General features: G+C 37.1%; 6 protein-coding genes, 3 long non-coding RNA genes and 3 pseudogenes across 17 annotated transcripts in view; 8 read left to right on the plus strand and 4 right to left on the minus strand.

Moving 5' to 3' along the window:
• Nucleotides 1-3222, minus strand: part of LOC306667094 — a 28069-nt gene extending 24847 nt beyond the window's left edge. Inside the window, exon 1 of the long non-coding RNA XR_013765446.1 lies at nt 2665-3222. This is a non-coding gene — a long non-coding RNA (uncharacterized lncRNA). The remainder of the gene's footprint in view (nt 1-2664) is intronic.
• The window catches only part of IMMP2L (inner mitochondrial membrane peptidase subunit 2), a 906633-nt gene extending 779208 nt beyond the window's left edge, over nt 1-127425 (minus strand). Inside the window, exons 1-4 of one of the 3 annotated variants that reach the window (XM_079149361.1) lie at nt 127380-127425; nt 126827-126899; nt 88883-89019; nt 59089-59192 (exon numbers count right to left, since the gene is read on the minus strand). In XM_079149361.1, the coding sequence (XP_079005487.1) occupies nt 59089-59192; nt 88883-89017 (239 nt within the window). In that variant the 5' untranslated portion in view covers nt 89018-89019; nt 126827-126899; nt 127380-127425. Of the gene's footprint in view, nt 1-59088; nt 59193-88882; nt 89020-109929; nt 110004-126826; nt 126900-127208; nt 127232-127379 lie in introns of those variants that run through there. The other 2 variants (XM_079149362.1, XM_079149363.1) reach the window with 2 other exon arrangements.
• Nucleotides 127426-283005: 155580 nt separating this feature from the next.
• On the minus strand, nt 283006-721614 carry DOCK4 (dedicator of cytokinesis 4). Of its 2 annotated transcripts, none has more exons than XM_079149349.1 (52): nt 721218-721614; nt 533257-533340; nt 531014-531054; nt 528730-528785; nt 524416-524512; nt 518894-519042; nt 514262-514346; nt 503886-504037; nt 484540-484621; nt 483938-483998; nt 479843-479975; nt 475314-475402; nt 456085-456210; nt 446054-446178; nt 445070-445232; nt 436764-436870; nt 424715-424871; nt 420022-420119; nt 419827-419910; nt 419560-419660; nt 416722-416803; nt 415370-415540; nt 410731-410923; nt 393422-393549; nt 390651-390785; nt 380137-380235; nt 368636-368730; nt 358486-358561; nt 356457-356557; nt 355982-356040; nt 338591-338739; nt 336609-336694; nt 331947-332042; nt 330893-330953; nt 326951-327044; nt 318435-318583; nt 316270-316356; nt 314361-314465; nt 310711-310852; nt 308833-308999; nt 305866-305952; nt 302250-302426; nt 301465-301548; nt 298406-298525; nt 297943-298064; nt 297547-297613; nt 296397-296478; nt 296155-296264; nt 293742-293814; nt 291810-291923; nt 288886-288947; nt 283006-285672 (listed from the first exon to the last, which is right to left on the minus strand). In XM_079149349.1, exons 1-52 carry the CDS (start codon nt 721252-721254, stop codon nt 285235-285237), a joined length of 5838 nt encoding a protein of 1945 aa, XP_079005475.1. In that variant the 5' UTR covers nt 721255-721614; the 3' UTR covers nt 283006-285234. The 2 variants fall into 2 exon arrangements, with proteins under 2 accessions (XP_079005475.1, XP_079005474.1); XM_079149348.1 differs by having other exon boundaries at nt 297493-297613.
• On the plus strand, nt 398291-401905 carry LOC306667083 (melanoma antigen preferentially expressed in tumors-like; annotated as a pseudogene). Its single transcript has one exon. The product of its transcript is annotated as a melanoma antigen preferentially expressed in tumors-like (transcript).
• Nucleotides 458848-470209, plus strand: LOC306667092. Its single transcript, XR_013765444.1, has 2 exons — nt 458848-464474; nt 464642-470209. It is a non-coding gene; the product is annotated as an uncharacterized lncRNA (long non-coding RNA).
• Nucleotides 503997-505238, plus strand: LOC306667095. The gene is made up of 2 exons (XR_013765447.1): nt 503997-504121; nt 504973-505238. It is a non-coding gene; the product is annotated as an uncharacterized lncRNA (long non-coding RNA).
• Nucleotides 721615-721797: 183 nt separating the features above from the next.
• On the plus strand, nt 721798-862271 carry ZNF277 (zinc finger protein 277). The gene is made up of 12 exons (XM_079149366.1): nt 721798-721953; nt 788977-789184; nt 797310-797398; nt 797688-797770; nt 833804-833895; nt 847069-847179; nt 848968-849100; nt 854607-854671; nt 856314-856410; nt 858037-858079; nt 859272-859446; nt 860734-862271. Exons 1-12 carry the CDS (start codon nt 721863-721865, stop codon nt 860918-860920), a joined length of 1374 nt encoding a protein of 457 aa, XP_079005492.1. The 5' UTR covers nt 721798-721862; the 3' UTR covers nt 860921-862271.
• LOC306667089 (small ribosomal subunit protein eS24-like) lies at nt 861818-862271 on the plus strand (annotated as a pseudogene). The gene has a single exon. The product of its transcript is annotated as a small ribosomal subunit protein eS24-like (transcript).
• A 75818-nt stretch (nt 862272-938089) lies between these two features.
• Nucleotides 938090-998350, plus strand: IFRD1 (interferon related developmental regulator 1). 3 transcript variants are annotated; one of them, XM_079149359.1, is made up of 12 exons: nt 938090-938112; nt 980250-980354; nt 980483-980567; nt 981268-981392; nt 983008-983165; nt 984299-984349; nt 984433-984611; nt 984699-984807; nt 991525-991659; nt 994724-994852; nt 995254-995349; nt 997565-998350. In XM_079149359.1, exons 2-12 carry the CDS (start codon nt 980306-980308, stop codon nt 997652-997654), a joined length of 1206 nt encoding a protein of 401 aa, XP_079005485.1. In that variant the 5' UTR covers nt 938090-938112; nt 980250-980305; the 3' UTR covers nt 997655-998350. The 3 variants fall into 3 exon arrangements, with proteins under 3 accessions (XP_079005485.1, XP_079005483.1, XP_079005484.1); XM_079149357.1 differs by lacking the exon at nt 938090-938112 and adding an exon at nt 976239-976376; XM_079149358.1 differs by lacking the exon at nt 938090-938112 and adding an exon at nt 976957-977089.
• Nucleotides 975855-976245, plus strand: LOC306667090 (uncharacterized protein; the record flags this gene model as incomplete). The annotated part of the gene is made up of 1 exon (XM_079149365.1): nt 975855-976245. Exon 1 carries the CDS (start codon nt 976087-976089, stop codon nt 976243-976245), a length of 159 nt encoding a protein of 52 aa, XP_079005491.1. The 5' UTR covers nt 975855-976086.
• Nucleotides 998351-1000649: 2299 nt separating the features above from the next.
• LSMEM1 (leucine rich single-pass membrane protein 1) lies at nt 1000650-1010874 on the plus strand. Its single transcript, XM_079149364.1, has 4 exons — nt 1000650-1001002; nt 1004413-1004544; nt 1006237-1006365; nt 1009844-1010874. The coding sequence occupies exons 2-4, from the start codon at nt 1004418-1004420 to the stop codon at nt 1009972-1009974; spliced, it is 387 nt and encodes a 128-aa protein (XP_079005490.1). The 5' UTR covers nt 1000650-1001002; nt 1004413-1004417; the 3' UTR covers nt 1009975-1010874.
• Nucleotides 1010875-1051738: 40864 nt separating this feature from the next.
• Nucleotides 1051739-1053052, minus strand: LOC306667925 (dehydrogenase/reductase SDR family member 1-like; annotated as a pseudogene). Its single transcript has one exon. The product of its transcript is annotated as a dehydrogenase/reductase SDR family member 1-like (transcript).
• Nucleotides 1053053-1096703: the final 43651 nt, after the last annotated feature.

Consider the following 1096703-nt stretch of genomic DNA (forward strand, 5'->3'; position numbering starts at 1 on the left):
TAAGATCGATGGTTGTGTGTGGTAGAAGAAAAAAAAAAAAAACCCAAATTCAAATGTTCACATAATTTCTGTGTGGTAAGCAGAATTCTATGAAGGTATCCTGGTGCGTACTCTATACCCCTTCCTTTGAAGTGAGGGCAGGACTATAAAATAGAATAAACTTCACTACCATTATCAGATCCCATTATATAACAAAGAAATTACACATGTAATTAGGGTCCCAAAGCAGGTGTCCTTGAGTTTGTTAAAATAAAGATTATTCTGGGCTAATCAGGCAAGACCTTACAAGGGACTAGGCTCTTAAAGAAAGAGCCTCAAAGCTCCAGCAAAATATTTTTTTCTGTTGGTCTCTTAAGACGTGCGCCTAGTATGGGGGGCCATAGAGTAAGGAGCTAAGGAAGAGGGACTTGAGCAACTGAAAATAGTCTCTATACAAAAGCAAACAAGAAAATGCAATCATACAACTTTAAGAAATAGAATAATGAAAAAAAAAAACATGAACATGAAAGAGGATCCCATGAAATCCCACATGAGACTGCAGCCCAGCCAAAACCTTGATTTTGGCCTGCAGGACCTGGAACACATAATCCAGTTATGCCCAACCCAGACCCCTGATCCACAACAACTGTGAGATAATTAATTAATGTTGTTTTAAGCTACTAAATTTGTGGTAACTTGTTACACAGCAATACAAAACTAATAATAGTCTGTTACCTCAAAGTCAACAATTTAAATTTTTCAAAAAGACATTTGAGGATTCAAGGAATTTTGAAAACTGAACTGAATTTCATAATCATAAAAATGTAAATTATTTTGCATTTAGTTGGCATTTGAATTTTGAAAAGTCAAATTACAACTAGCATATATGAAAATCATAGCCTATTTAAAGAATCATACAACAGAGAATAAAATATAAGAACAAATCAGGAAACAATGTTTAAAATTCTACTTAAGATTTTGCAAATTATTACTAAGTGATAGATTTTTTAAATTTAACATATACAAGCGTTAGTCCCCCCCAAAAAGAGGAGAAAACAAAAATTTTTAAATTTTCAAAAGAAACATGACATGAGTCCTGACTTTCTGAATAGATTTCTAGAAAACTTTCAAAAGCAGAGTCAATGTTCATATTTTTCTACATTCTTATCTCTAGATCAGGGGGAAAAAATGAGATCCAGCCTAGTCAACCAACATTAAAGACAAAAATCCTCTATACCATTGAGTGACACATCTTGTATCACAGAATTAAAATACTGGTAAATGAGGTTCATCATTTAAAAATGTAAAATAATTGAAATGGAAGAAAATATTGAACATTTAAGATCCAAAGAGTTTCATGACTTTGTTTTTATGACTAAAAAGGTAAAGACATATTTGATTTTCTATTTGTTTTTTATAGTTTAAAAATACTGATATGTAAGCCTCATAGATACTAAGTTTTATTTTTCTTCCATTATTTTACTTCAAGGATTAATCAGACAAAATTTAGAGTATTTGTACTGGACTATCTTACTAACATTAAAGACAAATAAATGGAAGTTCATATATGATGTTTAGTACACAAGAGAGCATAAAAACTTAATGAGCGGGAACGAAGTACTGATACATGCTAAAATGTGGATGAACCTCAAAAACATGTTAAGTAAAAGAAGCCAGACACAAAAGGCCTCACACTGTATTGTTTCAGTTATATGAAACGTTCAGAACAAGTGAATCCAGACAGACAGAAAACAGATAGGTGGTTTCCAGGGCTTAGGGGAAGGGAAACAGATAGTGACTGCTCATGGGGTCTAGAATCCTCTTCTGAGATAATGGAAAGGTTTTAGAACTAGATAGAAGTGAGGCAACATTGTTCATGTTCTAACTGCCACCAAATCATACTCTTTTAAATGGCTTAACTATATTATGTGAATTTCATCCCAATTAAAAACATTAATCCAATCCAGTTAAATGTTAATTATATCGTGTAGCTGTACAGAGAATATCTAGTTCCAGCTTTGTCAACAATTAACTATGTAAATAAACAGCAGCAGCAAATATCCCAGCAACTTGGGAGGCTGAGGCAGGAGGATGAGAAATTTGAGGCTAGCCTCAGCAATTTATCCAGGCCCTAAGCAACTTAGCAAGACTCTGTCTCAAAAAGGGTTGGGGATGTGGCTTAATGGTTAAGCATACCTGGCTTTAATAGTACCCAAAAAAAAAAAAAAAAAAAGCAAACAACAGAAAATTCTTTACTGGTCCCTTAAAGTACACAATGAAACAACACATTGTTTGAAAGGCCACCTGTTCACTGCATTAACAATACTGAAAATTTTCTACCCAATACTAGGCATATAATGAATAAAATACACAGTCTTTCAGAAAATTATATTAATGATACACCATGGTATACAATAATTGTACTAAATAATATGTGTGATTTCTTTTTGTTCCATGAGTGACCATGAAATACCATGACATAACAAGATAAAAATTTAGTCTAAAATTTGAAATCTGGTTTGGACCACTAGGATTAGCAAACTATTGTAATTCACCACAAATCATTGCAAATTTTATGGCAAATATTTTTACAAATAAGTGGAGTGCTGCCAATTATGTGATGCTTAAAAAAAAAATTGTGTTAAAAATCATTCATTACTAGCCAGGCATGGTGGTGGCACTCACTTGTAGTCCCAGCAGCTTAGGAGGCTGAGACAGGAGGATCTTAAGTTCAAAACCAGACTCAGCAACTTAGTGAACCCCTGAGCAGCTTTGCAAGACCCTGTCTCAAAATAAAAGATAAAAAGGGCTGGGGATGTGGCTCAATGGTTAAGCACCGCTGGGTTAAATCCCTAGCACCTACTCCCCAAAAAATCATTTATTACTAAACTGTTTGTGCAAGATTAGGAAACATAGAATACACATGAATATACATTAATGCAGTGGCAGCAAATATGCAGTGAAATATGGTATATGGGTAAGTAGTCAAATAAAATATTTAGTATGTCAACTAAATAATCCACTTTCCTTTTGTCCTTGGACTCATTAAAATTCCTAAGAGAAAAGTTAAAGTTAATATTTCAAGAAAAGATTTTAACCTGTTTTGAAAAAAACATTTTAACTCATAATTTAAGATTTTTCAGTAAAATTAACTCAAGATTATTTGCAACAAGAAGTCAGTTATGTCAACCAAGGAAACACTTTAAAGTTTTTTTTTTTTCCTTAGTTTAATGTAGAAAGCTCTGTCAGCATAATACTTTCCATAATTAGGAGAATCACTTACTTTGCTTATAGACAAAAAACAAATCATATACGATGCAAAATTTAGGTTGCAATGAAGAGTCTAATATCTCAATGAAATCAAAAGTTAAGCAGAAACAGATATATGTCTTTACTAGAATAAAGTATTAATTTTACATAAATATGTTGATAAATTAGATGTTAAATCACCATCCAAACAGCAGCCATTAACTACATGCATCTATTTAAATTGATAGCAGCGTAAATTACACCAAATCAAAGATTCAGTTCCTCAGTTGCATTAACCACATTTCAGGCATTCAACAGTTGTATAAAGCAAGTAGCTACCATATTGGACAGCACAGATATTAGAGACATCCATCATTGCAGAAGCAGCACTTGTTTGGCAGAGGTAGATTTATCATCAAACTCGTAATGAAGCTTAAGCTTCAAGGCTCCTCATTTTGGAAAACCCCTTCAGAACCCAGGAGGAGCCTTAGCAGTGCCTCTACATGATTATGTATTTTAGAAAAAATTGCAAAAATGAGATATTTTAAGAATAAAATACCTTTTTCTTTCCATTCCCACTTCTCCTCCCTCATGTGTGAGGTGATGGGAGTCACAGCAAGCAACTTGGGGATTAAGAAAAGGGGAAGTTGAATTGGTATAACATACAGTTTGGATTTACTAGGCTATATAGGCAATGGTTCTCAGTCATTTCCAAGTGTAGTTAATTACTGCTATCTGTTCCAGTACAGGAATTAATTTTGGACTATACCTTTTTCCCACTGCTAACTGACATGGAGTCATGATATGAAGCTACAGAGTTAGACTATGGAGATGTAAATGTCTCTAAAGGCAGTCAGAACTTGAGGTATGCAATAAGTGGAAAAGAATCAAAGTCTGAAATGTTCGCAGTCAGAATCTAATCTGTGGGAAATTCTTACAGTCAGGAAACATAAAACAATAAGAGCAGATGAAAGTTAAGTTTTTAATCAATGCCTAGTCAAATCAGAAGTTCACTCTTATTAGGAAATTGAGAATGCATATACAATCATAATTATACTATACATTTCATTTTTAAAAAGATGAGACTCACATGAAACAGAAATTCTCAGAAACCTTGTGTTTGTAGGACACACCTATAAGCAATATTTCAAGAACTGAGTATGTCTTTGTGAAGTTGCATGTTTTATAGATTTCAATTTCAATAATGAAAACTAATTTATTACCATGCTACAGGGAAGACCAATTTTTTTTAGCTTTTTATTTTTTTTAATTTTTTTAAATTAAAAATCATGAATTTACATAGGGCAATGTTGTTTGATTCATTCTGTTATTTTTTTCCCTTCCCCCCCACCCCTCTTTTCCCTCTATACAGTCCTTCCTTCCTCCATTCTTACCACCCTCCTTATCCCTAACCCTAAACCTAACCCTAACCCTAACGCTAACCCCTCCTACCCCCATTATATGTCCTCATCGGCTTATCAGCGAGAACATTCATCCTTTAGTTTTTTGAGATTGGCTTATCTCACTTGGCATGATATTCTCAGGGAAGACCAATTTATCTTCTAAACTCTTTATAGAAAGTTATAAAAGCATTGCTATATGGAGAGGCAATCACCATTATACATCGTGTAGATAAAGAAGTTTAATGGTGTGATTGGCCATGTTAAAATACTATATTCTAAACACTGTGATATAATGTCATTCAACATCTTCATTGAAATTTGCAATCAGTTGTGATTTCTTTTCTTATTCTAAGTATATACTTACTCTTGGATATAAATTTGTATTTGTAATTTGTATTTTTACATTACAGAGGACTCACCCTAAATGGTCTAAGTTTCAGGTCTCTATCTCTTGATCTGCCCCTGATTCTCAGTAGTGTCTTCATTAAACTATGTATTTATTAATTAATAATCTCTATGTTTTCATTTCTTTCATTCCATATGTGTTACAACGAGAATTACTCAGTCACATCCTTGTCATTGCATACTGGAACTTAAAAGGGGTTAATTGGAAATACATTCTTTCTTCTCACTCTGGACCTATTTGTTATATCTTCAACCTTCGGGACAAAAAGATCACATTTAGCACTGATATGAATGTCATTCCTCATAATTAGTTTGCATTGAGTGCCGTTGAGCTTTGTATTGCTAATACCAGTGAAGTTCTTAATGCATTTACAGTTATGGCTATTCAAACCAACAAGGCTTTTCCTTGAGTAAACAACATATTGAAACAAATGTTGGCCTGGCAATACCAATTCACTTGAGCAAATAAAAAGCAAAAAATGCCAGTCATCTAATTACAATTAAGAGAATATTCTAAATGACACCAACATTTCTGAAACCACTTTTTTGTATTATAAAAATGCACAAACAATATAAATATAAAAATGCACAGTAGCTAAATGCTACTTATGCAAATATTATTACCTGTTACATTTTATTTATATTTCATTTCATATCCTTTACACCTCAGTAAACAATACTTCAATAACATAATATCTTATTATCATACAGCAAGAATATTCTTAGCCTGAAATTGCATCAAATAAATTGTATGTCAAATTTCTGAAAGCCACAGCCATAGGTAGAAATCAAATGAAATGCCTAATTTCACATAAATGGCTAAAGCTTAAAATGGATTACATTTATATGACTGCCTAGGCACACTTATAATGAAGTGTTTTCACTTGCTGCTTCTTCTAACTGTAGAATAATGTTATTGAATATATGAGCAATATATTGGCAACCAAGAAGGAAAAAAATCAAAAAATATAAAATGAGAAGTCTTCTAAAATAACCAAATTTTAGACTTGGAATATACATATTCTAATAGTTTTGTTTCTCTGATTCAGCCCTAACAGATATATTTACTAAAGATAAAAAAGAAAGGAATAGATTTCTTACCTAAGAGGACTGGGAGCAAGGCAATTATTTACCACTGTCATCCAAATACTATTGTAGTATTGAGAGAGACACAAAAGGGAACAGTGAGTACCAATGGGTGGGAGAGGGTAGTGATTTATGGTTTAATGGGTAATCAGTTAATACTCAGTTTTGGGCTATAAGTAGATAGATAGGTTAGAAACTCCAAAGAATTCATAATGGCAAGGGCCAGTGTCCAGACTGCACCATGCTATATTTTAGATTGTATAGGGGACTCAAGTTCAGAATGGAAACATAGCAACACAGAACAAGAATCACATGAGGGGCTGGGGTTTTGGCTCTGTGGTAGAGTGCTTGCCTAGCATGTGTGAGGCACTGGGTTTGATTCTCAGCAGTACATATAAACAAATAAAATAAAGATCCATCAATAACTAAAATATGAATATTAAAAAAGAATCACATGATTATCTCAATAGATGCAGAAAAAGCATTTGACAAAATTCAGCATTCATTCATGTTCAAAACACTAGAAAAACTAGGGATAGTAGGAACATACCTCAATATTGTAAAAGCTACATATGCTAAACACAAGGCCAACATCATTCTAAATGAAGAATTGAAAGCATTCCTGCTAAAAACTGGAACATGACACGGATGTCCTCTTACACCACTCCTATTCAACATGTCCTTGAAAACCTTGCTACAGCAATTAGATAAAAGAAAGAAATTAAAGGAATACAAATAGAAAAAGGGCTCAAACTATCCCTATTTGCTGACATGATTCTGTATTAAGAAGACCCAAAAAGACTCCACAACAAAACTTATAAAACTCACAAATGTATTCCTATAAACCAAAGGGGAATCAGCTGAAAGAGAAATTAGAAAAATTAATCCATTCACAATAGCCTCAAAAAATAAAATATTTGGGAATCAATCTAATAAAAAAGGCAAAAGACCTCTACAATGAAAACTAAAGAATACTAAGGAAAGAAATAGAAGACCTCAGAAGATGGAAAGATCTCCTGTGTTCTTGGAGTCAGAATTAATAGTGTCAAAATGGCCATACTACCAATCTGTTACACAGATTTAATGAAATTCCTATTAAAATTCCGATGACATTCTTCACAGAAAAAGAAAAAGCAGTCATGAAATTCATTTGGAAAAATAAGAGGCCTAGACTAGAGAAAGTAATCTTCAGCAAGAAAAGTGAAGCAGGAGGCAACACAATAACAATTTAAATTATACTACAGAGCTATAGTAACAAAAACAGCATGGTACTGACCCAAAAACAGACAGGAAAACAATGATACAGAATAGAAGACACAGAGACAAATCCACATAAATACAGTTATCTCATATTAGACAAAGATGCCATAAATATGCAATGGAGAAAAAAGAAACTCTTCAACAAATGGTGCTGGGAAAACTGGAAATTCATATTTAGCAAAATAAAATTCAACCCCTATCTCTCACCCTGCACAAAACTCAACTCAAGTGGATCAAGAACCTAGGCATTAAGCCAGAGACCTTGTGCCTTCTAGCAAATGTAGGCCCAACTTTCCACCATGTCAGCTTAGGAGCTGACTTTCTCAACAAGACTTCTAAAGTAAGAGAAGTAAAATCAAAAATCAATAAACTGAAAAGCTTCTTCACAAAAAAGGAAATAATCAAAAATGTGAAGAAAGAGCATAGAGAATGGGAGAAAATCTTGGCCACCTGCACCTCAGATAGAGCATTAATCTCCAGGATATACAAAGATCTTGAAAAACTTAACACCACAAAAACAAGTAACCCAATCAAAAAATGGGCAAAGGAACTAAACAGGAACATCAGGGAAGAAGAAATAAAAATGGTCAAAAAATGTATGAAAAAATATTCAACATCCCTAATAATTAGAGAAATGCAAACTAAAACTACACCATGATTCCTTCTCACTTCAGTCAGAATGGCAATTATCAAAAATACGAGTAACAGTAAAAGTTGGTGAGGATGTGGGAAAAAAGTTTACTCATATATTGCTGATGGAACTGCAAACTGGTGCAACCACTATGGAAAGCAGTATGGAGATTACTCAGAAAACTTGGAATGGAACCACCATTTGACCCAGTTATTCCACTCCTCAGTATATACCCAAAGGACTTAAAATCAGCACACCACAATGATGCAGCCACATCAATGCTTATAGTAGCAGCTCAATTCACAATAGCAAAGCTACAGAACAAACCTAGGTGCCTTTCAACAAATGAATGAATAAAGAAAATCTCTCTCTCTCTCTCTCTCTCTCTCTCTCTCTCTCTCTCTCTCTCTCTCTCTCTCACACACACACACACACACACACACACACACACACACACACACAATGGAATATTACTCAGTCATAAAGAAGAATGAAATTATGGCATTTGCTGGTAAATGGATGGAACTGGAGACTATCATGCTAAGTAAAATAAATCATTTCCAAAAAGAAAAGGCTGAGTGTTCTCTTTGATATATGGATGCTAACACACAATAAGGAGACAGTGGGGATGGGGAGAATAGAAGTTCATTGGATTCAACAAAGAGAAATGAATGGAAGGGATGGGGAGATTGGAAAAGGAAAGACAGAATGAATTCGACCGAACTTTCCTATTCTTAAATATGAATACACAACCAGTGTAACTCCACATCATGTACAACCACAAGAATAGGATCCTAATTAGAATAAGTTATGCTCCATGTATGTATAATATGTCAAAAATAGACTCTGTCATGTATATCTAAAAAGAATAAAAAAATTTTAAAGCAATAATTAAGTTTCAAAATCTAAAAATATTGAAACATAGTATGTGATGTATATATCACAAGGTATCTGAATAACAAGTGGGATCCATTACATTTGTATTTTAAAACATTAATAAAGTAATTTCATGTTCCAAAAGATTTGTCTTCATGTACATTAATTAAAACTCTTTATATATTGTTAACATGGCATACTAGATCATTTTAAGACTAAAAATTAAGTAATTCCACCTCTAAAGCAAAACATTTGAAACTATCACCATATTTTGACTTATGACCTTTGAAAAATATGTGTTTGTCTGGGTCACAAAATTGTATCACTTCTGCTGAGCACCAGGTAAAAATCTTTACCAAGTGATTTTTAGATTTACATATTCTGATGACAATACAGCAATTACAAAGCTTAAAGACATGCTAGCCATGAGTTACTTGTGGCATCCCCCTATCTACATGTCATTAGTCATTTCATTCAGTCATTTTCATTCAATTGTCCTCTCAGATTTTCCAATTGTCTCTTCAGTTATTCATTTTGCTTAGCAATTCTTTGACTGTATGTTTTTCTTATAAACATTTACATACCTTATTCTTAAAGATGTCACATTTTGGCAAAACTAATATATAGTAAAAGAAAAAAATCAGAACAGTGATTGCCTGCAAGGTGTGGAGCAGAGGTTGAGTAGGAAGGGACCTGAGAGAGCTTCTGCGGTGATAGTAAGTTCTGTATCTTGACTGGCTTTCAGTTGCCCAGTACATGCATAGGTTGAAACTCAAGTGATCTCACTTAAGATTTATGCATGCCATTGTATTTAAATTTCAGCTCAAAAGAAAAAAAAACTAAGCTATTATTGAACTCTAGTCAGTGATACAAATAATGAAGGCATTAAGCGGGGAAGGGGAAGTCCTTTCAGTTTAATTTGTCTTGCATCATAAATAAAGAAGATGACCTCATGGATTAATCGATAGATAGTTATATAAAAGAAAAATGGTAACATATGAGTGGTATTCACAGAAAAAGTCTTTCAGCTTCTCTGTATTCTTAAAATTTTTCATTATAAAAAAATTTTCCATAATGTGTACAAATTTTAAAAGTCACTTCCTCATAATCCTCTTCATTTTTAAATGCAATGAGTAAGATAAATTAGTAAGTGTTTCCAAAGATTTGAAACCATGATTGTAGTTTTCTCCTTCTTTATTTCAGGCATTTAGAAAAACTGATCCAAATTATTAAGACTGTTAAAAAAATCTTCCTTCTTTTAAACAATGTATTCATCCATTCCTTCATTCATTCTATTATACTTATCAAACATTTACCTTCTATGTAGCAGAAGTCTCTAAGTTCTACAGAAGAAAGACAACTTAATTGTAATACAGTATAATATATATTAATTGCTACAGGAATCTGGCAGGCTAAGCAATTTCTGGACCATAAAGAGTAAGTAAGATTTTTGTCAGATGGGAAAAAGGGAGCAGAAAGTTCATTTCAGGCTGCATAAAGGATTATAAGTAAGCCTGTGATATATAAACTTTATTTTACTACTAAAAAGTAACATATTTATGACAGCTGCTTCATAAATATGTCAAAATATCTGAAATAAACACACAAATTTGATTCCTCCTTTTACCATCTTATATACTGCTAAAAGATTCACTGTCTTTTTAATCATCCATATAATCTAAGTGTCTGCTGTTCACCACTGAACCTAAGTTTCATATATGCCATTTTCAATCATTAAAGATATGTTCACTTTTGATTTTATTACTTCTTAATAAATTACTTTGTTTTGTTTTTTTTGTTTTCATGATAAGTTTTACCTGCAATTCACTTTGGGAAACAATGCTCTATAGCCTTAAAATCCTAAGAGTGAATACTAGGAGCTTAGACAAGTTCCCCAGACCAGGTAGCAATTAAAAATGCAAATCTTTCCTATACCAACCTAACCCATATAAATGCACAAAGGATAAACATTAAAATGTAGTCTAGGGGCTGGGGAAATAGCTCAGCTGGTAGAGTGCTTGCCTCGCAAGCACAAGGCCCTGAGTTTGATCCCCAGTACCCCAGTACTGCAAAAAAAGAAAAAAAATGTAGTCTAAATTGTCTACAATCTACTTAGATATTTTTAATATTTTATAACTTTCTTTTTCAAGTATGTGAGTGATTCCATTTTCTTTGACGAGTAGTTTGTTTTTCTAAACAATCTAACCAAAATTCTAGTATGCAGATTTATTGGAACATGCCATTTTTGTTATCTGCAACATGTGGCTATATATACTACATATATACATATATATATATATACACACACATATATTATATACGCATACACACATATAGAGAGAGACTATATAGTTTGCATGCTTATATACATTCTTGATTTAAAAAAAAAGACTAAACGCAATCAGTGCTTTGGTGTTTAATAAATAGTAATTAATGATCAAAATATTTGCCTGTGTACCTATCTATGCAATTGGAGACATGCTTTTTAATCTGGGTCAGAAGCTGAGGTAAGCCAGAATTCATCTTATTTTTTGAGTGTAGCTACAAAGTCTTAACTCTTAGTCTCATTGCATTACAGACCACCTCAATGTCACAATAGTTTTTCATTTCGCTCCCTTTCAGATCCAAACTCCTTACTTCACTGCTCACCCAAGACTAGCACTCTTTACAGAGTTCACTAGCAAAGACCTTAGAACTCTTTTATCATTTATCTGTTAGTGACTGAGAATAGAAATATCACTGGACCTTCACCTCAAATGATCCTCTAAAAAAATTCTCAGCAACTGAGTTGGGCCAGGGGTTCAGACTCAAGATGCTTTGTAATTTGTCTCAAACCATCTACTATCAGTACTTTCAAATGATTCTACGGAATGAGATGTTTTGTTCTGAAAGACTCTGAAAAAAAATCAATTAGGAAAAGTAATATTAAGGTACTTAAGACAAAACAGTAAATTATGAAAAAAGCATTCAGAGATTTGAGAAAAAATACTTCTAAGAATAACAAAAAATTAAAAAGAAAATCTGATATCATTTGTATACATAATGACTATTACTATTTAACTTAAAACTGTATTCACATTAAAATTGGAAAAACTGAAGTTATGACTTTGAGATTGCAATTCAGTGATTCAATTCGATGAATTATAAACAGAAGGGAGTATTTCTGTGCAATGTCAGAACAGTCTGTAAATTTGGGACCAACCTTGCAAAATGATCTTGACTACTGGTCAGCTTATGAATCTTTGTATAGTTTTCATCATGCAAAAATAAAAGAAATATTCTTGATATTAAGAATACTTGAATACTTATTAAACTATAAATCTAGCCCCATGTGTCATAAATATTTAAAAATAGTTCATCTTTTGTTTTTTTGCGGTACTGGGGATCGAACTCAGGGCCTTGTGCTTGCGAGCCAAGCACTCTACCAGCTGAGCTAGCTCCCCAGCCCAAAATAGTTCATCTTGAATGTCAAAAGGGCAAATACAGAGCTCTATTAGTCAAGTTCATAATACTGATATTTTCTTCCCATAAAATATGTTGATTTTCTAAGATGTAGATATGCACCTTATTTTGCTAGAACGCTCACTTTAAAACCTGAGTGCTACTAGTTCTGACTTTTACTTTTTCCTCCTTCGTGATCGGCAGCAATGCTCCTGATAGGAATGCACAATGTGTAGCACCAACACTCAGGCTGCACTCCTCATTGGCTACATCCTGTCAGCAGACTGTGCATTCGAACTTTCATGTTGCTTTTTTATTTATTTTTATTTTTTGTAATATTCTAAGAGTGATTTCCTTCTTTGTTCCCTTTCTTGTATTTCAATCTTAGAGAAAATGATAGGGCAATTAGAACCTTATTTCATAAATAAGTGGTTCTGCCTTACTTATCTAAAGCAAAATAGATTTTGTTTCATATCTAAAAGAGAAAGATACAGGGAGAAGAAAATGAATACTGAAAATTTCAAAAGAAATAGAGGTTTCAATAGTAATTTGTTAAAATACTAAAGGGCTAGAAAAAACAATTTGATATAAAAAATTTTGAATGACTAAAAATACTTAGGTAAATCTCTACAGTCCTAAAACACTTTTACAAGATGATTTGTATGTAAAATAAACAAATCTGTCAATTCAAAAAAAAAGAAGGAAAATAGTTTTTGTAAAAGGAATAAAATCTACATTAAAAACTTTTTTAAAAAAACTTTGATAGAGTACCTTTCTGAAGAAATAGCCAGATGTGTAACAGCTTTATTTTCACCCAAGAAAATCCTATTCTACTTTCCTGACAATATGCTTTATATTAAAACTAGAAGAGTACAAAAAGTTCAAAGGAAGACTTTTCCAAGTATAAAATGAGCCTAAGATAAGTTAAGCCACAGATGAAACGAGTATACCATCTTCACAAATCTGTAAATGCTTTAATGCATATTATTATACAACCACAAGCAAATCTGTACATATTCTCTGTTTAAACACTGTCATAGTTTCCATGAATCATTCTTTCATTTTCCATAAGTATTTAGAAGCAGTGCAGTTAAAAGCGGGGGCAGAGTATATAAATAAAATCTTTGAGACATTTTGACAAACAGAAAACATCTGACAAAACGTATGAATGGACGGTAGCACAGGTAGATACATTCATATACAGCAGATGATGAACAAATATTCAGAGAGGCTGGTAATGCTTTCTATCAAAGAAAAAAGCATGTCATCTTTTCTGTTCCTCTTTTTACTCAGTATCACTCACAAATGTTCTTAATTTGGGAGTTGCCCATGAACTTCAGAAGGTTTGTGAACCTCTATTAACTGTAAGAAAAGGGATGCATGCTGATATGGGTAAACACTCACAACGGCATGTATAAGTATGAAAGAGACAGACACAGAGTTGTGGGGAGGGGTTGGTTGTACCTGTGAGAGTGTATATAGGTACCTATTCATAAATTATTTCTGAGGTAAGGATTGACAACTTCTTATAGGTATCGTGGCCTAAGAAAAGGATAGGCACTCACTATTGTGAAGTGTTTCACATGTTTAATTTATATGGTAAAACAATATGAGGTAGCCTTCTCAAAGCTGGTAAGTCAAGCTAAGAATCTTAAGAAAACATACAATAGACTAAAAATCAGGATACTCAACTACAAAACTCTTAACTACCTTAAAGAAACTGAAAATTACTTTGCTTAAACACTCACTGATGTTTTAAATGAAACTAAAAGCCAAAATGGGAACTGACAGTTCTCCAAGCTTACTTTTAATAAGGTCACAGTTAGGGACATAAAAAGTTCTCAATCATAAGCATTCAATATTTGGTGAACATTTTTCATAGCATAGATTGCGCCCCCACAAAGGCACCTTAAAATAACAAACAGAAGCATAGAATCATCTCTCTCTTTATTAGACTACATACTCAAACAGGGTCCCTTCTTCTGTTTCCTGAAACAATTAAACTATTCCTTTTAAAAACTCTCCCTTCACCAGTGTTTCACCTGTCATCAAAAGAAGCAAGGCCTCAGTGAAAAGTATAAAGCCTGCTTCACAAAGCAGCCTGAACTGAAAGAGCAGGCTCCCCACACACAGACTAGGGAAGTGTAGGCACTCACAAACACAGCTGGTGCGAGGCATGGTTCCTGAATTGAACAGCAGGATAATACCTGCCCATTATGAAATAAAAGCTCTGAACATTGGCTTGAAAAAAAATCAACATAGCATCCCTGATTCCATATTTATGAAACATCATCCTTTCACAATAGCACAGAAGAATTAAGTAACGGATTTAAAGACTCACATCTAATTGACCTCCAACCCAGATGAAACAGCCTGTGTTTCTTAAATTGAGACTCCAACAGCTAAATGCTGCCTTTCAAAGGCAATAGAATTTCAGAGAAATGATACCTTCCGAGGGATACCTTTGATTTTTTCCAAAACATTTATCATGTGGCAAAATAATTTCATAAGTTTTTTATTGGACATATCAGCTTGCACTTTGAGAAATGCAGACCCAAGAATCAAATTCACAGCAGAAGGGCAACATAGTGTTTTAGGAAATACTCTGAACCAGAATCAAATCAGGTGTAGAATCTTAGGACTAAAACTGGAGGGATGGATTCAGTTCCTGGATAACAATGATCCTAATGTAATTGCCCTTGTGACTATTGCCACACGTATACAAAACAATCAGAAGGGAAAGCATTTGAGCCACTCTATTTGTGGTCTGAATTTAACACATAAAATTACAAAGCCCTGAAAAAGAAAACCAGAAACAAATGGAGAATACTTAAAATAAGGATATTGAAAATTAATAACAAAATGTGGAAATAAATGTATGTAATATTTTCAAAATTTCTGCAATATGCTTCCTGGATAAGCTGAACGACACATGTCCAAAAACTATTAGAATGGAATCTAAAAATGACAAAAACTGAAATATTATTCTTCCTTTCCTGATAGGAAAAATGAAAACACAAAAATTTACGAATTTTTAATGAAAGGAAAAGATCCTTCTCCAATATTCTTTTCATCATTTGAGTTTATAAATAACTATAATTCCAAGAGTATTTTTTGCTGCTAACTTAAAAAAAGGTAAATAATTGTAGATAAAACTCTTGTTCTTTGCACCAAACCTTCCTTAAGTTACCAGATACTCCATCCTTAAGGACAAAATCCTTACTTAACAAATAACAGCAATCACTTAGAAAAATAGTGAGATTTTTAAAAATTATTTTTAAAAAATAAGCTTCTTTCAAGTAGTATAACCAAGTATTATCCTGGACACTGGGTATACAAAATAAGAATACATTACAGCTCATGAATATTTTTGTTGTTTTCTCTTTTGCCTCAGCAATTAAATAAATAGTAGACATTATTAAATTTGACTTTATGGAGGACAAAAGTGTTCCATCTCAGTAATCACTATTACACAGCCAGCAGTTCTGTGTATATGGCGAGAATTTATAGCTATTTTGTGAGATAACAAAACTCAGATAAACCTAGAAAGTAAATATAATTCACGCTATGCTGATACTCACCACTAAGTAACTTTGGACTTGCTCAAGATTTTACTAGCCAAAGAAAAAGGAAACTTCTGTACTCAAAAGCAAGTCATTTTGCCACATGCTTAGTGGCTCTGCCTTCTCATATACAAGTACTTTATTTATTCCTATTAATCTAAGACAATGTAAGCCTAACAGTCATCCAAAATAAGTAGAAAATTTCGCAGAATGGAAGATCACAAAGGTTCTTTCCAGCCAGTTTAATGTTTAGTTATACAGAATTCAACTGAAGAAGAGATTGGTTCCAAGATGCTACCGACCACCCAGTAGATGCCAAATTTACTGTTGTACATGTCCTTTATATAAAATGGTGTACTATTTGCATATAGCCTACAGACATCCTCCTATATATTTTAAATCATCTCTAGATACTTAAAGTATTCAATACAATGTAAATAGTTGTTATACACATCCTTTAAGTAATAATGACAAAAAAAAGTCTGCAGACGTTCAGTACAGATGCAATTTTTTTTAAATAGTTTCAAATCTGTGGTTGGCATAATCTACACATGAAGAGCCCATGAATACAGTTTTTAAGTCTGATACTTGGGTGGGAGGTCCATAAAATCAGTAGATCAATTAAGAGGGTGGGTGGGTTCATAAAAATATAATGGGACAAATGGAAGAAAATGATTTGCCTTTGTTGAAGATTAACCAAAGAACTACTGTATCTTTTGGGTTACTAGAAATAAGTTTTGATCAAAGATTTCCAAGACAGAAATTAAGAAAGTAAATTGTCATGCTTTGCTTGCTCTGGTTCCATATTTCATAAAGAGGTAGTGTAGCTTCTCTTTGAGATATTAGGGCTATTTCTTTTTTTGCTTTTTTTTTTCAAATCAAAACCTTTGTAGAATGTCTAATCATAAATTGAATAAAGATCAAGTCAAATCTTCCCTAAGTTCTATTCTAATGTGAATATACTCCTAGAAAAACAAAAGAATTAGTATTTAGGAATTCACATCCAAACAATCTGCCTTAACACAATATACTCCAAAATACAAAAGAAGCTTGCTGGAGTTAGGGGGTCATGGAGGCTTCCACCAAGATTTCAAAGGCAAGCCTGGGAGGCCAGGCAAAGTGCAACAGGGTTAGAGTCCCTGTGGGTAGCCCTTGAGAAGACAATGTGTGGAAATGTGTGAAGGAAGCCAAAGCAGCACTGGAGACCCCTCAAGATTAAGAAATGCCAGTACCATGGAATGTCTGCCAAGAAAAGCTGCAGGAAACAAGTAGAGACAAGTCAACAGAGAGGCCACATGGGCTGCAACCTGCAAAGCCACAGACAGGCGTGTAGCTGTATAAGTCCTTTGGAGAGAACATCACTATGCCATGTGTACCAGAAGCTGGACATGGAAAGACCAGAACTTATTTGCCAGGCTGGATTTTGGTCTTGTTTTGATCAAATTCTTTTATCTATGCCCCCTTCTTCCTTTTGAAATGGAAATGTTTACTCTTTGCTTTTATATCATATACATATAACTTGCTTTTTATTTTTACAGGGGCTTAAACGGCAGGTTTGCCTTGAGTCTCACAGGAGACTTTGGACTTGGATTTTGGGGCAGTGCTTGAACTAGTAAGACCATAGGGACTCTTGAAAACACACTAACTGTATTTTGTATTGTAAGGTAGGCATAAGCTTTTGAGCGTCAGGGGTTGAATGTTATTGAGTTGTTATTGAGAATGTTATTGAGATATGAGTTGTTCCCCAAAAGCTCATGTGTAAGACAATGAAAGAAAGTAAAATGAGTGAGTAATGACAGCCTTAACCTACTCAGTGAATTAATCACCTGATAGGGGTTAATCAGGTGGTAACTGTAGACAGGTAGGGTATGGCTGGAGGAGGTGGGTCATTGGGGTCATGTCTTTGGAGTATATATTTTGTCTATGATGAGGGGGGGTCTCTGCTTCCTCATTTTCAGATCCTGAGCTGATATCTTCCATTGCATTCTTCTGCCATGATATTCTGCCTTACCTTGAGCCCCAAGGAATGGAGCCTGCTGTCTATGGACTGAGACCTCTAAAACTTTTAGCTCCCAAATAAATTTTTCCTCCTCTAAAATTGTTCCTGTCAGGTCTACTGGTTGCAGCAATGAAAAATATGACCGAAAAAACAAAGTTGACCAAAGAATATTTGTCTCAGAATTATCTGTAACAGCAAAACTCCAGTAAAACCAAAACTATTAAAATAAGGGAATTATCACATAAATTGAATCATAACCACTTGACCTTCTATTTTAAAGTCATTAAAATGATGGACATAAATATCAAGTGGCAACATGGAAATGATAAATAGATAAATAGATAAAAGATAAATAGATAGCAGACCAGAAGGAAATATAATGATCCTTAAAAAGGGACAGTTTTATCCAAATAATGTAAGAAGACAAAAATGAATTGTTCAGTATATTTCATAAAGAAATTAGAAAAGTTCGATTAAATAAAGTTGTATTTTTAAAATGGATCTGAGTGGCCTCACAAGTCTTCATATGCTTAGACATAGAGTATATGTCACTGAATACTTCCAAATAAAATTTTTTCACTATAAAAAATTGAAATGAAGTAAGACTAAAAACTTTTAAATCCTAAATACATTATTACACTTGGAATATTGTCTCTGAGTTAATATTTACATAAATAAACAAAACTGCACTTACTTTTTTTTAAATCAGTTAAAATAGTTCTTAAAAAAAAAAAAAAAAAGATAATTCCACTACAACTGTTTGGAAAAAAGAAACCCAAACAGAAAAGAAAGAACTGTGTCAGTCTAAGCATCTTTAGCAATAAAGTATGAAAATGACAAATTGTAGAAAGATGTATCTAAAATAATTTTAATTTAACCACTTATCAAAGATTTTTACAATTTTAAATCACCATTTCATTATTTCTTCCCAACCATCCACTCTAGCTATTTAGCAACTATCATATAACACTATTTTGTTTGTATAGGACTTATTTTTATCTGAAACATTCCTATTTTATTTATTGATTACCTGTCCCACCCACTAGAATGTAAACTCCTGAAGTAATGTTTTCTATCTTGTTCACTTCCAGTATCTCTACATGCAGATATGGAGGTTTTATACATGTGAGTGAAGCATCACTACAGTTGTGCACAACTGACTGCATTAGTTATGGGCAATTGTTATACATGTAATAGAAGACCAGGATTTTAACAATACCATATACTTAGTGGTGATGTACCATACTTTAGGCATGTATGCAAGAAAAAGCTATTCCTCAAAGTTTCAATTGCTAAATTTTCTTTAACATTTGTTCATATAAGTATTATGAATTATTTATCCTTTGTTACTCCACAAAATTTTAAAAAGCAAAATATTCTTGAGCCAAAACCAATCCAATAGTGTTACTTATCAAAGGCCAATATAAATAAGTTATAAGAGCAAGTATTTTTCAACCAAAAATACTAACATTTACTACTAAGTACATATTACTAATTTTTAATAATATCCTGATGATTCAAAGAATACTATATATATACATACATTATAATAATCCATCTGATGTTTAAGCATAGAAAAAGTTCTTACACATTAAAACATATAGAACTACATTTTTAATAAACACCATCGCTTTTTCATAAAAGTAAGGGGTTTGAGTTTAAATTACTATTATATTCAGGAACCTAATATTCACTGTTTTCATACATGGCTCTTTTTATAGAAACTTCTGAGGATCAACTGAGGAGAAAAAAATACGCAGTTCTAATGGAAGTTAAAGACTAGAATTGTTTTCTTGGAAATCTAATCCATGGTACACAAACTCCTTTACTTGAGATTCTCCTATTCATTCATATTGTTAGAAGAAATAATAATAGAATATAAAACTTTTCTCTTCTCAGTTGTTGTTTACAATCTGAACAAAGATCATAACCAAAGAATACATTTGAAATGGAAGTTAATCTGACAAGAAGTAGCAGGATGAGTTATTCTTTTTCCTAGAAGATGCAGAACAGTAATACTAGTAGCTACTAAAGAATAAATCTCTCATTCCCTTACACCCACATATATACTTTTAAAACAGAAATTAGAACCACTTGGCAGGTGTCTTGAATTTAAAAATACAGGTCTTCCCAAAGATGAATTGAATTCAACCAAGTTTTATTTGTCTACTATGTCCTATACACATCCATAGGATAAGATATGACTTGGAAAATACTTGTCCCCAGAGGAGCTTCACACTCATATGAGGGCAATACTTGGCAAAGAAAGAATGTGGCCACAATGTCAACTCTAGGGGGGGCCCAGAAGTTAGAATCAGTCCTTCTATGCCTAGACTAGGAGCTAACTAACTTCAAACCATGGGGTCCTATACTTTAGCATCCACTCATCTACTGGAGATGCTTCTCAGGGAGCCTACCTCACACACTTGGCCACTAATCCATGTTCCCCAATCCCAACCCCACCCTGTTGTTGCTGGCTCCATGGATCAGCGCCTGCAGCAACAACTTGCACAGGTCTTATGGGTGATGGAGTGGAAACTGAGGCACTTCTATCTTTCTCTTTAGTGCACTGCTTTCTTGTTTGTTCATAGAGGATAGAGGAAATGAGGCTTACTTGCTTTGAGAGGAGAGAGACTTTGCTACTTGCTTTGAGAGGAGAGAGACAGAGACTTTGCTTAAGAGAGACCTTGAGAGAAGGACAGGCTTTGCTTAGAGCTTAGGAAGAGAGTTGCTACGCCTTAAAGTCCTGCATCCTGTGAACTAAGGGTACGTCTACCTAAGGTGCCCTAGTGATGCGTCTCAGTTCTCCGTTCTGCGATCTGCCTTCCGCCACTGCCCCTACTCGCTGCTACCGCACGTGTTCTTCTGCTTCTCTGTGGGTCCTAGCTGCTTTTCTGCTAATGGCTGCTGTATGTCCCTACTAGCTACTGTGTTCTTTCTTCTGGCTGCTGCCGCACCGCGCATATCTTGCTGCTTCTCTGCTAATGGCTGCTGATGTCTGCTGTGTGTGTTTTTCCCTCTGGCTGCTAATGGCTGCTGTGTGTCTGTCTCGTTCCGCCTACGCTTATATCACCTCCAGGATTCAGAGAGCAGGGCCACGCCTCTTACGCAAAGATTAGGTGAGACGCTGGGAGCAGGCAATTAGTGCTTGAGAACACATGTGCATACATTGTGTGCGTGGACAAGAAAATCACCTGAGTGTGCTTATGTCAATTAACCTCCTCGCTGCCGATGTGATCAGGCGCCATCCTGGCACCGCCAACATGGCATAGCCCCCAACACCCTGTGTCATGAAAAATGGCTCTTCCAAGTTTCCCCTTCCTTTCCCACCCCACAACAATAAAGACCCAGACTCAGCACTCTCTCCTCTCATCAAGGGCACTCACATCTCAAAACTGCACATTCAGTCCCAATGACCTGGGGAGAGGAAATTTGAACCACATTACAATAAGGAAAGATAAGAACACAAGGACTAGAAAGTCAGTCAGTACGAAAACCACGTGAGACCTCTGCAGGTAATGTGGTCTGAATTATTTCTCCTAGGAATGCCCAAATCAATATATTCAAGCGCTCACTGCAGAGTAAGGATTCCTTTTAGGGAATCCACAGTAGACTTAGTGTATATCTCTACAGGAAGTTATAGCCAAAAACTACTTCAGGTTTTGCTTCTTCAAAACTGGTTTCAATCACTGGAAATATCTATAGAGATAGGTATTTGGGAACTTCATCATTTGCAGTTGACTGATTTTTCTAGACCCTCCAATACAGAATTTTACCCCTTTCCTGACCCTCTGTGCTCCCAATATAAACTCTCATCGATGCTAGGATATTGTTTGAAATAACCCTGAAGCCTGCGGTCAGATGGAGGATGGCTGCAAGGTACCTCCCTAACCTTCTGTAATGGCCTGTGCTAATGGGAAGGCAAGGTGTTCCTTGCAACAGCTGTGTAGCTATCTCAAATCACTGCCAACTACCAACAAAAAAACAATCTGGTACAAACTAGGACTGGGTGCTGCTAATACAGCATATGATACTATAATGCTAAATATATACCAACAGAATCTTCCATGCCAATTCCATGCCAGGAGGTCTGTTTAAATCATAGGAGGATACATGTTTTTAACACTAAATTTCCTATATAGTTTACTGCTGCTGCAAAAGCCAAACTGGGTTGGCTTGGACCTAGCTATAATTACCATTTAAATATGATAAAATGAAAGCCTCAGTGCTCACAGAGACACCAACGTGGAACGCAAGCCTCATACAACCTGCTAGGTTTTTAAATCAGTAACAATATGTATACATAATAGCATAGGTTGGTTTTATTTTCTTTTAAGATGGAGGTTCAAATTCTATTTAACATCTTTCATTGGAAAGATGAGAAAATTTAGTCCAAAGGGTAATTGCTTTAAACATAGCCACACAAAATATCAGAGATAAGAATTTCTCTGTTAATTATATATACCTCTTCCCCATAAAATAACCTGGTTTTCAAATATGAAAAAATAAGCTATAAGTTTATCAAAGTAACTTCTTACTTTCAGAATAATCAGAGTTCTGAGACCACTGTCAGCAGAGAAGGAAACCTGAATGGTTAGGGAAAGGACACAGAGAAGGACAAAACCTGGATCTCACTCTGATTCAGAATGAATTAAATTCCCACGAAACCTGGTAAACTTGAACTGGCTTGGTACAGCTAGGCATACAGAGCTCAAACATCTATCGAGTTCTCTTTGAACAGTTCTTAACAGGGGGTCGTATGAGTGTGCTGTTTTATGTTCCTTCCCAGTCCAGGCAGAACGGAATAGAAGTCTGCTTAATGTGAAAACTATTTTTAATACTTTTTATTTTAAAAATCACTTACTTTATCACTTTGAAGAAATACATTTCTTGCTACATTTATAATTTTTCCCCTATTATCAAAACCTTGAATTTGTTTTTCTGCATTAGTTACAATGTTCTTTCTCTCATAGTTGTTTTGTATTTCACTCCTGGAAATTAAACCCAGGGCCTCACACATACTAACCAAGCACTTTACCTCTGAGCTACATTCTCACTACATCTCAAGTGTTTTAAAATACTCTGCATAATCATATATATGTTAGTGCACACACATTATGATAGAACCATTATAATATGCTGGCAAATATGTACATTTACATGAACACATATATGTATATATACTCACAAGCACATGGCTGCATACCTGGTAGAGCAGGGAAGGCACTCACACATTTGGACAAGTAAACTCTCTGTGTCAAAGTTTCTTTATCTATTAAATGGGGAAAATGATAATAACTACCTCTTAGGATCCTCCTCTTATCCTTTGTGCTTTCTTCATCATCATTTTCATCACGACATCTATATCAAGTGCTAAACTGTCAAATCCAGCATTATAGATAATATTTATATATTGTCTACCCTCAGAACATAAACAACAGGCCACTGTTAACCATGATGATAATGTACATATCTCACACAAAGATGAGAATAAAAATAATAATCACAAACTATAGGGCATAGTGCAATGGTCTTCAAATGGATACATTTACCACTAAAATTACACACAGATTTTTCTAAAGAGTGGTTAGGAACATACGTATATTTAAGGATCAATTTCTTGATCTTCAACATATATTTGAACTCTTTTCCCTAAAAATGATCTATGTCAAAAAGGCCTCTCAAAATAGAGACAACAATGTCTCATATACAGGACCTGTTATGGGACAGAAAAACCTTGGGACACCAGAAACAAACATTACCTCACATGTTTATTTAGCCTGCAGTGAGGAGTAGCCCTCCAAGCTAGAAAACATCCTGCCCTCTTTCTACCTTCTTACCAATCTTTTTTTCCTTACTCCTGAAGAATGTAGAGGGGAAAATGATAGATAGACACATACATTAAACTGCTCTGCCTTCAAAAGGAGAGCAACCATGCAAAGTAAAGGAGAATAATAAAGATCAGTAGAGGGAAGGGAACAGAGGAATGAGGAGGGATGGGGAAGGAGAGGTACTGTGACTGAATTAGAACAAAATATATTCCATGCTTTTATAATTATATCAAAATGGATTCTACTGCCCTATAAAATTAAATTAAATTAAAATTTAAAAAGAAACATTTGAAGATTAAGAATAATAAAACTTCAAAGTTCAAATAGAGAATTAGAATTGTCTAATTCTCTTGAATTAAAATTCAAGCACATTCTATAGGATATGAGCATTCTCTAATACGTTTTAGAGCTTAGATTCGATGATTCTTTTTGTGGAGTGCCAAAAGGGTACAGGCTGGGAAACAGGATTAATTGAAGAAAAGAGAAGAATAAGAAAACAAAGTGGAAAGAGGAAGCAAAGAAAACTGATTCAGCAGTAAAGGAAAAAACCCTTTTAAACAAACCAATTTCATAAAGGCCACAAGTTAATAGAGTATAATCAGTGACTGAAATGTCAAAGACTGTCAAATATTGTCTAATGTCTAAAACTACTTAGCTGATAAAGAAATCCTATATTTTCTCTGGACACATCACTAGAAGCATAAGCAAGAAGCTGATAGGTATCATTTTTTAAAGGCAGCCTTTATGAGAATATAAAAGAAGATACACAGACCACAGAGAATGTAAAACTAATGATATTTTTTCACACATTTTTAAAAACAGCCCTAGTCACTAATGGGGAGTAGGGTTAGAAGAGGGAAATATTGCTAAAATACTACATGACTCAGTGATACATGGAATAGTTTAGTCTTATTTGTTTCAAGCATCACTCTTATAGCAGTCAAGAAACAAGTTTGTTATCTAATTCTGAGCCTTCCTTTAAAGTTCTTACCAACAATAATCTTGTATAACCTACTATAACTACCCATACACACACACAGACACACACACACACACACGCATGCAATCAAGTTTAGTAAGGCAATTTGTGATAGAGTCCGCCTATTTGAAATTAAAAGCCAAACACTATTATTTTAACAAACTCTCAAGAAATGAACAGTTTTGCAAAAAAAAAAAAAAAAAAAAAAAAAAATTTAATTGTTTAAATAGGTCTTTTGAAAAGTAGAAAAAACTTAGAATTCCCTCAGCAATACAAAATTGTCATAAAATTCCTATGAAGAATATGACTCAAATGCTACCAAAATACTTCACAAGTTAAGATTTATTTCCAAAATATTATCTCTATTCTGGAACACTGATAATTTGCTGCCCATTCTCCTGGAACACACTTTATTATTTCCTGTTCCTGAATAGAAAATACAAAAAGAACATCTTAGGTAAAATATATGAATTTTATTTCAATTTGAAAAATACATATCTATTCACTTCCTGTCCCCATGCCACTAATACTTCAGGCCCAACTTCTAATTCTCTAGAGTTGTAAGGGAAAATGAAAGAAATATAAACAGGTGATTGCTGTGACTCACCAATTGAAAACCACATCAACACTCTATTTTATATAGCAATCCACCACATCTCCTAATCCCCCTTTCATACTCTTGTGTACCATTAATCTCCTTAACATATTGTATAATTTACATGTATACTTATTACCTGGCTCTTCTTCCTAGAACGTAAGATACAACAGGGCAGGGACTTACATCATTTTGTTTACTGGCCTATCCCCAATACTAGTGAAGCAGCAAATCCTTCCTAATATGTTTTTCCCCCCTTTTTTTATTTCTGTTAATAACTGCAAACCTGCTAGTTTTTGCAACGGTGCTTGCTTAGCAGCTGTGGAAGGAGCTGGAGCTGCCTGAAGAAAGGGGGGGGCGGGCGGAATCTAGGTTTCTGGCATGAGAAAGTCTTAAAACCCAGAAGTTTGTACTATTTTATAAAAGATACTGAGAACAAAGGGACAATGCTCAGCTTTCGTAGAGGATTCTGCTGAGCCGACACCCTCACTAAATAAACCTTGCTATTCTGCATTTCCAAGTGCCACTTATCTCTTTCTAGTGCCATAATTTTCTTTATTTTTCCATGACACTAGAACAGTGCCTGACAAGCATACTGAATGAATCACCTCCTACTTTGCTTTTATCAAACTCCTCAATTGATAGCCCAGAAGTGTTTGAACTCAGGCTTCAAGGCAGTGGAACCATTTGAGTCTTGAAGGATGAGAAAGAATGAGAGGTGGATAAAATGGAGAAGGACATTACAGGAACAGAGGTAGAAAAATCATAGAGAATTCTATAGAAACTGTGGTGACTGGATGCATATGGTCACAGTAGAGGAAATGAGGCTGGAAAACTATAACGAAGTCATTAAAACTTATATTTCATGCAAAAAAAAGAAAAAAAGAAAAACTCCTCAATTAAGGCAGCATTACCTAAACTACTCATTGCTCCAATTCGACTTACTTAATTTACATGTGCCTTTTCTTACCCTCATATTACTGAGTAAGAGTCCATTACCATATCAACTAGAGGTGATATACAGTAGTACCCCCTTATCTGCAGTTTCTCTTTCCAAGGTTTAAGTTATCTGTGGCCAACTAAAGTTGAAAATCATTAAATGGAAAATTTCAGAAATAGATAATTCATAGGTTTTAAACTGTATGTGATGCCAGGAAAGGTGCTGCAATCTCCTGAATCCAGTATATTCACACTGTGTATACTACCTGCCTGTTGGACATTTAGTAGCCATCTGGGTTATCAGATCAATTATCATACTATCATGGTGCTTGTGTTCTAGTAACTATTATTTTACTAAATAATGACCCTGATGCAACAGGAGTACAGATGCTGGCAATTCAAATATGCCAAAGAGAATCCATAAAGTAACTCCTTTAAGTGGAAAGGCAAAAGTTCTTGACTTAAAAAGGAAAGACAAAAATTGCATTTTGAAGTTACTAATCTACAAAAAGAATAAATATTCTAAGTCACAAAATTATGCAGAACAAAAAAAGAAATTTGTGCTACCTCTGCTATTGCACTTCAAATTTTAAAATCAGAGGCAGGTGCATGATAGAAGCTTGGTTACAATGGAAAAGGTAATATTCCTTACTATCTGGGATTTCTAGTATACACCAGGAGTCTTGAAGCATATCTCACATGGATAAGGGGGAACTATTAAAGGCATAACTCTGAACAATACTTGTATTCCTGGCTAACCTCATTTTTACAGCCATGAAAACATCAAAGCATTCCATTGTTCTATTTTTTCTCCTACTTTGGGTAACGTCGTATTAGAGCCTCCTGCCCTGAATTTAACACTAGAGTTCATTTTTGTGTCCATCATCCTTATTGCCTTCTCCTGACCTCTACTGATTCACTATACTGATTATTCCCTGATCAATATGGTCCCTCAAAATCCCACAAAGCCCATTAGTAAGAGATTCATATATATTTTCTAATCTATTAACCATGCATTGTTGTAAACATTCATTTTAAAATGTAGCATTATCTGATATCAACATCTTGCCCATAAACCAAGTTAAGCACCAGTAAAGGTAGATGCCAACAAAAGAACTGGATGAAACAGATCACCTTTAAGAGCTAACAGGAAGTAGCTATAGGGGGATCAACTACATATTTTAGAATAAATAAGGGGAAAGAAAAAAAAGACTGAAGGGGGCTACCAGTAATACACAAGGTGATTTTGAGCAGTCCAAATTGCCTGCCAATATGCCAAGCTAATCCAAAAATCACCCTTATGTATCGAAACCCAATCATTCCTATTCTCCTAGTTCTTGCAAGAGAGCTCACTGAGATTTTTTCAAGATGATGGAATAGAAAAGGTCTTGTTCATGCCTGCTCCATGGTGTGAAACCAAGAGAGCAGATAGTCAGCTTCTTAGCAAGGTAGTTGTGAAGGTGAGGATTTAATATATATATATATTTAATATATATTTAATATATATTAAATATATATTAATTTAATATATGGACATTTAATAATATGTCCATAAATATTAATATTAATATGTTAATATTAACATTTAATATTGGACATTCAAAGCAGATTAGCAGATCAGGGACTTCTCCAGCACTACCACCACTACTGCCACCAGAGACACCAGCCAGAGCAGTACCTCAGCAAGCAAGGTGGAGGATTAAGGAAATTAAAGAAACCCTCCTTTTTAGGAGGCCTGGGGGTATGTTTGGTTATGGAGAGATCAGAGATCAGAAATACTGCCTGACTGACTGAAAGGTGTGCTACACAATATCCTTGGGCCAGAAAGAAGCAACATCTTTCCCAGCGGCCAGGGAAGGACAGAGGAAAGAACCATTTTGCAGGGCAAGGGTTGGCAGGTGGGAGAGCCAATTCCTGGCCAACCCAAGTTTAGCTTGAAATACAGGCCTGCACCACATGATATATAGGATACCTAACTGATCAGGAAAAAATTGAACGGGAAAGGGGATTACACAGGGGAATACTGGCATGGAAGCCCACCCAGCTCCTCCCGTCCCCCACTAATCCCATCCCTTGCAGTATCAGCTGGGAGACATGTGCCTGGCTGGGAATTCAAAAGGGAAGGGTAGGAGAGATTGAGTTTGGAGACTGACCCCAAGATACCAGAAAATGTGGGATCCACATATGATGGAGGGGTCTAAAAATGTTTCCTCCACCACAGGAATGGAACCTAGGGGAGATCTCCGGGGTGCAGTCTTTCAGCATGGACCTGCAACTGTTAGGACCTAGAGGTATACTGATTTAAAAATCTTCAGACCAATCAAATTTCAACAAGGAACCTAGAGCCTCCCTAAGCCTAAACAGCCCTCCAGGATCTCTGCCTATGGGATTTCCTCTCTCAATTCAGCAACCCCACAACAGGAGAAGGGAAGCTGAGAATCTTTTGAATTCCAGCAGAAACAATACTTTAACTTTTCTTTGAGATCTATTTTTTTTATTTTAATTTTTTTTTATTTTCTCTGTTTAATTGTGACTTAATGGTTCATGGACATGTATACATATTTGCATTTGGTTTCTTTCTCATTTCTGGCATGTTTGAAACCAGTTATTTTTCATGGATCAGTATTGTGAAGACTAGAATGTTTGATTAGAATATTTCAGTTTTGTTTTATATTCTTTTATTTTTCTTTTTATTAAATTTTACTTTATATACTTTTCTCTCCCTTATGTTTCACTTGATTCTTTATTTTCTTCTACTAACAGCCAATCTCTATTTTTTTTCACTTTCTTTAATTTTTTACTTCCATTTTCTCTGTTCCTCCCTCATAATTATCACATCCTATATCACTTCTGTTTTCTTCCTGTCCACCCATTTGCAAACTTACTGTTTATACTTATAGGCAATAACTTATCATATAATTTCTATTTATTGTGACAATTAACATTGTAGATGTCATAGCACAAACTATTTGCTTTAATGCTTTATATTGTTTGCATTGGTTATTGTTATTATTTGTCGCCCACTAAACGGTGAGGTACTAGAAACTTTCAGGGACACTGTAAGTCCACAGGGTAGAAACTCTACTGCTTCAGATTTATAATGTTAAATGGGTAGACACACAAACAACATGAAAAAGCAAATCACCCCAAAAAACAAAGATATTTCAATAACAGAATCCATTGACCCCACAGTGGAAATTTGAAATGTCAGAGAAGCTTAGAATGTTCATAAACTGGAGCATGAGGTGAACGAAAGCAATCAGACAGAAAATACAGGAAGTGAAATATCAACTTCAATAAAGAGAAGGAAATTCCAAAGAAACATTAAGTAGAAATCTTCAAAATTAAGAAATAATTATACCAAATTAAAAATTCAGTGGAAAGCATCAAGAGCAGATTCAACCACTTGGAAGACAGTTTCAGACAATGAGGACAAAATATATAATCTTGAAAATAAAAACCATGGAGAAAAGATGTTAAGACAACATGAACAGAAATTCCAAGAAATATGGAATAACATGAAAAGACAGAATTTAAGATTTATTGGGCTAGATGAAGACTCAAAGATACAAACCAAAGGAATACATAATCTTTTTAGTGAAATAATACCAGAAAATGTCCCAAACCTTAAGAATGAAATGGAAAATCAAATACGGGGGATTTACAAGACCCCACATATGCAAAACTACAACAAACCCATAACAAGGCACATTATTATGAAAATGCCTAATATACACAATAAGTATAGAATTTTAAAGGCAGTCAGAGAAAAACATCGAGTCTGGATCTCAGATGATTTCTCAACTCAGACCCTCAAAGATAAAAGGTACTGAATGATATATACCAAACTCTGAATAAAAATGGATACTAGTCATGAATACTACACCCAGCAAAATTAAGCTTCAGAATTGATGAAGAAATAAAAATATTCCATGATAAACAAAACTTAAAAGAATTCAAAACTCAAAAGCCTGCACTACAGAACATTCGCAGCAAAATATTCCATAAACATGAAATGAAAAATAAAAGTGAAAACCAGCAAGGGGAGGAACTACAATAGAAGAATGAACAATCAAAGGAGAAACTAATTCAAATTAAAAACAAAATAACAGGAAGTAAAAATCATTACTCAATAATGACACTGAATGTAAATGGTCTAAACTCATCAGCAGACATAGACTGGCATATGGAATTTAAAAACAAGATCCAACAATATGCTGTCTCCAAGAAACTCACCTCATAGGCAAAGACATCCACAGACTGAACTTAAATGGGGGAAAAAAAATACCATTCGCATGGATCTCATGAACAAGCAGGGGTTTCTATCCTTATATCAGATAAAGTGGACTTTAAGACAAAGTTAATCAGAAGAGACCAAGAAGGTCATTTCATACTGTTTAAGGGAATTATACATCAACAGGACATAACAATTGTAAAAATCTATGCCCCAAACAATGCAGCATCTACATACATCAAGCAAACCCTTCTCAATTTCAAGAATCAAATGAACCACAACACAATAATACTGGGTGACTTTAACACACCTCTCCCATCACTGGATAGATCCTCCAAACAAAAACTAAATTAATAAGCTATAGGACTAAACAATTACTAATTAAGACTTAACAGACATATATAGACTATTACATCCATCAATGACTGAATACGCTTTCTTCTCAGCAGCACATGGATCCTTCCCTAAAATAGACCACATCTTAGGTGACAAAGCAACTCTAAGCAAATTAAAAAGAAAAAAAATAGAGATAATACCCTGCATTCTATCATACCATAAAGGAAAAAAAATTAGAAATCAGTGATAAAATAAAAGATAGAATCTACTCTAACACAGAGACTAAATAATACACTATTGAATGAACAATGCATAACTGAAGAAATCATTAATGAAATTAAAAAATACTTAGAGGTAACAGAATAATGACACAACATATACAAATCTTTGGGACACTATGAAGGCAGCGCTAAGAGAAAAGTTCATTGCATTGAGCTCATATTAAAAGAATAGAAAGTCAACAAATAAATGACCTAACTTTACATCTCAAGGTCATGTAAAAAGAATAAGTCAACTCTAAAAGCAGAAGACAGGAAATAATTAAAATCAGAGTTGAAATCAGTGAAATTGAAACAAAAAATTAAATTCAAAGTCAGCAAAACAAAAAGATGGTTCTTCAAAAAATTAATAAAATCAATAAACCCTTAGCCAAGCTAATGAAGAAAAAGAGAAAAAACACAAATCACTAAAATTTGTGATGAAAAAGGAAATATCACCATGGACACTACTGAAGTGCAGATGATCATCAGAAACAACTATGAAATCTATACACTAGTAAAACAGAAACTCATGAAGATTTTTAAAAATTTCTAGAGCAATATGACCTGCACAAATGGGAAAAGTTTTCAATTAGCAATAATCGCGCCTCGGATAAACCTCATTGGCTAAGATACTGCCACTGCGCAAAGCTGACCTGCACAAATGGAATCAGGAGGCTATAGAAAATTAAACAGATCAATTTCAAGCAATGAAATTGAAAATGGAATCAAAACCCTACCAATAAAGAAAAGCGTAGGGGCAGATGGATTCATAGCTGTGTTCTACCAGACCTTCAAAGAAGAATTTACACCAATTCTTCTCAAATTATTCCATAAAACAGAAAAGGGGGGAACCCTTCCAAACTCATACTGTGAAGCTGGTATCACCCTAACACCAAAAACAGAAAGACACACCAAAGAAAGAAAACTTCAAACCAATGTTCCTGATGAAAATAGATCCAGAAATTCTTGGTAAAATATTGGCAAATCGCATAAAAAAAAAAATTAAAAGATAGCGTGCTACAATCAAGTAGGGTTCATCCCAGGAATGCAAGGTTAGTTCGACATATGGAAAATAATTCATCACATCAATTGACCTAAAGACAAGAATCACATGTTTATCTCAATAGATGCAGAAAGAGCATTGACAAAATTCAGCATCCATCCATGGCTCAAAACACTAGAAAAACTAGTGATAGTAGAAACATTTATCAACATTGTAAAAGTTGCTAAACACAAGACAAACATCATTCTAAATGGAGAATTTAAAAGCATTCCCACTAAAACCTGGAATAAAACAGGGATGCCCTCTTTTACTCTTCTTCTCAACATAGTCCTTGAAACTCCAGCCAGAGCAATTGGACTGAAATTAAAAGGATAAAATGGAAAAGAAGAGCTCAAACTATCCCTATTTTCCAAACACATGATTCTATATTTAGAAGACCCAAAAAGCTCCACCAAAACCTTCTAGAATGTATAAAAAGTAGCAGGATATAAAATGAACACCCATAAATCTATTGTGTTCCTATATACCAATGATGAATCAGCTGAAGAGAAATGAGGAAAACTATTACATTCACAAAAGCCTCAAAAAAATAAAATACTTGGGAATCAATCTAACAAAAGAGGTGAAAGACCTCTACAATGAAAACTACAGAACACTAAAGAAAGAAACTGAAGAAGACCTCAGAAGACGGAAAGATCTCTCATGTTCTTGGACAGACAGAATTAATAGTGTCAGAATGGCCATGCTAGCAAAAACGCTACAAAGATTTAATGCAAATTCCTGTAATAATTCTGATGACATTCTTCATAGAAATAGAAAAAGCAGAGTTCCAGCCCAGAGCGTGGTGAGAAACGGAGTGCTGCCTGCTCTCCCGGCCCTCTGGGGCCCTCTGGCCTCAGGCCGGGTGAGCTGGGGGCCCAGGACAGGCCGGGCCTCTTCCCTGCAGACTTTCGGAGCTCGCGCTGCGACTGCCCACTGGCTGGCCCTGGCTGTGAAGGACCTGCGAGCCTCCTCCCCTGGCTGGATGACCTGATGGCGGCCCCGGACCACATGGCCCAGTCCTGTTGGCCCCAGCCCAAGCCAAGGCAGAGCTCGTGGCGCCTTTTGGGTGGCAGCGGGCGAGGCGGGCGAGAAGAATGGCGGCCACCCCGATGCTGCGGAGGCCGGCAGGGGCTTTGAAGGCCCTTGGAGGATGTGGACGCCCGAAAGCTTGGCCACGCGTTGGACAGAGGAGCCGCGCAGACTAGGGCCCTCCTCTACTGCGCCTTGTCCGGACAGGTGAACAAAGGCCTTAACTGTCCTGGAAGGTGAACGAAGCCCCGGAAGACGATGACGGGTGGAACCGCTAGCGGTCTGGGGTGGTAGGTTGGTTCTCCTGGAGAGAAGCGGTAGCCACATGCCGTGGCCGCCACCCTGGGAAGATTTCCTGGCCCTGCGTATATAATATGAAAAAGCTGCTCTCAACTTGCCCCCCACCTGTTAAAACGCGTGCTACCTCTGGACATTCTCAATGTGAAGAGGTTGCCGAGGTCTGATAGTTAGAAAATAATGTCTTGTAAATGGCCTTTTGTTTTTAAAAATCAGAAATGTCTTCTGCAAGTGACTTTGGAATGGATTGGTTAGCCCATCTCTGGAGCTGCACTTGTCCACGTTTGTTAAGTGGGTTAGAGGACGTGGAGAAGACTGACCTTGAGGAGGAGGAGGTCCTGTGCAGATTGGTTTTATGTAAAAAACATTTTCCTATTGTAACCATTGTTTTGTGTGTGCATTTTATCCCTTTACTGTATAGATAGTTGAAAATGCTAAGTACTATTTTGGAAATATCTAGGCTTTCTAGATGTTCTAAAGTGCTTAATATGTTAAAAGTAGAAGTGATAACATACAACATGTTTTGTACGTTTCTTTTTGTTAAAATTCTTATGAAATTTTTTTGGGGGGGACAGTAGCCAAACCCCCTTTTGAGTCGTACAGAGTTGTGTGCTGGTCCTTGGGTGTGCCTACTGTGAGCTAAGACTTGTACCTTATGTCTATGGGTTTTGTTTTACTTTGCTGTATATATAGTGTATATAAAGGACAAATGAATCCTGATCTGCATCTAGTCTATGTAGATGTTAAAGAGGTTGTCAGTGTATGACAAAAGTAGAATTAGTAAACAAATTTTGTATGTTTTGTGTTAAAATTCCTAGGAAGGATTGTCTTCCGAAAATTTGAGCATTATAGCCCACTGGGTTGGTGACAGGCCAGAATGCTCATATTTTGAGGACATTTTTAAATTAGAAAAAAAAAAAAAAAAATAGAAAAAGCAGTCATAAAATTCATTTGGAAAAATAAGAGGTCCCGAATAGTAAAAGCAATCCTCAGTAAGAAAAGTGAAGCAACGGGCATCACAATAACAGAATTAAATTATACTATAGAGCTACAGTAACAAACACAACATGGAATTGGCACAAAAACAGACATGAAAACCAATGGAACAAAATAGAAGACACAGAGACAAACCCACATATATACAATTATCTCATACCAAACAAAGGCCCCATAAACATACATTAGAGAAAAGAGAACCTCTTCAACAAACAGTGCTGGGGAAACTGGAAATCCACAGGTACTAGAATGAAATTAAACCCCTATCTCTCACCCTGCACAAAACTCAACTCAAAGTGGACCAAGGACCTAGGCACTAGACCAGAGACCCTGCACCTACGAGAAGTGTAGTCTCAACTTTCCATCATGTTGGCTTAGGAACCAAGTAACTCAACAAGACTCCTAAAACACAAAAAGTAAAATTAAGAATTAATAAATGGTGTGGTATCAAACTGAAAAACTTCTTCACAGCAAAGGAAACAATCAATAATGTGAAGAGAGAGCCTATAGCATGGGAGAAAATCTTTACCACATGCACCTCAGATAAAGCATTAATATCCAGGATATATAAAGAACTCAAAAAACTTAACACCAAAAAAAAAAAAAAAAAAAAAAAAAAAAAAAAAAAACAATGTTACAGTTTATTGTTTATATACCACTAGAAAAACAATGATAAACTATAATTCTTTTTATCACTTAGTTTTCTTATATTTTTATCTCTTTATCATATATTTCACTATTGTACTCCCACATCTTTGTGTATACACAATTTATCTTTATAATGCCAAGTCATAAGATTTGGCACTTACTGAGGTATCTAAAATGCACATAACTGACTTGAAGTGTTAACATAATCATATTCACACATGTAGAGACAATAACAAACTACAACAAAACTATCACTTGAGGGGCTGTAGGTGTAGCTCAGTGGTAGAGCATGCTAGAGGCCCTGAGTTCAAAAACAAAAAACGAAAAAAAAAAAAACCAGAAAACAGGGGTTTTAAAAGTTCATCAAGTGAAAGATGAATTCTACTTACTTCTAATTTCAGATACTTTAAAATATGAAAAAAATGTGCAACTTAGGAATCACAAAATACCAGTGTTCTAAATGCAAAAATACACAGCAGGAAAATGAATGGCAACTAGTTTACAATCAGAAACCTCATCACTATTTGGTCAGCATTTGCTTAAATAGTGGAGCTAGGATAAGCCACAAGCTAGAAATTTATTAATCTTACAACTGAGATCCAGAATCACAAGAAAGTTAAATAATCCCTAAGATTGTAAAATTGGATAGAGCAGAGATTACTGAAATTACACTATACTGTCAGGTAGCCAAGTTCTAAATCAGAACACTTTTCCAATGCCTCAAATTCTTCATCTGCAAAGTGATGCAAAATATAGGTGATATCTAAGGTCTTTCCCTTATTAAAAACCTAATATTTCAAATAGTTATCAATACTATCAATCAGATCTCCAACTAAATTTTATTTAATAGTGGTACTTCATAAAAAGAAAAAGAGGAAACTGCAGAAACCTAAGCTACAGTAGAACAAAACAGACTGCACAAATTTAAATATATTCCAACCATATAGCCTGACTGAAGACACTGTCTCTATCAGTTTAAAGCTCAAAGGTTTGGAGGATAAAGGAGATCTATATAGCTACAGCAGCCCTTCAAGGTATACAAGACACTTTACCTTTTACTAGCCTGTAACACACTTCTTTTGTACATGGCAAAACTATACTCATTACAAATGCCCTAGTCCTTCCCACAAAGTTATTGTAAAGTCTCCGAACATCACTAATTTGTCCCTTAAAGCAAACATATAAAATACTCTCTGACATAAGACAAATGTACACAGGGTTCTTTACTTGCTTCAAGATACAGCACATAATTCATTGTGTTTCTAAACAGAACCTTACAACCCGGATATTTTTATCTAAAGAATTTAAGACTTAAATTTGTTACCTTTTTTATTTCTTCTTGTACAACTTTTAGGTCATTTAGTTTCCTTCAAGATATAAATTATATTTTCAATAATTGAATTTACTTAAATTGTGGGGGATCTTTTGTTGTTTGGTTTCATTTTTTGGTTTTTTTTTTTAAACTGGTTAGTATAAATATTTTCTTTATATGAGCAACATTTTCTTTGTATGAGAACATTTTCTTGGGATAAGTAAATTTCTATTAAATATGTAAAATTATTTCTATTTAATCCATCCATTTAGCCTTGAACTAAAACTAGTTTTAAATGGTCAAAAACTCTGATTTACAGACTGTTATTATTCCATCAATAATATCCATGAAATACTTTCTTTTTTAACAAATGAGCATCCCAACACTGTAGTACCTTAAACTATCAGAAAAACTATCCTTAATTACCAATAAAATTATTCCTCCAACCTCTTTTGCCTCTATGCTCTATTTCCCTTCAAAAGTTCTCTGTTCCATAATTTTCCTGATTCTCCCTATCCATCTGGCCTTCCCATTAATTTCTTTAGGACCCTTTTCCTCCTTACTACCACCATAAATTCCATAAATTCTCTGCTTATATCTCCTTCATCTTGATTCCAGTTGCCTTTAGGATGTCTAGAATTGATAGCCTTTTAGAATTTAAAACTTCTAATTTCTTTAAATTTTCCTAATCTTGTGGTACATAAATTTATACTTTGGGACATCTAATTCCCTTATATAATCCTAAGAATCTAAAATTGTTAGGATTGGCATTTTACCAGTTCTCAGATCCTGGATAAATTACTTTACCTACTTTGTCAAAACAGGATGCTAACATGGTGCTGAAAACAGCCACACAAAAAAACGTAGCAACTTTCTAATAGAAACTGATGATTTCATAAGTTTCTATGAGTAAATGTAGCATAGTTTACTCTCTCTCTACCAGGTATATCTAATTTTTTCATATTACAAAGAAAACTACAATATTTATCATTATACATACTTTTCATATTAATAATATCTCCTTAGTGTACAAGCCCAGAAGTGGAATTAGTAGATTGAAATGTGTGAGCATTGTCAATGTTCTTTTCTTTCCCCTGCCCTGGAGCTGGAGATTGAATTCAGGGACACTTTATCACTGAGCTACATTCCCAGCTCTTTTTCTTTTTATTTCGAAACAGTGTCTAAGTTATGGAGCCTGGCCTCAAACCTGTGATCTTCCTGCTTTACCTCCCCAGTAGCTGGGATTAGCGGTTCGTGCCACCACAACTGGCTGAAGTTCTTGATTAATACTGACAAACTGAATTCCAAAACAATGCCATCACAATGTTAGTTCATGATTACAGGAATCTTGTCTCTTTTGTGCCTACCTCCAGGAGTGGTGATATAATAATGAAAAAAAGTTAGTGCTCAATAAATGTTAGTTAAACTGATGAATCAATCAACCAATCAGACCTATGAAGTATTCCTTTATATCCTTATGATATCTTTATGCTACATTTCCCTCCTCTTGCAGTTACCAATGAAATGGGAGTAAAGGTGGCTAGGCAAATGTTTTAAGTGGCTTCTATTATGTCCTCCTCCCTCAGACACAGCAACCAAAATGAGAGACAAAAGATTCTGATGTTATTATTTATCACCATTAATTTCTTGTAGTAAAATGTGGCTTCCCCTTAAAATATATCTGTTTTAACTCAGTAGAAAATGACAGAACTCAGTCTTTGGTAGGAGGATTACAAGTGTACAGTACCATTACTAAGAAAGAATATAAAGCAATAAAGAAAAGGGCTGAAGTCTAGAAAGCATCCTCAGTGCTCTGCTTCAAGATCAAGCTGACTGAAAATCAGAGTCCTTTAATTCAAAAAATTTTAATAAGGTTTGTTAGATTTCAGTATAATAAAAATGCTTCACAGAACAGCTCTAAGATTGCCTTATTATAACTTTAAAAGCCCCAAAGGGCAACTAGAAACAAGGCAACAAGCTTCATTTTTTGAAATTCAGCTATGTGGGTTGAAGTGGCACCCTAGTGTGAAGGTGGAGGATGTACAAGGAAAGAAGGTAGCCAGAGAACCTCAGTTAGGAAATGTACCTCAAATTAAACTCATCATACTAGAAATGTAATACACAAACAAAACAAGATATACATACAAACACCTGGGTACACAGATTGAGTTTCTCAAGGCATTTTAATGATTACCTATGTCCTATTAGATAATGAATATTTCTTCAACAAATACAGCTAAGTATATTTGTGTTTTAGTGTTTCAGTGCAAATTGCAAGAACTAAAAGAAAGTAGAGGGCTAGGGATATAGCTCAGGGGTAAAGTGATTGCCTAGTATGTGTGAGGCCCTGAGTTCAATCCTAGTGCTAAAAAAAAAAAGTAAAGGAAGCTAAGTTAAAAATTAGTAAGAAGTTTCATGTCAATCAAGTAACATTTCGACATATTTTGGGTTTTTTTGGTTTGTAATTCATAAAAAAAAGTATTTGAGGAGATTTTTAAATAAATGTTTTCTTTCTCTTAAGTGGCAAAAGAAAAAAAATAAGAAAAGGGAAGAATGAGTACTGTCATTTGCAAATCTGCAATGAGGAAAATCCTTTATCAAAATATTTCTTTGACTTGTTTGGCCTTATAATTAATTCCTACACTTATCATAAATGTCAGAGTCAGGCAGCAAGATTATCTAATGCCAAAATTATATCCTGTTTTATCATAATTCAAGTTTATTACATTTTTCCATTATAAAATTAATTAATATAGAAAATTCATAATATATTGAACAGATGATAAAATAGGGAACACCCAAAACACTCTAACCCAAGAAAATCACACACACACACACACACACACAAAGCCTGAAGTATATATACCAAAAGATAGATAATATGCTCTCAGGAGTTGATTATTAAAAGTGATTTTCTAAGCATCTTTACACTAATTTACATGTTTTGATTTTTTAAATATTCTGAATATATAATTTTTTAAATTATCAAAGTAAATCTTAAGATATAATCCATCTTCTTTGAGCTACTTTAGATAATCTAAATCATTTGTTTATTAAAACTTTAAGCATAAGTTTAGTTTCCTGCATGACTACCTCAAATTGAGACTTGAAATATTAGTAGTAATGACATTGCTCATTATCACGTGTATGTGTATTACTTTTTTGCTCTTTCACCCTCTCACACTTACAGATCCATGTAGAAAAGCATATGGTAGGATCATGAATTGTAGAGGCAGAATGAACCACTTTAATCCTAACTCCATCATTTACTAGACTGTGTAAACTGGGCAAGTTGCTTTACCTCTCTCTACAGCAATAAAATAGGTATAAAAACAAGAGAAAGTCATGGAATTGTTAACGTGAGATGTCAAATTACATTAATTTTATGATCATTAAATCAGCATCCTATATTAATAAAGTACTTAGAATAATACCTGTATTAAAATAAGTATTCTATGAGTACTAGTTGCTGTTATTAATTTCTCCTTTGATGTTTTTTCCCTGAACTATGTCTTAAGTTAACCTATCTTCAATCATTTTATGTGGACCTTACTTCCTCAAACATTAACTAGTAATATATATATAAACACAGCAAACATTTTAACTCTATCTAAACAACCTATTCAAAAGGTCAGTTAAAGTTTGACATTCCTATTATGCCTGACTCTGACCCACATTTGGCAGTGCATCTTAAATTCAGAGGAGTTCTATCTGCTTACGACACATTTTTGATGACTTCACTGTCAGACAAGATCTCAGTATTCATTAATCCCCTGTCTGAGCTATTCCAGGATACAGATGAGACACTACACTCCCAACCACTTCCCCAGCATATATTCAAGCTTTTCAGTTTTCAAATCCCTCCTTCAGCCAGAGAAATGATTGTGATTTTCCTTCCAAAATGTGTGTGCTTGATTTCCATTTAATTTGGGGAAGGGGGAAGAAAAGATGGTATTTGAGCCCTGATGTGACTCAAAAGAATATGAAAGCTTCTTAGATTTAGTAGCCTTTTAGGAAAGGATGAGAAACTGGAGAAAGAACCTGAGAAAGAAATTCACAGATTTTTGCGAACTATTAGCCTTGTTTTAATTTAAAATAATTGAAAAATTTCCCTACTTGACTTAGCCAGAAAATATCTTAACCATAATAATAATTATACTGAACAAGAAGTGATTATTGTTAAGGCATAAGATGACTATTTAATACAGTTATATTTACTATATTTATGTATTTATATGACTAAATGCTAATTATGAATAAATTAAAAATATCTAAATATCATAGTTCATCTTAGAAATGAGTACTAACTATGAGCCAAGAGTAGAGCATCTAGCGTTCATTAGCATGAAATCAGACTGACTAAGGGCAGACCAAATCACTGATGAGAAGAGATAAGGGGTTGAGTGCCCTCTAAAGATGAGAAGGTCCTGGTCTGAATCTTCACTCTCGAACTTAAGATGTGATCTTGGAAAAATTACCCAGTCTCTAGCTTCAGTTTCCTCATTATATAATACATCGTACTCCACAAGGTTATTGGGGAAATTAATGAGGTAATAAAGGTAAAAATTTAGAACAATTCCTGGTATACACTAAGACCTCAAAAACTTCCCTTTCTAAAATTTCCAATTATATACATAACCCAGAACTATATACAGTTCTATAAAAGATGGTACTCATTTTAAAGGGAATATTTTATTGCAGTTTCAGTTCTTTCTTCTCCTAGTTGAATGAGTCCCATGTAAGCACAAGTGATTTTACATAATAAATGTTCAAAGATGGTTGATATTTACATTGAAAATAATATGCCAGATCTTGAGTTCATGTCTAGACTTCCTTGGAATTACAGAGATAATAAGGTTAATTACCATTTTTAAAATGATGATCAGTTATTACCTTGTTTTCTCTTTGAGGAAAGGGCAAAACATTCTTACTATATGCAAAAATATTTCTGTTGACGATGTATGCACTGCTTTTTATGACCTCTAGTTTTCTTTCAAATTAAGCAATTAGATTTTAAACAAACACTTGGGAAACAAGCAAAAATTATTTTCTCAGCATATTTAATACTTCTTAAAGGTCTCCAAGAAGTAACATACTCCAATTAATATTTATCCTCTTCCTTAGAGCATTGATGACTACTCTGCCAGCTAAGGCAGATGAGGTTAATAATAACAGAATTTGGCTGGGAGAGAAACACATTGCGTTGTAAAGAACTGTCATCTCATCCAACTGAAATATGCTAGGAGAATAGAGGCCAGGAAACAACCAAATGTAAAAATATTAAGGAATAGGTAACAATTAAAGTCATTATTTCTCACCCCAACTAGATCTACTAACTGGTAGAATTACTTTGTACCTACATTAGTATTACCTCAGGGGATCTACTGTTTTCCTATGAAAGTCAGGTGAACTACACAGCTTAACCAAGATATTTCTCTGTATTAGTTTCCAGGTATGGAAAACATATCTATAAATAAAGTGTACATCATTCACTGTTACTAGGATGTTATTAACTCTTGCTTTCCAGTAACTGGAACATCTATAAAGGGATTTCTTTATAAAGAAATAAATCTACTCGTTAACCCAATTATGTGTATCACATAAACACACCACTTATCACTGATATAGAAATGTTCTCATAAGACATACTACCCATACTTGATGACAAATTTACTCCAGGAGCCATCAAGAAGCCTAAAATTTAATCATTTGAAACATATTTTTATATTTTAAAGGCTTTTAGAGGATAAAGAAATATTAGGAAATATAAAACAGGGTGTCTTGAATTCAAAATAAAACAGTAGTCCAGGACTTATTTTTGTTGTTATTGTTACTGTTGTATCAGGGATTGAACCCCGGGACACTTAACCACTGAGCAACATCCCCAGCCCTTTTTATTTTGCATTTTGAAACAAGGTCTCACTAAGTTGCTTAGGGTCTCACTAAGTTGCTGAGGCTGGTTTTGAACTTGCAATCCTCCTGCCTCAGCCTCCCAAACCACTGGGATTACAGTCACATGCCACCACCCAGCTGGAAACAGCATAAATTTTAAGTAAAAAACTAAAATTATCCAAATTATATTGGAAATAACACTATTAACAATATGAAAACATACTAGAGTAAAGAAAGTCAGCATAGTACAGCCATGCATGCATACCCATGTTATAGCAGCGCAGTTCACAACAAACTACAGAACCAGCCTGAATGTCCATCTGTGAATAAATGGATTAAGTAAAGGAGGTACACATACACAATGAAATTTTATTCAGTCATAAAGAAGAATATAATTATGTCTAGCAGGAAAATGGCTAGAACTTAAGAACATTATGTTATGCAAAATAAGCCAAACTCGGAAAGTCAAGGGTCAAGTGTTTTCTCTCACGTATGAGACCTGAAGAGGAAAAAGGAAAAGAAAGGTAGAGTGAAATCTCATGAAAATCTGAGGGACATCTGCAGAGTAGAGGCAAGGAAGAGGGTAGAGGAGGAGGAAAAAGAGAAATACTGGGAAATGCTATTGGCCAAATTATATCATTATGTTGCACACGTATGAATAATGACGAAACCCACCATTTTGTACAATTATAATGCACCAATAAAATATATGGAAAATAAGAAAATATACTAGAGAAAACATAATCAATGAAAGAATTATCAGTGTGGCACCTGTACTACAGCACCACAAAAGGAGAAAAGAAAAATATTGAATAGACAATTTTTTAAGTAAACCCCAAGACTAATTATTTGCAGATGGTAAGAAAATCCAATAGAATGTACTCCCTGTTTGTATAAATATGTCAAATTATATTCTACATATTATAAATATGTCAAATTATATATGTTTGTATAAATATGTCAATTATATGTCAATAAAATGTACTCCCTGTTTGTATAAATATGTCAAAGAAAAAAATAAGTAAAAATTTTTTAAAAGATAAAGGTAAAATCTCTAACTTTAAGTTCTGACTAAACATGATTATGTTAATAAAATTATTAACCAGAAGAAAACAAATTGGTGTGAGAGAGTGCTGCGTTGAGTTTGAAGAGTCTGCATCATATGGATATATTCAGTAGACAGCTAAAATAGGCATGGGGCTTCAGAAAGCAGTCAAGTAGGCCAGAAGTCAAGACCAGTGGGCAAAGGAAAAAAGAAGAAAGAAACTATCAAAACAGACAAGAGCTGAAACAACCAAGAGAGAAGGGTGTGATGTACAAGGGATCAGAAGTTTCAAGGAGAAAATATTCACAATGTCCATTTCTGCTAAAAGATCAAGAAACATTCATATTGTGGCCATTGAATTTAGCAATGAGAAGGTTTGGGAATTTTTCCATGAAGTTTCTGTAGAATATTAGATATAAAAAACTGATTCTACTGGACACAGGGAGTAAACTACAAAAAAAATTCGATAATTCACAAGCTACTCAGATTTCCAGACATTTGTAAATAAATGAAAAATGTACTAATTTAGGTCTAAACCTTCACAGATTCTAGAGTACAAATCACTGTCATTATTGAATAGAAGATGAAAGAACAAAAGGAATTAAAGGTGACGCTAAAGTTTAAATTTGATCTATATAAAGACATGAGGATGCCATGACTTCAGTTGCAATATCTAAGCTAGCTGTAATTTTCTGATATACTGGGTTAAATAAAATATATAACTAAAATTAATTTTACTTGCTTTTTCGCTTTTTTAAAGTAGTACTAGATCATTTAAAATTACATAAAGTGTTCATATTATATTTCTATAGGACATCCCTGAGCTAGGGAATAAATACTAGACTGAAAGAAGAAGAGTATTCAGAACGGTTTCATCAGAGCAGCCCTTAAGGGATAGCTCACATTACAGTAGAAGTTTATGAACAGTCACCAGGATAACTGCACAATTTTAGGTTAAGAAAATTAGGCCCAGAAGGTGGGAGGAGGGAAGGAGGGGGGAAATGCTGGAGAATGATACTGACCAAATTATATTATTGAACTGTATGCATGTATGATTATGTAATAACAAATCCCATCATTATGTACAACTACAATGCACTAATAAAAAATGTGGAAAGAGAAAAAAAGAAAGATCAGTCAGTCCTAACCAACTAGGTGTCTCATTTAAGACACATAGCTAGAAACAAAACCCAGACTAGACTCTAGTTCATTGGTTTTTACCCCTATTGTCCCACCTCTTAAAATATCAGTAAAAACTTAAAAGTTTAAATTTAAGATGATATAAGTTCAACTCTTTATATATACCTTATTCTGTGCCACACTCAAAATGACAAAAAAAAAGTAACCCCCAACATCTTAAAATTAGGACTTCAATATACAGTGTCTTTTGTTCATCAATATATAATTCAATATATTAAAGTTATGCCAGCTCATAATTTAGTTTAGTTTTGTTTTACTTTGGGGGTGTGTGTGTGTATACATACACACACTCTGATTTATTTCAACTCAACTCCATATTAATTTTAAAGAAAATAATTATCCATACAAGTACATACCTCTTATAAAGTAGTTGTGAAAAAAATAGACCTGGAAAAGTTCAAAGAATTTATTTCTCAACTCTTGTGTTGTTATCTGCCATTTCAGAGTGGTAACTAAGACCTTATGGCGTACATTACTATAAAATCCATTGAAAGTTAAAAGCTAAAAAAGTTCCAAGTGTGGCTACAGTATATGATAATACAGTATTTCAAATTCTGGCAAGATTTAAAGTTCTTCTTTGCCCAATAAAACCTTCAAAGTTTCATCCTACCAATATATTGTATGTCAACCACCGTTTCAGGAACACCCACAAATATAACCAATCAAAATCTTTGACTACAATTCCTTGAATACTCTAAGCTACTACTATAAATCTATTTATTCTGCCCATGTAAAAAGAAGATATTTGTAAAAAAAAATAAAAACCCATAAAAAAGGAATTATTTTCATGGTAATTTTCCATGTGAAATCAAGAAATAAATATTTTGAACCATATAAAGTATATGAGTTTATGAGGTAGATTATTAATCTAATAACTGCCAAAATAATAAGTTATTTCCTTTATAGAGCTATTGCCCCAAATAGCATTCATAAAAGTGAATAAAGATTATTTGATCATGCCTATTATTTGAGCATGCTTATTTCATTCTGGACACATACCCTATATTTACTTTAACAAATAAAAACTATTATTGGTATCCAAAATGACATTATTGAGAGTGAAAAAAAAAAATACCAACTTTCACTTCTTGAAATTCAACTTCTTGAATTTCAATGTATCAATAGATACACTTCAACCTACTATTTCCATGTATCACATGGATAAAAGGCTGATGCAAGTCTATCTAATAGAGTTAGACAGGCACATGGTGACTGTGCTTTCCAAAGAAAAATTTCCATTTTGATCTGTTGTCTTCTGCCATGCTGTTTGTGGCCCCTCTTCACATAACTGGAGTTCAACCATTCCACAGTTATTCCTGTACAATGCAGCAGCCTGTACAATGGCTGCTATTACTACCCTAAAGTAGAGCACCCAGTGCCCTTTAAAGCTGAGTTTCAACACATCCTTAAAAGAGGTTTTTCAGTTTTCCCTACTTGTATTTGTCCCTTTTCAGATTACAAAATAGTGGGTGCTAGGTGTCCCAGTGTTCTCTATTATTAGTAAAGAATAATCTAGCATGGAGCTACAGAGAATTACTCCTTCTCCTATGCTGGCAGAATGAATCACATTGTTGTGAAGTAGGTTTATGTAAACCTACTTCATGTTAAGAATAATTGACAGTTGGTGGTAAAGTGCATATGCATGTACTGTAGATTCAATATCAATATTGTGGGAATATTTACCACAAGCAACATTTTACAGGTCTTTTATATAGTATAAAGTCTATACTTTGATATAAAGTATTATTTCCTTAACTCTCAGAATGTTACTAAGAGATCAAGTCAAAATTTAGTGAGTTTTCAATTTTTTACTACCAGTGAAAATCTGGCTATTTTGTACTTATTGGGTGTACGCTAATTTGTGATTTACTGTTATTCTTATAGGATGCTAAACTGAGACACCTTATTCAAGACTAACAAAACTATTTTACCACTTTTTTACCTACAACTGTTCACTCTCACCTCAAAATTTTTATACATACTTCTAAAACTGTCTTGCTTACTCTCTAGTCAAGTATATACTGCCCCTCTTCAAAATCTAGTTTCAATTCATACCTTTTTTTTTTTTTTCCAGCTCCTCTACCTTCAGTACATCATATTAATAACTTTTTGGGTGACTATAAATTCATTGTACATTATGTGCCTGCCTCACATCTAATTTGCTCATATGACACAAATGGGTAGAAACTGCCATTTCCGTTGTGCCAGCTGGCAACATTTGGCACTATATGCTTTTAGATAAATTAATTTTTGAAAAAGGGTAGGAGCCCTGGGATGTAGGTAGGGTAAAGTGCTTCCCTACATGTATAAGGTGCCCTGAGTTCAATCCCAGCAACATATAAACACACACACACACACACACACAGACTGATGTGCAATGACTGCCAATATTTATTATATAAATACTCTCACCAAGACTGATTTCAAATTAGCAAAATCAAGTCACTGAATATGGTGTTGGGAATAGGTGCTTTACTTAATCTCGAGTACCAATACTAGTCATATACTCCACCACCATTGTTAGAATTTAACCAGCCTGTTGGAGACAAAGGCAGATCTATAACTATTTTCTCCAGAGGCTTTCAGGGACTCACTGCACGGTTGCAAAGTTATTTTTAATTTTGTTAGTGGTAAAGACCCATTGTTTTTCAGATTGTAGGTAATATTTTCTGGAATTTTTGTTGTATTCCCCTCATCCCTTTAAGCAATCTGTTCAGACTGAAATGAGAAACTAGTACCAGTACTAGTACCGTGCTTGACACAATTGTTCATTTACTGAATATCAAACTTCCATATTAATATGACCACATACCACAGTTTTTACAAGTTTCAAAAATGTCTGTTTTCAATTCTGTCTTATTCAACATACATCTATCTGGCAGAATAGTAAGTTTCATGAAGAGTGATGTTTTTCCTGTTTTCTTTATTCTTGTGTCACCAGTGGCTAGTTCTATGCATAAAAAGGACACTTAGGAAATAGCTGCCAAAAGAATAAACTCAATATTTTTAAATATAACTAAATATTACATAAGTATCCAGTAGAAGTTATGATTTGTCTCATATCATAGAATAAATTTAACCCATGATGTGGAAAATAAAATAATCACAGGAAAAAAATCTTTCAAGTTAAAGGGTACTTTGGAAGTTACCAGATACAATACTTTCATTGTATAATAAAAACTGATCCACAAATGTTACTTGACATATACTTCCTTAATATCGAAGTGAGTCCAGAACCCAGGTCTCTTGGTATCTGATCCAAATATTTTTGGACTATATAATCAGGACTACCCCTTGAGTTACTGCCTATTGAGTTCACCTGTGGCAAAGCTACGAACATTCTGAAAAACAGACTTTCTATTGGTATTCAAGGCAAAACTACACTTGATATAATATCTAATAATAAAGACAGAAGATGCTAAACCAGTGTCAAAGAGAGACTACAATTATAAAGGATATTTCTGTATATATCAGGTGACCTTTTCCTCAACACAGCATTACAGAAGGTAAGTCCAAATTCTTAAGCAAGCCATTCTTACATTTGGAATCATCTCTGAATTTAATTATCTTGGTTACTATTCCCTCTATCTGAACACTAGTACAGAGGTCATATAAAATTAGATCTTATATTGATTCTAGAAACAATTATCAAAATTGTCCCATAATTCAAGGTTCATAGGGGCATAAGGTGTAAGTTGTAAAAGTGGCCAAGAATCTATTAACATAATTATAACACTTTAACAACCCATATAAATATAAATTATTTAAATAACTAGAGAGAAGAAAAAATCTTTCTTTAGACAATATTTGGGATTTTTACCTATGTGTTTTTAATAAATCCTAAACTAAGACACACTTACAAGAATCATAATCTCCTATACTGAATCTCTCTTACTGGTTCAATTAGGCTGACAGTCTCTAATGGTGTTTCTATACTGAAACAGTTGAGTAAAATAAACTCAAATTTAAAGAGCTGATCAACAACACTAAAAAAATTATAACTAACATAATGTTGTACCCTCACCCAAAAATTCTTTTTCTATAATTCATTATTGCTAACACTTAAAAATCCACAATATGATAATGCTAAGGAATCATTACTCCCTTAAAAAAAAAAAAACTAAAAACATCATTTTTCCTATTTCTAGAGAAAATGTGAATATTCAAAGAAAATTGCAGGAGGTTAAGTTCATTAGCCAATATTCCCCCTAACACCTAAGGCAGTTTTCTGATTTTTTTTTTTTCAAAATGATCTTCTTACTGCCTAATTATCCATATTGCTTTCCTTCCGTTTTCTTAAACTGAAATTCACCCAAGTAGTTTAACCTTTCATTTAGAGTCATTAAATACGACCCCTCCTTCACTGATAATTGGCCTCTTTATTAACTGATTTACCTCCTTGATTTATGACAAATCTTTTTTGCCAAATTTGGATCTATTCTAATACTTCCTTACCTTCTTTCAACTCAATTAACACACTGTCACCATTACCAAAGCTTTCCTATTATTTCTTCAAGTTCTTATTGCTCTTTAAAGATCTTCTAGTAGAATAATGAATTTTTAATAAACCTGGAAATATTTTAATGTTTCTTCTTTAATTGTATGGTGAAATTTATGAGAGACATACTAGTCACACTCATGTTTCCTACTGTTATCATAATTCTCCACAGTAACTTTTCAGCAATCCAAATACACAAATCTTTGCACATAAACCTATGACCTCTAAAAGTACAGAAAGCCATATTATAATTATCATATCCATAGCCAAATCAAACTGAGCCAGCTTCTCTGTCAGCATTTTCAATATCCATACAATTCCTAATAAAGTGAAACCTACACTTGTGCCTTCAGTAAATATTCATGTGACCTCTGAGTGTGAGTAAATCTGTTACCAGATTATACAAGAGAATAACCTTTCATAATATGGGTCATTGATGTTTCTCATTTAAACAAAAAAAAATTAAAGGTATTCCCTTTCTCTTTTTTAGAAACATTTTCTTGAGCTCCAAAGCACTTATGAACTTTGGTGGTTTGCTGCTTTAAGTCCTCCCCTTTCTTATCAGCCACAGACACATTTTCCAGCAACTGTCACTTCCACTAACCAAACACAGTGCCTTTTTTTTTTATATAAAAGAAAAAGAAAAATAGGAAGGTAACTGCTGACCTTGGATCAAATAAGTTTATGTATAAGTTTAGTTTTCAACTTTCTCCCCCATTTCCAATACCTAAACTATGAAAAAGAATATGGAATAGAACATCTTTACTGTAAGAATCACTGGTCAGTTTGTTTACTAGTGGGAAATACAACCTAAGTTGACAAGAGAGATATACAAAATTAGAACAAGATTAATCATTAGAATCTTAAAAATTCTATTCTCATAACAAATTACAGGAACGGAATAAAAGTAAGATTTCTACATCTTCTTATTTTGAATAATTTTAAACAAATAGAATGAATTTTGTGCTCATCCTTCTGTAAAACATCTACATACCAATTTCTGAGTTTTTAGTTTTCAAAAAATGTCCACCAAAGACACAATCTCAATAAGTATATATTCATTTGATACCTTTGGCCAATAAAGACCTGGTGTTCAAAATCTCCTTTTCTGAACTGGTGATGTAGTTCTGCAGTAGAGCACTTACCTAACATGCTGGAGGCTGTAGTCTCATTCCATACCACCACAATAAAAAAAAAAAAAAAAAAAAAAAAAAAAAAAGTTTCCTTATGGGTTCCAGAATTTGTTTATGGCCTTTTCTTTAAAAAACTTCAAATCAGTTTTGATTCCTGATTCAAAAGTTGCAACATTTTCCTTATATTCTGAGGGATTGATTAATATGTCCAGCTCTAGAACAATTTCATCTTGATTCCTAAAATGTTTTCTACTCAATTTTCAAGTGGAAGAGACTTTGGAGATCAAACTCTAACAAATTCCTTTTTCCCCTCATATTTTTAAATCAATTTCTAGAAAGGGCTCTAATTGGTTCAGTTTATGTTCATGCACAGCACTGCACCAATCATCAGTACCAGAGGCCTGGAGAGTCAACCAATACAGTCCAGGGTTCAGAAGGTTCATAGTCCAGGGTTCAGAAGGGTCATACTTAGGGCGTAAGCTCTGAAGTTATCATCTTGACATTCACAACACTTTTATTTATTTTTTTAAATATTTTTTTAGTTGTTTATAGACCTTTATTTTATTTATATACATGTGGTGATAAGAATTGAACCCAGTGCCTCACACATGCTAGGCAAGTAAGTGCTCTTCCACTGAGCTACAGCCCAGCCCCTCATAACACTTTGAATTAATTTTATAAAGTGTAATAGGATAATTGAGCATGTGCTGTGAATTTACTTATCTGACAAATAATGTGCTTCTTTTTCATTTCTGAAGAATATTTCTAATAGGTTCAAAATTAAAATTTGATATATTATTTTTTCTTTTACCACTTTAAATGTCATTTTCCTATCTTCCATTGGTTGAAATATCAACTTCTTTTTTTTTTTTTTCCTTTTTGCTTCTTTGAAGGTAAATTTTCCCCCTTTGGAGATTTTTCTCTTACTCTAGTGTTCAGTGGTTTGACTCCCACGTGCCCTAAAATGTGATTTTCATTATATTTTTTCTGATAGTGCCTATAGTTATACTTTAATATATGGCATGATGTTTTTCACTAGTTTTGGAAAATTCTTGTCCTTAACCTATTCAGATATTGCTGCTTTTTCATTCTTTCCTTCCTCTTTGTCTGGAACTCCAATTAGATGGAAGTCAGTTTTTCAACTATTATACTATTTTTCACCGTGTGTTTCATTCTTTTATCTCTTCATACCCTGGTCTAGATCTTTTCTACATAAACTATTATCCAGTTCACTAATTCTCTCCCTTAGCTATATCTGATTTGCTATGAAGCTCTTCTTTTAAATTCTTCGAGTTACCAGAATTTCTTTAAATTTTTTATGGATTCTAATTATCTGATGAAATTCCTTATTCTTTTCATCAATATTTAATGTATTAGTAATCATTATTTTATGGATCATGTATAATCCATTCCACAACCTGGATCACTAAGCAATTATTCTATCATTTATTGTCTTTTTTAATCTTGGTTTCTAATATAGATGGCATAGCTTTTTTTTTTATTGAATGACAGGTAATATACAAAAAAAAGTTACACGAATTCTACATGCCAGAACTTCTTTTTGGCAACAGCAGTTAATTAAAGGCATATTACCTTAAAATGAGCATTTAGTTTATCAGAGGTTACATTTCAATTTTTGTAAAGTGTAGTCTCTTTCTAGTTTTCCAAAACTCCCAGGATATACCCTTCAAGGATCCCAATTAAAAACTTGGAGTGTTTTACCAGAGTCCGCCTTCTCCTCCCTGAATTCTAGTTCGTAACTTCCCAACACTGTAACTACCAAAACTTCCACTCAACCTCTCACTATCTTAGCTACCACCACTTAACTTCTTAGCCTAGTGGCCTATTCTGCTTACAAACTGACAGAATCCAAGACAGAAGTGGCACCAAATACAGAACTCACCTTCGTGTGCTTCCCTTCACTACTGATCTTTACCCCTTCATAGGGCTCAAATGCCTTTACATTATTTTTAATGCGGTCTCTCATTTTTCTTAGTATGGGCCTTGGTTTGAAATAAACTAGTCCATGATAGCTGAAAGTAAAATCAGTTCTTGAGTGATTTTAGTGGCACATCTTTATGTATGGTTTCATATATTACTGGTTCCAAAAGTAATTAAAATACACTGACATACCTATAGGATAGTTGACTTGTGTTATATTTCCTCCTAATAAAACCTATGCTACCTACTGCTCTAAAATCTCAATTAACTCTCTTAGAATTACTAATTAAACTATTAAGCTCATATTGAAAACGCCTCTCCTCCACAGCTTGGTCTAATTCCTTACATAAAACATACCATGTATACTTAGGACCTTCTTCTTACTTTTATTATTTATTTATTTGTGTACTAGAGATTGAACCCAGAGATGCTTTACAACTGAGCTATATCCCAGCAGTTTTTAGTTTTTATTTTGAGACAGGGTCTCACTAAATTACTGAGGATGGCCTTGAATTTGATGTCCTCCCTTCCTCAGCCTCCAGAATCACTGGGATTGCAGGTGTAGCCACTGACCCAGCACGAGCTCCCTTCTTTGCAAATGCTGTCTTGTACTTCTTTTTTAAAATACAAATAACATATTCTTATAGACTTCTTTCACACTGAAAATAAAAAGTTATAAATACAAGTATCTAGTATTTCCTAGAATATTGCCTATGCAACTTTGTTGACAACATCTAGTTACCTCTCAAAGGACATAAGATTTATAAAATAAGATAAACAGAGGCTAGAGATATCTCCTATAGTTATATTACCATAAAATCTCAATAATTCAAAATTAAAATTTATGATCACTGAAAGATTTTTAAACTGTAATTTGTCTCTGAACTAAGAAAATATTTTATTGCACAATTAAAAGTATAAACTTTATGAAAGTAATTAATTCTACTCAAGAAAAAAAATTGTTATTATACCTGCCTTAATGATACCAATTTTTTGCATGCCTACAATAGAATTTTAAAAGTCATTTTAGTCTACATCAAATAATAACAATAATCCTTTATCTCATTTTTTTAAAAAGGTATCACTAGTAAATATACTTTTAATTAGTGCAAATTATGATAGGTTATTGACTGCCAAAAGCTAAATCTCTTCAAAATAAACAGAAACACAGATTTTACTTCCCAAAATTTTACTGTCCTTTGAAAAAGAAAAGAAACCAGAAACCTAGGCAATTCTTCTCACCTACAAAATCTTTCTTTGAAAGCCAAGGTCATTCTGCGTGTTTCCAAAATGTACAATATTACCTACAAACTCAGAAAAACATTTGGTTATAGACAAAACTATAAAATTCAGAATGAGTATAGATAAAATACAAAAGAACACACAGTTCAACTGATAACTGGCTTTTAATACAATTATAGGTTATTATTCAATATTATCATTGCCCTAGACATTTGTTTTAAACATGAAATTCCTTTTTTAGCAGGCTCCAATGCATTTCCCTTGGTAGGTCAAGATCTTTAAAGATGTACAAACTACTGAAGACAAAGAAATTAGCACCTTTCTTCCTAGTACCCCTGCCTACCACTGGAAAGTTTCTACTGCATTTCATTACTTCCCTGGTTCATATTTCCTTAACTCTTTGCTCATATTTACTGCTAGAGATGTAGCCAACACCTTGGCCATCTGTCAGCAGTGAGTGTATCATGTTACAAACCAGCTGTTGAAATTGCACAGTATATGATCATAATAGAGCACTATTAATGAAGAGACTACATTTTAGGGACCACTAATTCAGGCATTTGGCTTCAGAAATAGGAATAAAAGGAGAGATGTAGACATAATAGGGCCTGTATGACTTTTTTGCTGAGAATTGTTAAGTTGCTCAGCCACACCTTCGTAACACATATAAAGAGGTATTATGATAAAAATAGTTAAGAACACAGCTTTGATGTGAGGCACTTCAAACCTTTACTCTGCTATTTACTTAACCTGTCCTGAAGCAAACTGCTTAACCTACGCATCAGCATTCTCATCTATAAAATAAGGAAAACAATACTAACTACATTTTTGGATATTTTTAAAATAAAGATTAAATAAAGTGAACATACAACTCTGCCCAGTCACTGAAAAGTAATAAGCAATCAATAAATACTAAAAATATGTTGTGACTATCTTTTTTATTTCTCTTGTAGTTACATGTCTCTTCCCTTTTGTCTTTGGACCTCATCACTCCAGCACTTTCATCAACACCCAGTGTTTATCTTACTGTTTTAAATCTCAGAATTTCAGGTTTCATCTTAATCCACCTTAGAAATATTCCAGGGAAACAACAATAAGTACTGACGAAAGGTTTAAACATAGTGTTATCCAACAGAAATACAATGAATATTAGACTAATTTTAAATTTTTTACAGGCCACATTTAAAAATTAAAAGTAAATAGGTGAAATTAATTTTGATAATGTATATATTTGACTGAAAATATTCAAAGTATTATTTTAACAAGTGACAGTGGTCACATTGATTTTTTTCAGCAAACACATGTGCCCAATATATCATAGTCACCATAGAGTTTAGGGTCAAATGACCCTACTTCAAATTCTAGCTCTGTTATTTATTTAGACCTAACTTGCTCTGAATTTCATCATGTTAAAAATAAGTAACTCTAGATATTGTTGTGAGAAATAAATAAAATGACACATTTAAAGCACTTAGCACAATGTCTATATATAAAAGATGGTCATTAAATAATTCCCTTGCTCTAATCTGCTCTAGAACATTAAGCCAGCTCAATGTAGTATAATCTATAATCAAGCCCTTCTACCTTCCTTTCCACCTCTAACTATACACTTTAGTCTTTTCCCTCGCCTGTACATCTCTCACTCATTGCTTCTTAGCAGTTACAGATTTAATTGGGTGGGCTTATTTTTAGAAACCATAGACCCTATCAGTCATGATCCAAGAATATGGTCCCCAAGAAAATAAAAAGATCTGTGCCTGAAAAAGTCACCCTACAATCTCCTCCTCTGCTCTGATTTTAACCACCCTCCCATCTAACCCTATAGCAGCCTACGCTTCCACCTCACTTGGCTGCTATCACGGCTATGGTCTCCTCAGCAACCCCCACTGACATCAATGACTCTGCATTTAAAAATCAGACTTGCCTCAAGGTTTTAAAACATTGAACATCATTCTGCAACATAACTGGCCATACTCTTCAAAAGTACCAAGGTCATAAAAAACAAAGACCAAGAGCTGACACAGATTCAAGGAGACTATAGACATAAAAAATAAAAATTAAATATAAGATCCTGAATAGAACTTTGGCCCTCGAAAAGGACATTAATCAAAATAATGGCAAATGATTAAGGTAGGTCTGTAAGTTAATTAAAATATTATATTATTGTAATAATATTCTAATATTGTCAACTTGCTGATTTCAATAATTACACTAAGCATATAGTTAACATAAATGAGAACCCTCTGCCGATTTTACTTTTCTTTAATACTATTTTAAAATGAAAAGTTAAAACTCTTTTAAATGTGATTATTTGAAACTTTAGTATGGAAAAGTCTCTGTTCCAGGAGATATGTTAAATGATATACTATTATGAAATAGTGCTACTTATGTTAAGCCTGTTGCAGTAAGGCCATCACACAGGTTAATGAAAAGTCAATTCCAAGGAATAGAAAATCCACCTTAATCACTACTATTAGTTTGCAAATCAACTACGTGCCTGTGATACCACCTGTATACACTCAATTATACTGAGGATTTAATGACAGTATATCATATTTTGTGTGACCTGTAGTTTTAATAAATAAATATGCCTTCCTAACTAACATTACTAAATAACATGCTTAAACAATACTCCACTGAGATGAACATTTATAGAAAAAAGGAGTTAGGAAAAGATGAAGAGATATAGAGAAGCATATTCCAAGTGTACCTGCCTCCCTCCCCCATTCCTACCTTTCTTTAGGAAATAGCAGTGGTCAACAAGCCCCAAACAATACCCCTTACAATAGAAAAGACAGACAGATCTGCTATACCATGTATTTCTACCTCAGAGATAATTAGTAAAAGGAGAAAAGATCTCAGTACAATGCAGAAGTACATTTGTTCATATGGAATTTTCCCCCAGATCATTAATATTTTTTTCTCATTAGTAACAGTAACCAAAAGCCAAGTATGAGGAACTAATCAGTATTACACATTAAATCCTCTTCTAAAAAGTTAACCCTGATCTTTGCTTTAAAAGAAAAAAATCACACACATTGAAAATAAATTTTTAAAAGTAACATAAAACAATGATCACAGCATTCACCTCTAATATCAGCACATTTCACACAAAGTTTACAATCTTTTCTCTATTTGCAACTTTTCATAACATCCCTCCTTGCCCTTACATTCACAGCCAGCCTCAACCCTTCCTTATATCACTTATAATTAGGCAATAATATTGCTTAGTGACTATTTGCCATTAAATAACAAAATGCTAACACTTTTTTTAAGTACTTAAAAAAGGTGAAGGCAACAAATTTTCAATTTGTTATTTATTAAAAATTCATACACCTTTGAAACTTAGAATTTTTAGGATTAGTATTGTTTTTATTGTGTTCCAGTTACAAAGTTTCATAAACCTTACTAATTTAACCATGAATTTGCAAACTGAAATTTTTCCAGAAATGCACATTATAAATTATAATAGAAATGGTGTATAACCACACATTCTAAATAATAAAATGTCATTTCCATTTTTTTAATATGAAAATATCCTGTTTCCAAAGATAACTAATATATCAATTAAATACGCTATGAATATCAGCTTCTCAACAAAAAGATTAAGTGCATTTCATATGCTCTTTAAATTCAACAATTATTTCAATATTCATCACACATTTCTTAGATATAATGTTCTAATGTAATAATGAAAATACCATCTACCTAAAATCAAACTGATGCTTTTCATAAAGAAAGCAAATATTCAATGTTGTTCAACATGGAATAAATGTATGTATGAATATTTGTCAAACCAACATCATTCTCATCCTCTAAAATGAAGCAGTCTATAAATTGTATGAAAACAAGGATATGTGTCAAGTAAACATTTTTGCTCTAAAACCAAAATAGAAAACTTTAAATACAGTATAGTTTTTATGGCTTTTATAGTATACCTCAGATTAAAGAAGAATTTAATGTCAAACTTTTCATTTTCTTTCTCAAAGAAAGCAACACAATTGCTTAATGATTATTTGTTGTTAAATAATATAAAACTTACAATAAATATTATTTCATGTAAATAACTCCTGCTAACAACAAGCATTATGAAAGTGTATGTTATTTGTACCTGCCAAAGATATAAAACATAATTGAGTCATTAAAAATATAGTTCACCTAGAATAGCTACAAATTATTATAACAACTGTATTTTGAATATAAATGTTTTAAAATTTAATTTATTTAATAAATATCTATCACTTCAACATGTATTTAAAAGAATAGTGTTCTCTTTTCAACATAATCCAAGATATGCTAAGATATTTTTATAAACCCATACAACCCTGAATTTTTAGAAGCCTTTCTTACTTTTCAATTACCTATTCAAATTCACTTGCTTAGAGATAGTCAGCATGTTTCTCACTGGGGGAAAAAAAAACACTGTACAATTTTCTGCTTGCAGTGTGACCTCTTTCACTTGGGTGGGTATCCACTCTATCACAGACTAAGTGAGGATGTAACCTTGTCAAACCAAAGGCAAAAGAATAATGAGCGTACGACAGGCTTACCTGTCATGGAAAAGGTTTTGAACGAGGTTATAAAAGTAGTATTCTTAATGACAAAATTAAAGTACACTTCAAAGAATAGGTTAATATTAAAGAAGCCACTCAAAATCTGAGAAGCATTTAATCCCCATCCTTGGATGTCTGCCATACAGAACTCCACTCAGATTTGCTTATTTCATTAGCTACTAACTAGATTTGGTTAATATATTTTCAAATGAATCCTAGTAGAACAGTCTTGAAGGAAATAAACTTGTTGATTATTTCCACAAAGCATTAGTCAAAGGTAAGTATGGAGAAATAGATACTGGTTTGTTTTCACTTATTACAAATTATCACCCAATGAGAAAGAAATCATTCTAATTCAAAAATGAAAAATACAAATCAGAAGTCTTCACTCAACAGTAGGTTTTACTACCACTAAAACAAACGACAGTACAACTGCTACAGTACTTACTACCCTAGTCCACTAACTGGTATAATAGAGAATTACACTGAGACATTTTTATAAATAGCTGAAACTGAAAGAAATTAAGCAAGTTCTATGGCAGTCTTCTCAGTGTGACTTACTTTTTAAATAAACAAATAAAAATCTCAAATCTAAACCATTCAAGCATGCACTAGGACTATGTATTATATCATTGTGTCAATTATGCACACTTTGACATTCCTTTTCTACAACTTATACTGGAATGAAATTTTTGTTCCAGATCAGTCACAATATTTTAACAGAGAAACAGTGCCACCTTTTGGTCCCAAACAAAAGCCTCTAGTAGGAGTCTTCCCAACTTTCTTTTTCAATTAAACTGCTGACACATATAACTGTCATTGAATTCCACATCATAATTATCATCTAAATTTTAGCTTCAAAAACGAAGAAACATTGAGGTAACATAGAAGTTGCTTACCAAGATGCAAAACTTGAAAATATTCCAAATGCACATATTTTGGATCATCAGTATAATAATTTCTATCACTATTCCATTAAACACATTTTAGCAAATTCAGCTATGCCAAGCAACTGATGTATCTTAATAGAAAAGGTTTTTATAGCATCATTATATTTCAAGATTGATTTTTTAAGTATAGTATTTAAATTGTACTCATTACTTTAATAATTGGCCACATGACATTACCAGTGGATTAACAGTTAAATCAACATAAGAAAAAATACAGATAGTATGCTTCTGAATTACTTACACCAGTGACACAATGTCACCACGTTGTACTTCAAAATTCCTTACTTTCCAGTGATTCAAAAGTACCACATCTGATGACTGGCTTCCCCCAGGATTCAAAGAAGGCTAGAAAATAAAGAAAAGAGATACATCTATCATTTGTATTTTTCAATCTTCACAGTTCCTTTAACTTCATAGTGCTTTACAAAGAATTTTTTAAAACTTTGGAAAGAAGTGACCCAATCCTCCCAACATTCATATAGGATCTAATTCCACAATAGCACCCATCATTCTTCCATCTGGTAAAAAGAGGAAATAATCTCAAATCAACCAGTAGTAGAAGACCCATATAAAAACCAGAGGGAGCCAAAGAAACAGGCACTTGGATAATCATTTAAAATGTAGGGATTTCCCATCTCAATCTCTCTTTTCCCAAGAGAGTAAGTTCCAAGGGTCTGGTCCCAGTATGAGCCTGTGAGTGGCCTTCCTTCTAGGACTCAGACAAGTGTACCTGTGCCCAAGAATGAATGGAGGAAAACATTGAGAAACACTGTGTAAGAATTCATCTGAAAGAATCACCTATTAGGCACAAAAATTTGAATGAGAAGCCATGAAGCCACTTGTCTTTTGGATAGGGGCAATGTCAATGGATAACAAATCTGAGGCTTGAGGTGAGAATGGTGGGACAAAAGAACAAGAACTAAGAACTCTTCCACTGTTAACTAAGAATATCAATATGGGAAACACCAATTTCTGTGGTTATAGGAAGGGTGCCAAATACCTGTACTCTCTGCCTTCGCTGAGAGGCTGGGGAGACAAAATCACAGCAGCCAGGACAAGCAAGGAAAGCACTGAACACCAAGTAACAGACAGTCCCTGAAGTAGCAGTGACATTCTCTTTCTTAAAGATTCTTAGAATCATTGTTAGATTTTCTACAAAGCAGACATTGGCAAAATGAGGAAATTTATTCTGAAGGCTACCATCACGACCTTAGTTTTGATTCCCCAGGTTTGTGTAACCAAAAATCGTTGGGTTATCCTTGGAGATCTGCAACATTCCAGAGCTCCCACCAACTCCTTGGTATAATAATTTCTAAATTTCTAGCTTCAGACTGAATCCCTCTAGCATCTCACTTGATTTTTCATCAGTTCCTACAAAATAAAAGTTTCTTCCTCATTTTCTTATATCCTGTCTACCTCTTTCCCAATCAGCTTAAAATCTTCGTTGTCTCCTTCCAACCAGTTGCCAAGCTAAAGAGTGTTTTGTTTCTCATCATAATGTCTTTCAGTTATGATACTTTTCTTTTTTCCACCATCATCGTATCTTAAGCACAGCCATCACATAACTCACCATTTATCTACACTAATCAGCCTCTTACTTCCAACTCAGAAAAAAAGGATTCCATTTTTCTTTCTAGCTATGTGATCTTGAGGAAGTTATTTAACTTTAGCATGCCTTTCTGTACCAGGAAAATGATGATAATTAGTAACTATTACACAATTAATAATTAAAAATAGTAGTCACCACCTACAGAGTGCTTACTACAAGCACCATTCTAGTAATAATAGCCAGATGTCCTAGGTGGTTGCTTTGTGCAAGAGAGTGGGACTTTAAAAACACTAACTTATTTTGTAAGATCATTCATTTATAGTGCTTACAACAGCTCTTGGCCCATAGTTAACCTCTCAGTAACTTCTATTACTGATATTACTGCACCACAATTTTAATTATGGGCAGTTGTATATCCTTTCTCTAGTTCCCTCCTTGCTATATCCCTAAGTGAAGTACAGAGCTGATGAGACATGTGGCAAGCCCAAGGAGCTTTACTGGGCCATGAAGCTAGGGAATAGAGTATCTTGTGTCACAATAGCATGATTAGATTAAAAGAGGGGCTTTCCGCAGTGTTCATTAGCTCTCATTCATATTCTCTATCTCCCTCATCCTCTTTGTCTCTGGATTCTGTATCTCACAAATTCCCTTTCCTTATTTCTTTCCTTCTATAAAACTGATGTAAGTGAAGGTGGCCTAGGGGGAGATCATCTGGGTTCTAGACAATAAAGGGAAAATTCCCTTCTTGCTGCTCTTTCACCATTTTTTTTCCCTGCCATCAGAATAGTGAAGAACAAAGATGATTTAATTATTTGATTGTCCTCCCATACTCTTTTTTATTGGTGTTTTTAAAAGTTTGTGGCCAAACCCCTAAATAAGAAATGAATTTTACACTGCACTCAGTACGTGCACACACATTTAAATAAAATTTTGCAAAAGATTAATTACCTTACTACATATACCTTGATATTTTCTCTTTTTTTCCCATAATCTGTGTATTTAAAATTCTGTCTATATTCAACCATATTGATTTCATACTAACTTATGGATCTTGCAACCTACAGATGGCTTTGCAGTCCAGTGTTAAAATCATGCTTTAATGGCTGAGGGTGTGGCTCAGTGGTAGAGTGTTCGCCTAGCATGAATGAGGCCCTGGGTTCAATCCCCAGCAGCACCACCAAACAAACAATATACGTACATATATAGTATGTGTAATGCTTTAGATGATTCTTCCTTAGCCATTGTCCTTAAAAAATTCTTTTTCCAAGAGTGACATTTTTAGTTCTTTCAGCTCTGTCTCTAAATTCTTTTTCATCTGCCTCTAAATTCTTTCTCTAAAAAATTCTACCAATGTTCTGTTTCAAATACTACCCATAGGCTGATGGCTATTAAATGCAAAATCCCAAGTGATTTTTTCCTTCTCTATATTAAATTTATAGCAAGCACTTCATATTACAACACTGAGCATACTTGTAACTTGTTTTGTTTATTGGACTTTACAACTAAGCAGGAAGCACACTTTTTCCATCTCACAGGAATATTTTCCTAATACTCATCTTCTCCCTTTTACCATCCTTAGTCACAGGTGATCAAAAATCCCAAGTTCACCACCACACCCTGTGATTATTTCTATCATACCATATTTAAATGTACAAAATTACTCCCTCGCCTCTTTTTCCAATAGCCTTTATAAACATCTGGGCAAGAGATTTTTTTCCTAGGTTTGCATTCTTGAGGTCTGGGCTCTCTGAAGGTAATTAATATATCTTGTAGAAAGAATTAAAAAATTAATGAAATTCTCAAGCACTTCCCAAATTAACATGCCCAAAACAGAGAGGTTATTCCATTCACCTCAGTTCCCCAATATATTCCTCTATTCCCCTCTTTGGCTAACAGTAGTATCACTCACCTGTCCCCCATTCTAGAAGACTCTAGATCTAACTTCAATTTCTACTCACTTTTCCTCAGACTTTTCTTCTGCTAAGAATCCCCTTTCCCCACTTTGAAAATTCTACTCATCTTTCAAAGTCCAATTCAGTTCACTCCTCTATAAAGGCTTTTAAAAAGAAAAAGGATAATTATGTTAGTAAAAATACCTAGAGTTCCCTTGTAAAATTTTTTAAAAAATTATATTCTGCTGCTCCATAGACCTAAATCTTGACAATTGGATCTACCTTTCCCTTAAAGAATCATTCTTTCCAACTCTTCCTAAACTAATTGTAAGAAACAAAACACAAGGCACTGTGATCAAAAAATCAAAAGACGTATGCAGGGGGGAAAAGATCCCTGAAGGAATCATCTCTAATCTCAAACAGTAAAATCTTAGAGATCTGTCAAATAGCATATGGAAGAACTTGTCTGATTTTATAAGAGAAGCAATAGAGTTTTCTTTTACCTTTCCTCTCTTTTGCAAGGTTAAATTATTCCCCCATCTACACACGCATAGCAGTTTAGGCAAACTTCAGTGATAGCACTTAATCTGCCTAGAATATGACTCTCAAGTGTAAGTTTCCCATATCTTATCCATTTTTGTATACTTTATCCCAAAAGAGTGGCTGGAAAATATTATTTCTATACTTGAAATTTCAAAATATAAAAGATTCTTAAAAGAACCTTATAAACTGTGATGATTCCTAAACAATGTACATTATCTAAACAATGTATACATCTCTTTCACTGAAAACATATTTGGGTAACTGATAAAAAAAGAAAATTTTCTGTCTCTTCAAGTTAGGCAATTTGTAAACACTAGGAATAAAGTATAACAGTACTTTATTAATACCCATAAAGAAATAAAAATGATAATCACAACAGAATAAAATAACTACATTATTCATTTATGAATCTGAGTAACACTTATGAATATCATAAAGAAATACCTTAAATTAGGAAATTGTTTCTGTAGCATCACCAAAGTCATAGTTCTTTGCACTTCAATAAAACATTTTTAGAGAATACATTCTAACTTTTCTAAAACAATTTTTAGGAAAATTCACTAGCTTTGAAATGAAAATTTTATATGGGAAATAAAAAACATCTAAATTAGATGATGATATTCCAGAAAAAATGGTAAAACATGTTATTACTTTGAAATTTTGTATCTTGTTTTTCCTTGTGGGAATAGCAGTGTATACTTCAGACAGAACAAGGAATCATTTCAAATCAAAGAAGCTATGAAAAGAAAATCAAAATAAAAAGCCATAAACTTTGATAATCTTGTGTGACAAATCTGTTTCCTTGTAATGTTGTCAATGTTTTAAATCCCAGCTTCCCAGAAACTACATCAGATTATAAACAATAAAGATTTTAAGCAAAAAAAAAAAAAAAAATCTTGAGTATTTAGGAGTTTCCACCTATATCTCAAAATGTGTGGCTATGTGTTGTAACTGTGATGTTCCTGTTGGCAATCGAGGAGATGTTCAGTAGTAAAGGTAAAAACATAATAATGGCTGGGGTTACTAACAAAGAACAAAGGAAGCCCAACATCTGCTATGCCTGGACTTTGCTTCAAAAACTCCCAGTCTCTCACACTCAACCTATTCCTCTCCTACCATGAATAGCTCAAGTGAAAAATCAACTTGAGGAACTAGGGATATAGCTCAGTGTTAGAGCACTTGCTTAGTATGTGCAAGGTCCTAGGTTTGGTCCCCAGCACTTTCAGGAAAAAAAAAAAAAAAAAAAAAAACTTAAACCAAACTTGGAGAAATTCAAATAGGTCTTCTCTAAAGACAGAACATTATGCTTAAGTCTTGGCTCCATTTCATTACTAGCCATATTACCTTGAGCAAATAATTCGATAGTACTAAGCCTCATTTCTTCGTCTATAAAACCAGGAGTATAGTACCACCTATCTCATCAGGTTTTATGACAAACAGAACAATCCACTAGACCTTCCTAACAGTACATGAAAAACACTAGTGGTCATCAAATACAATGATGACGATGGTGGCAACAACAGAATAAAAGGAAACAAAATCAAGCACAGCACTCCTTCCATAAGATCCAAGACAAACGAAGCCTTTATATATTTCTCTGTACCTTTCTCATTTTAAAGACTAAGCTGGAAATACCCAGGCAGAAAATTCTACCCCCTATTTCTAAATTATGAGTGGATTGTTTCTTCACTTCTTTCAAACAGATAAGTCACCGTGCTTTTGTTTTGGTACTTAATTCTTCTGCCTCTAGCAATCAGTTACCAAAAAAATGTTTAAAGTGCACAAATATGAAGTTATCAATATCTATGAAAATGTTCCACCTATATTATGTTTTAAGTTTTCTATTTTGAAACATGCATACACATATAAAAAGATGTCAAAAATCTGATTGAGATTATGATATTCTTTACCCTTTTCTGCACAGTTGCATTTCATGTGTTTTTAACATTCATGATAAACAAATACATCTTTTTGGAAAATTTTTAAGTTACATTTTAAAAAGCCAATTGTATATTTTTCTTTGACCTAAGTACTATACAGTCCACTTTAAGAAAGATAAGTCAGCAGAGTGCAACAGATGTTAATATATGCTAAAGCTAGAAATAGTCAGTATGGAATCTGCTCTCCAAACAAGTACAACATAAAAATTGGACTTTAATGTTTATCTCTGATCAAAAACTATGTTGAAGGACTTTGACTCCTCCCACAAGCAAATGTTATTGTCAAGGTGTCCTAAATCTTCAGCTTCTGTCCCAGTTCAAATCACATAAAAGTTTTGAGGGAATTTATTCTTTAGTTTAGGAAAATAAAACTCCCCTAGTGAATTAAAGAGAATCAAGATACATTTCTTATCTGATTTAGCTGAAGTTAATAATCAGTAAATGATATTATTCTGTTTTTCCCCTATAAATTTTTCTACTTATTTTCTAATTTAAAAAATAATTTTCATAGTCACTGATTCATTGCCTATAGTCTACCAACAAAGCCTGGTTTCAACTTCTTTGGAAGTAATGCTTTTAACCTTTTCTGGCCTATAAAAAGCACCATCGTTGGTTATATACAACCTACAAATTTTAAATATCACATTTTATTCATTTAAATAAGATAGTCCCCAATAGCAGTCATGAAAAACTAACTATATCCTTTAGACTTCTTTTACAGAATCATTAGGTCGGGGGGAAATTAGAAGTGCAAAAGTATAACAGATGAACCTGGGAATGTAGTTCAGTAGATCATTTGCCTAGCATGCATGAGACCATGGGTTCAATCCTATATATATATCATATATATATATATAATTATATATACATGCGCACATATATGTATATATACACATAGATGTATGTGTATATTTATAAAATACACAAATACACAGATCCATGTATATTTTTACAAAATATACATATATATATACACATATATGTGTATGTATGTGCCTGTATAGATATATGAAATAGAAATTGTACTATTTGTTCAGAACATTTTGAGACTGCAACACTAACCAGAAAGCATAAAATCCAATTAAAATAAATGTATATTCTGATTATGGAATCATTATTATTTAAAAGAATGTAGACAAAATCATCTAAAATGTCATCTTCCCTTGCTGTTCAGAGGTCTCTATCATTTGCATGGTTCTAGAGTTCTCAGATTTATCTCACTAGATATGCATAACAAAATAAACTATAATATACCCAGTCTGAGCAAATCTGTTAGAAATGAAGCATTCCTCTCACCTAAAGGGTACTTATGACCCCCTTCATGCTTGACATCCCTGCCACAAGGACAATCCATTTAATTCAAAAATATATCCAATTTTTTTTTTACTTTAGGGCTCTTAACCCAGTATAAACCTAGTCACACATAAATTCCATGTTAAGTGCTAAAAGAAAAATTCAAACAATAAAGCACTGCCAGAAATGTACACTAATTAAATCCTAGTCACATCTGATGCTTTAGTATGTGTAAAATGAGCTCTTCACACCTGTTCTGGCTTCCAGAGGTTGTCCCAGAGAACACCTGATGGTATGTGCCATTCCCAGTGGAAACTCCCCTTCAGAGTCACCCCAGAGCTCTAACCCCAATCAATTACCACACTGCCCTTGAGACAATTCTGCCAGTTGCTCTCCATTCACACATGTAGACCTTGGATTGCACACACGTTAAAGTTAAAGGACGAGAGAACAAAAAAAAAAAAAAAAAAAACTTACTTGGTCAAGGATGTAAAACCATAAAAATCTATTCATATTTCTTTTCCTCATTCATTCATTCATCACTAAAAAAATCAAGTGAATTCTGACTCTGCCAGGCTCTATGCTAAATAATAAATTCTTTACCCTCCAATATACAGATATGGATTCAGGAACATTTTAATCAGACAGATCATTAAAAGAGTCCCTTTTTAAAAAATAATTGTGTTCTAATCCCATTCCATATTTACTTGTAGTCTTATGTTCTCCACTTTAAATTGAAGTGAATGTTTTCTTCTCCTTTTAGAATCTCTCCATGAAATTTTACTCACATAAAAATAACGTTTATTTCTACAGATACTGTAATTTCTCAGTTTTCCTTTTTAAAGTATTTGAAGCAATATAATTTTTTTAAAAAAGATGGACATATACTACATTAACTTGGAAAAATATTGAGCTTCTAGTTTTTCATTTTCCCAATCTTAATTGTATGTTCTACTACAGAGTAATACATCAAGTTTTATAGGCATTCATATAGTGCTGGTAGGAATAAAAATAAGGTAATTTGCTAAAATATATTTAAAAGTCTATAAAATGATCTTATCCTCTGACCTCAAAACATATTTTAAAAGTTTTCCTAGGGAAATAAGCATAAATATGTGAAAAGATGTATGTACAAAGATGTCCATCACATTATTTATTATATTGAATAATGGAGCCAATTGATACAGTAATATTCCCTTATCCACAATAAGTTCCGAGACCCTCAGTGTTACTTGAAACTCAGTATCAAACCCTATATACACTGTTTTCTACTATACGTACACACCTGTGATAAACTTTATAATTAGGCACAAAATGAGATGAATGACAAGAAAAATAGAACAATCGAAATGATACACTGTAATAAAAATTATATGAATGTGGTCTCCATCAAGGTATCTTGCTGTACCACAGTCACACTTCTTCTAATGCTGATATGAGAAGATACAATCCCTTTATGATGAGATAAAGTGAGGTGAATAACAAATATGCAAGACACTGTGACAGTGTTAGGCTACTATCAACCTCCTGGCAATAGTCAGGAGGAAGATCACAGAGCAGAAATGCTTCCTACTTTACCACTAGTAAATGAAAGAGCAGAAAAACAAACTTCGGATAAGGAAGGACTATTGCATCAATAATAGAAACCCAATTAAACCATGATTTAGCCATTGTTAAACCATGTGATATATGAATACAAAAATGATTAAAAAACACAAAGCAATATTAATACATAAGGATATTTGGATATATTTGGCAAATAAAGTGAGATTGTGATAAATGAAAAATATAGTATGATCCAATTAGAGAAGGAAGGGAAAAAGGAAAGAAGGATAGAAGGAAGGAAGAAAATCCTGCAAAAAGGGAAGTAACAATTAGTAGTAATTTTGAAATGCAAACTTTGAAGTCATAAGCCTGGGCTTAAATGTGTGTAATCTTCAGTAAGACATTTAGTCTCTGTGATCAAATTTTCTTCATTTGTAAAGTGGTATAATAATAGAACTTACATGACACAGTTATGGAGGATATAAATTACTGTGTAAAGTGTATACTACATCATAGTGACTAGAACACTGTTACCATTCAATACATTTGAACTATTACTATTATTATATAATATCATTAATATAATTATGGAAGGTGGTATAGATTATTGTTATTTTGTGTATTTTTTTCAATATTTCCTAAGTTTTCACCAGTTTCCAATGTTTTTGAATAAGAAAAAAAGCAATTTATTTTTAAAGGCATCTGATTTTTATATCTTCTTATTGTAAATATTTTTGAAATTTATTTTCCTTTTTAACAATTTCTTTATTGTTTAAGAATCACCTTAATTCAGATCACTGCAATTAGACTGTAAGCTTAAAATCTGCAAACTTTCTGGCTCATTATGCAATAATTATAAGACAATAACCTTAAATATGTGTATGATGTTTCTTACCTAATAAAATAGATTTTGAGTTAGCTCTTATGATTTACAGTTCTAATTAATCATGACAAGGAAAAGAACACATAAAATTAATGAAACACAAATTTTACATACATAACATTCTCTACATATTAACAAGAAGACAATTTGCTATACACAACATAAGTCAGCTAGCTACATGGAAAGGCTCCCACCTACACTGTACACCAACAAATCTTTAATGCCTTCATAAAATGAATAAGGTTTCTCATTCACTGTTAAGTCCTTCTTTTCTTCTTTTATTAGTTTATTTTAGTTATACATATTAGTATTCGTCTTTAAATATTTTTAGATGTTGATAGACCTTTATTTTATTCATTTATTCATATGTGGTGCCAAGAATCGAACCCAGTGCCTCACACATGCTAGGTAAGCACTCTACCACTGAGCCACAACCCCAGTCCCATTAGGATCCATTTTTACATAATTATCCATGACTACTATATAATTTGCTCTAATTCAATCCCTGGTACTTCTACTTCCTCTCCCTTCCTCCCCCCCTGTCCTCTTTCCTCTCCCCTACCAATTCTTCTATTCATTTACAGGTTTTTTTTAATTAGTGTCTTGTGGATATACATGATGGTGAGATTCACTGTGGTATAATCATATATGTACACTGGAAAGTTAGATCAGATTCATTTCACCATTCTTCCCTTTTTCCATTCCTACTCCTCCCCCTCAATCCTCTTACTCAAAGATCCACTGATCTCTCATGTATTTTCATGAAATTTCTCAACACTTTTTCTTTCTTATTTTGGTCTATCAAACATATCAGAGAAAACATTTGACCTTTACTTTCTAGATCTGGCTTATTTTGCTTTACTTAATGGTCTCCGGTTCCATCCACTTACCAGCAAATGCCATAATTTCATTTTTCTTTGTGGCTGAGTAATACTGCATTTTGTACATATACCACATTTTCTTTATCCATTCATATGCTGACAGGCACCTAAGTTGGTTCCATAGCTTGCTATTGTGAATTGTGCTGCTATAAACATTGATGTGGCTACATCCCTGCACTATGCTGATTATAGATCTTTTGGATATATACTGAGGAGTGGGATAGCTAGGTAATATGGTGGTTCCTTCTCAATTTTTGCGAATCTCCGTGTGCTTTCCAGAGTGGTTGTAATAATATGAAATCCAACCAACAGCATGAGTGTATCTTTTTCCCCATATTTTCACCAACATTTAATATCATTTTTATTCTTGATAATTGCCATTCTGGCTGAAAAATGAAGAAATCTCAATGTAGTTCTCCTGATTGCTAGATATGTTGAACATTTTTTATATCTATATTTTATATTTTTATTTTATGTAACATTTTATATTTTGTGAGCTTCTTTCTCTTAGGAGCCCCAGGCTGGGCAAATATCCAATGTGTACTCTACTGTTTCCAGTATTGGCACCACTTTGAGAAAAGACATTGAACCCTATTCACTACAATCACTTCAGAGCAAAACCACATACTATTCAATCTTATGAAGAATGAAAAACTTGTTGATTCTGTTCTCCATAGTTCCTCTAAACCAGGTGTGAACTTGTAGTTTCTGAAACAGATCAAAAATTAGTTATTAAACATAGTAAAATTGCTATAACATTATATAAGGTCTGAAAGGGGGAAGAGAGAAAAATTGGGCAAAAGAAATATAAAATTAAAAAAAAAAGATAGAAAAGAATTATACATACCAAAGTGAAAAAGGAAAAGATGAACTGGCGGTGGTGGGGCAGGGGAGGATGGGATTTTGAGGCAGTAGCAGGTATGTAAGAGAGAAAAGAGCAGGTAACATAAGAGAAGCAAGTATAAACCAGAGTTAGGAAAACAAAGAGAGAAAAATTTTAATTAATGTCTTAACACATTAGAAGAAATACAACCAGTTGTGTTGGCTGGTAGGGTAACAACTATCAAATCAAAATGAAGAGTGATATATATGACCAAAATTTATGTTAGAACTATTTATAGTAAATAATGCCAAGGTGAAGAAAATTCTTAGTGAGTCTTGATTTGGATTTCATCAAGATTTGGGACCTTTAAAAAATGTTCATCATTCTTTGGATCTCTCCAGAGGTGCAACAGGAGGCACTCCCTTGTTGCTATGAACTTCCATCAGCCAATTCTCACTTAGGAGCTAAGGGTCCTCAGGCTAGCTACTTGAAGGGTGCAATGCTACGTCTGCTGACTGCTTTCATTGTGTGCAAGACTCAGGATGCAGAGCTCTTGGCTCCCTTCCACAGGGTCCTTTTCAAAGAGTCATGAAGCCTGGTGGCTGGTCGCTGTCTATAAGCACACATCCTGTGGTTATAGATTCTCTGTGGGTAATCTGTGGTGCATCTCCCCAGATCAACACAGCTCACCAGGGTACTGTCCCTATTAGTGGATAAAGAGACTGAGCTGGTTCATCTGGGTTCTAGCTTACAGTGACTCAAGTTGTGAATCTGGCATTGCTTCCCTCTGCTGACTGAGATTGAGACAGGTTTTTGGTGTGACCAACCTCCTGGTAAGCGCCATGATCTGGGCACCATCACTCTCCACTGCCTGGGACATGGGCAGCTTTCTGCTGTGACCATCATCCTGCCAGCTAAGGCTGAAATCTGGCCACCATTCCTCTCAGATGCCCAGAACAGCAGGCAGCTTCCTACCATGACCGACCTCCCACTGGCTGCAGCCACCATTCCTTTTCACTGCCTGGGACTGAAACTGCCTTTCCACTCACCTCCTGCCACTGGGATCATGCCCATATGCTTCATCTTCATCTCTGCCTGGGTTGTAGGAAACCTGAGTTAAGCTAGTACTTCCTGAGGCAGGGACTGCTCCAGCCCCATCCCCTTGTTCGGGTAGAGGGCCTGGAGGGTTTCAACAACTTTTGGCTAGTAGATTATTTTTTGTCTAGTAGATTATTGAGACATTCTACTGCAGGGATGCTCCCTCTGGCTTAATTTATTGTTATCTGTAGGTGGGGATATGTCACACTGATTTAATTTCTTCTCTGGAGGCTGGTCTGCTATGGGCTCCACAAAATGGCTCTCATGCCTGGCATGGCTTTCTGTCCACAATTTGGGTTAAACACCTTGATCTTCAATGATCCTGCTGCTTCTGTGGCATTTAATTTGGTCTGCTTTTCTTTCCAGTTGTTGTTAAGGGAGTGAGCTTATATGTTTTTCTTCGCCCTCATTCTCTCTCTGTTGCCCCTCCTACCACCCCCGACCTTGGTCCAGGTTCAGGATTAGTGAACTCTGTCCTTATTTTCTGCTCCAACAACTGAACTTCAAGTTTCTCCGAGTCTCAGGCTGTCTAATATTGGGTCTTAGAGCATTTATTCTATCATCCAGCTCTCCAGTCAACTGTTCCCTCACTCTTCCTTTCCTATTATGGAGATCTCTGGGATCCTTACCTAGCGCCACTCCATCATCTTCCCTTTCCCCTGGTAAGACCTTCTTGCCCAGAAAAAATTACTTTCTCTGTGATATATCCTCCTTGATCTAAAAAAAAATAAATGTTCTACTAGGGAATGAAATAGAGTAAATCATGTTATACACATTTGTGAATATGTCAAAATGAAGCCCACTATTATGTATAACACATTTTACTAATAAATATACTAAAAATTAAAAATAAATAAATGTTCATATTAAGATGTGCAGGAACAGAAAGGGGCTCAACAGATAACAAGGCTTTTAGAAGGTTGCTTGGATTATTTCCTTAGAAGTAAAGAACTCTAGAAGGGTCAAATTCCTCCAAGCAGGTACAACAATCTATTCACAAGGCTTATAAAGTATCTGTGAACAAATCTGTGAAGACAAGACCATGGATTTCAGATCCTTTAGTTCTTCACTGCTGAACATGATGCAGTAGCATGTTAAAAGAAAACAGAAAAACAACACCATTCTAACAGTATCAATAAAATTTCGGCCCATGGACCTCCTGAATTACAAAGATGGAAGCCATCAGAATTCAGAGGTTCAAATGCGTAGGAAACAAACTGCCTACTAAAAGGAATTGAAAAGCATTGTGGTGCATGAAAAGGACAAAAGTATATAGTTCTTGTATTACTATCTCACTGCTTCAAGACAAACCAATCCAAAACTTAAAACAAAAATCACTTATTGGCTCATGGTTCTGCAATGAAGGCTCTGCTTGACTAGGAAGTTCATTAGCCTGACTAGGATGACTCAGGCAGCTGCGGTCAGGGAGAGAACAGTGCCCCAAGAAGACAAGCACTATTGTGTAAGCAGTTTTCACATTTGCTGATATTCCACCAGCCAAAAGGAATAGCAGTGATGTGGCCAAGCCAGGAAAAAAATGTAGGCACAGACTACACAGAGCCCAGATACCAAGAGGCATGACTCATGAGAACTGGTTTGAGACAAGGAACATGAAGGTAACAGTCTACCAAAGTTCAGCCTTCTGGACCCAATGAATTATTTCCCACCCACACGCAAAATATATGCAACCCTCCCCAAGAACCTTCAAGTCTCAGACTTTTGCAACAGAATCAAAGACTGTTAATTCATGATATGCATCAAGAGAAGACATGGATGAGGACTCTAGAGTGGAGCTTGGGGGCAGTTCACCTATAATCAGAGACTTATGAAAAAAAATTATCTGTCCTTTAAACACCCAACATACAATGGAAGGACAGGAGCAAGATAACTACAACAGATTCTAAAAGGCAATGAGAGAAACATACAATTCACACACAAAAATCTAAAGTCCAGCAGCATAAGTAGTCAGTGTCTCCTACCACAGGAAAAGGAATGTTCTCTTGCTAGGGCTCTTCTCTGTTCTCTGGAATGGTTCTCTACCCTATCATTGTTCATGACTCTTAACTCTGCCTCTGGCCTTTTTACTCAAAAGAACTGATGCTTTTTTAAAAGAAACACTTGCCCATAGTAAATTGGGACCCAGAGGTCCCTTTTGACAGTGAACATCCCTTTTAGTACAAGCTAATTCATCTCCCTTGAAACTTTATAGAGTTCTTATTAATCTAATTGGGGTTCATTCCATTCTCCTCAAAATTACACCCATAACTCTTGTAAAAAGACCTTTCTCTACTTTGGAAGTACCAGGATGCTATGGCACTAAGTCCATAAGAGTCTTACAATCACTTCTAATTAAAAGTATTTACTAAGTATCATCTAAAATCTTTCTGCGGTCTTAACAAAGAGTATTCCAATCAAGATTTAATCTTTTTCCCAAACCATTTCTTTTTTTTTTTTTTTTCTTGAATTCCAGATTCACACTAATGTAGCATAGGAACTGACTTCCTTAAGAGTTAAGGAATTTAAAGCACTGAGATTTTGGACTTTGGGAAACACGAAATGAGTCACTCAACCAAACCATTTCTTATTTTGAGAATCTTTTCCTTGCTAGAGACTGGAAGAGTTTTATTTTCCAACCCAGAAAATCTTGGGTATATTGTACTTCCTCTAATTTCTCCTTTAGTTTTTCTCTTACACCGTATGTAAAGCTACAAGAAGCCAAAACATGATTTCAACATTATGTCCACAAATCTCCTTAGACAAACAAATATATAAGAGTTCATCATATACATCTGTTTCCAAGTTCCTGCAGATGAGTTTTGAAAATTGGTTCAGTACCATTAAACATGGGGTCACCATCATTCCAATCTTCAATAACAATTTCCTTACCACCTTTCCAGTTCCCACTAAAGGTTGTTTGCCATTTGTCCAGCTTCCTCAGGTAATCCTCCTGTAACTTTTCTCCCCCAACCCTCCACTGCCACACAGAACCAAAATTAATGTCACAATGTGTATAGATTTTTGTTATGCAAAACTAATATCACTTATATATATAATAAGATCAATTTTTGTTACAGTTATCTATTGCTTTATTAAAAACCACTCCAAAACTGTGTCTTAAAAGAACAACCAAAGTTTATTTGTTTAATTAAGATTCTGAGTTTGGGCTCCTGTCAACTGGGCAGGTCCTGTGCTGGTGTTCCTGGAGGTCATACATGTAGCTGTAATTAAATGGGACTAAACAGGATTGGATAGTTCAAGCCAGCCCCATTAACAGGTCATGAACTTACCTGCAGTTTGCTAGCCAGGATGCTTTATTTATCCTCCAATGTATACGTCAACAGTATAGCCTGAGTTCTTACATGTTCCCAGCTCAAAAATTTTTACCAAACTTGTACTTGAGCAATATTTGCTGATGTTCCATTGGTCAAAGCAAATCACAAGGCCAGAGTCAATGTGAGAGGAAACTATGCAAATCAAGGAGAGAGGATTGAATTCAGTGAGAAGCTATGGCTATAAAAATATACATCTTTCACACTAGTGAATGGACCATTCACTCAAAGAGCACTCTTGTGATTGTGCTTTCTGCTGTTCATTTGTTAAATTACAGAAATAAAAGACCATTAATGTTTTTAAAAAAAAATAAAGAAACGCTTGCTGGAAAATTAAATAAAAGATATAGCCAATCCCAAAAAGCCAAAGGCCAAAAGTTTTCCCTGATAAATGGATAATGATGTAAAATGGTGGTGGGGGATTGAGAGAAGAATGAAGGAACTTTAGATTACGTAGAGGGAAATGGGGGGGGGGGTATGGAAAATGGTGGAATGAGATAATCATTACCCTATGTACATGTATGATTACACAAATGATATGAATCTACATCATGCACAACCACAGAAACGAAAAGATATACCCCACTTGTGTACAATGAATCAAAATGCAGTCTGTAAAAATTAAAAATTAAAAAATAATAAGATAAAGTGCTTTGAACAAAAAAAGTAAATGATAAGCTAAAAAGTATAAAGTATTAACTTTTTAAATAAAAATGAAGTATAAAAATAAAATGAAAATTAGGAAGAAAAAATGAAGTTCACAAAAAAGTAAGGAAAATTTAAAATGACATATAAATTAGTATAATTGTTGGTATGAAAGATGAGAAACAATAAAGTTAGCACAAATATATGGTGAATAACAGACAAAAGGATGGGGAATAAAAGTATATTTTTTGAAAGAAACAGAGAGTAAGAATGCAAAAGCTCCACAAACAAGAGCAATCAGGATTTTTCATGCAAAAGTAATTACCAAATCTAGGAAACCCCCAACAATTTGCCCTTATCCAAGACTTGGGGTTACATACAAGGAAAGAGTTCTCAAATGTTAGAATTTACAGAACTCATTATAATGCAGATTCCAAGGCTCTCAGAAAATGATTCTAACTTCATATGTCCAGAATGGGACTCATGAATCTCAATCTTAGTTAATAAGTACCATAGATGATGTTCATTTTAAAAGGCCCAAGGAGCACACTGATTACAAAACGGATTTCTCAGACAAGGAACAATGGGCCTCTTTATTCTTCACATTGCACTTACTGCTTGAAGCCATTATGACAAGGCAACATTTAAAATTTCAGAATCAAAAGCCAACCTGCTCCACTCCCCTAATTATAGCTCAATTTCAGCTGTTTCATCCTTTCAAGCCTTCCTCCATCAACAAAGCAACATTTTTCAAACTATAGGTCACGACCAATGAGTGAATCATAGAATCAATTTAACAGGTTGCGACCAGAATCAAAAATATCAAAGGGCATTGCACATAATGATGGTAATTATGGCTTAAGTATTGTTACATGAAACTTTCATTTCATTTCAATTGTGCATATGTGTATAATGCAAAACTCTTACTTAATATGAGTCATAGGCTAAAAAGGCTGAAACTCTCTGCCATTAAAAATATGATGGGTTCACTAAGAAGCTAAAAAGTTTTCAGAATAGTACAGAAACACCCTCAAAGTCCTAAAAAAAAAAAAAAAAGCGATGACAATTTCATTTTGTCATATTTCTAAGTTTAATTATTCAGGCACTTCAATGCTTCAAAGAACAAATTTAATATGCATTTATTCAACTTGCCTCTGAATGGGTAGGTGAGAAGAATATGGTCCCTTTCTTTTAGAAGCATACAAAGTAGGATAAGTCTATGAAATACTAGAGGATAACAGAAAAAAATCATAATCATGAGTCAAACGTAGAAATGCTGTGGGATTTCAATTAAGTGAATGACAGAATTAAGGAAATTTGTAAGAAGATAAAACTTGAGGATAACCTTAAAGGGAGTTTAAGATAAAAAAATGCAAAGGAGAATTTATAGTAATGAAACGTATATAGTTAAAGGAGGCTGACTACCTATTTAATAGAATCTCAGAGCTCAGTGGCATAACACAACATGGAATGAATTTACTCCATATGGTCACTCAGAAACCCAGGTGTTTCTGATCTTATGCATCTACCCATTCCCCATGGTGGCCTCAGTGTCCTCAACTGGATCCTCTGCTGTGCTGTACAGATGCAAACACAGAAGTTCACAGCTTAACAATATTTCAACTTCTGATTTCCCAACATTGTGACAGTGCAAAAGTTATAAGCATTCAGTAGAAACCATACTTTGAACCTTGAATTTTGAACTTTTCCCAGGCTACTAATTTGTGGTACAATAATTGTTCAATGCTAGGCAGCACAACAGTGAGCCACAATCTGTCACCATGTGTTCATGAGGGTAAAAACCAATACTCTACAGTGTGCTGTGCTGCAGATGTTCAGTAAGCCATGATACTCAGTAACTTAGTGTGTTAAATATATTTTCAACATATTTTCAACTTACAATGGATTTATTGAGATATAACCCCATCAAAAGTATGTGCATGTATTTCAGTATTTTATGGCATTTGGAAATCTTTACAAAAATAAAAAACAATTCCCTACTAGGAAGAAACTGCTTCCCTCCCAGGGTTGGCCAATCTTATAAACTGCAAAAACTAGGCCAGAAGTATGATTTCAATATGCAAATTAACAGCACCCCTTCATGTTCAAAACACTAGAAAAAATAGGGATAGTGGGATCACTCCTTAACATTGTAAAGGCCATCTATGCTAAGCCCATGGCCAATATCATTCTAAATGGTGAAAAACTGAAAGCATTCCCCCTAAAAACTGGAACAAGGCAGGGATGCCCTCTTTCATCACTTCTATTTAATATCATCCTCGAAACTCTAGCCAGAGCAATTAGACCAAAGAAATTAAAGGGATACGAATAGGAAAAGAAGAACTCAAACTATCCCTATTTGCTGATGATATGATTATATACTTAGAGGAACCAGGAAATTCCACCAGAAAACTCTTAGAACTCATAAGTGAATTCAGTAAAGTAGTGGGATATAAGATCAATGCACATAAATCTAATGCATTTTTATACATAAGTGATGAATCTTTGGAAAGAATAATTAGGAAAACTACCCTATTCACAATAGCCTCGAAAAAAATAAAATACTTGGGAATCAATCTCACAAAAGAGGTGAAAGACCTCTACAATGAGAACTACAGAATACTAAAGAAAGAAATTAAAGAAAACCTTAGAAGATGGAAAGATCTCCCATGTTCCTGAATAGGAAGAATTAATATTGTCAAAAAGGCCATACGACCTAAAGTGCTATACAGATTCAATGCAATTCCAATTAAAATCCCAATGATGTACCTTACAGAAATAGAGCAAGCAATTATGAAATTCATCTGGAAGAATAAGAAACCCAGAATAGCTAAAGAAATCCTTAGCAGAAAGAGCGAAGCAGGGGGTATCGCAATACCAGATCTTCAACTCTACTACAAAGCAATAGTAACAAAAACGGCATGGTATTGGTACCAAAATAGACAGGTAGATCAATGGTACAGAATAGAGGACATGGACACAAACCCAAATAAATACAATTTTCTCATACTAGACAAAGGGGCCAAAAATATGCAGTGGAGAAAAGATAGCCTCTTCAATAAATGGTGCTGGGAGAATTGGAAATCCATATGCAACAGAATGAAACTAAAACCCATATCTCTCACCATGCACAAAACTAAACTCAAAATGGATTAAGGACCTCGGAATCAGACCAGAGACCCTGCAAATTATAGAAGAAAAAGTAGGTCCACATCTTCAACATGTCAGCTTAGGACCAGACTTCCTCAGCAGGACTCCCATAGCACAAGAAATAAAAGCAAGAATCAATAACCGGGATAGATTCAAACTAAATAGCTTTCTCTCAGCAAAGGAAACTATCAGCAATGCGAAGAAAGAGCCTACAGAGTGGGAGAAAATCTTTGCCAATCATACTTCAGATAGAGCACTAATCTCCAGAATATATAAAGAACTCAAAAAACTCTACACCAAGAATGCAAATAATCCAGTCGACAAATGGGCTAAGGAAATGAATAGACACTTCACAGAAGAAGATCTACAAGCAATCAACAAACATATGGAAAAATGTTCAACATCTCTAGTAATAAGAGAAATGCAAATCAAACCACCCTAAGATTCCATCTCACCCCAATTAGAATGGCAATTATTAAGAATACAAGCAACAACAGGTGTTGGCGAGGATATGGGGAGAAAGGTACACTCATACATTGCTGATGGGGTTGCAAATTAGTGCAGCCCCTCTGGAAAGCAGTGTGGAGATTCCTCAGAAAGCTTGGAATGGACCCACCATTTGACCCAGCTATCCCACTCCTTGGTCTATACCCAAAGGACTTAAAATCAGTATACTACAGAGATACAGCCACATCAATGTTCATAGCTGCTCAATTCACAATAGCCAGACTGTGGAACCAACCTAGATGTCCTTCAATTGATGAATGGATAAAGAAACTGTGGTATATGTGATATATATATATATATATATATATATATATATATATAAAATGCAATATTACTCAGCTATAAAGAATGATAAAATTATGGCATTTGCAGGCAAATGTATGAAATTGGAGAATATCATGCTAAGTGAGATAAGCCTATCTCAAAAAACCAAAGGACGAATGATATCGCTAATAAGTGGATGATGACACATAATAGGGGGTGGGAAGGGTTAGTGTTAGGGTTGGAGTTAGGGTTAGGGAGGGGGGCAAGAATGGAGGAAGGAAGGACTGTATAGAGGGAAAAGAGGGGTGGGAGGGGTGGGGGGAAGGGAAAAAAATAACAATGAATCAAACAACATTACCCTGTGTAAATTTATGATTACACAAATGGTATGCCTTTATGCCATGTACAAACAGAGAAACAACATGTATCCCGTTTGTTTACAATAAAAAAAAAAAAAGCCAGACTGCAAAGGCGACAGATTTGAAAATAAAATAAAATAAAATATATGCAAACTAACCAATCCAGAGCCAAGCCTCCTCTGTCGGTCAAGACACCCCAGAAGACAATGTTCTCTGCCTTAATCATTCCAACTAGTGACTACTCTTTGAAAATTATTCAAGTTAGCCAATCCTAACCTATTGACCCTGCTCTGCCTTTCCTTTCCCACAGAAACCCTAATAAAGGCTCTAGTCTAGTACTTTCTCCTCACTTCCACCTTCTTCCTCCTGGCCTCCCTGGTGGCCGTCCTATGTGGCCCTATGTCTATCCCTTGCCTTCTGTCTCCAGACTTGTGAGTATAATATAATAAATTTTGCTTTCTTAAGTCTGTCTCCTTTTGTGTTCAAAGTAGATTAATCATTTCCTAAAAGAGTATAAAACATCTGCATCTAGCAAGCAAGCAGAAGAGAGAACATAGGAGAATGAGGTTTTTATGGGCCATGCCTATAAAAAGAACCTCACTTCCACCTATTTTCCATTGGCCAGAGATCAGTCATATTTGACTATTAGAAAGGTAATAAATGAATTAATCAGTCAAGCCATCCAGTCAGTCTTGAGCCAAAGTGAAGGACTTACACTCATCATGAGTCCTCTTCTCTTATAATGATAAACACCCCAGACAATGTAACAAGATAGAAAGAAGGCAGATAAGAGGCAAGGAAACTTAGAAAGTGAATTTCACCATAGCAATGTTCCTAAATTTTCTAGTAGCTTATCTATATCCTAGATGAAGCACTGGAGAAGCCAGCAATCTGGAACCAAGAATTAGGGGGAAAAAAAAGCCTGAAGAAAAGCTGATTTTCACTAGCCAAAGAACCAAGTAAAAAATGGTTTAGCAGAACAGAAAATATTTTTTATAATAACCATCCTAATACAATCAAATTAGCCCCACTCCATGTCAGCACAGCCCAGCAGAGAGGAGGACTTCCAAGGGCAAGCTGGCCCTTCCCTTCCCCCTGTCAGGCAGCATGGAGGTGTAATGAGAGGACAAACAGCACCAGTCAGCATCCCACCTTATAGGTTGAGAGAGACTGCCCCCACAGACAACTAATTTCATGTTAGTTTGGTAATTTCTTTAACAATAAAGTAAATGTACCATTCATTCCACTACTAGGTACACTCCCAAGAAGAATGTATGAAGTATTAAGTGTGAAAGAGGCATGATGTTTTCAGCCTACTTTCAAATGGTTTAATACCAAAAACAATATATACATACAGAAATACTGGGAGAGGGAGATAAGGAGAAATTGAGAAAGAGAGGAGGGAAGGAGAAGGAAAGAAAGAAAGCACAAAATAAATGTGGCACAATATTAAAAACTGGCCTATCTGGGTACAGAACCCATGGGAGGTTGTCTGTACTATTACCACAACTTTTATGTAAAACTAAAATCACTTCAATACTCTTTTATTTATTTTATTTTATTTTTTTGAGATGGAGATTTATTTACTGCCTAGGTAACCCACAAACTCAGTTGTTATCCTTCTGCCTGGGCATCGCAGTTAGCTGGGATTATAGATGGGCACCACCATGCCCAGATTAACAAAAATTTTTTAAAAAGTATAAAAAAGCCAGTTTAAATAGCATGCATAACCTTAGATACCTTAATTATATAAAACAGAAACAGAGTAATTCTCTCATGGGAAGAAAAAATATATCCATCAAGGGACATTATAACATTATCACTTACCAACTGTTTCAAGATCACATAGGTTTGTTGCTATAAATACTGAGTTATTTGAATTCTCTGCTAATGACAGATTACAGAACTACATAAAAACTCATAACATCCTAACAGGTAAAAACCTCAGGTGATATTTCTGTGCCAGAGGTAATCTGGGAAGAAAGCACACAAAAAAACCTTAAAGCATTCCGACATTAAATCCTGGCTTCCTTCAATATCAGCCCCAGCAGACCAAGGGGAGCAAGCAGAGGAGTCAGCATAGGAGGAATATACGCCAGGTGCTTCCCAGCATCTTGGAAGTGCAAATTCAGCAGGTAACATAAAACTCCCTAACTCTACCTTAAATGCTGCAGTATAAATCACAGTAAATCTCTTTCCTTGAGAATCTATTTGTAGCTAGCTTTCCAGAATATCAAAATAACAGTTACAACCAACTGACTCTTGAGTATTACTAAACCCGCTGTAGGCTAAAAATTAAAGAGAGAGAGAGAGAGAGAGACTCTCTACTTGTTTTTGTTTTTGACAGAACTTTTAATTTTAAACTCACCAAGAAACAAAACAATGGCTGTAAATAACAAGTTAGGAGTGTAATAGGTTTATTACAAATCAGTTTTCTTCACTTTGATACATAGTTGAAAGCCAAGAAAATTTCGAATTAACAAATGTATATTATTGATGAATAAAGGCCTCAGTGCTGAATAAACCCAGTTTTCTCTCATCTATTCTAATTTTCAAATATATTTTGTATAAATATGTCTCTGAAGCCTGAGCTGGAGAGGTAATATAGCATAGAGATGTTTTCAAATATTTTTCTCCTGGCAATGCACAACAGAAAAAAGAAAAAAGGGAAAATCTTAAATATAGTAATATAAAAATTATATTCAACTGCAAAGAAATAAGATAATGACACAAAATTATTTTCCTTCACTTACTTTCTAAAGTCTTAAAATCTTAGTTTTAAATGTAGAATGCATACACCTTCTATCAGAACCAGTGACCCTGCTGAAGGCATTCTCAATCAAATAAAATCTAAAACTTTGGTGTGAGGTCATTAAACTATTCCTAGGGCACCCTTTTACTCTAAAAGCCTCTGTAAGCCATTGAAGTTCTAATTTGAATAATTGCATTCCACCTACATAAATTCCCTCTGTAGTTTCAAATGTATGTAATATCAGTCTTCATTTCCTGAATTAATGTCATATAACATAGTGCTTCTTAAAAAAAAAAAAAAAAAACAGTGCATCTACTTTCATAGGTAACCTTTCAACAACCAGTAGAAGTGATTCATGTGCACCAGAGGGGAATAGGTCAGTATGAATAATCATTAACCAGTAATTTGTGCCAGCATTCATTGTGTGCCTAGCATTGCAAAAGGGATATCTCATCCAATAAAATGGAAGCACCTATACGGCTTTATGAAAAATCAAAAGTTTCATAAGTTTCATAAACTGAATCCTATTTTCCATTGAACTGTATTAATAAAAACTTTAATGTATGACTTACCTTTAGCTAGCTGAGATTCCCCATGTTTGATCACTCCTATTTTTCTAGTCAGATACTTAATGAATTATAAATTAATATTGGAAAAACCTAAGAAAAGAAACTATGAGTCATATTTTAAAAGAAAAGGATTATTTCTCATAAGAAGGATTCCTGAAAAGAAGCTTCCCCTAGTAAATGAGAAACCAATAGAAATTCTGAAAAATTAAAGATTTCTTACAGCAAAATTTTTACTTGAATTGAATTTCCAGTGTTGCTATAACAGTATTTGTTGAATAAACTCAAAGGACTGAGATTACATATACCTTTAAAAGATTTAATCTTGAAATCCTTGGGTGTTCTTAAATACTAGGTCTATAAGTTGCAGAGTGATCTTTAAGAAAAGCCATTCTAACCAGACTATAGTGAGTAGCTCACACCTGAAATTGCAGCTACTTGGAGGGGCTTAGGCAGGAGGATCATCATCTCAAAAAACCTCATCCCAAAAAAATAAAAAAGAAAGAAAGAAAGAAAAGAAAAGAAAGTCACTCTAAAGTAATGATCCAATTGATCCTGGGCTATCTCAAACCTAAAGATGCCTAAAATACATCCATCAAGGCCCAACTTCAGTTACTTACAATATTGGTTCATTTCAATTTTGTCAATCTTAGACTATAAAAACAAGGATCATGCTTGTATGCTCAAAGATAAATACGACTTTTTAGATGATCTCTGAAATCAACCATAAGTCCTTGGAGTCACAGAGTGGCTATGGCAGACATATTTATTTATTCACAATTTTTCTACCCCTCCCACCTCTGCTATGGTTTCCTTGAGGGTGGAAACTATACTTCCACTCATTGAATTTGGTTTGGTTCTGTGATTTTCTTTGAACACTGGAATATGGAAAGAAGTATGAAGTTCTGAACTCAGACTTTAAGAGGCTCTGAGTGTTTTTTTCTCATACTCTTGTGCCCTGCTATTGACTATGAGAAGAGCACATCCCAGCAGGTGCTGCTGTATAGAGCAGACTAAACAAAACCAATAGGCTACAGTGACTAGGGTCAGCCCACAGAGTTATAAGCAAGAAATAAAGATCTTTTATGTAAGCCCCCAAAATCTTGGAGTTGTTTGTTACCATAGCAAAAAGTTAAGAGTGGCCAAGAATAAAAGGGCTTAAGGTATTATTTTCTGGTACCATTCTGTTCCTGATTAAAATCTCCAGGTCAATTCTCCAAAAACATAGAGTGCTAAACTAAACAAATTTTCAATTCTGGATATACTAGGAATTGACAAAACATTTATCTGACAGATTGACAGCTTCTAAAGTGATTTCTTCTGAAGACATATCCATTTGCCAGGACTAATAATTGTTATACCTTCTCTACTAAAGTAAAAGCATCTTGAGGGCAGAATTTGTATCTGATTCATCACCCCCCACAGCACCTAACAAAAGTGCTTTATACTTATAAGCCATTGATAAATATCTGTATTGCAACAAACTTACAAGTGCTCATCAAAATTATCCATATCCAAAAATGATATGCTGAAATACAAAATTCATTATATATTTAAAATGATTATATATTATCTTTCTACCTGAATACCAACAGAATTAGTACTATGCAATGACTAACATTCAAAACTGATAACTTATACCAATATGAACTGCTACAAAATGGTGCACAGTTTCCTTCCATAAATGTTGAGATGCATAATGAGTGGTTAGATGACATTCTCTATCATCGCTGCAAACAAACACACAGCAGCGAAGCATCAAGCATCAAGGGCACAATTACAAGGATTGTCCCATAGAGAGTCCTGTCGATCTCTAGACTAGCACTTTTCCTCCTTGAGTTTTTATCACTGGTCCTCTGTGCCTGTCCCCTACTCATTGTGCCAGTCATCTAATTTTCTTCATTATTATCTACCACACAATTAATCTATGTACTTATGTTATTGGCTTTTCTCCTCTTTCTCTATTATTTTTCCTTTGCCCTCCTCTTTTTGTTCTGCCTCCCTTTCATACTTCTAAGCCTTGGTACCAGAAGACAACACCACATATCCAGAGTACCCCTCCTTCACAACAAACCAGTCAACTGCCTGGCATCAAATGGATTTTCAGGCCTGAGTCAAGAAACGCATATGGACGTGTACAGATCTCCATAATTAAGGAAATTTAAAAACAATTTATTCCAAGAAAGTGTGGGGAGTGATACTGACCAAATTATATTGTTATATTATGTGCACATATGAATGTATAATGACAAGTCCCATCATAACGTACAACTATAGTAACGTACAAACAAAAAATGTGGAAATAAAAAAAGAACTTATTTCAATAGTCAAATTCTGCCAAACCCCAGTCCAAAAACATTCAGTTCATCAAAGTTGTCTATTGCAAAGGATGTCTTTAAATATGAAATTATTAGTTAATCCCCAAATTTCATTATTACAATTTCTACTCTCAAATAATTTTAAGTATGACTTAGTGCTATCTAATGAACGTGTAAATGAAATTATGTTATTCCTAAAGTCTTAAATTCAGAAAATAAAGATCCAATTATAATAAACATATATATTTTCCTTTCTTTTCAGAATATCCTTTCCACTTGTATACTGAAAAGAGCATTGCCCTTCCTCTGGGAAACATTACCTGTACTTTACCCCCAATTCCCATAGAATAATGAAATTTAAAATAGATGCCCTCCAGCTGGGTATGGTGGAGCACATCCATAACCTGAGTGACTAAGCAGGCTGAAACAAGAGGAATAACATGTTTGAGGCTAGTCTCAAAACTTTAGTGAGGCCCTAAGCAACTTAGCAAGACTGTCGTAAAATAAAAAGGACTGGGGATGTAACTCAGTGGTAAAGCACCCCTGATCAATCCCCAGTGCCAAAATAAAAAAAAATAAAAATAAAAAAAGTACATAAATAAAATGGAGGCTCCCATTTTCCTACAGATCAGCGTAGCCATAGGCTGGGGGTGTACACCTTTCCAAAGCCAGGCCAATACGGTACCCCATCCTGCCGGCCAAAGTTGATCTGTATATTTGTAAAGATAAAGATATGTGACACAAGCTGAATTGATCACAGTCCTTCCCCCAAATTTTTCAAGCTGAAATTAAAGCAAGGAAGGTGATCTCTCTCCTGTAGTCATAAAACTGGGCATGAGAGCTCACAGCAGCCATGTGCCCTGACATGCAAAGAAAGTTGATCTGAGAGAACTTAGTCAAAATGCAGATAGAAGCAGAACTTAGAAGACTGACAACCATGGCCACACTGGTTCCAGTTGTCCCTGACAACTGCTGCACTCCTGTCCTTCTCATGAGTACATAATAAACAGTCCGATAAATTCTCCTCTGTACCTAAGTAAATTCAAGTTATTTTCCTATAACCAGTAGCCAAGGAAATTCTACATATCAAATTCCAAGACAATAAATTTGATTTCTGGGGGTGGGGCCCAGGAATACTGCTACAAATTATAATGCATCTGCAGATTCTAACACATCTAATGCAAGGTTGACATTAGTCCACAGACTAGCATTTAAGAATAACATGATTTCACACTTTCTTCACCACCTTCTTTACTAGGGATAAGCCATATCTCTCATAAGATAATTTCTTGTCCATGGCACTCAATTCCCACAAGCCCACCCATAGGTGGTCAGTGGATTAAAAATATAAAGATTAGGATACTATGATTGCCACATGATCCCCTAGAATATCATCAGATCCAAGGTAAGAAGGTTTTGTTTCTGGAAAACGTTTTTCCTGGGAAAGTAATGGTTGTAGATTAAGATAGTACTAACAAAATTGGAGAAAATCATTATTAATCTGATTATTTATTATTAAAAGACACATACCCACAGATGGACTCAAAGTTCTCAGGGATCAAAAAGGGATTTGGGCAGCTATGGATAAGGAAGTCTCAATCTGAAATAAAGAATCTGATTCAAAAGTCCTGCAAATAAAGTCTATCTTTCCCTAAGCCTTGTCTAAGACAAGACTGCCAAGAATTTAAAGCTGAAGAGGCAGAAAATGCAAACTCCAATGTTACATGTATTAAACTATATTTAGAAATAAAGACTTACATCTGTGAATCATTTTTCCTATATTTACTATACCCCTGCATTAAAATATTTTTGCATTCAAAGCAAGTGGCCAGTTTGCTCTGAGAACCTGAAAGACAGAAGAGAAATCAGAATTTCCTGACCAAGAAAAGGACTTAACTACCCTCAAATGACAGGAGCAGAAGTTAATATAAAGGCAACCCTGTTTTAAACCAAAGAAACCTGTTTCACCCAAAGAATATCTGCCCTAACCATATGCTGACCTAACATCTCACAGACTACCAAACTACCAGAACTCAGGAAGGGGTCTGAGATATATAGATATAGATATAGATATAGATATAGATATAGATATAGATATAGATAATATAAATGTAAGATATATATATATGTGTGTATATATATATATATATATATATATATATATACACACACACATACACACACACATATGTATCACTTACAATAAAATAAACCCATCCTAACTTCTTAAAGCTGATGCCTTTGTGTTATGGTTCGGATATGTCGTGTCCCCCCAAATCTCCTAAGTTAATATAGGAATGCTTGGAGGCAAAATGAGAGTTGTAACCTAATCAATCCATCCTAGTTTGAATGAACTGGCTGGGTGGTAACTGTAGGCAGGTGACTAGAGGAGAGAGTCACCATGGGCATGCCCTGGTAGGGTGCTCCTTCCCTATGGCCCTTCCCTTTCTCTCTTCGCTTCCTAACTCTGCCACAGACTGAGCAGTTTTCCCCTACAGAGCCCTTTTGCATAATATTCTGCCTCACCTTGGGCCCAGAGCTAGAGACTCAGTCAAGTATGGACCGAACCTCTGAAATCCATGAACCAAAATAAACTTTTCCTCCTCTAAATGGCTCATTAGGTATTTTGGTCACAGCAACACAAAGCTGACTGAACACTAATGTCCTTAAGTAGTTCTAACCAAAATGAAAAAAAAAAAAAAACCAAGCTGGTTTTTCTCTGTATAATTTTAATCTCTTGGAAGTTTATATATTCACTTTATTTCTTTTTTTTATAGAACTATTTAGCATAATACATAAACTTAACATGTTAGTAAGAAATCAAATCATACTACAAAATACAAATGTTGCTTAACTGCATAAACTTACTTATGTAGATAGGTTCTAAATATAAATCTAAGAACAATAAAATTTTCTCTGGTATTCCAGAAGATTATTCACATGTAACTTTTAAATTTCTACATGCTGAAGTTCTTCCTCTATAAAGTTCACTTAGTATTTTCACTCAGAAAATGTTTAAAGAGCACACTAGAATATCTGGGATCAGTGATCTAGACTTTTTTTTTTTTTTTTTTAGTTGTTGATGGACCATTATTTTATTTATTTCTTTATATATGGTGCTGAGAATCAAACCCAGTGCCTCACACATGCTACAAGTGCTCTACCACTAAGCTACAACCCCAGCCCAGTGATCTAGACTTTTCTATAAACTAAAAATATATATCAATAGAATAACCAAATTTTTTTTCTTTTTTTGAGGTGCTGGGGATTGAACCCAGGGCCTTCGTGCTTGCAAAGCAAGCACTCTACCAACTGAGTTATATCCCCAGCCCAGAATAACCAAATTTTACCCAAACTCATCCTTCAACTATACCAGTAATTTGGTCTTAAAAGGCCCTATTCACAGAAAACAGTGTCATTTAGTAAAATTTCTTTAGAATCTCCATTTACAATTCTCATCAAAAAGTCAAACTTACAAAACCAGAGGAGTATTTGATAGTTGTTTTTATTCACCTCTACTTTGATTATAATAGTACTGTTTTAGAAAACCTTATAAATTAATAAAGTGAAACTTCGGTTCAATTTTATTTAAAACCTTTTATTTACCAGTATTGAAATAATATTTAGAACTCTTCTTTCTAGCATTTGATAAACAATGAAGCATATGCTTTAAAGAATGAAGTTGAACTTCTTTTCACCTGCATTGATGCTCCTTCCACTCGTGCCACACAGGCAACCCGATCCAAGAAAGTCACTGCCACAGGCACTGCCACAAAGAAGCCTTTACAAAAGGCCTTCAAGTATCTTTTCACCCAGCCTTGTGACTGTGCCATACCTAGAAATACAAAGAAAACACGTGAAATTAGCCTCAAGAAAGGAGAAGGACAAAAATAAGCCAAGAAAATTGAGAGAGGGTGGGACTGTGGCTCAATGGTACAGCATATGCTTTGCATGCACAAGGCCCTGGTTCCCAATCCGAGAATAACAGACAGAAAGACAAAAGGGAAGGAAAGAGTGAGTTAGAGAAGAGCAAACTTGTTTTTTTTTTTTTTAATTTATTTATACTCATCCTTGAAACCATTAGAATAAAATTTGATTTATAATCCCAAAGTGAAATGTATTAATTCATATTAATCTTTAGTAGCTCAATTCTACTTGAAAACTTTAGTGGAAAATTTCTATCCTCAAAGCAATAGTACATAAGGAAAAATAATAAGCATATCAAACCCTTTTTTGTTGAGTAAACTTAACATGTGTTGTTTTGTTTTTGATAAGTAAATCCTTATTTGTGGCTATTATGATGAAGATGCTCCTTTATACCCCCCTAAGAGAAGTTTTAGTGGGACATGTGTCCACCCAGCTGAAAACTATTTCCCATACTCCCTTCACAAGAAAGCATGACCATGTCTGATCAATGGCATATGTGCAAAAATCACACACTTCTAGGTTATACTCTTAAAAGGGGCCTGTCCTCCCTCTTTTTATTCCCCATTTTATAACTATACTAACAACAATGTGATAGTAGAAACAGGAATAGTCATCTCAAGTTATAATATAAAAGTTGCACATTAAAGATGGCAAAACAACAAAAATAGAAGAATCCTGGGTACCCAGCAGCACAAAGGCTCAGTAACTGTCTGTACTTCTTATTCCAACTGTTAAATTGGAGGTAAATCATTTTCTACCATGTGTAAATGGCCGCTATGTTGGTTTTTGCTATGGTAACTAAACTGATCCTAAATAACAAATCTATGATAGACTGAGAAAAAAATATCACTATACGTGAATTCAATACATATACTTATCGACCCTTTCTTAGCCCTGTAACCATTTGATTAATTTTCAGACTTTCAAAAGATTAGGAGATCCCCTTCTCATAAAATGAAACATAAAATAATGAGGGGTCAAGATAGTTACCCTGTTGGACCAAATGAAATCAAACACAGTCCAACAGATAAAGAACATTCCTGACTGGGGAAGATAAATGACCAGTTGGTTCAGTGTCTTAAAGACCATGTGCTACTCAAGACTAAAAGGAGTAAGTGGGGAAATGGGGGCAGGGAACCCATAGAGAGTCAGAGTATTCTTCATTTCTCTTTCCTTACTTAGAATGTAAGACTAGATCAGAATAACTGAAAACTTCTTTAACACAATCACATGCCTCCTTCAGCCCCAAACCCACAGGGTTAACTTGCTTCCAAGATGATCTAAGATTTCTTGTCCTCCTGAAAGAGTGGGTCTAGAAGGATCAAGAAATGCAATTAGGCCAAGCATTTGCCAAAAGGCACACACCAAGACAGTCTTTCTTTTTTAAGTTTCCAAAGGTCACACTACCAATAAAAGAATATTGTGACAATATTCATACTCCAGAAATGAAAAGAAACAAAAAAAAAAGATAAGAATATAGGAAGGAAAGAAAAACAAAAAAGATTGAGGAACATATTCATGAAAACAAAGAAGGGAAAGAGAGGGAGGGAGAAAATATATTATGATTTGGATATGAGGTGTCTCCCAAAAGCTCATGTGTGGGATAAAGCAAGAATGTTCAGAGGTGAGATGATTTAGGACAGCTATAACCTAATTAGTGGGTTAATTCATTTGATGGACCAAGACTCTGAAAGAACTACTGTACTTGATGGTAACTATAGGCAGGCAGGGTATGGCTGGAGAAAGTAGGCTGGGGGGCTGGCACATGACATGCCTTTGGGGTTTATATATCATCCCTAGCTAATGGAGCATACTTGCATGCACGGGTGCACTCGCTGGCTTTTAGGTTCCTTTGTGTGCGCACTCACACACTCTCAGTCTGTCTCTGTCTCTTTCTCTCCCTCCCTCTCCCTGGAACCCTCCTTCCTGGATGCATGAACTATGTATGAATGTGTGTATATATGTATAAAATATATATGTGTGTGTGTACTCATACACATACATACCCATTTACACATATATCACATTAATTAAAATGTAACTGAAAAGTTTCAAAAACAAGCCAGGTGCAGTGATGCACACCTATAATCCCAGCTACTTGTGAAGCTGAGGCAAGAGGATCACAAGTTGGAAGACAGCCTGGATAACTTAAGACAAAAAAGAAATTTAAAAAGAACTTGGGATGTAGCTCAGTGGTGCAGTGCTCCTAGACATCATAGACATCGCCAGTGAGGAGAAGTAGGGAACAGGACTACTGACTTATTCTTACTATATAATGGGTGATAATTTTAGTTGGTAGTATTTTAAATTGCTAGTTGCAAATCACTAAATTAATCTTATGACCTACAAAAGGCTTTTGACCTGCAGTTTTATCTAAAGTGATCTATGAACATCCTAATCCCCTTTAAAACCTGTACACAAAAAAAATTTAATAAAATGAATTGGTTAATTCTTAATGACCTACTGTAACTGACAGAACAGGGGTTATATGTGTGCATAAGGAATAAAGACCAGTAAATTTTTATTTACAATTTTATCAACATCTACCACGTACAACATTCACCCAAACCAGTAATTCTTTATATATAATTAAAATAAAAGTAATTATGGACTAACTTTAGAAAATAAACTATTTAAAAACATGTTTTCATTCCAACTCATTAATCAACTATAATCTTAAGAAAAACTGCTTATGAATTCCTACATCTGGTACCTATGAAATGTTTGGCCCAAGATACAAAATACTTCAATGAGCAGCTTCCACCACTGCACTCCTGAAATAGTAAGCCTGCTTGACATTGCTTCATTCATTCATCCCCAGCTTTAATATGAGGTTCTTTAATAAAACTAATTTCTCATCAATGACACCTTTCACCTAGAATCAAAACACCTTTACTAACTGCTTTTCTACATTTAAAAAAAAAGATTTAATATACTTTTTCAATGAACTGTTTAACAAAGTTTTCATTTATCATCTTCTACATGTCTTGGCAACAGAAAAATAACTTTGACATATTTATTAGATCCGTACCTTCAGGATGCAAAAGATGCATTTTTCTCAACATTAGATTTCATTAGCACAGTCTCTCTGAAAATATTTCTAAAGAGTTAACAACTCAAACCTTCATTAAATTTAAAAGTTCAATGACTCCCATATACTTTCTTTTGTTTTCCAAAATACAAATAAAACCAAGGATTCCAGACTATGAAATATATGAGTTCACAAATAATTTATGGATATGAGATACACATTTTGGAGGTTAAACTGGTAGGATCTGGAAATTAATGGGCAATGGTGGAAGAGGGAAGGAGATAAAGTGTCAAGAGGGAGCAATGACTTGCCAAAGCACTGGTATTTTGTCATTCTTGAATTATATTCCAAAATACTAAAAACATGTTCATAATTCAATTCCTGAAACTTTTATTGAATCCCACACTAAGGATAAGCCTATGGGTTAGATGCAAGGGAAAGAACAGTGAAAAAGCAGATGTGTTCTTTGCCCTGAAGGAGTCTTAATGCACCAAGGAAGACTACCTTGAAACAAGTATTTCCCATTAAAAAGGAGAATATCATACTAAGTGAAATAAGCCAATCCCAAAAAATGAAAAGCCCAATGATTTCTCTGCTAAGTGGATAATGATACGTAAGGTGCGGGGAGGTGGTAAGGGAAGAATGGAGGAAGGATGGATTGTTTAGAGGGAAATGAGGGGTGGGGAGGGGGCAGGGGAAAGAAAGATAATGGAATGAGACAAACATCATTACCCCATGTACATGTATGATTACACAAACGGTGTGGCTCTACTTCGTGTACAACCAGAGAAATGAAAGTTGTACCCCATTTGTGTACATTGAATCAAAAAATAAAAAATTTTTTAAAAGGACCGATGGCCCAGAAGCAGAATAGCCTGGAGCAAGGGAATGTATTCATCAGAAAAAGATCAGGGAAGGTGGAAGTTCTTCCTAACACTTGAGACCTAAGCATTTTACACAAAAGGAGTAGCATATGTGAAAGCCTAGGGTCAAAATAAAATGTGGTGATTTACAAAACTAAAGAAGTTCAGCCTGAATGGAGTATATACAAAATTCATTATGTTAATTTTTAATTCAGAAAACTATTTATTGGATGTCAAGCACCAATGCTAAATGCAAAATAATATAAAGCCTACAGTATGATACCATTTAAAAACTCAGTAAACACTACATTTTCTATGTAAATTTATGTATCCAAATAAAAGTATTTGAATATTATTTGTATTATTTTAATTATTTAATAAACACCTATGTCGTATAATTATTAATATAGAGAGCGAAGGAAAAAAGGCAGACTCAAAAAATAATAACTAGTTATTTCAGAACTTCCCCTCATTTCTAACACTTAAGATAGAAAGATGATTCCTTCCCTAAACAGTCATTGATATATAGGTAATACAGGGTAACCCCAGTCCTGGTCTCTTTCCCACTACAACAAATTACACTTTCTCAATCCATTTTCTCTCTGCTTCTCTAAGTAGAACAAAAACACTTAGTAAAATTCTTTATTAAAATAGTTATCAGTATATTTGACTGAGTACAATGTTTCTTTGTAGCCAATTGAGGCTAGAAGGAATATTATATGATAACTTGAGAGCTCTATCAAATCTATGCTACTTTTTACTCTAAGATCCACAGACTTCAAGTATAAGAAGTGTCTCTTTTCTGTTCACTGTGCCCTGTGTGTGCCAATAGTTATGAAATAGTTAGGTTCTCTCCATCGGATACAAACTGGGAATGCTGTCAAATATAAAGATGCCACAGCTGTCCAAATAAAAGATAGGTACTGGGGTCTGAATTAGAATAAGATATATTCCATACTTTAATAATTTTGTCAAAGTGGATTATACTATTATGTATAACTAAAAAGAACCAATTTTTTTAAAAAGGGTAGTGTGCATGAGTAAAATGTAAAAGGGAAAAAGACATTAACAAAAGTTACATCAAATTCACATTTCCAGAACTTTGAGCCCTCTTCTTTTCCAATCTGTGTTCTCTTAAATACTCCTACTCCGTTTAGTCACTGTGGCCCCCCATGAAGGAGCTAGGTAAGAGAGTCAAGATCCCTGAGTCAGATTCCTCTCTTGGCTCTAAACTAGTCATGATTTTGGAACAAGTCACTTCTGGGCCTCAGTTTCCTCAACAAGAAGAGTGTTAGATTCCATTTCTAAGATCCTTTCTAGGACTAGTATAATTTATTCCTATAATTTAAAATTGTTTTTTAACTGTTTTTTTCAGGATTTTGGCAGATTCCAAGACAAAGAAAAAAAACCTCAGGTTATTATTGACTAAGGAACTATATGGAAAATGCCTCTTAGATTTGAGTCTTTTTCAAATATTGAAAAGAAATTTAAATTCTATTAAGATATAAATTTTAAAAGGCAATAGGAAGCTAGAATCAGTGCAAATCATATAAAATGGCATTTTAAATATAGTTAAAGAACTGAAAGTCACTGCTCTTTCATTTCTCATTTCCACAACTCCATTGCTCACAGCATTGCTACTATCCCCTGTACAGCAAAGTCAAGGCAGGTATTTTTTCTTGCTGAGAGATTATCAAGCAGCAAGTGGGAGGAGTGTCGATCTGATAGTGTGCAGACCCTGTGAACAAAGTATTAATGGTGGTTATTTTCAGAGGCTCAAAAGAGAAGGCTAGTACAATCCTGTCCTCTCTGAATTATGAAGGATGCCTGCATCAGCTAGCATATAAATACTAAAGCAGTCATAATCTAACAAAGACATGAACATTACATTTCTGTGTTAATCATACCAAATCAAAATTTTAAAGTTCTAATGGCATTCACATTTTGGTAAAGTTAATTCATTTGCTCTTCTGTAGAAATTGCCAAAGAATTATTAGGGTGAACTGATCCTTCATTCATATTTCAAATGTTTAAAACTACCATACAAATAGCACCTAGTGCCCACTACTTCTAAGAAAACTTCCTTTGAGCAATAATAATGTGATACTAAAATCATCCCTGGCAAAAAGGGAATAATTATTATCAGCTACCTCATTCTGCTAGTAACTTATGCAAGTCATTTAGTTTAAAACATTGCTCCTAAGAAAATTATTGCTTAAGTAGTAAGCACACCTGCTTCATTGCTGAAGTACTTAATCTGAGAATATTTTTAAATAAGCTTTCAGATTCAGTTGAAATCATATTTGCCACCTGGCATTTATCACCTTTATTATTTTTTTATTATAAACAAATGGGGTACAACTTGTTTCTCTGGTTGTACATGAAGTAGAGGCGTACCATTTGTGTAATCATACATTTACATAGGGTAATGATGTTTGATTCATTCTGTTATTTTTCTTTCTCCCCACCCCTCCTACCCCTCTTTTTCCTCTATATAGTCCATCCTTCCTCCATTCTTGCCTCCCTCCCATCCACCATGTGTATCATCATTCACTTATCAGTGAGACCATTCATCCTTTTTTTGGGATTGGCTTATCTCACTTAGCATAATTTTCTCCAACTTCATCCATTTGCCTGCAAATGCCATAATTTTATTCTTCTTTATGGCTGATAATATGCCAGTGTGTATATATACCACAGTTTCTTTATCCATTCATTTATTGAAGGGCATCTGGGTTGATTCTACAATCTAGCTATTGTGAATTGAGCAGCTACAAACATTGATGTGGTTGCATCACTGTAATATGCTGATTTTAAGTCCTTTGGATATAGGCCAAAGAATAGGATAGCTGGGTCAAATGGTAGGTTCATTCCAAGTTTTCTAAGGAATCTCCACACTGCTTTCCAGAGTGGCTGTACTAATTTGCAACCCCACCAGCAATGTATGAGTGTACCTTTCTCCCCACATCCTCACCAACACCTGTTATTGCTTGTATTCTTGATAATTGCCATTCTAATTGGGGTGAGATGGAATCTTAGGGTAGTTTTGATCTGCATTTCTCTTATTACTAGAGATGTTGACCAATTTTTTTCATATATCTATTGATTGCTTGTAGATCTTCTTCTCATATATCACCTTTAAGTAGAAGGTTCTGGGTGATATTGACCTCAACCACATAATAACCCACACTATCAGCTCTTCTCTTTCCCATAACAACTTATTATAGCTTGTGCATGAATTCATCAAAAATTAGTCTTGAATCTGCTTATATTTCAGCCTGTACAAACTCACCAATCACTTATCTGCAGCAACGAGGTGGATAAATGCACCTCAAGTCATCCCAATTATAAAAATGATTTAAAATTCATGTAGGAGGTTTGAAGAAGAAAACAATGAGTTACTTCTTTATATCTAGGATAAAATGTAACTTTTAAATTGTAGTAATAAGTAAAAGGAGAAACTATCAAATTATGAATATCAGAAAACATAAGAACAAGGCTCCATGAATATCTGATATGCAATTCCTAAATCATTCAGTTCACTTACATCTACTATGTATCCAGGAACTCTGCTAAGAGATGAATGTATGACAGAGAATCCTAGTATGGTCTTTATCCATATGATGGAGTATGCATTTTCAGTCCTTCAACCTTAAGTACTTACTCTGTGCCAGATACTAGGTTAAGACCCCAGATAGACCAAGCCATACCTCCTTCCAGAGGGACTTCTGACAAGATCAATAGAAACAAGTAGATGACTACACAAAATTGGGTTACTCTACTTCAAGGATTTCTCCAACAGGTCCTATTACTAATAAAGTGACTATACACAGAGCCTAAGCATCTGAGTAAAGGAAGACACTTGGATACATCTGTTCTAACAAAATAAACAAGTAAATAAATAATGAACTAGAACAATTTTGGTTCCCCTAGAAGCAGATCTACAGAAACCAAATCAAATAAGTTTTCAGGACCATTTTTTCTTTCATAGTATGATGTGTAACATTTGAAAGTATATATTAGTCCATTTTTTATTACCATCACAAAATTCCCAAGAAAGACTACTTTATAAAGAAAAAAGGCTTCTTTGGGCTCATGATTCTGGAGGTACAAGGTCTAAGGGTTTCATCTAATGATGGCTGCCTTGCTGGCAGAGTCCTGAAGTGACATTGAGCATGAGATAGCAAGAAATAAAGAAGAATAAGTATGCATAAATGTAGCTCTTCTTATGAAATAATCAGGATCTAATCATGGGGGCCCTGCCTTAAAAACCTTATCAAATTCTAACCCTTCCCAAAGTCCCCACCTTTGACAAAAATTTTTAAAGCAGAATGAAATAAAATATATGACTTAGTGCTGGAATTGAACCACAGGAGTAAATTATATCATAGTCATTAAGGAAGAAGGGAAAAGGGAGGGCTAGAATTGCAAAAAAACAAAGTGAGAAAAACTGAAAAGAAAAAAATGAACGAATCAGAATGTAGGTGATGGGTTTAGGAAGGTTCATTACAAAATTATTACAATTTTATCTTCAAGATTTTTCATTGGAATGTTAGAAATAAGAATAAATTACATTTTGTAAATCTCCTAGACAAGCAGAAAATAAAATAATGAGAGTAAAGGTATATATGTCCTACTTGAGATAGTAAAAACACTGGCTCACTGGGTTTGGAAAACCATAAAACTTCACTGGGCTTCTTTAAAAGCTGGCTCAGAAGACCCTAATCCTAAAGCTTAACTGTTCCTGTAACTCCATATAAACAACATTGAGAGCACTTACAACTAAGGCCCAATCTCAAATTTCAGTTATTAAAATTCCATAAATTCTATAAGAATAGTTTATTATAAAAATAGGATAGTAAGTATCTTTTTATAGACAAAAAATCCTTTAAATGATAACCATTAACAAGGAGAATCTCAGTAAACGTTAAACTTTAATATCCCAAATTTGGATTTCAACACTGCACTCTATATTTTTTTCCAAATTAGCAGAAAAATATAACTGCTATCATTAAGTAGAAGCTAGAAGCCATGTGGATTTTATGCTAACAATGGGGCAACTTAAATATAGGTGTTAAGTGAAACAGACCAGTTACTTTTCCACAACCCAAAGAAAGCGATTAGCAGATTTTTGACTGTTTCACCATAAGCCAATTTCTGAAACAACAGTATTTTGAATTAGTAAAAGAACATTTTTGTAGGAACTAGAAATATTTTTCTACTATCAAGAATACTTATGGAATAGCTCAAAAGAAAAACTGCATTTAGTATTTGAGTTGAATGTGATTACTGGCTTAAAAAAATTAAAATGCCTCAACAGAAAAATCACCCTTCTAAAAAAAATACTAATAATACTACCAAAACTTCCAAAAACCAAAACTGAGAAATCAGAGTGAGACAGGAAAATGAGAACAAACTGATAACATTTAGAACCTAAAAAAGATGGGCACAAAATAAACAAGAATATCAGAAAAGTTGAACATCAGACAATAAGTAATGAAAAAGAGTCATTAGAAACACATGACATGCTGTTTCTGAAGTACAGTCATCAAAGTATGAGCTTTATTCTCCTTTGTTACTTGGTTATCTCACATTTTTAGCCTATCATCTAATATTTCTTCTTATTTATTTCTCTTAAATACTTTCCATAACAACCATATCGTTACCCTATTTTAGAATGGCACAAGGCTCTCATTTGGGCTCAAAGGGATATACAATAGGAAATTAAAAAAAAAAAAAAAAGTTCCATAAGTGAATATAATGCATCCAACACAAATCACCTCAACAAATAAAAACCAACAACATGATTTTTCTTTGATCAGGGTTGAGAGTAGAAAGCAGGAAGTTTTTCTCAAAACCACCATGGGCACTAGACCCCAAAGGGACAAAGATGGAAAGGGATGGTCAAAAAAATGTTAGACTGAAAAATATAATGTAACAAACAAACTTATGGCCATCCCAGGAACTGCTGCTATTCTTTATAAAAATATAAAATTAGAAACACAGGCTCCAGCAGGAGGGAAGCACATTAGGGCTCTGATTAGTCTGTCAAAAATAAAACCTGTCCAAACTATGGTTGAAAGATTTGGAAGGCTGCCCACAGCCCATCTATGGCAGCTGCAAGTCCACAGGGAGCTCAACCAGCAGTAGTACAGACTCAGTCCTAGATAAAGATACAAGCCAGATGAAAAGATTTATACAATTTAAGATGAAAGCAACAATAAAAACCTCCTTTGGAATGAGTGGTTGTGGTCCTTTAAACTTAAAAGCACAAGTCCATCTACACACACACACACACACACACACACACACACACGTGTGCATGCACTTGTTGCAATAGCAACAAAGTCCAAGGGAGAATACAAATAAAATAAATAAATAAGTAAATAAATACTGCCAAGAGGCCACAGGACAATGAAGCTCATGCTGTGTAGCCTGGAGACTAAGGCAGATGGAGCACAGCACTATCCAGACTCAAGTGCCTGCTGCAAAGAAAGTCCAGGGATTATAATGAGTCTCTGATGAGTATTACAGCACATAAAGCTGGAATGTAATTTAGATTCCTCACCACACATAATGCCTTGTTCTGATTTTGCATAGTTGCCCATGTAATAGAAGATCCTGTTTAAGATACAAGGGAATTTTGATACCTGTGAAATTCATCAATATGCAATGCCCTGAAGTTACTATGTATTTGTCAATCATAGTATTCAAAATTACTCATGGAAGCATAAAATAATGTAAAACAATTTTTAAGAATGCTATAAGCAGACACTTGAAATAAAATAAATGATCCCAACTATATAATTCCAATAAAGCATAAGAAGTTGGGAAAATTTTTTTTTCTTTTTCTTTTTTTTTTTTTTTATTGTACACAAATGGGATACATGTTGTTTCTCTGTTTGTACATGGAGTAAAGGCACACCATTTGTGTAATCATAAATTTACATAGGGTAATGTTGGGAAATTTTTTTAAAAAAAAACTTAAAATATCACCCTATTTTTATTATTTTGTATAAATATTTTTAGGTACTTGACCAGTGAACCAGTGAGAGTCAGTGGCTTTTAAATACAATAGAACATAGCATTATGTGACATTCTACCAATTTTACTTATGATTCTTTAAATGAGTCAATATATTAAAAAGTGGGATATTAGAAATAGATGCATATATGAACAGAAAAAAAGGAAACTTGTGTTTTAAAAATGTCTACAAATTCTTTAAAAGGAATAGTCTTCAAAAGATGGAGTCTAATACCCCTCTCCTTCAGAGGTGATTGGAACTTAAGTTTCTTTCTGCTAGCAAACAGAATGTGATGCTGTGACTTCTGATTCTAGACTTGAAAGGCTAGCTTCTTCCTCTGGGATCACTACTTCTACACAAGCCAGCAACCCTGTCACTAGAATATCCAGCCTCACTAGAGGTCCCTGTGAACAGAAACTGAATCCAACACTCACTCATCAGCAATATGAGTGAGCTGCATTCAAGGCAGACTCCCCAGCCTCAGTTAAGCCTTCAGATGACTGTTGGGCCTGGGGTGAAATCTAAACTCCAACTCCAACCTTACCAGAGACCCTGAACCAGAACTATGAAGCTGAGCTGTTCCTAAATTTCTGATTTATGGGCACTGTGAGAGACAATAAATGTTTTAAGCCACTAAGTTTGTGGGTAATTGTTTTGCAGAATTAATTAATATAATATTAAACTCAGAAAAAAAAACTTACGGACACAAAGAAACTTGGCATATAAAAAGTCAACATTCACATTGGAAGGAAAGGAAATAGAATTAACAAATGATTCTGAAAAAGCTAATCAAAATTTGGAGGGGGGGAAATCAAAACTGGACATTTATTCAACTCATTATAAGAAAATAACTTTCAGATAAGTTAAACATTAAATGTAATAAGTGGAATATGAAAGTAATGAAAGAAAATAAAGGCAAACAATCTTTTAAAGGTAGAAAGAGGCCTTTTGAAACATTTAACAAAAAATGAAACATTAAAAAAATTGATGGAATTAACTATATAAAAATCAGAAAATGCCATAAATAAGGTTCAAAGAATATCATCATGATATAAAAAATTCCAACATACATTAATAACAAAAGCTCAATATCTCTCAAATTATACAATCCTTATAAATTATTTTTAAAAGCTCTGAAAGAAAAGGGAATTAAAGGCCAGAAAAAGCATTCCATCAAAAGTAAAATATGGATAATATATAAAAATATAAAGATGTTAAGACACACTAATAATAAAATGAATGCAAACATAAAGTATCATTTTGTTTGTTTTTGCCCATCAGATTGGCAAAGTTTTTAAAAACTGACAAATTTAGTGGGGGAAAATAGAACCTATCATGCCTTCCCAGGAATAGAGATGAGTATAATCTTTACTAAATGGAACGTGGCATTATGTACCAAAACGTTACATGAACAAACTCTATGATGCAGAGTCTCTTTCACATTTTCAAAGATAAAATTAAGGATTTTCAATGCACCATTACTTATACAGTGAAAGACTTAAAACAACCTAGATATAAATTAATTGTGGTATGCATACGATGGAATAATCTGGAATCATTAAAAAATACAATGCATAGTTGCATCGCTTGACAATGTCTTGAAAATAAGTTGGAAAACTGTCCATGGAATATGAACCCATTTATGTGAAATTTCATACACATCATCATCATTATCATCATTGCCATGGAAAGAGGGCAGATGATGAAAAATATGAACCAAAATGATAATACTGTAATCAAAGCAATTGGGAATACACAGATGTGAGTGATGGGAACATAAGGTTAAGGGAATAATTCTATAAACTGGGCTCACTGTTCTGACCCCCCATAAGCTTTCTTTTGAAAAGCAATTTACCTACAGTCCTATGTGGCTTAAGTCAATAGGATATGTTACATTCCTCAGCAAATAACCTGTTATCTGCAAGAGAAATGCAAGCCTGAAATGCCAATAAGAACACCACAAGTTACCCTAAATAAGGGGTACTTTTATGACCCTTACACAGACCATCCAGAACTCAGGGAAATAAGGATAATTCCCCATAACCATAAACTCTATAAGAACAGGTTCCAATTAGAACCAGTCAGCATAGGCCAAAGTGACCCAGAGTATTCATACACAATGGTGACTTGAAAGTCTGATGTCATCCTGCTCTCAGCCAAAAGTCAAGAGGTGGACTTGGGCAGGACTCTGGAAACTTCCTGGGACCCCAACAAAACTAGAGGTAAGAGGGGTATGCCATGCTATTCCTTTCTGGGAGGACCCACTCTCTCCTTAAGAGTACCCCCTTTTTCCTTTCCCTATCCCTTCTAACAAACTCATGGCTGCTATTCTGAGCAACATGCCTGAAATCTTTCTGGCACAATCACAGAACAGGTGAAGAAAGGACTTCTGTGGCTGCCTCAGTTCCATGGCAGGCCCTTGCGCTGTAACAAAAGGTCTTTTACTTTCTTCTTTATATTTTTCCACATTACTTAAATCTTTAATAAGTTTTATCTTTATATACTAAAGCAAAATCAATGAGTTTTTTTTTTTCCTGTTACAACAAATATTTTTAACATAAATTAACACAGGCAGAAAAACAATAACAGCAAATGTGAATGTTTTGGTGGTTTATATAGAATTCCCCAGCATGTGAAGTCTTCCATCCAATCAAAAGCAAGTTTTCACACAATTAATGAGAAAGCCCCCTTCAGGCATCAAGACTTTCCACTGTTAAGCTGAGGAAAATGAGAGTGCAAATGAAAGAATGGGAAGATCTTTTTCTCCCCTCTGTTTAAAATAAAACAAAATTGACAAATCAACATCTTGGAGCAGATTTTTAGCTTGGGTGATCTTGGTCCGTATAAGAAGTAGAAGACTTTAAAGGACCTACAACTCAAAGGAACTACACTAAGGTTTAAGACCAAGATTGACTGTGATGTGGGTGGGTGCAAAAACAGTGGAGATTTAACAGTAGTGTTGTTTACAATAGCTACTTTCTTCATTCTGTTTAGAAAACACCACTGGTTTCCAATGATCTGTTTGTAGCCCTATTTTCCTCATAGGTCTTTAGTTTATTTTTACAGGATGATTTTGTAGAATTAAACATTTTCAAGAATGCATACATAGATGGCATTTATAACAGAGATGTTTCTATTATTCTGAATAAAATGCAAAACTAGAAACATTCAAAAAGAAAAGAAATAAGGGAGGGAGGGAACAGAAGGAAGAGAAACAAGGAAAAGGGAAGAAAATCTTTACTATTCATTTTCCTTCAATGACAGTTTCTAATGAGTAATATTAGATACAGGGCAAAACAACCTCATTAGTATCCTTTATTTACACATTTTGATTATGTGTTTTATACACATACACACACACACACACACTTCTTTTTAGAAATGATGTTTGTCCCACAGACACTAAAAATCTAAACAAAACAGAGAATTAAACAGTAATCAACTGTGGGAGGAGGACTAATCCAATTAAATTCTGAACAAAGAATTTGATGGTACAACCTAAGTGGGAAGAGGGAGAGAAATGCATACAATTAAGGAAATAATTCTGAAGGTATTTTAGATACAAAGTAGAATACAGCAAATGAGTAAAGGTGTCAGTTGGGTTCTGGCTAGGAAAAAGGGAAATATAAATACATAGGGAAGAGTTCAAGGAATGCTCGGGGCCCCTAAGGCAAAACACCAAAAATAGCAATCAGTATATCCAGCAACCAGCTCCCAGGTTCTCATGCCAAACCCCAATTTAAGGAATCAGAGTCCTTTAACAGACTGATTCTGGGGCTGAGACAGGGAAGATAATAACATAAACCTTGACTGTCTTATGTCACAAGCAAATAAACACTCGGGGGAAAAAAAAAATGGAAACAAAAGAACACGGGAGCTTGCTTGAAGGTGTTCCCACTGGTTAGATGTGGGAAAAGTTGATCACTTAAAGTTAATAATGACTACAAAGCACCGAATTTGCTTATCCACTGAATTTCAGCAACATCAAATAGATGTTTTTCTTCAAAAGGAAAATTAAGTAACAACAATTTAATTGTGTATAAGTAATTAATATGATTTAAAAATTTTTGTAAGCTAAGTGAAATGAAATACAAAATAATATTGCAGCTAGGCACAGTAGCAAACAACTATAATCCTAGTGACTCAGGAGGCTAAGGAAGGAAGATGGCAAGTTCAAAGTCAACCTGGATAATCTGGCAAGATCCTGGCTCAAAATAAGATAAAAATAGAGCTAAGGATATAGCTCAAAGGCAGAATGCTCCAGGGTTCAAACACCAATACAACAACAACAAAAATATTAATAGTAATAAATTGCAAAATATTATTCTAAAATAAGTTCCTTTTGTGATCATTCTCAGATATATCAGTTAAAATGAACTGTCCAGGCAGGGGCAAAAAAAAAAATTATAATTCATAAATTATTCTTCTACACTAATTCCCAAAGAATTGCCAAGCTGAGTTCATTTTTCACTGTTCTTTAAGTAATAATATATCTACATATCCAACTATTTAATGAAAAAAACAGCTGATGAATTTGAAGATTATGTAAAATATAGAATGCTTTATTATCATTAGTACTAGTATGCAATGGGTGGACCCTTGTAGCTGCATTAAAAAACACCTGATGTTGAAATTATCTGAAGCTAAAGGACAGGCTGGGAGAAGCACAGAAATCATGACCAACAACGAAAAATATTTGAACTGGCATCCCTTTTGGTTTTATTTACTTCTTTCACATCAAAAACCATTGATTGTGGCTGGGGAGATAGCTCAGTCGGTAGAGTGCTTGCTTTGCAAGCACAAGACCCTGGGTTCGATCCCCAGCACTGCAAAAAAAAAAAAAAAAAAAAAAAAAAATTTATTAAAGAACTGTCAGGTGTCAGACATCATACCAGTTTCTATACTGAAAGAATTAAGACACATCTGTGTATCTATATAGATACTGAACATTACACATTGTTCTTTTGAATTATTCTAGCCTTATAATAAGGTTAAGAGGGTCATAAAAAATGAAGAAAGATTCTTTTAAAGAAGAGAGGCAATCAGGGGTGTTAGGGAAAGGCAAACTATACAGTACTCTATACTCTGATTCTTGTACTCTCAGAGAATGATTCCATTATCCAAAATGCTGCCCCAGAGTCAACATGATAGTCACCCAAAGTGCCCTCTCCTGAAAACATACAAAAAACTTCTGCTTGCAATCTTTTACTCCCAAATCCCTATAGCAAATCAGATTTAACATACAAGGCTAATTATAATCAGATCACTAGTCTCATCATTTCTATCTACTCTTTCATTAGCACATCATGCATCAAGCAAACCTAGCAACATGCAATTTCTAGAACTTCCACACTGAAATTTGTCTCTGGACCCTTATAAATACTCTCCCTTATATCTTCAACATTCTTCCCACATTTCTTTGTTTTTATCCACTCTTATTCATCCCTAAGATTGAAAAATACTGGGAAGTCCAACATGAATCTTTCAGGTTGAGGGACTCTACAGAAAGTTCTCTCTGATTCTCCAAGTCTAAATTAGATGCCTTTGTATGTGTTTCCATAAAATCCTACACTTCCTCTAACCCAACATTTAACAATATCTTATTTTCTCACCTTTACTCTCAATTGACTGTGAATTCTGAGAGGGAAGATTCTCATTCACTGCCCATGCTTCAGTGCCTTGTAGTTAAAGGTTCAATGTTCAATATAGTTTATTAAAGAAATTAATTAATCACTTCTAATAACTACTAAAAATTTTAATTATTTTGATAAACTAACTTATAATTTCCTCTCCATATAGTCTCTCTATATAACATTCAGAATGTCATGAATGTTATAAAGATATAAATTGAGGGAAAGGCATTGCCCAACTACATATAAAAAATTTTGTGTGTGTACAGTAAGTGTATCCATGCCTGTGCATCTGTCTAAAATCTCCATCTTTCACCTGATCGATTTACTTCACAGTTGAGTATATTTATGGAGAAAGTGTTTTTTAAAGAAATTATACACACACACACACACACACACACACACACACACACACACTGAACTTTAGAAAGTTAATTTTCTTGGTGCTTTTTTCTTCAGTAAATCATAATAGCCCAGCATTCATTCTTCAAGACAATCAAAATGCTATAGGAGCAAGTAATTTTCATAATGCATTCAACTATAAGGCAATAAGAATTTTTGTTGAATTAACAGTACATTTTTACAAAGTGTTCAGTTTTTTGTTTTTTGGTTTTTTTTCCTTCAAAGTGATGTTTTTCAACCTGTGCTCCATGATATCCTAAAGACTCCCTGGAGGCTCAAAGGTCAAGGGAAGCATGTCCTAAGTGAGCAGAGCTCTGGATCTTGATCCCTACCTCTATCAGAGACACTTTGCTTTTTATCTGTTGAATATTTTTTGTTTTCCTTTCTTTTCTTGCAGTGCTGAGGATGGAACCTGGGGCTTCAAGTATGCTAGGCAAGTACTCTACCAATAAGCTCCATCTTCAGCCCCTCTTTCTTTATAAAAGAATGGAATTCCAAGCAAAATTTTATTTATAGAAGGGTTTACTATATTAAAATAAGAAAAGGAAAAGGTTAAAAGAATCAAGGATGGATTGAGGCTTGCATTATATAATTAAAGCCCAAATGTCTTCCAGATTTCTTGATTAGACTAAATTCATCTGTCAGGTTTTTAGGCCTTTATTTGTGATAAAATGAGAAATACTACTTAAATGCAGAAATATCTTGGTAGAGGCGAAAGCCCTTAGCTTTCAAGAAGTATATTCTCTAATGCAGCTATTTTTTAATTTATTTATCTTATTATGTTTAATGGCATTATTTATGTACCAATCTTCAAGTTAATGATTCATAACACGGAACAGCAAAATAATCTAATTGAACAACAGAACAGTCTACTGTAAATGCCAGCTACTACTGTTTTATATATTATAGACAACTATGCTACCCCACTTTAATAGTTTCTTCCTAAAAAAAGATCATATTAAATGGAAAGGTCCACTGAAGCCACATGTAACTAACAATTTTAGCTACTTTGCAATCAAGAAACAAAAAGGGACTGGGGTTACTGAAATAGGGGTGCTTCATCATACAACTGTCAGAAGACCAGTGGAGAAATTCCATTTACCTGTGAGCCCACTGAGGAGTGATGAACTGAAACAGAATTCCCTTCAACAGAAATCTCCTGCCATCCTGTGCCCAACAGCATGGAATTATGGAATGGCACTCAACAGGAAGTAACAGAAACACCTGCAATCCAGTCCCTGCTCTGTAACTTTACAAGTTAGGTGAATCTGAAACCTTTAGAGCTGAACACATATAATTATGAGATCTACTGAACTGAGAAGCCACCAACCCAATTTTCATCTCTTCTGGGAAATCTTATGCGAGCTTTCTAACCTACTCTGGCATTCACTAGCTATACCTTCATTTGGCACTCAATATTGTTACCATTTTATAGTTACGTCCATTCTCCTCACATATCCATGTCTCAATCCTTCCTCAATATCCTAACGTTCTTGGAATTTGCTAAGCATTTGCAGGTAGTAAATAAATGTGCTTGTTTAATTATAGTTATGGTTTTTAATACCACTCATTTAAAATGTTGCTAGAAAGTCAGTTTGGTAATATTCTGTCATATACTCCATTCCTTAAATGTCAGCAATGAATGTAAGGGAGAAAATGAGTGAACACATTAGGCTGTATTGAGAGCCAACAATCCACCTGATAGGAGCATCTCTATGCATGTATCATTTTCAAAGAACCAAGCATCCATTCCTTTCTAGGGCTACACCTTTCTTCTTCCTCTCACACTCAATATCAAATTAGATACAGTTAAGTCCTAACCATGCCAAAGAATAGGAAATTAACTTCATCTACTTGACCAGGTTATCCCTAAGTTTCTTTGGTCCAACTATGAATGATTCAATGAGTCTAACTTCAGATCTTTACCTTCCATTTGAGAATGGCCCCTCCCTCTCAGTTCTAAAATTGCCTGTCTTCCATGATGTGCCCCATCACCATCAGTATCAATGCACCCACACTCTGAGACCATTTCTGACTTCTGCAGCAATGTTAACATACTCATAAATCTATGTTTACTTCCAATGATGACACTGTTAAATTTTTGATCTTTACTTAATACCTGTGTTCATTTAATAAAAACACGTATCAAGAGGCTGGTTGGGTAGTATAGAAAAAGACACTCATTTGGAAAAGCTTCTCGCAGGCCATATAGCCCAACTTGTAGGGTGCCTGCCTCACATGCTGGAGGCCTGGGTTCGAGTCCCCAGCACTGTGGGATTGCAGAAATAACAAACAAACGCAACCAATTCTGGAAAAGCTTCTAGAGTATTCTACTTTTGGCGAATAGGGTAAGCACGACTCTATTTGCAAAGAAGCACCAATAATAAATAAAACTAAATTATTTTCATACTAGCCACCAAAAAGTCTATTGTTCCTGTTTTTTTTTTCATTTTAATCAATAGCTTAGAAGCCTTGAAAATAGTCCTTTAATTTCTCCCATTTTGTAAGAAACTTATTTTTATTGTCTGAACAGCATTAAATAATATTAGTGTCACATGGTTATTACAGTAAATGGCTTAGAAAGAAACTCCAGTAACAATTTTGATAGGTTTTTAACAAATATATGAGGCTAGACAAAATTATATGAACCATACAGAAATTTTAAGCAATTTAGATTAGTGTCTATCAGTTTTGAATAATAAAGTTTTTCAGAATCTAATGTAGCTTTGTTGCTCAAAAAGGCTTAGCATATTGCTCAAAAACCTTTCCTAGTCAAAAATTAGTTATCCAAATTCAAAAGTGGCAATTTTACTTCCTTATATCAAATAAAAACATTCATAATAAAATAAAATAAAAACACAAATGAAAGGTCAATTTTAAAAGTGACACATGTGTTAAAGACACTTTGGGAAATACTTAAAACATTATTTTTCCTTGGCCAAAAGGATATCAACATTTTGCTATATTTAGGGTTTTAACTTCAATAAATATTAGTCACATAAAATTTTTGATTAATAGTACAGTAAGGTTTTGTTCCATTTTTAATAAAGTTAGTGATTAACCATTAACAAAATCAGAAAAAAGTTATTCTTCCTCAAGTTATGACCAAATCTACAAATAGAAGAAGCATTAGGGAAAACAAAAAACAATAAGTAACACTGTTAAACCAATGAAATCTTAAAAATCAGGCCAGCATATAATATTCATTTTGTGTTGTCTAAAATATTCCATCACTGTATTAAAGAGAGCAAAATATTTTGTTATTTCTAATTAGTTCATTTAATCACTACATTTACCTTGTATGTATCCCCCATTTTAAAAGACATAAACTGGTGCTGAGTGTTTACTTTTCCTGGGGTCATACACATCGTAAATAGCAGAGCTACATCCAGACTTTTTAACCCAATGACCTGTGTGCTTAAGGACTATGCTGTCTCCAAGTTATTCACCACTCCCAATAAACACAGGGCAGAATGAATTATTGATTTCATAAATGCTACTGCAGCATTAATTGGATTTAAAAAAAAAAAAAAAAGGCACTAGACAGACAATTCAACCCACTATTGAAAAAGTAAATATGCTGCCAAGCATGGTAGCACACCTGTAATCCCAGCAGCTCAGGAGGCTGAGGCAGGAGGATTGCACGTTCAAAGCCAGCCTCAGCAACTTAGCAAGACCCTAAAGCAACTTAGAGAGATCCTGTCTCTAAATAAAAATATAAAAAAAGGTTGGGGATGTGGGGCTCAGTGGTTAAAAAAAAAAACTAAATACTCAAAGTCTCATTCAAATGAGGGAGGGGTGGGAAAGCACTAGATTTATACACAACATCAATTAATAGAAAAATATAATGAGCTGTGTTTGAACTTACTGAGTACTAAGGCCCTTATTATGGTACTTGGTTTCAGCCCACTCAATTGCCATTTAGAAGTTGAAATTCCAATGCTGAAACAAAAGAAAGCTGAAAGACAGGTGCATTCCAAAACATGTTCCCTTTTGTAATTTTTCTTCTCCATTTATTACCTGGATCTTAAAAAACTCAAGTAGGAGCTAAACCAATTCAACTGTATGTATAAAATGTAAAATTGGAAATGCCAGAAAATCAACATGACCTTTCAAGTGTAACATTTCCCACAATCGTTTAGCTAATACTAGAAAAACATTTTACAGTGTTTAAAGCATAATCTTCACATGTAATATTTTCAGCAAATATAAAAGCAAATACAGAACAAAGTACTTAAAAATCAACCACATATTTAAACTCTAACTGGAATTAAGTTTAAACTACCACTTCTTTTGCAATAGTTACACTGCCTATTAAACATTCATAACCATATTAAGGTGGTATACTTTTCAAATACAAAACTGATATAACCACACCACCCTATCCCAGTCATCTCTTATTAGTATAATAAACTGACCCTCAACTTGCCCATATTAATTTGACAACAAAAGTGTGCTGTTATGCTGGGGATGTAGCTCAGTGGCAGAACACTCGCCTAGTATGCAAGGACCTGTACTTGATACCCAGTTCTGCAAAAAAAAAAAAAAAAAAAAAAAAAGGGTGTGCATGTGTGTTGGAGAAAAGAGACAAGGCTAAGCCCCTTCTGTGGGACAAGACCACCCTTAATTAATCCCAAGGCACTAGCTTCAAAAGCATATTTTCTAACCAGCCAGGTACCTCATTCAAAAATACTTTTAACAAAGATAAAAATTACATAGTTGATGGTATTACCATAAAATTAAATTTTGTATGAGAACAAATGTAGTTTTTATATATTCAGATCTAATCATACATTTGATAAAAGCAACAGATATGCAAATCAATGCTAACAGATGTCAAACTTTCCCAAAGACATAATCTCCCCTTCAAATAAACCACCATTCTTAAATTTTTTTTATTCTATAATCAAATAGTAATACTTTAGAATGTATCTTTTTTTTTCCTCCTTTGACTATTTCCAAAAGATGCTAAAAAGAAAATACTTTTTCTCAGACTTCTCTTTTCCTAGGAGGAGAAACAAATTAGCAAGACAAAATCAAAATTCACCTCGTCCCCTTTATTAAATGCTATGAATACATAAATCCTGTTAGTTTTAATACCTATGAACAAGGAAGAAGAAGAAATCAAGGAAACAAACTGAGCAATTTAATACCTGGTTAAAGAATAAATTCTATCTTTAAACTGAGTACAGTTCCTATCAACTTTGTGGATTCCATTCATTTTCTTAACGAGGAAAAGAGCAAAGTTAAAACATAAAGAGAAAAAACAGTAAAACATCAACAAAGAAACTAAATTAATCACCTCACCTGTCCAGAGAAAATCAATAAGATCCAGTAAATTTACATATGCAGATTTCTTAGGGAAAAACTTTGGAATAAAATGTCTTTAACTTTACTCGACATTCTCCTCCACTGCATGGGAGAAAGCTAGGAAAGGATGACCCCTGTGGCAGGGGGCAAACAGGGCTGGGCTTACTGTAGCACAGCAGCAAAACCACAGGAGAGAAGCTTTGCGGGAGGAGAGGATTACATTAAGCATACATAAAAATAATGTTCACTAGCATTTAATCAGGAAACGAATATAATTGGCTACCCTAAATATAAAACAGGCAGAATCAGCATGGCAAGAACAAAACAGAAGAATTAAAGGATTCCTGAGAATGGTTCACATTCCAAAGAAAGTAAGAATGAGACAAACTCAAGTAAGAAAAACACAAAAAAACTCAACTAGACAAAAACAAGCTCTTATTCTGAAAGAAACAGAATAACATAAAGCACTAAGAACAAAAACAACTACACCCAGAAACCAGGCTCACACACAGTCTCACAACAGGAGAAAAAAAGGACAACATATTTTATAATCTTAAGAGAACCTGAGGTAGGAGGATTGCAGGTTGAAGGCCAGTTTCAGCAACTTAGTGAATTGCTAAGCAACTTAGATCCTGTCTCTGGATGTAGCTCAGTGGCAAAGCATCCGAGTTCAGTTCCCAGTACCAAAAAAAGAGTGGGGTCAGGAGGGGGAACCAAGAGGAAAACAGCCATCTTGTAGGTCAGTTCTGCCCACAGCAGCTTCCAACTCAGCTGCATCCTAATGACAGAATCTCACTGAGGCATGACAGCCATTTCCCTAAACATTAGTGATGCTGAGCATCTTCTCATGTTTATTGGCCATTTCTATATCTTCTTTGGAGAAATGTCTATATACAAGTCGTTTGCATTCTTTTTAATTATTTTGTTTTGTAGGAATTTTTATATACACTGAATATAAACCCCTTAACAGATATATGAACCACAGGGTTTTAAAAAATTCATTTTTCTATTCCCTAATTTCTCAGAGTTAGTTATATATAATATAGAAATATATTTTGAGCTCAATGTTTGTATTGTTTTTATTTTTGTGAAATATTCAGAATACCCCAAAGAAGTATACAATGGAAAATAAGACTCTGTCCATTCCTATTCTCCAACTACTAATGTTCCAATCCCCAAGAATGTGTTGCACTCTCTTATAATTACCTAAAGACATAGCCTATATATACAAAAGAAAATACACATCTTAATTCAGTTTTCTCCAAAATAATAACCTACTAATACATCCATTATTCTTCACCTTATCCTTTTGACATCATGTCTTGAAGATTACTTCATTTCAGTACATATTTAAACTCTTATTCTTTTTAACAATTATTAAATATTTCATTGTATGTACCTTATTGATTCAATTCCCTAAGGATAGGCATTTGTTTCCAATTGCTGCCAAGACTATCTTAACTATATATTATTTAAACTAAATTAAGATATTTAGGATATGTTCTAGTAAAGGAATCAATGATATGTATATTTTAAGCCATGATAAATCCATACACCCCATTAGTAATGGAAATGCCTATACTTCCCTATAACATCAATGATATCCTATATTTTCCCATTTTCTTTGCCAATTATGTTTTTAAAAGTTATCTCATTGAAATTCTATTTTGTATTTCTCTTATTATGAACTATTCATATTCTTCATATCTTTGCTCAGTTTTCTATGCAGTTGTTGGTTTTTTTCCCACTCAGTTGTTGATGCTTTTTGCATATGAACTGCAAATTTCTATTCTATGATTTGCATTTTGATACCATGTTCTTTTATTTTTTACAATACATAATCTTTATGTAGTTAAGTTGTATCATTCTTTTAATAGTTTCTGAGAATCTCTTAATTTCTATCCCCACAATCATCACAGTGAAAATAATCATTACCTTGCAAGTAAATTACAGTTTCTCAATTAGCCTACTCTTCATCATTCCTTTTACATTCCAACAGATGCAATATACTTATTAATTTTCCTAAAACACTGTTTACCATGTAGGTCTCTGGTCAAAAATCCTTCAATAATTCCTTCCCTACTGTTTAAAGACTACAAACCATACATGATTTATAAACAACTGGATTTAAGATTTAGGTCATCCATAATCTAACTTCAACCTATCTTCCCTATAGTCCCTTCCTATAGCCAGATGGTTTATTCATTGACGTGAATTTAAGAAGAAATGCACTCCACTGTCTTTGTTCAAACTATGTCCCTTATTTTGAATTTACCTTCCCTTCAATGTTAATTCCAGTTGGTTTCTATGTTCTCTCCCCCACTACTCAAGGTCACCTTGACTCAACAATTGTCTAGAGAGGGCCCATTACATTATACAAAGGTAGAAAATTAAGTTACATCCAGTGAATTTTCAGCTATAGAGCATATAGCAAAGAGAATGGATAGAGGCCTCTAAGCTTTTAAGCAGTATCTGAAAAATAAGAAGCTCTGACCCAGATTAAAAAATGAAATAAAAGCTGTTGAGTCATATCTCCTCTATAATGACTGCTAAATTTTATTCTCCTCATTCTCAACATCCGAACTCAGATAACCCCAAATGGGAATTGTACATATTCTTTCTTATTTGTTGATGACAACTCCTTTTTGATTCGCCATTTCTACCTTAGGGGTTAGTGGTTGAACAGTTCTTCCTACATCTTTTGTCACAGGATATTCCATCATTCTGTCTTTGACCAAAGGATGTATTTTCAAAGTAACTAAAAATTCTAAATTAGTAAAAATGCAAAAGTTGAGAATGAAATATAATAATGTCATGCATTCTCAAACTTGGAAGTATAAAGTTTTCTTGAACTTAAAGTATTATGTCACTGTCCATTCTTCTAAATATTTTTAACTAAAGGGACATTTTGATTAAAACTATAATTGAATTTACTACATTATCTGCCTCAGGAATTCAACTTCACAAAGTTATTTTCATTCTTTTGCCCAGAAACTTTCTAACACAAAGTATATGCCTTCCATGAGAAGACATAAGCAGGTTTAATCGATGAGACACATGCAATAAAAAAGAAAGTCATTTTATTCTCAGATATAGCTACATAACCATCTTTCCAGCATTTTGCCTTTTTAGCCCCAAATCATTATTTTTCTTCTTCATTGTTATGGTTTGGATGTGAGGTGTCCCCCAAAAACTCATATGAGAGACAGTTCAAGAAGGTTTAGAGGAGAAATGGTTGGGTTGTAAGAGTCTTAACCCAATCAGTGATTTAATCCCAATAGGGATTAACTGAGTGGCAACTGAAGTGGCTGGAGGAGATGGAGATTTGGGTTTGGTTTGGGGTATATATTTGTATCTGGCAAATGAACTCTCTCTACTTCCTGATCACCATTTAAGCTGTTTCACTCTGCCACAATCTTCCACTATGATGTCTACCTCACCTCCAGCCCCAAGGAATTCAGCCAGCCTTCTATGGACTAACACCTCTGAAACTGTGAGCCCTCAAATAAACTTTCTCTCCTTTAAAATTGTGCCAGTCAGGTCATTTAGTCACAGCAGCAAAAAAGCTAACTAAAACATTTATTATTTGTCTATGAAAACCAAATTTTTTTTCTAAAGTTGAAAATATTATGAAGTCTGATTCATTAACCAATTAACTCCTCACATTTTTTGAGTTAAAATTCACATCAGATTTATACAAACAGCTCATATAGTCCTTAAAAATAATCCATGACATGTATTTTTTCCATATTTCTAAAAGGAGAACGAAGTTTAGAGACAAAAGTGACTTGGTCCATGCTCACACAGCTGATAGCAGAGTTAGCACTTCAATGAAGACTTTCATAGCCCAATTCCACATCTTTTTCTCTATATGTCATCACTTTTGTATCCAGAATGTATATTTAATGCCTATATTTTAAAGTTATATTATAAATGTTTTAGCTGAATATTAATTTAGAATATTAACATAATGCAATCACATACCAAATTCTCAAATTATTAATCTTCTAGAGCATTGTTCAGTCTACAGTGCTTCTCTTGTACATGACAAATAGTAAGACTTAAACACAAGTGTATGGATTTGTAATGTGCTTCAAACTATCCTTATATAATAACAATGCTGAATATTACTTAAAAGTAATTGATAGTTATTGTTTTAATCTGAGATCAATGAAATTCTTAGAAAAGCAGCTATTAGAGAAATAAGCTCTTGGAAAAATAATTGAAATAATTTGTAAATAATCTGCTGCACCCAGTAAAACTAAAAATTAGGTGAAAAGGCTGCATCCTACATAATTCAAACTACATGAAATTCTGGAAAAGGCCTAAAACTATAAAGGTAATAAAAAGGTCACAAGAGGGCTGGGGATATAGTTCAGCGGGCAGAGTGCTTGCCTTGCAAGCACAAGGCCTTGGGTTCAATCCCCAGCACTGTTTAAAAAAAAAAAAAAAAATCACAAGAGTTCAAGGGAAAGAAGGAATGAATAGGAAAAATACTGAATTTTTACAGCACTGAAAATACTACTCAATACGATACTGGGATGAAGAACACAGGTTATTAGACGTTTGTCCAAACCCATAGACTATATAACACTAGGAGTGAACCTTAACATAAACTACTTCAAGTGATAATGACTTGTCAAAGCAAGTTCATCAACTGTAACCACTGCACAAATGTTGACAGTGGAGGCGGCTATGCATATACAGGGACAGGGAGAACAGGGGAAGATTCCATACCTTCCATCCAATTTTGCTTATGAACCTAAAACATTTTCTGTAAAAAAAAAAAATTTGTCTTTAATTCAGGAAAACATCTGTGGCAACGCTAATCTTTTCCTACCAACTGTTACTTCACAGTCCTCCACTACCATTTACTAACGAACTTCAATAGCTACTAACCCTAACTTTCAGTGGAGTGAAACTGTTCTTTGCACACCCACTGCTACTTGTAATGTTTGTTGTGCAAAGACAGGGAAGGAGTTAGGTACTGAAAAGAGATGAAGAAGGTAGGTAGTGGCCAAGGAAGCAAGGAATTCCTCAAGGAAATCAGTAGGAAAATCTGCAGGAGAGAGTAAAAAAAAAAGAAAAAAATTCCAAATTGCTCTGAATTTGTTTACTGATCCACATGTTGAGAATATCATACAAAATAAAATTATCCTAAAATAAAAACTGTGATATTATAAACATTTCCCTTCTTCAAAAATGTCTCTACTATATACAATTATAAAATAGAACTTGATAGTGTTTACAGTATATCCTCCAGCTACAAAGCAAGATGATTTTTCAAAAGGTAACCTTAACTGCTACATTTTTCAAAACAAATATAGATAAAAGTATGTGTGTCAAAGTGTCATTACAAAGACCTGTTTCAGAATAAACTTTTGGAGAAAATTGCAAAGATTAAATTTTTATGATTTATTACATGAAAGAAAGTTGTATACTTTTATCTTCTGGGTATTCTAAATTCAAGAAGGCAAAATCAAGTTACGTAGTTACCAAAACAAGCAGAAGTTCAATGAGGTTTTGAAAGTCACATAAGAATGATTACTGGGGGTATATGTATTTGCATGCTTGAGAAGGTCAGACTAAGCATGTAGCAGTCCAATCCTCTGAGCCATTTAGAATAGGTGATGGGCTCTAATGGCAAACCAGGGACCTATAAAAGATGGATCTAGCAGGAACCACCAACACCAACACCATCTGAGCAAAATATAACCCTTTATTTGAAATTTCAGAGGAGGCACAAGAGCTGGAGTGATGCCAGCTATTCCAATTCAGTTCAGCAAATATTGCTTAAGCACCAATGAAGTCCAAAGCCTTGGGTTAAAGGTGCTGTGGGACAGAGAAAAGAGTAAGACACAGCTTCTACCTTAAGAAGTTTCCAATCTAACATGTGGAAAGACAAGTCCACAAAATAACTCTAATCCAGGCAAAATCAAGCAAATGACGAGAGAGATACAAAGAATAAGACATTTAGAAGTTTTGCCAAGGAGATAGACTCTCTAGGATGACACATCAAGATATTATTCAGCTGGTGAACAAAAGGTTCTTGCTACCATCACTATTATTTCTAATTTTCTCCCATTCAACATACTACTTTTATACCACTGGATGGTAAAAGCTTGAAAAACACACTTTGGCTCCAGCTTATTAATAAAGGAGTAAATTTTTTTAAAACACAAAATAAAAATGAAGATAAAATTATTTTTTAACAAGAGAAGAAAGACTTGAAGACTTGGAGCAGGCATAATGTCAACATGGCATAAAGCAAACTAATTCCACTTATATTCAGTCTCAATTTTATTAGTCAATAATGTTCATATAAATTCTTAAATTAACCTCAAAGCATTTCTATGCCAGGCAGAGGTTATCCTCTCATGTAGCCAATCCCCCACAAGAGGATTTCCCCAGTGATCCTTACCTTATGCCCTCATGGTCTATGAATCCAGTAAAATACATTTTAAAAAATACAGATAAGTCATGAAAGGCACTGGTAGTTTCCACGCTGGTCCCTTGAATCCTGCTCTGTGGGAGCCAACTTCCATGGCAAGAGGTCAGCTACATGGAAAACCCTTCATGGAAAGTAAGGAACTTGCCAGTCATGTGAGCAGGTCATCCTGGAAATCAATCTTTTAGCCTCAGCCATGCTCCAACAACTGCAGCTCTAGCTGAGAGCAACCCCCAAAATGCAACTATGGCAACTATGACATCATAAATGATCAATGTTTTCATCCACTAAGTTTCTCATATGCTACCAAATAACAGGGAACTAGTACATCCCAATTTTACATGAGGCTTAGAAAGGCTAAATTTACCTATCATAGAAGAATGACTAGAGATACCAGATCTAGAACCCAGTTTTTAGACTTTAGGTTCAGTTTTGTTGTTAAACAATATCACTTCTCAAATACATCATAATACCATAAGGATGATCATTCCTACATGATTATATAACTGATACTAATATACCGGACTTCCCACTGTACAGAAACATAGTACATATCCCTACATGGAACCTATACACAAATTTGTAGTGCTCCATGGTATGCTGCAGTTTTTACTAACTTCTGGAAGACTGCTATGTTTTAAATGTATATACCTTCAAAATAAATATCTAACCTTAGTATTATAATACTTAATAATTACATTATTAACACTGAGAGTGAATATTTTTTCTTTTCTTTTTGCAGTACTGGGAACTGAACCCAGGGCCCCACACATTAGGTAAGCACTCTACCACTGAGTTACATCACAGTCCCTGAGAATATCTATATATCTTATAGTCTTAATCATGAAAAACATGTATATAATCTTAAATAATTGGACTTACTATACCAACCTAGAAATGTTCAAATGATAATTTGCTTTTTTAGCTGTGTGTAGGTGTGCATACCTATAATCCAGCAACTTAGGAGGCGGAGGTAGGGGAATCACAGGTTCAAGGCCAGCCTCAGCAACCTAGCAAGACTCTCTCTCAAAATAAAAAAATAAAAGGACTTGGGGGTATAGTCCATGGTAAAGCACCTCTGGGTTCAATCCCTAGTACTGCAAATAAAAAAATGGATTTGCTTTTTGGCTTTAGGTCTTCAACTGTTTAGCATTATAAAAATGTAGTAAAATATATTGTAAAATCTTTCATGATGGTGAAATATTAAATCTGAACCTATAGAATCTGTACTATCTTGCAGGAAAAGGTAGGCAGCTCCTATCCTGTACACTCATGGAAAATGCCACAAAGTACTTCATTGTTACCACAACATCTATATATAATGTTCCTTCACATAAATCACAAATCACCTTTTGATGTGAACAACTCAGTAAGACACGCAGGACACATAAACCACCATCCTATTTTTTAAAGGATGGGCTTAGAGAAATCTAAATAGCTTAAAAGGACACATAGCTATTAAAAGAAATTTTAACAATTTAACCTACATTTTTTTAGTTCTAAATCCCTGCCATTTCATCTAAAAAAACCACACAGTGGTTGTTGTACCCTGCCATTAGAACACCTGGGATGCTCTGAAAAATATCAGGGCCTGGACCTCATTCCTTAGATATTGTGATTAACTGCTCCAGTCTGTGTTAGCTAATATACCACAAATCAGTGGTGAAAAATTCACATAAAGTTTGTATCACAAAGGGAGAAATCTTTATCTCCTTAGAACTCCCTCAGAGACAAGGATACCTTGCAATAAACCAAGAAGAACAAGAAGGGAGATTAAAAAAAAAAAAAGGAAAAAACCATAAGTCCTTGTTTGTGGCTTTCATGGAACCCCCACCAAGGAATATTTTATTACCTTGATCTTACTCTTTGAAACTAGCATACCATACTTGAAGCTGTAGCTCAAAAATCATCTCTGAGCCTTCATGATCACACAAAAAAAGTAAGTCCTTTCCCTCCACTCCTCCCCTCCCCCCCATCATCTTACCTTAAATTCCACTTCTATAATAGCACACACATATCAAGGCATTCAGGTACTTATTTATTTACATATCCATTTCTCTCACTGGCCTGAGGGCTCTTTTTTTTTTTTTTTTTTTTTTTTTTTTTGCAGTGCTGGGGATAGAACCCAGGGACTTTACAGACTGAGCTATCTTCCCAGCCCCTGAGGGCTCTTAAAGGGCAGGATCCCTGTCTTATTTATCCTTTCCATCGTTAGTTATCTTTGCATTTAGCGCCTTTATCATAGCAGATACTCTTGGCTAAATTGAGGGGTTTTTATGGTTTTGTTTTTTTAATGTTTTGTACAGTTATGTCCCCATTAGCCTCCCAGTAGGTATTACTGAAAATTTTTTCAACCTTTTATAGTGAAAAGTAGACTTTTTTAACCATTCAACTGGATTAGAGAATAACATGTGCAAAAAGGCCAGATGTGATGAGAGCAAGACAACAATGGAACTCTGGGCCAGGAAAGAATTAATTGGAAAAGACATTTAATGGTAGGGTCAGGTATGAATTAAAAAGCAGGGAAGAAGTAGGCAAAGAGACAACCTGATTTTCATATACAAAAAAATATGACAAGAAGAACATAGGCGGGCTGAGGAGATAGCTCAGTTGGTAGAATGCTCGCCTCGCAAGCACAAGGTTCAATCCCCAGCACCAAAAAAAAAAAAAAAAAAAAAAAAAAAAAAAGAAGAAGAAGAAGAAGAATATAGGCAACTCCATTTTCAACACACCCCTTTCTATGGAGTATCTTCCTCTCAGCGTAACACACTCTCTATCTCTCATTAAAAAAAAAAAAAAAATAGAAAGTAAGTCAACAGCTGTGGTTTTCATCCTTTTTCACTTTTTGAGGACATCTTAGAATCCCCTGGAGAACCTTTAGCTATCCCAACTGATACCTTTACAAAGTGGTGATTTCATTTCTTTTGATTATAGACCTTAAAGAGAGACTGCTAGATCACAGGATAGTTCTATTTTTAATTTCTCAGAAACCTCCAATCGTTTCCATAATGGCAGTACCCATCTACAATCCCAACATGCACCAATACTTATCACTCTCTTTTATTTTACAGTAGCTTTCCTAATCAGTGTGAACATATGGAAACAACCTAAGTTTCTGTCAACACATGAATGGATAAAGAAACTATAGTATAAATATACAATGAAATATTATTCACTCTTAAAAAAAAAAGATTCTGCCATTTGTCACAACATGGATGACTGCAGAAAACATAATGCTAAGTGAAATAGGCCAGACAGGAACAAAAATATTAAATGATTTCACTTACATATGGACTCTAAAAATACAGAGAAAATGGGGAATGAGATTGATCAAATTATGCTATGTGCATGTACAAATATGGCATAATGAATCCCACTATTATACATAATTATAAAGCACCAATAAAAATGAGAAACTGCAGAGAATGGAACAGTGGTAATGAGGAAGCAGGGAAGAAAGGGAAGATGTGGGTCAAACAATACAAAGTAGCAGAAACTTAAGATGAACAAGTTTAGAGACATAATGTGTAACACAAGGACTACAATTAATAATACTGTATTAGAGTTGGGACCCTTGCTAAATAGATTTTAGCTGCTCTTCCCACAAAAAGGAATTGGGGTGGGGGTTAACTATGAGATGATGAATGTAAATATCCTTCAATATACTAACCATTCAAATATCTACATATATTTTGAACACCGAGTTGTATGCAACTTGATATTATATACATAAAATATTATTTAAAATGCATTAAATAAATATCTTGACTAAACAATGAAGTCATTATCTCCTACAGAAGGGACCCAACCATGCCTACTCCCTATTCTCCTGTCTAACCCACTCTCTCCCCTCTTCTCCTTTACCCATGGCAGTTCAGTTCTGCCCCCACAATCCCCAAGAAATCAAAGACTTCTAACAGACATTTAACAGTCTTCATCATACTTCATGATTTATAGTATTACATTTTAACTGGATTCTACTTCTTGAAATTCTGCCACTGGCCTGAAAAGCTTCACTTCCCTTTTTCTCCTAGCCTCTCTGGCCACCCCTCTTCAGCATCTTTCTCTTTCTTGGCTTGTCCTTTAAGTTTCAATATTCTCTAAGTCCAAAGCTGAACACATCATCTTTTCCCTCATACCTTCTTCCTCTTCTGTTTTCCCTCTCACTACCCAGAAACGTGAGAAGCAGTAGAGCATTCTCTTTCTCCCACACCTTTTATATGCAGTATCACAAAAACCAGCCAATTCTCCCTTCCTATTTTTCCTAAACATTCTCATTTCTCTATCCCTACTACTTCCATCCTTGTCTGAGCTCTCAACTCCTCTCATACTAACACATAATCCGAACTGGCCTCCCATCTTGCCCAGGCCCCATCCCCACTCTAGTCTACCCCCAATCTACCCAGCATAGCTTTCAGAGTGATCTTTCACCTCACTCACAATTCTTCAGTGACTCATTAGTACAGATGGGCTAGAAAGTGCACACTAAATTTATCTAGTTTAATCTGCTTTCATTTCTAACCTTGCCCTTCACACACTAATATGACTGACCTACATATAGCTCCAAGAACACACTATGTTCTCATAATGCCACACAACTGCTCAACATACTATTATCTCCCCCTGGAAATGCTCTCTGCTGCTTTTCAAGCTGCCGACTCCTACTCAGCTTCCAAGTCTCAACTCAAACACAACCACTACTAAAACCCTTCCTTGGTATTCCCAACAGGGATCAAGAGCTCATGCTAGGTTTCCTTTGCATTTGTACTACCTTCATTATAGCAAAATAGCACATTATATTTGAATATAGATATCTACAGTCCCACTACACTCAATCCCCTTAGCTAAGGACAGTGACTTTTCATCTTTATAGCCTCAGCACTATTTCAATGCATGCAGCATATAATTAAAAAAAAAAAAAAAGTAAGGGGAAGATTAATGAATAAACTCCAGGCCAACAAAAGGACAAGAAAGTCAACTGGACATAGCATATAGAGAAAAAAAATACAGATCTTAAGAAAGTACAAATGTCTATTATTCAGTCTTATCCAAAAAACAGAAAAATAAGGTTATTCAGGTTTTATCAAGGTGACAAAGTAAAATAGTCATTATTGGACTAAGCAGGAAATAAGAAGATAAGAATTTCCAGTAGAACAGCTGACAAAAACAGAGGCTAGAGGAAAAGATGGTTATTTCTGGGAGCCAAGCAATTCACAGAGCTAAGTCCACATGGACTTCTCTCATCAGTTCACCAGCATTCTCCTTTGTCATTATTCTACATATGCCTTTTCCAGACCCCACTATCAAATCCCAGATCCCAAGGACAACTGCCCTCCATTGAAAAAGTCCTGGTTAGTGTGTTAGTCTGGATACAAGGGTCGGGTGGGGGGGGGGGGGGGGAGTGCCTTGGTCTTTCGGCCAGGACCAAGAAGAAAAATGAAACTACTTTTATTAAGAACCTATTTTGTAGCAGATATTGTACCACTTTACAATCACTAAACCTCACTATAATCATGAGTAACTATTCCATTTTTCAGATAAAATATTTGTGTCTAGGCATACAGGTAAACAATGACAGGGCCAATTCAGACATAAGAGCCTCCTGAATTTTTCTATGCCCCTCACTATCTCAAAATGGAGAGGAATGTTCCAGCCATCCTAGATGGGACTCAAACTACATTTTTCTCCAGAAATTATTATAATGCATATTAGTTAGAGTATACATTTACCGCTGTTAATAGAAGGGACACTTGATGAATTAAAAAAATAAAAATAAAAGCTTAAGTGCTCGGACCTTGACATACAAATGCTATTTGTTATTTTATTCCTATAAGTGTAACATTAATATACACACAATAGGCTTAAAAAACAACTTTTGTAATACAACTGGTTCCCCAGTGAGGCTTTTCTTTAAGAATATTTTTGCTTCTAAAAAACTCAATGTAAAATCACCAAAGATAGAAATAACTTCACCTTGTTAACTTGCAAGAACAATGACACTAGAAGACACCTGTGGGAAATGTGCTTATCTGACCAGGTGCTCATTTTCAGTGTGCTGTCATTTGAATAAAACATCATACTAAACGCTATAGACCAGAGCTTATAATAGATATGCCACAAACTACAGCAGTAGAGCTGATATGCCCATAATCTACTGACAAAATGTACTCCTTAGCAAAATGAAACCAGATGTCTGGTGTGAAATCAGATGTCTGTGGACTTGTCTTTCTCAGCTTCCAGAGCAGTATTAGATACACTAAATACACAGCTTAGCTGTATATTAAACCCACAACTTGGCAAAATCATGACAGTTTGGACATGAAGCATCAGCATTTTTATTGTAATTCTTATAAACCAAAGACATTTCTGAAATAGAAATCCTAACTTTAAGCACTCAGCTAAATGCAGTAGTATGTCTTTCTCACTTGGGGAACAGTGTCAGAGCTTTTTAAACACATTATAGAAAACCTTTCCCTTCATTTCTCAAGCTGACACTTTCTAGGCAGGGCTGAAGAATGATCTGATAGAGGGAAATGGAGCCACATCAGTTGACAGTCCTTGTCCCAGATATCTTAGGATCACATATGATAGGTGATCTACTGTGAAAATACATACACCCAGGAATGCATAGCACCTATAAGAAAGTAACTACTGGACTGCTTTCCACTATCAAAAGAAAGATCATAAGAAAGGGATGAGTGATCAGATAGAAAAACAGGGAGGGAAATTAACAGTGAATATGATATGCCAGCCACTGTCTTTAATACATTCTTTTTTATTTACTCGGTATACTGCTTTGATGGATGATAAATCAAGAAGCAGTGCAGTTTTAACTGGTCCAAAGTGACATGGTGAAGAAAATAAAGGCAAGGATTAGAGCCCATATATAAAAGACTACAGGAGCCGGGGGGGGGGGGGGGGGGGGGGGGGGGGGGGGGGTAACTGGAATGGTGGAGCTCTTGCCTAGCAATGCATAAGGCTGGGTCTGATTCTCAGCATCACAAAAAATAAATAAAAGCAGCTTCAGAGGCTGAAGCAGAAGGATCACAAGTTCAGTGCCAGTCTCAGTCCAGTGAGACTGTCTCCAAACAAAAATATAAAAATGGCTGGGGATGTGGCTCAGTAGTTAAGCACCCCTGATTTCAACTCCCAGTACCCAAAAAAAAAAAAAATATTGTAAAAGGCATGTTACTTCTACATGAGAATTTGAGGGAAAGCAAGGAATGGTAGTAAATAGCCAAAATGGTAGAAGAAAATAAATTTTTCTAATTTCACCAAAAAAAAAAATATATATATACACATATATCTTATTTTATACATGTTCTACATGTATTAAGATATAACTAAGTTGTATGTATATTTAACATATAGTTGTGTGCTATGTATACAGACGGAACAAAAAGTTGAAAAAATAAATACCAAACTGTTAAGAGTAGTCAGTCATCTAAGAGTAGGCTTACATGAGACTCACTTCCCGCCTTTCATATTCCTACAAGATTTAATTTTAAACAACTTGGTTTTAACTTTATATAACTTCTGCAATCAGAAAAAGACAAAAGGACTTATTTCAATAAAATGCAGTTAAATATACAGAAACCCATGCACTAACAGTCTACTTCCTATTTTCCTACATGCATCATCCTTAACTCTCCATATTTTCTAATATTAGGCCTTCTTATGGAACAATTCAAAAAGTTAGCCTCATCTAATTATTGTACTCATACAATATATTTATTACATTGGAAAATGACTAAAATACTTTCATTTTAGGACACAAATGATGGTCAGTCATCCTTGAAAGTCTATTACTGACTGTAGGAACATTGAATAATACTGTTCTCCCACAACACAATATAGACCTGCAAATCATTAAGATCCATAGGAAAGTTCTTGCATATTCACACAGAAGTATTCAGAAAATCCACAGAATACTGGTGAAAGGCCCATCCCAAATAACCACCTCCAACAGTCTTTTCATTCTCACCCGTCCCACTTTCATCAAAGTGTTCAGCACATGGGAAGAAACTGATGTATTCAATCAGTACATGAGTACAAAATCAATAATCAGCCACACCCTGGATTTTCATAAAATAAATTATGTGATTACCTGCCACTTGGGCACAAATATGAAGACAGGTCCCCAGGGAGCCAATGGTAAGATAGTTAGAGGACAATTCTAATTAAATAATTTAAAACGTTTATTTTTATGTGACATGTATGAGGTGAAGGGATTCACAACCTCCTGAGAGAAGCTGTGTTTCATTTTATCACACAGAAAATAGGGAATCAGTATATTGGAGAAATGATGGAAAGGTACCAGTGAAGAACCAATGAAAAAGACCACCATGGAAATCACACTGAACTTCCCAGGACTTCCTTGTGCTGGTTTGGCAACTTTCCAAAAGTGAACAGAATGCTTGTGGAAGGACATCCAAGTGAAAGTCAGGAGAAAAAGGCCCACCCTCCTAATTTCTCTCCTGCACAAATTCCATGTTCCATAGCCCTGAGAGAAGATCCCAAAAGAACTTGGACACTCGTGGTATTGCCAGTAACATTAACCTTTGGGGCCCTAAAGGATTTTTTTTCGATAGTCCTCTTTTAAAACATAAAAATCCCTGAAGGGTTCCAATTATCAATCAAGACCTTGATTCCTTAATACCCAACAGTCTCAGAGATTAGTCAAAGCTAGTAAGATAAGACCTTTATGACCAAGCTTCCAAGTTAAAATAGATGAAGGGAAATGATATTTTCAGTCAGGTCATTTGATTAAGTTCAAGCTGTCAAACTTCCAGCTAACTCTACAAACACTGCAAACCTGCAAAACGTCGAGAGCTAGAGGCCTGTGGCTTTTGAAGGTGGATCTTCAGTTTCTGATGAAAAGCAGACTCTGGGCCCAAGTTCCCTAGGGGCAGTTGTGGATCTCCCTTTCTCTGGTTTGCAAGAGCTTTCTCTGTTTCTCTCAGGAGGAGGCCCTAGCTCCTTCCACCCCTGATTGATCCTTACTTACCCTTTCTCCCGCGCTTCCTCGGTGAGAAGGGGTAAGTGGTTATTTTGTGCCCTCGCCCAATTTGGTCAGAACCCTAAAAGTAAAAAAAAAACGACAGAGACAGACACGTCCTTTAAAATCCTGTTGCTCAAGGCTGAGGAACTCCCACCATCTGTCCAACACTACCAGCCTGTCCCCACAGCGCTCCCTCATGGACAGGGCTTGGGGGCGCTGGAGTCCCTTTGTGAGGTCAAACGTAAGCGTGCTCTGGGGAGACCCCTCAGCGGGGCCCACCGAATCGGTGGCGGGTCAAGGGTCGAGAAGCCGGTTTTCTAACCCGGTAAGCCAGGAGGAAAGACAGGAAAGGCGACCGCGCGGGCCTCAGATAAACACGCGCACGCACACATGCTCTCGGTCGCCCTGCGGTCGAGCAGCCCTCCGCCTCCCAGCAGCGCCCACTCCGCGGGATGCCAAGCCCCGGGAAGAAGCCCAGGCCCAGGGGACCACCTAGGGCCGGCGGCAACGCGCCAGCTGCCCGCCCCCCAACCCGCCGCGGGGCGCCCGCCCTCCGCACCCGCTGCGCAGCTCTGCCCAGGGGAAGTCCCCGCGCGGGCCCCGCCCCCGCCGGCGGCAAGCCCCGCCCCGACCCCCAGCGCGCGGACCGACCGCGCGAAGCTCCTCCCACGGCGGAAAAAGCGGCCAAGGAGCGCTCCCCGGGTGGGGCCTGAAACCTGGCCTGGATCTGCAACGGATCAGAAACGACACCCTTTCAGCAAGCAATTACATGTAATACAAGCACTTCTGTAAACTCAGCACCGTACTGATGGCTTAGAGGGCAACAAAGAGCGGAAATCTAGAAAACCGTGTCGTCAGCTCCTCTCATTATTTTACAGGCCTGGAAACCAAGACCCCATAGTTCCTTAAATGCACAGCTATAACGACTAAGTACCTCAAAAACGCTCCCCTCTGCTGTCTGGTGACTCCTTTCTAGTCATGTACACACAGGAAAACTATTCAATTTTGCTGCTCTAGGCAAGAGGAGTAATCCAGTACAGGTGGTTTACTTTAGAGGAAACTGGAAGTTTATACTTGAGTTTTCGCCATCGAATTTTCTAAAGTACAAACTCTTAACTGGGTTATTTGTCACAACCTACAAAGAAAGTGTAACCACTTATTTAACGGACATAATATGATTTCTTCTTTTTTATTCCTCCCCCAATTAGACCTTGATCATTTGTCTTTATGTTCCTTCTGAGTATTGTTAAACTATTTTGTCGTTTTCAAATCGCTTAGTACTAACATACCTGATGTTCAGACACACAGGGTTCAAATTCTAAAGGTTTAATAATCTACTCAGAGGCTTAAAAGACTTGATAACTACAATTCTAAGAGTCTCCTAAAGAAAACAAACTTGCTTTCCTGCGAAGGAGATATGGGATAGTTATTCTTGTCACTGAAATAATTACTACATGGTAAGCTATTTTCTGTCATGGTTAATGATTTAATTCCAGAAGCACTTAGGTCATAGGATTACCCTCTTCCAAAGGCAGTCAGGTCCTATTTGTTACCTGAACTGTGTTCTATTGCTTACTGTGACCCCAAATTAATACATATGGAGTCCCTTTTCACTAGGACCTGACAGTCTCAGAATGAATATACGTAAACTAGCCAAGACAGTTGTATGTGGCTTTTATTATAGTGAAATGTAAATAAACATACAAAATGTTGCAAATACAAAATGTTGACATACAAAATGTTGTCACTAAGATTCATCAGATGTCCTTAAGAAACAGCAAAGCAGTTTGAAAACGTGTATGATTCTAACTATAAGAAAACCTGGAAGTGACAAAACTTGAAAAGACAGAAGATCAGGGATTAGGGGAAGGAAGCAATAAGTAGAACACAGGATTTTTAGGTCAAACTATTTTGTATTATACTATAATGACAATACATGTCATTACACATTTGTCAGAACCCACAGAATGTATATCATGAAGATGAACTTTAATGTAAACTCTGGACTTTAATAATGACGTGTGGGTGTAGATCATCAATTGCAAAACATGTACTTCTCTGGTGCAGGAAGTGGATAATCAGGGAGACTGGGCATGCCTGGTGTCCAGGAATATATGGGAAATCTGTCCTTTCTGCTCCATTTTGCTCTGAAACTAAAACTGCTCTTTAAAAAAGAAAAAGAAAAAAAAATTATTTTTCTATTTTAAAAGGGAACTGAAGTAAAGCCTGTTACTATCCCATTTAGCTCACTTATTCCAAACTAAAATTCAAATTTGACAGTTCATATTAACCATCACATTTCTGAAAGTTTTCAAAGCTTTTACTATAGCAACATTGAGGAAACTGATACTCTTATTTGAATTGATATGAAAACATTTGAGATTTCATTTATATTCTTCTTTGGAAACTCAGAAATTTTGAATATGAATTATACCATCTGGAAAAATGAAACATTAGTAAATAGTTATTAACCCAACTTCAGGTATTCTTACAATGAATATCGTATGCCTCCTTTTATATAAATATAAATGTGAGCCTAAAATAAAAATAAAACAAAATTATGTTTTCAAATATACCTAAATATAGGTCATGAAGGTATTATTTGGGGGAAAAAAATGTGGGTTTACAAATAAAAAAAAACTCTTCCAGTGTGGAATTTCAAAATGAGTTTGTTTCCAACTAACAAAAACCAAGGTGTCAAATTTTAGGTATGGGGCATGGAATAAGCTTGGGATATCTTGTGCCACAAAACAAGGAATCCACATAACAAATAACTTGTCAAAGGGACACAACTCAGCATCAAGGGGCTCCTTTGGCCAAAGGTGGGACAAATTTAAGTATCAAAAAAAGTAATGTATGCAGTTGTTTGAAACAATATATAAAAATTCATGAGTTCTTAGTAATGCTCCAAGAAGAAAAGCAAAAAAAATTACAGAGGGAAAAAAGAAAGTAAGAAAGAAAATCACTGGACACTATTACAAGTAACTAAAACAAACTTCTTATTCTAAAATTGTCAATTAAAAGAAAATAATTAAAATGTATATTGCCTTTCCTGATTAAACAATACTTCTGGAAATTAAATAGTTGTTTAGGGGAAGTTATTTTTTATTAGAAATATGAAAGAAACAGAATTGGAAAACCTCCACTTAACGATCTCCCATGTAAAAAAAAATTATTTAAAAAGCAATCATCAATGGATAAAACCATTAGATGAATGGCTGATGAGAAACTTTACAATGGAGATCAAATTATCACCACCTGAGCCTATTGCTCAGGAGCCTTTTGCTCCACGTATTGCTGCAAGTAGGACTCCAGACAATGTGTTTCCTGATTTAATGTCATCTGACACACTCTACATACCTATGATGTGTTCTTGCCAAAACACAAAAAGGAAAACAAAAATGGGATCTAATCAAAACCCAAAACTGACTTCATTGCCTCTCACAGGTTGAAACATGGGAGTTAAAGAAGCAAGTTGAATAACACCACAAAGAGGTTAATGAAGAAATTTAGAATGTGGACACTCTATAAAATGATTGATAGAGATTTTTTCTGCAGCAAGTTAATAACAGGGCAAAAAAAAAGAGAGAGAGAGAGAGAGAGAGAGAGGTCAGGGGTCAGGAAAAGCTTCTAATGAGCATGATTCAAATATCAGAACTACAAAAAAGACCTATGACAACTATGGATATTTGACTATGGACCAATATTAGACAATACCAAGAAAATATTGTTATTTCATCAAAGAAAATAATGTTGTTATGTTTATATAAAAATGTCTATAATTTTTGGAGAGATATTCTGAAGTATGTTGAAGTTAAATGACATACTCTGATGTGTTTAAAATACTCCAAGAAAAAAAATAAAAAGTAAAGAAGAAAGAAAAAGGAATTGATGACCCAAAAAAAGAATGTGTTGAATCTAGAGGATACAGGGGTTCTTTTACATTTCTCTGTGTTTGTATGTTTGAAATTTTTCATAGCGAATATCTAAATATAAATGACTATATTAGCCCAGATTTCCTAGAAAACAACACCTGAGGCTGGTACAAATACTAACATTTTGTTGGGGGGCAGGGACAGAGGAAAGAGATACACAGTGGTATGTTTACAAGCTGGTTATAGCCTCACAGTTTACACATATGGTGGCTTTGTCACATGGGTTATCTCAAGAAGGCTGTATGACCCACTATGTAATAGTCATGCTCAGGAGGGCAAAGGGCAAGCAATTTATTTGCTGGATTGCCCCTGCCTTCTTTCAGTCTCTTCTATAAAGGAGATGAAGCACTTGAAGAAAAAGACTAAGGGGAGGGGGGCAGGGGAGTGGAAATAGAAAGGCAAATAACTATCTCATGAAGTGACTGAGATTTATTTTTCACTATTTAGGTAACTTTCAGGTTTAGTGAAGGAATTTTTTAACTTAATCTTGACTGGAATGATCATTGTGCTTGATTTTTTTTCTTCAAGAATAATTCATTCACTATCATTATACATTGTATCCATGTACAAAAATAGCACACTGTACACCATAAACATTCACAATTAAAGTGTCAATTAAAATATTGCAAAGTAACATCATGACACCATTATCAGTCCTATCTTGGTCATCAGTGCAGAGGTGGTTCCTGGGTGAAACTGCCCTTCAGTTGTAGATGGGAGCAGGGGAGGGCACTCGCTTATCATTTCCCTTGCTGGAATGGAGATAGGGATTATGCATGAGGAAGAAAGAGGAAGAGAGACTGTCCAAGTTTTCATAACTCACTCCCTTGTGTTTGAAAATATACTATTTCATTATTTTCCAGAACTGATTTCTGGAATATCTATTCTGTGAAAAATACTAGAATGTAATAGGTAGTTCCTTTACATCAGTTTCACCCTTTGATGATACTGAATGACACAGTCACTTTGTGGAGGAAATAAAGGAATTAATTCATGGTGAAGAAAAAAAAAGTGCAAAGTAAATAAAGCAATAATTTATTCAGGCAGTCATTATTTTTGATCAATAAAACCACAGTCACATAAATGACTACAGAAAGTAAATGTAGAAGAATGGCTTTACCATGGAGCTCAGGCCTCACACATCTCCATATGGGCTATGTAAGTGAGCTGATCCAAGTCCTTGGAGAAGGCCTTTTGACCCTCCTGGAACAACAAGATCACAAGAGGCTTTCGAGGAGCTGCAACAAGACCATTTCTCATTCACCTCCCTATGCATGGAGGTGACTGTTGTGACCCAGATTCCCACTGCCTTCTGTGTTCTGAAGAGGTATAAGATTCTCTGCCTTATCCTCTTTGCTGGCTGTAAAAATACTTAGCTAAAGCATGACTCCTAGATACAGGGTGTTCTGTCATTCATCCAAATTGCAGCCATTAGGCCCCATTTTTTAGTAGCACTCAGTGCAAGGGACACCAGAAAGTGGTACCTTTGACTCCTCTTGCTTCTGTAAGTACTAATTTTTGTGAGGTGCTGGGGATTGAACCCAGAGCCTTGTGCTTACGAGGCAAGCACTCTACCAACTGAGCCAGCCCCAGTACTAAATTTTTTTAAGCTAAAAAATGGCAGCTCATTTTTTTCTTTGTTGGCCAAATCTATCAGCTTTGCCTTGGCCAACTCTAAGCAGGAAATTTTAACTTTGTTTAACCCTAATGATATATTTTACCCTTTTCTCTTCACCCTTTGCTCAACCTACAGTGTAGATAATCAACAGCCAGTAAACAAACTGATCAGAAGATATAGAAGACTTAGATTCAGAAATAGTAACCATTCTCTAAATGTTATAGAATAATTTTTGGTCAATAATCAAAGGAGGCTTCTTTCTCCTGCCTAGCTTCAAATTAATTAATAGGTTATTCTTAAATGTCAGGTCAAGGTTTGGATCTCTTAAAAGATAATGATCAGTCAGAAGGATTTTTGTGAGGTTTTCCTTTGGGCAGGGGAGGGTGCTGCTAAGTGAACACAGGGCCTCACACATGCACCTGTGCTCTACCATTCAACTACACCCCCATTCCAGTCAGCAGGGCTTTCCAAAAACATTATTTTCTACTCATGATTAGATATTATCCACACTGGGTTTTAAAAGTCTGGGAAAAAGTAGAGAAACATCAAAGAGAAAGCTCCATAGACAAGTTCTACTCACAATTTCACAGGTGGAAGACCTGTATCTATCTTTTTTACACATTTTGACTAATAATGATGTCAACTAATGATCATTTTGATTTCTTATTTAGTATACTGAGAGTCACGGTTCCTTTATTCTTTTATAGGTCATAATAAAGGAACAAAAGGAAAAGTAACAAATGAGGGCAAAATATAAAGGAACGCTTCACACTACCTTGGTGCCTCTGATTGGACATGCCCTGAGCATGGGAAACAGTTGGTTCATCCCATTTTGATACAGCAGCACTGGGGGGAAGTTCACTTCTTGGTTCTCCAGGAGGTGAGCAACTTGACCAAACTCCTACAGCTTGTCCTGTCTCATAGATGCCAGGTGGGTATAGAGGCTCAACTGCTGGCTGGGGCCCGGTTTACTTGGGGGTGAGCAGAGGCTGACTAGTCACACCTCCTTGTTTAGTCTTGATGCCAGACTGGGGGTGGAGACTCAGCTTCCTGTTGGTTCCCAGTGGCACGGGGCTGGGGAAGGCATGGTGAGAAGGGAACTGAAGCACAGCTGTGACAAGCCCTGCCTGCATGCTTCCACCTTATTAAGTCTCCTTGTAGTATAAGCTCAGCTCATTGTTGAAGGCTGTTGACACTATCTTGGCCGAGAATCAGAGCAGTACCTGTTTCTGCCAGGCAGGAGATAGAAGATCAGCTCCTCACTCAGCCAGCCAACGTCACCCTGAGGGGGAATCAGGGCTGCTGCTGTGTTCAGCCTGTAAGGTAGAAAATCAGTCTCCCACTCAGCCCTGCTGAAACATGGAAACGGAGGGGTGCCGTTTTCCATCCATGTTTGGAGCAGGGCAGATATTGCCAGAAATATTTTTTAGTATGTTGTTGACACTGTCTGGGATATGTGAGAGGCAATAAGGAAATCCAGGGAAGTCAGTGCCATGTCACTCCTCAGGTCCCCAGGTTCCTAAGTGGTCTCCTTTCTTCTTTCAACCTTCAGTTTTTCTACACTTGTTTGTTGAGTTATGCCCAGAATTTTTTATTTGTAAGAAGGACCTAAAAGGAATGAGGCTACTTCAGTTTGCCCAGAACCAGAAGTCCTTCTTGAAAATACCTTAATAGAGGAAATGCAAAGAAGAAATGAGTTTTTAATTAATATTTCAGCATGAAATCAGAAACCTATCTAAAATTAGGATTATCAAAAGCCATATGTACTGGGCATCATTGAGCACACCTGTCATTCCAGATACCTGGGAGACTGAGGCAGGAGGATCACAAGTTCAAGCCAGCCTCAGCAACTTAGTGAGACCACGTCCTAAGATGAAAAAAAAAAAAATGCAAAGGTCCAAGAATGTAACTCAATGGTATAGCACCCCTGGGATCAATCCCCAGGCCAAAAAAAAAAAAAAAAAAAGCAGTATTTATCAGTTTCCAAAATTGAAATGTACTTAACTGTATGTGCTGTAACACTCAATTTCAAAATGCAATTTGATGCTGTCTTTAAAATTCAACCAATGTCAATGCAACATGAAAAAAATTTTTCTACATATGAGATATGTGTCACAAAACAAGGATTGAAATGATCAGATAGGGAAATTCATGCTTTGTATATTTTAAATTTTTATTTATCATTTGTTTGTTTTCGGACAGGGTCTTGCCATGTTGTCCAAGTTGTCCTCCAACACCTACAATGATCAGATAGGGAAATTGAAATGATCAGATAGGGAAATTCATGCTTTGTATATTTTAAATTTTTATTTATCATTTGTTTGTTTTCGGACAGGGTCTTGCCATGTTGTCCAAGTTGTCCTCCAACTCCTACATTCAAGTGATCCTTCTGCCTCAGCCTTTCAAATAGCTGGAACTAGAAGCATACATGACACCCCATTCACTCAAATGTTTTACTTCAAGAATGATTACTTTTAAATATTTGTGTTGCTATCTTTCAGCTTTTAAATTGATTTCATCAAATGTTTATTGTTTGTTGATTTTCTCTTCTTTTAATTTCTTTTGTAGCAGGGATTGAACCACTAAGTAATATCCCCAGCCCATTTTTATATTTTATTTAGAGACAGAGTCTCACTGAGTTGCTTAGGTTCTTGATAAATTGCTGAGGCTGGCTTTGAACTTACAGTTCTCCTGCCTCAGTCTCCCAAACTGCTGGGATTACAGGTGTGTGCCACTGCACCTGGCAGTTTTTTTCTATTATTAAGTAGAGATTTTCTTACATATCCTTGAAATGTATGCTATTGTAAAATGCATTTAGAATGATGTCTTTATCTTTACACAAAGCCCCTGACATTTTTACTAATATCCTATCACCAAAAACTGATGTACCACTTATTATTTTGGTCTTTCGTCATCATTTAAATGCAGGTAAGTACTATAAAAAACATAATAAATTATGACTTGGGAATTATAATATCTTTAATCAAAATTTTTCCCTCTCCAATTTGCATGTCCAAACTTACTTAGTCATTCCAGGTTCACCAATGCAGAGAAATCATGATATATGCTTAAACAACCTGCAAATGTTCAGCCTATAGACAAAAAGGCTTAGGTGGAAATCCATATGTTATAAAATGAAATCAAACCTCTACCTCTCACACTGCACAAAACTCAACTCAAAATGGATCAAGGACCTAAGAATTAGACCAGAGACCCTGTACCAAACAGAAGAAAAAGTAGGCCTGAATCTTCATCAGGTTGGCTTAGGACCGGACTTCCTTAACAAAACTCCCAAAGTACAAGAAATAAAAGCAAGAATCAATAAATGGGATGGACTCAAACTAAAAAGCTTTTTCTCAGCAAAGGAAACAATAAATAATGTTAAAAGAGAGCCTTCAGAGTGGGAGAAAATCTTTTCCACACACACTTCAGATAGCACACTAATCTCCAAAATTTATAAAGAACTTACAAAACTTTACACCAAAAATACAAAGAACCCAATCAATAAATGGGCCAAGGAACTGGACAGACAACTTAAAGAAGAAGATACACAGATGATTAATAAATATGTGAAAAAGTGTTCAACATCTCTAGTAATTAGAGAAATACAAATTAAAACAACTCTAAGATTTCATCTTACTCCAATAGATTGGCTATTATTAAGAACACAAACAATGATAGATGTTGGTGTGGATGTGGGGGAACAGCACACTTGTACATTGCTGGTGGAGTTGCAAATTGGTGCAACCACTCTGGAAAGCAGTATGGAGAATCCTCAGAAAACTTGGAATGGACACACCTTTTGACTCAGTTATCCCACTCCTTGGTTTATACCCAAAGGCCTTAAAATTAGCATACTACAGTGGTAGAGCCACATCAATGTTTATAGCAGATCAATTCATAATAGGTAGATTGCCTTGTTCCAGTTTTTAGGGGGAATGCTTTCAGTTTTTCATCATTTAGAATGATATTGGCCATGGGCTTAGCATAGATGGCCTTTACAATGTTAAAGAATGTTCCCACTATCCCTATGTTTTCTAGTGTTTTGAGCATGAAGGGATGCTGTATAAAATAGATCAAGGACCTTGGAATCAGACCAGAAACCCTGCATCTTACAGAAGAAAAAGTAGGTCCAAATCTTCAACATGTCAGCCTAGGATCAGACTTTCTTAACAGGACTCCCATAGCACTAGAAATAAAAGCAAGAATCAATAACTGGAATAGATTCAAAATAAAAAGCTTTCTCTCAGCAAAGGAAACTATCAGCAATGTGAAAAGAGAGCCTACAGAGTGGGAGAATATCTTTGCCACTCATACTTCAGATAGAGCACTAATTTCCAGAATATATAAAGAACTCAAAAAACTCTACACCAAGAATACAAATAACCCAATCAACAAATGGGCTAAGGAAATGAATAGACACTTCACAGAAGATCTACAAGTAATCAACAGATATATGAAAAAATGTTCAACATCTCTAGTAATAAGAGAAATGCAAATCAAAACCACCCTAAGATTCCATCTCACCCCAATTAGAATGCCGATTATCGAGAATATAAGCAACAATAGGTGTTGGCGAGGATGTGGGGGAAAAAGTACACTCATACATTGCTGGTGGGGCTGCAAATTAGTGCAGCCACTCTGGAAAGCAGTATGGAGATTCCTTAGAAAACTTGGAATGGAACCACCATTTGACCCAGCTATCCCACTCCTTGGCCTATACCCAAAGGACTTAAAATCAGCATACTATAGTGATGCAGCCACATCAATGTTCATAACTGCTCAATTCACAATACCAGATTGTGGAACCAACCTAGATGCCCTTCAATAAATGAATGGATAAAGAAACTGTGGTATATATACACATTGGAATATTATCAGCCATAAAGAATGATAAAATTATGGCATTTACAGGCAAATGGGTGAAACTGGAGAATATCATGCTAAGTGAGGTAAGCCAATCTCAAAAAATCAAAGGATGAATGATCTAACTGATAAGCAGATGATGACACATAATGGGGGGTGGGAGGGAGGCAAGAATGGAGGAAGGAGGGACTGTATAGAGGGAAAAGAGGGGTGGGAGGGGTGGGAGGGGTGGAGGAAAGGAGAAAATAACAGAATGAATCAAACACCATTACCCTATGTAAATGTATGATTACACAAATGGTATCCCTATACTTCATGTACAGAGAAACTAGATGTATCCCATTTGTTTACAATAAAAATAAATTTTAAAAATTTTTTAAATAAAAAAATAAAAAATAAAAAGGGGGATATTGCTCAGTGGGTAAGCCCCCCTGGGTTCAATGTATGGTTACCAAAAAATAAACAAACAAATTAACAACAAGAAAAAAAGTAACAAAGTAAAAACAAAAAAAAAAAAAAATCTTAGGTGGGTTATTGTTGTTGTTGGTGTTGTTGGTGGTGTTGTCGTTGTACTAGGGAGTGAATCCAGGGGCACTCAACCACTGAACCACATCCCCAGCTCTTTTTTGTGTTTTATTTAGAGACAGGGTCTCACTGAGCTACTTAAGGCCTCACTAAGTTGCTGAGACTGGCTTTGAATTCACCATCCTCCTGCCTCAGCCTCCCATGCTGCTGGGATTCCAGGTGTGTTAGGTGAGAATTTGATAGCGATCTCAACAAACTTCAAGGGCTGTCTTGAACAAGACAGACTGTATTTATTCTGCAACTCAAGAGGAAATAATTGGTGGAATGAGACTGACATCATTATCCTATGTACATGTATGATTTCACAAATGGTATGAATCTATATCATGTACAACTATAGAAATGAAAATTTATACCCCATTTGTGTACAATGAATCAAATTGCAACCTGTAAAAATAAAATATAATAATAAAAAAATAAAAGAGGAAATAATTAAGATAAATGAGATGTGATTACAGAGAAGAAAATTTTGGACAAACGCATGTGAACACACACACACACACACACACACACACACACATATCCACTTTCTAGACATTAGAGAATTTTGAAAACAGAACAGACTGTTTCAAGAAATAGTATTTCATGCCAAATCTGTAATGCCACCTATTTGGGAGGTTGAGGCAGGAGGATCACAAGTTTGAGGCTAGCCTGGGCTACTTAGCAAAACCCTATCTCAGCATAAAATAGGACTGGGGATGAAGCTCAGTAGTAGAGTGTTGGCCTAGCATGCACAAGGCCCTGGGTTCAATCCCTGGTACTGCAAAAAAGAAAAAGAAAGAAAGAATTATTTGCTGTCAAGAGTAAAAGCTGGATAACCACCTATTGGAGATATTTAATAAAAAGTTGTTAAGAGTTTATGATTCTGGGGCTGGGGTTGTGGCTCAGTGATAGAGCACTTGCATGTCTGAGGCACTGGGTTCAACCCTTAGCACCACATAAAAACAAATAAATAAAGGTATTGTGTCCATCTACAACTAAAAATATTTTTTAAAGAAGAGTTTATGATTCTCTCTATTGTTACATTTTTTTTCTCTTAGTGAGATACATAGGACATATATTAAAACTGCCATTTATGGAAAAGAGTGATGAAGTTCAAAGAGCATGTTGGTTAGGATTCTCAATCAATTATAAAGCAACTTGAACTAGCCTAAGCAAAAGTTAAACAAAGCTGAGGTGGGGGGAAACAAACAAACAAACAAACAAAAACACTATAAAAACACTAATTAAAGATTAAGTGGTATTTCCCAGAACATAAGGGCAGCAGAGTAGAGGCAGCTAGGCCCTCTACAGGGACTGAAGCCATCACAACCTTCTCTCTGTCTTGACTGTTTCAATCATATGACTGCTTTGTTCTCAATTTCTGCAAATGCATTTTCTATGCTTCCCAACCACATAACAGATAGAAGGTATTCATTCCACAGCTCCTGAATTTACATCTCCATCATTTAAGAGACAAGTTCAGAATGATTAGATGCCTCAATTGTTTCAGACACTAGGGAGCCAATTAACTATTTCCCCTTATGAATTGTACACCAACTGAGAAATAGCCACAGGAAAACTGGATTAGAGAATGGGGTTTGGGCAGAAAATGTAGTTTTCTACCACTTTCCTTTGAAATATATTTACCCAATCCAGGCAGATCATTCAGCAAATGCATTTCTTGCATCTCAAGAGCAATCCTGACCTGGTGAGCTTATCGCATAAGGAAGACATCCAGGAGGTGACCACACTCCACTTGCACACATGCAGAAGGAGAACAAAGGGTTTGGTCAGACACATGCAATGAATTTTTCTCAACTTACTAATGAAGTCAGTCCACCAACTCCCACAAGGATGAATTGCTTTAGAATGGAGAGAAAGGCAGAAACTTTCTCTAAAATATTTCTAAGAGATTAATAATCTTATACAACAGGAGAAGATAGGAATTTGGCAACAGGAAAAGCATATATGTCCCATAGTCACCAATTCTTATTTCTTGAGATAGGGATGCTAATTGGTCCGCTTTGAACCAGATGTTTGCCTGAGTCCAATTATGGCTTCATCAGCATGTTTCGAATGGAAATAACAGCACCGTCAGCAGAACAACATCATGGATGTGACAGGAAATTCCTGCTAAAAGATGAGTAGGCCCCACAGATATATTTGGAACATACATACTTCTTCCTCTACATTACAAAGATATTTCTACAAATAATATTCAATTACCAATGTTCAAATACAAACACACACACATACACGTCATTTACCCATGCTCTGCAATGGAATACCCAAAGCCATGAAAAGATAATCCCTTACATTTGAAATTGATGTTGTTTCCAGGGGCCAACACAACTTCCAGGTGATGTTTGCTTCTTCCTCTAGCCTAATTACAATTTCCTTCTCATTTTCTTACATTTTTTAAGATTACAAATTTTAGTAAGTCAATCCATGAACTTCCAATTCATGTTTAATCAGATTTAATCCTTAATCACCTCCAATATATCTAATACTTGGGGAAAATATCCATGTAGAGAGGTAAGAGTGGAAAGAAAAGTCTACAAAATGATCACTGGTCTAGAACATACGATTTATTCTGCCAGACAGTGGCAGATTGGAAAAGTAAAAGAACTAGTGATTGGTGTGGGCATAATTTTGACTACTTTTGCAATTTCCTCAGTGATCTAATAGTGAACTTCTAGTAACTCTTCCTTGGATTATGTCTGAAGATTTTCTAAGAATTGAATCTGCATTCGTTCCTGGCATGAGTCAACTATGAACCCCTTTTAACAGGCTTAATTTGAGTTTTTAGTTTGTTTTGTTGTGTTTTATTCACTGGCACTTTACCTCCAGACTTTATAGTCTGGTTAGCTGTCACATTCATTTGGGACTCTTTTGCTAAAATCCAACATCAAAAATCTTCTTAGATCATGCCCTGAAAATTTCCAGGCTTCTGAACTGAATATCTAATACTTGCCCACTCAACTCAGGGATTTGTTTATTTTTCAATCATACTATTCTCCAGGACTTGAGTTAGAGTATCTGGCCTGGTGTAAGGTAGCCAGAATAGCAAATCTGGTTTTCTTTTTAATCAGTTATGGAATATTGTCTCTGTTTTTCTATTTTAGCCAGTGAGAGGGTTACTTTGGAAGGATGAGGGTGAGGGGGTAGGTTTATGGTCAGTGTTTCCCCACTCTTCTGCTTCCTCCAGGATATCCCCATTCCTGTTTCCAGGATCCTGCACTTTCCCAGTTAAGAGATTTTATTTGTCTTTTCTACACAATTGAGAGTTAATTCAAGACATGCAGACTACAACTACCATCTCCTGATTGATTTTTTTCTCTGAAACTCAACAGTCTATTTGGAAGCTTCAATTTTCTCTATGTGATTCCACTCAAGCAAAACCAATTTGATTTTTTTCTTCTGCTATACCTTTCACTGGTAGCTACAAAAATGTAGCTATACACTAATATTCTCCACCAGGGCCCCTAATGGCTTGGTGGACAATGGTCTATGTCATAAGAGACAATGAGTAATTTTGACTAGTTACTTCAATATTGCATAAGGATGACAAATTTTTAGCCCAAGATTTGGGTAGAGAGTAGATGGAGATTGTGAGTTTCCTCCCTAACCCACATCCAAGTCTTTCTTTACTGATCTCTTACTCAAAATCCTATCGCAGTACCAATTCCTGTATTAAATGTCTTGGTTGCCACAAACTGTATGTAGCAGAAACTATCTCATGCATAAGCAAGAAAATAGCTTCAGAATAAAGAAGGTTAGGGAGTCAGTGATGTAGTTTAGTGGTAGAGAGCACTTGCCTATCATGCATGAGACCCTGGCACCAAATAATAATAAATTTAAAATAATAATAAAGAAGAACAGTCAGGACTGAGGAAGAAGCTGAACAGTTAGATTTTTTTCATCTCTTATCTTTTTCTGTCTACACATTTGTTTCATTTTTCTCTCTTTCTAAAGAAAACCTTTCTCAGTCCATATTCCAGGTAGATCATGGCCACTCACAGCTTCCAAGTTTATGTCTCCTTTATTGGAGAGACCAAGAATGCTATGCTAAAATCATACTGGTTTTCATTCAGGTATGTCCATAGAGAATACCTGATAGGCCCAGTTTGTTCTTCCAGTGTAACTTGATCAGTGGTGTTTACCCAACATTCAGATATCTTTCTAATTATAGAGAATCTCAAATGAAGTGGACAGAAATTCCAGCTCCTGGCTCCTTTGTTTCTAAAGCAAAGACATGTGATTTAAGTTAGTTAATCTGAAGCTCTTGCCTAGAACTTTGAATCTGGAGGAAGTGACACCCACTATTTGGATTACTTTTTCCTCTATACCTTTAGCATAAATGGCAGTGACATCTCATTCTGGTGGCAGTAGTAGCAGTGGTGTTAGTGCCAACAGTACATTCCAGTTTCTGGTTATTTGGTAATGACTGCTGAGCAAGGATAGCTGCCCCATCCTAGCCTGCTTCTTCCTGCAGCATGATTTTGGTTGTCTTAGATTATGACCTTCCTTGATTATTGCCCATTTCTTCCAAACCCAGTTCTTCAGGGATTCTCATCAATTGTGTGAGTAATCCCGTTTTTTTCCTTTTTTTTTTTTTTCTTCTTAAATATATCAGAATCTTTTTATGTTGTTTATACCAAAGAACCTGCCTATATTTCATTCAGGTATCAGTGGGTCAGGTTATTGTAGAGAAAACCTCCTTATTAGAAGTCTACCCTATAAATAGGAAGCACAGGTCCCAGGAAAGAGAAGGTAGGCAGATACCTCAATTAATGTCTTTTTACATTGATGTATAGCTAGTTGCCCAAGACCATAGAGATGATTCATATAAGAAGACAATATATATTTTTCCCAATTAATATAGCAATAATTCTTTTGTTCCTAGGATTAATTTTAACTTGTGAATTAGTAATTTATGGGAAATCTGAGGTTATGAATAGAAAGGCTAACATAAATACTTCACAATCTCAATCATTTCCTCTTATATCAAATTTAAAACCCAATTTATCTGGAGACATAGCTCAGTGGTAAAGTGCTTGCCTACCATGCTCAAGGCCCTGGGTTCAATCACCAGCACTGCAAAAAATAAAATAAAATAAAATAAACAATTTAGAAGAAGAAAAGACTGAATTCAATTAAATAACTTGGTTATTCAAAAATAATTGCTTACTTAGTTAAACTTCATTCCTTTAACTTTGTAAATATACCCTAAACATTACTATGCTAATATGGGACAGAGAAATGAATTACTAATTAAACTCATAGTTAAATTTAAAGTTATATTAAAAATATTTTGATAATTTTCAGCATGTAATATAAAATATAACCTAGTGACTTGAGCTTTATTTCCTTTCATTGACCTATGAATTTCTGTAGAGGAAATTAATTTTTGAAACTAAGCAAAAATTTTTAAGAAGGGAATAATTTGGATTTTAAGTCCCAAATAAATAAATGTTGCTATTTGAATTTTACTTCTATACAACTAAGATTATATTCAAAATCTCAAAGTAGGCTAGGGATATAGCTTAGTGGTATAGAATGAACTTTGCATGTACTTGGACCTAGCTTTGATCCTCAGGACTGCCCTACCCAAAATAATATTCAAAGTAAACCTGATATGATATACCAAGATTATCCTTCAGTATGAGTAAAATTAAGTAGAATCTTAAATAAACTGAGAACTCCTAGGTTCCTGAAGACATGAATGACTAGAATTCCATAAAAGTTGTTTCTATAATTCCATTAGCAATGGCTGAAACAGTTAATACAGGATCAATGTTTAAATGTTTAAGAATATTTGCTTCAATACATTTGAAATCACCAAGTCATTCTTCTTAAGTTAATTGGCAAGCTCTTGTATATTTGCAATACAGACTTTGGCTTTTTGTGTGGTAATAAGACAACATCTATCCTTCTGAGATTTTGTCTGTAAAAGAATTGTACCGGAAATTAGAAAGATGGTTAGCAATCATGTATGCCTTCTTAAGACAGCAATTGTATAGTAAATGGAAACACAGAGAAGCACTGGTGATAACAGATATGTTTTACTCTTTACTTCATGACTGAGAAGAGCCTGTAAGTCAACTCCCAAATATGAGAGGCAAAAGCAACAACATATTGCCATGGAATTATAGAATGTTAGATCTGAAAGGAACCTTGATGTATTAATCAGCTACTACTATATAACAAGCCATCCCAAAATTCAGAGGCTTAAACCCACAAATATTTATTTTTGCTGACAAGTCTGTGTATTACCTGAGTTCCATATGTTTGTCATTCTCCCCAAACCACAAAAATAATATTAGTGTTTTTAAAAGTTGACAATGGTTGAAGCCTTATTACCTGCCAGACTGTGTTTAAAATATCTTAATATATGATCTCCCTTATTCCTCAAAATAAATAAATAAATAAATAAGTTAAATACTATCAGCATCCTAATTTTACAAGGGAGGAAACTAAGAAGGAGCTTTCCCAGGTTCATTAGCTTGGTATATGATGAACCTAGAAACACAAATACAGGTCCACCTGACACCAAATTCTATGTTCTTAACCATTCTGTTGTCTAATACTTTATGAAATAGTCTATTCATTTTTAGGGAATTCTAAGTGCTAAAAAGTGCTTCTTTTACATTCAGTTAATTATTTCTTTCAGTAATGTTTAGTCACTGATCTTAATTTTGCTCTTAAGCATATATAAGACTAAAAAATAATATTTCATAAATTGATATAGTAAAAATGCCTGAAAACAGCATGTGTTCAACAAAGATTAATCTAAATCATCCCCACAATAAATTTAACAGTCACTGATAAAATATTCAAGCAGGCAGGGCCAGTATTAATTGCAGTCTCACCCAGCTTGTACATACCCATTTATACAAAAACTATCAGACAAGGATATATACAATGTTTAAGTCTAGATAGAACGTGTTTATAACATTTATTTTATTTACCAGCCCAGTTGTCCTATGATAAAAGAAAATGACAATTACAAGGGATTAGGAAGATAAGGGAACATTAAACAATGCTTTTTAAAATTAATAAGCACATACTTTATTAAGAAGTAAATAGTCCCAACCTAGTATTCACTTTCTTTATTAATGGAAAAAACTGAACTTGTTTAAAAGCATATGATAACAAAGTACATAATCACTATTGGGGATAATATGGTGGTAAAAGATGATTTTTCAAAATGGTAAAATACAAACATTAAATCAATAAATTTAAAGATTTTATTTAATCATTATTTAATGAGAAATGGGGTGGGTATATGCACACAATCAGGAATGCTGAAGTGAACTTGCTAATAGATGCAAAAGAAAAAAATAGATACTAAAAATCATTTGTATGTCCATAATAAAATTAATTTGCATAGCCATAAAGAAGAATAATTTTCATTTGACTATAGATAAGTTTCTTATACATTCCTGAGTTGTAAAATAGCTCAGTTAAGGACAGTCCAAGGTATGAAACCCAATAGATAACTTTGAAGGGTAAGACAGACAATATCAGACATTCCAGTGAAAAGATACCTAATAATCATACACATCATAATCAAAACCTCCTACAATTCTTTCTGATAGGGTTTCTAGAAAGACATCAAAAGGAAAAACTGGTAGAATTTTGCTAATTAAATGAAAATTTGCAACTTCTTTTCTTTTTGTAGTGCTGGGGATAGTACTTAGTACTTGCCTCCCAAGCACTCTACCAACTGAGCTATATCCCCAGACTGAAAATTTTGCAATGTTTGAACTACTTTAATTTTCTAAAAAAGTTATTATATGAGAATCTATAAGAAAAAGAATCATCCAGGAAAATACGAAATTATTTTCTTAGATTCTTCTTTGTCAGATTTTTCAAATTAACCTATTAATCAAGGTCAGATGGGAATAAAAGAAGATGATGATGAAGAAGAGGAGGAAAGGAAGAAGAGGAGGAAGGAAGATGGAGAAGCAAAGGGGAAAATTTAATAAATTTTCTTTATATGCTTTCTCACTTTTCTCCCAAAAAATTTATTTAAAAGTGATATTATGGAGATTGAAGATGGCAGAGTAGAGAAAGCCTGCATTTCCACTGATTGGGATTCAATCAGTAGGATTACTGCTTCTCAGCAAGGTGGGTGAAAGAGGGAATTCACTAAAATTCAATAGTGGACTGTCAGAATATCTTTGAGACTCCGAAATTCCTGTGCACTGATTGAAGAACAATAAAAAGTACATTGGAGCCAAGCCAGTTGCAGAACTGGCAGAGATAATAGCAGTGGCTCTGTTTCACCACAGAGGGGTGGGAGAACAGAGAGAGAGAAACTCAATGGACAGATTTGGAATGGAAAAACCTGTAGATCAGAAATAGAGCATGAGCTTAGCTAAACCAGAGACTGGACAGTGAACTGCTGTTTAAAAAGTGAGACTGATAGCTGACCATGACCAGAATAAGAGTGTTGGGGAACTGAACAGACAAGTATGAATAGGCTCAGGGACTAAGCCTGGGAAGCCTGTATTTTGGGGCAAATGTGTATAGGGTTGGTTCCCCTACCATGCAAGTAGAATTCGTGGGAGGCCCCTGAAATCCAGACTCCCAGCAGAGATTGGCATCCATCTGTGTTCATTTAATCTCTCCAGAAAAAATGCCATCCAACAAAATCCCTAAGGCATGATTAGACCTAAACCCCAGCTACTGGAACTCCCCTCATAGAACTCTATAGCAACCCCACCCCAGGAGTGCATTGATCAGGTCTGTGCAGACAAAACTGCAATGGAAAACACTAACCATTTCATGTGACCTTATACTGGTGAGAAGGGAGGCTGAGAGTTATTTCAGCTTCAGTTTTAGGCCTCTTCAAGTGGCAGCTAAGTGAGCAACACAAAAAGAGGAAGGGGTTGACAACCCCTAGCCTTTGCTCTTCCTCTCAGAGCACAGCCCAGGAAGAGAGAAAAAGGACAGTTGGGCATTGGCAGAAACTATTCATTGTATTAACCAACCCCGGTGGAGATAATTCTTTCATTTGTGATTAAGAATCTTTTTCCTTTTGTGTGTGTGTGGGGGGGGGGGGGAGAGTATTTTTGCCGTGCTGATTGATTTGTGGATGGATATGGAGATATATATATATACACACACACACACACACACACACACACACACACACACACATATACATATTTGTTTCCTTTCCCCCTCATTTTTGGCATTTTTTGAAATATTTTTTTAGTTGTCAATGGATATGTATTTATTTTTTATTTATTTATATGCAGTGCTGAGAACTGAACCCAGTGCCTCACACGCACTAGGCAAGTGCTCTGATTTTTGGCATTTTTTATGATAGTTATTTTTCTTTTCATTTGAGGGCTAAGGGTTTTGAATTTGTTGATTTCTGCTTTGATTTCTGCTATCCTTGTTTTTTTTTTTTTCCCCTTTATTCTCCCACTAGCAGTTGAATTCCCTCTCTCTGCCTTTTCTCTCTTTACTTTGTTTTTCCTATTTATTCTTCCTCCTTTTTTTTTTTTTTTGGTACCATCAATTGAACCCAGGATGCTTAACCACTGAGTCACATCCCCAGGCCTTTCTATTTTTAATTTTGAGACAGGTTCTCACAAAGTTGCTCATGACCCCACTAAGTTGCTGAGGTTGGCTTTGAACTTGTGATCCTCCCTCAGCTGCCAGAGTTGCTAGGATTACCCTTGTGTGTCACTGCACCCAGCTTCTTCCCTCTTTATTACTTGGACTTGCTACATCTCTTCTGCTGTTCACATTTTGAACATGCAAAAGTTTTTTCTACCTTCAAATTTTCTTTTCTTTTAATGAACTACATTTTTATCATTTTTATAACTATTTGGTTTATATTACTCCTGTTCCACTATTCATGTTGTTGCATTTATTAGCGTTGTAGAATACATAGTTAACACCTATACATAGTTAATGTCAGACCAAGTTCATGGTTATTTATTGTTTTTGCAATTGGCGATGGCTTACTCACCATTCCTGTTTTTGTTAGTAATTAGTGTTGTATCATAGTAGACGCTGGGCATTTATTTTAATGCTGCATATTGTTTGCTTCAGTTGTTGCTATTGTTTGTTTCCCCCTTTTCTGTGGGGTTCTAGCCATCTACAGGGATACTACAAGTTCACAGTCTAGAAACTCAGCTGCTGAACCAACCCTAGCCAATAAATAGCACACCTTGATCCACACACAAATTAATCACACTCAAACTTCAGTTATACTTTAATACAAAGACTAAAAGAGACAGAAATCCAAACTAACAATCAGGCCCCATGCAGAAATGACTAGGGATGGGTCCTCAGGTCCCACTTATGCACATCATCTCCTACAGGAAAAACAGAACACAAAAATTGTGTTTTCAGTAATAGAGCGCTTGCCTAGCAGGTGTGAGGCACTGGGTTCAATCCTCAGCACCACATAAAAATAAATAAATAAAGGTATTGCATCTATCTACAAAAAATATTTTTAAAAAATGGTCATACTATCAAAAGCAATATACAGATTCAACACAATCCTCCCAAAAATTTCAATACCTTTCTTCACAGAACTAGAAGAACTAGAAAAACAGTTCTAAAATTCATTTGGAAGCTAGAAGGTGCAGAATAACCAAAGTTAATCTAAGCCAAGAAAGCAATGCTGGAGGCAATCACAACACCTGAGTTCAAATTATACTATAGAGTTATATAGTAACAAAAACTGCATGGTACTGAATAAAAATAGATGTATAGAACAATGGTACATAATAGATATGCAGAATAAGAAATTCCCAAAATAATGAGACCTGAGAAAAGCAAAGGGAGTAAAACTGAAGGTCATGTATTGAGTGCTTTCATCTCCCAAGACAAATGTTTTCCAGATGCTGGTTGCAGGTAAACAAGGTATGTTTTATCATCCTCAAAAGAAACAATCTCTAGGAGGTGTTATCTCTTCCAAAGTAAATCCTCTTTAGATCCTTCCCACAGACATTGACCAAAAAACTCACATTCCTGACTGTCCAAGCAAATTGATGTATTTCACTAGACCACCCCTCAAAATAACCTATATAAACCCAGTCCCTTTCTATGTTCAGTGGCTCATTTTCCACCAGGAGAGTGGGTTCACGGGCACCATTTCATCCCCCTGAATAAAGAGCTGAGATGAGGTTTGCATCCTGTCTTCTTGTGCTAACAGTACAGAATAGAAAACAGAGACAAACCCACTCAGGTACAGTCATCTGATCCTTGACAAAGATGCCAAAAACATACTTTGGAGAAAACACACCCTTATTCACAAATGGTGCTGGAAAAACTGCTTATACATATGTAGAAGCATGAGACTAGAACTTTATCTCTCATCCTACACCAAAGTCAATTCAAAATGGATCAAGGACCTATGAATTAGAACAGAAACTATGCAACATTTAGAAGAAAATGTGTGGCCAATACTCCAAACTTAGGCACAACAACTTTCTCAATAGAACCCTAAAGTTCAGGGAAAATGCCAAGAGTTAATAAATAGAATTGCATGAAATTTAAAATCTTCTGCACAGCAAAGGAATGTGAAGAGAAAACCTACAGAAAGGGAGAGATATCTTTGTGAGCTACTCTTTTCTGATAGGGTTAATATCTACAATACATAAAGAATTCAAAAAACTTAATGCACACACACAAAATAAATAACCCAATTAATAAATGGGCAAATAAACTAAAGAGGCACTTCTCAAAAGAAGAAATACAAGTGGCCAACAAATACATGAAAAAATGTTCAACATCATTAACAATTAGAGAAATACAAATCAAAACTACACTGAGATTTCATCTCACTCAAGTTAAGATGGATGCCATCAAGAATATAAATGATAATAAATGCTAAAGAGAATATGGAGAAAAAGGAACACTTTTATGTTGTTGGTGGGACTATAAATTAGGACAACCACTATGGAAATCAGTATGGAGATTCCTCAAAATATTAGGCATGGAACCACCATTTGACCCAACTATACCACCCCTCAGTATTTACCCTAAAGAATAAAGTCATCATACTATAGTGATACATTAATACCTATGTTTGGAACAGCACAATTCACACTAGCCAGACTATGGAACCAGTCTAGGTGTCCATCTGTCCATCAATGGATGAATGCATAAAGAAATGTGGTATATATACACAATGGAGTTTTATTCAGCCATAAAGAAAAAATCAATTATGTAATTTGCAGGAAAATGGTTGGAATTTGAGAATGTTATGTTAAGCAAAATAAGCCAAACTCAGAAAATCAAGGTCATTCATTTTCTTTCATATGGGGAAACTAGAGAGGAAAATGAAAAAGAAATTTGGGGGTGGAAGCTGCGTGAAAAGAAAAGGGAGATCAGTATAGTAGAAGAAAGGGACAGGGAAAGGAGGAAGGGAGAGTAGGGGACATACTGTGGAATGATACTGACCAAATCATATTTTTGTATTGTGTATATCTACAAAAATATGTAACAACAAATCACACCATTATATACAACTATAATGCACCAATAAAAAAATAGAAAAAAGTGATATTATATAAATAATGACATTTTATATGTGCAGATGATTGCTATCAAGCTTAAAATGAGTTTGTGATCCTCCTTCCCTGAGCCTGCCACATCACCAGAATTCTACCACACTAGGCAGGAAGGCTAAATAAGATGTTGGTGAGGATGTAGAGAAATTGGAAACAATGTGTGTTGCTGGTAGATATGTAAAATGGTACAGCAACTATGGAAAACAATATGGCAGTTGATCAAAATGTTAAAGATCTAAATACCATAGGATCCAGCAATTCCATTTCTAGGTATATACCAAGAAGACTTGAACATAAGGGCCTAAACAGATACCATACTTGTATACCAGTGTTCATAGCAGTATTATTAACTGATTGGATTCAGAGAACAGTGTCACAAAATATTTTCAGTTGAAGGAATTTCACAAAATAGCAGAAGTAGGAAGGTTGCATCTACATTCCCTCAACCTTTTCCTGGAGCAGGTCATAAAACCTAGCAAGGATTTTCAAACCTTCCCTAGAAGCAGGTCATAAGATCCTCAGGTGAGATGTATTCTTCATATATCTAGAGGAAAGAGGCCAAAGCAACAGAGATGCCATGGAGAATCTAAACAAACAGGCCTTTCTAAGTTTCCCCAGTCTATTGCCATTAGTTCATATCTCCTTTGTCACTCATACTTCCCCACCTCTATCCATTTCTCCATCAAACCTAGCCTAAAAATACATGTTCAGCCTCTTTAGGTCTTCAGTTCCCTTTGAAGGCTCTCAAGTCACATACAACTGATAATGAATAAATTTGTGTGCTTTTTCTCTTGTTATTCTGTCTTTTATTATAAGGGCCTCAGCCATGAACCTAGGATGAGTGAGGAAAATAAATTTCTTTTCCCCTCTATCACAAAAGCCAAAAGGTAGAAACAACCGAAGTATTCATTAACAGATAAACTAACTGTCCTATATGTGAAAGAGGGACTGGTCACTGACCTCACCAACTCCATTTTGTTTCACTTTGACATCATTTGCCTCTTTAACTTCTTTTTTGAACCATTTTCTTCTGTAGTTCCTTGTATTTCTAGTCTGATTGATAGATATCTTTATGACAATGGACTGAAACTACACCAAAGCAATGGCCAGCCTCACAGATTACTCCATTGAGATTGGCTGCTAAGTGGAAGCAATTATCGCATGATTGAACCAAGGCTGCCCCCCACCACAAGCAGATGCAGTCATCTCATATGGGAAACTAAATTACCCTTCAAGCAATAATGACCTTCCCAGAGTTTCACAGAGAGATAATGATCAACCAGACCATGGCCTGACAAGATGACCTATTCTGCTAGCTATACAAAACCCCCCAGTCATACAAACCAAATCCTTACCTTTGTTTCCCTTTTCTTCAAAACCTCAAAGTTTCTGTCAAACTCTAGAAGACAAGATCTTTGATACCTCTACCCCTATATTTATTCATCAAGGTATAACTGCACTCATTAAAGCTCCTTTCCTGCCCTTCACCACTGCCTGTCTCTTTTATTGGCATATTGAAACAAGTGGGGACCTCTGGAGCAGGGGGACCTTCACCATAGAATGCTGGTAACATACATACATATTGAACACTTAAAAGGAATGAAATTCTGGATTGAGGATGTGGCTCAGTGGTAGAGTGCTTGCCTAGCATTCGAGAGGCTGTTCAATCCCCAGGACCACACGAAAAAACAAAACGAAACAAAAAGAAAAAAATTCAGATACATGATAGGTGGTAGAATATGGATAAACCTTTATAAATAATATGCTAAGTGAAATAAGGCAGAAATAAAAAGACAAATATTTATATGGGACATCTAGAATGTCAACTTTGTAGAGACAGAAAGTAGAATTGAGATTTCTAGGGACTTGTGGGGGAGGGGTGGGGAATTATTGTTTAATGGGCACAGAGTTTTTGTTTCAGGGATGAAAAAGTTCTGAAAATGGATAGTGAGAATGTTGCACAACAATGTCAATGTACTGTGTAATGGCGAAACCATACCTGGTTGTGAAATGAAATTACAAAGATGTTATGGTAAGAGTTCAATGCCTGGGGAAGGGGTCAGTTCCCCTCCCCTTTCTTAGGCTTTCTCCAGGAGGGTCCCTACCTTTTGCATTATCAGTAACTGCCCTAAGAACCTGACTACTCCCTCCTGAAATGTAATAGATGTCTGTGAAAAAAGCTGTTTCCTCTTATCTGTTCTGTGAGCATGCTTTATGTTAGAGGCCCTGCACAATTTCTTCAGCTGCATAGATTAGAAATTTTTTTAAAAAAAGAAGAAAAAGCCCCAACGATGGGATGGGTCTAAGATGACATCAAATAACCTATAAATATTGTGAGAAATTGTGGATCAGGGCTCAGAATTTGGAGTTTTTGTTTTCCTCTGGATCCACCAGTGTAAAATAAAGTTCTCCTCTGCGAGTTCTGCTTGCTGCTTCTGGACCAGTCTGTTTCCCGTAACACTGAATACAAATAAACTGTTAACTTAAGAATGTTTAGATGGTAAATTTTATGTTATGTATATATTTTCCCACAATTTTAGAAAAGGATCATTAGTTGGAAGTCATAGGTTTCAAAGCTCTTTCAGAGCTATAAACACTCCAAATTGGCTTCCACTTAAAATTTCTCTCATCAATTAATAAGCATTTATGGAGAACTTTTCTGCTAAACATGGAAGTAGGCATAGCAGAAAATTCAAAATACTATGACATCTTTTTCTAAGATTCATTATTTAGTTCTTCCTAAATTGAGATTAAGGGAAAAAAACTTTTAATTTTTATATGGTTTTGTTTTCTTTGGTTGGGAAGGGATTGCTAATAGGTGTGCTGAGGGAATAGGTTAATAGGTGTTCTTCCTCATCACAAATAACTGTGTGTTTTATCATTGAACAAAGTTAGTTTTTTTTTTTGTTTTTTTTTTACTGTGGGACTTCATATAGCCTTTAATATGCTAATGTCTATTTTGAATCTCCACAACAGGATTTAGTAAGCGACATTCCTAAGCTTATTTGATCAGGAATTCTTTGTTCTCTTGGAGCTCAATTAATTAACATGTCCCTTTGTACTGTGCCCATAGAAGTTGAGCTACAGAGCTACAAGCTATGTGGTGAATTCTCTTTATACAGGGCTAACTGCATTAAACAATCTATAATTATAGAATAAATTCGTAGTTTATCACAAATTGTTCTATAATGTGTACATGACTATTTTAAAGATTTTTTAGAATTTAAAGTATAGATTAAACTTTAGAGACCAAAGGAGTAATTTTCTAAAGTAATTTTGTGCCTCAATTTCATAGTTCTTTATGTGTTTTAGATAGCATTGAATATTCTAGGAAAAATAGACTTGCCGATGGAGATTATGCAGAAAATTGTGATTCTGACTTTGTGATATGTAACTTTTAAACATTTTAGTAATAAAAAAACAATTCTTATTCTTTTTTCAAATATGTTTAGTTGTAAATGGACACCATAACTTTATTTTATTTATTTATTTTTATGTTGCGCTGAGGATCAAACCAGTGCCTCACTTGTGCTAAGCAAGTGCTCTACCACTGAGCCATGACCCCAGCGCCTCAATCTTTTCTTGGTAAAAGAATTGCTACCAAGTTGCATCTAAATAAATAATATAAATATGTAATAATATAAGTATATAATAATATAAATAATATAAATAAGGGCCTGTGATTTTCTCTCTGCCTGTGGATAACTGAAATTTTTTGAGGCTGATTCTTTAGTTTTTATTTTAGATAAAAATAAAATGTGTTGCCCAGGTTGGCCTCAAATTCCAGCCTGGACTCAAGCAATTCTGCCTCAGACTCCTGGGATTACAGCCATGTGCTACCATGACCTGTTTTTGAAGGTGATTCTTAATCCATATTTTAAAAATTTTATTTTGGAGTGTGTGGGTTTGAACCCAGGGCCTTTGTACATGCTAGGCAAATGCTCTACCACTGAATTACATTCAAAGCCTGTAATTTTTTAAAATATTTTTTTAGTTGTCAATGGAACTTTATTTTATTTATTGATATGCAGTGCTAAGAATCCAACTCTGCCTCACACATGCTAGGCAAGTGCTCTGCCACTGAGCCACAACCCCAGCTCATCAAAGCCCATAATTTTAAATATGTCTCTTTCCCCCCCATTATTAAACCTAGCTTTAACTCCCAACTGTCAACATATATTCACACATTTTCTACATATTCTCTGATTTTACATCAATTCTTCAAAATTAATTTAAGTATAATGAGTATCTGGTTAAAGCTGAAAATACAACAAATTTGAGACTAGTTCATGATTTTAATGATGGTATCAATTACATTTTCATTTGTAGTATCAATTTCATTGTGCATAAAATATTACAAATAAAATTAATTAGAATATTTAAATATCCAATACACATATTATTAAGTGAACTTTCACTTTTGGCTTCTTATTTATTTATTTATTTATTCATTTATTTATTTTTGTGGTGCTGGGAATCGAACCCACAGCCTTGTGCTTGCAAGGCAAACACTTTACCCAATGAGCTATCTCCCCAGCCCCTATTTATTTATTTTTAATATTTTAAATTTCATTTTGTGTGGTCCTAGGGGCTGAACCCAGGGCATTGTGAGTGCTAAGCAAGTGATCTATCACTTGCCCAAGCATTATGAAGGATAGAAGTGATGAAGTTGCCAAGATCAAATAGCTGACTAGACCAAGCATCTTTGCAATGGCATGAAACATTTGCTTAGCAGTGAAGGATAAAAGTCTAGATTCAGCCTAGGAAAGGAAATTTTGAAGTATAGATATGCATTGGATGGAGGTGCAAGTTACCTGAAACTCAAGCATTCTAATCCCTAAGATGTTGAAAAAGAGCAACAAATATCCTACTCTCAGAATTCAAGGGTTAATTCCTACTGGATGACCATGGAGGCCTTCAAGGAGGACACATTTGGGCTGGATTCTGAGAGATAAACAGGATTCCAACAATTTTTTCCAGAGTGAGCAGAGAGGCTGAGATGTGAAAGTACAGAGAATGTGTATCTAGGAATGTAATTGTGTTAAGTATAGAGTACATGAGGGACACAGAAGTAAATGAGACTAGAAAAACAGATTGAGGCCAGATCATTAATACTAACAAGTTTAGACTTTATTCTCTAAGTAATTGGGAGCCGAGGAAAGTTTTTGAGCAGAGGGCATGATCTGTGTTTCAGAACAATTACTCTGGTGTGCCCATGGGGAATAAATGAGACTGAAATGAGGCAGGGAAGCTAATTAGGATGTTATAATTGTCAAGTGAAAAATGATGAATAGTTGATTGAATGGAAAGGAAGCAATAAATAGAAGAGACATTTTAAAAAATTAACTGATCTTGGGGAGTTAATCAATTAGAATGCATACGGATGCAAGAAATAGACTTTCTATTGAACAGGATTAACATATAGAAGTTTATTTAATTCAAATAGCTGATGTTAGTGCAAAAACTTCACAATATTAGTGACAGCATTTCTCAGTTTTCTTGGCTTTTCTTTCAGGCTGTTGGATAACCCTCTTTTCCATAGATTGCTTTAAATGTGATTGGGCAGAGCTGGTTGCATGGCAGTCTCCAGGTGCAATAGAGGCCGGTAGAAAGAGGAACAGGAGTATCTTGATTATCTGAGATTGAGTATGGTCCGTAACTAGAGATCAATCACCTTGTCTTTTTGAAAAACAATTATTAGCAAGGAATACATCATCCCTGGATATTAGATGGATAAGTAATATTATTATTATTATTATTATTATTATTGTCACAATAAATAATTGGATCCCAGTCTCAGGGATTACAGGCATACACCATCAGGTCCCACTGAAAGGGTCTTTACAGATGCGAATAAGGCAAGGATCATGATGAGATCATAAGGGATTAGGGTGAACCCTAAGTCCAAATAGAGTGTCCTTATAAGTGACAAAGATAAAGAAAGCCGGATACTGAAGTGATAAGGACAGATTTTATTCAGTAATGAACTATGACAATTGAGAATATGATCCAGTATGAACTAAACTCAATTTCAATCTGTTTTAAAGAGAGAATTTGGGAAGGGGAATGGTGGGTAAGAGAGTGAAGGAGAGGAAATAGGGCTGGAGATGTAGCTCAGTAGTGGAGCAGCTTTCTTAGCACACACCAGGCCTTGGTTTCAATTTTCAATTGAGTGGGGTGGGGGCAGGCGACCTGGTTCAAGTGCTAACTGGTTCAGGTCAAAGTTAGGCTCCTACCCCTACCCTCCTAAAGAGACTGGGAGACAGGGGCCACATTTTCAGATATCCACTGAAACTAACCACATTTTTTTTTTTTTTCCAGTCTTATGCTTTCCAGACAGGAACTTGGGACACAGTGGTCATCCCAGGGAGAAGACCATGAGCCGTTAAAAACTCTGCTGGTGTTTGTTTAAATCTATTAATGTGGGTGGAGAGTGGTGGGGATAGACAAATCATTTGTGCTGAAATTGTGCCTTTTTTATAGACCAAGTCTGAAGTTTAGTTGAGAAGAAAACTCAGAGGAGCGGACTGACTGAAGTTTGGTCCAAGAAAGATTTTTGTCATAAGAGACAGACACAAAATTAAGAAGGCAAGATGGAGGCAGAGATTGAAGACATGTTACCACAAATAAAGGAATACCAGAGGCCATTAGGAGCTGGAAGAGACCAGGAAGTGTCCTCTCCTAGAACCACTGGAAGGAGTGTAGCTCAGCAGATACCTTCATTTTTTTTTTTTTTTTTTTTTTTTTTGCTGCTGAGTTCTGGGGATCAAACACAAGGCCTTGTGTATGCTGAGAGCATATGCTTTACCACTGAGGAACTCCCTAGACCCTACATTTTTGCTGGTTTTATGGTTTATTTGTTTGTTTGTTTGTTTTGGTACCAGGGATTGAACCCACATGGCATTTAACTGCTAAGCCAAATCTCCAACCCATTTTTATTTTTTATTTTGAGAAAGGATCTAAGTTGCCAAGACTGGCTTTGAACTTGTGATCCTCCTGCCTCAGCCTCCCAAGCCACTGGGATTATAGGCATGCACCACCGTGCCTGGCAATTTTTGCTACTTTAAGTCACCCAATTTATTGAAATTTTTATAGAATCTGTAGGAACCTAATATAGGGGGTGACAGAGATTGAGAAGGTCTAAGCAAAGTGCTTGGGAGAAAATGTTGTCAGGATTCAGAACACAATACCCTAAAGTGTGGTGCCTTGAGATGCTGAATACTTTGAAATGAAATACAGCATAAGGAACTAGGAAGCAAGGTCTCTCTTCAACTTTATAATATAATATAAAGCTGCTCCCCAACCCTTTACACTGCAGTCATTTCCCGCCTCCCAACTTACAACCTAGCTTGTCAGTCTGTGAACATCCTATCTAGCTATTGGTTCATCAGTCAGCTTGCCAGTATCCTTCTCCATTATTGGTTCTCTGTTAGCCTGTGGAATTCCACTGCTTAAGAATAGCTCCCCCTCCGTTTTCTCTCTCTGTCCTCCTTGCTTTCATGCTCCTCCTCCTGGCTTTTTACTCTCTTGCACATGCTCTCTCTCTCTTTTCCTCTCATTTTCTCTCTTACAGGGAGACACTCTACCTGTTTGCTTAATAAATTCTCTTATGTGAGTTCCCGCATTGGGATTGGTTTCTGGGTTCTTACAAACTTCTCCTTTCCTCCTATCTCCCACTCTTTTTCTTCCCAAAGCAAGTCATGGAAAGCAGAATTCCTTTTCCCTAAGGCTCATTAGAGAAACTAGGGCTCCACGCCCTCAAAATCAGCCATAAAACCAACAAAGGTTAACCTTTCCTTCTCCCTTGAAGACCCTCACTTTAGAGGGATCCTGCCCCATACCAGGAGAAAGAAAAGAAAAGAAAAACCCAGGAAGGAAGGAGTGGCACATGGAGAGTTCAAGAGGCACCTGAGCAGTTAGAACTTGCTGAGTTTTCTGCCTCAGTCTGTTTCCTTCAGATCACATCCATTTGTCCAATTACATTTCCACATGGCTGGACAATCTTAAACAATCCTAAGCATAAAAGTTGACAGTTTACCCTGGGTCTTTGGGTCCATATTTCTGAAGGCTCCCAAGGCCCCATAAAATTTTGATGAAAAATTTTTGTTTTGCTTTCCTCTCATTAATTTATGTTTTGTTATAGGAGTATCATATGTAACCCTCATGATGAATGAAAAAAGGGTGTCACCTCTTTCTGTCTCTACCTCTTTCTGTCTTTTATTGATGCCATGGGTTGAACATGCTGATTACGGGATGTCTGAAAAGTATTAGTATAGGATTTTAGGCAAGAATTAGGATTATGAATTTAGAATTGAAAAAAGAAAGAATAAAGACACTGCAAGGGAAGGAAAAGTAAATCTCATCAGTGGTTAATAATACCAAATAGAGTACAGGGGCTAAAAATGTAGCTTGGTGGCAGCATGCTTGTTTAGTCTGAATGGGGACCTGGGTTTGATCCAAGCATCACAAGAAAATAAATAAAAGAGAGAATAGTTATAGTGCTTAATTGACCACTTAACACAATGTTTCCTTCCCATATTCAAATTTTAGTCCTATGTGGCAGGAGTAGAAGGAAAGCTAGCATCACTGAGGGGTAATGACTTTGGCCTAGAAGGGCCAATGAATATCCACAAATTAAGTTTGGAAAGAATCATTAGCAGCACTTTGATTTCCCATTTGCCTTAGTAGCAAATTTAGCAACACTTTGTAAATTGCATTGTGGATTGTAGTCTTAGTTTTTTTTTTTTTTTGTTGTTTTTGCTTTTTTTAAATAAGAAAACAATAAATAATAAAGCATAGGGTTGCTATGTACTCATTCCTTCTAATATAATTTTTTCCTGATAGTATCACATTTATTCCACTGCATTGTAGTCATCATTTTTTCTCCCCCTCCAAATTGTGAGTTTCTCGAAGGTAATGCGCCATTTTTATTTATATTTGTATTTCAATTACATGGTGAAATAGTCAACAATTAAATAATTTATAAAAATTAAATGAATTATGGCAACAATTCCATTAAGGGCACAGTCTCTAGAACTTGACTACCTAGGAGAAACCTGAATCTATTGATTATTAGTTTTGGGATGTTAGGTAAATTACTAAACTTCTCTGTGCCTCTCTTTCCTCATTATAATATAGAGTAACAAAATTCATGTCTTAGTCATTTCAGAATATTTAAAAATACCATGAACTGAGTGGTTTAAACAGCAAACAATCTCATGGTTGTGAAGGTTGAGAAGTCCAAGATCAAGGTACAAGATTCAGTACTTGTAAAGGCCTTTCTTTCTGGTTTCTACACTGGCTCCTTCTTGCTATATCCTCACCTGCCTGAGAGAGCTCATTTTTCAAGTGTATCTTCTTATTTATTTATTTATTTGAACTAGGGATTTTTATTTATTTTTTTCCATTTTACAGTACTGGGGATTGAACCCAGCGACACTTTGCCACTGGATTATATCCCCAGGCCTTTTATTATTTTATATTTTAAGACAGAATATTCTATACTGCTTTCTGATTTACCCCTCTTTGTTTTCTTTGTTATTTTACTCTCTGTTCATTTATCTCATGGCAATTTTATAATCTATAGATAAAATTGCCATGAGATTTGTCCATTGGCAAATTAGTCTCTTGAGGGCAAGAACCTCATCTGTTAAGTTCTTTACTCATCCCATGCTTAACAGTATCTACACACAGTAGAGATCAGTAAAAGTTTGGTAAAAGAAGAAACTGATAAACAACAAATTTTTACCTTCTGCAAAATCCAGTTGAAATCTTCCATATAGCTTAATATTGAAATTCCCAGTGTAAAGTTAAAAGAAAGATAAAGTGCAGAAAAAAACAGTCTTTCAGGCAGATCTGGGAAAGAAGGACTTCCTTTATTTCTAAAATGTATGAAAAAAAGATACTAGCTTGCACCCTGCAATAACAAAATCATGTCTTCTTTCTTTTTCCTTTTTCTTTCTCTCTCTCTCTCTGTTTCTTTCTCTTTCTCTCTCTCTCTCGTTCCCCCTGCACTACTAAAGGTTGAACCCAGGGGCATTCTACCACTGAGTTATATCCCCATCCCTTTTATTTATTTATTTATTTTTATTTTCAGACAGGGTCTAGCTGAGTTGTGCAGGCTGGCCTTGAACTTGAGATCCTCCTGCCTCAGTCTCCCAAGAAGCTGGGATTACAGGTGTGTACCATTGCACCTGACTATATATTCATTCCTATATTTCCCGTTTCTGAGGGGAATGACTTCAATCTCATACCTCTGTTCTGACTTTGACTTCCTATACTACCCACTCTTCAAGGCAGTTTCAACATTGGAATAACTAGCAATAATATCCTGTTCCCAGAGGAAGATTAATCCACTCACTGGGATAAGGTTAAAGGTCATTTCATATCAATTTTCTTGTTTTAGTATTATTTATATAGAAGAGGAGTCAATGTTGAAGAACTGGCTATTTTTAAATCGATCACTCTATTGGTATACCAAAATGATTGGTGAAATAAACGTCTACAGAATCTTTATAGCATTAAAAGTTTTAAAACCAAAATGCAAAATGCCTTTATTTAATTAATATAAAAGCTTTGGGCTAGGGCTGTGGCTCAGTGGGACTGGTTCTGTGGCTCAGTGGTAGAGCGCTTATCTATCACTTGTGAGGCACTGGATTCGATTCTCAGCACCACCTAGAACTAAATAAGCAAATTAAAGGCATTGTGTCCATCTACAACTAAAAAACAAAAAAGCTTCCACATAGTTCTGCTCTGCCAACCTTCTATATGTTTGTCCAGAGAGGGCAGCAACAAAGGAAGAATATGTAAACATTTTAATCATTTCTAACTTGCCATCTGTGACAACTCACCCTGCCGAAGTCAGAAAGGATGGGATCACTTTTCCATTTCCTTAAGGTCACCAAGGACAGACAAGCTCAGGACATACTGTATTTGTCAGAAGCAAAAGAGATGACTGGTGAGGTGGCAGTGACAAATCTGTTCTAGGCTCAGCTCATTTTACTGAAGAATGTGTGTCCCTTTCTGACATTTATCAAAAGAAATTCAATTTTATAAAAAGAAGGATGTCAAATAATAGTACATTGCTAACACTCATTCTGCTGCTGTCAGAAGAGTTGATGGGGGCAAAAAGGGAAAGGGTAGATGGAAGAGAAAGTTATTTTGGAAAGAAACAAACAAGGTATAAGGTCAGGCTAATATACTTGTAGGCTTGAATACATTTCTAATTAAATTGTCTCTTTCTGAGATTCACATTAGTTCCTTGTTCACATTTTGGAACACCCAAGTTTTCATCATCTCCAAATGTAAGAAATGATAGAGTGGAGTATTTCGGTTTTTTGTTTGTTTGTCCATATTTTGTTGTTTGGCTGCGGTTTCTCTGCATCAGGAAAGAAAGCTAATGAAACCAGGTAAAACCCCAGAGTACCAAGTACAATGACATACACCCTGTGGACAAGTAATCAATATTTCTTATGGTGATGATGATGACTTTTCTCTGGCAGAAAAGGATGTTCTGGGTCAAAAAAAACCCCAAAGTTGTGACAGAAATATTAGAAAAATAGAAGTCAGATTAAGATCAAAGGAAGGAACTTTGTCAGGAAACTAATGACGAAACTGACAAAATACTGTAACAAAAAATAGAGTTTGACCATCCTGCATAAAAATATTGAATTAAGGAACAAATTAAATCCCTTTCTTGATGAGGGGTTACTGTAGGACATAAGCAATTAGACTGTCTTCTAGGAAAGACAGGAAACTTGATTAACAGATTCAAAAAGACAGCATAGGGAAGATAGGCTTAACACTAGGAGGTGAAACACCAAATGTTATGCAAATTGTCTTTCCCCCAAATGGTGGAAAATTTCAATCAAGGACTGAAACATAGATTAAAAAAAAAAAAAAGAAAGAAAGAAAGAAAGAAAGAAAGAAAAAAAACTATGTTCTCTAGCCTTCAACTAGTCATTAGGTTTTACCAATAAGAGCCAAAGGAGGTTCCAGAGGAGAGCATAGAGATGCTACCGAAAATTTAACCATGAAACAGGGTTTTGCTTCTTCACTACAAATCTTCAAATATCTGGAGGTGTCCTAGGAAAGGGTGGCTGAGCAGGCAACTAGCAAAACCTGATGAAAGATGCAGGAACTTGTGGGACCTGCTGGAAAGTGTGGAAGACACCAACATTGCTGTGTTGGTTTTTGACCTTTCTGTATCCTGTAGTCTGTGTGCGGTGCCTATGTAGTGCCATTTAGGGCTGTCTTATTTATTACAGGGACTCTCTTAGAGTCTTCTTAAGATGCTTAAATTAGTCAAATAAAAAATACTTCTGTACACTTTTTCCACAAAAGTAGACACTGTGTTAAGTCCAATAGCACAAAGCCAGGAATCCACTAAGAAGCTCTGAGCTCAACCCCCAAACTTGTGCTTACTCTGAGATTTTCAAATTCAAGGTCCTAAAAGTCATGCAGAACATTCAAGAACTTATCTGTTATCAAATATCTTTCATTGAACAAAGCCAAATCAAACTCAGTAACATATAAACCAGACCTTTCTGCTGCTTCTTGGAAGATTTTGAGAAGAATTACGGTCACCTCAGTGATTTCTTACATGACATCATATAGTCATCCTCACAAGTTTTATTACCAGCACAGTTTTCAAGCTTTGAACATTTTCATGCAACTGGCCATAAATACTTGCATAAATTCTTTTGAATTCAGAGCAGGGAATAAATAATAAAAAAATAAAAAGAAACAAGATAGGCTAACATACAAATTTTAACCCTTTAGAGGTCAGTGAATTTCTTCTACGATCAGATTGTAAATAAGTTCAGCTTTGCATTACATACACTTTCTCACAAACTGAACTCTGCTGCTACAGCACAAGCATAGATGATATGTAACATGTGGGTCTGGGTATGACTGTGGCCAATACAGTTTTATTTACTATAATTGGTTTCAGACTTTGACCTTCAGGTCCTAATTTGCTGACTTCTGGCTTTCCATTATCATTTTCCTCCCTCATTTCTTTTCTTTCATCCCTTATCAGTGTCACAACCTTTCGCTCAAAATACAGCAAAGCTGTGGCAAATAGACCAAACATTGTAAAGAAAGATTGCAGGGAAAACTTAAGATTCAGATAGAACTCTGCTAAATCACTGGGAAACACTGGAGTTAAAAATCCATTCCCTATCCTGCTGCCTGAGTGATCTTTCTAAAATGCAAATTTGATCTCATAGCTCCCTAGCTTAAAATGCATCACCAGGGACTGAAAGCCCTGCTCTGCAGCTTGTCACAATTGGCTTATCTACGGCTTTCCTTCCCTCTTCATCTCTTGCCATTACTTCCTTCTCCCATTATAAGATGCAGCCACACAAAGGATTTGAAATTTCCAGAATCATATTTGCTTTCTTGGCTTTCAACCCATGTACTTCTTACTCATTTTTGCCTTAAACAGTCTTCTCTAGACATCCCTGGCTCTGATAACTCCTCGAGGGCTGAGCCTAGATGACTCTGTCTCCCAGACCATGATTCTAAGACACCCTCTGCATACCTGAAATGCACTATTCTCACTACGATCTATGAGTAATTACTGATGTAGATTAATTTGAAGTTCTTGAAAGTTGAAACTATGGGGTTTTTTTTTAAAGTGTAATGAAAACTTAGAAATACTGACTCTTCATTTGGACCTGCAAATGTAAAAAACTTGGCATCTCTGCCTCCATTTTGCATCTGCTTTTTTTTTTTTTTTTTTTTTTTTTTCTCTACGTTACCAATGGATTCCAGGAACAACAGGTCTGATCAATAAATATCTTGAGATGGATTGAAACTATCCCCCAAGCAATAGTAACTTTCTTATTACCACCAACAAGACTCTGCTTGACTACTCCTGAAATAATGACCAACCAGATTACAGTTTGACCAAGGCTGCTTAACTATGCATATTTCTGGTCCCCCTTTTCTATGCAGTCTGGAAGTTCATGTTAGTACATGCTATGGTTTAGATATGAAATGTCCCCCAAAAGCTTATGTGTGAGACAATGCAAGAAAGTTTAGAGGTGAAATGACTGAGTTATTAATTAATGCATTAATCCACTGATACGGATTAACTAGTTGTTAAGTATAGGCAGGTAGGATATGGCTGGAGGAAGTGGGTCACTGGAGGCATGCCTTTGGGGCTTGTATTTTGTCCCTGGTGAGCAAAACTCTCTATCTTCTTCCTGGTGCCTTGTCCTGAGCTGCTTTCCTCCTGAACACCCTTCCATCATGATGTTCTGTCTCACCTGGGCTCGAAGCAATGGAGTCAATTGTCTGTGGACTGAGATTTCTGAAATCATGAGTGCCAAATAAACTTCCTCCTTCAAAATTGTTTTTGCAGGTCTTTAGGTCATAGTGATGCAAAAGCTGCCTAAAACACTACCCTATAACCAGGACTGTAAATGCTGGTCCCCTACTTCTTCCCAGTATGGCCATATTGATTAAAGTTCCTTTCTTGCTTTTCACCATTAACTTTTCCCATTTGATTTTTGGGGCAAGTGGTCAGACCTAATTTGTTAAGATCCCCAGTCAGGCCTCTGGCCTAGGACTTTGGTGACAAAAGCATAGTGGTTGGCACATTGAGAATAGTCCATGTTATAGTTCGGATGTGAGGTATCCCCCAAAAGCTCACATGTAAGACAATGCAGGAACTTGCAGAGGAAAAATGATTGGGTTGTAAGAGTCTTAATCCAATCAGTGAACTAATCCCAGATGGGATTAATTGAAGTGATAGGGTGTGAGTGGAGAAGGTGGCTATGGAGAAGGTGGCTATACATTTTGTATCTGGAGAGTGGAGTTTCTCTCTCTGCTTCCTGATCACCGTGATGTGAGCTGTTTCCCTGCACCACCCTCTCCTACCATGATGTTCACCCTCACCTTGAGCTCTGAGGAATGTAGCCGGCCTTCTATGGACTAAGACCTCTGAAACTATGAGTCCTCAAATAAACTTTTCCTCCTCTATAGTTGTGCTAGTAGGGTCATTTAGTCACAATACCCCAAAAAACTGGCTAAAACAATCCATAAGTGATTATTAACTGAATTAATCAATTATTTAATGTATTAAAATGAGCTTTTTATCAGGTGTGCTGGTGCATGCCTGTAATCCTACCAATTTGTCAGACTGAGATGGGGGATTGCATGTTGCAGGTTAGCCTTGGCAATTTAGCAAGACCTTTTCTCAACATGAAATTAATGAAAAAATGGGCTGGGGATGTACTGAGAGGTCGAACACTCCTGGGTTGAGTCTCCAGTACTTAAAAAAAAAAAAAAAAAAAAAAGGTGGTCCCTTCACTGCAGTTTATACTTTCAGTTGTCCCTAGCTAAAAATTATACCAAAGCAACTAATAGGGGAATTTTTTTTTTTTTTTTTTTTTATGAGTTAAAGTTAAGCCTGAAACTCAGCATCAAACATCAAACTTTGGGAAAGGAAAAATCATTTTCTCCCTGCCCTTTATCGTTCTTAGTTGGGATTTCTTATAACGAAAGATGTAACTAAAGAGAAGCTAAGTGAAATGTGTATCTTCTGTCTTAGTTTTGGGTTTTGCACTATAACATAATACCACCAAATGGATAATTTTAATGAACATAAATTTATTGGCTATGGTTCTAGAGGCTGGGAAGACCCAGATCCAGGGGCTGCCATCTAGCAAGGGTTTTCTTACTACATAATTAAAGGCAGGATTTGTTACACAGATTTAAGTCAATAAATTGTGACTTTTCCGCTGATTTACAGTCTCCTGTGATTTAGTCAGTCTTCTCTTCCTAGTACTGAAAAGTGTTCTTATAAATGGAGATTTCCTTTATAGATGGAAATTTCTCTTCCAAAGGACTAAGGGATACTGATTTCAGAACATCTCCTATGTTTGCTTTTGCCAAAATAATCAGCCCGAAATAACATGTTTTTTTCTGAGTCAATATTCAAAAAAACGATATTTATGTTAGGTGTGTACTGATTTTTTTTTTAATTTTCAGAATAAGTACTACTTATCTGGTCTTTAGTCTTTCATTGTCATATGTTTTTACACCATACAATTTTAATTTTGTATAGCATTTTAATGAAAAAGTTGTATAATATAATATTACATGAGACACTAATGCATTGTCCTTTGTTATATCTGAAGTTTGCAACATTTTCTTTCTCTTTTTTTATTTTTATTTTTTTTTATTGTAAACAAATGGGATACATGTTGTTTCTCTGTTTGTACATGGAGCCAAGGCATACCATTTGTGTAATCACAAATTTACACAGGGTAATGTTGTTTGATTCATTCTGTTATTTTTTTTCCTTCCCCCCCACCCCTCCCACCCCTCTTTTTCCTCTATACAGTCTTTCCTTCCTCCATTCTTGCCCCCCTCCTTAACCCTAACCCTAAACCTAACCCTAACCCTAATGCTAACCCCTCCCACCCCCCATGATATGTCCTCATCCGCTTATCAGCGAGATCTTCGTCCTTTGGTTTTTTGAGATTGGCTTATCTCACTTAGCATGATATTCTCCAATTTCATCCATTTGCCTGCAAATGCCATGATTTTATCATTCTTTATGGTGGAGTAATATTCCATTGTATATATATGCTACAGTTTCTTTATCCACTCATCAATTGAAGAACATCTAGGTTAGTTCCACAATCTGGCTATGGTGAATTGAGCAGCAATGAACATTGATGTGGCTGTATCTCTGTAGTATGCTGATTTTAAGTCCTTTGGGTATAGGCCAAGGAGATAGCTGGGTCAAATGGTGGGTCCATTCCAAGCTTTTTGAGGAATCTCCATACTGCTTTCCAGAGTGGCTGCACTAATTTGCAACCCCACCAGCAATGTATGAGTGTACCTTTTCCCCCACATCCTCGCCAACACCTATTGTTGCTTATATTCTTGATAATCGCCATTCTAATTGGGGTGGAATGGAATCTTAGGGTAGTTTTGATTTGCATTTCTCTTATTACTAGAGATGTTGAACATTTTTTCATACATCTGTTGATTGCTTGTACATCTTCTTCTGTGAAGTGTCTGTTCATTTCCTTAGCCCATTTGTTGATTGTGTTATTTGTATTCTTGGTGTAGAGTTTTTTGAGTTCTTTATATATTCTGGAAATTAGCACTCTATCTGAAGTAAGAGTGGCAAAGATATTCTCCCACTCCGCAGGCTCTCTCTTCACATTACTGATAGTTTCCTTTGCTGAGAGAAAGCTTTTTAGTTTGAATCTATCCCAGTTATTGATTCTTGCTTTTATTTCTTGTGCTATGGGAGTCCTGTTAAGGAAGTCTGGTCCTAAGCCAACAAGTTGAAGATTTGGACCTACTTTTTCTTTTATAAGATGCAGGGTCTCTGGACTGATTTCAAGGTCCTTGATCCATTTTGAGTTGAGTTTTGTGCAGGGTGAGAGATAGGGGTTTAATTTCATTCTGTTGCATATTGTTTTCCAGTTTTCCCAGCACCATTTGTTGAAGAGGCTATCTTTTCTCCATTGCATATTTTTGGCACCTTTGTCTAGTATGAGAAAATTGTATTTATTTGGGTTTGTGTCCATGTCCTCTATTCTGTACCATTGATCTACCTGTCTATTTTGGTACCAATACCATGCCGTTTTTGTTACTATTGCTTTGTAGTAGAGTTGAAGATCTGGTATTGCAATACCCCCTGCTTCGCTCTTTCTACTGAGAATTGCTTTAGCTATTCTGGGTTTCTTATTCTTCCAGATGAATTTCATAATTGCTTGCTCTATTTCTGTAAGGTACATCATTGGGATTTTAATTGGAATTGCATTGAATCTGTATAGCACTTTTGGTAGTATGGCCATTTTGACAATATTAATTCTGTTCTATCCAAGAACATGGGAGATCTTTCCATCTTCTAAGGTTTTCTTTAATTTCTTTCTTTAGTGTTCTGTAGTTTTCATTGTAGAGATCCTTCAATACTCTTTTGTGAGATTGATTCCCAAGTATTTTATTTTTTTGATGCTATTGTGAATGGGATAGTTTTCCTAACTTCTCTTTCTGAAGATTCATCACTTATGTATAAAAATACATTGGATTTATGAGCATTGATCTTGTAACCTGCTATTTTACTGAATTCACTTATGAGTTCTAAATGTTTTCTGGTGGAATTTCCTGGTTCCTCTAAATATATAATCATATCATCAGCAAACAGGGATAGTTTGAGTTCTTCTTTTCTAATTCGTATCCCTTTAATTTCTTTGGTCTGTCTAATTGCTCTGGCTAGAGTTTCAAGGATGATGTTGAATAGAAGTGGTGAAAGAGGGCATCCCTGCCTCGTTCCAGTTTTTAGGGGGAATGTTTTCAGTTTTTCATCGTTTAGAATGATATTGGCCATGGGCTTAGCGTATATGGCCTTTACTATGTTAAGAAATGTTCCCACTATCCCAATTTTTTCTAGTGTTTTGAGCATGAAGAGATGCTGGATTTTATCGAATGCTTTTTCTGCATCTTTCGAAATAATCATGTGATTCTTAACTTTAAGTCTGTTGATATGGTGAATGACATTTACTGATTTCCAGATGTTGAACCAAACTTGCATCCCTGGGATAAAGCCACTTGATAGTGGTGCACTATCTTTTTCATATATTTTTGTATGCAATTTGCTAAAATTTTATTGAGAATTTTTGCGTCAATGTTCATTAAGGAAATCTGTCTGAAATTTTCTTTCCTCGATGTGTCTCTATCTGGTTTAGGTATCAGGGTGATATTGGCTTCATAGAATGAGTTTGGGAGGGTTCCCTCCTCTTCTATTTTATGGAATACTTTGAGGAGTATTGGAATGAGCTCTTCTTTAAAGGTTTTGCAGAACTCGGCTGAGAACACATCTGGTCCTGGACTTTTTTTTGTTGGTAGGCTTTTGATGACCTCTTCTATTTCATTGCTTGAAATTGATTTATTTAAGTTGTGTATATCCTCCTCGTTCAGTTTGGGTAATTCATATGTCTCTAGAAACTTGTTGATGTCTTCGAGGTTTTCTGTTTTGTTGGAGTATAGATTTTCAAAATAGCTTCTAATTATGTTTTGTATTTCACTTGTGTCTGTTGTGATATTTCCTTGTTCATTCTGAATTTTAGTAATTTGAGTTTTCTCCCTCTTTCTCTTTGTTAGTGTGGCTAAGGGTTTATCAATTTTGTTTATTTTTTCAAAGAACCAACTATTTATTTTGTTAATTTTTCTGATTGTTTCTTGTTTCAATTTCGTTGATTTTGGCTCTGATTTTAACTATTTCCTGTCTTCTACTACTTTTGGTGTTGGTCTGCTCTTCTTTTTCTAGGACTTTGAGCTGTAGTGTTAGGTCGTTTATTTGTTGATTTCTACTTCTTTTGTTGAATGCGTTCCATGAAATAAATCTTCCTCTAAGTACTGCTTTCAGAGTGTCCCAGAGATTTTGATATGATGTGTCTTTGTTCTCGTTTACTTCTAAGAATTTTTTTATTTCCCTCCTGATGTCTTCTGTTATCCCTTCATCATATAATAGTGTATTATTTAATCTCCAGGTATTGGAGAAGTTTCTGTTTTTTATTCTGTCATTTATTTCTAATTTCAATCCATTATGCTCTGATAGAATACAAGGTAGTATCTCTATCTTCTTGTATTTGCTGACTCTAGATTTGTGGCATAAAATATGGTCTATTTTAGAGAAGGATCCAAGTGCTGCTGAGAAGAAAGTGTATTCGTTCTTTGTTGGATGGTATATTCTATATATGTCCATTAAGTCTAAATTGTCAATTGTGTTTCTGAGATCTATGGTTTCTTTATTCAATTTTTGTTTGGAAGATCTATCAAGTGGTGAGAGAGGTGTGTTAAAATCACCTAGTATTATTGTGTTGTGGTCTATTTGATTTGTGGAATTAAGAAGGATTTGTTTGACGCACATGGATGAGCCAATGTTCGGGGCATAGATATTTATGATTGTTATGTCTTGCTGATTTATGCTTCCCTTAAGCAGTATGTAATGTCCTTCTTTATCCCTTCTGACTAGTTTTGGCTTGAAGTCCACATTATCTGAAATGAGGATGGATACTCCAGCTTTTTTGCTGAGTCCATGTGCATGGTATGTTTTTTCCCATCCTTTCACCTTTAGTCTATGGGTATCTCTTTCTATGCGATGAGTCTCTTGCAGGCAGCATATTGTTGGATTTTTATTTTTAATCCAATCTGCCAGTCTATGTCTTTTGATTGATGAGTTCAGGCCATTAATATTCAGGGTTATTATTGTGATATGATTTGTATTCCCAGTCATTTGACTCATTTTTGTTTTTTGACATGATTTGGTTTCTCCTTTATTTGGCTATTCCTTTAGGCTAGTTCCTCCCTTTGCTGATTTGCATCGTTGTTTTTCATCTCTTCCTCATGGAATATTTTGCTGAGAATGTTCTGTAATGCCAGCTTTCTTTTTGTAAATTCCGTTAGCTTTTGTTTATCATGGAAGGATCTTATTTCGTTGTCAAATCTGAAAGTAAGTTTTGCAGTGTATAAGATTCTTGGTTGGCATCCATTTTCTTTCCGGGCTTGGTAAATGTTGTTCCAGGCCCTTCTAGCTTTTAGGGTCTTGATGGAAAAATCTGCTGATATTCTTATTGTTTTCCCCCTGAATGTAATTTGATTCTTTTCTCTCGTGGCCTTTAAAATTCTGTCTTTATTTTGTATGTTAGGTATTTTCATAATAATGTGCCTTGGTGTGGGTCTGTTGTAATTCTGTATATTTGGAGTCCTATAAGCCTCTTGTACTTGGTTTTCCATTTCATTCTTCAGATTTGGGAAATTTTCTGATATTATTTCATTGAATAGATTGTTCATTCCTTTGGTTTATTTTTCTAAGCCTTCCTCAATCCCCAAAATTCTTAAATTTGGCCTTTTCATGATATCCCATAAATCTTGTAGATTCTGTTCATGGTTTCTTACCATCTTCTCTGTTTGGTAAACTTTGTTTTCAAGGTTAAATATTTTGTCTTCAGTGTCTGAGGTTCTGTCTTACAGGTGTTCTATCCTATTGGTTATGCTTTCTATGGAGTTTTTAACTTGGTTGATTGTTTCCTTCATTTCAAGGATTTCTGTTAGTTTGGTTTTTTTTTCAGTATCTCTAACTCTTTTTTGAAATGATCTCTTGCTCTCTATATTTGCTCTTTTAACTGTTGATTGGTGCGATCATTTAATGCCTGCATTTGATCTTTCATCTCCTCCTTCAATGCCTGCATTTGCTCTTTCATCTCATTTGCTTCCCTGATTATTTTAATTATGTACATTCTGAACTCCCTTTCTGACATTTCTTCTTCTGTGCTGTCATTGGGTTTTATTGATATAGATCTAGGTTTGTTTGGGACATTTTCTTCCCTTGTTTTCTCATATTGGTCAGATATCAGTGGGACTCTGAGATATTGCAGATTTCCTCTATTAGCTTATAGTGTCCCTGTAGATTTCCAGTATATCACCTCCCAGCCTTCAGTAGCCTGAAGTCTTGGAGGAATTTGATAATGCAGTGCTTCCGAAGAAAACTGCCCCTAGCCAGCTACTGGTTCCAGGGCTTGGAGCTGCCTCTGTGCGGAAAGGTTCTCACTGGGCTGTCTGCTCTGAGAAGCTGGCTGTGGAAGGAGCCTGCCACCGGAGGGTGCAGGGCTGCCTGGAGAAGTCTCTGGCTGCCCTGCCCTGGTCCCACAGGCTGCCTGCGGGCCGGAGCTCACTGCTGGCTCTGGGACTTGGAGCTGGCTCTCTGCAGAAAGGCTCTCACTGGGTGGCCTGCTCCGAGAAGCTAGCTGTGGAAGGAGCCTGCTGCCAGAGGGAGCTGGGCTGCCTGGGGAAGACTCTAGCTGCCCTGCCCTGCTCTAAGAAGCTGCCCCTGTCCAGACCTGCCACCTGGGCCGAGCTTCACCTGGTGGGGGAGACTCACCCAAGGCTCTATGTTAGTCTGAGTCTCTCAATGCCTTCCCCTCTCAAATCCTGGGTTCTGGAGTGACAGGAGATGCAGTCACCCTCTAGTCCACCATCCTGGATCACCCACGGAAGAAGCCTGTCATCGGAGGGAGCAGGGCTGCTTGGGGAAGTCCCTGGCTGCCCTGCCCTGGTCCCTGAAGCTGCCTGCGGGCCAGAGCTCGCCGCTGGCTCTGGGACCCGGGGCTGGCTCTGTGCAGAAAGGCCCCCACTGGGTAGCCTGCTCCGAGAAGCTGGCCATGGAAGGTGCCCGCCACCGGAGGGAGCAGGGCTGTCTGGGGAAGACTCCAGCTGCCCTGCCCTGCTCTGAGAAGCCGCCCTTGTCCAGGCCTGCAGCCTGGGCCAAGCTTCACCCAGTGGGGGAGACTCACCCCGTGGCTCTATGTTAGTCTGAGTCTCTCAATGCCTCCCCTTCTTGAATCCCGGGTTCTGGAGCGACAGGAGATGCAGTCACCTTCTAGTCCACCATCCTGGATCACCCCATGGAAGAAGCCTGCCGTCGGAGAGAGCAGGGCTGCTTGGAGAAGTCTCTGGCTGCCCTGCCCTGGTCCCAGAGGCAGCCTGGGGGCCGGAGCTTGCTACTGGCTCCGGGACTTGGAGCTGGGTCTGTGCAGAAAGGCTCTTATGGGCGGCCTGCTCCAAGAAGCTGGCTGTGAAAGGAACCCACCACCAGAGGGAGCAGAACTGCTTGGGGCGAAATAATATTTTAAGTTGGATTATTTTGGGAAAATATCCAAATAGTTTATTATGAAAAAGGTATATTTAGGGTAGCATATTCTGTCCTCCTATAATCATATTTTGCTGTCCAGGGTGATTAATGGGATTGTCCTGAATCCCATCTATATAAAGAAAAAATATTTTAAACTTAAGTTTTTTATTTTTCAGATTGAAATTGGGCTTATAGCTTTACACCATTGCAACTGATGTTTCTTTAGAGACAAACTTGGAACATTGTCTATTGGTATTTATAAATCCACCTTTTATTTACCCCATCGGTAGCAATTTTTTCTCAAGTAGTTACATAACAGTCCGGTTTCATTTGAAAAGCATTTAAGCATTTACAGGGTCTACTGGAGACATAAACAGGTCCTATAAAAAAATGTTAACAAGAACAGACTGTAGAAAAAAATTTGTGATTCAATGGGACATTATGTATTATCTATGTATATTATATCCTTCTGGGTTTTTAGATTCTAACCTTTCATAAATTTGTACTATTTGTAAATTGATAATGACAAAGATTCTCCCCCAAGTCAAGTTCTTCTGAAATCTCTTGACCAGGGCCTCGCCCGTGGTCCCTGTTTGCGGCCCACTTACCTCAGTTTTAGTAAGAATTCTGCTGAGGTAATTCCCGACCCTTGGTATCTAATCACCCTGGATTGCTGGTCAAATTCCTTTTCCCTCACCCTATCCTATCACCTGGTCTATTAAGTCAATCTAACATGACTGTAACCTTGAAGTTTTCTCTTAGTAATTTTTCATTCAGTGAACCCCTCTCTGATCCTTGGCTCTAAGTCCCCACTTTTCCTTGTATTTGAAATGGAATTCAATTTTATCCTGATCTCTTTTCCCCTATTGCAGTTCCTGAATAAAATTTGCCTCTACTCTGGTTCTGGTTGCTTTTAACAGCAAACAAATACATTCTGCTCTGTCTAGCAAAGTTGAACTGAATTTCTAACCCCTATTTTAAAAAAAAGTATCACCCTCATTTGCAATTCTATTACTTTACTCCACAGAAATTTGTGCCTTTTGACTTTTCTCTTAAACCAGTTATACTTTCTAACTGGTTCCCTCATTGAGTGCATAAAATAAAAATTTTAACACATGCTAATTTTTATATCCGTCTGAGTCATGATTTTACCTTTTGTAGAAAATTCACGCTTAAGGGTTTTGGTGGTTCCACTGAGGTGCCCAGTGGATTCACCTACCAAAGTCAAGTAACCTTTATAGTCAGAGAAGTGCACTCATGGGCAATTCAGGTCCAAGTGGGTCTTTTCTTGGTTCACAGAGGTAAATCCAAAGAGTCAGTGGAACTTTGCTCCTCTTTTCCTCATTTTAATTTCCCCCTGTACTAATTTTCTGTTTGTGTTTTGATTTTTGCTTTGGGTTGGTTAGTAGCCAATAATTTATTCCCCATTGATGGCAGTAATGAGTGAGAATTTGGTTTAATGACCTGATTATTTGATGACTTCTGTAAACGAATTAATGGTTTACAGAGTTTGCTGCTAGGTGAGAGATGGCAGAGAATCTTATGTACTAGTCTTTTCTGTTTCACTTCTATTTGGAGTTCCTGCAGAAACTAATTCAGAAATGTTTAAAGAATCAAGATCACATAATTTTGTGATAAATCTTTGGCAAATGAGACAAGGTTAATGTTTTTGGTTTAAAAAAAATTGCTGACTTATTTGATTTACCAGAATATAACAAAAATATAAATATAGGTAATACAGATTTTTATTCTACTTGATATCTTTTTTTTTTTTTTTTTTTTTTTTTTTTTTTTTTTTAGCAGTACTGGGGATAAAGTCCAGGTGTTCTCTACCACTGAGCTACATCACAACCCTTTTTATATTTTTATTTTGAAAAAGGTTCTTGAGAAGTTAACAAGGCTTGCCTTGAACTTGGCAAATTCAAGACTTGCCCCAGTCTCCTGAGTCACTTGGGATGACGGGTGAGCAGCACCATGCCAAGCACATGGTCTCTTAAATAGGTTACTGATCAAATAAACTTGCCTTACTTCTACTAAATGTCTAAGATCACAAAAAAAAATGTAAATTTGTGCTTACCCATATCAAGTTATTATTCTGATAGACTTTCTTTCAGCAGAAATTATGTCTTATCATACGTCAGCTTTGAGGACAATTTCTAAAATCGATAGGTAACTTAAAACCTTGGATTGACACAAAGTGGATTTAATTAATGGACACTCATTAGATAGACAGTAAGATAGTATCCCAAGATTGTAGGATGGAACACTGAAATACTGATTACTAACCATAACTTGAAGTTTATATCCTTCTCCTTCCCATTTTTATGAGGCTATCTCTTTGAGGCTATAATGAATGTGCTCATTTCTGCCACTCTGAAAAGCATATATGAATGATGTGGATAGCTGAGAAAGCTGGGCTAGTCATATTTATAAGCTCTGCAAGTCTGCTACAAAATGCTGATGTGTGACCGTGCACAATTATGCAACCCCCCACTTTTCTCTGTGAAATTGCAGTTCGTTATTTTGGCTAAAAGTTATAATGAATATGTGGTTTAGATTATATTTAGGAACTATAGTTTCAGAGAAATACAGCTGTGTATTTCTATTTTTTTGAAGAAAATTAGAAATAATTTTGGTTTCCAGAGAACCCCAAATAAGTAAAACTGTTTTGAGATTTCACAGAAGGTTCCTGTAAAATCTCAAGGATTTGGTCTTTCATTTTATAATAAAGAGAAGAGAAGTGCTAGAAATAATTAGATTTATTTCAATTGTTTTTATTGATGTGTCACAGAGAAAGAGTTGTCAAATCTGTAGAGAGGCTAGTCTTCCCTAGTTTAAATGTGCTTGAGAAAAATCTTAATGTAAAAGTCTCTAGTGTTGTTTTGTCTGATATTAAGACAAGAGTACACTGTTGTCAATAGTTGTAATTTCAGTTATTATTTCATATCAGTTTTATTGTGATGTAATTCACATATCATACAATTTAACCATTTAAAGTGCACAATTAATGGTTTACTATGTTCACGGATTTAGGCAAACCATGACAATCAATTTTAGAACATATTCATCATCTCAAAAAGAAATCTGTAACCATTAACAATCACCCCCCCCCAAGCTATTAAGGGAGATTTTTGCACATCTAATATAAATGAAATATAATATATGTGACTTTTGGCGGAGGGTAGAGGGGATTTAACCCAAGGCACTCTACTACTGAGCTACATTTTCAGCCCTTTTTATTTTTTTATTTTGAGACAGGGTTTCACTAAATAGCTTAGCACCTTGCTAAAATGCTGATGCTGACCTCAAACTTGTAATCCTCCTGCCTCAGCCTCCAGAATTGCTGGAATTACAGGAGTGTGCCATCACTTTCCCTTAGCACAGCATTTCAAGATTCCATGTTGTGCTATGTATTAGTACTTTAATCCTTGTTATTGTGAAATGTTATTCCATTGTATGAATATAACACATTTTATTTATCCATTTATCATCTGACGAACATTTGGGTTGTTTCCACTATCTTGACTATTAGGATCACTGCTATTATAGAAATTCACTTACAAGTTTAAAGTGGACATATGTTTTCATTTTTATTGGGTATATACCAAAAAATAGATTTGCTAGGTCATATGATGAGTCTCTGTTAACTGTTTCTACAGCTACTCTATGTTTAATTGTGTACTGTTTTCCAATGTGGCTTCAGCAGTTTGCCTTCCTATTAGCAGTGTGTGAAGATTCCTATTTCTCTACACCTTTGCCAACACTTATTATTTTTTTATTATAGGCCTACTAATGAGTATGAAATGGTATCACCTTATGATGTCAACCACCATTTTATATGTGTATTTTTTTCTTGAAGAAATAGTTATTCAAAATCTGTGCCCATTTTGTAATTGTGTTACCTTTCTTATTGTGTTATAAGAATTTGTGTTTGTGTATGGAGTGGGGTGGGGTCCTGGGATCGAAATCAGAGCCTTGTATATGCTAACTAAGTACTCTAACAATGAACTATATCCCCAGGCCCCTTTTAATTTTATTTTGAGACATGGTCTTAATAAATTGATAAGGATGGCCTTGAACTTAGAATCCTCCTGCCTTAGTCTCCCAAGTCACTGAGATCATAGACATGTACCACCACACCTGCAGACTTTATATATTCTAGGTCCAAGTACCTTATTAAATATATGAGTTAAAAATATATTCTCCCATTCTGTAGGTTGTTTTATCACTTTCTTGATGGTGTTCTTTGGAGCACAAGTATAGTAAAATGCAAATTATCTGTGTTTTTCTTTTATTGTTTAGGTTTGTGTGTGTGTGTGTGTGTGTGTGTGTGTGTGTGTGTGCATGCATGCACATTATATCGAAGAAGGCTTGGCCTACTCCAAAGGCACAAAAATTTAAGCCCTACATTTTGTTCTAAGAGCTTTATTGCTTTAGTTCTTATATAGATCTGATCCATTGTTGTTAATTTTATATGTATGATATGAGGAAAAAGTTCAAATTTATTCTTTTGTATGTGGATATCCAGTTTTAATATTTGAAAATAAACCTGGAGGGCTCCCAACCTTCCAGATTAGTACAAAAGTTCATTTCCTGGCAGGTCTGAGAATTACATAATATTTGGTGGACCTGAAAAATTAAGGAAGTCTCCTAAATTTATAGGAATTGCAGTTAACATCTATTAATGAATTCTTGCCTATTTTGGCAGGGGGAGGAAGGGTTCTGGGGAATGAACCCAGTAATACTGTATCTTTGAGCTAAATCCACAGCCCTTTTTATTTTTATTTGAGACATGGATTTCACTAAGTGCTGAGGTGGGTCTCAAACTTGCAATCCTCCTGCCTCAGCATCCCAAGTAGCTTGAATTATAGATGTGTACCACCATATCTAGCTTCTTACCCTAGTTTTCTAGCCTTTGGATAGCATTATCAGACTTAAAAAACATATTCTAAAATATTTTATAAAGCTTCCAGCAATGCAAACTTAAGAAAATATATATAGTAATATACTATTCTTGCTGTGCTTATGTAAATTATCATGCCAGATCTACTGACATAAATCTTATTTTGTGATCAAGAATAATCTTCCAAGATTTTTCTAATCAAAAAAGGAAAGACTAGGAAAAAATGTGTTGCAATGGAAACTACACATTATCTATACATATAGTAAATCCTGCAGTATCAGATTCTAGCCATCTATAAGTTTTGAGCTATTTTACAACTCTTCGTAAATAGACATGCACATTCCATCTTGTCTGATTGGGTTTCAGTTGACTCCCCTTCTTTCCCACTGGGAAAAAAAATCACATTTTCCCCCATTTACAATTCCATTCCTTTACTCCATAAAAATGTGAACCTTTTGACTTTTTCTTGGAAGCAGCATAACATATACTTACATGATTATACTAATCATATAAGTAAAGTGAAATTTTTAACACATTCTTTTTTATTTTTTAATCTCCAGGAGTCATGATTTTGCCCTTTCTCCCGCCCCAAAAAACCCAACCTTTTAACAACACATTTTGAAGTGAAATGGAGATGAAATCAGATAAGAGAGAAAGGGATACAAAAATACAAAGATTTTGAATGTATCTCATTTGAACAATTTATAGACAATAAAGCAATGTTTCTGAGTGGTTGATTTGCCCAAAGTGATAGAACCAGACAATGAGAGTGAGATGGGGTGGGGTAAATAATAACTAATAGAAAAAGAAATTAAAATGGTATGAAAAATGGTGGAATGAGACAGACATCATTACCCTATGTACATGCATGATTACACAAATGGTATGAATCTACATTGTGTACAACCACAGAAATGAACTGATGTACCCCATTTGTGTACAATGAATCAAAATGCAGTATGTAAAAAATAAAAAAGAAATAAATAAAAAAAATTAGAATGATCAAAAGCAGGTAAATAAATTATTAATCCATAATGGTCTCAAATTCCTAAATTAAAAAAAAAGTTTATTTATTTAGGACCTTGCACACATGCTAGGCAAGTGATATCTACAATTAAGCTACTTTTTCAGCCTTACCCCCCATCTTTTTTTTTTTTTTTTTTTCATTTTTATTTTCAAGACAAGGTCTTACTAAATTGCCTAGGCTGCACTGCAATTTGCTGTCCTCCTGCTTCAAGCTTTTGAGTAGCCAGGATTACAGCTATGTACCACCATACCAAGCAGGAACTATCTTTTCTTACCTAAGAAAAGATAAAAGACATGAAAGTGTGATGCTATCCAGTGTAGGAAGAAGGTTGTAGCTAGGTATATTCCTGCTTTGACTTAAATACAAGTAACCTTTATTCAAGCATTTCTTCTTCTAGATATTTAATTAGTGAAATGCTTGCCCAAGAACGTGATGATATAAGTTCAAGAATATTTATTTCCAGCAAAATGACAAATGCCTGTATTCCCAGCCACTCTGCACTTGCAGGATTGCAAGTTCAAGGTCAACCTGAATAACACAGTGAGACCTATTAAAAACAGAAGAATGTTTATTTCTAGTACTATTACAATAGAAAGCTTAAGAACACTCTGTGTCTAATAATAAGGGATTGTTACAGAAAATAGTATTAAGATTCTTTTTTTTTTTTTGCTTGTTTAAAAACACATACACACACACACATCACACACACACACACAGTGAGTATCTTAGAGGGATTAGACTATGGAAGTCTACTCCAGGTTTTTTATGTCTTTCATGTTTTATTTATAAATAATTTATTTTATGTATTAAAAAGTGTAGCAATAAGATAATCTTATCTTTGAATTTAATGCAGTATCATTTCTGCTCTTCCCTTATTTTAATGTATCATATAAATTAACTTATTTTCTCAATTTGCCAATGGCAGCTTATCAATGAAAGTGGGAAGGGATGTAGGACAGCATTCTGGATTTGCCGCATGGGGCAGAGAGTTCTCATTACTAGTCATCAAAAAGATTTTCTCTGGGATGCACACAATATTCGGAAGATTTAATAAAGATCCACATATCCTTCTAAACCAATTATACCACTTACCTAACCAACAAATGAAGGTCTTTGGGTAAACATCCATGACCCAAATGGCTATTTGGACTATGAAATATGTGTGTTTGTGTCTATTTATATATGAGTTTAAGTTTTTGGTTTTTGGTTTGTTCAATAGCATTGTTATATGCCATAGAAAATGATCTGAAATAGAAATCAAGAAAGCATCCAGGAGTAGAGGTGCATGACTTAATGTGGTGACTCCAAAAGCTGAGGCAGGAGGATTACCAGTTTGAGGTCAGCTTCAGCAATTTAGTGACTCTCAGCAACTTGACAAGACCCTGTATCAAAATAAAAAATAAAAATGAATGAGGATTTAACTCAATATTAAATGCCCCTGGGTTCAATTTCTTAGTACAAAAAAAAAAAAAAAAAGAAAAAAAGAAAGAAAAGAAAGAAAGAAAGAAAGAAAGAAAGAAAAGAAAAAATCGAGAAAACAATCCAATTTGTAATAGCTATAAAAAATACTTAGGAAAAATTTTTGCCAAAGAGGTGAAAGATCTGTACAATGAAAATTATAAAACATTGATTAAAAAAAAATGAAGAAGACACAAAAAGTAAAAAGACATCCATGTTCATTATTGTTTTGGTTTTGAGAAGGGAGTTTGCTTTATTTATTTATTTATTTACTTATTTACTTATTTATTTATTTATTTGAGATACAGTCTCATTATGTTGACCAGGCTGGTCTCAAACTCCTGAGCTCATATGATCTTTCCCCTTAATTTTATTTGGAAGTCACTAGATGTCTTTCAACTACAGTACCCATTCAGGAGTTGATAGATGATGTATGGGTAAACAATCAGAATACATATCATATAAATAATCACTTATAAATGAGTGTAATTAAAATGGAATGATTCAAATGGGATTTGTATGGTTTATAAATCAATGTACTTCTGTGGAGTTGATTCCAAAATGCATACGTCTCCTGTTTTTTTGTTTTGTTTTGTTTTGTTTTTTTCAGAGAGACTGATTTTATTTTCTCCATCATCTCACTTTTGGTGTAAAATTTCTCCTTTACCCAGTGACCACCTCCCTACTGCCAAACATCTGGAGATTCTGGGATGGTCCTGAGGTGTCGGGCCTCGCAGGCGTTACAGGTCTTCACTTGAGGAGGTGGAGCTTCCCACGCTTCGTTGTTCCACATCTGGCTTGTCCAGACTGAGCTTCTTTTTCAGCTCCTGACTATGGCTGAGTCAGATTGTCCCTCTCTTTCTACTGGCTTCAGTCTGGCAGCATCTTTGTTCCTAGAAACTCCTCTCAAGTGCCTTCTGGCCGTGTTGGTCACCTAACGCCCCTTTCCTTTCCTGCCCTTGGTTGGACTCGGACTTATCCTCCTTTTCCCCAGCTGAGTTGGATCTTTCACTGTAAGAAACCGATGCTACTGGTTTCATGACCATGTTTCCTGAGCAACTCCGAGTGGTCTACCCAGGCCAGCCTGACTCCCTGTATATATGCGCCCCAGAACTTCCATTTGTTTTAAAAGGACAATTTGAAATAATTTTCATAGGTGTACAACATAGCCTTTTAAGTATTTAGATTTTAAGTTATACTAAAATGCTATAGGAAATGGATTTGATCAGGCAAACAAACCAATGTCATGGTCATTCTCCATAAGTACCATGGCAAACAATACCTAACATTTAGCAGATTTAGTACATTGAAATTACTTTTGTCAGATGTGCCTCCAAGCAACCCAGTGAGCTAGTTAATGATTATCCTGGTTTAACAGGACGTGATTTGCAGTATTGAGTGAGAAAATGATTGACTCCAAATTATCCCAGGAGTCAGAGTCAATATGCCAATCAATATCCCTGAGGATAGTTCCATAACATCTTCAGTATTTCCAAAGTCATATTTTGGAGTCTTTTATGTACTGAAAACAATTTTAGAGGGAAAAAATACACATAAAAATCTGCCTTAGCCTATTTAGGCTGCTAATAACAAAGAATAAACTGAGTGGCTTAAATAAGAAACATTTATTTCTCACAGTTCTGTAGGCTGGGAATTCTAAGACCAGTTACAGGTTACATTGCATTGCTTAATGAGCCTAGAGAGGGCCTGCTTCCTGCTTCATAGATGGTGCCTTCTACTGTGTGACCACCTAGTAGAAGGGAAAAGGGAGCTGAGAGTATCTCTTTTATAAGGACATTGACCAATTTCATGAGGCTTCCACGCTCCTGCCTGATCACGTCTCAAGGGACCACCTCTAATACCACCATATTTGGGGTTAGAATTAAAAAAAAAAAACATTCTGGGGGGAGGACACATTTAGCCCATAACAAAATTCTTCATTGAGGCTCTATGTATAGACTAGATAACATGTTAGTCCTCCACAGTTTCCATTCCACATTTATTTGCTATTCAATAGACAGGGTTTCCAACTGCTTTCTATTTACCCAACAAAAGGAAACAGGTGAATTATAGAGCAAAAGCATACAAGGAGGCTGTTCAAACTTCTTGACAAGGGGGTGCTTAGCTTTGTCCTCTGTTGTCTAATTCTCTTCATACCACCTGGGATTGGACTTTGCACATAAAAACAACCTATAGCTGCCAGTAAGGGACTGAGAAGTTTGGAATAGATCATAAAGGGATATTCTCCAATACCCTATTCTATTTCCCAGGAGGTCCTCAACAAATATTTATCTGCCTGGAGTTTTGGTGGGATGCCCTTGAGGCTAGAATATTAATAGGTAGCATTTTCAGGCTTATTAATTCTTAAGCAAATATTTTTCCCCTTCATGGTTGGTTGTAACATCTAAATAGTTAAATGCTACCTCATCTGATATGGTACCTGTCTGCTACTCTCCCTTTTTAGAGAAACTGATTTCCAAATAATTTCTCTTGTACATGCATTTTAAAGGTGTGTAATTAACTGGTAACAGGTTGTTAGGTAGCTGATGAGGTGTGAACCAGTCTCTAATTTGTTTTCTTTATTTACAACTTTCCTTGCACTTGAAGATGACAGCGTGGTGTTTTTCATTCCCTGCTTACTTCACCAGATTAAAAAGTGATTTGTGAAGCCATTTTTAATTCCTCAAATTCCATTAAAAACGAATATCCAAGGGAGTCTTAATCAAGACATAATAGGCACTAAAATGTGATCACACAACAGCACTTCTAATGTGGCCCTATTTCAGCAGTAATGTTCAGGGTTTGCCTCCACTTAAGTGAACTCAGCCCTAACACTGACCTACAACTTCTGAAATGTCTATGCAGTTGGTACTGTGTTTATTGCCAATATTTGCTGCTAACATTTTATTGCTTTAGAATTTATCATATAACCCAAAGTGATAATTTCTCACAAAATAATTATTACTGTATTCTCACTAAAAACATTTGTTTTTCCCTTCAAATTGCCTTGCCTTCTACTTAATAATAAATTTTTAAAAATTCAGATTAAGAAGAAATTAAAAGAAACATAGTGGAATGAGCATTTTTAAAAACACAAGACTAGAATACTGAAGATGCAGCTGAAACAAAAACGGCTAAATGTAGAATTCATATATAACCGAAAGGGGTAATTTGGAACCAGGGAGCATATTGAGTTATTGGGTGAGTTTGAAATGAAAAATGAAAATAGAAACTCTGTCCTTGCATTTTAAGATAATATAACTAAAAGTTAAGCTATAGAAGTTAAGAATATATAAAAATGTCACGTCCAAAACTTTTCACAACCCCTGGCTAGGCAGTTAACCACCATGCAGCAAAGCACAGTTGTTAGGAAACTGGCAACTTTTTCCTTTCAACCTATCAAAGCCTAAATCTGTATTTATATCTATCTATTTTTAAATGCAGATACGCCTCAAAGCATCAACTCCAGAAGCCACTGTGGTGATCAGTTAAAATGTGATAATAATACAATGCTTACTGAGCTCTTGATTTATGGCAGGCATTGTTTTAAGTGCTCTATGGCATTACCTCATGGAATCTTCATGATGACCCTGTGAAGAAGATTATTAGGCTTCTTATTTTATAGACTAGGGAACCGAGGCCCAGATTTATAGTTAAAAGTAACTTCCTGAAGGGTACCTACTGCTTGGGAAATTAAAAACAAAATCTCCTGTCAACTCCAAAACCTCTCCATAAAGACAGGGGGGACAGTTTTGTTATTGAATAAGCACTAAACCAGAATATCATGCCCACCAGAGGCAATCTATTAAGAATTTGTGAAGACAAAACTCACCCTTTTATATAAGTGAACAATAACAACATTTCATGTTTTCATTTCATGTTTTCAAGATAAACAATTAGTCTTCAAGTAAGAGGACTTGACATCAATATTTGTCACATAGTTCATCCTAACATTACCTGGTATTGTAGTGTTAGCTAATTGGGTTTATACAGAAAAAAACCACAGGCTTCTCATATCTTTTTTTTGTGTGTGGTGCTGGGGATTGAACCCAGGGCCTTGTGCTTACTGACAGGAGGTAGTTTTGAAACTTAGAGCAAGATATTCACCCAACTTAGGTTCCTACCTTCCCACAGTAACTGGCAGGTAGGGCTGCTATTTCAAAGAGATAACCCCCAGGTTCCTGAGAAAGGCATTCCTGGATCATAAAACTGACAAATCTAGTTTCAAAAGATGTATATACCTTTTCTTTTTCTTTTTCTTTTTTTAAAATACATTTACTTATTTGTTTTTATAAGGATCGAGCCAGTGCCTCACACATGCTAGACAAGTGCTCTCCCACTGAGCTACAACCCTAGGCCCGGTATACCTTTTTGAGAAAGAAGAAAGTACTTAAAATTGGAAGTTTACTAAAGTAAATGCTTTAAAAAAAGAAAAAAAAGGAAGAGAGATCTCCTTATTTTCAACAGGGAGAGTTAACCCTTTTTATTTTCAGTGCTGGGGATTGAACCCAGGGTCTTGTGCATAACAAGCACACACTCTACCACTGAGCTATATCCCTGATCTTTCTTATTATTAATTTGTATATGTCCATACAATCACTAATAAATGGTGAAGTTATAACTGAAGCCAAGATAGTCTTGCTATGGAGTCTTTTTTAAAAATCATTTACTAAAGACCTTTGTAATCTTCCTTCTTGGCTTACTGGAGGGAGAAGGTAGACTGAGGGAATTCACGTATTCACCCAACAAATATTTATTGAGTGTGTATGCATTTTGCTAGGCATTAAGGATACAATTATGAATAAAATAGTCAAGAGTTTTACCATCATGGAACTCAGTGTTGGGATGGAGATGTCAGGTAGGTAGACAGCCATGAACGTGTGAGGCAGCAAAGGACAATGAAGGCTGTAACCTATAGAGAGGACCTCAAACATATATAGCAAAGGGAGTCTATAGGTCACAGGATAGGAATCACAGGGAGGGCTGGGGAGATAGCTCAGTTGGTAGAGTGCTTGCCTCACAAGCACAAGGCCCTGGGTTTGATCCCCAGCACGCCCCCCCCGGGGGGGGAGGGGAAGGAATCACAGGGAATCTTACCACAACAAACATCTGGAAAATGGGAACTGCTCTGCCAAACCTCCCCCAGCCATAGTTTATTAGAACCCTTAAGGGAAGAATCATTTCAAGATCATGTCACACCTTCCTCTTGTGACCAGGTCATCATGACACTCACGGAGGAATTTTGCTTAGGACTATACAAAGAATAATAAATCACTTGGGGGTAGGGAGCATATGAAACTAGGGCAAGAATGAGGGACTCCAAAACCTTTAAAAATCCTAGACTGTAAGAATCACACCTGTCTCTCTGGAGGCAGACTGTGCAGAGACTATATGGTACGTTATGTTCATTTCTTACTTTTCTAATAAACTCCTGTCTACACTTTGTGCAACTCATTTGAAATTCTTCCTGTGGGATCACAAGAACTGGATTCCCATGGCTACTTTGGTTCTGCAGGCATGTCTTCTCTGCAACAGAGACCCGTATTAAACAAAAAGCTTTCGAAATCTACCAGAGATTGAGGAACATAAAAAGTACAAGGTATTTTGAGAGCATATTACACAGGGAATTTGAACTAGTTTAGGTGGTCTGGAAGGCTATTTAAGTTAAAAACTGGATTTTTTTTTTAATTGTGTGTGTGTGTGTGTGTGTGTGTGTGTGTGTGTGTGTGTTTTGCTTTCTTTTGTACTGGGGATTAAACCCAGAGGTATTTTACCACTGAGTTACACCCCCAGTCTTTTTTATTTTGAGACAGGGTCTTGCTAAGTTGCTTGGGGCCTTGCTTAGTTGCTGAGGCTGACTTTGAATTTGCAATCCTCCTGCCTCAGACTTCTGAACTGCTAGAATTAAAAGATTGTGCCATTATGCCTGGCAAAACTAGAGTTTTTATGGAGAAGAAAGACCATAAAAGGCCAATTTCAGGATGGAGTACTAAAGAGATTGGGAAGTACAAGTTTTTAAAATATGCCTGTCATGTTCTTTGAAGGCTTATTCTGCTAGAGTGAAATGATTTTTGATGGTACATATAAAATATATATTTTAATTACCCTTGATTAACTAGATTAGACTTATTTGTAGGGAAAACAATAGAAAACAAATAATAATGTGAATGTCTCTGGTCCATGGTAATGGGAATGATTTCTTTCCACAAAAATGCAAGTAAATCTTGTCTGGCGAAGTTAATATTTATATTTATATATATATATTTTTTTCTAGTTGTACACGGGCACAATACCTTTATTTTATTTACTTATTTTTATGTGGTGCTGAGGATTGAATCCATTGCCTTGCAGGTGCGAGGCAAGTACTCTACCACTGAGCTATAATCCCAGACCTGGTAGAGTTAAAATTGATTTCTAACTTAAAGAAAATACAATTCCAAAAGATTACATTTCATTGATCTATAAAATATGAGCTAATTTACATCTATTAACAACTTCATTCCAGCATTTCTGGTAGCCTCCATGTATGTCTGTAATTCAAATATTTCTTTGAACCAGTTTTGTTAGAGTAGGTTGCTGCATAGACATGAGCAAGGGAGATGGGGAAAGGAAATTTTGTTTCTGTCTCTGGGCTGCACCCTACTGGCTGTTATACCACCCATGGACCCAGGGACCACCTTCTTGTGGTCAGACAGCTCCCTGTCAATATGGAGAAAATGGACACAGTCTGTGCTAGAATAATATCCAAGATGGTGTAAAATAGGCACACATACTCTAAGCCATGGTGGGAAACTGCATTGACTGTCCCAAATACATACTGCATGAGAAGAAAGGTTCCTAGACCAGATATAAAACCTCCCCTCTTATGAGACCCCAGGCCAGTTCCAAGGTCTGCTCTACCTCAGAGTGTTACTTCCATTTCACAAAATAAACCTTTATTTTTTTCTAACTGTGTCTCTCAACTGAAATCAATCTTTTGGAAAGACAAAAACTGAGAAAACATCTGCCCAGTAACTGTTTTAATATCTTACTAGTTTTCTTATTAATTAATCAGTTAAAGAGAATATTTAATATGTCAATTTTATATTTGGTAAGAGCCGTAAGTATACCTGTTAGCCGGCAGGCCTGCATTTTTAGTGGCAGGCTCCTAGACTCACAGGTCTGGACTGGCAACATGGCTTCAAAGTTGGGTTTTTATGTTTTGGTTTTTTTTTAATTTTTTTTTATTTTTTATTTTTTTATTTTGTTTTTCAATTTAACTAAGACCCTTGGAGAGACTTGCAAGGCATCAAACAAAATCACCAAATCAGTCTGACTCATTTTTTGTTTGGTGACTTCAAGTTTACTATGCTTATTATACTAAATTCTCAGGAAGTGATACTGTCCAAATTACAATTATTATATTGTATGCATGTTTAAATATGTAACAAAAAATCCCATTGTTGAGAACAGGGTGATATCTGTGCAGCTAACTGTCTTAATCACCAGGATGCAGGCAGTTGCGACTGCACCCTCAAGAGCCAATACAGCACAAACAGGGCTGCTGGGCCCCGTGCTTACCGAGGTTGTTAAGAGATATTTGTCTGAGGAATGTGCAGTTGCCTAGAAACCTTATCTATCAAGGACGGGGGGCCTAAACCTGACCCATCTCCTGCATAGTTCACCCCTTCCCTCCACCCTTCTTCTTCTAGGACCGTTCAGTTCTGGTGGGACCCAATGAGAATCAAATAAATTGGCAGGACCCAACCAGAGGAGGACTAATGCTTAGCTGTTCAAATGTTAACCAATAACGTACAGGTCTTTGTGTGTGAATACTTGGAAATCTCTTAAATAGAGGGCTTTCTCGCCCCTCGGGGCCGCTCCCTCCCCCCAGCCATTGTATCGGTCTGAGGGGCTGGTTGCACTGGAGTTTGCTTTAATAAAACCTCATTGTGTGATTTGCATTACCGTGTGTTCACTTTGACTCTCTGGGGATTAGTCGGAATGGGACCCTAACACCATCGGTATGTACAACTATAATACACCAATAAAAATGTGAAAAAACCCCACTTCTGACAAATTATAAATTCTCCCCCCGGAAGCATTGGTGTTTGCCATTTTTGTAACATGTAATTTATGACCTCAAACTGGGCTTGGAACATGCCCACATTTACATGTGATGATGATTTTTTCTTATATAAATATATAAATTTCCTCCCAAAACCCCTTTCTTTCTTTGCTCACATGGACACTGCTTTGGAAACTATTCCTAGTTCTCTCCTCACTTGCTACCAATAATAAACTCCCACAACTAATTTATTTCCTCGTTGTGCTTATTGGCTTTGCACTCACCAAGAGGCAAACTCATTGTGTTACATACTTTTTTAAAAATTATAGTCTAACAACTGTGATGTAAGTTCTTATAGCAGATGTTCAGGCCAGGGCTCTTGGGTTTAACAATAATGAAAACACACTTGTGACCATGTTTCCATTTTTTTTCTCTATACAGATCAGATGTTACACAAAATTGTCATCAATTCTTTAACTCTCACTCCAAAAATCCTACTCCAAGAAATTTTATTAGACTCATTTTAATCCTAAAGAAATAGCAACTTTAACAGAATTCATGGGGAAAATGTGAAGCAAAAAAAGAACTATAAAAAAACTATATAAAAAATAGAGTTTGCATAGAGAGAAGACACTAAATTTTCATAAATTCCAGTTAGATTTTTAAGTAGCTTTGAGAAAAAAATTTACTGTTATTTGTCTCACATCCATTATTTCCTCTAAATCTCCAGGCATTTTCCCCTCATTTTAAATTTCAGTGCAGACAGGGGCACTGCCTGCCCTCCCCATCTTTTTTCCTTCTAGCTCATTCTACTCCCACACCTCAGGCTTTTCTTAGGTCACATTGTATTCTTTTTTTTTTTTTTTTTTTTTTTTTTTGTACTGGGGATTGAACCCAGAGGTGCTTTACCACCAATCCACATCCCTGGCCTATTTACTTATTTATTCATTCATTTATATTTTGAGACAGGGTCTCACCAAATTAAGGTTTCACTAAGTTGCTGAGTCTGGCTTTGAACTTGTGACTCTCCTGACTCAGCCTCCCAAGTCTCTGGGATTATAGGTGTGCACCACCATGCCAGGCATCACACTGTGTTCTTGGGTTCCCACTAGCATTTAGACAAAACAAGGAAAAATTCTAAGTAGAGCATAGGAAGTCCAGCCCACTTTCTTTATTCTACTTCATTGCTCATTGGAAAGGGAGTGAAGTAATCTTAACTTGCTAGTTGATATTGCTTGGTAAGTAATGCTCATTTTCTGAAAGACATCTGGATTTAGGACAGGCAGAGCTGCTATTAAATATGTTGACACTTGGATCACAATGAAATTCTTGAATAAAGTAGGTAAGAGTAAAATAATATATCACTGTTGTCTTCTTCCCTTTAGGCCACTGTTATAAGGTTCTGAGTATCATAGAAACAACAGAAATTTCTCAGTGTTCTGGAGGCTGTGAGTCCAGGATCAAGGTGCCAGCAGATTTGGTTTCTGGTGAAGACCTGCTTTATGGTTCATAGAACACTGTCCTCTGGTAGTGTCCTCACATGTTGGAAGGGGTAAGGGGTATCTCCTGGGCCCCTTTTCTGAGGCATTAATCCTATTCCAGAACTCTTTGCCCTTATGGCCTAATAACTACAAATGCCACATTTCCTAATTTCATCCCCTTGGGGGTTAGGATTTCAATATACAAAATTTTGGGGTGGTAAAACATTAAATTTCTAGCAACTATGAGCTATTTATAATAAATCAGAATGAAATAAAACATTAAAGGAATTACAGAAAAGTAATAGAATGAGTAAGAGTATAAAAATATGTTGTATTAATCAGCAGTGCTGAACTTTAGCAGTTAGAATTTTAACTTTAAAATAATATTGGAATATTAAATATTAGAATGCTATCTTATTATTTAAAATGACTTTCCTTTAAAATTCAAATTTGATATCACCTCCACAGTTTAACATCTATCACATAGCTTCCTATACTTTAGATAAATAATATATTTTTTAAAAATTGAGACTGCTTATTTTTTTCAGTTTTATTTTATAGCCACAGTCCTTGTTCATGATTTGAAGAGTGGAAGGATGAGGAGGAAGAAGGTAAAAGATGCATCCTCAGCACAGGTCACCACCTCACTGCCAATTCCCATCTCCTTCCAGGGTAGCACTGGAATTGGGTAAGGCCCACATATGCAAACATAAATTCCTTAAGTAACAGTTTAATTTGCCTTTGAGGAGAAGCCTCCAGAATTCATTCAAAGATGGTTTGAAACTGGTTTTTCAGAATGGACATGTACAGAGCGCTGGCCCAAGCCCCACACAGAGACCCAGCACCCCATATACCAACGTGTTGGGATGCCTCTGCAACCATCTTGGATTATCCCCAGCACCAATGCTGCCATCTTTAAATGGGGCAGCTTCCATCCTGGGACACCCGTTAGAGGCTAGAAGCTCATTATCAAGATACCTACAGGTTAGCCACTGCTGTTGCCACCAATTGGGAAGTGGCCACTTACATCCAGGTATATCAGTTAGGTCCTGATAGATCATCACCAAGGGCCCTGAAGGCTTGGTTGCATCTGAGGTATCCCTGCTAGGTGTGCTAATAACCACCATCTTGCTGCAGAGGGAGGAAAGAGCCTTGCAAGTGGTCGGTAGATGGGAAAAGGGTGTGAGGGCATCTTGATCCCAGATCAGCACCCACTGGGATCCCAGAGACAACTCAAGAACAATTGTTGGGACCCAACATCAGCCTGGTCCATGACTCCACTGAGCATCTGGTCCAGCTGGTTTGGCAACCAACAGGGTCCCTCCAGTTCCTCAATTCCTGGTCTCCCAACCATCCCTTGGCCACCAACTGGCCCAGTACCTGCAGCTACATGGCTGCACACAACCTGGTCCTGATTTACCCAATACAGAACAACTTTCCAAGATAGGCCACAGGTCCTGGCGCTCAGTGCTCAGGACCTCCAGGGAAAGAGGTTCCTGAATGGGAAGTCAAAAGGGCAGGGACAGGAGAGATACAATTTAGAGACTAAATTGTAGACCAGGAATTGTGGGGTCCACAAGTGAGGGAAGGAGCTAAGATCAGGCCCCCATGTCACATGAGTGGATCCCAAAGGAGAGTCCTGAGGTGCAGTTTTACAGAGGGACTGGCAATTGCTATACCCTGCCTCCAGGAGTCCCAACTCCAAGTCTAATCCTCCCATCTAAGTAACTGTCATCATTCTGAGGGTGGAGTTACCAGCAAACTCCAGACAACCCTGCCTACCAGAAGAGAAGAGAGGCAGAGAAGATATTGAACTGCAACAGAAACAATTGTATAATTTTTCCTTCAAGACTCTTTTTTCTTTTCCCCATTTTTTTTTCTTTTTTCTTTTTTCATTTCCTGCTCTCACATCCCCATCACCTTTAAAATCAAGTAACTCTCATGCACCAGGCTACTGAAGACTGGGAGGTTTGAAGAGTATATTACAGTTTTATTGTAGACTTGTTTTCCCACTCTATTTTCCTCTTATTTATTTGTTTCCTCAGAGTCTCTTTTGCCCTTTTCTCATGCTAACAATCAACTTCTTTTGATTCTGCTTTCAGTCTTCCTATGATCTAGTACTTCTGTATATTCACTTCTTATCTCATTAACATTACATCCTACACCACTCCCCATCCTCTTTGTCCACCGCTAGAAATTGTAGACCTTATTGCAAACCTATTGGTTATGCTGTAGATAATAATCAAACTCATCATCTCTGTTTATTATGACAATATGGTTAACATCTTAATAGGGGCTGTTTTTTTTAAGGCTGCATATTGTTTGTATTAGGTGCTGTTAAAGGTGAGGTATCGGAAACCTGCAGGAATACTATAAACTTATGGGGAGAACTGTTAAAACCTCAGGTCTGTACTGTTAGAGGGGAAGATATGTGAACAACATGAAAAAAAAAAAAAAAAAAAAGGGGAAGAAAGTGCCCCAAACAAAACAAGATGCTATATTAATAGAACCCATTGACAGCATAATAGAAGAAATGTCAGAACAGGAGTTCAGAATATACATAATTAAAAGGATCCATGAAGCAAAGGATGAGATAAAAGAGCAAATGCAGGCAATGAATGATCACTCCAACAAACAGAAGAGCAAATGCAGGAAGCAAAAGACTATTTCAATAAAAAGATAGAGATTCTGGAAAAAAACCCAAACAGAAATCCTTGAAATGAAGGAAACCTTAAACCAAATTAAAAACTCAATAGAAAGCATCACCAACAGACTGGAGCACTTGGAAGACAGAACCTTGGACAATGAAGACAAAATATTTAATCTTGAAAATAAAGTTGACCTGCTGGTGGGGCTGCAAATTAGTGCAGCCACTCTGGAAAGCAGTGTGGAGATTCCTTAGAAAACTTGGAATGGACCCTCCATTTGACCCAGCTATCCCACTCCTTGGCCTATACCCAAAGGACTTAAAATCTGCATACTACAGAGATACAGCCACATCAATGTTCATAGCTGCTCAATCACAATAGCCAGACTGTGGAACCAACCTAGATGCCCTTCAATTGATGAGTGGATAAAGAAACTGTGGTATATATATACAATGGAATATTACTCAGCCATAAAGAATGATAAAATTATGGCATTTGCAGGCAAATGGATGAAATTGGAGAATATCATGCTAAGTGAGATAAGCCAATCTCAAAAAGCCAAAGGACGAATGATATCACTAATAAGTGGAGGATGACACATAATGGGGGGGGAGGGACGGGTTAGTGTTAGGGTTAGAGTTAGGGTTAGGGAGGGGGGCAAGTATGGAGGAAGGAAGTACTGTATAGAGGGTAAAGAGGGGTGGGAGGGGTGGGGGGAAGGGAAAAAAATAACAGAATGAATCAAACAACATTACTCTATGTAAATTTATGATTACACAAATGGTATGCCTTTACGCCATGTACAAACAGAGAAACAGCATGTATCCCATTTGTTTACAATAAAAAAAAAAAAAGAAAGAAAATAAAGTTGACCAAACAGAGAAAATAGTAAGAAATCATGAATAGAACCTATAAGAATAAAGGGATAACATGAAAAGACCAAATTTAAGAATTATTGGGATTGAGGAAGGCCTAGAGATACAAATCAAAGGAATAAACAACCTATTGAATATCATAAAATAATATCATAAAATTTCCCAAACCTGAAGAATGAAATGGAAAATCAAATACAAGAGGCTTACAGGACACAAAATGTACAAAATTATAATAGATCCCTACCAAGGCACATTATATTGAAAATGCCCAATGTAAAAAATAAGGATAAAATTTTAAAGGCCATGAAAGGAAAGTATCAGATTACATATAGGGGAAACCAATAGGGATATCAGCAGATTTCTTGGTCTAGACACTAAAAGCTAGGAGGGCCTGTAAAAACATATTTCAAGCTCTGAAATAATTTTATACCCAGCAAAACTAACTTTCAGATTTGATGATGAAATAAAATCCTTCCATGATAAACAAAAGTTAAAAGAATTTACAAATAGAAAGCCTGCACTACAGAACATTCTCAGCAAAATATTCCATGAGGAGGAAATAGAAAACAACAATGTAAGTCAGCAAAGGGAGGAACTACACTAAAGGAAAAGTCAATCAAAGGAGAAACCAAGTAAAGTTTAAAAAACAAAAGTAAGCCAAATGACTGGGAATACAAATTATATCTCAATTATAACCCTGAATGTTAATGGCCTAAACTCACTAATCAAAAGACATAGACTGGCAGATTTGATTTAAAAAAAAAAAGACCCACCAATATGCTCCCTTCAAGAGACTCATCTCATAGAAAAAAACATTCACAGACTGAAGCTGAAAGATGGGAAAAAGCACATCACATACATGGACTCAGTAAAAAAGCAGGGGTTTCCATCCTCATATCATATAAAGTGGACTTCGAACCAAATTTAATCAGAAGGGATAAGGAAGGACAATCATACTGCCTAAGGGAACCAAATATCAACAAGACATAACAATCACAAATATTTATGCCTCAAACAATGGAGCATCTATATACCTGAAAGAAACCCTTCTCAATTTCAAGAATTAAATAGACCACAACACTTTAATACTCAGTGACTTTAACACACCGCTGGACAGATCTTCTGAACAAAGAAACCATAGAACTCAATAGTACAATGAATACTTTAGAATTAACAGACATATATAGAATATTCTATCATCAATGAGTGAATACACTTTTTTCTCAGCAGCATATAGATCCTTCTCAAAATAGACCATATGTTATGCCACATAGCAACCCTTAGTAAATACAAAAAAATCGAGATACTACCTTGCATTCTATCAGATCATAATGGAATGAAATTAGAAATCAATGATAAAATAAAAAATGGAAACTACTCCAACACCTGGAGACTAAATAATATGCTATTGAATGATGCATGGATAGCACAAGACATCAGAGAAGAGATTAAAACATTCTTAGAGGTAAACGAGAACAACAGTACAACATACCAAAAATCTCTGGGACACAATGAAAGCAGTACTAAGAGGAAAATTTATTGCATTGAGCTCATTCAATAAAAGAATAGTCAACAAATAAATGAGCTAACATTACATCTCAAAGCTCTAGAAAAAGTAGAACAAATCAACACCAAAAGTAGTAGAAGAAAGGAAATAATTAAAATCAGGGTTGAAATCAATGAAATTAAAACAAAAGAAACAATTTTAAAAATTGAAAAAACGAAGAGTTTCTTTGAAAAAATAAGCAAAATTGATAAACCCTTAGCCACACTAAGAGGAGAGAGAAAACTCAAATTACTAAAATTCATGATGTAAAAGGAAATATCACAACAGATACCACTGAAATACAAAAAAATTAGAAGCTATTTTAAAAATCTATACTCCAACAAAGTAGAAAATCACAAAGACATAGATGAATTTCTAAAGACATATGATCCACCAAAACTGAATCAGGAGGACATATGCAATTTAAACAGATAATTTCAAGCACCAAAATAGAAGAAGCCATCAAAAGCCTGCCAACTTAGAAAAGCCTGGGACCAGACAGATTCTCTGTGGAGTTCCACAAAACCTTCAAGGAAGAACTAATACCAGTACTCCCCAAAGTATTCCATGTAATAGAAAAGGAGAGAACCCTTCCAAATTCCTTCTATGAAGCTAGTATCATCCTGACACCAAAATCAAAAATTCTTAACAAAATTCTGACAAATCACATACAAAAATATTGAAAAGATAGTGTACCATGATCAAGTGGGGTTCATCCAGGGACACAAGTTTGGTTCAATATGCGGAAATCAATAAATGCAATTCACCACACAATAGAATTAAAGTTAATTTAATCACCACCACCACATCAATAGAATTAAAGTTAAGAAACATATGATTATTTCAATAGAGGCAGAAAAAGCATTTGATAAAATACAGCACCATTCATGCTCAAAACACTAGGAAAAAACAGATAGTAGGAACATACCTCAACATTGTAAAGGCTATCTATGTTAAGCCCAAGGCCAACATGAATTGAAATAGAGAAAAACTGAAAGCATTCCCTCTAAAAACTGTAACAAGACAGGGATGCCCTCTTTTACCACTTCTCTTCAACATCATCCTTGAAACTCTAGCCAGAGCAATTAGACAGAACAAAGAAATTAAAAGGATATGAATAGGAAAAGAAGAACTCAAACTGTTACTATTTGCTGATGGCATGATTCTATATTTGGAAGATCCAAAACACACCACTAAAAAACTTCTAGAACTAATAAATGAATTCAGCAAAGTAGCAGGATATAAAATCAATGCTCATAAATCTAATATATTTCTATTCATAAGTGATGAATCCTCTGAAAGAGAAATTAGGAAAACAACTGCATTCACAATAGCCTCGAAAAAAAAAAAAAACAAAAAAAAAACTTGGGAATCAATCTAACAAAAGAGATAAAAGGCCTCTATAATGAAAACTACAGAACACTTAAAGAAAGAAATTAAAGAAAACCTTAGAAGATGAAAAGATCTCCCATGTTCTTGGATAGACAGAATTAATATTGTCAAAATGACCATACTACCAAAAGCACTATATAGATTCAATGCAATTCCAATTAAAATACCAATCACATTCCTCATAGAAATAGAGAAAGCAATCACAAAATTCATTTGGAAGAATAAGAGACCCAGAATAGCCAAAGCAACACTTATCAGGAAGAGTGTAGGAGGGGGTATCATAATACCAGATCTTAAACTATATTATAGAAGAATAGAAACAAAAAATGGCATGGCACTGGCACCAAAATAGACAAGTAGACCAAAGGAACAGAATAGAGGACACAGAGACAAACCTACATAAATACAGTTACCTCATACTAGACAAAGATGCCCAAAACATACAATGGAGAAAAGATAGCCTGTTCAACAAATGGTGCTGGGAAAACTGGAAATCCATATGCAGCAAAATGAAATTTTGGCTTAGGATCATGTTGGCTTAGGATCAGATTTCCTTAACAAGACTTCCAAAGCACAAGAAATCAAAGCAAGTATCAATAAATGGGATGGATTCAAGCTAAAAAGCTTTTTCTCAGCAAAGGAAACAATCAATAATGTGAAGAGAAAGCCTACAGAGTGGGAGAAAATCTTTACCACACGCACTTCAGATGGAGCACAAATCTCCAGAATTCATAAAGAACTCAAAAAACTTTACACCAAAAATACTAAGAACCCAGTCAATAAATGGGCTAAGGAACTGAGCAGACACTTCACAGAGGAAGATATATAATCGATCAACAAATATATGAAAAAAATGTTCAACATCTCTAGTAATTAGAGAATGCAGATCAAAACTACCCTAAGATTTCATCTTACTCCAATTTGTATGGCTATTATCAAGAATACAAGCAACAATAGGTGTTGGTGAGGATATGCGGAAAAAGGTATATTCATACATTGCTGATGGGATTGCAAACTGGTGCAGCCACTCTGGAAAGCAGTATGGAGATTCCTCAGAAAACTTGGAATAGACCCACCTTTAGACCCAGCTATCCCACTCCTTGGCCTATACCCAAAGGACTTAAAATCAGCATACTACAGTGATGCAGCCATATCAATGTTTATAGCAGCTCAATTCACAATAGCTAGATTGTGGAACCAACCTAGATGCCCTTCAACTGATGAATGTATAAAAAAATGTGGTATATATATATATATATACAATGGAATATTATTCATCCGTAAAGAAGAAAAGAATTATGGCATTTGCAGGTAAATGAATGGAGTTGGAGAATATCATGCTAAGTGAAATAAGCCAATCCCAACAAACCAAAGGCTGAATGTTTTCTCTGATAAGTGGATGCTGATACATAACAGGAGGGGAGTGGAGAGGGCAGAATGGAGGAACATTGGATTGGGTTGAGGGAAATGAGGGGAGGGGAGGGGACAGGGGGAAGAAAATATTGTGGAGTGAGACAAACATCATTACCCTATGTTCATGTATGATTATACGAATGTTGTGACTCTGTGTACAATCAGAAAAGTTGTACTCCATTTGTGTACAATGAATCAAAATGCATTCCACTGTCATGTGTAACTAAACAGAACAATAAAGTAAAAATTAAAAAAGGAATGGACATGTACAGAAGCATTCAGCTCATCTAGTCCTTCATCTTTTGACATCACAAGTTCAAAATCCTCTCACAGAAAGTAAGTCCTCCCCAAATGACATACACATCCTGTAAAGAGGCACAATGACTACATATACCTGTGTGAATGAATCAAGAGAGCATGTACCATGTGGGTGATTAAGAAAAATACTGTCCCCCAATCTCATATGGCTTGTTAGAAAATGAATCTCACTATTAAGAATTTCTAATCTATGAAAATAAAACCTGAAAGAGGGATAAGACCTGAATTGGGGATATGGAGATTGTGGAGAATCAACGGAAACAGCTGTAAGATAGGATGTGGTTCAGAGATATTCAGCCTGGATAGGACATCAAACAAGGGGGCTTGATGAACCCTAGAGCCTAGGAAAGGAGGTGTGTGCAGAAAAATAACTCATGCAGAATACTCAAGATATACCGGAGCCAGGAGTACTCTGAGCCTAGGGGAGAGAGGTTCTTTGAACATAATGGGGGGAAACCTGTATCTGAAAGTATTTACTGAGAAGGGTGGCCCACAGGCTTTCCCTGACCAAAACAGTTTAAGAACCTGTGAGGTTTAGCCCTCTTCTTGTTATTATGTACTTTCAATACTACTTTTTCCTTATCGAAGATCTTTCTAAAACTTTTCCAATTTACTCTTTTGACAAAACTTATATCCTTGCAGATCTCTGATACTATCTTTAGATATACTCCTCGTGAAGTCTGTCCTATTTTCAGGGACTCTGAAGGAATGGGCTACCTAGAGGAAAATATCTGAAGTCTAAGATACAACTAAGGATAAGAACCCTATTTCAGCTTAGAACATTGTAGTGGACTTGCTAAGAGCATTTATGATGCATTGATAATCTGCAAAATATTTCACCAACCCACTCGCCAGCTTTTGCCACAATGCCAAAAAAGATTAAAAAAGAAAAGACGAAGATATTATAAGCATGACGGTATGTGATGCTGCTCCCTTTTCTCTCAGTCTGCTCAGTACTAACTTCAATTCATCTTCTCCCAGGAAGGAGTGTTTGCAAATGTCATTAGAATGATTTTGGACTCTCAGGAAGGCTGGTCTGCCTGGACTCTTGGAAGCAGCTAAAGAAGCTCTTGTTTTTAATGTCATGTTGGTTTCTTATTTATTTAATATGTCAGACAAAGGGAGTAATGGCTAGATCATTGGACACACAGCAATATGTGGTAACATCTCTTTTTGTGTGAAGGATTTTAAAAGCGAGATTACCTTGAAGTGCCTGAAAGAGGCGTGTGTCTGTCATCAAGAGCTCTCAACTATGTGCTTAACATTCTGCTGCAGATGTTTTTAAGCATTCTACTTCATATTATTCTAGTTGTGTAGTTTTAGATTTTAATGGAAACAGTACAGTTCAAAACATATTCAAGTGCTCACTTCAGCAATACATACACTAAAACTGAAATGATACAGACATGATTAGTACGGTTCCTGTGCAAGGATGATATGCAAACTTGTAAAGTATTCCATATTTGAAAAAATATTTGAAGTATTTTAATGATTACAGAGCAGTTTAAATTCTATTTATCTCTACATTTTGGAAATGCCGAAAAAAACCATTTATTTCCTACAAGAATGTTTCACACTCTATCAAGAATGTGCAAGAAGAAAGAATACAGTTTCCATTTATTTCCTAATAATGAAATAATGACTGTTCACTTATTTTGTTGTCCAATATAAAAATAAATATACTGGGCTAAAAAAAAGAGTCAATGCAAAATGTTTTTACATCTCTCTACCATTTTTTACACTTTCTTAAACCTTTTCATAATTAATTCATAATACATATCCTAAAATATAAATCTTACTTGAGAATATAACAAATATCCATTATTCTGTTTCTTTAATCTATTGTTCTTTTTGCTTTATTTATTGGCAGGTGGCTGAAATTTGAAGAAAGTTTAAGAATTTAAAACACTCTGAATGAGAGGCAATTATGTTTTTCCCCTCTAGTATTGCATTAACTCTTTTAGGCTACCAGAATCCTATTTTCTAGATTACCTTTCCTAACAGACTCCCCCAGACCCTACAACAAAGGTTATAGTGACATTTCAGGGAATAAATGGGAACACTGAGGATCACTGTTAGAAGTATAAAAAGCAGTCAAGAAATCACTCACTTAAGAGCAGTCAGGTTCAAATGACAAATTTGAGTCCAACCAAAGCCTGCTAGTAAGAAATCAGGAGATTGCTCTCTTTTCAGAAGGGTATGATTTTTTTTTCTAGAACAACTTGATATAGTGTATCAAATTACTTTGTTACAAAAGAGAACTCCTTATCTAAAGTTCCTTTGAGTAATACTTTAAAAGTGAAAGTTTTGTATCAGCATTCTTATTAAAAAGAGTGATATAAATATTTCAAAGTCTCAAGGTTGCTGGGATTAAGTGGAGAATAGGAGTGCCCAGAACAAGAAAGAAATTGCCACTTTTTAACTAGCCAGGCTGAGCTTAGTTGCAGTTTGGGAACTTTATGTATTTTCTGAACTGGAAATTAAAATATTTGGAGGGGGACTGGGGATGTAGCTCAGTGGTAAATCATGTGTTTAGCATATGCAAGGCCTTGGGTTTGAATCCTAGAACCACATTTAAAAAAAAAAAAAAAGAATAAAAGATAGAAGAATGTTAATAGGCCCAGCTACCTAGCTCAACAGACAAAATAATTAGAATAGCAAAACTTTGCTAACTCGTCAATGACTACTCTCTTTGAAAACCATCAAAATCTTTCCCTACCCACCTCCATGAAAGTGTTTTGTCACTTAAGGAAGTGTCCACCTCCCTTAGTGAGAATCTCCCAAATAAAGACATAATTTTTTTTAAAAATCCTTTTCAGATGACAGGATTTTATTGCTTTTATTTTCTATAGTTTACATTAAAAAATGATGGCATTTTGGTGGCAGTTGTTTAAATATAAAATAATAATGTTGAATATATATTGTTTTTTCTAAAATTCCCTTCTCATGACCACGTAAAACAAGATGAAAGATAAGTACTTCTCTATCAATTGACTTTACAGTCCATAATTGCCATATTAATATGTTCAAATATTGGATTAAGGCAATAGGATCCTGTTCCAATATAATTTGACTATTGGTACTGTTATAGTTCATTAGATTGGTCCAAATCCTTAATACCTGAGTAGGGAATCAAAATATATCCCAGGTTCAGGGTAGCCTCAGATAAGGCAATACTGAATTGGATCCCAGGCAGCTGTGGAAAGAGGACTGAGGTGCCCCAAAAAAGAGAAGTCTTGTTCCTCCTTTGATTTTATAGCTATGGAATTTGTGCAATGCCTTGAAGGATTAATTGGGTTAAATGTGACAGGCTTTTCTACTTGTCCCTGGAGGCTCCAAAATATGTCATCTGAGATGGAATAAGAAGAGCTAGCTGATCTGGATTTGCAAATTGCTAGAGATCTGCTTGGCTCTTTTCTGTGCTACTGGTTATGTCTCACTAAGTCAGTTTTCTGGCAGATACGTAGCATGAAAGGCCGACTACCATTTTTGCCAGTATATTTACTCTCTTCTCTCTTCCTCTTGACCACAGGACTTATAAACATCCTCTAGGGTAGAGAAATGCCATATATGCATCATAATGCAGAGAATTAGCTGTAGACCCTCCCCACAATTCTTTACATCATACTTTCATGATAATACATTTTGAAAAGTTTAAAACCATGCTACTTTTAAATCAAATAATATTCTGACATTGGCTTTTAGTTTTTTAAGATGAGATATTCCCATACAACATAAATCTTGACTTTAAAATATTAAAAATCCATATGTTTAACAGCAAAACAAAACTTTGTAATAAAATAACAATACAAAAGGTTAAATATGTTTTTGAAATAAGATCATGTACCATATGAAAAAGTAGCTATTGTCAGGGAAAAAAACATGGAAGACTATTTTTCAAAGGGTCTCAAAGAACAATTTTTCTCAGCATACAATTTCTTGGATCAGTTTATTTAAATGATTAATTTCTTTCCTGGAATCTTCAAACTCAAAATCCAAATGGCCAATAATAACAATAAAAAAAAAACAAATCCAAACCAAAGAAGATAGCCTCCATCTCCCATTATCTGAGCACTGGCTCTGAACAAAGCACTGTGCTAAGAAATCTATAGAGATTATCTAACTTGATGCTTATAACCATTTACTATCATCATCATCATCATCATCATCATCATCATCATCTCTCTGGTAAAGATATTCACATTTTCTTAAAGCTCAAGATTCTATATTTAAATTCGTTTCTGCTAGGATAGAAGGAAAAATTCTTAGCAAGGGTGAAAGCAGTTACACAGTGTTTTTGAGTCGACTTAATTGTAGAAACAGTTCTATCATTTATGAACTTAATAGAATCACTAATACAGAAGAAAAAATAAAATAAATTGGAATAAGTCAAAATGAAAGAAAACAGCAAATTTAGTAAAACTCTAAGAAAGCATGAATAGGAAAGATCTAAAGAGAAAAATTTAACCAAATAACTGGGTGTTTTAGTAATTTAACCAAATAACAAACTAATAGGTTTGTTGCCATGACTAAAAATGCCTGACAAGAACAATTTTAGAGGAGGAAAAACTGATTTGGGGAATCACAGTTTCAGAGGTCTCAGTCCACAGAAGGTCAACTCCATTGCTCTGGGCCAGAGATGAGGAAGAATATCTTGGTGGAAGGGCGTGGCAGAGGAAAACAACTCAGAACATTGCACCAGGAAGCAGAGACTACTCCACTCTGTAAGAACAAAATATATACCCCAAAGGCATGCTCCCAGTGACCTACCTCCTCTAGCCACACCCTACCTGCCTACACAGTTACCATACAATTAATCCCTATCAGGGAATTAATGCACTGATAAGGTTAAGGCTCTTATATTCCAATCATTTCACTTCTAAATTTTCTTGCATTGTCTCGGACATGAACTTTGGGGGGATACCTTATATCTAAAACATAGCACTGGGTTACTAGAAAGAAGACCATGAAAGCAACAGAGTGATCTGCTTTGACTATTTCAAACATCCCAAAGTTGTTTTAGTGCAGGCATTTGCTCATTCATTAAGTTATTCAATGAACATTTATAATTAGGCACTGAGAATATAAGGAAGGAAAGACACAGTTCCCACTCTCTTTGAGCTCACTACCCCTGGAAATAGGCGCACAAGAAAACAACTGCTTTTAAAAACCAAAATCAAACAGAAAACTATTCTTGAGAAAGTCTGGGATGTTTTTAGAGATGCGGTATCCAGGTGGCATATGGGATAGAGGAAGTACCATGTGCCAAGTCACTGAGGAATGTAAGAGCAGGGTTAGAAACTAATGTGTAGCTATGTTGATGCAGTAGAGAGCACGAGGCAAGAGCTGTGGGAGCAGGAGGAGACACAGCTGGATAGGAGATGATGCTAAATGTGGGGACATGGGGCCAGATCAGGAAGGGTCTTTATCATGCCAGGAAATTAAAATTTTTATTCTGTGAGCCCTGGAGAGCACTCAAGAATTTCGAATGGGAATATAACATAATGAGATTTACACTAAATAAATATCCTCTGGGTCATTATACTCTGATGGCAGTAGGGTGACTACAGCTAACAATAATAAATTATGTATTTCAAATAGCTAAAAGAGAGAATTTTGAATATTTTTAGAGAAAATAAATGATAAAAACTTCAGCTGTTGGATATACTAATTACCCTCATTTGATCATTATACAATGCATACAGGTATCACAATATAACATCATACCAGATAATGACATACAATTATTATATGTGAATAAAAGTTTTTGAAAAATCCTCTGAAGGAACTGGGGGCATAGCTCAGTGGTACAGTGCTTGTCTTATATGTACAAAGTCTTAGGTTTTGGTTCCTAGCACACACACACACACACATCCTCTGGAAGCTGAGTAGAGCTGAAATAATCTTGGTTACAGATGATAAGACCCTTGTGAACTACACCAATTGTGCTGGTATGCTTGGAGACAGAGGCAAAACCGACAGGTCTTAGCCATTGATTGGAGAAAAGAAAGGCATAGGGAGAAATTTATATTATCACCAAAATGACTGACCTGGGCAAATGGGTATCTGTTAGTATTATTCTTTGAAGTAGGAATAAATCAAAGGGGAAAAAATACCTTTCCAGAATATCTCTTTTTTGTGTTTCCTACCTTATGAGAACTAACAGTCTCTTTCTTCTTTCTTTTCTTTGTGTGTGTGTGTGTGTGTGTGTGTGTGTGTGTGTGTGTGTGTGTACGCATGTGCACATACCCAAGACCTGCCTTGCACAGGTTCAGGACGTGCCTTATCATTGAGCTACATCCCCAGCCACACAACACACTCTTTTTACATAAACACCCACAATAATATTCCCTTGACTGTTCCGAAAAATTTATAGATAATATAAACTACACATATCTATACACACACATCTGTATGTGTGTTTTTATGTATACATACATATATATATAACAAATTTAAAAACTTGAATGCAATGGCTCAATATTAAGATAAAGTATAAATAAAAGGAAAGAAATTGAGGACAAAAAAATCTTTATCAATGAATTTTCAGGCATGACTAATGATGTAGGCATTTGTTTGGGCCTGTGAAGTCATTATCAGTGACTCCACCTACATGCAAACCAACGTGCCACCACAATGCCCTGCCATAAAATCTAGGTAGAGAGCTCATTTTGGTTGCAGTATTGGAGAAGGCTTCATAAAGCTAGTGAAATTTCAATGCAACTTTTAAAGAAGGATAAGCATTTTGAAAGGTAGAATTAGAGGAAGAAGGATGTTCCCATTACAGAGAAAAGCACGAGCAGAGAGAAAGGGAAATACAAGGTGAGCTTCAGCTTTGACCATGGCAGAGGCTGCATGGAGTTGGTGTAGAAAACTGAAGAAATAAGTTCTGGCTGGGGTGGAGAATGCCTAGAAGTCTAACAAAGAGTTTAGATCTTACTAATCCCAGTTGAACTTATAGCCAGTATTGGCAAGTTATTTGCATTAATCATTATTGTGCATAATTTTGTTTTGCCATAAATACCAAACAGAACCCCTATAGCCTATCCCTGCCCAAATGTACAAATTAATGAGCTTTTATTATCCAAAATGATAAAGCTGCATTAAAGAGCATTGAATGTAATGAGTAGATATAAAAATAGCTTTTCGGGGCTACAGTTGTAGTTCAATGGTAGAACACTCGCCTAGCATGTGTGGGGAACTGGGTTTGATCCTCAGCATCAGGTAAAAATAAATAAATAAAATAAAGGTATTGTGTCTATCTACAACTAAAAATTTTTTTTTTTTTTTTAATCTTCTCAGGGGTTGGAGTTGTGGCTCAGTGGTAGAGCACTCGCCTGGCATGTGTGAGGCTCTGCATTCAATATTCAGCACCAAATATAAATAAGTAAAATAAAAAAGATCAATTGATAACTAAAAAAAATTTTAAAAATACCTTTTTATATAATGTTGGAAGTGAAAGGATCAAATAAAGTCTTTTGTGCTTTTTCTTCTGGAAAATAATCTGAGAAGAGGACATTTATGATCTCTGCTGGCAATGATGGGCAGAAGAGTAAAACTCACGTAGTTGACAATGTCAGGCTGAGTAGAAAATGAATTTCACTAGACAACTTCCTAGGACACAGCCCATGTTAACATTCTATCTTTTAAGGCACATAGACCAATGGTACAGAAAAGAAGACACAGAGACAAACCCACACATCTACAGTCATCTGATTATTGACAAAGGTGCCAAGAACATACATTGGAAATGCAGCCTTTTAAACAAATGGTATGGGAAAACTGTCTATCAATATGGAGAAGAATGGAACTAGATCCTTATCTCTCACTGTGTTCAAAAGTCAGCTCAAAATGGATCAAAGACAATGCTAGGAATTAGACCAGACACTATGCAATTCCTTGAAGAAAACATAGGGCCAACACTCCAGCATATAAGCATAGGCAATGACTTTTTCGGGATAATTCTACTGAGTTCATAAATAGGATCACGCCAAATTAAAAAGCTTCTGCACAGCAAAGGAAAAATGAGGAATGTGAGGAAAGAACTCACAGAATGGGAGAAAATCTTTGCTAGCTACTCTTCTGATAGAAGATTAATATCTAGAATATATAAAAAACTCAAAATAACACCAAAAATGTCAATAACCCAATTAATAAGTGGACAAATGAATTAAACAGATACTTCTCAAAAGTAGAAATACAAATGTCTAACAAACACATGAAAAAAATGTTCAACATCATTAGCATTTAGGAAAATGCAAATCAAAACTACACTGAGATTTCTTGTCTCACTGCAGTTACAATGGCAGCCATCAAGAATGTAAACAATAAATGCTGGAGAGGGTGAAGAGAAAAAGGAACATTTTATACTGTTGGTGGGATTATAAATTAATACAACCACTATGGAAATCAGTAGGGAGTTTTCTCAAAAGACTAGACAGGGAAACACCATAGAACCCAGCTATACCATTCCTCAGTATTTGTCCTAAAGAATTAAAGTCATCACACCATAGTGACACATGCATACTCATGGTTATAGCTACACCATTCACAAGAGCCAAACTATGGAACCAGCCTAGGTGTCCATCAATGCATAAATGGATAAAGAAACTGTGGTACATATACATACCATAAAGAAAAATGAAATTATGCCATTTTCAGAAAAATGGATGGAACTAGAGACCATTATGTTAAGCAAAATAAGCCAAACTCAAAATGTTAAGGGTCATATGTTTTCTCTCATATATGGAAGCTAGAGTGGAAAAAAGAAAAGAAAGCGGGGCAGACAGGTGCTCATGAAAATATAAGGGAGATCAGTAGAAGAAAGGGACCAGGAGATGGGTGCAGGGGGATTGGGAAAATCCTGGGAATGATATTGTCAAATTATATTGTTATATGCATGTATGATATGTAACAACAAATCCCATCATTATGTACAGCCATAATGCACCAATGAAAAATGTGGAAGGAAAAAATTCTATTCTTTGAATCATAGAAGTTTCCTTTTTACAGTATAAAGATGTATTATGTAATATTTAACAACACTGAGAAGTTTGATATTTATCCTAGCTGAAAGACAGTAAGAGAGACGTTTCAAACAATATTCTTCTGAGAAAAATAATCTTTATTTTATTTCATTTTATCCTCAAATGTCTCATTAGGTTTTCAAAGTCATATATACATGCTCATCAATTGTCCATTTGGTAGAGGAGCCAGCCCACAAGATTCAGGAATAGGAGAGCTTAAACTACTTCCACACATTTTAAATCTCATAAATAACTGAGATATACTTGATGGTTGCTAGGTTGCAGTCAACTTCCATTTCATTCTATCCCATTTTAATGTGATTTAGGTTTGTTTGGTTGTTGTTTTTTGCTTCTTTTTAATCCTACAGGGAAAAGCTTCTGATGATTGAATTGCCATGTTAATAGTACCTATTCTAAGGCAATGACTTTGGGGTATTTCATGCCATTTCTTTTCATATCTTCAAACAAAAGAATGCATAGAATTCCCAAGCTAGCTACACCAGTGACAAAATAAAAAGAACAGAAATGAGTGTGGCCTGAAATTTGCCCTTTTTGGTCCCAAAGTTACTCAACTTCAAGACACTTAGTGCAGAAGGCACTCAACTAAGTTAAATCAGTTCCTCAGATTGAAATCTACCTGGGGTGAATTGAGTAAATACTGAAATATTATAGCATCTTGTCCCATAGCCCAAGAAAACTAGGAGTGTTCCACCTTTAGATGTCAACTCTCATTGTTGGTATCTAGAGTAAGAATCTGTAATCTACAGCAAGCAAACCATAGACTATAGCTCCTGGAATTATATCCAGCCAGTCACCTGTTTTTATAAATAGCATTTTATTGGAACATAGTCATTCTCATTCATTTTATATCATCTATGGCTATCTTTACCCTAAAACAAGAGAATTGAGTAGTTGCAAAAGAGACTGGTTTGCAAGTCTAAAATATCAACCATCCAGCTTTCCGTAATAAATGTTTGCTGACCCTTGCTCTAGCATATTATACTAAGAAGCCTCATCTAGTCTCAAAAGGAAAAAAAAAAAAAATACTTTGTTCTGATATACATATATTTATTTATTTACTTATTCATGGAGTAGTAATGCTATGCATTTATCAGTCTTGCTTTATCCCCATCCCGAAGATCAGTGAGACAGGAAATGAAAGATGTAGGAAAGAAGATTCAGCATTAAAACCAAAACTTCAGTATTTCCACCATCAAGGGAAGGGGATTGAATAGTAGTATTTCAAAAGAGTTATTGTCAAGGATGCAGGAAGTGATATTAGAAAAAAGAGATGAATTGTTACTGGGGTTGATTAAAAACTTGTAAATCCAGCTGGGCATGTAGGTGCACTCCTATAATCTCTTGGAAGGGATTTGGGAGGTGGAGGCAGGAAGATGGCAAGTTGGAGGCCAGATTGGGCAAGTTAATGAAAGCTTGTCTTAAAATAAAACAGGGTTGGGGATAGAGCTCAGTTGTAGAGTACCCCTGTGTTCTATCCCCAGTCTTATAAACAAAGCAAATCTTATAATTTCAAGTCGATCAAAGTTAAAGAAACACAGCACAGTGGTAGGAAAGAATTCACCTTCCTTTGAAAAAATGTATTCACATGCATACACATGTACCCATACACTCATTCCTTCCCATCACACAAAGCTGCTGATCTCCTAGGAATAATGACACCACTTCTTCAAACTAAGATACTGGAGGTGGAACTGGTATGTGAATCTTTATTTTGGTCAGTAGTTAGGTGTTTGAAAGGAGATTAAATACAGCACATGTAAGTGGACAAAGCAAATATCTTCACTGTTCCCTGGATTACAGAGCATTTTCTTGGATCTCATTGCAGAGAGTGGGCTGTGCCCCATTCTGACTTACTCCATGATACATATAATAGTAGTTTTTAGTCTACGGCTAGCTCCATTTTATATAGTAGTTTGTCATGGGTCGTTCCATTTTGATCTAAAGTACCAAGGTAGAATTACCCCCCACCCTGTTTTTATAAGTAAACAATCACCATTTACACAACCATCTTTAACACAACCATAGCACAAACTGATAAATCGTGCTAGTAAATAACGGCCACTGCGAACTCATCAAATTAAAACAGTAGTACATGAATATACAGATGTGTGAGCTGTATATCAGGAAAACCCAAGTCTGTGAGCTCATCAAACACACCAGACCATTGAATGAAGCAACCTCCTCACCTGAGACCCATAAAAGAGGAGCACCCCAAGACCTGTGGGCCCACACACCAATCTGTCATCAAACCCAATGAACACATCAGAAATTCCACAGATGACAAACATCCAACTCAGTTATTGGGCTCAACTCCCTCTTTTTCTGGGCCTGCTTGACATGGCCCACTTTGAAATTGTCTGCCATCTGGACTCTGATCTAGAATAAGTTCTGTGTTCTGACACTCTGAGTACTGAACAAGTTCTTCTGCTGGTTCAGCTGGTTAGTAATCTTATCTGACCACCAAGAATGACTCTGCATTTTTATCTGCTCTCTGCCTTTGCTCTCAGTGAAGCTTCCTGGAACCCCGTGGCCACCTTAACCCTCTTAGCCTTTCCAAAACCTATATTGATCATTGTGTAAAATGCAATATGTGACCTGTATGTTAGATATCAGTAATTTAAGAGTGGAATAAAAGAAACACAAAATTGCCTGTCCTATGACTACCAGGTGACCTATGAGTACTCAGTGCATTGCAATGATGATAGTGGTGTAGCTTATGAATTATTATTCAATAAATTCTGATATTGTGGAAAGACTCCAGTGTTTGGTTTATGTTAATGACAGCTTGCTCAAGACAGTCAGAGTCTCAGAACACAACCTAAGAAAAGAAAATCCAAAAGTGTCTGAAGACTTTCGGAACATGGTCTTAGAGCTATTTGTCAGCTGAAATGCAAGATCAAATGCTATTTGTCAGTGGGAAGATACAAATGATCCATTGATAAGCAAATTAACAACATAAGAACTGTTGAGTAGTTAACAACATGCCTCGAGGAAGAAATCAGGCAATCAGCTTAATTTCTTTATTTGGCATACTGACAAACGGGAAGCAATAGATGTAATATATCCAGACTTCAGTAAGGCTTTTGATACCATTTCACATGACATTTCTTTTCAACAAGCTGTTAATACATAGCTTGGATCACAGTGCTGTCAAGTGGCTGAAGAGTTGCAATCAAAGAGTAGCTATCAGTGACTTCTTGTCATCTTGAGGACATTTATCAAGGGGTGTCCATCCATAAGGGCTGGTTGTGGGCCAGAGTTATCCACAGGGTGATGGAAGTGAGAGCAAGTTCAATAAATTTGCTGATAACACCAATCTGGAGCAGCTGCTTACACCTGGCAAGACAGGAATAGCTTTCAATGACCTTGATTAAGTCAGGCTGGTAGAGTGAGACAGAGCCAGGATGCCAGGCCAAGACACAGTGGGTAGATTTTCTATGCAGGAAGTCTTATGGTATGTTGCAGCAAAATTCGCTGTGCTTTATTTCCAATTTTTTTCTGAAGCACTATAATTAATTAACAACTCTCCATGATGCCAAGTGGTTTACGGCTACTTTTATTATACTAGTTTCCTAATTTGCAAAATGGAGACTCAAAGCCTATCTGAGGACATTCTTGTAAAATTTAAATAACCTCTGGAAAGTGCTTGCCAGATAGGTGAATGTTAATCTCCTTCTTCCTCCTATTTTCTGACCTTTGTTCTAGTAGAACCCGTATTGAGAAGGAAAAGCCTCATAACAATGTAGAAATCCAAAAGGAAAACAAATCTTTCAAATACAAAAACATTGGCATTAAATCTTAAACCACCCTCCGGCATACCAAAAGAACATGGCTTGCTGGGTGCAGTGGTGCATGCCAGTAATCCCGGCGGCTTGGGAGACTGAGGCAGGAGGATGGCGAGTTCAAAGCCAGCCTCAGTGAAAACAAGACATTAAGCAACAGAGATCCTGTCTCTTAATAAAATACAAAACAGGACTTGAATAATGTGGCTCAGTGGTCGAGTGCCTCTGAGTTTAATCCCTGGTGCTAAAAAAAAAAAAAGAAGAAGAAAAAAGAATATGCCTTAGTAATAGTTTACACATCAGGTAGAATACCTTTGGAAGAATGTTTCAAAAGTAGATTAGTAGTTACAAGAATTTTAGAAAATTCACCTTCAGTAATTATGGAAGGCAAGGTTTGTTTCCTTTTTTATCAAAAGATGGGTCCATGCTCACTGCGGGTCCTGCTTGTTTTATTTGCTTTTTGAGTTGTCAGAAGGAATGGATTTAAAAAGTCTGCACTTGATAATAACTCTAGCTCAAGTGGTTTTTTAACCCTTTTGGGGACTAAATAAGTTCTTAAAGAACAAGGAAGGCATAAAGGAGCCAGAGGAACATCTGGAATACAGGTTTACTCATAAGTCCTCATCTAAGTCTAGACAGAGTTAGGACAGGTCCCAAGTCTTATCCCCCTTAATGTAACTGGACAGACCTTGGTGCTGGCACAGTGGAGCAGCAGGCTAAATAATGAGAAAGCTGACTGGTATTCTTGGTCAATCTCCCTCAAAAATGAACTAAAATACATCCTTAATTCTAAATATTCTGCTCGAAGAAGATGAGGTGAAAAGTTTCCTGCTCCAATTTCCTTAAATTCAACTGAAGAAAACAAGAAATAGTCAGAAAATTAAGTTGTCAGCATTAAACACTCCCTCCTCTCATCCTCTCAGTTCATTGCTTTTATTTCACAGGAAAAAGTTGACCAATGAAAAGAGAGTTTTTGCCCTATTCCCATCACTAAATCCATCAACCTGTCTGCATCTGTTCTCAAAACTTTCCCATTTCTCCTAAATCCAACTTATATGCACTGATTCACTCCCTCTGAACTCTGCTGTAAAAACTGCCTGCTCTGTTGGATCATTCTCATTGGCATATGAATATGTCCTTAAATCTTTAACTTAAAAACAAATGTCAAAAACCCTTCCTAGATTCCTCTGTGGCTAACACTGCTAAGACTCCATTCTTTACTGCCTGTATCTCAAAACTCTAAAAAGATATGTGTATATTTTTGCCTATAATTCCTCATCTATGTCACTCTTGAATGGATTCTAATTACTCTTTTGTTTTCTCTACTGGAATCAAATTGCTATTAGCAAGATAATACTAATAACTTCCACACTAATAAAAATGATGATCAAGTCTTGGTCCAGTCTTTGTTTTATTTTTAACCTGTTTATAGATCACTTTCTGTATTATTTGGAACACTTCCTTCACTTGTCCCTAAAGACCCTACTTTTTCTGGGTTTTTCTTTTACCTCCCTAGCTGCTCTCCTCAGCCTCCTCTGCTTGATGCTCCTCCTGTTCTAATCTCTGAACACTGGAGTATCCAAAGACTCTGGCTTCAGACTTCTCCAACTTCTAGATTCACCTCCTGGGAAATTTCGTGCAGTCTAATGACTTTATAGACCACCTATTTACTAAACTCCCAAATATATATTAGCAGCTGGGACCTCACTCCTGAATTTCATACTCTTCGACATAACTGCCTTCTTGACATTTTGCCCTTAAATGTCTGACATCTTTGATGCAGCATATCAAGACCAGATCCTTGATCCACATTCCTCCTCCAATTGCTCCTTTCCCAGATTTCCATCACAATAAAGCCAATTACATTCTTCTCCTACCTCCCATCCCTAAACATGGAGTCATCCTTAACTCTTCTTCATTTTTAGTTCTGCTGGCTATGTTTTGAAATATATCTAACTCTACTCTTCCTACTGTCATCATTTCCTGGTAGAATTTTACAGGAATCTCCAATTAGTCTCTTCACAAGTTTCTCTCTTTAACCCCTGTACCCATTTGTGATAGTAGCCTAAGGAGGCTTTCTAAAGCTCAAGTTAAATTATGTAAAACTTCTGCTCAAAACACTTCATTTACTCTCCATCTCATCTAGAACAAACTCCTGCCTTTTCCTGGATCCTCAAGGCTTAAGTCCAGTCCTGGGAATTTTTCTGACTTCATCTCCCATAGCTCTCCCTCCCGACATACCACCTTCTGTGCCTTCCTGTCACTCTCTAGCACTTGTGCCCCAGAGTCCTTGGCCTTGCTGCTCTTGGTACCAGGAACCCTTCCCATTCATAAATCTGCACTTAAATGTCACTTACTCAACCGTGCTATATGAAATTGCACAAAGCTACCCATCTCTTCACTCTTTAGCCAAAAAGGTGGGTGAGTAAACTGCTTTTGTGCTATTATTAGCACTTACCACCATCTGATTTAAATAAGTTCATTAGTTGTCTCTCTCCACTAAGATATAAATTCCATGACAGCAGGGATTAATATTATTGTGGGTATATATGTGTGTTTTATTCACCACTTTCTTCTTAGCACTAAGAAGAGTGCTGTGCACAGAATATGTACTCAAAAAATATTTGCCTGTTGAAAGAACTGAAAATTGCAACCTTCACTTCAGGAAATTGAGCTAACACTAGAATCACATGTAATACTTTAAAAATACATGTAAAATTTATAAATGTGCATAATAAACATGAATTCTTGATCAAAAGTTTCTCTTATTTTTATTTTATGCATGTGGTTGAGTGTGTGTGTGTGTGTGGGTGTGTGTGTGATTCTAGAGATTAAACTCAGGGCCTTGTGCATACCAGGCAAATGCTCTTCAAGTGAGTTATATCTCCAGCCCCTTGACCAAGAGTTTTTGTTATGGCCATTACTTGTAAAAGATAAAAATGGCTTCAGTAGTTGTTTCAGTCAACTTTTTCACTGCTATGACCAAAGGACCCAACCAGAATAATTGTAGAGGAGGGAAAGTTTATTTGCAGTCTTACAGATTCAGAGGTCTCAGTTCATAAAAGGCCAGCTCCATTCCCCAGGGCTCGAGGTGAGGTAGATAATGGTCGAAGAGTGTGGCAGAGGGAAGCAGCTCATACAATGATGAGAAAGCATAAAGAGAGACTCCACTCTCCAGATACAAAATATCTACTCCATAGCCACGCCCCCAATGAACCACTTTCTCCAGCCACATCCTACCTGCCTCCAGTTTACCACTCAGTTAATCCCACCAGGGATTAATTTACTGATGAGGTTAAGGCTATAACCCCATCATTTCTCCTCCAAACCTTGTTACATTGTCTCACACGTGAGCTTTTCAGGGACACCAAATCTAAACCTTAACAGTAGTGTATTAGTCCAGAGAAATAGAAACAACAGGATGTGTATATTTAGAGAGATCTAAAGAATTGGCTCGTATGATTGTAGAGGTGTGGTGAATCCAAACTCCGCAGTGTAGTCTGGGAAACTGGAGACTTGGGGGAAGAGCCATAGTTTGAATTTAAATGTTGTGTACTGGCAGAATTCCTTCTTTCCCAGAGATGATCAGTCTTTGTTATCTTAAGGCCTTCATCTGATTAAACGAGGCCATACCATATTATGGAGAATAGTCTACTCAAAACCCACCAATTTAAATGTTAATTTTATCCAAAAAGCACCTTCACAGAAACACCCAGAATATTGTTTGACCAAATATCTGAGCAGCATGTCCCAGCTATGTTGACATATAAATTAGCTGTCACATGCAGGTTATTCTAAATATATATATTTGCATTTACCTGCTTTGTCTCTTCATTCATCCGTAAGGTCTCTGGATATACTGGTTTCAGGAAAGAAGGTGATCTATAAATGTGTGAGTTGATATTCAAATAATAAGGCCAATGGCATATGCTGAATGTCAATTAAAATTACTCTCACCATTAAGGTCCTCTGTTATATTGTGTAAGCACTGCTAAATTCCTCACTCAATTCCTTTACTAAAATAGGTCCTATTTGATTATTTATGCCCTTTGAACAAGCTGAGTTGAAAATAGAAGGTCTTCCAATATCAACACTTCTACTAGAAGACCTTTACTATGGTATTTAAAAAATGGCTGTTTTTTATCAAGAAAAAAGTTAAGTAACCAATTAATAAGTTTGATACAGAAAAAATTCTGGTTTTGATATAGATTCAAAAGGAACTATCAAAATAAGAGGTCAGGAAAATATCAGCTATAAGAATATAGTCATCCTATCGGATTGGCATCAGTAACTCTAATTTTATATGCCTATTTTTTCACTTGGATCCCTGATACATTGAAATTCACATATAAGCTTAGGTCACCCTGCCATTTCAGATTTAAAAAAGAGCTGGCTTCAGTCTCTGTCATCTGTCCTGTGGGAAGTATCTCTCCCTGATATTTTCACAAAGTTCTTAGAGCTCATGTTTCTATGGATATATCTGTTCCCACTTCGTTGACCTCTTAAGTTCAATTTCGTCTGGTCCTTTGTATCAGTAAGGGTTCTTCAGACAGAGTCACTAGGATAGATGGATGAGAGGGGATTTCTTCAGGAAACTGGCTCAAGCAGTTTTGGAAGTTGTGAAGTTCCATGACATACCATCTGCAAGTTGGAAAACCAGGGAAGGAGATAGCATAGCTTCCAATTCTAAAGACCTCAGAATCAGGGGACCCAAAGGTATACTCTTGGTCTAAAGTCAAGGGTCTCAGAACCTGGACCTCTAAGGTTTTGTTCTATCCAGATCCTCACCCAATTGGGCTGTGCCTGTCCACACTGAATAGGGTGGATCTTTCATATCAGTTCATTGACTCAAATGCCAGTCTCTTCCAGAAACACCCTTACAGACATACACAGCATGAATGTTTTACCACCTATCTGTGTATCTTTTTATCCAGTCAAGGTGACACCTAAAATTAACGATTACAACCCCAATGTTAGTAGTTAGTCCCTACTTTCCATTGCTGTGACAAAATACCTGAGATAATCAACTTAAAAGAGGCCGGATTTATTTTGGCTCATGGTTTCAGAAGTTTCAGTCCATGGTTGCTTTGTCCTACTGCCTTGGTCCTATAGTTAGGCAGAACTTTATGGCAGGGAATGTATGGTGGAGCAAAGCTGCTCACCTCATGGTTGCTGGAAGCTAGAGAAAGAGGAAGGAACCAGGGTCCAATATATCTTTCAAGAGCATGTCCTCCAATTATCTATTTCCTCCAATTAGGCCCCACCTCCTAAAGATTCCACCTCTACTCAACAGTATCATCTCCTAGGAACCAAGCCTTCAACACAAGGGCCTTTAAGTGACATTCCAGATCCAAACTATAACCACCCCCCAAACCTCTTTCCTCTCTTTATCTCCATTTCACATATTTTCTGTGCTGTGTACTGACCCAGATGTGGACTACAGATCCCTCTCCTTCTTGAGAAAAATCACACAGATGATGAATTGAGTGCATAGCAGATTTTATTAAAGATCTGCTTTAATAAAAAAAGAGAGAGAGGGAGAGAGAGTAGTTAAGTCACAGTTAAACACATTAAAAACAGATTCACACATATACATACATACAATGACTCTAGCCACTTGTCATCACTTGTTTTCCTCTTGTTTTATCCACCTATACATTTTCTCCCTCCCCTTCCTTGCTTGACCCCAACACATTTCTGTTATTTCTCATTTAGAGCAGTTTCATCTTCTGCTCATACCCTCAGAGTCTCATCTTCCCTCTGAAAGTGATCTTTTGAAGTGTAGTCTTAAACCATGGCAACAATGCTATCTGTTATTAAAATTTTTCTCATTTGCTATCTGAAAATGTGACCTTGTAAGTTCTGATTACAAATCTCTCTCTTCCACTCACTCATTTTCTCTTTCTTTCTCAATATGGACCTTTGTGAACCAAAATCTTGAAGGACTTTCTGTAGATTTTTGAAATTTTATCATTTCTCTGATTCCATGACAAGCATCCCTTTTTAAAGGCTGAATGTCCTCTTTAAAATCCCACCACAAAATTCTTATACCTGTAAGGATATCATTGTGTAAAGTCTTTATAATGTGAAGCAATTATAATGTCTCAGTAGATTTATAGATAGAACTGTACTTCCAAAAATATTACCTATTCTACTACCAAACGTTCTCTACTTACATTATTTAAATCATTCTATATTCAGAAAACTAGAAAGCAGAGTGTCATTGTCATACTGGAAAATTGCAGAGGCATCAAAGAATAAATGAAAGATTCTTACATATGAACATACCTCAGTAGGTGAGGACTATTTGGGTACCTTTAGCTACATTGCTAACGATTAGTTATTGGTATACTCAAAGACCTTAGCTTAATAGTTGCTCAAAATAACTTTTTTTTTTTTTTGGAGCAAAAAGTACATTTTAGGAAATGACTTGGTAGAACATTTGTATCCAGATGGAGCTATCAGTTCTCAGAGAATTCATTTCCTTTATTTTGGCAAAATTTCCTTTTCATGTTTACTGTGTGCCAAACACTGTTAAACTGAACACGAATTAAATAATTTAGTCCTCCCCCCAATCCCTAAGGTAGGCATTTTTATCTCCATTTCACATATGAAAATACTGAGGTTTAAAGAAATTAAATAACTCATCCACAAAAAATAATTTAAAAAATAACTCATCCACGATCCCAGGAGGTTGGCACACCCAGGTGTCTCAGATAGGACCCTGGCAAGGAACAGTTGGCACACTTAAACACTGTAATTGAGGAGTATTTAAAAAAGGAAGTATTTATCAAGGTGTGGGCAGGAGTTAATAGCATCAGCAAGGGACAGTGAAGCACACAAGGGTTAGCAACAATGGGCTCCATATTTTCATAGGCCTCCAGATACCTTACAGATGCTGCAGTTTTAGGTAAAGGAAAGCAAGCACTGCCAAGTTACAGCCCAAAGGGATAGATATCAACAGAATAAATGACTTGAATCATTTCTCATCATACCTTCTCATCTCTTGCTAGGACCTCCTATTGACCAAACTCAACCTGAAGAAGCCATGAAAGTGAGTCTCTCTGGGCAAAGAACAGGATGAAGAAGGTGAAGGGTGGGTCTGAAGGAGGAAGAAGCCATTCAGCATCCCAGGTATTTCTGAATCCAGACCTTGGGTCCTTGACTGCTGCATGATACTTTTACCTTGTCAGTGTGTTAGTAATTTCCACAAGAGGAGTTATTCTGTATAAATATGATATGGTAGAAGGAGCACTAGAGTAGGAGTTAGGAAAATCAAATGCTGGGAAGTATGTAAAATGCCTGGCAGAGTATAAACTTAATAAATGTAGACCTCCTTCCCTTCAGATTGTGCATCATGAGTCTCCCAACACAGCATAAAACCTACAAATTGAATGTTTACAGAAAGGTCAAATCTTGTCATTGAAGCAAAAGGCTTCCAACAGATTGTGCTTGATTTGGAATGTAAATCTGAATAATGACAGCTGATGAGAACAGACGTCAGTAATCCGTAAACTCTCAATTTTCTGGGTCTTGCTAAAATAAAAGCACGAGGAGATCATACTGTAGTATGTACCACATTTGGCACACTTCTGAGTAGAGGCCTATAGTAGGAAGAATAATGGCCCCTAAAAATGCCCATATCCTTGTCCCCAGAACCTACATGAACTTACATGGCCAAAGGATCTTTGCTGATGTAATGCGGAGATTGTCCTGAATTATAGAGTGAACTCAATCTATTCACGATATCTTAAATGCAGAGAATTAAATGTAATGTCTTAAATGCTACAGCAAACCAAAGAGAGGGCAGCATAAAAGGAACTTGAACCCCTGGTGCTAGTTTTGAAGATGAAGAAAGGGGGCCATCAGCCAGGGAATGTAGGCAGCCTCTAGAAAGTGGAAAAGGTAAGAGAATGAATTCTATCCTAGAGCTTCCAAAAAGTATTAAAGCCCTGCTGATGATGCCTTGAATTTAGCCGACAAGAACAATTTTGAGGAGGGAAAGTTTACCTTGACTCACAGTTTCAGAGTTGACTGGATCCATTGCTCTGGGCACAAGCTAAGGCAGAATATCATGGTGGAAGGGTGTGGCAGATGGGCACTGCTCACTTCATGGTGGCTGGGAAACACAGAGAGGGGAAGTGGCCCCAGAAGATGAACCCTTCCAGGGCACACCCTTAGTGACCTACGGCTTTCAGCCATGCCTCACCTGCCTATGGTTACCACCCAGTTAGTCCATTCAAACTGGGTTACAGTTCTCACAATCATTTCACCTCCACGCACTCCTGCACTAACACAAGAGCTTTTGGGGGACACCTCATATCCAATCCATAACAGATACCTCTGTCAGATTTGTGACACCTGGAGCTATAGCATAATAAATTTGTGTTGTTTTAAGCTGTTGAAGTTGTGGTAGTTTGTTATGGCAGCAGTAGAAGACTAACATAAGTCTCTTCACCTTTTTGTTTCAGGGTATGAGAGAATCTTAATATATAAATTTCTGGATATATTATGATTGACATTAAAGTGTTCATTTGGGCTCCTAACATCAGTCTTTCAGTATTGGATCTATTCAAGTTCTAGGGTAGAATCTGTAATCAATTGCGTACCCGTAATCAGATGCCTCATACTGTTATTTTTTATAATACTATCTCTGCCTGATCATTATAAAGTTTTGTTTTGAGTAGTAATAATAAAACAGTCATGGGTAGAATAGTCCTTGAGAAAAGGCCCTGAAGTAGTAGCTTAACTCCGGTCATATGAAAATAGCAGAATGAAAACATATTGAAAACCATCAAATCCATCAGTCAAGTCAAGAATCTTCAGTATGCAGTACTCCTTTTCTGCATCCAAGTGATTATTCTGATTGCACACAAAATTATTTGGGCTTCTTGATCAACCAATATTCACCATGGAGTATAAATGCTGCTATTCCTCCAATATCACATGATCCTAACCACTGCTTTGTGCAGCCACACAGGAGATAAAAACTGAGTCAGTTATTTAAGCCCAAACCAACTGTGCTGGTGGAGTACAAAAAATTAGGATGAGAGGGATGTAGGGAAGACCCACCTTATCTGGGTATTTATATAAACTCTCCTCTTCATTATGTATATGTGATACAGCCTTCAGACCCTCAAGTGTATTGAGAGGTAATAGCCCAAGAAGGATATTCCAGTGGTTAGGCAACTGCAGAATCTTCAAAGCACATTCACCCCACAGAAGAAATCTCATTTCCAGATCCTTCCTTCTGTTTTATAAGTGGCACCTCCTAAGGAGAATGAGAATCTGCCTTTGTATTAAGCTTCCTTTGTTATTTTTGCTTCAGACATGATTTCTAAGTTTGAAGTCTCAGGACTTTAGATGAAAAGAATTTCAGAGTTAGTTAAGGGGGGTCACTATGTGAGAATGTCTGCTTCCAATCTCACAGAGTGCCCACATGCCGAGTGGCTGATTAGACAAAGGCCACAGAAAGAGAACAAGAAAATCAGCTCCATCAGTATGGGATTCAGAATTCACCATGGTTGACAACTATTTATTTTTTACTTGTAGTCAGTTTCCCAAGGGAGATAGGGGAAATGTGTCACCCCTAGTAGAACATTGCAACACTTCCATTAGGGCAGATGGCAGGAGCATCCTGCAGAGGAACAGACAGCGAAACCTACAGGCAACTGCTGATTCTCTTTGCAAAGGATGTTACATTTATATTTCATTTCTTCACCTTTTCAAAATCTTTCAGTTTTAAGTATACTTTTTGGAACTCTGGCAGGTAATATGAAGACTGGTTTCTATAAGCTAATGCTTACCCTAAATATTTTAGTTATATATTCTAAGAATAGTTTTTATGATAATTTCTTCCAAAATTTATTTACATAGGTCAATGCCTGTCCATGATGTTCTCACACTTTCATCAAGTATACATTTTTATTCAACTCAATGTCCAATATCAAAATCCCTGACATTTTAAAACTTGAGTTTATACCAAAGGTATAATTCTTTTAAAAAAAATTCTGCTTTTAGCATTCCCCCAGCATATTAATTAGCATGCTCTTAGCTGTAAGCATCAGAATATTCAAAATGGTTAAAAGAATTAGGGACAGTGATTTTCTCGCCAACTAGGAAATATGGAGGGAGGAAATTCCAGGTTGGTTAAGAGGTTGGCTCAGACCCCAGGCCCCTCCACACATTTGCCTTCTAAATGCTCTAGACATCATTTCCTCACACTACCAAGTCCTTTCTCTGCATGTCCTCCCCGTTTTATGAAGGGAGGAAACTATTTTCCAGATGGTCCCAGCAGAAATGTCTCCTTTTAAATCTTTTGCCAAAAATGAGTCCCTAAACTAACCCTAGGGGAAAAAGCTGAGATGACTGGTTTAGTCTGATTGTGATTCATCCGCTGGGCCTGGCACAATCTTGTGGAGCATCTCATCCCTAACAACAAAGCAACTATATTGGGGTTCTATTAATAAGACAAAGAAGAGGAAGGCTCTTGACTAGATAATCAACATTGCCTTCTGCACCCAGGGAGAGGTTTTGGGGCATGCATTAGAAAAAACAGAGGTGGTGGTTGTAAGAACAGATCCCAGGTGTCAGAGATTCTGATTCCGGATGGGGTTTAGGAGCCCATGTTTTAAAAAGCCCAGAATGTCTGGGGTCTAGGTGACCTACCAACCAGAGTTTGAAATACTGCCCTAGGGAAATGACAGCAGATTTTCCTTAACAAAACAAAACAAAACTTCTGTTAACTTATCAGTAAATATTCAATCTTACCTGGATCCACACATATAAATCTACTATTAGAAAATAATCATTCTTAGGCAAAAAACGAAACAAAACAAAAAAAAGGGCTATCTCCCTAAGTGGGGTCATCAGATAATGTCCAAATGCACAAGTAGCTCACAACTTCTTATAAGGTAAGTCAATAATAGCCTAGTGTTCTAGAGTCTGAACTCTGAATTCAAACTTTCTAAGTTCAAATTCAATGTCCCTCATATATTAGTCATGTGACCTAGGCAAGTCATTTAGTCTCCCTAAGTACCTATCTCATCTGTTAAAACAAAGATAAGAATATCCGTATCAAAAGTGGGTACAAGCTGAACACAGTGGCACACACCTGTAATCTCAGGGGCTCGGGAGACTGAGTCAAGAGGATTGGGAGTTCAAAACCCACCTTAGCAAAAGTGAGTCCCTAAGCAAGTCAGTAAGACCCTGTCGCTAAATAAAATACAAAACAAGGCTGGGGATGTGGCTCAGCAGTTGAGAGTCTCTGAGTTCAATCCCTGGTACTCAAAAAAAAAAAAAATGGGTAGAAGAGAATGTGGTGTCACACCCCTGTAATCTCAGCCACTCAGGAGGCTGAGGCAGGTTTACAAATTCAAGGACAGCCTCAGGAAAGTAATGAAATCCTAAGCAACTTAGTGAGAACTTGTCTCAAAATAAAAGGCTGGGAATACAGCTCAGTGGCAAAGCACCCCTGGGTTTAATCCCCAATATCCAAAGAAGCGGGGACAAAGGTGGGTAGAAGAAGATAATGAGTGATGCATATGAGGTGCTTAGTGCAGAACTTGGATTAACCACTTACAATAACAATAAAATGTACAGATAGGGCCATTATAATTTTTTAACCCTTCAAATATTTTTGTCGCTACTGTATTATTGTAAATTTGTTTTCTGTTCAATATTTAGTTTAGGTCTCAGTTCAAAGTATCAGTTCCACAGAGAGAACTACCACATCTCACTATTTGAGGAGATAGCATTTGTTTATTTGTTTCCTTCTATCTAACTGACCATCAGTTCCATAAAGCAGGGCTACGTCTTGTTGATCCCTATTGCCTGGTGTCTGGATTCTGGAACATATTCTTTTTCTGTGTGTGTGTGTGTGTGTAGTGCTTGGGATTGAACCCAGGGCCTCACACTTACCAAGCATGCACTCTACCATTGAGCTACATGCCCAGTTCTACATGTGTTTATTTAAGTAACTGTATTTTCAGAAGTTTCTAAATAAAATGCCTGTCCATGTAGATATAACCTCAAATACTATACACAACTAAATTAAAGAAAAACATGTCAAAATGTGGTTGCTTTTATAAAAAAAATTTGATATAGTAAGTTAGAGTTAATGTGAACAATCCAAGATAGTGAATTAATAATGATTTTAATAAAAACTAAGAGCCAGTATTTAACCAAATAAATCTCCCCATTGACACATTGTTAAATCTAAAAATTGTGTATGACTTTGAAAAACTGAATGAAGTTGCCAACATTTCCTGAAAATACTGGCCATTAGTTTTGGTTGTGACTTGGTTCCTTAATTTAAAACTGTGCCTATAGAAAAATCAGTAGAATTAGGCCTCAGGTACTTTAATGTGTATCCCTCCGGAAAGGAGCTCAGCACCATGGTGACACTCTGGTGTGCTAAACAAGTGCCAGTCAATAACTTTCTGCAGTGGTGAAAATATTACATATTCACCCTCTCTCATCTATTACCCACTAATCATATATGGCTACTGGGCCCTTGAAATAAGTAATATGACTGAGAAACAATTATTTTGTGTAGAATTTTTTAATTAGAGATTTATAGTTATAGTGATTGGATTCACCCAACACACTCATATATGTGTGGAAATTGATTTCAGTTCACGATCCCCTCCACCTCCGTCCCCTCTCCTATTCTCCTTCCTCTATTAGACTTCCTAATAGTTTATATTTGATTGGTTCTTTATGCTATCCTATCTATCCTTCTTTCCACCTTTCCTTCATTGTATTTTAGCATTCACATATGAAAGAAAATATTCAACCTTTGAGTTTCTGAGTTTGGCTAATTTCACTTAGCATGATATTCCCATTTCCATCCATTTACCAGCAAATGCCATAATTTCATTCTTTTTTATGACTGAGTAGAACTCTGTTGTGTGTATATATATATATATATATATATATATATATATATACACAATTTCTTAATCCATTCATGTATTGACAGGCATCTGGGTTGATTCCATAATTTAGCTATTGTGAATTGTGCTGCTATAAACATTAATATGGCTGTACTGCTATAATATGCCAATTTTAGATCTTTGAGAAAATGCAAAGGAGTGGGACAAATGGGTCATATGGTGGTTCCATCCCTAGTTTTTTGAGGAATCTCCATATTGCTTTCCAGAGTAGTTGTACTAGTTTGCAATCTCACCAACAATGTACACATGTACCTTTTTCCCACAACCTCACCAGCATTTATTATTGTTTGTATTCTTTTTTTCTTAATATTTTTAAATTATCAATGAATCTTTATTTTACTTATTTATATACAGTGCTGAAAATCAAACCCAGTGTCTCACACATGCTGGGCAAGCACTCTGCCACTAAGCCACAACCCCAGTTCTTATTTGTGTTCTTTTTTTTTTTTTTTTTTTTTTTTTTTTTTGTGGTGCTGAGGATTGAACCCAGGGCCTGTGCTTGCAAGGCAAGGCAAGCACTCTACCAACTGAGCTATATCCCCAGCCTCTTGTTTGTATTCTTGATCATTGCCATTCTGACTGGAAGTGTGATGAAATCTTAGTATAGTTTTGATTTGCATATTTCTAATTTTTAGAGATGTTGAACTTTTTTTATATATTTGTTGGCCATTTGTGTTTCTTTTTGAGCAGTTTCTGTTTAGTTCTTTTGCTCATTTATTGATTGGGTTATTTGTGATTTTTTGGTGTTATTTGAGCTCTTTGTATATTCTGGATATTAATTTCCTTTTGGAAGAGTAGCTGGCCAAGATTTTCTCCCATTCTGTTCTCTCTTCATGCTCTTAATGGGAGAAACTGCACTTTTCATGTAATTTAGTTTTAGTAGCCACATGTGCCTGTTACCACCATGTTGGACAGTGATCTTCTAAACATTTTTTCAGCAGATGGGCAATATATATTCCCAAAACTTTAAATTTTGAAAATGACTTTTTCCACCAGCTCTTATTTCCTGAGACTCCCACTTCCCAACTTTAGTTTTATCTCAGAGTCAGTGAACAGTTTAGCTCCTGGATGCAAACCTTCACTGCTCCAAGAGTGACACAGAGATGTATCATAGAAGAGGCAAAAAGTCACTGTCCTGGAAGTGATTTTGGTCTTCCAGAGAAGACAAAAGGTGGCAAAAAATTACTTTGATATATACCCATATGATTTAAGACCTGATTTTTATTTATTAAGTCAGCAAATCTATTAAACCCTGTGCCAACTGATAGGGGCAAGAGGATGGGGATAAAGACGGATAAACTCTCCATCACAATATGGAGTGGTACACATGGTTGGGATTATAGGTGAGCATGACCACACCTAGTTAGCCTCTGAACATGCTTGCATTGTCTCACACCATGCATAAGCTTTTGGGGACACCTCATATTTAACTCCTAACAATATACTTCCTGATGTTTTTCTATGTGTTTACATATATGAATGTACATTGCCGCTATTTTTATTTTCAGGAACAAGAAAGTTAATTAATGCAAAAAGAAAAAGAATTCAGGGAATAAAAAGGGAGTTGGTTTGCTATCTTAATAAATTCTTCAATAACTGAAACTTAAAAAAACACACACACAATATGGGATGGTAGACAGGGTAAGGGTAGGGCACCGTGGAAATGCACTGGAAGGTAACTACCTTAGGCTTTTGGTACGGGGGAGTGAGCAGTGGGTATCATGAAAAGAATTAGTGACATCTAATTTGAAACCTTGAAATATGATGTCAACCAGCCTGGATGTGAGAGATGAAAGAGGAAGAAGATTAGAAACAGAGTGAAAGTGTGTGTTTAGGAGACTTGAATATGACATTCCAAAATATGCCACTTTAGCATAAGAACTATTTGAAGTTGAAGGCAATTGAGAAGCAGATACAAGAAAAGTTACCTTCTTCCTACCATTTATATAAAAGCAGGACATAACTTTACCAAAGTAAAGGTGTCCCTCCTTCCCTTTCTAACAGGAAAGACAAAGGTTGGTCACCAAAGTCAGGGTTAGACCCATATCAACCTGGAGATAGCACCAGACAGTCAAACATAATAAAATACCACTTATATGCCTTTCCACAATTCACCATCCCTAGAGACCCAAGGTCCTTTTCCTTTGTCTTGTCACTTCTGTAAAAGTTTATTGTTCTTTGTTGAAGACTCCATATAAGCCTGGATCCAAAGTCACCTCTTTGAGAATTGCTTATGTCCTGGGTATCTCCCAAGTCTGCATGTATACATGTTAATCTGCTTCTGTTTGTTTTTCTTGTACTAATCTGTTTTTTGTTACAGGGATCTGTCCCAGTTACAAACCGTAAAAGATAGAGAGAAAATTATTTTTCCCCTCCTGGAGTGCCCAAAGGCCCAGAGGCAAGATAAAACGTGTTTCTGTGAACTGCAAATAGTTTAAGTGGAAGATAATGCGTGAGGAGATTAGTCATGAAAGGTATAGTAGCCATGCTGGACAGGTAAGCACTGACCAGATAATGGAACCCCAAGAATATTAAGCAGTTTATTCTAAGTGTAGTGGATCAGATTATAGTACATATCAATTTATAAATGCCCAGAGCTTTGTGAAGTCAAAAGCAGATCTTACTGGAAAATTCTAGGGAAGAAATTTTTACTCTTAACCAAAAATACAATTAATGTGAATTAAAACTATTGGGGACTGAAGTACTAGGGATCAAACCTAGTGTCTCTTGCATGCTAGGCAAGTGCTTTACCACTGAGTTTCATCCTAGCCTCCAGAGGGGTATTTTAAATGATTAATAAATGAATGTGGAAAAATACAGTGATCAGTCTCAAAACTTGTGAGGTCATCGTGAAACAGTCTCTCAACTGCAGATGCTGAGAATATCAATTAGAATATCTCCTTTGGAAAGTGATTTGGAAATTTATGTTATATATTTGTCAAGTTGCTCATATTTGTTGATCCATTTCTGAATCTTATGTTTTAAGATAATAATCCAAACCATGGAAAGGACTATATACCTGAATTTATCTGTTACAATATTAATCTATTTCCATTATATTATGAAATAACTAAATTGAAAGCTAACACTGCTAAATAACATGGAATAACATCATAACAATATTTATGATGTTGTAATAAATACAGATATCTATTAAATAAGCCATTAATCATGGGAAATGTCATCAAACTCAGATTGAAAGATATTTTACAACATAGCGGCCTTAAATCTTCAAAAATATCAATGCCATGAAAGGTAAGGAAAGGCAAAGGAATTATTCACACTTAAGAAGGCTAGAGATGTTACCACTAGATGTTCTAGGTGATCCTGGATGGGTACAGGACTGGAAAAAAAATTTCTATGAAGGATATTATTGAGATAATTGGAACTGGAATATGGCCTATCGATTATAGATTTGTATCAATGTTAAACTTCTTTTATTTGATCATTGTGATGTGGTTATGTAAGATAATATCCTTGTTATTTAGGAAATATACACTGAAGTATTTAGTGATAAGGGAACATTATGTATGAAACTCAGAAAAAAAACTGTGTAGAGAAAGAATGAGAATGATAAAGCAAACAAGGAGCAAAACATTAAAAATTGGTAAATCTGGTGGAGCATATATTAGAACTCTCAGGAAGGTAGAGATTATATTCAAAAGTAATTCACAGGGCTGGGGATATATCTCAGTTGGTAGAGTGCTTGCCTTGCAAGCACAAGGCCCTGGGTTCAAATCCCAGCTCCGCAAAAAAAAAAAAAAAAAAAAAAAAAATTATACACACACAATGATGGAGTGAAATATATCTGAGTCATAGCAATGATGTATGGTGGTGGGATTATAGGTACCTTTTTTCCTTCTGCCAACTTTTCTGTAAGTGATTATATTTATTTCATTTTCTCATCCAATATTTTATTTTCATAGATAACACATTTTGTCTGAAAGTATAATCTAAATCAGCTACCTTCTAATGACTATTCAGGCTCTACCTCATGTCCACAGTAGAATCAGGTGTTACAAATCTACATAATGATCATCCAACCTCAGTTTTTGCTGGAAAACAAGTTAGAAAATCAGCCAAAATTTTACCACCTAAAGGCACCACGTACACAGAACATCTTGATCAACTGAGGATAAAAATGACCCAACCTGGAAACTAGTCACATAGGTTTAGTGTGGATTGAGTTCTCCCAACTTATTTAACTCAATAGCTATTTACCTTTAAAAAACCCCCTTTGTAGTTTTTTGAAACCCTAGTTTTAGTGTGAATACTAAAAATAAGTGGATATTGTATAGATAATTATCCAAATGGCTAAATTAATTTTTTAAGTTGTCAATGGTCCTTTATTTAATTTATTTATTTATATGCAGTGCTGAGGATCAAACCCAGTGCTTCACACATTCTAGGCAAGGGTTCTACCAGTAAGCCCCAACCCCAGCCCCCAAATGATTAAATTTGATATTCCATTTGAAAACAGAATTAGAGATAGTTGTGCACAATAAAGTGAAGGTGCATTTAGATTTAAATATTAATGATTCAATTTTTTAAATTAGACACAATGCTTGTTACATTTACTGTAACATCAAGTTGGTAATGAGATCTGCTTAAACATGTTCAACTCTAAAGAAGGCGCTAGAGTAGTATGTCCGTTTCAGAATTTTTGTTATGGATGTGTACTGCCTATTTTATTATATCTTTAAATCAACTCACATTTTCTTAAACAAATGTAATTTGTAAGGAAACCTTAGGTCACTACTATAAATTGAAGAAAATTATTGCTTGTCATAAATAAAAGATACCACATAAAGAAATACAAATGAAATATAAACTGTGTTCTTAAATTCTAGCTGGTTCCCTAAAATTTTTGTCAAAAAGAGATATTATCAAGTGCAGAGAAGATGTTTAAGACTTACAACACCAAACTGAGATTTTTATCTTGGTATAATCAGAAGGATTAAGAGAATGGACAAGGAAATTGTTTTCTCATTGTGCTTCAACATGTACTTAGCAGTTCTTCAGTACCACCTAAAGCCGTCAGGAGTACCAAACTTGGCTGGATCATAACTACCCTTCTTTCCCATAAAAACAATATTGCATGTCTTGCTCCCTTAGATCCAAGTAGGAAAATGTCTTATGGAAAGATTTAGGGGACAGGAATGAAAAATGCAATGTCTAGCAATGAAATGCTAACCTAGGTAACATCTTTGGGATAGTCCCAGTTGACCTGTTTTGTAATATTTCTCCATGCTGTTTAGAGTATGCATTCCTTGAACTACCTTCTGTTTCTCTTAGCTAAGTTCATTCTGCTCTCCAACATTTCTTTGACTCCACAGAGGCTGGTGAAGGCTGGAATATCATCATGGAAGTGGCCAGAGTTGAGGTGGGCCCTAATGCCAAGGACAATAATCCCAGCAGAAACACCCATTGACCTGGAAGCTGAGAACAAGGTCAGCCCAGTTGGTCCCTCCCACCTCTAACCAATGTTTCAAGTCAGCAGCCAGGTACTTACAACATGATAAAGATGGAGATTATAAAAGGCGATGTGCAAGTGTGACTATCTTACCGTTTTGTAGAGGAGTTTTCTCAGAATTGGAGGTCATGTTGCCATTATCCTGCAGAAAGACTGAGCTGCCTCGCTGGCTCCTGGGAAGCCTTCACAGCTGTACTCTGAGGGTCATTAACCAGGGCTGCAGTTAACAATTATCCTGGGCATTTAAAATGCCCACAGGTGGCCTCTTCCTGGGACTGTTTAATTCATGTGAGGCAGGGTCCTGCTGCAGAAGTTCTTTTAAATAGCTCCCCAAGTTATTATGAGATGCACTCATAGAGTTGAGAACTAGGAAGACACAGTACACAGTAGACAGTGTCACCTCTGGGGCTTGAGGGCAGGGTTAGGGAGGGTGACACAGGGTTAATTATCAAGAAAGTGTTGGTGGCTTGGCTACACTAATTTGTCATCAGTGTTTTGGGAAAATAGGCAGCCTACACTGCTGGGCCAGAAGTGCCCACTGTCATAATTTATAAGATAACATTTTAAGAAAAGTCACTTTAAAAAATCACATGTAAATTTTCACTTAGCTTAGTTTTCTATTTATTAAATGTTAAACATTTTGATTTTTCCAGTGCATATCTCATGGGCTGGAGTGGAGTGACTGGGTCAATTCAACTTGTTTTTTCTTTTCTTCGTTTCTCTATTTGCTTCTTGTCTTTAAAGTTATATTTGTACATTTAAAATGGGGGATAGGATCCATGTGAATCTAGAAATGAACAACTCTCCAACTTTGTTCTGTGTGCGACTTCTCATTTTCAACTGATTAGAAACAAAAGTTAAAACTGTTACTAAAACAATGTTTATGAATAGAATAGGCTAATAGAATATTGAATTTAAATCGATTTTGAAACATTTATGTAATAAAACTTGGATCGGTTATTCAGAGTCAAAGATCTTGCATGCTCGTAAGACAGCAATTACTTGATAAGGAAAGTCACTGCATTTTCTTTAAAGCCAGCACAGCCATTGTGGTGTCATTTGTAATTCTGGCAGAATCAGCACATCCTCTCCTCCCACAGGTTAAAGCTATGTGCTGATTCTGAGTGAAAGGAACAAATGTCATTCCAGCCACCACCTCAGCATGAGGAGGACTCCTGGGCATAAAGTTGGTCCTCTCCCTTGCTGGGGTTTTGCAAAGCTTAATTAATGTTTGCAAAACACTTGGAGGACCTTATACAGAAATTACTATGTAATTGCAAAAGATTACTGTGAGGAGAAATGCTACTAAAATTTACTGGGAGAAGAGAATTTAATTAGTAAATCTTAGGCTTTACTTTGAAAATTACATCAGACAGAAGTGAATTGACTTTCCGAGTGCCAAGGAAAAAGGGAGGGATCTAAGTAGAGTGGTCTATAAATTCAAGGTATTATTAAGTTTCATAGTTCAATTTTGAATTCATAATAGTACAAACTTAACCAACTACTTTAAAAGTCATTTATTACAGAGATTAAAATCTGCTGTTTATTTGATATCTGTCTCCTACAAAGCTTAGTGATAAGGATCCTTAGTTTTCTATGAAGTTCAATCAGAAAACACACCCCATCCACTATAATGGTAATTGGATTTACTTGGAGTTCTTTCTCCACATAGCTCTTAGATCTCTTGTCAGTGCTGTGTATTATTTTTGTGAGATTAGATTTGGGGAAACTTTAGCAACATCAGTACTATTTGGCATTTTATTAGTTTCTATGTTTTTCTGAAGCAGAATATCTGAGCTGAACTTGTTTATCTGATAACATAATTTCATAATCATGAAATTTTTAGTGGTTTCCCCTCCCCAGTACAACTTCTGGCTAATGCATTGAGCAGAATCATCATTCTAACTAACTCATAGGATCTAGTTTTGCAAACCCCAAATAAAGTTGACCAAGTGGTTACAGTGTGGCTCAGGGCTTTAATCCCTGAGAATTGAGTAGCTTGGCTCAGGGCTGAGCTTGCTCTCAGTTCCAAAGCAGTTCCCCTTACATGTGCAACCTGCATCACATACGCAACCTGCAGGAGCTGGGGTCTAGATCACAGGGAGGAGCCCTTGCTCAGGAGGTGGGACACCTGACTGTGGGGAGATCATCTGGGTTGCTGCAGTAAGCCAGGGTTTGCTAGTGACTTTCTTTACCCAGGAGAGGCTGTTCTTTCAAGACATTTCCAGTAGGCATAGGAGTTGTGACCAGGAATGAAAACTAAAGATTTGGTTGGAAAGGAGCAAGGATATAAGGTTCTTCAAGAACATGGGCTAGGGGGTTTCAAGATGGCAGCCTAGAGGGTGGCTGCATTTCATGTTGCTCCAGGACTCAGGATTCAAAAGAGGAGAAATTGAGAGACTTGGGACCAACTCAAAGCAGCCGGGTGAGTCTCTCCCATTGGGGAGGCGACCCGGATGGGACGGTGGTCCTGGAACGCAGGGAACTTGTGAAGTAGAGCTGCCGGTGAGACGCCCCTACCCCCGCTGGAGCAGTGAACTCGGACAGCTGGGAGTGTGGCAAAGGAGGCCGCTCAGCACAGCGCTGGGACTCAGAGCAACCACTGGGGCTCCGGTGGCTGCCCAGGGGAGGAACGGCGAGGAGAGCTGTGTGGACTCAGGACCCAGAGCTACAGGCAGCTGCCAGAGGAGAAGCCGCGTGGCAAGCTGTTTGGACTTAGAGCGACGCTTCTGAACCCCGGGGCCTGCCCTGAGGACGAAGAGGAGGAGGAGCGCGGCCGCTTAGATTTGGAGTGGCTATACCAGAGCTATAGGTGGTTGCCAGAGGAGGGGCTGCGTGGCGAGCTGTTTGGACTCAGACCACTTCTGAACCCCGGGGCCTGCCTGGAGGATTAGGAGGAGGAGGAGGAGGAGCGCGGCGGGTCGTTTGGACTCGCAGTGACTGCATTAGAGCTCCAGGCGGCTGCTCAGAGGAGAAGGCAAGTGGTGAGTTGTTTGGACTTAAAGCGACCGCTCCTGAACACAGGGGGGCTGCCTGGAGGAGGAGCACAGTGGGTCGCGTGGTCTCAAGTGGCCGCGCCAGAGCTCCGGGCGGTTGCCCAGAGGACCCGTACAGCGGGTCACGTGGATTCAGAGCCACTCACAGTGACCGCTCCTGAACACCCGGGGGGTTACCTGGAGGAGGAGGAGGAACAGGGAGGGTCATTTCGACTCGGAGTGATTGATTGCCCCGGGCTACAGGTGGTTGGTGGGAGGAGGAGGCACGCAGTGAGTTCCTTGGACTCCCAGTGACCGCACCAGAATACTGGGCGGCTGTCTGGAGGAAGAGGCGTGTGGTGGGTCTCTGGGACTCAGAGCAATTGTATGGGGCCCCAGGTGGCTGCTCAGAGGAGGGGCCGCATAGCCAGGCGATTAGGTGCACAGCAGGGTCCCAGGATCTAGGAGGCTTCTTGGTGGAAGAGCCGGACAGAGACAGGCTTAGGGGCGGAGCAAATGTTCCAGGCCTGCGGGCAGATTCTCTGAGGAGGGGCAGCCTAAGGAGATTCATCTGCGAAAGGGTGAGGCTCCCAGGCCCAGGAGGTAGGGCCGGGCCCCTGGGAACTTTGAAGAGGAAGGCAGCCCAGCCCAGGCGGTAGCTGTAAATTGAGGGGAACCTCTAGGAGGGAACTGACCAGTGAGACCTCCCCACCGGGTGAGTCTTCCCTGCCGGGTGAGGTTTCCCCACAAGGACAGTAAAACCAGAGACACAGGCCCAAACAGGCCTTGCCTCAGCCCCCAGCCTAGTTCCCCTTTGGATGACCATTGGTCAACAAGTGGAGGCACCTCTGCCCACTAGCAGGGATTATACCCCACCTGAAGGCCACCACTCCTAGAGAGGCAGATTCCTTGTGGAGCACCACATTATCAACTTCCTCCAAGACTTCAGCCTACTGAAGGCTAAGAGGGGATATATATAGAACTCTTCAGGGACATTGTAAGTCAATAGAGGAAATCTGCAATATCTCAGCGGTCCACTAATACCTGAACAATATGAGAAAACAAGGAAAGAAAATGCTGCAAACAAATCTAGATGTTACATCAATAAAACCCAATGACAGCATGGCAGAAGAAATGACAGAAAGGAGTTCAGATTGTACATAATTAAAATGATCAGGGAAGCAAACGATGAGGTGAAACAGCAAATGCAAGCATTGAATGATCGCACCAACGACAGTTAAAAGAGCAAATACAGGAAGCAAAAGATCATTTCAATAAAGAGTTAGAGATATTGAAAAAAAACCAAACAGAATGCCTTGACATGAAGGAAACAATAAACCAAATTAAGAACTCCATAGAAAGCATATCCAGTAGGATAGAACACCTGGAAGACAGAACCTCAGACATTGAGGACAAAATATTTAACCTTGAAAACAAAGTTGAACAAACAGAGAAGATGGTAAGAAATCATGAACAGAATCTACAAGAACTATGGGATATCATGAAAAGGCCAAATTTAAGAATTATTGGGATTGAGGAAGGCTTAGAGAAACAAACCAAAGGAATGAACAATCTATTCAATGAAATAATATCAGAAAATTTCCCAAATCTGAAGAATGAAATGGAAAATCAAGTTCAAGAGGCTTATAGGACTCCAAATACACAAAATTACAACAGACCCACACCAAGGCACATTATAATGAAAATGCCTAACATACAAAATAAAGACAGAATTTTAAAGGCTGAGAGAGAAAAGAACCAAATTACATTCAGGGGGAAACCAATACGGATATCAGCAGATTTTTCAATCCAGACCCTAAAAGCTAGAAGGGCCTGGAACGACATTTTTCAAGCCCTGAAAGAAAATGGATGCCAACCAAGAATCTTATACCCAGCAAAACTTACCTTCAAATTTGATGATGAAATAAAATCCTTCAATGATAAACAAAGCTAAAAGAATTTACAAAAAGAAAGCCAGCATTACAGAACATTCTCAGCAAAATATTCCATGAGGAAGAGATGAAAAACAAAGATGCAAATCAGCAAAGGGAGGAATTATCCTAAAGGAATTGTCAAATAAAGGAGGAGCCAAGTTGCGTCAAACAAATAAGCAAAATTTTAAAAATGAACCAAATGACTGGGAAACCAAATCATATCTCAATAATAACCCTGAATGTTAATGGCCTGAAATCATCAATCAAAAGACATAGACTGGCAGATTGGATTAAAAAGAAAGATCCAACAATATGTTGCCTGCAAGAGACTCACCTCATAGAAAAAGATACCCATAGACTAAAGGTGAAAGGATGGGGAAAAACATACCATGCACATAGACTCAGCAAAAAAGCTGGAGTATCCATCCTCATTTCCGATAATGTGGACTTCAAGCCAAAGTTAGTCAGAAGGGATAAAGAAGGTCATTTCATACTGCTTAAGGGAAGCATAAATCAGCAAGATATAACAATCATAAACATCTATGCCCCAAACAGTGGTTCATCCATGTATGTCAGACAAATCCTTCTCAATTTCAGAAACCAAATAGACCATAACACAATAATACTAGGTGATTTTAACACGCCTCTCTCACCACTGGACAGATCTTCCAGACAAAAATTGAACAAAGAAACCATAGATCTCAATAACACAATCAATACTTTAGACTTAACGGACATTTTTAGAATATACCATCCATCCAAGAGTGAATACACTTTCTTCCCAGCAGCACATGGATCCTTCTCTAAAATAGACCATATATTATGCCAAAAAGCTAATGTTAGTAAATACAAGAAGATAGAGACACTACTATGTATTCTATCAGATCATAATGGATTGAAGTTAGAAATAAATGAAAGAGTAAAACACAGAAACTATTCCAACATCTGGAGATTAAACAATATGCTATTATATGATGAATGGATAACAGAAGATATTAGGAAGGAAATTTAAAAATTCTTAGAGGTAAATGAGAACAAAGAAACATCATATCAAAATCTCTGGGACACTATGAAAGCAGTACTTAGAGGGAAACTTATTTCATGGAGTGCATTTAATAAAAGAAGTAAAACTCAACAAATAAACGACCTAACACTACAGCTCAAAGCCCTAGAAAAAGAAGAACAGACCAGCACCAAAAGTAGTAGAAGACAGGAAATAGTTAAACTCAGAGCTGAAATCAATGAAATTGTAACAAAAGAAACAATACAAAAAATTGACAAAATAAATAGTTGGTTCTTCGAAAAAATAAACAAAATTGATAAACCTTTAGCCACACTAACAAGAGAAGACGAGAGAAAACCCAAACACTAAAATTCGGAATGAACAAGGAAATATCACAACAGACACGATTGAAATACAAAACATAATTAGAAGCTATTTTGAAAATCTATACTCCAACAAAACAGAAAACCTCGAAGACATCAACAGGTTTCTAGAGACATATGAATTGCCTAAACTGAACGAGGAGGACATACACAATTTAAATAGACCAATTTCAAGTACTGAAATAGAAGAAGTCATCAAAAGCCTACCAACAAAAAAAAGTCCAGGACCAGTTGAGTTCTCAGCCGAGTTCTACAAAACCTTTAAAGAAGAGCTCATTCCAATACTTCTCAAAGTATTCCATAAAATAGAAGAGGAGGGAACCCTCCCAAACTCATTCTATGACGCCAATATCACACTGATACCTAAACCAGACAGAGACTCATCAAGGAAAGAAAATTTCAGACCAATATACTTAATGAACATCGATGCAAAAATTCTCAACAAAATTTTAGCAAATCGCATACAAAAACATATTAAAAAGATAGTGCACCATGATCAAGTGGGTTTCATCCCAGGGATGCAAGGTTGGTTCAACATCAGGAAATCAATAAATGTCATTCACCATATCAATAGACTTAAAGTCAAGAATCACATGATTATTTCAATAGATGCAGAAAAAGCATTTGATAAAATACAGCATCCCTTCATGCTCAAAACACTAGAAAAAATAGGGATAGTGGAAACATTCCTTAACATTGTAAAGGCCATTTATGCGAAGCCCGTGGTTAATATCATTCTAAATGGTGAAAAACTGAAAGCATTCCCCCTAAAAACTGGAACGAGGCAGGGATGCCCTCTTTCACCACTTCTATTCAACATCATTCTTGAGACTCTAGCCAGAGCAATTAGACAAACCAAAGAAATTAAAGGGATACGAATTGGAAAAGAAGAATTCAAACTATCCCTGTTCGCTGATGACATGATTATATATTTAGAGGAACCTGGAAATTCCACCAGAAAACTCTTAGAACTCATAAGTGAATTCAGTAAAGTAGCAGGTTACAAGATCAATGCTCATAAATCCAATGCATTTTTATACATAAGTGATGAATCTTCAGAAAGAGAAATTAGGAAAACTACCCCATTCACAATAGCCTCGAAAAAAATAAAATACTTGGGAATCAATCTCACAAAAGAGGTGAAAGACCTCTACAATGAGAACTATACAACACTAAAGAAAGAAATTAAAGAACACCTTAGAAGATGGAAAGATCTTCCATGTTCTTGGATAGGAAGAATTAATATTGTCAAAATGGCCATACTACCTAAAGTGCTATACAAATTCAATGCAATTCCAATTAAAATCCCAATGACGTACCTTACAGAAATAGAGCAAGCAATTATGAAATTCATCTGGAAGAATAAGAAACCCAGAATAGCTAAAGCAATCCTTAGGAGGAAGAGTGAAACAGGGGGTATTGCAATACCAGATCTTCAACTCTACTACAAAGCAATAGTAACAAAAACAGCATGGTATTGGTACCAAAATAGAAAGGTAGATCAATGGTACAGAATAGAGGACACAGACACAAACCCAAATAAATACAATTTTCTCATACTAGAAAAAGGGGCCAAAAATATGCAATGGAGAAAAGATAGCCTCTTCAACAAATGGTGCTGGGAGAATTGGAAATCCATATGCAACAGAATGAAACTAAACCCATATCTCTCAGCATGCATGAAACTAAACTGAAAATGGATTAAGGACCTCGGAATCAGACCAGACACCCTGCAGATTATAGAAGAAAAAGTAGGTCCAGATCTTCAACATGTCGGCTTAGGACCAGACTTCCTTAACAGGACTCCCATAGCACAAGAAATAAAAGCAAGAATCAATAACTGGGATAGATTCAATCTAAAAAGCTTTCTCTCAGCAAAGGAAACTATCAGCAATGTGAAGAAAGAGCCTACAGAGTGGGAGAAAATCTTTGCCAATCATACTTCAGATACAGCACTAATCTCCAGAATATATAAAGAACTCAAAAAACTCTACACCAAGAAGGCAAATAATCCAGTCGACAAATGGGCTAAGGAAATGAATAGACACTTCACAGAAGAAGATCTACAAGCAATCAACAAACACATGGAAAAATGTTCAACATCTCTAGTAATAAGAAAAATGCAAATCAAAACCACCCTAAGATTCAATCTCACCCCAATTAGAATGGCGATTATCAAGAATACGAGCAACAAGAGGTGTTGGCGAGGATGTGGGGAAAAAGGTACAGTCATACATTGCTGGTGGGACTGCAAATTAGTGCAGCCACTCTGGAAAGCGGTGTGGAGATTCCTTAGAAAACTTGGAATGGACCCTCCATTTGACCCAGCTATCCCACTCCTTGGCCTATACCCAAAGGACTTAAAATCAGAATACTACAGAGATACAGCCACATCAATGTTCATAGCTGCTCAATTCACAATAGCCAGACTGTGGAACCAACCTAGATGCCCTTCAATTGATGAGTGGATAAAGAAACTGTGGTATATATATACAATGGAATATTAGTCCACCATGAAGAATGATAAAATTATGGCATTTGCGGGCAAATGGATGAAATTGGAGAATATCATGCAAGTGAGATAAGCCAATCTCAAAAAGCCAAAGGAAGAATGATACCGCTAATAAGTGGATGATGACACATAATAGGGGGAGGGAAGGGTTAGTGTTAGGGTTAGAGTTAGGGTTAGGGAGGGGGGCAAGTATGGAGGAAGGAAGGACTGTATAGAGGGAAAAGAGGGGTGGGAGGGGTGGGGGGAAGGGAAAAAATAACAGAATGAATCAAACAACATTAGTCTATGTAAATTTATGATTACACAAATGGTATGCCTTTACGCCATGTACAAACAGAGAAACAACATGTATCCCATTTGTTTACAATAAAATAAAATTAAAAAAAAAAAAAAAAGAAAAAAGAACATGGGCTAGGGCTGGGCACAGTGAGCATGCCTGTAATCCCAGCAGCTCAGGAGGCTGAGGCAGGAGGATTGTGAGTTCATTGCCAACCTCAGCAATTTAGCGAGGCCCTAAGCAACTCAATGAGACCCTGTCTCTAAATAAAATATGAAAAACGGCTGGGGATGTGACTCAGTGGTTAAGTGCTCCTGGATTTGATCCCCCGTACCGAAAAGAAGAACATGGGCATAAAGGGGGGTGGGAGGGAGGCGAGAATGGAAGAAGGATGGACTGTATAGAGGAAAGAGGAGTGGGAGGGGTGGGAGGGGAGGAAAAATAACAGACTGAGACAAACATCATTACCCTATGTACATGTATGAATACACAAAAGGTATGACTCTACTTCATGTACGACCAGAGAAATAAGTTTTACCCCATTTGTTTACATTGAATAAAAATAAATAAATTATTGAAGAAGAAGAAGAAGAAGAAGAAGAAAAAGGAGGAGGATGAGGAGGAGGAGGAGGAGGAGGAGGGAGGAGGAGGAGGAGGGCTAGGATGTCATGGTCATCTTGTTGAAAGTTGCAATCTCAGATACGTTTGAGCCTCAGGGGAGAGGGTAGGAACTAGAGACCTGTAGACATCATAATAGCATCATAAAGGATGCTTTAGACTGGAATCCAGAGGATCCCAGAATAGAAAGAAAGACAAAACTTAAGAACAGGGGTACAGATGCCAGAGGTAAGTTCTTCCAGTGGGAGCAAATGATAACAGCTGGTTTGCTTTTGCCCTGGCTCTGTGATGCTCATGTGACAAGATCTTATCCCTGATAATGGATCTTTACTACCTTGAATACATTCTTTGGTGCAAACAGCAGAAGGTCTCAGAATGTTGAACTACAAACTCCATGCCAAGAAAAGCAGCAATGGTAGAGGAACCATCCTCACCCTTTATGATCCTTTTACAAAAAGGGTGCTCTACAAAGGACCAGCCTGTCCTTGTATTTTCCCAGCTAAGACCCACCTCCACCCTTCCTCAATGACTCACTCTTGATGAAATCTCATTTTCTCCCTCTCTTTGAAACAATCTGCACTAGTAAATGCTCTCCCTATTGCAATAGCCTGAGTGAAAGCGTCTCCTTAATTGTCAGGTGCATTTTGTTTTTCACAAGTCCAAACTCCTTAGCTTTTTACAGGAAGCCCTTCACATCCAACCCTGCCCCTGACATACTCACTTCTGGCCTCTCCTCTAGCACACCCTGCACACCAGCCTCACAGTCTATTTGCATTTTACCATGTAAGTACTACAGGGACAGAATGATATAATGCCTTTCTTCGCACGTAACTGACATATATAGCTGACACTTCTATAACGAAGGACAGGTTAACGAGAAGAAAGCATAATGAATTTATTTAAATCAAAGTTTTAATGACACATGAGGCTTCAGAAATGAAGACCTAAAGACCCAAGGAAAACTGTCTATTTTATGCTTAGGATTGTTGAAGAATAGCCAACCGTGTGGAAATGAGATGGGACAAATGGGTGTGATCTAATGGAAGCAGACTGAGGTAGAAAACTCAGCAAATTCTGGCTTCTCAGGTGCCTCTTGGCCTCTTCATGTGGACTCCTTACTCCTGAGTATGGGGCAGGATCGCTCTAGAATGAAGATCTCCAAGGGAGAAGAAAGAAAGCAACTTTTCATGGTTTAATGGCTGATTGGCTTGGGGGAAGAGGGGTTCTAATTTCTCTGACCAATCTCCGGGAAGAATAATTTTAGTTACTATAACTCACTTTAGGTGAATATAGCATATATATACTTTAGGTGAATATATATATATATACACACCAGTATTTTGTTGTTTTTTATCATTATCAAGTGTGTATGCACATGATTATATGTGCTATACTTTTATATGAATGGCAGCTTTGTAGGTTTGTTTACACCAGCATCACCACAAATACGAATCATACCTTGCACTGCCACATTATGATGATGGCTAACATTACTAAGTGATAGGAACTCTTCTATCATAATCTTATGGGACCGCTGTTACACATGTGGTTCATCATTGATTAAAACATTGGAATTCAGCACATGACTGTAGTTTACTTTGGGCCTTTGGGCCTTCATTTCTGAAGCCTCTTGTGTCACTTTATGTAGAAGAAAATGAGAGGGAGGGAGGGTATGAAAAATCGTGCAATGAGATAAATATCGTAACACTATGAACATGTATTGCATGAATGGTATGAATCTACATCGTGTGTGGTTATAGAAACGAAATGATGTACCCCATTTATGTACAATGAATCAAAATGCAGTCTGTAAAAAATAAAAAAATAAATAATTTTTAAAAATTAAATAAATTTGTTATGCATTTCTCATATTAATCCATCTTTTGTTATAGGGGTGTTTAGCCATGGCACTTATAATGCAGGAGAGGAAAAAATATTACCCTTTCACCCCAAAATTATATTATAAACCCTCTCCTCACTGACTTGCCTTGAAGCAGGTAAAACCCAATGGGACTGTGAGCTACATGATGCCTGGTGAGCAGACACTTAATGAGTGTTTACTGAAGAAAACCTGCTTGATTAATGGTTGGAGAGTGGACAGCTATGGTAATACCCACCTCTGTGCTGTTTACATGGAAATGAGCATTGCTGCTGTTCTCATTTGATTGATAGCACTCACCCTTTACATATTGGTAGTGCTAATTAAATGTCAAAGGAACTAAATTGCAAAGAGTGAATTGTCTCCTAATTAAAGGGAGAGAGCAATTGAATTAACTGATCTGGTAATTGTTCAAAGTGACCAAGCTGAGTCCTTAGAGTCACTATTTCTTTCTTCACTGGGTACTGGGTTACAACTGAGAGGCAAGATTTGAAAGTCAAATGAGGCCTGGCAAAGGAAACTTTGGATTCCCTGAATTTGAGGATCCCTCCTTCCTCGCTTGCCCCTCATTATCTACCCTTCTCTTTCTTCTCTTTTTTACTTGAGTTCAAGCTTTCCCAACTTTCTATCATTACCACAAAAGTTATTTTTATAATTTCTGCCATATCTATGTGCCTCTAATATTTAATGTGGTTTGCACACAAAAAAGTAAACTATATGACTACCTTAAACAATAACCAGTATTACTTGTCATGAGTCAAAAATGCACCTGAAAAATAAAGAATAAGAAATTCTTGGCCTCTATCCTGAAGAAAAACAACTCCATTTTTACAGAGCAGAATTCTAAAAGGGCTCTTTCTTGGACCCTGGCTGCCTCTATAGGCTCTCCGTCTTGATTATCTGTTTGCTTTGTGTAAGTCCAAAAGATGCGCTTGCAATTATAATCTGAATCCTAATTGAAACAAGGCAGTTTATAGGTCCTGAATGAGCACCAACTATCTCCATGGTCACTGTAACACATTTGAGTGACATTGCTTCAGTTTCCACATGGAAATGTTTATTACTTTGTTGATACTGTGTCAAATAGGAGTTCCCAATTTTTCACTTGCATGCCACAAGCAATTCTAAGTAACATTCTCCTGATTTTATTTTCCAACCCTTTAAACCACTTCAGATGCTTTGTTCTAGGATCCTATGTCCCTTTCAAAATCATGCAACTAGAATTTGGAACTGACATTTAGTAAGCACCTATTTTAAGGTAATTTGCAAAATCTATCTCTATCAATCTCCTTAACAACCTTGAGAAATAGTTGTTGTGATCTCTATTTTACAGATGTGAAAATTTTGCTAACCATTATAGAGTTAGAGATTCCATTGCCCATTCACCCCTACTCTGCACTGCCTCCGTGAAACTGTTGGCGTTTCTTCATCAGTTACATCATGGCTGAGTATCATGGCAACATGGCTATGAGATTCCTACTTGCTATATTCCTAGTGAGAAAAATCAAACCAGCTATGCCTGTGACTCATTTTCAGCTTGCGCTTCCTCTGACCATTGCATCCAGAGATGGCAGACAGGTTTCATCTAAATGCCAATGTCAAACAATAAGCAGAAGCGGCATGGAGCTCCACTTGGAAAGACTGGGGGGTTGGCAGGAAAGGATGATTAATTGGAAATATCTCCCATGGGCTGTGAAGCAGGGAGTAATAGCACAAGCACTGAGCATTTTCCATGCTCGATGCATCTTTTCTGTAGTTACTTATGTGTACAGTTATTTCCCCCTTAACATTTACATGCTCCATATTTTCTCCTTTTATTCATGGCTTAGCAGTGGTGTTTTGGTTTCATATTACTTCTTTGGCCACCTAAGTTTTAAAATTTGAATCTACTTATGTGAAGTTGCTGGCAAAACTTATTTCTCTTCTTTACATAATCCAATGTTACCTACATATCTAAGATGATAGTGAATAAACTAATACAGGTACTTCACAGAAACTGCCAGTAGGACTTTGTGTCTGCCTTAGGTTTTATAATATGTTAAAAATAAATCTCACAAAACAATAAGAATTTACCAATTTTTGTGCTTATGATTACTAATTCCAAAATTGCCTCTTCCTAAACAAATATAATATTAAATGGACTACTTAATCCATTTTCAATTACACAGATAAAATTTTCCCAAGTTGGAAGACTAGATTGAGGGTTTGAAAATAACTTTTTTGTCTTAAGAATTTCACTGTCAACTTATTGGCTAGAATTCAATAAAAGTGATTTTTAAAATTAATCTATGGTTGTTAAAGCCCCTCCCATCATTTTCTTCCTTTTAAAAATGAAGTGGAAAAAAAAATGAAGTGGGTCTCAGATATCAGTTTATAAGGGACTTCTAAACCAATAACTGAGAAGGTCATGTATTCTTTTTTTCTTTCTTCCTTTTCTTTCTTCTTTCTTTTGAGAAGGTCAGGTTTTCTAATATGCATACAAATTTTTTTTTTAATTTTTTTTACCTGAAATGACTTTTTCAAAATGATAAGTATAGGATATAGGCAGGAATGAAGTGAAAACATACATGTAATATTCTTATAGTTAAACGTCTTGATTTATTGTGCATTAGAATGGAAAAGCACGGTATTTTTTTTTCCCTACCAAAAAACCATTAGTGCTGGGCATAGTGGCACACACATGTAATCCCAGTTACTGAGGAGACTGAGGCAAAGAATTACAAGATCAAGACCAGCCTGGAACCTTAGTCAGACCCTTTCTCAAAAGAAAATATAAAAGGGCTTGGGATGTACCTCAGTGGTAGTGTGCTTTCCCAGCATACACAGCCCTGGGTTCAATCCCCAGTACTACAAATGAAAATAAAAATCTTTCTTGTTATTGAATGAATGAAGTTCTAAGAACTATTTCATCAATGTGAGTGATCTGTAGCTAGAATATTCTATGTTTAGCATGTACATACTGATTCTTGATTAAAAAAATAGAAGGTTGTTTCTGGAAGCCAAATTTGCCTTCTTCAAATTATAGTATTTTCTTTGAGACTTTTGCTTTTCTCAATCGCCACAACTAACAGCACATAAAATAAGAGCAAGCAGAAGTCATATGGCACTCCCAAGAGAATATTCATTTTAATTGCATTGATCTTACTTCATAAGGTTAAATACAATTGTTCCCCAAGTAATAGATCATTTTTATTGAGGTTAATGTTGAGTCAAGATCTAATTTCAGCAGCTTCTTAAAGTTATTTGAACTGTTTCCTCTAGTCACATAATGATACTTATTGTTCACTTGAAATTCCAACTCACAATATTTTACTTCAGTCATTTATAGTCGGAAAATTTTTAATAAATATTGTGATTCAAAATAGGTATATATGCTAGGTAATTTAAGAAACTTCAGAAGACATCCATTCATGAATATGCCAAATGTGCCCATCAAAAAAAAAAAAATCTTGTGGTTGTTTTGAAAGTTTTAAAAAAGAGGGCTTTACATCCTTTGATACTCTTCCCATCAAGAGACAAAGTCTATATCTAACCCCTTGGATTTGGACAGATTTTGGAGGCTTCAACAATAGAACTCAACAGAAGTGACACTAAATGACCTATGATGCTGGAATACAAAGGACCATGCAGTTTCTTTGCTGGAATACCTGATCCTACAGTCCTAAGCCAACAAGGAAGAAGCCCAGGGAAGGTCGCCACGATGGAAAGAGCCCATGGAAGTTTTCCAGCAAACATTCCTGATGGAGCAAGGTCAGCCCTTCCTGTCATTCCCACAAATGCACCAAGCCTGACTGAAGAAGCTTCCAGATGATTCAATTCTGTGAACCACCCCCAGATATCCAGGGCTTCTCGGTTGAGATCTCAATGTCATGAGGCAGAGACAAGCCACCCTCACTGTGCTCTGTCTGGATTCCTCACCCATAGAATCCATGAGTATGATGAAGGTGGGTGTTTCAAAAGTTTGGGATGGTTTGCTATTTAGCAACGGATAACTGAAACATTACTTGGTGCCTGAAAAATGGCTGTTTTCATAATAAAACTTAAAATATGGCATTGATTTTAGGACCAGGCAGGTGGCAGAAGCATGTTGGACTTTGAGGAAAATGAGGAGAGGTATTGAAGGAAATTGAAAGAAATACTATGGGAAGTTGAGGGAAGAGGACCCTTGCTAATGTTAGTGGAAAGTTTGATAATACTGTCACCTGGGATAATATAGAAAATAGGAGATACACTTAATGGACACAATGATCTAGAAAAAGAGGGTTTTTTTTTTCTTTTCTTGTTTATTTGTTTGTTTTGGTGTTGGGGATTGGTACTGACATACTAAGAACCTGCTCTGCCACTGAACAATACCATCAAGGCCTAGTAAAATAGATTTCTTTGCAGAATATTGAAAATATCTCCTGACTCCATCTCTCTGCTTCTAATAAAATGTGCAGGAGCAATGAACTAAAGATTAGAGCTTAAACAAAATGCAATAGGCACACATGAGTTTTTCTAGCTAGTAGAGTTCTCCACATAAGAAAGGACTTCAAGGGAAAGATCAAGTCCTAGATGATATTGGGAAAATGTAATCTCAAGGGAAAGATGTTATCCAGAGTATGACTTATAAGTCTTTGTTTTGACCTCAAAAAATTTTAAGATGGGCCTCACAGACTCTTTTCAGTCCTCTGAGGATCTTAAAGGTGTGCCTTGCAGACACACTCCATTAAATATAGGCATTGTAAGAGAAACACGAATCAACAAATTTAAGAGCCTTAAGGGCATTGTTCCCTAGCAGCCTCAGAAGGGACCCAACAGAGAGAAAGACTTCCTAGCAGAGATTTCAAGGTATGACTAATGAAATGTAACATAAATGGATACCCAGAAACTCACTGTTTTAGTCAGCTTTTTTGCTGCTGTGACCAAAAGAACTGACAAGAACAATTAGAGGAGGAAAAGTTTATTTGGGGACTCACAGTTTCAGAGGTCTCAATCCACAGATGGCTGACTCCATTTGTCAGGGCACTAAAGTAAGGACTGACATCAAGGTGGAAGAGTGTGGTGAAGGAAAGCAGATGGGCACATGGCACCTAGGAAGCAGAGAGAGAGAGAGAGAGAGAGAGAGAGAGAGAAAGCTCTCACCATGGACAAAATAAAAATCCCACACCCTCAGCAACTTACCTTCTCCAGCCATACCCTACTGGCCTACAGTTACCATACAATTAATCCCTATCTGGAGATTAATGCACTGATTAGGGTATGGCTCTAATAACCCAATCATTTCACCTTTAAACATTCTTGCATTGTCTCACACATGAGCTTTTGGGGGACGCCAAATAGGCATCCCCTAAAATAGGTGTTAAACCATAACACTTACATGAAATTTTAAAAAGTTAATATCAGTTTGGAATGAAAGCAACATAAACAGTATAAAGTAAAAGGAGGTCTTTAGAACCCAGAACTTGTATGGGTAGGGAGAATATTTATCAGATGTATAAATGGGTTATTTCTTTTGGAAACAGAAGGATGACACAGGAGATAGAACCAAAACCCCAGAGGGTAGCGCCTAGAGTTACTGTGAAACATTTCTAGGAAGACCCTGCTCAAGGAATTGACGCATGGGCATGATTGATTTCAGAATTTCTATGGACCTGTGGCTGCCACATGCTAGTTCCCTGTTGTTTAATCAAGAGTGTCTCTTGCAGTTGACCTATGCCTGTCCTGCCCTGCTGTGTCAGATGTACTGGTGGGGGTTGTGGGGAAGACAGATAATTTCTCTCTTTAGTTCATGGGTTTTCAGATCATATCTGAGGAATTACACCCCAGGAATCTCATCCACATCTGAACCTTATTTAGATTAAAAAAAAAAAAAATCCTGGACCTTAAACCTGAGTGTGATATTATAAAAGGATGGGACTTTGGGCGGGGGGGGGGGTGGGGGGGGCGGTTCATGGGACATATATTTTGTACGTGGAAGGGATGTAAATGTTTGTGGCCTATAAGACAATTGAGGCAGTTTTAAAATTTGGCCACGAATTCCTTAACACTTTTTTCATTAAGAGGTGAAGTCCTATAGACTGAAGATCTGTGTTGAAACCTAATCTCAATATGATGAGATAGGGCCTTTGAGAAGTGATTGGAGTCTCTATAAGATGAGTTCCCCCCGCATGCTCCCTTCCCTCCATCCACATAGGCAGGAAGATGTCATGGAAGTACCATGCAGTGAGAAGGCAGAGCCTAACAGTCCAGATGAAATCTGAAAATGAAACCTACCTTGCTGACATCTTGATCTTGGGCTTCTTATCTTCAGAGTTGTGAATGTCCTATACTTTAATACTTCAATCAAATCTATTTAATGTTGAACTAAAAGTGCTAGAAAAGACAGACACTTGTTTACCAACCTCCCTTCCCTGCAAAGGATTGTAAGGATTGCAATGGAAGAATTTGCAAGCAAGCACTATTGAAGTTTAGGTGGGCGAATTTGTTTTATCAATTATCTATCATTAAGCTACGATAATTAAAAAGGAAAAGAATTCCTACAAATAAAAAAACCACAAAGGAATCAATAGAAAAGGACTAAGGATTTGAACAGGGTAATTATTAAAGTAGAAGCAAAATAAAGAAAAATATGACAAGATACTTGCACTCAGTAACCAGGGAAATTGGATAGAAAGGCACAATGAGATTTCATCTATACCAGTAAAAGCAGAATGTTCAATGTATTGATTTGTGAAAAATTGGAAGTAACCCAAATGTCCCATCACCAAGAAAATGGGTAAGTAAATTGGGTATCTTCTTGCAAAAGAATTATATTCAGTGCTTTCAATAAGTAAACAAGCTACATGTATCCTGATATATCAAGTAAATATCAAAAACAGTATTAAACAAAATAAGCAAGTTCTTGTATAAGAATAGCTACAAAAGGATGTCATTTATTTAAAAATTTAAAACATGGGCAATAATACTATATCTTGTTTACAGATACAGACGTATGATGCAAAAAGTATAAAATATTCATGGAAGTGATAAATGCCAAATTCAAGATGGTAGTCATATTTGGAGTAGATAGGAAGGGAAATGCATTGAGGAAAAGGACACAGGACACTTTCATTCAAAATCTTTGTTTCATTTCTTACAAAAATATCTGAATCTAGGGTCTGACAAAACTGGATACTTAGTATTTGAGGTACGTTATTTTGTTCCATATGCTTTCTATTGCTTCAAAGTATTTCATATTAAAAAGGAAAATGGTTTGGGACAGCATTCTAACTTGGTTAAAAGGAAGTCACTTTTTGAATATCTCTAACAATAATTGTAAGAGGTTTTTCCTCTTCTAAGATTCCACAACAGTGCAAAATATCAAGATTTTTATGATTATAAAATACTGATAACGATTGGGCTGGGATGGTAGCTCAGTGGTAAAACGCTTGCCTAGCATGCATGAGGAACTGGGTTTAATTCTCAGCACCACACACAAATAAATAAAAATAAATAAAGGTCCATCAACAACTAAAAAAAAAAAATTGAAAAAAATTGGCCTGATAAGCGGATGATGATATATAATGGGGATGGGGGGTGGGGAGTGAGAGAAGAATGGGGAAACTTTGGATTAGGTAGAGGGAAATGGGGGGGTATGAAAAATGGTGGCGTGAGATAGACATCATTACCCTATGTACTTGTATGACTGCATGAATGGTATGAATCTACATTGTGTACAACCATAGAAACAAAATGATGTACCCTATTTGTGTACAATGAATCAAAATGCAGTCTGTAAAAAATTAAAAGCTAAATAAAAAAAGAAGAAGAATATAAGTAACAATAAATATTGGCCAGTATGTGGGAGAAAAGGTATACTCATACACTGGTGGAACTGCAAATTGACACAACCACTCTGGAAAGCAGTATGGAGATTCTTCAGAAAACTTGGAATGGAACCACCATTTGACCTAGTTATCCCACTCCTCAGTTTATACCTAAAGGACTTAAAATCAGCATACTACAGTGACACAGCCACATCAATGTTTATAGCAGCTCAATTCACAATAGCTAAGCTATGGAACTAACCTAGGTGCTCTTCAAATAAATGAATGGATAAAGAAAATGTGGTACATATACACAATGGAATATTACTCTGCAGAAAGAAGAATGAAATTATGGCATTTCCTGGTAAGTGGATAGAAATGGAGACTATCAAGCTAAGTGAAATAAACCAATCCCAAAAAACCAAAGACCGAAAGTTCTCTCTGATATACCGATGCTGACTCACAACTGGGGCAGGTAGGGAAGAGTGGAAGTTCACTGGATTGGACAGCAGGGAATGAGGGGAAGGAGAGGGTGAGAATGGGAAAGACATTAGAATGAATCAGACATAACTTTCCCATGTTCATATATGAATATGTGATCCGCTTAACTCTACAGCATGTACAATCATAAGAATGGGAAGTTATACTCCATGTGCGTATGATATGTCAAAATACATTCTACTGTTATGTATAACTAAAAAGAACCAATAAATAAAATAAAATAAATTCATAAAAAATAAAAGATTGAAGCTGGTGTCTTGTGGGCATGTCAGGAGTCCAGCCCGGGCTTTGTTCTCTCCCATTCCTCAGGCATCTTGTCCCAAGACCCTCAGACTACAGTTCACTTGTCATAGGCAGTGCATTTATTTTATTTTTTTTTCTTTCTTTTTTCTTCTTCTTTTTTAAATTTTGGTACTGGGGATTAACCCAGGGGCACTCAACCACTGAGCCACATCTCTAGCCCCTTTTGTATATTTTATTTAGAAACAGGGTTTCCCTGAGTTGCTGAGGCTGGCTTTGAACTTGCCAGCCTCCTGCCTCAGCCTCCCAAGTGTCTGGGATTATAGGTGTGTGCCTCTGTGCCCAGCAGCAGTGCCTTTCTCCCAGCCGGCTAGTTTCTTCCCCAATGTGGGGAGGCAAACACCTTTAACTGCTAGAGATGATGGGGCAGTTATATTTCTTTTCTGCTTCCTCAGGAAGATCTAGGCATAGCTTCTAATATTTAAATGCTCTAGATGTGAATCAGTCATGAGTCACTCTCATATTATCTGCATTTCAGAGAATGTGTATCAAACTCTGAATTCCCTTCTATTCCTCTTACTCTTATCTGTTGTGAGGGAGAAGCACCCATCCCCCACCTATTGGTCATAAACTAACAAATTAGCATATCCACAGCACACCCAGATCCCTCTGTAGACCCTTTCAACTACCCTTCAGGGAGGTGACAGGTTAATATTGACAAACTAGTTTTCCCATCTCTCCGTATGACTTGCTTGTGTGAATAGTTTGGAACAGAGTTTGTCAAACTATGGGCCATAGACCAAATCTGGCCTGCCAGCTGTTTTGATATATAAAGTTGTACTGAATACAGACATGCTCATTCATTTATATATCGTCTATGGCTGCTCTCATGCTCACATGGCAAGACTGAGTAGTTGAAACAGAGACTCTGTAGCCTGCAAGTCTAAAATATTTACCATCTGGCTCTTCACAGGGAAAGTTTGCTAGCCCTTGGTTTAGAAATGCACTGTTCAATATGGTAGCCTCTAACAATGAGGCTATTTAAGTTAAAATTAAATTAAAAATGTTATTTCCTTGGTCCCACTTTTCAAATGATCAATGGCTACATTTGCCAAGTGTTGCTGGGTCAGGCAACAGATATATTTTCATCATTGCATAAAGTTCTATTGAATAGGGTTGACACAGAATATTGATTTAGTGTGTCAAGGCACTTGGTACTAGTGATATTTTTGTTGGTCTTTTGACTTTAACCAGAAATAAGAAAAAGTCCCATTTTAAACATTCTATTAGACTGTTTATTCATGTAATTACTCTTTTAATCCTCTCAGTGCCCTTGTGAAATAGGGCACCTATTTATAGTTGAAATGGAGGACCAGTACGTAAGTTAGTTTCCATTGCTGTGACCAATATACATGACAAGAACAGCTTAGAGGAGGAAATGTTTATTTTGCTCCACAGTTTCAGAGGTTCAGTTCATGATCAGTCACCTCCATTGCTCTGGGCCTGAGATGAAGTAGAACTTCCTGACTGAAGGACTGGCAGAGGAAAGTTGCTCAGTTCATGACAGCCAGGAAGAAGAGAGAAAGCTCTGTTCAACAGGGACAAAATATATACCCCAAAGGCATGCCCCAGTGACCTGTTTCCTCCATCTGCACCTAATGCTTATAGTTATACCCGGTTAATCTATTCAAGTAGGTTAATCCACTGATTAGGTTATAGCTCTCATGATATAATCAATTCACCTCTGAACATTCTTGAATTATTTCACATGTGAGTTTTAGGGAGTCACCACATATCAAAACCATAACAGCCAGGGGAGTTAAAAATAGGAAACATCATAGGATAACGTTTTCCTTTTAGAAACAGCACTTTGGTGGCATATATAAAATAAATGTTAGATGTGACACTGAAGGAATGATGCAATTTAGCATATTAATATGAGAGTCTAGGTAATGGCTAATGAATGTGTAGTAATATCCTAGGGCAACCATTACAAAAAATATGTTAAACTGGGTAGCTTAAGGCAACAGAAATTTATTCTTTCATAATTCTGGTATAGCCATCCCTCCCTCTGAATAGGGAATTATCTTTCCTTACTTAATTTAGCTTTTAGTTGTTTTCAGTATTATTTGGCTTGTAGTAGCATTACTTCAATCTCTGCATCCGTCATCACCCATTCTTCTCCCCTGTGCATATCTATATCTGTGTCCAAATCTGTATATCTGTGTCTCATAAAGACACCAGCCATTGACTTAGAATCAACCCTAATCCAGTATGAGCTAATCTTAACTTGATTGTCTCTATAAAGATCCTGTTGCTAAATAAGATCACATTCCCAAGTACAAACCCCCATCCAAGATTTGGGGGATAAAATTCAACCCACTACAGAAGACAAGAATACTTAAGAGGCAAGGTGATAGAGGGATGAGGAGGGAGGGAAGTGAAACTTTAAAAATGAAATTAGTTGTACTGTATGAGAAGTTCTGATGCTTTAAGAAGCCTAAAGTAATTTACAGGATTGAGGCTAAAGTGACCTACAAAAGAGAAAATCTAAAAGGAATAAAACCACTCTGGGATGAGAAAAAGATGTTGTTTGATGCCATGGGCCATCTAAGCACAGATTTTCATTCAGAAAATATTTGGCTAGAGATTTAGGCATGAGATTGATCAAGAGGGGTGCTAACAGTCAGGCAGAAGGGAGAGGGGTGAACAAACCTTGGGGCACACATATGTTTGATGGATGGTAAAGAAAGAGCTGCCCAAGAAAAGAACAGGGAATGATAAACTGTGTTAGTCAGCTTTGCATTACTGAGACAAATAGCCAGTGAGGAAGAAAAGTTTATTTTGGCTCAGGGTTTCAGAGATTTTTAGCCCATTGTTATTTGGTGCAGTTGTTTTTAGAATTGTGGTAAGGGAGTACCTCATGGTGGAAGCACATGGCAGAGGTAAGCTGCTCACCTCATGGTGAGAAAGAGAAAGGAAGGGGCTAGGGTCTCAGCAAACCCTTCAAGGGCACAGCCCCAGTGACCTACTCCCTCTAACTAGTCCCCATCTCCTAAAGTTTCCACTTCCTCTCAGTAGCTCCACCAACTGGGGACCAAACCTTCAACACACAAGCAAGTGGGGTACAGTCCAGATCCAAATTATAACAGAAGCTAAGAAAGCTGAGAAGAAAACCAAGGGCAAGAATGTAATGGAAGCGAAAGGGCAAAAACATTGCCAGAAGAAAGGAGTTGTTAACAGTGTCCTATGCTACATTACTCCAATTAATAGAAGGAATAGAAATATTGATTGGACTTGGAAGTTCTGATGAAATTGGCAAGACCACTGGGGTCAAGAGCAGTTTGGAGTGAATTGAGGGTCTAATGCAAGAAAACCATGTGGATAAAGTAAATGGAACCAAGCCATCGAGAAGCTTGTCTATGGAGGAAAGCAGTTTAAATAATAGCTATACATTGATATAAGAGCAAAGAGATTTTTGTTTTGCTTTGCATTGCTTATTTAAGATGGGAGATATTTGAGTTTATTTAGATGCTGAGAGAGTGGGGTCAGGATAAGGCAAAGATAGAGGAATCTGGAATGAATGAGGATTAATGATGTAGCAAGCTCTCTGAGAAGGAAGGAAGGATTGAGAATGCAGATTTTGACAAGAGGAGAGACACATTTTCCCACAGGAATGGAAAGAAAGCTAGACTGGGAACAGTATCCAGCAAATTTAGGAGAATGGGGCAGAAATTTGAAGAAGTTCTTACCTGATGGACTCTATTTTTTTTTTGGTCATATATAAGTGAAGACATCAACAACAATAAATTTAAAGAGTTGCAAGAAATAATTTTCTTCCTTTATGTCACTGATATTTATGTCACTGATATTTTCAAATATTTTGAAAATTTGAGATTGAAATTATTTTTATTATCATCTTGTCTTAGCTATTTTGCTGCTGTGACTAAATGACCCAACCAGCACAACCATAAAGGAGGAAAGGTTTATTTGAGGGCTCATGGTTTCAGAGATCTCGATCCATAGGTAGCTGGCTCCATTTCTCAGGGCTCAAGGTGAGGCTGAACATCATGGTAGGAGAGGGAAGCAGCTCACATCACAGTGATCAGGAAGCAGAGAGAGAAAGAGTCCACTGGCTAGATACACATATATATCCAAAGTCACACCCTATCACTTCAGTTACCACTCAGTTAATCCCTATATGGGGTTAAATCACTGATCGGGTTGAGATTTTCACAACCCAATTATTTCTCCTCTGACCCTTCTTGCATTGACTCATATGTGAGCTTTTGGGGGACACCTAACATCCAAACCATAACACACCCATAAAAACATGAAAGACTGTATAAATCATTTTGGTATGCTCCTGAAACTCATCACCATAATTTTCTTCAAGAGATTTGTTTCTGTATTTCTTGCTTGTTTGAATTACCATTACCACTATTGCTCATTTTGGTTACCAGGAACTAAAGTGTAGGGAGGTTCAGCTGGTTATGGTCATCCACAAGTTCCTGAAAGGATTGGACCTTAGCTAGAAAACATATTACTATTTCTCACAAGTGATGGTTTTATTTCTCATTGAATGACTTAGTAATATGGCCCCACTAGAGACACAGAAAAATCGATTTTGTCTTGCTCCAAACATTTATGAACAAATAAGATGAAGATCTTAAAACTTTTAAGGGTTTGGCTATATGCAGTGACACACACTTGTAATCCTGGCATCTTAGGAGGGTGAAGCAGGAGAATTGAAGGTTTGAGGCCAGCCTGAGCAATTTAGTGAGCTCTCCCTGTCCCTGGGCTCAATCCCCCTTACCCTAAACAAAATAAAACAAAAAACTTATGAGGATTAGATAATACAAAAGATGACAAAGCTGTGGTGCGAAATGTATTCAATGTGATAAAATAATAGTTCAAATAAACATATCTCCACATGGAAGTATGATATGGTAGTCCTCTCTTATCTATAGTGGGATACATTCTAAGAACCCCAATTGATCTCAGAAACTCTGGAGAGATAGTACTAAACCCTATATATGTGATTTTTTTTGACGTACTTTACACCCATGATAAAGTTCAATTCATAAACTGAGTCCAGTAAGAGTTTAATAATTATTAAAAATAAAATTAAGCAATTATAATACTATACGGCAATAAAAGCTGTATGAATGTGTTCTATCTGAAAGTATCTTACTGTACTGTCCATGCCTATGTGATGGTAGGAGGTGAAGTGAATGTTGTAGGCATTGTGACAGCATGAGACTACTGTATAAGAGTTACTTGAGCATCAGCACCACACACCCATGACAGTGAATCTGATGACCCAAACGGCTACTAAATGACCAGTAGGCATAGCATACACAGTGAGGATATGCTGGATGAAGAAGAAATGACTCACTTTCTGAATAGGATTGAGTGGAAGAGTGGGAGATTTCATTACTCAACTCAAAAAGGTGCACAGTTTAAAACTTGTGAATTTGTTCATTTATGGAATTTTTGTACTTAATGTTTTCTAACTGCAGTTGACTATAGGTAACTGAAACCTCAGAAAGAAGAGCTACTCTCTATGATTGAACTGGCATTGCAGATTAACAAATAAGAATTCTTCAATAGATGGGGTCAATTGGTTATTTGGATTGAAAAATGGAAATATTTTTATGCAAATACATAAACATCCATACAAAAAAACCAACTGGAAGTGAATCAAATATTTCAATGTTAAAGGGAAGTGAATTTTTTGAGCACTACAAAAGAGTAGCTTTACCTCTGAGATATGGAAAGATTTTTTAATTAAATAAAACCCCGTAAACCATTATGAAAAAACTGATAAATCCAACTACACTCAAGTTAAAAATGTTTGATTATAAAAGCATCCTAAAGACAGTGGAAAATATAAGGCACAAAGTAGAAGATACGTGTAATATATTAACATGTCAGGTTAATATGAAAAATATGTAAATGTATCCATAATCAATAAGAAAGAAATTTCAACTCAATAGGAAAAGCACAGAGGCATCTCACAGGGAAGAAACAAAAACAACCCATAAACAAATAAAATGATGTTAAACCTCATTAGTAACCAAGAAAAAAAACAAATTAATATCACAGTGAGGTACCATTTTATTCCCTTTAGATTGGAAAAGCCAATTAGTTGTACAATATTATACCTAACAAGAATGTAGAGCTACAGACCTCTTAAGCTCTGTTGATGGGAATGCATATTGGTAAAATGACATTGGACAACAAATGAAAATTTTCCATTAGACATGAACACATGCATACTCTGTGACTGTTTATGTATGCACCTTAGAGAAACTCTGGGTCATATGCATCAGGAGGCAGGTACAAGAACTGTCACAACAAATTTGAAAGGCATAAAACTAGAAACCCAAAACATTCAGAGAAATGGATAAATGCAGCAGTGAATATTAACACACTGTAGCAGTATGCAGGATTGTGGATGAAGATTTCAAACAATGTAGAATAAAAAAGCAAGTCAGAGAAAATGATAAACAATATGATTCTGTTTGTATGGAGTTTAAGAATGGGATAATACATGCAATATATGGTTTAAGGTTATGTGTTTTATATAACAAAATGATAAGGAAATATGAGATCATGATGAATGCAAAATAAAAAATAATAGCATGCGACTCACAGCTGGTTTCCAAGGTATTAGAAATATCCCACTTGTCAAACTGTGAGGACTCTGTTGTGGACTCTTATTTAATTTGATTATTCCATAACTGTATTAGTACATGCTGTCAGATATTTTGTATACGTATCACAACTTAAAAAATAAGTAAATAAAAGTATACTTGTAAATAAAGGATATACCCCATAATTTAAAAAATCTGAATGTACAACATTTGTCCTTCTGTGACTAGTTTTTTTCTTAGTATAATGTCTTCAAGTCTCATTCATGTTGTAGTATGTGACAGGAATTCTTCCTTCCTTCTATATAATGATTAATACTCCATCACATATATATACCACATGATTCCACTTATAGGAGGTATCAAAAGTATTCCAACCCCTTGATGCAGAAAGTAGAATGGTGTTTGCTAGGGAGTTGTTGTTCAATAGGTATAGAGTTTCAGTCCTGCAAGATAAAAAGTTAAAGGTCTACCATACAACATTTTGCTTCTAGTTAACAATAGTGTAATGCACACTTAAAATTTTAAGCAGGTAGAATCATGTTATGTGTACCATAATAAAAATGAATACATAATAGGTAAATAAAACCAGTACATTAAAATGAATACATAATAGGTAAATAAAACCAGTACATTAAAAAATTGGTTAGTGTATTCTAAGATACATATATCAGATCATTATAAACAATAGTCTTTCCCTAAATTGTGTTCAATTACATATGATGCCTCAGATCCCCTCAGAGCACTGTGGCGGGGAATCACTGCTGGAGCCTGACTCGGTGTAGTAAGTTGTTTTAGTCAGCTATTTCATTGCTGTGACTAAAATATTTGACCAGAACAATTTTAAAGGAGGAACATTTTATTTGAGGGCTCGTGGTTTCAGAGGTTTCCATCCTAGACAGTAGGTTCCATTCCTTGGGGCTCGAGATAAGACTGAACATCATGGTGGAGTGTGTTGTGGAGAGAAGCAGCTGGCATCATGATCAGAAAGGAGAGACTCTACAGACACAAAATTTATACCCCATAGCCACACCCCCAATGAACCACTTCCTCCAGCCACATCCCACCTGCCTCCAGTTACTACTCAGTTAATCCCATCAGGGATTAATTCACTGACTAGATTAAGACTATAACCCAATCATTTCTCCTCCAAACCTTCATACATTATCTCACATGTGAGCTTTTGGGGGATACCACGTATAAATCGTGACATAAGTGATCTGAATCCATCACATATAGGAAGTGGGAAGGAATGTTCAGTCTGATACAAAGCAGACTAAGCTCTCTTTAAACATATGAAGAATTGTCCTTGGGAAGAGAGAGACTTGGTGTTCCAAAGAACAAGGGTGCAAAGGCTAATGTAGCAAGTCTTTGACTTCACCCAAGTGCCCCAGAACTCCTTAGTGAGAGAATATGATGTCTCATGGGGGCTGGGGGCATGGAGTGTTAGTCAAGTCATAGTGGCTGGCAACCATCTGCTAGGAATATCATAGAAAGATCTCTTCCAGTTCTGAGTCTCATTGACTCAATGACAATGCTGATCAATTAAATTAACAAATGATTCTACATTAAACACTGAAGTGTCAACAAGGACACCCTCTATTCATTTTTTGCTCTGTGATGAATATTAGCTGTGACTCAGTACTTGGGGAAAATATTTCAACCTTCTTTAGAGATCTCTGTGTGAGCATCAACATGGTGCCCTGACATGGTGACTTTCTGCCCTCTGCAGCTGGGGCCATGTAACCTTCTGCTTGGTAAACCAGGCTCCTGCATCTGTGAATCATAGAAACCCACTTCAAATTAGAATAAGAAAAAAATGTGAAATAAATCTTAAGTTTTAGCAGAAATATTTCACAAAATTTAAGGGCAGGAAGCACAATCAAACCTGATGGGATTCGGACTGAGAAAGAGATTAGCATTCTCAATTTCTCACTACATTTTTGTTTCCAAATCTCTTAATCTCTGGGGCCACATGGTCTTTTTATACTCATAAAGAGTCCCTTAGCTTTATTGTTTTCTCTGTAGGTAAGTGTCCTTGCCTTTTCCACATGCAGTGCTACCTCCCAGGTTAATGTGCAAGCTTACAACCATTGCCAAATATCTAAATTCCTGATGGAAAGTCTTGATTGACTGAGCTTGGACCAGGTGTCCATGCCCACTCTGCATGGTCAGTGCCCAGTGGCATGTGGTGAAATGTGCTTTGAGGGTTTGCCTAGATAGGTAGGAGTTAGAGCTTAGAGGAATGGAGCAGCTAATGAGATGAGCAGAGACCCCAGATGTTTTCCAAAAAATCTCTGACTCATGGAGTTGTTATAAGAATTAAAGTGTAAGATACACAGTCATGTATCATACAAGTCTTATGACAGACTCACGGACACCTTGCTACTCTTAGTTTTATCTCCTATTCCTCTCCTTTATTTGTAAACCCCAGTTCTTTTTTTTTTTTTTTTTTTGGGGGGGGGGGGCACTAGGGATTGAACCCAAGGCATGCACTTTACCAACTGAGTTATATCCCCAACCCCCAGTTCTTTTTATGTAAATTAAAAAGCAATATCTTTACTCCTTTGGTGTTTTTTTAATGCCCATTCTCATTATCTTTATTTTTTCCCCCACTTTTTTTAATTGGTGCATTACAGTTGTACATAATGATGGGATTTTTGTTACATATTTGTACATGTATACTATATAACAATATAATTTGAGCAATATCACTCCCCATCCTTTGATATTTTTGTGAAGATTGTTAATGTGTGTGAAAGGACTTTGTAAACTTGAATTTAATATAAACATGTTTCCACTATACTTGATTTTAGTCAAGTAACTGGAGGCATCTATAGTTGGAATTTCCAAGTGCAGCAGATTTTCATCTCCACTACCATTGCTTTGGTCCCCTACAATTACCTGCCTTTCCTTTGTATATTTGTCCGTTTGCAAGGTATTGAAGATATTCTGTCTCTCTTGGTCACTGATCAAATCCAAGTTAAGGACAAATTACTCATTTTCAGGTCTGAATTGGTCCAATTTCTAAAATTTGGTTTTTGCCCAATTTTCTTTGCCCTTGCCTAGAGCACAAAATAAATCAATAGACAAAATGAAAGTTCAGCTACATCTCACATATGGCCAAATGGGCCTACTCTCTTGATTTGGCTCTTTCTTCCCTATCAGCCACCAGCTGACAAGCAATTGATTATATCTGCACAATTGTTCTGCTTTTTCAGTCACCTTAATGACTAAATTGGACCAACAGTATACTTACAAGTCACTTCTTATTTAGTCATTATCCTATAGATAAGCAATGATGGGGCAAGAACTGTTAATTCAGCTGTGTGTGTTAGACATAGTTCAGACTCAGCAGCTTAGGAGTATGGTGCTGCCTGCTTAACTAACACTAATTCACATCACAGGACAAAGGTCAAAGAGTTGTTTGCTAGCACTTCAACCAAATGAAAATACTGAATAAAATAAAGCTGAGGACCATAGACATATCTGCATGTTTTCCCATTCTTAATCAATAAACACAAATTTTAGTGGTATTTTTATATTTGCATTATTGGAAATGAGTTAATAATGTATGTAAATGAATTTTCCTGATAATTTCTACTTCTTTTTTCCATGCTGGAAGAAAAATTAACCACTTTTATTGGGCATTTCTTTAAAAATACCACACGAATCTAAAGCAATTAAAAAAAAAAACCCTAAATTACATATAACATACCCTTGACATTTGTGAAGACTCTTCCTGAGGTCTTTGCCTGCCCTCAAGATTGAAGCTATATTAGACTGGAGTTGTTATTAGGCTCAGTAGTAGAGTGATTGCCTGGCATATGTGAGGCCCTGGGTTTGAAACTCAGCACCGCATGTAAAGAAATAAAATTAAAAGATCCATTGACAACTTAAAAAAATTTTCTTTAAAAGATTGAAGCTACAGGAATGTACAGATAACTGACTTCCTCCTGGGTCACATTTTTCCAAAATTCTAACTTTCACTAATAACTTTATTCTTGTTTAATGGTTGTGGGTAATACAGAAGCATACTTAATGCAGCACTGAGTGTGTCATGTGTGATTCTGTGTGCAGTGGCAGAAGTAAAGTGGGAAAAAAAAAAGCACAGGCCCAGGAGCTGGAATGCTGGGATTGAATCTGCCTTTTAAACAGCTGAGTGACATTGGGCAAATTACTTGACTTTCTCACACCCATTTAAAAAAAAAATTTTTTTTAGGTGTTAATGGACCATTATTTTATTATTTACATGTGGTGCTGAGAATCAAACCTGTGCCTCACACATACTAGGCAAGCACTCTACCACTGAGCCACAACCCAACTCCTCTCACTCCCCATTTTCCTAATCTGAAAAATAGAAATTGCAATGGTTCACTATAGTGTCCCACAAAGTTTCGTGTGGTAAAGGTTTTGTCCCCAGGGTAGTAGTATTGGAAAGTCCTGTGGACTTTAGGGGTGGGGCTTTGTGGAAGGTCCTTCAGTCACTGGGGACTTTGAAGGTGACAGGGAGATCCCAGTTTTTGAGTCTCTTGCTCTGCTTCCTGGTATGTGACAAAAGTTAATGAATTGCCCGATCACATGCTCCTATCCTGATGGGCCGCCCTTACCAAAGGACAAAAGGGATGAGGGTGCCCAGTCTTGACCTGAAAACTCCAGAACAGGAAGCCAAAATAAACCTTTTATGTTTGTAAGTTAATTGCCTCGGGTATTTCATGATGGAAAACTACTATGGAGGTCATAATGAAACTTTCCCCTTAAGGCATTATTGACAAGCCAAAGTACAAGAAAGTTTGATCACAGTACTTGACAGAGAGTAATTGCCAAATAAATGTTGGATTTGAATTAATTACAATTATGAAGAACGTAGAAGGTTGACTTGAGATAGGGATTTTGCATGGGGGTGGGCTATAGGCTCAGATATAAATGTGATGAAGTTCATGGAATTCACATTTGTATATTAGCAAAGCTTCAATTTACATCACAAACTTCTAAGGTCATTATTAATAAGTCAACATTGTGATTTTTCAAACATGTTAATGTCAGAGCTCTATTTTAATTACATTTCTCTCTTAAACATCCCACTTGTTTAAAAAAATAGGCAATACTCAGTTCCTAAGTTGTAACACTGAAGTCAATTAATAAAGAGCAAAGCCACTTATTTGAGCATTTCAAATTTGCTTCCGTAGAGTAATCAAAAAATAAAGAAGTAAATAAATACTTTAAAAGTGACAGGAAGACTTGTTTCACATGTTATATCTTTGAAGTACTTTTTGGAAAATGTTAGGTAAATTTTTATATTTTACTTGAGCATTTGTCATTCTCAGTGAAACTTTCACTGGGAATATCAAAACCATCCCAACAGGGTTAAAACTGGCCCAGAGGCTGAGAAATTTCCTTCATGACAAAATTTAATCTAAAGAGCTCTAAGGTCTAAGTTGGTATGATTTTATACGACAAAGCCAATTATAGGCACATCTACTCTCTACTTACTGAGAGCTAATTTAAACTAACATCATTTCATATAATCTTCCTTGGGAACTAAATCCTTTGCTTCTTAGGTAAGTAAAACTCTTTTTCAACTTCAAAGGGAATTTTGCCTACCTTAGAAACTGGCTCATGCTTCTAAGCATATTACCCTTATATCATCTCCCTTTTCTTTATATTTCTTTTTAGTTCCTTCCTGTCTGAAAATTTTGATGGACTATATATTAATGAATAGGTGCAACGTCCATGCTAATTTGCATTAGTATCTGACCCTTTGCTTCAACTGCTTAAGTAGCTTTTAAGAAAAGTTTGGTTGGCATGCTCCTAAGAAAAAACACATTGTAATATACATGTAATTATGTTCATATATTGATATATATTTAAACGACTTAGGGATGTGTTAGAAAATATGTAGTCTAGAGTTTTGGTATATTTTGTTTTTGCTCTGTTGCACTAGTGATGTCCTTTGTAAACATGCATATGGGTCATGTAGAAATATAGAGAAGCTGTACCAAAAAACTTCAGCAATTATTTCATATTTTTAAACACTTGAAATCCCAGCACTGGGGAGGTTGAGGCAGGAGGACTGCAATTTCAAAGTCAACCTCAGTCACTTAGCAAGGCCCTAAGCAACTTAGGGAGACTGTCTCAAAATAAAATAGCAAAACAAGAAAGAAAGAAAAGAAAAAGAAGATCTGGGGATGTGGCTCAGTCGTTAAGTGTCCCTGGGTTCCCTCCCTGGTACCAAAAATTTGATGAAGTATAATTCTTTCGTGTTTCCAACTCCTTTCAAATGAAAATGCTTCATCAGTCTTCCTTACTTCTCTGAAGAGTGAGCAGGAATCAGGCTTGTCTCTTGAAAAGTCAAGAGTAATTTTACTCAATGGATTTATGCAAATTGATATTTCAGATGAAGATGTCTCAAAGGTCAAGACAATGCCCCAAACTGAATTTAGTTTCAAAGGGCAACTAGGAAGTTCAGACTCATTTGTTTTCATCAATATTTTGCTGCACCCACAATACACGTCATAATCAAATTCAGCCTGAGCAGAGAAGCCTGATCACAGCTCCCTATTGCTGGTGGTGCCTGACTCTAGAGTCTAGATATAGTCATATTGCGGACGCACTTTGTTCCCCTCTTCATTGTCAGTCATTGTTGCATTCTAATTTGGGAAAGTAAAGCCAAGTTCAGTTATCTGAGTTGTATTTTTAATTAATTGAGATTATGTGATCATAACTAAGATTTTGGCAGCAATGGCTAGAACAGATTTATTAATGATGATCAATTATGACCAGGTGGACTTTTTGACAGCTGATTTTTACCTGACAGTATATGTAAAGGCTTTAATTAGATAAATAGAGCTAACAAGCTGACCTTACCATCTGCTGTCATTTCTCTTCCTAGGTAGAGTGTTTCATTCATTGCATGTGAAATTTCAGTGTGGGGTCCCGTGATTGCCCTGCAAAGTACTTATGGTCCAATTGTCAAGACAGCAGTGGTTGAGTACCTATTTATTGTCTGTTACAGCTCCATAACCAAAAAATAATTTTCTAAAACCAGTTGGTGAGGATCCAAACATTCCATTCTTGCTCTAAATCAAAGGGAGTAAATGAGCCCCCTTTCTCTTTTGTCCAGTCAATACTAAGTATCAGGGAATTCTGAAGCCTGCATTGCTTACTTTGATGTGATGGTTGGTGACAGCTACAGTGATATGGTGTGATAATGGCAGTTATATAGGCAGAATGGTAGAACTGTCATATCTGACTCAGGTCCCCTTCAGAACTGAGGTGTTAGTGGTCAAGATTGTAGGCACAAACAGCTCACAGATATGCCCTGCCTTCCCTACTGCCCTCAGAAATTGTTCTTGGCCAAAAGGAGCTGCTTCTTTCGGGGTTACACACCCCTTGCTTCCGTTCCTCTTTCTCCACCAACAGCAGCCATCCAATGACAGATCAATGCAGGAGTAAAACGCCTGCCCTCTCCTCTCAAAATGAGACCACTGTGAAAGGCCACCTCTGTTCCAGGTTCAGAGTGGGATCAGCTGAGTCTGTCAAAGGCATCTCAGTTCAATTTCTCCCTCTGCCTAACCTAGTTTGCCTCACCCCGCACAAAGTTTCAGAGTTCCCCAATAAAAATCCTATACACAAATCTCTTTCTCAGAGTGTTTTTTGGACACCCAGGCTAAAACATGCAGCCATGTCCCAAGAGCCTGTTTACAAATATCAGAACTGGTCCAGGCAATTTTTGTGTCTTAAGACTGACTCTGCATTTCTGTGTCTTCTCTACAGATTAGAGATGATTTTATTGAGCATTTTATTATGAAGCCAGTATGGTAAAGGCTACATCTTGTCCAAGGTATTCACTCTTTCAGCACCTATGGTCTTATCAGATGTCCCTTGAACACTCATGTATTGAGTCAGTGATTTCAGGGCTTGACTCTGCCATCCATATTTGTCTATTTCTATAGAGCATCCTTTTATTTTCTTCTTTACCCCTTGGTCATTTATTCTAACTCCTAATTGCTATCCTAAACTGTAGTTTAACCTTCAATTTCCTTGAGTTTGGTTTTGGACACACTAAATTGAAATACTTTTAAGACATTCAGCTGGAAATATTATGTTAATGGATAAAGAAACTTTGAACTAAAAAAAAAATGTAAACGTTAGCATAAAACTGCCATAAGATACTATGGAAATGGGAAGAAGTCATTTAGGGAGGGAGAAGAACCAAAGGAGAAGGGTTAGGTTGAACTTGGGTGCCTAATGTCAGAGACCTGGGAGAGGGTGCAGAACCTGCCAAGACTGAGAAGGAGCTACCAGAGAGAAAGGGAGAAGACTAGGAAAGTGTGTATCCTGGAAGCCAGAGTGCTTCGAGAAGAATGAGGAGGTCATCTGTGGGATATTTTTAAACAACAACTTTGTAAGTACACCATTCATTTGGCATAAAGTTCATATTTTTTTGAGAACTGGTCCTATTAACTATAAAACACCACGTGAATTCTCATTATGCATTTATTGTTAGCCTTGCTTAAAAGAATCCTTCTCTTTTTTATCTAATATATTTTGAAATAATCACACATTTACAAAAATGTTGGAAAGATGATACAAAGAACCACGTGCTTGTAAATGTTTAACAGTGGGTGTGGGGTTCTGGGTTGTAATCTCTGCCAATTTTAAACACAGTTGGCCCTCTGCAGTTGTGGGTTCCACTAAATTTGTGGATTTAAATATTTGAAAAAAAATTGTTTTTTCTGAACATGAACAGACTCTTCCTTGTTATTCCTTAAACAATGCAGTGTAATAACTGTTTCTAAAGCATTTACATTGTATCAGGTATTAGGATGCTTAAAGTGTTTAATTCAGAGACCTGTGCATCTCTCACCACTAATTCCAGAACATTTTATATCCCTCCCCCAAACAGAAACCTTGCATCCACTAGCAGTCATTCCTCATTCTATATTCCTCCAGTTCCTGGCAACCTCTACTATAAGTTTTTTAATGCACTTGTCCACTACAGACAGTCTGTATAAACGGAATCTTACAATAAGTGGTCCTCTGTGACTACCTTCTTTCACTTATGTGTTCAAGATTCCTTATATTGTGACATTATCAGTAATGTTTTATTCCTTATTATTACCAAATAATATTCCATCATGAAAACATACCATATTTTTATTATTGTTCATCAATTGATTAACATTTGGGTCTTTTATACTTTTGGCTATTATAAATAACCCTTCTATAAACATTCATGAATATGATTTTGTGTGGATATATATTTTCAGCACTCTCGGATACATGCTTTGTATAATTGCCAAGTCATACAGTAACTTCACTCTTAACCACTTGAGGAACTTCCAGGCTTTTTTCCAAAATGGCTTTACTATTTTGCATTCTTACCACCAGCAAGATATACTGGTCCTGTTTTCCCCACATCCTTGTCAACATTTGTTTTTTTAAATTTTTTTATTTTTAATTTTCTACAGATTGCATTTTGATTCATTGTACACAAATGGGGTACATCATTTTGTTTCTATGGTTGTACACAATGCAGATTCATACCATTTGTGTAATCATACATGTACATAGGTAATGATGTCTGTCTCTTCCACCATTTTTCATACCTCCCTCATTTACTTCTACAAAATCTAAAGTTCCTCCATTCTTCTCTCACCCCCCACCCCCATTATATATCATCATCCACTTATCCGGGAAAACATTTGGCCTTTGGTTTTGGGGGATGGGGTTATTTCACCTAGCATGATGGTCTCCAATTTCATCCATTTATCTGCAAATGCCATAATATTATTCTTCTTTATGACTGAATAATATTCCATTGTGTATCTACCACAGTGTCTTTATGCATTCATCTGTTGAAGGGCATCTAGTTTGGTTCCACTATCTAGCTATTGTGAATTGAGCTGCTATAAACATTGATGTGGCCGCATCACTGAAGTATGCTAATTTTATGTCCTTTGAATATAGGCCAAGGAGTGGGATAGCTGGGTCAAAAGGTGGGTCCATTCCAAGTTTTCTGAAGAATCTCCATAATGCTTTCCAGAGTGGCTGCACCAATTTGCAACTCCAGCAATGTACAAGTGTGCCCTTTCCCCCACATTCATGCTAACACCTATTATTGCTTGTGTTCTTAGTAATAGCCATTCTAATTAGAGTAAGATGAAATCTTAGAGTTGCTTTAATTTGCATTTCTCTAATTACTAGAGATGTTGAACACTTTTTCATATATTTATTAATCATCCATATGTCTTCTTTCTATTTAACATTGTCCTTGAAACACTAGCCAGAACAATTAGACAGACCAAAGAAATTAAAGGAATATGAATAGGAAAAGAAGAACTCAAGCGATCACTATTTGCTGATGACATGATTCTATATTTAAAGGATCCAAAAAACTCCACTTGAAAACTTCTAGAACTAATAAATGAATTCAGCAAAGTAGCAGGATATAAAATCAACACTCATAAATCTAATGCATTTCTATTCATAAATGATGAATCCTCTGAAAGAGAAATTAGAAAAACCACTCCATTCACAATAGCCTCAAAAAAATAAAATAAAGTACTCGGGAATCAATCTAACAAAAGAGGTGAAAGACCTCTACAATGAAAACTACAGAACACTAAAGAAAGAAATTAAAGAAAACCTGAGAAGATGGAAAGATCTCCCATGTTATTGGATAAGCAGAATTAATATTGTCAAAATGGACATTCTACCAAAGACACTATACAGATTCAATGCAATTCCAATTAAAATCCCAATGACATTCCTTATAGAAATAGAGAAAGCAATCATGAACTTCATCTGGAAGAATAAGAGACCTCAAATAGCCAAAACAATCCTGAGCAGGAAAAGTGAAACAGGAGGTATCACAATACCAGACTTTAAACTATACTACAGAGCAATGGTAACAAAAACAGCATGATATTGGCACCAAAATAGGTAGACCAATGGTATAGAATAGAAGATATGGAGACAAAACCACATAAATATAGTCACCTCATACTCGACAAAGGAGCCAAAAACATACAATGGAGAAAAGATAGCCTGTTCAACAAATGGTACTGGGAAAACTGGAAATCCAAATGCACTAAAATGAAATTAAACCTCTCTCACCATTCACAAAACTCAAGTCAAAATGGAATTAGACCAGAGACCTGCACCAAATAGAAGACAAAGTAGGCTTGAATCTTCATCATGTTGGCTTAGGATCAGACTTTCTTAATAAGACTCCCAAAGTACAAGAAATCAAAGCAAGAATCAATAAATGGGATGGACTCAAACTAAAAAGCTTTTTCTCAGCAAAGGAAACAACCAATAATGTGAAAGGAGAGACCATAGAGTGGGAGAAAATCTTTTCCACATGCACTTCAGATAGAGCACTTATCTCCAAAATTTATAAAGAACTTACAAAACTTTACACCAAAAATACAAAGAACCTGAACACTTGTTATTGCCTCTCTTTTGATTATGTCTACCCTAGTTGGTGTAGAGAGGTATTTCAATGTGGTTTCGGTTTGCATCTTCCTGAAGACTGATGATGCTGGGCATCTTTTCATGTGCTTATTGGCTATTGGTAAATCTTCTTTGGAGAGATGTCTATTTATATTCCTGTTGATTTAAAAAAAAAAAAATTGGTACTGGGGATTGAACCCAGTGGTGCTTTACCACTAAGTTACATCCTCAGTCCTTTTTAAGTTTTTATTTTGTGACAGGGTCTCGTTAAATTGTTGAGTGTCTCACTAAGTTGCTGAGACTGACTTTAAACTTGTAATCCTCTTGCCTCATCCTCCTGAGTTGCTGGGATTACAGGTATACACCACCATGTCTGGCTCTTTGCTAGTTTTTGATTGAGTTATTTGTCTTTTATTGTGTAATTGTAAGAATATGTATATGGAAAATGTTTTGAAAATGTTTGCGACTTAGAGATGCAAGTTCCTTACCAGATATATGATTTGTGAGCATTTTCTTTCATTCTCTGGGCTGTCTTTTCACTTTCTTAGTGGCACTACTTGAAGCATAGTTTTTAATCTTTTGCAGCTTCTGGTGTTATGGTCTACTGTGTTTTGAATGATGCTGAGAGACAGAAGAAAAGTGAGTACAGAGAAATAACTACAGGCTTGGAAGTCACTTGTAACCCTGGAAGGAGATTTCAAAGTGTTGTGTTTGGAATCCTGGTGGAGTAAATTGTGAGGGACTTGGGAGAATGTGAAAGTCAACTCTTGGTCCTGAGGTACATGTACTTTAAGAGAGGAAAAATGCTCCCCTAATTCTGTTGTTTTTAAGGGAGGCATTCTAAGGGGATATTAGCTGTTAGGTAAGACAAGGAAATCAAGGAATGTTCAGGAAAGAGGTTAAAGATATAGGAGTTTATTGATCAGTGTTTGGGAATCAGAAGAGGCATGGAGAAGGGTTAGGGCTTGTATATGATTGGTAGATTTGGTCATTTTGAGGGAGGCTTGGGTTGAATTCTAGTTTATCCTTTGTCTTCATATCAATAGAAATGAGTCAAAATCCTAAGGTGGTGTAGCCAGCTAGAGACCTCTGGCTGCCTGGAAGTGAAGAGAAATAGGGTCCATTACTCTTGGTTCTTATAGTGGGAGAATGAATGCTGCCTTCAACCATACTACTCAAAATGGAGGTTCCCCCAGATAGCAATGAGACTGGATTCGATGATACTTTACACATAAAACACAAACATCTGTTACAAAGACTGATAAATTTTTGTGTCTATCTGAAAAGAATGTTTCAGAAAAAACACTTGGACATGGCAACAGAGAGTCAGTAGCAAGTCAAATCCACATATCTTGATTTGCTATTAGTTTCAAATGTATATTTTTGGTCTTGATGGTTTGAGATATGAATTAGATCAACCTATGTTTTTGTGGGGAGAATATAACTTTCAAAAGTATTTTTAACTCACCATACATTCTTAAGTATTTTCGACACATACACACACACACACACACGCACGCACATGCACACAACTCATTAAAAATTGTCTTTCATGTATATGTAAAAGTATTCTGAGTGTCTGCTTTGCTTTATCCCAAGACTTTACTGTGGCACAAAAATCCAACAGAGACCACTGCAAGCATGATTTAATTTTACTGACAATTTTGCATCAATTCTCTCATTGAAATTGCCCATGCGTTGGTTAGGTTAGTGTTTATTCTAAGCTGACTGGTATCATGGACTGAATTTACAAAGTCCTCCCCCACCAACCCACATACGTAACAATTCAAAGGTTCTAGCTCGGGTAAGTGGCTCTGTTTCATGATGAGTTATCTCTGCCTTTAATGTGTGGTTTCCTCTAGACCCAAGGTTACTGCTGCAATTCTTTTCATTTCCAATTGGCAGTAAGAGGAAAAGACAGCTCGACAGCCTTTGTTCAGCTTGTCTTTATATGAATTGTCCTAGAATTTACATATATCATTTATAATCACATACTGCTGGCCTGAATTTAGTCAAATGACCATCCCTAGGTAAAATGGAGGCTGAGAAATGTAGTCTCTGCCATGAATCCAGGTAAGACACAGGGGTTCTAGCACCAAATGGAAACTAGGGATTTAGCAATCTCCACTAAATCAGGGAACAGCTTGTGTGTGAAAATTTACAAGTGTTTTCACAGCAAACTAAATCCTTGTTTCAGTGATGTACAGAAAGGAATGAACCACTGAATAAGCAACCTCTTTCTGTCTGTTCCTTATAGATAAGACATTTGAGGCAAGAGGGTGGTAGCTTCCTGGGTTCATGATCCAAGTTTTGATATGGTTCTGTGGTTCTGTGAGAAAATTAACTTTTCTGTGCTTCTCTTTCCTTCTTAGAAAGATAAGGAGGAAAGTGGGTACAACAGTGCTTGTGTTATGGCAATCACTCAATTAACATATAGACAGAGGAAGTACCTTTTAGCTAGTAATTTCAATTAACAAAGTGTCCTGAAATTGTTGTTAGTATTAGTATTATTCTAATACAGGTAGTACATTTTTTCTTTGCCTTTTTGGGGATTGAACCAAAGGTCTTGCACATGCCAAGTAAGTGTCCTATCACTAAGCTACACCCCCAGCCCCTGGGAAATACTTTTCAATGAGAAACCATGACCTTATTTGACTTCATCTCTCTTCTGTAACTTTTCTGACATAATTTCTCTTCACTCTTCCAAATTTCTCTCCATTCTTAATACTTTGCCACTTTCTGTCTTGGCTTACATTTTTTTTTCTTCCAATATCTCCCTAATAATTGATAATCACAAGTCCCTAAAACTTTCATTTCAAATCTCCACCCTAGCAACTCTTCCATCCCACTGCTTCCATTCGAGGTCCAAGGATGAGACCTCCTTGAATAGAGGACTCAGAGGATTCTGTCTAATGTTTGGAAAAGGAGATAGCTTGTCAACACAGCTATTTTGACCCTTCTTCCATTTCCTGGACTCCATACCCACTTTCTTATAATCCTGTGTATGTAATGTCTGAAACTGCAGCAGCTGTCTTGTACCAACACACCCAGAAGCAGAAAGCAAATACCCCAAGCACAGTGTAATGAAAATATGGAGCAGGCTGGAGTGCCTGTGACATCACTGTCAACTGATTCAATGCCCGCAGTCATAGAACTCTTCGTTCCTCTTGTTTTTTGCCTTCTACAGCTATGTACCCATAAATCTCACACTTCCTTATTTTTCTTGTGTCCTTTCTTCCTCAGAAGAAGGCTCTGTCCTATTCAGGTCCAGAGTGAGCAATGCTGGAGACAGATAATACTTCAAATTTACTTTTTCTTCACATCCCATCCCCTGACGCTAGCCTTACTCTATCGAAGCCTCTACTCTTCTTGACGTGTCATGAGGTTGCCCAGCGCTCCGCCTGAGGTTCCGGGACTGGATCCTCATCTGGGATGTGGCATCACAGGGAGAGTTATGGGCATTTCAGTTGCTCTCTGACGTAGGTCATTTCCACCTTTTACCTATTCTTTTGTCTGAATAAGCTTCTGAATAACTGGGAAAACCCAGTTTTTCCACAGGAATGTTATTTCTTAGAACTGGGCTTCTTTATGGTTCCCATCCTGATTGGTTAGAACTCACTGGGCATTCGCTGCCTCTGACCCTGGTTGGGACACTGGCACTCTGCTCTCCTTGAGAAGATCTCACAGACACCACTGGAACAGAGTATTGGCCTCCTGAGCAACCACTGGTCACTGGTCTCTCTGTAGAACTCTTTTGCTGACCTCGGCAGAGTCCCTGCCTTCTCACCTGAGCTCAGAGAATAGATAAGCCAAGCTTCTGTCATAATTGGAGATGTCTATAAGATTTGAGATTTGTGCTTTTCTTTGTACAAACTGTGTTCAGCTGTTAGCTCTTACCGTTGATCTGTCACCCCAGCAGCAGGTATGACCTGGAAGGTGGGTCCAGTCCCACTTGCCTGGTCTCATTACAAGAAAACTGTCACATCTTAGCCACAAATCCTTTGGTATCTTGATAATAATTCTAGTTACTTGGGCTTTCTGATTTGTTCTTTTAACAATGCTATGACTCCCTGAGGGTTAGTGAGTTCTTCTTTTTAAATTTTGAAAAATGAACTCTGAAAGGGTATTTACGAACATATAATAGACTCATAATAATTGCTGAATGCACGGATAATGAGTCACTGAGGCCAGGGAAGCCCACAGGTCAGAATAACAACAGTGCTTTCTTTTCATATTTCTATCTCCTGAACAGCTTCAGGGAGTTTGGCCTGGTTGTAATTGATAAGGAAAACAGGAAACTTTAATTCTTTCTAGTGCCGTCTTGTTGGATTAATGCCATGACTGATGGTCAGTAGTTACATGAAAAAAAAAAAAAATGTTATCTTAACATTTAAACTAGTAATTTCAAATGTGACACCTTTGACTTGGATGCCACTCGTGATAGAACATATGAAAGGGGCTTAATGTAAAATCCAACCTTTGAGGCCTTTGTGGTCATCTCTGCAATTCAGTGTCCACTCATGCCTGACAGGCCCCATTCCCTGGTTTTAATCCACATGTCTAGTGCACCAGCTGTGTCTTGGCTCATTACATTTGATAGGGTCCTCAAGGTTGTGAGGCTGTGAGACTGTGAGACTCAGCCTCCCTGGCTCTTTTTTTTTTTTTTTTCTCTTTAGTTAGGGAGAGGAAAGAGACATTTTCATCTTCTCATTGCAGTTTTTAATGGAATGTCAACATTTTTTTCCTTGTTATATGTGAAGTGATGACTAGTCAGTGAGAAAGTGCTGGAGCGTGAAGAAAAGCATGAAAAAAGATGGTGGAAAGAAATGGTAAATTGCTGTCTAGAGCCTAAAAACATAAGCGGAGGGCTCACTTAGGACCACTTAACAAAGAAAAATATCTTCAAAGGTTGTCCTTGTGTGGGATTGAATCAATAATTGTTTATCTGATTCACTGTCAGTTCTTTGGAGATAGAAATGTTTGAAAATTTGGCTCCTTTCTATTGCAGAAGAGTTTGGGGGCCATATCAAATGAGTGTCTTATAATCCAAATATTCCTGTGAAGAAATCTACCCAGGTGTTGAAATGGAGCTTTCCAAATGAATCTTAAGGTCTGAAGACGTCTACAGTTTGAGGTAGTGGAAAAGTTAGGAGATTTCACCTTATCTCGTTTTTCGTCCCTCCACATAGATTCTGACTCTACAGAAAAGAAAATAATTGAGTGTTTTGACCAACAGGAAAATCAAGGTATTTATTTATATTTTCACAGTGTTGGGAATTAAACCCAGGGCCTAGGCAAGCACTTCACCACTGAACATCTCCAGTTCTCAAAGGTCTTGAAGAACATGAAAATAGTATATTTTAGTGGAGAAAACTGTATTCCTCTACAGATATAATAAAACAGGTAAAGTAATAAATACATGTATTAAAAGGATGAGTGCATCAAGGGCCACTATGAAAAATTACATATGGCAAACAAACATCAAGGTTATTTGTGGCCTTACGCTTTGTTTTCTGACTTTTAAGTCCTCTGAACATCAGTCACTCACTTCCACAGCCTCCTCTGAACTCCTCACCCAGAACTGGTTTAAAATGATAATATCCAATATTTCACTCTTGCTCATCACTTCTTCCTTCCAACTATCACTCCTTTCACATCTCCTCCCTGGTCTTATCCTAACCTCCAGTCACATTCTTCCAAGTCTTTCAGAGCCTTACAAGTTTCGAATCCAGTTAAAGACAACTTTCATCTGCCTTCCTGGAAAGTGAGATGATGGTCACTGAATTCTTCTGGAAAAATTCACAAAATTGAATTGGTCAGTGTCATAAAAAAAAAAAAAAAATCACCATCTCTAGTCTCACTTGGCCCTCTACAATGTCTAGGAATTCTTGTCACATCTTTAGCTCCAACAAATTTGGTCCTAACTTCCCAGTTCTCCTCAGGTCAACTTCAGCAGTTCACTGTCATTACACTCAGCAAATATTCTCTTCCTACTACGTGGATAAAAGAGGGTCACTGGGAATGAACTCTTCAAATTCCTTTCACATCCCTAAAAAGATGCCAATCTGCATTCGGCACCTAGATCTCCAGAGGAAGATGCATTCCTCCTCCTGCTAAAGAAAAATCCTTTTTCTTTCTCTAGGATAGGATTCCCATTCCCAGCTTCAAGAACATTTTCACTCACCTCATAGACCAACTGTTTTTCTCCCAGATACATACTATTACTTCTAGTGTAGTTAGACTTCTTAAATGTGCCCTGTTGTTTTTCCACAACTCTGCCTCAGTCAGAGCATCCTTGCTGCAGACCCGCTGAAGTCCAACTCCACTCTCTTAGGATAAATGCCTCAGCTTTATCACAGCAACCTCCTTAGATTCCTTTCTAGTTCTTTTCATGCTTTTATCATTTATTCACCTATTTATTTACATGAGCTAACGATAGGAAAATTGAAAGTATGCATGGGGTAGGGTGGGTAAACACTAATTTTTTGTCATATATTCCAGTGTATATAATTCTTTGATAATGGGTTTATATGTACTGTTTTATATCAAAAATTTCAGTCAATAGTATTGTAAATATCTTTCCATGTCAATAACTATACATACACACCATAATTTTAATAGTTACTAAGCATTACCTTGGATGTTTTATTAAAGCCATTTAAAATATTTCAAATTTTCATTATAACCAGTGTTGCAGAGATTATGCATGCTTTCTTTTTACATTTCTGATAAGAATATTTTCTTAGAATAAATTCTTAGAAGTGAAAGTACTAGGTCAAAGAGAATTTAGAGAATGTTGCCCAAAGTCTCATTCTACAAACATTTTCATCCTCTGATAAAGCACCAGACAGGAAAATTAGCCGCCTTACATAGAGAGCCCTCAGCGCATTCATAACATTCAGCTGAAGGTGCTTCTCTGCTCAGCATCACCTGCGGGTGGCAGAGTGGACAGCTGTGGCCGAGGCAGCCAGTGGGCATCATCAGGCATGGTGCAGAAAGTCAAACTCCTTTCAGCACCTCATGTAAATGCATGCTTGTCGTTGCCAGTCAGCCCCCACCCTTCAAACCATCAGTTCCTTTTAGCACTATGTTCCCAATATTTGATGCATCTGACTTGAACAAATTTTCTGAATGACATACAGCTCCCCACCAAATTTAAAGAATGATGGAATTTTCTTTAAAAGCCAGTGATGGGAATAGGGAAGAAAAGAAAATTAGTGTCTGGGAGCCATTACCCACTCACCAGGATTGCTCAAGTACTTTTGACTTGAATTCTGCAGCAATCAAACACTCAAGGCTCGAAGTTCAAGAAGAACCCCAGGCTCTTAGTCTAAAAAGTCTAAAATCACAACTGAGCATGAAAAGGTAGAGCAGAAGGACTAAAACAGGTTCAAAACTTACTACATAATGTAAAATTACTAGTACTACAAAACTATATCCTGATAAGTACTTGAAGCTAAGGTGATAATCAATCAGCTTGTTCCTGTGAAATATTTTGACTCTTGCAGAGAAAAATATTAAAAGCAGTTTCTGCAAAATATCCCAACCCCTCCTTCCTTTTTTGTGGTATTGGGGCTTGAACCCTGGATGCTCTATCACTGCACTACATCCCCAGCCTTTATACTTTTCATTTTGAGACAAAGTCTCACCACTAAGTTACCCAGGTTGACTTCAAACTTGTTTCAAAAATTTCAGTTAATAGTGAAATTAGCCTCCTTCCTTAGCCTCCTTCCTTAACCTCCCCAGTAGCTGGGATTACAGGCATGCACCAGAATGCCTGGCCAAATATCCCATCTCATTCCATCAAGAGTAACACATGCCCAGAAGCACTGGCTTTCACCCTCTCCTAGGCTCCATTCAGACTTGGGCTTCCACCTCCACGTCCCCTTCCCCTGCTTTCCAGCCTTTGAGATTTCATGAAGCCATCTAATGAAAAGAATGGGAAAACAGCCATCAGTCAAGTTTTAATTGTGCAAATGAAGACACTGGGAGAAATATTTCATCTATTAACACTAATATTTCGAAACAGAGGAAGGACACTGTAACATCCTAAGAAGATAAAGTTCTTTTCAACTTAAGACAGTTGGGAATTTAAGACAACATATTTATCCATCTCTTATTGTTCTTATTTTTTTTTTCACTTCAGGAAAAATGTGTGGAAATTTCGTAATGCAACCCTGGCATTGTACTGCATGCCAGCCCATTTCCTACTTTCCCCAAACAGCTCAAACACTGTTTCCAGTCTGTTCTGAGATACACCTCTCCTCCTGTTCCCTCTGATGCTCACTCTTAGCCTTTTTTCTTACAGTTTTCTCCTGCTGTCCTTTTCCATTGACCCCCACAGAGTTCTGATTCCACTGTGGGTCAATACCCCTTTTGCTTACCTCTTTTATTTCTCCCGGGATTTCTCTTTTAAGTTGCATCCTATATGTCTTGATTATTCCTTGTGCTTAGGGGATCGTGGCATTACTGAGTTGGAGGGAAGGGAAGTGGAAAGAGCAGCCTACCCCTTCACTTCCACAAACACCCAGGAGATTGTCAAAGTGTCCCCCATGCTGGCTGCTGCCAGGGTTCACCCATTATGCTACCTAGGCTGCTCCTGCTTCTCCTTGCCCAGACTTTTCTTATTTCTAGAAATGCTCTGACTTGGATATTCCTTCGCCTTTTTGTCCTTCCATTTCTATTACATTTTTTTTTTTTTTTTAGTTATGAAGGTAATCTAAGTATTTGGCCCAAAATTTGGAAAATTGGAAATAAAGAAGACAAATTATCACCTTAATTTCCCTCCTTATAGCATATTGTTTTTTTTTTTTTTTTAGGTATGCAATTTAAAAAGCATAGAAGTAAGCATAGTGTATGTTTACTTCAATTCTTGCCTTTTTCCATTCTAAATTAATTTTTTCTTGTTATCAATCTTTTTAAAATTTTTTATTTGTTCTAATTGGTTATACATGACAGTAGAATGCATTTATGCATTTTGATAAATCATACATAAATGGAGTATGACTTCTTATTTTTCTGATTGTGCATGTTATAGGATCACATTGGTCATGCAGTCATACATGTACATGAGGTTATAATGTCTGTTTCACTCTGCTATCCTTCCTACCCCCAAACCTCTTCCCCTCCCTTCACTCCCCTCTATCTAATATAAGGAAACTCTATTCTTCCCTAGACCCCCTCTCCCCCTGCATATTGTTAACAATCTTTAGAAACATTCTTAAACATTGTTTTATACTCCATTCCAATGATAGGTTGTGTCATATTTTATGTAACCATCTCTATACCATTAACATTTCTCAGACTTAAAATATTTTCTTGATTCTCCAAATACATCTCATTTTTGAAATATTTTCTTAGCATAGATTTCTAATAATGGAATTATATGACTCAAAGGATATAACCATTTTTAGACTTTTGATCCATATTGCCAAACTGTTTTGAAAAGGTCATCCTAATTTAGTGCCACCAACTCTATCAAAGAGTACAACTTTAACCATATTCTTTTCATAATTGGGTGATGTGATTTCAAGCATTTAGCTAATTTAATAAGCAACAAATGTTATTTCACTGTTGTTTTACTTTTCTCTGATTAGTAGAATGGTTAATTATTTTACCATATGTTTGTTTGTGGTTCATCTTTTGTAAATTATCTATTTATTTGTCTATTAACATATTTCCTGTTCATTTCCAATAGTATGCATCTTCATATTGTCTTAATTATTATTTTAAAAACCAATTTGGATGCATTTCTAAAAATAAAGACATTAACATTGTCACATTTGCTACACATGTCCTTCCTGTCTTGTTTGCTCTTTTATTTTGGCTTTTTATTTGGACTTACAGAAGTTTTGACATTTTACCCAGCTAATTCTGGCAACTTTTTGTAAATTCTTTAGCTTAGGAAGTTGCCTAATCAAAAGGAATAAAAATAGAGAATTGCGGAGAAAGAAGGTTGTCCTGCTGTCTGTGGTTGGCATTACTTATATTTGTTCAAGTCCAGTCATCGGATCAGCTGGATGAGTGGGGTCAAAGGTCACAGCTGGCTCCCCTCAATTCCCACCAGTGGAAGGTGGGATGAATGCCTGGGTGGAGGGCTTAACCATGTCTTCCCCTGGGTTTGGAAGAAGGATTTGGGTAAGTTGTGCATGATGAGGCAGAAGTGGAGGTAGTGCCCCTACAGAAAGTGAGGGGAGGGATAATGGGTGTGCCAGGATACCAGCCAAATTTCAAATTTTTATGAGAGACCTGAACCCTTGTAGCCCTCATCATACATTTGTTATGGTTTTCCTCCCTTGGAGGGAAATAACCTGGCACTGTTAGAGGCTGTTTTGGAGTAGGAGTAGTCACACCAAGACCTGGATGTGCTTTTATCATAGTGAGAATAATCACATTATTGACACCAAAGGAACTCAAACTGGCAATACCTGCAGAGTCCTTCTAGAACTCTCTAAAACTTGTTTCTATTGGTTGCTTAGTGCTGCTACTAAAGAACAGAAGAGCCTGCCTGTTAAACTCATCACAAAGGACCCAATGGGATTAAAACTGGCTGCTAGTCTCACTGCCAATCACTTTTGCTCCAGGAGAGGACTCCCATGGGTCCAGAAACTCCTCCACCTTCACTCCTCCTACTTGGGACATACCTGTTCCTTTCAGTAGACACTGGTTTCAAAGTCTCTATGTGCTTCTTAGAGAGGCCCAGATTCAGATTTGCTCTGTGACATAGAGGAAAAAAAATAAGAGAAGTAAAACCAGTCAAGTGGTATCTGAATGCTATCTATTTTTTGCTTCACTCTCTTAAAATGTGTTACACTCATACATGCATTTAGTTCTAGAAAGCCATTAAGAAAAACAGGAGTCCCCTGCAACATCCCCACCCTCTGCCATTTTCATTTACCACATACAATTATTTTCAGTTTTTAAAGGTTTTTCTTCTTTTTTGCAGTGTTGGGGATTGAATCCATGGCCTTGCACATGCTAGGCAAGTGCTCTACCACTAAGCTACATCCCCAGCCCAATTTTTAAAGTTATTTTTAATGTTTGCTTTTTATTTCTGTGAATAAAAAGTATCTCATATTGCTATTTTTAAATTAAGTTATAGGCATAATCTATGGACATTCTTTTATGGAAGATAATTTATTTTTCACATACACAAATTCCTTCCTTCCTTTCATCTTTCCAGTAAAATTATATAATAATTTGGGATAAGATCAATGTTTTACATTTCCAAAACTATGTCGATATTATATGCTTCTCATTCACATAGTATACTATGGTTACATTTACTATCTCATATAAAAATTTTTTACTCTTTTTGGTATTAACTGCATTTGTTCACTTGCATAGTTTATTCTCCTTGGAGACAGTTTACTTGGTGAGCAGACTGTTGCACTTTCTGGCTGTTCAGATCATTATCGTTACTTCTAGGTGTTTGGTTCCCTTTCTGGTTGTGAATGTCAATGTCAACTCTGGATAAGTGAGTGGTATATGTGTCCAAGATGCTCGGGAATGACTGGTATTCTATACAAACAGCAGATCCTAAATGGTTTTTGTTTCTGAATCCAGAGCTACATTCCCAATGCCTCAAATGTTTTCCTAGCAATCTCTTCTCTGAGAGGAAGGATTTTCAGAAGGGGCTATTCTCCATGTCCCCAACCCCCGCTGGGTCCCCACAGGGGACTGAACTCAGGTCCTTTGTACATTTTAGACACGTACTATACCATTTGCCTTAAAAAAAAAAAAAAAAAATTGAAGACAGGGCCTCACTGAGTTACCCAAGTTGGGCTAGGCATGGTGGCGATCACCTGTAATCTCAGCAATTTGGGAGGCTGAAGCAGGAGGATCATGTGTTCAAAGACAGCCTCAGTAACATAGCAAGACCTGTCGCAAAATAAAATATTAAAAAAGGGTTGGGGATGTGGCTCAGTGGTTAAGAGCCTCTTGGTCAATCTCTGATTAAAAAAAAAAAAAAAAGAAAGAAAGAAAGAAGTTACCCAGCAGGTTGGTCTTTTTTTTTTTTTTTTAAGCAGGTTGGTCTTGAACTTGAGATCTCTCTGCTTCAGCTTCTGGAATAGTTGGGGTTACACTACTGTGCCTATTTGCCTATTGATTTTCATTTCCCCCTTTTATTTACTTTACCAGGGTATCAATTCTTTAACCCAAGATTCTATAAAATACTTAATTTATTTATTAACATTTTCTCAAAGTTTAGGTACAGCAGCAATAGTTTCTTCCCATGTATTACATTAGGGAAGAAAAAGGAAATAAAACATCACAATATCCAATTTTGAAAAAATTGCCACAAAAATATGTTGCACCTGGCATAAAACTGATGCAACCCTTTCAGAAATAATCTGCCAGTATTCATGTGTAGGATACCAGAATATGTCACCCCAAGATATGATTGTATACTGTAGGAGACCAAAGTATCCCACCCTATAATATGACTCTCTGATATAAGGATTATTTTGAGAAACATCAGACATGGGAGATGCTCTGGGAACAGAGCAGAAGATACCCTTTAGCAAGAGAAATTCACATCTATAAGGGAAATCTCCATTCGTAAGAGGGTCTTCCTCTCTGTGCCAGGAAGACAAGGATGGTTGAATCACAGGAGATGCTTACCAATTGAGAAGGCTGGGAATGAAACAGGCACATCAAATTTTACTCTTGTTTATTCTGCTTTCCCTGGTCACCTCCTGATAGCTGGCCTCCTTTCCCAAACCTTTTTTCTTTGTTTTTAGTTGAAGGTGGTACTTAAGCCTGAATTCTAAACTGCCTCTTTGAGGGCTGCTTATTTTTCTCTGGGCATCTCCCACAGGTACATGAGGTACCATTAGAAGACTTCTGTTTGTTTTCCTTGTTAGCCTATCTTTTGTTATGGGAGTGCTGCTAGGAACTTAAAAGATACAAGGAAAATATTTTCTTTTACTCTTATTCAAGAGAAGAGAACTACAAAACCATCATTCTTTTTTTTTTTTAACGTATCTTTAAAAATTTTGTTTTTTTTATTTCTTTCTTTTTTAAAAAAATCTTTATTTATTGATTTATTTTATGTGGTGCTGAGGCTCGAACCCAGTGCCTCACACGTGCAGGGCAAGTGCTTTACCACTGAGCTACTGTCCAGCCATAAACATATCTTTTAAAATAATTTTTATGTATTCGTTTTATTTTTACAATTCAGCGTCAACCCATTTTAAGGAAATAATGCAAAACACTGAAAAAGCTATATGCAATGAGAAAGTCTCAGTGGTATTATTTGTAGTACTATAGTATTAGGCATCATATAATGTTCATTAACAGATAAATATTAAATTGTGGAATAATTTGTATATTCATGTGATAATATGAAAATAAATATGTACTATAACATTAAGTGAAAAATAAAGGCAGTATTTCTAGGTTCACTGTGATTACAACTATGTAAAACATACATGTTGAGAAATGAAACAGAAGCCCATGAATGGGTTCACTTGCTCCTAGCCCTAGCAAGTCTGTTTTTCACTGTTTATTTCACCTCACTCCCTTGAATGACTCTCCAAACGATTAACCAATAAAGTCAGTCCTGCGTGAATAAGAGAAAACATCAGAGAACATCACCAGTCTTAGGGCCTCCCTGTCAGTAATCTTTCTTTAGGTTGACAGGAACCAGGAAGGTCTGGAACACCTAGTGACCGGTGAGCAACACAGAAAACATGTCAAGAGTATTAATTATTGCAAGAACGAATCACTGTCCCAGTGCCTACCTGACTGGCTAAAATCAGACTCCCCAGAAACACCATATGTGCTTTTGTGCCTGCAACCCCTGTCACGATGAAATTTGGGACAAAATCCTTCAACTTCCACTTGCCGACTTGTGGTCAATTACAATCTTTCTTCTCCTATAACTGTTAAGTTACTGGCTTCATCAGGCAACAGGCCTTTCACAGTTACAAATTCTTCCATCTCATGCACTTTTCCAATGCTTATTAGCATAATTCTACTCTTCCAGGAAATCTCTTGTACAGGTGAATGACAAATATTCATAAGAGGAACTTCTCAACAGACCCATCAACTCTAATAGAAAGCACCAATGGATAAATGTCCCAAGATACTCTGAATCCCTTGAGTCAAAATCCCTGCCTTGCTGTCTCCACCCATCCTAAACAAGTATACCATGACCTTTACTTAATCTTAATCAAGACCTGCTCAATGAAAGACCCACAGTAAACGAAACTCCAAAATTTCAGTAAAATCTGATCTTGTCTTTGCCTCTCGGAGACAGTGCTGAAGCTCTGTCAGGATGGGACTTTCTCAGATGCTCAGCAACGAACTCAGGCCTGTATCATCAACAGTTGGTGATATCTGGGGAATAGGCACTCAATTCAGAAACAGAAAAAAGGAATTTGTAAAAATAACAGTAGCTATGTTGAGATCGCTATTCAGTCAAACTTCAAACCTTTTCTGGTTTCCTTATATAATGAGGACAAGACTTAATTCAACCACTAAATGAGAATTCATTTTGGTACAAGCCATCTTTTAAAGTGTAAAGAGCAAATAAAGGCAAAATTATGCAATTTGTTATTCCTTTGTTGTATTTTGTAGAATAATCACATTGCAGAGAGAAACCTACTTAGGTGGGAAACTGAGCTATTCATATCATAATTATGCTTGTAGACTTGAAATACTTATGGGCTGAGTTATAATGAAAATACTCCGGAAATGCTTAAGTCATTTAGTTAATGCTGAGAAACTATCAGGAAGATGTTGACAATGACCTTTAACTGGGTTTTGGTATTTAATGGGACAGAGGCTTTGGGCAGTGGTTTGCTTAGCACTGAGTCACATGAATGTCATAAACCTAACCCAGCACAGGCACAACTCACAAAATTAAAAGTCAGGCTTTATTAACAGAAAACTTGTTGTCATTAGATTTGGTGGTGACTGTCAAATATATTCTATAACATTTTGTGAAAACCAGGGAGAAAAGCAGGCATGCAAATAGAGCATGTCACAGTTGGTGAATAGAGCACATCATAGCTGGCAAAGGCAGTGCTCTGCCACTCCCTTGCTTACCTGGAAGTTCTACCTGTATTGTGTCAAGTTTTCTAATGCAAAGAAACTCAGATGGCTTGGCTGGTTAAATTGGCTCTAGTTAGGCCAGTTAATGCTCAGTCACTCAGAAAAATGTAACCTTCTCCATGGGACAGTAACCCACACTGTTACCTTTCCAACCTTTGTTCTTCATGGCATAAATGAGCCATAAAAGAATAAAAGTGCATCAAGTAGGGCCCACCACCAACAAAAAAATAGGATCTATCAACAAAGAAGGCTAAAAATTTCACAATGGCAGGACCAAGAGATTTACATAGCTGCTATTCTTGGTAAAGACGTGCTGATGACAGGAATAAAGACAGAAATATGAAGATTAATCTGGTAGCTTTATTTAATATTTACCATCCAGCAGCAACCAACATGAACATCTGAGCTAAGAGAATCTCTTGAAATGTTCTGCTATGTAGCTGCTTCAGAAATACACGCACGTGATAAATTCAACTGTTCACTGCCAAAATTTTTGTTTTTTAAAAAATGGCTTCAAGAGCAAATAACACTGATTTATTCTGTGCCCAAGCACTAGTCAAGAAATCTATCAAATTACACAGGAAAAGGAAATCAAAGAAGCTTTGTTATCCTATGCATGTCACCTTATTTAAATGGAAGGTTTTACTTCTTAAAGCAATAGAAATATGGAGCTTCCTACATTTATATATATGCATATACATATATACACACATATATATAAATATATGGATGTGATTACAAACACAAAGTGTTATCATCAAAAGCGAAAGCTAGTTCAAGAAATTTCCAACTGCAAAACTTGCAAGATACAAAGCTAAAATTCATATGTTCCTTTCCTCAATTATGAATACTTTCACTAAACATAAATATTTTAACATATATTAATTTTTCTGACATTCAAAATTGTAAAGTCAATATGGCAGAATTATTGTTAAAAGCACATATGTACAAATATTCTTTTTCCATACATAAAGTATTTGGCATAATTATAACAATCATACTGTATCCACAACTGCTTGCTTTTATTTTTACCTTTTTTTTTTTTTTACACATAGTGGTATCTCTTATTAAAATTAACCAGTTATGTACAAAAATACTTGAACATTTATTATAGAAAACCTCTATAACCAGCCTCAACAGCGTATTCCTGCTGAATGGTTTCATTAAGAGAATATAAAAAAGTGGTCACTGCCTTCCAGGTAAGCTATCAACAAAAACAAACACGGTTAAACTAAAATGAGCTTCCCAACAAAAGAGGGAAAATATTTAACAGTATGATTTAAAATACAGTTCATATCTATTGTCAATTGAGTGTTATAAACAGTCAGTAAAAGAAAAAAAAAAGATACAAAATACATTACTACATACAAGGTGCATTTTCCACACTCCTACAACAACGGCATCAGCAAATCTATCTAGATCTAAGATGCTATGTTGCAATATTCAAGCTAGAACTGTCTACAATCCTCCTCCTCTAACAAAAGGACCACAGGATCAGCCGAGAAGACAAGCTTCACTGGTAAGAATGGAGAGTTGTGAGGAAATTTTAATTTTATGCAGGATTGAAAGTTAATGCCCTTGCCTTTTGAAAGTCCTTTAGCCATTTAATCATGGTGATATATTTTCACAAAGGTGTTTTTCTTCACTTACACTATTGATTTAATACTGTCCTATATTGATTCCTGAATTCTTGCTAATGGGACACAGTAATTTGTGCCTATTTAATACTTGAATACCTGCTCTTTTGCAATGACACATTTTATATGGGACACTATCAAGTAAGGAAGCACAAAATTCAAGTAAACATTTCTCTTGGGGTCTTTTGCTTAATCTAACTGATTGGAACTCTGAAAGCTAACTGCACCTTGAAAAGAAATACAGTAGATAACATGGTGTCAGGGTACTAAAGGATTTAGCAACTGATTCACAAGGTAGAGTTTTAAGAATGCAGACAGCTGTCAAACATCAAAAGCAATCTTAAAGAAACATTGTTTCAAGAACAAAATAACTTCCAGTCCCAATCCTTGCAACCCCTTAACATAATGACTAAGTAGCCTGCTTTAATCTTTTAATTCTGAGGGTGTGCACTGAACCAACACTGCTCATGGGAAGAGCCAGAAACCTCACCTTATTTACAGAAGTCTTCTAAAGTAAGGACCATTGTGTGAGGATGTGCATTGATGTAATAAGCTTTCTCGGAGTATCAAGTATTCAGTAAAAAGTATACAACATTATCACACATGGTACTGTTTGACAATATTGTATTGTTTTAAGATTAAACTATATATATAAAAAAAAAGCGAACATAAAAAGATACAAAAAGAGTCTTTATCACTATTTATCACTATGAGAAACGTTCCCAAGAGATTAAGCCATTACTTCATGTAACATCTGGGCTTTAGATCAGTAACTTTTAATATTGTGCAACATTATATTAATAAGTTTTAATTCCATTCATGTAAAGAAAGATCTGAGTAAGTTATTAAAGTGCCTACACTAAATGTCTTCTCATCATACGCCTTATTCTGTAAACGGCCAGGAATTCATCGCAGGTACATAGAAAAGTGACTTAGAGCTGAGAAACCTTCCTGGGCAGGGGCCGGGGCCGCGGGCCGGGCTCCGTCCTCCGGGTCCCGTTCTCCAGGTGGCCGGCGCGCGCCGTCAGAGGCTTGGGGGGCAAGGCGGGCGGCTCAGAAGTGACGGGGATGGAGAGGCTGTGAGGTAGCGGGACCGGGCGCCGCAGAGTCCGCTCGTACACGCTGTACGGGGGTGGGGTTTTGCTCTCCTTGCGCACCGGCTCCTCGGGTCCTGGCCCACCGTAGCTGGGCACGGACACCGGGGCCGCCTGTTCGTTCACCTGATTTTCAAAGCCTGAGGTTTCCGACGTGCTACACCGGCTGAGAGAAGAGATCCCACTGCTGTAGCTGCCCGACAGGACCGGGGAGTTGGAGATGAGTCCTGGGGAGTGGTACTCCACTGGAGACGGGGTGAAAGACTGCACAGAGCCCTGCTCCCAAGGCAGAGAGAGGGGAGAGAGCAGAGTCAGGGACACCGTGGTGGGTTCCACATCCCCACCCACCCACCAGTCCACACGCGGAAGCCCTCACTCCCAGAACCTCAGCAGGTGACTGTATTCGGAGACAACTTTAAGTGATTAAGTTAAACCAACCCTAATCCAATCTGACTGCTTTCCGTATAAATGAGAAACCTGGACACACGGGATACCAGCAATGCTGGAATACAGAAAAAAGATCATGTGAGGATGTTGAGAGTCAGCTGCCCATGGCAAGTCTGAGAGGGAGAGAGAGTTCTTAGAAGAAATCAAGGCTTTTAAAACCTTAATCTTGGGCTTCTAGCTGTCAGAACTGTGAGAAAACAAATTTCTGGCGTTTAAGCCCCAGAATGTAGTATTTTGTTATGAGAGCCCAAGCTGACTAATGCAAATACCCAGACTTAAACATGAGTGTTGTCATGCACAGAGCTGAAAATACACATCCGACACTTATCTGCCAGGCGCCCATGCATCCAGTTCAACTCAATGCCTGCTTGACTTCTTATCATTTTCAGACAGAGGATGAAAGATACCAGCAAGGGAATTTGTTGGCAAGCCATTAGTCCTAAGTCTAGCTTGAAAGAGAGGGAACTGGTGAAAGCAGCCTTGGGGGCTCCATTTTGCTTTTCTAGCTCAGCAGGCCAGGAGCTCACAACTGCATGACACAGGGCAGCTTGAGGCCATGTGGGTAGGGCACTTCCCACTAGAGAAGAGGCCTTGCACTTGATTCTTCTGCCCTCGTTCCATCCCCTAAGATGAAGATGTAAACTGAGCCCTCAGATTCTAGCCTAAACTGTGAGCAGTTTCATCTGCTGTTTTTTTTTTTTTTAACAAATTTAGCTTTTTAATGTTAAATTTTTAAATTATTAGTTGCTTAGTTCAGTTGCTCATTTTTTTACAATAGGAAAATTTCAGATAAAACCCTAGGTTTCTGATATTATATAAATAACTAGAAGTTCTGTAACATATTCTTTTAAAGGAGACATACTTTAGAAGTCAAGCAATGGCTGTCCCTTTTAGACGGGGCATGGATTCTTCAATTTACCACAGTCCCCACTCCTCCACACAGTTTTCCACCCAGCCTCCTTCACGTATTTATGTCAGCTCTATGGCTCAGTCTGGCATATGAATCTGTTGCTCTCCCAGGTGGTGTCCCAAAGACAGTTCCTAAGATATGTTCCATGAAAGGAGGGTTCCACTGGGAAATGTTACTATGAACCTTGAAAGCATATTAACATGCTGAAGTATTACAATAAAGAAACCTGAATAGCTGTTTAGCTCAGTGTTTTCTAATTTTATTTGACCATAGAACAATGTCCTATAAAAATGTCTTATCGCAAATGTCCTATAAAAACCAATATTCCTTGGAACGCATCTTGAGAAATGCTACCCTAGGCAAACTTTTACCTTGGTTTCTCTTTAAGTAGAATAATGCTGGTAAACAACAATCCTTTTCTTTAATAGAGAGTAAAATAAAGCATTGCTAATTAAGAGATCCATATTTGTCAAAAATTAGACCTCAAATTCAAAATAAGGCAGGTAAGTTAAGTTTCCTCTAAAAGTTTAATTCCATTGTTTAACTGTTGGAAAAAAAAAAAAATCTTTCTATCACTTAAGGCAGCACACTGTATTCTAATCATAGCAGATTTAACAGCTTGGTAGCAGTGTGCCCTCTAATGTAACCCAGGCGTTACAACACAAACGTTCAATCTGTTTTCTCCTTCTTCAAGTCCCATTTACAAAGGCATGGCTTCAAGGCTGTCCTCTACCATTAAAAATGCAGGTCTGTAGAGAAAACAGCATATGCCAGTATGCTAACTAGAACTGTTTGATAGCTACTTACATTTTTAGGCCTTGGATTCTTTTTATTTTTTAGGAATTAATTCCTTAGACTTATTGTCTTATTTCTACTCTGTAAAATCAAGTTGTAAATGTAAAGATGTGGAAAAGCCATGTTGCTTTCCTCTGCTCACATCAGGATGACGGGCAATGGCTTCCAAAGCAAATGCTGTCTGGGTACTCTGTAACACTGCACTGCAGAATGACAATGAAACTAGCAAATAATTTCCACTGATAAGCAAATTTCTATATCAGAAATTTTGGCAACACAAATGAATTCACACTTCTTTGCGATTTTTCTCCTTTTCTTTTTGTTTTGATTTCTAGACTCTCCATTTCTATCAGCAGCTATCCTCAGCAGCACAGATGCCTCGGATCACAACATTCCCCTATGTGTTTGTAGAGGCTAATTTGTCTTTTTCACATTAGCTAGAACGATCTCATCAGCAAGAAGGACGTGGAGCGTGTAAATCCTAAGTCGCTCAGGTACAAAATCGTCCTTTCAACACTTACTTCAACCTCCTATTTGCTTCTGGTGCTGCAGCTCTGAACACCAACCTTTCGCATGTACTGACAAGATTTGCAGCCAGTCTGATTCAATTTGGATAGAGACTAAATATTATTCTTTATCTTCATGAGGGATTGGTATGTTTAGAGATGTTAAATAGCCTGTTTCTACATACCAATTCAAAAGTCTGACCTTTAAAGCGTTCCCAGTTTGTTTCTCAGAAATTTTTTATCCACTCTATCATCTTGATTTTCGGGATCAAGTATGTAATTCTAATGTGAATGACATCCTTGGTATAAAATATTAAAAGAGAGAAAGTTGAACTTCACTTTGTCAAAATGGATGAGGCTGCTAAAGGCAAAAAGCCCACAGAAGAACATTTAGAAGATCTTTGTTAATGATGTTTTTCAATCTAAGCATGGTGTGTGTGTTTGTGTGTGTGTGTGTGTGTGTGTGTGTACATGTACGCAGTTGTGCAGTGTATCTTAAACCAACAGAATAGGTTGAAAATGTTCCTAGGAGTTACATTGGGACCATATTTCTTTCCTAATTCATCATTATACATACTGACTCCAGTTTGTAAGTTCACTTTGCTACTATTTGGAGAATTAGGCTAATAATCCAAAAACAAATGGCTGTATTCATGGAGGAGGCTCCCCAAGGGGAAAATGCAAAGTTTTTCTTACCCGTCTTCCCCTACCTCTTACTTATATATCCTTGTCTGTGCAAATGAAAACACCTGTCAATGTGTCTGGGCTGAGTCTTACAGCAGAAAGGAACCTGGGCTAGTCTCTAGCCTCTGTCTAAGGAAGGGCCTGTACCTTCAATGGAGACCGTCCAGCAGGTGAGGGGGATATTGATGTTGTGTGTCTTGCTGGCGAAGCTGTGAATGGAGAAAGATAACATTTCAATTAAGAAAAACCAGATAGTTGATCATATACAAAAACCTTCTGTGATCAAGCCCATATAGATGAACCAGCATATAAGGTCCCACTAAACAAGTGAGGTAGGGACAGGGGAGAAATGAAACGATGCCCATCAGAGTCCTCATGCAGGATGGCATGACTAAGACCTGGGCCAACGAGTGAAGAGTTCCCAGTGTACACATGATGCTCTGACCAAAGACACAGGGCCCCAGATTGGTTCAACGTCCTTCCTATTTTTCTAATGTCCAGATGCTTCTCCACTGCTTGATCCCTCCACCTGGTAAGGTGCTTTTGGGTGTGAGGTGCCAGGGAGTAGTTCTTGGGAGACAGGGGTTGGCTCTAGCCTGGGCTGCAATGGGAAGACCAAGGCCATCCAGGCACTTAGAATAGGTCCATGGGAATATATTTAATCAGGTTCCTTTTTACACAGCCTGCCCCCTACTCCCCAGACAGACAGAAAGCCGTGGTCATATCCATACAAGAATTGTGTGGAGCAGTGTTCCATTTCTCCCCCTAACACCTGTGCTCAGGTCTTCCCTTCATCCCCTGGGTGGTGGCACTTGCTGGATTTCATCATCATGGCAAGGAAAGTGATCTCCTTGCTCTTTCAATAGATTTTCAAGTCTTATACTTGGGACACAGCATGCGCGACAGCACTGCCCACTCTGTGTGTGACTGTGGGTCATATCCAGCTCTCTAGATCATAACTGTGCTGGGTGAAAGCCGCATGTGACACAGTCACCAGGGGCAGTGCAAGCCACACTTCCCAACTCCACATAGAGAAGTTGCAGTGAATTCAGGATATGTTGCTCTGTGATTAGCTGCCATTCTCCCAGCTGTCACAATAAGGTTTGTAACTCCTAAGAAACCACAGAAAAGCTGAAAGGAAGAGAGACAGACAGTTACAGAGGCCCACAACAGTGACCATGAGAGATGATACCAGCACAGACCATGAGAGCAATCAGTGCAGAAGGGATGGCAGCCCTGCCCAGTTACCTGGGGAAAAGGAAGGTCACCTTCCTAAGGGAACAGGAAGAGTGGTCTATTGTCACATGGTGGGTGTGGCCTCCACCTCGCTATGGCATGCTGTCAGACATGTCATCTTCTAACACAAGTGCTCCTCTCCTAGCTCATCAATTATGGGTACTGACTCTGGAAGAAATCATGTATATATAGAGAAGCCAATCCTGACTGGGAGCTATATTTATGCTATCACTGTGGCAGAAGTCAAGGTTTCCTGTTCCTCTTGACTTAGGCAGGTGGTGACATCACCATGGTGGCCTTGGCACTCAGTACAGGTTCACAGAGCTGCTTCTCTGGAAAAGCATTTTCCCACAGAGGTCAAAAATGGTTCCATTAATATCCTTATCTTCAGGTTAGAAGTGGCCTAGGAACCTAACTACTGTCAATATAATAATAATAATAATTATTATAATTATTGTCAACTTTATTGTCCTTTAAAAAAACACCTTTAAAATTCTCAACTTCAGGGACGCAACCAGATTTGAACTGGAGACTGCTTGAATATATGTGAATCACAAATGAAATATAAAAAAATTGGCTGATGCATCTTAATCTCCTGCTATCACATTGATACAGTGATGCACATGATCAATAAGATCAAAGTTATTTCTTGTTTTATTTAAAGATCTCATGTGCCTTTCAAAAATTATAGGTAACTTGACTTTTAGCTTTGACAAATTTAGAACAAATTGGGTAGCATGTAGTTTGTTTTTAAAAAGGTAAAGTCAGCTTTCTTTTCTTGGTAAAAAAGGAAACAGAACAAGATGTTAGAGTATAGCAAAGGAAACATGAAAGATCAGTCCAGAAAAATCCATGGAAGAAACTGTCATATTTTCTCTTATTTTTAGGTCAACTGTATTTGTAAAGCTTCAAGTCACCTTTTGACATAGGTAGGTGATAAGAAGACCCCCAACACCAGAGTAAGCAGAGTCAGTAAAGTAGGACAGGCCCCTTTTACAAAGGGCTGCACATTCAAGTCTCCAAGCAAATGGCTTGTTCAGGAGGAAATGGCCTCTTAGTGCTATATACTCATGTAAGAAGTTTCTTTTCTTTTTGGTGATGGGGATTGAATCTAGGGTCTTGCATGTACTAAACATGACACCTACCACTGAGCTACACTCCTGCCCCAGAAGTTTCTCATGAACCAGTATCAGTGGTTTTCAGAATCTTGTGAGCATGAAAATCACCTGAAAGGTGTGGTAAAAATATAGACACAAGGATCTTTTCTCAGAAATCCTAAAATTCTGATTTAGTACGTCTGAGCTTAGGTCTCAGAATTTGCTCTGTGAGCCAGGACCCTAGGGGTTGCAATGCCTTGCATCAACCATTGAGAAACACTCCCCTTGAATCCAGACTTAGAAAGCAGCAGGTAATTATGGATGCCAGAAGCCTATCAAAATTGCTGCTCGTTAATTCGCATTTAGGGGCAATTGAAACCTTGGCATGAGTCCTGAATGAGTTTGAGGAGAGTGGCTGAGTTAGCAGAGGCTGACGGGAATCAGGTGGCTGAAGCAAAGGAAGGAGGAAGCGTGGGAGGCCCAGCAGGGTTAGAGGGTTGAGGATGGTGGCTGGGGAGCACCTACAAAATCTGCGTGAGGGCTTTATTAGGAATGGACCACTGACACCTAGCAGAAGTCAGGGAAAGAAGAACACCATAAATGAACAATGCAGCTACCAAGGCTTTTACCTCAGAAACAAATGCCTACCTTTCTCTGAGGAATTCAGGACAAGTTGGAGTAGTAAGTAAGTAAAAGTTAGTTTACAAAACTGATTGTTTGAATGCTTCAAATACCCACCAGTCTGTGTGGGTCTTGGAGGGACAGGGGGAGAGATAAGTTTCCCACTATCCGACATGTTCTTGGCTTCTTTCCCACTGTCCAGGCTCCAGCTGCTAGGGGTGGGATTCACAGCTGGAAGGGAATAACACAGCTAAAAACACATGGTCCAGCTTTGCCTTTCCAACACTTAAGATCTTAGAAGAAAGTCAGAATTATCCAGAATGAAAAATCCAGAATTACTCAGAATGAAAAATAAACAAAAAACAAAGAGGAAACCTCCTGAATATCCAACCTTTATTTAATTGGCTACCTGACAGAGATGACATTTAACTGGAGCCTAGCATGTCTCCTTATTTCCCTAAGCTGTAAAACAGGACTACAAATCTCTAGGCCAGAGTGTAGAAACCTGTTGAGAATTACAAATGTGTTTAGATGCTGGGAGACAGATGGAAGATATAGTCATTGGTCTATTTTAAAACTTGTTTTTTAGTGGAAATTTATGGACATGTGGCACACAAAAAGGGAGTAGGCAATGACATCCTAATATTTCAACTGTTTGTTTGGCAGAGCTATTGGGAAAGAAGAGCTGTACCACACTACCTCATTGACCAATTCTTTGAAGAAAAGAACTCTTGTTCCTGAAATCAATGGATTACGCTGAAGTATGTCCTAAGGAAATCATTTGGAATACCGACAGTGTCTTTCTTACTTTGTAATCTATCTGCTCCATGCTTCACTAAGATGCAGGAGTGTGGAGCAACCCTGCCAGGAACCAGGGCAGGACACACATGGTTGGAGACAGTCACTATGCAATGAAGTTTGCCACACCAAGGCCTGGAGTTCCAGGAGCTCACTCCCTGTGCAGACACTGCCATCTCCTGGACATGTTGAGGATTTCCATATTTTACCACTAAATCACCATTTTCATTTAATGGGGTGGAATGACTCTTAAGATATTTTTCTTCCCTTTTAAAGTTTGCTTTGTGGTTTTCTTTGATAGGTGAGAAAAACAGCACATACCCAAGTTCTAGTGGCAAAGATCAATGCTTGACTTAAAACATTAAAGCTGAATTTGCGTTTTAAAATAATTTTGGCTAAGGCCTCACTAATTTCCATCTTCCTTTGGAAAGTTTTAATGTTAATGTGTCAGTGAACCCAAATGACAATACAGTCTAGTTTTTAATGAGGGCAATTAAAGTACACTTTACCAGAACGTTTCATTAGGGACTCTGGATTCACTGGCCTGTGGGAATGCTCCTATTTTTGAGGCCTGACCCTGAAGAGGCAAATTGGTGACTTGCTGTAAATCTCCACCCCCACAGTTGAAAAAGTGACATTTAATCTGCTCTTCATCATTTACCCATGTTGCACAACTGATGCTAATTGTCTGCTTATTCTGATGCATGTATTTGGTTCTCCTATCTGTGTGTGTGTGTGTGTGTGTGTGTGTGTGTGACCTTGAGCAGGGCACACTCCATTATGCACTGGATTGCAATTCTTAAATAGTATTTAATTGTACAAGAGCCATATCTGAGTCACCACAAACAACAGATGAGCTGGCTGAATGGGCTTTGTAAGGGAGACAAAGGATGGGGACCACAGAATCAATCTGCCAAGCTGCTATTTTCACTGTGCTGAACAAGTAGCCTAATTGGCAACTTTGTTTCAGGAAGAACAGGCATTGCCTGTGGGACTCAACGAAAGACAACAAAAGTCATTCAACAGAGGCATTTCTAAATTGCTCAGATTCTGCCCTTAAATCTCACAAACAGTTGATGAGGAATGGATCATGAATACTCTCTTTCTCTAACTCCCTAAAGAGTGTACTAGTCCTGATCATTAAGGACCTCGAGCCCTGCCTTCTACATGACACACGGAAGACTGGAGAAAATGAGGACAAAACAAACCCTTACACATCCCAGGACTGAGGAGGGGCTGGTTGATACTCACCTTTCTCAGGGGCAGAAAGATTTGGGTCACTGCGCGGTAAGGCCCCATCTCCAATGTGATTAAACAGCATTCTCTGGAAAGGGACAAGAGTCTGTTTTTATGATGCAATATGCTGACAAGAGAGACCTTTTAGAAAATGACATGATTATCTCCTTATTGAAACTTTTTGTTCAAAAAAAATTTTTATATGGTATGATGAGCCTAGGAACAAAAAATTCAATTATACTTAGGGGAAAAGAGCCTTAGGTTTTGAGAAAAGAATGGTGTTTTAGAAGTTTGTATTTCATTTAAAATATCAATGGTAAATAAATGTTCATAATAAAATATAGGAAAAACCATATTAAATAGTAGTAAGTTATGGTGTTTATAAATACAAATGTTAGACTGGCAATATGAAATTCAAGTAAGAATTAAAGGAGAAACTGTAGCTCTGAAAAAAGTCTCTAATGAAAGGACTTTAACCCCTTCACATTTTAAATCCAAATGAATTTTAAAAACATGAAATGATTAATATTCTACATTTTGTAACCTAAAAAATGCCAGTTTTGCAAGGTGACATATTAAAAGAAAAAGTACCATCATAGTAACATTATTATCGTAATACTGGCGACATAAACACTGCTTAGAATTTTACCCAAAGTAGAAAACTCAGGAGACTAATCAGGGAAGGCTTTCAGTTTCCCATGCTGCCAACATACTCTCCTAGAGCAGATGGAACACACTGTGAAATCCCCTTGCAACGTCAAGTGACAAAGGGAAATAAAACTGGTTAGCTGGTTCAGCCAAACGCACTCAGATATAATTTCTGCAAGACATCAGTGCTGCGCAGAGGAGGTATCCTGGGACTTTCGGGAAGATCACACAATCAGCAAAGATAAACCAATCAAGCCAAATCCCACTCGCTCTCATCCACTTCCAGATGCAGCTACAGACTTCTGCCAGGATGGTGTAGAAAAACAGAGAAATTAGCTGGAGTAGAAATAAGTATTTTTCTCCGCTTCTAAATTACTCCCAAATAATCTATAAAAATTCAGGGCTACATACAAATCTTCAACTTGAAATCATTTTCTGATGCTCTAGAAGTGCCCAGAGGGCCGAACCCATGGCCCTAACCTTATTCAGATTAAGAGAATGATTTTGAAACTGAGTTTGGGGGTGGGAGGAAGGGTGTCAAGTCACATTCCCTTGTTCCTGTGGAGGGACACAAGGAAAGCCTGAGGATGCAGCCACTTTGCCCTCAATGCCTTAAAGAAGAATGGCAAAGGCAAACAGATTGCTCCCACAGTTTTGCAGACTTCAGAATGGAATGGATTGCAGCTCTTTTAAATAGGTAAGAGCAAAAAGAAAGAATGAGGGACTATTTACAGTAGCCAAATTATGGAATCAGCCCAGGTGCCCATCAATAGATGAATGGATTAGGAAAATGTGGTATATAAACACAACAGAGTTGTACTCAGTTGTAAAGAATGAAATTATGGCATTTGCCAGTAAACAGATGGAACTAGAGAACATCATGCTAAGTGAAATAAGCCAGATTTCTATCAAGGGTTGAATGTTTTCTCTCATATGTAGAAGTTAGAACAAAATAAGGAAAGAAGTGGTGAGGGTCTGGTATCACAAAGATACAGGGAAGATCAGTGGAGAAGTCGGAGATTGTGAGGGAGGAAGGAGGGGCAGGAAAGGGGAGGAAAGGAATGTATTTAACGAAATCATGCTATGTGCATATATAAATATACCATTTATATGGAATTTCCATTTATAGGGAATTTCCATTACGTGTGTGTGGAAAGCACTAACCAAGGATGAATAAATGGATGAGCAAGGTGGGGGGTGGTCAGTGGAGTAAAAAGGGAGATAGGAGAGTAGTAGGGAGAGGGAGAGCACTGGGGAATGAAATGGAGTGGGTCAGATTGCATGCATATATGATTTTGTCAGAATGAACCTAGCTCCTATGTGTAACTATAATGCTCTAATTTAAAAAAAAGAAAGAAAAAAAGAAAAGGAAGAGTGCTGGGTAGCAGTATACTTCTTCTTGAGAGTTATTTGCTAACCTAAAAAGCTCCCCCAGATTTCTGCTGTATACACATGCAAACACACACACAGGCGATCCATTCACCCACTCCCCCTTGGAATGTTTAATATAGAAACAAAATGTAGGTTAAGGAGGAAAAAGGATTTCCCATTTTCCTTTCAGCTTTACTACTAAGGTAACAACCCATATATCACTACCAGAAAAATAAGACAGAAATTCCTAACAAAGGGCACAAAACAAAGGGGGACTCTTCACCCGCCTGGCCTGTGGTCTGACCACACCCATTTGTTTGCTTTTGGCAGCTACGGTGTGCTTCTTCAGAGATATGTAAGCAATTCCAGACTTTCCCTGTTTTCTGGTTTCTTCACCCACAAGGAATACCTGAGAAGGCTCCACAGGTGTTGGATAAATGGCACTGCAGGGTCTCTCTCTTGGGGACAGGCAAGAGTTTTCTCTGGAATGTTTGTGTTTGTCAGACAACAAAGGAGAAGCTGGGAAGAGAAGGAAAGAATCATGTGTGGTGGCCATTCTGGATCTGTTTAGAGGTAACAGCTAAGCTTTGGTGGCAGTTGGCCACAGGTTTCTTTGGACACCTTTGGTCTCCCCCACACTCTGGCACTGACCTCTGGCACTTGATGGAGCAGAACTTGTCACATTAGGTGAAGCAGAGTGAGTAGAACTCAGGCTTGAGGTAGATGGACTTGGCTGGAATACATGGGGAGCCGTTATATACCGTTTAGAGGCTTCATGTTATGGACACATTTGAAACAAAGCCATCAACATTTTTTTTTTTCAAATTCACAAAAATAAAAAATTAAACATTAAAAAGGCGTTTAAAAATATACAAAAAATCTTACTAACTCAGACTGATAAGAAGTCCTGTCTGAATTAATAAAGATTCTGAGATTTTTTTCACTGCCACCAAAGGAATGCTTGTGCATTACTTTCTGCTACCGTCTGTGACTCCATACCTGTCAGTAGCACATACCGTGCCCACAGCGTCAGCAGAGTGACTCCCAGTCCAGGGCACATACCTGGGTGAAGGTCTCTAAAAGGTGCAGGAACTGCCTTCTCATTGTCTTCAAAAATGTGTTCAAAGCATGAATTTGGAACTATATGTTGTATTCCTTTTCCAAAGATGGTGGGGGGCACAATTCAGCTCAGTCCTACTGAACTATCCTAAATGCCATATTAGTGGTCTCTAAATAAAATGTTTTATTGCAAGACTTACTTTGAGTCTAAAATACCTAAAACTATATTTTTTCTCTTATAAAAATTTTATTATTGAAAATTTCTGATATATATATGAATATATATATATTTATATATTTATAAATAGAGAAAGAATTTTAATGGACCCTGAAACCATGTCTTTCCTAAAGAGCCACCTAGAAGTGCTGAGGGGCAGCTAGTGTGGCAACATAGTCCACAACTTCAGGACTGGGGACGCAAACCAGAGGTAGGTCTCAAAGCTAACCCTGCGTGGCTTGCTAGGGCTTTTCCATTGTTGCTCATGTCTTCTTAAAGCGATGGCAGTTTGGAGAGATGTCTTTCCAGGCTCCAAAGACCAATAAAGCAATAAGGGTGTTTAAAGGTTTGTACTTAAAAGTCAAATTCTTGCTTGAAGGTCTGTTCATGAGCACAGCAGAATGAACAGACACTCTCACGATTGAGACAGAAAAGGAATAAACACGACCAGACAAAAAGCTAATAAAGTACCTGCATGTTAAAGACTTCATCAGAGCTTTCTGATTGCCCTGTAATATTGCTTACTTCAGCAGAAGCTTGTGAGGACAGTGAGGAGGAAGAATACCGGTTGACAGCTGGGTAACTTAATGGGCTGTTTCAGGGAAAAAAAAAAATGGTTGTTAACTTGGTCTCCAAATTGCACTTTATCACATGCTGGCAAGGTATAAAACCAAAAGGGGGGAAAAATAGACAACCCATTTCGTTGTCTCCTGTTTGCCTCAATATAATCAAATGTTTGAGTTTATTTATTTCTCATGCTGTTGCTGTCTTACCAGTGGCAGATGTCTGCAGCTGCCTTGCGGGTTAATTATTTCATTAAGAAAAAGCGTATTTGACAAATTATGCCATGGAGAAAGGAAGAATCATTCCAGATATCTTGTGGGGATGCCAAATTGTAAGGTAATTCAAAATACGACTTACCTGCGCCTAGGAATTACCCTGGTACCATCTGGGCTCATGGAAGCTGGTGCTGAGTTCCTACACACCCGAGGACTTCCATTAGGAAAATGAACAGGACTAGCCTGGATACAAGCAGAGAACTCCTAAAGATGTGGTAAAGGAAATATTTCATTATGGTAATGATATGGGCAAACTAACTTATGAGATATTTTAATATACTAGATACATCCTAAAGCCATAAAATCGTTATATAGGAACCTATTAAGGTAAGTTCCAGCATTACTAAGGCTTCCCTCACTTTCACTGTTGTTTACATGATAGGTAAGCATGGCAAAGAGCAGACAATGCAATTTAAATATTTAAAGGCTCCCTGGTAAGTGCTGCAGTTAGGCAGAAACACCAAAAGATGTCACTATTGGATACTTCATTGTTTGTCTCTCCAAAAAAAAAAAAAAAAAGAAAGCCCATGACAGTGGTCACATACCTGTATCCCTAAACTTGACTTCATCACAAAGAACTGATCAACCAGCTTTTTGTGAAGGGGTCTCATATCTTGGGGTACAAACTTCTCATGCACGGCCAAACCAAATTCCAGAATCTGAGCCTTGATAATAACATAAGGAAAAAAAAACACACATCAATGACCATCTCTCACAGTAAATGCTATGGACCAAGCACTATTTGCATGCATTATTGCTAATCGTCTGGATCCCATAAGACAGGAATGATTGTCACTTTACAAAGGAGAAAACAGGATCAGAAAAGTCTTACATGTAGTAAAAGACAAATGGGAATTTGAACTTTGGTCTGTCTGATTCCAAAGACTTGATTTTTTCCTAAGCTTCTTTCTGAGTATTTTAGATCTTTAATTACAAACCTCCTGACAGTTATGTGTCATTTTGGCCTTTTCCTGCCCTTCCCAGCATGGGCCAAGAGCTGTTCCCTAGTTAGGAGAGTCAAGCAGGTCTCTTCCTGAAATCTCTTTGGATGGCAGTCTCTCTTTCCAGTTATCTTCCTCTCTTCTATTAGGTTCTTCTGTGACCACACTCAAATCCCTCCCACATTTTCAAACTCTATCAGGAGGGAGATATCGAGCAGAAATTCTGCAACTGTTGATATGCTGCTGCTGTTTCTTTTTTTTTTTTTTTGGTACCAGGTATTGAACCCAAGGGTGCTTAACCACTGAGCCACATCCCCAGCCTTTTCATTTTTATTTTGAGACAGGGTCTTTCTAGGTTGCTTAGAGTCTCACTAAACTGCTGAGGCTGACTATAAACCTGTGATCCTTCTACCTCAGCCTCCCAAGCCACTGGGTTTACAGGCAGGAGCCACCATGCCTGGGGCTTCTTGTTTTTATTTTAAGATACTATTCTTGTTTGCTTATTACAATGCAACAAAGGAACAGGTCTTTCTTAAAGTTTTCCTGTTGTGAGAACCCAAAAGGAAATGGACATAAACATGTAACTCACCTTCGTTCAACTAGAAAAGGGAATAGTGTATAATTCCTTTGATTTGAGTACCAGCTATCTTGAAAATTTAAAAATGCCCCCAGGCTAAAGTCAACTCCTTAGTCTGGGAGGCAAACAAATGACACTATACAACAAGGTTTTGTATCTTTGCAGTTCCTGAAGATTCTAGGTTGGAAGTTCAAGGCCAGACAGGACTAACCCTAATGAGTAAGAGGATCTAGCATCTTCTCTAAGCAACAATGAATGACAATGCCTGCTCTGGATGCCCACTCCAGCCAACACATTTGTAAAAGGGGAAAAATACCCTGAAATAAATATGAAGAACACCTTTGAAAGGAAGAGCTAGAGTGGAGTGTATGTCTGAGAGAGAAAGGTGGGGAAATTAGGAGGAGAACCTGGAGGTCACTGCCTGAGGGTGAAGCAGAAGCAGAACTTGTCAGAAAAAGAAATTAGGCTGCTGGCAAGTGGGCCAGCCTCTGCCCAAGCCCTGTGGAGCTTTACTGGGCTGTCAGAGGTATCCCATGTTGACCCAATTGGCCAGGCTCATACTTTCCCCTTAATCTTAGAAGTGCACCATTGGGAAGGTAGGGATGTGGGCCAGGTGGTTCTCTGCTGCTGAGGCAATCTCTAAAGGACTTGATAGCTGGATGTGTCTGTCCAGAGTCATGCACAGGGCAGTGCCTCTCCATGGCAACAGATAGCTTATCTGACCTACCTGGGAAGGAGGATGGTCCCACTCAATGGTCCCACAAACATGGGAGGACAAAATCATTTGTACCTCTTGTCTATACAAGAGATCTTGTTTCCTAGGCTACAGTCTTCCCCAAAGGTCCTGGTACATAATCAGGTATGACGTGGTAGAAATAAATGCTCCCTGATTATTTTTCCTGAGAAGCTTCTTGGCTCTGAGCTACCATTTTAACTCTGGGGAAACAAATTCAGTCAGGCTGAATACCGCAGACAGTCTGAAGCAAAGCATTCACACATGAGATCACGCTCAGGTAAAATACAGATTTTTAAAAAATCAACCAAGGTTAAAGCCATCCCATACTCCTAGGTATCACCTAACCTGCTTAATTCTAGTATCTACATCCCAATCATGGTCACACTGGGAACTTGATTTATTCTGTTTCCCTGCAGGTCAATGTCAAGTAATTCCTTTCTTTTTTCCAGAAGCTGTACAAGTGCTTTCATCCATGGCAAGTTTTGTGGACTTAGTCCACTAAGCATAAAATATGGACTAAAATCAGACACAACCTCATCACTTTCTAATCTAAAAGAACATGCTTTATTTATTTATCAATTTGGTGTTATCAAGTGGAAGAGATGCTTTTCCCCATTTTATCATACATGCTTCACTTTCCATGGTAATAAAATGCCTTTATTTCCCATTTCAGTTAGATTTCTAATCATGTCATTCCTACCTCTGAGGTATTCGAATCATTTTCAGGCCAAGAGCTATAATATGGCACAGCAGGCAACAGATTAGTTACTCCAGTTCTTTTAATTGATGGTATACCAAATGAGTAAAAATAAGCAATGTTTCTCTGAAGTAGAAAATGATGAATTATATCTTATCTTGACCATTCCATATATTCTATAGGCAAAGCCTATAAAACACAATACTTGTGTTTACACAATACTTGTTGTAAAGTGAATTCTATTGATTGTCCACTTTCTAATTTATAATGAGAAAATGTAATAATCTCATTCATTCATGCACTCATTCATTTACTTTGTGGTAGCCTGAACTTAATTAAGCACAAAATTTTGAGTGAGAAGTCAGCATTAAATCTACACAAAGTCTTTAGGGAGAGAACATTCAAAAAGACTACATGAAGTGCTTGCTATTATGGGCTGCCATAGTTCATTCATTGTTAAATTTGTTTCTGTATGAAAGTTGGAAGAAAAAGTAGAAAATAGCTAGTTGGGATATAGTACAAGTGTGCCTGCTAACTCCTGATGGCCACGTTAGTAGACCACTGATGCAGAGAACAGTGTAGGTGGGCCTCTGGTAAGTAAGCATGTAGCCAGGCAAGATGGAGATAAGGTGATTGGCATCTGCCTCACTTACCTGCTCCAGCATCAGCTCTCTTAACCGTGCAATTTTCTCCCCATCTTCAGGATGACTTAAAATATATTCTTTGACAAAGAATGCCTAGGAGGAGAAGGGACAGTCTACTTCAGGAGAGTTACCAAAGAAGTAAAAGAACACAGTTGTTGTTTTGAAAGACCTGGCATCTTAAGAGAAAAGACATGATTATAAACCACTTGGGGACAGATGGGAGTGATTCCTAGTGTGGGTGGCTGGTCAGAAGGGAACATAAGGAAAGGATTGTTAGGAAGATCAGAGCTTGTACAATAAGTACCTTTGGTAAAATAAACAAAAAGCAAACCCATGTCAATAAGCTCTATGGCATTCTATCCTAAAATAAATTGTTGCAAGATTCAGCATAACCAAGATGGTGGCCTCAGCTTTCATGTTACCATGTCCTTCTGTTTAAAACTAAAAGGGCAGAGAAAAGGCCCATGTAAAGGATTCTCTAAGATCAGACTTTTCTATACCCAGGAACCTCTTTGCTCACAGAAATTATTTTAGACAGACATTTATTAAGCAATTCTGACATCCTTACTACTTTTATTCATATAAACACACCCTCAAAACATCACATGTTGGGGAAGTGGAGTAAGTGAATATCACAAATGGCTATAAGTTATGCTATTTCACAAAACACTATATTTGCATCAATTGTAGCTGTCTGTCTGTGTGGTGATAATGGGTACATGGTTTCAAAAAGATTCAAGACACCCTAAGAAATCAAAACTGAAAACTTTCAAACAACAATCCTTAGTTCTCACCTCTTGGTACCTGGAAACCCCACCATTAACCGCAGCATCTATGACTCCATTCAGGCACATGGTCAGGGGGTTAATATTTTGCATCTGTCTTGTTTGACATTGGCTAATCAGAGTCTTCAGCTGCTGGTTCTTATTTTCCAACACTTCAATTGCATTTTCCAGTGGACTCATTTCAACCTGAGAAGCAAATGAGCACAAATTTGTGTATATATATGTGTATATATATATAGACCTTTGAGACATTGAAGAAGGAAGAGGAAGGAAAAGGAAGAAGAAAGAAGAGGAAGAAGAGAAAGAGGAAGAAGGTAGAGGGAGGAGATGAAGAAAGTAGATTATCCATATTCTGAATTATCAATACTTCTACCAGAAGCCATGCAGTACAATAGGAAAGGATGTGGCAGTCAAATTAACTGTTCATCAGTAAGGTCTGAAAAGGGCAGGTAATCACATTCACTAGTTGTAATGTAGTTTGGATAACTGGCAATGGTTCCTTCTAATTAGTACTGTAATAATCAATTCACTCCTTAAAATAAAATCTGAGCATCTTATGGTTCTCTTTTCTTCTGAAGGATACATATTCAGGGACCCCGACTATTATTAATACCTTTATTACCTTTCTAGATGCTTATTTGATACAAAGTACCATGGGAGATAATAAAGATCATTCATAGATCCTCTGATGTCAAGGAACTTTCAGTTCAGCTGGTGTTTTAGTCAGCTTGAAACACTGCTGTGCTCAAAAGACCCAAGAAGAACAACTTAAAGGAGCAAGTTTATTTTGGCTCCCAGTTTCAGAAGTTCAGTCTGTGGTCAGCAGACTCCATAGCTCTGGGCCCAAGATGAGGCAGAACATCATGGTAGAAGGGTGTGGCAGAGGGAGGCAGCTCAGGACATGACAGCCAGGAAGTAGAAAGAGGGTTCTGCTCAAGAGGGACAAAATACAAACCCAAATGCATATTCCCAGTGACCTACTTCTTCTAGTGACACCCTGCCTACCTATTACTACTGCCCAGTTAATCCCTATCGGTGGATTGATCCACAGATTAGGTTAAGGCTCTCATAACCAATCATTTCACCTCTGAACATTCTTGCATTGTCTCATACAGCTTTTGGGGGACACCTTATATCTAAACCATAATAGCTGAGAATAGGGGACACAGGCCCATACAGACCTCCTGTGCATACATAACAGCATCATAAGGTGGCACAAGATGGCATACGGTTGGGAGTTAAAAACAAGATAATCATATACACTTCAGAATCCATTTGTTGAAGGAGAGCCAAGTAGAATCATAATGACTTGCTGGGTTGTGCAGTTACCCTAACTGGGGAAGTGACGAAAGTGCTCTTAAAATGAAGAGTTCAAAGGCATGGGTGTTTTCACAAAATCTTATAAGCTATCTGGGTCTGTGATTTAGAAAATAAAGATCTACAATTTCATCTGAAACCTTTAGTGCCACATGTTTCAGAATTTATAGTTTTCAGATTTTCTCTTTTTGACAGTGCAGGGTACCAAAACCAGGGCCTTACACATTAGGCAAGTGCTCTACCACTAAGTTATAGCCCCAGGTCCTTGATCTTTCAGATTTTAGAAAGATAATACAGGACTTATAAGAGTGTAATGCATAATCTCCAGCAGGATCTGGGCAGTTTCCTTTACTCTACTGAATAAATATTTCTTCAGTGAAGTTTATAAGTATTCATTCAAAATAAAAGTAAGTCAATAAGTGTCCTTACATTAGAAGAGCTTAGGTGTATAAACAAATGACTTTTAAGTCAAACTAATGTAAACATCTTTGATTCTCAGATTTGGGCATTGTAGAGAAGGAATTTCAATTCATTTTGGCCTATATTTATTGAGTACCTACTTCAACATATCCCTGTTCTTGAAGACCTTACATAATAGGAATTAAACCAGTAAGTCAGTAACTTTAATAGATGGTGGAACATTCTAGGCGGCAGGAACAAGAGAACAACACAAAGGTTCTTAAGAGTGGGCTGTGCTCAGGGAACAAGTAGCCAAGTTTGATTTGTTCTGACAGAACATAAGATTACATATTCTAATAAAGTAGGCAGTTGATGTTTGAAAGGCTGTGTTTAGTAATGCTCTTTTTATTATTACCAGCATGCTGTGTGTGTGTGTGTGTGTGTGTGTGTGTGTATGTGTGTTTCAAGGGCTAGAACCACTGGTGAGACCTCACTGAACTTAATGCTCTGAATTTGATGGATCTACGAGGGCTTTCTGAATCATTAATGCAGCATGGATGACTAAGAGCACTTCTGTGGGTTGATCCATGCCATTCAGTAGGAAGCATAATAATAAGACTTTCTGGCCGCTGTTTGGTAGTCTCCTATTTTCCATGGAGAGCACAGGGTCACACCAGCTTTTGGGGATCTTTGATTCAGACTACACAAGAATATAACTGTAATGATGCAATCTGCTAAATTGCATTCAATTTGTTTAGGGAGCTGTATTAATTTTTTTTGGCACTGCAAAATGAAAATCCCATTAAATCCTTAGCTTAATTGAACATAATAAGCTGTGTTTCAATGTTGACAGATTTAAGGTAGGACAAGCCATTCTGGAAAGAGAATTTGGGCAGGAGCTGCTATTATTTACTGGTAGAGTGGCCCTGTTACCTAAAAAAAGTATGGGTTAAATTATATTTTCACAGTGGCATATTTTTTTTCAGATAGAGGACCAGATCCAGTCATAATGGATATGCTAAAAGTTGGGGAGGGATGCTGGGAGGGTCAGGGCTGTGGATGACTTCAAGTTGCTGTTAGCCTTAAAAGCAACTTTTTTAGGCTGGGTCTCATCCTGGGTGTGGCTGCCTCCAGCTGCTATTTCCCTGTTCCCCATAGCTGGGGAGTAGAACAGATGGTGTGTTTGACAATCAACTTGGTGCTGTGTTTACCAGGTTCTACAGTGGCATCCACTGATCTTGATCTGGTGCTCCATTCAGGATAGCTCAGTTACTAATATCCCACCATCCCTTCTACTGCAGATTGCAATAGTATGGACTAATGTGTGTCATATATGTGCTGGGGCTTTACATTAGCTACATGTTGCCCATAAGGAAACCAAGGCTAGAAGAGATTAACACAACTAGGTTTAGAATCAGAAAAATCTGCATTTGAAACTGTCCTGTTTTCGATATTTTGTTACATAACCTCGGGCAAATGCTTTTAGCTTTTTGTTAAAAATTGTGAAAACTGGGAAAAGAATACTCTCATATAAGAATACATAGCTGTATCATGATGATCCAATAAGACAAGGTAGGCAACCTTCTTGACGTTGGCCTGCCACACGCTACACACTGAAGGTCACTTGGCTATCTAGAACAATTAAGAGAGTTGAATTCCAATTCTTCTCACTCAAGGGGCCCGAGTGAGAAGCTGTTTTCACGGAATTTGTCTGGCTGGATGGACTAGGACAATATTAATGTTCACCGTCACAGCCTTGGTAAGAGCAGTCAGTATCATAAATATTCACTAACTTACTATGAGTGAATCCAGGGACTTGGAGTCAAAAACAGAAGCAATTAATATCCTGCATGATTCCAGGTGAGCAACTGAGATGAGAAAGTACTTGAGAATAAGCTTGGGTCCTTACCACTTCACGCTTCTCCACTTCAAACCAGCGGGAAATGCCAGGCAAACTCTGCACCAAGTATAATGATGTTCTCTCCACCCAGAGGCTCTATAAAACACAAAACAAATGAAGTCCCCCGTTGCCCTTCTTTCTCGGCACTGAGCTATGACTAATGTGATCAGGTTTTGCTTATTTGTCACCTTTTCTTTAGTTTTCACTTGCGCACTCAAGAAACTATCATAGTAAGATACTGCTGGAGCTTAGGCTAATAAATCCATTGTGTGTGTCTGAAACTTTTTTCTACGTAGAATCAATGAGCTCCTACTTCAGAAGGCAAGTTTCAAAATATAACAATAGGCCATCATGTTATCTTCTTTGCTATTTCTCTAACGTGAATTTAAACTCTCTTTGTCCCTCAAGGTTTAGCCATTTTTACCTGAAAGAGGGAATTGAAGGAGCTAGTCAGGGCAAGATTAGACTACTGGTATCTTCAAGAAAGAGAATAAAAAAATAGTTTTAGGGATCATGCAGCTTGATCTTTCCATTTTAAAGGTGAAGACACTAAGCCTTAAGAGACAATGGACCCGCTGAGAGGCTGCGCTCTAATCATCTGCAGAGCTGTGCTGACCCCACCCCTAGAACCTGCAGCCTCCTCACAGCTGTATACACTGTGCCACATCTGAGCCCCAACTGGTGTAATCTAGACTGACCTGTGCTTTAGACCTGGGCTCCCTCTGACCAGGACTAGCACCCTCAGGACACAAGAAACTACAGCAAGCTGCTGTTTGTGACAGGTTTCTCTTTTGTCAACCCAGTTTCTATCTATGTCTCATTTTTCTTATTTAAACCAAGAGGATAAGAAACTTCATGAAATGCCTAACATTGTGCCATTTATTCAACAACAACAACAACAATGACAACAAAAAGGATTTCTTTATGCCTGTTAAGAAATACTGAAATGGACATGGCAGAGTCACTATGACAAGATCTCACAGCATTCTGGTGGTGACAGGGAGGTGAGCAGATAAATACGATCTTGGAGGGAAGAGAAGGAACATTCAAGATGCAGAGGGGAATGCAGGTGTTCATGCCATGCTGAGGAGAGGGATGGCAGCCCTCAGGGGAGGTGACACGAGCTGCATTTTGAAGAGTGAGTAGGAGTTTGCCAGGAGGAGAGCGGGGGAAGTTGTGCAGGCAGGAGGAAGCAGCCCGCACAGACGCGGAGTGTCTTGTGAAAGGGCACTGTGATAGAGGAGGAGAGAAGCTGGATGTTGCTGGAACTGAGGGGGGGGTGAGTGGGCTGTGGTGGAGACAGGCTTGGGGGCACAGTTTGGAGCCAATTCTGAAGGCTAAAAGCATAAAAATGAGGAGCCAGATTTACTGTCCTCCCCCCAGGGGTGTTGCCATGAGGAAATGTGGTACAGTGGAGAAAGCGCTGGAGAGGGAGTTAGAAGATGCGGGTTCCAGTGCTGTGCCCACAGGTAATTAGTGCGTGACCTGGAGCAAGTCAGCTGTTTGTTTCCAGTTCATCTATCTCTGACTTGTCATCACTGGAAGTAGCTACGAGGAGAACTGCCTCATAAACTGATTAGATCTTTGGCTGATTTTGGAGGACAAGAAGAGAAACAGAAGTATCTAGAAAGGACTAGAAAATGATCACGGATCTTCTCAGTAATATCATTGTAGTGTTTTCCAGTGGTCTCCCTGCCTTGTTGTTAACCCACCAAACCTTCTTGCACAAAGAACTGCTCTTTATTCAGTTTTAGTGGAACTCTGCAAAACAATCACAGTTTTCCTTTCTGATTTCTTAAAGGTGAATAATTCCTGGAGTGACTGCTGGGAGGACTGGGGATCAAGACTTATGGAGGGCTGGCAGGTGAGTCAACATTAGGTAGATAGGTAAGTAGGTCTGTATGTATGTACGTACATAAGTGGTACTGGGGATTGATCCCAATGCCTTGCACACACTAGGCAAGTGCTCTCCCTGAGTTTTATCTCCAGACCTTTTTATTTTATTTTGAGACAAGGTCTTGCTGTGTTGCCCAGACTGACTCTGAACTTGTGAACTTCCTGCCTCAGCCTCTCAAGTAGATGGGATTACAGGTATATGCCGCTGTGCTTGGCTAACATTAGGTAATTCTGACTGAAAGTGTTAGGAGAATACTTCCTAGTTCAAACAGAGAAGTATCTGTAATTAAAGATGCTAAGCCAATGAAACTCCAATAATAACTTCACTTTAAATTTTTTGTTCATGTGTAAGAACTGACTAACTAGGGATTTATCTGGTCTCACTGTGTCTTTGTTTTCAAGGAAAGGGGAAATTATAATTTATCTGCCAAATAATCTGGACCCTTCTCCCCATGGGTTGCAGAATTCTTACCCTTTTCAGCTGGAAGCATGATGAACTAGGAAGGCATATTGGAACTAACGAGAGCAGACAGTGCAACACATGGGTTTACTTTGGGTTCTCTCAGAAACCCTAATTACACACTGTTCTAATGAGGAAAAACAACAAAAAATGGCACAGAATTTACCCACTGTACTAGCAGTCTACCCGCCTGTTCTCTGTCTCCGCGTCCCCTGTTCCTGAGGCATTCTTCACTCCTTTCAATCTTGTATCTGAGGATATCCTAAGGTTCCCTCAATGGGTTCAACACGAATAGATTAGAGGACTGAGTTTAATCATGAGTTCTCAAAGACAGGTCTAGGGACCACTGGCATTAGAACTGTCATAAGAAAATGGATTTCAGGACCTCTTTCCATAGTCCCCAAGGCAAAATTCCTGGGTTTGGAATTAACATTCTTCTTACTAGGAAGCAACCCCCATCACTCTGACACATGCCAGAGTTGGAGAACCACATATTAAGGGAATTTTGGAGCCCCTTCTGGCTTTGTCACTACTCTGAGTATTTACCAAGAATCTTGCCCCAAGGAACTCAGTCTAGAAGAGTGTATGAGGAGAAAGATGGAATTAGGACAGCATGGTACCTTGAATTCATTCTCCTTATCTTTCGTGCCTTTGTGAAATGGTCTATCATAGCGGAATTTCCAGATATGATTCACTTTATAGAAACTTTTGATGTTGTCCGGAACACCCTCTCTCTGCAGGACCTCCTGGCTCTCTGGAATGGGGGTCACAGCATATATCTGCAAATCTAAGATTAAAGAGTCAAGGAGGGAACCCAACTTGCAAACTTTAAAGAAGTCTGGTTTGAGCTGGAGAAGAGTATGAGTAACAATCTTGGGTTTCCATTTTGGCTTAAGTCATTTAAAAAAAATTGCCAAAAAGATGCTAAGAACACACTTCAAATCATATTTCAAATCATAGGTCTTGAACTAGTTCTAGGTAGATAATTCTAATGAAGGGTTAGTTTTAAATTTCCATGACCTGCGAATTTGTGTATTACTTATCGACGTGTGTGTGTGAGGGGGTGGGGGGATACTTTGGATATTAGGTACTCAAAATTAGAACACTCCTAATCCTTGAACATGAGACACTATTTTGTGTGTATACTGGGGATCAAATCCACTTGTACATGCTAAGCAAGTGCTCTATAAGTGAGCTATATCCCCAGTCTTCTGTTTTAAAAATTGTACTTTGAGGGCTGGGGCTGTAGCTCAGTGGCAGAGCGCTTGTCTAGCATGTGTGAGGCACTGGGTTTGATCCTTAGCACTGTATAAAAATAAATAAATAAAATAATTATATAAAAAAAGAACTGTAAACCTATAAAAAATTGTATTTTGAGACAGGGTCTTACCTAGTTGTCCAGGCTGGCTCACTTGAAAGCATCCTGCCTCAGCCTCCCAAGTAGATGGGGTTACAGTGAGCATCACCAGGCCTGCTGAGGCACTCTTTAGCCTGCACATGGTCCTTTTAACTTATTGTTTATTTATAATATTGAGTAAATCCTTATGTAGCCATGACCAAAGATAGAAACCAGAACACTGACAATGACTTAGATTTACATGTGTGATGCTGTGAGCATAATTGTATTTTTCTATTTTCCTAAACCGGGTATTTGATGAACAGAGTATTCAGTTGTAATTGATATTTTAAAAACTCTATTAAAGAGCTACCATATTAACTTATATGTTTACTTTCTCTTTTAGTTCAAAGAAAAACAGCTTCTTTTACATTTTGGCTTCTGCTTTAAGATGGTATCCATAATTAATTATCACTTGGAGTTTCACATATTTTTTAAACTCATTGGTTTCAGGCAGAGGCAGGGGAATTCAGGAAGGAGTATGGGAATGAACTGCCTTTGTCTGTAACATCTATGTGATTTCAGCTGACTTGCTTGTGTTTAGATGATGGGTGTGTGAATTACATGGTAATTACTACAGGTGTCCAGGATGTCATAGCTAAGAGTCTCCAAAGATGCTGAAGATATCTCTTTTTCTCCCTTTCTTCATTCCAGAATGAAAGTATTAAAGGAAAAAGGAGTAATGATGTGTACCTGCACCCCTGAACATATTGCTAGCACCCTGGGTTGAAGTAGTTTCCACAAGATAAGTCAGAGGAAAATTGTTCTAAGGGAAATCAGTGAAAAAGAGCTTTAAAAGCAAGGTTGGGATACAGAGGAGTTTTAATTAAAAGAGAAAAAGTACTTTAATAGAATCTGTAAAGGATTTCTTTTCATCTGACACTGTGATACTAATAGAACAAATACTAATAGAACAATTTGTGATACAAATAGAACAATTTCTGTTCAGAAGGAGCTACGTTAAAATTAAGACAATGAGAAGGAAGAAGAGTAAGAACATGGCTATCTAGAAGGGCCTGGGGGCTGAACCTAGCGTGCAAATGCTCTGCAGCTAGCAGCCAGAACAACCTGACTGGAGTGGAGTCTTTACAGGTGTGGATACACTGAGCTTCTGCCTGGAAGATGGTCTCATCGGGCTGGTTGGCATGCTGCATGGCGATGGCGTGGGGAAACTCATTCAGCATTCTCTGTTGGAAGGCTTCCAGCCTCTCGTAGTCATGCCCTCGACACACAAACTCCTTATTCTAGGGAGTGAAACCAAAAACAAAATTAGGACTACATAGGTGATTGCATTTATTACAGAGATAATGTTAAAAAATGCAAGGCGAAGATCATGCATTTCACTCTCTACTGCTCTTAAGGAGACCCAATAGAACTTCTCACTTTTCCTGGTTCACTTGGAAGAAATGCAAAGATGTGTTTGATTCTCAGAACACAAAGTACAAAAATGAAGCGACAGTGGTTCATCTAAAGGTTAATGCACACATGTGGTAAAGATGATTCTTATAATAAGATGTCAAACTCATGCACATAAATTCATACTTTGGAGGAAAAGAAAGCAAATACAACTAAAAATGCATTCTTTCTGAAAGGCTTCTGAGGTCAGCCTTAACACTTCCATTGAACAGAGCCTTCAGAGGAAGGAAGACTGAATCCATATGTATTCCAGCTTTCAGAAGGGCTGGCAGAGAAACTTCCCTGCCATAATCAACTCAGCTTAGATGCCTATAGCCAAGCATCCTCCTAACTGCCTGAAGCTAGGGTTCAGGAGTTTCAGGACACTGCTAAATCTAAATGTTGGACATAATTTTGACTTTTTTCCTTCTTTTTTTTTTTTTTTGCAATATATAATAAGTCTTCTGTGGGTCAGAACTCTGTCTCATTCAGGCGGGGGTACTGAAGATTATTCTTGAGGGCAGCCAGAGAGCTGGAAAGATGGGCAGGTGTTTGAAAGGTACCTTAATGGGCTGATTAGATATGAGGGAAGCCTTTCTGACAGTTTCATGGTTGTGAAATTAAAAACTTTGAGCATAGTTATTGACCAGACAGTCCACGCTTATTTAATCTGTACAAGCTTGAGAGGGAGTCACCCACCTCGACTCCATTCTATAATTTGGGAACAGATTCAAAGGCTTTTAGCACTTTATCCATGTGTATAGTTCTTAAACTTAGGTCTGAGTTCCAGGGCTGAGCTCTGGAAACTCCAGACAAGGCCTGATATGCTCAGGAAAACCTCCCAGGAGCTATCCAGACCAGTGAGAGCTCAAGCCCTAAAGAAGAAAAGAAGAGAGCAATTTGTGCCTGGGAGCTAAGGCCCCAGGCTTTCAGTGCTTTCCAGGCCTCTGAGGTTCCTATTATTATATAAAATGCCCAAAGGAAGAGCTCCAGGCCGCAGTGAGAGTTAGAAACCACCAGCTGCAGATGGGATAGGTTCTGAGATTCTACCTCATTTTCCACAGATCTAAATTAATGGTGATCCTTTGAAAAACACAAGTTAAGGCAAACTTTCTAGAAACTAGGACCCTAAATAATCCTACATTTAAAACTTCCTAGATACAAGTTATACCTTTAGATTTAGATAAAAGTTCTGACTTCTGATGCTGTATTTTAACAATCTTACTCAAAAGATAATAAATATTCTTGATAAAATAGAAGACAACACATCCTAAAGGAGTGCCAAAAAAAATCCGAATACTCCGAAACTTAAATATTTTCAAACACGTACACATAATTTTACCTTGTAAAATCAGAGCAGTTACTCTAAGCACATAGCCTTCAGTGGTGTTAGGAAGCTATTTGAAAGAAAAGCTTTGGCTCCAATATTTGGGTTTTCAAGAAATAAAAAGAGATCAAGCACTTTCCTTTAACAATCTTCTGTTTTTACTCATAACTTTATTAATATAAAATTCATCCTTTCAAAACATGCAACTCCAAGGATTTTTTTAGTTTGTTCATAGAACTGGGCAACCATCAGAACAATTTAATATCGGAATATTTTGCATCATCTCAAAAAGAAACCCGTGCCCATTCCCAAGCATGTCCTTTTAGTCCCCTATTTTCCCCCAGCCCTGGAAACCCCAAAACTACTTTCTGTGTCTAGGGATTTATCTATTATGGAATTATACAACGTGGCCCTTTGTGACTGGCTTCTTTCATTTAACAGAATACTTTCAACTTCTCCCACGTCAAGGCATGGATCTGTACTTCATTTTTTGTTGTTGTTGGGTCTACTATATATTTTGTTTATTATTTATAAGAGCCCTTTGAGCTGGTTCTACTTTTTTGCTATTGTGAATATTGCTGCCACAAACACCCAGGTACTGGTCTTTGTGTGAAAAAGCATGTTTTCAGTGTGAAAAAGCATGTTTTCAGTTTTCTTTAGTAAATACGAAGGAGTAGATCTGCTGGGTCATATTGGCCAAAAACTCACTTTGCATATGGGGAAGAAAAACCTACTTAGATCATATGATTGTATAAATGTATTCATTGAGTTTTAAAAAATTATCAAATAATTGATCAAATAATTTAAAAAATTTAAGGTTGATGTTTATTTTTAAATAGAAAAAAACACTAGAATCTGAGTTCTCAAAAAAAAAAAGAAAGAAAGAAAAAGTCAGACCCTGGGATTCTGAAGAGTGCAGTGCCCTTTAGAAACCAATAGAGGGTAACCATTCTCTTTGATTTTGAAGTAAATTCCAATTATATCCAGAAAAGCTGTTTTCAAAAGATTGATGATATAGAGACTGATTTAGTGTAACTGACTTTTACACAAGATTTATTGCATTAGCCAATGGAGTTTTCCAATTTGCTAAACTCTTTTTATAATTATGGCTTCTCAACTACTTCTGATTTTTAAAACCCCTACACCTTTATAATAATTGTCCATAATATATAGATAAATGGGTACCTCACTGTGTACTTGCTAGCTAAACTCAGAGTTTGATCAGGGCATCATTATGGCTTTGGGGACCCTAGGCACTTTGCTTTCATGGGCTCCATCCTTCATAAAAAATATTTTAAATTATATTGTATGACTGGTTTGATAAAGAGATGGACATAGCAATACTAACATTATCTAATGCATAATACACAACATATGTTGTATATTACAACATTTTCTTCAACCTAAATGTCCATTTTTTCCCTTCAGATATTTAAAATAAATTAAAAGTTGTATGGTTTAAAAAAAAGTTGTCTGTACTCCCAGCTACTCAGGTTGAGGCAGGAAGATCACAAGTCCAAGGTCAGCCTAGACAATTTAAGTAAAGCGCTGGAGATGTATTCCAATGGGAAAGTGCCCCTGGGTTCAACCCCCAACATCCCCCAACCCCGCCACTTTCCATGTGGTTCTGGAGGTAGGTTTCCACATGATGTGAAACTGCATTCTTCCACAGCCTGCAGCCCTCCACCCCCTGTGGTGCTCCACTCCCCACCTCCGTCTGTTTTTCTCTAATGCCAACAGTATGAAAATTGCAGACTGGGAATCTGTGAATATCAACCTGTGAATATCACAGGAGAGAAACTAAATTACCGAAGACTGCTCATAAAATACATTTAGAGATAGATTGTTGATTCTTGGGAAAGTATTCAAAACAAGACATTCTGGTTTAATATGGTGTCTGTAAACTAAAAAATAAAATCTAAAAACTCATGATGTCATTACCTGTCATAAAAGTCATTTATATTTTAGTTTTCTTAATTGGAAAATCTGTATGAGTAGGATGAAAGCAAATTAAACAGCTTATTACTTACTCTTAAGAAAAATGGAAATTTTTTCCCATAAAATCCAACTCTGAAGAACTCTGGTTCTAGACGCTGCTGGTCCATAATTTTGTCATACAGAGAGGCTTCCATCATCTAGGAAGGCATCAGAGAAGGTGTAAGTATTCTATTCCATTTTACAGCCCTACCCATTAATAGAAGAGGATATTTTCTCTGTGTAAAGGAAAACTCCATTTTAATTCAGTTGGAGAAAAGAAGCTTGATTTTTTTTTTTTAATGTTTTAAGATAAAGATCAACAAACTTAATCTAGAAGCATCCAGAGAAGAAATATTTTAGGTTTTGCAGGCCATGTGGTCTCTGTCACAACTACTCAACCCTGTTAGGCCCACAGGCTATAGTTTGGTGACCCCTGTTTAAAGGACCAGGTGTATTATTACATATTATCAACAGAGCAAATTATCTCTATGCATATAGTCTGTTGAGGAAGTATTTTATTCAAAATGAAATAGAAAATGAACTTGAAAAAATGGAAGCAAAACCCTTCTGGAGCATTCTTATGCCAGATATACTCACCTGTGGATTTGTCTCCACTTTGTACCTGGTAATTCAGGGCACTTGGAAGATGCAACCTTGCACAGGTCGGAACAGGGATAAACCAATCAACCAAACCAAAGGAGACCCATAGTGTAAAGTGCTGTCTGGACTGAAAGCTCTTAAGTGTGTGTCTTTGACAATGTTCCAACTATGAAGCATATAAAGCTTATGGTTTCCCTTTTAGGGTATGATTATCATCCCTAGGGTTTCCAGAGAAAGACTAAGACTGCACTTGAAGACTTCCCCTCACCCCCAGTAACAGCACCCCAAAGAGCAGTTGGTGTGAAGTGTAATGCTTTGGGTTTATAAAAATCTTAGTATCTATGGCACCCAAGGGCTCTCACGGGTAAACATTGTAACCTCACTTCTGTTACAGGGACAGGATGCCAAGAGAAGAACAGCAATGTATTTATATAAAACTGCAGTGCCTGCCAGAGTCAACGTGATGAACTGAAGTTAAAACAAGGTTTTTTTCATGCTAGAAGAAATATCAATGAACTGCTGACATGAAATACGATGCCAAGAGTATAGACCCCATTCCTGCCAGGTGAATAAGTAACTTGTGGTGTAAGAAATTTTGAAAGCTAAAAAGGTTTATGTTATCACCTCTTAAATGGTTACCTCAAGATTAAAAGGTGATATCATGATCTTTTTTTTAATATATAAAGAGCTGATGATCCTATTTTAGAAATCCCAAAGAACTTTATCACCTTATATATTACAAAATGACACAAAATGTTCATGATGCCCAAGAATAAGGACTTGGAGGACAAGAAGTACTTGTTTGAACCTAAAAGCAAAGGTGACACAGAACACTGACTCAGGAACAATGATATTAACGTCTTTGAGCTTCTGGGTATTAAAACCTGATTTAAGTTTAGTAAAAACATATTTTCAGAAATTAAAGAGAGGTGACACACATTTTAGGCCTAATTTATTTTAAAATGGGCTAGCTAGTCATTTCTACTATTTTGCTTTGCAGATCATAGTGCTAAGAATGGCGCACAGTTACAGAGATGTGTATACAATTGGGAAGCTCTTCAAACAATGTAAAGAATTTCTACGATAAACTTAAAATATGAATCCTAGATTAGACTGTGTATTTCAGATGTATTTTAGAAACAGATGAAGGGCTCATTTTGGTATATTAATCAAAAACATCACACAGATCAATTTGCTATTTCTCTGTATACACAGCTGAGTACGCTTCAGAGAAAACACTTATCTTAAAAAAGGTTTCTGCAAGGCATATCAAGATGATCACAAAGCTGATTTCATGGAACAACAGTGGAAAGTCAATCAAAAAGGGTGCCATACCCTGACTAGGATGCACCCCGTACCTACCCGCATCTTGCTCAGGTTTCTGTAGTCATAGTAACTCTCGTATTGCTCTGCAATCTTTCGGCACAAGATTATGCCATTCTCCCAGCACTGCGGACAAATGAATGATATAACTGTAACCCAGATGAATGATACAACCTTCCATCCAAGGGTCGGGGCTGCGACTGCTTTCAGATCATGAAGGCTTATTCTTTAATCTTTATAACACACCTTGAATAGTATCACTGCAATTTTAAATATGAAAACACCATGTAATTAACATGCAGATTATTTAAAATCTTTAGAAAGCTGGAAATGATACCGCACCACTACAGTCATTAACATATGGTGCTGAAACGATATTTTCTGGTGTTGTTCAGAATCATCATCTTGGAATAAGTGTAGTTCCACAATGGCCAACTAGAGGGATACACACAGGCCCTCAGTGGTGAGGAGGGAAGGACTGCTGACCCTCAAGGACCAGTTATCCAGGATGGTACCCTGGATTCCTTGCTGGGCTAACTTGCATTTACAAATTGTGAGGGTCTAATCTGGCTGATTACTCTCAGCAAAAATGCAAAGAGTCATTGTTTTAAAACAGGCATTAACATACTTTCTACAAAGGGCCAGGCAGTCAATATTTTAGGCTTTGAGGACCATACAGTCTTTGCCCCAATCACTTATTTGTTAATAGTATGAAAGCCTCCACAGATATGAATGAATATAACTATGTTCTAATAAGTATTCTATTAAGTATAAGTATTCTAATAAGTATTAGAACACAAACGCAAATTTTGAGTATTTTTCACAGCTATGAAATATTAATCCTTTGATTTTTTTTCAAGCACTTAACAATGTGAAAGCTATTTGTAACTTGTAGGCTGTAGAAAAATAGGAGGTAAGCCATTTGACCTGTGGGTCACAGTTTATAAACTTTGATCTGGCACAAACTCCTAGAAATGGGCCAATATGAAGTCAGAGGTTTTATAAAAGCTTATCATATAGTTGGAAATTTTATAGCAAGAGGATACAAAGCTATTTCTTTTGCTACTAATATAATGCTATGTCAGGGTAGACAGATAAATAATAGAGGAGGATATGAAAGAAGCAATTTCCTTGTATCTCATTTTTAGGCATACTCAACTTTATTCTGTAAAAGAATGACATTACCTAGTTGTATTTTACTTTCCTATTTAACCTTTGCAATTTGGAAGAGATATTTTAATCCAAGATACACCACTGAAACACCCAGGAGTTCCCATCAAATAAACAGTAGCGGCCAGATTCACAATGGTTTTAAAAAGAGAACTGCAAGCCCTTGAAGAAAGAGAAGAAGCGATATGGAGGGAAATACTTAATTGTACCAAGGGTTGTCAAGACCCCAGGCATCTCTCCGTATATGAGAGATGCCACACACTTTTTAAACAAATCCAGTTTTCTATATTTTAAGAAAAAAAGTGGAATGGGGTAGCTCATGTGCCAATTTGAACAGCAAACGAAGGGTGATAACATTTTTTCAGAAAATAAAATAGCTGAGTGTTATGGTCTGAATGTTTGTGTTTTCCCCTAAGTCACATGTTGAAATCCTAACTTCCAAGGTCGTGATATAAGGAGGTGGGGCCTTTGGGAGGTGACTATGTCATCAAGGTGGGACTCTCATGAATGGCATCAGTGCCATTATAAAAGGGGCTCCAGAGAATTGGCTTGTTCCTTCTGCCACATGAGGACATAGGGGGAAGGCACCATCCAGGTGGAAGCAGGCCTTCTGGACAGTTAGTACTGAGGCCTTGATCTCAGACTTCTCAGCATCCAGAACTGTGATAAATGAATTTCTGTTGTTTGTCAGTCACCCAATCTACCTATTTTGTGATAGTAGCTAGTATGGACTATGACTGGATGTCAAAGCTCCCAGACCAGTTTATCAAAGTGTAATGCAAAATTCATGCACATGGGAATGTTCTAGAGTCCTTAAAAATCACAGATTCTCCAGCCCCATGCTACTTAATTAGAATGTCTAGGCCAGAGCCTGGTGATCTGCATTTTAACAAGCTCTTGGGTGTTTCCAATGCATATGAGAGTGTAAGGATTCCTACTCAAGGAGGTGAGCATCGGTACTCCAGTAATACAAGGAAAAGCGACACCAACAATGTCATCTTAGGAGAGACCATGGATTAGGCAGGGCCACTTACTTTGCCTCTGTCAAAGTTCTGGATGATGGTGAGGTGCAGGTGCTCCTTGCGCTGCCATTCTGTTTGCATGGGGTAGGTCAAGAACTCCCTGAGGGGCCGATCAGACCACTCGAGCAGCTCGTCATACAACAGGAGAGTGTATGCAGCCTCTGCAAGTCAAGTGGGGAGGCAGGAACTTAGGTGGGACCCCAAACCATTCCCCTTCAAATGGGGTCAGAGTCAAAGTGGAGAAAAAAATGTCCAGAATATATGCAACAGCAGTTTAATGAATGGTGAGTTCCCCTGGATCTGGCAACTGTGTTCAGACTTATTCAGTTCCTAGTATTCTCCATCTCTCTTTTTGTCCCCCTGACTACAATGTTCATATACTATGGGCGTAATACACATGCTCAAAGATTTCTTGTAGAAGTTGGTTCAAAGATGTAAGCAGGGCGGGGGACATGCTTTTGTTTGGTAGGACAATTCATGGGGATTACTGAGACCTTTGAAAGGGTGAAAGGGCATACTTAAGAAACAAAACAAAAACAAGTGAACAAAAAAGTCATCTCAATTTTTCTGTGTTATAAAGGTTGAAAAATAGAAACTGGTTTTAGGGGAGGAGACATTCAGGATATAGCCAGAATTCAGAAGGGCAAGGAAGCCAGTGAGAAGCTCAGTGAAGAAAAATGACAAAAACATCTAGCACCACAGCAGGAATAATTGGAGAAAGAAGATGAGATGAATGGAGGGGTTCGTGTGTGTGTGAGAGAGAGAGTTCGTGAGCAAGCATACTGTCGTGGGCTGTGTGATAAGACCCCAATCGTTGGCCACACAAATTTCAGTGAAGGCTACTGAAATCATTTCATGCTTGGTGTGGGTGAATTTCCTGTAGGAAAAAAAAAAAAAAAAAAAAACAAAAAACTAAAGGGGTGATTTTCTATACACACATAAGCAGAAATGCTGGACTGTGGACTCAGCATGGTTAACAGATAGGTAATGTATTTTATAGAATACTTGCCATATTGCAGATCTCTTCTTTTCCTGAACCACAAATAGGGTCAAAAAGATCAAGAATAGGAACCAGAATTCACTATCATTGATGAAAGACTATAATATTTTTTCTCTAACATTATAACAGGTAACTTATCTTCTAAATTGAATAAAATGGATAAACCCTATGCTACTAATCCATTTAACTGCCACGCCATCTGTCTCTCAAAAGCATTAATAGTAGCTTCTAACACGCTATCAATACATGGTAAATCTTTGTCTTCATTTATTTGCCTTAAGGCAACTACACATAAATTTCTAAAGTAACATGTTAAGTTCTAATACTATGATCTGGCCATCTCCATATATAAAACAGTGTAATTTGAAAGACCTGCAGCCCTATCATTTTACTCTTGCCTCTTCAGTACAGAAATCCCAGGAGACACAAATTCTGGCCCTTTCTTCTCTTCAATTACCCTTGCTGAGCTCATACAATCTCCTGGCTTCATTTTATTTTGATTTTTTGCAAAAATTTGTATAACCCTCAAGCAGTCTCTTATCTTTTCCCTTCAGTGTGTGCACTTCTACCAATATGATCGTCCTTCACTGCAAATGATCATGTTGCTCCCCTGATTAAAAGCAGTCAATGACTCTCAAAAGCTAAAACAATAAATAAATTTAGGCTTCCTAAGAGAGAGGACTGTTCAAGATCTGGCTGCTGCCAATCTCTCTGCTCCATCATTGCTCCACAGAGTTCCTTCCAGCCTTTCCCCCTTAGCTGCCAGAACAATTCCTAATTTCTTATAAGGCTGGACCTCAGGAGTTATCTTTACTTCTTTCAAATTTCTTTGGTGACACACAGCACTCAGAACACCCTTCCCACAGCTGCTCACAGGGAATGACTTAAGAACCATGAAGGTCAAACTTATATAGAGAGTAGAATGTTGGATGCTAGGGGCAGGGAGAGTGGGGAATTAGTGTTTAATGAGTACAGAGTTTCAGTTTAGGAAGATGAAAAAAGTTCTGGAGCTCGATGGTGGTAATGGTTGCATAACACTGCAAATGAAATGATTGCTGCTGACCCATATGCTTAAAAAAGGTTAAGATGGCATATTTTATTTATGCATATTTCACCAATATTAAAACACAAAGAAAGAGCAATAAATATCTTCAGTCCCCACAACTGCTTTCCCAATCACACTTGTCCTTGGAAGGTCCAAGGATAGTTGGAGCGTGAGGCGTGGGTGAGTCGCTCCTGGAAAACTCTGGAAAAACAAGGAGGCATGTACGGGTTGCCAGGGGAAGCTGACAATGACTGAACGGTGGTACGGGAAAGGTGTGAAGACAAATGACAAGTGCTTCAGGACCTCATCTGGGGAAAAGATGATATATATTTAAGAGAAATGGTGTGTGTAGGGTAAGCCATAGAAAACTTTTATTAAACAAAAGCACATGTACTTTGAGGTGCGGACAACGCCCTCACCCCATGAGGCTGATTTTGAACCAGCTGAAAAACTGTGAATGTTTTCATGCACTGTCATATTTTTATTCTGCATCTTTAGAAGACAACATGTATTGAAGAGGGATGGATTTCCTGCAGACCATCTTTTAAAAGGTGTTCATGATTTTAAACAACGTCTATCACCACACAATTAAATGTAGGCTATTCCATTTTCTGGGAAATATGCAGTGAGGGCACCAATATGCAAAAAGAAGTAGCACAGAGGAGTGCAGATGCATCAGGAACAGATGGCAGCATTGCAAATGGCTGGAGAGGGTTAAACCACTTAAGCAAAAAGAAAAGTTTTCCCATCCATTCCACTTTCTCCAAGGACACACCAAAATGAGCACAAAAGAAAGAAGAACAAAATGTTACATGGGAAAACTACTTATTACTTATGACTTTGGGGAACATAAAACTGCAAGTTCAGTAAATAAGGAAAAAAAGACCCATTTCTGAAATATCTGATAAATTTGGACTTTACTTCAGAGAACCAAAATATATCCATTTCATATCTGGACTAGCTTGTCCTCAGTTCCCTCTCTCATTATGGACTTGAAAATAAAACCAGTTTACTATGTTTTCCTTAGTGATTCAGGACTTGTCAATACTGAGGGAAAATCTTTCTTCCAGGTGTTAAAACCTTATTAATGGTTCATTACTGACACACTTATTTAAATCTTACATTGCTACCCACTATTTTAAGAAGTTAGAAGACTTGAGGAGAAGGATGTATCCTCTGTTCTCAAAGAACTCACCCTTTATCTGGATATTATCTGTATACCCACATACACACATATATATATATTAAATTTAATATGTAATCAGTAGGAAAAATAATGTGATAAGTGTTCCCATGGAAATATGAAAAAATACAATGGGGAAAAAAAGAAACGGAAGGATCAGTTTGACCTATGGGTGAAAGGTGGTGGGCTGGATCCACTGAGGAGGAGATCTCTGTGTTGGGGGAGACTGCAAGGAGGTGATAGAGGAGCTGGTCCCATAGGATGAAAGGAAGGTATGTCCAAGTGAAAAGGTGAGTGAGGCTAGATAGACAAAGGGTGGTTCCATTAGGATAGACCTTGAATAAAGGATTTGAACTTGACTTTGTAGAATGATAAACTGACAGCAGACTCATATCGAGAGAAGGGGTTAGGGATATTTTTCTTAAAGGGCCAGACAGAAAATAATTAGGCTTTTGGGCAGGTGGTCTTTATCCCAATCACTCAAGTCTGCCACTATAGCACAAAGCAGCCATAGACAATACAAAAATAAGTGGGTATGGCTGTGTTTTAATAAAACTTTCTTTAAAGAAACAGGTGTGTGACCTTTGAGTTGTAGTTGGCTGATCCCTGCTCTAGAGCATAACTCTGGTAACAGTTCGGAGTCCAGGCAAGAATGATGAGGTCTAACAGAGGCAATGAAAGTGGGGACAATGAAGAAGAAATGGCTTTGAGAAATTTTTAGGACCTTATGAATCAATAGAACCTTTGAAACACTACTTTGAGGGAGGTTAAGAAAACAAAAGTCAAGGATAATATCAAGGCCCACAGATAGAGTAAACAGTGACGCTATTAATTGAAGCAGAGGAACCACAGCTAGAGGCATGTTAAAATTCTGGGGACCATTACAGAAAGGATTTCTTTATTCGTTTAAGGCTGAGTGGGAACATGACTCAAGAGTGCCTTTGAAGAACAGTGTATCTAAAGACCAAGATTTGTAGTTCCTAACTCCAACTAAAAGATTCTGGTTAAGACAGAGTGAGCACATCCCACTGTCTCTTTCTCAGGGATTACAATTAAATATTGTTGACAGAAAATATAATACAACTGTTGGAGGATTCTGGAATCTAAATAAGAGCAGGTAGACTAAAGAGGAGAACCAAAACTCAAAGAATGATCACAAGTCCTTTGGATATAGGCCAAGGAGTGGGATAGCTGGGTCAAATGGTGGTTCCATTCCAAGCTTTCTGAGGAATCTCCATCCTGCTTTCCAGAGTGGCTGCACTAGTTTGCAACCCCACCAGCAATGTATGAGTGTACCTTTTTCCCCACATCCTTGCCAACACCTATTGTTGCTTGTGTTCTTGATAATCGCCATTCTAATTGGGGTGAGATGGAATCTTAGGGTAGTTTTGATTTGCATTTCTCTTATTACTAGAGATGTTGAACATTTTTTCATATATCTGTTGACTGCTTGTACATCTTCTTCTGTGAAGTGTCTATTCATTTCCTTAGCCCATTTGTTGATTGGGTTATTTGTATTCTTGGTGTAGAGTTTTTTGAGTTCTTTATATATTCTGGAAATTTGTGCTCTATCTGAAGTATGATTGGCAAAGATTTTCTCCCACTCTGTAGGCTCTCTCTTCACATTACTGATAGTTTCCTTTGCTGAGAGAAAACTTTTTAGTTTGAATCTATCCCAGTTATTGATTCTTGCTTTTATTTCTTGTGCTATGGGAAAGGACTTAAAATCAGCATACTACAAAGATACAGCCACATCAATGTTCATAGCTGCTCAATTCACAATAGCCAGACTGTGGTACCAAACTAGATGTCCTTCAATTGATGAATGGATAAAGAAATGGTGGATATATATGGATACACACACACACACACCCACACACACACACACACACACACACACACACACAATAGAATATTACTCAGCCATAAAGAATGATAAAATTATGGCATTTGCAGGCAAATGGATGAAATTGGAGAATATCATGCGAAGTGAGATAAGCCAATCTCAAAAAACCAAAGGACAAATGATCTCGCTGATAAGTGGATGAGGAGACATAATGGGGAATGGGAGGGGTTAGTGTTAGGGTTACGGTTAGGGTTAGGGAGGGGGGCAAGAATGGAGGAAGGAAGGACTGTATAGAGGGAAAAGAGGGGTGGGAGGGGTGGGGGGGGAAGTGAAAAAATAATAGAATGAATCAAACAACATTACCCTATGTAAATTTATGATTACACAAATGGTATGCCTTTACTCCATGTACAGAGAAACAAAATGTATCCCATTTGTTTACAATAAAAAAAAAGAATGATCACAATGCACTGAGTTCAGTTTTTATGTTTTGACTCCCATATCTGACTTAGATTTCCTTCTGTCAGTACAAATGGGAAGGAAGGATGAGAGCTCCCTTCTAGTCAGAGTACTGGGAAGAGGATATCCTATAAGCCTGCGGGCTCTTATGGCCTCCCTTTAAGGAAGGACTAGGAACAAAGCTGCAAATGGTAGCAGCAGCAGCAGCAGCAGGTGGAGCAATGACAGTAGCAGCAGTGGCTCCAATGGGCTTTAAAAAAATTATTATTATTATTATTATTATTATTTGTATTGGGGATTGAGCTCAGGGGCACTTCGCCACTGAGCCACATCCCCATCCCTATTTTGTATTTTATTTAGAGACAGGGTCTCACTGAGTTGCTTAGGGCCTCACTAAGTTGCCGATCCTCCTGCCTTAGCCTCCCTAGCCACTGGGATTACAGGCATGCACCATATTTTTTTTTATTGATTACTCTTAGTTATACATGACAATGGAATATGGCCTAATTATAAAAGCATGTAATATAATTTGTTCTAATTCAGTCCCCAGTCCTTCCCCTTCCCCTCCTTCCCTCCCACCCTGTTGCTTTCTCTCTACTCTATTGATCTTTCTGCCATTTAATTTTTTGTTTGTTTTTAATTAGTGTACATGATGGTGAGGTTCACTGTGGTATATTCATATATGTACATAGGAAAATTAGGTCATGGCTTTTCTCTCTCACCGCTTAGGTCCTAGCAGATGAATTGTAGGGAGAGTGTAAAAGTATGAAGAGGATCTAATAATCCTAAGATTACAGCCAGAATCCTAAGCAAGGGAATCCCTGGGAGTTGGGAATAATGGAGGATAGAGATGGAGAACTTGAGAAAGAGATATTTTAATTTCTGGAAGAAGTCTTGGGCTCAACTCCAAGGTGCACATTTGTAGAATGGATCATGCTAGACATAACTAAGACTCTGAGACATGAACAATGGTGTGGACCACTGCCTAGGCCCCAGAACTCCTTTTGGGTGGTACATATAATGGAAAATCCAGAATTGTAGTGTAAGATTCTGAAAACAAAATACTAAAATCACAAGCTTCAAAAGAGGGTTCAAGACTGAGGTTTGAACCTACCTGGATTGACTGTTAAAATAAAAAGAAAGTCAACATTCTCCAGCAGATTTTAAGAGAACCCTGAGTCTCAAAACATAATATTCAAAAGGTCCAGGATATAATCCAAAATTACTTGACATTCAAAAAACCAGGGAACTAAACTATTCTCAAAAGGAAAAGGCAATTAACAGATGCCAACCCCAAGATGACTCACATATCGGAACCATAGGCAAAGTCTATGAAGCAGCTATTATAACCATGCTCCATGTAGTAAATGTGAGCACTTTTGAATAACTGAAAAGATATTTTTTGGTAAAGAAATTGAAGCTATGAAACAAAAATGATCAAATGGAAATTTTAGAAGGGAATAACACAATAACAAAAACAAAAAGTTCAATGGAAAGTCTCAATTGCTGAATGGAAACGACAGGAGAAAATCAGTGGACTGGAAACTAAATCAATAGAAATCCTCTAATCTGAAACAAAAGTCGAGGAAATAAGTGAACAGAGCCCTAGAAACCTATCAGAAAAACAGACCTAATATTCATGTCACTGGAATCCCAAAAGAGAAAAGAAGAATTGGTGTAGCTAATGTATTTGGGAAAATAATGCCTGAAAACTCCCCAAATTTGGTGAAGGAAATAAGGTTATGAATCCAAAAAGCTCAGTGAACACAAAGAAGTTAAACTTAACGAAAACCATGTTCATACATATCACAATCAAGCCACTGAAAACTGAATAGAAATTCTTAAAAGCCAGAAAACAGGTATGCATTAGAACAGGTGAATAATTTGAAGACTATGTATTTCTCATCAGAAACCATGGAGGTCAAACAACAGTGGAAAAATATTTTTAAAGTATTGGCACAAAGAATTATTCACTTAGCATTTTATACTAGCAAATATCTTTCGGTGATAAAGGTGTGCTATAATTTGAATCTGGACTGTACCCCAAAGGTCCATGTGTTAAAGACATGGTCACGAGCTTACTGCCACTGGGAGGAAGTAGAAACTTTAAGAGGTGAGGCCTACTGGGAGGTTTTAGGTCATTGGGGGAATACCCTTGAAAGGGATTGTAGGAACCCTTCCTTTTTTTCTTGCATCCTGGTCATGAAGTAAATGGCTTTGTTTTGTCACATGCTTCCCACTGTCATATGCTGCCTTGCCGCAGGCCCAAAAGCAATAGGGTCAATCAACCAAGGCTTGAAACTTCCATAAGTGTGAGCCCAGACCTTTCCTCCTTATAAGCTAACTACTCCAGGCATTTTGTTACAGTAAGGGAAAGCTTACTAATACAAGGTACAATGAAACCATTCTCAGATGAAGGAAAAATAAAGAGAATCCTTCATCATTAGATCTACCTTAAAAGAAATACTAAATCAAGTTCTTCAGGTTTCATGAAAACAATAACAGGGAAACCAAGAACTTAATGAATGGAGAAAGAGTTCTTGAAATGGCCTATATCTGAACAAATATAATACACCATTTAAAAATTCTTTAAAATGTTGAAGGCAAAAACTATGACAATATTTGCTAAAGTTCTGAATGTAGGAAGATGTAACACATATGACAAGTATAACACAAAATGGAAGAGGATATTGGTATCTCTATGGTTATAAAGTTCCCATATTTAACTTGAAGTGGCAAAACACTAACCGTTAAAAGATTGTGAAATGTTAGGTACGTATTTTGTAATCCCAAGAGCAACCTCTAAAAAATTATGCTGAGAGATATAGTCAAAAAATAGAGTACTTAGGAACATACATCCAATTAAAATATATTTTAATTTTAAAGTAGAAATGCTTGAGTCTTCAGCTCTAATTACAAAAAGCAGAGGAGTTATCATGTTTAATACATCAGTATCTAGCCCACTTCCCCAAGTCTGAGCCAAAGACAGAATTACCTGTAAAGTTCTGTGCTTTGAGATGCAGATCATAGAGTTTGTGGATATAGCGTATATACATCTCTTCCTTGTTCAGTTCGGTCTTGTAGAAGTTCTGTTAAAAAAAAAAAAAAAAAAGAGTACAGGCATGAATAGTTCCTCAATAGTCAGACCTACGATTATTTTCTATTTTCTTTGTGAAGTCAAGAGAACTTGTCTTGAGGAGGAGAAATGATGCATTTTTCCAGGTAAATATCTTTTAAATAAGGTGCTCAGGGATAGATTTTTAATTCAAAACTGCCCATGTTAAACATTATCAATGACTGAATAAGCTCTCAATAACTCTTAGGTTTTAACCACTGATTCACATTTCTTTTGTTCCTTGTTATTATTTTTTGTTAGTTTGTCAATAAGATGATCAGCCTATTCAGCTAAATATATTAAAATATGTAATAGATTAACCTGTTTATTCACTTTGCTGATTGATATTCAAAAGGTCAGTTCTTTAATTTTAAATTTCAAATATTGTTTTCTCTAAAAAATCTCTAAAACAGGTAAGGATGAGTAAACACAATGTAAAAGGATTCCCTATCCCCCAAGAATTATGTAAAAGTGGGTAAATGAAAATACTCTTTATTGTTAAGGTATTATTCTACATTTCTTACTGGTGTTAGAGTATAAATGTTTCCAATTTATGTCTGAAACATAAAGGGACAAGATATTTTTATTTCTAGTTGTTATTAAGGGATATTCTTATTGAAAATATTTTATTCATGTTAAAAACATCTGGATGTTACTAAATGGCTCTAAAACGTTATAACAATTATTATCAAAAACTCATTTTTAACTTACCTAGACATATATACTGGTATTTTAAAGGTATACTTATAAGCATCCACATCTACTTCTTTACTACACTGGAAAATGCATTAGCTCTCATTGAACTTAGCAAACACAAGAACTAATGTATATCAATTTGGATTCTAGCAAACATATTATATGTGAGTCTCCTAATGAGGTACTTTCTGTGAGCAGATCAGTGTGCATTATGAAATTTCTATTTAAGATGCTCAAAACTGCTATTGTTACTTATTGTTGCTATTTTGTCTGATGCTACTTGGTACATAGTTAAAGGAAAATGAGCAGTGACCAGAGGATAAATCTGTTGACATGCAGTAGCGACAAGTTTTTCAAGGGGCCAGAGCCAGGAATTCTTAACGATTCTGAAGCTGGGCTTTGATGATGGACTAAACTAGCCAATGTGGCTAGTTAAATTGGACTTGAAACCTGATGGTCCTTGAGCAGATGTACCTTCTGCCCACCATCTCACTGGTGCCCATTCTCCAAGCTGAGGATTCTTCTCACCTGGAGACACTGACTAACACTATTAGGTTCAAGGCTTTATCAAAAAGTGTTGTTTTAATTTTTCCAATTCATATCATTATTCTCCTTCTTTCATTTCTGTAAATTCTTGGCATTCTTTAAAAAGCTAAGTAAATAATGCTATTCAAATCTCTCTCATTATAACCAAAATCATTTTAATTAGCAAGAATTGTTGTACCATAAACACAGCCTAACAACCCCACAGCAGGTTTCTACATTATTAAAGGCTGATTTGCTCTAATAGCTTTCTGGTAAGAAGCTGTTTTCTTTGAGAACAAAAATCAGTGATAACTCTATAAATGAATAGTTCTTAAGGAAAAAAAAAAAAAAAAGATCTCTCCAGTCGGCAGATGAGAATATTTCACATATGTCTGGCAAAACTTGTGACACAGGAACAAAACAATAATTACATTTCCTAGTATTAGTCATGTCAAATATTATGCGTTTTTGTCGATTTCACAGTAGAGTTTTAACTCTGATCTTATAAGGGAAGTTAGAGCTCTCCTGAAAGGGTTTTGGAACTGATTCTTCCAAAGAGTTAAGAAAAACCTCTCAGAGGAAGTAAGTGGTTGAAGAGAACCATATTGCTGCAAGAAAACATCAAGAACTTTCCATATGGAGTGGGAGCTAAAAAGATTAGCTTCAAAGTGATATATCTGGCCCTTTAATAAGTATTGTGGTCCTGGTCTGAAACTGCAATAGATCTTGAAATGTTGACATTGTCTATATGGACTATTCTTGATCATGGAAAGCTATCAGTATAAATTCTTGTCTCACATGATTGGTGATGGGGCCTCTGGTTTTATTAAATCTCTGGTTTATTCCTGCTGGAAGGCTAGAATAAGCACATTGAGGGCAAAGTACTAATCTCTGACCCAAGGAAATGATCTCTTCTTTTATACCAGTTGAGGATAAAGAGTCAAGGGGCAGCATTAATTTGATCACCTCCAAGTGGAAAGCAGTGTGAAACAGGATTCCTCTGGGAAAGGTAAAGACTTTGTTTTGAGGTTACTGAGGAGACTTTGTGCCTGAAGTTGCCCTCCAGTCAGAGTTAGGGAGACACTGAAGTTTGCTGAGCTCTTGGCTGGTCTCTCCAAACGCTGTCATACAAGCAGGATGTGGCAAAAACAGGCTGAGGTTCTTGACCCGATGAAAGACTGACAAAAGCAGGCAGGAAAGCAGGGAAACAAGAAGGGGGACTTGACAGAAGGAGTGACTGTTCAAGGTTGGAAATGACTGCAAGGGGAGAGGTGAAGGGCTGAAGCTGGGAGTCTGGGCTGATGATCTGGAGGTCACTGTTGGGTCTGATGACAAACATTAAGGGAGAAAGTGCATAATACATGAACAAGATGTAGCTTGACAGAGGATGCTCAGGTCTCACTATTTTTAGGAACTGATATTGGAGGTGGAGATATAGCAATTAAATTCAAAATGAGAAGGAAGAGGTGGATGTGGTAAAGGAAGACAAAGTCATCAACTCAGAGATGAAGAACAGTGTGACAAAATATTAGGGAAGTATAAAAAGACGGTCACAAGAAAGTGAAAGTTCTGAGATTTGAAGAGGGACTGTGAGAGAAACAAAACAAAGTTAAAAAGACTGAAATCAATGGACTAAGACAAGACTGAATCAAAGAGGGGGTAAAAGAAAACTTGAAGGCAAATAGAGAACAACACAGCTTTTAAGGGGTCCATATGATCAGAGGAAGAGTAAGAATGGTTGTATAACTACTTAGAAGAGATATTTCATTTATTTTGCAAAATGTAAGAAAAACAATTCATGAAATTCACAAATTTGGACATGGAAGCACTCATTCTTATGTTTCACAACTGAATGAAGGATATTGTCAATAGTATTAATTTACGCTATGTTAAAATATGAAAAATAAACATCTGAATGTGTGGTCATTTTTGTGCTCTGTGGTGACAATAATTAGGTGGGGAACACATTATATCAGTTTTGGTTTGCCCAGGACAATTGGTTTAGACTGTTATTCTTATATAATATTTAATTTTACTCTGAAAAATGTCCTGCCTGGGTGATAAGCTATATGGTCAAGATACAAATCTGAACAACAGTGCTATTATAAGCTGAAATTGCAATGATGCTAGTGATTGAAAATCAGTGTGTTAAAAAGAAAACTGTCATTAGTTCACAAAAGAAGAGATCAGTAATGTTTATTAAAATGTAGAATGATTATAACTCTGGAGAAAGGAAAAAGGGCACAGATGCAAAAGGACCTCAATCTGGGGATACTGTGCCTTCCCAAGGAGGGCAGGACGAGACTGGAGGTGGGGGTAAGCAATGCAACAGGGGCTGTGTTCCTCTGAGATCCCATGAGCTCTGCACTAGGGCTGAGGGCATGCACCTGGCACATTCTGCAATGTTCAGAGCTGAAGATTTTCTGAGCTTTCATGCAATCTGCAGCTTACCATGAGCTGGAAAACATTTCTAAACTCTTCTAAGAAACATCCAAGGGGAAAAAATTACATTGCAGATTAATAACAGAAAAACCCCACAGTATTTCCAAGAAGAAAACAAATGTAAGGATAAAAGGAGGAAAAGGAGAAAAGGTCACTAACCAGAAGGCTAACTGTGCAGCCGATCTTTTTGCCATCTACCTCTCCCATTTTCATGCAGTCCCTAAAAACAAAAAGCAATAGTCAGGACTCAGAACTTCCTTTCTATAGGACATACAAGAAATCTCTATTATCTTACTACTTGCTACTTTTCTATAAATCTAAAATCATGCAAACAACAACAACAAAAATCCCAACTTACTTCCTAGGGGCAAAAATGGTTTGCTCTTTGTCCCCCCACCCCATCAAAAGCTACTATCAGAGACCAGAGGCAATTTGTGTCAGCTCAGAGAAAGGCTCCAGGGACTGAGGGTCTCTGGTGAGGCTGGTGTACCAGAGACTCCTAAGTAGTAGTTTCTGCTGAGAATTTCACTTTAGAATCAAGGTTTTGCTCCCTCTCCATGGACAGGGGCTCAGGAAACAAGAGCAAAGGTGCGTTCAACACCTTCTAAGGTGAGAGGAGGAGCAGTTGGCAAGCCTGACCATGGGCAAGGGAGTAAGGGTTTTGTTTTTACACTAAAACAAAACAACTGTGCATGTAAATGGGAAGAATGCCTTTGCAAATCTAGATAATGTGAAAATAAAAAAAAAATAAAGATAGGAAAGGTAATAGTATGAGTTTTACCCTCACCAGCCCCACCACTTTTAAAAGAGAAAGTCTGATGGTACGATTCTGTTACACTGTTTTCCCCCTAAAATGGAGTCTACTGTCTTCACCCTAAAGTAGATGGACCACAGAGAACTTTCTAGTGGCTAAGTCAAAATTTTCTAGTGGTTAAGACCAAAAGAGATTACTTATATTTTTATTATTGTTATTATTTTTGGGAACTGTCAGGGATACCTCTGAGAACCCTCTCACCTCACCAAGATTTTGAAAGATCATAAAACAAAAACAAACCAAAAAGTACTCAAATTAAACACTCTGAACTAGCTGGTTAGAAGTCCAGCGTCTGATTGTCAGTTCCTTGATGGACCAAGTAGAACCCTGACTGTATTCTGGCTATTTGCTATTCCACCTGGAGCGCAGCATATCTGGAAAAGGTGGGACATGGCTTACCTGTAATCTAGCAACCTCTCCATTAGACGAGTTACAGTGGCAATTAATGAAACGCCACTTTCCCTCCATGTTTCCCGCTCTATTTTCTTTAGCAGACTGGAAAAGAAAGAACCCGGGGCATTTTCAACATTTATTTTTATCAGTCACCATGACAACCATTTTACTTTCATCAGTACCTTAAATGCCTTAGCAACCACTGCAACATTTCACAAGTAGCACAATTTGCAAACAATATCTTACCTAGGATAGGGACCAAATAGTGGAATTCTAATCCAGGAAGCATTGACAAAGCAAATTGATTTTCAGATTATCCAAGTCATAAAATATGAACACATGCACATAATCAGATTTTCAGAATATACAAAAACATCTCACATCTCAAAGACATTTTTTCCCCTAGCTTCTTTCTTATACTAACAGAGGCTTGTGCCTCACCATATCAAATAACACCGCGAGAGGCGAAAACAGGAGTGCCTCCAAGTTTACTTTTAAGTAAGATCTTGCTTTATTCACATAAAAATGTTTTCCTACCTCTCAGTGGAATGCATCCTCATCCAAGCAATTCTACCGCAACGCAACTGCTACAGGAAAATCCTTGTACAGGCGGGATGACGTTTTGCGTTTTTTCCTTTCACTTAACATTTGCCCACTCAATACATAGTGTACTATCTGTGCACTCACTCAACAGTTTCATTCATTTTGTCATTAATCACAGAGGATTTTCTAAGTGGTTGTTATAGCAGATTGATGACAAGTACTGAACCACATCTCTCCTCCTACATTTCCCCTCGTTCTTAACACCTTGGAGCAGAGGCACAATGTAAACACAAAATAATAACAACCATAATGGTGAGGATTTGTTTTACTTTCACTCCTCCTCTCGGCAAATTAACATTGTGCTTTACAAGGGCTTCATGACTGAACTTTCCCCCAAAGATAAAGAAACATAAGCATGGCCATATGAGCCCTCCCAATTTAATGATCATCATTTCAGTCTAAAATCTTGTTTCCCTTTCATGATCCTTTAGGAATAAGACTGAGAGAAAATATTTCTCATAAGTACAACTAAGCATTCATGTATGTACTTAGTGAAAAAATAAATGCTAAGGAAAAAAGCTATCTTGTTAAGGCTTTCTTTGCAGCTATTCTCCCCAATTTTCCTTTTTTCTTGCTATTTTCATCTCAGTGCTCAGTCTTCTGTCTTGTCTCCTCATCTGTTACCTCTATATTCCCAATAGTTTGCCTTTCTGATTTATTCTAAACTATTTCATAGATTAAGGGTGGGTGGGGATAGAGGTTGCATATGGAATAAAACTCACTCTGACAAATCTTCCAGAGGAAGGTCTCCTAGTTTATTTAAATGCATTTTCTTTTAAAAAACCTCTGAACACCTCTGTTTCAAACTTAAATGGCAAACTGGTATTGGATCAACTCCTGAAATGAAAACCTGCCTGCCAAAGCAATGCAGGATGATGTAGAAATTTCTTCAAGTGACAGCCCACACCTCATATACTTTAGAGGCTAAAATCCAAAGAACTCGGGTAAAGTAATAATTCTAAAAATACATGGAGACTTCTTTCATGAGTCTCATTAATTTGCACAGCCTCCTGATACAGTAAGGAGTCAGAGCCACATAATCCTCTTGTAAGAAGAGGCAAAGCTGTACACAGCCTGTTTTCTTCACTGACTCAAGACCAAAATGTTAGGACTGGGTCTGGAACTCAATTCATCTCTGTTTTCACCCAGGCTTGTTCCTTTTGTTGGGAAGTTTGCCAGTTTCCAGTACACCTGATACAAACTGAGGAAAGATTATCAGCAGCAAGAAAATAATCTTTCTAGATAAGTCATGCCAGACTGGGTATTTCATTTGGTCTATAATCAGGTTGCTTATAAGCAATGGCATTTCATAACATTGGGGATCGGAATAAAACATTGGTGTTGCCATACAACACTGCTCACCAGGTTCTGGGGGTAAAGAGGAGGTGGAATCTGATTCCCAACCTGCCTCCCTCTATATCATAACAGGATCATGCTGAGACCATCACTCTGAACTATACACTGGTGTCTGTGCATACTCTTCTTAAATAATCCAAAGAGAAGAATTAAGTACCTAAGGTATGGTGTCACACAGTTAATCCTCTGTCTCCAAATGGTAATCAAATATGTGATCATTAAATAAAGATCTTTGTAATAATTTGAAGTCTTATTGAATTAGAGCTAAAGAAAGAACAGAGGTGGATGTTACTTGTTTGGGGAAGCCCTTTCATTTTCCCCAAATAAAGTTAGGCCTACTGTGTGCTCCTATAGCACAGTCACTGCTACATTCCAGCCCCACACAAGTACCTGGCACAGGGTACTCAGCAAATAAAGCTCAATGAAAAGCAGAATTTGGTTCTGATATTCTGTTTTGGATATTTAAGATTGAAGCGTATGATCCACAATTTCAGTGGTAACAAAAATAATAAATCTGGCTGACTTCAAAAAGTTGTAGTATGAGTACATGAAGATAATGTTGACAGGCAGGGAAAGATGAGAGAAGTTCTTAGGAAGGTACTATACAAATTTAAAGTTCCACTCTAAGGGGACTATTTTGGCAAGTGTTATGCTTTAGGAAATAATGGGCTACTTTCAGCCTTTTCAGCTTCCAAACAAATTTTAAGATGTTTTAGATATAAATTATAGCGAACAACTGAGAATCTGTACCATGATGGCCTGTGTTCCTAATTCATAATGTATGTAGTGACTCACTGTGCATACACTAATTCATTGTGATTTCTACCACCAAAACTGCGTTTTATTATTGCTTGAAATATAGTTAAGATTTTCACTTTCCTGTCTGAGTCCAGGTAGTAATATTTAATTATCACTTCAGATTTGATTTATTCTCAATATGCTGATCATAAAAGTATGAAAGAAAAATATTTATAGCAGCCTTTCTAGTAATATCCTACAAATCAACAAAGGAATAAAAATCTCCATTGAATGAATCAGGATCCTTAAAGTAGTCCTAATTATAGAGGCTTAATATTTTAATTATTGGTTTGCTTCTAATGTCAAAGTACATCTTCTATTTCAAAGTCATATTTATACACAAGCAATCCAAATTGCATGCTATCAGGCCTTTATTATAGTAGATAAGAGGCAATATAGAACTATGCATGTATTTATTAATCTTGTGAACTTATTATAAATAATTAATCACAAATCTCAAGAGATTCATTTTACTGAATCCTTTTTCATTTTAGTTCTTTGTTCAAACCAAAGACTAGTAACTGAAATGAGAGCAATTTTCAAAAGCAATTTATTATATTGGATGAGGTTTTAATCAGAATTTTTACTAAATTCCAGCTGTCATGAAAGACAGAGGCTTTGTACACAAGAATGAACAAGGGTTTGGTGAATAATTATTAAAAGTTCTGGTTTAATTAGAGTATCAGAAGAAAATGACGTCAAGGGCTCAGTACAAAGGATGCATTTTATCACCCACAACCACCACATGAAATCTCTATACCCTTTCCTGGCTTTTCCCTTCAATATAATTTTCCTGAAAGCTTCAAGAATGATTTTGAATCAGACAAGCTGAAATCTATCCAACCTATCAGTCACTTATAATATTTTTCAAAACTATATAATAGTATTTCCACTGTTGTAAAGTAATAATCCTAAAGTGAATTACAGAATCTTATATTTGGTCATCAATACCAAAATACTAATCTTGAATTTTAGGTGATAGTTGGCATAAAAAGAATTAAAAGTATATTTTATAATCAAAAATGTATTGCCAAACAATTTTTACACTTCTCTGAAAGGATTGAAAAAATCTTCCAAGATCAATGAGCTAATTCTTTCTTCAAAAAAGAAATATTTTGTAAGTGTACCAGGTTTGAAAATGACTAAGATCCACAGAAAGCCATAGAGAAAACAGAAGGGAAAACCCAAAGCACTGAACCATTCTCACGTGTCTTCTCTAGCCATTTCAAAACAGTACATGAACACTCGGGACAAGCAATTCCTGTGACTGTGACCAGATTATACTGGTAAGGACAACCACAAAGTCTCTTTATAGCACTCCATTATTTTCTCTATCTTCCCTACAAATCCCAAACACATAATTTATGAAAAATGATTTGCTTCCATAATATTGTGATAAGAAACATCAAGGAAGCAATAAATAATCATGAGTGAACAATCAGTATAAATGGATTAAACCAGGTGCTAAAGAACAAATGCAAAATAGGTTAATTTTCCCAACAGCAAATCAGCCAAGGATATCTTGCTTTGGAGATTGTTGCACATATGCATTACAATAACACTCCTCTGTCCCTCTCCCACTCATAGCCCTACTTAAAATCATTATCTTGAAGCAATGTTTTTTCTTCTTTTTTTAAATTATTAGGCATGAAAAGAGTGAGAGGTTTGTTATGTTACATATGTGACCTGTCCTAATCAGAGATTAAAATAAGGAGACGTGTCTAATCATCAACCTAATAAGATCCATTGCCAGAGTCAGGCAATTATCCTTTATTTCACACTCCACAAAGACAAAGCACTCCTATGAGACCCAAGCTGTCTTTGCAGCTTGCAGCTATGGCAGTGCGGAGCACCTCAGTACTGACACCAAATCCCCTGAACAGAACTGACTTGAGATAAAACGTTACTCACATACTGTTGAAGAGCTCGCGGTACGTTTCATCACCTTTGCCTTCCGACATCAGGCTATCCAGTTTGTCAATGAGCTTGGCTTCCACCTGAAACATACCCAAATATTACTCGCCTTTCCTCCTGTTCACAAGCATTTCTAGGCAAATTAAAGCATACTTATTTATCCCAGGGAAAAAGCCAGACTGTATTTTGTGAAAGTGACATTATCAGCCATGGTTAATAGCAGACAGTCCTTTGGAATTCTATGGTTCTAATTTGGATCAAGTTAACTTCAAACTCTGGGCTGGATGGCTTTGCCTACTGCCAAAGATATGTATCTATCTGTGATTCAAACACAAGTGCTTGCAGCCCAATTTAAATGTTTGAATTCTTTTTTAGGGACTATAAAAACTGGCAAGTCCTATTTCTTTTCTCTTTACATCACTATATATAAGGACATCAGCAAACTAACATGCCCACATACATGAATTTAAATCTTTGATGTGTTTTATATCTATTTTCTTTCCTAAAACAGTTGAGGTTGCACTAAATCTTTGCTGAAGTTGAGAACTTGTCCTATCCATGGACAGATGGTAGACCCATGGAAATATTCTAAGTCACCAATAAGCAGCAGGGGAGAGAAAGGACTGTAGTCAAAACATTTATATATTCAAGGATGTAAATTCTTTGGAACTTGAATATTGGGAAGAGAAAAATATCCCTTCATCTATTAGAGGCAGGGAAAGAAACAGTAAGTGAAAAACCTCTCTATGGCCAGAGAGAATTAAAACAATTAGGGATTATGAGAGCTATTTGACTTTGTAAATGAACTGAGCCCAAATATTTCTTTAAACCAATTTTCAATCAAGAAATAAATACAAGGGGGAAGAAAAGTGGGTCCCCCCCAACCACCATCAAGCATTGTTTTTTTTTTTTTTTTTTTTTTTTTTTTTCTGTGTGTGATACTGGGGGATTGAACTTGAATGCAGGGACACTCTACCACTGAGCTACATTCCCAGGCTTTTTCTTTTTCCTTTTTTTTTTTTTTTTTTTTTTTTTTTTTGCTAAATTGCCAAGGATGGCCTTAAACTTGTGATCCTCTTTCCTCAGCTCTCCCAAGTAGCTGAGATTACAGGTGTGCATTATCATACCCAGCACGCACAATTTTTTAATAGCCTTTCATTTCCCTACTAACTTTTTTGAAAATAAACATATATAACAATATGAATGAACTACCCATGCTTTTGATAATTGGATCACTTTTTGCAATTGCCTTTTGCAATCAGAAAGCTCATACAGTGGACAGCTATATCTAAGACATGAGAAAGATTTCATTTAGAGAAGCATGAACAAGGGTCACATCCTGTGTGCACTGACTGTGTGAACCGACAGTAGATCTACTGTCTCCAGTTTACAGGACTTGGCATGGCAAAAGCAGTTAATCCCTTACAAAATCTGGTGTTCAGATCAGAACGGCTGTCTTCCCCAAGCTAGAGCAACACTATTAGAACCTATGTCAATGAGAAATGATAGGTTCATCCCGTAGGAATTTCCTTTGCAAGAATTTCCCCTACTTTTTCCCTTGAATTAATTCTCAATGCTTCAAGCTAAGAGCGATAAAACATACTTTGAATCCAATGCTCAAAGCTAAGCCATTTACCAAATACAATGTGCAGACACTGAACGCTCAATGATTTTAAGAATTATTAACCCTCTGATTCTTCTATTCTGTATCCAACAGGGAGCAAATAAAATCTCTGTAAGTTCTTAAATATAGATATGGGAAATCAAATAATTTTTAACTTGAAGGGCTTCCCTGGAGGCTGAGGGGAACAAAAGACCAAAGAGAAGTTCTGGGCTATGTGGTGTGGGAGAGGACAGACCAGACAAACCTAGGTGCGCTGGCCCAGGATTCATTTCCCAGCTCAGGGTTGAATCTGGAATCAGAGATGCTAGAGGAGAGTGAAATTCTTTCAAATGTTCTAAGGAACACTTCTGCCTACCTGCTTAAAGTTGCCACTCCGCCTCTGTTCCCAGTCCATCATATCATGAAAAATAGGAATCATGACATTCCGGAGATCTGGCTGGGGTATCAAGGTCACTTCTAGGAAGGGGCCAATCAGGGCAGGGATGAAATGCAGTTTGTGTTCTCCTAAATTGAATAAAATAAATGAATTTCAGCATATTTAGCCTTAATAAGGTATCAGAAAATTAATATTATAAAATGTGGTTTGAAACTATTGCTATAAGAATTTTCCATTATGGATTATACTTATCTCCCCAAGTAAAAAATGAGAAGAAAATCAACTATAAGACACAATTAAAAGTATATAAATCATGAGGAATAGATTATGTATTCTGAGTATCACAAAATTTCCTTGTTTTTTTTTTTTTACATAATACACAGTTTAAATAAAAAAAATAGTAGACCCCCAAAATATAACTATTTTCTGAAAAGAATAAAATACAACAATAATTAAAACTGTGTGTTAGCAAGTTCTAAAATGAATGGTATTGATAATTCTGAGGAAAATTTCATGAAGCAAGTGGGTGTGAAGTCCATGTCTCTAATCTTCTATATTAAAGCTCACAGAGAAGTTCCCAGTTTTACAATAAGAATAGGGTGTGGGGAGTGAGAGAAGAATGGAGGAATTTTAGATTATGTAGAAGGAAATGAGGGGAGGTATGAAAAATGGTGGAATGAGACAGACATCATTACCCTATGTACAGTATGATTTCACAAATGGTATGAATCTACATTGTGTACAACCATAGAAATGAAAAGTTGTACCCCATTTGTGTACAGTGAATCAAAATGCAGTCTGTAAAACATTAAAAAATAAATAAATAGTAAAAAAAAAAAAAAGAAAAGAAAAAGAATACTGCATACCATGACAAATACACTCTTTCTAAGAACTAACCTTGAGCAGTATGGCTAAAAGCATTTGATACTAAGTATCCTGTTAGAACCCTTAGCACAACTTCAGAGATTGAGCCTAAAATGGTGGCTTAAAGACAGGGTAAATTCCTCTTTAGAGGAAAATCAGGAAACATTTTCTGATTAATTTTTCCCCACGGCATTCTTTCTTATATCTTCAGAGTATAAGCACTCTATCATGATGAAACTTTCCTTTAATGACATCATTGAGATGCAATGATATGGAAGAAACACCACTACGTGTAGGTGGATATTTTAGAAGATATGAGGAACCATGTTATCCATATTAATACTGCACATGCTACTGATGTGAGAGATGAGAATTTAGAGAAAGTTCTCTACAATCTGTGACCCAAAGAGGTCACGAAATCCTTTCTCTCTTGCCACATCTTAACTAACCTGGACAAGGCATTATAGAAGTCAAAGCAAAGATCTGAATTTATAGTTTTTTATATTATTATAAACAAAAAAGGTGAAAAAATTGTAGTGATTCCCTCTTTCCTGTATTGTTTTGTCATCAACAAATTATTGGTTTAATAATTTGCAAAGAGTTTGGAAAGAGCTTGGAAAACTTGGGAATGTCAAGATCTTAAAAATGTACTTTCCTTAACATTAGGTGTGGGTTGTATAATTCCATTTCATTAATCCATTCCATCATTAATCTATTTCATTCAGTGGCTCAAGAAATAGGAATGTCTAGTATAATTGAGCACACTATTACATGCAAGTAAGTGAAACACAATGAAATTTTGGGCTATCATTAGAGACATAAATCTAGTATCAAGAAGCATCAAGGGCTGGGGGTGTAGTTCAGTGGTAGAGCACTTGCCTAGCACAAGAGTCCCGGGGTTTCAACAACAGGGGGTTGGAAAAAAAAAAAAAAAAAAAAAGGAACTAGAACTCAGGTTCCAAGATTGTGGATTAGAGGCATCTAACAGTTGCCTGCTTCTTAAGACAGAATCAAAACAATGTTGTTGAGCTAGCTGATTATGGGGGGAGTGCTGGAACGCAACAGTGGAGAGAAAGACTTGGAGGAAGTTAAACATTTTGGATGGTGGAAGGGTGGGAGAAACAGAGCATTCCAGCACTGATCAGATGGCAGCACGGCAGGGGAGGGGGAGTCCCTCGGCAGGGATAGAGGGGAAGGAGGGAGAGCTCCACTGGCGTAGGATCCAGCACCCTACTGACACGTAGTCTAAGCAGCTAAGAGCTGTGGAATCTGCACTGGGAGCAGGCCCTGGAGAAGTTGTCTGCACTTCCCAGCGTATATTTTCATACTGTTTTCTTAAAAAGGGTTCTATTTTCTAAGTTTACTGCTCTGGGGGTCAAAGGCCCCTGCATTTTCCTATGTCCTGGATCCTGAGGCAATAGCACTACACTGACTCAGCAGGCAGCCACCCAAAGTGTCAGTTTGGCCCAGGGAAGAGATGGATACAAACCAGTCTCTGATGCAAAGGGGACTGGAGGTACTTCCCTTAAAATTGGTAGTTTGGGAATTCAATTATCACAGCCCAGGGGCGTGAATCACGTGTCATTTCATGTGGGGGTCAAGAATGGAAGAGCCAGAATCATGGGTAGGAAGCTACCTGCCCCACCACCTCCCTTCCTAACAGAGCTCCTTTATGACTCCCTTGCCTCTCTCTGCCCTCTGGGCCATCAGGGATCTGCAGTAGAGCTGGCATTAGACCCTTTCTCAGGGCGCATACCACAAAAAGCTCCAGAGAGAATCTTTGGGGAGTGCACTCTATAGCTTGTTGGTCAGCTGCAGTGCCAGTGTTAGTCTCACCCTTGAGCTGCACAGTTCAAAATCTCTGGAGGGAATCTCTGTCGGGTGAGTTATACAGTCTACTGTAGCTCATCAACCTGAAGTAGCACTGGCATTTTCTGTGCCCTTGAAATGTACAGCCCAAAAATCTCTGGTGAGAATCTACACCTGGGAGCTCTGCTTTCAACACTAGTTCCTTACAGTCAGCAGAGGCGCCGAGAGGAATTCCAACTAGTTTCAGCTACAAACCACTCCTGCTACTAATCAGGCAAAAATTAAAACAGAAAACGAGGCAGGTGAATAACACACAGCCACTGCTCTCTCTGAGGGGTGTACAGCCTAAGAAGACTCAGAGAAGTTTCTCTCCTTTTTATTTTTAAATTTTTTGGGGGGATGGGATACCAGGATTGAACTCAGGAGCACTCAACCACTGAGCCACCTCCCCAGTCTTATTCTGTATTTTATTTAGAGACAGGGTCTCACTGAGTTGCTTAGTGCCTCACTTTTGCTGAGACTGACTTTGAACTCCTGATCCTCCTGCTTCACTTCTGGAGCTGCTGGGATTACAGGCATGCATTTTTATTTTTAATCTTTTCCCCCTCCCTTTTTACCCATTTTCCTTCCCTCTTCTTTTTAACTTTTACATTTTAAAAATTATTTATTATCTTTTAAAACTATTTATTTGTTTATTTATTTATTTATTTATTTATTTATTTATTGTGGTGCTGAGGATTGAACCCAAGGCCTCACAGTAGGCAAGTGCTCTACAACTGAGTTATACCCTCAGCCTGATATTTTTAAAATTTTATTTCATTCTATATTACTTTTCCCTTATCTGTAGAAAATGTTGGGGTTGTTGCTCATTTTATTTTATTTTATTTTTCTGGTCTTTTCCCCCCGCTTCCCTGTGCTAGGGATTGGGACCAGGACTTCAGGCATGTTGGACAGGTGCTCTGTTGCTGAATTATACTCCCAAGACCAGCTGACAGGAACTGCACCGAGCTCCAGCCATGACCTAGTCCTGCTCAAATCCTGCGACAAAAATTCCGTAGTCAGTGATCAATTACAAGTGGGCATGGCAAGGGGGATCTGACAAACTCACTCACCCCCACAGCAACAACAGAAATAAATAAATAAGACTTGGGGCTATGACATCCACACAGGTGCTCAGCATTGGTTGCTTCCACATTCTATTAGATTGCACATTGATAACAAGATTGGAGGTGAGTGCCACAAAGAGGTGATGTGACCCTGGTCCCTGCATCTCACCATAAAACACCAGGATGAAGGTGTCAGGTCCTTCACCATGATGAGAATACAGAAATCTTTTCAAGCAACAGAACCAATATCAAACGTATCTGAGGAAACCTCTATCACCTAATAGGGACTTCCAATTCTACTGTAGGAGTAACCACAAAGGGTGCACCCCACTTACTCTACGGTCTATGTCACACTTACCTGAACTACTCTTGTGAGACCTACAGAGAAAGAGGGTCCTTCAGCCTCTGACACAGTATGTATTATGTCAAAACCCACTAATCATGAGGAGTTGATACTACGAAGTCCAACCGAAATAAAACTCAGTACTGAACAGCTAACTGATACCCCAAGACACACTGTCAGGAGAAGACAGCTTATTAAGAAAGCTTCACATAAAAGTAGAAGAAATATACATCTCAACAGATGTTCAGCTCTCAACATAAAGCACATGAAATACAAAAAAACAATGCATATAATACTTCTAAAGTTCATAACTTCGTAATAACTTGTTCCAAAAATAGCAAAGTGGATGAAATTATAAAGAATTCAAAAGAAAGATTTTCTTAAATGCTCAATGAAATCCAAGAGAATATAAATAAATAGTTGAATGAACTAAGGAAAACAATGCCGTATGTAAGTAAACAATTCAGTAAAGAGACAGATTTTGAAAAAGAACCAGAGAGAAATCTTGGAAATGAAAAGTTCATAAGCTAGATAAAAACCTCGGTTGAAAGTCTGAGCAACAGACTAGATAGAACAGGCAGAAAAAGGATTATAAAACTTGAAGACCATTCTGCTAAAATATTATATTCAGACAACAATTTAAAAAAGGAAACAAGAAATAAACATGTAAGATCTCTAGGATACCATTAAAAAATCAAATAAATGACATATAGGAAGGAGAAGAGCTATAAACTGAAGGCACAAATAAATTATTCAGTGAAATAATAGCAGAAAATTTCCCAAGTCTTGGGAAAGACATGGATATCTAGGTACAGGAGGCATTTAGAACCCCAAACAGACATGACCTAAAAAGAACCTCTCCATGACAGATTATAGCTAAATTGCCAAAAGTATAGGATAAAGAAAGAATATTAGGGCTGGGGAGATAGCTCAGTTGGTAGAGTGCTTGCCTTGCATGCACAAGGCCCTGGGTTCGATCCCCAGCACTGTACAAAAAAAAAAAAAAAAAAAAAAAAAAAAAAGAAAGAATATTAGAGAAAATGTGGTATATATGTGATGGAATATTACCTAGCTTTAAAGAAGAATGAAATTATGGCATTTGCTGGTAAATGAATGGAGTTGGAGAATATCATGCTACGGGAAATAAGCCAGTTCCCAAAAGCCAAAGGCCAAATGTCTTCTCTGATATGTGGATGCTAATTCACAATTTCCTAGCAGTGGTGCTAGGGAAGAATAGAGTTACTTTAGATTAGGTAGAGGGGAGTGAAGGAAGGGGAAGGTGTAAGGGACTAGGAAGGATAGTAGAGTGAAACAGACATTATTACCTCATGTACATGTATGACTGCATAACTGATGTGATCCTACAACAACATGCACATTCAGAAAAATGAGAAATCATACTCCATTTATGTATGATTTTTCAAAAATGCATAAATGTATTCTACTGTCAGGTATAACTAATTAGAACAAATAAAAAATTAATAAAATTTTTTTAAAAAAATGAAAGAATATTAGAAGTTACAAGAGGGAAGCACCAAGTCACATTTAAAGACAAACCCATTAGAATAAGCAGATTTCTTAGGAGAAAGTCTAAAGGATAGGAGGGCATGAAATTTTGTATTTCAAGTCTTAGAATAAGCAAATGCCAACCAAAATTACTACCAGCAAGGTTACCCTTCAGAATTGAGGAAGAAATAAAGACTTTTGAGGAAAAGCACAAACTTAGGGAGTTCATGACCATCAGACCCATACTGTAGAAGATACTTAAGGGAATCCTACACTCAGAAGAGAAAGAAAAAAATACAATCATGAGAGCACTTGAAAGAATAAATCTCATTAGAAGAGTAGACAAAACAAGTAGAAAAGAATCAAACATTATCATTATAGTAAACTATAAGATGAATAAGAGGAAGAAATAGACATGAAATATTCAAACAACAAGAAGAAAATCAATAAAAAGAAAGGAACAACTACCTACCTTTCAATAGTAACCCTGAATGTGGGCTAGGGTGCAGCTCAGTGGTAGAGCACTTGCCTCGCATGTGTGAGGCACTGGGTTCAATCCTCAGCACCACATAAAAATAAATACGTAAATAAAGATATTGTGTCCATCTTCAACTAAAAAATAAATTAAAAAAAAAACAAAACAAAAAACCCTGAATGTAAGTGGTCTTAATTCACCCATGAAAAGATGCACACTGGTTGAATGTATTAAAAAAGAAGAGCCAATAATATGCTGCCTACAAGACACTCACCGTGACTGAAAGTAAAAAGGTTGGAAAATTATATTTCAAGCAAATGACATCTGAAAGCAAGCAGGAGTAATTAAACTTATACTTGACAGAACTGACTTTCAAAATCAGAAGAGGCAAAGAAGGTCACCACATATATTGAACAAGGGAATAATTAATCAAGAAGATAAAATAATTATAAACACATAGGGACCAAATGTCAGAGCTACCAGACATACTGGACACTACTGAACATAAAGGGAGAGATAGTTCCAATATGATTTTAATAGTTGACTTCAATACCTCACTATCACCAATAGCTACCTAATCTAGAACTTCCCCCACAAAAAAAAAAAAAAAAAAAAAAAAAAATCAATTAGGAAAGAAACATCAGAATTGAATTACACTTAGATTAAATGAACTTGATCTACAGAGTATTTCATCCAACAGTTGCAGAATAAACTTTTTTTCATTAGCACATGGTATTTTTGCCCAAATTGACAATTATCAGGCCATAGAGCAAGTCCTATCAAAATTAAAAAAAAAAAAATTTGATATTATCAGATCACAATGGAATGAAACTAGAAATCAGCAAGAGACACTACTGAAATTATAAAAACATGTAGAGGTCAAATAACATACTTTTGAATGAATAGTGGGTTGGTTTTTTGAAGAAATTGGAAAAATTTAAAAATTCCTACAATCAAATAAAAATGTAAATACAACAAAAGACCCTAAATAGGTAAGTCGATCCTGAGTAAAATGAATGATGCCTGAAGGCACCATGATTCCTGATTTCAAAACATACTACAGAGCCATAGTAACAAAAACAGCATGGTATTTGGCATAAAAAGATATGAGGACCAATAGTACATAATACAGGATTCAGAAACAAACTGACACATGGAGAGTTTACTGATTCTTGACACAGGGGCCAAAAACATACACTGGAGAATAAAAACAGCCTCTTTAACAACAGTGCTGGGAAAACTAGATCTCTATATATCGAAGATAAAAACTAGACCCCTATCTCTTGCCCTGTATAAAAATAAACTTAAAATGAATCAAAGACATTAATGTAAAATCTGAAATTTCATAACTAAAAGAAAACACAAGGGAAACACTTTTTTGGCATAGGCAACAATTTCCCAAATAGGTCTCAAAGAGCTCAGGAAACAAAAGTCAGTAATTGAGAAATGTGATTACATCACATCAAAAAGTGTCTGCACAGTAAAGGAAATAACAGAGTGAAGAGACAATCTACAGAATGGGAGAAAATCTGTTATCTATTCATGTGACAGAGAATTAATATTCAGAATATATGAAGAACTAAAAAAAAAAAACTCAACATCAAACAGCAAGTAATCCAATCAAAAATAGGCAAATGATCTGAACAGACACTTCTCAAAAAGAGATATACAAGTGGCCAATAAATCTATGGAAAAATGCTCAATATCTTTAACCAACAGGAAAATGCAAATCAAAATTACATTGAGATTTCATCTCACTCAAGTCAGATCAGCTATTATCAAAAACAAAAACCAAAAACATGTTGGTGAGGATGTGGAAAAAAAAAGAACCTTTACATATTGTTGGTGGGGGTGTAAATTAGTCCAACCACTATAGAAAACAATATGGACGTTCCTCAGAAGACAACAAACAAAAAAGAAAACAAAACTAAAAATAGCTAAAAATGGAACTACCATATGTATAGCTGTATCACTCCTGGGTATATATCTGAAGGAAAGAAAGTCAACATGCAGAAGTGATATCTGTATATCCATGTTTATTGTGGCATTATTCATAATAGTTAAGATGCAACCAGTTTAGATGCCTGTCAATAGATGAATGGATAAAGAAAAGATGGTGTGTATATATTTATATATACATACACACTTATAATACATATGCCTGTATGTATTGTATGTATCTATATGTATATCTATATGTATTATTCAGCCATGAAGAAGAATGAAATCATGACATTTTCAGAAAAATGGATGGAACTGGAGAATATCATGTTAAGTGAAAGAAGCCACACACACAAAGATAAATATTGCATATCTTCCCTCAAATGTGGAAACTTAAAAAAAAAAAAAAAGATGATCTGAAAGTAGAATAAGGCATTGGGAAAGGGACTGGAGGAAGTGGGTAGAAGGGAGAGCAGACATGATCAAGGCATGGTATGTGCATGTATGGAAATATCACAGTGAAACCCATTAGGTTGCATACTTATATGTCAATAATTTTTTAAAAAGTAATAGGAAAAGGAAGAGACAAAGGAAGAAAAGAGCAGGGGGAAAATCATACAACTCATTCTACCTGGGGAAACCAAAGAAAGTTGCTCTGAGGAGGCTGAGCACACAAGGGCCAGGGCAAGAGGAGTTGCCAAGGAGAGAGAAGCGGTGGGGTAGGGAGCCAAAAATGGGACAGTGGTGATGTGGACTGCAAAAGCTGGGAGGGACAAGTGTATCAGAGGTGGTGACTCACTCCTAAGAGTCGCTGACACTGGAAAGCGCTTACCCTGTGGCAGGCAGGGTGCCGGCTGCTTTAGCTGTACAATTTCATTTATTCTCCATAACAACTCCAGGCAGTAGGAACTACCACCTCTCACTTACAGAGAAGGGAAGTTAAACAGTTTGCCCAAAGTTCCTCAGCTAGTAATTAGGGTGGCCAGCATTTGAATCCAAGCAGGCTGGCTCCTAGTTTGAATTCATGATCACTATCTCATGGATTCAATACAGGCCTTTAGGTTTGGCAGAAGAGTAATGTGAAGGGAAACCTGACTAAGAATTAAAGAGTAAAAGGAAATAGAAAAGGTGAGCTGACAAGGATTGCCTATTTTTCCTCATAAAGTTGTCTGAGGGCAAAGGCAAGAAAGCAAGTAAGCCAAGAACCGGGGTAGTCATACATGCCATCTGGCCAGCATCCTGTCCTTTGGGGAAACAATTCATCTGCCATTCTATGTGCTGGGAATGGGGGTAGGGAGTACTCACTCTGCCGTCCGGGTCTCAGGAAGCATATAACCTGAGCCTTGTCCAAAACACCAGCTTCACTCCTAGACCCAGGGACTGGTTCATGAAGGACAGATCATCCAGCAGGGCAAATTTGTGGCCCTGAAAGACTTTTCTACAGGGGCTTTTAGGAAATAGAAAATTGTCTTGAAGCCAACAAAAGCCACTTTCCCTCTGAATGGAGAGAGCCTGATTGAGAATAAAGTCAGTGCATGGAATGAAGGACAGGTAGGAGATGGTGAGCCCAGTGTTCTCTCTGGAAAATGACATGCCTAAAGCCAGTTCTACCTGTAGGCTTTCCAGCTACATAATACCATGTATTTCTTTAACGCATGTTAAATTTGGGCATTTTGGGCTTTGACTTTGTCAAATGAAATCAGAAGAGCTCCTACATGCCAGCTAGAACATACGCACCCAACCCTTTGTCAAAACCCTTCTGAGCAGTGTCTTGTCCACTCATAAAGATCAATGTGGCAACAGGAAGAGATGAAAGGCTCTGTGCCTTTCTGAGTTTGAATTCCCTCTGAATTTCTATTTACCTAGAAAAGGTGCTCTTGACAGAGGCCACTGGTCTGAACTATCTCTTATCTTGAGAATATCTAGAGGGCTTTGTATAAATTTCCTAATGATAGTCAGTGATGCTGTCTCAGGACTCTCTCACAGGATGTCCTTGCCCCTGCTCCACATCCTGAGTGTCCTGTGGGACCAACAGTCTCATGATCTGTACTAGCAACATGCCTGCCCTCCCCTTTGTCTAGTATAGACATAGCATCCTGGGACATCTGTTAAGTTCCCCATTCTTGGGATTGGGCACTCCACAGACACTTCAGGGAGTTGCTTCTCCATCACAATTGGGAAGTATATTGATTTTACCTTGGGTTTAGTTCAGAGTGAATTAAAGAGCTTACACAAAGGGCTTTGAGCATCTAGATAGAACACAGCCTCGGACAGCTCACAGGCCTCTGCCCATCTGAACGTCTCTTTACTGAAATTACACAATCTCTTCCTTGCTCACCGAGGTTTTATCAAAGGTAACTTTGTTGTATATCACCTTCTCTAAATTACTTATCCATACCCATTATGTGTGAGGATGAAACTTGGTGGTTTATTCCTTGTATGTTCCTACCTTGAGTTTGGAGTCAGGTAATCTCTTGTCTTTCTCAAAACTGCTTTATTTTCCTCATCAAAGCAAGAACACCTCAAAAGCAACTTCCTTATTAATCTAATTTCCTATACTTTCCTCAAAAAAAAAAAAAGAAAAAAAAGAAATCCTTTCAAGACCGACCCACTCTCTGAAATAGCAATTCATCATTCTCCCTCTTTCCACTTCACTGCAAACATACATTTCAAGCAGGTAACTAGCAGCTAGCATTTGCATATCCTTTCCTGGGTTATTTTGTCAGGGCAGAAAACAGAAGCACCCTTAACTCGATCACTCTTACTGTCATTTGCAAAAGCTTAAACTCACTGTTTATTCAAGATGTCCTGCTAAGTGAGAAGAAAAAAGAGAAAAGAGGGAAGGAAATTCTTGTCAGGGCAAAGTCTGGCAAGTCCTGAAATTAGAGGTCTTACATTTGGTCCAGGAAATGACTGCAGGGGCTCAAAATCTAGCCAAATACTGAAGGGATCAAGTACACCAGGGCAAAGGCCACCGTTATGGTGTGCATGTGAGGTATCCTCCCAAAGCTCCTGTGTGAAACAATACAAGAACATTCAGAAGTGAAATGACTGGGTTATGAGAGCCTTATCCCAATCAGTGAATTATTTTCTGATAGGAATTAACTGAGTGGTAAACACTAAAGGTGGGTAGGGTGTGTTTGGGAGCATGCCTTTGTGGGTATATATTTGGTGAGCCGAACTTAGCCTCTTTGCTTCCCGATCTTTGCTACCCTCTTCCACACCCTTCTGCTATGATGTTCTGCCTCATCTCAAGTCCTGAGGAATGGAGCCAGCTATGGACCGAGACCTCTGAAACCATGAGCCCTCAAATAATCTTTTCCTCTCCTAAAACTGTTCTGCTTAGTCTTTTAGTCATATCAGTGAAAAAGCTGACAAAAACAGACATCTTAGCATTTGACCAGTAACCCCAGAAGAACTCTCTGCTGGTTTGACACTGGGTATAAAGTTCTGCACAGCTTTTGGGTGTGTGGGGGGAAAGGAGAATGAAAAGGAGAGGAAGTATAAAATAAATTGAATTTCCTGCCAGTCCAGTTAGTTCTCCCAGGCCTGATTGGCAGAATGAGATTTAGAGCCACTACATTAGTTTTAAATCTTTCTCAAGCCTGGCATTCTTTGCCCTCTCTAATGAAGAATGCACTTAACTTTATTTACCACTAATTGCCTGAGTATTTTTGAATCTCTTAAAAAAAACAAAAAAACAAAAAAAACAAAAACCTCTTACGTTTATAGACATTTTACAACCCAATTTTCTTGTTTTCAGAAATAATGATGTATACAGAGAACAGGAAGACAAACAGCCATAAGCCCATCATTTAGCTTCAATAATTATCAAGATTTTTGTTAATTTTATTTCATTTAACATCCCACATAAATTTTTTTTCCTAGAGCATTTTAAGGCAAGTCTGAGATATCTTTCTACTTGTGTAACATCAATATGCATCATTAACTAGATATTTTAAGACTATAGAATCACAATGTCTCTATCATGCCCAACAAAACAAATAATATTTCTTAAGTTAATTTAAAATCCAGTCTATGTCAAAATTTGCCTATTCATCATAAAACATCATCTATAATGGTTTTATTTTAATCACAATCCAAACAAAGTCCATACAATAAATTTTTTAGTCTTATTTTTCTATTGAGAATAAGGTCATGAAACAGTCACACCTACATTTAAATTATTGTGCAGAAATGCGCGGGAACAGTCTTATATGCTGAAAACACACTTTGGGAACACAGAATCTGTACAAACCTAAACAGGCACCCCAACCATTGAAAATTTAATTCTAAGTGAAACAGCAAAGCAAAAATTTGAGCTATGTACAGCAATAGCAAACTAAATTTCCTTTAAATGATTTCTTTTTAAACTATAGATTCAATCTATTTCCCCATCTCTAGTTGTCAGCCACATGGTCTTGTTTTGAAGTATTTAGGACACCTGCTACTTAGGCTGTTGGGAGTTTTATATTTATGCACACACAACAGCCTGCTAGGGAAGTATTGATTTTCCTACAGCAGTTACAAGATGCGGTGTTTGCAAATGTGGAACAAAGAGTTCACTTTATATTTAGTAGGAATGTGAGTTCATCTAAAATTAGAGAAAAAACTTAACTTTGTAGCAAGATGAGGGCCAAAGGTGGGACACAGTAGTAAAGTGTAACCTCTTCACAGACTGTTCATACCAGTACAGGTACAGATAAAATTTTGGGGGAAAATATATACCTTTTCCCTTCTCTTGACAGAATATTTATAATCCTCAGCTGAGGAAAATGAAAATACTGAGAAATAGCACATTTAAGAAAAGGTGTTCACTTATCACTAGTTGCTCTTTACTCTTCAAAAATAAGTTACCAAAACCACAATGTGATTTCACCTCATACCCAGGAGGATGGTGACTATAAACAACAACAACAATAAAACAACCCCAGAAATCAGCCAAGTGTTGATGAGGATGGAGCTGTAATGCTCTGTTGGTGGAATGTAAAATGCTACAGAAAACAGTATGGTATATCCTTGAGTTAAAAATAGAATTATGGTCACATGATCCAGCAATTCCACTTCTGGGTCTATGCCTCAAAAAATTGAAAGCAGGATCTCACAGAGATACTGGTACACCCATGTTCATAGCAGCATTGTTCACTATGGCCAAAAGGTTGAAGTAACCATGTATCCAAAGATGGATGAACCAATAAAGAGAATGCAGCACATTCATACAATAGAATACCACTCAACCTTAAAAGAGAAGGAAATTCTGACATATGTTACAACAGGGAGGAATCTTGAGGCATTCTGCTAAGGGAAACAAAGTCACAAAAAGAAAAGTATGTATTATTTTCCTTATGTAAAGTACAAAGAACAGTCAAATTCACAGAGAGAGAAAGCAGAATGGTGGCACCAGGGCTGGAGAGGGAGGGGAACTAGGAGTCACTGTTTAATGGGTATAGAATTTCAGTTCTGCCAAGTGAAAAGAGAGTTCTGGAATTGGATAGTGGTTGTTGGTGGTTATGTTATAATGAGAATGTTCTTAACACCATGAATGAACTAAGAAATGGTTAAAATGATGAATTTTATGTGTATTTTACTACAATTAAAAATGCTTAAAAAAATTGTTTCAAACATTTGTTAGGGGTAATGTGTCCAGTGCTCCTAATGCAATGGAGACAAGGAGCATAACTCAAAGTTCCAATGAAGAGCCAAAGCCTGTCTGTGCCCAGGAGCCACTGCTGTCTCTCAAGGGAAGAAAGTCCTGCCTTGTTTACCTGTGGGGTACCATGGTGTCTTTACACAAAACCTTCTGGTTTCCTTAGTATGTCCCTATCCAAACCTTATATTCTTGGGCTAAAGGATAAAATAACAGAGCCTCTGATTCACTCCCATAAAGTTGAAAATGGACACTTTTGACCCTGCCTGCTCAAAAGCTCCAAGACTGAAATGGGAGAGGAAGAGAAGTTACAACTTGCTTCAACTAGTTCCGTTGGATTGATGTATAACCAAAGGGTCCAAATGTTCAGGAAAAAGTTTAAACTCTCTGTATGTAAACAGTCATTATAAAAAACATTCACTACAACAGATAACTTGTTATACAAATTTAGAACTACAAAATATTTCAAGCATATACAGCTGAGTTTGTCTACTAGTTTGTGACTATAGTTAAAAATAACACTGGAAATCTAAGTAGTTCCAGGTCTCATAGGTTGACAAGTTGCTCACATGTTAGTTTAGGGGATATAATGACCAGATTTGAAAATCATTCAGCTTCTGGTTTATTTCCCCCAGTACTGGGGATTGAATCAAATGTTACTTTATCACTCACATCCCCAGTCCTTTTTATTTTTTATTTTGAGATAGGGCTCATTAAGTTTTCCAGGATCACCTTGAATTTGCAATCTCCTGCCTCAGTTTCCTGAGTTGCTGGGAATACAGGTGTGTACCACTATGCCTGTTCTACTTTAAGAGCACTCTAGTCACTACATTACATATGCCCTCCACCCAAGCACAAAGGAAAAAGCCAACTCATTGCTAGCATATGCAAGAATTCAACACATCTAAGCTAGACACCAATGACAAAAGTCTGATTTAAAAATATTGCTCAGTAAAACTGTGTTCTAAATTAGACCAACCAGACAGTTTCAAGTGGTAAAAAGCATTTAGACTAGGCAATTCCTCTACTCAACTTATTTTCTAAAAGTAAGTACTCTTTGTATCTATTAAAAAGTATTGAGGATCTTTTTTTCTTTTCTTTTTTCCTTGTGGTGCTGGGATTGAACCCAGGGGTTATGCATGCAAGGCAAGCACTCTACCAATTGAGCTATACCCCCAGTCTGTACCAAGGATCTTACCTTATTAACCCAAACTTACTGGCTTTACTAAAAGATAGCAACATTATCAGGATTTCTTCTGGTTCCATGTATATCAGACAAAAGTTTAAAATACAAGATTTTAAAACTGAGCTATTAACAGACCATTTTTTCCTATCTCTCCAAATAACTTGCACATAGTCAATCCTTTATTGGTTTACTGGCCTGTAAAATTAAAATATAAAAATGTATAAATTCTTTCTTAGCATTCAAATATTAAATATGACATTCTTATAGGCATACAAATTATACCTCATGTATTTTTATATTATAATTAATATATCATAATGAATGTATTGTGATATTCCTAAGTAATGCAAGCCAATTTAAGGCTTATAAGGGTGTCCAAATGGTTCACTGAATATTTAATTCTTCTTATCATTTTGTAAAACTGTATATTAGAGAAGAGGTTTTAATACTTCTGAACATTTTCAAAATCTAGCTGTTGTACACTAGCAATTTTAAAATTCACTTCATGTTTTGGAAGTTTCAGAAAAGTTAGGACACAACTTGGGAAATAGCACAGAAACCAAGGAATGAAGTGAAAATTTACACTCGCCCTACTCTTGAACTATGTCATGCTGGAAATTCAAAGGTGTGTATAATAAGACTTTTCTAAGAGAATTCTAGATTGTGTGAGAGCTAGCCTTTAGGGCTGTAACAGCAGAGAAAGAGGATAATGTATAAAGCAGGGCTGTTAAATCTTTAGTTAAGTGTGTAAGAGTCACTGTAAAACCTGCTAAAACTCAGATTGCTTGGTGATCTCCCATATTTTTTATCTCACAAGAAGCCAATTTGCATTTCTCACAAGCCTGCACATGAAACTGATATTGCTGGTCCACTTTGAGTAACGCTGTTCTAAAACAGTATTGCATGATGAGCTCTATACCTTCAGAGACTTTCTACCATCTCCAGATTTCTCGGAAAAACAGAGAAGTAGTTTAACATAAAAATCAGAAGCAGAAATATTTTTGTTTTGGAATAAAGACAAAATGGAGAAGAAAAATTTGTGAAGTATGCCTGCTTTATTTTGCAGACCAAGGGACATGAGCCTGAGGGCATAGCTATCCTGGCCTGGGCGAAGATTTATGTGGAAATAATCACAGTAATCCTCAGACGTATCCAAAGAGAAAACCTGCCATGTTTCCTAATATTCTGGTAACCAAACCAAGTATGTCTTAGTCTCCTAATTGGCTTGGAAAAGAGCTCAACAATCATAACTATCTTTGAACACCACATCAATGCAAAATTCTTTGGAAAATAGCTTGCTAAATAATGCCAAATACAATATGGACCTATAAGATCCTTGATCTGCTTTAAAAAAAAGAAGGATACAGCAGCAAAACACAAAGATTAAGAGGAGTATTCTCTACGTAACAAACATTTAATGCTAATTTTGAACTGAATCTAAAGACAGATCATGATTTCTTCTGGCTGGCTTTTCATAATTGGAGGTTATTTTCAATATGATAGTTTCCTTTTTTATTTTATTTATTTATTTTAGTCAAATCACCAGCAAGCATTGAACACAGTGCTCAGTTATATATAATGAGGCTCCCTCAAACTGCTATGTGTATTTGAGGGACAAACATATTCTGGTCAAAAATCAATCTGTTAGAAGAATTCAAGCAAAATGATAAAAGTTCTGTTTTTACTCATAGAAAACAAATTCTGTCATTTCAAAATTGTGCTTGGACGAGCCCAAGAAAGATACATATTCAACTCAAATAGGTCAATCACTTTAATAAATCACAAGGAGGAATTAAATGCAGTAATAGTTAATGAATACTAAAAACTTGTATAATTAACATACCAAATTAAATGTTATGAATCTCTAGAATGATGCCAATGAATTTTAAATCAATTTGTTTCCCAAATATTATTATTTTTTGTGCAACCAGATCTGTGCCATCAATTTGCCAGAATAATATGCTCTATCTTCTGTGGCAGATTAACAAAATTGGATCTAACAGTCTCTTAGCAACTGCAGATGCTTTTAAGGTCCTTTGGCTATACTCTCTATGACATAGGTCAATAGTCTGAAGTTTTTTAGAGTGGTGATGCTAAGTCAATGTTTCATGAAATTTAATCTAAATTTATGATGATTTATAGCCTCAATTTAGACTTCTAGACACTTCAAGTAGTTACAGGACCAACTTACCCTCTAGCTCATTGCTAGGAATAATGTGTGTAATGCTGGAGTAATGCTAGATTCTAAAATTTACCATTAATTAATAATGAAGCACACAAAGGAAAGGTGATTTTTCAGACAGACACCAATTTAAAGAATTAGTTGTAACTTTACTCAATGTCAAAATGCCAGTTACTTCCTATAGATATTCTTATTGCTTTTGACATTTGGTTTCAAATGCTGTCGTTGGTAAATTTCCCTTCTTCATTTGTGTGCTTGAAAGTAGAATGATAAGCTGCACAGTGGAAGAAGTTTCTCCTTTCATCACTCACCTAGGTTCTGCCACATGCTGAAAATCTCACAACCCATTGTCACCCGCATGTCACCATACCTGAAACAGAAAAAAGCAACTCTGACACAGAGCCTCTAGAACAATGAAGTATTTGTGTTTCTGTAGAATATAATCTATCGCTGTCAATTAAAAGGCAAAACATTTTTAATTAAAGATGTCTACTGTACATGTCTTGGTGCCTCTAAATCAATTCTTTGCATATGTATTTTATTTATTAAAACAGATCTGTCTCATAATTTTTGTTTCTATAATAATTTTGAAACCTGAAAAACTTGGGATTAAAATGTGTAAATAAGTTCAAAATGTTGAATTTCCATAAGAAGTTGCTTCTTGCTCTTTGGGTCACTGCTCTCCCACTTGTTATTTCCAGTTATGGACGTTTTGGTTTGTGAGCCATTTGGACTAAGCACCCTCTAGAAGGCAACTTTCCCACGCGACCACACACTGGTACTTACTTTTCTAACACCTTTTTCTTTTTGGAAGGTGTGAACATCTCCAACTGCAGACACAACTGGTTTATAAAAATGACTGCAAGGTAAAAGTAGGAATCCCAGATCTAAAATAAGAGCAAGATATTTAAATACTATTGTTACAAAAATATTTGTAGGTGAAATGACACAATATCTTGGATTTACTTTAAAAAAATGGCAAGTGGATTGGGGTAGAGTTGAAATAAGATTCAACTTGATAACAGTCACAACTAGGTATGAATATATGGAAGCTCATTATACTATTCTCTATTTTTATACAATCTATGCTTTAAATTTTCTATGAAAATTAAGTAAACTAACCAAATAAATACTGTCTACTTAGATATTGCTTCAAAGGTATACTCCAGGTTCCATGAGCTCCTTGGTATATGCTAAATGGAAGATGTTTTGTTTCTCTTATAACACATCTCTGTATCTCTAGGGAGACTGAGGTATAAAATGGATTACTTTATTCCTGTATGAATTCAATCTTGGAACTGCTTTTTAATGTAGAACTTTAAAAAATGCATATGTTTCTTTGGATATGCTAATTGCTTAAATTCAGACAATACTTAAAAAACTCCCTGCCCAGAAAAATATTTTGTGTCAATATTTTCTTATACCAATTATAAAATCAGAAAGATATCAGAATAAAATTTCCTGAAATACACATCAAAAAAATGTGCAGGACTTCTAATGAAAGAAAACTATGTCTTTAGTGACACCATGTGATATTAAAGACAATGAACTACAATAAATATGTGAATATGTAATATGTAAAGAGTTCCAACAAATAAAAAAGAATATGATAAAACCCCAAGCTGAGCATGGTAGTGCACACCTGTAATTCTAGCTACTTGGGAGTTTAAGATAGGAGTATCATGAATTTAATCTCAGTTTGGGCCACACAATGAGACCCCATCTCAAAAACAAACCTAGGCAAAATAATAAACAAAAGTTAAGAACAGAAAATTCACAAAATATGAACTTCAATTAATAACTAGTAACTAGTGAATAACTAATAACTAGTAAGAAATTGCAAATTAAAGCAAAAAGATGGTCTCCTTATATAAGTGTTGAAAAAAGTTGCCTCATCTAGTGTTGGGTAGACACAGGAGAACCGGTAATCAAATACAACTGGCTCAACTTTTAACAATTCCACTAATAAATATTTATCCAAAGAAATAATTAAGGACATAAGCCAAATTTAATTTTGAAAGAATGCAACCAAAAAGGGTAGCTGGAAGAATGAAATAGAATAAAAGAGTATCAAAAAGTAGAACTTTGATTATGAAATTTTGACATACTATTAGAGTAATGATTTAAAAAAAATTCATTCAAATCCCATAGGTTTTTATTGTATTTGTGCTTTTTCTGTACTTTCTAATTATCCAATAAAGGAAATGTTATTAAGTGCTTATTATGAAAAATGTTATTCAAAAAAGAATAAGAAATAAAGATGCTTAAACAGAACCTCATTGAGAAGAGAATCCACCATAGATAGGCTATCTTTGTTTGCCATCATTTGCCATTTGAAAAGATACTAATGAAGAATTTTTAGGCACCTAGATCTATCACTTTATATTAGCATACAGAGAGTTCTGCCAGAAAAAAAAATCTTTTTAGAAACATTTCATATTTTTTTCATAAATTCATTCTAAAAGATAGGAAGCTAGAGGAGTAAGAAAATCAAGCATTTACTTTGTAATTTTTTGTTCATATAAACTCTATTTTAAAAACTCTTAAAAATATTGTGTTCTATGTGTCCTTTGTTATGCACTGAAATCATAGAGAGAAGAGCAGGAATTAAAATTTATATCAACAATAAAGATCTATCTTCTTTTAAGCACTATTGATCTCCACCAAGCTGATAAGCATTATAATAGCCCTGCTTGTTTGCAAATAAAATGAAAGTGTTCTAATATTACTCAGAGGACAAGAAAATACATTAATTTACTAAAATGCACCAGAATCTTTTAGCTCAAGTGAGACAGTCATCTAAATGAATACTTACCTTATAGTCAAAGTTCTCATTTAAGAAGTTCTTACGAAGTGCATCTGAGAGGTACAGAACTGTTGTAATAATCACACTAGTGATAAAAAAAATACAGAAGTTGAAAACTTCGTTTTAGTAAAAATCATTTAGTAGGTAAGAATAAAAAGCAACTAAGATAAAAGACAAGCTCTTTCAGTAAGCATGTGGGTCAGTTTCAGATAATTCACAAGACACCAGGCAGAAGGAAAAAAAAAAATCTATTACTGAACTTGTTTCCCTTATAAAACAATGCACAAGGAGATCTATGAATTCATATGACTCAAACAGAAATACATTAATATCATAATGTCTTGTAATATTTTTATAAACTTTTGAACAAAGCAAAATGACTTAATGGAAATCTAACATTCCATATTTGATTATCATGAAAGAAATGGAACCTAAAAATGAAATGACAGACTATCTGGTATATTTATTAGATGACTTCTCTTTATTGCCACACATTTAAGGTGTTAGAGGGCATACAAGAACTGTAGAAGGTAGAAGGTAGATTCACTCCCAGGGCAAGAAGACTGCCAATTACTGACTGTGAAATTGTCTGTAATCCAAAACTAAGTTGTATAAAACTGACAGTATCACTGCTATTCAGAGAAAGGAGTATCTCTGGGACAGAGAAAAGAGGAGAAAGCCTAACTTGGGGGTCATACACAGTCATATGTATCTTGCTCGGGAGAGTAACAAAGGATTTGGTGAGTTTTCTTACCTAGTTCTAAAGTTCCATAATTTGTTCAAAATCTGCTCATTTTTATATCCAGAAAAGTATTTATTCAAAACTGACGTGTTTCCAACAGGTTAATTTAATGTTAGAGAAAGCATTATATTAAAACAATATAAGCCCTTTCCCTAAACCACTATAAACTAAGCACCAACATAGAAATGGTTGATATTTAAAACCTCTTTGGCATCTTCTGAGATGCATGCATGACACAGTATTATGATGTGATAAGGTCCCCATTCTCATCATGGCATTTAGAATTGAAGGATATGGTTACATGACCCTAGGTAAAATGAAACAAAATGGCACCCCACCAAGTTCACTCCTTGGTTCTTGCACTGGCAAAATAGACTAGAAGAATATTTACTAATTAGAAGAACATTTATAGTCTTTGAAGACATGAATGTTATCATCTGCTGGAAAATTCACCATTTGATTATTATTATTATTATTTTTTGGACCTGGGATTGAACTCAGGGGCATTTAACCACTGGATATATTTTATTTCTAATTTTTATTTAGAACAGGGTCTTGCTAAGTTACTAAGGCTAGCTTTGAACTTTGATCTTCCTGCCTCAGCCTCCTGAGCTGCTGGGATTGCAGGCATGTGCACTGTATCTGACTCACTATAAGATTTCTTCTGGGGTACAGAAAAATTATAATAAGGCTAAGGGGTTAGATGGTTGAATGTGGAAATTCAATTTAAAAAAAGGGAAAGAGGAGGAAATCATCAAACAGACACTTCTTACCCACGTGTCTTTTATATGTCATTTACACCTCTGAATGAATCTTGGTATGAAAGTTAAACATAGAAAAATTTATGAGACTGAGGATTTCTGTGGTTTCTTCAGCCCCCAAAGTGGCAGCTATCACCAGTGAATTTCATATTAAAGAGACAAATTGTCTGCAAAGGACTGTGAAATTGACAATTTTTTCATAGACACTACAAAACCAATAATACTAACTGAAGAAATCACTAAGATTCCCAAAGTATTTTACTCAAATTTTACTTTTTAATATTCAGAAAACAAAATGCTGTCAGGTAAGGAAGTGGCTCTTTGCCTAGCATATGGTAGATCATTGGATTCTAAGTTTAAAGAAGAAAAATTTTGAGGTATTAGCTTAGTGGTAGAGCATGTGCTTAGCATGCACAAGGCAAAGAAAGAAAGGAAGGAAAGAAAGGAAGGAAAGAAAGGAAGGAAAGGAAGGAAGGAAAGAAAGGAAGGAAAGGAAGGAAGGAAGGAAGGAAGGAAGGAAGGAAGGAAGGAAGGAAGGAAAGAAAGAAAGAAAGAAAGAAAGAAAGAAAGAAAGAAAGAAAGAAAGAAAGAAAGAAAGAAAGAAAGAAAGAAAGAAAGAAAGAAAGAAAGAAAAGAAAAGAAAGAAAGAGAGACGGAAAAAAATTTTTGTATCCTGAACATGGTTATAAGTGGAAACTTTCTGCTTTGATGTTCAGTGGAAAAATATAAACAGTTCTAATTGAGTTCAACGTGGCAAATTGTCTTCTGGCCCCAAAATTCCATCCTGCATGGTTGTTCAGAAATAATATCCTTGAATATTGGTGAAACATGACATATCTGAGATTTAGCCAATTGGGCCTAATGTCCTGGAAAGGACTTTACAAACTCAATCTTTCAACAGAGAGATATTATTCCATGCAAATGTTACTAAATTGTTATGTATATGCTGGGTCCCAAACACACAAACAATGTCCACGGCTTCTTGAACTATATTTGCTGGTAAGCAACATGGAAGCTCTTTGGCATTGCTAAGGAATAGTGGGTCTCAATCTGGGTTGTGAACTGGAATCCCCTGAGTTTTAAAAATATAGATGTCTGGATAACACCTTCAGCCAGAGATTCTAATGACTGATCTGGGGTACAAAGGTGTGCCAAAGCTCCTAGGTAATTCCTTTGTGAACCCAGAGCTGACAACCACTATTCTAGACTAGAGCAGCATTTCTCAAACTTTAATGGGTGCCTGGTAACCTGGTTAAGATGCAGATTATGACTCAGCCAACTTGTGATTCTGCATCTCTAATGAGCTCCAGGTAATGCTGATGCTGTTGGCTCCCAAGCCAGCCTTTGAAGAGCAAGACTCTAGAGAGGCCTGAATCAGAAAAATATTCCAACAAATTCTGCTTCACCATTCCCTTGACTTGTAGAATTTTAGCAAATTCTTATGGTTCTTTAATGCAGCATGTGGACCTTATTTCTAGACTTTTATTAGGCTGCTTTCTCTTTGGGCACAAAAAGGCATAAGTTTATGAGATTTTTATGAGCTATGGAAAATACTTAGACTTGAAAAATGTTATTGAGTCAAACTAAAATTGCAAAATAAAAACTTTAAAAAATGATTAATTACATGTTGACAAACTATATTACTGAGTTTCATTAATTTAATATTTGTGCAATTTTTACTATGTTAAAAATTACAGGTTACCTTTTAATATTTCATAAGAATCCTCAAATGTGCATAAGTGCTGAGAAACCACAGCCAATCAAAATTAAGTTATTGCCTCATAGGCCCAAATTAAGAGATTAATGTAAAAAATGCTTTTAATATTTTTCTTCAGCAAAAATATCTACTGTGGCATGTAGGTTAATAGGCCTCCAAAAGTAAGACTTCTCAGGGTTAGAAAGATCTTAAAATGACTCTACTTCAAAAGCTTCTCATTTATGCCTATAACTTTTCAGCCCAAGTCCCAGGGGCAGCTTCCAGAGCTTTCCATGATAACTCAGTATGGAAATACAACTTCCTAACAGCCAGATCTCTAAGTCAGATGCAGGCCTTCACACAGCTTTCCTCCTTCATTGTGCTGGGTAACTGTGAAGTCAAGTGAGTGAATCTTTTTTTCTTACTTTTTCTAATATATCTAGAACTGTGTGGTTTTATTTATTTATTTATTTTTACTCATGACTCAATTTCTGAATATGGGGTTATTTCAAATCTTGGTGATCCAACTTAATAGCCAAGAATAGTTTGCAATCTGCTCCCACAAATGGTCGAATTACTGATTTCTGCCACAGAAACACAGGCACAAGAGTCATTTCTGACAACCATTATTCATGGATGCAGGATGATAAAATCTACACAAGAAAAAGGAACTGATACACAGGAAATATAAATTTTTGCTTCAAGGTTTTCCAGTTGTCACCTCATTCTGTGACTTAGGAATTATCTTCAATCAACCCCCCACACCTCCCCTATAGAAAACTCATCTCCTATAATTTGTCCTTTTGAAAGTTACTGCAACCTGGTAATCCTGCTCAAGCCCAAGACCATTGCCAAAAATCATACGTGGACTGAGAGAAACACCTTGTGGATGAAGAGGGTATTAACGATGCTTACACAGTGAAAAACTAAGAAAATTTAAATCTGGAGAACGACTTCATTACAACCTGGCACCTTAACTGTGGACAGCAGAAACCAACCCAAACACTTAAGGCAGAGGAAAATGTTGGACAGCCACCAAGGAAATTCATGGGAGCTAGCAGTTCTCAAACTTCGGCATGCATGAGAATCATCAAAGTTGTTAAGAGACTTCGGGGTCTCACACCACCTCTGGGCAGTGGGTTTATGAGGGGGCCTGGCCAGGTGATTCTGATGCATGTGGTCGTCCTTTCCCATTTTGAGGACTGTGTAAAGACAGAGACAGAGAAAGATCAGAATGTAGAGAACAAAGACATCTGGGAATTTGGCCATGTTTACCACTGTATTGCCAGGGCCTGGCCTAATAATTGTTGGCTGAATGACTGGGGCCTCCCAACTACATTTGAATCTATGGTTTATTGTACTTATTTACCAGATTAGCTAACTGCAAAATGTGAAATCTGTAAAACTTTCAATATATTGAATATTTTGCAGAACGCATGAAATTAGACAGGAGTGGGGGGCACACAGCTTCAGGCAAAAGCAGGGAAGGACACTAGTGACTTTGCTTCCCAACTGTGAAGCCTGCAGTGTGGCAGAGGCAAAGAGAGTTAGGAAAGACTGTAGTGATCTAGAAACTCCACTAGGATGTACTGGTAGAAAAATTAGTCATGTGGCAACAGTCTTTATTTGGATGTATTTGGCCTAAGCCTTAAGAAAGCCTTTCCTTTAGGTGTCCATTCTCCCTACCACTCCTCACTGGAAAGGCAATGTGCATGGGATTCTTGCCAAAGTGTTTATAATAACTATTTATGTTAGATATACTTCTCACTGTAACATGTAGTTTCAATAAAAATCAATTATCTTATTCCTTCCTCCCTTACTTATGAGGCTTCTTACACTTAAAAGAATAACTACCCTTAATAAAATCAAAAACGAAGCAGTAGTAGTGTCAGTGGATGGCCAAAGAATCATCTACTCCACTGCTTGACTTTCCAAGGTCAGTATCACACCCTCGGCCTTCCATCCTGTTACTATGGACAAACTCCCATTCTTCTCATTTGGGCACAGCTTTCCTTGGGTGCTACTCTAAGTGTGGCAAGCTTCCTTCATTGAGAAAGTCTTACCACAGGAAACAATGTCAGCAGAACTTGACTGCTTGCTTGCATAGTGGATTTATTTTCAGGTGTGAGACCACTGTGGACAGGGAAGAGAGTCCCTGGACAGGCACACACAGCAATACTGTTGTACTTCTCTCACTGACCCAAAGGCATTTCTGTATTGGGTCATTCCTATTAGTAATCAAAATGCTACAATATTCCATATTTTAAAAAAGAACTGGTCCTCATGTATCCTTCCAGATATAGCTCCATTTCTTTGTTCCTGTTTATAGCAAAGCTCTTCTAAAGAGCTGCCTCTAATTACTACTTTCAGCTTCTCAACTCCTTTCCGCTCTTGAATTCACTCTAATCAGGCTTTTATCTCTACCACTCCACTGAAATAGCACTTGTCAAGGTCACCAGTATTATCTAAATTGCTAAATCCCAGGGTTAGCTGTTGGTCCACATTACTCCCAACTTCCCATCAGCTCTAGATGTTGGTGTGCTCCAGGGCGCAGTCCTAAGTCATTTCCTTTTCTATCTATATTTTCCTCCTGTGTGCCCTCATTCAGTTCCAAGACTTCTAACCATGTGCTGATGACCCTAAAAGTACATCTCCAGCTGCAACGTCTCCCCTGAACTCCATCCAAGCACATCTTAACTTACTCGTCTACATCTCCACCTGGATATCTAATAGCATCTTGAACTTAGGTTTAATGTAGAATTCTTACTTACTCCTCTCTCAGTATTTTTCACCTAAGTGAATGGCACCACAATTTGTCCTTTTGCTCTGGCAAAAAGCCCCTAAAGACCATCTAGGGTAAATTACTCTTTTCTCTCTCCCATGCATGTCAATTCAACTGCAAATCCCACTATCCTTATGGTTGAAATCAACCTTCTCACTACATTCTTTGCTAGCTACTTGACCATCTCTTACCTGGGTGGCTGCAGCAAGCTCCTAACTGCTTCTTTCTGGTTTCTACTCTATTGGTAATTGTTATGGGTTGGATGTGAGTTGTCCCCCAAAAGCTCACATGTGAGACAATGCAGGAAGATTCAGAGGAGAAATGATTGGGTTGTAAGTCTTAACCCAATCAGTGAATTAATCCCTGATGGGATTAACTGAAGTGGTAGGGTGTGGCTGGAGGAGACTGGAATTGGAGCGTGGCTTTGGGGTATATATTTTGCATCTGCAAGAGTGGAAACTCTCTCTCTCTTCCTGAGGACGCCACACTCTTCCACCATGATGTTCTGCCTCACCTTGAGCCTGGAGGAATGGAGCTTGCCTTCTATGGACCAAGACCTCTGAAACTGTGAGCCCTCAAATAAACTGTTCCTTCTCTATAATTGTGCTGATTGGTCATTTAGTCACGGCGGCAAAAAAGTTGACTAAAACTGTAGGCTCTCTACCTACCAATATCTGGGCCCTCTCTTCCTATTCCAGTTGGGATGGATCCCTCCCCACACTCACCGTCTTTCAGTTCTTTGAGTGGGCCTTGTTCCCTCTGACCACAGGGTCTTTTTTATATACAATTCCTACTGATAGGAACATTCTTTGTTCCCTGTTTGCTACCTCCTTTTAGCTTTCAGCTCAAGTTTTACTTCCTCATGAATGACCCTTCCTATTCCAGTCCAGAACAAAGTTCCTTTCATAAACATTCTCAGAGACCTATATGCTTTAGCTTTATAGTGTTTATTAGGTCTCCGGGGGAAAAAACCCAGCAGCATAGATGGGTCAATGAATGGATAACCTTCTGCAAGAATCTGTGATTTAACAAATCATTTATTTGCTATATACATCTATTTGAAACCCAAATTGATTTATGTAAGATATATTTGAGGTCAATATGCATACAAGATAAACAAAGTGAGGACCTGAAATTGGATGTATAGGACGAGAAAGTTTCTACTGTCCTTAGCAGGCAAGTGTGTTGTAAGATTTATCTCTTTGAAAATATGTATGAAGCTGTGACTTTATTTTTGTACTTCATTTCACAATGTGGATGGGAAGGGGGTGGAGAGACGCAGCTCTCAAAGTGTCCTGTATTTTTGGTACTTAATTTTCATCTTCCTTATGTTCCTTCTTTCTCAGATTGAGCGGTTATCCTCATCAGAAACACCAACTAAGAATTTAACGATGGGCACAAGGTAGCTTTGCAGCATTTAAGAAAGAAGAAATGTCTTGTACTTGTGGAATTTAGACTGGACACACTTCCTGTGCTTCAAAATTTTAGATATTTAGGTGGAAATAAACAAAAACCATACAAATCACCAGGTGTCTGGTCACAGAACTTTACATAAAGCAGGAAAGCTATAAGATTTGGGACAATACAGTTGTGGATCAAAGTTAAAGGCATTTACTTGAAAACACAGGGAAAAGGGTCAACACATAAAAGAACATTCATTTTAATGGATGAGCCTTTCAGATGAGTTTAAGGACAGGTTAAATGACTTCCCAGTTATCTGATATCAGTTGAGAACATTCTAAACACACAAATGGGTTAATATAAGTGGAAGTTTGCATTTGAAAGCCTCTTTGAGAGGCCCTGATCAAATATTTGCTTAAGAAAGTTAATACTATGAGAAAAAAGGTGGTCAACTTCAGAGATGTAGATCTAGTTCCTGCAACTTGCTTCTACTCAGTTTAGCAAAGAGGAATTGTTTCCTTTCCAGTTATGCTCTTTAACATAGTTAAAATATTTTAGCATCTTCCAGAAATCTATCTTTCAGTCAACGACATATATGCTAATAGTTTTCACAAATAAAGACATATAATTGAGGGCTTATTTCTGTCCTATATGGCATTTACAGAGCAAGACTAAGTCTTCTAAACTTTCATAATTCAAATGGGGAATGGCTAGTGCAATTAAATGAGGAGCAGAGTCTGGTAGAAGAGTACATTGTTTGTTCTACCTTGGCAGGTGTCTAATTCATGGAGTCCTTTCATTGCCAGCACTCTGCCCCCGTGTTCACTTGGTGGCAATAGAATGGATTGAGCAAAGGTTGATGAACTTTTGGGACTGATATGGGGAAAAACTTCTTAAAAAATGTATGACACAGCTCGTCTCTTAAAAAAATCATGTTCCTATGTGGTTAACACTGTTGATGAGCATTACACTTCTTAGTCTGTTAGCCACCTACGTGACCATAAATTGAGTAGGAATTCTTAGGTGGGGCAGAGACAGTATTTAATATCAAAAAATCATATTCTTGTCATGGTTTTTGGCAAGTGCAAGCAAAGCCTGTGTACCTAAGGAAGAAAATACTATATTTACTTTCACTTTGCATTTCTGCTACTAGAAATTCTAATTTAAACCAAAATGCCCTTCAGCACATGGGGCAAAATGACCAGATGCTGATTATAAGCTGATTATAAGTGGTGGTGATATTGGCCACCTGGACCACTTCCCATCTGGTTCCCTGGATCACTTTGTAATCCTCTCCAGGTATCAAAATGTTTGATCTTTACAAATAAGTCCAGATATATGAGCAAAAGCTCCAACTTCAATCTGTAGCATCCAGACATTCAGAGGAATTAGTATTGATCCTAATCACAGATATCAAAACTAAAATATATGCTAAATTCTAAAGAGTTGTTTCACTACTCCCAATTAGTCTTCAAAATGGAAAAGCTGCTTTACTTATGTAAAATATAATACGCCATATTATACTATTTGTTACTTCACAAAGTTTTTAACACATCATTTCAACACCTCTGAGTCTATAAATATGTAGTGCAGCAGAAGCCATATGAAGCATATCTAATCAAAACTGAATCCTGTATTTCTAGGGCTCTCAGCACCATTGTACCTGGGCATCTGGGGAAGACATATGGTGACCTTGGCCTACAGCAGATGTAGTGAGAATCCAACCTTCATCCTGAGGATGAAGGAGTTGACATTTGGAGAAGAGGAAAAAGGAGAAGCAGGCAGGCATGGGCTTGGAAAGTAGGAATGTTAAAAAAATAGGGTAAATAATGAGTTTGGAAGTGAAGACCAGGTAGGTTTCCTAGAGAACTTATGTTCATTCTTTATCCTGAGACTAGGAAGATAGGAAGCTGAGATAGCATATAGATTCATGACACTGTATTCTACATCTATACCCTAATCTCCTGTTCCAGCTCCTATTCCTTCGAATAATGTCCTGAGATCATTTTATTTTTTTGCTGGAAATGCCCAGTATCAGGTAATTTTATCAACTCCCAGGGACTCAAATATCAACTTTACACTAATAATTTCCTAAATGTCTGTATCTAGTTCTGAACTTTTCTCAGAGTACTATTTTCAGTTCCTTATTGACCATATTGAACAAATAAAATAAATTCTAATCTTCACATGTCCACCACAAGGATCATGTCTTATTCCTGGGGCTCAGCAAATAGTAGATGCTTAATGTATTTTGTTGAGGTAAAAAGTATTACAAAGGATAAGAAATGTCTCAAATGTTCAGCAACAGGGAACTGGCTAAATAAACTATGGTATATTCATTCAACGGAATATTAGTCAGTCATAAAAGAAAAAAGAAACATAAAAGAATGAGAGGCTTTATATCTGCTAGGATTTATAAGTATAAGAGCAAGTATAGAACCATATAATGCTGTCTGCTTGATTCTGCATAAAGGAACCCTGGAAGGATATGTAAAAATCAGGTAAGAATGGCTGTACAGGCTGTGGTAGGGGGTTGAAAAGATAAGGGAGGTAGGGAATGGAATTTCTCAATGCATACTCTGTAATATTGTTTGATTTTTGAATTATGTTAATATATTCAAAACAAATAATAATTCAGACACAGTATTAATTTAAAAAAAAAAAAAGAACCCTAGGATTTAGAGAATTCAAACTGGAAATAAAATCAAAATACCATTCTTTACTCTCCTTTTCCTCTATACTTTGAGCTGCAATTATCATCAACTAAAATGTCTTACTTGTTAGCAACCAAGCGCATAACAGTCCAGTCCTTTGGAAACATCTCTGGGCGTATCAATATTCGGAACACAGTAAATATCTGCAGCAGGAAATCCTTGGATAAGGAGGAAATACATCATTTTATTGATTGATTATAACCATCGATACATACAGAGAGAAAGACAGTACTGTTGTTATCATTTCTAAAACAACAGAGAAGAAGGGCGCCTTTCTTTCATAATGTACTCAGGAGCAGAAATATCACTTTCATATTCCTAGCACCCAAACTCATGGGTCTATGGCCATGCCCACAGGTTGTCTTTCCCTTTTCTGCCCGGACACAGTAGATATGACTTTTCATTTCTCTTCATAAGCTCTAAAAATTTAGGTTGTAGAAACAACGTGGAAACTTGAAACAGATTAGCAGGCAAACATATTCCCTTTCTTCTATTATAGCATCTTAAACATCAGAACTTTTCAACCCAAGGAACAGTAAGCCATCCTGGTTCAGCTAAGTGAGCACTGAAAGTTAAAGTTATGTTCATCAAAAAGCCTCTTATACAAAAATCTGTTTCTTAGAGAGTGTTCTTAAGATGCAGTTTTACATGGATGTGTGCAGGTTATAGAATCTGAGTGAATATTCCTGAGTATGCTATGCAGAATAAATTCAAACAAAATATGTGCTAAGTTGAGTCCAGTGATAAGTGCTTACTGGCTGAGTTTCGAGACTGTCCTCCCAGAGACCCCAAGCCATAGGGCAGTGGCATTACTGGCATCTGACTTTGAAACTGATCACCTGGCATTGCCCCTCCCCCTTTCTTTTTTCTTTTTATTAATCTAAAATTTTTCTGTTTTTAATTGACAAATAACATTGTATATTTTCATCATGTACATGATGCAGATGGTTACATCTAGTTAATTAAAAATGGATTTCCTCACATAGTGTCATTTTTGTGGTGAGAACACATAACACTTTTTTTTTTTTTTTTTTTTTTGGGGGGGGTGCTGGGGATCGAACCCAGGGCCTTTTGCTTGCAAGGCAAGCACTCTACCAACTGAGCTATCTCCCCAGCCCTGACATAACACTCTTGATAAAAAATCTATCCTTAGATATGGACACATTACTTCTTTAAACATTGCAAGAGAAGGGGTCCAAAGTGCTTCAGTGCATGATACTTCCAAGGGGAACAGGAAAATAACATGGTAGGGAGTGAAATGGAACCCTCCATACTCAAAGAGGGATTGGCTCAGCAAGTTTTGATTTAGATTAACTAGAAAACATAAAGATTTTTTTTGTAACCTTAAATGATTTTAGGAAAATATATTTTTCTAACAATCTAACTGGAGGCAACAGCATGGTGTTGCTTACCAAACAAAATGCGACTCAAAACAGAAGATTTTTATTTATCAAATCCAACAACGCATTATGTTAATATGTAAGCTGCTTGGATATAAGATTACAATTGTCACTCATATCAACAGAAGATAGAAAGAATCTGAGAACCATGTGGTGGCTTTTTTTTTTCCCCTCCACATTCTAACAGCTTCTATCAAGCCCATAAATATTGTGACAGGAATTTATTTTAGCTTCTTTGGCATCAACACACATATGTTGATATGTAGTATGCGCCATGTGGAAACATTCCCACTAGGTCATCTGCTTTTAAATGGCCACACGGATCCTGCCCGTGTCTCCAAAATAAACAGAAGCAGAGCTTTCAAAACACATTTCACAGCAGGTCAGATAATTGTGTGGGCTGGGGGGTATAGCTTAGGGGGTGAGAGGGTGCTTAACATGCACAGGCCCACGGTTAGTATCTCCCCAATTTTTTTGTGGGGGGGAACACTTCACATTCTAGTCCTCCCTTGAAATAGCAAATTATCAGCATAATATAATTATGAGAAAAACTTTTAAAAGCATTTCTCAAAGTTGTTCTAAGGGATTGTCAGTTGATTCTTTCTGGATTTCTCAGATATTAATACATATAATCCCTTGCAAAAAATGTTTGCATTTATCTTTCAAAAGTTTCCTATCATGTTTGCTTAAACTGATATTAAAGAAAAATCATGAAAGTAGGGAGTCATTTGTTTTTCATAGTCTACAATAGGGAATTCAAATAAATTCTAAAATATGAAAGTTTCATCTCATCTCACAACTTTTAATAGCACTGGATTCTTGGTGGTGTTAGTGGCTGTGTGTGCATTTGTGGGCGGGGGGGGGGGGGATGCTGGGACTGTGATGCAGTAGCAAAGGTGGCTACAAGGATTGGCCAAAGGAGACAAGACATTTATCCTACAGGCTATCAACCTCAGTTGGTCTGGAGTAGGGTTGGGGACAAAGGAAAAGCTATTCCTGACATAGGAGGAGGGGGTAGATAACTTGTTTCTGTGCCATCTTATTTTATTATTATCATTTATCTTTCTAAATAAAAGGTTGTGGCCGCATGTGACATCACACCCCTGCCTATGTATTGACATAAATCTTTATTTCCCCCAAGAAAACTTTTCAGTGTCTCAAGTAGCTTTCTAAGGTACCCATTTAAGTGTTATCTACATTTATGGCACCAAATACATTCATCTGGAGAAGAAGGGGGTGGACATTAAACTGAGAATCAGAAAAATCTAGATTTGAATTCTAGCTCACTGACCATGATAACTTATTGAACTTTTTCATAACCTTGCTTTCATACTTGGAAAGGTGAGGGCTTTAAGGTTAGGATGATCACTTACCTATTCCTACCTGTTTGTATAGTACCATCAAATTTTTCTTATTTCTCAACTGTAGGCTAATGTTTTCTCTGATCCCACTGAGATGACATAAACACTTTCCGTTGTGGTACTTACAGACAATTTAGTCCAGTGTTTTGTCAACTCCCAACCAACCGGTTTTATTTCCCACTAAGATTCAAAATTCTAAAGCACTTAGACCTGAATGCTAGATTCCATAGCACCTCCTTTCTTTCTGCTTCCAGTACAGTGACATTTCCTTGTCTGTTCTCTTAAGTACTTTCCAGCTCCAGGCATTTCACTAAATATGTGTTCTTGCATAGATAAATACAATTATTTTGTACATCTGACTAAGCTATAGATTAAAAAAGAACACTTCCATGTCTATAATATTCCAATTTGGACAGCACACAGAAGTGAGTTTCATAAGCCACCATTTTAAAATTGGCAGACTCGGAGGAGAATTTTTTTTTTTGCTTGTTTATTTCATATAGTATGATATGGCAACTTAATCATATTATTGGCATTCTTCAAATTAGGGTTTAAAAGGAAAAAGAAAAAGAGAGGTGCAATTTTGGAGAATTACTCTTTCTATAGCCCAGGAGATTCAAAGAAGACAGTTTTTTATTACAATCTTCCCAAACAACAAAAGGTCTATGTTGAAATAAAAAATAAAGCAGTAGCAGTTGCTATGATTTTAGAAATGATCACTAACATACATTCATTCATTTATTTATTCATTTATTTATTAGTACTGGGTGCTTTACTATGTGCCTGGCACTATGTTAGATGCTGGGGATGCCTGGTTAAAGTGAGATATATTATTTTATTTATTCATACAGCAAGTATTTATGGAATGCCTGTATCATGCCACACCATGGCACCCAAATGGAATGCTTTCTTTGCTTTCAGAGAGTTCACGTTTGGTGGGAGAGATGAATGTTAATCTAATAAACACACAGATGTGTGCATGCTCCATGAACGAGGGTACAACTGAAGGCCAGGTGTCCATGCACTGAGAGACTGCAAGAGGAAGGGGTAAGAGATGGGGTTGAGGAAAAGAAGATAATAAAATGCATACAGTAAAACAAAGAAAGAAGACTCCATGAAACAATATAAAAAAAATTGAAAGAAAAAGAGAAATTTCATGATTTATATTTGCTGATAAATGACTGTATGATCTGAGTCCTGAATTCTGAATGGTAAAATTTTGAATATTACCTAATATTGCTACTTGAATAAAAATAAAATGTTTTTTCTCAAAAAGAAAAAAGAGAAATGGGGTTGAGAGATAAATAAGGACAAAGAAAAAATAAATAAACCAGGATAAAGAAAAGACAAATAAATAAAAGACAAACAGGAATAGATGAAAGATTAAAAAAAAAAACACATAACTTTTTTATGGTAAGGAGTTTGAAATTTGCTCTAAGGATAATGTGGAGAACATTAAAGGGTTTTATGCAGACATGTGGAAGATAAAATTTTGTGTTTTAGAAAGATTTTATGACTGTATTCATGATACTATGATAGTAACAATAGCACAAGACAAAAATTAGGACCATGAACTTAACCCAGAGTTAAGACACAGAAATTCTGAGACATGAGTTAAGACATCCAGAAAATAAAACACCATGAGGCAGGTAGACAGATAAAGAAGAATGAATATGACAGAACCTTCTAGAAACCTATTTCCTTCACTTATGATTTAGACCATCCTGGGGTGTTATTTTTAAAATTCATCGTAAATTTGCAAAGTGTAATACCCTTGATATGGGGTTTGAATTCAATTAAAGGGTGTTAATAATCATTATCACATTAAAATTTACATCCTTAAAGTGGAATCCTTAAATATATTAGGCAAAATAACTCCCAAATGGTCTTCAATCTTTTAGAGTGATAGAACTATTTCTCTGTAATCAATATATTCAAATAAAGACAATAAGTCAAAATAATTACATGGAAAAAGATGGCTTATTGAAGCAGGGAGAAATCTATTAAAAGGGCTCACTCATTCAACAACGATTTAATATTGTAGACTCTGTGCTTAAGACATGAAGACATGGTCCTTTGCTCTTAAGGAACCCACACTCATTGAAAATAAAATAAATAGCAAATAATCAGTATATTGCTAAGTGTTACGAGAGGGGTGGACCACAGTCTTTGGAGACTTCTTCACGAAAGAGAACCCTGAACTGAATTTTGAAGCATGAGTGAAATTCAGGGAAAAAATGAATAAGTTATACATTTTCACAAAGCAAACTAGTAGTGGAATAGATATTTTAAATAGAAAGACGAAAAGGAATCAGGAGTTATGTATATGCTTTGTTAGGAATATACAAGTAGTTTTAAGTGGCTGGGGTGGAAGTTCTTTTGAAGGAAATGGAGGATAATATTGATGGAAGGTAGATTGAGGATAGGGACAACATGACAAAGAGATGGTTCTTCGTTCTGTAGGTAATGGGAAATGCTCAGTTTTAAGGTTGGATCAAAGTTTGATCAGATTAAATTTTTTCAAAGCTAGTGGGCCAGCATATGGGTGGCAATGAGAAGTTAAAATAGTGCTGTACTTGTATAATCTCAGGCTTACACCAAGCTCCCCATGGTTCTATATGAAAAGTCATAATCAACAAAGAACAGGAGTCTAACTGCTGTATATACATGAAATGCTAAGGATATGGACAAAATTTTAGTCCTCAGTATGAGGTGGATGAATAATAAAATATTACTGGCTACAGGAAGAGAAAAAAACAATCACTAATTTTGTGTTTGCTTTTGTTCATATTAAAATAATGTAATGTACAGAAGGAAAAAAAAATTAAACAATACAGAGTGCCAGCCCTCAAGTCTTCTCCCACACAACTGTGTTCTGATTCTGTGACTCACACCACTCACGCAGAAGTACCTGAGGGCCAAGGAGAAGAAGTGGCATGTGTTTCAAAAGCCAGAAATCACTTCAACAGTAACCCTATGGACTTTCAGGTTCTTTAAGCATGAATGGAGTTAAAGCATTATTAGTCTTAGTAGATACTTGAGAGTACAGAATTTCAAAAATTCATTTTTATTTATTAAGAACCTTTGGGAAATGCTAAGACAAATCTTTCTTTGAAATTATAAGAATAAAGGAAAACAGCAAATGATGCTAGGAATAAAAACAAAATTATTCATTTGAAAATCTTAACACGTAAATACCAATTAAAATTTAAAATGTATATATACTATGATCCAACAATTCTACTTCCAGGAATTTATTTTACAGCAGTAAGGATTCAAGTCCATAGAGATGTGTGTGTGTAGGTATTTACTGCAAGATTCTCTCTGGAGGCAAAAATCAGAAACATTTAAAATGTTCATCACAAGAATAAATTGTGTGGGGTTGTGGCTCAATGGTAGAGTGCTTGCCTAGCACATGTGAGGCACTGGATTCGATCCTTGGCACCACATAAAATTAAATAAATAAAATAAAAGTATTATGTCCATCTACAACTAAAAAAAAAAAAAAAAAAGAATGACTAAGTTGTGTAGAATCTAAATAATGAGGTTCAGAAAAATGAGGTACTGGGATATACACTATCCATGAGATATTGTGCAAAAAAAAAAGTATAGCACAATATGAATGAAATGATCCCACTTTTATAAAAAACTTAGGGATATAGTATAGAATTGTAGTCTAGGAGGGTATATGTTGGTTATAGCTAGCTCTGGGAATTATGGTACATTGGAGGAGGGGAGAGGACAAGCTGTGGTTTGAGTGTGTCCCCCAAAGTTAATTTGTTGGAACCTTAATTCCCAGTGGGAGGTGTGTGGGTCACAGAGGCAGGGCACCATTGAATGGAGGAATGCCTTTCTCCTGTGAGTTCTTGCTTATGCATGACTGGCTGAGTCCTAAGAGCAAATCGTTATAAAGCAAGTCCATCCCTGTGTTCTTTCTCCTTTGACTATACCCACTTGCCTGTTTTCCATCATGAATTGAAGCAGAATGAGGCCCTCGCCAGAAGCCAAGCAAATGCTGGCACCATGCCTTTGGACTTTCCAGCCTTAAGAACTGTGAGTGTATACACATTTCTTTATAAATTCTCCAGTGTCAGGTATGCTATTACAGCAACAGAAAATGGACTAGGATAGGACATATATTTTGATTTTCACTTTTTAAAACAGTAGAATTATGTGGGATTTTTAGTGTCTAATCCCAATATCAATTGTACTTTTCATTAACTAGTACTGTATTAATTTGTACCTTGCCTTATTAATAGTTTCTTTATTCATTTAATTTCTAACCTAAATGTAGATACACCCTCCCTAACCCAGCCACCCCCCTCACCCCAAAAAAAAAAAAGAAAAAAAAAAAAAAAAAACCCCTCTCCTTCTAGTTTGGTCTTTCTCAGATATTCCACTCTATGACTAGAAATACCTTATTAACAGTAAAAAACTGACAATGATAGCAAAGATTTTGATTTATAACAGTTCAGTAAAGCTCAGGGAAGAGCTGAGTTCAGTTGGCTGAGCAAAGAGGTTGGATGTTAGTAGAATACCTAGCTCTCCCAATAACTTGGGAATAATAATAACACCATCAATCCATCTTCCAATGTGGGGGAGTGAAATGTGATGCTACAAGAGATGTGTGGAGCAATGTTTATCAGCACATCTGACTTATGGTTGTGTGGAGGGATGGGGAGGTGTTCTTTAACTGTTAGTTGTTATCACTGTTGTTTATATATAGCATGTTCATTTATGATGTATTGATTTAGATGACCTTTATAACAGATTGCTTAATTAGCCATAGTATTACTTATGTCTAGCCAACAGTGCTCAAGAAATGTTTGCTGAATAAAGTAACTGGCATCTGTAATATAGTAAGGGGGGGCCAGCCAGGGGAACAGTGACATATATAAACCCAACTACTTGGGAGGCTGAGGCAGGAAGATTAAAAGTTCAACGCCAGCCTGGGCAAATTAAATAAAAGGGCTGGGGATGTAGCTCACTGGTAGAATATGCTCCTGGGTTCAGTTCTCAGTATCACAAAAAAAAAAAAAAAAAAAAAAAGAACATCATCAACAAAGTTTTGCCCTACCTCATGGGGTTCCTTTGAGGAGTAAATGAGTTAAAATTTTTTTTGGTTTTCTAATCCACTAGGCAGCAAAATCTGACCTGAACTATTTGTAATCTTTATTCATTCCTCCCCTTGAGTGAATATTTTGTTTCATTGAAGATACTGATAAAGATGTAATACTATAATATACAGTAAATGCATTATCTATCCTTCTGAAGTTGCAAAAATTCTATAAAATACATTTGGTACTAAGAACTTTAGATAGGGGATTATGGACTAATGTTATTATCTTTGAAATATAATGTAATATAGCTTTGAGGAATATAATGAAGGCCTTTCAGCTCTGCAGAAAACTGAGAACAGAAAAAACTTATTGAAAGGTGATATTTGAGCTTTTAATATTTAGATTAAAATCTGATGACTAATTAGCCTTTAGAAAAATAAATAAATGACCTCACGCTGGCATTTACTCCAGTTACTTCCCTTCTAGTCCTACACCAGAAAAGGTGTCCCTTCCAGTTCAGGCTAATTCTTTCCTCTCCTGCTGTCTTCTCAGGGACCTCCCTTGTGTTAGAGGTGTGTTAGCCCCTCCTTTATGTTTAGCTTCTCCCTCTCCACTGGCTCTAATCATTAACATTTAATCATGCTTCAGTCTCCTCTATTATAAATACCGCTGAAACATCCAAAGTTATCCTTAAGGAGTCACCTTAACTTCTTATTCTTGGAACATTACACACTTCTGTTCCATTATATCTTTCTCTTTTTTCATTTCTCAATTTCATGATAGCATGGTGTTCACCTTCACCACTGGAATTGCTCATCAGCTTTTCCAACAATATTAATGACTTAACAATCTCTTTGAAGGAAAAGGGACTATTCACCACTCCCTCGTCCTTAATGCTTAAGATTCCATGTAGGTCCTTTCGATTTCTAGTTTCCTTGGAAGTCCCATGATGTCAATTACTATTCACAGGTTGAGAGTGGCCCAACCTGGCTCTGCAGCTAACCTCTCTCCTGAACTCCAGACACTGTCTACTAAGCACCTCCATCTGGATGTCCCTCAGGTGACCAAACTTGGACTAACACAAAATTTACCTTTGCTTCCAAACCTCAATATCTACTCCTTCTATGTCCCCCGTTCAGTGAATGGCATCAACATTTAGTCTGTTGTTAAAGAGCTTGGGAGTCATCTTCAACTCCTTCATTTCCTTCACCTTTTAAAATACAGTTAGTTATCAAGTCCTGCCAATTCAACTTCCTAAATGTCTCCAGAATCTACTACCATGAGCTTCTCTATTTCAGACCACAGTCTCTTCTAGCTTAGGTTATTACACCAAATTACTAGCTTAGATTAATACATCTTTCTAGGGTTCTGCCTATTCTTTCCATTTTAGTTAATCCACTTCCGGACAAATAGCACAACTAGACAAATGTAGTCCTGTCTTTCCCTTCTTATAACCTCAATAGCTTCCAAATATCCTCAAAATAAAGTCCACATCCAATCACAGTGACTTATATCTTAACCACTCTCTTCCTCAAACTCTATCAAACAATCAAATAATCAACAAGCCAACCTTCCTTCTTTCTTTCCTTGTTTGCTTCCCTCATTCCCTTCCTTGCTGTCTCCCTCCCTCCAAGGATTGAATGAAAGGCCACATGTAGGCTAGGCAAATGCTCTACCACTGAGCTACCTCCCAGTCCTTTTAAAACTTTTATTCTGATACAGGGTCTCACTTAGGTGCCCAGGTTGACCTTAAATTTGAGATCCTCTTGCCTCAGCCTCCTGAGTAGCTGGGATAACAGGCATGTATCACTGTACCTGGCTTTAATAAATAGTTCTTTAATACTTATATGTGTTAGGGATGTTCTGGAATGAACCAAAGTTTCAGATATCAAGAAGCTTATAACCTAGTAGCTGGGGGTTGGGAAAATACATAAATACATAAATAAAAATATCTCAGATTGTAAGCAGTGTTAGGGCAATAAGGTGGCATTTTATTTTTTTAAATTTTTTTTATAGTGTTGGAGATCTAACTCAGGGCGCCTTGTGAATGCTACTAGCCAAGCACTTTGAGGTATATCCCCAGCCCAAGGTGAAAATTGAGAGCACACTTCTTCTAATCTCTAGGTTCTTAGCTGAGACCTCCATTGGGAAATTTTCCTGCTACCTTGAGTCTATTGGCAGCCACTCCCAGATGTACCATATCACCATGTCTTTATCCTGTCCACCATATAGGATATCCATATCCACTACTGTCTGATTCCCCCAACTGGAAGCTGTCCTGTGCTGGATTACAATCCTAGTGCCTGGCTCAGTGCTTGCCATGCCTAAGGTTCTCAGCCTATATTTCCTGAACGACAGATTAAGTATTTAGTATCATTAAATAATTCTCTTGTCTGAAGGCCAGCTAATTTTAAAGAGGAAAATATATGTCTTTGGAAAAAGTGTTCTGGCTGACTGAAATAAAGCCCACATAAAACACTTCACTGATTATTTCCATTTGCTTTATTGTCAGTGTGAATACTAGAGCATAAAACTCAATACCTTGATTAAATTAATCATATCTTTCAATCCATCTTCTTGGCTATTTTTAATTTTCAGGCTCTAAAAAAATATGAAGTCTTTTTGTGAGAAATTTAAAAATATGAAGTCACAGTCATCTTACGTAAAATCTAATTATTCTTCAATTGTATTCAATAGCCAGCCTCTGATGAAAGTTAACTTCGTGAAAATTACCTTTCTTTTGATGTACGCACAAGTTTTGTAAGTTCTAAGGTCTTTTTATCTATTTTTAATTTTAAACTCAAGATTGAATACAAAAACGAAAAAACACAGTGGCATATGACAATTAGGTGCTGTGTAGATTGTATTTGACACCAATAAAAAAAAAGTCAGTAATTGACCCCTCTGCACTATCCACATAACTACCAATATTCCTCTAAGGAACTGTGACAGGCCTCCCATCAAGCAAACATTATAGTTTAATTTTATTTCTTGACCTATAATTTTCCATCAACCAGCATTTAAACAATTCTCCCAATATGATGACTTACATATGCAAGGTGTCTGGAAAACTGAAGAGATGAAAGAGAAAGAAAGTAAATAAGGGCAGATGACAGGTCATTTCTCCAACTACAGACAATCAACTTGTAAGTTTTTAATGATGTCATAAAGGAAGCATTATTGTTCCTCCAATACTAGATATTTTTTGGCATATATTAGATTTTTATAAACTTGGATTCTCTACTTTCTATTCAATATTAGCCTGTCAGTCTAGCATAGCATCATGAATAGACTATAGTTAAGAATATCAAATACAACTCTGCTTCTCCTGTCAGAAAGCTGTAACTGAAACTTCTCAATATGGTTCTACGGAGATGAAAGTGGTCAATGTGTTTATATAATCTCCCTTATCTTACTAAGGTGATATTTTAGGTCCACTTAACTAGAGTTATTCTGTTTGCTTTGTCTTCTTAGTTCTGTTATTTTCTTTCTAGTTTACTGAACTTGGATGAAAGATGTTTCAAATCCTATGTCCTCCAAAATCAGGGTTAATTACTTTGCTTGAGTAATAGAAACCTTACAGACCAATGTAGTCAAGTAGATTTGTGAACAAGGCTGAGAAAAAAATTGTTTAGAATTAAATGGAAAGAGGTAAAGCAATTGTCAAGGAGCTATCTGAACAGTGATAAGAACAAGAAAAACTAAAAGATATATTAAAGGAAAAATTTTAAAATGTCACTTACCCTTAATTCTTCCTTTGTATTGAAACTATCAAGAAGTTGTTGATAATGTCTGTCTGTCATTTGTCGTAATAGGGACAGGAGACAGGCAACAAACTCCCCCTAATTAAAAAAAATAGTATTTTAAAGAGAGGACATGAAGAACAATGGTAATTTACTCTGAACTTCCTTCAAGAAGAATATTTTTAAAAAATTCTTTATGATCCATATTCACCATATGAACTTTTCTTAATGTAAATCATCTATAATATCACAGCCAAAATTTCCTGCTGTGATGATTACCATTTACTTCATACTATGATTTTTTTTTTTTTTTAACTTGGGCAGAAGCTCTTCACTTGAGAACTAATTCCATGTACTTGAAGGGAAGTTATAAGGCCCATGATGATTTACTGAGCATTTAAAATACCTCCACTTATTATATTATTTAAGCCTTATATCAACACTATGTAGAACTGGGGTATAATATTATTTAAAGAAGGCAAACTGCAGATTCAAATGCACTAAAAGACTTCCTCCAAATCACACAGCTAAAAAGTGGCTGAGTTGGAGTTATCCTCAGGAGGTTTTACTCCAAAGCTCTTTAACTTCATGCTCTATTTTTGAATTCACATGACCTTCTCCAACTCATCAGAGTTGGCTTACTGACTGACAGGGTGCAGAGAAAGCAATACATTGCATAATGATGATTTCAATCTCCCCTTTGAAAATAGTTTTAATAGCCATTCTTTATGCTTGGGTTCTCTGTGACTTACTCCTACAAAGTTCAATTCTCAAAAATTAAAAATTAAAAAGTATGCAGAGAATCCTTGGATTTGAAGACCTTTATAAAACTGCTATCACTTGCATTTTCTAATGCATTTCTAATTTAAAATTCTTTTGTTTTTAGTGCAAACATTTTTGCTGAGCAAAGAATTCATCTATTTTTAAATAGAGTAATACCATTTAAAACAATATGAACACAATAGGAGAAGTAATCTGTGGCAACTAACTGTATATTTACAGAAGTATGGTTTAATTGGAATTGGTTTATTTGAATTTACACGGAAAAGGACTAAAGGCTCACATGTAAAACTGGAGACTAAAAGCCCTGAGAAGTAGGACTTTCCAACAGTCAGCTGGGCTAGCACAGTCAAACCAATCTTTACACAGCTGCCATAGGAAGCCTGAGGGTACAACTTCATGGCCACGTGAGGGAAACACAGAACTCAAGTTGGTTCTATGTGGACAGTCATTTACAATGTACAGATATGAAAAATGGTTTCCCTTGTACATTAGTTAGGGTAAATATTCAAGAATCTAACTAGGATGGACCAATAGAAATACGACAAACTCAACACATTACCTTGTTAATGAACCAAGGAACCTTTGATATTTCACACATGTGATGGAAAACTTAAGAAACAATTTTTGATGATTTAGTGCTTGTGTATGAAGAAACAACCCAAGGCTAGGAAAATAACTCTCTTTGAAAGAACTAAGGAACAATGCCAAGTGTTCACACAGGACTGGAAATAGAGCTAACAGACTACAAAATATGAGATGACACTTCATTGAATGGCAGTGCAGAAAAAAAGATTATTAATCTTGCACATAGGGTAAAAGAAATTCTCCAAAGTAAAGCATACAGAGAAAACAAAAAAACTGAAGAAGCAAACAAACAAAAAGAAAAACAGTGAATTACAGAACAACTTCAAGTAGCAGAATTAATCTATCATCTTTCCTTCTTTCTTTCTCTCTCTCTCTCTCTCTCTTTCTCTTTCTCCTTCCTTCCTTCCTTCCCTCCCTCCCTCCCTCCCTCCCTCCCTTCCTTCCTTTCTTTCTATCATCTATGTAATTTGTGGCACCAAAGAGGAGTGGGGTAGAAAAAGCAATTGAAGATGGAAGGGGGGAAAACCTTTATGTTCTTTAAAAACCAGAAACTACATATCAAAGAAAAACTCAAGCAAAAGAAATATCAAGGAAATTATGCTGAAGTATATCATAATTTAATTGCTTATAGCCAGTGATAAGGAGACAATCTTAACACTGGTGAGAGAAAAATGACACATTTCATACAGAGTAATAAAGATAAGGATGAGAGCAACATATTTACAGTAATGAATGAGGGGATTATAACGACTATCAACCAAGAATTTATTATCCAGTGAAAACATCCTTCAAAAATGAAGGAAAAATAAGATTTTCAGACCTACTAGAGCTTATTCATGATTTCTATTCAGGTTCTAGGTAGTACAATAAGTTAAGAAAAAGAAATCAGAGAAAACATATTTGAAAGGAATTTTTTAAAAAACCTCTTAATTCGTGAACAACCTATTTGTGTACAACCATAGAAATGAAAAGTTGTACTCCATTTGTGTACAATAAATCAAAAGGCAATCTGTAAAAATAAAAATTTAAATAAAACAAAACCAAAAAAGAATTTCCTGAACTATACTTTTACATTAAAAGAAAAAAAAAAAAAGAAAAAAAAATGCTATGGAATCTACAAAGAGCTACTACAATTTTTTGGGGGTGGGGGTGTAGCTCAGTGGTAGAACACTTGCCTAATATACACGAGATCACAGGTTCAACCAATAGCACAACGAAAAAAGAAAAAGAAGAGAAAAAAATTTTCAATGTCCCACAATATAAGTGTAAAAACTATCAATTTCACTTCTATACACTAGAAATGAGAAATACAAAATTAAAATTTGAAATAATATCCTTTATAATACCTTTAAAATATGAAATAATTAGTGGTCTATATAACACAAGAGGTGTAAGATTTGCACATTGAAGGCTATAAAACCCTGATGCAAGAAATTAAAGAACACCTAAATAAAAGGAGAGATATGTTATATTCATGAATTGGGAGAGATTCACTATTGTTAAGATATTAATTGACATATAGATTCATTGCAATTGACATATAGATTCAATGCAATTCCAATCAATATTTCAGCAGATTTTACTGAGAACAGAAACTGACAAGCTAATTTAAATATATATATGGAAATGCAAAGGACCTAGAATAGTCAAAGAAAAAGAAAAGCAAACCAACAGCAACTATATATTATATGATTCTCTCATATAAAATCCTGGAAAAATGCAAGCATATGTATAGTGCTAGATTATTTAATATAAAAATCAGGTCAGTCTGCTTGGTGATGGAGCAGTATGGAGGAGTGAGACAGAGCCAATAGGGCAAAAGGAAACTTGTGGACAATGGTTATTTTCATTATCTTGACTACTGTGCTGGACCATGGGTATACACATGTCAAAACATACCAAACTGTAAATTTTAAACATGTGCAATTTACTATATGGCAATTAACTCAATTAAAACTTTACTAAGAATGATAGTAGAGTGAACTGGACATTATTAACCTACGTGCACACATGATTACACAACTGGTGTAGCTTTATATCATGTGCAACCAGAAGAACAAGAAGTTATACTCCATTTATGTATGTTGTGTCAAAATGCATTCTGTCATGTATAAATAATTAGAACAAATAAAAAAATAAAAATGGAGAAAAAAATAAAAATTATGCAACTCTGGTTTCACCAAAAATAAATACGTAAGTTTTAACAAGAATAACTAGGATGAGATAAACATGGAAAATCACTAGATAAGTAAATGTCTTATTCTCAAGTAAGATGGTCAAGCAAAATGTACGAAGAAGTGATTGTAATATAAGGACTAAGGTGTAAGTTAAAGGCTATGAGATGTCAGGGCTGTCAAAGGACCCAGTAGCAATATCTTTCTGGAAGAGACATATCTGGCATGGGGCTATAGGATACTGAGGATTTCCTAGGTTAAAAGGAATGGGGACTGCAATTATTATGACAGATGTAGACTCATCTACAATGCATTCTGGACATGAGGAGAAAGTGGGATCTGGAATTAAGAGAGTATTTTTGGTTATGATGCTATCTCCTACCCATAAAAGAAATATTCAGTAAGTCATATCACAATTTTGAAAAGGGCAGGATAAGTCCATGATTTGTTGCTATGGTTTGAAAATAGTTTGTTCCCTCTGAAACTCCAGTTAAAAGTCAATTCCCATTATAAGGTATTTAGAGATGGGGTCAGGGGATTCTTTTAAAAGGTGTTTAGGGCTTCACCATCATAAATGAATTAAACCATTCTTGCAATTACTGGATTAAAATATTTGAGGGAATGATAAGTTATCTGAGAGTGGGTTTGCTTTAAAGTCAGTCTGGGTAGGTCTCCTGTGGATTCCCTGTCTCATTGTGGTGCCTGCACCACATCAGCAGTCTACCAACAAGCAGGCCATCACCAGACGCAACTCCATGACCTTAAGGGCCAAAATTGTGAAACCAAAATAAACATCTTTTCTTTATTAAAAAAAAAAAAAAAAAAACTCACTATGATTTACACTGTACAGAAGTTACTATACTTTGATTGCATTGTTGAGTTTATTCCTTGTTGGTAGACTCTATCGATTTCACTTTAAAGATATAATAAGTATTTGTTAAAGTTCAAAAGTTTACTCCAGATTTCACAGCAAGCTTGCACAACTAGAATGTGAACTAAGTATCTGTGTCTCTAGAAGTCTGCCCTCAGTGGCTTTTCTTCCAAATTCTCTGGATGGTTTGATTTTATAAAGAAAATATAATTGAGCTTGGGGATTTAGAAATAAGTAAAACAGTCTGTTTGTTGATAACCAATATTGATATTTTTCAATTTATTATGTCTCAATTTAAAAATGCAAATCTAGTTTGTAGAAACCCAGTTTTTTGTCTTTTAGATTTTCTCTATTCTATCCAAACTATCTTTAATACATCTACTAGATTCATATTCTTTCTTACTTTAACACAACATCTGTGACAACTGAAATAATTTGAAGTTTGAAAAACTACATATTATCTGTAACATAAGTAACAATGAGAAAAAATTTCAAGCATGAAGAGACTTTCAGTAGGTCTTTATGATCAATGTACATATAGATAACACTTCTTTGAATTCAGGTTATTAACTATCTATTTGTTATATCTGGCTTAAATCCACTGCAAATAACTTACCATTCTGAAATATGAACTCTGGCACACTGAAGCCATATTGTCAACCCCAACATCTACTCTACAATTCACTTTTATTCATTCACTTACTCAATTTAGGAACATGAAGCACATTAAACTCTAGTAAGAAGACAAGATGTTTAATATTTTTACTGATGTATTTTTCAACTACAATGTAATTTTCTTTATTTTTAAGATATTTTAGGACTGTGTCTATAGGAAAATCTTACATTCACAATTTACTTTTAAAAATATGTTTTAAAAAAACCATTAGCCAAGATTCACTTAGTTTAGTGTGGGGAATTTCTTAATAAATGGTCTTTAAAACTCCATGGTCTTTAGTCACTTGCACCAATTTTATGTACACATGAAATATAATGGGCATTTCTATGACTAGCTGTCAAGAGAAACTGAATGTGTCAAGAAACCTTTCAATAAATACATGCATGCTTTTTTTCCAGATATTTTAACAGAATTCTCCTGCACCCCTTTTCCTTTCTAATTACGAACATGAAAACTTTAGATAAGCATACAGAGTATCTGTCTTAGATGCTGTCTATGCTGAGCTAAGTCAACTGCACTTGAAGAGGTACTTAACAGAATTATGTGCAAAGAAGCATTTATAAGTTGTAAGGAACTCTGGAGTCCAATTAGTTGAGGGTGTGAGGCAAATGGCCATTATGTTGCTTTATACAATCTGCTTCTATGTACAATTAGATTTTTGAAAGGAACCGATTACAATGGTGCTTTTTTTTTTTTTTTTTCCAAGCCAGAGAGAACATTTTAAAGTTTAAAGAACAGTTGGTAGAAGAACAAAAAGTACAATCCTTTTAAATGGTAAAAATAAGACTACTGTTATTTGGAATTATGATACAGCAGAAGCCTGTCCTCATGCTGGGGTTGCTGGGAGGCAGGGTCACAACCATGGTAGTTAACAGAGCATGGAGAAACTCATCATGACATGCTTGTGGGAATTGCTTCTGCCCACAGTGTGTCCACTCAGCACGGGCACTTTTTAAAACATGTGCCTGCAAAGACTGAAAGGTGCTCAATAGGAAACTGCCACATAAAGACTCCCAGTTCAGAAAGCCTGTTCTCTTGCAGGAAAATGAGGAGATCTTCTGTGCCTAGAGTGAAATGATTTGGTGAATGACCAAAGCACATATCTCACCGTAGAATTAGCTATAACCACAAAAGATGTCTGCAACAATGACAATATTAGTGTGATTCCTGTCGTTGCCACAAAAACTAATGTTTAAAATTTATTCTTAGACCAGATACCGTTCAAACACATTGACAGATTTGACAAAATCCTGTCATTAACTTTGGGATGAGGAAAATTATTTTCTCTGTTTTAAAGATAAACAGAGGCTTAGAGACATGCGTAACTCAACCCACATCCTGCAGTCAGTGAAACAGTAAATCAAACCAGGTCTGCCTGAGTCCTCCAAAAAAAATGTCTTAAAGCATAAAACCAGAGTCATAGAAGGTAAAGTCACAAAAGAATTTGGATGAGTTTCCTAGAAAATTTCATCTCACATTTCTTGAAGAGTTAAGCTTTTCACACAGCAAAGAGCACCACAGAGTTGTGTGGGAAGGACTCTCTTTATGTGATTTTTCTAAAATTTAGGACTCAGGATGGTCACCATGTCTGCCCCACCCCCTACATCACCCGCAAGCCTGACTCACTGCCTTCTTTGAGTCTGTTGCTTCTCACTGGTTATTGCACTGTGATGGCCTAAAGAACAAGAATTTCCCATAGAGATGAGGAAAGCATTTTAGCTTGTGACCACAGGCAGTACTTGCTATGTGCAGCATTTGCTATGATTCTGTTTGCTGGGCTATTATAATTTCATGTAACAGGTTTATTTCCAGGAAATAGTTACATGTTACCATCAAAACTATAATGAAGACTTCCCTTATACCTATGTAAAAAGGTAAGTATACGTCCCCCTACTATTCCTACTAAGCAAAATTAAAAACCTAGATATTATATATAAAGAGACAAACAGAAGAAGACTGTGAAAGCTGGAGAGAGAAGACAGACTGAATAGGAAACTTGAGACCCAAGGAAGGTCATGGTGCTATTTTCTTTTTGCCCCTTGTTTACTCCAAACTTGGCATTAAAAGAAGCAGGTATTCCTGAAACACCAATAGTTTTTGGAGTCAGGGAGTCCCTAAGAGAAGCCTGCTCTGTAACCAAAGGACAGGAAAGGGGACCCTGACAAGACAATAGTTTAAGTAATAACTACTATACTCCAGTTGAACACCACAAAATCTGTTGGCTTCACCCACATTTCCACCTTGAAGGCGAGGTGGGAGCCTAGACTCTCACCTTTATGAAGTTGTAATAAGGAACCCCAATCTCTCCTAGGGCTGTGTCAGATAAAACCCAAAGGGAGTAGATACTTTCATCCCCAGTGGGAAGTGTCAGTGAAGGTGGGGACTTCCATTATTACCTGGCAGTAACAATCACACTTTTCTCTCCCTACTGGGTGGTGCCAGAGGAGGCCTCCTGGAGAGTCAGGGCATTCACTATCGCCCAGGAATAACAGGGCCATTCCCACAATGATGTCAGTAGAGATTATGTGTAAGGCCAGAACTTTCCATCCCGCCCAGCAGTAACAAGGATCCCTCTTCCCTCAGGTGTCAAGATTTGGGCTTCTACCGCCATCTGGCCATAATAAGTTGGAATCTTCTTCTTTCCCAACTGAATGAGACTGCATAAATTCAGCAAAAACAGAAGGCTTACATAAGATCCAGAATCTTATAACACAGAACTGTTTAGATTTCAAATGAAGATCATTACACCAAGAAACAAGAATATCTCAAACTGAATGAAAAAAAGACTGTCAACAGATGTCAACATTGAGATGATGGAGGTGTTAAAATGATTCAACACAACTTGCACAAAAAATTAACTTAAAATGTTTCATGGTTCTAGATGCTAATTACAAAATTATAAAATTTTTAGGAAAAAAGCTAGGCGGTAAACTTCAGGATATAGAACTAGACAAAAGAGTTCCTAGACTTGACACCAAATACAGGATCCAAAAAAGGGAAAATTTAATAAACTGGACTTCATTAAAGCTAAACATATTTGCTTTTGCAAACTCTGGTAAGAGAATTAAAAAAAAATAACTACAGAGTGGGAGAAAACACCAACAAACCATGTTTTGAATAATGAACTACATAATATGTAGAATATATAAAGAACCATCAAAACTCAACAGTAAAAGAGCAATTCAATAAGAAAATGGAAATGATATAAAGAAACATTTCACTGGAGTGGATACAGAGATGCAAATAAGTATACGAAAAGAATGTAGGTGTCATTAATTATTAGAGAAATACAAATGAAAACCACAACAAGATATCACTCTATACCTATCAGAAAGCACCCCACCCTTAAGAAAAGTTAAGTTACAATACCAAATGTAATGAGGGTGTTGAGAACCTATTCATAAATGGGAATATAAAATGGCATAGCCACTGTGGAGAAAAATCAGGTAGTTCCTTAAAAATTTAAACATGCAGCTACCATATGGGTTAGCAGTTATAACCCTGGGAATTTATATTACAGAAAATAAGACTTATGTTCACATGAAACCTATACACAATGTATGTAACAGCTTTATGGGTAATAGCTGAAATCTGGAAACAAACCTGGTGACCTTTAGTGGGTGAATGGTTAAACACACCATGTTTTATCACACCATGGAGTGATACTCATAATTACAAAGGAACTAGTGATACAACTACCTGGATGAATCTTCAGAGAATTATGTCAAGTTTAAAAAAGGTCACAAAAGATCACATACTATATGTTTCTATTTATATAACCTTCTTGAAATGACAAAATTAGAGAAATAGAGAACAGAGTTGTGGTTGCTAGGGCTTAAGGAGGAGGTGGAGGTGCAAAGGAAGTGGGTTTAGCTATAAAACGGAAACACGAGTAATACTCAGGGTGATGGAAATATTCTGCATCCTAATTTTATTAATGTCAGTATTTTGGTTGTGTTGTTGTTCTAGAATACTGCAAGAGGTTACCATTGAGAAAACTAAGTAAAAGGCACGTGGGATAGCTTTATATTATTTTCTTTGACTGCATATTATACTTATCAAAATGAAAAGTTTAATGTAAAAAAGATAAAAAAAGTCCCCCATATTTAAAACAAAACCCCCAAACTTTTGAACTCCATTGGCATTAAGCAGCAGTAATATGGTGTGAGAATTTATTGTGCAACAGGTAATGTGACAAGTACATGCAGCAAACTCTAGAAGTCAGGCCCCATTTTACAGGTGAAATTCCATTAGGCCAATGAGAGACTGCAATTTACACTTCTTTTAAAGAAGCAGTGTGGCAACTATACTCATTAGGAAGCTTTTCATGATACTTTCAACTCTAGTTTATTAACAAAGAATTTAACTTTACTTCCCCAAACCAGAATTTCATTTGTTCAGGTAAATCTCAGCAACAGAAGTGAGAAGAAAGCAACATAAAGATAGCCATCCTGAAACAGCCAACTTTTGAAGGAAAACTACTGCACACTTATTATTTTAAGTTAAAAAAAATTGTTTGCCTTAGGGTCTAGGTGAGCATTTTTAAGACAGCAGTTCCATAGCACACTATAGGTAAAACTAATGGAAAAGGTTGATGCTTTTGTAAATAATTTATATGTGAAAACTGCAGTATCTAATGACATTTCAGAAAATGATACCATTTGCTTGCAAGAACATTCTCAATAAAGACTAAAGATATTTTTTAGTAGTTGAATGTGTATTTTAAATAGAAATATGTGTGTGTAATGGCTAGGGATAACTCACTGGTACAGAGCTTGCCTGGTATGCACAGGCCTCTAGCACTGCTGAAAGAAAAAAAAAATGTGTACACATATTTAAATATATATATGTACATATATGTAAACTGTCAGATACATCATTTCTTAATAGTTTATGTGAATTGCATTATTTACATTAGACTCCTCAGATAGTGGGTCTTGAAGGCCCCTTAGAATTTACCAAGTCAAATCTTATCATTTCATAGCTGAGGGAACTGAAGCTTAGCAAAGTAAAGACCCTGGCTAGACACAATGAAAAATCCAAAATTAGAATCCAAGGCCCCTGACTCCCATGGCCCTATTTCACCATTTTTGGTTCCTCAGGCAATTTGATAGGTGAAAAGAGAATGAAAATTTACTAAGTGAACTGGGAATATAAAATTGTAGATTAAATTGGGCAAAACAAACTAATATCAAAGTTAGCTTTCTGAAATTAGAAAATGCTTGCTGCAAGATCTTTTAACCACAAGATTCATATCCCAGTTTTCTTATAAAATTAAGGAAACTTCACATACATTTGAAACGTTTGCAGATATTCTCCCAAGCTTGAATTTCCCGGATTCTTATAGTAACCCACCCTCAAAGTGACTGAAGCTTTAAGAAGCCAAATTAGGCCCTGTTCCAAGTGCCATTTGCTTTAATCTTACAGTCACATCCTGGAATTGGAGCCTCATTGTGGAGCCGGATGGCTGAGGTCGGCTGGTGATCTCCAGGATGGTCCTCAGCAGGATGTCCAGCAGGCTGGCCACTATCACATCTATTTCCTCCAACACAGATTTTTCCTTAGGGGGGAAAAAAAATCTTCAGGAAATTGTGGCTTAATAGGTGTATTATTCTCTCTTTAATTGCAAAAGGGGAAAAGATCCATTTCCAAATATAGAATTGAAGACTCAAGAGAACTCAAGAGCATGAGAGACCTGGACCTTGCTTAAGTGAATGACCTCACAGAAAACCAAGGCCCAGAGAAGTAACAGCTTGCCCAAGGGTACACCACCTGGCTGTGCAGTGGATACCTGAGATACAAATGAAAAGGCGGGATGAGACCACAGGAAGCACAACAGGTCAACCGAGAATGACAGCTATGCCTCTAATAGGCAGGTATCTCAGGCAAGTCAGTCTGCCTCTCTACGCCTGCTTCCTCACTGAAAGACTCCCCTGATTCTTAAAGTATGTAATTCCGTGATTCCCAATTGTGCTTACATTTACTCTTCTCCACACTGGAGCTACACAGGTCATTTTCCCAAACACTGGTTGATATGCAAATAACTATTCCTATAAAACACGATTTTAAAAAATCCTACATGTAAATATTAGGAAATGGTGATTAGTCTAGACAAACACCCTTAGCTAGCATGGAGCTAGGTTCAACCGTGACAAGAACTGCTTTCCTGAAGCACAGTTAATACTACCCAAGCCCCCAGGATTTGAGAGAGATATTCAAATTGCTCTGCACTGACTGTATGTGGTGGATCTGGGTTCTTTTATTATACTTGCACAAGACAAAACTCTGTGTACAAATGCTCCTTACCAAGGAGATCACTCTTTGTAAAGAATACTGGTAGAAAGTGTGAAATTCTAACAAGCTTTTAGGTTATGATTTTATGAACCTTGCTATACTTGAAAGAAAGCTACCAAGGTTCCCCTCCAATAAGTAGGTTTCTGCTCTGAAATCCTTATCACAAGGTCCAAAACCTGGTCGCAACTTCCAAATTGAGATAGAGAAGGAGAAATAGAAACTAATAACTTCCACTACTGCTGATATTTATTTTTGGCTTTGCATAGTGAACAATTTAGCTTACTTTTTAACTGCAGTAATTATAATTTGGAAAAATATTCCAAGTATGTATTTACAGAGGGAGTTTTAAATCAGAATGTATGGCTTCTCCCTGTTGCCACTCTTCTAATCCAGTTCCTCTGGGGCCTGGATCTCCGAGGTGGGTAAAAGTGAACTGTTCCTTTGCACACACCAGTCATCACAGTTTTAGATTCAGGGCTTTTAGCCTTTTTCCCTCAAATACTACTGTTCTGGTTTGGATGTGAGTTGTCTCCCAAAGGCTCATGTGTGAGACATACAAGAAGGTTGAGAGGAGAAATTGTTGGCTTGTAGGAGTCTTTTTTTTTTTTTTTTTTGGTGCTGGGTATTGAACCCAGGGCCTTGTGCTTGCAAGGCTTGTAAGAGTCTTAACCCAATGAGTAATTTAATCCCCTGATAGGGATTAACTGAGTGGTAGGGTGTGGCTGGAGAAGGTGGGAATCGGGGCGTGGCTTTGGGTATATATTTGTATCTGACAAGTGGAGTCTCTCTGCTCTCTCATGAACATGTGAGTTGTTTCCCTTGGCCACACTCTTCCACCATGATGTCCTGCCTCACCTGGAGCCCTCAGGAATGTAGTTGGTAGTTTATGGATTGAGACTTCTGAACCTGTGGGCCCCCAAATAAACTTTTCCTACTCTACAGTTGAGCTGGTTGTGTTCTTTTAGTCACAGCAGTGAAAAAGCTGACTAAAACACCAACTCTGCTCCCACACTACTGGGGCCCTCTCTCCATGGCTCCCTTGGGGACCCATCCCAGCTCTTCAGAGCTGATCATAACAGTGACAAAAATGGGGAAAGTGAAGCACAGAGGTATTAGGGAAGCACAGACACAGGCATCTCAGCACTCACTGCCAAAATTCTGCCTTGTACAACCTGTTACCAATAAGGATAATACTTAACAGTTGCAGATTGACAGAACTGGAACAGGATATCCTTCCTATGTGCATGTCACACAAAACCCCCGAGCCATGAATAGAAATACCCTGGTTGGTCCCATTTATAAACAAGTATGCTGTTTTTCTTATTTCGCACCACATTCTCTAACACAATACACTGCATCAAGAGTCAAGCACATTGACAAGAATCCCCAAAGCCTAAACAATTTAGATAACTATTGTTGGGGGCAAAGTAATGCTTGTATTGCAAGTTATCCCTCGTCTCCTGGGGCTGTCCTTTGCTTCCACAATCTCCATGGGACGAGGCCCAAGGGCTGAAGCCAAGCTCTGAGCATCCTGATGTGGTCTCACAGAATGGACCCCAACAACTTCTTTGCAAGTAGTAATTTATTCTTGCCACAGAGTGTTCATCACATCGAGATTAAAGACACATGTGGGAGGCTTTGAGCTTTCTAATTTTTCTCACTTGGTATTCAGTTTTTTCTTGAAACCTAAGTTTAAGAACCCAGGTTAGCTAGGGTTACAGTAATCTCACGAGGGTTAAAAAAAAATTCCTTCCGAGAAAAGGCAAAAAAACCCAGTCCAGTGGCAAATGAAAGTGAGTTTCAGAGGGTTTCTCTGTTGGGTGGTTTCTTTGAAGATGTTTAAAATTTTACTACCAAAAGCTATTTGATGGGAACTACATACTATGACCTGTATTTACTTACTGAGCTATTTTTCTTGATGAGGCAAAATACGTTGCTAAGGATACGTGCGCACATGATCAAGTCCTTCTGTTCTTGCAAGTGAATGTGGAGGTGATGTAACACGACAGGCAGGAGAATGTACCGGGAATCTGGGGAGAGCAGAATCATTACTGTCACATCTGTTAAAGTCCCACGCAAAACCCAGTGCATCCTTATCTACTTTTTAATACCGTTTTAATTGTTAAATTAGTAACACATGTAATTACAAGGGCTCCAGCTCTACATGATTTACATTAAAAAATAGTAGCTTTATTTCCCCAATATAATTCCTACATTCAAAAGACCTTTGCCTTTTAGTTGAAACAGGTTTTCTTCTTTTCCAAGAGTTTTACCTCCAAATTTCTAAATTGAATGCTTCTCTTGCTCTTTCGTGAATTTTCACTGAGACAGACCGTCCACGGACTTCTTACTATGGTAAATGATGATTCAGTCTTTTTATTCCCCTCCCTTCTCCACAGTCTTTCAAAATAGTAGTTATATCACAATTTCTGGTTAAGTGAACATTATGGTTTTGCTCCCGTTCTGATTCCCAGCCCTTTGTATGTGACCCGATTATTTTGGTTCTCTCTCTCTCTGAAAGCTGTTGGGAAATTATCTTTGTCCAAGGAAATTCAGCATTTCATAGTAAGTGTATTATTTTGGTCCTTTCAATTTAAAAACCCATGTCCTTCAGTTTGGGAACTTGTCTTCTATTATTTCTAGAATTATTTTCTTCCCTCCATTTTCTCTATCCTCTGAGACTACAAATTTACACTGTGAATCTCTATTCTATCTTCTGTTTTTCTTGAATATTCTTTCATTTTTTTGTCTAATTTCCTGGGCAGTTTCCATATTTTATCTTCCAACTCTTCAATTCAGTTTTCTTATTCATGCTATCATATATTTCATTTCCAAGAGCTTTCTTATTCCCTGATCTAGTGTCTGGGTTTGTGTGATCAAGTAGGTCCCTGGGAGGGGAGGGGTCCCATATTTGATTTCATGCTATGCTGTGTTGCAGTCATCTTGAAATTTTTCCATAATTTTAAACCATAGGTTTTGCATTTTCATTATTTAGTCATTATTGTTTACTCCCCTGACTATTCTCTTTTACAGTTTCCTGTTCATGTTTCATGGATGTACAATTCTTCTGAGATACACAATTCCCTTTGGAAATGTCAGAGATAATTTTTGGGTATTTTGCAGGTATCCCTGAATTATCTTTTTTGTCTTTCAAGTTATTGTTTTGTTTCCTTATTTTAGTCTCTACCTTCAAATTAGAGTTTTCACCAATATCTGGAGAGGTCTTTCATTATTCATTTATGTTTACAAATTAAAAACTAAAAGGCTAACTGGAAAGAAAAAACCAACCAACCAACCAAACTACCTCTTGTGTGCCTTGTTAAGTTTGTGCACTGGTGAAGCTTTACTGCTGGACTGAAGGCCTCCAGTTGTTCATATGGAATCCCCATATTTCAGTATCTGAATATTAGGCCAGTCAGTTGCTTTGGAGAGAAATTGGCCAGTTCCCTCTCTGGGGACAATGAAACTATCTTAAAGTTAATTTAAAATCCAGAAAGGAGGGGCTGCGATCACCAACTCAGTGGTGAGGTGCTCACCTACCATGTGTGAGGCACTGGGTATTATCCTCAGTACTACATAAAAATAAATAAATGAATAAAGGTATTGTGTCAAGCTCCAACTAAAAAAATATTAAAAAAAAAAAAAAACAAAAAAAACCCAGAAAGGAAGTAGAGTGTAGAGGTCTCACTTTTTCAGAAAATTTCTTTATAAAAACCCTTTCTAAAACTTTAGCAAATCGACTCTAACACTATGTAACATATTACTTCATGACCAGATGAAGCAGTTTATCCTAAAAGCAAGTTTTTTTTAATACTGAAAAACTGTACTACTATACTAAAAATCATACAGTATCAGAGAAGAAAGATAAGGGCAGTTGGTTTTTTTTGTTGGAGGTGGGGACCAGGGATTGAAATCAGGAGCACTTGACCACTGAGTCACATCCTCATGCCTATTTTGTATTTTATTTAGAGACAGGGTCTCACTGAGTTGCTTAGCACCTCGTTTTCGCTGTAGCTGGCTTTGAACTCACTATCTTCCTGTCTCAGCCTCCCCAGCCACTGGGATTACAGGTGTGTGCTACTGCACCTGGCTACAATTGGTTTTGTCATCAATAGTAGTTAGGTTCTATAAAGTAACCATGAAAAATGAAATCGTGAATACTGACCTACCACTCCTAGGGAAAATAAATAGATATAGATGGAGATAGAGATCTAGATACACACATACATCTATCTCAAATTGGTTACAATCTTAAATCCTAAAAACAACTCAACTGAGAAGATCCTATTGTATTTTACAAGTTCAGATGTTAAGTGACTTTGAGTGAGACTGCCCCACTGATAGGCGTCTAAGCCAGGATTCAAACTCTGCCAACTAGGCCCTTCCCACCCCCAAAGCTGGAGTTTCTAGCACCGTACTGCCCTGTCTCCTCCCATCTCCATCATCTCTTCATCTGTGTATGGGAATGGAAATGAAAGCACAGCCTTGTTTTTTTTTTGTTTTTCTTTTCTTTTTAACCCTCCAGTGAGATTATGTGCATCAGTGACTCAACTCTTTTTTTTTTTTTTTTCCAGCTGTGTATTTCTGTGGATGATCACAAAAGGGCCATGAGTATTGATTCTGATGTTGCAAACCCATTTTATTAAGTAGGTGAATCCGTAATTATGGAACCCCCTGCTCTGGTTTTCTAAAAGATGTCATCTGTGTGACAATTCAAATGACTATCCTTAGTTTAAAAATTTTATGTGGATCTCTTAAATACTTGCATAAATTATAATTTCACTTGACTCACTCAAGAATGAATGGTTAGTCCAAGTAAACTCCACATTTATTTATTAAAGAAACTGAATCTGTAGTTAAAATCCTTCCTACAAGGAAAATTCTAAGTCCAGATGGCTTCACCGGTGAGTTTTATGAAGGATTTATAAAAGAAGTCATACAAGCCTATGCAAATTTTCCTAGATATGAGATTAGAGACTATAATTCATTTTATGAGGGTAGCACTACCCTGATGCCCAAATCAGCCAAAGACATTACGAGATAAGAAAACTACACACTGACATTCTTCATGAACATGGATTTAAAAATTATTATGAAATTGGAGCAAAACAAATATAGCATATACATTCTACTAGAATATATTTCTCAAGAAAATGCAAAGTGCTTTTAATACTTGAAAATTGATCAATGCACTTTACCATATTAGCTATAAATACAGAAAAAACTTTCTCTAAAAAAATTTTTTTTGTAGTTGTAGATGGACAGCATGACTTTATTTATTTGTTTATTTATAGGTGATGTTAAGGATTGAAGCCAGTGCCTCACATGTGCTAGGCAAGTGCTCTGCCACTGAGCTACAGCCCCAGCTCCCAGGAAAATCTTTTGACAAAATTCAGTACCAGTCATAATAAAAATTTTCAGGAGGCTAGGAACAGAAAGCTATTTCCTCAGATTGATAAAGGGCATTAATGAAATGCCTACTTTTAGCTATCACAATACTTAGTATTGGAAAATTGAATAGTTTCTCCCTAACAACAAAAAATAAAGGAAGGATACCCAATTTTATCAGTTCACTTCAGCACTGTCTGTCAGTCTGGCCAATGTAACAAGGTAATTTTAAAAATAGAAAAAAGAAGAAAAATGCTTATAGATTAAAAGGAAGTAGTAAAATTCTCTCTAATCACAGCATATACAATTATCAATATGGAAAATGCTATAAATCTAAAAAAATGTTACTGACCTATTAAGTAAATTAAGTGATGACAAAATACAAGTTTAATGTGCAAACTTCAATTATATTTCTATATAATGGTAATAATAAGAAATTAAAATTAAATAGCAATACACTTTTGGTACTGGGGATTGAACTCAGGGTGCTTTAACATAGATCTATATCCCCAGTCCTTTTTATTTTATATTTTTCAACTTGAAAAAGGGTCTCACTAAGTTGTTGAGGTTGACCTGGAACTTGTGATCCTCCTGACTCAGCCTCCCAGATTGCTGGGATTACAGGTGTGTACCACCATAACCAGCTAGCAATGCAATTTCTAACAACATATATGAAGCACAAAGAAATAAATTCAGCAATTACCTCAATGTCGCTAAACCATTTTTTCTTTAAGAAGTGTCAGGCAAGACAATGTAGAAATGGTAAGTTTTTCAACAAATGGTTCTGGAACAACTAGATACCCAGTTAAAAATCTGAACCTCTATCGTTACCTCATACTGTATACAAAAATTAACTTGGGATATATCATGGACCTAAATGTAAAGCTAAAAGCATAAATCCCCTGGAAGAAAACACAGGATCTATCCTAGTGACTCTAAGCTAGATTTCTTAGACAGGTACTAAAACCTACTAACTACCAAAAACTGATGATTGGAATTCATCAAAATTAAAAATTCCACTTAATTTGCACCATGGACTCTGTTCAAGGTCCCTATTTGAGGCCTTCTTTCTATTCATGGACTCTAAAATCAGAATGAGATTTTAATTCCAGCTCTGTCAAATATTAGTTGTGTGATCTTCGGCTATTCCCTTGACTTCTCTGTTCTTCAGTCTTTTCATCTGTAAAATGGGGATAACAAAAGTACATCCTCCTGGGATTGTCTTAAGGATGACATGAGCTAACAATACTTGGAAGGTAGTAAGTACTATACAAGTGGTGATTAAGACACAGTGACAAACCCACAGCCATCTGAGCCTTGACAAAGGGGCCCAAAACAGAAGTTGGAGAAAAAGTGTCTTTAACAATAATGATGCTGGGAAAATTTGATATCCATATGTAGGAGAACAAAACTAGATCCCTATCTCTCACCCTGCACAAAATTCACCTCTAAGCGGATCAAAGACCTACGAATTAGACCAGAAAATGCAACTGCCAGAAGAAAACATAAGGTTAACCCTCCAACACATTGGCACAGGCAACAACTTCCTCAATGACCCATTATGCTAGGTAAATAATACCTAGAATTAATAAAGGGGATGGCATAAATTAAAAAACTTCTCCATGACACAGGAAACAATCAACAGAGTGAAAAGACAACCTCTACAATGGGAGAACATCTTTGCCAGCTATTCTTTTGACAGAGGATTAATATCCTGCGTATATAAAGAACTCAAAAAATGTAACACTAAAAACCCAAATAATCCAACAATAAATAGGCAAATGAACTAATCAGACCTTTCTCAAAAGAAGAAACACAAATGGCCAAAAAATAAAGGAAAAAATGTTCAACATCTTTAGCAATCAGGAAAATGCAAATCAAAACCACACTGAGATTTCATCTCACTCCAGTTAGAATGACAGTCATCAAGAATACAAATAAGGCAGGGCGCTACCAAGTCTGATGGTGCATGTGGTAAGCTCCTGAGAGGAAGTGAGGGGCTTCCACTGCTGAGGGACTTCCACTACATTGGATGAGTCTGAAGATTTTTCTGAATCTTCAAAGTAGGTTCAAGAAGATGGAACAAATTGCCCCAGCCACACTGCTAGAGTTTGCTGCACAGAGTCTAGTGAGTAATGAGGCTGCAGCTGTCCATGCTCTTGAGGAGCTCCCAAGAGACCTTTTTGTTCCATTGTTCATTGCTGCATTCTTGGGTGGGCATAAGAAGATACTGAAGGCAATGGTGAGAATTTGGCCCTTTTGCTGTCTCCATATTGGGGCACTGAGTGTACGGGATTCATACTATGAAATCTGGAAAGCCATGATTGATGGTCTTCAGATCCTGCCTGCACAGAACTGAGGATCCTAGATTTAAGGCAGGATACAGACTACAGGACCACATGCTCTGAGATCAGGACCATGTTACCTTTCTGTTTTCAGTCTTGTGTTTTCTCACAGCACTCTAATCTGAAACTACAAGAAGCCCAGCAGAGTGTTACACATATCAGAAATGTAACTTCAGATTCTGAGCCTCAGTCATCCTGGGAACCCATGGAATTATTAGTGGACCTTTCCTTTCATGGTACCTTGAAAACAAGACAGTTTCTTTCTTTTCTTCGGAGGAAAACCGAGCAGAGCTTTGGGTCCTTGCACCTCTGCTGTAGGGATTTGCAAATTGATAAAATATCTGACTATAAAAGCATCCTGAAGTTTCTGGATCTGATATGCATTGATCATCTTGGAGTAGATCAGGCTTATCTGAGTGAAGTTACCAACCTTTTAGATCAGATGGTCCACCCTGACAGCCTTAGTCTGTCTAAAATCCCTTTTAAATCTTGTAAGGGAAAACTTCAGAAATTTTCTCACCAATCTTAGGTGGATGGACAACCTCCAAGAGCTCAGCTTGTCTTTCTTCTGCCTCACAAATCAGCTGCAGAAACTGCTCAGAGTCCTGCCACCTCAGTTGGATGCACTGCATCTTTCTGTGGACTTTCTAGCAGAGACTTCACTGTTCTGTCCCAGAGCTCTCAGGTCACCCACCTAAGACTGTTGAATCTCAGTAACAACCAGACATCTTGGGAAGTTTCTGAGTCCTTCCAGATACCTCTGGAGACATTCTCAGGCACTCTGTGTCATCTAGAGATAAACAGTTGCCTTATGACAGACTCTACTCTCTCTTGTCATCCCAGCCCTAAGCTGCTGTTCCCACCTTTGTGTCCTTAACTTTGCCTCCAATCCCATAACAATGCCTATGCTCATGAGTCTTCTTCAGGACTTAACAGGCTTGATGGAGGTGAGGCATGTGATCTATCCAATCCCTGTTCATTGCTGTGGACAACTGCAGTTTAATGGCAGTTTAGACCAACAGAAGCTTGTTGAAGTATAAGCAGAATTGAAGGCAATGCGGCAGGCAGTACACCAGAATGACATGCACTGAACCACTTGTCCTGAGTGATTTTCACAGTAAAAAGAGTTGTTTCAATACTTATGTGTGGTCTTTAAAACATTCAGTGTTCTTGCCTGAAGCCCAAGTTGTAGAGACATATGTAAAATTCCATTATTCTATGAAACTGGTGTTAGAGAGCTTGTATATATAACTGATCTGTATAAAAGAAGAACTCTAAGAAGGAAATAGAGGACTCTGAGAAGTCCTGTGGGTCTCTTATCTATTTTCCTTCTCCTTATTATCTCACCAGTGTTGGGTATGTGATGTGAGCTGACCCAATCACGGTACAACATGTCCTTATCTACACTGATGGGTACTTGACACAAGTCAGGACTATTCAATCATTTCTTGGATGCCTTTGTGAAGTAGGTGGCAGTTATTGACGCTGATAAATTTATCCTGAGTTACTTTAATCTTCCTGTATTTAAGATTGCCTTAGGATGTTTATTTTTTTTAAAAAAAAAGCATCTGCAATTAAAGGGGGGAAAACTATGTCTCTATCCACTTTGTTGTCAATCATAAATCACTACCTCCTTTTCTAAGTGTCAGACCTCTGGGGTTAAGTTGCTGTTTATTTTACATATACTCACCAAGGATCTGTTATAAGGTAGATACTGTTCCATGTATGAAAAAGGAAAAAGCAAATCAGACATGGTCCCTACCTCAAGTCACTTACAGAACAGATGTTCTATGATTTATCCCTCTACTCTTTCTTAGGACATTTTGCAAAATTATTTAATCCTCCTATGCCCTAGATTTTGTTTTCACTTTTACCTTTAACATACTGTTTTCAATACAAACTGGTTTCTAAGCTATTGAATAGCTCCTCAGTTATTCAACCTCAAGTGAAAGGTTTTCTCTTAATTTATCATAAGTTGCTTTCTTTTAATGTATTGCATATATTTCATTCATGATATAAATATTCCATATTTATCTGTTCCTTCTCTTCTACTAGAGTTACCTTGTTCACTATGGTATAAACTAACTATATGTGTCACTGAGCACTAGAAATTTGGCCCATCCAAAATGGTGATGTACTTTTAAGTATAAAAGGTACATTTGTATGTCCAAGATATTGTAATAAACACAGGATATAGAGTAACTAATTAATAATGTACTTATAATGTTTACATGTTGAATAGCACACTGTATTTTGAAGACAGTAAAATAATGCAAAATTAGTTACTAATTTGATCCTACAGTTTACATGTTGAAATGACCAATGCATTTCAGTGACTTAGTAACAAAAAGAATTGAAAATAACTAATAATTTATGTATAGAGTTTTTTATTGAAATGAAACAGATTGCATTTTAAAGAGTTAGCAAGACTGAAGAGTGTCAAAGTCACAATACATTTATGTTTCCATGTTGAAATGAAAACATACTGCATTTCAGGCTGACTCTGAAAAAAAATGTTTTATTCTTATTACATACACACTGAAATGGTATCATTTCATTTAATGACTTAGAGAAAAGAATGTAAAGATTAATTAAAATAGTTAATTTGATTTTGTCCCATTTTTAGTGATAACAATTTACATTTCCAACTTGGAAAAATGTGAAAATAACTATTATTTTATATATAGTATTTTCTTGATAATACATAGCATCTCAAAGGCTTAAGAAGAACAAAGAATGTAAAATTAATTATTTGTTCATATTTTTCATATTGCTTATATTTTGAAGTGATAATTTATAGCATTTCAAAGTCCTATTAAAATATGAAATTAATGAGCAATTTACTGCTTTCAAATTAGTTATTTTTGGGGGCATTTTTGTGTTAAAATTATTATTAAAATGAAAAAAGAATACAAATAATAATAAATGCTGGCAAGAATACAGGGAAAAAGGAACCCTTATACACTGTTGTTGGGGTTATAAATTAGTACAACCACTATGGTATCAATATGGAGGGTCCTCAAAAGACTGGTGTGGAACCACCATGCTATACCACTCTTTGGTGTTTACTGAAAAGAATTAAAGTCATCATAGTAAAGAGACAAATGCATACCTATATTTATAGCAGGAAAATTCACAATAGCAAAGTTTCAGAACCAGGCTAGTGTCCATGAACAGATGAATAAATAAAAAAAATGTGGTAGATACACACAAGTAAGTTCTACTCATCTATGAAGAAGAATGAAATTATATCATTTCCAGGAAAATATATGGAACTGGTAGGCATTATGTTAAGCAAAATAAAGCAGATTCAGAAAGTCAAGGGTCAAATGTTTTCTCTCATATGTAGAAACTAGAGGAAAAAGGGGAAAAAAAAAGGCTTTCATGAAAATAGAAGGGAGACCATTACAGTAGAGAAAGGGGGTCAGAGGGAAAGAGGAGGAAAGGGAAAGAAGAAAAAATTGGGGATGAGATTTACCAATTATGTTATGTCTGTAGATAAAAGAATATGTGATTCTATATACTAATAAAAATCATAAAAAATACAAACAAGGTATATACAACTGGGAAAGTACCTTTATCATTATTTGGCTGATTTATTATTATTTTTGATTCATTTTAGGAGTTAGGTTTGGAGTCTCATATTTCTTTTTATGCCTGAAAATAGGCTATTAAAAAAAGGATGTCTGGTCTTAGGTTTACCAGAAAAACCTAGTGACATAGGTCCAGGCATTCCATACTTTTATTAAAATACAGACTTGTAAAATCATTCATTGCAGGCCTCCTTTAAATAGTGAATCTCACTAGGAACTTTACTTATTTACAAAGTAATTGATGAACAAAAAGAAAGAGGAAAAAGAAACTGAAAGCTGCAGAGCCAGGAAATACTGTCTAGTGATGTTTAATTAGAAAGGAAGCTAAAGCTTATTTGATCTGTTCCTGCAGTTAGTGGAATTTGATTTCTAAAAATTCAATTGGCAGCCAACTGTTAAGAAAATATCTTTTGCAAAAAAACAGACAAGTAAGTCATATGTAGTGTACTAAAAAAGAAATACCTGAATATCTAGTCTGCAGATGTGCTTTTTCTTCATTACGAGGATAATGTCAGTCAGTGCAAATAACAGAATCAGCCAGTAAATGCCAAACAAGCTGACCGTCTGAAATGCTAATTTTTACCTTTAAGAGATAACATTTGGACCCATCAAGTAAAATTCCCTCAAAAAACTGAAAAACCAAACAAACAAAAAACCCAAAAATCCCCTGTAATTGAACATACACTAACTTTCCACACATTTATCAAAAGAATCTGTTATGAAGATTCTGCCCTTGAAAATGTCACTAGATTCACTCCATGTCTCAGCTAGAGCTCACTCTATTGTCTCCTTTGAATGGATAAGGGGATGTCTCGTTTACTTTTTGCTTTGTGTGCTCCCCACTGGAGCTCCCCATGGCCATGGGATTAAGAGGTAGAGAAATATTGGTATAGGTCTTCCTTTAGCTTCACTGTGAGGAGGTATACCTCTATCAATAAGTTTTGTGGCCTGAGAGTCAGTCCCACGTGGAACACAGAGCCACCTATCTCTTTGTACATACTAGGCCCCAGGTACGGGCTGAGTGTCAGCAAGACACCAAGGCAGCTGCTGTGTGGCAGACTCAGGAGAGAGGGGAAGGAAGTATTCAATACCACACAACTTTGCAAAGAGCAGAGCAGCTAACTACAGAGAAGCACCAGAGCAGCAAAAGCCTGAACTCAGATAAAAGCCACTGGGACATGAACTGCCAAAGTCAGAGATAGTGCAAACCTGAGGACAGACCTCTCTGTCGCTGGAGTACAGATAGCACACACCCAGAGTGCAAAGCACTGCAGATTTAGACTATGTCGGGATCAACAAGGAAAACAAGAGTGCAGCATTAAGGAGGATCTGTGTGAGTGGCTTACAGATTTCACCCACTGGCTTTAGTTCAACCGTGGATGCAAAGCTGATGCTATGTGCACTATTACTTATGTCAACTGTGCCCTCTACTGGCTTGGGACTCCTACCTCTACACCACTATTCTCATGCTCATTCCTAGCACAGAGGTTGCTTTTCCAATAAGATTTCCTTTTCTTCTCCGTCTCTTTTAATACACATCATTTCTTCAGTATCTTTAACTGCTATATCCTAATCCTAACTCCATGACCCAGTACACAGTATATACTCAAGAAACATCTGTCAAACACCTGCTGCTCACTGGTCACTGTTGTGGAAGTGGGAGATATAATTGTGATCTGGGTAAATAAAGGACCTGTCCACTGGGGCTTCCCTTCTGGTGTGGGGGAGGGAGATGGACACTAAATAACTGAATACCCAATTCTTCATCTAGTTAAGAGTTGTGTTGGGCAATCTCGAAGCAAAACACAGTAAGCTGAGAGTGATAATGGGGTGGATGGTGCAGAAAGGAGATTTCTTGAGAAAAGGAGAGTTTAACTGAACCTTGAAGGGTACTTGGAGATAAACTAGGGTCAAAAGGAGTGCAGAAAGTATATTCCAGACAGAGCAAAGCAGAAAGGCGATGGGTACAGGTATGCGGGCAGGGCTAGATCATGAGCCTGGAAATCAATTCTGAAGCATGCCCCCAAACAGAACAAAACAAATGGGTTGAAAGTGAGGAGCTGGGTCTGTTAAGTTTCCAAAAGCAATGATGGCTACATAGTAGATAGGACAAAGGAGATAAGGGAGGACAGTGTAGAAGGATGCAGTGCACTCTGGTCTGGAGATGGGGAAGCAGGGTGGGGAGAAGGGACCCCATGTGAGAGACACTATGGAGACACAAAAGAGACCTGGGTTTTGGGTGCAGATAAAGGGCAAAAGGGAGAAGTTAGTTTCAAGAATGATTCTGAGGTTTCTAGGTGGATGGTGTTGCCACCTTACAGAGACGTAAGATTAGAAAGAAGAATGCTGAGGCTTCCATTTTAGACCTACCAAGTTTGAGAAGCCTATGAGACATTCATATGGAGATGCTGAGAGGACAGCTGGATATTTAGGTTTGAAGCTCAGAGGTGAGATCTGGCCTAGAAGTATGTATTTGAGAACTGTGTCAGTCCATGGTGTTAAATCACATTTTCAATTGTGAAAGACATCTAGTCACTTACAGTGCAATAAAACCAACACTAAACCGCACATAAACTACAGTTCTAAGAAATAAAAGTTACTAGTTGATGGGGGATTATCAATTGCAGTATGATATTATTCTCGAAGTTATCAAATTTAAAGATAAACCTAATCAAACATCCCTCCCTTATGTTATCACCCTTAAGGAAGCTTTAAAAATAGTCTAGTATTCGACTTTATTCCCTCTCACCCTTTCCTTATTTTCTATTGCAGCCTTGTTTCAAATCTATAAAATTGCATATGGTGACAAGGGAGTTTCTCTAAAAACCAAATATATATATATATATATATATATATATATATATATATTCTTTTTTTTTTTTTTAATCACTTTCCTATTAACTTCCTACCATAAACATTTGATTTTCAGTCTCTAGGCAAAAGTAAGTAGCCCTAGCATGCTTCTTACCAAAGGCACATGATACATGCATTTAGGTCTTTATACTTATTTCTATTTCCTGCACTATGTTTTGCTTAACAAACTGCTCAATAATGCCCTAGCAGAAACATATGACTTCTTCTTAGCAAGAAAATAGCTCAGCAGTGACTGTAGATCTCTGATAAATAAATCATCACATACCAAGCAAAGGAACAAATGCAAAATGAATGTCAAACCCACAGCTCTAGCAGAATCTGACCTTGCAGAGCCTAGGAGATTTTGCCCCTGACCTTGACTACTATGCCCTACACTACCTGTCTTTGCTCCCAGCCTCCATTTTTTCCTCCTTCCTCCCAATCTCTGTGCATCAAATCTATGCATCGGACCCTTTTATTCCTGGCCTTCAAGAAAAAGGAGGAATAAAATCTGGGTCAAAAAAAGGGAAAAATGAGTCACTAATTTTTAATGCCTTAAATAAAACTGCCTGGACCCCAGGTGATTTAGAAACTAAATACCAATTACTCAGATTCCAAATGTTAGTTATGTCCTTTAGTTTGGGTCAGATGCTCTAGGGTCTGACCCTGGTGCTGCTACTGAGGGGTGATTCAGTTTTCCTGCCTGCTCTGTCCAACCGTGAAGTTACTCAATGACCCTTAACTCCATCTGGCTTGTATCTTCCCATGACATTATTTCGTTCCCTATTTTTGGTGTTAACTTTAGTATGTGTCCTTCTTTTGTCTTCTCTCCTCGTTAAACTCAACTGGGAATATTTTGCAGTCATGCTGGTTCCTTTGCATGCCTCCTCTGCTTTTTTCTCCTTGGGATTTGTGAAGGTTAATTTCAATGCATCCACATAAATGGGTCATGGGATGCCCAGATATTTCATTAAACATTATTTGGGGTGTGTTAGGCTGCTTCTGGAGGAGACCAATACTGGAATTGGGAGACTGGGTAAAGCACAGTTGTCCTCCTCAATGTGAGTGGGACTCATTCAATCTGTTGAAGGCCTGAACAGAACAAAGGGCTGAGTAAGGGAGCATTAGCTCTCTCTGCCTGGCTGACTTTGAGCTGGGACATTGGTTTTCTCCTGCCTTTGGACTTGGAATCAGACTGGAACTTACACTATTGGTTCTCTGTCTTTTCAGATCTTTGGTTTTGGATTGTGGCAATATCATTAGTTATTATTAGTTTCCTGCATACCAACTGCAGATTTTAGAATTCCTCAGCTTCCATAATCATATGAGCCAGTTCCTTATAATAAATCACTTTCTATATATACACAATTCTGAGTGGTTCTGGTTCTCTGGAGAACCATGCCTAATACTGAATTCTAGTACATTGTTAACTTCCTAGATCTCTCTTCGTGGGTGTATACATCAAAGGTCATTTTCTTCAGAACATATTGGAATTTATTTTCTTGAAGTGTCAGCCAAATGTACTCTCTACTATTTCCTCTAGCTAGTATAAACCCCTAGAAAATGAGGTCACTTTCTGAGATTCTTCTTTCTTTTAGCTGAATATGTATTGAGTTGATTCCTTATAATGGCCTTAACCATATTTTATCTTACCCCTCATTTCTGATTTATAATTTTAATCAGGAAACTATCATTTGTAATGTCTATCTGGTCAGGATGCGTACGCTAACGCAACCATAGCACTTCTGTTTCATTTCTTTTACTTTCAATAAATAAATGTGATCTTAGATTACATTCTTATGTAAAAAACATCACACTGCTTCTGAATCTGTCTCTTCTATGCTTGTGTGGTAGGCAGAATTTAATCCCTCAAATGTGTCCATAACCTAATTTTCTGGAACCTATGAATTATGTTATGGATAAAGAGACTTTGTAGATGCAATTAAATTAAGAATCTTGAGATGGGGAGATTATCGTTGACATACATTGGGACCAGTGCAAACTCAGGGATCCTTATACATCAAAGAGCCAAAAGAACCCGAGTTAGACATCTGGAAATACTGTGCTGTTGACACTGAAAAGGAAAGAGGGGGCCATGAGGCAAGGGACGTAAGTAGTCTCTCAAATCTGTAAGACAAGAAAATGAATTGTTTCCTAGATCCTCCAAAAAGGAATAGTACCTGGCAACCCTGAGTTTTGCACAATGAGAACCATTTTGGACTTCTATTCTACTTTACTAGAAGATAAGAAATTTGTGTTGTTTAAAGCCACTAAGTTTGTGGTTACTGTTACAGAGGCAATGGGAAACTACTATACCACAACTATCTCCAAAATATGAGTCATATTGCACCTATTCATCTCTTTATGTTTATAGTAAAAGAAAAAAATATCCCTATTTCTTGTTTTTTGGATATAGTCCCTTTTGGGAAACTAGGGCATCTAATCCCAAATTCTCTCTAAAATAATGTTTCCTCTGTCCTAGGAATGTGTTGTGTTTTGTTTGAGAAGTCCAAAGTGTTAGGCTTTATTTTTTTACTCATTATTTTGAGTGGGCTAATATTGGGAGCTCCTGCACTATGGTTCTTTGCATCCCCACCATGCCCTGATTACACAGTTTTATATTGTTCCTCTTCTTCTTCCACCTCTACTTGAATTGAATTGTCTAATTCAAGTCATCACATCCTTTTTCTTCAAAACATTTGTAGGGTCATCTTTTTTGTTTCACTGTACATTTTATTTTCCTTAAAAAATCTCCTCTTTTATCTGGACAAGAAGGATATGCCAATCTATCCCTTAGGTCCAAGGTTACTGACCTAAAAACCCTTTATAGGTTTCCCAAATACTACTGCATAGTCCCAAGTGATTTAAACAAGGGAATCTGAGCCCTGGAAGGTCCTCAGGGACATTTAACCTGTTTTCTCCATGAAGACAGGCTCCCTTCTGGTGTGCTGTGCCCTTCCATTTACACATGGCAGACTGTTTTCTTCAGTGACAAGTCAGTGAACATCAAGTCAAGCCCCATCCTGAAGGTGAAAGAACCTTTTCCTCTCATGTTGACCATGAGCTACTTTTGCTTCTCCATAATCATCCTCCAAGGGGAGCATCCCATACATTCCCTGCCTCCTTGTCCTCTTCCATGCCACCATATCATAATCACTGACTTTACAACCTTGACTCTGGGCCTTGCCTCCAGGGTTTGGCATAGACTCCGCAAAATTTACATCTCTTGCATTTCATGAGTCCTTTTGCCCTTTACCCCAATAAATACTATCATCAACTTCCACAAAGATCAAGTATTTTTGTTCCTGGAATGTAGCAGTTTCTTATCTTTACAATCTGTCTACTCATGATTTCTCCACTGCCTACTGAGTATCAGGAATTAAAAGGAACTAGTTCCATAGACAGAACAAATCTCACAGAGGCATAAATGAATGAAATTCCCCCAAATAAGTTCTGTACACTTGAAAACTGTCTTGATTACCTGAATGACTTGTTGAGGTAAAAATTATCTGGTCAGTGTGGGAGAAATATGGCAGAAATCAACAATTCCTCTGAGTTAGCAATGAACTTTCCTTAGTTTGGTGAAGCAGACTTGGTGCCTAAGTTAGACTGGGGTGCTTGGTTGGGAACCCCATTGACTCTGCACTCACACTCCCAACCCTGGAGGAGTCCCAGACCACTGCAACAAAATCCCTACCTATGCCTATGAGGAGTGTAGGGATTTCTCGAGGGTGAGATTCCCCCCCACCAAGTGGGGAGAAATCAGAAGTCCATCAATGGGAAAAAATAAATTAAAAAATTAAACATGATGTATTATTTCAATGTAATATGATACAACAGTAATATAAAAGTATACTATTAATCAAAAAAAGCACTCCAAAGAATTACAAACAACATAAATGTTATCATTTCAGGACAAAAAGAAAAAAAAAATTGAGAAAGAAAAAAATTGATACAATCTGTTTTTGTAATTATGTAATAAAGGTCTAGAATATTGGAACCAGAATTTCGGATATTCTAGAAATTTGTATGAAGAAAGTGAGAGCACACACAGGAGACCTTGAGTACACCTATGATAAATTTCTTAATAAAAGCCTTAAAGCAGGTATCTGTTACTGTTAAGATTTTTTTATGATTTACTCATATTATACTCTATTCTTATTTCTGTTTAATATGTTTTATGATAAAATAATGTAAAAAAAGGTTTGCTTAGTATGTTGGAAATCCTATTTCAAAAGAATTATGTATGTACACATATGTGTATTCTTACGGAAAAATAATTTTTAGATCTATAACAAGATTTTTTACTTGATGAAGCTGATGGAACTTCTTTAAGACAGTGGAATTTACTCTTATTTACTTTGGGAAAAAATGAAAAGAAATCAAGAGGCAATGGGATTTAGTTATGACAGAATCAATTTAGTAAATGATTACTTGCTGTTGAAATACAATTAAAAAATGACAGCACATAAAACTTCCATATAGTTTTAGTCAGAACACAAATCAGTTGAAAACTTTGAAAAACAAGAGACAAATAAGGCTCATATGGGTGCCTCTAAGAACCTCTGAAGGAAATGTTACATTTTATTGACATTAATAAAAAAAAAATCTAGAATAAAAAAAAGTTCCAAAAAAATCATGTTCCACATTACTAGTAGCTTTGATTACAATCAAACATTTAATCATTAGTTTTCATTCTTTTAATTTTTTTTTTTTTTTTTTTTTTTTTTTTTTTTTTTTTTTGAGACAGGGTCTTCATGTTATTGCTGAGGCTGGCCTCAACCCCTGGGCTCAAGTGATCCTCTACCTCAACCTCCTGAGTATCTGGGGCTATAGGCATATACCACTGTTTCTGGTTCACTCTTTCTAGAAATAATGTTTTAAAAGTCATACTTTGACTACTAAGTAAATTTGCCATCCAAATTACAATGTTTTGAGAAAGTAATTTTCAGTTTTTAAATAAAATTTCTGCTGACCACTGACTAGGTAAATAATAGTCTTCTAGAGACACAATTTTTCTGACTCAGCCTACCTGGGTTGGTATAAAGCTGGCTTTCCACAGTTTTGCCAATGCACTGCAGCTTAATGGCCTGCAGGGAATCATCCACATGCATGATGGTCGGCAGGCTACCCAGGGTGTCCTGTACCAAGTTGGCCACTTCCCGAACATCAAAGAGCTTCAAGAGCTCTGAGTACACTGCTGGGAAGGAGCTCAGAAACACAGCCTTGAAGAAAAGAGAAGAGAAATTTAAATCAACTCCCTGATAAGTCATGAGAATTGTGATAGCATTTTAAAATGAAAGGAAAATGAATACAAAATGTTTCTGTTATCAAAATTAAAAAGGCAGACATTTGAAAACAAAACAAAAGATCTGTGACAGAAGAAGAGAGTTTTTTAGAAATATGCAAAGGACCAACAGTAAAAACTAGGAGATTCTAAAAATCACATTAGGAAAATGACTGGCAAACCCCCACTGAATCAGTAAAGACAGCATGACAGAAGAGAATGAACGCTTCACCAAGACCTGGACTGCGGTCACTGAGATTTCATTCCATTTTGGCAAAGCTTTCTGAAATGCTCATTTAAATCTCATTTTTCTTTAAAAGACCAAATATATCGATTCCCTGAAACACTCAATTTATGATTTAAGAGAAAACACAGGTCAGGCCAACAGAAAGTCCAAGTTAAATAAAGTACTAACTTGCTTTCTAATCAGCACTGTGACTTCAGAAAGTCATTTTAGTTTTACCTCTTATAAAATAAAAAAGATCATTGGAACAACCTCTTGCATTGCTTCATGGTCTATTATAAACCAACAAACTAAGAACAATTTTTTTTTTTTTGCCAATAAAGAAACCTTACAATCATTTTTTAAAAATCTTTATTTGTTTATTTTTATGTGGTGCTAAGGATCAAACCCAGTGTCTCACGCGTGCCTAGGTAAGCACTCTGCCACTGAGCCCCAGCCCCAGCCTGTAAAATCATCTTTTTTTTAATGGAAAAAGAGATGCCAATGTCAATTCCTGAGAAGCATAGTTTTAAAAATTGAGCTATAATTGAATATTAAAACAAACACAGCTCCTGTAAATTCCATAAACAGTGGACAATGGAAGGAGGTGTCATCCAGGCTCAATTCTAGTCACTGAGGGAAGTGGGCATGGGTTTCCACCATGCTGAGACTACAGGGCTCACTGGCTTCCCAGGCAGGGCAAGCAGACACCATGGAAACTGGGTGCTGTCTACATGTGCTAATGGTTCAAATATGGAATCAAATTCAAATTTAAAGATTTCAGTATTTCTCTAGACAGCAGCAGCAAAAACACCTGTACAAGCTAACGATTATGGTCCTGACTCTTAAAAATTATAATTTACTTCTTACTTAAAGCCCATAATTTGGTATTCTCTGTTAAAGACTATATTTATATAACTTTCAATGTACTCTGCAAAGAGCTGAGTCATATGAATGAAATAAAATAAAAATGAAATAAAATAAAATGAGCCTAGCTTTCTGATTACTAAAAAGTCAAATAAGTTGATTTTCTTCATGTACCCTTTAATTTATCCCTTAATTCTTTATTTCTATCTTTTTACTTCCAAAAAGTATCTAACTATGCCTACAGTGTAAGATACATATATAGTAAGACGATTAAAAAGGATAAAGAAACAAAGTCTTTATGACAAGGACAGAAAGATGTACTATAGCAAGCCAAAAGTTTTTACTGGAAATAAAAATAAAAGTAAAATTTAGTTTTGACCTTCCTGGTAGCAAAGACAAATAGGGAAAAATAATTAGTAGGGATTTACAGCACTATCTTGGGCCTTTAATCCTTTTGTCATTCCGCTTTTTTCCCATGGATCCTGGAGCAGGGGTCTGTCTGTAGAATGGGAAACTAAGAACGATTGCTACCCCGGTGAATTAGCCCTTAGTACCATCCAGGGCATAGGTACCCAGGACAGCGTCATTGCAGAGCTGAGCGGTGGCCATGAGATTAAATGAACCTCCTTACTAGGATCAGAACAGACAGATGTGGAGTAGCTGTCCACTGACCCAATCTGACAGATTGCTGGGATGGCTCCTCTGTCTCAAAGTAGGATTTTCCCTGAGTTGTAGCCATGGAAGAAATGCAAACTGATCAAGGAAACTGGGTTTCTTCCTTCAAGGCAGAGAGAACTGAGGCCATGGATATCCTTGGTTGTGGATGTGGTAGGCAGAATTCAAAGAAGACCTCCAATGACCTTTGTCCCCATTGTTCTTGCAATTAAATTATAAGGCAAAAGGGATTTTACAGATGTAATGAACGTTACTAATCAATTGGCCTTAAAGTATGGAGATTATATAAATGTACCTAACTTAATCACAAATCTTTAAAACACAGTTTCTTCTGGTAGCAGAATCTCAGAGAGATTCAAAGCATGAGAAGGATTCAACATATCTTTGCTGGCTTTGAAGATGGAGAAGGCATATGTTGAAGAATGCCAGTGGTCTCTAGAAGCCAAGAGCATCTCCCATGCCCCAGCTCCAGCTGAAGCCATCAAGGGAAGGGTACCTCAGTCTTACAAACACAAGGAAACAGATTTCTGCCAACAGCCTAAAAACATCCTGAAATATATTCTTTTAAAGCCTCCAGATAAGACATCAAAGCCAATTTCTTGATTTTAGCTTTGGGAGACATTCAGCAAAGAACTCAAAGAAGTCTGCCCAGACTTCCAAACTTCAGAATTGTGACCCCACAAGGGAGCATTGTTCAAAGTTATTAAGCTGTGGTCATTTGTTATGCAGCAAGAGAAAATGAACATATGGGATCAATGAGATGAGTGACACCTGCTTTTATAAAGAAAGGTGGGGATCAAAGGGGAATCTGATATGGAAAGAAGCATGGCCTTCCCCTTCCTCCCAAAATATAGAGGGCCATTAGAAAACTCACCACTCTATCGTTTTATGAGTTTTTTCTTAGCATCAAACTAAAAAAGAAAATTATTACATCAAAATTCATGGGTAAAGGACACTGTACACAACAATAAAGAATGACTTCAGAAGAATTTACAAAGATATTCAGAAACCTTATACACATATATTATCTCTTGAATAAAAGCTAAGGGCAAAAGAAAAAAAAATCAAATATGATCTTGAAAGATGCCAAAGTTGCTTCTCAAACTTGATCATGGGAAAGAGCCTAAACAACCAAGAACAGTAGAAGTCAGTGTGTTCCAGAAGCAAAAGCAGAATGGCTCTCCCAACAGTACCACAGTGGCCCGAGTCACTTTATGGGGATGGTTAGGGTTCAGCGAAAACAGAACTAAGATTAAGAAATATTTCTGTAGCTTTAAAGGAGGTTAAAAATCCATTGAATCCCTAGGAAGTAAAAACCATGACTTATGGTTACAGTTAAGAGTAAGAAAATATTTTTCAGGTTCAAATTAGGCAAATTTGGTTTCTGAAACCAGTAAAGAGAAATCTTAGGATGAAAACCCAAATTATGAATAGCTTTTGAAGAAATGGAAACACCCTGGGAACTCCAAAGCAATAATGTGGTTACCCTGCTGGATTATCTTTCTCAAATATCCACTACTTTAATTAGGGTTTGGTTAGTGGGCATTTGATATCGAGGTCTCCGGCAAGTTCCTGAAGTACAGTGATTGTGCTATTGACTACAGAGGCCAATATGACATTTAAAGGAGTCTTTGTTGTATCCTTGCCCAGATGGAAGATGAGTCCAACACTGTAAAGAAGAGAGTGACAAGAATAGCACTAAACAGTCAGAAAAAGCACAGATGTATTATCACAGAACTGGTACCTTCTGCTGTTTTTGCTATCATATACCATGCCTTCCGAATGCCCCATGTCACCAAATTGTATCAATACCATTAAGGATCTAGTTTGGTCTAATCTTCCATGTTATGTCCTAGTGCTCAAGGATTACAAGTTTCTGATCTCTAGAGGGTGATGACTGCTTGCTTCTGACAGATTTGAATTCAAGTCTTTAGAATTAGAAGCACATAAGAAGGATTAAGAAAGTATAGAGGAAGATATTCAGAATTTTCTCTTGGAACATGTACAAGGCCATGTTATTTGGAAAGTAGATGGATCCTGTTCTAAAACAAACAAACAACAACAACAGCAACAACAACAAAAAGCATTGTGTTGGGCTACTCTTGATAAGAAAATTGGCAGCATGAGCTCAGCTCTGGTCTTATGAGATCAGTCCCAGGATGATTACAGTCAAGTTAAATAAAACAAAACAACATGCCATTTAGTGAACTCCAATACAATGATTCTCAAGCTAATAGATGAAAATGCAGTGCAGGCGGTAGGGGAAAGAACTGCAATAGATTGGCTCTACTGCAATTCCTTCCCCGAGGCTAAAGGTGATGTGCCTGACCATCAGTATGCATCCTGGTAACTGGAAACAAGGGCAAAGTAACCAACAGCCTCTTCTCACAGAGGGAAGGGCTGGGAAAGGCAGTCCAGCGAAGGCTGGTGCTCAGAGCTGGGGATGCTCAAGTCTATTTGCAATGATGATTAGGCTACAAATATGAAGTGGAGCTGTGGATTTCTGATGAAGTAAACATTCAATTATCCTGCTGTGTAAAAAAACAAAAAAGAAAACCCTCCCAAACCAGATTGCACTCATGTTTTTCTTTCATTCAGCAGAGATAGAGGAAAAATTACCTGTGACTGAGATAATGCTCCAGATCCTTTGCTCTCTTGTGAGAGAAAGAAACGGACTGACATAAGGAGCTCCTGAATGCAGCAGCGGAATTCCTCTTCGTTTTGCCCACCAGTGGCAAGGGAAAAGAGTCGTCGGGATTGAACTATATATTTAAAAATGTATTCTTGTGCCTGAACAAGAAAAATTTTAAAAGTTAGCTTCAAAGGAGGTCAAGACTATTTACATAACAATGACACAGCATAAAAAACATGGTATGGTATTAGACTTTTAAATTACTGATTTAAACACCAAGGTCCTGTGAGATTTTTAAATGTATTTATTTGTAGGGGTAAGAGCCATTTTTCTCTGATGCCTAATAAATGTATAGAAAATTTAAAATGTTTTACAATTCTGAATGAATGCTGAATTCATGAATGCTGAATATTTTTGGTGATCCTCAGATGGCTTTTTAGATTTGGTCCATGAAGAGATTATTGATTTTCAAAAGTGATTTTGCAACTTAGGCCCTAAGCAACTTAGTGAGAACCTGTCTCAAAATAAAATACCAAAAGGGTTGGGGATGTGACTCAGTGGTAAAGCACCCCTGGGTTCAATCCCTGGCAACAAAAAAAGTGATTTTTGCTTTGGTAGGTACTCTTGTCACTTGGCATTTTACCTTCAGTAGACTCAAATGAAAAATTTATAATGAATAAAATGTTTGTTTTATAAAATAAATACTTTATCTATTTTATCTATGATACATCGAATGGTACTCAACATCTTTATCTGTTTTATCTATGATACATCAAATGGTACTCAACAGGGAGACTACCAGGGCAGGGCCTAGACCACTGAAAATTTGCATTCTTCTTGAACACTATGAATCAGACATTAGCATCTCCAAATACAACTGAACATATAAGGCCCAGAGACAGGGACAATGTCAACCACAAGATCCAGTAAAACCTCAGGTTTCCTGAGATCCTTGCTAAATGACCCTATTTTCTCTTAAAATTTAAGATAAATGGTTCTCAGATGGTCTCTGCCAGGTGGATAGAAGCAAGAGACAGGAACTCCTAAGCTTAACTGCCCACATGCAGTCTTCTTTCATAGGCCCTTTCCTCCTGCCAATCAGGGACTTCAAGTTTCCAGAAGCCCAGAGAGGCAAGGTTCTAGTGGACAAGGCTGGCAAAGTCCCTTTCAAATTTCATCAGCTCTGGAGCAGCATAAGCTGATTAAGATCCTTGAATTGGAATGTCAGTAATATATCATCACCAATTACTGTCTGTGTAGAGGAAACCTATTAGTTTAAGCATCACCATGCCACAGCTTTGTTAGAATATGTGATCTGTTTTCAACAGCATGCTATTACCTTCAGCACCTCCTGGATATGCTCTTGCCGTTCTGCCTCTGTTATCCTGTCCACATACCACTTGAGAACTTTGATGAGATCTCTAAAATACAGGCAGAAATGTGTGCAAAGTAGAATTGGTTGAACTCTCAATTAAAGGCCAATAAACATGATATTTAGATGCATGATGAAGAAGCTTCTTTTCCTGTGAGATTCAGGGTTTTCTGTCCAATTGTTATATAACATTTTACTAAGCCTGCAGATTAATGTCACTACCCCTTTTTGAAGCGAAAGAGAGAAACAATGCTGTCTCCCATTGAGATTCCCCTCAATCTGAACATATGCTACTGCCCATCCCCCACCCTGTCTCTGGCAATGCTCTCAAAGGAGTGAACACAAATACTGAAGGAAAGGAGTCTGGCCAGCAAGTGGCTGGAATTAGGGATGTCACAGTCAACTCTGAACAACTGCTAACTGGGATTTCTTCCCCACTGACAACAGAAGCAGTTGGACAGATTACCTTTCAGCTGTGGGCAAAAGTGGGTGAAAGCAATACCTTACACTCCAAGTCACAACCCCATGGATTTATCAAGCCATAGGAAGAATAATAAGCCTTATTGCCAAGGTGCACCTCAGAAAACATTTCTAGAGGAGCAAAGTGCTTTAGCTTTAAGAAACAAAAATTTTTAAAAAGTAAATCAACAACCCAGAACACTTAAGGTTACAGTCTTGCAAACTTCAACTTTGGTCAGTTCTTAATTTCTTGAAACAGTTCACACTACAATTATTGTTTTGATGAAAAAATCTATACTAAGGGTCTGCTAGCTGGATTAGTTTAGATGATCCCAATTTTGCTGGAAATATCCAAAGCATCATAATCAGGACCGATGGGATATCGACATTAGTCACATTAATGCCAGAAAGTCACTTCACAGTTGGTTTGATCTGGTGCTTTTCAGCCTTGACCTCCAAAGTGAACACAAGTGTGTGTCTTGTATCCTCCTCACAGCCAACTCAGTGGTCAGGGAGAACTCCGTGGTGGCAGAGTGGTCATGCGTGCTTCTCTTTGGGGCATTCCTTTGAAGGTATGTGGGCTGCCTCTGGACCTACAGTGTCTTGGGCTGCAGAGGGTGGGCAATGTGTGGGACTTTTTTTTCTTGTGGCTGTGGATGCCTTTCAGCACTGCCTTCTTGACCTTCGAAGCCATTCCTTTGGCTTTGGTTCTGGGAGGGGCAGCAGCCTCCTTTTCACCTTGATTGCCATTTTAGTGAAAAGGTCACACAGGAATTTTTGTATTGGTCAGAAAAGAATACCCGGAACATGCTAAGAGGTAGATGCTGCTGGAAGTACTATTTAAAAAATGTCAGCAAATTCCCAATTGCCTACAACTTGAGAAGACTGCACAGGCCTTATCTGTCTTGTTAGGACTGGTTATCTTGCTGAAGTGTTAAAAATTATACTCCCTCCTCTATCTTCTAATGACAATTTCAGTGAGAACAGCGACCTTCTCATATTTGGACCCAAACTATTAGGTTGAGCAGGCCAATGTTTCCGAACTATTCCTGCTCTTCACCCTTTGCAATATATTTCACCCTTTGCAATATTTCACCCTTTGCAATAAATCACCTTGATAGAGGATAAAGTCTTACAAAAATATCTTGGTTTATTTAAATTTTGGAGACATAAGTATAACATGTCACAATCAGTATTTGGCTGCTCAAATACTTATGTGATTACCTACTACCCTTTACATGTCACTTAAATTGGGAAGAGGGTAAAAATCTGCTCCCAGGATCTTTGGGCTCACCTCTGGGAACTGGTGAATTGTGCCCACAGGTGCTGAAGGTTTAAGGTAAAAATGTGGATAGAAAAGCAATGAGTACTGGAGTGAAGAAAGAGAACATCAAGTATATTCCAGGGCTATATTTAAGTAGGGCCCAAAACTAGAAAGATGTTATTCATATGATTGAAAGAGAGAAGTGGTTGCTTTCTGTCAATTGTCAACCAAGCTCCCTGGGAGGAGGCACCAGCTAAAGCATTCTTCATTCTCTCTAAGCCTTACTTGCATCATCTGAGTTGGTGGGCAATGAGGAACAGTTAAAATGGCAGCTACTACCAAAGGGTAGATTCCAAAACCTAGATGGCTTGAGACCAGGGACCAAGTCTTTACATTATCAGAACAAAAGAAAGGGTCTAGTATGCAGTAGGCACTTGTTGGTATTAACAACTAAATGAATGATTTTAAGCAACTATTAAGGCAAAGGTTGTTTTCCTTTCCCTATCTCTTTCTTCGAGATACACATAATCTTCAGGTGTGGTGGTGCACACCAGCAACTCGGGAGCCTGAGGCAGGAGGATCACAAGTTCGAGACCAACCTTACCAACTTAGCAAAACTCTAGGATTTAGCAAGACCCTGTTTCAAAATAAAAAATAAGAAGGGCTGGGGATGTGGCTCAGTGGTTAAGCAACCCTGGTTTAATCCCCAGTACCAAAAACAAACAAAGAAACAAACAAACAAACAAACATACATAATTATCAGGGAATGCAGTGATTAAATGGGGTCTTGACATTTTTTCACCAAAGAACATCAAGTTAAATACAGACAAGAAGAAAATACTTTATATTTTAGGTCTCAGGGATAGAATTCAGGAAGGTCCTTTTTTCTGCTTTCAACCAAAATCAGTACTAGCCATTAAAGAAGGGTGTGTGAGGAGGGAAGAGAGTTTCTCAAGAGACACTTCAGTTGCTCTGCTTCATTTCTTCCTACTCCTCCTTTAAATGTTCCTATACAGCTGCCTCTGCTTAGACAAGCTCAAAAGGAACAGCTTCTAAATGAATTACAAGATAAAGGGCTTTACCTGTACGCAAGGGCCCCAGCAAAATGACTCTCAATGTAAGTGTCCATTACAGGTTTAAAGTGGTGAAATTTGCTATCTTGCAGCAAATTTATTATGTGAACCTAGAAAGAAAATTGAACTTTATAAAATGAAATGCAAATTGAAACTGTTTTTTGTTCCTTTAAAAATAAACATATATTATTGACTGCATATTTCTAAAACAGTCCCATGAAAATCAAGATTGAGAGATAAAACCATTACAATATAATTAAGAGAACTTGCACTTACCAAAGAATCAAACACTTTAGACCCATATTTTTGGGAATTTTCATCTAAAATTCCAAATAGGGTATCCAGTGTATCTTGCAGAAACTGTTGGATTTAAAAAAGCAGTAAATGAATGAATAAAATCCTGTCTATCCTTCCCCTCCAAATGTTCTTTATTCTATGAGTTTCCAAGAGGGGTAACGAAATAGCATATACCTTTACTATCTCTGAGCCATCGATTTCTTTTAATTTAGAGAGACAGCCTGTGATCTTGTCTGGGTGGGTTCTCCATTTCAAAAGATCAAGCATATCACCTTTTCAAACAGAAAAGGAAGATTAATTGCCTTTACAGAGAAGTGATAAAAGTTGAATTCTTAAACATGTTGCTTGCCCCTCTTGGCCACTTAAGTTGCAGGCTCCTACAGACTGTGACTAGCCACCTCTGGGATGGCATTTATTTCAGTGTATTCGAATTATTTCCTCCCTGCTCCTACTTATCCTTCAGTTCACCCTTCAGATGCTGCTTCATCCAGAAAGCCTTTCCTGAGATCCCTACCTAACCATCTCTTCTATGTGCTCCACCTCATAGTAATGCCTATCTTTTATGCCCCAACTTGACCATAAACATCAATATAAAATAGAGCAAAGCTTGAACCTATGGTACTACTAGTACCCAGAACAGAGCAGGCATTTGATTGACAATATTTGTTGAATAATTTGTGCCTCTTCCTAGTAAGATGAGAATTTCTTGGGGGCTGGGAACCTACTTTATTTATGTTTGTACCTCCAAACATGAATACTCTGCCAAGCTCAACTTTGCCCAGAAACAAAGGTCTTCTTGATGGGCAAGGTGACCCAAACCCCACAGGACTAGAAGCTTGCTGCACAATGATGGCAAGCCCAGTGCATTCGCAGATGATCTAGTGGGTTCTCAGACCTGAGAGTGCCAGTTCCTAGATTTCATAGGCTATTATCTGCCCGAGATTCTGGGTAAGCACAGTCCCTGCTCTGCAGCTGCCTTCTTTTCTGCAACTACCATGTGGGCCCTGAGTGCTGCAGGCCCAGCAAGGATGGCTTCCAGACTCAGTGGGATTTAGAGTAGCCTGGAGGGATTTTCCAGGCTGAATAGTAAGAAATCCTCTTAAAAGCATTTGTTTCAGAAGAAATTACAAATGAGACTTGCTGAGAGACAAAAAGACTAATGAGGAAAGAAAAAGCCCCAAACTTCACAAAAACCAAGGAAGTAACTGAGAAGAAAAATATGGATTGAACAGAAATGTGAAAAAGCACAAGAATCTCAAGAGGAAAGAGAAACAACTTCACCAAGTCGGGTGAGAGAAAATCTTCATAAAGGATTTTAGTAAGAAATTTACTACAAGTTGAGCATCCCTAATCTGAAAATTCAAAATCCTAAAATACTTCAAAATCCAAAACTTTTTGAGCACCAACAGGATGCCACAAGTGAAATCCACTTAAGTTGCAGGCCACTTAAGTTGTGACCTCATGTGATGGGTCACAGTCAAAATGCTGGAACATTAACAATATTGCATACAATTACCTTTAGCTTATATATATATATATATATAAGGTATACATGAAACATAAATGAATTCTGTGTTTGAACTTGGGTCTCATCCCCAGGATACCTTATGCATATTTAAATATTCTAAAATTTCAAAACCCCTGATACCTGAACCACTTCCGGTCCCAAAGCATGTCAGATGAGGAATACTCAACCTGTACTAAACAGGAATGTTTATCTACAACAGAGAATGGAGGAGGATGATTTAGAATAGGAAAATGAAGAATTTTTTAAAATACTAATTTTGAAACAGAGATTTATGATGTTTTCTAACAAACAAAACAAACAAAACCCCCACAAAACCCTGAAAATGTTTAATATCACTTTCTAACTCAGACGTCCTGGGGATATTAATGAAACCTTTTAAAAATGGATTGGCTTTACTTGGAATATCAGATACTTCCACAATGAGACCCATAATGAATTAGAGAGACAGGTCTCTATTATTCTCCTAGTCTGTTTGCTTCCTCCTTCTTCCTTTCCTCTTCTTCTTGCATCTAATTTCAGGATGTCTCCCTGGCATCTTCTCTTTTAAAAGCCCCTAATACATTGCCCCTGCCATTCACTTCTCACTTCCCACCCCACCCCATTTCACTCACTCCTTCCCCTGGCTCTCCTCCCTTCCCTTTCAAGTGAAGTAGTTGCTGGGAAGTTCAGAGCCCTGTCCAATTCAGGAGGTGGCTCTACTGGCGATACAGTGGCATCCCCAGAGGCAGTAAACCTGAGTTTTACTTAATGCCTTATAATCACCGAGGATCAGGATTCTCATGACAGAGCTTGACAACCAACTACAGTGGTTCAGACAATCCCACTGGGACTGCTCTTCATGGAGCACATGGAAGCACACAATAGTTAAATCTGTGCAAACATAATCATGTATTCAAAGTACTCAAAGTTAAGGTGAATAGTCACCTCCTAGGTCTGTTTTAATCATATGAAGATAAATTAGCTTCAAATAAGGAACAATGTTCTGAATATATGGATTTTCTATATTCCATTTAAGAAGCATTTACTAAGTATACCATAAGAGCTATAAAATATGGAGATGACATGACCCCACTCCTGCTTAAAATCTCTACTTGATCTGGCAATCACTCATGTCCAGTTCAATGTCCTGGCTTGGCACACTATCCACGGACAATATTGGGTAATACATAGTGAGTGCATAGACACTTAAGGATTCTGAAATGCAAATATGCTCTAGGAAAATGCTTCGAGGGACTGTATCACTTGTTAAATGTCCAATTGTAGTAGAAATGGGATTTGTATATTTTCTGAGTGAAGTAAAATGAATACACATCAATTTAATTCCAATTTGGAACTGGATTACTTCTACACAGAGATGTGTGTCTAGCATGTAAATTTCAGAAAGATCAACTGACTTCCTTCCCCCTTCCTACTTCTTAAAGCATGTTATTCATTTCCTGGCTCATTTTAAGCTGTCTTACATTGACAAGGTTAATCAAAGTCAAAATGATAATCAGTCTTCAAAAATTAGCCAGGCATTGCATGGAATTCCGATCCCACCTTCCATATAGTGAGATGTTTAATAGAATGATTTCATGAATAGTTTATTTTCTATATTTATCTGGAAATGTTTTCTTCTTTTACAAAGTAGCGACTTCTAATTTTCAGGATTTGGTTCTCCCTTTCTTATGTTCATAATTCCAACATCCTAAGTCCTTGAATTAGAATAAATTCAGGATGCAAGGCCAAATATTACGATGTCAGTGAATCTACTGCTGGGTTGATCTGTATGGAGGGTAGAAAAGGTCCTCCAAAGACAGTCACATCCACATTCCTAGAAACTTGGACTGTTTACCTTATAGAGCAAAACAGACTTTACAGATGTGAATAAAGGTCTTATAATAGGAGGAGTATATTGAATTTTCTGGTCAAATGTAATCGTAAGGGTCCTTAAAAAATGGAAGAGGGTACGAGAGAAATTTGTAGATGCTATGCTGTTGGCTTTGGAAGGTGGAGAGGGAGGTCCAAGAGTTAATAAATGCAGGCAGCCTCTGGGCTAGAAAAGGTAAGAAAAAGTATTCTCCTCTATAGTTTCCAAACACCTTAAGTTTAGGCTAGTGTAACTGATTTTAGATATTTGATATCTAAAACTATAGGGTAATGAATTTGTGTTGTTTTAAGCCAACAGGTTTGTGGTAATTGTTATAGCAGCAATAGCTAAAAAATACAGTCCTGAAATATTCTACTAGGGCTGTTCAGTTAAAAATGAAGGTGAGTTCTATAACACGTAGGATGAATATAATATTCTTACTCATTAGGATGAATTTTTTGTATTCATCCTAATCCATGTAGGATAAATATAAATTTTGTCTAAGAGAGTCAGTAACAGGTTGATTTTGTCATCTTCATAACCTCCACAGAGGTAGACTGGCCCCAAAACAAATATCAGAGATTTACTTAATGCCTTAAAGTCACTGAGTTTTGTCAATGGAGGTTTTATTTAAGTAAAAATCATTTACCACTGAATACTGATGAAATCTGGGACAACTTAACTTGGAATCCTATATAAATGCATGCTGAAATTAAGAGGTATTTTTAAAGTGGTCAATATACTGCTATATTTTGCTTCTTTCCTGATACTATGTTCTAAGAGAATAACTATGTTTCCTTCTTCCATGACACAATAGAGAGAACTAATAACACCTCACAAATGTTCAGGCACAGTAGCCTTCTATGAGACACAGTACCTTATTAGGAAGTGATTCTCCTCAACATAATGAATCTAACTTATTAATATAGTATTCAGGTGCCAGCTAGGGGCCTTATATGGCAACCATGAAAAACTAAAAAAAAAAAAAAAAGGTTAATTTACTTCTTTCATTATAGACAATGTTTTCATAACAATTTGCCAAGGAGAAAAGCTTGCTTTATTAATCATAACTTGCTAAACAATCACTGACATAAAAAGTAATGCCAGAGCAGAAAAGCAATATCCATCTAATTAAACAAAAAACAGGCTTTATTCTAAAGCCTGCAATTAGCACTGTTTATGGAGCTATAAAACAAGACATTAAGGTGGTGGTATTTTTTTGTCTTTTTTTAAAATGCAGCTGGGTTTTAATGGTTTGTTTGAGGAATTGTGTACTTGATTTGGAATAATTTTGAAGTCCTTATATGTCATGCAATCAACAGAACATTGGGTCACCACTGTTTCCATTTTATAGAAAATCTTAAACAGATCAACAACTTTTCAGGGCAAAGTTCTTAAATGTAACGTTAGTAGTTGCAGAATATTATTACCAAAATTCATACATACACTTAGGTACAGAGGCTTTCAAATATAACTGTATTGTACATTACCATTTTGTGTGAGTTTTGTGGAACAGAGAAAAGATGTTATCCAAAAAGACTCCTTTGTTGCCTTCATGGCTTGATTATTATTCCCAAGGAAAATGCCCTTGGAAAAGGGAAGTTTGAGGTAGCGGGTGGTATCCTGCAGGTTTGTGTTTTCTTCACACTGTTAAAAATATTTTAAAAAACAAAAGAGAGGAAAGGAGACCTCATTAAGAATTATTGAGCATAATTTCCATTTCTAACCACTTATGAATCAGGAAACATTCTGAAAAACATTATAAGCCGAATTTGGCTTTTAAGTAAAATGCAATAAAAATGTGTAGAAAGAATTAAGTATGGATTATGGACTCAGATCAATCTGAATTTAAGTCCTAGCTGTGTCATTTCCAATGTGGGGGACCTTATCAAGTTACTTAACCACTTAGAGTTTCTGTTGTCTTCTCTAAAACCTCATTATCTTGTCAGAAGAATTAGATTACATAAAACCTTTAACCAGTCCCTGATACACTGGAAATGCTCAAGAAATCATATTTGCAGTGACCAGAGGATTTTCCAAAAGAATGCTTAAATTTTTCCAATATCTCAGTTGAGACAGCTGTTAAAGCTATACTTTGAAAACCAGCAATTAAAGAAAAGGTATTTCAGATAATCTAATAGTCCCATGATGCAAGGGAAATTTCTTCACAGAAAATGTTGGCTAACAAATGTAAAAAAAATACAGATTAAAAAAAATATAATGTTGTATCCCTACTGTAATTATTTCTTTAGTTTAGGATTGCCATTTACTGCTAAAACCAGCAGGAAAATTGTTGATGAGGACCTGGATGCTCATGTGATGCCAACACACAAATTACTTCCTGTTGGCGAGAGGACAAATGCAACTGCATGTGGGGGATCGGGCTGTCATCACACCAAGGCAGGCAACACGGGGACACACATCATCTGCAGTGCATTCCCACCAAAGATGTTCAACTTGGCATCATAGGAAACACAGGGATGGAGCGACATGCTGAGCAATGCTATAGAAAAACATTAGGGCAAACCCAGAGTGGGTTGGGGTTGTGGCTCGGTGGTGGAGTGCTTGCCTAGCATGTGTGAGGCACTGGGTTCAATTCTCAGGACTGCATATAAATAAATGAATAAAATAAAGGTCCATCGACAATTAAAAATATACCTAAAAAAATTTTTAAAAACGACAAACCCAGAATGTGGAGCCTTCTGCAGTAGGCGTGGCCCATCTCTTCGAGTTAGTGTTGTTCAAAAGGGATTGTTCTAGATTAATCAACACTTCAGAGACAGCCTGATATAACACGTGGTCCTGGATTTGGACAAGCATGCTGAATTGCTCAAATATTTTTGTGGGGATTTGTAAATTAAGTTCTAAGTGAGATAAAAATTTAGCAATTGAAAACAATCATTAATTGTAAAAAGTAGTACATTAAAAATAAATACATAAGATCTATTATCATTTATCTTAAAAATCCATACAACTAGAAGGAAACACACTAAGGAGTTAACAATTAACATAATTTTAATAATGAGAGTAAGGTGTTTTTATCTTATTTTGGTTTATTTGTATGCTGCTTTTCTAATGACAAGAGTGATCTTAAATTAAAACTTTGAGAAAAATTGTTGTTAACAGATATAGACCTGGGAGAGTTTAGCCTATTTGGGGTATAAATTTTAAAACTCATATGAACTCTATTTCATTAAATTGGTTCAAATATTTTCCTGGTAACAGGCAGAAGTTTAATCACAGAAACCCTTCTGCTTGAGACTTTTTGTAGGACTCATAAAGTGTGTTTCTAAAAAATTTTTATTTTCACCATTAAGTCTTTAGGAAGAGTTTACAGAAACAAAATCAGAATATGAGATATTCTTACTACCAATCTGCCCCATAACAGGAGTACCAACTCAAACATAATAAACAGTCTCCGTAATTCTCTTCTGGTGTGACAACTCCAAATGCTTCCTTTTATTACTGTGGGTTATTTCATATAGATAGATGACTGCATACAATACACATATATAATTTACAGGATGATTGGAAGGTAAACACTTCAAATGCTTTCTTCAGAAAAACTGCTTGGGTAAAGCAGGGTTCTGGAATTGGGGATCACTGTGCCCCACCTAGTCTTGTCCCTGGTGTCAGGGCCATCATAGCAGTCACACAACACCCTAAATTCACTCTATCCCCCAACTGGATCTGATCTTCAGGGTTAGGAACATACTCTGGTCTCCCATCTCTAGCTTGATTTGTCCTCCACACAACTAACCACCACTTCCTATGATGACTAAAGTCTATGACAAACCCAGGCCAGACAGGCTGCTCAGCTACTTCCAGGTCACCTCCCCAGGAACTGCAGCCTGCCCTAGTCTGGTTTGCTCCTTCTGTCCACAGACATTCTGACCGTATGGACATATTTCTTATCTCCGGGCCCTTATCTAATCTTTCACTTCCCTCCTCCCTCTTCCCTGGGGAGCTTAGCATCTGAGCCTAGGACATGACACCTTGATAGCTTCTTGTAGCTAAACTCTATCATACACACTCAAGTATAAAACACAATAATAAATATGGACAACACTTTAGACAAAAGTTATTTCAAGACCTTCAATCAAGAACACTGGTGTGTGTGTGTGTGTGTATGTGACCATGCAGAGTGAAGGGGGAGGGTAAACAGAGAATTTTGTCTAAACTCAATAAAGAAAAACATATAGCCACTCTTTGGAGAGGTTTAAATCAATTTCTGAAATGTTTAAGAAATTATTCAGAAATTTCTATAGTATATCTTATTTTTCTTTGAGGTTTTCAGCACGCATGCTTAACACATAATACAAACACTGGATTTAACGACTCAACTACGGTTTATGAGAACATACTGTATGTCAGGCACTGCTAAGTACTTGTGTGTCTTTTCTTCTCATAACAACCTATGAAACAGGATATTATAAACCTGAGGAGTTTATGTGTTTTGCCTAATGTCACAAGAGTAGTAAGTGTCAGCTTCAGGATATGAATCAAAGTTTGTATTCGCAACTACTATGAAATATTTCCTCTTTCCACAGTTGTTTTAACCACAGTTTTGAGTTCTGATATAATGCATTTAAAATTTATTGATATGTAAATAAAATGTGGAGTATTACATATGGTTAAGAAAGTTCAAAACATGTTCGCTTAACCAAAAAAGGAATATGTGTGGGAGACACCCTAAGAGAGGGCTATGAGTGGTAATGTAGAAGTGAAATGATTTCAAAAGAAAAAAGCCCGTGCATCCATTGTTCAGTGAAATGACTGATCTATATGCTAAAACTACTCAGAGAACAAAAGGAATCATGTGACCAGGATGTAATGGGTAAGAAGGACATATAGAAGACGAGACATGACACTGAAGCCTGAGACTACAAAGAATGAGCCAGAGGTCAAGTCCTTCCTTTGTTTGGTGGATGGGACTCTAGAAAGGAAGAGTAGAAACAGGGTAGGCCTACAGGGCAGGGACAGATGACAGCAAGGGTTTCAGCCAAAAGGGTTACCCAGCCTCCTAACAGAAAGTACACAGTTCACTAGCAGAAGCCAGTGAGAGAGAAGAGTCAGTGGTGAATGCCCCAGACATTGTTCATCCAGGTGGAAGAATGAGATTCTGACATGTTACCAGAGAAAATAAATGGGAATGAACAACTTCCCTGTTAGGTGAAAGGCTAAAAGTCAATGAAGCCACAGAAATGAGTCTGGAAAGTGTAGCTGGCACTGCTGGTGCTTTATTTGGAAATATTCAAGCCTGAAAATAGGAGCAGTACTGAGACAGCTGCATCAAACTGCAGCTTTGAGATTTTTCCACTTCATGCAAGTGAGAGATGGTTTTGTCATTGTGGTAAAAACCATTTATCCTCCCAAACTGGACGGGTGGTAAAGTATGGATCGTTTGCATTCTGGGGAACATCTGTACGTGGACTGTTTTGACTTTGGCAAAGGGATTTTTACCCATCAAACTTAGGGTAGGCATGGAACAAAGCAGTGTGGATATGACAAGAGGACACTGTCCTCCTTACTAGAGAACTTGTTCTCTTATGGGAGAAAAACACAGCTCAAGTGCTGCGAGTGTTGTGGTAGATGTATGATGGTAGCTGGTTGAGGGAAGAATGAATCAAGCAGTTCTTTCCAGGCAAAACAAGGCCTCCTGACATTGCTATTGGATCGGGTGAACAAAACTATGTCACTGTCAGAGTAAAAGACAGTTCTCTGTGTTTGCTTTGACAAGCCAGAATCTGTGCAGTCATCTTGAAATGGCACGGAGTTGATTTACTACAAGTAAGAAGGAGGAGATGAGAACCAGCTATTTTATCATACTTGGGCCTGAAATCAGATCTGACCAGGGGGAATAGGCTCCTTTAGACTCTTACAGAAGTATCAAAATGCAGACTCTGTAGTCACAGAGGTAGTTTCCATCTTTGAGATTACATAGCTTGCTCACAGACCATTTTTTTTTTCCAGAATGGAAATAGCAGTGAATGGTACATCATATGATAAACTACTTGGGACTATTGTCTTAGGTACATGAAAGACAAACACAGTGGTCAGTCATGTACAGTGCTCCAGAAATATGATATGTGCAATTACACAAGATATGTGATTGAGAGACCGACATCTACAATTTATTCAGGAAAAAAACTGGCAAAGAAATCATGGCATATTGATCAAATTAAGCGTCAGTAATTTGTGGGAAGTAGAGAATTAAAAAAATATAGTAAGTTAAAGTCCAGTTGGAATTCTGTAATACCAGATTTAAATAGTTTTTGGTGGCAAACTATCTACTTTGGGGGACTTTTTCAATAGAACTAGTCATCCTTAATATCATTCTTACACATTTAATAAATTCCTACTATTAGCCAGTCCTTCAATTCAGTATTAAGAATGTAACAAGAAAATGGATGCAGCCCATGTACTTGAGGGCATTATTACCTGTCTGACCTCAGTGCTTGTTTGTTAGTACTGAGTTCAGAGCTCTGAAGAACTCTGGATAGCTGCTCTTCTGGGGAAGGGAAAGGAGGCTTTCTACAAGGACTATCTAACCTTTAGTCCTAGAGGATAAGAGGGTCACCCCACAGGCAAGGGAGAAAAGCTAAGGGAGGGAGGAAGCAAGGCATGTAAAGGTCCTGGGGAATATGTACATGTAAGAGGTCATGGGCACATGACAATTAAATGGAATGTGAGATCCTGGGACACAATAAATGATGGTAGTGAAAAACTTGTGAAATCCAAGTAAATCTTGTGTTAATAGTGCCTTACCAAGACTAATTTAACTTTGATAGATATGTTATAAGAGGTTCATATAAGAATACTTGAGTGACAGCTACATGGGAATATTTGCAACTCCTCTTTAAGTCTAAATCTTAAAAATAATTGTTAAAAATGCACAGGCATAGCTGGACAAATTCATGCAGTATACTATGGCTATAACATAAAATTGTTCAACACAGAAAAGCCTAAGGACTATTCCAGATCTCTCAAACAAGAAAACCCCCAGGTAATTCTGATATAGTCACCTCTGGTATAAATTCCCTGAATTAAAGTATTACCATGCAACTGGTTATTTAGATATGGAGGATGAGTGTGACAAGACAAGAAAATCTTACAGGTTTCTGCCCATGACAGGAATAGATGGAGGTGAGATTAAAAGCTCAGTTTTGAACATGTTAAATTTGAGGTATCTTTGTAAAAACCAACTGAAGATGTTCAATAGGCTGGCAAAAGTTGTGGACTAGAAAATCAGATTTGGCTGTCATCAGCATAGAAATGTAGTAAGTTAATCCCTGGAATTGGATGAGTGCATCCAAGACAGTAGGTAGCAGAGGGTTAATCCATGACAACAACATTTACTGTGTAAAGAGAGGAATCTGCAAAGCAGAAGAAGGATGGAACTCAGGAGAACAATGCCAGACAGATGACAGAATGTGGGATTTTCAAGAGGTACAATCAACTTTGTCACCTGCTACTTCAGGGAAGTCAAGTAAGGGAAAAACATTCTTAATTCTTTTGGTCCAGTGACTTTAGCTTCTGGGTGGACATTAATGACCTGGAGGTGAGAAACTTTACTTGAATGGTGGTAACAATGAATGAGATTGACTGGGATACAAGGAAGTAGGGATAGGGACAGAAGACTGGTTTTTAATGTAGACCGGGTGTCATGATGGAAAGGGAAGAGGGAGTGGGGTAGCTATTTTTTTTTTTTTTTTAATGTTTTCTAAAGAAAAAATGCTGAAGCGTGTTTATACTTTGAGCAAAGAGAGCCAAATAGAGGAAGTAGTTACAGATGCAGGAGGAAGAGGGAGGACATTGGGAGGGTCAGCATCCTAGAAAACACAGGAGGCAGGAAGATCCTGAGGGTAGTAAGTAGAAGAATTGGCCTTGGAGAGAAGGAACCTTGCCTCATCCCTTGAGACAGGAAACAGGAAGAAAGAGAAGGATGCAGATAAGTTTGCAGGTGGCAGCAGGGAGAGCACAGGAAGTTAAGGAAGTTCCTCTCTGGTGGCTTCTGTTTTCTCTATTAAGTAGACAGGAAGTTGTAGGGTAGGGAGATGGTAAAATCTTGCCAGTAGTTCTATGGGGATGGAGAGAAGGAGGTGATTAGTCTGCCTGCAGTGTTGGTGGTCCTGCATCTATACCCATCAGGCTGATGCTAATCTATAACTACTATAATTTCCTCTAGGATCACCTGCATCTACATCCATCAGGTTAATGCTAATCCGTAACCACTATAATTTCCTCTAGTAATACCCAACTGCCTGCAGCAGGGTAAAGGAGGGGGCAAGGAGAAGGCAGAGTTGACAGACTGACTTAGGACTTGTTTTTATTTCCCATGTGGGAACAGCAGAACTAAAGAACAAAGAATACCCCAAATATGAAAAGGAAGAAAGTGAAGTAAGGAGAGGTCTACTGAAGGAGAATAAGACTGGAAAACAGGTAGAAGTAGAAAATTGAAGGTTGAAAGATTGTGGTAAGGATACAATAAGTTTAGGATTTTTGATATGGGATGATTCTGGATCATTTATTTCATCCATCCCCCCTCCTCCCCACCTCACCTATTCATTGGTCCAAGCAATCCACCAAGTATTTATTTAGCTCTTAGGTGGCATGTCCTGCTGGGTGGGAACAAAGGGGCCAAAGAATAGTCATACTGAAGTACAATGCAAATAAGTCCAGTAAGACAGGCAGAAAGTCACAGAACTGTATAGAAGAAGCCTCATAGAGGGTAGCCAAGTTCTTCAAAAGAGGACGGAGAGCCAGTCAGTATTTTTGAAAGGGGCAGGGAAACAGCTGACCTCCAGCAACTAGACACAAGGCTTCAGAGACAAGCTTTCCACCCCAACAGGTACCCAGGAAGCTCTCTCAGCAGAGGTGAGCCAGATTTCACTAAAGCAGATCATTTTTGGAAGAATGAAGTAGTACTAGTAGTTAGCATGAAAGGGGCTTTCAGGATGGATTTCACATACATATAGCTGTAGGACCTATTAATGTATTTTGGTTTTTTAAAATTTCTTTCCTCTAGCTTTGGTATTCAGTTGGATACACTTTTATACTAAACTAACTGGGTTATTTACTTTTTAAATTTTTCTCCAAGTGTTTGAAAATTTTTCTCATGGTGTATAGTGAAACAAGAGTTCAGTGATCAATTCTACTCTCAAGCCTGGGCTGAACAAATACATTTCTGGCTCATCTAAGACTGTCTGCTCATGGTTCCAAGAGAAGTTTCTCAAAATTGTTTGAGCAGCAGATGGAATAAGTAAGGTAACAAATCCTTCAATCTATCTGAAATTCCAGACTCCCTTCAGTTTCTAATGTTATGAATACAAATATACTATAGGGAAAGGCTACACTGATGATCAGGATAAGTGAAGAGCAACAGTTTCCAACTGCATCAGAGAAGTTCATCTCAAAGATAGTGACCGGTGGGAAAAGGTGGTATTGGAATACATGGACCAGCTGGGAATCAGAATATGGCATAAGAAACTGAAAATGTGTAGGAACAAAAACATGGACCACAAAGAGTTTATGGACACATTTTAGGTAGCAAAGGTGAAATAAATTAACCTGCAAAGGACTTTTACAATCTATATCATCACATTAAACTAATCCTTTCCCCACAGGAAACAGTATCATCCTCTATCTGGGATTTTTCACCTTGCCCTTTTCAAGTTCCCATGTCTTAGATTAGGAAGCCAATAAATCCTGCTAAAGGAATCAGATTCTCTACTAAGCAAAACCCTACCTTTGTTGAATTGGGCCACATTAACCACTGTGGTATAAGATAATCAGCAATATGAATTTATTAAATCTCAATTTCTCAAAAGCAGGTTGTGTTATTAATTTTATTTACTTAATTTTACTGGACCCAAGGATGTTTTAGAATTTATTTCAGTTACTAAGAACCCTCCAACAGAATCAGGCAGAATGAGGACCCCAGTGTGCAGCTTCTATCTTGCTGTCCTCCTCCTGGATTCTCGTATCATTGTCCTTAAGAGACTTAAGTTTTGGAAAACACAATTTCCCGTCCTCATTACTTTAGTCTCTTTTCTTAACTTGTTTTCCAGCAATAGCTGGGCAGAGGAAGCCAAAAATATCCCTACAAAGTTGAGAAAGACAACAATTCGGACAAAATATAGTGAGATGAAAAAACTTACTGAGATTAAATGTTGTAATTAGCAAATTTGTAACTCCAGAGGGAAGTTTTGGACCTACCCATCAGTCACTTGAGAATATTGCTGATATTCTGAGGGCTACAAAGAGGGTTCTGGAAGGATCAAATCTCTCATGATAAATGATAAAGTTCTTTTCCTTACTCTTCCAGAGCTACACCTTTGAAATGTTTATAGATTTTGAATTTTATTTCCATGGGAAACCATTCCAAACATGAAAAGAAGGGTGGCCCCATCATAGTCATCTCAACATCATTTGTCAAATGGGTTAATTTTCTAGCTATTGATTTGAAATCTATCCCCCCACCACCCTGTGTATCTCCTTTTAAATAATACATTAAAGGTTGCAATTATCAGCAGACTGGGTGCCTTCCTGCCATGGCAGGATAAGAATTATGCTGCTAATATAATTTTATAATCACAAACTACAAATGGCCTTAAGCTGAAACTGAACTCGTTGGCTTATTTACATGAGAAAGAAAACCACAGCATCAACCTGGCTGAAAACAGAAGTTAAGATTGGCAAGAATTTCACAAATCTTTGAATAAGCAACGCAATATAGCCCTGTTCGTAAACAAACTCTGAAACATGGGGGTTTGGATATAAAGCTAATGCTTCCTGACAGGTCTGTACAATGAAGGTCTGCCCCAAATTATCTACCAACACCATCCTGAGCTTTCCCTCTAGCTGATCACTGGGAACTCCTGTCCTTTAAACTGTTCAAGCTCAAATAAAATTGCCTTTATGAATCAGAACTCTGAGTACTCAGTCAAAACTTATGCAAGGGCCTGCAGTCATTCAAAACTCTGTTTTCGAGAAAAGTCTTGGTGGTATGGAAAGGGACCAGAGAGGCCTCTGATAAAGGAGGAGACTGGGCCTGTGGGAGTCAATGTCAGCTGGACTCCTAACTGCCATCATGGAGAAGTGAGCTCTGCTATCTGTCCTCTGGCATCTGATGCACACGGATCTCTCTAGGAAGTAAAGTAACTAAGAGTCTGGGTATTATTTGCACTCATTTACAGAAATCAACCAGACTCGAATGCAAAACTAGCATGAGCTGAAGAAGCACTCTCAATCCACAGGTGACTGTCCATATGTGACAAGTGATACAGAAGCAATTCATTCTTCTATTACCCCAGTTTTAATTATCTTAGTCCTGACTATTCTGAGTCAAGACTTAATGTCCAAGACTTCTATGCTATTTATATCTTTCAGAAAAAAGAGTGGATTAAGACCCTGCCTATCATATTATTCTCTCTTATAAGGGAACTCCTGGCCTCTAGGGGAGATAAATAGATCATCCCAGTGTCTAGTACATACTTCTGTTTGGTTTACTGTTTACTCTTACTCTACAATATGTTATCTTTATATTTTAACACTATTAGCTCCTTTATTATTTATTTATTTATTGGTTCTTTTTTAGTTATATATAACAGTAGCATCCATTCTGATATAATTATACAAGCATGGAATACAACTTATTCTAGTTAGGATCCCATTCTTGTGCATATGCATGAATGGATTCACTATGATATTTTCATATATGAACATAGGAAAATTATGTCTGATTCATTCCACTGTTCTTCCTTTTCCTACCTCCGGTTCCTTCATTCCATTCCCCATTGTCTGATCTACTGAACTTCCATTCTTCCCCTCTCCCCCACCTACATTGTGCTTTAGCTTTCACATATCGGAGACAACACTCGGCCTTTGGCTTTCTGGACTGGCTTATTTCACTTAGCATGATAGGTCTCCAGATCCATCCATGTACTAGTAAATGTCATAAAGTCATTCTTGTTTATGCACTAGCTTCTTGAGATAACTTTATGAAATAAAGAGAATGTGTGCACCAGAAATGGAGGGATTTGACTGTGTTGGTTATATTCTCAGTACCTAGAACAGTGTGTGGCTATAATTTTTCCTCAATAAACATGTTGAACAAATAGCAAGGAAACAAATGATTAAAGAAACAGACACATACATATACATGCACATAAAAATAGGAATGACCAGATGTGCTGTTCATCACTACTTATTTTATTAGTTATCTAAAAGTAAAGAAAATTTTTGTTTATAATCCTGTTATGTATTCAACAAATCGTCACTACATATCTACTGCATGATAGACTCCTTCTGACATAGCTGCTGCTTTAGAGAGGTTCAAAACATATTGGGATAAGGCAAGGGATCATAGATGCATCTGGGGTGATGATGGTAAGAGATGCATGCAGAAACTTAGGGAGATCAGGGGAGGACACTTGGTCAGCTGGGAACATGAGCAGTAAAGCCAGGAAGCTGTTAACAGTTTCTGAAGGTGAAAAGGGTAAGGTGAGCACCAGGAGATGCTCAAGAGACAATCAGGTAGAAAGGCTGACTTCAGGAGTCCTTAAAGGGAGAACAGACAGAACTGGCAGGGAGGGTATAAGCAACTAGAAAGGGATAGACGTAGCTGCAGCATGAAGGGACAAAAAGTGGTGAGAGGTGAAGCAGTGAAGGTGGAGGCCTAGCATACCCTGAGAAGCCCAAGATTGAGTCTTGTGGCAATGAGGAGCTTTTGCATGGTTCCTAGATTAAGAAATGAATTTGGTGGATCATTATCTTAGGTGGGTCACCTTTAATATCGGGGTAGAACATGGTCTAGAGGGAGATAAGACCCAGATCAGTAGGACCAGTTAGCACAGGTAAGAACTGATGAGAGTTTTGACTATCACAGGGTTATAGAAATGGAGGGATAAGAATGAGAAAATTGCCTGTGTATGTTAAAAACACATTTTTATTTTATATTTCCTTATTGCAAGTATTCTCATAATATCTATGGACTTCTCACTTCCTGAATTTTCTTTAGGATGCCTACAACAGCACACTTTGAAACATTTTTATGATAATTCTTGTTTTAACAGGAAAACTACTAAAGTTGTAATGGCAAAGTGAAGACAAAAAAAAAAAAGAAAGAAAGAAAGAAATGTAATCCTGACCATGCTAAATTGACCTCTTGCAACATACAGATACATAGGGAAAGCGCGTATTGACGGTATTTAAAATTTTATTGGTAAGATTTATTTAATCTTATCAAAGAAATGAAAAGATATTAAGGTCACATCCAGATTTACCCAAATACCTATCTCTAAATTAAGATGAAAAAAAAAAAAAAAAAAAAGATCTTTAAAATGTGTTTTACAATATGACATAGAATACAGAAAAATAGCTTCAAACAGTACTTTCAAGAAGACATTCTCCCTGCCAGCAATCGTACAAAAGAACATTCTTTTCAGTGATTTTTTCCCCCCCTTTCCAAAGTGGAAAGAGAGTGAGTTAATAGCTGCCTATTATCCACAGTCATGACCAACATGTGACGGACGGTACCTTGTGCACGATGAGTTCGTGAGTGCCATCTGGAAGGGTCCTGCCATCTTCCTGCATCAGGGGCACAAAGGAGAAACCAAACAACTTCTTCTCTCCTTTCTCCTTTGCTGTAAAGGAAAAAGAAAGAATCGCTTGCTTATTTAAATGCATGCTTATACATGTGTTTAAGAAGAACATTAAGAAATATAACTTCCCCCACTCTAGCTCCTCTACACATGGAGAGCTGCATTTATGGAAGGAAATATATCTAAAGTAGCCACCCTCACATTCCTGTTCCTAATCTCCAAGTTTTATTCTTAGCCTAATTTTCTTCATGGGACTCACTATCTGAAATCATGCTTTAAAAATTCTGTGGATTGCCTGTTTCTTCTCACATTACCACTAAGCACCACTGAAGGCAGGATTCTTACCTGTTTTATTTTATAGTCTCAGAGTACCAAGAACATAGTAGGTTCTTAATAAATATATGTTTAATTAAAAAAATGAATGAATGTGGAGTTTAAGATTTTGCTTAATACCTACGGAAAGGGAACTTCCCAGCTCTGCCATGGTCCATGACAGAACTTCTTTCCCTGTATTCACATAGCTGTAAGCCAGGTGAAAACTACTTCCTTAGAATAGGGCTTGTTCACTGAAAGGCAATATGAACTGCAAACTATAAAACAGGCTTACTGTATTATCGCTCTGGAAGCTGGAAATGGCAATGAGGTTTTCTGATTTCTAATTAAGAAGTACAATGGCTAGAAATTCTGAGACTCCTTAGCTACTATTTATAGATAAGGAAACTGAGATCCCAGATGTTAGGTAACTTGCTCTATATCTTTTAAGTACCATTCCAGTTCATCCACCATGCTCTTTTCTCCAAAAATGGAGAAATTGTTAAAAGAACCTTGTTTGCTCAACTTGACTTTCTTATTCTGAGTGGTGCAGGAAAGAGCTCTCCAGGGCCAGCAGCCTATCTGGGGTTCCCACACAAGTGTAGCAGCGGAACATTACATTTGAACAGGAAAGTTCTGCACCGAAACACAGTAAGACCTGAGCTCAAGGAGTTAGATATGGTGATCCTGAAGATTAGACGAGGTTTAGCAACAGCTTCCCTTACAATTGCTTCTAGCATTCAACCTCAGGGAAGTGACACCTTATGCAGAGAACAGTACTTCTGTCTGGCTGGCACTGGCCTCTAACATGAAGACATTCCTGAAAATGTGGTTACTTTTAAGTGGGTCCTTTTAAAAGAAAAGTATTTTCTTAAATCCTTAAAATCATTAACTTCAACTCTAGAGTGAAACTGGAAAAATACTGATGTTTCTTAAAGTTAAGTAAAAATTTGAGCAAAGACCTTGGGTAAGACATTTCTGGATCAATGACAGCACCGGAACTTATGATTTAGAGATTTGTTTAGAAAAATTTCCTAATTTTATTTGACTACTTTTTTGGTATGGTTTGTGTTATTTAGAAGCAATTTCATAACTTAATTTTTTCTATCTTTTTGGTATAGTTTATAGTATTCGATTCAGAAAAATAAAATGACTAAATATTCCATAATGAATACAATTAGCAAAAGAAGCAAAACAACAGCTTTCCCAAATTTTCCCTCTATTATAAAATAAAACAGATATTAAACAAAGTTTAATGTACATGACAATTTTTCCTGAGCCATTAGATTAGGACTAATAACTACATAGGGTCTGCATTTATCATCCCATTTTACTAATAAAATACTCTAACTTGTACATTCTACCTCTAAATTTCCAATTTATTCTTCCTGGTATCATATACTCCAACAGTTCTGCCTCTTGGAACCTTCGATTCACAAAGCCTCCCCTCTATCCCTCCTGTCTCAGTCTCCATTTTGATGGTTCACCAGTCCAGTTACCTCCTTCCATATATCCTTGGCTTCCTTATTCCTCCACATTTCCACTGTAACACTCCAACCTGGTTAAATCCAACTTCAATTTATTCCATGCCAAACCAGCCTAATTTACTTTAGTGAATGCACATTAACCAGAAAAGGGTGCTGAGCTGGGCAAGCCACCACTCACCTAATCCACATTCTAGACATTTTTTTTTTTTTTTTTTTTTGCCTGCTCTCCCTTCTCAAGCCTCCAACACCTTGGCCACCCTCCTCACAGTCACATGATATGGAGAGACTCCCACATACCACAGGACCTATGAACCCACTGCCTCTGTGCCCACCTGTCACACTGTCAACTGTCTACACTCCTACTCCTTAAACACGGAACTCCAGGCTCCTTACTCCCAAGGGCATTATTCCTATAGTTGTCTCTTCTTTCTTCAGTATCATTCTTCTTTCTTTCTACTGAATTATTTCCACCAAACAAACATACATTAAAAACTCCATCTTAAGAAATACCCTCACATGACCAAGTATTTCATTTTAGCTCCTATGCCATGTCTCTGATCTATTGTTTTCCCCTTTCTTCTTCTCTTCTTCTTTCTTTTCCTTTCCTTCCTTCTTTCATAGCCTTCTCTTTTTAAATTTTTAATTATCTTTTTTGGTACCAGGGTTTGAATGCAGGGCACTTAACCACTGAGCAATATCCCCAGCTCTTTTTTGTACTTTTTTATTTTGAGACAGAATCTCACTGAGTTGCTTAGGACCTTGCTAAGTTGCTGAGACTGGCTTCAAACCTGGCAATCCTCTGGCCTCAGCCTCCCAAACCACTGGGATTACAGCAAGCACTATTGTGCCTGGCAGCCTTTATTTTCTAAAAGCAGTTTCAGGGGCTGCGGTTGTGGCTTAGTGGTACAGCGCTCACCTAGCATGCATGAGGCCCTGTGTTCAATCCTCAGCACCACATAAAAATAAAATAAAGGTACTATGTCCACCTACAACTAGAAAATATTAAAAAAAAAAAAAAAAAAAAAGCAGTTTCAGGTTAACAGGAACATTCAGAGGAAGGTATAAAGATGTCCCACAGAGCCACCCTGCCCTGACTCCTGTGTAGCCTTCAGTGCTACCAACATCCCCTGCCAGCTGCACTTCTTACAGCTGATGACTTGACAAAGACACATCACTATCACCTGAAGTCCAGTGTTCACATTATGGTTCAATCTTGGTGTTATACATTCTATGGGCTTATACAAATGTACAATGACATGCAACTGTTGTTATAATTTCATCTGCAATAATTTCACCACCCCCAAAATACCCTGTGCTCTGCTTACTGATCCCTCCCTCCCCTACCCTTTGGCAAACCATTGAACTTTTTACTTTCTCCATAGCTTTGCCTTTTCCAGATTCTTATGTGGTTGAAATCATATGGTATGTAGCCTTTTCGGATTGGCTCCTTTCACTTTGTAATATGCATGTAAGGTTCTTCCAAGTTCATGGCTTGGTAATCCATTTCTTCTTAAGTGGAACGAGATTCCACAGTCTGCATGTACCACCATTTATCCATTCACCTACTGAAAGAACAGCTGCATTCTTTTCAAGTTTGAGCAATTATGATAAAGCTGCTGTAAATGTCTATGTGCAGGTTTTTGTGTGGACGTTAAAGTTTTCAACTCCTTTAGGTAAATACCAAAGGAGCATGGTTGTTCAATTTGTATGATAAGAATATGTTTTATTTAGTAAGTAACCACCAAACTGTCTTTCAAAATGACTGGTATCATTTTGTCTTCACACCATCAATTAATTAGGGTTTCTGCTGTTCCATATACTTGCCAGCACATGGTGTTGTCTGTGTTCTAAAAGGGGTGTGATGGTATATGATTGTTGTTCAAATCTGTATTTTCCTAATATATGATGTGTGATGTGATGCCTGCTTTCATATGCTTATTTGTAACAATTATACTTTCTATGGTAAGGTGTTTGTTAAGGTTTTTATGCCCAAATTTTAATTGGCTGTATGTTTTCTTATTATTGGTTTTTAAGAGTTATTTGTATATTTTCAATAAAGTCCTTTACCAAATGTCTTTTGCATATATTTTCTACCAATATGTGCATATCTTTTATGTCTTTCAGAGATCAGAAAAAATTAATTTTAATGAACTCCAACTTATCAGTTCTTTCTTTTATAGATCATGATTTTGGTATTATATACAAAAAGTCATTGCCAAACCCAAGGTCATTTAGACTTTCTGTTATCTTCCAGGAGTTTTATTGGACAAATATCCACTTGTCCTAGAAGCATTTGTTGAAAAGACTATCTTCTTATTACATTACCTCTGATTCTTCATCAGAGATCATTTAACTTATGTGAGACTATTTCTGGGCTCTCTCTTCCATCCCTTTGATATATCTGTCTATTCCTTCACAATATTATACTGTCTTGATTATGTGGGTTTACAGTAGTTCTTAAACTTGGGCAATGTCAGTCCACTAACTTTGTTCTTCTGTAATACTGTGTTGTCTATTTTGAGTCTCTTGCTTTTCCTTTTCCATATAAACTTTGGGATCAGTTTCTCTCTCTCTCCCTCCCTCCCTCTCTCTCTCTCTCTCTCTCTCTCACTGTGTCTCTTTCACACACACACACACACACTCCCTCTCCCCCTCTCTTTCCACAATTACATTCAGAACTGATATCTTTAAAATATTGAGTTTTCTTATCCATGAACATGCCTCTTGGATTCTATATTGCAAAACTTTTCAAAAGACCTGTCTATATTCATTGCTTCCCCTTCCTTTTCTCTGTCTCACTCTTGAACTCACATTCATCACTACAAATCCACTAAAATCACTTGCCAGATTTAAAGTCAAATCAAATGATAATTTCTCTACTGTCACCTTATCTATTACTGGCACCTGACATATCTGATCAGTTCTCTCTTGAAAAACTCCTGGATTCTATTTATCCTGGGTTGTCCTTCAACCTCCTGGCTATTCCTTCTTAATGCCACTTAGTGGCTCCTTCCTTTTTTCCCAGCTCTTAATGTTGTAAGTGCTCTAGAGATCCATCCATGGACTTCTCTCTGCTATCTAAACTTATTACTCAGGAATCTCATTCAGACTCATGTCTTTTAAAAAATGTCAAAATTAATGATGTGCTGGAGTTGGATTGCACTACATCATAGAGCTGAGAATAGGCTTCTTTCTCCAACTCTGCATTTGATGAAGTCATTTTGGGAGCTTAAAATTGGCCATTGTTGGAGTACTTATGTCTCGGAAATCAACAAATGTTACAAATCAGGGTTACTCCTGTCTTGAGTTCTAGTCTTTAAATATTTATAGCAGACCAATGAACTATATGCTCTCATTCCCAAGTTTAAGTTTCCAACCTGGACCTCATTCAATTTCCTGACATTTTGAATATTTAATAAATATCAAATGTCTAAAATGAAATGTTTGATTTTTGTTCTCCAGATTCCTCCTATAGTCTTCCTCACTTCATTAAATGAATAATTCATTCTCAGGTCAAAATTCTCAGATCATTTTTGACTTTTCTCCTTCTTTCATATCTAATATGTCAATAATCTATAGAAAAAGAACCAAACCAGTACCATAATGCAACTACTTTAATCTTTTAGTTGAAGAATTATGAAAGTCTCCCAGATGGTCTTCCTGTTCCCAACTGGCCTGTCTACAATCTATCATCCACACAGAAGCTAGACTCATCTTCCCTCCAAACCCTCTAATGGCTCTCCTTCTCATCCCAATAAATTCTTCAGTCTTTGCCATAATGTAAGAGACAATACTAGAACTGGCTCCCTTGCTTCCTCTCTGTTCTCTTGCTGTTCCTTGAAAATGCCAAGCATGTTTCAAGCTTATGTCTTTTGTATTTACCATTCTCTCTGCCTGAAATATTCTTTCCCCAAATATGCCAAAGGCTCAAGTTTTGGCCACTTCTACCTTGTTGCTGACACACCTGATTATCAGAGAAATCTTTCTTGATTGCTCTATGTAAAGTAGCAACATAGTACTACTATCACTTTCTAGCCCCCAAACTCAATTTAGTCTCCTTTCTGCACTCATCACTCAGTACCTGATATATCACCATCCCCCTACTCTGTCTGAGGTGATCACGTTTTAAGTGGGTGCTCAGAACAGCAGAGAGTATCCAACCCTATATATCACATGTTTGTTCCCATACATACATACCTATGATAAAGTTTAGTTTTTACATTAGATACAGTAAGATTTACAAAAATAACTTACCATAGATCTTAGCAAACTTAGAATATGATTTTTCCTTCCTCACTGAGAACTTTTAACTTTTCACTTAAAGGAAGCATTTCATATCTTCTGCTTGGCATATCTAAAATGCCAGCATAACTACTCTTAAATTTTGGGGCCATTTATGTAAAATAAGGATGACTGGAACATAAGCACTGTGACCACAACAATCAATGTGATAACTGAGGCACCAAGTGACTGACAGGTAGGTATTATATACCATATGGATATGTCTCACAAAGAGATTCACAATTCAGGTGAGATAGAATGGGATGATGCAAGATTTTATCCCGCTACTTAAAATGGCGAGCAATTTAATACTTATGAGTCATTTCTATAATGTTCCATTTCACATTTTTGAACTGAGGTTGACCATGGGCAACTGAAATCATGGAAACTAAAACTGTGGCTATGGGGAGACTAATGTATCATGTATTTATTTGCTCATCTCTCTCTTCCCTCTCTGGAGTGAAAGCTCTGTGAGAGGGAAATCTTGTGTTCATACATCTCCAGCACCCAGTAAAGAGCTCAGGCACACAGCAGGTATTTAATAAATATTCATTTCATGAATAAATGATATTTTGAACAAATATCTGGACGTCCATGTGATAAAATGATTTCAGTGGATATTTGTAGTTTGTGGGATTATGGGAATTTTTTCTTCTTTATGCTTTGCTATTTTTTCTTTTTTTGAATTTTAATAACGACATTCAAAAAACTCAAATGTGTGAGCAATGTTTAAAGTACAAGGATGAGAGGGCAGAGATTTAACAGATTTTGCTGAAAATAGCCTTTGTTCTGCTTTCCAAGTTATGAATTATAATAATTTCCTCCAAATGCTCTTTCCCTATCCCTGCTGTTTCACCTTTATTTTCCACTACCTTTTTCCTGCTTTAAAGCTCAAAGCTCAAATTAGGTCCAAGTGAGAACTGATAACAAAGACTGGTGGAAGGAATAGTTTTATACCACTTTAAGTCTTTTATGTTTTCCCACTTCAAGTCCTTTATATGAAACTCTTATGGGAATTTGAAAGACTAGTGAGACCCCACTAGCCATCTTCCTGCATTCTAAAACAAAATTTAATTTATGCAGCATCATTTAGGGAGCTCTTTGCACCAATTCTGAAATGTGCTGTAGTCCTGGCCACAGATACAGTCCTTCAACTTTTCCTGAAGAAGAGAAATGGTTGAATTACAGTATCAGTGAGGGGAAATCACCATGTATTTCTTGGTGGTACCCTGAGACTAGAAAAGCCCAGAACGGAGAGGAGCCTGCCCCTTCTCTAATAATGTGATTCTCTTGTACCTCTCACCTGCTCTATTGCTCTCAAAGCAAGATTCACCAGAACCTTCTTTAGTCACAATGTATATTCTAGGAGTGTCTAGGATACACTTCAGGGACACAGGGAATATGAGAAGATCCCTGGTCTGGGGTGGGTGGGGGCATGGAGGGAAGAGCTTCAGAGTGTGGTAATGAGTGTAAGAGAATTGAAATAGAGACATTAGGAAATGACAACTTTATGGACAGTAATGTCTACATGAACAAACCTCGTAACATTTCTGTCATGAGTTCTTTAAATCTGTAAATGAGGCAATTACTTCATATTATCTGAAAGACCTTTTCCGGTTGACATTATTTGATCCTCATTTCGACATCATTTGAGACTGAACAGGGATGCAGATATACATAAATGAGACATCAATTCAAGTCTAACAGGTGTTCCAGTGGATGAACATGCCCAAAAGATTCCGAGTGGGCTCTGCTGATCTGACCAGGAGCTGGATCAGTTCCTGGTGATACCAGTCTGGTTCTGAAGACCAGAACCTATCCAAGTTTTAATGCTATCTCCCTTACTATCTAATCTTTCTAGACTGTGATGTGTTTTTTATAAAAGCAAACAATTTAAAGAGAATCTGCAGATTTCCTGCAGGTTTTTTTTTTTTTTTTTTTTTTTTTCTCATTTCTTCTTCTCTGTTTCCATAATGGTTTTTGGCTATTCAAATAGTGAACCCAATTCCCTCTCAGGGTTCCCACGCACTTTCTTTCCTCCCTCTAGAAATCTCATTTGCCACCCTTTCTGCAGCTCCGCCCCATCATCTCTACAGCTTAGTGAACATACTACACACATCAACACAACGAAGCCACAGAACCAACCCCACCAAAGACTTACTGGAACAATGCCGAAACTCAAAGCGGATGTGCGCGCCCCTGAACTTATCCACAGGAATAGGCAGTTTCAGTAGTTCAGACCACCTGGGACTGTTGTTATGATAAAGCACAAAGGAGTGGTATTCACTAGCAGGAGGCTCTCCAGAGCCAAAGGAGATAAAATCCTAACAAAGGAAACATGCAGGTTAAAGACAGCTTCATGGAAAGAAAGGTTTTTAAAAGTGGCACCACAATCACTGCTCTTTCTGCCTGCTCCCCAAACAGCACCCTATGTGAAGTCACCTCCCCATCCTTTGCTGCACCATTTCTGTACCTGCCACTGCCTAGTAAGCTCTGTCATTTAATTCTGATGCTGATCTCCCAGGGCATGCTGTGCCCAGGTGATGTGTGGGAGATGGACAAGTGTAAGACTCACTGGAAGTTCAACTATGAGGCCAAGTCCCCGGACTACTGAAATCAAAAGTCCATTCAAGGCCCCAGTGGGTACTCACTGGGCCCAGTGGTCGACACTCTAAAAAGCAACAGGCAAATCTACTTCCTCAACAAGAAGAGGTTCAGGAAAATTGCTTCTTCCATGAAGGAGCTTACTATTATCACCCCAAAAGGAAAGTAGTACCCCAGCTTTCAAGCCCTATTTTGGTAAAAATAAATTCATACTATTAAACATGAACCCCCTCCCTTTTGTTAACCAATTGTCAAAGAACAAGTGTTTTACAAAACTATGCAGACAAAAGAGGGATAATTAAACAGCATAAATAAATATTACATTTAAGGAATATTGAGGAAATTTTTGACACAATACAGTAAAAGCCTTTTTGCTTTTCTATTTTATTATTGAGAGGCATTTTAATGAGTTTTTAAAAAGAAAACTACACAGGGTGGAGAAAAAGATACTGCAAATTAGAAATTAACTGATCACATTAAAGATGGAGCCAAAGCAATTATGTAGAATACTTTTACCAAAAAATATCCAGCATTAACGTACCTTTAAGGTCTGACCGCTGCTATCTACAATGAACATCGTAACTTCCACATTTCTGGCCACACTCTTCCCTCCTTTCTCAAATTCTCCCCTTTCTATGGTGATATATAAATCATTCCTCATTTCACCTATTAGGAAAGGAAAAATAAAATCATGTTATACGTATTTGGAAATGTAATAAAGTGTTCTATCAAGAAAAACTTTAGTTTATAAAATTTACTGTCATACACATAAACGTATGAATGTACTTTTAAAAAGAGGTCCCACCCTCACTGCCAGTGCTGGAGAAGAATAAAAGCCAACTTCTGCTAGTCTGAATTCACAATGCAGAAAACGTGCACTTAGGAGGTGAATACTGAGACTGAGGAGGAAGGTTGTGTCCAGTCTCACCATTTTTCAATATTTCCTTCATTTCATTTACGAGGTGTGATTACAAAATGACAGCCTAGCAGAGGCGGCTCACAGAAACCAGTATTATTACTTTTTAGTCACAGCACTTTAGAGCAAAAGAAATACCTAAATGGAATAAAATGATAGGAGTGCAAAGAGTACAGTTACAATTTAAATCTTTTCCAAAATTCACAGACAAAATGATCTCACTGCTGGAAGAATCCAGATTAGTGCTTTATGAGCACAGATGTAGAATAATTCACTCACACAAACTCAATTTAATATTTCATGCCATCAAGCTATAAAACAAATGAGAAAGGCCCTAGATTCAAAATGACATTTTCTAGGCACACGTAAACCTTCTATATTTTTTCCATTATTGATTTACAGAATTTAAATGCATTGTAACCTCCCTCCTTCCTTATGACTGAAGAAAAAAAGAAAAAAAATTATGCCAACTAGCAAACTTAGGCAAATGGGCTAAAAGCACACTTTTACCTCCTCTGTAAGAATTAAGTGGCACACAGATGGATAGAAATGAGAAATAAGTAAATGAAGTGCTACTACTTGAATGTTTTTGAAGGTAAATGTTGGTGCAATGGCAAGGCTGAACTTATTTATGGTAACTTTCAAACATTTGAAAGATCGAAAGTTTGAGAAAAATCTTCCATTTGGAAGCAAATAACCAGAAAGAAAAACACCCATGTAAATATGTCTGTAATTGGGAGAGTTATAAAACTTTCTGATCAAAGTGTGTATAACAAAGTATCCCAGCTCTCCAATCCCAGTGTCCTAGTCACCATCTTCCATGAAGACCAACTTTTATGATCATTCCCAAGTGACCTGGGCTGACTAGCAAACAGATGGGCATAAAACAAACGAATTGAGTAAGTTCCAAAAAGGATTAAATCTGAACCACCCTTTGCAATGAGTATATAAAACACACGCTAGTGGAAACAACTGATACAGAAGTCTCTGGTATATGAATTACAGTAATCTCATACAGCTTATAAAACCAACTTGCAGCAAAGGCAAGAGGGATGAGCGAGGTGTGCCAGGTAACCTGTTTTCTCATGCCTGTAGAAGTCCAGGACAAATGCAACACATTTCAATACATTTAAGATTATATGCTTTGAAAGTTTTAACAATTTCCATATTTTTAATTTTTTAATGAGTGTTCAAGTAACTTTTGAATGTTTGCTAGATTTTTTAAATAACCCATTTCATTTAATTACTATTGAGATGATCCTCAATATCCATGAGGGATTGTTTCAAGGTCCCCTGGTCCACACCAAAATCCATGGATGCTCAAGTTCCTTATATAAAAAGGAGCAGTATTTGCATATATCCTACACACATCTTCTGAGGCACTTTAAGTCATCTCTGTATTACTTATTACATCTAATACAATGTAAATACTGTGTCAACAGTTGTTATACTATATTGTTTAAAGAGTCATGATAAGAAAAAAAATCTGTGTATGTTCAATAAAGACACAATTATTTTTCTGAATGTTTCTGACCCACAGCTAGATGAATCTGTGGGTGTGGAATCGGTGGATATAAGGGCCAACTGTGTGTGTGTGTGTGTGTGTGTGTGTGTGTGTGTGTGTACATACACCCCTAAGCTATTTTTAAAATTCTACTGGAGAATGAAGCACAAATGCACAAATTTTGTCCTCCAAATCGAGCTACTCAGTCCAGTGAAAAAAGTCTGACGTGCTAGTGGTCCACACACATGCCAATTCAGCAAGAGGCTTGGGAGGACATTCTTGATATCAGTTCTCCACTAACTGATGTGGCAGGTAAAAAAGCAACAAAATTTGTTTGCTCCTTGAAGTAGGCGATGCATCTCACAAGCAGAGTATAAATCAGACACTGATTAATGGGATGCATAGTGACAGGGGTTTTACCTAAGGAATTTCTCGGAATGATTAATTAGCTTGTCCAACCACACAGGGACTGGCTGTCCTGCAAAAGGAGGACTACAGGTTTCTTGGAAGAGTGGTTTCCCCTCTTCTCTGTTAGAAGTCCATAGCCATTCTAACTGCAGCAAAGGCAAGAGGGATGAGCGAGGTGTGCCAGGTAACCTGTTTTCTCATGCCTGTAGGCTAGACCCAAAGGAGGGAAGGCAGGGGGATGACTGCCAGTGTCCCACATTTCTTCCATGTATTCATTCAACAACTATTTCTTGAGTACCTCCTATGGGCCATATGTGTTATTCTAGGCAGTGAACAAAGCAAACATAGCAGATTCTAGTAAAGGTAGGTCTTTTAAAAACAAGTAAAATACACAGCACATTGAATGATGTGGCTAAATGTAAGAGAGAGAAGTGGGTAGGGAGTGCTGAATAAGGACAGAGGAGGAGCTATAATTTTTAACACACTAATGAGAAGCAGCCTCATGGGAACATAGAGATCAGAGTAAGCCATGGTATGTTCTAACAAAGGATCAAGGTAATAAATGACATTAGAGTCTCAAGCCAATCCACAAAGTCTATTTAGCTTAGCTGAATTCTCCTGATCTTCATTAGAAAGGAGATTCTGAATTCAAACATGCCTAAAGACTGTAGGGTCATAGGACAATCAGAATAAGGAGATTTAGGTTCTACTCTCTGTTACTGCTATGTTGTGACATTAGCCTAGACAAGACAATATAAACTCTGGGACTCAGGTCTTTCCATTATCAAAATGAGAGTGGACTAAAGGCAGAGGTAGGGACAAGACAGGAGATGGGAAAGGACCAGATGACTTTCTTATGCCATGCTTTCTCTGACTTATGAAAGAGCTTCTGCAATAGAGGACATCCATATATTTTAGAATACCTTGTACAGATGCTTTAATATTCTGTTCCACAAATGTCACCATTCCCGTAAGCCCCTTTATCTTCTATAAATCTTTTAGACTAAACCACGATTCCTTTGAAAAGAAAGCTCAAGACAAGAAGAACATTTCTCCTGGGGGACATTCTACATATGCTTCTCTCCAGGAATTCTACAGCTTGCTATGTTCCCATGCAGCAAGGTGCCACATTCTGCCAAAATATGCAAAAGGATAAAGCTGAAACAAGTACTAATTAAAATCGATGCACTTGAGGAGCTCTGGAGTAAACTAATAAGCCCAAGTGGTGTTAGGAAAGCATCTTGGGTAATTAGGAGAGAAACCATAAAGTGAGTATAAAATGGAGTCATAGCACCAGTGTGAAAAGCTATTTTCCCGACAATGTTTATTAACACCTCACACCTTTCAAATTTATTTCTCTGTAAATTTGATGTGCATGACACTCTCCTCTCATTAGCAGGCCCACTAGTTGGGAAACCTGTATACACATGAAGGCTTCTCAAAATATTGCAGACAAGATGAAGATAAGGCCTCAGCAATGGGAACAAAGTCAAAAGAATTCAGGGACTTTAGTCAAAAGGGTGGATTAATGGCTTGACCTAAACAGGCAGAAGGTTTCCACTAATAGAAGCAGACACTGAGACTTGAATATCAAGGTTCAGATCTGATTTTTGACTTTTAAATTAGGGTACCCAACTGGTAAAGTTCATGCAACTATTCCAAAATAAAAAACAAAAATATAAGCAAAACAACAACAACAACAACAACAACAAACCCTGCCACCTGAAATGTTCCTGGTACCAATCACTTCAGAGAAGGGAGACACTCAGCTGGTAGTGGCAGTCCCAGAAGTAAGAGCAGCAGCAGCACATTTCACTGGGGACCAGCTCTGGGTGAGGTGTTTTATGAAGCACTAGAAGTAGAACCTCTCCTTAAATCCTCACATCCACTTTACAAGAAGGCACTATTATTTCTATTTTGGAGATGAAAACCAAAGCATAGAGGTTAAGAAATGTGTCCAAAGTATTATTAGAACCCCACTTTACCCATGAAAAAAAGGGCAATTCAACAGAATGAGAATGACTATCAAATAAGATGAAGCAATCTGCCTTGTCCCTACGAATGACTTAAGAAAGGAAGGTACAAGCCCTGTGATATTCTGCACTGATCAAACCAGACATGAAATACTGATTTCAGTTCTAGGGATCCTCTTTACAGGACAGAAACAGACAAATGATACCACAGAGGTCACAAACAACATGAAGAAAGGATTTAAAGTTCTAAGCAAAAAGAACCTCAACCAGTGGACAGAAGAGGAGGGGAGACTGGTCTAAAGTGAAAGTGGTCATTTTGAGAGGAGATTTGATGATGTGTTCTTTTATTTCTTATTTTTTTTTAACCTTTATTTTATTTATGTATTTTTATGTGGGGCTGAGGATCGCACCCAGTGCCTCACACATGCTAAGCAAGTGCTCTTCCACCGAGTTACAACCCCAACCCCTGACGACAAGTTCTTGGTCATCATAAATATTCAAGTATGAGCCAGAAAACCACTCACTACCAGGAACCCTGAGGAAGAAATCCCACTTTGGACACACACGGATGGGCTGCATACTCCTTCATGTGTGTGGCAGATACACGGAGGTTCCAAGGATCAGGATCCTATGAATATATTACTTTACGTAACATACATTATGTAAGGTAAATCCTTGAAACCTTGAATCCTTGTGGATATGTTCCTTTACAAAAAAGGGACTTTTTGGATATGATTAAATTAAGGATGTTGAGGATAGGGAGATTTTCTTGGATCACTGGGAGGGTCCAATACAATCACAAGGTCCTTAAAAGAGGGAGGCAGAAGGATCAGTTAGAGAAATGGTTGTGATGAAGCAGAAGTTGGAATGATGTGGGATCCTGAGTAGAAAAGTGCTGACAGACTCCAGAACCTGGAAAAGGCAAGGAAGGAGATTCTCCCCTAAGCCAGCGGGAGAAATGCAGCCCTGCCAACACCTCGAATTTATCCTGCTGAGACGAGAGTGAACTCTGACCTCCAGACCTGTAACATACATTTGTGTTGCTTTAAGCCAGCTCATTTGTGGTGACTCTTTCTTATAGGAAACTAATATAATGTGCCCTCTACAGCTAAGCTTCTATCACTTCATGACACCTTCAAGGAAGAGGAAGTAGGAGGACAAGATTCACAGGTAACTGGAGACTGAAGCAGATCACACACAAGAAAATGTCTGAATGGGGTGAAAAATTAACTTATGGGAGATCATGAAGGAGAAATCATAAACTTAAGAGTAAGAATGGGTATTTAAGGTGGAAGAAGGGCAGTCAGACCTTCCATGACCTTCCAGACACATCTGTCATATTTGTTCCAAAATGTCTAGTGGATGGAAACTCAGACCTTCCTGATACTCAGTAATGGCCCAGACCTGATCCGCACAGTCTGTTAAGACATTTAATGGTCAGGCTGTCCAGTACAGTAACTGCTGCCATATGCAGCAACTGAACACTTAAAATGTGACTTGGCTGCAAGGATTTTTAATACCAGCAAGACTGAGGTTCAAAAACAGACTAAAAATAACTCATTCAAAATATTTTATATGGATTGCCTATTGAGATGATAATATTTTGAGTGTAAAGGTTTAAATAACATGTACTGTTAAAATTAATTTCACCTCTTCTTTCCTACAGTTTTTAAGGTGGCTGCTAGTTAATTTAAAATTATATTTGTGGTTTGCTTTTTATTCTATAGGAGAGCACAAATTTAAATATTTTTGCTTCTTTCTCTCTCTCTCTCTCTCTCTTGGGCTTAGAGACCAAACCACAAAACTCCCCTCAGAATAATTATCTGGGTTATTGGTAAAAGTGATAGAGCTTCTCTGAAAATACCTTCTCTTAGTTGGAAATAGGTATCCTAAGAAATAAAGTGTGGAGTGACTGACCCCCAACCCAGAGAATAAGCACTGTCTTGATGATTCCAAGGCACAAAGGCAGTTTCTTCATATCAGGTGATAATCTAGAGATCCATCTGTATAACAGCAAGACCAAGAGGAGAGTTTCTGGCTTCAGGTTTTCTCATTTCAAAAAGAGTCAGGCACTGGTTGCGTTGTACCATCCTTAAAACAGTTCTCTGTGTGTTCCTGTCAGTGTCAACAGCCCAGGTCATTCTGTTCTGCAGTGAGGCAGTGACTGTGTTGATGAACTTGGTCCTCTTGGAATGAACATGTGTGTCACCTGTCCTGACCCCTATCAGAACACTAAAGATGCAAATTAACTCTGAAAGCAAGTCTAGAAAATGGAAAAAGAAAATCATGCTTTCAGACTGTCCATGTCACACTGTGATCAGAAATGTTGTTCACAAACATTTTCTCATTGAAGCATTCAGCTCAAGTTTTCACTAAGCCGTTGGTGAGAATTGACAAGTCTGAAAATGACAACGGAAGACAGAACTACATACTTCCTAATGTAAAAAATCCAGTGTGTGTTTGTTTTAGAGCTGCTTTCAGTTGTTTAAATAAATAACTACATCTCTCCCTTCTCCATCTAATTTGTAAGATTAATAAGTAAACAATGAAAAGAAGAAAACAAACATAAGGAAGCGTTTCAAATTCTCTTGCAGTCCCGGCAATGCAGACCTGTGTCTGGGAAGGGGCTGTTCCTCTGGACAGTGTGATCCTTGTACTAAAACGCAGTGCCAGAAAGGGACAGCAGCACATCTTATTCCCCCAGAAAGACCACTTCCATCACTAACGCCAGACAAAAGCTGCATGGGCACAGCACCTCTCAGAAACTTATTCAGCCAGTGAAGTGTCATATTGCTTTATGTTTTTCCATCTCTCAATGACACTGACCAGAGACCAAGATGAGGAATTCTTCTAGCAGCTGGCTGTATTCTGCTCTGAAATATGTTTTTTATATTAGATTTGCCCATCAATTTGCTTCCCTGTGGGATGAATTTTTCGCTTTTTTGTTGAAGAGGAAATACCAGTTATTTATAGCAACTGAAGGAAATAATGAACGGTTGCAAGAGCCACTGAATAGCATGTCACCAAGTAAACAGATCTATAAACAGTCATTTTCAACAACAGTAGCATGAGATGCTCAGGCAGAATGGGTCTCTAAGCTAGGTCAGGTCATCTCAGGAAGCCTTCTAGGCTGTTCTCTCAGCTCTCCCTGCATGAACAAATTTCCACTGAGAGATCACAAAATGGTGCAATGGGCAAGGCTGGTCATTTTGGGTCTTCATTCACAATAATCCTATCATTGGGTGTCAAAGCTGTACCAGATGCCTTGTCAGACACAACCTCCTTTGCTTGTTTTTACACAAGATATTTAAATAGTAGTTCAGAGGATTTCATTTTTTAAAAAGGTTGTCCACAACTTTAGATTGTTTCATTTGGTCTATTTTTTCTCCCTTTTCTTGGTTATGGAGGGTGGAGTAGGAAGCAGTGAGAAATACCAATATCCAATATGCTATCTGTTCTCTCCTAACTTGCAGGTGAAAGGGCAGAAGCTTTTTGTTTTTATGAAAGACCAAACACAAGGTGAAGCCTTTCTATCATAAAATTTGGTGGCTGATAAAAATCCATTTTTTGATTTGTAAGACAAAGATGTGACATGTTAAAAAAATTTTAAATTAAATGAAACCATAATAACCTGTATAGCTTTCTCCTATTTTAAGGTAAGATTAGGAGGCCTAGAGATGGATGAAAAAGAAGACAAAGCTGGAAAGGAAAAGAGAAAGAGTGAGAAAGCTAGACACATGAAAGGACAGATAAACCGAAGCTCAGTCCCACCTGTTCAGTCCTCTGTTCCTAGGGACACTGTGAAATTTCCAGAACTTTAGCATCTTTGATTCATAACTAAATAGCATTTCAACATTTCTGGTTTGTTTTAAACTTTTAAATTTCAAAGGATTTTAAAAGTATATTCTCTCATAAAATTCTGACTTTGACAGAATCTAAAAATTAAAAAGTGTTTTGAACTTAGGTTTCCTTTTAACATTGGAGGTGGAGCCGTGCAATCCACAACCGCAGTGTTAAGCTGGGTCCACACAGCACAGAGGCAAGCGATGGGAGATGGGGGCCTGGGGCCACTGGCTCTGAAGACCCTGCTCAGATGTCACGTGTCCACGAAATCTTAAATAAGATTTCTTCAACAGAAGGAAGGTTCTATGCCTCCTCTGTGCTCTCTCTAACCCCTTCCAGATCACCGTGTGTCTCCTGCCTGGATTATCATACCCTCAGGGCACCAACAGGTCTCCTGCTCCCCAACTGTGCTTGCTCCAAGCCACAATCACACTCCCCTGGATAACCTCCCACAGCTTCCATGTTGGTCTCCCTGTTTCTTTACTGCCCTCCCACTTTCCTTCCAGGTACAATCTTCGCACAGAGATAATAGTGATCTGGTCACAATGCAAATGGGTTAGTCACTCTGCGGCTCAAAATCTTCCATTTGCTCCCTTCCTCATTCTGAATAAAAGTCAAAGTGTTTAGTATGATCTCCAAGATCCCACATGATTTTCTGTACCTCTTACCCAGTCTTCTATCACTATCGCTCTCTTCTAGCCAAGATGGCTTTCTTGCCTTTCTTCAGACATGCCTGGCATTCTGCTGCCTCAGGACCTTTGTACTTGCTTCCTCTGCCTGGAATGCTTCTCTGTCTGCATAGAGTCCTCATTTCCTTTAGGTTTTTACTCTTTATATCCTCACCTTAATTCTAACCTATTTAAAGTTTCAATCCCTCAGTCCATTATCATTTCAGATATTCCTTAGTCCTTTATTTCCTTAGTTTCTACCTTAGTATTTATCATCTTTAAACATATATATTTGACTTATACATTAAATATAATTTGTTTTATTAGAAAATAAGTTCCATGAGAGAAGGATTTTTTTTCTGTTTGTTCATTATTGTATTCCGAATACCTGGAAGAATATCTTGGCCCACAGAAAGTAAAAAAAAAAAAAAATCTGCAAGATGAATGAATTCATCTTTAATCCTGGCATAAAACTGATCCTTGATCAATGCCTGCTGCCTCCACTAAACCATGTTTTGCTGCATATAACAGCTTTTCTCATCAGCAGGTATACTATTCTTACCCATTTTATCAGTTTGTATGTAAATATATTTAGAAAACCCTAAGTTGGTAGAAGATTATACAGGGGCATGCTTTTAGAAACATTTTGATTGAGAGATAAAAATTGACTCACGGCAAAAATCCATCAGTTTCAATGAACTCGGCATTGATTCCACAATGTGAAACCCCATAACCCCTGCCTTTCACTTAGAAAACAAACACTTGGGAAGTTTCTTTCTGGGTGCTAAGATAGATGTGGATCATATATACGAACAGATCTAGAAAGACATATGGTATTTGCACATGGATGCTTATTTACACATATAGTTATGTATTCACAATGGAAAAAATATCCTCCAAGAGAGGCCAAATGCTGCCCAGTAACAGCTCTTATCAAAACCTATAAGGATATTCTCTCGGCATATTCACTGACATTTTCCGCTAAGGGATAAAATATTTTCTGGATGCTATCTCAGTTTTCATCATTATCACTGTCACAATGAAAAGTAACCGTGGCCACCACGAGTTACCCACCTTAAGATAATTGGAATGTAAAGGTACTTTGAAAAAAAAACGATGCCTATTACTACATACCTCTCTTCATTCTTCAGCATGGCCCACAGGACTCCTCAAAGCTGACAATTTGAAAAATTTCACAAATGTCAAAAACAGAACCGTATGCCCATGTTTGATCATTCTGGTGTAACCCACGTCACCTACCAGGCATGATAATATTAGAAAAACCCAACTTCCTTGTTATGGATACTCCATGAGAAAAGACAGATGAGTACTCTCTTCTGATTTGTTCAATGTCTCCATGCAATAGTTGAAGGGAAACTGCTAACCCTGAAACAAATGAGAGACACCAAGTTAAAACCAGAATAGAAACAGCATAAACAGCAGCTGATATACGTCAACAGGCCCATATTTACGGTATCACCATCTTAAACCATGTGTTGGTATTCACACAAAATCAATAGGAACTACAGGAATATCTAGATAACACTTCCCCAACATCGGCTCCTGAGTTTTCTCACCTATACAGAGGTTCATAGCAAGTAGAAAAAACCTGAAGGGAATTCTAAGAGGAAGAAGCCTGGCTTCCAGCCCCATGCCTCTCCCTGACCACAAGTAAGGGAGCACATCCCTGCACCAACACGCGTCCCAGCAACAAACGGTGAGCACCCCAGAAGACAGCAGGTCACAACTGAGTTTAAATTTTTTTGTTCAACTCCAGAAACCTTATGAATAATGACTTATCAAATATTAGAAGCATGAACATAAATCATAAGGCATAATAATTGAAGGATTTAAGGATACTAATGGAGATTGTTCTCGAAACTTAAGGAACAAAGATGATTATTATAAAAATAAGGTTACATTCTCGTCATTATTCATGGTAGAAACTCATGATTGCATTTATTTTCTACTGAGGAGAATTTAGCAAGATGCAGGATACCTTGACAAAGGAAATTAAGTCTCTCAAGTAGTAAAATTATCTGTTTTTCTTTTTTACCCCAATTATAGTGACATTATCACAGTGGGATATATAGGAGATGAATGACACTTTTATTTTCATATGTAATTTCCTCAATTCTCAGGCAAGAAATACAAAAGAGAAATTAATGTCATGTCTTTGTGAATATGTTTGTATGTATTTATTTCAAGGACAAGTCGTGTCTTTCAGCTATCTCAGTCCCTCTTTCTTTTTTCCATTATTGTTTTACAACAAGAAAGACAGAAAGTTTCCTCACCTATTTTAGTGATAGAAAATGAAACTTGTCAAAGATGACTTAACTTTGCCATCATTAACCTGAACGTAATTAAAAATGAAGTTGTGGGTGATGGATTCAAGCAAACAGTAAATCTGTTCCCTCAAGATCTTCAATCTATACCATTATTTATCACTGCTTTTCCCCTTGATAATGCACATGATAAGTGAAGTTCCACTCTGACCAGTAACTTACAGTACTATAGTGGGCTCTAGAGATAAAGGCATAAGAATGACCACAAGCACAGCATCATGAAAAAGAAATGCTAAACTTATTTGCCATGGAAATAGATTAGGATCTTTCTTTTTCACTCTTATAATACCAGCAAATAATAATGGCAAAGCAGTGTTTTGTTGCTTGCTTTTCAAGAGGGGTAAAAGAAAAAGGAAAGGCACCACCACAAGGTTGTCCTTACCCTTTCCCATGTGTGCATCCAACAGAATATGTGTTTCAGGGGGCCTCTGGGAGAATTCAAATAAGCCTGGCAGGTACTCACAACTTTAAATCTGCACCCCATTTTGACCAAACTACCCCTTATCTACCTCCCCATTCACTTGAGTTGGGCAACTAAGGCAACTGAACCCCTGGAGGAGAGTCTGTCCTCCCACAGCCGGGTGGAGTAAAGGGGGTCTGGATGATCTGATGGAGGAAACTCTCTGCGCAGCTTAGGGAGACTTTATGTGCCACTACTGCTGCATTTAAAACCAAGAGGTGAGAGAATGAAGACAAACTCGCTTGTGTTCCCACCCGTCTGCCAGCAGCTACGTCTTCCTGACTCACACTCTCCACGACCCCACGTTGTGAGAGGCTCCTCATTCTCCTCCCACTTACATTCTTTTGCTTGCAAATACCCCCACTGTCACCGTCATCCTGACCATCAACAGAAACTGAGCTGTCAAACCCCAGCATGTGCCAGATATGGTACATATAACAGTCTTTCCTGCCAGAGAGAGAACTGTTCGACAGTCGTAGTGTACTACATACGCAATGCTTCCAAATGCAGACTAAGATGGATTTAACCTAATTTTTGAGATCCTGTGAGTTTTTTTCATACATCATTTTACTGGGCCTTCTCATGGAAGGATTTGCTCGAAGATACTCGTAACATTATGAGGTATGTATAAAGGAAGAAGAAGAAAAACTCAACGGTGATGAAAAAGCAAAGAGATTGTGCTATTCAGAATAGAGGCTGGACCCAGGAAAGCTGACAAGGATTCTTGTTCTGCTCAATAAGAGCCAGCATTCATTTAAGCAGTAGTACTTCTTTTTATTTTTATATACGATAACTTTTTTTCCAGTGGAGTAAGATAATGAGAAAAGAAAAGCATTTAGGGGCTTTGGAGATGTAGCTCAGTGGTACAGTGCTTGCCTAGCATGTACAAAGCCCAGTATCACCACACACACACATATTTAAAAAAAAAAACAAGCATTTAGTTAGAGATCACAAGAATCCTGCAGAAAATTAAAATTAAGGAAGATACAAAAAAGAAAGGAAAACAGAAAAGAAAAGAAAAATTGAATGTTTTATGAAAAGACCTGGATAGAGAGAGAGCAATGAAGGACAGAGAAATCCATCAATGTTCCCTGGACATCAAAAGCCATAGAGAAGGGAGAGTGCAAAAACAGAGAGGACCCACAGAGAAGGAAGTGGATGGAGGGTAGTCAGTTAGTGGAAGGGAATGTCAAAGTGATGGGAAAAACAGACAAAAATAGCATAGAGAAAAGAAAGCATCCTATAATTTTGATAGGTAATTTTCAACTTGAATATTTAGAAAAATACAGATAAAGTCTTAGTTGTAATTATTTCTTTTGTCTATCTCAGAAATAAAAATTGGTGGTGGTAGTGTGGTGTGGGAGTGGCGGGTGGTTGAGGGGGAAATGCTATGTGGAGTTGACCCAGTTCCAGAATGAAAAATGTACAGTGAAGGATTGGAAAGGCCAACTGGATGGAGGGATTGACCACAATATACTTGCTCTGCCCAAATAGTTTTCTCTTTCCATAAAGAAACTATAATACTTAACTAAAAATCGAGAAGAAAGGCTGGGCTTTCAATAAGAGAAAACAAAACAAAACAAAAACAAAGCCATGGTACTGGTGGTGAATCCACAGGGATCAGTCCACAATGAGCCACTGATTTCTATTTATTTTTCAATCAGGGAAATTCCTGATCCTATTTTTACAGTGGTCCTTAATTATCATGACCACAATCAAGAGGTTGGATAAATGAGTCACAAGAGCAAGAGGAAATAACATATTAAAACTAAGAAACTACTCATCCTTGCAAAGAAGACAGCAAATATTTAGACATTCCTTCTAACAAAGCTGAATGCATACACAGAAGACAGAAAGCAAGGAATCAAATTATGATTGCCAGGGGCTCGGTAGGAATGGGGTAGGCAGCATGAGGTAGATGAGAAGACTTGGTCACAGGGGACAAATTTCAGTTAGGGCCAATAAGTTCTGGAGACCTGCAGCTTAGCCACTATATTTAATAATGTATTCTATATTTGAAAATTGCTAAGGCTGATTTTAAATCACATTTTGTCATCACATACACACAAATATACATGTTAGCTATCTTCACTTAATCATTTCACAATGTATATATAAGTCAAAAGATCATATGTATATCATAAACATGATTATCATGTGTCCATTATACCTCAATAAAGACAGAAGAAAAAAAGACACATATTTGTTTATTTCAATTACCTGAAGATTAGCCCTATCCTTTTGGGTAAAGTCATTTATGACAGAGGGCCTATTCATAGAAGAGTTATTTTTCTTTCCATTTTCTTCCTTGTCATCCTATTTCACTATCCTGGACATTCCTGCTATCTCTGGGGGTAGTACAACTTTCAAAATTTTATCCACACACTTTACCTCCTTCCTGCCATAATTCAAAATGCTCATTATGTCCTACAGTAACTTGTGATTAGAGAGGAAAGTAAAAGAAGGTACATAAGGATATATACGACAGAGTTATTGCGCCTAAGGAATTGACAATCTAATAATGACATACCAAAAAAAAAAAAAAAAAAAAGCATAAGGTAGGATGGGTTAAGTGTAGAAAAGGAATATTGAAATAAGGTAAAAATTGTTAGTGAAAGAATTTTAAAGTTGAGGGAAGAATTTTCACAGAGATTTATGATAACCTATAAAACAAGCTGAAGAACCAGGTTAATTCTTTAATTTTTAAACTATATAAATAATGTTTGCCATCACTTTTTCTGACCCTTGATTTTAGTACCCAAAATGAACTGGGTATCAGAGAAATATTGCCCTTACTAGAAGAAATGTGATCATTAACTTGAATTTTCACACCAACCTAGATGTTTAAGTCCCAATTATAAAAACTTGATATCTAATTAAAAAAAAAAAGCATAGTCATTAATTAATCTGCAGTCTGCCACAAAACAACTAATTATTCAGAATTAAGCTCAACATCTAGAGCTTAATGTGAAGAAAGGAAAAGTTTGGTATCTGTTATACCCAATGTGGTTTATTATTTGGTAGCTCTAGTTTTACGAGAATTGAAACTCACTCTCCAAGATGGTTCCTTTTAATTTCCCAAAATTCTGTACTTTTATATTAAAAGTGGCAAACACAGCAGGATTTATAAGTAGCAGCCAAGATTAATTTTAGACTGCATCAGCCATTTTGCCACTAATGAACCAAATAACATGTAGCTGTGGATGTACAGCAACGCAAGCATGGAAAGCCATGACAAATATATGATATTATTAATTGGTGCAGTTTCAGAAGTGTATCACACAGCTGCAAGACCCTGCCTCAGTGTTCACGTCTCTGTGCTTTAGTTCCCAGGTCTGTAGAATAAAGACAATGACACCGATTCCACAAAACACCTGGCCTATGCCTGGCACAAAGGAAGTGCTCAAGAACGTTAGATGCAACAACCACTGCCACCGCCACTGTCAAATTGCACCAACTGTTCTCTTCTTATCCTTCCCTACCGTGAATATCAACAAATCAGCTTCTATCAAAAATGGCCAAAGTTACCTAAGTTCCATACAGAAAGAAAAACGTTCTTTCAAATAGACTTGCTCTCTAGCCACTAGATAAAGCCGAGTATTACAATTAAGTTCTCTCAAGATCAATGCTATGGCATGGAAGGTTTGACAAAGCTGTAACTGACCAATACAGGTAGGAGGTATATAAAAAGTAGACAGGTGTTGTGCCCAGGTATTAATAAGTCAAAGCTTTAAAGAAGTGATAAATTCAGAACCTTTGAGCAGGAGAGATAATCTTATCTTCATTTCTGTTTTTTAATTGTTAAAAAAACATTTTTTCCCCCATTTCATTTCTGTCCTCTAAATGGATTGGGTTTTCTCATTTCCCCTAGTTTCTTCATTACTTTGGAAATTATAAATTCTATTTCTGTTTTAATATAAATAATTGACTTATAGACTCTATTTACTCAATAGCTTGATTCTCTTCCTGAACAAGTCTGGGGAACTTGGATCTTTGCAATTTCAATGATGAGATATTTTTAAATTGTTGCTGTTTACCAACAATGCGTACGTAGATTTATCATCACATTCACCATTCTCTTTGCACACTCTTGTTACTTATCTTTCTTTCCTTCTAGTTCTAATTCTTTTTCTTGATGGTCATCTCTGACCAGTTATTTCAGTGAGTGTGGGCAGTAAATTCTCTGGGTTTTTACCTACAATTTTCTTTCATTCCCAGTTTTATTTTTTGTTATATTATTATTTTACAGTGCTGGGGATGGAACCCAGGGCCTTCCACATGCTAGCCAAGCACTCTATCACTGAGCTATATCCCCAGCGCCCCCAGTCACTCATTCTCACTTTTAAATATCAGTTTGGCAAGTATACAACTCAAAGTTGGCTGTTTGCCTCCCGGCCATTTTTAGAGAGAATTCCATGTCATTCTGACCACAGTAACTGATGCTGACATGACAACTTCTTTGTAGGTAATCAATATTTTCTTTCTGGGTTCTAGTTTTGGTTTTGGTATCCTAGTCTACAATTATCTAGGTATGACTTTAATTGCATTCATCCTGTTTAGTGACTTTTTCTCCTTCCCCAATTTTTTTTTTTTTTTTTTTATACTGGGAATTGAACCTAGGGGTAGTTAACCAATGAGCCACATCCCATTTTTTAAAAACATTTTATTTAGACAAGGTCTCACCAAATACTTAAGGCCTTGTCAAATTGTTAAGGCTGCCTTTGAATTTGAGATCCTCCTGCCTCAGTCTCTGGAGTCACTGGGATTACAGGTGTCAACTACCACACCAAGCTATGACTTTTGCTTCTTGATGAGCACTTGCATCTTCTGCAAAGGTAAGTTCTGCAAATTCTCAACCTTTTCAAATACTGCAGCTTTCACATATACTCTACTTGCTCCTTCTGGAATTCCTATTAGATACCTGCTTATCTTTCCATTCAATTCTTTATATCTCTTAAATGTTTATTCAGGTTTTCTGACTGGATTTTCCCTTTGGGTAGCTCTCGGGCTAATGTATTAAGTTATAATTTCAGTTAATTGACTTATTTTTCAAGCAGTGTTCATTTTCCTATATAAGCAGTCCTTTCATTTGAGAAAAATTTTAATGACAAAGAAGATGTCTAAAGATCTATTTAGTTTTCTAGGACCAATAGAATTTAAGTGCCAAGAGGGAAAGGATTATTATTTGCTTTGTTTGATATATACCTGGGCCTTGAATGATGCCAGGTGAACACATTCAATTGACAGTTTTGGTGCATTGATTTTAAAATCTCTTCATTTTTCATTATGAATCTCTTTTGATACCTTAGTCTTTACTTGAAAGTGTATTACCTCAAATTCTAGGAAGTCACGATCCTTCTGCTTTGCTCTGCCTCACTGTTGATGATCTAAGGGTTCATTATCTTTACTACTATCATCTATTATGACTTATCTTTACTGGGTGCCATTTTTTCACTGGGATCCTTTGTACCACAGGTGAGGAAGAAACAGTTCTCTATTTCTTACCACATTTTGATTGCAATTTAAATAGCATTTTCATGTGTTTGTAATAGAAGGGGGAGTTACAATAGTCAGATCCACCCTGTTTTGAAAAGCTGATTTATTTTAATATCCTAGAAATTCCTATTGTTTTCCAATAACACAGGTGTCCATGAAGTAAGAGTAATAGTGTGCCTTCAGTGCACAACTGAATGGTAATTGTAACTGGGTACATTAATCAACCTACCAAAAAATTACTCTAATTATGTAGGTATTTAAGAACTACCAATGTTACCAAAATTTAATTCGAAAATTATGCTCCAAAACTTGTATAAATGCACTAAATTAAGGCATAGAATAAACTCACAATAATGATTAAAATATTGACTTAAGAAATATAAAAAAAAAGCAGGTGTTATGGTTTGGATGTGAGGTATCACCCAAAAGCTCACATGTGAGACAATGCAAGAAGGTTCAGAGAAGAAATGATTGGGCTGTGAATCTTAACTCAATCACTGAATTAATCCCCCGGTAGGGATTAATCAAGTGGTAACTGAAGTGGTAGGGTGTGGCTGGAGGAGGTGGGACTTGGGGACGTGGCTTTGGGTATATATTTATATCCGGCAAGTGGAGTCTCTTTCTCTCTGCTTCTGATCTATGAGCTGCTTCCCTCTGTCACACACTCTGCCATGATGTTCAGCCTGACTTTAAGCTCCAAGGAAAGGAGCTGGCTTTCTATGAACTAAGACCTTTGAAACTCTGAGCCCTCAAACTTTTCTTCCTCTACAGTTGTTCAGATGGGGTCCTTTAGACACCGAGGTGTAAAATCTAACTTAAACAGTGTGTAATATGTATGATTGTTTTTTCTTTTCATTTTTCCGAGTTACTACTCAAGTGTAGAAGGCAAATTATAAGATACTAAAATATTTATTCTAAAAATACATGTGCTAAAAACATCTGTACTAAAAATAGGTGTACTAATAGTACAAAGGGATTTTCATGAGGACTCTAACAGTCATACTACAAATCAGAAGTAATCACAAACAAATCCTAAATTGAAGTATTGGCATAGAAAAGGAAAAACACATCTGAATACAGATATATTCCTTATTTCCTCAATTAAATAGGGATTAACATTTATTATCAATCCTTTATTTCCTCAATTAGAAGTTTCAAGAAGTTTGATGAGTAAGCTGCAATGGTTCTTTTTCATTTTAAGCATTTAGAAAAATACACTACACTAAGAAAAGGCCAAAAAAATTGCTTCATGTTACTTTTTCTCAAAATAAATATAGTTAAATGGAGAACCCTGAATTAGGCTATTCATTTCAACTCGAAAGCTTTAAAAAACTCTTTTCAAAAAATAGGCCTTGGGGTGGGGGGAAGGGAAAAAATAACAGAATGAATCAAACAACATTACTCTATGTAAATTTATGATTACACAAATGGTATGCCTTTACGCCATGTACAAACAGAAGAACAACATGTATCCCATTTGTTTACAATAAAAAAAATACATTATTAAAAAAAATAGGCCTTGCTGAACAATGATTTTGGTAGTGACACAGAAAAACAATTGGCAGGATACTTATTAGAGATAATTCTAATAGTCTAGGTGAAAAATAATAAGGGATTAAACTTAATATCATAAACTATTACAGAAGAGATAACTAATCTCAGCAGGTTTCCTTGAGACCACAGAGATCATGGAAATAAACCAATATATAAAACCAGTATCTCCCACACCCCCATCTAATTCATCCTTCCCTTCTTATTAGTTAAGACTGTAATTCTGAATCTTCAGGCCCCTTACCTTCTAAATACCTTTGAAATTCTCTGTTCTAGGTTGTGTTAATTTTTCTTCTAAAATGAATATCCAAGCCTTTTATTTTGGTACCTTATAGAAATATTCATAAAAAATTCATATTCTTCTTTCATAATCCTACTTCTAAGGCATTATTTTAAAGATATATTCCAAAACACAAGAGCCATTCCTCACATTATTATTTAACAAATATGAAAAACTTGAAAGCACTCATAAGTCTAATAATAAGGATTAGACAAGGGCATTAGGGCCTTAGACCTCCAAGCCAGGAAAAATTATGCAAGCGCCTCAGGATTTGAAAAGTTTTTCAGCTTCCACTCTCCTCTTTGATTGGGCATTGGTAAATAACAGAAATGATTGTGAGGTGTACATCTCTTACCTGAGGGTATACATCTTATTGTTGTTATTCATTCATTTGTCAAGCAGATACTTACCAAGTGTCCACTAGTCATTAATCATAGAACATTTAAAAATGTAACTAGATTTAACAATTTTAAAGTAGAGCAAGCATATGTTAAATAGTTTGAATTGTACAAAAGGTCCTGTTATTGAAGGAAATATACTCCCTTATCCCACTTCCTGAGTTGTTTTTAGAATTAATCAATGTTTACAATTTCTTGTATATCCTATCAGAATTTTCTTCCTTTTTATTGTGAAAATAAAGCAGAGACAGCAAAAATAACAAAGGATAATTGGCTATAGAAGGCATTTCTGAAAAAGTAACATTCAAGCTTTGAAAGAGAAAAGAGGGTAAAATAAAAAATGGAGAGCTAGTACTTTAAGTACAGGGATGATCATGTGCAAAAGTCTCACAACAAGAAAGAGCTTAGAGTTATGAAGAAACAAGGCCAGTGTATCTGAAGCCAGCAGAGTCAGGTGTGGTCAGAGGGGAGACAGGATAGACAGGCAGCAGTTATGGAGGCCATGATAAAGTACGCTATGCTTTATAAATGTATGCAAAGAGAACCTCCAGGGGAATTCTCAATAAAGAGAACATGAAACAATTGTCATTTTAGGAAAGTACACTTGATGTTGCCTGAAAAATGATTCTGGGAAGGGAAAGAGCAGAACTGATGAGCCTAGTTAATGGTTATTGCAGCTTTGAAAGCAAGAGGTAACAGAGGCTCATGCTAACAGTTGCAAAAGAAATAGGGAAAAGTGGGCAACAACCAAAAAAAAAAGTTCTATCTTAGAATATAAGAAGTCATATGTCATGATGTTACATTAGATGTGGGGGATAAGAGAAAAGGAGGATGGATGGACAGTTTCCGATGGTCTGATTTCAGAAATTATAGAAGATAGGGCTCTGTACTGAGATAATTTAATTAAAAGAAGAAAGGAAGAAAAAATAAGTCACTGATAACTGTCTTTTATAAATGCATGAACAGCTTTAGTGCTACTCTTGTTTTTCATAAGGGTTTGGCTTATTTTCTGGTAATAAATACTTGTTTTCAGTCTGGGAAGAACTTCCCTCAGTATTTCGTACAAGGTAGATAGGCTAGCAACAAATTCTTTCAGTTTTTTTGTCTGTCTGGAAATGTCTTTATTTTGCCTTGAAAGTTGAAATAAAATTTAAGATTTTTGGTTAAAAGTTTTTTTTTTTTTTCCCCTTTCAGACTTCGAATCAGTCATCCTATTATCTTCTCACCACCGTTGTTTTATATGAGAAGTCAAAAGACAAACTTACTGGGCTTTCGAGGAATAGTATCCGTCTTGCTGCTTTCAATGAGATTTTGTTTTGTCTTTCATCATTTTTACTAACATGTGGTTGAGTGTGCATCTCTGTTCCTCATGCTCAGAGTTGTTGAGCTTCTTGGATTTGTGATGTTTTTATCAAATTGGTAAGTTCTGGAAGTCTGAGGCCAAGGTGCTGGCATGGTTGGGTTCTGGTGAGGGTCCCTCTCAGGTTGCAGTCTATTGTCTTCTCACAATGCTCTCACATGGAGGGAAATGGGCAAGAGAACTCCCTGGGGTTTCTTTTACAAGGGTACTAATGCTAGTCATTAGCACTCCTTCCTGATGATCTAATTACCTCCCAAAGGTTCTACCTCCTATTTCCATGATAGTGGGGGTTAAAATGTTAACATATGAATTTTGAGGAGGGACACAAACATTCAATCCATGGTAGATAGTAACCTCTGGAACTTTCAGCTTGTCTCTCCCAAGTAAAATCTCTACCTTATAAGCAAATTGGGGTGATGGCAATCAGGGCCCCAATATTGTTAGCCTTCTGCCTCTGAGGCAGACCCTCTGCACTGAGCGGGAATTGGATAGAAGAAGGGAACTTCCAACCTCTCAGCCACATTTGCAGGAATTCAGTCCCTGTATCTCCAAGCTTGTGGGGGCCGGGGGAGTGAGGAAGGCCCTATCCCCTCCTGGTGAGATACTGGGAGCTAAGAGAAGTGGGTGCCCCATTTCCTTGGCCACACCTGCCTGGATTGGAGCTTCCATCATGCTGAGCTAAAGCAGGCAGGAAGGAGGAAGTGGGTTATAGTACAATTGCACTTACAGGATTTAGTAGTCATTCTTGAATGCTTGTTTCTTCTTTGGCTCTATGCTCTTAGGAAAATTTCTAGATTCTAATCCCCTTTTAAATATAATTTTCAACAATTATTGTTGTTTCATTCTGGAGCAGGTTGCTCCAGCTTCTCACATCACATTCTGTAGCAAACTCAAAATACTACCTCTGGACAGTACCTGCACACTTTGTATGTGTTTGGAAGGTGAGGGCTAAGAGCAAAACTCAGTTGGTAGGATTTCTAAGCTTGTCCTACAAAATCACCAACATCCTGAGCTCAGCAAAACTTTCTAAAGATGGTATTATTAGATTATTCAGAAAACATCTTCAATAAAACCTATTCATTTCTGAAATACCTAGGACTTCAATATTATTAAAGCAAGACTTTTTACCTCTATTCACTCCTAAGTACTTGATTTTCAAACTTAATCATCTAAATTTTACTTTAGGCACTGGAATACTATGAGTTAAAACTGTAACTTAAGGTAATGGACTTTTAAAATAAATACACTAGCAGCTACATATCCTATTGGAGTCCAATTCAGAGACAGAGAAAACTTTCATAACTACCACAGTAAATCCTGGCTGGATCTGGCAAGGTGTTTACACTGGGAAGTCAGACAGGCCCCTGAGTCTCTGGAGCAAAGAAACAAAAGGAGGGCGAGTATTTAAAGGCATGGTGTGAAGTGAGACAACACTGTCGGAAAATGAGTCAATGGGCAAACATCAGAGCATCTGGAAGAAACCAGAGTGTAGAAATGAGCCAGGTTAGGTAATAAAATCAAGATGGCCACATGGGAACAGTGAACAACAGCGTGCTGATCACGGGACAGAGGAGGCCTGCTTAATTCAGCAGGACCAGATTATCAAAATTACAGCTGTCCTTTAATACTATCATCTTGCAGATCTAGATATTTATGTCATAAATGTTGCTCCTGTTCAAATATGGATATGCAATTCCTCTTTCACATGTACTTTATAAGTCATTTTAAAATGAAAATAAAGAATAAAAGAGAAGAAAAAGAACAACAGAAAGACAAAGGGGAAAATAATATTCTTCCATTCTTCTTTCTTAATAGTTCCACTTTGATTTCTGACTTTCAGTCTGTATTACTGATTTGTGAATATGCCTATTGCTTCCTTAAAGTAAATAAACTCTTAAAAATATAATTTTGGTATCACTGAGGATGATTCAAAGGGTCTGACAATTAGATCACCTTCTGATCATTACCTCCCTGACATCTTTGAATTGGATAACCTTATCCATTGGGATACCTACCTCTTAGTATTTTTTAAAAAATGATAAACATAAACAAATAATCTTGTGATTATAACTGTCAGTCCACAGATCTTCTAGTACCAAATTTCACAGTTTTGGGAAGGCTTTCATGTTTTCACTGAAGAAGTGATTAGACCACAACTAAGAGTCATAAAGAAAATAAGACCAGAGCAATACATGAATCACTGAGTGTCAAATGAAGGAATATAAGAGACAGCTGAAATTAATCACTTTCACTGAGTTTTACTCAGAAAAGAATTTACTGGCCAGAGTTGAGAGCTGGAGAAAAGCCCATCCAGATTTGGTGGCAGCTGTAATTGCAGGAGCAGATGAGACCATTCAAAGGATTTAACATTTCCCTTTTGACTAATGTAGAGATTTCACCTATACTTTCATCATTGTTCTGATTTAGGATTGTCATGGTTAAAAAGGTTTTGTGTATTTGCTCATTTTTCTGTAAATATTATTACCTACATGTATTTCTTTTTTCATGGACTCAAGTGCCTACGAATCCACTGGTGGAAAGCCATTTCATAAGAATGTGTTTATAGAGAGAGAGAGCTGGGGGGAGGGGTTGCCCTCCTTATGTCTATGGGAAAACAATATCCTTCTCTCAGAAAAGAGTCCGGCAGAGAAGAACCTGAATAAACAGGTCTAACTACATTTCCACCAGTTTATTACTATTACAAAATGCATTATTGTTTGACAAACCTGGTATTGAAATATAGTAAAGTATATTTCTTCTAACAAAGTCTTCCTTGGCATATAAAACTTACATTAAATACATCTGTATGCTCTTCTCTTACTAATCTGTCTTGTGATAGGGAAGTCAGAAAAGATCTCAGGATGGGCGAGGAGATGATATATCCCCTCTATTAGAAAATCATGTAATTCACTAATTTTTTAAAAAATGAATTAGAATACTACCATATTCACATATATTTTAAACTTACTGAAATACTTCTATGTACATACACACACATATATATATAAAAATTTTTAAAGAGTATTCCTACTGATTATATCAAAATCAGAAAAATGTAAATAATTTAGAAAATAACATTAAGCTCTAAACACTACTGCTATTCGTTTATAACTTGGGTTAGTTTTTCTTAAGACTACATGTGGCTTTAAAGAATAGAGTATAACTTAATATCATGTTTTGAAACATTTTTTTCTTTAGTCATTAGAAGAGAAAAGGTTTATAAAAAAGAATTTAAAAGATATGACAACCACATGCAGTATAGTCTGGGTTTTCTTTTATTATTAAAATTGTCAAAATTTTAATAAGGTCTGAACACCATTATACCAATGCTAACTTCCTGATTCTAATCATCATACTGTGGTTGTATCACTATGTTCTGAAATAAGTAGAGGTAGAGAGGTGATTTGTTCTCAAACAATTCAGGAAAATAAATGCAGGTATGTATGTAGAATATACATGTGAACATGTTTATACACTCACACACATACACACACATACACAAAGATATATGTGCACAAAAATCAGGAGCACTTATGTAATCCTTAAGAATTATACCAGTTCAATAATATTGATTTATGTGTATGTGTGAGGGGGGTGTATATATGGAAATAAAGCAAAGGTAATAAAATGTTAACCTTTGGGAAATTAGTGATCCTTTGCATTATTCTTGCAACTTTTCTATAAGTAAAATGAGTTTAATATTTTAAAAACTTCTAAAGAATTAAAAAGTGACCATTTTTTAATGATTAGGAAATTCCAAAAATCAGTAAAACAAACTACAAATCTAACCAATAGGTGGTGCCAATAAGTACTACTTTTATTTTAATGCTATTAGAAAGCAAAATTTCTAAAGGCAGTGTTCAAAAATCAGGGGCAATGATAAAATCCTTTGGAGTTATACCATTTTTATAACTGGATTAAATGACTACACTGATATGCATAGATAGGTCTCTCAAACACAAAAATGCAACCTAACACTCCAAAAGTCACATTTTACCTCAGCCAAATAAAGAGTACTGCACACTTTCTGCACAGAGCTAAATTGTTCTCCCTGTATACAGTACAGTTGGCTGGAAGAGAACTATGTGTACTCAATTCATGAAAGCAAAAAGAAGATTCTATAAATTTGTCTGTTTAGCAAAAATGATTTCTTATAGCCAAAATGCATGTGTAAACTACAGGAAATAACAGTTCATGAAAAGATGATAAAAATATTTTAAGGTTTCTCTTAGGACATGAAAAACAACTGTCAATAATTTTTATACACTTTGTCTTGAGTCTAAGAACTGAATTTGCCCCAGTTAATCATATGGGCTTAGTCACAAACATTTATTTAACAAACCTACACCAGGTTCATATTAACAAATATTTCTCAAATTTCAAATTCTCAAAATATTGCTTTTGGGTTTTCAAATTCCCACATAATGTACCTGTGAAACTTCAAATAACTCAAGCCTAACTAAATCAAACTAGAGAGAAATATCAATTCAATTTTCTTTTACCTTTAAAAATTACATGGATCACTTGCAATTTTATCCTAGTATCTAAACTCAACAAAAAGAGTAGTCAATGTACCTTTAAACATAAGTCTTATGTTGGAGGGAAAAACCCCAGTTTACTGGATGAATCCTTTTAATCTATTAAACAGAGAAGATTACAACTCCAAGAGATAGGGAGGACGCCAATGAAGCATAAAGGGCCTGGAAATTAGCTGGTAGAATTTGTTTCAAAGTAATTTCAAAGTTCTCCTTCTCTTCTTTTTTTAGTATCAAACCAAGGAATAGCAGGGGAAAAGCAGGAAAAAAACAGTACTTTTTAGAGTGAACTCAATTCTCTTGAAAAAGTGAGTGCTGCTTCCATTTAATCAACAATTCTGCGTTTCAAGAAGAAAAAAGTAGGAAGACAACAATATCCAGCCACTGTGATAACTGAACATTAGGTGCCCCAAGTTCCCACTTCAATTTCTTGTACTCTTGCTTCCTCTGCTATTTTAAAGTAAGTCATTAGAGTGCCTCCCTTGCAATAAGGAAGCAATATGGATCCCGAACACCAACCTGGGCTTGTAACTCCCTTTCCTCAAGAAGGGAGCAGATTAAGGTAACCAGAGGATGACCCACCAAGAATGAAGGGCAGGAATTCTGGTGGGAAGAATATAAGCCTTTTATAAAAGCTTCATTCTGAGCTTTCTTTCTCTGGAGCAGTATTATAGAATGAGGAAGCTTAGGGTTGGGTGGCCTAAGCTTAGGGCTTGACAGAGTGAGAAGGGATCAGGTAGAGACCAGAGAGGTCTATATAGGGCTGGCTGAGACTCAGGCTTAAAAGGAGAAGGAAGAAGAAGGATGAGGTCATAAGGACCTCAGGAGAGTGGACAGGGCTTTGTAGCAGAAGCCAGGTAAAATGAGCACACATTTGGCTGCCAAGGAATTGAAGTATCATGATAGGCAGCAAAATGGAGATGGATCCAACCAAAAGGAGAGGAAGGTCTTCATATGAGACCATCATAAGCTATGATGATAATTTTTTTAATACTTTTTCCAAAGTCAGCAACACAGAGTTTTCATTACAGTACAATGTGTAACAGAAAAATTCAGAATCAGAAAATGAAGTGGTTTGAGTCTCAGTTTCCGGTAATGTCAATATCACTGACAAAGCACATGGAACATTTTCCAAGGAGGAATGGCCCTAAGGAAGTAGAATATGATGCCCTTCCTTCTTGGAGCTCATGCATGTAATCAGGAAGACAACAAACAATTAAAGGAATCCTGAAGGAGATATCAGCAATCACATCTTTAGAGAGGAGATTAAGAAACAAAGTATGGGAGGGAAGAATCATGGGAAGAATTCCATGATTCAACTGATCAAAAACCTAAGGGTAATATTCTAAACGCCTTTCTTAAAGAGATTAAATGGCTTCAATTTCTTGTATCCTTCTTTCCTATGCATTTTGAGAAAGTGAAATCAGGTAACTTAAGAGTAAAGAGTAGAATATTCCAGATGATGGCTTCTAAGTGGGTAAATAATGACAGCTAACAGTTACCACATATACTATGTATAAAGTTCTATGGTAAGTGCTTTGTATACACTTTTGTCTTTTAATCTTCCTATAACCTCTAGAAGATGATATTCTTATTATTCCAGTGAAACTATGTCTCATACCTAAGGTATCTTGCTTGTATAGGCAAAATTAAAAAAAAAAACAAAAAACAACAAATACACTATACTCTTAAAGAGATGACTCCTGTCTATAAACAGAGAGAAATCTGCGTTTGATTTAGTTGGAACTCTGACCCCTGAGAGAAGCCTTATGGGATATAGTATCAGTTGCTTTAGGAATCTATATGGGGATTAAATTAAAGACTATCATTAAGACTTTCACTGTGATCCAGGAGGACAATGACCCATTCAGACAACCCAACAACAGATGAATTTTGTTCTTCTTGGGGCATATTCAAAAAGGGAAAGGCTTGGGGACCAACAAGAAATTGAGAAAAAACCTACTGCAGTTGTTCTGGGTACTGAAGAGGACATCTATGTTGGCAGGGAAGTCAGGGAACACAGGGGAAAAGTCAGAAGATCAGAGTTAGTTTTATAGTTATTTATTCACATAGAGGGCAAGTGCAAGCAAATAGAAAGTAATAGGACTCATGGGGAAAAAGAATTAGCTACCCAAAAGCTACATTCCCCCAATTATAGTCAGTAGACAAAAAGGAAGGACAAGGCATAAAGAACTTTTTTGTGAGGCATGAGATAAATTAAAGGAAAATGTTACCATGTAAACTGGGCTTGGGACAACACTCTCCTATAGAAATATCATGAGTTATAGGTGAAATTTAAAACTTTGTACTTGCCACATTAAAAAAGTAAAAAGAAATGTATTTTGAATAACATGTTTTATTTAGCCCAATATATCCACAATTTTTACAAGTAATCAATATAAAAAATACTAACAGGATATTGTACATTCTATTAATAACACTGTCTTCAAAATCTGGCACTTAGTTAATACTCTTCCTCCTGGCACTGTATTAGGCTAGTATATACTGCTCAGTAGCCACATGCAGGTGGTGGCTAGTGCCCACTGAACTAGAAGCGCAGGTCTACTGAATATTTAATGATAAAATAGTGGTCAGTGGTATCAAGAAACACTGAAGGGTTCTGAATAGAACAACTGGATTTGGTGGAAGTCCATGAATTTGGTAAGGTAAGGTTTCAAATAGTAGCAGATCTTCCTTATGGAGGATGCACTGAAGTGAAACCATTTGGTCCACACACAGTCAGCACTATCATAATTCTCATAATTTTTGAGAAAAGAGAAGACAAGCATGTGATTATTAGCAAAACTTGGTGAATTATTACTCATGGAAGACACTCCTACTGTCTCCTCTTAGTCTTTTACAGGCTCTGCCCTCAATAGTGAGAGGTTCCAAGCCTCTTGTTTTCTTAGTGGTAGATGTAGGGCTTTGGCCAAAGCAAATGACCATATGTATCAAATATAACCCGTTACCTCCCCAACTCTTGGGAGAAGGAGGAGGAAGCTGACCTCACCATTCCTTACAGTCTGAAGTGCTGCCACATGTGTGAGTTGTGGATCCTTATGGTACTCAGTGAATTAAACCACAAAGACGTCTGTCTGCAGTTAGCTTTCTCTTTGTGGTACATATTGGCCTACAGAGATGTGCATGAGTCTGAAAGAAAAGCTGGTCTGAATTTAAGCTGGTTCTTCTAATTACTAGTAAAGTTGGACTATCACACAAATATCTATCTATATTCAAGAGCTTTAAAAAATACTTCTAAAAGCATGCCATTCAAATAATGTCTTATTTAATTTGAAGTATCTTTATATGAGCTAAAATGCACAACTGCATATTATTTTGCTTCAGTGTCCAATTGAAGGGTGGAATAGGCACAAAGAATATTCACCAAGTTTTGCTAATAATCACATGTAAAGGAGTCACTATATATGCTGTACAATCCACTTATGCCATGTAATGTGACATAGTCTATGATGTGTAACTATTGTAATACAATTCTACATGCCATATGTTACACATAAATTATAGTGGCATATGTACTTGAGTTCCTTTCTGAACAAACATGCATATATTTTATCTACATGACACCACAGTCACTATCATTCACTTCCTAAGCCCATTTCAATATGCGAATCTCTATGTTTGTAATTCAGTATAAACTTTGCTGCTTACAGCCAGTCAATTACAGACAATGAGGCATGCTCTAATTGGACCTTACTGACAGACTTCTGTTTATCAAACCTACAGTCATGAACCCAGACATACTATCATTTAGGTGTTAGCAGTAAGTAAAAATTTACAGGTCTCAAGACTTGACACCACTGAACAAATTCAGATCCTGTACTTTGTTTTAAACCAGAATGAAATACATGTTTTATGAAAACTTATACGTACAGGCCTATCACACCCAAGTACAGGGAGGTGGACTAGAGTGCTTACTGAGCATTTTTTTAAATTAGAAAGTAAAGACAAAGAAAAAAAAACAAAGGGCTGTCCATTTCTTTTCACCTAAACAAAAGGCCTGAAATAAAATGTGTAGGGCAAGTTAGCCAGCCCCATATACTCACCTGCATTGGAGCCAGTCAAATTATAGCGTGCATTCAGCTTCTTGATGATGTTCTCATGGATTTGGTACCACTCACTCTCTGTGTTACACCTATGAAAATTATCACTCAGTTAAACTTTACTGACACATGGGATTAAGCAATGACCTTAACTGCACACCTGTTCTTCATTATAACCACTACAATGTACTTCCCTAAATCTCCTCGGTATTACCAATAATTTGCTGCAAACAAGTGCTGATTTTAGCTGTGCCAAGATGAGAAGTAATGTCCACACCTGGTGATGCATGGCCACCTACTTCATCAAAGCAGCAGCTGAGATGAACTCATAGATTATCTATAAGTAGCCCCAAAACAGAAAAAAAAATGTTCGACAACAATGTATACAGGGAAGACAATGCAGGATAAGAGTTTAACACCCCACATTTGAAATCTCACTATTAACTGAGCAAGTTATTTACCCTCCTGTTTCTTGATTTCACTGTCTGTAAAACAGGGTAATATCCTAGGACATTAAAGAAGCATGGGTTTAGGATAATGCCTGGTCTACAGTAAATGCTCAGTAAATATTAGTTCTCATTGCTGAATCTCTGCCTTCTGCAACATGACCACGTTTGGCCAGCATCAAAATGGAACAAAATTTAGCAAAATAACACTGATGTCGGGCTAGGGATGTGGCTCAGTGCTAGAGTGCTTGCCTAGCATGTGTGAGGCACTGGGTTTGATTCTCAGCATCACATAAAATTAAAAAAAAAAAAAAAAAAGGAATAAATAAAGTATTGTGCCCATCTGTAACTAAATTTTTTAAAAATGATATTAACACAACTTATATACTTGTAAAAGGCTGGCAGAATTTACAAAAGAGTAATAAAAAGTACTTTCAGATTTTCCATGTCTAGAAGAGATGGCATCTGTCTTCTTACTCTCACAGTCATCTGTACCTCTTTCTTTTAGCTCTTATCACTTCCTGGCTCCTGCTATCTTTGCTTACATGGTATAGTTCACCTAGTGGACTATCAGGTTCCTTGAGAACTAGATCTAGGACTGCCTGAAATCTGAGTCCCCCTCAGAACTTTGAACACAATTGCAGAGGCTTAAAACATTAGTTACATGGATGAATGAATAGATGGATGAATGGATAGATATTTCTCTGTCTGGTAACTCCTGATTAATATCCCTGTCTGCTATTCATCTTTACTGCTATGATTTCCCCAACTAGGCTGAGAAGAACTTCCCTCATCTGGACATATCTGTAAATTTTCTGCTCTATTTATTAGCCACAAATCCTCCTTGCTGAGTCTAGCATATCACAATTCTATACACTATCAACCCAAAAGTTCCTCACTACAAGTTCCTTTTCCTAATCATTATGTCTAGGTGGATAATAATTCTTAGCTTACATATTTACTAATGTTATTGCCTTGGATTTTTCCAGGACTATCATGTTGGAGGGTCAAGATTCAAGTCAGTTAAAGGTAGGATTCTGAACTGAGTCCTGAATCTGGGAAGATTTGAAAATTATGATGGATAAAGTCATCCCACCTATCCAGTTGTGAAACATCAAATTGCCACTTAGCATGTTCTGCCTCCACTTTTCTTATTTCAACCCAGTAGGGAAGGAAGAAAGATGGTTTACTATCCTATTCAACAGTTAAGTGACTCCAGAGCATATGCTTTTTAACAATAACACCCCAAAACTCCATATAAAATCAAAGTCCCTCAAGGAGGTGACTGAAATACATTTTAGTTTCAGACAAGGTGTCTGTTACTGTTCTTCAGAGTGCCAGATAGACTAGGACTCGGTCACCTTAACATTTAGAAATTTCCTCCAAATTGTTTCTAATAAGCACTTTCTGGAGTGTTTTACTAAATTCCCAGTTCCTCCCTACTGTGCAGTGACTGTTTTGACTGGTTAGTATTCTCTTGAAATGGCCTAATGATTTGCTGAATTGGCATTTTTAAGGGATTTCTCTTCTAGGAAGAATTACCCCAAAGCCTTATTTGATGTGTAAGAAAAAAACAGATAATAAAACACCACAAAGAGAGCACAATTTATTTTTATGAGAGTGAGGATCTGCTATAGGCAGAGCTGGGATTCATGGGTCTCCTTCAGCTGGCTGCATAATCAAGGGTGATGCATGTAACTGTCAACCCCTCAGTGTTCCCTGTGGCAAGATAAACACGGTCCTTGACACCCACACCTGGAGAGACTATACTAAGAAAAGATGACGATTGTGTTTGCAAAGAATTTCAGTTTTCTTAAAAAGCAACCAGCACATACCTTCATGGTCACATTACTGTATAGTGGTGTGAAGTACCACCTGGAAGAACACAACCTGATACCCTGAGAGCTCTAGTTCTGGAATTGGTCAGTCTTGATTTCAGACCTCATTCTCTTTTGTATTAGCTGAGTGACATTGGGCAAGTCATTTAACTGACCCCTTATGAATAAAACTGAGCTTACAGCATCTGCTTCATAGTTTGTTGTGAGAATAAAATAACACAATATATTTAAAGTACTGAACACAGTCCCCTGAATATAGTAAGCACATAGTAAAAGGTGGCTGTTATTGATCATTTTTAATTCAAATAAATGATGTTTTGTGACTAACTACTCCACTGATCTTTCTTCTACTCTTTTTTTAAGTCCACCTGCACCTTATTTTGAATTAGCTTCCACCTATCAGAGAAAACACTGACTGTTTACTTTTTGGGACTGGTTTATTCCAATTAGCATGATAGTCTCCGGTTCCATCCATTTACCGGTAAATGCCATAAAGTCATACTTCTTTATGGCTGAGTAATACTCCATTATGGGTATATACCACATTTTTAAATCTGTTCATCTGTTGAAGGGCACCTAGGTTGGCTCTAATGGCTTAGATATTGTGAATTGTGCTGCTACAAACACTATGGTGGCTGTAGCACTGTAGTATTCCAATTTTAAATCCTTTGGATATTATACCAAGGAGTGTGAGAGCTACGTCATAGTGGTTCCATTCCTAGTTTTTTGAAGAATCTCCATACTGCTTTCCAGAGTGGTTACACCAATTTGTAGTAACACCAACCATGTATGGAGAGACTGGAAGATAGGTTACTACAGATTTAAGTTCCGATGTTAAAAATGAGGGTTGACATGACAAAAAGAGTAATAAGTAATGCTACCCACAAGGCTTAAAAAGTTTTCAAGTTTAAAATCAAGGTCACAGATTTTTATCCCTCTTAAGAAGGGATAAAGAGAATTTCCAGTTCCAAACCACAGGATGTAGATAAATCTTTGTCAATTACTTAACTTGCTACAGAGGTCACCACTTGGAGGAAAGTAGATAAATCCATGAAACCCTGCTGCAGTGGGCAAAAAGCAATTGAAGTATGTGTCCCACAGGCAGTGGGCCAGTTGTTACCACCATTTATGAGAAAACTATTGGCACACATTAAATCTATCAACACAAACTCTGGAATAAAAGACAAAGGCAAGTTTGCTTGTGTAGGTCGCCAGCAGTTGGCCCTCAAACCGGGAATGTGGATAACAGAGGGGGCTAACTCTGACCATGTCATTGTACTTCAGCTCTCAATTCCCCAATATGTGGGGAGGTGGTCAGGGTGGGCTGATCCAAACCATGTGCATTTACAAAATCATTTAAATTAGAATTTGGACTATGTTAAGTGATTTTGTTAGCAGAGCATTATGGGTTATACTGTGTCCCCCTCCAAAAAGATAATGTTCATATCCTAACTCCCAGTACCTCAGAATGTGACCTTATTTGGAAAGAGGATTTTTACAGAGGTAATCAGGTTATAACAAGGTCACTGGGGTGAAACTTGATCCAGTACAATTGTCTTTATAAAAGGAAAAATTTAGACACAGAGAAAGTCAAGCACATAGGGAGAATGCTATGAGAAGGTGAAGGCAGAGCTCAGAATGACACATACCATGGAACATCAAAGGTCACCAGCAAACAACCAGAAGTCAGGAGACAGGCATGGAATGGATGCTGCCTCACAGCCCTCAGAAGGAACCAATGCTGCCAACACGTTATCTCAGACTGCTAGCCTCCAGGACTGTGAGACAATAATTTTTGTTGTTTAAGCCACACTGCTTGTACTACAGCAGGGCCAATTTAATATATGGACAGAAGGGTAATCACCTGAGCTCGCTTTTCTAAATTCTCATTAATTTTTATTAAAAAGTACAGTATTTCCATTTTCCAAGAATTAATGAATAACCTGAAGGAAAAAAAAAATACACTAGGTATGTAAATTCAGTGGAAGTTCTCTACACAGCACATGGTCTACCCAACTGATAAACCATCTACATTTCTTGGTTCTCGATTTTATAATTCTTCTGATTGACTAAGAGTGACTTGTAGGCTAATTTGAAGGAAGTCAACAGACTGCTGGGTTTTTGATAAATGATTCAAACTCAACCCATGCAGTGTTCTGTACTTACCTACATAAAGTAACATTCGTCCAAGTAAGATCCAGATGCACCCCTGTGCCCACCCAGGCCCCACCACAGGCAGGCTTCTTACATGTACACTTTCAGGATAAGGTCATCCTTTGTCTCTCCTGTTAGCAGATCTGCGATGCTAAGAACTGCACAGCCAAAGGGCCGCCGGTACTGGACACTGCAGGCATTCTTTTTTTCTCCTGCTCCCATTCGACCTATCCAGTTAAAAAGCAAACATGACTCATGGAGATATTTGATTAGATGCATCCTAAACAGAGACACACAGCTATGAGGCAGACCATACAAAACATAACTGGGTGATGGAAATGGCACAGGTGGGGGGGCGACAGAAGATTCTGCTTCGCTTCAGGATCCCCTGCTCCAATCACCTCCCTCTATGACCCTAGGCAAGCAGTGTGAACTCTGAGCATCAGCTGCCATCTGTAAAACATGAAGACTGGAGCTGATCCCATGTTTGGGAACCACTTTCCTTCTCCTATGATTCAAGAAGGGATTCCAGAGGGCCCACTTTATTAAACTCACTAATGACACCTATAACATTTCCCATTTTCTAAAAAATTCCTTATTCAAAAAGACCATTTCAAAAGTTTCACCTCTGAAAGGGAGCAGCTGGAGAGATTCTGAATATAACAAGTAAGCACGGGTGATCAAATGAGCATGTTCCTGCCTCACTGTGAAGGCTGTGTATTACTTGTTCCATCACTGACACACCCTGGGATTGTGTTAACTATTACAAAACCTGAAACTTGCCTAAAATTATCATTTATTTTAAAATATGTCATCATCATTATTTTAATTTATTATTCATATTTAATTCCCATGAGTATTTTGAAGACCAATAGCATAATGTATACTAAGCTGAAATGTAACAAGTTAATGTGAGGCAAAAAAAAAAAAAAAAATCTGCAACTTTGCCTTTAGATGCTTGTCAGCAGATCCATAAGTTGTTTCTATCTGAGCAAAATTCTATAGCATATCTAGATGTCTCTAGTATTTCCAAAACCCAATGTTAAATAGAAAAAAAAAATCAAAAGAATGGTAGTATCCAATTTGGATTTTATTCATCAGTAATAGAGAAAATTGGAAAACTATCTGTGCAGTATGTCACTTTCAGGGAAATGCTTTATAAATAAAAGACCGAAAACCTCTTATTTTATGGTTAGAATCAAAATTTTAAAATGGGGGCTGGGATTGTAATTCAGTGGAAAAGCACTTGCCTAGCATGTGTGAGGCACTGGGTTCAATGCTCAGCACCACATAAAAATAAAATAAATATCCATTTACAACTAAGAAAATATTTTTAAAAAACCCTAGAAAACGGACAACAGAAATCCATCGCTTTTTAGATATGCAAAATGTAAGATTTTAAAATGTCATGTTTTCATGACCTTTTGCTGTAGTCGGAAACTAAATATAAATATATATGATTTTAATATAATTTCTGCCTGCAAGTCAAACACCATGTAATGCCATATTTAAATTGGTTGATTTAATTCTCAAGCAATTGTGCTTTGAAATAGTGCAATCTTGATATATATCATGATTTAAAATACAATTTTTATATTACTTACTCATACCTTTATACATGCAAAATAACAAATTAATTAGGAGATTTCTGAGAAGTGCTTCAGAGTTATTTAATATTAGAAAAGAAGTTCATTATTAAAAAAAAATAGGAACCAAAAAGAATATTCCTAAGAACTCTTCTAGCTCTGGATTCCTACAACTTATACAAGGGCATGTCATACCTACCAGTCCTTTTGTAAATATCCCCTTCCTCCAGTACTATCTAAAAGAAAAAAACTATGTAGGAGGAGGATTGAGACATAAGGGGGGTGAGAGAAGGTCTGTTCTCAGAACTACCTGAGAAGGTGCTCCAGGGAGGTCTGCAAGCCCTGCCACTGTGAAGCTTCACTCCCTCCAAAGCCACTACCTCTCAAGTCCTCCAAATGCAGTCCTCCAGTGTCCTTTTGGGACACTGTGGCATTGCAGTTTTGCGCACCAAGACTTTGGTCTAACTATTACACCAACGAGATGATTCAATGTCAGCCCTGAGGTTCCCAACTCCAGGATTAATAAGAATTCACAGTTCTGCTCTGGTTTCTAGAAAAATTCTCTAAGCAGGAAGGAAGGTAGGAGGAGAGGGGGTAAGATGAAATACTGAGGGACCAGCTAAAAGCCAGAAGGGGAAGCAAAGAGGTTCAAAGAACTTCACTTGGATGGACAGGGGGACATAAAACTATAAAAATTTCTCTTTTTTTCTTCCTTTTCTTTCCAAATCAAAGACTGAGCGTAACTTCCTAGCATTGAGGTGTTATTGCTCCTGCTTTCAGCAGCCAGTGAGGGTCAGCGTGTCCTTTTCCCAATGAAGCAGGTACAAGGGACATTCTATAAAAAGAAGTATCTGTCCCTGAAAGATAACAATCTTCCACTCCTCAATTTTACTTAATCGAAGGAGTTGGCAGACTAAATCATAACCTTTCTTAGAGCATTTTGCCTTAACTTCATTTTTCCTCGGTCTCAAGGATTAAAAATTTCTTGCAAGTTTCTTTCAACAATCCCAGAGATTTATCTTTACCAAACCTAGGAGCAGGTAAGTAGGTAATTTCCAATTCAACATTCATTTTGAATGGTTTAATGAGCATAAAAATCTTAATAAAAAAATGCAATCACTAATGAAATGCCATGTATTTGAAAGGCTGTCCCGTGATGGGTGACAGTGCTGCCTGGCAATGGAGCTGTGAGAGGGGGGCCATGGGCTTGAAGGGCATACATTCTGCTGCATGTTTTTCGTCCACCCAAATCCTGTAGAGACTGTCCAGAAAGTTCCAGAAGCAAAAGTGGCTTACTTTTACTCTCAGTGCTTCTGATTATATTCAAGTTTTATCAGTGCTTACATAAAGATATCTAAAACTGCATTTTACATTAACAGTTGGCATTACAAATTTGAAGTTAAAAAAAAAAAATACAAAATTACACAAGAAACTGTACCGCGTCATCAGAGGTTTTATCTCAAATGTATACAGCAACACAGATTCCATCTTTTCCAAAATTTCAGAAGATACTTTACAATTTTTTCTCACATCCTTATTTATAAAAAGAAAAATTAAAATGCAAAACTTTACTTTTGAAATTATTTCTACTATCCTTCAAATATAAAAGTAACATAAAATGAAAACAAATATTCTGAACACATTTTTACAAGACAAATGTATAGAAAAATCTGTGTTGGAATGACAAGATTTTTTTACAGTCTTTCTCAATGTACAATGTGGTTATTATCGCATGTGTAAAATAAAAGACTATAAAATTAAAGGTCATTTAGCGTGTCTGCATGGCAAGCTATTACTGTACTACAGAAGTAGTCCCCTGAAAGTAATGTAGCACAGTTAGTGAAGAAGTGGGAAAACATTCCCAGCATCGGCTGGTCAGCCTTAATAGAAGCTGCACCATTCCTTATTTCACCTAGCTCCTCTGATCCAAAAGGTGGAAAAATGTGGGAATACAAAACACCAAAAGTGTGTTCTGCAAGATGCTAATAAATGCTACATTATATCCATGCTTTAATGTTCAAATCAAATTTTTGGGAAGCTGGGGCAACAAAGTTAGAGAACCATACTGATTTTTCCCTGTAATAATAATAATAACCATTCATAAGCTCTGACATTATACCAGTTAAAACATTACAGTATTCAGCATCTCATAAACCTCTTCTTATAGTATTTTCTGTAATAAGGCTTTGTAGCATTCCATTTAGGAAAATGACGGCGTGACGTTTTCCTAAATTTGTAGGAAACTCTGGTCCTAAAAGTTTGTTTTGTGCTATAAGAAATTGGAATTTAAAAAGGAGAATGCAATGTGAATTCACAATGAATATGAGTATGATGAATATAATGTGGTTAGGAGATCCAATAAAACAGAAGGAAATAGAACAAATTCCTTAACAACTTATATAGAAAAAGATTAATATTTATAAATGGTAGGTGAGAAGGCTGTAATGTGAGGTTGGGGAGGCCAGAGATCAAGTTCCGATTTCTGTGCTTCGGGAATTCACATTTCACTCCAGACAGTAAACAAGCAAGCAAACAAACACACACAATTACATGGAGACCTCTCAGTTATCTGCCTGTAAAACAGCGACAAGTGCTGTACCTACCAATTCGGATGATGTGCACAGTGATATAGATGTCCTTTCTTAGCTCACTGCTACCCAAATCCTACCAAAAAATAAAGTTATTTTAGAATTCATAATCTGTACAGCAGCACTTAAAGATCATAGTACATTATTTGCACACGAGCAGAAAGACAAAGATGAACATAGATATTCTTAATGGAATGTTTATAGCAGAAGCACATGATTCAATTTTGTTCTAAAAATATCACTGCAATCAACTTTGAGTCAATTGCTATAAAGAAATATTTAAAAGGAAAGACCATTGTTCATTCAGGCTCTCTCTCACATTTATGAAGCACATTTTAAATACCTGGTGCTATGCTAAGCTCTATTGCTAACTGAACTTTGGTAATCATACCAGAGCACCAAAAATACTCTGACAAATTAAAGGGATCAATAATACCTTAAGGGAAGAAAAGTAATTGTGAATGGCAGTATTCAGAATTTTCGCCACTAATGCAATTTGTGTGTTACCTACAAAGTTTAAATCAATTCACTATGTTCTTTCAGTCTTTTATTTCTCCTAAATAATATGAAGCACAGCTGGAAGAAGATGCCTCATTGACAAAAGAAGATCTACTTACCACAAAGAGAGAGCAATGTCGTTCTGGTTTATCTGGGGCTTTGGGAAGCCCGTTTCTATTCAGTCTCAAGAAAAACCTCTCACTATAAGAAAAAAAAAAAAAGTAACACTTTGAAAATTATTTAATATTTATTCCTTTTCTAATTGCTATTCATTCTAAGAGTGAAGCTCAATATTTGTTAAGCTATTCATGTAATGTTAAAATCGTCTATATAAATTAGGAGTGTACTGAACACAATAAAGATTTCCTTCATTTCTTACAAAATTGGCAAAGCAGTAATTGCAAAAGCAGAAAACATAAATAAACAGGTAAAACAACTTTTTCTTTTCTTTTTTTTTTTTTTTTGCAGTGCTGGGGATTGAACCCAGAGACTTGTGCATGCGAGGCAAGCACTCTACCAACTGAACTATATCCCCAGCCCTAAAACAACTTTTAAAGCATTTGTACCTATCAAGATCATTTTCATGTTTTACATCATATTACTTGATTAAAATTAAGGACAAGTGGCTTTTTTTTTCTTTACATTTGATTATATTCTCATGTGTTAGAATCTAAACCTATATCTATTTTTTAAAATTTATTTTTATTGTAAACAAATGGGATACATGTTGTTTCTCTGGTTGTACATGGAGTAAAGGCATACCATTTGTGTAATCATACATTTACATAGGGTAATGGTGTTTGATTCATTCTGTTATTTTTTCCTTCCCTCCCACCCCCCACCCCTCTTTTCCCTCTATACAGTCCCTCCTTCCTCCATTCTTGCCCTCCTCCCACCCTCCCAAGTAGCTTTATTTTTTTAAAAATTTTTTTAAGTTGTTGATGGACCTTTATTTTATTTATTTATTTATCTGTATTGCTGACAATGGAACCCAGTGCCTCACACATGCTAGGCAAGTGTTCTGCCACTGAGCCAAAACCCCAGTCCCGTTTTATATTTTATGGTCTTCTAGGTGTATAATTTAAAACACAGAACTTCTGAAAAATGAAACTTCAATTTTCTTTGATCTACAAACAAAAAGATCTCAAACTTCACTGAACATGCATTGAAAATACAGTGCAATCCAGATTTAATGCAAATACAAATGATGCTCTTGATCAGTCACTAATTCAAGGCAATGAACACTTGTGGACACCATTTAGATTCAAGGTGATGTATGACACTGTTTATGTTAAAAAAATAAAATGATTATCAGCCCAGAAAAATTAATCTACCAGCTACCATGAGCTGCAAATCCTAACTGAATTTCAATATCCTGGTGCCTATGATAGAATCAAAATGCTGACTGCCTCAGGCAGAGAACACAAAGCCAATACCCACGGAACGTATAATTATCACATGGTGGTGCAGCCTTGGGCAGGGCAGCTTCCGCCTAGGGAGCAAGAAGGGAAATGGAGTGCAGGACATTAGTTAAAGGTCCAGAACCTACCAAGTCTCTGCTATTCATCACTAGATCCTTGCCTTAAACAATGGCCCTGCCATCAAAATACACAGAAGGGGAAAAACGATAACCGTAAACAGACCTCTAAGGAAGCATACGGATTTGAATTTATGGCTACCATGGAACACTTTTATTCTCTTTTGTGATCTAAATTCACAGAGATACATTTAACAGATCCAACTGCCTGGCTAACCTCATCTTTTCTTATATTATGCCTATTTCTGACCTCTCATATAAGAAAGGGTAACCAATACACACTTCCGTGGGGCCATTTCCATTTCTATTACCCAAGCTTTTTCCAACAGAGCAGGTGGCTGATAAGGCATAAATGGAGAGAAATACAAATTGCCATGAGGATCCTCAACTGAAGTGAGAGTTCCCATAGATATTATTCTGAAATGGACACTGGAAATGACAGATATAATTGAGGGTGTAGAGTTGAATTAGTCTCATCCAACTGTCATTTACTATAATTAAAAATAAAAAGACTTCATGCTCTTTTCACAGTGGAAGAAAATTTACTATTATTTCAAATTTAAGATAAAGAAAATGCACAAAAATGTATCTTGAGATAAAGGAATTATATTTCAAACAGTCGTAAGACATATTATTAGGTAACACTTGTGAGAATTCACCATTTGACAGGCACTCTACTAAGGACTTCACATGAATTAACTCATTTTATACTTACTGTACTGGTTCTTAGGAAGCACATATTATTATGATAACCATTTTAAAGAAAAAAAATTAAGATAATAAATAGTTTTGCCCAAGATCACAGAGCTGGTATGTGACTGAGATTCTATTTCATGTGTGAAGTGAAAACCCTCACACTTCGTCTAAATGTCATAGGTAAATTTTATCTCTCCTCTATAATACTGAGCAAATATTCCAGAATATAGAGATAAAAGCACTGTCATTCATCTACCTGGGGCACCCACATGACTTAGTCAAGACTGGTCTCAAAAGTTCAGGAAATTTCCCCGTGACCTAGGCTAAATGGAAAGGAAGAAGGGTTAATATTAACTGAGCAGGCTTCAAAGCAGTCTTTGATAGTTTTTTAAAAAAAATTATTTATTTTATTTTTTATTTGGAGACAGGGTGTAAGTTGCTTAGGGCCTTACTAAGTTGCTGAGGTTGGCCTTGAACTTTGGATCCTCCTACCTCAGCCTACCCAGCTACTGGGATTACTAGCATGCACCAGCATACTTGAATTTGGTAGTATATTTTCAATGAAAAATGATTTGGAAAATAAATTATTCTATTAAACAAAGGTGAAAATCCAAAAACATTTTAAGAACTTGATTTTGCTTTTAGTCAAAACTGCTAAGGTTAAGGCTGGTATTTGTATTTATTAATTATAAAACACAAGCAATGTGAGCATTTCCCCCTCTTCTGGGTTATGGACAGTATACTTTAACTGTACATTTTTTTGAGATGTAAACACTTAAACACTTATTCCCACTGAAATGCTGGTGACAAATTCCACATTACCTTCTGATAGGTCAATCCACAATGACGAATGTCAAGAAGATTAATATACAAAAATCTGGAAGGTATTTTAGATATTAAACTTAAACTTCAATACTGATATAAAATATACACATATTCCATATATGTGAGTTTCAACTTTCTCATATAAATGTTTTCTAATGTATTCTATTTCTGAAAGAGGTCCTTTTTGTTCTATCTTTATTTTAATTTCACTTGTCTAGACAGAATTCTAATTATGCAAGTATTATACTACATCATATCCTGTTTCATAAAGAATATCAATATGTACTAAGCCAATGACGTATGCCTTAGCTTAAGCATGCCTTAAGAGGGAGATAAAAATAGACTGAAGATGGGTATTGTGGAGATACAGTTATGTGCAATTTATTAAAAACCAGATTCCTTTAAAAAAAAAATCTCTGTGGTCATTTAAAATTTTTAAAGTTTATTTGGTGACATGGTGTTGTTATACAAATACAGTTCTCTTTATTGATACAGCAATTAATTAAGGTGCAAATGATTTTGGAGGGGGAAAAAAGCCTATAGTAATGCATTTTAGAATCTCTAGGTTATAATTACCTTCTCTCACTCATATATTTGAGGAATACCAGAATGTTCACCTTCGAGGCCAGGAGAAAAACTGAACAAGGTCAATGATATTTCATTCTGATACATCCTCTAAAATTATCTGAACTATGACACATAAAGTTTTCTGACTACACATAATGTACTTTCGATGTCCTATCTTGTCTGCTTCTTAAGTTGTCCGATTTAAAACAAACAGACCTACTTTTCCAAAACTTGAAAATTGTCCTGTTAAAAGATAAACATACCTGCATTACATTGTTCATACTTCTTTTCTAATTTGGGGAGATTTCAATGGTTCTTTCCTTGTTATTACCTTGTGGGCAACTAGCTTATAGGCCCATAATTAGTAACTGGCCATCTTCTGCTTTTAGTCAATGACTTGGTATTCCTTGATAAGACTAAACAAATACATTATTTTAGGGAAAAATATAACAATATGCATAACTGGAAAGCTTCAACTCTCTCCTAAATGATCCTTATTTTTTTTCATAATATCCTTTTCTTTAATGTTAAGGAAATCTACAAAATTTGCCCAAAAGACATTTAATCAATGGTGTCCCACCACCAGATGTGAGAGTCACCACATCAATTTCATGGCACTTCTAGATTCTAGATCAGGCCATTTAATACCATCCCAATGTAGATTTTATATCTTTATTACATTATAGTAATGGATAAATCTGCAGTGACATGTTTTCTAATGCCTCCCTCGTCTTAAAGATTGAAGAAATAGAATAGCATACTTAAAGAAACACTGAGAAAAGAGAGTTGACATTATCAGCACAGAAAAGATCATTATTTATCTCATATACTGCCATGTTCTTCTGGAGGAAATTTCACCACAGGAGAAATTTAGTGTCCACCTGTGTTCAGTGTGTTTCATTATACATCATGATACTATAAATCAACAATAACTAATTCTTTCTCTGGAAATAAAGACTAACAAATCATAATTATTTATTATTTATTACCTACTTTCTTCTCACAAGGGTTTGTGAAAACCGAGACAATGTAATAAGAACAGAAAGTCTTCCCAGGATAGTTCCTGGAGAAAAATAATAAAAGTTAATATGCACCTTGTGGTGCCAGGTCCTATAACTTTGGCTTTATGTGGATCTTCTCATTTAAATCCCACAACTACCCTATGGGGTAGAACCCATCATCCCCCTTGACTGACCTATGGGAAATCTGGGTTTGAGTTAGTAGGTAAGTTGGCCAGAGTTGCATGGCCAGGAAGGATGGAGTCAGGATACCAATACCAAGAGTCCAACTAGAGAGTCTTGGCTCTGACCTACAGTGCAAGCCTGTCTTTGAAAGAAGAGTACTTCAGAAACAAAGAGGAAGACTAACTGTATCACAAGAAGCACGGGGTTTTAGTATGAATATTCTCAATAAAATTTAAAACTGATTAAAAATGCATGAAGCCAAAAGAGGGGGAAAAAAAAGCTACAACATATCTGTTTTTGTGAAGTTTTTGCCTACTCAGCCAAACCACTGAAATTCTGAAGTCCTGAAAAAGACCTGTAATAATGGAGAGTGTATTTCAACAGCACGATTTGGTAGAAATGGTCTTATTCATGATACAAGTACTATGGGAAGCAGGGTGAGGATGTGAAGACTCTAATGGCTTCTTCTGTTTCTCAGCATATCTCAACCCCTCAGAAGTAGGCACCCTTCTGTTGCAAAGGCCTTACCTGGGGTCCTAGAGGCCCAGGCCACACAGATCTGGGAGGGTCCTTATGACTTTCTGTATAATAACATCAAGTAGCTCTCCCATGGGGTTATGCCTTCAAAAAGTAATGCAACTAAAAGATATCAATGGCCAATATCAGAGATTTTGATATTTCATATGAAATATATTTATATATTCTAAAGATATTTTAAAGTTTATATTTCATAGAGATTTTCATATTTCTCTGTATGGATTCATGTTTATCACTATAACTCACTTCACATAGGAAGCAAAATTGTCTAGTGATTTAATGCATGTAAAAGTTACACAGGTACTTTATCTGAAATATAGGACTAGATAATAACTTGGGTTGAACCATGTGGTGTGAAAGATGAGACAGAATTTTTCTAAAATAAGTTTTAACAGTTAAATCATTGGAATACGATTTATGATCTCCAAAAGCAACAATAGCAAAAGGGAAAAAACATTCAAGTGGTCAGTTGGCAAACTCAGGAGGAACAACTGAACTGTCATGATCTTTTATACTCATAAAAATCAATTTTGCAACAAAATCTCCACGCAGCATCTTTGAAAAGTCAAAGTCAGTTGTCTTAAATGAACTATGCTGTATGTGAAAATAACAACTAATATCTATTCTATACTTAGAAGGCGAGAAAGAAGACCCAACAGAAATCAAGGAGGAAATAGAACAATACGATGGATGAGACGGGAACAGGTAAAAAGATGGCTGGACAGTACGGATTCTAGAGTTTATCTAGAAGGCAACAGAGTACGCATGAATTCAATGGCTTCTATTTCATGCTTCTCCTGCGTTTTCTCAAATGCTTTCTGATTGACTAACAGAGCAAGATGCTTCCAACAATCTGCTGTAAGAGACTAGAATATGCTACCCCAAAATATGTCTCCCTGGCATAAGGATTGTTAAGCTGAAGGCAATTAAGAAGAAACAATCAGGAAATCTCTCTGCCCTCCCTCTATTTGCCTAGAAGCAGGAGACAGATGTATGAAATATCCAGCCTCCCACTTCTACCAGGGAGACCATGTTCACCAGTGAAGTCAACTTTAGACCCTTATGGATCTGGAGATGGCAAAAGGGTACCTACATTAACAACCTTTATTAGCTACCCTTTGCATTTATTTGCCTTCCCACAAGCTGCTGCCCCCTAGAGACTTTATCTTGTCACTTCTCTAACAATGTACTGTTCTTTATTGAAGATGCTATGTAAGCTGAAATTCAAAGCCACTTCTTTCAGAATTACTCATTCCCTGGGTGTCTCCCATGTATACACGAAATGCACATGTCAATAAACTTCTGTTTTTATTTTGTGAATCTCTCTCTTTTGTTAGAGGGGTTATTTCCAACTAAGAAACTATGCAGGTTGTGAAAAAAATTACCTTTCCTCCCCAACACTGTGAAGAGAGCTGTAATTATGTTCTTTCCTAGCATAAGTGGCAAAAGCAACTCAAGATAGAAAAAATCTAAGCTACACTATAGATTGTTGAAATGATACCCTCAGAAGCTGATGCTACTTAGGTCAGGCAGGAAACCATGAGAATTGGATGGAGGGTGTGCTGGCAGCCCTGGTGGCCACTGGAACATGGGTTTTGGTCCTCACTGTGGATGAAGGTAACAGACGCTATATGCAGAGTGAATGATCAGTAGCAAACTAGACTGGTGTCCTTATCTAGTGCCTCCTAACCTGGTTGCTAGGACATTCTTCTGAGGAGCTGCATAAAGCTGAGGTACTGCCAGGATATCCTGATTTATCAGGTCCAGTTACATTAAAGGACCCTGTTCAAGCTTAAAAGCTCAGGTCCTAACAAGTCAGAATTGTTGATTTTCTTTTTTATGACAGTCATATATATCAGAAAACAGGCAACAAAACCCAGGTACCTTAGGGTCAAAGACTTTTCTCCTTCTTTCTTCCAACCACATGACCAACACAAATGATAAGAGTTTGTCCTTGGCAATGAATGAAAGCAATTCCTCAAGCAAGTCTTCCTAGATAAGGCTATTAATATACTTTCTAACTTTAAAACTAAAGCAACATTAGGGTTATGAGCTCTTTAACTAAAGGGAAATGGAAAGAGGAAGACCCTGGATGCCAGTGTTTCCATAGTTGTTTACTTAAGGAGGAAAGAGACGCTGAGCTTTCTTTTTTAAAGATTAACATTTAAGGGCTAGGGTTGTGGTTTAGTGGTAGAGGGCTTGCCTGGTGTGTGTGAGACCATGGGTTCAATCCTCAGCACCACATATAAATAAATAAATAAATAAATAAATAAATAAATAAAATAAAGGTCCACTGACAACTAAAACAATATTTTACAAAATGATTAATGTCCAAGCTCAGGTTCACTTTACAAATGCATGAGTGTGGAAGAACTAAGCACCAAATAACAGGATAGCTTTGTTAAAATAGCAAAAGATTTAACTTCAACTCAATGATATGAGAGGAGTTAAATGTTTAAGCTACAGTCAATCAAGTTCATTGCCAATTTTTAGTATCAAGCCCTGTTCTTTCTTACTACTCAGGATGATTACAAACCACTACATGCTATTTTTCATTACAGAGAATAAAGACATTCAAGACAAAATTCTTTTTAGGAAGATAAGACTCAATGATAAAAGGAATACAAAATTTCATAAACTTATAAATAAATTATTTTCACATTTGCTGCTTCATGTTACCAACACTGTTTCCAGATTTATTGACTGGAACATTAAAGAAATAATTTTGATTGGATGTTGATTTAGGAAAGGCAACAATGAGTCTAAATTCAGAAGACCTGGGACCTTAGAAATCCCAAAGTTCATTTCAAGTAAAATCCTTAGAAAGAGGAACATTTTATAACTAAATGACTTAGGAAAATATTTGCTTGCATTTCTCTACAGAGAAGTTAAAATTTTAACTGGAAAACAATTTTCTCAGAGAAGGAACCAGATAGGTACTGATAGGTAGGTACTGATAGTATCTAGGTCACAGAAACAGAGACTGTGAAATAAGAAGGGGTAGGCAGAATGTCTCATATTTATTCTTCTGGGAATTTACATAATTTGATCACTGTAAACACTGTATCTCTGACACTTTATGAGGGAGGAATCACTCTGATCTACATTCAGTAATTATTCTGACTTTTCTAACAATGCCTCTTTGTTATGAAAGCATGTGTAATAAAGAATATTGAAAGTAAAGTAAACCTAAGCTATTCATAATTTCTCTGGGTTTAAGTATGCAACTTTTTTTTAAAAAGGCAAATAAGCCTTAAATAAAAACAGAATAAGAATAAGTAATAAAAATCTATGTAATTCAAGTCCTACAAAAACAATAAGTGTAATAAACCTTCTATGCATTTATTATCTCAAAAGGATGTTCTTATTTAATAAAAATAAATCAGAATCAAATTCCCTTTCAACAGTTGATTTATAAGACCCTTCATTACAATTTTTAAAAATGAAACTAAATCATAATTAACTGACATTTATTAATTAGATGCTACCTGTCACCATGCTTTTTGAAAGTCAGGAGCTTTCTTAATCAGAAAGCCAAAAAGCCTCCATACTGATAGACAAATGTTAATGTCTGTGAGAACAGGTACACTAATATCTGCTGAGGTCTGCAATTTACATAAGTTTTAAAAGGAACCTTTACACTGAACTTAACCCAGGCACTGAAAAGGTTGGGAATCATTGTTTTAGATGTTGGAATTACTTTGTAAAATAAAATTTGTATGGATACCTTACAAAAGGAATTTATAGAAATTATGGCCTTAAAAATGTTTCTCAACATTTTGAACATAAGTAGAATATAAGATCTGTGAGGTAGGAATTACCTTTCCCATTTTATTCAATAATGAGTCCCCCAGATGAGTGGTCTGGAAGAAGAGAGCAACAATTGCTTACTAAGCAAAGAAATGAATGAATTTACCTCAGTAATTCCATAGGGATACTGTCAAATTTATGATGCTTATCTTAAAAAAAAAAAAAGAACTGCAGTCTCCGTTCAACTTCTAGTCCAAAAATCTCTAAATGGAAATTAGATGGAGAAGATGCTATACATTTATCTGACAATTTTTATGTACTTTTTAGCATGACAGTGTTTATAAATGATGATTCCCTAGAGACAGATCTGAGAGCAGAGTTCTGATTAACACAATGTAACATGAAACAACTCTATAATGTTTCTGATGCACTCAACACCTTGAATTCACTCTCTTATTAAGAAGCACATCCCCCCTGGAGTGGAAGGATGATAGGGAAGATTAAGACACTAATGGCATCATCTCTTAATGCTTCCCCCCTCAACAGCAATGTGAGACTTGAAAGCTTCCTTTAACTGCATCAACCCCACGTGTCAGCCGCTCTGCAAGGTGCTGAGAACACAAAGATGATGACAGGATGCAGCCACATCATTAATAATTTCTTTGTTGATGTTGAATCATCCTGCAACATAAATGGCATGGAATACCAAAGGAGTCCTTGCCAGGTGGTTGCTATGTGTGATGACAGCTTATCCTGCAGGGAACTTAGAAAAACTAAATGTACTGAATTCCCTACAAGCAACAATCATAGGGTAGAGGAAGAAACACAGACATGATCAGAGTCCTAGCAAAAAGAACACTAATTTGGTCATCCTTTAAAACACACCGATAGGGATAAGAGGTCCTTCTGGTCACCTTCTAAAATTTTCCACCCTTAAGGTAAAAAGAGAAAAGTCACCCAAATAATTGCTTAGAACTCAAGAGAAAGAGAAGGCCAATTGGTGAGGCTTTTGGTTTTCTGCAATTTTGAATCTCTAGGCAATTATTATAATAATGTAATTCACAATTTCAGAAATAATTGGAATTGTATGGCTCTTAAAATTCAACATAAAAAAACAGACCAGTTCTACCCTGAGTGTTCTCAGTACGAATAAAAGCATTTCTTTGCTATTTTGTTTTCATTAAGATCCACCTCCTGGCTGATTGCTTTAAAATCTCTTCCATTAAGGACATCACTAAGTCTCTAAGGCAATTATTTTTTTTTTTTTTTTTTTTTTTTATGAGACACAGAAGTGTGACCAAAGGGTGAGGAAAGCACAAATGTGATTAACTCTGAAGGGACAACAATCCCAATTTTCATGCACCTGCCAGAACAATCAAATGATGGAGAAGAAGGAGGGTGGGGAGCAGCAGTGCCTTTCAACAAGAGGCCCAAGGAAAGGGCGCCACAGGTCACTGACAGGCAGACACCCACAGTGAAATCTGTGCCAGCATGTCTAGACACGGCAGGAAACGCTCTGGGCCGTGTGGGGTGGTTGATACTGCCACGATTCAAGGAGGTCTCTGAATGCCTTCTCCATCTATTTTTGCTCTCAGGGCTGTGCTCCCTGCATGTCTGGCCAGTTGAACTTTTCCCCCACATGGCTGCTTTGCTTTGGAGAGCTTACAATTTTTAGTTTTATAATGTGAATCTAGAAAAAGAGAACTATGCATACAATCTTTCAATGTTCAAATAATAAATGTTTCTAATTTATGATAAAAATAAAGAGGCTGAACTCGTGTGATCGCGCCGTGGTGAGCTGTAAATGATGTATGAAACAACAAACACAAGTGCAGTGCACAGAGAATTAAAAAACCTTATCTGCTCTCTTGACTGTGTTATGTACTAATATGTTAACACAAAAATATTTGCCTTTTTTCCTACTCTGGGCCAAATAACTAGTCTCCCTTACAGCTTTCTTCCATAAGCTCTTGAAAATTTTCCCCAGGACCTGAGTCTTTTCAAAAGTACAGTTCTTTCATATTTCTTTTAAAAATGAAAAGGCACTTAGATTTTGTCAGCCCCTAAAGAGAATTACTGGAAGCTACAATGTAATTTCTCAGATTCAACATATCATGGGATTCCCAGTTTTCTCATTCTTTTTGAACTGTGTTGTATTAATCATCAGACCTACCTTCTGCTTCTGATCCCCATTTCCTGAATACACTGCCAGCAAAGCTAACTTGGAAGCCAGGTTCCCTACGGATTTAAGAAATCCTTAATGGTCACCACTCACTGTACCCCAGAAATCCTATTACTCATCACTAACTCACTATCACATTGCATTCTTTTTCTTCCTTGTTTTTTAACATTGGAGTATTTTTTTTTTACTATTTTATTTATGTATTTTGAATTGACAAAAATTGTAGCTGGTCATGGTGGTACACTCCTACTCTGGAGAAGGACTGCAAGTTTGAGGCCAGTCTCAGCAATTTAGCAAGATCTTGTCTCAAAATTAAAAAAATAAAAAGGTCTGGGAATGTAGTTCAGCAGGAAAGACCCCCTCAATTCAATTCCTAACACACACAAAAAAATATATGTATTTATATTATACAACATGATAGTTTGAAATACGTACACATTGTGGAATGCCTAAATCAAGCTGACTAACATATATAATACCTCACATACTTTCTCAGCACATGGTGAGCACACTTAAAACCTACTCTTTCAGAAATTTCAAGAATAGTTATTAATTATAGTCACCTTATGGTACACTAGATCTCTTGAACTTATTTCTCCTGTCAAGTTCTATATCCTTTGACAAACGTCTCTCCAACCCCCAACAACCCTATGGTAATAACTATTTTACTCCCTACTTTTTATAGTTCAACTCTTTTACACTCCACATGTAAGCCAGATAATTTGTTATTTGTCTCTCTGCCTTTGGCTTATTGCACTTACACTGTGCTTTAGGTTCAACCATACTGGGCCAAAATGATATGATTTCCTGCTGAGGGCTGAACAATGTTCCACTGTATATGAATATATCACCTTTTCCTTATCCATTTATTGGTTGACACTTAGGTAGTTTCTGCCCTGGCTATTTCAATAGTACTGCAATGAACACTCCAGAGCAGATGTCTCTTTGATTTCTTTTCCTTTGGGTACACACCCCCTAGAGGGAACGCTGGCTCCCTATCGCACCCTCGCTCTCAGTCTGCCTACTTTCCTCCTGCAATGCACTTCCAGTCCTCAATCCCCCTTCGTTCTTTCCTTTGCTGTCAGATGACAGCCAATCTTGTTCTGAATTTTACAAAGAGTAAAGCTATGAACACCAAGCACCTCTGCTTCATCTTAACATTTTATGTCATTTCACTGACCCTCCTCCTACATTAATTAAAAAAAGGATCCTTCGTCTTTTTTAAGTAGATTCCTGGCATTTGCTCTGAGAGTCACCTTTGGATCTCCAGTTGGGCCTTGCACTGTTGGCACAGGACAGTTACTCCTATGCATTTGTGTAATGAGTAAGTGAACGAACAAATGAATGGGAAGAAATAATACATTTTTTAAAGATTTTTTTTTAGTTGTTGATGGACCTTTATTTTATTTATTTATATGTGGTGCTGAGAATCAAACCCAGTGCCTCACACATGCTAGGTAAGTGCTCTACCACTGGAGCCACAACCCCAGCCCCTAGAGGTAATACATTCTTATAACTGGAATTTTCTCACCTTTGGAGGATGAACTTGTACTGATTTAGAGCTCTGATTTTGCTCTTGTAAGTAAGTTGAAGTTTATGCTTGAAAGGAAATACTGAATGTCCTAGATCAGTAAGAAAACATTCTCTTTTTGGTGTGTGTGATGCTGGGAATTGAATGTGGAGTGCAGAGGCACTCTACCACTGAGCTACAACGCCAGCCTGATGTTTGTTTTTGCTTTCATTTTCTATTTTGAGGCAGGACCTTGCTACATTGCCTAGGCTGACCTTGAACTTGTGATTCTTTTGCCTCAGCCTCCTGAGTTAGTGGGATTATAGGTGTACACCACTGCACCTTGGTAGAAAAACATTCCTCTTAAGTTTTGTCAAATATATTATCAAAGGTAATCATTGTCAGTTCACAGGTTATGTTTTTCTAGATAGAATTGGGATCATCTGTGGGACTAGACCATATCAAGAAACTAGTCTTCCATACCTGATACTCCATTTTACTAGTTCACTAGGAGGGCTCTCTGAATTTTACATAACTGTAATACTTACATCGAAAAAATAAATCAACAATTCCTTGGAATAAATGATTTCTTTAAAAACCCAGGAGTAACCATCACATATTTCTAGGTATGTTATACCTCCTGATTTGGTTTTTTAAAAATCTTCTTTACTATAATTAAGATTTACTGACGAATTACCAGGTGTCAAGTATCACACTCAGAGTTTAACGCTCAAGTAATCCTAGGGAGAGAGTACTCACTTAGCAGAGGAGTTAACAGTCATAAGAATCATGAGTTAACTTGTCCAAGATGATATAGTTACTAAATGGCACAACCAGGATATCAACCTAAGCCATATAATTTCAGAGACTGGCCATGTACATACTATAAAATGGTTGCAAGGCACAGGAGGATAAATGTCTTAAATGTCTCCTAGATGGAGGGAAATTCATATGAGTCTATATTAAAAAAAACTCTGCCTCACCAATTGTATCATTACTTACCTTTTCTTTAAATTATAGAATTGTAATGATATACTGAATAAAAAATAATTGCAGGCAATATAAATTTATATGTAAGTGCATTTCCAGGAAATGAGAATTTAACTGCATAATGATAGAAAAAAATACCTAACTTCATAAAAGTATGTGAATATGGTATCAGCAGAAAGTAAACTTCCTCTGTATTTAATTACAAGGATAAGGCTTTTTCCAGAAGAACTATCGTGCTGCTAATTTCTCAAATAAAAGCCCATGCCAGCAGCTCACATGCATGAGTAGCCCTACAATAAGCTCAATGCCAATTGGTGACACTCAGGTCCTGTTAAATATAGTCTCAGATGAGAAAGAAATAATGAATTAGTTCCCAAGACAAATGTATAGTTTTAATTAATGAAGCCTTAGAATACATCAATAAACAAAGTAATGAAAGTTTTAAGGGAGGCAGTCAACCACTGACCTATGTCATTTCCACTGGTCCATATAATTTATAGACAGTTGTCAATTAATTAACATGCTAAGGAAACAGAAGTATTAATATACAGATCCATAGCTGCATAAACTATGGACAGCATAAATAGTGGCAATTTCTACTGCCATACAGTATAAGAGCCAATTTTAAACACAAGCTAAAGGAGACACTATACCATATAATTTGAAGTTGCTTGCTTTCTCTGTATAATGAAAAATGCATGTTCCCGTTCTGATAGCTCAATTAACGAGCACCACACCCTTCCCTTTCTGCCTTTCTTTGGCCCATGGCTAACCTTCCCATCTGTAAACTCAAGTCTGTTTCTTGAGGCTCCTCTCCTAAGGGACTTTCACCATCCGTGATTTCCCCTCTTCCTGAATGTGGCCTCTTCCTCATTACTGGATCCTTCCTGTCAATTCTTAAAGAGTTCAAGTTTCTCCTACTCCAGTTTCTTAAAAAACAAACCAACTAACCCTCCACAAACCTCTTACTATACAATGGTGAGTAAAAATTGGCTAAGCAAAAAAAAATTACAATTTTATAATTTGTAGCATATTCTAAACATTATGGATAATGGGATGAGTGTAGAGATTAAGAATACCTATTCCTGCATATGCTTCCCTGTTAAAACACCAGACCCGCCACATACCGGCTATAGGACTTTTAGCAAGGTATCAATCTTTGTGCCTCAGTCTCTCCGGCTATAAAAATGAGTATGTTGGTAGTACCTACCTTATTAAGTATTTACAAGAGTTGAAAAAATTAATATTTTTAAAAGAGCTTAGAACAACACCTGCACATAAGAAACATTGTACAAGGGCTGTAAAATGAATAAAATAATATTACAGATGATACAGAGAACTAGATCCCTGCCTTTCCTGGCTATATTCCCATGCAGACTGGTGAAATCAAATGTTTGACCATATAAATATTCACTAGAAACATTTTACTCATATGAAACTTAATTTGGAAAACTAATTTTTAAACTAATAATTAACTTTTATGTAGCAAAATCCAGCCAAGATTATACAAAGCTCAAATAAACACAAGTGTGTTATTTTTAATGATTACTGAATAGCTGGGCTATTCTGGCCCATGGCTAATCTCCCCATCTCCAAACTCAAGTCTGTTTCCTGAAGCCCCTTTCCAATGTGACCTTGATCCTGGACCTTCTGAGCTGCTCATGTTACACCAAAGGCTGGGGTAAAAAAGTAGAAAAGAGGTCTGAATTAGGCACACACCAGCAGGATGCTGTGAGAACACACCAGACTTTACCCATACTTAATGCAAGAGGTGTCCGTACCATGCAGCAGCAGCCTAACGGTCTGGGTCACCTTCAGGCAGTGCCAGTAATTGTCTTGAAATCAAATCAGAGCACCAATTTTCAAAATATGGCCTAGTGTTGATGATGACTTAAGGGCTGTTGTTTATTTAAATAATTTTTATTCGTTCCCTTTTCTTGGTACTGAGGAGATATTATATGTCTCACAATTTTGCTATTTTTACATGTTGCTCCTTTTGTATATTTGACACTGCAAGTAAGGAATCTAAGATTTTGATCAAGGTCAGGTAGCAAGAGCTGATGCTATGATGCTACTTTTCTTTCTTTTTTGTTTGTTTGTTTTTTGTGGTGCTGAGGATCCACCAAGGGCCTCAGGCATGCCAGGCAAGCACTATACCACTGAGCTATACCCCCAGCCCTACTTTGCTTTTCTTGAAATATTTTGAGGACTCAATTTAAAGAACCAATTTCTAGAGTATATTTAGAAATAGAACTATTTCTGAGGGCTTATACTCATTTCAGTATTGCCATTATCAATAATTTATAATCATTTCTTAATACTATCAGTCTTTAAAACTCTCATTCTGGTCAATAAAATCCTGTCTAACTATGGAAAATTTCAGACAAACACTAAAGCATTTAAGGAGTAATTCTGAAGAGGTCTACAATGCAGGGCTTAAGATAGCAGGGCTCTGGGGCCAGACTGCAGGGTTTGTGGCTCTGCTTTACCTCCTGCCACTTACAGAACATTAGGCACATTACCTAATCTCTGTGTCTTAGTTTCCTCATCTTTAAATAAGATGCTCATAACAGTATATTTACATCACTTAAAACAAAGGAGGGAGGTTAAAAAAAAAAGTCTTAACTAGTAGTCTGCCTCATGATAGAAATAAATATCCTCCATTCCTTCTCCTTCCTCTACAGGTCTTCATTGGTGGGCCCTCTATTTGTACTCAGACAAGGTAACTTCCTGTGATTAACGGTCAGGGCAATGCCATAAAAATCATACTTAGGTTGCATTTTATTTTTGTCAATTGTAATAATAATGATGCTATTTAACAACAAAACATTAACTATACCATTTTTTGTTGTTGTTGTTGTTGTTTTGCCCACTGATTTCATTGTTTGGAATTAGATTCTGAACAGTCAGAAAGAAATCAAATGACTTCCATTTCTTCAACAAATAGAACACAAGGAATTTAAGAGGGAAGGGAAGAGGGAAGCATAGGGGGGATGTGACTTATAAGACTTAATCAACCAGTTGCAATATATGGATCTCATTTGGATCTTGATTTGAATAATTTATAAATAATATTTATGAGTTAATGGGGAAATATGAATCAGATATTTGATAATGTTAATACAATATTAAGTTTTTAGGTGGCAATTTCAGAGTTCCCTTTTTGAGATATACCCTGAAATACTTATACCTGAAAATAGTAAGAGGGTAAGAATTTGTCTCAAAATCATCTGGGGGCAAAGAAGAGGCTTGGACAGGGATACAATTAAGACAAGAACAGCCTAAACTGATAACTGAACTGATAACTGTTGAAGCTGGTGGTGGGTACATCAGAGTTCCTCATACTGTTCTACCTTTTTAATGTGTAAATTTTCTAAAATAAAAAGTTGAAAAGAAAAATGCATAATGATTTTAAAACACCCACATAAAAGAAATCTAACAATTCCCTAAAATCACATCTTACATTTATAACATTTTCTTCTGAGATGATGCAAACACTATATTCATTATCTCTGCTGGTTGCACTGAAGGAAGCAAGGATCCTTATCAGTTCCAAGATGGAGGGAAAGGTAGGGGTGCATAAAGAGGTCAGGGCTAAGGAGCCACCATCAACTCCAGGGCCAAGAATCATGCCCTGTCTTGAGACTGGGCACCCTGCACCTCTTCACAAGGGGACTGTGCCTGTGTGGCAGGCAGTTGGAATCAAATCTACTCCTGACAAGGTTTTGAACACAGCCTAAGATAACAATCAGTGTGCTGCCAGAGGCCTTAGAAATGTCCATAAGATAAATCGGAAATGGTTTCAAATACAGAGGGAACTTTTTTTGGGATTTTGACTCATTCTTTCGCCAAACACCTGTACAGTGATTGTGAGTTTGAGAGGTGATAGCCACAGATGATCCAACTCAGTGAGCAAAGGCAGAAGAGGGCTTCAGGCTTGAGTTCTCCTGGGGTCATCACAGACAGGTGGGACATCAGACAGAAAAGGAGAGGAGGGAGGTAGGGGAACACTGCAGCCCAACCACAGTACAGAAAAAGGGTCAGCTCCTGGCCTGTACTTGGGGACCACAAAAACAGTATTTTGGGAGTTATTTTCCTACTTTCACCAAGTAAACAGGAATTTAAAAAGGAGAACTCTGAAGATCAACAACTAAATAGAATGTTTTAGAAAATCTGAAAATGTTTATAAGACAAAACTCAGGAAGAAGCTAATAGTAATCCTAAATTAATCTAATCTAATATTAATGCAATTAGAACATTAGTGGTAAAAGGGAATTCGTATTTCTGAAAGACACAGGAATGAGCAAGAGTGCCATCATTGCTTCCTTTTAAATTTCAAACAGTTTGTAAAATATATTAGAGAGACCACAGAGTATACATACAATGTTACAAAGATTGTGTCAAATTACCCTTAACCCAGATATGCTTCAGTAGAGATTATTTATCTCTAAATAGTCTGAACTATAACTTGGATCAGTCTTTCAAGCCATTAACTTCCCTTTTTAATGTGCTGATTTGTGATAGGGGAAAGGTCTTCTAACACTCTGATTCATTTCCTCCAGCAGTGTATAAGGTAGATTTTCAAAGGGTATTGCCATTGTTATTTCCACACCTCATAAATTCTGTCCTTACTGCACAAAAACACTGTCTTCTAAATTCTATGGACACTGTCCACTGTCAAGAAATAAAATGTACTCCTACCAGTAAATAATGACTAACGGAAATTAATTCACCAAAGATTTTATGACTACAAATGCTTTAAAAATAAACTTGATATATACTTCCTAGAAAAAGAAATCAATTTTACCAGAAAAGAAATATTCCAAGATTATTTTGTTTATGAAACAATGTGATTGGCTCAGAATTTTTAAAAATTTTTAGTACTATTTTCAGAAGTAATTTTTAAAGCATGGTACAATTAAGATAACTATGTGTGATTTGAGTAATTAGATTTTAATTCTCAATTTAAATGTAAAATGTTTAACTTAAAAGACTGTGTGCTTTGTGCTTTACTATGAATCTTTTTCTAAAAATTAAAAGCTTGTGCTGGTTATGTACTTCAATGGTTGAACACTTGTCTAGTGTGCACAAGGCCCTGGGTTCAATCACCAGCACCAAAAAAAAAAAAAAAAAAAAAAGTTAAAAATTAAAATTAACACTTTCCAAAAGAGAACTGCAACAGGTAAGACTGAGAAAAAAGTGTGAAAACATTTTATCATTTTACAGCTCTGAAACTTTACTGAAAAGGTTTTAAAGTATTTGGTTATCTCTTGATATCAACGATCCAGACAGGATAAGAATAATGTAATTGTTTACAGAAAAACTGAAAGAGAAAAATGTGGTGACCTTGATAAGCAAACCAATTTCAGACTGTAAAGAAACTTTCTTCCTTGTATTACCAATGCAAAACAAATAACAGACTTGAGATCAAAGCCATGCTTCCATTTAATGTCAACTATTACAATTCTATAGACGTTTTGAGTTTTTCTAAGAACTGTGCATGTATCATTCCATCTAACCCTCATGGAAATATCCAGAGTAGGCAACTTAGAAACTCACAGCTCTACAGATGAGGAAACTGAAATAACAGAGTCAAAGTGTACAGAAGTCATATATCTTAAAATGTGCCAATCACAAATATCTACTATTCTAACACTAAGACATTCAAGTCCTGTTTATGCAGTTACCTGATTGGTCGATTCTCTTTACTGTCAAAGAGGGAGAAGATGACCTCCAGCTCCTCTCCCAAATTGGAACACATGAGGCTCTTCATCTGGATGAAGAGATGGTGACTGCTGGCCTGCACTGGGGTGTCTTTCTTCCGATGTCGATGTTCCATCTGAATGAGACAACACCCCGATCCCAGCAAAAAACATGATTAGCATGGACTGAAGAAAATAGTGGCACTCAACAAACTAATGCGGTATGGTGCAGTAGTGATGCCTCAGACTAAATTTTTTTTTTAATTTTAGGATTCAGTATCTAATTTATATTTCAAATTTCTGCCAATTTCTAAAATAAGAAACTATGAAGTTTATATTATAGCTCATGAAGGAATTTGCTTTAAAATTTAAAATTATTAAAGTTAAAATGAGGGAGAGGGGTTGTGGCTCAACAGTAGAGTGCTCCCCTGGCACATATGAAGCACTGGGTTCGATCCTCATACCACATAGAAATAAATAAATAAATAAATAGAATGAAGGTATTGTGTCCATTTACAACTGAAAAGAAATCTTTTTAAAAAACAACATCAACTCATAGAGGAGATTCAGAAGGAAGTTTCAAGGATTCTACAGCTCCCCTATCAACTCCCAGGATGAGAACAAACTATTATTCATCTTTTAAAAACAGATTATATTTTACTGACCATTGCACACTGATGGTAGCTGAACAATGTAGCTATTGACATCTCATTTCTCAAAGTTAAAAGTTCTTTTAAAAATTACATTAAAGTGCAAATTTGTGATAGTTTTGTGAGACAGTCAGTGGCAATGATATTCTATCACTAAAGCAAGAAAATGTTTCTAACTTTCTGAGAACCTACAGGGAATCAGATTTAGGAAAGCCAGCAAGGCATCTAAAGAAAAGGATTAGTATCTGTATCCACCTCTCATCTTGCCCTCAATGCAGCCAGCTGAAGTCACACCTGGAAGCAGGACCAGTATGCACAAGGCCCTGGGTCCCCACACTGAGAGGTCTGGGATTGAGGGAAGAGAGGATGCAAGGGCGAGAACAACGAGATAAGGTCAAATCATTCAACATACATGTGTTCAGTCTCTACTAGGTGCCAAGCAATGGGAATGCAATGATGAGTGAAGACATGAACAATCCATGTCTTCAAAGAGACATCCACTGGGGGAAACGGACATCAGCACAACTATCCCCCCAACCAGCCCCGACACCACTGGTAAAACTGCAACTGCAATGAGAGGAGGGCAAGGCCTACATCACCAGGATTCTACAGAGGGGGTTTGGCCTCAGTCTGGGCAACCAAAGAAGGCTTCCTGAAAAAGTGACACTAAGACTGAGAGCTAAAGAGGGAGCAGAAATTATGAACTCTCTCGGACAGGACTCCACCTGCTGCTTGTAGCGAAGAACCAAGTTGCTTCTCCTTTTAATATTTTGGAGGCTGATACTTCAGTACTTTTTTATAAAATACAGTAAAAGTACCATGGCAATGTCACAATGTGAAAAAAGCCTCTAATTATTTGCTTGCCAGTCTTACACCTGGTCCAGTTCCCAAGAGTTCACAGTCCAGCTGGCTCTTGAACCACACTTTTTTGAGTGGCAATGACTTAGGATAAGACCACAGGAAAAGCACATGGAAAGGCCTGTGTAGGAACAGAACTGGTGCTAACGAAGTGGAAGATTATCACTTTCATATCACAGACTACTAATGAAGTCGCCTCTTCTGAATCACTTGACGATTAAAAAAAAAAAAAAAACTCAGGGATTTTAACTTCAAGGTAACAGCCATAGTCTTCGTACCTAACCCCATTTTTTACATTAGCCATCTTTTTAAAATTTCTAAGTAGAGTTCAGTAATTAATAAACAAATATACCAATTTTCAAGCCAAAATGCATCTTTAAAATTTCCAGTTTCAAATCACGTAACAGCATAAAATAGCCAGATTTTTTTTTTCATGCTCTGACTTTCATTTTGAACCACTTGAAAAGCAAAGGTTAAAAGAAAAATGTGATCCACTAAAGGCAACAGCAATCACTTTACACTCCACAGGTACACTGGGCACCTCTTGGTAGCAATGAAGAGTAAATACAGTTTTTTAAAAGTGGGCCTCAGCATTGTTGTATGTATTGGCCATAATTATTAGAAAAAGCTCCTTGGACAAGAATATTCTAACTCTAGGGAAAGAAAACATAATTCTGCCTTGTTTTCTATGAATATTTTTCTATTTTGTACTTTTAAAATTCTTTTTTACTATGACAAAAGAAGCATCATATATTCATAAAACTCTTTAACTCACAAAGAAGTCTATTTTCCTCTAAAACTGCTAACTTCTTTGCTAAGTTACTTAAGAAGCTCAACATCATATACTTAAAAGGGTAACATAGCATGGGCTGCTCTGATTAAATGATTGTCTATGAAATGGCAGAGCTGGAGAAATGGATATAAAAAACTTACGAGAAAAGCACTGACCTCAAGGAGGTGCCTGCTCTTGACCACAAAGAGCACACTTTCCAGCATCAATCATGACGTTCACTAAGAACTGATGGGAAAATGAGCTCCCTTACTCATGCAAGGAATCCAATATATCTAGATCAGTGGTTCTCAACCTTGGCTGCACTTTAGAGTCACCAAGAGAGCTATTAAAAAGTACTTATCCTCAGGTCCGATCCCAGAACAATTAAATTAGAATTTCTAGGGGAAGGGGGTCCAGAGAGTGGTAGTTTTAAAAACTCCCCAGGTGATGCTAATGAGCAATGAGGGTTGAGAATCACTGATCAAGATCATATGCAGAGAGACGCAAATCGGAGCATACTGACAAACATCATATCCTCTGAAAAACTACTGCCTAGGTTTTTGCATACATGCTAGTAAAAAGTCTGCCTGATTCTACCCTTTGTACATGTGACATTGCCCTCAAGTCTGGCAAACCCTGGCATTGAAAGCTCTCCTCCCGCTCCCTTCAACCAGTGTTATTCCAGGACTAGGATGGATTTGGATGTAAGTAGGTTATAATTACTTGCTTATCTCTTGGTAATTCACAGTTTTGGAGAAGGGCTAAAAATATCCTTGTGAAAATATTACTGCAATAAAAAATTTAAAAGACACATTCACACTTCAAGAGTAGTTATTTAAGAGTAGTATTAATAACAGAGTAGTAATGGAGTAGTTGTAACACAGAAACAAAAATGCATCTTGAAATAACATATGGTTACAAATGTATGTACCAGTTACTCTAAATGTGATTACAGTTTAAATAGACATCTGATTAAGAGAAAAATATATTCATCCCAAAGATTTACTTCAATGACTCAAATTTTTAATCTTCATATAATACATTAATTATTAGATGAATTGCCACACTGGGGTTATAATTTTGGCTAAGTATTTCTTTTTTCCATATTTTTTAGTGGTGCATTATAGTTGTACATAATGGTGGGATCTGCTGTTACATATTTGAACATGCACACAATACAAGAAGATAATTTAGCCAATAGCATTCCCCCATTATTTCTGATTTTCCTTCTCTCCTCCTTCCCCAGGTCCCTTTCCTCTCTTCTACTGACCTTCCTTCAATTTTCATGAGATCTCTACCTACCACCTTTCTTTTCCTTTCTCCTTTCTAGCTTCCACATATGAGAGAAAACATGTGATTCTTGATCTTCTGAGTTTAGCTTATTGGCTGAATATGTATTGTGGGGGCCGTCCTAGGCTCTGTAGAATGTTTCACAGATTTTCCTGGCCTCTCTGGCCTCTCTCTACCTCCACTTCTGTGTGACAACCCCAAAACAACTTCAGACAATGTCAAATGTACTGGGGGTGAGGGTATAAAACTCCCTCTGAGAACCATGATTTTCCATTTGTGAACCACTGGTCTAATCCAGTAAGGATTAAGTAAGAAGATAATATGATCTTATAAAACCAAAAAAGGTTCCTATGAAGATACTCTGCAGGCCAAATAACCAGACAATCAGCTAATTAGCTTCTCTATTTATAGCAGGATTGAGATCTGGCCTTTGGCACTAGACAAGACTTTTTGAGTGGACATATGTTAACACTGTGAGGCTTAGCACTTTTACAGCTTAGCTGAGCACAATTAGGTGAGAAAGATCTGCTAACAGGCTAGCAAAAACTAAAGCAAGACCATTTTTCCTAACCATGCAATATGAATTGAGTGAGATGAAAACAACTGTGTTTCAAATATGACACTGTCAAGAAAAAAGTGAAACATCCTCTGTTGGGCATTTTACCTACATGCTGTGGTCCTTGGTCCACGTGACAGCATGTTACCAAGCAACAGCAACAGCAAGGAACTGTGCCTCCCAACTCTCCCTGGTGAGTCAACAGACACTTTCATGTTGTGCAAAGAAAAATACCAGGACTACAGAGACTGATTATTGCTAAGTCAGGATACACTTTAAAGAAGAGAGCATGTCCTCCTGATGTTTATAGTCTTTGGGTTTTTCTCAGGCTATAGGTCTTTGCTGTAGAAACAGTAAAATGCAATGCTATATTTTTTAGAAATACTAAAATGTTATAGAGTACAAATTAAGGTTTCAAGTGAAATTATAATGTTTTATTCTCCTCATTTGTTAAAACAAAGACTTTGTACTGGAATCTGCGCTATAAAATACTAAAATGTCCCCTCTTGTCTTTCCCACCAATAATAGACATGGCTAATCAATCAGATGAGCCCAATCTCTGATGAGCTCAATCTCTGATGAGATCCCAGAATCTTATCACCACTACACTCCAGGCAGCCACCACCAGTAAACTGCAATGTTAAAAGAGGTGAAATCAATTTGTCACCCACGCATGAGGTTAAGTAAAAAGAACTGAGGCAAAATTGCATACACAGAAACTCAAACTAGAGGGAAAAGTATTTGTGTCAGACATTATTGCTGCTTGTCAAATATCTGAGATCCTCAGCTAAAGCTGGGGGTATGACTATGCTCTGCCAGTGAGATATAAAGGTCAGTGTTGAGTGGAACTTTCAGGAAGGCTCATGAACTAACTGAATCAACTGAGAGGAAACTTTGTCCTTCTGACTGACTGGAGTTCAGATGTAATGGCTACGACTCTTGCAGTTCTACTGTATTTGGAAGAGTCCTTGAGGATGGGAAGTCTTCTATGGCATGACATCTACTGTACCTCTTTTCATACCATGAAGCCACAAACCAATCCAGAATTTCCTATTTATAGGTTTGCATATTTTGAGAATTAAATTTCTATCATGTCTAAGCTTCTATTATTTACTCATTTCAAAGCCAACTCTAACCTAATATTTAGTACAGATTACATCACTTATTCTTATCATACTGCCTCTCTAATGCAGATGAAATAAAGGCATGAAAATCGATTATGTATAGAGGTTTTTGTAAATATAAGGAAAGGCATTTTATATGTTTTTTTAATTTAGTAATGAACAAGCAAAGAATTATTTTCCCACTTAGTACATGAAGAAACTGAAGCTCAGAGATGAAATAACAAGTCCGAGATCAAAGAGCTCATAAAGATTGCAAATTTAGTTGTTTGAAGCCACAATCTATAGTCTATTCATCATACTATAATGATCTCAAAAACAATGACTGAATGCTTATGAAGTGCAAATCACTGGACAAGATTAACTTGAACATAAGACCAAGGACAGAAGACACAGTGTACAACCTAAAGCAACTTAGAATTGAAAGAAAGATTATTATTATTATTATTTTAACATTTACTATCTTTTTTTTTTCCTGCCTCTTTGTTTATGCCAAGCCACCCTCTGTTCTGAGCCCTCCACCAAGTAGAAAAGGCACACAGGAGTCCTTCCCATGTCTCTCTTGGAGTCTGGGTCTCCATTTGCTGCATTTGCTCCTTTGTTTCTTTCTCTACCTGATGCCAGGAAATACTTCTTTTCTTCTTTTCAAGAAAAGCATCTTCCTGCAAGTACAATAGAGTCTAAGAATTGTCAGTGAGCATGAAGTAGGTCAAGCCCTTTAGGGTCCTATGCAGAGGTTCCAAGGCAGGGCGGAGTCCCATCCCATCCCCTCTTCCAAGGGAAGACCTCACCTCTCCATCCACTTGTTGGGTCTTGTGCACACAGACTTGGGTGGAGACCCCTCAGTCAAGGTGACAGAGTATTCTCTAAGTGCTTTTGTTCACTCAGGACAAATGAGGGAAACCAGACAGGGATTGACCAGGGCAGAGTTGGCTTGTGTTTTCCTTGGGAGCATCTGCTGATGAACTGGGCCTAAGGTTATGACTGAGTCAAGGAAGAGTCCCATGAACACCTGCAGAGCAAGGGGCACCCGTCCACAGACTGTGATTGAGTTAGAGTATCTTCCCAACTGCCCCTCCAGTAGAGCAGTCTGGCCAGCCCTTCTATTCCAAGAATTGACCTGGGATGGGGGCAGATAGCAAGAGGTTGGGAGGAAGCTCTTCCCCCTAGATCTGCTATCTCTCTGGTGGTCACAGAATGTCATTTGGGAGTTGAAAAGGGGAAGAAGTGGGAAAGCATATTGAAGCATCTGCAGGAGCTGCAAACCAGGTCAGGGTAGAATCTTTTACTGGCTTCCCTTTCTCCTGATGAATCTGAATCCCCACCCTCCACCAGAGGGGACAGGATGCAAAGAGATGCTTGTATTCTTCCTGGGAAGAACCCCATTGGAAACTCGAAGCTGCAGTAAACTCCACCCTGCCCAGTTCCTGCCCTGCCCTACCACAGAAGAAAGGGGAGAGGAAGGTCTGTTCCTAAGTTTCCTAAGCAAGGAAAACTTGATAAAAAAAAAAAAAAAAGGCCTATGGTATAAAAATTTATTTTGCCACTCAGTTGCTCTATAGAAGATGTTATTTTAGCACAACCCTGGCTCCAATTCTCCCAATTCTTATTCATTTTTTTAACAGACAAGCCTTAAAGTACAGAACAAGATCTCTTCTCTGCCTTCCCTCATGGTATACCCAAGTGTTTGTGGTTGTGACTTGCAGTGACTTGCATTTAATCAGTTTACTATGCTCTGATTCTAACCTCCACTGACTGGGTGTTTCTGCATCCCAGAATTGAATATATGAGAGACCCTCTGTCTGGTCCTCTCTTGTTATTTCAGTGTTGTACACATATCTTGTAAATGTTTATTGAAAAACTGTGTCTATATATGGAGATAAAATATATATGAGCAAAGAAATAAGATTCTGCATTATTTTTTTGTTTGTTTGAAGAATTTTGTTTTTTAATTTGAAATAAGATGGTTTCCAAACTGGGTCTTCTGAAACCATACACACATGGAATCAGAGCCTCATGGGAGCTTCCTGGCTTTTCTCAAGAAAGACCAATTCAGGTGAAGCACTTCTCACCTTGTGCATCAGCTAGGGGTTACCCCAACAATGCTGCATAACAATACCCAAAATGTAGTGGTTTCAAATAGGCATTTATGTAGTTCATTAGTTTGTGGGTCATCAGCAAGGGCTGAGTTCAGCTGGGATGGTCTTCTGATCTTGGCTGGCCTTCATGTGTCTGTGGTCAGCTGATGACCAGAGAAGCAAATATTTCTGACAGTTGGTTGGCTATTTGTTAGGGTAGTGGAGAAACTGAGCTACACATATCTCAGCTCAGGCTTGTCCACTTGACTCTGATGGCAGATTCCCAGAGAGCACATGACACCTGCAACCCCTGGGCTTCATTGGCATAAAGTCGCTTATGCCACATTCTGGTCAGAGTTCAACCTCAAAGGTGGGGACAAAGACTCCACTTGCTGACATGAGACTTGGAAAAGTGACACTGAAAAGGAGCATGGGCACAGGAAGGAAAATGCAGTCAGATTTCTGTGGGTTCCACATCCGCAGATTCAGTCGATCTCAGACAGAAAAGTAAATATTGGCAAAAAAAAAAAAAAAACCCTGTCCCCCGCAAAAAAACCCTGCATCTGTACTGAACATGTCAAGATATTCTTTTCTTGTCATAATTTTCCAAACAGTGCAGCATAACACCCATTTACATAGCCTTCACATGTGTTAGGAGAGGAGGCCTGTACTTTGAATCACGTCTGGTTTACTTATGTGATATGTGCTATATTTTGCTCACAGGTTGCCTGCAAATACTACCCCACATTATATAAGAGGTATGAGCAATCTGGAAGTTGGGCCCCCACGGGTCCTGGAATCAATCTCCCATAGATACTGAGGGACACTGTAAATGAGGGCATTTTTGCAGAGCATATAGCACAATCTCCCAAGACTAGTAATCGGCAGGGTCCTCCCATGAATGAGTCATTAGATACTGGGCCTAGCCCTATGTCAGCACCCACTGCTGAGTGTTTCCTTTCCCACCTCCCGTTTTCCCATAGCTCATGACCTTGCCTTCCCTGGTATCCCTGATCTCCTTTCCTGGCAGCTGCCATGCAGGACCCTGTTCTTCAGGCAATGGGCTTCTCATGAATCTCTACCACCAGTGGCCTTCAAACATGGACTAAGATTCCATCTCACCCCAATTAGAATGGCGATTATCAAGAATACAAGCAACAATAGGTGTTGGAGAGGATGTGGAGAAAAAGGTACACTCATACATTGCTGGTGGGGCTGCAAATTAGTGCAGCCACTCTGGAAAGCAGTGTGGAGATTCCTTAGAAAACTTGGAATGGACCTACCATTTGACCCAGCTATCCCACTCCTCGGCCTATACCCAAAGGACTTAAAATCAGCATACTACAGAGATACAGCCACATCAATGTTCATAGCTGCTCAATTCACAATAGCCAGACTATGGAACCAACCTAGATGCCCTTCAATTGATGAATGGATAAAGAAACTGTGGTATATATATACAATGGAATATTACTCAGCCATAAAGAATAATAAAATTATGGCATTTGCAGGCAAAGGGATGAAATTGGAGAATATCATGCTAAGTGAGATAAGCCAATCTAAAAAATCCAAAAGACAAATGATCTCACTGATAAGTGGATGATGACATGTAATAGGGGGTGGGAGGGGGGCAAGAATGGAGGAAGGAGGGACGGTATAGAGGGAAAAGAGAGGTGGGAGGGTGGGGGGGAAGGAAAAAATAATGGAATGAATCAAACATCATTACTCTATGTAAATGTATGAATATGCAAATGGTATGCTGTTACTCCATGTACAAACAGAAACAACATGTATCCCATTTGTTTACAATAAAAAATAAAAAAATAAATTAAAAAAAAAAAGTTGCCAAGAATGGTCTGAAACTTGCAATCCTTCTGCCTTAGTCTTCCAAGTTACTGGAATTACAGGTGTGTGCCACCATGCCAAGCTCTTAGGAATTCCTTTTACACAGAACGTACGTCATGAACCACCACAGGCCAGTAGTGTATGCAGCCAGGCATTTGTGCATGAACAGCTCTCAGCATCTCCCAGTTCATGCCCAATCACAGGGAGGCACTCCAGAAGGAAAGCCACACAGACTAAGCTAGGGCTGAAGTCAGAGGATGGGACTGATGACCCCAAAGGACACAGAACATTAGAGTTGTTGTCTCTGAAGGCTCTCATCCTCCCTACCTCAGGATGGAGAAGAACTTCCAACCAGGAGAGCCCTGACTAAGCTGGCCAAAGAACACTCACCCACTGCCAGGTGGCTTCATATTTGCAGCTGCTAGGAATCTCCTAAGGAATACGCAGGGGCACACCCAAGAGCAAGGGCTGATCCAGACCCTTCCCCTGCTTTTCTGGCTTATTTGCAATTCCAACTCTTTCTGCATCGACCCCCAACTGTTGGTGCTGCTCCTTGGTGGAAGCCAAGCTTTGCTTCTGCAAGTGAAGTTACTGTCTTTTTTGGAAAAAACTTTTTGGACCTTTATTTATTTATATGTGGTGCTGAGAATCGGACCCAGTGCCTCACACATGCCAGGCAAGCACTGTACCACTGAGCCACAACCCCAGTCCACAAAAGATTATTTTTTAAAAGTGAGAAAACAGAAAGCACAATGGCTATACAAACTAAGATGAGCAGGTGAAGACCAAGACGGACACACTTTCTGTAATCAATGTGTATCATAATAACAGGTACAGGGATGAGGGCTAACATACTGATGAACGATGGTTGTATACCATCAGCTGGAACACTAGGAACACAACAGGTACAAATGTGTGACCAGTACAAAGATTTGCAAAAGAAAGGAAAACTTCGCATTGACTTTCTAGTGCCTGGGGGTCGAGGGCTCAGTAGAGAACACCCATCACTCTGAAAAAGGGAAAATGTCTCAGTACTATCTTCAGGGCATGGTCACCTCAGGCCTTCATTCTTTTACTCTTTTCAAATTAAACCTGAACATCCTGTTCTTATAAAATCAAGTAGGTCTGAAGAGTGCCATGGAAACCACAAAATCAGCAGTATGGCTGTGAGCCAGCATTTCCTGTACCTACCAGTCGGTAGAGCTCAGTAATGCTGATGTCCTCTGGATCCACCATTGCATACTCCTTCCTAGGCACCAGGTCCAGTCCTAGTTGTCTAGAAAAAAAAAAAAAAAAATTGCAAGAGGTTTGAAGAAAAGTCATCTCTATGCAATATATCAAATTAATTACTTTAACTACTTGACCTTAAAATTTAGATATACCAGCCACTATTCTTTTCTCACTCATAGTTGTATCTTGTATGACTTATTACTACAACTGGGGTAGACAAAGTGCAAGGCTGGACCCTGAGCCTAACCTGAGAAACAGTGGATAACAAAGAGAGGCAAATCAAGGAGGCAAGGGCTGGCACTCCATGGACTGCTCCTGCCCCTCAGGACCTTCAACATCCTATAAACTCTCACCAGAAAAGCCCTTCTACAACGAGCAGGGTGGAAACCAGAGCTAGGAAAAATGTGATTTTGGGAATTGGATCTGATGAGAGGGAAGCCTGATGTTCAGGATTTGTCCTAGTACCAAGAATAGAGTTAACACAGTTCTACGGTGAGTCTGGCCATTTGTGCCTGGTATTCATTCAGGGCAAGTTTGGGGGTCAGACATTGTGAAGAAACTCAGTAAGCAAAGGAAGCAGAGATTGAGGCAGCAGAGTTCTAAGCCTGGAGTGGCGGAATGGTTTGTTTAAACTTCAGGGTCAGGTGTCACTGTGGCTGACATGTGGTTTGCAGTGCTGAGAAGTATTCTACAGTTAGATCCAGTCTCAGAGGGACCAACTACGGTAATTGATTTGGGATGTCCTACCCTGGACAGAGGAATGTGAGTACAAGCCTGTTCAGGCCAGTTTTCCTCCAGAAACGTTGATAATACCCTGCTCTCCAGAGCACCTACTATACAACACTGAGGCCCAGGCTACACCCTTCCATTCATCTCCATAACCATCCATTACTAGCCTAATGGCTTCAACATGCCTTTGTCATACCCTATAGATCAAGGCCAAGAAGTCCACTTGTCTATGAGACTCCCCTCAATTGTCACACTCCAGGTTTCAGGCTTATCTGAAGATAATTTATTCTGCATCCCTTTGACATTATTACTCTTTCTAATATGGAAGCCCTCTGTCAACGCTTCTCCAATTATAGAACCGCAGCTTTCTTACTTTTGTTAAAAAAAAAAAAAAAATTCCATGCCCTCCTCAAAATCTCATTAAAGTTGCATAAGCAAAATTTATTAATTAACCACCTGCTACAGACCAAACACTGCCCAGCTACCTGGAGAGATATTAGTCCTTAAAATTAGAACACTGTCACTTCCTTGAAAGCAGGAGCTAGCTTTCAGATACTAGAAACACTTTCTAAATTTCCCTAACGTAAGTAATTCTTTAAGAACTCAAAGAAATCACACACTCATCTTTCTGGTTGAACTTTCAAATCACAATAAGTACAATGATTTATTTTCAAAATATCCATGTCCTCCCTTGATATACCTCATCAGGGATTTTGATAGGGTCTATTCTCCATTCCTCAATCTCCCCAAAGAGAGAACCACTGTAACTAGAGTATGACAGCATTTGATACCAGGTACATGTTGCTGATGAAAGATTATCCAGCAAAGAGAAGAAAGCACACAACCACGGAAGAACCATGGTGTGAGAAACTTTGCTGCCCACATTCTTTCCAGGAGGAGACAGGCACATAAGGCAGTCACCTGAATATTTCCTCTTCTAACCCATACTCAACTGACCTTCAGGCAGACAACTGATCTAGGAATAAATAATCCATGGGCTGGCCAGCAGCTTATAAGAGGCTTATATAAAATGCTCAGTCCAAACAAAAGTATTAGCTGCCAATGATATTCCTTCTTTGTGATTTTGAACTTGGAAATTCAGACAGAATTAGCCATGCAGTGTGAGGGAAAAACAGATATGTGAAGGGCAGCTGACCTATATCACTGCAGAATGAGTAAAGATTGGTTCCAGATGTGGGTTCCAGAACCTTCATGGACTTTCAGGCCTGGAATCATTATTCTGTAAGTTCCTTTTTCCCATAAAACTTGATTTTTCAATTTCTCTTGGCTTCCTGGAGTCCAAGTTGTGTAAAAAGAGTCTCATTTGGTTTTATTTGGTTTTGTTAACTCCTAGGTATATCCTTAGGATAAGCTAGGCACTGTTTGAGGTTTCTTAGCTCTCAGAATAGAATCAGGGCAGTGTTCTACAAAGCACACAGAGAAATCAGTCAACATGGAGACAACATGGAGAGAGATCCCCTAGGATATAGAAACCAGGAGCTGAGCAGGGAGGAATGGTCAGATTTAACATCAACTCAGCCATTATCCTACTCTGTTATCTGAAGAAAGGAGGAGCTAATTCTCCCTACCATATCATCTCAGGAACATCAGATCTCAAAGGATATCAAAGTCCTCTATAGGAGACAAACATGTACCACTATTTTGCTGATCATACTAGGAACCAGATTGATTATGGTCCCCTCCACCCAAGTTTCCCACTCTACAGGGCTTTTCTTCAATAGTTCAATATGCGACTTGAGATCGGACACATTCTTAATTTATATTCATCCAGAGATTTATGTATTGACAGATAACTTTCAGGAAAATTTGATCTAGTTTAATAGGCCAAAAATTATCCTCATTTGATTTCCACTGAGCACTTCAATAAGAAAACAAGTTTATACTTAAAGTAACAAAGTAAATGCACAATCTCTGTGCTACAAATTATTTTTAATAAGTGGACAGTAAAATTCAAAGAAAACAGAATGAGAACTCAGAAAATTCAGGAATTTGAAGATGACCTTAATAAATATATTATTCATTTTCAAGCATTGGTGTTTTACCAATTTACCATGAACTAGCCCAACAACTGTCCAAAACACCAGCAAGAACTCATGTAAGACAAAAACTGAGACATGATTCAGTCATAATTAATGATCTTTCCTTCCTTCCTTCCTCTATTCCTTCTGCCATCATCTTCCATCATTGAACCAAGAAAGTATCACTTTCTTGCCTATTCTATGTTCCAACATCATTTTTGTTAAGTTAACCTCATCCAACTTTCCACTCATTTACAAACTAAACTTTTAAATGGTGACCAGCATAATGAGCCAATTATAACAAGGTGAAAACTCAATGGCTTTTCAAAAAAATAAAGAAATACATGGAATGCAGGCAGCACAGATCAGGCTCCAACAAGCTTTAGCGCATCTCTCCCTGCCAGTACTACCCTTGGAAACAGCAAGAGGGGAAGCTCAGTACCAACACTGGCAAGTCTGGCCTGCCAGGTGGCACTGTGTTTGAATCTCATCATCCTGAAGCTGAAAGAGCTCTTGGGACCTGCTCTCATTCAGCTTACTCCCTCGGAGCAGAAAACTCAAGTGAGAAGGTTTCAGGAATTTGCTTCTGGTCTTTAAAAATAGTAGAGTTCCTTGCCCAATACTCCTAATGCCACTCCACACTGGTACCTGCTTTATTTCTCAGAGGAATGAATGTTCTAGCAATAAGTAGATTGGACTATGCTATTCATTGTCTGTAAACAGATAAATGACATAGCACATTCCACAAGATGTCAGACATACTCTGGGTGAGGTACAGGGTTAAACTCTGTCATTCCTGTAGTATTTAACATCTTGGCAGGAATCATACCTGGCTTCTGATAAACTGACTTTTTAAGGGTAGGGGAAATATTCTACTTTAAAATTTTCTTTTTGTTGTTTGTTTGTGTTTTATTCACTGGTCACTTCTTGCCATATTCTCCTTTTCTGACTGCTTTTTTTTTTTTTTTTTTTTTCCTTTCTTTTTTATTCAGTTGCCTTAAGATCCTTTGCAGGTCCAAATAGTACATGAGAGCTTAGGGAAAGGAAAGAAAGGTAGGCTATGGCCTTGCAAGATGTTAAGGAACCATTTTACTGCCTTAAACTTAGGCCATATGCAACCTTAGGATCATGGGCAAGGTTGGCTTGTTCTCATTTCTAATTCCTATATTGCTAATCATACTTAGTGCAATATCAGCTTTGGTCAGAGCTTTTAGTGATTAGATTTACTACTTAAGTGCTTGATTGTTATTTTAAGTCCCTTACACTTTCATTTAAAAGTAAATCTCAGTCAAGAAGAGCTCTTTACTGAATTATTCTAAGAAGCTCCTCCAATTAGCTCATATGTATGCACAGGAACAATCACAGAAATAATGAAAGGTCCCAGTGGTGAACCTGGCCTAAGACTTTCAGCAGAAGCTGCTAACATCACTGTCTCCCTTCAGATTACACTGGCAACCAAAACCAAGATATGGACAAGCATACATTAAGAACAAGTACATATGCCAAACCTAAAAGCCCTACTGGAAAATAAGGTCCATTTTAGAAAGAGGCCAAATCTAATTAATCCCTGTGAGCATTTCATTTTATGTGACTATGTGCACACCATCACACCACAGGAGACACTTGAGAACAAAGAATGCCTCGGTGCCCACACCAGACCTAAAGAATGTGGCTCTTGGCTCCATCAAGGGTAGTCTTGATAAAGCCTGTGAAAGGGTCAAAGCTGACGTGATTTCTTCCAGTGATACTACCACATCCTGGCTCACACGTACATTACTTACTTTGTGTTCACCCACCAGAGTCCCCCATAATGGGCAGTACTCACTCGTTGCCCCAGTCAAGGCGGGCAGTAATGTGCCGCTTTACATCCTTCATCCGGTCATGGGTGAGGTGGCCAACCAGTACCTGGCGCCGCAGATCCAGGATTTCATTCATGATGTGCCACAGCCGGTGGAAGAGATCACCTTCATTCCTCTAAGAAATATGCAAAGAAGAGAACTGGTAGTTGGTCCCATGTTGAATTGTAGGGTAACCAAAGGAAAGCGGGGCGGCAATGAGTCCTGGTTACGCTCTATATGCTTGCTGTGCCCTAGACAGACTCACCATTAACGAACTTCCCTTGTTGTCCTCAAGTACACTTATGGCTCTACCTGCTCTACAGTGCTGCTCTCCTGTCCTCTACCCTACATTCTCAGATTCCTCAGCACAGACACAGTGTTCCTGTTTCTCACTATGCCTTCACACCTTCATGCGTTCCTGTCTTTACCTCTATCTGAACTCTACTATCCTTCCAGGCTCACCCTGAATTCTACCTCTGTTGGGCGGTCTTCCGTGGTAACTCTTGCTCGCATTCTTTTCTTTCTCCTCAGAGTTATGGCTGTATACAACTAAAGTACATGAAATGGAAAACACTGTAGTCCAATTATATCTTGCATTCTAGTCTTAACACTTCATTAGATTATCCCCTTTTTTGTACTGGGGATCAACCTAGGGGTGCTTTACACTAAGCCAGCCCTTTTTTAATTTTTAATTTTGAGACAGGGTCTTGCTAAATTGCTTAGGGCCTTGGTAAGTTGCTAAAGCTGGCCTTGAACTTGAGATCCTCCTACCTCAGCCTTGATTACAGGTGTGCGACACCACACCCAGCTAGATCTTACTGTAGAAGTTAGGTGCACAGAGGGTTCTCAAGCTCATTCACTGATGAATTTTCAATCATTATCTGCTCAGTATTTATTGCTTTAAAAAAGTGGTGCTTTTTCATTTTTTATACAATCACATAGACTCATGATAACCTCCTATGAAATTCATTAGATTCTATGGTTTAGTGAAAGAAGATGGGTTAAACTCCTGACTCTAGATTCTGGTCTTGTCACTTACTAGTTTCATAAACTTTGAGTATGGAGTTCTGTCATCTTTAAAACAGGGCAGTACTATCTTTATGCAAAGTTGTTTTATGGATTGCAGATAACATACATGAAGACAACAACACAGCCGTGGTAAAGAGCACCAACTTAGAGCTCATAACCTTCCACTTTTAGCATTTACTGGCTAAAAATCCTTCAGTGATTCACTAACCTCTTTGTGTTGTTTCCTCATCTGTAAAACAGGTATCATAGTACCCACCTAAAAGGTTGTAGTCAGGATTAATGAATTAGTATATTAAAACTCTGAAAACAATGCCTGGTCCCAAATAAATATCATCTAAGTAATTAGCCATTACTAATACTGTTACTGTTCGGGTCTTTGTCTATAATAGGCCCTCTACAAATACTGTTTCTTTAACAAAACCAAAATACAGATCTCTTATTCCACAGACATGAGTAAATCTTATGTAAAGATTCACTTCTCATCTTCCTTAACCAGAAGTGATATTTCAATTTCCACAAAATTTATTAGGAGGCCATATAAATAGTGACTTGAAAGTATTGAGGTTATCATCTACCTGAAGCTGGAGGAAATGTCAGTTTCCCGTAATGGGTAAAGATGTTGAGTCATTACACAATTTTTTTTTTTTTAATTTTAAAAAGCAGTGAAGTGTTTTCTACCTTATCAACACTTGGTGTCTTGGGAGTTTTCGTGTACTGTGCAGGTCAGACAAATGTGCAAGGACAGGAAACATTCTCTAGGATGCATCCCTGAACCTCTGGGAAATAAATAATCTTGCTCTCAACTCCTAAAGCACTCTATTGAGCCTGTCTTCTATTACTTCTATTACCTGTGTCTGTCTCCTCCACATGGCTGTTAAGTGCCCAAACACAAGGGCTATGCCTGACTTTTGTAACCTCTGCAGGTGGAGAATGAATGGAGACCTTGATTTATAGGTGTTGTTTTTTGTGGACCTCAAGAGACAGATTCTGTTTAGGTTTTACAAAAGAATAAGTGGGGATTATCAAGGAACATTTGAGGAAATCAGTGGTAGGAAGGAAAAGTCAATTGAGTCAAAAAATTCCACAAAGAAGTACGAAAAGAAATCAAATCTCATGCAGCAAAGGAGAGAGTCAGCACCTCTTAAACTGACTGCCACACTGAGAAAGCCATGTGCCTACACTTGGGTACGCATTCTGCAGTTGTTCAGTAGGATGGACTTGTTTACCTCCAGTACTTCAGTTTAAGACTATGTAAAGCTGAGAAAGAAGCAGTATCCTTTGTAAAGAATAAAACTGGAGGGTCAGCTTCCCCTTCAAGGGGTGGAGGGGACACTGTCATGCTACAGGCTTGGCCACCTGATTTCACTACTATTGTAAAAATAAGTATACATATCTGATTGCACATTTGGCCAAAAAATGATAGTTCAGAAAATCTGGATGTGTAGAACTGGATAAATATGAAAGCTATCAGAAATAATACTTTGATTTAGTGTTAAATGAAAAAGTATGGTATAATATGAAACATCTGGAATAAAACATTATCTAAAAATTCTTGCAATATATCAGAAATATACCAAAAAATTAACTGTACTTTTGAGTTTTAGAAATTAAGTTTTTATTTGCCTTAAAAGAAAACACAGGTTTCTGCAGCAGCAGACCTAGATTTAGATTCAGCCTTTACCGCTCAACGTGGGACTCTGGATAAATCATCTTTGATAAGATTTGGGAATAAAAATTACCTGGCAGAGCCCCAGGGAAGATAGATGCAAAATAGCTCAGGGCCCAAACCAAAGTACTCAGTAGAAGAAGAGTGCTGTATTTCTTCTAAACCTTCTGTGGTTATATTACCAAGATTTTTTTAAGTGTTAGTCTAAATGACATAATTTAGGCCTTTACCAATATTGTTTAGAAGAGCAACAAGCGCTTCTCAAACAATTACCATGTGCTTCTATGCCAAGCATTTGGCCTATATTATACAATGTTTACAATTTATAGAATAATATTGCCCTCATCAAACATCGTTCAGTGAAGAAGCAGGGACTTTAAAACCACTGGAATAGAAAATGGACAGTACCCTAAATATACTCAAGCATATGAACTTGAACCAAACACTTGGCACAAAACATATACATCAGGGAAGAGAAACCAAAAGGTCCAACATGGCCAAGTTAGCCTCATTCCCAATGACAAAACTGATATCTCTGGGTTAAACTTAATATTTTGTTCCTCATAGAAGCAACTACCATTTCAGGAGCCAGGGAAACTGTTAGATAATTGTCTCTCTTTCCCATTACTTGGGACACTAGGAGAAGAGATTACTTCTAGAGTTTATAACACAGAGATTTTTCAAACCTACCAAGTCTGTGCCCAAAATAGATGCTCCCAATCTCAAAAGCAGGTAAAAATAGCTAGATAAGACAGAATAAAAAGAAAATTCAACTTTGTTCCCCACTAGAAGCTACATAAAAAGAGAAGTCTGGGTGCTGTAGCTCAACTAATGGACAACACACTGTCATTATTTTTATAACACTCTTTTATTAGGTTAGGATGCAGTGGTTCAAACATTTCAAATAATTTCCTTTGCCACAGTAGTGTCATGCAAACTGCTACTTTAAATGAAATAATACTTGGATTTTATAATTTTCCCAGCATATTTTTTTTTAAATTATAAAAGGAAGATCTATATTTCTTTTCTAAATTTTTAAAAAATATTTATTTTTTAGTTGTAGGTGAACATGATACCTTTATTTTATTTTTAAGTGGTGCTGAGGTGCCTCAAGCATGCTAGGCGAGTATTCTACCACTGATCCACAGTCCCTGCCCTGAAGATGTGCATTTCTTTGACACTATCCTGGCACAGAGCCCTGCATATCAGCTATCTTGACATGAATTCATGTTGACAAGGTCCACACTCTGGCAATTTATCTAAGATATAAGATTTGTCTTGTGGATTTTCCCATTGAGTCCTAAAGCCACCAGCTCCAGAAGTGTATGGCCAGAGAACTCTAGCACCAAAGGGTTTTTGTTAGTGACTTTTCAAGATTTTCTCACCTCAATGAAATATCCTATTGCATTTTAGATGTAACAGACAATATAAACTATCTGTAATAATGTCCTTCACTAATTTGGATTTTTCTCTTAGGTTACTTAAAATAATTTTGTCAGGATAACCTTTGGATTTTGAACACATCCCTTCAAATGATTAAGCTATTCTACAAATTTCTTTGAAAATAAAAGGAGAAATCTCATTAATCTTCCTTAAAACTTCATCGCTCTCCCAACCTCTGCATATATAGTAGTTTGGAAGAAGAGTACCAGATTCACAAAAAACCTCCAGCTCAGGGGTAGAGCACTTGCCTAACATGTGTCAGGCACTGGGTGGGATCTTCAGCACCACAAAAGAATAAATAAAATAAAGGTCCATCCACAACTAAAAAATATTTTTAAAAAATTAAAATACAAACAAAAAAATTCTCCAGCTCAGCTACTTTCCAATGAAAGTAATTCCCTTTATCTTCAGTTTCATTTCCCAAGGTTTCATCTACCCACAGTTAACTGAGGTCTCCAAATATTAAATGCAAAATTCTAAAAATAATTCAAAAATTTAAAAAAACTTTTATTATAGTATAACTGTTCAATTTTATTAGTAATTATTGTTATTCTCTTACTGTGTCTAATTTGTAAATTAAACTTTATCATAGGTATCTATATTTAGGAAAATTATAATATAGTATATATTTAGGGTTCTGTATTATCTATAGTTTGGGGTTCCATAAGGCTTTGGGATTATATTCCTGGCAGATAAGGGGGCACTACTGAATATGGTCTAGGGCAAGTACTTCACTCTCTGGGCCTCACTTTTCCCCTCCATAAGCTAGAGATGATCACAGTTATTATTTCCTTGAGTAGTTGCAAGGAATAAATGAAATACTGTATGTAAAGTATTTTCAGTGGAATCTGCTCTGTAATAAACACTCAATAATGTAATCAGCTACAATAAATAAATAAATGCACACATATACCTCTAAAACATTGATTTTTTTATTAAGAAACATTTACTTCTATATCATATTTAGAATATTCTCACCGATTCTGGGTAAGAAGTCATTAACCTGAATTACTAAAATATGATAAACTACCATCCCCACTAAAACTGTATTGAAAATAAACTTATTTGTCCTTGAGAATTCAAAATATCAGGAAGTTCAATACTAGATCCATGTAAACCATTCTATTTGGTTAGATGTCAGAAAAGTCACCTCTTTTATCCTGCAATATTGGAAATAACTTATGAGACCCATGCTCAGTGCACACAGAGATTATAAGACTATGTCTTATAAGATCTATATCCCTGGTTTCCTGAGGAGTCCTAGAGACTTACAGCAGGTGCTCAAATGTCAGTCAATGCTTATTCATGTTCAGATATTGCTTAAGACAATTCTCTGCCCAAAAAAATCACTACACTAAAAAAATAACTTACCACGTAGAGTTGTTTCCACATGGTTCCCCAGTCTCTTAATGTTGATGTCATTTCTGTGATAACAGAGTCTTCGGTAGGAATAACCATTTCAAATTGTCTGTGAAATTATAAAAGAAAAGGCATATATGGAAATACCATAGACAACGATTTGTTTTAAATACTCTAAAACATAAACCAGGAAGGAGAGCATCCACTTATTTTGGGTCCTGCAGACAGTAACTAGGATTTGATTATGAGTTTGTGTGAGAACAGCCATGTGACATGGCAGTGCAATGCCCAAGGGACCGGCCACTTCACCCAGACCGATTCTGAGCTGTGTGGAAGAGAAGGAACCACATAAGAGTTCTACTCTGGTGACAGGGTGACCACTAGACAGCAACTCTTTTAACCTCCCCAAGCCCCAAATCCTTCATAACATGAGGTTTCCAGGCTCTATATACTCTGAGGTGACCTTTCCCTTCTAAGTGCTATGGCTCCATGGGACACCAAGAAGGAAAAAAACAAACAAACAAAAAAACACTAGGCCATCAGGATGGGAATATTCAAATGAATAGCCTTATAAACTGGATGCTGGGATGCTGACTGAACACACAGTAGAGCTTATTAACCCTTCATTTTTATTATATGTGAACCAGACCACAAAAAATCATTAGTACTATTAGTAATGTTATCATGCAGAATTAAATTTAAAGGCTTAACACATCACAGATATTTAAAAATTCATTTGAAAATGCTAATCTCTATAATTAGGGTAATACAGTCTTTCCATCTCTTCTCTAAAAGTCAGAAACTATACTTGGAAAATATTCATAACAACATTTAATAGGGTATGTGTCTTGTCCTGAAGTTAAGAAATGTAAGGAGATAAGGGAAAAAAAAAAGGGGGGAAGATTTAATTTGTCTTTTTTATTCTGTCTTTGTCATGTAATGATCTTTTCTGCATCTGTAGCTTCTTTTTTCCAATCCTTTCAATACTGGTTAAAGTGGTTATAGAGTTATTACTGCTGCATTTCAAAGAATACTAATGGCTTGTTGATGGGGACTATTTTCTTTATTTCAGTACATTTTTCTCAAGGACAACATCTAATATATAAAGGGTAACAGATTCTTAGACACTGAACCAGGTTATTTTGATGATAAAGGGAAAATTACTTCTTAGCATGAGACTAATAACTGTTCTGTAGTTCCTTTTTGATGGTATGCCCAAAGTATATATAATTGTCTTTCACAAAATTTTTTTATTTTTATTTTTTTGTACTGGGGATTGAACCCAGTGGTACTGACCACTGGGCCACATCCCCAGCCCTTTTTATATTTTATTTAGAGAAAGGGTCTCACTAAGTTGCTTAGAGACTCACTAAATTGCCAGGCTGGCTATAAACTTGCTATCCTCCTACTTGTTTCCGGAGCCACTGGGATTACAGGCATGCACCACGGTTCTTAAGGGAAGTATAGGAACTAGAAGTTTGCCTTGATTCTTTCACCAGAGCTCCATCTCCTCATTTCAATGGCTGCTGAAATACCTGCCCTGTGAATATTTTAATTCTTTCTAGAGCTTAATATAGCTAAAAATGCAAAACTGGATTTTAACACTAGAAGCAAAAGTAAATAGTGATATGAACTGTGACAGATATAGAACCTTTTATTAAGTCTACATATGACATTTTCCAAAGGTAGTACATTTATTTTGCTTTTGAAGCAGCTGTTGCAATTTAAATGATGAATATTTGGAAACAGATTATAAAATGATCTACACAAGGTCAAGGAGGGAACAATGAATTTCCAAGAAAACCTGACATCCTGCTTAACATTTAAAAAGTGACATGACCTCAGCAAGAACAAACCAGAAGTGTCCTCACACACAAACTATAACTTATGGGTCCCCATCAAGTCCTACATTGCTCTGAAAACTCAGGAAAGAACATCAAGACAATTCAATCTGTGGGAAGTTGATGGGAGGTTTGTCCACACAAAATGTAAGTTTTTAAGCACAAAATTGCCATTTGGGCAAGGCAGCTGTTTCGTATTAAATACAGAAAAACCAAAACTAAAGTGCAAATAGTCTGTCATAAGTAGTTGCCCCCAAATTATATTTTGTTCATTTATTCTGAAATGTACTTTGCAACAACTTCATCCCAGTGGGATGTCAGATTGAAAACCTGCTTCAAACAAGGCAGGTACCATCAAATTCCCACAGAAATTCTTCTCTGGGAAAATAATCATCTGGCAATCTGTGTTCTCAAATGTTTTCAGATCAACGTTTTTCTTCCAATAACAGTCCAAGAACTGTAAGTCTGAACTAACTCCAATAATTCTTTTTTAGAAAATAAAGTCTGTTCTATTCATGAGCTCTTCTGCTGCACCACACCCATCATGCCTGGTGTCAGGTAGACACCCCAGAAGCAAGTCTTTGCCAACATTTAAGCTTTCTTGGTGCATATGGAAGAGGGCAAGATATACACATTGCAAAAAAGAAAAGAAAACAAAGGTACGTGCTTTAAAACTATGTCCATTCCAATACATTTTGAGGGGCGTATGCTGACTAACTGGAGTACTGTCTGATATCCTCTTTAGCATCCCCTGCTCTTTTTTTCTCTTCTTTGGTCAGTGTCTGATAGGGGCTGGGAGGGTCCTGGGGCCAATGCAGCAGGGAATGGGAAAGAACTCAGAGGAAAGAACTGCAGGGTCTTGTTCAGGTAGGCACTGCAAGGGCTAGGATAGATCCTGGAGTTTTTAACACTGCCTATCCCAGATCACTAGGGCAGAAAGATCAGGACAAAGCAGTAGTGTGTGGCTGAAAGCTTTCTGTCCTATGCTCTGGTTTTCTTGAGTGGGGCTGGCCAGTATCAAGCTTGGGGTGGTAGAATCCAAAAGGAGTGCTTGACATTTCTGGTGGATTAGAGCTGCATATTTCTGAAGGATCTGTATTTATTACAAGATTACTATCAGCAGTGGTAAATATTAGTATTAGAATTATAGTTTTACTCTATTATTTTTTAAAAGTTACTGTTTCCTACTAATAATATTTGGTTAAAATAGCTGACATAGATAAGATATACAGTATAATAGTCTCCTAGATTCTCTTTTATTCACATAGGAAATACTCAAAATATTTATACCATAGAATCTCAGTCACTATGGTTCTTCCACTGAACTAAAATTTAAGAGTGTACCTTTATAGAGGGTGAATATAAGAATCACCATTTTTTTGCAGGGGTACTGGGGATTGAACCCAGGGGTGCTTAACCACTGAGCCACATCCCCATCCCCTTTTTTTATGTTTTATTTAGAGACAGGGTCTTGCTGAGTTGCTAGCTGCCTTGCTAAGTTCCTGAGGCTGACTTTGAACTTGTAATCCTCCTGCCTTAGCCTCCAGAGCTGCTGGGATTACAGGTGTGCAACACCATGCCTGGCAAGAATCACCATTTGAATAACAGACTTGGTACTTTTCTGGTGAAACTCAAATTTGAAGATATTATTTACTTACTGTGGTTTAAGAGTTCAAATGACAAATTGCTATTATCACTACTTCTGGAAGAATGTCATTTCTATGGCTGAATCTGTACTCTGGTTATAAAATGAAAATTATATCAATGATCCAATAAAGATTCCCTGTGACAATGGCACTAAATGTTTGTGTCCAAATCCATCTTATAATGAATGATCTGCTCATTAACTTTTGAATAGGCAGTTCTATTATTTTAACCAGGAATATCTTACTTGAGTGATATTATCCTGATAGATACTTCCAATCATTTTAGAAACAGATTGAAAAAAAATGTTAAAAATATAAGAAGTTCTATGTGATCAGTGAGCTCAATCCAACTAAGTATCATATAAATGATATTCTCTAAAGGAGAATAATGACTTTGTGGAATGCTAACACAGGATATGGTATTATGCTCATTTAGAGAAAGACAGACTTGGCTTCTTAAAATCAGTGGTGAATCAAGGAAATTCCTGGGTTTTGAGAAGACATGACTTAACATTTTATAGGTCTAACTTCCATACGTCCCTAAAAAGCAGGAAACCAAAACAACCAACACTTTCTGCTGAAGATTAAGTTAGTTCCATGATGTGCCAACAATGAGAGACCTCAGTGCCTTCGATTCAACCGTTGTCCTGCATGAGTAGATAGGTTCTGTAATTCTCTCCACCAACAGCTTTAGTGTCTCTTCATCAAACACTACCAACAATGGCCTGATCTTCTACAGTTCATTTTTCAGACTTGCATAAATTAGTAAGTCTCTCAAATTCCAAAATGGGCAATGATTCTGTGAAAATCCCCAACTACTAATAAAACTCATTTCTTACCCTTTGTTCTTTACACAGGCATTTTTCAAGTGAACATAGCTGGAAGGAAATATACCCTGGAAGAGAAAACACGAAGGTTAGGGTGGCTCGCTGTCTCTTAAGGCAGGGTAGGTTCAAATACAAATGTATAAGGCACAGACACACAGCAGGACAATATCAGGAGGAGGGAAAAACATCACCCCCACATTCCATAGACTAAAATTCCTTGTGGCATAGGCTCACTCCTTTCACTTTCTACTACCAACTCCTTTAAAAATTCAAAGATTCTCTAAAATTGAAAAAATTAAACCTCACATGCCAAATGTAATCTTTGTAAAACAGAAAGAAAAAAAATTCAGGAATTCTAAAATAAAAACCATGTTATAGAGAAAAGATGTGTAAAAATATTCTATGCATGAGTGATTTTGTCAAAAGGAACCCCGTTATTATGTTTAGCTATAATGTGCTAATAAAAACATAAAAGTAAAATATAATAAATAAAAATATGGCATAGTTTTAATAGATGTTTTGTTTTAGTTGTCCTTTTCTTCACTTCCAAACACTCATGGTTTTATTTAACCATAAACACTTTAAACAAATTAAAAAAAACTACTGTGAATTTGAAGACAGTATCTGTACTATGTGTTATGGATGATCTTTGATGGCAGCACAGAAGCAATTAATCACTATGCTGCTATTCTAATGGCATAAAAATTAAACAAAAGAAGACACACTCGCATAAAGCTTTTTAGGAGAAATGATAGGGCAAGGAAATTGTTCCTTTGTTATAAATGGGAACTCCAAAGAAACAACAACAAAATGAGCATCAATTTTATTTTCCATTAAGTGACAATGTTCTCTGAGGAATTTCTGATGTATAATCAAATGACAAAATCAATTAAATATTTATGAAAACAAATGTCATTTGAATATGTTATCACTATTATGTACCCAAGTATACATAAAACTTAATAAGCAAATTCTGTATATTAAACAGGGATACAGATTTTTTTTTTCTGGGAAAAAACAAATATGATTTAAATATTCATGTCTCCTTATCTATTTTTAAATGTCAGATTTCTCGGTCAGACTTGAAAAAAAAAACTTTTAAACAAGTTCTTGGCAACCTCCAAATTAAAAAAAAAATTTAAATGTAAAACTTAAATTTACTTCAATATGACAGGATTAACAAATGGAATAAATGTACTTAATAAGGAAAAGCTGGAATTGAAGTTTGTTAAATATGACTAAAGTAACTCAGAAGTCATAATAAATTTTTCCCAAACATTCTCTAGATGAATAATTAAATACTGAGGCTATATTTGCATGTGCCTTGCAAATGTCCAAAAACAACTTTAAATGAGGGCTAAAGTATTAAAAAATTAATTTGTATATTCTTTTGTCCTTAGGCTGTCCTTTCAGACTCATCTAAAATAATGAAGTAATTAAACACAGTTGGATAGTCCAGCAAAAGCTATATTTAAGCAAAAAGATAGACAAAAGAGTATAGATACCTTATGTTGTATTTTGAGAATGAGAAATGAAACATTTTCTCATTAACAATTTTTATATTATATAGCTAGAATTAAACAAAAAAATGAATATGCCATATAATCAAATATCAGAGACTGTATGAAGTATGAGTGAAAGCTGAGGAGATTAGAATAAGGTAGAAAAACATAGATATTAGTAAGGATTAATGTCAATATCACAAACTATCCCAATGAAAGATAAAACAAAAATCACATTACTTCCTACTATAATTCCTGAGGATTTATATAAGTATATAAAGGATAAAGAATCTTAGTGTCTGTCTGGAATAGTAAGAAAGGTGGGCATTTTTATAATATGATTTTCCAGGTTTCAGTTCCCCAAACCCAAGGAAACTCTTAATGTGCCACTAAAATGAACCTGTTTCTCCACACCAGTGTTTACAAATGATACCACAGAAGACTTAAAGATTAAATACCTCTATTCCATATTTCTTTTGGAAATATATCTCCCCTGCCTGAGTTTTAATTCAGTTCTCTGAGAAACTAACACTTCAAAAAGATTTTGTTTATATATAATGAGCTTATTAAGGTTTTCTCGGTACAATTTTTGAGAGCTATACGGGATTATCATTTGAGTAGCATATCTTAACTATAATCCAAGTTCAAAGGAATTTCAAGAATTATAAAAATCTGTATTACCATATTGCATTTTAACTAAGAGTGCCAAGTATAATTGCAATTGTATAGTAAGATAATTTAAACAGTTATCTTTTTGTAAAATCCTATAATTACAGTTAGAAATAAGTTTTTACCTTGATATTTGGGTTTTTTAAGGCAAATCCTCTGTACCAGCCTGTGGAGAAATAATCAGTCACATTTTGATAAACCATTGTAATATTTAAAAGATAACAAATAATTCCAAACTAATTTGTTCTTTGCTGATGAAATTTTACCCTACATGTAAGTACTTTATTAACAAACAGGTGGCAGTCAGAATTAAGTTAGAAAATAGCTCAAGTAACCACTAGTTTAAGTGTTTTATTAACAAACTTAAAAATTATACAACTTTATGTAACAAACAGAAACATGCAAATTGAAATAAACTCTTGGGAATCAGCACTGGGTTTTAATTCTCACTTTACAAATTACCAGCTATTGCACCAATTTTCCCCATTTTATAAAATGTCACCCTATGTATAAGTGAACTTAGTGAATGTGCACATGATGTAATATATTTCTAAATTTTGCTTGCCTTTCTAACCAGCACAGACTCCATCACCAAACAATAGTGTCAGACCAACAGCTGTACAGTGAATTCTCATACCTTAAATCCACTATCTTGGATTAGGATTTGTTTCATACCAGAAGAGGAAAGCCAGGTCTCACCACTCTCAGAATGAACTGGCATACCTTCAGCAGCACTATGTCTGTTCAGTGAGTTCACTGTAATTTTTATTCTGTAGAATGCTTATTATTTAAGCTCTAAGCAATCTGAATCGATTTTACAGTACTATAAGGAGAACATGTCTTTTATAATTGAAAACAAATGTAAAGTATACGTATGAATATATATGATTAACATATAGCCCCCTTTAAAAGTATTATTTTCAGACTGCATTATTTTCAAGTGCCAAAACCATTCTGCTTCTTGGTAGGAAATTATTTGGCTATGCCATAAAATGTTCTAATTGAATGATTAATTGAATTCTTGAAAGCAAATATGTGAGCTTTGTATTTAAACATTTTTGTTCCTCATAATGCATTTTCTAAAAGGATATGCAGTAATGTATATCATTTTTAAATTGGTCTGAAGAAAGCAGAATGAATGGAAAGTCAGAATAAATATCTCAGGGTTTTCAAGATTCTCATAAGGGCAGATCCAACAAATATATCATAAATTATTATCCTAACAGAAACCAAAACTTTTTGAGAATTGCAGAGATATAATAGAGAGGTTTCTGTCCAATTATACCATAAGGTTTCAGATGACAAAATACCTCCCATTAGATATGGAGGCCATTTTCATGCACCAGTTCAAAATAAATTTTGTATTAACCTGTATACAAAGTAAAAATGGACAAAATGCATCTAGTAATGACAAAGGAGATTTTATTACAGAGATATCAATTACAGAGAACAGAACAAACACCTATGGATCACCGTCATTTAATGCCGTCATTTAATCTTCCTAAATTCAGTTTTGTTAGGGGGCATGCAATTTAATCTATGCGCAAACTTGATAAGATAGAATATTATCATATTATAAATTCCTAGTAAGGAAAGCCTCTAGGAAGAAAATGGATATTTTTGGATATTCTGATGATGCTCTAAAATGTAGTCACTTTGTTAACAAGGAAAAAAGAAAAGGCAGTCGTTTCATCTGGGATCTCTTTGAGTACTGGAGTTCAAGGATGTTTCATAGAACAGAAATGGAAACATGTGAGAATATATTAGACACCTTTAATGAGTTACCTGCCACATAAATTAATGATAATCAGATAAGGTCGTATAATATAGTCTACTAACATTTCAAATGTATTGAATAATTTCACTCCCAATTTTGGAAGAGGAAAAAACTGCAAAACTAGAGCTGACTTGGCCTGGACAGGAGTCTTCCTGAGGTTAACCAGCCTCAGGTAAGCCATTTCTGGGCTGGACCTCTGTTTCTTTTTGTTGCAAGGCAGGGCAGGTGGGGTGGTTGGGCAGGGGGTGGGATCTGCTAGACCCTTGAGATTCTGAGAAAAGCCTCTTGGTTTGGCACTGAGTCATGAACTCCCGCAGAGTTGCTTAGGTAGTTTTTTATGTTGCCATATAGTGACTATAAGGAAATAATATCAGGAAAAAACACAATCACCTTTAAAAATACCAAATGTTGCTTTTCCATAAGCCAAACATTCACTACACAAGAAACAAGTTTTGCCAAAAACAGTTGGCTGTAACTACTGGAAAATTTCCAGAAATTAACAGAGGAAAGAACAGATTTGTAAACTTCATAGAATCCTGGGTTAAGGAGATTGCTCATATGACCTTAAACAATCACCATCGGGCCACTCACCATCACACTTCTCCAGGATCTGAACTGTGTCCCCAATTTCCAATGACAGGCCATATGGGACAGTTCCTCGAAAACTGGCAATAACTGTAAGAGATGATATGGAATATATCATCACATCACTTATAGTCAGTTATATTGCTTACAATTAAATGTTATAGACTAGAAAAAATGGATGAGAACAGGAAGTCACTTTAATAGCTAGAACCTGCTGTCATTTCTCTTTTATATATTTTTATAGAAAATAATTTGTTTATATAGTTTGCCAAGTTCTTAGTGAAATAAACATTATAAACATGCATTTCAAGGCAGAATTTACCATTAATATACAAAACATCAAGTGTATTGTCCAACAACATATAAGCAAAGGTATTTCCTGAAGAGGTCTGTGAGAGCCTGTGTCTCCAATGAACTGCTAAACTCCCCCCTCAATCCAGGTACCTGACAGGGTAGTTAATAAATACATGTTCCATAGTAAATAAAAACATTTCTTACTTATTATTAAGCTTTGCTTCCCTTTCTTCTATACTGTTTGAAGCAAATGTCCTTTCCCTAGACTGTAAACTCCTCAAGAGAAAGGACCACATCTATTTGCTACTATGTCCCCAAGGACCTTGTCAAGGTTGTGGCTTAAAAGCAGTCTTCCCGTGGTAGCAATCAATGGTGACATTTTATTTAATAATGACTGTGTCCTCCCCTAAGACTAAACCCACAGCCACCACAATTCCCACATGCCTTATTCTCCGTATCATTTGGAATGGGGAGATCACCATTAGTTAAAGATTAATGGCTTAGATTGTTTTCATAAAAAAAAAAAACTGCAGAAAGGGGAGAACTAGGATATGCTATCTGCAGATAGGATATGCAAGGATTAGTCATCCCTAGGCTACTCCAGGAATTATAGGAAGAATGAAGTTCAATCATTCTCCCCTGGATACAAGCTGGAGTCATAAGAAGGATGGAGAAATAGAGAAAATATATCTCAACACACAAATAGAGACAGAACTTCTCCTATCAAACTCTATGGACACTGAAATCAACTTGCAATTCACAGGGGACAAAATGGAGTTTTTTAAAGGCAAAAGTATTTTCAGTGACTTTTATAATTTTGTTTTGGGTAGTGAGGTTTAGCTACAACTCCAATCCCTGAAGTAAGTTTCTGTTACTTTTGGGAATGTATTTGAAAAGACTGAAGGAACACATGAATCTGTCAAAAATCAAAACATACTAATAAGTAATGGCTTTGAGAGAAATCTCAAGCCCTTTCATGATCTCAAAACAAAATTAACAGTAGAGATCAAAACATAGGACAGAAAATGCAACCCAAAGTACCATAAGACGGATGAAAATAACTACGTAGGAACCAATTTAGAACATTTTAGACAAGCACTAATTTATGATGTCATTTTCTAATTATAACCATAAATACCATATTGCCTCATATCAGTGTGCAAGATGTTTGCTTGAAAAATAATCAAGAGTCTATGCATCCTGAACTGTCACTCCATGTAACTTTTTTTTAAAATTTATTTTTATTGTAAACAAATGGGATACATGTTGTTTCAGTTTGTACATGGAGTAACAGCATACCATTTGCATATTCATATATTTACATATAGAGTAATGATGTTTGATTCATTCCGTTATTTTTTCCTTCCCCCCACCCCTCCCACCTCTCTTTTCCCTCTGTGCAGTCCCTCCTTCCTCCATTATTGTCCCCCTCCCACCCCCCATTAAGTGTCATTCCATGTAACTTTTAGAAACCTTCTTACACAGGAGAGCAACAATTGGACAGTAGAATGATCAGTTTAAAAGACTTCTATACAAGCTTGCACAAGAATTGTCTTTCTAAACTCATAAAGTTACCTCAACTTCTCTTAACCAGGTCGTTCAACACCTGGCACCATGGATGCTACTCTTAGACACCGAGTGCACGGACTTCCCAATCCAGTTTTAAATCCAGCTCTTACCATACACAGAAGCCCTTGTACACCCAAGAAATACCTTCCCTGCTGCTGGTTGCCCTGCCCCTCCCCTTACCATCTTGAACTCGGCAGTTTAAGATGTGAATTTCATTTGTTCACCTGTCTTTCGTGCTCTAAGCTACTGGGTTTAGACTACATTGTGTTATGAAACTGCTCTAAGGTCTCCAGACCCCTCCCAGTGGCCACAGTCACATTGCCTTTCAGTGCACTGTGTTCTCTAAGTCTTCTACTGCTTCTCCCACATCTTCCAGCTTCTCTAGACCTCCCTTCTTAGCCCACCTTTTAAATGTTGCTATCGTTCACGATTCTATCCTCAAGGTGCTGCAGTATAAAGGCTGTGGTAGAGGAAAACACCATTGAGAGTGGCATTATGACATATGAGTTCATACCTCAGTCTTACTACTTATTAGCTATGGGACCTTGGTCTAGGTACCAACCCTCAGAATCTCCATAGGGTTTTTGGGCAAATTCAGGCAATAAAGAAGGTGCTATAAAAGGTACTAGGGGATTACATAGGCATCTACCTAAAATAATTAACTATATTATCTTGTATATTTCAGTCAGTTAAAAAACAGTTCCGTTGTCAATACTTTTCCTCTTTATCCATATACATTCTCCCTAGATGAAAAGGGTTCCAAGAATTTCCAAATTAAATGTTGATACATAACTTTCGAACTTTCTCTCCAGTCCTGATCTGTGCCCCAAGCTACTGACACAAACTTCCAACTTGGGTATCTCCATTCGGATGTCTACATATCTAAACTTAAAACACAGTATGCCTCTAACTGAATTCATCATCTCCCATATTCCAGCAACCAAGTCCGAGCTACTTCTCTCTCCAAGCATCCACTTTAAAATGTTAACTTACTCAGTCATAAAGAAGAACGACTTTATGACATTTCCTGGTAAATGGATGGATCTGGAGACTATCATGCCAAGTGAAATAAGCTTATCCCCCCAAACCAAAGGTTGAATGTTCTCTCTGATATGTGGAGAACAACCAACAAGGGTAAGGAGGGGAAGAAGAGAAGTGTAGTAGATTAGATCAAAAGGAATGAATGAAGTGAAGGGAGGAGGATGGGAAAAGGAAAGACTGTGGAAGGAATCAGACATAACTTTCCTATGTTCATATATGAATACACCATAGTGAATCTCCACATTATGTACAACCACGAGATTGGGATCCTAATTAGAATAAGATGTACTCCAAGTTTGTATAAATATGTCAAAATTGACTCTATTGTCATAACTAAAAAGAACTAATTTAAAAAGAAATAAAATATTAATCTCCTACTGTTATTCTTCAGTGGATTTCTCTGTGTATCACAAGAAGACCATTGTAAAACTGTCTAGGAGGTCTCCCTGGCTCAATGATTGTCTTTCTTGAACATCATGTTGAGTTACTTTTGATTTTGTTACATTTATCTTTGATTGTTTTTGTACACAGCTCTTCTTCCTCCTTTGCCCCCTTTCTCCTTTCTCTCCCTCTCCCTCTCCACACCAGGGATTGAACCCAGGGGTGCTTAACCACTGAACAACATCCCTAGCCCTTTTTTTTAATTTGCAGACAGGGTCTTGCTAAGCTACTTAAGGCCTTATTAAGCAGCTGACTTTGAACTTGTGATCCTCCTGCCTCAGCCTCCCAAGCCACTAGGAACATAGGTATATACCACTGTGCCTGGCAGAAAACTTCTTAAAAAAAAAAAAAAAAAAAAAAAAAAAAAGGTTATACAATATAGTATCGGATAATGGTTTAATGAGGTTAATTATTTTCCTCTTATTTCATGCTCCCGCGTAGCTCATACAATGGTCAGAAGTTTCCAAACCACATTATCCTCCACTGTTCTCTGTTCTGTTGAATGAAGGCACCAACCACTGACTCTTCAGGTCAGAAACCCACACGCTCTCATCCATATGCACCATCCATTACCATGTCACAATGATCTTGTCTTCTAAATATCTCATGAAACCACCTTTTGTCAACATCTCTACTCCCTGCACCCTGGCCTTGCAATCACCTCCTGCCTGGCTCTCTCCAGCAATCTCCTAATATATCTATGCACACTTCCTTTCCGACTCATTTCTCACACAACAATCCAGAGGTCTTTTAAAAAAATGTACATTGGATGATGTCATCCTCCTCCTGAATTTATCAGAACTCTAAGAATAATATAAAAATTACTACCCTAGCCTGTAAGGCCCTGCCCTTAGGTCTCATTCCTTACATCTCAACCCTCATTCTGTACTCAGGGCAATCATCTGTAAATACCCTCCTTGGTATATTCATTCTACAAAGGACTTTGTGCATGACAGGCCTCTTACAAGGAATGTTATTTCTTTACCTCCTTACCAAAATCCCCATCTTCATCCTTCAGATACCAGCTCAGTGGTCTCTTTCTCAGGGAGCCCTTCCTTGATGCAAAGCCTTTCACCCCAACTGACATGTACTCACAGCACCACATTCTATTTAATCATACCCCTTATTCATGCAAGTTTGGGAATGATGGCTCTTACAACAGACTGTCAACTCCATGGGTGAAGAACTGTGTCGGTTTCAACTTATAATTGTATACCCATTTCAGCACAGAGTATGGCACAGAATCTGAGCTCAGCAAATAATTGTCAAGTAAATGAATGAGAGCGTGACCATTACTTTTAAATATCTTCTCTGAAGTAATCAAATTCCTGTATTATTGGGAATACTATTTTAAGAGGGTGCTTCAAATCCTGCTTCAATACCAAACTGTATTGCCTGTGAAAACTCATTCTGTCACAGGAACTATTTGAAGGTAGAGTGAGAATTTTTCTCAGTTGTACCCAATTATTAATTCATTTTTAATCCAGTCTGTAAGAGTGAATTCTGATTTTATTCATCGGTTTGTACTATTTAATAACTATTCAAGATAAGCTAATAAGTTCATTAATCTCATTAGCCTTCAGATGCCTCCCCTATAAAACAAAGGAGCAAGACCTAAGAAACTGAAAGGCCCTTGCCAACCTGACATGCTGAGTCTGGAAGAAGCCTTTCAGCTCAGAACTGACATGGCATAACATGTATTCAAGAACTCTGTCCCTAACCCAGTCTAGTTTGTCACTGCCTCTGATCAAATGACATCTGTTCCCATCTACAACAGCCATGTCAGAAAGCCACAGGAATAGACGTCTCTTAGCATCTCACAGAAGAGCCTAACAGCTGTTGTCCTACTGCCTTTCCAGGCTCACTTCTGCCCTCTCTCTCCGCACACTGCCTATGCTCCAGTTCTCATCAAGCTCTTGCCTGTAGCCCTAGTGCCTTTATACATATTATTTCTTCTTGGGGTCTTGCTTTCTCCAACTTCTCTATACAAGGAGCTAAAAAGTAGCCTCAATTTAAGTCTTAGCTCCAATGTTAGGCCTTTAGAAGATTTCCTGAAGCGAGTCCTTTCCTTTCTTGGTCCTTGGATCCATATGGAATCAATTACTCCTTCAGTTATTTTCCCAAGACACACTGACTACACCTCAAGCAGAGAGCAGAGATCAACATGAATGCCTGAGTACACACATGGAGTAAAACACCCACAGGGAAGGGAATAAATGGATGGACAATGGCACAGAAAGATGGTACCCAAGTTTTAATGGATTCAGACACCCTCACAGACATCTGTCATAATGTCTAAGTAGTAAATACTAAACGACAGATCATATTGGAGAACTCTTTCAGGATACAGTTCAAGGTATGACTTTGATTTTACTTCTGAAATGGCAAGCTACTCTGAATCTTTGAGTTAGACAAGTAACTCCACCTTTCTGTGTACTAATGAATACTACACTAGCCAAGATATTTAGGCTTTAGATTATAAAACAGAAAACTGAAAGAAGAAAGAAACTCAGGGCAAAAGAAAAAAAGATTGGAAAACATGCCTGGTGCATGTTTGTTACTGGTAGCATATAATATATCACAAACTAAAGATAATTAGTTTAGCAAAGACTCAGGGACAACAGATGTGTTGATAAAGTCTCAAGTGGCATTTCAATCAAATGCACTTAAAGCATATGTTATTTTTAGATTTAATTTTGGAAACAACTTTCCAACCAAACCTTGTTAACTTTCTCCAAATGTTTTTGTATAAATTAAATCTATAGTTGAAAATTCATCTATGTCGCCAGTAGCCACCTTAAGTAGCCACCTCCTCACCCTTGTTTCTTCATTGCACACTTCCTAGGGCAGGTTTTTTCCCCAATAATATTGGGGAAAATAACACATCATGTTGGTCCCTTGATTTCACTTTTTCGTTTGATTTCTTACAAGTACAACAGTTTCTTATAAATTGAACTTTAGGAGCTACAAGAAAAGATCTCAGAGCCTCAAACCTGGCAGAGCTGGAAATACAAAGACCCAGGACTGTTGTTTTAGTCAAAAGGTCCCTGAGAGAACAATTTTAAAGAACATATAAAAAACTGCTGTGCAATGTCATATGCATCTCTCCCCATTTACTACTATGTATAATTTATTTGGATTAATAAATAAGCATATAAACAGATTATATTCAAGTCCTTAAAAAGCCTGTGCATAGGGAAAGCACTAAATTATAGTGCAACCATGCTGAAAGGATGTCAGCACCAGCTGGCTAGTCTAACTTACAATGCCATTCTTTCAATAATGTTATCATTGCAGTCCCTACTGACAGTTTATTAAAACTTTAAGTTTTAATACCTGTGAGAGACATTCTCAAATACAACTATTTAATATTTTCTATGAGGAAGGTAAAATAAAGTGGAAGGCTGCTATGGAACAGGGGCTCATTTCTTAGTGTTGATGATATCATTTGCTTACATTAAGAACAGATACATGTTTTAAAGCATTTGAACTTAATACCAAGGAATTTAATCTCAGAAACAAGACTTTTAAAAATAGAAAATCAAAAACTTTTATAAGTCAACTGTGTAGCTCTAAATTGCAGGCAATAACACATTCTTCATCATCAGTGTCAAAATAATATTTACAATGATTCTCCTTGACACAATTTAGTTCAAGCCCAGCAAATGCTGCCCTTGGCCTTTACAGGCTGACAATCTAAGATGAATGGAACACAGAACAGGAAAAAAATAATGAAAATGCTTGGTCCCTGGTGGCCCAAAGCAAGGAAACTCATCTCTCTAAGACAGAATTTTGGCTTAATCTTTCTGGTAAGAAGATCTCCAATACATGATCAAGTTGTGGTCTACAAGGTCACTTAGAAGTGCTGCTTACAATGTGGGATGTGATAATGCTGTTCTCAAGTTCAGAACCCAACAGTATCACAGGGAAACTTGGCGCTTACAACAAAAACAAACTATGACTGTATCATAAATTAGATATAAAACTTTTACATCAGTTAACTGTAACAATTTTAAACTCTTTAATACTGATATTCAAAGCACAGCACTGACATTGCAGACATTCCACAGGAATTATGAAGCACTTCAGAGGACATTTAAAAATGGTTCTTTTTCTACGTCCATGTTTGTTTTACAAGGTACATTTGGCTCTTGCCTGTCAAGACTATAAGTATACTTAGGTTAATTTGCTCTTGTGAGATCACTTGGGGGGCTCACAAAGGGAGAAAAGGTAGAATTCCTAAAGAACCTGGATAAGAGCTTTGAGGATATAAGAGAAAAGGAAAGGGGATTAAGAACTAAATTCTTCCCAGGTGCTTTATTTCATGAAGTGGGCAAACTGTGAAGAAGAGGGAAAGGGGTCAACTCTTTAGCGCTTGCACAGAACCCTTGTAGGGAAAGATAAAACATGATGGGGAAGCCAAGTGATGATCTATCAAAGGCACTCCAATTTGTTAGAGTTGCCTGGGGGCAGGGCTTGAGGAAAGACAGGCAGGAACATCTGGAGATTTCTACTAGTACCATCACTTTGGAAGTATAGGGTAGAACTTTCTCCCTTATCCTTTCCTGTCTTTTTGCTTCAAACGATGATGTTAGGGGCAAGGTGGTAATTCCAACCTCAGGGGACTCCTAGCTGGCTATTAGGGTGACAGCATGACCATGGATGGGGTAGGTGGTCCAGAAAGAATGGGAAGAAAAAAAAATAAAAGGAAATGTGGGAAAAAGTGATGCAACAGGACTGATGCTCAAAAGGAACCCAGGAAAAAGAGAGAAATGCAGCCTGTACTCCATCTTCTGTTCTTCAGACCTGCCACGTATTTGTATCTGCAGTGGACTATGTCCACATGGCTCAGGCAACTTGTGGGTATGCCTGAGAGGCACCGATGTATGCACACTAACAAAAAGAAATCCATTATATGCCACAGTTCCCGTGGTTAGCCTTTGAGACATGAGACACAACTCCCTGCTGGTCTTTGTGCCCTTGAAAGATCAGAAGTATATTGAAAAAACTTTAGCCAACAAGTGGCAAGTACCAACTAAAGACCTATCACTATCCCTGACAATTAAGAGGGTTTTCTATCAGGAACTTCAGAATTTCATCTTACTTGAACCACTGCCATTTGGATTCCAGGCAAAGCATGACTTTGGCACTGTGATGTACTACCCAGATTCCTGTCCAGAAATGCATGGCTTATACCATTGGGAGTGCTGAGCAGGCCATGCTCAGTTTCCAGTGCCCTTCTAGAATGGCCTCATCTGAAGAGTGCTGCTTTGCCCAAGGTCCAGCCCCTCTACCAGGACAGCTTGCATCTGATGAAGATCAGACCCTCACATTGTAATTTGCTGCAACTCTGAAAAGCCCTTCCAGTTTAGGTCATATAAGCTGTCACTGGGCCTGCATCACTGTCGACCTCTTGCTTCTGTCTATTCCTGTTTCCTTCCTCTCCCTTCCATGGAGTGAATCCCAAGAACACTTCTTGAAATACCCTTCATACTACTCTCCAGGTCAGGGTTTGCTTCCTAGGTGGTCTAACCTGCTACAAGCTTTAAAGCTTTTCCCATTCAGAATTTACTTTCTGTCCAATTTAGTTTCAAGTCCTGTATTTTTAAGAGAGAAGAAAAATGACATTTGTTCTAAGGTTTTGCCCCCAGCTCCACCAATGGTACCAGGAATTGAACTCAGGGATACTTAACCACTGAGCCACATCCCCAGCCCTTTTTATTTTTTATTTTGAGACAGAGTCTTGCTAAGTTGCTTAGGGCCTCACTAAATTGCTCAGGCTGGCTTTGAACTTGAGATTCTCCTGCCTCTACCTCCTGAGTCACTATGATTACAGATGGGCATCAGTCACCATGCTCAGCTAGGTTTTGCTAAATTCATTATGTTTTAGTTCCAATATCCTATGATGTATGCATTTCAGTTCCTATTTTAGAGACGGAGAAAAAACCAAAACAAGAAGAGTCAAATAAGAGAAATACAATGTCAGAAGGGAATTATACCAAATGAAGATCTCTTTCATGACATTGTCACTGCGGCAATAAATGAAGCAGTTTTATTCCCCATAGAATCATGAGTACATTCTTTACACCTTGGTTTTTGTGTCACAAATACAAAGGCACTTTCCTAAGTGGCTATGAGAACTGAAGGTCAAAAAATAAAACTTTAATTATTCCATTTACCTATCGGTACTTTTAAAAACAACTTAAAATGACAGAAAAGGTTATGGTTTTAGCCAACTTACAGCCACATGGAGCATCTTGGAAGAGAGAGCTTAGATAATCATCTCAAAAGCCTCCTAGCACACGGGAAAGGGGCACAGTGTTAAACAGAGAGATGGAGCCCTAGCATTTAGCCCCACTCTTTAGGAACCCTTTGGTCCTTGGTTCTACCATTTGCTATTCCAGGATGCCACCATCGGCCTGACCTAGCTCCCAGAATGTCATGACAATCAAATGAATGTATGAGAATGTGATCTGTAAATCTATAAATGTAAGTAAATGTCGGGTATTATTTTTTCATCTTTGCTAATTGAAAATTTGGAGGCTGAAACTGAATCTTCTATACATTTAAAAGCCAAAATAAGGCCTCCACTTATAAAAGTAATTGAAAGACTTTCTCTTTTTTGTTATTTTACCTTCCTGGAAGTCATCATTAATAAGTTAAAGTTAGATTAAGGTGCTCCAGAGGGAAAAAGCTGATATGACTGCTCTTTCTGATTGAAAAAGAAAAAAAGTGGAGAACAAAAAGGCAAAAAAAAAAAAAAAAAAAAAAAAAAAAAAAAAAAAAATCTTGGGCAATGATAAATAATGAGTTAGAAGGATTTTCCCAAAATGCTAGAGCAGGGAAAGTAGGGGAAGAAGCTCAGTTTTTCACATCACCTTGCTGCAACAGTATGTTATTAGGAACAGACAGTACCACAAGGGGAAAAATCACATGTCACAAAGCAGGATGAAGTTATAGAAAATAATAATTGCTTTCCCCATAATCCAATGAAAGTGAAAACTTTTCATTAATAAGCAAAATACCATGAACACACACTCACACACACACACACATCCCATCTGAGGAGATCATATTTTAGGTTCCCACTATCACTTCCTCTTCTGTTCTGATGACTAAGCCAATTGACAATTTGGAATAAGCACTGAACTAATTTTTAGCCACAGACAACTAGTCACAAAAGAGTTCTCAAGGAAATTGAGGAGCCAGTCAATAGTTTAATGGAGAAATAGAGGAACAAAGTCCAAAGATCCTTCAAAATCTAGCTCCCATACACCCTCTTCCAATCTCATCCTTTACAAACATTTTCTTTTTTTTTTTTTTTTGGCGGTACTGGGGATCGAACTCAGGGCCTTGCACTTGCGAGGCAAGCACTCTACCAGCTGAGCTATCTCCCCAGCCCCCTTTACAAACATTTTCAATAGTCATGTTGAAACTCTTCTATGTGCCTTTCTGCAAGCGATACAAAGGTTTTTTCCTTCCTCTTATGATTCAAGCCTCCTGCTGCCCCACAAAACAATTCAAGCATCCTGTACAGGGAAGACTTATTCTATCCCCCAATTCCACTACACCTCTCCCACTTAGATCCCTCTGACATGTACTACACTCACCACCTCTAGGTTTTGGGCTCTTTATGTCCTAGCACCCAGCACAGTGCATGATACCTAGTGAATACTCAGTAAAATCAATGAAAGACACAATGAAATAAAATCACCATGGTGTAGTTTACACCATGTACATATTGGTCACCTTTTATGTGCCCAAACTGTGGTAGACTTAAATATAATGATAAAGGTAACACTTTGCACCTGGTTGGTTGAGTGTACAAATCCTGAGAAAGAACTAGATTTCTGTATCTTTTAGTTCCTATAAATCATAGTTCAGAGTGTACAAATAGGCAACTCTTCTGCCTCTTGGATTTTGCCACTTAATCATTCAATTCAGCATTTCCTTTGCATGCATTTATTAATTTTTATCCATTTTATCCTTTCTATTATCTGTAGAAATCTTGTTATCCCACCATTAAATGTATCTTTGAGTAGAGACTAGTGGTTCAGCAGAGATTCTAGAAATGAGGAACTATTAATTGTTCATCAAATACCATTAAAATGAACCAGAAGACAGGGACCCAGTTCACACAAACACTGCCTTGAAGTGCTATCACCCCTTTCCCACCAAAAAGCATTCCCAAACCACATCTCTACATGTGATGAAATCCATGAATTATAAATTTCATTACTGGTGTCACCAGTCTCGAATCTCGGTTAAGGTGTTATTTGTTGAGTTTCTCCACTATACAGTGACTGGTTCTTCCTTTTTAATTAATAAAAAAGGAGATACTTTGAGACTATGCAAATATACTCTCAGCAACTTCATAGCATCTAGTGACGATTCTTGCCTGTAACCTTAGCCATTTCTAACTTTAATGTTTTTCCACAAGGCTATTCAAACATAGTCACATCATTTCAATCACAATCAAAACCCACAGTGTGGGTCCTTTCTGAAATGGGCACAATATACTGAGTTTGACTTCATTTCTTAAATATAAAGCATAAAATTAACATTCCAACATAAGTATCCTTGAGATGACCTACTCAATATATAATATAAAATTTCATTTGTTTCAGATAATAAAAACATTTCATTTTGAGAAAATTAAAAATTAACATATTTTTGCCTGATTTTCTCTCTCTGTTAAGACAGTGTCTCACTAAGTGGCCGAGGCTAGTCTCTAACTTGCAATCCTTCTGCCTCAACCTCTCAAGTCACTAGGATTACAAAAGTATGCTACCATGCCCGCCCCCAATTTTCTCTTTAAATGCTACTGAATAATCTATATGTATGTTTTTGATGAAAGTTAGCTTTTAAACTGCTTCAGTCAACATTTTCAAGGTAAATTCAGGGTCTTGTCATCAACTACTGTTATGGTGTAGATATGAGGTGGCCCCCATAAGCTCACATGTGAGATAATGCAAGAAAGTTTAGAGGTGAAATGACTGGGTCATGAGAGCTTTGATCTAATCAGTATATTAATTCACTTTTAATTAACTGGGTGGTAACTGTAGGCAAGTAGGGTGTGGCTGGAAGCAGGTCGTTGGGGTGTGCCTTTGGGGCTTCTATTTTATTCTCCTTGAGAGGAGCTTGCTCTCTGCTTCCTGATTGCCTGCCATGTCCTGAGCTGCTTTCCTCCACCACACCACACCTTTCTGCCATGGTATTCTGCCTTATCTCAGGTCAAGAGCAACAAAGTCAGCCATATATGGACTGAGACCTCTGAAATTGTGAGCACCACATAAACTTTTCCTCCTCCAACTACAGGTTTGAACTAAAACTTTCTATCTTCACTGCACTTAGTGATTTGTAAGGGAATCTTGGTACACATATTCATTTCTTTTATTTCATTGCAGGACCCTACCCTTCCAAATAATTTCATATAATAGTAGTTACTTTTAATGAAGATCTTACACCTTACTGATGTTCACAGCAGCTATCAAAAGTTATTAATTCCTTTGCATATTATATTAGAACTGATAGTTAAAATCTTATATTGACAACAAACTATAGTGAGTCTCAATCTTACCAAAGATTTCCATTTCAGAGATTTTTGAAGTTGCCTATTTAGAATCAATTACTGGATTCTCAAGCAACCTAACAGATTAATAGCAGGTGAAGTAAGAAGTCCACTTGCAGTGGGAATCAGAGAATGGGAGGAAGTTGTAGTAGGGGAGGTACAGCCTGGAGAGTTCTTGTCAAATGTGCAGAGAGAATGGGCTGAGCTAACTCCTCCCACTACCACATTTCTCATTCTGGTGTGATCCAGAAGAAGCCACCACACCAATTTTGCCACAACCTGGTGGATCACCATACTGCTCAGAGCCTCCAATATGGATTGTGTAATTGTGAAATCACTCTATTCTTCTTCCATCACTTCCCTTTCCCCCTAGGTACACCAATCTCTTTCGACAGCATTTTGTTGTGCCCAAAGAGAGCGGAGTAAGGTCTTTGGGGATCTGAGGGGAGCCAACCATTCTGAACATTTGCATAGTACTGGGACTACTAAGGCTTTACGTGAATAATCACACCACTGTACATATGGTAACTCGTAAACCTGGTAATCATGTGGCTTAATATTATCCAGGAAATTAACAGAAGTTTGCTATTTCCACTTTATAAATTCTCTATGAAACCTTTTGGTTTCTGCTCAATGAATATTTTTAAAGTGAAAAGATATTAAGGAATGAAATGCTGCTAGTTTGTCTTAGAAATTTTAATGAGAAGTTAAGGCAAAACTCATGAAACTATAATAGCCAAATCAGGGAATGAGGATAAAAATGAACATTACCAACTCAGCATTTATCAATTATAAATGAACTTTTAAATCCTTCCTCGGGGTTTTTAGAGGGCACCAAGTTCCTCTGAGGATCATGCCCTCTGTTCTCCACCTCTTCCAATTTTATAAACTAACAAAGCAGTTGCTTCCTATGCCTTTCTTCTCACTTATAAATTTCAGCTAACTCTTGAGCCCAGATGTTGTCTACAATAATTGAAATGTGGGTTGCCTTTGTTTGCAACAAAATTGCATTATTTAAAAGAAACTTTAAAAACATTACCCCTCCCTCCACATCCCTTTATTTTCTTCACGGAAATAAAAATTTTTGTGCTTGGCCAGGGTTAAAATCCTTGTAAATACTTATCCTTTCCCCTCTATTATGAAACTCACCAAATTAGATAAGTTTTCCAAAATATTTCAAAAACAAACAAGTCTGGTGTTAGGGCCAAAAACAGTCACTTATTTCACAATATGTTAATTAGGAACAATCCATCTATTGCAGTTCTCTGGTTCCGATGATAATTTGTGTTTGTTTTTATTTTTCTGACCAACAGTGGAATGGCTTGATCTGTCCATGAGTTAAATCTGACAATGTGATGCCCTTGGGGCTCATGAACAAAGCGAGCCTTAAGTACTCCAACAAATTTAGAGAAAAATAAGTGCCTATCTAGACATAACAAGATTTTAAAACTAAACAGAAAATTTTGCTACTTGAAAGAATTTCAAACTTCTAAAAATATGCTCAACATATAAAAATTAAATTTAGGGTGGGATGTAGCCTTCCCTAGGTGTGTGGAAATTTACCAGTAACTCTTATTAATAAAGGAAGAACTGGGAGATCACCTTCCTAAGCATGGCTAGAAGGTATACTTACATGAGTGCATATATTAAAGCATATATAAGAGATGGATTTTTCTCCTTGAATTAATGACTATCACTAAAAGTCTCTTGTTTTATACCCTCAGATAACAGCCCCATGTTAGTTACTTATTACCATGAGTAGCTATAAGTTAGACAACTTACTACAAGTTTCACTGTAAATATAAAGGTTACTGAGATGAATTTTTTAAATTGAACAATCTATATTAATAAATATTTTAGCTCTTTCTAAATATAAATTAATCAAAATAATTACAATTATTTTGTAATTATTCAATTTGACTACAAGCTATCAAATGCCAAAATAATATGCTTTAAAACCCTGAATTTATCATCTACTTATAAAATGTAAATAAATAAATACCTTTGCTGTCTTTCCTAACTCTAGTTCCTAGAGCTGAGTAAATAATGAAGAAACTTCTTGAACATTTTGAATAACTGAGTTTCTTTTTGTTTTTGTTTTGTTTTTTGGTACCAGGGATTGAACTCAGGGGTGCCTGACCACTGAGTCACATCCCCAGCTCCATTTTGTATTTTATCTAGAGACAGGGTTTCATTGAGTTGCTTAGTGCCTTGCTTTAGCTGAAACTGGCTTTGAACTCAAGATCCTCCTCCCTAGCCTCCCGAGCTGCTGGGATTAAAGGTGTGTGTCATCCCACCTGGCTTAATCACAGAATTTTAAGATCATTTTAGTATGCTAAATATTTGTTCTTTTTTAATGTTTCTTGTGAAATCAAAATAGCAAATTTGACTGCTAGAGACTACAGTTTTAAATAACTCTGCATTTCACTGTGAGTTCCTCCCAAAAAGTCATATGATGCAGGAAATTCTGATATTTCATTGAAGCTGCAGAGATAAAAATACCAATCACTTTAGAGGAAAAGTTTGCTATGTGGTGTTCGAAGTTCTATAAGAGTTATATAAAAGCATTAAACTGTTCTGTCATCTCCCCACACCTAGCCCAATTCTGACAAACACAGTAAGCAAATAGTACAGATTAGCCAAGATCTCATCAGAATAAATGAGTCAAAAGCTATTCCTTTCCTCTTTTGCCCTTGCCCTAAGATTGAACCTTTCTTTACTTCCTGATGCAAGTACAGAAATAACATCATTCTGCCAACTTCCCAAAGACTACTTGGGTCTTGCTACAAGTGACATATGTCAAGCTACTCAGGCTGTATAAATCTTGAACCCTCAAGGTGAACAAAAAGAGCTTCACATATTCCCTAGTTGTGCCAGGTACATTTGTTTCTTAAAACAGAAAAACATAAACCATCGCAGTATGAAACCCTGGAATCCTTCATTCAGTCTGGCAGCTTGCACCTACTGGTCTTGTAAAAAATAAATTTCTGAATTTACATCTGATTTTGGAAAATATGTAAACATTGATTATTTCTTTCTTTCTTTTTTTTTTTTTTTTTTTGGGTGCTGGGGATCAAACCCAGGGCCTTGTGCTTACAAGGAAAGCACTCTACCGACTGAGCTATCTCCCCAGCCCCTGATTATTTCTTGAAGACTAGTCTTTGGCTTATGAACATGCCATGTCACTTCCCCGAACCTGGGAGTGGCGTAGGAGCACATGGTACAGAACGCAGGGTGAAAATGATTTTGCTTTCTATTCTGAAGAGTCACTTGTACTCCACAAGTAAAAGATTTCTGAAGAAATTTAACAAGTGAACGAAAGTTGAATAATTGAGTCAAGGGGCTAGAATATAACAGGGTGTGGTTGATGCTAATCCCAGTGGCCTGACTTTGAACCTTCCAGGTCCTGTCACCATTGACGCCCTGGTAAAAACATGATCTAATCCTAAACATGACTTGGGATTTGTCAAAAATAACTCCTTAAATTTCCTTTGTAATTATCCAAGTATTTGTATTTTGTTGCTCAAGGAGAAATGGAAAAGTTGTAAGAATGACATTACCTCCAGAGAGGAGGTCCTGAAGACTTCACAGTCTACAAGTGAAGGTTTTAAAAGCTAGAATTAAAAAAATAAAAGTTAGAATTGGCTCACAAGATCAAACAAAAAACAAAACAAAAAAAAAAAAACCACTCCCTCCAGTCTTCTCTCCATTCCACACTTACGCTGTTCAACAGTACACTGCTGAACTTAATCAAATTCAGCATTAGGAAATGGGGAGGGTGGTGTTAAATTTACTACTCCACATTTGATTCTGTAGCTGGACAAGGTTTCCCTGTTATCATTTGTATTTTTCACTCCAAGTAATTTTTTATGCCTCTCACTGAGGCAACCGCATTGTTTCAGGGAGACAGCAAAACAAAGCAGACAATACAGTCTTATATCCCAAACAGGCTTGCTCAGTTCCTAGTCAATAGTTGTGCAACTCAAGGCTTCCAGTTGCCAAGGCTTTCATTAGCAAGAATATGGCAGTGTTGGGAGATGGTTTCCTAAATTCCTAAAGCTTTCCTTTAAATAGCAAGAATTAGAGGTCACTGAGAATTTAAAAAATGGTGTCCTCATAGAAAGGAGAAAAGCTCTTCCCAGTCTAGAAATGGAGAGGAGTGGGGAGAGAGTGAATAGGAGGGTGAAAGGAGAACAGAAGAATAAACAGGTGAGCATAGCGGTGTATACAAACATCAGGGTTGTTCAGTATCCTACTGGGTTCAAGATCCAAGAATAGGGATGGAGGTTCAGCAGACGTTTCTAGGTGGGTTTGGCAGTTTTAAAGGAAAGGGGTCTGTGCTCACTGCTCTGGGGTATTCTGGGAGGGACTGCAGGGACAAGGGTGGTGAAAGCAGGGTGGAAATGACAGACTGGTACATTTAGTAAGCTAGCCTCCCTCCCCAAAAGACACACTCTTCCCCTTAAAAGGACAGTAGAAGGTAGCAGAGTGTACAGAACCAACAGTCTTGACAGCTCTGCAGAGGCTGTGAAGTCCACAGCCCAGAGCCTGGGCTGGAGGGAGACTGCACCTGAGTTCTGGAAGGTCAACAACCCCAGTTAGAGGTAAGGTGAAGGTCAAGTGAGAATGGGAGAAGGCCTATTTCCATGTCCTACTCATGCTGGGAACCAAGCACCAGAGGGCTCACGGGAGGTTATAAGTTGGCCCCACGGTCATAATCCTTCTCTTCCAAGTTATTTTGGTCCAGAAATCAGCCCTTTAGATTTAGGTTTAGACATAAAAAAGAATTAATAAACTGCTATCAATGAGTATTATGTGCTTTAGCACACACACATTGCCAAATTTCTGTTTTGTTTGTTTGGACATTTACTTATAAGTTCTTGGTCATGTTCTGAGTAGGTGAAGTGAACCCACAGATATGAAATTGTGTGTGTATGCACATAGGTATGAGGGTAGGTATCTGTTCTCAAAGGTCCTATTTCCAGGTGAAGGAAAAGGGCAGGAACAAATAAAAAATAAGTAAAATCCATATCTGTTTATCCCTTGACTAGCCTGGAAAAGAAAGAAGTAGTACGTGCACCTCACACACAGCTCTCACACATGAGTGGAATAAACACTTCGAGGCTATGTGATATACAGGAGGAAGTATAACATCTTCCAGCAGGAGAGTTAGGCCAATCCACCCTGTGAGTCCAAGTACCAGCTTAGGCATTTTATATCATCCACAGAGGAATCTATCATTTCCATAAATTCTCCCATGTCTACTCTGTAAGCTAATATCTCCCATCTTTCAACAGCTTCCTTAATGTCTACGTCTTTTAATTTACTTACTGCAGGGAGAGTTCTAGTGTAATATTTCCCCAGAAGATCTTTAAACCATTCCCATCTGTAAAACATGACTATACACAAAAAAGGACCAACGTTCTGTCTACAGGCGTCCTCCAGAACCCTGCTCCTTCTTCCCCAGCTTAAATAAGTCAGCTGATCCCCATCACCAACAGCAACAGTGCTGGAGCAAGAACAGCATAATGTTAAAGACAGATTAAATCTACTTTTTATATAATATATATTTTTATATAATATATATTTTTTATATAATATATATTTGACTATATATTTATTCTTCTAAGTAATGTCAAAGTTGTAAGCTGAGAAAGAACACTAGCCTTTAGCTGGGATACATACATCTCCTCTGTCTCTTCCCAAGTCCCCATAGGAGATGCAGTGGCCTGTACCTTACACCAAATTTAATCACTCACTCTTCTTTTCTTTTCTTTTCTCCAGAATTGAGGATGGAATTCAGGGCCTCAAACACTCTAGGTAAGTGCTGTACCACTGAGCTACATCCTCAGTCCTTTTCTAAATTTTATTTGTGACAAGGTCTCATGAAGTGGCCCAGGTGTCCTTGAATTTGCAGTCCTCTACCTCAGCCTCCTGAGTAACTGGGATTATAGGCATATGCCATCATGCCCAGCTATAATCACTTAATAAATATTTATTAATCTCATACCATAGAATATTTCTTCATGTGAGGAATATTATCTATAATTACTCCTCATAGCCATCTTGGCAGTAAGAATTATCTTTATCTTACTAATGAGGAAGCTGGACCCAGACAGGTGAAGTAATATGCCTAAAGGTCACAAAGCTTGAAACCAACCCACAGAGGGAGCAAACCTAAGTCAGCTGAAAGATATCCCAGCTGTAATTCCTCCTCCTTGAGAGGGAAACAGGCACCCAAGCAGAAAGGAAGAGCAAGGCACAGACTTCTGTCTAGGTAGGTTCAAATCTCATTCCTGTTCCACATGTTCCTGAGCAAACTAGTTATCTTACTACGTTTCACCTGTCTCCAAATATAAAACTGGGATAAAAGGATGTGGTAATAGGATATGCCTAGTAGAGTTACTGGGTATAGAAGGAGTCTTGCGGAAGACAAGGAAGGTGTTCAACATAGTGACTGGAACATCTGGGCAGCAACATACATAAGCTGTCATCTTTGTGCCAAAACAACTAGAAGAGAGGTGTCTCAAGGTTCCCAACTCAAAGAAATGGTATTGCTCTGATTTGACCATTAAACATTGTACACATCTATCCAATTATCACACTGTACCCATAAATATATAGGTATTATGTGTCAAATAAAAAGAAATGTTTCCCTGAAGAAATGCTTATTTCCTCAATTTCTATCCTTTGTGATGGATTGGCTATAATTTGCCACTAAGCCACAGACTAGACAAATGCTTTGCCACTACACAATACTCACAGCCCTTTTTAAAATTATTATTTTATTTTGATTCAGGGTCTCACTAGGCTGACCAGACTGGCCTTGAACTTGTGATCCTCCTGCCTCAGACTCTTGAGTAGCTAGGATTACAGGCATGCACCACCAAGCCCGGCTCAGCCTCTTAAATGCCTGGGATTACAGGTATATGCCACCCTACCAGCAGTATATTCAACTTTTTATTTAATATCTCCATTAAGGGGCTGGAGTTGTAGCTGAGGGGTAGAGCACTTGCCTAGCACATGTGAAGCACTGAGTTCAATTCTCAGCATCACATAAAAATTAATAAAGGCATTGTGTTCAACTCAAAAAATACATTTAAAAACATCTCCATTAAATTGAACTCTTAAGCTCCCTTTTCATCCTACCCCAATCCTCATACCAAAATCTGTTCCATAATCGGCCTTCCATCTCAGTAAATGGGCACTGATCCTCTCACTTGCTCTGGCCACAAACCTAGGAAATCATCCTTTCCTTCTTTCTCTTACATCCTTTAACCAACCCATCAACAATGTGTGTCCTCTACTTGTAAAGAATATCTAGAGTCATGTCATTTCTGATCCCTAAGCCAAACCTGGCCAAACCACCATCCTTGCTAACAAAATTACAGCACTGTCTGCTAAAGCTCTTCCTGTTTCAGTGTAATTCTTCTAAACTCAATAAAGTCACATCTTTGCTCAAAGTAACACAATTTCTTCCTCCCCTGTACATTGTCAAATATTGATTATTTTCAGGTTTGGAGTGCTCATTAACACTACTTCTGAGATCTACAATTCTTAGTCATATATAATGTATAATTATCAAAGTAATACAAAACCTTTCTGAACTAAATGCCTTACCTTTTTATTACAAGCTACAAAACTCGGCAGGAAGAAACGACTCCTTCCTCATTACTATGCGACTGAATATGTTCACAAAATAACCAAATTTCCAAGTTGAGAAACTTGCCTTGCATAACACAGCTGGTCACTGAGAAAGCACTAATCAACAGGGATGTTGGAGATCAACCTAAAGTATTTAGTGATGTTGATGACAGTACAGATGTCTTCCAAATGCTGACATAAGTCCAATCTGCAGGATTTCTCACCTACCATAGGCTAGCACTGTACTGGGTGCTAGGTTCCAGTGACGGGCTTTTTTGTTTTAAGTCCACCATTTCTACCTTAAAGTCACGGAGTCCTCTAAGCTCTTGTAGAGCGCTCCATGCATGTGAAGTCACTGCAAGCTCAGAGACACTTTGGATGAGGACAAGGAGTAATACAGATCCGGATTCTGATCTATATTGTGTACAATAGCTATATATGGTTCATTTGAGCTACTTTGGCAGAGAGACCTATGAAATTTCTCTGGTTTTTAGTCTTAGTCGGAGTGCTCAGTTACAGGATTGGCCAAGGAGAAGCTAGGTTGCTCCATGAGTACAATGCAACCTTTGTCAGTCACCCAAAGTCAGCCTTTGTCTCACTTCTTCTGATTCTTCCTTCCTGTGCCAACATGATCTGGTCTAAACCAAGTCAGTCACATCTTTCCATATAAAACCCTTCAATAATTTCTCAAGAGCATTAAGACGAAGTCCTCATCTTCTGTGGCCTGGCCAAGCTTATCTTGCTTTGGGCCTCCTCTCTTATCATTCTTTGCTTTTCGATAGCAATACCTCATCCTTGTAGTTTCTTTCAATTATGATATTGTTTCTCAACTGCTAGTTGCTTGTGTGGAGCTTTCTGCTAGGAACAGTCTTTGGGCCCACTCACTATTTTATTCTAGATTCAACTAAGAAGGGGTCACCTCTACCAGGAAGGCTTCCCTGCCTACTTCTATGTGGACATACAATTATCCCACTAAACTCAAGGCTCAGTAAAGTGTCCTGTTTTAATAATCCCAGGAAACACAATGCAAATCCCTCTCACTGCACTCCTCTGAATTTGTGCACACATCACCCTCACCACTAAACTTTAATTTCTCAGCACTCTAACACACAGTGTATTATCTAACACATATGAGGTTGTTAAGGGCCCACATACTAAGGGCACAGTTACCCGTCAAACAAGAAACAAACAAGGATCAGCAAACAAGGACCCTTCAGTTACATAAAACCTGCCACCTGTTTTTGTAATGCTTCTGAACAAAGAATATGTTTTTTATCTGTAAATGCTTAGACAAAAGTCAAAAGAAGAGAAATATTGCATAACATTTGAAAATTATAAGAAATTCAAATTTCAGTGTCCATACACAAAGTCTTACCAAACAATAACTATCTTCTTTGATTTATATGTGGACTATGCCCACTTTAAGACTATAATGGCTGAGTAGCTGGAACAAAGATCATGGGGCCCCTGAAGCCTAAAACACTTACTATTCCAGTTAATTACAGGAAAAGCTTTCCACTCCTGCTCTAGAACTTTATTTACTTGCCTACCACTGTACTAGCCATCTCCATTCCAGAGCACTTTGAACTTGTATGAGAAATGCAACTGAAGTTCAAACTAAGTGGTTCACAAACACCGACAGGGTCTGGGAACCACACATCAGTGTTGAACTGGAACAGAGATGATGCTTATGATAATTCTGGATCCCAGAACAGTGTAGTTGGGCCAGTGGAGAACATAACCAGCTTGGATACATTCAGTGACTACTCATTGGCACTTTATAATTTGGGGCAGCAACTAAAAATGACAAATAAAAACTCTCAAATATGATATGAAAATTTCATACTCTTATAGAATTCTAGTCTTAAACCCCTAAACACAGAAAAAAGAAATTTTGTATACCAGCAGGCAATCTTTCCTTACATGTCTTCATAGATTCTAATTTCAATTAACTAAATAAAAAGTAGTTTGCACCAAATTGCTAGACAAGTGATAGAAACTGACTCAGTTCATGAGAATTCTCGCTTGCTATTATGGCCAAGAAGAAGATCAAATATACTTAAAATAAGCTAAGAATCTGGGCTAGATCAAAGAGCTTGAATTGTAGGAAGCCATAAACACATAACACTAAAGAAATGAATTTAAAAGAAAAATTGTCCCAATTCCCTTCAACAATTATTTCTTAAGCACTGATCTGAGAACCAGGCAGAGATACTCAGACAAAGTGGGTAAATCACAGCCCTTTCTCTGACTCCACAGCCTGGTGATGAAGAGATGTGAAACCCAATAGTCATGATTCAGATTGAGAGAGAGAGAACCAAAGGCAGCCGCACAGAGCAGTGCACAAAGTGGGATAATTGACAGGTCTGAGAGAGGAACGCAGAGCCTCCACGATGAAGGTAATGCTGGGCTTGAGTGTCGAATGACAAAAAGGTGGTAAAAGAGAAGGCAAAATAAAATAAAATAAAATAAAATCGCAGGCCTTTTAGGGAGCCCCAGGTAGCAGAGTATCATTAGAGCACGAAGTGCAGATCCCAGGGGTATCAGAGGGCAATGCAAATGGCAAACTGACTTTTAAAGATATACTTGAGAATAAGGAGTAAATTTAAAGCCCTTTAAGGGCTGAGGACCCAATAGGTAACAGCAACCATAAGAGAGGAGTTCCAACACTGTCCTAAAACTTTAAGAAAACATATTCCCTTTCCAAAAGAGGAGGCCACAGTTTGCATCAAAGGCGGGAACAACATTTGTTTGAAAACCACTACACCATTTTCCTAAGAGAACTTTGTTGTCTCCTTAGCATGAGCTCAGCACTGAAGGTTATCTAGCACAAGTGATGGGCTGAATTACAACTAACTGATAATACCTTAAAATAACCTAGTTAATCTCTTCAAAAATCATTACAGGGCTTAAATCAGGTGGAAAAACTCAACCCAAAGGAAATCTTTCGGGAAGAACCTGGATCAAGTGAAATGGAAACTCGGAGAAGAATGAGAACACCTCCAGAGAACAGCAGCACTCCGTTCTCTGGCACAGTCAGCTGCGCTGAGCCCCACACAGGTTGCTGATGTCTCAGTTGAGCCACAAAAAGACTCTAATTGCCTCCCTGGGTTCCTATTGTCCATTTCCTTCTCAACATTGGATGACACACATTTTACACTGAACCCTCCAATAGCTCAATCCTGCTCATGTGGTTGTGATTTATTTTGAGAGCTCAAAACATAATTAAGGCTGGACTATTTTCCTATTGACTACCTGAAATGTAAGACCTCAAGCAGGGCTGGTCCTGCAGTATTATGTTGCAAGGAAGGTACATTCTGCATTTTCCCTCTTCTGTCTCAATACTGGGCTCCTTCCAGGTGCCCTTGGAGAACCTCTCACTGTGTTGGCAGCACACAGATATGAAATGTGCCCACTCATTCCTTCATTCAGTGCCCCATCACTGGGACCCACTGAATCCAAAGCATGCCTGAGAAATTAATCACTGTGAATGTATATACAGAAAGGTCAAATGGCCACCCCCAGGTAACATCATAATTTCAACTATACCTTTGGTGTGAAGGATGCATAACCACCCTCCACTCCAACCCATCTGATTCACTTGGTGACAGGAGGAAGAAGTATCAGCCTCCTGAGTAGTTGGAACTACAGGCAAGGATCACTGCACCTGGCTAGGAAGAACGTGTTGAACTTCTTATATACCAAAGAATCACTTCTTTCATAGGTAGGTCCTGAACATGAAGCTGTTTTGTGAAATCCTAATGAAAATCCTATTTAGATTCAAGGTATAAAAAAGAATGGGAAAAAATTCATAAAATACCACCATTCATTTTCAGCCCAAGATGGTGGCATTTGCAATATTTTTTTGCAGAGTCAAATTGACAGTGGATGATAACTGTTATTAACCATTGAACTTCCATGTTAATTTGAATGACAGAACTTGTCACTTTAGTTACATAATCTGAAATGTCAACCAGCAGTCACTCTTGAACTTACATGAAAATTCATTAGTTCCACCAGACAGCTGTGTTAATGGAGATGGTAATTGCACTCACTGGGTGGTTTGTTTGTGTTAACAGGAGATACAAATATGAACCAATCTGATCCCACTTAGTCCTTAGGTGGATAAGAATAAACTACTACGTAGAATCATAGAAATTATTTGCAAGAAACATGAACTGAAACATGACTGTTTAACAGTATCTTATTCATTCATTTTTTTCTTATATTCAGGACAATTAAAGTTATAATAGTTCAGAAAAGATATGAAGGTCTAAGTTATTGCAAACCTAACTTTCTGATTCAGGACTTGAAGAATTTGCTTTATTTTATTTATTTATTTTTATTTATTTTTATGTTGAGCTGAGGCTTGAACCCAGGGCTTTACATGTGCTAGGCAACAGCTTCACCACTAAGCTACAACCCTAGCCCCAGAATTCACTTTCTTAATAGAAGCAAAACACTTTTATAAGCAAACCACTACTTCTGGAGGAAAAACTTCACTACTGTCAATCAAGAACTGAGGTATGGGCTGGAGTCGTGACTCAGTGGTAGAGCTCTTGCCTAGCCCGTGAGGCACCGAGTTTGATTCTCAGCACCACATATAAATAAATAAGTGAAAATAAAGGTATTGTGTTCACTTACAACTAAAAAAAGAATTTAAAAAAAAAACTGGGTTTCTAGCAAGTCATGTCTCTGATTCAAATGCTGACTTCAGATTCATACTGTACAACACAAAGAACCAGAATCTTGATTTGAAGAAAGCAGGAAAGATGACTTTTAAGCCTAATCTAGTATTTGGGAGTGTAACAGCAAGCTTTCCAAGAACCTGCTTTTTAAGAAGAACACACATTAAGAGTGAGAAAAGGACTGGACAAGAATTCACATTTAGTTTGAACAATGAATGCTCCAACCCCAGACATGGTCAAATGTACAAATAAAATCACTGTCCCAGGTCAAGAATAAAGGACCCACCTATTTTTGTGCTGCCTCAATTAATGCAGCTAAATAATGGATTAGCATTTTCCAAGTGTACAAGCATTGTCTAATTGGAACAAGGTACTGGAGCTCTTAGTGAAGTTCACTTTTACCTTTTGTAGTCATTATATTCATTGCCCATAGTTTGAGATGGCACGCCCACAGACATTTTATCCTCTCTTCAATTGCACATATGAGCCAAGTCGTAACGGATATTCTCTCAAACTCTAGCCAGAGATGATAAGAAAAAGATCTTCCATCTTTGGGGACTTTGAGTTTTCAGTTGCATGACAGTCTAGAACAACCCAGACAGAGCTTGCTAGGGATAAAGAGAGCTCTAAAGATATAATAAACTCCTGGATCCAACAGCTAGAATAGCGAGAGTCAGTTCCTTGGATTTCCAATTTATGAATTTTTCTTTCTTTTTAGCTAGTTTGAATCTGTGGGGGATTGCCACTTATAACTAAAAGTACTGACCATATTCTATGGCAAACAGGAAGAAATCCAATGGAGGACAAGGGATGGAGTCTTTTAAGACAGAAGTCACTCATCCTCATTTCTCCTGTGAATTGTAGTTCATCATGGTGAACCCATGCCCATCTATCCTCTTCATGTAGTGCCATCAAACCAGACTAGAGCAGAGGGCATTTTACCAGGAGTGATACATGGCCATGGCCATTACCTACCAACCAGGACAAAGGATCAGAAACATGAGCAACCAGGGAGAAGAAGCAGAGATGACACTGGACTTCAGGATGCTGGAAGAGGGAACAGTTCAGATCTCTAGCAAATAAAGGTGGCTTTCCCCCCAATTCATTGCTGATCCACCTGAGACATCCTGCATATAGCTTTTCCATTCCCCTTCTTGTTTACTGGGCTTCTGAGCCCAGTAACATTTTTAAGGTAACAAACAGGTTTTTTTTTTCCTTTAGGAAATTTAATTTCGTCCTCTTACACCTTATCCTTCTTTCTTTCCTCCCTCCTTCCCTCCCTCCCTTCTTCTTTCTGCCCTGCCTCATAAAAAGTTTTGTTAAAGATCAGACACATCTTCCTCACAAACTTCTCAGAAAGCAAGCCAGGCCCAGCCTCACTGTACATGAGGATTCCTAACCTTTAATCCAATCCCTACTCCCTACCACACTCCTCCTCTTTTCTCTTTGAGCCGCAATTGATGAACTGACTTCTTTTCAAAGACAATTTGCTATGTGTATTTTATTACTTCAAGTCTCTTCAAATTAATCTCATTGCTACAGGATGATTGCTTGCTTCACTTTAGAATATTCTTAAAACTATTAGCTTAACCCCTGAAAAATACAGACTTCTAAGGGAAATGCTGAAAAACCAGCATTAAAGTGAGGTGAACATGTCATTAAAATGTCTCCTGACAAAATACCAAAAGATACACAAGGTACTTTACAAAGTTGAATCAGTCAAATCAAAAGACATTGCTGAGAATCAAATTAAAAAGCCTATCTACCAGAAAAGCAGCCAGTGGGTTTGCATGGCAAGGCTGGCCATTATCTCCATAGGAACAAGCTGGAAAACACAAGCACAAACACTGAAGCCACTGCAGTCCACAACACGAAATTCACCCAAATACTTAATCTTCTCATGAGACCCTTAAGTAGGTCATAGCAAGCTCAGAAAATGTTGACAGCAAGAAAAAAGTGTGATGGGTGACAATATGCACATCATCTTGGAGGAAAAGTCAGGATTTTGTTATTCTGAGCAAACGTCAGCTGCACTGAAATTATGAAGTAGTTAGGAAGAGAGGATACAAGAACACCTGCTCACACACAGCCATGAAAAGAAGTCCTGCATCATCCTCCACCAAATGCTGACGACTAATTAGGCTTAAGGTGCTGCTTTCCTTCAGTTAGCAATCCCAAGAGGAGGCTACATACCCTACATATAATTAAGAAGTTACTTATGCAAATAAGCAAGGGAAGTTTTTTAACAATCTTTCACACACACCACAGGGATGTCTCAAGTGAACACTGTCCTTCACTTCCATTTCTAGAGCTGCTCGCTTTCTATTTCAAAGAAGTCTTTGGCATTTTGGTATTCACTGGAAGTCATCAAAGAAGGACCTGTCTTATTGTGCATTCCTCTCTTTACCACATTGTATTGCAGTCAGATTCTTGGACATGATGTGAACACCATACAAACCAGCAAGCACTGGTGCTGCTGAGGGCAGACTAGATGTCATTTCCGGCTACACCACTGTCATCCTACATCATTCATTTTATTGTCTCCCTCCCCAAAGGACTCACACTGCCTCAAAAAAAGGGACTGAGAGGGAAGAGCTGAAAATAAATGTATTGCCTTTCATTCATACTGCAAATTAACCTTCAGGTATCAACTGAATAATTTTCTCTAATATTTTTTGCTTTCCATGAGAGAAAGATATTCTCTAATGGGGAATAAAAAGATGTTAAAAATATATCTATTCCCAGGGAAAATGGAGATGTAAGAGCACTCCTTTAGGTAGCTCACAAATGTGAATAAAATTGTATATTAATTCTAACTTTACTCACCAAATACATCTGGTTAGTTTTGCAGCAATAAAGCTGAGCAAGCAAAAAAATCCAATGAGATTTTTTTTTTTTACTTTTTCACCTATTTTTATATTACACTTTTCTGAAAAACTCAACAAAAAGCAAATAATTCCAAATGAAATATATTATACTGTCAGACAGATACAACATAATTCAAAAATAGGTCAAAGCTCTTCATCATTCTAGACTAGGAAAATGGGCTAACAAAAGAAAATATTAAAATGATGATTTCTCTTTATATTCCCATTAGTAATAGATGAGATATCTTTGCTAACACTTGGCTTTGTTGGTCTTAATTTCAGACATAATAGTACATGTCTAGTAGTATCTCATTGTGATTTCAATTGTCTAATAGCTACTGATGTTGAAGATCATCATCCCTTTTGCTTATATGTAATCTGTAAATTTTTAATAAATGTCTTTTCAAGTTTAAAAAAATGATGATTTCTCTTATTATTACCTACTGCTTAAGACGTAAAGAAGATAAAGATGAGAAGCATACAACTTCAAATTCATAAGGGGATTTTTGAATAAACCCAACTCCACACCTCAAAAACAAAACAACCAAAAAAATTCAACAAACTACAACAACAACAAAAAACCCAACTGTCTTCAGAAAGGGCATTAATAAGTGTCTTTTATTCTGATGGTACATGCTACACCCCCACTAAAGAATCCAGCAATACTTTTCAACATATGTCTTACATTTCTTTCTGGAGTTTATTTGCAATGATATCTCATCATCATTCAAAGATCAAATCAGTAAAGAAGCAATTATCTTTTTTTTTTTTTTTTTTTTTTTAAATTTTAATCTGTACTGGGAACTGAACTCAGGGCCTTATACATGTCAGGCAAGCATTCTACCTCTAAGCCACATCCCCGGAACTAAGCTTATCTTCCTTGATAAGTCAAGTTATGACTGCCTGATCAAGTTTCACAGTCACAGAACTATGAAAACAGTTCTGCAAAGGACAGGGATGGGGATAGCCAGGGAGCCAGCTAGCACTACTTTTCCAGTCTTCATGCTCTTCTCCCAAGTAACACTCTCCTTGGAAATCTGAACTACCACTTCCCTGTTGAGGAATCATAATCTTCTTTATGCTTAACAGGAAAAAAAAAAAGTAAGTCTTAAGAGAAGTAGGAAGTTCAATGTAAAACCCACATCAGCATCAATGTTTCCATGTTAAATATAGTGTTCAGTCTGAAAGCAATCCCTAGGAATAGTAAGTGTCAGATGACAGCATCTTAACTTACAAATCCTGCAAGAAAGGAGGGCATTTTCAATGGGCTCATTTATTGTGCTTGTGATTGGGTTCTGGCTGTCAGCTCCCTCTCAAATCTCCTTTTGAATTTAAAGGGCCTAATATTTTCACTCTCATATACCTATGGGAAAGAGAGGTGTGTGTGTGTGTGTGTGTGTGTGTGTGTGTGTGTGTGTGTGTGTGTGTTGGGGGGGGGGGGGTGGAATGGGAGAAAAAAACAGAAGATAAAGAAAGATAAACCACTTGACCTGCAAAGATAAATGAAGCTTTTTAATGGACAAAGTCACAATAATGAATTTAAGCAGAATTCACTTCCTCAAATGGCTAATGAAAAAATTTAAGTATCTTTCTAAGGGAACTAAACAAGGAAAAGAAACTAAATGTCACACTTTGAAAATTGGCAGATGTAACAAAGGAATAAAACTCTGAGTTCTGCTTTGAATTCTGCCCCAAACTCTGCCCAACATGTAGAAATGAGAAGAAGAGTGAGCTAATTAAATTCTGCACATTCTCATTTAAATTACCAAACTGGAGATAAAGTGAATTTGAATAGGAAGTTCCAAAGGAGAAAAAAAAAAAAAAGATCTTTGAGGCTAGAATCCTGTATTTACCAAGGTATCCTGGCCACACTATAAGACACCAAAGCTGGGTCAAGCAGAACCACCTATGGCTACATGGAAGGAGCAGGGTCCGAGGGTATTTTTTAAAATTTTAGAAGAGAAAGCAGATCCAGTTGGGATAACCAGCCATTCCAGTGTGCCCTGGACTAACGGGAATTTCTATGATGTGGAGCTTTCAAGGTCAAATCAAGGAGAGTCCCAGAAATATCAGAATGATATGTCATCTAGATCCAGGTACCCCAGCAAAGACCACTCAGTTCCAGCTGAGTTCACCCACTCTCATAACCTTGGATTAAGAGAACAGCACTGCAGGTGACAGCCACCCTCAATGTATTGGTGGGAACTGGAGATAAATTAGTCCCCCCAGCACCAATTCACTTCGACTTGATTAGAGCAAAAATACAATGTGGAGCAAGAGTAAGATGAAATAAGGACAATCATGAGAACATCCTAAAACAAAGAAGAAATTTAAAACTCTAGCATGTAAAAGACAAATGTGGAACTACAATTGGAAGAAACAGTACCCCAGAAATAGAAGATGACTTTCAATGAGTGTGTCACATTCTATCAAATGTCATAGGACAAAAAAACCCAAATTGGAAGGCAGAACAAGAACAAAATAAAGGGGGGACTGTAGAAATCAGGAAATGCACAAAAAATAGAACAAAGATATTACACAGTTAATAAATGAACTGGAAATAGCAAGAGGCAGAGGAGATGAAAACCTCATGTTGCAGGTATAATCATACCGAGTGCCACAGGAAAAGACAAGGAAATTAAGTGAGGTAGAGAGAAGATGAGGGTGGAGGAATTCTGGAAATCAAATGTTAAGATGCTTGTTGTTCCTGAACCAGCGTGTGTGCACACATGCACGCACACCCCCAAGAATGAGAAAAGTGTTCACAGTCAAAAAGTACACTCACTCCTGAAAATTGTTATCACTCATTTAAAAAGCTCTCCCAAAATAAAAGATGTGAATCTGTAGATGAAAGGACCACTCCTATACCAGGGAAAATTTATACACAATTGAACTGAAATAAAGCTATAGCATGATTAAGTTACTGAACATAAGAATTTATTTTCATGTTTTTCAGGAATTGAACTTAGAAAGCAAGTCATCTACTAGAGGGAGAAAGGAAAAAAATTTAGGCTGACTAGAGAATTCTTCACAATACCATTCAGTGCCAGAAGGCAATGGGGCCATGTCTTTAAAAGAGGAAACAAGTGTGACCCAAGAATATTAAATCTAGCTAAATTACAGTTTTAGTATAAAAGCAAATGGCAAGTACTTGAAAATATTTAAAACCTCAGGGAAAAGAACCCATGAGTCTTCCCCAAGAGTAAACAGACCACAGAAAGTACATGACAATAAAATCTGGATAAACAAGAGAAAAATAAAACAATGCAGACATGGAAAAGCTGTGGCAAAAAGGATGCATGGTGAGCACAGAATCTATTTAAGTACAGGACTAAGAGTAAACAACTGGGGGATAATGACTGCAGATCAAAGAATGAATGTTGTGAAACCTGAAAAAAGAAAAAAATAATACATTAACCTAAGGGGAGATGGGAGGAAGCACAACTGTGCTGATCTTCTCTTGTTTCATAACAGGGAAAAATATATAATATCTAAATGTTTGTTTTTACATGTTTATATTGAAATGTAATTATATGTAATAAAATGCACAGACCTTAAGTCTATAAAGTGTAATAGTTTTTGTCAAATTTATATACACTAATTTAATTAATATCCCAACTGGGATCCAGAACATTACTGCTACCATCCCATAAAATTCCCTTTCACCCCTTCCAGTCAATCTTCCTCTTACTTATCTCATAGGCAATCACTGCTCTGATTTCTATTGCCACAGAAAGTTTTGCCTGTTCTTGAACATCAGGCGAATGGATTGATACAATATATACAGTCATCCCTTGGTATATGTGGTGGATTTATCCCAGAAACTTCTTAAATACCAAAATCTGAGGATGCTCAAGTTTCTTATCTAAAATGGCACAGTATTTACATATAAATTATGCTTATCCTCCAGTAAGCTTTAAATCATCTCTAGACTACTTATAAGACCTAATGTAATATAAATGCTATGTTATAATATATATTATTTAAGGAATAATGGCAAAAATGTATCTGTGTGTTCAATACCAATACAATATTTTTCTTTGTTTAGTATTTTCCATCCATGGTGGTTGATACCAAAGGCACAGACACAAAGAGCCAACTCCACTCTCTCGCCTTCCTTCTTTTGCTCAACATAATGGTGTGAAAATTCATTCACATCATTGTTTATATTAAAGTTCCCTTTTCATTGCAAGATACTATTCCACTGAATTAACATAAGAATTTGTTTATGTAAATTATTTATACCTGTTCCTGATTACAATATATCTGAAGTAAACACTGTTGCACAAATATGTTTTGTGGACATAGGTTTTCATTTCTTTTGAGTAAATGCCAATAGAACTACTGGATCATGACATAAGGGTGCATTTAATTTTGTAAGAAAGTGTTCCAGTGGGGACCACTTCATTTTACATTCTTGCAAGAATGTAGAGAAGCTCCAGTTGTTCCACATTCTCAAACTTATATTTTTAGTATTTTCAGTTTCAGCCATTCCAATGTGTGTAAAGGTAATACCATAATGGTCCCAGTTGCCTAACAGTTCCCTGAATGCTTCTCCTTGCATTTGAGACATGTTAGAAACTAATGGTTTCATGATGAAACTTTATTAGAAGTTCAAAACTTTCTTCCATTTCCTTTTAATAAATGTAATGGTTTAAATTTTAAAACAGCATGTACACCATGTTCCTGGTCTTACACAATTATTCATGCTAGTCTATCTATATATTCATGCATTCGTCTATCTTTACATATGAAGAGACTGATATTCCTCAAATGATATTTTATTCTTGGCAGATAAGATTTGAAGGTGATTTGTAACTATTTTCTTTGTATTTTTCCTTAGATTGTATAAAATAAGCATGTCTCATATTTAAGAAAAACTGGAAGTTCTCTTGTTGTTTAGTAGGGGTGAGAATCCAAAGAAGTCATATGAATACACACAGAAAAAAGAAAATGTAGATGAGATCAGGTTCTTTCAAAAAATTAATTATCAGGCATATTGATGGTTTTGTTTTTTTTTTTTTTTTTTTTTTAGTATTAGATCAACTTGTATTTGTCTAAAGACTAATTAAGAATACTACTGTTCTTTTATGGGATAGACAACACTCCCAATAACACCTGAAAAGGATCTGAAATAGAACAATTTCAAATTCCCAGCTGCACTGTATGCTAGAATTGCTGTTCAAAAACTAAATTATCTTAGGGAGATATGTCTGTAGAATCACAAAACCCCAGAATTGAAAGGAAACTGTTTGATAAACCTTTAGCCACACTAACAAAGAGAACACGAGAGAAAACCCAAATCACTGAAATTCGGAATGAACAAGGAAATATCACAACAGACAGGATTGAAATACAAAACATAATTAGAAGCTATTTTGAAAATCTATACTCCAACAAAACAGAAAACCTCGAAGACATCAACAGGTTTCTAGAGACATATGAATTGCCTAAACTGAACGAAGAGGACATATACAATTTAAATAGACCAATTTCAAGTACTGAAATAGAAGAAGTCATCAAAAGCCTACCAACAAAGAAAAGTCCGGGACCAGACGGGTTCTCAGCCGAGTTCTACAAAACCTTTAAAGAAGAGCTCATTCCAATACTTCTCAAAGTATTCCATAAAATAGAAGAGGAGGGAACCCTCCCAAACTCATTCTATGAAGCCAATATCACACTGATACCTAAACCAGACAGAGACTCATCAAGGAAAGAAAATTTCAGACCAATATCCTTAATGAACATCGACGCAAAAATTCTCAACAAAATTTTAGCAAATCGCATACAAAAACATATTAAAAAGATAGTGCACCATGATCAAGTGGGTTTCATCCCAGGGATGCAAGGTTGGTTCAACATCAGGAAATCAATAAATGTCATTCACCATATCAATAGACTTAAAGTTAAGAATCACATGATTATTTCAATAGATGCAGAAAAAGCATTTGATAAAATACAGCACCCCTTCATGCTCAAAACACTAGAAAAAATAGTGGGAACATTCCTTAACATTGTAAAGGCCATTTATGCTAAGCCCATGGCTAATATCATTCTAAATGGTGAAAAACTAAAAGCATTCCCCCTAAAAACTGGAACAAGGCAGGGATGCCCTCTTTCACCACTTCTATTCAACATCGTTCTTGAGACTCTAGCCAGAGCAATTAGACAAACTAAAGAAATCAAAGGGATACGAATTGGAAAAGAAGAACTCAAACTATCCCTGTTCACTGATGACATGATTATATATTTAGAGGAACCAGGAAATTCCACCAGAAAACTCTTAGAACTCATAAGTGAATTCAGTAAAGTAGCAGGTTACAAGATCAATGCTCGTAAATCCAATGCATTTTTATACATAAGTGATGAATCTTCAGAAAGAGAAATTAGGAAAACTACCCCATTCACAATAGCCTCGAAAAAAATAAAATACTTGGGAATCAATCTCACAAAAGAGGTGAAAGACCTCTACAATGAGAACTATACAACACTAAAGAAAGAAATTAAAGAACACCTTAGAAGATGGAAAGATCTTCCATGTTCTTGGATAGGAAGAATTAATATTGTCAAAATGGCCATACTACCTAAAGTGCTATACAAATTCAATGCAATTCCAATTAAAATCCCAATGACGTACCTTACAGAAATAGAGCAAGCAATTATGAAATTCATCTGGAAGAATAAGAAACCCGGAATAGCTAAAGCAATACTTAGCAGGAAGAGTGAAACAGGGGGTATTGCAATACCAGATCTTCAACTCTACTACAAAGCAATAGTAACAAAAATGGCATGGTATTGGTACCAAAATAGAAAGGTAGATCAATGGTACAGAATAGAGGACACGGACACAAACCCAAATAAATATAATTTTCTCATACTAGACAAAGGTGCCAAAAATATGCAATGGAGAAAAGATAGCCTCTTCAACAAATGGTGCTGGGAGAATTGGAAATCCATATGCAACAGAATGAAACTAAACCCATATCTCTCACCATGCAGGAAACTAAACTCAAAATGAATTAAGGACCTCGGAATCAGACCAGAGACCCTGCAGATTATAGAAGAAAAAGTAGGTCCAGATCTTCAACATGTCGGCTTAGGACCAGACTTCCTTAACAGGACTCCCATAGCACAAGAAATAAAAGCAAGAATCAATAACTGGGATAGATTCAAACTAAAAAGCTTTCTCTCAGCAAAGGAAACTATCAGCAATGCGAGGAAAGAGCCTACAGAGTGGGAGAATATCTTTGCCAATCATACTTCAGATAGAGCACTAATCTCCAGAATCTATAAAGAACTCAAAAAACTCTACTCCAAGAATTCAAATAATCCAGTCAACAAACGGGCTAAGGAAATGAATAGACACTTCACAGAAGATGATCTACAAGCAATCAACAAACATATGGAAAAATGTTCAACATCTCTAGTAATAAGAGAAATGCAAATCAAAACCACCCTAAGATTCCATCTCACCCCAAGTAGAATGGCGATTATCAAGAATACGAGCAACAACAGGTGTTGGCGAGGATGTGGGGAGAAAGGTACACTGATACATTGCTGGTGGGACTGCAAATTAGTGCAGCCACTCTGGAAAGCAGTGTGGAGATTCCTTAGAAAACTTGGAATGGACCCTCCATTTGACCCAGCTATCCCACTCCTTGGCCTATACCCAAAGGACTTAAAATCAGTATACTACAGAGATACAGCCACATCAATGTTCATAGCTGCTCAATTCACAATAGCCAGACTGTGGAACCAACCTAGATGCCCTTCAATTGATGAGTGGATAAAGAAACTCTGATATATATATATATATATATATATATATATATATATATATATATATATACACACACACACAATGGAATATTACTCAGCCATAAAGAATGATAAAATTGTGGCATTTGCAGGCAAATGGATGAAATTGGAGAATATCATGCTAAGTGAGATAAGCCAATCTCAAAAAGCCAAAGGAAGAATGATATCGCTAATAAGTGGATGATGACACATAATGGGGGGAGGGAAGGGTTAGTGTTAGGGTTAGAGTTAGGGTTAGGGAGGGGGGCAAGTATGGAGGAAGGAAGCACTGTATAGAGGGAAAAGAGGGGTGGGAGGGGTGGGGGGAAGGGAAAAAATAACAGAATGAATCAAACAACATTACTCTATGTAAATTTATGATTACACAAATGGTATGCCTTTACGCCATGTACAAACAGAGAAACAACATGTATCCCATTTGTTTACAATAAAATAAAAAATAAAATATTGATGGGTTTAGAGGTACTGGGGATTGAACCCAGGACCTCATGCATGCTAGGCTGGTGCTCCACCACTGAAATACATCCCCAGCTCTTCATAGTTCATTTCTATTCTGGGAACTTTGACTTGTGAAAAACTTTGTAGGATAGGAAAAGGAAAGACAGTGGAATGAATGTGACATAATTTTCCTATGTATATACATAAAAACATCTAGTGAATCCCACCATCAAGTACATCCAGAAGAATGGAGTCCTAACTAGAATAAGATATATTCCATGCTTGTATAATTATATCAAAATGGATTCCACTGTCATGTGTAACTAAAAAGAACCAATAAAAAAAGAAAATAATAAACTCAGCGGGAAGGAGTAACGGAAGAGTCTGAAAGGTAACAACCCTGCCACACAATTAGAAAAGAAACAAAAAACAACATGCTAAGTGAGATCAAGAACAGACGGTTTGGAGGTGGCACTACTGTTACTCCAGTGCCACCTCTGGCTATGGAACTTCAATTGCACTTAGGAGGGGCTTCCATTGAGTGTATGTCCTGAAGACCAAGATTAATGGATCATTTTCTCCTCTAAGTGATCAAAACCAATATGTGAAGTCTGACTAGAAGCTAGATAATCCTCAGAGAAGTCAATCTCTGTTTAGTTCAAGCAAAGGATATAACCTTTGGTGCCAGCAAGAGCTGACTAGAATCCCTGCTCTTAGTCACCAACTCCATGTTTTGTAATTGTTCTGAGGATGTTCACCACAGGCTGCTCCTTTGCTTTTGAAAGGTGTTTCATTCCCTTAGCAGCACAAAGCTAAACAGGAAAGGGAAGGGACTTACATGAGGGAGGCAGAGCTGAGAAGCCATGTTAATATTCCTATACCATGATATACTGTCTCAAGTTGGGTGACATTGCAAGGTTCCCCAGAATCATTATCCATATTTAAATATACACTTCAGATACATTGCCTGCTTAAGTATAAGTAGTGTCAACACTGTCTCTAATCTTACATTATTATGTCAATGAAAAGGTGTCTACTGATTACCTATGACTGAAAGGAACTGTGTGCAGTCCCTGCTAAGGTTAAATTATCAAGCACTTACTATGCAATACAGAAAATTGAAGGTTTTAAAGAGAATTTCATTTGGAGGACTTAGAAATGCATAAATATAGTTACAGACTGTTATTCTTCCTTTTCCCCCCCTTAAATAATTGCCTACTTGAATTCTTCTGGTTTTCTAAATTATATCTATCCTTGAAGTAATGCTGGAAAGATGCATGCAGGAAAAGCTTTCACTTTATGAAGATTTCCAGGCTGCCCAATTGCCCTGGAGCCATGTCAATCCAGACCTATGAGGTAGATTATATCCACAGACATATTTCAGCCTGAGCTATGTTTTAAAACAATCACAATTAGTACTAACATTTAAGAATAAGGAGTTTTTTTGCAAATTTCATTTCCAGGTTTAACTAAAAAAAAATTAGAAATATTATTACTCCAAGTCCTTATTTCCCATGTTAATAGTTTAGCTGGAGTTAAATAACAGATGATCCCTTTAGATAAAGACTATAGTCTCCAGGGCTGGGAATTTTAGCTCAGCTGTAGAGAGTGTGCCTAGCATGCCCCAGCACTTGCAGGGGAGATACACACACACACACACACACACACACACACACACACACACACACACACTATGTGTGTATGGGGAGGTGAGAGATGAGGGTGTTGGGAGAGACTGAGACTGACTCCAATTATCTCCATTACTTATAGTCAATCCTATCTACTTATGCTTGGTCCTAGTTAGCATATGACCTTCCAGCTCCTACCATATATCATGTTATTCTACTATAATTACCTTATTCATACTGCTGTCTTCATTAATAAAATGTGAGTGATTTAGAGCACAGACTTATGACTTACCTTGCATGTAGCCCACTACCTGGAGAATGAAGACTCACTATAAATATATACCAATCCAATTTTAAGTGATGTCACAATGTTTTACCATGAAAATTTCATAAAACCAATGTTAAACAACAAAAAGTGATTGAATGGAAATTCTCCAACAGGATTCTCAAGCAATAAAAATTAAATTTTTCCTTTTCATACTCTTGAATTTTATCTTCTAATGATTAGAATTCTAAAGGGAAAGGTCTCCATATTCAAGTGATACAGAGGTCTCCATATTCAAATTATACAACACACACACACTCTGTACTTTTGTTTTAAAATGTCTAATAAGAAGTCTTAAATTAAATAAATCATTTTGCTCCATACAAAGGAAATATACTAGGCAACATTAAGAAGAGTGTTGTAGTGCTGGGGCTGTAGTTCAGTTGCCTAGCATGTGTGAGACACTGGGTTCAATCCTCAGCACCACATAAAAATAAATAAAATAAAGGTATTATATCCATCTGCGATAAAAAATATTTTTAATAAAGAAGAGTGTTGTAGAAGAAAAATTAACCACATGAAAAACGGATCAAGAAGCATCATTAAATGAAATGAGTACATACAATATTACTCCTTTAAAAATATGTACATAATTATACATGTCTGCATTAATTATGTACAAATGTATATATTATGGTCTATATGCATTTAAAAAGACAAAGTATATGTAATGTCTAAAATAATTATCTCCAAGAGCTGAACTTAGAAGCAGTTATTACTTTTCTTTTTACATTTCTAACAATGATCAAAGAAAAATTTTTGATAGAACAATGATAACATATCAGTTCAGGCTAAGATGCAGCCTCAAGTTGAAACCGTAAGTTGAGACATCTTAACTCTTTTCCTTGGATTTAACAGGGAAACACTGATGAAAACTGCTGATAAAAATCCATCTGGAGTCTCAAGTACCCATCTATTGTGACAGGAAGGTCACAGAATGCCCAATTATTATAATTCTTTTTAGGAGAGGTGAGACCCTGAGGTATAGCTGTCACAGTTGATAAGAACATACAATTATAGAAGTTAGAAAATATATTTCCTTTGATCTCAGAAATAGGGGCGGGAAGGAAATGAGGTCATAGTATGTTTCCACATTAGCTAACACTTTTCATCAAATTATAGCCTCAAGCAGATTTAAGTATTGAAGTATTCTGTAATTCAATATATATAAACTACAGGACAAATTTCATATGAACCAAGCAAGGTCTTTCACAAGTTAACCATACCATGGATAAAGAAAAATTCCCAAAATAATGCAAGTTAATTATCACAAATCATACAACTAGTATTTAACAATAAACTTGGGCATATAATCCACATCTATTTTATCACTTTGCTTCTTGTTCCACTTCACCATGGGGGAGCACAGAACTAGAAAGACATTTTAGTTATGGTTCCTATTCTATTAACTTTCAGTTTGACAGACACTTCCCATTTCATGAATTTCCTTTCCTTATCAACAAAATGAAGGATCAGAACTACATGATTTCCATGACTCTCCCAGCCTTTACACTCCATGATCCAAAAGCAAAGAGAAGACATTGGTCTGGGCCCCAGGCTGCTCTTTGTGCACCCCTCACAACTCACTTCAGGAGAACAGACCCACACCCCACTGGACTAAGTCAGCCAGCCTATGGGCTCACAGGCGAGACAGTTGCCAATGTAAAGACACCCCAGTCCTCAGATGGAATGAAAATACAGCCAGGTGCAGTGATAAAGAGCTATAATCTCTGAGGATACTACTAGATCACTGGAGCCCAGAGAAATCAGTGCCCGGGAAATAAAAACACTATGCTCCAAATCCATGCCTGATTTGTCTTAGGACAGGAGACCATGTCAAAAGTGTGAAAGAGGATACAGGACCACAGGCAGGGTCAAGAAGTCTCCAATGAATATTGGCCAAGTCCCACATGAAAGGCAGTAAAGATACAGTTACAACTTGTAATATATAGTTACAACAGTTACAACTTACAATTATTGGGGAAACTGAAGACCATTATGTGCTGAGTAGAAATTCCAAAATGCCACATGACAAAAATTAAAGCAAATACAGTATGGGAAAAGTGGTAGTTAGTTGGCAAAGCACAACCTATACAAAATTAAATCTTTGCTCTCTAACAGCTTGCTACCTGCCTGACCAATCATCTTTGGATAATCATGCCCCTGTTAACTCACTCTACTAACTTTAGGGCTGACACTTAGCATGTTAGGCACAAAAGGGAAATAGACATTGTTACCCAACAATGGAATAAAGTGAGACTTTCACATGTCTTAAAGGAAACTATGTCATTATATGTCAGTTATACTCTAACACAAAATAAAATTGAGTATCACTTAATTTTCCCACCATGGAGGGAACTGTCATCTACCCTTGTGTCTTCCAGAAGAAAATAAACTCATTGATATGTGTTCAAGTAAAAAATAAATAAATAAATAAATAAATAAATAAATAAATAATAAAATAAATGCCTGTATATAAGAAAAATAATCAATAATCCAATCGACTCTGAAAAAGTTATGAACTTCATTTATAAATCATGATATTCAATACTTCTACCCTCAAGAAACTGCCACAAATCAACTCTTTCCCAAAAAGGATGGGTACTTAAAAAGTGGAACTTATTTGTCATTAGTACACAATGATGTATCAATAACATAAAAACACATCAATGTTATAATGTAGATAACAAAGACATTGCAAAATAAAATGTTAAAGGCAAGTCTAACATCTCTATTAAAAAGGCACACATGAAGCCCTGAATGGAGAGAATGAGGTGTCACAGAATCATGAATGTTTAATGAAAAGGCAGATAAGGCATTCTCACAGAATTCAGTCAAGTGAAAGAAGAAAATAATCAAAAGAACAGAGTTTATTTCCAATTATAAGAATCAGTAGATGCAACTGTCAGGGAGAAAAAAGGTAATCTTTTTTTTAAGAGTAGGAAAAGGATAGAGAGAGATTTGATAATATCTGACATCAATGTGGCTTATCCATGGTATTTGAATGCTCCCACATATCAAGCTAATTCTGGGTCCCCAGAAGTTGTAACCAAGGCTCTTAGCTTCAATTCTGAAGTTAGAATCTTAGGGAACACTGAGGAGGCTATGTTATTTTACATTTGAGTCATGGATACTCAGTTTTAAATAAGAAAAAAAGAAAAAGACTTTCTGAACATCTCTCAACTGCTTAACTAGAATAATAATGACTATTAAGAATAATACATTGTAGCTAGGCCCAGGGGTGTACACCTGTAATCTAAGCTATTCAGAATACTGAGGCAGGAGGATTGCAAGTTTGAGGCCAACCTCAGCAATTTAGTGGGATGTTTACAAACTTAGTAAGACCCTAACTCAAACTTTAAAAAATTAAAAAAAAAAAAAATGAAAAGAACTAGAGATGTAGCTCAGTGACAAATTACCCTGAGTCTAGTTCCCAGGACCCCTTCTCTCAAAAAAAGGTAAATTGTAGCTGCAGCTTCACTTGGATGGCAAGACTATATTGTCTGAAATACCTTCCATATGTCCTGCCAATTCATCTTCCCAATTATTCTGTTGTACCATTATCCATCTCATTTTGCAGATTAGGAAACTGAAGCATAAAGAAGCTAGATCTTTTAACCAAGATCATACAATAGGTAAGTGGGAGAACCAAGATTAGAACATAAGAAGTTTACTCCAGAGTTTGTGCTCTTAAATATTGCCTTATACCATTGCTTCCTCTGCCGGGTGAGGTTCCCATGGCCCTTATTTTAGCAGCATGGGTGAAGACTGTGTTTTGGGCTAGAAAGTAGCAGCTAAAGAGTCAAGGGACATGAATTCCACCAAAAATACGCATGTCCTCAAGCACCTTTTTCTACTTCCCTGGGCTTTAGAATCTTCACTGCATCAAAAGTGGTCTGTATTGAAGGATCTTAAGTATTTTTACCTACTGCTCATCAAGATGAGTGAGTTTGCTTTTCTACTTAAATTATGTCTGAATGATTTTTTTTTTAATCTACTTCAAACTTCTCCAACTACTGTAAACTCATAAATCCACGTATGCACATACCATATCCATTTGGCATCTAACATATACCTGAATCCCAACCCCACCACTGCCTTTCCTATCCAACTAAACAGCACTCTCTTCTACCAGCTGTTTGGGTCTAAAATCTTGTTTTCTTCTATCTACCCTATATCTGATCCTTCAGCAAACTCACCAGATAAGTTCTCCAGAATGAAAACTCCTATCTTTTCCATACCTAAGAAAGTCCCAGGAGAGCTGGTTCCCAGTTCCTCCCCACCCTGCCCTAAGGAGCTCTCTTCCAACAGATTCCCCTCCTTCATTGCATTGGCCATTCTGGCCTCTTTATGGTTCTTGCACCACAGGAAGCACATATTTCCTTTTTAGTTTTTACACTTGCCTCTGTTTAGAACACTCTCTTCAGACACATGGGTGACTTGTCTTCTCAACTTCTTAGAGGTCTCTGCTCAAATGTCACCTTACAAGGAAGGTTTACAACTGTGCTACTCACCATACCATCATCCTTTCATTAAAATGTTAGCTCCATAGTTCGCTGCTGTGAACTCACGGCCTGCAAGTTTCTGGCACACAGTAGATCTCAATAAATAGATGTTAAATACATGAATAAAGCAGCAAATAATCATAACAATGTGTTGTTATGATAAATCATTTGCCACTAAAGGCTCCCTGGTTGAGAACAAGGATCAAGTCTTTTCATCCACACAGTAAAAACTTAGCACTTGCCTTAAAGGTAATAATTACTCTATAATATTTATCAAACAAATAAGGACTACCCCCGACCTTGAGAACATTAACTTTTTCCTATAATGTTAAGAACCAGTAAATTCAAATGTCATATCTCTACATCTGATGTGATAGGCTGCTGAAAACATACCATTTTGTTCAAGAGAGAATCATTGACTAAAAAAGACCTCACAGAAAACAAAAGCAAAGCCATAGCAAATGCTACCATTTAAAAGATGAAAGAATATTTGTCAACTGCCATTTGCAGAAAACCAAAAAAATAAAGTACGTTAAAATTCATGCCTCATAATGTGAATTTTAAAAAATAACAGTACTTTTCCTGTGGAGTAGAGAGAAAGCAAGTTCCCCTCAGTTATCATGTGTAAATTCCATATGCCATGGAACTATTGCTTACAGAAATCATTGTTAAACCCCCTATCACTTGAATAATTATTTAAATAGAAAAACTTGTCGGTTTTCAAGATGGCAGACTAGAGGGTGTCTGCATTTCAGGACTCAGGATTCAAGGAAAATAAAAAAGAAAAGAAAAACTTGTCAACTCAAAACCTACTTATCACATATTCTTGTTTCCTTATTGGATATATTTGGCATCTCATAGATTCTGGGTGGAACAAATAGAATATTTATAGCAAGACAAAAGATTGAAATCTAACCATATTAATGATCACATTAAATACAAATGGATCTAAATACCATAATTAAAAACAGAGATTATCATACTGGATGAGAAAAGTAAGACATAATTATATGATAGGTATTAAGAAAAGAATTTCACATATAAAGTTAGTTTAAACATGCTAACACTATTCAAGAGAAGGCTAGAGATGCTATGTTGATATTAGACAAAGTAGGTTCCAGAGAACAGACTATAAGATCAAAGAAGGTCATTACACAGTGGTAAAAGTGTCAATTAATTGAAAGGACCTAACAATTCAAAACATAACAACAGAACATCAAAATGCATCTTGTTATAGCTTCATCATGTCAGATGTGCTGGAAAGAGTGTGGTGTTTGAAGACTTCAATCCAAAGATTAGTGGATGGGCAGTACAGCTCAGTGGTACAGTATGTTCTTAGCACAACCAAAGCCCTGCACTCAACACTCAACCCCACACCAAAAAAAAAAAAAAAAAAAAGATGGAGGGAGGAGAGGTGGGAGACAGAGAGAGAGGGAGAGAATAATTAGCCTCATCCTCACTGCAACTAATTTTGTGACAAAGGCAAGAGATTAAACCCCCAGTGTTTCATTTCTTCACCCATATGTTAGGTGTACTGAAAGTAGGTAGCTATTTTAAGGGTTTAAGAGAATCTGTCTCAACACCTAGCATGTTGTCTGAGGTAAAGCCCACACTCAACTGGTTATTTGCCTTTCCTTTAGTATACTCATTGCAGCTTTCCTTCTGAAACAAGGGAATCAGTCTCACAAAATTTCGCATTCTCCCTCAGAATTTAAAGAGGCCTCCTCTGAAAGACTTTAAAATAATGGTCATCTTTGAATCAGTCTTGGTTTTGTTTAAATTTTAAGGGAGGCTTCTAAGTGAGATAAACAGTAGTTGTTGCCACCCAATGGTAAGGTCTCTGAGCTCACTTTTTGGTTTCAAATAAACTTTATACAAATCAAAAACAATCTTAAACAGGCTATTTACGTTTCCAACAACCTGTTCAGTATTCTCTCTACTCCACATATATTTCATAACATTACACTGGTCCAGTTGGTTATTGGATTTTAACTATTGTTCCACACTGTTAAACATTGTTCAGGTAGAAAGATTAAAGGCAGTCATTGATAAAAATGACTTATAACAGTTGTCCAAACAATATGTTTTAAAACAAAAGCCAAATGTTGCAATTCACTGGAGGACAGGAGCCTTAAAAAAGGAAAGTTCTAGCTCACAATGTATACTTACTCTTTCACCATTAACCTTCCCACTAAGAAAATTGCTAATGTCAATTCTGTGTTTTATTTTGGTTTGGTTCTTTTACTGATCTGAAAGTATCTGTAAGTTTTCATGTTGTCAAGATAAATTTAAATTGCCAATTATTACTAAATTCCAAATTCCGAAGCTAGAACATGTTTTGTTTAATTTAGTATTTCAAAGTTAGTAATTTCTGATTATCACATTATACAGGTGAATGAACTGTGAAAATTCCTCATGACCTGACAATATGGCCTACTGGCTACACAGTTCTAAGAGCAAAATATGGCCATAAAATAATAAACAAAACACATTAGGTATGCACATATTAACATCATACAATATTACTATACTACATAGTAATATGCTTACACATCAAACAAGTGGAACACTAAAAAAAAATAAGACAAGGTTTTAGGAAGTAAAGGCAAATAGAAAGCAAAACCAGGTGGGTGGGAACTGACAAGAAAGGTTTCATGAATGAGCAACGATTCATCTCAACTTTGGGGCTAAAAGGTATAAACCCTCAGACAAGATGAGTTGGCACATTTCAGCAGCAGGATTTATTACTATGATGGAGGGTATGTTAAATGGCACCAGATTACAAAATGCCTTAATGTTTCTACATGCATAGTAGTTATCTTTTTTAGAAGGAGAATTATCAACGACATTAAATTGTAGCTTCTTTGCAAATGACTTCTTTTATTGAAGAGAAGAAAAGCAAGTAAGATTGAAGGAGTTAGGAGAATATGTAGGCTTAACACCTTCTGATGCTAATTTCTGAAATAAGATATCTAAAAATGATTGTAATCATTTTTAGAGAACCATTAATAGGTCAGAAAAAGATCAGAGAAAAGAATGACATTTTCTAATAATAGGAAAATTTAATTTGCTCTTGGCTGCAAATATTTTTTCAATAAAAATGTGAAAATATGAAGGAAAGAACCTTTGGAGCTACTTAGATGATACTGTATTATTATATGAAATGGTTTTATACTGCTATGAAAATATTCTGGCATTTTTAAAAGGTAAAAAAAAAATACTCTTAAGTCTTCCCAAAATATGCCAATTTTTTCTTCAAATTTTTCATTAAAACATAAAAAGGTCTAGCTAAATAGCTAGAAAGATATCTATTTTTATAGATCTATAGCTATACAAGGATACATATATATAGCTAGATGTACAAACAGAGCTACTTTTTAATATCCAAATCCCAATTCTCTTCTTAAAGAAAACTATAAACAAATAATGTTGCATTTGGTAGAATTTCAGACTTTCAGTGAACATTCCTTCCCATTTCCTTTTCTTCTCCCCACCTTGGGCATATTATGTATCATATGGATTTCTTTGAAATTCATTATGAAGTTATGTTATTTCAGTGAAGGATTCCCAGGTCTTTGTTGGGTCTGTCTCCAATGTACCCATTTACCATCAGTATTGGACTGCTGAAGATCTAGCCTCGAACTATGATATAAAAAATTTTGCTGCTTCCTCCTCACTCAACTGTAACAATCCTAGAAGCAGCTGGGTTTTTACATGCACCCTCTCCCATCATCCTTTTTAATGTAGCACCGACTTATTTCACACTCATCCCCAATATTATTAAGCTCTTAATTATTCCTTTCACATTCTCATTTTACAGTTTCTTTAAACTAAGGCTCAAAGAAATTTTCAAAACCCCTATTAAATATAAAGTTAGTATGTTTTATAATCAAGTGAGAAATCATCCATATGATTCCAATGTTTAGTTCTGCTTTCTAATTCAAACTCCAGGAGTTTTCTTAAAAAAGTAGAAAAATAGAAAACCAGTTAAATTCTGCTTTTTCCCCTTCCCAGTGTTTATTCATTTCAATTATTATTTCAAAGAGCTCATATATAATGTGACTCAATTATCTTAACTATTCAAAACCTGGAACTAATAAAAGCTCTAATTCTTATAACCCAGCCATCACTAAGGAAAGGTTACAACAGGCCATAAACCTTGCTAATTATAGCACAATATTTGGCCACATCCAAGTCCCTGGGGTGCTGTTTATACCCTACTCCTAAGATCAGGTTCAAGGGTTTGAAGTTCAAGGGAAGGACAAGCAAGGAGCCACAATCAGACTTTACAGCTACAGACCATGCCACAAGACAAAACACAAAGAAAAGAAAAGAACACCTTTGTCCATCTCATTTTTATGACTTAGTGCATATACAAGTCTTAAAAAGAAATTTTTCTACCAGGAAAAAAAAAAAAAAAATCCCCATTCATTTCCTCCTACTGTGACCTTTGTTTCTCAAAAGTTTAAGGAACTGATCCCTCTGAGAAAGAAAAATGCCACTAACTTGTACAGCCCCAACACGGCATCATCCAGCTCAATTTCAAAGTGTTACAAAGCTTAATAATAATAAAGAAAGGGCTCTTTCCAAACACCTAACAATACCCAACCTATAAAACATGAGGCTTTGTTTTGATGGTTTATTTAAAACTGTGCTTATTTTCCCACTCATTTGTATGTGTGGAATTACTAGATCTTACAACCCAGTTCATCTATCAGAAACCCGGGGGAAAAAAGTCCAAGGAAAAGGTGTCATTAAAAATGTCACCATCATCACACCGTGGGCCATTTACTTGAGCTGAGACTTAACCCCAGCCCATGGTGGAGGCACAGAGAAGTGCTAGCTGCCAAATGAAGATGGGAGCTGCTCCAGTTGCTGGAGAGGGGAACAACAGATGTCCATGAAGTCACCCTCCTGAGCGCCCCAGCTCCTGCTGTGTGATGTCTCAGGACAATTCTCATGAAGCACTTTTCTGAGGAAAGCCAGACGAAGTAACAGGATAATGTATTTGGAGCAATGAAACACAGGAAACTAGTACCCCTACTTCAGAACTGGGTCACAAAATAATGACTTGCTCAGCACTGGGCTCGGGACTGAAAAACCATATATTGCTTGGATAAAAGTTATTTAATACTGCTTTCCAATTTAAAAATGAGGAACCCTATTATTATATACCTTTCTGAATCTCCATGTATTCCTACCACAAATGACCACAATTTCCCAAGAAAAGACTCTCCTTCCTCCATTGAAATCCGGACCATGTTGCCAAAATCAAAACAAAAATCATGACTATATTAACTTTCAACTTAAAACCTGAGATCCCTGGTGTTCCGCCTTTTTAAAAACTAGGTTCTAAACTGGTAATTATCAAAAATATTCTACAAAATATAAAATATAACTTTATTTTCCAGTTCTATGGGGGAAAAAGATTTTTCATGTAATGTTGAATTCATCAATCTCTGGTCTTTAATTCTTTTAATTAAATATAAGTCATTCACTAAGTTATTTAAATATGTTAAATATTTTTAGAACTTTTCTTCAAAAAATCTTAATTTATGAATAATGATAAAATATACTGGACTATTTTCAAAGCCTTCATACGTATTCCAAAAGGGATTAAAGTAATTTAAGATACATTTAATACAGGAAATTAAAATAAATTTAACTTGTTAAATTTAAAAAGAATATCTAAATTACAGTAATATGAAGAAAAGGGAAATAAAGGTATGGACATAAGATGAGAGTAGGCCTGAGATTCCAAATATACTCCATGCATTTCTACAGACTGCCAAATAGGAGACACAGAATTGGCTTTAACTTTTTCCTAAGGAAAGGTAAAGAGAAAAATATAAGCACTGGCAAGAACCTCAGTGTCCATGACATAAATACAAAGGGCTGGCTAGCAAAAGAGCAACAATGATACCTGATACCAAGAGCAGTGGTTTTCCCTCCTATCTTGAATCAAACTGAGCTCAGTAAGCTTTGGTTGGAGTCTTTCCAACCAAAGGGCAAGCAGGCGGGAAAGGGATAGGCAGGTGAGATCTCAGCTCCTCAACCCCCTCTTAAGAGGGACAGCTCTGCTTATTTTTATATAACCTGCCTCTGAGTAAAGTTTTTTCTCAAATAACTGAAATACACACAAGGATTCTATAGTTTTCTTCTATTCACTCATTCATTCATCCATTTTTTTTCAGTGCTGGGGACTCAACTCAGTGCTTCCCACATGCTAAGCAAGCCATCTACCACCATCTACATTCTCAGCCCTCTATGGAGGCATTTTCAATAACTTGACAATTGTTGATACAGTTCGGTCCAAAAGGTGAGGCACAAGAGAACATATTAGAATTTCTCTGTATAAAAATGTATATATTTAAGTATGTTAAATATATATTACATGCATACAATATGTAAATGAATATTTAGAATGTTATGATTAAACATATCAAAGACAAATTAAGCTCTAATGTTTATTACATGAATTCTCACCTCTACATTCCTCACCTCATATGGTAATGGCAATGTGAGGCATTCAACAAGAGGGGGGAATTCTACCCCAAGATAACAGTTCAGACTCAGTTTTTCACTTTCAGCAAAGACTGTAGTGCACCTGGGCCTAGCTAAGTGGATTTATAAACAAGATTATCTCAGTTTAACTGAACTCATTTATAAAATGGGTAAACGGCTTAAAAAGATCCCCGCAAAGAAAACATGGATTAAAGATAGCACCAATAATGTAAGCAGATGCAAACGAACAGGAAATGGTAAAACTGACACTTTATGGCTTTACTTGAATCAGCACATGTGTTGGTGAAAACTGAAAATCTGATCAGATCTGAAAATAGGGAATTTAACAAACCTTGAAATACTTCATCTAGAAAACCATCTGAAATATCCATTGTAATTTATTAATAAAGAATTAAGCTGTACCTATATCTTTGCACAGATATTAGCTATTAAAAATCAAACGTCAAAATAAACTACTTAAGTTAAAATTCATCAAGCTACAAACTTTAAAAAGGTTGCAATTTATTGTGCATAAATTATAGTAACAATGAAGCAAAAGATAAACCCCCAAGTTCAATCCCTGGTACCAAAAATAAATAAATAAATAAATAAATACACATATAATCACACTGCTCTCACTAAAAATATGATTAAAATAGTTTATATCACTATTAAAAATTAAATAGAAAGTTTATTGTAACTTTATCTCATTCTATTAAGATAGCTGTTTTTATTACTTTGTATTTGTACTTTGTATTCTTAAGAATCATAGTTTATATACAAATATAGTATATAGTATTCGTATCAGCATATAAATACAAATTGTAAATAAAAACATATTGGGAGAGCAGACTCAAATTTTTCATCATTGGAGTTTCACTAATAGAAGAAATTACACGAATTCCATAAAGTACAAATGTTTGAAAAATATTTGGATAGGTACTCGGGGAGCAAGCATTACTACAGCAGTGACAAGCACCTTATCTTTGCTTCTCTTCTCTCCCTTTTTAAAATTCCTCTATCTTTATCCCTACCATGGTAAATGTATTTTTATAAAGTACACAGTCGAGGTAATTATACATTTTAATAAATCATTAAAGCCTCTGTTATAAGCAACAGCAAATATTGCCTCCTCTACTCCAAGAAGGTTCTAACAGCACTGTGAAGCAATGACATAATACAATAAGCCTAAATTATTTTCTTAATACGAACCACCTCAGCATAATTCACATTAAATTTAATTTGTGACCTTTCAACTAAACCATGCAGCTTGATGAGACTCTCTGGTATGTCTTTTCAGCCCTTTCAAATGCCTACTCTCCTGAATAGGTTTCCATAGACTAAATTTGTCACCTGCTCCCTGTTTTATTAACCCAATCATGAACATGTTAAATATGGAGTCCCTTGAGCAAAGGTCTCATGTAGCCAATTCTCAGAGCCTCAATCAGGCAAAAACACTGATTATGGGCTCGTTTGCTATCTTATAGGGGAGCAAGAAAATAATGAAGTGAGTCAGAGAGCCAGGTAGAAAACAAGGAGAAAGAAAGAAAAGGGGAATCCATGAGTGGGTTTTATGGGTGATCAAGAAGCAAAAAAGCAAAGCCTCTTTCCTCTTCCTACATCTCCAAGGATCATACTATCCTGGACACTGGTCTTTGGGGAACTAGGGAGTGAAGGTAGGGAGCTACAGTTCAGGAGGGAAAAGCTATTGTCAAGTCATAGGTCAGAGCTCTGGAGGAAAAACTAATTTGAGTGAACGATTAAACTCCATTCCAAGCACATCTGGGGCTTCCTAGTCTGGCTTAGCCTAAATTTTAGAAGACTTCAGGAGGACAACCTTGTTTCAGTCGTTCAGAACATCCAGAGGAAAATGAAACAAGAAAGCTTTTAAGACATAGCTAATAATTTTGCATTCATAAAATATACACAGCAGCATTTCAGAATTTTAAAAAATGTAATGAATGTAAAATCATGGCAAAATTTAGAAATCTATTCTTTCACCTGTCAAATAAATGCACAATGATAATAATTATACCTATACTTCCCTTCATTTTTATTTAATACAAAAGTGATATACAATTATTTCACCAACCCATATGATTAATCAAAGAGAATTCTAGACACACAGTCCCTACTATACAACCTTGTCTCCTTAATGAAATCTCTCCAGTAAATCTAACAGAAATAGTTGACTGATGTAATAATATTTTTATTAATATCAAAATCAATTTAAGACTTTTGATAAATACATAAAAAAGATAAAATCCAGGGAATGTGGAGATTGATAAGCAGTTAGAGACATACTTTCCAATAGTGTTGTCTAAAATTGTGATAAACCTGCCTTTTCAGATAGCACAGACTAATTAACCGCTCTCACTGTACAAATATAACCACTCCACTACTCTCAAAGTCTATGCCAACTCAGAACAAGATGATACATTTAAAGACAATAAAAATATTTTAAGCAATATATTGGAGAAACACTTAAAACTTTAGTATAATGGAAATGATTAAGATCATATCTAAGTTGGTAGCTAGAAGATCTCCACACTCAATTCAAAAAGGACACAAACTTGCACAAGTGCCTGTGAAGCACCTTACAATTAGGCAGAGAGAAAGCACCCTCCATAAAGGACCACCAGCTCCTACAGAAACTGGGTTGATTTCACTTCCAGCACCTTGATAGAAAAAGAATAGATGTGCTTTCATTTTTGCTTGGTAAGCCTTTTTACCATCAAAAGCAAAATCTAATGAGAATGGCTGAGTTAATCCGTTTGGGGAAATGCAAATCAAAACTACAATGAGACATCATCTCACACCCATTAGGATGTCTAATATCAAAACAAACAAACCTAAAAATAAATGTTGGTGAGGGTTTAGAGAAATTGGAAGCATGGTACAATGTTGATTGGAATGTAAAATGTTATAAACTACTGTAGAAAAGAGTATGGGAGCTCCTCAAAAAATCGGAAATAAAATTACCATATGATCCAGCAATTCCACTTCTGGATGTGGAACCCAAAGTATTTAAAGCAGAAAAGAGGTATTTGTACATACATGTTCATAGCAGCATTATTCACAATAACTAAAATATGGAAGTAACCCAGATGTCCATCAACAGATGAATGGACAGGCAAAATGTAGTATACACATACAATCAAATATTATTCAGACTTCAGAAGTAAGAAACTTCTGCCAGGCATGGTGGTGCATGCCTACAATCCCAGGGACTTGGGAGGCTGAAACAGGAGGATTATGTTTGAGGATAGCTTTAGCAAGACCCTCAGCTACTTATGAGTCCCTGTTTCAAAATAAGAAATAAAAAGGACTGGAGATGTCACTCAGTGGTAAAGTGCCCCTGGATTCAATCTCCAGTACTCCCTGCCCACCCCAATAGGAAGAAAGTTCTTAGATATGCTACTGCATAGATGAAACTTGAGAACATTCTCCTAAGTGAAATAAGCCAGTCATGAAGAGACACATACTGTATGGTTCCACTTATAGGAGGTACTTAGAGTAGCCAAAATCTTGGAGGCAGAAAGGCAAATGGTGCTTGCCAGAGATTGAGGGTAGGGGAAATGGAGGAGTTATTTGAATATTTCAATGTTACAAGATGAAAGGAGTCAGTATGTGTGGTGGTGATGTCTGCATTTAATGCCACTGAACTGGACACCTAAAAATAGTTCTGTATGCTCAATTTTATATTACATGTATTTTACTACAACACAAAAAGTTAGAAAAAAATGAAGTATTTGAGGTGCACCGGTTAATTCCTAATGTTCTACTTTTACCACCTTTTCATTTTTTACATTCATTCATTTGGCATAAATACAAACTGTTCCGTACAAAATGGAGATGAGATTTAAAATTGCTCCCCACCTCCCCCCATCTGTGGGTATTTTTCCCACAAAGTGATGATTATTGCACATGTGTAAGTCAGCATTTCCAGTAATTATCAGTGGGGATGCATCTGAGGCTACAGTCCAACATACAGAAGTGACTACCAGGCTGACTTTGGAAGACAGCTGCATCCTGCCCTTGCTGGCCCGCCACTGCTCTAGGTCTGCAGTGGTGGGCCATAGGACCAGGCAGTCCTAAGGAATTAACCCACACAGACACACACGATCTGGAAGAGAAAGACAGTGACACTCTAAAAAGACCCATCCCAGGGTGCCAGGCTTTGGTTCTCAAGGCATATCAAGGCAGAGGGCAAGAACAAGAAGCCAATCAGGTCTACCCTCAAGGGGGACAAGCCCCAGGTCTGCAACACACCAGCCTTTAAGTTACCTGCCTTCTACCATCCCATCTGTTATGGTTTAGGTGTGAGGTGTTCCCCAAAAACTCCTGCATTAATGCAGGAATGTTCAGAGGTAAGGTGGTTGGATTGTCAAAGCTGTAACCTCATCAGTCATCCTAGCCTGAATGGACTGAGTGGTAACTGAACAGGAGAGGAAGGCACGTGGTTGGAGGAGGTGGGCCCCTGGGGGTGTGCCCTGGAAGGGTGCATCTTCACTGTGTTGCATCCCCTCCATTTCCTGTCCCCTGCCATGAGCTAATAAGCAGCTTTCCTCCAGCAGGCCCTTCCCCTACAATGTTCTGCCTCACCTTGGTCCCAGAGCAGTGGACCGAGACCTCTCAAATTATGAGTCCAAATAAACTTTTCCAGCTATAAGTATTCTTGTTATAGTTTTGGTCACATTAACACAAAAAGTAAAACGTCATCCACCCATTTAATACAGAATAAGGGTCAGTACACACAGCAAATAACTCGTAAACTGCCTCTGGTCACTTTTAAAAAAAAGTATTAAAGAAAAAGGTTACCAAATTTTCCCTTTAAAAAGAATTATAACAGTGACTGACTCATAGCAGCCTTTCCCGAATTCTATTTTGTGAAACAATATTCTGGGAAGATGTTAATAATATTCTACACAAAAAAAGGTGTACATGATTTTTTTAACTGTCAACAGGTTCCTCTGCTGGAGAAGTTCCCAGTGTCTTTGTTATGGAAATCTCACTGGAAAGAGGAATACAGTAATGATGGTGGTGATGGAAATGTTTACTGAGTGCCAAAATGCCAGGTCAGCATTATCTCATTTTTCAAGCAGACATTTTATGAGTCCTCAAAACAGAACTAGGTAGTAGGTACAACTGTACAATGTACAGATGAGGAAACTATGGGAGAAGGCGCTAAAACAGTAGTTAGTAGCAGAGCAGGAATGTGAGCCCAGATCTGACTCCAAAGTATGTTTTTTCATTCAGTCACTCAATCATCGATTCGGTAGACTGGTAAATATTTACTTCGTATAGGACATTCCTACCTAATAATGTACATTGTCCCTGTAATAATGCTGATGTTTATGTCCACCATCTTTCCTCCCAACAAGTTGATAGTTTAAAAACCTGTATGAGTTGAAAGAAAAGTACAGTGACTATCCATTCCTCTTGTCTATGAAAATCACTTTGTGTAAAGCAAAATAGGTTTCGAAAGAGAAGGAGAATATAAGGCAAGACACGAAGAAGGGCAAAGCAACCTAAACATTCACAAGACAACAGAAGGGGGCTATTTTATTAAATAAAAATAATGCTAATTTCTTAAATCTTAAATCCCAAAGACAGTGTGTTAACATATTTAGCTAGTACTTTATATAACATCTCTTGATGAATGTATTATAAATGACCATCAAGACATGCTAATGTAGCTTTAGCTCTGCTATATGTCCAGCCCCAAAACAGCAATACAATCAGTGAGAGAAGAGAGTGAACACTGGCAAATGGATGCATAAATAGAAGAGAGTTTGTGATTTGTACTGTGTCCTTTTTCATAGTACAATAGTTTTCATCACCTTTATGTCATATGAAAAGTCAGCCATGACTATGTACCTAGACACATTCCCCTCCCCACCTACCCAAAGGACAGAGAAGTTATCAGCAGAAAACTAATTAAGATAGAGTCCATCTAAGAGAGGCACAAAGCAAGGGAATCCCCGAGTATGAGATAAATTACACTGGGGAAGAGACCCAATACTTTCTACTATATCCAACCAAAACAGAAAAAAAATTATCCTGATATTAAAGCCATGGTTCAAGAGGATGCTCAAGACAGAAGCCCAGGGTATCAAGAAGGTTGAGCTGCACTTGCTACAGGCCAGTCTTTCTTTCACAGTCTTCTATCATTCTTCTGTCTTATATAAATGCAATAATAAAAGTGAAGAACGTTTACTAATGAGATTCCTAAGATATCTCCATGCTTCAAATTCTACTTTATGCTCTATGTGTCTTATTTGTACTCTCTTACTATGTACTAGACAATGACTACAGATACTGCTCATGTTTTTTAATTTTGCCTGGGTAGGCTTGAGAGATGCAAAATGTGAGTATATTTTGGATGAGACCATGGTAGAGGACATTGGTCATATGACCTTTGTGGGTCCCCCAGATCTTTTTCTTTCTTTTCTGGGGAGGCAGAGGCAAGCTTTGATAGCTCCCCACACTGAATCCTTCCTCCCCAGATCTCCCCTTGCAGCTAGTGTGTAGAGAGTGAGACGAGGTTCCATGCGTCAGATGTGAGTTTTGATTTGAAAATAAACAAGGTGAGAAAACTCGCCAAACCCTGGGCTTCTGTTTTGCTGACCAGGTGACAGCAGAAATGTGGGGCTTGGGAGGCAGATATGGCAGCAGCTTCGTGGCTCACAGTAGAGGCAGTGTGGTTCTGCAGTTGGAGGTGGCAGCAGCTCTCGTCAGACTGGTCCTGTGGGGGTGGTTCTAGGAAATGTTCACAGAAATTTAGCCTACAGCATGTATCTGCATCCTTTCAAAGAGTCTATAAACCAGATAACATCCCATAATAAATCCCACTTTAAGCTCGAGTGAAATCTATTGTCTGCATCAAATAACCCTGGCAGATAAGGGCTCTCTACAAAAGAAAGGTTTTGAAATTGCTAAATATTCCAGCTGGTCGAGCAAAAATTTCCTAAGCCAGTTTCTCACTGCTCACCCACCCCTCTATCTGTACAGAAGTCTGTAGAAACCCTAAAACAATCTCTGTTTTGTTTAGGATAATTTCAGTCCTGAAAAGTAATACAATTTTTCCTCTTGCTTCCAATAGCAAGTGGGAAACACAGGCTTTGTCTTGTTAGATACTGCGACAAATGAGAGATTTTGCTAATTACAAAAGGCGGGTGGGTGCTGTCAGGGTCAAACTGTGCCTCCTCAAAATTCATGCTTAAGTCTTAACCCCCAGAATGGAACTTAATTTGGAGGCAGGGACTTTATATAAGTGATTAAGTTGAAATGAGGCCATTAAGGGGAATTCTAATCCAACCTAACTGATGGTCTTATGAGATGAACAAATGTGAATACCCAGGGACATGAGGGACACACCAGCGGGAGGCCCATGTGAGGGCACAGAGCAAAGGAAATCATCTGTAAGACCATTATAGAGGGTTTTGGAACTTGCTGACACCTGAAACTTGAACTTTCAGTCAGAACTGTGTTTCTGTTTGTGTACACCCCAAGTCTGTGGTCTTTTGCTATGGCAGCCTGAGAACACTGATACAGCAGCACTGTGGACACTCACAGGACAGGGAGCAACAAAGTGGGTTCAAAACCATTCTGCTGGTTACCGGCATGGGTACTTGGGTCACTAGATCAACTTTGAACTTATCTGTGAAGTCTTCCCTCTCTAGCGGCATTTCCTGAAATATACCATGTGTTTTCTCATACCAGGTGTCTGTGTGCCATTCCTCAGCCTGAAATGTCTTTCCCACATTCTTCACATGGTCAGCTTTTTCTCAGCTTACAAGTCCTAAGACTTCCCCCACCCCTCTCCCTCTCTCTGGCTAAAGTTATTCTGTCTTAATACTTCTTCAAATTGCTTACCACAATTTTAATTATTATTTTTGCTTACTTGATATTTTACTTTATTACCCAGTAAAACATTAACTCCATGAGAGAGAATATAATGTCTACTTGGGTCATTAATATAATAACTAAAATCTAGAATAGTACCCGACTCCCAATAAGTGCTCAAAAAATAACTGATGAATAAAAAATGCTAGTCCAGTCAGTGGTACTTGGCAGACTGTAGAAATGCCCCAGGAAGTTTATTATTTCCAGATTTCAGCCCTGACATTACGATGCAGTTGGCGCCATATGATAGCAGCTTAACAAGTTCCCCCAGATGGTGTCATATATTGTTGGGGCTGTAGTCACTGGACTACATGACTTCTAAGGTCCATTTCCACTCTAGTTCATCTCCATGATACTTTTGTGTCATGACAATTTTTTCCCCTTAAGTTATCATACAAGCAATTCTAAGATAAAACACTATTTGTGGAAGTAAGGGAGGGTCACTGACATCAGTCACCATGTGATAGGTCAGGTGTTCAAACTCTATCTAAGCAAGCATCAAGGAAGAGCTGAGGCATTACCAGATGATAAGACATCAAGACTCCAGAATGGAGCTTCTGTCCAAAGACATATCAAACATACACACTGACATATACAACTGAGACTTAAGAGATCTCCTGTTACCCAGTAAAGCATTATCTTGGGGTATATCTATGAGGATGTTTCTGGAAGAGACTAAACCAGTGGACTAGGTAGGGATTTCTACTCTCCAGAACTGTGGATGTGCACCATTCCACTGGCTGTGGGCTCAGATGGAACAAAAACACAGAGGGAAGGTGATTTTGCACATCAAGCTCACATATGTACATTTTCTCTCCACTGAAGCTGGAACACCCCTCTTCTTCTCCTGTCCTTGGATATCAGACCTCCAGGTTCTCTGGCCTCTGAATTCCTTGTACCGGTGGCATTTCAGATTTTGGGGTTTGGTCTGGGGCTGGAAGTTACACCATTGACTTCCCTGGTTCTGAGGCCTTAAAATCTGGACTAAGCCAACTAATCAACTTCCCTGGTTCCCTCAGCTTCCACAATCACATAAGCAACTCTCCTAATAAATCCCCTCCCTAATCTCTCAATCTCTCAATGGGGAACACACACAGCCCCTGTGGGTTCTATCTCTTTAGAGAACCCTGACTAATTATACTGGTTATCTCCAGGCAGTGTCTCCACAGACAATTTCATATCCTTTTTTTTATCTTTTTAAAAATTGTTACATAATGAACATTATTACATTTATAATCAGGAAGAATAATCATGTTTACTTAAGAAAAAAAACTAAGATTTCTATTCCTATATATGAACTGGATACTGACATGATCCCAAGGAAACAAATCCCCATCCCCCAATATACAACTGTGGAGGGGCTGGTCAGAAAGGCCAGCAGAGTGGTGCTTCCTCCTGAATGGTTGGCCAGAACATTAAAGGCATCCTAAGACAGGCAAGAGACAGCAGCCATGGAGGTATTCCACAGGAGTACCACATCAGCCAGGCCCTGAAGGGATTACAAAGTATACTGAGAGGAAATAAAATCTTTCACATTCTCAATGGGTAATAACCAGAGGGCTAAAAAGAAAAAAAAAAAAAAAAAAAGTGTAAATGACATGGTAAAGTACTGGGACTGCTGCCTGTTTTGAAACAGCATTACTTATAGGAAACAGGCAGCAACGAGTTTCCTGCCAGCTCTTTTAGAACTGATAGCTTTGACTCACTTCCAGTACCTACAGGGAACAGGAAAACTCCCCAGAGCAGAATGACTGAACAAAACATGCCTTCAAAGGCTACCACTTAAATCTGTAAGGAACTCTCACATGCTTACCATGTTAACTGCCCTGGAAAACGACCGCAGACACCTATCAGCATGAACTCTGGCTGTGTGTTGCCACTAGCAACAAACATTAGCATATTTGGTGAAAGATACTGAACAACTTAGACTGCAGTGCAGCTATATCCAATCTTGGCCCATTAATCATTTCACTTAAGAGAGTTCATCTAAGAGCAGGTATGTAATTATACACAAAGCCAAGAAAATTATGCATACCCCTTCAATAAGAGAAAGGAAACATGAACTGAAGAAAATACATTAAGCTCCAAATGTCTTGGTTCCTAAATAACCTGTTATTCATGTTAGTTTTCTTGCTACTGAGGAGTTGTGCAAAAAGGACTAGTCTGTGGAATTTACAACTCAGCATCACTAGTTAACAACAGTTAAGAAGATGACTTTGGTTCAAACATATCCTTTTGGGTCAGTTTCTTAAACTGTAAAATATGAATAGTGCCTCTATTCCTGGTTGGTTCCATGAAAAGATCAAACAATGTTAGAGCACCTTGTGAAGACCTTGACAGTTATATTCTTCTAGACTGCTTTGAGTTGAAGAATATGACATAGTGGGTGACTAGAAGCACACTGGCTTTGGGTGTGAATTCCAGCTCCATGCCTCCCAGGTATGTGAATGCAGTCAAGTTGTTTAACCTCTCTAAGTCTTAACTTTCCTCACTTGTGAGAGAAATAATAATATCTGTTAGGAAAAATTTAAAAATGCAAAAATGCAGCACCAGATGTTAGGGGCAGTTGTGGCTCTCCGATAGCTCCCAGAAAAACACTCTGCAGACACGAGATCTCACACAAGGGACTTTATTTATGCGGTCTGCTCAGGGAGAAAAGAAGGGGCGAAAAAGCAAGATGGCGCCTGGCTTCTCCCGATATTGGAATCTCGTGGGCTGGGAGGAACCAATAGCATGTTAGGACATAACATGGGAGGCAGCAAGATGGTGGCAGCGTAAGCCGGAAATTCCTATAATGTAAGAGGCGGGCAAAGTGTAGATTGACAGGTGGTGGGAAGCTGGAAATTCCTGTAATGGAAGAGGCGGTCCGAGCTGCAGATTGACAAGTGGTTGGGAGGCATGAAATTCCTGGAACGGGAGAGGTGGGCAGCTTTATACCTTACAATATCTACTTCTTAAGTCTTTGGTCAAAATGTAACAAGAAAATCCACATAGTGTGCTCGGCAGTTCCTGACATGCTGCAAATGCATGTACATTATTATTGGAATTATAACTTCTTCCTTAAGCAATGAGCAGTCTAGAGGGCCACCTGAAGAGCAACACACCTTCCCTGATGGTCCCCATGGCTGGAGGGAGACTCACACTTTTCTAGAGACAGGAATGGTGTGTCATTCATCCCTGCATCCCCCGCACCTCTCACGTGCCCTGCACTTAGTGGACACTCACAAAGTGACTGAATTAGTGTTCCTAAGCTCTTTCTTGTGAATTCAGAGAGCCCCCAGAAGGAAGAAGGATCTTGGACTTTGACTGTCCCCAAGTGATTCACCAGAGAATCAGTACTTTAATGAGTTAACATGAAAGGAACCAACTGAAACATTTAAAAACAACAAAAAAGAGAAATATTAATGAATGATCTCATTAGGATGATTTCCTAACTTCTATCTCTAATTCTTTACTCCTCCACAAAATGTGCCTGCCTCAGAGCAGAGTGTGCCTGACATTTAAAATGCACTCTTGACTACCTTCAATAACACTGACTGGCTATTCTGAGTGCCCATGTGATTATCTGTTGCCTGACATTAGCATTGCCACACAATGAAGGAAGCAAGCAAACTTTTGTCATCACGTGGATGATGGCTCAATACGTCCATTCTGAGAATGAGTTATCTTTGATCTATGTAGGCTAAATATATTTATAACATTCACACCTTTCTCACTTTCTCATTCAACCATCAATTAACCAAAGATACAATTCTTGCCTTCCAAGGAATCTAAACCTAATGAGGGAAGCAAGAAGACATCTTCATTAGTTCTCTACAGATAGTTCTCTACAGCAAGAAAAACTTAACTGAATCTCAACTCTTCCTCTCATTAGAAGATGTACAGCAAGTTGCTTAATCTGTGAAATGGGAAAAACAGCACCCTTCTGACTCACTAGGCTGTTGTAAGGACTGAAAGGGGTGATACACCAGACAGTACAAAGTGTCTTGCTGTTATTGTTGTTGCTGTTAGTGGTGGCTGTGGTGGATCTGCAAGGACAGATGCCTTTGTAGGCTGAAGTCATAGCATCAATGAACAGAAAGCAATTCCTGGAAAAGGAGACACCTATCCAGAAACTGTCCAACCAGCACAAAGAAGGCAATATCAAAGGGTGGAAACAAAGATGGCACGGCACATGTAAAGTCAAGGGCAAATAGTCACATGGCAAGCAAAGTGAGGACTGGGGACACAAGTAGGGGAAAGAAAGGTAGACTTTTTGAGGGAGTTTACCAGGGATTGAACTTAGCGGCACTGAACCACTGAGCCACATCCCCAGCCCTGTTTTTTTGTATTTTATTTAGAGACAGGGTCTCAACTGAGTTTTTTTGTATTTTATTTAGAGACAGGGTCTCAACTGAGTTGCTTAGTGCCTTGTTTATGGTGAGGCTGGCTTTGAACTCACGATCCTCCTGCCTCAGCCTTCTGAGTCACATGGGATTAAAGGCCACTGCACCTGGCTAGACTTTTTGACATGAGGTTTTATTCCGCTGTAAAGTGATCTACTGGGAGATTTGAAGCAGTTAAGGATGAGAATCTCAATTAAGCAAGCTATTTTATTTAGTTAGTTATTTTTAGTTTTGTAGATGGCTCTGTTTTGGGAATAAGTTATTTTAATGACAGTGTGGAAGATGGGTCAGAAGAGGCAAGAAAGACAGTAAAATTAGATAGAAAGCAGCTCTACTAGTATCAAGTCAATCTAAGGTAATGACAGAAGAATCAAAGACATCTCATTAAATAGTTATTTCAGAAGTAGACTTACAAGTAGATGGGAACCCTTCAGATATCAGGACAAGAAGAGGAAGGAGGGACAGAGTGTTTTCATCCTGTCAGGTAAGCAAGTGCATCAACAATGATGTCATTAGCTGATGGTACTTAGGGGAAGTGATGTACTTCTGGAGGTAAAGATAAGGAGTTAAGTTTTAGTCATGTTGAATTTTAGAACCAACAAAATAGAAATTAATAGGATTCAATAGTTGAATACATAGATTCTTGAGACAAAGATCTGAAGTTATGGAATGCTGTAGTAGCGGTGTTTTATAAAAATAAACAACTAAAAATAATAGTAAAATTTTAAATAAAAATACATCAAGGTCATGAGACAAGTTCATAGTAGGAAGTAAACAAGAAGAAATATTCTAAACTTTGGAGGAAAGGGGAAGTCATAGGCACATTAGCCCAATGCTGATTAGATCTTCTGATTCCCTGGAACTTTAGGAATTTGTTCAGGAAACAAGCATTGGTTTGTGACAGGTAGATGGCTGGGTTGCAGGGGCATGAGGTAAGAAGTAACCTAATGAGGAGTCCAAAAGTGTGGGCCATCCAGCTGCAACCTTCCCCTACCTTAAAGCAAAACCAAGCCTGCAAGCCAAGCTTAAAGGAAAGGGACTAATGGAAGATCGCTCACTGTATTGAACTGCTTGGAGGAGATCAGCACTGTTTTGGGTTACATGACAGAAGGAAAAAAAAACAACTTGTTCTACAAAACCATTTTGTTTTTAAAATAACAGCACTGGCTATAATATGATTTTACCTTTACCACAGTCCACAACAAAATTCTCTTCCAAAGACATCTGGCATTTTTGTTGATATCTGAGGCTGCCAATGAATGTGATAACAATTACACAGCTTTTTTCTCCTACACTTAACAACTAAATGGGTCTGTTATAACTTCCTCCTAATGAACAGTTTTAAGCACAATGAAGTCAGGGACTTCTTCCTCTCATCTGTTACAGCACCTGCAGAGTGCACTAAACATATCAAAAGACTCAATAAGTGGTGACTGAAGGAGGGGGGAAAAAAAAAGAGGAGGAGGAGGAATCCCTCAGCATCATTAAGGTTGGTAGTTTGGAATTTAACTGACCTGATTTAACGTGTACCTCTGAATCATCCCACCACTTGCATATAGAAAGATAAAAAATTGAGTTAAAAAATTCCTTATTTATCCAACTGAAATGATTCTGTTTCAATAGTAATGTCATATGCACTATAAAAGTACTAAATACATGGAGCAGTCTTCAATCTCTCAAAGGAACATTTAAGTATAATCCTCTTAAATATTTTCTAACCTTTGAATTTATTTTTATCCACAATTATCTGCCAAATTTTATCTTCCTGCTTGTATGTCATTGCCTTTAGAGGAGAAAAAAATAAAAGTCCAGTAGCTTTAGAAAAAAGTACCAGGAGTAATATGTAATACTGACAGATATAAAGCTATTAGGAAGTTACCATCTGACCCTTGTAAGAAGAGGGATGGAGTCTTACCTCATATTCCTCATTAAAAAGATTAGACTGATGAAAACCCCGATTACTCCTCTCTCAGCACGTTTACCATTTTAGAGGAATTTTTTTGACTCTCATAGGTTGAAGTGAAATAACATCCCTCTTGACCTTGCTGAACTCATTTTATTGTGAACTAACATGGAAATTAATTCCTGAAGCATAACCTGCTCCAACACCATAGCTACTGGGAATTCAAAACATCTTGTTTTCTTTCTCAGAGGCTCAACAAAAGAGCTTCCACTTCCTTTACCAAAGCTCCAATAAACCATGATATTTCCATACACTCATAAACTGCAAAGAGCTCATAGATTTATCACCACTTTAGCAATTCTCATGTGTAATAAAACCTATCCATAACCAGAGTATCAGCTCATAAAATAAAATGATAATAACAAGTTAGCCAACAATATTTCGGTTTCATGGAATCTTTACAAAATAACCATATAAGAAGTTATGCTAGGCCCTGAGATTCTGAGAGCCCTTATCTGATAACCTTGTGGTCAGGTGTGCTCTATGATTTAGAATTTTTTTTCAGGTTTGGAAAATTAGTTTGGGTTAAATATCATGTATCCCTAACCTTCCCAGGCAGATGTGGGTCAGTATGCAGGCAGGATTAACATATTTGTAGATGCATGTATAAGTATTATGTCCATCAGTTAGATTCGGTTCTACTGTCAAATGAGTTGTAGAAAGACAAAGATTTAAGAGATTTGGGGATTTGGGGATGACAAAACAAATAAAATACTACCTATATCAAGGAACTCATAGCCAAACAGGAAGAAAATATTTCTTTATCCCTGTGTGCTGGTTATTACAACGTTATCTATGGGCTCCAAACGCACCATGCCCTGTGATGCTGGGCTGACTCCCTGAAAACCCCTTTCAGCTTTGACAACTGCTGTCCTGGATCTTCCATGGGGGCTGCTAGTGCAGAGGAGGGAGAAGAGACCTCTTCCAGTCAGCGCTCCCTCACCTGCGCAGCAACAGTTCCCTCTAGCATTTCAATCTGTTGGCCAGTTTTCCCAGCCTCACTTGTCCCAGCTGCCAGGCCTAGGTCTCAGCACCAGCACTCAGGAGATGGCCACCGCTCCTCCAGGACTTGGATTCCAGGTCACAGGGACCTTCTAAATTCAGCTGCAGCAGAGGAGAAGCACCACTTTCTCAGAGGTCTGTTTCAGTCCATAGGGCCTTTCTCTAAGTTTCTGAGTTTCAATAACCCAGTCTTTTCCCTGCAGTTGCAAGATCCTTGATCCTTTAGGGTTCTCTTCTTGCCCTGTCAGTTTCCCAGGTATCACTTTTCGACCTGTCAACCCTTCTTAGTATTGACATATCTCCAGTCAAATAACTGGGATAGTTTTTGTCCCCAACTACTATGTGTAATATGCTAAAATGAATATAAGAACACAGACTACAGAATGAGATATTATAACAGTGGGACCAGGGAAAGATATGAAGAGCTAATAGTTGAACCAGAACCTTACAAGATACAACCATACCCAGTTAAAATGGAAGGAAGGGACATTCTGGTAGAAAATAGCAACAAGAAAATGCAGAGCCAGCCCAAGAAAGGGATTTTTGCAGAGAAGGAGCGATATGGCTGGAGAAGGGACTCATTTGCAGGGCTAAGACATGTTCTCTGCAGATAGCTATCGGAGACTGACATGCAGTGCCCTGTTCCGGATATGACAGCACTGAGGGAAGTGTAAAAGACAGTGTGGAGGGAGATGCAGGGTAAAGGGGGGATTTGGACACCAGGTGCAAAGCTTAATACTAAGACAAAGTCTTTCCTCTGAAGATTAATATAACTTAGAAATTCAGACACAACTCACTAAATATTGTAAAATTAAAAACAAAATAGTTCCCAAATTTTGGGTCATATTTGTTTGCAATAAACAGTGGAATTTTAGCCCATCCCAGAAAGTGACATGACAGCTTAATTTCTGAACCAAAGGTTTTCATTTAAAAGTACATGCACCTAGATGCAACCACCCTTTCCCCTGAGCCACATGCTATGATGAAACTCATTTATGATAGCACAAACACAAGCAGGGCTACATTTGCTCCTGACTTTTAAAAAGGAAAATGTTCCCTGGAGAAATGAATAGTACAACAAGGCATAAATTCTTCCAGCTCAAAAGAAGTGCCAAAATAATGTAGTCATTACCAATTCCTCATCTCCATTTGCTGTGGACTCTTACGGCACTTAAAATTTTAATACCATTATCATTTACTAATGTCCTTGCAGTATGTGTTATTTATCTTCTCTCTTAAGTTGGAGCATAAAAAATTATTTTGACAAGGAAAAGTACTACATTTGAAAACTTCCCAATAGTCTCCCAGAATTTGTTACAGTGAATAAAAACTCCTGAAATATTTGCTGATTATTATGCTAAAAATAAAGTATTTTCATCTATCCACTTAAGGAACTCTAAAAATACTACACGCAGCTACAGTATTTTGTGAGAACTGTTCCTGATCATTTCAGGGTGAACAGTGCGATTGTACTTTTATATCCTCTGGAAATGACCATCATGTGTCATTTACAGTAGACACACAAAAAAATTTGCTATTTGAGTTGACTGAGGAAGAGATTTGAGGTTTTTTAAAAATCATATTATTCATTAATTTGGGGACTACAATCAGAGTTAATAAGACAAACTGGGTTTGGCAAAAACGGTTAAAATTTTTTAAATTCATTTTCATATTAAATGGGTTATTCAAAAAACAGCTGAGAAAGGCTTAGCACCTTGGCACACTTCCACAGATTATTTGATGATCAAAGACATCTGGGTTTTTTATTATTTATGGAATTCCACCCCAAGGCTCCTAGATATTTTCAAAATACATTTTGTAACATTTGGACATTCTCCAGGTGGCTGATTTAATTCACATTTCCCCAAACACTCCTCTTATTGGCAAGTTTGATTATTATTCCTTCATAGTTACAAATGGTTATAAGATCTGTATAAAGCATGTTCAGGATTTTATGAAACAAAATGGAGTAGTTGTAAAAAATCATGCTTCATTTAAAATTAAACTTAGAACCACTCTCTTGGTCACAAGTCTCATTTTCAGAATATAATACAGGTAAGAATCAAATATTGCAAAAAGTCTTATTTTTCATGAAAGAATACCACATTTGATCAAGAAATGACTGAATATACTATTTCTTGAAGCTTGACAAGTACAGGTATTAGTTCCAAAAGCATAAAACAAAGACTATAGTAAAGTTGGGAGATTCTTTTCTCCAAGAAATGGGGTAAACATAGATGGCAATTGATGCACGGTAGACATGTGTGATTTGATTCGATGAGAAGTTCAAATGGGAAAGCAGGAGAGAAAAGTCAGTCAAGAACAGAGAAGCAGGAGCTGAAAGTCAATCACTATTCAACTCATAAGGTTAATGTTTGCCAGTAGTCAGAAGTTCAAATCCCTGACAAAGTACACTGTTCTGACAATAGAATTCTGGAGAAAGATCCTTTCCCCGTCCCTATTATACAGAGATTCACATACATCAGTAAATTATGTTAACACAAAGAAAGAAAAATGCTCTGGAAGTTAGCCAAATACCATACTCTACTCTAGATAGCTACTGGGAGGCAACATATTTGAGTGCTTTCTGAATATTAGGGAAAAACATGGAGTAATATTTACATCTATATGATATGGAAAGATAAACCACATAAAAGGAAACCAAATTAGAACATTTTTCATTTTATACTTCTTGTACAATAACATTATTTTAAATATTTATAGAAAGTAGCATGTATTTTTTAAAATGCATTGTTTGTATAACAGGGAGTTATGAATCAGTTCTATTGTATGCTTCAAGAGTGATGGAATGAATACTAAGGAAAAGTCTTTCACTAATAAATCATTCGTAAGCATTGCATAATGAGTTGCATTACTGTGCATTACAAAGTCATGTTTTAAACCATGGTGTGTAACAAATTACTGTACCTTCAAAGATCACCTATAATTTATTCATATGTGTGTGTGTGTGTTTTAACATGTCAATTATTTATCTGTGTTATCATGGCAACACTCTAGGCTGAATGTTGATACTAAAGAGCAATGAATAATACTTATAATTTACTATACAATGCTCTCAAGTTTTTGTAAAATGTTATTCATTTCAATGCCCTTGGGAAATAAAAATTATAATGAGCAAATTCAAAGTATAAAAGGTAGCTAGGAAATGTCAAAGTAATCCCAGAAAGAGAACAATAAGCACTGACTGCTGTATGGTAACTTTTTATTACAAGTCCAAGCCTGAGTAAAATTCTATTATATTTATTGAACACATCCACATATGTTACACTAATTATTGATAATGATGACAAATATGGAAAATTCTTCTCTACTAAATTGTATATTGATTGATGGATTGATTTTGAGATAAATGTATCAGATTTTCCTTACTGCTTCAGGACTACAAGGTATATGAATATGGTTTTATCTCTCACACTTTAAGAGACATTTGAAGATGCTTAATTAGTTGATATTGAAGTCTCTCAGCTTTCCTTAAAAACAAACACAAAGAAGTCCCATTGGTCTCACTATATCCTGTCCCCTATCTCTCCATGTATTCTGCCCCTAGCCACATCCAATATTTACAGCAGAGCTTTCACACTTTCTTACATGAAATACAAGTAGTCTACAATTCTCCAGATAAATACTTTTTCTTATTATTAATCCTCTCCTACTTTGGTTACTAAGAGCAAAATATTATTAAGTAACATTATTTGGGGTGAAACTTTACCAAAGCTACAGCTAAAATGGGGTACATGAAGAGATGATGATTTGGGGGATAATAAGTATGACTAGGCAGGTTCACTGCTCATTATCAAGGAAAATGATCTGAAAGTATTTCAGGTAGAAGGGAGAAAAATGCTGTATAAAAACAAAGATGCTCCAAGCATCTCCCCCAAAGACAAGATGGTAGGGTATACCGTATCTACCTTTAGCCACTGGGAAGGAAGCAGAGGCATCCGAATGTCCAGGGAAAGGAACGGAAGTGAGCTCATGCACTCACACATGCACCTGCCTGGTGAGCCTGGGTCTCTGTTCTAAACACCAGTCATGACTGTCATTTTATAATGTGATAGCAGGCAGGAAGAGAGGTAAAGCAAAACAATTTCTAAAAATTATACAAATAAATTCCTAAACACCCATTAAAAAACTGCATATGGAGAAATTAGAAGAGACTTGACTAACGTGCCTTGGTATAAACAAGAAACCCAGAAGTTTTACCTGGCTAAAAGTTCAATCTCAAAAAAAAAAAAAAAAAAAGCAAATAATCCATTTTTTAAAATGGGCAAATGACCTGAATAGACATTTCTCAAAAGAGGATATACAAACGGCCAACAAGTATATGCAAAAATGCTCAACATCATTAATCATCAGGAAAATGCAAAGCAAAACCACAATGAGGTATCATTCTACCCTAGTTAGAATGGTTCTGATCAAACAGACAAAAAAATTGCAAATGTTGGCATTGATTCTGAGAAAATGAAACTCTCATACCCCATATTGACATGGGGGTGGGGTGGGAATGTAAATTACTATAGCCAGTTTCCTCAAACTAGAAATAGAATTACCATATGATCCAACAATCCCACTACTACTGAAATACCCAAAAGACATGAACTCAGTTTGCCAAAGAGACAGCTATACTCATGTGTTTCTTGCAACACTATTCATAAATAGTGAAGATATGCAATCAATCTACATGCCTATCAAACAGATGAATGATAAAGAAAATGTGGTATATACACACAATGGAATATTACTCAGTCATAAAGAAGAGTAAAATTCTGTCATTTGTAGCAACATTGATGGAACTGGATGGCATTATATCGTGAAGACACGCACATAAAGACAAACACCGTATGTTCTCACTAAAGTTGATCTCAAAGCAGTAGAGAATAGAATAGAGACTACCAGAGCCTGGGAAGAGTATAGGGGAGGGAGGGATGTAGTGATGATGGTTAATGGGTACAGAGATAAAGCTGGAGCAGAACATAACTTCTAATGTTCCCCAGAACATTAGAATAACTATAGTTGGCAACCATTAATTGAATCAGAATATCTACTAAGATTTTTAATGTTCTTAATTCAAACATACAGGAACTAAGTATATGCTAATTATCCTGGTCTGAAAATAATACATTGTGTACTTGTGTTGAAATGACATACTGTATCCCATATACACATAGAATTACTATGTGTCAATTTTTTAAAATATTAATAAAATAAAAACTCAATCAGAATCAACTGTGTAACCTGAAAGGAAATTCCCCTACCCCTCAAGAAAACCAAACCAAACTCATGTAACCCCTGGGCCACTGGTAGAAACATAACATCTAGTATAAAGGTCACTGAAAATCCTGCTGTACCCCACTTAAAAATTATATTGTATGTGAAGTATGCTATTCAATTTCGATCAAAATATATACCAGGGCAATGACAAACCAGGTGAGTCAAGAAAAAGAGGACAGAGGGATCTAGAGACATTACTCTAAGAAATACTCTTCAGAGTTGACAGAATGATGTGGCCAAGGTTAAGCTAATCCACCGCTCTGTGCTTTAGTATCCTAATTTAAAAAACAAATTACAAAAGTACCTACATCATATGGCTATTGTGAGGATTAAATAAATCAGAACAAAGAGAGATCCATAAACATCATTGATCTCAGCAAAGGCTGACCATTATGAATAACAGCATCTTCATTACTTTCTACAGCCTCCAGAGGGCAGACTTAGGAGAAAAGGGCAAAAGTTGAAAATTGTGGCTAAAAATTAGCTGTCAATCCTACTTTTCCATTTCAGAGATTCCTTATCTTCACTTTTCATCTAACATACCTGCAGTGATTTACAATAGATTAGCCTTTAAATTCCTATGCTTCCTTAGTTATCTAAATTAGTTTCTATCAGAGGAATTAATGTTTAGAGCACATTTTTTTAGACATTATTTTTTAAAAAAATCAATACTCTAATTTACCTACTAGGTAAATATGGATGACTAGACTTTCTTAAAAGTAAAGATGTGAGATAAATTTCAGGATGCCTGGCTAAATATAAATTTCAAATAAGCAACCAATAATTTTTTAGTACAAGTATGCCCCCAATATTGCCTAAGACATATTTATATATTAAAACAGAAATTTGGCTGAAATTAAAATTCAGCTGAGTGTCCTTTAATTTTACTTGCTAAATCTAGCAACCCTAACAGGGTAATGTTAACAAAATTCAATATCATGAAAAACTTTTGAGCTTCTTTCTTCATTTAGAATGTTTTCTTGTCTCAATAAAGAAATGTTATAGATCTGCCAATTTTTGTTTAAACAACATTTCAGAAATTTTTCCTCCCTGACACATCATTTAGTCATGTCTCAGATTTCCTGTGCCAGCTTAAGTTGCTTAAGAAGAGGTCATGATCAGCTATGTGCTTGTGGCAACTAGTAAGGACATCACTTCCCATTTGGCTAAAGGCAGACAGGCCTTATGGTAGACTTTTGTTTTCGCCTCAGTGAGGAGTGGAAGACACAGTTCCTCTGTTCCACAGGAGATTTATACAACCAGTAGATCCAATTATGTGAGAGGACCACTGTCAAGAAAGACGGCTTACGTCATTTTCCTTGGATTCTATAAATATAGTGACCACCACCTGAGTGCTAGCGACTAAATGGAGACAATAGGATATTTTAATCTTTCAACAATAATTATATTTATGCCATTTAAAACTTGTGCTGTGTGATTTGTGGGGTGTGAGGAGTGAGAAAGAAGAATTAGTTACTCTAGTTCCTCAACAATGTGAAAAAAATTTCAAAAGGATACAAAGGACCTTATGTTAAGGTAGCCCAGAGGCCATGGACAGAAGACTGTCTGAGGAGACAGGAAGCGTAATGCCAGTGACAAAAACACTGACACATGGAAGGGGGTGGTGCAAAAAAGCCCACAAAAGAAGAACCGAAACAGGAAGAAGGAACCCGAGTCGGAGAGGAATCTAAAACCTCTGGACAATTCAAGGAAGTGGTGAGGTTTGGGGAGCCACACAGAATGTGGGCCAGCTGCACTACAGGCCTCTGTGTCCATATGATGCTATTTCACTGTAAAACAAGACAGCCATGTGAAACTATTTGGAACACTACAAAATCTTCAGAATAGGTGGGTTATCATGATCATGAATCAGGGTAGCTTGAATCCAGGGAGCAGGCTGAGGGCAGAATCCTCTAGGGAAGTCTGAAATAGAAAACGCAGATGAACATATTCTGTCTCACAGAAAAAGACCACGTAGAAAAGTCAAGAACATGGAAGGACCACCTTCAAGGCGGATTGTTCTAGAAGGTCCCATATTTAAGGGAAATCATTATATCTTTAGGGTCTTGGCAATTTATTTTTACCCCTTTATTATTTTATCAGTCACCCCAAATTTTTATTATAGATAGTAATAAAAATAAATAAATATTTGCAGCGCTAGTCCCTAACACGGTATTTCATACACTTCTGATGTTTAATAAATGTTAATTAAATTAAGTAATTAATTCATAGCTGTTCTCTTTAGGGAAGCAAAAATAAAGATGGTAATTCAATTTGGGGCTTGAGAGTTAAAAGGGAAAAATACTAAGGGATGATAAGCCACAACACCAAGACCAAAAAAAGGGGATCACAGAGTAACAGGACAGTGCAGCACAGGCTTTGCCAAGGGACAGCACAGGACTGCAGCCCTGCTCTACCTTCTTCCAACTATGTGACAAATTGGGCAAGTTGCTAACCCTCCCTAGGACTCGGAAACCCTGTGAGACAAATGGTATCATAAGAACATTTACTGCAGAGCGCCTGGGAGTCATGAGATTATACACACAGAGGTCTTAGCATGGCACCCGGCATGGAATAAGCCCTCCATCGATGGTAGGGTGAGTAGTAATAGGAGTAATGAAAAGTGAAGCATGAGAAACATCTTTTAAAGAAACTACACCATGCTAATGGAACCATGCTTAGTGAGATCTCAGTTACAAAACAGTTTACCCTGAAACACCCATAAATTGTAGTAATGCAAGTAGAGAAAATAACAGCCACCACTTCGTCCCCATATCTGGGTCTGAATGATTGAGAACAGGCCGGGTAGGGAGTGGGTAATTCCACAGGAAAGCCAGGGGAAAGGAATAATGGCCCGATGTCGGGCGGTGGTTTCTGTGGTACAAATCGACATTTCTCCTTCTGGTGGGGGATAATAGGATTGGAAACCCCAAGGCAGGCTGGGATTTCCCATCTAATCAAACAACATAATTGTTGTTTGCTACAAAATTCATTTTTCTTCCTGTAAGAAACTGAGAAGAACATGTTAAAAAATAAAACCCTTGATGAACAGAGATGGGGAGGCACTGAGGGATAGTAGGGACCTTGCTTCCTCTTCTCACATTACATTCCCTCCACTTAAGGTTTTCAGTTTACTACCTGAAAAAAAGGAAAGGGAGGGCGAAATCCTAATGACCCCAGCACTTGCTCAAAGGTTTTATATCAAAAGCAACTGAGACTGGTAGTGTTTTTCATACACCTGAAAAAATGTTATTTTATAAACATGGTAACATCCAATCTATAAGTTTTTGTTAAAAACATTTTAAATTGATAAAATATTATTTACAGTGGAATGTGTTAAAATAAAAACACTTTATTACTTTTAATCTGTTGTAGAGATGGTCAATTTAAGGTCTACTGGGTGTGTGTTGTGAACAGATCAAGCACACTTGAAACTAGCACTAATTATAATTAACATTAATTATACTTTCCAAATCAATGTTCTCAAAAAATGTATTTTTCCCCAGTGGTTCATAACACTAATCTTACTAATAAGTCCTTTCCCCCATTAATTTTACTAAGGTAAAATGAACTTACTTCAACTTAGGCAGAATGATTAAGAATTAGGAATTAAAAGAATTTTATACTAATATGGTTTTAACCTTGTCTGAAAATAGTTTTATTCTTCATGTAAATACCACCCTAATTGCCTCAGGTTCTCACATCTATCATTTCCATTTGTTTTCTTTACAAGTACCCAGAGATTAGGCAATTTCCTCTTGGCTTTTATGTGAGTTGATTATGGATGCAAGGTTAGAATCTGAAATTAGAATTAGTGGCATATTACATGACTCAGTTACTATATTTTATTTATTTATTTTTATGTGGTGCTAAGGATTTAACTCAAAGCCTCACATGTGCTAGGCGAGCGCTCTACCACTGAGCCATAACCCCAGCCCCCTCAGTTACTATAACTAAACGAATTAACCATTATTTCGTACAAGTTTGACTTTACATATTAAGTTAAATCCTTATGCCCAGAAATCAAATTTCTGGCACCATCACAAATTCTTTCTAGAATAAACTGTATGAAGAAATGTGAAGGTAAAGGCTATCAAGCATGCAAACAGCTATGAGGTGGGGGGGTGTAAAAAAAGTTTCACTCCCCAGAACAGGTCCTTAAGTTCTACATAAAACTTACATATATCTGTACACATGTGCTTGGTAGAGGTTGAACCCACTGAGCTATATCCCAGACCTTTTCATTTTTTACTTTGAGATGGGGTCTCCCTACGTTGTTGAGACTGGCCTGAAACTTGCCCTCATCCTGCCTCAGCCTCTAGAATCAATGTGATACCAAGCTTGCACCACTGTTCCCAGCTACATAAAACTTATTTCTTTACTTAAACACAATTAAAATAATTGGTTATCTGTGGCATACAGTGAGCAAGGTAAAAGACAGGATTAATGACAGGGACGTTAAAGCTAAGAGTAATAACTATATGTAACACAGAATATTGTAGATAATCATATCAATACCTTGGTTTCTATGGTAAATTGGATGACGATTTGACAAATTGTCTTTTCCCTCTCTACCTTCATAGAAGTATATTTCCCTGTTCCATATATGTTAAGTTCAACAAAAAACTTACTTTAACCAAAGGAAAGGAATCAGATGTGATTCAAGTTGAAACTTTAAACATGCTTGTACGGCTTGGCTGGTCCTTCAGCTCTTGAGCCATCACCATAAGAAAAGTTTACCTGGTCTGTTGGCCCATCAGATTGGCATGTAGAACAAACATTTGTGAAACAGACCAAAGCCTAATCCAGAATGAAGACCCAAACCCAGACAGGCCTGCAACATGAAGGATAGCCCAGCCAATCTGCATCTTGGAGAGCAAAAGTAAACCAAAATTATTTTAAGGCACTGGGTTCTGGGATTGTTTGATCTACAGCAATAGATAACTAATACAACAATAAGGAAAGGGTGAAGAGATGTTCAAATGGTCTCTGCTTAAATGGTTACATTTCTGTTGGAAGCTCTTAAAATATTTTCAAGTTTAACATCTGACAAGTGTAAGTTTCAACAGAATGAAAAATTTATTTATATGGTAAGCAAACCAAAGACACTACTTAACAGTATGATACATGGCTTTTCTGTGTCCAGAAAAAGAGAACAGGCGCTTTCTTTAAATAAAGTCTGCTTAGCTATGCTGAACAGTTGTACCAAACTCTGAGTTAATAAACTTTCATCTGAGGTTTCACACTGCTGACTAGCAATAAGAAAGTCACATGGTGTTGTGGGCTGAGAAAATGTTTACTATACTTCCCAGAAATCAGTGAATGCAGGAAATTTCAAGACCTGCGTAAAGAAAATGAAAGAAAATCCTGTTTTCTTAGAAGCCACCCCCTTCAAGTTTGCACAGAGTAAAGTAACAGACATTGAGATTTAATGTCAAATCACAAGGACATTACTTGCTACCTTATATGTTATCATTTACTAAGCATTTCCCATGTGGTAGGCTTTGTGCTGGGGATTTTACCATTGTCACTTTAAGTTAAATCACAGAACCATCAAAGAAGTATTACCACCATGCACACTTCAGAGAATGGAAAAATTAAAATGCCAAGAGTATAAGTAACTTAACCAAGCTCCACAGCTAGGAAGTGGTCAAGCAGGATTCGGAACTGGGGCTATCTGACTTCAGACTAGTGCCTTTACCCTAGCATACAACCATGATATTCATTCTAACATCAGAAAGTCAGGTAAGTCTTATTACACTGCTGATCTTCTTCCACAACATGAGCAAGAGATCTAATAATAACATTTGCAGAAAAACCTCAGAGGTTCTCTTCTGCCCCAAAATGCTTCCTTGAATTCAACTGTCAGAACATTGGGAGAGAAATTTAAAATTCCCTTTGGAAATTGGGGAAAAAGGTTAGAGATTTAAAACCCATAGCTCATCAAAAATTGATGGTGATAGAGCCTGAGGCAGGAGGATTGTGAGTTCAAAGCCCATCTCAGCTTGGAGAATAACAGTGAACCAAAACTATTTTAAGCCACTAATGTGGGATTGTTTGTTATACAGCAATAGATTAACTGATGCAACAACAAGGAAAGGGTAAAGAGATGTTTAAGTATTAGTGTGCAAAAAACACAGGGGTCAAAGTGGCCTAAGATAGGGCAATTGGAGCAAAAAGAATAATGACTGCAATGGATTGAAAGATGCTCAATATATATAAATTCCTGAGTTCATAATGATATTTATGGGAAATTTTAATTACTCCTTACTGGGGTTGCTAGGGCACAGATTTATCACTCTCAAAAGTAATAAATAAGGAGAAAGAATTAAGCATTTCCCTTGCCTTGCCTGCACAAACTATTTTAAACAGTAGATGAGAAATTCTCCTTTATAGAATCCCACCCAATAAATGTAGGATAAATGACAATAAGAAAATCACAGTTTTCTAATTCCTATGAGAAATAGTAATCATCAATGGATCCTAAATCCATCATGGAAAAAGTTGATGGTGAACTTCATAACAGGATGAATCTGACAGCATTTGAACCTCTTGGTCTAGGTATTTCAATAGTGTCGTTGACAGAGTGACAGCCAGAGATCATGCCCTCACTGAAGGGAGGTCAAAGTACACAGAGACACCTACTTCAAAAGCAGAAAAAACAAGCTGGAATCTAATCACACTCCTAGTCTAATATTCAATTCACAAGAAATATAAGGTACAGAGAAACAAGTTAAAGTATAACATACGTTGTGAGAAAATAATCAGCCAAATTCACAGTATGGTCCATTGGATCCTATACAGGAGACACTTCAGCAACAGATCAATGGCATAAGGTGGGAGGAAAACAGAAGCAGGGGAGAGAATAACAGTAACACAAGATTTAAGAGACTGAATAACTCATGTACTGTGTGCACTCTGACTAGATCCTAAATGGAGGGAAAAGGAACAGTTGCAAAACCATATCCTAGAAACCACCGGAAATATTTTAACATGACTGGCAGTTATACAATTTTAATTCCTAAAATTGTTCATTATGTTAAGTGTGATGATGGAATGTTAATTAGGTTAAAAAAAATTCTTCTCAGTGAGAAATACATACTGAACTATTTTAAGGTAAAAGGATATAATAGCTAGGATTTGCTTAAAAGTATTCAATAAAAAGAAAAACAGGTAAGACATGACTGGGTAGGATAAGAAAATAAGGCTGTCAAAATATGGATAATTCTTGAAATTCAGAAAATATATGGATATACCTTATAGTACTTTTGCATATAGCTATGTACAAATTCCCACAGTAAGGCAAAAATAGAAATCTAGAAAAACTAACCCACCATAGGTAATGCTTTTTTTTTAGATTTAGGAATCATTAGCAATACTTCAGTTAGTGCCTGTCTGCCTCTCTCTTCTTTTTGTCTTATTTTTAGGAATTATAGTTTTGTATTAAACAACTAAATTTGGGAGAAATTTTGTTTTCTACAACATGACAGTCAATGAAAGAATAATTTAAAAACATCATAACTAAGAACACCAAAATTCACAAATTCAGTGGAAATTTTCTTAGCCTCTACCTTCTCGTTCCCATCAAAACCCAAGGTTATGGGGATACATCAGTGTATATGACACAGGTCCTTCTTGTTAAAACAGAAGCTGCTAAAATCTGGCAATGTCAGCTTCCCATCAGGGTCAGAAATAAGGATGTGGTAACAGAGGCAATTTTCCAAATTGACTCTGGCATGCAAAATGTCAATAAAACCCAACTCCAAAGTCACATCTAATTGATCCTGACAGGGTTTATGCTGAGCCAAGGCCATCCTGCCCAAGCACACTAAATGTTAACTGTGAAGCACATGCAGCCGAATTAAAGAGTAACCAAAGGTTAGAAGGGGGTTTGTCACAGTTTCCATGGTCAGTACCACCAGGGATAGGAAAGCAAAAGTGCCCAGGAGGGCTGGAACATACATTCCACTAAAAACAACCAACCCTCACTGCCTCAAAGGAGAACAAACAAACAATCTATAGGACTTTAATTTATAACACTGCACGTTGAAACCTGGGTAAAGCAAAGGAAATGTCAGAAAAATAAACAAAGAAAACCCTCAGCACTCTGGGCTCTCCCTTCTGTGGTGCAGACAAGGCAGCTCCCTACACCAGGGCTATGGTCAACTATTTCATCTTGTAAGGTTCCAAAATGTCAGTTCAGATATGTTCACACTGCTGCCCAGGAAGTAGGTTCTAGAGTGAAGTTTTACCGCATGGTCATCTTTCAAGTTTAAACATCCAGGAAAGTCACCAATCAAGGACAGATCACAGCTAGGACAACCTACCAGATGATACACAAAATTACAAAGCCCTTTTAGACATGATTTTTTTTTTTTTTTTGTTACTGAAATATCCCCTTATTATTCTTCAAAAGATTAAATATTTATGAACCAGAAATGTATCTCCTAAATATTTATGGGTTTTACTCACCTCTCTTTTTTAAAAAACATATGCTTATTTGCATACATATACACATTTAAGTAGAAGTACCAGGTTTCTAATTAGAAATTTCTATCCATGTATTTTATTAGTCTATTTCTATAGTATAATGAAAAATCTGAGGCTGGAAACTTTATAAAGAAAAGGAGCTCATTTAGTTCACAGTTCTGGAGGTTTAAAGGCATGGCATCTGCATCAATTCAGCTCTGGTGAGGACCTCATGGCAGCTAGCACACAATGGTGAGAGAGTGTGTAAGAGGAGAGATCACAGAGCCTGACAAGAAGTCACAGAGAGACAGGTTCCACTAGAACTACAGTAATCCCTTCTAATGACCCAGCCCTAATGACCTATCAACCTCCCTGTGGGGCCCCCCTCTTAAAGAGCCCACCACCTCTTAACATAGTAATACTTGAAACAATGGCCCAACATATTAACCATTGGGAGAAACACTCAAACCACAACCATTGTGTATAAGACAGTCTTCCCATTCAATGACAGTATTACGATTAAAGCAGTCAGCATTTGCCCTTAATTTTTCTCTTCATACTTTGTGAAAGAACATGAGATTTAAATATGTGCTCACTAAGTTCTGAGTCCTCTGGCAAGTTTCCACTGATCTAGTTTCCTCACAGGACTGTGTGAACTGAGGTAGGGTGGCTTGCTAGAGCTGGTCTGCCTCAGACTATATTCTAGCTGTGCCACTTAGTTGCTTTGTGACTTATGAAGTTTTCTTAATTCTCCGTGCCTCAGTTTCCTTCACTATAAAGTGGGTAGAACAGTATTATCTACCACTTAGTGAATGAAAGGATTAAGTAAGTAATACCTTTAAGGAGCTTACAAGGATGCCTAGCAAGTAGTGAGTATATGTATACCTATTATATGTTGTCAAAATAAAAATAGACAGGATTTCGAAGACTTGATTTTAAAAAAAAGACTATAAAATGTCCTATTAATTATTTTTATGTTGAAAACCTGTTAAAGAACAATATTTGAATATACTGAGTTAAATAAAATATCAGAATTAACATTACCTACTTCACCTTAAAAAATAAAAGGTTTTATGTGTGATTCACCAGTTAATTTCTATAAAGATCCATCCATCACTTTTTCTCCTTTCCAGAGTTATCAATTAGGTTCCACAAATTAAAGAACACCTGTGCTAGACTTAATCAGTATCACGACCTTTACCCATTCATTGTAACTGTGACCTGCCAATGCTTATCTCCTATTCCCCATCATGCATAAATAAGTAAGTAAATAAATAAACCACCAGCAAACATGCATAAGTTTTGTTTTTATAAATATTCTAGTTACAGTTTTTCACTGAATCACCTTTCAATGGTCTGAAGCTTAAAATTAAGACTTTAACTTACAACTCTTCCCGAAGGAGGTAAGAATCAAAGACAAATTATGGTTCTCTGTTAAATGCATTGTACTGACACAAATCTTTGAAAACTGACATGAGTTTTTGCTACCAGAGATTTCCAGATCAGGATTTATAGAATCAAATGAAGGACCAAAATTATTCTTTTCTTAAGATCCTTCTCCTGCATAATACTGAGTGAGTTTTTCAAGGATGGGTCTCTGGACCCTGTATTTTAACATCCAGCCTCAAGATGAAGATAGCATGAATCAATCATACAAATAAATGCATAATTATCATGGATGGTAACTGCTATATAAAAAACTACATGCTATTATTATAATATTTAACCAAGACAAAAATCTAAAATTCAAAATCTGATCTCTTCTAGCTTGGTTGATCCTAATTGGATTTCAAGGTATTTTGGGAGGAAAAATCTTATATTTTGGGCCTGGGGACATAACTCAGTGATACAACACTTAATTAGCATTTGCAAAGGCTCTAGGTCTAACTCCCCAGCATTATTAAAAAAAAAAATTATATACTTTAAACACGCCATATAGCCACCAGGCAAGGTGGTGCATGTCATAAGGCTGAGGCAGGAGGTTTCAAGTCCAAGGACAGGCTCAGCAACTTAGTTAGACTGTCTCAAAATAAAAAATAGAAAGGGCTGAGGAAGTAGCTCAATGGTAAAATTTGCCCTAGTGTTCAATTTCCAATACAAAAAAAAAAAAAAAAAATCTGTAGAATAAACAATTTTGAATTATTTCAATCTCATAATATAAAAAAATTGTCTAAATTAAAAGCTCTATGAAAGCTAAATCAAAACATCAGTTCATCTTTAACACTCTCAAAGTATCGGTTTAGACAAACCATTCTGGTCTATTTCAGAAATAATCCAAGCATCTGAATATGTAACCACATGTTTTTATATCTGAAAAATAAAAGATTCTCTGATCTCTTTAAATTTGAAAACAGTTATCTAAGTTGCATTAAAGGCAATCTTGATTAAATTTTGAAAGGAAGCTTAAACATACAAGTTCATTCTGAGTTCATTCAGAAAGGGTAGATAGACTACTTTTCATGGAAAGAAGTGGAAACTTTTCATGGAAACAACTTTGATGCCATAAACTATATTCTGAGTACACTATAAACATAATGCCTGGAGCAAAGAATCATAATAAATGTGTTTTGAACGAATAGGCAAATTGTGACAACTAAGACAGGATTCCAGAACTAGAACTCTTTTAAGTCTTTACTTCATAGATAATTGTATCCAGGGTGATAATTATTTGGCCCAAAGAATTAGGAGTAGTAAGGTGGGTGCCAGAAGTTCAATCTGCAGATTTCTAGCCAGGCCTGGATCCTCCACTTCCTCAGACCTACACTCATCAAACACCCTCACCCTCAAGCACATCCACAAAGGCCTGTTTACTAATAACTAATGATGCTGCAGGTGATAGAACTTGAGAGACATCACTCAACTAAAGAAAAACAACTTTTTTCTTTTTCTTTCTTTCTTTCTTTTTTTTTTTTTTTTTTTTTTGGTTATAAGATGAAGGAAGGACCCACCAGGGATTTTGTACCCAGGTCCAAATTTGCTATTGCTTCACAGACTTAATATTGACCCCAAATTTCTAGCCAACAAATTCAAGACATTAAAGATGCAAAAATTCACAAAAAGTCCCAGTCTGTACTCTTCAAAAGAAAAAAGACGTAATGTGGGAATTACTGATGTACATAGCTGATATTTGAGCATCAGGCCCAAGAAGAATTAGCTTGGCTTGGGCAGGGGCAGGTGAGGTAGAAAGAAGAAAAGATGTTTGAGCTTATTTAGACCTTCTTGCACTTCAAAGAGACTGGCAGACCAGTCCTAACTGCATGTGTAGGACCTGTCTGAATTCTAGAAACAGGTACACTGAACAAATCTACATATTTCTGAACTGAAAACAGGCTTCTAGAATCTTCAGGGCTCCCTCATAGAACAGATGCTCTTACTGCCTGAGCATTGCCAAGAGAGACTGAATCACACTGATGAATGGTTACAACTTCCCACACACTCAGCACTGTATCTCCATGCTGAAACAGCAAGCCAGGTTCAATCTGAAAAGAATTCAAGACACCCAGCAATTCCACAATCCTGAAAAGCAGAGGAGCTCAGGTCTTTCTTCACCTGGAGAATGCTCTACCTACCAAAGCCCCCACCTAACATGTGTTCCCTGAGATTTGAAGTGACTGAGGGACCTTAACACCCAGAATCTTCCCTGCACCTACTGACGGCATCAAGAGCAGAAAAGTATACAACTCATAAAGCCTATTCCATTAAGCTTGATGTCTGTTCCTGAGTTTAGAAGCCAACTTGGTCAGTCTCTTCTTTTACCCTCTTTTGAACATGTTAGCAAACCACACAGATTTTCATACTAGATGTGATGCTCTCGCTGTCTCCAAGATATCCAAATGTGTGCACATGAGTTCTCTGCCAGTGGCTAGTGGCTTTGTGTTCTAGAGGGACCCCAGTGTTACTGAAGCCAGGACCACTTACAGCCCTGTTCTCAATATCCTGCACCCCTCCTGAGACTGGTTGTCTTAATTTTAATAAAAGATACAGAGATTGCCATGTGCTATCTCTTGACCTGATGCCACACTGTAAATATTCACATCCTGTCTACTGTCTGTCCATCATGAAGTCCATTTGCTACACTGGTTTGGTCATCTGCAAAGAGACAAATGAACACTAAGAGAGTTCCTACCAGGTACTAAGCACTATTCGATTTTTTAATCTCCTCAACAATCCTGTGAGATAAGGGTACCAATTTCTAGCACATGAAGATGTTAGTCAATTACATTTAGCTCCCAAAACAGAGTCCTGTCCCTTGACATTTGCACACTTTCCAAGTATTAGCAAACCCTAGCTAATGGAAGTAAAGGGCTTTCTCTCCCTATATGGGAAGTATATCCAAGTGCTTGCCTTGGACCTGGACGAGGAAGGACTTTGGGCCTGAAGCATCAAGTCTTTTCAAAGCAATGTCTAAAGGAACTCAAGTGAAAAACAGTTTCTCCAAAGGCTACTGCAGTGTGAAACAGCTAAAGATGACCCTGCCTCAAAGACATCGTGATTTGCATTAAACTTCTCTTCCTTTTCTTTTTTAACATGCCCAACAGGCAGCAGCAGATCAGAAAGCCATAATCACTATTCCAGTTTTGAAATTGCTCTGTCCTCCTTTCCTGGGAAGATGGAATGAGAAGCACTGGCAGCAGGCTCTGGGCACCAGTAAATTACACCCCCGTATACCTCAGGATGTCAGGGAGGTTTCCTTCTGCTCTCAGTGGGCATTTGGGAGAAGTGAGAACAGAATACTGAAATCTCTACCTGCCTAGAGACTAGTGTTAAGCAGAATCAAACAGCAGTTTATCAACAGAGGATTTGCCTTTTTTAGTCTCTCACATGTGGGCATTATGGTGGAAGATTTGGGGGCATGCAGAGATAATTACATCAGAAGGTAGAAGAAAGGAAGCCAAACATGGTTGAGCTGTGTTGCTGCATTCTTAAATAGGTGGACAGTCACACTGTCACTTGAAAGGATACAAGTGGGTGCAATATTACCCAGGAATTGCTCCATGGTCGCCTGAAAAACATTAAGTGGCTCCCATCGCTACTGCCCTCTCCTCTTCCCATTTCCCACAAATCACTGTTCCTCTCAACACTATGGTTGATGCTCTCTGGGCAATTAACTTTTTTGAAAGTATCATTTAAGATGGTCTACAAACATTAATACACTCTTTGTGAAGAGACTCTACCTCCATTACTGCAGATAAAATTAAAACTATACCACACTTAAAGGGGAATAAACAATTATATTGATACCACCACAATAATGTCCAGTGGTTGCTTCATGTGGCCCAACAAGCCTACGGAACAGAATTTATACAGGAATGCTTTAAAATACCCCTAGAGTAGACCTTGCAACAAAGATACCATTCATTTCATATGAGAAATGCTGTATAAGCAAAACTACTTTTCTGTATGGAAACTCTTATTACTACAATATATGACTTTGAAGAAGAGTACAAAAAGAAAAAGAAAAAATAGCAATTTTTATCCCAATTCTTAAATAATATAAACTTAGCTTTTTAAAGCCTGCCTTTAAAAAATGCTATTGAAATTTTGAGATAAAAATAGAGGGACTGGGATTGTAGTTCAGTGGTAGAGCACTTGCCTAGCATGATCCTCCACACCACATAAAAAATTAATTAATTAATTAATTAAGGGTATTGTGTCTATCTACAACTAAAAATATTGTTTGAAAAAACTGATCCACCAGGACTTTAAATTCTTATAAAAACATTAGTGGCTCTTTGACATATAAAGAAACTTAAGAACAGTAAATTCAGTTCTCATTTTGGAAAACATATTGAACTTTGATATTATTATCTAAAACAATTTGACTTAAAGATAAGTAGAAAAAAGTACTGAAATAACAGCAACAGATTGGCAAATACTTCTTTAAAATATATGTTGACAGGTTCTTTCAAAAGCACATTCATTATCTTTTTCTCAAAAACAAATTTATCTTTCCTTGAATCCCCCTAAAATAAAATACCTTACTTCAATAGCATTGCTCTGTCACAGGTCAAATTGATAGTCATCACAAGGGGGAAAAAAACCTGCAATGATAATCAGATCAGGGCTCAGGGATGAGCTGAAGTGATTTTCATTTAAGACACGGTGACAAGATATACAGTATAGCTGAAAGGGGACTATAAGAAATAGAGCTGCATTTCAGTAAACTCATTCCTTCCCAAATGATGGCTTGATCAAATGAAGATAGTCTTAGGTCAAACATCTTCCAAAGACTTTGAGTTTATACTTGGAGAATCTCTCGTCATTATCAGTACTGCAAGTTGAAAAGGACATTTTTCAGATCACACTAGCTTAGCTGTAGCTAATTTGAAAGAAAGAAACATGACTACTATCTACTGAAATAGGATGTATAGTTAGGGATAAAAAATTTTATCATACATGATAGAAAATGATGCAATCAGCCCAAAGAACACCTGGAAACTGAAAAATGACCAAAGCTTAACAATATATTTTAATTATGTCATAGTAAAATTTTTGTTGAGTAAAACAATAATTTCAATCTTAAAAAATTATTCTACTTTATTTCCCATTGATCACTCCTCCAATGGTATAGGTCTGATATTAGGCTTCTTTATTTTATAGGGACAGGTTATAGTTAACAAAAGGTAATCTCACTGAGTGAAAGGGTAATGATGAAGAATCAATATTTTCAGTTACTGACAAGAAAATAAGAGGCTTACAAGGGAAGATGCAGAGAAAGGTAAAGGATTTCACCTATAAGAAATATTTAGTTCAGGGGCTGGGGATATAGCTCAGAAGGTAGAGTGCTTGCCTTACGAGTACAAGGCCCTGAGTTCAACCCCCAGTACCAAAATAAATAAATAAATAAAGATAAATAAATAAATAAATATTTAGTTCATATATGTTTTTAAAAGAAGAAAGAGTAAAACAGGACACAAAATGAAGTCAAAACTCAAAATTTTAATCTATTAAGAGACAGCATATGTAACTAGGTGAACCTGTGACATTCTTGAAGTAACTTGGCTCTATAAATCTTGTGGACAGAGTATTCAACAAAAATTTCACAGGAGTCTTCTTTCTCTGAATTGTTACTGTAATAACTCCATTAACAAATAGCTTCATTTTTTCTAATCCATCCATGCTAATTTCAAGTACTTTTATTAAGTTCATTAATGCACAATGGGACTAAACAAAAGCAGCAAATGTTTTAAAACAAACCATGAAATCCAAGTGCTTCACCAAATTACTTTTAGAACATTGAATAAGCAAGTTTCATGAATTTAGATGTACCCAGTAATTTAAAAAACAACAGAAAACAAGCATAATAAGTTCTCTCCTTCTTAATTATATAAAATTGTGTGTGTGTGTGTGTGTGTGTGTAATTTTTTAGGCCATTCTTCAACCCACTATGTATCATGTACTAAGTGGTATTGTTCTCTTAACAGACTATGTGTTCAAGTCAGGATCTAGTTTCACTCATCTTTTTGTCATAACACAAAGTACTGCCTTATACACAGGTGGTGCTAAATAAATGTCTATTCAGTCAAAAAGAATTCTGACGCCTTTGACTTTTGCCCACTAGTCAGGACGGTGTTAAATATCCATGAGAAACTCAAAATGAATGAGATTTGGTGTTAGACCCAAAGACAAAAGTGTAGCTGATCAGTAAATGCCCCAGTGAAACTATAAAGTAAGTAACAAGACAGCACAAGAGAGGGGTCCCTGGACATTCTGGCTACAGAGCAGAACACTGAGTAATGCACAAACAAAAAGTCATCTGGTGGCAGAGAGGTTCATGGGAGAGGCTCAGAGGCAGGGCTTAGAGGCAGAATTTTCAGTCCAAAAGCTGTGGAGCAGGGAGAGATCTATAGATTTGACCCTAATGTAGAATAAATGAAGGGCATAATAGAGAGAGCACATGGAGACATGGTGTGAGAATGGCATGTGAGACCTGGTCCCATTAAGCCAATTCGTGGTTGGAAGGAAAAGAAGCTGAGTCAATAGAACCTAAGCAACCAAGTGAAACAAGACAAGGAACAGAAGACCAATTTAATCAAATTAAAGAGATTTACATTTTCTAGGGAAAGAATTGGTTCCAGATCCCAGGGAAGGACTGAATACAGGAGAGTTAAAAAAGCTTTAAATACAACAATGAAAAGGGTTCAAGTTGCTCCACGGGCCTCGGATACTGCTCTTCTGTGGGTGAAGCATGTTTTGAATGATATTTTTATAGTAACGTGCTTAATCATGCATACTTTTGCTATTCTGGTTAGTAATGTTTGCAATGACCACACAGGTGTTCATATGGACAAAATTTTTCAAAAGTCATTTCTGTGCTCATGAGAAGAGTTCATTAACAATTCCTTCATCATTAGGTCGAGATGCAGGAGGTAATGTTGAACATCAGAGTAACTCCCATTCCTAATAGAGTTTAGGATGCCAGAGGTTAAGCCATGGGAAACAATTCCAGGGTGGAATTCAAAGTATTCCACTATGCATTTTGACATCAAAAATAGTTCTACAACCAGGGATTAAAATGTTACATACAAATAGCATACTCTTTCAGGAAACATATTCCTTCTCTTCTGTCTGGTATCTCAAATGTTTCCATACTGTACAACTATGATAAGCAGCATAAGTGTGAATAAGTACTAAAATGAAAAGTCATAAACAACAAAGAATACAACTTTAAGATAGTGCACATCCCTCTGCTCAAATTCTATAAAAGTGAACTATCCACTTTAATGGAAAATTAGACATTTTATTTTATTTACATATATAATTAAATGATATATAACAATGTTACTAGAGAATGATTTTTATTATATGTACAATAAAGCACAAATTGAGATAAATATTAGACTCAACATATACTGAATTTTAAATAATCTAAGAAATACTTTTACAATACTAAAAAACTATTGAAGAAACTTCAATTATTAAAATGTATTATCTCCATGTATAGGCCAGAAAGGCAAAATCAATGAAACTCCACAGAAATCTCAGCAGAGGTCAGTCCTAATAACCATATCTCCAAGACCCACCACACACTGGTTTCTGCTTTATAGTAGCATCTGATTCTGTTTGAGAGGTAAAAAATAGTTTATTGTGCTCCTTAAGGCCACTGAGAATACATATTCATTTGTTTACTCACTCAATGCCTGTCCCCAGTACTTCACTTTAAGTCCCATGAGGTCAGGAAAGGTGACAGTTCCGTTCGTCACTCAGTAACTATCATAGCACATGACCTGCACTCAACAAAACTGACAGTTTGGTTGACTGGATTCATAAATAAACAAATGTGAGACTTTTAGGTTTGCAGACCATATACACACACATCATTCAAAAAAGAACGTGCTTTTCAATTAACCCAATATATCCCCCCACCCCACAAAAGGAAAAGAGAAAGACAACCAACAACAATAACAACAAAAAAAAAATCAACCAAGCATGTCATTGGCCCAGAAATCCCATAATATGTGTTTAAAAAGAAATTAATAGATGTAATTAGTAACTAGCTTGATGAACACAACAGAGGATAAACCTATCCACTATTTCATCTTTATTTTATTTGGTGGAATTTGAATCCATTAACACATTAGTAATGACATAACTGCAGGTAGGCAATATCAAATTAAAAACCAATGAAAAAAATTAAGAACAGGTTTTGTTTTTGTAGATTCATTGCACAAATTAAACACTGATACATATTTGCACAACAAGGACTCAAATAGTATTCTACTCTCAATGTTTGAGGTTATTATAATTTTATAGTCATATCTTTATTTTTAGACTCTGAAATATTTTAACAAAAATAAATGCTGGCAATATAAATGAGCTGTGCTTCAAATCTACATATGCCAACTATCATACCTCCTTCCAACTGCACACAAGGAAAGTTATATTATGCATGAAGCATTTTATATAGTTTTGATACAGTTACAATTCAGGTATTAGTAACCATGTAAAACAATTCTTGAAATCAGATAATGCCAATGACAAATCAGTTGGGGGACCCTGTTCTTTTGAGATCTCTGGCACTCCTGTGAAAGCCCATGGGGAACAGACATGAATTTGGATGCTGAGAATACAGTTTAGCAGCCTGTCCATTGCCTCTGGGAAGAAGATGTTACAGCTATGGAAAGTCAGTGAATTCTCCAGCTGATGAAGGGGGCATGGATGCTCCTGTTGTTTTAACTATGCCTGAAAAGAAACTGTATCCTTGCCATGGGGCAGGCCTGAGAACTGTTTCTTTTCTCAAAATCAGCCCAAGGGCCTCACCCACATTTCCACCTCTAAGGAAAAGATTTTCCCAACTTTTCACAGGATATGGATGACTGTGCACTTCTTTTGGCTCCCACTAGGTATCCCGGACTGTATAAATCAAGTGCACTGCCCACTGCTATCTCCTCCACTAGACTCAGCTCAGTGAATTGAGAACCAAACCACAATCACTCCCACATCCCAGGACTGGGCCCCAGAAACACGGAAATGCTTATCAAAGGCAAAACCGAGGCCAGAAATTGTAAAAAATAAAAGTGGTATTTTTTCAAAAAGATACACACAAACACACATACACACACAGCGAGAAAAAAAGAGAGGGAGAGAGAGAGAGAGAGAGAGAGAGAGAACAGATAATCATTCATAAGTCATATCAACTAAGGGAAATGATTACATTCTTACTTTAAGAATGGTTTATATTCCAAACTCTGAGTTTGGAATTCAAACTTAAATAACCAGGTGCACAGCCAACATAGAAGTTTCTAGGGAACAGGAGTCATCTACTGTGAGAGTCTCCTAGGAATTGAATCTGACGGTGTTCTGTGGAAGGATGTGGGAGGGTGATACATATACTGAGAGGATTTTCACTTTCAGCATCACTTTTAAATATGAGAATTATGATGGTCAACAACCCACCAAAAAAATGTCGTCTACCCAGAATTAACAAGCAATTTCATCATAGGCAGACACCCATCAGTATAAATTCGGCTCCATTACCCCAGTGTAAGGTCATGATGATTTACTATTATATTTCATATGCTAGTTAAGAAACTCATCCATAATATATCACTGAAAATGTTTTTTGAATCAAGACAATGGTGACCCTGCCTATGCCACAGTTCAAGTCCCCAGAGGGACCTGAAATACATGCTATAAAGAAGAAAGGCTTGGTTTTTACAATGGTTGCTAAGCATCAAGTCCTTCTATGTCACAAGACAAATGAGACCAATAAAAGAGCTTATTACCAAGGCTACCAATCAGACCTAGAAAAGTCATGACCAAGTGCCAACTTCCTGAAGCAATTCTCAGTTTAATTTGATGTTTATTGTTGATATGATTGTTCATATAATGAAATCCCTCAGAACCCTCCCTTCTGATATTTTTAAACTAATACCTCACTTTTCAACCATAACTGTTTCACCTTTTCACTACTGTTCTTGTGGTGGGTTTTTTTTCTTTTCTTTTCTTTCTTTCTTTCTTTTTTTTTTTTTTTTTTTTTTTTTTGTTGTTATTGTTATTGCTTGATTTGGTTTTTCTCAAACCTTGTCTTCTACCCATCCTTTCAATGCTAATGCCTGGGGGGCCTTTACTGAGATTCACTGGCCCTCTCTCCTCTGGACCTCACCACCAGTTCTTGTTACACACTTCTGAGTAGCATGCTCCTCGGGGTTATGCATCTGTCTCCTACCACCAGGCTGAGGTTTTAGAGGACAGGAAACATAGCAGACCACAACACCTAATTAATATCAGGTCTCAATAAGTGCAGGATCAGTAAGCAAGTAACTGAGAAACTGAACAAGGTGAAGAAGAAAGAGAAAGTTAAAAACTCTGAATGCTGAAAGAAAGCATAGCACAGTCATTAAGAGGTAAGATTCCAAAGCAAATGACCAGAGTTCAAATCCTAGTCCTGCCATTTTCTAGTTGTGAGACCTTGGGAAAGGAACAGTGACAAACTGAATGTGTCTCAAAATTTGTATGTTGGAATCCTAACCCCTTTTGTGATGGTATTATGAGGTGGGGCTTCTCAAAGGCGATTAGGCCAGGAGAATACAGTCCTCATGCATGGGTTAGTGCCCCTATAAAAAGAAGCTTCACCCTGTGAGGACACAGAGAGAAGGTACCATCTACGAACCAGGATGTGGGCTCTCACCAGACAATGAATCCGCCAGTTTCTTATTCTTCCACTTGGTAACCTCCAGAAATGTTTGCTGTTTAAGCCAGATGGCCTATGGTATTTCCGTGGGAGCTACCTGAATGGACTATGACAGACTGGATGACTACCCTACTGAGTGTCATGAGGAATAACACACTTACTGTATGCCAAACACTTAGGAAAGTGCCTTAAATGTTCTAAACACTTTCAATGTCAGAAATTAACATTTACACAATGGATTAGCCCTTTAAAAATCCTGTTTACACTAATAAAACTTTCCAAGTTATTAATAAAACAACAAGTTTAAAATAGCTTTAAAGAGACTTTCTTATTAAAAGAAAGCAAACCCACAGATGCAAACCCCCAGATGCCTAGGCCCCTGTTTCTGGTTTTGTTGATTTGCACACACTTCTGCTACTATACAGAATTCACTTAAAGCACCTACAAAGTTAACTAAAGTAATGTGAAACAGTTACACAATTAAATGTATGAATTACACTTATTTTCTCACGTTATAGAAAAATAGCACATTGGTTGGGGTTTTCTTGTTGCTGCTGTTTTTTGGTTTGATTTGGTTTTAATTATTAAATCAAAATTCCCAAACTTGGGAAAGTAAATGGAAAGTTAGAACAATGTAGATTAAAAAAAAAAAAAAAAAAAAAAAAAAAAAAAAAAAAGCAAGGTTCAGAGGTATGGCAAAATAAATGGGAACTTGAGCCCAGGGAAGAAGTCATAACCACAAGTCCTGGGCACCTCCCTCTTCCCTTGGTAGTTCTACCTCAGGTTCCTGAGAGCCAGGGGGAAACCACAATACGTGGTTTCCAGGCAAGAAATCTGATTTACTCAGAGGAATCAGAGCTGCAGTATATTTGAAGGTTCACTCTTGAAGTAGGGCAAACTGATACACAATGTTTCACGCAGGATTGTTTAAAATAATAAACCAACAAGTGCCCTTTAAGAGTAGTCCTAAGAAATATCCCCTCTTCTCTGCAATCCAGACCCTGTCCTGCTCAGACTTTCAGGACAGGACCCAGGGCTACCTTGTGGGGGATCCCCTCCCAGCCAGAACTACATCTCCAAAGCACCAGTAAATCCAAAGCCATGAATTTCATTCTCAACTTCTTCTCCCCACTGAGGACCAGTGTTTGTCTAGCCTTAAAGAAATACTCTTAAAGAAATTCATTCTGATTTTTTCCCTAGAATTGCAGTCATTAATGCACAAAGGTTAGGCAGGTCAGTGCTTTCTCAATCTTACAACAGTACTTCCACAACAGATGTGTTATGGCTACTGTGTGTTCTGGAATATGAATCATAAACATGGCAATTATTAGTGATTTAATTTTAAATGCACCAATGAAACAGAAAGCTTCATTAACCAGCAAGTCCACTCCATTAGCAAACTAATCATGAGAAGAGGTCTGAGAGGAGAAAATCCCAACTCAGGACCTTCACAGTCTCTTAGAGCCTAATTCTTGAACCTGGGCCCTCTGATTGCAAGGGAAAAGCCAAAACTCAAAATTAAGCTGGCTACTACCACGTTCTACTCCCCTACTCCCATTCTGTGGTGGACAAATAATACAATTAGAAGTTTCAAACATTACTTTTTAGAAGAAAAATATCCAAATGATCTACGGTGTTTGGTGTTAAGGACTATAGAAAGACTATAAAAAAAGCATAAAGCAGAAGTTTCAAAATGTTCATAATCTGGATGGAGGGTGTAGAATTAAAAATAGGTAGAAAAATAAAAAGTGGAGTGTAATTAACCCAATGCTGAATGATGACGTTGGGATCATAAGTAGTAAATGGGTTCAACCAAGGGTAAGAGCAGTGATGTGGGAGATGATGGGTTCAAGAATAACCACTGACTTAAAACATTTTAGATTATCCTCTAAAAATTATTAGCTTAATATGCTCCTAGGACCACTTAAAAAAAAAAAAAAAAAAAGGAAAATATTATCAGCCACCATCAGAAAGATGTCAGACGATATTGAAAGCATTATTCTATTCCTACGTCCAAGTACCAACAACTCCTAATCACCATTACCTTAGAAGATGATTTGAAGCATGTTTAGGTTAACTCACAGGCAACAGGATGCTAAGTTATATGCTAAGTTATATTCCTTTATTAATCAGCTTTTATTTATTTTCACTCTCCAAATAAGTTAAGGGAAATTACAATGCACAACAAAGGAATCATTTAGGGAAACAAATTTTTTAAAAAAACAATGTGAAAACTTCTTTTAAAATACATTAAAAAAAAAAAAAAAAAAAAAAAGGAGCTGAGCACAGTGGCACACACCTATAATCCCAGTGGTTTGGGAGGCTGAGGCAGGAGGGTCAAGAGTTCAAAGCCAGCCTCAGCAAAGTGAGGTGTTAAGCAACTCAGTGAGACCCTGCCTCTAAATAAAATACAAAATAGGGCTGGGGATGTGGCTCAGTCGTTGAGTGCCCCTGAGTTCAATCCCTGGTACCAAAAAAAAAAAAGACACCATGAGAGGAAACTGGGTAATGGGAAAGGGGACCTCTATCTACTATTTTTATAACTTCTTAATTGTTTTGTAACTTTTCAAATGAAATCCAATTTAATAATTGCGAGAGTAAAATCAAAATGCAAGCATCATAACTATTTGAGTCAAGTTGAATAAATGTGATTGTTTCAAATTTGATTCTAAACTTCCTTGATAAAAGGGCATAAAGCTACCAGATGTTAAAAAAAAAAAAAAAAAAAAAAATTCTTAGAAGCTTTACTCTTAAACAAAGGGATGGGAAGGCATGCAGTGCACAATGGACTGCAGCAGATTCTGTTTGGCAGTTCCTGCAGCTTTCAGCAAGGGAATAGAGTCTAGCATTCCACTATAGCTCCCTGGAGGTGACCACAGCATCTAAAAGAATCTGGTCCCTGGAGGTGCAAATGAATACATGTCCTTTAGGCAGACTAAACTAAATTCCTCTTTCTCTTAGGCAGGTTCTGATAAAAGCTGTTTGTCACAAAGGTTGAGGGTGCATTCCCATCTTCCTCCAGGAACTGGGATTCTAAACTGCTGGTGAGGACAGCTCTTAACAGACCACCAGCTAGCAGGCCAAAACCTTGTTAGTAAAGGTGCAAAATTCAGCCAGGCCTTTCTGAACAAAGCATGCACACAGAAATGGTGTGCAGAGGAAGGCTACACAAGGCACCTTTTTAGCATGCAGCAAAGATTCTGCTCAGACACTCGGGTATGTATTTGATAGCTCATCCAGGAATCTATATCATGGTGGATGGCACAAATACTTTGACCCTCCTAAATTTTCAAAATAGGAGTTACCACTTTCCTAACCTAGTCAATGTTAACTTCATAAATATTCCCAGGAACATTCAAATCTGAGTAGCAAGGCTTCCTGATGAGGCCTTTGATGTCACTACCCTAGAGAGCTCAATGAATTGGCTGGGTACATCCAGCATTATTTAAGGTTTGCCAACTGAATGCACAGAATGACTGCCAAAGGCAGTAAAGATTTGCATATGGACTTAGAAGGTGGACATATTAAGTTCTACCTTGACTTTTTTTTTTTTCCACCTTGAGTTTATAAGAGAGAAAGATACATATGCAAAAGCACAGTGAAATTATTTAAATCTGAAGGAAAAAGTAAACAGAAGTGCAGCTTAGTATTCCAGCAATGTTCTGTTTAATAAATTACTTGGCAGCATTTGGCCAAATCTGTGAAGTAATTTTAAGTACCATGTTTGGCCATAGATCATTTCCATAAAAGTCTAATAAGTATACTAAATTTTTGTGAGATTGACTTAATTAAAATTATATTCAACAGGTATTTAGTGACTTATTACATATGAAGCATTACATTAAGGCCTACTAAGCCCATTTGTATAAGGTTATACCTTCAAATCTAATACGAGAAAAGGAGGAGGAGAAGATAGGTAATGTATACAAAGAGCCATTGTTTTGGACTTAATTGTGTTCCCCCAAAATTCTTATATTTAAGTCCTAGGCCTAACCCCCAGTATCTTAGAATGTGACTATTTGGAAATGAGACCTTTAAAGACGCAATTAAGGTTAAAAGAAGTTATATAGGTGGACCCCAAACCAGTATGACTGGTGTCCCAAGAAGAGACAGAGACACCAGGTAGGCAAGTTCATGGAAAAAAGGCCGTTTGAAAACAGAGAAGGCAGCTGTCTACAAATCAAAGCAAGAGGTCCCAGGAGAAACCAAGACTGGGGACACCTTGAACTTAAACTTCCAGCCTCCAGAACAGATAGAAAATAGATTCTTGTCTTGTAAGTCACCCAGCCATGGTATTTTGGTATGGCAACCCTAGGAGACTAATAAAGCCATTTTGGAGAACTAGTGATCCACACCAAAAGAGGAATGTCATGTTTATTTAACTGGAGAAACAAGGAGACTACATGGCAGAAGATCCTGGGATGGGCCCTGGAGGATGGATGAAATTCTGAAAAATAAGGAGATAGGAGCAGGAAAAAAATCATTACAAGCATGAACCAAGATCTCCAGGTTGCAAGCATTTGGAAAGCCCTGAGTTGCCCTGTTTGGTGATGTAATGATTTCCTGTGATCAACGAAGGTGGACTCTATAAAGTCGACAGCCAAGGGCACTGAATGCCAACATGAGGATGAATCCTGAATTTCAGAGAAGCAGGAGTTCACAGAAAAAAGAAATTTTCAATTTTCCAGATGTTAGCACAAGAATAACTATTTCCAAATATGAAAAAGTGTATTGTAGAGAGCAACAGAGACTTAAATTTCTTAGCTTTTCTTCAAAAAAAAAAGAAAACTTAAACACCAAAAAATTCTAAATATAAATTTATTATAATATGTTAAGATCAATGTAGCATAAACATTTCTGAGATTACATATTCAGATATAAATTGAAAGATATCTCACAGCAAGCTAGACCAAATTCTGAAGAGCTTGCAAAAATAGATGCCACTCTCTAAATAAGGATACCAACCAGAATTCTAAATTCATAGTCATTACGTAATCTGTTAGGTGTCACACACAACACTGGAGTGATATAATCCTTCTAGGAACTGAATAAAATGTGACTGATATAAACAAAACCCTCATTTTAGACTATTATCCCTTTAAACTTGATAATACAAGTAAAGGAGAAATTCATCCTGCCTCTGAATTAAAATTTCTACCCAAAGTAATAGACAAGACAGTATAATATTTTACACCATTAATTACACCATTTATTATCACCACTGAAGATCCTGTTAGATCACCCTTCTGGCAACAAGACATTTATTTATATTACCTTAATTTGCAGACCTCAGTGAAACTCAGATAATTAAAAAGGTATTTAAAACATACATCATTAAAAGAACACTGGCCAAACATACTAAGCTTCCACAGACATCAAAATAAGCTAAAATCTCATTTCAGGATCTGACCTTTAATTACATCCTTTCTATTTATCGAAGACAAATGTCAAAATACCCACATGATTGCATTTCAGTGCCAGTAGAAACCCAACAATTGCTAAGGAAACCATGAAATGGATGTTGTAATCCTTTTCCTTGGGGATGTAATCTAGTAGAATGCAGGGGATTTTAATTTGCAGTAAATAAATCCAGACCCCTTTTTTCTACACATTGTTAGGGAGCAGGGATATAAAGGTGACCAATCACTTCTAGTGTCTGGCCCAGTTTTATTCGTTGAGGGAGAAGGGGAAAAGCCATGAAGAAAGAAGAAAAAAATGCCCCTATCCTAAGCCAGTTTCAAATGATTGATATAAGAGATAAGTGCCTTTGCTTCTCTCAGAGGAATTCATTGAAGCACTTCCTTCCCTTAGGAGAAAGAGATTAACTCCATGCACACATGGTGACATCCCAGTGGCAGAGCCAGGAAGGCAGGGTTTCCAGAGTGTGGCAAAAGCACATGGGCTACACATGAGGACCTCAAAAGTGGTTCACTCTTGCCCTCCTGCCAGTTAACTTTCCTAAGCAACAATAAAGGACAACAAAAAACAGAGGACCCTTTCCCCAGTGTCTAAAGGTCTTTGCTGACTACACTTCTTCCCTCCAATCTGAGGGGCAGGAGAACACTGGCCAACTTGATTCCTCTGCAGCTACCAAAAGAGACACACAGAAGGAAAAACATATCTGGGGGGCTTAAAGTATAACAAGGAAGACTGGTCTTTTGAAGAAAATGCCACAGAATGTCAGGCAATTCACCCATAAATGGAACTAGCTTCTGTGATAGAAAGTCTTGGGCCACCTGCTCTCTCAAGGTAAAACCGCTGAACTGAAAATAAGAATGTATTGATTTTCTAAGACTATTGTGCCTCAGCAGAAAAGCAAAGGGCCTCACATTTTAGAAAAGTTTGGAAGGAGATGGTTATTCGATAAATGGTACATATTTGTGAGTGACCAGGCTGTATTTCTATACAAAACACTACTTTTTGTTGTCGTTGTTGTTAAACTGCAGTGAAATCATCTTTGAACACAGCTTTGTATCCAAAAGCAAAGGCACAAATTCCCAGAGAAGTCAAAGGACTGCCAAATATGATCAGGAGCCTCCAAGTCTCCTAATTTTGTTTTCTTTCACTAAAATGTATTCTACTGGAAGTTTAAAACACAAACACACACACATACAAACACAATTCAATACTAGAAAATCGGTTCTTAAAACATTGTTAACACTTGCAGAACTCAAACTCAATTATGATTACAATAAAAATTCACAGAAATAAGTACTTCATATAGACATGTGTAGTGGCTAACCATTGACCTTTATCACTCAGTGGATTAAGTCCAGCATGATAGGTGTACTACCTGCCCATCCAATTTAGAGCCCTAGTCCTCAAAGACATGACCAGATATGCTGAGAACTAAGCTTATTAGAATAGAATTCATATAAGCATTATTATTCCTGCATCAGTGTCCCAACATTGGGTCTGAACAGGGAAGAGTCACATGCTGAATGGGATCTTTTTTTTTTAATGTGTTCTTTTTAGATATACATGACAGTAGAAAGCATTTTGACATACCTACATGGAGTGTAACTTATTCTCACTAAGATCCCATTGTTGTGGTCGTACATGATGTGGAGTTTCACTAGTGGTCTATTCATACAATAACACAGGAAAGTCTGAAAAGGATCTTAAGGCCACATTCATCAGCAGGCTAAGGAGTGATCAAGGGTAAATCTGGCAAGTATCATGCACAGGGGGGGTCATCCAGGAATTTCTGTGCCAGGAACATGGTGGCCCTGTTTTCAGGAGAGACCCATCTCTGCTTGGAGTGACTTCCTGCCTGCAGGACTCTCCACCCCAATCATGAGCTGTCCTGAGGACCCTCTCTCTTTCAGACAAGCCCATTATCCACTTCTCAGACCAGTGGTCAGCTGTGGGTGGGTAGCTCACCCGCTGCAGAAGGAGCCTAGGCCACAGGGGCAATGCAACTGACCTCCCCAAATGTGCTGACACTCACTCCCTGCTGGAACCTTCCCCACTCAAAATGTACCTGTACCTCAGCTAGCATTCTCAAATCTTTAGTCTCCAGCTATTAGTCTACTCTTCTTTTGCCTTCCTATCAGAGGACTCTGAATCTCACTGGATTTTGACCCCTAAGGGAACCTTTCAGGAACCTCTCCATCTCTTTTTCCTATGCAAAAAAAGCTATATCCTACCTCAGGAGTTTCCACCTCAAGTCATAGGCCCCCTCACCTAGCACTTCACACTGTCTTCAAGGATATTGCAGATTGTTGTTTTGAGAGAGTCAAATTAGTGCTCAGTAAATCACAGATTTTCCCCAACTAGGATCGTTAAAAGGTACAGTAGATTTTTAATAGGGAAAAAAATTATACTGATTGCTGCATAATCAGGAAAAAGGAGCACGCAAATAAAACAACAACAACAAATTAGGTCAGAAGCAATGGTGAAAGGAGCCATTATTAGAGAATTCCCGAGGCAAAGTGGGGCGTTGGCCAGTTCTAGCAGTTTAAAAGCCAAAGAGATGGTTTTGTTCCTGAGTTCGCAAATACCAGGACCAATGTCTAAGAACAAGAAGGAAAGGCTGTAGTACCTAAGAACAATGGTAGAGCTGAGACTCTGGTTAATCGGCTGAATTGAGAAGGAGAGGGCAAGTCCAGGGGTGCTGACAGGTTAGTTGCTCAGAGCAGGCTGTTTCAGCATCGCCAAGGACAAAATAAGAAATGATGATTATTAGAGCAAATAAGGAAAAGAACAAATATCACCTTGGAAAACTAGTTTCTCTATATTTTACTCCATAACAGATAAGTTTCAATATGAATAGCTTCTTGTCAAAAGACATTATAAAGCAATAAAAGTTGGCAAGAATGTGGGGAAAAAAAAAGACGTTATAAAGGGTTAAAAAATTCATATCAGGATCCAGCCAAAATCACAGTATCACTTTCCTTTGCCTCTACCCCACAGCTTCCTCACTGGAGTTCCTTGTTTCTTAAAAGTACTGCCAAGGGACTACTGGGGTTGTGGCTCAGTGGTAGAGCGCTCACCTAGCACATTTGAGGCCCCGGGTTCAATCCCCCGCACCACACGAAAATCAAATAAAGGTACTGTATCCACCTACAACTAAAACAACAACAACAAAAAGTACTGCCGGTTTCTAAGTCATGAGCCCCAAAATTCTGTAACAATTCCTCAAGCAGAAGCCAAATCCTGAAAACTTAACCTACTTTACTCTGATGAAAACCTGATCAAAGGACTCATCCTGCCCCTGGAGCTATCTGTATGGTGGTCAAACCCACCCCCGCACCAGGTCACTCCCCAAGATAACACTGGAAAATCAAAATCATGGCTCACAGAGTAATGTAGATAATCAGAATACTGATCATATTTCATTATACAATATTAAAAAAAAATCACAAAATCTCATCAGAAAAGTTTTAAATTATGAATATACTATTAGGGTTGCAGCAATAGATGCAGATTTTCTAAACTTAACATTTGAAATTTTAAGCAAAAATGTAATCTATCATTGGCAATAAATGTTGTCACTTATTTAACCTAAAAGTGATAAGTTCACATTGTTCATTTCAAAGAAACGTCAGCCAAGTACCCAACTCTGAAAACCATAGTGTGGTACTCATCCTTCCAAGTAAAATGGTAGCACATGAAACAAGTGGCAAGTTCCCTTTTTTTTCCTCAAACAATTATGCAAGTGTTTTGCCTCAAGACAACCAACATTCTAGTATACAGCAGAAGTGCTTTATGTGTACTTCCCATTTTGCCACACAGACAATAAAAAAGATATGAACCAGAGGGTTGAGAACTGTACTGCTTCATCAAGGACATTCTTAAGTAAAACTTTTCTTCCTTAAGTACACAGAGGTGAAAAATACAATGACTAAATTTTGGTACCATGCCCTTGATTCATGCTAACACACCAGAATTTGCATCTGATCAACACCAATGAGAATTTGCATCTCATCAACACCAATGTCTAACCCAGTAAAAAATGCAAATAACATCTTTAAAATAGATTTTTCTTTACAGACCTCCAAAAGGGCCTCAGGGACCTCTAGCTTCCATTTTGAAAGCCTCTATTCTAGAACATTAAAATCCACTCCATCCAGGTGCAGTGGTGCATACCTATAATCCCAGTCGCTCAGGATACTGAGGCAGGAAGATCACAAGTTTAAGGCCAGTCTTGGCACTTCAGTGAGGCTCTAAGAAACTTGGTGAGACCCTGTCTCAAAATTTGAAAATAAAAAGTGAGGGCTGGGGTTGTAGCTCAGTAGCAAAGTGCTTGTCTAGCATGTGTGAGGCACTGGGTTCAATTCTCAATCCTGCATGTAAATAAATAAATAAAGGTCCATCAACAAAAAATAAAAATATTTAGAAAATAAATAAATAAATAAATAAATAAATAAATAAATAAATAAATAAATAAATAAATTAAAAAAAAGTGATGAGTAAGTCGCTCAGTGGTAAAGGACCCCCAGGTTCAATTTCCAATATTAAGAAAAAATAGTCCTCCTGTTTCCAGTCTATGTATACTATAAACAATATTTATCTCAAGATAATACCAGATTCACTCATCTAAAGCACAAACTCAGCTTTTCAACCCTCATGGCCCCTGAAAAATCCTTCTGATCTTCTCCACTGACAGACAACAAATCAAGTGAACATTCCTACACTGACATGACATTAAAGTTGTCCATAACATTCCCAATTCGCTTCCCCATCCCTTTCACTCATACTACCATCCAGTGAAACAGAACATGGGTTCTCCCAGCTGAGCATTTGTCCTTATAATTCCCACTGCCCAGAATGCACCTAACAATATTGGTTTGTTGCTCGCACCTGCAGTTCTTACGCCTGGCTGCTTATGAGAACCACAAGGGTACCTTCAAAACAAACAAAAAGAAACTATTCTTAAACTCCTCCCTCCACAGATATTTAATTTAAATGGGGCCAGGCCCAGGAATAGGTATTTTTCAAATCTCTTGAGAACATTAATTTGAGACCCAACAGGTCCATCTCAAGTGCTACTGTCTGCAGGGGAGCCTTTTGGATCCTTGCACTCTTTCTTTGGACACCTGCAGCCTATTGTCAATTCCTCTGTGGCACATTTCATTTCTGCCTTGTAGTCCAACTATTGCTCTGTTTATCTCTTTGCAACAAAGCTGCAAACTCCTTGGAGACAGCACCTTGCCTCACTCTTCACCAACAGGGTGCTAAAAAAAGGGCCCTGCCCAGAACACAGATCCAATATATGTCTTTTATTTATCAAATGTGTCCAAAGATACATCACATAAAAGTTGTTATTCTAATTATCTTAAGTGTGCCATTGAGTGGCACTTCATACATTTGCAATATTGTTATAACTAACACAGTTGGACTAGTTTCAGAACATTTTGGAAACTGCATACCTATTGGCACCCTGCAAAACTGCTTTTTGTGGATGAATTTACCTCTTTTGGATATTTCATATATATGGAATTACATAACATCTGACCTTTAGTGTCTGGCCTATTTCACTTAGGGAAATGTATCCAGGTCTATTCAAGACGTATCTACAGTGTATCAGTGCCTCATTCCTTCTTATGTGTGGAGGAAAATCTATTTTGTTTTCCATTTATCTCCTGATGAATATATAAATACTTAATTTTACTAAAAATACTCCCTTATAATTAAACACCAAAGAAAAGTACCTGCCTGTCCCAAAGAAAATGTGTCACAAATGGGAAAACAAAAGAGAAAACCTAAGAACAATCAGTGACTGCAAACATAACTTTGTACCTGGCAGTGAGGCTGAGCCCTGGCCACAATTCTGTCAATGACATACTCACAACTAAGGCAATCAAGAGCCTCCTCTTAGACCAATTAAAGGATTTCCATTTAAATTTCTCAAACAATAAAGAGAACACAAAACTTGAAAGAATGCATTGGGTAATTTTCTATAATGCTGATTTTAAAAACACAAATTTGTTCTTATGAAACTGATATTAAAATACCAAAACCAGACAGTGACACATTAAGGAAAGAAAATTACAGACAAATATCTCTAATGAACATAGATGCAAAAATTATCTACAAAATTGTAGCAAATCACATACAAAAACATATTAAAAAGATACTGCACCACGATCAAGTGGGTTTTATTCCAGGGATGCAAGGTTGGTTCAACATCCAGAAATCAATAGATGTAATTCACCATATCAACAGATTTAAAGTCAAGAATCCATGGTTATTTTGATAGATGCAAAAAAAGCATTTGATAAAATACAGCACCCCTTCATGCTCAAAACACTACAAAAATAGGGATAATAGGAACATTCTTTAATACTGTAAAGGCTATCTATGCTAAATCCATGGCCAATATCATTCTAAATGGAGAAAACTTGAAAGCATTCCCCCTAAAAACTAGAACAAAGCAGGGATGCCCTCTTTCACCACTTCTATTAAACATTGTCCTTGAAACTCTAGCCAGAGCAATTAGACAGACCAAAGAAATTAAAGGGATACGAATAGGAAAAGAAGAATTCAAACTATCCCTATTTGCCTATGACATGATTCTATATTTAGAGGATCCAAAAAACTCCACCAGAAAACTTCTAGAACTCATAAATGAATTCAGTAAAGTAGCAGGATATAAAATCAATGCTCATAAATCTAATGTATTTTTATTCATAAGTGATGAATCCTCTGAAAGAGAATTCAGGGAAAATACCCCATTTACATTAACATAAAAAAAAAAAAAAAGAAACTTGGGAATCAATCTCACAAAAGAGGTGAAAGACCTGTACAATGAGAACTAAAGAACAGTAAAAAAAGAAATTAAAGAAAACCTTAGAAGATGGAAAGATCTCCCATGTTCTTGGATAGGCAGAATTAATATTGTCAAAATGTGCATACTATGAAAAGTGCTATACAGATTCAATGCAATTCCAAATAAAATCCCAATGATGGACCTCACAGAAATAGAGCAAGCTATCATGAAATTCATTTGGAAAAATAAGAGACTCAGAATAGCTAAAGAAATCCTTAGCAGGAAGAGTGAAACAGGGGGTATCACAATACTAGAACTTCAACTATACTACAGAGCAACAGTAACAAAAACAGCATGATATTGGCACCAAAATAGACAGGTAGATCAATGGTACAGAATAGAGGACACAGAGACAAACCCAAATAAATACAGTTTTCTCACACTAGACAAAGGTGGCAAAAACACACAATGGACAAAAGATAGCCTATTCAACAAATGGTGCTGGAAAAACTGGAAATCCACATGCAGCAGAATGAAACTAAACCCCTATCTCTCACCCTGCACAAAACTCAACTCAAAATGGATCAAGGACCTTAGAATCAGACAAGAGACCCTGCACCTTATAGAAGAAAAAGTAAGTCCAAATCTTCATCTTGTCAGCTTAGGATCAGACTTCCTTAACAGGACTCCCAAAGCACACGAAATAAAAGCAAGAGTCAATAACTGGATAGTTTCAAACTAAAAAGCTTTTTCTCAGCAAAGGAAACTATCAGCAATGTGAAGAGAGAGCCTACAGAGTGGGAGAAAATCTTTGCCACACATACTTCAGATAAAGCATTAATTTCCAGAATCTATAAAGAACTCAAAAAACTTTACACCAAGAATTAAAATAACCCAATCAACAAATGGGCTAAGGAAATGATCAGACAATTCAAAGAAGATCTATAAGCAATCAACAGATATATGAAAAAATGTTTAACATCTCTAGTAATAAGAGAAATGCAAATCAAAACCACCCTAAGATTCCATCTCACCCAATTAGAATGGCAATTATCAAGAATACAGGCAACAATAGGTGTTTTGAGAGGATGTGGGGAAAAAGGTACACTCATACATTGCTGGTGAGGTTGCAAATTAGTGCAGCCACTCTGGAAAGCAGTGTGGAGATTCCTTAGAAAACTTAGAATGGACCCACCATTTGACCTAGCTATTCCACTCCTTGGCCTATACCCAAAGGACTTAAAATCAGCATACTACAGTGATGCAGCCACATCAATGTTCATAGCTGTTCAATTCACGATAGCTAGATTGTGGAACCAACTCAGATGCCCTTCAATAAATGAATGGATAAAGAAACTGTGGTATAGATACACAATGGAATATTATTCCGCCATAAAGAAGAATAAAATTATGGCATTTGCAGGCAAATGGATGAAGTTGGAGAATATCATGCTAAGTGAGATAAGCCAATCCCAAAAAAACCAAAGGCCGAATGATCTCTCTGATAAGTGGATAATGATACATAATGGGGGGTGGGAGGGAAGCAAGAATGGAGGAAGGATGGATTGTATAGAAGAAAAAGAGGGGTAGGAGTGGTGGGAGGAAGGAAAAATAACAGAATGAAACAAACATCATTACCCTATGTACATGTATGAGTACACAAATGGTATGACTCTACTTCATGCACAACAAGAGAAACAAGTTGTACCCCATTTGTTTACAAAGAATCAAAATAAATGAATTATTAAAAAAAAGAAACTGATATTGAAGAAAACACTGGGAGCATAACACAAATTTTATGTGTGTTTAGCAAGATTTTCTCCTAAAGAAACACTAGGTAAACACACCCAGCTGACTGAAGCCTTATGGAATCACACAAAACACACATAAGCACACACTGTAAAACACTAACCAAAGCCCTCCCTTGACTGTCTCTGCTTGAAGCCACTGATACCTGGTGTTATCAGTCATCCTCCGAGTTCCCAAACCTCACGACTCAAACTATAGCCCTCTGAACTCCACCTTCACAAGCACTTGACATCTTTTTAACTTAAAATGCCAAGTTTATTATAGTATTTATATATTTCTGAAATATTTAACTAGTGCAAAAATGTGGCATTGTTTTCACTAGGTTCCCACCTTTTCTTTTTTTCTTAATGTGTTGCTGATTAGATTTTTGAATGCTGGGTCCCTAATTCCACTTTCCTCATAAGTACTGTGGTTTCCATTGTGTAATTTTGTACAGCATGTTGATTTTGAGGAATGCAGAAGTCTGTCATGCTGCAGTAGAACTGATTAATAGCTTTTATTTCAAAATAGAAACTTAGGTCCACAACCACTCTTCAGGACCTTGAGACAATCCTGGGCCTCAAAAAACATCATTAGATTTTCTAAAAGCCTCTCGCCATTCAACTGCCTTTAAAACTTTTCGTTTTATATCACTCTAAGTAAGAAGGACCTTCTCTTCCTAACCCAGAGGAATTCAAGTAAAATCCTCTACACAAAATACAGAGCTATTGTGTAAGGAAACTCTTGGTGCTTATCAAACCATCCCCATTTACCACAAAAATCTGTGATCTGCTTGCAGATCTCTGATTCTTTAAAGAATAACAGCAGAACCACAGAAACAAGAGAGAATAAATCATTTCTCTAAAAATTCTCAGAGTTTACTCAGGCTACATTCAATTTTCTCTTTTATATTTTAGAGAATTTATAGGAATTGTTAAGTAATGTATCGTCACACTTAATAAGACTTAATTGGGCTGCTTCAAATGAAAATCATTCAAAGGAAAGAAAAGATGGTGATTAAGGAAGGGAGGTTTCAAGAAGATAAACATTTGGGCCAAATGTAGGGCTAAAATAAAACTCACACTTCATATAAAACAGAGTAACAAATATTCAATTAATTTTAAATAACTGTTATGTATCTTTTTCTACTGAAACAACATCTATGTGAAAAAAAGAGACAGGGAGGGGACCAGAGCTAGTCACTTTAGCTCCCTGTTTCCAGCCATTATTGGCAGTAAAAACACCCTCGACTACAGCCAAGTAGTTATGTCATTCCATCAAGAACCCGGGACAGCAGAAAAGATGTGATGTTCTTAGAGGAAGCAGGAATCACCCTGCAAGACAAGAAGTAAAAAACAAACCAGAAAAAGAGGATAGAAAGGGAAGGGAAGGGAAGAAGGAAAGGGAAAGGGAAGGGAAAGAAGGGGAGGGAAAAAGGTAGTGAATTGGCGGAACTACAGAATCCCAGAGGCTTTCCTAGAAACCTCCACCCCACCCCACACAGTCCAGTTTTTAGCCTCTGTTCTCACCCGTTCCTGGCAATATACCACCATCAGCCAGACAGTAGGTGGAGGAGTACAAGGAAGGATAGAAATGCCTGAGGATAGGACAACACAGAAAAGAGTAGTACTTGGCCCGAGATTTTACAAAAACTAAAGCTATCTCAGGACCTCAATATTTTCAGGATCTACCGTGCCGTTGGCACTCAGAGGCCTCAGATACACTGAGAATCTAACACTTACTGAAATAAAAGTCTACGGCAACATGTGCAGCAAATCCAAGCAACTGCATACTAAAAGACTCTTGGAAACGATGGACCTTTTATTAAGAAGCAGTAAGGAGTAGAGGTTTAGTCTCAGTTCTGAAGTCAGACAACCCGGATTCATATCCAGATCTACATGTGTGCCCTTGAGGAAATCCTGATTTTTCTCAGTTTCCTCATCTACAAAATGGAGATTATAATGGTACCTGTCTCATGGAGCTGCTGTAAGGATTATATGAAGGTAGTGGAACAGCGCCTGACATATAAGAACTCAATTAATGGTTAGGTTGCTCTTTTTATTAGCTATATCTAGATTATCACAATTACTTGCTAATAGGTCCCTTTGCCTCAAAGCCTACGCACAAATATTACCAGTATTAAATAAATAACATTTTGAAGTTTAATGTTAATAAAATTTACTTGTGGAAATGTTTTGTGTCCATTAGATCACATCTCACTTTTGGAATTTTAGAATAAAACTACTTAGTAGGGATATTTAAAAAATTTACTACAATGACATGAAAAGGAAATCTGGTCATAAATTTCACAAATTTTTGGTGAGGTTTATCTCCTATCTGAATTAGTAATCTAGACAAAAGAGAAAAAATATTTCTTAGTATTTATATACTAAACATCAAATACTAACATTCCTGTGTTCCTATTAGTCATACTAGAACTAAATGAATACATCTAGAGAAGAAGATATTTTGTAGACACATCTAAATTAAATAAATCTCCCTGGATATGTCATCTAATTATTCACAGTCATGACATACTATATTATATATGACTGCAGAAACTCAAATGAAATACATCTACTAAATAAGATCTTGGAAGTCAGATTTCATGATCTTGATGGTGTCTTCAAAATTCCTTTGCCAATTTTAGAAAGATTCAACATTTGGAGAGAGTTAAGGCCTGAAATACATAGATATCAAAGTTAGATCACTGTAGTCATTTGACTGTAGAAACACTGAAAAATACTTTTACATTTTTTTACTCTTCAGGAACAGAGAATTCCAACTAGTAGTGTGACATCAAGGAAACTCACTCTCTGTTCTCAGGCAGGTATCTCAGTGTAATGGAGACATTAACTAGCAGTTTTCACTTATTGAGCATCTACTTTGTGCTTAACACATGCTAGAGACTTTATAATCTCAAATAAAACTGCAAGATTAAATAACTCCCCAATAACACACATGGAGAAAATGGCAGAGTGGGATCTGAACCTGAGTCAGCCTAACCCCACATCTCATGCTCTTTTTGTCTCTTTTCCAGGTTATGTGGAGAATCTCTGATCCACAAGGAGTATTCTTTCTGGAGACAGCAGCAGGATTCTATCCTGTCACTAGATCCCATAAATTTCCTTTGTGTGCCTTTTGAGCATGGTCCTAGTGCTTCTTAAGAAGATCCACATCTTCTCTCCAACAACAAAACATTTAACACGGCTTCAGACAAATCCACACAGGCAGAGGGTCTCTTCTGTGCACTTTATGTTCTCACCATTGACCTCTTGGCATTATGTTCAATTCCTCTGAACTAACAGCCTTTCCTTCCAGGCTTGCCACCTCCACTAGTCCATCATCCTCGCCCAGGAACTCTCCACCCATTCTAATGTGAGAGAAAACAGACACACACTGAATGCTTTTGCATTCTAAACATCAGATCATCAACAAAAAAAAAAAAAAATTCTAAGCAGGATGGCTTATCGATAGAGACAGATATTTCAGGCGCTCTCTCTGGTTTCTTGCCTTTCATTCCTCTAGGTCAGACATGGTTTTGAGCCCAAGGATACAATGAAACTGCTGTCACCAAAGTCACTGATGACCTTCTTGGTACAAAATTACAGTTGGATCTCTACTTAACACAGACAATGTTCCCTTCTATTTGAATAGAGCATAAAAGTTCTCCTCTACTACTATACTTCAGTAAGTTTCTGCATCCACTTCTACTAGTTTGGGGTTTATATTTATTCCTGAATATTAAAAAAAATGATGCCAACAACATTACATTATATTTCTCACATTTAATTTTTCCCTTGAATTCCGCTTTATCTGATATCACCGTCATACTTGATTCTCACTTGCCAGTGCTAACAGATCTTACCCTTTTTAATTTAAATTTTGGTGGATCACTATGTTTTAATTGTCCAAAAAAATACACAATATAAATTTCATCATCTTAGCCATTTTTTAAAAAAATTTTTTGTAGTTGCAGATGGAGCATGCCATTATTTATTTGCTTATTTTTGCAAGCAGGGTGAAGGATTGAACCCAGTGCCTCACACATGTTAGGCAAGAGCTCTGCCACGGAGTCACAACCTCAACCCATCTTAGCCATTTTTAAGTGTACTGTTTAGTACTGCTACATGTATTAAAACTGTTGTGAAAGAAAGCTCCAGAATGTTTTCATCTTACAAAACTGAAACTCTGGGCCTGTTAAGCCCACTCCTATTTCCCTCTCCTCACAGTCTCTGGTAATTACCATTCCACTTTCTGTTTCTATGAATCTGACTACTTTAGAGGTGGGTCATTATGTTTTAAAATTCTTTCATTAACAGTATTTAGTCGGATTTTTTAAAAACCCAATCTGAGTGCTGGCCCTTTAGTGCTTAGCCCAAGTTTATTTATTGAGATAATTATATGCTTGTATTTATTTTTATCATTTTATCTTTTTATGTGTTTCTGTGCCATGTACTTTATTTTCCATTATAAAGAATAGGTTTTGTTTGCTTTTATTTCAGTATTTTAGAAATAAAAATGTTTTTATTTTACTTGTAGCTATCTTTTAAGTCACCAAATGTCATGAGCAGTTAATAAATCATTGCTTTGAACTATGTGAAACCTGGACAGTGAGACCCGCTTTGAAGAACCCTGCAGCGCCAGGGTGCCAGGGGAACGACCACCTGCACCATGACTCCTGTTGATAGGAAAGTTCCATGCTTGTCATGGAACTCATAGTTCAAATGCCCTGATCTCAAACCCCAGCTGCCCAAAGGTAGAAGAGATAGGCGTTACTGCTAAGCCCCAACCACGTAGTTTTTCTCAACTTCATCCTGTTTACCTTGAGAAGTTTTTTACACTGAAACCCTTTAAAGCCCACACCTATAAAATAAATGAGCAGGTTTCTGTTCCCTTCCTTAGATCCAGTCTCCATCATAACTGGATCGTCCCACCTGGTCCCCGCTTTTCATTTATTTCCATGTCTTTGTCTTTATTTCTTAAATTTCTCATACCTTTAATATTTCTAATCCAACTCACGGCCCTAGTTTGGGGAAACTGAGTAAACACTACACAGGTCATGATAACCAAATACACACAAAACTACATTTCTCTAATTATGAAGTCTAGGATGAGATTATTTCTAAACCTTTGACTCAAAGTCAAAAAGAGAAAATAATTTTCTAAATTATTCCATCCATGTATCAACTAACTACCTATGGGAATACCCATGGTAAATTTTATGTTGTAGACCCCATATGGCCTTAACTATCTTTCTACTATGTCTTACTGTCAGAACTCAAGGCAGGCCAACTGATTTCCATTCTCCCCAAAATCAGTTATAATAAAGAAGGAAACGCTGCTTTTAAAACTAAAGAATATGTTCTAGAGCCTAATAGAAGGAGTCTTTCTAGACAGAAAAAGAATCTAGCTAGAAGGAACAGAAGAGCCATATACAGGTATATGGCATCCTTATTAGATTATCCTGGCACTAGGTATAATCTGAAATTTATCATGAGAACAGGGCATTGTTTTCCCAAACATGGAGAGAAGATTTTAAGTGCAATCATAAGCCGATGTTCTTTCTAGCTTATTCTTATACAAAAAAACTAAAAATAAGGGGGAAAAGGTTAAGGAAAATGTAGCTATGTCACTTATGTTTGAATAAGAAATTAATTGATGAGAGTATTCCACACAGCACCTCACAGTCATTACTAAAGGATACCAACCCAGACAAGGACAAAATCCCACCTCTATTTCTCCATCTTCTGGTGTGCCAAAGGGAAAGATATAGCTTAGAAACAGAAGAGCAATAAATGAAGAACCCTAGCCATTCATCCGTCATGTGACATGAAATCTTACTTCCTCATTTATCCTGGGATAATATCATCAACTACTTCATGAGGTCACTTTAAAGTGAAAGAAAATCATGTATTATCAACCATCTAGTCCTGTACTTGGACTGCATGTTAAAAAAACATACTTAATCAAATGTCATTTTTAATTCAAAGAACAAAAAAGTCTGTTTTTATTCATTAAAGCAATGTATTTACTGTTATATTTCATGTATAATTTGATTCTTTTCTTTTCCTCCACTACTTTCCTAACTATAACGTGCTTCACCTTTTAAATATAGATTGCATTTGAATCTCTTAATGTGCTGAGAAATAACAAGAAATACATAACACTTAGATGAGACATTCATACCAAAAATGAGTTTGCTTTCCTAAGTATGAAAAACAACTTTTCTTAAGGAAGATTCACATGTGAGAAAGTATCAGGCGTGACCCTACATCACTGAGCTAAGACTTCACTGTAAAAACAAGCCTCAGATTCTGCAACTTTACCAAATTTGAAATTACAAACAAAAATGAATTATATATTTTAACAGTGATGTCCCTCATGAAGGGACAGGTCAGTTCACTCTCAGGTAATTTTGTAATATCAACTACTTCGTATGATATCTTTATGAATTAAATTACAGTGTATGCAGACAATCACATGTTTTACAGACAAAGCTTCCCCTATCAGGATGATCCAAAATCTTCTCTATCATGTCATTTAAAGTAATTATCTTGCCTCTCAAAAAACCAAGCTAGTTATTTTAAAAATACTATTGTTAGTTAGTCTTGCTTTTTGAAAGGCAAGGTCATTCTGTTTGTGTGGTTCTTTCCACCGACCTCTAGACAAAGCTCAATTGTAATTCTTAGTAGGTTGGCTCACAGTGAATGCACGAAGTGATCTGGTGGTGCTTAGTATGGAGCCACTTCGGCTATGATTTATACTACTCAGAGAAGTGCATTCAAAAAGCAATCAACCCTAAGGAATAGACATAGATTCATGATTAAAACTGGAGCACGAGGGACAGCTTCACCTCAGTTAAAATTCCTGCTTTTCAAGATATGTCACCTTCATCAAGTTAATCTACCCTACAAGTCTTGGTTTCCCTTATCTGTAAAATGGGCAGATAAGAATCCCTAGTAATAGATTTGCTATGGAGCTCAAATGAGACAGGTGATCCATATTTACCAAGCATGGCACTGTATTCAACATGTTCTCAATAAATGGCAGGCTCATCAGCATAATTCTTAATCAGTACAGAATCATCAATGAAATTTTCTTGTTTTTGCAAAACTAATGGAAATATTAGCTACTTCTAATCAACATAAAAATTCATCAAAAAAGGATAACAATGAGATCTTCAAAGAGCCATAATCTCCAGGACCATGCTATTTATACTATTTACTTCTCACAACAGCCCAGTATTACCATTTGCCACATTAGAGATGAAGCTAAAGACTACAAATACCCACAGCTAAAATGGGTAAGAGTTGGGAGTTCAATACTTCTCTCTTACTTCCAATTCCCCTAGTGTCTGACACTAACAATCTCTCACTACATGTCTGATGATAAAAACATTTAAAATAACAACAAATCAATACTACTACATCACTAATATGTATATGCATTTATCTTTGTAAAGAAAGCTTAAGCTTATGGTTCATTTATTTAAAACAATATTCAGTTAGACAAACAGCACCACAAACCTATAATTTAGACAGTCCCTTAATATATCTTGGCAGAGTAGATTCCAGCACTGCCCTTTTTCAATCCTAGAAGATTCTGACTGCTGTACCCAGATGACCTGCTCAGTGTTAAATTACTATCACCTTAAAAACCAGTCTCTGTCATGGGAGCTGGCAAAAATGTAAAATAGTCACTATAGAAAGCAGTTTGGCATGTCCTTATAAAACTAAATATGCGCTTATGATCTAGTAGCTGTATTCTTGGGCATTTATCCCAGGGAAATGAAAACCCGTGCACACAAAAATCTTTATACAAATGTTTGTAACAGTTTTCTTTGTAATAAAATAAATTTAACAAATGAATGTATAAATAAAACTGCAAATAAGCCAAAAGTCCTTCAATGGATGAATGATTAAACAAACTTCAGTGCAATCACACTATGCAATGCTACTCAGTAATGCAAAGAAATGAACTGTTTATAACAACTGAATGGGTATCAAGGCATTATGCTTAATGAAAAAAAAAATCTCAAAAAGTTATGTACAATGTGATTCCATTTGGGTAGCATTCTTAAAATGATGAAATTATACAAATGGAGAATGGACAAATATTTATCAGGAGCCAGGGAGCAGTGGAGGGAGAGATTCACTTAAAAAGCACAAACGCAAGGAAGATCCATCGTGGTGCTGAAACACACAAATCTATAGATGGAATTAAACTTCAAAGAACTAGACACACACAACACACACACACACACACACACACACACACACACACACACACACAAGTGCATGCACAAACTGAAAACCGAACAAAGATACAGTCTAGTTTAACAGTAACATACCAACATCAACATCCTGGTTTTGATATTGTACTACAACTGTGTAATATATCACTAGGGAAGTTGGGTAAAGGATACATGGGATTCTTCATGTATGAGTAATTTCCTATGAGTCTACAATTATAATTATTCCAAAGGTAAAAGTAAAAAAAAAAAAAAAAAAAAAGATTCCAAGCTTCCAAGCAAATTTTCACCTCATTCATTTACAGAAACATATAAACAGTCTAGACAATGTTCATCTTTTTATGGGGATGTGATTTCCACGAGGTTCCTCAAAGTGCCAGCACACTGGAGACTAGAATCCATGTCACCTAACACAAATGAAGAAGCAAATGCCTCCCCGTACCTATAGCTTTGGGTTCCCAGTAAAGCCATTACCCCAGCATCAAGGGCTTGGGAATCTTTATCCAAAGGAAGAAGGCTTTGAATGCATTAGACATGGAAACACTTAACTGCCTGGAAAGGTCAGGAAAGGCTTCTCCACCAAGGGAAATTCGAGCCGAAAATGAATGTTGAGTAAGAAGTCACCTGGCAGACCTGGAAGGAAAGAGCAGACAGGCCTCGGACAGCATTCCAGGTTTAGAGTGATCCAAGCATGGGGGCAGGGAGAGTGAAGATAGCACAAGTCACCTGGGAGAGAGGGAAGAGGAGGCTGGGCAGGAAGCAAGCACTGTAGTGCCACCTCACAGGCAGTGAGTCTCAACACTGCATACATATCCCTCAAGCTCCACCAATGACAAAGGGTCACTCAGCCTTTGTATGTTAAGATTCCCACATTACATTTCTCTTCCTCCTATGAATGACTTTTGGTGATTAAAAATATAAACAAGATACCATGGCCGGGGATGGTGGTGCATGTCTGTAATGTCAGCAATTTGGGAGGCAAAGGCAGCAGGATAATTAAAGTTTAAAGCCAGCCTCAGCAATTTAGCAAAGCCCTAAGCAACTTAGGGAAACCCTGTCTCAAAATAAAAAAATAAAAAGGGCTGGGGATGTGGCTGTGGTTAAGTGACCTTGGGTTCAATCCCCAATACCAAAAAAAAAAAAATATATATATATATATACATATATATAAATATATGTATATATATATGTATATACATATACATATATATCATGGTATCATGGTTCTAATGATTTCCCCAGTAAATACAAAACATGATGCTCTGTTTTCTAAGCAGATGGTAGGACAGGGAGGGGGTTTAAAATTAAACTAGGGCTGAATGCTATCACTAGTCTAAGTAATACATATATAATATACATAGTGATGATGAGCTAAAGGAATCTCATACTACGTGCTCCAAACACATGTTTTGATTCAATCTGCCCTTTCTCAAAGCTGGTTTGTAATCACAAAATAAGCTTAAGTCTTGTTTTTTAAGTTGGTAAGTACAGGAAAAAAATTAAATGTTTAGGGGGTGAGTAAAAATACAGAAGCATCCTGCCAAAGGGAACCAACAATTTTTTATTTAAATTTAACAGCCTTGTTCACGGTGAAAGTAAAGTATTGATGGCATCGCAAAGCTGAATTTACATGGACTATAATTCACAATCTTGGAAATACAGTCTTTATTTTATGTGAAGTCATTACATCAGAAGTTTCCAAAAATAAATCCATTTGACTTCCAGTATTTTAGACAAAAGAGCTATTTCTCCCAGTGTAAGTTAACTTTGAAATACCCAGACTTATAATAGTGAAAGCCTAAACAATATCAAGAAAATGGCAGGACACGTGCCATAAATGTGTCCTAACATTAACAAATGTGATTCTGTTTCTTATAGTATTTGAGATGTTGTTGACTCTTTGAAAGACTCTAAAGCTCTCAGCATGAGATGTATGCTGCATGCTAGACGAGATCAATTCTCCTTTTAGCACTTGAGATTGTTTTAAAATGTGCTGTGGCCCATGACCAATCAGTCACTGCAACATCTAGAGCATCCAAACTCAAGTATATACAGCCACATAATCCCCTGCCTATCTGGGGCAGGCAGGGAGGCAAGCAATTCCAACAGGAAACAGGGATATTAATTCAACAAACATTAGGCTGGGTCATTCATCCACTTGAGGCACTGAGAGAAAAAATCAACTACCTTTACATACACTAGGCTGTGGGCTCCTTAAGGGTGATAACTGTCTTATTCCCCTGAGATGATAAATAAATAAACATTTTTTTACTAAATGAATGATAGAATGCATGCATGCATACAAACAAGGTACAATAAATAGCTAAAATGTGATACATAAATTATTTATTCACTTATTTTTGTTGCAACATTCATTAGGTGCCTATGAAGAGTCAAGTATGATGTCAGCTGATGAGGAGACAAAAAGAGTCACATGGCATAGATCCTGCTTTTAAAGATGCAAGAGGAGAGACAGATGTGAACCCCAAAGACACAGAAAGGAGGGAGGGAAAAGAACAAAAGAGGGTGGTAACAAACTTCATGGCTTCAACTGATCTACTGGCATAGGGATGAGGAGGAGATACTTCTAATTCTATCCCTGGAAAGAGGCCAGTGGTCCTATGGGGAAAACATGCAGGGTCCAGAGGCAGAAGACCAAATCATACAAAAGAGGCCCTTCATATGATCATTATCACTGTGAGCCTGAGAAACTTTTGAAATCTCATTTCAGGCAGATTTATTGGTATCTCTGTAGAGGGCTAAGATAAAAGGAATGTGAGGAGGGGAGGAGAGGGTGGCAGTCAGGAAAGCATGGACTACCACAGTGGCCAGTTCTCACTTTGATAAGATCTCTTAAATCCACATAAACTGGCCTCCTACTTTGGAGCTGAAGGTCATTTTCTCTGTGGTCGCTTAGTCTTAACTATAGGGATTCCTGAAGAGGCTCACGTCACACAGTTTCAAAGGTATAGTTTTGCTTGAATTAAAAAGGTTCACCACAGTTACAGAAGCACAGATTGCCATTCCAAAAGGATTTCTAGGTATCACGAACAAAGGAATGGAACATAACCAGGAAGAACCTGGGAGAAAAACAGGACATTTGGTCATCCCAGCCTTGTGGCAGCTCGCACAAAGGATGCGATGTTAAAAATAGAATCAACAAACATTCACGCAGAGCTGGTATCTGGAAACAGCACAGAGATTGATGGCATCCCTGCCCTGAAAGGACCTTACAGGAGGAAGCTATGGAGAACAGACAGGATACACACAGCAAGGCAGTCAGACAAATGCTTTCATGGGGGATAAAAGGTCTTCAGTCTTGCTAGTTCACCTGTGTTCCATATCCTTGGTTACAAAGCAGGAGGGAGCAGGGGACCCAAAGAGAAAAATTCTTAAAGAATGAACAGAATACTCTCTGGCTTTAGGGAAATTTACTCCTGGTTTATTCTTCCCCTGGGGCACCTAGCCCACAGCCTGACATACCAACTCTCCCTGCAACATTCATTAAATAAGGAGCCCCCATCCCCACCCCCCAACTTTGCTCTCTGTCCAGTTTCACTCCCGAATTTCACTTGACATATTAGATTTAGTATTCAAATGCATTAGAATTTAGTATTATAAATTTTAGGATCACCAAAAACCTTAGATTCCTTCTCTGATATAATAGCCCCCCTGGGACTTTTAAAAATCTTCATTGCAACCTAAATTCCAGGACAGGAATATAGGGAACACCACTTCTCTCAGGTGTTTTTAAGGGGAGGTGATAAACTACAATAATAGTGGTTATGTGTGTGCCTGTGAGAGTCACTAATTTCCTCAAATGCAGAAGCAATTCCAGGTATAGTTCTTTCTAGCCAGACAGAAATCAAAATAGAATTCAAAAGTGACTGAGACAGAATTTATCTACTTCAAAAATATTTTTGTCATCCATCTTCTTAAGTATCTTCAAATCATCTAAACTTTCCTATTTAATCTTGTAATTACGCTCTCAGATTTTGTACCTCCTTACCTAAATGAAAAAGAATAGGTATAAAATGACTGTTTTGATGTATTCTTAAAAAGAATAAAGACTGTATACAGAAAAGAACTGTATACAGGCTGATGGTTATTAAGTAGACCAGTGTTTCTCAAACTGTAAGTCATTCCTCATTAATGCTTCATGAAATCACCCACCCAATGGAGTGGAATGGAATGGAATAGCATAGAATGGAAAAGAAAAACTAGAGTGTAACTCACGCTGTCAGGTTAACTATTATTTGGTATAACTTGTGTCATGCTGTGAGTTTAGGTTGATCAAAGTGACATTTTGAAAAATGTAAATGCACTATTCATCTTACTTTGAATTCTACTCCATCCCGATGCTGTAGAATCATTTCTATTGTAATCAGACCAAGTCCCAAAGTCTATCATTTAGACCCAAAGAAGAGAAATTGGGTTTAACCTTTTCTATAACAATAGCATTACTCCTCCCTGACACACAGAAAGCCAGCAGTGACCACAGATACTAGAGATGGGATAAATGCTTCATCCAGAACCAGCTAGACCCTACATATCTTAAAGTAATCTGTTCTACACACACCAGGCTTCAAAACGATGAGTTGACCCAATGAACTGCAGAGGGTGTACAGGAGTGTTCTTACTAATGTTTATAAATAAACAATTTTTTATTGGGCTGAGGATGTAGCTCAATGGTAGAGCACTTGCCTAGCACGTGCAAGGCCCTGGGTTCAAACCCCAGTACCACAAACACACATACAAAATAATAATTATAATATACCTGAGTCCACAAAAATAAATTCTAGAATGATAGATATATCAAGGTGAATTTCAAAAACTCACCTATTAGGTGTTAACCTATTAAAGTAAGAAAAATACTCTCCCATGATAAGCATGTTCTATTCCTCAGAGAAGTAATGTTATGATTTTTTTTAAACCACATTTACTTCAGTAATTTTCTTAATCAGTGTTCACTTTTGACTGCTATAAAATTTAGCTCAACCATAAACACATAGACACAAACAAAATAAATAAAAACAATCTGCTTAATCAATGAAGCCCTTCATGTATAATTTACTCTTTTTAAATCCTTGGTCAGTTCAATTTTGCCTTGACTAAGACATAATTTGCTTTAATTAAGACATAATTATTAAAATTAGGGCTCTTTAAATTAATTCGCTTATATTACTAAATTGAAAGTGGGTGTATTTTTCAAGCAAATATGATTCAAGTTTGTTTTTCATACTGAATTGTAAATCATTTAAAAATAGCTAAATCCATGGAAGTAAATAGCCTCTCATTAATATATTTAAGCTTTATCTTTTGTCTTTTTCATACTTTTTGTCAAACCCAGAACACCTATCTATCTATAACAATACAAAGATATCTATAAAGTATTTTTTTTTATACTTCTTTGATACAGAAAGTACCATACATCTGGTAGGTACTGAAAGAAAAAAAAAAAGTGGTTTTGGAATGGAAAGATTCCATGAGACATGTTAAATTTATTCCAATACACAATTATAGTCTAACTTATTTATTAAATTTTATTCCCAAAAGCAAAAGTTCTTATTAGTTATATAAACCATTTTCTTTAATCAACAGAAGGCCATCAATCCAAGCATTCAGTATTACATCCCTTAACTGACATCCCACTGCCTTGATTAAGCAGCATATACACGATTATAAAGAATTAAAGGGCATTTAGACTAGAAATGCAACCATCAGAAATTTAAATTTTAAAAAAAAAGGACCCAATAGCTTTTTCTCTCTCTTCTCCAAAGATTACATAATATTCTAATCATTATCTTCACCAAAAAAAAACTAAATTACTCCAAATTATCCCAAAATGTAATGAAGAAAACTTGATTTTTTTTTCATTCCCCATGGAATATCTGAAAGGCCAGTGGAAATAGAAAATAATAGGAAAAATCATCCATCCTCCTTGATTCCCTTCTACACACATCCTAATTCCAGAACACCTGCCACAAATTAATAATCTAAGTCTCTAGCAAAAGGAAAAAGCCAAGCATTAAACAACCATCAAGAACTGATAAGATTTTTCTCTTGGTATCATACATGCCACAGGTTAAAAGGGGAATTCTTTGGACTGATTTTCAAAGATGCCAGTGTAAATTAAACATACTCTCAGAAGTTTTGATCCCATTGCAGTTTAGAACCCAAATCAATAGCTTGCAAAATTTCAAAGCTCTGAAGAAATTCTCAACAAAAAGAATGAAACTTGTTTATGTCTAATAAGTATTTTAATATAAAAGGAAATACAGAAACATTAAGGACCTGCAACACATAAAAAGTCATTATCTGCCTGTAGATTTTTTCTGTGTGGTCTATTTAACAGCTGCAATCCCAGGTCAGCCTGTAAAATCACTCATCTTAAAATCATGCCAAAATTTCCAATTCTACTGACATGTACAACGCATTTAGGAAACACAAAATAATCTTTATTAGCCTAATCCGCGTATTTATGAAGAGATAAATCTGCTACAAAATGCCATCATTCATTCATTCGCTCATACATATGGAACTTCTCCCATGTGTCAAGCCCTTTGCTGGAGCATGAGGAGATGACTAAGAATTGTTCCTGCCCTCACAGCTCATAATCAGGTGGAAGACAAAAGACTCCATAAAATAACTGGAGTTCAAGGTCGAATGCTGTAAAAAAACATCAAAGTGATATAAGTAAAACAGTAGTCAAGAAGAAATCACCACGATGTAGTTAATCAGGCCAAGTTTTTTTGTTGCTGTTGTTTTTTTGTTTGTTTGTTTTTGATGGAGAACAAATTTAAACTGAGTCTGGAAAGATGAATAGAATTTTGAAAAGCAGAGACGGATGGCTAACTTGAAAAATGAGAAGAGCCCATGTGCTGACATTTCCCAGAAGGCTAGTATGTATGTCAGCACTATGCTGTGAGCCCTTATTTATGGTAGCCTGCCATTTCTTCCCAATGAGGGAACAATGGGATTCCGCTATTGGATTTGGGAGAGAAACAGAAAGACAGGGAGGATGGGTTGAATGAGAATGTAAGGAACCTTTGATACTAAGTCACAAATTCCAGACCTTTCCAGAAGGCAAAATGGAAAATGCCCAGCCATGTTTCTGAATGTCAAGAGAAAAAAAAAAAAAAAAAAAAAAAGAAAAAGAAAGAAAAGAAAAGAAAAAGAAAGAAAGAGAGAAAAGGAAAAAAGAAAGAAAGAAGGTATACTAGGTCAAAATGTTGCTATGGATAAATGGTACAGATAACTCCCAAGTACATTTAATAATTTTTGTGATTGCTTATGTGGTATTGTGCGCTATGTTTCATTTAAAATATTAAGATATGGAGGTGTCCTAAAGGTCATTTATTGCACCTTAGACTCAATTGAATAAATCTGTCTTATCTCCCAGCAAGATCCCCTGGCCAGTCTCAACACCTACACAACAGGCAACTTCACACTGAGCCCCTGCTGTGTCAAGCCCTCTGACAAGATGAGGCTACATTTCTCAGCAGCTTGAGAGCTTGTAGGAATTTCTTTGAGCTAAAATTTCCCTTATAGCTTGGTCCTTTGATCCAAGAAATGGAAGCATACCAAACAACATTTTTTATCTATTCTAAGGCATGCCTCCTTCACATTCAACAACTATAGAATCAGAGGGAGCTTTACAGTTGATTGTGTTTTAATTTTAATTGGCAGCAATTTTATTAGAGGCAAATAAAATGATGATGCATTTTATAATCAGTGATATCTTAAGATACAATAAAACAAAGTAAGATAATAATTTTACATGGCTTGGCCCAAACCTCTTCAATGCTAATCTCTCTTCCAGTTTGATAAACTTTCTCAAAAGTAGAGACAGCAAGCCAAAACAGTGGTGGTTTATACCTGTAATCCCAGCAGCTCAGGAGGCAGAGGCAGGAGGATCCCAAGTTCAAAGTCAGCCTCGGCAACTTAGAGAGACCCTAAAGAACTTAGTGAGACGCTGTCTCAAAATAAAAAAAATTAAAAAGGGTTGGCGATGTGGCTCAGTGGTTGAGCATTTCTGGGTTCTATCCCTGGAACCAAAAAAATAAAGTAGGGATACAAGACATAGGTCCTAAAGGCAGACACTGGTCCGCAACAGTCTCCCATTTACTAACTCTGTGACCTGGAACTGTATCACCTTTCTCTGTTTTTCAGTTTCCTACCAATAATACCTAACTCATAGGAGCTCTGTGTGTTCATCACACGAGGTTTTACACACACACACACACACACACACACACATACACACACATACACACACATAAAAATCCTTTGCACAGTACTAGGCACACCTTCAGCATTATGTAAAGTGCTAACCATCTTCAGCAGCAGCAGCCTTTAGGTTGAATTAACTGACTCTCTATAATCATCATCCTTATGACAGAATTTCTAAGGCCTTTGCCCATTTCGGGGTCCACTCCAATTTGTCAACATCTCCCTAAACAATGTTTTGTCATAAATGAACACAATATTCTGTGTGTTGTTGGGCATGTATATAGCTCTAGAAGACAATTACTGCCCTTACTCTTGATAGCAGGGGTTACAGTCTCTTAGGTAGAGATGGCTCATTATGCAGCAGTTTCATCAAGAGTAAAATTTCTTAAATACAAAGGACAACTTGTGGACTAGACACAGTTTAGGAAAGGGGCCACATCTAAACCTAACCTTAGAAAATGTGAGAAAAGAATTTCATTTCATTTCATCTAACCTAAAATGAGAGAGGGGAATGGGAAATGTATCAAATTAACAAATTCAGTGGCAGCCTGATACTTCTGTAGCCAGGTGTGACAAAATAGTAAGAGCCTTACATAGTAGCAGTGATAGTGAGAAGTGTTTCTGGGGGGTGCGCGGGGGGAGGGATGAGTATATTCAAGGAGACACAACTAAATTCCAGAACAAATAAAGATGCACTTCAAAGAGAGAAAAGTCATTTAGTTTAGATAAACAGGGAAATGGGAGCAGAAGGTTCAAAGAGAGCATGAGAATGGAGGTCTGAGCAAGATAGCACACCATGTCAGACCACAGGTCTCCAGAAAGACTGGTGTTAGGTAAGGGGTACGTAAAGGAACCAAGGAACAGTGAGGGGCTCCAACCCAGCTATGAATTAATAATATCTCTAGAATTTTAGTTATCAAGCAGCTCAACTCCCTTGCAGTTAAGATGAGGAAAAAGAGGCCTCAGGACTACAAAAGAAAGGCACCCACTGAGCCAATGCTGGATACCACAGCACCCAAGTCCAGATTCACTCCTTTTCTCTCCTAGAATTTTGTGAAACAGTCCAAGAATAAAGCCTAACACAGCTTGAACTTCCTGAGAAAAACTAAGGGCTGAGCGATCTGCATGGTACTAATGAAGGACAGAAGTAAAAAATCAATTAGAATAACAAACCAATACAAGGCTCATTGTTCAACCTGAAACAGAAAACTCTAAGAGTAGAAATGTTGATGACCCTAACCCCCACCTGTAGGACACCATCTTTACTCCGGGCAGCAATGTGCAGACCACACCTGGAGCCAATAACTTGCCCTGTTTGCTCTTTAGCAGTTCAGTATAATCCACCCAAAAACATGCATTTTTAAAATTTTCAACTGATATATAATAATTGTACATATTTATGGGGTACCATGTGATATTTCAATACATGCATACATTGTATAATGCTCAAATCAGGGTAAACCTATCTCCTCGAAAATTTATCATTTCCTATGGTAAAAACATCCAAAATCCTTTCTTCTGGCTTAAAAATAGAAAATAACTATTATTTTATTCTGGTATTCTGTACAACAGAATACCAGAAGTTCCTTCTCCTATCTGACTCTAACTTGGTATCTGTTAACCTTTCCTGATCCATCCCTCACTCTCGTTTCCCCAGCATCCTGTAACCAATATTCTACTCTCAACTTCTATGAGAGCAAAGTTTTTAGATTCCAGGTATGAGCAAGATCATGAAGTACTTGTCTTTCTGTGACTGGCTTAATTATTTAACATAATGACCTCAAGTTCCATCCATGTTGCTGCAAACGACAGGATTTCACCCTTCTCTATGGTTGAATAATATTCCATTGGATATACCACTTATTCTTTATATACTTAGAAGCTGATGGACACTTATGTGGTTTTCATTTCTGGGCTACTGTGAACAATGATTGCACAGCATGCAGATGTCTACTTGAGAGAGTGATTTCCTTTGATATGTATATACGGTTGTGGGCTTGGTGGATCATATGGTAGTTCTATTTTTAATTTTTTCATGAACCTCCATACTATTTTCCAAAATGGCTATACCATTTACATTCCCATCAGCAGTGCACAAAGACTCCCTTTTCTCCACATCCTCAAAAGCACTTATCTTTTATCTGTCTGATAATAGTCATTCTGACCGGAGTGAGGTGATGTTTTAGTCAGCTTTACGGCTGCTGGGACTAAAAGACCTGACCAGAACAACTATAGAGAAGAAAAAGTTTATTTGAGGGCTCATGGTTTCAGAGGTCTTAGTCTGCAGAAGGCTGGCTCATTCCTCAGCGCTTGAGGTGAAGCAGAACATCAAGGCAGGAGAGTATGGTGGAGGGAAGTGGCTACATCATGATCAGCAAGCAGAGAGAAACTCCACTCACCAGATTCAAATATATACCCCACAGCCACGCTCCCAATGAATCACTTCCTTCAATCATACCCCACTTGCCTCTGGTTACCACTCAAGTTAATCCCATCAAGGATTAATTCACTGATTAGGTTAAGGCTATAACCCAATAATAATTTCTGGTTTTTAACCCAATAATAATTTCTGGTTTTTAACCCCTTGTTAGATTACAGTTTGGAAATATTTTCTCCTATGTTGTAGGTGTGTCTCTTCACTTTGTTAAATGTTTCCTTTGCTGTGAAAAAGCTTTTCAGTTTGAGGAAATACCATTTACTTATTTTTACTTCTGTTTCCAGACCTTTTAGGGTCTTGCCCAAAAAAATCGTTGCCCATTCTAATGTCCTGAAGTATTTCTCCATATAGAACATACTTTTTGAGATTTAAATTTTAAGCATGAGCTGCTGGGTTGTTGGGATCAGTCACGATTAATATTCATGGATTTTCTGGCCAGTCTATTGTTTCATGGAAATAAAATACATTCGGTATTTTAAATTGTAGTGAATTCTTGAAAGATACATAGAAATGGTCTTGAGACTTTATCCATTCCCCATTCCACCCACCGCCCCCACAAATATTGTTCATAACAAACCCTAAGTAAAACTCATCTTACCTGATGCAATAAAAATAATAATACAGAGATAAACATACATGGAAGAATTTCTTTGCCTTGCCTTTCTGTCTCTCTAAAGCAGCTCTGCACAAACCTCTGAGAAACAAAGGCAGCTTTGCAAGAATTCCTTTTAAGCCCTGTTGGCAACTTTCCAAGGCACAGAGCCACATGAGGCAAACGGTGATGTACTTTCAGAACCTGCATTAATACCTGACCTTGAGCAGCCTTAGCACACATCTGCACACCTGGATAGCATGAGGTTCTACAGCTGGTGAAGAAATCTATTTCTTTCTAAATGCCCTGTCATCCTCCAAAACCCCAAGAATCTACACATGACTACTCCCAACCTTGAATGGCACAGCCAGAACCACCAGGTCCAGCATCTCTATTACCCTCTTCTCAGAGGAAGTATCCTGCATCATCAATCACCAACATCCTGCCTCTTGGATCCTAGACCAGACACAGACATAGCAGCTTTATGTGCAAAGCTCTAGGGTCTCAGAGTTCTTTATATTCAACTACTTTGGAAAACCCACAATTGCATCATAATCCTCTTCGATCATAGATGTCATTAAATATCATAAGACTGCCCAAAAAATTATCATCCATGATGGTTAGTTTCATGTGTCAGTTTGGCTGAATTTTGGTACACAACTGTTCAATCAAACACTAATCTAAATGTTGCTGTGAAGGCATTTTATAAATGTGATTAACATCTTCAATTAGCAGACTATAAGGTGGGTGAGCTTTCAAGTAGTTGACAGATCTTAAAGGCAAACGTTGAGGTTTCTCAGAAGAAATTCTGCACCAACTCACACACACACACACGCACACATGTACACACACCCACATATACATATATATACATGCAAGTATATGTATATGTGTACATGTATGTATATATACATGTAAATGATGTAATTTGTGCATATATAGAATCTCCTGCCAGTTGTGTTTCTCTGGCGAATCCTAACTACTGACACACAGCTCAATTCCCTCTCTGCATCACTGCAGACCTCTTTAAACTGTGGTTCCCAAATCAAATGCTAAAGGGAGCCTGGGAAGTACTGTTCCCCCAGTGAGTGGCTGTTAAACAATCGATATCATTGAACAGGCTGCCTCAGTGTCCAGCACTGGGGACTACACTGAACTGGGGACACTTTCACCTACACAGGACAGTGGTGTTGTCAGTTTGCAAGAGGAGACCAGTGCCACCAGATGTTCCATTTGTTCAAGAGAAGCCAGAAATTCATGATTTTAAATTGCAACCCCTGGCTGCTCCCCTCATTCTTCAATGCTGGCAACTAGTTGAAATTTAAAGCATCTAGTAATCAAACTCTAAGGGATCAAAACCAACAAGGGTAGGAGCCGGATGGGAGACAAGGGAAAGGCTCTGTGGGCTACATGAGTGTTCTAACTCAATCCTCCCTAGGCCCTGTGAAGAGGCACTGTTACTATGCCCCTTTTGCAGATTAAAAAAACTGTGGCTTAGGGCTGGGGATATAGCTCAGTTGGTAGAGTGCTTGCCTTGCAAGCACAAGGCCCTGGGTTCAAATCCCCAGCACCACAAAAAAAAAAAAAAAAGCCACTGTGGCTTAGAAAGGTAAAGAACTTGGGCAAGGTCATTTAGTGACATCAGCCCCAGTGGAATACAGGGCCTTTGTCTAATGTCCTGATATTGAAGAGTGTGAAGGTCTTAATTCTCATAGTCAAATGTTATAATAGCCTTGTGAAGGCGGTTGTGGAAACTCCACAGGTAGAAAAATGTGACACAAAACTAAAGACATGTTAAAGGCTTCGCCTACATGGAAGAGCTAATAGTTCAACTAAAGCCTCTCTCCACTCAGGTCTGCCCGTACCTGAGAAAAGCTAACTTCTAATGCATTTATAGAGTGGCCTTGCTAGGATTTTGTTTCATATTATTTACTGTTTCAAGTTAAAGATTGTAGTCTGTTGAAAACAGTATGAAGAATTCCAGAATGTGGCCCATTCAGGGTTTTTTAAAAATATATTTTTAGATGTTGATGGACCTTTATTTTATTCATTTATTTTTAGGTGGTGCTGAGAATCAAACCCAGTGCCTCAGACATGCTAGGCAAGCGCTCTATCACTATGCCTCAACCTCAGCCCTGCCCGCTCAGTTTTAAATATTAAATGCTGGAAGTACAATAGAAAGTTCATCCGTATTCCACCACTATAGAAGTAACAAAGATCTTGAATTAGGTGTGTATCCTTCACATGCACATGCTCTTTTACTTCACACATATATGACATGCAGTATTGCTTGGTGTGGTTTTAAAGTAAGTGGTACATAGGTATGTTATCTTGAGCAACTTGCTTTTGTTGTTGAGTATTACGTATTTGACATTTGTTTTCACTACTGCATACTCCACTGTGTAGAAAAGAAGCAAGGTATGTATCCATTTAGACTACACTATGCACAAGGCAGCAGCAGCAGACCATGTTCAACCTGCATCTTCTTGCAAATAAGGGTAAGGTTTTCTCTAGGAGCAGATAGGAAGGGCTGACTAAAATCATTTTATTGTAGTTATGTAAAATACTGCCTAAGCTTAGGGAGGTGGGTAAGTTAGGAGGTAGAGTCTTTTATAATTTTTGGAACTTTTCTATAATTGTAAAATTAGTTCAAAATAAAAAGGTTTAAAAAAGCAAAAAAGGAAAAGAACGTCACCTTTGGACCAAAGTAATTCCCATAGGATTGCAAAGCTCTGGGTAAATCCCAGGCAAAGGTTAGAACTCCACAGTAGTGGAAACAGGAAAAGGCTGGCTCGGGGGTCATGGGCGGGGTGGGGGGGTAGTCCCATAAATGTCACAACACAGTCATGTGAGCCTGGCTGTTTTGAATGCCTTAAATAGCCGAGCTTACATATGGTCAAGTATGATTAAGTAAAATCCAAGCAATCCGATTCTTTGAATATCTATAAACCAAGACAGGAAGAAGTTATTTAAAAATTGAAAAGACAACAAAGATCCATTAAGTCCAAAGGTCTCTCAAGCTACAGCACTTCTCCACCCAGTAAATGAAATCACTTGACTTTTTCATAAATTCAAATTGAATTTATTTCCTTAATTATATGCATTTGGGAGCACCTGTAGAAGTATGAGACCTCCTAGGCTGGGCAGGGGAATGTCCTTTAATTCAAAAATCTTTTCTTTGTTCTCCTGTTCTTTCCAATCAGTCAGATGCCCTGTGCTAGGAGAAAACCATGTTTACGTAAAGTCTCCAGAGAACAGTACTGAGAAGAGCTACAAGAGCCAAATTGAAGCCCAGCCGTCTCCTCTAGAAAGCCTGCCAGGGCTAACCTCATCTGAGCCACATCACTCATCTCCTCCTCTCTCCCTTTGGACTTATATACTCCCTTTGGCCTCAATCACTTAGCGCTTGTGGATTTTTGATCGGGATCATCTGTAAGCCCCTGTTATGTTTTCTCTCTTCATACACAGACTGTAAGCTTTTCAATGCTTCATGTCAATCCATCAGCAAGTGCAGTTGCCAGAATATACTGGAAAGAAGCTGAAATGCAAAGGAGGATGAGGCCTGGTTTCTAGTAATAGCTCTGTAACCACAACCTAAGGACATTACACTCGTTATGGGACTCAATTTTCTCATCTTCCTTCAATTTCTAAGATAGTTTCCTCCTACTGAATTTTGTTTAGAAATTGTCCACTCATTTCACCTTCCTATACTGACGGTTCATTACATACAAGATGTGTGGACCCAGGGAGATATAATCCTTGCCATTAAGAAACATCTGATCCTTTTGTGTTTTGGCGCCTCTCTCAACTAAGCATTACTTAATAAGTGATGTTAAAGTAATAAAGCAGTAAGCCTGTGGCTGGGAGATAAAGAGTCAGAGCAGATCCCTTATCTGAAGTGTGTTTTCTCTAACTGCCTCAACTGTGGCCCACACTCAGGAATAGTTTGACATTTTAGTACCATATGGTTCAGTGAGGATGCAAAGGCCACACTAAAAATTGCCAGGTCATTTGGCATTTCCCACATTTGCCCAGGCGGATGGCACCAGGCTCCTAGTTCACAGCTGCAGCCTGAGTCAGGGATAGGAGGACCAGAGTTTCTCCAGGATGCCAGGCCAACAAGGAGCCAGGGTGGTAGCAAGAGAGTTCTGTGGTTCAGCACTTCCACGCCAAAGCTAATAAGCTAATATTCATTTTTACCCAGGTTTCTGGCACAGTTGAGAAAATAACAAGGGTAACTTTGAAACCAACTGTCTTTTTATCAGAGCTATCACATAATCATGCCCTATACCAAAATGCCATATATCTAAAGAACAGTGAGGTAGGCTCAGTCTATCTGGGATGCATGGGAACATCAAGGAACCCACCAGGACTACTGGCACAAAGCAAGCAGAGGGGTGTGACAAGAGGGATCAGATCCCAAAAATGTGCCTGGATTTCATCATTAGACATTTTTTTTTTCCCCTACTGGGTTATAAAACATCTCTTGTTAAAAATTTTAAAGTACTACACTTTAGAGCTAAAACCCAGAAATTTTCTTGAGCTTCCATACACAGCTCCTTATTTAATGAAGCAATATCTCAGTGAAAAGAAGGTCAGTGAAATGTGGTTCCAAGGCAGGCGCTGTGTACCTTGGGGAGGTGCAAAGACACTAGGTGCCAGAGAAAAGAGGTAGCAAGCATTAGGTGAGCCACACAGAGAGGATCAAATCAAGGGCAGTTTGTGTCTAGATCTGGAAGGAGGCTTCTTTATAAACATAAGTGCTGAATTAGACTGAGATCACTGGACTACATCCCTAAACAATGCCTGGCTTCAGTAGGCTATGTCTCATTACTCCAAACTCTGAAATCACCCTTAACATATGAAAATACACACATTAATAAGCTCCCGTACTAGAACTGTGATTGGCTTAGCTCACATAAAACTGAGCCACATGCAAGCATATGTTGTTCAGGAAGAGGGCCTCAGGGCGTGCGATACTGCAAGGTTATGTATTCAGAGACAGAACAGAAGCCTTCCCAGTTTATGGTGCTAAAGCTGTCTAATCACAGGAAAAGAAATCCAGATGGGCTTACCATTCCTCACTTAATAACATTTAATCTGTATAAAAACCTAACAGGATCATTAAGCAGGATTTTTATATTTCCTTCAGGCTCACCTAATTTCATCCTTTCTCAAGTAAGCTTTGCATTCCACTAGACATACATGCACTCAGGGAATGGTTTTTGAAGCCCAATTTGCATAAAAATGCTATTTTCATCTGACTTCTCTTCTGAAGTCCAGGTCACAGCATCCAAGTCACAGAACTTAGTGAGAAGAAAAAAAATGGAAGGTTTAGAAGGTGGGTGGAGGGTATGAGATCAAAAGTGTAAAACTATATTTATATCAATTTATTACTCAGTGTCACCCAACTTCTCTTAAACTGCATACTCTTTCAGAACTTGCTCGAATGTTTATTTGTAACGTGGGAAATGAGAGAAACAAAGTGGAAGAGAAGAATATTTAACAGAATAAAATGTCCCCTTTAACTGCAAGCCCATACAATAAAACCAAGGCTCTGACATCTAACAATCATAGCACGACAGTATTTATCAACTTGCTTACAGCAAAGACCAGTTTTTGTAGCAAGAGTCAAGATGACTTGACAGACTCAGCTTTGAAAAGTGGCTGGACGTTGAGTGCTTTACAAGAAAGACTTCTTAAAGTCAGTCGTTTTCTTTTTAATATATTTTTATATTTGATGTTATAATTATACATTTTGGGGGATACAAGGTGACGTTTCAACACATGCATAAAATGTGTTGTGATTAGTCCAGAATAATTGGCATATCACCTCAGACATTCAACATTTCTTGGTGTTGGGAATACGCCAAAATCCTCCCTTCAATGACTATGGGGTAGAGCCTGATGGGAGGAATAACTTCTAATGTTCCACAGAACAGTAGGATAACTATGGCTGACAAAAATTAACTGCATATTTCAAAACAGCTAGCAGAGAGGATTTGAAATGTTTCCAAAGGAAAGAAATGATACATGCCTGAGGTGATGGATATGCCAATTACCCTGATCTAATCAGTACATATTGTATACATGCATCAAAATGGCACCCTATATCTCAGAGATATGTACAATTACTGTGTGTCAAATAAAAACAAAATACGTATTTTTAAATCCTCTTTTTAGTTACTTCAATACATTCAATTAATCGGATTAAACCACACTTATTCTTCTGTGCTACAGGACATTAGAAACTATTCCTCCTATCCACCTGCACCCCTGGACCTATTAACCATGCCCCTTTCCCCACCCTGAGTCAGCTTGTTTCTACAGTTGGCATGGAGGAGTTTCAGTCTCCAACCCCAAGCTACTCACATCCCACGGCCTGGGCATCTTAGAAAGGGCTGACCAAGAATTTCCTTAGTACGCTGGCAAAACTTCACTCTGTGTTTCCTGGTCACCCGGATTTCAGAAGTGACAAACCAAAGGCAGAAATTTCAGAGTCACAAAAGCTGTAACATTGTCAGTGTAACTGCAAAACTTTGGTAAAGAAAGAACATCTAACAATCAGTGTTCTAGTTCTGGGAAAGCCCTAATCCTATCTAATTGCCTCATTAATTTCAGGTTATAAATTTGTGATAATTTAGATTAAATTTAACAATACCCCAAATTTAATTCTATTTTCTCTAAAGAAAGGATATGACTGAGAAAATAAAAATGATTTTTTAAAAAGTGTTTAATAGATTTTCTTAAAAGCCTCTCAGTACTTTATAAACACATCTAATTACAAATGATATATAATTCTGATGTATATATTTAGTAAAGCAAGACTCTAATGCATAATAGCAACATGTATTGTTATACTACATATAATTGTTAAAAGTATTTGAAAGCAACATAGTACTTGTTTTAATGATGTACATATAAATATTGATGCATATTGTCTTGTTCCTAATTTAGATTATCTTCAATTTGAATTCAGTGTTATCATTAGAAATATACACAGGTAAGCAGTATAATTCACGTAAATTTCTACACACTATAATTCACGTAAATCCAGCTATTCTTCATTAAAACTCTTTTCCAAAAGGTAAGTAAAACATGTTTGGGGGATTTTAAAAAAGATATAATCCTAGGTCTCATTATCACCAGAATAAACCATTGTTTTAATCCTCTAGAACCATATCATGAGCACAGACATTTGTAGGTATATCAGTACATGCTTGCCACCTTAAATTCTGCCCTTGATCCACTTTTCCTATAACATTTCCCTTTTCGCTTAATGAACAATCAACATTTTCATAGTTGTGAGAGATATTTACCTTAAGCCATTTTCTTTTGAACTGTTTTTTTCCCCTTTTACCCAACACCTCTAGATAGTCTCCAAATATACCCTCCAAAGTATTTTGACAAGTGAAGAGTTTGCCTACTTCAGTGTAAAATCTGGTCCCAGCACATCAGAAGTTTCTGGCAACAACCTTAAAAAGTAAGTGGGGGCAAACCCTGAGTCCCAAAATCTCCGTACTACATTCAAGTAATTGAAGACACGGGTGAAAAATCCACCCTTAACTACATAGGAACAGTTCCCAGGAGGAAAAGCAGATTTTGATAAAGAGAAGCCTCCATCAGGAGTAGGCTTGAAAGCCTCAATTTAATTACTTCTCCATCTCCTCATTATTCCACCTAACTCACTATTCCCCACCTCATTTCACAGCCTCGACCAGTTCTGCCCTGGGGCCTCACATTATCCCTTTGCACATGCATGCGCTTCCTCTCCCCCTCTCTCCCACTCCCAGGGCTTGATGTTCTCTGCTTTCTGTCTTGCTTTCACTGCATCTAGCTTTCTAATAAACTGTCGCTGACTCCACATCTTTCACTGGAAGTTTGTGTAGATGGTATGGCAGAAAAGACGGTACTGTACTTTTAGAGAAAATTTGAAGTTGTCTCTTTTCAGACTTCAAACCATAAACAAAAATAACACAGTCCAGATTCTAGTAACTGATGCTGGACCTTTCAAAGACCCCATCTCAGCTCTCCAGAGTGCAGAGGAAGGACAAGGTAGAGAAGGTGTCAGATAAACAGCTAAGAGCCAGGACTACTACAGAACGAGTTAATATATGACAAATATGAGGGGTCTTAATTCTTTTGCCCTAGATCTTCTTCAGTAGTAATCTGCTGAGGTCTCAGAATAATGTTTTTTTTTTTTTTTTTAAATCATAGGACCATAAAAGAAAATAATTAAATTGAAACATAGCTATCAAAATATTAAGAAAAAATTATGAAATAGTTATATTTGAGATTTTTCATCAACACACTGAAACTCAAAACGAGTGGCATATTTCAAAAGAACCATAATTTCAAAATGCTAAATAATCCCATGATTTGCTGTCATCATTCGTAACTACAGAATCTCGGTTTCAATTAATGGTTGGTAAAAATGAAGATTTTCTTTTCCCCCATCCACCTATAAAGACCCTGGGATTCTACCCATAGGCCTCTTGGTTAAGAACCCCTACCAAGCATAGCCAGGGCATGGTGGTACAGGACTGTAATCCCAGGGACTTGGGATCACGAGTGCAAAGCCAGCTTCAGTATCTTAGTGAGGCCCTAAGCAACTTAGCAAGACTCTGTCTCTAAGTAAAAAATAAAAAGGGCTGGGAATGTGGTTCAGTGGTTAAGTGCCCCTGAGTTCACTCCTGGGTACCAAAAAAAAAAAAAAAAAGAGAGAGAATCCCTACCAACAGCTGGGCATGGTGGTAAATGCCTACAATCCCAGTGACTCAAGAGGGTGAGGCAGGAGGATCTCAAGTTGGAGGCTAGTCTCAGCAACTTAGTGAGACCCTGTCTCAAAATAAAAAAATATTAAAAGGGACCGGGAATATATCTCAGTGGCAAAGTACCCCTGGGTTCAATCTTCAGTACCAAAAAAGATTCCCTAACATATTTACTATTTCCAGATCCTAAAATGGTTCAGTTCATCATCATTACAAATCCATTATGAAATCCAATTCAGTGATGATGGAGCACCAACCACTGAACCAAATGCACAGCATTAACTCCAGGGTTTTGTGGATACAGTGAAGCCCCCTGTAGTCAGTCTGATTCTGTAGACTCAGGTGAAGCTCCAGGCACAGAACCTCTGGGCTCCTTCCTTCAGTAGGTAGGTTTGCAAACCCCTCAAGACCAGACAGGGGTATTTCTTATACTACAGATATATAAGCACATTTGTACAGACCCATGAGTTACTATGTTTCCTTCTTGATTTTGGTGGGGTGAGGGTACTGGCGAGTGAACTCAGGGGCACTCAACGACTGAGCCACATCCCCAGCCCTATTTTGTATTTTATTTAGAGACAGGGTCTCACTGAGTTGCTTAGCACCTTACCATAGCTGAGGCTGGTTTTGACCTTGAGATCCTTGTTTCTCAGCCTCCCAAGCTGCTGGGATTACAAGCATGTGCCACTGTACCTGGTATGGGAGTTTCTGCTATGTTCTGCGTGGATGAGAAAAGGGTTAACTGCTGGACCATGTTGGCTATAAACCAATCAATTTCCCATAAACTTATCTGACCAATAAACACATGAGCCAATACTCTTTTTAAATGAGAGGGGGTGTAACGGATGGGGCCATACCAGAACTGGCCTTTAACTACATGGAGTAGCCCAACTCTCTTTTATTTATAGTCACACAGGTAAAGGGGCCCAGACTGGGAGGGGTTTCTTCTGTAATGAACAGGATGGGGTGGAGTTAGGGGAGCCATTTGCTTAGGGAAGCTATCATAGAATCAGACAGGGAACCACTCCCACACAGCGTCACATACTCCCAGGCGATCTGGGACAGTGTGGTTACCAGTTCCTAGAAGTCAGGCCCATAGCTCAACCTCGTCTGATTCTGCTAGATAAGGATGGCTCCCCACAGCCTGGACTATGTTTAGTTCTTTAGAGACCCTCCCCATAAGGCTTTTACGTGAGCAAGTACTTTTTACACAAGCCTTGCTCATGAAAAAGCCTTATGGAGAGGGTGGGGAGGCAGCAAACATGACATTAAATATAACCATGGAATACTGTACATTTCAAAAAGTTAAAAGAGAAATGATAAATGTTTGAGGAGATAAGTATACTTAACCTGATTTAAACATTACACAATGTATACGTGTATCATACATTACACGGTAACCCAGTAGTATGTACAGCTTTTGTTTTCAGATAGCAGTTAAAAATAAATTTTTATAAAAGAAAATAAAATAGATCCATTGATTTTAAGGCAAGAAAAATTTTTCATATTTTCATATTTTAAAGTGTGTGGAGAGAGAAAATCTCAGAGAGAACAGAATAAAAATTCTAAATGATTTCATGCTATTATCAGTATGTGAATACTGTGGTAGATATCTAAGTGAAATGTTATATAAATTGTTATATAAATGTGAAATATCTGCCCCTCGATGTTATGCATTTGTGGAATCCATGACTGTTTAATCAAATGTTGAACTGTATTTTAATCTTACACAGAAACATGCCAATCAGCCGACTCAGCAATCTCCCAGTTCTTGTCAATTTTCAGTACTTTATCATTTAAACACATTTAAACAGAGCCAAGCATCATTCTAAACACTATGTTAATTCATTAATCTTCAAGACAAGCCTATAAGATGTTAGCTAATAGGCACATTTTACAGATGAGGAAACTGAGGCACACAGGTTGAATGGTTGGGTCAAGGTCATACAGCTTGCAAGTTGTAGGGTTGGTTCAACTTGGGCAGTTTGGTTACATCCTCAACTACACTCTATTACTTTCTTTTCTCTGTTCTATCTCTCTCTCTTTGGGACATGTGGAATTATGAAACTCCCCATGGAAATTATTCATGCCAGTCAACAGGGACTTGAGGTTCATTAATGTCTATGGAGTGAAAAATGGTGCAGCTGCAAGGCCATCCCAGGTTCTGGAAGAGGGTGTCACTGCCATCCCTTTGTCATTATGGTTTCTTAGCTCCCCACTTGATTATACCACTATTTCTATGCTCAAGCAAATAGCCCGTAGGCTAATATAAGCCAGTACTATGGGAGAAAAAATGCAAGACAATCATGTTTTCAGCAACTGGGCTTTTCAGAGCACAGACTCAGAGCACACGTGGTAACTTTTCTGTTACCACGCCAACATGGGTCTGATAACCCCTCTGTGTAGGAGAATACAGGGTCCTCACAAAGTCTCTGCAGGAAAGAAAGAAACAACTTATAAAGATATTTAAAAGAAAAGAAGGAGAGAACAACATTATAAAGAGCACACAATGTATCCTTATTTTGCAGAAAAAAAAAAAAGTCTATCAAAAAAGAGGTCAACCATCCTACCATGGTCAAGAGAACACAAGTTCAATGAGCTAAGACAAGAAAATTCATGCCTTATCAGAAGACATTATCTCTACTGTGCCTACTTCCTAGACTCAGTACAAATAGAAGGACAATCTTAGAGAAATAAGTAACTTGCCTAAGATAACAAATCTAGAAATAGCCTAGGCTAAAATTTGAACCTAGCTCTGACTCCAAAATGCATGCTTTGAAATAAATTTCTGCCTGAGAAATTTCCCCTAACACTACCTTCCTAATCAAACCATCTCCCTAAATTTCCAATGCAACTGTGGAGATAAAAGAATATTGTTTTACTAAAGATGGCAAATATATCACAGTCCAAATTACCTAACGCTTAGGTAATTCATGGGTAGTATGAGTGATTCTTCCTTCAAGAATGAGTCCTTCTCTGTCCACAAACCATTCTAGACTCTAAGTCAGTTGCTCTTGGAACTCTGCCCCTCATTCTTGGAGATGTGCTTGTCCCAACTTGCTTCATCCCCTGATAGCATCCTGAAGCAAGTTATTTCCTTCAAGAAGAGAAACAAAGCCCACAAATGCAACAGCATGTTCAGTCATGCTCCCCCTCCCAAACCTGCATCCCAGTTCCCAGTCACAGATCTTCAGGCATCTTTTCAGCCTCTGCTCACCTTACCACAGTTACCTCTTTCTCCTAGTTTGTCATACAGTTCAATGTCCTTTGTTCCTAAACTTCTTCCAGCTTTAAGGACCAGAGTGATTCAACAAACACCTTCCTCAATCTCTCCAAGAATTTCCAAGTCCCAGTGTGCATGCAATCAGGGTCTCTTCTCAGGGCTTCCATATGTTCGGGACAACATTCCCTACCCATTCTTGTAGGAACATCAGCAAGACCAGGTTAACTAGGAGGCACCATGTATACTCAGACTGGGGATGCTAAAGATGAGGTCTGTCTGTTGGATTTTTCGGGTACGAAGCGGAGGGTGGAAATAGCACTTCCTTATCTCCACTAAACACAACACACAAAATAAGTGCCTTTCAATAACGGGGGAGTAACTTACTTCTATATATTTTTATTACATCTTGGAGTTAATTACTTAGGAGACAGGATGCAACACACATCTGAAGCATTTTACCACAGAGAATTTTGTGCCTGCAGCTAGGACAGTTTAGATGCTGAAGGTTGGGGTTTGATATGTGAGCCCAAGTTGGTGGCCCATCTTTGATAGTTGCAATAGCCTCCTGCAGCCTTGGTTTCCTCACATGTAGAACAGCGACAACAATATCACTTCACGGGATTGTTGGAAGGAAATAAAATAATGCACATTAGGTGTGTCACACAGCACCTAACAAAAAGACAAACATGCAAAATATAGTAGCCATTATTTAGTAATAGTACTAAAAATGAGAATAACTCAATGTCCAACACGTGGTACCACAAACGTCACATCACTAGCATAAGAAAGCTGGTTGCAAAGGCATCTTCAGAGCAGCATCTCTGGGTCAGGAGTTCATCACTAACATGCATCAGAGTCACTGCACTGTAGCAAAGCAACCCTTCCCAAATTCCATTTTGACACCAAGACAAAATCTGGCAAAAATTGAATTTCTGTAATGGTGGGTCTCTGATTACTTTTCTTATAAAACACACTGTTGTTTTTATTTCATTCAAACAAAAGTCTTTTTTCAAAAATGAGGCAAGATCAGCAAGAAGTAGACATGTGGGAAGGGAATATGCCTTAGAAAGTTTTCTATGACACAAGCACCTACAAAAAGCTGATTATCCAAAAAAGAACCTGCATATGGCTTTAGAGTCAGGGTGATGAAAAGGAAGAGCAGTCACATACAAATATAGAATGTAGAACCATAAATCTTCAACTAGAGCACCAAACCACTGCTGATTAAAAAAATAACTAAATAAAACCACATCACTTGATGTCTGCCTGCATTTGAGACAGAGAGAAAAAACTAAAAACACTAAAATCCATTAAAAGATACAAATGAATAATGGATGCTGTTTTCTCAAATGCTCTATTTATAAAAGAAATTTTTTTACATAAAGGCTCAACTTTAATTTTAGAAAAACTAAAGAAAAATAACTCTTCCATTTACTACATAACAAGCTCAGAAAATGGACAATAAAATCATTCCATGACAGAAAGTAACAGCATTTAACTCTTCCAAAATAAAACTGACAGTTTAAGCACAGCTGTCTGCTGAGGACTTCAATATGAACAAACAGACTTAATACTCCTGATTTGCTACAGATTTTCCATCAAATGAAGTGGTCACAGTGATGATAACTGTCCACGTGCTCCACAGCAAGATACAGCTCCCTGGTGTGATGGGGTACAAGTTACAGAGACTAAAAGAAAGGCAATGTGTATTATTATTCCAAGCTTGCAGTATTGAGAAGGTTGTATTTGCTCAATTCAGCTAAAAACGAACACATGGGACACATGAAATCCAATGTCCCTACTGCAGATTTCAAACTGCAAAATTGGTCTCATGTACCATTCAAAATATATTCTTAAGAGTGATTAAGAGTGATTCTTAAGAGTGTATTTGTAGTTTACATACACCAAGCTAAAAGATATATCATTTTTAAGTAGCAAAAGAAGAACATATCAATATTCCTTGAAATTTAGATCCTGTGAGGGTAAATTATACTCTATTACTTAATAAGAATTTTAATGATTTTCCTGTTTAACCATTCCAAAAATAAGTAACAAAAAGGATTAATCAGTAATCACATAGGATGTCAATATAACTTTCAATGGTAAAGACTGCAGAGTTTGGAATGGCAGATGGAAAATATTAAATTGCAGCCTTTATACTTCAATTTATTTTACAATAAATTGTTTTTACCTTTGTAGGACATAGCACAATAAATTTGTAGACTTATGCTTTTGTTACCACCATGTACTGACTTGCTGAGTTACTAATTAATTCTCCTCACAACAAAGGAAAAACAGCATAAATTAATCAAACAAGACCATTTAAAAACTACATTTAATTACAAAAAAGGAAGAAAAAACCCTAAAGAGTGCAGAGTTAATTTTTTAAAAGTCAGCACAACTTTCGCATAAAAGCAAGCAAAATTAAATTTAGCTCAGCTTCTACCAGTCACTAAATTTTTATTGGTTCCAGACTTAAGGTTAAAGTTCCTGCGAAGGAAAGAAGTTTGCATACTGAAGTAAGAAACAAATTAAAATTTAACAAGTATGATAGTTACTTAGGCTTCATACTATTAAATGAATAGACCATTATCAATTTATCCACTAAAGTTGTTAGCTGTATAAAATTTAGCTCTGAGTCAGTTTATGACAGTGTCTTTGGATTCTAGCATGCATGCTTCTTCATCCATTAAGCTATGTTATGGGTTAATCTGGTGGACCATTCTGGGAACCAACTCATTATTTATAACATTATTCCAACTAGAAAATTAATTGCCAGTTCCAATACAGAATGTGGGATGTGTGTGAAGGACACATTGTCCTAGAAAAACAAAGGATCATCCTCCAATTTCTACCAGCCATAGCTTTTGAAAAAGCCAGAAATGTGTGCAAGAAATCATACTAGGTACTTTGGAAGACCAAAAGCAGTAATATTTTAGTGACATCAGTGTCTAGCTTAAAAGCTAGCAATAATAAAAATGGACTACTGTAATAGAGGTGGAAAAACTTCCTGTAGAAATAATTTAATGATGTAGCATATTTTTAATATTTTAAGTGAAAAGAATAACCTTTCAATGACACCATAGGTAAAGAAAGCCTAGGATTGAGAATGATGATAATCACTAATCAAGAAACTGCTGCTTTCACAGCTAAGAGCAACATCTCTGCACTCCTTTTTTTGTTTTTGCATCTGATTTCTGAAATACTGATTAAGGTTAAAATCTATAATGATGTTCTAATATCTCCTTGCATGAATAAAGATGGCAGTTGATATATAAAGCACTGTCTTCAACATACCAAGAATTTTGTTTTCTGCTATACAGAATGAGATAAACACTGATATTTAATCCTCCATGAGATAAAGCCTATCCCAGTAGTGAATACTGGCTCAGGATGAACAAGTTCATAAAGAACAGATAGCTCATATAGTCCATGGTATCAGGACTCCTCCTAAAGTATTTCCCATAATGTCAATATCCTCCCTACTGATCCTGTACTAAGAACAACATCCTTCATGCCACTTCATGCCAGGCCAGAGGCATGCAATAGCAGAAAGCACACTTAAGGACTGTTGGGGCTGATGCAACACCTTGCTATTCTTCAGACTTAAAAAAGGTACAGAGAAGAGAATGGACGAAAAAGTATCATGACATTTATACAGCACTGTAAATTTCCCAAACACTTCCACATATAGGTTGAGTGTCCCTTATCCAAAATGATTGGAACCAGATTTTCAGATTTCAGAGATTTTTTTTTTATTTTAAAATACCAGCATACACTTAACTGGCTGAGCATCCCTCATCCAAAAATTCAAAATCAAATGTGCTCCAAATCTGAAACTTTCTGAGTATCTCAATGACTTTGACAAGCAAGGCAGTCATTATTATTCCAACTTATCAATGAAGAAAGTGATAAAAAAAATTGATAAAGCTCAGGGAAGTTAAACAACTTGTGGATCAGCAATAAAGTTATTTGCTTTTATCTGACATTGTCTCCCCCATCAAAATGACCTCTCTTGCCTAACTACTTTTAAATGCCATCACAAAATATATACAAAGTGCAAATTCCTTTTATGTACTCCCCTTCACACACAAAAATAATAATCATTTTTAAAAAGTTTATACCCTGTATCATAAAAATTTTATGAGAAGAGCATTAAGGACTAATAATATGGCCCAGATTTAACCAGAGAATACTCTGAATTGTTAACTCTAAGTTCTCCTCATTTTGGTCATTCTTCCTGAATAAAGACATTGTGTTGAATAACATTAAGCAACTGTAAAAGAATAATTTTACATGGGAGATATAAAGTTTGTATTTATCATGCAGAGAAACAGAAATCACTACTTTTTTCTCATAGTCCATCACAATTCAGAAAAAAATGTTCATTGGATAATATTCCATTTAATGAGTATGATGATATGCTGCAATGACCAATTAGTGGGTTTTGCAAGCCTTCTCCTGTCCCCAGATTGTGCGCAGTGTAAATTCTACAGCTCAACAAGATGGGTAAAAGCATGCATAGGTAACAAAGAATCTTATATTGAACCTCATCAGTTTCAAAGAAGTACTTCTGGATTTTAGACAATTTCCCACAAGGACTTTTCCAGAGGCAACCCCCACTCCAGACCATCATTGTCCAATTGAACTTTCTGTGATGTGGTAAGGCCCAACATCTGCACCATCTGCTGTGGTAGCCACTAGGCACATGTGACTTCTGAGCACTTAAAAAATATATATAGGGCAATGCAGAAATTAAACTTTTAATTTTATTTAAATTTAATTAAGTTTAAATGTAATTTAAATGTAAGGAGCCATATGTGGACAGCAAAGCTTTAAATAAGGACATCAGTCCACCGGGGAATATAGCCCAGTTAGATTTCACAGGGTTCATAGACCCTGAGACTACTAAATATAAAAAAAAGAAAATGGGCTTCAGAGGTTGACAGACTGGGGACTCTTACCTGTGCAGCGCAACCTGGAATTCTTACTTTATTAAGCCTCACCTCCTACAGCTCTGTAAAGGAAATCTCAGTGAAAACCTCAGGATGTGAAATGGCCTCCCCTCACTGTGTCTAACACACAAGATATTCTGTAAACAATCGTTTCCCCTCCATCCTCCCCTATCCTTTCCAATCCAAAAGAACTCTACATGCAAAATTTACCAGATACATAAGGAATACAATTTTATGAATAATTTGCAAAAATATTTGAGCTTCTTAAAAGTAATAAAAATTCACATCTGGGTTTGTATTTTATTTGATAAAAAAATTTTATGGCATCAAACAATTATAAACTATATTCATTATTTTTAATATTTGGCTAATTTCAACTATATTAATGGGCTAAGAAGTTAAAGTATGCTATTTTTTTAGCTCACAATGCATGACAGACTATAATAGAAACTATAAAAACCACATAAGATTGTTTAAATGATACTTTATATGATGTCATCTTCACCAGTAGAAGATTTGGAAACTCCCTCCACTCTTGTTTAAGGGATGAGCTAGTCGGTATTGTTCTTAGTCTAGTGATCAATAAATGTTTGCTTAATTATAAAATTGATGGAATTCAAGAGTAATTACTGATGCTCTTAATTACATACCTAGCTATAGAGACTATTAAAAGACTACACACACACGTATACAAATTATTCAATGTATTTGTCTAGTGTTATTTACAAAGAAGTAGAAAACTACCTTAACATCCCATAACATTAATATTATATATAGATATAGGCAAGCAAGTGTTCCATAAGACTCTTATTATCATTATATATATATATATGTATGCATGTAAGCAATGGCACATTAATTCAATGGATATCATATTTAAAGTAAGAAAAGTTTATAATATAATAAGATTATGAAATTATATGCAGTTTGGTTTTAATTGTTTTAAACTTAAAACTATATATGGGAAAAGTTTTGCAAAAGTTAGACCTTTGGTTTTTTGGTTTTTTTTCTTTTTTTGCACTTTTCTTTTTTCTTTTATAGTACCTGAAATTCCTAAAGAAAATAGATTATACTGTTTTGATCTAATTTGCAAGATTTTCAGTTTCTGAAAATGTTTGCCAAGGTACCAGTTATATTCCCATATATGGACAAATACTTAGGGCATGCATTTACTTTCCAAAATAATACTTGAACAATCAGTGAAAACATTTGGATCTCCTTTATTCATACATAAGAAAAATTTTAAAAAACATATCACTCTTAATATACTCAGAAAAATTCAAAAGGTTGCTCAATAAAATTCATCAGAAACCTTTTATAATAAATGGAGGCAAACTGATTTTAATTAGCTTTTCAATTATTTAGTTATAAATGGATATTTCTCAATCTCCTGACAATGCTTAAAAACCATTTGTTTTCATAAATATTTTAACTATGTCTTATTCATTCTCATTTACTATTAATACAGTATAAGGTTTACACTTAAGGTAAGATTCAGCCCAGTTTCACTCAAGTTACTATAACTTGAATTGACCTGCTCTGTGTTTGTTGCTATGGAGAATGTAACACAAGACAAGAGTGAGTCAGCCACAATTTATCCCTGAGAATATAACCAAGTTCCTTCAGTGTTCTAATTATTGGTATATTGCCACAAACATGACCTGCTAGAAATATGGTACCTTCTCTTGGAATGATGGTCCAGTAACTTTTAACTCTACACCACACTATAAATCATATACCCCACACCTCACCAACACAGCCCATCCCTTGACTAGGGCAGTCTTCTTCACAATCTCACATCTGCATTTCTTCCCCCTTCCAACCCCCTTATCCCTATTTCAGTATCTAGCAGGTAGCCTTCCATACCCGTCCCTTAACCCTTCTCATTTCCAGTTTCTCTCTCTTTTTGCTGCGTTCCCACCACTACCTTTGTCACATCGCTACCTTCCTCAAACATGTAGGTGACCCAACCAAAATCCTTGGTCTGGCAACCAAGGTCCTCCATCTTTTGATCCCAACATAAGTTTCTGAATATTTCCTGCTTTGCTAAACAATCTCTTGAACTCCAGATAAATGATCCTACTTCCTCTTATTAAAACATGGCTTGTATTTTTGTTCTCCTGCCTCCCTGACAATGTCCTGCATCTGTCAGTCTTACCCATGTGTTCAGACATCTAGCTCACACAGTTGGCCCTCTATATTTGCAGGTTCACATCCATGGAATTTAAGCAACCACAGATGGAAAAGATCTGTGGAAAATAAACTATACATGAACCATATACATACAGAAAATTTGTACTTGCCATTGTTCCACAAACAATACAGTACAACTGCTATTTATACAGTATTATCACTGTCTTAGGTATCGTAAGTATCTAGAAGTAACTTAAAATATTTTGTCCCACTGTCCCAGATGTGAAACACCCACTAAAATCCTAAACTGAGCAACAAATATACCACTAATGGTAATTTTTAAATAATTGTTGTGTTTTCAGAGTTCTATTCTTTTGACCAAAATACTAGTGAATTGTTAGAGTTTGAAAATATTTTTAAATTCATTGTGAAAATGGCATAAATATTACTACAAAAGTTACTTTTACTAAATGTTAACAAAATTTTAAGTGCATAACTGCTGTGCGATACAATACACTTCTGAACTTTCTAGAACTAGGTAGTAATTTTATTGCATGGAATGCACTGTATTTGACATGATCAATATTCTAAAAGAACTGTCCAATATATAGGACACTGGACAATGTACACTGCATAGTAATGTATAGTGTACTACAATGACAAACTTTAACATGTTGCTACTTGTTGACAAGTTGTGACCTGTTTTTGTGCTACAAAAAAATTCCATTAGAGAAAACACGTATGCTGAATGTTTGAGGAAAATGAGGAATTAATTCAAATATTCCAGCCCAGTAGAGATTTTTGAAGTAATGACACCCTATATAAACAATCTTTGCTATCCTGAAGAAAGTAAAAATAAATTTGAAATTCTTAATATAATTGAGTTAAAAACATTTTTAGACGTTTTTATGTCTTTAGGTTATCATGAACCATCCTCCATAAGAAATTACTGGTCAAACGATGAAGATTTGGGTATATCTATAACCAAAAAATGCAATGTTAAAAAATCATTTGCAGGAAGTAAAAAGTATCATACATTTGTCCAACGATAATGAATGAGAAGACAATATTGAAGACCAAGATATTTAATTTTATACTCTAGTAAATACAAATCAAAAGTCATGCACGAAATTTGATATTTTTGAAGAATGTTTGACAGTGGATGAAATGATTACCAGATATTATGGATACAATTCAATTATCAATTCAATTATTCAATTACTGGAATAATTTATAAGAGGTAAGCCCATAAGATTTGGTTGCAGCAACTGGAATTGTGGTTCAGTGGTAGAGCACTTACCTGGCATGTGTGAGGCCCTAGGTTTGATCCTCGGTATGGCATATAAATTGATAAATTAAATAAAAGATCCATTGACAACTAAAAAATATTTTTCTAAAAATATGCAGAAAAGTAGGATATTGCTGTAACTTTGACTTATATTGTGGAAAATGTACTCAAGAAGGACACAACTGCGATTTTTTGCTTTGCTCGGAAGTAAACTAGTTCTACAAATGCTCAGACTGGTAAGGAATCCACAATTACACTCTGTATTTTCGTTGTTTATTTTTTAACAATCTATTCACTGGTTATGACTTGTCAGCACACATGTGAAATACTGGATTCCAAGCTACAGGCACCAAGACTACACAAATGTCCTTTGAAACTAACAACACTGATCAAAAAACAAGCCGGGAGGGCTGTATGATTACCAATTTGATACAAATAATAAGGTTCTCATTGTAAAATGGTTATACATGTCTTTGTCAGAACAAACTACGGTAAAATGTAAGCATTTTGCAAACTTCAACAATAAAAAAAGGATAATGCACTTCAACTAAAGGTAGTACGTATCTGCAATAAATTCAATAGTGGGATGGATAAACATGATTGGTTCATTTCTGAATATTCCACTTGTATTAGAACTAAAAAATGATTGGCCTTTTTACACTTAAATAATTGACATGTATTTAGTAAATGCATGAATTATTCACAAATCTGTGAAAAAGACAAGAAAAATCTCATAAAAGTGTTGGATTTCAAAAGAGTTCAGCTTAGCCTACCTAAAATGATGCAATGAGAAGGAAGCAAGTGTAAGCTCCTGGACCTGGTACTGTATAAGACGGTATCAGATTTGACGTGAGAAGGCAGCTCATTCTCAAACAGCAAGGGCAACCACAATGCCAGAACAAACTATATCATGTAAAACCGAAAACATATTGAAACATATTGTCAAAAATGTAATATAACCCTTGGTTTAAAGTGTTTTGCTTCTTTCCTCCAAAGTGAATTGTTGAACAGGTCATGAAAGTCACTTCTTTATATACTGTATAATGTATAAAAGGATATCATATTTGCCCAATGTCCTATTTATAAGACATATATAAGATATTATATTGTTTCTGTGTCCTCTTTTATAGGACAATCTGTATTTTGGTTCTTAATGATAACAAAGGATATATATACTCTTTATTATGATTTCCAAACTATTTTAATGTATCTCTGGGTCAATTCATTAAAATATTCACAGAATTGATAACTTGGGCCTAAGGAGTTAAAGCATATGGGAGAATCTGTGTACATGATATGCAAATACTATACCATGTTTTTTAAATTTTTTCTATATTTTCATTAGTGCATTATAGTTGGTCATAATGGTGAGATCTGTTGTTACAGATTTGTCCACACACACAGTATGACAATATAATTTGGCCAATATTATTCCCCAGTATTTTTCCTTCCCCTCCTAAACCATAGTTTTATAAGGGACTTGAGCACCTTCAGATTTTGTTACATGAGGGGTATCCCAGAACCAACACCCATTGGAAACCAAGGGACAACTGTACCCAACCCTCCTCCCCTAGAAGCTTTCATCTTCCCAGTCGCAATTCCCTCTTTCCACTTTCCACCAAATAAATTGTCACAATTTGTGGTAATTGTGTACAGCTTCCCTCCTTGGCCAGGCTGTAAACTTCTACACAATGAGTGTATCATACTTATTAGTATCCATCTGTTCACCTCAGTGCACTGCAGTCCAAGCAAATGCTCCATGATATCCAACTCTGTGACTCAGCTCATCTGCAAACGTAGGCTCCAGTTGTATCACTCTCAAAAGGCTTTTGTGAATATCAAACAAGATAATAAAATGATCTCTACAAATAGAGTTGGTAGGATAATATAACTGGGAAAGCAAACCTACTTTCACGCTATACCAGGGAACTAAACAAGCAACAGCTATGATATTAGCTCTAATCAGAATGCCACAGGAATGTAAAAGCAGCAAAGACCACTCCAGGGATAGCTGTATCACACCTATTTGGGAGGTGGAAATATCACTTGAGCCCTGGAGTTCAAGACTAGCTGGGCAACAGCAAGACATCATAAAGAAAGAAAGAAAGGAGGGAGGGAGGGAGGGAGGGAGGGAGGAAGGAAGGAAGGAAAGAGAAGAAGAAGGAGGAGGAGGAGGAGGAGGAAGAGGAAGAGGAGGAGGGGGAGAGGAGGAGGAGGAGGAGGAAGAGGAGGAGGGGGAGAAAGGGGAGGAGGACAAGAAAATGGAAGGAAGAAAGGGAGGGAGGGAAGGCGGGAAGAAGAAGGAAGGACAGACTACTCCAGGTTTTAAGGGGATTAGAGGTGAAGCTTTCCCTGGAAAGGAAGGCTTGAGGAGAGCCCCAAGGGAGGACATGGAGAAGCACCAGGGACAAAGAAAGTCTACGGAGCTTGCTCAGTCTCTCTGAAAAGTATCTTAGTATCCTTAATAAATCATCAAGGATCTGCACGTGGCAATCAGAGGTTACACAGAATCTCTGAACAGCACTGGGTGGTCTCCTTAAACAGGCATCACTATTTCCCCAGCCAGAGGTCAGTGGCCACTGCAGGAAAGAAAACAGAATGTTCCTTCAGCAGTGAACAACAATTAATTCGCTAAACTTTAGCCTTCTATACACTCATCTTTCTAAAGGACTTACTTGTACTTGGCTATAGCCTCTATTAAAGATCCTATCACTGCATTCATCGGTTCATATCTCACTACTTTTTCCTGAGACTGCAGGCTTAGCAAATATTTTCACAAGCTAACGTGGACTCTGGGCTCTGTGAGGCAGGAGCTGGGGCCCACCATCAGAATCACCCTGTGGTCCTTTACCTTTTCCACTCAGATGTAGACATTTAATTAATATTTGCAAGAGAACAGAAAGAACTATAAACTCCAGTGAGTTTAATATTTTAATAATTGAGCTAGCCTGAAAGTAGACATGTGCAGGAAAGTTCTAAAAGCAGCAAATTTCCTTTTCTATTAGGAGGTCTACCTGGTGACAAGTAGTTTTCAACTACTCATTGAAGAACATATTTGCTATTAACTACTGAAGTTCAGTATAAATGAAGGAAAAAAATATGAACTAGTAAACTTATGCTTGTCTTAAAAACTGAATAAGACAGATTCTTACTGCAGAATCCAAGTAGGAAAATTTCACACACAATACCATATAACCCAGTGGTTAACTGCACCAAACAAGGCCCACAGTTACAGGAAAGAAAGATAAAAAGATAAATACATCTTTCATGTCTGTCGTGGGAAACCTAATAGGAGGCTATATTTCTTATGAATTCTAATTAGAGCAGAAAGGATTATCAGAGGATTTTTCTTTGATCCTGTGATCTATCTTTATTGTACTATCAACTTGAGAAACACAAAAGCAGCTAAATAGTTCTGCATCCCAATTTCAAACAACAAAGTCTTTTAGGGTTAAAAAAAAAAAAAAAATCTGCTGACTGTCTAGAGTGGTTGGGCTAATTTATGTGATGTGAGGAATGCTTTATTTATGAAAGGAAGGTAGGTTACACTCTCCTGGGGATAACCTGTGCTCTGGAACAGTCTCTCAGGATCACTTAAGTAATATCAATAGTTCACTTATGACATTTACCCAACCTGGTTAATATAGCATAACAATTACTTTGTCATAAAGGTCCCCTAAAGGTTTTCTTTTTTCTTTTTCCCACAGTGACTCAGAAAAGGATGACAAAAATCCTGCATCCTGAGCATCCTAACCAGAGAGTATTTTGAACTCACAGCAGCTAAACCCCATCCAGACTGGCTTCAACTTTCCAAGATTTTAGGATCCAGAGGACAGAAAAGAGGTAAGTTATTACTATTAAGGTTATTAAAATGCTAGTGAATAAAGCTGTCAGTCCTCATAGCTTACACACACACACACACACACACACACACAAATTATTAAAAAAATGTATAGTGTAGGCAATTTTTTCAAACATCACAATTTTTATTTTGTGTGTTCCCAACCAAGGAGTAAGTAATTCCAAAGGGTGTGAAACCTCATTTATCTGGCATCAAGAGAGCAGAGCTCTGGAGGAGTGGTTTCCTGAATAACAAACACTCTGCCATTCATTTGCCTGGAGTGGAAGTGTTGTCTCTGCCTGCCAGCACTCCTCCCCCAGGGGCCGCCCCTCCTCCACTCTGCAGAGCGGGGGCAGGGCTGTCACTGTGGTATCCCAGCTCCCCTGCCTCAGGAAACATGGACTCCGACTGGACCAATCTTGGTCATCATCCCCTTGGATACAGTGGTATATCTAGAAGTAGGCAGGTGACCCAAGCAGGACTTAAAATTTTGTTTGTGAATGTTGGAAGGAAGATGGTCTCTCTACTTTTTTCTACCTAAAGTCCCATTCATGTAGAGTTGAAGCAAAAGCAACAGAACTATAAGAGATTCCATTTAACCTCTTGGGTTCTGCTTTGCCCCAAATCAGCTCTGTCCCTGCTCATATTGATTACATGAGCCAACATTTTCAAGGTGGGTTTTGATCACTAGCAACTAACATTTGGACATTCATACAATGTCCAAAGTTCATTAGACTAATGGACCTGGTATTCAGGGAAAACCTTCCCAAAGTAAACTGCATGAATCTCTACCACAGTTTAAAACAAGAAAAATACAGCCATAGTAAACACAATTTAACCTTTTCTTATTGATCTAGTCATCTATACCAAAACATATGATGTTCTCAGGCACTACTGAATTATCCAAGGATGCCTGACTCCATTAAAGAGGAAACACTGCTTTGTAACATTTCTTCATTTGTTATGTTGTCAGTGACATAACGCTCCCTGAGCAGGAGGGTCAGATGGCAATTTGTCCTCCCTTGTAGCTACTGTTGTACCTACTGCCACCTCCTGTAACAACAGGTAGGTGTTTCCTAAATGAAAATAATCATTCACCAAGAAGAAGTAAGTTAAGAAATGCCAAGCTAGTTGCTGTAAATGACTAATGACATCACGTCCTTGTCTCACAAAGAACAGAGCTTCACTCAAGTTATAAAACAAATAAACAAAAAGAATGGGGTGGCACTCCAGAGTGCAACCCCCACACCCAGGCATTCTTCTCTCACCCTCCTCACTTTTCTCCCAACAGGCTCCACTCTTTTCCCTGCCCTGGCAATGGAGTCCCTTGTTGCACACATCCATTAATGGCCACCCTCTTCACTGGGCTGTGAATCCCCTTTCTCACAGCTAATTGACTTAATTTCTCACTTCCCAAGTATAACTTCCTGGAAGAGAATCTGGCCCAGCTCTTCTTTTTGAGCTAGACCAAAATCATGCCAAAGTCAGCTGATGGATGGCTGTCTCTGGGTTGTGTGCCCACTCCTGGCACAATCAATGACAGCCAAAGAGAGGACCCATTGATTTACTTATTCATTATTTATTTAATCTTACTTTCAGCAAACATTTGCACAGAGCTTAGTATAGGCAAGGCAGATACTTTCTAAGTACTTCACAAATATTTATTATATAGTTCCAATCCTCATGATGAACCAAAGAAGTAGGTATACTTATTATCCAACTCTCATCATACTGGGATTTTTCCACATGTCTTTAGTGGTTATACGGCATACGCAGTGCTCTTCAAGTATATACTCTTGTTACTGTTTTAAAGTCTATACATAGTCGTATTAATAAAATACACATATTACAGACTTTTGAAAACTGAATAAATAAACTAATCATGGTTGTTATTTCTTGACTGGATTATTTACTCACTCAGCACCAGGAACTATACTAAGTGTGCACTACTCCATTTATACACACACACATGCATATGTGTGAATGCACATGTGCCAAAGACTCTATATGAAATTCAACAGATGGATATCTCTTCACCTAGCAATCTCAAGAGTGGCCAGACAGCCTGTCTCATGCTCAATGCTTACAATTAGTTTTAAAACTCTTTCTGGAGCATTAAATATCCCAGTCATTGTGCTGGGTTCATCACATGCTTTACTTCATTTGATCTTCATTAGCCATCCTGAGGGGAAGTGTACCATTTTACAAATAAGGCTAAGACCTAAACATCCATCAAGTGACAAAATATTAACCCTCATCCTAGTTCCAACACAGACTATTCAGAAACTTTCAATTATTAGTGATAAACAACCTCACGGTATATAGAACTATCTATCAAGGAATAAAAATTCTGTATCTTCCTAAATACTAACATCAGCAGAAACTGATTAGGTAATATTAAACAGAATATCAACATGGGCTTCAGTCTATGTCTAGAAGCAAAAAACTGTCTACTGCATGTCTACAGAGGGGACATACAGTGGGATATAATACTCAAGATGAGAACTATTATTTCATTCTGTTCTCTTGACATGTAAATATCAAGTGACATCAATTTCTTAAAGTGACGTAAAAGGGGAAAACCAAGTATGTATCTTTCTCTGAGAAAATGAATTAAACCTAAGGGTAAATTCTGACAGAAGCAGATCAAGGTAAATGAGAACATCTAGGAATCCCGTAATGACACAAAGTTGATCAAAGGACCCTGGAGAACGCTGGTGCTTAAACATCCTCTTCACACTTCTCACCAGGTGCCTAGGCTTGGAATACCTTTGACACACCCCCCTCCTCCTTGGGGAACCATCCCCCCTGGTGTCAGCAGCAGGTCACAATCCTAGGAGCACCACTGCTGCCACTGAGGAATAAGTAAATGCCAATCTTCCTGGCCATTTCTGTCATATCTCTTCTGCTTTGTCAAGAGGAAAACCACATGCTGGCTTCTTTTCCTTCTACATAAATACATACTTTTGCTATGTTTTAAAGTCTATATAGTCATATATTAATAAGTCAAGAGCTTTTTTTGGTAGTTTCTTTTTTTATTTGTTCTTTTTAGTTATACATGACAGAATGCACTTTGACATATCATACATACATGGTGGATAACTTCCCATTCTTGCAGTTGAACGTGATATGGAGTTACACTGGTCATGCACTGATAGATGAACACAGGAAAGTTATGTCCAACTCACTCTACTGTCTTTCCCATTCAATTCAAGAGCTCTTATATACCATTTTCCACTGCACAATCTAAATCAGGTATCTTGGGAAATTAAAAGACATATTTTAGGTATAAGATAAACTAGTTAATGGAACTATGTCATTAAAGGAAAGTAGAAAAAACAGTGCCAGGAATAAGTATTTTGTTGTCATTCTTTTTTGTAAATTGCTTTTTAAAGGTGTGATTGACATTAAAAAGTTATATATATTTAACATATACAACTTGGTGAGTTTAATAAGTATACACACATAAAATATTGACTATCCAAAATTTTCTTCCTAACCCTTCAATCCTTCCTTCCTTCTTTCTTTCCACATCAGATGGATAATGTCGTAACAAGGTTTAGAAGAATGCACATCTCACACATCAGCATAACAACCCAATCATCAGGTTTATGAACCAAAAAGGATCTCTTCCTAACTCTTTCTGTATGATTATTACTGTGTGTATATTAATGTGCACGTGTGTGTGTGTGTGTATTTTGCTCTAAGAAATCTCTCTGGAAAATTTGCACATTTACTTTGGCCATATCTTGTTACTGGAGGTATCTTCAGACTCTACAATGTACTTCAAATCAAATCCTTTAAGAATGAATTTGACTTTCAATTTAAAATTCAGTTCTCTCAAGAGAATGAGATAAATCCCTTAAAGTTTAAAAAAAGAAATGAAAAATTGACCTTGTTGGCCTGTAAGACATTCTTTTGTTTTCAATAATGGCAGTATAAGAGAAACATACGTTAAATGTTTAAAGTAACTTCTTTTAGGTAAAACAGTTGGAAAAATAAATTATGGTAACTGTATCTATTCTAAATTCTCATTACTTTATTGAAACCCACTGCATATTTGTTTGTTAGGGAAGGACAGAGGAAAAGCCATGGCATGGTTTATGATTTCCAGTGTTCCCTTTGGACACATCTCCAATAGTTTTCAACTACGAAGAATTCATTAGTACACAAAATTCCATTGGGTCAATAGCATACAGAGCTGGCCCAAAGTCCCAATATCTCAATTAAGAGGTGCTATTCTTCAGGGAACAAACCTACAGCACATGATCAACCTCTTGCCTCCCCTTTCCAAGTTCTTCCAAGGAATTTTAAAAAATTGGTGTTGATGCCAAAAGAAGAGCAAACATCCTCCATCTGCAAGTGGAACAGAAAAACAGAAGCAGGTGGTCAAGCAGCTAAGCTGGCAAAGCTTCTGGCCAGGGGCTGGACAGCCTGGATTCAGACTTGGCTGCAGTTATTCATGACTCCCCAGTGCACAGCTGTATGGAAGCCAGTCCCACCTTGACAGAAATGCTTGTGAAAGACAAGGCATGAAAACACTCAATTTATTGTAGAATTCACAAATTCCATAACGGACATTAGGAAATCAGCCCATTTACTTAAAATGCTTTCAGCAAAAGGAGAAGCAAGAAAGACAGATACCATTTGGTAGAAGGGGGTCATATATATTCAAGGAATTTATTTTAAGATATCAATAACAAAAACTGCCAATCTCACATTCTTATGTGAATATTCATCCTTTCTAGTTTCTTTTCAATGCCTATGGGTCTTTATACCATTTCTTTAAACACTGATTCAAGTCCAACTTGAGTAAATTTAAGTAATTCAATACTACTCAGGGAAAAGAAAAATAAAGTAATATACTAAATATTCTCTTAAGATCTTTTTTAGCCTTTTAACTCCATCATTAAAAAATTAAAATTCATTGACTTTCTCCTATGCCAGCAGACATCCCATCAGCCCTTTCTCACTCTCCATATCTCTAAATAATAATTGTTCTATTTAAAACCTATTGCCTTAGATGTAAAAACACAGTAATGATCACAATTATATCTAAATTAAAATTTGAAAATCATATTACCTTTTAGAATCATTGAATCTATCACATCATATTTTCCAGTATATAAATACTACTTCCTACAAGTATTTAAAATATTTTCTCAATTTGGACTAAAAGTTATCAGGTACTTAACTAGTAAAAAAATAATACATGATATATATATAATATATATATCAAGATATATATATATCAAGTTATATATATGTATATATACATAGATAGATAGATATATGGAGTTATTAAGTCTTCTTTTCTTTACTTTTTTTTTTTTCTTGTGGTACTGGGGATTAAACCCAGAACCCCACACATGCCAGGCAAGTTGCTCTAGCACTGAGTGATATTCCCAGCCCCTCAATCAAGTTTTAAACTGCCTTTAAATTGTTAACTTTGTCATAAAATGATCTAGAAGTGAGTTGTGAAAGCTCTTTAAGATATTCAATAATTCAAAGTGTCTTCCATTTGGTCTAAACTGAAGGGGAACTAGATGTTTTCCCTCTTAAGTCCATCATCCCTATGCCCATTCACCTAGATCTCAAAGTCCAAGTCTCAAAGTTACTCACCTCAGGTGACCTGCTATCACATGTGCAAAAACTCCTTTAAAAACATGGTTAAACCCTAGAGGGAGATAGTCAGGGTAAACCCTGACCACGGCTGAAGAGGAGAATAATTTTTAATTCTATTTATAGCTATATTTGTAAATCACTGAAGGGGAAAATCAGGTACATCTGTTGTCCCAGTTTGGGTCAGAAATCCATGAAAAATTGCAATTTAAGCATGGCAGACCTCAAAAGGAAAACATCAGCACCCTGTGTGGTCCTTTGTAAGAAAATACACATATATTTGTATTCTCACTCTTGCTCCAAAGTTAGTTTTCTAACTGGTAGCAACACAGCTTGATGGATGAAATTTTAAGTACGAAATTTAAAGTGTCACTTAGAATAGCATAATTTAAGTCTCTGGAAGATTCAACTGAGAATTTTACAAGTCAAATATTTGATTTTTTTAAAGGAAGCATTTAGTATGGGGCAGGGTATTATAAAATTTTTCTATGGTTGACTCGAGAAATCTCTGAAAAATATCATGCCAAAAGCTAAGGGAGGCAGAAGTAGGAGATGAACATCAATTATGCATTTGTGGACTGTTCCAGAACTTTGGTGCCTAACCTTGTTCTCCTATAGTCTTTGATGAGAATTTTGGCCTCTATTACAAAGTCAAATCAGGTCTGAAAGAAACAGAAGCTTGAATTTTTCCAATACGAACACTAATGATCATAACTGATAAGAGGGGAGACAAAACATCTATGGGGCTCACTCACCAGCTTAAACCAGAGAGCTGAACAGCACTGGGTGGGGCTCATCTACAACAAGTGTGCAACAGAAGCTATTATTTTGAACAGTTGAGCAACTCAACTATGATACCATAAATTCCACAAGCCATTTTTCCTGAAACCAAGTTTCTTAGGCCTCTCAGGCTTCTGATTTCTAACAACCACTATAAATTCAATTGCTACCATCTCCATTTCCATAAGCAAAAGAAGAGGCAGAAAATCACAAGGAGGGAAGGAACTGCAAAAACAGCAAAGAAAATTTTAAGGGATGGTCTGAAAACAAATAGGAGAGTGGGGGGAAAGGCAAAGAAAACATTTAAAAAGCACACACATACACAAACAAAATCCAAATTTAGGATTATATACTATAGGTGCGAACTTGTACTTACCACTGTAGCAGAACAAGCATTATCTTCATAATGATGACCATGATTAACTACACAAAAGATTAAGCTTTAGTCACAATAGTCTAAGAGGGAAGGGTATTAAACATCTTCTACAAAAATGTTAAGAAATATATTTAATTGGGGTATTAAAAGAAGACTCTGAGGTATCCAGAAAACCTGATGCTGTGCTCCAGTAATCTAAGAAATCTTAAAGTAAAATGTCTGTTCATAAATAATTATCAAGATACACAGAAATAAAGCCTTTCTAGAACAGTAATCCAGTCAGATATTTTACCTTACAACCACTTCTATTCATTTAAAATTTGATTTGGCAACAAGAAAAACTTCTAATTTTCAGTACCAAAAAAAAAAAAAATAGCTAAACTGACATGAAACATGGTTCATGGTTCAGACCCACTTTCACTAAACACCCACAGCTTACTTTCAAAAACATGGTAAATATTTTCTATTTTAAATGTTAGAAAAGCTTTCACAGACAATTTTGACCCTCCTTCAAAGCACAGATATTTCAAAATCATGCTTTAATGGCTTAAGCTCTGCATTTTCATATCTCATTGGAAAGGCTGAATGGTTCACTTCTGATATTAATTTTCCTCTTAAATGAAAAAATAATTAACCTATTTCCCATAAAGAAATAACTAATGAACACAATTACAATCTGTTTCACAGAATAGACTAGCTATTGAAAAGAAAAACGATGAAAATGAATAGTAATAAGAATTCTGACCATGTCATATTTTATTTCACTAAGTATAATCTATGTAAACAAGTATTTTGCCTTGTTTTATATTTAACTTCTCCCCCTTATCTTTACCATATTTGATCCATGGGGAGGAAAAACTCACATAATGAATGCTACACAGATGTAAGTTATAAAGCATAACATCATAATGGAACACACCAAATGGACCACAGAATTTGGGAGCTAGAACATGACCAAAATCTTGGATCCACCAAGGTACCATCAACCCCAAGGACATCCCCCTGGCCCTCTCAGGTGTTTTCCTCATATACACATGGAAATTTTCTCCATATTATTATAATTGGAAATGATATTTCTAATATTCAAAGGATTCTTCTAGCAGCCTTATTACTTTTCTAGGGCTGCCATAACAAACTACCACCGACTGGACAGCTGATACTTTCTCACAATTCTAGAAATCCCAAGTTCAAGACTGAGGTGCTGGCAAATCTGGTTTGTTCTGAGGCCTTTCTTTAACTAACAGATGGCCACCCTCTCAGCTGTGTCCTCACATGGTCCTCCCTCTGTGTACACACACACCCCTGGTACCTTGTTGTAAGTCTAATTTCATCTTATAAGGACACCAATCAGACTGGATTAGGGCCCACACTAAAGGTTTCATTTTAAACTCAGTCACCTATTTAAAGGCCTACATCTAAATGTAGTTATTCTCTGAGGTACTGGATTAAGACTTCAATATATGAATTTGTGGGGCAGGGGGTGAGGTACGATTCAGCCAATAACACTGCCCGAATGAAATTTAAAGCATATATTCCAGTTAAGTTTCCTGTGCTATGCATCTTAGGATTCTTCAGAGTAATTTAAGGAAATACCTTCCATCTAGAAGGCAAACATCCATTTGGTCAGAGGAAATACCTTCAAAAACAAGAATACTCCTGAAATAAGAAAAGCTAGAAACCCTCTTCTTGATGGGCTGAATTTAATGCACCAGCCTCTCTGTGAAGGTCTGGATTTCTCTATAGGAAGGGGTTTTTGACCAGATCTCTGAAAGGGCAGCCATGTCCTCTCCTCTAATAGGAAGTGAACCATCAGAAGCCTGTGACCTCAGCCAAAGGCCAGCTAATCCCCTTTTCCTATGTAAAGAGAATCAGTAAATTTTAGAAACTGAATTGCCAGTGTTAAACAGAGGTAAAAATCAAGGCAATGGTTCCCTCCAAAACCTGGCAACACTATTACTTAAAATTACAGCACTTCATGTTTTCTAGTATTCAGCTTCTGCAACAAAGATTAATTCTTGACCAATCTGACATTAAATGGAAAAATCATAACGCCAAATGGCATAGGATCCTATTACAGCAAATAAAAATATATCAAATACATAAGTAAAAGTTTTAAAGACAGGAAGGAAATACCTTAAAGGATAATAATAGGTTAGTAGGATTATAGACAGATTTTGATACTTTTTCCTTACACTTTTTGATATTTCCAAGTTTTTAACCAAAAAGCATTAAATTTTACTTTCTGCTATATGATGCACATGTAAAAATGATAGCCTGTTGTAAACAAAGATCTCATTAGTATTTCAGAACCAGAGGACAGTCTCAGATCTTAACAAACTAACAAGCACACACATGAGCCTTCATGACAACCAGTGTGATCACATGGACATTTATCATTTCCCTGATATCAAACACATCTGGCATGTCAACAGCTCAAAGGCCAACCAATGATTACTCAGAATCCGATGTAATCCCTCTGACATTCTATACGTTTGCCTGATTAGTGTCAGATTTTACAGACATTTTGTCCAAACAACAGAAGGGAAACAAACTGCTACAAAGCATGACCTCCTTCATGCACTGTTGGACAAAGAAACATCAAAAGAGATGACTCCCAACCCCCTCCCCAATTTATAATTGCTTTTCCATGTTTGAACACAACTCTTTCAACTAAAGGGAAGGGAAATGTCACTTCCAGACAATAGCCCTTGTTGTACCAGATTATTTTCCATTGTCTCTTTCTAAAGACTTAGTGTCGAGGCAGCTGTTTTGTAGGCAGCAGGCCCTCTTATCCTGGTTCCCTAAGGAATCATTTCCTAAAGAGATTAATAACAGAGCCAAACAGAAGTGGCTCTGAAGCCTGCATGCTCTTTTAAAGGCAGTCAGGAGCTAGTTTGAAAGGGTTCCACTGGGATCAAGTCTGGTTTCCAAATAGTTGTTAGTTAGGCAATATTTAGGAATCACCTGCTCCCAAAGGCTAGCACACACTCAACATGCCATGAAGAACTGCAAGAGACCAGAGTCATGGCTATGCCAGCTGAGGGATAGCTTGGAAATGCACAAGGCAGGTGCTGCCCAGTAAAAAACCAGACATAGTCAGACATTTTCACGGGCCACTCTAAGTGGAAAATGGCCTCTGAGAAAGACTACCTAAGCAGCATCATGTCCAACTGTGCACTGACTATAGATAAGGCAAGAAAGCAAGCAAGGCTAGGTACAGTGGCACACGCCTGTAATCCCAGTGGCTCGGGAGGCTAAGAAAGGAGGTTAGCAAGTTCAAAGCCAGCTTCAGCAAAAGAGAGGCACTAAGCAACTCAGCGAGACCCTGTCTCTAAATAAAATACAAAATAGGATGGGGATGTGGCTCCATGGCTGAGTGCCCACAGTTCAATCCACAGTACTCCCCTGACCCCAAAACAGCAAGAAGGAGCCTGTGCAGCCTGACAGCAGTGGGGTGCTGACAGGGCCAGGGTGTAGGAGGCAGTGGGGGAGACTAGACCTCCTGCTATGGCCCTGGATAGGTGATTCACAAGGATACCTCAGAGAGGACCCCTGCAGCCTTCCCCTGCAGGTTTTTCCATCCTCCTTGTCTCTCCCCACCTCCCTCCTCTGCATCAATTCCCTCCAGAATCTCCACCTGCATCTTGCTCTGCATTGGTCTGTGAAGCATGATCTGGACTAAAGCCTGGCCATGCAACCCACTCACTCCCAGCCTTGACTGGGTGATGACCTCTGACTTTCCAATAGATGATAAGAATCGATGATATCCCACCAGAAAATGCTATATACAACCTGAAAAGGTACCTATCACTAAAAACAGAAATTACTCACATGTACCCAATCTGGAAAAGACTGCCACCATCCTCAAGAAACACTCTACCTTTTCTGGCTTGAGCTTTGTGCTTCCAAGAGTATTCATGGTTCAGAAACTCACTGAACTTGCTGCTCAATTTTGAGGGTCAGCTTCTGATGATCTACCATGGAAAGGTGTGTGGGTACCATCTTGCACAAAACCATAAGCTCCTTTAATGCTACCTTCATCTAGCAAAAGGACCAAAAACCTCTTTAATCACCACACTAGAACAATCCCCTCCACACACACACACACACACACACACACACACACATACACACACACAAACACACATGCATACAAATTTGGGGAATAAAAGTAGGTTTTAAAACAATAACTAAAATTACTATTTTAATTAACAGTTCTCACCATATTAGGATAATGAAAGGCACAATTCTCAACATCCTCCTTCACTGTGACCTCAAATGGTTCCAGGGAATGTACCTGGTTTTAGGGTTTCTTCTCACTTCCATTTTGCATTCCATGATGACTAGTTCCTCATCTTCAACATATGATGCTTTATCTCATTGCTTTCTAAAATATTTGTGTTTGCAAGCCTACTAAAAGATGTATGACAACTGTTTCCACTTGTACATTTTTAAGTTGACATCTTAATAATATTTTTCATGCAAGTTTAAACAGTGAAAAAAAATCTACATTTCCAAGGTATTAAATAATAACATGAAAATCAAACTATAACATGATTCTCTATAATGTATCCAACTGAATCAAAACACCACACTGTTTTTACCCTTACACATGAAAAAAAGAACCTGAAAAAGCCTGTGTGAAAGCCTTTATTTTCCTCTATTCCTTATGTTTATTCCTTGCATTATTTCCATTGCACTAGCCCCACAGATTTTTATCTTAATATAAAATATTTATGTTTGAAATTTTTATTAGTCATTCTATCACATATCTTTGTAAAATAAGTACATATAATATAGATGCATAACACTGAAAATTGTTATATGTATATAAATATGGTCAGAGGAAACAAAAAATTACACGAATATTTTATGGTCAAAAGAACCTTTTCAAATACAAATGTTAAGTTTCTTATGACATATGATTCTCATTATTCCTATATCTGGATTGATTTATATTTGTTGTCAATTGTATACAATTAATAAAAACATAAATATTAAATATTTTATAACTACTAAGAATAAAAATAAGCTGTTTTAGAAATTCAGCTTATAATGAGGCAGATGAAGTACTTCTAATTACATTATGCATGTGTAAAGGAATATTTCTAAAATAGGCATCAATTTTATTCTTGTCTGACCCCTCCCCTTTTTTAATCTAAAAGCTGAGCAAACTTGTTCAAGGAAGTAACTACATGGAAATTTAAGTTTGCTTTAATAATTTTCCTCTATAGTTTGGATTCCTTCTGGGACATATGCCAAAAAAATCTCAGAGTGATCTATCACCAAAATTATTTTTAATGATCAACTGACAACTCAATTACATTCTCTTTCAATTTTGTGGAAAATAAAGAATTGGATGCCACCTGAATTGCAAAAGTATTTGTTATCCTGTCATTAGAATCATTAATTTTCATCAACACCAACAACACCATTTCAATCATTCCTTTGTTCAGAACACAGGTGTTTTATTACCCCAGGGTCTTAAGAGCACCCTGGTAATATTAAGAAAGTAACCGAGACTGGCCTTTCTCTTGGCAATCGGGGGAAAGTCTATTAAGACAGGAGACTATAAGTAACAAAGAGTATATAAAAGTCGAGATCTGAAAACAGAATTCCTGAAATCCACCAATACCCCTTATTACCACATCCAGGACATATCCTTCAGAAAGTTTCAGGGTCCATGAATTCCTGTCTGAAGATCTCCATTTGATCCTAAATGCTCTCTGTGGTCTGAACTCTGAAAAATATGCAGAACTGAGAGATTTGTTCTTTCCTCCAAAAGAAATGCAATTCTGTCTGCCTTACCTCTCATTATGTCTTCTCATTATTAATGCCAAATAAAAAATTTTAATGGTCCAATTCTTGGCATGGAAAAATGTACTGGAAAAAAATATCATAAATACAATGCCCTTATTTGGCTTCTTTGGAATCAAAACAGTAAAACCTGTATTTTGCACAAACCTGCCAATTAATTTATTTTAATTACAGCAAATGTTACCCTCCAGAGTCTTCTAACCACCAAGTCCTGCTCAGTAACAATATGGGAACTGACTCATTATACTAAGCTGTCTCCTGAGTACTTCTCTTTCAAATAAGTGCATTTGTTCTGAGAGCACTCTATTCATTGTCGAGACTGCACACAAGACTAAATAATAAAAAAAAAAAAAAAAAAAAACAAGTTTGGTGGTGGTTGTTGTCTGTTCTTGAATGAAATCATAACACAGATGTTGGTCATCTAGGCGTGAGCAATCTTACATACCGTTTTCAAGAGCTCGGCTGTGTTTGTCCTTTTCTGACCTAAACTGCCCTAGGTTACAGGGACAGCAAGTTGTGATGTGAGTAGGAAAGAAAATAACTCTCCTGCCAACCAACTTCTAAATCTAGTCATCACTGTCCAACAACCAAGCTTCAGGGCATTCAATTGCTGAACAGTAGCTGAGGAGAGATGTTGGAAATCTATGTGATCCTGGTGGAGCGGTGCCTGTCCCTCTGTTACAGATGTCAGTCTAAACTGAGGAATTTATTAAAAGAGTAAATGCTCAGGAATCAAGAGTCCTGGGTTCAAAGTTCATTATCACCTATACTATGCTTATGTGTTCATAGGTAGCTCTTCTGAAATTTAGGGATGATAGTATCTGCACCTACCTGATGAGGTCATTGTGAAGACTAGATCAGCTAATAATACATTTGAAAGCACTTAGCCTACTGCCTGACAAAGAAAATATTCACTGAATAGGAGCTGTTGTTAAAATACCCTTACGAATTTGTAAATCAATTTCTTTGGCAATCAACTCATACACAATACTTCAAATGTAACAGGGAATGCTGATTTTTTTTTCACAGAAATATGAAATAAGCCCTTTTATAATGTTTTTAAAAAGATACTCTTAAGAGGAACTCCAGCTGTTTATCAATATAGTATTAGGTTCACCTGAAGGAAAGAATGCCTACTTTGCAGGAAAGCTGTTCTTCATGCAACACAGACACCATGGTGGTCTCTTGGGCACTTGTCATCATCAGCTTGGCATAAGCTGCATGTGTGGGGCATGCACACAACACACTCTAAGACTTACATCCTGAGACGCATGGCAATAGTACAATGTCTGTGGGACCTTCATTAATCTAACAAACTAAATGTATTAAGTATGGAGCATCAGGATACAGAGTCTCAAATCCTTATTGACACCAGTAGCACTCTCTCCTTCTCTGAGAGCTTGCTGAAGGTTGACTCTACTCTTATTTTCTTCCATCATAGTGACAGATGAAATGTGGCTCAGTGTTAACAGCAGCCAATGCAGTAAGAGTTGTAGTGTTCCTGCTCCTGATGTAAGGAGTGGCTCTATCACCCATTTTGTATTTCTAAAGTGAGGCTTAAGGTATGCCTCTCCTCTTATTTGATTTTTAGGTGTTTTGAGTCATTTTATAATTTACATGAAGAGTTTCATCAGAAAGAGTCAAGAAGAAAAGGAAACTTTAGTAGGAAGATGGGGAGCTTCTGTAAAAGAAAAAGAAAACCCTCAGTACTGGGAGTATGGCTTGGTGATACAGCACTTGTTTAGTTCTTGCAAGGCCCCAGGTTTGATCCTCAACACCAAAACAGCAAATGAAGGAAAAGAAAAAAATCAGTAACAGTGTTTCTGTCTCCCAGTCATACCTTTGCAAAAGATTCACTTCGTAACACTCTGCACCTTTTTCCCAGCTGCCCACTCCTACTACTTAGCAAGGAACATGAATACCCATCAGGAAAGACCAGAAGAGCATCACAAGGAAAACAGTTCAATTGAAAATAAACCGTGTCCTCAGATCCCTCCTCAAGTACCAGACACACACTAACACAATGAGTTCCAGTCCCACGAAGCAGCTGCCTAATCTATGATGACAGGACATTACTTGGTTTCTGGTAGCAGATAGTCACATGGAAATGACTGGTTTTGCATGCCTTTTTAAAAAATGATCCCCATCCAGGCTTGGTGGCACATGCCTATAATCCCAGCTACTTGTGAGGCTGAAACAGAGGATTAAAAGTTTGAGGTCAGCCTGGACAACTTAGCAAGACCCTGTCTCAAAATAAAAAATAAAAAGGGCTGGGTATATAGCTCAGTGTTAAAGTACTTGCCTACCATGCATGAGGCCCTGGTTTCAACCCCCTGGAATTGAAAATAAATAAATAAAATAAAATAAATCCAAAAAATAAAAATTTTTTTTTCATCCCTCAGCCATCACACTTCCTTCCCTTCATTCCTCTTCCATGTTCTACTCAGAAGCACAGAAGAAGAGTTAAAATACAGAATACAGGAATCTGCCAAACTCGAAGCTTTTGTATAGATCCCAATATGCTAAATGATCCACAGGAAATTAGGACAATATCCATTATAAAGATGATCTGAAAAACACAGCAATCTCAGACATAAGAGGAAACTAAGATGGTAGAAAGAATGGAAGTTTCTAAAAACAGCTTGAGTTTGGCCAACTCCTCAAAAGTTATCAGAGAGAGCACTCAGAACATTAGGATGTTTACTTAGGATGCTTATTTAGTTAATGGAAAGAGAGACGGAAATGACCGCAGGGAAAAAATCTCCTAAGTGAGTTCTCTAGAAGTACTGCCTTATAGATATCAAGTAATACACTGTTAATATAGCATCATTTGTTAGGAAGTTTCTGTAAAACATCCAACACAGAGAATTTTTTTAGACCTAGATATGAAAACAAAAAAATGGGAAGCAAATGAAACACATTTTAGCACTCAAAGAAACCCTCCAAGGAGAACACAACTATTTTGATTGGAAGTTTTCCTAGAAACGGTATGTGATTTTTGACATACAAGGTCACCTCGAAACCTTTTCTTCCACCCCTACAAAACTCAACTTAATTAGAAACACAGAAATAAGAATGGTAGTCCTAGCATCAAAATTTAGGAGATTATTGATGGCCTTATTTAAAACCCCTCAAAATCAGGAACAGACTGGTGAAATAGGCACCTCAATCATGTGATGAATATTAAATGTAGGCTCATATCATTTTATTATAAACACTTTTCAAATTAGAGTCTTCATAGTGTATGCACTTCTGACATGTTGTTAGTAAACTGTCAAGTTGTCAGTCCTGTTTCTAAAGGGGGCAGCCTCTGAAGGGGGTGCAGGCAACATCAGTTTCTTGTTCTTTAGTAAGTCCCACAGTCTAAAATAGAACATGACTGGAAAACAAAATTCCAAAGCAAAAACTAAAATTTGATAGCTTCAAAGTCAACCACAGAGCAGTTGTCAGTACCATGTACCCAGAGTTCATTATTTAGAAAACTGACCCTAAAAGAGAAACAGCAGCCGCTAAGCACAAGGGTGGGCAGCTGCAGAACCCAGACAAGGAAGGAGCCAGCACACCTCGACCCGGAACTCCCAGGCTGCAAAGCTGTCCTGTAGAATTCTGCCCTCCCATGTCATTCAGTAAACCTCAGAGGATCAAAGAGCTCAGGAAAAGGGAGGCATGGCACCCCTTAAACACAAAAATACCCTCCTCCATCAACAACCAGCCTTTTAACCCACAGGCTCGCAGACCAGTGTGGGATCTGTCAGGCAGATCAGACTGAAATGTTGCTCTTCTAGGTCTCAAAGTAAGTGTGAGCTGAATCTGCAGCCATGGAATTAAAGGCACCGGCTTTTCCCTGGAAAATCATCTCAGAAGAATGGGCCCATAATGAACGCACAAACACCCAGAGTCACTCACAGAGCTTCATCATTTCCACGATGACAGACAACCTGTCTGGTTCCGTGAAGCACTGTCCCAATGACACCTTCCTTGGGATCCCCACGGTGCCACCCAGCATTTCGTGGCTAGGACCTGCTCTGCCACCTTAGTGGGAAGGTTGGTAAGAGGACTGCTCTATGTATTAAAGTGTAGAGGGTAATTGGATTTCCAAACCATAACTGTTTGCCCCTCCAGGAGGTATCTTCCTTAGTGACATGGTAGTCATTCTGCTAAAGTTGATAAAAATGGCTTGCTATTAACAGTCACATTTAAAAAAAATTTTTTGATAGACCTTTATTTTATTCGTTTATTTATATGCGGTGCTGAGACTCGAACCCAGTGCTTCACACATGCTAGGCGAGCGCTCTGCCACTGAGCCACAACCCCAGTCACTAATAGTCACATTTTTAAGAGAAAAGTATAGAGATATTTCTCAGTCAAAAGGGAAGTATCCACATGATGGTTTGCACATGACTTTTCCATTTTGGGCAAGTGAATATTAGCAAGATTGGATAAACTAAATAACTCCAAATGTTGCTAATTTCGCTCATTTGGTATAGTGACATCACTTTACAGACTAATAAAATGTTGGCGATAATATCCATTGTTGGCAAGGAAGTCAGAAACGAGAACGCTGGTGGGAGTACAAAATGGTGCTTTGGAAAAAAAAATACTGTATCACCATCTATATCCCATTCTACCCATCAATTCCACATCAAAGTCTATAACCTAAAGAATATTCAGCCATGAGTAACTGGAATACAACATAAATGCAAACATCTTTGAGGAAGCATTGTTTAGAATAGCATAATATTAGAAACCAGAAGAGGAACTCTAAATAATGATATTTTTCTATGAAGAGTAGTATGTCACTACTTTAAAAAGGGTAATAGGAAGCAGGATCAGAGAGTTTAAATGGATAAACAGTAGATGAACTTTGTCTCAGGGCATAAAGAAAAACATTTTCAAGTGCATATACAAACTCCTGAGCAGTCTGTGCTACGGGGTCTACAAGAGAACCCAAGGGGTCACAATGACATGAAGAGGGCTGACTGTGGGACAAGAATTTGAAGCACTAGGGCACAGATTCAGGAACCTCAACTGCTATCATATCACTAACTTTTGCACCTTCTGAATTTTGTACTATGTGCTGTCAATGTAACATTAGGAGTGTGCATTCTAGAACCAAGCACCCTGCCTTCAAAGACCAATTTTACATACTTGTCCAGAATGACCTTAGACAAGTTACTTGATCTCTGTATTTCAGTTTCTTTTTTTTTTCCAATAATTTTTATTTATTGGTTCTTTTTAGTTATACATGACAGTAGAATCCATTTTCAAATAATTATACAAGCACAGAATATATCTTATTCTAGTTAGGACTCCATTCTTGTGGATATACATGAGGGTGGATTCACTGTGATGTTTTCATATATGTGCACAGGAAAATTATGTCAGATTAATTCCACCGTCTTTCCTTTTCCTATCTCTCTTCCTTTCCCTCCTTCCCACTGTCAAATCTTGCACCTCTGTTTCTTGAGCCCAAAACTGGAATCAACACTGATAATCCCAGAGAATTATGATACATGTCAAGGACTCGAAACAGTGGCTGGTGCACAGTAATACTCACATTTAAGTATTAGAGTTATTATTGTTTTATAAGTAACTTTTCAAATTAATTTTAAAAGAACTAAATTCATAATATACTTATAGAAAAATGCTCTCCATGTGTTTTTAAAAAGCAAGTTATAGAACATAAATAAGGTGCCAATATTTTAAAAAACACATACAACAACAGAACAGGAAAGAATCTGAGTCACCCCCAAAGCATTAGCGATGATAATTTATAAGAAGGAGCATGGTTCAGTTTCCTGCTCTACATTCCTCTCTACTGTTTGAACTTCTAATCACAAGCATGTATAAGTTGGATTGTGTCAGAGAGACAACGTTTAGAGTTTGTGGAGCACCAAAGCCTCATTCCACTAAGGAAAGTAGAACTGTAATAAATAACACCCCTTTCCCCCATTGGAGACATAGAGGAAGCAGCTCTAACTGAAATGCCAGCTTCGCCCTGATGAACTCCACATGCAAAGGCATAGTCAGGCCTGTGGACATTTGGCTCACTTTCAAGGCACAGCATACAAGACCCAGAATAGTAAAGGTAGAATACAAGGAGAACACAATAGTGCCCTCTGGAGTTGTGCAATGTGGTGGCCATGAAGCACACAATGCCATTGTTCACATGAGTAAGAGACATTTCCTGGGCCCTGGCACAGATGGGTGGCTCAGTGGAGCTCTGGCCACCATTTGCTCCATTCATTCACTCTACAAACTATACCACAAGACACAGCCTGTACACAAGACGACAGCTAACAATCCCCTATGCTAAGTTTAGGAGGCAAACATGAAGGCCTGTGGCACTGCTGCTAATCTCTAAATCAGAAGGTCATCTCTGCAGAAACTCCATAGAAAGGAGGATGCCAGTTCATCTTCCAGTCTTTCAAACTCACTAGTCGACTGCCAATAAAATGAGGAAAGGAGGGAAAGAAGGGGAAGGAAAAGACCGTTAGTATTTCTGGAAGGACCTCCACCTGGAAACAAGAGGAAGGCAACCAAATTAACTCTTAACAAAGGCACCATCAATAGAAAGTGTTACCTAGAATTTCACAGAGTTGAATATCAATAAAACATGGAAACCAGAAAGGCAAAGAAATTTCAGGAAAAGATACTGATGGGAAAAACATTCCACTATCTACTAACAGTCTAAATGTGGTGTGACCTCAGCATTAATACTTCAGCTGAAAATAGTAGGCATGCTCACTGCCTTGTCACAAGATTTAAACCTGAGTTTCTCCAAGAAGATGCCATGACCATGTGGGACAAGGCAGGTGTTCCTTTTGAAGCCATTCAGCACTCCTGGCCTTGTCCAGTAAGTGCCAGCACAGCTTCCCAATTACTCTATCATCACAAATCACACATTTTCGAACACCCCTTGGAGTAGGGGTGAAGGGTGGGTGGGTGCTTCAATCATATTGACCAGCCCTGATTTAAACTGGAGTAAGGTAATGTATTATGATGCTGCTGCTGATGGGAGTGAGCCATGTGCAGCTCCCCAACCATTCTGCTCGCACCTATAGGCTTCTTTGCCTTTGCTTATGCTGTTTCTAGATCCAAGAAGGTCCTCTTCCATTTCTTCTACCTAGTTAATTCTTACAATACCTTCTGAACTCTATTCAAATATCACTCACCTTCTCTAGTACACATGTGTTCGCACATGTCTGAGGGACCCTTTCTCTGTGCAGAATTTTACCATAACCAATCCCCTCTCCTAGGAACATAATCAGTGACCTCTATCTTCTCCATGCAGGTCTGAACTCTTTGGAATTCATTGTTCATCCCTGTGCATGAAGCACACACATACCTACAGCACAAACACATACTGAACAGTGAGTGACTTTCTAAGACTCATGAGGCCCAAAAATCTACCATTCCCCAAAGCAGGCGAGAGGCCAGCATAGTACCTGGCCCCCAAGAGGAGGTTCTATGTCAGTGAATACTGCATGGGGCGTAGCTGTACAGTGACCATCACTTGCTAATACAGCTTGGCAGGGCTGAGTCTTCCCAAATGCTCCTTTCCACACAATCAGTGGGCAACTCCTGTGGGTGCAACTGTGAGGGTGACACTGTAGTCTCCACCTAACCCTCATACAGGAGTACTACGTAGAACAAACTAGTGTAGTACTTTGGCTAACTCGAGTAATTTGAGGTTTAATAACACATTCTCCAACGTGTCTTTTACTTTTATTCCTTTTCCTTTTTGAACAAATGACACAAGTTACTATCTTACTTTTGGCTAGTTCCAAGTAGCATGGCATTGACCTTTTGCCTAGTCCTTTGAGAGTCAGCTGGTGACTCCTGCCTGACAGTGGGCCCCTGTTCCTGTGGACATATACCTTGGATAAGAGCAACCAGATGTATGAGCAGGTTCTCCCCAGGGGGCTTGAGAAACCTTTCTGCGCCTTTACAGTTCCCAGCAACACCACCTGTGTGAACCACACAATTCCTCACAGAGCTTTGGAGAAAACCTTGTGGATGATATCATGACCGCTTGTTCTAACTGATTATCAACTTCCACTCAAAGTGCTGCATAACAAATTCCTTATGCCTATAAAACTCTTGATCATTTTACATGGGTTCATAAAAATGATCTCACTTGATCATGATAATTACATTCTAGATAAACCACACAAGTAGTATTATCCCTATTTACAGAAAAAGAAACTAAAGCTTAGGATCCTTCCCATACTTTAAAAAAAAAGTGCATATGGGCTATAAAAATGATTATAAAAATCCACAGAAAACCAGTAATATTAAATCTGAGAATATCCAATACGTATACACTGCACCTGAAGTGCAGAGGCCACTGCCAGTGTCAGGAATGAAGCATCGAGTATGAGCGGCACACTACTGTTCTCACCTGAAGACGTCCATGGCCAAGCAGGATCTGGTTGGAGACCCTGCTTGATGTGGAAACCTATATACACAAATCATGTGACAGACTGCCAAAGTTCTGCAGATATGGAAAATAGATAAACAGAACATACTGAGACAGTCCTTCCAACAAACAGCAGGGCTGGGCTGTCTTGGCCTGTCACTTGAACCAGAGCTCCAAAAGTCACTTCATTTTCCATGCCTTAACTGTATTGTCATTGAAAAATAAAAAAAGGAACAAACTACTCCATCTATCTTGTGAAAGGCTTAAAGGATCAAACAGGATAGGTGAGAAAGCATTCCAAACAGTAAAATGCCCCATAGAACTGGAATAGGGTATTATCATTTGACACACAAGAAAGTGATGAATTAAGTAAGCATTCAAATCTTACTTTCTCTATCAGGCCTGACAACTTTACAAGGAAATCAGAATGTGTGTCACCATCAGTAGGTCATTTAGGACAAAGGTCACGTGAAATAAAAGACATACATACGCAAGTTAATAGTAAAACTGCACAAATGGTGTTATTGTCAGCTCTTGTGTTGTCACAGACCATCCCTAATGAACCAGCAGGTCTCTACTTCCATGTGTTGTATTTTCACAACCTGCTCCTCCTGGCATTATACACAGTCCTAAACTGCCTTTCCTAAGTGATATCCAGTCTTATAGATCACCTGAAAAATAACAGGAATTGCCATCCCTACCTGCAGCTGAGGGACCATCTCAGTTCCACACTTCTATGGCTACAGCCCAGAACCCTGGAACCACACCCTGCTCTGCTGAGTCTCAATCCACACTCCCTTCTGATGAACCTGCTACAGTGTAGGCTGAGATTATTGTTGGAGTTCTCAAAAGGGAGCAGAGAATCAAGGGCCTAGCCCAGCACACAAGTTTCAAGATCACAGGTGTCCAACCAGTATCAGTAGCCACCTCACACCACTGCACAGCAGTGTAGTTGCCTAGACTCAAAAGAGGTTGCATGTGCAACAAAACTTACAATGAATCCTGTCAGTTATTTAGCTTTATGAAAATGGATACCCACTAGTCCTATACCTCCACCAACCAAAAACAAAACAAACAAGTAACAAAAATATGGCTGGGTGGTTACGGCACTGTACTTGGAACTTGGCAGCAAATCACAGCTTCACTACTGATCGGACTTGTGATCTTGGGTAAGTTCTTGCCACATTTCTGTGCAAAACCTCATTTGTAAAAGGGGGATAAGAACAGTCTTCATAAGCATCAAATAAAACGATGGATGCACACCTTGGCATAGTGCCTAACACACAGTAAGCAGGAATTTTTGTTTACTACTATTATAAAAATGAGGAATTGCTCTGATAGTTTATATCATCACAAAATATGGTGGCATGAACAATTTGAAATCAAATTCACTTCAGTTCCATGTTAAAGACATAAATTCAGGAATCTTCCCATTGTGCTTAATGAGACACCCACAAAGTACAGCATTTGGATATAATGTTCACCAAATATGCCCTAATCGTTTTCCTCTTAAAAATATTAAAAACAAAAAAATGTCAGCTCCCCTTCAGAGAACTACAGGAACTTTGTTGAAGGGCGATAAAATTTCAGGGACCTAAAAAAGAAGTTGTTTATATATTAGACAAACAAAAGTCATCAGTAAATATGCCATGACTATCAGAAATATATAACAAGGGAAGGAAGAGGTGATCCCTAAACATTTTTGTACACACAGTGTTTTGTTTTCCTCGTTTAAAAAGCAGTTAATACTGCTGCCTAGAGAAAACAACTAAACACAGAAATATTTTCAAAAGCTAGGCAAAAGACTAGAATTTTCTTCCAATTCCTGCTTAAAGCATGCAATTGTCCAAATAAATTTTAAGTATGCCAAAACATACAGAAATTACAAAACTCAATACCAAAATAATTCATGTATTACAACCATAATTACTTCAATACTAGAAAATTATTATCCTCAAAGAAAATCCTGATTAATAGCTTAAAACATTGTCCTTGTGAGTTAATACAGCAGGGAAGAAATGAAGAAAATTCAGAGTTCAGTCATTTTGACAGCCACATACCTAAAAAGACTATCTCCAGCAATTATCTACACGCAAATAATTTTTAAGTGTCTTTGTGCAATTGCCACATCGTCTTGGCTTACAAGGTCTTTCTTCTATCTCATCTCTTTTTCATAGAGGTTTCTGTGGAAGAAATCGAAGGAACGCTTTATTCCTCTGCTTCTGTTCCCCCCACCACACACCCCACTTTTTGTAAGCCCTTGTTTAATCTATTGCAGAGAACTGAAGCCAGAAAGCAAATGGCAAGGCAAAGTGGGGAACAGAGAGTTTGGCTTTGCTCTCAGAAGCCACAATTTCTCAGGTAGAAAATAAGAATGTCATGCCATGATGACATTTTGCTTTGTGTCACAATGATTAATAGTCCTAATTTTTTCCAATTAAAGGAGTAAAGGCAACCAGTCAGTGGAATCTGACCAATCTTGCTTGGTATGGCCAGTGAGAGCTATAATTTGGATGTAAAATGAAATCTAAAATGATTCCTTTCCCTCTGACAGCCAAGTGTAATATATTTCCATCCCTGGGCTTTTTTTTCTACCACAAAAAAAAAAAAAAGAAGCCTTTCAGAAAAATAAGTTATTTCCAAATCTGACCCCACTAACCAATGTTTCCTTTGAATTCACACAATGCAACACCAAAGTAGAGTACAGGGTTTGGTTAAATCGTTTGAGTAAGTTAATGATACCGGCAATGCCTTACCAGGGACAGAAAGACTGTAGAAAGAGAGGGTTTGATGTGGCATTTATCAAATACCAAAATTCACAGACTCAAACATATGGAGAACTATCCAAGAGCTTCGAGATAACACATAAAGCTGCAAATGTAGTAAGCTGGTAGAAGAGACCAGCACAAACAGGGAATACCTCGTAAATTCAACTCTGTTACTTGAACACTAATCAAAACTTTTAAGATATAAAATATTCCAGACATTCCACTGACATCTGGTCAGAGTGCCCAAGGAAATCTCTAACTTACAATGAATTTTAGAATTTGAAGGAAACTTAGAAATTGCCTCATCCAGCTTTCATTTTAAGAATGAGGCCCTAAGAAGATAAATGCTTTGCCTGAGTTTATACAGTTATTATGAAAGAACCAAAATTAGAACCCTAGTCTCTTACTTTCATTAGATAAACTCACTTTAACCTTTTCAAATGGGCACTTTACAGAATGATGGCATCAAAAAAAAAAAAAAAAAAACTATTTTTCAGACATGAACAGCTTTATTAAATCAATGTGCCACATGAACATGTGATCTGGAAAATGCAATCATTCCATGGCAATTCATACCTCTAAAACAGAAGATTTCTCCACCACCACTTAAAAGAGAAAGAGGTCAGTTCATCAACAGGACAAGTCAGTAACCTCAAAGCTTCCAAAAACAGAATTTAAGATTTTACTTCAGTTTCATTTGAAGGCACTCTGCCAAGTCAGTGGTTATCAAACTGACTTTCTGCATCTTTTAATAAACTCATATATAACTTCAAAATATAAAACCCACAAAAGTAGCATTTTATCCTAATAAATGTATTTTATACTTTCAATTTTATATTTACTCAGTAATGAGTCACTGAGAACAATGATGAGGGTTCCTGAAACTCCAAGTCACACTATATAAATCAGAAAGAAGGTATGCCTTCTTCCTAGCTAAGACATCCCCAAATTCAGCCATCAGGTGCAGAGCGCACCTTACAATACCATACACATGGCATGACAGATCATTTCTAATAAAATACTTTAATGAATAAGGTTGTTTTCATAAACACAGAAATGAAAAATAGGAAGCTATAAATAACAACTGTAGTCTTTTCTTCAGCATGCTATATATTTCTATGTTTCATTTTGCTTATACAGTAGAGTGAAAATGCTGTTTGTCACCAATGGCTAACTGCATATTTGATAGAAATATTGTTTCCAATTTTTGATAACAATTTGCCTTGCAATTGTAGGATACTCTTATCCTAAAAAAAAAAAAAAAAGAAAAAAAAGATAGGAAGTTTTTGTTGCAAAATTGAATCACTTAAAGAGGTTGGAAAAGCACCCCAAACTTGCAGGAAGCACTAAAAATACCTAAGATTTAGTGTTACCCAGAAGACAGCCTACAAGTGACAATTAGATGGTGACCAGAGCATACAACAAGCAGATGTGCCTCAGCATCTCCTAACATTTAAGTGGAGTCCAGCAGTCAAGTGCTGTTGGTGAGACTTCACTTATAAATATTCTACTAAAAATACAGACCTATACACACTGACTCAAAAAAATTATACCTTTATTATAAAAGTATTATAAACTATAACATCTATAGCAAATATTATGCAAGGAGCAGAAGATAGAGAAGTTTAAAAAAAAGGAATTTCACTCCTGTCTTCATTAAGCTCAGTGGTTACCAGTAAATTTCTGCATTACACTGTACTTGTAGCCTTTTTGTTTTTATTCTCTATCAGGATTTTTTTATGGCAATTTTATATGGTCATAGAATGAAGAAAACAATGATACATGTTTCAGATTTTATGTAGCTACTCTCATGCACTTTTAACAAATTTTATCACTTCTCTGACAAATATCTGTCTTCCTCTGGTTAACACTTTGGAATGTGGGGACATACCCTGCCCTGCTCAGTTGATCCTCATCTATTTCAACAAACCCTGGTTTATATATGCCGGACAAGCTGGTATATAATCTTAACAAATAAGTATGACAGACTGAAGAGTTTTCTCCTTCCTCTAAGAAACCCTTCATTTATTGATTCAACACTTACTAAGCCTGTGTTTCCCTCTGGGGAGATCAAAGCTGAATAACCCAGCATCTCTGGCCTCAAGGGCTTCACTAGCATGCAGTAAAGGTAGACAGCTTCAAAATAGCAAAGTAAGGGCCCTGAGAGACACAGCTGCAGGGCACAGATGTGGAGCTAAGGAGAGAAGCTTTCAATTTATACCAAGGGGCCAGAAACAGAAAATCTTGGAGAGACACTGCAGTTAGGTTTTCCAGGTAAAGACGGGCAAAAGGGAATGGTCATACCAAGCAGAATTCCAGCAAATGCAAAGGCAGGCCTGTGGTCCTGAAGCAGTGTGGCACCTCCGAGGAGAGGGCAGGGATTAAGAGGAAGAACTGATCAACACAGGACAGGAGTACAGACAGATGCCAGTTTAGAAAAGGGCTTGTGTGCCATGAAATGCCTCTGGACTCTGGATCCTGACTGCGGAAGAAACACTAAAGGCTTGCTTGCTTTCCTCTCCAGGTGAACCACTTTAACAAATTTGTTTTTTTAAAAGTCACTTGTGGTTTACATGCAAAAGCACATACGAGACAGAAGAGACTGCAGGAAGAAGACAAATCACAGTAGTAATTGAAACAAAAGCGATACCTCTCCAGCACACCAAGGAGCACACAAGGTCCTAGGCCATGCAGGACATGGCCCTCCCTCCTTCCAGCTCTCCTCCTGCCAGTCAGTTGTGTCACTGCAGACTTGCTCTTCACTTTAGGGTTCCTCTATGTTCCTGTTCAGGTTTGGCTAGGTTCATCCTCACATGAGGATTTACACTTTTATTCCCTTTGGGTCGCTCAGCAGTGTTGGTCCTTGGCTCTCTCATTTCCCTATACACCTCACCCGCCTCACCATCTCCATCTCCTGATCCCCTTAGTGGCCTCTCCAGCCTGTTTCAACTGCTACAAAGAGTACAGTGAGGGCTGGGGATATAGTTCAGTTGGTAGAGTGCTTGTCTTGCAAGCACAAGGCCCTGGGTTCAATCCCCAGCACCACAAAAAAAAAAAAAAAAAAAAAAAAAAAGAGTACAGTGAATTGGACCATGACTAAAAAGAAACCAAAACTAGAGCAAAAAGACACAGTAGGGACTTATGTCAAATAACAGTGGTATTAATATGAGCATCTTATACAAAAAGTAAAGTATGGTTGGCAATTTCCTCCACACTGCCCACAGAGCCCCAAGGTCTATTCCTCCAGATTCTGGCCCTAGGCCTTATGTGTATGAAGGAGTGTGGTGCCATGAGTGGGCCCCCAGCTTCTGCCTCATGTGTGTCTAACTCTCAGCCCTTCCTAGCTGGATCCCCTTGCTGGAGGGCTTAAGGGTATTTATGTGGCACCAAGCAACAGGCCTAGCTCCTGGTAAGTATTCATCTTAAGTTAGTTTCTCCTCTACTGCCCACTTAAAAGTTTTCTGTCACTTAAAAATATACTGTAGGTTTTACTTATAGCTCAGAAAAAAATCTCTTAAAGAAGAATCATCAATACTGAATCCCTCTTTCTTCCACTGCCCAGTCTTAGAAAGAAATCATAATAAATGATAAACCATTGTCCAAGATATTTAGCATGGGTCAGGTGACTTGAATGAGGTGGAGGGAGAAGGCAGAAATTACCCAGAAGGAAGAGGAAAAAGATTTTCCAACTATTCACATGCCAGTTCCACTCAGGTGTTGATACTAGACAATCACAGCAGCTGGTGACTCAGGCCTATGGGGAGTATCTTAAAATGAAACTTCCTTTGTACAAGTTCTGAGTTCTCCAGGATATGAGACACTCCCTTCTCAGGGCTGTTTCCTCCAGCATAAATGTGAATAATATCACCATCCCAAGTCCTTATCTTCCTTTTAAAGTCACAGAAGGAACTATCTGTCTTAATCTTCACACTGATTTCCCTGTGATGCAAGTATGTACTACTTTAATAAGTGAATACAGAAAAACAAATAATGATAACACCTACCTTGAAGACATATTGTACAAGTGAAGGAGATAAAACTACAAAACATTCTAGAGCTCCTCCACTTGTCCAGGGATCCGGTCCTGCACCTTTTTGGATGCCCATCACACTAGACAATGCCTTATACACAGGAGGCATATCCCATAAATAAACATTCAAAAAAGAGTTTTTCCACTAACATCATAAAAATTGCCTGCATATTTGTCACTAAGGGAGAAACAAATGCAAAAAGTGAACTTAGAAGGACATATTAACTACTCTCAGAAAACATACACTTAAGGATAACAGAAAATAGAAAGGAAAATTTCCCTCAAATACTGCTTTATTCTCCTCAGGAAGTTGGCATTCAACGGTCAGATTTTTCAACACAATACACCTGAAGTGATGTCTCCAACTATAGTTCCATACAATAAAACCGCATCTACCTGATTTAAATGCAACCTAGATAGTTAAACCTGTCATCCAGGTTTTTGTGAATAATTGTGGCAGAGAGAAATGAAGCATTTGAAGACTCAACTTCTGTTGATTGCTTTGAAGGCACCCAAAGTGACCTGATAACTCAAGACAACATGGGAAATGTTGCAAAAAAGCCATTCCTCAAATAAGAGTAAGCCTAGAATTATTAGGAGATGACCATCTTCAAAGAGTGTCTCAGGTAAATCTGTGCTTCTAGGGACAGGCCAGAGAAATTAATCTCAGACTGTGGAAAGTGACTATACTGATTATACAGATTACACTGAGATCAAGGATGCTGCTTCTGTTTTCTTTGTTCTTCTTAGTACAATGTCTAAAATTGTGCTAACCTAGATTATTAGTCAGCAGGCTATGTCATAACAAAATACCATGTGCTGAGTGGCTTCAATAACAGAAATTTATTCCTTCACAGTTCTGGAGGATGGAAGACCCGAGCAAGGTTCAGTAACAGTGGTTCTTGGCGAGGGCTCTGACCCTGAGTTGCAAACTACAACCTTCTGGCTGTGTGCTCACATGATCTTTCCTGGGTAATGCACATGAAGAGCAAGTGAGTTCTCTAGTGTCTCTTCTTATAAGGACACTAATCCTATCTGATCGGGGTCCCACCCTTATGACCTCAATTACTTCCTTTCTCCACAGCCACACTTGGATATATATATATAAATTTGTGGGGAATACATGCAATCTATAATACCCATGAATAATAAATCATTCCTCATAAATGTTGAATAAAAATTCTTCAAGTTGTCGAGTCTCTATGTTGAAAGGTTTCTCTTGAATAAATTATCTCGGTGCCCACAGTCCCACAGGACGGCGTTTACAGAGAAATGCAAAATGAGCAGGACACTAACATCAGTCTTCTAAGCAAATACTTCATGGAGAGAACAGCATTTTATCTGAGGTAAATTCATTTGAAGCTATTTTTCAAAGACAGATTAGGGTTCTTTTTCAAAGACTTATGCCCCAAGGCCATCTGAAAGCACAGCTTCACAGTGGCTACCAGGGAATGAACAGGTCAGCGACATCATAAGTAAGCAAACTGGCATAGCAAGAAAAGCCACTTTAAAACTCTGGAACAGAGTTCTTCTTGGATGTGTAAGACAAGTTAAATTCAGGCTGTCCAGATTCAACTTTCAACTGTTTAACTTCTAATCCTACGAGAAAACCTTATACAGGAAATAGTGCTGGACTTATAAAACTTTATATAATTTTTTCCATTATAATAGAAATTTATGTTAATTTTGGAAATTATTAAAAAGTAGAAAGTTAAAAAAACTCCTCAATTGTAACCATCAGTTTTAACATGGCAACATTTAATTTGTGCCCCATCTCTTCACTTCTCATAAGTATTTTCTCATTTGTTAATTTCAATATAATATGTGTGTGTGTGTGTGTGTGTGTGTGTGTGTGTGTGTGTATTTCCTCTTTTAACTTGGGGCCCAGAACAGAAATATTTAGTGTTTTTAATCAATTTCTATAAACTACTGATGGGAATATTAAAGGAAATTTTGAATACAAATATAGTCTGTTTTTCAAGCAGACTTCTGGAAAAAACTTCAGAGATTTCTCCTCTTCTCATTCTTTATAGAACTGCTTATTCAGGTTTTGGGTTTTCCTCTTCAAGAGCCAGGCTAAACCCAGAGCCTATTATTAAGGAGGCTTCACCAATTTCCCAACCAATGTTGGCTGCCTCAGGAAAAGAGAGTAGGCCCTCTGCTCTCCCCAGGACAGAGAATAATGTTGTGTCCAGGACCTCAGGCGGAACTATCTTTAGTTGCTTCACATATATGCACCCCCTTGTGCACAAACCTGTCTACCTGTGGTTGCCAATCCATTTTGGAGAAACAAAGGATATGAACCAAATGTCTACACTTCTGCTTAAACATTTTTAGGTTAATGTCCAATTAAGAATTTAATAAAACTAGACAATAAATTGCTTAGTTTAAAAAAGTGTTTCATTTCTGGGAAGAGGCAGTTAGCAAATTCACCTAGGAAGACTTTCAAACTTCATATCCAGAGGGTTCTCATCAACTACCTTCTCTCCGAGGCATGCTCACAGGAGTTCTAAGTCCAGGCAGAGATCAAATGCACATGTTTTAGTAGTTTCCAAAAGCCTCCCGTAGAAATGTCAAGCTGGCTTTCTCTGCCTCACTAGCTAATAAAAAGCTAAACCCATGTTTCAGTTCATTGCTACATGACAGATACCTCTTTCCAGGTTAAGTTGCTTTCCTTTCTTCTTAGGGATGTAAATGTGATCACTAATGCAATCTGGGGCTGAACCAGATCTCTGTAGTGCAAAGGACCAGGCTAAAAATAAAGGTGTGGGCTTGATCCCACTTTCAGGGCTTCATTCAAAGTCTGGCAGGTGCACACAGCTCCAAGTCAAAATTCCTAGTTAACATATACCATGTATCATAGTTTTGGCACACATATATCCAGTAAGCTTTGTTACTGTAACACTCAAGGGCACCTATACAATCATTTTTCTTACAAAGACCACAGTACACTTATCAAAATGAAGTCACCCTCTGCAGACTCCTTTCTATCTGCTTAGCACCTACCTTCCTGTCCCAGTTGTTTCTGGAAATGGTCATCTTAATAAAAGTAAAAAGATGGGATACAAAGAAAACGACCAAGGATGCCTCAGACAGTAAAGGACACTCTGTCAATACAAGTTGAATGTATTGACCCAACCTCTGAACTGTGGGTGAGGGCAATGGGTCTTCCTGCAATATTCCCAGTCATTGAAGCCACTCTGCTTCATAAGAGAAAGCAGAGAGAAGCCACCAATTGGTTTTCTTTCCCTTTTCCTCACAACTTTATAGAGGTACAGTTAACAAATAAAAATTGTACATATTTAAGGTGCACAACATGATGTTTTGATATATATATATATATATATACATATACACATTTTGAATTAATTACAAGCAAACTAATTAACACATCTAACACCTCACAAAGTTACCTTTCTCCCCTGTAGTGAGAACGCTTTAAATTTACTCTCTTAGCAAATCCAAATACAAGATATGCTACTATTAAATACAGTCACCATGGTATAGCACCAGATGATATTTTTAATACAGTTCTATCTGCCATGGGAAAATACCTCCCAAATTTTGGCAATAGGCTTTGTGTCAAATTTAATTTTTATTTACTTATTTATTATTTTATTTTACTTTTTGTGTAATGCTACATCCCCAGCCCCAGACTTCATTTTTTTTTTTTTTTTTTTTTGGGGGTGGTGGTGCTGGGGATTGAACCCAGGGCCCTGTGCATGCAAAGCAAGCACTCTCCCAACTGAGTTATATCCCCAGCCCTTAATTTTTAATAATATTAACATTTGCCTCTTTCTGTACATTTATTGGTATTTCAGTGTGCAGTTATGAGAGGTTACATTAGGGAATAGAAGTCCAAAAATCACTGCAAGCTGGAATTCCTTACTTCAAATCACATGTTTTTCATAGTTGCAACAGTATAATATTTAAGAATTCTAAATTTGACCCTGTTGTTCCTAAAATATATTACACATTTACAACCTCCCCAAATATATATATATATATATATATATATATATATATATATATATATACACACACACACACACAAACAAATCTACTGCTTTAGATACTTAAGCATTTTCTCCATTTGTGCATATGCGTATGTACTTATATATTATTTGGGGGATGCATAAATCTTGTGTATTAAATTATTATTGTACATTCTGTTTTTCAACATCCTTTTGGGGAAATCTCACAAATGTGCATGATCTGGCATGAAATATTTATTTGGGAGAAAACTGTCATAGAAATAGAAATAACTAACACCTCAGCCAGGCAATGCACTAGTGGGACACAAGAAAACAGCATAAAAATTTAGTTTAATACCAACTCTACACAGACAGCTAATATTTCTCAGTTTAGAGTTCTCTGTGCCCTTACTAATGTAAGACTTGGTGATGACTGCTCTTTGGAAATTTGGAGTCTGTCACTTTAAAACTTGGAATGGACAAACTACATAATCAAAAGTCAAAACAACTAATAAAGTCTCTCATTGTTTTAGTCGTCACACACAAACCAAATGATCGATCATGCTCTTCAGCCCAGAGCTTTTCTTCTTTGCTCCAGATTCAGATCCACTTCCTATCAGATGTTGCCACCTCTAAGTTTTCAGGTGTCTCAAACTCAGTGGAGTCAAACAAGACTCTTACTCTCACCCCATAGCCTGTCCTGCCCAGACAAAACATTTCATTTGTTGAATGAATAGCATATATTCACCTAGGCACCCAAGCAAGAAACTATGTGTTTGTGTACCCCAAAATTCACATGTTGAAATCCTAATCCTGAATGTGATGGTAACTGGTGATGGCGCCTTAGGGAGGCAGTTAGGTCATGAGCATGGAGCCTTCATGATTAGATTAGTACACTTATAAAAAGAGACAGGAGAGCGTTCACTTCCCCTCCTGCCGAACCCCCTTCCTCCACATGAGGATACAAGAAGGTGTCCACCTGCAAAGCAGGAAGTGAGTCAGCCTGCACCTTGATCTTGGACTTCCTGGGCTTTTGGCACTGTGAGAAATAAATTTCTGTTGTTTAAATTACCCAGTCTAAGGGCTGGGGATGTCATTCAGCAGTACAGCACTTGCCTAGCATGTGCATGGCCCTCGGTTCAATACCAAGTACTGAAAAGAAAAAGAAAAAGAAGTTACTGTAAATTACTCCGTCTAGGATATTTTTTGTGATAGTCTCCTGAGTCAATGAGAACAACATCCTAAACTTCTTTTCTCCAATTCCCCATAACCAAGAACCAAGCTCTACTATTTTCATTTCTTAAATCTCTCTCTCAAATTCACCCACATTTCACTCTATCAAGGATTGCTACCCTGGTTTAGGAACTTAATGTCCCTCACCTCATACTGCAATAACTCTTCTCATTTTTAAGCCACTCCTCTTCTTCATAAGCAACAAACTGTATGTTTAAAGTTTAATACTGCTCAGATTTCCAAATAGAAAAAATATTTTAAATGAGAATTTACTAATAATGTTTCAATGAAAGAATTATTCTCAATTGTTCATTGACCATATACTATCAATATGATACATATTTTCTATAGTTTTAATCCCAGTCTGTCTTTATTTTGATTTCTTTTCTCACTTGACACTAGGTACCTGGAATATATTACAGAAATAGTGTTATTTATAAAATATCCTATTGCATGGTTGTACAATACTCTGACAACCTGATCATAACCCAAATCCACTAAACGACTGTATGGCCATGTTTCATAGACAACATGGCAAGGGACAACTCTGTGCATACAGTGTTTGGCTCCTACTGGTTTTTTCCATGTAAACATTGAGGAGAGGGATTATCAGTTAAAACTTCTGTAATGACTATCATATCAGGCAATGCAGCATAGTAGCTAAGAGAGTGGGGTCTGTGCAAGACTTCATGGGTTCCAATTCTTTTTGTGTGACCTTAGATAGATTACTTAACCCTTCCATGATTCAGTTTCCTGTGAAATATGAGTGGTAATTTAATCTACCTCATGGCATGTCATAATGACTAAGACAGTATAAGACAAGCTCTTACAACTGTGCTTGGCATGCAGTAAGTGCTCCATAAATGCTATTTTATATATCACATATAAATAGATTTGATATATTTTTGTTATTTATAATATAAAAATTATATAGTTTGCAAAAAGGATCATGTTTGTTTCCAATATAATCAGCAGTATACTGCATATCAGTTTTATTGCAACCAAGTCAACAGAAACTATTAAAACTTTTTTGTGTGATTTTTATTTAAATAGTAGATACCCAATGACATCTTGGCCACATTTTTTTAAATGCCAGAGAGGACAACAGTTGTTTCTTAAGTTTAAATCGCTTAAATGGAAATAGGCTTGGAGAACTGTACTGCTTTATTCTTCTGTCTTACCATCCTCTACCCAAATAAGCTTACCAGTTCAGTTTTTTAAGAAAAACAAGTTATACAGGCCACCTTGTTACTCTAAAAATGCTCAGCAAAATAAAAAAAAGTACAAAGAATGGTGGGTGGTGATCCTACAAGTGGCTATATGACTCCATTGATTCTTTACAAGAATTATTCTCTTACAGTGATCCAAGTGTTGACAAATGCAATGATATAGAACAGACCAAAATTGGTCATTATACAGTTGTTTTCAATGATTGGCAAAAGAACTTAGTAGGAAAACACACATGAACTTAAGAGAGACAACTTACACACTACATATAACTGCTTTGAATATTTGTTCCACCTCTAATGAGAAATATTATATAAAAAAGACTGAACTACATTGAAGAAAAAAGTATAATTCTAAGTCAAAATAAATACAAATAAGTGGCTGTTAAAAGCAGCAGAAGAAAAAAACTACACATCAAACTCTGTGCCAACATCATGAAAGGAACTTAACAGAAATCTAACAAGTCTGACTTCAATCCTTCCAGTTTCACACATGTAGTATTTAGAGTAGTGTTTTTCAAACACTGGATCAGGATGGATTAATGTCATTGAGTGAGTTAACGATCAACATCATTTTTAATGAAAAATAATAGATCACACAGGATATGGGCAAATATAGTTTTAGTTGTTATGTGTGGGGTGGTGTCAGATGGTGTCTGTGCATATGCTAGGTCAGGAAATTAAATGTATTCCTTTTAGAGATGATAATCATGCCTGTAATCCCAGTGGCTCGGGAGGCTGAGGCAGAAGGATCTTGAGTTCAAAGCCAGCCTCAGCAAGGTGAGGCATTAAGCAACTCAGTGAGATCCTGTCTGTAAATAAAATATAAAAATAGGGCTGGGGATGTGGCTCAATGGTCAAGCGCCCCTAAGTTCAATCCCCAGTACACCCCCCCAAAAAAAGAGAGAGAGACAGAGAGAGAGAGGGGGAGAGGGAGGGAGATTAAAAACTACTGGTCTAGAATAAGTCACTTAAACTCTATGAAATTGTTTCCTCATCTCATAAAAGGAAGTTGTCCTTCTGTTTCAGAGGGTAGACTTGAAAAAAAATTTTCACACTTTTTCCACTATGAAACACATTAGTATTATACTTACCAGTATTTTGGTTGAATTTCCTTAGAGTTTAATGTTTCTCTGACACATGTATCATAGCATAAAGGTCACTGTGCTAGAAACTTAGACATACTATATCAAAGATAATTCTGAAAGTGTTATATTCTCTTAGTAATGAGAACAGCTAAACACAGAAAACCCTAAACTTATTAAAATTTTATTATCTCTTTTTTGGCACCTACAATAACAGTTTCTGGAGGAATAAAAGACCAGAGAGGATCAGCATCAACTTTATGTTACCATGGTGACCTTGTGAAAGAATCATCACTTAGGAGAATGACCAAAAGAGGGAAACATTTTTATAGGCTATTCCCACAGGAGGGTGAACCAAGAACATCAGCTGCCACCCTATCTGCACAGCCCTTCAATGATACTTTTCTTGGAGGCATAAATCATTCCTCTTTTCTTTCCACTTAAAGTTCAGAATTCTGTGTCAGGCTCTAAATATCACAAACAATCCCAAGCAGCATACCATTATTTAGTTCCTGTATAATGTAGCTACAACATGGTACCGCCAATAGGAAACATTTTAAGGAATCATTAGCTAAAAAGCTAAAAAAGCTAAGAGTGAAGGTGCATGCCCTTCCAACCCTCCCCCACAAGCAACCATTAAAGCAACCTTCTGAAGGGAGATTCTAAAGATCCTACATAGAAAAAAGGAGGGACCTATCTCCTTTCCCTAAAACAGAAGAGATTTTTTTAAAGGAATGTGATTCCTACAGATAAGTTTAAAACACACACACACTTCCAGAGAAATACAGGACAGGAATATTTGTGAGGACTCAGTGATAATAGGATTCTAATACTTTATTTTTAAAATGACTCTCATGACCTTCAGATTAGTTTGTTCTTAATTTTGTTTCTTATAAGACTCATGGATTTATTGCTGATTTTGTTTTCTAGCCTACATTCTCCTGCCAAGCATAACCAGGCTCACACATGTAAAACATCTGGCTAGGTTTGAGAGGGTGTGGGCTGCAGCTCAGGAAGACTCACTGGCTCACCTGCAAATGTGTGCAAAAAATGAACACAAACATATCTGCAGTGGTTCTAGTCTTCTCTGCAAAGAATTCTTACAACATTAAGGGAGGTGGGAGCTTGACAGATGAGGACATGCAAGAGGCAGATAGTGATCGTGAGGAAATTTGTGAGTGGGAGATCAAAAATGCTTTAGTCACTGCCCATGGAGCTCCTACTGGAGACAGAGAATCGAACAGACTGAGAAAGTGAACAACCATCACCTTGGTTCCGGAAGCTTGCCAGGTAGCTTTTACTGTATCTCTAATCTTAGTTTAAAACCATGTGGGACATGTCACAACGAAAGTGTCTCACTTGTAGCAATTTCTACACAATGGACATGTTTTACTAACCAACAGATACATCTGGTGGGAAGAACTCCACAGAATTAGAACTGGGAAGAACCTTAGGTAGTATTAACCTAAAGGCTAGGACTCAGAAAGATTAAGAGACTTATCTAAGGTCACACAGCTGACAACGGAATCCAGATAGGACCAGAAGCTAATTAGGCTAATTAGAGTCACCTAACATAATATGCCTACCACTGTGCTTACTAATAGGCTCCCCCCCCCCAGTGTTGGGGATGAACCCAAGCCCTCACAAATGCTAGGCAAGTGCTCTACCACTAAGCTACATCTCCAACCTTTGCTAGTAAGTGTTTTAAAAGAGAAGGTTCCCCACCCTTCAAGACTGCAGTTTTATCATGATGCCTTTCTCTAGAATCATAAAACTCAGGACTATGACTGACTATGCACTGTTTGAAGATCATTCACATTTACATGAATGATACATTTAGCCATGTATCAGATTTGAAAACTTCTGATAAATCTTACAATAAAATTAATTTTATTATTTATAGTATGTTGCCTGAAATGTAATAAAAAATTATACATATTGCAAAACTATAGTTCACAGATTTACTTCAGCTAGTCTAAGTTACTAAGACTGACTTATTTCAAAGAATGAAAAATTAAATTACTACTATACCTGATATCAGCCAAACATCTGTACCCATAAAATATATTTTCTTTACTACTTATAAGAACTTAATGAGAGAAATGCACACAGCAACCAAGGTTTAAAAAAAAAAAAATAGCTTGCAGTATAAGTAGCTACAAATAGTGCTCTCCATGGTGAGAAATAAAGTCCACACATCATAAGTATCCTAGCAAAATTTTCACCACACACACACACACCTAACAGATGGATTCTAAAAAACAGCTCAGCATTCCACAAGCCAAATGCTCAAAATGTAATATTAAAAGATGATTAACATTCCTGTATATGTGATATTGCATAAAGAAGAACGACAGCAATAATTTTGGGTAAAAGAACACTCTTTGCGCTTGCCTCTCATCTCACTCAACCCTCACTGAACCTCCTTTTTCCAAATATGCTCACACCCTTCTATCTCCCCCTACTCCGCAATCAAATCACAACCAACACTAAGTAGTCTGTCACAGCCCAAAACAGTTGACTGATAATATCTGTATGCCATTCCAAGAAATCCCAGAGTGATTTTTAAGCCTCTGCCCACAGCAGGTACAGAAAGGCGAGAGATGAACTAATCGATACCAGCACCCCAGCTGTGACCTGGCAAATAAAGAAATCAAGAAAATAAATCCTGCCCATAATCTGTATAATTTAACACTTGGAAGAAAGCAACATCTGGGATCAGCTCCAAGCAGGATAGTATTGCCTGGATGGGTTTGTGTTTCCTGCACTGTGTTGAGGTCCGTTATGAGGTGATACCCTCTGGTTCATCACCAGTTCACCAAAGGCAATGTCTCCTCCCTAGCAAGGGTTAATCCAGCCCCCAGAAAGAGGAGAGTAAGGAGAAAGAAAACCACCACCAACATCTACTTTTCCCCAGTAGAGAGCTAGGCAAAGGCTCCCTGTATACTTTGAAGAGAGTGAAAGCTGGAAACGTTTCAAAGGTGGGTCCAGGAAAAACTATTGTCTTGCTAACTGGTCACAGTTCTGAAAGAAATCTACTGTAAAATATAGGAACGACTCGTTTAATCATACAGTCCTTTCAGTGGACTCCAAAGTCCTATCCCCAGGTAAAAGGGGCAGGGGAAAAGAAATCCCTTTAACTATGAGTCCCTGCAAAGGCTTTCTAGATTTTTTTAACTGCAGGAAAATGTATTTCAAACATAACCAGATATCTCACATATCTAAATCACTGTCCCCAATAAAAATAAGTACGCCAGTGGACAGAACGGGGCATTATAGGAAATAAAAGATTGTTAGTAAAATCCATAATGTTCTCTCTGTGTTAGAGCTTCTGGGAGGTTATAATTGCATTTGGCCGCTTCAGGCTTGCCAGGGAGCCTGGCATAATAGTCTCAACCCTAAAAGGAGTAACTGTCAAGGGGCGACCCAGCTGATATCAAACAACAAAAACGGGAACTGTAATCCGCCTGAAAAGGGAGGAGGGAAAGGAAGGGAGACTCCTGTATTCATCAGTCAACATTAATGTCCTTTGTTGTTCACCTTTGCACAGAAAAGCGAGTGCTATCCTGTTCCTTTTTCTCTGAACACCAGTGTCAGCATAGTCCTTTCCTAAAACCTGTCTCCCAGCCTGAAGATCCAGGCGTTCTGACCCTCCTCCCCCTTATCACTCTACAGCCATCCTCCACGGCCACCCCCGCTGCGCTCATATTGAGTCGGGAAGATGGTCAGAAGTAAAAACAGTGCCGAAATATCGGTTCCTTTCCAAAAACCAAACAGCCAAACGGCGCAGATGTTGAAATTTACCATTCCCCCGCCGCCCAACACACACCCCAAAACACCCGGGAACCGAGGGAGGAAGGAGGCTCAGACCGGGCTCGGTCTGTCTGAGGGGCTCTTTAGAGGACGGTGCCACATTCCGCACTCAGGGAATGCTAACCCCATCCAGAGGGATTTCTGCACCTCCCTACTGTTTGGGGGGCGTTTTCGCCGCGGGACTGTCGTCTCCCTCACCGCCCTGGGAAATCGCTGAGGCCCATTGCCGTCGCCCTGCTGCTTTGGGCAAGAAGGGTATGGAAGGAGAAGAACCCTGTTGGCCTCCTCTTCCAACTTGACACACAACGCGCCCGGTCGCCACTCCAAACTCTGCAGGCAGAGCCCGGAGCGGGCGGGCGGGCCGCGCGCTTCCCCAGCCGTCCCGGCGCTCCGGGACCGGTTCAGGGCACGCCAAGAGAGCGGTGGGGAGCGAAACCCCGGGGCGCACCCACTCTGTCCGGAGCTCGCTCCGCAAAACCCCGAACCCACTGCGCGATGCCAGGATTAGGCATTTCCAGCCCCGCGGAGCTAGAGGGGCGCGAGGGCAAGGACGAGAAATGCGCACCAGCTCCGACCAGAGCCAAATAAAAGTTCGCCCCGCGGAGACTCACCCACGCCGTATTTCTCGTGCTCCGTAGGTATCCACATGGCTAAAGGGGGCTCCGGGGTTTTCAGGCTTTGTAATCCCCGCGCCCCTTAACCAGCTCACAACAATGCACAGCTCTCGTGTAGCGGCTGCAGCGCTGGAGCCCGGCAGCCCGGCGCGGGCTGCGGGCGCTGGGCAGGGTCTGTGCTGGCGGCTCCCGAGCCTGGCGTTGACACCACGCCACCGAGGCTGCGCCGCCCGCCGCTCTCCCGGCAGCGGCTGCTCACAGTCTTCCGACGCGCTCCCGGGGACCCGGCGGCGCAGTCATTGTTCTGATTCACTGAACTAAGCGAACACGCCGGGGCACTCTCGGGCGCACCCCCGCCCGTCAGTGCCTCTTCCAGCGCTCTCTTCCCAGGGCCCTTACAGCACGCTGGGAAGTGTAGTTCTCGGCCTCTCCATCATGGATGGGGGCGTGGTAATAGTGATTAGGGGCGGGGATTAGAGTTCGCTCGCCACGTCCTATTGGTCCAGGCCGTGACGGCGCGGCGTAGGCGTGGAGGAAACGCCGCGTGGATGAGGCGTTCACCTCTAGTCACGTTTCTATTGGTACCGGACCGCCCCTGTCCCGCTCCGCCCGCGGGCCCTCCCTTTTTTGCTGAGCAGAGAAATGGCTGCCCCCAAGACCCAGGGGGCTGTTGCCCGACTGAAGGAACGAGATGATGCGAACCTCATTGGAGTCGGAGGTGTGGACCGTGAAGGTAAGTACGGTGCCTTCAGGTGCAGGTATTCGCTTTCCTCTCTCCATCACCCGACTGCAGCTTACTGCCGATCAGACCCTGGGAGCCCTTCAGCTGAGGCCACCTGAGAGCGGGGAGACCACTGGCAGGACCTATTGGGATGAGCTGGGGTCGAAGGCAGCTACTTGGCAGGATCTACCCCGGGAGGACATAGAAAATGGGATGAAGCAACATTCCTCGCAATTTGGGAAGCGCTGTGGGCATTTGTCTTCCGGTTTAGAGCGCCCAGCTTTGCACTTTCCAGTGGGTGGGTGTGGACCTGCACGGATTTGTGTGTGATTACAATTCTGGGATTAGCAGCTCTTTTTCCTTGCCAGTACTATTGGGTTTGGCCTCGGAGTTGTGTTTTATTTGGTTTGGGGAGGGTTTCCAGTTGCTGACTGGTCGCTGCGTTCACTACACATTAGTTGTCAACTGATCTCTAAAGGGAAAGTGCGTCTCACACAGCCATCCCGTGGCCTGTTGACTGCTCTGTGCATTCTCCGGTATTCAGTGTGGAACCCAGGACATCTCAGGACGTGGGTTCTTGGAGAAAGAGCAAAAAAAGGGAGCATTTGCACTTGGGACTTCAGATTTAAAGGAGATTATGAAAACCATCACAGCTACTTGGTCTCTACCTAACTTCTATGTTGTCCTCTGACCTATAGATAGTGATCATAAATCAAACTTTGAAAGCTGCAGGCAGATTATGTATGGGACTCATTTTAGTCTTTCCCTGTCCCACCCCTCTTTTTGCCTTGGTATGTAATTTAGTGCAACAGATCCTCTTTCTCTAATGGATATGATTTGGGATTTAAATTTGGTTCTCAGTCCTTGTTGAGGCTTTCTGCCTTCTTTGTTTTTTGCCTTCACAACTACATTGACATTTAGTCCAAAGTTTTTATCTCAACAGCACAGAGATTAAGTGCAGTTTCTTTCCATCTCCCATCAGTGGAACTTTGAAATGATTTCAGTACTCTACAGAAGAAATGACTGGTGGGCTTGTGAATTAAATATAGTTACCCTCATTCCCTAAGTAATTTATCATTGGGTTGGTTGTATGCTCAGCTCTTATCTACTAACAAGACTACTAAGGTCGTCCATATTCTTCAAAGTTCCAGAAAGCTGCCAGTTTAAGAATTAAAGAAGGAATCTTTAATCAAATTAGATCTCTGAATTTAGCTTATGGATATGCCTTCCAAAATCATACAATTCTTAAAAATCATTAATTATCTTAAAATTATGAATGTTACCAAGCCCAGGGGCATAAGCCTGCAATCCCAGCAACTAGGGAGACTGAGACAGGAATGGTAAGTTCAACACCAGCAACCTCGCTAGACCCTGTCTCAAAATAGAAGAAGGACTGGGGATGTGGCTCAGTGGTTAAGCACCCCAGGTTCAATCCCTGGTACATATATATATATATATATTTTTTTTTTTTGTAATTTTAATAAAAATGTGTGTTTCATTTTAAACATTTCAGTTCATTCAGAGGTGTATAAAGAAAAATGTAAAGTTCCTCCACCATACAGTTTCATTCCCAAAGTTATAAGCAGTAACAGTTTGGTGCATAGATTTTTTTTTTTTACATATTCTTGTATGACACACCTTTGTATGGTTTTGATATTTTTAAGTATAATGGGATAATTTTAGAAAACTCAAAGATCCGCAACTTTCTTCTTTCTCTTGTTATCTATTATAAAAATTCTTCCATATCAATATATTTGTTGTTTCATTTTTTTAAGGACTGCACTCAGATTCCATGATATGGATGTTCCATACATTCCCATATTAACAAACATATAGGTGACTTTACTTTTTCAATTGTGTTGCAGTGATATCTTTATAGACATAGGTCCATGCCTAGTAGATATTTATTTCTTGAGGAATTGCTGAGTCCATAGATTTTTATGAATTTTTAAAAATTTTGATAGATATCAGATTTCCATCTTAAAAGATATTCAGCATAATATTCTCACCAGTAATATACAAGTATCTTTCTCCCCAAATCTTTACCAACTCTGAGAAAAATCATTAATCTATGAACAATATTTAAATGATTATTAGATTGAATTAAATAACCTTAATTTTAGGTTTCAGTTCATTCTCATCAGAAGTATTGAGTAGCAGTGAATTTGCAGTGTCTATAACATAAAAGACTTCCTTACCATCATCCACTTATCAGGGAAAACATTTGGCCTTTGGTTTTTTGGGATTGGCTTATTTCACTTAGCATGATATTCTCCAATTCCATCCATTTATCTGCAAATGCCATATTACTATTCTTTATGACTGAATAATATTCCATTGTGTATATATACCAGTTTCTTTATCTATTCATCTGCTGAAGGACATCAAGGTTGGTTCCACAATCTAGCTATTGTGAATTAAGTTGCTATAAACATTGATGTGACTGTGTTACTGTAGTCTGCTAATTTTAAGTCCTTTGGGTATACACTTAGGAGTGCGATAACTGGGTCAAATGGTGGGTCCATTCCAGGTTTTCTGAGGATTCTCCACACTGCTTTCCAGAGTGGCTGCACCAATTTGCAATTCCATCATTACCCTATGTACATGTATGATTACACGAATGGTATGAACCTACATCATTTACAACATAAAAACAAAATGATGTACCTCATTTGTGTACAATGAATCAAAATGCAGTCTGTAAAAAATAAAAAATAAATAATAAAATTTCAAAAAAGAGAATCCCTTACCATGGTTCAGAACTGCCCAGCCTTCTCACTGACATGTAGCAGTCAACAGAAGAGCTTATTGGATGTATGTCATTCTTACAAGGTAAAGTTTTCTTTAATAAATATGTGTCATTCTATGACTTTATCAAAATTCTTTTCAAAGCCAGCCAATTGTGATATAAATTTTAGGTGGAAATAATGATATTAGAAGTATATTCATAATTTTTTGTTAGGCAGCCACTTAGGTTATCAAATATGTGCTTCTCTGTAAAATCATATACCTTTTTAATTTCTTGTAAACTGCCTCCTTCAAGAGGTTTCCCTCTAGCTCTAATTAAAATCTCAATCTTTGTGTTTAGTATCCTGGGACATAGGGACCTAGGAATCTTTTAATAGAAATCCTTGCAGTTTTACAAAATTTCTGCTAGAATGAGCCACGAGAGTGATGTGCAGGCAGATACAGTCAGTACCTTCACTGAGACTACTGTGTTGCCTGGCTTCCTGCAGCTCCATCTGTCTCCAGGAAGGGCCCTTTATTGATAGGATCCCAGACCAAGTCTTGTACAACACTGCTTTCCATACATTTGAACAGAATAGGATTTCATATTGTTCCCAAAAATTAAGAACAGATAATAAAGTGGTGCTGGGGACTTAGCTTGAGTGGAATGTTAGCCTAACATGTACAAGGCCCTTAGTTCAATCCCTAGCAACAGAAAACAAAAAACAACATAATAAATAGATAAATCGTCTGTCACACTTGGCGATACATTGCTGATATTTGTTCTGCTGTTTCTAGTAAGAAGTTAGTAAGACTACATCTATGGTTTAGTACTGACTATAATTTTAGGATTTTGTGACTGAATGATTTCTTCAGAAATTGTTAACCTGTACCTCCATATTGTAGTATTCTGACAAAAAATTTTTTTCTCCCTCCAAATGCATGCCTTGTAAATGATGGTTATGGTAATGTTTGGATTTATAATGTTTGTCCTTTGGAGACTTTCATATCTCATTTATAATGTCTCTGGAAGAAGTGGAGGAGGGTAGAGTCAAATCTAAGCTAGAAAGCTAGGAAGCACCCTAGATTCCTATCTTGCCCTCAGGTTCTGAATTCCATTAGTTATTAAGTCTTATTTTTCTGTACTTGAAATATATCTTGAATCTTCTCTTCATTTCTACAGTCACTATTCTGTGTCTAACCCTTACCATTATAGCTAAATTACCTATCTGTGTCCCCCACCTCTCAGATTGTGCTCTTGAGATCCAAAACCTTGTCTTATTTTAGTCTGCCTGATCCTGTTCTTCGAGCATTGTCAATATTTAATAAATCTTTGATCAGAACAGTATTCTAGCCTGGACAGTTGAAAAACCCTCCTGTTGATCTAAGTCTTAATTTTATCTCCCTTAATCTATATTCTAAAACAAGTATGTTCATGAGTCTTGAAATCATCATTAACCGCAGCATTTATAACTAACTCCAAATTCTTCATGTGACATTTCATCTACTTTTCTAGCTTTACCTTCAGTCACTCTGCTTCCTTTCCTATGTTTCTATTATCTACTTACCATATCAGAATAGTTATTTGTTGATACCTTTGTCTATTGCACTGGACTGTGAACTTCTTAAAGACAAGATTGTCTTATTTTGCTTTTATGCATCCAGTGTTTATCATAGCTGCATGTAGTAAACATTCCATAACAGTTTAGTATTTAGAATCTGTTTGAAATTTATTCAAAATATTTAGGATGACAGCTATTTTAAGCAGAGGAAATAAAATAGAATAAAAAACTGAGTTGATGCTTTATGCTTGTGAAATGTATGCATACCAACTAGAAACACAAATTATCATCAGAAAAAGATATTTTGTCAGAAGTAATCATAGTTGGCATTTGGGTATAGTTTTTCATTCTTTTTTAAAAGTAAAGTTTTAATGTTGTTTAGATAATGATTAAATTTTTAAAGGATGCTTTAGGGCTGGACTTATAACCCGGAACCCATAAACAAATGACTTACCACATAAACCTTGAAATCTGTCTTCCATCATTTGTATAGCTGTTACCTAGTTTTCCACAGGATCTCATCCTATTTCCATTGATCAGCATTATCCAGTCTCATATATTTGGCATGACAGTGAAAACCAGACTAGACCCTATTTTGGAAAATCTATAAAAATTTCAATTCTGATATTTAATAGCTACTTAACATACATTTACCGTATGTGCTACCACATTAATGAAAATATATATAGTATGTATTGCATACTACATATTCTACCTTGAAGAATTATTATAATTATTTTATTGAGTTATATATTTGTTAAAGTTCAGCATATTTGCTGTTATAAAGCTGCGCCTCATTAAATGTTTGTTGCTTTCTTCACAAAGATATGCCCCACTGAACTATAAAATTGCCTGCTCTCTGATGCTCTGTTCACTTAAGGAACAGTCTAAATTGTGTAACCCAGGGGAAACTTAGGAATGCATTGGTGATAACTGCTTATGCTGCCAATGCTCTGCTGGAATTTGGGGGTTGTCAGAATATCTTTCAGTGCTGTGTACTGGTATTCCAACTATGTGTTCTAAAAGCCCTTTGTATTATCTTCTTTATCATTACTCACCCCTACATAGTGTTGCCCGCTTTGTACCCACCTCCACCCCACACATTCACTGATACTGAGTCCTCAAGAGAGTAATCTTGAATACTGGGATGGCCTTGCAGTTGATAGACCAGAGGATGTAATGGAAGAAAAAGAAATGCAGAAACCTAGTCTTGTATGTCTTGTTTGGTATGAGAGTTGAGATGAAACTTCTATAAAACATTTTTTGACTTTCCTGTAATAAATGAACAGGACTTAGCTCATATAGGATATTAAGAGAGGAACTATTATAAAAAGGGATCTTATAATGATGCTGCTGATTAGCCAACATCTGTTGAGTACTAACTGTGCCAGGTACTATTTCAAATGGTTTTACAAGTCTCATTTCATCCTCACACCAACCTTGAGGTATTATTATCCTCTTTATTTATAAATGAAAAAACTGAGTGACTTGTACAAGGTCACATACTAAGTGAAAGAGAATTTTATATTATGTACTAGTATAATGATTTGCAATAGTAGCTAAATTCAGTTCAATGGATTTTGAAATAGTCTTTCTTAAACATAAATGTGTTCTAAAGCTGATGTTACTTTAGCAAGGCAATATTGTACAGTGAAAAAATGCAAAGTTAGGCCAATTTAAGATGAAATCCTAGTTACCAGGCACAGGTCAGCTAACCCCTGAACCTTAATTTCTCTTCTATAATAAGGATAATATCATATCTGTGTGCTGGGATGCTGAAATGACTAAGTGACATCGTAGCTGTAGTAGCTTGGTCTTCAATAAATTGTGACTGTTACTTCAGTTATAAGTATATGCACATCTTTGGCATGTGTGTCAGAGGTGATACAAATGATGATTTTGATTTACCTTTTCCACTTCAATATCAGATTTCCATTGAGGCATTTGTGAGTACTTTTATCAGATAATGAGTTTACATGCACTTCTCATCATGTTGACACAGACCTGTCATTCATGCAGTCAAATAACATATTGCCCTTCACAACACATATGCATATTCTTCCATCTTGAAAAACTGTGAGGGTGATGTTTTTCAAGTTCATGTAATAGAAATCATGCTTTCTTCTAAACATAAATTATGGTACATAGAAACAGGCATTGTACAGTAACCTCCATCACCAACAGCTGAATCTTTAAGTACTTTTATTACCTGTTCTTAGAAACTTTGACATAGAATTAGGATTCATGTTGCTGTGACTTATTGATAAATAAATCAATTGCATTGGCATTTTACTGATAGTACCTTAAAGACTTGCCACCTCTAGCAGAAACAAGTGTGTTCTACTGACATACTTGACCCAAAGGTGAACCGGACAACTTTTTTCAAAAGTGGTTATGAGTATGACTGATATATCTTCTTCTTCTGTTTACATCTCAACTGATCCTCATTGTGACCGATGGCATTCATTTATGAGTGGGTCAGCTGGGGTTGGAAGCTGTTCTTAGCCTTAGAAGCCAAGAAAATTTTTCTAGAGCTAGGTAGGATTTAAATCTTTTTTTTCATTAGTGGGAGAAGGGAGAATCAACAAGTGAAAAGTAATAGAATATTTTAAGTAATATACCGAGTGGGATATGATTAGGCTTTCTTGCATTTAGTATATCTTAAATAATAAATATATTGAATAAATGAAACATATGGAAGGAAAAACTGGAATAGGAGTCAGAAGACTTGAATTCTAAACCTGAATTTTCTGCTTTGTATTAGTATAAACTTTGGTAAAGTTATTTAACCTCTCTGAGCCTTAACATCATCAGGAAAATAGTGCTGGTATTATTAGGCAGTTGAGTGAGGTGATATATTAGCTTTCTGTTGCTATGACAGAGTACCAGATAAAATCAACTTTAAGGAGGAACTTCTATTTTGGCTTATGATTTCAGAGGTTTCAGTCCATGGTCAGCTGACTTCATTGCTTTCAGAGCTGTGAAGAGGTGAAAACATCATGGTGGAAGAGAAAAGCAAGCTGCTGACCTCCATGGCAACCAGGAAGCAGAGAGAGAGAGAGAGAGAGAGAAAGGTGCCAGGGACAAGATATAATCCCCAAAGAACACTCCCTTCAACTAGGTCCAACTTCTACAGTTTCCACTCTATCCCAATAGTCCATCTCCCAATAGTCTATTCAGATTATGAATCCATCAAGGGATTAATCCACTGATGAGGAAATCCTTATCAGAGTTTAGACTTTTAGGAAATCTTTATTCCGAGGATTGCTGAAGTGGGACCACACCTTCAACATAGTATCCTCTGGGCACTATTCCACATTCTAACCATAATAGTGATGTATGTGACAGCATTCTTGAGATAATGAAAAATAGGGATGAATAATGCTACTGATAAAGGTTTATCACAAGAGACAATAGTGGGTAGAAGCTCAGACATTGAAATTGGACAAACTGGTATCAAAAGGGAATATCAGCCCAGCACAGTGGCTCACACCTATAATCCCAGCAGCTTGGGAGGCTGAGGCAGAAAGATCTTGCGTTCAAAGCCAGCCTCAGCAAAAGCGAGGCACTAAGCAACTCAGTGATACCCTGTCTCTAAATAAGTACAAAATAGAGCTGGGAATGTGACTTAGTGATCAAGTGCTCCAGAGTTCAATCCTCAGTACCTTTAAAAAAAAAAAAAAGGAATATCAATTAAAAGCTCTGTGACCTTGAGCAAATCATATGACCCGATTATTATCACAGCTGCTGCTGCTGCTGCTACTACCAAAGTCTAGATATAATTTTAAAGTGATACAGACTAATCAAAGAACGTTAGAAGTATTTAGAAGGCTGTGACAGGAGGATTGAAAGTTCATGAGCAACATAGTGAGACTCCAAGACTCTGTCACAAAAGACAAAAAAAGAAAATACATTAGAGCTGGAATCAAGGTAAGTCACTGGTTATATATGCAAACCCCTTAAAGCCAGGAACTATCATACACATTTTTACTTCATCCTCAGGGATAGTGTCATATTGCGATGGCAATAATTTGTATTGTTTGGGAACTATGGACCAACTCTGCTAGGTACTCTAAGGGACACAAATGAAAAATAATCCGAGCTTTATCAATGGGGACATTTCAATGTAGTTAGCAGGGCTCAGTATTCCTGTCTTACCAGAGATAATGGGAGAGTCCATATCATACTTGAAGAAAGCAGATCCATTTGAATCATCCATATGCATGTATTGTCTGAGGACCTGAGCATGCTAAGGATTTTAAATGTGTTTATTTTTTGAAAAAGTAAATTCATATTCTGTCTCCTAGTTTCTCTAACAGTGCCCTCAATTCCTATTTTTTTTAACTGAAAAATGATCCTTCCCCTCCCTGCAATTAATTACAGAGACCCTGCCCTTAAAAACGAAAAATGAAATAATGTTTTTATCCAAATGCTTACATTTGCTCTTTTACCAGTACAAACCTCAGAATTGTAATTGTGGATATTTATTTAACACAGCCTTCTGTTGTGTAACAAGTTGCTATTCACCAGTAATAGCCAATTAGAAAAGAAAATATCTTGTACACAGCTAATCGTAATTACCATTATAAAGCAATTAATAGCAAGAACTATTGTTGAACTGTAACATAACATCAATTAAGCTATCTTTGCTAAAGCACCATACAGCTGATTTCCTCAAATGGAGGAGGGAAGAGAAAGGAAAAGAAGGTGAGAGAGTTGGAAACCTGGTTAGAATTTCTTACAAACTGAATGACTTTTGAAAGCTTTGTAAGTATGTGCCCACTCATGGTAGAAAGTAATGCTAATACCCAACTGGGACATAGAGTTTTTAGCAACAGTGATCATAGAAGATACAGTTAGTGAAAGGTTTACTGGACAAGGAATAAAACCTGGGTTTTAACACCACTCCTGCTTCTAACTGACTGATTTTAGGGAAGTTCTTCGTAGTTCTGTTTAAGATTTTCTGAATTGTAAATGAGAGAATTAGATTATACCAACACCCTTTCAATGCTTTTTCCAAATATCAATAAAAGAAAGAAAAATCAAATTTATAGTTAGGAAGCCTACATTATACATACCCTAAAGTCTATAAAAAGGGAAAAAAAAAAAAAAAAGTCTAGGTTATTTCCTTAAGAATTAGTTGCACATGTGTGGATCAATAATCCAGGTATATCCAGTTAGAAAATTAGCTGAGAACCACTGCCAGTTGATGTCCTCTAGGGTCCCCTACTCCAAGATCATAAGGATGCATCCCATCTCACCCCATTCCACTCCTTTCCAATTGTTATAAACAATGTAGATCTGAGAACCTTTGATGGAACTGAGACTTAATGAAATCAGACCTTCTTACCTGCTATGTGCAAGCTTATATATTCTTGATACTCTGGAATAAAAGGATAAAAATAGCTTTGGTCTTGCCATCACAGATCTTATGGCCTAAAAGGCCATAAAAGTTACATAAGTAACTATATTACAAAGTAGAAGATGCTAAGGAATGTTAGAGTTATGTAGAGTTGAACATGAAAGAGATTATTACCAACAACGGGTACTGGGCTTTGAAGGTAATAAGAATGAATTTGTATAAACAAGGAAAAAGCATTATAGGCCTAGGCAAATGGAGGTAACAATAGAAAAATAAAGGATATATAGAGCAAGTATCAAGTCGATTTATTCTGCTTAGAGAAAAAAGTATGTAAGTGGGGGCACTGAAAAAGTATAGAAATGCAAATTAAAACTAAGACATATATTTTCAGATGTTGGCACTTGATTCTGCACGCTGTGGAGCTTACTGTAATTCACTGCATAATTGTTGCACCCTGCTTTTTAGTCTGAAGTTGGTTTATAACCTTTCATCACCTAAACTTCACACAGTATAACTCTGTTCCTCACACAACTTGGTAAACAGAAGCTGTGTGGCATATAGATGGGCATTTGTCTTCTCACTCACCAGTAGCTGGGAACCTAGAATTCTCGGTGCACAGGTATATTCAGTGTATTTCCAAAAACCGACTTGCATGGTTTGTTCAGAGTGCTGCAATACTAACAATAAACACATCTTATGTGACTATTACTGAGGCCAGCACATCTGATAACAAAACCCATGATAGTGGCACAGTATCTTCAGATGCAGAAGATTAAATTTTCCAAGCCCTTACTTCACAACACTGTAGTAACTTTTCTCAAGTGTAATATTTCTACTATAATGTGCAAATCAGTAACATCTAATTAATGTGTTAACTTTTATTTTCCAGACTGGAAAAATATTCACTAAACCTTCACAAACAAATGATGTGTGTCAATTTAGACTATTCTGTTTTGACATATGTTCATGAGTATTTCATGCATCCTAATCTTGCCCCAAAACAGAACAGTTTAGTAATAAATGATGTTTAAGTAATACTAGCAAAATTTGTTAAAAAAAAAAAAAAAATCATGTGATGGTTGCATCACCACTTTTTTGCAAAACAAAAAAGAAATTGGCTAAAAACTGCAACAACTATTTGGTAGAATACAGTAAAAGTTTGTGGGAAGGGAAGTGACAATATCAAAGCTAAATCATGTAACAAGAACTTGGAGAGGGGAAGTTGAGTCAGCAATCATGAATACTAACTGATGCAAGAAATAATGAAGACCCACACTAGACTTTAATAGTCTGCCCTTTTGTTTTTTAGAGTTTTTTTGTCAACAAAACTTATATTCATTCATCATGTTTAATATGCTGTTTTAATGTACACTTTGGAATGGCTAAACCAAGTTAATTCAATATTCATTATCTCACTTTTTTATGGTGAGAACATTTAAAATCTACTCTCAACTATTTAATATAATAATAATATATTTTTATTAATTATAGTCACCTGTGTTTTACAATAGATCTCAACTAATTCACCCTGTCTAAAATTTTATACCCCTTGACTAACATCTACCCAACCCCTACCCCCTGCCCCCAGCACTTGGTAACCACCCTGCTTCTAGAGTTTGACTCTTTCAGATTTCATACAAATGATATCATGTAATATTTATTTTTCTGTGCCAACCTTATTTCCCGTAGTATAATGTCTGCCAGTTTCATCCATGTTGCTACAAATGAGAGGATTTCCTTATTTGCTTTTAAAGCTAAATAATTAGCTTTAAAAGAAATACATTCCCAAATGTATTTACAGCACATTTTCTTTTTTTATTTGTTCTTTTTAGTTCTACATGACAGTAGAATATATTTTGACATACCATACATACATAGAGTATAGCTTCCCATTCTTGTGGTTGTACATGATGTGGAGTTACATTGGTCGTGTATTCATATATGAACATAGGAAAATTGTGTCTGATTTTTTCTACGGTCTTTCCCATTCCCATCCTCCCATCTTTTCCCCGCATTTCTCCTATCCAATCCAGTGAACCTCCACACATACCACACACACACACCCTGCCTTTTGTGGGTCACCATTCACATATCAGAGAGAACATTTGGCCTTTGGTTTTTTGGGAACTGGCTAATTTCACTTAGCATGATACTATCCAGTTCCATCCATTTACCAGCAAATACCGTAATTTCAATCTTCTTTATGCCTGAGTAATATTCCATTGTGTATATGTACCACATTTCCTTTATCCATTCATCTGTTGAAGGATACCTTAGGATGGTTCCTTAGCTTAGCTACTGTGAATTGAGCTGCTGTAAACACTGAGGTGATTTTGTCACCATAATATGCTGATTTTAAGTTTTGGGGGTATAATTGGAAGAGCGAGGGATAACTGGGTCAAATGGTGGTTCCATCCCAAGTTTTCTGGGAATCTCCCACACTGCTTTCCAGAGTAGTTGGCACCAATTTGCAGTCCCACCAGCAGTGTATGAGTATGCCTTTTTCCCCACATCCTCTCCAACATTCTTTGTTACTTATATTCTTGATAATTGCCATTCTGACTGGAGCAAAATGAAATCTTAGAGTAGTTTTGATTTGCATTTCTGTACTTGCTAGAGATGTTGAACATTTTTTCATGTATGTTGACCATTCGTATTTCTTCTACTTTGAAGTGTCAGTTCAGTTCCTTTGCCCATTTATTGATTGGGTTATTTGGGTTTTTTTTGGTGTGTCTTGCTTTCTTTATATATCCTGGAGATTAATGCTCTATCTGAGGTAGAGTACATTTTCTTTACCCATTTGTTCATTGATGCACATTTGGGTTAATTTCATATCTTGACCATTATGAATAACATTGCTGAGATCATAAGATCTCATTGCTGTTTTACACACTGATTCTGTTTACCCTGGTTATATACCCAGAAGTAAAACTATTGGGTCATATGGCAGTTCTGTTTTTAATTTTTGAGGATCCTCCATCTATTTTCCACAATGACTGTACTAATTTACATTACCAAGTGTTTCCTTTTCCACACATCCTTTCCAACTTGTTATATTTTGTCTTTTTGATCATAGCCACCCTAACAGACATAACAGGATATTTCTTTGCAGTTTTCATTTGCATTTACTTGATGATTAGTGATACTTGGAGCGTTTTTCCATAGAGTTTTTGACTTTTTACTTTTGTTGCTTTAAAACACATTTGCCTAGACCAGTATCAAGAAACTTTTAAAAAAAAGATTCTTTTATCCTTTATCCTTTTTATTTTTCCTCCCTCAAGAAATTTTATATTTTCAGGTCTTATGTTATAATAAGTCTTTTATTCATTTGGGATTGATGTTTTTATATGGGTGTCAAATCTCATTTTTTTGCACGTACTAGTTTTCTCGGGACCATTTATTGAGGAGACTATCCTTTCACCATTGTGTATTCTTCACACCTTTGTCATAGATCAGTTTGTTATCAGAGCCCTAAGCCAGAAGTTCAGTTCGGGGGAACCCAACAATTCAGGCCTGACCACTTGCTCCAAAACCAAGTAGAAAATGTAATGATGAAAAGCAGGAAAGGAACTCTAATCAGTGTAGTTATACTAGGAAGACAAAGGATGCCAGCATTTCTTGCCCTGCCTTCAGGGATATTGATATGAACTCCCAGATTATATAGATAAGGGAATCAGAAGTATTCACAGTCAAGTAGTCTTGGCAAAACTGTGGCTTGGCAGATCATTATCTTGGGATGGGTTAGGCTATTTCCTGAGAAACAGTTTTTGCTTATCGCATATGTTTATCTATCAGACTTGTTACTGGAATCCAAGGTGCAGGGCTCAGAGCAAAAGAGACACATGCAAAATGGAGGCAGAAATGCCAAGTATTTTACATTTGCAGGCTCACGTGAAGAGTCAGTATTTTTAGCAAAAGCAGCCTCTAAGTCCTTAGTACAAGTTGGCTACAAATGAGTGGATTTGTGTCTGGATTCTTTATTCGTTCCATTGATCTGTATGTCTGGTTTTTTCTCAGTGGAATGCTGTTTTGATTACTAGAACTTTGAGTATATTTGGAGATGAGTTAGTATTATGCCTCCTCTTTGTTCTTTTTGCTGAACATTGCTTTGGCTTTTCTTTTATGGTTCCATGTGAATTTTAGAATTGATTTTCTTGTTGGAGAGGACATAGGGAAAAAGGTACACTCATACATTGCTGATGGGACTGCAAATTGGTGCAACCGTTATGGAAATTAGTATGAAGATTCTTCAGAAAACTTGGAACCACCATTTGACCCAGTTATCCCACTCTTTGGTTTATACCCAAAGGACTTAAAATCATCGTACTACAGTGACACAGCCATATCAATGTTTATTTAGAGACATTGTTTCACTGAGTTGCTTAGCTCCTCGCTTTTGCTGAGGCTGGATTTGAACTCAATCCTCTTGCCTCAACCTCCCAAGCCACTGGGATTATAGGCTTGCATGCCCAGGGTCTTTAGGGTTTTTCTGTATATACACATCATGTTACCTGCAAAAAGTCTACCTTTTCAATTTGGATGAGTTTTCTTTTCCTTGCCTATTTGCATTGCTAGTATTTCCAGTACTATGTTGAACAGAATGGTATCTAGAATGGGCATCCTTATGCCTGATCTTAGAGAAAAAGTTTTTAACTTTTCACCATCGAGTAGCTGAAGGTTTGTCATATATAGCCTGTTACTGTGTTTTTACATTCCTTTGTGTCTAATTTGTTGAGATTTTTAATCATAAAAAGGATGTTGAATTTTATCAAATGGTTTTTCTGCATCTGTTAAGAGGATCACATGGGTTTTGTCCTTCATTCTGTTAATGTAATGTATCACATTTGTAGAATTACATGAGTTGAACCATTCTTGTATCCTTGAGATAAATTGCAGTTGGTCCTGGTAAAATGATTTTTTTAATGTGCTATTGAATTTCGCTATATTTTGTTGAGGATTTTTACATTTGTGTTCATCAGGAGTATTGGTCTTTAATTTTCTTTTCTTGTGTCATTATTTAGTTTTGGTATCAGGATAATGCAGCCTTCATAAAATGAATTTGAAAGTATTCATTCCTTTTCATTTTTTTTAAAGAGTTTGAAAAACATTATTATTAGTTCTTTTAAGTATTGGCCAGATTCAGCTATGGATCAGGGGATTCTGAAATTTTCTTTGATCAAAAATTTTTTATTACCAATTCTTTTCCTCATCTACTATTGGTCTATTCATATTTTCTTCATCTTTGTAGTTCACATCAGGTAGGTTATATGTGTCTATGATTTTATCCATTTCGTCTAGGGTTTCCAATTTGTTGTCATATAGTTGTACACAGGAGTCTCTTATAATACTTTATATTTCTGTGTTATCAGTTGTAATGTCTCTTCTTACATTTCTGATTTTATTTATTTGAGACTTTTCTCTTTTTTTTCTTTACATGGTCTAGCTAAAAATTGGTCAATTTGCTGTGATCTTTTCCCAAAAAAACAATTCTTAGTTAATCCTTTTCTATTGTTTTTCTAGTTGTTGTTGTGGAACTGAGTTCACCAAATTTACCCCAAGCACATGGACAAGCATGTCTCCCAGCTAGTCTGTGGCTGAGCAGCACTATTCTCAGTCTCCAGCCAAGTGGGGATAGGGCCCAGATTCAGAATCCTTGCTGAATGTTGATCTGAGGTTTGGCAAGACTGCCTTTGGACTCAGATGGATGTGTCTCCCCCTGCATCCTTGTTCAAGCAAGCATAATCTAGGATCACAGCCAACAGGGGCTAGAACCAAATCAGAGGGTCATTTCAGGGTCCCCAGCTGACACCAAGGTGGGCAAGCCTATCACCCTAGTCACTAGTGTGTATGACTTCTCTTAAGTCCGTTGGTGTAGATGGTTTTAGTAGAGACCAAAGCTATTTGGGCTATAGGCAAGCCCACAGAGGATTCATCATTTCCAGGTCTGGAGACAAAACCACAGTCCATAAGTCTGCACATGGCTGCAGATTGGCTTTCTCAAAATGTCCTTCCCACCAAGGCAGTTTTATTTATAGATGACTGTGAGATTGTTTCTGCTCTCGGGAGGGGTATAAAATGGGCAGAAGATGTCTTCTTATTCTGCCATCTTGCTGACCTGAAACTCACTGTTTAGAATTTTTTAAACTAGGAATCACAGATAACCTTAGTCATAGGAAGGCTTTCTATAAAGCAGTTGGTGTTTAATCATCATTTTCACATCCAAAAGGAGAGAGCTATGACCTTGTTAATAAAGTCAGGTGATAGATAACTCAGTCCTATAAGGAAATTCCTGAGATTAGAAAAATGTGCTGGGACAGAGCTGATTACATATGAAGATTCTCTTTTTGATAGGTTGGTTCTGTCATGAGGAATGCCCAGCCTCATGTAGTTGGAGAATATCATAAAGATAAGATAGGCATCAGTTAGTGTAAAAGAGGTTGTAGCAGCTAGCGTTGTTTTGTTTTGTTTTGTTTTGTTTTAAGAGATAGACAGTAAGCTGGTTACATTTTTTTTTTTAAAAGAATATATAACATTCGTTCATTCATTCATTCAGGAGCTATTGCAATAGGGAAAAGGAGACCTCAGTATAGAACTGGGTTCAATTTCAGCAAGGGGAAGTGGGGAAAATGAGGATTTATAGGCAAGAAGTAGGTTGGGAAGGTTGGGAGATATAAATTTACTAAGAGAAAACTTGAGGGGTAAAAGAGAATTCTTTCTGAAAGCAGATCATGGTGATCAGATATCACCTGAGGCTGGTGAGGGATGAAGAATTTGAACAGATATTCAGGGTGATGAGATACTGAGGGTAGGGCATTCTCTCAATACAGACTTAACAAGATTCATGCTAAAACTGAGTATACAGGTCTTGCAAATACAAAGCATAGTCGGGAAAAGAGTTCAGACAGTCCTGACTAAAATTTTTTCAAGGAAGTATCTTGGACACCGCAACAAGTAAACTGGGCTTTAGGGATAGGACTCAGGTCTTTAAAAGGACTTAGATGAGTTTGGAGCAACATGATTGTGGGTGTGGAATCAAGTCAAATAAGTTATAGAATCAAGAAATTGGTCCCTCCTTAGTGACCAGGTGGAGATGAGACCAAAAAGAATGAGTTAATACGGGTCCACTGACTGGAGGTAGTCCCCTGCTATAACAGAGCAAACCATTGTGACTTTACAGCACTGACCAGTGGTATTGACAGGAACTTAGTGCCAGGCAGATCATTACACTTCCCCACGTGGCCACTGAACTAACCCTGAGCTCATTAATTCTGAATAATCTGCCAGTTAAAATTATCAAGTTTAAGGTGATAACACCCTTTACTTTTCGTGAGCTTTATGGTATAAGGAATTTGATGCTATAGCAAAAGATTCCTATTCTTGATTTTTTTTTTTTTTTTGTGAAACATCTTAGAGTTTGTTAACAGAAAATATTGTTATAATGTTAATAATTCCCCCCATTCATTTATTTGCAGATATCAGTAGTTATAGTTGTTTCTATAAATGAAACACAATCCTGTTTTCATTTTTCACGTGGAAACCAGAGTACATCCAGCCATACACATTTACATGTTCTTACAGCCTAAATGAAAACCTTCAAGTAATGAACTGAAAAGAAATTCATTTCTTTGCTATGATGCTTTTAAGATGTTTTCATAGAAATTTGTGGTTTTTGTTTACCATGTGATTGTCAATATAAATTTAGTATGTTATTTATGTTTTAGGGACAGTATTCTAGGACCATATAGAATTATCAGGTAGAAAATTATTAAACCTTTTTACATGAAGAGAACTTCTTGATCAGACAATTTGCAAATACTGTAAGAGCTTTCTTACTTTAGGAATTTATTCTAATTTTTGTGACTGTCAAGAGATAAATATTCTGTGAGGTTTCCAAATATTTTGCTATCACTACCTTTTTCTTAACGCATATTAACATTTCACAGGATGCTAGTGTTCCATAGAATTTAATTTGAGAAATGTGAAACAAGGTCATCTCCCCCTCATTTATTAAAAATTTAGACATCCTGAACAGTTCCATCTGTAAATATCTCCAAGAAAAGATCATTCACCCTGTTGTTGCTTACCTTTATAGCTTTCCTGTTTTATTTCAGGCCTTTGTTGAGAAGAAAATAAGTGTAGAAGACTAAACACAAGGTGAACACGGGAAACAAGTATTTTTTCTGCCTCAAACAGATGTGACATCCTTTAAAGAGTATCTTTTCCCATTATATTCCGGATGCCAGAATTTTTTTTGAAAATGTCCAGGATATTATTGAAATAAATATCTGTATAAACAAAGCTGACCACTTTAGCATAACATGAAAATATTTGCTCTTCAAATCAGCGTCCATTTTTCTTTTTTTGTCTCTCCCTGGCCCCCTCTCTCTTTCTTATACTAGGAATTGAACCCAGGAAGCTAATAAGCATGTGCTCTATCACTTGAATTATACCCCCAGACTTGTTTGTTTATTTTAATGTCACTTCCTTAATACATTTAAATTAGAATTTGAATATTGAATGATTTAAAAGGAAATCTTTCCAAGTAAGCAGTTTTTGACCATAGTTCTTAGTACTCAAGCCTGTACTTCTTAAGTCAGGTAATCATAGCTATTTAATACATTATTTAACATTATAAAATTTTAATTTGCATTCCTCTATCAGCTTTCATTGACTTCAAGAATGTAGGTTAGTTGCAGTTTTTTTGTTTGTGTATGTCACTGATGTCAGAGATGTCAGTTGTTCTATTACTGTTTATTAATTAAATGATGAATTCAGGCATCTCTTTGATGTGAAATCCACAGCTAGTGTGATGTAGAGGAATATTTTAGTGAAAGGTTGTTTAAAACAGCTTCAAGATGATTCATGGGACCCATTGTTATTCACTTCTAGTTGGCAGTATTCAGATCCAACTGGCAAATTTCCATTTCTTCAGGATTCTTACTTACATTAAAAGTGGTTTCCTAGTAGACTGATTTAAGCAAGGCTTATAAATGAGACAGCTGGATTGCTCACTTTTGTCTTATCACCTTTGCCTGAAAATGTGTTTGCATTACAATTTGTGGCAATAAATAAATCAGATTCTGAATATATCTTATTTATGGATAGTCATCAAGAATAATTATAACTGTATCAACATTAGCAGCTCTTGAATCCTGGATGAAATTTATTCAGATTTGTAGAAATCCAAACACATTTTCATATGTTTATGTGCTGTACATGATTTTTTAAGTTATATCCTTCATAAGTATACTTCATAAATATTGTGGCTCTCATTATAAATATACACCTCTTTCTCTTTTAGTCATACTTCACATCTTAACTAAATGTCACCTTTTATGTAAAGCCATTCTTGAACCCTAGGCTGCAGTACCTACATACTTTTTTGTAAACTCAATTATATTACACTGCATAGTCACCTAGAAAAATCCATTAACTGTAGAAAGATAAATTTTCATATTAAGAGTTCATCTTGTACATACGGTATTTGTTTCCTAGGGTTGCTTGTAACAAATTACCACAAACTGTGTCTTAAAATATAGGAAATTTATTCTGACAGTTCTTAAGACCAGAAATCCAAAATCAAGACATCAGCAGGATTATACTCTTTCCAAAGGCTCTAGAGGAGAATCCTTCCTTGCCATTTCCAGGTTCTGTTGGCACCAGCTGTTCTTGCAAAAAAAAAGAGCAAGTTGCCATCCAGAGACATTTCAGAATCTCTTCTAAAAACTGTGGGCTCCATAGAGATATTGTGGGAGATGAGACAGAACAAACTACTGTGTTTGATAACCAACTTATAAGAAATTATCTAGTATTCTCTGACCTTACTTATGTGACTTTGGATTTCTAGTAGACTTGGGTCTTCGTTCTCCATTAGCAAAATGGTCTCCAAAGTCAGTAAATAGAATCTGACCATTAAAAAATAAGAAAGTGCATAAACAATTCTCCCTAGAAAAGAAAAGGGCATCTTTGATATTCTGGAGTTTGAGTTTTAGCAAGCATTTATGAAGCACCAAAAACGAGAAGACAAAATTCTTATCTTGAAGGAACCACTTTTCTAGTATATATATTAAAAAAAAAACAAAACAAAAAAAACAGAAATGCAATAAAAAAGAGTTGCACTGAAGCAGCAAGATTAATTTATCTCAGCCTTCCTTCTGTTATTAACCTGTCTGGGGAATTAGGGTAGACTTCAAGAAGAGGTGTTGCATAGATAGAAAGAAGCCTTTGTCAGGTGGCCAAAACAGGTATACCTTTCTGACAGAGAAAACTGTGAGAAAAAATTGAAGGATGTCCTACACCTGCATTTTACCAGCGCCTAAACAAAGATATGGAGTAGGAGACAAGTCTAGAGAATGGAGTAAGGACTGCATTACAGAGCACCTTGGCCATACAGTAGAACAGGGTTTTCCTCTGCCTGATGAATTTTTAGGTGAGTGAATCAGATTTGCTAAGTAGAAACAGCCTGCGTCAGTCCTAATAGGGGGATGGATATAGAAGCAGAGCAAGCCGTTAGGAGACTAGTTAATAGAGCACATTCTTTATGCAGTTGAAACTGGATGCCACGCTGAATGAATCTTTCTAAAATGTTTATACTATCATGTAACCTTCCAGCTCAAAATTCAGCTGTGATTTCTCTATTGTATGAATGAGGCCAAAATGAAAGTATATCTCTTTCAGAACACCCTGAATTGGCCCCACTAATTACTGATTCTCAGCCACAAAGGTAGCTGAGGCTTTTCTTTTTCTCCCTTACTTGTAACCACACCTCAAGTGTGAGTCCCACTTTAGAATAATCTCAGAGGCACAGATCAAAGAGTTAAGTCAGTTCATTGAGTGCACACTTGACTTGGTTGTGTGAAAATATGTGATTTTGATTTTTCTTTTTCCTAGATAAAAGTAAATTTTTAAGTCATGTTTTTCTTATTTCCAAGGAATGTCTTAGCTAATATTTCTTCCATGATAATAAATGGCCTTTGCGCTCCTGCAATTTTGTATTTCTGTTTTGATCTATACTAAGTTTTTCCAGATTTTATACAAATTAAGAATTTTCAAACAAGACCTTATATCTTTTGGGATTTGGATAGAGGACTGATCATTTATCTTGAAAATTTGTGTGTATGTGTGCATATGTTTATACTCACCATTTTTTTTAACTCTTTTAAATAGTTGATGTGTTAGTTGGAATAAAGTTTAGTATGATGAACCAGAAAGGGGAAATGCTGGTTTGTCACTTTAATTTTTCTGTTATTGAAAACTTGTTTACACATCTACAGAAAATCCTTTATTCTGGTTTGTCATAATTGATGTCAGGGTCACGCCTATCCATATTTCAGAGGTATCTGATCTTCTGTTATACCTCTTTTTAACGATAAATCATATGCTTGTGATAGCTCTAAAGTCTCTGATGAGCACCATCTGGTTCTGATGCTAGATAGCAATTTTTCAGATTTTTTTTAATCTTTCTCCCTGTACTCCTACCCCCTCCCATTTTAATAACTTACTGTAATAGATTACTTCATTGCCTATGAAAGTTTTTTTTTTAATTTTTCTTTAACATAAATTTTCTTTAACATTAATTATGTCTCCTTTCATTTATGAAAGTAAGGAAGCATACCATCATACTATTTTAAATTGATTACTAGAATCAAGACAGCTGTAGGACTGGAAAAATCTTTCAGTTGATCAGTGTATAGCTTAGGTTTTCCTTCCTGCTAATGAGTGTATTTGCTTCACATAGGCTGTTTTAAGAGGAAAAAATAATCTAGTCTGCTATTTTAAAAACTAGACAAAAGAGTAGTTTTCATTAGGAAAAAAATTGGCATTGACCTTAATTTCTGATTTCTGTATTCTGGTTTCTCCAATCAGATATGTTAGTGAAAACAACAGCATTATTCAGGGACTGCCACAGAAAAACATTCCCCCCCTAACTAAAAATGATTTTAAAGCCTTTTTTCCCATAGTGAGATATTTTGGAGACTGGACAGATGATTTTAAAAGTGGATAATAAAATCTGGGGAGTTAAGATAGAGATTGAAAGTTGGTATATTTGGAATTAAACTCTCAGGAAAAGACAAACAAGGTAAATTGAAAAAAAAGAAAAAAGAATAAAGTGTCAACTAGACAGCAGAAGAAACCTTGTGAAATGGAATAAAATATGTCTGTTTGGAGAATTACAAAAAAGTAGTCTTATCTGCAATAATTTGCAGATTAACAAATTCATGTAGGATAATGCTCTGAATTTTGAAGTATTTCTCTCCAGTAACCTAATATGAGTTCATTTATATCTTTGAATTAACTTGAAAGCCAGATTACAAACTAGTACTAAAATTTGAGGCACTTCTCAGATTATTAGAATTATGCATGTGCATATACACGAACAGTTGCACACATTAGCCCCTGATGATAATCTAGGCATAGAAAGGGATGGGCAAAAGTTGAAACTGCTCTCTGGGATTCCTTTACTCAAGATCTTCTTGAACCCTAAATCTGGATAACAAGTTATTAGCAGTTTTGTTTTAGAGCAGTTACGTATCAGATGTTTTGTTCAGTATCTTAAGTGAAGAACCTGGCGATAGCATTTTTTTAATGTCACCAGCCTTACTGCATTGAAGTTCTCTCTGTGGTCAGCGGAGTAGCTTGTACTCTTCAGAGGGTTGTCAGGTGATTCTAAAAACTTGAGGTAATCTGACTAATTTGCTCTTATTATCTTTGTATATTTTGAAAAAAGTGTATCACCTTCTGCCTAGTCTAACCCTAGTTTATATTATCTCTCTACCTGAAAGGTCTTTTCCTTGCTTGTCTACCTCACAAATTTGTACTCATTCCTCAAAGTTTAGATGGATGTCAACTAACATTTTTGTGAAATGTTCTTACTAACTCTATGCCTCCACCTGAAAAGTAAGCAACTACTCAGCATCCCTTGCCTTGCTTTCTGTTCTTAATACTTCATTTCTATTATCAGTTCCTGATTTCAGTTCCTGTATTGGAATTGTGACTATGATACACTTGGCTCTTGTATTTTATGTTCAGATGCCCAGTAAGTGATATCGTGCCTTGACACATGACATTTGTATGGGATTGGGCTATACTTCTAGTGCTTAACCTAAGGCACTCATTTCATCATCTTTCTCCTTGTCTCTTAACCACCAGAGGATACTATCCTTGCAAAGCCCATGCTACACCAGCTATCCTCCACAGTCTTCACATTGTTAGCAAGTCATATTTTTCAAAGCATTGTTCCATGATAAATCTCATTTTATCATCTCTACTATATTTAGGAGATATGCAAATTAAGAAGCAAACAATGGCAACCACCTAGTTTAGTTCCATAGCTTAGCTATTGTGAATTGAGCTGCTATGAACATTGATGTGGCTGTGTCACTGTAGTGTGCTGATTTGAAGCTCTTTGGGTATAAACTGAAGAGTGAGACAACTGGGTACAATGGTGATTCCATTCCAAGGTTTTTAAGGAATCTCCATACTGCTTTCCAGAGTGGTAGCACCAACTTGCAGTCCCACCAACAATTTATTAGTGTGCCATTTTCCCCACATCCTTGCCAACATTTATTGTTACTTGTACTCTTGATAATTACCATTCTGACTGGATCAAGATGAAAAACCTTGGAGTAGTTTTGATTTGCATTTCTGTACTTGCTAGGGATGTTGAACATTTTTTTCATATATTTGTTGACTGATTGCATTTCTTCATCTGTGAAGTGTCTGTTCAGTTCTTAGCCCATTTATTGATTGGGGTTTTTGTTGTTGTTGTTGTTGTTTGGGTTTTTTGTTTTCTTGTTTTTATTTTGGTGTTAAGTTTGAGTTCTTTATATATTCTGGAGATTGGTACTCTATCTGAGGTGTGTGTGGTAAAGATTTGCTCCCATTCTGTAGGCTCTTTCTTCATGTTATCAATTGTTTCCTTTACTGAGAAGAAGTGTTTTAGATTTAATTCATCGCATTTATTGATTCTTGATTTTACTTCTTGTTCTTAAGAAGTCACATCCTAAGCTGACATGATGAAGATTTGGGCTTACTTTTTCTTCTATTAGGCACAGGGTCTCTCTGTTCTAGTGCCTAAGTCTTTGATCTACTTCAGGTTGAGCTTTGTGCAGGGTGACAGTTAGGGGTTCATTTTCATTTTACTATATGTAGATTTCCAGGTTCCCCAATACTATTTGTTGAAGAGGCTGTCTTTTCTTCAATGTATGTTTATGGTGCCTTTGTCTAATATGAGATAATGGCATTTATGTGGATATGTCTTGGTGTCTTCTATTCTGTTCCATTGGTCTTCATGTGTTTTTGTGCCAGTACCATGCCATTTTACTACTGTAGCTCCATAGTATAATTTAGGGTCTGGTGTTGTGATGCTTCCTGCTTCCCTTTTTCTTGCTAAGGATCACTTTGGCTATTCTGGGTCTCTTATTTATCCAAATGAGTTTCATTACTGCTTTTTCTATTTCTCTGAAGAACTAAATTGGAATTTAAAGGAAATTGCATTAAATCTGGATAGTACTTTGGGTAATATGACCATTTTGACATTATTAATTCTGCCTATCCAAGAGCATGGGAGATCTTTTCATTTTCTAAGGTCTCTTCAATTTCTTTCTTTAGTGCTCTGTAGTTTTCATTGTTGAGGTATTTCACCTCTTTTGTTAAATTGATTCCCAAGATTTATTTTCTTTTGAGGCTATTGTGAATGGGATAATTTTCCTGATTTCTCTTTCAGCTGATTTGTCATTGGTATATAGGAACACAATTGATTTATGGGTGTTAATTTTACATCTTGCTACATTGCTGAATTTGTTTATGAGCTTTCTGGTAGATTTTTTTTTGGAGTCTTCTAAATATAAAATCATATTATCAGTAAATAAGGATAGTTTGAGCTCTTCCTATTTGTATCTCTTTAATTTCTTTCTTTTTTCTAATTGCTCTGACTAGGGTTTCAAGGACTATGCTGAGTTGGAGTGGAGAAAGATGGAATCCCTGTCTTGTTCTAATTTTTAGAGGGAATGTTTTCAACATTTCTCCATTTAGAATGATATTGGCCTTGGGTTTAGTATACATAACTTTTACAATGTTGAAGTATATTCTTACCATACCTAATCTTTCTAGGGTTTGAGCATGAACGTATGCTGAAAATTTTCAAATGCTTATGCTGCATCCATTGAGATAATCTTGTGATTCTTGTCTTGAAGCCTATTGATGTGATAAATTGTATTTATTCATTTCCGTATTTTGAACCAACCTTGGATCCCCTGAATGAACTGCATTTGATCATGGGGCACTATCTTTTTAAATATGTTTTTAAATGTGATTTGCCAGTATAGAGTTTTTTCATCTATGTTCATCAGGGATATTGGTCTGACATTTTCTTTCCTTGATATGTTTTTGTCTGGTTCTTATATCAGGGTGATACTAGCTTCATAGAATGATTTGAAAGGGTTCCCTTCTTTTCTATTTCATGAAATAATGTGAGGAGGATTGATACTAGTTCTTTAAAGGTCTGGCAGAACTTGACTGAGAATCTCTCTGGTCCTGGCCTTCTCTTTGTTGGTAAGTTTTGATGGCATATTCAATTTCATTGCTTGAAATTCATCTGTTTAAATTTTCAGTATACCCCTAATTCAGTCTGGGTAGATCTCTAGAAATCTGTGAATGTCTTAATGATTTTCTATTTTATTGGCTATAGATTTTCAAAGTATTTCTGATTATCATCCATATTTCAGTAGTGTCTGGTGATATTCTTTTTCATCATAAATTTTAATTATTTGAGTTTTCTCTCTCTTTTTCATCATTAGTTTGGCTAAGGGTTTATCAATTTTATTTAAGACCCAACTTTTTGTTTCACTGATTTTTTTTTTGCATTTTTTTGTTTGTTTCTTTCAATTTCAATAATTTTGGCTCTGATTTTAATTATTTCCTGTCGTCTGATTTTATTGTTGATTGTTCTTTTTCTAGGGGTTTGAGATGTGAAGTTATGTTATTTCTTTGGTTACTTTCTATTCTTTTAATGAATGCATTCAGGGCAATGAACTTTCCTCTTAAAACTGTCTTCATAGTGTGCCAGAGATTTTGATATGTTGTATCACTATGCTCTTTTACCTCTATGTATTTTTTTTTATTTCATCCCTAATATCTTTTGCTATCCATTGGTCATTCAGTAGTGTATTATTTAGTCTGTAGGTGTTAGAGTAGCTTCTATTTTCTATTTTATTCTTGATTTCTATTTCATTTCATTATGATCTGAATAGAATGCAAGCTATTATCTCTATTTGTTTGAATTTGCAAAGAGTTTTGTGGTGTAAGATGTGGTCTGTTTCAGTGAAGGATCCAAGTGCTGCTGAGAAGAAAGTATATTCAGCCATTGACAGATGAAATATTCTATATATGTCTATTAAGCCTTAATTAATTGTACTTTTTCGTTCTATAAATCCTTTCTTTGTTTTTTGTTTGGAAGATCTATCAAGTGGTAAGAGAGGTGTGTTAAAATTACCCACTATTATTGTTGTGATCCATTTGATTCTTGAAATTGTGAAAGGTTTGTTTGATGTATATAGATGCTCCATTGTTTGGGGCATAAATATCTGAGATTTTTATGTCTTATTGATATATGGTTCCTTTAAGCAAAATTAAATGCCCTTCTGTGTCCCTTCTGATTAATTCTGACTCGATGTCCCCTTTATCTGATGTGAGGGTAGAAAACCCTTCTCATTTATGGGATCCATGAGAATGATAAGTTTTTTCCCATTCTTTTACTTCAGCCTGTGGATGTCTTTGCCTATGAGGTGAGTCTCTTGGAGTCAGTATATTGTTTGGTCTTATTTTTTTATCCAGTCTGCCAGTCTATATCTTTTGATTGATGATTTCAGGCCTTTTGCATTCAGTGTTATTATTGAGAAATGATTTTTATTCCCTCTTATTTTGATTTATTTCTGGTTTTTAATTTGAATTAGTTTCCTTTTGATTGACTATTCCTCAAATGTAGTTCCTCCCTTTGCTGGTTTTCACTTTTATTTTTCATTTCTTCTTCATCCAATGTTTCATTAAGTATGTTTCATAGTGCAGGTTTTCTAGTTGTGAATTCTTTTAACTTTTGTTTATCATGGAAAATTTTTATTTCATTGTCAATTCTGAAGCTTAATTTTGCTTTGTAGTATTCTTGGTTGGCATCTATTTTCTTCCAGAGCTTGGTATATATTATTCCAAGACCTCCTAGCTTTGAGGGTCTGTCTGGGTTGAGAAATCAGCTGAGATCCGCATTGGTTTCCCTCTAATTGTGACTTCTCATTTTTCTCTGGCAGCCTTTAAAATGTCCTTGAATGTTAGGCATTTTCTTAATAACATTCCATGGTATGGGTCTATTGTAATTTTGTATATTTGGGGTCCTGTATGCCTCCTGTATTTGTATTCCATTTTATTCTTAAGGTTTGGGGGGACAGATATTAAGAACAACTGATACAAATAGTTTACAGCAGGAAACCAAATAGTTTCTACAGTGTTGATTTTTATTATAATCAGAAATTATATGATTAGTTATTGCCCATGGTAAAAACAGTAAGTTTACAAAAGGGATTATAATTTCAAATGGTGAACAGGGAGAGAAGAGAAGTGATGTAGGATGTCATGATATGAGGGGGGAAGAGGAGAGAAAGGAGAAGTAAAAAATTAAAGGAAGAGTTAAAGAGAGATCAATAGAGATTGGCTAGTATCAGAGGAAAATAGAGAGTCAAGGGAAACCAGTAAGTGAGAGAGAAAAATGTATAAAATAAAAATTGAAAAAATAAAAAATTATAAGGACAAAATCAACATACACTAATCAAACATCTTAGTCCTCAAAATATTGATTTGCAAAAAATAATTGCCTTCAAAAATACTAGAAATGAGAAAAACAGATATGAATGTGTATAAGTATCTAAACATAGAGTTCATTAAAAGGAAAGAAGAGATGGTTGGTAGAAAAATGTTTGTAGATTCAAGAGGTGAATAGGGTAAATGCAGAGATTAAGTAGGATGTGTTTATGGGGGGGGTGAAGAAAAAAATAGAAAAGAATTAAAGGAAGAGTGAAAGAGAACAATAGTTTGGCTGTTGGCAAGATCATTATTTATTATAATTATTAATTATTATTATTAATTAGCCAAATAGCCTCTGGGTCAGCCCACGGCAGGCTGCCCTCCAGTCCTGGGACTCCCCACACCAAGGCTTTCCCAGTACTTTTTGGTCTTTTCCAACCTGTGTAATAATTTTTCCTGCTCTTGCCAGGATCTCAGCTCCAATTCTGTTCCTTAGTCTTGTCTGTGTACCCAAAACTTCCCAGTCTTCAAGATTCTCTGTCCAATATTGAGTATCAGTGGAGTGCTTTTGTCACTCACCTCACATAGGAGTAGTTTTCTCAATGTTTTGAGTCCAGAGTCATGGAACTGAGAAAAGCTAATTCCTTCTTGTCCACCATCTTATTGATTTTCCATTCTTAACATCTGATAAAAATGGAATCATATGAGCAAGTTTTTTTGTGACTGACTTTTTTTATCTAGCAATGTTTTTAAGGTTCATCAGTGTTATAGCGTGTATCAGAACATCATTTTTTATTGATAAATATCCATTGTATGGATGTGCCACATTTTATCTAGGTTTTCATTAATTATTAGACACTTTTGTCCACATTTTTTTTTTCTTTTGGTACTGAGGATTGAATTCATGGGCACTCAGCCACTAAACCACATCCTCAACCCTATTTTTTATTTTTTACTTAGAGACACAGTCTCACTGAGTTGCTCAGCACCTCTTTTGCTGAGGCTGGCTTTGAACTCTCAATCCTCCTGCCTCAGTTTTCCAAACCACTGGGATTCCAGGTGCATACCACCTTGCCTGGCTATGTCCACATTTTGACTATTAGGAGTAATGTATCTATGAACATTCATGTACAAGTTTTTGTGTAAACATGTTTTCATTTCTCTTGAGTAAAATTCCTGTGATTGTATTGTTTATATTTAACATTTTGAGGAACTCTTAAGTCAGCTGTACCATTTTACATTTCCATCAGCATTGTCTGCAGTCCTGATTTCTCACCAACACTTGTTTTTTTTATTGTAGCCCTCCAGCTGGGTACTGAAGTGGTATCTTAGTATGTTTTTGAATTGAGTTTCTCTAGTAACTGATGATACTGAGTATCTTATGTGTTTATTGGCGATTTGGGAGAAATATCTACACTGATCTTTTGTGTGTATATAAATTGGGTTATTTATCATTTTTATCATTAAGTTTTAAGTTTATTATTCTGAAAACAAGTTCTGTGTCCATTGTATGTTTTGTGAATATTAATATTTCCTCCCATTCTCTGGCTGATGTTTTGGGGGTTTTTTTTGTTTTGGTTTTTGGGATTTTTTTTTTTTTTTTTTTTTTTTTTTGGTACTGGGGATTGAACCCAAGGGCACTTAACCATTGAGCCACATCTCCAGCTCTTTTTTATTTAGAGACATGGTCTTGCTGAGTTGCTTAGGGCCTCACTAAGTTGCTGAGCCTCGTTTTGAACTTGAGATCCTCCTGCCTCAACCTCCCCCACCGCTGGATTACGGGCCTGGCTCACTTTCTTGATGGTATCCTTTGAAGCACAAAAAAATTTTTATTTTAATTATGTCATTTATCTAATTTTTTCTTTTATCACTTACGCTCTTTTTATCCTAAGAAGATTCTGCCTAAGCTGAGGTTATTTAGATTTACTCTTCTCTTTTCTTCCAAGAGTTTTATAGTTTTGCTTTTACATGTACATTTATGATCTATTTTGAATTAATTTTTGTGTATAGTGTATGACCAAACTTCTTTCCTTCCTTCCTTTCTTTCTTTTCTTACATATGACTAACCAGTTGTTTTAGAACCATTTCTTAGAAAGGCTATTGAATTTTCTCAGTTTTCTTGGCATTTTTGTCAAAAATCAATTCCCTATAATAAATGTGAGAGTTTATATTTGCACTTACAATTCTCTTCCATTAATCTATATAGGTCTTCTCTTACACTAGTACCACACTGTCATAATTACTGTAGTTTTTTGTTTGTTTTTAGTAAGTCTTCAGTTAAGTGTAAGATCTCCAACTTTGTTCTTATTCTTCCAAAATTTTTTTTTTCTGGTGATTTTTCTAACATCAGAGAACAAGAGAAAGACAAATATTAATAAAGCTTTGATTTAGCATACATATAAGAAATATTCTCTTGAAATTTATTCTTAACAACTATTTTCAGGTACTGTTTCTCATTTATACCAGACCTAGGTCATAATCTGGCCAGGTGGTTTCTGAACCTTTCTGGGCTTTAGCTTTGTGCATGTATTTAGAGTTGAATCAGTTGCATATCCTTCTAAGTGATAGAAAGTTTATAAGCTTATAAATTTAGGCCCAGTAATTCCTTTCTCTTTCTTTTGTAGCTGAGCATATAAGTAAAGGATAGGACAGAAAGGATTTTCCTAGGAGTCAGTATTAATGAAATACTCATGGCAGTAAGTTTTAGAATGGAAAGCTAGAATGATTGTGAGTACTGAGATAAATAATTTGAGCATTATTGATGCCTGAAACATCTACAAATTCTCCATTAGTAACAATCATTTGCTTTCCATGTTAGACATTATACACAATCTAATCTTTTAAAGTAGAACCCAAAAGATTATTTTAGAAACTTATGTAATGTAAAAGGATCCCTCTGTGCAAATAAGATATATTTCCTGTGGCTAAGTCAACTACTAAAAAACAAACTGAAATATGTGGATATTTATATATCCAAATTTTTCACTCATATCTCTTCCTTCTAGGTTCTCTACTTATATAATCTATTCAGATTTGAAGTATTTTCTTCCATTGAAATTTTCCATCATAATATACTTCTGTTCACCAAGATGGACCCATTGACAATTTGTGTACCATATTTTTGCTTCTTAAAAATGAAAATGAAAAAAAATTTGTAGACATGAATTTAAATATACACAGATTGAAAAAAAATTTTTTATTGATGTTTTCCCTTAACAATTTTTCTCTTAAATATATGTATGTTTTTATAAACATATGTGTATATATAGTTGTTTTTATTACCTCTTTGTGTTAACATATCTGAAGATCTATGTTTAAGATGTCATTTAGTTACCTAATTATATTAAGTATCTAAATTAGAATTCATGATCCTGTGATTAGTTGATAAATTGATATGCTTCTTTTTATTTTATTTTATATTTTTTTTTATTTGGTGTTGGGGATCAAACCCAGACTTTGCATATGCTAAGCACACACTCTACCATAGAGCTATACCCTAGCAAGATGTAGTTCTTAAACCACTTACCTACACTTTCTATTTATAATCTTGATATATGCATTTCACATTTAGTAGTTAAAAGTTTCATATATATAATTATTTATATGATTAGGGAAAATTTGCATAGCAATTATGAACAGTTTTCAGAAAAGACTGTAAAGTGTTTCACCTTCATTGACATAGAAAGAGTAACACAAATTCTGTTATTTTATTTCTACTTTGAATACCTAGTTACTATCACAGAGGAGCTCAAATTATACATCTTTTGAATAAATTTTTGTTTATAACATGCAAAACAATTTTTTTCTCATGTCTCTTTTCTTTGCCTACTTTTCAGAAATATACCCCTCTTCCTGGCTTTTTAATTTGATAGTAACTACTGTTATCCTGGTCATTTAAGCTCATGGTCTTCCTTTCTTCCCTTTGTTTATTCCTTTATCCTTATCCCAGGACAGTGACAACAGTCAACACATATATTGCTTTGGAATCCGTAGACTCTTAAGAGCCAGTGCAGCTGGAAGAAGGTGACAGAGATGGTTCACTAAAGTTGCAACTACCTGTCTCTTACTATGGCTCTCACACAGGGTGAAAGTATAGAGGCCAGGAGGCAGAGAAGAGAAGGAAGAGCAGGTAGAGGGAAGGAGGTGAGAAAGAACTTAGGCTCTCTATAGTTGTATTCTCTTAGATCCTCTTCCAGCATCCTCTCCCAGCCATGACAAGGCTCCTCAGTTCCACAGTGTATTACTTTGCTAGTGCTGCTGTAGCAAAGTACCCTAATCCAGGTGGCTTAACCAGCAAGTTGTCTCAAAGTTCTGGAAGCTAGTCGTCTGATATAAGGTATAGGCAGGGTTGGTTCCTTTTGAGGGCTGTGAGGGAAAAATCTGCTCCAAGTCTCTTTCCTACCTTCTGTGGTTTGCTGACAACCTTTGGCATTCCTTGGCTTGTACGTACATTCTCCCAATCTCTGCCATCACTTGGCCAAGATGTTCTCCTTTTGTCTGTGAGTTCAAATTTCCCCCTTTGTATAATGTTACTATTCATATTGGATATGATTTTTTATAACCTCATTTTAACTTGAATTTCCTCCGCAAAGACCCAGTTGCCCAATTAAGGTCATATTTAGAGGTACAGTGGCTTGGGATTTCACCCTGTCTTTTAGAGGGACACGATTCAACCCATAACCGTGGACATCTTACAATAGCCAGTATTAGAACCCCAAAACTGAAATACTTCCCTCTTTCTTTGGTAGACATACTCCCACAGTTGAAGGAGGGGAAAGAGTTCTCTTGTCTCTCTTTGTTTCCTATATTCCTATCAAATGACTTCCAAGTGGCTCTCAAATATGCACTAGTCCATGGACTTCATTGGTATCATAACAGAAATATATGGCACTTTTTTGAAGAGCTTAACAGGAAATTTGATATTAAAATAGCATACTAAGGGGAGAAGTAAAACAGAATGAGAAGAGAGACCTTTGAGGACCTAAGAGAGACCTCGAGAAGAAGGGACTTGGGCCTCATTTGAGATTAGATAATGCATAGGAAGCAAAAGGCATTACAAATGAGGAGAGCTACGTGCTGAGAGCAGTCTGGTATCTGCATGGAGCATTAGTGTGTGTGAAAGACAGTAAAGACACTGGAGCAGACTTAAGTGAAGGCAAGGATTTATCTGTCTTGTTCTTCATAGCATTTTCCTGTGTCCAAATGCTTGGCACATAGTAAGGATTGAGCAAATAGGGATTTGATGAATGACTTAGAAAGTCATAACAGTCTTGTATTATGGCACATGCCTGTAATCCCAGTGGTTCGGGAGGCTGAGACAGAAGGATCGCAGGTTCAGGACCAGCCTCAGCAACTTAGCAGCCCTGTCTCAAAATAAAAAAGGGCTGAGGATCTGCTCAGTGGTTAGTGCCTCAGATTCAGTCTCTGGTACCAAAAACCAAAATAGAAGGACATAACAAACTAATTAGGATAGAGCGAGGTTAAAATAGGTACAGAAGAGATTGGACTCAAAAGAGCAGGGTGCATGAGCAAATCGTATCAGAAATATTAATCAGAGAGGAGTAATAGAGATAGGTTGAATTCAAACTGGGAGAGCTAGAAGTCTGGGAAATAATCTAGGAAGTTTTGGAAATAATGTTGATGTGAGGCAATGAAGGCCTGAAATGGAAAGTAGAAGAGAGACAAATTCAAAGACACCTGTTCAGTGGGAGGGTCTCATGAAAATAGAAGGGAGAATAGTAGAATAAAGGGAACAGGGAAGGGAAAGGAAAGATATCGGGGAATTGTATTGGCCAAATTGTATTGTTCTATTGCATGCACGTACAAATATGTTACAACAAATCCCACCATTGTATACAACTATTGAATAAAAAAATGTGGAGACAAAAGAAACACCTGTTGAATCATTGAGCACCAGTCATTTAATAGGACTCTAGGAATGTGTTTTAAGTTTATTATAATTAAGAATTAAAGATCATTTGAGATTGTAAGGTAGCAATACTTTGTGAAACCTGGGAGGAAAGAGCCTCTAATTGTGCTTTATAATTTTTGAGTACTCATTTGGGTCAGTGGACAGATAAAAAAGATAAATAACATATAGCTCAATTTCTAGATTGGAGAACAAAGTAATGATTTATCTTTTATGAAAAAGGTTGAGAATCTATGCCCTGTAAAGGAAATAAGAAAATTCAGCTGCATTAGACATGTCTGTAGTACATGCTGATACTCGCTTGAGATCTGCTTCTTGGTCATGACCGTAGAAAGAGATTTGCCCATCTGCTGCTGTTAAAGCCATGAGAATGGATGTGGCTCTGAAGAGATGAGGGAGATTTTGTGTTTGGTTGATCTTTTTTATTTTTTTCATAAGGATCAAAACAAAAGTGCAGAAATCTCAGGAAACTCTCATAGTTAAGAGTCTGAAGAAGAGGAAAAGTACTAAAACAAGAGTAGAAAACCTTTATGATACTGAAACAACCAAAACGAGAGATTTTTTAAATAGAAATATTTTTATTATTTTTTCCGGTTATAATATTTCTATAAAGTCAATAAAGAAGTTATATAACTCCCAAAATATAAAGAAAAAGTGAAGAAAACCATTGTAACTTGTATATTCATTTTTCAGAGATGACCACTATTAGTGTTTTAATATCTATGCTTCCAGACTTCACTATGCTATTATATAAAAATATATAGTTTTATTTATACACACACTTTTAAAACTGGGATCATTCCAAAAATTGTTTCTTTGTCTGATTGTCTTCAATTTAATCTTGTAGCTCTTTGATTGTTTATACATTAAAAATTCATCATTTTTGGTGACTAATGTCCCCTGGATGCTTAGCTTTTCTGCACCATCTTGCACGTGGACCACCTTCTTCCTTTTCCTCTCACCTAGCTTCTCACATCACCCTAGAAATTTGCCCTATGAAACAATCTGAAATGACATCTTCCAGAGTTATTGGTGTTCCTGTTTTTGCCACTTACTTCCCTGCTATTGATTCTCTTATCTGTTTTTTAGCCTAGACAATCAGCCCCAAAATTATACATGTCTAGTCTGGACTTTACATTATTTTCTCACTCCTGGGTAATACTACTACAATCCAGAACCTGTTGTCATAATATTCACAGATCAAAGGTTCTGACCTGTCTGAGTCCTAGAAAGTTTGGAGTGCCCATGGTTTTCTGCCTGAAGTAATCTTATGTTGAGAGAATGGACTAGGGCAGGGAGAGCAGCTAGTCCTTCCCATTTGAGTTGTAACCAATAAATATATAGATCCAGTGAACTAAGGAAACAATAAAATATTGACTTTAATACTCCAAATTGTGGGTTCCTACTTAAACTGTGTTGGTAGATGTGACTTACTACTATGTTAAATGAGCCATTCTGTCCATTTCATGGAATTGGAAGAAAGTAGTCTGCTTAGTCGATACTTCAACCAGATAGCTGCATAAGAATAGTTTCACAAACCTAGTGATAATTGAATGCTAAGAGCCTAGAAAAAAGGAACCTGGACAATGTGTTCAAGCACATGTGTCCCAAAAGGAGAAAGAAGATAAGGTCATAACTATAGTGTTTTTTAGGCACCCTGACCTGAGAATATTTTGTTCTTTTTTAACCTTTAATCCTCTTTTGGGACAGGTGAACAAAGAAATGGAGAGAACAAAAACTTCTCCCCATTTGTCCCAAATGATAGAAGTACTACTGAAAAACCATTATTGTGAGTTACAAGACAAATAATTCTCTCAGCAATAAACACTGATTCTCTATCAAACCCTCCTGTGTTTGCTGCCAGCCTCCACATCTCCAACTGCTGTCATCACATCAGTTCTGAAGATTAAAAACCCAGTACCTCACTCATTTTTTAGCAAATCTTTTCTCCCTGTTTTTCTAACTTATACTTAATTTCTACCCACCTTTATTTGTCACTGACTATATTTTTTTTTTTTGCATTTCTTGCTTTTTCTACTCTTTCATCCATATAAGTCCTGCTCTGCTTTAAGAACCAAATGGAGAAAGAATCCCTTCTTGAAGTTTTCCTCTGCTTCTCAGACCCACAGTGGATTTTTTCTTCTCTTCACTTGCCCCATGTTCATAAGCTAAATTTAATGATTTAAACTGTAATTTCAGATGTCTCGGATCCCAAGGAGTCTCACTGAGGATTAGGGACAATCAGAACAGATGGCGTACTTGGCCTCCCCCCACTCTCTCTAACTCCTTTATAGATTTTACGTAATAGTACTGGTTGTAAGATAATTTGAAAAAGCATTCCATTGCTTAAAATTTTTAGAAATGTTTCTCTCTAATAACATAACAAACAACATGTCACTCAGTGAAATATTTTTACTTGCATTTTGTTTTGTGTGTTTCTGTTTTGTCTCATAAATTACACCTTGGAGCTCCTTGGAATTAGCTTATCTTTCTTTTCTCCATTTTGCTTAAGTCAAAACTGAACAAAGGGAATGCATTCCATTGAGTGATTTATTTTTTAACTCACTTTGCAGATGATCAGGTAAAATTTATACTGTTTTAAGTGACATAATGCCAATTACTATCTCTCATTTTTAAAGACATTTTTAATAACAGAGGTGGTGCAAAACACACAAAAATGGATTGATAAAGGTAGGATTTTATATATCAGCAGGAAGTCAGAAGGATAAATTTTTGAGGAATAGTGGCCTTTTCAGTACTCCTCAAATCAGGCCACTTAAATTAGCAGTTAATTTGTGAGTTTGGCTCAGGTTTGGAAAATATAGCTAATTTCTCAATTCCATTTGTGCCTAGTGATACATAAATATGTGAACTGGTACATTTTGTTGAAGTACATTTATAGCAAAGACCCATTATTTTATATATGTTTTCCTTATCTCATATTTAAGAAATGAATAGCTAATGAGAAGCTTGTTGATGTGACCATTTTCTCTGGATTATAGCTGCATTTGAGATGCAAGAGGCTAGCTTATTGCAATTAAGGAACAGAAGAACAAGGCCAATGATTGGAATACTGAACTGAGAATAAAGTGCCTTTGTTACCACAGTACCCTTCTGTTTTTTAAGCATTTTCTTAAAAGAATGAATGAATAGAGAAAGATAGCATGGTAATATGTTCCTGTGTTCAGTACAAGCATAGAACTGTGGTTTTCTTGAGTCACTGAGGAAAAACTTTTTAAAAATACTTTTCTGGCAAAAAGATATATGCAAGTGTTCATAGTGTCTTTAGGATAAAAACAATTTTGTCCAATTCCTGAAATCTGTCAGTATAAAATCAACAAACTTATAATCTGGGAACCTGCAGTGTTCTTTACCAGTGATACCCTTGTACCTGAGACAAGGAATGTGATACCTCCCTACTTCTGCTTCCTTATCTGAAAGAAGTAATAAAGTGCATTCATCGAATGAAAGATTGAGTAGGCCTTTGTATTAAAGTGCAGTGACATAATACCGCCAAAGTCCTGACTATGAGATCCAGTAAAAGACGCTAAGGAGACATAGCAACTCAGGCTTTATAAAATGAGTGAGTGAACCAAGAAACACATGAATGAAGGAGTATTTCCTAAACACCTAGAAATTGTATCTCAGGAACTGGCTACCTACTAGGGGTAGAACAATGAATAAAACATAGTTTTTATCCTTAAAAAATCAGAAGCAGCAGGTCTATAACAGAAAAATAACAAGATAGTGTCTTGTATATAGAGTTGTTGGACAGTTATGTTTGACACAGAATACTCTTGGAGAAGGTGAATATGATTTTGAAGTCTAAAAGAAGGCTATGACAGAAGGCTTCGGAAGGGTTTACTTTGAAGGCTATGTTGCTAGGCAGTTAGCATCCAATTTTCAGTTATAATAAATATTGGTTCTTTGCTGTATAAATATAATAATTTAAGAATTTTGCTGTTATATTTTTCTTCAAAATGAAAGAACTGGAATTTGACAAATAAAATGAGGGAAAACTTCCATGGAGACTAGCATTATTTGCTAAAATTGGGTCTAAAATTCGAGTATAAGCTTTCTTCTAAACCATAGTCAAATTATGACACATATAGTCATGTGCCACTAAATATCAACTTCTTTCTAATACTACTTGCTCCTCAATCCGTTTAAATCTGCCTCTCAAGTTATTCCTTCCTTTCTTGCTCTTCCTAGTTTTATTGAAAAATTGGGAGCAGACAGTACACCTGACTTCCTTCCTCAGTCACCAGAGCTGTTGAGCTTCAGGCCTACTTGAGCCCTTTATCCCCATAGTATGCAAAGCTGAATCCAGTTGGTCAAAGAGCTCATCCTTTTCATGTAGCCTCCAGCCTTAGGGTCATCATGCTTATCTGAACTTACTAAAATCCCACAATGTGATTTCTGCCACTTTTCCTTCTTGTTCTTTTAAAAACGACTTTGTTTTTGTTTTCCTTCATGAATTTTAAAGAGATCATTATATCTTCTAAAGATAAAGAGATCTATATGTGACTATATCTTATTATTAAAAGAGAATTTAAGCCTTAATTTAGATGAATACCAGCAAATATGCTATATAACTTTGCTTTATTTTCTCAGAAATGTTTATGTTCTTTTTTATCATCATCATCATTATTATTATTATTCAGTTCTCCCTTTTCATATACTTGTGTACAGCTGATTCCTTTCCATTTGGTCCCCATAGCAACACTGGATAATGCTAATGAAACTGCAACATCTTAAGCTCTCCCACAGAGCATCACTGTGAAAATAACCATGAAACACAGTTGCATTTCTTATTTTCTTTCCTGAAAAGAGATTGGTATTTGGAATATTTCCCATGGTGAAGACTTAACTTCCTAAACTAACTGAAATAGGAATTGCTAATTTAGAGAAGCTTTTTAAAAGGCAATAAATCACATTTGGGACACCATCTTCTCCCCCACATTCACATCCCAGATTGGTGCTCAAAATATGATACCCAGCAACAGCAGCAGCATCTAGAAATGCTCATTCACATGCTGCACCACAAACCAACTGACTCAGCAACTCAAGTCCTCCAGGTGATTCAGATGCACTGAAGTTGTAGAACCCCTGGTGTACAAAATGAACAGTGCTGCAATAGGCCACAAAATCATATATCATCGTGTTGTGTGCTAACATGATTAGAAATTATTTCATTGTTGGTTTTTTATATACTTTAAATTATTTTTATATCTTTATATTATTAAATAATTAGCTGAATACCAATTTGTGTTCAGATAAAATACGGCATTGGAGAGTGTCTGATATTTCCTAATCTTTATCCATCACTAAGAAGCATTAAAAAAGGCCAGATTATTGCCATTAAGTCTATGGTAATAGATAGTTCTCTGCATATGCCATATCCCGCAGTGTTGCTCCCCCCTTTTAAAATTCAATTTAGTTTAATTTTTTTTACTAGGGATTGAACACAGGGGCACTTTATCACTAAGCTACATCCCCATCCCTTTTATGTCTTGGTTCAGACGATTCTTACACTTTGATTACCAGACTTAGATACTCTCCTAGTCTTGGATTTCCTGTGGACCTTTCACCTACTTTATAACAAATACTATATAACTGGAAGTGTTTCTACCTATGTCCTGAGATATCAAGATCCATGTCTTCATCTCTCTAGTCCTTTCTCCTTACTTGGTGTCTAATATATCATAGGTTTTCAGTATATATTTTTTGAATAAATGAAAAAGATATTTTTACATGTGATTGACATCATGGATTTTCTCAAATAATTTCTTTATTTGAAATATTTTTGTCCTTTTCTCACAGCTATTAACAACTTTAAAATTCAACTACTACTGTGCCCCAAATATCTCTTAAGTGTCTTACACACAGAAATAACAAAAAACCTTTTGGTCAGGGACCTGGAAAGAAAACTATCTCTACCTTTAAGGAATGGTATGTTAGCCATTTTTAAAAATCTCCAAGGAAGTCTTAGTGAAGTTTAAAGCTAGAAGATGAAATAGAGTGTTTCTGTGCTTGTTTGAAAGATTTAGGACTATAACTTTTGGATTGAATTGTTTAGACCATGTAGGAAACCTGCTCTTTTCTTTATTTTTACATTTCCATACCCATCCAAAATTCAAAGTACTAGGGAAGTATGGTTAGAATTGGGAAATATAAAAAACAATTCTGTCATGAGGCCATGAATGGATTATAATGATCTTTAATGTGTCTAGTAACATCTCAGAAAACACCACCATGTTTTATAAGGAGCTTACCACATTTCTGATGATTATTATGTTGAGTAGTTATTTTTCAAAGGGATTACATACTTTACCAAATACAGACAGCATGTTTTGATGACTGTCAGCATAACACATTTTTACTTACTGACTTCATACTAAATATTCCTAAATTTCTCTTTTGTGTTGTTTTTGTTTTCAGTTATTCTTGCTTTTCCTTGTGAGGTGACCATTCATTAACCAAATATTTATCCAGCATGTTCTATGTGCTGGGCACCATGCTAGTTACTAGAACCAGAAGAATAAATAAAACAGATAAACTCCCTGCCTACATCAAACTTAAAAACTAATAAGAGAAATAGACTTTAGGAGCACTTCAGCTTCTCTCCATATCCTAATTGCAATTGAAAGAAATAGGTATAAAATAGATGTATTTGACAATGCAGGGCATGAACTCAGTTTATTTGGACTTGCCAGCTAAAAGAAATGAGAGAAGTGGGATTCAAAATGGGATTAGTCTAATAAACAGCAGGTGTTAGACTGCAACTAATAATGGTCACTTTGAATTACTACTGTATTCATCTTGATATTAGAATGACAGGGAGTGTCGAGGATCATGATAAATAGGAACATACCTACACTAAGGAGAACCATCCAGATCAAGATCATTAAATAGGAATGCGCTCCCAGTGTAATCACAGATTCTAGCACTTTTTTAAAAAACTAGAATCTAGAAATTTTTTTCATGTCTAGTTTTTCCACTTTAATATCGATAACTAAATGAAATAAAGTACTGTGCACAGAAAATAAAATGTATCAGAAAAGTGGATTTGGCACAAGAGTTGCCAGTTTGTGGACTCTGAGTCTCCCAAGAGGTAAGTGCATGAGCTTTAGCATCTAATTTGAATACAGAGAACATTTGTTTCTTTTTTCCTGCTTAGGATTACCAAACTCAGCAAATGAAAATAAAGGATGAAGCCCAGTTATATTTGAATTTCAGATAAAATTTTTTTTTGGAATAGGTCTCAAGTGCAGCATAGGATATACTTGTACTACACAATACCGTGCAACATTTGGGGTGTGTTTATACTTTTTAAAACTATTTGTTGTTTATTTAAAATTCAGTTTTAACCAGACATCTATATTTTACCTAGCAATCCTCTTCCCAGTACCATTCAGTTATTTTGAAGTTACGTTTGCCAAGTAAGTGGCTATAAGTAGATGATGTCATCAATCATTTTTCCTGTTGTTATTAGTAATTAATTTTAAATAATTAATTTGTTTTTATGTGTCAAGTTGGGCAAATCTTCCAGTAGAAGTTTAAAAAAATATATAGCCTTCTGTGGGAAAAACTTATTTAGCATTTACATATAAACTTTTGAAATGTTCATATCATACTTTATGATTTTGGTTCAAAAATATTGTCTGTTTGGTTCAAATGAACATTTTTATGTACATATTTATCCCCATTGTACCAACTTACCTTTGTGGCTTTTTTTTTTTTTTTAATATATCTTTATAAATGTCCTCCTTTCCGCGTTAGCAAGTTGATTTCGGTTTTAATCTTTGAAAAACTAAAGTTCTTACTATTTCAAATACTCTTCTCCCTTATATCCATGTCCTCTTGAAATTTGTATTTTTTGAGGTTCTCTTATACTTACCTTGCTGATATTAGCCATCTGTATTAATGAGATAATAAACCAGGCATGTTACTAATGAATTGATTCATTAAATGCTGGATTTAGTGAGAAAGACATTTAACATGCCCACAGATATTCTATTCTGTTTCATTATCCCCAGAAATAATAAAACAAACTACAGTGAATTTTTGCATGAATAAAACTAAGTCAAAGTTTGTTACTCTTTTACGTATTACAAAAGGCCGATTGATAGAGTTTCTGTTTACAGTATATTACAAGTATTAGGAAGAAAATCCATTTCCTCTTTAAAATACTCACCTAACTCTAATTGGCCCAAGAGCAAAGTCTAGGAATAGAGTATAGGACAGCAAAGAGTGGCATGAGCCTTAAATCTCTGGAAAGTTAAAACTTAAGCCATAACACATTCCAAAGATTTTTTTCCCAGTACTTTTATAAGGGATTCATTTTTGAAATTATTACACCATTAAAAATTTTTGCTTAAGAAGTATTAATTCCAGAAACACAACCTAGTCTTTGTTTTTTTTTTTTCAATTGTTTACTTTTCATGGCTTTGTTTGTGATATCCAAAAGAACTTTTATTTACAAGAAAAAGATAAAAGGAAGAAAAAGACAAGGTTTTAGGGGAGATTTTTAATGTCCAAGGCTTTATTAGAGCATTCCAGAGGGAAAGTTAGGAATGTGTTAATGCATGCACAAAAGTAACAGCTCACACAAACTGAGCTATTTTCACTTTGAAGTTTTCATCCTCCAGCATGTCCTTTCTAGAAAAGGAATAAAAGGACTCCATACAGTCTTCCAGATATCAATTAGTAGATAATGTGAATTAAACAATCTATGAATTACAGATACATTAGAAAAATCTATAGTGAAACAATTTACCAAATGGATAAGTTTATCTGTAAATAAACTTAAATATAAAAGCTGCTAGAGCACCAAAAAGACAGAAAGAAGACAAAAGTAATTCCTTCTCCCTTCCAGCTTAGCTGTCTTTGTTTTGGTACTTACTTTAAAACACACACACACACACACATAAACACATACACACACATGCACACTTTTTTTTAGAAATACAGATCATATTATAAATGTGTAATCATATTATAAACTTGTATAACTTGCTTCATTTAATGATATTTCTTACATGTTTTCTGTAATTCATTTAATCCTTTTACTTTTGGTTATTGGATCATTTCCTTTTTTTTTTTTTTTTTTCTATCACTGTATTAGCTCCAGACATTCTTAAATAAACCCCTCAGTCTTGCTTTGATATGGCAGTTATTTCTGGGAAGAGATCAGTCTTAAATTTTCAAATTACATTTCAGAGTGTAAGGAATTTATCAGTTTTCTAAGTCTGAGACAAAAACGAGATGAAATCAGGAGGGGAGGCCAATCAGAGAGCATGGGTGATAGAAACAGCTATACCTGCTGTGGCCTCTCTGCCATCTTTTCTGACTTCTGAAATAAGTAGTTATAACATAGACTGATTGCAGTTTTCATCTGAGATTCATTTCTGACAAATTTGAAATATTTTTTAGTCTTAACAGTTCTTTTACGACTTGGAAGAATTGTTCATTTCATGCAAAGCCAATCACAAAGTATGTGAGAGAGGTTAGAATTTGTGATGATAGATCACGTGACTTTGATTTCTAGTAGATCTTGCCTCATTAGGTTCTGTTTCTGAATTTGCTCAGGTTGCATGGGAAGATCTTCAGCCATTGGTAACTTCATAAATGTTAAAAGGTACCATTTTGGTACTGTTTTGGTCTTTGAGTTCCGTACTTGGCTTCCCTTATATTTTAAGTTATTTAGTGTCTTTAGCTTCAACCAGTTGCTTGCAATGACTGAAGCTTCAAACTTTCATCTTTTCTTTCAAAACTAGTAATGCCATGCATGCAGATCATTTGCGAATCCTTTTGCCATTTGTAATGTCTGTTCTACCTAACAGTTTTGATTTTTGGTATATTAAAAAAAATAAGAAGACGACTGGTTCTGTAGCTCTGGTAGAACGTGTCAGGCACTAGATTCCATCCTCAGCACCACATAAAAATAAATGAATAAATAAAGATTTTGTGTACATCTGCAACTGAAAAAATTTTTTGAAAAAAATGAGAAGATGCAAAATAAATTTGCTACATCCCACAAAGAGCTAATGGATAACATTTTATATGCCCAGCTCTAATCTTTTTAGTTGTAGGGTTGATTTTTGTTTTGTTTTGTTTTCAAAGTAAGAGAAGCAATTACTTCATTTGGGCCTTTGTTGGTAACTGTTTCTTGCTTTTCTAAGATGAGCGAATGGTCACTCCTGTTGATGATGGAGGGGGTGACCTTATTTTATAGTGATAACCTTTAACCTAACTTATCTTCATGCATTTTGTCTAAATATTACTACATGTAATATTTCATCCAAAATCCTTATATTCTTTAACCTTCATGGTTCCTTTAGAATGTGTCTGAGGTTATTCATAATCTTCTCCCTGTTAAAAGACGTAAGTGCTCATTTGTTTAATCCTGTTGAATATCAAAGCCTCTAGTCAAAGCTTTGTGTCATTTTGCATGCTTTCATTTGAATATTCTATAATAGAATTTTTTTGAAAGGAAGGTGACCTGAACTACCATTTGTTACAAATAAATTCATTTGTTTTATTTTTAAGTAATATCCTTTGACTTACAGAAGGCAATTAGTATCTCGGAATTCTATTAAGTTTTTAAAGCTACTTTGCTAAAGGTTTAGAGTATTTTCCTTTGTTAAACATTTATTCTTCTGTTCAGTGTCTCCTAGCATATGAGTACCAAGGGTGTACTCATTTTCTTTAGAAATTAGTGTTCCCTAACTCATTACTTTGTTTATCTACAGTGAGTTCTGTACACTGCTCCCAGCCTGCCTGCATTTAATCTCTTCTTCCTACAGTCTGCCCTTTTAGTTCTGCAGCCTCAATAGATTTCATCTCCGTGTTCTATCTTCCGAAACACTGAGACACTTTTAAATGAAATCATTTAAAAAAAAAAAAAAAAAAAAAAAAAGATTATTGAACCATAAGGCTGTTTCTCCAGATTTTTGGATCTAAAAATGGTCAAACCAGGAATTTTCAGTTTTATATTAAAGGTCAGAATGAAAACCAGAGAGAAAGCATTGTAGGGAGCATTGTCCTTACAAAGAAAACTTTGACATTTTAAATTCCCACAGAAAATAATATTTTTAATTTCAAATGGGGAGGGATTATTTGTTTGCCTTACTATATTTTGATTTATGAAAAAAGTATTGTTTGTGATTTATTTTCTATATTGATATTTTAAAGGCTAGTAAGTATAAGTTCATTATATTAATAAAGGTGATATAATAACAGAAAACATTGTTCCATAGGCTTGCCTCTCAGTGTTTTGTAAACAATGTAGAGCATTATATATTTTTAAGAAAAATACTTTGTTTTAGTTGTATACAAATATAATGTTATCATATTTAGAAACTCAAAGCTTAGCACTTAGGAAGTTATATAGTAAATTTGTTTCAATTAAAAATATGACTATTTTTGGTTGTAAATGGTGATGAATAATACTGCTTAACAGGGACTTAGCTATTCATAATGTCCTTAAAAATAATAATAAAAAAAGAACAGAGCAATATTTTTTTTTTTTTTTAAATAACACCATTCTCACTGCCAAGACAGGGAAGGAAAAGCCAAGGTTTCTTCATCATAATTGAGAAGTTTGAATATTAGTTCAGGGAAAGTGAAACCTGGGTTCTTAACTAGGACTTAATGAGTTCCAGTCCTCTTGACTTTTAACTGACTTGTAACTGTAATGTCAAGGAAAAGGCCACTCTACTCAATATCTGAAACAGAAAGCTAGATTTATTGTTTCTGGACAGTAAAAACCTGTATTTGTAAGGCACAACCTTTCTGAATAAAGGACTGCTAATCTCAGACTACTGATCTTATTTATGGTTTTGGAAATTGTAGAGATAAGGGACTGACAGATTCTCAGAAGCTGAAATGTATGGGGATTGATGAACCTTTCATTGTAGTCATTGAATGAGGCTATTGCTAGTTGACCAATTTTCATAAATGTACTAACAGAATCAAACTGTCAGTGACCCATTTGGATGAGTTTACAACTGTTTTTATGATTATTACAACCTCACAGAACAAAACTACCTTCCAGAACTAGGAATGCAGCTCAGTGGTAGTACTTGTCTTGCATGCATGAGGGCCTGGGTTTGATCCCCAGCTCCACAAAAAAGAAAAAAGAAAAGAAAAGAAAAAAGAAACAAACTTCCTTCCTTATAGGACATCTCTGATAACTAAATCAGAGATTATGTAAACTTCCTAGCATAATGCCTACTAGAACAAGCCATCCTCTTATCAGTCTGTCCTTGAAGAACATAAAGCTATGAAAGAGTAAAATCCAACTATGAAAGCTCCAGCTTTTAGAGCCCAGATCATCAAACTGGGTGGTATGACCCCTCAGATTTGTCTCACTACCAGTGTTATACAATGCATGCCTTTCGTGTACACTTGTGTGACAGCATCTTATATAATATTTATCAGGCTTTTAAATAGATTTCATTGACTTTCTAGACAGTGGACTTTTTTGTGGGTTTGGTTTGGTTTATAAGATTTTATCACCATCACAGATCTCTTTGAGAACATGATAAAAACTGAGAACACTTTCCCCTGATATTGTATCTTTGCATATACATAATTTTTTAAATAAAATTTCTTGAGTTTTTAGATTCCATAAAGGTTCAGGCGCTAATCTTCAGAACTACCTGTGATTAAAAAGATATATTATCTCAGAATCTTCACCTCTGGAAGCATAGGTTTGTTTCAGTTGTAGGATATTGGACAATACCAATAAAAGTCATTTATAACAGAATATAAAATGTATCTTATAACTGAGGGCAAGGTTGAAACGGATTGTGGGTCTAGAAGCCATGGTGACCCTTTTTATGCAAAAGTATGTAGACAAAGGAGTGGACTTTGCATCACTTGGGAATCTTCCTCTGAGCCAACCCAAAATTAGATTAATTTAGATCTGGCCCTGGGTGATTCTGGCCTAATCACTTGTTGAGAAAACTGAATTACTTTAGAAAGTCCAAACATTGTTGTGATACAGCAGGTTCTCCCTTACTATGTACCTACTTTCTTCTCCAGTCTTATTTTAGGCATCTGTCCCTTTTTGTGCCTCATAAATCTTGTGAAACAATTTAGGAGTTTTTTAAAGATCTTTTGGTATCTCTAGACCAGTGGTTCTTACACTCCATTAACACTCATCTGGTGAGCTTGTTAGAATGCAAATTTATGGGCCCCACCCCCAGAGTTTCTGATGCTGTCATGCTGGATTGAAACTTCATAATTTGCATTTCTAATGAGTTCCCCAGTGATGCTAGTGCTGCAGGTCTGGGAACCACACTTTGGAAACTACCATTAGAGGTCATGATACATGATTGATCCCACAGACCCACTTAGCAATGATTACAAACACAAGATTGTTTATCTATACTAACTACTCAACTCAGTAATTTAACTCTTATTCAGTAATTATTTATAATCACTCTAGTTGAAGGGGGGGGGGTTAATCTTGATTTGTGCCTAATAATCGAAGTATTGCAGAAATGTCTTTAAGCTTGAGAGAAGAGACGAGGACAAAAGAAAGTTTTAAACAATTCAATTTTTAATTCAATCGATCCTGAATAAAACTTTCCTTAGTGAAATAACAAATTGTTTCTTCTCAGTTGTATTCTGCCTCTTGCTGAAAAAACTTTAAGAGGAGGCTACTTTCCTACCCAGGAATGGGCCTCAATTGTAATAGAGCCCTATTCAGTCTATTTCTCCGGGGATGGGGTGGGAAGTACAGATAGGATCTTCAAAGACTGAAGAGATTGGTGACCATCTTTTCTGACTCTTCATATTAGAATGAAAGAAAGAAATTAGGTTCATACTCAAAGTCAACTTTTATGATATTTGGTTTCTCCTAATGTCCATACTTACTTTAACCACTTCATAACTTGAGATGAAAGTGATTCACATTAAAATGTCCATACAGTTTAACCTAGGAATTCTACTTCTAATCATTAATCCCAAGAAAAATATCTTTTAAAAAGCATAGACTTAGCTACAGCGGTTTTCATTACAACTTTGTTTATAATAATAAGAAATGTATACAACCTAAATATCTAACATGGAGAATTCTAAAATAAATTATCTTCCAAAGTTAGAATACTGAAGTTTTTGTCAGTAATTTCATAGAAAGATATTTAATGGTGTAGAAAGTTCTTGTTGGCATATTAAGTGGAGAAAAACAATATGTAACCTGAAAGCATTTTTGTATTTTTAAAATAAACATATATGTTAAGATACACATGAAGAAAAATCATGTTAATAGTGGCTATTTCTGATTGATGGGATGATGGGTGATTTTCCCCTTCATTTTGATTAAAAGTCCCAAGTGAACTGTATATTCATTTTTGTGTTCAGAAATTTTTGTATTAAAATTCTTTTTACGGGGAGTGGGGTTTGTGGCTCAATGGTAGAGCACTTGCCTACCACGTGTGAGGCACTGGGTTTGATCCTCAGCACCATATAAAAATAAATAGATAAAGGTTTTAAAAGGATGCTTTAAAAAATGCTATTTAGGCATAGTCAAAATAGTTTAGTAAGAATTTTTTTAATTTTTATTTTAATTAGTTGTACATAACAGTAGAATGTACTTTGATATATCATATATAATGGAGTATTATTTCTTATTTTTTTGGCTATAACATGATGTAGAATCCCACTGGTCATATAGTTATAGTTTAGTAAGAGTTTTAATCAAAATATTATTACATCAGTCAAACAAGAAGTACAGAGGTGCCAGGCACAGTAGCACACACCTGTAATTCCAGGTACTCAGAAGGCTGAGATAGGAGGATCACAAGTTTTCAAGTTCAATGCCTCAACAACTTAACAAGACCCTGTCTCAAAATTAAAAGGGCTGGGGTATGTTTCAATGTGTAGAGTGCCTGAGGTTTAATCCCTAGTCCCACAAAAATAAGAAGTACAGAGGATCATTGAGAGCTATTAATTTTATTTTGAGTAAGAGGAAAAGAGTACTTGTACCTGATGCCTGTCTGTTGGGGGGAAAGGGTCAGTATTTGGAGTCATACGAAATATATTTTTTGATTTTTGGCTATAGTTCCTGGCTCATATCTCCTCTCCAAGGCAAATCATAGAAACGTTACTCTTTCCCTACCTCTCTTAGAAGTAGCTATAAAGAAATTATCTTAATTGCCCTTGCCTGATAATGGTCATAAGAACTCCATCACTCCAAAGAGTTGTTGCCTCAAGTCCTGGAGGAGTACTGTCTATTAGCATTAGATCGTACCTTTTTAGTCCAGTCGTATTTTGACACAGTTGTTTATGCTTCATTCATTTCTATTTGACATTTAACATTTCCACAAAAACTCAAAAGAAACTGGACATGGTGGTGCACATCTGTAATTCTAGTGTTATGGGACACAACTTAAGAACAGACCGATCACCACTGAGAAGTCCAAATTTGAGAGTCTTTATTAAGCTGGCCAGCTGACTCTCACACAATGCCCCAAAAAATGGCTATTGGGAGAATAGCCCCGAACACAGTGTTGTAGGGGTTCTTATACCAAAAATCACATCAATCATAAGTGTTTATTGCTATGATTCAAAATTACAAACTAACATCATGAGATCATCGACAGAGGGGGAAGTGGATCAAACTGACCCTTACCTAGGTACAAACTAAAGAATGGTTGCTACAAACTAACATCATGAGATCATCAATAGAGGGGGAAGTGGGTCAAACTGACCCTTACCTAGGTACATACTAAAGAATGGTTGCTAACATCCACACAATTACCGTTTACATGATACATTGATTAAGAGCAATAGAGATCAAAGGAGCAATTTTTACTACATAGGAGTTGCCATTGTATATTATTAAACATGTCACACTACATAACTGATGATGGGTACAGAGGTGGGGTGTTCCCATGGGAGAAACTTATTTCCTACATAACATGGAGTCTCAGAGCAAAATGGAGTCTGTTTAGTCATTTCCCTTAGGGTCTGGCCTATAACATTCTCATGGAGCCAGATCTGTCAGCCCATCACACTAGCTACTCAAGAGACTGAGTCAGGAGGATCACAAATTTGAGGCCAGCCTGGGCAACTTTGTGAGACCCTGTCTAAAATAAAAAATAAAAAGGGTTGAGGACATAACAGTTGTAGAGCATCCCTGTGTTCAGTCCTTAGTACGGCCAAAGGGGGTGGTGGGAGAGAAGCAGCAGCAAAGACTAGTAGCTTCTGGATAACTAAACATGTGGTTGCTCTTGGAGGGTGCATGCCTGTCCCACATACCTCATCCTGTGCAACTCTTCTTCCCTATCCTTTATAACATGCTTTATGATGAAGCTGTAAATGTTTCCTTGAGTTTCGTAAGCCACTCAAACAAATGAAACAAGCCCAAAGAAGAGGTTGTGGGAACCACAATTTGTAACCGTTCAGTCAAAAGCATACATAAAACAACCTGAGGTTTGTGACTGGCATCTGAGGGCATTCTTGGGTACTGAGCCCTTAACCTGTGAGATCTGATACTATCTCCAGGTAGATAGTGTCAGAACTGAACTGGACTAGAAAACACCCAGCTGGAATCCACTTCAGAATCAATTGCTTGCTTGCTGTCAGAAGCCTGTGTTGACCGTGGTGTGAGAATAAAGAAAAAACAAAACATTTTTTTTTTCTAACACACAAAGATGGGGAGAATAAAAAAGAAGCTGCTGAAGGTAGATATATTGCTCTCTCTGCTCTGTTAATCTTAAAACAGGATAATAGAAGCTGTGAGTAGTCTTGTCATCTTAATGCAAAGAGACAACTTTGCTTCCTATGTTTACTTTTTAATTTAAGATTGCTGTATAGTTACTCTCTGATCAGTGGGTCACTAACTGTTGTCTGGATTATCACAAGATATAAAATCAGAAACCAAAAAATGAAGACATTTTTTCATAATGGGGTAAAAGCCATGACAGCTTTTGAAATTTCAGATAAGCTATCTGAAGACCTCACCAGTATATCAACAACAAACCGACACTTGAAAATAGTTATAAAATTTAGCTGTGTGAAACATTGACAATGTTATTGAAAGCTCTAAAATTTTATTGTACTCCTAAAACAAGTCTTCACCAAAGGCTAACAGGGTTGGTGTAGTATTTTTTCCTCATTTTCAAGATATTCTTTGGCTAGTTCTAGATTTTCTCTTATAACATTATTGTCACACAAATGTTAAATTTTAAAGAAATCATTCTTAAAGATTCTGAATAATCTCTAAATGTACCAATTATCTGTCTCCCTCCTCCCTCTCTCTCGCATTGTATATCTTTTCATAAATGTAGGAATTATTTCTCTGATACTCATAAACCTATTGCTCTTCAGTCTTTTGTGAGCTACAGTTTATTCATCTCAGTGGCTTTTACTGGGCAGTAAGCTCCCACATCATTTTAACAGTGTTGTCTCCCTGGTTGTGAATCACTGGCTTAGAACACAGCTGAAAGGACAACTGGCAGTGAGATCCAGAGCAAAACAAATTTATTTGACTACTGCTGTGCCTCTTACTATATTTTTAAGTGTATTGGTTATGTTAAATAGAATTATTGATCCCTTATTTTTTTAATTAAAATCTTTTTTATTTTTACAGGCTGCATTTTGATTCATTGTACACAAATGGGATACAACTTTTCATTTTTATGGTTGTACACAATGTAGATACACACCATTCATGTAATCATATATATAGGTAGGGTAATACTGTATGTTTCATGATTCCTTATTTTATACAACCTAAATAACTTACTTTACATTGTGTTTTGTTTTGTTGCTATATCCATAATAAATGTTGGGTAGAGAGCTAGGATTTTGGAAACTTATTATCTTTTGATGCTGCTCTCATCTTTATCAGTTTTAAGCAATTAACATTTTCCTAATGTGTTTTAACTTTAGGATCTTATTGAAAATAAACACATTCTGTTTGAAAGGTGTTTATGTTTTAAATACTTGAAGCTCCTTATACTCAAAGTTGAATATGAGAAGAGACTGGGGAATGAAGAGATGAGAAAGAACAATAAACTCTGTTTTTAGTAATCACTAATATTTGATTAGCTTTTGTTGGGTCACTCTCACACTTGCTCTCCCTTACTGCCCCTCTCTGTTGTCTTCTTCTAAAAGTTCCCTTCATTTTATTCCCTTTTCAGTTCTTTTTTTCAGTTAACATGTCTCTCATTTTAATGGCCATGAGCAATCTGGAAGAAGACTAGGAGGTTTGAGGCATCAGACCTGCAAGGCAAGGGGCACAGAAGGAAGCAAGGTTTTCTCATTCCACAAGTGGAATCTGAGCCCATTCCACTCGTCTAGTGGTGATGGCCTGTCCCAGTGAAGACCTTCCCCAGGACTTCCCTGGATGTTCCCAGAATGCTCCCAGAATTCTTAGGCAACAGGGACTTTATCCTTTCCTTTCATAGGAACAGCTAAACCCTGTGTAAGACTCATTCAAATGAGTCTAAATGATTTTGAATGTTTTTTTATGGAAAGCAAATTGCCATGACAATTACAATGCAGGTGAATTCAATTTTTTTTTTTTTTTTTTGTAAATCAGATCCATCAAGGAAGATAACTCTTATTATAGCCCAGCCCTTTTCACCTAGTGACCAGAGAAAACAACTATGTGTGAAAGCATAAAAATAGAATGGAAGGAAAGTTGACCTTCAAGGAAGAAAGCTTGTTGTAGCATTAGGGGGAAAATACATATACAACATATACAACATGCCTATAAGCCCATGTGCACACACATAGCGTAGGAGTTGAGCATTTTGAAATTTGTTTTCAAACTCAAAAGACATAGGACTTAATATGTTTAAAAATTAACTTTATTTCTTAAGGATTTACAATGTGTTGAGTTTGTTGTTTGTCTGTCTGTCTTACTACATTGCCCAGGCTGGCCTCAAACTCCTGGGCTTAAGAGTTTCTTCTGCCTTGTCACTCAGAATAGCTGGGACTATAGGCACATGCCACTGTGACTGCAATGTGCTGCTTTTTTGTCTTTCTGTGTTCTTGTGTAGACCTTATCCCGGATAGGATTATTTTGCAAACACTAGAAATTTGAAATGATTTTATAACACAAGTAGAAGTACAAAGAATTTTTCATAGACCAGTAGACCAATGATGCTTTTTTTTTTTTTTTTTGCATATCCAAAATAGTTTTTGTTTTGTTTTGTTTTAAGAATCACAAGAACTACCTTTAGATCAAACACAAGAACTACCTTTAGATCAAACTAACACATACCAAAACCATGGACAGGTTACTGTTTTGCCAGTACATATAATCTTTTCCTGCCTTGTTTATTTTTATTTACTCTCAATTTATTATTACTATGTATGTTTTATATAAATATTTGATTGGATTTCATTGGTTGCCTCTTAATGAATTCAAATAAACAGTCACTTGAGCATTTTAATACAGATTTCTCAAGGAGTTTCTTCATTTTTTGAAACTTTTCTATCTCTTTTATGTCATTGTGGTTGACCATGAATCAATACCCCAAATCTTGCAGATCAGAAATCTCAGTGAGATTTTATTATCTTTCTCGGTTTAGTATTTTTATCTCACTGCATGGCAGTTATATATCAGGATGGGGTGGGGGTTAAATCATTCTGGTAAAATTGGTTGTAAAGCATGTTTCTCATTATTTTGCAGGAAAGAACTGGAACTGCTTCAGGAAGGCACAAAGCCTCCATGTTAACTAGATTATAATTTGATGCAGCAATAAAAATAACCAGTCATTTGGCATAGTGGACATTGGCATATGCAAGAATGCTTGTTGTTAATATTTCCTTAAGGAGAATGTCTCAGTAGAATAGAACTTTTGGATCATAGTTTTCTGTCTCTAACATGGAGTAATCCTGATTCCCTTCTCTTAAGATCAAAGCCTTGTCAAAATTTAGATCTGAGCTGTATTATCAGAAGTGGCCAGTAGATGCCCTCACCTGTCCCATTGTATTCTACCCAAAAAATGCTTGGTTATATACAGATGCTTCTGCTCCAATACCATATATGCATTCCTGGAAAACTTTGTGTTCCACAAAATCACACAATAAAAATAACAGAGCTTGTCGGGGAAATAGGGTTAGGGACAGATCACTTAAAACCAGTGAAACTTTGTAAGCAGAACAATCATAATAAGAATAGAATGGTTAATTCAGCAATGCATTTACATCCAGAATCATAGTCCAATTGATTCTTCACATTTTCTTTAAACCTTGGTCTTGGGAGCATGTACTTTTAATGAAGATCAGTGTCATCAAAATTAACCCAGAATATATATATCTCCATCAGTTGGGTGTTTGCATTTGTTGTTGTTGTTGTTTGTTGGTTGGTTGGTAGGTATTAGAAATTGAACCCAGGGGATGCTTCACCACTGAGCTACATCCCAAGCCCAGCCCTTATTTATTTATTTATTGTTTTATTTTGAGAAAAGATCTCGCTAAGTTGCTAAGACTAGCCCCAAACTTGTAGTCCTCCTGCCTCAACCTCCTGAGGGCTGAGATTATAGGTATGCACCATTGCACCTAGCTAGTTAGATGTTTTTTTAAAAAAAAAAAAAAAAAAAGGATAAAATGCCTTTTCAGTTTCTACATCTGCATTCTCTGATTCCTTAAACAGTTTACTAGTGAAAAGGATAGCAGTTCTTAAAAGTCCCACTTGCTTTAAGAAAGGACTTCCTAGAATTTTCCTAGAATTAGGAGTTTTGTTAAAGACATTTGTGTGTTACTCAGGCTTTCTTTTAACAATGAGAAAACTTGTCCCTGGTTGCTTCAAACTATTATTATGCTAGAAAAAAAAATACATATGAACCAATAGCAACTTCTGTGTTACACTAACATTATTCTTCAGTTTATCAACTGTATATGAGCTGACTCACAATAAAGGAACATATATTGTATCAGTAAAGGCTGTAATTTTAGTATAGTTTATATAGTCCTTTTTCTAGTCAATCTACTACCTATAGAATATAATTTTTTCATCACAAAATATTCTTTCTTCTAAAACCTATCAAGAAGGTGATGTTTTCCCCAAAAGGAGAAAAACTATTTTTTCACTCTTACTCCACAAAATGTTTTATCTTTTTGCACGTATACTAATTTATAAAGTCATAGAATTGGTCATAACAGGTTTTCATTAGAACAGTGGTTTGTGGATTCATATAAAACATGTCCTGGTCGTCATAGAGAAATTAAATAAGAAGCTTGGTTTAAAAAAAAAAAATCAGCATGTTTTGAAAGCTCCTGAATTGATTCATATGTACTGTCACAGTTGAGAGCCACTGCCAGAAAAATAAAATAAAAATAACTAAAGGTATTCATTAGGGTGTAATTTCTAGTGTAGTTGCACTTAGGCATTCCAGTAAAGCAAGTGCTAGTCAGATTAATTGTGGCAAAACTCAGTACTGGAGTAATTTGCAATGTATTATATTTAACCTAACTAGATCACTTATTCTTTTAGAGATGAAATTTACATTACCTTTTTATTCATTTTTGTAATCATGATGTCATACATAAGAAATTTTAATATTGCATCTGAAATGGTAAGACTAAAACTGTTGTTTTATTATCCAGCATTAGTCTACTACTTCATCTTTCTTCTTAGAAGTCAAGTGGTTTTTCTGATATGGTCAGATATTTTTTAAAAATTGTTATCATGGAAATAGCATTTTTACAATATTAAACTTGTAGATTAGAGATCTCCATTTATCATGGAGATAGGATTTATGGTACTAAACTTATAGATGATTAGAAGATCTCCCTGTAAGATAGTAAACTTCACCAAAGGCAGAGTAGTTGTCAGTAGATGAATAAGTTAAAGAATTTTTTTAGGGCTGGGGAGATAGCTCAGCTGGTAGAGTGCTGAGTTCGATCCCCAGTACTGAAAAAAAAAAAAATTTTTTTTTTAAATGTCTGAATTTGACTGAATCACAAGTGTTTGAGAAACTTTAAATGACTCCTCACTAATGTTTTTATAAAGCAGTCAGTAGGAAACCTAGTAGGTTCAAGTAAAACATGAAGAAAAAGGATTTGTTAATTGCCTTAACATAAGGCCAGAACACCTGCACTAGCAGTCTGATACGTGACTAAAGCTGAGGAAGTGAGTCCTGTGATTTGGTATCTTACTTGCTCTGTTACAGGGCTGGAGCCTTTTGTGAAACTGAGGCAGCACAAAGATACCCCCTTCAAACCACAATTCTTGCATTCAAGTCAGAAAGATTTCAGACATGTCTCTCAGTAAAAGGCAATGAGTTTATTGAAGGGATAGGAAAAGGGAAAGGAGATACTCTCAAGGGAGAGTGGGTCCTCTCAATGAGGAGAGGGACAAGATGCCTCTCCTGCACTACAATTTTATTGGGGATCCCAGAAAGTTCCCAAAAAGTCCCATTCAAGTCCACCTCTTAACTGAGAGCAAAATGACATCAGACTTTCAAGTCCCCACTGCCATGACAACTCTACGTCATTTTGGTACGTGCTGACCCATTCTAATTTGATTCTTAACCATAAATTCTTACAGATTTTCTAGTTAGAAGAAATTATCCTTATCTTCCAGAGTTCCAGGATCTGGTCTGTTAAAAGAGTCACAATAGTCTCCCCCTTTCATGGTAACATGGGTTCCTCTTTTTGACAATATTTGGGTCCTGCATTTCTCCTGCAGATAACAGGTAGTTTACTGAGAAATGTGACATATTCTGTCTCCTTAAACCAGGCAGGGTTGCAGGTAAATTCCTTCTTGGAAAAGAAAGCATGTAGGGGTCAGCATAATGGGTCGGGCCCATTTTATAGAATTACTCCCTTAACCTTCTATTGATACCACTCACATCTGTCTCCCCCTGTCTGCTGGATATATATAGGCTGTCTGAAATTTTCACTTTGTTCTCTGAGTTCTCCTTTGATGATTCTGAGATTTTAGTTGAGTGAGATATATTAATGAACATGACCAGCATCCCTTGGGAAAAGGTGTGGTTTCCTTGAAGGTAGTCCAGCTCACTTCTTAGTACCTTGCACAGCCTTTTGTCTGAAAATGGACAGGAAGGGAGAATTTATTTGTAGGAAAACCAATTCATGAAATTATGGTTATACAATAAATATCAGCTAAGACTTTACCTAATGTTAGAAGACAATTTATTATTTTTTATCCTCAAATCTTTCAAGCCTTGCTATGACAAAGCTGCTTTATTGCTGAGAAGGCTTTTATAAGGAGGTCTGTTACTATTTCAGCAATTAAAATCCTTAAGATAGAATCTTAGCTGACTTATCCAATGCTGAGTATTCCAATACTATCATAGTCAAACTCCACTGTATTAATTGTAGACTGTCCTCTAAAAAAGTTAAACTAAATTAGTAATTGCTAACTAATCTCAGCAACAGGTCAAAAAAGAATTGGCATAAATTTCCTTAATTTTAGTTATTGGTGTGATATTTGCTATTTAAGATGACCAAATATTTGCCTAAAGAGTAGAGAATATATTCTATGACTTTTGTCTAAATTAAAAATACTTTCTACGTAGATACTGACCTGAAAGCACATTTCACATTTCACTTTATTCTAAATTATTCATAGGTTGAAGACATAAATCAAAGAAAGAAATGTATTTGTTGAGTCATCAACAAAACAGTACTTTTCACTCAGTAGAAAGGCAAATACTAATTTTTTCAGGGAACTAATTGATGAGATTTGTGTGTGTGCGTGTGTGGTTTGAGGAAGTTTGAGAAATTCACATGTTCTAACCTCTGTAGATATACTATGAAATTTCCACTGAGTACTGATTATTTATGAAGCATAAGCTCTTTCTGAGTCAGTTTACCTTCCCTTCTTTTCTTTTGGTCTATAGAACGGAATAAATGAGAGCAGTCACCAATCACCTTGTTACCCCATTCTTCACAGAGAGCCTTTTATTGGTCCTTGGCTTTTGTTACACTGATCCTCTTGTTAGGATCACCAGCATTGTTGGCAATAAGTTATTCTGGTTAAATTTACCAGTAGCTAATGTTAAGATTGGAATGCCTTTTTTATTTCAAGATTTGCAATATAAAAAATTGTTCTACATTAAACTGGTAAAAGAGATAAAATTGAGGATCTAGTTCCCATTTGTATCTATTGCTGCTTAAAATGAAATATATCTCCAACCTTGAATTCCATTTAGAGCCCCAGCATTCCTAGTCATGGTCCTATCAAAATAATCACTTATAGTAGTCCTAATTTAAAAGCTCTGAAGTATCTTTAAAAGTCTTGAGTAGGAGCAGTAGAGGAAATATCGTTGATATAAGAGTATTTAATGTAATCATATAGAGTATGGGCCTTCATCCTGCATTTCCTTTTCGAATCTAATTCTCTCATTGGCAATAAGCAGCAAAGAAAATATTTCTAGAGAACTGAATATATTTATGTATGTTTTAAACCATATTTTTAACAGAAATCTTGTCTGACTTAAATCTACATATAAATCAACAATTATAATTAATGACAAAGGCTTTGTTTCTATCCATTTACTTTCTCTTCCTAGGACTTATTTCCTTCTAAAATGTCATGGACTCAATAACATTTCAAACAACTGCAGCTTCCACAATATTGTTACTATTGCATTATTAAAACAGACTAATTTTAGGAATGACTAATTCCTCTTCATAGCATGGATTAAGGTAAGAAGGTATCATAAATAAACTAGAAACATAGGTAATCTATAGCCAATAAATAAAACCAATGTACCATTTAGTTTCCCACCTTTTACCAAAGTTGCCTGAGAAAGGAAACTTAATGTATTTTCACCATTAGGTTATTTTAAAGCTAAGTAATGCTGCACTGAAGAGGAGCATCAGCCAAAATTTGGGATTCTCCATTGCTTTGCACTTGATCAGTGTTGTCTAAGTAGCCAGCCATGCAGTCCACTCATAATGTGAATGGGAAATCAAGACATTTCTACAAAGAGGTCCACCTCTAGTCTATTAAGTTGTTTGCTTCTGACCCACTTTTTCAGTAGCATCTGAATTCTTGAAAGTTTTCTAAACAGAAAGAATAGATCCATTTCCCAACCAATTCTGGGAAAATTCAATGAATGGATAGGGGATGAATAAGAAAGAAATATGTAGGTGTTTCTAGAAAGGTTGGACATGTCAGTAACTTTAATGTTACAATAGGATAGTTGCCACATGTTGTCACACAACATCTGATTCATTTTTTGCTATTGTTAACACTTGCATATTAACTAAATAAAAATGCTTCATTAGAAATTGTCAGATAATAAAATGTGGCACATAGTTTCACAACTAAAACAGTTTCCTTTGTAGAAAGAGAGTGTGAAAAGGAAAATATGTGAGGAGCAAAAGAGTTGTCTTTCCTGCTTCTACATGGAACAGCATATTGCCTTTTCTAAGTACATCTTTAGCACAGACAGATGCAGTAATCTGGCCCTATTACATTCGTGCCAGAATATATATCACCATAGATAAGGGTCTTTTCCTTTTTTATAGTAAGTTATAGAAAATCAATTACAGCAAGCTTTAGTAGTAAATTGCTATTTATGTAATGTTTTACTTCCAAAACTAGTAGTTAAGAGTTAACTTTAATAGTGACAGTTGTGATATCAGGCATTGTTATAACCAAATTTAAAAAATACTTTTACAAAGGGGTTTTGTTTGTAGTTACTGTGTCATTATACCTTATATGATTATTACATGTTTTGTCTTCAGGTTATTTCCTTCTCTCTGGCTGCAAAGTGAAATATTTTAGACCCTACTCCAGAATGGTGATTATTTTAGTAAATTATTTAGTTGCTTGAAGTCCTAACATAGAGACATTGTTCACTTATACATCATAAATAAAAATGGTAGAAAAAATGATAGCATCTAATATATAGAAATAGGAGGGGTTGGAGGTGTAGTGATAGAGTGCTTGCCTGGCATGTGTGAGGTCCTGGGTTCATTCCCAAGCACTCCCAAGAAAAAGACATGAGAGTCATCATTCTTAAACTTTTTCGTGTCCCCAGAAACCTTTAAGAATCTATTCAGTCAAAAGTCTTTTTTTCCACAAAATTCCACCTACACATAATGTTGAATACAGTTTCACATTGAAATCCACAAATCCCAGAGTTTATTAATTGTCTAAGTGGCAATTAAAAACTTTGTACCAGATTAAAAACTTTGTAGTAATTAGATCTGCCCTGCCTAACATCATAGTAGCCACATGTGACTATTTACATTAGTTAAAATTAAATAAAGTTGAAATTCCGTTCCCCACCTACATTGTCCACATTTTAAGGGCTTAGAAGCTAATGGTTACCATTATCAGAACAGCCAGAGAACACGTCATCACAGCAGGTTCTGTTGGACAACACTAGATAAGATATTTCTAAAGCTTCCGTTCAGGAATCTTATTATGTGTATTTATGTGTATGTATTTTTTGTAAAGTTGCATAATTTGAAAATCCAGAACATATAACATATGTTCTAAAAAAGTCAATCCTTCTAGACACAGAATACAAAGATGTTGCTAAAACATAAGTATAATGACTATAACTAAGACATCTAGCTAAACTCAGCTAGGCCTTCAGGGCTTTTTATAATCATTTTTATCTTGTGTGTCAATTAAATTCTCCATAATGGTAATTCTGAACATTTTCCAATTTATTTTAGCCCTGGTCATTAAAATGAGTGGAGCTTCCTTTCCTGATGCTCAGAAAATCGAGGTTAGCAATACAAATTCCTTCTGTTTTCCTTCTCTCAAAAATATCATTTACTCTCTCATCTCTTATCATGATGTGCTACAGAAATAGCCAGATGATCAAGGAGATGCAAAGCTTCTGAATTTCAACAATGTAATTAGCACTTAATGTAAATAGATAGTCGGAAAGTGGACTTATTCTTTCTTAGAAGTCTAGGCTCTACTGTCTTGTGATTTGATTCTTTAGATCTGTATTGAAACCTCTGGAATATATATTTTTAATTAATGCATAGGAATTTATAATACACATGAATGCACATGATAGCCAACTCTCTTCATTCTTAAACATACAGTCATACTCATTATCAGTAGTTCTAATAGGAGATGACCTTATATTGAGTTTGTGTGCTTGGCACTATGTGCTTTATATTAATTTCTTCATTTAATCCTTATGTCAACTCTTTCAGGGGGTATTATGATGAATCCATTTTATTTTGTGGAAGCAGTCTAAGTAAGAGAGGTTTAAGTAACTTGGTCATGATTGGTTAATAGGAGTCAACGGATCATGATTCCTCTCATCTTGACTTAATTCACTTGGCTCTTTCCTTTTTTTTCCCTTAAATTGTGATTTAAAAACACATTATGTGAAATTGCCCCCTTAACAAATTTTTAAATGTACAGTACTGTTAATTATATGCACATTGTTGTACAGCAGATTTCCAGAACTTTTCCATATTGTATAACAGAAATTTTTTACCCACAGAACAACAGCTATCAGTTTCCCCTCTCCTCTGCCTCTGACAACCGCCATTCTACTGTCTGCTTCAATGAGTTTGATTACTTTAGATACCACATATAAGTATAATCATGTAGTATTTGCCCTTCTGTTACTATCTTATTTTACTTATCATCTTGCCCTCAAGGTTCATCCATGTCATGGTGTATAACAGAATTTCCTTCTTTTTAAAGGCTGACCAATATTCATTGTATTTATATGCCATATTTTATTTATTTATTCCTTTGTTTCTACCTCTTAGTTGTTGGGAGAAATGCTTTAACTTAGGAGTGCAAATATGTCTTTGAGATCTCATCTCTTATTTTGGATAAGTGAACAGAAGTGGGATAACTGGATCATTTAGTAGTGCTATTTTTAATATTTCTCCACATCTTTACCAACATTTTTTTTCTTTTTTTACTTGGCTCTTAACAGGTGTAAGATGATATCTCATTGTAGTTTTGACTTCCTTTTTCTTAATTAATGATGTGGAGGACCTCTTCATATTACAAATATGGTTATTTGTGTATTTTATTTGGAGAATATCTAGTTAAGTTGTTTGTCTCTTTTTAATCTGCTTGTTTGTTGTTTTGTTATTGAGTTCTGGGAGTGTGTTATAGACGTTGACTGTTCATCCCTTGTCATTGATTCATTTCAATGCAAATATGATTTCAGAGCACACCACTTGAGTTCCTATTGTCAGTTTTGCTCAAAACAGCAGGAGATTTGAATGATACATTTCCATAGCCACAGCGCCTACTGAATCAGGATCTGTGTTTTAACAAAATCACCAGGTGACTCAGACACATTAAACTTTGAGAAGCACTGTCCTAGAGTAATAATTTGTATTTTAAGGGTACTTCACTGGAGTCAGTACAATTGTCAGTAATCAGTGTAGGATTACCTCAAAAATCCAACTTCCTTGGGATGGTATTTTTTTATAGTTCATTTGATCAACTTACTATTCAAAGAGATAACTAGAGAAGATTATTTGTTGTTGTTAATTTGCAACACATATGTAAAGTCATTTGGGGACTAAAGCAGAATTTCTAAGATGCTTTGCCTCTTTGTTGTAAGATATAACTTACTTTCTTCTACATTTTAGGGTTCAAGGTCCCTGAGACAAAGTATTATATCTTTCTGCATCCATTATTTTTTAACCATGCAGTGAAGTATAGATATAGTATTCATAACAGCTGGAAATTACAATCTGTCAGGCAAATGTGAGTGAATTATATTTACTGGCCCAGAACGTAGTATTTTAGGGACACTCTTTAGGGCAGAATAAAACTTCCTCAATATAAAGGAAGGTCTTGAAATCAGGGTTTTGTTGTTGTTTTGCAGTACATAGCAAAGTACATAGCAAGTACTTTACTATTACGCTACATCCCTAGACTGAAGTTGGTAGTTTTTTAAAAGATCTCCAGTGCACAGAACCCAGGTTCAACCCACAGCACAAAAAAAAAAAAAAAAAAAAAAAAGGAAAGAAAGAAATTCTCTGGATGATGAAACTCAAACAGATTTGGAAACACTGCTTTATACTAAAATATATTTTCAGGATTCAAGTCTACTCCATATAAACATCCTCTGATGAAATGGGTGTAACTTATTCTGCATCCCAAATGACACTTGTTCCTTTCTACTGTAAAATATCTACATGAAGAGTAAAAATGGAATTTAAAACTTCCTAAGAGAATGTAACATACCTATTACACGCAATAATATTTATTGTTATCTTAGAATTTAAAATAACTTTACATCATTATTTTTTTAATTTCTGATAAATCTGTTACACCATGGTCCACAGCAGTAAAGATCTAGCTATGAATATAAGAGGAATGCCCTTAATGCCAAGCAGAGAAACTTCCCTTAAAGACAAGCACAGGTGTTTCCCAAAATAGGACTTTCCTAGAAACCAAGTTAACATTAGAGCTCTAGTTGAAAGTACCTCTGGTCCATTATTCATTCTTTCCTGTCTTCACTTAACAAACTTCTGTCAAATGCCGGGATTGTTCCAGCAGCCATTTCAGTCTACAGGAGACATGAAAATGGGTATCTCCTTCACGTTGAGTTCACAGACTAGCAGAGTGGCAGCTATATGTGTGAATAATTGATTAGAGCAGAGGTATTTGCTTTTATTGGGCCTGGAGAGATGGAATGGGTCAAGCCCATGGGAGAACCTGGAAGACCAGAACCTGGCAAACAAAGAGGATGGTATGGGTGCATCACATACATACTAAAGGTGTTTACCAGTCATAGGGGAGTATTTAACTTCTGAGAAGATCAGTTGAACACATCCAGAACATATTCATTATTCCTCTTCTCTCCCATAAAACCAAACCTGCTTCTCTCCATGAAATCCTGGATTGCTGACTGGCACTCTCATGTGTACCAGAAACACCAGAGGCTCCCTATTCTCCTACTTCTTCCCTGCCAACAAGTAGTTAGTAATCAAGAACTAGCAATATAATTTCTGTCCCCTCCTTTTTCCTCTGACAAGTGCTGATGTTGCTATTCACACTTAAACATCCACAGTGGTCTCCCTACTGGTCTCCCCATCTTGAAACTTACCTCTTTACAGTTTGTTCTCCTCATTTCAGCTTAAAACATAGGCATGGCTCTACTTCTTATAAGAAAAGATCTAAATTCCCTGGTGTTATATATAGGTTAAGAGTGCTAACTCTCACCACTTTACAGCTATCTAGCACAGATCACTGAGCTTCTCAGTGCCTCTCAGTTCCCTCATTTGTAAAATAGGGATCAAATTGAAATCTTCTTCATTAGGGTTATGGTAAGAGGTAATTAAGTTACTACAATACATGTAAATTACTTAACAATACCAGACACAAAATAACCAATGATTGTGGACATAAGAGTTTCATTCAGTGTACTTGCAACCGGAGCTCACCTTATCTTCCAAGTATTAACAATCTAGGGGAAGAAAGGGGAACAAATATGTAAACAAATTATTCCATATGATTGTGCTATTATAATTTTGAACAAGGTGCTAATGGTTAGAGAGTCAGAGGAGAAAAAAATATTGTCTAAAAATGTTGTGTTCAGGGGCTGGGGTTGTGGCTCAGTGGTAGAACACTCACCTAGCATGCATGAGGCACTGGGTTCGATTCTCAGCACCACATAAAAATATAAGTAAATAAAGAAAATAAAGGTATTGTGTCCATCTACAACTAAAAAACATTAAATAAAAGAAAGATAGAGGTTATTTAAAACAAATGTTGTGTTCAAACTTCTATTTTCAGGAATACACAGTAACTCAAGTTCCCAAATACAACTTAATACTACCAAACCACAAGTTCCTCATACATGAAATTTGCATATTCGTGATTTTCTTTCTCCTGTACCTTTGACAAGAAATTTGGTTCTAGTATACGTGAACATTTCAGTCCATTTTCCTAAGAATAACTTTAAAAAAGGAAAACTGGACATTACATATACAAAAGGGAAGAAAAATGAATCACAGAATAGTCGAGTTTGCAGTAAAGCCTTGGGGAAAAAATAAAAACAGTGATGGAGATGAACTGTACTCCAGTGATTATTTTGAAAAATATGGGCTACAGGGATTTGTGCAAGAAGTGCTAGTGGGAGACTGCAGCACATTGGCAGAATGCATGTAAATTCATAGTTTGTAAATACATATAAATTCAAAACAGCATTGAAAATATGTATTTAAGAAGAAAGTTAGGGAAATACCTTTTGGTACTGGGAGCAGAAGAATGTAGTATTTGAGTTTAGACTGAACTTTAACTGTGTTCATGCCACTTACTTACATTATTACTTTAGGAAATTAACTTTTTTAGTCTCAGTTCTTTCATCTGGAAAATGGGATTATAATAACATTACCAAATAAGATAGTTAGGATTAATTGAGAAAATACCTTAAAGCACTTCGTTGGCAATTTACAAATAGCAAACACCTAATAAATGTTAGTTCCTACTGTTGGTGGTGACAGTTATTATTATCATATGCTTGTTCTTTATAGTCAAACAAAATGACAACTATCTTAATCAGATTTGGAGAGAAGGATGTAATATGGTACTTGTTATTTCCTATTTGGTAGATAATACTAATGTTAACTTTATTCAGAATATGCTGCCTTTTGTTGTATTCTACTGGTATAAAGTATTATAGAATTTCATAAGTTTATTCCATATCTCTAATATTAAAATGGGGGAATTAGATAAGTAATATGCTTAAAAAGTAGATATGTATATAAAAATGTATACATAAAAATACATTAAAATTTAGCCTACACTGAAGAACATAGCCTACAACCAAAAAACTATAGAATTTCATGATTCCATTGCCTAATGTAATAAATATAAATTGCTAATAACCTAATTCATTAACAGTGCTTTATAAAGTGCTTGTGGATTTTGAATACTTCCCCTACTGTCATGTGGGAGTATTTAAAATTCACAAAATAAATAAATAATTCGTGAACCAAAATAAACAGTTTGGTTTAGTATACTTTTAGTATGGGCAGAATATATATGAGTAATGTACTAGAGTTCATCTCCTATGAGACACCTTCCCTTTTCAGCTTAGTTACATGTTCCATCCTTCTGCTCCTATATAGCCCTCTTTAAACTTTTAATTTATTTGTACCTTCGATCAAATTATAAGCCCTTTAACGTGGAAAGTAAGGATCATGTCAGGCAACATTGAACCGAAGAGACTGGCATTCAGTAGCCACTCAGTTGATTTTTGCTAAGTGGGTGAATAAGTGTGTCCCCCTTTTATTACTTATCTAATTCTTGGGCCATAGTCATCCCTCTACCAATGACTGATTGAATTATTTAATTATTAAATTATTCAATTTAGAATGCTTTAAATAAGGGCTGGGGCTGGGGCTGGGGCTCAGTGGTAGAGTGCTTGCCTAGAATGTGTGAGGCACTGGGTTCAATTCTCAGCACTGCATATAAATAGATAAAATAAAGGTCCATCAACCACTAAACTACTTTATTTTTTTAGAATAGTATTAGATTCACAGAAAACCTAGGGAAAGGTTCAGATAGTTCCCTGCCTCAACATATGCATAGCTCACACTATTATCTTTTTAAAGTTTCAAAGGACATTTGTTGTAATTAATGACAAATCATAATCATCCCAAGTATATACTTTAAGGTTCCTGCTTGGTATTTGTACATTCTGTAGGTATGGACAAATGTATAATGACATGTATCCATTTTTTAAAAAAAGAATGCTTTAAATAATAAGAATACAGTGAGATTAAAAATAAGAAATAAAATGTAACAGAAGGACTAATATTAACGGATTTCCAAAGACTGTTGTCTGTCTGTAGAAGAACTATTAAGAAGTTTCCCTGCCCTTCTGCAAACGTCAAAGGTTCTACCCTAGTTTCCTTATCCTAGTTTTCTGGTTACTACCTATTCACTAGCCTGAATGAAGTAAAAGTCCAATCTTCCCCTTAGGCATACTAAAGAGGGGTCCTGACACAATGCAACTACTTTATAGTTTGAAGTCATGAAATTGTAGACATAGTCCACAGATGCTATAAGGTGATGTTAGGAAAAGGAATAGTACAGATAAGAGAAATGTTGATCATTTATGTCTAGTAACTGAACATTTATCTCTTTGTTCACAGTAACCTCAATTCTGATTCCTAAGTGTGTAAAAAAGCAAACAAAAGACACAAACAGAAAATTACTATTTGAACCACCTAGCAATATAAGAACTATCTTCTCTCTATATAACAAATAATCAGAAATAGGAAAGAGTTTGCAGGTGTGACAGATAGCAGCCTATAAACCTGGTGTGACATCATCCATAGCCTCAGTGTATACCATTTGCCTCCTTTTGTGTGATGACTCTGAGTCATAGGTCACAACTGGACCTTAGAACCTTCACCCAGCATGTTGTAACCTGTCTGCTTGCAAGTACCTCAAAAGTACTGCCACTGACCAGTGTCCAAGAAAAAAAATTGAACAGCTGCCCTGACAAAGGGATTTCTCTGATTCAAGCAAGCAAATGGGGAGTTTGAACTGCTTTTGCATTATTCCCTGTCTCTGGGTTACAAAATTATTTAAAATGATAAGAAAATACTACTCTCCATCACTACATGTTTTTCTTTGTAGAGATATGTAAATATCTTTAGGATCCTTTTAATGCAGAAGGTGAGAAATCATTCATGTAAAGATCTAAAGAACAGGTTTCAGCTTTTCTTTCTTTTTTTTCAATCTCTTCCAGACAGTAACAGTGAGGACTGTATCTTGGAGCCGCTTTCCCTGCCAGAAAGTCCAGGTGGCACCACCACTTTAGACGGTTCTCCATCTGTGCCTTGTATTTTCTGTGAAGAGCATTTTCCTGTGGCTGAACAAGACAAACTTTTGAAGCACATGATTATTGAGCATAAACTTGTCATTGCCGATGTTAAGCTGGTTGCTGATTTCCAACGGTAAATTTGGTTTTCTTTATAAAATAATTCACTATTCATTAGGGACTGGCATCACCTATGAAGTAATTCCTATACAAATATGAAAGTTCATTTTTTTTTTTTTTTCAGGTTTCTCCTTAGACTCTTAGAAATTGCACTCTTTTTCTTGAGTGTATGATTTGTGTTTGAGAATGTCAAATACTGGAGGATTTCCTACAAATTCTGGAAATTGATCAGTTTTCCAAAAGAGTAGATAATAATTTCTTTGCTACATTACATGAGATTGTTGACTCTGTTTATGTCTGCTCTCTGTCACACCTGCAAACTCTTTCCTATTTCCTATTTCAAATTGATGTTCTTTTCATGTTTGAGACCATAGGTGTTGTCTGGGTGAATGAGTCCATATAGAAAGTCTAGAAAAAAACAGTTGACAATGGATTATCCAAAAGCTAATGCTTCAGAACAGGAATGTTTGTAAACTTTCAAGTCTGCGGGATCTTGATCAAACAGATCTCATTTTAAGTACTGTGCTCAGGTTGTAAACCAGGAGGGGGAAAAAAAGGGAAACATTCATCAGGCCAAATGGAAGATATAAGAGTGACAACTATTGAAATCAGTGACAGGTTCTAAGAGACGAAGGATGGTTAAGATGAAAAAGTAGATAGATATGAGTACTTGAACTGCCAACATTGGGCATGTTGGAAATATTCTTCTTCTTATGGAAACTGACCTACATAGCCAGGGCTCAATGTGAGCTATGCTCCAACTGAGAAACACCTGACTTAGAATCATTCATACTAGAAGTTAAGTAATATATGCAATCATCCCTTTTCCCCCATTTTATACTTTCTGGTAGAAGTTGTTCAAGAGAAATACCTTCTCTTAAGCAACTATAGTGGAGTAGTAGTTATGGACATACCATGATTGGTTGAAGGTTGGCAAACATTTTCCATAGAGGCAATATCATGGTAGTTACTGTCGTATATAGTTACTGAATGCATATAATTTGGTATATCTGGTAAGATCCCATTTTGAGATATTCTCTTCTGATTTCACTAAAAAGTATTAGAGTAGTTCATACATTGTAATATCCCTGCATCTAAACTATAAACCTTTCTCTCTCAGACAACATATGTCATTACTGGCAAACAGCTTCTTTCTTATGATGGGTTTTCCAAAACAGCAAGCTGTGTTATTAAGAGTAGACTGTGATACCAGGCAGGCCTAGAGTTGAATGCAGGCTTCAAAACGTCCTAACCTGTAACTGTCAACAAGTTACTTTAAGCATCATTCTGCCAGCTTTTATAAATTGTTGAATCATATATAAAACAGGGTATTATAAACCTGCTAGTGCCTGTGACATGTGTACCTGATGAATGGAAGCCAAATTGTTATTTATTTTTTATTACTAAAGATATATTTGAAATTTTAGTTTTCTATAACTGTAGCTTGCATTTTCAGTAGGCATTTATGCTGGTCTAAAAACCTGATAATAATTTGTAGGATTTAACTTTTGAGAAGATGTCATTCAGGGTTCTAAATAATCTTGAAATTCTAGAAAGCTGGAATAGCTAGCATACCCACAAAGGTAATATTAGCTGTTCTCTAACCCTGATCTTTGTCCTCAATATCCTTCCCAACTGCCTAATACCATATTGAGTATCTACTGTGTGCCTTCTATATATGTATTGCCCCTTATATCCATTCAGCACTGCATGTTTTAGTAGATTTTAGTGCTGCCTGGTCAGGGAGCAGAGATAGAATAGAGCAGGGGAGAAAAGTTGCATGAGTAATATATGTCAGCAACTGGTAAATAGATTTAATTCCTTCTTCACATTCAGAGGAGACATTGTGCTTCTCATTCTCATTTTTCATTTTTCACTTGGGGTGTGTGTGTGTGTGTGTGTGTGTGTGTGTGTGTGTGTGTGTGTGTGTGTGTGTGTGTGTGTGTTCATTCTTGGTGTAGTCTGGGAACTTTCTTATATGTGATACCTAATTATAGTATGTAGGCAAATCTGTTGATTTTGTTTTAGACACTTTGTAGGTTAAACATGTTCCAATTTTCTCTTATCCAGTTAACCATTGATAGGACTATTAAATGAGGAAGCCTTGCATTACTCAGCTTTTCTTTGTTATGAAACTATTCTTTTTACTCTTTTACTGTATAAACACAAATTATCCCTCATGAATTGCAGAAAAATATGATCACCTACCAGTGATAATTGAGAAGTGTTAAGATTTTTCTTTCTCTTCTGCCTTAAAAATCTGAGTATATAAAGCAGAATTTATATGTTCATCTTCGTGCTATGTATGATAGTTAAGTAGCTATATTTGTACTAATCAGTCTCTCATTCTTATCGTTGATATTAATCTTATTATCCATCTGTAAACAGTAAAATCAAATTACTTACTAAGTCTCAGGGCTTAGGAATCAATAATTAAATGTTAAAATTAATTCCTCCCTAAATTCAGTTATGTAATAAAATGGATGCTTTTTAATTGAAGAAAAACATACATAGCTGATGTTTCTAAACTGTATAGTTAATATGTATTTTAAATTTGGAAACCTAGATCTTTCTTATCCACTGTCCTCCTAATTAAATAAAATTGTCACAGTGAGTAAAAATGAGATCAGTTCAAATGGATTGGGAATTTATTGAGTAAACTCTGTTGCTTTAAAATACATTTTAATATATCCATTCTCCTTTAAATTATAACACCTACTATTTAGTGAAACTAAAAATTCCTTTCCAAAACAAGTATTGACTATGATCATAGTCAAATTCAAATCTTCTAAATATTATCTATGTGGATTATTCCTCACTTTAGAAAAGAAGCTAAAGAGGTGGGTTGGGGAGGAGAAAACATTGAGAGGTTCAGTTGGCATGAATGATTTTATCCAGAACTTCTCAGGAAAGAGTTGTTCCTTCCAAGTACAGTAAGTAATAAATATGATAAATAATAGATACAAGATGTACTTACCTTGTGTTTTTTAAGAAGTAAACTGTTATGTTTCACATTAAATATTTGACATTTTCTTTAGTGAAACAAAGTAACAATAAAACTTTCTAAGGAAAAATAAAGCAAAAATAAAAATTTTCCCTTTGAACCCATTTAACAATTATTTTTATTGAGCTATTTGCTAGTTTTATTCAATAGATAAAATTGCAACAGAAGATGTATGTTAACTTCTTAATTCTTGTTGCCTTCTGTGTTAAATTCTACTTTATTGACAATCATATTTCAAATCTTTATACTTTTATCAATAATTATACCACTGACAGTGGGATAACTAGGCAGGCAAGATATTAGATATTACTGTAAGGATTTTTTTCTGGGACAATTCTGAGACATGGTTTGAAGTTCTTTTGAAAGGAGAAAATTATTTGCTTACTTAAAATTATTTTCATGGCTTTTTAGTAAAGTATGAAATTCTTTGATAGCTATCATCCCAATAAAAGAGTACATACCATATGTTATTTCACAGTAGCCTTTATTGAGTAGCTACACTGTAACTTTGAATAAACCAGAGGAATAGGGAAAAAAGAAGAAGAAGAAGTACTAAATGATCCTTTAACTTTGAAAAATATGTTATAGTGGGTGGGAAAAAAAATTACAAGAAGGATGGATTTATTTAAGGCCTGCTATCATTAAACTATCTCTCAATTGAATGCAATTTATCTGAGTGCCTATACTAACAAGGAGATATATATATGTATGTATGTATGTATGTATGTATATATATATATGGGGGGGACAGGGGGAGACCTCTTAATTCTAAGTAAAAATAACCACTGTTATATGCAACTAGTATGTTTCTCACCTCAATTTAGGTGAAATATATGTTGCTGTTGAGATCTATTTATGTATATATGTCCCCATAAGGTCTGATTCATAATTTTATATATTTAGGTTGTATGATGGTGTGTGGTTATCTATTGCTTTTATAACAAACATTATGTCCCAATGTTTGGTTAATACTCTTGATAATTTTATTGAACTAACCTACTACCTGATTTATCCCTCTGCCTTCAGAAGACACCTAACAACATCTCCAATTCTAGTGACTGTACCTGAAAAACATCATTTCTAAAATAGACTGCCAGGCATGGTGGCTTATGCCTATAATCCCAGTTACTCAGGAGGCTGAGGCAGGAGACCACAAGTTCAAGACCAGCCTCAGCAACTTAGTGAGACTGTCTCAGAACTTAAAAAAGACTGGAAGGATAGTTAAGTTCCTTTGTGTTCAGTCCCCAGTACCAAAAACAAATAAATAAGTAAATAAAATTGATGCCTATTTGTTCATGGAGCAATAAAATAACTTTCAACCAATTTGAAGACTGCCAGAGTATATATATCACAATAGTTTCACTCTCTTCAACACTTTAACTTGTTTTGTATGTGTGCATTACTCAAGGGTGCTCCACCACTAGCTACATCCCCAGTCCTTTTTATTTATTTATTTTATTTTGAGACAAGGTCTTGCTAAGTTGCCAAGTCTAGCTACACTTGAATTTGAGATTCCAGCCTCCCAAGTCACTGGGATTACAGATGTGAGTTACCATGCCCAGCCACTCCCTATTTGAAAGGGTCATCTGAAATTCTACTAAGCAGAATATACCCATGATTTTAAGTCAGTTGATATTAGTAATTAGTAGTTGCTTCCCTGTATCTATCACCTTGAAGTAAACTCTAACAAAAATAGGTACTTTAGAGTGTGATCCTTCTCTTCAAAGATAAAGGGGACAGTTCCCAAATATGGAAATCCTCAGAGACAGACCCATTCATTGACTTGTTGAAATTGTTCTCTCTCTAGGGGAGTTACTTTTCACTTGTCCCTAAATCAGCACTTGTTCTAAATCAGCAGCCACAACAGCTAGTGTCAGCTTTCTGTCTTTAGATCTGAAGTTGGGAGCAGTTCACGCTGAGCACTACTACTGTGTTGTTTGCTTTTAGGAAAGAGAAGTTTCCCTCTTCCTTCAGACTTGAAATCTCTAGTTCTTTTTCTCTCTTGTCAAAAAATATTACACAGAATCTCCTTGTCTCTGAAGGAAAAAAAAAAAAATGGTTTCATTATCACTGTAATTCTACTATGGGCTTACCCCCATCCCTGTCTTCCCTTTTCTGCAGTTCTTATGCAGATTAATCACCAAGAGGCACTGTTCTTTAGAAGACTAAGTTTGGCTTTGGAGTCAGACCAAGTTCATATCCCAATTCTTACATTCTAATTGTGACCTTAGGCAGACCAGGACTCAGCAAATGGTAGCTTTTAATAATTGTCATTGTTGTCTTCATGTGACATCATTATTTTATTCTTTCATCATCTCAGCCACTTCTGTGAGCTTTCTGACAGTACTAATTGAACTATTTTGAGTTTCTCAGATGTGTGGTAAAATGTTACTTTTTTCTTTTTTCTTTTTTGCAAAGTAGGTTTTCCTCACTCTGTTGCCCAAGCTGGTCTCAAATTCATGAACTCAAGTGATCCTCTCACTTCAGCCTCCCTCTCCCCAGTAGCTTGGACTATAGGCATGTATCACCATGCCCACTTTTTCACTTTTCTTTCCTTCAGGGTAAAATGTTTTTTTGCTTTAGGCACCATTATTCCCCTGAGATAAACATAAATTCTTACTACCTTAGTCTTATCTAAATATGTTATTTTTTTCTTAGAATAAATACCACTTATTAAACATTCAGGATTTTGTACACTGCTTAATATTTGTCCTGTTTATTTATCAACAATTGATATTGCAGATGAGTAATGTGAGCTTCAGGAAAATCAATTAAATAACCTTAAATTCAGGTTCATATCCCTGAATGCAAAGTTCCTGTTCCTTTTTTAATACTGTATTAATACATCAACTATGAAGGCTTGACCACTTTATTCATTTAAAAAGCAAAGCTGCTTCTAGTTTAATTTCTGTGTAGACAGGAGAGAAATGTTATTGATTCTTCATTAATAAATAAGTCAATGATAATTCAAAGGGCAGTTTGGTCTGTGGGATCCACCACATTTTTATTGGTCATCTGCCTCACAATGTTTCACACTTTCCTAGGTCTTGTATATTCAAGGAGTTACTGCTACCTTCTGATTGGCTATAGACCCAAAATGGAACTACTTTTATATAGGGCTGACCATTGTTGTCAGTTTCATTTAGAGACTGTCACCTAGATAGTGACACCTGGCACTGATGCACCTCTCTTTGGTATATTCCAATATATTCCAATGGTGATTAAAGGAACTCTAGAAAGGATGTGGTCCTCATGCCTTTGAAGTCCTCTATCTCAACATTTGCTTCTACCATATGTGAATTTGATTAGTCATGAAAATATACATCTGCATATTTCAACTTGGAAGAATGATGCAACATTTCTAATATAGGTTCTACTATGTTCCTTTATCCCTCTCACCACTTTGTAATAAAAGATACCCTGAGTAAAAAATAAGAAAAGGTCATGGAGTGTCATTTTTATTCTTTTAAGCCTTTTCTTTCTCCCTTTCCCCTTTTCTTTCGTGGGTGAAAAGCAATAGTGGAAAGAACTATTCTACACAGAAAGTAGCTGTGTAAAATACAGAGAAATGGAAGGTGCTGAATGTTAGAGCTTTTGATAGATACATTTGTTTCTGTTCTGTTGGATGTGGTATGCCTTCTGCTTCTGAGATCACTAATATAGAAGGCAACAAGAACGGTAGAGCAACAGTGCATCATTTATAGTATTTGTGGTTTGAAGCTGAGCCGGAGCCTATGATCATCATTTTATTATCTCTTAGGATGAAGTCCAGTACTGTTGCATATGGAAAGATTTCTCCTCTTACTTATCCATCAGGGTTAATAATGTTGTTATACGTGAGAAGAAAGAAAGAAAACATGTGGATCGGTTCTTACACATTAGTCATTCACTTCTTTTCCTTATATATTATATACTTACTCAGTGTCTCATCTATTTCTATTTACATTTTATGTCACCTCATGTCATTGTTTTCTCTTTTTCTCAGACTTCTCCCCAGCATGATATTTCTTAATATAATAATGCCTTATCTCTAGAGCACTATGGAATTGGGGAAGTAATGTTAAGAAAAAGGGAGAAAAGAATAAAAAGGAGACCAAATATGTGAAGTAGGAGGCTACTTAGGAAACAAGAAGCTTCAAATAGTCTCATACATCTTGAAAACATTTCATTGTGGGCCTACTATATGAAAACCACTGGTAGGTGATATATCAAGACATTTTAAAATGTCCAAATTCCTACTGTTTCTATTCACTGGTTTTTACACCATTAAAACTATTTCAATACCGTATCTCTCTTTCACAGGGCTTTGGTTCTTTGGTATAAGTTACTGTTTTTATTTATCAGTTGTATAATCTGATAAATTGTCAACTGTAGAGTCAACCCATCTCCTTTCTCCCCAAGAAGACTGCATTCTCTTTTTGGTACCATTTGGCAAATAAGATTGCAATTGCCAATAAAAATGTTGTTAGGTAAATGAAAAGAAGTGTAGCTTGTTGAATTCTGTCGTCTTATTACCATTTTCATCAGATATGCAGGTCTGCAGATTACAATTTGCCTTTAAATTCAGCCTGTATGCTGCTTCTAACTCTGCTCATTAGAGATAAGAATTGTAAGCTCAGCTCTTTTTCCAAAGACTAAATCTGACTTCTTTCAAACTTATGTAGACATGTGGAATTTTTCTCTCGTTCTATAGATTTTGAACATAGACTGATTTTTCATTGTATTATTCTTAGGCCTTCTGTTCTTTTATAAGATAATCACTCAACTTTCTCTTTATTGCAGAATGTGTCATAAGCCTATTTAGTTGTTGCATTTTAAATACATATCAACTCATTTTAGAAAACTTCATTATCATGTTAAAGTAATTCAGTTTACCTGTCCTACTGATCTGTTTATTGAATTTAGGGATAAAGTTTAATCATTTTTATGTTTTTATTGGATAATTTTGTTTCATTAAATATTTATTTCATATTTCTACAGTGCTCCACTGCCTTTGTATTCACAAATTTTCTAGCAGTATTCACTTAGAATTTTGTTGTTTTGGGATAAAATTCAATGTTCTTATATGGTCCTGTCATTCTACAAAAATAGCATATTGAGTCTTCTTACCAAACCTTTTTAAAATTGTTATTCTAAGGTACATTTTATATTGGAGGAAAAGATTCACTGAACAGCCCATCACAGACTTTTGTAGTGTGATAAGAATCAATTCCACAGCTCCACTTGGTAAGTATACATCTTGGTTACCATATTTTCCCTATATTCCAAAAATTTGAAGGAGTAATCTTACTATCTCAAATTATATTTGCTCTCCCTTTTATGATAACTGAAGTTAAATTATTGTGTTTATTGCCTATTTGTGTTATTTGCCTAAATTGAATAAAGCTGAAACAGAACTCTGTACTAGATCCTAATAGGCATGCACATACATGCACACATTTTTAAAGAAATAAATTCTTCTAGAAAAAAATTATAAATATCTATTTTCTTACTTACTTTCCTAATCTCTCAACAGAAGAACAAGACAATTATTTTTTGTTGTGTGATGTTTTGCCAGAAGATAGAATTCTTAGAGAGGAGCTTCAGAAACAGAGACTGGTAAGAATTGTTTTAAAGGGAAAATAGTAAGAAATATATACAATAGTTAGAAATATATACAAAATCGTTTTTGTTATTGTTCCTTTTTTTCTACTTTTTATTATGAAAACTTCTAAACATACTCAGAAGAGGAGACTATACATGAAAGTCTTAAAACAGAAAAAAGTATATATATATACCTGACTGAAAACATAAGCATTTCATGTTAAAAATGCAGAGAGAACTTTTGGCTTTGTTTGCTTCCTGGATTATCTCTGAAATAACAGATCTTGCACGTTTTAGTGTAATTTTAGCTGCCTGACACATGCTAGGGTTCAGTAGTTGTGGAAAAATGCCCTCAGCTAAAATTGAGTTGAATTGATTAACCTTTTTTTCTCCTTTGCACTAGAATGTGCTTCATACTGGAGTTTCTTTTATTCTTTCATATGAATTAAGCAAATGATTTAATCTAAAATAGTAGCCTTTCTCACTTTCATCCTTAATCATAAGCAAGCTAATGTGAAAACCTCAGCATCTTTAATCTTTATCAGAGATAACAATACACTCAAGGTATGAAATTTTTCATTTTCATAAGTTAATCATAAATTAATTTTAAGTTATTAATTTTGTCTGAAAGTACTCAGTTTTCTGTTACTTTTTATTTAATCTTCAGATTGACTTGTTTTATCAGACTCTGATAAATCTTCCTTGTATTCACAGACTTGGCTAGGTATATTGTGAAAAGAAGTATGATTTAAATATTTGTGCTGTAAACCCAGGAGACCTAGGAGGAAAATAAATCTCATTATATCATAGACATATAATTTGAAAAAGTCCCTTGAAGGACATTTTATTTTATAAACAGCCCAAATGAGTATTTCTCCTGGTAAGGGAGATATGATACTGTTGGGCTTTGATTTATGTGCAAGAAAAATTGTGCTTTTCCTGTACAATAAATCCAGTGAATAAAAAGGACTTGCTGAGTTTCTCCTATCACCCTATAATAGTGTTATGCAATCTACAGAACAATGGTGAATGTATTGTCGTATTTTATTAATTTTGTTTGTTCTTTCATGATTTTTAATATCCATGAGTTTTCTCACTTCATTTCATGATCTTAATACTTCCAAGGATTTCTAAGAACTCAAACTCTACTACTTAAATTATTGCTGTTCCTCAGCATGCAGAATCTTCACTCTGTGTCTGTAGATAGTCTCAGGTCCCTAAAGATGTCTACAAAATTTAGATAATCATGTTTACTTTATAATCCGACAGCATAATAGTTAATGAAAGTGAGCATTATAGTTTATATCATAAGACTGTACAATCTTTTAGAGAAGAAAGCCAAATGTATTCTTGGTAAAAGAGATAGTAGAATATCTTGTGGGGCTTGTAAATGTTGTAGGAAACAATGCATATAATAGAATAATACCTGACACATGGGAAGCACTCAAAAAATGTTAGGTTACAATAAAAATAATAATAATACTCTTACTGAGAAGAATTTGGAGGGTGGGAGGATTGTAGAAAAGTGGGAAAATGCATATAGACTTGAACATTCAAGGCATATTTGGGAGAAATGAATAAACCTAATGTGACTGAACTAGAAAAAATTTTATGGGGAAGAGTATAAGATAGACTCAGAGAGGAAAGCTTGAGCTAAACTCTAGAAACTCTTTTAGTGCCAAAAAAGTTGACTTTGTATTAATGAAAACCCATTGATGTGTCCTTATTGCCTATCAGAATGACATGAAGAAAAGATAGTAAATGTAGCTATGTAAAACATCCATATAAAGCTGTCCAATTCTATGAAAGTGCATTCCAACTTAGAGATATGAAAATAAGCTCACATTTACTGAGTTCCAGCTATATTCCATACCTTGCTTTAGGTCTTTCCTTCATAACAATCCTCTGAGGTAGCTATTAAATGCTATTCTATTGATGGAAAAAACGTCCGAAAAATTAGGTTGCCAAGGACCACTGAGTGTATAAGAAGGAGAGCTGTTTTTTGAACTAGGATTAAATGTAAGTTAATACTTTATGAAAAAAGCACAGATAAGATACAAACTTGAATATGACAGTCCTAATCTTTTGTGTGTGTGTGTGTGTGTGTGTGGTGCTGGGGATTGAACCCAGGCCCTTGTGCGTATAGCCAGGCTAGTATTTATTTAATCAGCTTCCTATTACCTTATACTATTTTTCTAGATTCTAGGAATCACGCTGTCATGGGTGCTTACAGTCTGACAGGTCTGCACAGGGAGAGGATTCAGACTTGAACTGCAATTTAGGAAAGCAAAGGAGGCTTACAATGGCCAGCCAGTGCACGTCCTGGCTAGAGAATCCTTCCAAGCAGCAGGAAAATAGGTTGAAATTGCAATCAGCCAATTTTATACTATATTGTGTAGAAGCATGAGGATGGTATAGGTGATCTTTCTTTTGGAATTAGCAATCATTACAAGATCTTTCTCTTTTATAGATACAGAGAGAAAGCTTTACAAATCAGTAATAGGCATTTCTAGAAAGAAGTCTAAATAGTCGAACGAGACAACATTCTACAAAATTACAATTTACTTTTTTTCCTTCTGTCCAGTTAACATGATTTGAAAATAATATGCAAGAATTTTTTTTCTCCCCCCCACTTCTCCCACCCCTCTTATTCTCGATAGAGTCCCTCCTTCCTCCATTCCTGCCCCCTTCCCACCCCCATATCTGTAATCATCCACTTGTCAGTGAGATCATTCGTCCTTTGTTTTTTTTAGATTGGCTTATCTCACTTAGCATAATATTCTCCAACTGCATCCATTTGCCTGCAAATGCCATAATTTTATTATTCTTTATGGCTAAGTAATATTCCATGGTATATATATACCACAGTTTCTTTATCCATTCATCAACTGAGGGGCATCTATGTTGGTTCCACAATCTGGCTATTGTGAATTGAGCAGCTATGAACATTCTTGTGGCTGTATCTCTGTAGTATGCTGATTTTAAGTCCTTTGGGTATAGGCCGAGGAGTGGGATAGCTGGGTCAAATGGTGGTTTCATTCCAAGTTTTCTAAGGAATCTCCACACTGCTTTTCAGAGTGGCTGCACTAATTTGCAACCCCACCAGCAATGTATGAGTGTACCTTTTTCCCCACATCCTCTCCAACACCTGTTGTTCCTTGTATTCTTCTTAACGGCAATTCTAATTAGGGTAAGATGGAATCTTAGGGTAGTTTTGATTTCCATTTCTCTTATTACTAAAGATGGTGAACATTTTTTCATATGTTTGTTGATTGCTTGTAGATCTTCTTTGAAGTGTCTGTTCATTTCCTTAGCCCATTTGTTGATTGGATTATTTGTATTCTTGGTGTAGAGTTAAATTTTGAGTTCTTTATATATTCTGGAAATTAGTGTTCTATCTGAAGTATGAGTGGCAAAGATTTTCTCCCACTCTGTAGGCTCTCTCTTTGCATTGCTGATAGTTTCCTTTGCCGAGAGAAAGCTATTTAGTTTAAATCTGTCCCAGTTATTGATTCTTGCTTTTATTTCTTGAGCTATGGGAGTCCTGTTAAGGAAGTCTGATCCTAAGGCAACAAGTTGAAGATCTGGACCTACTTTTTCTTCTATAAGATGCAGAGTCTCTGGTCTGATTTCAAGGTCCTTGATCCATTGTGAGTTGATTTTTGTGCAGGGTGAGACATAGGGGTTTAGTTTCATTCTGTTGCATACAGATTTCCAGTTTTCCCAGCACCATTTGTTGAAGAGGCTATCTTTTCTCTATTGCATATTTTTGGCACCTTTGTCTAGTATGAGAAAATTTGTATTTATTTGGGTTTGTGTCTGTGTCCTCTATTCTGTACTATTGATCTACCTGTCTATTTTGGTGCCAATACCATGCCATTTTCGTTACTGTTGCTTTGTAGTATAGTTGGAAGGTCTGGTATTGTGATACCCCCTGCTTCACTCTTCCTGCTAAGAATTGCTTTAGCTATTCTGGGTTTCTTATTCTTCCAGATGAATTTCATAATTGCTTGCTCTATTTCTGTAAGGTACGTCATTGGGATTTTAATTGGAATTGCATTGAATCTGTATAGCACTTTAGGTAGTATGGCCATTTTGACAATATTAATTCTGCCTATCCAAGAACATGGGAGATCTTCCCATCTTCTAGGGTTTTCTTTAATTTCTTTTTTTAGTGTTCTCTAGTTCTCATTGTAGAGGTCTTTCACCTCTTTTGTGAGATTGATTCCCAAGTATTTTATTTTTTTCGAGGCTATTGTGAATGGGGTAGTTTTCCTAATTTCTCTTTCTGAAGATTCATCACTTATGTATAAAAATGCATTGGATTTATGAGCATTGATCTTGTAACCTGCTACTTTACTGCATTCACTTATGAGTTCTAAAAGTTTTCTGGTGGAATTTCCAGGTTCCTCTAAATATATAATCATGTCATCAGCGAACAGGGATAGTTTGAGTTCTTCTTTTCCAATTCGTATCTCTTTAATTTCCTTGGTTTGTCTAATTGCTCTGGCTAGAATTTCGAGGACAATGTTGAATAGAAGTGGTGAAAGAGGACATCCCTGCCTTGTTCCAGTTTTTAGGGGAAATGCTTTCAGTTTTTCACCATTTAGAATGATATTGGCCATGGGCTTAGCGTCGATGGCCTTTACAATGTTAAGGAATGTTCCCACTATCCCTACTTTTTCCAGTGTTTTGAGCATGAAGGGGTGCTGTATTTTATCAAATGCTTTTTCTGCATCTATCGCAATAATCATGTGATTCTTGACTTTAAGTCTATTGATATGGTGAATTACATTTATTGATTTCTGGATGTTGAACCAACCTTGCATCCCTGGGATAAAACCCACTTGATCGTGGTGCACTATCTTTTTAATATATTTTTGTATGCGATTTGCCAAAATTTTGTTGAGAATTTTTGCGTCGATGTTCATTAAGGATATTGGTCTGAAATTTTCTTTCCTCGATGTGTCTCTGTCTGGTTTAGGTATCTGGGTGATATTGGCTTCATAGAATGAGTTTGGGAAGGTTCCCACCTCTTCTATTTCCTGAAATACTTTGAGAAGCATTGGAATGAGCACTTCTTTAAAGGTTTTGTAGAACTCGGCTGAGAACCCATCTGGTCCCAGACTTTTCTTTGTTCGTAGGCTTTTGATGACTTCTTCTATTTCAGTACTTGAAATTGATCTATTTAAATTGTGTATGTCCTCCTCGTTCAGTTTAGGTAATTCATATGTCTCTAGAAACCTGTTGATGTCTTCGAAATTTTCTATTTTGTTGGAGTATAGATTTTCAAAATAGCTTCTAATTATGTTTTGTATTTCACTTTTGTCTGTTGTGATATTTCCTTGTTCATTCTGAATTTTAGTAATTTGGGTTTTCTCTCTTCTTCTCTTTGTTAGTGTGGCTAAAGGTTTATCAAATTTGTTTACTTTTTCAAAGAACCAACTATTTATTTTGTTAATTTTTTCGATTGTTTCTTTTGTTTCAATTTCATTGATTTCAGCTCTGTTTTTAACTATTTCCTGTCTTCTACTACTTTTGGTGTTACTCTGTTCTTCTTTTTCTAGGGCTTTGAGCCATAGTGTTAGGTTGTTTATTTGTTGATTTTTTTTCTTCTTTTATTGAATGTGCTCCATGAAATAAATTTTCTTCTAAGAACTGCCTTCATAGTGTCCCAGAGATTTTGATATGTTGTTTCTTTGTTCTCATTTACCTCTAAGAATTTTTAAATTTCCTTCCTGATATCTTCTGTTATCCATTCATCATACAATAGTGCATTATTTAATCTCCAGGTGTTAGAGTAGTTTCTGTTTTTTACTTTGTCATTTATTTCTAATTTCAATACATTATGATCTGATAGAATACAAGGTATTATCTCTGTCTTCTTGTATTTGCTAACAGTAGCTTTGTGGCATAATATATGGTCTGTTTTAGAGAAGGATCCATTTGCTGCTGAGAAGAAAGTGTATTCACTCTTCATTGGATGGTATATTCTATAAATGTCCATTAAGTCTAAATTATTGATTGTTTTTGAGATCTGTGGTTTCTTTGTTCAATTTTTGTTTGGAGGATCTGTCCAGTGGTAAGAGAGGTGTGTTAAAATCACCTAATATTGTGTTGTGGTCTATTTGATTTCTGGCATTGAGAAGGATTTGTTTGACATACATGGATGAGCCACTTTTTGGGGCATAGATATTTATGATTGTTATGTCTTGCTGATGTATGCTTCCCTTAAGCAGTATGTAATGTCCTTCTTTATCCCTTCTAACTAACTTTGGCTTGAAGTCCACATTATCTGATATGAGGATGGATACTCTGGCTTTTTTGCTGTGTCCATGTGCATGGTATGTTTTTCCCCATCCTTTCACCTTTAGTATGTGGGAATCTCTTTTTATGAGATGAGTCTCTTGTGGGCAGCAAATTGTTGGATCTTTCTTTTTAATCCAATATGCCAGTCTATATCTTTTGATTGATGAGTTCAGGCCATTAACATTCAGGGTTATTATTGAGATATGATTTGTATTCCCGGTCATGTGGCTCGGTTTTTTTTTTTTTTTTTTTGGACATGACTTGGTTTCTCCTTTATTTGGCTGTTCCTTTAGGGTAGTTCCTCCCTTTGCTGATTTACATCATTGTTTTCATCTCTTCCTCACGGAATATTTTGCTGAGAATGTTCTGTAGTGCCGGCTTTCTTTTTGTAAATTCTTTTAGCTTTTGTTTATCATGGAAGGATTTTATTTCATCGTCAAATCTGAAGGTAAGTTTTGCTGGGTATAAGATTCTTGGTTGGCATCCATTTTCTTTCAGAGTTTGAAAAATGTTGTTCCAGGCCCTTCTAGCTTTTAGGGTCTGGATTGAAAAATCTGCTAATATCCGTATTGGTTTCCCCCTGAATGTAATTTGATTCTTTTCTCTCGCAGCCTTTAAAATTCTATCTTTATTTTGTATTTTAGGTATTTTCATTATAATGTGCCTTGGTGTGGGTCTGTTGTAATTTTATGTTTGGAGTCCTATAAGCCTCTTGTACTTGATTTTCCATTTCATTCTTCAGATTTGGGAAATTTTCTGATATTATTTCATTGAATAGATTGTTCATTCGTTTGGTTTGTTCCTCTAAACCTTCCTCAATCCTGATAATTCTTAAATTTGGCCTTTTCATGATATCCCATAGTTCTTGTAGATTCTGTTCATGATTTCTTACCATCTTCTCTGTTTGGTCAACTTTGTTTTCAAGAGTAAATATTTTTTCTTCAGTATCTGAGGTTCTGTCTTCCAGGTGTTCTATCCTATTGGTTATGCTTTCTATGGAGTTTTTAATTTGGTTTATTGTTTCCTTCATTTCAAGGATTTCTGTTTGTTTTTTTTTTTCACTATCTCTAACTCTTTATTGAAATGATCTTTTGCTTCCTGTATTTGCTCTTTTAACTGTCGATTGGTGCAATCATTCAATGCCTGCATTTGCCCTTTCATCTCATCCTTCAATGCCTGCATTTGCTCTTTCATCTCCTTGTGTGCTTCCCTGATCATTTTGATTATGTACATTCTGAACTCCCTTTCTGACATTTCTTCTGCCATGCTGTCATTGGATATTATTGCTATACTATCTAGGTTTGTTTGGGACATTTTCTTCCCTTGTTTTCTCATATTGTTCAGGTATCTACCCCTCTAGTAGTAAAACTCTGGGATATTGCAGATTTCCTCTATCGACTAATATTGTCTCTATAGATTTCCAATAACTCACCTCTTAGCCTTCAGTAGCATGAAGTGTTGGAGGAACTTGATAATGCGGTGCTGCACTAGGAAGCTGATCTTCTACAGGTGGTGGCCTTCAGGTGGGGTATATTCCCCGATGGCTCTGAGTTGGTCCTGAATGTCTCAATACTTCCTCTTCTTGGCTCCTGAGTCTTGTCAGAGGTCCTCTAGCCTCCTGTAGGTGTCTCAGGAAGGGAGCTGCCCTTTCAATGATGATGGCCACGCCCTCAGGAGTAATTAAAAATGTGTGCACCAGCCCATAAAGAAGCCTCTGGCTAACTCCGTGATGACGACAAACCTCGGCATGGTGGTCAGGCGGGGTTGTTCAGTGGTGGCGTCTGTATATGGCCTGGTGGTTGGGCGGGTTGGCTACTCACCGCCCTGCTCCACAAGGCAGGCAGGTTGGGTGCCCGCCTGCTACCTCCGCGATGCAAGGGGCCTGACTTGCCCTTCAGCTCGTTCCACGACTACGACCAACCAGTGATGGCACTGACCTAGGTGCAGGGTTCAGGCGGGGTCACTCAGTTATGATGTCTATCCTTGGCCTGCTGGCTGGGCAGGCTATCTGCCCGCCGCCTACCTCCATGATGTAGGCAGCCTGGCTCAGCCGCCAGCTCGCTCCAAGACTGCGACCAACCCAATATGCAAGAATTTTAAGAGATAATCACTTCTTCAGCTGCTTTTAAAACTGTCAACTGACATACTATTCCTGAAAAGTACTTTTTCGTCGTATATTGGAACTCTTGAAGACGTTTATGTATATGGTCCATTCTCTAAGAACTTATCCCAGGAGAATCACACACCCAGAGGATTTTAAAGCCACTTGTTCTACTGTAGCTTGGTTATTTTCCCTTATGTTGCTAGTAATTATATTTTATCAAATGATTCCTCTTTATTAATCAGAAATTTTAGTCAAATAAGCATAAATCCACTGCAGGATAAATTAGGAAAACTAACCCATTCACAGTAGCTTCAACAAAAATAAAATATTTGGGAATCAATCTAGTAAAATAGGTGAAAGATCTCTACAATGAAAACTACAGAACACTAAAGAAAGAAACTGAAGAAGACTTTAGAAGATGGAAAGATCTCCCATACTCTTGGATAGGCAGAATTAATATCGTCAAAATGACCGTACTACCAAAAGTGTTATACAGTGCAATTCCTGTTAAGATCCCAGCGACATGCTTCATAGAAATAGAAAAACCAATCATGAAATTCATTTGGAAAAATAAGAGACCCAGTATAGCCAAGGCAGTGCTTAGCAAGAAGAGTGAAGAAGGAGGCATCACACTACCAGACTCTGTAGTAAACTATACTACAGAGCAATAGTAACAAAAACAGCATGGTATTGGCACCAAAATAGACATGTAGCCCAGTGGTACAAAATAGAGACACACAGACAAACACACATAAATACGTTTATCTGATACTAGACAAAGGTGCCAAAAATATTCATTGGAGAAATGTTGGCCTATTCAACAAGTGGTGCTAGGAAAACTGGAAATCTGTATGTAACAAAATGAAATTAAATCTTTCTCTCTCACCCTGCACAAAAAACAACTCAAAGTGGATCAAAGATGTAGGCACTAGAACAGAGACCCTGCACCTACTAGAATAAAAGGTATGCCCAAATCTTCATCTTGTGGGCTTAGGACCTGACTTCTTTAACCAGACTCCTAAAGCAGAAGTAAAATTAGAAAGCCAAGGAAAAAATAATAATGTGAAGAAAGCACCTACATAATGGGAAAAAAATATTTACCACATGCACCTCAGATACAGCAATAATCTGCAGGATTATATAAAGAACTCAAAAAACTTAACACCAAAAAAACCCCAATCAGTAAATGGGCTGAGGAACTGAACAGATGCTTCAGAAAAGAAGAAATGCAGTCAATCAACAAATATATGAAAAAAGGTTCAGCATCTAGAGCAATTGGAGAAGTGCAAATCAAAACTATACTGAGATTCCGTCTCACTTCAGTCAGAATGGCAACTATCAAGAATACAAGCAACAATAAATGTTGGCAAGGATGTGGGGGAAAAGGTACACTTATACATTGCTGGTGAGATTGCAAATTGGTGCAACCACTCTGGAAAGTCGTATGGAGATTCCTCAACAAGCTAGGAATGCAACCACCATTGGACTCAGCTCTCTCACTCTTCAGTTTATACCTAAAGGACTTAAAATCAGCATACTACAGTGACACAGCCACATCAATGTTTATAGTAGCTCAGTTCACAATAGCTAAACTATGGAACCAACCTAGATGCCCTTCAACAAGTGAATTGATAAAGAAAATGTGGTTCATATACACAATGGAATATTACTCACTCTTAAAGAAGAATGAAATTATGACATTTGCAGGCAAATGGTGGAACTGCTAAGTGAAATAAGCCAATCCCAAAAAACCAAAGGCCAAATGTGTTCTCTGATAATTGGATGTTGATCCATAGTCGGGTGTGGGTAGGGAAGAGTAAAGGAACTTTGGATTGTGCAGAGGGGAGCGAGGGAATGGGTGGGGCCGTGTGGATGGGAAGGACAATAGAATGAGACAGACGTTATTACCCCATATACATGTATGAAAAAAAATTTTTTTAAGTCTAGCCTTTGGGATATTAATTTAAACCAACCAGATTGTTTTATTTTTGATAAATGGACATATAATCTGGTCTGTATATGAGTGAACTCAGCTCAACATCAATAGGATAACAACTCAAGTCCATGAGGGAAAATCCTCAAACTAGAGTTTATCTGTGTCATTTGCTCTCCTGAACTGCCTTACTGATTACTTGTATACAAATAATTTTAAAATATTTATTCTTTAAATTGGAACTCTTAAGTAAAGCATTTACTTTAAGCATCATTGTATGGTTTGCTCTCAATTTAAAATGACCCAACTTCTTTGAGAACAGAAACTAGTCTTACTTTAAACATCCTTCTGTGGTCTTCACTATACTCCTAAATTCATATTGGTATTTTTCCCAAATCTTCTTATTAAAAAACAAACAAACAAACAAATCCCTATTTCAGTATGAGTGACTAGAGATAAAAGAGTCTAAGTGATTCACTGAAAGTTACAGATTTAAGGTCAGAGTGATATTTCTTTTTCTACTTTTGTTGAGATCTCACCAATTTCTTGGCATTTATAAGATTTGTGTGTGTTCCTAGTTTTCTTCTTTGAAGAGCTTGATTCCCACTTGACAGTTTCTTGAATTTTTTTTAACTATATTCTGAAGGGAACCACTGAATTAGGAGAAATTTTTTGAGTGTTTGAATAACATGTACACCTTCTTCCCTTAACTTCCTACTTTAAAAATTTCTCCTTGAGTTTTGTGCAATATTCTTATTTGTCATCTGTCTAGTTTAATTATTTCCAATGGTTCTTTTTCTTTTTTTGAAAATTTTTTTTGCTTTTTTTTTTTCAGTTTTTATTTTTACAGACTGCATTTTGATTAATTGTACACAAATGGGGTACAACTTCCATTTCTATGGTCGTACACAATGTAGATTCACACCATTTATATAAATCATACATAATACTGTCTCTCATTCTACTGTCTTTCCTTCAACCAATAAATATTTAAATGCTTCCCAAAGAATTATCTCCCATTCATAACAACCATTGCTATGCTGACGGCTTTTGGTGCTGGTGAAGAACAGGCAATCAGAGTAGATATCTTGATTGAGTCCACATAGAGCTTTCATCTTGGCTCATTTCTGAGCCCCAACTCTAAATTTCTGCATTTTAAACTTTTCCATATGAATTTCTAGTTAGCACTTATATATAAGGATCCTAAACACTGAACTTGCTTTTTTCCTGTAGTAAAAACTGTTGTTTACCTGTCCTTTTCCTATATAGTAATACCAACATTCTCCTAGTCACTCGGTTTGGAAATTTCTAGAATCATTTTTAACTCATTCCTTTTTCTCACCTCTATACTTAAGTCATATGTCAAGTCTTGTCAGTTCCACATAAGTCCCATATCCATATCCTTTTCAATCCTGGCACCTTTTATCTTACTTTGTCTCTTGACTCACCTCTCTATCAACTGACATTGCCTACAGAATGTATTGTTAAAAATAATTAGGTCAGTCTATATCCTTTTTCAAATCCTTATAGTGTTCTTTATCATCCACATATTCCTAAGCTTTTCCAGGCTCAAGCTGCATTTCCAATTCTTTTTCTGTCCTTCTTTCAGTTGTCCAGTGTCCAATTCATTTTTTTAATTCAACATATATTTATCTTACCCCAGACATTGTTCTAAATGCTATTGATATACCCAGATGAAAGAAACAATGGTCTCTGCCCTTGTGGAGTTTGTACTCTATTGAAAATAACACTTGTCTCACATTTACTCCTATGTATTAGGACTTTGCTTCATCAACCACTATTGCCAACCCTCCCTCTATCTATGTAAATGCATGTCTTAAGGCATTGTTCAAACGTCACATTTTCCAAAAAAAAGTTTCCCCGATGCCACCTGTCAGAATTAATAACCTCTTCAAAGCTCTAATAATACACAATTTTATTTGGCTTTTCAGTTACAGTTAGTTGTTTAAAAACCTGCCTTCCTTACTGAATTGTTTCTTAAGGATTAGGGCTGGGCTGGGGTTATAGCTCAGTTGGTAGACTGCTTGCCACATATATACAAGGGCCTGGGTTCAATCCCCAGCACCACAAAAAAAAAAAAAAAAAAAAAAAAAAAAAGATTAGGACTGTTATATTCAAGTTTGTATCTTACCTGAGCTTTTTTCATAAAGTATTGACTTACATTTAATCCTGAAGTATTGGGAGAGATGAAATAGCAAAGGCAGACATTCTTAATCACTCAGTTACACTTTTCACCTAAGAGTTTAAAAAAAGGAATGTTTTTCCACCTGCCTACAGGAAAAAACATGGCATTCATAAGCTTTCAGTAGCAAGATATAACTTAAGTAAATTGGGGATTGGGGAAACATCCATGTAACTACAGAAGAAGAGAGATTTATTTAAATCACTATTGTAATTGTCAGCTGGAGATGACATTCATGACAACTATAAATATTTTATGAAAATTTTAGCCTATATGGCAATTTGATCCTCTAGAGAGAAAACTTTTTTGAAAATTTTTAATCCTATTTCATGTATCTCACCTTCTCCCCAAATCACACACAGTAAAATAACAGCAAAATGAAATTACCTGTCTTCCACTGAGATTTCTCTTTCTCATGACACTTTTCTTTATTGGTTTTTAGAGACTTTTCATAAAGGATCAAATTATTATGTATTGATCACCTCAAAGTAAAACATAAATGTACAATTATATCTTTTTTATATAATTCCTAACTTTCTAACATCATATGGGTTCTAATAGTGCATCTATAATAAATGTTGCCTAAACATATTTCCCATTGAATATAACATTGCCATTAATACTCCCAACAGAGATCATTAGTTCAAATGACCATTTAGTGATTTTAAACTTCAGATTAACTAATGTTTTCATGGAGAAACAAATATAAACACAACCTTAAAAAATATTAATCTGAATCCTAAAATTTACCACTTTGAACTTTTTCAATAATAACTTAAAGTTTATATGACATTTTTGTATATACATGAACTATGTGAAATCTATAAGGCAGTATTATTTTCACTGTTCAGATGGAAAAACAAAGTCAAAAATATTAGGAGACAAGCACACAGTCACAGTTATATACTGTATGAAGTAGAAAGTGAAGCAACTCAAATTCTGTTTTTCATACCAAAGCACCATTCTCTTTTCAGTTATACCAGAATTCTTTATCAAATTTGGTCTTCCTTCTTAAACAAATATGACATTTTTAAACTGACATTTGTTAGAATTAAAAATTTCTGAATAGGGCATAAAAACATATATAAATAATGTTTCATTTTCTTTAAGAATTTTTTTAAATAAAATCTGGTTTCTTCTTAAGTCAGTAGTAGGTAGGACTTTTTTATTCCCTTAGACCTAAGCATCTTTTATCTTCTTTTAAAACTTGAAGATAGTATGTTTTCAGAGTTTGCTCTATCTTTTGAGAACCAGAGTATTATACCTGACCCTGAGTTTATGCAGGAAAATACTTTCTCAGGCTACACTGGGCCATGCCATGCTGATAACTCACTCACAGTTAGTTGAAAAGATGGATATTTTTGCAGTCTTTCATAACCACCAATTCAATTCTTTAAACTTCTTTTTTTAAATTTTTTTTAGTTGTTGATGGACACTATACCTGTATTTTATTTATTTTTATGTGGTGCTGAGAATCAGACTCATTGCCTCCCACTTTCTTCTCTTTTTGCTAAGCTAGATTATATTCTATCTTTAATAAATACTGAAAACTGTTCTTGTGATTCAGTTTTCTTTTTATTCTATACTTCTACCTTTCTCTTTCCATTATGATGATATAAATGGTTAAATTCATTTCATGTCATTTTTTTTCTGTCGTGGATCATGTTTTTAGATGTTCTGTCCTGTCCCTTACTCTTCAAAACCCACCCCAATGAGCCTCAAAGCAGAAGAAAATACTGGCTTTCCATCCTCTGTTGGAAGCAGATGGTTATTGCCTTTATCACTGCAGAAAGGGTGGGAGGTACTGATGTCTTTCAAGAAGGTGAGGGATTAGTCAGTTCAGATCTCATAGATTTGGGGGCGTATAATCACCCAGTTATGATATTTCTCTATAGTGGGTGGGGATATAACTCAGTGGTAGAGTACTTGCCCAGCATGTGTGAGGCCCTAGGTTCATTCCCTAGCACCACAAAGGAAGAAGAAGAAGAAGGGGGGGGGGGGGGGAGATTTCTCTCTGGATATTTTGTTTTACTATATTTATTTAGTCATTTATTCATCAGTTTTTTCTCATTAATTTATTAAGAACCTTGACAATGTTCTTTCTATCATCTCTCATAAAATGCTGAGAAAAGATGGATTTTATTTTTTTTAAGAAAGTACTATGCCATTGATAATCCTTATTTTGATACAGTTATTCCTGCCTCTCTAGTATTTTGTTTATTAAGAACATTTTATGAATATGTTGCTAACAAATTCAAGTTCTCAAGTCATCAAAGTCAAGCAAATATATCAGCCTTTCCCAGTGCTGTTCAGCATCTTTTAATACTTAAAAGGGAATTCTTTTGCATGCTAATGATAAATTTTTACTTAATTACTGGTCAGAGGGCTCCTAAACTATTTAAGTGTCAGGTAGTTCCACTTTGAAAGTAGTTGGATCTGTATATCAATATCTATACACAAAATTTATTCTTGTTTTTATTTTATTTTGTTAATCAAACTTTGTCCCTTAATCCTTAAACTAGTAGAAGTTTACTGAGCTTTTTATATTCTGATTCCAGACATTGAATGTTACATCAGATAAAATAAAGGGTATGATAAGAAAAATAAGCTTTTATGGTAACACTGAGCATGATTAAAATGAAAATACCATCTTACTGTCAAAAGAAAAAAGAAATGGCAGAAAGAACAAGAAGAGATGGTATTATTAGCCTGCCTCAGTTTGAGACAATTTGAAGACTGTTCCAATGGTTTATATAATGTTCTCGTACTCATATAGTAACTCTAGTAATCAAAATTTTCCAGTACTTTCAAATTTACTTAGAATACAAATCCAATCTCCTTACCAAGGTCTCAGAGGAACTGGTATGGTACATGCCTCTGAGATCTATTCTGTCACCCACTCTCTTCATGTGCATCAGCCACACTGGCCATGTCTCCATTCCTCAGACACAGAGAGCTCTTGGCCTTTGCACTTCCTGTTTGCTCTGCTTGAATGCTATTGTCCAGAATTTCATAGCTTTTGTTAAGGGGAAGGGAAGAGATTTTGGAAAAGGTGATATCTAGGTGAGTCGCTAAAATGATGCTGCAGGCAAACAAGTGGTTTGGAAGTAGCTCAAGAAAATATAGACATTTAGAGTAATTCAAATGGTTAACTGAAATGATTTAGGGAAAAAAATGGATTCTGTGGAGAAATAACTTTAGCTAATAGCTACAATGTTGAGGATAGTAGATACTTAAAAATTATATTGATTATTAAGTAGAAACACTTTTCACAATAGTTGAGAAAGATTTTAACCTATTTTGAATTCAAGATTATGACCAAATAGAAGTCATAAGTTGTAATGCCCTCATACTAAACTTATAAACCTTTGGGAATTTTTTGCTGAATAAAGAGTGTATGTTTAGGGTATCCAGTGTGCTCTTTAGTGTATCCAAATCAATGTTTCTACCAGTTGACTTCTTTATGTTATTTTTTTTAAAAAAATTTAGTTGTTGATAGACCTTTATTTTATTCATTTATTAATATGCAGTGCTGAGAATCAAACCCAGTGCTTCATACCTGCTAGGCAAGCGCTGTACCACTGAGCCACAACCCCAGCCCTCCCATATGTTATTTAAGTTCATTGATTCCTTTGTGTGCGGGGGAATAGATTGCAAACAGACATCTCTGGTCCCTAATTCACCAATGGTAGCTGAATTGACACTCTCCATGCAGGAATAGTTCCTCCAAGGAATGCAAGCTCTGATGTCTTAGAAAAGGCTCATCAGCATTCCATGTATATGAGACGCTTTGCCATTTGGTATGCAGTCAGGGTTCTGGCCTTATAAGTCAGTCACTTTAGAAGAAAGCTATACTTTGTGATTCATTTGTATCAATAGTACAGATGTTTTTCTGCATCTGATTAACAAAATTTTTAATTTCTATAACTTTCTAAATTCCCGTTGTGTTGAACATCCCATTTTGTTTTCTATCATGAACTTTTATTGACAACTAAAAATGTGAGAAAACCCCTAACTCTAAATTGTTGCAGAATTGATCCTTCTTCAAGGTTTTTCCTCTTCTGACTTTCCCCATTTATGTTTTTTAGCCCATTTCTTGAGAGGTTCTTTTATAATTCCAGCATGTAAACAAAAAGTAAATGTAGTCTGGACATTTACTATTTCCTAGACATATTAGAGGAGCACAGTGACCAACAGGTGGTGATGTCATTCCATCAGCTTGTGGCCACCCTTACCCTGCCTTTTAAAAGAGCAGGCCTTCATGGTCATACATTTTAAATATTTTAAATATTTAATTCGTTAAAATTTGTATTCTTTAAGCCAAATACTTGTCTATAACTTTCTTGAATGTTCTAAGAAAAGTACATCATAGTATATGCTTGACATGAACAAGCTACATTTTCTTCAGCTTCTTTACATCCAGCTATTATACCACAGAATACTATTGCACACTCAGGTACTTCTAGGGGAAGCACTCAGGAGTAAAATATTACCTCTCAGCAATCCTGTCCCACCCCCAGCAGTAGCACATCTCTGCATTGTGCACATTTCATGTCTTCTCCCAGCAACCTATAGCTTGGGCTTTGTATGCTAAAATGGTCCCAGGAAGCCAGCTGGGTTTTGTGCCTATTCACAATTAAAGGGTTCTTATCCATATCTCCTTGCTGTACCCTAAGTCTTTTACACAATTAAAGGGTTCTTACAATTAAAGGGTTCTTATCCATATCTCTTTGCTATACCCTAAGTCCTTTACCTGAAAACTTGGAGGTAGCCTGTAGAAAAATTGAGCCTGTGTGTCTAGAAGTCCTGGGAATTCAGCCTTTAAGAATTCTTTAGTTTCAGATTTTTTTCTCCTTATTAGCCTCTTCCTTCCATGCTCTGCCAAAGGTGAAATAGTTCATACATCCCTGTCTTTCCTCAGAGAATCTTACCACCTTTTGAAATTGTCTGGTTGCCTTATGACATCTGCTCTTTGGACTCAAAGTAAGTTGTGATTTTTTTCTTCCCCCTAAGCAGAAATGGATCTCTTCCTCCCCCGACTTTATTTTAATTAGTATCTTAGCGATTAAGCACGACTTTGGTTAAGGTGGATTTTTGTCCTCCTTTCATAGAGTTCAAAATGATGCGCGCGCGCTTGTGCACACACATATTTGTTTGTTAAGGGAGATATAGATTAAAGAGACAATGGACCCTACCAATTTGTTGTCTTAGGTAAATTCCAAAACATGTTGTTGTTATTTCATCTTGACTTCTTAAATGATTTATCCATGAAAATCTTATCAATAAGTTGCTACATTTAGTTACCTCTTACATTTTGCCAGAAGTTTGACTTTAGAGTACTGTATGTGCTAGCAAAGTATGTCATTCATTGCCTGGTGTTCTTTGGAAAATAGTCTAACACCCACCCAATCAGGAAGGCATCTGGTAATACCTTACTTAAAATTTAATCATTTTTTAAAATTGACCTTGAAATGTGAAGTACAACTTTGAAAGCCAGTAGTTGCTATTGGTAGGGTGGGGTGAGGATTAGAAATTATTTTTTAATGGACTTTCTGATCTATTGTATGGCTAGTCTCTAATCATTTTTTGAGTAAGAATTAAGTGATTTTCTATTCATGTTCCAGTCTGCCTTTGGGATTTAGAGGGAATTTCTCTACTCATCTGTGTTAGTCAGCTTTCCAGTGCTATAACAAAACCTGAGATAATCAACTTATTAAACGTTGGTTTATAGTTTCTGAGGTTCTACTCTATAATCAGTTGGACCCATTGCTTTTAGGCTTATAGCAAGGCAGCAGATCATGATGAGTGCATGGCAGAGCAAAACGACTCACTTAACAGCTAGGAAGCAAAAGAGAGAAAGAGGAAGAGACTGAGGCCCCACAGTTCCTACTGGTGGTCTACCAGTAACCTAAAGACCTCCCAGTAGGCTCTACTTCTTGAAGTTTCTACCAGCTCCCAATAATGCCAAACTAGTAACCAAACCTTTAACACATGTACCTTTTTAAAATATTACAGATCCAAACTATAGCATTGCCATCTGTAGATTCATGGCTGAGATCCCTAAAGCAAAAACCACATTAACAAGAGAAAAGCACACACATTTATTTGATAGTAGTTTCACCTTCCTTCATAAGGAAATGGAGACCCAAATAAACAGGGAAACCTGTGTATTTTATTGTTAAATCTGATGAAGAAATGTATAGGTGTAGAGTAGTATTAGACAAAAGGAATATGATCTTGTGTTAAAAAGCTAGGGGGCATATAGCAAGTCCTGTTTGTTCAGATTCTTCTCACTGTCCCTTGGTTTTCAGGGTTAAGTATGTTCCTTTCTTCTAGGTATAGGGAGAACACCTCTCAAAGAAGGTTTTATGATCTGCTTCAGGAAAGGAGGGGAAGAGGGAGGTGTTTTCTCAGAGGCCAAGGGGCCATATCTTGGTATAGCACTATCCAAACCCCATCAAGGACTGTGGAGTTTTTACAAGAGTGCCAACCCAAATACTTGCTGATGATCTTCTAAGGTTCCCTACTCTGTACCCAAGGGAGAGCTCAGAAATTTAGCATTTCAAGATTCTTAAGAAAGGATGAAACCAAGATTATGACTGTAAGGGGTGAAGGAAATTTCCCCACTGCCCTCTGAAAGTTCACTGGAATAAACTGAGTTTCAATTAAGTAGGAGAAAGGGCATATAAATTTATTAACATCCAAAAAGAGGAAAATCATACAGTGATTACCTATTTGCTCAACATGATTCATAAATTTAAATACCCCTTTTTCTATGGGAAGGGAAAAATGAGGAATGTAGATAATTCTTAGGAGAGTAGTAAGTGATTTGCGGGGAAATCAATAAGCTTGGAGAACATACAGTGGCCTAAAACAAAGTCCATTGGTCTTGCAGAAAGAATATCCATGGATTTTAATGATTCTCTGGAACCCAAATAGAGAACTTTGGTATGTGATAAAAATGTGTTCGTATGTGAACAGACTTTAGTCTTTCTTCTGTGATATGAGTTCAGGGAAGGGGCCAGAGGCAATTGTTTCTTCTTTGGCCATTCTGGAATTTACCCAACTAGAGCAACTTTGCAGAAAGCAAAGCACTTGAAAGGGAGAAACAAGATAAGGTTAGAGGCATCTTGGTCCTGAACCTGCTTTGAGGGCATTTTAATTCTTTTAGATCACATTGTACTCAGCATGCCAAAAAATGCCATATTTGGGGAACATTGTTCTCAGAGCTCCCAAAAATAACCAACCAGTATTTACCAAAACCATGTTTAGAAAATAAAGTTTGAGGAAGTTCGTTTTTCTCAGTATCCTTAAACTGTCAGTGTCCAGTCAAAAGAGAACAAGTAATTGTAATGCATCATGACAACTCTTAAACCGTTGTACTATTACTGTTTTGAGATGTGCTTTGGCATGAGGGTTAACTTATTTTGAGAATCAGTGTGAGAAACAACCCTGTGTTGTTTGGTCTGTTTATACTAAGTACATTATCCACTATATCACATAACTTATTGTTCCTCGTGTACCTTCAATGACGTCTAACACCAGCTACTAAAAGATCATACTTCATAGGTTAAGGGCACAATCCTCTACAAGACTATTCTCATTTCAGACACCAACTGTAAGGTGAGGGATCCCCATGGCCACCTTTACTTCTGACCAGCCAGCTGCAAATTCATGGATTCCTACTACTCCTTCAGGTTCAGTAGTTTGCTATCATACTTCCCAGAACTCAGGAAAACACTGCCTTTAGGATAATAGTGTTAATATGTTATAGGAGAAGAGGTCTCTGGAAAAGGGTCTGAGGAGTTCCTGGAGAGAAGGGAGAATTCAACTCAGGACCAGCCAGGTCCCTGACTTTCGAGACAAAAAAGAATTTCAGCCCACGCCAGACAAAGGCTTACACAGTTTTATTTAGGAAAGAAGATACACACTGAAGGGAGAACATGGGCCATCTTGAGAATGAGAGGTACATTTTGGAGTTCCTGGCTCTTTTTTTTTTTTTTTGAAGAAACTTGATGAGGGGTGGGTATGGAAAGGTATATAGTAATGATATCAGTTCTGGTGATGGCAAGATGATTCATTGTGATCTGAGCATTCTCAGGATCCTTAGGCTGATGTAGTTTCCATTATCTGAACAATAGAAAATCCCCTGAATTACAGGTTTCTCAAATATAGTATTTCTCTTTGCCTACTCTACTTATTTGAGGGTTTAAATAACAATGCACAAGGAAAATTTTCAGATTTCCCAGGAATTTGGGAATGACAGATCAGAGAGAGAGACTGACTTAGGGAATGACAGGTGTGGAAAAATATATAGAACTTCTAAAACAATATTTTATTACTTGCCTTTCCTTATGTTGCCTTTCTACCTATTTTTTTAATTTCTTCTGTCCTACCTTCAATTATAGCAGTAAAATGCAAATCAAAACAAACCAAAAAAAAAAAAAATTTAGGACAAAATGTGGGAATTTCCCAAATTCAGAGTTATCATTGTACCTAGGGTTGTGTTATTCTCCTGGCACATTAATGTGTGATCGTACTCAGACTTTTGCCAACCAAGGAATCATACAGGAACTTTGGTATCCAGGGTTTTTAACAGATTTCATTGAGTAATCATGATTGATTAAATCGCTGACCACAACCCAGAGGGTGGAGTGGTATCTTGTGGCTCAAAACCCCAACCCCCCAAGTACTTGATTGGTATTTCTGTCTTGATCAGTCCCCATTCTGAGTCATTTTTTTTTATTAAAATCATAAATTTACATAGGGCAATGTTGTTTGATTCATTCTGCTATTTTTTCCCTTCCCCCGCACCCCTCCCAAACCTCCCAGCCCTCTTTTCCCTTTATACAGTCCTTCCTTCCACCATTCTTACCACCCTCCTTATCCCTAACCCTAAACCTAACCCTAACCCTAACGCTAACCCCTCCTACCCCCCCTTATATGTTCGCATCCGCTTATCAGCGAGATCATTCGTCCTTTAGTTTTTTGAGATTGGCTTATCTCACTTAGCATGATATTCTCCAATTTCATCCATTTGCCTGCAAATACCATAATTTTATCATTCTTCATGGCAGAGTAATATTCCATTGTATATATATATATATATATATATATATATATATATATATATGCCACAGTTTCTTTATCTATTCATCAACTGAAGGGCATCTAGGTTGGTTCCACAATCTGGCTATGGTGAATTGAGCAGCTATGAACATTGATGTGGCTATATCTCTGTAGTATGCCGATTCTAAGTCCTTTGGGTATAGGCCAAGGAGTGGGATAGCTGGGTCAAATGGTGGTTCCATTCCAAGCTTTCTGAGGAATCTCCATACTGCTTTCCAGAGTGGCTGCACTAATTTGCAACTCCACCAGCAATGTAGGAGTGTACCTTTTTCCCCACATCCTCGCCAACACCTATTGTTGCTTGTGTTCTTGATAATCGCCATTCTAATTGGGGTGAGATGAAATCTTAGGGTAGTTTTGATTTGCATTTTTCTTATTACTAGAGATGTTGAACATTTTTTCATATATCTGTTGATTGCTTGTACATCTTCTTCTGTGAAGTGTCTATTCATTTCCTTAGCCCATTTGTTGATTGGATTATTTGTATTCTTGGTGTAGAGTTTTTTGAGTTCTTTATAGATTCTGGAAATTAGCGCTCTATCTGAAGTATGAGTGGCAAAGACTTTCTCCCATTCTGTAGGCTCTCTTCACATTACTGATAGTTTCCTTTGCTGAGAGAAAGCTTTTTAGTTTGAATCTGTCCCAGTTGTCGATTCTTGCTTTTATTTCTTGTGCTATGGGAGTCCTGTTAAGGAAGTCTGATCCTAAGCCAACAAGTTGAAGGTTTGGACCTACTTTTTCTTCTATTAGATGCAGGGTCTCTGGTCTGATTCCGAGGTCCTTGATCCATTGTGAGTTGAGTTTTGTGCAGGGTGAGAGATAGGGGTTTAATTTCATTCTGTTGCATATGGTTTTCCAGTTTTCCCAGCACCATTTGTTGAAGAGGCTATCTTTTCTCCATTGCATATTTTTGGCCCCTTTGTCTAGTATGAGAAAATTGTATTTATTTGGGTTTGTGTCCGTATCCTCTATTCTGTACCATTGATCTACCTGTCTATTTTGGTACCAATACCGTGCCGTTTTTGTTACTATTGCTTTGTAATAGAGTTGAAGATCTGGTATTGCGATACCCCCTGCTTTGCTCTTTCTACTGAGGATTGCTTTAGCTATTCTGGATTTCTTATTCTTCCAGATGAATTTCATAATTTCTTGCTCTAATTCTGTAAGGTACGTCATTGGGATTTTAATTGGAATTGCATTGAATCTGTATAGCACTTTTGGTAGTATGGCCATTTTGACAATATTAATTCTGCCTATCCAAGAACATGGGAGATCTTTCCATCTTCTACAGTTTTCTTTAATTTCTTTCTTTAGTGTTCTGTAGTTCTCATTGTAGAGGTCTTTCACCTCTTTTGTGAGATTGATTCCCAAGTATTTTATTTTTTTTGAGGCTATTGTGAATGGGGTAGTTTTCCTAATTTCTCTTTCTGAAGATTCATCACTTATGTATAAAAATGCATTGGATTTATGAGCATTGATCTTGTAACCTGCTACTTTACTGCATTCACTTATGAGTTCTAAAAGTTTTCTGGTGGAATTTCCAGGTTCCTCTAAATATATAATTATGTCATCAGCGAACAGGGATAGTTTGAGTTCTTCTTTTCCACTTCGTATCCCTTTAATTTCTTTGGTTTGTCTAATTGCTCTGGCTAGAGTCTCAAGAACGATGTTGAATAGGAGTGGTGAAAGAGGGTATTCCTGCCTTGTTCCAGTTTTTAGGGGGAATGCTTTCAGTTTTTCACCATTTAGAATTATACTGGCCATGGGCTTAGCGTAGATGGCCTTTACAATGTTAAGGAATGTTCCCACTACCCCAATTTTTTTTAATATATTTTAAGGTTGATAGACCTTCATTTTATTCATTTATTTATATGTGGTGCTGAGAATTGAACCCAGTGCCTCACACATGCCAGGCAAGTGCTCTACCACTGAGCCATATCCCCAGCCCCACCTGAGTCATTTCTTTAGCACAAACAATCAACTGTAGTCAAAAATCCCACCTTTAGGGCTGCAGTTGTGGCTTAGTGGTGGGGTGCTTGCCTGGTACATGTGTGGCATTGGGTTTGATCCTCAGTACCACAAATAAATAAATAAATAAAGGTATTGTGTCCTTCTACAACTAAAAATTTGTTTTCTTTAAAAAAAAAAAAAAAAACCCACAATGAATAACAAAGATACACCAATCACTCAGAAAATTCCAAAGGTTTAGAAGTTTCTTAACAGGAATAGTACAGTGACCAGCCAATTATTATACAAACCCTCCATCTGGCCTATTTATTTTTACCAAAAATGTGAGAGGCAAATTTGGGGTCCACCAATAGTTTAATTTTTTTGTGTGTTTATGTGTGTATACATATAGTTTTATTTATTCTTTTCTGTTTATGAGCCCATTCCACCCTGTTGTTGTCTTTTCCTTCCTTTACTCCTATTTCCGCCCTACATTGTTTTATGTCAGCTGGAAACACTTACTAGAACAGGTGAAGGTATAAATGAAAAAAAAGCTCAAATACCTGGGAGATAATCCATGGTTCTAGAAGCAGAAGCAGAAGAAATAGGAGATTCCATGGCATTCCTATAGAACCTTTAAACCACTGCTGTAACTTTGATGGGGAGAAATGTTCTATGGTGGAGGAGCACCCCAGGTTCCTGGACTGAGAATTCCTAGCAGATTCTCCTGTGCTGCTGCCCTTGGGCTACGTTGGGAAGGTATCTTGGGAGTGGCTCTTTTCTCTCTTGACTAACAGGGACTTAAAGGCTGTTTTTGCTAAAAGCACTGACTCTGCTTTGGCCGGCAGATGTCCAGTAGGTAACTGAAAGCAGGATAAAAGCTTGGCATCTCTGCCTTCGTTTTACTTCTGTCTTCTTTGATACCTTAATCCTTGAGTAGAGCAGGTGATCCTTCCCTTCAAGAACGAAGGCATCAAGATAAACATAACTAAGATATTTTCAAGACTCACGGGCACATCGTAATCAACTGATAGCTTTTTTTTTAACAACATACTATTCCAGATCAACAAGTTGCACTTAAAAGGGTCCCGTCATAGCTCAAAACCCGAAGGAGCATGCTGTCTTGCTTTCCTGACCTGTCCTTTTCTCTGAGTCATTCTCTCCTCCAATCACCTTTGTTTCTAAAACCATAGGTCTGATTGATAAACATCTTATAATGAGCCAAAACTACCCCTCACACAAGAGCATCTTTCTTACTGCTGCCAGCAGGGCTCTTCACAGCCATCCTGAGGTAATGGTTGACCAGACGACAGTTTGACAAAGACTGCTCAACTTCTGACCTCACTTCCCTATGTAATCTGAGAGTTCAATTAGTATCCTGGACTGAGAATGGAACACAGAGCTGAGGATGCTTAATTCTCCCTTATCTATAGCTATAGTGAATACATTCCTTTCCTTTCACCATGACTTTTTCCATTTGGTTTTGTAGTGAGTGGCCAGACCTGATTTGTTTGGACTCCCCAGAATCAGGTCTACTCTGTCCTAGGACTCCAGTAACATACCACTCACATCCACTCAGTCAGGAAACTATTGTAAATCTATTACTTGTCAGTATTCATAAAATGCTTTTGATACCTGTTATTAATGTCAACCTTAGTTTTACTTCTTTACAATACAAGCTATTTCCATTGGATTCATCATTTTAAGCACGAGTTTTGTGTACAGATTCTTAAACATTTTCTAAATTTAACCTTCCTAATATGACTGATTTTTATTTTTTATAATTTTACCCTAACATTTTTCTTTTCTACCTATATGTCAATCCTCTCTGACTGTGCTCAGTGCCATCTGTCACATTAGTTTCCTCTGTTCTCAGTAATGAATAAAGATGAAAGACTATACACTGACCCCTTTGCTACTATCCATGACATTTTATACCAATTAGAAAAACATGCAGCTTGTTATTATGACTCATTGCCTAGTATATAATTTGATTTTATATTCTAAAACCATGAAAACTATGGTTTTTATCCCAGCCTATTTTGTAATGAAACTTTTATCCAATTTTATTATCTGCTTGAGATACTTAAAAATACAATATCTGTGCCATTATAAACCTACTATATAACCCAGCATGAGATTTTTAGAAAAATAAAACCACAAAGCTGATCGATGGGCTTTGATTTGTTTATGTTTGTGGTCCTTTCTGTGAGTTGTCTCATAATATTATTTTTTTTGTTCATAAATGATTTTAAATATATTTTACAGCTCATACTATGAGATACCATGGTTTACAAAGGAAGGAAGGAAAGAAGAAAAGAAATAAAGAGAAAATAAAAGATAATTTTCTGATTGCTTAAGTAGCTTGTGTTCATTTTCTTCCTCATTAATGTATAATGCCTGACCAGCTCCTGTCAGCATGTTTGCTACAGAAGTACAGAATTTAAAGCTCACTTTTGTTTTCTCACATCAGAGCAAGTAAACGGCAAGGGGAATAATGACAATGTGGTTGTCTTCTGCCTAAACTCTTCCTAACCACTCAAAAGATTTAAGGAGATAGAGACCCCAGGAAATAATAACTCCAGTCAACAGTGTGTAACCCTGTCTGTGATGCACATTGGAGGCCACAAAAAGCAATCAAACAATTGTGCCCTCAGGAAGTTTATCATGTAGTAGATATATGTTGATTACATAGAAATAATAATAGCAGTAAGATTTTCTTAGCAGTTGTCTGTATACTTGGGAAGACTACTATTGTGTTTGGAAATTTTTCCCTTTTCTGCAATCAGAACCTGAGTTCCATGGCTGGAGTTGGGGCTCAGCGGTAGAGCGCTCACCTGGCATGTGTGAGGCCCCAGGTTCTATCCTCAGCACCACATGTAAAAAAATAAAATAAAAGCTCCATTGACAAACTACAAAAAATATTTAGAAAAAAAAAAAAAGAAACTGAGTTCCTGATTGTGGAGTTATTTTTATAGCAGCTCAATTCACAATAGCTAGATTGTGGAACCAACCTAGATGCCCTTCAACAGATGAATGGACAAAGAAACTGTGGTATATATTTGTGGTATTTATTTGCAGATAAATGGATGGAATTGGAGAATAGCATGCTAAGTAAAATAAGCCAGTCCCAAAAAAACAAAAGACTGAATGTTTTCTCTGATAAGTGAATGGTGATATATAATGGAGGTGGAGGGGTAAGGGTAAGAGAAGAATGGAGGAACTTTGGACTACATAGAGGGAAATGAGAGTGGGGAGGAGGCGGGAGTATGAAAGATGGTGGAATGAGACATATGATTACTTCCTTGTTGTGAATCTACATCGTATACAACCACAGAAATGAAAGTTGTACCCCATTTGTGTACAGTGAATCAAAATGCAGTCTGTAAAAATAAAAAATTTTAAAAACTGCAAAAATAAAAGAGACTTAGAGACAGGATTCCTAACAAACAAATTAAATGTGTGAACCTAGGGTGTTCTCAAGTGAGAGTTAGTGAAGAACATTAAAAGATATTCTTGGGACAGTGGAAGAACTTTAAGTATCAACTGGCTTCTACATGTTATTTTGAAGTTACTGTTCATCTTCTTAGCTGTAATGATAATAGTTTTTGATTATGTATCAAAGATTGTCCTTATTCTTAGTAGAGGCATACTGAAATATTTAGGAGTGAAGTATCATGATTTCTGCAACTTATTTTCATGTGGTTTAGCCAGAAAAGGGGGAAAATGCATTAAATCTGTGTGTGTGTGTGTGTGTGTGTGTGTGTGTGTGTGTGTGTGTACTTAGAGAAAAATCTGGCAAAGTGTTGCAGTTACTGAATGTAAGTATAAGGTATAGGAATTTCTTTGTATTATTCTTATAACTTTTTTGTATTGGTGAAAATTTTCATAGGGAAAAAAATCACAGAAGAAATACAATAGTGATAAAATTAAGGGAAACTACCTATATTGAATGGCTTCCCTATTTACAAATTCACTTATCATGCCATAACTAGGTCACCACAGCCAATTTCAATGAAGAGAACTTTCTTCTTAATTTATTGAGTTGAATAGAAAGGATAGTGAAAATTGTTATAGACACAGGAGTTTCAGGATTTAACTATTTATTTTCATGTGTTTTATTTATGTATAAGTAAAATTTGACCAAAAGTATATATAACATTTGGTGTTCCCATTTTAAGAAATAAGAAAAATTTCTTATCAGATTAATTGTATAAGACACAAACACTTCATAGAGTTAACTTTATTAGAGTAAATAAGAGATAAACCTTGATATCATTATTTCAAGTTAATAATTTTACAAATAGAATAATTGTTACACAGTAATAAAGTTTATTTCATTATTAATTTAGTAATTATCACTCTAGTTCAGTTCCTAATCTTAATATTGACATGCACCTCCTGTTTTGCTCATTAAGTCAGGTATGGTGGTACATGTCCATAATCCCAGTGGCTCCCAAGACTAAGGTGGGAGGACCACAAGTTTGATGTCAGCCTGGGCTACTTAGAGAGGACTTATCTCAAAATTGAAAAAAAAATAAATAAATAAAGAACCAGAGGTATAACTTAATTGCAGAGCACCCCAATACCATAAAAGAAAAACATATACGCTCATTATATACATATAAAAGTAAAAGTACAAATGATAATATTTTAAAGTAAACAACAATTTCCCCAAACCCCTACACTACAGCAATGTAAAATTCTTGGAATATCTCCACATATTTCTAAATATTGTCAATTATGATTTTAAAAAGAATAAGATTTTTTTAAATCATAACCAACAATAAATTCATTTTTAGAGTAGTTTTTATATGCAGTAGGCTATTACCTGGTTTTTTGGTTTGGTTTTGTTTTGTTTGGTTTGGTACGGGAAATTTAACCCAGTGTTGCTTTACCACTGAGTCACATCCCCAGCCCTTTTTATTTTTTATATTGAGACAGGGTCTCACTAAATTGCTTAGGGTCTCATTAAGTTGCCGAGGCTGACCCCAAACTTGCAATCCTCATGCCTCAGCCTACTAAGTCACTGAAATTACAGACTTGTGCCACTGCACCCAGCTAATATCTGTACTTAAATAAATATCATCTTGTGGGGAACTCTCCAAATTTATGTATGAAATACATATCATATAAGTCCTACCATATGTCAGGAATAATTAAGTGTATATACATCCTTCTTTGAGTCCATTTTGATATTCAGAAGAGCATACAGATTTGTCATATGTGTTGTTGCACATGGGGTATAAATTTAGTTGTGTGTTATCAAGATTCTGCTTTAAGAAATTAGCTCATTTTCCATTAGTAGAGATTGTTAAGATACAGTTTTCCTAAAGACCAAGCAAGGTAGGTGCCAATTAAACATTATAAACTGGTGTTCAGAAACCAAGAAAGTTAGAAATCAGCTGGAACTGAGTCCTAGAGAAGAGTTGTATCCAAGATCATAGTGAGCACTAAATAGTCACAAAAACAGAAGAATGCAGAGCTCCTAAATCCCAGTTGATTGATATTTCCATTTACTAGCCATACATTTGGAGTAAGCCTTGAAGGACAAGGGTAAACTCTAATGGGCAAAAGATGAAACGGTTGCTCCAGGCCATTTAAGTTTAAGAAATCCTAAGAATTCGTTGTATACTGCTACATAAATTATAGTATCCGTTGTTGCTCTGCCTATAACACAGGGTTACAAGGGGAAGCAATGTGAGAGAAGGCTCTTACAAACCTAGGTTAGAATCAAGTACAGAACATTGAGAATGACATACTAAAGATTGGATTCTATTCCGTAGAAAACAGGGATCCATTAATGTGTTTCGTTGAGTACTAGTTCTAGCTGTTTCACTTCGAGATGCAGCGTACTCATTACTTATTTATAGGCTATCCGTTTACAGTCAGAATTGCCTTCCATCCCTCTGGGCATGCATCAGATAAACATATTTTTAAATGCATGCACAGGGAAAGTATTTCCTTTAAATCTTTCTGGTATCTGATAGCCTCAATAGATCCAAATTGCAGAGTACCCAGAAATCATATGCAAAGCTTACCTGCCAGATGACAACTACTGAAGCCCTTCCAGGGAAGATGCTAGAGCTACTGTGTCCCAGGTACCAAACATGTTTAACAATTTTAATCTTAGAGTTTGATTATCTGTTTTTCTTCAGATGGGTTTGGGGTCCTATAGTTTTGTTCCAGGTTAGGAGGAAGAAAAGGAGATTTAAACAAAGAATAATAAATGGAAGTGAGTTGTAGGTGGAGGAACCAGTTGTTGCATACAGAAATGAACCCACTACAGTGATGAAAAGTTTGAATGAATGAAAGTAGATAAGCATAGGTGGCCATAAAAGAGAATAAAATCCAACTGAGGAGAGCACAATAGTTTAGAAGTATTTGTAGGGCAAAGAGATCCTGAAACTAAAACATATTTGCTCTACAATACAATATGGTAGTAATTATTGCTGGCAAAGACACTATATCATACAGAACAGGTTAAATTACAACTTGAATTTGGAATGCAGTGAAAACATAGGAGATGTGGCCCAGCATCTAGTCCTGGCATGTTTGCCCATCACAGCTTTTTGTGCAGACCTGGCCTTGGGCACTGCCACTACAGCCATGAAGATTGAAATAATTGGTGGAACAGGCCTAGATGATCCAGAAATTTTAGAAGGAAGAACTGAAAAATATGTGGATTCTCCATTTGCCAAGCCATCTGATGCCTCAGTTTGAGAGAAGATAAAAATATTTGCATTCTCCTTGCAAGATACACCATCATGCCTTCAAAATTTTGCCAGGGGAGCATCTTGACTCTTAAGGAAGAGGACTGTATGTATGTCAATGATGACAGCTTGCAACTTCTTGAGGGAGGAGATTCAGCCCAGTGATAGTGGTCATTATCAATCATCAGTTCATCAATAGGACCACCTTGAGGCCTCAGATCTTCTATTATGGAAGTCATTCCTGTGCCAGAAGAGCGTGCCATATTCCAATGGGTGAGCTGTTCTGACACTCTGGCGTCACTCAAAGGGGACAATAGTCATCATTGAAGGATTTCGTTTCAGCTCCTGGGCATATTCCACACCAGGGAATCAGATATTGTCTACATAACCATGGGTCCAGAGGTGGTTCTTACTAAATAGGCTGTTGCTATCACCATGGCAACAGATTATAATTGCTGGAAGGAGCATAGAGAAGCAGTTTCAATGGACTGAGTTTTAAAGATACTGAAAGAAAATGCCAGTAAAGCCAAAAGTTTACTTCCTGCTATCATACCTCAGATAAGGGTCCATGGAATGGTCAAAAACTTTCCATAAACCAGGCATGATGGCAAATACCTGTAATCCCAGCAATTTGGGAGGCTGAGGCAGGAGGATCGAGAGTTCAAAGCCAGCCTCAGCAAAAGCAAGGCGCTAAGCGACTCAGTGAGACCCTGGCTCTAAATAAAATACAAAATAGAGCTGAGGATGTGACTCAGTGGTTGAGTGCCCCTGAGTTCAACATCCGGTACCACCGCCCTGGGAAAAAAAAAAAGAAAAAAAAAAAACCTTCCATAATCTGAAGAATTAGGGCCATTTTACTACCAAGATAGTGAAATAGTATGACTACTCAGAAGAAAAGAAGAATTTCTAATCATTTTTGCATGTTTTGCTTAACTGGTAGGGTGGAAGGTGGATATGAGAAAGACATGCAGCATTCATTTCAAGCAAATAAAGAGTAAACGTGGTGGGAAGTCTTATATTTGGGGGAAAAGAACAAAAAGATAACATTCTCACCTGACCTCACCCTATTTAATTTGTAACAATAAAGATCATAGGGTAATATCCACTCTCCTTTGTTGCCAAGATATATAAGAAAGACTTGGGACTCTGGGTATTTATTGTAAATTGATACCATCTTTTTGGCAATTTTTTCTAATCAGAAGGCTTAGAAATACTTAACACTTTGTTGGTACTCTTTAGAATTTCTCCTTAAAAAATTATGTCAGAGATACATACAAAAAAATCATGTATGAAGAGGTATGTTAAATATTTATTGTTAGTTATAATAGAAGTATTCGGAACAACCTGAATATCTAATAATTAGAAGTAAATTATAGCTTAGTTATCATTAGATTGTAAAGCAATCAGCCAAAGATCATATATTCCCGTAATATTTAATATCCTAAACAAATGGTTGCTGTATAATATGAAATGGAAAAAAGTAATCATTTTACAATACTAGTTTTATTTTTAAATGCTATGTAAATGTAAAAAGACTAGAAAGAAATACACATGATCTATTATTACTGTATTTAGGAGAGGAATACTAGATAATTTTTTTTAGTATTTCTTAATCTTCATACTTTTCTACAATTAATACAAATAATAAAATTATAAAAATTTAAAAAGAAAACATGGGATATATTTTGGAAGCCATATGTATAAAACTTAACCCTTTAAATACCAATTAAAAGTTCCATGATCTAGAAAGTCCACTTATGTAAAATACCTCCTTTTTAATTAAATCAGGAATAAGGCATAATTGTATTTGCATATATTATCAATCCTGCTACTTTAATCTGTTCTGAAAACTCAAATTCTGAGAAACTTATCCATCTCTGACTCATTTCAGTGAAGTTTTTGTGTGGATACACTATAGGAAAGTTTTAGTGCTACCCTACCTCTCCAGATCTCTATTCCCTAGAATCTGAAACTGTTCACTAAATAGATCACAGAGTTTAAAAGCTCTGTATATGCATACGCTGTAGTGGGTACTTCTAAGAAAAAAACTATTGTATCATAAAAATAGCAACAACTTCAGCACCAAGTAGCTATGTAACTTTTAACAAGCCACCAGAACATCTCTTTATAGAGAGTTAAAAAATAGTTTCATGAAGTCCCTCTGAGCTCACATGTTTGGAAAAACCAGTCCTGAGCAGCATTAGTCAGAAAGGAAATCTTACTGGAGTAGAGAGGTTAGATGTGGTTAGGAGAAATAGAACATATTAATAGGATAAATAGCCATGAAGGAATAGGCATAGTGTTCACATTATTACAACCAGAAGTGCCAGATTGTAATACAAGTTGAAGCTCAACAAATGGAACAGAGAACCAGTTATGATAAACTACTGTGCCCCCTGTCCATTTCCCCCAAATATAGGGCCCTTGTTTATATTGATGATATTAAAATGAGAAGAATCTAATGCAGGAGTGGAGCAACAAATGGTTTAAGTAGCTTACCTTGGAGGAAGGTCTGCAAAGGACTTTAAAAAGAGTTTTTGGCAACACTAGGCATGGTGGTACACAGCTGTAGTACCAGCTCTTCAAGAGGCTAAGGAAGCAGGGAATTCCTTGATTCCAAGAGTTCAAGGCCAGCCTGAACAACATAGCAAGATCATGTCTCTTAAAGAGAGAGTTTGGGCAGTAGACCAAAGGAACATCTTGAAGAAATTTACTCAATAAAGATTATGGAAATTGTATGGAACATGCAAGATCAAAGACAAGTTGTATACTCTCAGAACCTATTTTGGTTGTAGATAATGCAGATAAATCAGCTGAGAATCCACAGTACCATGTCATGACATGTCATGACAGCATGGGAGTTGCTAGAGAATCAAAGAATGAAATAACTGCATGGTTTCAATACTTGGCAATCAGGCAGCTTCTTTATTGCCATTTCTATCGTGTGCACCTCTAATTTACTGCAGTATAAATTAATATCTCCTAAGAATAACCAGTTTATATACAGCTTCATGTGCCTATACTCTTAGGTTGTGCCATTCAGGTTCAACTGATAGAATTTAATTTTGACTAAAGAAAACTCTAGTTTTGACTCAGAATCCTTTTGTTTTTGCTGAATCAAAATCCAGAAAATGTTAAGGATAGTAACATTTTTCTTAGGGACAAAATTGGGGTCATACCATCATGATCTTGAGAAATATGAACCAACATATTGATTTTTAATGAGAGAAGTCTCATTGGCTGAAAAATAGGGACTGGCAGAGAAATACATGCTCAGTCATATTACAGAGTCATAAATAGTCATTATCAGAAATTTAGGGGATGAGGATGTAACTCAGTGATAAACAGCTTGCTTACAATGCAAGGCCCAGCAGGAGCAGCAGTGGGGGACTTGTATCTGCTGGATTTGAGGACTTTGGCTAACAAAGTTGTCAATAGTGCTTTGAAACTCTTGTTGGGATTTGTTTTGTTTTGTTTTGTTTTATTTTGTTAGTCAAACTTGGTTTGTAAAAGTTCAGTTTTCATTCCAGTATCTCTTTTCTTTGAGTTTTACTGTCAATTTCAACTTTCATGAAGATTCTCTTAAACTTAAAAAAGAATTTAATTTCTAATATATTAGTCTTATCTCTTTTACTTCTCCTGCTTTTATCTATCCACTTGTCACCAGCATAAAACCCTAACTTTCAGGAACTAAGAGGTATTTATATATGCTATATATGTTTGAAGTATTGAAGTAGACCTTTCTATTCTGTTAACAGAACTCCAATGCATTCCAATGCTAGAACTTCTAGAATTTCCATTAAGCTTCATAGTTGGCCCTCAGAAACTCCTGTCAGGTATAACAGTCTCCTTCCTGCCTGTACGTGTACAGAGTAATATTTAGCCAAAGATTAAAAGAATCCAAATACATGTTTCTTGGACCCGTTCCCTGTAGCTCTCTTGTGCCTAGCTTCTTGTACCACAGATTTCACCTCCTTTCACATACTAAACTCCTCTTTTTTTTTTTTTTTTTTTCTGTCCAGTGAGGTAGCTTTGGAGTCTAACTTCCCTATGTTGCAGCTTGTGAAATACCCACACCCCCGAAAGTAGAAAACTGGTTATGTAATTATATTTTTCCCTCAAGGATCACAACTCTGTGCTTTTATCTAATGCCTGAAAACAAACAAAATATTAAAGCAATTGGTTATATTGTAGTTTACTCTGAAAGGTAAGTCTGATATGTCAGAAAGCAGAAGTTCATTAAATTGATTTTCATCATTGTAGCTTCTTTGTGTGTGTGTATGTGTGTGTGTGTGTGTGTGTGTGTGTGTGTTTATTTTTTAATTTTTTTCATTGTGGTAACTTCATTTTTTTTTTTCTTGAATGGTTTAATATTTTAGATGTTTGGTGATAAATTTCCAGAAATGCCATATGGTGTATATTAATATAATAATCTAGATACTAGCCAGGAGCAGTTATACCTATAATCTCAGCTACTTGGGAAGCTAAGGCACAGCAACTTGGACCTTGTCTCAAAATAATTTTTTTTTTTTTTTAAACTGGGAATATAGCTCAGTAGTAGAGTAACCCCCTGGATTTAATCACTAGTACCACCAAAACTTTTAACTTTAAAGACTTCATTTTCCTTCAGAAGACAAAACAGGCAATAACTACCAGAAATGACAGTGAATAAGCACCAAGAATTTATGTGTTCTGAATAACAATAATATCCTACATTTAATTAACATAATTTGAACTTTTTTTTAATGATCCTGGGGATCAAACCCAGGGCATGCTAGGCAAGTGCTCTATCACTGAGCTATATCCCCAGCCTACAATTTGAGCTCTTTACATAAATTATCTGATTTATTCTTATAAACAGTGCTACAAGATGGTATTTCATTTTTATTTTTCAAATGAGGTAACTGGGAATTTAAAAGGTTTAATATTGATTATAGGTGAGAGCAAAATTTCAAATCTGAATCTCCTCAGTATTTCAGTGGTTCTTAACTGTTGCACTGAGTCAGAAATAGGTATCAAGTTGGATCCTGATGAACAGGTAAAAATTTGTAGGAGTGAAAAGGCCAAGAGAAATAAAATGACCTCTAGGAGAAAAAGTAGAGAACCACCCTAATTAAACTAGGACATAACCAGAGCATATTTTAAATTATTTGAATTGTAATGTAACAATATTATTATACATGAAAACAATGTTTTAAAAAGTGATTCTAGCTTGAAAAAGATGGATATGATAAAAGAAGAACTATAATCTGGTAACTCTAATAGATTTACTTGTAGTACTCTTATAACTGAATAAAAACTGGACTCAGGGTGGTGGCATTGAAAATGGTGGAGAAAAGTAACATGAAATAGGTCAAGTGAAAATTCATCAGAACTTAATTACAAACTAAACTGAGATTTAGAAAAAGGAACAATTAAAGAACCCACGTTTTTGTTTTAAGAAGGTGAGGATAGGAGACAGAAGGTTAAGAGTAGGATGGTAAAATCTTACTGACTTTGAGTTTCTTGTATAGCTGTCTAACTGGAGTGTTAAATCTTTAATGGTGCAGCCTTGGAGTACTGATGCAGAGACGATAATGGAAAAATTTGAAAAGATAGCAATTTCATGTGCTCCCTTTGTAATTCCACCCCCTTTTCCTCCCATTTCAACTATGATATTCACCAACTGTGTATTTATTAAAGATAATGTAAACCTGTTTCTACTTTACAGAAAGAAATTCTGGAACAACAGCAGCAAGAACGAAATGATACCAATTTTCATGGCATTTGTATGTTTTGCAATGAGGAATTCCTAGGAAACAGGTTTGCCATTATGAAACTTTAAATATTATCATATTTAATCTGAAAACTTGTCAAAATATCTGTAAGTGTTGGTTATATAAATTGATCTTCATAGATCAGTAGTCCTTTTTTGTGTTTGTTTTACTGTGCCTGACATCAAAGATGGACTGTGATTGCTCTAAGCAGACGAGGGGAATAAAGTGCCAAAAATAGATGTTTAATCCTATAGGACTTTTTAAAATTGGCTGACAGGCAAGACCATATGCAGCCAACTATCGCAGATGTACCTCTCTATACTAACTTGTTAATGCTAAATCTTTGCCACTTTTTAGTTTGGGGATTTGTTTGTTTGTTTGTTTGTTTGTTTGCCATGCTAGGGATCAAACTCAGGCCCTCACACATGCTAGGAAAGTACTTTACCCCTGAGCAACATCCCCAACCCCTGGTTTTTCACTTTTGAATATTAAAGTTGATGAAAACCCAAAAAAAAAATTAAAAAGTTGGAGTGTTATTAATTCTGCCACCAAGCCAATTTATCCAAAACAACTGGTGTACTACAGTTCATTTCTGGAGCTAATCACTGATAGTTAGCTTCAGATTCTACAGGTTTCAGGGCACAAACCCCAACACAGCTGCCCCCATTTTAGACACCACGCATAAATTAAGGGGTTCCCACGTTACTTGAATTTTTCACCAACCAGCTACAAAGTCAGAAGTTCCCACTGAAATTTTTCATTTGTTTGATATTCTCTAAAACGACTCATTGAACTCAGGAAAGCACTTTGCCTACGATTACAGGTTTATTGTGAAAAGACTCAGAGCAGAACAGCCAAGGAACGAGATAGATAAGGCAAGATCTGAGAGGGTCCTAAATGCAGGGTTTTTGTGCCCTTTCCCAAAGGAATAAGGACCTGTCACCCTCCTAGCACACCATTGAATTCATTAACCAGCAACCTCCTCTGAGTTTTGGTGTTGAGTTTTTGTTGGAACTTCATTATGTAGCAGTGACTGGTTAAATCGTTGAACTAAATTTGCAGCCTCTCTTCCCTCTCTGGAGATCAGGGTAGTTCAACATCCCAACATTCCTCTTAATCGTATTTACTGTACTTTTTATCATTATTTTAGTGTGTACTCCTATCTATTAAAATTTCTTATAAAACAGTTTGCTGTACTGTGCCAGCAGCAGCCTCATATTCTCATTCACCATGTCTCCTGATTTCATCAGGAAGCCACATTGAGTGCTTAACTTGTATCATCTAGCATCTTTTTTTTTTTAATATTTTTTAGTTGTCAATGGACCATTATTTTATTATTTATTTATTTATGTATATGCAGTGCTGAGGATCAAACCCGGGGCCTCACACATGCCAGGCAAGCGCTCTACTACTGAGCCATAACCCCAGCCCCGCATCTAGCCTCATACGTACATTCTATGATTTTTGCATAATGATGAAATTGCCTAATAACCTATTTTACAGAATGTATCAATTATTATATTAGCAGTACTGCAGGCTTACATTTATATTCTTCTATCACAGGGACATAAAAAGAATCCAAAGACAAAGGAGGTAAATAATTGACAAGGATAGAGGAATTAATACTCTCTTATTCTTGATCTATTTTTTATTTTCTTAATTTTTATGTTATTTCTAGTTAAAAATGACAGTAGAATCTACTTTGATATATTTATGCAAGCATGGAATATATCATTCTAATTAGGATCCCAGTCTTGTGAATGTACACAATGTTGAGATTCACTGTGGTATATTCACATATGTATGTAAGAAAGTTATTTCAGGGGCAGGGGAGATAGCTCAGTGGTAAAGTACTTGCCCAGTGTGCATGAGGCCCTGGGTTCAATCCCCATCACCATATAAAAAATAAACAACCATAATAAAATGATTTTTAAAAAATGAAAGTTATGTCATATTTATTCCACTGTCTTTTCTATTCCTATGCCCCTTCTCTTCCCTTCATTCCCCTTTGTCTAATCCATTGAACTTCTCTAATCTCCTTGTCCCTCTTACAGTAGGTTAGCATCCACATATGAGAGAAAATATTTGACGTTTGGTTTTTGGGGACTGGCTTATTTCACTTAGCATGATAGTCTCCAGATCCATCCATTTACCCATGAATGCCATAAAGTCATTCTTCTTTATAACTAAGTAATATTCCATTGTGTATATATACTACAATTTCTTTATCTCTTCATCTGTTGGTGGGCATCTAGGTTGGTTCCATAGCTTAGCTATTGTGAATTGTACTGCTATAAACACTTAAGTGGCTGTGTCACTGTAATATGCTGATTTTAATTCCTGTGGATATATACTGAAGAGTGGAATAACTGGATCAAATGTTGGTTGCATTTCTAGGTTGTTGATGAATCTCCATACTGCTTTCTAGAGTGGTTGCACTAATTTGCAGTTCCACCAACAATGTATGAGTGTATCTTTTTTCCCACATCCTCACCAACATTTAGTGTTACTTGTATTCTTGATAATTGCCATTCTGGTTGGAGTGAGGTGAAATCTTAGTGTAGTTCTAATTTGCATTCCTCTAATTGCTAGAGATGTTGAACTTTTCCTATATTAGTTGACCAGTCATACTTCTTTTGAGAAGTGTCTGCTGAGTTCCTATGCCCATTCATTGATTGGGTTATTTGTTTTTCTGGTGTTAAGCTTTTTGCAGGAACTTGTATATCCTGGAAATTGACTCCTTGTCTGAGGTACAGGTGGCAAAAATTTTCTCCCCTTCTGTATGCCCTCTCATTTACATTCTTGACTGTTTCCTTCACTGTAAAAAAAAACTTCATAGTTTAATACCACCATTTATTGATTTTTTTACTTTATTTCTTGTGCTTTAGGAGCTTTGTTGAGGAAGTCAGTTCCTAAGCTGATATGTTGAAGTGTTGGACCTACATTTTCTTCTAGTAGGTGTAAGGTTTCTGGTATAATACCTAGGTCTTTGCTAGATCTATTCTTTATCCTCCCCAGTACACCTTTGACCATGGAGTGTACTAGATATTTCTTTCAAACTATTTATGTCTGAATCTGAAGTATGTCTCTTATAGACAGCATATAGTTGAATCACGGTTTTTTTTTTTTTAACCCATTGTGCCAATCTGTGTTTTTTTATTGGAATGTTTCTTTTATGTCTAATATAACCTGGAATATACTTCTACCATTTTGCTATTTGTTTTCTATGTTTTAGATTGTTTTCTTCCTCTCTTCCTTCATTACTGCCTTTATTTGCATTGAATAGGTATTTTCCAGAATATGATTTTAATTTCCTATTAGAGTTTTTTATATTTTTGAGCTATTAGTGAATTCTCTGGGGATTACAAATATAATTCTAACTTTAAACAACCTAGTTCCACTTAATACCTATAACATAATTTCAGTGATGTATAAAAACTTTATTCCAACATAGTTTGTTTTCTCTCCCAAAACCTTTGTTCCATTGTGATCAAACAAGTTACATCTTCTTAATTACTGAGTTAAGCAATTTGTCTTTTATATTAGATAAGAGAAGAAAAGGGTTACAAAAATACATGTATATTACCTTTTATATTTACCTTTGTAATTAGCTTTGCCAGTGTTCTTTATTTTTTCATGTAGATGTGAGTTATCATGAAGGGTCCCTTCCTTCTATCCTAAAAGACTCCCTTTAGTTTCTTATTGGGCAGATATGCTAGTAAGAAATTTTTTTCAGTTTCTGTTTATTTAGGAGTAGCTTGATTTCTCCTCCTTTCTTTTCCTTGTTCATTTTTTGAAGAGCAGTTTTGCTGGACATCAAATTCTTGGTTGACAGTCTTTTTTTTCCCCCCCAGTACTGATGTCAACCCCATACCTTCTCATGCCCATAATTTCTGATGAGAATTCAAATGTTAGTTTTATTAAGGGTTCCTTAAGTATAATGAGTTATTTATTTATTTTTTTTGGTTGGTAACTAGCTTTTCTTTTTTTTTTTTTTATTGTAAACAAACGGGATACATGTTGTTTCTCTGTACATGGCGTAAAGGCATATCATTTGTGTAATCATAAATTTACATAGAGTAATGTTGTTTGATTCATTCTGTTATTTTTTCCCTTCCCCCCACCCCTCCCACCCCTCTTTACCCTCTATACAGTACTTCCTTCCTCCATACTTGCCCCCCTCCCTAACCCTAACTCTAACCCTAACACTAACCCTTCCCTCCCCCCCATTATGTGTCATCCTCCACTTATCAGCGATATCATTCGTCCTTTGGCTTTTTGAGATTGGCTTATCTCACTTAGCATGATATTCTCCAATTTCATCCATTTGCCTGCAAATGCCATAATTTTATCATTCTTTATGGCTGAGTAATATTCCATTGTATATATATACCACAGTTTCTTTATCCACTCATCAACTGAAGGGCATCTAGGTTGGTTCCACAGTCTGGCTATTGTGAATTGAGCAGCTATGAACATTGATGTGGCTGTATCTCTGTAGTATGCTGATTTTAAGTCCTTTGGGTATAGGCCAAGGAGTGGGATAGCTGGGTCAAATGGAGGGTCCATTCCACGTTTTCTAAGGAATCTCCACACTGCTTTCAGAGTGGTTGCACTAATTTGCAGTCCCACCAGCAATGTATGAGTGTACCTTTCTCCCCACATCCTCGCCAACACCTGTTGTTGCTCGTATTCTTGATAATCGCCATTCTAATTGGGGTGAGATGGAATCTTAGGGTGGTTTTGATTTGCATTTCTCTTATTACTAGAGATGTTGAACATTTTTCCATATGTTTGTTGATTGCTTGTAGATCTTCTTCTGTGAAGCGTCTATTCATTTCCTTAGCCCATTTGTCGACTGGATTATTTGAATTCTTGGAGTAGAGTTTTTTGAGTTCTTTATAGATTCTGGAGATTAGTGCTCTATCTGAAGTATGATTGGCAAAGATATTCTCCCACTCTGTAGGCTATTTCTTCGCATTGCTGATAGTTTCCTTTGCTGAGAGAAAGCTTTTTAGTTTGAATCTATCCCAGTGGTTGATTCTAGCTTTTATTTCTTGTGCTATGAGAGTCCTGTTAAGGAAGTCTGATCCTAGATCAACAAGGTGAAGATTTGGACCTACTTTTTCTTCTATAAGATGCAGGGTCTCTGGTCTGATTCCGAGGTCCTTAATCCATTTTGAGTTTAGTTTCGTGCATGGTGAGAGATATGGGTTTAGTTTCATTCTGTTGCATATGGATTTCCAATTCTCCCAGCACCATTTGTTGAAGAGGCTATCTTTTCTCCATTGCATATTTTTGGCCCCTTTGTCTAGTATGAGAAAATTGTATTTATTTGGGTTTGTGTCCGTGTCCTCTATTCTGTACCATTGATCTACCTTTCTATTTTGGTACCAATACCATGCCATTTTTGTTACTATTGCTTTGTAGTAGAGTTGAAGATCTACTATTTTGTATGTTAGGTATTTTCATTATAATGTGCCTTGGTGTGGGTCTGTTGTAATTTTGTGTATTTGGAGTCCTATAAGCCTCTTGAACTTGATTTTCCATTTCATTCTTCAGATTTGGGAAATTTTCTGATATTATTTCATTGAATAAATTGTTCGTTCCTTTGGCTTGTTTCTCTAGGCCTTCCTCAATCCCAATAATTCTTAAATTTGGCCTTTTCATGATATCCCATAGTTCTTGTAGATTCTGTTCATGATTTCTTACCATCTTCTCTGTTTGTTCAACTTTGTTTTCAAGGTTAAATATTTTGTCTTCAATGTCTGAGGTTCTGTCTTCCAGGTGTTCTATCCTATTGGATATGCTTTCTATGGAGTTCTTAATTTGGTTTATTGTTTCCTTCATGTCAAGGATTTCTGTTTGGTTTTTTTTCAATATCTCTAACTCTTTATTGAAATGATCTTTTGCTTCCTGTATTTGCTCTTTTAGCTGTCGATTGGTGCGATCATTCAATGCTTGCATTTGCTCTTTCATCTCATCATTTGCTTCTCTGATCATTTTAATTATGTACATTCTGAACTCCTTTTCTGTCATTTCTTCTGCCATGCTGTCATTGGGTTTTATTGATGTAACATCTAGATTTGTTTGCAGCATTTTCTTTCCTTGTTTTCTCATATTGTTCAGGTATCAGTGGACTGCTGAGATATTGCAGATTTCCTCTATTGACTTATAATGTCCCTGAAGATTTCTATATATATCCCCTCTTAGCCTTCAGTAGGCTGAAGTCTTGGAGGAAGTTGATAATGCGGTGCTCCACAAGGAAGCTGCCTCTCTAGGAGTGGTGGCCTTCAGGTGGGGTATAATCCCTGCTAATGGGCAGAGGTGCCTCCACTTGTTGACCAATGGTCACCCAAAGGGGACCTAGGCTGTGGGCTGAGGCAAGGCCTGTTTGGGCCTGAGTCTCTGGTTTTACCGTCCTTGTGGGGAAACCTCATTCGGCAGGGAAGACTGACCCGGGGGGGAGGTCTCGCTGGTCAGTTCCCTCCTAGGTTCCCCTCAATTTACAGCTACCGCCTGGGCTGGGCTGCCTTCCTCTGCAAAGTTCCCAGGGGCCCGGCCCTACCTCCTGGGCCTGGGAGCCTCACCCTTTGCAGATAAATCTCCTTAGGCTGCCCCTCCTCAGAGAATCTGCCCGCAGGCCTGGAAGCTTCGCTCCGCCCTAAGCCTGTCTCTGTGCGGCTCTTCCACCAAGAAACCTCCTAGATCCTGGGACCCTGCTCTGCACCTAATCGCCTGGCTATGCGGCCCCTCCTCTGAGCAGCCACCTGGGGCCCCATACAATCGCTCTGAGACCCAGAGACCCGCCACACGCCCTTCCTCCAGACAGCCGCCCAGTATTCCCGTGCGGTCACTAGGAGTCTAAGAAACTCACTGCGTGCCTCCACCTCCCACCAACCACCCGTAGCCCTGGGCAATCAATCACTCCGAGTGGAAGTGACCCTCCCCGTTCCTCCTCCTTCTCCAGATAACCCCCCGGGGGTTCAGGAGCGGTCGCTCTGACTGGCTCTGAATCCACGTGACCCGCTGCACGGGTCCTCTGGGCAACTGCCCGGAGCTCTGGTGCGGCCACTCAAGACCAAGCGACCCACCACGCTTCTCCTCCAGGCAGCCCCACTGTGTTCAGGCGCTGTCACTTTAAGTCCAAACAACTCACCACTCGCCTTCTCCTCTGAGCAGCCGCCTGGAGCGCTAATGCAGTCACTGCGAGTCCAAACGACCCGCCGCGCTCCTCCTCCTCCTCCTCCTAGTCCTCCAGGCAGGCCCCGGGGTTCAGAAGTGGTCTGAGTCCAAACAGCTCGACACGCAGCCCCTCCTCTGGCAACCGCCTGCAGCTCTGGTGCAGTCACTCCGAATCCAAGCGGCCGCGCTCCTCTTCCTCCTCCTCGTCCTCAGGGCAGGCCCCGGGGTTCAGAAGCGTCGTTCTGAGTCCAAACAGCTCGCCGCGCAGCTTCTCCTCTGGCAACCGCCTGTAGCTCTGGTGCAGTCACTCCGAATCCACGCGGCCACGTTCCTCCTCCTCCTCCTCAGGGCTGGCCCCGGTGTCCTGAGTCCACACAGCTCTCCTCGCCACTCCTCCCCTGAGCAGCCGCCGGAGCCCCAGTGGTTGCTCCGAGTCCCAGCGCTGTGCCGAGCGGCCTCCTTTACGGCGCTCCCAGTTGTCCGCGTTCACTGCTCCAGCGGGGGGAGGGATGTCTCGCCGGCAGCTCTACTTCAGAAAGTTTCCTGCGTTTCGGGACCACCATCCCATCCGGGACGCCTTCCCAACGGGTGAGAGTCACCCGGCTGCTTTGTGTTGGTCCCAAGTGTCTCAATATCTCCTCTTTTGAATCCTGAGTCCTGGAGCAACATGAAATGCAGCCACCCTCTAGGCTGCCATCTTCAGAGATCTCTATTTTTTTTCTTTCTACTTTCAAGACTCACTTTTTTTTTTTTTAACAGACTGCATGTTGATTCCTTGTACACAAATGGGGTACATCATTTTGTTTCTGTGGTTGTGCACTATGTACATTCATACCATTTGTGTAATCATCCATGTACATTGGGTGATGATGTCTGTCTCATTTCACAATTTTTCATACCCCCCTCTCATTTCTTTCTACATAATCTAAAGTTCCTCTATTCTTCTTTCACTCCCCCCCACTCTCATTATAGATCATCCTCCACTTATCAGGGAAAACATTCAGCCTTTGGTTTCTTGGGGATTGGCTTATTTCACTTAGCATGATATTCTCCAATTCCATCCATTTATTTGCAAATGCCATAACAGGACTCACTCTTTGTCTTTGCCTATTGACAATTTATATCTTGGTATGGATTTCTTTGATGTCTTTTATTTGAAGTTTGTTGATTTCTTAGACATTTAAGTTCATGATTTTTCATCAAATATGGGAAGTTTGCAGACATTATTTCTTCAGATGTCCGTTCTACCACTTTCTCCCCATCTACCCCTATCTTTCAAAAATTCTATTATACATATGTTGGTAGAGGATGGTCTCTAAGGCTCATTTATTTTTTTTTAATATTTTTTCTTCTATACCTGTGCTAGAAAAATCTCATTTGCTTAGTTTTTAAGCTCAGTGATTTTTATTTCTGCCACCTTGAAGCTTCTTTTGAGTCCCTTAGTAAAATTTTCATTTCAGTCATTATACTTTTCACCTTCAGAATTCCTATCCTTTTGTGTAATTCCTACTGTATTTATTATTGTTAAATGTTCTTTGTTTGATAAGATATCGTTCTCATACTTACCTTTGATTCTTTAGACATGGTTTCCTTTAGTTTCTTTGAACATGTTCATCTTAGCTGACTTAAAGTCTTTGTCAGCATCTGAACTTCCTCTTGAGTAATTTCTGTTGACATTTTTTCTTCCATGTATATGAGTTAGGGTTTGTTCATTTGTTTGCATATGTCGTAATTTTTTTGAACACTCAACATCTAAATAACATAATGTTAAAAAAAAATAAGAAAATAATAAATAATACAATGGGGCAATTCAATCAGATTCCTCCCCTGCTCACCAGGGTTTTTATTGCTGTTTGTATGTTTAGTGACTTTCATAGACTAATTCTTTAAACTGTGTGCTCTTGATCATATGTGGACTCTGAAGTCTACCCAGTTACCTTAGTGTTCACTAATGATCAGACAGAGATTTCCTTAAATGCCTTGAGCCAATATCTCTTCTGTCCTTTGTCTAGGGTTCAGTATGTAGGTTGAGGAATGCCTTCAACCCTACATCAGTTTACAACCCTGCCTTAGCCTACACTTTGTGGTTGTGTAGATACTCAGAATTAGCAGCAAGAAAAAGATTGGGGTCTTCTCAGTTCTTTCCTGAGCTTGAACATGGGTGTGGCCTTTTAGATCCCCAGGAATATGTCAGAACTTTCAGATTTCTCTACAGACATCTCATTCTTGTTCTTTTTAGGTGTTTTGGCTAGGCTGTTATTTGCCCCAATCAACATTTTCCTCAGGCAACTGTGATGTTAAAAAATTGTCACTGATTATTTTTGGCAAATGTCCTGAGGGTAAGGAATTTTCAGACTGAGTAAACTTAGATCATATAAAGACAAACCCTGTGGATGGGACTTTTCTCAGTATCTGACAGATAAATAGTCATGATTCTTCAGGAATGCTCCACTCCTCTTTTGCCCCTTCCAGTACGCGTGAGGCTGCCAGTTTTCAAAACTATGATGCAGCTAACGAGCTAGGAATGGAATACAGCAAATTAAAGCATCACAAGGCTCACCATTCTTATCATTTTTCTTAAATAACTGCTTGTTAATATTTTCATAAGCTTCTGGTAAATTTCCAGAGTTCCAAAAACAAAGTTGATTTTTGACAATTCTTGACAATTTTTGCCCATGTCCTAATTGCTTTTATGGAGGAACAAATTTTTCAGACATCCTTATGAAAGTTTTTCTCTCAAAACTTCCTTTAACTTAATCCAGTTTGCCCAAAACACCTTTATAAGTTTAGAGAAGACTGATAACAGAAAATATTAAACTAGGAAAAAAATGATTTTTGGAGAGAACTGTGTAGGGGAATTTTATTTCTAAAGTGTAGAGAGAAAACAGTTTTGAGAAAAAAAGTTCATGAAGTAATACTATAAGTGAAACTTCATTTCAACCGAAAATGTGTTAATTATATACTCATAATTATTACATGCCTTTAAGAACTAATAGGGATGTGAAAAAGATGTAAATGTGAAAAAAAATTATGAAAACTCTAAGTTTCTATGAAACTTGTAATTTGAAGACAAGTTGCATGATTAATGATAAAATTAAGTTTGTAAAGAAGGTAAGGAGTTCAAATACTAGTTAAAATTGCCATGTGGTTAATTTTTCTGAAATGAAACCTTAGTTAACTAGAAATTTATTTAAATTTAAAAAATGAATTCAACAATTTAGGAGATCATCTTGACTGATCATAAATAACTTTGTAATCTTAGATGAAGCAGATCAAGTAAAGCAGATCTTTGCTCCAAAGCCCCAAAGATTTTCCTGCCTTAACCAACCAGCTGCTAAGGTTAGAAAAGTGAGTGCAGGTGATAGTGACCTCGCCCCACCTTCTCAGTTTACATGAATAGGCTGAATTAACCAAATGTTGACTTAACTAGCAAACCATTTAGATACTTATATTAGGGTTCTCCGGAGACATAGGATATATACACACACACATATATATATATATATATATATATATATATATATATATATATATATATATATATGATATTATGGGAACTGACTCACACCATTAGGAGTTACTAGAGAATACAATCCCTTCTTTAGCCTGCTGCCACTCTATCTATACTTGACTGCCCTTTAGTGCCTGGATATCAGTCTTGGAACGGGAAGGAAGTCCTGCCTGAGGCTGGACCACTCCTTGTTTTCCCCCCTAAGACACCAAAGACCATCGTCGCTGGCTCTTTGCGGTTCCAAAATCCATGGATATTTGTCACCGCCTGCAGCAACAACTTGCACGGGTCTTATGGGTGGTGGAGTGGAAACTGAGGCACTTCTATCTTTCTCTTTAGTGCACTGCTTTCTTGCTTGTTTATAGAGATAGAGGAAATGAGGTTTACTTGCTTTGAGAGGAGAGAGAGAGAGAGACTTTGCTTATCAGAGAGAAAGACTTTGCTTAAGAGAGAAACTTTGAAAGACAGGCTTTGCTTAGAGGAAGAGGCTTGCTATACCTTTAAGTCCTGCATCCTGTGAACTAAGGGTACGTCCACCTAAGGTGCCCTAGTGATGCGTCTCAGTTCTCCGTTCCGTGATCTGCCTTCCGCCGCTGCCCCTACTCGCTGCTGTATTCTTTCTTCTGGCTGCTATTTCTGCTAATGGCTGCTGTAGCGTGTTTTTCTCTCTGGCTGCTGTCCTGCGTGTGTCCTTCTTCTCCTGCTTTTCTTCTAATGGCTGCTGTGTCTCTGTCTCGCTCCGCCTACGCTTATATCACCTCCAGGGCGCGGAGAGCAGGGCCACGCCTCTTACGCAAAGATTAGGCTAGACGCTCCGAGCAGGCAATTAGTGCTCGAGAACACATGCGCATACATTGTGTGCATGGACGAGAAAATCACCTGAGTGTGCTTCTGACAATTAACCTCCTCGCTGCCGATGTGATCAGGCGCCATCCCCTCGCTGCCAACATGGCACAGCCCCCAACAGACCATTAGATTATAGCCTGGGGCCAAGCAAAGACTGTTAACTCCACCAAACCTCTTCTTCCGGCAGGCCTGCCTGTTTTGTCATTTTATAGAACTCACCTCAATCAAAAAAGCAGTAGTAATGGTAGCAATTGAGCAGGAGAAGCCTCCCAGCAAATCTACTTGCTTTGAGACAACTGCCTGTTAACACTGTTCCCCTCACTTTTAAGACCTGGTTGCCTGGTTAGCAGACTCAGAAAAAAAGAAAACTTTGGAGCCAGCCTCGGTTCTCATGGGCACATTCACTATGGAGCAACAACAGAACCTAGAATCATGGAAAACTTCCCAGTATCTTTGGGAAGATCTACCTCTGTCTAGGCTGCCCAAGGATAACTCTTGTAGGCCCAAAAGCCTCTGTGAACTACCCCAACAAGTACTTTTAGTCATAGTTATCAGCAGTAGTTAAGCAGTTACACAATTGAGCCACAGATTAACAAACATATCTCCTACATAGTAAAACGAAAAGGCCAATAGACATATTTGGAGATGTTTGTTCTATTTCACTTTCTCAAGAGAAAAAAATTAAAATTTTTCTCTTCTGCATAGACTAATCAATAGGCTGGTCATTGGGTTTCCAGTTCATCATAACCCTTACAAGTAATTAGACCTATTAACTGTGGGTTCCAATTAGATAAATATCTATGATCACAGGTTATCTTACTGTTAGGCAGTTGTTTCAGCTCTTCCTCATTGTATTAGTCAGAGTACTCCAAACAGACTGAACTAATAGGATACATGTGGGGATTGTGATACAAGAGGAAATTTCTTAGAGAAACTGATATATGCAATCAGAGAGGCTGAGAAGTTCTATGACCGGATGTCTAAGAGTTGGAGGAGCATGGCTCAGTCTGAAGGGTTATGAACCAGGAAAGTTGATGGTGTCACTCTCAGTCTGAGGCTGAAGGCTCAAGCCTGGGGCGACCAGAATGAAGTCCTGGAGTCCCAAAGCCAGAGAACCAGGAATTCTTGCATCCAAGGGTGGGAGAAAGACAGTTTCCCAGCCTCAGAAGAGAGAGACCAAATCATTTTTCCTCTGTTTTTTGTTCTATCCAAGCTGATTGGATAGTGCCCACCTAAATTAACAGCAATATAGTCCACTCAGATTCATGACAATTTCCTCACAGATATAGCCAAAATTACTTCACTGGTTCTATAGTATTTCTTAATCCAATAAAGTCATTGTGTAAAATTAACCATCATACTTATCATGAATTATAAAAGTAGAGGAAGCACAATTTATTTAATAGGTTAAAGAACAGAAGCCTGATATTCCTATGGAGGACACCCCTTCCAGTATCAATTAATGGAACAAATTTCAGCCTTTCAGTACTGATGTGATTATGTGTGTACTTACATACTTTATAACATATTACTCCTCCATGGCTAAAATTTTTATGCCAGTGCTTAATACTTGCTTATTCATTCTTGATTATTGTCATTAAATGGTTACTATTCCTAGCCCGATTTGCTCCTAAATGATATTTGTAAATAATATAAATGACTCAAATTTCTTCATAGATCTGTTCTTTTGAACCACATGGCCAGAGAGCATGCTTTCAACATTGGATTGCCAGACAACATTGTAAACTGCAATGAATTTCTATGTATGTTACAGAAGAAACTTGACAAGTAAGTACTATTTTATGAAACATGGCTTAAACCTATTTTAATAATGGACTCTGTTGTGAGTTTTTTAAATTGATTTAATAAAATTTATTAAAGAAATGGAAATATCTTATGTTGGAGGAATTTGCATTTTGTACAACAGTCCTCATTTTATGTAGAGTACACTGCCTTAGTGTTTTTACATATTTTAATTAAAATATGTCATATGTCACTTATGCCAGTGTACATACCATATAAAATACATCATACAGAGTATGAAGAATACTCATCATCTAGTCCAAGAAATAGAACATTATAATTCCTTTGACTCTCCATTTGCTTTTCCCCTTAGTATCTCCCCAGAAATCACTATTCTTAATTTTAAAATTGGAATTCCTTTACTTTCATAGTATCTTTTCTACATATTTAGTAAAGAAATATATTTTCAAGTTATTAGTTAATTCAGTTTTATGTGAGACATGGCAGACTATATGCATTCTTCCATTCCACCTTTTACTTTTCTTTCAAATTTGTACATAATACTCCATTGTCCCAAAGTCTTATTCTAGCAACCTTGAATATGTAAGGCTTATTAGCCTGTTGAAATAATGCAGGAAATTTTACCAAAATGAATTACCAAAATGACTTTAAAAAATGTTTGTTTGTTTTTTTGTTGTTGTTGTTGTTTTGGTTTTTTTAGGAAAGGGCCCAAAGATATTTTTTTCACCCAGAACCTAGTTTTTGAAGAAAATGTAATGCTTACTAGCCTGGAATCTCAATTCACTACATTAAGAGCAATAACATTTTATAAATGAAATATTGAGTGATACAGATTAGTGATTAAAAAAAAAGTTGTTAACTTGACCTCTTTTATTGTTATTCAGTTATGTTAAGATGAATCATTTCACTTGTTAGATGACCATTCATTTTTAAAGTAAGACCAGATGTGCAGTCTAATAGGATTAGCAATAATGAATATCAGTAATCACCATATTGACCATAGTTATTTCTATGAAAGAATGTACTTATTTCTGTAGCATAGAAAGTAAAAGAATGTTTAATAGAAATTTTAAAAATTCAGAATTAGAATTAAAACATTGGAAGATTACAATCATTGAAAGTTCATGTAAAAATGATTAGATTTACTCTGTGTGATTCTGATGACTGATGGATAAAAATTGCAGGCAGGATTAACTATAAGATTTGGTAAGGAAAAAGACATTTTTGTTAGTAATTTGCTCAATACTGGTAATTTCTGCTTTATTAAGTGATAAAATACCTATCAGTGGAGATATTCAAGGAGAAGGCATATAAGAGTGATATGAGAAAAACAACCACTGTGTATTTTTTTCATATATATGTTTGCATAATAATTCATAATACCTAATAAGTGCTTGAGAAATATATATTAAATTATCAGAAAAAAAATTCTAAAATCTAGGTATTCAGTTTAGAAATCAGAAAATGGCAACAGAGAGGACAAATATTTTAACAACTTATATGGGTACTAGGGACTGTATCTAGAAATCAAACCTGCAAATTAGTTTACAGGATTTACCAAACCATATGCTAATTATTATTTGTAGTAGAAATAGTTAGTGCTAGTTGCCATTATAATTATTTGAAGAACATACCTACATTATCATTTTAGAATAAGTGGTTTGATTACTAAAGCAGCAAGATAATTCCAATAAGGATAGTTCAAATATTTTGTGTGACCTGAAATGAATAAATACACCCTCAATAAAGGTCTCCCATAGCAACTATCCAAGAAACTTGTTAAATCTAACAATCTTTGTATATTTCTTTTAGTTTGCAGTGCTTATACTGTGAGAAGAACTTTAGGGACAAAAATACACTTAAAGATCACATGAGAAAAAAGCAGCATCGTAGAATCAATCCTAAGAACAGAGAATATGACCGATTTTATGTCATCAATTACTTGGTAAGGCTTTCGTTTCGTAATTTAAAATTTAATTGCAATACTACAAACAAATCTTTCTAAAGGCCAACTAATGTTTGAATAAGAAATTAGTACAAAGGTTAACCTATAATTGAAGAACACTTTCAAGCAGCAGTTAGCAATGGTTTACAAAGCATGATTTGATTTGATTTGATTTGATTTGTGTTTGATCTGGCAAGTATTTATATAGTAAAAATATCATGTCTCTAGAACTCACAGTGATTATGACCAAAAAAAGAAAGATGTCCACATACCATGTACCACTTAACGCCTTATCTGTTGTCTTGAGGCCAGAGACTGCTATTTTCTCTTTTAAAAACATTTGTTGAGTACTGGTGTTATATAAGATAATTATTTAAAAGCAATTTTTTTTACTCTTTCCCTTCCTCCTCAAAAAATTCTCCCCTTCCTCACAAAACATATATCATCTTCATTCTCTGTACCAGTTTTGGGTTTTGTTGTTGTTTGGGGGTGATTTGATACTGGGGATGGAACCCAAGGGTGCTATGCTGCTATGCCACTAAACTGCATTCCTGCCTTCTTCTTTTTTATTTTATTTTATTTTATTTTATTTTATTTTATTTTGAGATGGAGTCTTGCTAAATTGCTGAGACTGGCCTCAAACTTGCAATCCTTCTGCCTCGGCCTCCCAAGTGACTGTGATTTTAGTATGTACCACTGCACCCAGATGAACTGGCTTTTTTCTTTTTATGATATGGGAATTGAACACAGGACCTTGCTCAGTTTATTTCCAGGGATGTTTTTAGGGAAACCAATGCATTTGACTATGCAAGGCAACTTTTATTTGTTTGTCTGGCAGGGTGGACTAACCAGGTTACCACTCTGAAGATTTTAAATGCACTGAAAGCTCTCCTTGCCCAGAAACTTTGATAGCATCTGCTGGCTTCTATAGATTACAGTCTCTGGGGTACAAAAAAGTATTCAGTTTGGGCAAATGTCACTGTGGGGTATTTAGAAATATGGGAAGGATTTTGGATTCACACATTGGATAGGGCTACTGGCCCTATCCTCCATCTCCCAACTTTTTTATTCTATATAGTGAAGGAAAGAAACTACTCACAAAAAAAGGGAGTTAAATAATTCTCTAGAGGAACTGAAAGAAAGATGGGGAGTTTTGTTTCTGTTACTTTCTTAAGCAGAAAATATTGGGTTTTGTTTTGTTTTTTCTTCTCAATATGAATGAATTAAAATGCAAAGTCATTGGCCACTAGAATATAATCAGTCCTTTTATCTGTTGGATAGAAACAAGTATATCCTGAATTATGTTGGAAATCTCTACTCTAGAATGGAATTTTTGTCTGTTCTGATATCTATATAATAGTCAACTGAAATTCCCCATGAGAAGCGAGTTTAGCATGTGTTTGAAGATTGACTCTAGGAGGTTGCCATGGTTTGCTGCAAATGTTTTACAACCAGCTAAAGGCAAAGGCACCCTTTGAGTCCTTCAATCTTCTGTTGAAATCATTTGGTTGTACTTCCTAGAGCAAATGCAGCTTCAGGGCCTAGCTTAATCCAATGGGGAGTGGACTTCAGTCTTATTTCTAAGAAGTATTCACCTACTGCAGCAAACTGTAAGAGTAATTTAATAGTTCTTCCTTCTGGGGCTGTTTTAAGCTAATATTCAAAAGCTTGGAATTAGTAGAACATTATGCAACTGGAGGTATTTACCTTTTAGAGGGTACGCCAAATAATCTACACAATAATATTCTACTGGCATTTTTTGAAAAGTATACTTCATTCCCAGGGCATCAAGTTATATGACTGTTAAAATTGAAATAATTGATAGGAATACCAGCTATACCTGGGGGAGCATGCTAGATTATAATGGCCACATAGGGTCCATGTTTACTGTGGCAAATGATGGCTCAAGAGAATATAAAGATTTTAATAGATATAAAATGAAAATTAAATCACAACTTTAGGGTAATATTGACACAAGTCATTTTTTTTTAACTATTAGAATACTGATTATGGGCCTGCCATCATCCTAGGTATTTATATTAAACTTAAATATTTAGGTATTAATATTAAACATAAATATTTATATTAAATCATTTAATCTTAATCACATCTCTATGACACAGGTATTATTATTAAGCCTATATTATAAAACGGGAGACTGGAACATAGAAGTTAAGTAATTTTTCCAAGTTCATATAACAATGAAAAGTATTTATCTTTTGCACCAGTTTTCTTCATTTTTCTAGTTGAGATAATACAAGTAACTGCATCTTATACTTTTGGTTAAGTTTTTGGTTAAGCAGTGGTATTGATTTCATAATAATATTTTCACCCTCCCTTGCCTCTTTTATAACAAACTAAAAAGTGACCCATCACATCAAAGTAAGCTAACTTTAATCTCTCACCCACAGACCCATAGCCTCAGTAGCACTGTATACCTACCTTCCTAATGGGGCAGATAGCAAATAACTGTAAGAAATCGGGGAGAGGGGAACTTAAATTTGTTAAGATGCCTTAGCATTATGAAAATACTGTAAACATCTTTGAAAAGGATTGAAGAAGCCTGTAAAGTCTCTAAAGATCCGTAATGCCTGAACTAGAGGAGTGCTTACAAGCAGGCATCAATCTTTAATAACATTCTAGGAATAGTTTAAAGAATATTGTTGTACATGAAATGATACATGGAATGTGACTATAAAAGATTGTTCCCAATAGTAGTAATGTGTAATTAGGGAAAAAAAGAGGGCCAACAGTTTCTCAGTTTTATTTTAGACCCCATTTAATATGAAGAAAGAAGAGTAAGTCATTAAATAAAGAATAAATTCTTCTAAAATTTTACTTAAGCAATGAACAATGATGGTAATGCTTGCTTCATTACAAAAAAAATTTTAACAAGAGAAACATTCATGGTTTCTTCCTCCGAGAGAAAAGGCTGACATGAGCATGCACGAAAGACAGAAGAATTGTTATATTGGTAGTCAGTGCCTGGATATCCATTTCATTGACTTCATACATTCTACATACATTTAGGTACCTTCCAGGAACCAGATGCTAGAACAGGAAGTAAAATATTGCATACAGGGTGGTGATTTGATCGGTACTCTGAAAGAGTTCAAAGGAAGGCATGGAGACAGACATATGAGCACATTTGTTTGAACTCCTTGTAATGGTGTTGACAGAGTCAATATTTGACCCCTCCTGTATCATATATGTGCTATAATTGTTATCCATCCATAGAGTTTTTCACCTCCCAAACACCTGTAGAATCTCCAGTATGCAGTGATGAGATTGTCCAGTATATCCTGGCAAGTGGCACTCCACAACAGTTATCAAGGTGGGAGAACCAAATTGACAGGTTCCTTTTTTCTTCTTAGGTGAGATTATTTCTATGTTTAATAATTCATATCCATTTCTGAATTATAACAGACTTGCAAATACATTAAAAATTCTTTGCATAGTCTAGATTATCTACTTCAAGTTCTTGGTTCGTTTTCTCACAAACAGGAGTTCAATAAGATAGCGAGGATGGTTAAGGGACAAAGTACCAGTGAGTTTCACCACAGTCAGGTACTCCTGCCTCAGAGAGCAACAGACTGCTTGCCATCTTTGGGCCTTTGGCTACATATTCCTAAGGTGCTCATGTTTCAAGTCCTGAATGTTTCTAAAGGGAACTATTTTTTGCCATGATTTTATCATTTGAAAATTTTCTACTCTTACAAGTATACAAAGCCATGTATAACAAATGTGGACTCTTAACCTGTCTGTCATGGTTTTATTATAGTTCACTCTAATGTGTTCACATTTTAAATGTTACTGTATTTGTAATTGTGTGTGTGTGTGTGTGTGTGTGTGTGTGCAAGCGCATAATCATGTGTGTATTAGGGTGCTGGGTGAGACCTTTTCTTTTTTCCTGTGTTTTCTTCCACCCTCTCATTGTTCATAAGCCATCTGATGCAGGGGTTTGAGGGGGTGTTCTGAACATCTTTACTGACATGGCTTCCAAACTTTGTTTTTCTTGTATCCTTTGCTTTCCTGAATGATTCATTAGCAGGCACAGCCTCTTAATTAGAGAGTTATGTGCTTTATTTTTTGTAATTTTTTTTCTCTGTGGGTCTTGTTCCTATGATAAACCATGTATTTAATGTACAGAAGTAGAGTGCTTTAGGAAAGCCTGGCCACTGTCACATGCTATTATTTCTTAATATACTAATGAACATAGATTTCTATTTTCCTCTCAAGTTTGATAAATTGTTGATGTTATATTACCTAAATAAATTCTCATATGTTGTACTGAACACCATTACACTTTTCAGTTTGGAAGTTTGACAGTGTAAGATGTTTTTTGTTCCTTTTGGCTCAAAACATTTATTGATAAGCATCCTTTTCCCACATCATTTAGAATGGTAATATCACAGATGGTCTATACTTGAATAATATCTTGCAGCAATGAAAGCATGACTATAAGTCCTTATCCAGAGAGATTAAGTATGGCAAGAAAGATTTAATTCATTGCCAAACGTCCAAAAAAGATCCTGTTAACAGTGTAGAAGCCATTCTTGATGTCCTGAACGATGTTCAGATGCTTTGTGATAACTCTGGGAAGTACACTGTAAAGTCCAAATTTACTATCTGTAATGACATTATGGTAGATCTCTACATGTTTTCAGGTAGTGACAAATGCTTAGAACAGTAAAACATGACAGAGGAATCAAAAGTAACTTGGAAGAGAGGAATGTTGTTTTGGATAGGCTAGTCAGAGGAGGCGCAGGTGGGATAGTTTAAACAGAGTCCAGGGTGACTGAGCCAGCGGAGCCACTGGGAGGGCAGTATTTCAGGTAGAGGATGCAACAAATATGAAAGAGCTGGGTGGCGTGAGTGTGCTGTGTCCAAGGCATAGCAAAAAGACTGGTTTGGAGTAAACTGGGGAAGGAAAAAGGTATTGAGAAATGAGGGTGAAGAGGGAGCCAGGGAAGGTATGAAGGTCTCACAAGCCATGGCCAGATTCTGAATTTTGTTCAGAGCGTGAGAGGGTTTGTACATACAGGGAAGAATCCTTTTGAAAGACTACTGTGGCTGCTGTTTGGGAAGTAGACCATAGGGGACCAAGAGTAGAAACGGAGTCCATTTAGGAGGTTGTTTCAGGATCTCTGCCAGGAGATATTAGTGGCTTTTTTAAAGATTCCCAAGAGTCTAATATGTATCCAGAGTTGAGAAACAACTGATTTAAATTTAAGAGAAAAGGAACTTGATTGCAAGGAGACTACTGCTTCTACAAAAAGAGAAACATTGAAAGCATATTAGGATATAGCTATGCTTACCACTGAAATAAAAATCTTGATATATCCTACCTGTATTGTTTCAAAACTATTTGAATGAGTTTTGGTTTGGTTTGGGGTTTTTAGTTTTTGGGGTTTTGGGTTTTTTGTTTTTTTTTAAAGTTCTGTAACTGTTTTGTCTTCTTTCCCCTTTTCTCAATCTCTCTAATCCCTCTGTTTTTCCTACAAAGGAACTTGGAAAATCATGGGAAGAAGTTCAGTTAGAAGATGATGGAGAGTTAGACCATCAGGAAGAGTAAGACACCATATTGCTGCTAATTAATTACTGTGTTTCAAGAGTAGGAAGATAATGCTTTGGTTTAGTCTAAAACTATCATTATAAAGAGAGAAAATTAAAAAAAAAAAAAAATCTCTTTGAGCCATGCATTCTTTCATTTAATATGGCAAGAATGTGAATTCAAAATAAGTTTCAAAGAAAAATCTAATATGAAAGACAGTTATTCCAACTAAATTAACACAACAATTATATATAATTCAGAGAAAAACACATTCCAAAATGATCTCCAGACTCTGAAATCTTAGGACTCTCACCGGAGTAGAGTTGCTTGTCTTTGTAGTATATAATATAACCTAAATTGAAGTTAAATCATGTTCTGTGTTCATCCCATTGATTACTAACTTAAAACATACACAGCTTGTTTACTTGAAATTAAAAGCTTAAGAAGTGTTCTTTTCAACCTAAAAGGATTCAATGTTAGTCATTCTTTTTTTAATAAAAACTATTAGACCTTTTTCTCTCCTAAGATTTTGGGTTGGGATTATTTTAATAGTGAAAAAGTTCAAAATTGCAGAGCTTCCATTTGCTAAATTTATTTGATACAGACAGATTTAGGTAGAGAGTCCTCCAGACTAAAATAAAAATATTTCTTTCCCATTAAGACATACTAGTTAGAATATTTAATGGATGAATGCTGAAGTTTTGATGATATAAAAGTTTATAAATATTAATAGTTATGACCTTGAGCAGATGGACTGGTGATTCCCACCTGGATGCATAGGGTTAGGGAAAATATTCATTTTTTTCCTAATTGGGAAGCTTTGATGGTAATTGGGTTAGGTTGATCTTCAAATCAAAGCACTTGGGCTGGATATAGCTCAGTCGGTAAAGTGCTTGCCTCACATGCGCAAGGCCCTGGGTTTCAATCCCCAGCACCACAAAAAAAAAAAAAAAAAAAAATCAAAGCAGTGATGATTTCTAAACTTGCCATGAGAAACTCTCCCATTTGAATTTGATTGGATAGTTCCTTGTCTTCACAACTCTCCCTTACTGGCACTTTGCTTTTTATGCAACTGACAAGAAGTTGGGAATATTTCAAAAATAAATGCATGTAGAGCAGGGAAGTAGTTAAAGGGATCATGTATGCTTTTTGAGTTCTCTGTTTACAACCAGATTTAAGACTTTCCCATTTAAAATGATTTCCCACATGAAAATACATAGTTTGCTTTTTTAAAATGCATTATTTGTCATGCAGAAACATTCCCAACATTGCACCTCACATCGTGTGCACTTAGTGGTTGTGGTTAATGAGAGCAAGCATCACATCTCTTGATATTTCCTTTACAAATTAAACCTAGTTGTTTCAGGAAAACATTGCACTGATTCTATACTGAAATAGCTGCTCAAAAGAGTGGCAAATACAAGAAAATGGATCAGCACCTGTTTTCTATTTATATTAATTCCATGGTGCTGCTTTGAATTTCAAAATCTATATCAGAAAGTCATAATATGATGTGACAGTCTTTACCAAAATGTCAGAGTTGAGATTGGCAGCATTTTCTAGGGATGAGAAAGTAATACCAAGTCACTGTGTAATGCACTCTTCTATTTAAAAGAGTCTCCATTTTCTGTTTTTTGTTTTTTGGTTTTTTGACCCCAGTAAATGGTCTGATTGGGAAGAACACCCTGCTTCTGCTGTCTGTCTATTTTGTGAAAATCAAGCAGAAACAATTGAGAAATTATATGTTCACATGGAGGTAAGATGCTTTTATACATTCTAATTTTATTTCATTCTGACAAGAAACTGATTATCATTGCACCCTTGTTTGCTTATACTTTCTTTTCTCAATCAGTATTCCATTTGTAAAAGTGCATTAAGCAAATAAGCAAAACAGAAGAGACAGGCCAGGTCTATCAAGGAGAACCTGAGCTCAGGGCAATTTACTTAGTATGAATGACTAGACCTGAGTGAGCTATTAGTATGAGATTACACAGACCACTAAAACCATCCCACCTTTGAGATGTTGACAAGGTAATGATTAACAGTACCCAACTATAACCATAAAGGTTCTGAGTCTTTATAATACTTCTGAAGAAAGCATGAAGGAACTATTAACTGGAAAATCAAGAAGCAAGTGTTGCCATTTAAAAGGTCCTGGAAGAATGGGGGAGAGGGTAGCAGAGGGACAGTGTCCAGGGTAGGATCTTATAGAACCTTCAGTTATCAAGATTTTGAGAGAAGAAATTCAGGTGCATTCCCAGCTACTTTTTTCATTCTGGGTGGCATTTTTACATTGTAGTAAAGCTTGAAACTCGTAGTTCTAAATTTTACTCATCTCAGTATACCTAAGAGATGCATACTCCCTATACCTCTGATCCTCAGCTGTATTCTGAGAGTAGGGAAGAGGGAACAGCTAATGATTTATAAAAGCTTGGGGACTGAAGGATAATTATAATAGAAAAATATTTCTGAGTGATTCTGATATTTTCTTCATCTCCTTCCCTCAGCTACTATTGTCTGCAGTGAACTGTGCTCTTCTCTTCATTCATAAGCTTTATTAGTTCAGGAAGATAATGACCTGGGTAATATTAGAAAGGTCTTTACCCTTATGAAAGCAGGGTGGATGTATATAGTATTCTGTTTAAATTTAACTCCTAATATCCTGATGTTTTTCAGTTGAAAGGAGCTGCAGTACCCTATGCTCTGTAGGGATCCCATCTTCAACAGGTGGCTTCATCCTTTGCTCAGTCACTTTCAGTGATAATGTATCATAAATTCCTAATGATCAGGCATGTGGTGGTGTGGCACTAAATGCCATCACAGTTAGATGATCTCTACCTTATAAATTAAAACATTGACACAGACAGGCAATTACAGGAAGGAAACAGAATGAAGGAAACCTCTGCATTGTAAAAATCAAAAGGAAGTGTGATTTGCAGGAAGATGGGAGTGAAGAGAACTTCCACGTTAAAGCTCTGTATTTGACAACATAAAATAAAAACAGAATGTGTAAAATTATCTATCTACTTGTGGAGCAAAGTACCTGTATCCATAATTTTAGACTAGATGTCTAGTGCAGTAGAGTCACATCTTACCTGCAGTTTTACCAGACTGCATATTTCAGACATGGCAAATTATGAAAACTATAGCTATATAAGCTGTAAATAATTAAAACATTTTAATAGACTGATATGACTTGTTTGGACTGTGCTTTAAAAGGAAGTTGAATGTGAGGTAAAGTAGTTAGAAAACTTCAAAAGGAGAAGATGATGAACTCAGACTCAGTTTCTGAAGTACTCAAACTCCTGTAAGCTGTCTGTATCTTCATCCTGAGAGGTTAAATAATTCATATGCTTACAAGTATATTCATTCCTTTTTTTAGGATGCACATGAATTTAATCTCCTCAAAATAAAGTCAGAACTTGGTAAGTGTGATTTGGAAGTTATTTTTCATGATGTTGCATTTTTTAATAAGCCCTCTTGTACCCGATGACTGTGTTTTATAGCTGTAATTGGAGAGCACACAGCCAAAATGCTCTGTATAAATGGTCCTGCCAGAACTCTCTAAAGTAGTGACTCTCAACCATTTTGAACTATAATATTCAAGGATGGTTTTTTTCCTTCACATAGAATTTTTTCACTTTCCTACATATATAAATGCTTTCAATGAAATAGAAGTTAATACTTAATGTGTCATAACATGAAGGAGATCAATAGAAAGAAACACAGATTTTGAAGTCAGACTAGAGTTCATACTCCAATTCCAACACTTACTGGCTGTATAACCTTGGAGCTCAGGTCAGAAAAATGAATAATGTGTATAAAAACACCTACTGCACTGTTAGGCAATGTAACTAGCATTATTCATTACATATATCTCCACCTGTATCATTTCCAGTATTACTACATGGAAGAATTAGGAGCATTGAGGTGTGTAGTACTGATTTCCTCATGGATCTAAAACAGTAAAATGCTCACTTCTCACATTTCAGCTTATTCTATACTTGCCTAGACTTTGGATGTGTTACTTTGTTGCTCTTACAGACAAACATACATTGTACATGTAATTAGTTTAATAGTCAGAAACATCAGCTCTAGAGCTAATAGCCTAGTGTGAGATCCCAGTTCTGCCACTTACTAGCCATTAAACCTTGAAAAGTTTAATAATGTGTAATATAGATATGATACTACTACCTGTTGATGGGATTTTGTGAAGATAAAATGTATTAATACATGGAAAGTACCTAGAATAGTGCTAAGCACATAAGCCCTATGAGTTAAGTATTGGCTGTAATCATTTGGTATGCTTTATAATTGCACTGCCTCTTCAGATTGGTTAATTAAGATAAGTGTGCTTTAAAAAATTATAACAAAGGATTTTTAATGTTTTCACCATAAATGATGTTTGAGGCAGTAGATTTTACCCTGATATAAACATTACACAGTTTAAACATATAGCTAAACATCACATGATACCCATAACTATGTACAATTTTTATGTTTTTACATAACAGGGTAAAATAAAAGTTTAATTTAAACTTCACTTAGAAAGGAATTATAACAGTGTCAAATGGGTCTGACCAGTTGTCTTATGATTCTGTATGCTGTCATTATCAGGATTAAATTTCTATCAGCAAGTGAAACTGGTCAATTTCATTCGAAGGCAAGTTCACCAATGTAGATGTTATGGCTGCCATGTGAAATTCAAATCCAAATCAGATCTAAGGACTCACATGGAGGAAGCTAAACATACTTCACTGCTTCCTGAAAGAAAGACGTGGGATCAACTAGAGTAAGTAGTTCCAAAATAGGTATAAACTTCTGTGCTCTGATTCCTTTATTCTGTCTCTTTAATTTCTTTGAACTTAAAAAAAAAAAGGAATATATATGTAGTGTAAAAACAAGTATCTTCATTCCTCAAAAATCTTATCTTAAAATAACTCTTAGAAATAAAACCAACTATTTCAGAATTTGTGGTGTGGAGCTATATGTATATGGACTTTTTAAATTATATTTCATTAACAGAATATTGTAAGCATCTTTCTAGATCTGATACCTATCTGTTGCATCATTTTAATGCTTGCTAAATATTCCATTTATGGCTATAATACCCTAATGTTTTTGATATTTAGGTTGTTTCTGTTTTATAAATAGTAAATAGTAATATAATGAATATTCATATATGCCTACATTTTTGTACACTTACCTAATTATTTCATTTAGGTGAATTCCTAGAAATAAAATTACTAAGTCAAAGATATGCATGCTGCTGGGCTTTTAGTATACTTGTTACATAATGGCACTTTGAAAATTAAATAGTCGGTCATCTGATATGTACCTATTGAGCTATTTTGAAATTCCCAAGTATCTTTTATCAGTCTAACCTTTCTGGGCTGGCTCCCACATCATTCTTGTGAAATCAACTGTGGGGTTCTAGCTATTCAGGTTTCTCTGTTCTCAGAGAATTTTGTATCAGGCACCCCCAAAATGCTAGCCAAAAAACTGTGGTCTTTCTCCTTCAGAAAAACTCAGATTTGTGAGAGTCAAAGTTATCCCTAGGTTGAACCGGTGCCTTGTTCTTTTAATTCTTCTTACAGAGATTAGATATGAAGGAACCAGTAATGATTAGGTTGAGAAAGCAAACACAAGGAGAAACCTAATCGTTTTCATTGGACATTTCAAGAATTTGTGTTTGAAAAAGTAACTATTTTGAACTTTGTCACATAAGGAAGAACTGGGACCTTGGAGTTCAAATAAAAGGGATGTCACGAAGGAGGTGTTAACAATCAGAGCTACCCAACAGTGGAGTAGGCTGCCTTTCAAGATAGTACTTCAAATCATGGTAGATATCAAGAAGAGGCTGAATGGGAGGTCGGAAGACTGGATTCTGCAAGGCTGATATCAGACAAAAAAGTGAAAGTAACTCAAAGTTGTCTCCAGTAAAACCTTTGCAAAACTCTAAGACATTGTTAGTAAGGGAACCTAGCGAAATTATAGTAATGTGTACATTCAGCTGCTTAGAAATTTTCTAGAGAGTTTATTAGTTAAGTTATTCAATATATCTGTGCTTGTTTTTCAGATATTATTTTCCAACCTATGAAAATGACACTCTCCTGTGTATACTGTCTGACAGTGAAAGTGACCTGACAGCTCAGGAACAAAATGAAAATGTTCCCATTATCAGTGAAGATACATCTAAACTACATGCTTTGAAACAAAGTAGCATTTTGAACCAGATGCTGCTTCAAGAGTGCTTGAAAAACTAGAAGAAACTGCTGCAGGAGCAATTTGTCATGTTTTTCTTGAGACATACAAAAGAATATTTTAAATTTGAACACCAACAAAATATTAGTTCTTGGTGAAATAATTTTTTAAAGTGAATGTTTTTTTTTTTTAAATTAAGTAGAAAAATAAAATGAGGACTTTTTATATTTTGGCTATCGATTTTATTGTGTGATCATCTTAAACGATCTCATTTCAATAAAGTAATAATTATAATAAAGAATCACAAGGAAATGTTCAAATTTTTCATAAAACTGATTTTAACAAGTTGTTTCAGTCTCCTCCCCTCTTTTATCCAACGAGTCACCAATTTGACAGTGTGATTTCTCTGCTATATTGGTAAACCATAAATGTAGTGACAAAAAGAAGAGCTACAGAAAAAAAAAAAAGGTCAAAGATCTGGATGATGAACAAATTGGACACGACTTTTTCGAATAATCGACCCAGGCACAGTTGTGCACTCCTGTAATCCCAGCCACTTGGGAGGCTGAGGCAGAAGGATTGCAAGTTCAAAGCCAGCTTCAGCAGTCCTGTGCTTAGAACACTGTCCCTAGGAGTCAGATTCACTCAGCATATCAAGGAATGTGTGGAATATCTTCTACACTGTTCTCCAGTCTTAGAACAGGAGCAATGGAAGAATGTGACAAAGTAAACCAAGAATAACAAGCTTGAAAAAGAGAAAGGTTTTTTAGAGAAAAAGTTGATATTTTAGAGAACAAGTCAGGTAGATAGAAAAGGAAAAGGAAAATGAGAAATGGTGGCATACTTAGGGCTTAATTCATATAAAATGTTATTATTTAAGATAGTAGATATTGCTTTAGGACAGAAGTGGTAATTTTTTTTTCTTTTCTTCCCTGGCTTTCTGCGGATAGACCACCATCATGAATGACACAGTAACTGTCCAGACCAGGAAGTTCATGCCCAACCAACTACTTCAGAGGAAACAAATGGTCGTTGATGTTCTTCACGTTGCGAAAGCAACAGTACCTAAAACAGAAATCAGATGTCATTTTTGTGTTTAGATTCAGAACCCATTTTGGAGGCAGCAAGACAACTTTGGCATGAGTCATATATGATTCTTTGGATTATGCAAAGAAAAATGAACCCAAACATAGACTGCAAGACATGGCCTGCATGAAAAGAAAGACTGCAAGAGAACAGTGAAAGGAATGCAAGAACAGAATGAACAAAGTCAAGGGGACTACAAAGGCAGATGTTGGTGCTGGCAGAAAGCCAAAGGAGTAAAGACTCTGCAGTGACTTTCTCTACAGTGATTGTGCAAATTTATCACAGGATTAATACACTATGAAAACTTAAAAAAAAGAAAGAAAGAAAGAGAGAGAGAGAGAGAAAGAAAGAGAGAGAGAGAAAGAGAAAGAAAAAGAAAGAAGAAAGAAAGAAAGAAAGGAAAGAAAGAAAGAAAAGAGAAAGAAAGAAAAAAAAGAAAGAAAAAGAAAGAAAGAAAGAAAGAGAGAGAGAAAGAAAGAAAGAAAGGAAAGAAAGAAAGAAAGAAAGAAAAGAGAAAGAAAGAAAAAAAGAAAGAAAAGAAAGAAAGAAAGAAAGAAAAGAAAGAGAAAGAAAGAAAGAAAGAAATGGTAACTTGGACCCAGTGAAATCTAATAGGAAAAGAAACAAAATCTCAGGAAACTGTACTGCCTCTGGCCTCTACCAGAAGGAACAAAAATATGGGCCACTCCTGACCAAGTGCTTTCAGAGCTCCATAGAGACTTCTTGGTATGAACCACTTGGGAACTGCTCCTTCAAGCCTGGGACAGTGATACTAAGTGTTCCCTGAAGGTCTGAACAATCTGAGAAAAAAAGATCAGTCAAAAGAAAGTAGCTACTCAAGGAATTACTGAGTGTCCAAATGTCAACTGAATCATAGATGGGGGCACAAGCATTTCCTGTGCCAGAGGAAACACATTAGAAATTTGTAGAGTTAAGATTCCAAATGAAGACGGCAAGGAAGGTGAAACAATGAGAGTCAGACATGACAGTGACAAATGAGATCCAAACCTGGATCAGCTGTTAGGTCCAGTTAGAAAGTTCATGCCACTTAGCATTGTCTTACTCAGAAAGGTGAGGGCGGCCACGATATTATTGAACAATGGTTGCTTTCGTTCAAACCAGAACCTAGTGACTTATCTTTCATAATGAAGGTCTCATTAGACGAAATCTAGAACAAAATGTTAAATAGCACATGTCTGGGCCAGAAAGGAAAGAAAATTAAAGTTTTTTAATTTAAAAAAAGGGAAAAGAACCATCGAATTCTACAAGTAGCATAGGTGAATTAAGGAAGGAAAGAGATTAACTTAAAATATCAGTTATGTTGTGACAAACTCAGTCATTCAAGCGGACCTCAGTTACTGCCTTGGCCGCCTGAGGGCAACAGCTCCACTCTTCACTGCAGTCTCAGGAATGTACACAGAGTAGTTGCCACTGAGACAGGAGCAGGTAGGGGATGTGCTCATGAGAGTGGGGCCAGCACTGCCCTGAAGGTTTGTTGATTCCTGCAAAGGAGACGGTCACAGTATTGCTTGGTCTTGTGCTTAATGGTTAAGCCCAAGAAGCAAAAATGAGGAGTGTTGGAAAGGATGAACCTCCTTTTCCCTAATATTTTGCTTCCATGAGAAAGGAAAACCTGTTACATAACATTTTTGGTTTTGCTGTGCCCCCTGTCACTCCTGCAAGGGGCTGGGTTAATTTTCTAACTGGAAATTAGGAGAACAGGAACTCGGCATCTGTGCCTCAGCCCCTTTGTCTTCCTTTTTGTTTTGGGAGCCTTCCTGTCTGCAGAGAGAATACATTCTGTTATGATCCTCCATTCTGCAGATTTTAAAATGGCAAGCCCTGTCCATGCAGTTGGATGCCTCAAGTTGTCCAACATATTCAAAGGGCTATTTAATTTAAGGGTTTAATATTAGAAAATTCACTTATCCACTTCTGTAAGCCATTTTTTCTAGTATAATCTCAGTTAGTAGTAAAGGTAATATGTCATCTCCCTCTGCTTGACCATTTATCAGGTGACCCTTCTAAAAGGTATGTAGCCTATTTGGAATGGTGAATATAGCCAGGATTACTAGGAAACCAATTCTCAGAGAGTTACCACTAAATACAGTCAGGAGGCAAAATAGACATAGTTCTATGTAACACTAAGGTTGGGCAATGAAGCCAGAAAATTGGTGGCTAGGATATCATTTGCGAGCTAGCTAGACAAAGACATTTAGAAAGATCATCAGAAGTAGGTTTAGACTGAGTTTGTTCCACCAGAAACCAACCTTAAGACAAGAATTCGAGTGCAGGTCATTTATTTAAGAGGTAAAGCCAGAAGAAACCAGTTCAGGAAATGAAAAATGAAATAAATAGAACACAAAACTGCATCAACGAAGGTTCATCCTCAGTGACGACCTCTTGGAGACAGCATAGAACACTTTTGTATTGCCTTCCTCACCCCCACCGCTAAGAAGCAAAAAAAAAAGCAGAAATATTTATTATCCAACTTGAGGTGTTACGAGTCAAGGACTGATTCTAGGACTATTAATTCCCTGAAACTTCCAGCCTGCCTTACACATTGCTCCAACACCCTCTGGAATCTAGAAAAGATCCTTTTATAGAGACAGAGGAAACTAATGGAAAAAAGATGTAGGCTGGGTAATGAAAACAACTGCCACAACTAGAGACATTGCATTCACAAAATAAGAGCTTAGTCGTCCTCAAGTCTTCTTCATATATCACTTACTTGACACACAAAACGATGTGGGGTATAATAAGTTTATTATTTTTATGTGGTGCTGAGAATCAAACCCACTGCCTCACACGGGCTCTACCACTAAGCCACAAAGCCAGCCCTAGGCAGTGGTTTTTATCCTCATCAAGGGAAAAGAGGATGAGAAAACAGAATTGAGATGAGGGCTTGCCCGAAAGGAAGCAACACAACAGAAATATCCAACAATAATATATGGGAATTTAAAATGAGACAAAGCCAAATGTTGAAATCTTTCAATGAATGGACCCAAAGCAATTCTCTTTAAGAGGAGGAAGTAGAATTTGAAATCTGAACAAGAATTAATTTTTTAATGTAAGTGCTTTGCTGAATTTACATTCAGAATTAACAAAACCAGCCCACTTCCCCAAAGGCATCAAACTGCAGCTATTTTTTTTTTGCTTAGTCTGCAAAAAATAGCCATCCAGTATCCTGGAAACTTAATTCAACTTTTTCAATAAACTTTAGATGGTGGATAGAAGATTAAAGCAGAAGCTGCAGTTGAACTCTTGTTCCTATAATGATATTTTGAAAAACTAAAACATGTTCAGTTCCTAGTGATGGCAATTTGCATGATTGAATGGCATTTTAAGCCTGTTAATTCATACTGGAAACATTCTGCAAAATTAACAATTGAGAACAATCTCAGTGTTCTAAGATTCAAGGGAAGCAGTGTCCTTTTTGGCTTATAGAATTAGACTTTTAAAGAAAAGATGTTTGAGAATATTTTCAGTTAACTTGGACACAAGGTGAGAAGTAATTAAAACTAATAAAACTGTTATATGATTTTGGTGTTTTCTTCATTCAAAGGACATTAGAAGAGTAAAGTAATATGCTGTGATCAATTGTAAAAATAAACTATAAAGTTAAAGGACAAGAAGAAAGTGAAAGTAAAGGACAAAAAATTGTCTCCTACTGTCACAAAAACCAACCCACCCCAAGCACCTCCATCATCGCCTACAAAGGTAAAATTCAAGCTTAGCATTGAAGCCCCTCACAATCTGGCCTAAACTGCCTCCTCCATCACTCAGTTCTATCACCGAATCTTGTCAATTCTAACAACAAAATTCATCTCAGTTTCTACCACCATCACCCACTTGAAGTACTATGAAAGTTTCCTAACCGGCTTCCCTGGGCCCATCCAGTCTGTCCTCAGAACAGCTACAGTGAGTTTTAAAAGATTCCTTCCAATGTGTAATGACTTTATTGATTGTTTACCCTACATCCACTTTCACCTTCTTATAATTTCCAAATTCTTTTTTTTTGTGTGTGTGTGGTGCTGGGGATTTGAACCCAGGGCCTTGTGCTTGCGAGGCAAGCACTCTACCAACTGAGCTATATCTCCAGCCCTCCAAATTCTTTATGGAACCACTGCATCCTCATTTTGTCTCTATAATGCCATTGAGGAATGATCCCAACTGGGGCTCCACTGAAGAGGGGAGTCATAACTCAACCTTACTGCAGAGTGGGTTAGTGATGAACAGTAACTAAACCTCAGTCAAAATGCACAGGAAGCCCTTGGTCACCATGGCCAAACCAGGCTGATCCAATCAGAGAGAAACTGGGTTCTTTTAAATAACCTAAAAAAGCTACAATTTCTCTATCCTTATGAAAAAGAAACCATGTACCCTCGTTGCTGCCAAAACCATCTTACAGCATTGAGAGAAACTGGTCCAAGGACTTTCAGAGAGGATTTTTGAGAAAGGAGACAGAATCACACCCCCTCTGAAGGCTCCTCTGGACTTTTCTGTTATTCAGGACAATAAGTCCCTTTTATTGTTTAAAACCTTTAAGTAGAGTTTCTAGTACATGAAATAAAAGCTTCCCAGCTAATAGAGATGGCTTCCTGGTGAACACAGAATCAACTAAACTGAAGATATGCCCCACACATGGTCTCCAACCTTGTCCCATGCCACTTTTCTTGAGTGCCCACTATTCTTAAGGTAACCAACCTTTCTGTTTCTGAAGCAGGAAACCTTACTTCCCTGTTATACAATGGCTAAACACAGACCTCACGGTAAAACAGGGTGTCTCTTTACTATTAAAGTTCTGAAGCACTAATAAAATAATTGTTACCTCCCCAAGTCCCTATCTTATGATCAGCAAGTGATTTAAGCTCTGGAGAGAAACTGGCTCATTAAATTATAGGATACCTTTCATGTTTGCACACTCTTTTTTTCCCTTGAAAAGTGACAGCATAGTTATTTTAGATATCTCTTGAAACCAATGACAATGTCAACCATGCCTCTGTTTTTTTGTTTTTTGTTTTTTCTTTTAAATGCCATAATTAGCGAAATTCCTTATTTAACTATCCTGTTATTCTCCCTGGGCACTGAAATAACCTGGGTTAAGTTATTAAAGCAAGCCATCACCATGATGCACATAATGATCACGGTCTTAATAAGATTGACCTCTAAAAAGTTCACTGATTTTGAGCATTTGGAGCCCATAAAAATGGCAAACTACTGTGGACCGAACTAAGATGATTCATTTTAAAAAGTTAAGAGATTAAAACTTGTCTGACAACACGCAACCTATCACCATGAAGAGTATCTTCACGTTAGGCTAGCATTAGAAATCCTCACTTCTGGGCAGTAGATCTGCACCAACGCCTGAAGTGCACACCATCTGGGTAATTAATACAAGAGAGTAATGTGGGCAAAGTCGGAACTGCAGTGACCCCAAATGGATACCTGCGTGCCTCTCCCCAAGGGCTGACTACTCATCTCTAGCCTGTCTTCCCTAAGCAGCTTCTGTCAATACACCAGAATCTCAGACCCACACAGCCAAATGTATTTTTCAAAAGAAGTTGGAAATCTGGATTTTTCAATGAAATTTCCTGACTTTTAATTCCTATCTGACTGGCTAATCCCATTTTGACTCCTGATATTTATTATATGATAAATTAAAATTTCAAATATTAGTTACTATAGACCAGTATTCTCAAATGTGAGGTGGAGTGCATACATATGCCCAGGGGAATATTTTAAGTTTTTATTTGTGCATATGTATACACACATAGTGCATTAAAATAATCTTGTCTCTATATTAAATTGCAAAGAGTAAATTATACAAGAAGAGATATACAGTCATCTATCAGCATCCATGAGGGACTTGTCCCAGGACCCTTCCAGAATACCAAAATGCAAGGCTCCTCAATGTGAAATGGTGTTGAGTTTGCATATAACCTACTTAATCCTCTCATACACTTCAAATCATCTTCAGATTGGGTATAATACATAATACAATATAAATGTTACACTGTATTGTTTGGGGAATAGTGACAAGAAAAAAGTTGTATATATTCAGTACAATTTTTTTTTTTTCTGAATGCTTTCCATCCAGATCAAGAGGGCCAACTATAATTGGAGAAAGAATGAGAAAGCACTAAGAAAACGTTTTGCAAAACATTTTTCAGATAAAGATGTGAAATAAAAAAAAGTTCAAAGAACTGATGGAGACTATACCTCTACAATGTATCATGGAGCAACAGTTCTCAAATTTTGATGGACTTAAAAATTTTATTTCAAACAAATGTTCCTAGACTTCACATTATGGTATTCAGAAAGGGTCAAGGGTGGTGAAGAGAAACATGCCTTTTTAACTGGTGCCCCACTGATTCTGAACTTAAAAGTTCATGAACTAGACTTAAACATGTGTTAACATGCACAGACTCTTGAGTATAAAGATGATGGGTTCAAATCTTGGCTCTGACAATTATTTTTCGTCTGCCATAGGACTTTAAGAAAGTTAACTTGAACTTCTCAAATTTTGTAATGTATACAATAGGATAATAATGGTTACTTCATAAGCTTCTAAAACAGTGTTCTACACATAGGAAAGAGTCGACAAATATTAACTCTTTTTGCTCTGAATAATTCTTAAATCAGGAATGTTTTAGGACAAGGTAAGAGGTCATCCTGTGGTCCAACTTATGAAAAACCTTTGTACATGATCCCCTCCCTTTTATCATACCCTTCTTTGTTCTTCTGAAAATTCTTTTCCTCTTCAAAGCTGGCCTTGATGTTCTTTTTAACTTGATTTCATCTATATAAAAATATTCATGGACATGAACACTCATAATAATCTCTCTACTTATGAAGAGAGATTTGAAGATTTCCTTAATAAAAAAAAATTTAAAAGTCTGTATTCACAAGAACTGCTCCAAGTACTCCCTTCCTAAGGATGGCTCTGACAGATAGCACATGAAATTTATAACCAGGCAATGAATTTCAGGCACCAAGTGTTGAATCCTACCATCGCTGGACAGGTTGCGGGTAACACCCATATGAATAAGTCCTGCTGTGTGAAGCTGTCAACCATGCCAGTACAGATCGTACTGGATTGTCCAAGCTGTCGCATCTGGTGTTTCCAGGCTGATCGTGATCTCACTGTTGAGATGACCCAGTTAGGCCCAGTTTCAGTCAGGTAAACAAAAGCAGATCATCATAAGAACAAGTAAAAAGACGGTAGATAGATGAGTATTCGTTATTACTATTTGGAAAGAAATTCAAAACACAGGTCCCAACTTCCTCAACTCAGTGCCAACATCTTCATTAAAAGGTATTAGATTTGGAAGTATCATTTAAAAATCACCAAGAAAGTTAACAACTATCAGCAAGCATTGAATGCTATATACATATAGCAATATTCTTGGGTAAGTGTTGAGAATTTCATTGTGCTGAACTTCTAGTGCAAAAAATCCAAATGAACTTTCCCCCGAAGTTAATTACATTAATTTAGACTTAGGCTGTGCTGCTGTAACAAAAAGATCCAAGGATAAATGGCTTAACCTACAGTCTGTTGTGCCCATGACAGTCTTGGTGGTCCAGACATTAGGTCTGGTTGGCCATCACTAAGTTGGACTAGCAACCCAATCAGGGGGAAGAGAAGGAAGTGCCACAGGTGTGCACAGGTATCTCTTTATAGGTACATACCACAGAAGTGTAAAACTCACTTCCACACCTTGTTGAACAGGACCAATTCACACACTTAACTGCAGGTTATGCTGGGACAAATGGTCACCAATGGGTAACTTTGTGGCCAACCTAAACTCAGAATTCCTATTATAGAGAGAGAATGGATATTGATCAACAACTAGTTGAATATGTTTCATTCACCCTTCTACAGTAGAAATACAAAAAACTTTTTATGTTTCCAAAAACATCAGTGGGGAGGTTATACAGGATCATGATTAAGTAGATGGTATTTGAAGTCTGACTGCCTGTGTGTGAATGCTGGTTTTCTCACTATTTGTGTGGACATGAGCAAGCTGTTTAACATTTATGTGCTTCAGTTTTCTTAGGTATATTTTGGAACTAAGAATATTAGTACCAAGTCTAAAGGGTAGTATATCTGTCAGTTTTCCACTGCTATAACAAACTACCTGAAACTGAAAAACATATAAAGAAAAGAGACATGTAACTCACAGTTTTGGAGGTTGAAAGTCTCAGCCTTTGATGAGAGCCTCCTGATGGATGGCATCACAGTGGCAGGAGTGCCTGTTACAGCAATCACATGGTGAGGAGGGAAGCCAGGAAGCAGGAAGGGATCAGTTTTGCTCCTTTATAATAAATTTTTTGTGAGAACTAACCAGGATGCCACAAGAACCACATGAATTCTTCCCAAGAGCAGTGCTCCCTCAGAGACCCAATCACCTACCACTAGGTTCTACCTCTAAAAGTTTCCACTGCCTCCCAATTGGCATCACCACACTGGGGCCACACTACCAACATATGAACCCTTGAAGGACATACCATATCCAAGCCATAGCAAGTGTCATAATAAATAAATGAAATAATATTTCTAAAGTGCAGAATGTAGTTTCTACAACACAATCCCTTAGCATTTTTTGCAGAAATACAAAATCTGTCCTAAAATGAACCTGAATGTCAAGAGACCCAGATAGCCAAAACAATCCTGAAAGAGAACAAAGTTGGAAATCCCACACTTAGTAATTTCAAAGCATACCATAAAACTATAGTAGTCAAAGTAATGTAGTTCTGGCAATGAAATAAAATAGTCAGGAAATAACATGATTTGCAGGATGTTGGAGGCATATCATAAATGTGCTACTATTGTTATTTTCTTTGTTATCATCTTCATCATTACTAATCTGATATAATGACCCTGTTTCCTCCCACTTGCTTCTCTATATATTGTATGTTGATGTTAATCATTTGGTTCAGGTTCACTACTTTTTAAATCTTTGGGTTTGGCAAGAGTGTTGACTAAGTATATAGAGAAGTGCAATTTAGGCAGGCATAAGTAAGGAATAACAGGCTCCAAACTGAGTAGCCTCAAGTCTCAGAACCTGTTCTTCATTCCAGGGTAGGGAACACAAATGAAGAGACATATTCTTGTCCCACTGCTGTCATGTAGATAGCAGTCAGCATGTCTACAGGCAAAGCTGCAGAGCACATAAAACCACCTGGAGACTCCTCTGTGCTATTGTTGGTAACTTTGCACGAAGTCTTCAGAGTATGGTAACTGCAATGGGGCTTATGCTCTTGAATACAATATTGCTAGCACACTTTCAGTGTCTGATTGCACAGAGAATGAAATAGAGTCCAACAGGGAACTTGACTTGGAAAGCAATTTTAGAGCAGGACTGAGGTCAAGAAATGAAATGTGCACACAGCACAAAGGTCAAGACCCAGGCATGCGCTTTCCACTGCTTTCAGCTACAACCGCTTCTGGAGCTTCAGAGGGGATTAGTAAGAGCCAAGAAAAGTATCTGAGGGTTTACTGACAATTGTGCCAGAATGTTGGGTTGACATTGTCTCAGAGCAACATTATCTGATGTCCCAGGTGGAAGCTGTTTACTTCTTTCTTCCATGACATTATAACTATCATTTAAATATAGTAAATAATAATTCTCAAATTTGAGTTTTATCTCATGTTCCAAACAAGTTAGTCCCAGTTTACGTCACTCATGCCATCATCGAAGTTGCTGCTTATTTCTATTTAAAGGTCCATGTGTGAAAAATGGTGTGTTTTCAGTCCTACTTTGAACCAAGATGATTATAAATTAATCAACTACAAGAATGTATAAATCTTATAAACATAGTAAATAAGTTTGCTGGCCATTCTCCATTTTATGTGTCATTCATGCCATAGCAGATGGATTCTATTACAGTCACTCTTTTCTTTCTCTACCATGTCCAAAGGGGTTGATGACTGCCCCTAGATTTATACACTGTCACAAAGAAAAGTCACTTCACTGAGTGCCTGGATCCTTGGTGTTTGCTCTTTCATTCTGTGGACCCTACTGCAACCTGAGCTTCTCAGGGAATTTATAAAAGAGGTCGAGTTTTCTGTTTCCCCAGAAATTGGGTCATGATCTGGACTATGATGAAAATCAGAAAAGATGTGTATAGCAGTGCATGTCTGTAATCCTAGCAACTTGAGAGGTTAGTTCAGGAGGATCACAAATTCCAGGACTGCCTGGACAACTTAGTGAGACCCTGTCTCTAAATAAAAAAAAAACATAAAAGCACTCAGGATATAGCAGTGGTAGAGTTCCCCTGGGTTCAATCCTCAGGACCATGAGAAAGAAAGAACCAGAAAGATACTTGGTGTGAGCCCTTCAACACCCTTCAAGGGAATCCTGGGATGATATATATGATATGCATTTAGGTCGATAGGTACACATTAGCTGCTGTTACATACAACTCCAGATCTCAGGGAACACCACTCTTAGATGTCTTGGAGAACAACATGAAAAACAAGGTCTGGGTCTATGCTCCAGTCTTTTTTCATTTGGTTGGTTGGTTTGGTACTGGGGATTGAACCCAGGTTTGCTTAACCACTGAGCCACATCCTCGGTCCTTATTATTTAGAGATAGGATCTCACTGAGTTGCTTAGGACCTCACTAAGTTGCTGAGGCTGGCTTTGAACTCACGATCCTCCTGCCTCAGCCTCCAGAGCTGCTGGAATTATAGGTGTGTTCCACCACACCTGGCTCCAGTCTTAATTAGAGGTTCTTCATCTGAAGTGCCTGGACTCTCTCCCCCACATCACCCATTGTTAAAGTTCAGGCCATTTAGGAAAGGAAAGGGAGTGAGAAGACAATTACTTCTTTATTTTCACGAACAACCAAATTTAGCATTTCTATCATGAACACAAGCAACAAATCATGATAGAATTAACAGTGCCTAGAATGGTGGGAACCGCAGATTTATTCATATCACATTCAGCTGTTGCAGATCTCTCAAAATATCATTTACACTCATTGCTACTCAAAATTCACTGAATTCCACTGGGTCTTGTTGAGGAATGCATTAATAGAGATGCACACAAAAGTCAACTCAAAGTGCATCAAAGATCTAGGAATTAGACCGGAAACTTTTCAACTGCTAGAAGAAAACATAAGGTCAATAGTCCAACATATAGGCAGAGACATAAACTTCCTCAATAAGACTTCTTAAAACTCAGGAAATAAAACCTAGAAAATAAATAGGATGGCATCAAATTTAAAAACTTCTTCACAGCAAATGAAATAGTTAAGAACATGAGGAAAGAACCTACAGAATGTGAGAAAACCTTTGTCAAATACTCTTCTGACAGAGCATTAAAATCCAGAATATATAAAGAACTCAAAAAACTTAACGCCAAAAATAAAAACAAATAATCCATTTAGTAAATGGGCAAATGACCTGAACAGATATTTCTCAAAAGAAGAAATATAAATGGCCAAAACATATATGAAATAATATTCAGCATCTATATCAATCAGGAAAATGCAGATCAAAACTACACTGAGGGTTTCAAGATGGCAGAATAAAGAAAGTTGCTTTCTTGGTTGCTCCATGGTATGAAACCAAGAAAGCAGACAGGCAGCTGCTCAGCAGGGTGGGTGAATGAAAAAAGTGGAGGAGGCTTTACTGGAATTTAATTCTGGATATTCAAAGCAGATCAGGGGTTCAGGAGGTTGAATATAATAAAAAAAGAAAAAAATCCCAAGAGCCACAGCTACTGCCACAGCCAAAGGTACCACCCACAAGCAAAGCAGAAGGAAAAGGGAATAAAAGCAACCCACATTTTTAGGAGACCTGAGGTATGTCCAGATATGGAAAAACCAGAGATCAAAGACACTGCCTGATTAAACTGAAAGGCGAGCTGCACAATATCCTTATACACGAAAGAAACTGCATCTCTCCCAGTTGCTCACTTTGCACAGAGGAAGGAACCATTTTGCAGCCATGGTGCTGGGGGCTGGCAGCTTAGGGAGTCGATTCCTGGCAAACCCAAGTTTGGCCCGAAATACGAGCCTGGTAAAACCACACTGCATGACATAAAGTGTGCCTAAATACCAGGAGAAAATGAAAAGTGGAGAAAGATTTACACAGGAGACAACTGATCATGGAAACCCACCCAGCTCTCTCCCTTCCCCTCCAATTTGGCTGCTTGCAGGACAAACTGGGAGACATGCAACTAGCTGGGAATTTGAACAGGTGGGAATAGGAGAGATTGAGTTTGGAGACTAAACTGAAAACCAGGAAATGTGGGGGTCCACAGGTGATTTGGTGGACTAAGAATTAGCTCCTCCACCACACAAGTCGAACCCAGGGGAGATACCTAGGGTGCAGTCTTCCAGTGTGGACCAGCAATTTTTAGGATCTGGAGGTGTGCTGATTTAAAATCTCCAGATCACATGACTAATTGGCATTCAGCAAAGATTCTGGGGCCTCCAGGAGTTCTGCCTAAGTGATTACCTAGCTCACTCTCGCAACCCTACCCTGAGGGTGGAGCAAGCAACATACTCAAAATGACCCCACCTAACACTACTGAAAAGGGAAGCTGAGAATCTTTTGAACTTGAATGGAAACAATTCTTTAACTTTTCATTGAGATCTTTGTCTTTTTTCTTTTCTCCTTTTAATTGTGACCTTAATGGTTCGAGGACATTTATACATGTTTATATATTTTTTTCTCATTTCCAGTATTTTTGAAACCAGTTATTTTTCATGGATCAGTTTTTTGACGACTAGGATGTTTGATTAGTATATTTCAGTTTTGCTTTATATTCTTTTATTTTAATTTTAATTTTTAATTTTTAAAATTTTTGCTTTATATATTTCTTCTTTCATCTGTTTCCCTTGATTCTCTCTCTCTCTTTTCTTCTGCTAACAATCTCTATTTTTCTCTCTTTCAATCTTCCTTTAATTTTATACTTCTATCTTCTTTCTTCCTCTTTCATAAATGCAGTTATCTCATATTAGACAAAGGCACCAAAACCATACATTGGAGAAAAGATAGCCTCTTCAATAAATGGTGCTAGGAAAACTGGAAATCCATATTTAGCAAAATGAAATTAAACCTCTATCTCTTACCCTGCACAAAACCCAACTCAAAGTGCATCAAGGACCTAGGCATTACAGGAGAGACACTGTGCCTAATGGAAAAAAAAGTAGGCCCCAATCTCCATCATGTTGGCTTAGGAACCAACTTTCTTGATAAGACTTAAAGCACAAGAAGTACAATGAAGAATCAACAAATAAGATGGTACCAAACTAAAAAGCTTCTTCACAGCAAAGGAAACAATCAAGAATGTGAAAAGAGAGCCTATAGAATGGGAGAAAATCTTTTTGACCTACACCTCAGATACAGCAATAATCTTCAGGATATATAAAGAACTCAAATAGTCTAACATCAGAAAGCAAATAACCCAACCAATAAATGGGCTAAGGAAATGAACAGACACTTCACAGAAGTAGAAATGCAATCAATCAACAAATAAAATGTTCAACATCTCTAGCAATTAGAGAAATGCAAATCAAAACTACTCTAAGATTCCATCTTACTCCAGTCAGAATGGCGTTTATCAAGAATGCAAGTAACAGTAAATGTTGGTGAGGATATGAAGAAAAATGTAAAGTCACACATTGCTGGTAGGACTACAAATTGGTACAACCACTCTGGAAAGCAGTAAGGAGATTCCTTAGAAAACTTAGAATGTAACCACCATTGATCCAGTTATTCCAGTCCTCAGTATATATCCAAAGAACTTAAAATCAGCATACTACAGTGACATAGCCACATCAATATTTAGAGCAGCTCAATTCACAATAGCTATAACTCTGGAACTAGCCTAGGTGCCCTTTGATAGATGAATGGATAAAGAAACTATGGTGTACATACACAATAGAATATTACTCAATCATAAAGAGAAATGAAACTATGGTATTTGCTCATAAATGGATGGAACTGGAGATTATCATGCTAAGTGAAATAAGCCAATCCAAAAAAAAAAAAAAAGTGCAAATGTTTTCTCTGATACACAGATACTAACTCATAGTGGGGGAGGGGGTTGGGAAGAATAGAAGTACTTTGGATTCCCAAAGAGGAATGAAAGTAAGGGAGAAGGAATGGGAATAGGAAAGACAGTGGAATGAATCGGACATTACTTTCCTATATTCATATACAAATACATGACCAATGTAATTCTACATCAGGTATGTACAAGAATGGGAAGTTATATGCCATTTATATATGTATGATATGTCAAAATACATTCTACAGTCATGTATAACTAAAAAGAACAAATAAAAAACTATATTGAGATTTCATCTTACTCCAATTAGAATGGTGGTCATCAAGAATACAAACAATGCATCCTGAAGAGCCTTTTGTAACTTCATGTTATGACAAAGTTTATTATTTTCCTTAAAGTTGAGCAGTTGACTTTTATGGTCTACATGATGAACCTGTTATTGGTAAATGATTGAATTAACCATTAGGTTTCTCCTTAAAATATAACATTGCAGCTATTAGTTGAAGAATATATTATGAGATCTTCAGATAGTATATCAGAAACAAAACGTGTTTATTTGTACTACAAATAAATTGTAATTTTGCTGTTAATTCTGTACTTTTTATTGAAAATGTTTATAACTTTGCTTTTAAAATTTCTTATGAAACCATTTGCAAATTTCACACTTAATTTAATAAAAGGCTTTAGCTACAAATAAAAAGAATACAAACAATAACAAATACAGGTGAGGATGTGGGAGAAAAGTAACACTTATGCACTGTTGGTAGAATTGCAAATTAATACAACCACAATGGGAATCAACTTGGAGATTCCTCAAAAGACTGGGAATGGAGTCACTATATGACCCAGCATTACCACTCTTTGGTGTATATCCAAAAGAACTAAAGTCAATATATTTGCAGTAGCAAAACATGAATACCCATGTATATAGCAGTGCAATTCATAATAGCCAAGTTATGGAACCAGCTAGTTTTCTGTCAATTGATGAATGGATAGAGAAAATATGGTATAAATGCATAATGGAGTTTTATGCTGTATTAATTAGGTTGTCATCGCTGTGACCAAAATACCTGACAGGAACAACTTGGAGGAGGAGAGTTTATTTTGGCTCACAGTTTTAGAGGTTCAGTCCACAGACAGCTGAAGCCATTGTTCTGGGACTGAGGTGAGGCAAAACACTGTGGTGAAAAGGTTTAGTGGAAGAGTGCCACTCTGCTGTGGCAACCAGGAACAGAGAGGCAAAGAGGATTCAGGGACGATGAACCCTTCCAGCTTACTCCCAGTGACTCACCTCCTCTAGCCACACCCCACCTGTGTACAGTTACTGACAAATTATTCAAACTAGGATGGACTGATTAGGTCACAACTCTCATAATCTAGTCATTTTATCTCTGAATATTCCTGCATTAACAGAAACATTGGGAAGACACCTTATATCCAATATATGCAGTCATAAAAACGGACTGGGGTTGTGGCTCAGTGGTAGAGTGCTTGCCTAGCACATGTGAGGCACTGGGTTCAATCCTCAGCACCACATTAAAAAAATAAATAAAATAAGGATAGTGTGTTCAGCTACGATTTAAAAAAAAATGAATGAAAGTAGGTCATTTGCAGGAAAACAAATGAAACTGGAGAACAGCATGTTAAATGAAATAAGCCAGACTCAAAGTCAAGGGTTATATGTTTTTTCTCATCTGGGGAAGATAGAAAGAAAAAAGGGAAGTGGAAGCCTATAATCCCAGTGGCTTCAGAGGCTGAAGCAAGAGGCATAATTTCAAAGCCACCCTCAGCAACTTAATGAGGACCTAAGCAACTTAATGAGATCCTGTCTCAATTTAAAAAAAAAAAAAATTAAAAATAGCTGGGGATGTGGCTCAGGTCACTAGCCTGTGGAAACTTTAGGAGGTAAGGCCTAGCAGAAGGAAGTTAGGTTATGGGAAAACCCTTAAAGAGGATATTGAGACTCCAGACCCTTCTCACTCTCTTTTCTTCCCACCCCTAGGTTCAATCCCTGGTACAAGAAAAGAAAATAAAAAGAAAAGGGGAAAATAGGGATTTTCATTTCAAAAGAAGGGAGCCCACTAGAGCAGAGGGTTGGAATTGAGGGTTGGAAAATGGAGGCACTGAGCAATGAAATGGACCAAATTGTTATGTGCATACATGAACATATCACACTGAATCCTCTGTTTGGTATAGTTATAATACAGCAATAAAATGAAAAAGAGAGCAGTACAGTAAAGAAGGGGTTCAGGAGGAAAGAGGGGCAAGGGGAAGTACTGGGGAATGAAATTGGCCAAATTGTGTTATGTGCATGTTCAATTACATCACAACGACTCCCAGTGTAATGTATAATTAATATGCACCAACAATTTTTTTAAAAAATAGAGATGCACATTTATTACTGAAGCTTATTTTTTAGTATTTGTATAACTATATTTAATATACTTGAGTTTCTTCTTATTAATTTATTTGCAGTGCTGCCGGTTGTAACCAGAGCCTCACACAGGTTAGGGAAACAATCTACCACTGAGCCACACTCCTAGTCTTTTTTGTATGTAGTTTTATTTAATTTTTAAAAATATTATTTTGAAAAGGTATCGTTACAGTTTGTATCTTGAATGTCCTCCCAAAGGCCCTGGTTCAAGTCTTGGTCACTGGCCTGTGGAAACTTTAGGAGGTAAGGCCTAGCGGAAGGAAGTTAGGTTATGGGAAAACCCTTAAAGAGGATATTGAGACTCCAGACCCTTCTCACTCTCTTTTCTTCCCAACTGCCATGAAGTGTTTTACCAGACTCAGGTCCAAGCTTCCAACTACTTGAAAACCTATATTTAGGAGATGAGAGTTCAAGAAACGGAATCAGGTTTACTCAAGGACCAGCATCTGGGGAATATGGAGATGATATCAATCTCAAAGCTCCATCTTGGGGGAATCCAGGGGCACAAAGGGCTTTTGCAGGAAGGGAAAGAGGTGCACTGAGAAATAGACAGGAAGGCTACATGCCGAGTGGTGTCTTCCTCATCCAGGGTGTTTGTCTTTGGCAGGAACATTGAAATTGACCTCAATCTCCTGGAACCAGTTCCTAGATTTTCTTTAAATAGACATAGACATGGTACTTTTCTTTAATCTCACAGCAATTTACATGCTTGGTGTCAGTTGATGCACATTATTAAAAGAACAAGGAGGTGAGTTATGTAGACATTCTGATGTTATCTGAAGGTCATCAGATGTCTGGGTTCTACAAATCTAGCAGTTAACATCTTAATCATTTAGGTGTGGTTTTTCTATAGAATTTTGAGTGCTGGGCAAACTTGAGGGGACGAAACCCTTGCAGAAGGGAAAAGAGGGTGAAGTGAAAGTAACTCAGCCAAGAACAACTCTCAATGGCCCAAAGGAGTGGCCACTGTTACAGGATGAGCAGCTGTGATTCACCACACATTCCCTGACAGGATGCTCTGCCTCCTCATAGAACCAAAAGCAACAGAGTCAACTGACCATGGACCAAAACCTCTGAAATGTAAGCCAAATAAAACTTTGGTCCTTTAAATTTGATTTATCTCAGATATTTTGTCACAGGGATGGAACTCTAACACAGAAAATTGGTATCAAGATGGCAGGCAATTGTTATGCGTATACCTGACTATGTGGTTCAGAAGCTTTTGAAATTGGTTTGAAGAAGGAATTAGGAAATATTGAGAGGGTGGGCTTGAGAAAGCCTAGAATACTATCAATAGCAATTTTGATTAGGACCCAAAAGCCTAGAATGATGTTAGAAATGCAGAAAGTAAAGGCCACACTCATGGTAATGAGGACTGTATTGCATACTGGACTAGAGAATATTTACATTTCATTCTGCCAAAACTCTTGTCTTCATTTCATCCCTGCCTTGGGGCTTTGTGTGAGATGGAGTTTAAAGGTGATGAATTGATTAACCTAGGAGAGTAAGCTTCAAGGCAGCCCAACATTTAGAATGTAGCATGGGTATTGTTTGCTATTTTTATAGCGGGACTTATATGAAAATCAGGAGCAAAATGCAAAGGGTAAAGATCTGAAAAACTTAGTTTTGCCAGAAATGGAGTGTGTTTAAAGTTGTGGCCAAGGAAGTTATGTTTGCTAAATAGTTTAGCATTTATTAAAAAGAGACCAAGTATTTTGCACCAGAACAATAGGAATGATGTTTTGACTTAAGAGTACTTAGGAATCAGCAAGACTCTACCCACTGTAGACTCAGACTTGCTTGAGATCAAAGCCCAAGGGTATGCTACTCACACCGGCTGCTTAGGACATTGATTCCCTGGGATTTGTTTCTCCATGTTCCCACGTTCAATTGTCCAAGCATTCAAGGTCCACCACAAAGTCCAAATGGAACCAACTTCTGCTTGCACCAGTTAACTTGGAGCCATCCATGGGGTATACGGGCATTCAGAATGCTGAAGTCGAGGGGTCATAGAGTCTTTCACCCAAACTTTAAAGAAAAGTCTGGGAGTCCAGGAAGTATGTGGCAGGGTCTGAGTCCCTGCAAGCAGCTCCCTACAAAGTGATGCATGGTGAAGATGTAAGATTGAAGCTGAATCTACAATGGAGATTTCATAAAGTTAATGATGCCAGCAACATGGAATGCCTACCAAGGGAAGCTGTAGGCAGTGAGTAGATCCAGCCCAAGAGGTCCAGCTGGCAAGGCTGTCGAAGTGGGACTGTCCAGGCCCTTTGGAGCTCACATCATACCACCATGTGCCCCATACGATAAAACTGGAGCTATAGGTTTTAATATTTGCAATTCTGGGTTTTGGTCTAATTCCTCCTTGTTTTTATCCCTATTCCTCCCTTTTAGAATGGGAATGTTTACCCTGTGATACTTTATCTTGGAATTACATTACCTTATTTTTTATTTTTATAAGGGTTCATAGCTGAATTTGCCTTGAGTCTTAGAGGAAACTTTGAACTTGAACTTTTGAGCAATACTGGAACTGTTAAGACTTTGGGGACTCTTAGAGATGGACTGTATGCATTTTAGTGGGGTCCTACGGATTGAACTCATGGGCACTCAACCACTGACCATAAACCCAGCCCTATTTTTCTGTATTTAGATACATGGTTTCACTGAGTTGCTTAGCACCTCACTTTTACTGAGGCTGGCTTTGAACTCCTGAACCTCCTGCCTCAGCCTCCTGAGCCGCTGGGATTATAGGCAAGCACCACTGCACCTGACTAAATGCATTTTTCATTGTGAGATGGATAAGTGCCTTTGTGGGCCAGGAGTGGAATGTTATAGCTTGAATCTTAAATGACTTGATCACAAGTCTGTGGTGCTATTGGGAACTTGTAGAAACTTTAGGAAGTGGAGCCTAGTGGAAAGAAATTAGGTCACTGAGGGTGTGCCCCAAAAGGCAATATTAGAACCCTAGTCCCTTTCATTCTGTCTTTGCTGCCTGACCGCCATGAGTTGAGCATCTTTGCTCTACCACATGCTCCCTGCCATGATGTTCTGCCTTGCCACAGGCCCAAAAACAATAGTCAATTGATCATGAACTATAACTCTTGAATTGTGAGTCAAAATAAACCTTTCCTCCTTTATGTTGATTTATCTCCAGTGTTTTATCATAGTGATGGACACTTGGCTAACACAGGCATCCATAATCCTCACCAGATGACAAAGAAGCTCATGATACACAAAACAGCTTTAAAAAAATAACAAAACCCTGGTCTAGAGGGAGGATCCTATCAGTGCTCTAATCCTGGGACTTCTCTCAGATACTAGATTATAGCTTCAGAATCCTACTCAACATCAGGCAGCCACCAGCAAGCAACTGGAGTTGTCCTCTGAGACAACACCTAATTACTATCTCTGGCCAATCCCGAAGGAACTGACATAATGACAGGCCATCTCCCCATCCCCAGGTTCAGGTCCCCGTGGAGGTCAAGACATAGTTGGGGATTGTATCTGCTATAGGATGTTTCTGCCCATAGGCAAGGCTTCTGCAGTTTTGCTGAGTGTTTATAGCAAGTCTCCAGGGATCCAGGAAGCTTCTGATTGGCCCGCCCCTGGAAGACGTGATCAGAAACTCAGAGATTTCATAGTCATGGCACTGTGCAAAGACCTTCCAGGGTTCTTCAGGACGCCACCATGTGTTCGTGTGTCACAACCAGGACTGCTTGCCAGTATAGTCATATATATTATTCAATTATTAAATGTTCCTTAGCAGTGTATATAGCTACTGTCTGGAGCTCCCTAAATAACCACCCTACCTCTGTACACCTCTGCCCCAGAGAATCTTGGTTGGCACAAAAAGGGAACAGTCCTGGAACTGGCCAAGTCTCTTGCACATCCGAACTTGTTTTATGTGTCTGCCCTCCTTCCTCCACCTCCCACTTGTGCCCCTGCTGCCAGAGCAGCACTCCTGAGTGGGGCTGAGAAAGATTATTATCCTGTAGGAAGATATGCCCAGTACCCACCTGATCACCCTAATGCTACAGCAACCTATGGCCTGTTTCTTTGGGGAACTGAAAAATCCACAGTGCCCATAATGGTTAAAATATTTTGAATAACCTCATGGCTGCAAACATCCTGCCCTGCCCCTGAATTTGCCATTTTTACAGAGGAGGTATCAGGGAGTTGTATTTGTTGAGTTGGTTGTATGAGGGAACCACAATATCACTTCTCCACATTTTCCAAAAAGTGCTACCATCGGATGAACTGGAATTCACAAATAAGGGCCATGTTGCATTAGATGGGAGATAGCTATCCATGCTTTACCTCCATTAGCTGCCATTCCTAGAACCAAATCCCTTCACTGGGGCTTAAACATTATGATCCTTAGAGAACTGGGGCCATGGTATCTTTGTTCATTCCCTGCGAGCCCTTGTCTACAACAATGATGGTCACTGAGATCTAGTAAAGCGCTCCACCAACCAACACATGGCACCCCATTCCCAAACACAGTGCCTTTTGTCTAGTTCACAGCCCTCACGTGTGTAGATGGCTTTATTATTGCTTTAAAGCTTGGGTAAGAAAATTAAGGTGCAAAATCGGATATTTTCCTGCTGATTCCAAAACGTTTCACTCAAATGTGTTCTTCACAGTCTGGTGTATGATTTCAGACCCTCAATGGTGAACAATGCCATTGAACATTATTTAACAATAAATGCATGCTGATTTCTGCAGTACACTCACTGTTGAGCTGTTGCTAATGGCAGCCTGTGTTTGTGTGCCAGCTGGTAGCAGCTTACTTCTCTTCCAGTGGGCTGGACACTTGGAGTCAAAATAGCTGAGTGGATTTTCTCACCCTACCACTTCTGAACTGTGCGCCCTGGGGAGCCACTTAGGCTCTCCAAGCCTCAGCTATTTATCTAAAAGGAAGTTGGCGTGAGGTTTAGAGGAATGTGAAAGGCTCCAGACCCATGACTGGCATTTAACGAGGACTCGATCGTTTGTTATTTTTGTTATTTTAATGCTCTTTAGTATTTGAGTAAGTCAAGGGGCTACAGCCAGGCAAAATAATGAGGGTCTGAGTCTGTATTTGGAATAGTAAAAGGAAGGCTCAACCCTTCTATTATCTAATTATGCATTAAATTCTGTTATGGGGCACTCTCTAGATTAATAACTTTTTTAAAAATGCAAATGCCTCTGAGGTGTACTTCATTAAAACATTAGCACTAATTTACAATAATAGGATATGTGTGATTGGGACTAAAATGTAACACATAAGTATCTTAAGGCTTCCTCTCCCCAGAGGATTGACAATGAATGTGGAAGAAGAAATACAGACAGACAGGGAGAGTGAGGGGACGGGGGCAGGGCTTTGTCAAGGTGGTAGTTTTCTGCCAGGTAGGTATGAAGTCCAGGGATTCACTATCAACAACGTGGCCTAAGAACAAAGAAAGAAAACCTAAAAGGAGAGGACTGGAGCAGTTTAAGTTTGGAAAGAAGACTGATGGAGGGGGAGACTGTTGTGTGGGGGGCTGGGAATCCAGCTCAGTGGTAGAGTCCTGGTCTGGTCTGTGTGAGGCTCTGGGTTCAACCCCCAGCATCACAGTAATAATAATAGTGATCATGAAGATGATGATGCCATGGTTCACACAACTCCTTGTTTCAGGTTGAATTCTCCAGAAGAAAATGCTAAGGTTCGGGTTTCAAGAATTGGATTAGTGATCTTCTCCTGAGACAAAGCCCCCAGTGGTCTGTGGGCTCTGGCACCTCAGTAGCCTGGCACAGCCAGGCCTGTCTCAACCTGTCCACTGGGTCCCCGGATGTAGGCTTGGTTAAGGATGTTTCTTCAGAGTTGAGGCAGATGCTGAGCAGATGATAGCTGAGGACTGTCTGCTGACAGTGAGATGAAGCTGAAACAGGAGTGGGGTGGCATGTTCCCATGATGGCCATGTTCTCCCAGAACAGCATTCAGACCCACATTTCCAAACTCATTTGCAGTACAGAGTTTGTGCATTGCTCTGTGGGCTTCCCTTCCTGAGAGGAAACTTGGACAAGGGAGGTGAGCGGACAAACCAGGCCCATGTCTGCTTAGTTGGTTGTGGGCTGCAATTAATACTCATCTCCCCCTTTCACTGTCCATTCTAAACTCACCTTGCCCTTGGCTACCAGTTCTGCTGGCCTCAGTAGCCTACCTGGATAAGGGCTGTAACCCAGGCCCTTATCCCCAAGGAGCAATATAGTTCTGGTCCCCACACTGTTCTTAATCCTCTTTACTTGCCTGTGTACAATCACAATTGGGCTAGGGAACCCCGTGTAGACTCACCCAAATTTCTTCCTGGCCCACGTGGAGCAACAGGCCTGCCTCCTCCTTATGCTCAGAGGCAATTAATCCTGCCAGGTAAGAGTTCTTCTTTCTTCCAGTCCCTGGACACAAGCAGCCCACACTTCCCCAGGTGGAATATGATGAGGATCTTCGTATTTTGTGTTCATCTGTCCAACTACATGTTCTCCCTAGATTTTCTTCCCTACCCCATCCTCTTGTCTCCAATCTTCCAGGTCTCTGATCAGCTGACTGGCTTATTTGATGCCACTTGTGCATCCACAAATATTCTAACCTTGAACCTTTTCTCTTACTAAAGTAGAGAACCAGATATACCCAAATTTCTGTCTGTGGGAGAATTTTCCCTTGCCACTATCTTTCAAGGCCATGACAGAGTGAGGTTGAAGGGCAGCTGCTGCCCATTTTCATCTTGCATTCACACTCTGAGCTGACCCTCAGATTAAGCTGACCCTTAATTTGAGCTTTCTTCTCCTTCTTCAGGTAGTTGTACAGGATCACTCATGCAGCCATCAGTGAGCTGAGGAGGGGTCCTGGTGGAATGGATGCTGGGGCAACAGAGGGGCAGACCATGGGGGTCTGGTCTACCTTCTCATGGGACTTCTTATGTACTCTTGTCCTATTTGTGTTCAATTTTGGATATACCTTTCATTTTGTGAAGGACCATTGCTGGGTCACTCTAATATTTTGGTTTGGTGAGTCTGACAGGACCCAACTTATGATGGTCAGATTTAGAAGCTTGGTCACTTGGTGACCTGTGGTCAGGCATTCTGTCTCTACCAGAGCCCAGGGGCATGGCAGAAATTGTTTATCAAAAGACTTTCCTTTCCTTGTTCCTGAACCTCAAGGTCCTATTCTGCAATTTTCCCACTGAACCTTGCCACAAACTCTATGCAGAAATTTTTGCCACCACTGAAAACTACACCACCATTGCCTATGCTAAATCACAGGACTCATACAGGAAGGCTGCTGCCATTGCAGGCTGAGCCTGCTTCAGAGCTCCTGCCCTTTCTGCAGCCCATGTTCAGCAGGCTTCTGCCTCACCCAGCACATAAGCATAGAAATAAAATATGCTGCTCCAGAAACCATAATGCCCATCAGGCATGCTATGCCTTCTTCCTGGTCAGAGGTAAACAATGCAAATATTTGTCTTTTCCTCTGGAGCGCTATCCAGCACAGCCCTGACCACTGAGCCACAAAACTTTAGTGGAAGTAGCAGGCCCTTTATATTCAAAGAGCTCATCTATTCTGACAAGTCAGTCCGTTCAGTGCTTGCCTCCTCCAGTCCTCTCTAAAGAGTTGACCTTCAGCTTTCTTTCTCCCTCTTCTTCCCTAATAACTATTTTCTCTTATCCAGTTAACTTTAAAATATATCCCTTTAGTGAATAATCAGAATATCAAGGTCTTACTCTATATAAAGCATTTTAATAAAGTACTCTGGGGTCTTTAATTTTGTATCAGACCCTTGGTGCTATATGATAAATAGATGAGCACACTATCAAGGTCACAATGAGATGAATGTTCTAGAAACATTGTGGAAAGGAGAAACTCAATCATTGAAATAATTGGATTACCTTCTCTTCTTAGACTTAGGATTTCTCTCCCTGCTAGTAAATCTTGTTAGAGAAAGTTTTATTGCCTACCCTTATGCATCTGTCTTCGACGACTGGTTCAGGTTTTCCTGTGTGCTCCTAGCATTTCTGTGAAATTTTTTGCCATTGCTTCTTCAGTTCTGTTATGATTTGAGATATTTCGAAAGAAGAGCGTTGTGTTGCTGACCGCGTTGACCACAACTTCACCAGTATCAGTTTACTTCCAGGTTCCTTTTTTATAAACCACATTATCAATCCCTATAATAATGATTCATTCTTTAAGTATTTCAGGTGCTTTTTCATAATTTATTTTACTTTGATTTACATGGTCTCCCATTCCAATAGAAGTTCAGGAGGACTAGGGCAAGCGCTGAATGTTTGAGTCCTTGGAAGTAGGACACTGAAGGAGGGATACTGGTTCTAGTTTTCTTCCTCATACCATGACACTGATATTCTTAAAAATTTGCTCTTTTTAGTTATACATGACAGTAGAGTATAATTTGGCCTATTTATACAAACATGAGTCCATCTTATTCTAATTAGGATTCCCATCTTATGGTCGTACATGATGTAGAGAATCACTGTGTTGTATTGTAGATAGATATAGATAGATATATATGACACTGATATTTTTGAAGAGAACAATTTAAGAAATGCTGTATAGATACAAATAATGGATTAAGAGATGAGGAGAAGACCAATTGAAGGGCAATTCATGGGATGAAATTAAAATATTTTGTAATAATTTCTATAGTGAAGAATCCATTATAATGTTTGAACATGATATGTAAATTTTACAGTTTGTTTTCAGTCTAACTGTTGCTTTGAAAAGTTATTGGCAGTTAACAGTTATTTATGTCTCAGAGTAGTTTCCTCAAATTGAAACTAATTAAGAAAAAACCTATAAACTTTAATTACTTGAGAAATATTGTCTAATTTGTTATTACTGTTAATATGACTCCAACTATGTGAAAATCTTAGTTATAACTATATAATTAGTGATTTTATTGAAATGCAGGCAATAAAAGGGAATGTATGGAACAAACACAAAATACATTATGAATTTCATGTCCTTATGTTATTACTCTTCCCAATATCTCTGGACTCTGAAGACGATGCACAATAACAATTCAATTCTATCTCGTTTGATGTTTTGCCAACTTTCACATTTGTCCTTTTTTTTTTTTTCTATTTTGTCATTAAGAAAATGTGTCAGGAGGGCTGGGACTGTAGCTCAGTAGTACAGCGCTTGCCTAGCACATGTGAAGCACTGAGTTTGATTCTCAGCACCACATAAAAATAAACAAATAAAATAAAATAATATAAATTGTGTCCATCTACAACTGAAAAAAAATTAAAAAAAGAAAATTTATCAGAACAGAGCATATTTTACTTAACAGTTAATTAGCTTGATTTATAACTTTTAAAGGTTCAGACTCATAGGATATGGCTGTTCTTTTTCATTTATTTGTATGAGTGTGTCCCCAGGCTCCATGAGTCTGAAAAGAAAAACTTACCTCCATGCCTTAGATATTTTTTAATAGTCCCATATTCACATGATTCTAAAATATTTTTTGAAATGTCCAAAAAGTTAAATAGGAAAAGTACTAACTGCTGTCTGTTATGGTTTCGTCGTGAGGTATCCCCCAAATCTCCATCATTGCAGGAATGTTCAGAGGTGAAACGGGTATAGATTATGAGAGTTATGACCAATCAGTCCTCTCTAGTTCTAACTGTGTGGAAACTGTAGGTAGGTAGGGTGTGACTGGAGGAAGTGGGTCACTGGAGTGTGTCCTGGAAGGGTGCTTCTTCCCTGTGGCCTCTTTCCCGCCCCCCATCTCCTTCCTGGTTCTGCCATGAGCCCTTCCCTCATGATGTTCTGCCTCATCTTGGGCCTAGAGCAATGGAATTAATCATCTATGGACTGAGACCTCTGAAACCATGATCCCTAGGTAAACTTTCTTTCCTCTAAGTTGTTCTTGTCAGGGATTTTGGTTGCAGCAACACAACAGGTAAGGAAAACACTACCCTAACTCCATCCATGATATATTTACCCTAGGCTGCAAGCCATCTCCCAGAAAATCACATGAATTCTATAACTTAAATCATAATTATGGCTTCTTATTCCTTGGCACATGCTTTTTACAGAAACATCAACATTCTGTTATATATTTTCCTATACCTTGATTTTCCTACTTAACATATTTTGGCAATGTTTCCACATTAGTACACAGAGAAGCTTTTAAAATAGCTACAGAGTATTCTGATATGTGGATATACTACATATTATTATTTAACTTGCCCCACATTGAGAAGGACATTTGGGTTATTTCCAATTTGCTGATATCACAAACAAAGATGAATTGAATAAACTTCTAAATTCATCATTTTGTTGTGTACATGTAAGTCTGTGGGAAAGAATTATAAGAGGTCGACTGCAGCATCAGGAGGGACGGCAGTACTTCTCCACTAGGGATGGGCAAAGTCGTTGCTTAGGACTGGCCTACTTGCTGCAGCCTACTGGCCATTGCTGCTCTTTGCCCACTAACGCCAACAATACCCTGAAGTCACAGAGATCAGTTACTGTATATTCTTTCACTGTTCCTCGAGCTGCCTCTGAGCAGCAGGAGGGATGGTAGTGTCCCCAAGATTTATATTCAAATTTTATTGGTATTTATAATTTCTTCATATTTCTAATTTTGTTTCTGCTTGCTAGTTTGATAATATATAAGCTTCCTGTGGCTGTTATAATAAATGATCACAAGCTTGGTAGCTCAAAACAACAGAAATTTATTCTCTCCCCATTCTAGATAACAGAATTCTGAAATAAGTCTGGAAATAAGCTTGAAATAAGTCCAAGGTGTCAGCTCATTCTCTTCAGAGACTGTAGAGGAAAATCTGTTCTGGCCTCTTCCAACTTCTGGTCACTGTAAATTTTCCTTGGTTTGTGGCCATATCACTCCAATATTTATCCAATATTTAGTGTTAGCTGTATTAGCTCTGTAATGAAATACCTGACACAGGCTACTTATGAAGTAGAGAGAGGATTATTTAAGCTTAAATTTTGGAGGTTCATGTGCAAGACTGGGAGGCTCAACTGGTTTGATTTTCTGGCAAGGGTAGTCTATCATGTCAGAGCATGTATCAAAGCAAATGCTTTCATCTCGAGACAGGAGAGAGAGAGAGAGAGAGAGAGAGAGAGAGAGAGAGAGAGAGAGAGAGAGAGAGAGAAAGAGAGAGAGAGAGAGAGAGAGAGAGAGAGAGAGAGAGAGAGAGATGGGGGGGAATGCTCTCACGTTCCTTTTCAAAACATGCCCTCAGTGACCTAAGGACTTGGCATTAGGCTCCCCCTCTTAAAGGTCCACAGCACCTCCCACCCAGTGGACCAAGTCTTCATCACTTGGATCTCTGGGGGACACTCCCCATATTGAAAACATAGCAGCCTCGATATCTACATATCTTTCCTCTCCCTTTTCTCTGTGTCTTTTCTGTATGCTACCTCAAAGCTCCCTCTGCCTTTCTCTTACATTATACATGTGATCTTGTTATGGGTGTATTTAGAGTCCACTCAACTAACACAGGATGAACGTCTCTCAAAATTCTTGACTTCTTTTGCCATATAAGGTAATATTCTCAGGCTTCAGAAATTAAAACATAGACATGTCTTTGAGGCCACCATTTAGCTCATTAATAATATTGTAAAATTATCCTCCAAAAATTTGGATCCAAATTTATACTTTGTTTTGTTATTTGAGTGCTTATTCCCCACTGTATGTTGTCAAACTTTTGGATTTTACAATCCAATAGGGAATATTATTTTAGTATACTGTCAATTTGCATTTTCCTTGTTATGTGCAAATTTGAATATTTCTATATATTTATGAGCCTTGTATTTTTATTTTCCTGTGACCTGTCTGCTCATGTCCTATGCTCATTTTCTCCCTTATTGAGTTTTTGGTCTTTTTTAAAAAAACAATTTCTAGTGCTTTTAAAACCCTTTGTCATTTTCTGCAGCCTTTGTGTTATGAAGATCAATACAGTTGATGTAGTTCCCCACCCCCCTGCCTTCATGAGATTAAATTTTTGAGTCTTTTATGGCTTCTGCTTTCCTTTTTAGAAAGTGTTCCCATCTCCAAGGTTATGAAGGCATTCTCTCATGCTTACTTTTAGAACTTTCATAGTTTCATTTCTTCCAGTTTTTCTTTGAAGTCTTTGATCACTTTAGAGTCTTATTTGTGTGAGCTATAGATACAATTAAATTTTTTTCCAGGGCAGGATATTTCCTGTAACATGGGCTTCATAGATACATGAATTATCTTACACTACAGGAAGCTAAATCCTTTGGAAGGTGTTCTTCCCAGACGGGTTATTGCTATCACTTGTCCAAAGAGAAACAGGTTTGCCTTTGAGTTGGTATTTCCAGGATGACCCACAGGTACCCACCAAAATATTCTAACCAGCCATTTGTAGGGCACTGGTTAGACAAATTATGATCTGTCTTTATAATTAAACAGGATTTGTCGTATAGTTGGTACTTCTTGCATGCTAGGCCCTGTTCTAAATACTTTAAATGATAATGTGCTTTGATCTTCACAGCACTCCATTATGAAAATTGGGGTAATAACACGACAGATGAAGAAACTGAGTCATCCAATGATTAAATAACTTGCTAGTAGATGTGGAGTTGAGGTTTGAACCCAGGGAGTTTGACTCTGAAGCCACAGTTTTCTTCATAGTGAAGACACTGGACAGGGGCCAGTGTCCAGTTACTCAGTGGTCCAACACTGCTTGTCAGAAATTCCCTTGTGCTTTGCCTGGCACTGGACCTTTGGGACTTCTTGGTATTCTCGTGTATACTTTGGGATATTCTAAGGACAGGTTACAAAATGAATGTTTAATATCTCACCAGTAGCAACTGGCATGTGTGTATGTAAAGTGGTTTATACTCTGAATTAAAGGTAGGTGCCAGTAAGGACACAAATAATACAAGTGGTGAGGCACATTGGGCTCCGTCCCCAAAGACCTGTGACTTCATTATAAATAAAGTGAAAACCACCCCCCTTTGGGTCACATTTTAACTTTTGTCATTTTTCTGAGTGGTGCAGCCCTCTGGGGTCCTGAAGATGGGTTAGAGATTTGGCTCTAGACTGATGCCATCCTACACCTGCGTTCTGTCACATCCGTCTCTGTGACAGCTGCCTCTCCTCCACTGTGAGTAGATAGAGACTGCACCTTCTTTCTTCCTGCCCCCAGGCACAACCTCCCTCGCCACCTGTGCCCATTCCTGTTCTTCTCCCTACTTGATTTCTCTTTCTTTGCCTTTTGTCTTCTCTGATGCTTCACCTGAACTTCTCAGGTTGGGTACAATCAGGATAACTGAGCACTGTGAGGAAATTGGCCACTACAAGAGGGTTCCTCATAGGATGCAAGTCAGTCCTTCCCCTCTTCTGTGCTTATAAAGTTCCACTGACTTTCCATTTCACCCAGATCCCCCATAACCTCATTCTCTGTGGCGCTCTCTCGCTCTCTCTCTCTCTCTCTCTCTCTCTCTCTCTCTCTCTCTCTCTCTCTTGCTTACTCCGATCCCAGAGCATTTGTCTCCCTGCTGATTCTTGCACAAGACAGGCATGGCCCCAAAAGGGGGCCTTTTCACTTAATGTCTTTTCTGTCCAAAACTATCTTCCACTGGGTATTGGGTGACTCACTTTTTTACCTTTTTTTTTTTTTAATTAAAAAAAAAAAAAATTGGTACTGGGGATTGAACCCAGGGGTGTTTAACCATTGACTCACATCCCCAGTCCCTCCCCAGTTTATTTTGAAACAGGGTTTTGCTAAATTGCTTAGGGCCTACGTTGTTGAGGTTGACTTTGAATTTGCAATTTTCCTGCCTCGGTCTCCTGAACTTCTGGGACTATAGGCATGCATCACTGCACCAGTCTTCACTTAGTTTAGTCAGCTTTGCATTGTTGTAATCAAAATATCCAAAAGAACAACTTAAGAGGAGAGAAAGTTTGTTTGGGGCTCATAGTCTCAGAGGTCTCAGTCCATAGACAGCCAATTTCATTGTTTTGGGGCCAAGGTGAGGGGTGAGGCAGAACATCATGGATGAAGGGCCCAGTGGAGGAAAACTGTTCAGCTCATGGCAGAGTCAGGAAGCAGAGACTGGAGGAAAGGGCCAGAGGGAAGAGGCAAACTTCCAGGGAAGGGCCCCCAGGAACCCACCTCCTCCAGTCATGCTGCACCTGTCCACAGTTATCATTCAGTTGGTCCATTCAGACTAGGATGGATTGATTGGGTTACAACTCTCATAATCTAATAATTCCACCTCTGAATATCTCTTCATTAATGGAAGCTTTGGGGGGACATCTCCTATGCAAACCACAGTACCCCTCCTGCAATTCTTTGCTTAAATGTAGCACTTTCTCAGTGAAACTTTCCCCAACCACAGTATTTTTAACTGCAACCCACCTTATCCCCTGTGCTCTTCCTTCTCCCCACCTTATTTCTCTCCCTAAGATATTTTATCTCTTTTAGGCACTGATGAATCCCTAGCACTTTGATCAGTATTGAACAAATAGGTGAACATGAAGTAGTTCAAAAATTAATATATTGCATCTTTTAGAATTGTGAGGTCATCTGAGCTGTTCCCATCATGACTTGAGCTCCAAGTTCTCTTTATTATTTTATTTTGTTACTTTACTATAGAAGATTGAGACACTGATTGTATATGGTTTGTTCCTGGCCAGGTAACTGAAGGCGCAAATTGGAAAAGATCTGTACTATGAAAGACCACAAGGGTTGGTCACTCTGGGTTGAAGGGCAGGTGAAACATAGCAGGCCACTTCCCAAGAGACTTTGATTAGTCCATGTGAGAGCTCCAAGAGTCTCTGTCCCATCTGCCAAGACTTGCTCCAGGATGGGCAACCGGTTCCGCACAGGGGTATCTCTAATAGAAAAGCTCCACAGCTTCACTGGCGGGAGGAGCTCATCCCATTTCCCTGATCACAAGAGGCTTTAATTTACACAATCAGAATTGTGCCTTCTCAACACCTGCGTCCTAAAATATAGACTTCTCTGTGTTTTAGGATGACAATGAGTGACATGGGAAGACCTACACTAGCCACCCACTCCCTTTAGTCTGCCCAGACCTGAGATTGGGCTGCTGGCACAGCTGGGTATGTCTGGGGCTGCTATTTTGAAGTTCAATTTCTTGACTTCAGAAAAGGAGCGTATTCTGAAATTGACTAAACCTTGTTACCTGAGTGATCTTCAGGGACTCTGTGGGAAAGGCCCCTTTCCCTGTTTGTTTGTTTGTTTATTTTTTAACTCTGACCTCTGAAACATCTTTATTCTGTGTGTGTGTTCTTAGCACAACTTTTCTGTCTTCATCAGTTGAGGGCCCTCTGATACACAACACATGAGATTACTACTGTGGGTCAAAGAGCTTGGACCACTTCTGTCCTTCTAACGCAGTCACCTGACTCAAGGTGACTAACTCACCTGACACAACATTTCAAAGTAGGATTTACTAACATTTCACCAGCACTGGTCAATTTGTACATACAGTAAGAGGAAAAAGGGTTAATAATTCTAATTATTAATGAAACTTAATAAAAAAGCAAACTGATTTACTGTACAATAACACTAATATGAACTGTGACTCATATAAGGGGGTTGTTTTGTTCCAAGACCTGATACCTGGAATTTTGTCCTTCTAATTTTCTTCTTTTTCTTTTATTCTTTCTCTCTTCAATTTTCTGTCTCTCATAAAGCTTTTGTGTGCTGATTTTGCTAATTGACATTGTATTATTAGTTTTATAAAGTAGAGGACCATTTGGTTTATTTGTAGTATTTGATTGCCTATTAATAATTCCATTCAAATATATATTGGGGTGATATTTTCTAAAATAGTCTCAGACTATAGTATACAGTAATTTCCTAAATTTACTTATACTCAAAGTGTCATTGCTTCTTAATATTATTGTGTCTGTTGGTATAATCCAGTAGTACATGTACTATTTTTCTTTTATTATTGTTGAAAATGTAACAAAAAATATAATTAGAACAACTGATAGAATAATGCCTGAAGTAGATAACAACCTCAGATATTACTAATTATAATTCAGTATAATTAACTCTTTATTATTATTTATTTGGACAGAAAGAAAACATACTCTGGTGCTTTTGGCTATCTACCCAGACATTTTGGTGTGGATGATAAAATGATGCCAAATTTTATACTACTATTTATGTGTATGCATGTACACACACACACACATACACACACGCACAATTTCTTTTTATTTTCTTTCCTGTATAAGGCAAAGGTTTTACCTTATCAATTAAAACCTGTTAGTGAAACTACTCATTTGGGCAGGGAAATCATGAAGTAACCTGTGATACCCTGAGGCTTAATAAGTAGTTTCTGGGAAGCTGTGTGACTGTCATAGTGTCACTATTACTAGAAGTTTGTTATTATTTGATTAGCTTGCTACAGATGTCTTCTGAGACTTCACCATAGATCACTGACTGCATTAATCATTTCTCTCCTTAGTTACTGGAGCAGTAAATTCTGGAAGCTCCACTGAAGGAGATTGCTATCTTGGACTCTTAGAAAGCATTCCAGGTATGATTAACCCTCTTTGGGGTTACCTCAAAGTGAATTTCCCAGACTAATTTGGAAAAGGAAATTATTCTTTCCTACTTGTTGATAATACCCAAAACAACTCTTGAGTACACAGAAGTATAGTCAGTTTCTCAAATGATTAGAAACACAGTTAAAAAGTTACTTCTGGCGACATATCTCTGCTTTATAAGCAACTCTCCTCAAATTCTGTCTTTTGCCTCAGAAGCTGCCATAGATGCACCTGAAATGTCAAGGGAGGAGAAACTACTGGATGTTTAACAGAAGGCATAACAAAAATGTAGCCTTGAATTACACATTCAGGTCTGAATAGAGTTTTTAAAGAAATAACGTTTATTCTGGTTGTTGTAAGTACACAAAGGAAAAGAGAAGATTTGGAAAATATAGAAAAGAACAATAAAGATTTAGGGATTTAGCCTTTCATAATTATCATTATAAATAATGGTGTGATGATCATACCCATGAATATATTTTGAGTGTATCTTTGATTATTTTCTTAGAATAAATTCTGACAGCTGAAATAGTTAGGTATAAAGTTTTTAAAACTTAATAGCTAAGTTGTGCTCCAAAGGGGTCATGTTATTTTGTCTATTATACGTGTCATATATGAATCCCCAGAACACCTGTGCCATCAGACAGAAATGGAGAGAGATTCGCATTACCATTCTAAATAGTCATCCTGAAAGCCCTAGGTAAACAGTGCAACATTTTCTCCAGAGTCTTGGGGAGCAACTATTTGGGAGTTTTTTTTTTTTTTTTTTTTTTTGAGTTCAATCATATAAAACACAAGAATTCCTTCTTTACTTCACTGTTAAAACCTGGGAATCCTTAGTATGTTTGTTGGTTAATTGTTTGGTTGACTCTTGTTAGTGGCATTGGTTTATTTAATTTTACCAAAACTTTAATCAAAACGTTATTCAACATATATTAGGATGATTATTAAGAAAAATTACAAGGGGCTGGGGTTGTGGCTCAGTGGGAGAGCGCTTGCCTGTCGCGTGTGAGGCACTGGGTTCGATCCTCAGCACCATGTAAAAATAAAATAAGATAAAGGTAATGTGTCCACCTACAATTAAATAAATAAATAAATAAATAAATAAGAAAAACTACAAGCCCTTGTTGAGAAAAACATGAAAGATCTGATAGAAGTTTGGATTTATGGCCCATCTCATCTCTCTCGAGCTTTCTAGGCATGTGTCTGAAGGAAGTTTCCCAAATGTTGAAAAGCTTTCCACTAGATATATCTAATAAAGCATGCTACCTAATTGAAAAACAAAAACTACAGATATTAAGAAGTGTTGGTGAGGATGTGAAAAAACTGGAATCCTCATACTTTACTAGTAGGAATATGAAATGGTGCCACCACTCTGAAGAACAGCGTAGAAGTTCCTCAAAAAGTTAAATGTAGAGTTTGTGTATGACCTGGCAAGTTCATTCCTGGATTACTCCTGTGAATTGAGAATTGAATACATGTCCTAGAAAAAATTGTGCACAAGTATTCTTAATATCAATGTTCATAATAACCAAAATGTAGAAACAACTCAATATCCATCAACTGATGAATCAATAAATAATGTTTGGTATGTCCATAAAATGGAAAAATATTTGACAATAAAAAGGAATAAAGTACTGTCACATGCTACAACATGGATAAATCTGGAAAACATTTTGCTAAGTGAAAGAAGTCAGTCACAAAAGGTCATCTATATATGGTTTCTTTTATCTGAAATGTCCAAAATAGGCAAATCCATAGAAGCATAAAGTAGATTAGTGTTGCCAAGGGATGGATCGGAATAGAAAATAGGGAGTGGTTACTAATGGACGAGGATTTCTTTTTGGAATGATGAAAATGTTCTGGATTTAGTGGTGGTTGCACGACTCTGTGACTATGCTAAAAGGCACTGAATTAATTATACACTTAAAAAGTTTTAGTCAACAAAAATGAAAACGCAGCCATGCAGAGACGTGTATGTGATTCTTTATAGCAACATTATTTATGATAGTCCAAACTAGAAACAACCCAAATGTCCAGCAAGGAATGAATGTATAAACAAAATGTACATACAATGAAATATTATTCAACAAAATACTGATACTTTTTAAAACATGGAGAAAACTCAAAAACTTAAAACTAAGGGAAAGAAGCCATATCTTTTATGATTCCATTCATATGAAATGTCCAGAAAGGGAGAACGTATAGGGAAGGAAATAAGATCAGATGTTGCCAAGAGCAGAGGGTGGGAGGGGGATTAACTGTAAATGGTTATGGAGAGCTTCCTGGGGTGATGAAGACATCCCCAAACTGGGTTTTGGTGATGGTTGACCTCTCCATAATTCTTCAGAAATCATAGCTATTTAAATGGGAGAAGAATATGGTATATAAATTCTACCCCAATAAAGTTGTTAAAAATAAAAACTTCATCAACAGACTTGTTTATGAATGTCCCTTAGACATTCTCAAAATTCTTTGCTGTAAGGGTGAACACTTTCCGCATGCTGGAGGGTCTTAGTGGAGGAGGAGTTTGAAAAACATTAGGAGTGTTTTCAGCCTCAGCAATCTCAGGAAACCGGTGTGAAGGGAGTGGCCCTTGCCCTGGCTGAGATGTTTCAGTGCCAGTGGCTTTGGCAGTAGTCAGGTCCTGCCCTGTTTTGGCTGGTGTGGACTCTTCTGTAGGCCCTGCGCAGCCTCTGGAAAGCTGATGAGTGGGCAAGGACAATGCCACCAGGGGAACCTCAAGCCGGTTCCCAAGTCACAGAAATAAAGATACCCCTGCCTTTCTTTTTCTTTTTTTTTTTTTTTTAAGTGGAGTCAATATCAAGGTGCTTTATTTTTTATTTATTTTTATTGTAAACAAATGGGATACATGTTGTTTGTTTGTACATGGGTTAAAGGCATACCATTTGTATAATCATAAATTTACATATGTTAATGTTGTTTGATTCATTCTATTATTTTTTCCCTTCCCCCAACCCCTCCCACCCTTCTTTTCCCTCTAAACAGTCCTTTTTTCCTCCATTCTTGCCCCCCTCCCTAACCCTAACCCTAACCCTAACACTAACTCCTCCCACCCTCCCCCTTATGTGTCATCCTCCACTTATCAGCGAGATCATTCATCCTTTAGTTTTTTGAGATTGGCTTATCTCACTTAGCATGATATTCTCCAATTTCATCCATTTGCCTGCAAATGCCATAATTTTATCGTTCTTTATGGCTGAGTAATATTCCATTGTATATATATACCACAGTTTCTTTATCCACTCATCAATTGAAGGACATCTAGGTTGGTTCCACAATCTGGCTATTGTGAATTGAGCAGCTATGAACATTGATGTGGCTGTATCTCTGTAGTATGCTGATTTTAAGTCCTTTGGGTATAGGCCAAGGAGTGGGATAGCTGGGTCAAATGGTGGTTCCATTCCAAGTTTTCTAAGGAATCTCCACACTGCTTTCCAGAGTGGCTGCACTAATTTGCAACCCCACCAGCAATGTATGAGTGTACCTTTCTCCCCACATCCTCGCCAACACCTGTTGCTTGTATTTTTGATAATCGCCATTCTAATTGGGGTGAGATGGAATCTTAGGGTGGTTTTGATTTGCATTTCTCTTATTACTAGAGATGTTGAACATTTTTTCATATGTTTGTTGATTGCTTGTAATCTTCTTCTGTGAAGTGTCTGTTCATTTCCTTAGCCCATTTGTCGACTGGATTATTTGTATTCTTGGTGTAGAGTTTTTTGAGTTCTTTATATATTCTGGAGTTTAGTGCTCTATCTGAAGTATGATTGGTAAAGATATTCTCCCACTCTGTAGGCTCTTTCTTCACATTGTTGATAGTTTCCTTTGCTGAGAGAAAGCTTTTCAGTTTGAATCTATCCCAGTTATTGATTCTTGCTTTTATTTCTTGTGCTATGGGATGGGAGTCCTGTTGAGGAAATCTGGTCCTAGGCCGACATGTTGAAGATCTGGACCTACTTTTTCTTCTATAATCTGCAGAGACTCTGGTATGATTCCAAGGTCCTTAATCCATTTTGAGTTGAGCTTTGTTCAATACCCGAACTTCAACTTTATTACAAAGCAATAGTAACAAAGATGGCATGGTATTGGTACCAAAATAGACAGGTAGATCAATGGTACAGAATAGAGGACATGGACACAAACCCAAATAAATACGACTTTCTAATACTAGACAAAGGTGCCAAAAATATGCAATGGAGAAAAGATAGCCTCTTCAACAAATGGTGCTGGCAGAATTGGAAATCCATATGCAACAGAATGAAACTAAACCCCTAACTCTCATCCCTGCCTTTCATAATGGAAGTTTTCTTAATTAAACAGGATTACACAAAATGAACACGGACTTCATTTATAGAGCCCATTTGACTATTTTTAATACCTATCATGCTTGATTCAGGGAAGAACACTTTTCTCCAGCCCATTTCATACACAAACGGACAACTTAGATACACACATGCACACAAATGCACCTCTCTTGTGCTCAGAATGACTGAAATTTATCTACCAGAGGCAGTCATATGGTATGAAGGGTATGGCAATGTGTTCTTGTATCAGGCTACTTGAGTGTGAATCCTGGCTCCACCACTTATTAGTTGTGTGGCCTTGGATAAAGTATTCTCTCTTTATGCCTCAGTCTCTTCACCTGTAAAACAGGGATGATGGAAGATTTTTGTCAGGATTATTATTGTTATTAGTAGTAGTACTAGTAGTACTGAAAACTGAACTTTTGGGTGCTTCGCCATTGAGCTACCTCCTCCACCCTTTTTTGGATTTTATTTTGAGACTGGTCTTCTTCAGTAGCAGAGACTGACCTTGAACTTGCGATCCTGTTGCCTCAGCTTCCTGATGTTAATAGCTTTAAAGTCTTTAAAATATTTCCAGGCACATAGTAGGTGGCCCACATGTATCAATCATAGGCAGGCCCTGGTTGCAACAGGTCTTAATCTTGTGACCTGGGGAGTCATTTTATCTCAGATTTTAATTTGGTCGTGTAAAATAGTAGTAATAACTGCACTGCTTACTTCTTGGGATTGTTGTGAATGTCTCATAAAATATGTGTGGATGGTGCCTGAAAAGCAGCAATCCCCATGTGGATACCTGGCCTTTTCCTTATCTCAAGTGACACAAATGATCTGGGAACGTGGTGGTTGTCATGCTTCTTGTCCGTCTGTCATCCTTGTATAATTCCTTCCATGTCAAGTCTCAGTTTAGGTGTGGCTTCTCTAGGGAAACTTCCCCCCTCCCAAAGTATGTTAGATGCCCCTTACATTTGGGAGGTTCTGTACCTCCCAAACATACCTGCCTGATCATTGCAGTCGTGCCTATGTTTTGTCAAGACTAGCTCCTGGTCTAATTTTGATCCTTGCGGACAAGGATCGGTCTGCCTTGCTCACACTTGTGTCCTCAGCACTCATCACAGTACCTAGCACACAGTATCTGCTCCATTGATGCATGTTGACTAAGAATACCTAAAACTCATAATTCTCTTTTAGGTCAATACACAGTTATATTCAATACCATGAGACCAAAAAAGGAACACATCATCAGACCATATGTATCATACTCACTCAAAATCTCTCTCTCTCTCTCTCTCTCTCTCTCTCTCACACACACACACACACACACACACACACACACACACACGAACCTGTGCCCATAGGGCAAACCTGTGTTGATGAATAAAACATGAACTGCTGTTTGGGGGTTTTCTGTTGGTTTAAATGTATCAATGACCAAACATTTTTATGCACTTTTCTATCATTCTTATTCCTCTTTTTCTACTCAAAGACAGAGGTTGAAATATTTCTCCTCTTGTTCCCACATCTCCAATGTTCCCTCTCTCTTGGATCATTCCCATTGGTATATGCGTAGGCTGCAATATCCCTAGTCTTTACAAGAATCAAAACTTAGATTTTAGAAACTCCTTTGACCCCACAACTCCCTCTAGCAACTGTCCCATTTGTCTGTTTTCATTAGAGTAAAACCCTCAAAATACTTCTATGTCCTCAATTCCAGTCCTCCTCTTCTTTCCTCAACTCCAAATCTCATCGTGTCAAGGTTGACAAGCTCCTGTTTGCAGCCTCATGCAGTGGCTGACTCCTAGTCCACCTGATGTGACCCATTAGAAGCATTTAACAGAGTTGGTCACTCCCTCCTCAGCAAACAGTTCTTCCCTGGGCTTCGGTACTGCACTCTTCTTGCTTCCCTTCTTCCTCTCGGGCTGAATCGTGGCTGTTCCTTTCCTGGTTCTTCCTCATTGTCAAGGTCTCCAAATGCTAGGGTGCCCTTGGCTTAGTTCACAGAGCTGTTCTCGGTCTGCACTTGTGACCTCAGGCCCCCCGTCTCAGGCCTCTCTTCCCATCTTCTCTGCATGGCTCTCCCTTGGTGTTTTGTCCTTCCTCATGATGGCTTTATGCACCATCTATCTCCATATCATTGGTGCCCTGCTCAGACCCATCTCCTGAACTCCAGATTCAAAGAGCCCAGTGTCCACCGGACAAATTCACTCCAATCATGATTCAAAAGCTTCTCACTGTTACTGTGTTCAAACCTGAAGGGACACTAATGTATTTAACTTACTCAACTCATTGTTTAGTTCAACTTCTCTGACTGACTCCTTATTTAGCTAACTCATCTTCTGTTGCTCCCCTTGCCCTACTCTGCTTTGTGCTGTTTCCCAGATAGGCCAGGCGTGCTTCTACCCAAACCTCCTCATGGGCCCTTCCCTCTTCTTTGGATCACTCTTCTATACCCACTCTGCCTGCTTCCTCCCTCCTTTAGGGATTTGTTCAAATAATCTGTTTCTAGTGAAGTTTCCCCCTGACTACCTATTATAAAATAACAAGCGGCTCTCCCTCCAAGCCCTCCTGATCCTCCTTCCTGCCTTATTTTTCTCTGTAGCATGCATCAGCACCTCACTATTTATTTATTTGCCTATTATCTGTTTCCCCTCACTAGCTTATAAGCTCTATCATAGTAGGGATTTTCATCAGTTTTGTTAGCTGCTTTATCCCCAGTGTTTATAGTAGTGTCTGGAACATAACGGCATTGGCAAGTATCCTTCGAATGAGCGGACCTTAAGCAGTGTGTGTGATATGGAATCTAAGATTTCCCATGACTTGGGGTCATCCATATCTAGCTAGTCTTTCCTGGCCAGTCCTCTCTTCTTTCAGTCTCATCCAAGCGAGTTTTCCCTTTCCCTCTTCACTACTCCTGGTCCATGGCACATTTTTATAGCTGGACTCATAGCAGTGAATTCGAATGTGGTTATGCACTGTCGGTTTTCCTTCCCAGGCAGTTGGCTCCTTAGGGCAGTGACTGTACCATTTATTTCTCAAATCCCCGCTACTTTGAACAGCGTCTGGAACTAGGACATCAGTGAAATGTCAGCCAGAATGAATTGCCAGTACATAAAAGAGTAGGTGCAGATAGGAGTGTGGGACGCAGAGATGACGGATTTAATCTGTTGTTCTGTGTGTGGTTAATGTCGCCATACCGTTTCCTCGGCTTACTGAATCATAGGCTCAGAGACGTCCAACGACTTCGTGAAGTTCTCAGGGACTAGTGAAATACAAACAAGTGCCCCTCCACCTTCTGCACGGGCTACACAGTGCAGGCTCCAGCGCCCCAGCTCGGAGTGAAAAGCTGAGGCCCAGGCGCTCCCGGCCCCTCTCCTTTGCCGCCTGCCCCGCACCCTCCAGGGCCGCTGCCAGAACTGTCCCATCCCGCGCTGCTCCCCCTCTTCTCTTACTAGAGGACCCTCCAGGCTCTGCCCTAAGCTCCTTTCCCTTCTCTCAGGCTCTTCTTTTGATGGTCTCATCCGTTCCTCCAGCTTTACCTGTGAGAATACCACCAAACCTATAAGTATAGAGAGAATTTGGAACTGCTGAGTATGAAGTACTTTCTCCAAACCTAAGATTTGGTTTCCCAAACAACATTTGCAAACTATCTTCACAATTTTCACATCGGTCTACTACCTGTATTATTTATTTAAAAATACATATATATGTTTTTAAATTAGTACGCCTTCCCTCTTTTCATAGTCCAAGAATTAGTATCAGTGAACTCAAGTGTTCCGTGGTACATTTTTTCTTCAAAAATACATTAAAATAAATACGAAACAGTAGAAAATGATTTTAAAGTTTCCTCTTAAACAGACCATGCTTTGGGAACCTTGAATGTAACAGCTTCTTCACTTAGCAGAATAGGAAGCTAAGAACCAAAGAGCTTAACAACACATCAGAGGCCACATTTGCAGCTGACAGTCGGAGCCTGGACACTGATTTGTGCACCACTGTGACCTTCAGCCCCATCCCCTCTTCAGAGCCAGAGACTAACTCACTTCTCTTTAGATAACCTAGCAGCTGAACAGATTCAGACCTACAAAGAACACATCTTTCCACTTTCCAAAGCTATTCCTTCTCTTGACTTCCATTTTCTTATTTCTACCCAGATTCTAATCACCTCTGATTCTTGAACACCCACATCCAAGTTGCTGTGGATATTGTCCCTTGCACTTCCAGGTTATCTGAGCTGTCAGAGACAAGGTCATCCTGTTGAACCCAAATGGCAAACCCCTCTCACCTCTGAGTTCCCTTAGTGTTCTGTGTGATTAAATTTGTGGCATTATTACATACTCTCTCTTGTAGTTATTCTTTCCCATGATGTGAGATGTGCCTTACCTGTAAACTTTTGGGGAGAGGGGTGTAATTTAATTATCTCTGAACCTCCACATTTTCTCACATGTCCACCACACTCTGCAAAGGAACGCTTGAATGAGTGACTGAATGAGTAAATAAATCAATAGATGGAATGGATGAATGGCATATCTAAATAAAGGCAGGGCAAATGCAGATGGGAACTTAAATCTTATTGTTAATATTTATGTTGCCGATTCTTTTAGAAAACTTAGATGAGCTCTCTGCTTCCTGGTTGTCATGTTCTTATCTGCTTTCCTCCATGCCAAGCCCTTTTGTCATGACGTTCTACCCCACCTGAGGTCCAGAGTTATGAAGCTGGTGGACCAAGGACTGAAACTCTGAAACCAAGAACCGAAATAAACTTTTCCTCCTCTAATTTGTTCTCGTTAGGTATTTTGGTTGCAGTGACTCAAGCTTGTCTAAAACAGGACATTTGATGAAGGAAGTCAACATAGGTAGATGTAATGCCTTGGAGTCCATGCCTTGATTCTGGGCTTCCAGCTATAAGACCACCCCAGGTTCCATCCTAGAAGGGCTGGGAACCTGCTCAAGATGGATTGATGAATTCAAGTACTGAGAGTAGGAAGAAATGATTAAGGAAGATAAAACATGTATAAAAAATACCTGTTGAGAGTTTTTTTTTATGAAAAGGAAAAATTGATTTTTGAAACCTTATGGAGACAAATTATACCAAGAACATTTTTGTTTGGTATAGGGTAGAAATGTAACTGTCTCCAAGAATTTTGCAGATTAACATTCTATCTGGATCTTGTGCAAAATAAAGCAAAATACAGGTTTTTCAAAAAATGATTTAAAAAAAATCAAGTGATCTCAACTGTGGAAATGTTCTGCTTTTCTTTATAAGAAGAATACATGTGAAGGTGGGCACACACCTATAATCCCAGTGAATTGGGAGGCTGAGGCAGGAAGATCACAAGTTTAAGGCCAACATCAGCCTTAGTGAGGCCTTAAGCAATTCAGCAAGATTCTGTCTCAAAATTAGAAATAAAATAAAATAAAAAGGGCTGGGGATGTAGCTCAGTAGCAAAGTGCCCCTGGGTTCAATTCCCAGTATCAAAAAAGGAAAAGAATAACACTGTGAAAATGATCTCTGGGTTATCAGATGTTAAATTTAAAAAATATATAAAACCCAGTTGGACAAGTGTTGCTGATACTGAACACTCTCAGCTTGAAGAAAACCTTTGCAAAATTCAAAACAGTGACCTGATTATACTAATCATCAAGAGACCTACAGAGGGGTCAAAAATCATGAAATTGTTCATCAAGTTTCTAATGAAGAAATAAATAAGCATTGTACATTTCATACATTAAAACAAGCTTTAGTGAAGTTTTCTTGATGTTTCATAACTCAGAAATAGTTATTACTCTAGAGTTAGTTGAACTTGAATCCAGGCATGAAATATAGGACATTCCTAATTCAGAGATAACTGTAAAAATCCAGCTCACTTATTATTGGCCACAGATGAATTATGATGAAAGTATAATTTGTTAATCAACAAATAATCTGTTTGAAGAATAAGCAGGATGATGATTAATAGACGTGTTAATCAGTCTTTCAGGCTATGGCAGTCCTGCATTCAGCTTTTAACTCCAGCATGTATACTCTTAAGGTGGCAAAAGTCTAAGTCTACAATAGTGTGATTATGACATGTTATTCACACACAAGTAAGTCAGAGAGCTGTAGGATCATTTTCTTTAATGCTCTTATCTTATACTAACTAGAACACCAGTTCCTTGTCTCTTTGCTTAATTAATCCATTATACCATTAAAAATCAAGTTTGTTATTTTCAATGTGTTGTCTTCCCTGGTTCCTGGGGAAGAATCTAGATACCATAGCTATGGTTTGGCTCTGGAATGTCCCCCAAAGGTTCAAATGTTGAAGACTTGGTCCCCAGTGTAGCAATTTTCAGAGGTGAGGCTTTTGGGAAGTGCTTGGATCATGAGAGTTCTGACCTCATAAGGGGATTAATAATTTGATGGCATTATTAGGAGCTGGTGGAAACTGTGGGAGGTGGGGCCTATTTGGAAGAAATGGGTCACTGGGGCAGTGCCCTGGAAGGGTATATCTTGTCTTTGGCCCCTTCCATGGGCTCTTTCTCTCTGTGCTTTTTGACTGCCATGAGGTGAGAAGCTTTCCTCTACTGTGCCCTTCCACCATTCTGTCTTGGAGCTGGCCAGCCATGGACTGAAACCTCTGAAACTGTGAGCCAAATAAATCTTTCCTTCTAAGTTCTTTCTCTCAGGTATTTTGTCCCAGCAATGGAAAACTGACTAACTCTTATTTAATAGTCATCACAGATGACTCTGATACGGGTGGTCCATAGGTCACACCCCATATGACTCCACATGGGAGTATAAGCACTTCAAGAATGAAAGCCATGTTTAATTTACATACTAGACACTCAATAGACACTTTGTAAATGAGTAGACACTCAGTTAATGCTTACTGAATGAATGAACTCAGCTACTGTGGTGTGTGTGTGTGTGTGTGTGTGCATGCGTGTGTGTGTGTGTGTGTGTGTGTGTGTGTGTGTGTGTGCGCTTGTGGGAAGGGACACTCATGAGAGGCCAGATCCGCTTCATTGTTTAATTCACTTTTGTTATAGCTGTCTTCTTGCTATTCATCTTGGTATGTGATATCAAACCTTTATTACTATTATTTCAGCATTGATATACTATAATTTATTTGTGAGGGTAATGTCTACTTACTTAGAAAACCCCAGTTACAAAAGTGATGTCTACTCATGTTGTTGAAAACATGGTGATCAAAGACCCAAAGTACAAATCACCCCCGGAACTCTCCTTAGAAAGATGCCTATCACCAATGTAGAGATGCAGGCTCAACACCCATAGCACTGCTTTACATTCTTAAATTAACAAAATCACCTTTTATTACTTCTTTTTGGAAAAGATATTTTATTTCTTTATTTTTTTTTCTTTACTACATATTTTTTTAATTTTATTTTTTTATTTTATTGTAAACAAATGGGATACATGTTGTTTCTCTGTTTCTACATGGCGTAAAGGCATACCATTTGTGTACAATAAATTTACATAGAGTAATGTTATTTGATACATTCTGTTACTTTTTCCCTTCCCCCCACCCCTCCCACCCCTCTTTTCCCTCTATACAGTCCTTCCTTCCTCCATACTTGCCCCCCTCCCTAACCCTAACTCTAACCCTAACACTAACCCCTCCCTCCCCCCATTATGTGTCATCATCCACTTATTAGCGATATCATTCGTCCTTTGGCTTTTTGAGATTGGCTTATCTCACTTAGCATGATATTCTCCAATTTCATCCATTTACCTAACAAATGCCATAATTTTATCATTCTTTATGGCTGAGTAATATTCCATTGTATATATATAACACAGTTTCTTTATCCACTCATCAATTGAAGGGCATCTAGGTTGGTTCCACAGTCTGGCTATTGTGAATTGAGCAGCTATGAACATTGATGTGACTGTATCTCTGTAGTATGCTGATTTTAAGTCGTTTGGATATAGGCCGAAGAGTGGGATAGCTGGGTCAAATGGAGGATCCATTCCAAGTTTTCTAAGGAATCTCCACACTGCTTTTCAGAGTGGCTGCACTAATTTGCAGCCCCACCAGCAATGTATGAGTGTACCTTTCTTCCCACATCCTCGCCAACACCTGTTGTTGCTTGTATTCTTGATAATCGCCATTCTAATTGGGGTGAGATGGAATCTTAGGGTGGTTTTGATTTGCATTTCTCTTATTACTAGAGATGTTGAACATTTTTCCATGTGTTTGTTGATTGCTTGTAGATCTTCTTCTGTGAAGTGTCTATTCATTTCCTTAGCCCATTTGTCGACTGGATTATTTGAATTCTTGGAGTAGAGTTTTTTGAGTTCTTTATAGATTCTGGAGATTAGTGCTCTATCTGAAGTATGAGTGGCAAAGATATTCTCCCACTCTGTAGGCTCTTTCTTCGCATTGCTGATAGTTTCCTTTGCTGAGAGAAAGCTTTTTAGTTTGAATCTATCCCAGTTATTGATTCTTGCTTTTATTTCTTGTGCTATGGGAGTCCTGTTAGGGAAGTCTGGTCCTAAGCCAACATGTTGAAGATCTGGACCTACTTTTTCTTCTATAATCTGCAGGGTCTCTGGTCTGATTCCGAGGTCCTTAATCCATTTTGAGTTTAGTTTTGTGCAGGGTGAGAGATATGGGATTAGTTTCATTCTGTTGCATATGGATTTCCAATTCTCCCAGCACCATTTGTTGAAGAGGCTATCTTTTCTCCATTGCATATTTTTGGGTCCTTTGTCTAGTATTAGAAAATTGTATTTATTTGGGTTTGTGTCCGTGTCCTCTATTCTGTACCACTGATCTACCTTTCTATTTTGGTACCAATACCATGCCGTTTTTGTTACTATTGCTTTGTAGTAGAGTTGAAGATCTGGTATTGCAATACCCCCTGTTTCACTCTTCCTGCTAAGGATTGCTTTAGCTATTCTGGGTTTCTTATTCTTCCAGATGAATTTCATAATTGCCTGCTCTATTTCTGTAAGGTACGTCATTGGGATTTTAATTGGAATTGCATTGATTTTGTATAGCACTTTAGGTAGTATGGCCATTTTGACAATATTACTTCTTCCTATCCAAGAACATGGAAGATCTTTCCATCTTCTAAGGTGTTCTTTAATTTCTTTCTTTAGTGTTGTATAGTTCTCATTGTAGAGGTCTTTCACCTCTTTTGTGAGATTGATTCCCAAGTATTTTATTTTTTTCGAGGCTATTGTGAATGGGGTAGTTTTCCTAATTTCTCTTTCTGAAGATTCATCACTTATGTATAAAAATGCATTGGATTTATGAGCATTGATCTTGTAACCTGCTACTTTATTAAATTCACTTATGAGTTCTAAGAGTTTTCTGGTGGAATTTCCAGGTTCCTCTAAATATATAATCATGTCATCAGCGAACAGGGATAGTTTGAGTTCTTCTTTTCCACTTCGTATCCCTTTAATTTCTTTGGTTTGTCTAATTGTTCTGGCCAGAGTCTCAAGAATGATGTTGAATAGAAGTGGTGAAAGAGGGCATCCCTGCCTTGTTCCAGTTTTTAGGGGGAATGCTTTCAGTTTTTCACCATTTAGAATGATATTAGCCATGGGCTTAGCATAAATGGCCTTTACAATGTTAAGGAATGTTCCCACTATCCCTATTTTTTCTAGTGTTTTGAGCATGAAGGGGTGCTGTATTTTATCAAATGCTTTTTCTGCATCTATTGAAATAATCATGTGATTCTTGACTTTAAGTCTATTGATATGGTGAATTACATTTATTGATTTCCTGATGTTGAACCAACCTTGCATCCCTGGGATGAAACCCACTTGATCATGGTGCACTATCTTTTTAATTTGTTTTTGTATGCGATTTGCTAAAATTTTGTTGAGAATTTTTGTGTCGATGTTCATTAAGGATATTGGTCTGAAATTTTCTTTTCTTGATGAGTCTCTGTCTGGTTTAGGTATCAGGGTGATATTGGCTTCATAGAATGAGTTTGGGAGGGTTCTCTCCTCTTCTATTTTATGGAATACTTTGAGAAGTATTGGAATGAGCTCTTCTTTAAAGGTTTTGTAGAACTCGGCTGAGAACCCATCTGGTCCCGGACTTTTCTTTGTTGGTAGGCTTTTGATGACTTCTTCAATTTCAGTACTTGAAATTGGTCTATTTAAATTGTTTATGTCCTCCTCGTTCAGTTTAGGCAATTCATATGTCTCTAGAAACCTGTTGATGTCTTTGAGGTTTTCTGTTTTGTTGGAGTATAGATTTTCAAAATAGCTTCTAATTATGTTTTGTATTTCAATCCTGTCTGTTGTGATATTTCCTTGTTCATTCCGAATTTTAGTGATTTGGGTTTTCTCTCGTCTTCTCTTTGTTAGTGTGGCTAAAGGTTTATCAATTTTGTTTATTTTTTCAAAGAACCAACTATTTATTTTGTCAGTTTTTTTGTATTGTTTCTTTTGTTTCAATTTCATTGATTTCAGCTCTGAGTTTAACTATTTCCTGTCTTCTACTACTTTTGGTGCTGGTCTGTTCTTCTCTTTCTAGGGCTTTGAGCTGTAGTGTTAGGACGTTTATTTGTTGAGTTTTACTTCTTTTATTAAATGCGCTCCATGAAATAAATTTCCCTCTAAGTACTGCTTTCATAGTGTCCCAGAGATTTTGATATGATGTTTCTTTGTTCTCATTTACCTCTAAGAATTTTTTAATTTCCTTCCTAATATCTTCTGTTATCCATTCATCATATAATAGCATATTGTTTAATCTCCAGATGTTGGAATAGTTTCTGTGTTTTACTCTTTCATGTATTTCTAACTTCAATCCATTATGATCTGATAGAATACATGGTAGTGTCTCTACCTTCTTGTGTTTGCTAACATTAGCTTTGTGGCATAATATATGGTCTATTTTAGAGAAGGATCCATGTGCTGCTGAGAAGAAAGTGTATTCTCTCTTGGTTGGATGATATATTCTACAAATGTCCGTTAAATCTAAATTATTATTGTGTTATTGAGATCTATGGTTTCTTTGTTCAATTTTTGTCTGGAAGATCTGTCCAGTGGTGAGAGCGGCGTGTTAAAATCACCTAGTATTATTGTGTTATGGTCTATTTGGTTTCTGAAATTGAGAAGGATTTGTTTGACATACATGGATGAGCCACTGTTTGGGGCATAGATGTTTATGATTGTTATATCTTGCTGATTTATGCTTCCCTTAAGCAGTATGAAATGACCTTCTTTATCCCTTCTGACTAACTTTGGCTTGAAGTCCACATTGTCTGAAATGAGGATGGATACTCCAGCTTTTTTGCTGAGTCCATGTGCATGGTATGTTTTTCCCCATCCTTTCACCTTTAGTCTATGCGTATCTTTTTCTATAAGTTGAGTCTCTTGTAGGCAACATATTGTTGGATCTTTCTTTTTAATCCAATCTGCCAGTCTATGTCCTTTGATTGATGAATTCAGGCCATTCACATTCAGGGTTATTATAGAGATATGATTTGGTTTCCCGGTCATTTGGTTCATTTTTTAAATTTTATTTATTTATTTGTTTGACACAACTTGGTTCCTCCTTTATTTGACAATTCCTTTAGGATAATTCCTCCCTTTGCTGATTTGCTTCTTTGTTTTTCATCTCTTCCTCATGGAATATTTTGCTGAGAATGTTCTGCAATGCTGGCATTCTTTTTGTAAATTCTTTTAGCTTTTGTTTATCATGGAAGGATTTTATTTCATCGTCAAATTTGAAAGTAAGTTTTGCTGGGTATAAGATTCTTGGTTGGCATCCATTTTCTTTCAGGGCTTGAAAAATGTTGTTCCAGGCCCTTCTAGCTTTTAGGGTCTGGATTGAAAAATCTGCTGATATCCGTATTGGTTTCCCCCTGAATGTAATTTGGTTCTTTTCTCTCACAGCCTTTAAAATTCTGTCTTTATTTTGTATGTTAGGTATTTTCATTATAATGTGCCTTGGTGTGGGTCTGTTGTAATTTTGTGTATTTGGAGTCCTATAAGCCTCTTGAACTTGATTTTCCATTTCATTCTTCAGATTTGGGAAATTTTCTGATATTATTTCATTGAATAGATTGTTCATTCCTTTGGTTTGTTTCTCTAAGCCTTCCTGAATCCCAATAATTCTTAAATTTGGCCTTTTCATGGTATCCCATAGTTCTTGTACTTTCTGTTCATGATTTCTTACCATCTACTCTGTTTGTTCAACTTTGTTTTCAAGGTTAAATATTTTGTCTTCAATGTCTGAGGTTCTGTCTTCCAGGTTTTCTATCCTACTGGATATGCTTTCTATGGAGTTTTTAATTTGGTTTATTGTTTCCTTCATGTCAAGGATTTCTGTTTGTTTTTTTTTCAATATCCCTAACTCTTTATTGAAATGATCTTTTGCTTCCTGTATTTGCTCTTTTAACTGTCGATTGGTGCGATCATTCAATGCCTGCATTTGGTCTTTCATCTCATCATTCAGTGCGTGCATTTGCTCTTTCATCTCATTGTTTGCTTCCCTGATAATTTTAATTATGTACATTCTGAACTCCTTTTCTGTCATTTCTTCTGCCATGCTGTCATTGGGTTTTATTGATGTAACATCTAGATTTGTTTGCAGCATTTTCTTTCCTTGTTTTCTCATATTGTTCAGGTATCAGTGGACTGCTGAGATATTGCAGATTTCCTCTATTGACTTATAATGTCCCTGAAGATTTCTATATATATCCCCTCTTAGCCTTCAGTAGACTGAAGTCTTGGAGGAAGTTGATAATGCGGTGCTCCACAAGGAAGCTGCCTCTCTAGGAGTGGTGGCCTTCAGGTATGGTATATTCCCTGCTAGTGGGCAGAGGTGCCTCCACTTGTTGACCAATGGTCATCCAAAGAGGAACTAGGCTGCAGGCTGAGGCAAGGCCTGTTTGGGCCTGTGTCTCTGGTGTTACTGTCCTAGTGGGGAAACCTCACCCAGCAGGGAAGACTCACCCGGTGGGGAGGTCTCACTGGTCAGTTCCCTCCTAGAGGTTCCCCTCAATTTACAGCTACCGCCTGGGCTGGGCTGCCTTCCTCTGCAAAGTTCCCAGGGGCCCGGCCCTACCTCCTGGGCCTGGGATCCTCACCCTTCGCAGGTGAATCTCTTTAGGCTGCCCCTCCTCAGAGAATCTGCCTGCAGTCCTGGAACCTTCGCTCCGACCCTAAGCGTGTCTCTGTGGGGCTCTTCCACCAAGAAGCCTCCTAGATCCTGGGACCCTGCTCTGCACCTAATCGCCTGGCTATGCGGCCCCTCCTCTGAGCAGCCACCTGGGGCCCGGTATAATCGCTCTGAGTCCCAGAGACCCGCTGCACGCCTCTTCCTCCAAACAGCCGCCCAGTATTCCGATGCGGTCACTAGGAGTCCAAGAAACTCACTTCATGCCTCCTCCTCCCACCAACCACCCGTAGCCCTGGGCAATCAATCACTCCGAGTCGAAGTGATCCTCCCCGTTCCTCCTCCTTCTCCAGATAACCCCCCGGGTGTTCAGGAGCGGTCGCTCTGAGTGGCTCTGAATCCACGTGACCTGCTGAACGTGTCCTCTGGGCAACCTCCCGGAGCTCTGGTGCGGCCACTCGAGACCAAGTGACCCACCGCGCTTCTCCTCCAGGCAGCCCCCCTGTGTTCAGGAGCTGTCGCTTTAAGTCCAAACCACTCACCAGTCGCCTCCTCCTCTGAGCAGCCACCTGGAGCTCTAATGCAGTCACTGCGAGTCCAAACGACCTGCTGCGCTCCTCCTCCTCCTCGTCCTACTCCTCCGGGCAGGCCCCGGTGTTCAGAAGTGGTCTGAGTCCAAACAGCTCGCCACGCAGCCCCTCCTCTGGTAACCGCCTGTAGCTCTGGTATAGCCACTACGAATCCAAGCGGCCATGTTCCTCCTCCTCCTCCTCAGGGCAGGCCCCGGTGTTCTGAGTCCACACAGCTCTCCTCGCCGCTCCTCCCCTGGGCAGCCACCGGAGCCCCAGTGGTTGCTCCGAGTCCCAGCGCTGTGCTACGCGGCCTCCTCTATGACGCTCCCAGTTGTCCGAGTTCACTGCTCCAGCGGGGGGAGGGGTGTTTCGCCGGCAGCTCTACTTCACAAAGTTCCCTGCGTTCCAGGACTACCGTCCCATCCGGGACGCCTCCCCTATGGGAGAGACTCACCCGGCTGCTTTGAGTTGGTCCCAAGTCTCTCAATATCTCCTTTTTTGAATCCTGAGTCCTGGAGCAACATGAAATGCAGCCACCCTCTAGGCTGCCATCTTGAAACCGATATTTTAAAAATAGAGAAAAGTGTCTGATGTCCTGTAGGCATGTTTAAGGAGTTAAGTGCTTGTTCAGTTAGGTTCCTAGTTAGTAATTTTATTTTATTCATTAAGGCTCTGTTCAAGCAGCAGAAATCCTTAGTAAATCAAAGAGACTTTACTGGAAGAATAATGACGAGCTCAAGGTATTGAGGAGAAGCAGGAGACTTCCAATGGCCCGTGATCTGGCGAGTGTGGCAGGCAGCATCCTCCCACTCCCCTGCCTTTCTTCCCTTTCTTCTCAAGAACCTTAGTGCCAGGAGAGAGCCAGTTTTGTTTTGCTGAATTTAGATTATGTAAAATCAACTGAACCTGACTGTAGTCTAACCGTGGGTGGAGAGGGAAAGAGAACAGGAATCACTTCCAGGTTCCTTTCTTGCATAAATAAATTGGTGATGATGCCATTTCTTAAGGCTGGCAGCAATGAAAGACGGTGAGGCGAGCTAAATCTAGGGAGGGGCTAGACGAATGGTTTGATTTGGGGTATGTTGAACTGAGGTGTGTGAGACGTCTAAAGCTGTTTAGCAGCCAAATGTGGTGGTGCATGCCTGTAATCCCAGCAACTGAGGCAGGAGAATGGCGAGTTTGAGGGCAGTCTGGGCCAAAATTTTAAAAAAAGGCCAGGTTTGTAGCTCAGTGTAGGGTGCCCCTGGATTCAATCCCCCCAAATAAATATAAAAGGCCAGGAGTGTAGCTGAGTGTAGGGTACCCCTAGATTCAATCCCTCACCCCAAATAAAGTTGTTTAGTAGGTGGCTGGATGCATGGATTTGTCGCACATTTCTGCCTCTGCAGACCTGCTCTGGGTCCTGGGAGGCTGGCTTGCCTCAGTGAACTCCCTTCACCTCTGGCTTCAGATTGGAGAGTTCAGTGGGGAGCACCAGCAGGAAGCCAGGGGAAAAGGCTTGGGTGCTGTGTATGCAGGGTGTCCCACCCTGCAGGGCTTGCTGTGGGCCTTGAACCTGAGATTGTGGCTCTTGTCAGCCATCCTCTCTCTTTTTTTTTTTTTTTTTGGCGGGTACTGGGGATTGAACTCAGGGCTTTGTGCTTGCAAGGCAAGCACTCTACCAGCTGAGCTATCTCAGCCCGTCAGCCATCCTCTCTATCTCTGGCTGGCTGTCTCTCTCTCTCTCTTTCTCTGTCTCTCTCTCTCTCCAGGTTCTGGCTAGTTCCAGAATATCACATGACCCCTTAGCATCTCTCCTTACCCTGTCTACCCACTCCTGTTGTCCCAATCCGAGTGTGTCACCCATTCCACCAGAGTCTTGACCAATCCATGGGTACAGAATTCAGAGCAGAGGCTCAGGCTGCATGTGTATTTTGTGAATCATCTTCTTTCTAGATGTAGCTGAAGTTGTGAGGGAGCAGTTAAGAAATGGAGAGCATGACACACAGGGACGATGCTTCCTAAAGCATTGCTCTTCCCCAGCGCCCGCCCAGAGTGCTCCACCCAGGTTTCGAGGTGCACCTTGAGATCACACTGAACACTCTGCCAGGGCAAGTAAGCACTGGACATGGGCATGACCGCCAAGTCGACTGCACCTAGGGCACAGGGAAGTGGCCTGTCCCCTCTGGGCAGGTGGGTAGCTGACAACCAGGCCACACTGGAAGTGACAGTGAGCCTCTGCCCTATCAAGACAGAGCCAGGTTCTCCAGCCCACGCAGAATCCGAAGAAAATCCACAGATGTGAACAGGGAAGGCTCAAAGTGCTGGGAATGGTGATGAGAAACAGACTTCAAACTATGCCTTTGTTTTTGGTACTTTGTACTCCTTCATTGCTACATTTTCATCTGGATCTCTTGTTCTTACTAAATAATGGGGGAGAAATGGAAAGCATGTCGGATTGAGCTTTAAGGAGCTCTCACTTGTCTTTTAGTGAAACAGGGCAGTGAAAAGAAGGACCTGATTAAATGAATTTCCAGGAACCCCCTTGACTCCACCAAAGAGAGAGTAGGCACCTGTATTAACCATCCCACAGGGACAGTGGGAAGGCAATTTCCTGCAAAGAAATCAGAACGATGTGAAAATAAGAGAACAGAGGCTGAGCGTCTAGACTTAACATTCCCCCTCACTTTTTCAAGCACATGTGCACACCCATGTAGCATGAGCAGCTATATAATTTTATTAAAGTGGGATACAAATATATCTACTTTGTCAGTGAGGTACTTCTTCTGTTTGGAGATAGTGCTGGGCTGCTCTAGCACTTTATGGTGTTAGTTATGGATCAGGAATCCTCTATCTTGTTGCTCTGCCAATCTCGACATATAATTTCTACCTTGTGTTTCAGGGTAGCAACTTGTGCTCCAGTCATCTTCTCTGGATTCCAGTCAGCAGGGCACTTCCCAAATGTTGCCTATAATGCCTGTGCTTAATATCTCATTGACCAGAACTTAAACATATGACCATATATCTTGGTAAGCTACTGAGAAATATTGTTTCTGATGGCTATGTATCCAGCTTAAAATCAGGAGTTCCAGTATCAGAGAAACAGAGGAGAAAGGATCTTGAGACATCACTTGTGATCTCTGCCAAAACATGTTATTCTGTAACCTGTTCTCTTTTTCATTCAGGTATTCCTTTTACAAAACTAGTTCTGATGACCCCCTGTTGGTCAGGGCTATCCTGTCGTGTTCCTCCATGTACCATGTGTCTCCTTACACAAATCACCACGAGAGGCATCAGATGACACAAGGATCCAACATGAGGCTCACACAGCTTAGGGTGGTCTCCTAAAACCAACCCCATTGGTCCACAAATCTCACAATATTAGAGCCAAAGGAACCTGTGGAGAAGATCCAGACCAGGAAATAAGCCCATGTTTCAGCTGAGTGCCGCCCAGCTCTAAAAACTGGCCTCACACAGCAGGTCCTGACTGCCGTGTAAAAATGCTGGAGTTATGTTTGATTCATGGACACACTTTACATCCTGCTGTAGGCAGATGTGAATGTGCACATGCTACCCTTGGCTACACATCAACTTTCAGACAGAAATAAACTACCTACTGTTTCTTTTTCTAGGAGGCTTATGATGCTGTGGAGAATGAGGCCATAAATTTCTGCGGGAGATAGAAATTCCACAGTCGGCACTCATTACCGTGACATTGGATGGTCTTTTCCCATAACAAATATGGTCAATTTTATTTATGGGGTTGGTAGTAAAGGTAGCCATTGGCTCAGAGAATTTGGCTCATTAAGTCAGAGTAAAGCAATAAAAAAAAAAAACAAAACAAACCAACAAAAAAAACAGTATCTTAATTAATGCGTTATAGAAACAATCTCGAGGTCCAGCCAGGAGCATCCTGGGAAAACAGTAGGATAATAGAATTTTTCTTATTGTGATGGAGCTACTTAATTTTACACAGGCATATCATGACTTAGGGGATCAACAATGACTCTGTTTCTGGCAAATTTTTCTTGAATTCTAGAATTATCAAACCCTGAACCCTATCCTAGATAACATGGGGGGAAAAAAAAGTGGAAGGGGCTTATAATAAAAATAACATCTAGCTCTCAAGATTTTTGGTTAGAAACATTACTGTGAATGACAGGTAATATTATAAACTTTAAACTGTTCTACCAATGTTATTTTAATCATTATTTCCCTTTGTCTCATAACTGCACCACAGATGTTATTATTTAGCCAGCAGGAGGTATATATATTAGTCTGTTATAATTATTAGGTCCCAGGGAGCCCTAGGTTATTAGTCCCAAAGATGCTGTCTTAGCCAGATGGCCAAAGGGTTGCATGCAAGTCTGCTCAGGGAGAGAATTAGTGAGTCATCATGTAATTCTACCCATTTGTGTGGGTAGAAAGTTGTTTAACTTGAACTTAACATAAGCAACTAAAGATATTGCTCTGGAATACTTTTAATTGAACCTAAAAATTCTATAAGCTTATAAAATGGTAACAAGAATTGAGTAATAGAGGTGTTGCTTCAGTTCCTGGTAAACTCTGTATGACACTGCCCATTGCTGAATAATTCATGAGGTCAAATTTTGAATCTATATGTAATAGTTTGTCACTTCTTGATTGATCCATAAAAATACCACAGTGCACAAAGAATTAAGCCAGCTTATCTTCTTCCATATTATGTAGAAAGGGTCTTCAGCACTTTTTCATGAGGAAGATATTTAAACTGATGATATTCATTATCTCTTACTATGTGACAATTTTACCCAACCCTTAAAGGCTTAAAAAATAATTTCTTTGGGTCAGAAATATGAACATAGCTTAATGGATGTGGTGATTTAAATCTGGAATGTGTCCCAAAGTCTCACGTGTTGATGGCTTTGTCCTCTGTGCAGTGATGTTCACAGGTGGGGCTTTTGGGAAGTGATTGGATCATAAGGACACTGATCGCATCGGTGGATTAATCCATGAGTTGGTTCATATTGATGGCATTATAGGAAGATAGTGGGAACTATAGGAGTGGAGCCTAGTTGGAGGAAGTAGGTCACTGGGAGCATGCCCTGGAAAGATACTTCTTGTCCCTGACCACTTCCTCACTCTCTCTAGTTCCTGGCTGCCACAGGAAGCCACACCCTTTCTGCCATGATGCTCCACCTCACCATGGCCATGAGCAGTAGAGCCAGTCAATCATGGACTGAAACTTCAGACACTATGAGCCAAAATAATTCTGCTTTCAGTTGTTTTTTTTCTCAGGTATTTTGTCATAGCAACAAAAATCAGTTGGGTGGGCTTAAGCTGTCTCTTAAAGTTACAACCAAGCTATTGACTAAGGTTGTAGTTTCATCTAACAACTCAACTGATCGTGACACTGGGATCTGCTCAGAAGCTCATTCATGTGCTTCTTTGCATTTCTCAATTTCCTAACAATTGGTTTTTTTCCACAAGACTAACACATGACTTGGTAGCTGTCTTCCCATAGGGTTCATTGGGGGAAGGTAGTATGGGGAGAAAAGCCAGTTCTTTTTGTCTTTTTTGATAACTTAATCTCAAAAGTAACATGTTACCACGTCTGCTATATTCTTTTCATTAACTGACCCAATAAGCCCAGCGCACACTCAAAGGGAAGGATCATACAAGGTCATAAACACTGGGCAGTGGGCATCATCAGGAGCTACCACAGAGACTTCCTATATCAATGGTATTGGAGTGTTCCATTTTTGAAGTGACTGTCAGATGGTCTTAATTTTAATAAATTATTTCATTTTGCATAGTAACTCATTGGATATTTGTTAATGAAATGAGACCCCGCGAATTTAGAAAACTGCTGATAATCTAGAAAGTATTTATTATGATTTAGGTTTCATGACCTATTTGCAGGCACTTAGCCTGTAAAGTCTACATATTATTTTTTATAGGTTGAATACATTTCATCGAACAAATTCTCTTTTGGTGAATTAAATAGTAACCTCATTCCCATTTCTCTCTCTCTCTTTTTTTTTAACCAATGAACAAAAATATAAGTTTTACATAATGAGAATTTGACTTATTTTATATTTGACAAGATTAGGCTAAATATTATACACATTTTCTAAAATGTAGGAAGCGTGTATGTGTCTGAGTGTGTATATATGACTTTAACCTCTAGAAATTGTATTAATTACTGAATGATAGGCTATGATCAAGTCAATCAGAATCATTTTCTTTTGGCAAGAAAAAAAACTTTACTTAATATTTCTTTTAGTGAAGGCCTACTGGCAATGAATTCTATCAACTTTTGTTTGTCTGATATTTTCTTTGGGTAAAGTTTTCTAGCCTGACAGTATTTTTTTTCTTTCCTTTCTTAAAAAAAGATATTGTTCCAGCCTCTTCTGGCCTGTATGGTTTTTGACGAGAAGTTTATTCTCATTCTTTTTTTTTTTTTTTGGGGGGGGGGGGTGTGTGCTGGGGATCGAACCCAGGGCCTTGTGCTTACAAGGCAGGCACTCCACCAACTGAGCTATCTCCCCAGCCCCCTCTCATTCTTATCTTTGTTCTCTGAACATAGTATTTCATAATTTGTCTCAGTGTGGTTTTCTTTATGTGTATTCTGCTTGGGATTTTTTTGAGATTCTTAGATCTGTGGGTTTTTCATCAAATTTGGGAAATTTTTATTTCACTTTCTTCAAATATCTCTCCTTTTTTTCCTGGAATTCTAATTACACATATTTTAGAATCTTTGACATGTTGCTTACAGTCATTGACGCTCTTTGTGCTTTTGGTTTTGTTTTGGTTTTGTCCCTGAGTTTCATAGATAGTTTTCTATTATAGTACAACAAATATTTTTCATTTCTGGTTCTAGGGGTTTTGTTTAAAATGATTTTTTTCTCTTGATTATAGATAACATTTTCCTGCTTCTTTGTGTGCCTAGTAATTTATGTTTGGATATTGGACATTGTGAAATTTACATTTTTGAATGTTTGATTTTGTTGTATTCCTAATGGTACAGTTAGTTTTGGCTCACAGTTTTTTGAAACCAGTTGGAATCTTTCAAATTTTCTCTTTAATTTTTGTTAGGGTAGGTCCAGATTGACTTCAGGATAGGGATAATTTAACCTTATAGCTAATGCAGCCCACTTTTGAGGATTTTACCTAATACCTATGTATTACAAGACCTTTCCACTAAGTTTTCTGCAACAGAAACAATTTTCCATGTCAGAATTACAAGAGGTTGATTTGGAAAATGCCTTAAAAAGATAAACATAAGAGGGATCAGGAGTTTGCTGGAAAAGACTCAGGCCATGATGCAGACCTGATACCTGTGAATGAAGAGAGAGATGGAAGAAGGAATAAAGAAGGGAATTGGGGTGAAAGGAGCCTCAGACTGCAATATAGCCCTGAGAAATTCGTGGCCAACCTATCAAGGATCTCAGGAGCAAATATCACCAGTTCAGAAGTCTTGTGTTGAGTAGAAACGGTTAGGTCCTGTGCTCCTGCTTTGAAGCCTGTTAACAAGAGCTTCCCAGGAAGAGCACAGCCTCAGCTTGCACACTCAGGCAAATTCTAAAGTTGCCTTGGCTCGAGTCTGCAGATAACTACATACTTCATAGCTACTTTTTGCTTTGAAAGGAGCCCTGGGGAGCTCATTTGCATGACTGGTAAATATTGTATGATTTTATTTTAATGGAAACATTTATTGAGATTTAATAATATTTTTAAAAACTATATGAAAACATTGACTTTATGTATTTGATTTAAACTTTTGATAATCATGCTACAACATGGATGAACCCTCAAAAAATTATGCTATGTGAAATAAGTCAGTTACAAAAAAGCCCAATATTGGATGAGTCCTCTTATATAATGTGTCTAAAAGAGTGAAACTCTCAGAAATGGCAAGTAGAATGGTGGTTATAGGGGGAACGGGTGTACAGGAAGCAAGGAGTTGCTGTTCAGAGGATATAAAGTTTCATTTTTGCAAGAAGGAAAAGGTTTAGAGATCTATTGCACATTAAGGTGCCTACAGTTAGCACTGCTGTTTTGTACCCTTAGAATGGTCAAGATGGTAAATTGAGTGGTATGTGTTTTCTCCATAATAAAACATATTTGATAATTATTATTATAATTAGTATTTTTCCTTTTAATTTTAATAGAACATTATGAAACAAAAATAAAGATAACTTTCATTTTTTTGTTCTGGTTATCGTCCTCACCAACATTAAGTCCTGCAGGGTTCGTTTCTATCAGACCTAGACTTCCCTGCCTTAAGTACAGCAACCCGACCCCAATGACTTGCTTTTTATGCCCATCTTGTTGCAGAAATTTGATTTTAATAGGCCTGATTCTGCTGGGTGCAGTGGCACATACTTGTAATCCCCACAACTCGGGAGGCTGAGGCAGGAGGATCGCAAGTTCAAAACCAGCCTCAGCAATTTGGTGAGGCCCTAAGCAACATAGCAAGACCTTGTCTCTAAATAAAATATACAAAATGTCTGGGGATGTGGCTCAGTGGTTAAGTGTCCCTGGGTTCAATCCCTGGTACCAAAAATAAAAATTAAAACAGTGCCAGTACCCCACCCCCTGGCCCGGGTTGGGTGAGATGGCAGTAGGAGATGTCAGGGGGAGGAATGAAGCCTCACATAGGCAGAGTGAGGAGTCTGGGTTAGTACTTGGGGTGAATGTTGCCAGGACTGAAACCAGCAATGAAAGAAGAATGGGCATTGCATGGCAGGAAAAATATTTCTTCTTCATACGAAATTCAATAGTGAACCCAATTACAGTCTGAAACCAACACACCTGGACTTTTCATTTGCCTTAAAGAAGAAAATCATGGAACTGATAACTGATCCATTCTTTTTTTTTGGAGGTAGGGCAGTGTCAGGAATTGAACCCAGGGACATTCGACCACTGAGCCACATCCCCAACCCTATTTTGTATTTTATTTAGAAACAGGGTCTCACTGAGTTGCTTTTCCTCACTAAGTTGCTGAACTGGCTTTGAACTTGGGATCCTCCTGCTTCAGCTTCCCGAGCCGCTGGGCTGACAGGTGTGTGCCACCACGCCCAGCTTGACCCATTCTTTTTTTTTTTTTTTTAATATTTTTTTAGTTGTGAATGAACTTTGTTTATATGTGGTGCTGAGACTTGAAGCCAGTGCCTCACACATGCGAGGCAAGCACTCTTCCACTGAGCTACAACCTCAGCCCTTGATCCATTCTTAAGATTCAGCTTTAGTTGTCACTTGAAGAAGAGTCGAACAGGACAGCACACATTCAGAAATATTAACTGGAACTTTGAATTCACTCTCAAGATTTTCATTGACAAAATCAGACCCATCCATCTCCATTATGCTGTTTTCAGAAGGTTAAATACTTGGCAGCAGGGTAGGTATTTGGGGAAATTTTAGAGTTGCACATATCACAGCAAACTGGTGTGTGTGGAAAGTACTGTTACTGGGAACACAGTGTTAATTAATGCAAAACAAAAGTCCTGCTGGGCAGCACCAGATGGTAGCCTTGTAAGCTGTTTGGCTTTGGAATAGGTACTTGACCTCTCTGGGCCTTGGGTTCCTCATTCTTGGCAAGGAGAGACATGATAGTTCTTATCTCATTAAGCTACTATGATGATTAAATGCAGTTGTGCATGTGAATAAAGCACTAGGCTGGCACATACCAAGAATTTAATAAATATTATTTATAATTATTGTTTCTTTATCCATGTGGATTTGTTCTCCTCCAGGGATTGATTACACTTCTAAGTTTAGCTGGCTGCCTTGCACAAAGTATGCTTATTATGAGAGTGCTGAATGGATCACTTTAAACTTCTCACTACTACCAGTGAAAAGTAAATTAGTTCGGAACCCTCGTAATAATGGGGTGGGTCACCCTTGCACTTGAAGACAGAATATTATTTAGGATGGATGGTCCATTTTACATTGCTGCTGTAAAGGAGACTTTAGATTCTCCTTTGTAGGTTTTGAAAGGATTTGTCTAAAGAGCATGAAAGGAGTTTATTTTTCATGCCTACTCTTGAGATATGCTACAGATGCTATGAAAAATAAGAACAAGAAGTGGGAGGCAAAGCTCTTAGACGAATGTGAGATTTAAGATATTACTTCACAGAACTATCACCAAGGAGTTTGGGTCTTATGTTCTTATATTTTAAAATTGTGCCCCACCACTTTCAATAAAGACATCCTGACGATGTTGAATAGCTCGTGAGAAAAGCAAATCATTTTTATACTCCAAAAAGTCTCTGCTTTGTTATTCTTGACCATTTGTTCTCAAAGACCAACAATCCCCGTATACCTTTGGAGTTCCACATTGGTTATATCAAGGGTGTTAATCAGTTTTCCAGTGTTGTAGCCATTCCTGAGATAAATCAACTTTAAAAGAGGAGAAATTCATTTTGGCTCACAGTTTAGAGGTTTCAGTGCATGCTCACTGGGCCCTGTTGCTTTGGACCTGTGGCAGCACAGTACATCCTAGTGGAAGTGCATGGCGGAGGAGGCCTATTCACCTTATGGCAGCCAGGAAGCAGAATGAGAGAGACAGAGACAGGAAGAAGTCAGGGTCCCAAGATCCCCTTCAAGGGAAAACCCCCAGTGACCCACTTCCTTCTACTAGGCCCCACCTACTAAAGGTTCTACCACCTCCCAATGGTGCCATGGGATGGGCATCAGCCTTCGACACACAGGCCTTTAGGAACATTGAAAATTCAAATTATAACCAACAGGGCATGTGGAAATTCAGGTACCTTGAAAAACACTCTTGAAATCATTAAATCAAATTCTATTTGGTCTGTTAGATTTACTAAGCTTTATCCCTTCCTCTCTGGCCAAACTCATCATGTACTGGAAGCCATAATTCCTCTCATTCACGTTCACATGCTAATTCTAAACACTTATCTTCCTTAAAGTGCAGACTCAGGGGAGCAAGGCTCTAACACATGTGATTACATTCTCTACTTTCTTCTCAACCCAACTTTGTTTTCTAGCTTCGAATGTGAGAAAACATTCATTCATTGACACTGGACATTTCAGGGAGAGGAGGATCCCTAGACGGGAATTGCCATACCCTTTAAGCACCCATCTCTCTGAAAAGATATCCAGGAGTCACTTTGATACAAAGTTTGATACAAAGGTTCATAATAAAACCCACCTAATGCCCACACAGCAATTGGGTGTGCCCATCTGGAGGCACACACAAGGACTACTGTCAAGGTTCAGGTCACAGCTCTCAAAATGGACTTTTGAAGTTCCTTTCAAACTCAGCATGCCAGGTGTCTTACTCATTTCTCAAGATTCAAATCTCTTTCTTTTGTTCACAATTCTTATATTAGTTTTGGGTCACATGACTTTGAAATTGGGGTCTCTGGGATGAAATATTTGTCTCTAGGTGCAGTGTGAAATGGCTGAGTAGGGAAGAGATAGCCCTTGAGGCAGATGCTTTCCACTTAAGAAGCTTCTGGAGAGAATCTACACTATATTCAACACTTAGCCATTTTAGGATGATTAGGACATCCAAGCTGTCATTTTCATCTTTCCTGCTTTGAAGTTTCAGGGAGAACTTGATGACACTCTGCTCTTCTGACTTTAATTAAAAAGTTTCTCCATCTCACTCAAATTCCTGCCTAAGAATCAAGAATCCCCAGACTTTAGATCAACTTTGTGATATCTGACAGGCTAATTTCAAATGACTTTGGATATTCAACTTATTTAATAGTTTATGAAATGAATTCCCTCAAATGCACTTGGTTGGATATTCTTTTCTTGCTCTGTAGATGTCTTGGGCACACACCTGTTTCTGGTCTCCCTCAGCTCTCTTACAACAGTCTTGTTTCCAGGCATTTAAAGAATCTAGTCCAGATGATGACTTCACTTCATATTTCCACCTTCACCCTTGTGCTCACCCCTGACCTGCAGTTCCCAAAAGAAGCAATGGGAAGGGACATTTGGTCTGTCTTTCTAGGATTTGATGTGGAACAGAATGACAGGCAAAGAACATCCTGCCTTTTAACTTAGCTGATACTGTCTGTAGTTTTTAGATATCAAATGCCTTTTGTTATGGAGAGTGCCTGCATGCTGGGCTTTCTCTCTGAGGCACTTCTGAGAACACCTGCTCTCTAAGAGCCTTCTCATTAGACTGTTCTCTGACACATGTATTGTACTGTCTGATTTCTTATGACTCCCTCTCAGGTCCTATTCCAGAGATCTCACACAGGGGTCTCCTTATCCCAGCAGGGTCCTGTGAAGATGGTTATAGCCTGAAGACCCACCGTAGTGTCAGTTTGGCCCATGGGAAACAAGCACCCTTGTCCACCACTGCTAGAAGTTCTGCTTGCATCCATGGTAGTTTTCTGTTCTTGTTTTGGCAGCTCTGGCCAGTCCCAGGAGAGAACAGGCACCAGTTTCTATGCTCTTCTATTAGATGAAATGTATAAGATGCCATTGGTTTGGACTGAGCTGTGACACTAGGCCCAACAGACCAAACCAAAATGGAGTTGCTCATGTTGATGTTCCATGCCAAGCTGAGCTGTTTATCTGACTTTCAGAGTCATCAGTAAAGATGGAGTGAGCGGGGAGAGTGAGAGGGAGAGTGAGAGGGAGACAGTGAGAGAGAGACAGAGAGAGAGAGAGAGAGAGAGCCATATCCTCAAAAAAGCCAGTTTTAGCAGGCGTGCTGTCTTCTAGGTTTAACCTTTACCATGAAAAGAACGTTAAGATGATCAATCTGTTTTTAGTAGTTTCTGCTTTCTTCAACCCTTTTCTGCCTATAAAGACAAACTCCTCTGCTCAGTTCATCAAAACACTCATTCTTTAAATCCTCAGTACCACAAAACAAAAACAAAGCACTCATTCTGTTTTATGGAATAATTGTTGCCTGATTCTAAAATTGCAAATTAAAGCCAAGATCTTTAGAGATGGGCATGTAGCACCCGCTTGTTGCCCCAGTTACTCTGGGGGCTGAGGCAGGAGGCAGGAGGACCACTCAAGCCCACAAGTTTGAGACCAGCCTGTAGACTCCATTCTCAAAAAAAAAAAAAAAAAAAAAAAAGAGTCAAACTCTGGGGGACCTGCGTCAGACCCTTACCTGGCATCTCTTCCCCTAAAATATTTGACTGTAGGCTCACAGCTCCTTTCAATAAAGTCTTTTCTGATCAATCTCTTCTACAGTATTTCTTCACTCAATATTTTTAAATTTTTTTGTATGTATGCTAAATTTCAATACAAGCTTATTTAAATGCTTAACTTGATTTTGTGTGGACAGTCATTCCTTCTCTTAGCTTTCAGTTGCTTTACTGCCACTCCGACAACTTGAGGTGTACCTACAAGCAGGAGGGGACAGTCCCTGCCTTAGGGAGGACCTGACGCCCAGTGCTTATAAAGTTGGGGAATGCAGGTATGTGATGTGGGGGCTCATCTGAGATCCCCATTAGCCAAAATAAGGTGGCAGCTTCAGTGTCCTGTGAAGAGTCTAACAGGAAGAAGAGGTTCTCAAGGGCTCCAGGCTGCATGTGAAAGAACTCAACAGTGGGAACCTTGTGGTTTGGTAATGAGAAGAGTTGGATTTGTTTCTGTTTTGTAACTTAGACTTGTTGAGCAGGTTTTTGGAAGTGGAGGCAAACACAAGTAGAAAGAGTCAGAAGAGGAAGTAAGTGACTGAAGAGGGCTTCGTCTCCTCAAATGGAAATATTTTGTTGCCTTATTTCTTAAATATATATTATGCTTAATATAGGGACAAATGCCTTGCACTTTTTGTATCTTTCCCCATTTCCTCCCCCAGGGAACTTGTCTTACCTCAAAAGAAATGAAAATTTCCCTTTTCAAAGATGATTGTGTGTTTTTAGGTATCCTGCTGGTGTTCTGGAAACTCTGTAGCCCACTTTGATGTTTCTGGGTATGGATGAGGATAGGGCATGCCTTGGTGGAATACCCATGACTTTACTTGGAGCAAACCTTTTTTTTTTTTTTTTTTTTAAATCTCATTGAAAGATCTTAGAAGTCGAGACATATCCTTGTCGTCTTCCCTGGGCATTTGTTTTCAATGTGGAAAAGGTTGTGAGAGAAGGTGACCTCTGGAGCAGCTCTTCATGATTTAACCTACAGCATGCACAGAAGTGCTCTGTGAAACAAGCAACTTTCCAAACAAGGACCCACACTTACCGAGATTTTCATAGAGAGGTAAAAATCACTACTTAAAAATGGATTAACCGAATTTGCACACCACTCATTTTAGCATATTGTATTATTATGCAATCCAAAAGGTAGAAAAGTCCGCGTCTAATGACTTATAAAGGAGATTATAAGGATTGGCTCATTGGCTGAAGATTTTCTGATGGGTTACAAAATGAATTTCACTCACAGGGCAAATCTGTCCCATAATCCTGGACACATAGTTTAAAAAAAATTGCAGTTACTTTATGCACAATAGTTTTGACATTTTATCAGCATGCAATTAAAATCCTTTTGTCTAAAGTTCTGGCTCTAAATTCTTGAGCAGATAGATGCCCAGAATGAACCGTGTTATGCATTTCAAAAGAAGAAATTAATTTGACAACTCGTGGAGTTCAGTCCCAGGAGGGAGCAAGCAGTGCGGTGCTGCTCTCTATTGGACTGCTGCAGAAACATACAGATGCATCTTGTTTGTCTGCCAGGAAAATCTTCCCGAGGACATATCTCCAACCACTGCCCTGGGAATAATCTGGCAGCCTATTCAACACAGAGACTCTCCTTTTGACAGAAGTGCAAGAGAAACACAATGAGCTAAGCAACAGAGGGAAAAATGTGGACATTAAATTTGTTAAAACTCATATGGTGGCTACCATAGACTGAATATCCTCCCCAGAGTTATATGTTGAGGCCTGATGTGATGGTATTTGGAGGAGGGGACTTTGGTGATTAGGTCATGGGGTCAGAGCCTAATGAACAGGATTTGTTCCCTTATAAAAAGAGGAAGAGATCAGCCTTTCTCTTTGCCATGTGAGAATGCAGCAAGAGCGTAGCCATCTGCAAATCCAGAAAATCCTAGCCAGAACATAACTGGTCAGCACTTTGCTACTGGACCTCACAGCCTCCAGAACTGTGAGATATAAATGCCCAGTCTATGATATCTTATTATAGTAGCCCCAACTGACTAACATAACGGAGTTAAATGAGTGAGAAAAGGGAGGGAGATAGGAAAAACAAGTTGGGTGCTGCTTGTATATTCAAAAACAAACCTAGATTGCTCAAGTAGAAAAATCCAGGCAATCATAGACAAATGTGCTATAAACTCCAGACAAGGACTTTTGTTTATGATTCTGCAGTAGCAGGGGCATAAGAAGGAAAACACACGTGTTGTGTTTCCCCCATTGACTCACTGGATATCTGGTTTCCCACAAACAGAAAGGAGTTCTACAAGCCAGAGTCTGCTCTTCCTCATGACACATTAAAAATGAAACAAACAATGGTTTTGAGATTAAGTTACAGGCTCCAATGTCAGACTTCTCTTAGAAACTGGGTATTAACATGCATTTCAATCTTCTAGAACTTCATTGAATCAGGGAAATGTGAAAAACAGGAAAGAAAACACATACACTTCAAATTATCTTCAATTATTTATTTGAATGTATATAGATGATATGATTTGTAGTCCATTTGGGATGTTTTGCTAATGCAGTCTTACTCTTTTACCCTGATCCCACTTGATCAAGGGTATGCCAATGTTGGTTGGATGGGACTGTGGCATATGCTTGGCTTTGGAACAATGACAAAATCTGGCCTAAACAAGGTCATGTCCTTGACCTTGACCTTATTACCATTATTCTTTATTCAAATCATTATGAATTATTCTTAAATGTTAATTTTCCCTCAGGTCCAAAGATTCCTAGGAATATAGAATGGTGCTGAAAAAAGGGTCTTAGAAAGATGCTTTTTTTTACTTCCTAATGTTTGTAGTGAAAACCACGTGCCCTGGATCATAATCTATGGCTACTTGCAAACCCAGCTGTTTTCACATTAAGTCTTATTCTATGATTCTCATTCACCAAAACTCATTAGACTCTTTCCACCTATATTAATGAAGCCAGAATTATAGGTGATCAGGTCAAATGATGGAAATGGAGGTCAGTTTGGATCCTGGAAGTTAGAGACTGCCCCTGGGAGATTGGACTGTCAATGTCTCCAGAGCCCTTTGATCACCAAGTTTACCTGCCTGTACTACCCATCCCCAAAGGCTGCAGACAGGGAATGGCTAATTAATGCCCCCTGGGCTGCTACCTGCCTGGATCACTCCATTTGGCCCTGCCCCCTGCCCATCTGCTTCCCACCTTTTGGCCATCCCACCGGCCTCTCCTGGGCCTACTCACTAGGCAGGAAGGAGAGAAATATGGGGGGAGAGAGCAGGAGAACAAAGGAAACTTGAGTCTATAAAAGATGTAGGGCACTCTCACTTCTTGGGATACCAGAATACCAGCCATGGCCACATTCTTCCTCCCTGGAGAAGTCTGTTACTACACTTAAATAAAACTTGCTTTATATGCTTGCCTTGGCAACTTCTCTAATGTTCAAACTTCAACATTTGAGGAAGCAGAACTTGTCACCAATAACCAGCCATATCACTAATAGCAGTGAGTTGGTAGTGAATCAATTATCAGTTCACAAATTATTGTCACCAGAGAAATTTATGAAACCTGGTATGCAGAGAAATCAGACTACCTCAGATTAAGTGACTTCAATTCAATGAGATAAAAAAAAAAAAAAAAGAAAAGAAAAAAAGTATCTATCAACAGCTTTTTCTTATTCTCTTTCTCTCCATGCCAGAGTTGGGTTTAAATCCAGCAGTTATTTCGATCTAGCAGAGAAATACTGTCCCTAGTCTTTTTGAAAGAAAAGATTGATTTGCCACCAAATAACTTCCCTTTCACTTGTTTGGCAGCAAATGTACCCACTGGTATTAATAGCAGCTGTGAGTATACCTGTGCAACCCTAGGGCAAGAACCGGGACTGATTTAACTCAGGAGAAGGGGTCTTAGAGAAGGCACATGACCTAGTTCAGGCCCATGAAATACAAGAGCAAGTGTGTTGGGGTAAAACTTTGCTCCCTGATAAGGGCAAGGACTGCATAAGAAGAAAGTGTGTTTCGCACTCACATTCCCTCCTGCTTATGGAGACTTTATGGGAGGCTGGGCTGCCTGGACCCAGCAGTCATTTTGAAACCACGTGGTGTTAATTCTGTGGATAATACCAGCGGGAGCTGACCACACCTGGAAGAGTCTAGTTCTAAGCTTTTGTTCCTGCAGGCTGAAGCCTCTGTGGTTGAATATCCTGTTAGAGTTGACACATTCCAGCTGATACAGATGTCCCACAGTCTGCTTGGAGGTAATGCTGCTTCACTCTGCTGCTTGGAGAGGTATTAAAATTTGGTCATCCTTTTTTTCCCATTAATTCTTAGTTGTTACTGTGATTGCATAGCACCCTAGGAGCCATAAAGAATAGAGTTCGTTAAAACCTAAGGTTGTGTAAAAGCAGGCCTCTAAAGGTGTATTTTGAAGGACACAAAATCCTCCATCTAGCAAATACAATGAAATAAAATGGACTTCCTCATTACCTGCTTTTGGGTCTGAAATACCAATTATAGAGATTAATTTCTTAAAGTCATCTTCAAGAGTGTTTTGTTTGTTCTTTTGTTTGTCCTGAGGATTGAACCCAGGGGGGCTTAACCACTGAACCAGATCCCCAGTCCTTTTTTTACATTTTTTTAATTTGGAGACAGGGCCTCGCTAAGTTGCTGAAGCTGATTTTGAACTTGCGATCCTCCTGCCTCAGCCACCCAAGCTGCTGGGATAGGTGTGGGCCATTGAACCCAGCTTCAAGAGTCCTTTCTTAAGTTACATGTGTTCTTGCATCCTATTCATTTATCAGCACACATATTAACTGAGATGGAGACTATTGAGACTGGGACAAAATGAACAGTATCTTAGGATCTGTGAGTAGGTAGGATTTTTTGAGATCACCTAGACTTAAATCTTGATTTTGCTACTTGAGAGGCTTGAGGCAGGAGGATTTCAAGATCAAGTCCCGCCTGGGCAATTTAGCAAGAGCCTGCCTCAAAATAAAAATTGTAAAGGGCTGAGGATGTAGCTCAGTGGTAGAGGAGCACTTACCTAGAATGTGCAAGGCCCTTGGGACCTTGGGTCCCTAGGACCCCCCCAAACAAACAAACAAAAAGCTACTTTTATTTTGTAGTTGAGAAAACTGTGGAACAGAGAGGTTTTTACTTAGCTAATGTCCATGTTAAAACCAGAATCCCTGTTTCCAGACCTCCAGTCCAGCAAATTTTCAAATTAAGTATGAACAGCACTTTTTTTTTTTTTTTTCCTTTCTGTGGTGCTGGGAATGGAACCCAGGGCTTCACATGTGCCAGGCAAGTGCTCTAAAACTGAGCCTTACCCCCACCCACACAGCACATTTTAAACACCTGGGGAAGTCTTGTTGCAATTTTTCTATCTGGGTCTGTGGACTCAAAACATCATTTGACTAGTAAGTACACTTTTAGCAAGGGTGGTGGTCAGGGAGGACATGACATGAAAGGAGGAAGTGATGACGGAGGAGGGAGCAGACACAAGGGCACTGGTCCCAGCATTTCACTGAGGTCTGACACTGCTCCTGCCCTCCTCACCGTTGCTGAGGCTGGCTTTGAACTCATGATCCTCCTGCTTCAGCCTCCCAAGCTGTTGGGATTTTAGGCCTGCAGTACTTTGCCCAGCCTAGATTCACAGAAGTCTATTTCTATTTCACTGCTACATGTTTATTATAGTTTCAGGACTTTATCCTTATTTCTGTGTGATCTTCAGATAAAAGTGTTTCTTAAAATGCTACATTAAATTATTCTGACATATTCTCATATTTTTGTTAAGCATTTAAGAATCTATAGAGAAATGCATGTACCATTTAAATAAATTATGATTTTTTTTAAAAATAAAAAGACAAGAATTTGTTGTAATGCCAATGAAAATCAGTGTCTGCTTTAGATGGGTAGTTTTAAAACAAACTCAAAAGAGCACATTCATAATTATTCTTATGACTCCTTCCTCACGCCCCACAAATATACCTACATTTGTAGTCCTATTTGATTCATCTCTAAGACCATAAATCTTGGAATGGTTTTTGTGTTCTCTTGCCCTCTGCTGGCTAAATTGAGACCTTCCTGGAAACATGTCAGATACCCTTGTGGGTCAAAGAATACACCCTCCATCCTGCTCATTTTCAGGTAGGTTTGGCAAACACCTCCTTGACAACTTTCATGCCAGAGATAAAAATCTAGCTTTATACCCCACCCCCACTTTTTATCAAGATATTCATGACCCAATGGCTCCAGTTCATGACATCTGTCTGTTCTGCAGCATCTTTTGAATTTTGCTCACTGCATCCTGTGATTAGCATCTTATTATATATTATGCTATTCCTGAATTGTCTCTGCTACATAATTAGGTAAGTTATCAAATCAGGAGTAAACACCAGGTGCATCATTCTGCTGTGGCTATTAATTGCTTGGTGTTTGTCTTGTTTTCCCAGTGTGACTGTCATATCTTTAGGCTTATTTACATTCAGCCTCATCAACTGGATACAAAAGAGGCCTCAGCGATGGAAACTAGGCCCCACATCTCCCCTCGGCCTTCATGGCCGAGGAAAGGACCCTGGTGCTTGCTGCATCCCTGGTATTCCCAGGTGTCCTGCAGTCCATCTGCAGTAGTTGAGACAGAGCACACATCTTTATTTTAAACCAGACTTTCCCTGCCAGGGTAAGTGGAGGAGAGTGGAACAGAGCAGAGCCTGAGGCCTGCGCTTCCCCTATCTTACTGCTGTGAACCCCAGCAATGTTAGGCAAGTTATACTGCCACTGAAACCCACGGCTTCCTCCTCTTGCCCATGAAATCCTCACAAGTCTGGTGTTTTGGGGTATGCTCAGGAGCAAGTGCTTCCCTTGGATTTCTACTTCTCCACTCACATCTCAATTGAGATCTGTACAGTCAGTCTTTCATATCCACAGGTTCCGCAGACTTAGGTTCAACCAACTGTGTGGGTGTGGGGGGAATATTCTAAAGAAAAATTGTGTCTGTATTAAACATGTACAGACTTTTTTTCTTGCCATTATTCTCTAAATGATAGTATAACAAGTATTTATATAGTGTTTACATTATATTAGATATTATAAGTAATCTAGAGATTATGGGGGAATGTGTATAGGTTATATGCTCATGTGATACCATTGTATAGAAGGAACTTGAACATTTGAAGATTCTGGTATACTCCAGGGTCCTGGAACCAATCCCCCATATACACTGACAGATGACTGTCTCCTAGATATGCTAAAGCTAAATGCTATTTTTTAATTTTACTTTCCCCCCTCTCATTGTCAATCTGTACTTTCTTCCAGAGGGAAAGTATATGGACAGATTTCAGTTTGGGTGACTGGCAGTTTTATCCTATGGGAAAACAGCAGAAATTCTTCTGATTTTTTGTGTGTGTGTGTGTGTGTGTGTGTGTGTGTGTGTGTGTGTGTGTGGTTGTTTTTGTTTTTTGTAATGTTTGTTCCCTCAATGGAAACAAGACAAGTGGCTGAATGAAGATGAGAAAGGAGAGAGGAGAAGGCATTACCATTGCCCAGGGAGCTGGAGACAGAAGGACCAGGCAGGGTGACTGTCTGGTGGCATGAAGACACCGTTCCAAGTTTGTGGTAATGAACTTGGAGACCAGTCAGCATGATCATGGGCTTTTTCTCCAGCCATGTTCAGCTGCATCCTGTTGTGGTTTTGCTAAATAAGTACAAAGAAATGTGCAAAATTAGATATGAGGAAAATGTTAAAGCTGCCCTGTGAAGCCCAGGACTAGGAAGACTACCATGTTCCTAGATCATATGTGCAGCATCACAGAGATGCCCGTTCTCCCCAATATATACATTTATTGATCACAGTAAAACTAGCCATTTATTTTTTTCTACACTGAGAAAAACTGTTTCTAAAATATGTATATATATAAAAAAAATAACATACAAGCCTATTCTGAGCCCCCCTTCCCCTAAAAAAAGGCATAATGGGTGAAAGATATGGATTGTTCATAGAATAAAAACAATTTTCAACAGCCTTTAAATATCTAAAAAAGCTACCTAATCATGCTTATATTAAGGTAAAAATGATTTAAAATCATTTCTGCTTACCAATTTGATTGGCAAAACTAAAAAAAAAATTTTTTTTGCTAAGAAACCCTGTTGGTGAGGTTGTAGAAAATGTGCTGTCCTCACTGCCAGTGGAGTGCAAAGTGGCACAGCTTCTGTGGGAATAATTTGAGTTAATCAATAAAATCATATCTGCAGGTGAGAATATAGCTCAGTGCTCGAGTGCTTGCCTGATGTGATGGGTTGAATGTTCATGTCCCCTAAAAAGTGCATGTGTTAGGCAATGAAGGGAGGTTCAGAGGTGTAATGACTAGATTATGAAAGCTATAAGCTCATCTGTGGTTTAATCCATTTGATGGATTAATGGACTACTGGGTGGTAACTGTAGGTAAGTGGGCCACAGCAAGAGGAGGTAGGTCTCTGGGGGGTTGGCCTTGGATGGTATCTTGTCCCTGGCTCCTTTCTCCTTTTCTCTGCTTCCTAGCTGCTATGACATAGCAGCCTTCTTCCACCTCATCTTGGGCCCAGAGCAATGGAGTCGACTGGCCATGGACTGAATCTCTGAAACCATGAGCCCAAAATAAACTTTTCCTCCTCTAGGTCATTCTCATCATGTATTTTAGTCACAGAGATAAAAAGCTGACTAAAATATCTAGCATGGACAGTGCCCAGAGTCCCATTCCTAGCAGCACCATGGCCACCCAAAAAAGAAGACCACATTTGCATTTGCACTTACCTATTGATTTAGCACTTAGACTTTCAAGAATCTTTACAAACTTAAAACAATACAAGCAGAGAGTTACTCATTGTGAAAGTATAATGGCAAAAGATTATACATAATCTAAATATCCATCAATAGGGGACTTCCGTATATATAAGTCGTAGTCACAAAATAGAAAATGGCATAACTACAAAAAAAGAACCCCTCTCCACCTCTGCCCCGGCCCCAGCAGTGGGAAGCCTGTAATCCCAGTTACTCAGGAGACTGATGTAGAAGGACCACAAGTTTGAGGCCAACCTGGACAACTTAATGAGATCCTGACAACATAAAATAAAAGGGGCTGCAGAAGTAGCTTAGTGATAGAGGGTCCTGAGTTCAATCCCCAGTGCCACAATAATTTTTTTAAAAATGAAGAAAGAGAGTTTAGGGGTGTAGCTCAGTGATAGAGATCCTAGAACTGATCCCCAGCACCTGCTCCCCCCAAAAAAGAAAAGAAAAAGAAAAAGAAGGAAAACCTGAGATTCAGAATAAAAGATTAGATGAATAAATAGATAAAAGATACGTGAAGAAAGCTATCTTGTGTATATAAAAGGAGGGGAAATGATGCTGGCTTATTTTTGCCCAAAGCAAAAGCTCTGGAAGAATAAAGTAAACATGGTTTCTGAGAGGGGAAAGGAAAATGGGGCTAAGGAGACGGAGGCGGAGGTGACATTTCTCTAGGTATACTGATTGATGTAAATGTTTTACAAATTTGAAAACTACTAATAATGAAATGAAAAAGGAAAAAATGAATTTGGAAACAAAGGAATTTTAAATGAATATCAGATTGAGGGATTGCATGCCTCTTTTTGTTGATCCTGCACTTGGGAATTTCCCTAGTGGAGCTTGCTGGACCATGAAAGGCTGTGGAATGAATACAGCGTGCTTCAGTTATGTTTCTTGTCTGTTGTCTATCTTTTGGCACTACACAGTCCACATGGAAGTGATCCTGGTTTGTTTTGTTCACTGATGTTTCTATACATACAGCCTGTACAATTGTCTGCACATAGTAGGTGCTCAATAAATTTGGTTGAGTGAATGAAACTCCCATGGGCAACGAAGTTATTCTTTGTATGTACTTCCGTGAATGCCCAAAGCAAGTGCAGGGCTCATACAGAGATCGCCTGATACATATTTTGTTGGAGCCCAGATGTTTTTAGCAGAACTACAACTGCACCTCTGTCCTCAATGACATCTATTCATGTCTGGCCAAGAGCTCTGGACCCTGCCACTGTACTATTTGCAGCTGGCAGTTCCCAGCAGCCAAGACATTGCCTAGACTCACATGCACTGTGCTGAAAGTGGCCTAAACTGCCAAAGATTTACTCTCTCTCACTGTACTACTGACTGGGCTGCTTTATGGGCCGTTCAAGAGGTATCTCTCCATTCCTCTCTAGTGGGCTTATAAGAACAGAAGTGATATTTAGGACACATGGAGAAATAAATCTCCCTTTAAAAATGGCTATATACAGATGAAGAGATTTCCTTTGGTAAGTCTAGTTTAACGATAAACCATAGATCTGACTGTCACTAAGAATAGTATCCTTTGCCCTACATCCCTCTCTCAGCATTTCATTTTTTTTTTTTTTTTTTTTTTTTTTTTTTTTTTGTAAAATACACTAAAAGGTTTTGGTTTAGAGACACTTTTTAAAAAGTTTTGCTCTGGCAGTGAGACAAATGTGGATCTGGATTCCAGCTTGGAGAATTTCTTAGCTTACCTTCCTGGGACTCAGTTTCCACAATGTTAGCAACAATTAGCTTTCTATATTGTTGGAAGTATTAGCAAGTATGTATGTTATGCCCCTAGCGCAATGCCAGTTCTTCACTAAAGGGAGAATTAATAAAAATAGGTTTACTTTTCTTACTAAAAGTTGTAGGCAATAAGATCAAAAGGAAATAAATAAAAAATGCCCTAGGGTGGTAAGATTATTGTGCTTTTTATCTTGGTGATTAAACTTTTCCAGACTTTTTTATATTTTGTAAAATAACTCTACAGTAGTTTTATAGTCAAAACTGTTAATAACATAATTTACATAATGTTTTAAAAAATTTCATTTAGTTGTAGATGGACACAATACTTTATTTTGTTTATTTTTATGTGGTGTTGAGGATAGAACCCAGTGCCTCACACATGCTAGGCAAGTGCTCTACCACTAAGCCCCAGCCCCAGCCCCAGACCCTTACATACTCTTTAATAGTTAAAAGTTCTCAATTTTCCTTCCATGATTCTGTCCTCTTTCTCAATAAAAACTCACAACAAAAATCAAAGCAAATCAAAGAATTAACATGAGCACATAGACCTGGGCCTAACAACAAAACAACAAAAACAAGTCAGCTTGAAATAAATGTGAATGATAATTGAAACTGAGGACTTGATCAACACTTTTAGGATCCAGTGAGCAGAAAACAAACCTTTTAATGTTGGCCAAGAACAACAATCTTGAGATAAAGGATGAGCCAACAGTGTCCTCTGTGAGCCAGAGAGCAGCCCCATTCTCTGCTGGAGCAAGGAGGGAGGAAACATTCAGTCAAGCCACAACTCCCTGCTGTGATCAGCCTGGGGAAAGGTGTCATAGCCAAGTGGTGTGGGTTCCCACAATGGGATGGCTATTGTTTGCATCACTTACAGAGTAGGAAATTCCCATTGGCTGAGACAGTGCAATCTCGGAGATTGGTACCCAAGAGGGAAGGAAGTGATCAACATGATAGTTGTTGCTCTCTGAACCTCCCAGCCCCTCCTATGTCCTGTCACTTGCAAAGGTTGTGGTCAGGGTTGCAAGAGGAGCAAGAGGGACATTTGTGAGCACCTGATCCTCATGCCTGAGACTTCTAACCACTCCACATTTCACAAGTGAGAAAACAGGAAGTGAGGCTTAGAAAGGAACATGAACACATGGAGCTGAAAGTAGTATGTTCAAGACTTCAAGTGTTGTGGTTTGGATGTGAGGTGTCCCCGAAACGCTCACTCGTGAGATATTGCAACAAGGTTCAGAGGAGAAATGATTGGGTTATGAGCGCCTTCACCCAATCAGTTAATTAATCACCAAATGGGATTGAGTGGTGACTGAAGGCAAGTGTGGTGTGGCTGGAGGAGGTGGGGCATTGGGGGCGTGGCTTTGGGGTATATATTTGATGAGTTGAGCTTGGTCCCTCTGCTTTCCGATCATCTTGCGAGCTGCTTCCCTCTGCCACACTCTTATGCCCTGATGTTCTGCCTCATCTTGAGCCCTGAGGAATGGAGCCAGCTGTCTATGGACTGAGACCTCTGAAACTGTGAGCCTTCAAATAAACTTTTCCTCCTCTACAATTATTCTGTTTGGGTCATTTAGTCCCAGTAGCAAAAAAGCTGACTAAAGCAGCAGGATTGAAGTATTTTTCCCAGGCCTGGTTGCTCAGTTAGCAAAGAAGCTCAAAGGAACTTCCTGCGTTGCTTCTTTTCTGCTAGTGTTAAATAGCTCTGTAACTCATGACACCTGCAGTCTGCCACAGAGCTGTGCAGCCTAAACATCAGAACAAGCCATTCATCTCACAGTCCAACAGTAGACCAAGGGTCAATTAGTCACCAAAACTTTTATTTATTAAAGGGAGAATCTATATCAGAGAATAGATGGCAAGCCATCCTTATAACTCTGAAAGCGCTCTTAGATGGCATAGATAAGATCAGGAAATTAAGAAAGGAGCTGCACTCTGTCTTCTAGAAAACACATCTAGTTTCCCCCCACAGCTTCACTTTCTTCCATCTTACTTTATGCAGTTCTTTTATTTGCTTCCTCCTCCCCCTCATTTAACTCTTCTAAAAGAAGAATCAGAGTAATGTCCTAGGAAAGAGGTCGTGCTTGTTTCTGCTCAAGGTACCCCCTGATCTGAAGGTGGAAACTCCAGGTATCTGTAAGGGCACCTGTTCATTTTGAGATCAGGAGGCTGTTCAGAGAAGGAAAATAACCAGCTCGATAATGGGAGAGAGATTGAAGCATAAAAGGGACTGAGACAAAGAGGTCAGCTGTAAGTGGGTCAGGAGACCAGAGTGGACAGAGTAGGCCCTGGAATGCTCTGCCATGAGGCCTGCCACGGAGGATTTCAGTCCTGTCCCCACCCCCCACGCCACCCAGGGGCAGGTGACTCAGCACTTCCTATTATTATGAAGGCCAACCCCAGGAGGCCCTAGCAAGGCTGACTGCTGTTAAAACTGGACTGCTCTCCTTCTAGCTCCTGGTTCATTCCAGGTCTGCATAGTACAAAGGTTGTTCTGGAAGGGATGTGAGTAACGCATCCCAGTATTTGATGTTCCTTTATCACTTTTGTTTTACTTGAATCAACAGTTGGCACTGGTCAGACTTTGGGCAGATGCCAGCTGCTTTATCTGGTAGCACTGTCCCATAGTTATTAAGGCTTATTAGCAATTGCTAGGTGCCAACATTGTGTGGAGAACTTTACACAGACACCTCATGTAATTCTCAGAAGCTGACCACAACCATTCCCATTTGCAGAAGAGAAGACAGAGGCTTGGAGATGTTAAACTATTCAAGGACTGAGGAGTCTCACTCAAGACTTTGGATGTACAAGTACTTAACCTGTACTCAGTACTGCCTGGCAGAGACTGGAAATGGTTTGTTGAGATTAAACAAAGCCAGAAGGTGATCATATGCAGGAGAAAGTGGAGAAAATGAAAAGCAAACAGACCCAAAGGGTGATGAGGCTAGAAGAATAGAAGAAGGGAAATTATATGCCACTTGTAGAAAATCCAGGTAGCTAAGCTCACTGGTCCTGTATGCCATGCAAACTGCTTTCTAGGACATTGTTCACTGAGCCAGCTATATACCTTTGGAGAGTGTCTTTCCACAGTATCAGAATTTATTGACTAACAATAGATTTATAAGTTACATCAGAGTATTTTGGTTCACTTGGTAACATGAGCAGGGCAGTTATGGATTCTTTATTCCACTCCAATCTTAATTACTAATATCTAGAATATTCAAGTCGAATATCACACTTTACCCAATGATTTATAGGTTACACAATCTAAGAAAGGGTTAGTAGTGGCCACAGAGTTAAAGAGGCAGAACAAAGGAAAAGAGCTGATACAGATAGCTGCAAAAGAGTCACTGTGGGGGGCCAGATGAGATAACCCACCAGTCTAAGAGCTTGTTGGAGGTGTGGAGCTGTTCTGGGCACAGACCTTGTTCAAGGTGACAGCAAGGCGTTTGCAAGGATGCCATGTCAAGCAGAGACATAGGGCTGAGCTGACACCTCTGGGAAAGGAGTCAGGGGTTCCTTGTCACCTGTCAAGGAGGTGTCTGATAAGATGACTGGTTAGTGTGTGCCTCTGTAACATGGTCTTGGTTTCCTTCCTTTTGTGTATTTCAGGTGAAGGGAGTGCATCATTTGGTGGTCTGGTGTGTCTGATAGACTCATGGGCCTGGTTTCTGTGATAAGAATCTTATATGTCCATGCATCCATGTGCTTCTGATTCAATTCAATAAGGTCACAGGTGGTCATTTTTTAATTAGCTTGGGCCTTATGATTGTGCTTTGCAGCTGGAGGTTATTCTTTTTAATAAGTTCTGTATGTCCAACATCTGGTGGTTATCTATTTTCCCAGGCAAATTAACAAGTCATTCTGCCTTAGAACTCGTACTTAAAATGGAGTAGCTCAGTGCAAACTGCTGCTTTATAAAGTGGAGTAACTCAGGGCTAGGTACAACCTGAAAACTGCCGTTCAATACATCATGGAATAACTCAGAGCAGGGCACAGCCTTCTCTCCACATTTATCTTCCTAACATCTCTTCAAGGTGGATATGTTTTGTTATCTTCATTTTTCATGTATACGATCCATGGATTTATTATCTACTTCTGGATTTTTAAAATTTGTTCTATTTAGTTATACATGACAGTAGAATGCATTTTGACACATCATACATAAATGGAGTGTAAAATCTCATTATTCTGGTTGTATATGATGTAGAGTTACACTGGTCACGTGATCATATATGCACAAAGGGTAATAACATATGATTCATTCTATCCTTCCAACCCCCTTCCCATCCCCTCCCTTCACTCCCCTCTAATCCAAAGTACCCCTAGCCCCCAACCCTGATTGTGAATTAGCATCCACATGTCAGAGAAAACATTTGGCCTTTGGTTCTTTGGGATTGGCTTATTTTGCTTAGCATGATATTCTCCAATTCCATCCATTTTCTGGCAAATGCCATAATTTCATTCTTCTTTAAGGCTGAGTAATATTCCATTCATCTATTAAGGGCACCTAGGTTGGTTTCATTGTTTAGCTATTGTGAATTGAACTGCTATAAACATTGATGTGACTGTGTCACTGTGGGATGCTGATTTCTAAGTCCTAAATTGAGGAGGGGGATAACTGGGTCAAATGATGGTTCCATTACAAGTTTTCTGAGGAATCTACATATTGCTTTCTGTAGTGGTTGCACCAATTTATAGTTCCACCAACAATATATGAGTGTACCTTTTCTCCCACATCCTCACCAACATTTATTGTTGCTTGTATTCTTGATAATTGCCATTCTGACTGGAGCAAGATGGAATCTCAGTGTAGTTTTGATTTACATTTCTCTAATTACTAGAGACGTTGAATATTTTTCATATATTTGTTGATCGGTTGTATTTCTTCTTCTCTGAAGTGTCTGTTCAGTTCCTTAGCCCATTTATTGTTTGGGTTGTTTTTTGGTGTTAAGTTTTTTGAGTTCTTTATATATCTTGGAGATTAGTGCTCTGAGGTACGTGTGGTAAAGATTTTCTTCCATTCTGTAGGCTCTCTCTTTATGTTATTGATTGTTTCCTTTACTGCGAAGAAGCTTTTTAGTTTGATTCTTGATTTTCCACCTTAGGAGTCTTGTTAAGGAAGTCAGTTCCGAAGCAGACACGGTGGAGATTTGGGTGTACTTCTTCTAGGCACCGGGTTGCTGTTCTCGTGCCTAAGTCTTTCATCCACTTAGTTGAGTTTCATGCAGGGTGAGAGAGAGAGGGGTTTAATTTCATTTTGCTACAAATGGATTTCCAGTTTTCCCAACACCGTTTGGGGAGAGGGTATCTTTTCTCCAGTATTTTTGGCACCTTTGTCTAACGTGAGATATCAGTATTTATGTGGGTTTGTCTCTGTATCTTCTATTCTGTATCATTGTCTACATGTCTTTTTTGGTAGCAAGTGGTTTTGGTTACTATGGCTCTGTAGTATAGTTTAAGTTCTGCTGTTGTGATGTCTCCTGTTTCACTTCTTGCTAAGGATTGCTTTGGCTATTCTAGGCCTCTTATTTTTCCAGATGAATTTCATGATTGCTTTTTCTCTTTCTATGAAGAATGTCATTGGGATTTTAATAGGAATTGCCTTAAATATGTGTAACATTTTGATAGTATGGCCATTTTGACAATGTTAATCTGCCTATCTAGGAGCATGGGAGATCTTTCTATCTTCTAAGATTTAAAAAAAATTTTTTTTTTTTAGTGTTTTGTTTTCACTGTGGAGGTCTTTCACCTCTTTTGTTAGATTGAGTCCCAAGTGTTTTATTTATTTATTTATTTATTTATTTATTTATTTTTTGAGGCTATTGTGAATGGGGTAGTTTTCCTAATTTCTCTTTCAGCAGATTCATCACTCATGTATAGGAAAGTGTTTGATTTATGGGTGTTGATTTTATATCCTGCTACTTTGCTGAATTCAGTTTTGAGTTCTGGAAGTTTTCTGGTGGAATTTTTTAGCTCTTGTAAATATAGAATCACATCATCAGCAAATAGTTTGAGTTCTTCTTTTTCTGTTTGTATCCCTTTAATTTCTTTGGTCTGTCTAATTGCTCTGGCTAGAGTTTCTAGGACTACGTTGAATAGAAGTGGTGAAAGAGGGTATCCTTGTTTCAGATTTTAGAGGGAATGCTTTCAATTTTTCTTCATTTAGAATGACATTTGCCTTGGATTTAGCATAGATAGCTTTTACAATGTTGAGGTATGTTTCTACTATTTCTAGTTTTTCTAGTGTTTTGAGCATGGGGGGGGGGGCTGTATTTTGACAAATGCTTTTTCTGCATATATTGAGATAATCATGTGATTCTTGTCTTTAAATCTATTGATGTGATGAATTACTTTTATTGATTTCCATATGTTGAACCAATCTTGCATCCCTGGGATGAACCCCACCTGATTGTGGTACACTATCTTTTTAATATGTTTTTGTATGTGATTTGTCAAAATTTTATTTAGTATATTTGTATCTATGTTCTTCAGAGTTATTGGTCTGAAGTTTGCTTTCCTTGATGTGTCTTTTTCTGATTTTGGTATCAGGTTGATTCTAGTCTCATTGAATGAGTTTAGAAGGATTCTCTCCTTTTCTATTTCATGGGATAATTTGAGGAGTATTGGTGTTAATTCTTCTTTGAAGGTCTTATAGAACTTGGCTGAGAATCCATCTGGTCGTGGGCTTTTCTTGATTGGTGGGCCTTTGATGGCATCTTCTATTTCATTGCTTGAAATTGATCTGTTTACATTGTGTATGTCCTCCTGGTTCTGTCCGGGTAGGTCATATGTCTCTAGAAATTTGTCAGTTTGTTATCAACATGGATTTATTATCTGGCTTTGGATTCTTGTAGCTACTGGGGAACAGGTGTATATTCCAGTGTCACTGGAGAAGCATCTTTCATACTGAGACCCCATCTCCTACTTTCCATAAATTTTGCATGATTACAGTAAGGCAACAGAGGCAGGGACATTGTCTTCCAAAGGTTATCATTAAAATGTACACATTGACCTCAAGATCAGACTCCACCAAATTAAGGACTTTGTCTTATTTGCTTCTATATCCTTAACTGGAGGAATGAAGAAGGTGATCTTTGTTTATGTACTGAATGAAGACTGTAGAAATAAAAGAATTAAGGAGGCTTAGATTCATTTATTTATGAACAAGTAAATGATTTGAAGATTTTTTGATACTTTATGGTCTGAGTCATTGTCTTTGCAAAGCAGAGGATAGGGAGGACTGTGTCACAGGGTAATATTTTGGGAGAATGTAGTTGAGTAACATTAGGGATTGGGAAGTTTGGAGCTTAGAGTTCAGAGCAGGAGAATCTGGAGAGCTGGTGGGCACTACGAACTTCCCAATCTAACTTCCTTTCCACTCCATCATAGTCTCTGTACTGTTCTCCGATCCATCCTTCCACCTGCACCAGGACAGGCATCCTTTTGACTTAACAAGTCCAAATGTCCAGGTTTAGGCTGCTGACATTTTTGTCTTTCTCTCCATTGACATCTTCAAATGAGTTCAGGTATTCCTCCTACAGGAAAAAAACAAAACAAACAAAATAAAATCTTGGGTAACTCTGTAGTTCCTTTAACATTCTAGTTCTCTTCTTTCATTTAGTATTAAACTTGAAGAAGTGGTCTGTGCTTTTTATTTTCATTTGTTTTGTTGCCTATTAACTTTCAATCCCATGAAATCTGGCTTTGGCTTTTGCTACTACTTTTCTAAAATACTCTCTTTTGTTTGTAGAAATAAAACACTTTACATCAGACCACTAGTTGTCTGGTATTCCTCCTCTTTCCTCCTTTCATGGGTAAAACTCTTCCAAGTTTCTACTGCGCATGTGGGCTCAACTGCAGACTGCATTTCCCAATCTCCCTTGCAGCTGGATGTGGCATGTGGCCAGGACCTAGGGGAAACTTCTGGCTTCCCTAAAGCTAACAGTTTGTCTCATCCTTCCCCTTTTGTTCTTTCTGCTGCTCCTTGAGCCCTGGGCTCATTACCTCTGCATCTTTACATGAGAAATAAATAAACTCACATTTTACTTTTATAAGTACATTTTGGGGTCCCTTTATTATAGCAGCTTAGTGAGTACCATGTAAACTCCTTTACCTCTTGTTTAAAAAATAATATTCAGCGGGCAGGGGATTTAGCTCAGTTGGTAGAGTGCGTGCCTTCAAGCACAATGCCCTGGGTTTAATCCCTGGCAACAATCAAAAAAAAAAAAAAAAAAAAAAAAAAAAAAGGAGTATTCATTCAGTGAAGAAACTTAACTTACTGGTAAGAAGAAAGATGACAACACAAACAATTCCTGATGTTCCTCCTGCTTTTCTGATGAATGAGTCTCAGTAGCCTGTGTTTAACTGTCTTCTTGTCTTTCTCTTACCTGCGAGCTTAGGCACACCCCAGGATTAAGTTCTCTGATCTCTTGTCTTTCTATACTCAGTCACAGAGAATGACTCATCAAGGAGTTGATTTAGTCATTAATTTGCTCTTTGATTCAAAAATACCTCATGAAGACCTATATTCTGCCATGTATTGGGGACACAAAAATAAATCAGATGTGGTTCCCACTCCCAGAGGGCTCACCCTGGAGAGGGGAGGTGAGACAGATGCAAACAAGCACCTGGAATATAGTGTGCTAAGTGCCTCGACAGAGCATTGCAGGCAAGACTACAGAGGAAGGCACCTGTCTCCATGGGGGAAGAGGGGTGAAGGTCCCCAGGAGAAAGTGAGCCTTGTAAAGTGAGGTAGAATGGAGGAGGTATAGGGGTAAAGGAAGGTGGCTCCATGCCCAAGAGGTTAGCTGGGAACCATAGACCCAGATGTGAGAACATCAAGGATATCTGCAAGGAACTTCAGACAGTATGGTATTGATGGTAGAAAGGGCAAAGCTGGTTGTCAGGAGCTGAAGGAGGTGAGGTGAGGGACAGAGAATGAGGTGGTAGAGGCTTTGCTTGTCATGCTGAGGATACTTATGCTTTTTCCTTAAGAGGCTTTAATGACAGAAGCATGAAGTTGTCAGATCTACCTGCAGATACAGTATTCTGGGTTGCTCCGGTGAGGGACCAGTTTGTAGGCTATCTGCAGTGGAATAGTTAGAGGTGCCGATGGTTAGATCTAAGGTTTAGGAATGAAGAAAGAAAGAAATCTGAGAAATAGTTAAGAATCAGAATGGGCATGGCTTGGCAAATGAAGAGGAAATAAGAGGAAGGATGAAAGACGACTCTTGGGGCTCCAGCTCTCTCCAGCTAGACAAAGGAGACAGTGTTGGTGGTTTTCGCTGCCACCTTCCCATGAGGTGATTGATTGTGAAGGTGAGGAAGCTTCACCTTCGGATCTCTCTCTTGTAGGGGCCATTTCGAAGGCTCTGGGAGGGGCCCTAACAATGTTGTCTGTTCTTTTTTTAAAAGAGGGCCCACACCCTCTTTAAGCTGAAACCAACTCAGGCACACAAAACCCGAATCAACTCCAGCCCATCCCCCTTCAGTTCATCCTTCTGATTACCACTAAATCAGTCTTCAGGGAAGAAACAGCTGACTTAATGTCAGTTCTATCCTCAGAAGCTACTGTCATCATGCCTGTGACCTTTATCAACTTGTCAACTTTACTTTGGGGTTGCCCTTCACCTGTGCGCTCTAAAAATTAATTTCCCAACAAAATTCATAGTTTCAGAACAAGAGCATTGACCTGTCTATCAATAAGCAGGAAAGTCATTTATAAAATGTTTAGCCTTTAGTTCTTTAAGACCTGTTAGAGCTGCTCTCATTGAGGTTATTCTGTTGAGACTTCTTGTTGGCCACTCATTTTCTTGCTGTGTTTTATACCAACAGTGACTTTTTTGTCTTTAAAGACTTCTCAAATCTCAAACTTGGAAATTCAGTGGCAATTGCTGTTTGTGGTGTTCAGACCTGTGGAAACCATCTGGCACATGCAAACATCACTCTTTACTGTGACTGTGGGGCATATTTAGCATGTGATCACACTTTAAAATTCTGTTTTTCATAATATCAAGTCAAAGGCAATTTGTGTTTTAGAGTATGAAACTTTGAACGTTAATAATTCAATAGTGCTAGTATCTGGGATATAACATGCTATCATCTGTAGTCACAGAGTTGTCCCGGGCCATTCTCCCATCTGAAAGAAGTGTTGTCTTCATTGTTGTTCACTGCATTGTCAGCTGATAAATTACTTCTGAGGATTTTTGTTATGTGATTGGTTGCTACCCCATGTATGAAAAACCTAATTTCATTTTCTAAACTTTTCTTCTCCATAATGTTCCGTCTGCATCAACAGAGTCTCACTCAGACACACTAAAATGGGACTCATAATATCAATTTATTATCTTAACAATCTCAATACACAAGACAGCCTGACCACATTCTTTTTTTAGGGATAAGGGAGGCCTAGCATCTTTCTAAAAAAGAACATGCCGTACAACCTCAAATTGCAAAAATTGCAGCCTAGTTAAATTTTCTACTGACAGTCCTTCAGTTTTTCTAATAAGAAGATAACCTATTATAAGAGAAGTTGTTACTGAGATAAAACAAAGTTAGAATGTTACTTTTAGCGGACACTTCTGAGCCTTGGCATATGGTGCTAATGTTTCATACCAGATCTCTCTCAGGTCCCTTCTTTGCACTTCAGTCTTCACATCTTGTAACAGGTTGAAAGATACAAATCAAAGGTGCAGTGAGGCTGACTGCACCTGCCTAGCCCTAAGGACTTCTCTTGGATAAAGCACTTGGGGGTGCTATCATTATTTTACATAAAAGGAAAAATCATTTCTACAAGGAAACAAAAAAATTTCAGTCCTAAGAAACATTGAGCAGGTGTGGCCTGGGGCAGGTAAAGAAGCTTGGAATCCAGTTCATTTTTGAGAAAATACTGTTTTTTCTATGTGTGTGTGTGTGTGTGTATGTGGTGCTGGGGATTGAACCCAGGGCCTTGTGCATACTAGGCAAGCACTACCAACTGAGCTATATCCCCAGCTCCTCTGTTTTCTCTCTTAATTCCTTTTTCTTATCCCCAAACTTTTGATGTTTGAGGTGCTTTGGAGGAGTCAGGGATGGGCGTGTGTTGGTGGCTAGAGTAAAGCAGAAAGGGGAGCCTGGCAGCAACCTGGGGAGGTGGTTATGAGATGGCAAAGGATGGCCTGCTGAAGGCCTAAGCAACAGCCTGGCTCCACGCTGCTGCCTAAGGAGGACAAGCAGCAGCCAGGGCAGAAGTGTGGAGCAAGTACACATTCCTTGAGGATTTTCAGAAGGAGGTAGGAAGGAGAACTTGGTAAAAGACTAAGCTTTCAGACACACACAGAATTAGCTCTGATCTCTGCTTCCCTTGGAAGACCAGAGAATAGAGAAGTGTTTCACATTTGTTCTATTCAGAATAAACACTAATGAGCTCATGTCCAGGAAGGAGGCTAATTCCATTTCACACACACATTCACTCCTAACCGTCTTTCATCCTTTCTCTGTCTCTGTTCCATCTGGGGTTGGCTACATGGGAGGGGGCAGAGTAGGAGGTATTTTATATAGAAGGAGCCAAGAGGATGTCAAAGATCTCCATCACCTGTTTGCAGAACGGAGGTTTCCAGAAGCCCTGGCCACTTATGTCGTCCAGTGCCTGAAACAGAGAATTCTCTGTGTATCATACAATTCAGCATCATGTTCCCCAGTTAATCCACATAGATGTTCCCCAAAGATCAGTGAATAAGGAAGGACCATTCCTCAGAGCCCCTTCCGTTCAGTGTTTGACATAATTAATCATTGAGGAAGATGGAACTTGTTAATTTGCCATTTCTTTCCTTTCTCCCTCTTTCTTCTCTTATCCCCCCTTCTCTGGCCTCCCACCTTCTTCCTTTGTTGTATCCTTGATCCTAGGGTATTTTCTGCTCATTATTTTTCCAGCTGCGTTGCTGATATAACCGGTGTCTTATGTTCCCTGTTTTGGCCAGAAACGTGCTTCCATCATTAGTGGCTTCCAGGGTGCAAAGGGAGCTGAGTGAGCTTAAGTCTGGACCAGGAGACTACTTTTAGCCTAGAAATTACTAAATGAAGACAGATAACTATACATCATATTATTTTTTGAATGTAGATTGAATGATTCAGCATATAAATGTATGGCAGTAAAATTCAAATTGAGAATTTGGCATAACAGCCCTGTACTCCTCCTCCTCTATAAATAGGGCTTCAGTACCACTCCCTTATCTACGTTGGAAAACAAGAAGGATACACATCAGTCTGGAATGTTTTAGGTGAGATCATATAAATTCCAGGTTACAAATGTGGTGCCATCATTTATTTTTAGATTCCCAGCTGCCGTTGACCCTCCTAGCACCCATCCCTGCCTCTGGGAAGTCCTCTTTCCTATCCTCCTCCTTTCCATTATGTTGTAATAATGGGAGGGAAGAATCCAGGGCAGTAGGAAATGCCTGCCCTGCCCTCCACAACCTATTTCTTTTTTCTTTTTATTAATTTATTTTTAGAACCGATAGACAAAAATGTAAAAAGTGTACAGATTTATGGGGTACCGTGTGATGTTTGAATTCATGTATGCCTTGTGTAATGTTTGGATTGGCTTAAGCATATCTATATCCTCACATAATTTATTTCTATGCTATCTGCATTTAAAACCAAAGGTCATAGGGATTGCTCCCTCCTTGTTGGGTGGAGGTAGAGAAATCACAGTTATGAAAGTAGTATTTGAAATAAGGAAAGGGGCTACCAAGTATCCTGCCTACTTGTTATGATCTTTCTGGAATCTCCTATATGTGAAAACTCCAGTCATCTGAGGCCTCCATTCCTAGAAGGCAAGCATCTCCATGTCCCTGACAAAGTTGTACTTGTTCATAGTTTATCCATCCTAAGTGCTCAATAATACTTACTATGTGAACAAATGATTCTTGCTGCCTATAGTAATTTTGTGTTGGAGGTATGAGGGCAATTTCATACTAGAAGATATTAGTCATCAGGCCAGCCACTTAGTCATGTCCTCTTATTGCCTCTTCTGTAATTAACATGAGAATGAATGCCCATGACACTTTTTGCATTCTACTTCTTTGCATCCAATTTTTGACCATCAAAGACCAGTTATCATATGCTATAAGTGGTACTTCGTGGGTTTTTTTTTTTTTTTTTTTTTTTTTTTTTTTTGGTAATTCTTTTAACAGTGCTGTAAGGAATGATCTTTATGTTACATTCATTCATTGGTTCATTCAATAACTATGCATCAGGCTCTGTTTCAGATGCTAAGGACATAACAGTGAACAAGATAGACCAGATCCTGATTTTCCTGGCACGTAGGAGCTAAAGTGTAGGGAAGTAACTTGTAATTAGGGGATATACTAAGTGACCAGGCCAGGATTTGATCCACCCAAAATTTATGCTGCTTCTGAAAAATGGTAACAGAGCATCATAAGGAATCTGGTCAGTGCTAATCCTTTAAAACTTGGCACATTTTTAAACTTTTCATACCAATCCCATGTGTTAATACTATTATCCCCATTTTATAAATAAGGAACTTGGACTCAGAGAGGTTAAATAGCTTCCAAGACCACAGAGCTAGTCGACAGCAGGGCCAAGTTCTGAATGCTTGTCATCTTAGCTCCAGAGCCCATGCTGCTTCCAGCTGATCAGTCTGCTGCCTAGGGTAAGCTTAGAGGATAAAGGTCCGCGGGCCTTGGGCTTTGGGGGCATGCACGTCAGTAGGCGAGAAAAGTAAATTATAATACGGCACAAAGCAGAACATCACAAGGCCACAAAAAGAGCATAAACAAACTGCTTGGGGATTAAGGAGGGATTATTTTAGTCTAAGGAGTCTTTGAAAACAGAGGACAAGGGAAAGTGTTCTATTTAATAGGTTTATAGCATATCATCTTTGAAGTAGAAAATGATATATTATTCTCAGTGGAAAGACAATAAATAGAATAAATTCACTTTCTTAATCTTTTTTGTTTTATTCAACAACAGAATTGGTGAAGCACCATAAGATACTTCAATTTCTGAGATGTTAAATAGTTAAATCATGCAGATAATGTGGATCTTTAGGCTCTCCCCTCCCCGTACTGGGGATTGAATGCAGGGCCTTGAGTGTACTAGTCAAGCCTCCTACAACAGAGCCACAACCCCTGACCAAGCGTGTCGTGGATCTTACAATCGGCTAAATATGATTCTTATTTTTATAACATAAGAGCATGTCTTGCTTTCTGCTCATGGTATTTTAATTAGTGAAAGTATTGAAGAGCCACAGTGTAGTCTCACTTTCATTGAGGTCCCTGTGGTACTGCTGTGTATACTGAGTATTTTGTGCATTGCGCAAAGGTACCCAGCTGAGCTGGTGAGGGGTTGAAATCTAGCTTGCATTCCCCATACCAAACAGTGCTTTCCATAGCAGGACTGCCTCACTCCTACCAAAAGGAAGGGCATTAAGGATTCTCTTTAAAATTGGTATCCATTAGAAAGAGATTTTCTATGAACTAGGAGTGAACCTGGGTTCCTGGGCAAGAAAGATGATAATGGTGCTGCTATAGCCAGGATTATAGTATACTTTATATGATACCATGCTTTTAATATGTCTACTCCAGGCCTTTAAAAATGATAGGAGTTTATTAAATTCTTAATTACTTTCAGATTAACTCAATAGTAAGTAAATACATCATCACAGTAAATTCTTTTAGGTGAAAAATTTTATTGATTCCATGTTAATACAGAAAGACAAATTGTAATTAGGGATCAAATAAGTAACTTCAACTCTCAAGCAAACAATAGTTTTTTTGTTTTCCAGTCTTTGTTTTGTTTTGGTACTGTGGATTGAACCCAGGGGTGCTTACCCACTGAGTCACATCTCCAGCTCTTTTTAATTTTTATTTTAAGACAGGGTCTCACTTAGTTGCTTAGGTCCTCACTAAGTTGCTGATGCTGGCTTTGAACTTATGATCTTCCCGCCTAAGCCTCCCAAGATGCTGGGATTAGAGGTGTCTGCCACTGCACCTGGCATCAAATAATGATAGTTTTGCACAGAACTTCAGGGCTTTCACACACTAAATTTCATCTTGGAAAGTTTTTAGAACTCAAATTACATGCCCAAACTACTGTACAAAATGATTAAAAAATAATTTGACATTTAACAAATATAAACATGTGGCTAAAACCTAATACTTTCCATGTAGTTAAACAGTGAAAAGGCTATTGGCAGTTTGGTTCATGCAGGGTTGTGTATTATCTGAAACTGAAAAAAAGTCAAGTAATCCAAACCTGAAAAATCCCCAAATCCTTGGATTTTGGAGCACTTCATATTTCAGATTGTCATGAAACACTTATGGTCCCAAGTATTTTAGATAAGCAATATTCAACATATAATACATTTGGAAGTGTTCAATTCTTTTTGAATCATCCTGTATCATTTAACAACTTTTTTGGAGAGCTTTCAAATACCAACTCAGTACTTCTAGTTTTGGATGCTATTGTGCTATGAATAAATATTTATTATGGTTCACATGGCAAGATGCCTTTCATAATTTCGGTTATTTTTTTTTATTGTAAACAAATGGGATACATGTTGTTTCTCTGTTTGTATATGGTGTAAAGGCATACCATTTGTGTAATCATAAATTTACATAGGGTAATGTTGTTTGATTCATTCTGTTATTTTTTCCCTTCCCCCCACCCTCCCACTCCTCTTTTCCCTCTATACAGTCCTTCCTTCCTTCATTCTTGCCCCCCTCCCTAACCCTAACTCTAACCCTAACACTAACCCCTCCCTCCCCCCATTATGTGTCATCATCCACTTATTAGCGATATCATTCGTCCTTTGGTTTTTTGAGATTGGCTTATGTCACTTAGCATGATATCCTCCAATTTCATCCATTTGCCTGCAAATGCCATAATTTTACCATTCTTTATGGCTGAGTAATATTCCATTGTATATATATACCACAGTTTCTTTATCCATTCATCAATTGAAGGACATCTAGTTGGTTCCACAATCTGGCTATTGTGAATTGAGCAGCTATGAACATTGATGTGGCTGTATCTCTGTAGTATGCTGATTTTAAGTCGTTTGGGTATAGGCCAAGGAGTGGGATAGCTGTGTCCTCTATTCTGTACCATTGATCTACCTGTCTATTTTGGTACCAATACCATGCCGTATTTGTTACTAGTGCTTTGTAATAGAGTTGAAGATCTGGTATTGCGATACCCCGTTTCACTCTTCCTGCTAAGGATTTCTTTAGCTATTCTGGGTTTCTTATTCTTCCAGATGAATTTCATAATTGCTTGCTCTATTTCTGTAAGGTACGTCATTGGGATTTTAATTGGAATTGCATTGAATCTGTATAGAACTTTTGGTAGTATGGCCATTTTGACAATATTACTTCTTCCTATCCAAGAACATGGGAGATCTTTCAATCTTCTACAGTTTTCTTTAATTTCTCTCTTTAGTGTTCTGTAGTTCTCATTGTAGAGGTCTTTCACCTCTTTTGTGAGATTGATTCCCAAGTATTTTATTTTTTTCGAGGCTATTGTGAATGGGGTAATTTTCCTAATTTCTCTTTCTGAAGATTCATCACTTATGTATAAAAATGCATTGGATTTATGAGCATTGATCTTGTAACCTGCTACTTTACTGAATTCACTTATGAGTTCTAAAAGTTTCTGGTGGAATTTCCTAGTTCCTCTAAGTACATAATCATATCATCAGCAAATAGGAATAGTTTGAGTTCTTCTTTTCCACTTCGTATCCCTTTAATTTCTTTGGTTTGTCTAATTGCTCTGGCTAGAGTTTCAAGGACGATGTTGAATAGAAGTGGTGAAAGAGGGCATCCCTGCCTTGTTCCAGTTTTTAGGGGGAATGCTTTCAGTTTTTCACCATTTAGAATGATATTGGCCATGGGCTTAGCATAGATGGCCTTTACAATGTTAAGGAATGTTCTCACTATCCCTATTTTTTCTAGTGTTTTGAGCATGAGGGATGCTGTATTTTATCAAATGCTTTTTCTGCATCTATTGAAATAATCTTGTGATTCTTGACTTTAAGTCTATTGATATGGTGAATTACAGTTATTGATTTCCTGATGTTGAACCAACCTTGCATCTCTGGGATGAAACCCACTTGATCATGGTGCACTATCTTTTTAATATGTTTTTGTATGTGATTTGCTAAAATTTTGTTGAGAATTTTTGCGTCGATATTCATTAAGGATATTGGTCTGAAATTTTCTTTCCTCGATGTGTCTCTGGTTTAGGTATCAGGGTGATATTGGCTTCATAGAATGAGTTTGGGAGGATTCCCTCCTCTTCTATTTTATGGAATACTTTGAGAAGTATTGGAATGAGCTCTTCTTTAAAGGTTTTGTAGAACTCGGCTGAGAACCCATCTGGTCCCAGACTTTTCTTTGTTGGTAGGCTTTTGATGACTTCTTCTATTTCATTACTTGGAATTGGTCTATTTAAATTGTGTATGTCCTCCTCCTTCAGTTTAGGTAATTCATTTGTCTCTAGAAACTTGTTGATGTCTTCGAAATTTTCTATTTTATTGGAGTATAGATTTTCAAAATAGCTTCTAATTATGTTTTGTATTTCAATTGTGTCTATTGTGATATTTCCTTGTTCATTCCGAATTTTAGTGATTTGGGTTTTCTCTCGTCTTCTCTTTGTTAGTGTGGGTAAGGGTTTATCAATTTTGTTTATTTTTTCAAAGAACCAACTATTTATTTTGTACATTTTCTTTTGTATTGTTTCTTTTGTTTCAATTTCATTGATTTCAGCTCTGTTTTTCACTATTTCCTGTCTTCTACTACTTTTGGTGCTGTTCTGTTCTTCTTTTTCTAGGGCTTTGAGCTGTAGTGTTAGATTGTTTATTTGTTGAGTTTTACTTCTTTTATTAAATGCGCTTTATGAAATAAAGTTTCCTCTAAGTACTGCTTTCATAGTGTCCCAGAGATTTTGATATGTTGTTTCTTTGTTCTCATTTACCTCTAAGAATTTTTTAATTTCCTTCCTAATATCTTCTGTTATCCATTCATCATATAATAGCATATTGTTTAATCTCCAGGTGTTGGAGTAGTTTGTTTTTTACTCTTTCATTTATTTCTAACTTCAATCCATTATGATCTGATAGAATACAAGGTTGTGTGTCTATCTTCTTGTATTTGCTAACATTAGCTTTGTGGCATAATATATGGTCTATTTTAGAGAAGGATCCATGTGCTGCTGAGAAGAAAGTGTATTTGCTCTTGGTTGGATGGTATACTCTATAAATGTCTGTTAAGTCTAAATTATTGATTGTGTTATTGAAATCTATGGTTTCTTCGTTCAATTTTTGTTTGGAAGATCTGTCCAGTGGTGAGAGAGGCATGTTAAAATCACCTAGTATTATTGTGTTATGGTCTATTTGGTTTCTGCAATTGAGAAGGATTTGTTTGACATACATGGATGAGCCACTGTTTGGGGCATAGATGTTTATGATTGTTGTATCTTGCTGATTTATGCTTCCTTTAAGCAGTATGAAATGTTCTTCTTTATCCCTTCTGACTAACTTTGGCTTGAAGTCCACATTATCTGAAATGAGGATGGATACTCCAGCTTTTTTGCTGAGTCCATGTGCATGGTATGTTTTTCCCCATCCTTTCACCTTTAGTCTATGGGTATCTTTTTCTATGTGGTGAGTCTCTTGCAGGCAACAATTGTTGGATCTTTCTTTCTAATCCAATATGCCAGTCTATGTCCTTTGATGAATTCAGGCCATTAACATTCAGGGTTATTATTGAGATATGATTTGGTTGCCCGGTCATTTGGTTCATTTTTAAAATTTTATTTATTTATTTATTTATTTGACATGACTTGGTTCCTCCTTTATTTGACAATTCCTTTAGGATAATTCCTCCCTTTGCTGATTTGCTTCTTTGTTTTTCATCTCTTCCTCATGGAATATTTTGCTGAAAATGTTCTGTAATGCTGGCTGTTTTTTTGTGAATTCTTTTAGCTTTTGTTTATAATAAGGATTTTATTTCATTGTCAAATTTGAAGGTAAGTTTTGCTGGGTATAAGATTCTTGGTTGATTGGTTTCAAGATGGCGGCCTAGAGGGTGGCTGCATTTCATGTTGCTCCAGGACTCAGGATTCAAAAGAGGAGATATTAAGACACTTGGGACCAACTCAAAGCAGCCGGGTGAGTCTCTCCCATTGGGGAGGCGTCCCGGATGGGGCGGTAGTCCCGGAACGCAGGGAGCTTTGTGAAGTAGAGCTGCCTGGCGAGACACCCCTCCCCGCACTGGAGGAGTGAACTCAGACAACTGGGAGCATCGTAGAGGAGGCCGCTCAGCACAGCGCTTGGACTCGGAGCAACCACTGGGGCTCCGGGCGGCTGCCCAGAGGAGGAGCTGCGAGGAGAGCTATTTGGACTCAGAGCGACCGCTTCTGAACACCGGGGGCTGCCTGGAGGAGGAGAAGGAACGGGGAGGGTCACTTGGACTCAGAGTGACTGCCCAGGGCTACAGGCGGTTGGCGGGAGGAGGAGGCATGCAGTGAGTTGCTTGGACTCCTAGTGACCGCACCGGAACACCGGGTGGCTGTCTAAAGGAAGAGGCGTGCAGTGGATTGCTGGGACTCAGAGCAACTGTACGGGGCTCCAGGTAGCTGCTCAGATGAGGGGCCACATAGCCATTGGTCAACAAGTGGAGGCACCTCTGCCCACTAGCAGGGAATATACCCCACCTGAAGGCCACCACTACTAGAGAGGCATCCCGGATGGGACGGTGGTCCCGGAACGCAGGGAACTTTGTGAAGTAGAGCTGCCGATGAGACACCCCTCCCCCCGCTGGAGCAGTGAACTCAGACAACTGGGAGCGCCGTAAAGGAGGCCGCTCGCACAGCGCTGGGACTCGGAGCAACCACTGGGGCTCCGGCGGCTGCCCAGGGGAGGAGTGGCGAGGAGAGCTGTGTGGACTCAGGACACCGGGGCCTGCCTTGAGGAGGAGGAGGAGGAACGTGGCCACTTGGATTCGGAGTGACTGCACCAGAGCTACAGGTGGTTGCCAGAGGAGAAGCTCCGCAGCGAGCTGTTTGGACTCAGGGCGACTGCTTCTGAACCCCGGGGCCTGCCCTGAGGACGAGGAGGAGGAAGAGGAGCGCGGCTGCTTGGATTCGGGGTGACTACACCAGAGCTACAGACGGTTGCCAGAGAAGGGGCTACGTGGTGAGCTGTTTGGACTCAGACCACTTCTGAACACCGGGGCCTGCCCGGAGAGGTAGGAGGAGGAGGAGGAGGAGCGCGGCGGGTCGTTTGGACTCACAGTGACTGCATTAGCGCTCCAAGCGGCTGCTCAGAGGAGAAGGCGAGTGGTGAGTTGTTTGGACTTAAAGTGACAGCTCCTGAACACAGGGGGGCTGCCTGGAGGAGAAGTGTGGTGGGTCGCTTGGTCTTGAATGGCCGTACCAGAGCTCCGGGCGGTTGCCCAGAGGACCCGTGCAGCGGGTCACGTGGATTCAGAGCCACTCAGAGCGACCGCTCCTGAACACCCGGGGGGTTATCTGGAGAAGGAGGAGGAACGGGGAGGGTCACTTCGACTCGGAGTGATTGATTGCCCAGGGCTACGGGTGGTTGGTGGGAGGAGGAGGCATGAAGTGAGTTTCTTGGACTCCTAGTGACCGCACCAGAATACTGGGCGGCTGTCTGGAGGAAGAGGCCTGTGGCGGGTCTCTGGGACTCAGAGCGATTGTTCGGGGCCCCAGGTGGCTGCTCAGAGGAGGGGCCGCATAGCCAGGCGATTAGGTGCAGAGCAGGGTCCCAGGATCTAGGAGGCTTCTTGGTGGAAGAGCCGCACAGAGACAGGCTTAGGGCGGAGCGAAGCTTCCAGGCCTGCGGGCAGATTCTCTGAGGAGGGACAGCCTAAGGAGATTCATCTGCAAAGGGTGAGGCTCCCAGGCCCAGGAGGTAGGGCCGGGCCCCTGGGAACTTTACAGAGGAAGGCAGCCCAGCCCAGGCGATAGCTGTAAATTGAGGGGAACCTCTAGGAGGGAACTGACCAGCGAGACCTCCCCACCGGGTGAGTCTTTCCTGCCGGGTGAGGTTTCCCCACAAGGACGGTAAAACCAGAGACTCAGGCCCAAACAGTCCTTGCCTCAGCCCGCAGCCTAGGTCCCCTTTGGATGACCATTGGTCAACAAGTGGAGGCACCTCTGCCCACTAGCAGGGATTATACCCCACCTGAAGGCCACCACTCCTAGAGAGGCAGCTTCCTTGTGGAGCACCGCATTATCAACTTCCTCCATGACTTCAGCCTACTGAAGGCTAAGGGGGGATATACTAGAAATCTTCAGGGACATTATAAATCAATAGAGGAAATCTGCAATATCTCAGGGGTCCACTGATACCTGAACAATATGAGAAAACAAGGGAAGAAAATGCTGCAAACAAATCTAGATGTTACATCAATAAAACCCAATGATAGCATGGCAGAAGAAATGACAGAAAAGGAGTTCAGAATGTACATAATTAAAATGATCAGAGAAGCAAACGATGAGATGAAAGAGCAAATGCAAGCATTGAATGATCGCACCAATCGACAGCTAAAAGAGCAAATACAGGAAGCAAAAGATCATTTCAATAAAGAGTTAGAGATTTTGAAAAAAAACCAAACAGAAATCCTTGACATGAAGGAAACAATAAACCGAATTAAGAACTCCATAGAAAGCATATCCAATAGGATAGAACACCTGGAAGACAGAACCTCAGACATTGAAGATAAAATATTTAACCTTGAAAACAAAGTTGAACAAACAGAGAAGATGGTAAGAAATCATGAACAGAATCTACAAGAACTATGGGATATCATGAAAAGGCCAAATTTAAGAATTATTGGGATTGAGGAAGGCCTAGAGAAACAAGCCAAAGGAATGAACAATTTATTCAATGAAATAATATCAGAAAATTTCCCAAATCTGAAGAATGAAATGGAAAATCAAGTTCAAGAGGCTTATAGGACTCCAAATACACAAAATTACAACAGACCCACACCAAGGCACATTATAATGAAAATACCTAACATACAAAATAAAGACAGAATTTTAAAGGCTGTGAGAGAAAAGAACCAAATTACATTCAGGGGGAAACCAATATGGATATCAGCAGATTTTTCAATCCAGACCCTAAAAGCTAGAAGGGACTGGAACAACATTTTTCAAGCCCTGAAAGAAAATGGATGCCAACCAAGAATCTTATACCCAGCAAAACTTACCTTCAAATTTGACGATGAAATAAAATCCTTCCATGATAAACAAAAGCTAAAAGAATTTACAAAAAGAAAGCCAGCATTACAGAACATTCTCAGCAAAATATTCTATGAGGAAGAGATGAAAAACAAAGAAGCAAATCAGCAAAGTGAGGAATTATCCTAAAGGAATTGTCAAATAAAGGAGGAAACAAGTTGTGTCAAACAAATAAATAAACAAAATTTAAAATATGAACCAAATGACCGGGAAACCAAATCATTTCTCTATAATAACCCTGAATGTTAATGTCCTGAATTCATCAATCAAAAGACATAGACTGGCAGACTGGATTAAAAAGAAAGATCCAACAATATGTTGCCTGCAAGAGACTCACCTCATAGAAAAAGATACCCATAGACTAAAGGTGAAAGGATGGGGAAAAACATACCATGCACATGGACGAGAGAAAACCCAAATCACTAAAATTCGGAATGAACAAGGAAATATCACAACAGACAGGATTGAAATACAAAACATAATTAGAAGCTATTTTGAAAATCTATACTCCAACAAAACAGAAAACCTCAAAGACATCAACAGGTTTCTAGAGACATATGAATTGCCTAAACTGAACGAGGAGGACATAAACAATTTAAATAGACCAATTTCAAGTACTGAAATAGAAGAAGTCATCAAAAACCTACCAAGAAAGAAAAGTCTGGGACCAGATGGGTTCTCAGCCGAGTTCTACAAAACCTTTAAAGAAGAGCTCATTCCAATACTTCTCAAAGTATTCCATAAAATAGAAGAGGAGGGAATCCTCCCAAACTCATTCTATGAAGCCAATATCACACTGATACCTAAACCAGACAGAGACTCATCAAGGAAAGAAAATTTCAGACCAATATCCTTAATGAACATCGACGCAAAAATTCTCAACAAATTAGTATGGTGGCCATACTACCTAAAGTGCTATACAAATTCAATGCAATTCCAATTACAATCCCAATGACGTACCTTACAGAAATAGAACAAGCAATTATGAAATTCATCTGGAAGAATAAGAAACCCAGAATAGCTAAAGCAATCCTTAGCAGGAAGAGTGAAACAGGGGGTATTGCAATACCAGATCTTCAACTCTACTACAAAGCAATAGTAACAAAAACGGCATGGTATTGGTACCAAAATAGAAAGGTAGATCAATGGTACAGAATAGAGGACATGGACACAAACCCAAAGAAATACAATTTTCTCATACTAGACAAAGTGGCCAAAAATATGCAATGGAGAAAAGATAGCCTCTTCAACAAATGGTGCTGGGAGAATTGGAAATCCATATGCAACAGAATGAAACTAAACCCATATCTCTCACCATGCACGAAACTAAACTCAAAATGGATTAAGGACCTCGGAATCAGACCAGAGACCCTGCAGATTATAGAAGAAAAAGTAGGTCCAAATCTTCACCTTGTTGTTCTAGGATCAGACTTCCTTAACAGGACTCCCATAGCACAAGAAATAAAAGCTAGAATCAACCACTGGGATAGATTCAAACTAAAAAGCTTTCTCTCAGCAAAGGAAACTATCAGCAATGCGAAGAAATAGCCTACAGAGTGGGAGAATATCTTTGCCAATCATACTTCAGATAGAGCACTAGTCTCCAGAATCTATAAAGAACTCAAAAAACTCTACTCCAAGAATTCAAATAATCTAGTCGACAAATGGGCTAAGGAAATGAATAGACACTTCACAGAAGAAGATCTACAAGCAATCAACAAACATATGGAAAAATGTTCAACATCTCTAGTAATAAGAGAAATGCAAATCAAAACCACCCTAAGATTCCATCTCACCCCAATTAGAATGGCGATTATCAAGAATACGAGCAACAACAGGTGTTGGCGAGGATGTGGGGAGAAAGGTACACTCATACATTGCTGGTGGGGCTGCAAATTAGTGCAGCCACTCTGGAAAGCAGTGTGGAGATTCCTTAGAAAACTTGGAATGGACCCTCCATTTGACCCAACTATCCCACTCCTTGGCCTATACCCAAAGGACTTAAAATCAGCATACTACAGAGATACAGCCACATCAATGTTCATAGCTGCTCAATTCACAATAGCCAGACTGTGGAACCAACCTAGATGCCCTTCAATTGATGAGTGGATAAAGAAACTGTGGTATATATATACAATGGAATATTACTCAGCCATAAAGAATGATAAAATTATGGCATTTGCAGGCAAATGGATGAAATTGGAGAATATCATGCTAAGTGAGATAAGCCAATCTCAAAAAGCCAAAGGACGAATGATATCGCTATTAAGTGGAGGATGACACATAATGGGGGGGGGGAGGGAAGGGTTAGTGTTAGGGTTAGAGTTAGGGTTAGGGAGGGGGGCAAGTATGGAGGAAGGAAGTACTGTATAGAAGGTAAAGAGGGGTGGGAGGGGTGGAGGGAAGCGAAGAAATAACAGAATGAATCAAACAACATTACTCTATGTAAATTTATGATTACACAAATGGTATGCCTTTACGCCATGTACAAACAGAGAAACAACATGTATCCCATTTGTTTACAATAAAAGAAATAAAAAAAGAAAAAAAAAAGAAAAAAAAATTCTTGGTTGACATCCATTTTCCTTCAGGGCTTGAAAAATGTCATTCCAGGCCCTTCTAGCTTTTAGGGCCAGGATTGAAAAATCTGCTGATATTCTTATTGGTTTCCCCCTGAATGTAATTTGGTTCTTTTCTCTCACAGCCTTTAAAATTCTGTCTTTATTTTGTCTGGTAGGTATTTTCATTATAATGTGCCTTGGTGTGGGTCTGTTGTAATTTTGTATATTTGGAGTCCTATAAGCATCTTGAACTTGATTTTCCATTTCATTCTTCAGATTTGGGAAATTTTCTGATATTATTTCATTGAATAGATTGTTCATTCCTTTGGTTTGTTTCTCTAAGCCTTCCTCAATCCCAATAATTCTTAAATTTGGCCTTTTCATGATACCCCATAGTTCTTGTAGATTCTGTTCATGATTTCTTACCATCTTCTCTGTTTGTTCAACTTTGTTTTCAAGGTTAAATATTTTATCTTCAATGTCTGAGGTTCTGTCTTCCAGGTTCTATCCTATTGGATATGCTTTCTGTGGAGTTCTTAATTTGGTTTATTGTTTCCTTCATGTCAAGGATTTCTGTTTGGTTTTTTTTCAAAATCTCTAACTCTTTATTGAAATGATCTTTTGCTTCCTGTATTTGCTCTTTTAGCTGTCGATTGGTGCGATCATTCAATGCCTGCATTTGCTCTTTCATCTCATCATTCAGTGCCTGCATTTGCTCTTTCATCTCATCGTTTGCTTTCCTGGTCATTTTAATTATGTACATTCTGAACTCCTTTTTCTGTCATGTCTTCTGCCATTCTGTCATTGGGTTTTATTGATATAACATCTAGATTTGTTTGGGGTATTTTCTTCCCTTGTTTTCTCATATTGTTCAGGTATCAGTGAACCGCTGAGATATTGCAGATTTCCTCTATTGACTTATAATGTCCCTGAAGATTTCTAGTATATCCCCTCTTAGCCTTCAGTGAAGTCTTGGAGGAAGTTGATAGCGCGGTGTTCCACAAGGAAGCTGCCTCTCTAGGAGTGGTGGCCTTCAGGTGGTGTATATTCCCTGCTAGTGGGCAGAGGTGCCTCCACTTGTTGACCAATGGCTATGTGGCCCCTCCTCTGAGCAGCTACCTGGAGCCCCGTACAGTTGCTCTGAGTCCCAGCAATCCACTGCACGCCTCTTCCTTTAGACAGCCACCCGGTGTTCCGGTGCGGTCACTAGGAGTCCAAGCAACTCACTGCATGCCTCCTCCTCCCGCCAACCGCCTGTAGCCCTGGGCAGTCACTCTGAGTCCAAGTGACCCTCCCCGTTCCTTCTCCTCCTCCAGGCAGCCCCCGGTGTTCAGAAGCGGTCGCTCTGAGTCCAAATAGCTCTCCTCGCAGCTCCTCCTCTGGGCAGCCGCCCGGAGCCCCAGTGGTTGCTCCGAGTCCAAGCGCTGTGCTGAGCGGCCTCCTCTACGATGCTCCCAGTTGTCTGAGTTCACTCCTCCAGTGCGGGGAGGGGTGTCTCGCCAGGCAGCTCTACTTCACAAAGCTCCCTGCGTTCCGGGACTACCGCCCCATCCGGGACGCCTCCCCAATGGGAGAGACTCACCCGGCTGCTTTGAGTTGGTCCCAAGTCTCTCAATATCTCCTCTCTTGAATCCTGGGTCCTGGAGCAACATGAAATGCAGCCACCCTCTAGTCCGCCATCTTGAAAACCCATCCATAAATTCGATTATTGGTGAATAGTCATACTTTATTGAATGACAATTTTGCTTTAGATTTCAATGAGTGATTGTGACATCATCTCTCCACCACAATGCTCCCTCAAAATTATATTTGACATATAACCTCTTGCGGATACAGAGTGTCCCTGAAAGTTTCAGAGTTGTCATAGTGACCATCAAATTGTGAGCTATTACAGAGCTTATTCTCATAGAAAATGAAGTTTCCCAGGACAACGAGTCATTATTAAAGCAGAAAGAGCCTTGAAATTGTTCCCTCATTAAATGAGCCAGTGTTCTACTGTAAGACATGGATCTGCCAATGTGGTTATCATCACTAGCCAGAGGCTGTCTTCAATTTTACAGGCTATGTCATGAAACTGTCATGTTTAAGCATTTATTCTTCTGACTGATTGTCATCTTTAAGAAGTATTATTTCATTGGACATTTTGCTGAGAGCAGTCTACATTTGAATTGAACAATCCAAAACTGAACCAGAGGATATTTGCTGTAGGTGTGTGTGTGTGCATGCACTCATTCACTTATCAAAAATGGCACGTGCTCTGACTACAACCACTTATGTGAATTCCATTGGCAAGTATAAATTAAAATGATCTTCAGAGCAATAAATTTTATGGCTTTTTATAAAATTTTAACTAGCTCTTATTAAAACAAACATGTATACTTCAGTGTGTATTAATATTGAAATGTTTTAAGCATTTTATTCTCCATCAATAATTTTCTTCTTGATGCTACCAAATGTTGATTAAAGCAGATCATTTTCCTTAAAATTTTCCTCTTTTAAAAGTAACAATATTCAAGCTCAGACTGTGATTCAGTGGTGGAGCGCTTGCTCAGCATGTGTGAGGCACTGGGTTGAATCCTCAGCACCACATACAAAACTAAATAAAATAAAGTTATTATAAAAAATCCACTTAAAAAAGCAATATTTGTTCAAAGAACACGTTTTAGTCGTGAATGAAGACTGAATGCAAGAACTGCAGTATGTGACCACCAAGGCATGTATCCAAGTATTTTGCTTCTCTATCCAGAGCAGCAAAGACTGGAGAGCAGGTTGGGGGCAGACTTGCATGTTAGGAATGTTCACTATGGGTGACTAAATGGATGGCAAACCTGTATTTGCCTGCACTTCCAGACTTGGTGACCATTGAGAAAATGGTCTGGAAGAACTTCAAAAGAAAATATACTTGATTTGGGTCTTAAGTATAAAAAGATATTGAATAGGTTTGGAGAAAGGGCCTGGACAAACATTCCTGACTGGAGGAAATGTTTGTTTGGGGAACTGCAAGTGATCATGTTTAGCTGGAGTGTAGAAGAAGATAAAGCTGAATGGATGCTAGGAAGCCATATTACAGAGATTTTTGAAAATCATACTAAAGCGTATGAATTTTATTCTATTGGTACCAAGAAGCCAATGGAGAGTTATAAGCCAAGCACTATTTGATTTTTAAAAAAGTTTAGGGAGTGTCTACTATTTTCCAGGCCAGTGCTAGGGCTTGGGTTATCGAGATGGATTAAACGCAAAGAGTACAAAACTTAGTAAATAAAAACAAACAGATTAGTGTAAGTCATAGATTTTTCTGTAACAGTAAGCATGTACATTTATTGAGATTGGCCTTGTGCTAAGTATGAACATATATTATCTTACTGAGTTCTCCTATTTTAAGAAGTACTATTGGCTAGTGTCATTTTACAGGAGGAGAAACCGAAGTGTGGAGATTTGGTAACTTAGCCTTGGTAAGTGGCGGGATCAGGGGTCAGATTCTGATTACCTGATTCTAGAAAATTCACCTTTTTACCACTAAGGGTATATAGTTTTTCCATGACAAAAATCTCTCCAGGGCACTAGGGACCACACCAGAGAGAATTATCCATTCTGTAGAAGCAGAGGTGGGAATTTGAAAGTCTTCATGGAAATGGTGATGGGATTTGCCTTCAGGAAGATCACTCTGACAGCCAGAAGCTGGGTAAGATGTGGCAAAATGAGCTTGGAGGCTAAATAATACTTGATAGTATCAGTGGGAATGAAAGAAAAGGAGAGAGTATAGAAATTTTAGATGTGAAATGACAGCATGTGGATGAGGTCAGGCTTCTGGTTTGATGTGAGGTAAATGCTAGAGCCATTAAGCATAATTCATAATGCCAAAAGAGAACCAGGTAGGGGTAGGGCAGGGGTAGAGGGGATGCATTTTGAATTTGTTGCACTGGGGGAGTATGTTTAACTGTAAGTGAGGAAATCAGTGATTGAATATAGGGTTCTGGAGTTTAAGATTAACACCAAAGCTATAGATTGCATTGTGTATCATCTTGAAAGAGTTTCAAACTAATACATTAATCAATTGCTTATATTTCTCTAAATGACAAGACATAACTATTGATTCTATCCTTAAAAAATGGAACCAAATGTAAAAATGAATAATATCACAAGAAAGAAAAGAATGAGTCTGGCCAAGTGTACTTCTTTATTTAAAAGCAAACACGTGGGCATGTATCCTAGCTTATCTGGTGTGAAAATAGTATTGAAGCACTATGTATACCTTTGAGGAGAAACATACTAAGGATCAGTAGAAGGTGGATTAAATAAAGAGGTAGCAGGGAGAACAAGAGTAGGGAAAGAACATCCTTGAATTTTGCCGTAAGCATATAAAAGGAGCATAAAAGAATAAATAGATGCATGCATGGAAATAATGTGGGACTAGAAGATTCCTCTTTCACATACACACAAAAGACTGGGCTATGAAAATCAAACCAATAAACAGCCTTCAAAGAACTAGCAGTCATGACATATATCAGATTAACACTATTATCTCGTGGGTGGAGTACATTGAATTCCCTTGGTCTTTGGAATATAGATAAGGTATCATTGCTGACCCATCATGACAGCCTGTGTTTTAGAAGGAAACTAACCATGAATCATTGACCTTAACATTATGATAATTATCCACCTAGAATACCGCTGACAGAAAAATGGATTCTTCCCACTGAAAGATGTTTTGGTTAAAAAAAAAATTGTTGCCAATTAATAACAACAATAATGAATAGACCTATTAAGGACCACTATGGGGAAGGAAAACTCTAATTAGGAGTGCCAAAGATGGAGAAAGAACAAGAGAGTGAAAAAAGTTCTCAAAACAGTCATACACGATAGTAGTGGGCGTAGAGGGAAGGAAATTCTCCAAATAGTATTTTAACAGGGTGTCCTTGGACAGAATTTCGTGGAGGTGGCATAAAGTGGGTAGTGGCCCTATGTTGGTGCATTGTACATACAAAACAGCAGATGACAGAAGTGAGAATTTCAAACATTTTCTTTCTTGGAACATATGGAACTTTTAAGGGTGGTAAGGGAATAGTTGGGTAATTACTTTTACTGAACTCATTTCTGTACACATATAAGAATGTTAAAAATGGTCAAATGGTACCATAATTTTAGAGATTGTTAGATATAACAGTATTGACTGGGATGCTTTCAGCCTCAAGTGTCAGAAATCATGGAAGTCACAATTAAAACTGTCTTAAATATTATAAGCATTTATTATCTCATATAATAAGAGGTCAAGAGGAGGTGGGTGGTGCATGTTGGCTAACTCTGTGACTCTAAAACCTCACCCAGATTTTTGTTTTGCCATTCCTGGTGTGTTGACTTTGCTTGTCTTTATGGTCACTAATGACAACATCCAGAGAATCAGAAGACCACTTCTCCATTTGTATTTCTCTTGAGAAGGAGAAATATGCCCCCCATGCCTCTCAACTCTTACACCTCATTGATAGAACTGTGCAGTGTACCTAAGACTAAGCAACCATTTACAAGAGCAATCAGTTGTAGGATCAATCATGATCTAATCTTTGGAACTGAAGCTAGGTCTAGGCTTCCCTGAAACACAAGGCCCTTTAAAGGAGGTTGCCAATCTGAACAGAATTGGGGGTTCTAAGAATGAGGAACTGGGGTGAGATGGGTCTGGAATAAACAATCTCTGCTGCAACAAAGTAATTGCAAAGTTTGTCTTGAATGGTATGAAAAAATATTTATCAAATGTATCATTAATAAAGTTATCAGTCTTTTGGTAGCTTTGTTCAATGGCTGTTTTTTCTCTTATTTTAAATAAAATAATTAAAATAATTATAATTTTACAACTCTTTCAACTATTTCAAAGTGATAAATCTGGTATGGTCAGTTCAACTTGGTTTAAGCTTTTAAACTGTCTTTTCAGAATTCTCTTGGCAGGATTGGTTCACAATAAATATTACTAATGATGAATGAAACTGGGCAGTGCACTCATTCTCCATAATTTAGAAAGATGCTAAAATGCTTCCAAAGTGTTGGAAGTGTCCCTACTTCCTATGACTTCATCTGAGAGTAAAAGATAGGCCTTTTATGTTCCCCTTGTTTGGACAGTTTCCTGAGACAGCAAGACAAACTAGATTAAGAAAGTACTAAGAGACAACTACTCTGACTTGCAAAGAAGGGAAACTTATTTGGCCTAATTTAGGCATAAGACAAGAATTTGCTTTAAAAGTTCAAGGGTGTCCCCTGGAACCTTAAGACAGGATTTTAGTTGAGTCTCTGGTAGTTCTGCTGCCTAGAAGTGGAAGTCCATGAGCAACTGGGTAGTTTCAGCTTGTGTCTCTGCTTCTCTTTGCAGTTCTGTTTCATTTTTTTGTCTCTGCAAACTGGCTTTTTTTTTTTTTTAATGACTGTAGTGGGAAGATGATAGTTACATCTTATTCTCTACTTAAAAGACTAGTCCTGACTCTATCTAGTTCTAATTCTGAATTCCCAGGAGAAGGAATATGATAGAAATTAGGAACTACAAGCTTAGATTAAGCAATCTACATAAGGTCACCAAACTTAAAGTCATTCTGAATCTAGATCTGTCAGGATCTAAAATCTGGTAACAATCCAGCAAAATATATGGCTATCAAGGAGACTTTCAGGAGCAATGCCACATGCCTTGTCTATTCTTGTCCTTGTCAGTCAGTCTGCTGGGGGTTGGCAAATTTCATTTCTCATCCTATCGACTCTCAGCCAAAATATTTTCCTTTGCTTACTAATGTCTAAAGTTCCATCATTAGGAGAATCATTGATTTCTTTGGTTTACAATAAGGATTATCGCATCATTATAGATTACTTGGCACCTGCCAAAGCACAAAGGTACAAAGGCCACAATGATCTCATCCCTCAGTAGGGTAGGGATTATTGACTCACATTATGTAGATAAAGCAGTGGGAGTTCACAGGGGCAAGGTGACCTGCTCCAGAAGAGAGGACTTGAGGAGACTGTAGACCAGTTGTTTAGGAGCAGATGAAGGGTCTCCTAATCTGATGTCTGGAAAAGTGGGCAGTAGAAACTTATCAGTTAGGAGAGAAGCAGAAGTATGGCCTCCAAGTGGGCCGGGAGAGGACAGCCACAGGCCTCCTGCTGTTATACTCTTTCATTAAACTATAGGCTACCTGAGACCAGATACCCTGTTTTCATTCACCTCTGTTCTCATAGTGCTTGCTACATAGCAGATACTGAATGAATGTTTATTGAAGGAATATGAGGTTTTTTTAAAAGTGACAGCTAATCAATGTTGAAATAAGGTGACTTGAGGAATTATATGATTCTTAACACTGGCAAGTTTGAGAAAAATGGATAAATATCCTCTTGCTAATATTAATGGCTAACAGCTACTTTTTGTACTCAGTCCTAGGTTAAGTGCTTTACACGTGTTGTTCCATGTATTCCTTGTTCCAATCACCTGAAATAGGTTCTACATTATCCTCATTGAACTTAAGGCATGGAGTACATCAAACAAATCCTTCTCAATTCTAGGAATCAAATAGACCACAACACAATAATTCTGGGTGTCTTTAACACACTGCCGTCAGAATGAATAAGAAAATGCTTTCCCCTCCAGAGTCCTATCAATAGAGTATGTGAGCTTACTTTGGATTTTTGCCAATGGAGGGAGAGAAAATGGTCTTTCCTCCACAGTTTTAATTTATATTTCTCTTTTTTAATGAGTGAAGTTAACTATCTTGTTGCTTATTAATAGCAAATTTTATTTCCTTTTCTATGTTTTGAAAGGGTTATGATTTTGTCAATTTACGTGTTAGGAAGGATAGCTCTTTGTGATATGAGCTGTAAATATCTTCCTTAGTTGTCTTTTTTTTTTTTTTAAGTTTGCTTATGATGCTTCTTTCCATTAAAAAAAAAAAAGAAGAAAGAAAGAAAAAGAAGAAATTAAGGCATGGAGAAGTGAAGTAATTGCTGAAGAATCCATTGTAAATTGTATTTCCAGGATTTGAACCTGGAAGACTGAGTTGGAGACCTGGATCTTAATCATGTTGTCAAAGGTTTCCCAAATGAGACAGGAGTTTGAAGTAGATCACCTCTCAAGTGTTTTTCAACTTTAAGATGCTCTATTTACTTGGTCAGAAGATTGGTGCTACCAACAGAGAAAGCTGGGAAGGAGAAATAATTAGGAAGTAGGGTAGAGGTTGGTAAAGAACAAGTTGATTTTGATTGTGTTTGGTATGAAGTGTCAAAGAAGATTAAAATGAAAAAGTCCAGTGATATTCTTTTTCTTCAAAGAAAAGATAATAAAATACACACTATTGCCATAAAAAGCTTTTCCAAACACTGTCATAAGCATCACTGTCCCTGTATCTATTATGGTATTTATGGCTCACAGTACTCTTCTAACACAGCCTTAGGTTGTATTATTGATAATACTGCAACATTATGAGATAAGCAACATTCTCATTTTAGAAGACAAACATTACTTTTATTGTTTTTTGTCAGAATTTTATTAGAGAAAGTGTATGCAATTTCAAAACTGAAACCCACAGAAAAGTCTCCTACACAACAGAAAAAAATGTATATTTCGAGGTTTTTAGAAGCTATAACTAAATTTGCCACTGTGTCCTTAAACAAACAGGGATGTCAAATGTAGCATATTGCATTATCACCATTCTTGATAATAAAACAAAAATTGCAAACATGTTAAGCAAACAATGTAACCTGAAACATAACAGGTAACAATCCATTTAAAATATCATTTAATTCAATAACGTTACTACTTGATAATACAGTTCTGTCACAGTCTTAGAGATATCTGAAAAGTCAAAATTTACCGAACAATCATCAGGCAGTCAACAACTGCATGTCCCCACATATTGGCATAAGGGATTAAGGGACACTAAAAGGAGAAGTAGGCAAGATATTGCCCAGATAGGCCCTCTCTAGCAGGACTGTTTATATAACCTATGCATCCCGAGAGCAAGCAGTTAGGATCCTATGTGGTGAAGCTGGCCAGGGACAATCTTGGCATCAGATGGGCATGAGTTTTAATGACAGATTCACTGTTTATCAATGGCATGACCTTGGGAGAAGTTGCAAAACCTCTCTGAGCTCATTTCTTTATCCATAAAATGGTAATACTAATCTTTCCTGTCTAGGGCTATTGTAAGAATTATACAAGGTGTGTGAAAAGACTAGAAAAATGATAGTGTGGACTTCTTTTTTTATGTTTTATTTTTTTTTACAGACTGCATTTTGATTCATTGTACACAAATGGGGTATAACTTTTCATTTCTATGGTTGTACACAATGTAGATTCATACCATTTGTGTAATTATGCATGTACACAGGATAATAATGTCTGTTCTCCACTATCTTTCCTTCCCCCATCCCCTCCTGCCCCCCATTTCCCTCTACACAAACCACAGTTCCTCCATTCTTCTCTTACCCCTCCTGCCACCCCCCCCCCCTTTATGAATCATCATCCACTTATCAAAGAAAACATTCGGCCTTTGGCGTTTTGGGTTTGGCTTATTTCATTTAGCGTGATATTCTCCAATTCCATCCATTTACCAGCAAATGCCATAATTTTATTCTTCTTTGTGGTTGAGTAGTATTCCATTGTGTATATATACCACAGTTTCTTTATCCAATCACCAACCGAAGGGCGTCTAGGTTGGTTCCACAATCCAGCTATTGTGAATTGAGCAGCTATAAACATTGATGTGACTGCTTTATTGTAGTATGCTGATTTTAAGTCCTTTGGGTATAAACTGAGGAGTGGGATAGCTGTGTTAAATGATGGGTCCATTCCAAGTCCTCTGAAGAATCTCCATTCTGCTTTCCAGAGTGGCTCTACCAATTTGCAACTCTACCAGCAATGTATGAGTGTGCCTTTTCCCCACAGTATGGACTTCTAATAAACACTAATTTCATGCTTTCCCACCTTAATTTCTTTGCTTTTTAAGGAAACTACTCAGGCACAGATCAAGTTCACTACTTCATTGGATTAAACATGCACAAATACTGTGTGTGGCTCCACGCTGAAAGCAGAGTGGGGCTGAATTCCAGCCCATCACTACTCCTTAAGCTAGATCCTCTTTTTCTAACTTGCACAAAGTTAGAAAAAGTTACTACATGCCCCTGTAAAGAACTGGTGTGTTTTAGAAATAAGCTTGAACTCTGCCCATACAGTTTGTGTGTGATGGGGAAACAGATAATCAAGAATTACAATACACCAAGGCATGGTGGCATATGCCTATAATTCCAGCAATTCAGGAGGCTGAGGCACGAGGATTGCAAGTTCCAGGCCAGCTTCAGTAACTTTGTGAGACCTGTCTCAAGATAAAAAATAAAAAGGACTGGGGATGTAGCTCAGTGGTAAAGTGCCCCTGGGTTCAAGCCCCACAAAAACAATTACAATATATAACAATTAGTACTATTTCTAGAGAGGACATTTGGATCAGACATGTTGTGGGATCTAGGACCACAAGGATGAGGGAAAAACTTTAGGGAGGGATGGTCTAGGCAGAGAACTGACATTCAATTATTTATCCAATTTACTCAGTCATATTCATTGACTATCTACTAAGTGCCATGTTCCAGTACTGAAAATAGAGAATACGATACACTAGTTCTCTTTTCTCATAATTCTAACATTCTAGAAGGGGAGCAAGACCTCAATAATTGAACTAGAAAAATATTAGGGCAATTTGGGAGAACACCACAGGCAGGGTGGTGGTGGGGATGAAGATGCTACTTTAGAATGGAGAGTGGGAAGGCCTCTTCAGGGAGGTGTTATTTAAGATGAGATATGAATGGCAACCGTGGGAAGCTCAAAATGATCATATCAGGCAGAGAGAGGAGCTGTTGAAAAAGTCTTATGAAGAGAATTAACTTTGAGTTTTTGAGTTGGCAAAGAAGACTGGTGTGGCTGAAGTTCAGTGGGTGAGAGGAGGGGCAGGAGGTGAGATGGGAAGATCAGAAAGTACTAAGCCTATGTGAGACCTAGAAACTTGAGCCTGGCGATCTTGAAGAACTGCTAGGAGTTCGATATGGCAGAAGGGAAGGGGTGTGTTTAGGTGATGAGAGGCGATTCAGGAGATATAGACACGAACCAGATTCTGACAAACTATATGAAAGATCTGGGACACATTTAATACTGCTAAATGCTATGCAAAGAATTCCAAGGAGGCTATGACTAAAGTATTCAAAGAAAACCTTTCATTGTTATACCTTCCAGAAAGGTCTGAATATATGAGCTACTTGTTCTTAAAGTCCTTAACACCAAGACTCCATTACCGCTTGTCCATTTTTCTCAACTGTGCCCCTAAATTCTGTTGAATGGAACATTTATTTTTGCAGTATTTGAGTATACTTACCATAAATGGTAATACCTGTTAGATGGAATGTTAAAGCAAGTAAGCTGTGTTTTATAGGAGGAAAATACATTTTATTATGATTAAATGGTAAAAAGCACATAATGTCAAGTTGGTAACAAATGTTATTTATTTAGAGCATGGGAGAACTTTGCCTCATCATATGCAAGGCAGGCATTGCTATCTGTCTACCTTATTCACATGAATTCCCCTTCATTCTTATCAGCAGAACTCCAATTTGAATACCAATGAGATCAACTAAAAATATGTCTTGCAAAGTGTGGTGGCACATGCCTGTAATCCCAGCAACTTGGAGGCTGAAGTAGGAAAATCACAAGTTTGAGGCTAGTCTCAGCAATTTAGCGAGACCCTGTCTCAAAAATAAAATATAAAAAGGATTGCATTGTAGCTCAGTGGTAAAGAACCCCTGTACACTACAAAAAAAAAAAAAAAAAAAAAAAAAAAAAATCCTCAGTACCAAATAAAAACAAAACAACAACAACAACAGAAACCTTGTCTTCTAACCTCTCTTGCAGCTAGGGATCATCATATAACACAATTTTGGCCAATGAGATGAAATGCAGGCAGAAATCCTCTGAGAAGGTATTCTTTCCTGAATCAAAAGGCAAAGGCTTACTAGGAGAAAACCCCTTTATTCTGTTCCCCATTGTGCCTCCCCTTTCTTGCTGGCATTTGTAATTATTTGTTGACTCAATGTTTGGAGTCTTAGAATTAATTTCTTTAAACATGATACAAAAATAGTTATGTTGAATTGAAAACGACCATCACATGAGTATGGCTAAATCTTTTTGATACTTGTATTGATCTGGAGCTAAGCTAGACAATTACATAATAATAACATAATAAACTTACATACGTGTAAATACATGTGTGTAACAATAGGTACAGAAAACAATTTGTACTCAATTTGACTGTTTACTGACTCAGAAAACAATTATTTTGTAAATAATTATTCTGTAAACATTCATTTAATACATACTATCTATAATTACAAATATAACACTTCTTTATGTGCCACACGGAATGCAGGGATGATGAAAACAAGGCTTTTGTTTTGAGGAAGCTAACAATTTCATGAGATGACAGATGTGTTCACAAATAAATGTAAAACAAGTATGTATATGATGTACTCCAAATAGGCCTGCCAAGAGCCTCTAAGTGGGAAGGAAGAGATGTAGGAAAAAAGGAGTTTCCTCAAATGCAGACAAAGCACAATTTTCAAGGCCTAGAAACCAGACATGATTATGAGGCCAGGGTGATGGGATTCATAGAATAGCTAAATTTTTGTCTTATGTACAGTATACATTGCTTTTAGATGAAGAGCCTGGTTAAGCAGGTATTGAGTCTATAGTTCTATGATCCTTCATCCTAGAGATATCTCACTCCATGTGGGCCAGAGCCCCTGGATTTCAGATGTACTTGTAACCATACAAGAGAATCAACTGAAGCTTTGTCCACTGGCATCCTTATCTGGTTTACATGCTCTATGCAGTTTACTAGCTCCTTCAGGATAAAACAAAGTAAAAGCAACCCTGAAATGATGCCCTTTGAATACTATCTTTGAGTTGGCTGTGTGGCCTATGGGGATGTAATTAGTGCCACTAGAACATTACAAAGTATGCTAAAGAGTTGTGAAGAAGAAGAATAGATTCTGGCTGAAGCCTTCATGAAGGTGGCAGCATTTTAGTTAGATATTCAAAGATGACAAGATGTGAAAATGGGAGGAAGGGCATTACAAGAACATGAAACAACAAGAATGATAAAATGGAAGTGAGAGAGAAGTGGAAGAACATTCCAGTTTAGCTGAAGAACAAGATGTGTATGGGGAAACTGGAAAGGGAATAAGGGCCAGGCTAAGAGAGTTGACATTTAATACATCAGTCATGGGAGCCATGAAATACTTTGGAACAACTATTAAAGCAGAAGAATAAATAAAACAGGGGATACATGAGTAAGTTTCACAGAATCATTGGGCATGAAACAGGCACATGAAGACTGGGAGCCCAGGCATGAACTGAGCCCACATGTGATTAAAGAATAAGGCACAAATTTAAAAGCATTATTTTAAAACCAATTGTTTTGCAGGGACACTAAAGATAGAGGAACCATGTATGAATGTGAGTTTTGGAATTTGAACATTTGGAAGGACAACAATAATACAGTGAAGACAGGAAGAGGGAAACACAATATTGGACAGCCAGGAGAAAATGTGCTACAGGTGGTTAAAAATAAAAGAATGGAGCTCAGGTGAGAGGTGGAGTAGAGAATGAGTCACCTACACTGAAGTGATTCAGAGTTTGGTCTGTCATAAACATAGTATAGGAAACTAATAACAGGCTCTAAATACAGGACAAATGTTGTAACAAGGAAGACAGAGATCTTAGAAGCACCTTGAGAAAACAAAGCAAAACCCACTGCGATTATTGGTATTTATAGCTCGTTTGTTTTACCAGCTGTTAAGTTCTCGAAAGCTCTTATCCCAAACCGACCTCCTAACTGGCAGGAAGAATTGCCAAGGACACATTCTTGTACGGAGATTTGACACCGAATCGCCAGGTACTTCAAGTCTAGAACATGACATCTATCGGAAACCACACAACTAAAGTAGACAAAGCATATCTTATGGGGGTCGGGGGTGTGTGCGGGAGGGGACGTATCCCTGAACCACACTTCAATTGTAGGTATTGATGATTGTTAAACTAATTCAATAACTACCACGGAAAAGTTCTCGAAGAGACATATGGTTGTGGTTGGCCAGAGGGCTCAGGAAAGCAGGGGAAAGGTTAAAGAAATGAACTGGAGCCGTCAAGAAAGTAGCACAAGTGATTGCGTATCTCCCAGTTGGAAGGAGCCTGTCATCACCCGGCATACTCGCTGGATGGCTCATCAGCGTGACCTCCTAAGTTAATACCAAGGCGGGCGTCATGCCAAGCAGGGGCGGGGTCACAAACAGAGAAGCAAGAAAGCAGAAAAGCCTCTTGGGGGGAGGTGGGAGGAGCTAGAGGCCCCACCCCCGGGATTACTACATTTCCCTAAATTCCGCGCGGCGACGAAGACTCACTGCCCTGGCGCTGAGCGAAGACTTGCGGCATGGGATTGGGAGTCAGGTTACATGCGCCACTCAAGTGGACGCTAGTGGAGAGATCTTCAGGGATTGGCTATTGAGAGTTCGAGTCCCGCCCACGTATGGTGACGACAGGCGGTCGTCTGGCTACTTAAGGCGTCGTGCTCTCACCCGCCCCGCCTTAGCTCCCGCGCTAGAGAGAAACATGTATCGTTTCCGATCACAGCTCTTCACGGGGATTTCTGCTGCCGCCAACGCCCATTTTTACCCTCGCCGCTTCTCGCCTCTGTTGTTAGCCGAAGACTCGCCTCTCAGCCGCCCGCCTCACAGACGCACGAGTAGAAAGTGCAGCTCCATCGGCTGATCCTCGCTAATCTCTGAGTTTAGACGGCACCGGGCGTGCCACGATGCCGAAGAATAAGAAGAGGAACACTCCCCACCGCGGTGGCAGTGGCGGTGGCGGCGGCGGCTCAGGGGCAGCTGCAGCAACGGCAGGTAAGGGGTATCCCCGCCACCGGCGTCCTGGTGCCGGCCGGGCTGGCGAGGCTCCCAGCCTGGGGCGGGTGGGAGTTGTAGTTCTGTCTTGCCTTCGGACGTTTGCGTCTCCCGGGCTCGTGGTGTGGCTGGCAAACTACAGTTCCCAGCGTGCCCTGGGCGCCGTGCCTCGCGCGATTTGGATAGGGCGTGCGAATCACACTCGGGCACCGGCCGCTAGGGCTGGGAGGAAAGGGCCCTTGGGCTTGGGAGTATGTCCGGATGGAGGTGATTCGGAGCTGGGTCGGAAAGGAGCTGTCCCCAGAGACTGCTGTCCCAAGCTGACCCAGAGTGGAGTAGTGTTGGAGTTGCGCCCGTGCTGTCTCTGGCCGTCTGTGAATCGCAGCTCCAACATGGAGTTTCTGGAGTGCCAAACGTCCGGCGGGTTTGGACCGGCTCTTGCGTCACTCGACCTGGGCCTTACGCGATGGGGCCGGGGTGACGCAGAGGCGCCCGAGTGGCTTCCATCCTGCAGCCTTCTGGCGTACCCCGCGTGTTTCACCTGGCGGGGCGGAGGCGTCGGAGGCTGGGGCCACAGCCCCACCCTTGGCTGGGCTTTTACCGGGTACTGGCACCTGCAGAAGTCAGGAGTCCGAGCCCACGCCCCACTGCCGCTAGCCGGGGCGACCTTACACCCTAGGGCAGAAACCGCGTTCTCCTTTGTGCCGCATTCTGTAGGTTCTCTGCTGTGAGTCAGAGGTGACAAGGAACTCAGTTTGCAGTTGGCGAAAAGTTTAGGGTTTTTGTGCCCTAATTCTAAAGTAGAAGCTTTTTCCTGATGGGTAGGTGTTTAACATAGTTACCACATGGTTAAGAAAAAATTCCATCCGGAAACTCAGTCCTAGAAGACACCACACTAAACTCAAATCAAGTAGTCTGAAACTGAACACATTTAGTAATTATTGAGATTATGGAGTTGAATATTGAGATAGCCTCAGAGGTCATCCTGCTAATAGTCACTATTAGGTATTTGTCGACACAGTTGCCACTCTTTATGATCCTCAGAATGATATGCCTTTGTGGATCAACTAATACACCATTTATCTTGTTACAATTATTGGAAACAGTATGGCAATCTGAACAATTTTGGTCATGTAGTAAACACTTAATTGACACTGGAAATGAATGTTTACAAATAAAATCTTTCCTTTTTCTTTATATTGCTATCTTGATTGAAAACTGTCCATTTTGGTGAAATTTATTCTTAATCAAGATGCAGACTATATAGTTTGTGGCATCTCATTGCTCTGGGCCAATTGAGGATACCTCTTAATCTCTGTTTCAGTGTTCCTCATTTGAAATAACATTTCAGTTCTGTCTAGAAGACCCTTATTCTTTCTGCTGATGAAATGGAAATAATGAGAAGCAGCAAACAAGTTGTTTGGAAAATAGTAATATTGTTAATAGTGGTCTTTATGGATCACAAACCTTTATTCCCTTTTGAAGCTTCCTGGCATACCTTTCTTGGTGGCTGCGGGGGAATTAATTGCCTTTTTAAATTTTGCCTCAAGGGTCATTTGTGCCCTATCATCAACCTTATCACTGCTGCCTTTTTAGCAGAAAAGTTACTTTTAAACATGGCATTTTAGTATATACAGTACATTTAAACTCTGATTTTTACCTTGCAGAAGCAAATGGAAAGTAATTCTTTGAGTAGTCTATAAAATTATACGCTTCTGAAGTTTTTGGAAGTTTACATTAGACCTTACTAACTCTGGTTTCCTCCTGCAACTAGGACTGGGGAAAGGTTTGGGTATGAGATTGGCTTTTTTGTAACTTGATCTCATGGAATGTTTTGCCTAATTGATTTATAATAAGCAAGTACTATTTGAAGAGGTGGAAAATTCACAAACTTGACTTAAAAACCTCCTTACTTACTGATTTTTAAAATCTAGATGAAAGGGATTTAAGTGAGGTCTCTACTATATAGCCAAATAGATGACCAACTTCTCTTGATCACCTTAATGATTTTTCCATTGAGACTCTTACTTTTTTTTAGTGGAGATTTCCAGAAAGCTAAGAAAATCTCTTATAATACAAGTATACACACTTAAGGTGATTTTAAAGACAGCATTTTGATGTTGCGGTTGTGGTGGTGGTGGTGGTACTAGATATCGAACCCAGGGCCTTGTGCATGCTAGGCTCTGAAAGGAGCAATTTTGAGAAATAAAAAAAAAAAAAAATCATAATAAATCTTGTGGAAATAAGGACTTTATGTGTCTAGAGTGCCACCTCATTAATAGTGCTTAGGATCACAGGTGAGTTTGACCCAGATATCAGGCATTCATACAGGGTTGTTTCTCTCTCTCTCTCTCTCTCTCTCTTTCTTTCTCTTTCCTAATCCCTCTTTCCCTTGAGTTGTGAAAAGAAATAGAATGGAAACTGATTAGTCAAGAGAATGAAGCTGAGTAAGAGCTGTATTGAAGTTTTCTTAAAAATGGCTGAATATGAAAAATAAAAAATGTAAATTGACTTGTGAATAAGTGTGTAAAATTAATCGGATGACATTCAACTGTTACCATGAACTTCCAGTCATGAAGACAATGAAGTCAGATCCAGTACAGTGTCATAGATCTTTGTTTACTTCTATTTTAAGCACTGTGATTGTGAAATTTTAAGATCTTGGCTTCATTATTCTTTATGCTTTACTACTCTGGCACTGCTTTGGCAATAAGCAAACAAATTGGAAGACTTCTTGCTTGATGTGTTAATTTAAAAATCTACCAAGTTCTCTGTTTTGATTAAAAAGAAATAATGACATACCCTATTTGAAAGAGAAATAACTCATTGGAAACAGGTTTTAACTTACAGGATTTAAAAAATAAGCTTAAGGTAGTAAATGACTTGAACGTAGGGACTTTGTGATGTTTGGTGCAATCTTGATTTTATAACTAAGGGAAACTGGACTCAGAGGTAAATCAGATGATTCAAGGGCACTTATGGGGTTGAATTTGGAACTCATTTTAACTCAGTGTTCAGTGTAATTTATGACTGAGTAATCTTGTTCTCCCCTACATATTTGTGTTGGTGCATTATAGTTGTACATAATGATGGGATTTGTTACATATTCATACATCTACACAATATAATAATATAACTTGGTGCAATATCTAATCTTTTTATTAATATGAAATTCCTAAGTTATTGTGAATTTGTTCCTTAAGTTGATGAAGTTGAAAGAAATATTCTAGTTTTTAAAATGAAATTTTTTCAAAGTAATCGCATTGATATTGTTAAACTTGGGTATATTGGAACCTTAATTTAACAGGCTTTTATGACATGTTACGTGTTTAAGTTTCTATTATGAGCCTTTTCCCTCCCTTTTAATTCAAGTTATCTTTAAAACTACCTTTCTTTAACTCTAATTCCTTTTAACATAAGATATGTAGCTTAAAAACTCATTCACCAGTCAATATTTACCAAGTGTAGTCATTCTCATTGGAGAATATATTTATATCTTATGATGATTTATGACATTATCACATATTTCTAGATCTATTTTTGTTGTGCTCATGATTTGAAATCATAGTATGGAAGTAATTTTTTTTCATTCACATCAGTTTTTGTATATAACTCTGACACTTATTGTTAGATGATTGATACGTTTCTGAAGTTAATTTACATTGTAAATAGTTGGGGCTCTGAAATGCAGAGTGAATAGTAATGACTTATTTTATGAATATTTATGTTCACTTGTGATATAATGATATCTTCTTAAAAAAGAAAAGTTTGAGTTTTTATTACTGGATTTCTCTTAAGTAAACTTAAAACTTCCCAAGCTAAATGTATGCGTATACAACAACAAAATCATCTTTTTCCTTTTTTATCAAATAGGTGGCCAGCATCGAAATGTTCAACCTTTTAGTGATGAGGATGCCTCAATTGAAACAATGAGCCATTGCAGTGGTTATAGTGATCCTTCCAGTTTTGCTGAAGATGGTATGAATTTTAACTATAAACTTCCAATTTTAGATAAAAAATTGTTTTAGGTAAAGGAATTCTTACAGCTAATGTATACTATACTTGTTCTTCTTAAAATTACATTGGTGGTTTCTGTTGTTCCTTAGGACCAGAAGTCCTGGACGAGGAGGGAACTCAGGAAGACTTAGAGTATAAGTTAAAGGGATTAATTGACCTAACCTTGGACAAGAGGTAGGAAATACTAAAAACTCTCCATTCTGGATAATTCTAATCAGCCATCTTATAATTTGAGCAGTTTTTATGATACAGCATTATGTTTTTCTAAAACTTTGTTTACTTTGGAGTAATGTTTTTTGTTCCTTTAGCCCTTTAATGTGGGTAGTAACTTGACATTAGAATTTAGATCAATTTGAATTAGTCATTATTGTAGCATAATAAGTGTATTTTGTTACAGTTGAAATAGATTTATCAAATTAAAGTTAGTCTTCAGTTAGAGATGATAATTAAACTTTGCATCAAGCTGTCTGTCCACTGATTTTTGTTATGGATATGAAAAATATCAAAGCTAGATTGTTTTCTTCATAGTAGCTCTAGAACTTGCTTAAAGGGATGGAATTATAAAGCCTGGAAGATACAAACATGAATTCTAGACTATTGCAGTGTTAAAAATGTAAATTTACTTCAATATATAAGAGAGCATTATACATTGAAACTATGAAATATTAGTCATTTGAAGTTGTGGCTAATAAAAATGCTTAAAAATCTTATGTGTATTAAGGTAAGTTGTAAATGAAAATTATATTGAAAAAATGTTATGACTTGAAGACAATTTAGATTTTAAAAAAAGTCTATAGGTAGAAGCTTGCTATGTTTTTAAAAATCATTGTCTAGTGGTACATTCCCAACTAGATCTTTCTTTTGTTTTAAATAGTGTGAAGACAAGGCAGGCAGCTCTTGAAGGTATTAAAAATGCATTGGCTTCAAAAATGCTTTATGAATTTATTCTGGAGAGAAGAATGACTTTAACTGATAGCATTGAACGCTGTCTGAAAAAAGGTAACATCCTTGTTTTTGACTAACTGGCACAGAATTAATGATGAATTTGCTACCTTCTTTGCAATAATATTTGTTAATGACATGAGCAATACTAGCTTACTCTTTATGATAGTCAAAGAATATCCCATGCTTGTTTTAACTCAGATTGAGATTTGTTAAACACTTTTGTTTTTGTTTATGTAACAAATTGAAACTGGGAAGAATTGGGTTGGATTATCATCCTTAGTTCTATCCTAAGAGATGATTGCCATTCTCTGGTTGAATACAGAAGTCTTGAAAGTGTGTGTCAGATGTAAAGATGAAGTATTATTTCAAAAGACATCCTACTTTATTTTCTAAATTTGTAAAAATATTATTATCTAGCTCATTTTCCCTTGCACTTATTTAAAACATCCATTGTAACTGTAGAAGGCATCATTTTCAGGATATCTCTTGGAATGTTTGCATTCTAGAACTTTGTAGTGGAAATTCTGGAATTCATATTGTTACATTAATAGAACTTGTAAGGATAAAGAGAGACCGTAAATATTAAGCTTATTGTTACCAGACTTCAGTTTTAGGAACTGCAAAATTAGAAAGAGTAGTATCTGCCAATTCACATCCTGCCAAGTACATTATGAAAGTAATTACCTTCTATCATTATCATTTTATTAACAAAGTACTTCTAGCACCAAAAATGTAGAAAGCACATATTTATTTAAATTGAATGAACTTTTAAGTCCTTATTTGTCTCATTTTGCTTCAGGGTGTAAGTTTTGTCATGAATGGAACCCTTGATTGAATTCGCCCTCTCATTATACAGAATAAGGAAAGACCTTGGGAAAGCCAGACAGCTTTTAAGCCTATAATTTTTAGTGGAATAGTTGATAGCAGAGCCAACTGTGTTTGAGATAACACAGTAGCCCCCACCCCCCCAGTCTGTGGCCCTAAGATTGAACTGAGTATGTGTGCCATAGCATCTGGTGTACCCAGTGAAACTGTCTTCCATAATGGTAGTTGGACTAAGTGACTTTAAGAATTCCATTTAAGCCTGCATATTATAGTTTTAATTTGTAATGTAATTTAGTATTGCTTTAACCCCTTTTGTGCATATGGTTCTTGAAAATATCATTTACTTGTGATAGAATGTGTTTTCTATTTTTAATCCCTTATTCATTCAAAAAAATTTTGGAACGGAAACCCTAAGGATTCCCTCATGGTCTGGGTACATATGAAATGCTTAGGAGATTAATTCAAGGACTGCTTGGACAAGGTTCACTATAAATACCTTAAGGAATTAGAAGGCAAAAATTGACATGAAATACATTATTTCATTGAACCAATGGAGCACTCCCTTAACAGGGGAACTTCTTCATTTTACAGATGAGGAAATCTGTAATTAAGTGAAGGTCATTTGATAGTTAGTGACTTGTGTAGAATTTGAGCGAGGTCTGTTTCATAAGTTCCAGCATGGTGGCCTTAAGAGTTTATGCCTTGTGTCAAAGCCTGGAGTATAGGAAGGATTTCATTAATGGTAGATGCCATTTTGTATTTGAAAAAATCTGGGAATTATTATCTTAATAAGTTAGTCTATTGAAAATAATTAGTCACAATTGTATCTTGACTTCTTTTGTAGGGAAGAGTGATGAGCAGCGGGCAGCTGCAGCGCTTGCATCTGTTCTTTGTATTCAGTTAGGCCCTGGAATTGAAAGTGAAGAGATTTTAAAAACTCTTGGACCCGTCCTAAAGAAAATAATTTGTGATGGGACAGCTAGTATCCAGGCTAGGCAAACCGTAAGTGTAAGATTTTTAATAAATTTACAGATCTATCTAGGCATGATGCCCAGATATAAATAATAGGTTTTTATTAGTTTTATTCTCATTTGTCTGTTTCAGTGAACACAAACTCAGTATGATGGTTGTTTTCTTAAATTTTCTGACACTTCAGAGTGTCACATATTCCTGCATCTTTGAAATTGAAGATCATATCTAGATAAATAGCATATTGAGTTATTTAGGATGATTGTAAAATAATCTTGATTGACACTTAAAGAAATAATCTGGACACTTTATTGGGTAGTTATTTTTATAACTACCAATGTAATTTTTTTTTTCTTTTTTCTGGTTACTGTGTCCTAAGTAAGCCCTTATGAAAAAGCTGAATTTGGATAGGCATAGGAATCTCTGAAACTCTGGCCTGAAAAATATTTATCTATTTTTAAGTTTGAGAAAGCTTTCATTTTCTAATTATTTGATAGTTTTTAATAATTTGGAAATTATTTAAATTTTATGAGATTTCTACTCCTGAGTGCTTATTTTTTGGAAGCAGATTCATTCTAAAAGTTTTCATAGTGGGGTGTTTATAAAAACCAGTGAATATAGATGGTTTTAAAAAAGTAAAAACCAGTAGCAATCTTAATACAAAAGGTCTTTAATAGAGTGGGCTTTTTTATTGCAAAAGTCCAAGTTTCATCTCCATCTCTGAATTACAGTTGAAGTTTGAAATGATCTGCTAGGCACCTGTACTGCATATAGCAAGGAAGCAGTGGGGATAGGTAGTTCACCACTTCAAATGCTTCACTCAACATAGAGTGATCCAGTAAGCCAAATCATAGACTGTGGGGCAAGAATGGATTTAAAAATTAGTGCATTCATTGCCCTTCAATTTTATGAATTAATAGGAGAACCAAGAGAAACAATCACTTTCCTAAAATTGTATTGAGTTTGGTAGCAGAGCATGAACTGAAACCCATTCCCTTGACTCTTGGTCTAATATTCTTTCTTCTTCCCCACTTCATGCATATACTGTGCTTAGGACATCATAGAGTCAAGTAGTTGAGAAAATTTTCATACTGAATTACAAAAGCACATGTAGAATTAATAAGAAAACCAAATACTAATGTCTGTGTATTTTTTTTTCTTTTTAGTGTGCAACTTGCTTTGGTGTTTGCTGTTTTATTGCCACAGATGATATTACTGTAAGTAGAAAACTTCGACTCCAGTTATATACGATTATTTCTAATTTATAATGGTTATCTTACATCATATTCTTATTCATTAGGAGCTGTATTCAACTCTGGAATGTTTGGAAAGTATCTTCACCAAGTCCTATCTCAAAGAGAAAGATACTAATGTTATTTGCAGCACCCCAAATACAGTGCTTCATATCAGCTCACTTCTCGCATGGACATTGTTATTGACCATATGCCCAATCAATGAAGTAAAGAAAAAGCTGGAGATGTATGTATTTTTAGTTTCATATTTTGTGAAAACAATTAGTCGACATACCTGGTCGCATTCACATAGTAATGACTAACTATTTTTTAGGCATTTCCATAAACTTCCAAGCCTCCTTTCTTGTGATGATGTAAACATGAGAATAGCTGCTGGCGAATCTTTGGCACTTCTTTTTGAATTGGCCAGAGGAATGGAGAGTGTAAGTACCTAATTGGCAGAGGAAAAAGCTTGTGCCACAAGGATTGTTATTCCAACATTACCATCACAATTAAGAACTGGATAATAAGTTTACAGGATGGCTCATTGAAAACCTGGTGATTGCCCTGCTTTTTGGCACTAATGATATAATACTTTGATAATATAATATCAACCAATAGAGGTTGGTAGAGCAATATTTAAGTGTAGTTATTATACTTAATTTTTAGTACCTAGTGAACTAAAGTATAAGAGGACGATCTATTCACAGAGAAAGTTGTATAATCTTAATGGAGCTGTTTGGATTTCTCCGATACCTCACATATTAAGGTAACTCAAGCATATGATGCTTTATAATAAATACCAGACAAATGGGTGAAGTGTTAAGTTAACAGAGTTCAATCATTGTCATTTAACATTGCCTTTTTAGAGTGGTACATTTGCTTTCCCCATCCACTTTCTACTCACAAACGTTAGTTACCATGGCTTGGCTGTCAGAGGTATTTGAGTTTGTTTTAAGTTGATCAGCTGTCCCAATTTGCTTGGTATCTTTTTGGACTTAGCACTTAAAGTCCAGTGTTCAGGAAACCCCTTGTCTCAGGTAAACAGGACTCTAGTTTTTAATCTCTAGTTTAAGGATTGCTGAAAGAAAGGAATGCGTTAGATCTTAACCACTAGAACAGGAATTTGTTCTTAAGATATGTGGTTAGATAATGTGATGATATTAAAAGTACTAGGAACAGCTGGGTGCAGTTGCACACACCTATAATCCCAGTGACTGAGACTGAGGGAAGATCACAGGTTTGAAGTCAGCCTTAGCAAGACAATATCTTAAAATAAAAAGATAAATGCACTGGGGATGAAACTCACTGGAGAATGTCCCTGAGTTCAGTATGCAGTACCACATGAAAAGTAACAAAATAGAGGACCAGCTTTTACTGCCTGTACACTAAGTCCATAGATATTTATTGTCACAAGGATAATAAACATAAGGATCCAATAAGGAAATGCATATATATATATATGTGGGAAATGGGTAAATAGAAGGCACTATTTCTGACCTTGAGTTTCTTTTACTAGATGCTTTTTAAAATCTGAGGAGTAAGACAATATTTCCAAAATGAATTTTTTTCTGCAATTTTGCAACAGTAAATATTCCAAATAGGATTAATATATTGTTCTGGTTTGTGTGCCATATTTAGTCCTTTGCATTCCATTCCAGGCCTGTATCTTAAAAATGTCTGCCGTCTTATAATTTGTGTGTGTGAAATATTTATCTGTAGCCCCCCTTTCTTTGAAGGGGAACGAGAAGTAAGTGAATGATAATGATTCTCCCTATGTAAGAAATTGGGCTCAAATTTAGTGATCAGTTTAATTTTATTGAACTAGTTAATGGTTTCTTAACCTCAAAGCACAGAAACCAGATGTCCCAGTTTTTAATCTTGTGTTTCTTTGCTGGCTAGAAATGTTAATTTTTCTTTTTCACTTTTTAAATCTTAAAAGGAAAGTTATAATGCAATTTAAATTATACGTTTAATTTGTTTAAATTTGTGTAAATGTAATATTACCAATTTGTATCTCTTATTCTTTGACTTAATAAGTGTCATAGCCAGGAGAACTCATCCAAACATGTTTATATGACTTAAATCCTTGTCCAAGGGCAAAAATGAGCTGAGTTACAAATAAAACCAAGTCTGCCATTTGTTTTAAGTATGTAAGAACTTGTCTAGCATGCACAACATGCACAAGGCCCTGGGTGCAAATCTCCAGCCTGTCCCCCACCCAAAAAAAGGGGGGATTGATGAAAATACATAGGAAGATTTGAAATAGAATTTGTATAGCTGGGCACAGTGGCACATAACCTATAATCCTAGTGACTTAGGAGGCTGAGGCCAGCCTCAGCAACTTAGCAAAACCCTAAGGAACTTAGCCAGACCCTGTCTCCAAATAAAATATAAAAAGGGCTGGCACCCTGGATTCAGTCCCCAGTACCAAAAAGAGTTTGTGTAACAGGTGAGTCGCTTTGAGTTGTTCAAAGCTTTTAGGTAGTGTAATTGTTTTTTTATGGTATTAATATGGAAACCTAGCAGTATGATGAATTATTTCTGGGAGACCTTAAAAACGTTCTGAAGGTGGTAGAAAAAAAAAAGTTATGACGAAGTGACTTATGGGTAAGATTTTAAAGAACAAGTTGGTTAGATACTAATAATTGTTTTTCAGAGTTGAAACTGGGAATTAATACTCCTTTGTGAGAACATGCCTGGCTTATTGTTTGTGTAGGAGTGGTCTCTGGAGCCAAGCTGCTTAGGATTATATCTCTCTTCTGCGTTTACTAGTTGTACAGTGTCTGGCAACAACTGCTTATGTCTCCATGTCCTTATCTTTAAAATAGAATAATAGTAATAACCTCGTAGAGTTGTTGAGAACACATGATGGGTACAGTGTAAGTGGCAACCTTAATGTGTTGACTGAATTGAATGTTGCTTTCTCCCTCCAGCAGGAGTCTGCTAGTGGCCTTTTAGGAACTCTGGAAACTTAAAATAAGACAGAGGCTATTAGGTGGGCAGAATTACAGATTATTGGGGATGTAATATGCTGGTCTAAAACTGCCTCAGGAAAATATACTGAAGTATGGTATTCAGCATTTTCCTGCCTCAGAAAAATAGTCTCCCTGTTCCATCCCCCACCTGACCTGACAGAGGAGGTGGTACAGTGGGGGAGAGGAAAAAGATAAGACCAATAACAAAGATTTCCTAGGGGTAACTGATATCCCTTAGATTCAGAGGAAGCAACTCAATATTCTTCCTGTTTCTTACCTTAGTTTATAGGGCAACTGACCTTTTGTAAAAATGTCCCCATACCTTGACAAAGATATTCTGCTTTATTGAGCAAGGATTGAAGGGGGAAAAAAAAGTCCTTTTTTTTTTTTTTTTTTTTTTTTTTTTTAAAGGGTTGGGCTTCAAACCCAGGGCCGGCACTCTGCCATTGAACTACACCCTAGCCCATGATTTTTATTTCTTAACACTTAGGGTAGCTCTCTAAGACCCAGCTTACTTCATCTTGCTTAGAATCAGTACTCCGGTGACTTCTATGTAGAAATACTAGTTTGGGGAATGAAATTTGAGACCTTGCATTTAACCCTGACTAAACTCTTCTAGAAGTTTTATTTGATTTCATTTTATCCTAATTCTACTTAATTTTTGAAATCATTTAATTTTGTTATGCTATTACTTAGGTAACAATCTTCAGCCACCCAGTTTGTTGTACTTATATTAGATTGAACAGGCTATATATGTTATAACATTAAAAAACATTAGGGATTAATATATGTTTATGTGCAGTCTATATATTATTAGTATTTCATTTAATCTTTATTAATACCTGTGAAACATGAGTAGTATTAACTGTTTGCATTATACATAAGAGGAGACCGAGGCACAGATGGCTAGTATGAATATGCCCAAGGTTGTAAGTGTGCATGCTTGTGATTCAAACAATGCAAAATGGATGCTTTATATGTGATTAAGTTGCTTAATCCAGGTACTTCACAAGTTTTTAGAAAATGCAAGTTCTAGCTATATAAATTCCTCTAAATCTGGAATTCTGATATAATAGTTAATGCTTCAGAATTTACTGACAATTTTATTTATTTATTTATTTATTTATTTATTTATTTATTTATTTATTTTTTGCAGTGCTGGAAATTGAACCTAGGGCCTTGTGCTTGCAAAGCCAAGCACTCTACCAACTGAGCTATATCCCCAGCCCTATTTATCTTATTTAATCCTTAACTGTTGTGTGGGAGGGTGGATATTTTCTTTTTACAGATGATAAAACAGATTCATAATTCTTTTTTTTAATAGATATTTTTTAGTTGTAGGTGGACATAATACCTTTATTTTTTTTTAATGTGATGCTGAGGATTGAACCCAGGGCCTCGCTTATGCCAGGCAAGCACTCTACCACTGAGCCACAACCCCAGCCCCAGATTTGTAATTCTTAAAACAGTATAGTGGGTAGTAAATTTGAAATTCTAGTCCAGGATTTTTGACCTTGCTGTATAATAATGACTGCTTTTTTTTCCCCATTATCGATATTGAAGTATTATAGATAGAGCTTGTATCCCTGGAAACCCTACTTTTTACTTGTCCTAGAGTACATAGTTTTATTATTATAGTTGTCCTAAACTCCAGTAAATAGATTTTTGGATGCTGCTTCTGTACTACTTTTTTTTATGAGTTACATATATGTATGTATACATGTATAGTTACATATATATATGTATATATACACTCACATAAAGGAAGGGAAAATGTAACATCTACATATATGTATGTATATATATATACACACATATGTGTATGTATACATATCTCCAAGCACTTTATGAAGACATTTTTCTAAACTATTATACATTTCTTTCCCATGTTTTAGTATTTTATTGAACTCAGCAATTTGTCACCTATGGATTTTTTTTGGTGTGTGCTGGATAATTTTTTGTGTTTGGGGCTGTCTTGTTTTTTATTTATTCATCTTTATAGATTTTCAAATCTTTCATACTTCTTTTTTAAAATAATGTTGAAGAACAAGTAGCCAATAAAATGAATAGGAAACAACCAGACCTTTAGATAACACTTGTTTCTTTTAAATTGTTGTCATCATAATATAATCAAATTTATTGGAATTTTAAATATAGAGATAAACATACTTTTAATCTGTTTTAATACCTTTATTGCCTTCTTGTTTTTGGTACCAGGGTGCTTAACCACTGTGCCACATCCCCACTAAGTTGCTAGGGCCTTGCTAAATTGCTGAGACTGGTTTGAAACTCAGATTCTCCTGCCTAAGCCTCCCCAGCTACTGGAATTACAGGTGTGCACCACTGTACCAAGCTGTTGCATCTTATTTTAATGCACATTATCTATTTAACTTAGATATAGGTTGAATTGGAACGTATGAGGAAAACATTTGTTTGAACAGTTAAGTATATACAATCCGAAATATCAACAATAAGAGAAAATGTATGCGCTTAAAAGCAAGAGTAGCCGGGCATGATGGCACACTCCTGTAATCTCAGTGGCTGGGAGGCTGAGGCAGGAGGATCAAGAGTTCAAAGCCAGCCTCAGCAACAGTGGAGGCACAAAGCAACTCAGTGAGATCCTATCTCTAAGTAAAATACAAAAAATAGGGCTGGGGATGTGGCTACGTGCTTGAGTGCCCCTGAGTTCAATCCCTGGTACCAAGAAAAAAAAAAAAAGAAGGCAAGAATATCATTAATTTCAAATTTATTTTCCACAGAATAGTCTTTTTCTACTTTAAACATTAAAAGAAATGGATTGCCAGGTGCAGTGGTACACACCTGTAATCCCAGTGGCTCAGGAGTCTGACAGGAAGATCGAGAGTTCAAAGTCAGCCTCAACACTGGCAACTCAGTGAGACCCTCTCTCTAAATAAAATACAAAATTGGGCTGGGTATGTGGCTCAGTGGCTCAGTGCCCCTGAGCTCAATCCCTGGTACCCCAAAAATAAAAATAAAACATTAAAAGAAATCATATTTACATACTTTTCAAAGATTAGATAATCATATGTACAATTTGAAGAATGTCCAGAATGTGAGCTGCTTCTCCTAATAAATTGATTATTACATGTAATGCAAAAAAAATATGTTAGAACAAGTATGAACAAATAGAACTACAGATTGCTCATCTGGCTTCTTGGATGTGTCTGCTCTAATTTTGGTTAGCTAAATAAGATTGAATTGTCTAGGATTTTATTTTTTAATTCTCATTTTTGCAGTACCGGCATTGAATCCAGGGGTGCTCTACCACCAAACTATATCCCCAGCTATTTTTGGTTTTTATTTTGAGACAGGGTGTCACTTAGTAGTTGAGACTAGCCTCAAACTTGTGATCCTCCTGCCTCAATCTTCTCAGTTGCTGGGATTAGAGGTGTGTTCCACTGCCACTGCCTGTCTTAAGTTTTTAATGTGGTTATAAAATGAAATTGGGAAGACTGAGGGTACAACTTAGAGGTAGAGGGCTTGCCTAGTATGTGTGACGCCTTGGGTTTGATCCCCAGTACACCTGCCCCCACCCGTATAAGTGGAGTTAGGAAATAGAGAGAGACTTCTTAAATGTATAGCAGGTTAACAAGGTAATTCTTAATCAGTTAGGTGATAGCAAGTAATGTATCTTATTGCCTTAAATAATTTAATCACTTGGATTGTATAACTGATGTGAATGCTTTGTTGCTTATTTGAAATATGACAGTGAATTAGAAATTAGGTAGTTTAAAAAGCATTACCATTACCAATAGCTTATACCTTTGGAATAAGTATAATTGAATTTCCCCCCAATGAGTGGTTTGGGATTGGGTAGCCAAAGAGTAGGAGCTGTATTAATGTACGAATGTTTCACTGAACTTTTTGAAACCCCAGTAATGTCTTATATTATTGGGAGCACAATAAGTGTTGAACGCACCTGGATATATTTGGAAGGGGAATGTTAATTGTTTTGTGGTAATTAGCATTTCTGGATTAAAATTTTGCATGATAATATAAATATGTCTGGGTGCCAAAATCTTTAAATCTCTTACGTTTTTGCATTGCTCTGTACAACTAGGTGTTTTTCAAAGGTAAGCTGTTCCTTGTTAACTATAGGAGAGGTTTTATCAAATTAAAACAAAAACATAACAACTGAAACAAAATTGCTTTCCTTTTCAGGACTTTTTTTATGAAGACATGGAATCTTTGACACAGATGCTTAGGGCTCTGGCTACAGATGGAAATAAACACCGGGCCAAAGTGGACAAGAGAAAGCAGCGGTCTGTTTTCAGAGACGTCCTGAGGGCGGTGGAGGTAGGCCTCTTAAATACTTGTAATAATTTGAAATTGGATTATTTCAGGCTGAACTTGACAATTAAGTCATTTTGTTGATTGAATTTCTTATTCATTCAAAATTTCCTCATTTAAGACCAAGCAGATTTTTAACGTAAGTGAAGAACTTTTTTTTTCCTTACAGAGGCAAATTTAATACTGATGTATAAAGGTACTTTATTTTTAGCACTCCTGTAATTCCAGCAGCTCCCAAGGCTAAGGCAGGAGAATTGAAAGTTCAAAGCCAGTCTCAGCCACTTAGCGAGGCCCTGTCTATAAAATACACTGTAGGGCAGTTTTTTGAGAATAACTGCATTATCAAAAAGTCATTTAACCTGATGAATACATGAAAATTTAGAATGGGAATTTAATCTAGGGATGCTGAGTTCCCACTCCAGATCTGGTTTTGTTGTGTTCCCTGTGATTCTCATATGTATCCTACTTTCTTTATTTTGATCTACTTTTTATGAAGTGCAACTTTGGATATAAAGTAGATCCTCTGGGATCTAAATACTTTGGTTATGGTGACTGTAACTGCATTCTAGTAAGTTCTATTTACTCTGGATTTTATAATCTAAAGACAAAAACAAAACCCTCTAACTAGAGCAGACATCAGTTGCTAAGAATTGAAATTAGTTTTGTAATTAGTGTGGCAGTGTTCCTAAATTAAATAAATCATTTCAGAAATAACTATAAACTACTTCTATATTTAGAAATTTTGAGTGTGATAGTATAACCTTCAAAGATAGGATGAGGATGCGACCTAGATTTTCTGGATTAGATTTGCAGATTTCCTGTCTCGATGCATTCCCTGTTAAGTAATAGATTGTAAGGGGTTGACAACACCTATTGACAGGCATCTGTTGATAAGCACCTCTGCTTAGGCCAGCTGTAGCACTCAGCACCAATTATTCTGAAATCTCAGTTTACACACCAGCATTATCAAGCCTCTTGTTTATTATCATTCCTCAGCCCTGGTAAAATTGGAAACCACTCTTATCCTCTAGTGATCTACTCTTCCAGGCCTTCCCTATCCTTTCTTCATCTCAGAATTTAAGCCCCTCTGTTCTTCCATAGAGATTCCTGTTCCTCCAGCCTCTGCTTCAGTGCACTAACTCTTAGCAATACAGTTACCTCCTTTTTAGGGAAAAGGGAATAAAGAACAATAAGTAGCAAAGCTAAAATTTAAACCCATTGTACTTTGCTCTTTCAGAAGGGCCAAATGCTGAGAAGTCAAGTGTTTCAAATAAATCTGTCAATTTGATCATTAGTGACCTTTTATAAGAGTAACTTCAGTAGACTGGTGGGAAAAAAGCCAGATTGAAGTGAACTAGAAAGTGAATGGGGAGCTGGGTGCAATAGAACATGCCTGTAATTCCAGTAACTTGGGAGGCTGAGAAGGGAGGATTGCAAGTTTGAGGCTACCCTCAGCAAATTAACAAGGTCTTGTCTTAAAATTTAAAAAATTAAATAAATAAAAAGAACTGGGATATAGCTCAGTGATTTAATCCCCAGTACTGGGGATTGGGGGTAAGAAAAGAAAATGGGAGTGAATAAGCAGAGATGGTGTATCCCAGCAGTTCTTTTAAAAGGCATGACTATAAGTGGGAAGAGGAAGAGATAGCTGTAGTGCTGAATTGTAGAGAGTTTGTTGTAGAGAAAATTTGAAAATATAAGGGAAAGATTGGGATTCACCTTGAATTAGGGAGCAAAGGTGGGGTCTGATACATTTAGAATAGAGGGAGGAATAGGTAAGGATGCAGATGAGTTCATAGAGGTTGGGTGGGTGCGAAATAAGAGTTCTTCCCTGGTGTCTCAGTGTTTTCTGAAACGAGGTTGAAATAATAAGGTGTGACTATTTTTTTTAGCTGTTGGTAAACCCCAGGTGACCACTCAGTCTGTGCCTTACAGACATGCTTTCTCTTGTCCCTCTAATAACTTTCATGTGGTATAGGTATAGGTAGCCTCTTTTTGAAGGCAAAGGAGCAGATTCAAGGAGGTTAAATCAGAAATTGCCAAGGCAGTGAGTGGCATGTCCAAGTTTAGTATTCACGTTTTTTTCCATTACATTGTATTCTGTGTCTGCTGAGAGAGAAAGGGTATGGGTAGATGTGGGATGGGCAGTTGCACCTCAAGTTTCATTGCCATGTTTCTCCTTTCCCATGATAGTTGGATGATCTATTTCTCGTTATTAAATATTCACAATTCTAAAAAGAATTAAGCAGTTGGTTTTCTTATCAAGTTCTGTCGCCTTTCTGGGTGACATTATCCATCAGGAAAGCCCTATCCTATATTTGTTCCGTTGACTTTATTTCCATTTTTCTTGGGCTGTACTCATGGCTCCAAGATAGAAATGGTGTTCTGGTAAAATGGTTCCATTTCTGAAATCTTAACCTCAGGTGTCACCTCTTGTTTTCTTAATAACCCTGGTGTGAGACCTTCTGGCGCCTCATGGTTGTTGGATCTCCTTTAGCTTGGTCTTCCCACTGTAATCTTTACTATTTTTCCTAGATCCCTTCTGCTCATCAGTTCACACCTTACCTTGTGCTATTTTTGCCTTTCAGACTACTCACAACCTTCTACTCTTCTCCTGGACCCATTACAAACATTTTATCTTTTTTCTAGTTTCTTTTTTTTTTTTTTTTTTTTTTTGTACCAGATATTGAACCCAGGGATGCTTAACCACTGAGCCATATCCCCAGCCCTTTATTAGATTTTATTCAGAGATACAGGGTTTCATTGAGTTGCCTAAGGTCTTTTTTCCTAGTTTCTTGAATGCTTTCAAAATTTTTAAGTGTGTTCTCCCCAGTGTAGTTTTGTCATTAATATTTATTCTAACTTAGTTGTATCTTTACACAGTTAGACAAATTCTGTGCCCTTACAGAATAGTAATTCTTAGTCTACATTTTTGATACAGAAGTATCGATTGAAAATATTGTTCACAGTATCTCAGCATGTATCTTCTCTGTTTGGAAATTGCATTTATGTAATATCTCTTTGGACTATTTTTAGTGCCTCTGATGACTTTGCTTTTTTTTTTGGCTAGGAACGGGATTTTCCAACGGAAACTGTTAAATTTGGTCCTGAACGCATGTATATTGATAGCTGGGTCAAGAAACACACCTATGACACCTTCAAGGAGGTTCTTGGATCAGGAATGCAGTACCACTTGCAGGTGAGTGAGTGATGCCTTTTACATGTTTGCTTATGAATTAGGGAGCTGCCTTGAATGTAGATCACTTACTTGGCGTTTGAAGTTAATTGATTATCCGAAAGCCTTCATGTGTTAGAAAAAAGTAAATTTATTTTTGAAATTAATACATCTGTGAAACAATTTTTGTATTGTATAAATCTGGAATGTTACTGATAACTTTATGAAAACAAATGGCTTCAGTTAAGAACTCTTGGATTCAAGGCATTGTAAAACAATTTGCCCGTTTACTGAGAAATAGAAAATAAGTGACTTAAAGTTCGTATTTGTAGTTCCACATAACTTCTGTTAATCAGATTTGTTTAGTAGTGGAAAAGAGCTGTGATATTTAATATTGAACCTTATCTCTGTTTCTTTCACATAAGTCAAATGAATTCCTTCGCAATGTATTTGAACTTGGACCCCCAGTGCTGCTCGATGCTGCAACACTTAAAACGATGAAGATTTCTCGTTTTGAAAGGGTAGGTTTTGTTTTTGTTTTTAATAGAATTAAATGCATAATGAAAACTGGAGCTAAAGATTTGATTTTTTTTTTTTTTTTTTTTGCGGTGCTGGGTATCGAACCCAGGGCCTTGTACATGCAAGGCAAGCACTCTACCAACTGAGCTATCTCCCCAGCCCTTGATTTTTTTTTTTAAGGATTTGATTCTGTCTGGTGACAGAACTTAGCTGTGTCTACTGATATGTATGAAGTTTTAGTTTTTCATAATGTTTCCACATAGCAGTTTTATTCATTTAGTGTGTGTATGGGAGGGGGGTTTAATAAAATTTTTTAACCTGTAATCCTACAACTGTAACACAAAAACGAGTATTTACACATATTTCCTTTGTATAAGATAATAGCTTACTTAATACTAGATTCATTTTACAAATAAGGAAAACTGCTCAGGAGTTTGTAACATTAGATGGTGATTAATGTTATTTTCACTTTTATTTTAAAACCCAGGGAAGTCTACCACTGAGTTACATCCTCAGTCTTTTTTATTTTTTATTTTGAGACAGGGTCTCACTAAGCCCTGCTAAGTTGCCAATGCTGCCCTGGAACTTGGGATCCTCTTGCCTCAGCCTCCTGAGGTTTAAGGCATCTCTGCCACGCAAACCCTACCCCGCCCCCACTCACTTTCACTTTTAATATTTCAAAAATCTTTAATTATATTTGTTTTCAAAATCAACATGCTATTTATATAATGTAGACTGTTTTAAGTGTAAATTCAGTCCCATTTAAACATTTCCATCAGCTCAAAAGAAAACCTTTTATCCATAGGCAGCCAGCCACTCCCTATCTGGCTTTTCCCTCAGCCACTGCCAAGCTCGAATGTTTCCTGTCTCTGCATTTACCTGTGCTGGATTTTTCATGTAAATGGAAAGAATGGCTTTTTTCTTTTGACATAATGTTGTCAAGGTTCATCCATGTTGTGGCATGCATCAGAACTTCATGTTAGATGGTACATACCTGTAATACCACTAGCTTGGGAGGCTGAGGCAGGAAGATCATGAGTTCAAAGCCAGCCTCAGCAATTTAGTGAGCCCCTAAGTAATTCAGCGAGAACCTGTCTCAAAATAAAATATAAAAAAAGACTGGGAATGTGGCTTGGTGGTTAAGTGCCCCTGGGTTCAATCCCTGGTACCAAAAAAACAAAGCAAAAAAAGCTTCATTCATATTTTTGGTTGAATAATAATCTATTATATGATATGCCTTGTTTTGCTTATTCGTTTATCAGTTTATTTGTACTTTTCCACCTTTCAGCCATTATCAGTAGAGCTGTGTAAACATTCACATAGGGCTTTTGTTTTCTTCTTGATATTGGAGGTTATAGAATTAAGAGTGGAATTGCTGGGTCATATGGTAATTTTATATTGAACTGTTTGAGAAACCACCAGACTGTCTTCTGTTAGCTGCTGCATTATTTTACATTTGTGACAACAGAGTTTAAATGTTCCATTTTCTTCATTCCTCATCAGTGCTTGCTATTATTGTTCATTTAAAATTTTTATTTATAGCCATCTTAGTGGGTGCATGAAATGTGTAATATTTTTATTGAACTTTTGTATTTAATCTGTTTTATGGTGATGAGATTGTTAGTTTAAAACTTTGTAGTGAATATTAAGCATTTTTACATACTTTTAAATTATTTCTTCAAGGAAATTTCCTACTTGGAAATGGAGGGTAAATTATGACTTTTTGATGTGTTTTGCCAAATTACTTTCCAGAGTTATCCTGTCATTTTTAATTTCTCCAGTAGTGAATAAACACATGTAGCTGTCACACACAGATTTGACAGCTTTGGGTTTGTAATTTTAAAACTATGTTAATTTAATGAGTGTTAAAATGGCACCCCCTTTTCTTATATTAATTGACAACTGGGTAGGACTTCTTATTCACATTAGTCATGATTCATCGTTTTCTTGATCACATTAATTGATGCCCTTGTTTACGTTTTTGGTTGGAATGTACTTAATATTTTACAAAGTTGGTTAATAACTTTCTAAATATGGAGTAGCCATATGTTCTTAATTTTCTTATTCACTCTTCATGTTTGTAAACATTTAAAATATTAATAGGGTCAGATTAGTTCATTTCTTTCCTTTGTGATTTTTGCCCTTTTCCCCCCTATTTTATAAGAATATTTTATTAAGTTTTATTGATCCTGTGTATTTTCCCGTTCTTCATTTCAGCATTTATACAATTCTGCAGCTTTCAAAGCACGAACAAAAGCACGAAGCAAATGTCGAGATAAGAGAACAGATGTTGGAGAATTCTTCTAGATTTCTAGCACTTGCCAAATATTTTCTAATATTTTTCTTTTTCCTTTTAATTTTTAGGTATTTCTAATGTATATGAACTTTAGAGACAGTTTTTATCTTGGGTCAACTTAGGTGACTTTTATAGTAGGGATGGGTTATTCCTTATAATTTAATGTATAGTATTGTAAATGATGATTTCTGATTATTGAATATTCTCTGTAAATATCATCAGTAAACACGAATAAAGTGTAATGTTTGGTCATACTCTATTTATGAAGAGAGCAAAAGGATGGTATTTCACTTGATTTCATGATGCAAAAAATTAGACAAGGTTTAATTTCTTATACTGTGGTTGTCAAAAATACTGATTATAATGATGTGTACCTACAAGTTCTTTAACTTAATCTCTTAAATATAAATTTCTGATACAGTTTTTGGGAGCTAGTTCCTCTGGAAAAGCTGCTGTGTTTTGAATTTTAAATGGAATGTAACTTTTTAATTTTAATTGTCACTGGGATCTACTAAAGGTATTATACCATGAGACTTTACAAAAGCTGCTCTTAAATTAAAGGCCATTCATTTCAGCTGTTGGGAGTTCATGGTGAATTAGCCTATGCCAGAAATAACCTCTGAGAGAGCAGTAACACTATTTTATCTGCTGTATGAAACCTTGTTCTTTTTACTTTGAAATAAAATAAAGATGTTTGCACACTGAAAGTGCTTTTTTTATACTAACAAACATTACTTACAGCTTTGAGACACAGAGTTCAAAATTACTCAAGCCAGGTAGGAAGGGAGTGAGACAAAGCTTTATTTGTATATTTGAAAATATTACAATGAAAAAAATGCAGCAATGTATAATTGGGATTCAAATTACTAAGAGTATTATTGCTTGGTTGTCCTTATGATGAGGTGTTTTATTGTATGAAAAGTTGTACACTTTTTGACAATGCATTAAAATTTAATTGTTAAATTTGAGTTTAAATTATATAGCTTAAGCAACACATGCAGTTCAGAATCCATATACCTGATCCTTTGGTTTTCTTGCTGTAGAAACGGTAAGGGATGGAAGCATGTACATTGTAGAAAGAAATTTCAAAATCACTTCAGATATTTTTTTTTCCAAATCGTGTCCTTCCCCTCCCACATCCCCAATAACTCCTAGAAAGTGTGATGTACCTAATAAGTGAAAATCATTATGGTGTCACTCATGGAATTCCATCCCTCTGATACAGCACAGTAGGAAGCAGATTGAAATCTAAAACTTGGGTTTGCGGTTAAGGATGTGCAGTCAAGACCCCCAGACTCTGGGAGTTGGGTGAAAGCAGGCTTGTGGCAAGCAGCCTGCAAACTCATTTATTGCAGGAACAGCCATACATTTTATAGGTTTCTTACCCAATCACAATGTGCCATGGGGGATCAGACCACCAGGCTTCTATATGGTTCCCTTGGTAACAGTAGGTCAATTTGGTACAGTTGTTTACTTTCCTAGGTAGGGGAAGCAGAACGCTCCTCCCTGAAAGTTTACACACTTGAGACATTCACTGCTGCCAGCCAAGAACTAGGATTTCTCCCAACATTTGTTGTTACTTCTTATATTCCACGTAGGCTAGAATCATGGAAGAGACTTCAAGTAGTGTTTACTTCCTACATTTTCTGTTCCATGTTTGTATAATATTTTTAAATATGAGTTTTGGTTAATCTTGATGGTTTGAAAGAATTTGATATGGTTCCTGCCCTATTTTGAGGCTCAAGGATTAATTTTGAATCAACATCTATGACTCAAGTCTGATGGCATTTACTTAATTTCCTGGGAATTTAATCTAGATACCCTGAGATAGTATTTGAAGTAAGCAAGAAGTACTTGAAAATGTCCCCAGATTAAATGATGTGAGAATATTTTCTTCAACAGGTACATGAAAGAAGATGAAATAGCATGTCTTGCTGTGCTCCTTTATTAGTGTTCTGGAAATCTAGTCTAAAGCCAATGTCATCACCCTCACTGATGTATAGTTGAATTCAGATTTTAATGTAATATTTGGATTCACATTTCATCTCTGCCATTTAATAACCAATGTATCCTTTTCTTAAAAAGATTTATTTTTAGACTGCATTTTGAACCATTGTATACAAATGGGGTACATCATTTCATTTCTGTGGTTGTGCATGATGTAGATTCATACCATTCATGTACAGGTACATAGGGTAATAATGTCTCATTCCACCATCTTTCATACTCCTGCCCCTCCCCCCTTTCATTTCCCTCTATGTAATCCAAAGTTCCTCCATTCTTCTCTCACCCCCCACTCCTGTTATGTATCATCATCCTTTGACAATTAAATATCTTAGTCTTGAACCTGGTGCAGCGGCACACGCCTGTAGTCTCAGCTACTCATATTTCCTTCACTTGCTGGGTCTATTGCCATGAAACTTGCCACTCATTTTGTAGCTACTTGGAAGTCCTAGAGTCATCTGCTACTATAATTTGGATCTTAAATGTCTCTCATCAGTCCGTGTGTTATAAAGTTTTGTTTTCCAGCGTATAGTATTGGGAGGTGGTGGAAGGAAGTTAGGTTGTTGAGAATTTGCTCTGAAAGGGGATATTGGTACTCTGGCCCCTTTCTCTCTCCCTCTTTACTTCCTGGCCTCCATGGGGTGAACAGCTTCCTCTTCCATGTGATTTCCACAACAATGTTCTCTCTTGCCACAGTCCTGAAGGGAATGGGGCCAAGTGACTATGGTCTGAAACCTCTGAAATGGAGCCAAAATAAACCTCTCTTTAAAAGTTTCTTTATCTGAGGTATTTTGTTATAGTAATGGAAAGCTGACTAACATGCCTACCATCATCCTAGTTATGATGACAAAGCCATTCTCCCTCCCTACATATTGCAGTTTTCTGTTTGGTCAGGAGTGGTTGCAGGTTAGTTGTCTCAGTGGCAGCTCCTGCCTGCTGCAAGATATTTATATACAAGAGTATGCCATGACAGAAGTGCTGGAAATGTGGTTTCAGCTTACGGTTCGTTAAGCCAAATAAGGACATTAATTTCAGTCTAATAAGAACCTCACCAATTATCAACTCAAGCAGGGTGTGGTGGTTTTGTTGTTTTAAAGCATAGTTTCAGTTATATATTCATTTATAACCTTAGACATTATGGGGAAAGTCAGTATTTGGAATCAATCTTGCATTGCTTGGCTAAATAAACATTAAACTGGCCACTAGTTTTGTGCCAGGGTTTGTGGGCCTCACGGAAACACTTGGGCGCTGAAGGAAGGCAAGAAAGACCTACAGAATTTATAGAAAGTTTTGTGGTAGTTGCTCCTGAATAATTAGTTGTTTTTTCCTGGTAACCGAGCAAAGCTCACCTTTTTGTAAGTAGTTTGCATGCATATTACTCTGAGACTATGATTCTTGAGTTTGGGATATGGTTGCATGTGCCCTGTGCTTTTAACTTTCAATAGAAATGATTTAAAATGGATATTAAAAATTACTTCATGAATCTGAAGAGGCATTGACTGAAGTGGTATTAACAAATTACCATGATTCACTCAAAAAAGCTGCTTATTAGCTTTGAATTAAGTCCTGTTGTAAAAATTCCAATTTTGTGGCAAGCAGTATCAGTGGGAGTTATTTTTATGGTTTGATACCCAGGCACCTGGCCTGTGGGGAAAAAATAAAGCACAAAGCAATTTTTAATAGACCACTATATTTGTGAAAATATTTATTTGTAGGTAGTGAAAAATTATTACATGCCCAAAACTCAGCTGTTAGCAATGATCTATTCTAGAGGAAACGGAAATTACTTACGTGTTTCAGTGGAAGATATCAATGTTCTTTTAAAAGATGTTGCTTTGGTCAATTTTGGTGAATAAGCAAATTTGCACTCTGGAGTCTGGAAGGAGGATTGAGTTAGTACCATCAGAATTGCTGGTCACACTGGTTCTCCAGCCTTGGTTGTTCCCAGATGCCCTCTTTTGGAGATGCCAAAGATAGAAACCCCTGGGTGTCAAACAGCTGTGACTCCCGTTTTCAAGCCATGTGATCTCGTATCCATTTACTAACTGAATCATTTGCAGACTCCTGGGACCATGGGCCACACCCAACTCAGTTTTCTCTGCTAGTTCTTTATTTCTATTTGCATGTTGCTCTTCATTAAACAATATATTGAAATAGCATCTGCTTGCATCGTGTCTTCACTCTGAAGAAATTTTCTTTCAGAGCGCTCTTTAGCATAGGTTGTTTTAGATTTTTCGGGAATCACCTTTTAACTAGGTGGCAAGGTCAGTAATTTGTAGATTTAATTAGCTGGACTATTCCTTGTGAGTCAGTTCTGATTTCCAAGCTAATCCTCCACTCTGTACAACCCTGATTATGCCTCTGTATGTGATTTAAGCAATAGCAGTTACATTCCTGAAGAGGAAGCTCAGGCTCAAGGATAATAAGTCAAAGATCTAAAAGAAGCATGCATCAGTCACCAAACCTAAAATAGAAACTGTTTGTTTGGAGCGATGATCCTATGACATGACATACAAACTTTTTTCCTGGTGAAATATTAGTATTTAGGATAACGAATAAAGAGATGATAAGATATAAAACACTTCTAGGAGAGTTTAGGAAATCTGTGACTTGCAGTCAGTATTTTTGGTCCTTAATTTTACTGCAAAGATAAGGTTTTATCTCTAATATCCTTTAACTTATTTGCTGCTACTGCTACTGGGTTTTTATTTTTGTGTTTGTTTTTGTTTTTGTTTTTTCATTTGATTATCAAATCAAGTTATTCCCTTAGGAATGTTACAGGAATATATTTGGAAGTCAGTATCTACTGTGGTTCAATAGCATCTTATTTAAATTACGTGTTCTTGTTAATTAAATTTTCAGGAAACCTAAAACACTTTTCAGTTTTAATTCTGAAAAAAAGAAGAAAAAATTAAAATGAGTTCACGACTTTTTGGGCTTCCAGTGTTTCTTATCTAGGGTCCCGGGAGCATATTTTAAATAAGTGCCAATAGGTTGTAGGTATTACAGGAAATCGCTGGGTCTTAATATAGTGTAGTTTGAGGTGTTTAGTAAATGGCTGATAATTTTTTCCAGATCTTCTAAAAATTTACACTGCCCTCTCCTACTGGATTTTGTTTCCTCCTAACTAATATAATTTTCATTCTGCAACTGGGTATTAAAGGAAAAAAAAAATTAAATAGTAGCAGGAAGTAAATAGTGTGTTGCCACCTGTAGACATAGTAGCGGGAAGTAAATTGTGTTGCCACCTATAGACATAGTAGCAGGAAGTAAAGTGTGTTGCCACCTATAGGCAGCCACAATATTTATTGCACTGACTTTACTGAAGTCTAAATAGATATCACATGAGCATTTTTCCCTCGACCTACTTCTGTTAGTGTACTTATTAACTGCCTCAAAAGTCTTTTCAAGACATATTTACACCCTAAATAAATATTTTAGGTGTTCCAACTTAAATAACAGAAGTCAAGGGCATTTAAACCTGGCACTGAGTAGGATCGTTCCCTACCCTAAGGAATTTTCAGTCCGTTGGGGAAATCATAGATGGAAGCCAACAAATGCAGTAAAGTGCTGTAGATGTTCTGATAGAAGAAGAATGCTCAGCATCCAGTCAGGGCACAAAAGAAAGGTCGGTTCTCTCAGGAGATTTGTGCTAAGTCTTTTTGTTGTTTTTTAGGGTACTAGGGATTGAACCCAGGGGGCTTTACCACTGAGCCACATTCCCAGTCCTTTTCATTTTTTAGTTTGAGACAGGGTCTCATTGAATTGCTGAGGCTGGCCTGGAACTTGCAGTTCTCCTGTGTCAGATCCTCTGAGTCACTTGGACCATCAAACCCAGCTTGAAAGAGGATTAGGGAGGGGTGTAGAAGAGAAAGGTAGCAGGAGGAAGGCCCAGTGATTCTGAACAAGAGCCTGGTTCTAGTTCTGCTAGATTTGGGGCATTTACCTGGCTGACCTCCAGTGTCCTCATTTGTGGAAAGGATGGGGGCTGGACTTAAAGCAGATCTAAAATCCTTTCCAGACCAAAAAAAACCCTCTATCACTATGAGACTGTCTCATGAAAAGAGAACCAAAGATGAGAAAGCTTTTCTAGTCGTTGAACTGGAGTCTAGCAGTGTTCCTCTGTACATCATCTAAGTTTACTAAAATTGTGTCCTAGAAACTCACAGCCAGCTAATGGCTAAAGGATAGATTTGGGGGTAAAGACTCATGCCATATTGAGGGAGAATATAACAATGTTGTATTAAAGCCTCATGCAATTTGAAAGTTTTCACAGTAATGTTTTCTTCTTTTAGAATGATTATGGCCACAGGCAGTCTTTATATTTATAGCTAGTCTTTCTGCACAAAGAATTTAAGACATCTCACTAAAGTATGAACAATGTCATAAAAGAGAAACATTTTAAAATCAATTATAAAATAAGAAAACAGATCCAGGGGAAATAAGATAGAATTGAGAAATCTAAGGAGGAGAAAAGACGATATGCAGATAAGCAGGGTATAAACAGTTGCATAATTTAAAAAAAAACTGGGGGTTGGGGGGCACACATTTGACAATGAGCTTCCTGGCCAGCAAAGCAAAAAGAATAATTAGAAAGTTGCCCATCAAAGGGAGTATTTTCCTCTGGATAAGCAAAGCCAGACCCTTACTTCAAAACAGCCTATGTGGGTGGTTCTCTGTATGCCTGTCTAGTTTCCTGTTGGCTCTGGTTCTTGTTGAGCTCCACAGCCCAGCCTCTTGTTTTTAATGTCATGTTTTCTTCCAGGGGCAATGAATCATTCTTTCCAGGACACTGGGTCTCGTGGTGTTTATGAAGATGGAAAGCTTTATGTCGTGGATTCCATAAATGACTTAAACAAACTAAACCTCTATCCTGCTGGATCACAGCATCTGTTCCGTATGTGTGCTCCTGGTGACTTGGTGGCTCTTCCTGGCTTCCAAGCTGCCTAAAAATGCCAAAGGCTAAGGTGGATGTGTGGGTGGTGGGGTAGGGGTAGGGAGCATTAGGAATAGCTTGGCAATGGAAATGCTATTTATTATTAGGCAATTTCTGCTTTTGTTCTTTGAGTATCCATGGGATTGTGGGCTTTCTTGGCTCCTAAGGAAGATTTGAACTCTTGTCTTTAAATCCTGGAAAAATCCTGTGGTGTTTCTACCTCTGAGAAGGGTGAAGCCTGCAGAACTGGACTCCCAAGGCCTGCTCACGCCCCTTGTCAATTGCAATTCCTCTTCACTAAGCACCACAGCTACCTTGATACTGCTGACCTTCCCCTAGGATTTTGTTTGATAGCATATTTTTGAGAAAATGCTCAACGTATTCACCAGTTATGAAAATATCATTAAAATTCTCTTGGGCAAAAAAATCAACTTCATTTTTCTCCTTATGAATTACAAATTGCCCAATTAAATAGTTAGAAAAGTCGGGGGGGGGGGTGGACAAAATCTGCTGAATACTAAAAGTGTATGTTTCTCACTAAATATTATAAATGGTTCTATCAGATCGTCTGAGCCCCTTCTTTTCTATCTTAATGCTGACGTTTGAACACTGGTGTGAATTGCCCATTTGCCATTTATTTCTTATCACTCTCAATTTACTATCCCAGTTTTATATCTATCATTCCCCTTCTAAATCGTTTTTTAGTTTTTTGCTTTTTTCATCATTTTAATGGGTTCAGATCTTCACCATTTTTTTTATTGCAGTGGATCTCAATAAAAGCAGGTGTTTGGGTGTTAATAATGGGGGGATGATATTGGATGTACTTATAGGACATGGGACATAAGCTACCCGTCTATCCATATTCAAGGAGCACAATTTATAGGATCAATTCCAAGAAGGAGAGCATACAAAAAGTAATTCAATGATCTCCTCTACCCCTGTTTCCGTATGTCTTACTCAGTTTAATCTGAGTGCTATTAGGTACCTAGGCCTTAAAAAAGTTACTGGATGCAGACAGTTCAAGGCTTGGGTGAACCAAACTATTTTATGAGCAGGTTGGATTTTCAGTTCAGCTCAAAACATTGCACAGAACCTTGGTTTCAGAGCATATCCATCTTAAAACCAGTTTTAAGAAACCAAAATATATCAGGGCCACTTTTGTTTAAATGGGTGTAGGCATGCTTGATTATTCCTATAATAAAAGGAATTTCTTGGGAGACACCCCAGAATGTTCAGTTTTCACCCAAGGAAGGTGGCCCACACCCAGCCATGTTTTGCTCCTGGGTTACTGTGGGAGAACTGTAGAGCCTCTGTTACTCTTAATCTTTTACTTCTCTGTCCCTCCCCAAAGAACAATCCATGTCCTGCTACTTCAGTACCAACAGAGTCTTAAAACAACTTTCCAAAGAGGCCTGATGATATAGCTTATCCTTGCTCATCCTTTGAATACCAATACAAAGAAAGGTAAACAATTCCAAAAATTGCACCTGTCCAAAGACATTCCTAATACATAAGTCACTTTCTAGGACTGTCAGAAGGAAAATGGGTGTATTCATTACTCATGTCTCTAACAATAGGCTGCTGTTCCTTTCTGCTGACAAGTTGCATGCTGAGGAGTTTTTGTCGTTGCTCTTTTTGTTTGTTTCCTATTAGCTCTAGAAGAGAAAACCCCAGACCTTGGCACACGCTCAGGAAATGGGAGGCGGAGTCTGTTCTTTATGGGGCTGCTAATTGCACTGATTGTCAGCTTGGCACTGGTTTTCTTCGTGATATTTCTAATAAGTAAGTACCACCAGCAGGGTTTTCATTACTAAGTGTACATAATTCATAGCTGGTTTTCCTAGCTGGTTGTTTAACTTTGCTCCTGGGATGAGTCAGTGCTTTCGGGTAGTCTAAGCTTCCCTTGGAAAACATGGGCAGAATGCACACTTCGAGTGAGACCCTTTGCTCAGAGACAAGGTCCCTGGGGCACAAGCCCACTGCACAAGGGCACAGTGCCCGAAGGTCACAAGTGTTTATGTTAAATACTTATATAACATTTAAATTTCTCCCTTGGAAACTCTAGCTCCATCAGGCAACTAGATCAGTTGCCTACCATTAATTCAGATCTGTAACAGGTAGTCACACTCAGGGTTCAGACCCCCTCTCAGATTTTCTCCTTTGCATATCACCTCAGAAATTAAAGCACCTGAGGTGGTGTTGGGGATATGGTCACGGCAGATTTTTTCTGGTTGACACTGTCCAGGCTGGTGTTTGCTCTTGGCCTGGGCCATGCATGCTGCGTTGTTGAGTGGCGTCACCAGCTTTTCCACATCATCTCCCAGCCTAGAGACCCTGAACCATCAGTGCTGCCCGGCTCCCTGCCTTGGGTCTGGGAGGGATGCAGTCCACCTGCCATGCTGTCCCCTCCTTCAGCATGTGATCTGTCCTGCAGAGCACCCCAGTTTTCTCACTCAGCTCACCTCTGTGTACTATCATCTGGAATTTTTTGATTCTTTCCCAGACCACTTAAGAATGCAAGGACCCTTAAGGGAGGAGGTTGTTTTGATACTCTTTTGCCTACATCCTCCACCCTGTCATTTTTTCTGCCCTTTTACACTTATAGGCTTCGGTGATTCTAAATGAGAAGTGGGGCCTCATCTTTGGAATGTCTCTGAGTTCATTCAGGAGCTGAGGAAGTGGAGGTGGAGGTGATGAGAGGAGAGAGGTGGGCAGAGTGCACCATCCTTGAGTTGCAGCTAACTTGTCTTCTTCCCCAATGACTTCTTCCTCCTTCCAGCCTAAAGGTGTTTAGCCTCAGGGGTTGGGGTTGGGGCTGGAGAGGAGGGGTGATGTTTAATGGCTTCTCTTTCACCCAGCCAGTGCCCTTGTGCACTTTGAAGCTAACATGTAAATTATCCTATAGCAATTGTGAACTTGCATTTAGCTACTGACTGGGGAAGGGTTGGCCCCTGAAACTGCAGGGCCAGAAAGAACACCTGGCTTACTATTTTGACATGTTATTCCAACATAATGTCCTGCCTGCCACACCTCACAGGGGTAATGGCCCTCTTAAACCAGTAGGGAATTTTGGTTATGTTTCTAAACAAGTGAGAAGACCACAGGAAATTCTCTTTTCTGTGGGGTAAGTGACAAGATTAAGGAAATGATAGTAACAAATGCTATAAAATGGGTGCTTACTCAGTCTGAGGCACTGTGTTACACATTTGATGTATGTTTGCTCAAAACATTCTAAAAACTGTATAGCTAGTGTAGGATCCATTATTATGCTGGAAATGAAGCTTAACATGCCAAGGTCACATAGCTAATAAGTGCCAAATTAGGGCTTAAAAGACTTCCTGACATCAAACATTATACTCTTTTTTATCCTCCTATTCTTGTTTAAATAGGATTTTTTTATTTGCCTTGAGCGCTTTATATTGAGGACAAAGTCATAATAAGTAAAAAACAGGAAGATGATGTGAATAGCGTCTCTTTATTGGACAATTACTAGGTGCCAGACGTGTGATTATCTTTAGACTTTACCTCTCAAGGTGGTGTCAAATATTTTTATTTTACTCATGAAAGACTAAGGCTCAGAGAGATCACCTCTCTGTGTTCATGAGGCTTACAGAGACAGACCTGGGATTTAAATCCTGGCCTATTTGGCTTTAGAGCTCTCCTGTGCATTCTACTGCCTGAGTTGAAGTAAGAATAAAATCATCTTCTGTTTTCAGATAAACCTTAATCCAGTGTGACATCAGAGTAGGCAGAGGCATCTGTAAATGAACTAGATCTGTCCTTATCTTTAATAGGGAAACCATTTTACTGTCTTGGGATTTGGTGCAAATGTGTATTCTTTTAATTGAAGCAAAATAACATATTCTTTATAACTCTGGCATTGTTACAAAATAATTACAAATATTTTATACTGATTATATTCTTATTAAACCATTCAGCCTATGTTTGTGTTATAATCTCTGCACTAAAGACAAATAATGGACAACAAGAATACATTACTATGGATTCCTGTCTGCCCCTGGTAGCCAGAGGAGTCAAGCAGCATATTCTACAGAATGCCAGTTCCATGGGATTAAAAAAAAAAAAAAAAAAGTGGGGGATCTCTGTGGTCAAATGAATTTGGGAACTGTTGGCCTAGGTAATGTTCAAGGTGTTTCTTTGCTTCCCGTGTATCTCTGAGGAGCAGGTGGGCATATATTTTCACTCCAACTTTCTCATCCTCGGAACCCTTTCTCTTTTCATGGAATTTATTTTGGGACTGGTGCACTGTAGACCAAAGGTAGGCGAGCATGGTTGCTACTTCCTTCTGGATTTGAGCAGTGTAGGAGGGTTGCAAGAGAAGAAATGATTTCATGTGTCATGGATTTGTTTCAGTCTCACGCTTTCGCCAGAAGTGTGTGGCATCTCTGCCTGACTCAGAAGCAAAGCTCAATTAAGACCCTTCTCTCATGTCTTGGACTATGTTTCATCCAATGTGATTTTTTCAGACATGAGGGAGAAGTAAGCACTGGGCAGTCAATTTGCCCCAAAGCTGAGAGGCAAACCTCTAATGGCTAGTTTACCTTCTCTGGTTAGTTCATCAGCCAAGCCCAGCAGCATGTTAATCAACATCATTCAGTCCCAGAAGATAACTTTGAGGAAAACTTGCCTGAAATAGAAATGATAAGGAGTTCAAAGATAAAGCACTGATTCTGTGCAGCATGTTTTGGAAATGTTAATTCCGATTAACAGACCTCAAAGGTTTTCATTCCCAGCTTACTATCCTACCGGGGTTCTGTTTATTTGGAAAATATTGTACTCTATTCTCAGGAGTGGTCTGAGGGGAATGATTAAACATTCATTATGAGCTGGTAATTCAGAACCAGCAGACATGTCAAAATAGGCTGGAAGCCAGAGAATGTCATTTTCCAAATGATGAGCAAAAGTCCTTTTCTGAGAATGGGCCTGGATATGTGGCAGTATAAAAATCACTTCTGGAGAAATAATTGGGCACACTGGCAGTTTACTTTGGTTGCTCACAGCCATATCTTTCTTAGCCAAAATCTGGGTGGAACTGCCAGTGGTGGTCTAGACTGGCACTAAGAGAGTGTAAAAATAAACCATTTAATATGCATTTACAGTTTTCTCCAGTTTCTTTCCTGAGTTTCTGGAACTCATGGATATTGGAACAGGGCCTCGCCAAGAATGCCTCTCAGTGCTGATGAGCCCCAGTGGGACATACTGGAAACCATTGTAACACAGTCTGTTTTTCATTTTCAAGTTCAAACTGGAAACAAGATGGATGATGTGTCGAGAAGACTAACAGCTGAGGGAAAGGACATAGATGATCTTAAGAAAATCAACAACATGATCATAAAGCGACTCAACCAACTGGACTTGGAGAAGAACTAGAGAACTGATCTTCCAAGAGCAATCTGCTAACACCTGGAGCTCCTCACTTTCCTGGGGTGCACTGGGTCAAGGGCTAAAAAGTGCCCTGCGTTTAGGCAATGGATTGATTATCTGATCAGCAAAACCAGCCTGGTCAGGGAGGTGAGCAGCTCCTAGGCAAGTTTGGAGTTAGCTGGAAAGGGGTGCATGGGACCCAGTCTCATTTTCTGGTAGGATGCTTCAGCTTTAATGTGGTTAGGGTGGTTGGCTAGCACGCAGGAGACTCGGCAATGTACACACAACTTCTCTTTTAAGAGGAGTTTGGTCTAGAACCGGTTCACTGCCAGTGAAAGTTCATGACGCCTCACACACCGGTGCAGATTCCTGCGCAAGCCTAAGAAATTCAGTTACCTATGCCGAAGGGAACCCGGTGATGGCCGTTTTCAACAAAAGACATTCTTCTGCTTAGGTAATTAGACTTTGACTCTGTTTCCCCAGGGTCAGTGATGGGCAGGCTTCAGAGCTGGTTGCTGTCTGATGATTGCTGGTGGCAACATGGGTAGGAATTATGTGTGTATGGTGGGGTCGGAAAACAACAGAGAAAGCCTAATTGATGTTTACTGAGTTCCTACTCTGTGCAAATCATGCTACTCCAGAGCCACTCACATTCATGTGGAACTAGGGAGAGGTAAAGTTATATAGAATTACATAAGCCACATTTACTTTGTTTCTCATGAAAAAAAAAGAAGCCCCTCAGCACCCTGCTCATTAATTTGGAAGAAATATGATAAATTCGTGGCCTTTGCTAAACTACAGTAGGAAATTGTGTACTTGGAATATTTGGAAACTGTCTTCTTATAGCAAAATAAGGTACATGGTATCTGACATAAGAGAGGGCATGAAATTAATGATTTTTAAAAGCATGAGTCTTAGATAGTTTTTATTTAATATAAATATTTTGTGTGAGTCAATTGAAGAATGTATTGCAATTCTGTCATTTTAGGTTGCTGAAAAATTTGTTTACTTACCCATTTTTGCACTCAAAAACATTTGTACTGCATATGCTCTTTTTCTTAAAATTAATAGATACCATGCAGAACATTTTTAAAACCTAAAATTTGTATTTACTGGACAACTCTTATTGACCTGTTGATAGGGTATGGAAAAAGTCATTTGTTATCAGTTGTAAAACTGTTTCAGGAATCACTGGAGATCTGATACAATAACTCTTAAAAATACTTATTCTTCTTGTTTGCTCTTATGCCCTTTTTCCTTTCTGCTTACATAGTGTTCGTATATTATGTTCAATAATAAATGATCATTTAAAAAATGTTTTGCAGTACTAGGGATTGGTCCTGGGGAGTATTCTACCACTGAGCTACATTCCCAGCCCTTTTTATTTTTTGAGATGGGGTCTCAGTAAATCACTGCGGCTGGCCTCAAATTTGTGTTCCCTCCTGCCTTAGCCTCCCAAGTAACTGGGATTATAGGCATGTACCACCATGCCTAACCATAAATTATCCTTATTCCAAAAAATTCATGACTTTAACAAAATGAAGTAGTGGATAAATAATTTTGTCCATCTTTTTGGATCTTCACTGTCCTGCTGGATTGCATGGTGACCTCTCTGACTCTCACAGTCTTGGAAACTTCATCACCACTCCTGGTATTTGAAATCACAAATTGACTTCAGCTGAATATCAAGTATTGGGTGGCTACATGTAGTCTTTTTTTTTTTTTAAGACAAAATTTTATTTTTCAAGTCTATGAGTTATCAAATTGTGCATACCATTTTCAAATCATACAACCAGGCTTACAAGTCACAAAAAAATAATTTGGCTTGGCAAGTTTATAGGCTCTCATTTTCTTACTGAAGTAGAAATTTACTACGAGTTGTTGCTATAGATGAAAATATCAGGGGCTTTCTGAGATTTCCTGAGAGTACTCTGATGAAATTTTATTCTATTCATTTTGTCTTTTTAAAACAACAATGGAAAGTGACTGCCTCTTATGCTGCTATTGTTTACAAGAGTGCCCCAAACTGGTTGGAATAGTTTTTCTTCCACTGAATTAATTTTGTCAAGAAGTGATTTTTAGCATTTTTAGAAGTCACGTAGACATAACCATATTATAGGTCAGTGTTGAAACATCCCAATCATCTCATCAACTTTCATGATGGAACAACTGTGGCTGGTACATTTCTGGTAGGTGTGATTAGAGGGGATGTGACCTCTCTGGGAAGTCCTCCTACTACACTCATCTTGTCATAAGCTGTTATGCAATATAGTTCTTTCTCTAAAAATCACTGGAGCAAAGAGTTTCTTCTTTGAACAGTTCTCTTAGACAGGATATGTGAAGTCATTGACTATAGTAAAATAACAATAATACTGGGAATTCATAGGCAGTGGTCTAGTCCTAAATTTGCAAGATGGCTACATAATTTGAGCAAATAAAAATTTCTTTGGGTTCTTGTTTGCCTGTCTGAGAAATTAAAGGATTGGGCCTTTTCATTTCTAATATTACTTTGTGAATATTAGTGGTCTATCTCCTGGCTGTCTTCCTTTCCTCTTGTCTCTCCTCAGGTGGAAAGATGTAAAAGAGATGTTGGTGAGGAGACTGGGCAGTAGTTGTTTACAACTGACATTCTTCTCACAACCAGGGGCAACTTCTTGTAGTACTATGGAAGAAATAGTTACCCAGAAGGAAGAGTGAGTGTGAATTCCACATTCTTACTTGGTATCAATGGGAAATATTCCCATGTTTCCATTTGCAATACAGAATGTAATGCATAATATCTTTCCAGTACATGGTTCTTTTAAATGAATTCCTAGTAAAGAAATGAATTCAGTGACTGGATATGTGGTGTGGTTGTTGCTGGGGTGAGCTTTTTTACCTACACTTCTCCTTTGGTGCAGAATGAAGCAAAGGTCTGAACTATATATGTCATTTATGCCATGAATCCCATTGTTAGAAGTTAATGCTTTTGAATGGACTCCCTTCATGCTTTGGTGATGAATGGCAATTGCTTTCATGACTGTCACATGGGAAGCTGTTATCTGATTCCTTCTCTAGATCACTCCCAGTGTATTGTGAGTTTCACTAGCATATGGTGATCTCAAAATGACATCATGCAGCTGGGCACTTGTACTTCCTCCTTTAGGGGGACTGCAGCATCATGGATCAAGAACTACTTCTCCGTGTTCCTTTAATGTCTATAACTTATCCTCTATCCACTGCAGAAGTTGTTAATGCTCTGTGTCCTCCAGTTTACATGTTGATCACATGCTCATGGATGAACCCATACCTGATGAAACATTCTACATGTGAAGCTTCTTTGCCCACCAGAATATGGTTTCATTGCTTTGTCTAGAGAATCTTCTTAAAAATATCTGAGTGTCCTTTGCTCAGTGTCAATTATTACTTTGACAATTGGTTGAAGTGCATGGTCACAACAACCTTAGCCCATGATAGTGGTTCAGGTCAAGGAATGACAACACAGAGTCAAGGGGACAGTTTTTGTACTGATTTCTTTAACCCAATCTCACATCAAGATCATCGAACAGAAAGAAGGATGGTTAATAACCTCTGAGCTTTTTATAATACTGTGTTTTTAAAACTATATGATTATTTTTCCTAGAGACATGCTCATGGTTTGGAACCTCAAAAATTTGTATTCTTCAAAAATTAGTCTTCTTGGTAGGAGAGATAAACACCTTCATTTAAATGTGAAGTCCTGAACTGAGAGTAATGAATTTGACAGGAGAGTTAAAGAATAATATATAAGCTGATAAAAGTGGAATTATTTTTCTATATGGAGGGTATAGTCTCAAGATTTCTTTTCCATTTACTTTTTTTAGAATTTCATATATTTATTTTTCCATGTTTTTATTAGAATTTTATAATTATACATAATGGTGGGATTTGTTGCTACATATTTGCACATGCACACAATATAATAATATAATTTGGTCAATAGCATTATCCAATATTTCCCCTTTCCCAGCCTCCTCAGTGTTTTTATTATGAAAGGATGCCGAATTTTGTCAAATAGTTGCTGTATCTATTGAGGTGACTCTGTTTTTGTCCTTAATTTATTGATTTGCATAGGTTAAACCATCCTTGTATCCCTGGGATAAAACCAACTTGCTCGTGATTTTAAAGTCTTTTTAATATGTTGTTGAATATCATTTTCTAATATGTTATTAAGGCTTTTTGTATCCAAGTTCATCAGGGATATCAGTCTCTAATTTTCTTTCTTTGATGTGTCCTTATCTGGCTTTGGTATGAGGGTGATATTGGCTTCATAGAATAAATTTGAAAGTGTTCCATCATTTTCTATTTCATGGAACAATTTGAGGAGCATTGGCATTAGTTCTTTAAAAGTCTAGTAGAATTCAGCTGAGAACCTATCATTTCCTGGATTAGAAGACTTTTCGTTACTGTTTCTATCTCATTGCTAGCTATTTGTCTATACTTTCTGGATTCAATTTTGGCAGGTGATATATGTATAGAAATGTATCCATTTCTTCTAGTTTTTCTATTTTATTGGAGTATAAGTTTGCAATGTGTCCTTAATGATTCTCTGGATTTCTGTAATGCTGTGGTGATTTCTCCTTTTTCTTATCTAATTTTATTAATATGGGTCTTCTGTCTTTTCCTTTTGATTAGTTTGGCTAAAGGATTATCAATTTTATATTTATCTTTTCAAAGAACCAACTATTTGTTCCATCAATCTTTTGTATTTTTTTATTTCTTGGTGTCATTGATTTCAGCTCTCATCTTTATTATTTGCTTTCATTGGTTTTGGAATTGGCTTGTTGTTTTTCACGGGCCAGGAAATGCATCATTAGGTTGTTTATTTGGGATCATCTTATGTAGGTATGCATAGCTGTAAACTTTCCTTTTATAACTGCCTTTACAGAGTCCCAGAGTTTCTGGTATACTATAACATTATTCTTATTTGATTCTTAGAAAATTTTAATTTATTCCCTGATTTCTTCTATCATCCATTCATGGAAATGAATTGTTAAATCTCCATATGCTTATTTATTTTCTTATAGGTTTTTGTCTTGATTTCTAATTTCATACTATTATGGTCAGATAAGATGCAAGGAACTATATCAAATTTTTTCTATTGGCTAAAAGTTGTTTTGTGGCCTAAAATTGTTCAATTTTGGAGAAGGATCCATGAGCACCTGGGAAGAGTAAATTCGACTGTTTTTGGATGATATTCTATAGATAACTTATTAGTTGTCAAAGCAAAACCAATAAAAGTCATGAAGTAGATATGGCATTAATGTAAGTGGCAGGTGTAAGCTATGCCATTCACAATATTTTTTTTATTAAAAATCATAAATTTACATAGGGCAATGTTGTTTGATTCATTGTTATTTTTTTCCCTTCCCCCACACCCCTCCAACCCCTCCCACTCCTCTTTTCCCTCTATACAGTCCTTCCTTCCTCCATTCTTACCACCCTCCTTATCCCTAACCCTAAACCTAGCCCTAACACTAACCCCTCCTACCCCCCATTATATGTCCTCATCCGCTTATCAGCGAGATCATTTGTCCTTTAGTTTTTTGAGATTGGCTTATCTCACTTAGCATGATATTCTCCAATTTCATCCATTTGCCTGCAAATGCCATAATTTTATCATTCTTCACGGCAGAGTAATATTCCATTGTATATATATGCCACAGTTTCTTTATCCATTCATCAACTGAAGGGCATCTAGGTTGGTTCCACAATCTGGCTATGGTGAATTGAGCAGCTATGAACATTGATGTGGCTGTATCTCTGTAGTATACTGATTTTAAGTCGTTTGGGTATAGGCCAAGGAGTGAGATAGCTGAGTCAAATGGTGGTTCCATTCAAAGCTTTCTGAGGAATCTCCACACTGCTTTCCAGAGTGGCTGCACTAATTTGCAGCCCCACAGCAATGTATGAGTGTACCTTTTTCCCCACATCCTCGCCAACACCTATTGATGCTTGTGTTCTTGATAATCGCCATTCTAATTGGGGTGAGATGAAATCTTAGGGTAGTTTTGATTTGCATTTCTCTTATTACTAAAGATGTTGAACATTTTTTCATATATCTGTTGATTGCTTGTACATCTTCTTCTGTGAAGTGTCTGTTCATTTCCTTAGCCCATTTGTTGACTGGATTATTTGGACTCTTGGTGTAGAGTTTTTTGAGTTCTTTATAGATTCTGGAAATTAGCGCTCTATCTGAAGTATGAGTGGCAAAGATATTCTCCCCCTCTGTAGGCTCTCTCTTCACATTGCTGATAGTTTCCTTTGCTGAGAGAAAGCTTTTTAGTTTGAATCTATCCCAGTTGTTGATTCTTGCTTTTATTTCTTGTGCTATGGGAGTCCGGTTAAGGAAGTCTGATCCTAAGCAAACAAGTTGAAGGTTTGGACCTACTTTTTCTTCTATAAGATGCAGGGTCTCTGGTCTGATTCCGAGGTCCTTAATCCATTTTGAGTTTAGTTTTGTGCAAGGTGAGAGATAGGGGTTTAATTTCATTCTGTTGCATATGGTTTTCCAGTTTTCCCAGCACCATTTGTTGAAGAGGCTATCTTTTCTCCATTGCATATTTTTGGCCCCTTTGTCTAGTATGAGAAAATTGTATTTATTTGGGTTTGTGTCCATGTCCTCTATTCTGTTCCATTGATCTACCTGTCTATTTTGGTACCAATACCATGCCGTTTTTGTTACTATTGCTTTGTAGTAGAGTTGAAGATCTGGTATTGCGATACCCTCTGCTTCGCTCTTTCTACTGAGGATTGCTTTAGCTATTCTGGGTTTCTTATTCTTCCAGATGAATTTCATAATTGCTTGCTCTATTTCTGTAAGGTACATCATTGGGATTTTAATTGGAATTGCATTGAATCTGTATAGCACTTTTGGTAGTATGGCCATTTTGATAATATTAATTCTGCCTATCCAAGAACATGGAAGATCTTTCCATCTTCTAAGGTTTTCTTTAATTTCTTTCTTTAGTGTTCTGTAGTTCTCATTGTAGAGGTCTTTCACCTCTTTTGTGAGATTGATTCCCAAGTATTTTATTTTTTTCGAAGCTATTGTGAATGGGGTAGTTTTCCTAATTTCTCTTTCTGAAGATTCATCACTTATGTATAAAAATGCGTTGGATTTATGAGCATTAATCTTGTAACCTGCTACTTTACTGAATTCACTTATGAGTTCTAAAAGTTTTCTAGTGGAATTTCCAGGTTCCTCTAAATATATAATCATGTCATCAGCAAAGAGGGATAGTTTGAGTTCTTCTTTTCCAATTTGTATCCTTTTAATTTCTTTGGTTTGTCTAATTGCTCTGGCTAGAGTCTCAAGAACGATGTTGAATAGAAGTCGTGAAAGAGGGCATCCCTGCCTTGTTCCAGTTTTTAGGGGGAATGCTTTCAGTTTTCCACCATTTAGAATGATATTGGCCATGGGCTTAGCGTAGATGGCCTTTACAATGTTAAGGAATGTTCCTACTACCCCGATTTTTTCTAGTGTTTTGAGCATGAAGGGGTGCTGTATTTTATCGAATGCTTTTTCTGTGTCTATTGAAATAATCATGTGATTCTTAACTTTTAGTCTGTTGATATAGTGAATGACATTTATTGATTTCTGGATGTTGAACCAACCTTGCATCCCTGGGATAAAACCACTTGATCGTGGTTCACTATCTTTTTAGTATATTTTTTAATGCGATTTGCTAAAATTTTGTTGAGAATTTTTGCATCAATGTTCATTAAGGATATTGGTCTGAAATTTTCTTTCCTCGATGAGTCTCTGTCTGGTTTAGGTATCAGTGTGATATTGGCTTCATAGAATGAGTTTGGGAGGGTTCCCTCCTCTTCTATTTTATGGAATACTTTGAGGAGTATTGGAATGAGCTCTTCTTTAAAGGTTTTGTAGAACTCGGCTGAGAACCCATCTGGTCCCAGACTTTTCTTTGTTGGTAGGCTTTTGATAATCCCTTCTATTTCATTGCTTGAAATTGATTTATTTAAGTTGTGTTTGTCTTCCTCGTTCAGTTTAGGTAATTCATATGTCTCTAGAAACTTGTTGATGTCTTCGAAGTTTTCTGTTTTGTTGGAGTATAGATTTTCAAAATAGCTTCTAATTATGTTTTGTATTTCACTCGTGTCTGTTGTGATATTTCCTTGTTCATTCCGAATTTTAGTAATTTGAGTTTTCTCCCTCTTTCTCTTTGTTAGTGTGACTGTTTATCAATTTTGTTTATTTTTTCAAAGAACCAACTATTTATTTTGTTAATTTTTCCAATTGTTTCTTTTGTTTCCATTTGGTTGATTTCGGCTCTGATTTTAACTATTTCCTGTCTTCTACTACTTTTGGTGTTGGTCTGCTTTTCTTTTTCTAGGGCTTTGAGCTGTAGTGTTAACTCGTTTATTTGTTGATTTCTACTTCTTTTGTTGAATGCGCCCCATGAAATAAATCTTCCTGTAAGTACTGCTTTCATAGTGTCCCAGAGATTTTGATATGATGTGTCTTTGTTCTCGTTTACTTCTAAGAATCTTTTAATTTCCCTCCTGATGTCTTCTGTTATCCATTCATCATATAATAGTGTATTATTTAATCTCCAGGTATTGGAGAAGTTTCTGTTTTTTATTCTGTCATTTATTTCTAATTTCAATCCATTGTGATCTGATAGAGTACAAGGTAGTATCTCTATCTTCTTGTATTTGCTAAGAGTAGCTTTGTGGCATAAAACATGGTCTATTTTAGAGAAGGATCCATGTGCTGCTGAGAAGAAAGTGTATTCGTTCTTTGTTGGATGGTATATTCTATATAAGTCAGTTAAGTCTAAATTATTGATTGTGTTATTGAGATCTATGGTTTCTTTATTCAATTTTTGTTTGGACGATCTATCCAGCAGTGAGAGAGGTGTGTTAAAATCGCCTAGTATTATGTGTTGTGGTCTATTTGATTTCTGGAATTGAGAAGGATTTGTTTGACGTACATGGATGAGCCAATGTTCGGGGCATAGATATTTATGATTGTTATGTTTTGCTGATTTATGCTTCCCTTAGGCAGTATGTAATATCCTTCTTTATCCCTTGTGACTAGTTTTGGCTTGAAGTTCACATTATCTGAAATGAGGATGGATACTCCAGCTTTTTAGCTTTGTCTGTGTGCATGGTATGTTTTTTCCCATCCTTTCACCTTTAGTCTATCGGTATCTCTTTCTATGAGATGAGTCTCTTGCACGAAGCATATTGTTGGGTCTTTCTTTTTAATCCAATCTGCCAGTCTATGTCTTTTGATTGATGAGTTCAGGCCATTAACATTCAGGGTTTTTATTGTGATATGATTTGTATTCCTAGTCATTTGACTCATTTTTTTTTTTTTTTGACATGATTTGGTTTCTCCTTTATTTGGCTATTCCTTTAGGCTAGTTCCTCCCGTTGCTGATTTGTATCGTTGTTTATCATCTCTTCCTCATGGAATATTTTGCTGAGAATGTTCCGTAATGCTGGCTTTCTTTTTGTAAATTCCTTTAGCTTTTGTTTATCATGGAAGGATCTTATTTCATCATCATATCTGAAAGTAAGTTTTCCTGGGTATAAGATTCTTGGTTGGCATCCATTTTCTTTCAGGGCTTGGTAAATGTTGTTCCAGGCCCTTCTAGCTTTTAGGGTCTGGATTGAAAAATCTGCTGATATTCTTATTGGTTTCCCCCTGAATGTAATTTGATTATTTTCTCTCGCGGCCTTTAAAATTCTGTCTTTATTTTGTATCTTAGGTATTTTCATAATAATGTGCCTTGGTGTGGGTCTGTTGTAATTTTGTATATTTGGAGTCCTATAAGCCTCTTGTACTTGGTTTTCCATTTCATTCTTCAGATTTGGGAAATTTTCTGATATTATTTCATTGAATAGATTGTTCATTCCTTTGGTTTGTTTCTCTAAGCCTTCCTCAATCCCAATAATTCTTAAATCTGGCCTTTTCATGATATCCCATAATTCTTGTAAATTGTGTTCATGATTTCTTACCACCTTTTCTGTTTGGTCAACTTTGTTTTAAAGAATAAATATTTTTCTTTAATATCTGAGGTTCTGTCTTCCAGGTGTTCTATCCTATTGGTTATGCTTTCTATGGAGTTTTTACCTTGGTTTATTGTTTCCTTCTTTTCAAGGATTTCTGTTTTTTTTTTTTTTTTTTCAGTATCTAACTCTTTATTGAAATGATCTTCTTGCTTCCCGTATTTGCTCTTTTAACTGTCGATTGGTGCCATCACTTAATGCCTGCATTTGCTCTTTCATCTCATCATTCAGTGCCTGCATTTGCTCTTTCATCTCCTCGTTTGCTTCCCTGACTGTTTTAATTATGTACATTCTGAACTCCCTTTCTGACATTTCTTCTGCTGTGCTCTCATTGAGTTTTATTGATATAGTATCTAGGTTTGTTTGGAACATTTTCTTCCCTTGTTTTCTCATATTGGTCAGATGTCAGTGGGACTCTGTGGTATTGCAGATTTCCTCTATTGGCTTATAGTGTCCCTGTAGATTTCCAGTGTATCACCTCCCAGCCTTCAGTAGCCTGAAGTCTTGGAGTAACTTGATAATGCAGTGCTTCCGAAGAAAGCTGCCCCTAGCCAGCTACTGGTTCCAGGGCTTGGAGCTGGCTCTGTGTGGAAAGGCTGTCACTGGGGGGCCTACTCCGTGAAGCTGGCTGTGTGGGAGGAGCCCACCACTGGAGTGCGCAGGGCTGCCTGGGGAAGCCTCTAGCTGCCCTGGCCTACTCTAATAAGCCGCCCGAATCCTGTCCTGCCACCCGGGCCGAGCTTCACTGGGTTGGGGAGACTCACCCTGTGGTTCTATTTTAGTCCGAGTTTTAATGCCTCCCCTTCTTGAATCCTGGGTTCTGGAGAGACTGGAGATGCAGTCACCCTCTAGTCCGCCATCTTGGATCGCCCCGTGGAAAAAGCCTGCAGCTGGAGGTGGGCAGGGCCGCCTGGAGAGGTCTCTGGCTGCCCTGCCCTGGTCCCAGAGGCTGCTTGTGGGTCGGAGGTCTCCGCTGGCTTGAGGACTTGTGGCTGGCTCTGTGTGGAAAGGCTCTCCCTGGGTGGTCTGCCCCTGAGAAGCTAGCCTAGAAAGGCGCTTCCCGCCGGAGGGAGCCGAGCTGCTTGGGGAAGTCCCTGGCTGCCCTGTCCTGGTCCCTGAAGCTGCCTGTGGGGCGGAGCTCGCCAAGTGCTGGCTCAGGGACTTGGAGCTGGTTGTGTGCAGAAAGGCTCTCACTGGGGGGCCTGCTCCGAGAAGCTGGTGAATCTGGCCCTATGGGAGGAGCCCACAGCCGGAGTGCGCAGGGCTGCCTGGGGGAGACTGTAGCTGCCCAGCCCTACTCTAATAAGCCCCCCGAATTCCGGCCTACTGCCCGGGCCGAGCTTCCCCGGGTGGGGGAGACTCACCCTGTGGTTCTATTTTAGTCTGAGTCTCTCAATGCCTCCCCTTCTTGAATCCTGGGTTCTGGAGCGACTGGAGATGCAGTCACCCTCTAGTCTGCCATCTTGCATCGCCCCGTGGAAAAAGCCTACGGCCAGAGGGTGCAGGTCCGCCTGGAGAGGTCTCTGGCTGTCCTGCCCTGGTCTCAGAGGCTGCTTGCGGGTCAGAGGTCTCCGCTGGCTTGGGGACTTGTGGCTGGCTCTGTGTAGAAAGGCTCTCACTGGGTGGTCTGCTCTGAGAAGCTAGCCTAGAAAGGCACTTCCTGCTGGAGGGAGCCGGGCTGCTTGGGGAAGTCTATTCACAATATTAATAATTGCAACAACATGAATGGTGGGGGCTGGAGTTATATAAATCAAATAGTTCTAAAAGATGGTAAAAATATATTACACTAAGAGAAAATATGTCACAAATAAAAGAAAGAATGTTTAGAGTGTGAATAAGGAAAAGCAGAAGAGATATAGCCAATGATGGCTGTAAAGGATGAGAAAAAATTAATTAAAAAACAAAGTAAGGGAAGAGAGAAAGAATAAAAGAATTTGGTTATTAGAAAGAAGAAAGGACAGAAACATAAGCAAACAAACAAAAAAAAAAACAAAATGAAAATAAAGAGATTTATTTTAACCTCTTAACCCACAAGAGACAAAACAAAGAAAAATAACAATCATTAAAAGATTCTTGCCAGGTACAGTGGTGCAGGCCTGTAATCCCAGTGACTCAGGAGACTGAGTTCAAAGTCAACCTCAGCAAGAATGAGGCACTAAGCAACTTAGTGAGACTGTTTCTAAATATAATACAAAATAGGGCTGGGGATGTGGCTCAGTGGCTGAGTGCTCCTGAGTTCAATCCTCATACCCCCCAAAAATATTCTAAAAATAAGAAAAAAAGAAAATTTGTACACACACTAGCACACGCACAAACCATTCAGCACACACACACACAGGGAAAAATATTATTAATGAAAAATGAAAGAATTGTTTCCACAGATGACAAGGATGGATGGTCACTGAATATGCATGACCACCCTTCTTTCCATTTCTTCTTTGGCTCTGGGGGTTGGGGGAGCATGAGCAAGTGAGGTTTGAAGGGCTGTGTGTTGTCAAACCTCTTCTGGCTGGAGTGACCTAAAATAAGCTGGTTGAAATAGCTAGCTTTCCTCTTCCCTTCTCATTAGTGTAAGATAGGATGAATGGGAAGTACTGTCAATAGGAGTTTTATCTAGACACACCAGATCAGTGCATTCCCAGGGTAGGGTTGCTACAGAGTTACACATGGGGAGTTCCCATGGGTGGGGCTTATTTCTAATCAGCCTTTGTGGTTTCTAGGAGCCTTGTTGGGTGGTGTCTTCTCTGGAAAGACTAGATTAACACACCCCAGGGCCAGGCAGATGCTGATCTCTGCTGGGAGTCTGAATCTCAGGAGCCTCACTCCTGGGGCAGGAGAGCCAGTGTTCCCCAGGTCTCACACACTCCACTGCCCTCAGTCTGGCCTCCCCTCCAGCATCAGTCCTTGAGTGTATTCACACACCACCTGTTCAGTTTCCCACCAATTTTAGCAGGTCACATAAGTGGACAGACTCAAAGGCAAACGGGTTGCATTTCCTTCCAAAGCTCTGACTTGTATCTTTTTTTGATAATGAACTTTATCTGCATGTTCTTCCTGATGTTAGCAGCCATTATGGGAAGATTGCACAAGTACCTTGACCCTGGGTCCAAGGTCATGCACTTTTCCTTCTGCCTTGAGTACTCGGGAAGGGCCATCTTATTTTTTGGTCTTGGCAACTAACTGCAGGGAGCCTTGCGTACCCTTACCCCACCACACTCTGATGTATAGCTGAAGTTCCTGAGGTGTGGAACTACCTGTCACCAGGAGACCTCATTGTGCTATGATGGCCTAAGCTGCAACTTAAAGGGTATAGGGTACTTATCCCTCAGTATTAGGCCAGGGTCATCTGGCCAATATTCTGTCAGTGGACACATCTCCAAAGCAATTTTTTTTTTTTGGGCAAGAACGAAGCAAACCAGAAGGCTTTAAAGGAACAGAAAACAGTTGCTTTGTTCTTGCTAACAACAGCTTAGGGAAAGGGGAAGAATTAGAATTTTGTTGTGCATGTCATTTGGACTAACTGAGGTCTTGGAATGCACTGTGCAAATGATCATAACCAAATTTTATTGCTTGAAAGAAAAACATTCTTTTTTTTTTTGTACCTGGGATAGAACTCGGGGCATTTTACCACTGAACCCCATTCCTAGCCCTTTTTATTTTTATTTTGAGACAGACTCTCACTAAATTGCTTAGGGCCTCGCTAAGTTGCCCAGTCTGGCCTCAAACTTGGGATCCTCCTGCTTCAGCCTCTTGAGTTGTTGGGATTACAGGTATGTGTCACTATGCCTGTTTTTTTTTTTTTTAATTTTTTTTTATTGTAAACAAATGGGATACATGTTGTTTCTGTTTGTACATGGAGTAACAGCATACCATTTGCATATTCATAAATTTACATAGAGTAATGATGTTTGATTCATCCATTATTTTTTCCTTCCCCCCCACCCCTCCAACCTCTCTTTTCTATCTATACAGTTCCTCCTTCCTCCATTCTTGTTCCACTCCCACCCCCCATTAAGTGTCATCATCCGCTTATCAGTGAGATCATTCCTCTTTTGGATTTTTGAGATTGGCTTATCTCACTTAAAATGATATTCTCCAATTTCATCCATTTGTCTGCAAATGCCATAATTTTATTATTCTTTATAGCTGAATAATATTCCATTGTATATATATACCACAGTTTCTTTATCCATTCATCAATTGAAGGGCATCTAGGTTGGTTCCATAGTCTGGCTATTGTGAATTGAGCCGCTATGATCATTGATGTGGCTGTATCTCTGTAGTGTGCTGATTTTAAGTCCTTTGGGTATAGGCCGAGGAGTGGGATAGCTGGGTCAAATGGTAGGTCCATTCCAAGTTTTCTAAGGAATCTCCACACTGCTTTCCAGAGTGGCTGCACTAATTTGCAGTCCCACCAGCAATGTATGAGTGTACCTTTTTCCCCACATCCTCGCCAACACCTATTGATGCTTGTGTTCTTGATAATCGCCATTCTAATTGGGGTGAGATGGAATCTTAGTGTAGTTTTGATTTGTATTTCTCTTATTACTAAAGATGTTGAACATTTTTTCATATATCTGTTGATTGCTTGTACATCTTCTTCTGTGAAGTGTCTGTTCATTTCCTTAGCCCATTTGTTGATTGGGTTATTTGTATTCTTGGTGTAGAGTTTTTTGAGCTCTTTGTATATTCCGGAAATTAGTGCTATATCTGAAGTATGAGTGGCAAAGATATTCTCCCCCTCTGTAGGCTCTCTCTTCACATTACTGATAGTTTCCTTTGCTGAGAGAAAGCTATTTAGTTTGAATCTATCCTAGTTATTGATTCTTGCTTTTATTTCTTGTGCTATGGGAGTCCTGTTAAGGAAGTCTGTTCCTAAGCCAACAAGTTGAAGGTTTGGACCTACTTTTTCTTCTATAAGATGCAGGGTCTCTGGTCTGATTTACAGGTCCTTGATCCATTGTGAGTTGAGTTTTGTGCAAGGTGAGAGATAGGGGTTTAATTGCATTCTGTTGCACATGGATTTCCAGTTTTCCCAGCACCATTTGTTGAAGAGGCTATCTTTTCTCCATTGAATATTTTTGGCCCCTTTGTCTAGTATGAGAAAATTGTATTTATTTGGGTTTGTGTCCGTGTCCTCTATTCTGTACCATTGATCTACCTGTCTATTTTGGTGCCAATACTGTGCTGTTTTTGTTACTATTGCTTTGTAGTATAGTTGAAGTTCTGGTATTGCAATACCCCCTGTTTCATTCTTCCTGCTAAGGATTGCTTTAGCTATTCTGGTTTTCTTATTCTTCCAGATGAATTTCATGATTGCTTGCTCTATTTCTGTGAGGTACGTCATTGGGATTTTAATTGGAATTGCATTGAATCTGTATAGCACTTTTGGTAGTATGGCCATTTTGACAATATTAATTCTGCCTATCCAAGAACATGGGAGATCTTTCCATCTTCTAAGGTCTTCCTTAATTTCTTTCTTCAGTGTTTTGTAGTTTTCATTGTAGAGATCTTTTACCTCTTTGGTTAGATTGATTCCCAAGTATTTTATTTTTTTTGAGGCTGTGGCAAATGGAGTTGTTTTCCTCATTTCCCTTTCAGCTGTTTCATTGCTTGCATATAAAAATGCTGTAGATTTATGCCTGTTGATTTTATAGCCTACTATTTTGCTGAATTCATTGATGAGGTCTAGAAGTTTTCTGGAGGAGGTTTTTGGATCCTCTAAATATAGAATCATGTCATCCGCAAATAGTGACAGCTTAAGTTCCTCTTTTCCTATTCGTATCCCTTTAATTTCTTTAGTCTACCTAATTGCTCTGATGAGAGTTTCGAGGACAATGTTGAATAGAAGTGGTGAAAGAGGACATCCCTGTCTTGTTCCTGTTTTTAAAGGGAATGGTTTCAGTTTTTCTCCATTAAGTATGATGTTGGCCATGCGCTTAGCATAAATGTCCTTTACAATGTTCAGGTATGTTCCTACTATCCCTATTTTTTCTAGTGTTTTCAGCATGAAGGGGTGTTGTATATTGTCAAATGCTTTTTCTGCGTCAATTGAAATAACCGTATGATTCTTAGCCTTAAGTCTATTGACATGATGGATTATGTTTATTGATTTACGGATGTTAAACCATCCTTGCATTCCAGAAATGAACCCCACTTGATCGTGGTGCACAATTTTCTTAATATGTTTTTGGATACGGTTTGCCAATATTTTGTTAAGGATCTTAGCATTTATATTCATCAAGGATATTGGTCTAAAATTTTCTTTCCTTGATGTGTCTTTTCCTGGTTTGGGTATGAGGGTGATATTAGCTTCATAGAATGAGTTTGGTAGGGTACCCTCCTTTTCTATTTCCTGGAATACTTTGAGAAGTACTGGAATGAGTTCTTCTTTGAAGGTCTTGTAGAACTTGGCTGAGAATCCGTCTAGTCCTGGGCTTTTCTTGGATGGTAGATTTTTAATGGCTTCTTCTATTTCATTGCTTGATATTGATCTGTTTAAATCGTGTATGTCTTCCTGGATCAGTTTGGGAGGAGCATATGTCTCTAGAAATTTGTCAATGTCTTCGGTACTTTCTATTTTATTGGAATACAGATTTTCAAAGTCGCTTCTCATTATGTTGTGATATTTCCTTTTGCATCATGTATTTTAGTAATTTGAGTCTTCTCTCTCCTTCTCTTTGTTAGTGTGGCTAAGGGTTTGTCTATTTTGTTTTACTTTCTCAAAGAACCAACTTTTTGTTATGTCAATTTTTTCAATAGTTTCTTTTGTTTCAATTTCATTGATTTCAGGTCTGATTTTAATTATTTCCTGTCTTCTACTACTTTTGCTGTTATTCTGTTCTTCTTTTTCTCGGGCTTTGAGCTGTAATGTTAGGTCATTTAATTGTTGACTTTTCATTCTTTTCTGGAATGCGCTCCATGCAATGAATTTTCCTCTTAGTACTGCTTTCATAGTGTCCCAGAGATTTTGATATGTTGTATCATCATTCTCATTGACCTCTAAGAATTTTTAAATCTCCTCCCTGATGTTGTTATCCATGTTTCATTCAATAGCATATTATTTAGTTTCCAAGTGTTGGAGTAATTTCCTTTTTTTACTTTGTCATTGATTTCTACTCTCAGTCCATTATGATCTGATAGAACACAAGGCAGTATCTCTATTTTTTTGCATTTCCTAAGGGCTGCTTTGTGGCATAACATATGATCTATTTTTGAGAAGGTTCCATGTGCTGCTGAGAAGAAAGTGTATCCGCTCGTTGATGGATGGAATATTCTATATATGTCTATTAAGTCTAGGTTATTGATTGTGTTTTTGAGTTCTATGGTTTCTTTGGTTGGATTTTGTTTGGAAGATCTATCTAGTGGTGACAGCAGTGTGTTAAAGTCGCCCAGAATTATTGTGTTGTGGTCTATGTGATTCTTGAAATTGAGAAGGATTTGTTTGATGTACAAGGATGCACCATTGTTTGGGGCATAAATATTTACTATCGTTATGTCTTCCTGATTTATGGTTCCCTTAAGCAGTATGAAATGTCCTTCTTTATCCCTTCTGACTAACTTTGGCTTGAAGTCCACTTTATCTGATATAAGGATGGAAACCCCTGCTTTTTTACTGGGTCCATGTGCATGGTAGGTTTTTTCCCATCCTTTCACCTTTAGTCTGTGGATGTCTTTTTCTATGAGATGAGTCTGTTGCAGGCAGCATATTGTTGGGTGTTTCTTTTTAATCCATTCTGCCAGTCTACGTCTTTTGATTGATGAGTGTAGACCATTAACGTTCAGGGTTATTATTGAGAAATGATTTGTATTCCAAGTCATTTGGCTTATTTTTGGTTTTTAAGTTGGCTTGGTTTCTCCTTTGGGTGGTTTTTCTCTAAGGTAGTTCCTCCCTTTGCTGACCTCCATTGTTGTTTTTCATTTCCTCCTCATGGAATATTTTGTTGAGAACATTCTGTAGTGCAGGCTTTCTATTTGTAAATTCTTTTAACTTTTGTTTATCATGGAAGGATTTTATTTCATCTTCAAATCTGAAGGTTAGTTTTGCTGGGTATAGGATTCTTGGGTGGCAACCATGTTCTCTCAGTGCATGAAATATGTTGGTCCTTCTAGCTTTTAGAGTCTGGGTTTAGAAGTCTGCTGCTATCCGTATTGGTCTCCCCCTATATGTAATCTGATGCTTTTCTCTCGTGGCCTTCAAATTCCTATCTTTATTTTGAATGTTAGGCATTTTCATTATAATGTGCCTTGGTGTGGATCTGTTGTGATTCTGTGCATTTGGTGTTCTGTAAGCCTCTTGTATTTGATTTTCCATTTCATTCTTCAGGTTTGGGAAATTTTCTGATATTATTTCATTGAATAGGTTGTTCATTCCTTTGGTTTGTATCTCTGTGCCTTCCTCAATCCCAATAATTCTTAAATTTGGTCTTTTCATGATGTCCCATAGTTCTTGGAGATTCTGTTCATGATTTCTTACCATCTTCTCTGTTTGGGCAACTTTATTTTCAAGATTAAATATTTTGTCTTCATTGTCTGAGGTTCTGTCTTCCAAGTGGTCAGGTCTGTTGGTGATGCTTTCCATTGAGTTTTTTATTTGGTTTATTGTCTCCTTCATTTCAAGGATTTCCGTTTGGTTTTTTTTGAGAATCTCTATCTCTTTGTTGAAATGATCTTTTGCTTCCTTCAAGTGCTCTTTCAGCTTATTGGTATTATCATTCATTGCCTGCATTTGCTCTCTTATCTCATCCTTTGCTTCGTGAATCATCTTAATCATGTATAATCTGAAGTCCTTTTCTGACATGTCTTCTAACATAATGTCATTGGATTCTATTACTATAGAATCTAGATTTGTTTGGATCATTTTCTTCCCTTGTTTTTTCATGTTGTTCATGTATCTTCCCCTCTAGCGCTGCAGATCTGGGGTATTGCAGATTTCCCCCTATAGGCTTATAGTGGCCCTGTAGGTTTCCAAAACCCTTTCTTTAAGGGGAGATCAATATTAGTAGTGCCCTAACCAGACACTGTGCAATCCTAGACCAAATAGCCCCTATGGGGACAATAACATCATGTAAATAAGGGAGAAAGCGACTCTGAGGGAACAGGTAAACAGAAGGAAAAGAAAGCAAGAAACGTAAAGAAATAAAAACTTAAATTTTTTTTAAAAAAGGAGAAAAAAGAAAATCTACTGTATAATAGTCATATTGTAATGAAACCTCCCAGTGTTCAGTAACCTGATGCAGGAGAGGTACCTGAGAATGAGCTTCAAGCCTCCAGCAAACGTCGCAGGATGGGATTTGCCCCACCCGAAGATCGGAGCTAAGGCTTCCAGGATTATCCAAGATGGCCGCTCTGGCTTCGAAATGTGTTGGCAAATGGGAGCTGCAGCTCAGGGGTGGACGTGGTCAGCTGGAGGTCCTGGAGACAGAATGCAGTTGGTCCGGCAGGGGTCCTGGCGGTCGGGTGTGTTTGGTGTGGTTGTGGGATCCTGGAGGCTGGGTGCAGTCAGTCGGTCTGGGGTCCCAGTGATAGGGTGCAGTCAGTTGGTCTGGGGGTCCTGGTGGCAGCGAGCAGTTAGTTGATGTGAAGGCCCCAGAGGCAGGGAGTGATTGGTCGGGCTGAAGGATCCTGGAGACAGGACTCGGTCAGTCTGGCCAGGGGTCCTACAAGGCCTGGCTGTTGTCTCAAAATGGCGGCAACCACGTGTAATCAAACTGCAGGTACTGTAACAGTGAACTTCCAGGCAGCAGCAGGCAGCTAGTTCTCCACTGGCGGTCTGCGGGGGACGATCGGGAGGTGAACCTCGAGCATTGGGTGATGGATAGGGGTAAGGCAGACAATGGACAGGCGAGAGGCAGGCAAATGGCGGATGATAGACGCCTGACAGTGAGCAATCTGCTCTGAAAAAGGCGTCGATATGCTGGCAGACTGCAGGTCATCACAGCAGACAAATGGAGTAAAGCGCAGGGGATGGATAAGCAGCAAAAACTGCCTCACAGAGAAACAGATATCCTCTGCTTGAATCTGGCGTTGCCCTATGCCTGGTTTAAAATAATATTTTAAAAGACACAAACTCTTATTGAGTCAGAGCATATAAAATAATTTTATTCCAGCTTAAAATAATGACTCCATTCATATTCAGTAGAAAAAAAAGAAATTAATAGATTATTAGAAAGACTAGTAACCTATCCCATCTGAGAATGAGTTTGCCCAAAAGAAGCTGTGAAAAGCAGAAGGAATCTATGGACTGTGAGTTATCTTTCCACAGTCAGGAAGTGTATTTTACAAAAAGAAAAAAAAAAAAGGAAAAATGAAAACATTGTTTTTTGAACCTGTGTGACCATTTATTCTTAACTGGTAACGATAAAGACTTCTTAGCAGGTTTTCCCCCCATAGGGAAGACATTACTGAAATGAAAAGTTTACTTTTTATAAAGATGAAAATGATCTTTAAAAAGCAATGAGAAAACAATTCAGAACAAACGTTTGCCATTTAACAAGTAGGTATTAGGCCTTAGACACTGGTGCTGTTCCGGGCAATGTGGGCTGTGCTGTGCTGCCCTGGGCTGGCCACTGCGGAGAACCTAGAAGAGGCACAGGGGTCCCCTCCCCAAGGGGCTCCTGGCTGTGCAAATAGGAGAAGTGTAAGAGACCTGTACTGACTGTAACCATGATCTGGAGACAGCAGTTTCTCAGGGCATCTGCCAGAGCCTCATCTGGGAGGTTTCCCCAAACCCTGATTCTTGGACTCTACCCTCAGAGCTCAGACGTAGCAGGCATGGGGTGGGATTTTAAATTCATACCTTTAAAAAACTGCTATGATGATTCTGGTGCTTGGTTTTCTTGGGACTCTGGACAGAGTGGATTTGGAGTAAACTTGGGTTCAGATTCTGCGCATGTGGTCTTGAGCACATTCCCTCACTTCTGACATGTCGCATTTTCTCTGTAACATGGTGTGGGGACTATGTTGCTGCTGGTGAGACTTGGAAAATTGATAGAAAGCCCTTCCGCCTCTGAGTTGTTTACATGTAACTAAAAATTAAATGAATTTAAATTGTATACTAAGGATGGGGGCCATTTGACCATTTGTAGATATTACTTTTGGTCCCCATGCGACACCAATAATCTCTTGTGAAAAATCCCACTAATTCAGAAGAACATCGCACTCCCTCCCTCACCTATTCTACTTCTCATTTCCATCCCACCCTCTTACCTCCCTTGCCATGCTCTGACCTCAACTGGGCTTGGCTAAGCTCCAGTGAAGGGGCTGTCAAACTTTCTGAAGGACAGTTGAAGGTTATTATGACAATGGAGGTGTGATTCAGCACCTGGGACCCCAAAGGCTAAGGGGGCTGAGGAGAGGCCAGACCTAGGCGCTTACCCTACTTACTGTCCCCAGAAAGCCCGGGAAGGTCAAGCTGAGGAGAGTAGTGCTGAGCCACAGCCTGCCCATGCGGGTGGCTACATGTTAGCATCAGCCTTGAGCCCCTCACACCTGTTATGTCGGGATTCATCAAGTCTTCAGTTTGAGTGGGAACCTCTCGTATTGAATGTTTTCATCAAAAGACATTTTATGGACCCTTTGACAAGAAAAGATGTCCCTGGGGATTGAGAAGAATGAGTAGTGGTCAGATGTCCCTCCTCTTGTATGTGAGAATTTTGACTAGAAACAACTCTATTCTTTAGAGTTAGTGGTAGAAAAAGTATAAGAAATATCAAAATGTTAATCACTTAATCACCAAAACCAATGATGGTTATGTACCAGGAACCAAGGCAAAGGATGAACTCAATCCTCAGCACCCAGGAGGCAAAGCAGTGTTGAAGTGAGCAGTGGCTGATTTGTTGTGCAGTGTGGGGAATCTCTTAAAAGAGCAAAGAGAATAAAGACCATCTTACATCGAGTTCAGCTTTCTGTCTTTTCGTAAAACTTAATTTGGATAAAACCTATATTACCCCTAAATTTTCTTCCCCAGAGAAATCAGACTGGACCTATAGGAAGTCTCATAATCAGACAGAAATTAATTCCAGGAAGATTTTGATAGAAAATCCAGATTCTTTCCTCGCTGCTTATAGAAGTTACAAAGGAGCTTTCATAATTGTTTCCCTCATCAACGTGATGCATTCTGTTCTTCTTTTGAGCCTAGGAACATCATTTGAACCTTTCAGATTTTGTCTTGTATTTGGGTACTTGTGTTTTGCCCTCTGTGTGACTTTCTCAGTTAGGCATCCCTAGGGCATAGTGCATTGTTCAATAATGCGAATTTGTTTAATTGAATGAAGTAGGGAAGAGTTCCCAGCATGCCTGCATGCCCTTCGATTTGCAATTGGAGTAAAGTGGTCCTCACTGACAGGACAGGAGGGACACCTGGTGGTGGTTGGTTATTTCAAGGGAAGGAGGTCAATCCGAAAGAAAAAAGCAAGAGGTGAGATACCAGAGGGACAGCAAACAGTTACAGCAGGCAGGATGGCTGAGAGCTGGTCTGGGATATGTTCATCAGGCCGGAAGGTTACACAGCCATTTGGGGAGACTGTGGACTTTGGAATTGAAGGGCCTGTGTTTGAATCTGGCTCTGCTGCTTACAAGCTGGGTGACATTGGCCCAGGCATCTATCTTTTCTGATCCTTGATCACCTCATCTGTAGGAAGGAAACAATACCTACCTCACAGGGTTGCTGTGAAGAGCAAACAAAATGAGGCCTAGCACTTGGTAAGTTCTTGATTAATGAGAGTGACTGTTACTTTTATTATTTATAGAAAAAAGAGAGTGGGGTTTGAGGCCAAGAAAAGGGTTTCTGCTCACCACTGAGGGGCTGATGGTGGTTCTGGTTTTGGGGAATTTCCCTGGAAGGGGTTCCTCTGATTCCACTTTTAGGAAGGTCTGGAAAGGTAATCTTACTTTCCTTTGCAGGGAAGTATCTTCCCAAGAACTAGAGGAATTTATTAAATCGCAGCATCTTTTCACCATGTAGAAGTGCTTCTCTTATGAAGCTGACCTTAAGGGCAGATGCAAGATTGCCACCCAACGGTGAAACAAGAAAAAAGGCTCAGTTAAGTGTCCAGGTTTGTGATCCAGAGGATAAGAGCTGGAAAGGGTTAGCGGAGGGAGGGCTTCTCTGTGGGCAGATGATAGACATCACTGTCCCAGGAGAGCCCTTAGTCCAAAGCAAACTGGAGCAGTTGGTCACTCTTTAGAGAGAATATTGAAGCCACCACGAGGGTTTCTCTGGATTTGCCCTGTCTTTCTACAGCTCTGCCTACTCTCTCACCAGAGTTTTCAGTTTTTCTTCAAAATTCAGATCAAGGTGCACTGCCTAAAATCTGCCCTCTAGTCTTGATCTTAACCTCTGATTCCCATCCTGGTGCCATGTTCTAGTTAGTCCACTTGTCTTTTTCCACTAGCTTCTTTTCCTGTTGATACCAATTTAAGCCTCTCCCATCCTGATGGAGCTATCTTCCATTACCCTCTCTAGTCACTATTTTTTTTCTTATCCTTTTCCCTGTCTGGGATCTTTAAAATGGTAGGTGACACTCACTGTCTTTCATTGTATACCTCCCATCCATTCCTCAGTCCCTGCTGCAATCTGGCTCTCACATCACCTGTCAATTGGATTGCCCTTGCTAAGGTATTTATTTGTCTATTTTCATGGACATTAATTAATTGCATATATTAATGTGATTCACTATGATATTTCCATATATGCATACAGAGTTCTTTGATCATGTCTATCTACCCTCTTCCACTCTCATCCCCACTTCCCAGTACCTAGTAACCACTTTTCTCCTTTTGGGTTGACCTTTTCTTTTTCTTTTTTTTCAAGTTTTCACATATGAAAGAAGATGCCATATTTATCTTTCTGTGTCTGACTTATTTTACTTAACATGATGTCCTCCTGTTCTGTTTTGCAGCAAATGACAAGATTTCATTCTTCTTTACAACTGAATACTACTCCATTTGCTACACACACGCACACACACACAAACACACACACACCATATTTTCTTTACCCTTTTATGAGTTGATGGTTACTTAGGTTGATTTCATATCTTAGCATTGGGAATAGTGCCACAATAAGCATGGGTATGCAGATATTTCTTTTATATGCCAACTTCCATTTCCTTTGATATATACCAGGAGCAGGATTGCTGGATCAAATGGCAGTGTTTTTTTTTGCATTACTAGTGATTGAACATAGGGCCTTGTAAATGCTAGGCAAGCACTCTACCACTGAGTTATGCCCCCAGCCCTTTTAATTTTATTTTGAGGCAGAGTTTCACTCAGTTGCCTAGCTTGAACGCCAGCTTAAACGGTGATTTTGTCTTAGCCTCTTGAGTAGCTGGGATTATATACCAACATACCCAGTCTGGTAGTTCTATTTTTAATTTCTTGAGGAAACGCCATACTGTTTTGTACAGTGGCTGTACTAATTTACACTCCTAACAACAGCGTGTAAGAGAGCCTTTCCCTCCATATCCTGGACAGCCACTTTTTTCTTACTTTTTCTAACTGGGGTGGGGTGGTATTTCATTGTAGTTTAGACATGGGTTTCCATGATGAACAATGATATTGAGCATTTTTTTTCATGTTTATTGACCATTTATATTTCTTTTTTGTTTTGAAAGGGTCTTTTCAGATTGTTTGCCCATTTAAAAATATTGTTGTAGTTTGAGTTTTTTATATTATCTGGATATAAACCCTCCATCAGATAAACTGCTGGCAAATATTTTCTCCCATTCTGTAGACTGTCTCTTTGCTCTGTTCATGGTTTCCTTGTCTGTGCAGGAGCTATTTGGTTTGATGTAATTCCATTTGTCAATTTTTGTTGTTTCATATGCTTTTTTAGTCCTATCCAGAGAATCATCGCCCAAGTTCATATCTTGTGTTTCCCTTATGTATTTATTTTTATGCTAATAACATGCTGTTTTGTTACTATGGCTCTGTAGTGTGTCTCAGAATCAGATATTGGGATGCCTCCACCTTTGCTGCTGTTGTTCAAGATGCTTTTGCCTGTTACAGGTCTTTTGTGCTTCCACATGAATTTTAGAACTGTTTTTCTAGTTCTATCATGAATGTCCTTGGTATTTTGATGGGATTGCACTGAATCTGTAGATTGCTTTGGGTAGGATGGACATTTTAACAATAGTAATTTTTCCAATTCATGAATATGGGTGGGTAGTCTTTTCACTTTTTGCTATCTTTTTCAATTTCTTTTACCAGTGTTTTGTAATTTTCATTGTAGAGGTCTTTTATTTCCTTGAGTTTATTTGTGTGTGTGTATGTGTGCGTGTGTGTACTGAGAATGGGACTGTTTTTATGATTTCTTTCTCAACAAATTCATTATTGGTGGGTGCACAGAAAAGCTGATATTTGTATGTCAATTTTGTATCCTGCTATTTTGCTGAATTTACCTGTTGGTTCTGATAGTCTTGGTGCAGTCTTTAGATTTATTTCTATGTATGGAGTCATATCATATTATCTGCAAAGAGGGATAATTTGATTTCACCTTTTCCTGGTTGTATGCCTTTTATTTTCTTTGGCTGAAAATTTTTATATTGAGTAAGAGCAGTAAGAGTAGATACATTGTCTCTTTGTTTTTGTTTTTTGCTTCTCAGGACCTGGGATTAAACACAGGGCCTTGTGCCAAACAAGCACTCCACCACTGAGTTACATCCTGACACCAAGAGTGGACAACCTTGTCTTGTTCCTGATGTTAAAGTAAATGCTTTCAGTTTTTGCTCATTCAGGATGATGTGTTGACCATTGGTTTGTCATATACTGCCTTTATTTTGTTGAGGTTGAGCCTTCTATACCTAACCTGTTCAGGGCTTTTGTCATGGAGGAATGCTGAATTTCATCTAAGGTTTGTTTTTGCATCTATTGAGATGATTATATGACTTTAATCCTTCATTTTATTTGTGTCATGTATTACATTTATTGATTTACATATGTTGAACCATCCTTGCATCCCTGGCATGAAACTGACTTGATCATGGTTTGTGATATTTTTGATGTGCTATTGAATTTTGTTAGGGATTTTTGTATCTAGGTCAATCATGGCTATTGAGCTATAGTTTTCTTTTTTTGTACTCTTGTTAGCGTTTGATAGCAGGATAATGCTGGCCTCATAGAATGAGTTTGGAAATGTTCCCTCCCTTTCAATTCTGTGGAATAGTTTGACAAGCATTGGTGTTAGTTCTTCTTTAAAAGTTTGGTAAAATGTTGCTGCCCGCAGCAACAATCCCGCGGGAATTTATTGGAGGTGGACTGGAAATGAACTACTTCGATTTCTGGGCTGCTTCCTTGCTTGCTTGCTTGTTTGCTAGTTTATAGAGGAAGAAAGGCTTGCTTACTTTTACTATGCTTTCAGAGAGGCTACGCTTTCAGAGGAACTATTAGAGCTCTGCTGATTCTTCTTAGAGGTGTGTCCTGCATCCTGCATCCTAAGGTGCTATCTATCAGAGGTGCTTTCTTTCAGAGGTGCTTCTTAGTGGTGCGACCTGTGTCCTTCAGTTTACGATCTAGAGGTGTGTTCTTAGTACCGTTGTGCGATCTGCGACCCCGCCCAGGTGAAGAGAATGTCTTATATACACTAAGGTGTTGGGGTCTTAAGTCCCCCTGCTCTTCTCGACCAGCGGCAAGGGAAGGGGACACTCCCCAACAAGGTAAGACTGGGATAGGTAAGGCCGACTGAACGCCCGCTCCCAGCCCTCCAGGCGGAGGACAATCAGTCTCTCAGGGAGACCAGTCACAGCAGGAACTCGTTTATTGAGGAAGTCACACAGCTTTTATGTAGGGTCGGGGCTAGGCGGGAACCAATCAGCTTAAAGGTCAGCAAGGCATGGGGTGTTCACGCAGGCAAGAGTCCCATAAGACTATATGGCAAGCATGAGCTGATCACGTTCGGGAACTATTGTTAACCAATCCCTGAAGGTGGTCTGATTATCTATTGAAACCGCCTTTGAGGCCTTGATCTTGCTCACTCGCCAGGGAGTAAGGAGTCAGCCTGAGTTAGTTAACGTGTCCATTAGTCCCAACATATCGCCCTTTTTTGTTTTATAGTAAGGGTGTGTCTGTCTTAGGTTGCCCCTGGAAGGGTCTTACCCATCATGGACCATCACCCTAGCAGTTTGGGGGTCCGCCTTACTCGAAGGTGTGCCTGTCTTAGGTTGTCCACGGCAGAGCAACATCCTTACCCGTCATTGGACAATGAGGCTCTAGCCCTCATTTCCTGTCTTAGGTCGGTATGAGCTCCCCATGAATCTTACCTGTCATTGGCTACCACCTTAGCACTTCAGGCGGGACCCTCAGGAGGAGCAGGGCTTAAGGGAGACACTTAGACTCCAGTGTCCTGATGAGTGATCCATGATCCTATAGGGCTCCCGATCATCATTATGAAGGGCGGTATAAAGCTGTTGGACCACCATGAGCTGCACAGACTTAGCCTAGCTCTTCAGGAGATGGATAAGCTTATTGATTATGCAAGGCCCAAAGGTGAACACAAGGATAATGGTGATTAGCAGTCCCACAAGCGGGAGGAGGTAGGGGAGCCACCCATGTAACCCAGTCCAGAGGAAATTAGAGTGGAGCTTGCTCCTACTGAAAGAATGGACATTTTTTTAAGCTGTCTGAGGTCACCCTCCCAGTCATCTCAACTCCCTAAGGTCACCCTCCCAGTCATCTCAACTCCCTAAGGTCACCCTCCCAGGAATGGGAACAAAGCCCTTAAAGCTGTTCCAAGAAACAGCCCCAAACAGAATAAAAGGGTAAATTGAGCCAGATAGCCAGATAGTGATCAAACAGAATGATTACCAGAAACTATTGACCAGAATCTACGCCCTGTTGTAAAACATTGTGAAACATGTTGTATGTTATCAGCAAACCCAGACCCCCTTTGGAATTTCCCGGCAGCTTTGTCCCCCTTTTCCCTTTCATGTGCGACCCCTCCCGATGTGTGGTTTCTGCCTTTATAAACCTACAAGATTTTCTGCTAGGGACTCGACTCCTTGAGTTGGGTCCCAGCGCGCTGGAATAAACACCTCTTGCGGTTTGCATCAAGTGACGCCTCCTGTGGTTGATTGGGGTTGCCGTCCATCCATGGGACAGAGTTGGGGTTTCCTTTTTTGGGGGCCTTACACTACGATGTTCCAGATCTTCTTGTAGGTTTTTTATTTAATCTTGTACAATGCCAGATCTGTTGGCGTAGAAACAGCACTTCTCACCAAGGAACAGGGAAAGCCTTCCTTCCTTCGCCATTAGCAGATCCAAACCACGACGATCTTGCAGGATGACAGTGGCCAAGGAATCAAGTTGAGCCTGTAGATCTAAGATGGTAGACCTGCAAAGTGCAATGTTAGGAGCTCTGTGTAGCTCTCAAAGAAGTCCACTGTCCAAAGTCATGAGGTCAGAGACCCTAATCTCAATCACTGCTGTCCCATTTTTGCTACTGCGTATTACACTCTTTCTTAAATGTCATTTTAAGCAGTTTACATATATTGAATCCTGAGTCTATATGAACATTAGTTAACACAGTTTAACATTGTATCTAAAGATGAATTTAAGAAATGCTGAGAGAGCTTTTAACTTTCCTTTTGTATGACTGAAGTGTCTAAATGCTTTTATGTTTAACCTTTAAACAAATCAGGATCTCAATAACCTTCAGAAATACACTTAACAAATTTTACATATACCCTATTGATGACAGGTCCTGTAATAGAACATTAAATGATAGAAATAAATCCCCAATAAAATTTACTCTTTTTAAGTTTAAAATTACTATTACAGATAAGTTTAGTTTGGAGAATAGCAGCTTGATAAATTCCCTGCTTTAAAAACTTGTATACCTGGAAAATATGAACACATTTAATATATAAAGAGTGACCATTTCACAATTACCTTGACATTTTTATCTTACCAAATTTAGTTTTTTTTTTTAAGAAAAATTTAGACTCTGTAACATAGTACAATACTCTTAACTGTTGCTTAACCATAATTATATACCCCAATTTTTAAGACTAATTGTTCTAAAGATTAAAACTTAATAGACACAAAGTTAAGAGTAAATTAGTGTTTCTAAGAAATCCTTGTCATTTTACCATATAGATTAAACCGGTTTATATCAGAACATTAGTATTTCACCTTAGGAAAAAACCTTAAATAGCTTTAACTGTGTCATATACATACAACCAACTTAGTTACATGCAAACTTATTGAAACTTGCCCTTTATAGACTTTCTTAGCACTTATTTAGACCCTCATGTATTTTATCACATAAGCACTTTCTTACCCAGAAACATTTTGTTTTTCACTAAATATATTTCCATATCTAGAACCTTTTTTTTTTTTCCTGTTGATGCCTTTTTGTTCACATTCTGAAACAACTCTTATGAAATTTGAAACACAGTTGAAACCTTTAGAACCCTTTGTATATAGAATTATACCGGTTAGGACATAACTCTTAGTAACCTTGTTTTTAGTTTAGTGATGACACAAAACAATTTTCTCTACAAACACATTTGAGTAATCCCATGCATGTCAACTCTAATTCACTTATTTTGTAAAAACCAAGATATTAGACAAGTGTCCTGAACAGTATTTGCCAGCTTTTTCTTGTTGGAGGAAAGTCCTAGAAAAATTGATGTTAGACATTTTATTAACATCAACATTTTATTAGTTTGACCACCTAGAGACTTGCGAGTTGTTTTCAAGTCATTTTACTTCTATTAGTTTACCCAATTTAAATTGAACCTTTTTAAATCATGTGAATTAAAAGTATTTGGATCCACTTTTAAATTTTAATTTTAGGAGCGCTCAGTTTTGATACAGACAAAACATGACACCAGACAGCACGACATACACATAACACAACATCAAAGGCCTTGTAACTTATAGGTGACTTTCCATTGCAATGTAACAGATGTTCAAAAACTCTAGTTGAATAAAAAAAAGAACTGATCAAAAAGTCATGAGCTCAAAAAAAATGTAGAATTCAAAAAAAAACAAGAGTCCTGGAAAAATGATACCCCAGTTAAGTACTTTAGTAAATCACCATAAAATTTACTTTTGCTGGAGTTCAAGAAAGACCCTTTTTGCTCTTTTTTTTTTTTTTTTTTTTTTTCCTTGGTTTGAGACTGGTCTTCTACTGAGCCTTCAGGCTTTCTCTATTTACATTTCAATGTAAACCTTGACTGAGATTTGGATCTGAAAGGGGCTAAAATGCTCCAGCAGAAACTTGATGCCTAGGGCATTTTAACCCTTATTCCTGATTAGTAATCAATTCAGGTTTGGACGCAGAAAATTGTGAAACAATTATCTCCCAATACTTAAAGGCTGATTTTTTGAGAAATTTAAAATATTTAATGTAAGCATTGCTGTCCTTAATTGATCATGGGGGTTATTTTCCCCTTTTTGTTTTATTAGTTGATTTTTAAAAGTTTTAATATGTCTTTCAATTATGGCTTGTCCTTTTGGATTATATGGGGTTCCTGTAGTGTGTTTAATATGCCAATTGTTGAAAAATTCTTGTAATGATTTACTTGTAAAACAGGGTCCTTTATCTGTTTTGATTTGTTGAGGCAAGCCAAAAATGGCAAAACGTTGTAAGAAATGGCTTTCAGCGTGCTGGCCTTTTCACCAGAGTGAGCAGTGGCCCAGCAGGCACAGGAGTAAGTATCAATAAACATGAATATATATTTTAATTTTCCAAATGGTGCATAATGAGTTACATCAGTTTGCCAGATAATGTTAGGTTTTAGACCTCTGGGGTTTACCCCAGGGGATTGGAGAGGTGGAACCTGTAAGAAAGGTAGGCAAGATTTGCAGGTTCTTACAATCTTTTTTAAGTTCTTCACAGGGATCAAAGGAAACTTATGATGTAACCCTCTCCAATTTTAATGGGTCAGGTCATGAAGGCCTTGGGCTAGTTGTAAGTCCTGTTGAGGTTGGGCCGTAGCTATTGAGGTCCCTCATGTGGCTAACTGGTCGGCCACAGCATTGCCTTGTGCAAGGGAGCCAGGTAGATTTTGATGTCCTCTTAGATGCTGTAAGAATATGGGTTCAGCACGCTCCTTTAACAAGGACTGCACCTGGATCATCGAGGGAGTAATAGGATTTTTATCTAACTTGATATATAAAGAGACCAATGTAGGTAGCAGGTTTACCACATATAGGCTATCTGAGAAAAGATTCATGGGTTCTTGTACTTGAGTTAGGGACATAGCAATTGCATATAACTCCTTAAATTGTGCTGACCCAATAACTGGTTCAAAATGGGTAATTACTTCCTGTTTCACTAATCTGGGAGGGGGGGTAAATTACTACAGCAGATCCCTTTTTTTCCTCCATCTGTGAATACATTTACAGCTTTAGGGAGGGGTTTAGTGGAAAAAAGTATAGGGGGTGCCCATTTTAGTTTTGAAAATGAGGACACCCATTTGGTAGACCCATAATGGCAATCAATCTTCCCTAAGAAACCCTCCAATGCACAGGATACTCTATTGTTATTCCTTTGCACCCATTCAAAATCCGACAGGCAATAGGGCACTGTCAAAACATTAGGCTCTTTTTCATAGTGCCTAAGGGTGGCATCCCTGCCTTTAATTATAAGGTCAGCCAATTGGTAGACAAGCATAGACTTTACTGACCCTGGGGACAATGGGAACAGTCCAATGTGCCTTAGGGGGGCTATTGGGGGAGAAACCTCCTTTGTGTGACGGGGCTGGAGGGTGCCCCCTGATTAGTTTAAACGTTTCCCCTCAATGTCGAATTTAGATTTGCAATCCTTCTGCCAATGGAATCCCTTTCTGCATCTTGGGCAAGGCGTTTTGGGGGTGGCCAGCCTTTGAGCTGAACTGGCCGGACTTTGAGCTGAACCCCTAGAGCGTCCAGGCAGAGCCTCAGAATACACCCAACCAGTGGGGCAATCCCTCTTGAAGTGGCCTGGTTGCCCGCAGCCATAACATACTCCTTTGCCCTTAGCCCCGACTGGTGACAAGGCTGCTGTGAGAGCCTCAGCAAGTGAGGCAGTTTGGGCCTGTAGGGCTGCAACCAAAGATTGAGACTGATGCGCTTGCGTGCCAATATCTTTGGTAGCCACTATCCACCGTCCCATGGAGCGATCTTTCATCCCTGCATAGGCCAATTTGTGATCGGTAGTCATTCCTTCCCAAACTAACATCTTAACAAATTGATCTCTTAGGGGCCCTGGAGGAAATTTTCTCTGAAGGCTTCTTTTTACCCTTTCAATGAAGGTTGCTAGGTCTTCAGTTGCCTGGGTAATTCCTGCGATGAAGGGTTCTGAGGGGCCCTCCTCTAGCTTTTTCCATGCCACCAACCCTAGGGCTCTTACTTGTTCTTGATATGGGGCTGGGATGGCAGCCTGTAAGAGGCCAGTAGAGAATTGGTCACTGGACCCCGAGAGCATCCCATAAGTAACCGGGACGGGAGGGTTAGCGGCCTGGTTCCGTTCAGCCTGAGCATGACATTCTTCATTAAAAAAGGCACACCACTTTAGATATAAAGGACCAGGAAGGACAGCTTTAGTTAGGTTCTTCCAATCCTGAGTGGTGCACTGCTGGTGGGCGAGGCCCTGGAGGATGGTTTCAGCCCAAGGGGAATTGGGCCCATCCTCTGAAACAGCTTTCTTTAGTTCCTTTAAATCTTGTGCCTCCCATGGGTACCATATAGAGGCCGGTTACCCCCTGGATTAGCATTTACCGGGAAGGCCACACAGGGAGGGGGGAGGGTAGAGTCAGTGCGTTCTCCCCCAGCATCATAAAATGGCTGCTGGGAAGATTTCCCGCCTTCCGGAAGGAGGAGGGCGAGGGCTTTCATTGGAGTCTGATGTGGCCCCAGAATACAAGATGGCAGCAATGAGCCTCCCCGGGGCGGTAGTGGGCCCTCTCTACGTGTAGAGGCTGGCTGCCCTCGTGGTTCCTCAACCTTGGGAGGAGTGGATGGAGATGGATTGGGCTCCTCATTAAAGGTCTCCCAACGTTGTTTACTATGTGGCAAGTTTCTGGAAGGAGATGTAATGGGAGGAGCCAGCGGTTCTTTAGGTGGCGGCTCTTTGGGGAGAATCTTGGAGCCCCCTTTGGGAGGTCCTGGAGAGAAGCAGGCCTTAAGGGCGGATAATGTAGGGCAGACTCCCAATGGGAGACCCTCCTCTAAACTGATTTCCCTCTTCTTAACAAGTCGTTTTACAGGATCCCATGTGGACCAGTCAAAAAGATTAGCGGCAGGAGTAAAGGCCACCCGAGTAAAGGTGTCCCAGGCTTTTTCCGCCTGTGTATCAGACCACTCAAGGCCCCTACTCTTCAGCATGAGTCTAAGAGCTGAGAGCGCAGGGTCACTATGTGTGGTGTGTGTTTGCCCCATCTTTTCAGGGATGCCTTACCTCGGAACTCGCTTGGCCCGATCTGCCGGTACTTTCGGTTTCAAAACTGCCTCTTCGCTTTGCCTACGGTTCAACCTTGAGGGGCCCCACGTTGGGCACCAGATGTCGGGGTGTTAAGCCCCCTTGCTCTTCTCGACCAGCGGCAAGGGAAGGGGACACTCCCCAACAAGGTCAGACTGGGATAGGTAAGGCCGACTGACCGCCCGCTCCCAGCCCTCCAGGCGGAGGACAATCAGACCCTCAGGGAGACCAGTCACAGCAGGAACTCGTTTATTGAGGAAGTCACACAGCTTTTATGTAGGGTCGGGGCTAGGCGGGAACCAATCAGCTTAAAGGTCAGCAAGGCATGGGGTGTTCACGCAGGCAAGAGTCCGATAAGACTATATGGCAAGCACGAGCTGATCAGTTGGCGGAACTGGTGTTAACCAATCCCTGACGGTGGTCTGATTAACTATTGAAACCGCCTTTGAGGCCTTGATCTTGCTCACTCGCCAAGGAGTAAGGAGTCAGCCTGAGTTAGTTAACGTGTCATTAGTCCCAACACTAAGGCAGCCAATCAGCTTAGGATTAAGTAGCACGGTTGGAGCATGCGCCACGGTACCAATCAAGAAAGAATGAGGAACATCTGTTGACCACTAGCACAGAAGAGACATCAACCAATTAGGCAAAAGGTTATAAGAGATCACACTGTGTTAACACTAATTATGCGCCACCTCTTGGCCCAACGCCAGCCACCATCTTAGAGCTGCTTAAACATGTCTCTGCAGTAAAAGCCATTCAGAAAAAAAAAAAAAAAAAAAAAGCTGAAAGACTTTTTATGACCAATTAAATCTCATTTCTTGTCATTGGTCTGTTCACTGTTTTATATCCTTTTGGTCCAATTTTAGTAGGTCATATATGTCCAAAATTTTGTCCATTTCTACTATATTTTCCAGTTTGTTTGCATATAGTTTTTCAAAAATAATCCTTATTGATACTTTGTATTTCTATGGTATTAGTTATAATGTCTCCTTTTCTGCCTCTAATTCTATTTGTTTGGGTCTTCTCTTTTTCTTTTGGTTAGCTAAATATTTATCAATTTGGTTATCTTTGCAAAGAACCAATCTTTGTTACATTGATCCTTTGTATTATTTTTTGACTCTACTTCATTTATTTCTGCTCTGATATTTATTTTTTCTCTCTGCTAATATTGTGTTTCTTTGTTCTTGCTTTTCTACATCCTTGGGACGGGCAGAGTGGCTCATACCTATAATCCCAATTATTCAGGAGGTTGAGGCAGGAGGATCACAAGTTTGAGGCCAGCTTCAGCAACTTAGTGAGAGCCTATTTCAAAATAAAAAAATATAAAGGGTCAGGGATGCAGCTCAGTGGTAAACTGCCCCTGGGTTCAATTTCTAATGCTGAAGAAAAAAGAAAAAGACCTATTCCTCATAAGTCCTTGAGCTGCATCATTAATTAGTTTTGTTTATTTGAAATCTTTCTTTTTTGAGGTAGGCACTCATTGCTATAAACTTCTCCCCTCTTAGTACTGTTGTAGCTGTATCCCTACAGGTTTTGGTGTGTAACGTTTCGATTTTCATTTGTTTCAAGAATTTTTAAATTTCCCTTCTTATCCTCTCAATGATCTCCTGTTTGTTCCAAAGTGTAGTTCAGCCTCCATGTATTTGTGTGATTACTTGTTATTGATTTCTTTTTCTTTCTGTTTGGATCAGAAAAAGTTATAGACGGATTTCAATTATTTGGAATTTGTCAAGACTTGTTTCGTGGTCTAATATATGATCTGTTCTAGAGAAAGTTCCATGTGCTGATGAAAGTAATATGTATACTGCAGTTAATTGGATGGAATGGTCTGTAATGTTTGTTAGGTCTATTTCATCTAAGGTGTAGTTCAACTCTGATGCTTCTTTGTTGATATTTTTTGTTTTGGCAATACATCCATTGGTAAGTGTGTGGCATTAAATCCCTCACTATTATTGTATTGGAGCCTATTTCTCCCTTTAGTTCTGAAAGTTTGTTTATAAAATCAAGTGCTTTAACCTTAGGTGCATATTGATTTGTAACTGTCATATCTTCTTGATACATCAATCCCTTAATCATCACATAGTGATGTTCTTTGTCTCTTACTGTTTTTGTCTTATTTTGTCAGATATAAATATAGCTATGTCTGCTTGCTTTAGTATTATGTTTGCTTGAAAAATCATTTTCCATCTTTTCACTCCCAGTCTCTGTGTGACTTTACTGGGGAGATGATTTTCTTTTTCTTTTCTTTCTTTTTTGTGGTGCTGGGTATTGAACCCAGGGCCTTGTGCATGTGAGGCAAGCACTCTACCAGCTGAGCTATATCCCCAGCCTGAGATGATTTTTGTATAGATAGCATATTATTGGGTCTTATGTTTTAGTTCATTAGCCAGTGTGTATCTTTTACTTGGAGAATCAAGTCCATCTATATTCCGAGTTATTGAAAGGTATGGATTTATGCCTGTCATTTGTTGATATTCTTTTAGTTGTTTTGAATATTTTTTACTTGTTTCTGCTTCCTGTATTCATCTTTGTGGTTTAATGGTTTATGTATTAATAACATTTGATTGTTTTCCAATCATCATTTGTGTATTTACTCTTCTATGGATATTTATATTTTCACATGCTGTCATGATGGTATTTATCTTTTTTTAACTTTTAGATGTAGGACTCCCTTAAGTATCTTTTGTAATGTTGGTCTGGTGGTTATGAGTTCCCTCGGGTTTTGCTTATCTTGGAAGGTCTTTATTTTTCCCTTCATTTCTGATAGCCTTGCTGTGTATAGTAATCTTGGTTGGCAGCTGTTTTCTTTCAGCACTTGAAATACATAATTCCATGTCCTCCTGGCCTGTGTCATTTCTGCTGAGAAATCTATTCGTTTGATGGAGTTGCCCTTAAATGTGATGTTATGTTTTCCTCTTACGGATTTTAAAAGGTCTGTTTTCTTTGTTCTATGCTTTTGACAGGATGACTATCATACATTGTGGTGAAGATGTTTTCTGGTAATGTTTATTTGGGGTTCTAAAGGTCTCCTGTACCTGGATGTCCTTGTATTTCCCAAGGTTAGGGAAGTTTTCTGGTGTTTCATTGAATATGTTACTCTTACCTTCCTCCTCTTTGGTTATTTCAATGATGAGGAAGCTTGATCATTTAATGGTATCCCAAAGTTCTTGCATGTTCTCCTCATTCTTTCTTTTTTTTTCTGTGTGAATGTGATATTTTAAGATACCATCTTCAATTTCTAATATTCTTTCTTCTGTTTGATCTAATCTTTTGTTGAGACTTTCAACGACTTTTTGAGATCTTCTTTTTCAAGATTTCTGCTTTCAATCCAGAATTCATTCTTCATTTCCAGTTATAGTAATTTATTGTTCATCAAATATTCATGCACACACTACCTCCAGGTAAAACGTTTGGGAGTAGTTATATAGCATTATTGTAGCAAAAACTGAATACAAGAACACGCCTATAATCCCAATTGTATAAAGGACATACATTTTGTTTTCATTATTATTAACCTTTTTCTGTACTGTTTCTTTGCCTGTGTTCCTTATTTTGGCTAAGAATATTTGCATTAGTATTTGATTAAAAGCCCAAAGGATTAGATTTACTAAATACCAAAGAACATCCCCTTTCTCTTATCTTTATAACTACATCTTTTAGGTTTCTTCTTATCATCTCTCCCCTAGATTGTTGTAGTGATTTTTGTGTCATTTTGTTTCATTTTTTAAAATCGTGAGTCTATTTTTTTTCACATGGACAGTACACTGATCTTCCTAATGTACTAATAACACTCAGATCAGTTTTTTGTTTAAAGTTTCTCATTCATCTCCAATTGCCATTCAGATAAATTTAAAACTCATTAGTGTGGCATTAAAAAAAAATCTCTTTTTTTATATAACCCCAATTGATTTTTCTAGCTTTACTATTATTCTATTTTCACTGCATCCTAGCATACATTTTTTTGGTCTTTAGATATACATGACAGTAGAGTGTATTTTAACATATTATACATACATGGAGTACAAATCATTCCAATTAGGGTGCCCTTCTTGTTGTACATAATGTGGAGTTGCACTGGTTGTGTGTTCATGTATGAGCAGAGGAAAGTTTAGCATACATTTTTAATTTCCTTGCTACTCTGTTCTTGCTGTTCTCTCAATATGGCATAGCCCTGGTTTATTTGAGTAGCTCCTAAGAATGTACTGTAATGGAACTTTGATCTGTAGGGTGGTGCTATTGGGAGGTACTGGGAGCTACAGCAGGTGCAGTGGGAGGTACTTAGGTCATTGTGGGGGTTATGCCCTCAAAAGGGTTTGTGGGACACCAGGCTCCTTCTGCTCTCTGCGCTCCAGTTGGAGATGTGACTGTTTTACTCCTACACAGGCTCCCACCCTGATGTGCCACCTTCCACTGCTCTCTCTAGAACTGGGCCAATGTGGGCGTCACGTCTTGGAACCTTCAAAACTGTGGGTCAAATAAACCTCTTCTCTTAAAAGTTAGTTGCTTCAGATATTTCACTGTAATAACATGAAGGTGACTATTATAATTAGTATATGGAAAATAATTCATCATTTTATTCTGCAAAATAGTATTGATTTTTAAAAGTTGACATGATCAATATATCTTCCAGGTAGTTGTCCTTCCTTCGTTCATAGCTTTAGCTTATTGAATATTGGCATTTAGAATTTATAAGATTCTGTATTTTGATGGTATGAAATACCACAGGACATGGAAATTCATCCCCAGGTCTTTATTCCCTAGAAACCAGAATTGTCTACTTCACCATATATATTCTAATTGGTAATTATTCTTTTTTTCCAAAGAGGTTTCAAATTCATTGACATTGGACTGGGGTTGTGGCTCAGTGTTAGAACACATGCCTGGCATTTGTGAAGCACTGGGTTTGATTCTCAGCATCACATATAAATAAATGAATAAAGTAAAGGTCTATCAACATTTAAAAAAATAAAAAAAAATTAATTGACATTGTCCAGTAGCATAGTGACAAAGTCATTAAATTCTGGAAGTGTGCCAAGAATATTCTGCTCACTGATTAGCTGATTACCAAAAAGCAAATATGATTCTTATGCACAGCTTCCATAGCAGTAGCTATTAGGTACTCATAATGGTTTCAGCAGCCATAGGTATCCTAGAAATAGCTTATGACATATTGTTCATACGTTTTCGTGTCTTGGTGAAATGTTTTTTTTCCTCTCTTTACCACCTGAAATGTTTCTATTTATCCTCTAAGATAATTCTGATTTACAATTTTTGACATCACTTCTATTTTCCTGATAGAGCTGGTTGACCACTCCACTTGCTTCTCAGAACACTATAGTTAATATCAACCATATTATAGCTTTTATTTTTGTTCATATCTTTATCACGAGTTGCATCTCAGCTACCTGGATTTTAAGTAATTGCTTTTTAAGTTTCTAGTGCCCAGCACAGTGTCTGCTATGAAAAAGATGCTGGATAAATACTTGGAGCAATGATGCCTCTTTCCTTCCTTTCCATTCGCACTCCCTGTCATTTTTGAAGTTTTTTTTTTTTCTCTGCTTCATAAATCTTCCACTGGCATGGAGAGAAATTGTTGTCACTATTGCTATAGTGACAAATATCACTAATTTCCATGTCTATTGCAGATTCCTTCATGTGAAAATGCCCTCCACATGATTGATGTGCCATGAGTCTCAGAGAGGCAAGGATACTGCAGAGGGGCTGCAATATCCTTCACAACAAGATCTCAACTCCAAACAGGAAAGAAAATCTTCTGCAGCTTCCACAATCTAAAATGCAAATCAACACATGGGAAATAAAGCCTCCTCATATCAGTTCTAAACTGTATACATCTTCAAGATTTCCAGAAAAACCAAGGACCATTAAAGGAGGAAAATAAGCAATTTTCCATAAACAATGCTTTACCTGCTCAACACTAAGAATCTTCCCAAGAAAACTGTATCTCCTGTTTATTATAACTACATTTCCATGTCTAAATTTACATAAAGCGAAGTTAATGTCTGTGGGAGGTGGAAAATATCTAAGAGCTCCATACTTCAATCCCAAAACCACATGACTTCTTACAAATACAAGAGAGTATTTGATTCTAAAAACAACTTAAAGCAAATGAGGGGAAATATATGGTCTTTTTATTCACTTCTTAATTAGGATGATTATTACATAAGCAAAAAAGTATCTGCATATCATGTATATATTATGTTTATAATGCTGCACTTTTATTTCTTATGAAATGTTAAAGTTCAGATTCAGCAATAAATGACACAAGAGAGAGAGAAGATCCTGGTTGTTCCTGATGAAGTTTTATCTGCCAGGTGTTTGGCCACTTTCTGGGATATGTTTTCTTAGGTGTGAAAACTGTGTGGATTTAGATGTGATAAGAAAACAGATGCCAGTTGCCAGGAGTTTATAGTCTAGTAGTAATAGAATAAATTCATGAAATAAGCAGATATAAATGAAAATTTCCTATAAGAGGACATTCCATTGCTTTAATGTGTCTTTCTGGTGATCAATAATTTAAATAATATAGAGACAAAATTAGACTTATAATTTAAAAGGCGGGCATGGAATTTGGAGATGCAAATGAGGTCAAATATAATTTCACTAGAATATGAATGTTTTAGTCAGCTTTTGTGTAACTGAAATCAGAAGCCCTGCCAAGAACAACTTAGAGGAGGACAAGTTTATTTGGGGCTCATGATTTCAGAGATCTTAGTCCACAGATGGCCAACTCTATTGCTCTGGGCCCAACATGAGGCAGCATATCACGAGGATAGGGTCCAGCAGAGAAAAACTGCTCGGCTCATGGCAGGGTCAGGAAACAGGGAGTGGGGAAGAAATTTCAGGAAGAACAACCCTTTTGGGCATACCCCCTGTGACCCACCACCAACAATCACACCCTAGCTGCCTCAAATTACTGCCCAGTCAGCCTATTCCAACTAGGATGGACTGCTAGATTACAGCAATCACCATGTAATTATTTTACCTTTGAATACTCCTGCACGAAGGGGAGATTATGGGGAAAACCTCATATCCAAACCATAGCATTCAGCCTGCCATTTAGTGAATCTCCAAAAGTCCTATGGTATTAATAGTTTTAGCATTGACCCAAAGTTCAAGTCTTATATGAAACTCAGGGAAACTCTTTTCTGTGAGTACCTGTAAAAATCAAAAGTAAGTTATAGGGCTGGGGAGATGATAGCTCAGTCGGTAGAGTGCTTGCCTTGCAAGTACAAGGCCCTGGGTTCGATCCCCAGCACTGCAAAAAAAAAAAAAAAAAAAAAAAAAAAAAAAAAAAAAAAAAAAAAAAAAAAGAAATAGGTATCCAATATACAGTAGCACAGAGTAAACATTCTCATTTCAAAAGGGAGGAATGGGGACATAGGAGAGAAGGATGTGGTCAAAGCAAGACTCAAACCCATGTCCTGTAACTCTGTGTACAGAATCTAGGCTACATGGTGTCAAGATGTGTTCTCCCAAGGAGTTAGGCAACCTTGCCTCTTTGACCTGAATGCTTGTAGCCCACATGAACTCTCTAGCCCAGTTCCTCCATGGTTGGTAGCTTTTCTTGTCAAATAGTCAGTTGCTGAAATCTCTTAATTCCTGGGGTCTCCATTCCAGCTTCATCTTCACTGTCAGAACTTTCTGTATTGCCCTTGTGGGCAATTCATAGGGATTCCAACCCTGCTACACTTTTGCTTGGTTTCCTAGGTCTTCCTTTGAAACCTTAGTGGAAACATCCACAATCCCTTAACTCCGGTATCCTGTATTCCTGCAGGACCAGCACCGTGTGGATGATGTCAAGGTTTGCCTCCAGTTTGTGTCAGAGCTGGGACCCCAGGAATCACAGCTACACTGGCTTCCTGCATGACTTGGCATGGTGAAATAACTTCCTAGGCCCCCTTGTGTGACCATGGTGCCCCTGTAATCACAAAGTAATTTTTTCTTCTAGACCCTTGAACCTGTGTGATCTTGAAAATTCCTGAGATGCCCTTATGGCCTCTTTCCTATTGTCTCTGCATAGTACTTAGCATTTCTTTAGGTACCATAATTTCTTCAAAAAGCACAACTTCCTTGGCCCCAGCCTTACATGAACTTTTCTGACAAAATTACAAGTTTTTTTTTTTTTTTTTTTTTTGAGGGGAAATGGAACCTTTATTAGCTTCCAGAGCATTTTCCAATATTGACACAAAAAGTAAAATTTAGGGACAAGGAAAACAAAGGCACATAGAAGGATGTATCAGGGCACTCAGAATTAATCATGGATGCCAAGGAGAGGCCTTCTCTTCATATCAAGGGCATGGTAGGCAAGAAAGGCCAATCATTCCACTGAGTTAGACCCAATCACCTGAGCCTAAAGGAAAGAGAAGCAGAGCTGTGACGTCAGGACAGGAGAGTTAGAACCTGCTGGTGTAGAGGGTGACAGTCCACTTGGGCATGCAGAAGAAGCTGGGCAAGTAGGAGGCCAGTCAGTCCAGTCTGGAGACATGTGAGAGGACAGAGCTCAAAGAAAAATAGTCTTGGATGGGGTGACTAACCACATCTTGAAGGCCATAGTGTTGAGCAAGGTCACAGGATAGTAGCACCTTCCCACTCAGACTCAGGATATTGGGGTCTGTTGCCAAAGCCACCACACATTTGCCACTCATTTCTGTGTTTTCTGGTGATGAGAAAACTGGTCTGAACTGCTTAAAGAGGGAATCAGGTTGCCCTTCCTTGGCCACATAATCCTTTAGCAGTTGTCTGTACCAGCCCTGGCCACAGAGATACATAACTGACCCCATGGCGCTGCAGCTCTTGGGCACAGTCAGCAACCAGTCTGTCACACGCAGCTTTGCCCACACCATAGGGGACATTGAACATGTACTGCAGACCTCCAGGGAAGGAGATAACCATGATGAATCCCCGCCAGCTGGTACCAACAACCTTGCCCTCAGTAGTGGCCTCTGAGACCGACATTGCTCATACCATCCCAAAGGGAGGCTGGGGCTTCACAGAATGCTTGGTTGGTATTCAGGATGGTCTGGACTCCAGCATAGGCATTGCTGACCGGCACATCTAGGCGCCCATGTTGCTCCTGGTCTACTTGCTCACACAGGCTTTGTACTTCACTCTCTTGGCTTGAATCACACACCACAGGTAAACATCAGCCTCCAAAGGATTGTGCCTCCTGAGCAGTGGCCCGAAGGGTGTCCATATGCCAGCCAATAATGTAAATCGTGGTACCTGCTTGGCAGAGCTGCAAGGCAATGACGCGGCCAATGCCTGGAGGCACCAGTCACCACACACACTTGGCCCTTCGTGGGAGTTTCCATAACTCACAGGCAAAGGGGGATAGCTGCAGCCGGTGTTGCCTCTGGGCTCCTCCCTCAGTCTAGTTCTCCAGATCTTTAACATATATAGTTCTAGAACATTGATTCTGAGCACAGGGCAGGACAAGGTTACTTCTTTGGGGTTAGAGTGAGGGAGCTGGGTGAAGTCCTGGTACTGATTGGAGTTGGGCAGCCCTGGAGCAGCGGTTCAAGGGTTGCTCCTTTGCATTCCTGCCGATTCTGGGGTAGAATCTAGGAGGCAGAGTCCTGAGCAGGAGTTAGGACCCACCGGTGAAGGCACAGTTTTAAAGATTCTTTAACTCTACTTTCTGTTCCTGTTTCTCACAGTAAACCTGGCTAAATGCTGCCAGCAGTATCCGTGCTACTGACTGAATGCTGTTCTGCCTTGAAATTTCCTCCACCAGATTGAGTCCATCATCTTTAAATTCAGTCTCACACAAAGTCTCAGAACATGGGGAAAATGCAGTCAAGTTCTTTAACAGAATATAAATGTGACCTCTATTCTAATTTCCAATAGAATGTTCATTTCTCTCTGAAACCTCACGAGCACAGTCTACACTCCTATTGCCATTATGATATACTGAGCTCCCATCCGACTTGCCCACCAATCTCTGCTTACAACATTCTATGCTCTTCCAGCTTATATCTCAAAACTTTTCAAACCAAACCATTTCCACAGGCTTCTGAACTACATGTTCAAATGAGTTACAGAAATGGTACCAATTTCTGTTTTAGTCAGCTTTTGCATTTCTGTGACCAAAATACCTGGCAAGAACAACTCAGAGGAGGAAAAATTTATGTGGGGTTCACAGTTTTAGAGATCTCAATTCATAAAATGGCTGACTCCATTGTTCTGGACCCAAGGTGAGGCAGCCCATTGTGGGAAAAGGGCGGAGGGGAGGAAAGCTGCCCCCCTTATGGCAGCAAGGGGTAAGGAAAAGGACCCATAGGGAAGAGGGACATTCCAGGAAATGCCCCAGGGATCTACCTCCTTCAGCCATGGCCCACCTGCCTATGGTTACTGCCCAGTTTATTCCGACTAGGATGGACGAATTCGGCCACAGCTCTCACAGTCTAATCATTTTACCCCTGACATTTTTGCATTAACAGAAGCTTTTGGGGGTACCTCATATCTAAACGGTGACTATGGATATGTTCTACACTAACATCTATCATTTAGCACATAAATATGACTCTCGCTTACCAAGGAGAAAAACAATAGGACTAATAATTTTAAAACAAAAAGAAAAAAGATTGAATTTATTCTAGTAGGAAAATATGGTGTAGTTGGGAAAAGCTTTGTTTGTGAGATCAGATTATTCCTATTTTCTTGTTTTCTAATAACTTTAGACAAATTACTAAGCCTCTTTCCTGATTTATAACATGCAATGATAATGCTACATTTTAGTATTGAGGGGAGCAATATGTGAAAAATACAATAGGGTCTGGCATATTGAAGCATTCAATAACTGTCAATTTTTCTGACCAATTAGTTTAAACTGGAGGAACCCAGGAAGCCACAGTCAATAACTTTCTTTATTTGCCTTATTTAAGGTATCTAAATACTTCTGTTTATGGTAAATAAAACATTTTGCTTTTTGGAGGTAAGGGGGGGTCAATTAAATGTTAAATGCTACTGATCAATTTAAATATTTCAGTATTTCTACTTGGAATTACGAGACAGGTAAGTAAAGTTCAAGGAATGAGGGACATTTTAATTTTCACTGAACTCATTTGTTTCTATGAGTGAGTTGGGAATTGGAGGCACAGAGTTATAAATCGTGATACCACCAGATGTCAGTATTGTTATAAATTGAACTTTAAGTATTGCTATGAACTTGGCCTTTTTGTATTTGACTTTCAAGAGTGCAAAATCTTGTACCAAAGAGTCCTTCTTTGAAACTCGTAATATCTTTCTATATGCTTATGGGAGGACCAAGAGTCACTCATTAAGAAGAAAGCCCTGTTGAACTTCTGCTTCTAACTATCATATTCACCATTCTGTGGCATATCAATTCAGCTTTTGAATAGAGACTTTTATGGTATTTTATTTGATAAGTTTATGGGCTATACACATTATTTTTCAATTTAATTTTTTTCAATTAAGCCATCCCAAACATACTTACTTTGTTTTATAACTTACTATAAAGAAAAGTTATTCCATGCCAGCCTTGGCAAATTATTTAGCTTGGCTCAATATTTTTGTTATGTCCCTGAAATTGGTTCAGTTCCAGAAAAAGAACATGTAACTCTATGTGCATTTAGGATTGTCAAATTTCAAACATATTTTCATAATTTCACACTGTTAAACATACAATTTCTGACCTATTCACATAAGGTTAAGTGAGGTTCTCTCTGTAATAAAATGAATTGCCTATACAATATTTGAATTTTAGATTATCTTTCAATTTTTAAATACAGGTTTTAAATGCTAAAAAATCTTTGAAAATGAATTTCTCTAATGAAGTGTTTAATATTGGGAAAAATCAAATTCCAAGTGTAATAAATAATATTTATTAGATAGTGCATTCTCCTTTTGCATATTTTGTGACAATCTGATTTACCAAACCTTATGATAATTTATGAAAGGAACCTTTCTGGATTAAAATTTAAGTCATGTAAGTTGTTAAAAGATTAGTTATTTTTTGCAATATCCCTATCTGTAGTATATATAAATAGAAATACTTGCAAAGGTATATAACTAAAAAGATGTCTTTTAAAACTCATTATTTCAAATTAAGTGATACATTTTTCAAAATACTTTCAATGGGCTGGGAATGAGGCTCAGTGGTAAATACAGTGCTTGCCTAACATGCATGAGGCTATGGATTCGATCCCCAGCACTGTAAAAAAGAAAAAAAAAACTAAATTAAAAAAATGTACTTTAATTATAACAATCCATTTGTTTTTCTACCTATAACTTAAGAACATAATACTTATAAGGACAAACTCTGGAACCAAACTGTGTAGCCTTGAATCTTGTATTTACTGCCCTAAATTACCTAAGTGGTCTACCTTTGGTTTATCTATTCTTAATGGAGATGATAATGACCAAAGTATGTCATAAAATTATTGTAAGCAACAAATCTGCTCATACTATATGTAAAGCACTTAGTTAATAATGTATTATAAAGTTCATAGTAAATATAAACACAAACATGTGTATACACATGCCATTATTATTATTATGGTTTCATTTGAATAGTATTTATCCAGTTAATTTGTATTTTATAGCATTTATCATTTAAATAAGGGTGAAGAATATATGCATGCTATGTTTATGTATTACATCTCAATTATGACAAACAGCAAGGTGTTGCATTAATCTGTTTTCTGTAGCTATAGCTAAGTTCTTGAGATTGGATACTTTATGAAGAAAAGAGGTCTACTGAACTCACAATTTTGGAGGTTGAAAATGTAAGATCATGTGGCCCCATCAGTTTGACTGCTGGTGAGGAACCTCTTGGTGCATCACAACACGGTAAATAGCATCATGGTGGGAGCCCATGTGGAAGAAAGATCCATGACAAGATAGGAATTCATACAGTTTCAGGAGCTAGGCTTGCTCTTGTGGTAACAACCAGGACCCTGAAAGAACTACATTTATCCCTTCCGTAGGTGCATCCCAATGACCTGCTTACCTCTCACTAGGTCCCACCTCTTAAGGGTTCTACTGCTTCAACACCACCATCCTGGGGACCAAGCTTACATGAACCTTTGGAGACCCACTGAAACAACATTCAAACCATAGCAGATGTTAAGAGTGGTTGTCTCTGGATGGTTGGATGATGGTTGCATTTTATTTTCTTCTTTTCAAAATGAGAAGCAAATAATTTTATACTTATACAATTATAATTTATAAATAATGTATACATTTTAGCATGGATTATTTTTATAAGTCTTTCTAAGTGAGTAATTAAAATAGAGTATGTCAACTTTCCTTATATGTACTCTGTGTAACTCGCTATTATAGGAAATAAATTTGCTAATACCAGAAATTGCCAAGAATACTTTATTAGGTCCAGTGCTTGACCTCAGGAATCTGCTAAGTAAAACATAAGGTAGAATATGGAATAGTTATTAAAATCACAAAATCCTATTGAGCAGGAGACATCTTAGAAAGAGACTTCTGGAAAAATAAAGGGTGACAGTGTTGGGATTGGATGTAGAACTTGAAGGACAATACTAACTCCAGCAGAACTGCCAGAAAGGATAAGCAAAGTTTTGTTTAGGTTTGTTTATATAAACATGCCTGGGTCTTGATTTTCAAAATTGATACATACCTGAGAGATGTCAGGAACAATGTGTGTCTTCAAGTGTCTAGCTACATGGATGTGAGTTACCCAAAGACGATAGACAGACAACAGTACAGAAGTCTCATGAATGCACTTGGGTTTCAAAATTAATTTTAACAAAAGCCCCATGCCCATTAAATCTGCTTTGTGCCTGATGAATTTGACTCTTTTGCTGCAGCTGTTGGAAACAATGTTTTAGAGGGGAGGTTTTTTTGTTTACCTTTATGGAACTGGAGATTGAACCTAGGGGTGCTCAACCACTGAGCTGTGTCCCAGCCCTTTTCATTTTATATATATAAATTTTTTAAGATGTTGATAGACCTTTATTTTATTCATTTATTTATAGGTAGTGCTGAGAATTGAGCCTAGTGCCTCACACATGCTAGGTTAGAACTGTACCACTGAGCCACAAACTCACCCCCTTATTTTATATTTTGAGATAGGGCTTTACCAAGTTGCCCACGCTGGCCCTGAAATTGTGATCTTCGTGCCTCAGCGGCCATAGTAGCTGGGATTACTGGAGTGCACCACTGCACTGGGCTAGAGAAGGAGTTTTAAATCAGTTGTTGTATACATAGTAAAAGGTATGGAGATAGGAATTTGGGGATACAGAGAGATATATTGAGTTTCAAAAGAGAAGTGCCCAGAACTGGATGTGGTGGTGCAGTAATCCTAGCAACTCAGGGGGCTGAGACAGGAGATTTGCAAGTTCAAGGCCAGTCTCAGCAACTTAGTGAGGCCCTAAAATAAAAAATAAAATAAAAAATAAAAAATAAAATAAAAAATAAAAGGGGCTGGGGATGTCACTCAGTGGTAAAGCACCCTGCGTTAAATCTCCAGTACAAAAAAAAAAAAAAAGCCTATGAACTGTTGGAATGCTGGCAATGCCCACAAACCTTTAAAATACAAAATAAACAACTCACCAGCAACCCAGCCCTCATCCTTACCAACAAAACTGGCACAAATTGTGTAACTCTGCCCTGACTCCACCTCTAGTCCAGCCCCTAGCTACTGTCCCTTTATAAATATTAACACCCCAGATAAGGAGTTGTTGTCTCTCCCTCTGGAGAGGGTCTGCATTCTCCCTCGAATGTGTATCTGCTTTCTAAATAAATCTGTCTCTGGTGCATGCTGAAATTCTTTTACATCATATATGCTAAAGACCCTACTTGTCCTGAGTTGAGGTCCCCCACTCTGAAACTCCTCTGGTGACAGTATTCCTATCTGTAAAAAAATAGAGTGCAGACCTCCCTTTCTCTTGAAATGCAAACAGTGGATTATCTAGAATTTTGGGTTTTCTTATTACTAAGATAGGTGGCATGGTGGATTGAGACCTGAATATTGTGAGGATTTTTTCCCAAATTTCCTCCCCCTTCACTAGGAGTCTGTGATCAGTTTAGTGAATTGCACTCAAATAGGAAGCCCTGATAAGAAGACTCCACGGTACACTTGTTAAAATATGTTGGGAACACACTATTTATCATGGCTCAGAGTCCACCCTAGACAAATATGACTGTTTTGTAAGCCTAATGTCTAAGCAGAGCAAGATATGGATTTGGCATACAGATAAACTTTTAAAACAAAGATTATTAAATAGCAATTTAAAAAGAAACAGTAATTAAGGTTAAGGTTTGCTTTCACTAACTTCCTTTGTACCATCTTCCTTCGGAGGCACAGAAGGTAGCCTGAATGTACAGTGAAAGAATTATTGTTTTTCCTAGGTTTTGGTGGATTCTGGAAAACTACCAGTAGCAATATTACAATTCCAGTTTTCTTAGAAACTGTTGATGTCCCCCATATACTCTCAATATTTATCACTGCAGAGTATTTCTGCCAAACTTCCCATAGTCAGAATCAGCCTCTCCCTGCTCAGGCTTTTCTCTCAGGCGCCACTGCCCATGGCAGGTCAGAAGCCTGGGATTGAAGGCCTCCCAGCAGCAGCCCTCAAACAACAGCTAAGCAATTGTTTCACACAGTTCCCCAGAGTTCTCCGGGGGCTAAACTTGTTTCCCCAGTAGTTATTTGCACTGTATTGGCTTCCTGCCCGCCTGTCTCACCTCAAAACATTTTTACTTTGGAGAATCACCTCTGGTTTCACTAGAATCCTTGTTTGACATCTGCTTTTTGGAAGCTCACTTTAATGCCAGGGGACTGTATAATGCTGCCCGAAGGCAGAAAGCCTGCTCTCAACTCCTAGCCTGACTCCCAGCCTTGTCAAGTGACTACTCACCCGTGCCGCTTTGTGCTTCACCTGTAAAATGGTGATAACGTTCTATTCTTAGACACAGCAAGAGGCACCTGAGTCACATTGTTCTTTATAACTACTCACACCTCTTTCTTCTTTTGCAGAGTGTCAACTCTGAGAGCCAGGTGGAAGGGCACATGAATACAATGGATAGAATTTGGGCGTGGGTTTAGCCAAAGGGGTTCAAATTCTAAATAATTCACCTATCATTGTGTGATCTTGGATATTTGCTAAAAATTTCTGAGCCTATATTCTTAGGTTATTGGATGATTACAGGAGATAACATATATAAACTTCTGGCACAGTCTCTCATAGATGATGATAAAGATAATACATGTTGCTGAACACAGTGATATGTTCTGAGAAATGCATCGTTAGATGATTTCATTGTGTGGACATCACAGAGTGTACTTGTACAAATCTACTTGGTTTATCCTACTGCACACCTAGGATACAAAGTATATGGCCTAAGGCTCCTAGGGCCATGATGAACAAAATAAGATTTAATCAAACACAAGAGAAAATGGTTCAGAAAGAGACATGGTAAATAACAGATACACGAGACAGCTGCCAGTGTTACAAGGCGTGCTGTTTAACAGTACAGTATTTCCTGACCTGTGAGATAGTAACAGAGATGGAATTACTTTGTGATACTACAGAAATATTAATTTCATATCTGTGCACTATTTGGCATATATATAGAACCTAAACAAATATTTTGGTACTGGAGATTGAATCTGTTAGCACAAAAAGACCAGGCAGGATGCAAACCTCATGAATCACCTCAGCTGTTTATTCAGGAATGAAGCTTCACACAGGAACAGGGGATGTAGGGATGAAATGGCATTGGTGGACCCACTTTCCTGGTGGAAAATGAGCCACTGAACAAAGAAAGGGACTGGGTTTATATAGGTTATTTTTGAGTGGTGTTCTAGTGAGCATATCAGTTTGGGCACTCAGGAAACAGATTTATGAGAATTTGAAAATTTGTTTTTAATAGGCAATATTTTTACTTGGAAAAGAATGGAGGATCTGGGGTCAGCATTCAGTGTTTATCTCTCTCCCTTCAGGGTTCCATTGTATTGTCACTGGGAAAGGATTTATTTGGGGAAGGATCAATGCTTTGACTTCCTTTTTGGGGATTGTTCTGTCATTGGGAAAGGATGCACTGAGGAAGCTATCAATGTATGGTTTTCTTTTTCACTCCTTGCTCAGGCCTCACTGTGTTGGGGTTTTTTTGTTTTCCATATCTAATAAAACCTAGGGGTGCTTTACCACTGAGTTACATCTCCCACCTTTGTTTTTAGAAGTCTTGTTAAGAAAGTCAGCTCCTAAACTGACATGATGGAAGATTTGGGCTTACTTTTTCTTTTAGTAGTCGCAGGGTCTTTGTTCTAGTGCCTAAGTTCTTGATCCACTTTGAGTTGAGTTTTGTGCAGGGTAAGAGAGAGGGGTTTAATTTCATTTTGCTCTATATGGATTTCCGGTTTTCCCAGCACCATTTGTTGAAGAGGGTATCTTTTCTCCAATGTATGTTAGTTTTGGCACCTTTGTCTAGTATGAGATAACTGTATTTATGTGGATTTGTCTCTGTGTCTTCTATTCTGTACCATTTGTCTATGTGTCTGTTTTGGTGCCAGTATCATGCCATTGTTGTTCCTATGTCTCTGTAATATAACTTAAGGTCTTGTACTGTGATGTCTCCTGCTTTACTTTTCTTGATAAGGATTTATTTCTTCTGGGTATCTTTTTTTCCAAATGCATTTCATGATTGCTTTTTCTGTTTCTATGAAGAATGTCATTGGGATTTTAATAGGAATTGCATTAAATCTGTATAATGCTTTTGGTAGTATGGCCATTTTAACAATGTTAATTCTGCCTACCCAAGAGCATAGGCGATCTTTCATCTTCTAAAGTCTTAGAAGTAGGCAATATTCTCTATGATCGAAACCTCTTGGGAACATATGGAACTATCCTACCACCAGAAACTCTCCTAACATCTTGTGCTGAGGGGCCCCCAAAGTAGCAATATTCTGCAACTCAGCAAGCATGCATCCAGGGCCTTCTCCTCTTACAGCTAAATGTAAATCTTTATAATTGTTTGTATTAACTGCTCACGAGTTGGCTTTCTGGGGATCACTGTTTTTCCTTCCTCAGAGGAGTCAGAGGGGGATTCCACTGGGCATTCCCCAAGGATAATGGTGTCTACTTAAAAAAAAAATAGCCTTTGAAGTTTCAATTGTTTACTTATTTAATTTGGATGGAATAGAAGATCAGAGTAGAAGATCTGACTTATCATCCTTTTAGGAAGCTCTATGGGTACATACTTTCTAGCAGCTCCTCTATGGAACACCAGAGTACTTATCTCCAAGTGTTAGCTTTGGGGCCTTTGTCTCATTTCAGGAAACATGAAGCATTCCATATTCACATTCTCTTAACACCTGTGTTCCCCCTAAGGGGTCTCCCACCTCCCCCACCTAGGCGAGAAGCCGCATCATGACACTTCCCTATACTTTCCCTCTGGTACTGATGGGGAAGGAGATGTGTAACTGTGAGTCAGGATGTATTTAGAAGTCCTTGATGTTTGCATCCTTTAACTGACTTTTTACACTTCAAACTCAACAGTGTATGATCACTTTCACAGGCATAACTTCACTCAGTTCTCTCTGGACCATGCAATGAATAGTTAGATATCATCAACGTCCTCATCATACTTTTATAAACCAGGAAACTGAAGTACTTTATAGGAATTTCATTTTAACAGCCTCTATTCAACATGGTATTCCAAAACACTCATAAAGTACTGTAATACTCAGTTTCACGTACATCCTTTCTGATATGTAGCCGGGAATAAATCTGACTGGCTAACAGTGTAATTCATATCCCTCATCATGGTTGTAGTCAAAATTCAGCTATTCCCTTTTGTTATCATGGCTTTATGAGTATGGCTTTAGAGGTTTCTATAGTGAGCTATGAGGATTGAGGGTGTGACATCTAGCATATGCAGGGAAGAGTCCAGTCCCAGGAGTGAACTATCAGATAAGATTCCCCCTTCATAAAAACTGATTCGGCAAATTCTGTTCTCAAATCTCTGTTTTGTTCATCTGGATGGTTAATGGAGCAAAACAACATCGGGTGTCCTGAAATCTCCCCTGAAGGTTCCTCTGTGCATTTCCTAATGAGAACACTGAGGAATTATGACACCATTCTGGATTCCAGGGAAATCAGCACTCTCCCAGAAGCCCAAGAAAATTCTAAAACAACAAATGTTTTCAGACTGAAGTTGCGAAATTTGAAATTCTCTTGTTACAAAATGGATGAGAATATTGTCATCTGAGTTTTGTTTTAGCTTGTGAAATTTAGATCTTATAACTCTTGAATGGAAATGCTGACAAAAGTTGTGTTTTCTGTTAAGACCCAAAGTTAAAGAGAGGCTACAGTTTCCGATTAAACTAAGAAGAAGCATATAAACAAGAACAATGCTTACTCATTTTGACCACTAAGCTTTTCTAAGGCAGGAAATGCAACTTTTATGTTTGCATCCTTCATAGAAACAAGAGTTCTCTGCATACAGCATTTATTCTCTTAAAAAATACTGTGTGTGTGTGGGGGGGTAATGATTGGTTGTAGGTAAAACATATTTCTTAATCTAATTAATTTATTTTTATTGATGCTTAATAATTATATGGACTAGTGAGCTTAATGGTGTTGCATGTTCAAAACTTTTTATTCAAGAAATATAGAACAAGGTGGCAACCAGATTAGAAGTAGTTAAAATACAATTGGGTACTTTCCCAGTTGTCTTTGGATCCAAAGACAAAAAATGGAAATTTTAATTTGTGATACAACAAAGTTTTTGTAAGGTTTAGGTAGTTCATGGATAAATATTTTATTTTAGGAGTCTTAGGATGTCAAGTTGTTTGTAACAGTGCTTATTTGTTTAAAGAATCAAGAGTTATATATGTGAGATTTGTGTTTATGTTTACAAAGTGGCATGGACTGAAGCAATCCAAATGTACCTGGTATGCTTATGGAACAATTAAATCAACCTCTGAATCTTTATTTTCAGTCTTTTTTTTTTTTTTTTAGACACGCCAATAGATTAAAAAAGAGTTCTCCAAGTAAGAGGCATTCAATGCCCTTCTTGAAAATCACAATCTTTGAAAAATTTATAGTTCCAAGTGGTGTGGAAAGTCTCTCTTTTAACATATTGAAACCTTTTTCTAAAAGGTTGTTAAAAATTCTTGAGGGAAAGAAAACAAAGGACTTTAAATTTCTTCTTCATTTCTGATCATGATTTCATAATTGCAACTTTAAATAGAAGAGAGGGGGAAGGCAGAGCTGAAAGCCACGGCCAGTATTATGGAATTGATTGTCCTATCTCCTTTCTAATTTCACTCACTGTGAAAAGTAGTTGAAATAAAGTCAAATAGGGTTTTAATAGCTCTGTTTACATAAGCAAAATTAAGTGGAAAGATGAGACAAGGAATTATATCATTTCTCAAAGGATGTTCTGCATATTCCAGTTCCCTGGAATTTTAATAGGTGATCTATGAAAATAATTATATTCTTTAGAAAAACAAATGCTGCAAAGTCTGATTGAGAATTGACTCAGGATGTGTGCGTGTAAAGGTTGGAATGCTGCAGGACTTGGCTCTTGGCCTCATCTTTTTCCTCTCTGCACACATTCCCTTGGTAGTCTCATCTATTCTCAAGGCTTTAAATGTCATCTACATGCCTAAGACTTCCTGTGATACGCCTCTAAGCCTGGCCTCTCTCCTGAACTTGGATGGTTGGACCCTCATCTATGACCACCTACTCCACACCTCCCTGTGATGTCTAGCAGTCCTCTCAAATTTACCATATCCCAAACTTAATCCTTACATCATTCCCAGCCTCTCCTGGTCTTACCTCAGTAAATAGCAACACTGTTCTTCAGTGAATTCAGGCAAGGAGTAAATAAGATGGAGTCATCCTTGTCTCTGTTCCTTATTTCATGAATCCAACTACTTTTCATAGCCTAGTAAATTCTTAATTATTCATAATTATAATTCATAATTATTTCATAGCCTAGTAAATTCTGAATTATTGTGGTTCCCTGGACACCCCACCTACCTCAGTCTGTTCTCCACACAATAGCACAGTTGTTTGATCCTTTTAAAATGCAGTTTCTATCATGTCATTCCTCTCCCCGAAATGTGTGATTATCTTTACATCTTAGCCAAAGATCTTCCAGTGTCCTACATGGTCTTTTCTTATCTGATCCTGGTTATTTTTCTGTGCTTATCTTCAACCACTTTCCTCATTTACTCTTCTTCAATCTCTGTGGTCCTGCTACTAGCTGAGATACTTCATGAAGGCAGGGATTTTGTCATGTGTTTGCTATCATGTCCCAGTGCCAAGTAGATTAGCTGCTGTGTAGTAGATGCTCATTAAATAGTCCTTTGGTGAATTACTTTACTGGTCTGAGAGCTGGATAAAGCCTACATAACATGATTATTGATTCCTATTCTTGTATCATGGAGATCAAAATCATCCACTAGCAATGGAGGAGAACTAAAAATGATTTCTAGGTAAGAACTAACTTTGATCTCTAAATTAATGTTTCTTGGAGTAATATGCAACTGTCAGGAATGTTAAAATTTTAACACTTAAAATGGAAAAGCCATCCTTAACGTAAGAAATGAAACTTTTAGGGAAAATGCTTGCATTTAAATTTTGTAATTCTAAGTCTTTTCATCAGAGCCAGATGAAGAGCAGCATAACTTTTAAAAATTATTATTTTGATTCATTGTACACAAAGGGAGTGCAACTTTCATTTCTCTGGTTGGACATGAAGTAGAGTCACACCGACTGTGTAATCATACATGTACTTAGGGTAATGATGTTTGTCTTATTCCATTATCTTTTCTTCCCCCACATCCCCACCCCTCTTTTTCCTCTATACAATTCATCCTTCCTCCATTCTTGCCTCCCTACCCCCTGTCATGTATCATCATCCACTTATCAGAGAAATCATTAGGCCTTTGGTTTTTGGGGATTGACTTAACTCATTTAGCATGATATTCTCCAACTCCATCCATTTACCTGCAAATGCCATAATTTGAATTCTTTATGACTGAATAATATTCCATTGTGTATGTATACCACAGTTTCTTTATCCATTCATGTATTGAAGGGCAACTAGGCTGATTCCACAATCTAGCTATTGTGAATTGAGCAGCTATGAACATTGATGTGGCTGTATCTCTGTAGTATGCTGATTTTAAGTCCTTTGGGTATAGGCCAAGGAGTGGGATAGCTGGGTTAAATGGTGATTCCATTCCATGTTTTCTAAGGAATCTCCATACCGCTTTTCAGAGTGACTGTACCAATTTGCAACCCCACCAGCAACGTATGATTGCATTTTTTTACCCACATCCCCACCAACACCTATTGTTGCTTGTATTCTTGATAATAGCCATTCTGATTGGGGTGAGATAAAATCTTAGGGTAGCTTTGATTTGCATTTCTCTTATTACTAGAGCTGTTGAACATTTTTTCATATATCTATTGATTGCTCATAGAACTTCTTCTGTGAAGTGTCTGCTCATTTCCTTAGCCTGTTTATTGATTGGGTTATTTGTATTTTTTTATTATTAAAATCTTTTTATTTTTATAAACTGCATTTTGATTCATTGTATTCAAATGGGGTACAACTTTTCATTTCAGTGGTTGTACACAGTGTAGTTTCACACCATTCATGTAATCATACATATACATAGGGTAATACTGTCTGTTTCATTCTACTATCTTTCTGTCCTCCATCCCCTCCCACCCCATTTTCCTCTACACCTTCCAGAGTTCCTTTATTCTTCTCTACCCCGCATCACCCGCCCCTTGTCATATATTGTCATGCACTTATCAGAGAAAATATTTGGTCTTTAGTTTTTTGGGCTTGGCCTATTTCACTTAGGATGATATTTTCCAACTTTATCCATTCACCAGCAAATGCCATAATTTTATTCTTCTTTATGGCTGAGTAATATTCCATTGTGTATATACATCACAGTTTCTTTATCCATTTGTCAATTGAAGGGCATCTAGGCTGGTTCCACAATCTAGCTATTGTGAATTCAGCTGCTATATTTTTGATATAAAGTTTTTGAGTTCTTTATAAATTCTGGAAATTAATGCTCTGAGTGTGTGTGGCAAAGATTTTCTCCCACTCTATAGGTTGTCTCTTCACAGTGTTGTTTCCTTTGCCAAAAAAAAAAAAAAACTTTTTAGTTTGAATCTATCCAATGTATTGATTCCTGCTTTTATTTCTTATGTTTTTGGAGTCATGTTAAGGAAGTCTGGTCCTAAGCCAACATGATGAAGATTTGGCCCTACTTTTTCCTCCATAAGGTGTAGGGTCTCTGGTCTAATTCTTAGGTCCTTGATCCATTTTGAGTTGAGTTTTGTACAGGGTGAGAGATAGGGGTTCAGTTTCATTTCGCTGCATATGGATTTCCAGTTTTTCCAGCACCATTTGTTGAAGAGGCTATCTTTTCTCTATTGTATGTTTTGTCTAATATGATATAACTGTATTTATGTGGGTTTGTCTCTGTGTCCTCTATTCTGTACCATTGGTCTACCTGTCTATTTTGGTGCAAATACCATGCTGTTTTTGTTACTATTTCTCTATAGTATAGTTTAAGGTCTGGTATTTTTATACCTCCTGCTTTGCTCTTCCTGCTAAGGATTTCTTTGGCTATTCTGGGTCTCTTATTTTTCCAAATGAATTTCATGATTGCTTTCTGTATTTCTATGAGGTATGTCATTGGAATTTTAATTGGAATTGCATTGAATCAGTATAGTACTTTTGGTATTATGACCATTTCGACAATATTAATTTTGCCTATCCAAAAACATGGGAGATCTTTTCATCTTCTAAGTTTTCTTTAATTTCTTTCTTTAGTGTTCAGTAGTTTTTATTGTAGAGGTTTTTCACCTCTTTTGTTAGATTGATTGTCAAATATTTTATTTTTTTTGAGGCTATTGTGAATGGGGTAGTTTTCTTAACTTCTCTTTCAGAGGATTCATCACTTATTAATAGAAATGCATTAAATTTATGAGTATTGATTTTATATTCTGCTACGTTGCTGAATTCATTTATGAGTTCTAGAAGTTTTCTGGTGGAATTTTTTGGCTCCCCTAAATAAAGAATCATGTCATCAGCAAATAGTGATAGTTTGAGCTTTTCTTTTCCTATTTGTATTCCTTTAATTTCTTTGATCTGTCTAATTGCTCTGGCCAGTGTTTGAAGGACAATGTTGAATAGAAGTGGTGAAGGAGGGCATCCCTGTCTTGCTCCAGTTTTTAGAGGGAATGCTTTCAATTTTTCTTAATTTAGAATGATATTGGCTGTAGGGTTAGCATAGATAGCCTTTATAATATTGAGGTGTGTTCCTACTATCCTTATTTTTCCTGGTGTTTTGAGCATGAAGGGGTGCTGGATGTTATCAAATGCTTTTTCTGAATCTGTTTAAATAATATAATTCTTAACTTTAAGTCTGATGTAGTGAATTACATGTATTCATTTCCAGATGTTGAACCAACCTTGCATCTCTGGGATAAACCCCACTTGATCATGATGCTCTATCTTTTAAATATATTTTTGTGTGCAATCTGCTAAAATTTTGTTAAGAATTTTTGCATTTATGTTTGTTAGGGATATTGGTCTGAAGTTTTCTTTCCTTGATGCGTCTGTCTGGTTTTGGTATCAAGGTGATACTAACTTCTTAGAATGAGTTTGGAAGGGTCCCCTCCTCTTCTATTTAATGGATACTTTGAGTTGTATTGGAATGAGTTCTTTGAAAGTCTTGTAGAACTCATCTGAGAATCCATCTGGTCCTGGACTTTCCTTGGTTGATAGGCTTTTGATGACTTCTATTTCGGTGCTTGAAATTTATCTGTTTAAATTGTTTATGTTCTCCAGATGCAGTTTGGGTGGATCATATGTCTCTAGAAACCTGTCAATGTCTTTGAGATTTTCTATTTTGTTGGAGTATAGATTTTCAAAATAGCTTCTAATTATGGTTTGTATTTTGATAGTGTCTGTCATGATATTTTCTTTTTCATCTCAAATTTTAGTAATTTGAGTTTTCTCTCTTCATTTGTGTGGCTAAGGGTTTATCAGTTTTGTTAATTTTTTCAAAGAACCAACTTCTCGTTTTGTGAATGTTTTGAATTGTTTCTTTGTTTCAATTTCATTGATTTCAGCTCTGATTTTTATTATTTCCTATCTTCTACTACTTTTTGTTTTGTTCTGTCTTTTTCTAGGACTTTGAGCTATAATGTTAGGTCATTTATTTTTTCTTCTTTTATTGAATGCACTCCATGTAATAAATTTTCCTCTTAGAACTGCTTTCATAGCATCCCAGAGATTTTGATATGTTGTAACGTTGTTCTCGTTTACCTCTAAGAATTTTTTAATCTTCTCCCTGATGTCTTCTGTTATCGATGCATAATTCAAAAGCATATTATTTAGTCTCCAGGTGTTGGAGTAGTTTCTGTTTTTTATTTTATCATTGATTTCTAATTTCATTCCATTATGATCTGATAGAATACAAGGTAGTATCTCTATTTTTTTGTATCTGCTAAGAGTCACTTTGTGGCATAACATATGATCTATTTTAGGGAAGGATCCATGTGCTGCTAAGAACAAAGTGTATTTACTTGTTGATGGATGGAATATTCGGAATATTCTATTCATGTCTGTTAAGTCTAAATTATTGATTGTTATTGAGTTCTTTTTTTTTTTTTCTTTGTTCAATTTTTGTTTGGAAGATCTAGTCAGTGGTGAGAAAGGTGTGTTAAAGTCACCTAGTATTATTGTGTTGTGGTCTATTTGGTTCCTGGAATTGAGAAGAATTTGTTTGACATACATGAATGTGCCATAAATATTAATGATCGTTGTGTCTTGTGAATTTATGCTTCCTTTAAGCATTATGAAATGTCTTTCTTTATCCCTTCTAACTAACTTTGGCTTGTAGTCTGCTTTATCTGATAGGAGGATGAAAACCCCTGCCTTTTCACTAAGTTCATGCGCATGGTAGGTTTTTTTTCCCCATCCTTTCACCTTTAGTCTGTGGGTGTCTTTTTCTATAAGATAAGTCTCTTGAAGGCAGCATATTGTTGGGTCTTTCTTTTTAATCCAATCTGCCAGTCTATGTCTTTCAATTGATGAGTTTAGGTCATTAACATTCAGGGTTATTATTGAGATATGACTTGTATTCCCTGTCATTTTGGCTTATTTTTGTTTTTAACTTGATTCAGTTTCTCCTTTAATTGACTTTTTCTTTAGGGTAGTTCCTCCCTTTGCTGATTTACATCATTATTTTACATCTCTTCCTCATGTCATATTTTGCTGAGAATGTTCTGTAGTGCAGGCTTCCTATTTGTAAATTCTTTTAACTTTTGTTTATCATGGAAGGATTTTGTTTCATTGTCAAATCTGAAGGTGTTTTGCCGGTTATAAGGTTCATGATTGGCATTCATTTTCTTTCAGAGCTTGAAATGTGTTGTTCCAGGCCCTTCTAGCTTTTAGGGTTGGGATTGAGAAATCTGCTGATATCTGTATTGGTTTCCCCCTATACGTAATGTGATGATTTTCTCTTGCCGCCTTTAAAATTCTATCTTTATTTTGTATGTTAGTTATTTTCAGTATAATTGCCTTAGTGGGATTTGTTGTAATTTTGTACATTTGGTTTCCTGTAAGCCTTGATTTTTCCATTTCATTCTTCAGATTTGGGAAATTATTTCAATGAATAGATTATTCATTCCTTTGGTTTGTATCTCTGTGCCTTCCTCAATCCCAATAGTCTTTAAATTTGATCTTTTCATGATATCCCATAGTTCTTGGAAGTTCTACTAATGATTTCTTACCACCTTTTCTGTTTGGTCAACTTTGTTTTCAAGGTTAAATATTTTGTCTTCATTGTCTGAGGGTCTGTCTTCCAAGTGATCTAGTCTGTTGGTTATGCTTTCTATTGAGTTTTTAATTTGGTTTATTATTTCCTTCATTTCGTGGATTTCTGTTTTTTTTTTTTTCCCCAAAATCTCTCTATGGAAATGATCTTTTGTTTCCTGCATTTAGTGATCATTCACTGCCTGCATTTGCTCTCTTATCTCATTCTTTGCCTCTCATATCATTTATATACATTCTGAACTCCTTTTCTGACACATCTTCTACCATGCTGTCATTGAATTCTATTAATATGGCAGTTTGTTTGGAACACTTTCCTCCCTTATTTTTTCATGTTGTTCGTGTATCTTCCCCTCTAGCAGTGCAGATGGCAGTTTCCCCCTTATAGGTTTATAGTGTCCCTGCAGGTTTCCAATACCTCACCTTACATGGGAGATCAGTATTAACAGCACAAAATACAAACAATATGCATCCTTAACCCAAGTAGTCCCTTTTAAGATATTAACAGTATTGTTTTAATAAACAGAGATGATGAGTTTGATTATTATCTACAGCATAAACAATAAGTTTGTGAAAAAGTCCACAATTTATAATGGTGGACAAAGAGGATGGGGAGGGTATAGGATGTAGCATTAATGGATAAGAAGTGATTCTGTAGAGGAACTAGGTCATAGGAATATTGAAAGTGGAATCAAAAGAAATTGGTTTGTAGCATGAGAAAAGGAAGAAAGAGTTTCCAAGGAAAGAGATAAATGAGAAAAATAGAGTGAGAAAAATAATAAAAAATAGAAAAGTAGAAATAATAGTAATAAAAAAATTCTACAATAAAACTATACTAAAGTATTCAAACCTCCTAGTCTTCAGTAGACTGATGTGTGAGAGGTACTTGATAATGCAGAGTCCCAGGAAGGGAGCTGCTCCGACTAAGGAAGGTGGCGTCCAGGTCTGGAATAATCCATGACAGCAGGCAAAGGTGACCTCTCATGTTGGTAGATGGGGAGCTGGGGCTTGGCTTGGAGACAGTGGCTGGGACTGGGTGGCACCAGAGACCATGGGAGGTGGCTGTGGGTCTGGGTTGCTGCGCAGCCCTGGAGTTACTGTGGGTGCTTAAAAGCATAACTTTTAAGACTCACTGAGAACATTAATGATTAACAGCTTAAAGCAGCATTCAATAATGGTCTACTTTAACACAAAACTCTGATTTCTAATTATCCTTGCAGACAATTAATAATGGTCAAGCCAAAAACATCTGGTTATAGTTCTTTTTGTGTATTGTTTGTGAATTATGAATTGCAAAGTATCTTTCAGAACAATGTTAAATTACATTATAGCTGAATTTTAAGAAAAATCACCATGAATTTACAGAAGCCAAGATAATTTAAAAATGTCTACAATAGAATAAGGACTTTGCCTCATCAAAGTACGATTTTCAGAAAGTTAAAAAATAGACTTTCCTCCATGTATATTATTAGTTTAAAATGAACTCTTTTAAAGCATATCTATTAAATCACTAGAATGAACACACTGCAAAGATTTACTAACTCTCTAGTGAAGGAATCAAAAAGATGGTAAAGCTGGTTCAAAGATTATTTTGAAATTGATGTGTTTAAGCATATGTTTAATAAAATCTTAATAAGATTTCTACATTACTCACAAAACTGCATATTTTTAAGGATAATAAAATCATAGCTATAGAGTTATCTTTCCTACCAGATGGAATCCATTTGCATTCCTGACTGGCACTCAATCTACCATGTAATATGTGACTTCAGAGTCTAAGACTTAAATAGTTTTAAATACTGAGTCAATATAAGGCTACATGCCTCCAAACCAGCACCATCCAGTGGAAATATAAGCCATAGAGATAATTTTAAATTTCCTAGTAGGTTCATGAAAAATAAAAGAAAAAGTAAAAATAATTTTAACAATAAACTTCATGTAGTCAGATAGATCAAGAATTTGGTTTTAACATGTAATACAACAAATTGTGAGATACTTTACATTCTTGTTTGGTGTTGTCTCCAAAATATGAGGCTCATTCTATATTTATGCACATCTCAGTTCTGACCAACCACATTTCCAGGGCCACCACATATGACAAGTGGCTGCTGTATTAGACCATGTAGCTTTAGATCATTAAACACTCACTGAATGGGCTTCTTAGCCAGAGCATCAGGATGATGTTGAAAGGTCATACTGTAGTTCTTTGACCTTATTTCAAAGTTTTCTTTTTCTTTCTTTCTTTCTTTCTTTCTTTCTTTCTTTCTTTCTTTCTTTCTTTCTTTCTTTCTTTCTTTCTTTCTTTCTTTCTCTTTCTCTCTTTCTTCCTTTCTCTCTCTCTCTCTCTCTCTCTCTCTCTCTCTCTCTCTCTCTCTCTCTCTCTCTCTCTCTTCCTTTCTTTCTCCCCACTTTTGGTACTGGGCATTGAACCCAGTGGTACTTAACCACTGAGTCAATCCCAGCTCCTTTTATATTTTATTTAAAAACCAGGTCTCACTGAGTTGCTTAGGGCCTTGCTAGGTTGGCAAGGCTAACTTTGAACTCTTGATTCTCCTGCCTTAGCCTCCTGAGCCACTGGGATTACAGGCATGTGCCACTGCACCCATCTTCCAAGTTTTGGTTCATTTTTCTTAACTTTTCCAACCAAGAAGTTTAGTCCTTTATATTGGATCCCAAGACATTAATGATATCAAATAGAATCTTTCTATAACTTTACTTCATTTGGTAAAATTAACTTTATAATTGTTATTTTAAAGGCATTTTTGTCAATCATCTATATTATCTTGCTTAAGTTTTTAGCTGAAGAGTCTTTAAAATTTAGTTGAACTATTCTAGCAATATCCATTACAGCATAGATAATAACTAAATACATGGAATATTATTATGAGTTAGCTATTTTAAACATCTTTATGTTCATTGTCTAATTTAATTCTCAAAAAATTCTTTTTAAGATAAAATTCCTATATTAGAGACACTAGGAGAGTTTATAGAACTTGCCAAAGGCTACACAGCTATTAGGAAGATCTAGGAAAAAAAAAATCCAGATTTTATAATTGCAAAGCATGAGCTATTAACCACTATGCTATATGAAGAAGTAACTTCAAAATGAACTCTCCCAACCCATATCCATTAAATAACTAAACATTTACTATGCAAATGAAAAGTGAAAATTCATTTTTATGAACATGTTATTATATTCTTTAATTACTCTGGACAAATGATTTTTCTGTTTTCTAGAGAGAATAGGAAAAACATACACTGTTCCCCCATCAATCTGACAACTAAATATACGAACGTACTATTTCATCAAAAGTTAAAACATTACTAAGGGGGGAGAATTTCTCATATTGATTTTTTTTCCAGTGGACAAAACTCAGTCCTCCGTTCTGTCTCAAAGCTGCCTCTAAGTCTGGCTTGTAAACTGATATTAGTTGATAGAAGGAGAGCAGAGAGCATTGATGCTGGTTCTAAATGATAAGAAAATTACAATTTTGAATGCTTTTAAACTGAAAAGAAAATAGAAAATTGAAGTAGAACTAGAACTAGAAAAGTTCCTCAGTTGATGGTTTTGGAAGGCGGAGGTCTTCCTGGGGAGATGCATCTGGAATGTGGCCTCTTCACAGCTGATAGTTCTCCTCTTCTACTTTTGGGTCAACTTGTTTGAAGTGGGGACAAACATGCTCCCTTGAATTGGTGGTAAAAACTGCCTGGGCAATTTTCCTTGTCTAACTCTTTTAATTAGTAATTCAATATGTTTTATATCTGCTTCCTCTCTAAAGCAGTGATTGATTTTGGCAATTTGACCATAACACTTAGTGTTCTCAAATGGTGAAGAAGAAAATATAAAGGTTAAGAACTGAGGAAAAATTTAAAAATTAAACCATGCAAGAGATATATTCTCACAAAAGAGCAAGAGCACACTGAACTGCCACCAATCTTTCCAGATTTTCATGTTAAATCTCATGCTTTTCAACTACTGTTTTAAGTAATAAAAGTAAACTTTAAAAAAAAAAATCATGTGCAGCATAGTATTTATTTTCCTTAAAAATCACATGTATATATAAAAATTGGAAATGTATATGAATTATTTTTTGTGCCAGGGATTGAAACCAGGGGTGCTTAACTACTGAGCCACATCCCCAACACTTCATTTTTCATTTTGAGACAGGACCTTGCTAAGTTGCATAGGGCTTTGCTATATTGTTGAGGCTGGCTTTGAACTTGCAATTCTCCTGCCTCAGCCTCCCAAACTGCTGGGATTACAGCTATGTGCCACTATGCCCAGCAAGATTAGAAATATATATGAAAAATTTAAAGAATGAAATTTTTCCACATACTTGTATATATTTGTTAAAATTCCTCCAATTTATATAACTTTAGCAAGCAAAAAGAAACAATAAGTGCTAATAAACGAGGCTAATAAATATTAAAAGAGTGAAAAATAACCCTATTCCTCTCTCTTAAAAAAAAAAAAAGGCCAAACTTTAATCACATATCATAAAATTTTTGTCTAAATGTGTCAGCATACATATTTTGGGATTCAAATTGTATATACTTTCCCTATCTGGGCCTGACCTACAAAGATGAGTATCTTTGGGCACAGTGGGCATTTACTACAGAACATATTGCATTATTTTCAGAAGACTGAGCCAAATCAGAAGTTGCAGAAACTCTTAGAACTCTGAAAATTAGTAACTTAAAAGAAAACAGGTTCAATCATCATTACTTATCTGTTTGTAAGAATGCTCATATGGTCTATGATTTCAGGGAATACCAAAAATACCTAGAAGGGGAAGCTAAACATGAGAACAGTCCTAACCAAATTGCTTAACACTGGCCCATGTGGTAGGAAGTGCCAAGGCAAGAGATGATCTGGTCAGATGCAATTTCAGCCTCACCATCAAGCCCACACATCCAGAGGAAATTGCTCTCAGTGCAGATTTTCTTTTGGTGGACCTTAGGTATCTGAATAACAAGGGGGACATGGACTGACTAATTCTTAAGTTCCCATCCACCTCTCAATTCCCATCTCAGATTTCTTCTTTATTTAACTACAAAACAAGGGTTATCCTTGTGGTTGGAAATAAAGCTAAATATATTTACCCACAATGTGCAAAAGTATTTTTTATGCAGATTAAATATCTAAAGAGGAAAAAAGAGCTGTAAGATACTAGAAAACACTGGGAGGATTTTAATCTTGATGTGGAAAGGCCATGTTAAAGATGAAGAGAAGTCCAGATACAGAGATACAAAGAAAATAAGTAGGAGAAAATATTTGTAAAACATATTATGAGATGAGGAGTTAATATTTGCAAGGTACATAATGATTAAAAAATTAAGGGAAACACACAATAGATTAACACATGCATACTGTGAACATAAAAGTCACAAAATACCTATCAGCAGCCAAAAAATTTAAGCAAGTGTGCTCAACTTCACCATTAGGAATCGAATGTGGAACAATTTGTAAACATTGATTTTAAAATACCAAATGGGTAGTGTTAAGTTCTGATTAAGGTCTGAGGAAATAGTTTTATACATAATTTTTTCATATTCTTATTGGTACATCATAATTAAAACATATTGGTGAGATCTGTTGTTACATAGTCATACGCGTACTCTACATAAGAACATAACCTTGTTCCCCAGTATTTCCCTTTCCCTCCCCTCCTCCCTCCTCCCAGTCTCTTTACTCCACTGGTCTTCCTTCAATTTTCATGAGATTCCCTCCTTTCACTTTTCTTGCCTTTTTCTCTCTAGCTTCCAAATAGGAGAGAAAACATACAACCCTTAACTTTCTGTTTGTCTTATTTCACTTCACATAATGTTTTTAAGTTCACCCATTTTCCTAAAAATGTCATAATTTCATTCTTCCTTAAGGCTGAATAGAACTCTATTTTGTATATATGCCACATTTTCTTTATCCCTTCATCTATTGATGGACACCTAGACTGGTTTCATAATTTGGCTATTGTGAATTGTGCTGCTCTTATACACAAGTTTTAGGAGTATAAGATAGTATTATATTCTGGAAATACTTTGAAAACATGTATTAGAAAATTTAAATGTCAAGATATTCTGACCTATCAGTTTTACTTTCAGGAATCTGTCCTTCAAATAGAGTGGGACTCATATGCAAACTTATGTATAGAAACCTGAAACTTTACTTATTTATAAAACAAAAAATATGAAAAGAAAAACTAAAGATATATTAATCAACATAAGCATGGTACATCTGTACAATGTTCTAGAAAGAAAATTTCAAAAATTGCTTATGTGTACTTACCTGAGAAAGTAGTCCATGATAAGTAAATATTGCAAGATAAAACCAACAAGCATACTGTTTGCATGTGTGTACACATATGTGTCCATATGTGCCTGTGTGTAAATGTGTATATGTCTACACACATATATAAATAACACATGCTTTGGTGTGTGTGTGTGTGTGTTTATGGTCATAGTAGCTAATACCTACTGAGTCCTTCCCTTGTGCTGGGCACTATCCTTGCACTTCACATGAGTGGACACAGAAGCACCTATCTCTATGAACTAGAGATGAATATTTGATCTTTTAAGAAAGAAGAAGCTCATATTATGTAGTAAGTGGAATTGATTTCATGCAACTGGTCCCCAGAACCCAGAACTCTGAAACCTTCCTAACAGGGTCAGACTAAAGACAGGACTGCAGACCCTGGGCCTCTTTAGTGCTGTCAGGCACTACAGATCCAAGGGATGCTGGAATTGGTCCTCTGAGTCATCTCTGAGCACTTTGAAAGTTCTTCTTGCCCTTTGAAAAGAGACTTTTTTGTTCTTCAGTAGCAGATAGCTGAATTCTAGCCTCAATCTCTAAATACACCTATAGAATCAGATGGAGTGTCAGTGAATTGAGCACATTGAGATCCTTTTAGATAAGATATGCAGCTTTTGGAGAAAATATTGGCATTTGAGTGACTGAAGAAGATTTTTATGAGACCCACAATAATACTGATTGAATTCTGGGCATGCAGAGCTATTAATAATTCTGAATTTAAAGCAGTGAGGAAATAGTCTACATTTGAAACAAGTTGTACAAGAACAAGGACTGATGTAGGACAGATGAGGCTGGACCCCAGAGGAATTTTCTGGAAGCAGGTTTATTTAAGCTGCAGCAGTTGAGATGTGCTAGTGCCTAAAAATCTATAGACCCCAGGTCTAAAAAATCTTTTAGACTTATACTTAGGAGGATTGTTACCTGACAGTAGATGGGTACATAACAGCTCCTCTTGGTCCCATATTTGGTCAGACAGAGTTTTCCTAAGCTTTTATCAAGGAGAAGACAGATAGCAACTTTTTGTACAAGCTCTTTTGAGATAGTCTCACACCTTTTGTCTGCAAACCTGGTTTCTGTAAGGAAGGGGAAGCCTCAAACCACATTGAGCTCTCTGTAGAACTCCTGAGAAATTCTGTTGACCTTTGTAAAATCTTGCCAACAAGAAACTTAAGTATGGTGGGGTTCCCTTGAGAAGCTTAACTATGGAGGATCTTTTTGGTGGGGGTACCTGGTGGTTGCATCTGGACCTAAAGGTAAACCTGTTCATATTCACATGGCTACATAATTGCATTAGCAAGTGGTGAAGGTCAATGTATAACTTGCTGCATTATTTGTCTTTGTGAAGGTTTTGAGAAAGTGAAAAGTTTTAAGCATGTTTTGTGAAAGTGACTAAAAAACAAATTATGTCACTATTAGAGTTAGGTGAATATTATCAAGCATGTATTTTAGAAAAAAACAGAGCAGAAATTTCCAATGTGAATTAAAACCAGATGCAGGTTAAAACTCAAAAGAGGCAGTTTTCTGATTAGAAATTGTTTCTTAGCGGCCTTCAGGACAATTTTCAGAACCTGTCAACTGTGTAACTATATTTTAAATTTTTTCCTCTTTCTATACAATCAATATGGTTCTAAAACTTCTCTTCATTTTTTTAAAAACAATTATTGTTTCAAACATATATATTCATTACTATATGGTATAAATTAATACAAATGCTATCTCAGAGCAATAGCTAATTTGATTAAGCATATTCTATAAATATTCTAGTTATTTGTTTTCATGCATAATACTTTTTAAACTTTATAACAATATACATGTTTTTATATATGTACACATATTTCTTTTGTGTGTGTGTGTGTGTGTGTGTGTGTGTGTACATATATACTCAGATAGATTCATCATCACTTTTTATAGATAGGAAGGTTGAGGAAGCACTACACCCCTGAGACACACTCCCAGCCCTCATTTTGGAAACTTTTTAACTTCTCTTGACAAATGGCAGAGTTTTCTAGAGGAAAGATTCCATTTGAATCCTGTAATCCTAAGAGGGAAAATTAAAGCTACTTAAATTGCAAATCTGCATGGATCATAAAGAGAAATTAAACTTCTGGAGATCAAATTGAATATGCTACCCTTCTCTAGAAAAATGAGTTTATTTTACATGTTATGAGAGGGGAAAGAAGCCAAAGAATTTATTGTCATTTTAGAAAGTCTGCAAGGTAGAGACCTCCAGAGCTATTCTTATCAACCTTCATTATTTCTTCTATGATTTAATTAATTAATTAATTACCATTGTAGTACTGAGGATTGAACTCAGGGACACTCTCCCACTGAGCTACATCCACACCCCCACTTTTTTTTTAATTTTTAATTTTGAGAAAGAGTCTTTCTAAGTTGCTGAGGCTGGCCTCAAACTTGAATCCTCCTGTCTCAGCCTCCTGAGTAGCAGAGTTTACAGGTGTGCTATGTCATACGCAGCTTCCTTTTTAGCATTCATAATTTAAAATCTTTAAATTACTGTGAACTATCATAATAAATGTGGATATAAATGATACTAATTTCCAGCTAGTGTTTTAAGAAAATTCTCCATAAAATTAATTACTCATTTTTTAAACATTAATAAGATTAACCAATTCCAAATATCTCTTTCTGGGCTATTGTTCTCTGTGCTATCTTTGGGGAAAATGCAAAAAAGAAAAAAACTTTATCTTTCTTCACTAAATTATTTGATTGTAGTAAATACTGTTTGCCAATTTAATGTTAAAGTTGCTTGATGAGAGGGAAAGTAACATCTATGGACAAGAGCTACTCCACATAAGCAGGAAGAAAAGTTACCAGTGATGCCACACACAAGGAAAAGCAGCCCAGGCCTGCCTCTTGTTTTGGAAAAGGAATACAAATCTCAGTCCAGACTGGCATCTTGTACTACAAATGTACCTGACATGAACATTGCATGTCTATATAACTACATTATAACTATATTATTTCACAAAGCAATTGCAGCTAAATGATTTTTACAGGCATGCTATGCCCAAGTTCATTCTCTTTAAAAGAATTTTTGTTTTGGTATCAGGGATTGAACCCAGGGGTACTTAACCATTGAGTCATATCCCCAGCCCTTTTAACTTTTTAAATTTTGAGACAGGGTCTCACATAAGTTGCTAGACTGACTTTCAACTTGGAATCTTCCTGCCTCAGCATTGCAAGGTGCTGGAATTACATTTATGTGCCATCACACCCTACTTAAAAGAGAATCTATTTATAGTGGAAAATTTTAAACATAAACAAAAGTTGACCTAAGAAGTTTTGAACCCCTATATGCCAATCACTCAACGTAACAATTATCATCACTTGGGCTGTTCAATTTCACCTATCCTTTCCCTTCTTTATTCCTGTAGTACTTCAAAATAAATCCCAGACATTGTGACTTTTTTTTCATAACTATTCTACTTTATCTCTAAGTGAGAACTAGATGCTTCCTCTTTTTTACTTATTTTTAATGTATGCTGCAGGTTTTCATTGTTATTATTTAAATGGTTAAATATTAAAAACATAATAAAGACCATCAGGGTAGGAGGACAGGAGGACAGCAATGAAGACCATTGGACAGAACACGCCTTCTTTTTTTTTGACTGCCTTCTTTTTAAGCAGTCACTTCTTTGCTGTTCACTTAATTCAATAAGTAAATATACTTCAAGGGATTACTAAAAACTTTGAAATTGGATATAATAAAAGCCAAAATAGATGCAATAAATATGGTACTATCGTTAAAAATTATAATCACTATTTTATAATGATGGTTTGTAAGGCTGCAAGGTTGCAGGTCCTAGGAACAAGTATTTTGCTACACATTCTTACCAGATGGTAATAAAATAGTAAATGAGTAACCCAGATTTCACAGTTCATGTGAAACACTTCCTGAATTAGAGTTTTCCTTTGGTCACACAAGCTAAAATTATACACAGGAAAAAAATGAGATTGGAACCTTTATGTTCATCTCCAATAATTCTCCCTGTACTATTCCTCAGTACACATTACTAGTCTTAGTATTATTCTTTTGTACTAACCTTTAGGCCCCCAAGATTTCTCTAAATCCCTAAGTAACTCTTAATTTTTTTGCTATTTAATTTGTTTTTCTTAGGGATTTTGGATCTCAGATGCATAGAACTGAGTTGGTGGTACTCCTTGCTTCACAACTGACTTTGATGACCCCCCTGTGTTCCTTTTCTCTCAGGTTTTATTGCATGACTGTTCTCATTCATTCCTCCATCATCAATCCCCTTCAGGTCTCCACCACACACCGACTCACATGCTTTCAGCATACACTCTTCCAGGCTACATTCCACGTGTTTCAAAGTTGTTTGAAAATATGAAGATTCATAAAACAGTATGCTTTCAATTGTGTGAGTGGCATTGCATTTTCCTTCTCTTATTCACCTTTATACTTTTGACATCTGCCTAACCTGCCATTCCTTCCTTGCTGTTCATTGCCTCTGACACCATGCTATTCTGCTCATGCATATCCATAGATCACATTTTAGTTATACATTGTACTTTTACCTAATTTTTGATCTCTGGTTCCACTTCTTTCTATAACAATATGCTCTGGGTGGCATCATTGTCTATGCCTCCTTTTGCACCTGTGAGGAGCAACTCTGGAATATACATACTTAAGTGAAATTTGGGGGCACAAAATATGTGCCTAGAGTTTTTGCTAAATATTGCCTAAGTGTTTTCTAAATGCTATATCATGTTAGAGCTGCCCCCATCAATATTATGTGAGGTTTCTCATTTTTTGCACGTCTTTCCTAGCCTCTAATGTTGTATAACTTTCTAACTTTTCTAATTTTAAACAAACTATACCATAGTTATCAATTAACTACAGAAGAAGCAGAGTCATCACGGTTTGGTGCCTGGGCTTAAGGCAATTTTACCTGGATTCTTATTGTATGTCTACCATTTAATACTTGGGTAGCTTTCTTTTTCTTTTCTTTTCTTTTTTTTTCTGGGTACTGGGGATTGAACCCAGGGACATTCAACCACTGAACCCCATCCCCAACCCTTTATTTTTTAATTAATCAATTATTATTATTTTGGTGGTCCTGGCAATCGAACCCAGCGCCTTGTGCATGTTAGGCAAGCACTCTACCAACTGAGCTATATCCCCAGCCCCTCCCATTCCTTTTTATTTTTTATTTTGAGACAGAGCCTTGCTAAATTGCTTAAAACCTCACTTGCTTCCTGTATTCTAGTTCATAAAGGAAGATGACAGAGTTGCTATAAGGATCAAAACAGCTATATTTTCAAAGAAATTAGAAGATGCCTGCCCATAGCCAGCACTCCAACATTGACTGTTACATACTTCCTCCCATTAGTAGTGAGGTCCAGGTCACTGAACACCTACCACATACTCAGTGACCATTCGGGTTATTCCACACTTGTAAATTACTTTCCCATGGGGTTTCTTGCTGATTTCCTTTTATAGGCATTTTATATGATTAATTATTTATAAACACTGAATGTATTTTACGTGTACATTTGTGAAGATGAAATCAGAGTTTCTCCGGTTCTACTGGTGGGTAGGGTCTGTGGAAGCTGCAGTCCTCTGCAGCCAGGAAACCCTGTTGTAGTGTTAGGTAGGGGATGCTTGCTGGCATGAGAGTCACTGCTGGCAAAGCCCAATTCTTCTCTACTACCATAGAGGGGTGTGTTGCAGCTCTTTATTTATTTATTTTATTGTTTTTATTTAGCTTTTAATTTTTATTTTTTAATTATTATTTTGTTTTATTTTATTTTTTTCAATTGGTTATACTTGACAGTAGAATGCATGTTGACACATGATATATAGATGGAATATAACATCTCATTCTTCTGCTTGTCCATGATGTAGAGTTACACCAGTTATTTAGTCATATCTGCACATAGGCTAATAATGTCCATTTCATTCTTCTAATGTTTCTTACTCCTCCCCCTTCCCTCCCTTCACTCCCCTCTAATCCAAAGTACCTCTATTCCTTCCTAATCCCCATCCTGATTGTGAATTAGCATCCACATGTCAGAAAAAACACTTGGTCTTTGGTTCATTGGGATTGGCTTATTTTGCTTAGTATGATATTCTCCAGTTCCATTCATTTACCTGCAAATGTCATAATTTCATTATTTTTTAATGCTGAGTAATATTCCATTGTGTATATATACCACAATTTATTTATCCAATTATCTGTTGAAGGGCACCTAGGCTGGTTCCATTGTTTAGCTATTGTGAATTGAGCTGCTAGAAACATTGTTGTGGCTGCATCACTATAGGAAGCTGATTTTAAGTCCTTTGGGTATAAACTGAGGAGTGCATAGCTGAGTCAAAAGGTGGTTCCATTCCAAGTTTTCTATGGAATCTCCATACTACTTTCCAGAGTGGTTGCACAAATTTGCATTCCCACCAGCAATGTATAAGTGTACCTTTTCCCCTACATCCTTGCCAACATTTTTTTGTTGCTTGTATTCTTGATAGTTGCCATTCTGACTGGAGTGAAATGGATCTCAGTGTATTTTTTTTTTTATTATTATGGTTTAAATTTTTACAGACTACATTTTGATTCATTGTACACAAATGGGGTACATCTTTTTGTTTCTATGGCTGTGCACAATGTAGGTTCATTTTAGTTTTGATTTGCATTTCTCTAATTACTAGAGATTTTGAACAATTTTTCATATATTTGTTGATCAATTGTATTTCTTCTTCTGTGAAGTGTCTATTCAGTACCTTTGTCCATTTATCAATTGGGTTTTTTTTTTTTTTTGGTGTTAAGTTTTTTGAGTTTTTTATATATCCTGGAAGTTAATGCTGTATCTGAGGTGCATATGTTAAAGATTTTCTCCCATTCTATAGGTTCTCTCTTCACATTATTGATTGTTTCCTTTGCTAGAAAGAAGCTCTTTAGTTTCCATTCCATTTATTGATTATTGATTTTACTTCTTGCACTTTAGGAGTCTTGTTATGAAAGTCAGTTCCTAAGCCAATATGGTGGAGTTTTGGGCCTACTTTTTCTTCTTTTAGGCACGGGATCTCTGCTCTAGTGCCTGAGTTCTTGATCCACTTTGAATTGAGTTTTTTGCAGGGTAAGATATAGGGGTTTTATTTAATTTTGCTATACATGGATTTCCATATTTTCCAGCACTATTTGTTGAAAAGGGTATCTTTTCTCCAATGTATATTTTTGGCACCTTTGTCTGGTATGAGAAAATTGTATTTATGTGACTTTGATTCTGTATCTTCATTTCTGTACCATTGGTATAGTGTCTGTTTTGGTGCCAATATCATGTTGATTTTTTTTTACTATGGCTCTGTGGTATAATTTAAGGTCTGGTTTTTGCTGTCTTCTGTTTTACTTTTCTTGCTAGGAGTTTCTTTGGCTATTCTGGGTCTCTTATTTTTCCAAATGAATTTAATGATTGCTTTTTCTATTTCTATGAAGAATTTCATTGGGGTTTTAATAGGAATTGCCTTAAATATGTATAACGTTTTTGGTAGTATGGCTATTTTGACCATGTTAATTCTGCCTATCTAAGAACATGGGAGATCTTTCCATCTTCTAAGGTCTTCGATTTTTTTCTTTAGTGTTCTATTTTCATTGTTTCAGTTTTCGTTGCAGAGCTGTTTATAAACTCTTTTGTTAGATTGATTTTCAAGAATTTTTTGGGGGGCTATTGTGAATGGGGTAGTTTTCCTACTTTCTCTTTCAGTGTATTCATCACTGATATTTAGGGACCCATTTGATTGATGGGTATTGATTTTATATCCTGCTACTTTGCTCAATTCATTTATTTATTTTTATTTTTTATTTTTTGGTATTGGGGATTGAGCTCAGGGGTACTCCACCACTGAGCCACATCCCTAGCTCTATTTTGTATTTTATTTAGAAACAGTCTCACTGAGTTGCTTAGCACTTTGCTATTGCTGAAGCTGGCTTTGAATTTGAGATCCTCATGCCTTAGCCTCCCAAGTCTCTGGGATTACAGGTGTGCACCACTGCACCTAGCTGAATACATTTATTAGTTCTAAAAGTTTTCTGGTTGAATTTTTTGGGATCTTCTAAATACAAAATCATGTCACTGGTAAATAGTGATAGTATGAGTTCTTCTTTTTGTATTCATATCCCTCTGGCTAGTTTCAAGGACGATATTGGATAGAGGTAGTGAGAGAGGGCAGATTTTAGAGGGAATGCTTTCAATTGTTCTTTATTTAGAATGATGTTGGCCTTGAGTTTAGAATAGATAGCTTTTCCAATGTTGAGGTATGTTCCTATTATCCCTAGTTTTTCTAGTGTTTTGAACATGGAGGGTGCTGTCTTTTGTCAAATGCTTTTTCTGCATCTATTGAGATAGTCATTGATTCTTGTCTTTATGTCTATTGATGTGATGAATTACTTTTATTGATTTCTGGATGTTGAACCAACCTTGCATTCCTAGGATGAACCCCACTTGATTACTATACACTCTCTTTTAATATGTTTTTATGTGATTTGCCAGAATTTTATTGAGAAGTTTTGCATCTATGTTCTTCAGAGGTATTTGTCTGAAGTTTTCTTTCCTTGATGTATCTTTGTGTGGTTTTGGTATCAGGGTAATATTAGCTTCATCAAATGAGTTTGGAAGGGTTCCTTCCTTTTCTATTTCATGGAATAATTTGAGGAGTATTGGTGTTAATTCTTCTTTGAAAGTCTTGTAGAACTTGGCTGAGAATCCATCTGGTCCTGGGCCTTTCTTGGTTGGTAGGCTTTTGATGACATCTTCTATTTCATTGCTTAAAATTGATCTGTTAAATTTTTGTGTCCACCTGATTGAGTTTAGGTAGGTCATTTGTCTCTAGAAATTTGTTGATGCCTTTAAGATTTTCTATTTTATTGGAGAATAAAGTTTTAAAATAGTTTCTGATTATCTTCTGCATATCAGTTGTATCCATTGCAATATTTCCTTTTTCATCACAAATTTTAGTAATTTGAGTTTTTCTCTTCATTAGCGTGGCTAAGGGCTTATCAATTTTATTTATTTTTTTCAAAGAATCAACTTTTTGTTTTCTGTGAATTTTTTGCATTGTTTCTTTTATTTAATTTCATTGATTTAATTATTTCCTGTCTTGTACTGCTTTTGGTGTTGATTTGTTCATCTCTTTCTAGGGCTTTGAGATGTAATGTTAGGTCATTTATTTGTCAATGTTCTATTATTTTAATGTATGAACTCAATGCAATGAACTTTCCTCTTAGCACTGCCTTCATAGTGTCCCAGAGATTTTGATATGTTGTATTGGCTTTCTTATTTACCTCTAAGTATTTATTTCATCCCTGATTTTTTCTGCTATCCATTCATCATTCTTTTTATCAAAGTCATCTTTCACTTCCTGTATTTTCTCACTGATCTCATTTCTTATACTCTCCTTTACTTTGCAGATAAGTTTAATTATGCACATTCTGAACTCCTTCTCTGACATTTTTTCAAGTGTGGTACCAATGGATTCTATTATTTGAGTATCTTGGTTTTTTTGGTGCAATTTGTTCCCTTGCTTTTTCATGTTGTTTATGCGTCTACCCATCTATGGATCTGAGGCAGTGAAGTTTCTAGCTTCTGGACTTATAGTATCCTTGAAGGTTTCCAGTACCTCACTGTTTAGAAGAAGACAAATAATAACAACAACCAATGCAAACAATATACAGTATTAAGCCAAATAGTTCCTACTATGACATCTACAATGTTAATTATCATAATAAACAGAGATAATATGCTGAGTTGTTGCCTACAATAAAAACAGCAAGTTTGCAAAAGGGTTTACAATTTCAGTTGATGGACAGGGAGGGAACAGAAGTGATTGATATAGGATGTGATGATTATGAGGGAGGAGGAAAGGAGATAGAAGTAAAAAATTAAAGGAATAGTGAAAGAGAGAACAATAGATTGATTGTTATGGGAAGAAGTGAATCATGGGAAAGAGGTAGGAGAAAAATATGTATACATAAAGTAAAAATTAAAAAAAAATTAAAAATAAAATAAATGAATACAAAACAAACTAAAATATACTAATCAAACATCCTAGTTCACAAAAAGTGATCCATGAAAAATTACTGGCTTCAAAAATGCTAGAAACGAGAAAAAAAATACAAAAGTATATAAATGTCCATGTATCATTAAGATCACAATTAAACAGAGAAAAATAATTCAAAAGAGGAAAAGAAAAAAAATTTGATGAAAACTTAAAGAATTCTTTCCATTGGAGTTCAAAATATTCTCAGCTTATCTTCTCAGCAGTTCTGGGTGGGGACATCTGAAATGTGATGCTCCACCCTCCCATTGCTGAAGTGAGAGAGATAATTCCGTAGGCTAATTCCTGGAGGCAGGATGTAGGCTTAGGTGGACTCCAGGCTCTTCATTGGATGCCAGTTGGTCTGGAGACTTTAAATCAGCTCACCTCCAGTGCCCGGTACTTGCTTGTTCATGCTGGAAGACTGTATGTACCCCAGGGATCCCCCCCTTGGTTCCACTCGTGTGATAGAGGAGTTAATTCTTAGTCTCCTCCATTATTTGCAAAACCCACATTTCCTGGTCTTGGGTTCAGTCTCCAGATAATCTCCTGCCCCGCCCTTCTGAGTTCCTGGTCAGATGTGTCTCTCCCAGCCTGTCCTGCAAGCAGCCTGGTTGGAGGGTGATGGGTAGAGAGCCCAGTGGGTTTCTATGACCAGTTGTCCCTGTATTAACCTCTCTCTACATTTGATTTTCTCCTGGTCACATAAGCACACTCTGTGGTTTTTTTTCCTAATTGTATTTTATCTGACCTCCTGTGTCCCCAGTCTGCTTTGATAAAATACAGCACCCTTCATGCTTAAAACACTAGAAAAAATAAGAATAGTAGGAACATACCTCAACATTGGAAGGGCTATCTATGCTAAGACCATGGCCAACATCATTCTTAATGGAGAAAAACTGAAAGCATTCCCTCTAAAAACTGGAACAAGACAGGGATGCCCTCTTTCACCACTTCTATTCAACACCGTCCTTGAAACACTTGCCAGAGCAATTAGAGAGACCAAAGAATTAAAGGGATACAAATAGGAAAAGAAGAACTTAAGCTGTCACTATCTGCTGATGACATGATCCTATATTTAGAAGATCTAGAAAACTTCACTAGAAAACTTCTAGAACTAATAAATGAATTCAGCAAAGTAGCAGGATATAATATCAATATGCATAAATCTAATGCATTTCTATTCATAATTGATGAATCCTCTGAAAGAGAAATTAGGAAAACCACTCCATTCACAATAGCCTCAAAAAAAAAAAAAAAAACTTGGGAATTAATCTAACAAAAGAGGTGAAGAGGTAAAAGACCTCTACAACGAAAACTAAGACCATTAAAGAAAGAAATTGAAGAGAACCTTTGGAGATGGAAAGATCTCCCATGTCCTTGGATAGGCAGAATTAACATTGTCAAAATGGCCATCATATTTATTTATTTATTTTTATCCACATTTTTTACTGATGCATTGTGCTTGTACATAATGATAGAATTTTGTTATCTATTCATACATGCACACAATATGACAATATAATTTGGCCAATACAAATCCCTAACACTTCTTCCCTTTCTCCTCCCCTCTCAACCATTGGACCCTTCCCTGTACTGATCTCCCTTTGATTTTCATGAGATCCTCCCTTTTCTTGTTTTTCCTTTCCCTCTCTAGCTGCTGCATAAGAGAGAAAACACACAACACTTAATCTTTTGAGTTTGACTTATTTTGCTTAACATAATGGTCTCTAGTTCCATTCATTTTCCTGTAAATGACCTAGTTTCATTTTTCTTTATGGCTGAATAAAACTCCATTGTGTATAAATACCACCTTTTTTATCCATTCATCTGTTGATGGACACTGAGGCTGGTTCTGTGATTTGACCATTGTGAATCATGCTGCTATAAACATGACGTGTGTGTATCACTGTAGTATGATGACGTTTAATTCTTCAGGATAAATACTGAGGTGTGGTATAGCTGGGTTATATGGTGGTTCCATGCCTACTCTTTTGAGGAACCTCCATAATGATTTCCATAGTGGTTGTATTAATTTACAATCTCACCAAAAGTGTAAGTGTGTTCCGTTTTCTCTACACCCTCTCCAGCATTCATTATCTGTATTCTTGATGACTGCCATTCTGAGTGGTGTGAGATGAAATGCTTTGCATTTCCCTAATTGCTAATGCTGTTGAGCATTTTTCCTATGCTTGTTGGCCATTTGCACTTCTTCTTTTGAGATGAGTCCACCCATTTGCCTGTTTATTAACTGGGTTATTTGATTTTTTTGGTGTAACTTTTTTTTAAGTTCTTCATATATTCTAAGTATTAATCCTCTGTCAAAAGAGTAGCTAGCAAAGACTCTCTCCCCTTCTGTGTGTTCTCTCTTCACATTACTAATTGTTTCCTTTGCTGTACAGAAGCGTTTTAATTTGATGCCATCCCATTTATGAATTCTTAACATTATTTCCTGTTAGGAGTCCTATTGAGAAAGTCATTGCCTGTGCCTATATGCTGGAGTGTTGACCCTACATTTTATTTTAGTAGTTACATAGTTTCTGATATAATTCCTAGGTCTTTAATCCATTTTGAATTGATTTTTGTGCAGGGTGAGATAAAAGTCTAGTTTCATTCTTTTATAAATGGATAACCATTTGTCCCAGCACCATTTGTTAAAAAGTCTATCTTTTCTCTAATGTATGTTTTTGACACTTTGTCAAGGATCAGATGACTGTAGATGTGTGGGTTTGTCTCTGTGTCTTCTATTCTGTACCACTAGTCTATGTGTCTTATTTTTTTTATGCCAGGTACTCTCATTTTAGAGGTGAGAAGATTTAGTTGCCGAGTGACTTGCTGCAGGTAACACAGCTGGAATTGGTAGAGCAGGGAACTGAACCCAGGTCATCTGCCCCCAGAGGCTGTGCTCCTAAACACAGACATAGTGAGCAATGGGCTGGGATGAGAGCTCAGCTCCTTGCAAGCACAAAGCCCTGGGTTCGCTCCCAAGCACCGCAAAAAAAAAAAAAAAAAAAAAAAAAAAAAAAAAAAAAAGACATAGTGAGCAATGATGAATGGAGGAACAGAGAAAGATGGATAGATAATGTGTGGATATGTCTGCATCACCTCAAAATTTAAAAAAATTTGGGCTGGGGTTGTGGCTCAGTGGTAAACTACTTGCCTACCATGTGTGAGGCACTGGGTTCAATCCTCAGCACCATATATAAATAAATAAATAAACAAACAAAGAGTTATAAAAAAAATTTAAAAATTTAAAACTATGGGGGCTGGGGAGATAGCTCAGTCAGTGGAGTGCTTGCCTTGTAAGCACAAGGCCCTGGGTTCGATCCCCAGCACCCAAAAAAAAAAAAAAAAAAAAAAAAAAAAAAATGCACAAAATTTTAAAATATTGTGATCTCTATGGGATGGAATTTGAAGCCCATTTGATGAAGATGAACTTTCACTTCTTAACTGATACAAAGCTCATTAACATAGCAGGAACAACATGATTATGAATAAGTAAAATTCATTTGTAATTTCAAATTTAAAAAAGTTAAATTATACTTTCACTCTACAATGACATGAAATTTGTCCATGCTAACAAGTTTGAGTTTCTAAAAAGAAAGAATAGGTTTTTCTTTGGAAATTCAACATTGTTTTTAGCCCCAGTAAACCAAAGAAAAGATCTATGTATTAAAGGTGATAAAACTACAGATCAAAATGTATATTATCATATGATGATCTTAATGTTGTTTAAAATAGTATCAGAGAAGGTCTATACATTGTATGATTAGGGAGTATTTTAATCTAATTTATATTTAGTAATTTCAAATTTTTCTTCTATAAATTTGTGTAACTACTTTAATCAGAAAAATGCACAATAAGCTGGGTGTGGTGCCACATGTGTAATCCCAGTAGCCCAGGAGGCTGAGACAGGAGGATCACAAGTTCAAAGCTCATCTCAGAAACTAAGGAAGGCCCTAAGCAACTGAGCGAGACCCTGTCTCAAAATAAAAAAATAAAAAGGGTTAAGCCCCTTGGGTTCAATTCCTGGTAAAAAAAAAAAAAAAAAAAAAGAAAAAGAAAAAGGGAAAAACCCAGAAAATTTCACAATAAATATTAAAATAAAAATAGTTGGAAAATCAAAATAATTCTTGCTCATCTTTAAAAGCTATCTCAAGTATCTCAGTGCCCCAGACTTCTTCAGTGAAGTAAAATGCTCCCCATCTTTCTAAAGTGGGCTTCAGCTAGAAATGTGACTATCAGGAGTCCAGGGAGTAGTTGTTGAGCAGTTATTTTTAATCCTTGTCATTTTAGGAAAGGTACTGAGAAGACATGAAGGTGATGACATTTCTTTTGCCAGCTTCAAAATACAGTGTTTTCTGAAATATGTGAAATAAAATATATTAAAAAATCCTTCTGTTAATTGGAATAGTTCAGAGAAGACTGTGATTCCAAGCTAAGGGGAAGCTAAGAGTAAAAGGAATACCAGTCAAATTGCTCAATTTAAACTTGTGCCAGGGGATGTGGTGTCAAGAAAAGAATTGGCTAATAGAAGTGATACCTGAGTAGCAGAAGAAAATCATCACACCCTGACGTTTTAAAACAACCTTCCTTTTGATTTAGGTTAATTAATTAACCTGACTTTTGTAAGTATCTTCACAACAGAAATGATAATTTGGCAGGGGGAGACTGGGGTTGTGGTTCAGTGGTGCCTAGCATGTGTGAGGCACTGGGTTTGATTTTTAGCACCACATGTAAATAAATAAATAAATAAATAAGTAAGTAAATAAAAATAAAATAAGGGACCACTGACAACTAAAAAAAAATTTATAATTTTAAAAAATGATAATTTGGTCATGTGTGACTTCTATAGGTCCATGTCACACAGTTCTGGCATTCAAATACTGCTGCTGTATTCCTTGAAAATATGGAATTATTTCTCTTTAGCTGGTAAAGCCAGGGCTATAAACAAACAAAACTGAATAAAAGGTTAATTGTAATTATTAGTAAATAGGTGTTAGAAATTCCAGACAAAAGAAAAAAAAAAAAAAAACTGCTACCATCTCAGGGTGCTTTAGCCTGAATTTTACGTTTTTAAACCTCTGATCTCCATTTCCAAAACCTTGAGCTTAAGCTAAAGTTGTCATTTTAAATCATAAATCTCCCCAAGACCATGCTTTTTAATTTTTATTGTGTTTAAAATCACTCTCCAACATCTAAATTTCTAGAGAAATGATGATGTTGTCTCACAGTAATCTCACAGGGGTTTTCAATGGCCTGTGTAATAATAATAGTACATGATAGCATTAAGAGGGACGTGCCAGATGATCAACCCCTGGTAATCTACTAGTTTACAAAAAAAAAAAAAAAAAAAAATATATATATATATATATATATATGTATATTTTATAGCAGCAAACATTTAAGACCAATAAAACTTTTACTTTTCTACTGAACCATGAACTATGCCTTTCTACTCATCGTCTTATGGGTAATGTTAAAATAACTCATTCATGAAGGGCAATGTCCAAGATCCTGATTGAAACTTTTAAAAAAACAGGCGAATTAAAAAGAGAAGGTCTGTCTTCCCTGGGCTAACTGGATGAAAATACACTTTCCTAGAGTGCAATTTTGTTCTAATCACCAAGCTTTGATGGGACCTGGGGCTCAGGGCTCTTGCTGATGATTAACCATGTTTATTGATTGTGCTCCTAGGGCTTCGACATACGTAATCTCTTTTATCCTCACCACGCTCAAGTCTTCTGATTCCAGGTTCTGTGCTTATGCTCACAAGTCATTTGGTACAATCAAACATAAATTTTTACAATTTAGCAGGACATCCAGTAAAAGAAATGCATTTTAAATAATATTTTTATTATTTATAATCAAAGGAAGCTAAAGAAATAGCACAATTGAAGCATTTTCCCTCACCTGGGGGAAAAAAGGTAGACTTTTTGTCTTTCATAAATGTTAGGTTGCAATAATCCTGTGGTCATGATGCATTGGTAGAAATAAAATAAGATGGCTCTCAACTCTGAGATTCTATGACTTGAGGAATGAAGATCACTTCAAGTCAGTCATTTTTACCAACTCATTTTAATGAATGGCACAGATAATCAATCATATTATTTGACTTTTTTTCAAGGATTAAACTACAAAATGTTTTTCTTGAACATTAATACTCTAGAACACAGGTCTTGAATGCAACCACAAAGTCCCATGCCTCAATCCTCCTGACTCTTGGGAAAGGACTTATTCATACTGGCTATTTCTTCCTGGACTAAGAGGATTGGTAAACTGATGAAAGAAAAATGTAACTTAATCCCATACTAACAATCCAATCATGCATATTCAACATGCATTACCATATTAAGTCTCTCAGTGAGCCCACAATCTGATGAGAGAAAATATACCTCAGAACACTTCAGAGGTTGGTAACTATTATAATGTGAGTGCATATCAAGAGTGTTGGGAGAAGAAGAGGCGAAAACAACTCCTGGACTTATCAAAGCCTGGTGCTGCTGATCCCTGGGTCCAGTGCCTGCATCTCCACCACGCCCAAGAGAAAGGCTGAAGGGGATGGTAACAGAGATAAAGCTGAGGTGAAGGACGAACCACAGAGGAGATCCACAAAGCTGTCTGCTAAACCTGTTCTTCCAAAGCCAGAATCCAAGTCTAAAAAGCCCCCTTTAAAGAAGGGAGAGAAGGTACCCAAAGGGATAAAGGGGAAAGCTGATGCTGGCAAGGATAGGAATAACTGCAGAAAATGGAGAGGTCAAAACAGACCAGACACAGAAAGCTGAAGGTGGTGGAGATGCCAAGTAAAGTGTGTGCATTTTTGATAACTGTGTACTTCTGGTGACTATACAGTTCGAAATACTGTTTTTTATCAAGTTTAATAAAAATGCAAAATTTTGTTTTACTTTTTTTAAAAGCTATGTTGTTAGCACAGAACGCTTCATTGTTGTATTCTGGGGAAGGAGCATACCTCACTAGCAGAATATCTCCAAAGCTGGATTGCTGTGGGGGAAAACACCTTTCCCTGCTAGTTTTGAGAGACTTCCTCTTGAGATTCCCTGATGTTGGCACACATAGCCACAACAAGGTGTTGGCACAAACACCTTGTGGTATGAAAAACTCAAATTCATCTTATGTCCCCCTCTCCCTCTCGGCCATTGCATAGACTTAACTCCCCTAAACTCAGACCTCATAGGACCTGACTCCCAGCAATCGGTTTTACCAATCTGGACTTTCCAGTGACATCATTGGGATAGTGTCCTTCAGAAGAGCAATAGTTCCTTTTCTAGATTGTGGATCTTCAGATTAGTAATTTTGCCATTTTCATTTCATTTCCTGAAAGTCAGGGTGGGCTCCTGAAGAGTTGTTAATATGCTAAGTGAGAAATGTCAACCGTCACCCTAAACTTTCCCTATTCAGAGCATCAAATGGAGACTTCATTGGGTTTTATAGTGGCTTTCTAATTTTGGTAGTCCATCCAAAAAAGGAGTTTGAATGTTAAGGATTGTCTGCCCATGACCTGCCTGAAATACCATGATTGTTTATGAAAAGTATCTTTAATAGAGCTGGATACAGTTTGACTTGGAAAAAAAAAGTGTTGGGAGTGCAGAGAATGATGAAATTTACTCGATCAAAGGCGATGATGATGATTAGACTGTAAAGAATAAGGAAAACTTCAGTAGACATGAAAGAAGAGCAATACATGAAGTGGAGAAAATTATTTACTTTTAGCTTTTAGGAAGTGGGGAAAGAAGGAGAGAGAAAGAGAAGAAAATTGGCAATTGGCATATGTTTTTGGAGGAATTTTTTTTTTTTTTTTTTGTACCAGGAATCGAATCACTTAACCACTGAGCCACATCCCCAGCCCTTTTTAATTTTTATTTTGAGACAGGGTCTTGCTAAGAATCTTAGGGCCTTACTAAGTTGCTAGGGCTGGCCTCAAAATCGCAATCCTCTTGCCTTAGCCTCCTGAATAGTTGGGATTGTAGGCTGTGCATGTGCAGGGCTGGAGGAATTTGTTTGTGTGTGTGGAGGGGTAGGATTCTGGAAACATTCTGGAAACATTATTCTTATTGAATTGGATTAAGAGAAGTTAATTTAATCATTCTCAGTTCAGTTTACTGCTACTTACAATGTGTTAGGTACTGTTCCAAGTTTTATATATTTATCCATTTAATCCTCTTGACAATTCTATAAAATAATTCCTATCAATATTCATATTCTACAGATGAGAAAACTGAGGTACAATAATGTTAAGTAATTTGCCTAAGCTCAATCAGCTGAAGAATGAAAGATCAAGGATTTAATCTTAGTGTAAACTAAATTCCACTTTCACTGCATGTTTATTGAGGATGGGAATCAGAGTAGAAGTAAAAAAGTGGGTGAGCAGGGATGGACCACAGAAATATTTTGGAGAGTCCTGTGGATCCAATGTGAAGATAAAGTGAGAGTGTCAGGAGGTCAAGATTAAATGATGCTGTTAATGAAATAAAAAAAAAATAGAATAGTGTTAGGAGAAAATGATGAACTTGAATTCGGCAGTATTGATTCGGTCTTGAAGGAAGTTAGAAGTTTGAGTCTGGAGCTCACTTAGCCCGGACAGGACCAGGGACAAGAGAGTGAGGCACTTGCCTCAGGTACAGAACATAAGGGATGGCAAAACAAAAAACAGTGATCAAGATAAATAGGATGTCAGTGTTATGCTTTAAAATAACAGTAATGCAAAATTGTGAACCAAATATAAAGAATTTCTAAGTAAAGGCAGGATCAGTATATTTTCTTTGCCTCTGACTCCAATATGGCCCTGTATAGCACCAGCAACAATACTGCCTTGAATTGAAATACCATTTTTATCCTTACCTTTTGCATTAAATCTGATTTTTAAAAATAATACCTTGAAATGGTATTCATTGATTGTTGAGGGTTATTTTTGTATGTGTGCCTTCTTAAATTTTGCCTCCTAAGAATGTGTTTCACTGGCTCTGCCCTAATCCCAGCCCCAGCCAGAAGAAGAATTTTACTTTCACCTATATCAAAGTTTCTTTTCATTTTTTCTAGAAAGAAATTTTCACTAAATGAAGCTGAATTTAAATGATAAATCTGATTTTTAAATTATCTTCAATCCAGAGCAGCAGTTCTTGTATTTTTCCCCCTAAAGAAAGGAAAAGAACAAGCGATTTCACTCTATAGATAAGGAAACCAAGACAGAACAGTTCAGTGACACAGATAAAACAATATTTCTTAGTGCTGCATGGGACACACTAGACCAGAATCATCTCTAGGTATTAGTTGGAAAAAAATGAAAGTATGAAGTATACTTAAGTGAAGAAAGCTTGGCCAAATAACTTGGATTGAGAGAATAAAGGTTCTTTGTTTTGTTTTTTGGACTGGGGATTGAACCCAGGAACACTTTACCACTGGGCCACAACCCCAGCCCTCTTTAAAATTTTTAAAATTTGAGACAGGATCTTGTTTAGTTGCTTAGGGTCTTCTTGAGCTGCTGAGGCTGGCCTTGAACTTGCAATCCGCCTGCCTCAGCTTCCCAAGCTACTGGAATTACAGGCATGAGTCACTATGCCCACCTGAGAATTTTTTAACATGGTCACATAATAGGTATTTTAAAAATATAATCAGTTAAGGAATAAACTTGTGAACTTATTATTAGGGACTTCCCAGAGGCAATTTGGAAAACAGTGAAAGAAAATTTACTTGCATAAAAATCAGCTTTCTGATCCTTCACACACTTGATGATCTGCTTTATAAATAACAGTAGAAACCTTTGCCATACCAGTTTTCTTTTAAATTAATGCAAAACAAAGAGTAATTTTCCATCTGGACTCCACAGTGCTTTGTCATGCTTTTAAAGCATAAACTGTAGGTAAAACAAGGAGAAAATTAGTACCTTGAAGCTAGAATAGGTAATTCAAAAGTCAGGTCAAGCATAAAATTCTAGTCACAAACAGCCCTGCCTGGGAACATCCCAGGAGTATGGCTGCTGTTTTTTTCAGTAACTTTCTTGGCCAAAGGTGGCAGGTGGCAAGAGAACTTAACCACAG

Source organism: Sciurus vulgaris (genome assembly GCF_902686455.1).
Source record: "Sciurus vulgaris genome assembly, chromosome: 8".
NCBI classification, from domain to species: domain Eukaryota; kingdom Metazoa; phylum Chordata; class Mammalia; order Rodentia; family Sciuridae; genus Sciurus; species Sciurus vulgaris.

What these genes read in the sequence shown, in the direction of transcription:
- DOCK4 (XM_079149348.1), bottom strand. Translation starts at nt 721,254, where the DNA reads ATGTGGATACCTACGGAGCACGAGAAATACGGCGTGG. An exon ending in CAAAGCACAGAACTTTACAG is followed by an intron (nt 318,584 to 326,950) that starts GTAATTCTGTCT and finishes CTTGACTTGCAG; the next exon opens with AGGCTGCATACACTCTCCTG. An exon ending in CACCTGTGGAGCCTTCTCAG is followed by an intron (nt 293,815 to 296,154) that starts GTATTCCTTGTG and finishes GTCCCTTTCCAG; the next exon opens with AGAATGCTGTTTAATCACAT.
- ZNF277 (XM_079149366.1), top strand. Translation starts at nt 721,863, where the DNA reads ATGGCTGCCCCCAAGACCCAGGGGGCTGTTGCCCGACTGAAGGAACGA. An exon ending in CGGAGGTGTGGACCGTGAAG is followed by an intron (nt 721,954 to 788,976) that starts GTAAGTACGGTG and finishes AATCTCTTCCAG; the next exon opens with ACAGTAACAGTGAGGACTGT. An exon ending in CAATTCCACAGCTCCACTTG is followed by an intron (nt 797,399 to 797,687) that starts GTAAGTATACAT and finishes ATCTCTCAACAG; the next exon opens with AAGAACAAGACAATTATTTT.
- IFRD1 (XM_079149357.1), top strand. Translation starts at nt 976,289, where the DNA reads ATGCCGAAGAATAAGAAGAGGAACACTCCCCACCGCGGTGGCAGTGGC. An exon ending in TTGCCACAGATGATATTACT is followed by an intron (nt 984,350 to 984,432) that starts GTAAGTAGAAAA and finishes CTTATTCATTAG; the next exon opens with GAGCTGTATTCAACTCTGGA. An exon ending in GAATGCAGTACCACTTGCAG is followed by an intron (nt 994,853 to 995,253) that starts GTGAGTGAGTGA and finishes CTTTCACATAAG; the next exon opens with TCAAATGAATTCCTTCGCAA.
- LSMEM1 (XM_079149364.1), top strand. Translation starts at nt 1,004,418, where the DNA reads ATGAATCATTCTTTCCAGGACACTGGGTCTCGTGGTGTTTATGAAGAT. An exon ending in TGGATCACAGCATCTGTTCC is followed by an intron (nt 1,004,545 to 1,006,236) that starts GTATGTGTGCTC and finishes GTTTCCTATTAG; the next exon opens with CTCTAGAAGAGAAAACCCCA. An exon ending in CTTCGTGATATTTCTAATAA is followed by an intron (nt 1,006,366 to 1,009,843) that starts GTAAGTACCACC and finishes TTCATTTTCAAG; the next exon opens with TTCAAACTGGAAACAAGATG.